We start from the raw sequence: 986,377 nt of genomic DNA on the forward strand, positions 1-986,377 counted from the left end.
TCAGTATTTTTAAGGCCGTTGGCGAATCCAGCGAATTGGCAACACTTTTTTTTCTCCGTTTAAATATATCGGAATGTATCGAGTCTTAGAGGGGCCAGGTACTCCGACAAGAATCGATTATTTTAAATAGTTTTAAAAGGAGCAAAGCTGGCGTTGCTAAATTGCTGGATCCACTTCTGAGGCCACGGATGAATTCAGCGCTTAAAATTAAAGGGGCTAGCCATTTTTAATGAGTTTGAGTCCAATACGCTGACAAAACTCAGAAAAAAGACGATTTCCCCGAAAAATTGGGGTGAAGCACAGCTTATCCGAGAGGCGCTTTTGGAAAAAAACTTCATCGATTATAAAAGTTGAAAAAAAAATTAAACTGATGGAACACGCGCTCCTGCACTCTGAGAGTTTAACTCTCGATTTCGATGGTTTAAGTACGAAACTCTTTATCTACATTGCGATTTTTCAAAATTTCCGCTCTTACTTGCTATTTTTCGAGGAGGACCAAGCCAACTTTTTATAGCTTAAAATTCATACAGAATCCTGCTAACCGGTAAAACCAAGGAAGCTTTCAAAAATTACGTTCTCTAGCTTCCCGAAAAAAATATTAAGTATGATGAGAAGACTGCAGCGTCACAAACGGAGGTACGTGGTTTCGCACTTTGGCCATCGATATCTCTGGATAGCGTATAATTCGTCCCTCTCTGACGTAAGGGTGTAACTTAATTTATACGTGAGCCCTGTTTTAAATATGAATCCATGACTTCTGGGGTTCATTCGGGAATCGAGATACGTCCTTATGTCAGAAGAGCGACGAATTGTGAGGGCTTATACTGTCATGCTAAGGAAGAACGTCGTAAGAACATTCGAGAGTTGCCACATTTCTTTCTATAAAGTGTTTATTTTTGAGGAAAGTGAGAAGGTATTTTTCTTTGAAATTTTCAGGAATTTTAGGTAAAATTGCGTACAAAATAATCTGAAAAATCGAAATATAAATATTTATAAATATACCAGGAAATTCGTGTTTTATCAAAGGAAATTTGGCAACGCCTGAAGGTTCATACGGCGTTTTTCCTTAGCACGGCAGTATACACCATTCACTCAAGAAGAAAACAGCCTGAAGCGAACTTTTCAGCACTGAAATTTCCAAGAAACCAAACCTCGGAGGCGCCGCTTTAAAAATAATGATCCTCGAAGAACTCATGTAAGAACTATTTATTTTAGAGAACGCAAGCAGGAGTCAATAAAACGTCGTGAAATAATTCAAAACAACGCTCGAATCCTCCCTTCCATCCAGTGCCGTTGCGAGCCACGTCCTAATTGGGTAGGCAACCGCATGTAATTTGGAAAACCGTCAATACGTCCATGATCCGAGAAAGTTTTCAGCCGGTGTGCTCGGGTTCAGTGGCGTGGTGTGCTTTGCGATTTATTGATTGATCTGCCATTTAAACCTTCAGTAAAGGATCGATTAACAGGGATTAACCTAACACCTTAATAATCGATTCTTTATCACAGCTTCGAATGGGGAAATATCGATAATCGATTCTTATACGCCTCATCACTGCTTGGGTTGTCTGCAAAATGTTAATGATCGGGAAATGCAAGGACTTCGCAGTTGAATTCAATCTTCATACATCGAAAAAAAAAAAATGTTTTTCCCCTTCTTTTATGAAGTGCATTTCCTCTCCTCTAACTTTGGGATGCCTTAACCCCCTCCCTTTACACCTTCCAAGAAAGGAGGAATAAATTAACTAGAAGCCCTGTATTCTTGTTAAAAAAAAAAAAATCATACTATTCCCCAAGTAAAACTCTCATTTTTTTTTTTTATTTGGTGGCGATTATTTAGCTCATTAAAACTTTCCACCAGCCTAGGTCATAATCAAACCCAATTTCATAATCTATCCACAGGTACGTCCAATACTTATTCATATGGCTAAAATATGAACATGCACATCCTATTTACAACATTAAAAAATCCCCCGACTATGTCCTTTATACGCATAAGACGAAAATGCAAAGCATTCCCTTGAAATTGTCTGTGAATATTTTTTATTAGGTATGAAAACTTCGCCGAAACTTCCAATATTTTGTCTAATTTTCCTGTCTAAACCCATAGAATCTAGGTTTTTGGGTGGGTGCGTCGTCATTTTTTGCTAATCTACAGGTTTCAAGCATCATTTTCCCTACATTTTGCATACAGCTCATCCTCATGAACATGCATATGGAAACTAACGGTGCATACGTCGTTTCTAAACTAAGTCAGATATTTTAATTCCACACGGGAGAAAAAAACACGAAGTTGTTAGACGATATGGATATTTCCAATAACTTGAGGTAGTCCCCTAATTAATGATGGTAGCACCCCAATTAATTATGGTAGTACCCCAATAAATTAGATAACTAACTCAAATGTTGCGGTACTACCCTAACTTGAGTTGCGGTACTAATACAATTAATTAGAAATGTTCATATCATCCAACAATTTGGGGTAGTATCACAATTTTAGGGGATAGCCCCTCACACTTTTTTTCCGTGGCAAGTTGAAAAATTAATTTCACGACTAGTGAAACCGACATCATTCTGCCGTGATACCTTGGGGCTTGAGCCCCCCAAGCCCCCTCCCGGCTATGTACCTGGTTTGGGTCATCTTGTTAGTGGATCCTTGGAGGAAAAAAAATAAATGAAAATTATAAGAAATAAAAAGTACTGACAAAACTTTTGTCCCTTCAGCAGAAAACGACCCTCAAAGTTGTGCGTTTCCCTCCACCCATTCAGACTCCCTTTCATGCACGATCGATCATTTTTCACGTTTCCTTATTACAGAACAAGACAAAATCCGAAAAAAAGAAATAATAAAAACCTTACTCGAACGAAACTTCTTACCTGCCCCCTCGACGCGAAAACTTAATAATAAATACAAACGAGGACCGTGTCTCTCGTCTCGACTTGAAAATAAACATGGTCGATTGCCGGAAAACTGGAACCGAATCTCACACCGAGAGAAAATGGCGGTGGATTGTCAAGTTTAAGGGTCATTAAAACAGCCTTACCTCGCCAAAAACCTCCTAACTCCCGCGAGTTCCCACGCAGTGTTACGCGGGTTTAACTAAGGGTGTAGGCGCCGCGACGCGGAGCGAGACGGGGGAGAGGGGGCGGGGGTGGCGCTTGCTGGTAGCTATGGTTACCTCTCTCACCCCCTAGCGATCACCCGAGAAATCATTAACCGCCACCCTCCTCGTGACGAGCTTCCGCATCTTGTATTTATCATCGAATACATATCGCGCTCCTTCGAATTATTTATTTTTAACGCTTCAGTTCCGTTTTCAGTTTATTTTCGAGCTCATCTCCGGCACACTTTTCCCATTTCGGCGCCCCGTGATGGGGTCCATCTGCCCGTTGAGAAAGCACGGGGATGAAAAATTTCTCCCGGTGTCCATAATTGCTTTAAATAATTCTTAATAGGGACTAATTATACGCCCGGTGGCACGGCGTCGATCTCTTCCGCTGACATGAGGATGACGGAATGGTTTCAGTGTCATTGTGAGGATGTAGTTGAACATCGGTGGCTGGAGTCGAAAAATGCGAATGTAGCGTTGTAATTATGTTACATTTTACGAACTAACCAATAGTTTTACTTGAAATGTTCGGTAAATTTTTTTCATTCATTCATTCGTTAAATAATATTTACAGGAAGTTTCAAATAATGAAATATCAAAAATATTAAAAGCACTCTATATAGTCGGAATTTTACGTTAAAAACTGACGCGTTTCGGTCGAAACAGGTCATCGTCTCGGACGTGACTCCGATGGATAGTTAAGGTTGAAACGCGTCGGGGTTTAACGATAAATTCAGACTACCCTGGTAAAATTGGCAGTAGAGTCTGTGTTCCAAAATACCATAGACCTACAGCCGGCTGTAAGATTTCCAATAGCTTCTATAGCCGGCTACACAATTTCTTATAGCCTTTTATAGCCGATGGCGATTAAGCAACAGCCAGGCGATAAAGTGAATGCTAAACGTTCCTAATTACGGATGCTAGGACTTGGTGAGTTTTTGGAATACTGCTCTCTTTTTGGGCCGTAGTATCTTGATTTATTCTGCGAGGAAACCTCCGTACTTTTGACGGATGCCTGCCATTACTAATATATTAGAGCGCCTTCAGTTTCGTAAGATACTGTGCAATACCTCTGGTGTGAAATAGTTGCTTCAAGCGCCCTGGCAGGCGGGCAGCCAGCGCGAAACACGCATCGGCGCCTACAAACCTAACAGGGATACTTCACGCGTTGCGCAATGCGTGAAGTATCCCTGTTAGGTTTGTAGGCGCCAGTGCGTCGCCGCTCCGCTTTGTGTTAAGCTCTAATATTTAATCTGGCGGAGTCAACGTTATTCAACTCATGATTTTGAAATGTTTGCACACTCTGTATGGACTATTCTCATTTTAATTGATGAAAAAAAGATATGTTTTAAAGGAAAATATAATGTGTGTTTTGTAAATATAAAGGTAGTTCCGTATCAAACTTAATGATTTCCAAAGCACACGAATTTCTACACAATTTCTTATAGCCTTTCATGGCCAATGGCGATAAAGTGTAAAGCCCAGCGATAGGAACTACAGCCCGACTGTATACTTTTTTATAGCTTCGTATAGCCCGGCTATATGATTTGCTCCGCTTTCTACAGCAAGCTATATGATTTTCAATAGCCCTCTTTAGTCGGCTATAAGAACATATGGTATTTTGAAACGCAGCTCCTATCGCCAATTTTTACCAGGGTGTTGACGGTGTTGACATCCTGTATGGATTATTCTCGTTTTATTCGATGAAAAATAATATGTATTAATGGAAAATATAACGTGTGTTTTGTAAATATTAAGGTGGTTCCGCATCAAACTTAATGATTTCCAAAGCACACAAATTTCTACACAATTTCTTATAGCCTTTTATAATCGATGGCGAAAAAGCAACAGCCAGGCGATAAAGTGTAAAGCCCGGCGATAGGAGCTATAGCACGGCTGCATAATTTTTTATCGCTTCGTATAGCCCGGCCGTATGATTTTCTCCGCATTCTACAGCCAGCTATATGATTTTCTGTACGTAGCCTTCTTTAGTCGGCTATAAGAATTCCTATGGTATTTTGAAACGCAGCTCTTATCGCCAATTTTTACCGGGGTACTGAACGTTTCTGATCTTTTTGATATTTTATTATTTGATCTGTTTTCTACTCTGGTACTTTTCAGCGTTTTTAAATTTAGAAAATTTCACTAAGTTGCGGGCTGGTTATTGAAATTGATAGACAAAGCTATAGACAAAGAAGACTTAGAAATTATGTAGCGATCCTTTCGGTTGAAATAGGTGGTTCCTATTGGCTGAGGGAGTAAATGATGGACTAACTAGAGGGTCTCTCGTAGGTTGCCGTCAGTTGAAGTCTATTACCTACCTCCTTCGTCCATTCCAATCACTTGCCAATCACCCACTTTCACCAATAGAATTCCACCATACTCGCGTTTTGTCTTCTTTTCTTCAATTTTTCGGGCTGATTATTGAAATTGATAGACAAAGCTGTAATTAAAGAAGACAAAACGGGTATGGTGGGATCCTATTGGCGTAAAAGGGTGATTGGAATGGACGAAGGAGGTAAGTAATATTTGTAGACTAACTAACGACAACCGACGAGAGACCCTATATAGTTATAGTCCATCATTTTCTCCCTCAGTCAGTAGGAACCACCTATTTCAACCAAAAGGATCGCTACATACTCTCTAAGTCTCCTTTGTCTATAGCTTTGTCTATCAATTTCGATAATCATCCCGATAAATTGAAGAAAAGAATTTCTCTATTTCCCCATCGTAGATATCGGAGAGAAACTACTACGAGTATCGTCGGAGATGCGAGCGATTTGTTCCTGTTGTTGGATCTGACAGGGCTCGGGATGTCCCGGTCGCAGAATGTTGCGCTCGCTCCCCTCGGCGGTGATTTTTATGGGTAAGTTAGACTGCGTTCAAGTTCTTTATCGACGAAGGCGCGAAAATATTGATCAGTTGCACTGCGGGATACGTGCAAATATGACAGAAACGCAAGCGGCACGCCATCAAATGCACCGGTCTCTACTCCGACGCATCGTCCATCATACGCAGAAACCTTTGTCCTCCGGCTCTTATAATTCATGCTCCGCGCGGTGATGCCAAATCCAAGGGAATAACGCGCGAAATCAAACGAGATCACGGAAGGTTGCTTTGAATAGTACCTGATATACTTTCGCGTTTCACCGAGAGAATATTACGAGTAAAATGACTGAAGGAGGGGTATCTATAAAGGGCCGTTCAAGTGTTAAAACGCACTTGGGGGGGGGGGGGGGGGGGTTGAGCCAGCGTTACGGTGCGTTACAAGGGGGGGGGGGGGGTCAAGCCAAGCGTTACGTGACACATTCGAGCCGGGGGAGGAAAAAACTTTGAAGAAACGTGAAAAAAATTGAAAATCCTGCCCCTCACGAATGAATCTTTTCGGAATTGGGAGGGGAGGGGTGGCAAGCTAGCGTTACGTAATTCATAAGAGGAGTGTACGCCTGCGTTACGGGTGCATTACACGATAGGGAGGGGGGTAAAAATTCGGAAAAAAGTGCGTTACGTAATACTTGAACCATTCGACCGTTTGAACCTAGTTCGTTCCAAAACAAAAGTATACGCATGCAGGGTTAATGTTCATGATTTTCATGATTATCTACAGTTCATACCCTTAGACCATGCTCAATTGGACCGCATTTTGCAATGATGAATTAGAATTTCTGGCCCATATTTAAAAGCACCTATCTACGTCGGGAAATTCATAGCATTAATGTTGTTTCTAAAATGAGCCAGAAATTGTAGTTCCAAATTGCAAAATATGGTCCAATTTAAATATTTAAAGTATAAGTAATCCAAAGAGGCAGCCTTGTTTGGAACGCCAATCGGGTTTTGGAGGTTGGACCGCATAGCGGCCAGGGGGGTCATCGCCAACACTGGAAAAAAAAAAAAAAAAACACATTGGATCTAGAGTCCAAACTCTTAAAAAATATCGACAAGAAAAAGTACTCTTGATTCAATCAGAATCTAGCTTAAATCAAGAACCAAGCCTCTTAATTTAAGCGGATTTCGTTTTGATTCAAGCAAAAATCCGATTGAGTATTTTTGCGTGTCAATGTTTTCAAGAGTCTGGATTCTGAATCCAGTGTGTTTTTTTTTTTTCCAGTGCAGTTTTTAAAAGCTTCCTTAGAAATGTACCATCCTAAACTGGGACGTCCAAAGGCTTTTGTCTCAGGCCGTCTCCTTGAAGTACTCGTGGAATGCGGTTGCAGTCGACGCCAGAGGTGGAAATGGAAACTGAGGGTGACTGAATGAAGCTCCCGGTACTTCATAGCGTCGCTCCTCCGCGTCTGACGTAAGGGCGTACCTCGATATCCACTTGAGCCATGTTCTCCGTATAACACCTTGCTTTCCACGGCTCATGTGAAAATAAAGACACGCTCTTCCGTCAGAGGGGCGACGAAATATCCCAACCACGAACCGGGAGCACTGGGACACCGGGACTCCTTGCAACTTACGACCCGACGAGGAAACGAAGAAGTGACTTGACCTGCCATAATTCACGTTGGTGTGAGAGCATGTGTTTTGTCATCTGCAGACCACATGAATCCGCTCCAAGGCTCCGAGACAAGACGCCTTTGCCGCTTACACACCGTTGCTCCCCTGATGTAAAGACGTAACTGCATTTTCAAACGAATGTTCGTTCGTATGTCTCTATGCTTTTTAGGGCTGATACCTTAACAGAGGTACGCTGTTCTGACGATATTATATACTCTCCTTCGGGCCCTTCCATCTTCCTCTTAAATCGCCCTCCACTTCCCTCACCTAGCACCCCCGCCCTGTCTAGCATGGCACCTTTTGTTTGGGAGATGAGTCTGATTCAAAAAGTAGACGAGAACGGGTTTGGTGCATACAAAATACAAATTTAGCTGAATAGAATTTGTACGAGTGAAAAATTGTACAAAAATTAAGGCTCTAACTGTTCGTGTCAAAATTTTAAAGGTTGGGTAGTGGAGCCTTACGGCTCCAAAGTGATTGCCTATAGTTCAGCGGGTTGATTTTAGAAATTGATAGACACAGGAGAAAAGGAAATTTGAAGTGATCCTATTGGTTGAAACGGGGTGATGTTAATAGACTAAGAGGAAAAATGATGGAGATACTATAGGGACTCTCGTTGGTTAACGTAAGTTAGTCTCAGTTTCTACCTGCTTCGTTCATCGCAACCACCCTCTCTCAGCGAGGATCGCTTCATTTTCCTTCCGCTATCTTCGTCTATCGCTTTGTCTATCCATTTCAATGATCAGCCCGCGATGAAGAATGTTTCATATGATATAAAAAAAAAATTTAAAAAAAGCGAAATTTTGTGTTGACATGGTAAGTAGAACACAAAGTAATCCAGACGCGTGAATATTTTTGGTTGAATTTCGTGTGGATTACATAGACTGTATCTTTCGGTGACATTGACCAAAAATTTGACTGAGAACTCACCTCGTTACACTCCTTACACAGCTTCGTTAAACTCAACGCCAGGATTGAACTATTCATGCTAAAAGGAACTGAGTACATAGGGTTTGCGTGGAACATAGTTCCTTTTGCCTTAAATACATCCGATTTAACCTGAATCGCATTTGTGATGACTCAATGTGCTATGAACACTCGCAGGGCGGACCCTGTAAGTAGCACTGAGAGAAACAAGAGTACACTGGGAATAAAAAAAAAAAAAACACATTGGATCTAGAGTCCAGACTCTTAAAAATATTGACAAGAAAAAGTACTCTTGATTCAATCAGAATCTAACTTAAATCAAGGACCAAGCCTCTTAATTTAAGCGGATTTCGTTTCGATTCAAGCAAAAATCCGATTTAATGAAGAGTATTTCTTCTTGTCAATGTTTTCAAGAGTCTGGACTCTAGATCCAACGTGGTTTTTATTTTTTCCAGTGTACACTAGTTCAGCAGGACATTTTTCTCATTCCCAAAATATGCCAGAGTAACCTACAGTTGCGGTCAATTCATCCAATTCGACCGATTAATCAAGTCCGATTGATTTACCCGACCGAAAAAAAAGTAGCTCCAAGTAACCCGAAATCCCTATTAACTCGGAAATTTTTAACCGTGCACTAGTCTCTACTCACTAGGGTGCTTTTGAAACACACCGCTGACGTCACCGCGCGGGGAGCGGTCCGTCGAAATAAGGTCAGGGTGATGACTGGTGGATGTCGCGGGACTAGGGACAAAATAATAAATGTAAATTATCATCGAACATGATGGAGAGCGGATGGGTCGGCGGTCGGAGACAACAGACAAGACGTCGCTCCTCAGACTTAGGGGCGTAACTCAATTCCACATGAGCCCTGGAAAGCATAGAGCTATACGGAGTACAGGGGTCATGTAGAGATCGAGTTACGCCCTTACGTCGGAGAGGAGACGGAGAGAGACAGAGGGACGAGACCACCGCGAGGATTTGATCGAGAGCTGAGTCGGAGTCGGTGGAGGAAGTACCGATGATCTGACTATGCGCGAAATAAGAACCGCGGTGTTGTGGGGGGTTTTCATTGGACGTGCGCGGTTTTTGCTGAACTCGGCGGTGAAGCGTGATCATCCGTTCCTCGCCGGCACCGCACCGGCAGTGCATGCACACGGCGCAAACATAACAGATATTATACTCTCACGGTAAAAGTTGTCGGATCTCTCTGGTCGGGGTGGCAAAATTTCATGAGAAATAAAATCTTGGAAATTCACTGAAATAATTCATGAAATTTCAGAAATTTATGAGAGGTATTGAAAAATACCGGTTCTTTTTTATGTTTCGGAAAATTTAAAAATTGTGTCTTTCTTCGATTTTTGTGTGTTTGAATGCGGTTTGCATACTCTAGCCCCTGAAAAATATGAAATATCTCACATTCTCGTAAAATTTCATGAAATATTCGATTGAAGTATCCAATCTTCCATTACTTTCTTACGTTCATGATTCATGCCACCCTGTCTCTGGTATGGACGATCGAACAGTGAAAAATTTCAATTTATGCAGTAACGTATGTAGGAGGAGAGGGGTGAAGGTCAGTAGGGGGTACTGCGGTGCGACGCAGAAACGCCGTAAACGCCATTTTAAAATTTTTGGAAACAATGTTTCATAGCATAAAAACTTGCGTTCATTGGGACAATGTTTTTAAAGAATTCTATCGTAAATCCTATCAAGAACTTAACCTGAAAATTTGAGGTGCATGGTAAACATCAATAAAATCCATCGAGTGAACGTGCAGCGGGGAGGAGTGTATAAGCCGCGTTTACTCGTGTTAGACACATTATTTGCAAGCCCTGTCAACATTACTAGCAAAAGTTCACGGAACTTTGCGCGAAAATAAGTTCCGTAAACCTATCGCTGTGTGGACAAGGCCTTCTATTTGTAAGAAATGAACGAAAAAAGTATGAAAGAACAAAGCGACCGCACAGTGTTTGGCGCAATGCGTGAATCATTCCTACAGTCTTGTAGGCGCTATGCGTTTCACACCGTCTACTGCTGAACGCCAGAACGCACTATGTTTGACGCAATGCGTGAAGTATTCATGCAGTCTTGACGCAATGCGTGAAGTTTTCATGCAGTCTTGTAGGTGCTAATATGTGTTACAACATGCCGACCGCCGCGTCGAGGGCTTCTCCTTTTCATTTCAAGTCCTCGTCGTCATTGCTCTCTGCGCCGCGACGTTCCAGGCCAGATTGCGTGTTTGGTTCCTCTCTTTACTCGACCAATTAAAGGTGCTGTCTCTCATATTGACAAAAACGACAAAATTAGAAATTACTTTACTCTCAGGAAGTGGAGATTTTGTTGCCTTTTCTCGTTTGTATTTTTTTTCTCTGAATCCGATATTTTTTTGTACCTACATTTAAAAACAAGCAGGAAGCTCCAACGCATTGGCGTCGGAGAGCGGCTCTGGGGGCAGTAGTTGTAGTCAAGAATGAGGGCCTAGACACATTTTGTCATTGATGTACAATCCGACAACTGTAGATTCATGTTTTGTAACTTAGCAGATTTACGTAGCCGGTGTATACTATAGGTTAATGAGCTATAGATTGTGCATAGAAATTGCCAGTCGAAAGTTTCAAGAATGAGAAAATAATCAGCCCATGAGTGGGTCCAGAATGAGGGAGAAGGAAAAGTTGAAATAATTTTACTGGAAGGAGGGATAAATGAGGTACTCACCGAATTTATTCGTACAGAACATTCAAAAATCCCGTGAAAAAACAGCTCACAAATAAAAGCAAATTGCCATAGAAACTTCTTCACGAAATCACACACACAACGAAGAACGAGGCGCTACAGACGAGTCCGTCCAGGACAAGTTAAAAAATTCCCATGAGCCGAGTGCCGTAGGTTAAGGGCCCGTTCGCCAAAACTAATCGGAACTGTATGAATGAATTGCTCCTTTTAAAAATCAAACCAATATCGAATTGCGATATATTACACAGTTAAGATAGGGCTATGTCCTGTCGTAAGCGGCGACATGCAGTCGATATCATTTCAATAATCGCCCCAATGGCCACGATAGTTGTTAGACGTTTACGGTTTCCCTGGTAACCTTTGTTTGCTATCAGCTGATATCAAGTAATATGACTAGGAAGCTCCAACCCAGTGGTTAAAGCTTCCTTAACCGCGAAAACTTTAAAATTCAAATTTTCAAATTTTGAACGTAAAGTACATTTTTTCCATCACGAGATAAAAGCACAAAAAAGTTTTGAATTGTTGACTGTATCACCATGATTCCAAAAATACAATACACAACATAGCATTGACTAACAATAAAACAGTATGCAATGAAATAAAGTCATGACAAGGAACATAGCCGAAAATGGCGCCGATTCCCATCAACCAACGCGCGGTCTCTACAATGTAACATGCTGCATTGATACTCCCCAGCTGGGACCGTCCGGAATAGCAGCTCTAGTGCAAGCACCAGAGCCGCTAAAATTGCAAAAGTTTCCGCCCCCTAAATTTGCCGCCATCGGCCGCGGCCCGTGTGGGCACCCCCTACATTCGGCCCTGCCATGAAATTTCAAAAAGTTATTTTTGAAGAAAACCCAGGGTATGCTTTCTGGCTCCTGAAAATGTTCTTTAAAAATATACATAATATGGAAATCATGCATGCAACTTAAATCTGTGTTCTGATTATATTAACGTAGCAAAAATTCCATATGTACGGCACAATTCTTCCTAAGCAACACACAAGTGAAGGAAAACCGGTCCGTATGAATGCATATGACTGTACAATAGCAAAGTACATATGCACGACGAAACATTTGAAGCAACTATTACCACTCATAGGTAGGTGATATTGCCTGATCGAAGTATTAAAGGTGAATCGACCTGTAATAGCGAGAAAGGTTGTGATTAGAGTAAGTTCTAATCAAAAGAACTTGGTCGAAATTTCCAAGCTATCTTTCACGTCAAAACTGCCACCATTGCATCCACAAACTCTAAAAATTTCGTGTGATTTTCGAAGATAAAATTTAGCGAAGAGAACCAAACAACTTTAAGCTGGGAATGAGAAAAAGCGGTGTGTCGATTCACTTATTTAAGATATCTAGAATAAAATGTAAATCTTTTCTCTCTCCTTCTCTTGAAAATTTATAAAGGCGAGAGAGTGAAACATTTTTTATGCGGAAACAGGAATCAACTTCAATATTAAACGCCAATTTTCACTAAGAAATAGGATTCTTCACACCTCTTTTCCTCTATACAACTTACAGTGGTTCGGTTTTTTTCTACCAAAAATAGCCCAACGAAGAACCACCAATACTTCTCAGGGTTTGATCAGGCGTCGAGTGGCCTCAAAGCATAACATATTGCTTATAAGAGTTCAACCACATTGATTTAGTTCGAACAAAATTGAGTTGATGAACATTATTCTCCTTACAATGTTTCACACGCTCTCGGACCATTCCGCCTTCAATAACTTGACTAGGCAATGTGAGCGGCTTGAGAGCAGTAATAGTTGCTTGCAGCGCCTTCGCAAAGATTATTTGAGCAACGTTACTTTGAGACACGTCGGCCGGCCAAAAAAAACAGCTGAGCGGGCTGATTATTGAATTGATAGACAAAGTAATAGAAAAAGAAGAAAAAGAGGAAATGGTGTCATCCTACATCTGGACGCGGGTCGCTGTAATAAACAAAGGAGGTAATTAACTCAGAAAGGCAAGAGTCTATTTGAATCAAATCAATTATGCTACCACAGTCTCAGCAAGCTTTTCAATATGCAGTGTTTCTTCCCCATCCTGTGTTGTTCAAAATGTAAATAATGTGCAATAGCTGAGCCAAATCGCTGATATTGAAGTTTTCATATCACTAAGACCGTCTCGGTAATGTTTAGTGGGCGATTTAACCCAAGTAGATTATGATTTTTCTATGAGCGGAAAGTTTGAATTTATGCATCGAAAAACTGTAACATGTTTGTAAGGAGTTACTTTTAGTAGTTTTCGTGCTACGAATCCTATTCTGCGAGAGATTTTGAAGAGAAAACGTCATATCCATCAATGATATAGTGTTACTTATTCGAAACAACGCATTTTTCAGTTTTTCGAAAATTTAACTTCTTTTCTATGGCATAATGCGTTGCAAAATTTTACGAATTCTTTGCGTAAAATTTACTATCAAAATTTTGAAATTTTGTGGAAAAAATTTGGAACCCTACGTTCCTTTGAAAGCTACAGCATGGATTTGTGTCCCCCACGATCCGACACCGGAACTTAAATTGTCAGCGGCGAAGCGTGAATGATCGATTATTATCGATACATCCCCATTTGATGCTGTGGTAAAAAATCGATTAAGGTATTGATTGCCAACACCCTGCTTATCGATCATTTTGCATAGGTTTGACAGATCAATCGATATATCGCAAAGCCTGCCACACCGCACTGGCCGAAAATCGATTCATGTCACAGAGAGATATCACGGTGCTTGAAGTCGCACTTTGTCTATTGGTCCATTAGCAAGTTGACAATAGTAACTGAATAGTTAATAACTGAATAGTTAAAAATTTATTTTTGGTCGTTTTTAGTATAATTATGATCAAAATCACAGATAAAAATTTTATAATTTTAACATCATTCATGACTTCAGATAGTCATTTCCATGAGTTCGAATTGGACGTATTTCTATCAAACGGAACTATGTGCATTAAAACATGAGCCCTGAGACCCATAAGAATACATGTATAACAGGGCTGACATCGTAATGCACATAGTTCCGTTTGATAGAAATACGTCCAATTATATTGGTAAAATGAATAATCCAAGAATTCTTTCTATAAATAGCAAAATTATAAAAAATGTAGCATTATGATACTCTAAGTGGAACACTGAAAAAAAACACATTGGATCTAGAGTCCAGACTCTTAAAAACATCGACAAGGAAAAATACTCTTGATTTAATCAGATTTAAGCTTAAATCAAGAACCAAGCCTCTTAATTTAAGCGGATTTCCTTTTGATTTAAGCTTAAATCTGATTGAATCAAGAGTCCTTTTTCTTGTCAATGTTTTCAAGAGTCTGGACTCTAGATTCAATGTGTTTTTTTTCCAGTGAAGGTGGAATGGTAAGTGGTGGAAGGTAAAGTTACGTTATTTTGCCTAGTAAATGGCAACTATTCCTACTTTATCCCTGTTCCCTTGCTATTTTTCCTGTATTCCCTCTACGAATCTGCAAAATTGGTGATAGCAAGGGCAACGAGGCCTGGCGGGCCCGTGTGAACTTCCCGGGGCCGTTGGACGCGGCGCCGTGGCCCCGGTCGAGGTTGCCAGATCGTCGAATTAAATATAGACATTTCACATGGGTTTAAATAGGGCAAAAGTGCACATTTTTCAGCACTTTCTGGCAACAATGGTCCCGTACGGCGTCGCGGCGCGGCGGGAGTGCGTGTTCTGCGCGGGTCGTCCAGCGGACACCCGCCAGGAGTCTTTGATCCGGGCTCGTCCACCGCCGTTTCGATTCTTCAATCGATATATATCGATATGATCGATGTATATCGTCGCTAAGATAGGGATATATCGATCAGTGTCGATTCCGAAGATCGGGGACTCTGACTCCCCCGATGCGATGATGGCCGCCTCCCGGGCTCTCGGCTCTTTTACACCTGGTTGCCTTTAATGTAAATGTCAATGCAACCGCATTGTTTAATGTTTATCCACATCCTCATCCCGCCCAGCGTCATCCCGTTCCGCGCGTCCATCACCCGGACGGTTATGATCGACCCAGTTCGACGTTTCTTAGACGAAAGTACGTAAATACATGCAGACGTTGCGAAATGGACCAATAGACAGGGTAAGTTACGATTAAGCACCTCGACGTAGATCGTCGGTGAAACTTCCAAACCACACTGGAAAAAAGTCTCTTGGATCCGGAGTACAGACGCTTAAAAACTTCGTCAAGAAAAAATACTCTTGATTCAAGCGGATGTTTCGTCGTTTCCTCGACGAAGGAACGTAGCTCTGTTCCAAGTTTGCGAAATTGACTTAAACGATTCTATTTGTTACTAGAATGTACCTGCACGATTTTCGTTGTTTGTCCGATTTTGCATGAGATCAGAAGAAAAATCAGTGAAATTTTCAATGAAGAATGCCGAAGATTTCCCTGGTAAAAATGCAATTTGTGAGGAGAAATTTGGCAACATTGAAATGTAGTTACGGTCATTCGTGAAGGAAACGTCGATTTGCTTGGAAAGAAGGTAAATCCGCCTAAATCAAGAGGCTGGGTTCTCGATTCAAGGGAAACTCCGATTGAATCAAGAGTATATTTTCTTGTCGAATTTTTATAGGGTCAGGACTTTGGATCTAAGAGACTTCCAGTGCACGCATCTCGTTTGAGAAGTTTTATAATATCAGCCTCTACTTCATTATTTTTAAAAAGAACAAATGAACACCAGTCCTTGAAGTTTTCACAGAATTTTCTTAACTCAGAGAAGAAAAATGTTGGCAGTTTTTTCCATTTGAAATATAAGTATGACAGGAAGTTTTGCTACGTCGCAAACTGAGATATATGGTTCGCGAATTTCACCGACGAAATGTTTTTTATCAAAATTTCACGCGAGGGTTGTGGCGCTCCGCGTGCAAATAAGCGTCGCTCTCCAGAGTGGAAATCTAAGTGGGGAATTTTCCTCCCTAAGAATGGACCTCCATAGACATTGTTGGAAATACAGAGTCGCAAAATGTGATTTCTCGTCAACAGGACGGCAAACGCATTAAAAATTTCCAAATCCAACATATAAATCAGGAATCAGAATTTGTCGGTGTCGATGCAAGTTTCACATGCGCCTGAGAAATCACAGGCTGCTGGAATCGAATTGGAGCCAAATTAAATCAGATCCAAAGGAGAGAATGAATGGTTTTTTCTTGTATTTACAATTATAGTGCTCACTTTTGGGGTGAAGAGAAAATTGATTTTTCTTTTGATTCCATCAAAACTTAAGGGCCAGCTCCCTGACAGCTTTGCGATCCAACCTCCCGATTCGCTTCGCGTTTCAAACTTTAAGCGTTATGCGTCACGCTAAGATTTTTATATCATAAAATAAGACAAGCTTTATGAGAAAAAGGTATAGAGAGAATATATGCAGGATTATTTTTTAAAGAAATGAAAGGGAAAAGGGCGTTCTGTGATACTGATACGATTACTTCATATGCCTCTCCTCTGATACATCAGGGATAAGAAACGCTACTCCTTGAGCATGGAACATTACAGTCTCGCAAAACGCGCAAGTGATGACGGGTCATTGAGCGATCTTTGCGCTGCGTTCCACGTCGAATTTCATCACTCTTCCGAGACCCGCTTTGAGGCTAGTAAAATTTACCCGGAACGCCGTAAATCTTCGAAGGGTATATTTTAAGGCAGATGTTCCTTCCTGACTCGTGTGAACCGAAATATGCACAGACTGCAACGGAGCTCGTCCCTAGATCACTTGAATTCGCCTTAAAGTTAAGCTAAGATCTTCGACCCATCTTGAAATTTTAAAATGTCGACGTATTTCTGCTGTAAAAAAACCAAATTTGAAGAAATGTGTGTCCGTCCGTCCGTCCCAGCGTCCCCCAAATCTGTGCACAGCCGTATTTCAAAATCTATTCGTTCAATTTCATTCAATTTCTTTTTCTCTCTCTCTTTTCCTTTGCAAGAGAGTTGAAAAAACGAATTGTCAACTACAAGAGGAGGCGTGTGCTCCAATGCCAGGCTCGGATTTATGGAACGGGGCGATAGCGCGTGATGTGTTGCTTCAGTGTGACCTATGGATGAGTAATGGGCTCACTTAATTTCAGATTACGGGTACAAGTGTTCGCGTGGGCCGGTAATGAGCTGGAAAAAGAAAACAAACCGAAAAGCGGGGGAAAAAGAAAAAAACTCGGAGTCTGGAGGAACAAGGAATGCCGAGCCGTGAAATAATTACCGGGCCGAAAATAGCGCGCGCGAAACCCTCGGCTGCCGCAGGGCCGAAAATCCCCGATTCCCGCCACGGGCCAGGGACTCCTTCGCGGGAAATCTGGCATTCCGGGCGGCGGGCATCAATTTTAATTAGTAGATTCAGGAATAATTAATGATATTCCGACTCAAAAGATTTGTCTTGGTAAAAAAAATACACGCTTTTGTTGTTGATGACGTTGGCCGCGCCGCGCATCTTCGTGTTCTCGCGCTTAACAACGGCGGGATGCAGGATGCAGGATTGGTCCGCCGTGCTAAGGAAGAACGCCGTATGAGCAATCGGGAGTTGCCAAATTTCCCTTGATAAAAAATGTATTTGTGACAACGTTCATGCATACTTTTCCTTGAAATTTTCAGAAATTTTAGATTAAACTGTGTACAAAATTGTGTGTGCCAAATTTCCCTTGATAAAACATGTATTTGTGATAACATTCATACATACTTTTCCTTGAAATTTTCAGAAATTTTAGATTAAACTGTGTACAAAATTGTGTGTGCCAAATTTCCCTTGATAAAACATGTATTTGTGACAACGTTCATGCATACTTTTCCTTGAAATTTTCAGATATTTTAGATTAAACTGCGTGCAAAATTCTCTGAAAATTTTGGAAAATAATATTCACAGTTTACTCAGTAATTTCACTTTTTTGGAGGAAACTTGGCAACGTCTGAAGGCTCATACGGCGTTCTTTGCCAGCACGGCAGTGGTGGAGTTCCGTTGTCGGAAAGGGATTTCTGCCGTGCCGAAGGATAACACCGTATGAGCCATCGAACGTTGCCAAATTTCCTTCGACGAATCACGGATTTGCAGGAAAATCAGTGAATGTGTCTCTTTCGATTTCTCGGAGGATTTCGTTCATAACTGCACTGGAAAAAAAACACATTGGATCTAGAATCTAGACTCTTGAAAACATTGACAAGAAAAAATACTCTTGATTCAATTGGATTTTAGCTCGAATCGAAAGGAAATCGGCTTAAATTAAGAGGCTTGGTTCTTGGTTTAAGCAAAAATCCGATTGAATCAAGAGTACTTTTTCTTGGCGATGTTTTCAAGAGTCCGGACTCTAGATCCAATGTGTTTTTTTTTCCAGTGTGGATCTAAAAATTGTGAAAATTTCAAGGAAGAATATTGACGACTTTCTTCAAAAATGAATATTTTTTTCGAGGAAATTTGGCAACATTCGAATGCTCATACGGTGTTTTTACTTAGCGCGGTAAATTTCGGGAACCGCGGCTGGAGGATCGGGACTTCGGGAGCTGTATCGGTGTAGTTTCAGCGATGATTGATAGCTTTCAGGAGCGCGGCAAACGACGTCGCCGCCTCCTGCCTCTCGTTATGTGTGGTCCCCACGACGTTGCCAGGGTGTTAGAACGCTTTAAAGTTAAGGCTATAAGTGTTGAGATTAGATCATAAGTACTAACGGTGGATGGTCCTTGCAAAAAAATTTAATCTAGTTTTAAAGTTGGGTCCTGGAACGGCATCACCTAGATTTTGGGAGGGGAATTTTTTTAGGATCGAGGAAAACCTTGAAAAACGTCGTCCATCTGACTCTCTTTTCTGCACAAAGTACATTTGTGGTGCTTTTTCTGATTATTGTTGCCGCACAAAATCATTATCGCACAAATCATTTTCTGAAGTATGTGGCAACGTCGAGAAAAATATGAGGCATATAAAAAAATGAAGGTGAAAAAAGAATGGTTTTGTGCGGCAACGAACGAAAAATTACCAAATATGTACTTTGTGCGGCAACATTAATCGGGAAAATTACCAAAAATGTACTTTGTGCGGCAACGGTAATCGGAAAAATTACCAATAATGTACTTTGTGCGGCAACGGTAATCGAGAAAATTACCAAGAATGTACTTTGTGCGGCAACATTAATCGGGAAAATTACCAAAAATGTACTTTGTGCGGCAACGGTAATCGGAAATATTACCAAAAATGTACTTTATGTGGCAACATTAATCGGGAAAATTACCAAAAATGTACTTTACGCGGCAACGGCAATCGGAAAAATTACCAAAAATGTACTTTGTGCGGCAACCGTAATCGGGAAAATTACCAAAAATGTGCTTTGTGCGGAAAAGATATTCTGCCAACCTCACTGTCAGTAAGCCCTCAATTTTCATTCTGGGCAACCCGCTCTCCCACGTGGCCGGGAAGTGGTTATACATTTGGATATCACGGTTGCTCAAGGAAGAACGCAGGATTCATTCACCGAGCGTGGTGTGTGGAGTGCCGAGTAGTGGTATCACACTCAGATGTCACGATTACTCGACTGCTGGAGTAAGAAAGCAGGACGTTTGGCGTAAGGCCATGACTTTACCCTTACATTTTATTTTTTATCCGAAATATGCTGCTTATCACCTTGAAATCGCTCTGTAGGAAGATTTATAGTCAAAAATGTCCATATTTCTAAACCGAGGTATTTGTATGATGAAGGAACAATGGACCACTAGACAAGGTATGAATTTCAGCATTCTAATACATGTTTCCTAACCAAAATTTCATTTAAAAACGAAGCGCACAACGGAAATTACTGAAATCAACTCCTTACGAAGATATTTATTGGTTCTTGATGCGTGAATTCAAACCAGCTGCTCATGAAAACTTAATGTTCTACGTGATTCACATCGCGCGCTAGACGTTATCATGACAATCTCTCCGATATGAAAATCTGGAAACCTCTATCTTGACGGTTTGGCTCAGCGATAGAAAGTTGCTTATTTTTAAACAACAAATGGTGGGAAATGAACATTGCTCGATCGAGAAGCTTGCTGAAACCGTGGTAGTGATGCTGCATGTTGCATGTTGTTGGTGATATGCCGTTCTTATTTGAGAGAAAATTAAAAGGCGGGTCAGAATCACGTTTCTCCTTTCCTCGATGGAATCGATCACGCATCATTTGAAGCTCCACAACTAATGAAACAAATGGGGAAAAAAGCACAAGACGGAAAATAGGCGAGGAAGCGCGTTTATTACGGCGCTGAGATACAACTATTTGAACTTAATGGATGTCCGTGTTGCATGCATGCAAAATTGAAGGCGCGATGGCGCGAGGCGTGAACGCGCAATGCTCCCGCTACATGTTGCTGGTGATATGTCGTTCTTATTTGAGAGAAAAATAAAGGTGGGTTAGAATCACGTTTCTCCTATCCTCGGCGGAATTGATCACGCATCATGTGGTGCTCCACAACAAATGAAACAAATGGGGAAAAAAACACAAGACGGAAAATGAACAAAGGCAAGGAATCGCGTTTATTACGGCGCAGAGATACAATTATTTGAACTTAATGGATGTCCGTGTTGCACGTAAATAAGTTACGAACTTCTCAGTTGTTTGTACATTCATACTTATTTTATATTTATCAACAAAGTGTATATTTCCATGTATAAAGAAGCTCACTAAAAACGAATAAATAAAAGAAGAAAAAAGTGGAAATTGAGATACGTCCTTTACGTCAGAGAGGAGCGATAAAAATTGCACTATACACTAGTAGTACATATGAATAAAAACTGTATAGCACTGATGCTTGGAGAGGTAGGCCAAATAATGACACACCTAGACTTTTAGTAAGTAGCATTCCTGATCGCATTGTAGTGTCTAGTTCTGTAACTTTACTACTTTTAACTTGTGACACCTACTTAAAATCTTCTAAAATTTTCCGCGTAGAGAGCAAGTTTTCCGTCGAAATCTCGAAATTCGATAATTCGACCAGAAATAAATTAATGAGAAAATTTTACAGGAGTTTAAATCACCACACAAGTTGTTGAGTATGTAAAATTTAAAATTTTTAAAAAATTTACGAAAATTTAAAACTTTTAAAACCAAACTTTAAAATCACTCACTTGCATAAACTTCTTCAATTTTTGGAGCGGACGCGTTTCGGAGGTGTGCCTGACCTCCATCCTCGGCGCGACTCCAAATAAATTGCCAAGTAACACTTTTGCCGCATATAGCAATGCAAGCAAGCCCGTCTTTCTTGAACCATTTTAGACTGAACTTTCCCAGTGAACCCTTCTTTCCCCTCATCAAAAGTTTGGTTCCGACTTGACAACACTGTATTCTTTCACTTGCGTGTGATTTATGCTCCGGATCTGCGAGCAAGTATCGCGACCGCAGCGCCGCTGCACCACCAACGCATCCGGAAGAAGGTTTTTTCTTTTTTTTTGCACGGCGGAGCAGACGGTGCACCGGTTTTCGGTGCACGACGACGCATCGTGGCGCTTTGCAACTTTGTGGAGCTGCGTCGCGAGGTCTCCGAAGGAGCCAGCTTTCAATCACCGCTTATTTACGAGCCCGGGGGCGTCGCAGCATCTTTTCATCCTGAAACCCTCACTTCCGTTTGTGTTTTGTGATGTTTGAGCTCGCACCGCTCTAAGCGCCACGGAAACCTGAACCGTCACGGGGGAGGGATGGGTGGCGCTGTTTCAGTCCTGATTTACTGCCGAAAGCTGCTACGTTTTAAAAACTGAAATAACTTGCTGAAAATGTTCTGAAGACCTCCGCGACTGAAAATCCGTGTTGTTCCATAGACTTATTGGAGGAACACATGGTAAAGATTGGACAACCTGAAAAGTAGTGGAGAGGGTATGAGGGATGGTTATCGAAATTTATAGACAAGACGATAGACCAAGGAGACCAAGGGAGAATGGAACGATCCTACACTGAAAAAACAGATTGGTAGAATTTACTTTTCCTTCACGCTGTATTTCACACAGCGTCAATTCGGAGTCAATTCTGTCAGAAGAAAGGTAAACGTTACTATATTCTGGTACAGATAACCATTCCTCTGGTAGAATCGACTTGAATATTGGTAGAATTTACCATTCCTTCAGGTTTTGTTAAATACAGCGTGAAGGAATGGTATAGTCTACCAATCTTTTTTTTTTCAGTGTACGGATTGAAACGGGTGGTTAAAGTGGTAAAGGGAGAAATTTAAGGACTAACTGCAGTCTCGTGGGTTACCTTTAGTCAGGGCCGTTTGTGAGATTTCTTGTCGACCTCTGGTTACCAAACCAGTCGTCAGACTCTGATCACTACAATCAATTTTGATAACATGTCAATCTGCTAATCAGCCTAACTACTGGTTTGTGAGAAAGAACAAAAGCCGACCGGGACTTGACCTGATGAAAATCGGGAGTCATACAAACCTACCACTGGTCAAGCTCAGATCAGCTTAAAGCACCACTTTGACAAAGCACCTGACAAGAGGTCTTCAATCTCTTACTTACCGCCTTTGTCTATTGAAACTACCCACTTCCATCAATGCGATCGATCCATTTTCCCTTTGACTTCTTTGTCTATGGCTTTGTGTATCAATTTCAAAATTCAGCCCGGATTTATTACAATGAGAAACGCCGGGTTTTGGAAATTCAGGAATATATAAATATCTTCTTAGAATTTCGTGAAAGTAACGATGTTATGTTTGCAGGTTTTCATTGAATTATATATTATACAATTTACGGATTCGGGTAAAGCTTACGTACAGATGAGATTCATTTAAGGAATATATTCAGATTTGAGACTGAGATTTAACCTTTTTGGAAAAATCATTCAGGGTCGGAATGAACTCGCATTAAAGCTTCTTTAAATGGCCGCTCAGTGCGAATAAAAGTCGTCCCTCTAAGAAACAAACAGATACCAACCAAAAACGATTTAGTCCTCAAAAAAGTGACATATTTATCACGCCCTCTGTCATTTTCAAATCAAAATTTGTGTTACCACCTTCGTCAGGAAACCATGGAAAGGACGAATGAGTGAGAACCGCAGCACCTGCGGTGGACAAAAAAATATAATAGAGCCCTCGCCATGAATAATGACAAAACTCGTAACTGCCGCAATCAAAGTCGAACATTGAATCAAACAGTCAAGTTTTCATGTCTATTGTCAGCTCGACTGCTCAACTTTGAAAGTTGGACACTCACAAAGGGTCTCTAATTGGGAGGGGTTATCTTAATCTTGTCCGTCGCCCCTCGGAGCCCGTCAGGAAAAATAAATCGTGGACATAAATCGAGTCGACGAAAAGCGACTGGATTAAATTTGTCAGGTTGAATTCGGATTATACTACCGTGCTGAAGGAAAAAAACGGCGTACGAAGATTCGGTGATTGCCAAATTTACGTCGACGAAATATATATTTTGGGGGATGGTTGTGAATATTTTCTCTTTTTTATTTTTAGGTATATATATTCTACTAAATTGAATAGTTTGTCTTGAAATAAAAACCACCCCTGAAAGAAAAACATTTTAAGAAACACGAGGAACTGAATTGAGTCAAACATTTTCAATGCATAGAAAATGTTTCTGGCGCACGTCATCCAGCTCCCAACTGGAGCTTTTCAACCTGAAGTATTAAACAATATGGTCCGTTTAATATTACGACCCGAACAGTAGACTTGGGCACTTTTCGAAAATGAAATTAATTCTTGCCTATCTTCTCAATGTGAAATGGAAAAAAAGAACAAAAATAAAAGCTACGTATGACGCTAAAAAAAGTTATCCTGAAATAAAATAGAATTTTCATTTTTCCAGAGTTGAGCGGTTTTCGAAGCATGACACGCAATTGGATCGCTATCAGAAATGCACCAACGAGTTACACCAAGTTTGAACCGAACGAAGAGGTTTGAAGTTTTATTTTATATCCTCCATACTGCTGTGCTAAGGCAAAACACCGTATGAACCCTCAGGCGTTGCCGAAATTTCCTCTGAAAAAACGCAAATTTTCTAGTAAACTTATGACTATTTTCCTCCCAATTTTTCAGATAATTTTGTTCGCAATTTCACCTAGAGATTCTAAAAATTAAAAGGAATACTATTCGTAACTTTCCTCAAAAATAAACATTTTACAGAGGGAATTTTGGCAACTATCCAATGATCATACGGCGTTCTTCCTTAGCACGGCAGCATAGGACCCAATATCGAGGACCAGGAATTACGACTGTATTCACGTTCATTATATTTTTTTTTAAATTTTAAATTTTTCATAGCAGAAAATTCAGTACCACTTGAATTCAAAACTGCACCCAACTCATTTCTTCCAAAATGCGACTTAGTGCGTTTCTGGTGAATTCGGTCCAATTTTGAATAAAATAATTGGGAAAAAATTTAAGGAAAATATTCATAAAATGGACCGATTTCCCAGAAAGGAACCAACCCACATCAAGTTAAAACTGATAAAAAGAGGTTTGAAGTTTAATTCCTGCATAAGGGTCAATGTAAAAAATAAACTTCAACCTCTCTTTTCACAATAGCTAATTTCTGTTTTTCGACTTCCAGTTTTCGGCAGGGGAAAATAAACAGCTAGTGGAACTCAAAAACATTCTTAACTCAATTTTTTCGAAAATGTGGGTTGGTTCCTCTCTGATAATTTCGGTCCAAATATCAAGACAATCCGGCAGAACTGTAGCAACGTCCGGATGTTCATACGGCGTTTTTTCTCGGAGGTAAAGTCGGAAGCGCCCAGATGGTGGCGAGAAGGGGGTGATCTCACGGAAGGGCGCCCTTCGAGTTCGTCAATAACGCCGATAAACCCCGGCGAAAAAAGCGGCGCTGCTTTGAGCGCACACGAAGAGTTAACGATGTCAACTTTGTATCTGTCATATCAGCGAGCATTACAAGCTCCAGTGATAACGCGCGAGAGGACGGGAGGGTGGCTACACCTGCTGCGCGCATGTTCTCGGATAACGAGTCCGTTTAGGGGTTGATTGGAACGTCACAGTTACCCTCGACCGATGCAGGTGCGCGAGGGATCCGGATTTGAGCAGGAGCCGGGATCCCTTCGCTTCATTACACTCTACACGACACAATTAGGTGACTATCATTTTACCATTAAAATACCTGCCGCGATCTGTGTCCCCTGCCCGGGCCATTTTCCGTATTTACTGACCCGAAAATATCAGCTCGTTTGTCCGCCGGTAGAGGGCGCTACTGCCGGGTCGCCGGGAAAAGCGGGTCGGCTCGAGGTGGCGCTTCCTGCTTCGCGCTGCGGGCGGGCAACAAAGTGCCCCGGACCCGCCGATTTTACGCTACGACGATTCGTCCGCCGCGACACTTCGTTTTTAATTTTCGCTTCTCCATAAAAGCTCCCAGATGAGCTTCACGAGTGAGCGGGTCCAGTCCGGGGGGTTCGAAATCTCGCCAATTTTGCGCGCCTGACGGCGTTTTTAGGCGGCTTTTCCTGATTTGCCGTCTCACCTGCTGTAACTCGCGGGTGACTCAACTTTCGGACGTTGTAGCGCTACGAATCTGCAAATTTTGCGGAATAGGGGTTTGTGTTTAGAGTTCTTCTCATCGAGATGTCAGCGCGGCGAAATGCACGGAGAATGAAACTGGAAACGGACGTGCTCCCCCCCCCCCCCCCCCCCCCCGACTGCCCCCCCCCCCGGGGCATTGAATTAAAACTCCACAAATACTAAAGTTCAAATAGTATCGAGTATCTCTGGGAAAAGGGTGTATGGCGAAAAAACGCGCTTTTCATGCCTGAGAGTAACCCTTATTTGAAATTATTGGCTGATAGTTTAAATGCTCATATTTGGAAGTAGGTATATTTCTTCCAAAAGAGCAATTTATAATTGATCCCGCGTTTTATTTTTCGAGGCACAGTATCATTAGTTGATATTTACTGTGCCCAGAAACTAAAAAATTGATTAAAAAAAGTTGTTACTTTAACCGCGGAACTTCGAAATATCGACGGTGTAAGTCCGCAACTACGTTTCTTGTTTGCGGTGCTTGAAAATGTCCGCTCCTATTTTATTTTTTGGAAGGAAAACACATCGAGATCACTCTTGATGTTTTCACAGAATTTTCTTCGCGCACAGAGGAGAGAGAAACAAGACGGCAGTTTTTAAGAATTACTGTTAAGTATTTATCTATTGGGACGTATTTCTGTCAAACAGAACTATGTGCATTAAGACATGAGCCTGAGACCCATAAGGAATATGCATAACAGGGCTCACGTCATAATGCACATAGTTCCGTTGACAGAGATACGTCCATTTAAAAGATAAAAAATGACTGGAGGTCTGCAACGCCACAAACCGAGATTCGTGGTTGCGGAATTACACCGTCGTCCTGAGTTCCGCAAAGAAGGGTACAAAAGGGGCCTTTTCTAGATCACGGACAGTAGTGTCTACGGAAAAAAAAGTCTACATTTTTGGTATACAGTCAAAGTGTCTACAGTGAAGAAGTCTCCATTTAGAATGGCCAGAAAGTACATGTGTACATATTACGCAGTCTATCCAAGGAAAAATGATTACACGATGATTCTTCTCATAGCTACATGAATGAGTAAACGAGCTGGGAACTCAAGCTAAACTTTCGCTGACTAATTCTCTCATCGTGAGTTTTCTTTTTACTACATTTGAAGAAAATCCCTGAGTTCCGCAAAAAATGGGTACGAAAAGGTCCTTTCTTGACAAAGTGTTTCACCCTCGGAACTTTTTTCTCATGATAGATCCGAAATGACAGAAGATGGATAGCCTCAAAAATCAGATGTCACTAATCCGCTCTCGATTTTGATTAAGCCTCTCGAGCAAAGTATCTGTTAATTAAAGTTGAAAAATGCAATAACCTCCATGACCTTTCCGCAAAAGCCCCGGCAACGTCCGTCGAAGCGGGGACAGGGGTGCGGGGCGGCGAAGGAAAGGGGCGTGCCGGAGGTGCATGTCTCAACCCCCGACTCCAGCCGCAGCGGCCTACCCTACATGTCACCAGAAAAAGCGGAAGTCATCCCCCAGGACACGTGTTGCCGTTGGTCAGATGACCCGCCGGAGGCGCTAACAACTTCTCAAATTTCACAATGTCTCATTATCCCAGTTCGCTACCACCGCTTGACGTTTATTATATTTTTTATTTATCGCCCGTGTTTTGACTTTCTTGCCTCGTTTCCTCCGCAGCCTTTCCCGCTCCTCAAAAGCCGAAAGCGCTCTCTTCCTTAACGACACCGTGTTTTCATTTTAATTGCCTTTCCCTCGACTTTAATTGATCGGGACTTCAATTTTTTAGCGCGTTCCTGTCATTTTTGTCATATTTTTTAAGGGCGGGAAGGATCGTCCGAGGCTGGCTCGGGCCACCTGCGATCGCTTTGAGGGCGGGATGCGGCGAGGGAGACAAGAATGTTTGACAAGAGATGGAAACCTTTGCGAGACGGAAAGCACTCTCGTAGTGATGTTGGGGGGGGGGGGGATTTCTGCGACAGTTTTGGCGGTGATCCTTTGGTTCCATTTTATTATCCACTTTTACATGTTTTAAGTTGATTTACTCTTGACAAGGAACACGATTTTAAACTTCTGTGCGGCGAAATGGACGTTGAGAGGGCAAGAAAGGAGCGGAGCAAAAAAAGGAGCCAAGCTGTCTCAGATTTTTCAAATGTGAGGATCCATTAATGCAAATAATTTATTCTTCCGCAGCTCTTTAAAAACAGTGGTAATTGGTGATTCATTTTGGAAGCAAAAGGCTTAATTTGCCCCGTTTCCGTTTGCATTTTAATGATCCCAATTTTAGTGAAGGACGCCTTCCTCAGAAGCATCACCCAGGCTGGGTCCCATCCCTTTTCGATGATTTCCGCCTGAAAAAATAATTTGCTGCAGCGATTTTCAAAATACGCTTACTTTTTGGCTACCTATAGATCTAGTAGAGAATATTTGCCTATTTGCCTAGGCATTTCACAAAATGCCAAGGCGAAAAATCAAATATTCTAGCTTAGATTGAAATTCTGATTCTTTTCCTAATTTTAGACGGAATAATTAATCGACCCTGTAAAAAATATTCTCAGTAAAAATTTGCATCACAAAATAGTATTTTAAACAGTTTTTAGCTCCTGAGTAAACGCTTACCTCGACATTTTCAGCAAGTCAGAGAATAAAGCATTTTTAGAATTTCAACATTTAAAAACATGAGAAGAAATTTAAGAGGAAGAGACAAAAAAAGTTTGTAAGTTTGATGAGATATTTTTCTACAAATATTGAAACCTTGTGAGCTCTCCGCCATGAATCCACAACATTTTGTAAACAATCAAAATTTAGCCATCTGCCTAGGCATTTGACAAAATGCCTGATTTCACTATTTGCCCGCGACGTGTAAAACAGGACTCACGTGGAAATTAAAGTATGCCCTTACTTCAAAGGAGCGACGTCATGTACGCCTTTGAAAGTTCGGACTCCGGGTTAAGGCGCGCGATACTTTTTTTCTAGGCTCGAATGTCCAATTTTTCCCGTCCCGAGGCGAGAGGGGTGCGCTTACTGCGCTAATCAGGCTAATTTTTCGGGTCGGGAGGGCGGATAGGTTCCCTCGCCGACGCCCGGGGGCGGTGATGGGCGGGGGGGGGGGGGCGTGCGCCTTTGCGAGTACATTCATGCATGCACACGCACGCCGGCTCGAGTATCCGCTTACAAGTGCATGATTGCAGACGCACAGAGCGAATCGCACCGAGGGCGAACGGGGGAGCCGCTCTTGAATTATGAAATCCGAATCTTAAGGGGGATCCCGGCGAGGGGCGAGACGGAGTGGTCTTGTTTCCGCGAGACATCCATTGCTGCGAGGTCGCTGGATCCTCGCTCAAATGGAGAATTTGCACAAAAAAGATGTTATTGCGTTATCTGAGAGTACTTATAGTGCATTAGTGCACGGAAAAATTTTGGTTCTTACGGGAGGTAAAACGCATTATAACCACGGTCTCTCCAATGTTCTCTGCGCTATGTGTATTCACTGCAAACTTTACCAAAATCAACACAACATTTTGGTTGGTTTGTGTTTTACTTCCAATATTAACCAAAAGTCACAAAATCCTGAGTTCAAATTCATAGATGAATGAGTGTTTTCTACATATCTGAAAATTTTATCACCGTTTGTCTTGTTTCTGCGAGACATCCATTCTGTTGCTCCGAGATCGCTGATTGTCACTCAAATGGAAAATTTGCACAAAAAAGATGTTATTGCATTATTTGAGAGGACTTGTTGCACAGAGAGAAAACTACACACACAATTTTCGTCAATAGGGGAAGTAAAATACAAAATAACTCCAGCAACTCTAATGTTCTCTGCGCTGTGTATATTCACTGCAAACTGTACCAAAATCAACACAAAATTTTGGTTGGTTTGTGTTTTACTTCCAATGTTAACCAAAAGTCAAAAAATTTCCAGTTCAAAATCATAGATGAATGAGTGTTTCAACGTTTCTGAAAATTTTATCACCGTTCGTCTTGTTCGGACGTTTCAATGCTGAAAGGAACTACCGTATGTGTATGAGGTTTGCGTGCAACATAGTTCCTTTCAGCATAAATACGTTCATTTTCTCTTAACAGAGGGAAAAAATAGATCCACTGCTCATTGCTAACTTTTGTCATCGAAAAGTTAGCATAGCAACTCTATCAAATTATCATTGGCACTTAACGGCTAAAATGCGAAACCACACGTACCTCTGTTTGCAGATTTGCGAACTTCCTGTCATATACTTTATTTTATCCTTTTAAAACTAGTCAACGTAATTTCTTGACTTTTCTTCTCTGTAAGCTGAATATTCTGTATGAATTTCAAACTATAAGGTTGACTCGAAAAATATAAAAAGAGCGGAAATTCTGAGACATCATTCTGAAGATACGTGGTTTTGCACTTTAGCCATTGACAAAATTCCGGGTAGAAAATTATAAACACGTTAAATATCACAATCTGGAGATCTATCCTAGACCTTCGGACGGAGATTCTCGTAAAAAAATTAAACCTACCCCTGAGAAGATAAAACATTTCACATAATTACGTATTTAATTTATATTTTGGCATCAATGCGCGTTCCCGCGTGTGCGCCGCGTGCTGTGCGCCAATCCACGCCGCTCGCGATACGTCAAAATTCGACAAACTCGATTCATCTTAAGGCATCGATGCAGAATCCAACCCACGGAATATCGATGAATGTTTTGATGCAACCTCGCAGCCTCCCCTACACTTCTCCCTAGGGAAAAGTCGAGTGGCCCTCCCGAAGACTCTAAGCAGGATCATAAAGTTATACGCTATCAAATTCACGTATTTAAATCAAAAGGAACCATCCCAATTGTAACATGGGCCTCGTCACGCATATATTCTTATAGGTATCAGGGTTCGAGTCACAATGAACGCAGTTCCTTCTTATTTATGTAATGACTGCGCAAACAATATGCTCCGGCTCACGGCTTTGACTCCTGTTTTCATTTTTCACCCCAGCCAATCTTTTGTAGCTTTATTAAATCTGTTTGAATTCATCTCGACCTTGTTTATTCTCCGAGGCTCTCTTAATAGTGATTATAATCGAGTGATAGACTTTTCACACCTCCAGCGAATCAAATCATTGCTTCGCTGAGACGAACTTGTCTGTGGTCGGGTGGAGATGCGGGAGGGGCCGTAGAGGATCACACATTTTGAGTGCATTTTTCAAGTGGAGCTATTGCTTCTGACTGAAACAACAGGATGGTTTGATAAAAAAAATATGTTTCTCAATTGAATTGGTTCGCTTTGTGAACCAGTTAGTCGATATTGTTCCGTTTTTGACGGAAATGATCACGCATCATTTGGACCTCCACAACAAATGAAACAAATGGAAAAAAAAACACAAGACGGAAAATGAACAAAGACAAAGATTCGCGTTTATTACGGCGCAGAGATACAACTATTTGAACTTAATGGATGTCCGTGTTGCATATATGCAAAATTAAAGGCGCGATGGCGAGTGGCGTGAACGCGCAATGCTCCCGGTACATGTAGCTGGTGATATGTCGTTCTTATTTGAGAGAAAATTAAAAAGGCGGGGCAGAATCACGTTTCTTCTATCCTCGACGGAATTGATCACGCGTCATTTGGAGCTCCACAACAAATGAAACAAATGGGGGGAAAAAACACGAGACGGAAAATGAACAAAGGCGAGTAAGCGCGTTTATTACGGCGCAGAGATACAACTATTTGAACTTAATGGATGTCCATGATGCATATATGCAAAATTGAAGGCGCGATGGCGCGAGGCGTGAACGCGCAATGCTCCCGCTACATGTTGCTGGTGATATGTCGTTCTTATTTGAGAGAAATTAAAAGGCGGGGCAGAATCACGTTTCTCCTATCCTCGACAGAATCGACCACGCATCATTTGGAGCTCCACAATAAATGAAACAAATGGGGAAAAAAAATACAAGACGGAAAATGAACGAAGGCGAGGAAGCGCGTTTCCTAAGGCGCTGAGATACAACTATTTGAACTTAATGGATGTCCGTATAGTATATATGCAAAATTGAAGGCGCGATGGCGCGATGATCCCGCTACATGTTGCTGGTGAAATGTCGTTCTTATTCGAGAGAAAATTAAAAGGCGGGGCAGAATCACGTTCCTCCTATCCTTGACGGAATTGATCACGCATCATTTTGAGCTCCACATCAATTGAAACAAATGGGGAAAAAACACAAGACGGAAATTGAACAAAGGCGAAGATTCCTAGGCGGAAGCGCGTTTCCTACGGCGCAGAGACACAACTATTTGAACTTAATGGATATCCGTGTCGCATATATGCAAAATTGAAGGCGCGATGGCGCTAGACGTGAACGCGCGATGATCCTGCTACATGTTGCTGGTGATATGTCGTTCTTATTCGAGAGAAAATTAAAAGGCGGGGCAGAATCACGTTCCTCCTATCCTTGACGGAATTGATCACGCATCATTTTGAGCTCCACATCAATTGAAACAAATGGGGAAAAAACACAAGACGGAAATTGAACAAAGGCGAAGATTCCTAGGCGGAAGCGCGTTTCCTACGGCGCAGAGATACAACTATTTGAACTTAATGGATGTCCGTGTCGCATATATGCAAAATTGAAGGCGCGATGGCGCGAGGCGTGCACGTGAAATGTCATTCTTATTTGAGAGACAATTAAAGGACGAGGCGGAATCACGTCTTTCATATATTTGGGTGAGGTTTTTACGTAGCTTTTAAAGCTCCGCTATAAGGAGGTAATGTTTCAAATCTGAAACTAATAGAATCGCAATCTGGGAAGCAATCCTTTTGCGTCATCTAAGAATTTATAAAGTTGAGTCAATAGTTCACATTTTAATAATATTATCGATCGAGGAAAAAACCGACTGTGAGGGATTTTAGAATAAAATTGTGATTCATTTGGACCTGATCTATTAAGCTGAATTGCCTCTCTTGTTGACGGATATTACCTGTACTGTCGTGCTGAGGAAAAACGCAGTATAAAAATTCGAGAGTTGCCAAATTTTCTTCGATAAAATGTTTATTTTTGAGGAAATTTATGAATATTTTTCCTTGAATTTTTCTGACAATTTAGATCAAATTACGAACAAAATTATCTGAAAAATTGACAGAAAAATATTTAGAAATTTTCCTATAAATTAGCGATTTGTCAACGGGAATTTGCCAACGCCTGAAGGTTCATTGGGCGTTTTTCCTAAGCACAGTGGTGTAGCAGACGGTAATTACACGAAAGTCTTCCCGTTTTAAAATATGCCTGTAAATAGATCCCTACTGTCTAAAAACGTTCATGAAATATAGTAGAATGTTTTCAAGATGATTCGTCCATTACTCTGGACGAACCTTATATCCTAGCACTCTTTAGACAAAAAACTGCAATAACCCAACTCTCTGGTGACAGGCACGGAAAACTACTGGTGAAGTTAAGGTGACTGAGTGAGAAGGTGCAAGAGGTTGCACGAGGTAAAATAAACAAATAATAAAAAAATAATACCTAATAAAAAAAACGAGTTTGGCGGTGCATCGGGAATCAAACATCGATTACCTCGTGAAATGAACCAGATTCACGCGACTTCACCACGGCCCCCCGAGACACTGGTCACCACCCACGGTGGAGATGGGAAGGGGGTTGCGGGGGGGTGCAGGGGGGATGCAGAGGGGATGCAGGGGGGATGCAGGGGGTGGGAGGCTCTCACCTCCCAACTGAGCGAGAAAATTAAAATTCCTCGGTGCAGCACGTTCAGTTCCTTACCGTTCCTTAATCATGTCCGGTCACTTGTTTTTATGGGTTCAAGATACAGGGACTGGCGCAGGTTTGCGGATGTCAAACTTGGCTCAATATTCATCGCTCGCAGAAAATTATCCTGGTAATAGATACCTGTTTTGTCATAAATAAGGAAGGTGCATAAGTTACAAACATACAAGAAAATAAAGTAATATAAGGAAATAAAAAAGTATAAGAAAATAAAGAATTAAATAAAAGAAGAGGGCGAAGAAGAAGTAGAGGGTCTGAGGGTTAGCGCGACTGACTACTGATCAAGAAGTCTCGCGTTCGAATCACGGCCAGGGTGACAAAATTTGATAGTCTCAGGTTTTGTCATTTTGGAGGGGCATGGATATTAGCTCTCTTTCTTCCATCTAGTCCTCTTCTTCTCTCGTCAATTTCGTCTGTTGGGCCACATTTGGTGAAAGAGGACACTTAAATGAACTGAAATAAAAAATCCGCTCACTCAAGTTCGACTTCATTTTGCAATTTGTCTAATAAAAACACTCAAGTGCAAAAGATACTGATGGTCCTTATGTCGTTTTTAAACTGAGCCAGATATTGTGGGGTCAAATTGCACAGTGCAGTTGATCCTTGCGTGAATCACATATCTCGATTAGCGACGCTTCAGATTTGCAGCTAAATCTTATCCTGTTTTAAAGAATGATCATTGATGAATTATCGTTATTGCACTAAAGTATGTATGATTTTTCCTCGCCGTAGCAGACATTATGAAACAACGCAATCGAGCTATTCATACTTTCATAGTTAGACTTATTTAAATCAAGAGGAAGTATATCCATTTCGACTTGAGCCCTATCATGTATGTTCTCTAATGGATCTCAGGGTTCATTCCAGAATGGATATGTTCCTTTTTGATTTAAATACGTCCAGTTGCACAGTCAACACGTGGCATCCACTGTCTCATTTTGAATTGGAAGATGAGCTCCTCGTGTTCTGCGCACTGGTTTGCTGCCCTTCGTTCGAGGAGGTGATCACGAGGTATGCGCCGCATCGGAACACCGGGCGCCATTGCAACACCACACGAAAAACTTCGGTTTTTCCGCGTCAAATTAAACGAAAATGCACTTTTTACGCCAGCGGTCGGCTGCGCATAGTTGCCATATTGTGAAAGAATGGACTGGGTTTTGCACTAAAAGGAACCAAATCACTCGGAGAACTGTTGAAATTTCAAAGCTTCTTATGCAGTTTAAGTCAATTGGACCGAGTTTTTCAGAAAGGAACCAACCCACATTTTCGAAAAAATTGAGTTAAGAATGTTTTTGAGCTCCACTAGTCTTTCATCTTCTCCTGTCAAGATCTGAAAGTCGAAAAAAAGGAATTAGTTTGGGAAAAGAGAGGTTAGATTTTATTTTCTAAACTGAGCCTTATGCAGGAGTAAAACTTCAAGCCTCTTTTTCTCAGTTTCAACTTAATGTGAGTTGGTTTCTCTCTGATGAACTCAGTCCAATTTTGTCATGAATAATTACCAACATGAGCATTCTTCCTTATTCTTTCTTCTATTCCTTTCTACTTTCTTTGCACTCCTTGTCTTTCTAATTTTTTTTCGGACGAAGAGGGAGGGGGAGCGTCTGCCCCCACGCACTTTCCCTTGGATCCACTTATGTTTTTTCAATGAGTAGATCATTTTTAACCGAGAAAACTTGATTTTTTGTGATAAACTCGATCCAAATGTGGATAAGCTGTTTAGCATCATCGGGTCAAATCCGTAGTGCATTTCACTCTGGATCTTTTGCTACTCGCAAAAATCACGACTAATACAGATGAAAAAATGCGTTCGCACTCAAATATAATTTGTTTTCTAGGGTTAAACTACACTGGAAAAAACAGTAGCTTGGATCTAGGGTCCAGACTCTTAAAAACATTGACAAGAAAAAATACTCTTGATTCAATCGGACTTTTTGCTTGAATCAAACGGAAATCCGCCTAAATCAAGAAGCCAGACTCTTCGATTCAAGGAAAAGTCAGATTGAATCATGAGTACTTTTTCTTTTCAATGTTATTAAGAGTCTGGACTCTACACGGAAAAAAAAGGTTGTCTCGTGCAGCCATGAAGATGGTCGAATCGACCATCTTCGAAAGCTGAAAACCGCGCCAACCAAATTGTTGGCTAGATCGACAACCAGCAGGTAGTGACGCTGCCTTCATGCCGCGCGGCTGGGTCAGCCCTGCGAAGATGGTTAGATCAACCCGAGCGCTCGGCCGCAGCGCTCAGCAATTATGTCAAAGTGACCCATTTTGAGGGCTACCATGCCCGCTTAGTTTTGCCAAAATGGACAGCGGTCATTGCTACAATTTTTCGGGGCTTTTAATGGAAAATAGGGGGCCAGGAGCCCCATAAAATGAATATATGAGAACGCTAAATTGTAAAAATGAAAAATATGAATTTTGTTATTTTATTCAACTTATTTTACTACGATAGAATTTTTTCAACCTATTACTTGGGATTGAACCTGGACCTACCTAATCCTAACCTAACACCCTAACGATTGAGCTATGACGACCGATGATGAAGGAGCACAAAAAATCTATATTTAACCGTCAACGTCGATCTGCTTGAGTGTGATAACTGGGAATTCGAATCTAGATTTGTATTTGTGATCATTTGTTTCATTTCTTTAAATCGCACAGCCTGTTTTTTTCTTTATTATACTGCTTTTTATTTCTACTTCACACGCTACAAAAAAACATATGATCGGATTTACCAGTGTTTGGTTATTATTAACCATGCTGTCTTCTTGCTTTTTTTCCAATAAATGCAGTTTAGTTAGTTACCAATATACCAGTATTGTAAATTACACGATACGGCTGACACCATGCTAGTGTGGCGTTTCCAACTGCCTAGTATGGTAATTTCAAGCTTCCCGAATTCCAGATGCTCCGACGAACTTTATGGATTCTAACATCCACTCAACATATATATTTTTAAATATTAACTCAAATTAGCAGAAACAAATTTAATATGAAAGTAGTAGATATTTTACTTACTTTTTGATTAAAGATTCCAGTACACATACAATTACCGGCAGTTAAAGCAAATTTGACGAGAAATAGCAGATAATTGCTTCACCGATTTCAAGTAAATGATACCAAAACGAAACTTGTTTTTACCGTCAAAGTATCATTTACAGACTAAATCAGTTTCACAAAAAGTTTAAGTTCATAATAAATAGATAGATAGTTCAAAATAACCTACAAAAATAAACTACACGCAGTACCAATTGCCACAGTTCACGGTGGGACAGAAACTGTCAAATTTTGATTAAAGCTTATATTCAACAAATATCCCAGGAAAATTTTACTCGGCATCAGAGTATTTTGATTCTCTAAAATTTTAACACAAATAGGTATACGAACGAAGTATTCAATAATCACTGGTCAGCCTGAGACGCTGAATGTCTTAAAATTATAATAACTAACTAACTATCATTTTCAAGGGACTTCCGTATCTTCCCGCTTTCGCAATGACTTTATACAGAACCGACACTCACTAAATAACAGAACAATTTTGCGAAACGCCCTTCAAGTTTTCAGAATTCACACATTTTGTTAGCCAGATTCATCGCAGCACTCTTATAACCTCCAAAAAGTGGTCGATACAAGTATAACTAGGAAATCTCGGAAAATATACGTGGAAAGTTAAAACAGATAGATTTAAAGACAAGACGGTCGCTGTAGAAACGATTCGAACACGAATTTGGGCAAATTACGCGTAAATTCACATGGATTAATATAGATAAATAAAGCCAGGCGCACAGACTCCGAACAACAACGTGATGAACTTGTAACTGAGTGACAAAGGAAAAATGGCGGACCGCAGCTCAGCCAGGCGGGAACTCTCACCGCGCTGACTGTACCTGATGGTTGGGTCGCCTTTGTGATGGCCAGTTCAGCTTTGTCAAGATGGTTAATCCGTCCATCTCAGCCACAGCGACATCCGCCGTAAGATTCTTGCTGGCTTGGCCTACTTGTGAGGGTATGATAACATACATTGCTGGTTGCACCACTAAAAGATGCAACAGTCGGATTTAATTTAGGCGTATAGGTAAATTGGATTCGTGCTTGGTCACATCGGTCAACGTGGCTGGTGAATCCAACTATTTTTGTTGGTTCTCACGGCTTTTTACTTTTCAACCATACCGCATTAGCTGTTAGAGACAACCTATTTTTTTCCGTGTAGATCCAAGGGACTGTTTTTCCAAGTGTATTTTACCCATAGAAAACAAATTATATATGAGTGCGAATCTGTATTACTCGTGCTTTTTGCGGGCAGCGAAAGGTCCGGATTGAAACGCACTACGAATTTGATTCAGGGATTCTATTTAAATTGAGTTTTTCTAGGGGAAGCATTAACTTTCCAACATGATCTGGCAACTTGTAGCCGCGAATCCCTAAGCACGAGCAAGAACGCGCTCATGGTAAAACGGGGGCCAGACCCAGGAAATTCCAGGCTGACCGCGGTGGTCCGATTGGTCCTAATGGGCAGATGGGGTGGTGCGATTAATCGAAACGAAAACACAATGATTTGCAGCATTGCAAAAAATCGAAAATCGATGCGATATATCGCACGGATTTAATGTGCGGGGGCCATTAGCGATGCACACTCGCCGACAGGTTGCAAGTCCCAGACGTGAGATGCGGAGCGTTCAGGCAGGAACCAGTGGTGATGACGGCAAAAAATAGGTTTTTCGGCGTTGAGAAATTCCTCGCTGCTAAGCACCGTGAAATTGGCCAGTTACGCGCTTTTGCGCCCCCGTTTCGCGAAAAAAAGTGACCGGCCTGAGCGGAAACTGTGGCCGCTGTGATCGCAATCGCTTTTGGAAGAGAACCGACTGAGTGGGACATGAGTATCTTCAGGAGCAAATGCTTAGAGAATCAGCATTTTCCCCCGTTTTTTTTTTGTTTTTTTTTTTATGTATTTGAGCATTCAGGTTTAACTCGTATCAGCCATATGCAAATGCGAATCATTTGCTCCAAAATGTGAGTGAGAATTTGGGTTTTATGAGTAAACACAGCATTGTAACTTGAGTATTTCCCAGAATGCACTATGAAACCTGCAATGACAACGGTATCTTTGTTGTAACGAATACGATTTTTCTCGGTGTGGAATAATGTCATTTCACTCCGATCGAGATGAAGGGAATCGAGAAAAGAAAAAAAACACGTAGTTCTGGAGAACATATTTTTCCCGCCGAGAACAAGATAAGTCCCATTAAGAAATAATTGTTGCAAGTGATAACATCGATAACTATGACTTGGCGGGTCGTTTTAATGATATGCAATTTGCGGGTGATAATTTAACTCAGGCACGGTACGTTGCATGCGCAATCACCACATAGTATTCACAGGCTACGAATGCCGAGCATTCGTCCGGCACATTAGCAGTCCTGAGTCTTCCTGTCTCGTAATTTTTCAGGGATATTTTAATGCAATCGTATCAAGCGGTACACTTCTTACTTTGTGAAACGGCCTACTAACGGTTACCGTGTTAATTGAATGGATGGACTCACAATCAGATGAATTTTCCGCAAACTGCTACTCTTGCTGGGAACTTTGCAGTGAAATGTCACTCTATTTTTCCATCTGTGCAGCGTAGATTTTTTTTTTTTTTTTTGTAATTCCCGCACTCCAACCTCGGTCCCGGCTGACCGAATATCTCAACTTAAGTTGTCGAGCTTTTCAGGGGGCCGGTGTTAACGAAAAAAATTCATGGAGAGCAATAACTACAAGAAATTATAAAATTGTCAATTATTAAATGGACGTATTTCTATCAAACGGACCTAAGCGCCATAGGGTGAGGAAGGTAGAGGGGGGCTTGGATTGGCGGCGGAATCGGGCGTCCGGCTTATTCCGTCCTATACTCGCAATGCTTTTCCATGGCGCTTTGGCAGAACGCGCTATCCGGGATTCTAAATTCCTCAAAGGGAACTCAAATTGGCGCTTAGTTCCGTTTGACAGAAATACGTCCAAATGATAATATTCGACCGTTAAACAGTACATTATGAACGTTTTAAACACCGGGCCCTAGAGTTTGACTTTAAAAAAACAAACATCCGTGCTTATGGTTTGAGAACAATAACTTTGCAAAAAAACGAAATTGGCATTTTTTTCTAAGAAAGGCCGGTTTTCAAAACAAGCTCGAATAAGGAACTCGGAGGACAAGGTGCATAAGATCATTTAAAAACATTCAGACATTAGTGATTTCAACTAAAACTAGTTTTATAGTATGATCTGTGAAAATGTCACCACTAATATCCAATTTTCAAGCGTCAAAAAGTAAGTTTGACTTTTCTTTTGTAGGCTCCATGTAATTTTGAAATTCTAAACAAGTATTTCTTGAAATCAGAAAAACTGCTCTTATGCACCTTGTCTTCCAACTTCCAAGCCCCTCAATTACATTGAATTCCATCAGCAGGTACTCTGATTTCTCGACAAGCAAGCAGTGATTCCTCAGTGCGTCCCTCCCATTTCCCGGAACTAATTCCGAATTCCGGAACTTTCGAGATATTCCTAAATTTTTCCTGGAACCTTAGAAATTCCCGGAATTTTTTGCATTTTCCGGAACTGTCTCGGAACTTTTGAAAAAATCTAAAAAGAATCCAGGATCTTTTGACGGTCATGGAGGGGGAGAAATCGGAACAGAAAATTTCCGAATTCGGAACTTTTCACGGACATGGAATGGAAGCACTACCTCGGCGTTTGTACAGAGAACGCCACCGGTCCAGCAGGGACACCCCCGGCGCGAAAGCGGGGGGCTGGGAACCGCGATTTCCACTCCGCCTTCCGTGGGAATGGATACCCGGGAGCCGGCGCAAATCAACACATTTTTGAGGGATTTTATTGGGTCATTACCGCGCGCCAGGAACATAACTGCGGCGGGTAAAAAACAGGACGGAAAAAATGACTCGGGTCACGAGGCTTTGTAAGTGGGAGTACCACCCGTGGCGCTTTTGTTCCCGCCCGGGGGCACGTGACCTCACAATCGTATCCCTATCCACTCCCGCTCTCAAACCCGCTGCTCCTTGTCAAATGCTCCCTTGTTTTTGTTTTTCCTTCGTCCGTCTGTTTTTTGCCCCCACCCTCCTCCTCCCGAGTCTGGGATATTCGTAATGACGATTCGCTTTTCATGCATAGCTCACGGTCGCAACCCCCCCCCCCCCCCCGCGGATTTTTCTCCTTTGCGGGTTCTTCGTGCACGCGCCTTTGCTCTCTGGCGCGAGAGTGTCCTGGAGTGGACGTCGAGGGTTTTATGCTGACATCGTTGCGATTTATCTCAGAAATGTCGAATTTTCTTCACTTGGGAGATTTAAATATACTTTGAATCCTGGAAAAAAACCACATTGGATCTAGAGTCCAGACTCTTAAAAACATCGACAAGAAAAAATACTCTTGATTCAATCAGATTTTTGCTTAAATCAAGAACCAAGCCTCTTAATTTGAGCGGATTTCCTTTTGATTTAAGCTTAAATCTGATTGAATCAAAAGTATTTTTTCTTGTTAGTGTTTTCAAGAGTCTGGACTCTAGACCCAATACGTTTTTTTTTTCAGTGAAAAATGTAGCAGCTCGATGTGAAGTTATATTCCAATCATCTGGTGCAATGAATGGCTTCTACATGCGTTTTTAAGGGCGGAACCTCTTTTTCCACCGAATTTCTTATCTCTGGAGGGTCCTGAACGAGAATTTCGATAAAAATACCGTGCGACAATTTCAATTACTCGAAAGTCAGGTATTTTAACTATTTGACGAATGATTGATCTTCATTAAAAATTTCCGAAGATTTGTTTTGGTCTTCTGATCAAATTTCGCTGAAAATTTCGCTAAAAGATGTTAAATGGCGCCCTGCCACAAATAGTAGACTCAGCGGGAACATTGTGAAACACCTCAACCGAAATACGTGTTTTTGTAGTACATCTGGGAAATCAAAAACGGAGATGGATTTGCAATGTCCCAAAAAAGAGGGGGGGGGGGGGGTATACACAGTCTATTTGAACCGCTTGCTTAAGATACAACTAGTGTGTTACAGGCGGCACAACGTAGTGTTACGAGCACCTCTCGGTGTGCTGAGTCGTTGTTGAAAAGGCCAAACGGAGCATAACCGCCTGAGGTGAGCTAAATTTTTTGGTGTGTCTCTGCGGCAACGTAAAAACTCTATTTTAAAACGAAAATGTCAAATAAATACACTGCATGTGTGCAGAGGAAATTCATTTTTAACAGTACTATATATATCGATGTGTAACCAACGTGTAAAACACACGTATCTCCATTTGCGATATTGCAAACTTCCTTTCATGCTCAATTTTTACTTCAAAAAGCTACTCAACGCAGTTTCTTGAACATTTTCTTGAGTTTTCTTCTCTGTAAGCAAAATTTTATGTATGTGAATTTCAAGCCATGATGTTGGTTTATTCCTCTTCGAATCAATAAAATATGAGCGGAAATTTTGAAATACCGCAATGGAGATTCGTGTTTTTACATACTCGGGCCATCAAATACGCCCTCCGCACGACTTTGCCACGAGCAAGAGAAAGAGACAGTAAACATAGGAACCGAAAAGACAACCCAAAAAGGCAGATAGTCAAGGTATTGAGCGTGTTGATGGTCCCTCATAAAAATGTAGCATGCGCAAAAGAACCGTGGAATAAGATGTTATTATTCAATGTTTATTTTACCGTCAAGAGAGGCCGCATTTGAATGGGCCTATTGTGCTTGCACCGGAGCAGAGCATTGAATAAGTCGAACACTATTCAAAGGCCCGATAACAGCCGTGCATTACGACTCAGTTTTGAAGGGGCGGGCTCCGGGTAGAAATTCGGGGGCAATTCTGTCGGTCCCCAACAGGTGGCATTCGATACGCGGCACCACGCTCGCTCTCCCGTGGTAGCGAAGAGAGCAGTAAGTCCATTTCTGTATGAGCCATGGTTAGCACATGCTTTTATGCGTCTGGAGGTTCATCCCAGTATGCAGTTACTACTCTCTTCACTAAAACGGTAGCACTCCTTTCAACGACTCTCGAAATATGTGTTTTGCCTCGCGAGCGCGCTTTTAAATACACTCCGCAACTGTCATAACAATTGGTTACAGAACGTTTGTCAAAATTCACCCCGACAATGACTCCATTTTCCGCGTTGTCCGATCAATTAAAGCTCATTGTTCGCCTCTCAGTTTCAGTCCATTGCGACCGGTCGGGAAGAATAAGAACACCGGCGCCGTGCTAGGTAAAAACACCGTATGACTATTCAAACGCTGCCGAATCTCCTTCGATAACATGTGTACTTTCCAGGAAAGGGATGAATATTTTTACTTCAAAATTTCAGATACTTCGTACTGAATTGCGAGCAAAGTTCTCTGAAAAATCAGGGTAAAATTATTCCCAAATTTGTTAGAGAATTCGTATTTTATCGATAGAAATGTGGCAATGTCTAAAAGTCCATATAGCGTTCTTACTTAGCTCGGCAGGGAAACTTGTTTAGAGCACTCGATCTTGAACTACACTTTCAGCGAATGAATCCTTTGATACGCTTAGATTATTGCGATAAAAAAATGTTGAGGGGTTGAGAGGCATCAAGAGCAAAAAATATCGAGAGTCGCATGGCACATTTGTACATCGCACAAAAGAAGGATGGTGGCTTGCAATAAATTTGAGGCAAAAAAAATGTGATAATAATGAGTTAGCTCATCGGAAAGATGGGGTACGATTATTATTTTATCCTAATTTTCATATAGGCAGGGCCGAAAGTAACTGAGAAGAGTCTAAAACATTTGGATAAGTATGAATCAATAGCTTCTATGTAAACTACTGTGCATTTTGGATAAGGGATCATTTTTAGGTTCTTCCAAGAGGAGAAACATGACATTTTCATATTACAACCTCTTTTCATGATTCATCGTTAGGAAAAGCTTACAACATAGCTATCTAGCAGCTAGATGGTTGTCCGTAAATTACGTAACGGGATTTTTCCGATTTCTAAACACCCTCCCACCTCTTGTAACGTAATCGTAAAGCTGGCCTAGACACTCCCTAAATAGTACGTAACATTTGCCCTAACATTCTCTTTTTCACGCAAAGAACTTGAAAGAAGCTTACGCCTCATTGACCTCCATAACTTGGCAAAGGCCAATGAATTAAATGCCAATATATGACTAGGAAAATGAAAATTTGAAGCAATAAGTTAAGGGATGATTTGCACTTGAGGAATAATTACTTCAAAATAAGTGTAAAAAAAACACAAAATGAATACCAATGACAATAACTGGTATTCCACAACTTGTTAAAGTAGGCAACATGGTCACATCACCGTATATGTCACGTCTATTTGGAACGCTAAACAATACTCTTTATGGAACATGGAAAGGTGATTCTAGTGCATTGGTAGTTCGCCTGCTATTTTTGGTGTAGGCAACACGAGCTCCCACGTGGTCGAATAGTGGTAGCATTGCGAAATGGCACGCTCATAAAATAATACAATAATATCATTTTACAAGGCAAGAAGAGGTGAAAATGTATCGGGACGTCAGTTCGCTTTCAATTTTTAGTATAGATAACATGGGCTCTCATGTGGCCCAATAATGGTATCATCATAAAAGTCACTCTAAGTTATTAGAACATACAAAAATCATCCTCTTACCAAATATAAAGAGGTGATTCTACCGCATTTGCAGTTCGCCTGCAAATTTTGGTGTAGGCAAAACGGTTACCGTCTTGGTCGAATAGTGGTATCGTAAGAGATTACGCTTACTTGGATCGCACCCAGACGCGAAGAGGCAATTTTAATTCTGGCGATAGGAGCTGATAGAACAGAAAGAGGAAGAAGAAGGAGAAGAAGAAGGAGAAGAAGAAGGAGAAGAAGAAGAAGAAGATATATGAAAGGAAGAGGAAGAAAGATGAGAAGAAGGAGAAAATTATATATAAGAAAAGAAAATATAAAGGAAGAATAGAATGGAAAGGGGAGAGGAGGAGGAGGAGGAAGAAGTAGTGGGAGTACAGAAGGGAGAATGAGAGGAAGAACGTTACCAAATATAAAGAGGTGAACCGGGTAATTTAATTTTTACGAGAGAACGTTTTTGCGGATTCCTTTGAAAATTTTAAGGAATTTTCTTTGTACTACGGAAAAAATTCACTAAAATTTGCACGAAAATCCGCACACCCATTTTCATGCATAAAATGAAATTGCCCGATTAAATTTGGCAACAGCTTATGTGACTTGGTTCCTTTCTGTTTAACGCGGTCCAATTGCAGAACGCAGTCCAAATTAGCGAAAACTTGGTACACGAGACTCAAATTTCCCAGCTTCCTTTTGAGTGAGGAAAGTGTGACGTCGTCAGGATCCGAGATCATTATTTGTTAATCCCTGATGTGCCGTTTACGCGGGGCACCCGTCCCTGTCCCTGTCCAAGCCGGAGCCGGGACGGGTTTATCACCCGGCGGAAAGGGGCGTTAATAGGGTTGATGTCAGACGTCGGAGGGGTGGGCGCCGACCGGCCGCTTACCGCAATGAATTGGTTTCCAAGTCACTTGCAGGGGTCGCGCAACGCAACGTCCCTTTCGTCGGATCCGCCCTCACCCCTCACCCCCATCCAAAACCACCTATCTCCAATACAAAACTCACGGAGCTTCGCGGTTTTTGGTTTACGGGTTCACCCCTCCACCGGAGCATATGCTGAGAGGCTCCGGAAACTCGCCTTACAAGAGTTTACCCCCCACGCCCACCCCCTCACGCGGAGGCCAACGGCGGGTGTAATCTCTGCGCTTTGACTTGGGTGTTTTTCTAATCGCTCGCCCCCACCCTTCCGTTTGATTCGACCGAGATCATTTCATTAGGGCTCGGACTTTATGGTATCTGATGTTTATTAACCGAGCTATCGAATTTGCACCCTCTGGGAGTTGATCGCCGCCCGCCCGCCCGCCCCATTCTCGAGCCGGAATAATATTTGTAATTATTTGTTGCGGGACAGGCGTTAATAGAATAATTTCTCCTGCACTTTTTTGCTCCTTAGCAGCGGAATATAACGAGCGTAAAGTTGGTTTTTTTTCCTGCAGTTGTGTACTGCATGGTCAGGGGCCTCACTCTATGGCAGCTACTATGCTTAGCGGACTGATTATTGAAATTGATAGACATAGCACGTGACAAAGAAAACAAAGGGTAGATGAAGCGATCATATTGATGGACGCGGGTGGTTGCAATATACAATTAATGACACAAGTAATGGACTAACTAACGGTAACCCACAAGAGACCTCACAGTCAGTCCATTATTCTCCTCCTTCTTATGGTCTATAACAACTACTTCTTTCAACCAATAGGATCTCTTCATTTTTCCGTCGTCTTCTTTGTCTATCGCTTCGTCTATCAATTTCAATGATCAGCTCACAGCTTTCAGCGGGCACTTTATGTGCCGCTCGCTGGCTTTTGGCACGATATAATTTTCGGACGTTTATAAATCTCATAATTATTCTTTCACTTTTAGAGAAGACATCACGAAGAAATATGAATGAATTTAAAATCTACGGTTGGACTGGAAAACACGCGTATTTCAATAATATGCGTCGTTACAAACTTCCCGAATAATATTTTGATTTATTAATCCATTTATTATCATCGTATCGATGAGAGGCTGAGGAGCATCATCCTTAATGTATCATCGTAATTATTATTTTTCGTCTGAAGAGAATATTGGCGAAGTTCAAAGAAATGATGATGGTATTCAATCGGTTAAAAGAATACGATTTGGGCTAAAACTTTGAGACAACTCAATGAAAATACGTTTTTTAGTAGTCACACCATTGAAATTTAGAAAGATCAATTGAATGGCTTGGAGGACAGGACGCATATGTGCAATTTTTGAAAAAATTGAGTTATTAATGATTTCAAATAAAACTAGTCTCAATACATATCTTGAGAAAAGTTCGCTACCAAATTCAAATTTTTAAACATCAAAAAGTTGGTTTGAACTTTCTTTCCGCCATAAGGATCCAGGTAATTTCGAAACTTGGAACACGTACCTCTCGAAATAGCACAAACTGCACTCACGCGCCTTGTCCTCCAAGCCCTTCAATTAGCAAAATAATAATTGTAGAAATTAATAAACGTAACAGTGATTTTTTTTTCCTCCGCACATAAATCCTCTTAGCATCGATACGTCCAAATATGAAAGGTAAGCCAGAGGTGAAAGGATGAAGGGTTGCGTCTCGCTACCCTTGCAACGCTGCAAAGAGGGGGAGTGTACGCTGTATGCACGGTATAAAGTTCTACTTGTTATTCCGTAGTATAATCCAAACAGGGATAACAAAACGAAGAGGGCTGCTATTTGACTACCCTTGAGCTCGGCCTCGGCTGTCAAAAACTCCGAGGGGCGTGAGGCGGAGCGGCGTTTTTCACCCCACGAGCCACGAGTCCCCGCGAGGATCCGTCCCGGGCATCCCTGCCACGGCGAGCTGGAAGCGGAAGGTGGTCATTAAATGCGACCTTCATTCATTCCTTCACACTTGGATATTGTTTCGTTTTGGCGCTGACAGATCCAAGCTTGTCGTTGGCCGGCCCAAGTGCAAACGCGCACACCCCTCCCAGCAGGTTACCCAGTTCGATTCATTGCCGTAATGATATGTTCCGAATCGCATGTACCAAAACAGAAAAAAAGTGAAAGGAGGAATGAGAATGATAATAGATGTGGCCGGGTCTGGGAAAAGAGAAGCCATATCATCCAAAAATTAAAATATTAAGCTTATCTTCACGGAGAAAAAAACCTTGCGTGTGTGGGACCCGAAGTTGAGGTCATATGGGACGTATTTCTACCAAACCAGACACTGTTATGGAGGTGAGAAATAATGGGGGTGTGCTTCGTTAAGCTCTCTGGCCCGTAAGAGTGAATGAAGAATAATAACAGCGCCAGTGGAACGTCAGCGGCGACGATGGAGACTCCGAGCCGCGATCCGTGATCTTTAACTCATGAGCCCTGTCCACAACGCTCTCTTGCCATGCCCGCGGCTCATGAGTTCCGCATTCAGTTGGCACATAGGTCTGTTTGATAGAATGTAATATCCCGCTTTTTCCAATTCTTCAAAAGGAATCACGCCCACTTTTACATTGCTTCTTATGCAGCTTCCAAGAGCACACCCCATATTTCTCACCGCCACATAGGTCTGTATGGTAGAAATACGTCCACAATAGTGGAAATACTCTGAAGACCGTTTTCGGATTCAGGTAGTCTAAAAACTAGAGATCCAGCGCGCCGGAAGTTCGGGGTCAGAACATCTGAAGTACTTTCGATGTATACGGGTTCTGGGTTCACACATCTGAGAGTACTCCAGTACATATCGAAGTGCCTCGATGTCCTGACCTGAACATCGGTAGCTGGACCTCAAAGTTATCGGCTGCGCGATCCAGAAAACTTCAGAGCTCCAATATGAACCTCCAACCTTCGGGGTCCCCTGCACGAAGTTTTTTCTCTCGGGTATGTAGGCAATACGAAAACACTAAGAAAACATGCCTCGAACTGTATATAACAAGTTGGTATATTAAAATAGTGTTGGGTCCTAAACTTTTTTGCAAGGAAATACAAAAGGCCATAAAATTCAGATCACATGATTTCGATTGCGGTATTGGATTTTGCGGGATGCTATGAGCTAGACATAACTGACGAGTGTGATCTAATTGGTTTCTAAGAAGGACCCAAAAACGTTATGTAGATCTCTCTGCGTGACCCCAGCTTAATATTCCAATACATCAACCTAAGTTGAACACCCACCCCCTTCCTCAGCCTTGTACTGGTACTTAGTAAATGTCAACAATTTTTGACTAATTGTTGAACTTTCTGGCCTTGTTTTCCCTGCAAAATAGTGTGGACCCAGCACTATTTTACCACCTTGTTATATGAGTAGATAGATGAAATGGGACATAGTGGCGTTCGCAAAGAAAAATCAGGATACCACCACCGACAGGACATCAGCAACATAAAATCACCATCAACAGGGCATCAGCACCGACTTAACATCACCACCAATAGGTTATCACCAGCGACAGGACGTCAAGATTGACAAGACATCATCGCTGACATATATCATCAGCGCCATACAAACCACCGTCTGTACTCTACTGCCACAGCATTGTGCCGTTTGTACCATTGTCACTGCCGGGTCGTTCCAAATAAGCTTTCATATTCCACGTTACTTCCAATTTTTTGCATCGAGTTGATTGATTTTTTTTCCCTTCTTCTTGTTTCCTATTCAAAATTTTACCCTCTATCTGATTCGGACCTCATTCTTCCCAAAAATCTTCCATTTTTAATATTTTTTGGGCCCCAAATGTCCAAAATGTCATTACCGTAACCTGTTACTTTTCTGATTTGGTATTTTTAGCCTATCATAAAACCGAGACAAGTTTGACTGATTTGACTTTCAGCTGGATTATTAGTTTCAGTATATCCTAGAGAATATTTGATCACAAGAAGAGGTTTTAAATCCAACTATTTCGGCATTTTTTGAATGATTTATGCTTGTTACTGAGTTTCGTGTCATTACCGTAACCGCCGAATTTAAGAGTTTTCTTAGCCGCTAAAGGGCAGCAGCAACAGTGTTTATCATTGAGTCAACAAGTGTTCGGAAGCTGAGTGCATGGAGAGTTATTATCACATTTTGTTTCAAATTTATGAGTAATTTTGTGTTATTTACATTGAATTTTGTGTTTAAGGGTAACTTACTACTGTCATTACCGTAACTATGGAAAAATGTGGCAAGAATTCATTTTTATTTTAAAATGTCAGCATGTTCTATTGTAACGTATCGTCCTAACCTCAAATATGCAGTTTCATTAACATTGATGAGTTTTCGTGTGTTTTATCGCCGAAAAACAACAAATTTCGTCATTACCGTAACCGTCATTACCGTAACCTGCGCCAATAAGGCGACCATATGCCACAAGGCCACAAGGCCAATTTTTCGACACCACTGCTTAAAGCTGATTCCTGAGGTCTTGAATGCCACAAAAAATATCACACCGAAGGTTTTCAACAAATTTTAATTTTTAGCATTTCGGAAAAATAGTGGTCTCAAATATGAACGCTTATTTGAAACGACCCTGCCCAACCTCTGCATCATGCAACCAACTTTCAATATATGCAATCGAACTTTTGGTCGTGCAAACCGAACTCTCATATAACGAGGCCCTTTCTACATTCCGGTTCAAAGGTACAAGGTTTGAAAGTTCGACTACATAAATTAACATTGTGCTTACATGAACTGAAATTGCGGTTGCATGGATCGAATATTAAAACGTATAGAACATTGTGCTCGTCTTCAAAACGGATTTTTTCCTCGAGTAGGGAACGCAATCACGGTCGTAACGCTTGAAGCCTATCAGGTGCTAAATTCCGTGCAAAACTGACAACAATAAAAGTAATCTCGTAAATTACCCCTCGATCAATGGCGCTTACAATTTTCGATAATTACACCTGAGCTGAATTTTTACCCGGCTGCATATAAATAAACTCGTTAGGCGGATTGAAATGTAAGTACATTAAAAGCTGATAATTGCGCTTTAATAATTTTGACTCAACTGGTTATTACCTCAGTCAACCGCGCGACGCGACGCCACGCAGCGTGCGTGTAACAAGCAACTGTTTTTCGAAAACGTTGAGAATAATTTTTCCTCCAGGATATGCTAATAATTGTTTGGAGCTAATTGTAGCCACTAAAAGCGATTAAAGCGCAATTATCATACACACTGCGAGCGGCTTTTCTTTCTCTGCTTACTGGGTGACGACGCGCCGGGTGAATATCCGAAAAAGGAAATTTCCTGCCTCTTCTTCATGAATATTATTGCATCATATTTAAGTGTGATTATGATTAAGTCATTCAAATTCCTGACAACGTAAAAGTGGGACACTGAAGAAAAATCTATGTGAAGAATTGATTGAACGTAATTTTTCTCGCAGCTTGCTCCGTCAAATTATTGGATTCAATATAATATTTTCCAAATTTAGATGGAAATTAATTTTAATTTTCTCTGAAAAATTTTGGTTAAATACGAGTATATTTCGTTCATTTAATTCTCTCTGGTGCAAGATTCCCATGGAAGTAAATGCCTCCTTATCACCAAGCGACCTCGATGGCAGCGCTTTAGCAGTCAAACACTGGAAAAAAAACACATTGGATCTAGAGTGACTTAAAAACATCGACAAGAAAAAATACTCTTGATTCAATCAGATTTAAGCTTAAATAAAAAACCAAGCCTCTTAATTTGAGCGGATTTCCTTTTGATTTAAGCTTAAATCTGATTGAATCAAGAGTCCTTTTTTCTTGTCAATGTTTTCAAGAGTCTGGACTTTAGATCCAATGTGTTTTTTTTTTTTTTCCCAGTGAATCAGAGTGCTTTAGCCAGAAACTCAAGCATTCAATTAAACCAGCCACGCGCCTGTAGAGACGCGACATCCGGATCTAAGGGTGGACCGACGTGGAAATGGAAGCTCCTTCCAGTCATCTTCACCAGGGCAGGAAATGACACTGACTATTTAGCGGCCGGACAAAAAATCTCGATCACTCGTGCACTTGTTTCACTTGATTCGTCTTTGGAAGCGATCGAGCGAGGGTAGGAACCACCCTTCGGCCCGGAACCTCGTAGCTACGGATATCAACTCGGATCAAGCCGCTAGAGTAAATCCACCCTGTCGCCTTACTCTATGCAGAAACGTCATATTTCCACGAGGAAGGATCCATACCAAGCGTGTCTCTTGCAGTGCAATATATCGATTGATCTGCTATTTAAACATGGAGAAGAATCGATAAACAGGGTGATCGCAACGAATCGATTTTTTACCATAGCTTCTTACGGGAAATATCGATAATCGATCATTCACGCCTCGCCACCCGTCCCTTGTCGTTAAAGGAAACAGCGTGCCGGCGGTATCGTACGCTTGAGTGGATGATCAAATGATGAGTTGCATTTGCTTGGTTTTGGGTGAATTCAATATTGATCTAAAAGGAGCGGGAGCTCTTTGAATATCGACTGCGTTTAACTTTTAATACGGGGAGTGACTTAATCGATTTACTTCATTTCAAACCCCGAGAGATTTCACGGACCTGAATTAATTAATCATCTTAAGTAGGTATACTATTACAGTATGTGCTTAGCAATACAGGGTATTTCCTATTACTTCTTCCCGTTTGATTTAACTTCACTAAACTTCACTTAAAGCTGTTATTGTTGTTTTTAATTGTACCAAATTTACTCACGAGAATTTTTTTCACATCATCGTAAAAATTTCCTCCCCGGAAGACGTGTCAATCCACGTGCATTAATAAGCCTTTCCTAATTTCATCCAAATTTTTCTTGTGCAGTTTTGTTGTTAGGCAAAATTTTTCTACGGATTTCGGTGTTTCCTTGGAAATTTTAAATTCACCTAGTGCGACACATGAAAAAAAAGAAAAAAAAAAGTGCAAGGGCAGTGTTCACTGAGGTGGGATCTGCCAGGAGCAAAGCAATTTTTGTCAAAGTTAAATGTGATTAATTTTTTTTTCTTTCTTACGAAGAAAAAAGTTAGTTTACCAACACTACTTTCCAAATAAGGTGGCTCTCTACTCTCCTCCTTTCCCTTCCAGTGAAAGTCATAGTTGCAATGTATAATATATCATTTGCGGTCCAATTACTTTTCAGTTCAATAATGCTCGTCTACTTTCCTGTATCATGCTATCTTGCTGATTTAAAAATTAAGCCTTTAAGAGACACGCATTGTGTAAAATTACTAAAATTGAGTTACACGGCTTATTCATCGATTTGAAAAAATATATTTATATCCTCCAGCTTGAAGGAGCAAATTCAATTATTTATTCAGTCCTTTGCACGTGAGCACAATGCGGATCTGGAGAGGAGGTGGGAAAAGCTGTAAAAACTCCTGAGTGAACTTTGACGGAACAAGGAAAGACTGAAAAAATCTGAAAACGGAGAGGCAGCGAAACAACAAGTATGAGAGGAGAGGATGATAGATTAAAAAGAGGGGCTGTCATAAAAAAAAGTTCTCCCTAAGTGACGGGTGATCTCGTCAACTTTTAAAATTCCTCTTAATCCCGATTTAAGTGGGCAAAAAATTAGGGAGAAAGAAAATCTCAAGATCCGCGACTCGTCAGACGAACTGTCATCTCCCTCTCCCTCCGTCCCCTCTCTTCGCCTACTCTTCTGCCGTGCTAAGGAAGAACGCCGTATGAGCCATCAGGCGTTGTCAAATTTCCTTCTATAAATCACGAATTTCCAGAAAAATTTGGAACTTTTTCCCCTTCAATTATTCAGAGGATTTCGTTCGTGGGTTGATCTTAAAGAGCTGAAAATTTCAGAAAAATGTATTCACAATTTCGAATCAGGGACAGTAGGTCTACGAAAAAAGGTCTACTCAAAAAAGTCTACATTTTTTGGTCTACAGTCAAAATATCTAAAATTAAGAGGTCTACTTTTAGAATGCCAAAGATGGTGAATGTCTGTATATAACGCGTCTATTAAAGGAAAATGAATACACGATGATTCTTCTCCATAGATACATCTAAAGAAGTAACTGATGTGAGTTCATTCTACATATCGACGGTGCAAGTCGGCAATCACATTTCTCGTTTGCGGTGTCTGAAAATCTCCGCCTCCATGTTATTTTTTTAAAGGAGAACAAATTGATGACATTCCTTGACGTTTTTGCAGAATTTTCTTCGCACAGAGAAGAAAAATCATGGCAATTTTAAAGAATTGCCGTTGAGTAGTTTTCCGTCTAAAAATTAAAGTATGACAGGAAGTCTGCGACGTCGCAAACCGAGATACGTGGTTTGGTAGTTTCACCGTCGATATTCCATTCAGAAGTGAATTTTCTGAGTATGGATTTGTTTTTAGAAGACATTATTATTTGTAGACATTTTCGTGGGTGACTTTTTAGTCCCAGACATTGTAAATGGAAACAAAAAATGAAGACTTCCTGCTTGTGGACATTTATGCTGTATCCCTTCTGTCTGCATACCACAATTTTCTTCAAAAATACATATTTTCTGAGCGGAAATTTGGCAACGCCTGACGGCTCATACGACGTTTTCACTTAGCGCGGAAGTCTTGCCATTCACCCTCTGCCGGACTCATTTTGCGCGTTCCTGTCCTCTCTCTCTCTCTCTCTCTCCCCCCCCCCTCTCTCTCTCTCTTTTACGAGTTGTGGTCAGATTGGCGTGCAGATGAAATATCACCGGTGGCGCCAAAAAACTTCAAGCGAATCCCGACACACAACCAGTGCGAATTTGAGTCGGAGCATGTGTGTGGGACTTGCCGCTCTTAATGCGTATTTTCCTCCGCCAGTTGGCTTTTTTTCTCGGGGGTAATTAATACCGCCTTGACACTTTGCTCAGCAGCGATTTGCAGTGTTATTGATGCACTGTCTCGGCCAGTTCGTTTTGCGAACGGTCGATCCGAGGAATGGTTATCACGAATTTTGAAGCTTGCGGGCTGATCATTAAAATCGATAGACAAAGCGATAGACATAGGCGACAAAGGAAAAATGGCAATGGTGCGGTGGCGTTTGCGGACGTGGCGTTTGCGGATTCTCATATTTTGACGGTGGCGATTGCGGACAGGCGGAACAGGGCCGGTGGACTTTGCGGACCAGAGAATTTCGGCGGTGGCGATTGCGGACGGAGGGGTAGGCACCTACATATGCTGCCCCCCACCCCTGCGCTGTATATTAAAGAGAAAAATTACCGGAGAGGCTCTGGATTCCTTTTTGTGGATGTCATTTTAGGATGAAGAACATGTTGTAAATTCTAATCCAAAATTACTGAAAGTTAAAAAATTACATACGAAAATGGAACACATTTAATTTTTGACTTTCAGTAATTTTGGATAGAATTTACAACATGTTCTTCATCCTAAAAATGGACTGAAACTGACGATTTTTCAGTTTCTTGCGATTTCTGATATGCTTTTTTTAAAAAATTACTGTATGTTCACTGCTCATATGTCTTTATACTAATATAATACTAATGTTTAATACTAATATTTTTTCATTCGACATCCACGAAAAGGAATCCAGAGCCTCTCCGGTAATTTTTCTCTTTAATATACAGCGCAGGGGTGGGGGGCAGCATATGTAGGTGCCTACCCCTCCGTCCGCAATCGCCACCGCCGAAATTCTCTGGTCCGCAAAGTCCACCGGCCCTGTTCCGCCTGTCCGCAATCGCCACCGTCAAAATATGAGAATCCGCAAACGCCACCCGATTCTTAGAATCCGCAAACGCCACGTCCGCAAACGCCACCGCACCAATGGCAATAAGTGGAAGCTGGCGGATGCAATGGGCAAAGGAGATAAGTAATGGACTAACTAATGACCGTTTAGTTATAGGCCATCATTTTCTTCCTGGTCCATAAGAACCACCCATTTTAACCTATAGAATCACTCTATTTTCCTTCTGCATTCTTTATCTACAGCTTTAACTATCAATTTCAATAATCAGCCCAATTTGGTGGTTAGATAGCCCACAGGGCAAGATATGAACCAATCTTTTGAAAGGCATGTTGCCTCATCAAAATTAAAGCGCTGGGTTCAGAGAGGGCATTTCTTGGTTGCGATGTCTCAGGGCCTCCGTTTATTTTTCATCCACTATAATTAAAGCAAAATCGTGGAATTTGTTAAAACTTTTACTAAATTTTCTTCATGATTTCACGATGCTGAAAACTAAAAATTTCAGACAGTTCACTCAATATAGTTTCCTCTCTGAAATATAAATGAGTAGCGGAGATTCTGAAACACCGCAACCAAGAAACACCCTTTCTGCACCCAACGCCTCGATTTCACCCAGAGCACGTTAGGTAATTCATTGGAAACTTTCAAAATTACGCAAAACGGCACTTCTTCGCATTTAATATATTAACTCATGAAAGTTAAGATTACCACTGATGAGAGAAAAATTCTCGATCACCAATGTAGACGGTATTTCAAAAGGAATTTCACTTTAGTAACTCAGGAAGTTTTTTCGAGGTGTAGTCAAGATCTTTTTCCAAACTCCAAAGATAGTCGTCCTCTCTCGTGTGATTACATCCAATGCCAGAACCTAAAATCGTTAATTAAGATGTTCCTGAATCTCGGTAGAAAAACCGTGGTCAGTTCTCGATAAGTGAGGTGGCGTGCTTTACGATACATCGATTGATCTGCCATTTAAACCTATGAAAAAGGATCGACGAATAGGGTGTTTGCAACGGACCCCTTAATTATCGATTCTTTACCATAGCTTCGAATGGGGGAATATCGATAATCGATCGTTCACGCCTCGCCTGTTCTCGAGTTGGCGCGCGAAGCCGAGGTAGCGCCGGCCGGGCCGGCACGATCGCATGCGCTAGTGGGAAGCCTGAGCTTGCGCCCTTATCCGATGTCTAATTGGAATCAATTATCTCCTCTAATAAGGGAGCAATTGAAAAAACATCATTCTGATCTGGGTGTGAAATTGAGCCTATTTCCTACGTTAATCGCAAGCCGCTCCTCTACATGCTTCGCCGTCGTCTCCGCGCATTTGCGTAAAGCCGCCGCAAGTGCCCTCAAATTGCTTCCCGTAATTAATTTGTCGGGTCGTGGGTTGCCTGTATTCCAGGAGCCGATAGTAAATTACGAAAAGACGTTTCTGATAGGTAATGTTGCCGATTTTAATCACATTCATGTGGAGTATCTCCCTCGAGTAGCAAACAAGTGCAACAAATATCACCACTATTAATTAGACAAACGGAAACAAACACACAAATAGAGCAAGGGAAAAGCGCGTTGATGACGGCGCAGAGATACAACTATTCGTACTTGATGGATGTCAGTGTTGCATCTGCAAAATTGAAGGCGCGATGGCGCGTGGCGTGGAGTGAGCTCGCAATGCTCCGATCTATGCTGCCAATGAGGTGTCGCTCAGATTTGGGAGAAAAGTTAAAAAACGAGGCCCGATTACATATTTCCTATCTTCAGTTGTGTTGCTCACTGACCTTTGAAGCATCACCACAAATATGGAAAACTGAACCAACGCAACATGGAAATAGAGCAAGTGAAAGGACGCGTGCTGATGACGGCGCAGAGATGCAACTATTCGTGCTTGACGGATGTCCGGGTTGCGTCTCCAAAATTGAAGGCGCGAAAGCGTGAGGTGTGAAGTCGCAGAGCTCCACTTTTATGCTGCCAATGAGTAATTGCGCAGATTCGGGAGAACTAATTAATGGAATTAATAAAGAATCACCTTTTTTCTTTTTTTATTAATTAGTCAACAATATATTTTATACGCATTCCTCTCTCTCTCTTTCAAATTGCTTAAACCAGTATGTAACTATTCTTTACGAAAAACAGCGAAATTCTGATTCAACAATTAAATTTTTAAAAAAAGTGACGGACATGGTTCAAATGAACATTTTACTATATTGGAAAGCTATTTCAACAACGGGCGTGGTTAAATTAGCAATTGTTTCTTGTAAAATCTACATTGAAACATGTCTGTCAGTTTTTTTAACAATTTAATCGATAAATCAGCAAGTTCATTTTTTCCGTGATTGCTTGGGTGTGGCGGTGTAGAAAAATCTGTCACTTTACAAACTGCCGGTACAAATAGAGAAATGTTTGCCCATCTGCCTCTTCGCCTATGAAATTTTGAGAGTTTCGACGCATTTTCAAAGATGTCTAGCCTAACATCGAAAAACTAATGTTTCCATCGATTATTTTCCTATTTGCCTAAATATTTTGCGAAACGCAAGTAGCCAGCGACATAGCTACCGTTCTTTAATAGAAAATCCCGCAGATGTCTTTTAATGAATTAAATGCAGTTTTACCGCGCCATCATTTATATTCACAAAATTGTGTGATGCTACGGCCTTATCGCCCGTGCAATCTGAAACGCAAACTCGCAAACAATACGTTTTCCGCGGTATAAATAATCCCTATGTTCCTTGTCTGCGTTTTGATTTATGATGGACGTCTCCCACTCTATTTACATTCATTTTGTCTTGTAAACGGTTTACCCGGGACCCACTTGCTCTTTAATCAATCTAATCGTATTCATTTTCATGAAACCCCGTGCGTGGTTTGGCCCCTGCATTACGTTCATTCCCTGGAGGTTAAATTTGACTTCCTCTGTTCCCTTGTTCTCTTCATTCTCATTTCCTCCACCCACTTGCCCCGCCCTCTCTGAAACGCCATCTCCTTCAGAAATAAGATTGTGGATCATCTGAAATGTTTCGTATGAGAACTTTCCGAGGAATATTGTGGATCAAGATTTTTACACATACTTTTGTCGATGGCCAACGTAAGTAAACACGTAATCTCATTGCGTTGTTTCAAAATTTTCAGTGGCGTGGCGTGAATGATCGATTATCGATATCTCGCCATTTGAAGCTATGGTTAAGAATCGATTACTAAGGTGTTAGCTGCGAACACCCTGATAATCGATCTTTTTTCATAGGTTTGAGTGGCGTATCAATCGAAATATTGCAAAGCACGCCACGCCACTGAAAATTTTCGCTCCAGTTTTATTTCTTCAAAGAAAGAAACCAACTTTAAAGCTTGAAATTCATGCAGAATACTCTGCTGACAAAGAAGAAAAATAAAGAACGTTTTAAACAAAAATTACGTTAACTTGTTTTCCAAAGAGAGAATAGAGCATGGAGGAAAGTCTGCAACGTCAATTTTCCAAACCTCAATTCTCATTTTAGGCTTCAGAAATAAAAAGAAAATAGAGGGTGGGGAAAAACGATAAACAGACTAAAGTGAAGAAAAAAAACTTAAACTCAAACAGCAACGAATTTAAACCATTGACAGTGCCAGTGGAGGTCGCTGACTATTATTTTAAGATTTACTTACATTCACTTTTAACTCATTCGCTTTGCATCACGAGCAGCATTCAAATGAAATCTCACGTGACTGCACGCCGTAATCTCGCAAATACCGGGACAGGTAAAAGAGCGTCAAAATATTCCCTCCCACCTCGCAAGGCCATACGCGAGGTGAAAAAGAACGTTATGCGATCCATCAAATCAGGTTTTCACCTACGGCCGATCGATATTCAGCGGCTGACACAAATGTGAAAAAAATAAAAATAAAAAGTTTATTGTGACAGCGAATAACCGGCCTCTCAACGACCGATCCATAAGCGCGAATTAATCATTCACGGGCCAATTCATTAGCGGGCAATAAACAAATGAGGGGGGCCTTAATCTAGTTTTATTATTATTGATTCTTGCTCTTATAAAACGGTTGGGAGCAATTTGTCACCGATAAAAACGGGTGGCGAAGACACGACTCCAGGGGGGGGCTCCCGGGGGGCCGCGGGGGCCATCGTGGGGGGGGGGGGGGGGGAGCAAGTTGCGGATCAAAGCTTGCCCGGCGCGGAGGAGCAAGCGTGCGTGCTGGCTTGCTTTTGCTCGCGTTTAATTGCGCCCGCCGCGTAAAACACTTTTTTTGTCATCGAATAATTAATTAAAGTTTCCTTCCCGACCTTCGGCATACTTCACGCCCGACACTGTTTCGCGCGGTTAATCGGCGAGCGATGTAGCCATATCAGAGAGGGAAAATGCAGCACTTGATCCTCCCTTCGCAACAACGATTGCTAAAAAAAAAATCTTGTGAAAAACTCGTAAATTTTAAAAAGCTATCTCTGACAAAAACTATGAAATTGATGTCGTAAGTAACCCATTTCGGTTATTTTTTTAAAAGTATAAATACGAGAGGTAAAATTTGAGTTAAGAAAGAGAAAATGCTAAAAACTCGTGAAACATCTAATGTAGTTTTTTATCATTCACCTAAACTGTTTGGAGGAAAAATGTTGAAATTCCTCAAAAATAATACTAATTGCTTCCAAGGACTTTTATAGGTAAAAAACAAAATAAAGCATAATTTTCGCCGTTTCCCAAGATTTTTTAAACGGAGCATTTTAAAGTGCTTTGCTGATAGAGTGACTTTCACGGAATTTTATTTTTACTCAAAATCAGTTATAATAACAAATGCCGATGTTTCAGATTATTATGAATCATATGAGATCCGATTAGTTAATTTTCCGATTTCTCATAAGACCTAACGTAAATGATCGCACGAGAATGTACTCGGCGTCGGAAAGGTTTACTGTTCTCATTAAATTAGTGACCACAAGTTTGGTGAAGCTCCATTTTAGTACGCTCTGGCTAAATAATTGAAAGTCCAAAGGGTTAAAAAAAATGTGGCTGAAAATAGGGCTGCAGCCGCCCCCCCCCCCCCGAAATACGCTCCTGATTATTTAATTGCATCAGTGCAAGTGAATACGGGGTTTTTATGAATAAAAAAGAAAAAAATGCATCATCAGACATGTTGACTTCCGAAAGTAACTTTTACACCATGAGGAAGATAGCAGTGAAGGGTCTCTAAAATTAGAATTTTAGAACAAGCACATCGTGGTGTTCCGGTGATTTTGGACCATTGTAGAGTCCATTCATTTATCCGCATCTCTCGCGCTCAACAGACCCATCCAGTTGGCAGGTCCCTCTACGGAAGAGCGAGAAAAAAAGGCCGATGAATGAAGACATAAAACAAAAGCGAGCGGCAAATTCATAAATTACAGGCTGAGAAAGTGACTGCGGTGGATCGGGCCTATAGTATTTTCAAGCGATTCTCAGGTTCCATTTATAGACTGTTGCGGCGTCCATACTGATGGCCTGCCGAGTCGCCGCCCCGACTGCCGCATCGCGCTTCGAAAGTTGGAAATTCCTAGAATATTCCGCAGGATATTCCACTGAGTCTGGCAACAGGGCTGCTACTGCAACTCCAAGTCGACGGACTCCGTGTTGTCGATACCTGTATAAAGTTTTGATAGACAATCGAAGGGAAGTTAAAACGACGGCCGGATCGTGGATTTCGATTGGGACTCCGGTTGTTTCTACACGCGAGGCTTCAATTGCGTTGCGCTTTCGCCTCGACGTCGTGAGGCTGAGCCTTTGGTTCGACTGGACAAGTTTGCTCTGTTGCGAGCCTCTGATAACTTCTAATGAGCGGAACTTGGGAGCACAGGCGCCACACAGTGGATTGAGTCGATGGGAGAGGTCGGACACAATTTGGAAACTTTAAAAGCTTATAACTCCGTTTATACACAAATTTTAGGTTATAAAAGTGGTCGAATTGGTTTCCTCGTAAAATTTTCTTCTGACAGCACCCCTTGAAATTTAAAATGTGACAAAATAAACATCAAAACATGCAGATTTACAGAGATAGCCTATTTATTGAGATACTTCAAACATTGCGTAATGCGTGAAGTATCCCGGTAGGTTTGTAGGCGCCAGTGCGCGTTTCGCGCTAGCAGCACGCCGCGCCGCACAGTGGATCGAGTCGATGGGAGAGGTCGGACACAATTTGGAAACTTTAAGAGCTTATAACTCCGTTTATACACTTTGAGGTTATAAAAGTGGCTCAATTGGTTTCCTCGTAAAATTTTCTTCTAACAGCACCCCTTGAAATTTAAAATGTGACAAAATAAACATCAAAATATGCAGTTTTAGTCAAAAATTTCATGTCAGACCACTCTAATTTACTCGATCCACTGTGCGACGTATGGCTATGGTTTTATCTACTCCTCCGGGCTCTTTGGACTAAGAGCCTTGGACTAAGAGAGCAACGACAGACTATACAGATTAACAGTTATACTGATAAAACAGTCATCGATGATGTCACCTGAGGTTTTCGTTCATGACGTTATTTGGGTATATCTTGGGTACTCCGTTTGTACAAACTCTTGAGGTTTTACAAGTGATTTCGATGGTTTCCTCGTGAAGGCTGAAGGTCTTTTTTTCTTCTGAAGGCTCCCCTCGAAATTTATAATTGACAAAATAAATATCAATATTTGCAGTTTTAGTCAAAAATTTCATGTCCGACCTCTCTGATTGACTCTGACTCGATCCACTTGGTGCCATATCGGTGTTCCCGAGACATCAGAACTGTTGAAAGTTCATCAGAAAGTTGCTCAAATCTTCTGCGACGATGTCCATTTGAGTCCATTTAGACGAAATCAAAACGATAATGCAATCAAATACTATCCTCCTTTACGCTTATTGTCGTGTCGATTCGTCCAGAATCGATCGATCTAGGGGCAGCGTACCTCGAAAACTGTTCACAAAGCTCCAGTTCAGATGCGACCAGTGGCGTGGCGTGAATTGCGATGTCTCGATTGTTCTGCCATTTAAACCTATGGTAAAGAATCAGTTACTAAGGTGTTCGCTACGAACACCTTGATTATCGATCCTTTTCTACAGGTTTAAATGGCATAACAATCGATATATCGCAAAGCTCGCCACGCCACTGGAATGCGACGAGATTAAGTCGGAGGTAAGTGAGACAGACATAACCTTGCACCCCCGCATAGTCGCGGACCCGGAAGGAGACAGGGTAGATAGTTAACTACGAAAGATAAGATGTAGAAATCATTTCACGTGGCTTGGAAATTAAGCGTGGATGAACCTTGACTTGGGTCTCGTCTCCCTGCCCCCCCCCCCCCCCACCAATCTATCCCGGCTGGGGAGTCTGCGGTAAACTAATGGAAGCGATACAGTCTACTGCAATCCCGTTCAAATGTGGCGCCACGGTGCACCACTTGTCACTCTGGTTTTAAACCCCCTCCCACCTTGCTTTCTCCCCCGATCTCGATCGGCATCCTCCGACCCCCCCCCCCCGCCTCCGCACCCCGCGCCCCAATGAGCAATCGAGCGTTCAGAAGCGCAACGTCTCCTTGACAGAACAAATTCATCCCACAACCCTTGGAATGTCTCTCCGAGTGTCCTAAGTATTCGCACCGAAGTTGGGTTATTCTGGTGTACATGCGTATGTTATACAGCCAGCGGGATAGTCACAGAATCGTGTTTTAATGCTTGATTGTTGTAGATTAACTAAAAATATTAAAATCTGTCCAAACAGCAACTTCCCACGTTAAATATTAACCGAGATGTCGCCCTGTGAAAAGTCAGGTGTAAAAGGGCATCCACCGCGGTAGTGACACCCTTAATCTCTTCCACTCTGCATTCGTCCGAGATTCACGTTGAGTAATCAGTGCAAATGTGCATGACACCGACTGAACTCGAAGTCTTGTAGGCGCTAATATGCGTTTCACGTCAACTGACCGACTGCACTGCTTTTAGCGCAATGCGAGAAGTATTCAGGCAGTATTGCAGGCGCTAATATGCGGTTCACGCAGACCGCACTGTTCGGCGCAATGCGTGAAGTATTCCGACAAGCTTGCAGGCGCTAATATCATTCATTCGAGTTTCCCGTTGAGTAACCAGCGCAAATGTGCGTTATACACCGACTAATGAAAGCAAGGTGGAAGAAACCAAGGATGTCACTACCGCGGTGGCTGACGTTAGAAACCCGAATTTTCAAAGGGCGATATCTCGTTTAATATTGAAGAAAGTTACTGTTTAGACGGATCTTAATACTTTCAGCGAATCTACAAGAATCAGGCGTCTAAACACAATTTTGCGGCCAGAGCAATTGACCCATTGATAAACAAAGTGATAGACGTATAGAAAACGACCGGATAATGGAGCGAGCTTATTCATTGAAAGCAGTGGTTGTTATGAGCTAAGGTAAAAAGTGATTGACTATAACTATAAAGTCTCTCGTGAGTTGTCGTTAATTAGTCTATTACTTACATTTGTATTCAAGCATTACACGAACTCAAGCATTCTGATACATGTTTCTTAACCAAAATTTCACGTAAAACACGATTCGCGCAATGAAAATTACTGAAACCAACTCCTAACGAAGATAATAACCTTTTTATTTCACATTGGTTACGCGGATTTTGAACTGCCCGCTCACAAGAAACTCAAAGCTCCACGTGAGTCAAATCGCGCACTACAACGGTTTCAGCAAGCCTCTCAATCGAGCAATGTTCATTTCCCACCATGTGTTGTTCAAACTATAAGCAATTTGCTGTAGCTGAGCCAAAGCGTCAAAACTGAGGTTGCCAGATTTTTATATCGCAGAGACTGTCATGGTAACGTTTAGCGCGCGATGTGAATCACGTGGAGAATTGAGTTTTAATGAGCGGGTGGTTTGAATTCACGCATCAGGAATCATGAAATATCTTCGTAAGGAGTTGATTTTGGTAATTTTTGTTGTGCGCATCGTGTTCTTCGTGAAATTCTGGTTAAGAAACATGTATCAGATTGCTTAAGTTCGTACCTTGTCTAGTGGTCCATTCCAACCCCGTTGGAATTTTTACACCTCTGAAAATATTTTCCGGGGAGCCAAGTTTTCACGACTTCGTTCGCTGCCAGGCTCTCGGAACCGATAACACACAAGTTGATAATACACGAGGGAGATATATAAACACTACTAGGAAAGTGAATTATGGCGGCTGGGGTGGCATGGCAGGGCGCAGACGACTTTGGACCTAAGGCCTCCGGGTGTGGCAAGCTTCCAAGACGAGGTGAAAAAACAAGGCTAATTGGGCAATGGCGCGATGTCACTCCCTATGTTCCCACATTTGAAAGCATAAGCTGCTAATATCAGTCGCGCATCTTAAAATGTTTCACATTTTCAGCGACCCCCCTCCCCCCACGCCCCCTCCTCCCTCTCCGCCACCACCGCTCCTCCAAAATTTAACCTAACGATCCGCTCTATCATCCGCCGCTGTGCTGATGATTAATTATTTTATTGCACCCGGACGCAATTACTCACCAATCTTTAACTGCTTTTATTTCGCGGAATCTTCAGCGTAATTTTCTCAAATGGTTCAGCAGTCTCTTCTTTCTATCTTGTTCCTCGCCTTCAATTAATTTCACGCCGGCTGAAATTTCTTTGCATCTCGTGAAATATTCTACACGTGGCCGTAGTCAAGGAAGTAGTCATTCATAGATATGACCGTTAACAATGGACATTTCCACATGCCACAGACACGAGCATAGACGTAGACATTAACGTTCTATATCGCTGTAAACGCAGTTACGCGGAGAGAAAAACTTTGTGAATTGAAGTCGAAGTTCTGGTCGTATGGATGTTGGAAGTTGCCGGATCGGAACTTCGAAAACTGAAGTTCCAGCTCCCACACGTCCGTTCCGCATCACATATCTAAAATTTTTACCTTGGCACTTCGGTTGAAACTTCGGAAAATCATTTCTAGGTTCCTAATGGGAAATCTTGTGAGGTTTAGATCAATTTTCCATACATTGAGGATAAAGTGAAGTTATAACTTTTAATCTATTAGACAGGATGCAATTTATTCGAAGAAAGACTTTTACACAAAATCAAGTTTTTTTAACCATGATATTCAAACAATTATAACTCTGGTTCAGTTTGACAGTTTTGGGCATGCCAAAATGTGACGTTCCCTAGACGACGGAGCGTAATTTCAAAGGAAATGCAAAATTGGCCGAAGAAATTCAATTTTTTACCAAGCCATACCTCAACATTTTTTGTCCAAAATTTTCTTGATTATTGCATAAGATCAGAGGAAAAAACAGCAAAATTTTCAGATAGAAATACATTGGATTCTCGTGATCAAAATTGAATTTGCAACGGAAAATTTGGCAACATTAAAATATAGTTACGCTTTTCGTGGGGAGACGATGAAGTATCTTAGTCTACTCCTCTGAGCAATGGCAAACTTAATTTTGATAAAAACTGATTGCAGTTCAACGAGTGAGTCATTAAGACAGGAGGATGGTCATTCTGCCAACGTGGGTTGGAGTTCAGTATGAAACTGGAAATCTCAATGCAGAAGGAAAAGGCTCATTTGAGCACAATTTTCCCACAAAGAGATATGTTCTTTGGTAGGGAAAACTATCTCCTTGAAAGATTGTGCTCAAATGGGTCTTTTCCTTCTGTATTGAGATTTTCAGTTTTATCTTCAGAACCCTGTAGGCAAAATTACTACCTTCCTATCTAAACTTGATTTTGAGTAGAAAAAACAAGAAGTGGCCCGAACTGTATGTAACAAGGTGGAGAAATGGTGCTGGGTCCACACCATTTCGCGGGGAAAACGAAGTCAAGAAGTTCCAAAAATTAGAATTTGAGTCAAAAATGTTTCTATTAACTCTAATAAGTACCAGTACAAAACTGAGTATTTTTTACTCTTTTTATAATTTTTGAAACTTCTAGGCTTTGTTTTTCCCGCTAAATAGTGTGGACACAGCACCATTTCTTACTACTATTCCTTACCCTATGGACAATCCCATATTACGCCATCTCTAGTTTCGGAACGTTCTCTTGGCTATGCTCTGAGATTCCCAGAACCTGAGTCACCGGCGGGTAAGTTAGTGAGATTCTCACGATGGTCTCCGGAGAAGTGAGCAGATCTCCAGATCGGTCGCCGCGCATGTAACAGAGTTGTCGCGGTTATTGGTCGACGACATCCTATGATGAATGAAGGTTATGTGACGAGGGCAGCCAATCGGGGCGCAAGTTTAATCATTTCGCAAACGTAGACCATAAAGTTGACAAGAAAAAATGGGGCCTGGTTAATCCATCACTTCGCAAATGACGCGGCGAGGCTCGTACCTTTAAGGATATGTCGCGCCGAGCAAACTGTCCTCTGATGTCCGCGATGTCGACGTCGTGGGAGCGGGTGGACACGGGGGTGGTTTAACATGTTCATTTGTAGGATGTTGATCGAGCATGTCGGAGAAATTGGTTCAACGACGTTTCAGATTGAGTCGTTCGGCATATGATAAATTAGGAACTATTAGTAGATCTCGTATTATTTCCATGACTCTTGCGCAATGAATAATACTCCGAGTTGCTCCGAGGCTGGATGCTGCCGTGCTAAGGAAGAACGCCGTATAAACATTCGAGAGTTGCCAAATTTCCTCCGATAAAACATGTATATTTGACGACATTCATGCATATTTTTCTTGGAAATTTTCAGATATTTTAGATTAAATTGCGTACAAAATTGTCTGAAAACTTTGAAAAAAAATATTCCCAATTTTCCTGGTAAATTTGGTTTTTATCGAAGGAAACTTGGCAACGTCTGAAGGCTCATACGGCGTTCTTCCTTAGCACGGCAGTATGGGGCATGCCGTAACAAGTGTGCGTGCGATGTCACTTGGACTGCGTTTTGCAATTAGAAACTACTATCTCTGGCTCATTTTAAATACGACATATGTTCAATTGGTTTCCTCGTGCAGATAGATGTTTTTAAGGACGAGCCAGAAATTGTAGTTCCTTGTTGCAAAATGCAGTCCATTTAATCATAGACGCTACTCTGCTTTGCTGAGGAAAACGCCAGAGCAAGAGCGTTCGTGAAACGGACTGCATTTTGCAATTTTGGAACTATAAATCCTGGCTCATCTGAAAAAAACACTTATGTGCATTGGGAAACTAATGGCAAATACGTTGTTTTTAAACCGGGCTAGAATTTATAGTTCCAAATTGCAAAATGTAGTCCAAATTAGACTCGCGTCCGTCACAGCCAGACTCATCAAGACCAGTGGCGACGCGTGAATGATCGATTATCGATATCTCGCCATTAGTAGCTATGATAAAGAATCGATTACTAAGGTGTTCGCTGCGAACCCCCTGATAATCGATCTTTTTTCGTAGGTTTGAGTGACGTATCAATCGATATATCGCAAAGCACGCCACGCTTCTGATGACCACCAAAAATCGCGTAAGTAACGCTCACGTAATTCGGCCGGCGTCGGTGTTACCCAGTGATGCCCTGAAGTGGGAGGAAGTGTTCGTCTTTAGCAGGTTGAAGTGTTGAATCGCGACAACATCAATTGCCAGGTAATAATCATTCTGTTCACTTGGAATTTCAAATCCGTCGCGTTCGTTCTTAATATTTTGATACGTTTTTTATTGACATCATGCATGCCATTATTGTTGAAGGGTATCAGTCAAGCTAAATGGACTGCACTTTGCAATTTGGAACTACACTCAAAAAAAGCTCCGGCCGTGGAGGCCAGAAGCACCGAACCTGGAGCACGGACTGTATGTGCTATACTAGGGGGCTACGCCCCCTGGCCGCTACGCGGCCCAACCCCCCGAAGGCGCTCCGCGCCATCAATGGGCCGCTTCGCGGCCCTATTTTTACCCTCCTATTAGTATTAGTTTTATTTTTCCCCTAAAAAAATTCGATATGAGGTATACTTAATAGAATGAAATAATTTTTGGTTTTGATGAATAAAGAAAAAAAAATTTTTGAAGTCAAAATGATACGTTTTGGAATGACTGCTTGATGAAATATTACAGTAAAACAACGAAACTGTCTAAACCAGTTATTTCTTAAACATCTCTGGAGTCGGGAATCGAACCCACACCTTGATCATTGTGGACACTTCCGACGTCGTAGACCACTCGGCCACCGCTCATCTTGAAGTAATCGGCGGAAATCTTGTGTAGATAAGTGTAGAGCTGATGCACAGGCTACACACCTACTGCGCAACCTCCTCGATCACTGCGCATCCTCCCGCGCATAGCGGTAGCAGTCCCGGAGCACTCTGTAAATTCACTCACTTTTATAACGTGATTTTAAAAAAACCTGGGTCCTTTTTCCAAAATCTGATTAGAGCGGGCTTATCTAGAGCCTATTACCTGTCGATTTACGCAAAAATCATGGAAATCGGCCCAGTAAAATGCTCAAACGAACTATGACAAAACACATAAATTTACATTGTTTATATGGGAGAATTCGCAACTTTACCACGTAATATAAAAAAACCTGGGCCATATTTTGAAAATCTGAAAAGAGTTGGCTTATCTAGAGACAATTGCCCGTCGATAGCCGCAAAAATCATGAAAATCGGCCCGGTAGAACGCTGAAACTAAGCGTCACCAGTTTCGCAAAATTAGGAGGTCTCGGAGCTTATAGTATAGATGGCACTACCGTTCGCCTACGCGCCTGACGGTCGGGTTGCTACGTGCAGGGACGGCGCGGAGTCCTACGGACATGAAAACCGTAAGTCGCGGCCTCGAGCGGCATAGGCAGCTTGCGCTCTCGGCGCTACTTACGCGCTGGACGGCCGGAGCTCTGCGCGCCGCCGCTGTCCGCGACGTGGTGGATTTTTTCGGAACTACAGCTGAAAATTCACCTTTAAAGTACATACAAAAGAAAAACTTTCCAGCAAAATTTTAAACATTGAGTGAATTATCTTGTGTCAATTTCTGAACAAGATTTTTTTTCTTTCCTTCTCTTTAAAATAGGTATATATTTCTTTCTTGATAGTTCATAACAATTTAGTTTCAGGAAAGTAATGGATAATTCACTGTCCGAGAAAGAAAAAGAGCATATGAACGTTAGCTTGTTGATCATGTTTCAGATATCAAGAGAGATTTGAACTCCTTGGCTGATAGTTCAGCAAGTCAATTTGAGAAAAGAGATGAATCTTAGAGAAGAGATGATGCTTATTGAGAAAGAAAATCAGCATATGAATGTTAGCTTATTCATCGTGTAGAGATATCAAGAGAAATTTTCAAAAACTTAACTTTAATGTTGCAAGCCTTCTAGGAAAATAAATAAAACACTGCGGAAGCACTGGAAGGAACAAATGTAGATAGATCAAAAATTCTTGCTACCTATTTTAAATGTAGAACAGACTGCCAAGGTATGATGAATTGCTAAAACTCATTGCAGCGAAAAATGTAAATTGAAAAATCATTTTTATCACTTGGCAGCCCGTTCTCAATAAATGTAATTACTTTCACTCAATGAGAATTCAGCATTTGTCAAAAACAAAACCTGGTTCATCCCTCAATAAAAAATACGAATGCAAAGTAGGAAATCACCTAAATGATTAACAAAGGAAAACCACAAGCGTAGGTCTAGGTACTTACAGATTTTTACTCCTTACGACTAGAAGAGCTTCAGGATCTTGAAAATGAGGTTGAGAATATTTCAAGGTGTAAATTCAGTAGTAAAAGTTGACAAAACTTCAAGATATAACTCTCCGCAATAACTACCGGATGCAATTTCCACAAAATATTAGCGAAGAAATATACCACCGAAAATTGTCACACTTGTTAAAATTATAGATCTTCCCTTCAGCAAACTGAAGCGCGATTCACACAAAATTTTACCACTATTACAGTAACACTGAGCTCCCTAGAATTGGGATATGGAATCAGAGAGATTATTCACAGCAACAACGTTCGAGCTTGCTCTCACTATCAGATAATCTGCGCAGGATGGGATCTGTAAAGTTTCCGCTATCAAACAGCTGTCCTTGTAACAGAGAGGGAAGATGTCAGAGACTGCAATACTACTCACAGTTGAAAACATCTATGAGTTAGAGATTAGATCGAAATGGAATAAAAACTGTATCCTCTTACACAGGCAGAACAAAGCAAAAGTGATGATAAAATACAGTCAGCAATAAATGGATATTCTCGTGCCTACATTATCAGTATTTTAGTGTGGCGGTAATTTACTCTGTGGGAAGATGCGTGGCAGGTAATTGATTGCTTTTCTTTAATTTAAGTTCTTTCCCTTAGTAGGGGGAAAATAAGTGAATTGCAAACGAACTTACAAGGGGAGAGGATATGAGCTCAGTGCGTAGGTACTACCAAAACTGACAATTTTCACTTAACTCTCGTCGCATTTCCGAAAGTATTTGACAAGCGTTATCACACAGAACTTTAGAATCAATCGTGCACCACACAGAATCAAGAAAATATATCGGAAACCTCCAAAATTAAACGAAAAACGAACACACGTAATGAGCAATGACCAAGCAATTTAGTGACTAGATTCTAACCTCAATAAACAACGCTGAGTGGTGGCTCGATCGCTCCCGAATATTTTCAAGGCTGGCGGCAACTTTAAATTCACGCACTGAATAACATTGACGTAAAATATTATAATTTTCTGCGAATATACACGGAGCCGTCTCAATTTTAATCTGATGGTGACGCCATTTTCCGAAAACTGAATCTCACCTCACTGCCAACGGCCGTGGAAGCGGTTGGTTCCGATCCTGAAACCCGTAACTTACGCTCGGCTCCTAGCCGGTCTTACGGCCACGAAGGCCGCTCGGGCTCCACGGGACATCGGCCGCGGCGTCCGGTACATACTAGCTGGCTGACGGCGCGTTAGCACCGGGATCACCAGTGTCCAGAGCAACCGGGTCACAGGGCCGTAGTTTTTTTTTTGAGTGTATAATTTCTGGCTCATCTGAAAAAACACTTATGTGCATTGGGACATTTATGGCACATACGTTGTTTTTAAACCGGGCTAGAATTTATAGTTCCAAATTGCAAAATGTAGTCCAAATATCTGTGGCTTATTTTGTTACGGTGCTAAGGATGACGGGGCGCCGCGTTTTTGTTTTGAAACTTGAATCCCTCACGCTCAAGTCCATCACAAACTTTTCCAATTTGGATGGGAAAACCCGTGAAAAAATGTTGAAAAAAATAAAATTAAAAAATTGGGACCATGTACGTTTTTAGATCCTAGAAACAATCCGGAAATGAGAGAACACATTTTCAGGGGAAATGTTTTTTTTTTTTTTTTTTTTTAAAGATTTTTATTTTTTAAACTTCCAAAGGAATTATATACAATATCTTTACAATGTAATAAATCAGTATACAAGAAACAACAGAGTAGTTTCTTAATTCTTGAAAGAAAAGGAAACAGAGGTGAGTATAAGTAGTGAAACTACCACTAAATAACCCTCCCCGCCCCTAACAAAAACTAACACACATATAAATGAGTATGAAGATCAGTGATACAAATGAAAACGAAAATTATTGTAAAGATGATGTAAGAAAAGAGGAGCATAGTATAATTAAAAATACAAATCAAATCGAGGAGTGGCCAGCTCCCATGGCTTGCGTCTTTTTAATCTTCTTATTTCTTTACTGTTACCTAGGGGAAGATGGACTTATTTTTTTTTTTTTACTTTTACCTTGAAACGTCCCCTTTTTGAAATTTTCGCCCGGGTGATGTTTGCTCTTTTGGTTTGAGCCATTGAAAATTAATGTATGCAGCATATCTTGCTTATGTCGAATCGATGTATCGAATATCGCAAGAATAACTTAGCCACTAAATCAGCCTATAAATTGATTATCTGTGACATGGCACAAATAGCTGCTTGTTTATCAAATAAAATCGTTGTACCCTAGTACACCGTATCTCGGATCTTGGATTTTTTTTTCTTTTTTTTGATGGCTAAGAAATTTGGTACAATTTCTTCAAACAAAAATGAGAGTCCAACTTAGCACCCTCATAAAGTTTATGTCCAAGACAGTGCGATTGGAATACAGCGTCAAATTAAGCATAGTCATAGAATCATACATTCAACTTTCAACATTACTACGCTGACAAAAAATGCTGTATGAACGGGTAAACATTGCCCATATTCTTCCGCTAAATTGTACACATTCTAGAAAACCTGTCAGTATTTTTCTTTGACATTTTTAGAGGATTCGCAATTTAATTAAAAGTTTATTTTTAAGTGTATTACCGAGAAATTTTCTGAAAAATTAATTTTTTACAGAGACAAATTTGGCAAACTTCGTGTCTCATGCGGTGGCTTTCCATAGCAGAGCAGAATAATTCGCAATATTTTTTTCGCACAGGTAGGCTTGCCAAACGTGAGTTGGAGGCACTCAGGAGTCAAAGAACTGAAAAGAGCCCGCATTTATATCTGCGCTTTGATTGATTAACGTAGCATGATTAGGCATGTAGCGATGATATCACTCCCCTCGTCTGATAACGGCAATTCCTTTTGTGAGCCGTGCTTTGGTTACGCGAATGAAGCCCCATGTGTAAAAAAGACGGATGATCCACGTGTATAGTATGAAATATCCGGCGTTTTTTATGGTTAAGGCTTGGAGTGCGTGTCAATAGCCCGGTTGAAGCGGCTCACTCAAGACTCTATTTACACCCCTGCTGGAAGCAATGGTGAGCTGATTTTGAATACAACAACCCTCATTGTTCCTCCATGCCTCCAGTGGCGTGGCGTGAATTGCGATGTATCGATTGTTAAGCCATTTAAACCTATGGAAAAGGATCGATAAACAGGGTGTTTGCAGCGAACACCCTAATAATCGATTCTTTACCATAGGTTTAAATGGCATAACGATCGATATATCGCAATTCACGCCACGCCACTGCCTCTCACCAAGTTTGCGAACGCTCCTGGCTACATTCCAGCGTCGCAGCGCCTCATATGCTAATACTGCCGTGCTAGGGAAGAACGCCGTATGAACATTCGAGAGTTGCCAAATTTCCTTCGATAAAATGTTTAGTTTTTAGGAAAGCTATGAAATTTTTCCCTGAAATTTTCAGGGACTTCGGGTGAAATTGCGAGCAAAATTATACGAAAAATGTAAAGGAAAATATTCATAAATTTACTAGGAAATTCGTGTTTTATCAATCGAAATTTGGCAACGCCTGAAGGTTCATACGGCGTTCTTCCTTAGCACGGCAGCATAACACTTGGTATCCATTCTCTTGACTCCATGCAACCTTAATTTTCCCTGCGACAACTTTGCGAATGGATCTACAGAGGTTCTGATAGCGAGAAATCTCGTCCCAAGGAGCATTTTTCGACGGATAAATATCGATATTTGAAAACTAAGTTGCGATTTTTGTACGACTTTTTGGCGATAAACCCGCTAGGATCATCAGTATTCGAGTGATCATCTTCAAGCTTGTCACAATTTTATCTCTATGACACCGCGTTTGATAAAATCGAATTTTTCTCTTAATTTATCACAATTTTTTCTGATAATGTTACAATAAATATCCGTTGATAAAACCGTAATTTTATTGCAAGTTGATGCGATTTCATCGCAATTTATCGCAATTTTTATCTGATAATATTGTAATAGATCGACGTCAATTAAAACAAAATACATTCTCCGATCAAATCGCAACTTATCGCGATCACTGCTACACGTACCTGGGGTCGTGCAAAAAACCGCCCATGCTCATTTTTCAGCTTTTAAATTTTTAGGTCATAAAATACTTTCTGAGATTGGATGTAATAATGTTGCTTTCTGGCTGCTCACATCACTCATTAAAGGTATTGAAGAAACTCTGGCCCATATAATAGAGGAACATTGCATTACACTGCAAAAATCTGAATGTGCTAACACTAGGATCAGATAGAATTATTGGTCAAACTGAAGCACGCAACTCTCACTGAACCCGAGAAGCTCATTTTGCATAGTCAAACTTTTGAAGGCAAGCTGATCAGAGAAAGTCCAAAACACTGTGCGTAAATCGATATTAGTGCACTGTATAGCCGCGCTATTGAATCAAATTAACTTAACTAATGTGCTTCAAGCGATTTATTGATTTTGAAAGTACCAAACCACGTATCCCCGTTTCCAACGTTGCAAATCTTCCGTTACATTCTATTATTCTGAGCAAAACGTCTGATCATCGTTTTCGCACAAAATTTTGATATTTACGTGTAAAATTGAATATTTGTTGGGTTTGCCAGAGTGTTCCCTTCTACTTAATAGGCATGTATTCCTTCGGGACAATAGTGTTACTAATTCGTCTTAATCATAGTTTTTATTTTCCATCATGCTTTATAAAGTCTCTTATACTTTTTTTACATTTTTTTTCTGAGAAAAACGTCTAATTACCGTTTTTGAACAAAATTTTGATATCTCGCGCTGAAAATCAAATTTTTCTCGGGTTTCCAAAAACTTATTTGGACTTAAACAGCTTTTCCCCTCAGGACAAGAGTTATGCATTCGTCTCAACCGTAATTTCTTTCAAATTGTGCCTTATAACGGTGTCAAGGAACCGAAGGTAGCGACGGACCGAAGGTTTTGACATATGAGAACTTATATGTAACAAAGGCGGATGTGATAAATTACCATTCCGAAACACATTAAAAAACTGTTTTGGCATCGAGAAAAGTTTGAGATAATACTTGAGATGTGATCTTCGAGATCTGTACATTATGCCAGAGCCAAACATATTAAATTTTTGTGTGAACAAAACAGTTTTTAAGCGTGTTTCGGAAAGGTAATTTTTCACATTCGCCATTGTTACATTTAAATCCTCATATGTGGAATTTCGTCCTAGCTGTACTTCGGCTCAGCAAGATTTCACTGCATATTTAAATGAAAGGAAACCAGCGTTGCCAATTTGAAAGGGGGCCACTAAACATCGCCCGGGGCGGATAAAGGAAGGGGAGGGGACGTAAGAAAACAGGTATGAAATATTAATTACCAAAGAGGGGCAGCTAAAACGGGAGGGGGCGGGGGTGTGGGTAAACGAGCCTCTCGAACCGAACAGGATATTTATTCTGCTGTTATATATTTACGCGCACCTAGAGAAGCGACGCGTCAGAAGCCCACTCCAGCCCTCGTATAAAAATTACAAAAAAGCCCCCCGGATAAAAGAGCTTAGACAAATATTGAATACGTAGCCGAAGCGCAGGCTTAGTTGAAACGATTTACTTGTTGCAGAGCTGATTAGTTTCCGAGGAAAAATCCCATTCCGGTCATTATTTTTGGATTATGTCTGGCCTTAGCTCCTCTGCGCGCTGACTGCGCCGTTGGTGGGTTGGTAGGTTTAACGAATCCCATCGCCGATATGTTTTTGCGAGGTTTGTTTCAAGCTGCAATACATCAGAAAATTCAATCGGTTCTCAATTTTTACATCGTCGATGGACCGGTCACTACAGATCGTATCCGACAGTGGTTCGATGTGTAGTTTGCAAAGACATAAAGACGGAGCACTAAAAGCAAAAAATGAAGCTTCTAGAGCTTCTTTTCAATCACCTCTACTATTGGCTAGAGGATTGGCGGCGAAATCGGGACAAGTTTGAATTCAAATGTAGGGCGGGAACTAATAAATAAAATTGCAGAAACAAAGTATTTTAGGTTGATTTTTGCCCAAATTCAGGTACACACTCATATTTTTTTAACTTTAGGTTAGTTTCAGTCCGTCGTCGACCGATTAATTTCATTTGGGAGTAACGTTGATCTAGAACTGTAACGGCCTGTTTGAACCTGCAGAACCACCATGAGCAGAAGAAAAACTAACTTTATCTGAGATTACTGCCTGTTACCGAGCAAAAGTAGGTGTATTATATTAGGACGCAGACCGAACTTTCTTAGTATATTCGTTTTAGGAATTTAAAATACGTTTCCAAGAAGAAATGTGCAAAAATCAAGAGGACAAGTTCAAATCAAATTTCCGTTTGCCGCCATGGATTCCCGCGCTCATTTACACACTCACACAAGCGCGCAGCGCCGAACCTAGCTTCACTTTTTCCCCGTGCTTTTAGATACGAGCGCTCCGTCTTTATGTCTTTGGTAGTTTGGTTCAAAAAATGGAATATAACCTCAATCAAAAAATTTAGGATTTAAGTTGAATAAGCTGAAATTAGAAAAATTCCTGACAATATCACTTTTCGGTGCTTTTTTGTACTCCTAAAAGTAAAAAATCCATCACAAATAACTTGCTCTCTCTGATTAATACATAACTGACTTTTGAGGCTATATTTACATGTTTAACTAATCGATATCGATACAATCTCACCTTTTTGATATATACTGAATACGATCTATACCACAAATCCCTAGACGAAAGAACGAAACTTCATTCCAAAGTTGCAAAATTGTCTAACAAGTACAATTTTCTTACAACATTATGTGTGTGTAATTACTGTCCAAAATGTTGCTGATTTTTGCGTGTAAAGGAAAAAGTGAAATTTTTAGGTAGGAATACCCAACAGTTCGCTCATAAAAATATAATTTACAAGTGTGGTTCGCCTGACTGGAAAACGAAGATAACTTAACAACTGTTTTCCTCAACATGATCTTATGCGGAACCGGAACATGCTCAGGGGATTTTTGACACGGCTACCACAGTCACGACTTGCTATAATTTTTTACTCGTTTCCAAAATAGCCTGTACACGTCTACTCTAGGGTTTTTTCATCGTAAATCGAAACCTAAATTTGCAAAAACTCACCCCGACATTCATCAGTCATCACTAGGCGAACTTCGTTTGATTTTTTGCTCGACAAGTTCCTCACCGATCATGACCAGGCGGTAAATAGCACTGAACTGTAAAGACTGTGTCACACGACGCAACAGAGCTTTGGAAAAATTTTCAGATCTTCAAAGCGCCTTGCTAGGTGGGCAATTTTTACTGCAAGGACTGAAAGAAAGCGCAGCGGATAGCTCACTTATACAGCGTTTTTGGGCATATGTGTAGAGAAAAAAACTTATCTTATGAGCCAGAAAATCGATCGTGAAAGTTAAGTACGTTAACTTCTGGACACCCTGTATATCGTATCCAATTCCGATCGAAGCTATACGTCCCCGTGTGGGAGTGGTCATTTCCTCAAAATTTTGAACTCAAATAGTCAGAACTTGCCATTTTGCGTATTGATACTCTCCTCAGCTCAACCCGACGAGGAGCGAAATGATTGATGGAGGAGCACCCGGGAGTTCAGCGGAGGTTACAGAGGTGACCAGCCAAACACACCGGCTGGCGAAACGAATAAATTGAATCGAGTGATGAAGCATCGATTAGATTAATAGAGTAATTATGCGGAGCAATGCGGAGGCAGACTTGCGCTCTGACGGTGGCGGGGGAGCGGGGAGGGCGGAGGGGGGGGGCAACAAATAAGTGTTCTTCATTACGGGCATCGGCAGCCGTGATAATGATGTCATTGAGAGTCATATGAAGCAACTAATTAGTCGCAACATCGCGCGCCACCGTAGGTGCTGCCACATCGAGTGTGCCAGCCTCCTCCTTCACCACCTGCGACGGTGGTGGATACCGCACATTACCGCACTGTTGTGCTACGGAAGAACGCCGTATCAGCCTTTTCACGTTGCCAGATTTACTTTGATAGTTTAAGAATAGACCACCAGCAGAGCCGGATTTAGAGCAAGCACAACATGTGCATTTGCTTTGGCCGGCAAATTATGGATTTGTCACTGATATTTGTCTGTCTCATGGTAGTATGCACCTATATCCGGATTTTGGCGAGGTCGAATTGGCGTGAGATATTTCGTATCAATTAAGTCAAAAATATCCGCGGATCTAAAATTAACAGCAAAAATCAAAGAAAGAAAAAGGTAGTTATCCCCTGCACATGACCTTAAGCAATCGTTCTTGACTAAAGAATCGCAAAATTGGGAGAAATAGAGGATGGATTTTTTGAGGGAGAGAAATCCTCTCTTTAGAAACAGTGATCAACTTCTGTGTTAAATGCGAGGTTTCCTCCAAAAAAAATCCTGCTTCCACTTCTCTGAATTTTGCAATTTTGTAGTTAAGCATCATGCTTAAGGCCCATGCGCAAGGGGCTATCGGCCCTCTTCTTTTTTTTGCGAAAATTCAAAATTCCTTGAGGGTTTTTATTTAATAGATGCTGTATATCGTATGCCAATTACCATCAATCCAAGATCTGACAGGGCATCCTCTACGTTCGCTGCCAATGAGGACTGAGCCCAATCTAGCGAGCTGATTATTGAAATCTGTAGACAATGCGATAGACAAAAAACGGGAAAATGGAGGGTACCTATTGGTTAAAAGAGGTGGTTGTTATAGATTAAGGAGGAAAATTATGGACTATAAATAACTATATGGTCTCTCGTTGGTTACCGCTAGTTAGTCTATAACTTACCTCGTGTACATTGCAACCACCCGCCTCCACCAATGCGATCGCTCCCTTTTCATTACGTCTTCTTCGTCTATCAATGTCAATAATCAGCCCGCAGAACCTTCTCAGGAAACCTATCATCTGACATCCTTAGCACATACCAACATCAGACGAAGTGTTTCGTGAAAACGTCATGCACTATGCTATTTTCGACACCCATACTTTCACGTACCTCCATACTGACGTGCTAAGGAAGAACGCCATATGAACATTCGAAATTTGCCAAATTTCTCCAGATAAAACATGCATTTTTGAGGAAAGTTATGCTTATTTTTCTTGAAATTTTCGGATGTCATATATTAAATTGCTTACAAGATTGAATGGATACAAAATTGTCTGTAATATTTGACGAAATATATTAACAATTTTCGCAGTAAATTTGTTCTTTATTGAAGGAAATAGGGCAACGTCTGAAGGCTCTTACGGCCTTTTTCCTTAGCACGGCAGCATAGCTTCCTGGAGCTCTCCTGTGATGGAGGAAACCAAATTTCCGCACTGAAAAAAAAATCTCGGTGCGTTTACTAAGAAAAGGGTAAAATTACCAAGAATTCAGGGTTTTGTTTGATCCTAGTTTTTTCTTGGTCAAACTACCATTTATGGAATTGGTAATTTTACCGAAAAATCTCGGTAAAATTATTGACTTTCTTGGCAATTTTACTGGACCCCGATAAAAAAGCCAATATTTTTTATCGACTGTGGTAGAATTACCGAGATAAAATGGCAAAGTTACCGGGAATTGATTACCAATAGAAGTGGTATTCTTACCTGAGAAAAACAGTAAAAATACCGGTTTTTAGTTAAGCTTACCAGTCTGTCTTGGTAAAATTACCAATAATTGGTAAAAAAAAGTGAGATGGTAAAGGTACCAACGGACCTTGGTAAAAACGCCGAGACTTTTTTTTTCAGTGCGGGGTGCCTGAGATGTGACAACATTTCGCGATCTGGAAGACCGTGTACCCCGGTCATCGATGCTCCGTCGCGGGTACAGAGAGCGTCATCAGTGGCATACTTTTCGTAATTGAGACGTTTCATGAGTGCCCCTCGTGGCTGGGCGCGCGGTGCCCCATCGCATCGCCGCACAGTGGATCGAGTCAATCAGAGAGGTCGGACAAAATTTGGAAACTTTACAAGCTTATAACTCCGAATATACAAAACTTAGAGATGTTAAAAGTGGTTCCATTGGTTTTTTCGTGAAATTTCCTTCCAGAAATACCCCTGGAAATTTAAAATGTGGCAAAATAATCATCAAAATTTGCAGTTTTAGTAAAATAATTTCATGTCCGATCTCTCTGATTGACTCGATCCACTGTGCGCCGGATCGCCGGATCACCGGATCAGTGGCCACGTGTTCGCGGACCATTTCGCTATGCTCATTGCCTACCGCCCGCGGCACCCACCACCATCCATCAGAGACCAACGTCTCCAGTCACTGTTGCCGCGCAAGAGGAAACCATCACCGCCGATGTCTGTCGTGATGCCTAGAGTCCCTTCATACTGAGAGTAAAGATAATACGCATCCATTTCTGATTGGTTCCTGTATTTTAGGCCTCCACACTCCGCAGTGTCACTCATGGGAATAAAAATTACGTTTTCACCAATTGCAAAGATTATAAACCGGAATGGACCAGTAAATTCGGGAAGGACCAAACGAAATGTTAGAAGAAACGGAGACAGGGATTTGGGAATGAGTTGATCAAACATTACGAAAAACGTTTAATTTGTGTAATTTTTATTCCCGTTTGTGACATACATGAGCAGTATTGTCTGAATGCTCCCTATGAAGGGACTCCGGTGATGCCTGAAAGTGTAGAGAGTGCAAAACTGCGTGATAGCGGAGAGTGCCTTAAGTGCAAAAGCGAAGCCCATGAGTTAATGCGTTAACGCCAAATGGCGTGCCCATACGGCGAAAATGGCATAGCAAGCGTCTAAGTGGAACATTTTATTGAAAAAAGCCTCTGATCTTTGTCAAGTTGCCATCAATCATCCGAAAGACTCCTAGGAATCGAATGAATGATTAAAAAGTGTGTAGAAAGGGTATTTTTCATATTCATGCTAGGAAAGACAGCCGCAAATTTTATCTTCTGCGTGATTTTGTGGTTGCATTTTGGACAAACAGTAAAACTTGAAATTGGCAGAAAAGGCGCCATCTTACTTAGAGGTACTGCTCTGCGGAGTAATCCATTCTTACGGCTGTCTTTTCTGAAACAACTTCAATTTTTGCGCACTTACAGCCTTCTCATACGAGTTGTTATCATACAAATAAGACGAATTGTGCATTTTCAGGTGTTTCAGCGATTTCATTTAAAATATATTGGACGAATTTTGAGAGATACTCGATTCCAAAAATTTGAGAGTTGCAGCTCTCTGTCATGGCAGAAAAATAAAGCTTTGAGAAAATGGACTCGGTACATAGCGTCTGCGAGGAGCTTTTTCGTTTCTCGCGAACTTTTACATAAGAATCAATAGTCAAATCGCAAATTTCTTACACGTGCAACATCTCCATTGGGATTATTGCCTACAAATCAGTAGCTGAATCTCAATCTGTTTTTAGGTACATTACATACCCGTGTTATGATTAGGCGACTGCCGCACACACGCGCGCCTGCACACACGTCAAAATGTGGAAAATTTAATTTTTAGGCAACGCTGTACTAGTGGTTATTGCTGGCTGTCCTGCGTTGATGATTTAGGCCCGATTTATGAGTTGTCTGCTACCCGAACTCGCCGCACGGGAAGGTCGCCCGCGGTCAAATCACGCTCATCTCGAAGGAGATTACTTCATTTGAGCGGCTCGTGAAAAAATCGAAGCTGTAACTAGTGTGACCAGAAATCAAGAAAATAAAGTCGCTGTAATTAGAAACAAGTTGGATTTTGCAATCGCTAGCGATAGCAATATTCGTCATGGGAGCGCGTTAGCTTCTGGGATATGAAAATGTTAAGGTACAGTTCGTTTGTAGTATCTTCTGAATTGAAGGGGCTATGTAATTTTGTGTTGACATCTCTTTTTTAACATTTTTAATTATTTTCTTTGCATACAAGAAAGCTGTTATGTACCAATTATTTATTTTCGTTGAATTATATATGGTTTTCGGAAGTTAACGCATTTAAGTTTCAGGTTCGCTTTTTCGGCGTAAAGTATACGTAAGGTGTCCCAAAAGCACCGGGACTTGTTCTGTAACTTCGAAAGTAAGATAGATACAGACATGATCTTGATTTCATTTTAAAGATCAACTCAATACCTATCGATTAAAACCAAGATCAGCTCAATCGGATAAAAATGGACCGAGTTATGGCAATTTGAAATCAGCGAGGAAAGTTTACGCCTACGGTTTTTAAGGAAGATTCTTCATCGCCGTAAATCGAAAAGTCGGCCGATAAAGTGATGCTTATTGTGTTTTTTTATTTTCGAGGTGTCATTTATCAACATTTTGTACCATCAAACACAACAGTTGACAGTGCGTATTATTGCAAAGTACTAAAGGAGTTGAGAATGCACATTTCCCGGAAACGGTCGGACTTGAAAGCTTCGTGGATACTCCATCAAGACAGTGCGCGGCCTCACACATCGAGCTTAACACGTGAATTTATGAGAAAAAATGGAGTTGAAACAATCCCTCATCCCCCTAATAGCGCTGACTTGGCTCCATGTGATTTTTGGATGTTTCCCACGCTTAAAAAGGAGCTTCGCGGACGAAGATTCGTATCGAAGACCGAAATCCAGAATGCAATTCAAAACTTCTTCAACTCCATCCCAGAGGAAGAATTCAGGAAAACAATGTTGGATAAGTGGCAAGAGCGCATGAAAAAGTGCATCCGGTTTGATGGACGGTACTTTGAAAAGCAAAAGGAAATTATGGAAGATTCGAAGGAAAGTGGATACGAATATTAACTTTTTGAATCCTGGTAAGCGAAAAATCTTCCTAAAAACCGCAGGGGTAAACTTTCCTCACTAATTTCAAATTGTCATAACTCGGTCAATTTTTATTCGATTGAGCTGATCTTGGTTTTAATCGATAGGTATTGAGTTGATCTTTAAAATGAAACCAAAATCATGTCTGCACCTATCTTACTTTTGAAGTTACAGAACCAGTCCCGGTACTTTTGGGACACCCTACGTATGATATTTTTACTCTACACATATGCCCGAATACGCATCATAAGGGACCTATGTGCTTCCTAAGTTGCCAAGTATTAATTATTGTTAGATTATTGGTCTAAAACATTCAATACAACCAGTAAAAATTAGCTGTCCCCTACGAGATTCGAACCCCCGCTCCCACAAAAAGTGACACTCTCCCAGGGTCAGAACGGTATTGTAGTTATCTGAGCTATCTCGCCGCTCGGATACGGGAGGAGAAAAAGAGAACAGTTAAGTGATCTCGGACGCTGAGCGGGGCTTCACAAAAGACGTCCTTGAGATTTCAACGGTTCGGCCACTGGCGTGGTAAGAGAAAACGGATCAAGCCCATTACTCTGTGAGACATTGTTTACCTATGCTGTCATGTGTCACAAGGTTCATGTCAGAATGCATTTGCGATCGCGGCAGTAAACTGGGGCAATATTTCTGTATTCATGGATTAAATCCATCAATCGAGTTCTGATTTTGGCTCATATATCCGTAACGGGTCCTCCAGAACAATTTTCCGCCTTGTACGATGGTTATTATTTCTTTATATCTATGTTTAAAATTTGAGGTGGGATAATGGCGGCTTCTCAAGAGCAACGAGGTAGGCGATCTTTTGCACCAACGAACAGAAAACTGATGGCGAAAAATAGCCAATGAAAACCTCCCAAAAAAAAGAATCTGCCTAAAAACGGAACTTCGTGGTTCTGCGCAGATTTACCAGTCAGACACGACATCTCAAAGTGGAAAAAAACTCGCTGAAAGCGAATTTTAGAAATCAACACAACTTGACGTAGAGACATGATTGGCTAAAAAATACAACGGTTTTTGATACATCGGAAAATCAACCAAAAATCGGAGACTGGGCGAAACGCTCAAGGTCGCAGGGGTATAGGGAATCCCATAGCGAAAGCAACGGAACGATTGTAATATCATGGGGAACTCCGTTCCCATGACAACTTGGGCATCTCTGATCCCTAGGGAGAAAGCTCCTTGATTTAAGGAGACCTCCGCTTGAGGTGAAACTGCCCATTCGTTGGCAGATCGATCGATAAATGCCTGAATATGGGATTGATCCAACACTGGAAAAAAAACACATTGGATCTAGAGTCGAGACTCTTGAAAATATCGACAAGAAAAATACTCTTGATTCAATCAGATTTAAGCTTAAATCAATAGCCAAGCCTCTTAATTTGAGCGGATTTCCTTTCGATTTAAGCTTTAATCTGATTGAATCAAGAGTCCTTTTTCTTGTCAATGTTTTCAAAAGTATGGACTCTAGATCCAATGTGTGTAATTAGTCGAGTTAAGAGAGAAACCAAACACGCAATTTGGCCTGGAACGGTGCGGCGCAGAGAGCAATGATGACGAGGACTTGAGATGAAAAGGAGAAGCCATCGGCGCGGCGATCGGCATGTAACACATATCAGCGCCTACAAGACTGCACGAATACTTCACGCATTGCATCAAATACAGTGCGGTCATTTCGGTCAGCGTGAAACGGACAGCGCCTACTAGAATGCATGAATACTTCATGCATTGCGCCAAACACAGTGCGGTCAGCGTGAAACGCATGGCGCCTACAAGACTGCGTGAATACTTCACGCATAGCGCCAAACACGGTGCGGTCTGCGCGGCGCGGCGGCGTAAGTTAGAATCATTAAACCACATTCATGTTTGTTCTTTCATGATTTTTTCGTTCATTTCTTATGAATGGAAGGCCTTGTCCACACAGAGATAGGTCTACAAAACTTAACTTTCGCTAGTAAGGTTGACAGAGCATCTCCAAAAAATGTGTTCAACACGGGTAAACGCGTCTCATGCACCCCTCCTCCGCTGGTACGTTCACTTGATGGTTTTCATTGATGTTTCAATACGAATGAGAAGGGGGCGGCAAAATACAGGTGGCCCATGGGCGGCAAGTGGGTAAATCCGGTCCTGTAAATGTGAGTCATTTTATCAAAGGGAACTCAACCAAATATCTCAGTGAAGTTGTCTGTGCACATTTTTGAATAAGCGAAAGAAAGTTCACAAACACTTCAAGAAAAACAGTTTATTGGTTTTCACTAAAAAATAAAAAAATAAAAAAAAAATCTCAGCAGCAATTTGCAACGTCGCAATCGAGAATACGCGTTTCAGTATTTGGCCATTGAATGAAGACCATACTTTCAGGAAAAATCGACTAAATGAGTACAGCTTAAAGCATTGCAACTGCAGTAATCTATAAACTCCAAGAAGAGAAAGAGGAGGGAAGAAGTTGTCAGTTTAGAGGTGCGACCGCGGGCACACGACCAACAAAGGTCTCTGTAATTACGGGGCGGCACGGCGAACCTAAGCAAACACACTCAGTAAATCAATAACCTATAATTATGGTCATATCATCTCGAGCATTACCTTCCGCGATCGCTCAATCATTCACGGCGAAACATACGAGTAACTTTTTATTAATTGTTTACCGCTTGTAATGGATGTTCGTGCAGCTTGGGTAAATATTTACCCTTTTAACGCGTGGGGTTATTCAGATTGACCGATGCAATGGCACTTCAAGTCAAAGAGGATTTATGTTGCAGGCGATTATTCAAATCAGGCATTTTATCTAATGCCTAGGCAGATAGCCAAAATTTTAAGAGTTTATGAATATTTGTAAATTAATGAAGCAAACCTCACGATTTCTCAAATACTTTGGAGAAAATGACTTATTAAATCTACGGTCTTTCCTTGTTTCTCCTTCTTCGAATGCTCTTCATAGATTTAAATTTTAAAATTCAAAAATTCTCGTCTTCTATGACATGCTTTACATTTCAACATGAATGTCCGTTCAGAAGCTAAAAACCGTGTAAAATATATATTCTATGCTACACATTTTTACAGAGATTTCTTTTTCACCTGAGCAGTGTATTATTTTGTCGAAAAGTAGCAAAATAATCAAAATTTCAATCTACGTATGAATATTTGACTATATTCGTAGGCATTTGCTAAAATGCCTGAGTTGACTATTAATTGGATTACATTTTGCAAAAAGGAACCACTATTTTTGGCTCTCCCATAAAAGCACGTATCTGCATAGGGGAACTAATGGCGTGTATGTTAATTCTAAAATGGGCCACAAATAAAGGTTCCTTATTGCAACATGCAGTCCAATTTGCCTATGACATGTACACTGTTAAAGCTCCTGGGAGTGATATCCAGAGTGAATATCATACCGAAGTCTATTTTACCCCCAGAAAATCCGAGTGATATGAGGGCGAGGCGGGATCAACTCTCTTTACGGAGTGAGCTCCACTCTAACGGAGCGAATTTCACTTCTTATTCATATTTCTCGGTCGTTTAACGAAAAAAATGGGTCTCAGAGTAAGATGCACTCCGGCTACCGGATTACAATCCTGGAATACCAGTAAAATTGGTTTCGGAGCGGAATGCAATTTCGAACTATTCTCACCAATGAATTCGTCGCTCGGCTGACACAAGGGTGTAACTACACACTGAGATGAGCCTGGAAAAGCATTGAATTGTATGGAAGACAGGGTTCATTGCGGAGTGTAGTTACGCCCTCATGTCAGGTAGGCGACGAATTGATCAAAGTAAATTTTCAAAGGTTTATTTGGGGTGCCTCCAGTCCTCCAGGGAGGAGACGGAGTGGACGCCCAATGAATGGGTGGTGACAGAGGGTATAGAGTGAAATAAGGGAGTGCCAACTCCCTGACGGGTCGTGGGAGGACCGAGTTTTGTGGCGGTTAGGCGCCGCTGGGCGCCAGAAACCGCTATTAAAGCGACTCTAATACGTATGTAAATTTTTTACAGGTGAAAAAAAAGGTCACAAACTTATTTAGCAAAGTCCCTCACAAATCTAGCGAGAGATCAAGTAGATTTCTGAGGGGAGCCAGGCCCCCGGCCCCATACAACCCCCCCCCCCCCCTTCATAGAGTCTAGAGGAGTATTGAAGAGGATCACGCTTCTCTTGGCTATTTTAAGAACGCATGGATCAGGAAAAAAGTCCATTTCAGTAGCATTTCCCCTTGAACTTTTCTATTAAATTTCCATCGGCAATTCTGACGTAACGGGCCCCTAACACATCTCGCCTCGCAAAAAGCAAAGACTGCGCAACACATACTCAGACCGACACTTACGACCTCACATTCCGAAAACCCCAAAAAAAGGAATTTCGAAAGGGAAAAAATCTGAGAGCAAATGGGCATCATGCGTCACTGCGAACAATGTACAGAGCCAAAAAAAGGATGTCGCGTCGTGTCTAGGAGCAATCAAGTATCAATATTGTTGGTAGCTGTTTTATCAATCTTCCGAGCTTTTGACGCAGCGGCCTATGTAAACCCGCCGGCTTTTTTAATGCGTTTTCCGCCTGAACTTTAACGCGTCGGGCTCTTAACACACTCAAACTTACAGCAAAAAACGGAGAGAAGAGTGGATTCCATTCTATGCTTTCAATTCTGAATTAGAGTTCGGATTTCTTCTCAAACAAGCTCAATATCTGCAGAGAATTGATTCGGATCACGTGACTGAGATCAACAATCGATGTTATTAAACTTACATTCAAATAAAAACGACGTACACTCACTTGCGACACCAAAGTTTAAAAAATACCAGACGCGTCTCGGCAATCGGCTCATTGGCAGGGCGACTCTTAAAATATTCAGTGCTGTAGTGAAAGTGTAGTTCGTGGTGGTGTTGTACTGATGATCAACGTGCCTGGATTGTTTTTTAAATTTTGATATTTTTAAATTTAGATAAAAATTAAAGATAGAATTAGTTTTATTTCGTTTTTATCGTAAAATGCGTTCACGGTTGTGACTAGTTTTATCATTGACATCCAACCCCAATTTTGATGTGAATCGAAGGTAAGCTCTGTCGCCATTTTAATTTTGACTCAACGAAGCCTTAGACTTTTTTCGAAACCTGAAATTTCATACTGACGCAATCCTTTAATACATTCCATGAAATCTTCGGTCATAAGAGCGAAATTCTCACAACCTTATTTCTTGTTTTACTTTACAAGTAAATTTTTATCAGCTGAAGACGCTGTAGGTTTAACGTTACATCAGATATCGAATACTTAATAGATTTACATCGATTCATTGTTCATGCATTATGCAATAGACTGCATTACATATACCCCCTTTTTTACAATCTACGAATTTCCGCTCTGTTTTTACAACTTAGTACCTAAAAAACGGCTGTGACTTTTGTAAGTCTTCTCAGTGACATGAGCAATTTTCAGTCACCAAAAAATTTCATAAATTTTCTTTTAAATGTTTCTTGTAATTTGCAATCTCTCGATTGGGAATAATAGCTTAAATTATACAAATATTAATTATGAAATTAGCTCATTGTCAATGCGATCATTAATCTGGAGAAATCATAAACAAACAAAAAACTTGAATTCAAATACTTACAAATAGTCTGAGCTACATCTTATTTTATGGGGGCATAAAACCCATATCATACAACAAATTCCAAACTAGCTCTCAAAATATATTTCACTAATTCCTCGAATATCTCCATAGAATAATTCCGTGGATTGCCACCGCATACAAAGTGGAAACGTGTGGGAATGGGAAATAAACCAACAAGCCTCTAATTAATTGTGCGTAAACGAAATTTTCACGGAGGATATCTCAAATTTTGACACGTTAATTAAGATTCTGTGTCAACAAATACAGCGGAGACCAGCTTCGAGGCGTATTATCCATGGGCGCTACGCAGCCGCGCTAAGGAGGAACGCCGTAAAAGCATTAAGACGTTGCCAAATTTCTTTTTATAACATCCAAGTTTCAAGGGTAACTTGTGGGTATTTTTCTCCGGATGTTGCGGATAAATTTAGTTGCAATTTAGCCTAAATTAAACGCAAATTTCAAGGAAAAATATTCACAACTTTTCTCAAAAATACATTTTTTCTCGGATGAAAATTTGGCAACATTCGAGTGTTCATACGTCGTTTTTTCAAAGCACGGTAGTGCGCGTCATACTGGTCTGTGTGAAACGCAAAAGTGACGGCTCGCATATTTCGACCCGGTCAAAATCACACCTTTAATTGGGAGCATTTTTTATACCCTCTTTTTTTTCCTCCGCCGGGTCTGAAGGGCAAGCGGAAAATATTTTCGGTAGTTTATTCAAAAGTCGCTCTCTGCGACATTTTTTGGATACCTCCGATTTCAAATTTTTATGTCAGCGCATGCAAAGTGAGAGGGAGCGAGGACAACCGAGCGTGTGCAACTGGAGCCGTGCTAAGGAAGAACGCCGTATGAACATTCGAGAATTGCCAAATTTCTCTGGATGAAACATGTATTTCTCAGGAAAGTTATGCATATTTTTCCCTGAAATTTTCAGATGTTTCAAATCGAATTGCGAACAAAATTATCTGAAAAATTTGACAAAAAATATTAATGTTTTCAGTAAATTTGGTTTTTATTAAAGGAGATCTGGCAACGTCTAACGGCTCATACGGCGTTTTTCCTCAGCACAGCAGAATTGGGGGAAATGTGGCTTGCCCCAAATTGTGCATTAATTGCTCCGTATAATTCTTTTATATGTGGAATTAATTACAGGGTGAGCAAGAGGTGAAGAGAGAGCAAGATAGATAGAATAGAGTTTATCGAGCGTCATGGACGTGCAGGATTCATGCTTCGGTTCAGGCAGCGGAAAATTTGTAGGTGTCTCAAAGTGGATGAATTTTATTTATGAACGGAAATTTTTGAGTGAGGTGCGCACGGGAATATCCTCGGTTTCTAAACTAAAATATTAATGGAGGAGTTATGATGGACTGATCAAATCTGCTGAAATACACACGTTCAATCGGAAAAACTGACGCAGTGGCGTCACAGAGCGATAGATTTTTTTGTCTTCAAAATAGCTTTTTTTCTGATTCGAGAAAAAACATCCGAGGTGCAGTTTATCAAACCCTGCGGTGATACAATTTCCTCGTGAAAATTTTCCCTCCAAAGTAGAAGCAACCAAGTTGAACTTTCTGACTATTTTCCAGTTTGTTAAATTATCTACATTCGGCAGGAGGCCAAATGTACAACATGTAATGAATGTATGGGGCCACAAATTATTGAATGGAATGCTTAATCTTAATTTGTTGAAGCTAGAATTCAACTCCAGTTGTGTCTATGCCGAAACTTATAGAGGCTGAATCCCAATGAATTGAGGTTCAGCCAGCCACAATGAATTAGGAATGACCATTTCACCGAACCATTGTATGCTGGATTCAGGAGAAAGGGTATGCTTAACGTATGATCTTGAGTCGTTTACAAAAAAATCGATTTGAGGTCAGAGTAATCGATTTTTAGCTTTTAATGCACAACTCTTTCTGGCACTCTCAAAAGCAGTAGGTTGGAATTCAAAGTCATATTTTTTACTATCAATTATGTTAAAACATTTGAAAGTGAAACGTTTCGAAGGCTGACAGTATCGCTGGCACACATTGAAAGCTTTTTCCTCGAATTTTCCGTTCTGTCTCTACATTTCGAATCACTGCTAGAGAGCCATTACTTGGAATTTTTCGATGATGTTCGTACCAAGTGCTGCAAAATTAATTCCTCTGCCTTGAGGTACATTTTTTTTCTCAGTTTTCCATCTTAAGGGCCCTTATGTCTCAATCCATCACAATTGCGTAGTTTGATTCAAAGACAGCCCAACTTTTTGGTAAAGTTTCAATTCCTCCACATTTTCTCTGCATGGTAAAAGGGAAACTCAACAAAGCTATTCATTCGATATTTTCCTATTTTATTACTTTTACAATAATGTGAAGCGCTTCCATTAAATATTTCGGCCGAAATTTTTTACAAAAAATAATTTGTAAAAAGAAAAACTACTCTGAGAAAAACTAAAAAGTTTTTAAACGTCATGAAATTTGTCGCCAATTATCATGAAATTCGGTGTCCTGCTGGCACAAGTCGGATTGAAAATGTTTTGAAAATGTGTCATTGATCTGAAAACATATCTTTGAAACATTTCAATGAAACATCTTGAAAACATATCATGTGTCCAAGCGGTTTTGAAAAGGTCTCTAAAACAACTCTATGTCACCCCTAAATTTTATTTCACAGAAACGTCCGATAGATGTTTCTCATACCATTCCAACACATTTCAGTGAAGTATCAGCCCCATATATTCGTTGCAGAAACATTCTGGAAACATTTCGGTGAGAGGCATGACCTTAGCATCGCCGTTGCCAAAACACAAGAAAAACGATTTATTTTTCAGAACTTTGAAGGAGGAGGCTGTGGTCCCTTTAAAAAGTACACTTAAAAAAAAAAACTTCATGGTCCCTTTGAAAAGTACACTTTAAAAAAACTTCATGGAAGAAAAACGCCTTATTTTAACCCATAGAACAATCTCCTGCAGTCTGGCGGTTCAGCATCGGATCACCGAGTATATTGTCTTTAGGAGCAAAAAAATGAAGGAAAATTCGAGGCGAGGAAATTTTGATGATGACCTTGAGATGAGCCTTGGCTTGTGAAATTGAGAGAAATTCCAGGAAAAAGGCAACGTTGTTGACTCCGGTGGTCAGCGGCGGAATCCGAGCCGCGTTCGGAGCTGCTGTTGGGTGAAACAGTTCCACAGCAGGTATTAAATGGCTCATAAGCATACGAGTGCGCCGTCCGCCGTTCAAAGAGTCATAAATAAAAAGGCATAAAAGTGAAATAGTAAATTTTTTCCGTCGCTCGCTCTATTATTCGGACTCGGCTCCCGACGCGACGCCAAGTGGCTTCGGCCCGGTTATCACGTTCGGTTTCGATGTAATAAACTTAGAAAATGTAACTGAACTCAAATTTTACTCACACCGGAAAAAAACCGCTTGGATCTAGAGTTCAGACTCTTGAAAACAATGGCAAGAAAAAATACTCTTAATTTAATCGGATTTTTACTTGATTCAAAAGGAAATCCGCTTAATTTAAGAGGCTGGGTTCTTGATTTAAGCAAAAATCCGACTAAATCAAGAGTATTTTTTCGGTTAGCAGATCGTTTCCCGCGACCGGAGGAAAAACGCCTTATCAACATTCCGACGTCGTCAAATTTCCCCCGATAATTTTGAATGAAAATTGTGAATATTTCCCCTAATTTAACGGATGATTTAGGTTGAATTTTGAACAAAATTCTCAGAAAAATTGGAAGAAAATTATCCGCAACCCTAACAGGATTGACTTTTATATTGGGACGTTAAAAAAAAGTAAATAAATTGTTGGAATGAACGAGTTGGGGAACGCGTTTTGTTCTTTTTGAGGATAATGTATGTGAAATTACGTTTGAAAAAAGTTATGAAAAAAATTGCATTGAAATTTTGTTCGTTCTAAAAATCACTTTTAAGTAAGTAAGTAATGATCGATACCAAACACAAAGCACAGTGTATAATGTGCGACAGAAAAACCAATCTTTTATGTAAAAATGTGAGATTGTTGATGAATTTGATAGAAATAAAGTGATGAATAAACTTGTAAAAGTAAGTAAACGTTAACATTTTTGCGTAAGAAGGAACAAACATGGTTTCCTAACTCATAGATATTTTAACGGTCCTGTAAAATAACAATTGAATCCGAGAAAAGGCTGCAAAAAAACGCATAAGAACCCGGGACGTTTCGAAATATAAAAATTTACCGCCCCGTAAATTAATGCAATTCGTCTAGTTTTAGATTTAAACCATGTAGATAGATAAAAGGAAATACTTGTAGTAGTTTTGTTACATTTAAATAAAATTCTTACAAAAAAGAAACGGGGAAAAAAACATTTACCGGAAAAAGCAAAAAGTGAGTCGTCGAATCGCTGTTATTGCGAGACCGAGACTGAGTTTTGTAACAGTTTTCTCCCGGAAATTTCCGATTTTTTTACATCCTCTCAGCAGCCAGTATTACCAGAGAGATACCCTTGCAAATTCGTTTTATATCGCATTAAATATGTCAACGTCGAAAAGCTCATACGACGTTCCTCCTCAGAACGGCGGCGCTCGCATTCCCTCCGTCACCATTCTTCTCGGTGGCCATAGGCAGGTGAACCGGGGACCACACACTTGCTCCCGAGACAATGGAGTCCAACGTGGATTTGGCTTATCTACGATTCGGACGTGTTCTTATGGAAAATATCCGGGAAACTAAAGGCCTAGATACACATGGCGGTTAATCGCCGCGAGTGAAAGACGGAAGCCAACGGGAAGCCTTAATTTTGATCCACTGACGTCGATATATCGAAATCAAGGCTCTCCATTGGCTTTCGTCTTTCACTCGCGGCGAGTAATCGCCGTGTCAGGCCTTAAACTGGTCACCAGGGATGTCAATGGACCACCAGGCTGATGCAATTTCTAGGGATGGCGAATTTTTTTATTTCATTCACCTATAAAAGCTCAGCCCCAACATTAGGAATTTTCGTTTGAATCACTATGAAGCGCCATGAAACATCAACAATGAACTTACCACCACAATCACCAGTAAATAACCGCTATACCGCTACGCAACAATCCGTGATTACACGCGAGTGCCACACGGTGGATCGAGTAAATGGGAGAAGTCGGACGTAAACTTTTTGACTTAAACTGCAAATTTTGATGTTGCTTTCGTCACATTTTAAATTTTAAGGGGTGCTTCTAAAAGAATATTTCACGAGGAAATCAATGCAACCACTTTTAGAACCTCAAAGTTTTGTATAAACGGAGTTGTAAGAGTTTAAAGTTTCCAAATTTTATCCGACCTCTCCTATTAACTCAATCCACTGCGTGCCAATGGAAATTCGCAAAAATATAATACCGACTCAAATAGCTGCGCCTGACCAAAAAACCGCAAAAATACGCGGCAAAAAACGCGAGTCACACGAAACAGAGATAAAAACAGAAAGATACGTACTTAAATGACACTGAAATATGCATGCACGAGGAAGGTGCAATGACTGTGAACTGCGGAATTTCACCGAAATGCGAGAGCAAGAGGAAAACCACGAATATCCGGGATCATCCCCTTTTAGGTGCGAAACCGCTAAAATCCGCTTAAACGTAATATAGTAGATTCGTATCAGGAGGAAAATTCTCTTCTTCATGGGGAAAACTGTGATAAATCACACGCAGTCAATTCCATCACACCCAAAAAAGTGCCCTCATGATGAGTAAACTTTTGCTGGCACAGCTAAAGTTTTACTTGTGACGTATTAAGTTGATCCATTGACACTAGGTAGTTTATTTTCCCCGTAGTTACTATAGGATTTTTATTAAACCACAAACTATGACAGGAAGTCTGCAATGTCGCAAATTGAGTTAAGCTTTTCTGCAGTTTCACCGTCGAAATAGATAGGATGGCCATCTTAAGAGCAAGCAAGGAACTAGAAAGATCCTCGCGGAGGGAAGTATCTCCTGCGGATAGTGCTTTCGAGGACTCATAAAGAATGATTTAGGTGCTGAAGCTGTACCCAGCATGTCACCGGCACAGATATCGGCGCATCTGCGCGAGGATTTGATATCAGGAATGACTTATGGCGAACTTTTGCACTTAGTCGATAAACCGGGCTCAGAGTAAATAACAAAAAGCACTCGTGATTTATTTGACACCCGGGTTATTTGCTGCTTATTGATATTGCCTCGCTAACTTTCGACGTTGGTTCCCCTCGAAGCTTTCCTCGAGATCGTCCAAAGCGCGCCCATGGGTCTGATCTTCATCTACGGAAGGCAGACTTGCTTCCAAGTTCAAGGGGTAAAAATTCAATCCGAAAGTGTTGATGTGTAAAAAAGTATGGCGCTTTCTTTTCGGATAGTGTTAAAAATAATGAAATTGTGTTTTCATACTCTGCCGTGCTAAGGAAACACTTTTTTTTTATTTTATTGTAATCGACTCCTTGTGCAGGATTTAGACTATTTACATTACAACTTAAGACTTAAGTTTGACTTAACTTGAGGCTACGATATTATGATAGAGTGTGCCCCCAGGACAGGGGGCTAAGAGGAGATATACCTATATAAAATGGATATATTCTACATACATTTTTACATATATTCTATTACTATAAGTTATATACTACTGTACATATTATTGAATAAAATAAGCTAAGACGTGGTTTCAGTTGTTTTATGCTCGAGAAAAAACGCCGCACCATACGCACATTAAAATGTTGTCAAATTTACTTGGATAAAACAAGTATTTTTGAGGAAAGTTAGGCATATTTGTCCTTGAAATTTTCGGATACCATAGATCAAATTATGAAAATCGTCTGAGACATAAGAGGAAAAATGTACGCAATTTCTACCAGTGAATTCATGTTATATTGAAGGAAACAGGTAATGTTTGAAGATTCATATCGACGGTGAAACTACCAAACCACGTATCTCGGTTTGCGACGTCGCAGACTTCCTGTCATACTTTATTTTTTAAATGGAAAACTACTTAACATCCAGTCTTGAAAATTTCTGTGATTTTTCCTCTTTGCGCGGAGAAAATTCCGTGAAAATTTCAAGGAATGATATTGATTTGGTCTACTTCAAAAAAATAAAATAGGAGCGTAGATTTTTAAGCACCGCAAACGAGATACGTGGTTTGGTAGTTTCACCGTCGATATGGCGTTTTCCTTAGCACTTCCGTCAATAGAATTCGATTACTGTGATTCATTAGTGTCAAATAAGTTGAGTCCCATTGGTAAATCAAACTATCACTCTAACAGACTGCAGATTTCCTTTCATACTTTATTTTTTCTCTGAAAAACTAGTCAGCATGATTTCTTATAAACTGTCCTGATTTTTATTCTCGGTCATCAAAATATTCCGTATGAATTTCAAGCGTTGTAAATTTTCCTTTCAAAAGGAAAATTTACAACGTCATCGTGAAGAGTATCGTAACTTACGGAGTGAGGTCTGGCAACTCAAGAAAAGAACTGAAGACATGCTTAGGCAACTGAGATGGACTTTTGGCGGAGGTCTGCTGGCATATCAAGACGAGAGCGGTATCTGTTTATTTAGCCACGCTCATTTAGCCCGTGGCGAACTGCACAAAATTGTTGCAAAAATTGCCACAAACTCTAGGTGCTGTGTGGTCTAAATGACAAGAAAAATTAGTGTGGCAAAATGCCAACAAAAATAGTTGCAGTTAGCCACAGTTTTGGGAATGGCCCATCAAAAATTTAGCGAAAAAAAAATTGTTATTTATCCTCCCAATTTTTTTTTTACTGCAGTGTGAGTGATTTTATAAGAGTATGGAATAGATTAAAAAGTTATAACATAACCAATTTTTATTTTTAATATTTTTACCATCTCCACTAGTGACCAATGCCAATACTGATTCTACTTTACGCTGAAAAACATGAAAATTTTCTTAATTGGAAAGTTTCGGGGAATTATTGAACACATGCGTGCAGCTAGCCTTCCATAGGTTATTCAGGTTAGTATAGGTTAGGTTAGGTTAGGTCAGGTTAGGTTAGGTTAGGTTAGGTTAGGTCATGTTAGGTTAGGTTAGGTCATGTTAGGTTAGGTTAGGTCATGTTAGGTCAGGTTAGGTTAGGTAAAGTTCGTTTCGATTAGGTTCGGTAACGCTGCAATGTAGATACGTGGTTTTTGTCCTTTGGCAATGGTGGCTAACTGCAACATATTGGTGTGCACTTTGCCACGTTTTATGCACACTAATTTTTCTTGTTTCGTTTAGCACAAGCACACTTGAATCGTGGCAAAGATGCAACTTTTTGTAGCATTTAGCCACGGGCTAAATGAGCTGTGGTCTAAATGAAAAGTAATCAGAGAGCGTATCCGCAATTGAAAAATTACGCGAGGATGAGATCATGGGTGTGGAGAAGGGAACTTTTCCCGTTTTTTTTTTTTTGCCCACGATTTCAGGTCCAAGCAGTTGGTTGGTATGGACATGTGCGAAGGATGGCAGGTCGACGGTTGCCCAGCAGGTCTTTCGATGGGTTCCTCCGGAAGGCGACGGTCGTGGACGTCCTGTGAAAGGTTGGCGACAAGAGCGGTGGAGGAGGAGTGCTCAGAAGGTGCTGATGATCTCTGGGAGGATAGGGGGCAATGGCGATTGGGCGTCGCAGAGCGCGAGGCGGCGCTATAAAAGCGACTTTATGTATGTGTGAATTTCAAGCTTGGAATTTTAGTTTGTTTCTCTCTTTGAAAAATGAGGTAAGAGCGAAAAATTTGAAACATTACATTGGAGATACGTGGTTTCGCACTTTGGCCAGCATTGGAAAAAAAACACATTGGATCTAGAGTCCAGACTCTTGAAAAAATGGACAAGAAAAAGGACTCTTGATTCGAGCAGATTTAAGCTTAAATCAAAAGGAAATCCGCTCAAATTAAGAGGCTTGGTTCTTGATTTAAGCTTAAATCTGATGGAATCAAGATTATTTTTTCTTGTCGATGTTTTTAAGAGTCTGGACTCTAGATCCAATGTGTTTTTTTCCAGTGAGCGATATGATGCGTGTTTGCTTCACTTCATCGCAATTACAGTGTGATCAAACTTTTATTTTTGCTTACTATGGATTTAGAAGGAACTCTATCATTTTTGACCAATCAGAGATCTCAAAAACTGAGCTCGTTTCTCACTGGCTGTGTGCATTTTTCTGATGCCGCGACCGCTTCAAAGCGTCAAATTAAATGTCTTCGGTTTCCACAAAAGAGGAAACAATTCGAACCAGGTGCTCAAAGAGCCGAGCAGCACCAACTTCCTTTCTCTCTCTTCTTCCCCTCTCAAGCGTAAATATTAAGCTAATAACAGTTTAAATATCATTTTCAAATTGTTTGCATTTCCCTGCAATTCGCCTCTCCACCTTGTGCGAGAGCTTCGGAAGGTTTGCAAAAAGAGACGAGACATGTCTGTTGAATTACGAGCGCAGATAAATTAGGAAGAAAGACGCGATGAGGACAACCTGATAATTGTCAACCATTATTAAATAGTGGTATTTGCACTAAATAATTACCGTTTTTATTGCATAGTTGAAATCTCTCCTTTATTGCTTACTCGTTTTTTGGTGCACCGCAAATTATACGCATGAGGTTTTTTCCCCCTAATCTTGCCGAAAGTTAGCACTCGCATTAGCAAGTTTGTTTATTAGGTGTTCAAATTGCATTCACATCTTTTATTGCGTCCCACTTTCGGATAAAGCACCATCCATCACCAGCTACGAGATTGTCGACCCATTTAGAAAAAGAAATTAAAATTTAAGTATCAAGAAAACTATGTTAAGGAAGGATAGAAACCGACTTTTCACTCAAACTTGAACCCGAACTTAAATGATCTCTTCATAGCATTGTCTAACGAAATCTCACTTTTGACTATTTCAAAAATTCTTGTGCAATATATGAAATCGTTGCGTGCGACGAGACTTTCCAATTGAATTATTACTTCCTCTGTGAAAATTTGGAAGAATACTTTAATAGTGCAATTTTTGTATTTAAAATAAACTCCCAAGCTCAAAAAAGCTCGCAAACTTGAGGTCATGACGAGACAAGGAAACTGGAAAAATGTCTCTTGGATCCGGAGTCCAGACTCCTAAGCAGTAAAAATACTCTTGATTCGATCAGATTTTTGTTTGAGTCGAGATCTAAGCCTCTTAATTCAAGCGGATTTCCTTTTGATTCAAGCAAAAATCCGATCGAAACTAGGGTATTTTTTCTTGTCAAATTTTTTAAGAGTTTGGACTCTAGATCCAAGAGCTTCTTCTTCTCTCATAGGACCTCACATCTAAAAGACAGTCTACTTTTTTTTCAATCGTAGCCCTTTGTACCAGCACGTAGAGTTCAATTGAATTTTAAAAGTCGCTAGAATATTGCCTCTATCGTGGCCTCAGCTCTAGAGGTATTTTTAGTTTGGGAGTTGATTTTAGAGAAAACAAATGATGTTTCTTAAATAAAATTTCAGGAAAAATATGGTGAAGGTGATTCGATGGACGCCATATTTTTGTCAATACGACACGCGATATATTGCATCGATTGGTTCCATTTTTTCAGCTACTTGTCATTTATACTCGAATTTTGAAATCGCAATGCTGTTGTTAGGGGACTAAAGAATTCACTTACCAATTTTGACGACAAATTCAACGTTATATAGGTGTGGTTTTCTTAGAGGGAAAATATCGCATTTGAGTGCAGTTTCGATATCAGTGTCGAATGCGATAATTTTCCTCTAAAAAAACCACGCCTATATTACGTTGAATTTGTTTGTCAAAATTGGTAAGTGAAATCTTTAGTCTCCTGACAACAGAATTGCGATTTCAAATTTCGAAAAAATGGAAAGTAGCTAAAAAATCGCACTATTCGATGCGATATATCGCATGTCGTGCTGACATAAAATACAGCGTCCATCGAATCACCTTAAATCAAAAATCACCTTCGCCCACAAAAACTTCGTTTTCCACGTGACAAACCTCGCAAAATTTAGACTTCCTTTTTTTGAAGTCCGTACGTTTCCAAAACAAGTAAAAAGAAAGAGAATCATAAAGGATGTTGACGGGCCGGACCCCTTGAAACGAAGCAAACACAGGTCGGATCTGCGAGTGCCGTCGTGGGCAGAGAGGGAGCAAAAATGATTGAAGTTGCATCAAAGCGGGAAAAAGGAGAGACAGCCGAGTTACGCAAACGGAAAGGACGTCTGGTGAAACTTTTGCAAGATGGCCATTTAAAGGCAGGTTCAAGTCCAAAGTGCAATGCAGATCGGGGGACGAAGAGGGTCAGAGCAATCGTTTATGGCGCTTCATGTCAAACAAAATCTCCGCGTTTGTCGGTCACTCGTCGACCGCTATGGATGGACTGTCCATGATGCTTGGAGCATACTCCCTTTCAAAGCTCCACACTCTTCCTTTAGGCCTCTTGAAATGAAAGAGAGAGAGAGAAAAAAAATAAAAAGCAAATGGATATTAATTATTTAAATGAACACTGGAAAAAAACACATTGGATCTAGAGTCCAGACTCTTGAAAACATCGACAAGAAAAAATACTCTTGATTCAATCAGATTTTTGCTTAAATCAAAAGGAAATCCGCTCAAATTAAGAGGCTTGGTTCTTGATTCATGCAAAAATCCGATTGAATCAAGAGTATTTTTTCTTGTCGATGTTTTTAAGAGTCTGGACCCTAGATCCAATGTGTTTTTTTTCCAGTGAATACAAAATTGGCAATAAAGTGTGGTCTGCATTAAACAGGAAGGAACCAAGTCATATTTTGAAAAAAATGAACCAAGAATATTCGGACGTAATATGGATTACATTTTGCAATAAGGAACCACCATTTCTGTCCCATTTTAGAAACAACATACATGTCATTGGTTCCCCTATGCAGACACGTGCTTTTATGGGAGAGCCAGAGATAGTGGTTCCTTATTGCAAAATGTTTTCCATATGTCGTTTTACTCACGAAAAAATGTAACCAAATGTCAATTTTGCCATATTTTTCCTCGCAAATTGCACGTTTACCAAGAGAATCTATTGTATTTCTACACGCAAATTTGACTGAATTTTTCTCTGATCTCAAACAAAAATCAGAAAAGTTTTGGACAAAAATTGCACGGGTATATGCTTATAAAAAATTGAATTATTTGAGTAAATTTTCCAACCTTGGAATAGAGCTACATTCCTTCGTCTGTAAAACGACGAAGTATGCTAAAAGGAAGTGACGGGTGGGAAATATGAGGTGTGCTCTGGAAATCTACACGAGAAATATAAGAGTAGACGTAATTCCTTTAGCAAAATGGAAAATTGAGAATTTACATTGAAAAAAAAAGGAACCAAGCGGCAAAATATGCGAAATCATGAGCCGTGAGCAATTGGCAAGAGCTTTGAGAACAGGGCTCATGAGTTAAAGATCCCTGACCGCGTCGTCCCCAGTCCCGGTTGTGCCGCTGACGTCACTGGCGCTTTATAATTCCCATTCATTCTCACGGCCCTCAACTAACGAGCATACTCCTTCTTTCTCACCCGTCTCTCGGTCCTTTCAGCATAAATACGTCCACTTTTTTCGGTAAACGAGTTGGATTTTTTCACCGGTCAAAAATACTGAATCGAGGAACAATATTTCGAGTGAGAACATGTGTAAGCTTTATATCTATAACATTGAGTCTTATGGGGGAATAAAAAATACCCTTTTTCTCAGCGCGTTCTTGTAGCGACTAAGTTTTTGCTTTTTGTTGAACTCGGTCCAAGTAATCCATGACCAGGTCATCGTTCTGTCAGTGGATGCATCCTCTTTTTCTCTTTTTTTTTTTCTTTTTTTTTTTCGGTGTTTTGGTTCCGTGGACGTTCAAACGAGCCATTCCGATTCCAATAGTGCTCCCGGGCAGTGCAACCTCATTTCCATTAAATTTTTTCACGACTAAAAGCCCTCTGCGAACGTCCGAATATTTACTTATCCTCTCTTTTTTGCGGAGTTTCAATTTGAACCGGGTTTTATGAGCCCCTTGCTCCAACTTTCCTCCGGAACACGAATCTCGAACATCTTCATTCGCCGCACGGTGCGGAACATGCAAATAGAAGAGGTCGGACATGAAATTTTTGTTAAAATTTCAAATGTTGATGTTTATTTCGTCACAAATGCAATTTCAAGGGGTGTTTCTGTAAGGAAATTTCACAAATAAATCAATGGAAACACACATTTAACCATTTTTGTTTCATATTTTCAAAAATATAAGCTTTTAAAGTTCCCAGATTCTGTCCGACTTCCCCTATTGACTCGATCCAGTGTGCGTCGGTGCATTCGGGAACCTGGATGTTTGTACGCATAAAAAATGGACCGAAGCAGTTAAATTTGAAGGAACACGGTTTCTTTCTCTGTACTTAACAGACAATAAAGAAGCAGAAGACGATAAACCGTTGCCGCGCCTTTCTGATGCATGTTGAGCGATAGTCGGTGTTTAGTCGGCGTAAAGTACTGCATAAGAAAACTCGAAAAACAAGTGTGGGGCTGATTCACTTTTTCTACCATCTTCATGCGCCATAAACATCCTCGGAGAAATCAGTGCATTGATGAATCGGATACCATTATCTTTGTTATATGGCCCAAGCTTCTGTTTCTATGAATTGCTTGAAAATTAAGGTTAACCGCTTTGCCATAGTAAGGAACAACTCCGTAAGAGCCTTCAAACGATGCCAAAAGAGATATGATAAAATATGAATTTTTAGGAAAATTCATGAATGTTTAAACTCCAACTTTTAAGGGAATTTCATTTGCAGTTGTACCTAAATTATCCGAAAATCTCAAGAGAAAATATTCATAAATCTCCTTGAAAATAAATATTTTATTGGAGGAAATTTGGCAACTCTCGAGGGCTCATACCGCATTTTGCCTTGGCACGGCAGTGCTAGAAGATTTCAATTTCCTGTACTGAGGTATGATTTCATCTACTGAAATTTGTAGGCGCCAAAATTGTCCCTCCCAACTTTATACTAATAGATTACTTTCTGTTACCTGTGAAAATTTTTTCGGAGAGACCAAACTTTGGTTCATACGAAAGTTTTCGGTCCAAATTATCGACTCAATTAATGGAGAACTTCGATTACCTGGACCTGTAAATGTATAGCAGTTGTTTAGAATAAGTGCTAAACATTATAAGAAGGGAATGGCATAAATCCGCGAATACTGTATGCTTCATACCGATGAACTAATGTTACAAAACTGCTGCAAGCAACTCTTACTGCTCTCAAGCCGCTGACGTTGCCTAACGAAATATTGAAGGCGAACTGGCCCTAGCAAGTGAAGAACAATGGTAGTGAAGTATTAAACCGCTACAGCTATGAATGAATTAAGTGAGCGCATGGCCAAAATGGCGCATGGCAAGCAGCTATTTCTACTCCCAAGCCGTGCACATTGCCTATGGATACATTGAAGGCGAACTGATCGGAACAGGTGATATGCAATGTGAGTAGATAACTAATCAACGAATAACGAATAGTAATAACTAATGACACGAGTAAAGCATGGCTCGGTGATTGGAAATGTAGGTCCCTGTGGACTCACGATTAAGGCACTAAGTGGTATTGATGGGCTTATAAAGGCCTCAAAAACAACGGAGGGGGCCCGGGCCCCAATACTTCAAATTATAGTATTCACAGATTTAAATGGGATTCGGGAAGGAATGTAGTTGAAGGGGCCCCAAGAATCAAAACTGTAATACTCGATTTTATCAACGGGTCCTCGAGGCCTAAAAGGTGGGGGAACCGAACCTTAAAAAATGTTCTTATGATGAAAAAATTCAAAGGTATACGCTCGACTTGCTCAACTACTGAATCTTTTAAAAAAAAGTTTGATCTGAGACCTGCAATCAGGAAGACGCAAGTTTGTGACACGCGAATAGAGAACTTTTGCATGCATTTAAAAAATAATTGAGAACACAATTAATCCCGATGAAAATCATCAAAGAGCCCCAAATATACAATCCTAAATCATCAAAATGAAATTGATTCAACGTAGCTTTCAATAAATGGATACGTCGATGTTCCGACCGTTTAATTTATTTAGAAACTGTAATAACGTAGTATTTCTTTCATGCCTGGAGATGGAGCAGTCGATGGTTGAGACCAAGGAGCAATCAGACCTGAATGAGTAAACAGAGAGGTGCGTGTTAACGTATTCTACCTTAAGGCCATCCGGCCTCACGCCCAACCTGCTTTAGAGCCTGTATCGATTTGAATAAAAAACTAATTTCGTCAGGGCACCCTCGCACGCTCATTCATCTTTTAGTGCGGCCAGAGTTACCGATATTTGAATCAACCTTGTTTGAAAAATAACAAGTCAATTTGCTCCTGAGCCCTTTCAGGCAATAATTCCTATAGGGTCCAGGACTCATTAAAGAGTGAACTTGCTAGGTTTGAACATCGACTGATTCATTTGTTTAGGACGGAATTTGTTGGTTTTCAGATGAGCCCTCAAAAGCCGATCTCCTTTTTACCTCAAGGCTCAGCTCGGAATGAGCATACTCCTCTAAAAAATAAAAAAAAAAGTGGGTTTGCTTGAATGGTCTTCCAATTCTCACCAGAACTCTGGATGAAAATTAAAATGAAAAACTACTTATTAACTTCAACTTCGTGGGTGTTGTATGTGCTGAGAATCTCATTTCGCTCTCAATCATATTTCCTTCCATTCAAGCACCGGGTATTATTTATTGATTTTGGAAACAAACAAAATCTCATTAGTACGGCGTCAGTGCAATATTCATTTATTTGTCTTACCCCGGAATATGCAGTCACGGGTTCTTTATGGGGAATTTTCGCATTTTATGAAGAGTTGATATTTATTCGCACACTGAAAAAGATGAGTTCGATTCAGTATGTGGAGCGAACGTCTGGGTGTTCGATATCGGCTGATCATGTGCCTCTTGTAACTGGACTTCCGGTTCATACATCCAAATATTCCGTTCGTCTGACCACACTTTCGGTTCGCGTAACTGTACTTTCGTTTCCTATGAATGAGCTTTCAACTGACACGCATGAATATTTTCAAAAAAATGTACACAATTTTCAAAATTATTTTACATGGAATAATGACAATATTTAAAAGATGTGTCCGAAGTATTTTGCTCTGCTCAGTAGAACTAAGAGGCTTGGAAGACAAGGCGCATAAGTGCCGTTTTTGAAAAAAAATTGAGATGTTAATAATTCTAATTAAAATAGTTTCAAGGCATATTTTGTGGAAAATTCGCTCCCAAATTCCAAGTTTTAAGCATCAAAAAGTCGGTTTGAACTTTCTTTCCACCATGAGAATCCGTGTAATTTTGAAACTTCAAACACCTATTTCTCGAAGTAGCAAAAACCGCACTTATGTGCTTTGTCCTCCGAGCCCCTAACTGTGAGAGTGGAGCATTTTTCTTAAGGCACTCGTAAAGAAAAATCCTACCGAAATCAGCATTGCCGTACTAAGAAAAAAGTCCTATGAACATTCGCTAGTTACCATTTCCTCTCTTAAAAGATTATTTTGTTGAGATATATATAAAATCATGAATATTTATCCGTTAAATCATCAGATGTGAAGAACAACCTCTAATACAAAAATTGGACGAAAGAAATTGAAGCGCTGGGTACAGAAAGGGCATTTCTTGGTTGCGGCGTCTTAGGATCTCCGTTAACGTTTCATCTACTATATTTAAAGCAAATTCATGGAATCCGTAAAAACTTTTACTGAATTTCCTTAATGATTTTACAATGCTGAATACTAAAAATTTCAGAAAATTTGCTTAATAACTTCCTCTCTAAAATATAAAGTAGCAGAGGAGATTCTAGAACACCAAAACGAGGAAATGCCCTTTCTGCACCATTCCACACGTTTTTCGGAAAATTCAAGTTTTATCCGAGAAAATTTGGCAACGTACTAAGGCTCATACGGCGTTCTTCCTTAGGACGCGAGAGGAGCACCCAGCGCCAGATTCCGAGGACCCGGGTGCGTGGTTTCCGCATCGCGCCAAAAAGACGGCATGCATTTTGCACTGCCAAAGTGGGCCCGACTCGCCAAACAGGGCGGGAGCGGATGACAAAGAGAGGAATAAATGATCCGTTACGAGCTGACGTGTGCTATTTTAGAACACGTTTTCCTTGTCGACACGACCCAACGTTTACACCGACTGCAGCGACTGGCGCTAGGAAGATCATGTGTTGGTCCAGCCGTCCAGCGCAGCGCCCTCCGGCCCGCCCTCAAAAGGCCCGCGCGCCGCCTTTGAATTTGCGTCATTTCGGCCGTCTCCCCGGACGCCGCGACCCCGGGGTCAATCATTCACTAAGTGATTCCGAACGGCGTTGCCAACAAACCCGCATTTTCGTCGAAGACCAATGGAGAATTTGCACGCAATTTTTTTATTGCTTCATCTGAAAGTGCTTAAAGAGCTGATTTCACAGTATTTTTTTATAATTTTTTCTGATGTGGGAAATAGTATTTAAATAGATTTTAAAGTGCGAAAATGCACCGCTTAGTGACGTCATCTGGCGGCATTTCCCATTTAAACACATGTATTCAAGCAGATTAGATCATTTTGTCATATCTTCTCCAATAATTTTTCAATTTATGAAGCAATTATGAAGCATTTATCCTCCGTGTTCAGTTCACTCAGTAGTTTCCACTTCAGCATAAAATTTTTCAAATTTCAGACACCTGCAAATTCTCGATTGTAAAGTAAGGTATCGCGTGAAATTCCTAAGGCAAGTAGAAAATTACTGAGGGGTCACGCCCCACAGTGGATCGAGTCAATAGGAGAGGTCGGACAAAATTTGGAAATTTTAAACGCTTTCATCTCCGTATATACAAAACTTTGAGGTTCCAAAAGCGGTTTCATTGGTTTCCTCGTAAAATTGTCTTCTTAAAACACCCTTTGAAATGTAAAATGTGACGAAATAAACATAAACATTTGCAGTTATAGTCAAAAATTTCATATTCGACCTCTCTAATTAACTCGATCCACTGAGCGCCCCCTGGCTGCTCCGCGGCCCGACCGCCGAGAGTCCAATGCGCCCTTTGAAGCCCAGATCACGTTTCGCGGGCTTTCGTGAATTCAATCAGAGCGGGCTCATCTAGGGACCATCTCCTGTCGATAATTCCAAAAATCCTGAAAATTGGCCCCGGTAGACCTTTATCACGAACTGCGAAAAAGTAAAATGAAATTTACATACAAAACATATTACAAAATTTAGAGTTCTACATTTTAAACACGGAAAGAATCGTACGCCTGCAAATTTGAATCAACTGCACTGAGAAAAAAATGTCGGTCGTATGAAACGTAAGTACGATGTCGTATGTCAGTCTGACGATTCGGTCCATACACTGGAAAAAAACACATTGGATCTAGAGTTCAGACTCTTGAAAACATCGACAAGAAAAAATACTCTTAATTCAATTAGATTTAAGCTTAAATCAAGAACCAAGCCTCTTAATTTGAACGGATTTCCTTTTGATTTAAGCTTAAATCTGCTTGAATCAAGAGTCCTTTTTCTTGTCAATGTTTTTAAGAGTCTGAACTCTAATGTCTCCAATGTGTTTTTTCCCTCAGTGTTTAGCCGTAATGTTCTAGGTGCCGTGTGACTGGCGTGCCCCAAAATTTTGAAGGGGGAAAAAATGCGAAAAATATCTGTTGAAGAGGCAACACCTACTTTCAGACTGACCGCTCAAAAAATGAGTTTGACTGCACGTGTGCCACTGAGAGGCCTCTGTTTTTGGTCCGTCTGGTAATTTATTTACTATATTACACCCTTTCTGGGTCGTGTCTGCTCTGTCCCTTCAGAGGGCGGTAATTCACACAACTCAGGCCGTCTGCGGAAACAAAATACTCCCTTAGTCTACGCCTGCAGATATTCGGCGAGGTTTCAGTTTCCGCCTTGCAAAAATTAGAATCATGTTTGGATTTTGAGGGTGAGTCGAATGAGGGATGATGTAGGGGGAAAAAACGCCTTTACGAAAATTTTAAGTTCATGCCTATCTTGCCCTGATATTAGTTTCTGAAATTACACTGTAAACATTGAGAACAGAACTGACTTATATCAGCATCAATGTGGGCCTTTGTTCACAGTAAAATCCAGATTTGACGAGAAAAGAAATAATTTCAAAAATACTTCGATGGCCAAATTGCGAAACAACTTACCTCTGCATACGATGTTGCAGACTTCCTGTCATACTTTATTGTTTCTCGTGAAAACTAGTGAACATAATTTCATGAAAAATACCTTCGTTATGTCTGCTCTATTGGCAGAGTATTCTTTATTTTCAAGCTATTAAGTTGGCTTGCCTCTCTTCGAAAAAATTGAATAGGAAGGGAAATGTTAGAACTTTGCATTGGAGATACGTGGTTTCGCATTTTGGCTATCAATCTGTAGGTTGTAAAGGTGGAGACAGACAAGCAGCCATGGCTTCTTATTGAGAATATGTACATCGAGATGTGCGGTGTTTTTATGAAAAAACTATAAAATAAATATTGGAAAGGAATTGGAATTGAATTAATTACATATTATAAACTCATTATTTTATTTTCCGCAAATTAATATATTTAGGAGAACATGAAGATCTTGAAATGGTTAAAACTCAATTTTGAACTTTGGAAAAAATATTCAAAGAAGTCAAAATTGAAAGTTAAAGAACTTACCTCGTGGTATGCTCGGACACTTGTTAAGTAAGTGCTGCATACTTACCACCTAAAAATTTTACGAGGCCTTGAGCAACTTCCTCCAGAATATTCACACACACGTGTCCCACACACCTATCTTAACATCTTTAAACTTCAGTTTTAATTATTGCATTTTCTCATGGCGTAATCCTCTTTTTATTTATCATTCATCGATTGATGAAATAAACAGCGATCCAAAGCTACTTGTACGCTTTATAGAGTGACGATATTTGTGTATGATTTGCCCATTTAGGTAAGTCTTTATTTGTAAGATTTGTTTAAGATTTTTTCATACAAATCAACTTGTGTACTTTTTGATGTTCGTATAGTAAAAATTAAGAGAATTAAAATCACCATACAGAGAGCAGTCAGAATACACCCGGTGTCTGTAGGAAACCATCAGCGTGATATTTCAAAAAAAATCCGTCCTCGCCTATCGGCGACGGGATAAAAGTTTTAAAATATTTGTGGTTTTACGATGAAAACCGATAAAACGTAGGTTCAACGGGCACCACTCTCTGAAACACTTATTTTTTTCCGAATCCATCATCAGATCAACCTAATCCGCTAGGTGACGAGACTCGATGCGAGTATCATACGGTCGAACGTCGATGACACGGGAACGTGATTATTTGAGAACAAGGTATCGATGCCTTAATCCTTCACCCGGAAAAACAGCGTATGTACGTGCGACGTTCATGTTAAGTTACGAGGTTTTGCGTGGCAGTGCTGAGTAAGGGGCTGAAAGTGAAGGACTCAAGGCGGCATTTCATCGCTCCTCTGACGTAAGGGCGTATCTCAATTCCCACTTGAGTCCTGTTTCACATACACGTCAATGCCTTCTAGGGCTCATGTGAAAATCGAGTTACGTCAGAGGAGGGACGATAACCTGGCATGTCGAGTGAGAGTGACAAAAAGCGTCGGCGAGACCGAGGCGTGGAGATGGGTCCTATCAGCGGGATTGTTTTTTCTTAAAACAAGCTACTTAAAAGAAGCCCTGCTTTGTCGGGCCGCGCTATCCGATTACCCCTTCGAGATGATACTGCGCAAGTCTCCGCCGTTTCGAGTTTTTTACTCCCGGCAGCATCCCTTGAGTAAACAGACCCGGAGCGCGTCGCCGCCCTTGTCTCGGGATTGATGTCTTAATCAGCCGAGAAACTGGAGGAGGATCGGGCCGACGTCATGAAGCAAATTTTTGGGGTTTCGTGAAATCGTTAGTGACGGAGTCAGTGAAAAGGATGAAAAAAAAGAGGTACAAGGGGAAAAAACTACAGTATACGGGGGAAAAGTGGTATGGGTTGTCCCCCAAAATTGTGGTACTATCCCAATTTATTGGCTGATACGGACAAATCCAGTTATTTGTGGAACTACTGCAACTCAAGTTGGGGTAGTAAAGCAACATTTCGGTTAGTAACATAGTTTATTGAGGTACTATACCACAATTCATTGGAGTACTATCACACATTGTCCATTGTCCATATCATCCAACAACCCATTGTTGAGTCTCGATTATCGACGATATAGCCGCGGTTTTTCGATGACTTTGAACCATTAACGCTACCAGGTCGGACTGGCTCGCATCTGAGGACGTAGACCCTTGGCTGGTTAAAGGGCGTAATGTGATATTTTCTGGTAGGGCGTCCCCAACGTGAAGAGGGGTTCAGAAAAGGTTGGCAAAGCAGCACACGTTTACGCTATTTTTAGGTTCAAAGTTTATTAATCGTACGGAGTGAAATTGCAAAAATTGAACGTATAGAAGTAACCGACAGACTTCTGAAATTAAAGAAAACATAAAAAATTAAAGCCGCTAGACTCATTCAAGCATTATTTATTAAGCACCATCATTTCCAAAAGAATCGAGCCTGTGCTACGGTTTACACGAGCTTAAGACGTGGGTCTGCAAATCTATCCTAAAAAAGTATCAGACAAGAACCTGAAAAAAGAAGAAAGAACAAGTATCAACACAGCGGAAGTTAGAGAGATGTTTTCGGGCCTCTTTTTTAACTTTTCTCCCCAATCTGAGTGACACCCCTTCAACAGCATACAGCAGAGCATTGAGAGCTCACGCTTCGCGTCATCGCGCCTTCAATTTTTCAGATGCAGCACGGACGTCCATCAAGTACGAATAGTTGTATCTCTGCGCCGTCGTAAATGTGCATCCTATCTCTCCATCTATTACCATATTGTGTTTGCTTGCGTTTGTCTTATACGTAATGTTGCTTCAAAGTAGTAACATAGAGCAGAGCATTGCGAGTTCTCAACTCACGCCATCGCGTCTTACATTTTTCATATGCAATGTGGACATCCATCTTGCGCGAATAGTTGTATCGCGTTTACACTTCAGAGCCTCTTATTTTTTTTAATTTCGAGATAAATGGAGATTAAGTGTGCCCGAGATATGCTATGGTATGTCCAAATCAATAGTCATTTTGAAAAGGAAGAAATTTGTTTAAAGGTCTCTCAAGAGGTCTATAAAAGGTGCGTATATCTAAAAATCGAACCGACCATCGCTTTGAAGGTTGTTACTTATAGCGAATGAAGGAGAAGGGGTGATAAAGCGCCTGTGTGTCAACAAAAAGGTGAAAATTTCACAGAAAAGTGTCTACGCTTTAGAGAGTACTTATTGGACCTCTGTTCACCACAATCATGCGTAAACGCACCTTTCTTTACTCCTAACTCTCTCTTCTTCCATTCGTGCAATTTTCCGCATATACTCTTGGTCGTGATTTTTTTTCTTCTTATTTTGCTGTCTGTCAGAGGGGCGAGTTTTCGGCGCGCCAAAAGGGCGTATCTACCAATGGAAGATCGGCCTAATGGTCGAGCCTGAACGCTACAATTTCATGACGCAAAATTCTACAAAAAATTCCTGCCAGAAACAGCGTTTGCCAAAATAATTACTTTCGGGTAAAAATTCTTCCATTTTTAAGCAATTGGTTTATTTTTTTCTACTATTTGAGAGATATTTTAAAAAATTCTTTTAAAATTCAACCTTTTCAATTCCTCCTCCGGGGCCAAGTAACTTAGTTTCGGGTTATCGACGAACTTTGTGTCTTTTCGGTAGCCAAAATCCAATCACTCGAGACTACATTGTACTACAATGACTTAGTAACTTCAGTATCTCTGAGGAAAATAATTGTCTAGATCTTCTACGCATGAGCCAGACTTTGCGTAGTCCCCAAGAGCAAAATGAAATCCAAATTACGAAAAACGCTTTTTGAACGGCCCCTAACGCCTACTATTCGCCACCTCGTTACCTACAAATTAGAATCACAAAGACAAAAGGATCCAAAATTGATAACTCACATCGAACCAATGATAATTGGATTGCATTTAGCAAAAAGGAACCAGGAGTATTGCAATGTTGCTAAGAGAGTGCAACTCCTTTTGTCTTGGAAGAAAAACCTGATTATCCATCAACAGTTTCTATTTTACTCGCTAAAAACTGTAAAAAGACAAAATTAGAATGTAAATTTCATATTTTTTCATGTTTTCAGTAATTTTATTGCAAAGGATGAAAATGCACGATCTTAGCATCATCGCAATTCTTCTGGTTCCTTTTCGCAAAATGCAATCCAATTGACAATCGCAATTCGTTTAGCCCAACGACTCAGGTGCTCGGGTAAAGCGAATTCATGCGCAGGGCGTAATTATCACTCACGCTGAGTCGATTCAACGGGCTTGATGTAGAACACTCGTAAACGTGTGTCCGTGTCATCATTAACACGATTATTACAGGTGTAAGCGGCATGAACCGAGGTGAAATTGAAAAGACAGCCCTGCGCCTTGGAGTCTGAGCGACAGCTAAATGAAATAGCGTAAAATTTTACGGAGTAAACAAACATGATCGCACGAATGCGATTACCGCGCGTCCGTTTGATTATGCAAATATTGCGGACTCATTACCGCGGAGTCTTACTCCTTTCAATGCTACTTTATTACACCGCGTCGCACAGTGGATCGAGTCAATCAGAGAGGTCGGACAAAAAATTTTTGAATAAAACTGCAAATTTTTATGTTTAATTCGTCGCATTTTAGATTTTAAAAGGTGCCTTGGAGAGAGAATGGAGATGTTGCATGTGTGAGGAATTTGCGATTTGACTATTGATTCTTAAGTAAAAGTTCGCGAGAAACACGACGGTGCCACTGGTTTTCTCTGAAATCAACTCCCAAGCTCAAAAAAAGCTCTCGAGTCGAGGCCAAAATGGAGGGGATATCCCACGCTATCCTGAAAGTCCACCTCTACATCAAGACAAACTCTCCATGCGAAGATAGGGAGAAAGTACATTAGCAGGGTTGCCGTGTTTTCAGTTGTGGAGTCTCCAAATAAAGTGGCAGCCCTGTCAATGTATTTGCTCCCTATCTTTGCATGGAGGGTTTATCTTGATGTAGACGTGGACTCTCGGGATAGTGTGGGATATCCCCTTCATTTTGGTCTCAACTTGAGAGCTTTTTTTGAGCTTGGGAGTTGATTTCAGAGAAAAACCAGTGGCACCATCGTGTTTCTCGCGAACTTTTACATAAGAATCAATAGTCAAATCGCAAATTCCTCATACATGCAACATCTCAATTTCACGAGGAAACCATGGAACCTTTTTTAAAATATCAAAATTTCGTATAAACAGAGTTACAAGTTTTTAAAGTTTCCAAATTTTTTTCCGACCTCTCCTACTGACTCCATCCACTGTGCGATGGCCGAGCTCTGATCCGCGCGGTTCGCGAAGGCTCGGTGAACGGCAGGTGATAAAAATTTCAGCGCGAAACACTGATTTTGCGACTCTTTTCAAGAGTCCCGAAGACTGAAAAATTTATGTCGGCGTGTAACACTTAGCGTGCGAAAGTAGGTCGGATTAAAAAGTATCCCGAATGTTTACGTCAAAGGCTAATAGGAAAAATCGGGCATTTCGTGTAATACCTAGGCTGGTGGCCAAGTTTTGCAGATTAACGAAGTTTCAAATGTTTCTGACTGAAATCTCGCCATTTTTCAAAATTTGGACTTGACCTTCTATGGCATAGCGTTACGAATTCTGAACGACGTTTATTAGGGGGTTTCAAAAATTAAATATTTACTCTGTGGCACGATTTTGCAAATTTTCATTGATTTATTCTTATTTTGAATTACTAATCCCCTAAAATTTAAAATTTTGAAAAAAAATTGGTTCTCTGTGTTTTTTCCGCAAACTAAATAGATTAGTGTCCTCCAGAATCTGATCACCAAAATTAATGCATGGCATGGAGGGTTAAACGTATAATATATTACGTATAATTTTTTCATATTCTTTTTATTTTGTTGAAATATATACCGATCAATGATCGAAATGGAAAAAGCCGATGTGTGACGAGCAACTATTACTGCTCTCAAGCCTCTCACATTGCCTATCGAGATACTGAGGGCGAACCGATTGGAATGAGTGACAAATAACGCCTTGTTCTTGAAGTTTGACTCGAAGGTTATTGGAGAACAAGTCGTATAAGTGTAGTTTTGCCAGGTCAAAAATTTGGCGTTTAAAATTTCAAAAATTATCCGAAGCCCTTGGTTCATGAATTGAACAATTATTAAAGAAAATATGACAAAATGATCTAATCTGCTAAAATACATGTGTTTAAATGGGAAATGCCGCCAGACGACGTCACTAGGCGGTGCATTTTCTCACTTTTAAATCTATTTTTATACTATTTCCCATATCAGAAAAAAATTATAAAAAACACTGTGAAATCAGCTCTTTAAAGCACTTTCAGATGAAGCAATAAAAAATTTGCCTGCAAATTCTCCATTCTATCCAATTATCCAAGGTAAACATAATAGCAGTCTCCAGCGCAGGGAATTACACTGCCAACGAAATTCGGGCCTAGACCTTTTCTGAGATACGTGGCAGCGCACCAGGACCCGATCATAGAGTGATATATTGAATATACAAGTATCCTCCTATTGAATATACAAGTATCCTCCTCTTAGAATGAGGATGCGTCGCCTAATTTGCATGCAATAATGAAACTTGGGTTTGAATGGGAGTGTGGGCGTGGTCGAATTGTAAACAGACCTGGCTCGTGGCCGTTGAGCACCGTTCATCGATGCAACTGTCAACAACCATCGAGGAGACGGACACGCGAACGGACCCAGGCGCCGGCCGAATAATTTAACACCTCGATAAATCACTTTTTTCATAAACGCTTTTTCACCTCGCGAGCTTACTCATGCCTCGACGCTAGTTCGTTCCGTCCATTCCAGTTGCATGGCGAAGACGCGAAGAGAAGACCCGGATCAAGGAAGCATGTATTCATTTAATGGTTCAAACTCGTTTTTTTAAACACGAAGTTTTTTTTTTTTTTTTTTTTTGATGGAAATCCTTCCTACACTTACAGGACGAGCAGATAAGTAACTTTTCAAGAAAATTTTAGAATGACCATGGTTCTAACTAGAGGAATCTTCATGAAACATTCTATACAAGAAATCGTACTTTTTTGGTCCAAAGAATACGCACCTGAAGGGACCAATCATCGGTCAATTCTTGGACGCCCTGCACATCGCACGCACACCAATGACCTAAAATTTGAGAATGAGGAAAACTATGAAAAGCAATCGAAATTTTCCTCAAAACACGCAACGGAATCTTGCAAAAGTTGCCTCAATGTGGGAACATTAATTGCTTTTTGCACAGAGGGATAAACAATATTTGAGGTCAAAAATGTTGTGGAATAAACCGAATTTCAGAGAAAATTCTCCAATAAAAAAGCAATGCAGGGAAGGAATTGAGGACCTTTAACAGTAATTTAGACAGCAGCACTTAATGGCGCTCACCGAGCTCTGATTTTTGACTTTTAAATTTACCCGTTTCTGAATGAAATGACTTTTTTCTCAGGAAAAAAGCGGAACCATTGAACATTGGTTTAATACTTTCGATTTTCTCCTGAAAAGCCCATTCTTACTCCTAACCCCGTAACCCCCTTTTGCCCTCTGACCCTACTCTGTCCACATGCCTAAATGATCAAATGGACTGCATTTTGGAATTTGGAACTATAAATTCTGGCCCAGTTTAAAAACAACGTATGTGCCATTAGTCTCCCCGTGCACATAAGCGTTTTTTCAGATGTGCCAGAATTTATAGTTCCAAATTGCAAAATGCAGTCCAAATAATTTTAAGAGTTGAAAATACGAACAGCAGAACACCAATAATTTTAAGGTGGAAATCAGGAACATGCAAGAGCTTCAATTCGATTTCAGCTCATAAACTGATAATGAGATTTAAATTTTGATAAAGAATGGAGTCAAATAGAAAAGGTATAGTTTTAAAAACTGCCAAATCACGACAAAATTTCACGGTCAATGCGATTTTACGTAACAGTCTTGACCCAGGGGTGCAAAAGAAACAAACTTACGGTAAATCTCGTTCCAAAAAAGGTAAATTAATGCAAAATGTTCCGAGAATTATTCCTTTCCGTTTGGAGACAAACCAAATCGTCAACTCCATCTCACCGGAGCACTTGTGAATGATGAGGAAACCGAATTCCTTGGACATGAAATAACTCCCCCCACCGGTGAAATGTAGGTATTGGTCTGACCACGCTTATCTTCCACAATCGGGCATTCCGAGTCCACACTTAAAGCAATAAACAGAGAATGTGAATGGACAAAGTAACGAGTCAAAGAGGAAACAAAATGAAAATCGATCAAAAACCTTCAAAATCTCCTTCATCGATGAATATTTATCGATCCACACCGACCGTGAGAAACGGTGCACCAAGGAGCGGAGATCGTTCACTGCGGACCATCCTTAGATGTTGTCAGATTTCGAATTCTTTTAAAACTTGTGTTATCTTGAAATAAAAAAAAATGCTTTCTCTCGATGCATACCGTGAAAAAACTGTATCTGTAGCGTACATAGAAAACTATTCAAATGATAGGAGATTCGGAAATCAACTCCTAAATCGCTACTGGCACTAATTAATTTTGACGCAGATTATAATAAAGGTTAGATTATACTAATGACATTATTTGGGAGGCTTGGAGGACAAGGCGCATAAGTGCAGTTTTTAAAAAAAAATTGAGATATTAATGATTTCAAGTAAAACTAGTCTTAGCGTATACTTTGTGAAATTCGCTTCCAAATTCCAATTTTTAAGCATCAAAAAGTCCGTTTAAACTTTCTTTCCGCCATTAGAATCCATGTAATTTCGAAACTTTAAATAAGTATTTCTTGGCATACCAAAAGCTGCACTTATGTGCCTTGTCCACTAGGCCTCTCATTTGCATTTTTGCCTTTCAACCAATATCAATTCAAACATCTTAGTTAGGAGTTGGTTTCAAAACTTACCATTGGTTAAGTCTTGAGTTAAAAAACTAAGCCCGATTACATCTTCCTATTCTTGGGCTGTGTTGCTCACATACCCTTCTGAGCCCGCCTCACAATTAAGGGAAAACGGAAAGAAACACCATATGAGAATAGAGCAAGTAAAAGAACGCGCGTTGATGACGGCGCAAGGATACAACTATTCGTGCATGATGGATGTCCGTGTTGCATTTGCAAAATTGAAGGCGCGGTAGCCCGGGGCGTGAACTTGCAATGTTCCGCTTTCTGCAACCACTGAGGTGTATATAAGCGTCTCAAATTTGGGAGGGAAGTTAAAGAACGAGGCCGAAATGCGTCTCTTCGATCTTCAGCTGGTTTGACACTCGATTTTTTCTTTCTTTTTATTTGATGGCTGATTCTGTTTCTAAGATGTATATGTGAACCTATATCTGAATATTGTATGTAGCGACCCTACACAGTCCGCGAGGCACGTGTTTTTAATAAGCCTCGAGTCAACTGCGTTCTGATTCTTGAAATTAATAGACAAAGCTATAGACAAAGAAGACATAGGGAGTATGGAACGATCCTGTTGATCAAAACGGGCGGTTCGTATAGACTACACGACCTATACGGGGAAAATGATGGACTAATTGAAGGGTCCCTTATCGGTTGGCGTTAGTTAGTCTATTACCCACCTGCTTCCACCAATATAATTCCTCCAAATTTCTTTTGTCTTCTTTGTCTAAAGCATCGTCTATAAATTTCAAAAATCGGCCCGTAGGACCCACAGAAAATGTACTAATGTGTTTGGTTCAAGGATAGAAGGGTTAGATTGGTCACTTAAAGTTTGAAATTTGGAATTTATCGATTGTACCCAGAAGGGATTGCGCAAAAGCTGAAGATCTGCTTTAAAACTACCCCTTTTTATAGGTTAAACACCTAACAGAATTAGTACCCCATCTCCAAGATCGCTGAACTTCTAATATACTAATTATCAGGATCCTGGCCACCACTTCCCGGATTTTTTTTCTTTTGCTCGAAGTAGAGGATTACACTGGAAAATGGAAGTGATTTATTCATTAAAAAGTGGCGAGCTGCTAATAAGCTCTGATTTATTTCGTGTTGGCGAGCCCAATCAGAGGAGTCACGATCTTCAACTACTCTCAAGTCCCAACGACAGCAGGGCCGCGAGCAGACAAGCCACCGAACAATATGCTCGCGCGATCAGAGAATTACACTCCCGGTTCAAGAAAAAACGACTGAAGAGCATTCGGACGTTGCCAAATTTAGTCCGATTATGTACAAATTTGCTGGAACAGCTATGGATTTTCAGAAACTCTCTTGCAATTTACTTTGGCGTATCTAAAAATTTCAAATAAAAATATCCCACACACGAATCCATTCCTAAGACCAATGCCTCTCAGTTTTCCTTTGTTTATTTGTGTCTAGCGCAAGTCCAAAATTTCAAATTATTATTTATTGGTGCTGACAATTCTCCATCGAAAAAGCTATTCCAGAACGTGCAAACAAATATTGACCCAACCTTTGGTCATTTTAGAAACGTTGTAGGTCCCGCATTCGAATCGGGCACAAGGCGTCAAATTTTTGCGAAACCGATGAGCGGATCTAAAGGAACAGATCCTACTCGGCCTGAATCCCTGAAAATTTGAGAAGCCCGGCGCATGGATGTCCCTATCGCCTTGATGTCTACGAACAATAAATCTACTCTAAAGAGGTCTGTAAGTGCCTAACGGAACAAAAACCAATAAGCCACCCCCCCCCCCAAAAAAAAACAAAAAAAAAAAAAAAAACTTTGTAGTCATCCTCCACGATGAGAAAATCAGTTTTTACCCCTTCAGTGAAATTTGATTTTCTGGATCTTCTAAAGACCGTTTTAAAACTTTTCCCGAGTGGAAGTTTCATTGCAAGAAATTTGGCAACGCTCGATGGCTCTTACGCCGTTTTTCCAGAAGACGGGAGTACAATGGATTAGCGCATACCGTGAGCATGAGTTGGACGTATTTCTGCGAAACGGAACTATGTGCATTATGACGTGAGCCCTGTTACGCATACATGCTCATGGGTCTCAGGGCTCATGCCCTAATGCACATAGTTCAGTTTGGCAGAAATACGTCCAGTTCCAAGTTGCCAACACTTTGATGCCCCCGATGATGGATGGTATGGCCCGGGAGCCACGCGTTTATGACTTTGGCGTCTCTTTCATAAATTACCATCCGAGCGCTTATCGAGCGCGAAAGCAAATAAATAAATACATCAAATAAAACTGCATAAAAACAATGTTACAAGCGTCCGACCAGGAGGCGAATACTTACACGGGTGGAGAGCGTTCGACCCTTTGCCGTAATTAGCGCAGGGGCTCTTTCGGATGTATTTATACCAAAAAGAACTATGCCGCACACAATCCCTATGCACATAGGTCCTTTTGGCATAAATATGCTCTTTTGACAGTCTCCAATCGAGGCGCAAATTATGTTCACGTGATCTGTGCTGAAAACATAACCTGTAGCTAATCCTTAACTTGTTTCTTTTAGTATATTTCTGTGCTACATTCTGATTGGTTCATCAGTTTCAGGCCTTTTATTGGACTACTAGGGCACAATTTTTTTCACGTACATAAGACGAGTTTCGTATTTTCGAGGTAGAAGTTGTCGAATTTAATCAGGAGCAAATTATCTACATAAGCGGGCTCAGGGCCGGATTAAAGGGGTGGCCACATGGGCCGCGGCCCATGGCGGCAAATCAAGGGGGCGGCAAATTTTGCAATTTTTTTTTTTAAAAAAATCGAATTTTGAAAAAAAAACTACAAACGAAAAAAGGCGACAAAATCTCTCATTTCCTGAGAGTATAGTAATTTCTAATTTTGTCATCTTTTAGTGATACAAGAGACAGTACCTTTCATTAATCGAGTTAAGAGAGAAACCAAACACGCAATTTGGCCTGGAACGGCGCGACTTAGAGAGAAATGATAACGAGGATTTGAGATGAAAAGGAGAAGCCCTCGGCACGGCGCAGTCATTACATGCGCGGTCGGCATGTAACACATATTAGCGCCTACAAGACTGCACGGATATTTCACGCATTGCATCCAACACAGAGCAGTCACTGCGGTCAGCGTGAAACGGATAGCGCCTACAAGAATGCATGAATACTTCACGCATTGCGTCAAAGACAGTGCGGTCAGCGTGAAACGCTTAGCGCCTACAAGACTGAGTGAATACTTCTCGCATTGCGTCAAACACAGTGCAGTCTGCGCTTCGCAGCGCTGCGCGGCGGAAGTTAAAATCATTAAACTACATTTATGTTTGTTCTTTCATAATTTGTTTTCGTTCATTTCTTATGAATGGAAGGCCTTGTCCAAACAGAGATAGGTTTACGGAACTTAATTTTTGCGCAAAGTTCCGTGAACTTTTGCTAGTAGTGTTAACAGAGCTTTCCCAAAAAATATGTCCAACACGAGTAAACGAGTCTTATGCACCCCTCCCCCGCTGGCACGTTTACTTGATGGTTTTTATTGGTATTTCAAAACGAATGAGAAGGGGGCGGCAAAATACAGGCGCCCATGGGCGGCAAGTAGGTAAATCCGGCCCTGGCGGGCTTACTATTGGAATTGTACAAAGCTATAGACAAAGAAATGCAGAGAAAATGGAACGTTATTCGTTGGAATGGGTGGTTACGTTGGACACAGGAGGTAAGAAGTAATGGACCAACAAACGGTAACCTAAGAGAGACCCTGTGGTAAAGTTAGTCCATCTTATTCCTCCTTGTAAAAACCACCCGTATCAACCAAAAGGGTCGCTCAATTGTTCTTTTGTTTGATTTGTCCATCGCTTTGTCTATCAATTTGAGTAATGAACCCGCCGAGGTCATCAGATTTTCTCTCTTTCCCGATTTTTCAACAGAAAACCAAGTAGCATACTAACATAAGAGCAACGCTTCTTTATTCTTTGTAGATGCACGTATAAAATGGCAATAATGATGATTTCAGATCTGGCACCCAATTTTTACGTTGTAAACAAATGTAGGTACGTGCGGCCAAAATCTAACGCGTGGCTTTTTTATAATTCCCACATGAGCACGTTTTTTTCAAAGAAAGTGTTACCCTTAAAGCAAATTAACTTGAAGAAAAGAAGGCTACCACAGTGCTGTGCTAAGGAAGAACGCCGCATGAACATTCGAGAGTTGCCAAATTTCCTATAATGAAATATGAATTTTTGACGAAATCTATATATATATTCCTTTCATATATTCATTAGATGCTTTACATTAAATTGAGTAAAAAAATCTAAAAAATTGGAAGAAATATATTTACGATTTCCCTAATAAATTCGTATCTCATCAGAGGAAATTTGGCAACGCCTGGGGGCTCATACGACGTTCTTTCTTACCACGGTAGCAGACGTGCTCCACGTTTAGGAAGAGCGGAGGATCCAAGCGTCAAGTTGAAACGTGGAGGAGCATCAGAGGCGCAGAATTCGCCCGATGGTAACTGCCCGCGATGTAAGTGATATAAATGTTGTCATAAATTCAAATGCAAATGAGCGACACGAAGATTCTGTAAAAGTAAGAAAAAATAAAAACAAACATAAACACAATTATAAATAACATTATTAAAACGCACAGAAGTGAGGCAGGCACGTAAAATCCGTGAATACGTAATGTCCACGAGGAAATAAAGCGATCTTGATAGCGCAGCGACACTGATTATGAGTGGACACCCATTACAGTGATCAGTAGGAGTCCGGTGCTTGGGCCTGAGCGGGACTTGAAATATTATATACGGCGCGATGTCGTTCGGACACCGAAAATAACCTCAGCGCCCAAGTGTCCAACAAACTGCCAGCCGTAAACGCCAGATCTTCAACGGGAGAAGTGGGTTTCCAACTTCCTCGAAGTAGGAACCCCGCACGTTTTAGCAACGTCAGCCTGGACTGTCACTATTTCAAACGAGGAGTCGGCTGAAATATGTGTGACATCGTAAGGTGCTCTAGGTAGCTACGTGTTTTCGCTCCCCGTTTGGTTTTTCTTCTTTCACGTCTTCCCGGAGAAACTGAGAAATTCTCACATTATTTAATCGCGATTTTGATTTTTTTCAAGTGCGCGCTTGCACTGCCTATGGCCGCGATGTCACTCGCTATTCTGTCATGTTACCAAAAGGAGCAGTAAATCCTAGAGTGAAGCTGTGTGAATATGGACTTGGAACTTTCCAGGCGGTGAATGTTATTAAATACCTCCGTTTCTCAAAACAATTTTAAATATCGACTGTACTGCCGTGCTACTGAAAAATGAGCTTTTAGACGTTGCCATATTTGCTTCAATAAAAACTGAATTTACTGAGAAAATGTTGACATTTTTTTTTCAAAATTGATTAGTAATTTTGTTCGCAATTCCATGTAAAATCTGAATATTTCAAGGAAAAATATGAATAACTTTCACTACAATACATATTTTATCCGGGGAAACTTGGCGACTCTCGAATGTTCATATGGCGTTTTTCCTTAGCACGGCAGTGTACAACTCCGAAACCACGCATCTCGTTTGCGGCGTTCAAAAATCTCCGCTCCTGCTTTTTTTTAAAAAATAGAAAAAATCAACATCATCTCTTAAAGTTTTCTCAGAATTTGCCTCGCACAGAGAAGACAAATCACGGAAGTTTTAAAGTATGGACGTTGAGTCACGCCTCTGATCAGGCTCGTTTTGTTCTGAAGCGTAAACACTTTCGTGTAAAATTTTCACCTTTTTGTTGACATACAGGCGCTTTATCATACCACTCCTTCATTCGCTATACGTAACTCCCTTGGAAGCATGGTCGGTTCGATTTTTAGACATACGCACCCTTTATAAATCTCTTGAGAGACCTTTAAACATATTTTTTCCTTTTCAAAATAACTATTGATTTGGACATACCACAGCAAATCTCGGGCAAACTTAACCTTAATTTATCTCGAAATTAAAAAATCAGAGACATCTACAGTGTAAACGCGATAAAACTGTTCGCGCAAGATAGATGTCCACATTGCATATGAAAAATGTAAGACGCGATGGCGTGAGTCGTGAACTCGCAATACTCTGCTCTATGCTACACTCTTGAAGCACCATTACGAATATGACGAACACGAAAAAAAAAAAAAAAAAAAAAAAATGGAAATAAAGCGAGGAAAAGGATGAGCGCTTACGACGGCGCAGAGATACAACTATTCGTACTTGATGGACGTCCGTGCTGCATCCGAAAAATTGAAGGCGCGATGACTCGAAGCGTGAGCTCTCATGCTCTGCTATATGCTGTCAATGAGGTTTCGCTTAAATTCGGGAGAAAAGTTAAAAATGAGGCCCGAATACGTCTTTCCTGGTCTTCGGCTGTGTTGATACTCGTTATTCTTTCTTCTTATTTCAGGTTCTTGTCTGATTCTTTTTTTAGGATGGATTTGCAGACCCATGTCTTAAGCTCGTGTAAACCGCAGCACTGGCTCGATTCTTTTGGAAATAATGGTACTTGGATGCGTCTAGTGGCTTTAATTTTTTATGTTTTACTCAATTTCAGAAGTTTGTCGGTTATTTCAATACGTTCAAATTTGCAATTTTTACTCTGTAAGATTAAACCTGAAAATAGCGTAAACTTTTAAACATTTAAATTGACAAAATCCAGTGTTGCCATTTTAAGATAATCGCCACTAAACGCCACTCGCCCTAGCCCTAAAACGTCTCAGCTTATCAAAAAAAACCATCCTATCGCTTGATTTGACGCCGAGTTGCGAATCGAAATCAGTGGAAAATTGAGCGCGCAATTCTTGAAGGTGACGCTTGTGTATATTGCAGAATACATATCCTCATATTTGAGGTTTCAGATTTCTGTCCAAATTTTATTTTTTGAAAAGAGAGCCCAACGAATATTTCCTGGAATTTTTACCGGTATTTGTTCACCCTGTTTAAAATATCCTGTGAAATGTTTTACCAATTCACTTTTTAAAAAAAAAGAGAGATTTTGAAAGATCGCAATCAAGATTCGTGTTTTGCTACTTTCTTTCATCATCAATCGGTTGCAAATTTCTATGGATCTCTCTTCTCAAAGGTGTTAATAACTATGTATTGTTAAGGCAACTTTAAATCAATGTATTATCAACCAACCTATAACACTACATTTTAACAATGGTTCGTTTTTGTGAGTACAAGTCCAAACGCAAGAAAGATGAACGATAAGCGAGAAATAAGTTTCGATTGCGTGGCATGTATCAAAGCCCCAGTTCCAGACTGAAGCACCTTGACTTGGGCATATTAATTTGTCCGTGTGTATATTTTCACCCGAGTAATTGGATTAATGGGTACAATGAAACCAGGGGGTGGGGGAGCGACGAAAATGCCACAGAAGCTATCAGTGAGTCAAGAAATGCAGTTTTTTTCTTTCTTTTTTTCCATCACAGAATGTTCCTTGGCAAGACAAGTCACGCAACTTGTTGACGTTACCGATGTAGTTCACCTCCCTTCATGTTTCTTCCTCCGTTTCCATTTGCTCATGAATAGGAGCCAAACGGAGAATAGAACACTATTATCTTCTTTTTCATAAATATTAATTTTTCATAGTATTTTCTTGGATTGCACACCTCCTTCTTCCGCAGTTTAAAATTGAACACCTTAAGGCTGTCATAATTCATTAGTATCATATGATATATATTTCCGCCCATATAGGAACTAAAAGTCGTTCCCCGTACGAAAGAAATACGGAACTACATTTCAATGTTGCCGAATTTCTCCTTGCAAATTGCAATTTTACTAGGCTAATCTTGGGCATTTCAAACTGGAAATTTCACTGATTATCCTTCTGAGCTCATGCAAAAGTCAGTGAAAGTGCGATAGAAATTTCACTGGTACATTCTTGTTAAAAATTGAATATTATATGAGTCATTTTTACAACCTTGGAATGGAGATACGTTTCCTCGTCGCATGAACCGAACAATACGGCCGATATTGAACACCATAGATTCTGTTCATATGACCGCAGTTTTCTTCTCATTGTAACTCAAGAGTTTTAGAAACACCGCTGATTCCATGGCCTCTAAAATATCCTGGTCACATACCAAGATACATACTGCCGTATTAAGATAGAACGCCGTATAATCCTCCGGACGTTGCCAAATCCCCTTCGTTAAAACACGAATTTTCTAGGAGACCTTCCAATATTTTTTTCCAACTTTCCATCAAATTGTATTCGCAATTTGCTCTAAATCATCTGCAAATCTCAAAGAATAATACTCATATCTTCCCTCAAAAATAAATATTTTATCGGAGAAAATTTGGCAACATCCAAATGCTCATACGTCGTTCCTCCTTAGCAGCATGGTTTCCTGCAGTTTCTCCATCGATATGCGCGTTGGTGAAATCTTCGAAGTCGGATGCAAATGCGGGGTCCGAGCCGGAGCGAAGCAGGTGCCACCGCGAGTCGTGCTTCGATGGATCGATTGCCCTCATTTAAACCTATTGAAAAGGATCGATCATTCGGTAGCGTTCGATAATCGATTACTTACCATGGTTTTAAATGGGAGGATATCGATATCGGATGATTCACGCCTCGTTGGCGGCCGGGCGCGCGGCTCCTGTTGAAAAGCGTTTGTGACAAGAAGTTTCAGAACATCCAGTCTTTATCCGCGAGGAGCCGGCCGGCTATAAATGGAGTTAACATGCGACAAGCGACTATTATAATGCGAGCCCGACCCGGAGCCCCGCGCATTCGATATTCAATATTCAATAATCAATAATCGGCGGGCAGACAAACCCTGTCCGCGATTGAATGTAGCGTCGCGAAGAGCCGCCCAGCGCGCGCCGGGTCGCGTCCCGGGCACCGCGCACCGTTCGCTTCGCGCTCGTTGCGAAATCGAGCCCAGCGCGAGCGTGCTCGCGGGTCGAGTGCCTGATCGGGTTTTTAAAATCGGCGGGACATCGGGATTTTATGTAGGGTAGGGTTCGTTTGCATTCAACGAGATAGGTAAATCGAGGGCTACAGAATAATACCGCTTAAGGTGATTCGATGGACGCCATATTTTGTGTCAGAACGACATGCGATACACTGGGAAAAAAAACACACTGGATCTAGAGTCCAGATTCTTAAAAACATCGACAAGAAGAAGTACTCTTGATTCAATCAGAATCTAGCTTAAATCAAGAACCAAGCCTCTTAATTTAAGCGGATTTCGTTTTGATTCAAGCAAAAATCCGATTGAATCAAGAGTATTTTTTCTTGTCAATGTTTTCAAGAGTCTGGACTCTAGATCCAATGTGTTTCTTTTTCCATGTGTAGATCGCATCGATTAGTTCCATTTTCTTATCTAGTCGTCATTTTTTCGAATTTTGAGATCGCAATTCAGTTGTCAGAGGACTAAAGAATTCACTTAGGTACCAATTTTGACAAATAAATTCAACTTATTAAAGGCGTGGTTTCCTTGGAGGAAAAACATCGCATTCGATACTGATATCGAAACTGCAGTCGAATGCGATAGTTACCCTATAAAAAAACCACGCCTATATTACGTTGAATTTGTTTATGAAAATTGGTAAGTGAATTCTTTAGTCTCCTGACAACAGAAATGCGATCTCAAAATTCGAGAAAAATGACGAGCACCTGAAATAATGGTACCAATCGATGCGATATATCGCATGGCGTTCTGATACAAAATATGGCGTCCATCGAATCACCTTAACTGATGATCGAGGGGCTTGGTGGACAAGGTGCATAAGTGCAGTTTTAGGAATTCGAGACTAAAGATTAGAGCCCAGCCGCCTCAGCTGCGTGCCAGAGCTCGTTATGCTTATATTCCAATAGGTGAGATACAAGAAAACGAGAAAACTAAAAGCATAGTAGATAAAAACTGGAAGGAAAGAAAAGGAAACAGGGAAAAAAAAAGGGGAAACAGAAATCCAGACTATTTCGTGTTTTCCCATGATGAAATAGGGAGGATGGAAATACAAATAAAATCGAGTGCTCAGAAGTAGGGCCGGATTTAGGAAGTGGCCACATGCGCCGCGGCCCATGGCGGCAAATTTAGGGGGCGGCAAATTTTGCAATTTTTATGAATGCGGTCAAGACTGCGTGAATACTTCACGCGTTGCGTCAAACACAGTGCGGTCAGCAGCGGCCGACGTGAAACGCAAGGCGCCTACAAGACTGCAAGAATACTTCACGCATTGCGTCAAACACAGTGCGGTCAGCAGCGGCCGACGTGAAACGCATAGCGCCTACAAGACTGCAAGAATACTTCACACATTGCGTCAAACACGGTGCGCGGTCAGCAGCGGTCGGCGTGAAACGCAAAGCGCCTACAAGACTGCAAGAATACTTCACGTTTTGCGCCAAACACAGTGCGGTCAGCGAGCCGCGACGCGGTGGCGGAAGTTAAAATCAATAAACCCTTTTTATGTTAGTTCTTACATAATTTTTTCGTTCAATGCTTAGAAATCGAAGGCCTTGTCCACACAGAGATAGGTTTACGGAACTTAAGTTTCGTGCAAGGTTTCGTGAACTTTTGCTAATAGTGACGACAGGGCTTTCGCAAAAAATGTGTCCAACATGCGTAAACACGTCTCATGCAGCCCACCCCCTCCGGCACGTTCACTTGATGGTTTTTATTGATGCTTTAAAACGGATGAGAAAGGAGGCGGCAAAATACAGGCGGCCCATGGGCGGCGAGTAGGTAAATCCGGCCCTGCTCAGAAGTATGGTATGCCTTTGATCAAAATTGAGTTGTGCGTGTTTTTTGGTAGTTGAAGGTAAGGTCTATCAGAATACCGAGCGATTTTGTCCTGGAAGTCATTTGACGCGGAGAAAACAGTGAATGGGATAAATGCATTTTTCGTTCAGAGGGGACACGGGATAAGTGTGACCTACCGTCACTTTAAGCCCAACTGCTAGCCTCAATTTGGCTCAACTGAGCTGAAAATTTTCAGAGACGTCCGTAGAGGTGTGAGACAAACATAGCTTGTAAATTTTGAATGTATTCGGAGCACTCTAGTCGAGTAAAATCTAGAACTTTAAACTCGTTTTTCTCGAAATAATAAGAACTGCACTTATGCGCCTTGTCCTCCAAGCCCCTCAATTAGAGAGACTGCTGCTATTTTGATGGTTATTTCACTGAAATTCCTCTCAAAGTGATCATTAGACTTTGCCCCCAAAGTTCCAATTATGCAATTTCATCTCTTACAATATGAAAGTAACATAGTGGGTGTAGATATTTTTGAGTTCTATCCAAAAATTCAAGCACAAGCAGAAATTTAGAAACATCAGGATAAATTTGCGCATCTTCTTACTTTGGTCATCTATGCACGATTGAACTGTGCTTTTGCAGCGCGGCAATCTGACTAGAATGCCTGGAAAGGAAGTGGACTTGTCTTCTTTGGTCGCTCTGAATCATGGGTCGCTAGCCCCTTGCAATGCTGCCGTGCTAAGGAAGAACGCTGTATGAGCCCTGAGACGTTGTCAAGTTTCCTCCAATAAAAACCGAATTTACTGGGAAAATTTTAAATATTATTTTCCAAAATTTCCAAACAATTTTGTACGCAATTTAATCTAAAATGTCTGAAAATTTCAAGGACAAATATTCATGAATGTTGTCAAAAATAATGTTTATCAAGGGATATTTGGCAACTCTCGAATGTTCATACGACGTTTCTTCCTTAGCACGGCAGAATGGTGAGGCAATGTAAAGTAATCTCGACAGTTGTTTGCGCTGGGGATCATCTTTTTCAACGGGATTCTCATTCATTACCACCGCGGCAACACTGTTTTTCCTGCATTCAAATCCATTGAAAATATCGATTCTAAGTGATGCAAGTTGCATCGCCAAAAATCGATTGTTTTACATACATTTAAATGGAGGAAAAACAGTGTTGCCAACTTTCAAGAATCGACATAGGGGCGTAACTAAACTTTTAGATATGAGCCCAGGAAAGCATTGAGTTATGTGGTTGACAAGGTTCGTCGCGAGGTGTTATGTTGCGACGTCCTAATGTCGGAAGGGTGATAACTAAGCAGGCCTTCCTTTTCTCGCAACCCGTAAACAACCCTACATTTCCCTCTCTACAAAATTGTAAAAGTGACTCATGAATATCTTCGAAATTTGATTTTTTTTTTTATGGTTATCATTGTTTAAAAGTCAGGCTTCGGTGCCTGAGACACAGAGTCCTGTTCCAAACGAAGCACCAAAAAATAAGTGCAACCTCCACTGCAGCCTCATTTCTTACGAAAGTATCCTACTTCATTGTCAAAAATCTTTCTACTTCCTAAAAATATTTCGTTTCGCACTAAAAAAGTAGACCTATAAGGCTTAATAATCCAAGAATCCAGGAAATACATTGTAAAATGGTTTTAATACAGCTTTGTCGATAAAAAAAAACCTCGGTAAATACATTTCGGTCTTAGATAAAAGCTGGTTTTAGCGACACGGTCGTGCAGAGTTTACATTTTTTGTACGCGCATAGACATTCTCATCGATGTAAAAAAACACAAGCTCCAACGATACTGTACAATCAAAATCAGTTTTGAAATCAAGAAGTTTATTTAGCTACATTTCGATGAAATTACCAGGTGCAAAAGAGGAAGTGAAAAATAATCCATTTTTTTATGCGGCTCTATACGGGTACAGTAATAACATTCAAACATTAAACACCATAAGTACAGAGGATCATTGAAAACTCTCAATGTTTCAAAACAATTTCAACCATCAAAGAGAATATTTTTTATCATCAATGTTTTCTCTTAATATAGGTCAGTCGGTGAGAGAGTACAAAAACTCACCGCATCATATTAAGAGGAAACTCAAGAACGAGAAAAAAGACCTGAAACATTCAGATCTCTGAAGCCGTGGTGAGGAAAAACGACGTATGAACATTCCAACGTTGCCGAATTCCCCGCGATAATACATTCATTTTCGAGGAAAAATATGAGGGGTTTTTCTTTAGATTGTCAGATACGCCAGAGAAAATTGCGTACAGAATTCTGTAAAATTTCAATGTAGGCAAAATCCATAATTCAACAGAAAATTCGTTTTTTATGAGGAATAATAAGACAACGTCCAGATATTCATACGACGTTTTCCCTTACGCACGGTGGTATGACGCAAGAGTGAAGCACCACGCCGAGTCTGAAGACGGTAGAAGAAATGGGGGGGGGGGACCTGCCGATAAGTTCGAATATCAAGTAGTTAAGTATGAGAGCCAGTTGAGGGACATTGAATGGACGTCCGAACCCGGTGGAGGTAATCAGACGTGAGTTTTACAAACCACATTGAAAGGATCTTGTTAATTTGAATTAGAAAAAAAGGAAAGATTTATACGACTGACTCGCCCCCCCCCCCCCATATGGTGTCCTGTTTGTGACGCAACGTTGCAAGCTGGTGCAAACGATGACGTGACAGCCATGCTTAATGTGACGTTTCAATGAGCAGCGCCCGGTGCACTCGCGTTTGTTCCAGCCATCGATGGCTCTTAGAAATGTCTAAAATCAGTCAAATACTTCCCTATTACCGCGCCGGCCTTATCTCCGATTGGAGATCGCCGTCAGGGACTCTTCGTTTGGTTTTGGAATTGACAATGCGTCCGAGGATTTTAAGAGTCCGGCAATGGCAGTGCTTTCAGGTTACTTGGAAAGCTTCAGCTGATCTGCCTATAAAAGTAATGATGTGGACTTTCGCTACAAAAAGTAATCTCACAGCGGTTTTCGGATTTTTAGACTTCAGGCTGCGTCATTTTCTTCATAAAATTGGACTGCATTTTGCAATTTGGAACTATAAATTCTGGCTCTTCTGGAGAAACACTTATGTGCATAAAGAAACTAATGGCACATACGTTGTTTTTAAACCGGGCTAGAATGTATAGTTCCAAATTGCAAAATGTAGTCCAATTCATCATCATCACATTAATCTCCCAGGACCAACGTCTCATTTAATAAAATTAAGAGAATCACAAAAAACCTTTTTTTTTTGGGGAGGGGGGGCAATAAGTATTTTATTTCCTACTCTTGGATTACGACTCAATAAAATTATGGTTACGATATCTGTACAAGGCAAAAAAGGAAAAATTAATTCGTGCCTTCTGCTGCTGGGTTTTAGCTGATTGTGAGTACTTTGGGGGTAGCAGTATTATTCCGCCTGAGTGCTGCGCTTGTTGATTAAAATGGACGCTCATTCGTACCAATTCTAATTTCTAAACTTTGGTTTTGTATCTAAAAAAAACAGCCACGAAAGAATGAGAAACATATCACTTAAATGTCCGTCCTGCCGAACCAAAGTGTGAATGAAAAGAAGTATGTAATGAAACAAATTGAAACATACACGATTTGGAAAGGAAGCGCGTAATGACGGCGCGGAGATACAACTATTTGAACTTAATGGATGTCCGTGTTGCATGTATGCAAAATTGAAGGCGCGATGGCGCGAGGCATGAACGCGCAATGCTCCCGCTACATGTTGCTGTGAATGTCGTTTTATCGAGAGAAATTAAAGCGCGGCAGAATCACGTTTCTCTATCTCGACGGAATGACACGCATCATGTCAATGAAACTAATGGAAAAAACACGACGGATGAAAAGGCAGCGCGTTATACGGCGCAGAGATACGACTATTTGAACTTAATGGATGTCCGTGTTGCATATATGCAAAATTGAAGGCGCGATGGCGCGAGGCGTGAACGCGCAATTCTCCCGCTACATGTTGCTGGTGATATGTCGTTCTTATTTGAGAGAAAATCAAAAGGCGGGCAGAATCACGTTTCTCCTATCCTCGACGGAATTGATCACGCATCATTTGGAGCTCCACAACAAATGAAACAAATGGAAAAAAAACACAAGACGGAAAATGAACAAAGGCAAGGAAGCGCGTTGATTACGGCGCAGAGATACAACTATTTGAACTTAATGGATGTCCGTGTTGCATGTATGCAAAATTGAAGGCGCGATGGCGCCAAGCGTGAACGCGCAATGATCCGCTCCATGTTGCTGGTGAAATGTCGTACTAATTTGAGAGAAAATTGAATCAGTGGGAACGAAAACACAGCAACTCGAAAAATTAAAATAATCAAGACGCACACATAACTGCATATTAGGTGAAGAAGTTAGTCTAAGAAAAAGATTTTGGTGCCGAAAAGCAAGTACTTAAGGAAACTTTAAATGTCCAAGTTGGCACAGACACGGTAACTTCAATGACCTTTATGAAAATTGTCTGTCCTTAGTGAAAAGAGAGCATTATCGAGGTACGAAGTTGGTGCGCTTTCGTTCTTCCTGATTCAATTGCAAAATGTAGTCCAATTTCTATAAAGGATAAATACCTACAATGATGCCACGTTTGATAGCGTCCAGTGGCGAGACGTGAACGATCGATTATCGATATTTCCTTATTCGCAACTATGGTAAATAATCGATTATTGAGGTGTTCGTTGCGGACACCCTACTTATCGATCCTTTCCCGTAAGTTTAAATGGCAGATCAATCTATACATCGCAAAGCACGCCAGGCCACTTATTATAGCGCCTATACTGCCGTGCTAAGGAAGAACGCCGTATGAACATCCGAGAGTTACCAAATTTACTTCGATAAAATGTTTAATTTTGCGAAAATTTATGAATATTTTTCCTTTAAATTTTCAGAATCTTTAGGTTTTGTGAACAAAATCATCTGACAAATAGGGAAGAAAATATTCATAAATTTACCAGAAAATTCGCGTTTTATGAAAAGAAATTTGGCAACACCTAAAGGTTCATACGGTGTTTTTCCTCAGCACGGCAGTATAGGGCGGAAGATGCTCAACCGAAATGAGAATCAAAGTGATACAGCCGCAGCCTCGCGCTGCGGAGACCGGCAAGAGACGGGCCCGGGGGCCGGACCACAACTCAGAGAGGCGACGCCGGCGTCTGCGCGGCGGCGGCACCTGCCGACGACCAACAACCAACAGCCGCGGGAGCTCTCGGCGGCGATCGAAGGGGGCGGAGCCGGCCGCCGCCCCTCCCCCACCCCCCGCCCCCCGCTCGCCCCGCCCGCGCCTCCCGGGAAAAAGCCGAGGAAAATAAAATCAAAACGCGCGGGGAGAGGAAAAGAAGAAAAAAGGGAGAAAACGTCTGCGCGGAAAAAAGTAAAAAGCGCGCGATGACAACGGGAGCGCACGCGCCAACCCTTGCCTCGCCCCTCGCGCGCTGTCCCGTGCGCCCCGGTTCCGCGGGCCAGTTTTTTCGGGATTTCCATTTTGGGCCGTAAATGCTCCGCCGCCACGCTCCGCGTTTTTATCCCGAGGGACTCCCGCGTCTCGCGCTCCCGATTATTGATCAGTCCGCGCGCGCCTCCTCGAACCGCGGCGTGCGCCAAGTTTTCGGGAAGGAGAAGAAGAAGAAGAGCGGTAATTAATCGAGTCGCCGTGCGTTTCCGGTTTGCTCGGCCGAACTCGACCGGTGTGAAATGCGCGTGACTTAACCTTCAATTTTTGAGATCAATCTTTCGGGCGCATCGTCGATCGAGTGGTCTGGGTTTCAGTGCTAAAAATTTCGATTTTTTTTCCTCTTTTTTTTCAGTGAATTACTACATTGAACTTGGCCAGTCTTCACTTCCGGTGTGAAATAAATGACTTAACCTCAAATGTCCGCGGAATAAATCTTCGAAGCGCATCGTCAGCCAATGATCTGAATATCAGTGCCGAAAATTTCGATTTTTTTTCCTTTTTTTCCCCTTACGGGATCAAACCGACGACATCGAACTTGGCCAGTTTTCGCTTCCGTTGTGAGATTAATGACTTAACCTCAAAGTTTGACGGAGTAAATCTTTGAATTGCAGTGATACGAAACAAGTGATCTAAATACCACTGATTAAAAATCCCGAAATTTTTTCTATAAGTCAAATTCACTATACCAAACTTGCCCGGTCGGTGTTGGGTGTAAAATACTTTAAACTTTACCTTCAGTGTTACAACTTTAAAGCACAAAATCTGAAGAATACTTAAAATTAAAGTGATCTGATCAAGTGTTTCCCTGCGCTCGCTTACGCTTTTACCGAGTTGTGAGAATTTTTATTTTTTTTTAATTTTTATTTTTTTACTTATTTGTCTATTCATTTGTTTTATTCTTTCACCGAAAAGTAACTCTTCCAACTTACGAAAGAAATTCCTCTCTTCGTGGTTTTATGACGGTCCTCGCGCGTACTTGTGGATAATTATTCCTAAAGAATGCGGTGCCCATCTTGAATCGCGGGCGTATTGCTAAACGGATCGAGTTTTTTTTTTCGAGTGTATGTTCGGTATTTTTGGCAGGCATGTCTTAACAATGGAATCCAACATGGACGCAAAAGTGCCCTGCTCTACCGCACGAGAGAATTCACTGTCACACCCCTGAAAAATTTAATGGTTTCTATTCCTCCGATGAAGGTAAATTTTTTGACGTGTCTTTTGCATGACCTCAACCCCTCTCGGAGAGCTGTTGAGCAAAATTGATTTTTATTACTTTTTCACCTCGAAAGTATGCTGAATCATGGTATGCATGCATAACCTTCAATGATCATCAGCTGTGTCATGGTGGTGAGGTAGAAAAATCCGGTGTACTTATGCATCATTGAAAATACAAGTATTCGAGTTATAGAATTATTGGTCATATTGAGCTGATTCCCTGTTGGCAAGGAGGGGGGGGGGGGGTGATAAAAGAAAGAAAATTGACGAAAACTCTCAGAAGAGAGTTACACATTTAAAATTAATAACTGGCTTAACTCTCTGATATTCTTAATTTAATATGTTCTTTCCAGAAAAGAACAAGCTTTATTTATGAATTAGCCATATTAAATGCATAGACGTATCTGCATACCATATGAAAGACGCACTTGTTCCCTATTGAAAACAACTGCATGATCCATTAACTTTGAACTTCTTCTTCCTTATCGTATGTAAAAGCTATCGTGGTAATTATAGTCAATTTATACATACGTACCTAGTTCAAACAATATATTTTAATGTGCGGAAAACATTTCGGCCGGATGATGAATTTTAACGTATTTACTAACAATGATTGATTGCATTATTCGCTCCTGCAATGGTAGGGGTAGCTAGTTACATATGACACTCCTTTTCCCATCCCTCTTATGGAGCAGGAGGTAGGGAGAGGAGAGCTTGTGAATGTCGCTCTGATTTTACACAGCTATGCGGTTTTTTAAATTTTACGATCTCGGTCCAAAGTAGGAGGTATAAATTTGAGATCACTGACCGTTATTATATTTTCTTTTTTCGATACCTTAAAGCATGTGAGAAATATCATAAATTTTTACCTCCGTCTCCTCTCAAAACAATTTTGTGGTAATTATCTGCAATTTAAAGATTTCTCACCTCAAATACAGGGGCGTGGATGCCCCAATAAAACAGCATTCCGCTTTACACTTTTTGCAAGTGGCGCTGAACTGAAGCTAACGAAAAAATACTCTAAATGTGTTATTACAAGAATTACTTTTTTTTATCATGTGCGAGTGTTCCTCTTCTTTGTATGTCTCCCACAAAATGTAGCGTACGATCCGGTGTGTATGACAAGGAAAACGCAATAATATTCGAAAAGAGGTAGAAGCAAATACTAAGTTAAATTCGTGTCGCTTCATAAAACCTTTTAGAAAATTTGAGGAAATAGAATGCATGTTATTCTATTGTTTTGGAAACCGTGGTCTCTACTGGAGTCGTTTCAGTATTGAAATAAATCTTCGTATACTGAAAGAAATCAGGGTTATGGTTACCACGAAGTACCTCTCGGGCGGCACCATTCATTTGTAGTAATATTAACAATTAATCAAGGTAATTATACGGGGAGCTTAAAACTATAATTGAAATTTTTTTTATATCCACGAGAAAGGCAATTTATTTGATGTTAACAATAATTCAAAGAAATTAATTTTCTTCAACCTGCATTGACAATGTTTTACGCAGGACATATGTACTAAAATCTTTTGACATCTTTTAAGGGCAAAAGAAGAAACATTTAAAGAAAAACTTTTAATTTTCATCTTCCTACACTTTTGGAAAATTTAAGAAACATCATTCGTTAATATTTCTACTCCGCTTTGAATTCGAACTCGGTTGAACTTGCAGAAGTAGTATCTTGCTGATACGCCATGGGCAAAACGGTGTTTCGCCTTCAATTCTTGAGATAGGCACATGCGGGGACTTAGGAGTCGCAATAGTGGTATCAAAATATCCGCAAGTACAGGAAGAACTATGCGAGCATGTGGGCATCGCAAAGAGGAACGCAAATGTCGATTTTTTTTCATTTAATTTTATTTATTTATTTTTTGTTTTGTGATTCAATGCTCTTTGGGCCAAATTTCAATGCACGAGAATGGCGTACAGAGAATAGTAAATGATTTGAAAAAAATTGATCATGGTTTTATAAAATAAGTAAAGTTGTATCACTTTACACCCTTTGCAGTTACTCGAATACACAATTTCTTTCTTCATCCTATTGAGAACAAAAGATTGATGCCATGATAAATTGAGGACTACAGATATTAAACCGAAAGCTATGACACATTTCTGTCATTCTTCATTCATTTAGAGGGTAAGTTGTATTCAATCATACTTTCCAGTTTATACGGGGGAAGAAAGAAAATAAATCAGACGTTGAATAATTTTGCGCGCTGCTCCACCGCAGTGTCATTAAGACTGACAGGTCATTTCATTCCAATACATGAATTTTAAACACAAAACGAGGTTTTGCTGCTCCGAAAGTAAATCAACTTTTGAATACATATCATGCACCATGAACGCCCCATGTCGTCTTTTTCCAAAACAAACTCTCCTCACATTCATTTGGGAAAGTTGTTGAAAGTAATTTACGTTGGCAAGAAAAAAAATTTTTAAAAAAACTTGCAGGCAATACTGGTATTAAATCGTGGCAAAGATAAGTGGACCGCGTTAAACAGAAAGGAACCAAGCCACATCAGCTGTTGCCAAATTTAACTGGGCAAATTAATATTTTACATGAAAACGGTTGTAGGGATTTTCTTGCAAATTTCAGTGAATTTTCTCCATAGTACGAGGCAAATTCCTTAAAATTTTCAAAGGAATCCGCACAAACGTTCTCTTGTAAAAAATTAAATTTCCCAATTAAATTTGGCAATATCTGATGTGGCTTGGTTCCTATCTGCTGAACGCGGTTCAAGTGTCGTGTGGTCTCTTCAAAATTTCACCACACCAGTTAAAATTACTTGCGTCTCTCCTCCTCAAATTTGACGAAACCGTACAATTAAATTTGGTGGTCTTTGCACTCTCCATCATTGTCGAATGATGAAGGCGAGAAGCGTAAGCTAGTATTGTGCGGATAATAACGACGTAAGAAAATAATGACCATCTAAATTCTGTCGAGTCACATTTATTAACTGACCGCAACTTTTGTGCACACAGGTAAAACCCAATACTCCTCAGCCATCTTTCTAGAGGGCATCCAAAATTGTAGAGGTCCACTAGAACCATCGAGTCAGTATGTTGCGCATGTAAAAAATAGACGAACTATACTATGAGTATGAGTAAATTATCAATATCTTGAATTTAAACATTGTAATTTTTTCTTCCTTCTTACAGAGATAAGGCGGTAAGCTCTGAACGATCCTTGAATTTGAAAAGAAACTGTATTCCACTCTTTCGACCCTTTAAAAGTTTGTCTGATTTTGGCATCTTGAATTATTGAATTGTTATTCTTTTCCGCGCCTGCTGAATATTCGACAATATATAGAATGGGAATTAACTGTGCATCAGTGAAAGTTTTAAAATTACAAACTGGAAGAAATAACAAAACAAGGAGAGTAAAAATTTTGCTTTTAGCATATTTCTAAGAATCTCTTCCAAAATTTTTCAAAATTTTTTCTTGAACAGTTTTGTTGTTTAGCAAAGCGTTTCTATGGATGTGGGTGTTTTCTTGGCAACAAGGTCAATTCGTGCAACACAAAAAAAAGAAGAGAAAAAAGGAAAATTATATACAAAATATAATGAAAAAGAAAAAAAACACTTCCTTGGTTGCGATGTTTCACAAGTTCTGCATGCCCACATTTTATCTTCTCTTCCGGAGGCATTATTTACCAGATATTCTGGCGAGAAATTTTACGAGTAAATTCTTGAAAAGGGTCATTCTTCGGAATTTTGATCGGAAGATAGCCGATCGTCTTTGAAAAGAGTGAATGCATAACAATAAATCTACAATATCACAGAATGTTCCATGAAACTGTCAGTATGCATTTTTTAACTCATCTTTCAAAATGTAAGCATTCACATAAGAACCCGTTCATTCCAAATTTAGTCGAAAAATTCGTTCACCTCTGCAGGATGACGACCTCTTCATTGGTAAGAAAAGTAAAAGTAAACAACCGAGGCAGAGATTGTAAAACTCCAAACAAACTGGATCCCCGCAACGAACGTGCGACTTCCGTTTTAGGCGGAAAAGCGGGCTCTCAGATGTCAAAAAGTTCCCACGAGGAACAGGTCATCAATTAAAGTTTAAAAGATTCTGTTCTGACCTCTTATGGAAACAAGTTTTGGTAAATTATTGTCTGAAGAGTGGCCGGGTCTGCAGCGAGGAAGAAGAGGAAACGAGAAAAAAATGAGACGAAACTTACTCAAAACCAGCCAAAGTATCTTCCGCCGAATCTGTCTGTCTCAGGCGAGAGAGCTAATCAATTCTTGATTGGCATGATAAATTAGGATCAATCAAACCGGTCATCCGTTTCATTCATCCTTTTCCCCGTCTCTGCATTCTCAGCAAATGCAGTCAAAGTGGCGTCAGAAAAGAGGCACCTTTTTTTATTCATTTTTATATCAAATTGTACTTCATATTTTACCCTACGATGAAGCAGCGGACAGAATGACGATACACTATGACACATCCAAGGCTAAAGTTCGAAACCACCGAAGTCCGTTCGTGGCGTTGCAGACTGCCGGTCATACTTTTTTTTCTTTTTTTTTAATAAATTAAAAAATAATATGGGACGAGGAATAAGCAGAGGTCATTTTCTCACTCACAATTAAACAAATCTTCAAAAACTTGACCACATACTTTTTAAGCAAAACTTATCTCAAATGAAACATAACATAAAAAGGGGTGCAGAGCAACCATATTAATTTCTCTTCATTGTTTTCCCTTCTGAAGTGTTCTGGCACGGTCAATTTTTAGTGGCGTGGTGTGCTTAGCGATATATCGATTGATCTGCCATTTAAACCTATGAAAAAGGATCGATTGACAGGATGTTTGCAACGAAAACCTTTATAATCGATTCTTTACCACAGCTTCAAATGAGGAATTATCGATAATCGATCATTCACGCCTCGCCACTGTCCCACTTATTATGGACAACGCTGAGCGAAGAAGTAACCATCCACCGCGGGCCCAGTCTCTATACGATGACATGCTGTTATCGTTTATCGTGAAATTAGTATTAAGTGCGAACTCGAGAACACGATATTTAATTAAATTATTGCAACGGCGAAACACGTGGATTGCGTGCGAGGATCAGCAGGCGGCGATCGGACCATTGCCATGATTCGCGTAGCCCAGCCACTTTCCTGTTGGTAACTATGGATTTTTTTGTGACTTTGGCAACGCTGCACGATCGTGCTCGAGCACCGAAGCTGCCGTCCGGAGTTTTTACACGAGCGGGGCGAGCAGAAAAAATACGGCGAGCAAACTGCAACTAACAACCTAACGAAGAAATAAACCAAACAGCAACCGGGAACAACGCGCCGGGTCGGCAGTTATTCGTGGCAAATGTCTTCATCCGCTTTTTTCCGATTATTACCTGCGATTGCCCGCGAAAATGCGTCGATTATTATGCTTTCATATACAGCGGCGTGACGTGTTTTGCGATATATCGATTGATCTGCCATTTGAACTAATGGAAAAATATCAATATGCAGGGCAGGGCCGGATTTACCTTCTTGCCGCCCATGGGCCGCCTGTATTTTGCCGCCCCATCATCTCATTCGTTTTGAAACATCCATAGAAACCATCAGGTGAACATGCCGGAGGAGGAGGGGTACATAAGACGCGTTTACTTGCGTTTGGCACATTTTTTGTGAAAGCCCTGTCAACACTAGCATAAGTTCACGGAACTTTGCTCGAAAATTAAGTTCCGTAAACCTATCTCTGTGTAGACGATGCCTTTCATTTATAAGAAAAGAACGAAAAAATTATGAATAAGAATAAACATGAATGTGGTCTAATGATCTTAATTTCCGCCACCGCGCCAACCGCACTGTGTTTGGCGCAATGCGTGAAGTATTCATAGAGTCTTGTAGGCGCTAATATGTGTTTCACGCTGACCGCTGCTGACCAAGTGGCCGCACTGTTTTTGACGCAATGCGTGAAGTATTCATAGAGTCTTGTAGGCGCTAATATGTGTTTCATGCTGACCGGTGCGCCGATAGGGCTTCTCCTTTCCATCTCAAGTTCTCGCCATCATTGTTCTCTGCGCCGCGCCGTTGCCGCTCCAGGCCAAATTGCGTGTTTGGTTTCTCTCTCAACTAGACTAATGAAAGGCGCTGTCTCTTGTATCACCGAAAGACGAACAAATTAGAAATTACTATAATTTAACTCTCAGGATATGACGGAATTTTTCGCCTTTCCTCATTTGTGATTTTTTTTTTTTTTTCTGAATCAGATTTTTTTCTTAGTACCTACATTTGAGAAAATTACAACATTTGCCGCCCCCTAAATTTGCCGCCATGGGCCGCGGCCCATGTGGCCACCCCCTTAATCCGGCCCTGCGAACACTTTCGTTGCGAACACCCTGCTTTGCTATAGCTTCAAATGAAGATTATAGATAATCGATCATTCATGCCTCGCCAATGATTCATATCGCTCAAATGAGGGAGAATGTCAGGTCAGGATATGACTCAGCCTTCAGTCGGAATTAGTTTTTAAAATTTTAGAACGGCTTGAAACTTATTTCCGGTGTAGGTGCTGCTGGAAAGCACTCATCAGATTTTCAGAAACCAAATTTTCCGATGCAAAATCTATTTTCCAGAATATTGTCGCGTGATCTAGGAAATCAAGGTCATTTCTGCGTTCAGCAGCCGAAAGTACTTTTCGAAACACGTGCTGCGAATAAAAAAACCATCTCAGCTAGTCGCATTAATACGATCATACGGTATAATGGATTTTCCGATCAAATGGTTTTTAATCTGTCCATCTACTCTCATGTAAAACTGATCCATTTTTCTTCCATCTGAGGGACGGAAAAATCATTTGACGAGGGTCAGACTGGTGGAAGAAGGCTCGGATCGCGTGATTCTCTAAAGGGCTCGGGTACTCCACCAGGAGGGGAGGAGGGGGGCTGGCGGTATAGAAAAACCCCCGGAGGACATAGTCCGGAGGCTCTCTAGATTAATATTCAAAAAATCTTCAACCGTTAGACGTAAACTTCGACGAGAAATATGAGTACGTCCCGAAACCTGAAAAAGCGAGAATAATTTTTTGGCGTCGGGAAAAACATTGAGAAACAACTTATAGTACATCTGACTTGAGCTTTGTAACACGAACACGAGCTACCTCGTGCCAGAATAACGTTTTCATTTCTCAGATATCACGATTGCTCGAGGATGAACTCAGGAAGTAAGGTGACTTTACCTCACTGTCGGTTCGCCTTCAGTTTTCAGTGTAGGCAACCTGAGCTCCCACGTGGTCGAATAGTGGTATCGCTCTCAGACGTCACGATTGCTCGTAGAAGAACCCAGAAATAATTACGTTACGTATTACGTTACCTAACGTATTACGTTAAAAGCACTAAGGATGAAATCGTGAAGAATAGAAAAGGCTTTTACTTGTAGTGCTGAAAATTTTAAATAATCACCTAATATGAAAATTCGGAATTTTAGGGGGCAATTTTTAGGGACCGCGTTGGCGCAGAGCCTTCATTTTTTAGGCGCCGTGGCCGATTTTTTAGACGCGTTTGGCGCGTTGGCGCCTGTAAGTTTCGAACACTGACCCATACGTATTGCTCACGGAAAAAATGTATCATTCATGTCAATCCGTTTCATTTTCACGTGGAAAAGGATGATCTACAGTGCGCTTCAGATTCGGCAATTCATTATGATTGTAGATCGCAAAAGTGAGGCAGCGAGCGCGTGGAATAAAATCATTACGAACAAATTACATCATTAAACAGGCGAGAGCTTAAATTTTTAGGAGAGGAGAGGTGTGAAAACACAGGGTAAATCCGTATCCAGCGGTGTTGGCCTGTTCGCGTACACCGAGTGGTCTGATGAAACGGAATAATTTGCCATTTGTTAACGCTTGATGAGCACAGTGATGAGAAGGTTCATGTTTGACCCAAACGCCTACTCGCGCCAAACTCGCTCGAGCGCCAACCAAAGCAAACTCTTAGCTTCACCTGTTGTCAAACTTCACCCTTAGAATTTGTATCGGAAAGAAATTTGAAATGAAAATTTGAAAGGATTGTACCTCGTGGCAACATTACACGGGTATCACATGCCGGCCATGTCGAGGTTTGCCATATTTCTTCCAGCTACGTTGATAAGGTAAAGAGTAGAGATGCAATATAAGTTTTCTGTGCACTGGAAAAAAAACACATTGGATCTAGAGTCAAGACTCTTAAAAACATTGACAAGAAAAAATACTCTTGATTTAATCGGATTTTTGCTTAAATCAAGAACCAAGCCTCTTAATTTGAGCGGATTTCCCTTTGATTTAAGCAAAAATCTGATTGAATCAAGAGTATTTTTTCTTGTCAATGTTTTCAAGAGTCTGGACTCTAGATCCAATGTGTTTTTTTCTTTCCAGTGTGGGAAAGCTTCATTTGTTTCATAGAATGTTGGTCTGAGTTTTGCAACCCGGAATAAAAAAGAAATACTTCGACAATGAGCACTAAAATTCTATTTATGTCAACTGTCTCTCTTTTCCCTCGAGAATTCAGAACAAACTTATAACTATTTTTAAACGGTCCACGGCCTCCTTAGTGATTCGCAAAAGTTTCACAAATTTTATCGTGACCATCAATAGGTACATCTGAGATTCTGGAAGGGCAAGGCGCATGAATGCAGATTTTGCGACTTCAAAAGATTCGTGTTTTAAGTATGAAAATTGCATGGAGTCTGACGAAAAGAAAATCGAGACGCACTTTTTGATGCTTACATTTTGATTTTAGAGGTGAGTTTTCCCCAGATTATGACTAAAAACTAGTTTCAGTTGAAATTATCATCATCTCGATTTATTTATTAACTGAAATTATGCACCTTGTCCTCCACACCTCTTATACAATGCATCGTAGGTGTATCCTGTGCGTGTAGCAATTGTAGCATAGGTACCTATGCGCAAAGCATAGGTACGTTAACGAGTGACTCGGTAACCTAGACGTGCAACGTGCAACATTGCCGAGCAGATGATCTGGAAAATGACAACCGAGGGAGGAGTGACGTCGTGCGCTTTTTTTTTGCATTTGGTCTCTACAAGTGCCCTTTCTCTTTAAATATTTGAAATATGACACAGGAAAACTGCCCTTTCCGGACACGAAAAGTCCGCTGGAGGTTTTGCCGCGTACAGCAACCATAGGGGCACACCCTGGTTCTTTCATAAGATTCAGCGCAACAAGCCTTATCCGATGGAAGTGAGATTTTCTCGGAAGCTATCGATGACCGAGAATTAATTTCACATTTCCTCCATAACAATTTGATAACACTGTTTTGTTCCGGTGTGCTGACGGTAAAAAATGGGAGCCGGGAGGAGGAGGAGGCTTATGCATTTTCATGTTGCATTAAAACTCGGCTGTTATCTTGTCCTAATGAATAAAAAATGCAATTCATAATGATCCGGTCCCCGCTCAATTAGCTGTATTATCATGTTCACGCTTTGAGAGCTTCTCTAATAAAGCCAATGCTGCGCTTCGGAAAGTGTTACATTGTGCTCGTCGCGAGACTTCGATGGCACGGATCTCAGTGGCGCGGCGTGCTTTGCAGTATATCGATTGATCTGCCATTCAAATCAATGGAAAAGGATCGATTACCAAGGTGTTCGCAACGAGCACCTTAATAATCGATTTTTTACTACGGTTTCAAACGGAGAAATATCAGTAATCGATCATTCTTGCCACGCCACTGACAGATCTACTGTGTGTCGACCGGTCAAAACAATCGCTCTCAATCGGACTGCATTTTGCAATTTGGAACTATAAATTCTAGCCCGGTTTAAAAACGATGTATGTGCCATTGGTTTCCCTATGCACGTAAGTGTTTTTCCAGAAGAGCCAGAATTTATAGTTCCAAATTGCAAAATGCTGTCCAATTCGTCGTCTCCCCTACCAAGGAACATAACTACATTTAAAGGTTGCCAAATTGACTCAATCAATACATTTATTTTGCAAAAATGCTAGTATGCAATTTTCATCCAAAATTTTTCAGATTTTTTCCTGAAATCTGAGGAAAAATCAGTGAAAGTTTCAGCGAGGAATTCCCGAGATCTCCCAGTTAATATACAATTTGCAAGGGGAATTTGGCAACATTGAAATATAGTTGCGTTCTTTCGTGAGGGAAACAGGGAATTGATCCACTATCAGAATGAACGGATTTTGAGCAACAAGACGACTACACCGGAAGTAAACGAATATCCACAAATGCAGTTAAAAATGTCCGTGTCTATGGTGCGTTCTTGTCTTGTTTGTGTCTGCATTCTTCCTCGAGCATTCGTGACATCTGAGAGCGATACCAGATACCACTATTCGGCCACGTTGGAGCTCGGGTTGCCTACACTGAAAACTGAAGGCGAACTGACAGTTTTGTAAAGTCACCTCTCAACACGCTACTAGAGAAAAGAGACCTTCCACTGACCTCTTGGAGACAGGTGGAAACTTTTACTCTCGGGGTCATAGCACTTCCTTTCGGCCAATTATGAGGGAGCACTAGTCAACACCTTCGACTGTTGACCCACCAACTAGGTGAATGATGAGCCTCGGGTGACGTCATGAGCCGAACAAATTTCTCGAACTCGAGTTTGTTTGCGAAACGAAATTCCCAACATTTTGTTAACCATCCACCTAGTAGGTAGGTCAATACTGCCTTGCTAAGGCGAAGAACGCCGTATAAACATTCGAAAGTTGCCAAATTTCCCTGGATAAAACCTGTATTTTTGAGGGTATTTACTCACATTTTTCCTTGATATTTTCATATATTTTAGATCATATTACTAACAAAATTCTTCAAAAAACTTAAAGAAAAATATTTACAAATTTTCCCCGAAATCCATGTGTTATTGAAGGACATCTGGCAACGCCTGGAGGCTCATACGGCGTTTTTCCTTAGCACGGTAGGATATTTGAATAATGGAGTCCTGGAAGTAAAAGCTTCCACCATTGCCAAGATACCAGTGGGGAGTCTTCTGTCTCTGCACGCCACACTCGATCCTTTTAACCGATTTTTTTCCATTCGGAGAAAACAATACCATAAAAAATCACGTACGAGCGTGATTGTTGATGTTTTTGGCGATGGATTTGATAGAAATATACGTCCAGTATATTGGCAAATCCTGCTTTACGCATTGATAAAACTGCACAGAAAAAATGGGTCAAGTAGTCTTTACACCTTATGTCATGACCCAAGTCGTAAGACGTAACCTTTCATACGTTATGTAAATCAAACCAATACATTGTCATCAGAGCTTTATCTACGCGATTTAAGTATCTACCAGGAACAGCCTTTGTTCACTATTCTGCCGTGCAAAGGAGGAACGTCGTACGAACATTCGAAAGTTGCCAAATTTCTCCGGATAAAACATACACTGTTAAAAATTATTCTGGCCTGAGTGGCCTGAGTGAAATATTGTGGAGCTATCCTGCCTGGAGCATCGAGTGACAAAATTTTGCGGTGAGTTAGATAGCTCGCTCTGGCATGGGAAGCTCCTTGTAGCATGCTACAAGGAGCTTCCCATGCCAGAGCGAGCTATCTAACTCACCGCAAAATTTTGTCACTCGATGCTCCAGGCAGGATAGCTCCAGGAAAGACAGCTATATGCTCGGGACAGATACTTTCCACTCAGATTTTTGATACTTAAGAAGAAACAGAGCTATAATTTTCTGCGCATCATCAACGCGCATTGGCCGTTACAATCTCATTCTGGAATTCACGACTGCGACGGCGTCAGTCTCCAGCCAGTGGCTTTTGCGTGAACAGTGATTAGTTGCGACTCGTGAAGGTGTACAGCAAATTAAATATTGTTTGAAGGCTTTCCAGGATAATACCCCATGGATCCCATACCAAAGTGTTCGCTGAGTTCCTAACACGACGGAAAATAAAAATTCGTCCTAGTAGAATAGCCTACCTCCAGGAATTTTGAAAACGCCGGTAAGGGCAGCAGTTTTATGAAACTAGGTTTAAGAGGAAAAATACATATTTCGTACCATTATACTGCAAAATTGTATCTCTTTCTCTTTTATCGCTTCATTCCTTATCGCTTGTTGATTTGCATGTGCATGGTAGTTTATTTAGATTATTCCCTATTTAAAACCATCATGTTGCTCCCATTAATGTATTATTTGCTTTTAGTTGTACTTCCTTGTCAAGTATCTGTAGTTTCCTTGGTGAAGGTTCGTTATGCGTCTGGAGATGGCACTGTATGCCGAAAAACCTCAGGTGTATTGAATAAAATTTTGCAGTATAATTCTACGAAATTGTCATTTATTCTTTTTAGCTCGTATGATACTTTTGGGCATCAAAGCCTGATTATACGGGTATGGCGTGGCGTCCAGTAAAGTTAGAATTCTGTTATCGTGTATATTTGTTTTTTAAGCTTACACTGAATTTATGTTCACAAAATACTTAATATCTACAAAACTTTTCTTTGTCTAAAAGCGTTTTCGAAATTACTGGAGACAGCTGTTCAGCTATGACAAATATTGATTTTCCGTAGCGTGTTTGCAACTCAAAAAACACTTTGGCTCCGAATTTGTGGGATATTGGCCCGAAAGTTCCTCAAACATGATTTGATTTGCAGTACAACTTCACATCTTTTCAAAAAAAAAAAGAACATACATTGCAGTTACAGGTGGAAGGGAAAGGCAGAAGAGGGAGGGAGGAGAGGGAGGGAGGAGAAGGAGGGGAGGAGAGGGAGGGGAGGAGAGGGAGGGAGGAGGGAGGGAGGAGAGGGAGGGGAGGAGAGGGAGGGGAGGAGAGGGGGGAACGGATCGGGGTATGAGACGGATGCCAGGGGTAAGGGGAGGGCAGTCGCCAGCGACGCAGCCCGTCCTTATGCCTGAGTTACTTTAGCTCAGCATTTCCGTACTTACGTCGGAGATTTTCAACTCCGTGGAAATTGGCCCTGAGCGATGAGTGACTTCCGAGCGACTTCCTTATATAGGTCGTGCTCTGAGCTAATTTTTTTTAACAGTGTATATTTCTTAGGAAAGATATGCATATTTTTCCGTGAAATTTTCAGATGTTTTAGATCAAATTGCGAACAAAAGTATCTGAAAAATTTGACAAAAATTATTAACAAATTTTCCAGTCCATTCGGCTTGTATTAAAGGAGCTCTGGCAACGTGTAAAGGCTCATAGGTATGTCGTTTTTCCTTAGCAGGGCTGTATTCAAAGGAGAATGTGATTTTATGGAGGTCGCCGGGACGTAAGTACTTTCATCAATGGGTAAAAACGAGAACGACTATAAAAATAAAACCGCTTTGCAACAAGAACAACACCTAGCGCCACTCGCATTCGACTTCGACCGAAAAATAAAATGAAATAAATTAAAAGCGTAAAAAAAATATCGTCTGGATAGGCAAGAATGTCCGGAGCGACACTTATAAAATATAAAACGGCGATGCTCGACATCAGCTTTGAGAGGACAAAAGCCGAACGTTTTCTCTAAAATACAAAACCACGTATGTACACGAGAATTGCGACTGGAGTTGTGTGGTTTTTACTCGAGTGCGAGCGACGGCCGGATAAACGGGCGACTACGGTTACGCATTTACTAATTGTTCGTCAAAATGGATCCCCGACGCGATGCGATTGGTGAAAAAAAAAATGAAATGAGAGGATAAAAAGAGATATGAAAAATATTTTATGGACAGCTGGAAGCGAGGAGTCGTAGGAGGAATGTAGTCGCGAGGCTGAGAGGATGTGGGAATCTGATTGGTGCGTCGTCGGAGAAGGAGAGGATTTTTCGGATAGATTCTCGAAATCCTCGAGATTTGTGCTGCTCCACCGACCCGGCGCCCGGGTCTGAGTTATGGTGAACTTGCAGTCGATCCGTCGCACGGTGGGCTAGGATGCAGTTCTCGTATGCAGCAAAATTAAAGAAAGTCAATATCGACGTAAAGTGTTGCGAGGAAGACAATGGAGCACTAGTTATATAAAAATTTGGTCCATTCTGCGCACATACGAGAATAAACAGAGAATTCCCAATTTCTAGAGCACAAGGCAGAGAATTCCAGAATTCGTGGTCCTCTAAATAATCGATGCCCGTATTTTCTGTTGATACTTACTGTCTCAATGACTCTTCTCGTTGAATTTACGTAGGAAGATGCAAGGAATAGAGTTCCCGTATAGTATTTACAATATTTCGAAATTAATGTTAGTTTTTAAAAAAAAAATGATAAAAAAGCATATTAAAAAAAATCCAAGTTTTTGATTTCCGTAAACGAAGTTTTTTTTTAACTATGGGACGTATCAACTAAACTAATCCGATCATTTAGGTTCTATTATTCATCCGAGGAGCTGAGGAAATTTTAAACACTACAAATCACATCTGTAATTTTTGCGTTTTTTGCCTATACGCTGGAGTAAGCACTCGTTCCCCACCACAAAAAAAAAAAAAAAAAAAAAAAAAAAAAAAAAAAATTGGAAGTAAGTCATAATTTTTATTTTACTAGCCATAACTACTTAACAGAATAGCAGTGCCAGTGTCAAAATCGACGGGTCGAAGTTTGATGTAATCAACCGTGAGACATTTGTACACGACATGCGCAAGATGTAAATCCGTAAATTGAAATCAGTGGCAATTTATTCAGGTTGGCAGTACTATTTTTCTCCCATTTCAGTGTATGTAAAACAATAGATTCGAAATACGGCAGAATCAATGTTTACAATGGATTTAAATGCAGCTAAAACAGTGTTGCCAACTTCCGAGAATCGTTGCCGATTGAAAAAAATATGCTGCTCGGAGTGTGTTCTATAGCCTACCTCAAAAATTGAAGGCGAAATAGTAATTTCCGCAGCTTTACACTCCCTTCATGTCGAGTCTGTCTCCTCAAAACAGAAAGCATCGCCTCGCCTCTTTGGATACCGTTAATATGAAGACACTGTGCGACGTTGTGACAGAGAATGAGGTTAGAGAGGCAGTTCCCACAGATCATGTTACTGCCGAGTTAATTAAGAGTGTGAACTTAGGAAAGCGCTCGTAACCTGTCGTCTGTCGCATCGGACCCGACCAGTCACCTTGGTGCGGAGCATCGCTCGATTCTCGATTTCGGTAGTCGCGTCCTGTCTGTCATTTGTCCTCGCGACAGCGTCGCTTCATGCGGGAGCCCCTACATTCCTGCAATATAGGCAACCTCCTTCACATCAAAATTCTCGAGACTTGGACGATATGGATCACTGTGATTACTGTGCCCCGATTATTGAAACTATGTCGACCTGATGAGACAAGACATAGCCCTATCTTATTAACCATGAAATAAATCGCAATAGAGAATTAGTAGGTGTCTTAAATTTTGTGATTTTCATCTTTGAACTGATATTACTAGGAAAATTGAGTGCGAGGACATCCTTGGTTTCTAAATTGAACAATTATTGGAGAAAATATGACAACAAAACCTAATCCGCTGAAATACGTGTGTTTAAATGAAAAATGCCGCCAGATGACGTCATAAGGCGGCGCATTTTCTCACTTTTAAACATATTTCTCTCCAATTTCTCATTTCAGAAAAAAATTATGAAAAATACTGCGAACTCAGCTTATTAAGCACTTGCAGATGAAGCGGTGCAATTTTTGTGTGCAAATCCTCCATTAGTAGGTTAATGCATGCCGGTCCCCCAATTTCAACCCTGCAATTTCTGTTCGAAATTATTCTGATTTTTCCTTGTGATCGAAAGAAAAAGCAGTAAAATTTTCAGTTGTTAAACAACGTGTTTAGTAGGAGTGCGTTCTGCAACTAATTTTTAAGTCTGCACGGAGAAAAAAACTTCGTGAGTGGGACCCGAAGTTGAGGTCGTATGGATCTGTGAAGTTTTCGGATCGCGCATCCTAAAACTTGAGGTCCAGCTGCCGAACTTCGGGTCAAACTTCTGAAGTACCTCAGTATATACCGAAGTACTTCACGCGTGTGAACCGAACCCTTCGGTAAGTACCGGAGTACCTCAGATGTTTGACCCGAAGTTCGGCAGCTGGGCCTCAAGTTTTCGGATGCGCGATCCGAAAACTTCAGAGATCCATACGACCTCAACTTCGGGTCCCACGCACGAAGTTTTTCTGCGTGCGGTAAACTTTCTTCGGCAGTTTTTGTACCTCCAAAATTACTTGCATGTCCATACTCTCCCTAAATATGTACGCGGAGAAAGAAACTTTGTGCATGCGACCCAAAGTTGAGGTCATCTGAATCTCTGAAGTTTTCTGATGACACATCCAAAAACTTGAGGTCGAGCTGCCGAAGTTCGGGTCAGACATCCAGGCACTTCGGTATGCACCGGAGTACTTCAGATATGTGACCCGAACTTCGGCAGCTGGACCTCAAGTTTTTAGATACGTGATACGAAAACTTCAGAGATCCATATGACCTCAACTTCGGGTCCCACGCACGATGCTTTTTTCTCCGTGTACTTTAGCATGCAAGAGTTCTATGGTATGTACCCGTGTATACCTGGAAATGATGGATGGGTTTGATGTTGCAGGAGGAGAGCGTGGGGCTGCGGAGCTGAGCCGGGGGCGGCGATAGGATGTGAAGTCGAGGAATGCTGAAAGATCAGCACGAAGGATCAGCGAGCCCGGGTCCATCACCGACGGTCGTGTGTGCAGGATGTGAGCAGCGGATCGTGGAGCGATTCTACTTGCTGGCCGCCGATCGGCAGTGGCACGTCGCTTGTCTCCAGTGCTCCCAGTGCAAACTCCCCCTCGACGCCCAACTCACCTGCTTCTCCAGACACGGGAATATCTACTGCAAGGATGACTACTACAGGTGCTTACCCCTTGAGTCCCTGCATAGAGTCCCTTTATACTGAGAGTCAAGACAATGTGAGTCAGTGTTCGAAACTCACAGGCGCCAACGCGCCAAATGCGCCTAAGAAATCGGTCATGGCGCCTAAAAAATGAAGGCTCTGCACCAACGTGGCCCCTAAAAATTGCCCCCTGAAAATCTGAATTTTCATATCAGGTGATTTTTCCAAATTTTCAGCACTACAAGTGAAAGTTCTTTCTATTCCTCACGATTTCATCCTCTGTGCTTTCGTCTCACCCTAGATACAGGTACTTACTAGTTCTGTTACGAAGACATCTTGCATCTAACTTTTCATTAAATGCGCCGTAATATATGGGCAAAAAGTCAATTTGGCCCCTAAAAAATCTTCAATGGCGCCTAAAAATCGGGTTTCATGCGCCACTTGGCTCCTATAACTCAAAGGTGAGTTTCGAACACTGATTACATCATAGCACTATGAGCTTTCGACCCCTTAAATTTTCATTTTTTGTCGCGGTTCGTTCCACTGTCTCACCGGGTCAAGCGGTCCAGCGTGTGATTGCGGCAATAGCGACTCTCCATAGCCGAGTTTACTAAGCCATGGAAAACAAACCAAGGGAACAATCTAGTCCACAGGTTCATTCCGCCGGCAGCAACCACACTTAAAGAGCAAATCTCTTCTTTCCCAAGCGAGTTGCGTTGTTTCCGCAAACGCCGCCCTATTCGGGGGCGGACGAGATTCAAATTAGACGAGCCGGCTTAGGCTGCGATGCGCCGAGGGGTGGGAACTTGACTCAGGTAATCGTGCATCACGGCCTGTCAGATTTGATAGCGACACCGCAGCCCGGCGCAGCGGCCGTGAAGCGGGGCCCCCGGGCGAAAACAATGCTCGGACAATGAGATTAAAGCTCGTTGTATGGAGAGTCATACTGAGAGGACGTGTGCGCCGTGCGCGGCCCCTGCCTGCGTGACGCTTGATTTTTTGAAAGGGAGCCCTCTCATCTCATCTCGCCAACGCTGGGCAGGGGCACTTCTCTTGAAAGGAGGAGTCACGCGCTACTCCTCTCTTTTGCTCCTTACTTCCTCCTCCCTCTTGTCTCGGCTGCTCCCGGGGAAAAATCCTCGGGAATTTTCCACCCCTTTTTCTCATGCCTGCGCTTAAAGAAAAAAGGGGTGTTCGCATTTCGGTCACCTTGGAATCCTTGGATTTTTTTGATGACGTAGACCGATACGGAGGATTTTTATCATATATTTTCTTAGAAATGGTGTAGTTTATACGAAAAAGTATTTATATATATACAGTATTTGAAATTATATCATAAGTTGATTTAAGCAAAAACATTGATTTAAGTAAGGCTCTTTTGCTCCTTACCTCCTCCTCCCTCTTGTCTCGGCTGCTCCCGGGAAAAATCCTCGGGAATTTTCCACCCCTTTTTCTCATGCCTGCGCTTAAAGAAAAAAGGGGTGTTCGCATTTCGGTCACCTTGGAATCCTTGGATTTTTTTGATGACGTAGACCGATACGGAGGATTTTTATCATATATTTTCTTAGAAATGGTGTAGTTTATACGAAAAAGTATTTATATATATACAGTATTTGAAATTATATCATAAGTTGATTTAAGCAAAAACATTGATTTAAGTAAGGCTCTTTTGCTCCTTACCTCCTCCTCCCTCTTGTCTCGGCTGCTCCCGGGAAAAATCCTCGGGAATTTTCCACCCCTTTTTCTCATGCCTGCACATAAAGAAAAAAACGAGGTGTTTGCATTTCGGGCATCTTGGACTTTTTTGATGACGTAGGTCGTTATGGACGATTTGGATCATCGATATTCTTAAAAATGGTGTAGTTTACGGAACAAAGTCATTCTGTATGGACAGCGTCAAGAGGAAGGAACCAAGCCACATCAGCTTTTGCCAAATTTAATTGGGCAATATAAATTTTTACATCAAAACCGTTGTGCGGGTTCTCGTGCAAATTTCAGTAGATTTTCTCCCCAGTACGAAGAAATTCCTTGAAATTTCAAAGGAATCTACCCAAACGCTCTCTTGTAAAAAATTAAATTGCCCAGTTAATTTTGGCAAAAACTGATGTGGCTGGGTTCCTTTCTGTTAAACGCGGTCCACATAAAGTGTTTGAAATTATATCATGAGTTGATTTAAGCAGAAATTCGGACTACGCAGTCTATTTTTCAAACTTCGAATTCCGGATTTTGCTGGAGTACTTGTACCGACTACGCCACGGGGTGCACAATCCTCAAGATACACGCCTCCTTTTTTTGCCTTCGTCATTTCTTGTGATTTCAAGAAAATTGGCCGCGGGCTCGGCTTATAAACGCCTACCTACCACGCAAACTAGGGACTTTAAAGAGGCTGAAAGGCCGATTAAGGATGACCTACAAATGGACGTATTTTTGCCAAACAGAACTATGTGCATTATAACGTGAGTCCTGTGATGCATATAATCTTAAGGGCCTCAGGGCTCATGTCCTAATACACATAGTTCCGTTTGATAGAAATACGTAGAAATACGACCCGCTACACAGTGGATCGAATCAGTAGGAAAGGTCGGACAAAATTTGGAAACTTAAAAACTTTACAAGTGGTTCCATTGGTTTTTTCCTGAAATTTTCTTCTAGAGGCACCCATTAAAATTTAAAATGTGATGAAATAAACGTCAAAATTAGTAGTTTTTGTCAAAAAATTCATGTTCGACCTTTCTATTTGACTCGATCCACTGAGCGCCGGGAGAGCCAAGCTTCGGGGGACGCCGGCAGCTTGGCGGGCTTTCCGTACCCCGTAATTTTCACACTTAGGTAAAGAGGTAGCAAAAAGAAACAAATATTAGCACGTAGGGTTGCATGAAATCGATATTAAATTATGGGTATTATCGTAACGGAAAAGTAAGAATAGAAGTTCGCCATCAACGGTAAAACTTCAGAGGTTCCACCGAGACTCGAACTCGGATCGCTGGATTCAAAGTCCAGAGTGCTCACCATTACACCATGGAACCCTGGTTGTGATCTATAATGCGATCCAAGCTGATTAATTGAACAACAAATAATCAGCGTGCAATTCTGATAAAGAGTCCATTGAAAGGAAAAGTGCACTCATCCCACAATTGCACTGGACGGCGAGTTTAAGATAAGATTAGATTAATTTGAAAAACACGCAAGCAAGGCGATGCTGATTCGAGCTTAAAGTTTAAACATGATAGCCAGCGTACTTTTTCAGTTCTTTATTGAAATATGCTACCTTTTTAAATAAATAAAAAAAAAGGTTCAATTTTTTCCCTTTCCTGCATTCTCTCACTCGTCATGAGTTTTCTCCTCTATTTCAAGAGAGTTGTAAACTGATCCTCATTTCCTAAGTATGAGACTAGATTTTTGCTACGTAATTATGTATTTTTTTTCCACAGAACGAAAATTTCATTAAATTTTTTGTTTGATATGGAGTTTAATTGAGCAATAATGATTACACCTCTTCAGAACTGCACACATTACACGTACCACAGTGCACCATTCACATATTCAAACTGAATTGCGATTTAATGTAATGGAAGTGCATTTTTTCTAATATTAGGATATTAGGAATAGATATTAGGATATCATTAATATTGATAATATCTCGATATTTTTATATCATTTTCTGCAGGTGATCACATACCGATTCAAAGAAATCGATACAGTGAGATACGTGTACTCGATAGATAGGCAATTTGTAACGCAAAAAAAATCGCAGTTCGTTAAAATTGTATTGCAATACGTTTCTATAAGGAGTGTCCTTCAACCTGTAGATAGGCAACATGCACACCACTGCAATGCTGTGACAATAATTTTACCATGTAATCGCAATTGATTGCAATCCGTGCAACTTGGGTTGTGTTCCATTAAAGAAAAAGAAAACTTGATTCCTCTCCGCATAGTTCTGCTTCTTTTTTATCTTATAGCGTTACATGAAAGCAACAAATCATTTTTTGGCTTGAACCACAGTCAGAAAATACTTAAAAATCGGGGCCCCACCTGTGCCTATAATCCTAAACTTGCTGTGCAGTGCAGATTTTCACTCTGAAATTGCTGATTGATCCATGCAATTGAATCGGTCAGTTACAAAAGGGCTCAACAGCGCCAGATTTTAATATAAGAAAAAAACAGTAGAAACTGTATGAACCAACCCGTTTGAAGTTGCAGATTAATTAATGATGTTATTAATTAATTCATGGCTTTAATATTTTCGAGCTCTGAGATTTATAAGGGGTCAATTAAAACGATTATTACCATTTTTTTCGAATTCTCATTTTTGGCGCTTGAACCCTTTAGTAACTGACCGATTCAGTGGACCACTAGTCAAGGCACGAATTTCAACATTCTGATACATTTGCAGTATCCAAAATTTCACGTAAAACACGATGCGCGCAACAAAAATTATCGAAATCGACTCCCTACGAAGATATTTAATGATTCTTGATGCGTGAATTCAAACCACCCGCTCATGAAATAACTCAATGCTTGACGTGACTCACATCGCGCGATAAACGTTGGGTTAGGTTAGGTTATGGTGGGGTCTCAGGTCTCAGGATGACGGTCTCTGCGATATGAAAATCTGACAACCTCAATCTTGACGCTTTAGTTCAGCTACAGCAAATTGCTTATAGTTTGAACAACACTTGGTGGGAAATGAACATTGCTCGATTGAGAAGCTTGCTGAAACCGTTGTAGTGCGCGATTTGACTCACGTAGAGCTTTGAATTTCTTGTGAGCGGGTAGTTCAAATTCCTCGTAACCAATGTGAAATAAAAACGTTAAAATATCTTCATTAGGAGTCGGCTTCAGTAATATTCATTGCGCTTTCGTGTTCTACGTGGAATTCTGATTAAGAAACGTGTATCAGATTGCTTAAATTCGTACCTTGTCTAGTGGTCAATTGTGCGTTAAATTTGATCAAACTGACAACCCTGGTTCAAATCTCACGAGCTGAAAACGGCAAGAACCAGCGAGCGATCCTCTCAAAATTGACTGTAGGCATAATTGAACGAGGACCATAGGTTTTTCACCTTTACACCAGGCAGCAGTCGTCGACAAACCCCTTGTAATCGGATTCTTGGCCACGCGACCGGCGCGTGCGGCCCTTGCGCAAATCCTCTCGGCCCTGATCAAACTCGTTCGGTGTGAACATATCGGCTTGTTCCGCCCTCTAATCACGGCCGCAACGATCGGTTAGCCTCCTGCAAAGGTGGATTGATTTAGAATAATAAGTAGTGATGAATTAATGAGGTTATGCTATAGTCCGCAGCTCATCCAGGGTACTTATGATTCGATGACCCTCTCGCTTCTCGCTCGGCGAGGTTTTCTCTGTGGTATAAAACAGATAAGACAAATGCGATTTGTGCATCAATAATGAGGCCAGTAAAAGCTTCACTTGTAAAAAAAAAAACCTCTTGGACTAATGCCGCGTTGCATTGACTTAAGAGTGCAGTTTCTTGTCACCGGATTTAAGAGTCTTGAACTCTTCTTTCAAGCGGATTTTGCATTGATTCAAGCGGATTTTGAATTGAATCAATGCAAAATCCGCTTGAAACAAGAGTCCAGACTCTTAAGTCCGGAAACAAGAAACTGCACTCTTGAACCAAGAGGTTTTTTTTACCAGTGTTGCATCTCGATTGCGCTATACTCTGGACAGCTTATTTAATAATTAATATTTTTTTATTTTGTACAAATTTATTTATCTAATTATATGTTTATTATTTATAAATGTTTAATTTATTTAAATTAATTTATAAATTATTTATTTTTTTACAAATTCGATTTGTGCATCAATAATGAAAACAGAGCTTGCCTCGATTGCGCTACACTCTGGACAGCTTATTTAATAATTAATAATTAATTTTTTTCGAAAGGCAATCAATTCTCAATTTCCAATAAATTCTTAGGGAAAATACTGATGACGCTAGGAGAAATTTTATGACATTTTGAAAAATAAATTGTTTTACGTAAAAGAGATGAAATGCGACGAGAAATTTGGGATATCGCTATCTCAGGAACACTTTATTTCCGGATTTAGCGCAACATTAAGGTGAGGCAGTTTTCGTGATTGGTCAAAAAATGTATCAAAGGTAGTTGTGATGAGCGGTGCGCTCCGTGAACATTTGCCTTCAAATTGATGTCAGGCCAAAAATCAAACATCGCTCAATAATCGTTCGGGATGTGTATACCGATTAGATAATATGTACTTCATATTCGAGACTAACATTATTAACACATCATATTCCAAAGCTCTGCTCACCCTTCAAATGCTTTGAACGTTGACAAAATAATTATAGAGCCCTCCCGTTCTCAATGTAATAATATTATACTTAAAAATAATTCCAGCAAAAATGGGGACAGTCAATTTCCCCATACATTTATAGATTTCAGCCATATAAATGTATGTAAAACAATCGATATCCATCGAAAAAAGCTGCCTTATATAGAATCGATTGTTGTAAATAAATTTGAATTAGGGAAAAACATAATACCCCAATCCCGAGAATCGCCCTCTGAATTTGTTCCTATCAAGAGACACGCAAACTTCCGTCCACCTCAAACATCCCCTCTGACATGTCCATTCCAGTTTTGAGAGGACACTTTAAAGGCTTTCTAACGCCACTCGAAGCCGCGGAAAAGGCAACCAACGTCACTCCAAGGCTTTCACCGGCCAATATGTACCTCCATATCTCCACAAAAGCCTCCCCTCACCCCCGCCCCCATCCCCCCTCCCATTGAACAGGACCGCGAGTTCATGAAAGGAGTAAACCGGCACAGGTGAACCATTAGTAAACACAGGCACACTCTTCGGCCAGGTTTAGAATAAACAAACAGCTATATTGGCCCGGCAGCAAGTTCGTATAGTACGCCACCGTAACTTCCTCGTTCCCGTTGAACCCCCCCCCCTCTCTCCCCATCCCTCCACTTACCCCCACCCCGCCCGTATCGATCTGGCGAGGAATCTTTTCATGCAAACTCAATACTTAATGCCGTGAGTCAATATTGACTCCGGCTAAATTCCACTGCCAAAATAAACACAAATACGATGTAAAATAAATGAGCCCCCCCCCCCCCCCCCCCGGCACGGGGCCCGCCTTTTAGCCCTCTCGGCTCCGCGCGACCCTCCCCTAGCTCGCGTTTCTTTCGGGTCTTAATTAATGCGCTCTCAACCCTTCCGTCCGTACACGGTGGCTCTGCGCTCGTAAAAATGACGGATGTCCCGTTGTAAATAAATAGCCGGTTCGATGTTTTGGCGCGCGTGGCTGTGTATATATTATTCAAAATGTTTGGCTATCGCGTTAAGAAACATGTGGTGTGATCGTTCACGGGCCTCCGAACAACGGACTTACGTTTGTTTGGGTTGTGCTAATGTTTTGCATGCAATACCCTCGTAGCTTGACGGGTCGAGGTGTGAAATAGACTCGCGTCAGTATTTAACCCCTGTCGTCTCGAATCGGGAGGAGAAGAAATTTAGAAGAATAAGAGAAAGGAGAAAATAAGAAAGTAGTAGAATTTGTTTATTTTTCAGAGGTGCCTTAGAAAATTGGGACATTCACACCTGTTCAGAAAACGTTTGAAAGAACACGTTTTGTTGCGAGAGAGAAAGAAAAAGAATATATAAAAATGGAGCAAGAGAGCCAGGAGGAAGAGAAAAATTAAGGGGTAAAGGAAAACTTGTATTTTCTACAGATTTTCTTCCTTATTCTTCTTCTTCTAATTTTAGTTGTAATTTCTTCTCTTATTCCTCCTTTTCTTTAAATTCCTTTTACTTACATTGCTCTTCCTCTCGCCCCTCCAACTCTTCCATTATTGTCCTCTTTTTCCTCCCGTAACTTTGAATGGGGGGGGGGTGACTTTCAAATTTCACGCCACAGCAATTTTGCTTCAATCTTGGAGCATTTGGCAACTTTCGCAAAGATGAGTAGTGGTGGTAGTAGTAGACAACGGTAAACGGTGAGGAAGTTGAGCATCATAAGCGACGGCAGGAGATAAAATCAATTATACATCTAGTAATTACTGTGCGTGTTTAAGTGATTTTTCAACGATGTTGGTGAGTTGCAACGCGGTCGCGATAATCGGCTTTCCACGCTTACCGCAGCGCGAACAGCATTTACCTCCCCTCGCCCCCCTTCTTTTTTTCAATAACACACCATGGCGTCTTCTCGTTGAGGCCAACCTGTTGCCAACCTTTCCGCAAAAAAATCGCACGTCCTTTAAAGCAACTGAAAACTTTTCAAAGTTTAAACTGCATCACTCTATTTTATATATAGAGTGAGCAGATAAGAACGTTCTGAGAATCGTTTGTGGAGATAAGAACGTTCTGAGAATCGTTTGTGGCCAAAGGTGATATTTTTAAGGTTAAAATTATTCATATTCGTCCAAATCCATCAGAACCATTCCATTAGAAGAAACCTCCAAGTGATCACACCATTACATCGCTGAGCAACGAGGGAGCCTACGTGTAAAAGTCGTTTCACTTGCATTCCTCTGTTTAAAATTATGTATAAAAATATGTAAATGAAGAGAAAAAAATAAGCTGGATTTTATCTAATGTTTTATCGTTTAAAATGAAAATACTTCCACCAAATTGTACAAAAACTTCAAAATAATAAGCTGAAAACTGCTGACGCCACAAGTTAGAATAATCGTGTCAAACACAGTACGGCACTGCGGCTGACGCGCATGGCGCAGCGCAAACGCATGGTAGCGCCTTACAAGACCGCAGGATACTTCATGCATTGCGCGTACAGCACGGTGCGCGCGGCGCACAGTAGCGCCTTACAAGTGTGCAGGATACTTCATGCATTGCGCGCACACCACGGTGCACGCTAAAGTCGTTGAGAGCCAAAGAAGCCTCCGTTCTCTGTCAAATCGCAACCAATCATTCGATAGACTCTTAGAAATCATTTGGGGGATTAAAACTCGACCGATTTTATTTTGAAGTTTATGAAAAAGGTGAAATTTAGTTTCACGTGAGGTTAGTATTTGGCAAAACAGCAGTACGTGCTATCTTCTGCGTGCTTTTGTGGTAGCGCGTTGGACTCACAACAAACACATTTTCAGGTTAGGAATCGGCATATGAGGGCGGCATTCCTCTTGAAAGCACTGTTCTCATTAGCTCTCATGCACCCACGGCTGTCTTAAAAAAAACTATGTCATTTTTTGTGCACTTACGGCTTTCTCATACGTCTCGTTTTTATTAAATTAGGATGAATTTTGCTTTTTTAACTGTCTCAGTAATTTCATCTAAAAGAGTTTAGACGAATTTTGAAGAAAACTCGATTTCGAAAATTTTGCACTTACGGCTCTCTTCACTATCACGGCAGTAGGTACGGTGAACGCTCTCCGACGTCTTGACGTTGGAACAGTCGTCTTGTTTTTCTTTTGTACTGAAAAAAAATTCTCGGCGTTTTTACCAAGGTTCGTTGGTACCTTTACCATCTCACTTTTTATACCAATTACACGTAATTTTACCAAGACAGACTGGTAAGCGTACCTGAAAACCGGTATTTGTACTGTTTTTTCCAGGTAAGAATGACACTTTTATTGGTAATCAATTCCCGGTAACTTTGCAATTTTATCTCGGTAATTCTACCACAGTCGATGAAAAATATTGGCATTTTTACCGAGGTCCAGTAAAATTACCGAGATTTCTCGGTAAAATTACCAATTCCATAAATGGTAATTTTACCAAGAAAAAACTGGGATCAAATAGAACCCTGAATTCTTGGTAATTTTACCCTTTTCTTAGTAAATACACCGAGATTTTTTTTCAGTGCACATGGAAGAACATGGAATTTTCCCACATCTCCAGATTTTCTTATTTTGTGCATTTTGAATTTTTGGAAGATAAGGTGCCTTTTTGGAGATCCTCTCACGCGTTTTCTCTTATGATCTGCAGGCTGTTCGCGGTGAAGCGTTGCGGGAAATGCCAGGCCGGGATCGCCTCGAACGAGCTGGTGATGCGGGCGCGGGACGAGGTGTACCACCTGCACTGCTTCGCGTGCGCCTCCTGCGGGGTGCTCCTGACCAAAGGCGACCACTTCGGGATGCGCGACGGCCTCGTCTACTGCCGGCCCCACTACGAGATCCTCCGGCACAGGGACTACTGCGGCCCGGTCGAGCTCGAGGCCCTGTCGCCCTCCCACTGGACCGGCGGCGGCGGCGGCACCACCGGCGGACTCCCCAACGTCCAGAAGGGACGACCCCGCAAGCGCAAGCTCAACTCCCCGTCCAGCGATGACGCGGACATCACGCTCAACATGCAGCTCAACAGCGGCGCTCTCGGTCAGTTCAAAACTCATTATACTATAGTTATAGTATAGTATAGTATAGTTGAGACTTTAAAGGGTATAATTGGATTGGATTTTGCAAAAAGGAACCAAGAGCATTTCAATGTTGCTAAGATTGAGTAATTTCTTTTCACCTGGAGGAAAACCTGATTATCTATAAAAATGTTCTATTTTACACGCTAAAACTGTAAATTTAAAATATATATATAATAAATCATATTTTTACATGATTACAGTAGTTTTATGGTAAGGGTGAAGTCGCACAATCTAAGCAACATGGCAACGCGCCTGGTTCCTTTTTGGAAAATGCAATCCAATTAATCCTCGACTCTGGCGAGAAGTTCATTCAGAGCCGAATGTAGAGAAAGCCCCTATCCACGAGGGAAGTTTTAAAGTAGCACCGGGGAGAGAAACTAACATCATGCGGCATGCGTTAGTGTTTTGAGCGACATGACAGTCAAATCGCCTTCAGTTTTCTGCTTATGCAACACGGACAACGTAGGAACATTTATAGTTGTATGAATCGGAGAGATTCGTTGAACGTCGCTAAAGCGCCCACTCGTTCTTAAATGGCGGAAGGAACCCTGAGTACCTGTAATTATTTGATTCGTTACCCGCAAGTGCAGTGCCGTTTCATAGGGAGATACTAGTCACTGAAGGCTAGAAGAAGAGATTCCCGATTTCTGAAACAGAGTTCCTGATTTTCCCGAAATTGTTCATGCCCTGATACATACCATATTTCCCAGAAGAGCTATTTTTTAAAAAAAAAAATTCGTATAAAAATTACCCATTTGCTAAATACAATCCTAACTCAAGCTTACTTTAACTACACTGTTAGGACTCCAAACATGACACAGAAAATCCGACAAGGCCAGCCTGGAGGCTACTTTAATGTTAATATTCCGTTGCGTTGGTGAGGTGCAATGATACAAGTATTCGTACTCTCCGGAATGCGGGAGGTATTACGCCACAATTGAAGGCGTTTGCAAATCTGCCAAGTTTCGATATCGGGACTGTCCTGCCGTGATAGCGAAGAGAGCAGTAAGTGCAAAAATGAAGTTTTGAGAAAACGGGCGCAGAAGCATTAGATCGGAAAATTTTATTGACAGAAACCTCCATTCTTTTTCAAACTGCCACTAATCGTCCGAAAGACTCCTAGAAATTGTTTGGATGAATAAAAATCGACTTTAATTTCAATTACATAAAAAGGGTATTTTTCATTTATATGCTAAGTTATTGTTAGGCAAGACAGCCGTAAGTGCTATAGTACATTTCTTCCATCACTTTCCCGTGATTCTAGCGCGTGTCAAAATAAGGTTTTCCTGGGAATTAAACTCTTAAATATTGAATAACGGGGCAGAATAGGCAACTATATGTGCATCGCCGTTGAGATTGCATACTCGGCTGGATGAAGGCGTCCTTTCCGCCGTGTCCAAGAAAAACTTGGTGTAATAGTAGGGTTATCCTGGGAATTACTGTTCCTGAAAATTGAATGGCGGGACAGAATAGGCAACTATATGCGCATCATGGATGAAGGCGTTCCTTCCTCCGCGCCGTGCGCAAGAAAAAATCAGCGTCAAAATATTGTTTCCCTGAGTGTCCCGGGATTCTCGAGCTAAATGGCTAATTTAGCTGGCGAGCTAAATGCTGCCGTACTGAGGAAGAACGCCATATAAACCTTCGGCGATGCCAAAGAAATATTCATAACTTTCCTCAAAAATGAACATTTTATCGAAGGAGATTCGGCGACTCTCAAATGTTCATACGTCGTTTTTCCTTAGCATGGCAGAATGGAGGACGTCAATTTTCAGAGAAACTCACGCATGGGTTTCCTTCGGTTCGCTCGCGGTAGACGAAACGACGTCACAATGAAACCACCCATGATGTGTGAAACAGTTTAAAACCATCGGAGTTCGGTGTGAATATTCCGTTGGCGGTCGGTTGAGGGTGGAGAGACGGCGTCAACTGGAAAACAGTGGAGTTGTCAACAAACAAGTTTTAATGAACTACCGCATGGAGCGAAATAACAACTGCGCGAATGCACGAGCGTTGCACTGCAGTGACGAGAGCAAAGATGTGGGGAGGCGTAGCGTGGAGGAACGGGAACCGGGAAGTATGAAAACAACTAACAGATTGCAAACAGAGCAAAGTTGAAGTGAAGGCTCAAGAGAAGTCAGCAAAGCCGGATTGTTGAGCACAAGCGCCCGACTTAGGCGCCACACAGTGAGTAATGCTTTATCGCGAAAATCATCCATCCGGGCCCACTGAACCGATGCCACGGGGAGAATCGCTGCGTATCATTTGCATAGAGCACTTATATACGGGAGAGTATTGCCATCTCTGTGTCGCTCTCTGATTGGTGCATCAGTTTTAGGCTGTCATGGAGCTCCAAAGTTTCCCTAATGTGAACAAACTCGACCTAGAGCACCTTTATAGCGCGAGTATGGACAGATGTGAAACTTCGAAAATCCATCAGGGCTTCATCGATGCTTCTGCGAATAAAGTTAGGGCCCAGAAATGCAGCCAACCTATGAATTTCAATTATCCAGAACGATTCACTAATACTATTGTTACGAACCGTCGGTTCTAAAGCACGCATTTGACTCAGTTTTTGCGTGAATTTACTAGTTTTTACGGAGGAACGCTCATTTTTGTACATTCTTGGCCATCTTGGTTGGAATTGAAATCTGTAGGCTGCCAGTGAAATTTTTTGTGTTAGAAGTTGGTTACAAGGATGGCTGCACTTTTGGGCCCTAAGACCTCCATGAAGCGATCTGTCCATACTCTCGCTATACAGGTACTGTAACTCGACTAAGAGAATCACGATCGGCACACACGGCAAAAATATTCATCAAAGATCGATCCGAACTCAATCCAGAAGTTGATTATAAAAAAAATTTCCGTCACATCCAAAATCACGTCTAGAACTTTGTAGAACTTTTGTCGCCATCTTGTTTATTTACATTGGGCGAAAGTAGGAGCGTAGGGGCTAGGGTCTGTTTACATTGAGCCAACTTTGAGGCTCCATGATGGCTGACCAATCAGAGAGCGGCACCTTTTTTCATCAGTAAAAGGATTGAGATGGCAATACTCTCCCATATACAGGTACTCTGCATTTACACGCGACCACGTAATAGAAGTTCATTGACATGGGAAGATTTAATGGGGGTCATGAGTTCCTATCACAATGTAAAAGTGATACTAGCAAAGGTACACTATTTACAGTTCTGGGTAGATTTTCGAAAAAAAAATGAATGTTTGTTTAATTCCTTAGACACTCTTGTTTGTTTCAGCAGAGAGGGTTTTTGAAAATTCGAAAAACTGAAAATTTCTCGAGAATTTTTTTTAAGAAAAAGCGTTTCAGCAGAGAGGATTTTTGAAAATTCGAAAAACTGAAAATTTCTCGAGAAATTTTTTTAAAAAAAAAAATTTTAAATATTTTCACCCTAAGGTAACTGATTTTTTTTCTTTAAGAGTAGTAATTAGGGAAAATTCTCGTGTTTACAATCAGAGAATAAAATTATGAAACAGACAAAAACACGTATATCGATGAAGACAAATTACTATATTTCGAAGATTGAGTTTAACTCTTCAGTCATACACTGAAAACAAAAAAATCTTAAATTTGCCACCAAGAGGTATTTTTTCTTAAATTAAGACTTTTGCTGCTTAATATAGACTACTTTTTTGCTCAATCCAAGCTTTACTTTAGTTATATCAAGAAAAATTCAGCTTAAATCAAGATGAAAAAAATTCTTGGCGGCAAATTCAAGAATCATCATGCTTGAGCCGAGCACTTTTCTTTTTCCGTGTGGTATTTTCTTTGTAAATGAAATTGATTTTAATTTTAAAGTGAAAAATTCTACCACAAGTAGACTTCTTCTTCTCAAAAAAAAGAAGAGGAAAAAAAACTCGGTGCTTCCCTGATGAACTCGATCTACTTGTACTGCTGTTGGAGTAATACTTTTTAGCCATTACGTCCGCGGTCGTTCCCTCTTTGCGCCATTTCGAGGGGTGGAACAATGATTACAAATGCGAATTGTTTTCAGCGGAAAGAGAACTCCATCGTAACGACTGTAGCAACTTCGAAAGCTCTCGGGGCGAGGGTCAAAAGGGGTGCAGTGATCCCCTCCCTCCTCCTTCCGTTCTCTCATCCCAATACTTTTCCCGCCCTCCACTTACTTTTGTTTACCCACCGGCATTTACTACGCACATCATTATTTCTTGCGCTCATTTTCTCCAGGAAAAAATCTTTACATCCCTCGCAAACATCCGCAGTCAAGATGGAAATATATTTTGAGGAAACTTTTTTGAAGTATTGCTCTCCTTTAATGCCAACTCTTCGGAAAATATTATTCAGAGATCAACGTGAAATTGAAAATCAAGCTGCTTGGAATATCGACGGCATAAGTCGGCAATCACATAACTCGGTTTGCGAAGTCGCAGACTCCCTGTCATACTTTATTTTTTAAACGGAAAACTACCCAACGGCAATTCTTTAAAACTCCCGTGATTTTTCTTCTCTGTGCGATGAAAATGCTGCAAAAACTTCAAGGAATGATGTCAATTTGTTCTCCTTTAAAAAAAATAACATAGAGGCGGAGGTTTTCAGACACCGCAAACGAGGTGTGTCATTGCCGACTTACACCATCGATATGCTTGTATTTCATTCGGAATGAGGTATCTTCAAGTATTAAAACTTAGCTGGCTTAGAAATCGTTGAAATCAATTTTTAACACATTAACCCCCACGCCGATTTTAAATATTGAAAATCATAATGTTTTATTGCGCATAAAATACCAAAAATGGACTCCATTTTGCATAAGGTACTAATGTATATGGCTTGTTCATAAAAGCTACCAGTTGCATAGAGAAACTAATGACATATATCGACGGTGTAAGTCGGCAATCACATAACTCGATTTGCGACGTCGCAGACTTTCTGTCATACTTCATTTTTTAAATGGAAAACTACTCAACGGCAATTCTTTAAAACTGTCATGATTTTTCTTCTCGACGCGAAGAAAATTCTGCAAAAACTTCAAGAAATAATGTCAATTTGTTCTCCTTTAAAAAAATGACGTAGAGGCGGAGATTTTCAGACACCGCAAACGAGTTATGTGATTGCCGACTTTCACCGTCGATATGCTGTTTTTCAAATGAGTCAAGAATTTTAGTTCGTAATTGAATCGATTTTCGTTAAACGGGCATGAGTCCAAAAACCCCTGAGCTCTGGCTTTCGTTGATGAAGCAGGGCGTTAGGGCTCATGAGTTTTTGGACTTACGCACGTCTAACAGAAACCGATTCAATTGCAAAATGCAGGCCAAATGATATCATCATAATATTTTGAAAATATAATTCTTGAGTATGTTTTTAAGAAAATGGCTGGGATTTTGAGTATACGTCCGAAATAAAGTATAAGAATAAAGCTCTTGAGCCCTTCCGTAACTAAACGGTGCCACCATGCCCTACTTTGTTGTAAGGTTAAACTATGCTCACGATTTAAGTATAATTTACCCAGGTTGACGGTATGAGTTTCCCAGAGTGAGAAATGCTCTCTGGTCGAACACAGACCTCTAGCGGCGCCAGGTCAAAAGATCAGGGCCAGAGAGATCCTGGCCAAGACCAAGACAATATCGGTCATAAGGCATTTTGAAAGTAGCGCGGCGGAGACAATGGCGTGTTATTATGCGGGCTTACAGGATGCCGCGAAGAGGGAGTTCTAATTCACATATAGGAATCGTTCGGAGAAATGCACCGAGGCACTCCGGCCTCCAGCTCCTGTGCGACTGAAACGCGGCGCTTAAATTTATTATTTCAGCCGATGAGGAAGGAACGAGATTTCGAAATAACTGCGAGAGTCCAACGGGGACACCAAGTGACTGGACATCTTCGACCCTGCGATTGAGAACCCATTTGCCGGTTGTTTCAACCGCTGTAGAAAACTAGAAGGATTTTCAGACTTTCAAGATTCCCTCCTCTATCTAATTTTTATTCAACCGCTGTATAAAACTAAAGGGATTTTCAGACTTTCGAGTTTCCCTCCTCTATCTAATTTTTATTTCATCATTTTATCAACATCACTCTGAGGAGTCTAATCTCAACCTTGACAAAGTGAAGTGTGAAGACGCTTTGAGAGAATCCAGTTACTCGTGACTTAATAGCCAGGAGTTTCATTTAATCGTGCTGCGCCGTAGCCGTATGCATACTTTCACATCGAGCAACTATTTTAACTCCTCGGAGATCAAATTGCATAGCCACGAAATTGAAGGAGTTTTGAATACACTCTCCGATTTGTGGCGTTGCGCGGTTAATGTGCGGTATTGCCTCCTAGAGGTGTGCTTTTTAGGTGCCGACGAGTTTATAAAATGACCAGTGGCGAGGCATGAATGATCGATTATCGATATTTCCACATTCGAAGCCAAGGTAAGAATCGATTATTGAGGTTTTCGTCGCGAATACCCTGTTTATTGATCCTTTTTCCATAGATTCAAATGACAGATCAATCGATGTATCACAAAACATGCCATACAACAGAAAATGACGTGAATTTTTCACAATTCAACATCGACTCGGTGCTAGTCTGATTGCTCTATAAATGGGATTATTGCTTAAAAACTTTTGATTTTTCTTCTGTGTTAGCAGACAATCTATCTCTATCCATACAGTAAGCTCCGAGACCTCGTAAATTTGCATATGAATCAGTGAGAACGAAAACACACCAACTCGGTAACTCGAAAATGCTCAATTTTCATTCAAGACAGTCAATTTCTAAAAAGGTCATTGAAGTTAGCGCATCCTGTTCCGACTTAGTCTTTAAAGAGTTCTTAAGTATTTGTCTTTTGGCACCAAAAACATTTTTCTTAGACCATCTTCTTCGCCTACTGTGTAATTTTGTGTGTCTTGATTATTTTCATTTAAATAACCAGATAGTTGCTGCTCGGACAGATTTTACTACTTTTAGCTAATCTACGAGAATTAATCATCAAAATACGGTTTCGTGACCCATTAATTGGAAATGTTTGTATCGTCCAATAACTTAGCGCTCTTTTTTTTCCGTTATGACTCGTATCTCCTCGCGAGCACTTCCGTTATCCGAACCTAAGTTCACCTTCTACGACCGAGAACTTTACTGTTCCCTGCAGTCCGAAGCTCCATGCTCGTACCCAAAGTTTGTCTCTCCGTGAAATTCATCCTTATCACTTTTCCGAAAGTTCGGCAACAATGAGCGAACCAAGTCCGAGGGCAGACCTTGGCGAGCACATATTTCGCCGGGCTGCACATGCTCGGCAGGGACGTGGAAAAATGGGGTTCGATGAGAAAATCTCGCCACCGTCGCGACTCGCGCGTCGGGGACCACGCGGGAAGGTGTTGCTCCGCTGGCATCTTATCCGCCGCGGAGATCTACTACCGAGAACATGGAGCCCGATACCACCGTTCCGCGCCAAAACCACCTATCCGACGCGATTTCCTATAGGGAGTTACGCGGGTCTGACCCATCAAGCGCAGTGGACCAGAAGCTCCTCCTATGGCTATGGCGCACAGTGGAACGAGCTAATAGAAATTTTTTTTTTAAATTTTCAACTTATTGTTTATTTTGATAATTACAGTGTGGAATTAAGTTGGACAGAACTTAACCCGAAGGCCTCTTTTACATTCTAAATATGAGCCTGTATTGATTCATTACTTACATTTATATATAGTGTGTTTCGAGCTAGTAGAAATCGTCGGACATTAAATTTTTGACTAAGATTTTAAATTTTGATGTTTCTCTCGTCGTAAATTCAATTTCAATGGGTTTTTCTGCGAGGGGTTTTTAAGAAAAAACCAATGGATGCATTTTTAAACTTTTTTGTTTTATATTTGCGAAAATATAAGCTTTCAAAGTTTCCATGTTTTTTCCGACTCCTCCGATTGAAATTGACCTGAAATTTTTGGCTAAAACTACACATTTTGATGTTTCTTCCGTCATAAATTCAATTTCAAGGGGTGTATGTGAAAGGAAATTTCTTGGAAAAATCAATGGATGCATTTTTAAACTTTTTTGTTACCAATATATTTGCGAAAATTTAAGCTTTCAAAGTTTCCAGATTTTGTCCGACTCCTTCAATTGACATTGACATGAAATTTTCGGCTAAAATCTCAAATTTTGATGTTTATTTCGTCATGAATTCAATTTCAACGGGTGTTTCTGAAAGTAAATTGGACGAAAAACCCGATAAAATCATTTTCAAACTTTTTTGTTTTATATTCTCGAAAATATAAGCTTTCAAGGTTTCCAGATTTCGTCCGATTCCTCGTACGACTCGGTCAACTGTGCGGCGACTGCCTTCATATTCGTGAAATCGTTACGGGCGATCGTGCCACGCTATCGGAGTCGCATCGCCACCACTTTGCATATCGGAGGACCTGAAAAATGCACGATTTTACGATCCGGGATTATCGGCTGATAACCGGCTCCCGGCGCGACCTTCTGGATTTCTGGAACTGAGCGTGGTTCGTTTGCGCCTGGCTCTTGGCTCGTGGGCTTCAACTGCTGTACCGAGAAATCGGGTTCATTGTCACGAGTAAATTACTGAGAGAAGGAGCATTCATCGCAACAAAGGAAATCGAGCAAAAAATAGGGGGCCCTCTGGCCGCTACGCGGCTCAACCCCGGAGGGCGCAAAGCACCTTCTGGGGCTTGCTTTGCAGGACCCTAAGAGTCAATCAATAAAGAGTGGGCCCATCTAGGAAATTTTATCTATCGATAGCCGCAAAAATCAAGAAAATCGGACCGATTTTGACAGAAAGAGTGACATAACTTTCTTCTCTAGTGAGGACACCAAACCCAAACCGCATTGAAGGGGAGGAGAGGAAGATCTATCACGTGTTTCGCCCCGTCTAGCTTTTCTAGCCGTGCGTTAAAGTCTCTGAGTTAGCGGAAAAGCAACCATGTTCTCCTTTCTTTTTGGGGATATGCAATTTCATCTACTTGGAGGTCAAAATAGTTGTATCACGTGTTTCCCCCGTCTAACTTAAGAGAAAGAGATAATGGAGGAATCCTGGTGGTTGAAAGGGGTGGTCGCTGTAGATTAAGGGGGAAAATGATACTAACTATAGGGTCTCTCGTGGTTGCCGTTACTTAGTCTATTACCTACCTTCTTTGTCCATTGCAACCACCCGCTTCCACCAATAGGATCCCTCTATATCTCTTTTGTCTTCTTTATCTATAGCTTTGTCTATCAATTTCAATAATCGGCCCGCAGCCAGGAGGCGCGTCAATCATGGTCGCTCGGAGTCGCGATCCGAAAAGAATAAGGACTCGGGGAAAGAGAGAAAGCTGGCCGCGGGCCGGGGAGCTTCTTCGGACTTTGAAAGCTCTCCTGTCGCCTGGAAGCCTCTTGGCAGAGGCCGGGCGAGGGCCCCCCCCCGGGGGGGGGGGGGGGGGGCAGCCGGGGCTCCATCCGTCAATGGGATTGACGCGGGGACAGATCCCCGGATTCGCTGAGGAATGCCTCGATTCAAGCACTCAGGTGAACGTGAGTCCAGCTCCGGGATGGAGATGGAGATGGAGACTTCCTCGTTGCCCGGCCTCGTCGTCGACGTCGTCGGCGTCGGCTCGAGGGGCGTCGCGACGTCGCGTCGTATAACTCGCGCGCCTCCCATCTCCAACAGCTGACTTCTCCCGTCGTCGACATCTTGACCACCGCGCAGGGCTGCAATATTTAGGCGCATTTCTAGACCTCGCACGGGGAAAAAAACCGCCTGGATCTAGAGTCCAGACTCTTTAAAACATCGACTAGAAAAAATACTCTTGATTCAATCGGATTTTTGCTTAAATCAAAACCAAGCCTCTTACTTTGATCGATTTCCTTTTGATTTAAGCAAAAATCTGATTGAATCAAGAGTATTTTTTCTAGTCGATGTTTTCAAGAGTCTGAACTCGAAATCCAATGTTTTTTTTTTTTTTTTTTTTTTTTGTTTTTTTTTTTTTTTTCTTTTCCCCAGTGCGATGAAAGATCGAAATATGTGACCATGAGTCTTATTTATGAGTCGTGCTCACAAATTTCAATGTCTAAAAACCATAGTTGATACATCAAGAGTTCCTTTAACAATTTTTTTTTTCTTAAACTTTACCCCTCGTAAATTTTACTAAAATGAGAGATGCCAGCTTCTGGACTATCTCTACCATGACAGATTCTAGTGGCGGGTAGGCGTCGTAGAGCGTCCTAACGCGCCATAAAAGTGACTTATACATACATACAAATTTTACTTTAAAAAAATACCCAATGAAGGTTACCTAAAGCTAGAATTTAAACAATTGTTTTCAAAACCGTTATGTAACTTTATGATTTACGAGTTTTTCAAAGGTTTTATATCCAACAGTTGTTGCAACTAGGGAAGTTCATTTATTCTCGAATTTAGGGTCACATCCGTGGTCATTCCTTAAACAGGGCCTTTCCTTAGGCAGACCCATATGGCTTCCATTGTGATTAAGGGAGATTTGAGGAAGCGCTTGAAATAGCATCATAAAAATGACAATTTTTGCCAACCTCGTAAAAATTCATCAGTATCACTTTGGAATTGGATCCAAATCCATTGTCAAAATCATATAATTTTTCCTTCCATACTTCGTACTTTTAACAGAGGCAAATCATTAAAATCCCTCATAAAGATCCATTTCCAAAATTGTACTGGTGTAATCAAAAATCATCCTTTTTATGATGATATTTTGAGCGAGTTATTAAACCTTTCTTAACCACAATGTGAACCATATGGGGCCTTCTAAGGAATGTTGCTGTTAGAAAATGACTATGAATACGACCCTAAGTCGAGAAGAGACTTCCTGGTAGCAACGGCTGTTAGAAAAACTTTTGAAAAACTTGTAAATTTTGAAGAAACAACTTTTAAAAAAAATTGCAAAAATGTTCGCTTTGGGTTTTTTAAAAGAATAATCTTAGTAAAATTTTCGATCTGTAAAATTTAAGTGAAAAATCATTGAATAAGGTACTCTTAAAGCATCAACTATAGTTTTTTAACATTTTTATCGAAAAAATGTTTAAAACAACCTCTTAAAAAGGTAATCAATTTCTTTTAAAGAATTTAAAGAAATTTCACGTTATATTGTCCATCACGTTATAATTACTATCTATCACGTTATCTCGTAACAAATAACGTCCAGCCAATACGGAAGTCCCGCGGTTTCGAAGGATCAGCTTCTCCTAGGAATCGTTTGGCATCGGTGCTTGCCCGATCCACGGCGACAAAAGTGTGTTGGAGGAATGTCACTGAAAGTTTACAGAAGTCGCGATTGTCAGCAGCGTATCCACCTCGGACCGATGTTAGTCTTGTCATCCGCTAGAGCAGCCCAGAAAAAAGGAGAAAAAATTAACTGGTATAAAATAAATAAATTAAATACAGTGGTACCGGTGAATAACATCCGGCGATTGTTGGCAAGACTGAATGGAACGTCACGTGGACGGAATTTCACATTACTCTCTTGACATCACTGCCCGGCCGTCAATCCCGCCTCCCTGACCGCGAGCGCTTTTTGCGATGCGCTCTACCTCGCGAGACAAATCATTGATTTTATTTTCATTTATTTAAACGCGCAACTGGGGCTCCTTCCCTCCCTTGCTCAGGAAAAACCTCGCATGAGCCTTCTACCTTTGCCAAATTTCCCGAAAAAAACCGCTAATTTTCTAAGATACTTTGAAATATTTTTCTTCTAATTTTTCAGAGAATTCCCCTCCAATTCAATCTAAAATATGGTAAAATTTCAATGAAAAATATATATACCTTTCCTCCAGAATAAATGTTTTAACTGGGAAATTTGGCAACATTTAAATGCTCATACGCCGTTTCTCCTCAGCAAGGCAGTGCTCCTCTCCTTCATTTCCATACGAGGCATTTCTTTGTATTGTTGCCCTATTCGTATTGCTCGCAATATTTCATTCATGGTTGCCCTCGATTTGCTGCCCCATTGTTTCTGCGCTCTTGAAATCTTCGAGTCGCCATTCCGTGGTGGCGTCTCCAGAAAATTCTTAAACTTCTCCATACTTTATCTCACAGGTAGTCTTGACTCTTGAGAACGGGGGCTTCCATAAATGGAGAATATGAAGGTGTCAGAAATTTGATGAATTTTGTTCATAAATGGATCTACTGAATCAGCCCAGTGCAAGAATTCCCTTAGACTCTTGTTTGAATCATTTTGGTGGAGGTTATCACACATTATCTGATCTGCTAAAATTATACACGTATTTTTACTTTAAAAGGACTATGGCATCATAGAGCGGCGCGATTTTTTCAAATAATCGTAGGCCGATCAGCATGAAACACATATTAGCGCCTACAAGACTCCATGAATACTTCTCGCATTGCGTCAAACGTAGTGCGGTCAGCAGCGGTTGGCGTGAAACTCATAGTGCCTACAAGACTGCATGAATACTTCACGCATTGCGTCAAAACAGTGCGGTCACTTGGTCAGCAGCGGTCAGCGTGAAACGCATAGCGCCTACAAGACTGTAGGGATACTTCACGCATTGCGCCAAACACAGTGCGGTTGGCGCGGTGGCGGAAATTAAGATCATTAGACCACATTCATGTTTATTCTTATTCATAATTTTTTCGTTCTTTTCTTATAAATGAAAGGCATCGTCCACACAGAGATAGGTCTACGGAACTTAATTTTCGAGCAAAGTTCCGTGAACTTTTGCTAGTGTTGACAGGGCTTTCACAAAAGCCAATGTGCCAAACGCGAGTAAAAGCGTCTTACGTGCCCTCCTCCTCCGGCACGTTCGCCTGATGGTTTCTATGGATGTTCCAAAACGAATGAGATGGGGCGGCAAAATACAGGCGGCCCATGGGCGGCAAGAAGGTAAATCCGGCCCTGTTGGTGTAAGTACCCAAAATCTAGGTCTAAGTAGGTGATGCCACTACACCTGATACCTCTTTACGGATCAGCACTAAGCCGTTTTTTTCGTGTTCATTAAAGAAATTGGTGCTACTCACAATTCAGTTTATGTGATACACGATGTTTGGTTGATCTGTAAAGCACTATTTTAGACAGCTACCTCAAAATCAGCAGTCACTTATCGTATTGCACACTACCAACTAAGGTGCTTTGCTGTCTTGTATCACGGCAGTTTTTCCTAATCAAGATGATTTTCCTGGGAGGATATGGATTCGATCGACATTCGAACCGAAAAGTAAAAACATCAATCGATCGACAAATTATCATAAAACTGGTGTCAATTCGATCGACGCATGAATCGATCGAACAATCGAAAACTAAAACTTGAACCGATCGACGTGATTCGATCGCGATCGACAAATCCTGGAACCGATTGAAGTGTGTCGATCAGAAGTTTGTAGATTTTTTTTTTTTTTTTTTTTTTTTTTTTTGTTTATTCATAAGAAAATACAATTATTATTTTGTACAGTTGTTTTAAAGTACTTTAGATCTACATAAGGCCTTTAAACTTGATAGTGAGTAATTTAATTAACTATAAAGGAAGTTAATGACATTATTGTAATAGTCAAGCATTATTGTATAGTCAAAGAAGTTTGTAGATTGCCTTACGAATTTATTTTTCGATCGATTCATGTCGGTTGAATCTATACCCCTCATTTTACTGCAATATGGTTGTGCGAAAGCTCACAGGAGTTACTTTTCTGTTGGCAGAGATGATTCACTCGGGCGATTTGTCTTCTTCGATGGAGTCGTTGAGCTACGATTCATCGGTGACGTCGCCGGGAGCGGTGCACGGGATACAGCAGCGAACGAAGCGAATGCGAACCTCCTTCAAGCACCATCAGCTCCGAACCATGAAGTCCTACTTCAATATCAATCAAAACCCCGATGCCAAAGATTTAAAGCAATTAGCCCAAAAAACAGGATTATCCAAACGAGTCCTCCAGGTAAGCTACGCCTTTCATTTCATTCGTCAGTTTTAACTACCAAAAGAAGGAGCGAAGCGGACCTCTCTGAATAGATAAAGAACACTGCCGTGCTAAGGAAAAAGTCATATGGACATTCGAGAGTTGCCAAATTTCTCCGGGAAAAACATGTATTTCTTGGGAAGGTTATGCCAATATTTCCGTGAAATTTTCAGCTGTTTTAGATCAAATTGCGAACAAAATTATAGGCAAAATTTTAAAAAAAAAACACTGGAAAAAAAAACACATTGGATCTAGAGTCCAGACTCTTGAAAACATTGTCAAGAAAAAGGACTCATGATTCAATCAGATTTAAGCTTAAATCAAAGATCCAAGTCTCTTAATTTGAGCGGATTTCTTGATTTAAGCTTAAATCTGATTGAATCAAGAGTATTTTTTCTTGTCGATGTTTTTAAGAGTCTGGACTCTAGATCCAATGCATTTTTTTTTAGTGAATACTAACAATTTTTTCCAGTAAATTCGGTTTTTATTGAAGGAAATCTGGCAACGTCTAAATGCTCATACGGCGTTTTCCCTTAGCATGGTAGTTAGTAGCATTCCTTAGCTGATAAAATCAGCAAATTCAAATTTAATGCCTACGGACTCTCAAATTCAACTTTAAGCAGATCAAACATTAAAAATAAACCAACACTTTCTCTGGAAAATATACAAGTAAAATAGATTCGTGAAAAGTTCGATGCCCTTTAAACCCTCTACTTTTTGTTAAATCCCTACCACGAGAACAACAACCGAGCCCTGCGTCAAAAAAACCAACGATGGTTGAACTACAAAAACACAAAAACGCGTATCTTGGTTGGTGACGCCCAGACTTCCTGTCATACATAACCCATTTTCTGAAAGGGCAAATAATCAACGTTATTCCTGCTTGAAAACTCCCTTTACATTTTACTCTGCATAAAGAATATTCTGTGAAAATCTCAAACGACAGCGTCAATATTTTGTCCTGTGCTAAAATGAATACGCAGCAGTGATTTTGACACACTGCAAACGCGAGTTGTGCGTTTTTGGAGTTTCACCGTCGCGCAGTAGATCGAGTCAATTAGAGAGGTCGGACATGAACTTTTTTACTAAAACTGCCAATTTTGATGCTTTTTTCGTCACGTCTTAAATTCGTAGGGGTGTTACCAGAGGAAAATTTTACGAGGAAACCAATAAGACCACTTTGAGAACCTTAAATTTTAGTGTAAACGAAGTGATGAGCTCCAAATTTTGTCCAACCTCTTTAATTGACTCGGTCCACTGTGCGTCGTTAGCCTTTGTCAACGAGTATATGACACTAAAAATTGGTAGCGAACAACCTTAATTCCACCGACCTTATTTCATAAGAAGAGAGACCTCGGGAAAAGAATGCCGTCTCTCTTTTAACGTAAAATATTGCCCGCGTTAATGAGCTGAATAAATAAGAAAGTGTCTTCTTAGCATACTACCGCGCTCATGAAATTATGACCTTTTCTTGCTTGCAGGAGCTTCCGAAGTTATTGAGACGTTAGCGGAATGCTCCCTGACACTGATAAGACAGCTCAATAGTTAAATACCTCTTAATTCGACGCAAAGCTCAAATCAGCCCCGTAAGTTTAAATCTTGGGGTCGCGCAAAGTTCAAGAGAATCGCGATTTACGCGGGAGGGCACGATTTACGAATCGTGGGCCAAAGACTTGAGGCGTTGCCACTTGGTGTTGAAAATCTTAGTTTTCGCTCTCGAGTTATTTCGGGAAGTACTGTGTGCCACTAAAATAATTAAACAGTTTTCTGGGAAACTAATTCTTAAGTCAGCGCTGTAATGATTAGCATAAAATGAACCAAATATAACAAAACGCACCAAGTCACACCAAGTTTGAGCCGAAAAAAAGAGGTTCGAAGTTTTATTCCTTCACAAGACGTAGTGTTGAGGACAAGGTTTGAAAAAATCTTTACCAATTTTCAATTTTTGAAAGCGAAAATATACGATTAGTTGAATCCAAATCACTCCCAACCAAATGTTTTCCAAAAATTCTACTCGGCATGCATACCAAGTCGCTTCTTCTGTTGAATTCGGTTCATATTTTCCCAGCGTCCACACAGTTTTAGCAACGCGCTGAATTTAGATTTCGGCAAAAGTTGTATTTTAATGATACTAACAATACACACCATGGTGATTTTCCCAATCAGTGACATCCAATTCAACCTACAAGGATTTTAGTTTTTCGTGCAAATGGGAAATACAGACACTACTTCCGCTCTAATGCTGGAGTTTCCCATCAGCGGCGTGGCTTACTTTGCGATGTATCGAATGATCTGCTATATGAACCTATGAAAAATGATCGAAAAACAGGATGTTCGCAACGAATACCTTAATAACCGATTCTGTGCCATAGCTACAAATGAGGAAATATTGATAATCGATCATTCACCCTTCGTTGCACTGTTTCCTGTACGCTCAAAACGCAATATGCTTGAAATTTCGTCGAGGAAACCCGACTTACGTTAATTCAATTCTTACCCTATTTGGTAGTCCATCGCACGCATATCGACGGTGTACGTCGGCAATCACATATCTCGTTTGCGGTCTCTGAAAATCTCCGCCTCTATAACATTTTTTTACGGGAGAACAAATTGACATCATTTCTTGAAGTTTTTGCAGAATTTTCTTCACATAGAGAAGAAAAATCACGACAGTTTTGAAGAATTGCCGTTGAGTTGTTTTCCGTTTAAAAAATAAAGTGTTATAGGAAGTCTGCGACGTCGCAAACCGAGTTATGTGATTGCCGACTTACACCGTCGATATATCTTAAGTGTGGAACAGGACCATTACAATCTTGCAACACTGCGCGAGGACCCAGGATGTGCGGGGGAGGGGGTGCGGTGGAGTTGGAGTAATGATGCAGGAGAAGCGCCGATGACGGAGCATACAAACACACACGCAACAGGGGCAATTTCTCACCGTGTGACATTGATGAATGATAAGTCGATAACACAATGTTGCCGTCCGCCTTGTGGACATTCGACGGTTTTGGACCGGATCTGTGACGTAGGTGGATCTAATCACTCCTGGTGGGGAGTCAAATCCTATTTTAGGGCCTAAAAACCGTTTTCACTCCCCTCCTCCTCCTCCTCCTCCTCCTCCTCCTCCTCCTCCTCCTCCTCCTCCTCCTCCTCTTCTTCCTCCTTTGTCTTCTTCTTCTTCATCCTTTTCCATCTCTCAATGTTCGGTGAAATGTAGAAGAAATCCCCCATACACAAAAAAACTTAAAAATTTCCATATTTTTGGTTACTGTGGGTTCCTTTGAGTTACTTGATTTCAGTCAGATCGTCCAAATGGACTTGGTTGATGGACCGAATTTTTTGTTAATCGTCCGAAATCCACCCAAAATTTTCGCGGGTCTATTTTTATTTAAAGTTATTAGAGGGTTTTAATCCACTTGAGGATTCTGCAACCTTGAATGAGCATCGGGCTAGGGGCTAGGGTTAGTACACATCCATGCTCCAGGCTTTCGAAATTTCAGGGATCAAAGCCGAGTAGAGTCTGTTTCTGCAGATTCACACGTCAGTTTCTTGAAAATTTGTCGCCACCCCCGGGATTCGAATGCGGGACCTATTGATCTGGAGTCAGACGCGCTGACCGCTAGGCCAACCTGGTCGGCTCAGGCCTATTATTGTCACCTATCTTCGAAAATTTTCACTGGAAGCCAAAATTAGAGATGGAAGATATGTTTCTGTATAACCCTAAGGCCCCCTCTCCTTGGTAGGGAAGTTCTTTGAACTCACCATCGGGACTAGGGAAGCCCTCCAGACCTCCATTGATGGGTTGCCCTCATAACCCCTTCCTGAGATGCTCTCCTACCTTCTCTCCTCACAAAAACTCCACGGTTTAATACACGGAGAAAAAAACTTCGTGCGTGGGACCCGAAGTTGAGGTCATATGGATCACTAAAGTTTTCGGATCACGTATCTAAAAACTTGAGGTCCAGCTGCCGAAGTTCGGGTCAGACATCTGAAGTACCTCGATATATACCGAAGGGTTCGGGTCACACATCTGAAGCACTCTGGCACATACCGAAGTGCCTCGATGTCTGACCCGAACTTCGGCAGCTCGACCTCAAGTTTTCGGATGCGTGATCAGAAAACTTCAGAGATCCATATGACCTCAACTGCGGGTCCCATGCACGAAGGTTTTTTCTCCGTGTACATATCAATCACAGAAAATCACAGAAAATCACAGAAAATCACAAAAAATCACAGAAAATCACAGAAAATCACAGTGAAATTCGTAAAATCGGCAATGCCGCAGACAAAGCCAGGAAGTGGGTGGATGCGGTTTGTCATCTGGTGGTTGTGTTGTCGCGCCGTGCGTGGCGCCCTCCGAAATACGGGGATCTTGAGCCCGATCCACGTGATTTTGGCAAGTCGGGGCGGGTCGTGGTTCTGACCCCGGGACCCCGAGTCTGGGTCTTCAGCACCGAAACTCCTTCGCTGGAGACTGCATCCCGGATGGCTCAATTAAATTGTCATCCTTAAGCTCCTCTTGAATTGCAGTTGAGAACTTGTGTTAAACGCTGGTTAATTGCTGCATACCAACGAGGTAATTATAGAGGGCACCCTGAGCCAAGTCAAATTGGGGGCCCTTCGTGCAGCATTTCACTTATTGTCCTACCTTCGGCAAAAGAATGGTTCTCTCGCATCTTTTTTGACCCTTAGCCGGGTCAGATTGACCCGAAACTTGCTATGAACAAGTGCTACGCGGGTTACATGGGGTTGTATTATACGAGCTTTGGACATAGGTCTAATACATCCTAATACGACGTGATTCTATAGCACAAGTGAGCTTATCCATTTCATTGGCAGATCCAGACACTTTGAACAAGGGGAGCGTGAGGGGGGTCCGGGAGCCTCCCCCGACACTTTTCGAGATTTTAAAGCATCAAATATGCAGTTTGAGTCATGAATGATTACCATCTGAAAGCGTTGTTCCTTATTCTTCCCTTCGTTCCTTCCTTCTTTCTTTCCTCCTCTTTTCGTCCTCCTTCACTGGAAAAAAAACACATTGGATCTAGAGTCCAGACTCTTGAAAACATTGAAAAGAAAAAATACTCTTGATTCAATCAGATTGAAGCTTAAATCAAAAGGAAATCCGCTCAAATAAGAGGCTGGGTTCTTGATTTAAGCTTAAATCTGATTGAATCAAGAGTATTTTTTCTTGTCAATGTTTTTAAGAGTCTGGACTCTAGATCCAATGTATTTTTTTTCCAGTGTTCATTTTCGGACGAACGGGGGGGGGGGGGGGGGGGATGGCGTGCACCCCATACATCCCCGTGGATCCGCCTATGGACCCATTTTATGCTCTGCTTTCGGGCTCTGGGTGGATGTTTCAGAGGCTTAAATCGAATTTTTGAATGATTTCAGGTGTGGTTCCAGAACGCGCGCGCCAAGTGGAGGCGGAACATCATGCGGCAAGAGAACGGTCAGTCGGGCGGTCTGTCGGCGCAAACGGGTAACGGGGGCGGCGGCGTGGGGCCCGGCGGGGGCGCCCTTCCCTCGGTCGCCCCCTCCGCCGTCCTCCTCAGGGATTCCGCCGCCCTCGACGATATCTACAGGCACCACGCTCAAACCACTCAAACCCTCAACTTCGCCGACATCGATTGAGCTCCTCGCTCTATGACCAGCTCATTGTTCACGGATGCGGATTTCTAGGGAAACGATCGATTCTGGACTAAAAATCGATTTAAGCCGGTTCGATTTTGGACTAAAAATAGATTTAAGCCGGTTCGATTTTGGACTAAAAATCGATTTAAGCCGGTTCGATTTTGGACTAAAAATCGATTTAAGCCGGCTCGATTTTGGTCTAAAAGGTATTCAAGCTGGATTCATTTAGGTGCATGGATTAATTTTTCTGAATTTTGATTTGTAAATATCGACTCTTAGGGGTCGATAATCGATTCAGGACTAAAAATCGAATTAAGCCGGTTCGATTTTGGTCTAAAAGCTATTCAAGCCGGATTCAATTAGGTGCATTGATCAATTTGTCTGAATCTCGATTTGTAAATTTCGACTTTTAGGGGTCGATAATCGATTCTGGACTAAAAGTCGATTTAAGTCGGTTCGATTTTGGTCTAAAAGGCTAATCAAGCCGGATTCATTTAGGTATATAAATCAAGCTGTCTGTATTTCGATTTGTAAAAATTGATTTGTCTGAATTTCGATTCTTACATATCGATTTTTCTGATTTTCGATTCCTAATTATCGATTTTTTACTGTTCCTACTCTCTCCCTAAACGTTGGCAGATCCAGAAAGATGACGGGATCATTTTTCTTCATTCAAACCTGTGGTAATGTAGCGATTCTTAGAGACGAGAGGTGCTCCTAAAAGAGTTGATTGGTCCAAACGGAAGAAATCCGGTGTGGCCAACTTGCTAGATTCGCCTCTGTCGTTACGTTAAGAGCTATAGTTTCATAATTTAAAATTATCTAAATTTTTTATGATCATGAAACTAGCCAAATATCGCAAAATTACATCGATTTAAAGAAAAAATCGGTAAATTGGAGTTTAAAAAATCGATTTGATTGAATCGCCTTTTCTGATCAAAAGAAGAAAAATCGATTTTTTTTGGTTGAATTGAATGAAATCCGCACCTGTATGGCGTTGTTCTATTACCTTTAAGTCGATCTGCGTTGATCTACCTGTAATTTATTAATGATACTCACTTTCGTGTATTTTTTAAACGCTTTGTTCTTTTTTTCTGCTCCCCTTTATCCTCCTTTTACATCAGTCAATGTGCACTGCCAAACCACTGATCTCGATTGCGGTGTCGCAGAATTTCCGCTCATCTTTTTTTTCCAAGAAAATATTGCTCAATATTTTTGCATAAAATGTTAAGAAAATATTGATTGAAGAACAAAGAAAATTTGAACGAAATTTCGTGCAAAAGTGATGATCAGGCTCTCCTAATAGAAGTAAAATGTCATAAGCGATTTGCACCGTCACAAATCGAGATGCGTAAGTTTGGTACTCTAACAATCGAATATTGATGGTGTCAGGTATAATTTGCCTTGAAATAGGAAATTTAAATCGCTCAGTACAACAAATTAAACCGATTCGGAGTCAAAGGTAGCGATACCCGGTTTCCAATGTCTGAAGTGTTTAAATCCTCTCAAGAAAATTAGGTCAAAATGTCAAGCCATAATTTTCATTATTGTAGTTAAAAGTTAGCTCTTCGCTTAAGATTTTCTGTACATAGATTTCACCCATTTAAATGAATTTGAATATTAGAGACACAAAACTATGAAAAATAATTGCTTATTGCCATAAAAATCACAAGACTGTTCATTTGACGAGTGGCAAACGGCGCACTGTTACGGAATATTCAGAATTCCTTCCATACTCGGAGACTTTAACTCAGACTAAAAAAAAACGGACTGATATGATTTATGAGTCGATATTAGCTCAAGGTATCACCTAGACAAAAAAAGAGATGGAGCCCCATCACCTAAAACTCTTGAAAAATTTGGATAGTTTGACACTGACGACAAGGATTCACTACCTTGAAGATATTGCCGCTCCTCTGACGTAAGGCCGTATCTCAATTTTCACGTGAGCACGTGGTGAGCCCTGTTTTACCTACAAATCCACGCTTTCGGGGGCTCAAGCGAAAATCAAGATACGCTCTTACACCAGGAGAGCGACGATATGAGCTAACCGCAACTCGTTTATCCATCGAAGAAAAGTTTATGAAGCAACTGATTAACCCACCAGAGCAATCGTCCATCGGTGCTGTGGCCATGGCGATGTATCGATTGATCTGCCATTTGAACCTGTGTCAAACGATCGATAAACAGGGTCTTCGCTACGAACACCTCAATAATCGATTCTTTACTACAGCTTCAAATGGGGCAACATCGATAATCACGCATCGCCACTGCATCGTTGAGCCTGCGGCTCATCACACATCATACTTCTGTTGAAACGCGCTAGCCCCATATTTGGGGCTATGTCTCAAGGAATGGAAGATAGTCGCAATTTGAGTGATGAGCAAAGCCAAAGGCGTATTCTAATCATTAGCTAAAGAAACACCACGAAACAAGAAATACACCTCGTCAAAGACGCTTAAACATTATGCAAGCCCTCTTGATAAAGTTAAAAATCAACTAAATATGGTTCGATTAATTTTTATTAATGTTAAATTCAGTTTGTCACTGTTTGATGAGAATCGCAGCAAAATTGGCACACTTCGATGAAAATGTTGAATGATTCAACAAGCATTTACTCAAACTCTATCAAATTTTCTAATTTTGATAGGAAAAAGTTTGGGGGAGGGGGGTTGATCCGGCCGGGCCGTCTTCTGATAATTTCAAGAGGATCAATTTAAATTTGGACTTTTCGACAAAATGGGAACAAAAGTTGTTTAGTCGGTCGAACTTTAATCGGACTGCATTTTCAATTTGGAGCTGCAATATCTGGCTCGGTGTAGAAACGACGCACTAATAGTATCCCCATGCACATGAGTGTTTTTCACGAAAAGCTAGAAATTGTAGCTCCTAATACTTGCAAAATAAAGGTAGTCCAGTATTAACTCACCCATATCATGGACACGACATGGACGATGTGTACTTTTGGGCAGGTGAGCACCCCATTTTTATTCCGAGTTATACATACCTCATCCTTGCAGGAACCCCAATGATCCATCGGCGCTCAAGACACCTCCATTGTACCTGCTGCCAAGCGCCATGCCGCACAGTGGATCGAGTCAATAAGAGAGGTCTGACATGAAATTTCTTACTAATACTGCAAATTTTGATGTTTACATCATCGCATTTTAAATTTTGAGGAATGCTTCTTGAAGAAAATTTCACGAGAAAACCAACGGAACCACTTTTTGAACCTCAAATTTTTGTATAAACGGAGTTATAAGCGTTTAAAGTTTCCAAATTTTGTCCGATCTCCCCTGTTGCCTCGATCCACTGTGTGCCGCTCCGCTATGCGCCACCATCCCACCTGGGGCAACTGTCGGATGCTGCCCAACAGTAGCCGTCCTCTCCAGGTTCACGCCTCACGAGTAACGAGGAGTCGCAGACGGCGTAATCACAGACACGGAGATTATTTATTAATATTTGGACGAGAGGCCGGGCGTCATCCCGTCAACGCCTGATTAAGATCACTAGCGTGGCCGGCTTTGCGATATATCGATTGGTCTGCCATTTAAACCCATCGAAAAGGATCGATGCACAGAATGATCGCAACGAACACCTTAAAAATCGATTCTTTAGCATGGCTTCAAATGGGGAAATATCGATAAATGATCTGATACTGATTAAGATCTCCAGGCGCTCGAACCCGACCCCGGTTATTATTCCCGACCGCTAACCAAAGGCGGGACCGGAGAAATTTCGTCGACTCAAAGACGCGCCGATGCCGATGTGTCCAGTCATCGGCTCAAATGAAAATAATTACACGCGCGCTTTGGGATTGCCGGGGATGTCATTGTGTTTGCTTTACAATGTTGGTCCAACAGGTGGATTGCGGATTATCCAACCGCAAGCCTCGAATTAAACCACTGCGATTGCATCATTTTTCCGAAGTGGAACTAACTTCCTCCGTGGATTTTACCTTGCGGAGGGAGAAAGCCGTATGAACCCTTAGACATTGCCAAATTTCCGTCGATAAAAAAGGGATTTTCAAGGAAACTTGTTGTGAGAATGTGTTTTCCAATTTTTCAGAGAATGTCATGCACAATGCTGCCTTGCTAAGGAAAAAAGTCTTATGAACATTCGAGAATTGCCAAATTTCCCCGGATAAAACATGTATTTTTGAGGAAAGTTGTGCATATTTTTCTTTGATATTTTCCGATATTTTAAATCAAATTGCGAACAAAATTTTCTGAAACATTTGAAGAAAAATACTCACAATTTTCCCGCGATAAATACGTTTTATATTGAAGGAAATGTGACAACGCCTGAAAGTTCATACGGCGTTCTTCCGTAGCACGGCAAAATGGGTTAAGACAAGGTCTATACTACCAAAGAACGTCAAGTTTCCTATCTAAAATGTTATGCAAAAAACTATTCACAAGACTCCTAAATATGATATTGACAAGCTTTTTTCACATAGATCAGATGGACTACATTTTGCAATTAGGGACTACAATGTCTGGCTCATCCGTATAACATTTATGCGCATAGGGAAACTAATGGTACGACCGTTGTTTCTCAACTGAGCCAGAAATTTTGGTTCCTAATCGCTTTAGTCCAAATGCAAGATAGATTTTACAAATTACTTCATTGGTATACGGAAAAAACGATATAGTGCTGAGCACTAACTGTTTAAATCAAAATGGAGTGGATCAGCTAATATGGCGGCAGTGCTGAGCGCTAAAACTTTAGGTTCCAGCCAGGGCCGGATTAAGGGGGTGGCCACATGAGCCGCGGCCCATGGCGGCAAATCTGAGGGGCGGCAAAAACTTGCAATTTTTTAAAGTGTAGGTAAAAAAAATCGGATTTATATAAACAAAATTACAAACGAGAAGAGGCGACAAAATCTCTCATTTTCTGAGAGTTTAGTAATTTCTAATTTTGTCGTCTTTCAAAGATACAAGTGACAGCACCTTTAATTAGTCGAGTTAAGAGAGAAACCAAACACGCAATTTGGCCTGGAACGGCATGACTTGGAGAGAAATGAAGACGAGGACTTGAGATGAAAAGCAGAAGCCTCGGCGCGGCGATCGATCGGCATGTAACACATATTAGCGCCTACAAGACTGCACGAATACTGCACGCATTGCATCAAACACAGTGCGGTCATTGCGGTCAGCGTGAAACGGATAGCGCCTACAAGCATGCATAAATACTTCACGCATTGCCAAACACAGTGCGGTCAGCGTGAAACGCATAGCGCCTACAAGACTGTCGGAATACTTCACGCATTGTGCCAAACACGGTGCGGTATGCGCGGCGCGGTGGCGGAAGTTAAAATCATTCTACCACATTTATGTTTGTTCTTTCATAACTTTTTCGTTCATAGCTTATGAATGGAAGGCCTCAGACGGATTTTGGCAACCGGGACTGCAAATGTCGGCTCCAGTTGCCAAAAATTTCGGGGTGCGGATTCGGCTACAAAAGCTTTTACCGTAAACATCAAGGTGGAAAAATTGTACACTCTTAAATATAATGTACTCACAAAGTTTCAAGCACGGAACACGCTACCCTTTGTGAGTGAAACATTTTCAAAATTAAAAACCTACAATTTTTTACACTTTGTAGCAGCAAAATTCACGGTCTCCGGGCGCTGAAAATGAATGAATCACTCTCAGTTCAGAAGTGCAAGAAAGGAAATAAATAAAAGTCACTACGCATGAAACCGCATGAGAACGAAAATAAAAGGCAAATGAGTTCGACGGAAAAAAAAACTAGTCCTCGCTATGTATTTTCCAACGGAAAAAGGAGGAAACTGCAGAGATGTCCGATTGGAAGATAACATTCTTTGCATACTAATGCGTTTGAAAGTGAAAAATGTGTACGGTGCTCCAATTCAAGTATAATATTATGCGATAAAATTTAAAGCGATCAATAAAAGGAAGCGGAGAAAGATGGGAGCTGAGGCGACAGCAATCCGCGGATACTTCGTCGCTCTGCCCATGCACTAAACATCGTAACTCTTCTTTAAGCACGCCCTCGAAAGCATGAAGTCAGGCGGAAAATAGGGCTCAACTCAAAAAGTAGTTACGGCTTTCTGTCGCTGGGGCGACGACTTATTCGTCTGCAAGATGAACTCGATTGCAGACGCCCCCACCTCACCCCCGCCGCACAGTGGATTGAGTTAATGGAAGAGGTCGGACAAGATGTGGAAACTTTAACCCATTGACTTATGATTTAATTTGACCCTGCCGGGCCAGGAATTACGATTTAATTTGGCGAAAATCAGCTACTTTGAACACTTCAAAATAATCCAGAAATTGATGAAAATTACCTTTCTCCCGATCACTTTTTATCCGGTGTTCTCAGACGATAGCTATTTCGATGATATAAATCATCACATCATATATCATCATAGAACGCGTTCGCGACGGGTGCACCCACGAGTTTTTAAAGTGTTTTATAGTAAATTTTTAAAGTGTTTTATAGTAAATTTTAGTAAATCTTATTAAATTTTAGTAAGTTTTAACAATTTAAGATGTGACCGTTAGTGTTTACCGAAGTCGAAGTCGAAGACCTGATGATGATGATTTATATCATCGAAATAGCTATCGTCTGAGAACACCGGATAAAAAGTGATCGGGAGAAAGGTAATTTTCATCAACATAATGCAGCCCGATAAAAATAAGTTCAACTTTAAATCCAGAAATTATTTCTCAAAGGGTGAAAATTGACAAAATAAGCATTCACAATACAACGTTTGAGAAAAATGGTGAAAACTTTGAACACAATGATTTTTTTATGTGGTTTATAGCTGTTAAAATCGCAAAAATCGCAAGATCAGCGAAAATCAGAAAATTTTGAGGTTATTTCATGTGCAAACGCACAGTACTATGAAAATACCGCAAAAAAACAAGAAATTACCGTACACAATAAGTCATAGGGTGGCCACACTACTCATATAAACATTGATGAGAACGCAATCTACCGGAGAATTGCCGAAATAACGCGAACAATCAGCGGACGGCTCTGAACCGTCATTGCAGAGCTGGCCCAGCGCTGCGATGACGGCTGGGAGCCGTCATTGTAAGTTAATGGGTTAAAAGCTCATAACTCTGTTCAGTGGAAAACAAAGAGAATGTAAAAGCAGCCCGAAACGGAAACGACAATTGAAAACACAGGAAAATGCGGAAACAAGGCAAAAATACAAAATACAAAGGCAGGACGTTTCGGTACCTTACGGCGCCTTTATCAACTGCTAAAATAGAATTAAAAATAAAAAAGAAATTAAAATAAAAACCAGCAAACGGCGTTACATGGTGAAAGTGGTATTAAAAATTGTTTTATTCTATCTTTTCTATTCTATCTAGTTTCTAGATTTTTCAATACCAATTTCACCATGTAATGCCGTTTGCTGGTTTTTATTTTAATTTTTTTTTATTTTTAATTCTATTTTAGCAGTTGATAATGGTGCCATGAGGCACCGAAACGTCCTGTCTTTGTACTTGGTATTTCAGCCTTGTTTCCGCATTTTCCTGTGTTTTTGATTGTCGTAACTCCGTTCATTCAGCAATTTGAGATTACAGAAGTGGCTCCATTGATTTCCTCGTAAAATTTTCTTCTAGGGACATCTGTTTAAATTTAAAATGTGACGAATTAAACATTGAAATTTGCAGTTTTTGCCATAAATTTCATGTCCGACCTCTCTAATTGACTCGCTCCACTGTGCGCCGCGCTCACCCTCAGTACTGCCCTGTTGTGCTCGGAAAAAACAGCGTATCTTCTAGGTGTTTCCACCAGCTATGCGCGGTTTTTGCTACACACGGCGAAGCGATTTCTGTGATTTAAGGGCCTCTCTCATTCTTATTTGTAAAGACGCTGCGTCCAGAAAAGCCCAGATGAATTTCTATCCTTTGAAAAGAGATTTGTTTGGAATTCAGTTTGGAGTGACTTTCTCTTGGGCGAAAGGAGAGCTCTTCATTTTAGGCTATCATCAGAATGGGTCAACTGCGCCAATCGCAAAGTCAAGTTTTGGTTGGATATGAGAGAAGTTTATCGGGACAAAAATCGCCTGAAAATGTCAAACCTAACAAAAATCCTGGTGATTTAAAGTTTAAAGTTGAAAATTACCTTTCAAAAAACACGGTGTACGACACCATCCACCATGCGCTGAAAAAAAAACACATTGGATCTAGAGTCCAGTCTCTTAAAAACATCGACAAGAAAAAATACTCTTGATTCAATCAGATTTAAGCTTAAATCAAGAACCAAGCCTCTTAATTTGAGCGGATTTCCTTTTGATTTAAGCTTAAATTTGCTTGAATCATGAGTCCTTTTTCTTGTCAATTTTTTCAAGAGTCTGGACTCTACATCCAATGAGTTTTTTTTTTTTTTTTTTCCAGTGTGGTATCGCATTCCATGGTTCCCTCCACATTGTTCTAGGTCCAGTAGCCAGTGCAAATGTGTAAAGCACTAATTGGACTGCATTCTACAATTAGGAACTACAATTTCAGGCTCATCCATAAAAACACCTATTTGCGTAGGAAAGCTTATGACACATTCGCTGTAGTTGCTATCTAATTGCAAAATCCCGTCCAATTAATCCATCTGAGGTGGAAGAAACCATGGTATGCACCATCGCCATAGATGACAGTTTGACACATGGTAATTTTTGAAGGGCGATATCTCCATTAACAATGAACACAAAAACTAGGCGCTAGGAAACTAGTTCTGAATTTGATAATATTCTTTATTCACAAACAGTCCCTTAAGATACCATGGAGACCGACTAGCCTCGTCCAAGCCGTTTTGCTCCTTGTGTGTTACGAAATTCACCGCTCGCTGGCGAGCCGGAGGACCATCCTATCTATCTATAGTTTCCAGATTGTTGTTGCTAATCTATAAGCTTACGAGACTACCGCAACTCACACCTGTGGGCTGATTGTTGAAATTGATAGACAAAGCAATAGACAAAGAAGACATAGGGGATATGGAGCGATCCCGTTGGTTAGCTCCTAATAGACTAGGGGAAAACGATGGACTTACTACAGGGTCTCTGGGGTTGCCGTTAGTTAGTCTATTACCTACCATTCTTTGCCTATCGCAACCACCCGCATCCACCAATAGGATCTCTCCTTATCCCTTTTTCTTCCTTGTCTATAGCTTTGTCTGTAGTTCTTGTAAGAAGACATAGAGAGTATGGAGCGATCCTGTTGGTTGAAATGGTTGGCTCCTATAGACTGGCGGAAAATGATGGACTTACTACAGGGTCTCTGAGGTTGCCGTTGGTGAGTCTATTATTCTTCGTCCATTGCAATCACCCGCATCCACCAATAGGATCCCACCATATTCCTTCTTTGTCTATAGCTTTGTCCATCAATTTCAACTATCAGCCCGCCGACTTTCGGTGGCGCCGGTTGCGAACTTTGTCATCTTCCAAAGGCAGCTCGGCGTGTCAGGCCCCGCCCAGTCTTATCAATGCGCGCGGATGACGCGAGGAAACGGCCTCCCGGGGGGTGGGGCGGGGGAGGGGAGTGAATAACTGCGAGAGGAAGAGCTAAGTGGGCATGATAAATGGCGGTGATGGGACACTCGGGCGAGGGACCGACTAGTTGTCTGGGCTGGGCCGGGCCGGCTCTTAGCTCTCGGCCCTTGGCTCTTGGCTCGGAAGCTCGAGCAGAAGCCGGAACAGGCTCGGATTTGGACGTATTTCCGCCAAACGGAACTATGTGCAATATGACGTGAGCCCTGTTATGCATTTATTCTTACGGGCATCAGGGCTCACATCTTAATGCACATAGCTCCGTTTGATAGAAATACGTCCATTTGTGCTTGTGGGCAACGATAGATTGCATACACGTATGTAAGCTGTGAAACGGTGACATTGGCCGGAGCCCCGCGGAGTGGGGGCACAGGGGGACCGCGCGGGGGGGAGGGGGAGGACTCGCAAAAGGTCACGAAGTTTAATATTAACATTACATGCTACCAGCAGCTGTTGCTCTATTGTTCTGAATTAAACAATGCGACAGGTACTAGAAATATGTGGTGGCTGAGCGTCCAAGTCAGTTGATCTGGTGACACCGCCTCGCCCCCCCCCCCCCCCCCTCGCTCCGCCCGGTTCACCCGGTTGCGGGACCCGGACCGCGGACCCCCCCGCCCGTCCCCTGCGCCATGGCTTCGCCGCGCCCGCAACAATCGCCCGGTCCCGGGTGCCTCGGGAACAGTTCCTTCCATTCTTTTATATGTAAATCCTCTCCTCCAATTTATTTGCTTATCATTATTTACATATTTCCAGTTATACTCTCCTCGCCTGACCGGTATCCTCCGCCATTTGACGATTCTGAATATCGTGGTCGCGAGGGGTCGGAGAGGGCGCGAGTTTGTATTCTTTTTTTATCTTTTTTCTTTTTTTATGGATCTGAGAGGGTGGGCAAGGGGCTCATGTCGCCTCGTTCCTTGGTTAGAATGGTGCCTGCACGAGAAAAGCGTGTTTAGGGTTATCCCCTAAAATTGTGGTACCACCCCCAATTTTTCGGGTGATATGGACATTTCCAATTAATTCTTGTAAGACAGCAGCATTTATTTTAGTAGCCTAATTTATTGGGGGTAGTACCACAATCAATTAGAAATGTCCGTATCATCCAACAACCGCTACCTCTGATTTTTTTCTTGTGCGAAATGCCAATAATTATCACAGAGACGAAGGAGGATTTAATTTAGTGCTAGGAGGAAAATTGCCGTTTATGGTAACCCAGTTTGTGCGGAACACTCATGAAATTGGTGTAATCACACAACTGAATATGTAAAGTTTTCGGCTGTGATAGGATTTTTGGTCAAGTAACCGAATTTTTTAGTATGAACAAGAATCAAAAATAAGTTGGTAATTGGTATGTCGGAGAAAAACTTTGGTTACTGGATCCGAAGTTCAGTTTCTGAACCAAAGCTCTCCGAATTTGGTAGGGTTGTATAAAAGTGCGGTTTTTATAAACAAAAAATGTTTCTGTGTGTATCATAGAATATTTAAAAACCTAAGTAGAGACATTGGTATGCCACATCCATGGAACTCTTTCGACTTTTCTCCTTTGTTTTTCTAGGCGGGCATGTATTTGTTAAAAAAGAATATGTTAACGGTGTAAGTGAACAAACACGCATCTCGGTTTGCGACGTCGAAGTCTTCCTATCATACTTAATTTTTAAACGGAAAGCTACTCAACGACAATTCTTTTAAACTGCCGTGATTTTTCTTCTATGTGCGAAGAAAATTCTGCAAAAACTTCATGGAATGATGCGTCAATTTATTCTCATTTAAAAAAATTAACATAAAGGCGGAGCTTTTCGAACACCGCAAACGCGATATGTGGTTGCGTATACTTACGCCGTCGATATTCAAATTTTCAAACCAAAGGCACTTTTTTCTGCGGCTTCTCTCCGTGTGTAAACCTGTGTGCCACCTGTGTCGAGAATCCTCCAATTTCCTCACACAAATTTGGGTACAGAGAATATTTTGAACGAAGTTAAGCACCATCGCCGATGATAGATACAGCCAATGTGGTCACTGTAAAGTGAATCCCATTAAAATCTTCTCAAGCCGTTCATTTTATTAAACCTGTCGATGGGTCCAGGCATTATTACACCATTCACCATGTCGCTAATGGTTTGCTTTTAATAAACTAGGTAATCGAGCGTGCAACGTCTCCATTCTCTCGCGCTGCTCTTTCGGGTCATCGCTCCTTGGCTAGATCGAATTTGAATCGAGAGGAGAAATTTTGAGACGCGTGCAAACGCTGCGAGGAGAAAGTGAAATGTCTTCAGCGAGACGGCTGCGAAAAAAAGAGTAAAATGTGATGACAGGCACAGGGTACAACTAAGAAAGACGACCAAAGAAAACGTTAGTATTCATTTAAGATTGAGTCATTTATTGGAGTCAAGACGCCTTCAATACCGTGCGTATGCAACCCGGACATCCGGAGTGCTCGAATAGTTGCAGCCAGGCTTTTTGATAGAATTCAATGATCATGTGTGTGCGATACGTAGGAAGGGCGCTTGGCTTTTTTCTCTCTTTACACCTATTCTTAATTCCAACGTGGCTCATGGTGCCGATGAAGTAAACTATTAAGTTCATACATAACGCAAGAGAAAATATATAAAATAAAAACCAGGCATCTTTGTCTGATTCAAGAAATTATGACATTTCAATTTCACTAATATTCGCACAATTGCGTGAAACCTTGTAGCTCTCTACTGAGATAATTTGGTGATATTCCTCCAGATATACCAATACCAGGGATTAATTTTTTCTGGTGAGTGTACGCAAAGAATTTTGAAAATTTCAATGTTGGCAGTGACTCAGTCTGCACCCACCTTTTCCCTCAATATCCATTGCATGTGTTTGTAGATGTTAAGTTTTGTGTGCATCAAAATCAACACAATGGATAGAGTGACTCTCATCGCGGGTCGTGAAGTCATCTAATATACAGAAACACGCCTTCTTTTTGGAATTTAGAATGTTATTACGGAAACAGCATGTTTTTGAAATCCAAGAATCCTACAAAAAAAAGTAGGAACACGCACTTTTCTCTGGGATCTTTCACTGGGAAAAATAAATCATATAGCTCTTACAATGATCATGTCTGATTTCAGGTCCAACTCGAATCTTCAAACAAATTACAATATTACTTTTGCATTAGAGATTATTTTTGTCTCAGTATCAATACTGGGCTTGATTACAATGCAACATTGTCACCTGGATCCAAAACATCACAACGAAAGTTACACTATAGTTTAAATCAGAATTTTAGGTTGGACCTAAAATCAGATGTCGACGGTGCAACTCCAAACCAAGTATCTTATTTGTGGTGTTTCAAAATCCCCGCCACCATTTTATTTTTTTGATGGAGAACAAATCAACAAATCAATCCTTGAAGCTTTTACAGAATTTTCTCCGAACAGAGAAAAAGTCACAGAATTTTTGAAGAATTAGAGTTAAGTATAGTTTTCCATTTGAAAAATAAAGTATGGCAGGAAGTGTTCACCATCAGAAACCGAGATAAGTGGTTTTGGAGTTTCATGCACTATCGATATATGACCATTCACCGAGTATTTCAGGCTGAAACACTCCTTTTTAGTCTTGACTCTAGGTACATTTTCTGTGGTAACAGCGTGGAAACGTAAGTCTGACCCAACATAGGAATCAACCAAAATAGGAACAAAAACAAGAACATAATAATTGTAAGAGCTCTTTTTCTTCGTGTAAGATTCCAGATGAATATGCACGTACCTATATCAGTTTTGCTCAATTGTTTGAGCATCGTGAAAGAAATTTGTTTCTCTCCAAGTTGTAAGAGCTACAATATCATCTACTCCTAATGACCCCCAAGGTCCAAACCCAGCAATGTTCATTGCCATCTAAACACTGTGCAATCATATTAATTTTCTGTGAGGAATAATCAAAATGTCAAGCCGTCTTTAAAATTTTCCAAATATTCTCGATCAATAACAGAAAATTTACGAGAAAACATGAACATATAGGTTTTTCCGTTCTTTCACCTTTGAAATTGTAATGATCGCACAATTTTTAGACAGGGCACTGGAGATTGTCGCTTTTAGAACTAGACGCCTCAAATGACCTTTTCCATCAGTGTTCAAAACTCACCTTTGAGTTTTAGGAGCCGTGTGGCGCATTAAGCTCGATTTTTAGGCGCCATTGAAGATTTTTTAGGGGCCAAATTGACTTTTTGCCTATATATTACGGCACATTTAGTGAAAAGTTAGACGCAAGATGTTTTTGTAACAGAACTAGTAAGTAACTGTAACTTGGGGCAGACAAAAGCACTAAGAATGGAAGAAAAAGCAAGCTTTCACTTGTAGTGCTGAAAATTCTGAGTTTTTTAAATTTAAATAGATTTGCTTTTTTTTTCTTCTTTATGTGACTTTTTGACTATTGACAAATTTTTAGGGGGCAATTTTTAGGGACCACGTTGGCCCAGAGCCTTCATTTTTTAGGCGCCCTGGCCGATTTTTTAGGCGAATTTGGCGCGTTTGCGCCCGTGAGTTTCGAACACTGGTTTCCATGCTTAAAATGCGTCAGCATTTTCCCCGCTTTTTTATCGGGCCAAGTTCCACGAAAAATTCTCCACGAGGAATTTTTGGATGACATGTACGGTACACGACCGAATGCTGACATCTTACATTCCTCTACGCGTAAAAGCTTGTTTTCTGTATCCCCGCTCGGGACCGACCGTGACCTCCCAACTGAGTACTTCGCGCAGTCCATAAATCTCACCACTCCTCCATGTTTTCGTCTCTTTTTCCCTCCAGTCCACCCCGCGCTGGAAGTTATTCGCCCTCCCTCATTTCGGATTTTCTACGCGTATTTATTCATGTATTCCCGAGGAGGGCCACTTATCTTTTTGAGCTCATCGCCGCCAGTGGCGAGGCGTGACGATCGACTATCGAGTCCCCCATTTGAATACATGGTAAAGAATCGATTACTAACGTTCCCGTTGCAATCACCCTTTTCATCGATCCTTTTCCACGGGTTTAAACGGCAGATCAATCGATATATCGCAAAGCACGACGCGCCACTGTCGCGGTGCCTGAAATCGCGGGGCGGGATCCGATCTTGTTGGGCTTGAGTAATTTGGTGGTAGCCCGAATTCGTGCCTCTTCCCGCAAAACGACGTAAGTACTAATGCAATCTGCATAGAGTTAGTTTCTTTGGCCGCGGCTGCCGGGCGACGAATTTTATGGCCCGCGTCAGCGGCTGACAGGAGTCGTAGCGTGTTCGTGGGCAGCGACATCCGAACCGAAATAAATGAATGGAGAAAACCGGGGGAAAGGGGGGCGGGGGGCGGAAAGGGGGGAAAATCGTTTGTTGGAACATTTGATTGTGTCTGGTATGAGTGTGGTGACAAACCGCCCACTTGACTCCTGTGGTTGGTGGATTCTTCATAGGTGGTCAGCCCAGGGCTGGATGTGTATCTTGTCCTTCTTCATCAGTCCGCTGCTAGATATTAATTATCCGTGCCCGGTGTCCGATCCAGATCCCCCCCCCCCCGGTACCCCCCTTGTCCCCCTGCCATTTCCCGCACCGGTGTGAATCCGTGTTCTCCACACGCCTTGAGCATCGTTGCCATGCGGAGAAGAATTTTCGGGTTGAACAGCCTGACGTTCTAAGTACACTGAGGAAAAACTATCGGTATAATTGAATCTGTGATAATCAAAACGCACGAACTCGGAAACTAGAAAATGCCCAAACTTCATTAAAGTTGCCCAAATTATCATAAAAACAATTGAAGATGGCGCATCTGTGTCAAGTTGGGATTTCAAAGTGCCCTGAATCAATTTTCCTTTGGTAGCATGGAGGTTTTTCTTCGATCAACTTCTTCACTTACTGCGCAGTTTTTTGTGTCTCTCGGACAACTGAGGCACTGGATGCAAAAAGGTCACTTCTCGGTTGCAGTGTTTCAGAGTCATTTCTAATGTTTCATTCATTGTAAAGAAAGTGAATGCATCCATTTCACTAAAAATTTTACTGAATATCCCATATGATTCTACAATTCTCTGTGGAAAGAATTCTGGAAGAATCGCCCATTAAATTCTCCTCCAAGGGACTAATTAGCAACGGAGATTCTGAAACACCGCAATCGAGAAGTGCTCTTTTCGCATCCAGTGCCTCAATTCCATTTTTCGGAGTTGGTATGTTTCCATTTTCACTGATTGAATTATTATAAGGACTATCTCCTGTCGAGGCCGCAAAAATCATGAAAATTGACCCGGTGAGACAGTGGGACGAACTGCGACAAAAAATGAAAATTTAAGGGGTCGCAGAGCTCATAGTGCTATGATTTAATCCAGTTCCTCTCTTGAAAAAACGGAGGATTTTCGGTGCACTTCGGCAACGACGCCGTCGTGACAATCATGGACTGGATGAGCGCTCAAATTTTACATATTAGCTCCTAATAACGCCAATCAATTTCGACTGTTTACGAGCGGGTGCTGGAGCGCAAGACTGGTTCCTGGAAAGCAGATATCAATAAAATGCATTAGCACAAGTGGCCGGGGTCCCTTGGTGACGCTCGCTGTTCCACCGGCGAAAATGAGCGCGCCGGGAAATTGCCGGTAATGGACCGATTCAGACGTGATTCATTCAGCTCAGATATATCGAACTGTAGCTTAACAAAGCACTTGCTTCCCTCATTTGAACTAGGGTCCCTTTATACTGAGAGTCGAGACAATGTGAATCCATTTCTGATTGGTTCCCGTATTTTAGGCCTCCAGATAGTGTCACAAACGGGAATAAAAATTGCATTTACACAAATTGCAAAGATTATAATGTAGAATAGACCGGGAAATTACGGGTTCGACAAGGAACAAATGGAATAAGAGAAGGAACGGAGAAAGGCATTTGAGAATGGGCCGATCAAATATTACGAAAAACTATCAATTTGTGTAATCTTTATTCCTCACTGTGACTCCTTGAGGAGGGGGAATTGTCTTGACTCTCAGCATAAAGGGACTCTACGAACTGCCCATTTCATCGGCGGATCCAGACACTTCCAACGGAAGGAGGAGGGCGTAAGGGTGGTCCAAGGTTTTCCCCGAAATTTTTTGAAATTTTGAAGCATCTCATTTACAGTTTGAGTCAATTTCGTCACCAAGTATGAGCATTTCTCTCACCTCTTTCCTCCGTTCCTTTCCGCAGTTCTTAGAGTCCATTTATGAAAGTCAAGACAATTCCCCCTCCTCAAGGAGTGAGGAATAAAGATTACACAAATTGATAGTTTTTATTCGTAATCTTTGATCGGCCCATTCTCAAATGCCTTCATTCTTTCTTCCCTCTTTTTCCTCCTTTTTTCAAGCAAACGGGACAGGGCGTACGCCCCTTACGCCCCCCCCCCCCCCCCCCAAGATGCGCCTACAGACCATTCAATCGGAGAAATTCAAAAAAGATCCCAATTTACCCTTTTTGGGTGCAATTTGGGAGCATCAATAAGTATCTGGCTTCACGGCACTCAAGGTACTGGAATTACACTAGAAAAATATTTTATTTCCGTCAAAAAGAGCTTCTATATTAATTACTTCACGAAAATAATTTCAGTCTCGATAGACTTCCAGCCAGGGTCGGACTGGCTCGCATCTGAGAGAAAGGGGTTCAGAAAATTTTGGCAAATCAGCACAAGTTTACGCTATTTTCAGGTTCAAAGTTTATTGATCGCAAGGAGTAAAAATTGCAAAATTGAACGTGAAGCACAGCATTGAGAGCTCATGCTTCGCGTCATCGCGCCTTCAATTTTTCAGATGCAGCACGGACGTCCATCAAGTACGAATAGTTGTATCTCTGCGCCGTCGTAAACACGCATCCTTTCCTCCCGTCTTCTTTCATATTGTGTTTGTTTCCGTTTGTCTTATTCGTAATGGTGCTTCAAGCACCACGTGAGTAATACACCCGAAGGTAGGAGAGATGTCTTCAGGCCTTTTTTCAACTTTTCTCCCGAATCAGAGCGACGCTTCATTGACAGCATAAAGCAGAGCATTGAGAGCTCACGATTCGCGTCATCGCGCCTTCAATTTTTCAGATGCAGTACGGACGTCCATCAAGTACGAATAGTTGTATCTCTGCGCCGTCATTAACAGGCATCCTTTCCCTTGCTTTATTTTTTCCATATTGTGTTTGTTTGCGTTTGTCTTATTTGTAATGTTGCTTCAAACTAGAGCAGAGCATTGCGAGCTCACGACTCACGGCATCGCGTCTTACATTTTTCATATGCAATGTGGACATCCATCTTGCGCGAATAGTTGTATCGCGTTTACATTTTAGATGTCTCTTATTTTTGAATTTCGAGATAAATTAAGGTTAAGTTTGCCTGAGCTATCCTGTGGTATATCCAAATCAATAGTCATTTGAAAAGGAGGGAATATGTTTGAAGGTCTCTTAAGAGGTCTATAAAGGATGCGTACGTCTAAAAATCGAACCGACCATCGCTTCTAAGGGAGTTACACATAGCGAATGAAGGAGGGGGATGATAAAGCACCTGTATGTCAAGAAGAAGGTGACAAATTCACAGAAAATTGTTTACGCTTCAAAAAGTAGTTCTCGGACCTCTGTTCACCACTATCGTGCGTTAAATCACCCTTCTTCACTCCTAACTCTCTCTTCTTCCGTGCATTTAAGAAGTTTTTCTCACATATTCTCGGTCGTAATTTTTTTTTCTTTTTTATTTTTCTATCTGTAGAAGAGGCGCGCAAAGGGGGCGTATCTGCCAATGGCAGATTGGCCTTATGGCCAGTCCGAGCCTGCTTCCAGCCAGCTTGCCTCGTCTAGAATCGGTATTTTTGATGTCTTTAAAGCACGGAAAAGCAGTGTTGCCAACTTTCGAGAATCGTCACTCACCTGTACTGCCGTGCTAAAGAAGAACGCCGTAAGAGCCTTCAGAAGTTGCCAAGTTTTCTCCGATAAAAACCGAATTTACTGGGAAAATTGCGAATATTATTTTCTAAAATTTTCAGACAATTTTGTACGCAATTCAATCTAAAAAAAAAAAAAATAATCTGAAAATAATAATCTGAATATCTGAAAATTTCGAGGAATAATATGCATGAATGTTGTCAGATAAGAACAAAGCACAAAAACATAGCCCGAATATACGAATAAAGAGGAGATTTAATTAAAATATGGGTAAATAAGGCTAAAAGATTATTAAAACACTAAAACACAGGACGTTTCGAGCTGTTACCAGCTCATTTTCAGCTGCGAAAACCTATTTTTACTTGTTTTTAGGTTTTCGCAGCTGAAAATGAGCTGGTAACAGCTCGAAACGTCCTGTGTTTTAGTGTTTTAATAATCTTTTAGCCTTATTTACCCATATTTTAATTAAATCTCCTCTTTATTTGTTGTCAGATATATATCGACGGTGAAACTACCAAACCACGTATCTCGGTTTGCGACGTCGCAGACTTCCTGTCATACTTTATTTTTTAAATGAAAAGCTACTTAACGTCCAGTCTTGAAAATTTCCGTGATTTTTCCTCTTCGTGCGGAGAAAATTCTGTGAAAATTTCAAGGAATGATATTGATTTGGTCTACTTCAAAAAAATAAAATGTGAGCGGAGATTTTTAAACACCGCAAACGATATACGTGGTTTGGTAGTTTCACCGTCGATATATGTTTTATCAAGGAAAATTTGGCGACTCTCAGGCCTCGTCCACACGAGCGTGGTTCGCGGAACTTAATTCGCGAAACTTGTTCCCGGAACAATTTTTAGCTGAGCTAAAACTTATTCCTCCAAACCCCAGAACTTTCCCCGTACTGCGAGCTCCTATGTTTCTTTCCTTGTGAATTCGTTTGTTTTTGTTTTTCACGTCCTTTATGTCCTGACATTTGTTTTGGTTACTATCGCGGCCGTAGTAATCTATTATTTTGCAATAATTGTATAGTTTTATGGAAGTTCCGGCTCCAGTTCAGGCGAAAGCATCCCTCGTTTTAAGGAATGAGTTTCCGAAAACTGAGCAGTTCGTCCAATAAGTTCCTTGAACTGCGCTCGTGTGGACAGGGCCTAAAATGTTCATACAGCGTTCTTCCTCAGCACGGCAGTATATGACTCCGTGCTTTCTGGGATCAGTATGGTGCGCCGTCTGTGTCAATATTACTTTTTCTCTCAAAAAAAGTTTTTCTTCAAATAAAAGTTTTTTTTCCCCCCATAAAAGTTTTTTTTCCCGCTTAAAAGTTATTTTACCCCAAGAAGTTTCTTTTCCCGCATAAAAGTTTTTTTCCCCCGCACAAAAGTTTTTTTTTATAAGTTACCTACAACACTGTTGCCATATCGTTTCTGAAAACCCGAATTAATTCCAACCATAGATCGAATCGGTATCGATAGGCGATAGGTCGACCGCAAGTTGTGTGAACATAACCTCAAAATCAAAATACATATTACATCTAGCATCTAACGGATAGCCACAAATATGGAACGTGATGTGTTCATTTACCTAAACATTTTTATATTTGAGAATAAATAAAACCCGTAGATAGAAAAAAAAATACGTTTGAGAGAAATTAATTAGTGCGATGTATAAATAAAGTGGCGCGAGAAAATAATTACGGAATTCGAAAAGTTCTCTGCTGTTACAAAATTTGAAGACCTACAGAATCTTCTGTCCTCTTCACTGCTTGCTACTATTGCTGGTATCGCAAATCGGAGAGCAAAGGATATTGCAGCAAAAGAAGAAATTTTGCAAGGTAGGTATTCTTGCCTTTAGAATAGGTACAAAGGTTCAGAAAGTGTATCAGGAACACTGGTTTTATCAACTTCTAAGATAAAACCAGTGTTCCTGATACACTTTCTGAACCTTTGTACCTATTCTAAAGGCAAGAATACCTACCTTGCAAAATTTCTTCTTTTGCTGCAATATCCTTTGCTCTCCGATTTGCGATACCAGCAATAGTAGCAAGCAGTGAAGAGGACAGAAGATTCTGTAGGTCTTCAACTTTTGTAACAGCAGAGAACTTTTCGAATTCCGTAATTATTTTCTCGCGCCACTTTATTTATACATCGCACTAATTAATTTCTCTCAAACGTATTTTTTTTTCTATCTACGGGTTTTATTTATTCTCAAATATAAAAATGTTTAGGTAAATGAACACATCACGTTCCATATTTGTGGCTATCCGTTAGATGCTAGATGTAATATGTATTTTGATTTTGAGGTTATGTTCACACAACTTGCGGTCGACCTATCGCCTATCGATACCGATTCGATCTATGGTTGGAATTAATTCGGGTTTTCAGAAACGATATGGCAACAGTGTTGTAGGTAACTTATAAAAAAAAACTTTTGTGCGGGGGAAAAAAACTTTTATGCGGGAAAAGAAACTTCTTGGGGTAAAATAACTTTTAAGCGGGAAAAAAAACTTTTATGGGGGGAAAAAAAACTTTTATTTGAAGAAAAACTTTTTTTGAGAGAAAAAGTAATATTGACACAGACGGCGCACCATAGATCAGCGTAGAAAAGCTGCATCCTTTCGTCACTAAAGCTACGCTGCCGTGCTTGGCAAAAAGGGCGTGTGCCTGCATTGGAAATGGACCACTAGACAAGGTACGAATTTAAGCAATCTGATACATGTTTCTAAACCAGAATTTCACGTAGAACCTGATTCACACTACGAAAATTACCGAAATCAACTTCTAACAAAGATATTAACGTTTTTATTTCGCACTGATTACGAAGAATTTTACTTGCCCACTCACAAGAAACTCAAAGCTCTACGTGAGTCAAATCGCGCACTGCAACGGTTTCAGCAAGCTTCTCAATCGAGCAATGTTCATTTTCCACCATGTGTTGTTCAAACTATTGGTAATTTGCTATAGCTGAGCCAAAGTGGCAAGATTGAAGTTGAAGATTTTTACATCGCAGAGACTGTCATGATAAACATTTAGCGCGCGATGTGAATCACGTAGAGCATTGAGTTTTCATGAGCGGGTGATTTGAATTCACGCATCAAGAATCATTAAATATCTTCGTCAGGAGTTGATTTTGGTAATTTTCGTTGTGCGTATCGTGTTCTACGTGAAATTTTGGTTGAGAAGCATGTATCAGAATGCTGAATTTCGTACCTTGTCTAGTGGTCCATTGGAATCCCTATGCACATGTACCATTCTTGCTACGCACGGTGTGAGATGTTAGGAGCGTGCGGGGTGGGATTGACGCTGCAGGGTTGCGGATTACGAGGGCATCGATGTGTGAGCAAATAAAGTGATGGATGATGCAGCCAAGTTTCACCACGTTCCTGTTGCGATTCTCCTCTCCAATTCATCATGCTCTCTTTGCACCCGTCCGCGGAACAGACTCGAAATCTTGTTGACAAATTCAACTGCAGGTATGAAAATTAATCGAGCGCTTTTAACAGCACCGCAGCACAGTGGGACGAGCTAATAGAAGAGGTCGGACACAAAATTTTTGGCTAAAATTTCAGAATTTTATGTTTATTTCGTCACAAATTCAATTTTAAGGGGTATTTTTGCTAGAAAATTTTACGATAAAACCAATGAAAACACTTTTAAACTTTTTTTGCTTCATAATTTTGAAAATATAAGCTTTCAAAATTTATAGATTTTGTCCGACTTCTCCTATTGACTGGGTCCAATGTGCGCAGTGCGTGTACTGTCGATGTTCTCTCTTCAGGAAAAACGCCGTATTATCATTCGAGAGTTGCCAAATTTCCCTTGATAAAACATGTATTTTGGACAACATCCATGTATATTTGTCTTTGAAATTTTCAGATATTTTAGATTGAATTGAGTACAAAATTGTCTGAAAGTTTTGAAAAATAATAATCACAATTTTCCCAAGAAATTCGGTTTTAATCGGAGGAAACTTGGCAACGTTTGAAGGCTCATATGGCGTTCCTCCTTTGCACGGCAGTGTAGCACTGAGAAAGGAAGCCACATGAACATTCAAATGTCATGGAATCTCCTTGGATAGTACATTTAATTTTGGCCGGATTTATGAAAACCATTCCCTGGTACCTTTCAGGTACTTCAAATTAAATTCAAGGTTAAATTGTATGAAAGTTTTGCAGAAAATCCATCCTTTATCGTTTTAACTCAAAAGATTATGTTTAGGATCGGAGCTAAAAGTTTATATTGATGGATAGAAAAATATTAATACTTCTGGTAGGGGTTACTTTAGGTAATGTCGATGTAAAAATCATGTTTTACGAGTTTGATGAGAAATCATAGCAACTGTGAAACTTCCAAACCACGTATCACGGCTTGCTGATAGGGGATTTTGATAGGGTAACGTGTTCAGAAAGCTTAAATTTGGAAATTTTTTAATGGCCCATACTTTAGTCTTTAAAACATATAGACGGTTGAAATCCGCAACAACGTATCTCAATTTGCGAGCTGCAGACTTCCTGTGATACCTTATGTTTTGTATGAAAAACTACACAACGGCATGTCTTAAAAACTGCCTTAAATTTTCTTGTCTGCGCGAGAAAATTATAAGAATACCTCACGGAATGATGTTGGTTTTTTCTCCCTCAAAAAGACAAAATAGATGCGGAGGTTTTAAAACTCCGCAAACGTGATACGTGGTTTGAGAGTCTCGTCGTCGATATATCATGCAGCAGTGGCGTGGCGTGCTTTGCGATTTATCGATTGATCTGCCATTTAAACCTATGGAAAAGAATCGATAAACAGGGCGTTCGTAACGAGCATCTTAATAATCGATCCTTTACTATAGCTTCAAATGGGGAAATGTCAATAATCGATTGTTCACGCCACGCCACTGTCATGAAGCTTAAATTCTCACCCTGCATTACGAAGAATAAATTATAAACTTGACAACAGCCACTCTCGTTAATTTAAAATTCGTTTTCCGACGAGTGCGATACTCGTAACTTCAAATGAGGGATTAATTCAAAGAATGAGCATTTTGTTTCTCATGTCTTACGCTAATAAGAAAGTTAACCGTATGCAAGGATCAGTCAATGCAAAAACTGCTTACCACACGAATATTTAGCAGAAAATTTTCAAACAAAGATAAATAAAACAACGCTGTCACAGTGGGAGACTCAAAATTATTTTTCGTTCGACCAGTTTGATTTACGTTGAAAGGCTCATTACTTCGTGACGAGGGCGTTGAATGGAATCAATATAAATCAATGAATTTGTTTATAGGCGGATTCTATGTACAAAGCTTTCCGGATGAGATGGACACAATGTGAAGAAGAGAGAATGAGGGGAATGTGAGAAAAAAAATCAGCGAGAATAGGAACTCAACCAATGTTCCTATTTACGATGATTTGCTGTTTTTCTTTCTCTCTCTTCCTCTCTCTTAAATTTTTCGATTAGTGAATTATTCTTTTAAGCATCATCGCCTGATCGACGCGAATGAACCGGTAGACAGGGAACGACATTAAATGTCACATCGCTCCTCCATTTCAATTTCACGTCAAATACGGTAAGAACATCTACATTTCCGAATTTAACTCATGAGTGAGAAAAAAGAGTCGCTCAAGTTCATCGATTCAAAATGATAATTGACATTATCTCATGATAAATGACAATTGAGTAGCTGTCAAAAATTCAAAAATGAAGTGATTCCGTTTTCAAGAATCGAACATGATTATTGATCGCAAGTTCGTATTTCGCACGTAGATTAAAAATTCTATTTAGTAGAGGTTGCATAGCAATAAATAGACACTCAATTGACGATAAAAAGCTTATTTATTACTAGGTATCAATCTAGAAATTTTGCCACATGGGAAGTCTTAACATTATTTTGAACAGCACAGCTTTGGGCAAGGTCCAACGGAAGATAGTATATTATCGAAATTTAGTAGTTTGAAATTTTCCCGGTTTGCAGTGTCCTTCTTCACCGCCTTAGATAAACCTGTACATCCAGGCTCTGACCACATTATCACGCATGTGTCATACGGTTCAATTGCGGATGCTTTTTTTCGATTCGCTGGTGCCAAATCCTTGCAGGTGTCTCCTTCCAAATATTCCAGCTTGGATTTAAAATTAAACTTCCCAAAGATCTTCGCCTTGAAAGGTTCGCCAACCATCCGCTCCCGGAAAGTCTGGCGAGAGTGAGTGATTAGAAAAGAAACTTTAGTTTCACGTTGATTACATCTTGCACAATGAAAGCATGAGCACTGCCATGTTGGGGACATTTTCAATACTTTTTTTCCACATTTAAATAAGGGAACTAAAAACCCAACGAGCAGTGAAAATTAGTCTCTTTTTTACGAGTAACCACGAGCTGCACTGCCTTGCAAAAAAAATGAGACATGATTGATGCTCCGCAACCCGTGGCAAGGTTTACAATAGTAAAAAAAAATACACAGGGTAATAAGACTAATTTTCACGTAAATATCACCAAAACGTTTCGGCTGAAATCTCAGCCTTCCTCTGTTGGATAAAACTGTAAAAAATTGTAAAAATCTAAAAACGTAGTACTTGACTGTAGTACCTTTCAAAGCTAGAACAGCGTTGTTATTTTAAGTCGTTTTTACGTTTTTACAATTTTTTACTGTTTTATCCAACTGACGCCTCGTCTCCACGCACGGGACGTTTCATGGGATTCGTCCCGGGGGGAAAATCTCACTTGCGAAGTTGGGAAAAATATTGAGTTAGTCAATACCAACCACAGTACCGACTAAAGCCGCTAACACATTTACACTCCGAATGTACACTCTGGCCTACTGCGCTTGCGCGGGCATCGAGAATGTGCATTCATCATTCTCTTGGAAAAGAATGTACAGTTTGACGAGAAGAAGAAAAAACCCGCGACGATCTTTTACTCATTCCTGTAACTTATAATTGTTCAAGAGAACAAAATGAGGAGCATTCTCGATGCCCGCGCATGCGCAGTAGGCCCGAATGTACATTCGGAGTGTACGTGTGTTAGCGGCTTATGAGTCCTTGTGGAGTCCCAGGAGCGACTTCAAAAGAAGAGGAAGAAATTTCGTTGTGATTTTAAACTGGGGAAAAAAGCCCAGAAGTTTCATTCCTGCGATTCGAACTTGGTAAAAATCCCGTAAAACGTCCCGTGGTGACAATAAGGCGTAAGAAAGGCTGAGTTTTCAGCCGAAACGTTTTGGTGATATTTACGTCAAAATTAGTCTTGTTCCCAGGTGTGTGATTTGTTTTATTATTGCATGCTAAAAAAATATGCTGAATGAACATCCGAATGTTGCCAAATTTATTCTTGGAAAAAACTTAATGCATTAATAGCTAATTCAATAAAATCCCATCTTTCTCAAAATCGATCACGCACAGGGATGAAGACACCACCCGATCGCGTGATCGCTCGCTTGAAAGAATGGGAGGGCTGTGAAAATTGTGAAGATCGGCTCGCAACAAAGATAAATTTAAGTTTTTCTCCAATAATCGCAAAAAAATTTGCGTGTTTTTCGGGAAATTCTTGCAATTTGTGAAAAATAAATGAAAATTGGTCACAGCTATTGGGAAACAAGGGGTTTTTAAAATGAGAGGATGAGTTTCAAATAATGGAGAGGCTGAAAACTTTCTGCGCCCCTGACTTCGCACGAATGTAAAATATGAAGTTGTATCGTACTGTTATTTAGGCTAATACCGCATACTTCATATACCTTTCGACGTAGATTTTGGTCTTTATACAGGGAAGAAAGTCGATGAAACAAATAGCTATTTTGATGATCAATATTTTTTGGGGACTCTCGGAAATTATACTCGTATAAGTAAAATCAGAGTTCCGTACATTTATCGGAGCCTAACGGGAATACTTGGTAATTGTCAGCGATGCTAGTAATTTTAGGGACTGTTTTAGTGTTGTACAACATTCTCTTCGCAACGCGAGGAGAAAGAAAACAGTTGAAAAGCCATATGAATCGATAGTAAGACTATTTATTAGGCAAGGATTGCATATGAATGAGGGGGGGGGGGGGGGAGAAGTATCGCCTCAAGCTGCGGCTCTTGTTGAAACAATAATAAAAAATTAATTTGGCAACAATGAATTTCAATAGTTAATGCTGATCAAAGCTATAATGAATTCCCTGGTAAAAATTGGCAGTAGAATGTGTGTTCCAAAATACTATTGACCGAAAGCCGGCTGTAAGATTTCCAGTAGCTTCTATAGCCGGCTGTACAATTTCTTATAGCCTTTTATAGCCGATGGCGATTATGCAACAGCCAGACGATAAAGTTTATGCTAAACGTTACTAAATACGGATACTAGGACTTAGTTAGTTTTTGGACTACCGCTCTCTTTTTGTGCCGTAGTATCTTGATTTCTTTTGCGAGGAAAGCTCCGTACTTTTGAAAGATGCCTGTCATTCGTAATATGTTGGAGCGCCTTCAATTTCTTATGATACTGTGCAATACCTCTGGTGTGAAATAGTTGCTTCAGACGCCGTGGCACGCTGCGGCGCGGCGGGCGGGCAGAGAACGCGAAACGCGCATTGGCGCCTACAAACCTAACAAGGATACTTCACGCATTGCGCAATGCGTGAAGTATCCCTGTTAGGTTTGTAGGCGCCAGTGCGTCGCCGCTCCGCTTTGTGTTAGGCTCTAATATTTAAATCTCGCGGAGTCAGCGTTTTTCAACTCATGATTTTGAAGTGTTTGCACACTCTGTATGGATTATTCTCATTTTAATTGATGAATAAAAATATGTTTTTAAGGAAAATATAATGTTTGTTTTGTAAATATTAAGGAAGTTCCGTATCAAACTTAATGATTACCAAAGCACACAAATTTCTACACAATATCTTATAGCCTTTTATAGCCAATGGCGGTGAAGTGTAAAGCCCAGCGATAGGAACTATAGCCCGACTTTATACTTTTTTATAGCTTCGTATAGCCCGGCTATATGCTTTGCTCCGCTTTCTACAGCCAGCTATATGATTTTCAATAGCCTTCTTTAGTCGGCTATAAGAACTCCTATGGTATTTTGAAACGCAGCTCCTATCGCCAATTTTGACCAGGGTTCATTTTGATAGCACTTACAGAATTTAACTTGAGACAATAATATGTCATAACGTTACTTACTTATTGTTAGAAGGATACTGATAGCATCCGCGAGGATGCAAGAGATGTGCATGGTGAGATCAGTATACTTTACGTGTGCACTTCTAAGTATCACAGGAACACGAACAAACGCGAAATAGAGGAATGTTAGTATAAATGTTTGCTGGAAACAACTGTTCGATGAATTTACTCCCAGCTGTATTAAATACAGCTGCATTTTGCGTCAGTAAAAGTTGAAGCACTATACAATGTACAATAAACCGTAAATCTGCGATCACAAATAATGATAAATTGAACCAGTAATTCATAGTCCGCTCTGACTCATGAAATTTCTTTTTTTGCGGGGGTACATTTACTTTTCCCTATGTTGCTCCGCGTACGACAACCTTCAAAGTAAATTCAAAGAATAAAAAGCATCGACGTGTAAAGCACATTTTGCCGAGGTAATATCAATGTTGGAGGAAAAATTGATCTCATCGTTGAACTATTTTTACTAAATTTTCTATAAAAAATACTATCTCTGGCTTATTTTTGGAAATACATGCAAATAAATGCTGCATGAGCCAGATATAGTGATTCTTCATTAAGAAATGTAATCTATTTGACACTTTTGTTCTACAATACGTAATTTTTGTCCATTAACGACAAGAGATGTGGATGGACAAAATTGAGCGTCACGCGTTGAACACTGAAAAAAAATTCTCGGCGTTTTTACCAAGGTCCCTTGGTACCTTTACCATCTCACTTTTTTTACTAATTATTGGTACTTTTACCGAGACAAACTGGTAAGCTCACCTAAAAACCGGTATTTTTACTGTTTTTTTCGGGTAAGCATACCACTTTTATTGGTAATCAATATCCGGTAACTTTGCCATTTTATCTCGGTAATTCTACCACAGTCGATAAAAAATATTGGCGTTTTTACCAAGGTCCAGTAAAATTACCAATTTCATATATGGTAATTTTACCTAGAAAAAACTGGGATCAAATAGAACCCTGAATTCTTGGTAATTTTACCCTTTTCTTAGTAAATACACCGAGATTTTTTTTTCAGTGAATGAACACAGCGTGATTATACAGTTCCGTATTCCGCTTTCGCTTTTGCCTGAAACTGGCCCCTTAAGTTAGCGTATCCAACATAAGTGCTGGGGAAATTCCATAAAAGGAAATTGCAAGTACGAACTTAAATTATCAAGGTTTTGGAAAGCTAAACGTTACATTTTAGAACTCTACCTCTCCTTACATAAACACAAGCTAGTCGTAGTTCATGAAATCTTGCGGTTAGTGTTCATGAAATACAACTGTTGTGTTCGCTGAGTGTATTGTCTGTCCGGCAAAACTTACCTTTGAATGAAAAGATCGAGCTTGAATTCCATCAAGTGCAACAAGAACAAAACCAAGAACTAAATTTTTTTTACAGTGTAGGGTTTTTTTCGTTCTAGAGTCTTTTTGATGTTTCATATGAAGATGTGTACACCCTGGATTATCTGCCAGAAATGACAACGTTCAGAATGTCATTCATCTCGCGTATCACCCGATTTGTGATGCATTGAAGATGAATGCGTCATATGCATTTTGAGAATTTTCCATGGAATGTTCGTAAAATAAGCACTTTTTTGACATACATGGCCCGCAGACACGTGCCTTTCGGCTTTATTTGACAAAGAAGCGGCATGCTAACATCTCTCACAACTATGGTAACTTATGACGCCAGTATATCTGGACCTAAAAATTTCTTCCGTTCATCCAAATTTAGACTTTAAAGTGTTCCGCCTTTTTGACTCGTTGTTGACATTATTTTGTATTTAAAGGATTGAGGTGGCAATTATTCCTCTTCCTTGGTACACCGTGATTAAGGTGCCACAACTAAGGAGTCCCGTGCATCTCTGAGGAAGTCATAAAAATGAAAGTGCCTTCAATTTTTTGATATGCAACACGCACATTCGTGCAACACGAATAGCTGCAGCAAGGCGCTTTAGTCAACTTAGTTTAGACTTCGTAAAGCAGGACCGCCTTCAACTTTTTTAATTTGCGACACGCACATCCGAGATACTAAAAGTATAAGCACATTTTTAAAAGAATAGGTCGCAAAATTCGTTTACGTAACCTGTAAATATTTTATGATACTTTAAACATTTAAAGCACTACACTAACTGTAGCGTTTAAACTGGATCGCATTTTGCAAAAAGGAACCAGCGCGATTACAATGTTTTAAAAATGTTGCATCTTCATAATTATCTAAATACCTCCCAGAATAGCAAATATTTTTTGTTTTTTCACTAAAAATTGTTAATTTTAAAGGAAAATAATTGTGTGAATTTTAACACTGCACATGTTTTAAGTATATTTAAAAGAAAAGAAGAAGTCGCACGAATTTTAAAACACTGTAATTGCTCTGGTTCTTTTTTTCTAAATGCAGTATATCTAATACATTCCTTTTTTGGGGGGGAGGGGGGGCAGGTTGGCCTATTAGACAGCGCGTCTGACTCTAGGTCAATGGGTCCCGGATTCGAAGCCCGATAGGGCCAGCGAATTTTCACAGAATTGACGAGTGTATCTGCAGAAACAGTTTTCACTCGACCCTGATCCCTGAGAATTAGAAAGCTCAGAGCACGGCTGTGTGGTTCCGGCAGCTCACCTGGGCTCTGCCCGGCCCACGGTGTGACCCCTTATTTACGGACGATTTTTACCATCGATTTTCTTGGAAATGGTGTAGTTTATGGAAAAAAGTCATTCTTTATAAAGTGTTTAGAATTATATCATAAGTTGGTTGAAGCAAAAATATACGACGTTATGGTCCGTTTTTCATACTTTGAATTCCAGATTTTACTAGAGTATCGACGCTATGTTGTACCAATCTACGTCACGACGGAAACCATCCGCAGAATGCAAACACCTCCTTTTTTTCTCATATAGAGTACATAGAGTCGTAATGTAAATAGTAACGCTGGTGCCACGTTCTGGTCGACGAATTCCGAGCCTAGTCTGCGTCGAGCATTTCGGTCACTTTTTCGATACATATTCGATCCAAAATGGCGTTGTAGAGTCGGATGGCCGGGCCCCCATTTATCGCAAATCGATTATGTATCGAAAAAGTGATCCGGCGTGACACAGGAGTCTCGGAATTAGGGATCTGGAAAAGGCTTAAAAAAGTGGCGCCAGCTCTCCCAATTTCATTACCAGGGTTGCAATTTTTCATGAAAAATAAAATCTTGAAATTTCACGTGAAATATTTCACGAAATTTCAGAAATTTATGAAAAATATTGAAAAACACCGGCTCCACTTCATGTTTCGCATAATGTTAAAATTGTGACTTTCCTCTATTTGTGTGTGTTTTAGTGCGGGTTGCATACTCAAGCCCCTGAAAAATTTGGACTATTTCGCAGCCTCGTGAAATTTCATGAAATATTTCACGGAAATTTCCAATCTTTCATATTTCTCATTTAACCCGTGCAACGGGTACACGGTACTACGTACGGGTACCCTGTGCATTACGACTCTATGTACTCTATGTCTTTTCTCTTTGCATAATTACGATTGCAGATTTTCGGCGCAAGGATGTTCCGTTTGGCCGCCAGAGCGCGTGCCGGCGGCTCTCGCATGGACTCTCGCCGAGCCTCGACAGGAACGTGCGCCCATTAACAAGGGCCGGCGGATATGCGAGCGGGAAAAGAGGAGGAGGAGAAAAAACGCCAAAGTAAACAGTTCCCATGAATGAGAGACCCCCTGTGGGGCGCCCCCCGCCAAGTGACAACACTTGAAGCCGTGGGGGCTTAGCGGGGCCGGCCCGATCGCGCATTACAAGATGTTTAGCTTTAAGCGAGCCGCGACACTGCCGTATTCAAGTGTTGTTATTGATTATTTATACAACCTCATAAATGAGTTTTCTGTTGATCGGACGCGTATGTTCCATCAATGTGGCGGGTTCCTTATCGCTCTAATTGTTGCGGTGAGCGTGCATGGCGTCCCGGCGCCCGGCGGCCGACGACGGCGGCTGGGCTTACGCCGCGCCGCACCGCGTCACTGGTTTCGCCCCCGCAAAGCGCGTCGCGGGTTGCGATGGTGAAAGTACAAAAAAAAAAAAAAAAAAAAAACCGTCGCGATTGGGTGACATTAAAAATTCCCATTAAAAAAAAATAAATAAGTAGTGATTGTAGTTAAGTAGGATTTATTTAGCTCCAAAGCAACCATTGGCTATGAGGCACCTGGCGTGAAGTGGAACATCTAAATTTGGAGAGTCGAGGAAAGATAAAGGGTACAAACAGAATATGTCAGGGAAAAGAATGGTACAGACATTGTGGAGGAGGGAGAATAATAAGAGGAATTTAAATTTTTACTCGTAGAGTATTGGAAAAATTAAGGATTTTTGACTGCTCATAATTCGGGTGGTATGTGGACCAAAAGATGGAATTTGAGTACGAAGCTGGTCTCTTTCATTTTTGACAGCTTCACACTCATATAATGTATGGGAAACGGTTGAAATGATGTTTAACAAAAATTACAAATCGATTGTTTTTCTATGATAAACAGATTTTTCTTTTCTTCGGTGGTGATTTGAGAGGTGGATGTGCCTAAATCGAGAAGTAAAAATCTATTGGCGCAAATAAATGAATGAATAAATACATATATACATAAACAAAAAAATAAATTAAAAAATCCTTGCGGAAGGAAATGATCGGGGCGTATCTACAATGAGAGTGTAGTAAAAAGACCTACGTACACAAATATTCGGAATAATGACACATAATACCCAAAGTCGAAGAATCCGTATCTTCATCGCAACAATCAAGCTCTCCGATATTGCTTATTTTCTTGAAATATATCTTTAAAACACTCGGAATGACAAAGGCCCTTCAATTCTATGTTTACACAACGGAGACATTTCTTAGGCATGAAGAGTTCCTCCACAAATCATGCTGAGCGCATCGCAATATAAAAACTACATGAAGCGCAAAAGATACTCGTATCCTATGTCATGCAAATATTCGTCCTTAAGAGATGTCTTTCCAGTTTAAAACGAAGAATTGAAGGCGTCCTGTCATCCTAGATCCTAGCGGTGAAGCCCGTTGCAGCGCCGCGCCGCGGGTGAAGCGTTAAGTGCCCGGAGGGTCAAAACGCCTTCGCTCTTGTGTGTATGCAACCCGGCCATCCGTAGAGCTCGAATAGTTGCATCCAGGCGTCGTAATGAAATTCGCTTAGTATTTGTCGCATGCGATACTAACTGAGAGCGCATGCTTGTTTCTCTTACACCTGAACTTAATTCAAGCGTTGGTTATTGTACCGATGGAGTAAACTAGTATTGATTTTTAACGCGGCATTGGCACATTTCCGAGAAATATATATTGATTTTTCAAATGTATATTAACGTTGCCCTCCTGAAATATGGGCGACGGATGTATTGCTATTCATATATATTAATATCATAATATATATTCTATATATTATTATCATAATATATATTCTATATATTATGTATTACGTTATGTATTAACTATCTTGTTGCTTCAGGATTATTAATCTGACCAAAGGTAGACTGGGTTCATTTAAAACGAATCAATGACGAATAGTATTTCAAAGAAACCAGCCTAAAGTTTCTCGCCTGAAGTCCTAGGTGAGGCGTTGACAAAAAACAAACAAATGTTTCATCTTAAGTTTTCTTACACTTAGATTCTTGCAACGCTTTTAAATAAGCTTCCCAACATATTCACTAAACTTTAAAGCTCGTTTGTCTTTTGGAAAGAGACAATAGAATGTCGTGCGGTTAAGAAGTATTGTTACATTGCAACCAGACCTCTAACATTGAAACATGTTAGGCTGAACAGCGTTATAAATTGAGGATATGAGGGTGACAGCCAATAAAACGCTATGATAATACATAATTTAAATTATGTATTATCATAGCGTATTGGCTCTCACTCTCATATTCTCATTCTAGACTTCTAACATAGATAAAGTTTTTACAAAGAACAACTACCTTGGCTGTGATCGTGCGATTGCCATTCTGTGCCCGTAAAAATTGTATTTTCTCCCTGATTCCTCCAGTTTCAGAGGCAATTATCATTTGCGGACTGCTTTGGCCTCTTCAAAAGCGTAAATCTTCATTAGCACCTTAAAACTTTACAATTTCGGTACCGTGAGTCCGTGAGATAGCTTTACTCCAAACAATTACCTTAAAAGTAAGGGTATACAAAATTGAGTATAGGTCCTACATCATGTAAGTGTGTTGTCAGTTGTCCGATCGATCTATCACTATGGATTTTAATAATTCATAAATATTGTTTACTCAATATGTTTCATTTTGATGAATTACAATGTAGTAGTGAGAGGCGATGACATATTCCTCACGATCTCTCAAACTTTTCATGGCTAGGAACTTATCAAAGCTCACCAGAGCGTAAAACACACGTTGGTAGGTAGTAAATGTGAGCCGAATATCAAATCGATCAAAAGCGAAGTATGTCTTACACGGGTGCAAAGGAGATTATAGTGACTCAAAATAAATGTATGCGACGTTGTCGAGTGGATAAGAAAACGCAACTTCTTGGACTTATGACTAAAAAATTAGAGTTGTTTCAAGCCTGTTGTAAAAAAGTTTAATTTACGCATAGCTTCAAATTGACGAACAATTTCCTCGGCCCTAGTCGTACTTAAAGGGTACATTGAAAAAAAAGTATGGTAACATTTGCTATGAGCCTACTTGATTTTTTACACAGTTATACAATTTAGTGAACATACCTAGAATTATAGTAGTATTTACCAGAACTCTAGTGAGCCTTACCATAACATGGTAAATGCTACCATAGAGTCTGGTATTCATTACCATAATCGCATCACTACGTTAGAGTATGGTAAAATCTACCACATTTTTTTTCAGTTCAGGTTCCGCAATACGTCGTAATTCCAATCAAGATTTTACTTTTTTCTTCCACACATACTTCAGTGGCGAGGCGTGAATAATTGATTATCAACATTTCTCCATTTGAATTTGAAGCTATGGTGAAGAATCGATTTGCGGTGTTCGTTGCGAACACCCTGTTTATCGATCCTTTTCTACGGGTTTAAATGGCAGATCGATCGATATATCGCAAAGCACACCACGCCACTGACATACTTTTCCATTACGAGAAAACTTGATTACCAGGATGCCTTTTTCTTTGTAATTTTGAATTCTTCATAATTTGCCACAGCTATTTTAGAATTAGTAGGAATAAATGGTCGTTGGTTATTCGCTACTAAAACATATTTTCAGTAAAAAGCTCAAAAAATTTAGAATGGAATGAGGTGTTTCTGCTGAGAACGGCAGTGTAGCCGACAGTGGCGTGGCGTGAATAATCGATTGTCGATATCTCGCCATTTGAAGCTATGGTAAAGAATCGATTACTGAGGTGTTCGCTGCGAACACCTTGATAATCGATCTTTTTTCATAGGTTTAAATGGCATAACAATCGATCTATCGCGATTCACGCCACGCCACTGGTAGCCGACAAATTCCGGTCCTAAACGTGGCCCGAGGGATGTGACGGGAGAATATCGATGGTGAAACTACCAGACGACGTATCTCGTTTGTAGTTTTAAAAATATCCATTCCCATTTTATTGTTTTGCTGGGGAACAAATCAACATCATTTCTCGAAGGTTTCACAGAGATTTCTTTGCATAGAGAGGGAAAAAACGGAAGTTTTTAAGAATTGACGTAGAAAAGTTTTTTTATTTAAAAAATGAAGTATGACTGGAAGTCTACAGCGTCGCAAACCGAGATACGTGGTGTGGTATTTTCAGCGTCGATATGCTGTTTCGGTAGCCGGTAGTTCGGTAAAAAGGAAGGTATTTCCGAACGACTTTGCAATATCGTGGGAGAGATAATGTCGTCGCTTCACCTTTACTCTAAACGACTAAAAGGTTTCGTCTGAGAGAAACAAAAAATGGAAGAAAGAAGAAATTATCCTCCCGCGACAAATCCGTTCAAAGTGATGATAGAGAGAGAATAGAAGGATTGATCCGCGTGTTAACACCGATACAGGTCTATCTACGATGATAAATGAGGTTGTCGTCTGAAATTAATCCTCACTATCGTGACCCTGTGTCAAGTGCCCACTCAGTTCCCTCTGAGTTGGATGATTCTTCTTCATCTATCAAATTGAACTATTGGTTACCCTCAGGTCATACGCTGTAAAGGTTTACGTAAAAATAACTCATCGGCTTGTTTACAGTATTAATATGAGTATGAAACTATGCCATACTACGGAAAACGTCGTATTAATCTCCAAATTTCCTCAGATGAAATACGAATTTATTGTGGGAATTGTAAATATTTTTCTTCGAATTTTGCAAACTATTTTGTTCGCAATTTAATCTGAAATATGTGAAAATTTTGAGGAAAAATATACATAACTTTCGTCAAAAATACATGTTTTATCCGGGGAAATTTGGCAACTCGCAAATGTTCATACGGCGTTCTTCCTTAGCAGAAAAGATGATATATCGACGGTGAAACTACCAGACCTCGTATCTCGGTTTGCGACACTGCAGACTTCCTATCATACTTTATTTTTCTAATGAAAAACTACTCAACGTTAATTCTGTAAAATGTCAATGATATTTCTTCCCCATGCGAAGAAAATTCTGTGAAAACCTCTAAAACTATATTTGAATTTTTTTCTTTTTTTTCTTTTTTTTTGGATGTATCATTTTGGATATCGTATTTCATTTTATATGCACTTCATACAGGGTGATCCAAATAGCTCGCACCTCTAGCATCAGGTACCACTCCTGTAACTTTTGAATGTAATAATGAAATTTAACGAGTATTTCTAGGCCAAATGTATCGACTTTTGGAATCACCAAAATTTTAGGTGGACCTGTCTGAAAAATGGGCAGAAAGAGGCGGGTGTAAAGGGGTATCCTTGAATTGCAAAAGGGTGGTGCGGGAGTTGTAAATCACCCTGTATTATCGGTAGATTGTAACGTCAAATTCTCGACTTGCAATAAAAAGACTCTGTTTTATTCCGTTCTTATTCCGATATAGGCTTTATTACTCCAAAGGAGTCTGCAGGTGTAAGGAATAAAAACAAAAACTAAAAAATACGCTTAAATCTTCAGGGCACTACAGTGACCTGCGTGAATCGAACTTCGAGCGAGCCCCCAAAAACCCAGAAGAAGAAAAAAAAACACGACCAGACTTATCAGACGATTGGCCCGGGCGATAAATTATTTAAAGGCAAGATTGAAAATACACGTATGAACAGGCTATTAATTCACCATTTAAAAGCGTAAACGTCTCAATTTATACGCGAGACGAGAGAACCGTGAGGTCCGTATTTATTTGGACGTATTTCTGTCAAACGGAACTATGTGCATTAACTCATGAGCCCTGGGACCCATAAGAATACATGCATACCAGGACTCACGTCATAATGCACATAGTTCCGTTTGATAGAAATACGTCCATTTTTCGACTGGTGGCGCGGGGGATGTAAACGACGGAATTGATATTTACGATCGGAACAAGTCGATTTTCGGTTCTGATACGCGGGAGTGCAGCATCCACCGATGTTCGCACCATCGACCGCTGATCCAAAACAACGTATCCGCGATGCGTTTGATACCGGGCGAACGCGGTTTCCGATGGGATGGGTCAGAGCGGCTGCATCGATGTCTCCACAATTCGTGGATTGAGATGTGAGGGTGTCCCGTCCTTGGGTCCAGCCGATGACGCCTGATAAATAGATCACCTCCGCCTTTTGTACTTTTGTCACTGAGCTGGGTCCGTTATCTAACTAACCCATCTGATGGAACTAGATCTCGCCTCTGCATTCTCGCTGTTTTTAGTAGTCTGGCCTTCTTTTTATATGTTTCGTTTTTATATTGTTGCATCTCGTCCGAGTCGACAGGGCTTTTGTTTTAGGACCGGACTGCAAGGCGTCGCCCCTTTGATATAAGGGCGTATCTCGATTCCAGCGTGAGCCCTGTTGTCCATATAACTCCATGAATTTCAGGGCTCACTTAAAAATGGACATGCGCCCTCACGTCAGAAGCACGACGTGGCAGTCGGGTATTCTGTCGTGTTTATCAAGAAAGACGTATGAGTCTTTAAGCATTGCTAAAATTCCTTTGATGAAATGAGAAGTTTCAAAAAAACTTATGAATCATTTTTCCCCAATATTTCCGAGAGTTTAATTCGCAATGGGTCAGTTGCGCTAGTCACAGAATCGTGTTTTGATGCTTGATTCTTGTAGACTAGCTAAAAGTAATAAGACTTATCCAAACAGCAACACTCTACGTTCAATATTAAGCGTCATACCGCCCTTTGAAAGTCGGGTTTTTGACGTCATCCACCGCGGTAGTGACACCCTTGGTCTCTTCCACTTTGCTTTTATCAGTCGGTGTGACGCACATGTGGTGGTGGCTGGTTAAGACCCAAGGGTCACTTCGTGCGTCACATTTGGAAATGTTATCGGAATGCGGCGTGTAAAACTATTGATTACAAGAAAAACGACAGTATCCGTTTTAGGATACCGACAGTATATCGAAAAATAGCTCAGAGAGCAGCACATACATCGCAACACTCTCCCTATATAGGTCCTCTATTTGTAACGTATACCCCCAGAGACTGAAACGCAGGTGTCGATCAGAAATGGATTCCGCGTGTCACGACGAGCTGTACAAGAACACTCGGCTGGTTTAATAGTAGCGTAAAAGTCATAGGTATCTCGGAATAATAGAAGGTATCGGATGCTTTCACCTTTGACTATGGGTCAGGTGAAATGAAAAAGAAAGCAAACGGCAAAAAACCGTGATAAAGGCTTTGAATCACAAAAGCTCACTTCAGTATCTCTCATGAGCCTCCCTTACTGCAGCGCTCCGCCCAAGATTGCCAGGTTAGGCAACATTGTGTGCACCGTTAAACCGGAGAAAGTGCTGGTTTTTAGCGCCGTCTGGCAACAGTGGTTCTACTTTCCTCTGAAAACAAGAGGGAGAAAGGTAAAGTAAGAAAGCAACAAAAAAAATGTCTGACTCGCTGACAGGGATAACAATGGGAAAGGAGTGCTACAAGAGTAACTTTTAAACTTTTTACGTGTTTCCCGTACATCCTCCGCTATCCTTATTCCACCGCGATTCCGTTCGGCTTGATCTCGCCCGGAAAAACCTCCTATCTACACCCAGGATTTTCATCGGGGTTAAGTGGTTTTTACCGAGAAGCCCTGAGAAGAACGATGGTGCACAAAGGAACTGGTGGAAAGCTACGGGGGGCGGCAAGATGAAGGAGCAATTCGTGGGGGGATTGCGAGGTAGGGGTGCGAAAGATTTGGCAGGCGGGGGTGGAAGAGGGAGAGAAATGTGGAAGAATAAGAGACGCTCATTATTTCATGGTACATACAAATCGGAGCGCAGGAGCTCGCTAACAAGACGGCTCTCCCCCTCGCACCCGCCATTTCTTATTTTCCCCGTGTTTGGATCACGTGGTTCGAACCACCCTATTGTGGCGGAGGAAAAACAGAGCATTAATGATGTCTCCCTTTTCTCCGGCCCACCCTCCGTCATATTTTCCCGTTGTCTTTCCCGCTGGAGGAGCCACGCGTCGGATTTTCCTCTTTTTCTTGTTTTGTCCCTTCACGGTTTTCTTTGGGGGATGAGGGGTGAAAAGCCAAGCTGACAGATTTGTGTTTGATTTGCTGGAGCTGAATGTTTATCCGCGTTGGGATGAATTTCTTAGTTGCGGTATCAATTCTTGTTCTTCTCCTCTGCATTTTCTTTTTTTTTACCTTTTTTTCTTTCTTCTTTTTTCGTTGCGGACATTACATTTGGACAATGTAAAATGTCTTGAAAGGTTAATTATTGGAGTAAAAAATGAAAAAAAAATTGAAAACGAATGATCGATAATCGATCATTCACACGCCACTGGATTCACGGCTAATATCTTTCTTAAGGGCTAAAATAAACGGTAGAAAAAATATAACTAGAAGCAGATAGAGGATTTTCCCGGAGTTCTTGTGTAGATAGACTTGTTTAGCAAGTGAAGTACCTAGGTACAGAAATAATTTTAACAGATTTATTTCAAAATTTAAAAAGAATACCGATTTCCTTTCCTCATACTCAAAGATGATTTTCCTTCATGAAGCGTAGCTGTCAGGGGACTCAAATAAAAAGAATGTAGTGGTTTGAGTTTGATTTATACATACAAATGTTTATTGAACAAGGAAGGTTTAATGCAGTCCCAATTAAAAAATGTTATTTTTCCTAAGGATGATTTTTCCCAGACAGGGAAGAATCAGATTTGAATCTGTTTAAAAATCAAACTACACTGACCTAGCCGTAACTAAAATAATTGGACAAATAATGTTCGTATATTTTGATCATTTTTCAAATCGCAATAAAATCTTTCCGTATCAAATAAATCCGAAAGTTGAAGTTGAACCTATGCATAAGTATTCGGTTCTGATGATTTTATCTTTACGAATCAGATGAGAAAAATGCGACTAATTATTTCAGCTCTGAGTCTCGGACGATAAAACTAGGATTTGTTGAATATTTTCAAAAAGTGTTTTATTGGATAAATGGAGTCTAAAAGCAAATCAAACAGATTTCATATCAAAATCGGATAATTGGAGACGAATTCCTCAGTCTTCCAGGCTCAAACCCCCTTCATTGCCGAGCTCAATCAGTCTCCGATAGTTTCAAAAATCTGGAATCAAAAAAAGCGATTTCACCTAATTGAATGTAAAAGAGACAACGAAAAATAATAAACTTTTTCTGGAGGGTCCAAAAATAATGAGCACTGATAGACTGCGGTTTAATACCCCACCCGTGGGTCTGCATCCAATGGGCACGTAAATATATTCATCTCATTCAGAAAAGGGTGAATTTAAAAATATATAAATTTAATTTCACAGACCCTCTTTTTATTGATATTAATTAATTTGACTAGAGGTAGATGTGCGATAAAAGAGGCGCCTTGATTTTCAGGAAGTGAGATGGTTCGAGGGGTGCGAGATAAGGCCAGTGTCTCCCATGACTCCGATGGCTTACTATTGCCCCACACGAAACTTTTTCTGAATGAAAGTCGGTTGTAAGGATCACAGCGGGTAGTCATAATTTATGGTGGTTCTTTCTCCATACCTGACCCGAGTGGCACCTACAACTCAATCCTTGTATCCTTCGACGAATCACTGAATGAAAAAAAGGTGGCTTAGATATTGTCGTGGTGCGATCATTTTTGTACCGCGTCTTTTCATCGTGATATTTGTAGTAAAAACTTGCGGAAATATAAAACTGCCAAAAATTCATTATAGTTTGAATTTTATTTCAAAGGAAGCTCTCATAAATTACGTAACAATCTAGGGGGGTTGCGCCTGCGTTACGCTGCGTTACAGGTGAAGGGGGTGTGTGCCATTGGCGTGGCATGCTTTGCGATCCATCGATATTTCCCCCTTTGAAGCTGTGGTAAATAATCGATTATTAAGGTGTTCGCTACGAACACCCTGTTTATCGATACTTTTCCATTGGTTTAAAAGGCCGATCAATCGATATATCGCAAAGCACGCCACGCCACTGGTGTGTGCCAGCGTTACGAATTTGGGACAGTGCTCACGTAGAAATTGAGACACGCCCCTACGTCAGAGGAGCGACGATATGGATCGTGTTCGATACATCAAACAGGTGAGATTTTATTAATATCGATTGGTTCGACATGTAAACATAGCCTCCAAAATCAGTTGAGTAATCTAAGGGAACGAGTTTCACGTGATAGCTTTTTGATTCTTACGAGTACAAAATGGGAATGAAAAGTGAAATGGTTAGGCATTTTCTTATTTTCAGCTTCTCCTACTTAAATCCTAAAATTTTGGTTTTAGGTTGTGTTCTATTGTTTTGAACCAAACGATATGCATCGAACCACTATCGAATACGATCTATAGACCATTACAATAAGAAGGCATGGAAATCGGCGCGATGCTTATGCCTAGAGCCTTGACTGAGACTCGACCTGAACTGAAGTTTGATCTGTATTGAGCACTGAAGTTCCTCAGTTCAGGTAACCGAAGTTTTCAGTCAAGGGAACCGAAGGTCGGTTTCTGTGACTGGAAATTCCAGTTTTCTAAACCAAAAAACTTCGGTGTTCACCATGAACCACTTCTTTTCTTTTTGTTTGAGGGTATAGGGCTAGTACCCACCAACAATTTAAGTGATGTCATTGTAATATCTAGCCCGAAATTCATTCATCCCGTGCTGTGCTTTGTGATGAGTCGATTAATTTGCCATTTACAATCGATTCTTTACCTTAGCCGCAAGTGGAAGATTATCGATTATTCACCCTTCACCACTTCTTCCGTCAGGAACATACTGAATAGATCTACGCAAAAACAATTTGTAAGTTTTATCGATATTAACTTTTCAAGTGTAAGAAAATAAAAAGATATTTGTGCAAAATGTAGGATAGTTTGTAAACCTTCAAACTTTGACTACATTCATCTCAAAATTTAACAAAGTTCCTGATTTATAGCCATTTTCCCGCTACATATACAAATGTATCAATCGCTTTAGAACGACTAACACTCTTAAATTACACAATTGTTATTACAGTATAATTCAAGAAGAGCCTATTCATTAGTGTGACCAAATGTGGTTCAAAAAAACGATAAACATCATAGCTCGGGCGGAGATAAAGCACAGAGCCAAAGAGGGTTGATCGGTACAAAAGGCTTGTTGTTAAAACTCAACTTAATCAACAAGTTATTTAAAAATCTTCGGAAAATATTCCCTCCCAGTTACAAAGTCTTATCTGGGCGGTCTTGGACGAGACTTGAAGCAATTTAATTTCCGAGGACGTAATAATCGTGCGACTCAATTTGAACCGAGCGCACTGGAGCACTGGAAAAGCACGAGAGATAAGGATCCAAGACAAATCGGATTTCTGGAATATTTTCGGGTGAATCTGATCGAGGACAAAGCACTGGATTATTACAAATTTTAATTAGGCTAAATACCCCAAAAATCGGTGCACCGGAGACGGACGAGCCGCGTTCGACGTCGACATAAAACCGGGGACACTCGCGCACGAACAGGGGTAGGGGCGGATAATAACCGGGATTGCTCGCATTCGACTTTGAAAAATACGGAGGAGCCAAGCGCAGAGCCGCCAGAACGCTCGCAAAAACATTCTTAATCCCATTGTTTTTTACAGACGAGAAAAAGGATTTACACCACGATTTGGCAACAGTGGCGGGGAGGGGATCATAACGTCGGAACGCTCTAATTGGGAACTTTCCTCGCCGATCGTATCGTAGAATCTGAGGCCAGCGCCGTCATCTATCGTTTAAACCAAACCCGCGATTCGATTATCGAATCGGTAATCGATACCCACACCCCTATCTCCGCAATGTTTTAATATCGATCGAGATCATCGGATCGAAAATTGAGGCGCTAATGCGTTTCCTATCGACAAGCATCGAAAGCTCCGGCGAGTTGGCAACCTCGCGGGAGTTCGATTCGACATCCGACTCGAAACCATTTTAATTGGTTCAAAACACAAATATAATATTCCTTTTTTCCCGGGCGCGCGGGCACGGTGCTAGGGGTAAAACTACCCCTTTAATCAATCAATTAAGCCATCGCTTCCCTCCCCCGTGCTCCAGCAATGCAGACTGATGCTGCGTCCTGATACTCTTATCCGATGCCTGGAACAGGTACATTTTACGCTCCGTTTTTATTTCTCGCTTTTTTTTATTAGTATCAGACTACTTAATGGACTTCAATGACTTTGTTTCACTTCTCGGGGGCATTCCTCGTCTGCATACTCCCGTGCTAAGGAAATACACCGTATGTACCTGCAGGCGTTGCCACAGTTCCTCTGATAAATACGAATTTATTGGGGAAATTGTAAATATTTGTCTGCCAATTTTTCAGTCTATTTTGTTCGCAATTTTATCTGAAATAGCTGAAAATTTCAAGGAAAAATATGCATAAATTTCGTCAAGAATACATGTTTTATCCGGGAAAATTCGGCAACTCTTAAATGTTTGTACGGCGTTTTTCCTTAGCATGGCAGCATATGCAGCTGTAGGGTCCGAGCGAACGTCTCTGGGTGTACGACATCAAATCTGTAGCAATTAATATGAAACTCGGGCCTGGGTATTTTTATTCCCTCTCTCAACGCGTCTTCATCAACCTCGAAGCCTATCAAAGGGGGCAGCAATAAAACTTCGATGTTGGACAGGTGAACAAGAAGTGGGTCTATTTGAGAGCTCGTATGCGGTAACCTAGATTTTCAGTGCAATAAGGTGCACTATTGAGTCATCGCTTCTTTTTCCTGCGAGCAAGTGAGGCCCTACGGTAGTAAACAGCCTCCGAAATAAGGAGCCTTTAAGAGTAATAGAGCAGCTGTATACTATTTCCGTTTTTATGTATTTTATTTGACTTTGCGTTGTAAATGACTAACAATAAGTGAGCTCGGCATTTTTTTTAACTGAAAAAACTTCTGAAATCAACCGATACACTCAAAAAAAAAAAAAAAAAAAAATAGATCCATACATAAAAAACAGCAGCAGCGATACCAAAACTGTAAAATGCCTTGTTTCTTATGTGCGATCCTGTGAACTTCAAGTAAATTGGGCACAAATTCTTCAGGGTAATTTTAGCGGCTCTGGTGCTTGCACTAGAGCTGCTATTCCGGACGGTCCCAGCTGGGGAGTATCATTGGACCATGTTACATTGGAGAGACCGCGGGTTGGTTAATGGGAATCGGCGCCATTTTCGGCTATGTTCCTTGTCATGACTTTATTTTATTGCATATTGTTTTATTGTTAGCCAATGCTATGTTGTGTAGTGTATTTTTGGAATCATGGTGATACAGTCAATAATTCAAAACTTGTCTGTGCTTTAATCTCGTGATGGAAAAAATGTACTTTACGTTCAAAATTTGAAAATTTGAATTTTAAAGTTTTCGCGGTTAAGGAAGCTCCAACCACTGGGTTGGAGCTTCCTAGTCATATTACTCGATATCAGCTGATAGCAAACAAAGGTTACCAAGGAAACCGTAAACGTCTAATGCCGTCTGCCCACGTAGCAAATGGGAGGCGAAAATGGAAGTCATCAGTGCATCGTTGAGTGTTGACGCCCGATCCCATTTTCAGACATGTTCACACGTTTTGCTTGCAAAGAAAAAAGGCGGCAAATCAATTTTTATTATTGGACCAATGAGTGTTCTCCAATTTGAGTTTGTAAACATCGTGGTTTCTAGGTTAGGTTTTTGGCTGTGTGATAAATGATATTATGCCGTCTTTGATTTTGTTAAAATGACTCGATATATGTTATTTGATAAACGATTGGAGTTTTGATAAAGTAAGTTGATTTGAATTAAAAATTGTGTCCTTAAAAAATGGATGATGAGGTGATTTGGTTAACATGGGCATTTGTGGTACTTGCGGCGTATTGGGAGTTTGTATGGAAACGACGTGGCAGTAGTCCACACTTTTTACAAGAAACTATTTTGTACAAAGTTCTGTACAAATTTTACACTATTTATACAGTAATATAATACAAAAAAAGTATGTACTTTATCACAACTCACATAGCTTCAAAACAAGATAGAAAATGATGGATGCTCAGCCGCGACACATCGATGATCGCGAAATTTGCGCGGCCCGCGCAATTTTCACGTTCAACACTCACCGATGCACTGATGACTTCCATTTTCGCCTCCCATTTGCTACGTGGGCAGACGGCACACAACTACCGTGGCCATCGGGGCGATTATTGAAATGACATCGACTCTATGTCGCCGCTTACGACAAGACATATAGCCCTATCTTAACCGTGTAATATATCGCAATTCGATATTCAAAACCATTACCTACAATTTCAGATATAAAAATGCAAATTTTTTGCAGCCTCACTAAACGACTTATCAACCATGCATTCCAAAGTTTCTTATCACAGGGCTGTGAAAATATACAATCTAATAAATACAAAATAACCAAATATCTAAAAAGACAAAATTTCAGTTACAGTCAGTTTCAGTCTTATTGTTGCACAAACTAGTTATTTGACAAAAAAAGAAGATGATCACTCAATTGAAAGAAATTGGCGCCCAATCACAACGACAAGTTAAAAAAAATACTGTGGGAGAAATTTTTTAGGATGCGGACCTCCAAAGAGCCTTCAAAATTAAAAGTATACAACAAGTGATAGTGCCATGCATTCTGCATATCAAGGGCCAATACACATTTATACACCGGCTACGTAAATCTGCTAAGTTACAAAACATGAATCGACAGTTGTCGGATTGTACATCAGTGACAAAATGTGTCTAGGCCCTCATTCTTGACTACAACTACTGTCGCCAGAGCCGCTCTCCGACGCGAATGCGTTGGAGCTTCCTGCTTGTTTCAAGCTCTGTTAAGGGGACCAAGTCATTAATATGTTAAGGTATTGTTTACAATTTAAAGAAAAAGTTGTTCAAAACTTGAAACACGGCACGGTTTGGAAAAAAGCTAGTGGTGTGAATTTAAAAAATAAAATTGAGTTAGAGCATTCGGTTATTGAATAGTCGCACCTAGAAATTAGTTCCACGTGCTCAAAATAATCAGTCATTTAATTTTTTCGAAAATACCGATCGATTTTCATGCACCAGGCGCGTCAATTACTAAATATTCAAAACAAGAAAATCATTAGGAAACTCTTTATTAGTATAATTAAAGTCAACTCAGCTATGCTAAATTTTGAGGAAGACTCCCGAATCATTCCAAGTATTTTTTGAAACTAGAACTGGAAAAGTAGAAGCTTATACAGGGTTGAAACAGAATTTTGGAGGAAAATTATATTTTGCGAATTTGGATATGAATCCCTCATTTCTTGAACCATGACCTTTTATAATAACATCAGATTGATGAGTTTCTATTAATGAAGAAAGTTTGCCAATTTTTATGATTTGTCTAATTCCTACACGCATATCAATAGCAAGTTGGCTCATTGAAAAGTAGTTGACCCATAGAAGATGCTTCCCTTACTGAGAATACAAACGGCAAAAAATCACTGCTATGCTAAAGTGTGTGCTACAAATGAAGGGGGGAGGGAATTTAAAGGAGATATTTGAACAAGACCACTCAATCGAAAATGGCAAGCCGATAATATATCGGCAGTAGTACTAAACGCCACTACCCAGAGATAAAAGGTGCTAAAATATTCCTAACCTGAAAGGATCCCTGACCTTTGACTGAGGTAGACCGCTCATGCCGAAACCTATACGCGTTTAATGGAGCAGAAATCCATGTTTCCATACAAAATCTAAGAATAACCGGGAAAATATGCAAAAAAGGACCGACGGCGCCACTTTCCAGACTCGCAGCACAAAGCAGATGAGATGAACAAAGCAAGGTGTGTTTTTAGTAAATTTATGCAGATCACATTCAAATCAGGGTCTGAATGGGAACCGTCACCTCTTCGGGAGCAAAAAGGGAAGAGTCAGTAAAGTCATCAGAAGATTATTTATTTTCATTTTCTTCCTCTCATTTTTTCTTTTTTTGCCGACTAATACGTACAAAATAAAATATAAATGCTTTAAAATTGGACCGAACAGTCACATACTGAACAACTTAAAATCAAAAAGTGCCTTGGGATTGAAATTTATTTTGCAAAGTACGGCTTTATTTATATTTAGGAATGGACCACAAGACAAGGTACTTTAAGCATATTATTCGTGTTGCAGAGACTGCCACGGAAACGTTTAGTGTGCGATTTGACTCACGTAGACCATTGCGTTTTCACGAGCGGGAGGTTTGAATTCATGCTTCAAGAAACATTAAATACCTTGGTTTAAGATAAATCCAGTAATTTTCATCGCGTGAATCGTATTCTAAGTGAAATTTTGGTTTAGAAACATGTATAGAATGTCTAACTTTGTACATTATCTAGTGGTCCATTACCTACTCCAAAAACGTGAATGAGAATAAGGTGCGGTAAGTGAAGTATACGCGAAAGCGATTTGTTTTTGTAACTACTGGTTATAGTAAAAAAAAATAACAACAAATTATTAATTCCTCCGTATTTTTATTCAAAAATTTAATTGCGGATATTACTTTCCTCTCAATGGGAGAGTGGTATTTATTTTTTGCTCCGGCTTGACCAACACCAAACTCAGTAGGTTGGAGTTTTTTAGCCAACGTGCGTTAAAAATTCAGCATAAAGCCGAAAATTTCAATACAGAAAATAACAAAATATTGAATAAAAAACTCCAACATACTATCTTACGATCCGTGCGTCCAACGCAACCAGTTTGTATAACACCGAATTCGTTAGATTCGTGTCATACTCATACCATACTCAAAGCCGATAAAGCCGGCCTAGTTCCATACCTTTGGCTCTATCATACCAAACTTATTCTCTAAATTACTCTCCTCCGCTTCAATATCATCCTGTTCTTGAAGAAACACTCGAAACGGCCAAAATCCCCGGCAACTTCAACGAAAATTTTCACGCTTTACACCCATTTACTTGGGCGACTTTTTGCGTTCATCATACTCTTTCCTTGCCTTGAGGGCCTTGAATGCAGTCTTCTCTACCGTTCTGGGCTTAACACGTACTGCCCGTATCCTCGAGGATGAGAGGAAAGGGTTGAAGGGGGTTGGGGAGGTTCGGTGGGGGCGGGAGGTCGAGTTGCCCTCAACTTCAAGCTGCACTCGCTCAAGCAAGTAAAAAAGCAAGAGCGAAAGTGTTGTGAGAACGTTCCCGAGCGAACCGAAGCAGTGGCGAAACGTGATAATCGAATATCGATATTATCCCATTTGCAACTATGGTAAAGAATCGATTATTATGGTGTTCGGTGCAAACGCCCTGATAATCGATCTTTTTTCATAGGATTGAATGGGACGTCAATCGACACATCGGAAAGCACGCCACTGAACCGAGGCGAACCCTTCGTAAAGTGGCGCAATGCAAGGGTTTTCGCTGACTCGGAGATACCGCAGCAAAACACGGACCCACAGAGAGAGGGAGGGCATCAAGTGGGTGGCAGTCGGAAGACGGTAAAAATCGCCTAACTCACGCGGGATATAAATGAGCAGATGGGAGGCTTTGAAACGGAGCGGTATCTAGGGGTAGATCGCCAAGGGATGAAAAGTGAAGCAGTGTTTCGAGCAAACCGTGAAATTTCCGCGGATCTTTTGACGAGGTGCGGAGACCCCTTGCCTACCCCTCGCATCGTTGTCGTTGCGAGAAATTTTAAAAGTTGATAATTGAGCTGCATTTTGCAATTCGGAACTACAATTTCTGGCGCATCTGTGAAAGCACTTATGTGCATCGGTAAACTAATTGTGTATACGTCGTTTCTAAACTGAGCCAGACATTTCAGTCCAAATTGCAAAATTCAATCCAATTGAGGTGAAACTGAGAATGGTAATGTGGAATGTGAAGTAGGTACAATAACCTGTCAGAAAGTGCGGGCACAATACGCATCATTTGGACTACATTTTGCAATTAGGAACTATAATTTCTGGCTCGTTTTAGAAACAATGTGTGTGCCATTAGTTTCCCTAGGTAGATAGAGGTTTTCATATATGAACCATAAATTGTAGTTTCCAATTGCAAAATAAAGTCCTAGAGTCATTCTGACTTACTTCCTTTGTTCACTGCGACCATCCGCTTCTACCAATAGGATCTCGCCGAAGCTTTATACTTAGTGCAGGGTGCGACACGAAACGCAAGAAAGAAATAACCGATTGGAAATTTCAGTGAAATATTTCATGAAATTTCGCGAGGCTGTGAAATATTTCAAATTTTCAGGGGCTAGAGTATGCAGTCCGCACTCAAACACACAAAAGTGGAGGAAAGTCGCAATTTTTACATTTTGTGAGACATGAAAAGGAATCTAAATTTTTCAATATTTTGCAGAAATTTCTAAAATTTCATTTAAATATTTCTCGTGAAATTTCAAGATTTTATTCTTCATGAAATTTTGCCACCCTGGGTTAGTGTATCCCGTATGGTAACTACTTCAGTAGCAGAATGAATAAAAAGCACTAACTACAGACCACTAAATTTACCGCGACAGTTTGTTTGACGATCGTTTTATCGCCCTGAAACTGCGGTACGTGACGTCACGGACTAAGGCTTGGCGGCGGCGAATTAGAGGGCTCGAGAGGCAGGCGTTGTCCGTGACCCAGGCCTGGGAAAAAGAGCACCTCGAGTTGCCACCTCGTGATCTCTTATCTGGGCTCATCTTCGATTGAGGTGATTTGTCAAGGGGCTTTTGGCTAATTCAACCTTTCCCCTGCCTCGGTGGGGCGCCCTCGCCTCTCTCTGGCCCTTGAGAACGCGCACGTACACCTCTGCCGAGCTTAGGAGAAACCACGTATTTACGCAGGGTCTCAATTGGAGTTAAGAGCTTCTTGTTTGACACGGCACAGGCCTTGTTGTCGTGTAATCCTTGTTCCGCACCTAGTTTTTGCATGCCAATGGTAGTAAGCCAATAGCCAATGCGCAGTATCCCTCATGAAATATTTAACAATGGGTCAGTTGCGCTGGTCACAGAATTGTGTTTCATGCTTGATTCTTGTACATTAGCTAGAAATATTAAGATCTGTCCGGGGGGGGTTCCGAGACGCGTCTACTTGTGTTGGGCACATTTTTTGTGTCCATCTTGTGTGCACTGTCAACACTGACAAAAGTTCAGTTCCGTAAACCCATCCCTGTTTGGACAAGGCCTTCCATTTATAAAAAACTAACGAACAAATTATGAAAGAACAAACATAAATGTGGTTAATGATTTTACCTTCCGCCGCCGCCGCGCCGACCGCACTGCGTTGGAGCAATGCGTGAAGTATTCATGCAGTCTTGTAGGCGCTATGCGTTTCACGTCGACCGCTGCTGACCACACTGTTTGGCACAATGCGTGAAGTATTCATGCAGTCTTGTAGGCGCTATGCGTTTCAAGCCGACCATAGTGTGTTTGGCGCAATGCGTGAAGTATTCATGCAGTCTTGTAGGCGCTATGCGTTTCATGCCGACCGCCGCGCCGCGCCGCTCCGTTCCAGGTCAAATTGTGTGTTTGGTTTCTCTCTTAACTCGACTAATTAAAGGTGTTGTCTCTTTGTTTCACCGAGAGACGACAAAATTAGAAATTACTATACTTTTACTCTCATGAAATGAGAGATTTTGTCGTATCTAAAAATTGTAAAATTTGTAAAAAATTAAGAAGACTTTTTGGCTTTTGGCTACTCATTATGAGAAAACAAAAGTTGAGCTATTAGCCGAGTTTACAAATATATGCAATGATTGCGTTAATATATTTACAATTTTACCTTAACATGGTGGACAAGCAAACGTTTCGACCAACACTCTGGTCTTCATCAGTGCAAGGGAAAGTACATTGGGGGTAAATTGTAAATATATTTACATCCTCTTGCTCTTGCACGCTCTTTTATTTTATTAAAGCATGAACTGCACCGAAAAACAAAGTGAGGTTCATTTAACATTTTGGATGTAAAAAAGGGTACAAAAACTCACAAAATGCTAAATTACCGGCTACGACAGTTAGTTTTACATCTTGGCATTGCTAAAATTACTGCTGTAGGAGTTAATTCAGCATTTTGTAAGTTCTCGCACACTTTTTTTACATCCAAAATGTTAAATCAAATTCACCTTTTTTTCAGTGTGAGTTGCAATCATTGCATTGTAAAATCGGAAAAAATTAAACTTGACAGGAAGTTTAGCCATCGATATTGTCTCTGCTCTTACCCTAAGGTTACTTTTGTATAGTTCCTCCGATATGTGAGGAGCCGACACTACATAAAGGGTAACATCTCGTTTAGTTCGTTCTTGAGAGTGGTGGCGTTTTATTAGGGAGCATCGTCGTTTCAGCGCTGTGCATCTTGGCGGCTTAATCAGCCTCAGCGTGCGTGTTTGCATACAGCGAGCGGTATCTTATTCATCTGCTTATCTGCCCCCTTCGACCCCTTCTGATCCCTTCCTTGCTGAACTTTACTCCGCAAAATACGTCTTTGTTCTACCACAGTCTCTTGTTGTGGCTCCTCCTCTTAAGGCTGCGTGCTGTATCTTGATGATGATGACGGACAATCGATCGATATTTAAACCCAACTTGTCCATTACCTGATGAACCTTTGGCTCCATACGAACATCCATATTCTAGGATTCATCAAATTGTAGATATGTCCGGATTTAACATCAAGTGAGTCAGTCGCTGCCACCTGACAAACAGTTTTTTGCATGCGTGAAAACTAAATATCAAATTAACCGCATAAATGTTAACTTCATCGACGTAAACGGAACTATGAGTCTTTCCGCCAAAGTATAGCTCCTTCGGAAGAGACCTCAACAAGCAGGGTCTGAAGGGTAAATAAAGACACTCCTAAACGGGGCTGCAAGGCCTCCCTGGAAAAATTCTGAAAATTGAGATGACTGAGGAAAAATTCGGAGGAGTAATAGGTCATCAGCATTGCCGAAAAATTCCGCCAATTGATGGCTGCAACTTAATTAACTTCGGTGTGGGGTTACGTTGCATCACCAAATTTGAAGGCGAACTAGCGGCGATTTCGTTTCCGAACAACACGCCTCTCCGTGCCACGCCGCTCCAACCGTTGCGCTGTGTGTATCGGCGTCTATCTTCATCCTTATTTCGCGATAGAGAAGTATTTGTGCTTCAGGGATGAAAATGATGCTTCCGTGTCAAGGGAAAACGTTCAAAGGGCGATATCTCGGTTAATATTAAACGAGAAAAGTTGCTGTTTGGACAGATCTTATTATTCTTAGCTGATCCACAAGAATCAAGCATTCTGTAACTAGCGCAACTGACCCATCATCACCTCTACGAAACCCCTCACTGTCAGAGCTTTAGATTTCAAAGAAAATTCGTGGCATCGTCGAGTTCCTCACATTTTACAGAAGGCTATTTCTTTAAGAGAAAAATAACAATAACATAAAATTTCACAGTCCAGTAGCCGCGAGAAAAGACATACATTCTCCCCGACACCGACAAACGCTCCGTCGAGAAATGGGAGACATGCGAGGGAAACGAGGGAAATAAATAATACTCGAATTTAATTGGGCGGCGTGGCGGACTGATAGCGGTCAGACGGACACGTCCGAGCAAGAACCACGCAACTCCACCCGAAATCCCCTTCGTATGCGCGGTTTTTGCTGGAGGTGGGAGATAAAACGTCGCTCCTCTGACGTGAGGGCGTATCTCAATTTCCACGTCTCCGGTTCTACATATGAATCCTTGCTTTCTAGGGCTCATGTGGTAATCAGAATACGCTCTTGAGTCGGAGGAGCGACGATAAGGGTTGATGAGTATGACAGACACGTGAGAGGGCCGCGGCGATTACGCGAAAAAAGCGGCCGTGATTGGGTGAAGAGGTGAAGGGGTGGAGGGGTGGGGGTGGGGCGGATAATGAGGACGAGGAGCAAGTTGAAAGGATTAGCGCCCGACGACGGAGATGGAGGCCCACTACGCACCCGCTGCGTACGTGCGTAACGCATCCTCCTGGGTTCTTTTGACGTCATCCCTATGCTGGAAAATCAACCTGAACTCCGTATTGCCGATTCTTGAGCATGAGACATGCAGTGGCGTGGCGTGCTTTGCGATATATCGACTGATCGGTCATTTAAACCTATGGATTAGGATCGATAAACAGGGTATTCGCAGCGAACACCTTAATGATCGATTCTTCACTATGAGTTTAAATGGCACAACAATCGATATATCGCAATTCACGCCACGCCACTGGAGAGATGAACTCATAATAAGAGGAATTTTAAATAAGACATAGGCGAATCCAAGGGAGCGTGGGGCGTAGGCGTAGAGGTCGTTGCCCCTTCTGTTCCCCCGAAAAAAAATGGAGAGGGAAACGGAAAACGGAAAAGGGTAAGGAAGAAAGAAAGAGGGTATGAACCATGGGCGGAAATAGGGGGCGGGGGGCTCGCTCCCCCTTAATTCTGCTCGGTCCCTTCCAAAAAATGTCCATGACCCAAGCTACTAATTATCTTTCAGGTAACAGGCATAGGTAATGTAATAAATACGAGCTTGATCCTAATATGATCGATCAAAGATGTCAGAGGATGAAAATCTCTCGCAAAGAGAGCGGCAAATTTTCGTCATCTGTAATATTTAATTCCGTTTAAATTGTCATTCAGAAAGGCCTAAAATTTCTCTCGATTTGTTCCAATTTTCAAAAATTGTCCCCTTTATATTTCCCATTCATTCTCACGGCCCGAGCACTAACGAGCACACCCCCGCATCTTTCCCACCTGCACATAGTTCTGTTTGACAGAAATACGCCCAAGTGATGTAAAAACTCCTCTGGGCTGCAGTATGGCTAAATCTTTTTCCCCTCCACTTATCTTCAGGACCAAATTGCCTCTCTTTATCACAAATACCTCTTCAAATTTTGCTGCGTGCAGAAATTGAGGAACTAAAACGTCTTAAAAATTCTCATACCTTCAAAGGCTCCATGCAAGTTGCGCATACTGCGCTGCAGTTAACGAAAATCTACCGTCGTTGTGCGTCGAGATCATTCGCCGCTGTTTCCTTTCCACCTTAAAAATCGCCTGCAATCTGTGGACACGCAAATAGTGTGCCACCGACTTAAAATGTATGATGCATTATTTTATTCTTGGTGGGTAACTTAGACTTTTCATTCGATGTATTGCGGTGTTTACTCTCAAACCCTCTCTTTCTGTTACTTTATCATATTTGTTCCTGTCGGCGGTAAAGAGTTAATATACATAGGTAGCGTTGGTTACTTGTAATGCTCAACCAAAGTTTTTCACGTAACATCAATTGTCATTAACCTGGGTTGGAATTATTAATCTTTCTAAAGTTCTACATATTCTAATGTAAATGTTGGCCTCCTTCGTTTTATTTAGTTTTCAAATGTGTGCTTATTTTTGAAACCGTTGCGAGACCAATTTTATTTTATTTAAAGTGACAGAAAATACAGCTTTATTTGCTTTAAAGTCCATAGGAACTTCCCTAAAAATAAGGTGTAATTGATTAGTTTAAAAACACGCTTACCAGATAGAAGAATTTCACTGCATTTCAACCCTGCAAATTGCTACTCGCTAATTTAAGAAAACTGTCAAGCATATAAAATAGATATTTTCACTAGTTTGTCCTCTGATCACCCTCAAAAATCAGCAAAATTTTGGATAGTCATATTCGGAAACAAATTATTTGGTTTGGGTCGATTTTCTACCCTTAGAATAAGGTTACATTCCTTCATTTAGGAGCTGACTAAATTTGTGTATTATACACAGGGTGACCCAGACCTGCCATGCGAGGCTTTTTTCTCGATTATTTAAGGTCGAATTAAGTCCTAAACCGCGGGGGCGAAAAGAAAATGGACCCCAAGAAATCCGAATGTTGTGGTTCTGAAGCCCTCCTGGCTCTTTTGGGAGGAAAATGGGGGCCCTTCCTTCATAAATCAGGGTTCACTTCAAATTCTGAAATCATTTGATAGGAACTAAAAAATACGGCAATTTTTTTTTTATTAATAACTTGGCACTCTCTTTAGTGTGGGTTAACTTTGTCTTAAGTCGCCAGACAAATAGCCACCGCATTTGGTTAGTAAACACCCATTCTCCTGCAGACTATGAAATTTTCAGGAATTGAAGCCGAGCGGAGTCTGTTTCTTCAAATCCTTTTGTCCATGCCTTGAAAATCTGTCGCCACCACCGGTATTTTAACCCGGGACCTATTGGTCAAGAATCAGACGCACTGGCCACCAGGCCAACCTGTGGCCCAATGATTGAAACTACATCAGTACGACAAAACAAGGCAAGACACAGCCCCATCTTAATCATGCAATATGTCTTATTTCGAATACTTGAAATATTTAAAAACCGGCCTGCCTTGTCTCAGACTGATGAGTTCAGAGTCCCTTGATGTCTCATTGTCTCAGAGTGGCCTACGATCTCGGTCGATTTAACCAAAATATTGGTGGGCTGGCCAAAACCTTTTGGTTAATTTGACCGAAAGAAAGTAACTGAAAGTACACTGAAAAAAAGGATTGCTAATTCACCGATTTAGGGTGGAGCAAATTTTGCTTCACTTCGTAAAGCTTTCTTATCCGTGCACAGTGTTGAATCAAGTGAACGACTAGCACGAATAGCTACACCGAGTTGCTACATCTGCGCACAGTTAATCTTGCATCGAGTGGCTTGGAAATGTAACTGAATTTTTTGGTATTGGTACTTTGCGAACAGTAAAAATAGCTCAATAGTTAGGCCGAAATAGCGGAATTTACGGAAAAACAGCATTAATTACGGAAGAATAACTAAAAAGGTAACAGACGTAGCTTTTCAGTGTAGCAAAATCACCTACACGCGTGTGTGTAAGTTAGCTGAAATTTGTGTAGCGATTTTACCTGCATGGTTTGCACGTTCATTTTTTAGCTACACCATCGTTTGAAATACCCGCGTGCACGGTAAATTCAGCAATATTTTTTTTTTTCGGTGTAACCCATAGTAATCATAAACAATGACTTTTTTCAACTGTGCAGTTGACACGGACGCCTTGTGGGGAGGCAGCGGGAACTAGAGTCCGTTTATACTGAGAGTCAAGACAATGCGAATCCATTTCTGATTAGTTAACCGGATTTTAGGCCTTCATAGTGTCACGAACGGGAATAAAGATTACATTTTCACCAATTGCAAAGATTATAATCTGGAATGGACCGAGGAATTTCGGGTTCGACAAGGAACAAACGGAATGAAAGAAGGAACGGAGAAAGGAATTGAAGAATGAGCCGATCAAAGATTACGAAAAACGTTCAATTTGTGTAATCTTTATTCCCGTTTGTGACTCCATGAGGGGTGTTGTCTTGACTCTCAGTATAAAGGGACTCTAGCGGGAACGCGGTAGCTTTGGCAAGGCCGCGGCGTGCGTTGTGCGGTGTCGGTGGCCGTCGGGCCGGGTGACTGAGCCGGGCACAGCGGGTGACTTGTTATTCGGAGCCCTCCGCGGCCCGGGGATGCCGGCCACGGGCGCCGGCCCCGCCTCCGCCTCTCGTCTCCGTTTCCCTGGGCGCGAGCACGTGTTAACCTCATTAAAAGCCCGCCGTTCCGGGGGAAAAAAGCGACGAAAAAGCTCGCCTTCGTCACGTAACACGTACGCGCTCCAGCCACCGCGACTCGCGTTTTTCTAAAGGCCGCCGCCTTGCCGCACCGCTCGACCGCCCCCGCCAAATCTCTCCGTTTTAAACTCCGGACTGATTATTGAACATCGACAGAAAAGAGGAGTTGAGGGGCTTGGAGGACAATGCTCTTCGTGGTTTGGCACTTTGGCCATCGCAAGGCCTTGTCCACACGAGCGCAGTTCGTGGAACTTATTCCTCGAACTTGCTCAGTTCCCGGAACTTATTCCTTGAAACGAGGCATGCTGTCCACACGGGTTCGTCCGAACTGGAACCGGAACTTCAATAAAACTATACAATTATTGCAAAAAAATAGATTATAATACGGCCGCCAAAGTAACAAAAATAAATGTCAAGACGCATATAAAGGACGTAAAAAACAAAAACAAACAAATTCACATCAAAAGAAACATAATATGTAGAAGCTCGGAGTACGGGGGAAGTTCCTGGTTTTGGAGGAATAAGTTTTTAGCTCAGCTAAAAACTATTGTTCCAGGAACAAGTTCCTCGAAATAAGTTCCGCGAACCGCGCTCGTGTGGACAAGGCCCAATGGGGAAGCCCTGGAGGAGGTGTCTGAGTAACGACTATGTCTGAATATGGCCCTTTTGACTCGAAAACGGACTTGAGTTGACTCCTCCGGAGACTGTAGCCTCTGCAGTCTCGTTTATCGAGAGGGATGGCAGCTTCGCCTAAGTCGCGACCTCTATCTAGGCCCCATCTCACTCTCGTTTTTTCACTCCAATTATCCGCTATTTCTCACTACCGAAACACGGAACGCGGGACACGGAACTTGGAACTTGGAACTTGGGACGCGCACGTTCGTGGCGTGCGTCGCACTGTCCTGCTCCGCCGTGCTGAGGAAAACGCCGTATGAACATTCGAGAGTTGCCAAATTTCCCCGGATAAAATATGTATTTTTGAGGAAAGTTATTCATATTTTCCCTTAAAATTTTCGGATATTTAAAATCAAATTGCGCGCGAAATTCTTTGAAAAATTTGAAAAAAAAATATTTAAAATTTTCCCGATAAATTCGTTTTTCATTGAAGGAAGTTCGGCGACATCTGAAGGCTTATACGGCGTTCTTCTTCAGTACGGTAGAGCTGCAGTATGGGGTGCCCTCGCCCTCGGCTACTAATTTGTCGCTAAGCTGACAAAAGAGCGTAATTCAACTTTGAGATGAGCCCGGGAGATCATTGAGTTATATGGACGAGAGGTCTCGAAGCGAGATGTAGTTAAGTCCTCACGTCAAGATGGCGGCTGATTGCCATAACCAAAATCTGGATCTGTACGCGCGTCAACGGCCACGCCCTCATGGGTAACTCCTGATTAAAGTGACAGAGCACGGTAATATCTGCTCTCAACGGTGTCTTACAAAGTAGTGGGCTGATTATTGAAATTTTTAGACAAAGCGGAAGGCAACGATAGACAACGATAGACAGAGAGGACAAAGAATAGGTGGATCGATCCTGTTGTTGTCGGTAGTGGGAAAGGATAATTATTGGCAATAATAATTATGTGATGAGGATAATTATGTGATAGACTAACTGGACCGCGTTGAACAGGAAGGAACCAAGCCACATCAGCTACTGCCAAATTTAACCCGGCAATTTCATTTTTTACGAGAGAACGTTTGTGTGGATTCCTTTGAAAATTTTAAGCAATTTGCTTCGTACTATCGAGACAATCCACTGTTTGCACGAAAATCCGCACAACCGTTTTCATGAAAAAGATTAAATTGCCTAACTAAATTTGGCAATAGTTGATGCGGCTTGTTCATTTCTCATTTCTGTTTAACGCGGTCCAACTATCAGCAACTCTCGAGAGACCCTACAGTAAGGCGAATTTTTGCGAGTAGATTTAGTCGGCTTTTTCTGCCAGATCGACAGTGTTGCAAACCGAAAGAGAAAAACGCTCTGCTTCATTAAGTCATAACTAAATTCAGTTGCTCGATGAATTGGACGTATTTATATATGCTGAAAAGAACCATCAGAAGAGGGTTTGCTGTGTAGTTCCTTTCGGCATAAATACGTTCAATTTTGGCCAACATTTGCATCCATCCACTATTCGACCTACCGCGAGAGGTGGGTCGAGAAATCTTGAATGTGGTCGTCGTTGCTGCCAGCATGGAAACCAAATGTTTCAGGCGCACAATCGTCCTCAGGAGAGACTTTCGTTTCGTTGTAACGGCGCGGCGGTTGGCAGTAAGATAAAAACTTCAAGTAAATCCACTGAAAATTCACTAAATCCACTGAAAATCCACTAAATCCACTTGCGAAAATTCGCCTTTCGTCCATTAGTTTTCCCCTTCGTCCATGAAGACCACCCGTTTCATTCATTAGGATCGCATAATTTTCCCTTTGCCTTATTTTTCTATCGCTTTCATCCAGGCCCGCCACATCCCATCTCGGGCCCAGGTACCAGTTTTAAGGTCCGGGCCCCAAACACGGAGAGGGGGTCCGAGAGGCATTCCCCGAGAAATTTTAAAATTTATTCGACTAATTGGACGCATTTTGAAGCTTCCATAAATAAATTTTCCACCAATTTCTGTGGAATAATTATATTTTTTTTCTACTTTCAGCACAAAATACTTACGAATTGTTGCATTCAGAACAACTGGAAAATTTTTATTTTTTTTTGGGGGGGGGGGGAGCATATGATACTATTTTCAGTTCTAAGAGGGCCAGGCCCCCGTGGACTCCCCCTTCGTCTGTCTATGGCAAGGGAGTTGAGCCGCCATGAGCCATTGAAGTCGAGGATGCCCAGACTGGAGACTCTTAGCATCTGACGAAGGAAGAAAATGAAATGTAGTTACTAAAAATATCCCTCTGTACTGAAAATCTTGAAAATAGATAGAAATTTTCCAAGAAGTATACTTCTTTGAAAATTAAAGAAGAATTGTACAGTGCCCCAGCGTGTTTCTGAAAATCTATTCACCTTTAGCGAAATATTTAGGGTAAATTTTTCACTTTTTCTTACGAAACAAGGGTTGCATGTGAATTCGTAGTGGTTTTCACGGGTAACACGGGCCCCGGTACCAGGGACCCAGTATCCCCCCTTGTGGCGGGCCTGCCTTCATGCACGCTGGGCTTGTCGATTTCCTTTGACATTTTTGCAGTGGTAAATGCATAGCTGAAGTGCACTCCAGCTAGAATTGTATATAACAAATGGGTTATTTTTATAGGAGGATTATATATAAACAAGTGGTTAGAAATGAAAACAAAATACTATGAACCATGAAAAACGATAATGAAGATATTGGAACTTGGCTGTTTTGAAAACGCCTTCAAATGCGGCCTGATACCTCACGCATTCCGGAGAGTTCAAATAGTTGTATCATTGCGCCGTAAGAATGTGACGGAAGATTTAAATGCAAATAGCCCCCATGCACGCTGTGCTTGTCGATTTCCTTTGACATTTTTGCAGTGGTGAATTTATAGCTGAAGTATGCTCCAGCTAGAATGGTACATAGCATATGGGTAATTTTTATAGGAGGATTATAAATAAACGAATGGCACGGAATATAACAAAAGAATATGAACTATGCAAAACGATAATTTGGGTATTCGAACTTGGCTGTTTTGAAAACGCCTTTAAATGCGGCCTGATACCTCACGCATTCCGGGGAGTTCGAATAGCTGTATCACTGCGCCGTAAGAATGTGACGGAAGATTTAAATGGAAATAGCCTCCATGCACGCTGGGCGAGTCGATTTCCTTTGACATTTTTGCAGTGGTGAATGCATAGCTGAAGTGCGCTCCAGCTAGAATTGTACATAGCAAATGGGTAGTTTTTCTACGAGCATTAAAAATAAACAAATGGCACAACAATAAATGGCAACAATAAACAGTTTAACAAATTTCCATTTCTAACCACTTGTTTAATTATAATCCTCCTATAAAAACCACCCATTTGCTAAATAAAATTCTAGCTGAAGCGCACTTAAGCGCATTCATGACTGCAAAAATGTTAACAGAAATCGAAAAGGCCAGCGTGCATGAAGGCAATTTCAATTGCAATCTTCCGTCGCATTTCGAAGGCGCAGTGATACAACTATTCGAACTCCCCGGAATGCGTGAGGTATCAGGCCGCATTTGAAGGCGTTTTCAAAACAGCCAAGTTCGAATACCCAAATTATCGTTTTGCATAGTTCATATTCTTTTGTTATATTCCGTGCCATTTGTTTATTTATAATCCTCCTATAAAAATTACCCATATGCTATATACCATTCTAGCTGGAGCATACTTCAGCTATAAATTCACAACTGCAAAAATGTCAAAGGAAATCGACAAGCACAGCGTGCATGGGGGCTATTTGCATTTAAATCTTCCGTCACATTCTTACGGCGCAATGATACAACTATTTGAACTCTCCGGAATGCGTGAGGTATCAGGCCGCATTTGAAGGCGTTTTCAAAACAGCCAAGTTCGAATACCCAAATTATCGTTTTGCATAGTTCATATTCTTTTGTTATATTCCGTGCCATTTGTTTATTTTTAATGCTCGTAGAGAAACCACCCATTTGCTATATACAATTCTAGCTGGAGCTTCTAGCTACAATTCTTCTTCATCTATAAATTCATCACTGCAAAAATGTCAAAGGAAATCGACAAGCACAGCGTGCATGGGGGCTATTTCCATTTAAATCTTCCGTCACATTCTTACGGCGCAATGATACAACTATTTGAACTCTCCGGAATGCGTGAGGTATCAGCTGCATTGAAGGCGTTTTCAAAACAGCCAAGTTCCAATATCTTAATTATCGTTTTTCATTGTCCATAGTATTTTGTATTTATTTCTAACCACTTGTTTATTTATTAAACTTGTTTAAAAAAGTCGCTTGGACCTAGAGTCCAGACTTTTAAGAACATTGACAAGAAAAAACACTCTTGATTCAATCGGATTGTTGCTTGAATCGGGAGCCAAGCCTCTTCATTTAGGCGGATTTCCTTTTGATTCAAGCAAAAATCCGATTGAATCAAGAGTATTTTTTCTTGTCGATGTTTTTAAGAGTCTGGACTCTCGATCCATGAGACTTTTTTTCCAGTGTTCCCCATTTTTCCTAGCCTATACTTTGATTGTTTTCACACGTAATTATTTAATTTCTTCAGTCAGTTTTAAATCCAATTGAAGTCAAAAGTCCCCTCTATGGTTCATTCACCTCCTAATCCTAGTAATTATCACCCAAATTATGATGACATGATCGACAAGATTAGAGACAGCGAAGTTTATAAACCGATAGGAATCAAATGATCAGCCGACGCAAGCTTCCCTATAAAGCGGCCGAGTAGCCGAAACTCTTGGTCTACTTTCCATCTTTAAGCCCCGTAGCCCTGTGTTTCAGTCTTCAGCACTTTCAGTTATAAGGTCCACTTTTCAATATCTTAGACCCACAAACTCGTGTTACACTCCTCTTGCATTTCTAAGCCTTTTCAGTTTAATTTTTTCTCTCATCTCTCAGATCCCTAGTGCATTCTAGTGTCATTTCCATCTGCTGCGCACTCTCCTTGTTGAAATCTGGGTACTTTTGTGACTCTTTGTGAATTTTTGAACTTTCGAAATCTTCAAAGAATAAATCAGTGATCGAAAATTTGAAAACCAGGGTCGGCAACATTATTTTGCTTACAAACTCAAAATTCTGTCAGTATTCAGAACATATTAATGACGCAGTGTTAAAAAAATTGTATTTCATTCATTTCAAAGTGAAGAAACTTTTGTATTCAATTCTTTACTACTGACATGGTGCCAAATCCTCACTCTAACTTTCAATATTGAAGTTCGGGGAAACCATATTTTGTGCATTTTGGTCCGCTCTCAAATTAACCTAATCTTCAGACGGGAAAATTTAAGAAAATCAACGAGGAGAAAAGTTGCAAAACTTACTGTGAATTTGTAATATTTTAAGAGTTAAACAAAAAATCAGACCGGATCCACGAGTCGTCGCTGTTCGGCTATCGTCTTCAGTCTTTAGTTTAATGTGAATTGTTTCCTGCGTTTACGTACATTTTTACGCCGCAGTTAATGAGGAAATATGTACATGAAAATTCCCAGAGAACTAACGAACAGTGGAATGTTTTAAAGGAGATTTTGGGAAAACCGAAAAACTGTGTAGTGATGATTGTTGAAATCTTTGAGTGCGGTTGTTACATCATTACTGGCGAAATCCATTTCAATTGAAAATTCAAGATACATTAATTTCTTGAAAAAAAAACTGGAGGAAGGGAACACGCGGTTGCTGCTAAGAGAACTAGCACAATAGTAAATTGAATTAAAGATGATAGTGAACACGACTCTGCTTAAGAGAGGTCATAAAATCAACAGGAAATTTTGATGATTAACTGAACAACACTGGTAAAAAAAACCTATTGGTTCAAGAGTGCAGTTTCTTGTCGCCGGATCTAAGAGTCTTGAACTCTTGTTTCAAGCGGATTTTGCATTGACTCAATTCAAGTTTGAATTGAATCAATGCAAAATCCGCTTGCAGCGAGAGTTCAAGACTCTTAAATCCGGCGACAAGAAACTGCACTCTTAAAGTCAATGCATCGTGGCATTGGTTCAAGAGGTTTTTTTTACCAGTGAAGACAACTGAGACATCAGTGAACGTAATCAAATTTCGGAGAATTATGTGTGAGTAGGTAACACACATGGTTGATTAGGACTCTTCATGTGCAAAATATGCATTCCTTATGTTTGCTTATGTTTCCGAGTGAAGTTGCCTAATATCATGGAACGTTAAAATGCTGTAGTTTCTTGACAAGCTAATAATCCTCTTTGCTTCACCTCGGCTTCGGCGTGGGCCAATGGGCAAATATGTAAGAAAATATAGATTAGCGATTGAAAATAAAAATGAAGACGTCGAAAGATGAGTTAACAATTTACATTGAAGAGAAATTAAGATATCTGGAGTTCATCACCAGGTGTAAATTAGAGATGAGCGTGAGTTAGCAAAGCCCAAAAGGATTGATCAATCAGAGTTGAGTTGATATTGAAGTTGTTTTATAATATCACTCCATTGCAAGCTATTGAAAGCATTTTTGATGTCGATTCTGATTAAGTATAACATTTTCCTGTTGTTGTATGGAGTTTTCCCATTTTGTTGATATATCTCGGAGAGTCTTTCCATTGATTGTGTAGATTTTCTTTTTAAGACCGTATTGAGAGGGTAATGGATTTGGAGAGTCTATTTTGAATAATATATTCCATGATTTTGGAAAACGCATTTAGCATGCAAATAGGCCTGTACTTTTTGGGGTCTTCTTTTTTTTGGTTTCGTCATAAGGATCAGGCGACCCTTATTCCATTCTTTCGGAGTTGTTGATTTACCTAGTCAGATTGATTGAGCATTTGTCTAACTTTCTCGATGTTTTAGTTCACAAAAGCACCTTCTTTAAGATTTGAGGATCACTAAAATCTGGACCTGGAGATTTGTTGGGTTTTAGCTTCTTAAGTGATTCAATAATTTCTTCTTTAGTTAATCAGAGTTGAGTTGAGGAAGACGAAAATTAGAAAAGATCTAAGATCGGCGAGGGGTGAGCTGGAGCTGATTGACAAGTGACAAAAGGTCTAATCGGACCGAGGCTTCCGATGAGATTGAGATCAGGTACAAATCAAAAAAAGAAGGGAGACCCGAGAGGCGAGCCTTATTAAATAAAAAAGAAGAAGAAGAAGAAATAATTAGTATTGATACGTTCGAACGACATGATTAGACTTTAGAGCGAAAAAGAAAAGAAGAAATAGATATGGAATTATTATAATTATTACACAACTATTTGCTGTTACAGGGTGTGAAAGACATAGGTATATGGGTGGTAATAGTGAAATAGATAGAACGGAGAGTATGTGGCTAAATGTATTGTTGAATTATGTGTGAAAGTCACAAAAGATAGGAGATTCGACTAATTTGTAAATTACCGTTGAAGTAATGTTTTTGGATGGATGTATAGAAACAATGACTGCATTATTACGTGAACCTGGGGTTGATAATAGATTTCGAATGGACTTAGTTTTATCCCATTTCTCAACAAAGGACACGGCAAGAAAACAAGCTGGAAAGCAGAGTTACAAAACGTTCTAGAAGAGGCTTCACGCTATCATGTTGATCAAGTAATTTATCTGATGTGATCACCACGGTGATATGACTTCATATATCAACAATAGACTGTGGAAAATTGCTGTTCTACTTTTAAATTTTGAGTTTATGAGTTCATTTCCGATTGAGTTCCTCCATCCCATAAATTGTTTTTGAAAAAGCTGTAGTTGGGGATGACTTTTTTATTGAGAAAATTCTGCTACAGTTGTACCGTCTGCTTTAGTCGCTGCAGCAGTTATTACGTATTTGGTCAAAGTACATACTGCCTTTAAAATGGAAATAAAGTGATTTGAAAAAGAGGGGGTGGCAAGCAAATCTATGAATGAATACGAAAAGGGGTGACACTCCAAGGGAGGTTTAACTGGTTCCTGCAGATAGCAGATAGCCTTTTTTGGTGCTTTCCTGTTGTAAGTGCAAGCCATGCAATGTTTTACATGATTCAAAAGATCTTTAGCAACACGTCACAAACACGTCGAGGATGAACAATCGTAGAATCAGAAACGGATCTAGAGGATTTGGTAGAGCGTCATAAATTGACTTTTCATGCGGGTCACTTTGCTGTCGTGAATTTTTGTGAATTTATAAACTTTCTAAATCTTCAAAGAATAAATCGGTGATCGATAATTTGAAACCCAGAGTCACCAACATTATTTTGCTCACAAACTCAAAACCCCGTTCTCCCGTCTTCGCTCTTTCGTCATTATTAAGATGTTAATTACGCAGTGTTGAAAAATAATATTTTAATTATGACAAAGTGACAAAAATTGTATATTCGATGAGTTACTACTGAGACTGTCAATACTGTCATGGAGCTCTCGCATGCCCAATTTGCGATTTAAGTGGGTATTATATGCAAAATTCCGCAAGAAACACGCTAATTTTATTATTTTTCTCTGGAAAGAATTTCCTAACTCAAAAGAAGCTCTCCGAGTTGAGGCCGTAATGGAGGGGATCGCCAAAGTTATGATGAGGGTCAGTTGCGAGCTGATAACGATCGGTTATCGATATTTCTCCAATTAGAACTGTGGTGATGAATCGATTTTTCATATGTCCGTCGCGAACACCCTGTTTATCGATCATTTTCCATGGGTTTAGATGTCAGGTCAATCGATACATCGTAAAGCACACCACACTACTGATGAGAGTCCACCTCTGTATCCTTGCAGTCCAACTTTACATGCAAAGATAGGGAGCAAATCTGTCCTGCTAAGATAAACGCCGCATGAGCCCTCAGACGTTGCCAAGTATCCTCTGATAAAAACCGAATTTACTGGGAAAATTGCGAATATCATTTTTCAAAATTGTCAGACAATTTTGGTCGCAATTCACTGTAAAATATCTGAAAATTTCAAGGAAAAATATGCATGAATTATGTCAAAAATACATGTTTTATCAAGGGAAATTTGGCAACTCTCGAATGTTCATACGGCGTTCTTCCTTGGCATCGGCAGAAATTCGGCATGGTTGCCGTGGTTCCAGCCGCAGAGTTTCCAGAAAATGTAGCAGAATTGTGAATGTATTTGCTCCCTTTCTGTGCATAATTTGAGTAGATATAGAAGAGGAAATTCATCATAACTATGCGATCCTCTCCATTAACCCTCAACTCGGAGAGCTTTTTTTGAGCTTGAAAGTTGGCTTCAGAGAAAACTAATTCACTGTCGTTTCTTGCGAAATTTTACAAAGGTTATAAAATGACTTGAAATGCTAATCCTTTTGACATATAAGAGGTCCACTCTCCTCCAAAATAATGAATAAGTGAACCTATAGAGATCCTCAGAGGAAAACTTACACTGGAATAGAACAATACCACCAGAAAGATCTTATTACCTATTTCTCTGCACAACTCGGCGATCATGGAATTAAACTATTTTGACTAATTTAGGAGCTTGGCGATCCTAGAGGAAAAGTAGCGCTAGAGTAAAAAGTGCTTAGTAAAGGAAAAAATAGTTCTCGGATCATTTCAATGACTGTAAAATTAATCCTTGCCAGGACAAAATTCTCAAAAGATCCGAGGTGTAGTAAATTTATATTCGAAAACACCGAACGAGAAGAGGATTAAAATGACAGTGACATTCGAAAGACTAATTGAGCAATTCTTCAAACACATCAAAACCACTCAACCAGAGCGTGCGCGGAAAAGAGACATTATGCATAAGATTAGAGGAAGAAAAGACCTGTTTCGAGCGAAAAAAAAAAGACAGAGTCGAAAATCAACACCTGCCACTAAATATACTAGTAATCACATTAATGCGACAATTTATCCGTCAGAATATCGATTTATTGGGCGATCTGAGATGTCGTCGGTCCCGATGTTTATACTTTAGCCTTTATTCAAATGAACAATAATGGGCAGGTGCCTCAGGCCTCTGGGCTTCGGGGGCCGACTCCTGGTTGACCATCAGCCTCTGCACGGAGACACCTGTCTTGAATCCAGTGGCGTGGCGTGCTTTGCGATATATCGATTGATACGCTACTCAAACCTATGAAAAAAGATCGATTATTAGGGTGTTCGCAGCGAACACCTTAGTAATCGATTCTTTACCATAGCTTCAAATGGCGAGATATCGATAATCGATCATTCAAGCCACGCTACTGCTTGAATCTCGTGGCAACAACCTGTCCCCTGGTTGTATAAGATTTTTATTTTTTCATCTCTCGTCTCTCTCATCGAGCACCATATCTTTCAACCTCGTCCTGTGTCGACGGCGCACATTGGATCGAGTCAAAAGGACAGGTCGGACAAAATTTGGAAACTTTAAAGCTTATAACTCCGTTTGCAAACAACTTTGAGATTCTAAAAGTGGTTTCATTGGTTTCCTAGATAAAGAGCCATGCACAAATTCGCCCGTTTTTGGGCCCTCGAAATTGGGGTCGGTGTGAGGTTTTTTTTCATCTATAGGGAGACCCTTTACACATACTAAAATTTCAGATTGAGTATACGCACCGTTTTTGAGATATGGGGGGGCAAAGTCCCCGATTTTTACTCATATTTGCAGGTATTTTATAGTCGAACTTCGGCTGCTACAAGGTACCGGATGTAGATATTGAAGCGCGGTTTGCGGTGATTTGTCAAGCTATTTCTGGAGTATTGTTCCACATCTTTTACAAACCCGCAAATGGTTTTTCGGGGGGGAGGGGGGAGCTTTATTCATATTATCGTGACCGTTCGTAAACGTCTTACTGGCATTGCTTCGTTCTCGACTCCTCTCCACGCCGAAATCATGATGGTATTTTCTGTTAGGAATCTTTCTTCTTCTTTATATTTGACCAATTCTAATGTTGTCTCCCCCTTTCTCCCTTTTTAAACCACCCCCCCCCCCCCAATTCTAAACACTCCCTCTCAAGTGTATATTCCTGTGCGGCAGATATGAAGGTGTTATTTGTGGGGAATTATTTTTCAGTCTTTATGGTTGATATTGACCCCACCTATTTCCTCCTTCCCCCCTTTACCCCTGTTTCACCTCCCCCCCCCCATTTTCACCGTACCTTACTCGAAGTTGTCTGCTCCTTCCGCAGCAGAAATGAGGATGTTTCCAGCGAAGAATTTTTTACTTTTTTAAACTCAATACAAGTTAAGGGAGACACCGCCCCACCCTTTTTTCTCTTTCCCATCTCCCCTCCCCATCTCCTCTCCCTTCCCTTTTTAAACTTTTCACCATCATGAAAATAAAAGGAAAAATAATTGATGAAAAGTATTAAAAAATTGAGAAAATGTCAATGCTTGGTTCCTCCATTCTTCAGAGTTGCTGGAAGGTGGCAATAAAGGAAAATAACTCCTCATGCATTCACTTCTTTTTAAGAGAAAAGAATCCAATTAAAACTAGAAAAATGAGAAAAATAAAAACACACAAAAAAAAAAAAATAAACATCAAAAATTGTTTAAAAAAAATTAAAAATTAAAAATTAAAAAAAAAACAAAAAAAAACCTCTTCATGGATTAGTACCGTGACGTGGTGAAGAGGCTCACACACCATTCATTTGCGACAGGTGTTATGAATGCTGTAACTAAATCTAATCTTTTTATTGTTTCTACTTAAAACATTTGGTGAGATGTAAATTGAGGCATTTCCAGTAAAAGGGCGTATGAGACTTCCAATGCTGCTAAAATTTTGCAACGTAGTTCTGTAGTTGTAAGTAACTTTTCCGACAGTTTTGCTACGAATTTTTTCCATACATGCCCGGAGTTTTAAGAGAGAATTAAGTAAGTCTACCATGAATGAATATCATCTGCTGCAAACGCTATAAAAACGTACACAATCTTGGCAGCATTGCAAGCCTTCTACGCCCTTTTACCGAGAAATAACTTCAATTGTCATTGAAAAAATAAGTTGTACAGTTTCAAAATTTTTACAAACCGAAAGATAATGTACCTACGAAAGAAAAAACTAGACGTAACGTGGAAGCGCAAAGGGTAAATTACGTGGCAAATATGAAGAAGACAATATTTTTTACCGGAAACATCCTCATTTCTGCTGCGGAAGGAGCAGACAACTTCGAGTAAGGTACGGTGAAAATGGGGGGGGGTGAAACAGGGGTAAAGGGGGGAAGGAGGAAATAGGTGGGGTCAAAGTTTATCAACCATAAAGACAGAAAAATAATTCCCCACAAATAACACCTTCATATCTGCCGCACAGGAATATACACTTGAGAGGGAGTGTTAGAATTGGGGGGGGGGGGGGTTTAAAAAGGGAGAAAGGGGGAGACAACATTAGAATTGGTCAAATATAAAGAAGAAGAAAGATTCCTAACAGAAAATACCATCATGATTTCGGCGTGGAGAGGAGTCGAGAACGAAGCAATGCCAGTAAGACGTATACGAACGGTCACGATAATATGAATAAAGCTCCCCCCTCCCCCCCGAAAAACCATTTGCGGGTTTGTAAAAGATGTGGAACAATACTCCAGAAATAGCTTGACAAATCACCGCAAACCGCGCTTCAATATCTACATCCGGTACCTTGTAGCAGCCGAAGTTCGACTATAAAATACCTGCAAATATGAGTAAAAATCGGGGACTTTGCCCCCCCATATCTCAAAAACGGTGCGTATACTCAATCTGAAATTTTAGTATGTGTAAAAGGTCACCCTATAGATGAAAAAAAACCTCACACCGACCCCAATTTCGAGGGCCCGAAAACGGGCGAATTTTAGCCCTTTTTGTGCAAGGCTCTTTTCCTCTGGACGCACCCCTTTAAATTTAAAATGTGACGAAATAAACATCAAAATAAGCAGTTTAAGTCAAAAATTTGATATCCAACCTATCCGATTGACTCAATCCACTGTGCGGCGTAAGTCCGCAACCACGTAACTCGTTTGCGGTGTTCAAATATCTCCGACACTATATTATCCTTCTAAAGAAGAACAAACGGACATCATTCCTTGAAGTTTTTGCAGCATTCTCTTCGCACAGAGAAGAAAAATCATGGCAGTTTTAAAGAAATGCCGTTGAGTAGTTTTCCGTTTAAAAAATAAAGTATGACAGGAAGTTTCTGACGTCGCAAACCGAGATACGTGGATGCGAACTTACACCGTTAGATATGGAATTCTGGGCCTTCTATTGCCGCGAACCTCTGAGCTCAGGGCCGGATTTAGGGGGTGGCTACATGGGCCGCGGCCCATGGCGGAAAATTTAGGGGGCAGCAAATTTTGCATTTTTTTTAATGTAGGTATCAAAAAAAGAGAGAAAAAAAATCGGATTCAGAAAATAAATCACAAACGAGATGAGGTGACAAAACCTCTCATTTCCTAAGAGCAAAAGTATAGTAATTTCTAATTTTGTCGTCTTTCGGTGATACAAGAGACAACACCTTTAATTAGTCGAGTTAAGAGAGAAACCAAACACGCAATTTAACCTGGAACGGTGCGGCGCGGCGCGCGGCGGTCGGCATGAAACGCATAGCGCCTACAAGACTGCATGAATACTTCACGCATTGCGTCAAACACAGTGCGGTCATCAGCGGTTGACGTGAAGCGCATAGCGCCTACAAGACTGCATGAATACTTCACGCATTGCATCAAACACAGTGCGGTCATCAGCGATTGACGTGAAGCGCACAGCGCCTACAAGACTGCATGAATACTTCACGCATTGCATCAAACACATTGCGTTCAGATTCTGAACTTCAGAAGCGTTCAGTGTAAAACGCACAGCGCCTATTTGACTGTAGAAATGCTTCACGCATTGCGTCAAACACAGTGCGGTCAGTTTGTTCTTTCATAATTGTTTCGTTCATTTCTTACAAATGGAAGGCCTTGTTCACATAGAGAGAGGTTCACGGAACTTAACTTTCGCGCAAAGTTCCGTGAACTTTTGCTGGTAATGTTGATAAGACTTCGCAAAAAATGTGTCCAACACGAGTAAACGCGTCTTAAACACCCCTCCCCGCTGTACGTTCACCTGATGGTTTTTATGGATGTTTCAAAACGAATGAGAAGGGGGCGGCAAAATATAGGCGGTCCATGGGCGGCAAGTAGGTGAATCCGGCCCTGTCTGAGGTCAAAAATTATATGTAAAGGCAACATTGTGATGGACATTCTTCATTTAAAGTGCACGTGAATAATTTTGGACTTATATCGGAAAGTTCTAAAATTTACCTATAGTTGATAGATTAACGTTTAAAGTTCACATCAAAATCAATCCATTCAAATCTCCACAAATTTTTTTCCACTCCCAGTCCCGTAATCGACTTAGATTGTATCAGACGCTGAGAATATTCTTACCCGTTCCGCAAATAATCGGTGTTTAACGAAACAAAAAAAAATGTCTTCCTTTATTTTATCTTTGTTGAGTTGTTTTAATAAATTTAGCACACATAATGTAATTAAAAATCCTATATTAAAACTTACAGATAAAAGTGTATTGTTCCTTCTGACGTGCGTGAATTTTGGTTTTTTTACGGCGGCAAATTTGAATTCACGCACACATACTCGTAAAACGTGATTTTCTTCCTCACGAGTTGAATTTGGACATTTTGAAGTAGCCATCCAATCTTACGTCGAATTTTGATCAAAATTGTGGATGAACAAAGTACAAAACAAATTATATTTGTTTGTAACGTTATAGACTTCCTAGACTTTATTTTTCCTTTTGAAAACTAGTCAACTTAAATTCTTGAAAACGTTCATGATTTTCCTCCCTTTTGGCAGAATGTTCTGTGTAACTTTCAAGTTATAAGCTTGGCTTGCTTTTTTTTCAAAAAAAAATAATATAAGTAAGAGTGAAAACAGTTAAAACTGCAATGAAGAAACATAGTTTCGCACTTTGGCCATCAATGCGTTCAGGCCCGCCACATCCCATCTCAGATCGAGATTGAGGCGTCATTTCAGTCGGACCAATTTCAGTAATAAGATGCTCTCTCAAACTCGTCCGCAAAAGCACATATCTGCATAGGGAAATAAATTGCACACATTCTCTCGAAAATGAGGCAGAAGTATTAGTTCGGCAAAATATGCCGTTCCCACTCTTAGAGGAAGAGGAGAAAGCGCCAGGAATGAATTTTTTCTGCATTGAAAACGAGCTCTAAGTCTGAAAACACAGACTTGGTAGACTGCATTTTGTAAGTGAGACATACTTTTTCTGGAGACAACGCATGCCATTAGCTGTTCTATACAGAGAAGAGCTTTTACAAATGATTAAGAAAGTGTGTGGTTCCTAATTGCAAAATGAAATTCATGCTCCGGGTTCTAATCTGAGCTACTGAATCGGACCACATTTTAAAATTAGGAACTACAATCTTCAGCTCATACAACATATGTGCCGTCTGTTTCCCTGTGTTAATACGTATTTTATGTATGAGTCAAAAATTGCATCTTCGAATTGCAAAAGCGGCCCAATTACGGATGCTAGTTTCAGGATGAGGGGAGGACTTAAACGTTCCCTCTCGGACGAATTGACTGCATTTCGCAAAAAGAAACAAATTTTTCAGGCTCATCCTTGAATTTAAAAAAAAAAAAAAAAAAAAAAAAAAAAAAAAAAAACTGCACAGAAAATATAATATGACACATGATTTAAGTCTCAAATCAGCCACAAATAGTAGTTTCATATTGCGAAACGTAGTTCGGATCTGTCACCAAACTCCATTTCAAATTTCATATTCATCGTCTACACAAATATGATCACAATCATGCTTTATTTTTTAATTTTAAATTATCAATGGTGCGTTAGAACTTTTTGATAAAACCGAGGATGAATATTTGAACCACCTACATTTTGAAATTAGGCACCCTTCATTCCCAGCCCATTCTAAAAACGACATATGTTCCATTAGTGTTCTCGTGCAGATTGGTGCTTTTATGGATGAGCGAGATATAGTAGTTCCCTGTTGCAAAATTTAGTCCGTTTTTGGGTTTACCTACGATAGAAAATGTTGTCAGGAACAAATCTATTATGGGTGTTTCTGCTCTGGATACTAGGAATATTAATCAACACATATTTACTTCTTCTCCGGCGCTCCTCTAAGTTTAAATGCTTGACAAAAAATCACATAAATATGTTTTTCACCGCTGATTTCTCAGCTAGCTTGACTTAAAACATGCCCAGAGTGTATCCTTCCACCACCCCCCCCCCTCTACGCCCTACCTCTACTGGATCCGAGGAGTGAAATTTTCTCGCGAGGAAATAACAAATTACAGGGGGCTCGAAAAAAAATCTGAATCGAAGATATAATCTAAATAACATATTATTTGTGGCGAATTTTTTATCGAACGAAGAAACAGATTGAACTCTGTAGGGAAACATTAGGATGAAAATGAGACATTTGGATTGGATTTGAATCGGTCACACTGCTGCCATCTATTGTGTGGAAAATATACTCGGCGGCGACGCGACGCTATGCTATGGTCCTTCAAGTCTGACAAATTATCTATCTCTTGATTTGAAGGCGCCTGAGCGGCAGTAACTTTGTATGGTCGGTCTCGATGCCCTCACGAAAGCCCGTAATTGAAGCGTTGAGTGCAGCGACGGCATTTCTTGGTTGCGGTGTCTCAAAATCTATACAGCTAAGAGGAAACCATTCGATGAATTTTCTGATTTTTTCTAATTTTCAGCATCGTAAAATCATAAAGAAAAATCAGTAAAAGTTTAAAAGAATTCCATATAATTTGCTTTAATTATAACGGAGGTTGTAAGACATTGCAACCAAGATTTGCCCTTTCTGCACCCAGCGCTTCAATTATATTTCGATTTTGCCAAATTTCTTTCCGCAAATTGCATTTTAACGTAGAGAATTTTAGGCGCTTCTGATCGAGAATTTCACCGATTTTTGTTCTAAGCTCATGTAAAAATCAGAAAATTTCGGACAAAAGTTGAACATGTACCAAGGAATTCCGCGCCGTATGAACATTCAGAATATGCACAATTTCTGCCAATAAAAAAAATAATAATATGAATGATAAATATAATAAAAATATAACAATAATATATATAAAAAGCTATTTTTTTTTTAGAATTGATTTATATTTTTCTTTGAATTTTCATTCAAGTTTTACTCAAAAATGACTGGGATTAAGCATACCAAGTTTTTGAAAACAATACCAAGACAGGCTTCCATCCCTGGATGTTATCCCGTAAGTGGCTGATAACCTCATACACCTACGAAGAAATTTCGAAAGGCATGCGTTGCTGCAAAAATTGTATCACCACTGATATAAATTATCGAACCTTCTCCTTCCACCGACTTTCACTTATTCCTGCTTAAAGGAAGGTTTATCGCTTAAGGAAAAAGAAACTATTATAATCGTCATTTCATATATTACAAACATTTATTTACGCGTATGATGCGCGTTGTGGCATTTTTATAGATACAGTATTTACAAAGATCTAATTACAATGTTGATGGATTGAAATTAAGATTATGAGGCTCAATGATATCTTTTAACATAAAAAATAGCCTATTTTTCCTTACATTTCAAATACTTACATGCAGGGCCCTTAAAACAGAAAATGAAAGGGCAAAAAACGATCAGCGCAATGAAAAATCTCGACGGCATAGACCCATCGCCCATCTCCCAATTTTTTTTTATATAGGATAATGGGAGAGGAAATCCTGAGAGTTCTTTTCCCAAAATGTTTCGTTTGGTTGAATAATCACTTAGCTGATTATTTCTAAAGTTTTATCGGGAAGAGAAAGAAAAAAAGTATCATTTGTTTCTGCCGTTTTAGCGGCTCTGGTGCTTGCACTAGAGCTGCTATTCCGGACGGTCCCAGCTGGGGAGTATCAATGCAGCATGTTACATTGTAGAGACCGCGCGTTGGTTGATGGGAATCGGCGCCATTTTCGGCTATGTTCCTTGTCATGACTTTATTTTATTGCATACTGTTTTATTGTTAGTCAATGCTATGTTGTGTATTGTATTTTTGGAATCATGGTGATACAGTCAACAATTCAAAACTTGTTTGTGCTTTTATCTCGTGATGGAAAAAATGTACTTTACGTTCAAAATTTGAAAATTTGAATTTTAAAGTTTTCGCGGTTAAGGAAGCTTTAACCACTGGGTTGGAGCTTCCTAGTCATTTACTCGATATCAGCTGATAGCAAACAAAGGTTACCAGGGAAACCGTAAACGTCTAACAACTATCGTGGCCATTGGGGCGATTATTGAAATGATATCGACTGTATGTCGCCGCTTACGACAGGACATAGCCCTATCTTAACTGTGTAATATATCGCAATTCGATATTGTTTTGATTTTTAAAAGGAGCAATTCATTCATACAGTTCCGATTAGTTTTGGCGAACGGGCCCTTAACCTACGGCACTCGGCTCATGGGAATTTTTTAACTCTAAATTTTTTAACCTAACTCTTCCATTCCGGGAACATATTTATTGAAAACGGCGACTTTTTCAACAGTCCTATTTTTATCTACAACATCTAAGTGGCCCTTCATAATCATTTAATTTTGGCCCCTGGCCAGAAAAAGGTTCGGAAATTGCAGTGATTTTGCCGAAAATGCTGAAGTAAGTAAATTTGGGCATTTTTTTTCCTTCTTCAAACTCTGTGGAGAAGCACTTCTCCTCCAGTACATCTATTTTTTTACTTATCTCTCGCAAGGTACATTTACAGAAGGTGTGTTCCAGTATTAACAGTTCAGATTCGTTGTTTTTTTATTATAACGCTTATTTCGGAAAGCAATTATTACATTGTTCAATTCTACTGACTTTCAACACTCGATTATACTCCCGGCAAATTCTGCAGCAGCGTTTCAAATGTTGACTCTAATGCTTCCAACAGCCATCCGATGTCTAAGGGTTTATTCCTAGATTTAGGGATTTTCCGGAATTTCCAGGGATTTAGGGATTTTTCAGGAAATCTAGGGATTTTTTTTGATGAGGTAAAGTTACCAAAAATCAACTTTTTAACCTCAATTATAGCTTCGACAATCGAAAACATTTTTTCATCTATTCATCTATATTTTGTAGGCCTTTTTGGCAACACTATTTTCCCCTCAAATAAGCCGGAAATTAAAACGATTGTGTCCTTCGATGTACTTGACATTCAACTGCATTCAACCTGTTAATAATAAGAAATCAACTAATATTCTTTCATTTTATTGGTCTGGATTAGCACTGCTTTCAGAGAGCGCCAAAATTCAAACGAGCCAATCAGATTTAAATATTGCAAATCGCTACATCGAATGACATCATGATTCTTCATAAAAAAATGGCGCTTTTTGCAAAATCTAGGGATTTTTTAAGTATATTTGAGCAAATCTGGGGATTTAGGGATTTTTAGCGAAATCTAGGCATTTTTTTTCTTCCCCGCTAGGGATTTAATATCGGAAGACTGGCTTCCAGTATCGCAGCGTTGATCGTCGCTGATGTCGAAATGGAACCTAATGCCGGACATACTGTAACACCTCCATTCCTCAATTCCGGTGAGGAATACGTCTCTACCCTTAACTCAATATAAATATACAAATTGATAAGTGAGTGCTTTAGTCTCCTGAAAACAGAATTGCGAAACTTAAAATTGGAGAAAAATGATGAGTAAATGAAAAAATGGAACCAATTGATGGAAAAGTCGCATGCCATTCTGACACAAAATATGGCGTCTATCGAATCACCTTAACTAAATAAAATAACCAAATTTTCAACTCTCAAACTATCAACTATCAACTATCAAAATTTCCAACAATGACAAAAATGATTGTAATATACCTATAATGTAATGAAATATACACGCTCTAATCATTTAATTTGTATTACCTTTATGTTATGTACCTACATGTTATACTATTTTTATAATAAATTTTGCCAACATGCTTTTCAATTCAGTCTACAACATTTCATTCCGACGTGGCAATAATGATTTATAATGCCCCTAAACATTAAAATGAATTACAATAGTAATGCCGCATTATAATGTCGTATTATACATCGCAACGATTCATGTCCTACTGATTATTGATTATTGTAAGATGAATTCTGTTTTCTCTGATTGTATGTTTCATACGTGCGAAGCAAGTACGGGTCACTAGAAACGTGGTTCGTACGGGTGGCTGATGAAATTGATCTTCGAATACCTTTTGATGAGCTAGGGAAATGGAACCATCTGCATCTCATGGACAATAAATAGTTGCCGTAATTAAGGTCATCCCGTGATTAAGGTGCCGTGATTTAAGTCATAAATTCTTCATCTAATTCTTGATTCATCTCCAAAATGTCTGCTAAAGCTTTCATGCGCTTCTCCTTGTATGCATGAATGAGCAAATTGGGTATCGAACAAGCGGACACTTTTTGAAAATTTAGATGATTCTGGACAATATCGTACAGAAGTCCACGAGCTGCAGATAGAACCATTACCTCTAGCTCATCAAAAGTTATTCGAAGATCATTCAACAACCTCTTTGACAAGTTGCAAAAACTTTTCGTTAACAATAGTGTCACACGGTACTAGGAATATTTACTATTTAACGAACCTTATATTTCCCTGACTCAGTCCTAAATTATAGAAGTATGCGTTACTTTTCCAGCAATCCAAAAAAACAATTATACAAAAAACCAATACCTACACTTTCAGATATAAAAATGCAAATTTTTTGCAGCCTCGCTAAACGACTTATCAACCAGAGATTTTTTAGGAAGCGGACCTCCAAAGAGCTTTCAAAATTAAAAGTATACAACAAGTGATAATGCCATGTATTCGCCATATCAAAGCCCAATACACATTTATACACCGGCTACGTAAATCTGCTAAGTTACAAAACATGAATCGACAGTTGTCGGATTGTACATCAATGACAAAATGTGTCTAGGCCCTCATTCTTGACTACAACTACTGCCCCCAGAGCCGCTCTCCGACGCCAATGCGTTGGAGCTTCCTGCTTGTTTTCTCTCTCGTTGGTAAATTTCGTACCGATTAACCACAAAGCAGGAGGTCAGCTCAAAGTGCACTCAGATACTCATGCATTTTGATCTTTGTGGTGTTAAAATAGATCCTTAATGTTAAAACATCGCGGGACAAGGCGCGGCGCTCTCGGGTAGTCCGCCAGAACGCGAATGGACGGCTTTCAGAGCTCCTTCAATTAGGTGCTTATGCAATTTGATCGCCGGGGAGTTAAAATAGTTGCTCCTAGCAAACTGCAGGAGTCGCCGTGTGGTACTCTCTATCATTGGCTTGCTGACGAGTGATGAATCAGTGTATTCACTAGAAGTGCCCACATTCGTTCGAGACTAAAAAACTATAAATCTTTTATAGACTTTATTACTGTAAGTACCTGCCATTTTTATTTAAAAAATCATTCCAAGGAACCAAGAAAAAAACAAAAAAACCAGACAATAAGAAAAAACGATGAGAAAAATGGGAAAATCACTCTTTTAAAATGAAGCTATTCTTTTGTATTCTGGACGGTTGAGGGGTCTTTAACGCGAAAAAACTGCGCACTCTTATTATCTAGATTGCTGCTTTTTCAGATGAATTTTTAATTTAACTGTTGATGCAATTCATGTGTCAATAGTTGATCGCGCATTGTCCTACAGTTTGTATCAATGCAATTTTGATTTTTGAGTGAATGGTCGGACGTAACGATTATAAAATGCCAGTGCTGCGACCGAACCGAGACAAGCACCAATCCAGTAGACTACAAAATGTTCAATCGTGGTATTTCCCTCGCAGCCGTATTTCAGCGCTGTTGCTAAAACTGGGTTGAAGTATCCCCCGGAGTAATTGAAGGCTGAAATTAAAATGAAAAAGAAATATGTAAGTGAAGATACTTAAAACAGGGTTGAAGTGCATATCAGCGGAGTATTTATGTAAAAAAAAATCACTATCTCGATTGTTAGAAATCGTGGAGGTCGGCCCCAAAGCACAAACTATGACCAAAATGGGAATATAGGAGGCAGAGAGCTTATGAAAACATCATATTTTTAATTTTGTTTTCATATTTTATAATTTTCAATCTAGAAATGTTGAAATTGCCTCATATTCAGAGTGCAGGAAGCCCGTCATTTATTATTGTTTCCAATTATAAGCCTTGCTATAAATTCCAATACACTAACCTGCGACAACAAGCGATGTTCCGAAAAAGGCATCGATATAATTTGAAAATTTCGGTTCCAAATCCCCCAATATTCTCGAGAACAGCCTGCATAAACAAGTTGCACCAGCCTCAACCAGGGCTCCTAGGATCATATGTACCTGTAAATAGCAGACACGTCTTGGTAAAAACATAAATTGGTCACCTTTCCGGTAATACTTACATCTGAAGCAGTAGCAATTCTTGTAAGCTAGCATCACTGTTGTTCATCCATGCATATGTGTGTGAAACATTATGTTCGATTTTTTTTAGCGCATTTATATGGAAAAAATTTAATGCTGCCAACTTTTTAAATCGTCACTGACGTGAAGCAAAGGCGCAGAGGCAATGATATTGATTATGAAACACCAAACCACGAATTACCATCGCGGATTTTCAAAAATTTCCGCTCATAATTTATTTCTGGAAGAAAATACAGTTCAACATTTCTACGCAAAATTTCTAGAGAATATTGTAGAAAAGAAAGATAAAAATCAACAGATTTTGTGCAAAAGAGATAATCAGCCCTCTGAAGACTAGACATTTCGAATGTAGATAACTGGAATACATGATTTGACACTGCCACCATCTATTATGTCATCTTGCAGCCAGAAGGAGAGATGGTAAGACTCAGTGTCACCAGTGTGTTTAAATTGGATCGCACTTTGCAAAAAGGAACCAAGAGCATTCCAATGTTGCCAGGATTGTGCAACTTACATTTTTTGCAATAATGCACTGAAAGCACGCAAAAAAATAATTTTACGAAGGTAATGGGCCTGTTGCAAACTTTTGCTAGAGCAGAATGAAGAGTTGTTTCCTATAGATAATGCCTCAAAAATCACGATGAGCGCATCGGCAAAGTCTGAAATGCACTAATAAATTCACAATCTGCGTAAGAAATTTGCGTTATTTTGAGCTTCCCGCTTCAAAAACGATACTACTGCACAGGTGAATATTTTGTTAGAGGAGTCGCTCCATCGTCGGCAATATTCATCATGGCCGACGCTTGCGCAGTTCCTCGCGTAATTCGAGGAGAGTTCAAGGTCAATTAAGGCGGGCGAGGAAAATATGAACGTAAACACGCCGATTGTTATATGGTTTAATCCTGTTCAGGTGTTATCTCGTCCCATCACACGTGTTTTGGCGGACTGGCGTTGGCCATGATGAGTATTGTCGCCAATGGAACGACTCCTCTAACAAAATGTTCTCCTGTACCGTAGTATCGTTTTCGAAGCGGGAAGCTCAAAAAACCGCAAATTTCTTACGCAGATTGTGAAGTTATGAGTGCGTTTCAGACTTTGCCGATGCGCTCATCGTGATTTTTGAGGCATTATCTACAGGAAACAACTCTTAGTTTTGCTCTAGCAAAAGTTTGCAACAGGCCCATTTTCGTCTTGAATTTATGATTTATGGAGAGTAAAGATAAATCTTGTTTAGATGATCAGTTTATATTTGCATGGTAAAAAAAGTTGCACAATCTTAGCAACATTGGAATGCTCTTGGTTCCTTTTTGCAGAATGCAATCCAATTCTGATAGTCACAGCACACTATTTCTTTGCCGGCCTGTTTCAGTCATCACATGCGATCCGGAGTTTCACAAAATATACAAAAACTTGGATAAGTATAATTCAACATCGAAACATTCTGGAAAGAGAAAGCTCTGAATCCAATCTCAGCATGGTATAAGTACAGTTGATTTTCTTAAACTTTCCTTGAAATTTATGGTAGAGTTTCATGTGATAATATTTGACAAGTTTAAGGAAGAGTATTTCCCATGAAATGCCTGCACGTTTGCTTTTTTTAAAGTACTACTGATGACAGTTCGAACTTAAATGTTGCATAGGAGTTTGAAACACCGTATCTCACCTGTAAATCTGCCGTGCAAGCTGCGTTAGCTCTTCCTTTATGAACTGATGCAATTTCCAAACTCCATAAGTAATTGATATACCTAAGATCAATATTCAAATTAGATGAAAGTATGATTTCAATATTTACTAACTTTTCTTTACACGGCTAAATATGAGATGAAAGGAAAGATTTTAAAAAGTTGAGTTTATTTCACGAGAGAAACAAAAGGAGACTCCCTACCTACTCATCAGTGGGTTGAGGTATTTCTTCTCTTCTTTGCTCCTCTCTTTTCTTTTCTTCTTTTCTCTATCTGGTCTTTTTCTCAGTGAGGAAACAGACAAAGAGTACTTCCCTCCAAATTAAGGTCCATAGCTCCTCTCCAAGGAAGTTCCAAGAATTGTGAAACATGAGAAGAGCGAGACCAAAATATTAAAAACACCAAAAAGTCGGGACGTATATCGGCCGGGGCCGGCGCAGGGCTGGCGCGCGCAGCGTAAAAGCATAGTGGCGCCTTACAAGACCGCATGATACTTCTTGCATTGCGCGTATACAGCACGGTGCGCGCAGGGCATACTAGCGCCTTACAATTCTGCAAGATACTGTATGCATTGCGCGTACACCACGGTGCGCGCTCAAGTCGTTGAGAAGTCGTATTTCCTTGGCGTTGAACCTATACTTACTTTGATCAGGAGCGTTGAAAAAATATCAATTCTCAATCTCAATTCAATCAAAGTTACAGGGTTGTCTTAAGACTCTTAGGTCATCCTGTACAAAAAAATTGCTTCTTACAAAACGGATAAACAATATCCTAACGGCATGTCAGCTCGCCTTCAATTTCAGTGAAGGCAACACGGGCTCCTACGTGATTGAATAAGTAGTTGTATCATCACGAAATGTCTCGTTCACTCCAGACATACACAAATAAGAGCTTTTTACCAAACGGAAAGAGGTTATTGTAACGTGATGTCAGTCCGCCTTCAATTTTTAGTGTAGGCAACACTAACTCCCGTGTGGCTGAGTAGTAATATCATCCTCCATAGTCCATATTATAGTCAAACAGCCTCTGTCGGAGAATTCGTTGTGAGCGTTTTTAGAGCCCAGACAAAATAAGTTTACACTCTTTTAGACTGAGAGAGTGGACTTGATTCTTGCATTTACTTTCAATGCCAAACTGACGTCAGATGAGGATCTGCCGCAGTCAGCTAAAAGTGAGCTAAACTTATTTGACGTAGACTCTAATCATATAGAGAAAACAAAGGATGTGGTCACGTCTTGAAGTTTGTTTACCTTGTGAATTAGGTCGGTATACAATATGGCGTCAATATTCTAGCTTAATCCGAAATCTAAGTATGAAAAACAGACCAAAGCGCCTTTTTTCCCCTTTTTTTTCTCAGGTCGTCTCAACATATAATTTAAAACACATCATGTGGAATGACTTTTTCTCCATAAACGACACCATTTTCAAGAAGATCGGTGATAAAAACTGTCCGTACCGACCTCCGTCATCGACAAAATCCAAGATGTCTAAAATGCGACCGCCTTCTTTTTTTCTGTATGTACTCTAACCACTGCACTGGGGAAAAAAACCTCCGTTCATGAAAGCCGTAGCTACGAACTATATAGACATACCGTCCGCGTTCCGGCCTCAGAGGCTGAAAGTTCCGGGCGTAGCACCTGGAGCAGGAGGAACTCCGGCTTCAGCATCCGGAACTTTCGGCCTCTGAGCCCGGAGCGCACGGTATGTCCATACAGCCGGTAACGGTTTTTTTTTTCATTGATTTACGCGCAGGATTTTCAGTATCCTATTCTATTTTAAGGAAGTTTTCACCTGAAAATGGCGAGTCCGCCGCCAATCTCAGCCCAGCAAATGAGCAGGGCCACCCGGAGATCGGTGCGCCCTTCGATGACGTCTTCGAGATGAGTGTAGGGGCATGCTGTGGCTGATCCCCAGGAATATCCCCACCATATCGTCAAGGAGAACAAGTAGACTGCGTACGCTAAGATGCCATAGTTGTCCGCAACTGTATGAATCAAAGTGTAAAAATAAAGTGAGAGTGCGAAACTGCGCGCCTCGCTTTGCGAAACTCCGGATTTCCTCTCACATATTACCAATACTTTTTTTATAATTTTTCGAAACTATCTGATATTTAAGAGAATTTTGTGAGGTTTAGAATGGATTTTAGACTGAACCAAAGGGACAATTGCATTACATTTTACAATTAGGAACTATAATCTGCAAGCAAATGAAATTAGAACGAGGGCCTGGCCAACCTTTAAATCTAACCTAGATAAATTAAAAAGAACATAACAAATGTAAACTATTTGATACAAATTTGTTTATTGTATTTAACATTGTGATTGTTTTAAAAATTTAAATTTAAATTAAATATTTGAAACTGACTCATCCACACGAGTTTAACTCACGGGTGAATAAAGTTGATTGTAACTATTTTTGTACATTTTAAACTGAAGAAAATAGATAAATAAATAAATAAATTGAAAATCTATGGCTAAGTTTAGAATCAACTTAGGTACCATTAGGTTCCTTATGCACATAAGTTTTTTTTTTTTTTTTTTTACAGATGAACCGGAAATTATAGTTCCGAATTGCAAAATGCAATCCTATTCAAGCGAAACTCAGGGATGCCGCAGAAATCAGTACGGCCTAAATTGTTTTAATCGAATTTCCTTCAAAATTCGGCTGATCTAATTTTAATAAACTGACTCGGCTTTTATTGGAAAATTCGTCTTATTTCAAAAGAAAAACGGAGAAAAGAGATTCCCGATTTCTGGAACAGAGTTCCTAATTTTCCCGGAATTGTTCATGCCCTGAAAAATTCTTTATTTCCCAGTCGAGCCATTTTTTTAAAAAAATCCTCGTATAAAACTTACCCATTTGCTTAATACAATCCTAACTTGAGCTCACTTTAACTACACATTTACGACTGTAAAAATGACAGAGAAACCCTGAATAGGCCAGCCTGGAAGCTACTTCAATGTTCATACTTCATATTCCGTCGCGTTAATAAGGCGCAATGATACAAGTATCCGTACTCTCCGGAATGCGGGAGGTATCACGCCACAATTGAAGGCGTTTGCAAATCTGTCAAGTTTCGCTTTCGGGACAGTCAGTCGTGCCGCATCTAGTTCGGAGCACAAGATCGATGGAATAACGGATCTTAAGAGTTAATGCAACATTCCTGCACACATATCCTTCTTTCAAATTTTTATTTATAGCTTTTGTTCCCGTTGAGAATGAGCGTGATATTTGTGCGAAACATCCTGAATGTGTTTTCGCTCTATTCAAATTTTTCACACAAATTTCCATCAGAACATTTTAATTTGATTTGGAAACTGTTAGGCAAATTTAACTGAAAATTTTGGTGATTATCCTTTCGATTACACGCAAAACTTAGCGAAATTTTAGCAAGGAATCATTACAATCATATTTTTATTAAAGATGGAACTCTTTGAGTCCATTTTGCAACCCTGACATGGAGTTACGTTCCTTTGCTCGGGAAACGACGAATAATCGAATTTTTAATCAGAAGCGGATCCAGCAATTTGGCAAAACCGGGTTTTCTACATTTAAACCTATTTTAAATGATCGATTTTTGTCGGATCATCTGGCCTCTCCAAGAATCGATACAATTCCATAGGTTTAAATGGAGAGAGAACAATGTTGCCAATTTGCTGGATCCGCCAATGTCTTCAATTGGGACGGAAAGAACTGCGGATTTTGTTAGGAATTATTAGATGTTCATCCCCAGAGACAATTCACCCCTTCGCAAATGTCTTCCAATTACTTACCAAAAATTACTTACTAAATTACTTACCAATTGCTAACTCAAAGCAAGAAGCGCATAATTCAGCGGCCGCCACAAACTCTAGCAACACCGATCTCAGCAGAGTGTCTCGATTTAGAATCCGGTGAATGAATTTACGGATCCAGAAAGCTATCAGCGACGTAAGAAAAATATAACTGGTGGACACTGCGAGGCCAAACACACTGGCGGTCCCCATTTATATATTTCCGGTCTCTTATGTGCCTGGAAAATAGGATTGAAAAGTCTCATCAGTTTATTGTGGTGATCCTGATCTGGAGCAGTTGAAAGTTGGCAACAATGCTTTTCCTCCATTTGGATGTATGTAAAACATTCGATTCTTGGTGAGACATTTTGCCTCACCTAACATCGATATTTTCAATCGATTCAAATGGAGGAATAACACAGTTGTCCTAACTTGCAAAATCGCCACTGATCTGGAAGTAACACGAGTATTGAGTACCATTATAGGGAGAGTATCGATTAGGGATGGAAACATTTTCCCCCCTTTTTTCTAAAAAACAAGTATTTCTTCTTCTAAAAATATGCAGGTTCCTGAAAACCTCTATGACCTTCTCCTTCTTTGCTGCCAAGAAAGGCACGATTTAATGTCAGTGACTTCCGTTTTGCGCGGATGGCAACAGTCATCCCGAAATAAGGAGAGTGTGTAGATACAACGTGTTCCTAAAAGTGATCCCAATCTTCCACCGATCCTTGTTGCTAAGGAGCCCAGTATCAACTTGGTGAGTTTTCAATTTTCACGGTTGGCAGCACTGTTCCCCAGCAATGTATGTTGTTGTGATCGGGGAAATCCCACTTTGCACGGTTGGCATCGGTCAGCACTGATCGAGAAGGAAGCGATGATACAGCGTGTTCCGAAAACTGATCTAGAAGATCCTTGGATGCTTGCTGCCAAGAGAGGCACGCTTTAGTTACAGTGACTTCTCGATTTGCGCGGTTGGCAGCAGTCATTCGGAATAAAGGAGAGTGTGTAGATACAGAGTGTTCCTAAAGGTGAACTAGATTTTCCAGGGATCCTTGTTGCCCAGGAGCCCACTATGAAGTCGGTGAAGTCTCAATTTTCATGATTGGCAGCAGTCATCCCGAAAAAAGGAGAGTGTGTAGATACAGCGTGTTCCTAAAAGTGATCCCAATCTTCCACGGATCCTTGTTGCTAAGGAGCCCAGCATCAACGTGGTGAATTTTCAATTTTCACGGTTGGCAGCAGTCGTCCCCGTCGGAGGCGGAAAGCGCGGATACAGGGTGTTCCAAATAACCGACCTGCACGGCTCAATGATGCTTTGTTCGAATGGGGGCGGTAAGTTGTGATCGGGGAAATCCCAGTTTGCACGGTTGGCATCGGTCAGCACTGATCGAGAAGGAAGCGATGATACAGCGTGTTCCGAAAACTGATCTAGAAGATCCTTGGATGCTTGCTGCCAAGAGAGGCACGCTTTAGTTACAGTGACTTCTCGATTTGCGCGGTTGGCAGCAGTCATTCGGAATAAAGGAGAGTGTGTAGATACGGAGTGTTCCTAAAGGTGAACTAGATTTTCCAGGGATCCTTGTTGCTAAGAAGCCCATTACCAACTTGGTGAATTATCAATTTTCACGAGTGGCAGCAGTCGTCCCCGTCGGAGGCGGAAAGCGCGGATACAGGGTGTTCCAAATAACCGACCTGCACGGCTCATCGATGCTTTTTTCGAATGGGGGCGGCAGTTTGTAATCGGGGGATTCCCAGTTTGCACGGTTGGCATCGGTCAGCACTGATCGAGAAAGGAAGCGATGATACAGCGTGTTCCGAAAACTGATCTAGAAGATCCTTGGATGCTTGCTGCCAAGAGAGGCACGCTTTAGTTACAGTGACTTCTCGATTTGCGCGGTTGGCAGCGGTCATTCGGAATAAAGGAGAGTGTGTAGATACAGAGTGTTCCTAAAGGTGATCTCGATTTTCCAGAGATCCTTGTTGCCCTGGAGGCCACTATGAACGCGGTGAAGTCTCAATTTTCATGGTTGGCAGCAGTCATCGCGAAAATAGGAGAGTTTGTAGATACAGCGTGTTCCTAAAAGTGATCCCAATCTTCCACGGATCCTTGTTGCTAAGGAGCCCAGCATCAACGTGGTGAATTTTCAATTTTCACGGTTGGCAGCAGTCGTCCCCGTCGGAGGCGGAAAGCGCGGATACAGGGTGTTCCAAATAACCGACCTGCACGGCTCAATGATGCTTTGTTCGAATGGGGGCGGTAAGTTGTGATCGGGGAAATCCCACTTTGCACGGTTGGCATCGGTCAGCACTGATCGAGAAGGAAGCGATGATACAGCGTGATCCGAAAACTGATCTAGAAGATCCTTGGATACTTGCTGCCAAGAGCGGCACGCTTTAGTTACAGTGACTTCTCGATTTGCGCGGTTGGCAGCAGTCATTCGGAATAAAGGAGAGTGTGTAGATACAGAGTGTTCCTAAAGGTGAACTAGATTTTCCAGGGATCCTTGTTGCCCAGGAGCCCACTATGAAGTCGGTGAAGTCTCAATTTTCATGATTGGCAGCAGTCATCCCGAAAAAAGGAGAGTGTGTAGATACAGCGTGTTCCTAAAAGTGATCCCAATCTTCCGCGGATCCTTGTTGCTAAGAAGCCCAGTATCAACTTGGTGAATTATCAATTTTCACGAGTGGCAGCAGTCGTCCCCGTCGGAGGCGGAAAGCGCGGATACAGGGTGTTCCAACTAACCGTCCTGCACGGCTCATCGATGCTTTGTTCGAATGGGGGCGGCAGTTTGTGATCTGGGAATTCCCAATTTGCACGGTTGGCATCGGTCAGCTCTGATCGAGAAGGAAGCGATGATACACCGTGTCCCGAAAACTGATCTAGAAGATTCTTGGATGCTTGCTGCCAAGACAGGCACGCTTGAGTGACAGTGACTTCTCGATTTGCGCGGTTGGCAGCAGTCATTCGGAATAAAGGAGAGTGTGTAGATACAGAGTGTTCCTAAGATGAAGTAGACTTTCCAGGGATCCTTGTTGCCCAGGAGCCCACTATGAACGCGGTGAAGTCTCAACATTCATGGTTGGCAGCAGTCTTCGTGAAAAAAGGAGAGTGCGTAAATACAGCGTGTTCCTAAATGTGATCCCAATCTTCCGCGGATCCTTGTTGCTAAGTGGCCCAGTATCAACTTGGTGAATTTTCAGTTTTCACGAGTGGCAGCAGTCGTCCCCGTCGGAGGCGGAAAGCGCGGATACAGGGTGTTCCAAATAACCGACCTGCACGGCTCATCGATGCTTTGTTCGAATGGGGGCGGTAAGTTGTGATCAGGGAATTCCCACATTGCACGGTTGGCATCGGTCAGCACTGATCGAGAAAGGAAGCAATGATACAGCGTGTTCCGAAAACTGATCAAGAAGATTCTTGGATGCTTGCTGCCAAGACAAGCACGCTGTAGTTACAGTGACTTCTCGATTTGCGCGGTTGGCAGCAGTCATTCGGAATAAAGGAGAGTGTGTAGATACAGAGTGTTCCTAAAGGTGAACTAGATTTTCCAGGGATCCTTGTTGCCCAGGAGCCCACTATGAAGTCGGTGAAGTCTCAATTTTCATGATTGGCAGCAGTCATCCCGAAAAAAGGAGAGTGTGTAGATACAGCGTGTTCCTAAAAGTGATCCCAATCTTCCACGGATCCTTGTTGCTAAGGAGCCCAGCATCAACGTGGTGAATTTTCAATTTTCACGGTTGGCAGCAGTCGTCCCCGTCGGAGGCGGAAAGCGCGGATACAGGGTGTTCCAAATAACCGACCTGCACGGCTCATCGATGCTTTTTTCGAATGGGGGCGGCAGTTTGTAATCGGGGGATTCCCAGTTTGCACGGTTGGTATCGGTCAGCACTGATCGAGAAAGGAAGCGATGATACAGCGTGTTCCGAAAACTGATCTAGAAGATCCTTGGATGCTTGCTGCCAAGAGCGGCACGCTTTAGTTACAGTGACTTCTCGATTTGCGCGGTTGGCAGCGGTCATTCGGAATAAAGGAGAGTGTGTAGATACAGAGTGTTCCTAAAGGTGAACTAGATTTTCCAGGGATCCTTGTTGCCCAGGAGCCCACTATGAAGTCGGTGAAGTCTCAATTTTCATGATTGGCAGCAGTCATCCCGAAAAAGGGAGAGTGTGTAGATACAGCGTGTTCCTAAAAGTGATCCCAATCTTCCACGGATCCTTGTTGCTAAGGAGCCCAGCATCAACGTGGTGAATTTTCAATTTTCACGGTTGGCAGCAGTCGTCCCCGTCGGAGGCGGAAAGCGCGGATACAAGGTGTTCCAAATAACCGACCTGCACGGCTCAATGATGCTTTGTTCGAATGGGGGCGGTAAGTTGTGATCGGGGAAATCCCAGTTTGCACGGTTGGCATCGGTCAGCACTGATCGAGAAGGAAGCGATGATACAGCGTGTTCCGAAAACTGATCAAGATGATCCTTGGATGCTTGCTGCCAAGAGAGGCACGCTTTAGTTACAGTGACTTCTCGATTTGCGCGGTTGGCAGCGGTCATTCGCAATAAAGGAGAGTGTGTAGATACAGAGTGTTCCTAAAGGTGAACTAGATTTTCCAGGGATCCTTGTTGCCCAGGAGCCCACTATGAAGTCGGTGAAGTCTCAATTTTCATGATTTGCAGCAGTCATCCCGAAAAAAGGAGAGTGTGTAGATACAGCGTGTTCCTAAAAGTGATCCCAATCTTCCACGGATCCATGTTGCTAAGGAGCCCAGCATCAACGTGGTGAATTTTCAATTTTCACGGTTGGCAGCAGTCGTCCCCGTCGGAGGCGGAAAGCGCGGATACAGGGTGTTCCAAATAACCGACCTGCACGGCTCATCGATGCTTTTTTCGAATGGGGGCGGCAGTTTGTAATCGGGGAAATCCCACTTTGCACGGTTGGCATCGGTCAGCACTGATCGAGAAGGAAGCGATGATATAGCGTGTTCCGAAAACTGATCTGGAAGATCCTTGGATGCTTGCTGCCAAGAGAGGCACGCTTTAGTTACAGTGACTTCTCGATTTGCGCGGTTGGCAGCAGTCATTCGGAATAAAGGAGAGTGTGTAGATACAGAGTGTTCCTAAAGGTGAACTAGATTTTCCAGGGATCCTTGTTGCCCAGGAGCCCACTATGAAGTCGGTGAAGTCTCAATTTTCATGATTGGCAGCAGTCATCCCGAAAAAGGGAGAGTGTGTAGATACAGCGTGTTCCTAAAAGTGATCCCAATCTTCCACGGATCCTTGTTGCTAAGGAGCCCAGCATCAACGTGGTGAATTTTCAATTTTCACGGTTGGCAGCAGTCGTCCCCGTCGGAGGCGGAAAGCGCGGATACAAGGTGTTCCAAATAACCGACCTGCACGGCTCAATGATGCTTTGTTCGAATGGGGGCGGTAAGTTGTGATCGGGGAAATCCCAGTTTGCACGGTTGGCATCGGTCAGCACTGATCGAGAAGGAAGCGATGATACAGCGTGTTCCGAAAACTGATCAAGATGATCCTTGGATGCTTGCTGCCAAGAGAGGCACGCTTTAGTTACAGTGACTTCTCGATTTGCGCGGTTGGCAGCAGTCATTCGCAATAAAGGAGAGTGTGTAGATACAGAGTGTTCCTAAAGGTGAACTAGATTTTCCAGGGATCCTTGTTGCCCAGGAGCCCACTATGAAGTCGGTGAAGTCTCAATTTTCATGATTTGCAGCAGTCATCCCGAAAAAAGGAGAGTGTGTAGATACAGCGTGTTCCTAAAAGTGATCCCAATCTTCCACGGATCCATGTTGCTAAGGAGCCCAGCATCAACGTGGTGAATTTTCAATTTTCACGGTTGGCAGCAGTCGTCCCCGTCGGAGGCGGAAAGCGCGGATACAGGGTGTTCCAAATAACCGACCTGCACGGCTCATCGATGCTTTTTTCGAATGGGGGCGGCAGTTTGTAATCGGGGGATTCCCAGTTTGCACGGTTGGTATCGGTCAGCACTGATCGAGAAAGGAAGCGATGATACAGCGTGTTCCGAAAACTGATCTAGAAGATCCTTGGATGCTTGCTGCCAAGAGCGGCACGCTTTAGTTACAGTGACTTCTCGATTTGCGCGGTTGGCAGCAGTCATTCGGAATAAAGGAGAGTGTGTAGATACAGAGTGTTCCTAAAGGTGAACTAGATTTTCCAGGGATCCTTGTTGCCCAGGAGCCCACTATGAAGTCGGTGAAGTCTCAATTTTCATGATTGGCAGCAGTCATCCCGAAAAAAGGAGAGTGTGTAGATACAGCGTGTTCCTTAAAGTGATCCCAATCTTCCACGGATCCTTGTTGCTAAGGAGCCCAGCATCAACGTGGTGAATTTTCAATTTTCACGGTTGGCAGCAGTCGTCCCCGTCGGAGGCGGAAAGCGCGGATACAAGGTGTTCCAAATAACCGACCTGCACGGCTCAATGATGCTTTGTTCAAATGGGGGCGGTAAGTTGTGATCGGGGAAATCCCACTTTGCACGGTTGGCATCGGTCAGCACTGATCGAGAAGGAAGCGATGATACAGCGTGTTCCGAAAACTGATCTAGAAGATCCTTGGATGCTTGCTGCCAAGAGAGGCACGCTTTAGTTACAGTGACTTCTCGATTTGCGCGGTTGGCAGCAGTCATTCGGAATAAAGGAGAGTGTGTAGATACAGAGTGTTCCTAAAGGTGAACTAGATTTTCCAGGGATCCTTGTTGCCCAGGAGCCCACTATGAAGTCGGTGAAGTCTCAATTTTCATGATTGGCAGCAGTCATCCCGAAAAAAGGAGAGTGTGTAGATACAGCGTGTTCCTAAAAGTGATCCCAATCTTCTACGGATCCTTGTTGCTAAGGAGCCCAGCATCAACGTGGTGAATTTTCAATTTTCACGATTGGCAGCAGTCGTCCACGCCGGAGGCGGAAAGCGCGGATACAGGGTGTTCCAAATAACCGACCTGCACGGCTCAATGATGCTTTGTTCGAATCGGGGCGGTAAGTTGTGATCGGGGAAATCCCACTTTGCACGGTTGGCATCGGTCAGCACTGATCGAGAAGGAAGCGATGATACAGCGTGTTCCGAAAACTGATCAAGATGATCCTTGGATGCTTGCTGCCAAGAGAGGCACGCTTTAGTTACAGTGACTTCTCGATTTGCGCGGTTGGCAGCAGTCATTCGGAATAAAGGAGAGTGTGTAGATACAGAGTGTTCCTAAAGGTGAACTAGATTTTCCAGGGATCCTTGTTGCCCAGGAGCCCACTATGAAGTCGGTGAAGTCTCAATTTTCATGATTTGCAGCAGTCATCCCGAAAAAAGGAGAGTGTGTAGATACAGCGTGTTCCTAAAAGTGATCCCAATCTTCCACGGATCCATGTTGCTAAGGAGCCCAGCATCAACGTGGTGAATTTTCAATTTTCACGGTTGGCAGCAGTCGTCCCCGTCGGAGGCGGAAAGCGCGGATACAAGGTGTTCCAAATAACCGACCTGCACGGCTCAATGATGCTTTGTTCGAATGGGGGCGGTAAGTTGTGATCGGGGAAATCCCACTTTGCACGGTTGGCATCGGTCAGCACTGATCGAGAAGGAAGCGATGATACAGCGTGTTCCGAAAACTGATCTAGAAGATCCTTGGATGCTTGCTGCCAAGAGATGCACGCTTTAGTTACAGTGACTTCTCGATTTGCGCGGTTGGCAGCAGTCATTCGGAATAAAGGAGAGTGTGTAGATACAGAGTGTTCCTAAAGGTGAACTAGATTTTCCAGGGATCCTTGTTGCCCAGGAGCCCACTATGAAGTCGGTGAAGTCTCAATTTTCATGGTTGGCAGCAGTCATCGCGAAAAAAGGAGAGTTTGTAGATACAGCGTGTTCCTAAAAGTGATCCCAATCTTCCACGGATCCTTGTTGCTAAGGAGCCCAGCATCAACGTGGTGAATTTTCAATTTTCACGGTTGGCAGCAGTCGTCCCCGTCGGAGGCGGAAAGCGCGGATACAGGGTGTTCCAAATAAGCGACCTATGGTGAACTAGATTTACACAGGGTGTCCCAAAAGTACCGGGACTGGTTCTGTAACTTCAAAACTAAGGTAGATACAGACATGATCTTGATCTCCTTTTAAAGATCAACTCAATACCTATCGATTAAGACCAAGATCAGCTCAATCGAATGAAAATTGACCGACTTATGACAGTTTGAAATCAGTGAGGAAAGTTTACCCCTACGGTTTTTAAGGAAGATTCTTCATCGCCGTGAATCGAAAAATCGGCATGTAAATAAGTGATGCTTATTGTGTTTTTTTATTTTTGAGGTGTCATGTATCAACATTTTGTACCGCCTTGTACCGCCAAACACAACAGGTGACAGTACGTATTATTGCAAAGTGCTGAAGGAGTTGAGAATGCACATCTCCCAGAAACGGCCGGACTTGAAAGCTTCGTCGATACTCCATCAAGACAGTGCGCGGCCTCACACATCAAACTTAACACGAGAATTTATGAGTAAAAATGTAGTTGAAACAATCCCTCATCCCCCTTATAGCCCTGACTTGGCTTCATGTGATTTTTGGATGTTTCCTACGCTTAAAAAAGGAGCTTCGCGGACGAAGATTCGAATCGAAGACCGAAATCCAGAATGCAGTTCAGAACTTTTTCAACGTCATCCCCATAGGCGGTTCTAGACATTCATGCTTGGGGGTGCCCAGAGGTGGAAAATGTCGGAGACCGGCCCCGAAGGGGACGGTCGCTCAGGGGAGGCCTAAGTTTCGGCCCTCAAGTTTTACCCCGTTCCTACCCTCCTTTCTCTTTCTCTCTCCTTCCTTTCTACTTAAATATCTATACATTTAATGTAAAAAATTTTTAGCAAAACTTTCCATCAAAACTACAGTCTTACCATAAAAAAACAGTAGATTCTTTGTAAAACACGGCTATCAACATTAATTCTGTTTAAAACATTTTCAATTAATTGCTGGGATTTTTTCTCAGTATGCGCGAATACAGAATCTTTAAACCCTGGTAAAAATTGGCGATAGGAGCTGCGTTTCAAAATACCATAGGGGTTCTTATAGACGGTTAAAGAGGGCTATTGAAAATCATATAGCTGGCTGTAGAAAGCTGAGCAACTCATATAGCCGAGCTATACGAAGCTATAACAAAGTATACAGTCGGGCTATAGTTCCTATCGCCGGGCTAAACACATTCTCGCCATTGGCTATAAAAGGCTATAAGAAATTGTGTAGAAATTCGTGTGCTTTGGAAATCATTAAGATTGATACGGAACTACCTTAATATTTACAAAACACACTATTTATATTTTCCTTTAAAACATATTTTTTTTTCATCAATTAAAATGAGATGGTCCATACAGAGTGTGCAAACATTTCAAAATCATGAGCTGAAAAACGCCGACTCCGCGAGATTAAATATTAGAGCCTAACACAAAGCGGAGCGGCGACGCATTGGTGCCTACAAACCTAACAGGGATACTTCACGCATTGCGCGGCGACGCACTGGCGCCTACAAACCTAACAGGGATACTTCACGCATCGCGCGGCGACGCACTGGCGCCTAATAACCTAACAGGGATACTTCACGCATTGCGCAATGCGTGAAGTATCCCTGTTAGGTTTGTAGGCGCCAATGCGCGTTTCGCGCTCTCTGCCCGCCCGCCGCGCCGCAGCGTGCCGAGGCGTCTGAAGCAACTATTTCACACCAGAGGTATTGCACAGTATCATACGAAACTGAAGGCGCTCTAATATATTAGGAATGGCAGGCATCCATCAAAAGTACGGAGCTTTCCTCGCAAAATAAATTAAGATACTACGGCGATAAAAGAGAGCGGTAGTTTAAAAACTAACTAAGTCTTAGTATCCGTATTTAGTAACGTTTAGCATAAACTTTATCGTCCGGCTGTTACTTAATCGCCATCGGCTATAAAAGGCTATAAGAAATTGTACAGCCGGCTACAGAAGCTATTGGAAATTTTACAGCCGGCCCTAGGTCAATGGTATTTTGGAACACAGATTTTACTGCCAATTTTTACCAGGGAAAGCAGTAATTTCACGGTTCCGATAACCGTACTTAATTTTTGCTTGGGGGTGCCCGGCACCCACTGGCACCCCCGTAGAACCGCCTATGGTCATCCCAGAGGAAGAATTCAGGAAAACAATGTTGGATAAGTGGCAAGAGCGCATGAAAAAGTGCATCTGGTTTGATGGACGGTACTTTGAAAAGCAAAAGGAAGTTATGGAAGATTCGGAGGAAAGCGGATTCGTATATTAACTTTTTGAATTCTGGTAAGGGAAAAACCGTAGGGGTAAACTTTCCTCACTGATTTCAAATTGCCATAACTCGGTCAATTTTTATCCGATTGAGCTGATCTTGGTTTTAATCGATAGGTATTGAGTTAATCTTTAAAATGAAACCAAGATCATGTCTGTATCTATTTTAGTTTCGAAGTTACAGAACCAGTCCCGGTACTTTTGGGACACCCTATGTATGTAGCTCTTAGGGCTCAAAAGGGCGACAACGTGAAAAACGAAAATCACTAGAAAAGTGCCGCTGCCAACCTATGCATTTGAAAGATTAATCAATAGGGCCGACAGCGCATTCATAGGTTGGCTGCCTTTTTGAGCCTTAAGAGCTACATGACCTGATCAAACCTTACATCCAAATTTTCGAGTTGTCCATACTCTCCCTATGGCGGGACTCTAGACACGAGGCTCAATATTATTTCAATGTATTGCGGAACGTAAATGTTAAAGCACGAGATTAGTCGTAATATAAAATTTGGGATAGAGACAGGTACAATGTGAATAAACGAAATTTAATTGATGCTCAGTTGATTCAGAAACGCGGATTCCTTAACCAGTTCCGGAACCAATCAGAAATTGATTCGCACTGTCTTCAATCATAGCCTAAAAGGACTCTAACTGAATGGACCACATTTTGCAATTAGGAACTACAATTCCTCGCTAAGTATAGAAACAACGCATGTACCATTTCATTCCCTATGCACATAAGTGATTTTGTGAATGAGCTAGTAACTGTAGTTCCTAATAAAATCCTGAAGCCCCTCGGTCCAAAGATATGTCAAAATCGGGAAAGCTTGTTCCGGATATGGTTCAAGTGGGGGAATTCGAAATGATCCGAGCAAAAAACAAAACCACAAGCAAGTAAAGGCGAGTCTTTTCTTTTATGAATTTCTGATCATGAATATCATGCAAAATGCGTTATTCTAATTAAATACGTATTTAATACGTTTTTTTCACTGTGCTACACTAGGGGTGGAAAAAGAGGGAAGGGGGATTCTTGGGCGGGGGTTGAAGGTGCAGAAAGGTTTAATGAAGTAGAAAAGTGTAGGTCAATTGCTGCTGTCAATCATTTATTTTGTGTCTGGTAAAGACTATCATCGAAATTTTTACGCATTTATCTACTTTTCTAACTCCGCGTTTAAGTCTCCAAAAATATGCACGCTCGTAAAAACGTGAATGCGTTGAATGATTGTACCGATTTCCGTGGTTAGGTACTCTAATTTGGCTGAATAGACGCAGATCGCTACAATCTCTAAAAATCCCTTCATTTTGTCGGGTATGCAATCCCGACAACAGGATGCTAAAATAATGTATCGAGATAGTAGCGGACTTCTAACCCGGGTCGAGGACAAGCCGTGAGGCACCCTTACTTCAGCTACTCGGCTGCCGAACATCGCAATTATTCTTGGCTCCTTCATCTTGTTGAATATGCAATTTGATTTGCGTGGAGTTAAAATATTTGCCCCAAGTCCAAGTGAACGTCCACGGCCACCGACCTTTTCGGGCAAGGAGGAGCAATCGGACGTATTTCTATGACACGGGACTATGTGCATTATGACGTGAGCCCTGCTATGCACATATTCTTATAGGTCTCAAGGCTCATGTCATGATGCACATAGTTCCGTTTGATAGAAATACGTCTAGGACTCTAAATTTTATTACCAAATGTTTACAATTCGATCAAACTCAGATGTTATCGATGACACTTGGAGCTTACTGGATTGGCCATTGGTGTGATTTCGGGTCATCGATGACTAATTCAGTTTGTCCGTTATTGACAGTGTACGAGGGCCTCACAAGTGTTCCCCCACAATGCATATTATTGCTGTAGTGGAGGCAGTCCGTTTCCATGTTCCTTCAACTATGCTGACCAACATAAGTCGTGGTCACTTATCAAGATTCTGGTTAAAATCTCAAGGTCACGCAGTTTAAAATCCAACAATGACGTCGCATTACACCATTTTCGTCAATTTTTGGTGGCCCACATAACAGTTTTTACATTGTGATATTGCATGCCCTGCTTGAGATAATCACTAAAATATTGATGGTGTGAATTCAGCTGCAGGAACTTACAATGGTCTCGAATGTTCCTTTGAGCATCATGACGTCAGATTTCACCCCCTTGCTAACCACCACACCTGGAGCTTATAAATACAAGTGCTGGCCATCGTGGTCAAGACCAATCCACACAGGTCAGTCATTGCGCAGCTTTTTTGAAATCCACTCCCCCGCCCGGCCCTAACTCGCAGCACTCATTGTGACGTACTATTGAGTGCACCCATAAGAAATACATTGTATGCACTCAATACTACGTCACTGCGCAGTAGAGTACCAAAATTCGTCCTCGGGAATGACTCACCTGTGTGGATTGGTCTTGATCGTGGTGGTCAGTTCCGTCTGGTGCGCTCTCGCGCGCGCTTCGTTTGCGGGGTTTTTTTTTTTTTTTTTTTTTTTTTTGTATGTCTTTTTTTCTATATTATTTTTTATTTCTATATTATTTTTCAATTGAATGTTTTGTGTACATGTATGTTATGTTTGCATTGTGTATGTTTACCAGTATGTTGTGTATGTTTACGTGTGGATGTTATATGTTGCTAATATGTGTTGTGGTTGTTGGTGAGGGTGGGGTGTGTTAGGGTGTGTTATTGTGTGTGGCCCGCTACTTTCTTTTTCTTCTTCTCTCTCTTTCGTTTCAATTCATTAGCGTGTCGCATGTTGCTTTGTATGTTTTTATTGATTGTTTTTTGCTTTATGTGTTTTGTGTTGTTTGTGTTTTATGGTGTTTGTGTTTTATGTTGTTTGTGTTTTATGTTGTTTGTGTTTTATGTTGTTTGTGTTTCATGTTGTTTTGTGTGGCGCGCTGCTCGTTTCGTCTGGTGTCTTCTCTTTCTTTTCGTGTCTTTTTCTCTGTAGTTTTAATTCATTTGCGTGTCGCATGTTGTTTTGATTGTTAATTCGGATTTTTTTTGTATTGTATTATTTCCTTTAGGTGAAGCATGTAATTAATTACTTTTCTTTTCGCAGGTTTATTTTATTTTGTAGTCTTTCTTTCCTTCTTGTCTTTTTGCCTCCTAACGCATTTTGGTGGTGGTTTTTTTGTTTATTTTCGCTTGCAAAACAACAAGGAGGAAAGAACGACGTAAGTTACAGTAAATTCGCGTTCTCAGTAAAGTCCCCATGCCCTCCCTTGCTTGAAAAGATCTCACTTCAGTAGTTTTTTTTTGCCCTCCCTTGCTTGAAGTGATCTCACTTCAGTAGTTTTGTTTTCAATTTTTTTTTTTTTCCCCCGATTAATTTTCTCTCTTTCTTTCGGCCCCCTCCCCTCCCAAACAGAGAGTGGGTCTAGGAATTTTAAATATTCTAACGCCCAGTTTTAGAACAGGGGGCGTACGATACCGTAGCTTTGGTTCGAAGGATGCAGTGGTGTTTCGGCACTTCGTTCAGTCGGCCGGCGGCCATCGCTTTCCGATGACGGCTGAATCCATAACCAGGACCCGGTATGGTGCAAGTTAGAGGGCGGTAAAAGAAACCCTCGGCCCTTCTGGCGAAAAAAAAAAAAAAAAGATGGTCCATTTGTATGGGTGGGAGGATACGTAAAACTCCTTCATTCCTCTCTGTTTCTTTTTCTTTTGTAGTTCGGCAGTGGATCAGTAGGCCTAAAGGGGAAGTTCAACCACTATAAAGAAAGGAACAACGCGCCACAGAACTTACCTCCTGAGAAATCATGTTTTTGCAATGGTCTTTCCCTGTTCAAAATTTTGAGTTAGCCATCACCAAAACAAAGATTCATTAAAGTCAACTGAGTCTCGGTGACGGTTAACTGATTATTTTGAAGAGGGTTTCTCTAAGGTGGTGTGGAAGGAGTTCTATCAAAGATAAACCAACAAATGGCATTCACTAAGTCGTGAAAACATTTTCTGAGATGCTATGTGACACGTATTTTCATTGAAGCGAACTAATAAGATGGAAAACCACTTTTTCTAGTTTCACATGCAGAATTTTCACGTGTAGAGCACGTAAGAGTAAAAAGCAATTTCAACTGGACGTTTAAATTAAAAGGAGCCATATCCATTCCGGCATGAGCCCTGAGATCCATAAGAATGCATCCATGGCAGGGTTCATGTCACAATGGATGTGGCTTCTGCGTCCAATTTCGGTTTAAGGAAGAGAAGTTTCATTCTACAGTGATACAGCGGGGAAAAAAACACATTGGACCTAGAGTCCAGACTCTTGAAAACATTGACAAGGAAAAATACTCTCGATTCAATCAGAATTAAGCTTACATCAAAAGGAAATCCGCTCAAATTAAGAGGCTTGGTTCTTGATTTAAGCAAAAATCCGATTGAATCAAGAGTATTTTTTTCTTGTCGATGTTTTCAAGAGTCTGGACTCTAGATCCAATGTGTTTTTTTTTTTTCCAGTGTATAGTTCGTTGCTCAGAGACGATCCATTGCGATATCACTGCCGTGCTAAGGGCGAAGGCCGTATGAACTTCGAGAGTTGCCAAATTTCCTTCGAAAAAATGTTTGTTTCTTAGGAAAGTTGTGAACATTTTTCCTTGAAATTTTCAGGAACTTTATGTTTATTACGAACAATATTATCTGATAAACTGGAAGAAAAATATTCATAAGTTTACCGGGGGATTCTTGTTTTATCAAAAGAATTTGGCAACGTCTGAAGGTTCAGATGGCGTTTTTCCTTATCACGGGAGAGCGGTGCACGACACCAAGTTTTCGACGTATCCGACAATATACTACGAGATGCCTCACAATGAGAGCCTCTGATAGAGCCTTTTCTGTCTAAGTCATTTTTGAATAGGTAGTATAAAAAACATCGACAAGAAAAAATACTCTTGATTCAATCGGATTTTTGCTTAAATCAAGAACCAAGCCTCTTAATTTGAGCGGATTTCCTTTTGATTTAAGCTTAAATCTGATTGAATCGAGAGTATTTTTTCTTGTCAATGTTTTCAAGAGTCTGGACTCTAGATCCAATGTGTTTTTTTTTTCAGTGTATCACTATAGAATGAAACTTTTCCTCCTTAAACCGAAATTGGACGCAGAAGCCACATCCATTGTGACATGAACCCTGTCATGCATGCATTCTTATGGATCTGAGGGCTCATCATGACAGACAAATTTTTTGGGCGAAAGCACAGAACCACGCATTTCACTTTGCGACGTCAAAAATCTCGTCACCATTTACTTTTTTAGAGAAGGCCTAATCATCGTTTTAGCTCCAAACATTTAAATTTTCCTCATTCTTTAAAAATACTCGTAATGCCTATACTTACCTATTGAATAAGTTCTATCAGTATTCTTCTGAGAAACTGAAATGTGAGCGGAAATTTTCCAACACAGCACTCGAAATCTGCGGTTTGGTAATTTCATCATTTATGTGTTCTTGATTTGTTTGTTGACATCTGAGGTTTGAGAGCTGTTAAATTGTCAAACACTGAATATCATTGCGATGCTCACTTAACCTTCGTGGGAAATAAAGTAAGCCACAAGTACATTTCCTTTAACTCACTTTTGCATTAGTTTTCCAAGAGACAATAATATCAAGTTGACTTACTTGAAAAATCAACGATGCTCGGAAGTGTTAATAAATTAATCACCAAGAACCACTACGTACAGACCGCGAGCGATCGTTTTATGTGACTGGGCGGCAAGTTGGAGGGACTTTCAAGTGTTTGGCATGATAAAAACACAATGTTCTATAAATAAAGTGTCTCACGAGATTCTCCGAGAAGCTACCTGACACAGCCAAAACTCCCATCATTACTTCTAGTTCTTTGCTACTCTTTGAAGTTTGTGATTTTTCTCTATCGATGTATACATGCGTGAAACTAAATTAATTTAAAAGCTACTAGATCACATCGCTATGATTTATTACTAAATTAAATATCTATTTTATTTGCAAGTAAGACAATTTTGAATTCCATTTTTTTCTAACAATAACTCATACAGTCTGTTGATGTACAGCTCAATTCTTACAAACATACCCTTTTTTTAACAACATTTCCCTAGACGGCCGAAACATAGCACTGACCTACAAATTAGGCTACCTCTTATTCCTTCGATTTTTTTCTTTTCCCTTGTCCAGTGCAGATCACTATGAAAATTTAAAAAAATAATTGAATTAATTTTTCTGCTGGAAAGAATTATAATAATAAAATAATGAAACATACAAAAAAAGAAATTTTTAAATATCACGAACACTGGTTTTTGCTTTAGTCATTTGTTTACTCGGTTAGCATAAAAATATGCTAAAGCACAACTTAATGCTTTGGGTTTACTACCATGGATGCAGGTAAATAAACCAATAAAAACACTTTTAAATCTTTCTTGAAACAGAAGCCACATATCATACTATCAGTAGGACTCTACACAGTAGTAAACACTACCACTCAAGTTACACACGTGAGTGCGCCTTCATTTCGGTCTGATGCTGTGCAATACTCCAGAGGCTGAATAGTTGCTCAGAGCGCCTTCGACAGTATCGCTTCGACTTGTTAACAGAAAGAAAAGAACGATTACCGCTAAAATTCCACTTTACCGTGCGTTTGCACGCACACAAAAAAACGAGAATATCGACGAACCGATTTTTTTAACTGCTTGAATTTTTGATCGCTTTCATAGCCACTCGTAGCCATTTTCTCCAAGTTCATGACATTTTTAATGCCGGGAGATCGGGAGTGGGTAAAAAACAGTATTCTGCCTTCCCCCTAAAATTTTAGGAGCCACCTTGGCCGGAAAGCCCAATTTTTGGGAGCCATCTACTATATTTTAGGAGCCAAATTACATTTTTGCACACGGGCCATGGTAAATGAAAAGCTCTCGGGCTGCGCTGCGAACGGCACGTATAGAGGGCGCTTCATCGCTACCGCTGCTTCCCGATTCTGTCAAACTTAGGCGCCACGACGGCCGAGCTCCACCCCCCCCCCCCCCACCCCTAACTTTCAGGTGCCAAGGCCCGATGGCGCCTCGAGGCGCATTTGGCGCGTGGCACCCAACGAAGGCAGAACACTGGTAAAGAATAGAAACAGCGCTCGGTAGAAGCAGTCAGCACAAGCGATGAGGTAAGCATAACAAACAAGTCTGTAGGATACAGATTTGAACGAAATAGTAAAATAACATTTTGCATCAATTCTCGAATAAATAACGGCAAATTTCAAAGCGTTCATATTGGTTCAATCACATATAATAGGCGGTGAAGAACTTACAACGTCGCAAATTCAGGTATGAATGTGTTCACCTCACCGTTGCTGGAGAGGAAACATGTAACTGCGCACGCTAGAGTGGAATTTCCTCGTCAGTCTTCCGCCATTTAGTCGAAGCGATACTGTCGAAGGCGCTCTGAGCAACTATTCAGCCTCTGGAGTATTGCACAGTATCAGACGGAAATGAAGGCGCACTCACGTGTGTACCTTGAGTGGTCTGATCTTACGATATGTGGCTCCTGTTCCAAGGAAGATTTAAAAGTGTTTTCATTGGTTTTTTACCTGCATCGCTGGCAGTAAACCCACAGCAGTAAACTGTGCTTTAGCATATTTTTATGCTAACCGAGTAAACAGATGACAAAAGTAAAAACTAGTGTCCGTGACATTTAAAAAAAACCTTTTTTTTTTTTTTTTTTTTCATTGTTTCATTATTATAATTCTTTTCAACAGAAAAATTAATGCAGTTATTTTTTGAAATTTTCAGAGCTCTCTGTACTTGATGAGGGAGTATTTGAGAACATTTTAAAAAATCTTTCTGAGGTTTTCGCGTCTTCCTACAATATTATTGCTTCGAAAACTCTTTCAATTAACAGTGTGAAAGTTTTCTGGGGAAGTATGTAGCCAGTCCGATATGCTGAATCTACAAACTTCCATGCATAATTTCATTTTTAAATTCAAAACTGTTTTTAAGTATAAATTAAAATGATAATGCCATACTGCTCCAGGGCCGGATTTACTTCCTTGCCGCCCATGGGCCGCCTGTATTTTGCCGCCCCCTTCTCATTCGTTTTGAAACATCAATAAAAACCATCAAGTGAACGTGCCGGAGGGGGAGAGGCGTATAAGACGCGTTTACTCGTGTTGGACACATTTTTTGCGAAAGCCCTGTCAACACTACTAGCAAAAGTTCACGGAACTTGGCGCGAAAGTTAAGTCCCGTAAACCTATCTCTGTATGGACAAGGCCCTCCATTTATAAGAAATGAACCAAAAGAACAATGAAAGAACAAACATAAATGTGGTTTAATAATTATAACTTCCGCCGCCGCGCCGCGCTGACCTCACTGTGTTTGGCGCAATGCGTGGAGTATTCCTACAGTCTTACGTGCGCAATGCGTGAAGTATTCATGCAGTCTTGTAGGCGTTATGCATTTCACGCTGCCCGCTGCTGACCGCAGCGACCGCACTGTCTTTGGCGCAATGCGTGAAGTATTCATGCAGTCTTGTAAGCGCTAATATGTGTTACATGCCGACCGCCGCGCCGCACCGAGAGTTTCTCCTTTTCATCGTTCTCGTCATCATTGCTCTCTGCGCCGCGCCGTTCCAGGCCAACTTCCGTGTTCGGTTTCTCTCTTAGTCTTAACTCGACTAATTAAAGGTGCTGTCTATTGTATCACGGAAGGACGACAAAATTAGAGTTATACTCTCAGGAAATGAGAAATTTTGTCACCTTTTCTCGTTCGTAATTTTTTTTCTAAATCCGAATTTTCTTTATAGCCACATTTAAAAAAATTGCAAAATTTGCCGCCATGGGCCGCGGCCCATGTGGCCACTCCCTTAATCCGGCCCTGTTCTGCTCAACAAACCGACCCACGCGCTATTATTAAGGAGCCCGCGAATCTAAAGAGGTGTGTGAAAAAACGGCCAAAAATGCCTCAAGGCATTTTCGAATTTTGATCACTTGGGGTGATACAGTAGCTTCCGAGACACCCAAAAGCGGTCGCCGTTTTGCTTAGAAGCGCCGGGTTGCGACGTTGCCATTTTTTAAAGTGGAAACCCTTAAAAATTCATATCTCCGCCGCATCTCAACCGATTTCAATGAACTTTTTGTAAAAATGTTCCTCTTAAATAGAGCTTTCTAGTGGTGTGTAGTTTCTTGGGGTTTACTTGGCTTTAAGTGGCACTTACGCGGTTTTAGCCGTTTTTGATAAACACAAAAATTTAGTTTTTATTTTACCACGATCGTGGAATCGACGAAATCTAAACAAAAACCAGTCTAAATGAAAGTTCAGATTCTCACCTTTCTAACGAGCACAAGATCATCCCGGGGAAACGTTTAGTTCCCGAGATATGACCGCTCAAAGTTGGTCACATACGCTTTTGCGCAATGTGAATGCGTGTTATCACTGAGTCATTCGCGAACTAGGGGTCCCTTACGTTCAATTTACGTTGAAATAATTACACAGAGCAGTAAGGTGTACAACACGAGCCGTATTTTCACCTTCGGCTGCCGATGTGCGACGTTGCCATTTTTTGAAGTGAAAACTCTTAAAGGTGCATAACTCCGCTGCATTTCAACCGATTTCAATGGACTTTTTTTTAAAATGTTCCTCTTAAATAGAGCTATCTGATGGCATTTAGGTTTCTGGATTTTATTTACCTTAGGGAGGCACTTATGTCGTTTATATGGTTCTTTGCAGACATTTTTCATACAAAAAATAGTGTTCCTATTTATAATTTTTTTTTCTCGGCGGATTGTGGGAGGGTTTAAAATGGCAAAATTTAAAAGAAAGAACTTTTAAAAAAAGGGATTCTTTTAATCACTATTCTTACGTGTACAAATATTGAAAGCGACGCTCTCATTGTACAGGAGAAGGTGGTGTTGCTAATTTACCAAGATTTTTATATTATACTTTAAGCGATGGTGATCTTCCGATCTAGTTTGAATGTTAAAAAAAAATCGGGGGAAATACAGACCCCCTCCTGAAAAAAAAGAAAAAAAAAATAGCAACACTATTTTTTGTATGAAAAATGTCTGCAAAGAACCATATAAACGACATAAGTGCCTCGCTAAGGTAAATAAAATCCAGAAACCTAAATGCCATCAGATAGCTCTATTTAAGAGGAACATTTTAAAAAAAAGTCCATTGAAATCGGTTGAAATGCAGCGGAGTTATGCATCTTTAAGAGTTTTCACTTCAAAAAATGGCAACGTCGCACATCGGCAGCCGAAGGTGAAAATACGGCTCGTGTTGTACACCTTACTGCTCTGTGTAATTATTTCAACGTAAATTGAACGTAAGGGACCCCTAGTTCGCGAATGACTCAGTGATAACACGCATTCACATTGCGCAAAAGCGTATGTGACCAACTTTGAGCGGTCATATCTCGGGAACTAAACGTTTCCCCGGGATGATCTTGTGCTCGTTAGAAAGGTGAGAATCTGAACTTTCATTTAGACTGGTTTTTGTTTAGATTTCGTCGATTCCACGATCGTGGTAAAATAAAAACTAAATTTTTGTGTTTATCAAAAACGGCTAAAACCGCGTAAGTGCCACTTAAAGCCAAGTAAACCCCAAGAAACTACACACCACTAGAAAGCTCTATTTAAGAGGAACATTTTTACAAAAAGTTCATTGAAATCGGTTGAGATGCGGCGGAGATATGAATTTTTAAGGGTTTCCACTTTAAAAAATGGCAACGTCGCAACCCGGCGCTTCTAAGCAAAACGGCGACCGCTTTTGGGTGTCTCGGAAGCTACTGTATCACCCCAAGTGATCAAAATTCGAAAATGCCTTGAGGCATTTTTGGCCGTTTTTTCACACACCTCTTTCCCGCTTCACCCACCGCGGTCGTTTCCCGCCAAGAATAATGCTATCGTCTGCGCATGCGCGTTTTTGCGCCTTTGAGTTTGTTTACATTCTCTTATCAAGATTTCCAGACAAACACAAAATGTGTTTTCATGGTTTTCACAATTTTCTCACGCGCTTCATGCTTTCCACCTTCTTTTCTCCACTTTTATGTACTCGTGTTACCAGTGTATAGGAACTCTAGTGTTACCTAATGCATCTGCGTTTCTTTCTAACATTCAAGAAAATCCGCTTTTTCTAGTCCATCTCTTAGATCTCGAGTAACATCAATATAGTTGTATTGTCAGCTAAGATTGGACAGACTCTTGCTGCTGATTACCAAGTTCACTGCCGAAACCGAAAAACGAAATATGAATGAACATCATTTAGAAACCTCCAAGTCAATTTGCCTCACAGGATATGGGGGCTTTGACAAAATTCAAGTGAGTAATCTCCTGGTTATTTCTTCCAAACGCACAGCTCAACTCTGCAGATAGCCAAGCATGTGCAACTACTTAAAACATTTTTTTGTTAGGAGAATTGAAATTGGCGTTTCTTTGTGCGCTTCTACCAACCAAAAAGGCCTTACAACAAATAAAATGTGTATTTATCTTGTAGATTCTCTTCTTCAACCTCCTAATTGATATTTATGTTTTTAGGTTCAAAATGTCATGTTGCCACCGGCATTGGGGACAAACGAAGTCAAAGTGCAGAACAAACTCTTCGGTGTCAACTTTGCAGATCTGTATACCTTGAAAGGACTGTTTGAGTTTCCTCTCCCGCACACTTTAGGTTTAGAGAGTGTGGGCCGAGTACTTGAAGTCGGAGCTGGTGTCAAAGACGTCAAGGTGAATTCAGCACCCTGATTACACTCTTACAAATTTCATGATTTCAAATTGCTTGGGCCAGTACAGAAAAATGTAATTCATCAGACAAAGAAAGATCTGTAAGGAAGCAGCGCAGAAGACAATTATGTAGAAATGGCAAGAGAGGTCTCAAAAATATATCAGGCATGACGGTACTTCTTTCAAAAAGCAGGCTGACATTATTTAAAAAAAAAAAAAGAGCCAGTGAGGAATTGAGGGCCCTGGAGGACAAGATGCTCCAAGTGCTGATTTTGTAATTTCAAATGGTATGTCAACAAGTTTAATGTTTCAAAGTTACATTGAGCCTTATGGCAGAAAGAAAGATCAAACTGACTTTTTGATGTATAGAAGTTGGAATGGGGGAGTGAATTTTTCATAGAATGTATTTTAAGACAAGTTTTAGTTGAAATCATCAATATCGTAAATTTTGTCAATTACTGCACTCATGCGCCTTGTCCTCCAAGCCCCTCTATCGATGATTTCATTTTTTGGTAAAAATGTATTCTCAGTTGAAACCAGTGCGTTACTCCCTCCTTTCATACCCTCACACCTTTGGCAGATTTTCATCAAATAAGATGCTTCTGGTTTCAATCAATCAGGACTGATTTGAGCTTTAAAATGAATCCTAAATCAGCCTAGTAATCATCCTGTTCTCAGAATTACAGCATTAGTCCTGGAACTTTCGGGACACTTTTTGTCAAGCGTGAGTCAATGGCTGACTTAGCTAATGCCAACTGTGGAAACTGCTTCAGTCAATTTTGTAGACCACCACAAAATTGCAAATGTATTAATGAAATATCTTACTATTTATTTTATCTCTGATCTTTTTGAAGTTCGTACTAAGTGCCTGTACTAAGTCATAAAGTTTTCAAAAAAAAATTAAATTCTCATAGAAACATGAAACTAATGCTCCTCAAAATGGGTCAGTGACTCCATTTTTTTTTTTTTTTAAATTCATTTTCTGGGAGTACCAAAGATAGTAAACTTCTCAGAATTCTTAAAAAAATTTTTAACCCTAAATTGCAAAGATAGATTGTTTTGAAAATGCCAAAAATGGGGCCTGTTTGAAATGATATTTTTGGCAGGCTTTGATGATTTAGCCAGCAGCCTGATTACTAAAATTCTATCTTGGTTTGTCAGCAAGATTCTAAGGAAAAACAAAGTTGTATCTTCGTGTAGCATATCAATTTCTGGTGTCTTGTCGTGCTGACATAAATTCCAACGATCAGACTGCAGGCGGGAGAAACGGCACTTACTGATCGGTTGTGCACAGCCTCAGGCATGGCTTGTTTTGACAATTCAACTGTTTGCTTTTGATTTTTCTATTAGTTTTTTCTTCCCTTTGAAATTTTTCTTTTTTACGCAGGAAATACTATACTGCAAACCTGCAAAAATTCTTTACTGCTGCCCTATTTCTCAGAATTATAGATTATGTGATAAATAACCTCTGATATTTTTTTCTGTATAATTTTAAAGGCTGGAGACCGTGTTGTTTGCTACAAATGGACCGGTGGACTTTACAGTGAATTCATTAATATTGATATGAAGAATTGCTTCGTCATTCCACCAAGTATTTCAGACGAAGATGCTGCTACTTTACCAGCAAATTATCTTACCGCTTATATTACGTTGTTCAAAATTGCAAAACTGCAAGCCGATCAGTCCGTTCTGATTCACTCATGTGCAGGTATGCCAACGTTATCCTAGCTTAAGTTAAAAAGAAAACTAACAGTCTCGCAGCTCATTTCGACAAGTGTTCTGGAAACCTGCATCAAAAGATCTTTTCGGTGCTAAAGGTATTTTTTATATAAATGCTGCTTTTAGGCAGATGATAACTGAAACTAAGATTTTGAGCAATCTCTTTGACGAGCAATTATTGCAGCTAGAAAAACTAAGTTTGACAAACTTCTATAGGAAATGGCTCTTTCTAGCATTCAAAAGTCATTATTAGGTGGAAAAAAAAACTAAAAAACTAATGGACCTGTCAGTGATTATCAGGTGAAACATATTGATGATCCCCACAATTAATCAGGATCCCTGAAACGTTCCGTCTCTGAAAGGGGTCCAGACAGTAAGAAAATACCTTCATATAACAAAAATATCACATAAAATTACCATGGTGTACTGTATCTGCTTTGGATGGAAATACTTGTATTGTGTGCTGATTTATTTAGATGGTTCGGCCAAAGTAACATTGATTATGTTGGTTCTAATTTGAAGCCTATTATGGCTCAGGCTCTTCCAAAATTCTTGATTGCATTCTTTAACTTATTTTTTTTAATTTCTTTGAAAAAAAAAGGTTTGATAATCACTCTCATGCCTACTTTTCTCAAGATTAATACTAGAGGAAATAACTTAATCTGTGACATTTCAGGTGGAGTTGGATGGGCAGCCACGCAATTAGCCAAATTATTTTCTAATGTAACTATCTTGGGCACAGCAAGTGAGTCAAAATTCAAAATGGTTGTTGAAAACGGTGTGAACCGACCCTTAACGTATGAAAACTATGCCACTATTATCAGTCAGTCTGAAGGTGAAGTTGATTGCATCATTGATAGCATCGGCGGATCAAATTTTTCCATTTCTCAAAAATTACTGAAACCCCTAGGACATGCTGTTTTAACTGGTACGTAATTTTTCCATATTTGAATGTTTTCATTGATGATTTCTAAGATGATGGTTTTTGTTCATGCCGAGACATTGTAGGTTTTTTTGTGAAAGTTATCATAATTTTTCAAAATTTTTTTGATTTAAATGAAGTTTTTCCGTCAAATATGTTCCAATTTTGTGGACGGTACCTATTAAAGTTAAAATCTATGGACAATTATTGAAGTATTAAAGTGATTTTTTCCGGAAAAATGAAAGCTTAGATCTTTTTTAATACAAATTATTTACAGTGTGTTTTGCTAAAAAAATTGACCATAAATGCCTAAAATTCAGCTCTATAAAATTAACTGAAACTTTCAGAGCCATTAGGCCAAATGCCAAATGTAATACTTTAATCTTCACTTTTTTTTCTTAATATTAAGGAAATGTTATTCAAGATCAAGAAAATATTACTCAAAATTAAGAAAGTACAGTTCTTTGGAGAGTTATTCAACAGTTGTTCAATCAATTGATCATTTCTGGATTTTAGGACAATTCTGCAGAATTTCCAAGCATTACTTATCACACTTTAGTACATCGTAGTACGTCAGGTGTTAGTGCACAAAATTTGACCAAGTAACATTAGGATATAACTCCAAAAGTAAGGTCCGAGTGAATATTGCTAGTTGAACGGCAGATCGATGGGTGATATGCACTGGAACTGTAATTTTGGCGATACTTCAAAGAGTGTCCTATTCAAATTTTGTATGCAGATTCCCAACGCACCACAATTGTGTGATGATTAGAAATTCTTCAGAGATATCTTAAAAGTCAGAAATTATCAATTGATTGATCAACTACTGAATCGTTCTCTAAAGTGCTGAACAACTACCTTGAAATTTTGTAAGTACTGCTATTATTTAAGAACTGTTAAAGATAAAAAAAAAATGTTACTTTTTCCAGGTTGCAGCAGTTTAATTACAGGCCCAGAAATATTCACCTCTTCCGAACGGGAAGCTTTGAGCAGCTCAACAGTTCCAGATATGCAGGGTCTAGTGATGGGGAGTAGATCGATCTCAGGATTCCATCTGGGACTCTTGATGGACCAAAATCCACAGTTAATTCGGAACTCCATGGAAAGCATTTTCAAACTCCTGGGTGATGGTAAAATTAAGCCTAGAATTGATTCAATCTGGTCCTTCCATGAGGTAAGACTTTTTATTTGGGCATGAAAATAACAAACAAACAGTTTTTCTTTTGTTGTGTATATATATATATATATATATCTCAAGCCGCTACCTCAGCGCACTAATGCACTCTGCGACTCCAAATCACCATCGGAATCGATCCTCCCACAAACCATCAGGTTTTTCTTTTGTTTCTTCTCATAAATTTTCTGTAAAAAAAGAGAACACCTCCCAAAAAAAATAAATTTCACTCAATCACCATTTCACAAAATCGTAAATATTGCAGTACAAAAGATTGTATGCTCTTCTAAGAATACATTGAGTGGATGAACCAAAAACTATCAATACCTGGCAAATCTATGATTTTTGGTCAAACATCATGTATTTTGTTTAGATGGAAAAATTGCAGGATACTGGATTAAAAATTCTATCTCGTAAAGCTAGGAAAATTGCTTCCTCAACTGTTCCTCTATTCTCGGGTTATAAGAATATGAAAATGTCTGTAGAATCTTCTGATGATTCTGAAAAAAAATTCTCCACCCATAAAATTTCTTATGAAACTAGAATCCATGCCTAATAAGTTTGACAGTTTCTAGACTGCCGCAGAATGTCACGTCATGTCAGTTTAGCATTGAAATTAAATGCAAGAATCAAGATGGTGGGTATTCCGTCGCAGTCTAAAAGTGCATAAACTTATTTGGTGTGAGCTCAAGCAGAATACCGGGGGCTTAAAAGATATTTTACATCGAAGGATTACAGAGAAGTAGTATTCCCCTAGAAACTCGGAATAAATATCCCTGTAGGACCCTGTCATGTCAGGAGCCAAAAAACGGGATGGTTATTTTTCATAATAATTACTCTGTGTCTTATTTATTTTCAGGTTGTTCAAGCTATTTCATTACTGGAAAAAAGAAAAAATATAGGGAAAGTGCTGTTGAAAATTTAAAGCGCCTGGTGCTCGGAGTAAGGAATTCTTATTTTAAATTTGTGCAGATAGTAATAAGCTTTGTGTTCTAATTTCTGCAAGTGATGAAAAATGTGCTCCATACTTTATCTTCTTTATATTGCATGAGTTATTAGCACATGCACTTTGATATATTTCGACATATTTACCGACAGCAGTAAACAATTTATTCCCTCCTGAAAGAGATGATTCTGCAAGGTAATTTATGGCAGTCATGTAAAATTTTTTTTCGTATTTATTGGTGGTAGCTCATGTAGTTTGTAACGTTTTTTGAATGAGTTTCTGAAGTATTTCTGTAAATGTCTTCTTCCGCATGAAGTTAATTGCTACAGAGTGACACTTTTTTTTTTTTTTTTTGTAACCGTCAACAGAATAACACTTGTCAGAACGGAATTAGAAAATTTCCTGTCCAATTGAGTCTTCACTTTTATAATTATAAGATAAGACAATTTAGGAGAAAAATTTAATTTTTAAATTGAAGTAAGTCAGATATTGTAATATTTCTTCGCTGCCGCCTCCCCTCATTTATTGAAAATGTTGCACTCAGACTATCGCTCTCTAATTATATTGAACTACTTCTTGAATTTCGACTTGTCAAAAGTCATTATCAACATTCATGAGATTTATTGCATGTCAATATGCAGAAATTACCCACCTACTTTAATGCATGTTTTATCCTTCAAATTTTTTTCATTGTCTTTTGTTTTTTGTTTGATCTTTGTTTTAGCTTTTCTGTTTTAGTTTGTAGTTTTCTCCTACCTTCTTTGATTGATGTTTGGCAGAAACTAAAATTTTAAAAGCAACTTACAGTTAGTGAAGAGTCCCCATCTCTTTCTTCAGTTATCTCTGTCAGTGTTTATTATCTCAAGCAAGTAATCATCATGTTTATTCCTCACCCATGTGCGTAATGCCTGTTTTTGATGATTCCAAATGTATCTATTTTTATTACATAATCAGTAACTCTTTCTTTCACACCATCAATATCTTATCTAGAATTTTCCTTATCTGCGGCCCAGCCTGCTTTCACTACAAATCAGAAATCAGCAAATCATTCCAGACAACACCTCAGTTTAGTTACGTTGGTTTTTTATCAGTGCTTTTATGTCTTGCTCAGTTTTTTTTCATTTTTAAATTAAGGTCTTAAGATTTATCCAAACGGTTGGATCAGAATACAGAAAAGTCTTTTTCACCTGTATTATTGTTTTTTCTGGTTTCTCTTCTGTGACATATTTTAATTTCATTCATTGGTGTTTTAATTTTACAGTATGTCTGTGATAAATTCAAAATTGAATCTGTTGCTGAATAATTGTAGTGCTTTGAAAGGTTTGTGTGATATGAGTTGATTAAAAGTAGGGTAGGATGGGGTCAGTCCGCCACTTTTTTGCCCCAAGATTTTTCCTGAGTTCCCTAATTGATGGATGAACTTGTTTGAATGCTAGGAGTGATCTTTGGACCTTTGACTATGCACAAAAAAAAATTGGATTCTTTAGGTGCATTTTCCCCCCCTTTTTTGAACTTTTTTTTTTTAAAAAAGAAAGTGGCGGAGTGACCCCACGAGTAGGGTCAGTCCGCCACATTCTTAGGGTCAGTCCGCCAGTAGCAAATGAAGACATGAGAAGTGCTGGAAAAAACAATTTAATTAAGAAAAATGAAGGAAAACAAACATATCTGAACTCAGAACTTCAGTCAGTACAAAAAAGTCTATAACTATAAGAACGAAAAGTTAATTTTAAGGGTCTAATAAATTTCAAAATTTGAATTTTTTTTTTTTTTAAAAAAAAAGTTAAAATATTAATAAAAAGTCGGTGGTTTTGAAATTGAACTACATACATATAAAGGACTAGCCAGTGTAGCAGCACCTAAACCTAAAAAGGGGTCACTTAGCCAGTAGCAGAATGACCCTCGGCGTCACTGGCGGAATGACCCCATCCCGGCTTCGCTGCACAAAATTGTTACCTGACATGACAAAAGTAAAGATATTTCAAAGATCAAAAACGGAATCAATAGCCTTGAGTGAGTAGTTTACGATGATGTACTTCCCAAATTTCGATCACCAAACCACCAAAGTCCAGACGAAAAGTTCCAAAAAAGAAAAAAGTTACGATCGGGAGCAATTTTAACACTTGCGCCTGTAGGTTAGTTGTAAACAAATGAATCATGCCTGGAACAACACATAGTAGACGAGCACTTCCAACTGCTTACTCCCATGCTTTGAATTTCCCAATTCGACCACCGCTAGGGGCGCTACGGTCGACTGGCGGACTGACCCACCCTGGCGGACTGACCCCATCCTACCCTATCTCACCCAACGTTTAGTTGTTTCACGTTCATTTTACATTCACTATTTGAAAGAATTTTAGTTCATTGCTGCTGGAATATCAGCACGTCAAGGACTAAAGTGCAAAACCACGTATTTTTGTTTGCGACATTGCAGATTTCCTGCCTTACTTCATTTTTCTTTTGAAAACTCCCTTGATTTTTCTTCTCTGTCAGAAGAATATGTTCAGTATCAATCTCTAGCTATGAAGTTGGCTTGTCTCTCTTCAAAAAAATAAATTAGTAGCAGAAATTTTGAAACTCCGCCGTGGAGATACATGATTTTACTTTTAGGCCACTGATATCTTGAAAGATCTTTTCAGAGGAAGAGACAAAGTTGTTGACATTACATCAAAGCCGTCAGCATTTGTCTCTGTGAAACAGAAATTCTCATTTCAGAGGGGGAAAAACTCATTTAGAGTTAATTTAGAGACTCATTTAGAGTTAAACCATCTTAGAGGTATACTGCCATGCCAAGGAAAAACGCCATATGCACATTCGAGAGTTGCCAAATGTTATCCAATAAAATGTCTATTCTTGAGGAAAGTTATAAATATTTTTCCTTGAAATTTTCAGGAAATTTCGATCAAATTACAAACAAAATTATGTGAGAAATTGACTGAAAAATATTAAAAAAATTTCCTGTAAATCAGCGACTTGTCAAAGGAAATTTGGCAACGTCTGAAGGCTCCTACAGCGTTTTTCCTTAGCACGGCAGCATACTGTTTGGAGCAACACTAGTTACGACCATCAGCATGGCAACTGCAGGTGCGTTTTGGACCTAAGTACACTCACCCTCAGCGCAGCGCAGCCTCCTGAAGCCTAAAATTAGGAGGCTGCATTATGCTGGAGGTGGATCAAATTCTCTGGAAAACACAACGCAGTTGCCTTTCTGATTTGCAACTGATGCTACTCCAAATAGAGCATCTTCAAGAAGGAGAATTCGTTCCTCCTGAGTTTTTATCTTCGGAGATGAGAATTTTTATTTCACAAAAATAAGCTCCAATAGCTATGACACTACATCCAACACCTTTATCTCTCATGTTAGAGGTTCTTTACACCAGCTTTTTTTCATTTTCAGAGAAAGGTTGAAACTCATAAACTCATTCTCTAAAAAATTTTTCGTAAAACACCTTCCCTTTTTTTGTAATCCTAGTTGTTGGTTAATAGATACTCTGCTCAGATGTATCATTTGGCTTTGTGCGATGGAGACAGGTACATGTCTTTTTAGTAGTACTTGGCAGTTTTCTTTCCTTGTGAATTATGTACTTTGTTTGAACATAAACGATGATTTAAAAAAAAAAAATGGTAACAAAATTTGTCATAATCCTTTCTTTGTTCGGTTCCTTTTTACAGGAGGACCAATGAAGTAAAAAAAATTTACTTTTCTTTGAGCTTTCAAGAGGTATTCTTGCATTACCTTTTTTATAAAGTAAATTATTTCTTTTATTTATTGACAAATTTTTTTGATCATCTTTCTTTCTGTCTTCTAGGAGTATGCAGCAGGCACATGGCGCTTGGAGTTTTACCAGAAGTTCATCAAATGCTGAAAAAAACATGCAGAGAATTTGCTGAAACTGAATTGAAGCCAATTGCTGCCAAACTTGACAAAAACCATGAATATCCAGCTGAGCAGGTGAGAAGTTAATTTTCATTGGTCGCGTTGTCAGAAATAATGGGACAAGTTCACATTTTCTGAGAGGAAGCATGAGTGTATTTTTTCTAAGCGCTAGTGTGAAGTGAAAACCGTCATAAACTTTCTCTGCTGAAAGATCTGTGTCTTTCTTTTATGCTAAGCAATTAGCTTTTGGCTGTAACCTCAAGCACAATGTCATTTTCTAGTTTTATTATGTCACATCCTCCTGCATTATAAAAAAAAATCAATTCATATTACTGTCAGGATAACAAAATTGATGTATGAGATAGAGAATATTTAGGTTGCAGGAGTAAGATCGAAGGTTTAAGCAAGTTATATACAATTTAGCAGATATGCTCTTTCTCCGCAATAGTGCCTAGTATCGCCATTTTCTGCATTAATTACAGACAAAAAGCTTGCATTTTTTAAGATATTATTCGATAATATGGTTTAATGCTCATTTATTTAATTAACATTTGGGAGTACCATGTGTTAAAAACAACGCAGAACTCTCTATTTCCATTCTTCACTATAGTAGAACTTAACAGACAAAATCTAATTGTACACCATGAGTATTTTAGCCAAACTTGGCACTTTGATCTGCCTATCCTCAAAGAATCCATCAAAAACTCAATTTAAAAATATTTAACTGTTTAGTCTTTTTGCAGCTTAACATTTCATTTTTTAGTCTAAGTTTTTAGGGGTTATTGGCATGTCATTTCCCGTATATTTTCTGTTTAAAAAAATTGTTGATAAAATGCACATAATCACATGTCATCAATAAAGTCTGGATAACAAAGTTATGACCCTTTTGCGTAACTGTTTACTTTTGATCATCCAGAATTTTTAGTGCGAGTATTACTTATTTAATTTTTGTTTGTTTTATTCAACAATAATAACCCTGTAAGTCTCTCACTCTCTCTGTTCTCAGATAAAGAAAATGGGAGAGCTTGGTCTAATGGGAGTCAATGTAAATGAAGAATATGGTGGTTCAGGTCTGGATTCTCTGGCCCTTTCTATCGCAGTCGAAGAAATTTCAAGGTATGAATTTTTTTTTTCATGACACCAAGTGTCATATTTCTAATTCCAGGTCAGAGGTTCCAGGTGTGTTTAAGAAAAGAGTGTCATACATTTCTCATAAACCTCCTCAGAAAAATTTGAACAATTGATTTCTGAAAGCTTTGACTTATGAATGTTTCTTTGTTTTCGAGATATTTTCGACAAAAAATGAACCCTGTGTTATTTTCCATAAGAGACCCAGCAGGCGGATTGGCTAATCAGAGACAACTTGTTAAAATAGAGGGTGCCACTTGGTCTGCAGTTTATATTGCGGCTCTCCTTTTCTCTTTGTCTCGAATCTTCAACTGATAGACGAATTTTCAGTAAAGGTGCCATTTTGCTCCTTTACTGTGTGTTTAACATCAACATAAAAAAATTTTTGACTTTAACCAAATTTTTTTGCCTACCTTTTTTCATGCCAACTATTTTCACAAAAATTTAATGGAAAAAATTGAAAAAATGTCTGTCATGCACGTATTTATTGAGTGTGTTTTTGTAATATTTATTAATTTTTTTATAGGTAACAATATAATCAGCCCAAAAAAGGTAAATGAGATGAGAGGAACACGGGGTACAGGCTGTAAATAAAAGTAATTTGGACGGGACGTTTCGGGTTTCACATTTGGGTTTATTTTTTTATGTTCAACTGTAACGATCACTGATGGGAACTACAGTGAAGTGCACTTCAAGGTGCGATTCTCCAGACCTGAATTCAACAGGGCTAAAAACCTGTAGGCGGATAGAGAAGAAACTAGCAGTAAAATTTTGGCATACATTTTTACGACTTTTGAGATTTTTTGTACCAGAGTGAACTGGATGAGCAACAAGGAGTGTGCAAAAACCAGTAAATTACATGTTTTTCAGCTATATTTTTAATATTGAAAATAAAACCATGGCAGAAATAGGCTAGAAAAGAAAAGAGGATCATCACTTAAAATAAACCCATAATTCAAGAGTGCACCTGCGTCCCTTTACTATCTTTCATTTTCAGAATATCCTTTCTTTCTTTCTCAGAGGCTGCGGAGGCACAGGCGTTATTATGAGTGTTCATAATACTTTGTATGCAAATTTCTTAGATAAATACGGATCAAAAGAGCAGAAAGAAAAATACTTGCCAAAGTATGTCGATGGAACCCATGTCGGCTGCTTTGCTATCAGCGAACCAGGTAATGAAGCGACTTTGTGCACGAATAAGTTGCACCTCATTTATGAGTCGCTTTTTATTCAGTGATGTTCCTATTGAATGAAGGAGGTAAGTGGCATTTTTATTGAAATCGAGGTATAGTAATTCGTTTCCTCGTAAACTTTTGAAGAAGAATTGACATCTCAAGATCAATTCTAAGCTTTGACGCAATTTCTTACCTTTAAACTCATTTTCCTCCTAATTACAAACAAGCTACAATTTCCCTTCATTCACTGGAGACACCACTTACTTGCTTTTCTTTCAATCTAATTTTTTTTTTTTTAGTAGTAGTACTTGTATATCTTAGCATGATTCTTAAACTAATTCTGATACATGATTGATCACACTTTACATTACCTACTTGTATAATATGTACTTGCAAAAGTATTGCTGGGTACTTACTTTTTACGAAGTTGAAACCAACCAACGTTACATGCCTCATGCAAAAACTTTACTGAAAGTTCCTTGAAATTGTATTTTGCTGAAATATTTACATCGTGAAGCAAGCTAAAAATGACATTGATATGTAAAATCTGTCTGTGAGCCGCTGCAGAAAATCTCTCCACGTTGTTCCCTGTAATGGCTAAAAATTTTGGCACTTTGTGACCGCTGAAAGCCGATGGCTCCTCACCTCACTACTGATAGTAGGAATTCCCAAACAACCTGTTATTCAGATGGTTACTCGTATTTCCTTACTGAATACCGCTCAAACCTAATTTTTTATTGCAGGTAGTGGAAGTGATGCAGCATCCATGCTAGCCTCTTATAAAAAAGAGAAAGATTGTTGGATATTGAATGGGACCAAGGCCTGGGTCACAAGTGGAATTGAAGGCAAAGCTGTTGTTGTGTTTGCAAATGGTGACCGATCAAAAGGTCATCTTGGAATTTCTGCCTTCATCATCCCTATTCCGACTGAGGGTAAGTGTTTTCCTTTGAATTAAGTTGAATTTCATTACATGTGACTATACCATTGCTTCAGTATAAATTTGCCCAAATAGTGCAATGATAAGAGTACTCATTATTCATTTTCTTCATATATGCATTTTTCGGTCTGAGTTTGGTTTTGACAAAAAGCAAAGTCTTTGGTAGAACATAAAGTGGTAAATGAAGTATCCAAGTTTTTTAAAAAGACTGACTCTGTTGTCAGCTTCCGTCCTCGTTGATTTCTTCAATTCTTAGTTTCATTTATCTTTTTAACTGCACTTTAATCTGCCAACTATGGATGAAACAAGCCCAAAGTGTAAATAGTCGTGAGTTTAAGGCTCTTCATTACTTTTTAAGTAAAAATCTTAAGTATGCATTTTCGTGAATTCAAGGTGTATGATATAAATAAGTTCATCTTTCTCATAATATCCACAAAAATTGATCAATTATAATAATTTTATCGATCTTATTTTCAATACCCTCCTTAGAATATTCCAAGTAAAGGATCAAAATTGCTAAACAATTGAAGAATGAGTGGCTGCTAATGCCTCAAGTTCTCAAAGATACGTGAGTCTCACTCTCTGGATCTGAAAGAAAATGCTACATTAACGGAGGCCTCATAAATTTTGCCGACATTGAAAAATATCTATAATGAAATCGGGAGACATGCTTCATTTCATTGCATGAGTAATAGTCAGAAATGCTCAGTTCATGAATTTTTTTGGTTCATGGGAAAATTTTTCATTTTAACGACTTCATTAAAGCACACAGTTAGGGTTGCGTATTAACGGTGTAAGTCCGCAATCACTTAACTTGGTTTGCGACGTTGCAGACTTCCTGTCATACTTTATTTTTCAAACGGGAAACTACTCAGCGACAATTCTCTAAAACTGCCGTGATTTTTCTACTTTGTGCAAAGAAAATTCTGCGAAAACTTCAAGGAATGATGTCAATTTGTTCTCTTATAAAAATATAACGTAGAGGCGGAGATTTTCAGACACCGTAAACGAGATTTGTAATTCCAGATTTATGCCGCTGATATGAATGTTTACAGATTTGGCAGGTAAGATATGTACCACGATAGGCACTTAGAGCTCTTATGCTGATGCATTTTAGCTGACCCTTTCTGCAGTCCTGATTCCTGGACTCAGTTAATCGTAAGAAAAATTTTTGGACTGAAATTACTAGAATTGCTCAATTTTTGTGGTTTTTATGAGAGACCTACTCATTGAACACTCCTTTTATATTCTTACGTTTTACAGCATTTAAGGATACAAGTATGAATGCCTGTATCAATGTATGAATAAATTATTCAAATTTTTGCCCTTGAAGGTCTATCGCATGGAAAGAAAGAAGATAAATTAGGAATCAGAGCATCATCTACTTGCAATATTATAATGGAAGATGTGCGCATTCCGCTAGAAAATTTGGTTGGTAAAGAAGGTGAAGGCTTCAAAATGGCTTTGGCGACATTAGGTATGAAATTTTGTATTTTTAGTCATTTTACTAGCAGCGGTCTCGTTACTAATAAAATAGCTTTCTATAAAGTTGCTGAAGTTTCCAGTTTCAATCAAATAATTTTTGTCCTCTGGTGATCATATGTTTTTTCATGTTTACCAAAGGTTTTAAAACTTTTGGCTCAATGAGCGATTGTTGTGATTGAAGTCAAAATCCTCTCAAGGTGAAAATTCAGCCTTTCACCTTAAAGTATTGTATTTTTTTTCTCCTTTGGAAAATGCACTAAACATTTTTGGCGCAGATCGCTCCACTCGAGAAAGGGTTCCATCTTGATTCTTCTATTTACTTTTAATTTATTCTTGTGTACCTTCTGTTGCACTGAGAAACTGCATAAAATTATTTGGTGACTATCTGCCTTATTTACTTTTACTTTCAGAAAAATCTCAGGTTAATTTTTCTCTATTTTTACGTTTATCTGCAAATAGTATGATACATGTGGTTTTATTTTGACAGACAGTGCAAGAATAGGAATTTCTTCCCAAGCGTTGGGAATTGCTCAAGCAGCTCTTGACTGCGCCATCGATTATGCAGATAAGAGGATCGCTTTCAACAAGCCGATCTTGAAGCTTCAGGCAGTACAGGTAATTTTTCATTCAACTTTCTAGATACTCAAGTGAACGAACACACATATAATTACCAAAAACTCTATAATACTGTAAGCATTCTGTTGCATATTCTTTGTTCAAAATTTTTACAGAAAAAATAATTTACACCATGGAAAGTTTAGAAATTGACTCGAAAAAAGATTTATATCTATTGTTTACTGCAGTTAAATGATAAAAATACAAACAAATAGCGTTATTTGTATCATTTGTGCTCTATTTGAACAGTATTAGGTATACATGTTAATATCTCAAGTAAGATCAGATATCCAAACTTATTGCATGAATCGCTCTTTTTGTGGAATTTTGAAGAGGAAGCATCGCACGTGGTGCATTAATATAAACCTTGGGCAGTGGCCCATTGGAAATTTCCCAATGAAATTTGTGTTTTATTGGGCTACATTTTGCATTAAATAATCACACCTCTGGCTCACCTGTAGAAACACTTATTTCCATAGGTAAACTAATTTCTCTTGTGTTGGATTTAAATGAGCAGTCTGATTATATTATTTGTATAATGAGAATCTCTCCTGATGGGCGGTCACAGTTGAAAAAATAAAACGCAGCAACCTCAATGTAAAGACTTGGGTTTTCCATCCAGAAAAATGTAATTTTCTAAATCTTAAGGTAATATTTGAATTTATCTTCCACTTGTAAAAAAATAATGTTTCTTCTCCCTTTTTTAGCTACGGTTAGCAGAAATGACCACTCGTTTGGAGGCCGCCAGACTCATGACGTGGAAGGCTGCAGCAATGAGAGATGCCGGACTCAGATTTACAAAGGTATTTTGCCTTCCTGTATTATGTTATTGTAGTTTTGTCTTGTCTTCAACTTGAAAGATCAAGGCTATAATTTTCAAGCTCTTTTTGTTCTGATTATAGTACGATTTTTTAACTTTGAAACCATCCTTGTCACTCTTTTACTTTAACAAAGTTTTTCTAGTGAAATCTCTACTTTATTTCTAGAGGAAATCAGAGGTAGTAGTGCCAAAAATTAGAATCGGACTTACAAACAGTGTTATAGCTTCCGAAATTACATTATCTCTTGTTACTCTAATGTTGAGATCAGAAAATTGGTAAACAATTTATTAAGAATTGTATCAAGTGTTAATCTTAATTTAAAGCTCATTAATTTATTACCCCAGAAACAATAGTATCTAACCAGCAATTTTTTGTGGGTACAAGTTATCAATGGTGATTCATTCTGTTCTGTGAAGCTGATAGTTGCATTCTCCTCTTCATACTTATTTTCAGTATTATGAAGTTGAAGTTTTCCATTATCTATCTAATAATGAAAATGTTTTTTCTTACAATATTATCAGAGCCTTGGAATGGAACTTTCTTGTCATTGCTTCCCGGGCAAAAAATTGTTTGTAATTTAAGTGAAATCATAAATTAATTAATGGGATCTAATTTCCTCTGTGCAGTATTCTTCCATGGCTAAATATACTTCTTCAGAAGCTGCCACTTTTGTTACCCACAATGCCATTCAGATCTTAGGTGGAATGGGTTACGTGACAGATATGCCAGCAGAAAGACACTACAGGTATGTGAAGAACCGCTTTAGTTTTAACAAGCTGGGTGTCTACCAGTCCGGAAAGTCCGGAAAAAGTACGCATTTTTGAAGGTCGGTCCATAAGTACCTTTAAAGTACGTAAATCTCGTGGAAGGTCTGTAATTTTTCGCATTTTGCGCTTCGCGTTCAGTTCAATTGCCTGATAGTTATGCAACCCTCTGTGCGTTGTCCGTCAGGCGTATTAGTGCAATGTCAGCCCGTAAGAGTGCAGTTGTTGTAGAGGAGAGGAATAAAGCATTTCCCTAGATTCGACGGAAACAGCCGAAAAGGCCACGGGAATAGCCGAAGTAAAGCGCGCAGCAGTGCCAAAATCGAAGAATTGCGATACGTATCGAAAAGGTACTTAAAAAGTACTTAATTTTTCCCCAAGGTGAGGTACTTAAATTTTTCCTTCAGTACCTAAAAAGTACTGAAAAAGTACTTATTTTATTTTTGTGGACCTCAGTAGACACCCTGAACAAGAGTGAAATTGGTTTGTGACATTGAATAATTTAATAATGAAAGTAATAGAATCTTCTCCAGGATTCTCTATTTCCAGAAAAATGGATTCAGTAGGTGTCCATGAATTGGAACTTTTTGTACCACATGGTGTAGGCACTGTGTTAGCAATATTAATTTGATCCCTAAGAGATGATGGGAGCGCAGAAAATATAAACAATACAAACTTGAATTATGGGAGAGTTAAAAGGAAATAGTAATCGGGTAGGTGGAAACTCATCCTTCCTTTGGAAAATTTCGACTGCCAGCCATTTTCAACTATTTTAGTATCATATTACACTCATACTACAAATTTACCATTGTTTTCGGGCATTCAACGCTTCGAACTAGCATGCTTAATGTATACTTTATGGCCCATTGCTACGCAGATTTCGGATAGCCACCAGTTAACTTTAGCTGGCAGAACAAAGCAAAGGCCTGAAAACTTTCCTGAGCTTTTTCTTAACCTGACACACTTGAGACACTGATAGACTTTTTGATGCAACCCTTCGTCTTCATGTGAAAATTCATGTCAGAAGCAATTAGTAGTTTTGAAATATACACTGCATGCAAATTCTCCATCAAAGTATTTCAGGGTGTCAGCTGTCTTGAAAAACCGGAAATACCAAGAAATTTGTAGTCATCAGGAAAATCTGTTTTGGATCAGGCAATATCAAGTGCATCAAGCATTTTTCAACCTCATGCACTTTAGCACATGCAGAAGTGAAATATTCAATTAAATTCATCGAATATGTTCATAGAATATGATAATGATGGGATAACTTACATTTAAATGATTTTTTACCATGTATTTTTCTCTCTTTTTCAGAGATGCCAGGATAACAGAAATATATGCTGGTGTAACAGATGTACAAAAACTAGTCATAGCCGGTCTTCTTGCAAAAGAGTATGGTTTGGAAGTGCGATAATGCTTGCTATTCACAGGGTTTTCTTTTTTCATGTGCCTGTTTGATGTGCTTACATTTCACTAATTTATTACACCCATTTTATGTTTTTACCATAAGTTATTTTGTATATAGTCTGATTAAAACTTAATTTTTAAAAAATACTTGTTTTATTTTAAAGTTGCAGAGTTTTTTCCTATTAGGAGATAAAATTGCTAGCTTCCGCATGGCATTGTCCATCTTGAGATGTGGTAATAAAAATTATAAATTTCTTCCTCTGAATTACAATTGTTACAAGTAGCACCCAACTTAATGTATCTCTGAAGTTGCAGTCTGAAAAAAGACTTTTTCGTCCATCAATAGATTCTCACCCCAGTTCGTTATTTCATAGAACTACATGCCAAAAGTCACTTTTTAAAATTTCAGCCTCCCAAAAATTTTCGAGGATAGAAGCAGTGACTTAAAGTTGAATAAATTCCAATACTTTTATTGCCAAAATTGTTAGGATTTTTAAATCTGGTTGTATTGTATGCAGAAATATTTCAACCCTGTAGTCGAAGCCCTTTGAAAACAACGTTAGGTGTAGTTAAGCTACTTTGGTTGAATCCGTCCATTTAACGTAGTAAAAAGATTGTATGTTTTATGTCTCCCAAAGAGTCGATGTGCAAGTCATTTCAGCCGCTATTTTCACCAACCAGATAATTTTCCATGATTTTCAAGTTTTGAAAGAAAATGTGTGACTAGTTCTGCTCAATTTCTTTCAAATTGTGGATTAATTTCTCTCTGATGTACTTACCAGGTCTAATCGTTAATTAGATTTTAATGATGTATTCATGAGAAATTTTTCATACCATATTCTAATTTTTTCCATAATTATGAAGCATGGCCTTTTTTGTATTTATTGTAAAAAAAAACTATATGTATGATCTGTGAGTTTTCTGCCAATTCATCCTCACGGAGCAAAACACAGGCCATGTTCAAGAAAATAGCATTCAATGGTCTTCTTTTTACATCAACAAATGCTCAGTACAAAAATAGGAACCATTCATACTCTTAGCTTGTTTGAGAACCCAAAGAATTTGCACTCTTGCGACTTTTAACAGCTCTCCACTGAACCTCCCCCAGTAAACGATGCCCCTTTGATAAATTCTTCAGTATTCATGCACAAACAAATGTTTATAAAACAGAAAAAGGAAAATGAAGGTACCTCAATGAGTAAATACCAAAACTGGAAGCATAGTATTGTTGCTGGGTCCTACCATACCAAAGGAAATCAACGCCAAGGAAGTAACAACATAAAATTATTTACTATAACTTCCGAGTGAAACTACTTTTCTTACTTCTCTGAGTTTTTTACTGACACATTTTTGAAAATTTCATCGCGAAATTCTAATTTAATTTTTCTACTTACTTACTGGCTTTAATTTCCTGGAGCCAACCAATATTATACCATCGGTTGTTTTACTTTTCTGATATTAGAAAAATTTTGATGATGAAGCCCAAAAGTTCTGTATCTTAACGTGCAGTGTCTATACCTACTCTTCTCTGTGATATTTTCCTTTAAACAGGATATTGAGTTGTTATGTACCTAATTTGTTGCATTAAATTTTACATGACATTAAATTTTTCATCTATCTGAAAACAAGGATAAAATATTCAGTGAAAAAATAATAATTTTCCTTCAGTAAAAGTAGTATAAACAGACATTTTGGAACTCACAATCAGTGGAAACAGGTATTGGTGGCAGAAGTAGCAAAACAAGTTCATTTCAAAATTTCCACTGTTGTTTTGTGTTTTTAAAAGACACCAAGAGATGTTTTTGTCTGAAATTCGTCCAGAATGAAAGAAAATTAGTATCCCAAAAACTGATAGTCGTTGCTTTTCTTTTGAAAAATCCAAGAGTCACCAGAAATCTACAACATTGCCAACTAGGAAAGATAGGTGTTTTGCAACTTTCACTATTGATACCAAAATATATGTTTTCCTACTAATATCATGGATATCTTTTCCCTTTTCAGGAAATAAATATTTTACTTCCAAAGAGGGTAGAAGGTCCAGAACAGGGACTTTTTTTTACCTCAACTGATCAAAGTTTTCATTTAATAAAATAGGATAAAGTTTTAATTTAACCAACTTCTTCGTCTTTTTCACATTTCCTTAAATGTGATGTTACACTCAAATCTCTATCCTCTTATCGTTCGATTGTAGTTTTCTTTGTTTGTCCGTATCGGACTATCAAGTAAAATTGATTTAATGACAAAGTTTTATAGTGTTAATTGGGCTTCGCTTTATGTGCGCAGTCTCTGATGATTTTATGAAACTTGAATTTTCGCGCGTACCCTGCAGCATTACGGTGTTGCCGCTTGTCCAATCGGTGCAACAGTGCAAAAAAGTAGTTCCTCTCCAAATTTGTGTATAGTATGGAAGTTAATGGCACAAATTTTTCATTTCTCGATCTATTTTGTAGAGAATCAATTGAAATTATTTTTATTACACTTCTGGTCATCAGTATCATCGGAAAGCAATTTGTGTACAAACGGAACCTTGATTGCGCATGAATATATTCCTATTTTCCTCCGCGGATAATCAGAAACAAATCTGCAATTGTGATCCCTGTATTTCCACAGCAATTCTGTGGAAGTGTGTGTGTGTGTCAAGTGTGTGTGTATGCGCTCCACTTGTTCAACGATACCAGTGCTGCCGTTTCCCGGAACTAATTCCGAATTTCGGAACTTTTGAAGTTTCTCGGAATTTTTCCCGGAATCTTTATAATTCCCGGAATATCACGGAATTTTTGCCTTTTTCGGATTTTTCCCGGAATTTTTGCCTTTTTTTCGAATTTTTCCCTGGAATTTTTGCCTTTTTTCGGATTTTTCCCGGAATTAAAGCCATTTTTAGGAATTTTTTATATCTTCATTAGAGGTATTGAGATTAAACTGGACATTTTCTCGCAATGATCATTCTGGAAATGGGGATTCTGTCTTCCAGAATTTCTCGAGTGTCGTATCCGTCTTCCCGCGGTTTTCTACCAAACCTAACCTCAAGAAAGAAAATCATGAAAATGAAAATAATGAAATGAACTGAACAACTGTTCACATCATGTTTTGGTGCTCGTTTCCAAGTAGTTTTTTTTTTTTGTAAAAAGTTAATTATCAGCGATTCCGTGTTTATTTTTGTCCAAGCCGTACTTATTTTTCTCCTTGTCCTTTCTCTATATTTGTTTGTTATTTTCATGTAAGAAAATAAATTATTAGAAAATTAAAGCCAATTTATGCATTAAAACCAAAAAATTCCTTTCCTAAACGGATGTGTCAGTCGAGCTTCTATACTACACACTACACATCCATTGCAGTGACTCTGAAGAAAACAAGTTCAAAGCTGAAAATTTCAAAAGTTGACGTTGCATTTAAATGAAAAAAAAAGTGCTCTGAAAATTTATTAAACAGCAAATATTTTGCTGCTGGGAAAACCTATGTTCCTAAAAAAGAAAAGCTTCAAGTAAATGGACTGATCCATTTAAATGTGCCATTTTTACACCTCTAACGTTAAATATTCAATTTATATATAATTAAGTAAAATAATTTGCAGAGTTTTCATTCCGGGGAGATGGTCAATTATGTCAATTATTAATTACAATTAATTCCCTTTCCTTAATGCGGGCTTTTCCAATGATTTAACTGTTTTATAGGACAGCCGCCCCTTAAAATCATTGTCAGGGCGTCATAATTACGTCCAAACCAGTTGAGAAACTGTTCATTTAATATTCATGACGCCCTGACAGTGATTTTAGGGGGCGGCCGTCTTATAAACCGGGTAAACCATTTGAAAACCCGCGTCAGGAATCGGAATTAATTCCGGGCCGATCTCGGAACTTTTTCCCGGAATTTTTGAAAATAATCGGAATAAAATAGTTCCGAATCACGGAATCTTGGGCTGAGCGAGAACGGCAGCACTGAACGATACTCGCATTTTCTTGCTCCCCTGCCCGCCTCCTCTCAGGCCATTAGTGAAGTTTTTATTGTGTCTGTGAATTGATCCAATAATCGTATATTTGTTTTTGTTAGTTTATCAGTTTTCCTTGTTAATGTTTTGTTTGGTCTCTTCAAATTAATGGTACGACTTCAAACGGGTAATTTATTTAAATTGTCAATCTCTCATTCTGTAATTACACTCGATGCACTTGGTGTATTTGTGCCCCACTTTCAGACCTCAAAAATGATTGGAAAAAGAATAGTCTAGGCATTGTTCCAAAAAAGAAAACTGCTAGTTTTGGTGAAAATCTTTCACCTCTTAAGTTTTGTCTTCGAAATTGTCTCTCTCCCTCATTTTGCCTTGCTTTTTTAGTTTAATGCAAATACCAGTAAAATATCTCTGAACTCCACAGTTTTTACCCCAATGGTAATGTGAATTTATGTTTTCCTATCCATCCCTCCTTTCATAGTTTTTGGAAGTAAGTCACGCATTGTTTACTTGGTGACTCAGTTTAATCAGTGCATCCTGAATTCAATAATCAACTTCTATTAGGTTCAAGACCTCAGATCTGCAAGCTGCTAAACATTCACCCGTTTTTACATTCCCCGAATCTGACGTTGGTTTGAAAATGGTGGTATCTATTAAGTACGGCAATATACTCTCTAAATCCAGCAGTTAAGGGGTGGTCCTCTTTTTTTTGGTTAAGGTATCACACCCTCTCACTGTAGAATGTATTAAATGAGGTATTTAAATGTCCGATACCAAATCGACTGCGAGTACAAGGGAGGTCTCATTGTCTCCCTCTCCATTGACCAAGATACCGCAAACCATCCTCAGTCAGTTTTAGTGCTGATTGTTATTGATGTTGATTAACCCTCCTATAGTGCTACCAGAACAGATCACTGCCCAGAGGGTTGTAATGGCAATTACTGGATTAATCTGACCAGTCTTAACAACATTATCTCGATCGATTAAGCAAAAAAAAAAAAAAAAAATTAAGTCTCTTTGAGAATGTTGAAGTTCACAATTATATTCTCATGATATTCATTGCTTTGACGCAGAGATAAGTAGGTAAAGAGACAAAGGGAATTGGGAAATTTCTACGCAGGGTTAGCAATATTGCTTAATCATTTACCTGTTGTTTCATGAAGATGCTCATATTCGCACACAGCAGAAACAATAATTTTAATACCTTGACCACTCACAGTCTAGATTCATTCACACTTTAGGTGCGCTCGTGGCGTTTGCAAAATATTATGGAACTCTGAAGCAAGAGCAACTGTCGATCGCATTCGCATAATTTATTAAAATAAATGAAATATAGTGTATTTCCATACACTAACAAAATTAAATTCTGTATCATTCAAGCTGTTTGAAAATCGAAGTCAATAATTTATCTAAACCCATTTGCAAAGGATAATTTAATTAAAATCACAGTATTGAAATTCTAAGGCTGAGAAGGAAAAAATTCATGATTTTTTGTCAGTATCCGTATCCTTGTTTAATTGGCAAAGAAAGTTACAGTTGCTCTGTTGCAGTCATAATAGAATTCATTTACTCTGAATACTTGGATCTTAATTTGTATTTTACCTAATTTTCTTCTTCCTTTTATTGTAGTTATGTTGGAAGTAGCTGATAACCCTTTATCACCTTATCTTGGTCTCACAACGAAATTCTTTTGATTGCAACAGAATGGCTTCAATCACAAACAAACGGAAGGTAAGTAAGATATTATTCAGTAATCCAATTTATGATCCATAGATTGTGGGAGATAAAGAGAAGCCCTTCAAAGCTTGTGAAAAGTCACAAATTTTTGCGGATCAAGAAAGGTATTCACTTTGTTCAAAAACTAATACCAAAACAAGAAAATTTCAGATGCGTATCCTGAGATTCTTTTAAAATTGTCAGGGACGACTGAGATCAGGATTAGTTAGTGACGGACAGAGAAAATAAGGAAACCCTAAAAAATATCATTTTAACAAGTAAATGTTTGAAACATGAGTTTTCAGTAATGCCTTGCTAAAACTTAGAGTTAGGGCTGCCCGATTGGCTTCAGTATTGAATTGAACACAGGGTGTCTAGCATCAGGATTTTCCCGATTCCATCAGGATTTGAAGTCAATCATATAGTCATATAGTCCCGATTTCATCAGGATTTGAGGAAAAATCGGTCGTAAAATCAGGATTTGAGAAAAGTCGGCTGTCTCTTATTTTTCGTTAACTATCCATTATCAGTCCGTTAATGTTTCTCTGCCAAAAATTAGGATTTGATCAGGATTCAGAAAAATTATGAAATCAGAATTTAGCAGTCAAAAATCAGGATTTCCCAAAATGAAAAAAAACTAGACACCCTGGAACAGTTCATTGTCAATCAGCAAAAACGGGTTAAAGTCTGAAGGAGCACCGAAAATCTCGGAAGATATTGATTTTTCAAAACAATGAAAACTTGTTGAAACTGAACTAAGTTTACAGGCATGTTGAACCTCCGTTTTTTCTTATTTTTTATTTTTATTTTTTTAACTTTCTCTTCCAGACGGGTTGTGGCAGTAACAGTGACGGCTCTAGTAATGCTTCTTCTCCATCTGTCACTGCCTCTCTAAACAATGCAGCCGGTGCACCATTTTACCCACATTTAACTGCTAATGCGCCCAAGAATGGTGTTGTGATTCCGAATCGCGTCTTTGTCGGTGGCATAGCATCGACAACCACTGAAGCTGAACTAACCGCGTTTTTCTCCAAGTATGGCCAAGTGAAGGATGTAAAAATTATCGTAGATAGAGGTGGCATATCCAAGGGTTACGGATTCGTAACGTTTGACTCCGAGGAGGAAGCCAATAAACTTCAACAAGCTGTAAGTTGATGCAGATATTAATGCATGTTAGGAACAAGAGTGTATTCATAATAATGCTAATATAGTCAGGGTGTCTACAAGTCTGAATATAGTACTGATTTTTTAAGGGCAGTCCGGAAGTACTGAGAAATTGGGGAATTTTGCGAGAAGGTCCGGAATTTTTGACATTTTTGTGGCAATTTGAGCGAGAAATTCAAATTTTTGAAAATTTTCAAATTTCGTCAATTAGAGGTACTGAAAAAGTACTGAATTTCTCGTTGAGGAGGTACTGAATTTCTCAGGAATAGACTGGAAAAGTACTGTAAAAGTACTTATTTCTGGCCAGCCTGTTTTAGTAGACACCCTGATAGTGACCATGAAGTGAATCAATGTTTCCAAGTGTGCTCATATGTCTTTTCTCACTTGGAATAACAGGATCTCATAATGACTTCAAAGGGTTTAAGTAGATCTACTTTAATTTTTTTGCAATATCAAGTCTTTGAATCCTGCTGTTTGCTGAAAAGTGCAAAAGTGATAGGAGAGTTCTGTAATCCTACATTCTTTTATGATTCGTTCAAAATCATTTTGTAAACCCCTCTTTTTATTCTTTTTTTGCACTGGATTTTCAAGTTAGGAAAATGCGGGGTTTCTGGTGGTCTGGTGACTTTGAAATGTCAGGGAATTCATAGGAAGAGTCGAGGTATTCAAAGAACCAGTGAAGTTTAGTCGCAGTCAGTGTACTTCGGAGGGAAAAATCAGAGTGGAAATTTTGTTTGAAGGTCAAGAAAAGTCGAGCATTTGAAAATTTTGAAGTCAGAGAAAAGCGGAAAAACACAGGAAATTCTGAATAATTTGGATCAGGAGGTTTTAAGTAATCAGTTCCAATTTCTGCTTTTTTTCAGGCTGACGATGTAAATTTCCAAGGGCGGAGATTAAATATTGCAGCAGCCATCAAAAAGCAGGTTAGATAATTTCTTGATCTGTGAGTTAAGACTCTAATATGAATTCGAAAATGTATCCAAAAGTTTTGTCAGAATAGATCAAATTCTTTCTAGGTCATACACCCTCTGGAGCTCCTAATAGCTAGTGTCACTCAACATCTGCATGATGAACAAAGTAATACAGTACAGAGTAAAGAGTTGATACTACGCTGTATAAGAATTACTCTGATGTTCTGAGGCTTGCTCTAAGCCCCAATCCAATTAATAAAAAAAACTTGTACCTATCATAAAATGCAAAGACATAGTGCTAACACTCACCATTTTGTCATCGCATGGCAGGAAAATTACAGGCCCTTCTCCTAACTGTTTTAATAGGTTTATAAGTGTTTAATTGGTGAATGCACTGCATCTCTCTTTTCTTTGCAACTGCATTACATTATTTTTTCAAAGAATACTGCTAAGCGCATCACTTTTTGCGGAGGGAACTTTGCAGTGTGCTCTTTTATGCGACAAAAATGTTGGAGCATGCAGTCTTATGTAGACAGCAGTGTGATATCTGTCTCCAACAATGTAAAAGGAAAGGAGTCATTATGAACGGCAATGTGAAGGCAGAGAACTTTCTGCACCTTGTCATCTCCAATTTAAAACAACTCTCCGCTTTTTTTTCAATTCTTATGTTATTCCCCCGATTTGAGCTCTCACCTTCCCACCCCTTCTCTGCTGAACATACTGCTGCTTGCAAGAAAAAACTGAATTGTCATAGAAATGCTAGAGAGAAAACCAGAAGTAGAATTGGAATGATTCATGTGCCTGGACTGCACAAAAATAGTGCGTTTTCATTCCCTAATATTTTTGCTACCTCACATTCAAGCATTTCAGGGTGACCCCATCTCATTGATTTAAAGTCCTGATTTCAGTGAAGCAGCCACCTGCCTCTATCTTATAATTTGTAAACATTGAATTTAGCAGTTCACTTGTGTCTAGTTACCATTTTTGGATGGACGTTTCCTTCATTTTAGAAAGTAAATGTTACTCTTGAATCCTATTCTCTTTGTTAAATTTCACAGGTGTGCATTTTACAACCGTACAATAGGTCCTTTGATGCCTCCTCAACATCACCAACTATGCCACCAAATGTTTACTACCACAATGGTATTCAGTACACATATCAAAACGGCATGGCATTCTTTTCACCGGGTAATCCTCCAACAAACGCCATAGCTCCAGTTCAAGCACATCCAGAGTCAGTCAGTATGTATCAAGGTGAGCTTACTTGTGGAAGAACACTTTCTTACGAGATAACTCACCATTTACAATATCTTCTAAGAACAACCATTTCCAATATTTTCCTAGAACAAAAAAAAGATGTATCAGCAATTGACTGCTTTAGTGGCTATGTCATTTGATATAATATCAAACTCTCGGTTCAAACCAACATAACCTCAATCTCTTCTTCTTCTTCTGATGGTTTATTGGCTTATATTCCAAGAGAGGAAACCTCAATCTCATTTTTCATGAGTTAATAATTGTGTTAATTTATTAAAATTTAGTCATTGGCCGGTCATAAATCAATCAAAGACTCATTAAAAACAAGAAATCTTGATAGTTAGATACACTTAGACGCATTTTACCACTATGACGCAAAGGGTGCAAATCAGTAACAAGGTTCTGTGTTTGTTTACATTTGAACCAAAGGTTTGATATTACATCAAATGATGTGGTCACTAAATCAGTCGATTGAATGTTTCAAAGTTAATTTTCATAAAATCTTATTATTGTGAAATAACTAACACTATGCATCCTTTAGCTATTTCAATGAAAGAAGAGATTCATTTTTAACCAGAGCAAGTACTAGGAACAAATGACAAAAATTTGAATGAAAGGAAAAGCAGTGCCCGAGTGCCCCTATGGCTAGCACAGCTCATCAGTTTTTCATCAGATTTCATATTTAGGATTTATCAGATTTTTTAGAGAGGCTGGTAATCTTGAAGTATTTGGGAGATTGGGTATAATTTATGCTATTTTTAAAATTGGTATCCAAGGTTTTACTCTTTGAGGCCATCATATATTTACCTTTGTCAGATCTTTTAGGCTAAAATTTCAAGATGCCCCTGAAATTTTTTTGACTTGAAAAGTCCTTGAAGGCTTTTCAACAACAATAGTGTCCTAATACTTCCGAAGTTCAAAGGGTATTTCAAGTTCAGGAGATTTCGATGATCTTTTCAAAATTTTATCCTTAGAAGAATCTACAACCTTTATTTTTGATTTAGGTTCCTTGATCGCACCTCAATGATATGTGCATTTCATACTTTTTGTACATAATCACAAATGCTCAGTATGCACAGATAGATATGGATAAGTAGTTTTAATACCTATTTCTTGTCCATATTCTTTTATGAGTCAATGAGGATATCCATTTGTTTGATTTAGAAATTTTCAGGCTCAGTCCTCACGCTGACGTCTACTATAGTTGCGTGCCACATGCACGTGAAATATTTGTCCTGCCATCAACATATCACCTTCCTTGTAGTTAAAATGTCTCCATTTGAAGCTATTTTTAGTACATTTGTACCACAGGGTACAAGGAATGCATATATATTTTGCATAGGGTATGATGGCATTTTCTTGGAAGTGCCTTTATCGATTTGAACGCCGCTTGTTGTCTTTTGCAAGAACACATCTGAGCCAACCCCCAAATATCAGTCATTATCACTGGAATAGCACTCAATGAAAGCAAGGTTGTTTTTTTTGAAACTTGTCGAGTAGAACCCTTTCAGTCAATGGTTGCTTTGAATTACAGTGTGTCCTCTTAATGTTTCGGTATGTTACATATGTTTTTTTTTGTGTTTGCTAGGAACTTTTGGGCCGCCACATGGTAGCACAGCGGCACCATCGTTCGGTCCAGCTATGATGTACCACCCGTGCCCTCCCAATCCCCCTCCTCCGGTTTATTTACCCACCCAACAGTATGCTTATCAACCATTGCCTGTAAGTACTCTTCTAGCCTTACCTTTTGTTTGATCACTGACTTTGTTCTCGTGTTTTCAAAACTTTGTGAGGGTTCTTTGTTTTTCTGTTTGTCCTTCGTATCTTTTCTTTATTTTCTATTTTTCGATGAATTCATTAATACACTTACAGATAAACAAGGCAGACAACATGAGAAAAAATACTTGAAAACGTATGGCATGCTTTTTTTATTCTTCTTCTCTTATTTTTTAGTGTTCCTCAGGTGATGGGGTTTTCTTTTTGAGGTTATTATTTTTGTGTCTTTTGTGGTTGATGATTCTTCCGGGTATTTTTCATCCAAATTTTGACACCTCCCCCCAATTTTTATGTCATTTGTGCAATACTTTCTCTTTGTTTTCTTGATTTGGGTTTTTCTTTTCTTGTTATATTTGAAAGTTGGGTGTATTCATGTTCCTCATTTGGCTACACCAGAATAGCTGTTACGATTTCTGAAAAATATACTTTTGGTGAAGTAATACCATTTTATTCCTGGGAAAACCAATCAGGGTTCGTCATCTCTCGCAAGAAGAAATGTATCCAGATTGCGTTGTTTCAGTATTTCTCTGTAGCATTATTTTCTTATAGGAGAGCCGTCACATGAATTTGCCTGAGATGGCAAGAATTTTTCTCATCTGGAGTTGGACACTAAAATGTTCTGAATTTTTTTTTATCATGGTTCTCCCTTAACAAAATAAAATGTTTGCAGAATTATCAAAATGGCGCTGACAAGATATTTCTCTTCGTGAGGGGAACGACAAAGGTATCAATTTCCTATTGTGCTCATTGATGGGAATGGGCAAATGTTGAAAGAATCTATTCCAAACAATGAGCCCACAAACGAGTATGAGTAGATAAACCTTGTGCGAATTTACTCTCATCTTGTGATATTTTATGTGGAGTGCCGAAAACATCAGATTCTTACTTTTAATGAGACATGCTTACAGCTGTAATTTTGGCCCAAACACTCTAATGTGCATTCAAATATTTTCAAAGGAACAGAATATTTGTGCCACAAGATTACAGGAAAAACCACGCTTATCGTGCACACGTGTCTTCACAAAAAGAAATCAAAAAGCACACTGGAATAGTGTGGACTGGCGTCCAATATGTTTTCATCGCTATTTCTGTGAAAGATTTCTTTAAATATTTTTTAAAAAAATTTTATTCATGACTTTTAGGTTATGTTTAGATTCACTTGTCTTTCTTTTTTCCAATTCAAGGGGAAATTGAAAGCAGCTGAACTTATCCAATGTAATTAAAATCAATCGGTAAAAACTAAGAGTGAAAGTTAAGAAAGCTTTAAAGTGAAAGAAAAAAAGGATAAAAAAAAAAAATTCTCACATCGAAATTCAATTAAGAGTGTCGGTTCAAGCAAATTTTGTGCTAAGCTCAAATGTTAATTCGGAGGACTTCCTTTTAACTTGTTAATTTTGCTATATCAATCTAAAAATTATGCAGTCCAAAAGAAAGAAGACGGAGCGCTATATAAAAATTGAAATTTATTAATGAATAAAGTTAAAATAGCCTGCAACCAAACATAGGCCTTTTTTTAGAGTTATTCAAATAAACTAGCAAACATTCATTGTTTTTTTAGAAGCTGAAAGATATATGTATTTTACAACACATTTAGAAGTCTTAAAATGTTGTATGATTTATCAAATTGATTTGATTAATAAAAAACACAGCCCGAATTTTATAAATTATAAATGCTTCATGTGCATTGCTTGCTGGGTCAAGGAAAGCAGGGGAAAAAACCTCCTGTGTGATGAACATGTTCTTCATGTTCTTCTTTGCAGCCCAATAAATATCAATCTTGAAGTTAATGTGCAACTTATGTCCAATTGAGCTACATTACATGTTCCGAAAATCTACTCTTCATCCTAATCCAGGATCATAGTGAAAAAATGTACAAGAAATTAAGTATGAAAATGAAAAGAAGAAAAGCGAACTCATTTATACGTCAATGATTATGATGTTTTGGAAGATATGTTGGGCTCAGGGCTTTTGGAATTCGGAAGCATGTCTGTTAAACATTTTGATCATCTATGTGTCAGTGAGTTTGCTTTTATTCTTTCGATTTTCATAACTTTTATTCTGACCCTGTAGTGCTGTAACTGTATCTCAGTTTTAAAACTGAAAGTATAATTTTGTAACGGCTGGATTGTTCTATTGCAGAACTCAGTGCCAGCTCCATCTCCGCTGGAACCCGTCTCGCACTTCCCACAACCTGCTTATCATTTACTTATCGATACAATTCCAGTTCTATTCTAGATTTCCTTTAAATTATTATTTTCACTCATCAAATCCTATTTTCTCATTCAGGTTTGGACAATTGACATTAATCTTGTTTGCTCGATTGCTTGTTCAGTTCAGAAGTATCTTTACTCAAATTATTCTTTTGCAAAATCCGCTCCCTTTCCTGCCAGGAATATTATAGGGTTAGGTCCCCATCATTGTTTAATTCTTAAAGATCGTGATGAAACTCATTTTTTACAAAATAATTTCTAATTTTTATCATAGTTTTACATTTTTATTTTTTCCTTTTTTCTTTAGAAAAGAAGGATAGTTGTAGGAGGGGTTCCTTATTGGTGTTAATATTTTTGTGTTTGGAGGGCTCTAAAGTAAAAGAAAAATCCTTTGCCAAACTAATCAGACAGAATAGGGAAATTTCAAAAATTTCCAAAAAAAATTGAAGTTTTCTGTGAAACAGTATTCTTCTAGACTATTTTCTAATATTGCATAAGAAAATTTTAGAACAGTGTAGAAAGAACTATCTCGAGTGCTTGCCTCTACATAATTGATCCTTCTTGTCATTCCCTTGACCGGTATTCTTGAAATTGAAGATGTTAAAAATATGGAAGGGATTATTAGTTTTACCTCTACTCCGCTGTTTTATTAAAAGCTGCCACCTATGAAATTCTTCATGTGAAATTTACACCATCTGTGTTTTGAGTCCTTTTCACTACATTTGTCAGCTAAAAGACAGCTTATTTTTTTTATTAAGCTGGAATTAATGTTAATAGAGCCTTGACATTTTCATCTTGATATCACCCTTGACGTTTTTAATCTGTGAGAAAAGTATCAAATTAGGTCTTGAAGCCACTTATTCGATGAGTACACGAGTCAATGAAATAATTTTTTCTAACCACTAGGGGCAACGAGTTTTCGCTAAGAGTCCTATCCTTTAGTCTTATCCCATCCCTCATGGTCTTAAATTACTTTGTGTTTTCTTCTCATATTTTTTTGCCTCAGATATTGAACTTAGCCAAAATAGTTTAATCCATCTTTCATCCGTTCGTTTTTGTATTATGGCTTTGATTTTCCTTCAGTATTTATGGAACAATTCCTCATTACTCATGCATACTGTTTTCCTATTTCCCTTTTTCACCCTCGTTCCCTCTTGCTTGTCGCTCGAATTAGCTTTACCCTTCCTTAATTCATGATTTGCAGAAATGGTGATCATTTTACAAAGGAGCCCCCTCCCCTATCTTCTTCCTTTCATGAGATGGAGAGCAGACTCTTGCTCAGAGGCGGATCCAGCAATTTGGCAACACTGGATTCCCGCCATTTAAACCTAAGCTAAATAATCGATTCACGTCAGGGCACCTGGCCCCTCCTAAAATCGATACATTTCCATAGATTTAAATGGAGAAAAAACAATGTTGCCAATTTGCTGGGCCCGCCAATATGCTCGCTGTCAGTAAACCATCTGTCTCAAAAGAACAAAGCACAATCCCACGGACTAACTTTTCGTCTCTATGACTTGTCAATCCAATGTGTAGAAACATTTAAAATTTGATCAATGCAGACATTATATCCTACATGTTTGTTAAAAATTTGGTACTTAATGTTGGTGATTCTACCAATGTTTATTTAATTTCAGTATAAAACTTATGCTGCTTTGGTGGTGAGACCCGAAACACGTCTGCCTGATTGTTGTAAAAAGTGTTTTGCACCAAAGAGCATAACTGTTATTAGAGAAAACTTTGGCTGTCTCTCTCTAAAATGAGAATATAAGTTTTATACTGAAAAAAACGCCAGCAGCATCACCAACACTCTTTCTAAATGACACGTGCGTCGAACTGCAATCAGTTCACACTAATAATTAAACCAAAATTTAATCAGTGGAAATTATATACTTAGTTTATAAACTTATAAAACCAATTTTTTACATTAAGTCCGAGAAAAATCTTTTTATCATAATGTCTAATGTGGCAAAGTTAGAAGCAATTGCAGCAAATGATAAATGTCGAAAGTTAGAAACAATCCTATTCTCATCTGAAGTCAAACCGTTTTTTAGGCTTCATGGACTTCTGTGGGGCCAAGTCTCCATACCACAATCTTCCACCTTTCTTAGCCTGCAGAAGCCCTCAAATAGTAGTTCCCAACTTTAATCAAACGTTTTTAAAAGAACCCTGTATCCTAAAGCCAATTTTGCAATGAAATTACGCTTTATCTAGTATCCTTTCGCACAAAACCTGAAGGAAACCTTTATTATGTATGCATGCTCCGGTGCAATCTTGTTTTATCTTTACCAGCTTCAACATTCGAAGAAGATACTTTGCATTAAATCCGTATGACACCACAACACTGTTTGCAGAAAATATCTTATTCTCTTATTATTCAGTGGCCTGTATGTTGTTTGGCCCTTTCAGTTGTTTGCATGTTGCTAGTTTACAAGTTACGTAGCTAGGCTCAAATTTATGGTTTAATTTTTTTTTGTTAATGAAAGTGATTTGTCCTGGATTCTGGCGTGGTTCAACTGGCTAGCAATGTATCGCATTGATTAAGTCAAAAATCTCCGGAGATTTTAAATTCTACGCCAAAAAAAAGACAGTAGCCCCTGTGCATGAGCCTCAAAAATCATTTTAAACCAATTAAGTGCCAAAATTCAGAGAAATGAAAGCAGAATTCTTTTTGGAAAAAACCTCACTTTCAATAGAGAAGTTGATATCCGAATTGAATGAAAGGTTTGGTTGAAACTTTCATTTGGCTCCAGTTGCCCTCTTGCTTTTTATCAGAAGAGCTTGTATTTTGAACTTGCTTTGTTTTGTTAAATGCATTTTTGTGCCAGAAATACTTGAAATCAGAGAATTTTGAAAACAGCAAGTAAATAACCATTTTATCTAAGAACCTTATGTGAGTTGCAAAAACCACTCATATAGCCCTTTGAATTAAAAAACTCATCCTTTGATAGAAGTCAAAAATATTTAAAAAAAAATCATCCTACTAATACGTACATCCTCCAAAAAGCTCAATTGTTAGAAAAATATACTCGATTACAATAGATGGTTTTGCCCGTTTCCTATCTCACTCTTAACTGTAGCAAAACGTCCGAGAAACAAAAGAATGGTTTTCTTGTAACTTTTTTCCCATCGTTATTTACTGCAGCTTAATACTATATTACCCAGAACAATGCTTATGCATGTACAATTTTCCATTTATCATGCTCTGTGGTCTTGGTTTTTGCAAGTGGTTTGATAATTATCAGCCAGAAAGTACCATTTATTTATCTTTCTGTACTGAAATGACTTTTATATCGATGACCAAAGTGCGAAACCACAGATCTCCATTGTGTAGTCTCAAAATTTCTGCTCCCAAAAAGAAAAAGAAGCCAACTTCATAGCTTGAAATTTATACAAAATATTCCGCCAACAGACAAGAAAAAAAAAACGAAGGAAGTTTTTGGAAATCGTGTCGACTGATTTTCCAAAGAAAAAATACGGTACAGCAGGAAGCCTTCAATTTCGCTAACGGAGTTCGCGGTTTTGCACTCAGGTTATAGATATAACTCAGACTTAAACTTCATACATCACCCTCTGATAGAATTTGTACAGCTTCTATTCATAGCTCGAGTTAGTCTAGAATCTTATATATTTTAGGAAAGCATGGAGTTTTGATGGTGACATTAAAGACTTCTTGACTAATACGTCCTGAATTAATATTCTTGCATGAAAGCTCTAGGAATACTTATCTGTTAAAATATCAAAATACAAGTGCTGGTAATTTCACCAACAACATCTGACTTATCATTGCTGATTATTTGAAATTTTCCTGTACAAGCACCAATAAATTGAGGTAGAAATTCCTTGGGGGTTAGCTGAAAGGCTGCTCATGTATCTTGATGAACTTTTCATTTGTATTATGATTTTGAGTATTATTAGTCTTTAGATGACCACAATTTCATGAAAAAGGCTCACAAATATATCTAAAGCCTAAGTCGTAAACCCCCGTATCTCCGTTGCGGTGTTTCAAAATTTCCGCTCCTATTTTATTTTTTCGAAGAGAAACAAGATAACTTTACAGCTTGAACTTTATACAGAATATATTCCACTAACGCAGAAGAAATATTTAGGAAATTTTCGAGAATTTACTCGGTCTAATTATTCAAAGAAAAATGTGTGGTTTTGTTTTTTGGCCATTGATATATGTCTCTTCAGGGAAACCACTTTACGGTAGAATCGCTGTCAACATGTTCATCGGCTCCAGTTAAAAGCCGGCTCAGCGATTGACCACTTTTACAATCATGTTCGAATTGCCTCCATGACTAAATTGCCGAGTCTGAATGGTGTATTTTCAGGATTGTCTCCCTCTTCAATAATTTTTTGTAGTCTGCCTACTCCCTCAGGCTTAAGGGATGAACTGTGCCTGAAAAGCATGCTTTGACACCCAAAAAATCAGGATTGCAGGCCCAATGTACCTCTCAATAAATTGGTTCAGTCCTAATTTTTGTCGAGTCTTTGCTTCTTGCAAAATTTTCTACTGAAAACCATGAGAGGTGTGTTAAAAGTATACATAGCATTAAAATTTTAGATCAACCTCAAAAATTATCTGAAATGACCTCAACAAGTGTGTGCTAGAATTGGATTACGGCATGCCTGAAAAAGTCCATTTTTATAGCCTCGTAGTGCATGCTCGAACAGAAAATACGATGGATTCTCCTCATAATTTTCAATCCAAAAGTCATGATGTGTTTAATTACTTACTAAGAAATTCAATTTCATGTAAACATGAAAGGATAACACCACAAGACAACGTAAGAATTAAAGCACCAAGACATATATCATTAAAATTTTATACAGACCATGTTTAATTTTCGAAAATCTTGCTGTTGCATGTATCAGAAGCTTTCAAGGGAAGAGAAGTATTTTAGTTCACATTAGAATCAGGAAAGTAATTTTCCTCCTCACAGAATAACCTATATAAACATAGGTTTCAACTTGAGTAAACTTTTAATTCTGTGGTAAACAGGAAGATCAAATTGATTAACACAGAAAGGCCTTTCTCACAAGTTGAAACATTTTTAATCTATTATGTTTCTGTGGATTTTTGATGAAGAATTATGTGTCGTGGTGCTTGATGTCTTCCTTTTACTAGTGATCCATTTTCATTCTACCGAGAGGTCCATTGGAATTAAAAATAAAAAAAAAGCATAGTTAAATTTTGACCTTAATTTTAAGTACGAGACTTGATTAATCCCAAATGTAGTTTGATTCTTATTATCAGGTAGCAAGTCAGAGCTCTGGCATAATGTATTCTGCTGGGGCTGGACCAACCAACATCAACAACACAACCTCCGCTCAAAACTCTTCGCTTGTAACTGTTGGAGATTCCGGTAGCTCACAAACTGTTCAACTAATTTCTGCGCCAACTGGTTCCATCTATGCTGCCCCTCACATTCTTCATGATGTCCACTACTCTGCTCAAAGTATATATCCTGTCAATGCTGTTGAGAGTCTCCCCCCGTATAATGAAATCCAAACAATTGAATCTCCGCCAAGCAATATATCCGCTGAGGTAAGTTCAAAAAGTTGCTTCAGAGTTGCTTCACTTGGTCTATTTTTGGAATACACGGTTCTTTGATTAGATTAGATTCAAAACCTGGGGGACAAAGCCCAAAGCATGGAAACTCTAAGGAATTCATGGTTTTTAATGCTCAAAAAAGCGCAGAGAATTTGAATCAGTACTTTCAAAAAGGGCTAAAGTCCATTTTTCAAAATTTTTTTTTTATTTTTTTTTTTTGCATTATTAAACTCTCCAGTTGTCCTTACCATATTACTTAAGAAAACAGTGGTAGTTCTTTTCATAGAATACCGGTGATAGATGCACAGGAAGGCGAATTAAAAAAGAGTGTGGTAAATGAAAAAATAAATAAATAAAAACAGCCCAAAATTGAAAAATTGAACTTTCGCCCTTTTTAATTAGTACTGATTCTTTACCAGGCAGATAAAACCAAAATAAACGAAATTATTCGCATCCATGATAATATTAAAGTAATTAATAGTTAATTCTTCATCTATTTATTTTAAAGATAAACTAGTCCCTAGGAAATTTAGATCTATTGATTTTCTCAACATTTGATATGCAACAATAATGAAAAATAATGATCATTCTATACATACTAATTAGTGTCCTGTCTGACTCATCGAAATAAGCCCTATGGTGAAAAAAAATCAAGAGAAGGTCTATACTTTTTCCCTAAATTTCTGGTGTCTTACGGTCAGTGCAGTTCATTTTGAGTAAAATTATTTCAAAGAGACATTATACTCATGTTTTACAGTTGTTTAAGCAAAAAATTTGGAAAATCAATCCGAACAGGATTGCCCAATATTGATGGTGAAACTGCATAAATGCCTAACTCGGTTGAGGCGTTTCAAAATCTTGGTCACTATATTATTTGGACCGCGTTAAACAGAAAGGAACCAAGCCACATCAGCTACTGCCAAATTTAATTGGGCAATTTAATGTTCTACACGAAAACGGTTGTGCGGATTTTCGTGCAAATTTCAGTGAAAATTCTCCATGGTACAAAGCAAATTCCTTAAAATTTTCAAAGAAATCCGAACAAACGTTCTCTCATAAAAAATTTAATTGCCCAGTCAAACTTGGCAATAGCTGATGTGACATGGTTCCTTTCTGTTAAACTCGGTCCATTTTTCGAAAGGAGACCAAACCAACATCACGGCTTGCAATTTTCACAGAATATTCCTCTCATGGAGGATCGCTAAAATTTTCAAGAAATTACGTGTAGTGATTTTGATGTCGAAAATGAAGTATGTTGGGATGTCTGTAATGCTGCGAACGAAGGTACGCAGTTCTGCTGTTTCACCACCGGTACATTGCCACCAAGAAGAAAACTAAGAATGTACCCGGTTCTATAACTGCTTGATGGAAAAACACAGAGACATTTAGTGTGTACTAGAATTCTGCCAACTATAAAATAAAGAGCTTGAGAGGGAGGCTGGAATTCAGCTGGACAGCTAAAAAGAAAAAACCTTTGAGGACCAGTGATTGCCTCCAAAAAGGCAAGACAGCAGAATGCGAAGACGTACTTGTAGAGATTGAAACAATACTTATCCCTTCAAAAACACGAAGGACAACATGATGGAAATACATACAAAGATCATAAAGGAAAGAGAAAAACTACAGAGGCAAGATGAAAGAAAAAGTAAGAAAATCGAGTGGAACCAAAAAATCAACCAAAATTGGCAACCAGTCAAGAGCCAAACAAAGCATTGACTAATTGGCAAAATGGTACCTATTAGCTGATCGGCGATCTTGGTCCGAAAGGGAAGATTATTTAAGTCTTAACTGCTCTCGCCAAGCAAGGTAGGATGAGGGGAAGAGGAGACTGTCTAAATCTGACTCCTACCTTCTAAAACATTTACTTTCTTGCCATCGTCAGTTCTTTTTGTATCTTTAATTTGTCTCAATTTTATCTTTTTCAGGGCTCCTTGTGCTCAAAAGCAGAGCATGAAAACACCACCAGCACCACTTCATCGGAGACCAAACCAAATGATTTGTTTCAAACTCCAACACCTGTAACGAGCACAGTAACACCAGTAGTATCCTGGCTACAATGTTCAGAAAGATACGAGTGTACGAAAACTGTCAATGACAAACAAATCAATATGAGTGAGAATAGTACCGAACAAGCAACCACTGCCACAGTCTATCCAGTCATGTTCAATCCTTTCTCAAGGCCACCAACAGCACGGCACCCTTTCTCCTCGACTATCAACGGCTACTCCGATAACTATCCCCGAATCAGGAATTTTGTACCTTACGTCTACAATGTTGAGGCCCGAAGGCCTTCAAATCCTAACGTTCCTAAGCAGCAGAACATCAACCATAACAACAACTACATTGCTAACAGTAGTTATACTGTGAAGACGGCAGATGTATCCAATCAAACCCGTAACAGTCCTCGTTTACCGCGGTATCCGAAAGTACGTCCTCTGGTCTCAACTCCTAATTTTAGGTTTCTGCCGCCGTATTGCCCTCGATTTGGTTACTACCCCCCACACTTTCTTCCTCTGCCACCTCCTCAAATTGCAGCCAGCCGCCGCTTTTCGGGGCCTTCCTGCCGGAGACAAAATGTCTACATTCCTGTGAGTATTTTTCAGTTCATCATTGTTCCGAGTTTTCACTTTGTCTACATAAATTGTATTTCATTGAATTGGTCAAATCTATTTTCTTGCCTTTAAAATAGATTCTAAATCTTATGTAACTCAATGGTTGATTTTTAAAATGATGAATAAGGAAGAATGAAGGTTAAACTGGGTTTGTGCTCTGAAAAGTCCTTGAATTCCCTTATTTTCATGTGTCCATTCATCCATGTGTGATACATCAATTCTCACGTAATTTGAGCTGAAAAACCCGAATATGGCCTCAGAAATTCGTTTTCACCCACAGTTCAAATTAGTTTTTTATTTTGGTGCATTGATCATGTAAAAAAAATTTGATGATTATCTGAGATGGTGGGTGTCAAAATCAATATTTGGGTGTTGAATTGGACCGCATCAAACAGAAAGGAATCAAGCCACATCAGCTATTGCCAAATTTAGTTGGGTAGTTTAATTTTTTACATGAAAACGATTGTGCGGATTTTTATGTAAATGTCAGTGAAGTTTCTGCATAGTGCGAAGCGAATTCTCTAAAATTTTCAAAGAAGTCCGCACCAACGTCCTCTTGTAAAACATCACGTTGCCTAGCTAAATGTGGCAATAGCTGATGTGGCTTGGTTCTTTTCTGCTAAACGCGGTCCAATTGATGTGGATTTACCCAGCCGCCTTTGCCGATATTGTGCCAACACTGGCACCAGTGACACCCAAACCGAGTTTTAAGTTCATATGAACTCTATTACTTACCCTAAATTTGTGCGAATAGGGCCAATTAAAATTTCCAACCAAACCAAATTTAAATTTATTTTACACATGTTTCTGTCTTCAGTGTAAACCATGATTACAATAAGACCTTCTTTATGAAAATCGGTCAAGTTGAAGCGAAATTATTGTGACCAACTGATCGCTAACATTTTTTTGAATGTGTATTCCATGTCCAACAAACTGCACAATGCTATCAAAGTAATACTTCACCTTGCCCACAGTTTCAGAATTTATTGAAAGGAACAGAGTGTTTCGGATTTTTTATTTTTTCCTTAGAGCAGTTCCTTCATGTGCCTTGTAGAATGTCCTTTTTCTCATCGACTGTCACATACGGTGGAAATGACTTCCTAACGAACCTGTGTCAATAATAAAAAATCTGCCAAGTCGTGTTAACAAGTCTTGTCTTCTTTTTCTCATTTTATATTTTAGGTTTCCTCAAGTAACAATAACAGTACTGGGAGTTACGATGATAGTAGTACCACTTGTACCAAGAATAGCAACACTGTCAACCACAATAACAACAACACTAATTTCACCAACAACAACAGTAACACAGGGAATAGCAGTAATGTTGGAAGCAATGGTGCAGTGAAAATCGCCAAGTCTGTTACCTCCAAAGCAGAACCTGAGAGCGGGGCCTTATGTGGTGCTGGAGATGCGCCTTCATCATCACACCCCACCAATATTACCGCAGCTGGTCCAACCCCATTAGAACTGAGCCACCAAATGCAAAAACTAAGTACTTAGGAATACTTAAGCCATAATGTAAGAAAGTTACTCCAAACATATAAATGTAAGTAATTTTCCTCTTTATCATCAGTTATTTATTTTTCGTAATTTTTACTCCATTTTTTTATCTTTTTTAGTTTATTTATTTATGTAACTTTTTTCCAAAGTAGAGAAAAATGAGGTTGTAAAAAGTGTTCCTAAAACTATCGTGTCACTTCGTGATGAGTGTGCCTGCCATTTTTATCTGTATAGCAGTGAAAACTGTTCTGAATTGATTGTGTTCTACAATCATTCTGTGCTTAGTCGGAAGGCCTTAGTACAATGTTTGAGCCATCAAATTATCAAAAATGAACAATTTTATTGTTCACCAAGTAACATAATTTTGCAATTCTGGTAAGTAGTGCTGATTTTAAGCTAGAATTGGTTACAATGGTCAGCTGTCAAAACTCAGATATATCATTACATGGATTTTTTGTCACTGCATGTAAGGAATACCCCTTGTTCTTTTTCTTTTCTCTCAAAAGTGATTTCCTTCGCTTCATCTTAATAAATCTCGATTTCAACTGTATAAATTAGTGAAAGGAAACTATGGAAGTATTAATTGTACATTATAATGATAGATCTTTAAGAGTTAAGGAAAGAAGAGAAGCGAGATAATTAAGGTAAGAGAAAATGTAAATATTGTAGATTGTACAGTTTTTTCCCTCGAAACATGCATAGAGAGCTAGGTAATTTAATTCCTTGATAAGTAAGGAAACATTTTGGAACATGTTTCTCTCATATTTAAGTAGTTTCCAAAAAATATTAGAATTTAATCTGAATGTCTCTCTCTACCCTCAGAAAGATATTGATACCTATTTTTGCTTTCCTATTGAAGTCAATTGTTACCATTGTTACAGCCACAATTTGTTTAGAGCATTTTATTTTTATTTATTTTGCATTTTTTCTCATTATTTTCTTTTTATGTTAGTTTTTGTTGTGTACCTAATGCTCCTATATCTCATTTCCGTAAATGCCTTTTAAGGATTGCCACTACATTTTTAAGAAGTGCTCAGCTCACAAAAATTTCACTTGTGGTAATTATAAATGCAATCTATTCATCATTTTAATGCAGCTAAGGTGAAAAGGGAATGATTGTTACCTGCTAACTTTTGGTGCAAAGGGTTTATTTTTAAAAAAAACCTACAATACAAATGACAACAGAAAAGAGTATGCCTGGTTGGCGCTGTCCATTTTGTATGTGCTTACAAAGTTTCATTTAAAAATTTCCTGGAAATGCTGATCCTTATTATTTTACTTGATTTCAATATTTTTACCAAAAGAAGTCAATTCTGGCTTCATTTAAATTGAAGCAGATGTGTTTTTCTAGTTAATTGAAAAAGGAAAGAAGAAAATAAAGAAAGAAAGAAAAAAACTTTCATATTCCCCTCATGAATTTTGGATTGAAGCATTATTTCTTGCAGCAGGTAACATTAATAGTTGGAATGAGAGGCTGATCGCTGTTTCCATGGAATTCTGAAAGTAAGCTATTTGTGTGTATTCTGCTGTAGTTCATCGAACAAATCTAAGGGATTATCTCTATGAGAATTTTTTCAGGACTATTATCGCAATATGTTGCCCATGAAAATTTTATTTCCGCATTCCGTTGAAGAAACAAAATGAAATTTAATTAATAAATATGCAAGATAAAATACTCCGACTTCTGTTAAGTCATTTAGTCTTGATAATTAATTTTGAAGAAGTCAGAATTGATTTCCCGCAGACTCCAATGGAGACTAGTCGGTGAGCACCTGGATCATTGTGGAGGTTCCTTTAAAAATTCATCATATTAGACCAATGAGAGAATTGCAATGTGAGATGACTCAATGACTGCAGTTGGAAATACATTTTGAGGATCCGTTCTAAAAAAACCCTAACCCTCTTCCTCGTGTTTTTACTCGTCACCCTTCATTTTCTTCTCTTATCTGCTCAGAATGTTGAAGCTATGCTCAGTCCTTTTCCTTCTTTTTATGGCGATTTTTCCTCTTTCACTTTTAAATTTTGCCACTCATTATTTCCGCAGTAAAGTTGCCCATGAAAAGATACAAACTTTAGCATTTTTGAATCTCCTTTAAGCTTTACTGAAATGTATATTTTTGTATATTCCTGTGCTCGTTAAATTTGCGTTAATATTTTAGTCCTTTGTCCTCCAAATGACCTATAGTTTCCAAATTGTTAAGTTTTCCCTATTTACCTAGTTTTTCTCTTTTGGTTGGATCACCCGTTTTCTCCCTCTTATCCTACAGTGTGTTTATCCTGAGTTTTTTCTTTGTCGCGGCGGAGTTGTTTCGAAATCCACTTCATTTAGACAGTTTTTTGCTGCCTTCTTCTGAATTCAGAAGTTGGAAAAATTGATCAATGGTCAAAATGAAAACATCAAGGGGAATTTTACCATTGTTCACTGATTTGAAAGCTTACAATGAAAGACAAGTTTTATTGCAGTGTATGGATGTAGTCTTCAGCATTCAATTAGCCATGAAGGTTTAATTTACGGTACAGAACAAATAATGTTCAAGTTATACGCTCAAATATAAAAGGGATATTGTAATGAACTAAGTAGTTTCTTGTTTTAGGAGATGACAGCATTTCAACTTCTGTTTACCTTTCTTTTCTTTTCTTTTTTTTTTTAAAGCGATCCAAAGGAAACAATTTTTTTTGTTTCTTTTGTTTGTGTAAATTCAGTTAACATTGTAATAGGTACGTTCATCTACGTTGCGTTACGGTACGTGTAAATATGTTGAACTGTGGTCTCTGTTAACCTTTTATATTTTGGTGCTATGTACGTTCTCGTTTAATTTCCCCGAGTTTTTGACAGCTGACCAGTTTGTTCAAATCAAAACAATGTGTGACAATATTGAATGATGTAGGTTCCCTATATACAAAATGTTTTAGCTTTTTGATCCTTATTGTTCATGTGTAGTTTTCCAAAGACGAAAAACTTTAATTCTTGTGTAGATGAATTTTGAAGTCAAAGAAAATTGTCAATATAATTAGAAGAATTACTTTAATTATACCAAATTACCCTGCAATATTCAACAAAATCAGTTTCATGAGTAAGAATGTCCTGGTTTTACAGTAATTGAGTTGGGCACAGATTATAAATTGTTGATTTTATCAAGATATCTAAACTTTAAAAATTACCAAAATGTTCGTTTGATCAAATTGGTTGAGTCAGCAGCTTTTTTTCATGGCTTCTTGATCATACTTTAAACTAAAAACCACCCTCTTTCGTTCATACTTGTTAGAAGTTTTGTTGACTCAAGTGATACCATTCAAAAATATCGTGCAGTTATTCTTGCATGTATGATGGGTAGGTATTGAAGCAAAAAAACTCTGTGCATCACCGATTCATCAAATAGATTTGCCCACTTAGTCAATCTTGCCGCAGTGTAGTTTCACTGTAATTTTGTTTCCTCTTTGAGAATGTAAATATACCTTATGCTAGTTGTAAATACCTCTATATAATGTTAAAGTATGATAATATTGCATCATTTTTTTTTTTCAAATTTACATTGAGCAATTATTTCCAGGACTCTAGTTTTAAGTATAAATTAATTCCCTCTTGCTCTGGAATGTGCACATTCTGTGTGATACTGTTAAACTCAAATGATTTATTTTTTTTTATTTTCATTAATCTCCGCAAATCAATTCTCGTAAGTGTTCTCTTTCAACCTCTTCTACTTTCAAATATCTTTTTTTCTGTTTGTCAGTCAAATTATGCACACAGTTCATCCTTGAAAGGAAGAACATTCTTCTCCCTTTATACCTTCATCTAAATAATCACATATTGTCGATCAATTCCATGAAGTGCATTTCTGGACAAAAGATAAATTAATTAAATACCCGTTCCCTCACTCGTAAGTAGCGTCTCTCTCCCCTTTTCTCAATGTCAAAAATCTGACTTCAAGTTATTTATCATAGTGCAACGTCCTCCTTTTTCTGTGACGCATTATTTACCTTAAGTATTTTTCTCAGAATGGAACTCATTTAAATGTCATTCATCTTTATAATATCTTCTATGGTGTATCAGGGGGGAGGGGGACAGAAAAAAATCGGCTCTTCTATTGACAAATGTACCTATGTATACCTGATAGTGCGCTAAAGCTTCAGGAATTTATGAGGCTCTAAATGAAAAATTGTGTTTAAAATCAAAAATAATTGCACAGAAGTAATTTACCCACTATTTGCTACCAGATGAATAGATTGTGACTTTCCCTTTTGTGAAAATGTCTTATTAGACCGTAGAGGAACAGTTCAAACAAGTTTATTACTTCAAAAAACTTTGCATCAAAAAAAGCTGCATCTTCAGATTTTTGCGGTCTCTAAAAGAATAATTTGCAGTGCAGTATCCAATTTTACCTAATAATGTTTTTATTGAAGTTATTTTTGGCTAGTGAGAGATTTTCTTTTACCCCAGTTTGTACTCGAGGGATTTCTCCCGCAAAAAACCCAATCCCTCCTTTCCCCTCGCTGAAATACTCCGAGAAAATCTCTGGTAAATCTCAAAAGAAAAAGCAATTCAGTCTGTCCATGGTTTTTCTTACTTTTTTTTTACTTTGACTTTTCAAAAAGATTTACACTTGCATCGAGAAAAATTGACAGAATATGGAGCAAAGTATGTTTATCTCAAGTAACTGTTTTGTCCTGAAAACACAGCTGCAGGAGGGAGAGTTGTTTAAAATCATTAACATGAGTTTTATCTTTCCTCTTAACCGGCACCACCTAAAAAGGTACAGCTATCAAAGATTAAGTAAACACCAAACTTGTTGTGAAAAATGTGGTAATTGTGCCAATATTGGAACTGTTAAGCTTTTCAGGATTCAATTTCAGTTTTTGTAGGAGGGAAAGGAAATTACATGTTTTAAACCATTAAGGACTTCAAAATGTAGTTTTTCAGTATGTCACATTATGATTTTTAATTTAGCTGTGTCATATACATGTATATCTCCTTTTTTTTCAATCTGTTCATTGTTTGAGTTGCATAGTTATTATTTTTGTTGTACTTCATTTCACTTTTTATTTGACATAGTTGTTGATTTTATATCAGATTATCTCAACTCTGCGTGCCAAGAGAATATTTTGTACACATTTTGACTTGTCACATGTTAAGGAATAATTCAATTTCTGATCGTTTATTGCAATGAGGAATTCAAGAAAAAGAACGTTCCTTCGCTTTAGTTTGTCTTTTTATGTTCCACTAAACTATCACTGCAGTCCTTGCCAAATCTGTTGGCTTTCAAGAGTGAAAAGGAAGATTTGATGTTTTCATATTTGCAGTGAAATTAAGACTAATCCTCAAGTCAACTAACTAATTCAGTGTTATCTCTTGTCAGTATCCTGTTTCCACCCCTGAAAATTCTAGAAGTTTGATTTTTTTAAAGAAAAATAAAGAGACTTAGGAAAGTCTTTACGTCCTGTTGAGCTCAACGGCTACCTACCTGTTCATGAGAGAAGACATGATTCGTGACCCAGGTAAAACAGTCTTGTGTTTGTTTCATTGCATTGCTCACTTTCTTTGCCCTGCTTTTATCAAGCTAGTTAATGACAACCTAAAGAGATCCTTCGTGCAATTGATAATCTAGTCAATTACCCGGCCCGATAAAGGCACAACAAAGAAAGTGGACGATTCAACCCTCTAGTCACCTACCTCCGTTTCACGTCAATCTTGCTCTGTTGCCGAATGGGAAGTCGCAGTGATCAACTTGCTCAGTTTTTTAAATAATTGGGTTACATTTTGCAATAAGGAACCACTATGTCTGGCTCTTCTATGAAAGCACCTAACTGCATAGGGAAACCAATGGCATATATAATGTTTCTAAAATGAGCTAGAAATAGTGGTTCTTTATTGCAAAATGTGGTCCAGTCAAGTTGTGCAATTTCTTCTGATCAGTGACGAACTTGTGAATTTTTTTTAAAATTACATATTTATCAGGAAACCTTGACATTTTTCCTCCTCACTGCAAAAGTTGAAGGTTTCGTTCGTAATTTCTTGGTTTCTCTTATCCTTAAATGAAATATATGTGTGACGTTAAAGGAAAGTATGTAGTTGTGAAAAATTACCTTTGAGTAAGTTATTAGTAATTTTTTTTCCTCTTGGCCTGTAGCTTTCTATGAAAAGATACATAAAGCAGCATGCGTCAAATAGCTTCTTAATTATAAATTTTTCCCCTCTCAGTCGTACTTGTTATGAAATTTAAGTGATTTTTTGTTATTTTTAGGTAAAATTTAGTTTTTTATTTCATGTTTTGAGTCAAAATTTGTGATTTCAATTTTGTGATCATCAGCTGTGATGGATTAGTTATCCAGATTGCCAATACTTTTTAATTTTTAAAAATTAAGGGTGTCCATACATGTTCTGTGCCTTCAAATTGAGTAGTAGAAAGCGGCATCATAGTAAGTTTCCTTATTGGCACTGCTGTTTGATAGCTTTTCATTTAGTAGATTTAGCAGTAGACAAAAAGAAAAAAACGAAGGACTGTGCGAACATTAAATCTAACAAAGTTAGAACATTTCTGAAGAACTTGTCAATCAGAAGTATGAAGTTTAGAAGTGTACATCCCATTTACATCTTGAGTCACAAAGTGAGGTAATTTCATCATCTGCATTAGATTTAAAAAGAAGAAAACTCTTTTAATCTAATTTCCACCTAGTTTTTGCTTCAGACTTGAATTTCCTCGATGAGGAGGAAGAGTCACCGGTGATTATGCTAATGAGGCAACATCATCAACATAGTAAACGAAAATTAGAATCAGCATCCATAGGAACCTATCCCATCATAAATATCGTAACTCCACTTTTCTGAATGTTTAAGATTTTTTGTCAAGTGTTTGTCTGACTGGGCAAAATAGTGTCACTTGATTGCTTCTCTCGCAGCCACAGTACATGTACTGAGTGTGAAAAATTTCTACTTTATTTACCATCAGTGTTACCAAGTATTCTTGCTCTTGTTTTATTTGAGAGAAAGAAATTCATTGAGCAGAACAGTAGCTGGAAATTCTGCCACGAAATAAATCAAGTGCTGTCAAAAATTTAAAAACTCGAGATTGTAATCATAATGACAGTTTCTCATGTTAGAGGCTTATTTGAATGTTCTATGGTGAATATTGTACTCTTTGTCCGCACTCCATCTCCTGGTGTTAAATGCCTTGAGACAATATGTTGGCGAATTGGGAAAAACTTACAAAAGTATCAAACCTACTGCATCCTCAGTGAGCAGATGGGACTTAACTGGGATGTAAAGAGTTTAGGATAAGTAAATAAGAAGTTCGTACAGTCCCTTCAGAAAGGTGAATTGCTTTTTGATGTTTAGCTGAACTTGATCTATATTATTTTTAAGCACTTCTCAACTTCCTTGCTCTCTTTAGGGAATGGCTTTTTTTAAGAAAGATGTATGTTGTGAGAAATCTTAATCCCTTATGCCTTTATCCAAACAAGCGATCCAATTGCAGAAAAACATTAATTTCTACTCGAATGTGTAATGTTTCTGTCACCCTTTATTGTGAATGTTCTTACTGGACATATCCTTGTTTAACAAATACATCCATAGTAACCAGAATTTTGAATTTACCACGGTACCTTTAAGAGCTCTTAGCAAATGAAGATAGAGGTCCTCTTAGTTAATTTCACTAGGAACAATTGAATGAACACTAAACACAGTTCAACGTGATAAGGGCTCTGTAAGAGAAATACAATTTTAATGGTACTCCTAACAATGTTTACGTCTGAGATTCATTCCCTGGTCATTTGAAAATGATTGACCTCAAGGCCCAACATCTCTGAAATCGAACTAATTTTGGATCGTCTTGTCTCAACGAAACGTTTATGTCAAATATTATTGCAATCAAAGAATAGATGTTTTAAGATCATTTTCGCTCCCAGGGGGATAGGGCTAAATGATAGGAGTGGATTGAAATGAAAAACATGTTCAGCTGTTAGTCTCTCAATTTTAAATGTAATTTCAATGTGTGCAACTCGAATCTTGTCTGCAATTGTTTTCCTCGAAAGCAGGAGAGCTAAGTGTACAGTCACTGTTGGAATAGACGTAAGGTGTAGGCCTATGCAACCCCTCAATTTTTCACAGCTTCAGGATACTTACTGGAACAGAACATTCATGAACAACCATGAACGCTACCCCAAGTGCTTATCATTAATTAGTGCCTCAAGAAAAAAAACCTCCAAACTAACACTTCATCACATATGATTTATAAGATACAGACTTGTGTTGATGATAGATCATGTAATAAATCCATCAGAATAGCGTTTTTGGATGAGAAAAGTGCTCCCAAAATTCCCATTATCTGCGGAAATGTAGAATTGGTCCAAAACTTCCGTTAATGTAAGTATGGCACCTTTAATTGCTGTATATTTACGGGTAGGTAGTTTTGGACATAATTTTGTGTTTTGCCTTACATTTTTCACAATCCTTACTTTCATAGACTGAACCTCCAAACATTACAATTAAATCAGAGATTGTTGTCAACCTTTTCAATTTGTCATAATTGATTTAAGCACTCCTGACTTGGATTGACCCTAGGAATCCAGCCAAAGTATTACCAGCTGTAGCTTTTTCTTCTATTGAGTTCAGCTTTAACTTGTGATGCATCATGATCTCGCTAATTTAGACTATACCTAACCTATTCTAAATGTATGACGAATACTTTTAGAGGAAATGGGCATCCATTTGCAAGTTCTCTCTTTTATTTGTGTACTCTCTCATTCATCAAAAACTTGGGAAGATCATATTGTTGACTGATGTTTGTATCCCTCCTCTGTAATCGCCTTTTTCTCAATCGTTCATAATTCTTAAGCCGTCACTTCCCTGAGGGAGCGTTCAAGTACTATACAAGTGCGAGGGGATTCTGAGCCTGCATCACAGTTTGTCACAGAAGCACTGAAGTTATTTATTTGGGAATGGTTTAAATGTGAAATCGGCAGTTTTTATTGTAGCTTTTATTTTGTGGCAGTCAGATTTTTTTAAAAATCGTAGAAAGCCGAAATAATGTAAAAAGCGTCTTGTATAGTTCTTAAACGTCTCCTGAGGTGTTTCGTTTTGTCCAGTTCGGATCCATGCAACTTTTGCCATTTGTCTCTCCAAATAATTCCTAAGTATTGAAAAATTAGTGCTTTGTCCAATCAGGCCTTGTGTGATACCAAATTATTCATTTGTGCCCCTAGCGGATTCTCTCACCTTAATCTAACCCAACATCATCATTCAGATAAGCATGTGGCGTTTATTTTGATGTCTCAAAATATCCCACTATAAGAGAAAAAAACTAATGTTCATTTCAATGAACCACCTCTCCAAGGTATGAAACTAAATCTCAAGCACTAGCATCTAATCATTAGTTCAATAAGGATGATATTAAAGAATTATCTTAATATTTCATCACGATTGCCTCACCAATGATGTTGATAATTTTTAATCCGAACATATGTTATGAGGAACCACTATTTATTTCTTCTTTTCTTTTTATTGGTGCTTATCTCTAATTTCCTTTTCTCCTTCTCTTGTTAAAAAAGTAAATCACAAATTTATTTGTTAGTTAATGATGATAGTTATTAATTTTCCCTTGTTTTTTGTTTGTATATATTTCTCCTTTAAAGGTTGTCTGAAAATTTACTGAGAGAGGAATTTAGGGATTACCCGTGGACACATACTTTGGTTCACTCTTTTTTGATCCATTGAACAATTCTAAGAGCCTTTTCCTGTTTCATGCCTTGAGAATTATTTTATCTACAGTTAACATCCTTTTTATCACTCTCATCTTTCTTCATGACTCACACCTTTTTTAAAGAAAACTGTTACCCTAATGTTTCCCTAGATTTAAATAGCTTTAATTTTGCCCGCTCATAATTTTAAAAAGCTCCTCTGAAAATTCGCACCGAATCACTAATTACTTTCAATTTTGGAGTAGATACTGTGTTTTATAAAATGAGCAACTATAACGAATTGATTTCTCAAAAAAGAGGTGCATAGTAAGAAGCTATCTTATGTCCTTTTTCTCAAGGGAAGTTTACATCAATAGTGAACATAAATGGTAGTTATTTGATTTGTTCATCTGATAATCAAAATTCTCAGTCTGAATTGCTTTTCCTCCTTATGCTAGAAATTAAGTCAAATAATTTTATGTCTGATAGATTAAATTTCTGAACATCGAATTTGATTTAAGTGTGTATTGACATGAACAAAATTTTTCCTCCCATCAAAGTAAAACTTAACCCCTCCATCTATTTGCAATAAGCTAATTTAAGAATTATTGCTCGATGAAATAATTTATTTCTCCTTTTTTTCTTTTATGAGTTCGATATAAAAAGGTCATAGGTTAAATGTGCTGCAATGATAGAAATTCAAAACTTTTTTCTGGACAGGCCTACGTAATGGAGGATTGTCTACGGTCTATATTCACTCACAAATATCTATGAAAAATATTAGTCTAATGTACATACAAAAAGCTTCTAGAAATAGCTGAAAGTGTAAAATATTAATCGGCTGTGAACAAACGTTAGTCAACTAGTAAGATTTCAAATTAGAAAGCATTCAAAGGCCTATTTGAAAAACAGTGCAGTCCTCTGTGTTTCAATGATTATTCATTTATTTTGTCCATTATTTTTTTTATTTTTTATTTTTCATATTCATCAACTTTTTTTGTTTTGTTGAAAGATTAGCTCCACAAAGAGCTATTCGTGTGTGATAAATCATTATTTATGTACCTATATACATATTGACATACAACGTAAGTAAATACATAATTTACACTATAAATATTTATGTACAACGACGGTCTAATATCATTTATTGATAACCACTTTGTTCTCGCACATGCATTGTAACAAAATTGTATATATTTATGATTGTGCTATTGATTGATTTTAAATTAATAAGATACAATATTCATCATAAGTGCATTTTAAAGTGTTACCCCTTGTTTTGTAATGTACCCAAAAAAAATAGACACCAGGCTCTTCGAAACATAAGTGAGACATAACGTGGAGCATGGAAAAATTCAAAGTTTTTAATATTCTGAAAATTCTTTGTTTCCAGTGACCTCTATTCTGCATATCTTATCACTTCCCTCAGTATTGTCAAACCTCTTTTTTCTTTCTACCTTAAAATCTCCCAAAATATTTTACTGGTTTTCTGTAATCCGCGCCTTCAATAACACTTGGAACTTCGGGTGTGTCGGACTATATGGGTCAGTTGTGCTGGTCACAAAATCGTGTTTTGATGGTTGATTCTTGTAGATTAGCTAAAGATAATCAGATCTGTCCAAACCGCAACTTTCTATGTTCAATATTAACAGAGATAGCGCCCTTTGAAAAGTCGGGTTTTTGAGGTCATCCACTGCGGTAGTGACACCCTTGGTTTCTTCTATCTTGCTTTCATCCAGGTTTCGCGTCGAATAACCAGTGCTAATGTGTGTCACACCGACTGACGAAAGCTAGGTGGAAGAAACCAAGGGTGTCACCACTGCGGTAGATAACGTCAAAAACCCGACTTTTCAAAGGGCAATATCTCTGTTAATATTGAACATAGAAAGTTACAGTTTGGACAGATCTGATTATTTTTAGCTAATCTACAAGGATCAAGCATCTAAACACGGTTCTGTGACCAGTGCAACTTACCCATTTTCTTGCCCCCTTTTTTTGGTTTGTATTTTTTTGGCATGCCCAAGCAGTTGAGACTTGATATTTATGCAAGTCAAATTTGATAATCTTCCGTCTGAGAAGTTGTGCTTCAATCCGAATCTGACAAAACTGACCTTTATTACTGTGAATGCAGTAGAACTGTCTTGATAAGGTGAAGTACCTATTCTCTATCTTACAAGTAATTTCTACCTTTAAATTAGTCGACAAGTCAAAAAGTTCATTGTTATTGATTAATTCCACTAATCTTTTTTTGTAAAGCATTCCCTTGGTGTTGCATGCTCTTGAGATGCTCCTTTTAAAATTCTCACCATCAGTAATGAACATTTGCCTTTGATTGAAAAAGAAGTCAAAGGTAGAAAACTTTTAAATTTTATTTCAGTTGATACTTCTGTTGAAAATCCATTCTGCTTTCCCACTATTTTCCCAAACTGAGCATTTGGAAGATTAATCAAAGTTTCTAGAAACCTGATCAACTTTCATTTACGGTTTAGTCACTGACGCAATGAAAGATAAGTATTAAGTTCCCATATAATCTAGTCATTCATTCTAATAGACTAGTCTTCCTTGAAAAAGATTGTTATGTTTTGCTTATTTTTTTTCGAATGTGTCTTTTTTTACATAACATAGTTGACTGCGGTGAACTATGTTAAATGTTAACATGTCAAGGGTGAAATTCATCCTCTCTTTATTTTTTTCTGTACTTCTACTTCATATTTATTCATTTAATTTATAATTTATTCAATTCCTCATTTTTTAAAAAGACTTTTAAAACTTAAGCCCTTTTGATTCCCGCCTTCCTTCTTTCCTTGCAATATGTGCTAGTAAGTAAGTAGATAGGACAATTAAATAATTTATTTAAGATTCAGACATGTAAGGTAAAATGTAAGCCACTTATTTTAAGTACGAAGTAAAATTATAGCTCCTAACAAATTGGTCTTCTTGTTTCTTACTCTTCTCCCACCCGATCAAACAGTAACTAAGGTGCTGTAAAACCTCAAGGAATGTGTCTAGCGACCGGGGAAATTGGGAAATAGCAGGAAATTTTTTTTGCAAGCGATTTTTGTGTCAGGAAAAAGTCAAGAAAATTGAAACACACAGATTTATTTTTTTGAAATATATTGATGATGAGTTAAGTTTCAGAAAAATGGAATCAATACCAGAATTTCTACCAGAATTTCTACTGATGTCCCTTAAATTTTAGAAATGAGGTAAAAATATCTCGCATAAGTTTAGGCACCATATATTTTGCTCTATTTCATACGTTATATTCGTACAACATGAAACAATTCTTACTTTCGTCTAGTCAGATCAACTATGTCGAAAATTAGGAGTATTTTTCCATTTTGTCGGGGAAATGTCATGAAATTATTTTATACCCGATTTTTGGCCGGTTTTGTCAGGGAAATGTCGGAGTTTTTTTTTAAAAATTGCTTGACACCCTGAAACCAGATTGGCCACTCACTAACTTTCAACAACATCTTCCGGTAGAAAGGGCTGCTACATCCCCTTTCCATATGGCTGGGGCCTCGGGGATACAGAGGCAATGTTGAGACAGAACATTATGCTTCGCAAAATGAACTTCTTAAGGGTGTTGAACAGATTCAACTTTTTTGAACTTGGCAATGAAGAACCCAATAGTATCAGTATCAGGAGTGCAGTCCGATGGAGGTCCAAATTTTTGAATCATTTTGCTCTCTTCTTCGCTTAAACCACTCTGAAAACATTAAAAATGCAATGAGAGACAGCAAAATCCAAACAAAGTGTTAGTTGGACTAAATTTTGCTTCTAAGAACTGCGACCTCTGACTCATTTCAGAAACAACACATGTGCTATTAGTTTCCATAGGGAGATTGGTGCTTTTGTGACTAACAATAAGCCAGAAGTGGTAATTGCAAACTGAAGTCTAACTGATGGTCTCAACGTTAGAATCATGATTTGTGATGGATGCAAATTTTTTAGAATTGCGATTTTTGTCCAACAGAACTATGGACCTAGTTCAATCAGTACTGTCAAACAGAAAAAGGAGGAAAATTGCTGAACAGTCTCATTATGCGGGGAAGATTGTCACAGCTTTGATCAAACGAGAGCTGCCTAGATTTTAGCATGATATCAAAATCGTTGAAAACTCTCCAACCATTACTGAGGCTCTCAGTGAAAGAATGACCATCAGTCGCATAGCATGATTCTGAGGCGGAAGAAAGAAATATGACTGACCTCTACTGTCCTTGACTTGCCAATTATTGGCTCTGCTGGGACAAGCCTGATCTGTGGAAATTTTTCTAAAGCCCACTTTACCAGCCCTTCATTCTCTGCATGAGTGATTGAGCACGTACTATACACCAAGAAACCACCAACGCGAACATGTTGCACAGCCTGAAATAATAATAAACAACACATTAAAACATAATTTTGTAGCTTTTTCCTGTACGAGTCCTTTCTCTAGAGGAAGAGTGTCTGGACTCTCCTCAAGTTTGGAGGGTTGTAGTGACACTACCCAAGTAGCATTGACTGAGATAAGTTGCGATTTGATCGGAGAACGTATTAGGATTTCATAACTGTCGATTTAATTGGATGAAAAATTGCAATAGATTGTGATTTCATTGCATAAATTTGCAATAAAATCGCGATTTTATTGACGTCGATTTATTGCAATATTGTCGAAGATAAAATCGTGATAAATTGAAAGCAAAAATTTGATTTTATCAAACACGATTGTATAGAGATAAAATTCCAATAAGATCAATGTTCAGATGTGGATGATCCCAAAAAATCGCAACTTAATTTCAATATATCGCGATTTTTCTGTTGAAAAATGGTCCTTGGTTACAAAGAGGTATGTCGGTAAGGAAGTAAGTGCATATCAGTAATAGTAAAATACTTACAACTGAAAAAAGGTGTTTCTGGACTAGAGGGAAAGATTCTATTTCTTTCTGTGTTAAGTCAAAGTCAAAAACAGGTCTTTGACCTAAACCACTACAGGGTGCATCCAGTAGTACTCGGTCGAAACATTCAGGAGTATAGGGAGGTCCATCGGATAGGTTAACTCCTTCTCTGAAACGATCTATTGATTTCCTCGAGTCAAACGCAAAAGTTCGAATATTTTGTATCCCTAATTGCGCACAAAGCTTGTTAATTTTATGAGTCTTCTTCTTTGTTTTGTCTAAAGCAATAATTAGACCCTGAAAAAAGACCAAGAAAAGGAAAATCTGAAAAATGAAATGATGAAAGAATCAAACGCCTATTTATGCCAGTGTGCTGATGCTGAAAACATATTTCTTGTGTATATGTATGATGAAATTCATAGCTACCGGGCTTAATTATAAATTCTTCAGTGCTTTGTCATTCCCTCATTATGGTTCTTCTAGGAATCGTTTCATCCAATTACATAAACTTTCAATAAAATACGGAAATCTAAATGCTGAATTTTTTTCATAAAATTTGATTTAGCATTAATCTATATTACCCAAGTAGCAGTGATCGCGATAAATTGCGATTTAATTGGAGAATGTATCGCGATTTTATCGACGTCGCGATTTATTGCAATATTATCGGGAGAAAAATCGCGATAAATTGCAACAAAATCGCGATATTATCGAACGCGATTTTATAGAGATAAAATTGCAATAAATTGCAATTTTTCATTAACGCATGAATGACGCATATGAAAGATGTTTCTATTCCGCCGCCGCCGTTTTTACCGAGATCCGTTGGTAACTTAACCATCTCATTTTTTTTTATCAATTATTAGTATAATGTTACAAATACAGACTGGTAAGCTTACCTGAAAACCGATATTTTTACTGATTTTTTCAGGTAAGAATACCACTTTTATTGGTAATCAATCCCCGGTAACTTTACCATTTTATCTCGGTAATTCTACCACAGTCGATAAAAACTATTGGCGTTTTTCCCAAGGTCCATCGGTAACTTTGCCATCTCACTATTATTGGTAATTTTACAGAGACAGAATGATGAGATTACCAATAGAACCTTATTTTACCAACCGTATTCAAGGTATGAAATAAAATACAGAGGAGGGAAAATTAAAAAAAAAAAAAAAAAAAAAAAAAAAAAAAAATCCAAATCCAATGAAAAATCGGTGTCAGTCAACGCAAAGACATAAGTTGTGAGGTTGCGAAGCGCCGATCCATGTATAAGAGGCTTCAATTCGCACACGTAAGTCATATAGCGGTCATAGCATAGTGACAATGTGCTGGCCTTCCACCGTAGCGATTGGGGTTCGAATCCCCGCGGAGGCTCCGGGGATTTTACGCTCGTCTTCGTCAAAGGACCTGACGGCTGAACCTAACGGCAATCGGCTGATAAATTTAACCCCTTTTTTTTGGCGATTTTATCAATCGCTAGGATCATCAACATCTGAGCGATCATCCTCGATCTTATCGCGATAAAATCGCAATTTTTTCGGGCCGATAAAATCGCAATAGAATCGCGAAAAGATCGAGGATAATCGCTCAAATGTTGATGATCCTAGCGATTTTATCGCCGATAAAATCGAGGATAATCGCGACTTTATCGGCGATAAAATCGCGATTTTTCCGTTGAAAAATGCTACTTGGGTATACATCCGCACTTTGATGACAGCAGTATTTTGCATTGGTTAGATAATGAGAAGGGGGGGGGGGGGGGTTAATTCAATTATCTTTACGATTTAAGATCACTATCAACAGAGTTCTGATTGATAATCAGCTTCATTGTAAGAAAAAAAAAATTAAGATCCTGCAAAAAATCTAAATATGAGGGTCGTTCCAAAAGTAAGTTCCACGGTCATATTTTTCCATAAGTGAGATGGACAAATAAATGCAATGACAACAAGCGTATCTGCCATACTCTGAGCTATTCATAAAAATTGAAAATTGTCCCTTGTATTTGATGGGAAAGTCCGTTTTGCGATCTCTTTCCCAAATGGATCCAAAAAGAAGATTTCTGAGTCGGTGTCGTTTTTGAGTGGTTATCCACTTTCTGCAGGAGCCATTCATAATTTTTTGCAAAGGAAATTCATGTGTGACACTTTTTCTCATCCTCCATAGTCGCCAGATTTAGTCCCTCGAGTTTTTCATTTTTTTCCAGGACTGACATCTGATTTTGGCAGTAATAAGTTCGCCACTGATAATGCAGTCAAAAAAGTTTATTTTCCTTGCTTCGAAGTCAAGACGATAAATTTTTTTTTCACCGAGCGTCAGAAAGGTGCGGTATGAATACCAGAAGTGTCTGGACAAAAGGAGAGACTACTTTGAAAAGCAAAATAGGTGCTTAACATTTAATCTTTTACAGGGCCATCAATTTGATTTTGTTGTTCCGATATTCTGCTCAGAGATCAAAATTACATTTTTGACCTGCATGAAGAGGTGGTCAGTCTAGCAAACAGACTTTCCGAGCACACTGGAAGGCCACTTTTTGACTCCTTCGGCTCTTTGGAAAGCGGTATGGCAAACACACCTTCTTTTAAATCATTCATTTACTTTTAATAGATAGCTCTGTCCAAATAAGACCATGGAACAACTTCCGTCATTTTTGAAAAATTGCTTTTGTTGACTTACTTTATTTTTCATGAGAGTTGCTAGGTGAGTTGCTTTATTCCCAGGAGCTGCACACATGTCTAAAACAGTCAAATTATCCTCAGCATTTACCCCCAAAACGTGGCCACAAACAATTGATGGTAGATTTTGAAGAATACCTAGGTTTTCAGGTAGCTCAACGCCGCACACTTTGCTTTCAGTATCAGTTATTTCCACAGCTATGCCACTAAAATAAGTTAAGATTATTAAAACCAACTTATGCTTAAGAAAATGCTGCAGTTACTTGTGTCAGAAATGTGTAATTTTAGCTTCTGTAATTCAATCATATGTGATATTATTAAAAGTAGCTAGTGTTTTCATCGGAGACATTTGAAACTTATTAAACTAAAAAAGCGTACAAAATTCCATAATAAAATTTAAAGACAAAAACATTGGCACAGCCAATATAGACACCAAAAACATAGCTTTTGTTGGGAAAACTGAGAGTGAGTATCTTACAAATTAGCATCTAAACTACACAAGCCTTTCTCACCACCTAGTAGTCACTCGCCTGAAGTCAAAATGGCTCCAAAGCTAAAGAATCAAGGAGATCATTGTATTAAAGAACCACCCCCAGTTGATGATCTGACTCTTTAGCCCTCATAACCTATGTAGCCATTAAGGCTTATGGTTGCTCATCATCTTTACAAAAAACTTTCTTCCAGTTTTTATGGATTTGAATTATCAGGGGCCTGTGATATGTAATCTTTGTTATGTAAGGCTCAACTTACTATGGCAATTCCTTTTCATTGAATAGACGGTAGCGATCCATTTTTACTACACCATTGCCAACAAAAGTTTTCGAGTTATCTACAAACTCCCGTAAAAACCCTCTTTTGCACCTATTTGAGGCATCAGCAAAAACAGAGACTTCTGTCCCTTCACGAACATCTGAAAAAAGAGTTCACATGATTATTGTACAAAAATACTACAGAGAATATTAAGTAAAAATGTTCATCTAAACCTGTCAAAAAAATTGTGGAAAAACATTTACATTCCACTCCTTTTATTTCAAGTGGCTATCTTATCCTCTAATTTTCGAAATTTTTTCTTCCGATTCATAGGCTTGCCCTGGAAAAAGAAGGTAAAATTGTGGAGGTAGGTGGGTAGTATCAAATCTAGATTTTGATTAGAGTGTGTCCAAAAGTCTTTGCATAAGAAATTATTGGACTACTATTTAGCCGCTTTCAAGAATGAGCCTAAGAAATTAAAAAAAAAATATTATCAATTTGTCTGAAACCTCATATGGCAACCAAATAAAATAATGATCCTTAAAAAAGATGAATGATATGATATCAAAGAACATCATTTAAAAGGAAGCGGCTCCACGCTCCAAAAATTAGGAATGTATTCTGTTTAACACCAATAGCATCATCACAACCAGAGTGTGAGATTCAAGATTTTATCTCTAATGGCTTTCCTCCACGTTGACAGAACCAATTAAAATCAATGCATAAGTTTTTACATGATGCCTGAATGTATGAGAGTGTAGAGCATTAATCCAACAAAACTTAGCATCAGTCTTAAAACAGTAGGGGGCTGATTGCTTTTGCTCGGCTATATACATAGGGTGTTCAAAAAGTTTTGCACACTTCCGGGTTTTGAGCGAACGAAAGTAGCTATCAATTTGCGGTTTGTGTGTGCTTAAAGTAGACACAATTACCAATAAAACAAGACCAAGAACAACTCTCTTGCCTAAAAAATGACAGAGATACAGGGTTTTGAAAATGACTTGTAGCGTGACCCCCTCCAGGATTTTTAGCACCAAATATGTTTGTCAAGAAAAAAAGTTAAATGAGAATTGAGTGTTTTTATGGAAAAAACTTACAAAATCTTACGGAAATTGACGAATTTCAAGCTTCTACATCGGATGACACGGCTGACTATACATTTGGCGGTTTTTCGAAGTATTTTCCACCACTTTGAACACAAAGCTTCAGCGGTTCTGCCCACTTCACAAAGATCGTCTTTTCGAAGTCTTCTTGACGGAGGGTTTTGAAGAATTTTTGAACAGTGGTTTTGATCTCGGCTATGGAATGGCTCTTTCCTGAATTGAAGACATTTCTGAGAGGCACACGGTTTGATTCTATAGCCTAGATCAAAACCGCTGTTCGAAAATGCTTCAAAACCCTCCGTCAAGAAGACTTCCAAAGACGATCCTTGTGAATTGGACAGAGCAGCTGAAGCTTTGTGTTCAAAGTGGTGGAAAATACTTTGAAAAACAGCCGAATGTTGAGTCATCCGTGTCATCCGATGAAGAAACTTGAAGTTCGTCAATTTCCGTAAGATTTTGTAAGTTTTTTCAATAAAAACACTCAATTCTCATTTAACTTTTTTTCCCTCGATAAACATATTTGTAGCTAAAAATCCAGGAGGGGGTCACGCTACATGTCATTTTCAAAACCCTGTATCTCTGTCATTTTTTGAGCTAGAGAGTTGTTCTTGGTCTTGTTATATTAGTAATTACGTCTACTTTAAGCACCCATAAAGCGCAAATCAACAGCTGCTTTTGTTCGCTCAAAATCCGGAAGTGTGCAAAACCTTTTGAACACCCTATGTAGATGGGATCATACTAAAGTAGACCCGCCTCTTTCTGAGGGCATCATTCACACAAAATAAGAGTCATCACTTTCTGATACCATAGATGTTGCTGGTAACGACTCTCACAGAAACACCTGTTGAATAAGGGTTTGGTTATTACATTATTTCTGTTCTTTGTGTTATGGGTTGTTTGTAAACAGCTGCATTAAAAAGACGTCATACTGTCATTGAACGTTATTTTACCTGATTGCATTCCTTTTACTCCTGGTGCAAAAACAGGAGATCCTCGTAACACAGCCAAGCCACAGAACTTATCCACTATTACTTCCTTGTTTCTACGTGTTAAATTAGCTTCCTTCCACGGTGAAATTATTACACAATCTGGTAACAAATGATGCACAAACACTTTTGGAGGCTCTTTATTGAAAAGTGTAGCAATCTGAAAAAGAACAGATGCATTTTTTCAAAATAAATTTCCCAACTAATTTTCTAAAAAAGAAGAGCAGTGTCCCATTCCTAACAGTTTTTATAAGTGAAAATTTTACAGCAATAAACTAGCTGTTTCATGTTGAAATATTAATCAGAAAAACTTTCAAAAATGAAAAATGTGAAAATAAAATTTAAGTTCAATATCCTTTTGATTATTAAAAATTGGGCTTTGATGCGATTCTTATTTTTTAGATAATTTTAGTGTTTGTAGAAGATTAATACTTGACAGGTCAGAAAAGTACAATTAATAGACGTTTCAGAGCACTAAATTGACTGTGTTCTAACAATAGATGGCTCTTTAATCAGTACAAATTCAGATTCCCTGCTACATGGGATAGCTGCAGAGCATTGCCAATTTTTAGGGACACATTCTCACCAAACGTTGAATTTCATTTTTGTCAGTGGTATTTCAAGCACTGGAGAGTAAGTTGTCAGAGTTCCAAGGAATTTTACGTGGAAAAGTTTTGATCAAAAATGTAAAAAGAGGTAGTTCGTTCTTATTACGTATTTTCCTTGTAAAAATTACTACATAGGCATTTTGTTTTTGGTCTATTGAACTAACACTTGAAAGAGTATTTTACAATTATATTTTTTGTAAATTTTACGTTACGTGCTACTAGGGTATATTGCTAAGCATGTCAATGGTGTAAGTCGGCAATCATATAACTTGGTTTGGGACGTCGCAGACTTCCTGTCATACCTACTTTACTTTTTAAATGGAAAACTACTCAACGGCTTTCTTTAAAACTGCCGTGATTTTTCTTTTCTATGCGAAGAAAATTCTACATGAACTTCAAGGAATGATGTCTATTTGTTCTCCTTTAAAAAAATAGCATAGAGGTGGAGATTTTCAGACACTGAAAACGAGATATGTGATTGCAGACTAAGCCATCGATGCATCTTTATGGTAATGTAAGAGACTCTTGACTTGTACAGTATCCTAATATGGGTCCTATGTGCTAAACCTTGTATAAGTTTAAATAAATAAATAGATACCACTGAGAATAGTGGAATGAGGTACCTTTTCTAGTTGCTCTGACAGTTGATCAACAACACTGTCTGGAGAAAATGCAATGGTATTGACGCGAACTGAGGAAAACTGAGGAGCTGACAAGTACCAAGAAATCCAATCCAATTCCTATTAGAATAGAGAAAGATAGAAAAAATTATTAAAGTATCTGTCAACTAAAAATATACTGTGTAGCAGTGTGTATGAGGTGATAAACATCCTCAAACAAAAATTCTACAAGAAATTTCTGTGCCCTAAGCCTTGTGGAAATTAGGATAAAATTGATAAAACTTTGAAAATATGACACTTGCTATACCTGAGCTGCCATCTAAACAAAACTTGATAGAAGATGTCTATAGCATTCTTTCAAAGTTCTACTGAAAAAAGATAGTATGCCTGTTTATTGGAAGAATCGATCGAGTGGATACAAACTGTTAGACACCTGACTATTTAAGTGAAGTCATAAAGTGTGACTACTAGATTTTGATCAGAGTAAGATCAAAAGTTTCTTCTTACAAAACTATAGGATCCCTGTTTTTTAATGGGTCTTTGATGTTCCAAAAACAATTTAGAAAACTGGCAAAGAGAGTCACTTACTGCTACGGCAAAATAAAGGTCCGCACATTTCAGCACTGCAATAGTGTATTGATTTAGAGCATTATTGCACTCAGGCCTGTAGGTCTGAGGTTCAACTTCCAGCATTTGTGCATAATTTTTTTTCATTCCAAGGATTTTGTTTATATTTCTTACTGTCTCCCAATTGCAGGCCCAACTGAATTTCTTCAGATGTAGTTGGATGAACATAAGAAATAAATATAGCTTTCAAAATCACAGAATTGAGTAGACATAGTGTGAGAACTCTAAAAATCAAATCCTGAATCTCTTGGCGAGAGTGTGACTCACTATCGCAGCATTGAAACAGGATAGGTGGTCAGCAAGGTCGCCTTTTTTTCCAAATTTTTGAAATTTATTTTTTGGAAATTTCCAGGGTTCATTTTCAAAAGCAGCAATTACAATAGGGATCCAATACTTCACCTATAAAGAAACTTTTGGTCATACTATGATCAAAATTTAGGTGGGACACCCATGACCTCCCTTTGTAAATACATCCATCTGTGATAGTCTGCAACTGACTCATACCTGAGTGGAAATAACGATTTTCAGCCTTTCTGGCTTTCACACTAACTTCCATTTAAGTTTAGAAACAGCATGAGCAAGACACATGAACATACAAACCTTTAAATTCAGCTCATCTGCAGGGATCAGTTCTGGTAAAACAGAATTGACATCATCCAGATTTTTAAATAAATCTTTGAGTGACATGGCTGAGAGTAATGTCTTCGCATCCAATCTTAAGACCTACAGGGGGACAAAAACAATAAATGATTAAATTACTTTGTTTATTGCAGAGTTCATCTCTCATGAGCTTTTACAAACCTCAAATAATTTTAACAACATTCCCTAGAGCTCCTGCCCTCAAGGATGCAAATTGTTCTAAACCTTTGCAATTTTCTACAACGCGCTGGGTTTTTGAAAAAAGGTCAACAAAATGCGCTGATTAAAATTTTGTTGAATTTTTTTTTAATTTGAGGAATGTTCGCCAAAGTTGCATTATTCTACAAGAATTGAAAACTTAGAAACTGAATAATGTAAAAAATACAATAAGACAAAAATTCCCAGCCTTCACAATTTTGGGGCAACTACGCAGTCGGGGGATCGAGACCGCGCAGTCTCACGGTCGAGAACAATTTGCACCCCTGCATGCCCATTTAAAGGGTGATCATCAAAGTGTTATCCTTGCGCAGCAAATTTTAGGGGATAGCAAATCTCAGGGATTAGATAGGGAGGCCAGTATTTAATTTAGCTTGCATAGAAATGCATTACTGATTCATTAGAAGTTTTCAAAGGAAGACCTCTCAGATCCCGTCGAATAAACTAACAAATTTACTCGTTATTCCATTTGTACAATATGCAAATCAAACTGCATCTATGTGAGGGTCAAGAGGCGACAAGTCATTCTGATCGAATCGGGATGTGCGAAAACCGCTAATGTCCATTTTTCCAGTCTTCAGTTTCTTTGATAACACTTTTAAAGCTCCTTTTTTAACTCAAGATTGATAAAAGCATGAGATTGGTAGTTCTCTGACCTCACTAGAGATTGGCCTAGAGTTCAGAGAAGAAGTGTCCGAATTTGAGTTATTAAGTAACTTGCGCACCTGTCCAGAGGGGGAGACGTATGTCTCGGCTTAAACATGAAAAGTATTCCAATATAATGAGCTCTTACCATTATCAGAGAAAATGATTGAATTTTTCTCTAGAGTAATCCCTACGAAAATTTAGAGATAATACAGTTTGAAACTTGGATCATCTTTGGAAAAGTAATTTGCAACTATTTTATGTGGAAGATGGTGGAACTTTCGCTCGGTAAGCTGATCAGAAAAATAAGACTTTTCTAAAAAATGCTTTGTTTAATAAGTTTAATGAATCAGTCACGAATCACCCCACTACATTTTTGTCTTGCATTTCAGAAGTTGCACAAAATTATATTCCTATTTACCATAACTTTAGTGTTTTTTAAAAAAAAAAAAAAAAAAATACACCACGCCGCCGCGCGAGACTAGAATGAGGTTATGTTTACATGCTTTACTCGGTGGCTGATGGAAGTTCGAGTGGTTTTTCTTCGGCATCGATTGTTTATCAACATTCGGCCATAATTTTCATTATCAAAAAATATAAATTTTTCAGGGCAGACTATGAAAAATCAGTATCTGAAACTTGGTGCGTTAAAGTCTCTAGAGTACTTCTTGCGTCCTTTGGCACCAAAAAAGTTTTTCTTAAACTAACTTCTTCGCCCGCTGCGAAGTTTTAGGTGTTTCCTGAAAATTTTTTTTTTCCGAGTTGGTGTATTTTCGAACTCACTGATTCAAATGTCATCTTAGGTACCTAATGCTATATTTATGCTCCCATATTTCACCCCTTGATGCCTGACTCGTAAAATTCACCACTTTTTGGATCGTTATGTACTTTTGCAGGTATAAGTTATCAAAAGCAGAAATGTGCAAAGATATTTTTTTAGCAAATTTTTCAAGAAATATGCTAAGTGCCTCGTTACCTTTAACAGGATGTTTCCCAGAAGTTGTACCATTGTGCCACAAAAAAAATTTATAAATTTGTGCGAATGCTGAGTTAAATTTTTAGCTTGATGGTTCATCTTCACATGGAAATATTTTTGGTAGAATTACAAATTCCACAATGAAAGTCTAGCAACACAGCTAACTTAGCAAAAGCCCTCATATTTCTTGAAGTCAGGAGAGGGTAATATTTCTCCCCCCTCCTCCTAACTAGTTCCCCCAATGCTCCTGAAAACATCTCTGCTGAGCGCAAAAATCCTCAAACTCATCCCTCATCATCTGGCATCCCCATGGCTCAGATATAAATGAAGCCCCTCCCCCCTTATTTTCCATCAAAATTCAAAATGTAAGTAGGTACGTTTAGAATTTGATTTCAATGCCTCAGAACGCTGCGGGGCCCCCACACAAGCTTGTGATTTCTCCAGATATGCTAAAGATTTTCCCTCCTTAGGTAATCCTTAAATTATATCAGAAAAATGTCTTGCCAAAGAATTTTGAGAATTGCCCTGGTTAGTACTTGGTTTGAACTCTTTTAGAAATTTAATCCCGATCAAAAAGGTCAATTCCCTGAGCTGAGCAGTTTAATTTTTCTCCGAGAGTGAAATTTGTGCTTGGCGCCATTATGTGATGTGCAAAGAGTAGAGGAGAGGAGAGAGCAACAGAGTATAATCATGGAGTCCGAGCGAGCTTCATGCACGCTCCACCAGCTACTCCCGCTCTGTGATCAAAACATTGCCATAGCAGATAACGTAAACAATCTGTAATCAACGTAATCAAACAGTTAGAACATGATTTTCTGTTGAATGGCGTTGTAAACTGATATGAATTTTGTCGACTCATTTTTTTCCCTAAACCTACGAAACACCAAGGAGGCCATTTCTTGGACTTTGGACATGAAACGACTTAATCTGTTTTTCCACAACCATACATCATTGCACCAATATTTTTATATAGGTATTGGAAGAACTTTCAGACATTATCTTCCATAAAATTATAATGTTTCAATATAGCGATGTGTAAGATTGTTTACGTTATCTGCTGTGGCAATGTTTTGGGCTACCCAAATTACAGTTCCGGAAGACTGTCAGCGATAAAATAAAATTAGTTCACGTACTTACGTATTCCCTCATTAGCAGCCATCTCCAAATCAATAGGCGTTTAATTTCACCAAATTACGTATTAAGATATTCAGTAATTCACGAAATTAAAGTCAGCATAAATTTGAAGCATAAAACCTAACCCCATATTCCTCGTGAACTATGTAAACAAACAACAGTAACTTCTTCTTCTTCCCAATTTATCAATCGAGGCCGGTAATTTCCATACTTACTTTACGTTAAATTAAGTTAAATTAATATATTTACTCGTGCGCGCTCTCGGAACGCTTAAGGATCGTCCACGGTTTGTGTCTAAAGTTTACGAAGTATCAAAATGGCCAGAGGTTCGCGCGGCGGCAGAGGTGGAATGATCCGTGGACGGGGAGGATTCATGCCCAAGCCGAAAGGGCCCATGGTTCCAAAATTACCCTTCAATCGGTTACCGTTCGATCTTTTGCTTTGCGACAGAGCGTTTCCAAGAGTCACTCCACTACCTGATGAAGAGCCTTTCACCCAAGCACTCACAAAACGAGCCAACGATCTCACACCACCAGCGGAAGAACTGGCAGCCGTCACCACTCTGGTGAGTAAGGTACAAGAGGTCCTGGAAAAGATTAAAACAACTCCCCCCGCAGCTCTGGAGACGGTCTGTCAGATTGAAGACCTGAAGCAGGTCGGTTCACTCAAAAAAGGCACGATACTGAAGGGGCATCGCACGGGTGATATAGTCGTCGTCCTCAAAACTCTTCCTTTGAGCACATGCATCGAGCTTCTCGGCAACAATGTTGTAGAAATGCTCCGTACGCAAGAACCTCAACTTCTAGTTTCTCTTACTGTCACTCCCAATAAAGGGTTCGAAATACACACTCGAGATGCAGTTGTTCGAGTTTTAATTGCCACTGTATCCCGAAATTTACTGAAGCTTGATCCAAAGTTACACCTCGAACGGAAAGTCCTGTTATGTCACATGGCAGCTATCGGTCATTGTCGATGGTTTGAAGAGAATGGGCAGCATGCTACAGTAAAGATGTTGATAAGGCTGTTGAGAGACTTGAAAAACAAATTCCAAGGCCTGGAGCCATTGCATCCTTGGGTTCTTGACTTGCTTGCCCACTATGCAATAATGAACAATCCGAATCGTCAAGCTTTACCCATAAATGTTGCGTTCAGGCGTGCTTTGCAATTGCTGTCTGCTGGCTTACTTCTTCAGGGGTCTCCGGGTATTGTTGATCCCTGCGAGACAAACGGTTTCAAAGCTATCAATGTCATGAATAGCTTGACGTTCGAGCATCAAGATTCCATTTGTCTCACTGCGCAGACCTTAGTTCGATTGTTTGACCATGCTGGGTTCGAAAATATTTTAGATGCTAAGTATGACCTCACTGCAGAAACAACAGTCTGGAACAATATTGTTGTGAACCCCTTGGAGAAGGCATACGAGAAACCTGCTCCCAAAGAAGAGAAAATGGAAGCCGAGCCATCAGCAGGCCAGGAAGCAATGGAAACAGCATAAATGTTTGTGTAGTTTGTCTATGTCTGAGGCAATAAAAGTATGTGTTTGCATTTAAAGCCATATAATATTGTGTATGTCTACCTGTTTCTGTCATGGTTTGACGAATATTGGCTTCAATGTAGTCCATTGAGAAATTTGCCTCGTTCTTCTCTTTTGTATTCTTTTTAAATCTGTTTTTTTTATGGAAGCATCTTTTTCTATTCTGGTTAACTTTTCTAAGTCCAAATCTTATGCATTTATAAGCACAATATGTCGTGACAATGAACTTGATACCAACATGAGTTGTAAATCTGGACTCAATTATTTTTCCCGATATGAAACTATTTTTACTACATAGTTTTCCTCTTTTCACCCACCAAATACCATCTGTTTCAATACCTCAAATTATTCTTATGCTAGAAAATCTTTACGTTTGAAATTTCAGTCTGACAGTCAGATTGATACACTTACTTAAGCACTCCTATTTCGTCTGCATTTAAATTTTGACCTAAGAAGAAAAAAATGGTTTTATAAGTAAATTTTATTAATTTTTTGAAATTTCTTGACACGGGCGAAAAGTATGTCCCAATCAAAGTATATTAGATATTGACCGTTGTTAGAAAGTTGATATTCTGAATAAAACTCATTCTCAAAATACTGATTTATTACTTTTGAAATGTATTTCTTCTGTTCTCCAGAAAAATGCATCAATAGGTCTACATATGTTATTGGTTATTGTCATCTTCATAATTTATGTCTTCACCTTCTTTTTTTTTTTTTTTTTTTTTTTTCTGTTTGTTTGTTTGCTTGTATTTTATTCAAGAATAATCATTAAAATCGAGTGTAATTTTTTTTTCAAGTTAATGTTTTATCCTTTCTCATCATCAAGCACCTATCTAATTATCAAGAAATATCAATGTTAAATCTAAAAATCCATGTACTTCCCTGGGTCTATGACACTGCTGACTTTCTTTCACATGCTTCTTCATCTAAAGATGACTCATCAGCACTAAGTATCGCCCAAAACTGTGTCAGTAATATTTCTTCAGCTATCAAAGAATTTTCCCTAAAAATTTCTCGCTAAAATTGCTTTGTAATTTTTCCTTTGAAAGCAATTTAAGTAAGTCTAAAGACTTATACCGATACAGCTATTGAAATACTCGTTTTCAGCTTTTAACAGTTTCATCATCAATATCCATTCAAGCAAATCGAATTTAATTGCAATACATTAGTCATCACCACTGCCAAAATTCATTCTCGTTTTACGAAAATCACGGTTTTCAAAAACAAAGGTAAAAACTTTTTACACTAGATATGCCAAGAACTGCAAACTTAGATTTTCCACAGTTTGCGATCACTAGACCTATATAGAAAATATATTCTAGGAGAGTAGCTAAACATAGTTGATCTTTCATCAGTTTTTAAACACATATTACTTGAATAATCATGTAAATTGTTTGAATATGTTTTCAATATGAGCATGCACATGCAGGGTCGGATTTACCTCCTTGCGCCCATGGGCCGCCTGTATTTTGCCGCCTCCTTCTCATTCATTTTGAAACATCAATAAAAACCATCTAGTGAACGTGCCGGAGGGGGAGGGGTGCATAAGACGCGTTTACCTACTCGTGTTGGATACATTTTTTGCGAAAGCCCTGTCAACACTACTCGCAAAATTTCACGGAACTTTGCGCGAAAGTCAAGTTCCGTAAACATATCTCTGTGTGAACAAGATCCTCCATTTATAATAAATAAACCAAAAAATTGAAAGAACAAACATGAATGAGGTTTAATAATTTTAACTTCCGCCGCTGCGCCGGACTTGTCGCACTGTGTTTGGAGCAATGCGTGAGGTATTCCTGCAGTCTTGTAGGCGCTACGCGTTTCACGCCAATCGCTCCTGACCGCACTGTGTTTGACGCAATGGGTGAAGTATTCATGCAGTCTTGTAGGCGCTAATATGTGTCACATGTCGACCGCCGTGCCGAGGGCTAGTCCTTTTCATCTCAAGTTACGACTCAAGACGCAATCTTGATTCGGATGCAATTTTGCTAAAAACTTATTTTTCTCATTTGAAAGACTGGGGCAAGTTTGCAGCAAGTCTTTTGAAGCAAGCAACAAAGTTGCAGCACGATTTCAACAAACAGAACACAATGTTGTGGCAACTTTACAGCAAGCTTGCAAACCGGCCCTGCCGGTCACTTTCATTGCGAACTTACTGCAAGATTGAGTACATAATAATGTAGAGAGTTGTGGCCTTGGAGCATAGTTTTGAAAAATCTTGCAGTCAGGTTGCTTCAGCTAATAGAATCTGGGCGTCTCTTAAAATGTTGAAGCTTGTGGCAACTTTAGAGAAAGGTGCAAACAAGTCACCTTTCCTGCAAGCTGAAGTAATGCAGCACTACAGACCACCATAATGATGACCGCACAATCTTGCAGCACAGCAGATCAGTGATCAGCGAATCAGTGTGCTACTGTTGCAAGTGTTGCAAAGTTGGGTTATCTCTTTATTCTATGGTTGGGTCATGTACAGCGTTGAACAACCCTCGCGCCGTGTTGTAGCCTCGCTTTTTGCTCACGGTTCCAACATGTCTGCTACGCTAAACCTTCCCTCTTCCTCTCTCTTTGAAAAATTAGAAGGTTTGTTTTGACATGACGTTGATAGCTGTTGTGTTGTGGGTTTATCAAATTTATATTCATGAAAAATTCCATGTTTTTAAATGAAAAATAAGTAATTGACTTTTGAACCCCAAAGGTGTACTAGAGTTCACATTTATCAGGAATACCTTCTCTCCATAATGGAGTTCCGACCATCTGGACTTCCGCAGTTCAATTCCAGTGCAGATCAAATGATGCGTAAGTGTTTAATATTCTGTTTTCTCTCTTGGAATAAGGACAAGCACAGCTTCACAAGCTGTTTAATCGGAGCTGATAAATAGATGTGTCCATATCAGATGATTTCATCACTCTCAATGTTTAGATACATGACGGCTTAATCGAACGGACAGACAGTTAAGCAGACATCAATTGAAAAAATTTCGATGAGGGGCTGGTGTTTTCAATTTTTTTATTCCTACAAACTGAATGCAACAAGAGGAGAATAAGATTACGAGCAGCTTGTGAACGTAACCTTTCGCAGCTGGTAGTCCTGTGACGAATTTTAGATGATGAAATTCCACCTCATGTTGATTTTTCATCTTACATTTTAAAAAAATTGACCGTGAGCGCTGAGTATCCATTTTGGCAATAGGTAGTGCAGCCCTGAATGCCTCTTTCCCCCCTGTTACGCAGGCTCAGATCCCCCTTCCCCCATGTTGATCTGTATTTCGTAACTGGCCCTGTCAATAGCTGCAAAAATCATGAAAACCGGCTTAGTAGATTTCTTGAGTAAACTGCGTGTAAGGATGGAAGTTTAGGGAGTCAGAAAACTTATATGGATGCAGTCTAACAGAAATGCAACAGGTTACACTTCAAAAAAGAATGAGTTAGTAAAGCCCATCTCAGATTACTTTTCCTCTCTTGCTGTATACGCAGGATAGCGATTCTCTTTCCTGTGCGTACAGCAAAAGAGGAAAAGCAGTCTGAAACGGACTGTCGTAATTTAGAATTAACTCAGTAATTGAGAAACATACTTCATTTCAGTGTATGGTAATTACATGAAGAATGAAGGAGGTGATGGTGTCAATTATGATCTGTCTTCTGGGAACGAGTTCATTCCTGTACAGCACTACGACCAGATGGGAGGAGTGGAATTTGAACTCTGCACAGAATACACAGAATCTCACACTATATTGACGGATAATTGCTCTCAGCATGGTGTCACAGCTGTTGCATTCGATTTGCATGAAGAACTGTTGTGGATTGGCAAGGAAAGGGTGAGTCTTTTTGTAAACTTTGTTTAACATTTTTCACTAATGTAAGTAGTAAAGGTCAAAAAATGATAAATTTTATAAAATTTTTGCCTCAGTCAAGCATCTTGTCTTTTAAAATCTATGAAGCACATAAAATAAAGTCGCAACATCTTGCAGCTCTACTCTTTTTCCTGATCATTCCGTTGCTTATACACTCAAGGTACACTTTTGAGTGCCTGTTCTGATTCTTGGTTACCCTTCCTAAAATGTTTAACACATTTTTTCAGGGATATGTTGCCTCTTATTACGGACCAGACATGCAGAAACACTCTGCCTTTAGAGTTCACAATTCAGAAGAAGTCCGTTGCATCAGCAGTGTAGATTGTGGAATACTTGCTTTAACCGCTAGTTCATTGAGATGTCAGCTTCGCCGAGGACTTCCAATTTTCACCCATTCGTTAGTATACTTTTTATATTTCTTTAACAAATAATTCATAGTCTAAGCAGTAATTTGAGTTAATCTGAAGTTGTTACACCAGCCAAATTACTGGTGAACAGATTTTACAAAATTTTAAAGACATGCTCATTTTATGTCATATTGAAGTCTTTCGGCGTAATATCGGATACTGGTCTGTTTGTGTCTATCCAATGGAAAAAACCAGTAAAAAGTTGCATGAAAAAAACAATTGATGAAGTCAGTTACTTCTCTTCTTTTCCAGTACACTTGCGTCAGAAACATTCTTCAAAGGAAGAACTTTCGAGAGTCTAGCGTCATTGTTAACTTTTACAACTAGCCCTTTGGGGGCTTAATACATTATCTTAAGTTCTGCCGCCATAAACTTAAAAAATTTGCCTTTCATAAAAAGTGCAGCGTTGCTGTAATATCCGAAGCAAAGATTTCATCAAATATCATTTTTAATTGCCCACAGACTCAAGATACTTTCTTTCCACTACACTTCCACTCCAACTTTGAATATTGGAGATTTTCTCTTTCATTCTCACAGTACAAGCCCTAATATTGTAAAATGCACTGTGAATTTTATGTAATCGAACCTCACTCCGGCTCCTGACCTTCGAATATAAGTAATACTTGTTGAATATCAAAACCACTGAATCAACAACCAGTACTATCTCCAAACGTTGCAGACATTTCTCTCAATTTTATTTTGTTTTGCAGCTCAGACAATTTAAATGAAATGCAATGTTTTCTACCTTTGAGTCACCAAGCCAGAGACTCCATCCTCATGGGTGGTCATCAACATAAACTGGTCGAGTTTAATTTAGCTCGAGGAGAGGAGGTTAATTTGGTATGTTCTTTTGTGTTTAATTGCTTGAGCTAACATATTACGTATTACTCATTCAAAAAGTATTCTTGCTCACATACCGACGGTGAAACTACCAAACGACGTATCTCGTTTGCGGTGTTTAAAAATCTACGCTCACATTTTATTTTTTTGAAGTAGACCAAATCAATATCATTCCTTGAAATTTTCACAGAATTTTCTCCGCACAAAGAGAAAAAATCACAGAAGTTTTCAAGACTGGATGTTAAGTAGTTTTTCATTTAAAAAATAAAGTATGACAGGAAGTCTGCGACGTCGCAAACCGAGATACGTGGTTTGGTAGTTTCACCGTCGATACATCATGTCAATTTGGTTAAAAATACATATTCATATGCTCTTCAATCTTCAGCCAAAGAATTCACCAAATTTTACTAATATAAAATTATAAAAAGTGGAATCATTTTATTTGTCTCATTATTTTTCTGTAGAAATTCGTTCATAACCCAGAGATTTTCAGAACACGCCTTCAATTAATAGAATGATATTTACATAGGTATTTGTCTTATTTATTTAGCTGTGAAAGTGGGAACCATTGTCCCATTCAAGTTGCCCTTGGATTGGAGTATCAAAAGTTTTTTCTTATCTTTCTTAGAAAAGCCCTTCGAACAAATCATCTTAATGCCCACAGAACTTTGCTTTGATTCTGAGGAACTTTTCCTCAGAATCCAAGGACGTCAAAGGAGGATCATAATTGAACATTTTTGAGCTGTACTGCGGTACACTGATTATTTGTCTTCTTCAATAATAATGTGCAGAATAATTTTCTGATTGTCAGTCACCAAGGAGATGCCTTTAGTTTGTCTATTATTCAGCCGAAAAAAAATATTAATAGAGAGTAAAATGCATACAAACAAGGAAATTGACCAATCTAAGAACTCCATTTCACCTTGGTCTTGTCTTATCTCATAGAATATTCTAAAATTTAAATAATGAGCTTGTGAAGATATTTCACCATCAATGGGGAAATGTTTTGTGTTAGCATATTTATTTTTTCCAGCAAAATGGTAGTGCTAAAAAATATTTCGCTCCAGAAGTTAAGTACAAATTTTGTAGTGCTTCAGTTTCAGTTACTTTACCAAACAAGCCATTTTTTTCCTAGATTGATCTCAAGGAGTCGAGTTGTGCAATTTTGCGCCAGCATGGTAATCGTTACGTTTGTTGCGGGGACCCCTCAGGAATCATCCAGTTGCGAGATCCTTTAAGTTTGAAAGTTGAACACTCCTTGGAAGCTCACACCGGTAGCCTGTCTGATTTCGATATTCATGGTAACCTCCTCGTTACATGTGGATTTTCAAGCAGGTAATTTGTTTTGTAATTAAGAATCTTTTACATTGGTACAATGTTTCAAATTTAGAAGAACTTAAAATAGCTGATATAAAAACAGCAAATCCCAAGTTACTAGGTAGTAATTAAACATTGATAAAAAGGTCAAAACCGATGTATAGAAACACTGTTTCATTTCTTGCGAAATCCGAAGCCTCAAAATTTTTATGTATCTTACCACTTAAATAAAACAGGGTGGCAGTAAAAAATGTGGTAATGAAGAGGGAATTTTCTTAATGGGAGCAGAGACTCCCCCTTCCTTAGGAGGCCAGGGGACAATTTGAGAATTTCAGATAGAAAATAATTTAATATCTTGTTCAAAAAAAGCATTAAAGAAAAAATATTTCTGTAAAAACTGCAGGTTCAATTGTCAATTGCCATTTCAAAATTGTGGAAAATTAGTATTCCAGTTCTTTATGAAGAAACCTAAATGGAACTTGGTTTTGAAAATATTTTGGAATTAGAAGAACAAAACTGGCATAAGAATTGAAAAATTTTGAAATATTTTCATAATGGTGGCATGGAAAATTTTGGAAATTAGTTTCCAGTCGTTTGCGGAAAAACAATGCTAAAAACATCATAGGAACAAGGAAACGGTCTCTCAAAATGTATGTCCTAATTCCTTGTTGACTAACGGCCGGAGCTTGCATAGTTGTCAAAATTCTCTTGAAAATGAACACCATTGACATCGAATTTGAGGAGCTGTCTCAATAATCAACAATTGTGGCAAAACTGAATAGGTATCATGTTATTGATTCATGAGTGAAATTTTGAAAAGAAAAATTAATCATTCTGTTTTTTTTTCTGATACTTTGTTATTTTCAGACAAGGAGGCTTAGTTGTTGATCGTCTTCTCATGGTGTTTGACATCCGAATGATGCGATCGGTCTCTCCAATCCCAGTTCTTCTTGACCCATTGCTACTGCGGTTCATGCCATCGTTTTCGTCTCGATTGGCAGTCGTCTCAAGCCTGGGTCAACTTCAACTAGTCGATACTGTGCCGCTCTCTGAGCCAGAAGTGAGCCTATTCCAGGTAATGAATCAAGCTCCGTCAGTAAATGGATCATTTTATTGGGTACGACGCAACCAGGGTTTCGAATGTTTTGCAATTGTGTTTCATGATTAACTTTTAAAATTATCTAATTAAATTGAAAATTAGATAGGAGCCGTGCGTAGTTTTCCCCTCTCCCCAATTTTTAGCAGTGCACCACTGTTTGTCTTTCTTAATTTTATCCAATTGAGTCATAAATAAAAAAAATTGGCCTCCTTTAAAGAATCATGGTTTTATTGAGTTTGGTACTTGAGTAGGCTTTGGTATCATTATGTAACCCTACATTTTTTGAAAGCAGTTTCACTAATGCTTGTGAGGGCGTGCAATATTCCACCTATAAAAATAGTCTATCTGGACCCTCTCTGTGTACCCTAAAAAGTAGAAATCTCACTATCCAGTTGATTAGAATGCACATCTATGTGACGCATGAAAATTTCACAAATAGATCAAATTAAATGTGTTTTTTTAGTTAGGATTGCCACAGTCAGGAAACACAGGGAAAACAGAGAAATCTCAGGGAATTTTAAAGTCAGGGAAAACCTGGAAATGTTAAGGAAAATGACAAAAATATCAGGGAAAAATTAATTCTTGAGTCTCCTTTATTTGCTTTCTAGAATGTGTTTGCAGTTTTTAAGAACGAATTTTGCCTGAAAACTGTTTCAATTTATGTCTTCTTAACCATCTGGCATACCTTCAATTGAATTGGGACGTGCGAAAACCGCTATCGTCCATTTTTCCAGTCTTCAGTTTTTAGTCGTGCGGCGAAGCCGTATAGACTCTAGGTTTCGCCGGAGGCTAAAAAGTGTCCACACTTTTAGGCTAAGTCCAAGAGGAGAATTTTCGAGGAACCAAGTAACATATGAGGTATTGATATCGGTGCATTTTGGCCCAATGGAGATGTTACATGTGCAAGGAATTTGCAATTTAACTGTTGATTCTTGTATAAAAGTTCGCGAGGAACACAATGGTGCAACTGGTTTTCTCTGAAATCATCTCCCAAGCTCAAAAAAAGCTCTCAAGTTGAGGTCAAAATGGAGGGGATATCCCACCTTACCCTGAGAGTCCACGTCTACATGAAGACAAACTCTCCATGCAAAGAAAGGGAGCAAATACATTAGCAGGGTTGCCGTGTTTTCAGTTTTGGAGTCCCCAGATAAAATGGTAGCCCTGTCAATGTATTAGCTCCCTATCTTTGCATGGAGAGTTGGTCTTGATCTAGACTTGGACTCTCAGGGTAGGGTGGGATATTCCCTTCATTTTGGCCTCAACTTGAGTGCTTTTTTTTGAGCTTGGGAGATGATTTCAGAGAAAACCAGTGGCACCATCGTGTTTCTCGTGACCTTTTACCCAAGATTCAACAGTCAAATCGCAAATTCCTCACACATGCAACATCTCCATTATGCCAAATGGAATTTCTGATCATTTAGCCATGTTTTGGTAGCGTTTAGCAATCAACTGTGACCATAATGTAAAGAACCCACACAGGTGCCTTTCGGCGGAATGTCGCCCTATGGCATTCTTTATCATCAAGTCACTGTTGAACATTTACTGTTAAGTAGCGTTTAGCAACCAAGTATAGCCAAAATTTCCAGAACTCATACCTCAGATGTTCAAAGAGTGTTAACATGTGTCGCCAAATGGAATTTCTGATCATTTAGCCATGGTTTGGTAGCGTTTAGCAATCAACTGTGACCATAATGTAAAGAACCCACACAGGTGCCTTTCGGCGGAATGTCGCCCTATGGCATTCTTTATCATCAAGTCACTGTTGAACATTTACTGTTAAGTAGCGTTTAGCAACCAAGTATAGCCAAAATTTCCAGAACTCATACCTCAGATGTTCAAAGAGTGTTAACATGTGTCGCCAAATGGAATTTCTGATCATTTAGCCATGGTTTGGTAGCGTTTAGCAATCAACTGTGACCATAATGTAAAGAACCCACACAGGTGCCTTTCGGCGGAATGTCGCCCTATGGCATTCTTTATCATCAAGTCACTGTTGAACATTTACTGTTAAGTAGTGTTTAGCAACCAAGTATAGCCAAAATTTCCAGAACTCATACCTCAGATGTTCAAAGAGTGTTAACATGTGTCGCCAAATGGAATTTCTGATCATTTAGCCATGGTTTGGTAGCGTTTAGCAATCAACTGTGACCATAATGTAAAGAACCCACACAGGTGCCTTTCGGCGGAATGTCGCCCTATGGCATTCTTTATCATCGAGTCACAGTTTAATAGCGTAAATAAGCAACCAACGGTGGCCAAAATGTCAAGACTCCAAACTGGTGCTTTTTGGCTGAATTTCGCCCAATAGGATCTTTGATGATTTATCAGTAATGGTTGATGTTTATGTTGATTAATTATTACTGTCTGAAAGTGAATCCTGTGGGAGAATATTATAGGGTTGGTTCAAACAAGTTTTAGAATTTTTTTCCTTAGCGCTAATGGACCCTAAGGGACAACTTCAATTCATCGAACTAAAAGTTTTCAATGTTCATAACCATTTTTTAACTGTCAGAACTCACTAGACCACATTTTATTCATGATGAATTTAAAGAATATCGCTGTCAAAAGTTGAGTTCTCCTTCAATTTAGCATTTTTTGTCATTACCTTAAAGACCATACGGAAAGTGCTAAATCTACGGAAAACTCAACTTTTCACAGCGATATTCTTCAAATTTATCATGAATATAATGTGGTCTAGTGAGTTCTGACATTTAAAAATGGGTATGAACATTTAAGGCTTTATTTTCCTTGAATTTAAGTGGTTTTTCAGGGTCTCCGGTAAGAAAAAAAAGTCTAAAACACGTTAAAAGTTACTTGAACCTACCCTATAATGTTGAGCTATGACTTCAACTTTCATGAACCCTTACTTGTGCCTTTCAGCTTGATTTTGCTAAATGGAATTATTTATGATTGAAGTCGTGGTTGAGTTTACTATGCTGATAAAATATCATTGGAAACTTTAGGTTTCACTATCATAGTCTTCTAAAAATAACCATCAGCATTACTGCACCAACCAAAATCTAGCCCAAAAAAAAAAATAATTCGGCTGAAAAAGTGGGAGAAGTTGGGATGTGCAGTCTCAAAATAAAAATACCTAGCTGTGATTGGACATAGCTTTGCTTTCATTGAGACTTTCAAATTTTATGAATAAAAAACAGTAAGCGTTTAGCAAAAACAGTTAGTTTTGTCCTTACCCGTAGACCATACAAAAAGAGCTAAATTGAAGGAGAACTTAGCTTTTGACAGCGATGCTCTTCAAATTTTTCATATACCTATACAATGTGTTCTAGTGAGTTTGGATGGTAAAAAATGGTCAGGAACATTTAAAGCTTTATTTTCCATGAATGTAAGTTGTCGTTCAGGATAGATTCTGACGACTAGATCCTTACTAGAGTAAGGAAAGAAAGTCTAAAATTGTTAAAAGTCACAGAAAAACGCGAAAAAAGAAAAAATTCGGAAAAGGAAGTCAAATTTACATAATAATTAAATTAACATAAAAATTTCGTAAAAAGTATTGGAAATTACGAACAAATGTATTGACGTAAAAACTGTATTAAAAAGAAAGTTAATTTTAATTAAGAAAAATAATCTTGGTAAATCAATTTCTCACGTAAATTTGACTCAAAATTCATTTAAAAAACAGGGCTGGATTTACCTACTTGCCGCCCATGGGCCGGATTTACCTACTTGCTGCCTATGGGCCACCTGTATTTTGCCGCCCCCTTCTCATTCGTTTCGAAACATCAATAAAAAACAACTTAATCGGCCCGAAACAGTAACAGAGAAACAACTTAAAACGGGACTAAGGCCGCAAATAATAAAAAAGAAACACATAAAATATAATAAGAAACCCGGGACGTTTCGCAGGGATCACACCCGCATTTTCAACCGGCAAAACAAGAAAAATTAAAAGAAAGGACACTATGCCCCTCACTACTAGCAAAAGTTCGCACGGAACTTTGCGCGAAAGTTAAGTTCCGTAAACCTATCTATGTGTGAACAAGGCCTTCCATTTGTAAGAAATGAAGGTAAAAATTATGCAAGAACAAACATAAGTGTGGTTTAATAATTTTAACTTCCGCCGGCGCGCCGCGCTGACCGCACTGTGTTTGGCACAATGCGTGAAGTATTCGTACAGTCTTGTAGGCGTTATGCGTTTCACGCCGACCGCCGCACAGTGGATTGAGTCAATTAGAGGGGTTGGACATGAAATTTTTGACAAAATCTGCAAATGTTGATGTTTATTTCGTCACATTTTAAAGTTCAAGGGGTGATACTGGAAGAAAATATCACGAGAAAACCAGTGGAACAGCTTGTAGAACATTAGGTTCTTGTATAAACGGAGTTATGAGCGTTTTAAGTTCCCAAATTTTTTCCGACCTCTCTCATTGACTCGATTCACCGTGCGCCGCGCTGAGGGCTTCTCCTTTTTATCTCAAGTCCTCATCATCACTGCTGCACCACTCCATGCCAAATTGCGTGTTTAGTTTCTCTCTTAACTCGACTAATTAAAGGTGCTGTCTCCTGTGTCACCGAAAGACGCTTTCTCGTTTGTAATTTTTTTTTCTGAATCCGATTTTTTTTAAACCTACATTTTAAAAAAATGCAAAATTTGCCGCCCCCTGCGTTAAGAAATGAGAGATGCCTTACTCCATTACCCAATGCATCTGACGAGTTTTTCAATTCAAAAAGGAACGTATGACACTCCACAAAGAAATCACGTTTGAAGCGCAAACCGGATAAAACACGATTTGTCAAAAGTATTCATTAAGTGTTGCACTTTCCACAGAAGCATACTGCACAAAAATGTCACTGTAACGACTTCCGGATATGGTTGCGACCAACTTAAGGCTCAAAATTTTGATTTGTTCGCTCCCTAAAAAAAATGGTCCATCTCAGTAACTCTGCTCACCAAAACTGACGGGGGACTGACTGTGATCCCGGGGTCACATGCAGGCTGTCGGTGGTCTCATTGTTCAGGGTTGAAATCCTTCCTCTTATTTAATTGTTTTTTAAATAAACCTATGCTAGGACACTATCCCTGAATAACAAACAGACCAATTTGGCTGCAATGCTCCGAGCCCTGCACGTGTGAACTTGAGTCATTCGTTTTTACGACTTTTCCGAGGGTCGGTGGCCGCTAGCCTAGCCTAGCCTTCCAGAAATATCGAATCGATTTTTCTTTCTTTCTTCTGCTGAGTTGTGTATTTTATACCTCGGAAAATCGGAAATTATGGTCAATTTTTCATAGTTCGAATTTCGGATTTCGCTGGCCAGGTTGTACAGACCTACGTCACAGGGTAAACAAACCTCAAGATGCAAATACCTCCTTTTTTTTCTCTATGTAGGTATAGGACTTTTCGCGTGGCTGCTCGACGGTTTGTTAATCTGTGGAGGTCAAGCTACATTCACGCGTCGCAAGCAACCTGGCGGTCCTGGTGCGTCTGCTTCTTGCTACTGCGAGCGCGCCTTCATTTCCTCCCGCACGCAACAAGGACAACCGCGATGATAAAGAATTCCATTCGGCGAAATCGAGCCGAGAGCAGGCACCACGAGTATACAGGGTGTTCGAAAAGTCCCCTCCCCCCCCTCTAACTTTTGACCTAATTGAGGTAGAGATTTGAAACTTGGAGGGTGTTCCTAGATCAAAGGGAGCTACTTTTTGACCCCCCCAAAATTTTGGGGGGCCCCATTTTGGGGGGTTACGGACCCTAACTTTTAATTTTCAAATGGGAAGACCCCCTTTGTGATACCTCGTTCGAAAGAGCATAAAAAAAGAAAATTTTTCGCGCAAACTGGAAGTCATTATCTCAAACCGTTTCAAAATGGCGGCCGGTCAAAGTTCCGAATGGCCGAAAATTGGCACCTCTGCTATTTGCACATGGATTTGCTTGAAACTCGGTATCTGGGAGTATTTTGGCACGAGAAAAACGAATTTAACGTTAGATTTCCAAAAAAACCCTAATTTTTCAAAATGGCGACCGGTTTAGGCTCAAAAAGGCCGACAATTTGACAAACTTGATTTTTTTGCCAATGGATTCACCTGAAATTCGGTATCTGGGGGTATTTTGACCCGAGAATAACGAATTCAACGTTAGATTTTTAAAAAAACCCTAATTTTCCAAAATGGCCGCCGATTAAAGTTCAAAATGGTCAAAAATTGGCAACCTCAACTTTTTGCCAATAGATTTGCCTGAAACTCGGTGCATGCAACAAGGACAACCGCGATGATAAAGAATTCCATTCGGCGAAATCGAGCCGAGAGCAGGCACCACGAGTATACAGGGTGTTCGAAAAGTCCCCTCCCCCCCTCTAACTTTTGACCTAATTGAGGTAGAGATTTGACCCCCCCCAAATTTGGGGGGGTCAAAAAGTAGCTCCCTTTGATCTAGGAACACCCTCCAAGTTTCAAATCTCTACCTCAATTAGGTCAAAAGTTAGAGGGGGGGGAGGGGACTTTTCGAACACCCTGTATACATATGGGTTATTTTAGTGATGGGTGGGATTTTATTTAAAATTCCTATGAATCCTAGGTTTAGTATTTACTGTAGTAAACAATTATCAATTATTTCATCACTTCTTCGGATTATTTATTTTTAATCCATCTATATTCATGTGAAGTGTAGCTCATCTGCATTTTTCTTTCCCTGGAACCTAAATGTATATTATGAATTTGAATCCATCAGAAACTAAGTCAGTCAAAATCAAATTTAACTACATACGAAGTGAAAACGATTTGTATTTCACAAATCAAAGTGATTGTTAAAGCAACCAAACTGTGTCAGAAATGTTCCCAAATTACTGGGTAAGGCTTTTATCAGCTCATCATCTGATCCAATAATTTTAATTGTGGCATTTCATTCGGCATGTCGCCGCACGACTTCTATGATACTCAAAGTCTCACATATATAATTTGAAAGGGGGGGTCTGGGGGGGCGGCGCCCCCTCAGCAGGTAGCTTTTGCTACTTGTTTGAGTTGATAATTCTTTTCGGAGTTAGATGCAACCATAAAAGTGGCTTTAATACTCGTCTCCGGTTTACCTTAATCCCAAAATAAGTCCTTTCATTACTTTTAGGGTTTTATTAACTCTTTAAAAATATTATCAGCTCAAAAAGACTGAAGACTGGAAAAATGGACATTAGCGGTTTTTGCACGCCCTGATTCAATTTTTGTCAAGGAAATATACCAAAATCAGTCAGGGCAATTCATAATCTAAATTCTGCGGCGACCCTGTAAAATGGAATGAAAAATACACCTCATTCACGATTCTACGTAAACTACTGTTTAAAGGCTTTTGAAATTTGTTAATGTGTTTATAACTTATATTTGCTCTTTACTCTGTTTCAAAAGCCTTGTTTAACTTTACAGGTGAATGCGACAGATTCTCTTTGTCTCTCTTTTGATGTTTCAACATCATGTCAAGTAATAGCCATCGGTGATTCAGCAGCGTCGCTCCATGTTTTTACATCAAAACAAACCCCAATTATCAACACTTTATCGAGACCAACAGAATTCGCTGATCCTGTTGAGACGTATCCTCCTATCAACGTAACAGATGAACTAGCTGTGCTTGCAGCCATTCCGTTAGTGTATCCTGTGCCTGCTCCCTTAGTCTCTGATTGGCCTTCACAATTTGTCAAGAAAACTCACAGGTAAATAACATTCTCATCGTTTTTTAAAAATCAGCTTAAAGCACCTACCTAGCTCCTAATAAAAAATCACACAAAGTTGCAGGAAGCATTTTGATCAGTTTTCTTTGAGGAATGTAAAACGTAATCAGAGATTTTTAAATGTTGCAATTGAAGCACGCATTTTTCGTATTTACCTATTGATTCAGTGAAATATGCATGGGAGAGGTGTGAATGTACTTTCTAACACTCCTAATGAACTCCTTACATATGTCCTTAAAAGTTAAGCATCCGCTGTCCACAAATACGTTTCAAGAAATGTGTCATTGTGACACACTCATGTGTCACAATGACACTGGGTCATTTTGTCAACTGGTAAGAGTAAGGTAATGCTGTACCCCTAGCAAATGCTCATCAAGATACAGATAGAGAAATTGCTAGAATATTGTTCCATTTTTTAGTGCTCAGCAAAAACAGACTGATCATGTCAAAATGCACATTCGAACTGTCATTTTCTGAAAGATTCTTTCAGAAACCCGATTTTCAAGCAATATTTGTTTAACATCTTGAAATTTTTGTTAAACCCACTTGAGATTCATTTCTTAAGTTGTCAAAATCTAATGCCAGTGTGTTTATATGTTGCAGACATCATCCACCGATTGATCCCGAAATAATACGCACAATGAAAATGCAGGGCACAATTGGTTATGCCCCAAACCCTCATAGCAAGCGACGAAATCAGGTCTGCAAACATTATGGATTTTCGTGTTGAAGGCTCTATTATCTTTACTATTATAGTTTACCATCAGTATGCCTTTCCTGAAATTAAAGAGGCCACTGAAAATAAGTTGACACTGTATCTACCAGGGCAAATTCATATTTAACGGAAATGTTCCCTCATGATGTCAGCAATGGGTGGCTCAATGACTAACATCAAATATGCCCTGATGATGTCATCAATGAGTGTTTCCATGACATCGTTAACAAGTACCACAATGAAATCGTTAACGGGTGCCCTTATAACATTGTCAACAGGTATCCTGATGATGCCATCGGCCAGAAGTAGTAGAAAAAGGTCGAATTAGCCAACTGTAATAGCAGGAATCAACCAAAAATACCTGAATGAAAACTCGGAGCAACAGGTGGCTGATACCGCCAGGAAAGAAGAAGGGATGAAAATAGTGGGTAGAATCGGAAATTAAGATTTTCTAACCGAACGGTTACCTCCTCCTTCTTTTTCTCTTTTTTTACTTTCTCGCTCCCCTTGCAGGTAGACAAAGTTTTGTTTTTTGCTGTAACACCTTTACCCTAAAAAGTAAATTATGATGGAATGTCTGCAAAGCTGCCAACCAAAATACGCATTTCTTCCGTTCCAATGTTGATATAGTTTAAAGTGAAGAACCAAAAAAAAAATCATTACTTGCAATAAATTAGGAAAACGGAAGGTGTTCAATTTACGAAAGCTAGGAATTCTCTGCTTCTTTGATATTAAGTGTACATGTTTTTAATGAAGATTATTATATTCATCATGTTTATGAACGTTTTTCTCTGACCTCTGTTTCAGGTGCCTTACACACAAGATTTCAAAAGTGCCCATAGGAATGGTAACCCAATGGATCAAAATCCATCATTGAAGGAAGGTGATGCAAATAGTGCTCCTGTATTTGTGGCCATTCCGAAACGATACCGTAAATTAGATATGAAGTATTGGAAATCAGGCCCTGAAGATTTCGACTTTGAGCAGTTCAACAAAACTCATTTCAGTGGCTTAGAAGCAACCCTCCCTAATTCCTATTGCAATGCGATGATTCAGGTTAGTTGCCGACACGGTAAAACGTTTGCTAAACAGCCTTATATGGAAATGAGTAAGTTCAGCTGAGTGAAGTGTGACTTTTAAACTGTGTGGAACTGAGGCTTTGGAAACAGTAATTAATCGTTAAAAAATCATACCCTCTTTCGACATTTTTCTCTTCCGGTGATAAACCTAGACCTTGTAGCTCAGCTTACGGAATAGTTTCCATTCGCAAATGGAATTTTTCAACTTTCAGACTACTTTTAATGCCAATTTCATTTCATTGGAAAATGACTTCTACTAAGTTTTGTACTATATTTGTTTCTTTTTTTTTTTTTTTTTATAGGTCCTTTACTTTTCAGAGCAACTTCGGCAGATTGTTTTATCTCACGTTTGCCAAGCAGAATTTTGTCTTTGTTGTGAATTAGGATTTCTCTTCCACATGCTCACACTTTCAACAGGATATCCTTGTCATTCTGGCAACTTCCTGCGTGCATTAAGAAATGCTCATGAAGCCTCTGCCTTGAATTTAATTCTCCCTGATCAGAATAACCTGGAATTAAAGAAAAAAACAAATTTAGTCACTCTAATTCAAGTAAGTTTGACCAAGTTACACTGGTGATCTTTCACACTTAAATGAAAAGCGAATTTTAGTAATAAGACCAGTTTTCTTCTCTGTAGGAATGTAGAATCGTATAAGGTAGTAGCATCAGTCAGACAATTGAATTCTCCAGAAAATGACAAAAATAGATCCATAGGCGTTACTTTTTATGGGAGCTTCAGTAGTTTTGTAACAGAATCTGTCAAACCTGGGTCTATTTTGTTTGAAATGAGAAAAGAAGTAACCGTAAAGCCCCTAATAGACCATAATGGGTCAGTTGACCTTGAGAGAAATCGACCTGCTAATACCTTGTTCATTTCCACAATTTTTGGCATGTGAAGAATAATGTGCACAAAAAATATTTACTTAAGTGGTTTCTTACTTTAGCTTAAAATTTTAAATTATTTTCTCAATTTCATAGCCTCAATTACGTCTTCAGATTTCTGACCAGATCATCCCTATCTCTGATCGTAACACCTCATTGATTTGAAATTCTATGAAACTAACTTTCTTTTCTTCTTCTTTTTTTATCAGAATTGGAATAGATTTATTCTTCATCAGTTGCATTTTGAACTTTTGGAGTGGAAAAAGCGGAAAGCTAAAGAAAGTGAGAAACGAGCTGAGTTTGTCTACCGTGATACTGATTTTCCTAGTATAGATTTACAAAGTCGAATTGCCAACAAGCGAGTTAAGAACAAAGTGGATCAACAAGGTTAGTGCTTCTTTCAATTTACTTCAGTTTCTTCATACCGTTTAGATGATGAATTCATATGGATTTGAGCCAGATTGCTAAATGGATCATATTTAGCAAAAAGGAACTAGCGCAAATACAGTTTTGTGAAAGTGCTACTTTGTCATAATTATCTAAAAAATCTCCCAGAACAGCAAATAGTTTGGCTTTCCATTAAAAAATTTTTAATTTTAAAGGAAAATGATTGTGTAATTTTACCACTGTATACATATATTAAAAACTTTTAAAAGAGAAGGAGAAGTTAGACGATTTTGAAAACACTGTAATTGTAAGTCCTGACACAGTGGACTCTCGATAATTCGAACCTCGATAATTCGAAAACCTCTTTAATTCGTAGGAAAGTCTATTTCCCTTGAAAATCTCTTGATAATTCGAAGAAAATCAATGTATTTTTCTCCCCTCATTAATTCGAAATTTTTAAGCTGGAGCGGCCCTCCATAATTCGAAATTGCGACAAAAATTCTCTCTGTAATTCGAAGTGTTGGAAGTAAATATGGCCCTCCCTCAATAATTCGAAAAAAGACGGTACATTCCCTCCACAATTCGAAGTCAACTGTTTTTGTACCTGGGTGTCTGAAAAAGCTTGACCTTTGACCAGAAGACCTTTTGGCGTAAATCCGTCTATTTGCCCCTGTATAATTCGAACCTCTAATTCGAAATTTTTCCACATGGAATCTCTTTAATTCGAACTCTCTTTATTTCGAAACCTCGCTAATTCGAAGAAAAAGCCCTTCAATTTCGAATTATCCAGAGTCCACTGTACAACATCCCCAACTATCACATTTTGTCAGATAATTAAGAGTCTATTGCACCTGAAAATATGTAATATTACAGTTTAATAATTATGTAGAAAAAATTTCTTCATCCTCTATTTTACCAGCATACTTAATGGTTTTTGTTTTTTTAATTGCCAAAAGGAGACTCTTTAGAGGCTGTTTCAGTCAAGGATGAAGAAACGGAAGTGAGTCGGCTGTTTGGAAGCAAGCAACTTCATGTCCATCGCTGCTTGAAGTGCCAGCACTCTATCAGCCGGGAATCAAACCTGTTGGTTTGCAACCTTATTTATCCAGAAAATGTAGCAGGTGAAATAAATTTCTATTTTCTGATAGAATTATTCTCTATAATTTTTAATATTAGTGGGGGGGGGGGGGGCAGCTCCATCTGTTCACTTGCTTGAAGACAAGCCACTTTTCAGGCAAAGATCACTGTCATCAATGAAGGGGGAAAAGTATAACTCAGGCAGCCAGTATCAAAACCGGCAATCTCCACTGTATTATCTAAAAAATCTGCAGATGATTTAGTTTTCTAATAGAAGTAATCAATGAGAATTTTTTCGTAAAATATTGTTTTAATTTTCTGCTAAAATGTAAATTATTCTAGGAAAAAGAAGCAAATACACACTCACCTGCTATCTTCATAACTAATGAAAATGATTGCCAAATTTTTAGACACTGCAATGGAGATTGCAGGTTTCGATACTAGGCACCTCATATCAATCATTTTGTTTCAGATAGTTTTTGCCAGCATGTTTAGAAAACTCTCATCCCATTTTTATTGAGTAGGTACAATTTTGAAACTCAGAACAGCACAGTTGATCCTCTCTATGTTTCAGCTCAGCTCCACAAAGTCAAAGCTTAACTCATACTTAAAAGTACTCCTCATACTTTTTGGACCCTTGTAATTTCGCAAGACTACTTTTTTTCCTCTCTCATTTCCCTTTCATTAATTTTTGTTTTGATGAATCATTATATCTTTTGTTCCGTAGAAAACACCGAGTACACTTTTTGCGAAGTTCTAAAGCAAAGTTTATGCCCCGAGCAGACCACTCCGGCATGGTGTGATCAATGTGAGCGTTTTCAGCCAACCCTTCAGTCTCGACAGTTAAAAGCTTTACCAACTCTGCTCACAATTAACTGCAATATAGAAAGCTCTGCAGTAAGTCAAGTTTCGTTGTTGTTGTTGTTCTTCCTCTTTTCTTAAGTGCGATTTTTACACCTCTTAACCTGGATTATTTCAAAGAGAAAGAACCTCCTGGACTTGCAATTATTTTCAATGACCTAAAAATTAGAATAGTTTGTATGAATATTGCAGACTATCCTGAATTAAAAATTCCACAGAAAAATTCTCATTCCTCCCCCCCCCCCCCCTCTCAATCCTCTTTTATGGCTCCTTTTTCAGCAAACTGCAAAATATTGGCTCCCTCAGTAAGTAAATCGTTGGCTAAGGAACAATACCACTTAACTGAAAATTTTGGCAAAAACGAGTCAGCAATATCGCCGCATTCCACAGTGTAAAACTTGCAAGCTGATGTTTTTAGTTTTTTCCAATTCCGCATGGGAGTGCTGGAATGTAAAAACAAAATCGTGAATACAACCTCAAAATTATAGAAGTTTTTTCTTTGTCCCATAAAATCGTCAGTTGTCAATATTGTACCTTAGCCATCAAAATGCATAATGATATCATGTTAGTAAGCACTTCTGTCGGTGCAAAAGTCTCTTAGCAAATGCCGAAAAACTTGAAAATTAAATATGATATTCATAATTAGTATGCTTATGCGACATTTTTTTGTACTAAAAGAGCATTTTATGTGTGATGCACTCTACTCACTATCTGTTCTTTTTTTAAAGGATAAAGCATTCTGGCAAAGTCAGATGGACGTTTTGGTGAAAAAAGCCTTGGACTCTAATCCTGTCAGTGACATTGGTCCAAATTCACTTAATCCACCTATTGTTAGCTCCACAAAACCATGTCGATATGGACAAAATTGCACGAGACCTGGCTGCAGATTTAAGCACCCGGGTAGAGCAACTGGTAAGTGGGTCATTTTTTTTCTCACTTTAAATCAGTTCACCTTTACCTTTATCAGCGCTAAAGCTAAAATCTGTTCCATTTTGCCAGAAAAAAAGGAGTTACTGCTAGTGAAATTCCAAGGACATATTTTTTGGATTCTGGCAGTTTTTCCAATGAATTCTGTTTTCTCTGTCTCTTTCTTTTTTTTATCAGGAAAAATAAGTAACACTTTTCCTCGATATTCATTCTAATTCTTCCTTGTCCCACCGAAAACATTTTTAGTCCATAATGTTGTCTGTTTTTCTTTGACAAAATTAGGAAAACCACAAGAGAGATAATTTTTCAAATTTTCACGGAAGGTATACCCTTCAAAATGCAGTTAAACTGTTTACATTGAAACAACAGAGGTGATAATAGGGTCTCACAAAAGTTTAACTGTGCATTTCCAAAACAAAACTCTTCCCCCTTAGCCAATCATGTTATTTCAGTGTACATTCAAAATTAATTTCATCACATCTTGGACTTATCTCCTGTCCTTGTCTCATAAATTTTTATTTGATAGAAGAATCTGCAAAATATCACCTTGTTAATTTAAAAATAAAAATACCCTCGGATTATATGTATCCAAGCACTCAGCAGATTTTTTTAATTTTACATTTTTGTAAATTAGTGCCATAATAATGTCTTCACCAACTTTCTAAAAGTTTGAAATGTAAATTCATCCTTTCTTAAGTGATTAGTCCAAAATTTTATCTCTGTCACATTTTATGGATTTTTAAATATAGACAATGATTCCCTCTAACATTTTCCTAATGTTGCTGCTCATGGTCTTTCTAATTTTTATCAAATGTTGCATTCTGTTTTAACTTTTAACTAATCTTTTTCAACAGAGTTTTCATCTCTTTCAATATATTTTTCAAATTTGTTAATATTTTTCAGAGACAACCACCACTCAGAATTCAAGCAATCCTTACTCGACAAATTCTTGGCTTCCATTACATGTTCATCTTCAGCTCCTGTCAACTGGAGAAGTTCTCATCTCAAAACTAGAACGTAGTGAAGTTAACTCTGTAGCCTCTGCTCCGAAGGTATTTCTGTTTTCTAGTCTAACCAATCATTGATCAATTTTGGTCCATTCCTCCAATTGTTTGCTATTTTTAGTCATGTGACTTTTTTTATTTCCTTTTTCTCGTCCTAAAAACCAGACCAGGGATGAATGGACCACTAGACAATTATTTTGAATTCTAATCCCAATTCTGTAGAACATGTTTTTTGTAACAAAAATTAATGAAAGTAACTCCTAGCCAAAATATTTACTATTTCGATGCCTGTATTCAAATTTCTGCTCATAAAAAAACCACAATCTACTTTGGTTAAATCGCACACTAAGCATTACCCTTACAGTCTCTGAGGTATGACGCGTAACAAATACAATCTTGATGCTTTGGCTCAGCTGTTGCATGCTGTTCACACTCCGAACAACCCAGAATGGAGAAGAAATTCTGCTATAACGCTTAATTGCCGTACTACTGTTTCAATCCTTTAGTTCTTGAAATAGTGTACAAATGTTTATTCATGGCTTGTTTATTTTTGTTGCCAAAATTGTGAAGTGGTTTGATCTTTTTTACAGAAGGATGATGTATCATTATCAGTAGTCTATAATTTATCAGCCGTTGTATGTCATGTTAATGATGAAAAAAAGAATCTAGTTGCAATTATCAATACAGACTATGAAAATGAAAATTGGCATGTGTTTAATGATGTCAGGTAAATAATTTTTTACATTCTCTATCATTTCTGTAATACTCTTCCTTGCATTAGATAAAAGCCTTGGCAACTCTTAACAATATTCTTTCATTGTCGGTGGCCATCTGGGAAGGGGAGGGAAGGGTGTAATGCATTACTTTTTACAAGGGGCCATTCATAAAAATGCTTCCTATGAAAGTGCTTTATAAGCTGAGTTAACCGTATATTTTGTTAATTTTGTATTCCAATGAGGGAAATTTGAGAATAATAGATTCAAAAATGGGAAAATCTACGGCTTTGTGATGTCACACAGCGGCATTTCCCATTTAAACACATGCTTTAGCAGATTAGATTATTTTGTTGTAACTTCTTCAAAAACTGCTCAACTCACAAAATGAGGGTATCATTGTGCTCACTTCGCCAGGTAGTTTCTATGTATAAATGATTATCATCAAATTTCAAGCACCTGCAAATTCTACATTTCATAATTTAAGACTCCTCATAAAAATCCTCTGAAGTCAAATTATCCTGTAGCATATCAGGCATCAAAACAAAAGATTTGATTGTAAAACAGTTATGACTGTAGCTGAAACTGTGGCTCAAATTACAAAATGTGTTGGCATCTTTACCAGGACAAAAGTCTGAGAGTTCTTACAAACTAGGCACATATCTAATTCTGCTACATTCTGCTGTAAGATCTACCTTTCAAGGCTCGTTGATTTTTCCTTTTTCTTTTTTTAAAAAGAATTTTATTTAAATACAACGTAACTACTACAAGTATTTCCTTGTATCTATCTACATGGTTTAAAACTAAAACTGAACGAACTGAATTAAATTTACAGGGTAACGTTAGATAATACAATGATTTTTGATGATTTATTTGAAAATCCAGAAATCTGTAGTGCATTAAAATTGTGGGGAAACCTTGAACAGTTCAGGCTAAACAGAATGCTGCAGGATCACTTCGACCGATTGACATTATTCTGTATAATTTGTCCTTTTTTCCAGTATTACCCCTGTCACCGCTCAGGAAGCTGTCTGGTTCAGTTTAGATTGGAAAATACCGTGTGTTTTATACTGGAGCAAACACAAGGTCAAATCCGAGGAGCCTCCACCTGCGCCTCCTGCAATAACGTCTCAAGTTTTTTGTGAAGATGTCTGTTTGGCCCAGAATAATCGAAGTGGTATTACATTTGTTCCTCTCACTGCTGAAGAAACTCCAAAATCAGGTTAGCGCTCATCATAATGTCTATATGGCATTTCGATCTCTTTGTAAATTTTTTGTTCTCCCTAAGTGTGTTTTAGAATATTATCCTAGCAAACTTCTCAGTATCCTGAATAATGGGTCAGTTTAGCTAATTGTTTTCAAAGCACCGAAAATAAATATTAGGTATGATGAGTTGATAGTTATTTTTTTCAGTTCTATTTGATGACTAATCTCAAGGAAATTTAATTGAAAATAGGGATTTCTGAAAACATAAGCTGAATTGAGTGAGTTATGTACATGTGGTACAAGACTAATCCACACAGGGCAGTCATTCCCATGGATGATTTTCGGAGACTCTACTGCGCAGCAATGACGGGAAGTTAAAATATTAATGCATTTCTTATGAGATCATTTTGAGATGAGCCAATTCTACATCTTAAGTTCTTAACGGCAGGCAGGCAGGGAGTGGATCTCAAAAAGATATGTAGTGACTGATCTAGTAGTTTGGTCTCAGTATCTTTGCAAATTTACAGCATCAAAAAAGCGTGGTGCCAATCTGATCTGCAATGGAATTTAAAAATCAGAACAATACATCTGCAGAAGTGAGTATAGAAGCACTACAACCATCTTTAGGAATTTGAATGACAGATTATCAGTCGGTTCCTTTTCATTCAATTGTCATGGTATCCAAAAATGCCACTGTCATTCCTCCTTAGGGACTAATTTTTTAAAAAGTTGAACTGATCATCGTTTTACTCCTCTTTTCAATACTTCAAAATTTTTTGCAAGATTTCTTAAGTTTTCTATTAATTTCTCTAATTCGTGTGCATTTGCCCATCAGGTGAGATAGTTGCGATGGATGCTGAGTTTGTTACATTGAATCAAGAGGAAGCAGAAATTCGAAGTGACGGAAAATTGTCAACAGTGAAGCCCTCTCATATGTCCGTTGCAAGGGTGTCTGTCATTAGAGGGTATGTTTCTCATAATCCAATCAACTGTCAACTTTTTTGTGTACAAATTTTAAATCAAATGTTAAATTTCAGCAAGTTCAGAGTGCAAACAAATTAAATATTTACTCTTCTTCCTATTTAAATTTCAACAGTTAAAATATTATGAACGCGAGTGGAGGAGGAACATATATTTTCCTGGTCATTGCTTGAGCTTTTTTTTTTTTCAGTTCCTGCGAAACATCGTCTAAACGCAGTTATTTTTTCTGCTATCTTGTCATCTTTCGAAATGTCTAGAAAGGTCTTGTGTTGTTATTTTCTTAGGATAAACCTTCATCCTAACAATGTATCAAGTATTTACATCACTTAATTTCATTTTGCATTGTGCTCTTTCTGCATGGAATGCCGCTTGTGAAATTCACATGAAAATGAAGCCTCAGGTCTCTAAAAATAGAGGTGTAACCCGAACATGACATCTAAAAAATTGGTACACTCTTGATTTTTACGTGCTCCTGATCTGCACCAAATTTCCCCTCGCCCTGTCAAAAGTCTTAAAAAAAAAAAAAATAATCTGAATAGCTTTCAGAAATTAGGCTTGCCAGTCAAGTGACTCCTTCAACTTAATAGTACAGTTAGAACACTTATTTTGGTAACATCTATCAGCACATCTCATTTTTACACTGAATTAATATAATCCTTATAATCACTACTTTGAATTTTTTGATCAACAGCCAAGGTGTATTGGCCGGAACTCCATTCATCGATGACTACATCTCAACTCAAGAACAAGTCGTTGATTATCTAACAAAGTTCTCTGGGATTCAACCCGGTGATTTAAATGCAGCTAGTTCCTCGAAACATTTAACAACTTTAAAATCAACTTATCTCAAATTGCGTTATCTTGTTGACAATGGTGTTAAATTCGTAGGTCATGGATTGAACAATGATTTTAGGTTAGTTCTTCTTGCCTTTATGTCTCTGTCCCCTGTTGACTGATTCAGACGATTGTTAAAGACAGGGATGAATAAAAGAATATTCATTTTTTATCAGTAACGTTGAAAAATGTCATATTATTGTTAGATCAAATACATTAGGTTTGATTTATTTTGTCTCGGTGGTTTTGTACCGGATCCAAACAATGCTTCTATATCCTGTTGTCTCGAATAGAATAACCTAGAATCAGGGTCTTTGTGATATTACTTTCGAATCAGTCAATATCTTTTTGTAATTTTGTCATGAGCAATGAAAAGGCCTGTTAACTTCCGTGCTTAAAATTCTTTGGAGACACAAAATGTAGATTTGTGAATGAAGGATTGAATTTCAGCTTTCAATGAGGAATCATCTTGGATCCTTAAATCTTTATCACAAAGTTAGGGGCAGGATTTTGTGCGCCTTACTGTAGAAATTAGGATTTTTCTTTATTATCTCCGTTTTTAAAGCCAGAGATGAGTGTATCAAATTCTTCTGCGTAAAAAAAGTTTTTGATTGCTTTGAAAGCGAAAAGTCAGTGATGTGATTTTACTTATTTAGGTTCTAAGCAAAACAGAGCTAGCTCAGAGAGATTCGCATTTTCCTGGTGAAAACCAGAGTCTGCCTGTTTGAATTAATGATATTCGAAGCCTCATCTCCTTACCCTCTGTTTTTTCGTTTATAGGGTAATAAATTTGGTCGTTCCTCCGGAGCAAGTCATAGATACTGTAAATCTATTCCATTTACCTCACCAAAGAATGGTCTCTCTCAGGTTTTTAGCATGGCATTTTCTAGGTAAGTCTGCATTTGTCTTCATTTATTGAACTCTTCACTCTCAAACTTTTTACCTCTCTCTCAGATTTCTCTGTTCGCAATTCACATCAGACTTTGGTTATTAGGTATGATATATAACTATAAGGGTAGTTATCCAGTGAAATAATGAAAACACTTGTTTTAATTCCTTCTAGGAGGCAGCTAATGGCCAGCAATGAGATGTTTAAAGGTCATTTTCTAGCCTTTAAGTTGAATTTTATGTGTCTCTTTAGTTAAGTATGTCAGTCAAGAGTCAAAAATATTTAAATTGCTACCTTTGAAACGGTCAAATAATCTTGCACATTAACTCTATAAGCATTCCAATTCTGGAGACCCAAGAGTCTAGCAAAGAACTTTTTAAAGGTATTTCAGAATAATATCCAATGATTTCCAAGGCGTAAACCAAGTATCTGCCAGGCATAAAGAAGTTTATCATAATTCTATCATGAGAGGGAATGAAAATTAAAAATGTACTGCCCTACTGAGCTTTTTTTTCCTTTTTTTTTTTGGTTGTGGAAATACATATGTAGCATTTTGACCCTTTAAAGTGCTGCAAAGGGCTCATTATTTGGAATAAAAACTTCCAAAAAAATCCTGTAGCCCTTTTGGGAAGGGTCCCCTCTTTTCCTGCATAGTTTCATTAAAAGTATTGAACCTTTAAAAGAGCTGCACTAGAAAATAGAGCGTCATGGACATTACAAATATAGAACCTATTGCTCGTGAATCTCTATTTTTCAGTATTACCCTCTCTGACGTTAAATTATTTTAAGGAGAATTTGAGGAATAGGAGGAGACTCCTCTTGCGAGGGTATGAGAATTTTTGTAAAAAAAATTTACCCCAAATTATTAGCCCTTAATAACACTTCAAAGTGACAAAATGTTATGTCCATGACAAAATAAAATGCCCTTCTCTATTTTTTTTCTATGGAGTCACCCATGATGGTTGATAGAGTTATGATTCTGTAGCAAAAGCCTCTTAAATTTTAGTTTTTTTTTATGACAAGTTCATCCTGGTCATCATTAATTCTTGCAGGTTTGAAGATTCAAGCTGAAACTCACGATTCAATAGAAGATGCAAAAGCTGCTTTACAACTTTACCAACTGTATCTAAAGTTTTCGGAGGAAGGAGTGGTGCAAACACACCTTGAAGAAATGTATAAGGAAGGAAAATCCTGCCAGTGGAAAGTTCCTAATGTTGATGGTATGATTTTAAATTCTCTATTTTCATCATCCACGCTTAAAAAAAAAATAAACAGATAAAAGTTCCCTAACTTTTTCGATAAAAAATCTATCAAAATGGATAGCAATACCAAGGAGAATGAAAAGATATGCATAAAAAAGGAGTAACGCCTGATTACCTACTGCAAATCTTACGAAAGGTTTACAAACTCTCTTTATTTCATGCCTAGGTTATAATTTTCTAAAATATTAAATGTGATTGTTGTGAAACCCTGGAGGATTTGATTAAAAGAGAATATAGCAAATGGAAAACTTAATATTTTGACCATGTTTCAGGGTAAAATTTATCTTCCTGGCGTTCTTAACCCTTTAAAGACTCTGCTGCATTGAATGTCAGATTATTAAACCAAAGAATCATCTAATTTTTGCTCCAATTGCATGATATTTATCCTCAAAACCAAAATTCCAGGGGTATGAAAAGTTCCAAGACATCAGCTACTCACTGCAACTTGGCACTTTTCCCTCAAAGCTAAATTTTCTCAAACCCCTCGTTGAAAATTCTAGACTTTCTCAACATTTTTGCCAAACCTTTAACAATTTTCTCAAAATTCGAATGAGAAAAGGTTACTGCTGAAAGTTCCTTTGGATCACTCACATTTTACCATTGCCACAATCCACAAATTGCAAAATCAGGTGTTTTCTACTTCCTTGCAACCTTTTTGATCTATTCTTCTTTTATTCTTTTTCAGAATGATGTATCCAAAGTGTGAAAAGTCTTAATTTCATCACATTTGTGAGTCTCCGGATGTTTCTCATCATGATTTTCTCGTCATGCATTGATAAGTTGTGAAAATTTACCCAGTGTCTTCTCATTTTCTTGTACATTCCGACCATTATTTTAAAAAGTAAAACTATATTTTTTAAATTTTTTTGTTTTTTTTTACGTGCTGTATTCATATTGTATTTATGGATGTATTTCTATCAAACAGAACTATGTGCATTAAGACATGAGCCCTGAGACCCATAAGAATATGTGCATAACAGGGCTCACGTCATAATGCACATAGTTCCACTTGATAAAAACACGTTCATATAATATCCTCAGGTTCTTGAAAATGGACAAATTTGCTTCGTTTTCCTCTCTGACTAACAGACTAATATTCATAATTTCATGGCACAAAAATGGATCCATTTTCCTGACACTGAAAAAATCGGCCGGCATCAAAATTTTAAAAATTAAATAGAGGCTATATGGTCCTTGATTCGGTGAAAAATGAGGGTTTATGGGGGTCCATGGAAGTATCCATGACTCACTGACTAAAGAATTGTCTACAAAATAAATTATGTCCACAGGCTTAAAAACTAAAACAAATAAAATTCAACAGACAGTTTTTATATTAACTTTGTGTCAAAGTTAGAGCATCTTCTCTGTGACCTTAGAAAATAAGAAAAATAAAAAATCCAATAAGTAAGAATAAAACTCTGTTTTTTTATTTTGATAAAAAATGTGACAGGAAGCAAAAGTTGCTCGTCAAGATAAACTTTACTAGGTATCTTGTTTTAGAGACCGGATTCTTTGATTTTCATGATGCTTCTGCAGTTCTTTTCTACGTTGCTTAAGTGATTTTGGCATTTTAATTTATTGGTCGAACAAAATAGAGTTTTTCTCATTTCCCAAAACTGAAACAGGCCAGTTGTACGCAAGAGACACAGTACTAAAAACAGTGATTTATGTGCCCAATGTGATTTTTGTGTGATTTCACCTGCAGCAAGTCTGTTCGCTTAGCAGTATTCCTTGCGTGCAACGGGCCCATTTTGTTGCCAACATTCTCTTCAGGATCGACTGTTGAATTGATGAGCTAGTTAAAATGAGAAAGGGTGAAAAGGAAACTTGTAAGCATAGTTCCCTCGATTTGAGAGGTAGTTGCATGTATCCTCTACTGATAAAGGGCAGCAAAATAGCATGTAACTTCACCTTGAAAAGCTATGATCGCTTCCTCTAAACTTTTTCTAAAAATGTACTGCAAAATCGGTGGAGTCAGTTGGGCAACTGATTATGAGACAGGTTTTCAGAAACCAAATGATAGGTTTGCATTCAACTGTAGAGGAGATCACTGAACTTGTTTATTCAAAATTAGTTCATAGGGACTTAGCTGTGGCAGCATCAGTGTTTGTTTGTTAGTCCATACGAACTAAGCTATACCATCAGTATTTGTAAATGGAAGGAGTTTCCTTGAAATTTTCTTTTCTTGTGTTCATTTCAGGGAAGTTGTTTCAATTCAAGTCATTAACATGAACTCACTTATTATACATAAGAACTTAGAGAGCTTTTCGGTGGGCTTCTCTAAAGTTGATTATTACAGTATCTCAACAATGAGAGCTCAAATTTCTTTAGTCTAGCCGGTGAATTTGAATAATCGCAAAGTGTTATCTGCTCCACCAGAAAGTATCAGTTCTGGATCGGACCAATCACAGCTAAGAACTTTATCAGTGTGCCCTGTCATGTCATAAAGCGAGGTTTTCGGACTGAAAAAGAAAACAAGAAATGAATTTAATTAAGATATAGAAGAATCAGAATTACAGAACAGCTGAAAACAATGTGTGGGTGCCTGAAGCTCATCTTTCATGCGGAGTTGGTAACTGAAGCGATCTGCAATTAAAGGACTTCTCGTCCAAATGAAATATCCAGTTTATGACCTATGACATCAAAAAGAGGAGATTTTGATGATAAATATGAGCCTAAATTTTGGAATTAGGACTCAAAATTACCCGAGTCATGAAATATCTTGACGGAGGTTTTCAAACAAGTAGGATATCTAGAAAATTGGGTAGGAAGTTTCTTCCTGGAGAATAACTTGAAATTTCTGGTTCAATGATTTAGGATGATTTCCAGCTGAGATGTTGGATTCAACCCTGTTTGAACAGTTCTCAAGAGTGTGTAAATTAGTAATCGGTGACAAGTATTTTGAAAATGTTGGCAAAAAAATCACTATTATGGCTTTCTTGAGAGAATTAAAAGGATTATGTCAAGTTCCTTTTTGCAGACCGCATCGGAAAATTCTTAAAATTTAGAATCTAGAGTTAATTTTTGACCGTTTAAAAGTATTTTGGGAGGCCTCCATGAGTTACTTGCAATTTTTACCTGAGTTTCTAGACTAAAGAAAAAGTACACAAATGCATTGAATACACTTTCAGCAAAGCTTAAGTAACTATTCGTTTTATTAAGGAGAATTATTTACCTCCTTGTGTCCCAAAGTTTCACTTGCTGATCATAGGACCCGGAGACAAAAAGATATTCATTTGTTGTCGACCACCTGACGCAAGGCACCCATTGTGTGTGGTGAGTAAAGGTACTTTTCACTAAGAGTCCCTCTGTAAAAATATTACAAGATATTAGAAAAAAGTAATCCTGATTTTCGTTCCTACAATTTATAAGTATTTCACTCATAGACACACGTTCAAGAACTTTCATTGAAAACCTTCAGACTGCAAGAAAAGAAGGTATATGCGATTCTCATACTTTATGATGACAAATCGACGGTGTAAGTCAGCAATCACATAACTCGTTTGCGGTGCCTGAAAATTTTCGCCTCTATGTTATTTATTTAAAGGAGAACAAATTGACATCATTCCTTGAAGTTTTTGCAAATTTTCTTCGCACGGAGAAGAAAAATCACGGCAGTTTTAAAGAATTGCCGTTGTGCAGTCTTCCGTTTTAAAAATAAAGTATGATAGGAAGTCTGCGTCCTCGCAAATCGAGTTATGTGATTATCAACTTGCACCGTCGATATGTAGTTTCAGACGTGATGATGCCGAGAGGAATGAAAAGTAACCCTACATGAAGGTAGTCCTTGCGTTTTGATTAGACAGATAAAATCGGAATCAGCCTAGCAGTATTTTGTGTTGCCTAATTTCCTCTCAAGTTTGATTTTTTTTAACCAAGAGGCAAACAACATAACGAAATGTCAAGTTAGAATGATGATTACTCTTCGATTGAAAAATAAAACATGAGGGGAAATTAGGCAACATCTGATGTAGTTGAACTTATTCTGATTGAATCCATCAAAATAGTGTTGCCACAGAACTTAGGAAATGAAATTCCATGACATTTTCATGACACATTTTGGTAAAATTTCGTGACAATTGAGGATATGCAAGATGGTTAAAAATACTTAATTTGAAATAGTTTTTCGGCAAAATTTGTGTTCAAGACGTCAAATCCATTCAAGACTGCAAATAGAGGTGACTTAACAATCTTTCTCAGACACTTTCGTTATTTTTCAGACATTTTTTGTTTGACATTTCCAGGTTTTCCCTGACTAATTAAAATTCCCTAAAAATTGCCTTCCTCGGCATTTCCTGGCTGTGGCAACCCTGTACATGTAGAAAGAAAGAAGACTATCAAAGAAGAGAATAGATGAGGCAGACTGAAATCTGAGGTTGGTGGCCTTTTCATTCAATGGCCATTTAAGTATGTAGAAAAGTACGACACATAGAATAGAGAAAATCCTAATGAGGATGGGGCTGTTACTTTTAACAAGGTGCAAATAAAAAACAACCTCAACCACTAATTTTTCTTGTGCGTAGAGAAGGATCTTACCAGTAGATCGAGGGTCATACAATCTAATGTGTCGGTCAGCCGAAGCAGTGATTATAAGTTTGTTGAGATGTGAGTAATCTAGATCAAAAAAGGCCTTGTTTCCAGCCAACTCGGATTTTACACCACCCAGTGTGACGTCCCAAAATTTCAAGGTATGATCCCACGATGAGGTGACGATTTCATCTTCCGCAATCCACCGAATAGCTGACACTGCTTCTTTATGGCCTTTTAGAGTCATTACCGGTGTCTAAAAAAGTAAAACGGAATTGTCGTTAATGGAAATTCAGGGATTTATTCATAGTTGTTCTTATCATCAGCTCCTCCCCTCCGGGAAGCACCATATTCATGATCATAGAAGGAAACCGCGCAACTCTATTGTAGCATTTCAACATTTCTGCTTCAATTTTATTTGTTCCGAAAGAAACAAGCCAACTTTTTATTTTGAAGTTTACGCAGAATGTTCAGCTACCATTGACGAAAAATCAAAGAGGTTTTTGAGAAAATAGCTCCGAGAAAACTAGTTTTCCAAAGAAAAAATGAAGTATGACAGGAAAACTGCACCATTGCAAACAGAGATGCGTGGTCTTGCACTTTGGCCAAGAATATGATTAATATTGTGATTGAATGAGGCTTAGAAAGGCCTACAAAATGGCATCATAAAAAAGGACAGTATGATTGCACTGATTTGCCGTTGCAAAAAATACAAAATAAAATACACATCAGATTTTGAAAGTTTTAGGATACATCCTCAGCTTCCTCAAAGTTTCCCTAAACCATAGTCTTTCCTTCCTTATTTTTTATTTTTTGCGCTGGCAAATCATTGTAATCCTTTGCAAGAATCTGTTTCAAATGTTGAACTGTTGGATATTACTCAAATAATTGTCCTTTTTTAGGTAGCTGTGTTGGGGCACTTCTAAAACCTCTGATAATTTCAATGTAAACCACAAGGGCCCCCCCTCCCCCTGACGAAGAAGCTCGAAGTTTTTCATGAAACTACTATGAATACGGCCCATAAAGAGAATCAGGACCTTTCAACTACAGAAATAATGTTCTTACTATGCGACTAAGTACATCTCTGGAATAATAGGATTGATTTGGTTACAGTAATTTATGTTCAGCAATATGCCACAACTTCAATACACTGACTATTCATAAATTTTGAGACACTTTTCAAACAAATTCTGCTGATGGCTGAACTCCTTTCAGCTAAACATCGAAACAAAAAACAGTGCTTCAACTTTTACTTGAAACTTGATATTCGCTTACTCTATTGAATACTATTTGGTTTACAGTGTAGTCTTTATGAGAAAGCATTGTTGTGTCACATGATGCACATGTTTGGCTTTTTGGCGACCTCTTTACAGCGTATGTGAATGTGAATCTCGACCACCCCTAACGGATTACGAAACTCTGAGCAGAGTCCTTACACCTCATTTTCCTGAATTTTTTAATAGCAGATGGCCTTGACTTATTTCCATCTCAAAAAGTTGAGCTATTTTTCAGAAGTGCATCAATACACAAAAGCTGGGTTTTAGCCCCCCCCCCCCCAAATTCGTTACATAATACATACTACTTAAATGCTCCTGAGAAACAACTCTCTTTATTGACAAATACTCTTCAACCCACTCAAAAAAAACATATCCATTCGGTTCTGGAATGAAAAGATTTTATTATTTCACCATTTCACTTACTCGGATATGATTCTTGTCGGAGCTTTTGAACTTTTTTTTCTCGGGTTCTCCTTCTACTGAAGACTGCATTTCTGAAAAAAAAATTTCACAAAAGTGCCTTTCAAAAATATTCACATACTACAGAAACATGACATCAAAGGGAGGAAAAAACATGAGAATGAACTATTTTTCAGTAATTTTTCTCCAAAAAAATACCTGAAGGTGCATTTCGTTTATTGTGATGTAGAAAATGAATTAAGAAAATTAAGCAATCTGACAATCAAGTTTTCTTCTATCAGAGCATTGTGCTTGAAAGAAAAAGCCAATTTAAAATTAGGGTGGCAGGATTCTTGCTCAGGGCGACAAAGTTGTGATACCTGACGAATCCAAAAAAGTACCTGCATTCCAAATTTTGATTAAATTATCCCATCCAGATGATACAATTTTTGTTGCATCTAAATTTATAGCGAGACATTCAATAGAACGTTCATGACCACGGCAAACGTGGACGCATTCAACTGAGTTCTTCCTTATATTCCACTCCCACAGCATAACAGTTTGGTCAGCTCCTCCACTGCAACCAAAACAAACAGGAAATTGTTGAGCATCCAAATGCATCAATGGATTCGTGAAACATGCATAATAGCTCCAGAATATGCTGAGTTCTGTAATTATGGCTATGTAAAGATTTTTAAAATGACAATGTCTAGTCATGAAAAAAGCCAGAAGGAGTCTGGTGTCAAAAATGTTGAAGGCAACGCAATTTGAATATGGCAAAGGGCCTCTGGACAGGATATGAATTGAAGTATGATTCAATATGTTTCCACACAAGGAAAACGAGTGGCTCAACAGGAAGTCTAAAATTCAACTCCTAAACAAGATATGAGTTTTCACAAAAATGTTCAAATGACAAAAATACAAATGACTTCATTTGTGTGATCTAAATTCTATTTGATCTTTGTTAAAAATACTTGGGAATATCTTGTTCACAAGTTGGTTCCCGAACTTTCCGCTGTGTGAATTGTTTTCAGAATAAGATTTTGAAGAGAGAAAACATTTTGCATTTCTTTTCTGGTTCGAACCTTGAGAGAACTCTTTTTACAAGAGGTTTTATTAAGACGTTGTCAGTCACAGTGTTTTGGGTACATACTGGTCCGGACGCTACAATGTTTTTCCCCCTCCCACAAAGCAAACAAAAGTTCAGAGGTTCTTTCACCCGATGGGACCATACCAGTCGTTACATATGGCAGTCGTACGGCTTCAATGACTGCTGGCTTCCTGAGAACCTGGCAGTACAAGCGAACACATCCCCAAGGAACCAACCGGCATGCATGGGGCTTCCAGAACCCTTAAATGCCAATTGACATGACTTGCATGGCAGGCAACATGTTAACATTTGAAAGAAAATTCATGGCACATAGCATTTCATAGACTTTTGTTATCCTCAGTAGACTAACCTGGCGAACAAGGCAGAATCATTGTTGACTGTGATCCACGAGACGGCTTTCACTGCACCCGAATGCCCAGGTATGGTGAGTTTGTGCTCTCCTTTTTTATTCCAGATATGCAGGGTATTGTCATAGCAACCAGTTAAGATCCTAAAGAAAACAGGAAAGCGTTGATTCAATAATAAAAGAGCAGATTCTTTTCCATGCAGGGACAGCAAATGTCAGATATTAGAAATTGGTATCATAGCGATGGCAAAACTGCCAGATCAGGGATAACCCAAATTTTTCTCCCCGCTTTCAAAGCAAAAAAAACCCAAATTTGTGGGAGAGTAAAACACCTGTCAACGTTCCTCGTTTCTGACGACATGAAAAGTGATCGTCCTTGAATAATGCATGCTTGGTGAATCCTCAACACAGAAGTCTGACGGAGGAAAGAAAGCAGTTTTTGAAACATGTTTTGTTTAGAAAATTTGGTGATCGAATCCGAGTTACAACATGATCTGTGATACTTATTCTTACTGCTCACAAACCTTGTGAGAGAAAAATATATAATAATACGCATTTAAATTTTTTAAAAGCCACAAATTCATTCGATAATGATGACCTTTGACAATAATGGCAAACAAGATCTCCAATCAAATGGGTAGGAATAAATGATGTCAAAATTGAAGATGCAGTGAAATATGATAGACGTACCAATTCTTCTGATGATGAATAGCTGCAACCCAATCATCATGAAGGAGACAATCTTGCGGTTCGGGAGCTGGCCGAGCCTCCAGATATTCAACCGTATGAATTGCTTCGGTGGGTAACTCATGGTTTTTGAAATGAGTATTCAATCTGGCACGTAAGAGTTCCCCATTGATAAGGAAATCAAACTTGACTTGTTCATGGTCTGCCTTTGTTGCTGCAATGAATAGCAAATTGAAAGCATGGTGTATCAGACAAATATAGATAGGCACATATAAAGATGATTAACACGGAGACTAAATTAACTCAATCCAGAATGTGTAGTGAATCAGGCGACTCAATAGAACTTTGAGAAAAAGTTTTCAAGTGGATAGGGGATTTCATAGAGGATATTGAATCTAATTGTTATAAAAGAGCAATGCAGTGGTCACCATAATCTTATTGAGCTGATCCAATAAATGGGTTCACATTATTTATTTTCTGTACCGGAGCTTCTTTAGAAACTTAAAAGGATGAGAGGAGTTACTAGTTTGCAACGTCGTTTCCATGTTAAATCATTAGGAACGGGCCCTACTTGGGTCTTTGCATTTCAAAAAGCTTGATACAGAAAAGACATTCTTCGCCCCCTTCCCTCCACATTTTCTGAGGATTTCCTCTATTGATCGCTTATACTTGAATCTATCTTTGCCCAAATTTTAAAAATGTAGGTAAAACACCAGTTTTGATTTCCATAAAAAAATTGAGATCTTTAGGTTTTCTTCGTTTTGAAAAATTGTCTTCATTTCAAGTACTAAAAAATACTCAAAACGCATCCTCAGAATCAAAACTTCGGACTTTTTTGAAAGAAAATCTTGAAGAAGGCAATTATACTTGATTTTTAGAGAAAACCAAATTTCAATGTCTTCTTTCGTTTTGGAGCTACTGAGGCATGAAGATTCAAACTTTGCCAGTCCTATATATTTTTTGAGAGTCAAAAAAGTTGGTAAAAGAAGGGCTTGGTATCATTGCTCAATAGACTGAGTCCAAGAGAAATCTGGAAGGGAGTGCAAAGTGTCTTTTCTTCATCAAGCATCTTATCATAAGTGACTGGACTCTAAAACCATGCCTATCAAAATTTTTTTAGAAAAGACACTTGCACGTCAAATTAATTTAGTTGCGGTCTCTTTGAGTCGCGCTGATGATGCTCCATGGGCGGAAGCGAAACGCGTCCGCAACTAAATTTATTTGACTTGCAAGTGAGTCTATATTAAAAAATTTTAAACATTTTCTTGTGCGGCCTCTAAGGTAAAAGTTTTTCGATTTTCGTTTTATTTTTGTTGACCATGCCTATCACATGTTATGCTGGGAAAAATAATAAATAAATGTGATGGAAGAAACCACATACATATGTAAGTATGGTCGGCTATCTTAAAACATTTTAAATTATGACACATAGGACCAATCTAGAAACGGTATCACAATGACTAGCTTTGTAGATCATGACCCAAAAAGCATACGCATAAACGTATTGATTAGCGGACAGTAAAGTCATTGGTAACTGCGAAAAATCGTCGTAACAAACAGGCTTACGAATTTCCAATTTAATGCTATGTTTGTCAGTTATAAAATCAAATTGATCACAATTAATAGTATCGGTAAGATTAAACATGAGCAATTTCTAGCCATGGATACGAGTTCTTTCGAAAAAATTAAAAGCAGCATATTGAAACAGAGAAGGTGGTGTATAACCCTTATCTTGATGATCTAATTACACATCTCCATTTCAAAATAGCACTCTCAAGGCTAGGGAAGAACGGTCATTTCATCTGAATACTTTTAGACGTACAAGTCACAAGAATACCTATTCAACACAACTTACATTTCAAAACATCATTTATCAAATTATTTAAGCCCCAGGAATGGAGAGTAGCAGGAACAGCATACACAGTGTCTGGAACTGCAAATCTGTGAACAAAAGAAAGTGAGAGCTGTTGAGTCCATTGGAGGGGGAGGGAAAGAGAAAGATAGTAAAAAGAAACTTTCATAAAAAAGCAAATGAAAAGAAAGCAAGCAGGCAGGCAGAGACAGATCTGCAGGCCGATTATTAAATCGTTATCGACTGATCCTAGTCTATACATCCCTATCTCGGCAGTGTTATTTATCAATCAAGGTCGTTGCAGTTGAACACGTGCACAGGGAAATTCATTTTCAAATGGTCTCGAACAGTTGACTTTAACAGCACACTCCACAATATCTCGGAGAATGGTTATGGACAGGAAGGTACAGCTTCAGAACCCAATTTAACGAAGTGAAGCGTAGAAATTAACCGGTCATGATGTTCCCTGCAGTACAACTGTTAGTAAATATAGGGTGACTGTTCCTTACGTTCCAAAATTCTAACAGCGGTAAATTAGTATAAGCCATTCCCTGTTGGGTTTTCATTTTTTGCTGCAAAGTGGTAAACTAAAGTCAACATCCATCATGACATTATCTGAGCATGAGTCTGTAATAATTACTCGGCACTTACTGCTCTTGCTTGGTAACGAATTTCAACTGTAACTGCGTTGTATCGTCTGCGTTCCCTTCGTTTGGCTCCATGAGGTCGCGATGTAGACCCTATTTAATACAGTAACCACGTGCTGTGGCACGCCGAGGTGTCTCGAAGACACGAAGACACAACGGTAAAGATAATGAACTCTTGAGTGTGAAATGAATGTGGCCGAAAATTCTGAACGTCAACACTTGCTGTGAGTGAAATGTAACACGATATCACAAATTGGCGAATTCTCCAAGAGAGATTTCTTTCTACTTCAACCTGATGATTTCAACTTGCGGCAACTGAACATAAATAAGACCTAACCTCACTACCAAGCGCAATGTTATGATTTCATCACGGGGAATGTAGAGAAAGAGAGGAGACGACGTCTGGTAGACTTAGTAGACTTTGGTGGAGTAGCCGTCTGGACCAGGTGGGGCGTACCTATGAAAATAAAGATTCGGCACGGCGCAAGAGCAACTTTACGCCGTACATGACCAAATGTTGGAACAGTTTGTGTTTACATCTCTCCTGAACGAAGATTTTAATCGATCTTGTTTATCTTGTTATCACCCACGCGTCAATCTGCGTCAACAACTTTTGATCAACATTTTTATCATGATTTTTTTGCCCTATATCAATTGAATCATTTCCTTTCGATCGCGTTCTACATTGTGAACGAAAATAGCGAATGATTTATTCTTTGACATGTTAAATCCACTTACACCAGGAAAGAAGGATCCCATTTATAAGCTTTCTTATTAGTGTCCTTTTCTGCTATTTGCTGTCATCATGGATAAAAGCATGGTAAAAGCAATCATACTCATCGGTGGTCCACAAAAAGGTATGAATCCTCTCAGCAATTTTTTAGAACCTTCTGAAGTACCTCCGACGGTATTTAAAATTATTTTGTTTATGGTTGGCAGTATAGAAACTCCGTGACTCTCAGCCGACGGAACTGATCAGTGATCCTGTCACTTGAAGTATGTAATGACAGCCTTATGATGCAAACTATGTTGATACCTTTTGACCTAATCAACCTTAAATGTTGCTCTTACTAGTCTTGTTATTTGGTTGTCATGTTTTTTGTCTGAAGACTGTAGCAAGGGAGATGAGTACCTGCCCTCGAGGAAGAGCGAAACCATGAGGCTACTTACTGTGAGTGAAGTGGGCAGTTAATTACCTTCTGTCTGCAGGGTCCAGCTCTACTGCTGCTGCACGCTGCTAGCCTCCACTGGCGCTGATCTGCATCTATGAAGATGAAAAGATTTATTGTTCCTTAGAGCCTGTCATAGACAAGGGTTGCTAATATCAGCGGAGTCATCTTATGTTAAGGCATAAGTTAAGCACTATTTATATCGCCACTCATCAGTTGTGCCATCTGACTACGCATATTATCCTGTTGAGTGGTGAACATTCAGAGCTAATCAGAGACAGAGATTCACATTTGTCTCAATACACAATGACTCTGCTCTTGATAATGCGATCCTGGGATCGCAGTTTTTTTTTAAAAATTCTTGAATTTTTGTTTCTTCATCGGGTAGTGCTGAAAATGTGACTGTGGCATCAACTATGAAAAGTTCTCCGCAGTTTTACTGTCACTGTTTATACACTTTTTGAAAACTGTGGGAACCACCAAAATTATGATTGCCACTTCAAATTTAAAAATCTTGGTTTGGAAGCCTTCCACACTACTCAAGAAAAGAAGAAGAAAGGAAAGGTCGTCACTTTTCAAGGAAAGAGTATAAATCGTGGCTGCGGATTGCTAACATTATAGATAGAACAGAAGATTATCGACTCCTGATTGTAAAAATAGTTTGTGGTCAAAAAAGGAAGAAAAATCAGGAGGATATATGTTTTCTGTTTATAAATTTGTTTACCCAGAAGGCAGGAGGCATTTTTAGGAGGCTTACCCCTCAAAGTAATTAAATTTATTGTATGTTTTTTCTGAATTTTTATATCTTATATTTTATTTAACCCTGAAATGAAGCTTAAAATTCACTCAAAAATTCTCTAAATTTTTTGTGAAAATATCACTCACTTTTACCGGTTGTCTGCTCTCTTATTCCATGTATTTAATTGGCTTCATCAAAAAATCAGTATAACTTCCAATAGCTCTTTAACGCAAGTTTTATTTTCAGGCACTCGTTTTCGGCCTTTGTCTTTGGATACTCCAAAGCCTCTGTTTCCTGTTGCCGGACTACCAATGATTCAGCATCATATTGAGGCATGCACACGGATCAATAATCTGAAAGAAATCATCATACTAGGATACTATCCCACTAATGATCTCGCGCAGTTTGTTAGTGAAATGAATCAAAAATATAAGATTTTAATTAGGTGAGTAAGTATTTATGATCCAATTCAAAAGTTAATCGGAGAAAAACTGACAATAATGTTGAACTTAACAATGGACAAACTAGATTTACTCAGTAAAATTTTTTTTTAAGAATAGGTAGGTGATACAGTTCTGCAAATATTTTTTTTTTTTTTCCAAAACACTGGGAATATAATGATTGATTCTCCTACAACTGAGAGCACTGAGTTTCAAAATTACCTCAGTTTTTTTCTCATACCTATAAATTCTCTAGAAAATCAAGATTTTCTTCTTAACTAAGCTTTTTCACCCAAAAATTTCCAGGAAAATGATGTATAATAGAGACAAATTAAAGATATTCTGAGATGTAGGAGCCCAAAATACGTTGGAAAGCAGATATAGCATGCCAAACAAATTGTACCCGCTGCGTCTAATAGGGAGGTAATAAAATATATGGAAAAGTTCTTTGCCATGTCATTTGCAACCTGATCATGACTTTAAAATTGACACAGCAACATCATCAGAAGTTTTGATGATTGCAAACAAAATCGTCAATATTAACTCTCACATTATCATTTTCTCATAGGCAATTACTTTTAAGTATTATGAACTTCAAGGGTCATCTGGATCCAAGAACCTTAAGTTTTACCACAGGCCGACTCTTATTTTGAGGCTAAATTTTTTGTTTAGGTACTTACAGGAATTCACCCCTCTTGGAACAGCGGGTGGAATGTATCATTTCAGGGATCAAGTTAGAAGTGGAAATCCTAGTGGCTTCTTTGTTATACATGGCGATGTATGTTCCGACTTCCCTTTGAGTCAAATGCTCGAATTCCATGAAAAACGACCTGGCGCTCTAATCACAGTTCTAGGAACAGAGGCAACAAAGCAACAATCTGTATATTATGGTATGAACTTTACCAACCAAATTATAACATACTCTCCCCTTTGTTTGCTCCCAGAATGTCAATCTGTCTGAACTTGTCCATGTACTTAGTAAAAGTATGAATTACCTATCATTAGTATATTTTGATTGGACATTTAAAGAGGACATGAACATATTTCAACTTCAGAAAATTATGATGTTGCTTGTCAAGGGCCAGTGAACATACAAGGTTTAAAAATTATGACTTTTTAAATGTTTGATGATACAGCAATTTATTCCCATGAATGTTAGAAAGCACCCTCTGACAAAAACTCAATTTTTTTCTAATTTTGATTCAACCATCTTTGAATTTCTTTTTTGGGAATTTTCTGGTACTATTTTAAAGCCATTTTTCCCAATGCAGTCCTATTTAAAAGTATGAGCATTCAATAGTTAGCTGTCAATTTTTTTTGCAGGTTGCCTCGTTTGTGCCAAAGAAACTTCAGAAATAACACACTATGTTGAGAAACCATCAACCTTTGTTTCAACTCTAATAAACTGTGGTGTGTACTTTTGTTCAATTGATATTTTCCAAATTATGGCAGACGTTTTCAAGAAAAAAGAAGAAGCTTTTTATAAGTATGATTTTTCACTTTAATTTTTTTATTTTTATCTTGTTTCAAATTTGTTTTAAGAAAGATAAATCTTTTTAGTCAAGAATTTCAGTTTTCCATCTTCTGATTTGATATGTAGCATTCATAATTCATAATTGGTCCAAAAAAAATCGCTCCATTGAAAAAAACTCTCTATTCAAAGCATTCCTACCAAAATTCTGTTGATCCTCAAGTTAACTCAAGTAGACTCTAGTTTTAATACCTACAACAATAAAGTTTAATTAGAGAAACTAGAAAATGCCTTTACTATGCACCTTCTGTCTTCTAGGTAAAATTTTAATGAAGACTGTAATGCTTGGTTTGCAATCTTTACTCTGTCTAGTAGTCCATAGAGTGTGTGGTTTTTTTTTTGTTTTTGTTTTTTTTTTTTTTTTTTTTTATTGCAGTTGAAAAGAATCGAAATATTGGTAAAATCGCACCAAAACAACAATGAAAATATTTCAAAATATGATAACATTGTATTTTTATACAACCCCCAATAGATGTGATGTATTTTTTAGAGTTCAAATGTGAGAAGCCTTAAAACCTAAAAATACAGCAAGAACTAGTTTAGTCAAAGACAATTTTTAGGGGCCGCTTATTGCAAATTGCTGTCAAAACTAGTTTGGACAGGGTGTCATCGGTAAAATACCAAAAACTTAATTTCCACCAGGTTTTCATGGCAAATTTGAGCCGGAACCAGTTTTGATAATGTGACATTGGCAAAATCCCAAGAATTTAATTTGTATCAAAATTTTACTGGAATGCTAGTCAAAACTAGTTTCAGCAGTAAGTGGGGAACAGATAAAATGTCGAAGTGTAAAGCTTGCCTGTCTCTCACTGGTGAGTGAAATTAATCTAACTGATGTTTATTATAATTAATTGTTTTGCACAGTGGAGAAAATGGATACGGATCTGAAAATGGTTGCAGTGGTAGCATGCAGTTAGAAAAAGAAGTATTGCAGCCACTCTCTGGTACTGGGAAGTCATTTGTCTACCAAATCACTGATTGGTGGTCTCAGTTAAAGTCAGCTGGTTCAGCAATTTATGCTAATCGCCACTATCTTCAAGTTTATCGGAACAAACATCCTGAGCGACTTGCAAAATCAAAGGAGAATCAAGTGAACATTATCGGTGATGTGTATATTCATCCAAGTGCAACTGTTCATCCTTCAGCCATTGTAAGTGGTATTCCATCAAGCTTTGAATAATTAAGAATCTTCTAGAACAATATGAATGAATTTGAATTGAAATCTGGGAAGAATTTAAACGAAGAAACTTAAAAAGAATGTAAAAAAGGACGGACGTAATGTACAATGTCGAAAAAAGCCATCACGTTTTTTCTTTTTGATAACAAGAAATATTAAACAAATTATTTTCTATACTTTTGACTGTCCTCGGAGGAAAGGACCTCAGTACTGCCGAGCTAAGGGAAAACGCTGTATGAAAATTCAAATGTTGCCAAATTTCTCCTATAATATTGTTATTTTTTACGAAAATTACATGTATTTTTCCCTGAAATTTTCAGATATTTTCGATCAAATAGTGATTGAAATGCTTTGAAAAATCCGAAGAAATCTATTCCCACGTTTTTTTTGAAAATTCGTCCTTCTTCAAAAGAGATTTGGCAACATCTGAAGGCGCATACGTTGATCTTTCTTGGCATGGCAGTGAACCAAAAAACTCAAAATTAAGCTTTTAGAATGACTCAAAATTGTGCTTTGCAAACATTCTGTTGAAAAAGAAAGAAACCCAAGTATCAAGGTAAAAACTGTGCTTTTGAAAACTTGCTTTCTTGCAATTAAGTCCCTTTATCTGAAAAAGGTTGCATTTGTCTCTATCTCCAGCTGAAGCATCAGCACATATTTTTTTTTTTTTTTTTGTGCTGTACACTAATGGTCTTTAAACTTCCTGCATCTTGTTATACCACAATAATCAAGCTTGGTAATAATGAGGCTTGGATGTCTAATTCCCACTCTACTAGCACTAGCCGCATTTTTCCAGTTTTTTTTTTTTTTTTTTCACTTAAAGTACCTCCGAAAGGATAATCCTACGTTTACAGCAGTGGTGAGGCGTTAATGATCGATTCTCGATATTTCCCCATTTGAAGCTATGGTTAAGAATTGATTATTAAGGTGTTCGTTAGAACACCATGTTTCTTGATCCTTTTCCTTTTTTTTAGATTTTAATGGCAGATCAATCGATAAATCGTAAAGCACGCCACGCCACTGGTGTACAGTTGAAGCTCCATCCTCCTCAGTCCTTAATCAACAACCAGCCCTAGACAATCGTTGTTAATATCATCAAACTTGGGCCACCTAGCCGGGAATCAAACCCAGGACCCCCTTATCATAGAGCTAGGGCTACGTCCACTCCACTACAGGAGGCAGACTGTAACAGCTAAGAAGAATGGCTAACAATTTTAGGTCTACTAGCTGTTGAAAGGAAAAATTTGGTTTGAGCAAAAAATTCTCAGGAATCGTGTTTTCCACAAAGTTGACTAATTTTTTTTTTTTTTTTTTTGCGAAAAATTCTCAGCAATAGTGTTTTTCACAAAGTTGAAGAATGTCCCAATAATTGGGATGTTTGAAATTACGGTGATTCTGGCTCTTTTTCAATAAGCCTCAGTAACGTTGAAAACAAAGCGATTTCAGCTTAATTTTTTCAGTCCAGGAACTTCTCTGGCACTCTTGCCTTAATTTTAAACGTAATGTTTTCCATTTTCAGCTTGGACCAAATGTATCAATTAGTGCCTTTGCTACTGTTGGGCCTGGGGTGCGCATAAGGGAATCAATAGTCCTTCAAGAAGCGGTCATTGCTGACCACAGTTTAGTATGTGTTACAATTTTTGTATTTTTCAATCCTTTTCAAGTTTTCATTGCTCATTAAGTTACATTTATTTATTTATTTTTTTTACAGTTGGTACATATATTCCCTCTAAGCGATCGTACAAGTCAGATTATAAGATGCTAGTATTACAAGTTAACAATTGTTTCTAACAATCAATAAAAATTTAACAAAAATGATTTTTTAAAATGATTTAAAATTAGGCAATGTAAGAGCAAAATAAGAAAATAATAGGTTACACAAAAGATATAGAAAAAATAAGTTAGATACAATCCCTCATGAGGAAACTACAAATATTCATCGTGTACTTATTTTCCCCCCTTTTTCTCCAGATTTTATATAGCATCGTGGGTCGAGGAACTAAAGTTGGCGAGTGGACTCGTGTTGAAGGAACTCCTTGTGATCCTAATCCAAACAAGCCGTTTGCCAAAATGGATAATCTGCCTTTGTTCAATTCAAGCGGGAAATTGAATCCTTCAATAACAGTTCTTGGTAAGAAAGTCTCTCAGCTAAATCATTGCCAATCATGATAAATTGCTCCATAAAACGTTAGTTTTAATGAGTTATTGGCCAACTACTTTTATAGTGTCATAATGTGTTTCATCCCTTTGAGTTGTGTAACTGCTTTTTAAGAATTTTTGAATCTTTCAGTTTGGAAACAACTTAATTCTGACGAATAATATTGATCGGCATCAATGAATTCATCACGCCAGTCACCAGTGGCGAGGCGTGAATGATTGATTATCAATTCCCCATTTGAAGCTATAGTAAAGAATCGATTAGCAAGATGTTCGTTGCGAACATCCTGTTAATCGATCCTCTTCCATAGGCTTAGATGGCAGATCAATTGGTATATCTCAAAGCACGCCATGCTACGCTATGGTCGCTACGCCACTGTTAGTCACAGAATCAAGTTTTATTGCTTCAAGCAAGTTTTAATGCTTGCAAAAAAGTTTTAGTAGGAGCTGTCTGAATGTGATATTTCTACATTTTTACTGCAGTAATGAGAAACATAGTATGTTTCATTGCTGTGGATAATGTCATACTCTGTGGTTCTTGATCATAGAGAAAAAAAAGGAGGTGTTTGCATTTCGGGCATCTTGGAATTTTTTTGATGACACGTAGGTCGGTACAGCGACGTTTATAATCGATTTTCTTGGAAATGGTGTAATTTATGGAAAAAAGCCATTCTGTAAAAAGTGCTTGATATTAAATCATGAGTTGATTTAAGTAAAAACATTGGACATTATGGTCCGTTTTTCATATTTCGAATTCCGGATTTTGCTGGCCAGGTTGCACCGACCTACGTCACAGGGTAAACAAACCTCAAGATGCAAACACCTCTTTTCTTTCTCTACGGTTCTTGATGGGCAATATCTCCATTAATATTGGGTGTTAAAATTTTGCATCCGGATTGATCTTTATAATTGTTGCTAATCCACAAGCTCTAAGCTATCTAAACACGATTCTGCTACTAGCAAGAATAACCTGTAGAGTTCAAGGATTTGAAATTATTTTTAGTGTATGTTGTTAAAATATAATTGACTAGTAGGCAGTGGTATCAAAGTATTTTCTTTTTTGTTTTTGGAACTTTAAGTGATCATGAGCTCTGAAGTTCGAATGTTTCTTGTATTGTTCAAAATTTACCCGCGTTAACCTTCCAGGAAGCTCTACAAGAAACTTTTTAATGAATAAAAAAAAAAGAATAAAGGGGTGAATCCCGCACTACCAACTATTCTTTTCATTTCAAATAATTTTAAAAATCATCCGAGTTTGTCTGTCTCTGAACTGAGCGATTCTAATCTTCAATATTTTTTATGCTCTGAGGTTCAAGTGTTAAGTCAATGTTTCTGGTGCGCTGAACTTTGCAGTGGCATTTAGTTAAGACTTCTTTTAGCCTCATCTTTTAAACTGTAAATTTTTTATTTTTAAAAAAAAAAAGAAGAAATGGCACCCTGAAACTAATTGAGTGTGACCGTAAAAAAGATCGTTTTTATGTGACGAGGTCTTCCAACAACTCATTAGCCGTCGGTCCATCAGTCAAGTGTTTGAAATTTCTTTAACTTACGTTGTTCAAATAAAATATGGAAGGGGAACTTACTGTGTAGAGCTGTGTCTAATGTTCTCACTTAAACAGTATGTTTCACTCGTGTTCTATTTGATCATTTACAGGTTGCAGTGTCACAGTGCCCTCGGAGGTGATCTTGCTAAATTCAATTGTTCTTCCCTATAAAGACTTGACGAGAAGTTTCAAAAATGAGATCATTCTTTGACCCGTTTGATTTGAATATTAATCGAAATAAATGGTTTTATATTTTTATTATTGTGAATAAATTATATGTAACTGTTCTTCGTGGCAAGATTTTTTTTTCTCTCACACCACCTATTTTCAGAGATATTTACTCAACCATAAATGTTTTAAATGATTTTGTTTATGTGCATACTTGAGCTAGAGTGATAGTGAGAAATGAAAACAATAAGCACTAGCTGAATTCTCTCCCTACCACTTCAACCCTGTTTGCTCTTTAAACTTGAATACGCTGGATTCACCCAGTTGAAACTTGGGGGGACCTTCAAGAGGCAAGTGCAGCGGTTGATTGTTTATATTGTCTGCTGGCATTGGTCGCTGTTAGGCGTATGAGGTCTTTCACTTTGCGAAAGACCATGAATTTGTGACAACACTGCCTCCTAAATTCGGGATGAAAACTGTACCAACTTGCTTGAGGCAAAAAAAAGAGAAAAAAATCAAGGATATTTTATGTACAAAAATATTTTTTTATTTTATTTTTTCTCATTTCTTTTTAACAACAAAATAATGAAACGTCATGCATTTATAAAAACAAAAATTATTGGGCAGTAAAAACATAAGATAAAATTTATACATTACACAATGACACAACAAGTCAAAAAATAGGTCATGGGGTCATTACAGAGTTGCCACAGAATTTAGAAAGTGAAATTCCCTGACATTCTGTGATTTTCTTGATACATAATGGCAAAATCCACCGACATTAAAAGTTATGCCGGATGATTTAAAAGACAGGATGGAATTTGATTTCATACAAAAGATGCCAGGAATGTCAAACCTTTCTAGAAGGCAAATGAAGGCAACTAAAATAATTTTCCCGGAAACTTTCATCATTTTCCTTGACATTCCCGTCTTTTTGAAATCCCTGACTTTTCCCAAAATTCTCAAACTGTGGCAACCCTGTCATTACATAGACAATTGTTATAGAGCGATAGAGAAAGAAGGAAAAAATAAATCATACACGATAGAGAAACAAATGAACAAATCTATGCCATAGGGCCACATCCACATAATTCGACTCGGAGGAAATGAACTGATTTCTTGGCAGCTTTGTAACAATGTTGCAATTTTGTTTCTTGACCTCCAAAATCTTCATAAAGCATACCTTGGTCGCCAGACTTTTTTATAATCATAAATTACATATTAATTTCTATTTTGCAATGAATTTGTAGATGTGTTCTTATTGCAGTGTACAAAAAATTGGTTGAGTTGTGCTCAAGGAGAGCATGTAGGATCATTCATTTTCAACAACATGTTGCAGATATTAGCCAAACAAGAACAGAATATGAAACAGTGCGTTTAAAGTGGCCATTGAAAACTTCTATTACTTGGACAGATTTGATCAGAATTAGCCTGACTGAATCGGATATTGCCTGATTACCTCTCACATTTTACGTTTCAAATAGTAAAATATTCTTCTTTCTATAATTATGTGATCTAAAAATATACTTTACACAATATCTAATATGTAATACAGAAAATGATAAAATATTTACTGATAAAAATTATACAATATACTTATCATATTCTAGATTTTATATTGTTTAGCTCCTTGATTAAAAAAATGAACATGGGAGAAAGTCAGGCAAAAAGCAATTCAATTCAGCTGGTTCTGGTCAAAAGAAATTAATATTTTCATCTTTGTGTGGGAGTGGCAGCTGATATTCACATCTTGTTTCACAAATAAAGCAACACCAGAACAGAAAAGGAAGGACAATTAATATATAAAAATACAACAAATATTAATTTCTGAAACTATTAACAATAATGGTAAAATAAATTATTTCATCCGGGATTGAATGCAGAATTTTTCACATCTATTGTTGGGGTTGAAATTACATTCTTTTTCAAAAGAGTTCCTGTAAGTTTCTCCAACTTTGTGGATGAGATAACAATTGAATTAATGACTAGCCTAGTACCCAAAGACATTATGGGTGCCGAGACCTCACCTCTAGGGTCAGCAAAGAGAAAGTTGGACACCAAAAAAAAAAGCTTAAAATAATTCTCCACCCATTAAGTCTCGGGATTTTATGTGCTTGCTCGCCTCCATGTTCAGACTGGCTAAATTATATCTGAGCATGTTTATTGATTAATTGTTCTTTCATGTAATTAATGTACGTAAAGCTAAAAATGGACAAACATGATATAACCATAAACAAAAGGATACCCTATAAATTAAATGATAATGGTAAGACATCATCTCAATCCTGGGTAGATACCCAATGTATAAAATAAATTAAATTATTCCCTATCAAAGTATTGTCATTGTTTGAATCTAAAGAAAAGTTTCTATACCAATATAGGGAATTAAAGAGTCTATTAAATGTTAAGGATATGCCCAAAGCGTAAGTTTGAATCAAGCAGTGACATATCACAAGTAAAATTAAACTTGAGCACTGAGTAAAAAACTGCATAGTTTTACTTACACTATTCAGAGTACATTATGCAATAAAGAGCTGCATACTATTTTGGGTTCATCCATAAAAACACTATCTGCGTACAGAAACCAATGGTAAATATGATGTTTCTAAAATGAACCAAAAATACAAGTTCATTGTTGCAAAATGCGGATCCTTCTGGGAAGAATCCATCTCTTAGGTCCACATCAACTGAACACAAAACATTAAAAAAGTTATAAAATACCTATAAGTAAGCTTCTCTACAGCATGTTTCGAGCCAATTCAATAGAATAATAATAACCAATTTTAGCATTAAATCGAATTGACTCAAAACAATAAGTGCAAGAGGGGTACTATACATTAATTTTAAAGGCACACTTTTTACAGTATAAATTTACGAAATTGATTCTGCGCAGACATGAGACAAGGGAAATTACAAAAAATTGAATTAGACGTGATGATTAATATGACGTTAAAAAATATACGTGGACTCAAATTTAATGATGAAAATTGGTCAAATAAAAATGTCGCTTTCACATACATTGCAGTGGCTCTGCTGAAAGTCCACATCCTGAAACAAAAGAACAACAGTAAGTTAATAGGGGCTTTCGGAGGAAATTTAACATTTACATTTAATTCACAACATTTTCAATTTTTGTTTCTTTTTTTTTCTCAAATTTTACATTTAATTCAAGAAAAAAGGAAACTAAATACATGCAATAAAAAGAAAAACGAATAAGAGACAGTTTGTGCACCAACTATCAGAGGTGGAAAAACTAAAAAAAAGCTTATTTGTTGACCCAGTGTACCATTTTCGTACATCCGGGAATAGGGCCTGGAACCAACCATGCCAAATAATCATCATTATTGCTCAGCAGCGATTGGTGGATCCATTGTGTCGACACAGAGTTTACAGAAACTTTAGTGCGCAAAATAGCAAAATCGTAGCACTGGGGGAGATGTTAAACATTGGAGGATGTGCTAGTGTATAACAGTCTACATGTTAAAGCTTGGATACAAAGGGATTCAAATTGACAAGAGCATTGATGAGAGAAAATTTGGTATATTAAATAGTTCAGATTTGACTTGCTATGAAATAAGTTCTGTCATAGTTTTAAACTTTCCCGCCATAGTCTGACAGGGGTGCACATTTTACTATTCTTCCACAATTTCGCGCGATAAGCTTTTCCTCTTCCACAAAATTTTTTTAAAAAATGTCCACAATTTCGTGACTCCTTCCACAAAAAGTGATGACCTTTTTTTTTTTTTTTTTTTTGTTTTGTTTTGTTCTTTCCAGTGGGGAATTAGGAGGGGGGTTGTTGACTTGAACTGAACCCAAGTATTAGTGGTAACGCAATAAGAATGTCAATGTATTTAGAATTTTAGATACAAGAAGATACAAGAATAGATTAAAAAATGTGGAAACTGTTCCCGAAGATTTTGGTGAAGATTGTGAAAACCCTTCCACAATGTTTCGGTAAAAAATATGAGATTCAAAGTGAAGAGCGAGAAAAGAAACGAAAAGAAAGAAAGAAAATTTTCCACAAAATTTGGGACGCCTCCACATTTTCACGCGATAATTTATCGCGTGATCGCGCTTCCGAAAATCGGGAAGGCCTTCCACAATTTCACGCGATAATTTATCGCGTGACCTAGTATATTGTGCACCCCTGTAGTCTGAGACATTTCTCTGGCTCTCATCTTTAGAATTAGGAGCTCCTTGAGTTTGGGAGATTAAAGTGTAGGATTAAACAAATGCTTACCCTGCAGGTGCTGGAGCAATAAAATACTTTGTTGCATCCAGCACATGGGTTAATAGGACCAACCAGCGCTTTCCCACATGCAATGTTGCTGCACACTTTCATCTGAAAAACAAAGGGACATCGTGAAAATAGATACAACTATTCAATAAGCAAAAAATATTCCAAATAAATTATGATTAGACTTTCTCAAAAGGTTACAGTGTTTCGTGCGCTGTCCTTTACTGCGAGGCATTAATTTGAAAGAGAGAAAAAAAAGAGGAACTTAACAGTACAATATCAGTGATGACACTGGCAAGTGAGGAAACCATTGCATGATGAAGAAGGTATATATGATTAGATCTTGAGCTATTACAACAATCTTCTAGCAACTATACTGCCTGACAGCCGAATTGACAGGTCTGATTGGGAATAAAATTCCCAAATTGACACAATGTGCGCCTTTGCACTAACTGTCAGGCATGTCTGCTGTCCGCTCATGTGTCATTTTATTCCGAATTCGACTGTCAGGGAGTATAGTATAAGGTTAAAGGTTGTCGAGTTTTCTATATCCTCAATCAATTTGACCTAGGCTACAATTCTTTCTTCGAATTAACAGTGCTAAAGTATTCTAAACTACTTGAGGACAAGCCCACAGCTTTGAATGAATTCATAAAGTCTTAAGTGATCAAGGAGCATAATTAAACGTACCTGATTTTTAGAGCAAGAGATGTCTGCCTCATGATTTGCCTTGAACGGCTCTTGATTTCGAAGCCATTCGTAAATGTGGTCAATGGGCTGGTTTTTCCAATTTGCTAGTATTTTACTGAGCAAAGTTTTTCGGTCAAGGCATCGATCACCCTCACAATTTTTCAAATACATAGAGATGACATCATTTTCGATTTCTTCATAGGATCTCTGTAAAAATGTATCTACATCAATGGTCCTTTCCTTTCTAAGACTAGTATCTGAATATCTTCGACTGAATTTTCCATGTAACGGTTTGCTGGTACTATTGCCCAAATGATCCTTGCTATTGGAGGTAGAAGTGGATGAGTCCTCAATAATGGTGTCTGAGGCTCTTCGTGGTTTGCCAGTATTACCATGGTTATCGAATTTCTTCAGCTCAAAACGCACCTTCAGTGCATTGTCAACATCATTGACAACCTGGTACACAGGAGTTCTATTGACAGACACTGAATCGTTTTTCTTTTGTTTTCCTATTCTTTTCCCAAAAACAGAGGCTGGTCTTGCAATTGATGCTGGTAGTTTATGTTTAGCAACACTTGTCGCTGAAGCCAGTGTGTCTTTTGCTTTGTTCAATTCATTTGCACCATTTTCAACAGAGTCACCTTCCATTAAAGTACAGGATGTGATTGTGCCAGTTGCCGATGATGGGAATGGTTCACAAGAATCTTTTCTTTGATTTCCATTCTCTTCACCTTTGTCATTCATTAGAGACCTCTCCGTTTGAGTTTCTGAGGAGACCGAATTCCCTTTCAAAGTTTTTCCTGCAGTCCCGTTTTGCTCAAGTCTGTAGGTAAGTCCATTACTTTTAATGATTTTTTCTGAGTTATTTGGAGTCTCTAAAACACCATCTTCACAAAAATTATCAGATGATATTTCTTGGAGGGTATTTGACACTCTATCACTATCAGCCACCACAGATTTGGTTGTTGCCGTAGATTCTCTATCGCTCGAGCTAATGGGTGAGGACTCCTCAATGATCAACAGATTATCAAGGTCAGCCGTTGAATCCCAGGTTGAGTTTGACCTTCCCTCACTCAATGCAGGAGAATGAGCCTGAACGAAATCTGGGCGTGGAGTAGGTTCAGTTTTGCGCCTCTTCATGAATTTTCCTAGCGAAGGATTCCTCCTCACTTGATCTGGCGGTCGACGTTCGGTGTACTTTACACGTGGACGAGGATCTTTGCATGAGTTGGTCTTTGCATCACATACTGAGGGTGCCTGGGACTTGACAGAGTCAGGTGTCGGGATAAGTTTAGTTTTCCCCTTCCTCATGAATTTCCCCAGGGATTTATTTTTCCATTTGATGATCTCCATCTGATCTGGAAGTCCACGTTTAGTGTATTTAACACGCTGTCTTTTGCCTGTATTGACACCAGAAATTTCAGAGACAGTCGTCAAATTCTCAGCTGACTTCACATGAATAACAAATGGTATTCCATCTTGACCTGTCAAGGTTATTGTCTGATCAACAAGAGCACTTTTTTCATGAACTCCACTATCAGGTAGCTTTGTAGCTGTTGATTTTGAAGTATCAGGTAAACTGCTTTGTGCTTGAGGTGGTGTTATTCTGCTATTCGCATTGATGGTATTATTGATCGAAAAGCCTGCACTATCAGGTTGCCTTGTAGCTAATGATTTTGAAATATCACGTAAACTGCTTGGTGCTTGAGGTAGTGTTATTCTGCTATTCTCATGGATGGGATTATTGATCGGCAAGGCTGCCAGACTTTGGCCCCCTGTGGAGAAGACCGACAATGATTTCCCTTTATCAACCCTCACAGGTGGAATTCTTTCAACTTTTCCAGATTGACTTGAGGAAAAATTCGTATTCACTGGTTTTGAAAGCAAATTTAACACAATACTGGGTGAACTGCTTTGTGTTTGAGTAAAATTTGTTCCATTACTCTGCAATAAATTAATTTGATGAGATTGGACATAGTAATTAGAGGTGGATTTATTGGGGGCTGTTGCTGTAGTGGAATTGTAAGATGAACTAGGAGGAAAATGTTGAGGGTTCCCGATAATTTGAGCACTTGTGGGAGCTATCTGCTGCTGATAAGTCCACACCACCTGGCTATTTGGAGTGTATTGCGGAGGATAGACAGTATGGTTCACAGGTGGAAGCTGCACCTGTTGCTGCATTTGACCCCAATTATAATTTGATGCAGGATTGATTTGGATCACAGTTGTTTGATTTATATAGTTATTGTTCTGTACAATAGGAGCCATGGGCAGGTTATTTATGGTGGTTGGTCCCAAAGTACCAAAGGTAGACACTGGGCCAGTAGAACTACCCCTGCTAATAGACCCATCTTGAAGGTTTGGACTCGATGATTTGTGCAAGGAAAGCGGTTGCAAAGGTGATTGGGCTAAGAATACATTAGGTGCTGCTGAGTTAGAAGATGGATTTGCGAACTCCGTACGTTCAGGATTCTGTTTGCCTGACAAGGTTGCGTCAACAAAATATTGGCATGCATTTGAATTTTCTGATGACTTGGTATTGAGGGATCGCAGATGCTGAGTGGTGCACACATGATGGTTGGGAAAATTTTCTTTCTGAGATTCTCCAGTAGGCGATGACGATGACGGTGCAAAACTTTGCAAGTTTGTTTTTGGGCGGATATTTTTTGGTACAGGAGTTGATTCGATAAAGTTTCCACATTCCTGCATTGATGAGGGATATATTAAAATTCCTTTATTTGCCCGTTTCCTTCGCAAATCCTCATGATTTACAAGGGTCTGCTTTGATGCTTGCAGGTTAGATTGACCTCTACTACCATTTTGTTTGCGGTTGCGTTCTGTCTTAGTGGCAGCTTCTGAAATTGGCACTCCTCCGAGGGGTTTGCTACAGGAGTTGCTATTCAGAATGCTGGAAATTTTTGGAGCGGTGGAACTCACTGTTGTCGACCTGTTAGAATCTAATGATAGGTTGGTATTCACAACGATACTATCCAGTTGCGATTCGCTACTGCGTGGTGGGGATGCAGAGGAGGTAACAACTTCATTATTTCTCTGAGGCGCCTCTGATGAGATGTCATTCGTATTTTCGCATGTGAAGTCAGTGTAGCAGTTGACAGAGTTCAATTTTTGACTTAGATCCATGACAAACCAGATATGGTGGCAAGAGTCTATAAATGAGTCATTCTTCAGCATTTTGAAGAGTATCTTAGCCGTAAGATCGCCAATACTTAATTTACCCAGACCAACCTTTAGGGTTGACCTTAGGAGATTCAGATCATCTATATCTAGACGACCTGTTTTAAAATCAACCATGAATATAGTTAGATAGGTGCGTAAGGTGAAGATCAGCACAAATAATGGAAAACTATCATGACTCAAGACTGGAGTAAAAATTCGGGGCAGAAGTTTACAGATGTTTACAATTTCATTCGATTTCTGGTTTGTCATTTGCAATTTTTCATTCTTAGATAGCATGTTGTTATTCTTAATATTTTTCAAAACATAGATTGGATGCTTCATATTGAGAATGAAATCACTTTGAGCCTTGCTGTTTTTCTCATCTATAGCCCATGACTTATATTCTTCATGAAACTTCACTATAAAATCATTGTCAAACTTTTCCAGCAAGGGCTTATCAATTATTTTTTGAATTTTATGGAGTAAAGTTTTCAAATCACCACCCTTCTCTCGTGCTGTTGACATATCGGTAACTATCTCCTGCAACTCTTTGTTGTCAGTAAGTTTGGCTTGACAAGATACCTTCTGAATTATGGCATCAGTTATATGAGAGGAGAGTTCCTTGTAACTTAGATTGGGCAAAATTTGAGTCGGCTCAGTGTGAATGACAAGCTCATTTGAACTCTGGTCAGTTGATGCTTCACTGCTTTCATTTTGTTGACTTAATGATGCTGAACAGACTGGGAAAGACTCATTCATCTCCATTGTTTGATTCTGAGATGATTCTGTTCTATGAGCAGAAGGGGACCCAGTACAAACGGAGAGAGCGGTTTTTTGGGTTGATGCTTCACTGGTGTCATTTTGTTGACTTAAAGGGGCTTGATCAAAAGGAGGGGACAATATATTGATACAAGAAACCTCCTTGATACTTTGATTAATTATTTTTCCTTGTGCTTCATTGTTGACGACTGCTTCTTTCAGTGAGGGGGCGTGATGCTTCGCAGCGACTGCTTCATTTATGAATTTTTCACTATTAATAGCAACACTATCAACATTTTGGCAAGATTCTTGGCTTTTTCTGTTGGGATCTTTGACTTCTTTAAAGATTGATGAGCCTTTAATAAGACTTGTAAACGGCACATGACTAGGCTGTTCACTAGATTTAGAGGAGATCTTGTGGCTTTTTATGCTGGATACTTCCTTTTCTGTTTTTGGATTAACTTGTGGAGACTCATCTGAATGCCTTGATTTACTCTGATAGGATTTAGGTTTGTGAGCTGAAGTTGAACCAGCACTGACAGAATTAAAACTCTTTTTCGTTGATGCTTCACTGGTTCGCTTGATGGTCGATTGATGCTGCCTGCAAGATGTGGAAGAGGACTTTTGATGAATACTTTTGATGTCGCGACTTTTGATACCTGAAACTTTCTTCTTGGTTCTGGACCATTCTTCATACACACTGTCTGTTTCACTATCAGGACCGAAACAGCTCAAAAAGAGATCCAATGTTTCTTTTCTCTTGACTTTTTTTAAAGGATTGCCATAAATTTCTAGCAAATTCTTTTCTTCATCCTGTCTCTTTCTTTTCTGTGCATGAGGCTTTTCCTTGGGTAATATTGAATCCGTAGCAACAGTGACATTTCCCCTGAAAGAGGAAGACAAATTGAGAAAGACAATAAAATACAAAGTTTATCAGAAAATAGTAAAAAAGAAAATAAATTCAGCAAAAAATTAAAATTTAGAAAAAAAAATTACATTGTTTCGGCAACACATTGTTAGGGATTCATGGGCAAAAAATGAAAAGCATCTGTCCATCAGCTAAAATCCTGCTATTAACTGTTGCCAACAGCATCAAGTCGTCACCTTCCAGGCAAAGTATCACAAGCGCCATGCGACCTTTAAAAATTTCCGCCGCCATTTTATTTCTTTACTGAGAAATTGTTGGTTGAATCTGTTAGGAAATTTCACTAAATTTTATCGGCAGCACAAAGAAAATTTAGTGAAATTTTCGGACAGCTTCGTTGAACAATTTCTCTGTAAACAAATATAATGGCGGCGGAAATTTTTAAACGTCGCATGGCGCTTGTGATACTTTGCCTGGGAGGTGACGAAGTATTGAGCTGGCCACTTTGGAGACTCACCTATTCACTAATTTAATTGAAAATTTTTAAAAACAGAAATATTTATTGGTGTGATTAAAAAAAAAAAAAAAAAAAAAAATGTTTTCGAAAATACGTAGATATTTAAAAGCAGTAAGGCAATAGGATTGCAAAACCTGGTCCGCTAGGTTTGCAAGGTTCTCCCGGATTTTCTCGAAAGAAGGTAATTTGGGTATCTTCTATCTATCGAAGGTAAATCTTAGGTAATTTGTGCCTCTCCCTCTTCACTGGAGACTCTTTGAAGTCCTGAGCATATCCCTGCGCCACAAAATACAAAAATTTAAAATGCTATGGTGTGTCTCCCAGGGAAGGTTAAAATGAAACATGCGAGCAAATCATAATCTACAAAGAGGCATACTGTGCGTTTGAGGAGTTGCTAAAGTAGATTGCTGTGCGTTTAATTACCTTCTATAGTACTCCTCCCACTTTTTCAACGAAAGCCCTGTTCTGCTGCGAATTTTGCTATCCCATAAAACATCATGATGTCTAAGCTTTACAACCGGCTGGAAAGGTAGAGGGGTCTTTCTGGGGAGAATTCTGGCACTGGGCATTTCCTGAAACTGCAAAACGTCACAATTACAATGTGTAGAACAATGTTAAAAGGAGATATTTATTTTATTTTGTCTTATTTAGAACGAGCGTTTACTTCAGGGAGACAAAATTTGCGAAAGATAGAATAAGCTGCTAGCTAACATTACAAATAGAGGGATGAGCTACGCGCCATTCTGGTGCGACATTTGTGAGCCTTTAAAGAGAATTTTCAACTACTTCTTAAAAACAGATCTCCTGAATTATGATCCTATTAAAAAAAGCTCAGTTTGTCATTAATTTTGACTATTATTATTTTTTTTTTTTTTTTTTTTTTTTTTTTTTTTTTTTTTTTTTTTTTTTTTTTTTTTTTGTGAGATGAGTAAAAATTCAAATGAAAGTGCTAGGAGGAGGGGGATGTCAAAAGTGCTCTTCAATTTCCTTGCAGTCAGTTCTTCGAAGGCTACTCTGGCAGCAGGGATAAACATCTACCTTTGAGAACCGTTCTGGAAAAAAAGTATCCCTCTGGGTATATCTACCTCCTTTAAAAAAAAAAAAAAAAAAAAATCTTTTTCAAACTATTGATATATTTCAATTAATTTTTAGGTGTCTATGTTGGAAAGATTACGTTTGGTTTGACCAATAGCTTCACTCACTTTGTGGAACACCATTCCAAACTTTCAAATGCTACTTTCCTGGAAATTCTATACCTTCCACAAACGCCCTTCTTTCGGCATAAACCTCTATTTTAGTAATGTTGAAGCCAGGAGTATAGTTATGAAAAAGAACATTTGAATAACACTTGTGCACAATACAGAAAGGTTTCACCACACTGGTGGAGCTAGGGCAAAATGGAAATTGGGTCTATTTTTGTGACGGGTGGGACAAAAAAAAAATATTGAAATTTCGGCATAATTTAAGGCATATCTTTGATTACGTAGCATGGTGTCAACGATCATGGTGTCAACAAACAGTTTTTCTAAGTTTTTGTTGACACCATGATCATCGAAAAATAAAAAATTCTGACCCTCATGAAAAATGATCACGGTGTCAACGATCACGACGTCAACGAAACTTAAAACTTGCCTCAATAACACCTTTTAAATCTCAAGTCTTGTTTTTCTTGTGTTATTCACTCTAACCTAAGCTAAGCTAACCTAACCTAACCTAACCTAACCTAACCTAACCCAACCCAACCCAACCTAACCTAACCTAACCTAACCTAACCTAACTTAACCTAACCTAACCTAACCTTACCTGACCTAAACTAACCTAGTCCAACTATACGTGACCCAGACCTCTCCTGTACACTTAATTTTTTAATTTTACTCACAAGGAAGATATTTTTCTGTTTGTTGACACCGTGATCGTTGACACCATGCTCAGGGCCCATTTTTGCGTTTTACTGCCTGATCACGACGTCAACAATCGTTGACTCCATGATCAGATTTTTGGTTTGTTGACACCATGATCGTTGCCACCATGCAACGTTACCATATCTTTGAAATTCGACTGGATTTGCTGTAGAAATTTCGTGTTCATTACTTCCAGGGCAGTGTAATGTTGGATGATTATTCAAAACTTCTATCAGTATACAAGTTTTGAAAACCACTTTTAACTGAGGTTCACTTTTTTCCGGACTGACCCTTACATAAATTAAATAAAACAGGACCGATGCAATTCTGAGCAGACTGTTGGGGACATATGAACAGATCGACCGCGAGAAAGCAAGAAAAAGGAGGCTGGTAGGACTGGCGGATCTTCTCAATCTGTGGGCTGCTAGGCAAGGTCTGAAGTAGAAGAAAACGTCACACGTTTTCTCTTCAAAATCTTACAAGGAAAAGAATTCACCCGACTAGAAGTTTTGAAATCAACTCCTGAATAAAATACTGTCAAGTCTTCTGACACAGATCAAATGGAAGTTCGATTACACAAATGATGTCATTTGTATTTTTGCCATTAAACCAATGCTCACAAAAAACACTTGTATTTTGTTCAGGAGTTGATTATCAGACTTCCCATTGTGTGATTCGTTTTCTTGTGAAATTTTGAAGAGAAAAACACATGGCATTGTGCTTTTAATTCATATCTTGTCTAAGAGCCTATTAGAAGTCTACAGCATACATCTACAGGCCAACTTTTGAAATTTCATGTTGTTAAATGACAAGAGGAGATTTGGGTGAAATGGAGTTATAAGACCGATTAGCTTTTTCAATTGTCCTCTGAACAGGTGAAATCGACAATAAGTTAAAGGCGCCCCTTCAGTTGCCTATGGCTAATCGTCAATCTGACCTGACATAGGCACGATGAAGAGGAACAAAGCCACCGATCATACAATGCCATTTCATCTTCACCTTCTCTTGTCCACTTGCATACAAAATTTCGAACACAAATATATAGTAATATTAGAGTACCTGTATAGGGAGAGTAGCGACAGATCGGTTCATGGAGGGCTTAGGGCCCAAAAGTGCAGCCACCCTTCTGAGCAACTTCTAACACACAAAATTTCACTGCCAGCCTACAGATTTCAATTCTAACCAAGATGGCTAAGAATGTACATAAATGAGCGTTCTTTCGCAAAAATAAGTAAATTTATGCAAAAAGTAAGCCAAATACATGCTTTCTAAACGACGGTTCGTAACAATTGTATTTGTAAATCGCTCTGGACATTCGAAATTCATAGGTTGGCTGCCCTTTTGGGCCCTAACTTTATTCGCGGAGGCATCGGTGAAGGCCTGATGGACTTTCGGAGTTTCAGATCTGTCGCTACTCTCCCTATACAGGTACTCTAAGTAATATATATTCAATTAGCTGACTATTTTTACATTTTGATAAGTATGTTCTTTTTAAAAAAAAATGATAGGATTGATAGAGGATTGGACAGTCCTTTTTTCTTGCTTTTCTTTAATTCCTAAGAATGGCGCTAACTTCATAAAAAATAACCCATTCCATTAGGTTCTATACATTATAAAAATTACTTCAGAAGTACTCTAATTAGTCTATATTCATGCATTCTTCCTTCTTTTCAATGGTCAACAAAATGACAATGACCACCAGCACCGCTATATCAGAGGATTTCTCTCACTCACTGGCAAGTGAAAGAAGGAAGAACAATATTGGCATAAGGTAAATAGAGAATAAGAATCATTACTGAGAGAAGAAATATGTGTTACGTTTAAAGGCAGACACATTTTTCACGCTGATGTCAACCAAGGAAAAGAAGAAAGTGATTGCAAGTTAACTTAAGCCGCCATTTCCCACTCTCCATGGCAAAGGATTGCTCCGTAAAGCTTTGATTCTAAATATATCAGATACAGCACATTAAACACACAAAGAATACTAGAAATTGAATTCACTACTGAAGAAGCTAAAAAGATTACAAGGCACAAAACCTTACTTAATTTTTACTGATAATGTCAGAAGCACAGATGTTTGACTAGCCATTACTCTCTCCTCTTCCTCTATGGTTAGGAATTGTTAAAAATGTGTCTTTGGACCAAACAGTATACGACTAAGAAGCTGGAGTTATTCGATTGCTCAGTTACTTTGTTCATTTTGTTATGTCTTGATCGGACCGAATAATTTACGGGCTATAAACACGACTCCATGATGGTCAACACCCATTCAAATTTTCAGATATTTAAAGGAACAACGAATAGTTATTCAGAAGACTGACAAAATAATTTGACTCCATTTTACTTCAGTTTTATCATGTGCCACAGTTAATTGACACAATTTCAACAATCCCCATGATGGCACAAGATAATGGACTCCTTACAAAGTATTTAATGACATGCTGAGGTGCAATACTACGGCTAATTGAAGAAAAAAATCACTTCAACTTTGACAACTCGCAGCAGGTACCAAAAGATAGTGAAGTTTGATTTACTACTGAAAATTACAGCGAGTATTGACTTACATAATGTTGCCGAGGAGGTGACTTCATGATGAAGTTTTTCAAATCCCACTTCCTTTTTTTTTTGACCGTTGACAGTTTTTTTGGTACTTGCGGAGCTTCGGTGCTGTTGTTGATTTGTGGTGTGTTCAACTGCTGGACAGAGGGTTTTGGAAACTCTGCCTTTGGCTGTACTTCCCTCTTTTTTCCAACAATTCCCTTATTTTTAGCACTGTTTTTGGGCTCAGAGATCCCCAAATCCGAACAGTTCGATTTAGGTTTCAAAATAAAGTTTTTAATGTTCCATTTTCTGGAGGCTTTCCGAGTATTTTGCCTCTTAGTACGTTTTTGCGGTGTTGTTTTTTTGGCAGAGGATTTGCGAACAAAATTTTTAATTTTCCATTTTTTTATGGCTCGCTTTTTAGAAGAAATTCTCTGACTCATGATTTGGAAAGCTCGCCTTTTGGCTGCTTCACGGCAAAACTTTTTTGTGTCACACATTTTATTAGACTGAAATTTTCAACGATGCAAATGTTCTTGCCTGGCGGCACGGATGACTTTGTTTTCGCAATTACAACTTTTCAATGGAGATTTTCCTTGAGGATGCAAGAATTTCCACTTTGCTGCGATGGATTCTGATAGATAAAATTTTATATAAAATATATGAGAGGCTCCGTCTTTAACACCTTAAAGCACGTTTATAACACTAAGTGTCATTACCCAAAATTGTTCTTTTAAAACGGGTATTTCACTTGAACTAAAGAATTCGCAGCTGTAACCAGCATTAAAGTTTTCATAACATATCAGGAATGAAAAAATTCGTACGCGACATCTGGGCACTCTGTTTCCCAAGAAGCATCAGTCCTTTGAGGTATCCTTCTGAACTGCTAGGAGGCGGTGAAGAGAAGTTTGACTTGTACTCCTCGAATCTGAAAAGAGAAAAAAGAGAAGGATATGTTAATAAGAATACTTAACGAGGCAAATCGCATTAATTTACTGATAGGGAGTGGTCACTAGGTGTCCCCCACCTAGAATTTGAATGGAGCGTGGCCGAATGTTCTTTCATCTAAAATTATTGGACTTTCTGACTTGTGTCTAAGGGAATGGGCCCTGGGAATTCAAAAAAAAAAAAAAAAAAAAAACTTTTTCTAATACAGCCGAAAAGGGCTGCTGGCTGAAGCTGTAAACCGACACCCGTAAGACTTTAGCCTCTGACTGATTGTCTAGTCTTAGTCAAGAGCGTTGCACACTGGCCATTGGCCAATGGGTGCCAGGTTTGGTCCCTGGCGTATCATCATCATCATTCTTAATCCTCCCTGTGACTGCCTTGTTTAGATTCTTTCTAGGCTTCTTTCAGCTATGCACACAACTATCTTTACCCCGATAAACACTCAAGCTATCAGGAAAATAGGTAACAGGTTTACTGATTGTACTCTCAAAACTATCTTTGACTTACGTTGTACTTAAATCGACTAATTGGTACCAACTTTGTGGAGTAAAGTAAAAAGAAAATAATTCAAACCAAGTCTGGAACCGAGGAAAGAAAAGATTGCATAAAGATTCCATCAACCTGAGGTGCATCAATCTACAGTTGGCTCATTGGTTAGCACATGAAGGTCTGTTGGATAATGCTGTTTTCTTATATGACTTTTGGCTGATCTTTTTTTCCTCGGTTCTGACACCCGGCCCTTAAACATCTAATAATTTTGTTTCCAGACGGTACCAAACAGTCTACTTAAAAAAGGCTCCTTACCTAGGAGCACCCCCCTTTCCTTGAAAGAGAAAGTTCCATTTTTGGTATTCATCATGCGTTCATAGTTCCCTGCTCATCTACTCCATTTAGAGCTCGCGCATCGAATGTTGAGACAAACGTCAATCTCCGTAGCTCTGAATTCGCACCACTCAACAGGTTAATACATGTAGTCAAGTGGCACCACTGGTGAATGGTGACATAAACAAAACTTTAACATTTGTCTCAACATACAATGCGTGAGCTCTAAATTTAGCATACACAAACTAAAATTATGTCGCTATGTACTTCAGGACTTTTCCACCCCTATCCAAAATAACCCACTGAAGTATAAATCTCAGTACATCGTCAACAATACTCTGAGGCAGATGATCAGGTCACACTGAGAAAGCTGCTACGACAAGAGATTTTTGTTCCTGATACAAATGTCGATAAAAAAATTGAATTAGTGTGAATCATCCAAATTGTCACACAACTAACTGTAATGCTAGCAAAGCCCCTAACCCTCTCCCTTTGGTATTAAAGAAGCTAGAGATGACATACAAGAGAAAGCGAAAGAACTAAACTGATTGGTGTGCAGCCCGTTATGACTATTATAGAGGCAGGTCATTACTTATTTGGACTAAACCGATTTCGATCAAAAGCAACTTTGGCAACAGTGGCTGAAGTTAAATACTGAAAACAAGCAATAATCGCACTTTGTCTAAAGTTGTTTTGAACTGTGGGGGCAGGGCCCATGCAGTAACACTTACTGTTCAGCAACTGTGACATGCCCCAGTGGATGTTTTAGGATTTAAAAAATAACACTACAAAACACCAATGGCTTTGGCAGTCTTGAAGGTTACTCCCTCATTGACTGTTTAATTTTGACTAATAAAACATAAAAACCAACAGCATCCTTCCATTGCCTCAAACAAAATGAGTCAATGGATCGCAAGCAACACTTACAACAATTACTGAAAATGGGCGACAATCGAAAGTAGTTTTAAAGTTTTTTAATTTTGTAGGGTCAAGGCTTACTTTCACACGCAAAATAAGGTTGTTGTTGGTTTGAGTGTAGCTGCGTTGTCGAAGTAAACTGTTGGGGACCGTTGGGCAACGGAATTACCAGATTCCAAACGCTCGGCGTTGTTCGACTCCGTTGATTGCCCGACGTCCTGGACTACTTACCAAAAGGAAGTCAACAAGACATCGGTCTCAGGAGGTAGTTGAGAGCGTTGAGCTAACCTCAGAATGTAATTGTGTATGCGGTGTCACACACAAAACAAAGCAGTTTTTAGTCAACGGAGACCACCGACAACGCGTTTCCCGACGAGTAAGTCAACGGTCACGTGATATCCGTTAGCGCTGAGCAGCCCAACGCAAACAGAGAGATTCCTTCGACAAGGCACTTATGGTGCAATCTGGCTTTAGGCCAAACAGCGACCGTTGTAGCGTTTGAATAGCGTGGGGGCGATCTGGAGTGTACTACCAATCACAGAGGCTCATGGTGCTAGGCGAGGCCTCACGGACGACCTTCTTAGTCGGTGAGGTGGTAACGCAAAATATGGAAACTTCGGAAGTAACATAGTTGTGCAAAAACTACAACATACTCAGAGGCAGGTTGTTTAAGTGTTGTTTTCCCATAGAATCTTTACACAATCTAGACCGTGCGCTAGGCCTGACTAAGGCAGAGCAGGTAAGAAAGCTAGGGGGGTAAACCAAGGTAATAACTCGCCTTCAGCTTATTTGATACAGCATGGTATGGAAATAGTACTAATGTAGGAGAGTGGCTGCGCGTCTGTTTTGCCCGAGGGTGGTTTGCGTTCTCAGAAATTTGATGGCATTCAAGGTTACTAGCAGTGTACCTAGACCAAGGAACAAGCAACTGTTGAATGGTACCAGTTGCAATCCGGGTTGCCTATCATATCGCCATAATATCTTGATGAGCGGTCAAGACCATACCTACCATGCGATTATGCATTCTCCAGAGCAACACTAGAGGGCTTTTTATTATGCCGATCGCAGTGGAACGCGGTGGATCGCGATGAACATCGGTATTTTTTTATTCCGTTCCTCAGCGTGATCCAAGCGTTCCAGGGGGATCAGGGTGGAACGCTGGATCGCTCTTCCGAGGTGGGGCGAGCTCGCGATCCACTGCGATCCTAACCTAATGCGAGGAAGTTGCCGTCCCCAAAAAATCAAAACAATAACAAATCGAACCAAATTCCAAGTTTGGATTTCTTTATCACTTGGAACACTTGGATCGGTCCGGATCGCTCAGGATTCCGATCCAGTGCGTTCCACTGCGATCCACCCTGATCCGCGATAAAAAAAAGCCCTGAGGGAACACTGCTTTCAGCTGCGACCTTGAACATTGCTCTCTCGATAACTGCTCAAGATTGAGCAGAGAAAACAAGAAAAAATTGGAGAAATGTACTTGTCCTAAACATAATTCGTCTCACTCGTGATGGATTGAGATTATAAATATTAATTATGCAGCTCTGAGCCAAATGTGGACAGGTTCATGGGGAAGGCTCCTGCCATGACAGACGATGTGGCCATCAGCATATAATTTCCATTTGAAATGTCTTAGACCAGGAATTATAGTCTTTACGATTTAGGAGGGAAAGATCTGACTTAATCTGTGCCAACCTGAGGTCTTAAGAAATTCAGGTTAAAGGAGTGAAAGCTTAGTGCAATTGCGAAAGCCTATCTAGGCCACACTAACGCTGACCCAGAATAAATTCAAGAAATTAGGTTCCCACTCAAAAGTTCTCACTGTAGAATGATGTCATGGATAACCATACTCTAAAATTAGCTTACTAGACTAAAGAGGAAAAGTTGTAAATTACCTTTCGGTTCCGAAAAGGATCAGTGAGGAGGAAACAACACAGCCTGGGGTGACGAGATTTGAATCCCGTCTTTGTTGCTTCTTAATGAGGCAAACGATGAAAACTGCACAGATTAATCGCCACTGAAAAATGAGAAACTTTGTGATGAACTTTTTCCGTTTGGAATTGAAAAATTTTTACCAAATATATACTTAATTAAAATAAAACAGCGCGGGACACTTCCTATTTCCTACGCGAGTTACGCAAGCTTCCTGCACTACAAAATGGCGGTTTTGTCATGGCCGTCGTGTATAGGGCTTTTTTTTTATGCGGATCGCAGTGGATCGCGGTGAACATCGGTATTTTTTTATTCCGTTCCTCAGCGTGATCCAAGCGTTCCAGGTGGATCAGGGTGGAACGCTGGATCGCTCTTCCGAGGTGGGGCGAGCTCTGATCCACTGTGATCCTAACCTAATGCGAGGAAGTTGCCGTCCCCAAAGAATCAAAACAATAACAAATCGAACCAAATTCCAAGTTCGGATTTTTTTATCACTTGGAACACTTGGATCGGTCCGGATCGCTCAGGATTCCGATCCAGAGCGTTCCACTCCGATCCACCCTGATCCGCGATAAAAAAAAAGCCCTTTTATGGTTTACTTTGTAAAATGGCGACATCACCGTTGCCACATGTGAGATAAAATTTGCGCCTTTCTTTGGTTTATCATCCTAACAAAACAAAGAATTCTCCGCAAATACGGCAATGCCGATCATATTTCATAGATTTACTCGAGACAAACTAAAACAAAGAGATGGTAGCAAAGAGAAAAAAATGTATGCTCCAAGGTCATAGAAGCCAAACACAGACCAAGCATAAAAAATTGTTTCTAAATTGGGTCGTGTGTGGCGTAAAGTATTATCAGTGCCTTGCAGTATCCTCATTCTTATTGGCTGATGCCGAGTGGTTATACGGTTGTTTTCTAACTCCTTTGAATATGAGTCCGTCCCTACATTTTACTATGTTTAATCTATGTAATTTGTAATAGGATAGGATTTCTCCACGCGGTGTGTCATGCCGCAATCAGGAATCGTTCCATCCAAATTGCATTCAAACCAATTTATCCAACTACACACTTTGAATTATTTAATTTTTGCCTTTAAAATATAATTATCTGAATGGTTGTGAAGTGAAAGTTCTGAAGATATTAGTGGTATCCTCTCTGTCTATCGCTCTTTATCTGTTTCTTCCTTTGCCATACTTATCGATGCCTTCCATAATGGATGTTAAGGTAGGTTTTGGTTTTACCATATTTTCCCGTTTTATGAAATTGATGTAATTTGTTCATTCCTCAGACAGAAATGGCTCTGGTACTGCATTAGTAAAAGCTCAACTCAGAATGTCTAATCTTTCATCCACCTTTTTCTCCGCCTTTGTTGGATGAAGAACTTGGATGATATGTGTACAATTGGATGAAAAATTGAATGGGGTAGACCCTGCTGCACACTTCTTATGGGGAAGTGCACCACAATCCATTTTTAATTTTTTTATTTCAATTAATTCCTCTCAAGATGCTGATGAAAAGTCATGATTACATCAGCTCAGTATGATGCACTGTTTTCGCTTAAAGTTTCAATTATTCGGAGATAAAGAGTCAAAAAGATTCCTCATTTCAGCTCTTGAGTTAATGGTCCGCTGTGTGTCAACAAGGAAATCAGGGGAACTCCAGCACCCAGCGGCAGTCTTATCTTGGATTCTGCACGCCTTTTTTCTTGACCATCCAAATCAGTTTCATAATAGGAAAGTTGGAGAAAAACAGTGAGTGTCAAATGATGAGAGGGAGATGGCCCCAGAGTCGGCAGAAACAGATGAGAAGACAGACATGCACTACTATTTTCCTCATTTCCATCAGGCCTGTTCTCGAATGCCTTGTTCTTTTTGACTCTTTACTGCTGTATAATTGAAACTTGGTTCAAAAGCGTGTATTGTAGAAACTTGGCGCAATGATGACTTTTGATCAGCATCTCGAGAGGAGTTGAATGCAATAGAAAAATTAAAAATTGATCCCGGTGCACTTTCCCATAAGGAGTGTGCAGGGCTTTCTGAATCTATAGTCACCTTCAACTTTTCTATTAAACTTTCCATAAGTTGGAGCGCTTACATGTGTCAGGAATTAGCGATATCAGCACTGATTCTCATGTAAAATTTTGCAAGGAACACGTTGGTGCCCCTGGTTTTCTCTGAATCAAACTTCTAAACTCATTAAAAGCTCTTGAAGCTGAGGTTGTGATGGAGGGTATATCCCACGCTATCCTGAAAGTCCACTTCTATATCAAGTCAAACTTTCCATGCCAAGATAGGGAGCAAATACATCAACAGGGTTGCCACTTTATACGGTGACTCTAGTACCGAAAACACAGCAACCTTGCCAATGTATTTACTCTCTATCTTTGCATGGAGAGTTTGACCTGACCAAGAGGTGGACTCTCATAGATAGCAAGGAATATCCTCTCCATTACGGCCTCAACTTTGAGAGCTTTTCTCCAGCTTTGGAATATGTTTCAGAGAAAGCAAGTGGCACCACCGTGTTTCTTGCAAAATTCAATGAAAGAAAAAGTACTTTAATCGCAAATCCCCCACATATGCAAGAGCTCCATATGTGGTGCTGAAGGCAGATAAACCTAAGCCTAATGCAGGTGCTTAAACTTTTCACCCGACCATTGCGGATGAAAATTGAATGGAAAGTTAAACTCAAATTATTTTATTCAATTCATCATCACTGCCTTTTGATGCCTTCATCACACCAGACATTGGCTTTTTAGCTGAGCAACCGGTCGTCTCACGGCTTTTATGGCTCTTTTTCTTTTTGCAAACTATGGAGCTGAGGCAAGAAAAGCGGTTTAAACGCAATCACTGTGCAAGAGCACAAGTATTTTTGTCTGTTCAGAGCTCTTTTTATTCGAACCACAGAAAATGGCAATGGACCAACTTGCGTCCAGCTGATATGCCTCCATTATATGCCAACATGAACATAAACAAATGCATTATCACCCTCTTTTTTAAATTTTTTCTTCTGGGGAACCATTCCAAATCGAAGGGGATCCCGTTTCATTTGTTCCTTGGATTTTAACAAAGCCCTTTTACGGAAAGAATCGTGCCCGCAATACTCACTGTGTTGTCCCTTAAATCTAAGGCCAGCTGAAAGGAATGCCCTCTGTTTTTTTCAAGGTTTGAATAACTGGCAGGGGCGTAGCTAGGAAATTTCTCGAAGGGGGGCCCGGAGGGCATGGGACCACCTCTCGTGGTGAAGAGAGTGGGGGGGGGGGGTGAGAAATGGAGGATCCTGTTTTTCTGGGGGGGGGGGGGCAGGCCCCCTCAGGACCCCCCTAGCTACACCCATGATAACTTTTGCGCGATATTGATCACCATCTTCACTGTTTTCAGTCCAAAGATGAAGCAGCAGATGAAAGTAATGATATTCAAGATACTTTAGAAGCTTTTGATGAAATCGCAGCAGCTAGTGAAAAACTCAGTGCCTCAGTCAACAATTTACTCTCCAAAGATAAAGATTGTCTCGTGGCGGATGAAGTGAGTCTTGCATGCTTTCAGTTGATGTTTTAAATGTAATGAAATATTTAATGATCAGGGGATATCAAGAAGAATCTAGCTGTCTTGACAAATTTTCAACAACGAAACAATTTGCCATAATTTTTTTTCTCCTTCTTCTCTACATTTTATTTTTATCATTACGTTTTCAAACTTTTCCAAAATGCTTAAGTTTGCCTTCATAATCTTCTTATCTCTAGACTTTCATAGTAGGTATTTTCTGCACGACTGCAGACCTTGAACAATCAAGGTAGGTAGCTCTGATTACCATGATTTTTGCCAAAAGGCTGCAGAATTATTTTATTTCATTTGTTCCTTGATTTGTTTCATAAAAGAACACTTTAAAAGAGATAAAGCAGATGCTGCTGTTTCACAAAATAATTAATTCCTTTTTCATTCCAGGGCCTGAGCATCCTTACCGTCAAAAATCATCTGCTATTGCAGTACCTCACAAACCTGGTTTTCACCATTTTGAGCAAATGCAGTGGCAAATCAATTCAGAATAGTCCCTCAGTGGGTGAGTATGATCATTTAACAATTCATGAGGCCATAGATTAAGTGAAACTTAACACAGGCTGTTGACACTGGACATTTTCTCTTCCCATAGACTTAGGATTGTAAGATTTGCCTCCCTAACTTTCCCACACCTTCAAGAAATGTTATCAAAAGGCAAAATGCAAGCTTCAACTGAAAATTGATCAATGTCTAAGTATACACAGATTTTGCAAAAAAGTAATGAGTTTACATTTTCACAGCCAGTGCTAGAGGGAAATAAAGGGCAAATTACCAGTTTAACTTTCCAGGCTAAACTGCGTTTGGATTTTGAGGGAGAAGTCCAAATTTTTCTTAATCAATACTAAATAGAAATGTTAATATCTTGAGCAGGAGTGAGCTGCGATAATTTTTGATGAGCTAATCATGTTTCATGTGAAATTTTATAGAGGAAACATATGTTTAAATGGTCGAGCTTATACCTTCTCTAGTGGCCCATTACCTGCTTAAGTTACGAGGAGATACAAATATGAAATCATTGGAATCTCAGTTTGAGAGCATCATATTATGAAGTTTCGTTTAATTATGAAGACTGCAATGGATCCTCAAGATTGCTCAGTTGTAGCTGATGTTAAATTTTTATCAAGGGAATGACTTTCGATTACTTCTGAATAGCTCCTTTGCTATCTTATTTCATTGTAATTTTGTGTTTCAGTTTTTAGTAAAATTTTTTACTCTCAAGTTCTTTTTTTTCTGCTTATATTTGGTTTTCGCCAGCCCGTTGTTTAATAACCATACAAATTCATCGCTACCCTAAATCAGCATTGAGCAGACAGCCACATTTTAGGGAAATAAACGGCCACTGTGTAAAATCAGCCATTTGTATGAACCTTTTTTTCTTCCTTCTAGAACGACTAGTTGAAATAAGAACTGTTATTGAAAGGATACGACCTCTCGAACAAAAGTTGAAGTATCAAATTGACAAGTTAGTGAAAATCGCTCTGACTGGTGCTCCTAGTGCGGATGATGGTACACAGTTCCGAGCCAATCCCACAAGCCTGATGAATGATGTAAGTATGAAATTCTAGATGATTTTTTGCACAAACTGGAAATCTATATCTTTTTTTCGCACAGGAGAAATCAAGCTTCAAAGGTTACAATTTTGCCCTCCCCCCCCCCCTCTCCCCCAGTGTTGCTACCAATTTTGGGAATTCTGAAATTTTGTGAAAAAATGTTTTACCTATAGAAATCTGAGAGGGGAGAAAGGGAGAGGAGAAAAATGGAGCATTTTGAATCAAGCTTATCGGTAAAATTTCAACTCCTTTTTTCCAAAAACCCATGATTTTTGACGCATTTATGGACTCAAAAGCAATAATTTTTATATGTATGTCTATCAAAAACCCCAAATGGTCGTAACTCAATTTTCAATGGTAGGGACTTGAGACTTACATTCACATAGCACCCTGCTAGGAAAACCAAATGAAGTGCTAGCTAAATTTTTGTATTTTTTGATATTATGTTCTTAATGACCCTGTCATGGGCGCTGAAATGCCTCTTCACCTTAACTTTCCTTTTACATTTTCGTATTAGAACAAGAATTAGTGATTCCTGGATTTATTCACTTCTCATCTTTCCAGTTCGGCTCTCAACCCATCTTTCAGCAATTGGCTACTCTTGTAACGACTACACTTGCTTCTGATAGCTCTGATGATCATGTGTCTCTTTGTTGCCTCATTGGTCACCTTTTTGCCTTTTGGTTGCCTCTTTTTATTAACCAATCGGGTGACTCCATTTTACCAAAGCCAATGGTGACGACACAACCTCTGTAAGTAGCAAAGCAACCTTCTGCTTGAGGTCCATCCACATGATCCATGGCTGTGGCATTTTGCACTCTGTCCCTTCTAGCAAAGTCTGTTTTAAGTGTTACCCCATGGAAACATGTACCTCAAAATTGCAAGCATAAGTTTTTTGGTCCAGCAATTTTCTCCCATCATTTCGCTCTCCTATGTTTGTAGTTATTTCACTCTCCCTTTGCAATACCATCAAAGGGTTGTTTCAGCCATTGATGTTACATAATGCCATGAATCCTGTTCGAACTCTGTGATTTGGTTCAAGCAGTGTTTCTCTCACTTTTCTGTGTTCTCTGCGGCTCACTGACACTGAGATCCACCCTACTGCCAGTGTTGATTAAAGCGCAGTTGAATAGCAAATTGTGCAGAATTTTTACTCAGGCCTCTTTATGGAGTCGTAACTCTGGCTTTATTTCGGATATTCGGAGCTTTTTTATTTTTAAGCAATTCTCACCAAAAATGCAAGGCTTCTGTATTAACTTCTTGCCTGGCGTGCAGCTAGGAAAGAAGAATTTTCCTTAATCATCAACATTCCAATTATATTATGTGTGTCAAACTACTGAAAAATTATCCTTCGTGGGGGGCTTGTGCTCCGGGGATAGCCGTCTTGGGTCTCCATGCTGAAGAAATACACTCAGTCTGATTGCAGTACTGCTATGCGTAGCGCAGACTAAGGAATTTCTGGTAGGAATGAACAAAAGGGCTGTCTGAATGATGATGAAGGCAGCGAGAGGTGAAAGTGATCAACAAGGATTTTTTTTTTGGATGAAAACGACCAAAACACTCTTGTGAGGGAATCAATTACGAGGCAAATTTGCAGACTAAGCCACAGCTCACTTCGGCACAGAATCTCTTAATGCTCTGTCTGATCTCTCTCGACCTTGTGACACGGCGTCTGCCAATTGTGTATCCTCTCTAATATGCGTATGCGCCGTCTGTGTATCAGAGAAAAGGACAGAGAGTAGCGTTGTCAAATATACTCCAAAATTGGAAAGATTTTATGCCAGATAGTCAGAAACAAATTTTTCTCCAACACTTTTAGCCCTTTTTATCTCAACATATACGCACAGAATCTTCAAGTTTTAAAGCTAATTTTGCTCATGAGGTTGGAAAGAACACATTAAATCGGAACAATGCTTAGCTAGTGTCAAATTCCATTGCCTTCAGTGCAGGGTTCCATCTGATTTATCCATTACGTATGGATAAAGCCAGTACGATTTATTTGGGCAACAGTTTTTTTCATTAATTGGAAACTCGAATTTTTCTCTTTCTCTATTTTCAGAAGTGTCCTCTGGTACAGTTTATCTTTATACCTTCTACAATGTAATTTTACCATTCAGTTGCATTACAATTTCCAAAAACTGCTACATCTTTATCCAAGGAACTTGAAAGTCTTAAATTTACTAAGATATTATCAACTATCTCCCGTAGTTTGTTACTGTCCATATTTTCTTAATAGTTGTCTACTATGGCAGTAGCTCGTAAAAATGTTTTCAAATTTTCTTAATTAACTCTTGGGATTTGTTTGCAGTCAGAAGAAAGTGATGAAGATGAAGATGCCAGACCAAAGGGAATGGATCCTACTGATGATAGCTCTAGAAACGTCGGTGGAAAATATGTTCCTCCTCGCCTCGCAGCAGTGAAATATGGTTAGTACAATTAAAGCAGACAATTTTGTATTTTTACTGTTTCTCTTGAATTACTCTCCTTTCCTGGTGAATTTTGTAGTTTACAGACATTGCAAAATGTATAGACAGTATTATAGTCAGCGAAATCAGTACTTTTCCTGATCCAACAAGAATTAACTTCTAAAATTTAGTGGATTATGAAGTTTTTATCCAACTCAGAAAATAATGTAAGTTTTTTTTAAAAAATAATTCACAAGGCTCTCAATGGGACGTATTTCTGCTTAACAGACTAACTAAACTATGCGCATTATGGCGTGAGCCCCATTATGCATTTATTCTTATAGATCTCAGGGTTCATTCTTAATGCACATAGTTTCGTTTGGCAGGAATACGTCCCTTGCCAATGTGTATCACGATACATTTTTGTTCTTGCCAGGTCAAGGAAACATGCCGAAAATTCATAACTTCTTGTGTTTACGTTTTATCCAACAACCTTGCCTTGCCTACCAACCCATCCTCCTTTTTTGCATGATCGTAGATATTTTCAAAACTATGAAGATTCTCCACGGCTACTTTATTCCACCATTTCAATTTTAATATTTTGTATTGAATTTCCCTCTTTTTGTAGATGGAGAAGAAACATTGGCATCAAAACAAAAAGATTTGCTGGAAAAGGCCAAGAAACGCGCCTTGAGCAGCTCCATTGTTCAGAAAATGCAAGAAGAATATTTAGACGCTCCTGTTGAAATTGCCCATTCATCTGGTCTGAAGAATGCGATATCTAAGGAGGAACGGGAAAGAACAGAGTACGTATCACAGATACTCGGCCTAATGAAATTTTTTCTGATCCTATCCTGCAACCACTTTTATGATGATCTTAATGAATTAATCATCAACGTCTATAGAGCCATAAACTCTTTGGAGTATGACAATTTTCTGGTTTCTGAGCCTCTGTTTGCGCTTTAGAGGGCAGGGGTGGAGGGGTCAGGGTGGCCTATGACTCCTGAAGGCACTCCAAAGAGAAGAGATCCTGGATGTGCCCAGTGGAGTGTGACTCAACAGAATAATGACTGTGGATGGTCATGCTGTCCATAGAAGGGTTCCATCTAAGGACAGAAAAGATGAAGGGGGAGGTCCCAATGAGATACTCAGAAGGGCCTCTATCCGAGGTACTCAGCCGCGCATGGGAAGGACCAGAAAAAGGAGAAAGACCAGAGAAATCATCTCAGCCAGATTTGAGGACAAGAGAGTCTTCTACCGACTGAGATGTTCAGCCAGTAAAAGGGATGAGAGCAAGAGAAAGAAATGGAAAGGGAGGGTAAGAGAGGTTCCCACCAGCCAAGGAACTCAGCCAGAAGGGGGAGAGAGAGAGAGAAGGCAAGAGAGAGGTTCCCACCAGCCGAGAAACCCAGCTAGAGGTGGGGAAGGGAGAGAGAGGGTATGAGGGAGAGGTTCCCACCAGCTGTGAAACTCAGCGGTGAGGGAACAATTGTAGAGAACTTACCTTAAAGCGTTGAGAGGCGAGTGGTCTTCGACCGAGAGCGCTGATCGAATGACAATCTTCTGGCCGGTGGCCGCTCTTTTATAGACGGTTCGCGTCCACAAGTCGCGCGCCGCTACGAGCCGCGTCGCGGATCGGGCGGGCTCGGTTATGATCGGTCGTGGTCGGTCACTGGCGGCATGGATGCCACGTCGCGCGCATAGTTGCCGCTGATTTCGTTAACGTCGAATATCAGTCGTGGAGTTAACCGCCATCTTCCTTTCTTAGTTGCTTTACATCATTCCTTACGGGGCCCTGAGATATAACGAAATAAGGAGAAAGAGAACAAATTGACGAAGCTCATATCTGTTGTAGCAGCATGCCTTTCAAACAGGGGTTTTAAAGACACGAAGAATGTACAGATTATTTAATTCTGTGAAAGGAAGTGAAAATTTATGAGCGCAGTACAGTTGAAGAAATGTTATTGATAATGACAGGAAAGCAGTGGCATTGAGCACATGGACAAATTCAAGAATTTATTTACAGGGTGCATGAGAACATCTCATTCAGGAGAGTCTCAGAAATATAGGACTTTCTAATCTTTCTAATCTGAGACTTAAAGGAAATCAATCAAAAGACAGTGGTTGTTAGCGCATTCGTACCATTCAACATACAGTCACGGCCCCTCTTGCCCTTCTGTAGACTCTTCGTCTCTCCACTCCTCCATTACCCCCCCCTTCCTGCCACCTTCTCATTACATGTACCTTTCTGTGTCGTCAAGACAGCTGCCAAAACTAACCGATCAACACCCCTCAGTTTCTCATATATCTGGGGAACATCGAGAGACCCAGCTCTGAAGGGGGACCAGTACTGCCCTGATAGCGAAGAGAGCAACAAGTGCATGCTGGGATGAACCGCGAGACATATAAAAGTATGCACTAACCATGGCTTATACAGAAATGCACTTACTGCTCTCTTCACTGTCACGGTAGAGTAAAGGGGTCTCCCTGGAAAAACTTGGAACATGGATATATCTCGGAAGCAAATTTAAGCTGCTCTCACCGAACAATAGTTTGAAATATAATTTTGATGATGATAGGAGTAGACTTTTTTTTCCTTTTTTTCTCTGCGTTGTGCTGATAACTGGGATAAATCACTGCTCATTAGGTAACCAGTAAAATGTTTATCAACATGAAATGAGCTCTGTTCCACACATAATTCATGGACGGTGAAACTATCAGACTAAGTATCTTGTTTGCAGTGTTTAAAAATCTCCACTTCCATTTTATTTTTTCAGAGGAGTACATATCAATATCATTCTTTGAAGTTTTCACTGAATTTACTTCGCACAGAGAGGATAAAATGCAGCTTTTTCAAGAATTGATGTTGAGTAGTTTTTCATTAAAAAAATAATGCATGACTGGAAGTCTGCAACGTAGCACACCAAGATACGTCGTTTGATAGTTTCACCGTCTACATGCATTCTTATGAACATAAAATATGATAGTTTTACTCTCTCTGAACCTTATGCAAATCGGTTGAGGAAATAAGACGCATTTGGGGGTCTTCACATTCTTCTCCTTTGTGGTGTGGTCATTATCTAAAATAACCCGTCTATTTAACCAATTTTCAAGAGGTGATAAAATTTAATGGAGAAATATATTAGTCAAAGTTTTTTCAAAAGCATCAAATGAGATTTTGACGCTTGCTTTATTTTCTGCTTTGTAAATGTGTGGAGACTTCTTGCTGGGCATTTGGTTTCTATTTTATTTTTTTTTCCAGGTATGAAGAAACCAACTACACACGATTACCTCGCACGAAGAGAGACAAAATATTGGCAAAGCAAAGAGCAGCTTTAACCTCAAGCAGTTTCGGTGATGAGCTAACAAAATTTGATGACTTTCAAACTCTGGATCAAGAGCTGAACAGATTTAATAAAAAAAGGAAAAAATCTTTTAAATCCTCTGGTAAAAAGAAGAAGAAAATGTCCTTCAAGAAGAAAAAACGTTTCCATAAGTAATCTATGGAGCACCGTTTTTATCTCTTTATTCAGGCATGCAACGTATGCTACCCCTAGCACATACATTGTGATCAAGACGGTATTAAGTATGATTTCATTTTTTCAAATGTTAATAAAAAGACACAAAACACGACTCTCCTCAAAAAGAGTTCTTTCTCTTATATTTTTCTTGTGAATTATTCATAATGGAATAATGAATCTTTCATGGCGCAATAGTAGGTACCCTACAAAGATGAGGGCAGGAAAATTCACCTTTCTGAAGATTGGTAGTGCTACTCATCAGGATATGGCTACTTCTAAAGAGATAAAGTTATGTGGCTACTTCTGATGTATTTATGTAGTTGCCACATTTAAAACGCTTCTAAGCGCTCTGCAACACCCATCTACTTCTTTTAGCGACCTTGCCAGAGTTCCAGTAGCAATTTTATCCCTTCATTTCTTGTTTGACACCACCCATCTAAGATTCGGCAAGGCGCTCTCTTCATTTTCTGCTATGGGAGACCCAACGGTAGTTCAATTGTTGGTTTCCGAAGTCATATGGGTGTATACTTTTTTTTTCTATCTACCTAAAATATTGTGGTGAGCTAGTAAATTGGGAGCTAAATAAACTCGAAAAGTTCTCTTTCACTATCGCCTAAATTGGAGTGAAGTTATTCAGCCTGATACTTGCTTAGTTTTCTCAATAAGAATTTCCCAAGAATAATTCCAGTTAATCCACCTATTGTAAATAAAAATAAAAATCCTGTATATCAAAGAACAAGAGGACTGAATTTATTGGACTTTATCCCACCCAAAGTAGCAAGCCAACTAAAAATTTTGATTCCTGTAGGAACAGCAATAATTATATTTGGTTGTCTTAGGACAACCTTTAGATGTTTTGAACCTTTGATTAAATCTTTTAAATCAAAGAAACAAAAAAAGTTAAGAAAGTAGAAACATTTATTTTTTCAAAATCTCCATATCTGGTATAAGAGTCAAATAAAGCTTAAAGAATAATTTTTTGTACGTTTGTTGTTCACAAAGTTTGGAACTTAGATTTTACAAAACTACTTCTTCTATTTTCAAATTTTTTTAAAAACTACCTACCTGAGAAATAACTTCACTTACCATAAGCCTCGCATAAGCTCAAGTAGTCCCACATTACAAAATCAATTATAAAAAAAAGGAAGAGAAACTAGTCGCCACAGCGAATCAAGTACTCAAATGGAAATCACCATTTGCTTTCTTTTATTGTGTAAATACCAAGTGAGAAAAAAATTCTCATGAAGAAATTCCAATACAGAAACCTGAAGAATTGATTATGTTTTTCAAAATGGAAGCATTCTCTGAAATTCCATAGCCATTGAGAAGAATAAGAAAGCTTTTTATTTAATGTTTCGATATTAGCTTCCTAAAATATCCTTACTATTTTAAGTATTTTTCAAAATAAATTGTTATAATGAATCTACATTTGTTCTATTTTTTACTTTTATCAGTTTCTATTACAAAAATGTGTTAAGTTCTTTTCTGTGTTCTTTCTTTTTCCCAGTTAAATGTGGAACATACTTGTACTCATGGGTTATGCGAACACCTACAGTATATGATCCATCAGTGTGGTTCAATCTTATGAACATATGTTGAGCAGTAAAACTTTGTGAGATAACATAATGTTTGAAAGAAGAGATTTGAGAACAGTTCAAACTGTACAGAAAGAAATACAACCCCCCCTCCCCCCCTCATTATTATAAGAAGAAGATGGTAGTATCAAAACATAAAACCTAACAACTTAACATTAAAAACTGAAGTTAACAGACTTGCTACAAATGGAATAGAAATGAACGAGCACCAGCAGAGGTAAATTGTGTCAAAAAGAAAAGAAATTGCAAATCTACTTAACTTACTTCTACAGTATGATCTTACTGAAGTTTAAGAATGGTATCGCAGATAAAACTCAAAAGACACATATCTTAGGAACGGTCAAACAAAATGCCCGCCCTTCTTGTATTTTCTTTTCTTTTCTTCATTTTCTTCAGAGAGAGGAACGTGCTCAAGGGCAAGGAAACTTTTATAGAAAAATAAGCCAACGTCATGTAAAATTTTCACTGAAAATCCTTCAGGACTGGCAGAAAAATCGTGAATATTTCCACAGAAAAATGTTTCTCAAATTTCCAGTTTTCCAATTAAAAATAAAGCATAACAGATTCGCTAACCAGGTTACGTGGTTCCTGTGTTGGACTCTTGATATTTTTAGAACGGAGACATAATTTATTTGAAATTTTTTTTGAAAACTGAAAAACTTGAAACAAATTTTTGATGACAAAGAGCAGATTTAGTCAAAGGAGCTCCATTTTGGAACATTTCTTCATCTTAGCGCCTGTATGGATGTAAGCGGAGATACAGATACGAGTGCTGTGGTATAAATACTTTTAGCGATTTTCGGGAAACAATCAAAAAGATCAATGTTTGCAGATTCAGAAAGTATAAAACGAATTGTTATAAGCACTTAACTTTGGTTGTCCTTACTAACTAAACTAAGGGGAAACTTATCCAAAAGATTCCAAATTTACCAAGTGAGGATTGTAAACTAAACATACCATTGATGTGTTGCAAATCACCGATCGGATGAAAGTAACATGCATATTTACATCACACAGTAGATTACAAATCCAGAGGTAACAAGACAAAAAAATATAAAGAGCAACTAATGGTCCTAAAAAGGCAATGCAATCTATGCGAACTAATTACAGCATAGAAGAAATTAAAGAACTTAAACTTTAAATTCTATTCACAACCTTATGGCTATCAGAACGACACATATAACAGAAACATCTGCACTAACCAAGCCTACTTTGGGCTAAAACCAATTGGTTCTTGATTTTTCTGTTAATCGTGTTTCATTGTTTTTCGTTTTTCCAGTAATTTTATTCAGGAATAGAAGATTGGACATAGTGCTGCAAGAGCAAGGAGTGTAATCATAGTCAACTTCTCGATGGCACTGAATACATAAATTCTGTTTACTTTTTCTTCTTTGTATGTACCTCCATGGAGTCACGAATGTTGAGGCAACCACTGATGTCTTCATTCACCTTGGTTAAAAATTAAACTCTTGAGAACCCGTGCATGAAATAATCAATCACATTCTTGAACTCCCATAAGGAAAGAATCAGTGTAAATGCTGTTAGAATTTAAGCCTTCATCATACCCGGTTACGATAGAAATTTTAAAACTTTAAGGGACTCACAGCTACCAAGGCCTACTTGTCCCTTGGCGGAGAGATTGGGTCCATCGTCTGTCAATTAAAACAGTTCTTGGCAGGGAAAAAAAAAGAATTCTATATCCTTATTGTTAGTCAGTCTTTGAAGAATGATTAAGGGTGTATTTGAGTAGAGCTTTGCAGTTTTAAATAATACCAAATAAAAAACTTCTGTAACTTATTCTTTGCTTGCCAAAATTTTCCAAGACAAGGGATAAGTTCGAAAATCATACTCCAGTTCTGTATGGTTGTGAATGCTGGTAGTTATAAGTTTAACTTTCAGCATCCTGTGCAATATTGCCCCTGGGAAATGATAAGAAATCAGGATAGTCGCAGCCGGTATAACCGCCAATCTCGGCTGCATACTCAATGATATTCCTCCAGTAGCAGTCGTGTCCCAGAAGGTGAGGATTTCCGATTACGATCATGAGCGCCCTTGCTCTAGAAGTGGCAACATTCACTCTGAATGGGTTCTTCAAAAATCCAAGCGCGTGTTGAATGTCGATGTCCCTTAGATCCTCCCGGCTTCTGACCACAGATACAATTATGATAGGCCTTTCTTGTCCTTGAAATTCTTCTACTGAACCTATTTTGGGTACGGGAAGTCTCATTTCATTGATCATGCCTCGGATCTTGGACGCCTAGAACACAAGAGGAAAGTTGATTGAAAAATTATGAAAAAAATTTCTGAGTGGCTGAAATTGGAGAAGGTGGCAAGTGAATGAAATTTGAGAAAAATTTTTTTATGCAGCAGAAGTCTCCAGAAACAACAGCATCACGGATAAATGCAACAAATTCTTCTGTTTTTTTTTTTTTTTTTTTTTTTTTTTTTTTTTTGAAAGGAAATTAACAGATGATTCTTGGTGAAATTTTCATTACTTGTTCAAAAATATTTATAGAATATCTCAAATAAATGTTTTGTTTAGTTTCCTTGTGGAAAAATGAGAAATATTAAAAATTAAAATGCTACGATGGCGAAACGCATTTTTAGACTTTCAGCTGCTCTGATGCAGGATTTTTGGATGAACCTTTGTTCCCAATTCAACGCAACATCGCAGACTGTCATCATTTCGAAGAATTTTGGCTCTTTTCAATTCTCGGTTAAGCGGTTGCATGATTGGAGAACTGCCTTAAAAGAATCAGCCTTTTGGAAAGTGTGAGTATCATTACTAAAAAGTTATTTTTTAATCCTGATTTCTTTGAAGTTGGTATGTGAAAAGCTCTAATTTAATATAAACTGATTAAGCTCAGAAGGTTACAAAGAACATGATATCAAAGCAGGACAAAATTATGTCAGGAGTTTTACATACTTAGTGTTATATATTTTGTTTGGCTGAAAAAATTCGAACGGCGCACTGTTTTCAGAGAAGATCCATTCCCTTAAAGAAACCAGTGTCCTGTGAAACAGGAGGCCAGTAATCCCAAACCACAGAAACAAGCTCTACCCAAGAGGAGAAGCTCATAGGCGTAGGGGTAGATAGCTACGCCTATGAGCGCTGTGAGGTTGCTGGGGAAGGCCTAGCCCCCCCTATCACAAGAGGGTCTGGGGGCCTCTCCCGGAAAATTATTGAAATTTCAACTCAAAACGTATTTTGAGGATTTTTGTGACGCAAACGTTCCATCAATTCCTGCACATCATTTCAGCTCAAAATATTTTTGAATTGTTACAGAGAGTTATCGTTCACAAAGATTTTTTCCGAAGTAAAGAATTTCTGAAGAGGGCCAGATAATACTACTTTCGATTCTGGGGGGAGGGGGGGGGGCACCCCTGCTCTCCCTAACTGCGCCCATGGAAAAGCCTCAAATCTAAGGATATGAGAGAATGGAGCGAAAGCGACAACACAGAACTCCACTTCACTCAAAAACAAATTATTGAAAAGACTAAGATTGTGCCAGCCAACATATTTACCGACTTATTTAAAACTTAAAATACATGATAATCCCTATCAAAAGACATACTCAATGCTAAGTCCAAACTCTTATGAATAAGTATCACTGGTTGGATCAGAGTTTTCATCAAACAAGAAAAATTCAAGGTTTGATGACAGTAAATCCTGTTCCAGATTTTCCCTAACTCTTCAGTGACCCTGTTTTGGGTACAGTCATATTCTGGGTAGTTCATATTTTTATGACTTCTTTATGGGAATTTAATTTTGAAAACTCAAAATTTACCTGTTTTTGATAGGGAGTGATGATCCCAACAGAATCTTCATCATAGCCTACTGCATAGATGTTTTTAAGATGGATCACCACCTGCATGAGCTCCTGCGGATTATACCATGAGGGGGAGTCTCTTTCCTGAAGGTTTTCACCGCGAATTCCTTGAAAAATAAATGGACAAGCCAACTCTGGATCTCGGATTGAGATGGGTAAACAGCTGGCCATCCTCCTCAATACTTCTTCCTCCCTGGAGTTTTTAGTGGATACCTGGAGATGAAAGAGCAATCTTCACATTCGTATGACTGAATATTCTTGGTTAAAATTTTATTTTAATTTGAGGCCCGCTACGTACGTATTTTCAATTCCATGCACATAATTTTATGCATGCCCTCATAAAGCTTTGTGGTGACGTTTGCTATGACCAAGACGAATCCACACAGGTCAGTCATTGCGCATCTTTTTGAAAGCCACTTCCCCGCCCGGCCCCAACTCGGCGGCACTCAATGCTACGTCACAATGGGTGCTCCCATAAGAAATACATTGCAGGCACTCAATACTACCTCACTGCCCAGTAGAGTACCAAAACCTGTCCTCGGGAATGACTGACCTATGTAGATTGGTCTCGGCTGGGACCAGAAATTAAGGATGGAAGTTACAGTAAAGATGATCGCAAAAAACTGAAAGGGTTCAAAAATGGAAATGTAAGTTCATTTTTGTTCCGAGTCACAGCTTTCCAGAGTGTATTTAGACAGAGTTTAACAGAAACACACAAAGTTGTATCATGTTTGAACGAAGAAAAGAAGGTTAGAAGTTTTACCCCTCCATAAGGCTCAATATCGAGGAAAGAACAAAAATGGAAGATTGCACAAAGTAAAAAACTGACGCTAACAATGTTTGGACCATGACCATCACGTTCTTGTAGTGGAAAATTAGAATTTAAAATGGTGGGGGGAAAACACAAATAACTTTTGAGTTGAAGTTATTAATGGAAACTTTCATTCTTGTTTATAAACAATAGGTTCCATGAAATTGCGTTAAAATGGCGCAAGCGCCAAGTCACTTCCAGTTCAAGTTTGCACAAAAGGGGTCTTAAATTCTTTTACGTTTCCATGAGTCTGTGAGTTAAAATTAGAAAATACTAATATACTGTAAATAGCACCTTTACAGTGCAAGGGTCATCATTCTGAATGGGCTAGCTGCGAATATTTAAACTTACATGAGCAATAAGTTCGCCATCGTAAAACCTTCCACTTGTGAATTCCAGTAACTCTGGGACAGCCCTGTAGTTATCAAGAAGTTTAGTGACCAATCGAGGATCATGACCACCTGTTGTTGGAAACCTTTCGATATCTCTGAGGTACGGGAACCGTGAGATGAGACGATATAGCAGTGACTTATCTAATTGTGGTTTGGCTAACTCAGACACAATGACAGGACCTAATTGCATTGGATCACCAGCCAGGATTGCTTGACCATTGTCTTTGTGTAGGAAAGCTGAAAAACAATTGGTGCTTGTTACTAGGACATAAGTCAGCAGATCTATTTCATGCAATTTTTTAAGTTTAAAAGCTACATTGAGATTGCGCAATGAGAAAATGTGAGAGCGGTAGTTGACTGGTAGAGATCCTTCATACTCGAAATTTATGAGAATGGGACAAATATTTCAATTCTCTCCAATACACAACTTAGAATGTGTTCAAATTTACGTTAAGTCAAATGAAACACGATAAAAAAGGTTGAATATCAAGATAATTGCATAAGATTAAACTTTTCCAGGGTTGCCACAGAATTTAGAAGATGAAATTCCCTGACAATTGTAGATATGCCAGATGGTTATGGTTAGAAAGAGTTTTCAGGCAAAATGTGCTGATCGAAACCTTGAATCCATTCTGGACAGCAAATAAAGGTAACCCAATAATTTCTCCCTAACATTGCCAGGTTTCCCCGGTACTCCCTGCGCAACTTTGCTTTTCGCAAAAGATGGAAATAGATCAAGTAAATTAAGGAATTAGGGGAAAATTTGCCACTTGGAAGGTTGTGAATCCCCGTAGTGTTTAGTTTTTAGTGAACTGACAGTAGCAGTTTTGAGATTTGATAGAAATTCACGAAACCTCACTAGAGATATGTAGGCCTGCATTTAAAACATCATATTCATGTTGGGAGGCGACATATGGACTCCACATGATGAAAAGGACAAGACATACTTAAAACTGAAAGATAAATTATAAGGTGTATGTTCCGTTGGAACTAAACTGGGGCTTTAACTGCAAACCTCTCGAACGTCTTGAAAAACAGCGGTCTATCTTTAAAACTTCCAGACAGAATAATGATCAACGAATTTCAGTTATGATGTGATTGAATGGAATTGGCTGATTTTGGAGACCCTGGTGATTTCTTAAAACCAGAGAATCGATTATTTATTTCAGCTATCCTAAGTTGAAGATATGGAGAGATTTAAAAACTTACCCAAGGGAATTAAGATTTCAGGTTCTGTGGTCTGCCCTGCTTCGTCGACAAAAACATGGGTGAAGTGTCCAACGGGGAAACCTAAGGTGTACATAATACCGATGGACGTGCATGTGCTAATTGTAATTTTATGTCGTCCGAGGACTTCTCGGCTGCAAACTTTAATACTGTTTGGACCAGGAGTTTCACTTTTATCTGGATCTTCTTTTATATCAGCGATAGCGGCGTATGGTCTGAGGAAGGGAGGAACACGGCCATCATTCCAGTATGTATATGAAACAAGGCGAACCAATTGCCCTGGATATAAATTCAACCGCTCCAATATCCGCTCAGTAATGAGATCAGCCGCAGAGTTGGATGGAGTTGCCACCAACAGCCTGCATGAAAAAAATTAACAATTTAAACTCAGAGAAAGATAATGATGAAGACACAGTCATGATGAAAAGGCATCAATACTTTATCAATTCACTCCTAGGGCAGATCTGACCCTTTGAATTATTTTTTATTCTTGTATAGAATGTTGGTTTAGTTCCTGGTCGTCCAAGCATGCTCCCTCTAACCTATTTAAGTATAAGTCTAATGGAGAATTTGCATGCAAATTTTTTATTGCTTAATCTGAAAGTGCTTAAAGAGCTGATTTCACAGTATTTTTTATAATTTTTTTCTGATATGGAAAATAGTATAAAAATAGATTTAAAAGTGAGAAAATGCACCGCCTGGTGACGTCATCTGGCAGCATTTCCCATTTAAGCACTTGTATTTTAGCAGATTAGATCGTTTTGTCATATCTTCTTCAATAATTGTTCAATTCATGAATCAAGGGTATCCTCATGTTCAGTTCACTCAGTGTTTTCCACTTAAACACGAAATTCATCAAATTTCGGACACCAGCAAATTCTCTTTTGACTTATTATTTCATCTCTCACCCTCATTCTTTTTGTGAATAAATTGTATATAGTTCCTTCGGAAATTTTACATTGAATAAATGTTTAAAAAAAAAAAAAAAAAAAAAAAAAAAAAAAAAAAAAAAAAATTTGATTGATTGATTGATATCTCCTGATTTTAAAATTTCTTTTAAGAATTCTTGTAGATTGGATGTTAATGTGCAATTTTTGACCTGAAGATAGCTTTAAATAACTTCACAACTTCAGCCGAAGACAAGAAAAAAACATATTTTTAGGACCTTAAGGCTCATATTTTATTTAGTCTTCAAGAAGTACTGATCATCATAGGTTTCCGTGAAATATGGAGGAAGGCCAATTGGATATGATGGAAGGCTCAGGTCTTTCAGGACCCCTGTATTTTGCATTTTTTGGTGGGAGTGGATTGTGAATGCACCACATGAATGAACTACATAAATTGATATTTTGCAATTTTGGGTAACTGGAGATATAGATGTCCCTATGCGATGTGTCTAAATCTAAACTATACCATACAGCTGAGAATAGCAGGCAATAACATCATCCCAAATTAAGACGTTAGAGCAGCAAATGCCATTTTACTTGCAAGACTCATTTCTTGGAGTAGCTATCTAATAACTTGCTATCATGCAGAAGAAACCGTCAAAAAGAGGTAAATGATATCACACTTACCTACTGTCTGGGAGCAAGCTTAAAATCTGAAGAATAGTCTCAACCATTGTTACGGTTTTGCCAGTACCGGGAGGACCGTGAATGATGTAAGGCAAAGGCCGAGCCTCACCTTTCAGAATATTCTTTACAGCTTCTTTTTGACGCATGTTCAAAGATTTATTGTACCATTTAATTCTGTCTTTCTTCGCAACTTGACAAGGTCTAATAACAAGAGGCTTTGTTCTTTTTTGACCATAGCCTCGCCCTGAGGAGGCCCACTTGATTTTTTCCGCCTCTCTTCCCAACTTCGATGAATGATCGAGGTGTTGGTACGCAGCGTCCAGGGAAGATTGCTTGGTTAAAATGGTATTTTTGGATTCGGAAGAGTTTTCAGCAGGAGCTTCAGATTCTTCTATTCCTGAAGTGACACCATTAGTACAACTGACAGGTGATGAACTACTTGCACTACTTGGTGGACTGCGCCTTGCATTTACCTCCAAGATCTGATCTTCATCTAATAAACTGCTTAATTTATCAATTCGGCTGGCACTTGTTTCACAACTGGAAGGACCTTGTGTCTCATAATTGTTTTCTTCATCTTGGAGCTGGACGTCTTCTTCAAGAAAGATAACTTGAGGGGGTTTTGCTTCTCCAATGGAATTCGGAAACAGCCAGTCAACTCCAAGATGATCTTTACTGCAAAAACAGTCTATGGCTTGATGACATTTCTTGTAAACACTTCTGCTCTGTACGAAGCTGACTCGGAAAGTGTTGCTTCTGGCGACTTCATCAAACGCGGGATTAAATTTAAGCAATACTTCATTCACAAGGGTTTTGTGAATGTATCCTTGAAACTGTCTACCTGAAAAAAAGTGATAAAATGAAAACGATAAAACTATGATTTCTAAAGACTTTTATTCATCTAGTAAAATATTAATAGTGAGTCTTTAAATTAAAGTATACAGGGCTGGCGGCTGTCAACATAGATTACTTGAGTGAGTCTAGATTAACTGCGTAGTTAGCACAAAAACCATATAGAAACTCTTCGTTCCTTCAATCTCAAGCAAATTGCTTTTATTGGATACAATGAGGCAAGTAAAATAAAAACTTAAAGATCAATACAATCAAGGGACTGAGGAGTATTTGGTTTTGCCAATCTCCCTATTGAGAATCCTTACTTAACTATGGACTATATTTTGCGATGTGGAGCTACAATTTCTGGCTCATCCATAAAACACTTGTGCACACAGGGAAACTAATAGTACATACATTACTACTAAACTGAGCCAGAGATTTTAGTTTCTAGTCAATTTAAATATTTCCTTGTCTATTAACTTCTCTTATTATGATAGGTTACTTACTATCACCAGCCAGATTGGCACGCACTTCATCTCCAATGATGAGAGATGGCCTTGATTCAGTAAGGTTTGGAACTTCGAGAGCATAATACTCGCCTTGAGGTCGAAAGATCGCTCTCTCTTGATAAAACCTTCGCATTTTCAGTATAACCTGAAGTGTCAAGAGAGAAAGAGAGAAATTAGTCCAGGTTACAAAAGCAAAATTGAAGGAGAAAGAGGATGGAGACGGTGTATAAACACTGAAAAGATAAATTGACCTAAACTTGGACAAAAATGAGAAAAAGTTAGTTTTGAGCTCATAAAAAGCCGCACATTTTCTTCAGTACTAAGAAAAATCATTTTGATTGTGAAAATAAGTGATGAACTTGAGCAACTCCAACGTGTCTTGCAGAAGAATAAACCTTCTTTTCCGTTTCTTTTTCCCGGGTCAATCCTAATGAGGCTTGGCTCTTTTCTATTGAACTTGTTTCTTTTATATTTTTCAAAAATAGAAGGTTTTAAATGTGACCTTTCTTATGGAACCTTCATCAAACTTATTTGAAAACAAAAAATAGAGAGACGACAGGAGAAGCGTCGGAGCATTCCTGAACTGGTATAACATTTCTTGCCAGCAAATATTACAACATTTTAGTTATTAGGATTCTTCACAAGTTTGCTAATATCTTGCCCAGATCGGTTTTTAAGTATGCGTTTAGATAGCCGTTTGAACAGAATGCATTTAGTAAAATAGAGGTCACTAATACAAGTTACACAACTACTGTTTGAGGTTACAATTAGTTTTAAAACTGCTACCTTCCCTCATTTTGAATCTTGTTGCTACAGTATTTTAATATTCAAGCAAGCATTATTTGATCATTACATAAGTTGCCTCATTCAAAACACAGAACTAAAATGAGAGTTAAAGTCTTGCAATAGTAATTAGTAAGGAGAAGAATATAGCTAATAATCTGCGCTTGATTATGATTTTAAGATTTTTCCATACAATTATTTACCTGAAGCTTTTAGGAAAACTATGCAGTCCTCATGAAAGGTAACTGGTTTGTTGAAAGCTTCCAGTACATAATTTTGAATAAAAAAAATCCCATAATCATGGGCAGTCAATTAACTGTAATCTTCTCCTTACTAATTACAAATTAAACTCTGATTCTGAACAAGTTCCAATATCAAACAATAGAAAGGAATGGAAAAATTAAAAGAAAAACTGTAGAGAGGTGATTATTCTTACACTGAGTTCCTCTAAATGTAGAAGCGCATGAAATTTGGCTTCATAGTTACTCGGTTCCAATGGGTTTACCACAGCTGGGGCGATTTTAGCCAGTTCCTCATATGCCTCCATTGTTTTCCTGTTGAAAAGATAAGAGTTTTACGACTTTTGCATTTGAGAAAAATCTAGAGTGGGAGCAAATAAACATTGAGAAATTGAATGCAGTTTGCTAAAATACTGGTTTCATCTTAAATTTTTGGCACAAAACTGATCGATTACACCTAAAGGCACATTTCAACTGTTTCTCCCTAAGAATATATTTTGTAAACCCTAAAATAGAGCTGGAAGTATGCAAACACAAATGACTGCATACTGTTAGTTGAATTGAAAGGAGAATGTCCACGTTTGCATTCTATTATCTTTATTTTAGAGTTTACAAAACAGATTCTTTGGTAAGAAATAGCTGAAATGTGCCTCTGGGCATGATCAATTTGGTTTTTGCCAGAATTTAAAATAAAAATAGTAATTTAGCAGAAATTGTTCGATATTTCAATTTTTGTTTGCTTAGAGTGCAGATTCACCTTGAATGTTAATGAAAGATTAACCCATTCCCTTAAAATGACGAGTGAGACTCGTCATGGCCACACTGGGCCACGCAGGAAATGACGAGTTCCACTCGTCATGCAACTTGGCTACGCGTATTGCCATGTTTTGATGTTTTCACAAGAGATAGCGCCACGTAAATCGACAGATGTTGTCACTAGAAGTAGTGTGACCAACCTGTACTGGTTTTGTACAGTAATTTCCCCGAATGTAGGGAATTTTGTTAGTTTTAAAATGCGAAAGCGTGGAATAACCTCGAAACTAAACCTAATTTTGCGCGCAATTTTCTCGACTTTATTTTATTTTTATTCCATATTGGAGCGGTTTGGTTGTAATACAACTATTATTTCTTACTTACAAGTTACATTGGTATTTTTTGGGTTTTCTGACTTCTTGCAAGTATTTTTTTTTTCAATAAATAAGATTTTTCTCCTAAATTTTACTTTTTTTCCTCAGGAAATTCACCTGACATAAGCCGACTTACTGCAGAAAAAGTGCAACATCCAGGCAAATTTATTTATATAAACATCATACTAATTATAACTAATAAGAATTAGGCCAAAAACTTGCTCCTAATTATCAGGAAAAGCAGAAAACTAAGATGAAACCAAATACAGCTTTTTACAGTGAAATTAAATAGTAAATCTGTGCGCAGGCATGCAAAATTAATCAATAAGGGAATGGGTTAAACGTAACCTAACTTCATCATAGCAATCAACAGAAACATCCGAATTATGTTGCATCAAACTTTCTAAGTCAAAAGTGGATGTGTTGCAGAAGTGAACCGGACAAGGACTAGCGATGACTTAGTCATCGATTTTCTCAACATTGATTTTTGATTGGCTTTTTCAATCCATACGCACATTTTTCGCAAATGATCTGTAACATTACATAACAGGTTTTAGGATGGACTTTTTTCACACATCTGAGTGCTGCAAAAATCATGCACACTAATTTCCCAAAATAGCTTAGTATGTATCTTTAATTGGGTATCCTTTGTTGCTGTTATCTTGTAAGGTCCAAAAGTGACTAAAAATCATATTTCGGTTGCTCAAGAGAATCAAATGCAGCTTCATAAAATTGATGGGGTATATCGAATTCGTGCATAAATTGAATTCATTTCATGAGAATAAATGCGAATGCTTTTGGGGGCTTTACCTCTGAATAAAATAAGACCATCCCTCGCTGGTAAAACACGTAAATTGAAAAAACCGACAAAATAAACGCTGTACATAAATTAATTAAATAAGGTACAGTGGCAGAAAATTATACCTCTGTCTGTCATGAGGGTCAAGTACAGCTTTGTAAAATTCCTCTGGAATGTTAAAATGGGACGTTGCCTGAACAGGAATGAATGCAGGTGCTTTTATGGGCCTTATTCCTGGACAAATGAGACCGTTTCTTGTTGGCACGACACTCAAGCTGAGAAAACAGAAAAATCAAGAGCGCTTTTTTAGTCTTAAGTACACGAGGCACACCTCTAGTCTTTGGAGAAAATTCCTAACAAACCATAACATGTTATGTGTGCTGAGTTAAACTCAGGGTGTCTACAGACTTGGCACAAACAAATTCCTTCTTTTTTTCAGGTTTCCACTAACCAAACTTAACACCTAACTTTGTGAAAGGTCCCACAATTTTTGCCTGGACAAAAACAATTTGCTTTAAATATTTCAAATAACCTCCATCAAACCAGTCAAAAAATATCCAACTTTGATGTTCGTGACAGTACCAACGAAGACTAATAAAAACAAGCTTCTTCAAAAGTACTTACACAGACACTAATATTGCTTGCTTTGCTCGGTGAAGCGTTCAGACAATTTCCAACAAATTCTTCACCATTCAAGCTATTGTAAGAGTTAAAGTACTTGTCATTAAATTAAAACTGAATTTCGTAGCTGATACGTTTTTCCATTGGCGCTCCTTTGAGGATTTACATCTTTCCGCTGAAAAATGTCTAACAAACTAACTTAACTATCAAAAACAATTAATGCAATTGTTGCAAGAGCTCCAACTGCCAAGTGATACAACAATGACCATACAACAGGGTGTCTACTAAAACAGGCTGACCAAAAATCAGTACTTTTTCAGTTTATTCCCCAGAAATTCAGTACCTCCTCAACAGAAAAATTCAATACTTTTTCAGGACCTTCATATCATGGAATTTGCAAAATTTCAAAAATTTGAATTTCTTGCACTTTTTTAGTAATTCCGGACCGCTTTTAAAAAATCAGTGCTATTTCCTGACTTATAGACACCCTGTACAACCAACCACTACCTTTGACATTATTTTCCGTACAATCAGTTGGAAAATTTTCGAAGCTTCTCTAGAGCCTAGGAGGCACTGATGGGCTCTTATGAAGCCACTATCATTCTTTTTGTAAAACCTCTATTGAGAAACAATTGGACGTACTAATGCTTAAAGGAACTAAGTGCATAGGATTTGCAAGTAACATCATTTCTTCTAGCACAAATATGTTCAGTTATCATTGTGAGAATCCCCGCTGCATTTAAATTATCTATGGAGGAGTGAAATTAAAGTACCTATTAAATCTGTCATATTTGTTTTCAACTCTTTCATGCGTCCTGGTGTCTGCACTGGTTGTGAGCTGTGTAATTTGGTCACTTCCGACCATCAGTTCAATATCGCATCCTACGTAAAACTCAGGTGAAGAGTTGAAGGTGAGAACAAGAGTTTCTTTGGTTTTTCCAATGTTACTGAAATTGAATTTAAAAAAAAATAAACGATTAGGAAGAAATCTTAAAAACATTATTTATGAGCTTAAACCACCAAAACAAGATTTTATGACAGCCGCAACTGACCAATTCAACTATGCAGAACTTGCATCTGCCTAAAAAACATGGCTGAAACGTTTTAAACATAGGGAAGAATGCAAGAAAATACATAAAAGCCGGTTTTGCAGTACTCTCTGATGTTTTGGGACACTTTATTCTCCCTGAAGTCCTGAACCCATTAAAGAGTTAAGTAAAGTCCCTCCTATGCGGATTGGTAGTTTGAAGGATGAGCTAGAAATTGTAGTTCTCAACTGAAAAATGTTGGTCAGCGCAGCGCCCCTCTGACTGCAACAACACCCCTGAGATAATCAGCATGATTTTAAAATATTGGAGAGCAAAACCAGGGAATAAAGGAGTGGAAAAATCTTACATCAAACTGAAGAGCATCAATCATCATTCCGTCCAATAATAAGCTAGTAAATTCCTCTTGAATGTCGTCATATTTGGATGTGACATTTGTCCATTCTTTTCTTCCTCCAGTTTTAAGCATAAAGGTGACAAAGGGGTGATAAAACTAGGAAACCTTGCCCTTTGGTTTCGAACAGGGCATATTTTATACCGTCTTAAAAAATGACCAATTTTTTTCCCTCACACAAAATTCGGTGAAATTTTCTTCACTTTTAAGAATGCCGTCTAAGAATTTTGAATAATACTCCGTGTAAACAGGATGTGCCCAGCAAGAATTTCTTTCCCTTCTTCATGACTTTCAGTTTCAAGGAACTCCTAACCCTTGGATTTGCTATCTCCCTGACTTTCCTGGATCCTCCCTGACTTTTTTTGCCAAATCCAAGGAAATGAAAACATAGACGTCATTCAGCAAAAAGTGCCGGTTTAGATTTGTAGAGGCCTGAATTTCTGCATAAATTCACTAAAGACTGAAAGAAATGCTTCAGCACTCGGGATCAAAGCGCCTTGAGGTTATGCAAAAAAATTACTATCTTGCGCAGGAGTTAGCGACAGTCCCAGTTACAAGTTTTCCCTCCCTGAATTTCCCGTTTTTCTGGGTGGCTGGATACCCTGGAAACGAATAAAGTAAGAGCTGAAATTTCGAAACACTACAATTCAGGCCTTGGTTCCCGTAATTTTACAGTTGAGTGACTTACCAAGCCTTCGCAGCCAGTTTGAAGATGAACTTCTCTTCCGGATTTAGATTAAAAGGTAACCTGGAACTGTTCCTGATTGAAATTTGACTTTTGCCTGCCTGAGTCCTCATTTTGCAGCTTTTGAGTTCGTGAGGTTCAGAGCCAGAATTTCGAACTTCCACCTGCAGCAAATAAATCTGTTAATCTACGAACACACTGCGCTACATCATCATACATATTTTGCCATTTGTTCTTATAATTTGCTAGTCTTCTCCGCACCAGGCTTCAAGACCCCAACTTGTGAGGAATGAGCAACTTCCTGACATCTTTGATGCAATGATAGGAGCCATTGATTCGTGGATTATCTTGATAATAAAAGGGTTACATAATACACACAAAATGACTGCTCATCAAAGCTTACAATTACCAAAGGCCAAAGAAAACTCCTATAACGACAATCATTAAATGCAAATAGATACAGTAAAGCTACCAGAACACTTATTTAGGATTAAAAAGTAAGTTTCTCTTTTCCACCGTTTCATCAGTTTTGGATTAGATGAGACGAACAGTTCTAAACCTTTTTTTGCCAATGATCACTTTTCCACAAGAGAATTATTATCACTTTTTTCTTTCTATTAATTTTTTTTTTGAATTGTACTATTTGTGTATTTTGAAGAAGTTTACCTCTTGTTATTCTCTAATGAGAACAATCTAATTAGATTTTACTAATTTTCAAGTGACTCAATATTAGAATTCATTATGATTACAGGCTGCCTCTAATTTCATAGCCACCATGAAAATACTTTCTCTTGGCAAGCCCTTTTTTGGATGGAAATTCGAAAAATATTTTGACAATTTTTCTGGGACCTCCATTTATTAGCCTAGGGCCCACTGGTTCAGAACCGCTCGATTGAACTGGTTTTTTATTGCTACAGAAATGGAGAGAGCTAAGTTCCGCGTTGTTTAGTTTACTGTTCTCTTGTTTTCTGGGCAAGTTTTGACTGGATACAAAAAAAATAAGAATATTCTCAAGGAAACTTAGTTTGTTTCCAGAATCTAAGTATTTTCAAGGACAGAAAACGGTTGGAAAAAAATTTGATATACTCAAGCATTTGTCAGTGTTTGCAGAAGACCATGTAAAGGGAAAACAGGTAAATCACACAGAGCACAGATCAAATCACTTAAAGAAGTAAGAAATTAATATCGGGCCGATCGATTACCTCTAAGTCAAGAGTGGCACCCAGGTTAACAGAAAGATTTTTGGTGAGAAGTGAAACAGACACCCCGTTTTTTGGAGCATACAATGGACCCTTATTGTTATGAGTAAATCTAGGCTCTTGTCTTCTATCATCGTTGAAGGACTCTGGATGAACATGGATTGCTCTCCATATCAGAGCTCCTTGTTTACTCTCGATACATTGAATATTAACCTGGAAAAAAAATTGAAACGGATTCATTGCATGGTGCACGGATCCACAGGTTTAGAAAAGATGAGCAAAATGAAACTTGTTAAGAGAGTGTTAGTTTTTTTTATTTTTTATTATGCTTCTAAAAGCTATTTGACTGGATTCAGAGGATTGCCAATTCCACAACAAAGACAGAGCCTCCTAACAGGATTGGGATTCCCACCATACGACATGGACTACATTTTGCAATTCGGAACTGCAATTTCGGGCTCATCAGTAAAAACACTAATGTGCATAGAGAAAGTAATGGTACATACGCTACTTATAAACTCAGCCAGAAATTGTACGTAGTTCCTAATTGTAAAATGAAGTCCACATGATCCTTCATCACATTTGTATGCTGAACATGGCAGATGTCTGGGGAATTTCCAAGATCAGTTGGACTACATTTTGCAATTTGGAACTGTGATTTTCAGCTCACTATAGGAACAGCGTAATTGCCATAAGTTTCCATACACACAAAAGTGCTTTTACCAATTTTTGAGAAGAAATATTAATTCTAAATTGCAAAGTGTCATCCAACTGGACTAAATTTTGCCATTAGGAACTACAATTTCTGACTCACAAGAGGAACTTTCCAAGTTGTCGCCTCCGGTCGGACTGGAAGAATTTGAACCAACTCTTTGAATGAATCCATTAGACCCGTGTTTTTTTGTATTTTCCAGTGCGCCCTGGAAACACCCCAAAAAAATTCCAAAGAATCTTGTTTTGAGCGCGCGTCGGACTCCTGGTGATGCCACGCCAGAAGGGTTAGGCAAGGTGAAGGAGTGTTCAAGTCTATATACGCCGTTCAGCCGCTCCCTTCCCACACCAGGCGGTAGCTCTGCAGTAGAGCGCTGGCCCCGTTACCGAGCAGGCCCTGGTTCGAATATCGATCTACTTGACTTCTGTTTTACGATCAAATTTTATTTTCTCACTTATTTTCCACAACAGCACTTCACATCAAATCATATTTAATACATTGGAACCTAACATCAATTGATTAACAGCCATTATCAAACACAAATTAGTCAATGATCAACAACTTCTTCAATTAGAACTATAGATGCTTGTTTGTTTGTTTTTTTTTTATCATGATGGTTGTAAATGAATTGATGTTAGGTTTCATTGTATTGAATGTGATGCGATGTGAAGTGCTGTTGCGGAAAATAAGAGAGAAAATAAAATTCGATTGTAAAACAGAAGTAACCTGGATTGAGATTTGAACCCAGGCCCGCTCGGTTACAGGGCAGGACCTCTATTGCAGAGCTACCACCCGCTGTGGGAAGGGCCCAGCTAAACTGCGTATATAGATTTGAACATTCCTTTGCTTTGATTAACCTTCCCGGTGCTGCGGCACTGGGTGTCCGACGCGCACTCAAAACAAGATTTTTTTAGAATTTCTTAGGGGTGTTTCAAGGGTGCATTTGAAAAAACAAAAAAAACACCGGTCCAATGGATTCATCCGAAGAGTTCCTAAAAAAATTTTCAGCCCGATCGGAGACGGCACCTTGGGAAGTTCCCTTTGTCAGTTTAGGAACATAGCAAGTTCCATTAGTTCCCCTATACACGTATGCCTTTATATGGATGAGCCAAAAATCATAGTTCATAATTGCAAAATGCAGTCCAGATGAACTTCTTTAACCGGAATCAATTAACTACATCAGACGTTGCCTAATTTTCTTGGATGTTTTATTCTTTAAACAGAAAACTAGGCAGCACTGAAACTTGAAATTTCATGAATGCATTTTTCATAATCCAAAGAAAATTCACAGAGAGCTTTACGGCATTACGTAGTTTAATTCTCTGATAAAAAAAATTATCCATGGGAGAAAATTAGGCAATGTGAAATTCAGTAACACTAATTTCCGTAATTCCGATTAAATCCGTCCCAGTTATGAACAAGAAATCAGAGAACAAAACTAAAAAATTAGAAAACCAAACATACGAAAAAAAATGAAATACTTAACTCCCAACCACGGCACTAAAAAAAGAGGGTAGAACTAGACCTCATGATATGAAATCATTGTGTGGGCTTTAGTTAGTTGTTTTTTTACCTTTTAGCAAGAAATCGGTATTTTGAGTTCAAACTAAAATTAGTCAGCTAAAATCTTTCCCTGGTGGAGAGTTCTTAAATTTAAGTCGTTCGAACAGGTGACTGATAATGAACTTGAATGTTCAGCTAGTTGTGTCAGTCATGTTTTACATAATGATCTTCCCCTCTCTGAGATACGGTATGATCCAGCAAAAAAAGATCAGTATAGGCGAAAAACCCTTCCACTCTAAGACACACCAACATTAGTTCAGAGCACAACTCACTTTGAGAAAACTTCAGTTTCTTTCTTTTTCCATTTGGAAAGTTTGCAAAGATATCAGGAACTATCAGAAATGGGGGCAGCTTGGCTTTGTGAGAATGCCAGATAAATTAGTAGAGTAAAAATAACATACAACACTAGAATAAAACGAGAAAATCCCACATAATTTGGGAATGCCTAGCCATGTATGTACTTCGCAAAATAATCAGTTTGGTCACCTTGTCTTTGACATGCGGTTTATATCCAGCAGAGCATGATTCTGCAGAAAAAGAGATTTCATTGTTGATTATGCCTATTGCTAATTCATCTCTCCAGAGAGTGACCTCTCCAAGAACTAATTTGGAACGCAAAGGTTTGATGTTCTTGAAACAAACTGTATCACCAAACAAGTTCGGACTTCTTTCGTCTAGTTCTGATATTATTTCACAGAGCAGCAAGTCACCTGCAATAAAAAAAAAGAGATAATATTTAAACATTGGGCTGGAATTAGATAATACTGCCACTCTATAAAAGGGCATGAAAAGGCTTATTTTACAGTGGACAGTTCAATGAAAACAGGAGAAAGTAAAGAAACAGAAAACAAACAGGTAGAGTTAAAAACAGAACATTTTTTCTTTTACATTATTGTAAGAACGAGAAAAGCCGCTTCCACATTTTCCTATCCAAAAAATTCAAGACAGTCAAAAAAATATTGGAAATAATTCAAGATTACAAAACTTCAGCGAACATGCTCAAAAACAGAAGAAATAGAATTAATAACCGGCTAAGTGCCAAAGATCAAAATTGAGTAGGACACTGCATTTTGTTCTTTACGTCAAGGACAACATACCGCATAAGAAGCTATAAGATACCAATGATAGAGTAGTGCATATTACGTCCAAAAAGATGGCGTTAATCGTACGTGCTGTGGCAGTTTTCAGAACTTAAAAGTGTGTATATGAAATCAACTTTTTGGCAATTAGACCATTATTCATAAAAAGTCTTGAAGTAAAGATATAATGTTTGAAATTTGTCAAAAAGAGTTTCACCTATACAAACTTTCTTTTGTCTCAGAATCTGTGCTGACATGGATCTTGAAGCTGGAGTGAAAGAAAAACTAAAGCAAGCATTGAAAAATTGTTACTTTTCACTTCCTCTCATACAGTCATACTTATTCCTTCTAATAATCGATTTTCATAGCCATCCTTATTTTTCTGCTTTGACTTAACTTACATACTAAAAAATAGTTAATACACTTGCTGCCAAGGAGATCATCCATCGTTTCTACCACAATGTTGCCAGCATGGTAGAAATGTTGCTTTAACTTGTGCATTGTGAGACTAATGCTGCGATTTACGAATGCATTTTAATTTTTAACCGTGTCCAGACATCTCAGTCTCAACATCTTGACACCACATTCTTCAATTCAATTGGACAAGTTGCAGGCTAAATTTTCACCATCAGATTTAAAAAGAAAAGAGCTGCTTATGAGCATAAGTCTACATTGAGTACCACCATCAACCTGATATTCCTATTCATTGATCCTGGCTGTACAAATACATACCTTTAGTTGGAATGAACTTGATAGATACTTCATCCATATTTACTTTACAGCGTTCATAATTTTCAGTAACTAAATCCAATATTCCTCCATTTTTTTTCTCTACCTCACAGATTATTTCGCGTTTGATTCCTTTAGTTTCTCTGAAATAAATTGAGACTTCAATTAAACTTTAAATTGAGATGAATCAATGATGAGTAAAATGAAAATGTATGAGCCAAAGGGGACTAAAATTGAAACTGAGCAACCCCCATGCTTGATATGAATTGGGAGTAACTTACTCTATCTAACCACGCCATTTGCATAACTTCTTGAGAAAGACTTATACAGGCAAAAACCCATCAAATTTTGAGAGCACAAGGCTGGGATAGAAGAAACTCATTGCTTTTGTCCAAAACAATGCCTCATTATTAATTCTAAAAATGACAATCATTGTGTACCCACTAATTACGATACTAGCTCTGAGATGAAAAAATTGACAAGCCACATGATTGTAGTACCTACTTCTGAATTTTTAACCTAAGGGTGACTTCAAACACCTCTGTATTTTTTAGGAACTAGCTAAAACATTTAAACAATTGATCTAACATTTTTCCTACAGAGAACAAAAAGTTTAACAGGTGTAGAGACTGCTAAGATACTTTCAAATTTACTTACACAGCTGGAGTTTCAACTTCGATTTCATCCTCTGCCGTTGACCAACCATCTCCTTCATAAAGACGAATGTTACATATCCTTTCTACACCATCTTCTGTCACTACTTTGTATGATACCCTCGAATCCAGCTTGAGTTCAATGTCTAGTCCCGACCTCACAACAGTATGCCTGCAAAATAAAAAGCGTGATACTTTTGAGTCTTCAGCCTTTTTACTCCTCTCATAATTAATGGATATATTATTTACACCCATGCCTCCTTCGCAAAGTCTTTATTTGATAGCAAGGCAACTGTTCATTAGCAAGTTTGTACAGAATATGAGCAGAATGTAAATAAAAATCTGCACAACTCTATTTGTCTCAAACTTCCTTGTCAAAAGTTTCATGTACCTAGTTGAACTTTCCATGTGCCAATATTGAGAAGAGCTGGGCAAAAGAGCGAATTTTTTTATCATACCTATATTTATTCTTTCCTTCTTCTTATTCTCCTTTCATCAGAATAGGATAAATCGATTGCATGCGCAAATCATTCCATAAAGCTACCTTCTTGACTTGGGGAAGGGCCTGTATACTTCCCCATTAAACAATTCTGAAAACGTTACCCCCTTTCTTTCAGCCCCTGAGTTCATTTACAATTAAAGTTAAAAGAAATGGCAACAGAGTGAAAAAATTGAAAGTTTCTTTTCGAAAACAGCTCAAGGAGGGAGAAATTTAACCAAATTTCTTTTAATTTCAGGAGAGCAAACATTTTCCACTGGTCCACCGATGGAATGCAAATCTGAAACTTTTATTTTTGATTTTCTGATGTTTGAATAACCTAGAGTAATTTCAGTTGGGATTCACTCACTTTCCATCGATTATCAACACACCATCATGGACGCCTGTGACAACTCCAATACACTCTTTACATATTATTTCATCCACACTTGATGATGGCTTAAAATCATTCATCTGTCCATCTTCTTCTTCTTCTGACTCTGCTTGCATTTCATCCAGATATCCACTGGTTTCTTCCTGACACACATCATCTTCGGTTTCCTCCTTTTTTGAAAACCCAAAGAGGGTCTTCGGGTTGAGAAAGCTTAAATCAAACATTTTCACACTCGATTTGCTCTTTCTTAGACACTTAATACCTGCTAAACCTGAGAGAGGAACAAATAGAAAAAGAACGGATATTATGGTAAAGTAAGAAGAGAAGAAATAACAAAAATACTTATAATGAGACTTATTTAAAGAAAGGCAGTAAAGAGCAACGCACAAAATAAAAAAAAAATTAGTGTTGGCTAAATTTCGAGATTTTTTAATATATTGTTCCTTATGATCTCCTGAGTAAATGAACTTTCAAGATCGAACTTTCTATGTGGCAATCTCGAGAAAAATAGGTGTGCCAAGTGTGTTTTTCAACAGTTTTACACTCTTGAGCTAATGCGAAAAAGTAGGTAACCAGGGAGTCCTGGTCCTTCTTTCTCGTCTGGTGCAAGATGAGACGGACCATGGGCGCACAGTGTTCCGCGTGCCTACTCAGTTTAAAACAACTCTACTCTTTAACAGTGCCACTTCTCTGCATGATAACACATGTTAAATTTTCGAAGACTGCATTTTTCAGACCCAACTTTTTTGAGATTGGTACATAGAATGTTTGATTATAAAAGCTTGTCCTCCTCCTCAGAATAATGTAAGTGACTTCATTAAAAAAAATCTCGAAATTTAGCTGGCGTCCAATTTTATAGTATTGCGGTTATTTATGTCATAAATAATCGATGCAATAGTTAAAATCGAACTTTGGCGATCATGGTTCTCAACCACAACCTTTAAAAATGTCTGCCATGTCATTTGGTGGGCAAACACATCAAGATGAAATATTGAAATGTTCATCCTACAAAAATGCAAAAATGTATTTTAAAAGTGTTTCAATTGTTTTCTTTCTAAAAAGTAAAGTAAGTAAATGCAGTCATTGGATTATATTATGCAATTGGAAATCACAATTGTTCGCTTAAATTAAAAACGAAGTACATGCCATTTGTTTGCCTATGCAAATAGGTGATTTTATGCATGAATAGAGAAAATAGTTCCATACTGCAAACTGTAGTCCACTTTTAAGACATGCAATCAACAAATGTGGTTTTGGAGTTCAACCATCAGCTTAACGGAATTAAGTCCCTTTTAGGGGATGGACTGGACATATTGGGAGGAATTTTGAATCCTATTTAAAGTAAAAAAGTGCTTCCTTCCTCCCAGTGAGAGCTTGTAGTGTAGATTTTTTTCCTACACAAAATTTTACAACAAATGAAACAAATTAAGAAGAATTATTTAAAATACTATGGGACTTCATTCCAGATCGTAGGGAGTAACAATATGTAAGATATTGAGCAAAGAGCTGCTGAAAAGAATTCCCTAAAAACTCTGTTGCTGTATTTGTTCTTCTCCTGATAAAATATGCATACAAAAATATTTGTTGAACAATTCAAAAGCATTGATTTGCAAGAGAAAGAGTGAACCTCCAAAAATGCGGTGAATTTTGGCACCTCACATAGTTAAAATTTCTCATACATAAACATTCTTAAAAGATATTACCCCCTTTTTCCTTATTTTTCCTTTCTTCTTTTGTTTAGGATTACCTATTCACGATTTTGAGGATGGCAAGCGGCTTATCAATAACACAAGCTGGCTTTCAAGAATTTTGCCCTTGTTTTTGTTACTTCAGGTCTGAAACCGTGTGAACATTCACAAATGTGTTCCCTTGTAAGATAAAACTTGGAGTGCTGAGGTTGATGAACTGGGAGACTGTCCTGCGGCTTGAAATACAATTAAACTCTAAGTAGCACTGAACTGGTCTCATTACGTAAATGTAATAAAATAAAAGTCAAAAGATTGAGGATGTCAGATAACTTAACTATTGATTTTACCAACTGATAAGGGAATCAGAAGATAGAAGGCTTGGAACAGAGAGGAATTTAGAGGGGACATGAAATTTTAGAGGACTGAATATTTTGTGACAAAGAGAGTATGAGAAAATACAAGCTGAAAGGCTTTGTATCTAATCAAGTGGTGATGACTTGGAACATTTTTGTACCGTTGAAGAAACGAAAGTTAAGCAAAAAAAAGTGGAAAAATAAGGGAACTTGCCTTTGGAAAATCAAATTGATGGCTGATTTGATGATTGTCTTTGCAATAATCCTTAGTGGCCAATGAAATTATCTACAGATGGATACTTCCAAGATGTGTTTTGGATGTAATCCAATTCCTTACGTAGTTTGTTCAATCGTTTTTGATGCTCATCTTGTTCCAGCAAAGAAATGCTGCGCTCAATGTGCTGCACAACATAAACATTAATGATATGAATTCTTCAGATTAACAATTACCATTAAATACACAAGAAGACTGTTCAAGGCTCAACTATTTCCAACTATCAGATGAGTTTAATTTAAAATCTATCTACTTAAGTAGCCTAACTAACACAGGAGTGATTAGTTCACAATTTCTGAGCGTATATATGCACCTTGAGACAAGACAAAATTTGTCTTTCCACCAAAATTCTTCAATAATTTCATCAAACTCAAGAAGTACAGTAAAGTTCAACTGAAATTGGCATACACAGTCTAAAATTGACGCAGCCGAACTTGGAACAAATCTTTCATACTAACCACAAGCAAAAGTGCAGAAAAAGTACACATGCTAACTGAAAATTAAGAAATTTCACGATGCTATAAACTTTGTAATAAATTAACGAGTTTGCGATGACTCAGATACTTTCGAAACTTTGCTCAGGCATGTGGACAAAAGGGGAAGTGGGGAGGAATAGGGACTCAAGCCTCCTCCCTCCTCCCCCCCCCCCCCCCCAGGATGAAGAAAGGATCTTTTGCAAACATTTCCGCGGGATAAACCCCAGATCCTCCCTCTACTGAAAGGAACGGGCCCCTCTTTACCCATCCAAGCCTCCCCCCTCCCCGAAACAAAATCCTGTCAAAAGCCGTGTCTAACTTTGCCTGTCTTTCTTAACATCACCCTGATCCTATGATTAAAAATTCTGTGTTTACATGAACACAAGTAAAAGAAAAAGTTAAATGAATTTCTCAGACCCTTAGATATAGGAAAAAAAGTCACTTGATGAATTCACCTCCTCGAATTTAATGCGATTTACAGCAGTAGAATAAGCAGCGTGAAGATGTGTAGAGGCTGGAGACAGTAAAACTGCTTTCGGTAGACTTGAGGCACTCATTTCTGGAAAGGGAAACAAGAAGAAAAGATAGGGTTGAATATGTACTTGCCATAGGAATTTAAAGACTTGGACTTTGAAAAAGTAACCACATATTCCTACAGACATAAAGCTTCATGAAATGTCTAACTAATCTTAATTTCCAAGAGTCTGAAAGTTACGGAGGAAAAGAGGCCTTCTTTCAGTAAATTAAGGACGCTGATCTTCATGACTCATTGTTTAGCCTCAATTAAATGGTAAGCAAAAAACCACCTTGAAGCCTAAATTCTACATACACTCGTCTTGATATATGTTGAATTCTAGATCGCAAAAGGTGTGCCCTGCTTTTCCTTCCATAATTTCCAGCAGTAGAGATTAGTATGAGCAATGCTTGCTGAGTGTTGAATGGCATCTTGTCATTGTTTCCTTCAAGAATTAAGTAGTCCATCTGCACAGTCCCGGATGAGGAGCGTGGGCAGATCATTCCTTTCTCGATAATTTGGGTCTGCTGAGATGACAAAGGTGAATCGTTTCACTATCCACAATCGATAGTGGACCCTCTCCATTTTCTTGCTTTTGTTTTCTTTCTATAATATCTTCAAGGTCCTATACGATACAAATGTCCTGTATATTATACTGAAAGTGTCCCCGGTGTCCCCCTCAGGACTTATTTTACCACGCTAATGACGATGGACAAGTAACAGCGATACTTGCTGTTCAACATAGATAATCATAGGTGCAATATAATACATCTCGGACTCGACAGCATTGAGAACACTTCCGATATTTTCATCACTGGTGTTTGAGTAGGAATAACGCTGATGCCAGCATGTGATTCCATCATGAGACAAGATCTTCTCCACTAATTCCCCGCTTAAGTAAAGCCGAGGTTACAAGAAAGTTAAAGGAGGCATTCATACGAGTGCACTATGAACTTCAGAGTATACTTACAGATAGACGAAGAAAATCGAGACTGAGCTTGGACTGAGCTGAGCTCAGTTGGCTCAGATAAGGTGATGGGACAGAGGACAGAGACACAGGATCAAGAGAGAAGTACTTAGTTACAGAAGTAATTTTCACGATCAGACCGAGACTTGAAATTGACACTGCACAGATACCTGAAACCGTGAAACAGGACTCCGCTAGAAAAATTACTTAGTGAACTCGCGTTCGCTTTTCCTTTACGTTTTTCCGCGGCATGCAATTTTCTGCATCTGCTTGCATCTCTTGCTGCTGCCTCCTCGCCCCTCGCCAAACAATAACCTACCTAGAGAGATGGATGGATATCGAATTCCAATGCGATTAATTGAGGGATCGAATCTTGCTATTTCGAATACCTCGAATTTCGATTAATGCTCTCGGGAGGATTTCCGTCGGAGTTGCATCCATCCCTGATAAAAGCTCTAAAACGCTTCCCGAGGAAAGTTCACAAGACGAGAGGATCCCAGCTAACTAACATCTTTTCAGTAAAAAAATTCTGGAAAAAACAAGACCAGGTTCCACATAATTTTACGCAGTGATTACAGCTACTTACTAGTGAAGAGGTAGGCAATCAACAATGCGTTAGAAGAGTTGCATAGCTGCGCATTTGAAGGCGTTTTTTCGCGCTACAGATTGAACAAGTGGCGGGCGTTTCGTCCTGCTGCGGTTAGTGTGAATGTTTAGTTCTTTCTGTTTTATGAAAATATCTATTCTTGGGAATTTTAGGGACAAAACAAGCGGCCGGATGCCAGTCGATGTAGAACTGAGTTTTTTCCTTAGGGAAGCCCAAATGGTTTGAGATAAGATTAAAGGAGGATTAATCAGAATTAGATGTGGGACGTTTCAAACAGTATCGACTAAAATTAAAATTAAACGAAATACTACTAGAGCCAAAGAGACCATTCATTCCCGAAGAAATTTTCCGGGAACCCTTGTTTCCGTTCCCGATGTGTCATAGAAAAAACAAAGGTGTTTGCATGTTTGCGTCCATTTCATCTTAAGAATTGTGGTGTGCCCTGTGACGTAGGTCGGTACAGTCTGGTCAGCAAAATCCGGAATTCGAGATGAAAAACGGACCATAACTTCCGATTTTTTTTGCTTAAATTAACTCATGATATAATTTCAAACACTATAAGTAGTATGCATTTTTTCCATAAACTACACCATTTCCTAGAAAATCGATGATAAAAGTCGCGGTACCGACCTACACTACATCATCAAAAAAATTCCAAGATGCCCGAAATGCAAACTCCTCCTTCTTCTTCTCTATGCCGATATGTGTAACTTTCTCGGGAATCATGGATCCCGCATCGGGTAAAAATACAGAAAAAATACTATCGATGGATGTAAGATGCTTTGGATTGGATACCAATGCCATAAAAACGGAGTCACTGCCGAGGCGTGATTGCGTGAATGATCGAATATCGATATATCCCCGTTAGAAGCTATGGTAAAGAATCGATTATTAAGGCGTTCGTTGCGATCACTCTATCTATCGATCTTTTTCCATAGGTTCCAATATAAATCGATATATCGCAAAGCACGCCACGCCACTGCACGGAATTCTCTCAAACTTTCCGTGGGTAGAAACATAAAAATACAAGTAGATAAATTTTACTCGTTTTTGTGGGCATTTTGTGTTGAAACGCAGCGTTCTGGCGGAATTTTGATCGTAGAATTCATTTTTGACCTTATTACTTATGTTGATTTGTTGACACAAACACATGATCTCGGGGGTAAAAAAGAATAGGTATACCCACCGAGATTGTACTTACTCGTCCTCGTAGACATTTCATGTTGAAACTTCGCAAACTAATGGTATTTTGAATGAACGCAGAAGAAAAACGGGGTAAAAAACACTAATGTGTGATCAATTTTCAAGGACAATTCTGTAATTTCTCCTACGATTTTAAATATATTAAAACGCGTAATATCCAAAATCTAAGCTCAGATCTCAGATTCGGATTCCTCGTGAAAAATTGATGAGATTTCATGTATCATATGTTATCATAGCCTTGAGGAAAGAGGTTAAACAACGCGTATGAATTCTGTCATACTACCCCTCTGAACTACGCCGCCGCGCCGCCCCGGTCGTCCGAGATGCAACCGAACCAAGATCCATCCATATAGGTCAGTCATTGCGCAGATTTATGGAATGATTTCCGTAACCCTTGCGCGGGGGAGCGCTGCAGTCGCGGGCGGGTGACTGATTCGCGGGGGGGAGACATTCTGGCGGGGGAGCGTATGTGAATCGCGCGCGGGCACCACTGTTGTGCGCGAGGGTGACTGATCCGGGGGAGGGGGCCATTGTTTCGATTCATCGAAGAATCGATACACTACAGTGTTGCCAAGCCTATACACCAAATTTTCATGTCTATGGTTTTGAAATGGACATTACAAGTTCGAGTTTGTTCTGAAGATGGAAGAAGAAGAAGTTACTGTTGTTTGTTTACATAGTTCACGAGGAATATGGGGTTAGGTTTTATGCTTCAAATTTATGCTGACTTTAATTTCGTGAATTACTGAATATCTTAATACGTAATTTGGTGAAATTAAACGCCTATTGATTTGGAGATGGCTGCTAATGAGGGAATAGGTAAGTACGTAGAACTAATTTTATTTTATCGCTGACAGTCTTCCGGAACTGTAATTTGGGCAGCCCAAAACATTGCCACAGCAGATAACGTAAACAATCTTACAAATCGCTATATTGAAACATTATAATTTTATGGAAGATGTCTGAAAGTTCTTCCAATACCTATATAAAAATATTGGTGCAATGATGTATGGTTGTGGAAAAACAGATTAAGTCGTTTCATGTCCAAAGTCCAAGAAATGGCCTCCTTGGTGTTTCGTAGGTTTAGGGAAAAAAATGAGTCGACAAAATTCATATCAGTTTACAACGCCATTCAACAGAAAATCATGTTCTAACTGTTTGATTACGTTGATTACAGATTGTTTACGTTATCTGCTGTGGCAATGTTTTGGGCTGCCCAAATTACAGTTCCGGAAGACTGTCAGCGATAAAATAAAATTAGTTCTACGTACTTACCTATTCCCTCATTAGCAGCCATCTCCAAATCAATAGGCGTTTAATTTCACCAAATTACGTATTAAGATATTCAGTAATTCACGAAATTAAAGTCAGCATAAATTTGAAGCATAAAACCTAACCCCATATTCCTCGTGAACTATGTAAACAAACAACAGTAACTTCTTCTTCTTCCATCTTCAGAACAAACTCGAACTTGTAATGTCCATTTCAAAACCATAGACATGAAAATTTGGTGTATAGGCTTGGCAACACTGTAGTGTATCGATTCTTCGATGAATCGAAACAATGGCCCCCTCCCCCGGATCAGTCACCCTCGCGCACAACAGTGGTGCCCGCGCACGATTCACATACGCCCCCCCGCCAGAATGTCTCCCCCCCGCGAATCAGTCACCCGCCCGCGACTGCAGCGCTCCCCCGCGCAAGGGTTACGGAAATCATTCCATACAGATTTCCCCGCTCGGGGTAAGCCCCTTTCCATTGGCTCGTGACGTCAGCATTACTGCCGCGAAAACCAGAAAAGTCGGAAACAATGCTTTTCTTATGGGAGAGAGCAAATTTTTCTTAATGAATCATTTAAATTTCTTACTTTTAAATCCTTTGAAACTTTCTGTGTGTCGAAAAGAACGTTTAGACATTAGCATTCAGGGTTTCGATTTTGCCGAATTTGTGTTCTTTCATTTTTACAGTTCACTCTGCATCAGCCATTTTTACACGCGAATCTATACCACTAGATGGCTTGTTACATCGCTGACTTCAAAAATCATTTAAAAATATAAAAACGCAAATTCAGCTGAATTGAAACCCTTGACGCTAATTTCTAAACGTTCCTTTCGACACTCAGAAAGCTTCAAAGAATTTAAAAGTAAGAAATTTAAATGATTCATTAAGAAAAATTTGTTCTCTCCCATAAGAAAAGCATTGTTTCCGACATTTCTGGTTTTCGCGGCAGTAATGCTGACGTCATGCGCAGAAGATTCTCATTTGGGTTTCGGGAATGACTGACCTATATGGATGGATCTTGAACCGAACGGGGAGGCGCTGGAGGCGCCGGCCGGCGGCGCTTAGGCCGGTTCGGTTTGTCGCATGTTTCATGTTTGTCGTCCGGCGGCCCGAATCGGTGAGCAGGTAGAAAATAGTGACCCGGGCCGCGGAGCATTAGCGCGAATGGTAAGCGCAGAGACAAGAGACCCTCCACTGGCCTCCTAGCGACAGGTGGAAGCTTTTACTTTCGGGGTTTCAACAATTCCTTATGGACAATTATGAGCGAGCAACAGTCATCACCCTATTTTCGGCTGTTGACTTACCTACATGGTCGATGATGAGCTTTGGATGACGTCATAAGCCAAACAACTTTCCCAAACGTCGGCCATTTTCGGCTTGTTTGCGAAACGAAACTGCCAACACGTTGTTGAACATCAACCATGTAGGTAAGTCAACAGTAGAATGCTGAAGTCCCGAAAGTAAAAGCTTCCACCATAGCCAAGTTACTAGTGGAGGGTCTCTTGTCTCTGGGTAAGCGTTCGGTTTCGTCCCGAGGAATTCCTTACGATAAATTCTTATTCTTCCTCCTCCGCTGACCCACTGAGCACTACCCATGTTGCCACGTTGCATTCATATGCTCGAACTATGCTCGGGTATGATACATGAAATTGCATCGATTTTTAACGAGGAATCCGAATCTGACCTTCGATTTTGTGTATCACGCCCTTTAAGTCAAATTTTTTAAATTCAAAAATCAGAAATGACGGACGTAGCCTAAAATGCCATTGCGGGTCCTGTTCGATGGATTTTTTTGAAATTCGGTGTCAGGGTATGATAAATGAAATCGCATCGATTTTTTACGAGAAATCCGAATCTGACCTTCGATTTTGGGTATCGCGCGTTTTAAATCAAAATTCGAAAATCCGAATAATGACTAAAGTGGCTTAAAATGCTATCTCGGCTCCTGTTCGATGGATTTTTCTGAAATTCGGTGTCAGAAGGTACTTTTCGACAGGAAACTCGAATTTTAAGTCAATTTTTTAAAATTCTCAAATCCAAGATGGCGGACGTGGGCTAAAATGCTATCTCGGTTTCTGTTTGTTCGAGTCTTGTGAAACGCGGCACTATGTGATATTTTTCAACGGGAAACTCGAATTGTTAGTCAATTTTCTAAAATTCTCAACTCCAAGATGTTGGATGTGGCCTAAAATTCTATCTCGGTTTCTGTTCGTTATAGAGATTTGTGAACCGCGGGAGCAGGGGTACTTTTCGATTTCGACAGGAAACTCGAATTTCTAGTCAAGTTTTAAAAATTCTCAAATCCAAGATGGCGGACGTAGTCTAAAATGCTATGTCGGCTCCTGTTCGATGGATTTTTCTGAAACTCGGTGTCTGAGGTTATTTTTCGACGGGAAACTCGAATTTTTAGTCAATTTTTGAAAATTTTCAATTCCAAGATGGCGGACGTGGCCTAATATGCTATCTCAGTTTCTGTTCGTACGAGTTCGGTGAAACTCGGTATCGCGGGGTATTTTTCGACGGAAAACTCAAATTTCTAGTCAAATTTCCAAAATTCGTAAACCCAAGATGGCGGCCGTGGCCTAAAATGCTATCTCGGCTCCTGTCGGTTTTTGTGAAACTTAGAAAAAGGGGAAATCATTCCAGTCAAATCTTCAAAATTTAAAAATGATGATGGCTAGAAACCAGAGTATTGTGTGGCGGGTTATGAAAAACTATTTTTCGCAGGAACAAAGTAACCCGCTTCTTCAAAAATAGCAACTTCACACTCATGAGTATAGTGAAGCAATTTTAAGCCAGGACATTTCTTAACTGTAGGTTTTCCATGTGAACTTTTGATGCGGCGCTGGCAAATTATATTCTATTTGTGCCGCAGGCCCGCCACAAGAGGGGAGGGGATACTAGGTCCTTGGTACCGGGGCCCGGGTCCTGGATGGGCCCGTGACGCAGGTGACAAAACCACTGCACTTTCTTATGAAAATTGTGCCGCATTAAACTGCCATTGTATTTTAGTTCTTTTTTACTGATCGGTTTGCTGAAATTTATTTTTCATATAAATTGCGTAGTTTCGCAACACGCACCTGCGGGAAGAAAAGGAAGACTTGGGGAACTGCTGGGAGATGAGGCCCGCGCGCTGCCCGCAGGCGCAGGGGGGAGGGGAGGACGAAACTGGCTCTCGTTCTCTCTCCCTCCCCTTCTGTTTTTAATGAAATTTACTTACTGAACACCTTTCATTTAATTATATTTGCTAAAATGTAAAACATATAATAGGTGTAATTTTCTTCTTTCTTTTGAAATATCTGGGCAAGCTGTGCTCTTGCCTTGCTTATCCGGACCGCACGCCACTGAAATATATCGCATCGATTAGCTCCATTTTTTCCTCTCGGCTCCTCCGCCGCGTAAAAATGGTTCTATTCCTAGAAACGTTTCTCCACCCCGCTCAATCGATCTATCGAAAGCAGTTTTATGTGGCGCGGCAACTGCGGCAAGATCCTTCTCCGCACCAGCCCGCAGCAGTCCGCACTGATTGTGAGCAGTCGCGATATCGAACGTTTGACGGAGGGAAGGATTTTTCACCTTTTTCATTTCTCTTCCAGATATTCGATATTTTCACGATCAGGGACGGGAAAATTTTTATCTGCGGATTGGAGCAGTGGAGCACAACATTTTCACGCCGCGCTGAAAATCCTTCTTTACCCCTAAAAAAAGTTTCCCTACGCGTAAAAAAGTTTCTTCTCCCCTAAAAATGTTTCTTCGCCCCTGAGAACGTGTCGTGTTCCTGTTCCTACCTATGCCTTAGCCTTTTCTTCTATCTCTATTCACCAGCCTAGCGCCTGGCTCATCTTTTCATCATTAATTTCTTCTTTTCCTTTTAGCACCTTTCCACCTTTCCACCCCCCCCCCCCCCCCCGCCGGGCGCCACCGTTGTCCGAGACTCCGCGCGACCTTCACATTTCTTTCCCTACCTTTGTCTACCAGGTAGACCGGATTTTGGGGCTCCACCAGAGTTAAGAAATTTTGTGAAAGATTATAAGAAGAAATTTCATGAGGAAATTTCAAGAAATTTCTTGTGAAATTTCACGAAATTTCTTGTGAAATTTCACGAAATTTCATTCGATGAAATTTCTTTTAGCAACTGGGCTCCACTACGCTGCCGCTGCCTTATTATCCGCGGGGAACGCGTGTGTTTCTTGTTAATTTATCGCTTATAACTCCAAAAGTTTTCGACTCAAACGAGAATAAAACAGACTCATTTTATAGAGCGCGATATTTCCTATCCATCAGTATCAAAAAATTCGTTAAAAAAATAAAATTCCTGTGACCGAAAAATGGGTTTTCAAAAAAGCCGCAGTAAAAATTCTTACAATCGGAATCGGTGACCTTTTTTTCTCATTTTCCCTTAATTTTAGAGGAAAATCTTTAAGAACGTTTACGAAAGACCATAAAATTTGGTATCAGATCATCGCTCAAAATTTTCGAAAAAGTAATACCTACCTATCTGAGTCCGAAAATAAGGATTTCAAAAACGGCTAGGCAAAACTTCTTGATCAGTGACCTTTTTCCTCATTTTTCTCTTAAACCGCCGACTTTTATGAAAAATGTCAAAGGACCTTTTAAAAAAGAGAACGTAAAATTTACTATTAGTTCATTACAAAAAAGTTACAAAACCAAAAATCCTTGTGACCAAAAATATGGGCTTTAAAGAAAAGCCGCGGCAAGAATTCTTATGATGAGAGACCTTTTTTCTCATTTTTCTTGTAAACCGTCGAATTTTGAAGGAAATGTCAAGCAACTTCTATGAAAGGCCACAAAATTTACTATCAATTCGTTACACAAAATTATCGAAAAAGTAATTAATTTCTGAGGCCGAAAATATGGGTTTTTAAAACGGCCGTGGCAAAAATTCTTACTATCACTGACCTTTTTTCTCATTTTTTTTAAAACCGTTGACTTTAGAGGAAAATGTCGAGGGACCTTTTAGAAAGGGCGTAAAAAGAAGTAATAGCTTAATACTAAAAAATTCTAAAATCTTTAAATCTTCTTGCTAAAACTTTACTAGAACACGATGGGCCTGCAATTTCGGGGGGCAGGGCGGGAGTTCCAGCGCGTCACAGCGAATCGAAGGCGCGTAGCAGCAGCAGCCGGAGCCGACGGATTTCTGGCTCAAGTGACGTGGTCGAACTCATGCGATATATCGCAGTTAATCGCACTAATCGATGCGATATATCGTATGCCAGTTCGACCACGTCACATCACGTTTGTTTGGTTCGGCAGCCCTGAGTGACGGTTACTGGACTTTGGACAGATTCAAATTTTAAATTTTCCTGGAATGGAGTGCTCTCTTATTTACGGCTTTCAGTGATTTTGCCTTATTTGAATGATATCATTTTTCTTCATTCTATGCGTTAATGTATCTGTAGTTGCCGAATGACAAGCAGCCACCAGTCAGGAATCACGAATTAGTTGGAAGCTTTCGTTTTGTAAGTAATGTTAGTATGGATGAATCAACCAAGTTTTTTGTAATTCCCTTTCTCCTTTGCATTATCACATTCTAAGTATAGGATTGGCGAGGTGTAGGATGCACCATCGAGGCACAGAACTAACTAATCCTTACATTCCAACCTTTGAGAGACAAATGGGAAAGCAAACCGCAGCACACTAAGCTTTCAATCCAGTGCATGGGTTCAGCGGGTTGTCACAGAGTATGCTAGTGATAATGGATTTTCTCTGCGCTTCTTTATCTTCATCTGGATTTATTCGTTCCTTTCCTGTCTCTTTTCTATACATCTTCCTCCTTCCTGATTCTAGCCTTCCGTTTCCTTTCCTCCTCCTCCTGTAAGACCTATCTGTTGACTCGCTTCCTAGTTATGTGATCCCTGAGGGTAATGGTTAGGCAGCATTGTATCATTCAAGGGCTTTTTTCTTATTGCGGAACAGGGTGGATTGTAGTGGAGCGCACTGGATCGGAATCCTGAGCGATTCAGACCCATCGAAAGTGTTCCTAGTGATAAAAAAGTCCAAACTTGGAATATGGTTTGATTCCTAATTATTGTTTTGATTTGTTGGGGACGGCAAGTTCCTTGCATTAGGTTAGGATCACATTGGATCGCGAGCTCGCCCCACCCCGGAAGAGGGATCCAGCGTTCCACCCTGATCCACTTGGAACGCTTGGATCACGGCTGGCTGAGGAATGGAATAAAAAAATACCGATGTTCATCGCGATCCACCGCGTTCCACTGCGATGCGCATTAAAAAGAAGCCTGTAAAAGACCAAATGATCCTTTGACAATGGTTGTATACCTTGTTGGTGACTGTAACTACTTCATGTTGAATACCAAGGTCTGTGGGGCAATCCTTGACCAGAAATGTTAACTTTAAACAATGCACCCCTCTTTCCTTTCTCGTAGTAGAGTGGAATCAAAAAAGGGTCTAGCAATAGGGGATGAAGAAGTCTTGTGAGGTCTCCAAGAACTAAAACTGCTTCATGCACAAGCCAAGAGATTCCAATAATTTCTGGCTAAAGGTTGGAAGCATCCATTCCTAAAGGAGAATTTTAACTCGCGTGAAAAGGTTTTTGAAATCGCATTCCCCCAAATGCAAATTTTAGTCCTTACCCAGTGGACCTACTCAGCACAGCACAGTGATCGTCTGCTTTGTTTTTTTTTTCAGATCAAGATGGCAAAAGCATCATTCAATGAGCCAAATCCAACTTTTAACATCGCTGGTTGGCACGATGTTCCTAATTTAAGCAACATAGAGCGTAAGAATTTAGAAAATGTTCTAGAAGAAGACGATCAAAATTCCATACAAATATATTTACGTCTTAGGCCAAGCTCTAAAGAAGAATCAAATGTAAGTATCTATCTTTAGTTACACATTGTTCTGTACTACAAATGGACGGAGTTAAACAGAAAGGAACCAAGCCACATCGGGATCGAACCGAGAAAAAGAGGTTTAAAGTTTGGCTCCTGCATAAGACTCGATGTAAAAGATTAAGTTCAAGTTCAATTTCTGCAAAATTTGCTCCAACAAAAACTTTGAATTTTTGGCGATAGATAGTAGAGCAGTGGTTGAGTTCAATACCATTCATAACTCAATTTTTTCCAAAATGTGGGATGGTTCCTTTCTGTTTAATTCAGTCCAAATGAACAATATATCTTCTCTCATTCATTCTCCATTCTCTCATTGCATCAACTTCCCCCTTCAAAGTTTCATCTTTGTTTAGTTTCTCTAGTCCTTCTATATCAGTTATACAGTCTCATTTATGATGATGAGTGCAACCCCAATAAGATTAAATAAGTAAATAGAGCTAAGTACATTATTCCCATCAACACTTTCACTCATCAGTCCTGCCGTCCAAATGCAGGGTACAACTTGTAGGATGGTGTCTATAGGGGATAATAATTAAGGATTTACTTCTGTTTATATATGGAATGAATGAGTTATCTTGTTTTTTTTTAAAAAATTTCTTTTATTTTTTTATTTTTATCATTATTTTTATTTTATTTTTTACCATGCTGTTGGTCAGGATTTTTCAATATTTCAGCAAGTTCATCTTCACTCGGAATTGCAATCTTTCTTCAGGATATATACAGATCTGGAGAACTGGGAATTTTATCAGTTCAGGGAAATTAGTAAAAAGTCGGGGAATTTTATGAAAACGACTTGAATTCTGAAAAATCGTGAAACTTTTAAACTGAAACAATGTATGCGCAGTCCTCACATTCAAACTGTACCTCAGTCTGGTTAGGGGTTCAATATGCTGAGTTGGAATCTCGAAAGTGAACAGAAGAGTAAGTCAGTTTCAATGAAGAATTGCAGTTATATTTCATCAAATGATTTATACCTGAAGGAAAAAAGATCACGTTTTTGGCATTAGCAGTAAAATTACCTAAGTAATCCAAAAAATTGTTCATTCTCAGTTCTACACTTGCATATTGTTTGTATGAAAAGTCAGGGAATTTTGACCATTTGGTTCAGAAAATACCTGGAAAAGTCAAAATTTCTGTGTGCTCAGCCTGTAGCCACCCTATTCTTTTAATTTATCAATATCAAATTTTTAAATGTAGTTATGTTACTTAGCTTCGGTCTCATTATTAGCTTTATAAACAAACGTTCACTGTAATCATTACATACCCTGAAAATCTCCCTCTCTCAAATTGAAAGTTGGAAGATACATTAATTTATTCAGCGCAGACTCTACTCCTTATGAAAACATATAAATATGAAAGACCCTCTTCAATGCACATTCTGTCATACATTGGAGCAGAATGGCAAGAACTTGTGACAAAATTTTTAACAGTTACTCACTTTGTACCCACAGTTAGCCTTGCCTCAAAGCTTCTCATGTATATCTATTTTCTCTTTTGAAAATTGAGTAAAATGTTATGTTGGCCTTTTTGGACCGTATTTATCTGTATTTTTTTTTTCTAATTCTACAGGAAGAAAATTTTAGACTGATAGACTCCAAAACTATTGAGGTAAAACCGCCGCCAGACTCCTGCATTTCAAAGTCAAACCGCACAGGCAGCTCAGATGAAATAAGGTAAGGAAATTTGCTTTGCGCACTCCCCTAAAGTTTCAAGTAAAAAATCTCAAGGGGATCTTATGTAGCTGAATGCTGAGAATATAGAAATTTGATAACAATGTACGGTTCGTTTCAGAGGGAGGTAAATGAAATTGTGTTGCCCACTCAAAATTCCTTCGGGTTCTTGAAGTAGGATGCTTACACAGTCATTTAAGCCTAAAATGAAAATATTCTGTCGAGCTCTTCGAAAATAAAATCGATTTTTGTGTTTTTGGCGCTAAAATGGCCTTCAAAGACGATCGATGATTCAATTCCAATGGGTTGTGCATATGTAAAATGGTACATGTGTGATGGATTCTACATATTTTTGGACCAGGAATCGATTGAGCAGGGTCCTGAATCGGTCCGAAGCTTCATTGACCGAAAAATGGGCCTTTTTTGGATTTTAGGGGTGTTTTGGGCCCGTTTTCCTCCAATTTTGGCGTGAAAAAACCTGTGCCATCATGGGTAATGATTAACGGGTCATTTCGGGCGGACCATAGTATGTACTTGGTCCCGAGACACTCCGGGGCTTCCGGAGTGATACAGGGTTTTCGGAGATACAGGGGATCAAAGTCCCCGATTTTCACTCAATTCTGCAGGTATTTTAATGTTCAATTCCGACTATAAATTGTTTTCTGATTTAGATATCGAAGCGCATTTTGCGGTGGTTGATTCAGCTCGTGTGGTGGATTTTTCTACATATTTCACAAACCCTCACTTAGCTTTTTTTTTTGGGGGGGGGGGGTGTCTTTTTCTGTACAGGGTGTGCACAAGGTGTGGGTACTTGTTAATACCTCGAGAACGGTGGCAGATGTTTACTTACGGTTTGGAGGAAACTTCCTTGAATTAAAGTAGGTACATTTTTGGTGAAGGGTTATGACCCCCCTCGCCCCCTCAAGGGCTGAGAATACAGGGCAATTTTTGATTCTAGAATGGGAACCCCCATCGTGTGATACCTCGTTAGAAAGAACTTAAAAAAAGACAATTACTCGCGTTAATTGCAGGTTGCCATCTATCACCGTCATAAAATGGCGGCTGCATCAAGTTCAAAATAGCGGAAAATAGATATCTTGATCGTTAAGCGGTGGATTTTGATGAAACTCAGTAACCAGGGGTATTTTTTTCAGGAAAAGTACGAATCTGACATCAGAATGCAAAAAATATTACGATGTTTTAAAATTGGCAGGCTTTCAAATGACGGTCATATCGATATTTTCGAGAAGTTGAACCCACCACCCACCTCCCGGGGGGCGAGGGAGTCATAACCCTTCACCAAAAATGTACCTACTTTAATTCAAGGAAGTTTCCTCCAAACCGTAAGTCAATATCTGCCACCGTTCTCGAGGTATTAACAAGTACCCACACCTTGTGCACACCCTGTACAGAAAAAGACACCCCCCCCCCCCCAAAAAAAAAGCTAAGTAGGGTTTGTGAAATATGTAGAAAAATCCACCACACGAGCTGAATCAACCACCGCAAAATGCGCTTCGATATCTAAATCAGAAAACAATTTATAGTCGGAATTGAACATTAAAATACCTGCAGAATTGAGTGAAAATCGGGGACTTTGATCCCCTGTATCTCCGAAAACCCTGTATCACTCCGGAAGCCCCGGAGTGTCTCGGGACCAAGTACATACTATGGTCCGCCCGAAATGACCCGTTAATCATTACCCATGATGGCACAGGTTTTTTCACGCCAAAATTGGAGGAAAACGGGCCCAAAACACCCCTAAAATCCAAAAAAAGGCCCATTTTTCGGTCAATGAAGCTTCGGACCGATTCAGGACCCTGCTCAATCGATTCCTGGTCCAAAAATATGTAGAATCCATCACACATGTACCATTTTACATATGCACAACCCATCGGAATTGAATCATCGATCGTCTTTGAAGGCCATTTTAGCGCCAAAAACACAAAAATCGATTTTATTTTCGAAGAGCTCGACAGAATATTTTCATTTTAGGCTTAAATGACTGTGTAAGCATCCTACTTCAAGAACCCGAAGGAATTTTGAGTGGGCAACACAATTTCATTTACCTCCCTCTGAAATGAACCGTGAATGGATTGCCCTAAAATTCAGCCGTTTAATATCTAAAAAATTTAGTGTGAAAATAGGTAAAAATTGTTATCAAAAATAGCAATTTTGTATCAATCATAGCAATTGAATAACACTGAAATATTTAAAAATTGGACAGTGGAATCAATTTCAACTGAAATGGGTCAATATTATACTATTTGTATTTCAGGGGTAAGAGAAAATTACAATTAATGTAGGTAAGTTACACAGTGATGAATTTATCATTACTGTGAAATCAATGAATACTTCATTTATCACCAAAAATCCTGATTTTTTACTTCATGAGATGACATATTAACAATAGTCCTCAAATGGCACAGTAACAGTAATTCGTTGAGTAATGCCAAAATCTACAGAAGCAGACTACGTTTGTAGGCAGGACCCACACCAGTAGCCAAAGAATCCTTAAGGAAGAATGCTGAAAGCTGAAAATTTAAATATTCGATTTTTAAATTAATTTTCCTTAGTCCACATCATTCGGCTCCTCAAAAATTTCTCAGCAACAAACAAAGTAGTCTTGCCTGTCTTTCCAAGCAATCATGAAATGAAAGAAGATTTAATGATGAAAATGACAAATACTGAGTCCAACCTAAACAAAAACACAATTTTTATCATACCTACCTAAATTACATATTTTTTTTTTTTTTTTTTGAAAGCACCGGAAGAGATTTGATAAATACTTTTATAAATACTTTAAGAAAAAAAAAATTACTCATGTGCGCTCATATATGCTAGCATATACACCAGCACCAGAGCTACCACCAGAGCTTGTGTGAGTGCTTTTCCCACCTTTTTTCAGAAAAACAAATCTGTATATGGAACAAGAATTACATTTTCTTTCAATCATTGTTTGTTTTACTTTTAGGTACATTTTTTCTCAAGTATTCAAACCATGCACAAGCCAGAAAATTCTATTCAACTCTTGTGTCTTAAATCCAGTTCATAAATTTATTGATGGCAAGAGTTGTCTGCTCTTCTCCTATGGAACAACAAATGCTGGAAAAACCCACACCATACACGGTAAGGAACCCATGAATTCTGTACTTCTCACTTGTCCTAAATTCAATGAACTGTCTTTTATGTTAACTAGATTGCACTCTCCATTCTTCAATGGGATTTTTTCAATTGGCCCTTCATCAATATCTTAAAATTGAATCCCACAATATGACTTTTCCATATGATTTTGGGCTCTGCAATCCCCCCCCCCCCCCCCCTCCAATGGCTCTGGAGAAAATAACACGATAATTGCTCGCTGAACCCCCTTTGTAATGAACTGTATGATTTAATTCAATAAAAACAAATAAGTCAGAATTTTAAAACTGTGAGTTGTTATCTCTTAATTTTACCAAATTCTGAAGTTCATCCTTTTATCCAAACTGTTTGATCAACTGCCATCTTACTTATCTTACCTTAATACACAAAGTGTAAAGCTTATATCTGAAAAAAAAATATTGTTGATGTTTAAGTGTGATCTCGGATATTTACTTGTATGCTTTCCTCAGATTTTCAGTACAGATTTGTATATCAACTCTCTCCTTTGTCTCAGTATTGAATATCCAATTGACTTCTGCTTTTAACAGGCTCAAAAAAAGATCCAGGCATCATCCCACGTGTTCTGAGCATATTATTTAAGAGCATCAAACGAAAACAGTGCAATGAAATTCAGGGGATTCAGTTCAGGCCAGAGTATGGTAATTCAATTAGAGAATTAAAAGAAGACGAAATCAGAGAGCAAATCGCCCTAAAAGAAAAACTTCTCAATTTGCCCAATGATTCAAGTGGGGTAAGTTTATGAATGGATAATTTTCTGTTTCATCAATAAAACTGCAGTTGCAACAACAGGCTGATTATTAAAATTTTGTGCTCGTCAACTAAACTAGACAAGACTGAAGTAAGACGGTGCTTTGTGATTGTTCGAGTCCCTTTTCTGCGCTTGTCGAGCTCTCTTTTTTGTTTCTCACAAGGCTGGACACATAACTGGTTTTCACTCACCAAGGAGATGCATTTAGTGTGTCGATTAACTGGACCAAGACAGGCATAAAAAAGAGTGCAGACAAGGGACTCCACCAATCACACAATGCTTTCACCATTATTCCAGCAACTCCTTCCTGTCTTGTCTCCTCCAGTCAATATGTACTTTATTCTAAAATCTGCTCGCTGGCTCTGGAGTGATTTTTTAAAAGAAAATTGTCTAAAATTTTCAGGTCATGCTTGAAATTGAAAGCTTTGTAATACCGTTATTTTTCCTCCAAATGTAAATTACAGCCCTCTAGTTCTGTTGCTCAGTTTGTTCAGTATTGTGGTAAAACTGTTGAATGATAAAAACTTTTCCTCTGGAAGACTAACAAATTGATGGTTTGTGCGCTCTAGAATGGAGATGTTGCATGTGTGAGGGATTTGTGATTTGACTATTGAGTCTTATTAGGTAAAAGTTTGCAAGAAAGACGATGGTGCCACTGGTTTTCTCTGAAATCAACTCCCAAGCTCAAAAAAAGCTCTCAAGTTGAAGCCAAAATGGAGGGGATATCCCTTGCTATCCTGAGAGTCCACCTCTACATCAAGACAAACTCCCCATGCAAAGATAGGGAGCAAATACATTAGCAGTGATGCCGTGTTTTCAGTTTTAGAGTCCCCAATTAAAGTGGCAGTCCTGTCAAGGTATTTGCTCCCTATCTTTGCATGGAGAGTTTGTCTTGATGTAGAGGTGGACTCTCAGGATAGCGTGGGGATATCCCCTTCATTTTAGCCTCAACTTGAGAGCTTTTTTTGAGCTTGGGAGTTGATTTCAGAGAAAACCAGTGGCACCATCGTGTTTCTCGCCAACTTTTACAAAAGAATCAACAGTCAAATTGCAAATTCCTCACACATGCAACATCTCCATTGTACTCCAACTGTTAAGGTCTCATTTGAATTGATCAGTGGTCCAAGAACTACTAGATTGTAAGATTGCAATCCAGCGGCTATCCTGCCCTTTTTTGAGAAAGCAGGCAAGGATGAGAAATTTCTTGTGAGAGCAGTCATGCCCCCCCCCCCCCTCATTTTCTACCCTAATTTTCCTTTTCAGTTCTCAGAAATAGGAAGTGGTGGTGATTCTTTCAAAAGAAATTGAGTAGCGCATTGGTGCATCAATATTAGAGAAGAAATTAGCTAAGTGTGCTGCTTTTTTTGGGAGTAAAACCTTTAGCAATATTTTGTTAAAGTGGAATCTGTCCTACGTACCGAGCTCTTTCACCAAGAAGATATTTTTGTAAAAGCAAACTTGATTTAAGGACCGAGTCAAACTGTTTTCTGGACTAGTGGAATGTATTCATTAAATTAACTTCATTCATTCTAATTTTTCAGACGGACCTTTTTCAGTCTGCCATGACTCACCAAACCGAAAATTCCTCATTTGCGCACATCTCTCAAGGTATTCATCTTAATTTAACTTCTATTTAATGTTAAAATGTTCTTGTAACTAAGAACATAAGCAGCTAAATGTTTCAGACCTGGCAAGTTTGGTGTAAAAATTAACTGATACAATTTAAAATCTATTGAAAACCCCAATGCCAAACTGACAAGATGCAAATACGAAGACTATACTTAGCATTTTTGAACAAGGTTTCCAAACTTCACAACTGCTGGTTGTGCCTTTTCGAAGTGTCAATACTAGGTTGATCAAGTAAAGTCTGGTTTGAGAGCGTATTTCAAATGCTCATTATATTTTCAATGGTTAGTTGGAAGCGGATGATTCATGTTTAAGAGCATATTTCATTTGTCCTGTTTAGTAAAAGTATTTTGAAAACCTTTAATTATAGCCTAAATTATCCTTAAGCAGACTCACTAATTACTTTGATCAATGAAATAAATTTTTTGCTTTTATCCTTGCTTTCATTTAAGGGCCAAGTGTAGAAAGAAAATATTATTAATAGATACTTGTTACAGCTATCAGCAGAAGTCAATATGTTAGCGTTGAATATTTAAAGAGGAACAAGTAGCAACAAATTTGTTCGAAATTAGGATGTCTATCAATCAACATTGGCCTTCAAGATCTTGTCTCACAAATGTAACTTAATATTTTAAGAATCAACAATTTTAAGCTATTCAACACTTTCTTTTTTTTTTCAACTTCTTAACTTCCTCTCAATCCAAGGATTTTAGTGACCTAGCAAACACAAAGACTTAAATTTGACGGAATTGGACCCTGTTAACACTGGTCAGTGTCCAACTGAGGTATCACTTAAGTTCCAGTCTTTTTTCACAATATTTAACAAATTTAACCCAAATCTCAATGTTGTCAACTACATCTGTTTAATCCTTCTATCTCGGTAAGAAGTATTTGTCGTGAGAAAGAATATCGACGGTGAAACTCCCGAACGGCATATCTCGTTTGCGGTATTTTGAAATCTCCGCTCGTATTTTATTTTCATGATGGAGAAAATAATGAACTTAATTTCTTGAAGTTTTCACAGAATTCTCTTTGCTCAAAGAAGAAAAATCACATTAGTTTTTAGAAATTCGCTGTCTGGTAGTTCTCCATCTAAAAAATGAAATATGATAGGAAGTCTGCAACATCGCAAATGCGGTATGGGGGTTTCTTTGTTGATATGAGACAAGAAGGTATACGGCAACCTCCTTTGTGTGCTTTTTATCTATGCTAACCTCGACATCTAATCTAGTATTCCATCTCTGAGTATGTTTTCATTTCTCAACTTATCTCTTCCTTATGTTGCACAGCCCCTAGCGAATTCAGTCAGATGGAAGAGCTCATCGATGAAGAAACTGTGTCTGTGGAAAATCAAGGAAATGTTCTCTATTCTGTTTGGGTATCATTCCTGGAAGTCTACAACGAACAAGTGTATGATCTACTAGTACCACAGTCATCATCAGATAAGCGAGTCCCTCTGAAAGTTGCGACAGATAATAGCCGTAATGTATTTGTCAAAGGTATATTACAGTTTTTTTATAGTCTGCCATAGGCTAACATTAAGTAATTTTTGATGGAGGATTGAGTCCTTGGGTGCCTCAAGTCCTCGCCCTGCCTGCTTGTCAGTTTCCTGCGAATTTTTAACCACCATCAGGTGTGTAAAAATAAACACCACCTTTGAAATCTGCTGTCTCTCCCTCCCTTCCCCTTCCATTTTTTGTTAGGGCTTCGGCCTCTAAAGTTCCTTCCTAAATTTGTCCCTATTTAAGTATCCTTCCATTATGATGGAAACAGCATCTGGGTTCAGCGATACTGTATCCTTTTCGCAGCATTTCTACGATTACTCAACAATCTCCACTCTGAAGAGGTGCCCCGAACATGAACTATCCAAATCAGAATAGTATAATGCTCACAATACATTTGAGACCACCTCTGAGGTGTACTGTATAGGACATATCGACTAAAGTACCTGCGAACGGCCCCTTCAACTTTGTTTGTTTAGAAGGGTCACTTGTTTTACTTTTCAATGGTCTCTTTCTACTGCCAACGTAAGTGGGCCGAGGATACTGTAACTGCTATTTACTTTATTCATTATTACATTTTTAGAGTGCGTCATTTGTATATTAATTTTTTGGCAGAGGAACTGATTGTCATCATGACCATGTGCAGAAAAAAAGTAAAATTTTCGAAAAACTGTAACTAACCGGTCCGCTTAACCCAACCTCCCGAGTTGGGGTTTAAATTAAGTCTTTAATGTAATTTTAAGTCGCCAATGAAAGCCTATAAATCAGTGGAGGTAGAACGTAAACAATTTGGAAGGCTTGAAAACCTATAAAAATCCAGGAGTATAATCCAAGTATTAAAAAATTGATCATGAATAAAATTTGACCCGACAGTCTTCAAAATAAAAGGCAAGCTTGTTGACCACTCACCCATGAAGAGCTATTCTCATTCATGAATATAACGGTAACGGTTCATTTATTTTTTCCACTCTGTTAGCAGAATATTCTGTTTAAACCGAAGCTATAAAGTTTTCTTTCTTCTGTCCAAATAGCAGAAATTTTGAAACACCGCATTGGAAATACGCGGTTTTGGATTTTGGCCATCGATATGTCAGTAGTACATTTGACAACAGAGTGTTCTTGGACAGGGCCACTATAATCCTGTTTGCACCTTCAATTGATTTTTTTCTTACCCTGTTCTCGGATCTTTGTTTTGCAGGTTTGAACCATGTCCATGTCACATCTGGCATTGAAGCGTATAAAGTTTTACTTGTCGGAAAGAATAACTTGCAAGTAGCTAGCACTAATCTAAACAGATCATCGAGCAGGAGTCACTGTGTTTTCTCAATTAAATTAATTAAACGCGATAATGAACCTGCACCATCTGAAGCAATACTTAGCAGGTAATCCATTACTTCCTTTTAAGTGAATGGCAATTTTTAAGTTGTATTTAAATAAACTGATTTGAGCAGAATTTGCAGAACTGAATCTAATTTTGTCTAATTTTCTTTGTGTTTTATTTTTTTGATAGTAAATTAAATAACATATTGCCCAGAAGTTTTCTGTGAATTTCTGCAAAAGAGTAAAGATAATACTGGCGTTGATGAAAAAGCAAACATTCAAATGACATGTAAAGGCGTAGTGGTTGGGGAGATAGCCTAACTCGCGATGAGACTAGAAAGCACTAAGGTGGCGATCACCGGCAAGTACGCATGTATGCAACACTGACCCCTCGCTGGCCGCTAGGCCGCCGCTATATAGTAATGCCCAAAAGATGTAACCCTGGCGCGGCACGCGCCAACCAAAGCACCTATCTGCGATCACCTCGGAAATACGCGATCTCTCACGTATGTCCGAGGTGCTCCTAACAGAGGCGTACTCTCAAGGTAGAGTACGTCTCTGCTACACGCCCCCTCCCTAAGAAAAAAAAGAAAAAAAAAAAAACTAAACGGTAGGCGGTGCACTGAACCCCAAAATTTTGAAGATACGTCACCCCATGCATACTTCTCGGTGGTCAGAACCCTTGCATTACTGTATTCAGATACTTAAAAGTAGGTTACAAAATTTCAATAGTCCCCCCCATAATATTGATATTTACATTTTCCCCAAACTAATAACTAATTTACAAAAAAAAACTGATGCATCCGCTCCCCCTGAGTGAACTGCCGAACGCGAGCAGCCGCCAACTGTCGGTTGTCCGAGCGCCTTGCCGTTACTCCAGAATCGCCATCCGTCCAGTCCCTTGTGCGTGGTTTGCCGATGACCCTCGTCCGTTACGCCGCAGGAAAGGTTCCCAAGAAAAGTAGGTTGCCGAGATTGAGCGAAGAACGCCCAAAAGTCGCCCCCACCACACCAACCATGAAGAGGCTTCTGACGCTGACATCTCCCAGGTTGACAGAAAATGTCCGCTGCCATGATTGAGGGAAGAACGTCCAAAAGCTGCGCCCTCCGTCCATGTAGACCTGCAGAGTCTTCCTGCTTGACAGCCCGAGAAGAGAATGAAAGTTGTTCTCGCAGTAGCTCCAGATTAGAGAATCCTGCACTGCCATAGGCCCTCTGGATGACACCATCCTAGGGACGTAGACCAGCAGCCAGTCTGAGAGACGATGTTGATGCTCCAGGAATAGCTCCAGACCGGAAAACTAGCCTAGTCCTGAGGCTCCACGATCAGTCAGACCACGAGATGGGACCCAACGGCCGGGACGGGTAAACAGACAGCTCCACAACACTGCGCAACTGAGTGGGTGAACGGTCCGGTTCTCGCACCCGGAACTAGACATCTGAACGATTCCTTCTGCGCCAGCGCCCCCAACCGACTGCTGCATCATCCTGGATCCCCATTGCCACTCAAGGGAATTGAAGCACCTCAAAATATAAGTTTCTGAAATGAACAAATATATACATTACAAAATACATTTTTACTATTCAAAAAAAAAAAAAAGAAAAACTGAGAAGAGGTCCTAATTTAAAAAGTCTCAGGAAAGTAGGATTCCAAAAAAAAAAACAGAATAAAAGATACATAATAAATGGAATCTAAGAATAAATAATCTGCATACTTGCACTCTAAAGGAGTGTGGTACATTGTGTTTTTGATGTTTGATGTTTTCTAGCCTCTTTTTCTTTAAACTCAACCCATCCGAATATTCTCCTATTTATACAATTTTTAGTCCTAATTAATTGTTTTTTTTATATACAGCTAAATCCCCCCATTCCCTGGTCTCTTGGGAAGGAGGGGAGGGGGTCGAAACTCGACGCCATCCACCACCGCCATTTTGTATCAGACAAAACAGACGGAAAAACTGTCCATCCTTTTATGACAGTAAAAAGATGAATAAAAACTGGTAAAAAAAAAGTAGGCAAGAATAAAATAATCGAAACTATCGTCCTGCAGACGGACTCCCAATAGTCGCGGATGTAGCCCTTCTTAATTTAAATGCTAAAATAATCACTGCTACTACAGCTATACCCATGACTATTGCGAGGCCGCTCAGGTGAACTTGAACGGGAATACGAGGTTCCGATTTTCGCATATCGGACAAGCGATCCAGAAAGGCGTTTAGTTGCAAATCTCCTTTAACTTGTCTCGCATAGTCCTGAATGCTCGAGGCCAACGTTCCTCTCTCCTCCTCTTCTCTCAGCGCTTCCTCTTCATTGCGGGAGAGCAATTCAGTACCGTCGACCGAAGGGATCAAAGGGTCGTTCCAAATCCCACCCATTTCACGGGTGAACTTCGCTCCTCCGAGCAACATGAGTTCATCTGAACTCACGGTGCACTCCTTCACACCACGCAGGACTCCTGCTCCTGACAACTCTCGAAACTCGTGGCCCGTGCCGCACTTAATCCCCACTTTCGTCGGTTTGTCTACTGAGAAAACCCACTCGCTATTAATCTTTTCAAAGAAACTCGACTGCCCGATCAGTACCTTTTTTTTGCAACAGCTAGAGTTCCTAGAACTAAATAAAGAAAATTCACATGTATTAACAGAACTCGAAATTAAAGGAAACTCAGCAGGACATACAGTAATATTTACAGATTTTTTACAAGAGTTAACCGCCTGATAACCAAGAACAGTATAAACTTTAAAATCCGAGGCTACCAGGAGGAAATTATTTACATCTAGTTTGACGAAAGATCTCAAAATTTTATTATAAATAGGGACCGGGGTTATCTCCCATAGTTGAAAATCTAAACCTACCGTTTTAAGCGGGAGCCCCAGGGTTACCCACAATTCGTTTTGCTTAGTCTGCACAGATACTTCAGCCAGATCATAAAAAATTTGCAATGTTTTCAACGAAACTTTTGACACAAATTTGTACTCTTCCGTAATAGATTTCTCTCCGCGCAGTAAAACTTTTAACAGAAACTTCGGAGACAATAGTTCCGGAGACAAATAACTTTTTAGGGCAGCCTCCAGTCCTGCGCGAAGTTGGGCCCTGTCAAATCTTAATCTACTTACTTCAGTACTCAACTTACGCAAGTGGGTTTCTGTTTTGACCCAGCGTTGGGTGGTGTCAATCTCGTTTTTATTGTTGACGACATCCCGCGCCAGTGAACTTAAAATCTCTGCGTTGCTTACCGCGTTTTTAAGCATGTTCTGGATGACCAATTTTTTGGGGGTTACCTCCATCTCAAGTTCCTCAACTCGCCTTCCCAGCACGGAAAATCCGTTTTCCATCCCTTCTCTATCTTGGTCATCCATCACGCCTGTTATACTTGATAATAATCGTCCAAAGCCGTCGCACAGTGATCGGGTCCGCCGACCTCCAGGAACCAATTCCAAGAGAGCGTTTGTTTCCCCCTCATACTCGGTTAGTTCAGAATGTAACAACTCCAATTCCGTCAGAAAAGTGGTACTATTCTTCTCAGACTTAACTCCCATTAAATACGAGTGTAATTGCTGGAAATCCATTTCTAAATTTTCATCCTGTTTCTGCAGCAGAGTCAAGTTGTATTTTAGTACCACCGAGTAAGAAGTGGATGTATATGCAACCGGCCCCCATTTTTGAAAAAACACCCCAGACGACAGCTGGTCCACTCTCACCCCTTGGGAAGGGTTCCCTTCAGCGACTATGCTGAGAACTGCAAAAACAAGGAGGGCTGGGAAACTCATGTCCTCGAGTTGTTGGGGTTGAGGAACGAATAAAAAACTTCACTTGAATATACTTATACACCGAAATACACTTAAACTAACTTCTACCGGGCTTACGAAAAACTTTTTATTCACTTAAACTAACTCCTGCCGGGCTTATGAAAAACTGAAAAACTTAAATTAACTTCTGCCGGGCTTATGGAAAACATACACTTAAACTAACTCCTGCCGGGCTTATGAAAAACTGAAAAACTTAAATTAACTTCTGCCGGGCTTATGGAAAACATACACTTAAACTAACTTCTGCCGGGTTTACGAAAAACTGAAGATAAAAAAAAATGACTCAAAGGAGTAGGGCTCGCGGTACCGGATCGTTTAATTTAAAAGACTTGCTTTTTACCCGGCGCATCTGCCATGTAAAGGCGTAGTGGATGGGGAAATAGCCTAACTCGCGATGAGACTAGAAAGCACTAAGGTGGCGATCACCGGCAAGTACGCATGTATGCAACACTGACCCCTCGCTGGCCGCTAGGCCGCCGCTATATAGTAATGCCCAAAAGATGTAACCCTGGCGCGGCACGCGCCAACCAAAGCACCTATCTGCGATCACCTCGGAAATACGCGATCTCTCACGTATGTCCGAGGTGCTCCTAACAGAGGCGTACTCTCAAGGTAGAGTACGTCTCTGCTACAATTTGTATTTTTGCCTTTTAATTAATGTTAATCGTATGTACTCATTCAATATGTCTTGTCTGGTAGTTGGTTTCAAGAATTTTAGTTTTGTGATTATTTTCCTGTGTGAAATTTTGAGAATAATATGTTGCAAAGTGTTAAAATTCATACCTTATCTAGGGGCCTATTGGTAATAATTTTTGATCTTCTTTTTAAGTTTTTCAATTTGCGACCTGGCGGGTGCTGAACGTCTTGAAAAAACTGGCAACACGGGTAACAGAATGAAAGAGACTCAAAATATCAACACATCTCTCCATGTTCTAGTCCGCTGTTTCAAGACCATGTTGTAAGTAATTATTCTACATTGTAAATTTGTGTATGGTACACGTGTCTTCCAGAAGAAACATTTTGAGACCTAAGGAATCAAAGATTCAACAAGTTTTTCCTGCCTAATAATAAACTCATCCTCACTCATAAATAAATCGATAAATATCCTCTCTTATTTAGAAAATCCGGATTACCATAGTTGGGGAAAACTGGGCAATGTCAGAATCTTGAAAATCCGAATCTAGCTGCTCAAAACCCCCCTAACATTAGGTTAGCAAATGAGATTATATATTAGTCGTCTTCCTGACAAAAGGATGTAATTACACTTTGAGATGAATCTGTTGTCCATATAACTCAATGCTTTCTCGGGCTCATCTCCAAGTGTAGTTATGCTTTTTTGTCTGCCAAGTAACGTATTGTCAGAGTGGGTTTGCAGGTAGGGAAAGTGGGAGAACAGGGAGTGACACTGCTGTATAAGCAGGCCTTTCGCGATTTTGGTGAAATTTTTTATCTGAAGTTGGCAGTTGTCAGTGCAAGGTAAGAGTGGTGGCCTGTACAGTAGAACTATACTTCCTGTTTAGTAGAACATGCCAAATGTGAGTGGAGGAGATGCATTCCATGTCCATTCAAAAACTTGTATGCAACTGTTTCCCCATAGCTGCTGTTGCTAGCTGTGTATTCCAGGTTGTGAGAAACCACTCCACATGGGAACATTTTGCCCATGTTTGCTGTTTTACAGGAAACTCTTTCTTGCAGGAACATCAATCCCGCTCGTGCCAACTCAGAAAATGGTAGGAATCAAATTTTTTAAAGTATTAAAAGTATTGTCTCTAATTATTGTTATTTTGACTTATACCATCAATAAAATTTACTTATCACCATTAAGGAAACACCAAGAGGTTTGAAATGAAAGAATCATGAAATAGCAGTTGAACTTCTATAGACTTTGTGGTACAAAAAATTGCTTTGCACCCCAATTCTCTTGCTTTGTATGTGTACATATTTCTAATCAGGGTTTTTTTTCTTCCTAGGGAGAATCAGTCACGCCCTCATAAACCAGAAATTGTTCCTTATCGTGAGTCAAAACTGACACAACTATTTCATCGTCAGCTCTGCGGGAAATTCCATGAAGATGTTATAATGATTGTAAATGTGAATCCATCACCCAAACTGTTTGAAGAAACAGCGTTCGTACTAAAAGCCTCTGCCATTGCCAAGCAGATCACCAGGAAGCCAGTAAGGCCAAAAATTAACAAACGCAAATCGGTGTTTTCAACTTTAGTTTTTGAAAACAAAAATCAAAATACTATCCAATGGGAAGCAGTCGAAGAAGAAAGAGAGGAGGTTGTCACCATTGATTTGGATCGGATCTACGCTGACTTTGAAGCAGAAAAGCAAAAGATCCGTGCTGACTGTGAAGCAGAAAGACTCCGGTCCGTCCAAGCTTTAGACAACATGATTGATGAAATGATGATTGAGCACCAAGAACATATGGATGAAATGCGTGACCGCATGATGCAGGAACGAATCCGGCGGGAACATTTATTCAGAGATCTGATTGCAAACTTAAAGGCAGAATTGGCAGAATTAAGGGGTGATCAAAGCGGAGCGTCAGTTCCATCCACTGGCAGCTCTGATCTAAGAGAGAAGCTACAGGATTCCGAAAAGTTAGAGAGTCTCTTAGAAAAAGCTAATCAGGAGAAAGTTGAACTGAGATCAGAAATCGCCTCCTTGCAAAAGGAGAAAGCAGAGCTCTTAGTAAAATTTGAAAAATCAGAAAGAGAGGCCGAAAAAGCTCTCTCAATAGAAAAAGAACTTAAAAAGAGTGAGCAGAGTATCATTGCGTTGAAAAAACTGTTAGAAGAAGCTCGGCAGGACCTGATAGCGATGGACACAGAAAAGTCTGAACTTGAAGAAGCTTTAGTTAACAAAGACGTATTAGTCAATGAATATGAGACGGAAGTTGAGGACCTGAATAATCTACTCTCGAGTAAATGCGAGATGCTAGAAGCTGCAGAGGCTGAGATTGAACAGAAAGACGCGATGATTCACAAGTTGGAGCAAGAAGTGAAAGGCAAAGATGTCACAATTGAGACTCTGGAGGATACAATAGATGAATTAAAAGAAATGAACCAAATGAATGTATGCAAGCATGATCGGCAGCTCACTGCCATCGAAAAGGAGCGAGATATGGAGAAAGAAAAGCGCGTTGAAATAGAGAGCAAACTTGAGGAGCTACAAAAGGTATTTACACAACTGTGTATTTGTTTAAATTAAGTATGTCTTCAGAGTGTCAGCAGGGTAGGTAAAATAGATGAAGATCATAGAACTTCATGATGAAGACTGAGTAGATTTTCTCCTAATGTTCAAGTTTTCCCAGATTTTTCAAATATTACGAAAGCTTCTAAGCCAATTCCCAAAATTCATGGCAGGCTATGTTCTTGAGCTTTTGACAAGGTTAAAAATACTTTCCAGAATCCTTGATAAGGAGGTGCAGTCGGAATGGGGGAATTTCCATTTTTATTAGGGCTGTGCGAATATGATTTTGTTTATGCTCAATGGATTCGAATATTTTGAAAAAGTTTCCAATCGAATATTTTTACCTATTTTTGACCAAAACCAGCTTCTTTGTTTGTCCAAGTAAAAATCGGATGAATAATTTTTTTTCTTAATATTTACTTATATTTTTTGCCACGAATCAATAGAATGTCACTTCCTTTTTCCGGCATTTACCTTAAGTTTAAGGTGCAAACTTTTCAATATAATCCATTTCATCCAGTTTTACTTTACTTCAATGCTGCTCTCTCACTGACAGTCTAGCAACATTGTAAAGACCGGGGCGCCGCACCGTGGCACCATATTCCTATTCCTGTGTTGCAGCAATGGAATGAAGGAATATTCTTAGCTCCTTTAATTTGAATCTCTGTGTGTCTCCTGCCCTTGCGATTAGCTCATCTTCGATTTGATCACTCTGGAGTAGCGATTAACCGCAAGATTGCATTAAAGTGAATTTTATGCAGAATACCCAGTCTTTTTCCTGAAATATCTGAAATTTTGCCAATATGGTCAAATAGTTAGATTTTTCGAGATTTCTAGTTTTGGGTTCGAACTGAATATCCGCAAAAAATTCAAGTTTAAATATTCAAGATTTTCGAATATTTGCTCAGCCCTAATTTATTATAACAATTTTAAACCATAAATTTGGCAGATCGAAATTTTAAAAATACATTCTTTCAAAAGTATGATTATCGACCCACAAAATTAAACCATCAAAACCTCAGATTCATTTGATGTTTTTGAAGGTTTTTGTGTCTAAATGTTCGCGAGATGCTCCTTGCAGCAGTGGCACCAAATTCTGTATTTTTAGTTTTTTTTGGCACCAACGTCTTCCTTCTCATCGACATTCACAAATTATTCTTCTTCTATATCTTTTGAGTGAAACAGAAATCCATCATAGCCCTCAAAATCAGTTCATGAATTGAAAGTTAGTCATGCAACAAAGTATTAAATTAGAAACGAATCTAATTTTTCATACCTTGTTTCATAGATTGTACAAAGTTTGACTTACAGACCATTTTCCATTTTTTATGTGTATTGATAACGAGCTTCAATTTGCAGGAACATTTGCAGGAATTTAAACGCTTGGAATGTCAAATAGCGGAATTGAAGGGACAGCTGGAGCAGTCGGAAAGTAAGAATAAAAGTAAGCGAACCAACAAGAAAGCAACATCTCAATGGCTTGGTGATGAGTTTAAAGAAAACAATCCAGTTTATGAGGCAAAGACTGAGCCCAGAAGAAAATTAAGGACACGGAATCAAACTAAAATTGAAGATGTAAAATCTCCGAGTCACCGCCGCAGCAGGAGCTCTGGTTCCAGGTTAGTTATATTTATTAGTTAGTTATATTTATTAGTATTAGTTATATTTTATCAAAATTTCTCACGGTCCCTGGACAGTCCGACTCAGTAAGATTTCACTGTACCTAATTTGTTACGGCTAAAAACCCTAAAATGTTATTATCATTAATGATGCTTTCGTTCATTCTAGGGTGCTGCTGAGTCAGACAAACTTGGATAATGGGTCCCCGCTGAAGACTCCTCCTACTCGCAGTATCAGCTGCAACGATCTCGCCAAGAATCTGTCAAAATCTTGTCGAAAAAAACTGTACAATGCCAATGAATTCTTTGACCAGGAAAATGTAATCGCTCCAATCAAAGTAAGAATTTATTTTTGTGCCAATATTATCACTTGTTGAAGCCTTGCTCTTAAATAACTTTGTCCACCCAGTGAAATCCAAAATGCTAAACATCCGGACTAAAGAACTGTTTTCCTACCTCTTTGGTGCCAAGTTAGCTCTCTTTTGCTATATGTTCGCACAGAGACATGCAGTGAAAAATTATTCAAGAGATCGTTAGGTTCTGTGTTAATTTTTCTCATAACTCTGTTTGTAAATTCATTTTTTCTAATTCATCAATTACCTGAAGTTAATTGGAGGTTAAAAGGAAGAATTCCGCTTTTACTGGTCTCCTGAAATTTTTTTTAGTTTATGAAAGCTGAATCTTTCGCAAAATTCTGCCGTTCCAACCATGAGCTGTACAACGAACATACATCATCTTTGAACAAAGAGTAGGCTAAAAACCTTAAGAAGCAATAGGCCTCTAGACAGGGGCAGAGCATTGCGTAACATGTTTTCTCTTTCGAATTTTCATGTGGAAAACAAATCACAAGAGGAAATCTGAATATCAAATCCCAAACAAGATAGAAGTGTTCACAATTATTAACAGGCGAAATTACAAATGATGTCATTCGTATGATCTAAAATAATTTCTGTTTGACCTGCTTAAAGAATACTTGTTATCTCGCTCAGGAGTTTATTCCTGAACTCCCTATTGAGTGAATCGTTTTAACCATAAAAGTTTGAAGAGTAAAAATGGGACGTTCTCTTTTAGTTTAAAATCCTTATTCAGTCTTGGAGTCTCAGTCTTGCAATAACAGCGTAGCGACGGCTCGTTTTTATTTTTAATTTTTCTTTTCTGGTTGAAAATGAAATTGTAACTATTTTGAAACGTTCCGGGTTTTGTTTATCCTTTGTTGTTTTTTTGCAGCCGTTTTCTCAAATTAAGTTGTTCTTCTACTATGTGTATTTTGGCTGATTAAGTTGTTTTTTATTCTTATTTAGTGACCTGGTGTCATAGGTAATCAGCCATCTCATTTCTAGTTTAAAAGGAAGTTCTATTTGTTCGGGGCGCAGATTTTTAGTTTAGAATTAGCTCTGTGTATTGCCATCGCATCAGTTTATTGTTAATTTTACCCTTCAGAAGGATGATGTTGAAATAAAGGACCCCGCACACCTCTTATGGTAAGCTGCACCATGAAGAAAACCTAATTTTTTTTATGGCATTCGATTCTCCTCAAGATGCTGATCAAAAGTTAGCATTACTCCAACTTTCTACAATGCACTGTTTTCGCATAAAACGGCCGAGAAGTTTCAATTATTCGGCGACAATGAAGAAAAAGGAACAAAGCATTTGGGAACAGGCCCGATGTGAATAAGGAAAAAACGTAGCGCGTGTCCGTCTTCTTATCTGTACCTGCCGACTCTGGGGCTATCTCCCTCCCGCTCTCGTATGGTTGACGTTCACTGTTTTCCTCTGACTTTCCTGTTCTTATGCTCCTCAAGAATCTGATTTAGATGGTCGAGCGAAACGGCGTGCGGAATCCGAGATAAGACTGCCGGTCGGTGCGGGAGTTCCCTTGATTTTCTTGTTGACACACAGCACTTGAGTGCTGAAATGAGGAATCTTTTTGGCTTTTTATCGCCGAATAATTGAATCTTCTCGGCCGTTTTTTGCGAAAACGGTGCATCGTAGAAAGTTGGCGCAATGATGACTTTTGATCAGCATCTTGAGGAGAATCGAATGCCACAAAAAAAATGAAGGTTTCTTCATGGTGCAGCTTCCCATAAGAGGCGTGCGGGGTCCTTTATGTAAAGTTGTTCAAACTTATCACTAGTCCTGCAGCCTGGTAGTTGAAATTTTTTGTCGGTCGGGACGGCATAGATGACATAGGTTAAAAGGTGTAGTGTGATTGGTCGGCTATGTCTTATTGCTGCTTTGTCGTGCCTATGTCCGGTTGAACTCACGACAAGCTAACGGCACATCTTAAGTTTCCGACAGTATGTCGTCCATTCCACCCGACAAAGCAGCGATAGGACATAGCCGACCAATCTCGCTCTGCCTTCTAACCTATGTCATCTATGTCGTCCCGACAAACAAACAATTTCAACTATCAGGCTACTGTACCTCTAGAAAATTATTCTGTGAAACCTTAAAGTAAACTCATTAGTTTTGTTTCAATTGAAATTGCTAGTAAATTTTCAACCTTATTTTGATTGACAACTTTGAGAAATGACTTATCTGGGGTGTGACTTCTTGGTTTTTTAAAAATATTCCTTCCAAGTGCAAAAATTTACTATTTATTGAGGCAATATCAGCACACAGCTAAATTTAAGGATTCTTCTTTATTCTATCATTTTCTTGCTCTTTTGAAGTAAAGAAACTATTGTTGTTTTACCTCCTTCTCCTTGAATTACCCAGGAAAATACTGCCACAACTTATTTGGTTCTTGTGTTTTTTTTCAGTTCCACTCACCATTGATAAGCTCACCGAAATCAGAACTGAAGAATGTCAAACGTCGTCTTAGAAACCAGCTGAAGTAAGACCATAACCAGGATTAGTCAAGTTTTATTTAAATGAATTTTATAATAGATGCAAGCTCATAATTACTGTCTTTCTATTTCCTCTTTTTTTTAGTATTTATTGAAGTGAGACCATAACCAGGATTCGTCAAATTTTATTTCAAAGAATTTTATAATATGTGCAAGCTCATAATTATTGTCTTATTTTCAGTATTTATTGTTGTAATCAAATTCAAATTATTTACTATGCTTGCAATCAATTTTTTGGTCGTGAACAACAATATAATTTGTTTGTTATTTCATGTGTAGTATTAGGAATAATTTGTTAAGAATAACTTGTAATCATACTGTTTTTAATCTGCGACTTCTTCCTCTCTCAAATTGTTTTTACCTATATTCTATAATTCTATTTTTTTTTTTTTTAACCTATATTTCGAAAGCGGTTGTTGATTATCATGTTCCTCATTTGTGATCTAATTGTAGATTTGTACCTACTGTTTTAAAAAGAGGAAATAAAATAATAATCAACTATTCTAAGTACCTATGTAGTTTTATTCTAATCTAATACTCAAGAAGCAGGTAAATCCACATTTTTTAAATTTTCAGATTATCTCTCGACATCAAGCAGGAATGTATTCATTTTCAATTGAGTTCCAGTCTCCACAATTATTGTGTTGTGCTGCTCACATGTAAAAAGAACATTGGAGTCAGGGAGGTATTGGTGCGCAACTAGGATGTTCAAGTCGAAAAATATGAGCATCCATTGCAATATTCCAAAATCTTTTTTAACGTATTCTTTTCTCTGTTGCATTGAGGTCTTTCACTTTCATTTTGGCTTAAACAGCTTCTTGACAAGGCATTGTTACAGAGCTATAATATAGAGACAAAACTTTCTCCTTCAAAAACATCAAATTTATTCTTAAAAAAGGTGAACTTCATCAGTCACAAAAAGCATTTTAAAATCAGGTAGATGATTTCTTATCGATTACTGGGATTTTCCCTAACATTACAAGAATTAAAAAAATAAAGAACAGCATAAAAAAATATTTCTCTCCTGCTGTGCAATAACTACAAATGATCACAAAATATATAATTAAAAAAATGAATTTGATAATCGTAAAAATTTGCCATTAATAAATAATGACTGAAGTGGAGGAAGGAATTTCATAAGTTTTCCACGTCTTGCAAAAACAACTAAAATCCTTCAGATCATACTTACAAAATACATGATTAATGGATATTACAGAGTGTCTTCGTGAATTCCGTTCTTAAAGGAAAACCTTCAGATGTACTACTAATTGTAAGACATTTCCTCAATTGGTTAACATTTAAAAAATTACTGAACAAAAAATACTGAGCCACTGACATTAGTGTTGCTATAGATTGACTCGGTGCAATTTGGCATTTTGCGATGGTTCAAACTAAAATAATTGAACACGACCTCATGTCTAAATTTAGTTATTGACTGATCATAAATGAATTAATGACTCATAAAGCACGATAAACTTTGATTGCTGGAGACACTTAGACGCATTTTACCACTACAGTGCGAATCCAAAACAGGGTTATGTGTTTGTTTTCAATTGAAGCATGAGGTGTAGCAACTAACAGTCTGTTTAGCACGTTCCTTGGGAATGGAATGGGTATTTCTGTTATGGTATGCTTTCTCATCTACTTTCATGATGGAATTCTCATTTATTATCTCTGAAATTGTTGAAAAATAACAGTAAAAGAGTGACCTGGAAATATTGCTGCATCTCCTTGTTGTCTCTTCTAATCAAGAACTCGCATTCGTATATCAGGCTTTAAATTTCCTTAAAAATGATTCAATAGGACATTCATATCATTTTAGTGAAACAAAGAGAAAAAAGTACCCATTCTTTTCACTCCTAATTTAAGTAACAAAGGAAAATAATTAATTTTATAAGCTTTAAACAAAGGTCTTCTTAAAAGTACATCCTCTCCGTTGATACCGAGAGAAGTGAACACGGTGGAATTTCATGAAAATTCTACCGAAAGGTAAAACCCATCTGAATATTATTCACTTCACATACTTGGTTACAGATGGGACGGTAAGGAATCAATTGAGTAAAAATTTTAACACTTAAACAGATGCAAAATAGTGCCCAAGCGAAAAACGCTATGTGGCTTCCAGAACACTGAAAATAGAATTTCACGATGTTTTCAATTTTTTCTTCGTTTTGATGCTTTCTTTTCTTTGTACTCCCTGCAAGTTACGAGTTGAAAACTATTTTCATTCATTCTTCATCATGGTGCTTCTTCTTCTTTTTCTTCTTCTTCTTCTCACCATCCTGCAAAATTATACAAAGCTAATTAGACGAGCTAATAAAAGGGATAAAAAATTCATTTTCATCTCACTTGGTCAAAGTCGTCTATTTTTGGTTCAGTCAGAATTGCGTTTTTTTTTTTTTTTTTTTTTTTTTTTTTTTTTTTTTTTTTTTTTAATAATAGCTGCTTCTCTAGATCGCGGTGATTTTGGATTCCCTGCTGAGTTGTCAAAGTAGGTCGACTGATGAGAATTAAAAGATATTTTTGCCGTACCATACATTTTGAAGCAAGCTGCTCAAAAACGCACAAACTTTAAAGTTAAATAATTCAGAAACATGCTTTTAACAATAAACTCTACCAGAGAGTGACAAGTTTCTAACAATAGTCTATCGTCAGTGCAATGCTGAATAATTTGAAGGTGTATCTTCAAAATCATGTTTGACCAACTAGGAGTTGATGGTCTAACCTTGCGTGAACCGATAAAAATCATAATTTCTTTGCAAATGAATTCAAATATTACGTTACTTTATTGAAAACTAGTAAATTCTAAGCTCTTTATCATATCTTAAAATGTCAACCTATTTTACAAAGAAAAACTTACGTCTGGTGTGCCATTGCCTTCAACAGGCTCTGAAGTAGAGGGTTCTTCATCTTGAACCTTCTTCTTTTTCTTTTTCTTCTTCACAACTATGTCTCCTTCAGTTTTGATATCACTAGTGTCAATATCCATTGGAGTTTCTGTGACGCTTGACATTCGCTGCAACATTAATTTTTTTTTAAATTAGTCAAAATGATCAAATTTTAATATTACTGAATTAAATATGTGGAACCAATCTTTTGGCCTCGTGTCAACTAAGCGCTCAGGAAATCAAAAGAGTGATCGTATTATGAAAGCCAAGAATTTCGGCGCATGCACTTTCAGACTAGCAAATCTGATTTATGATCCAGTACTGCTGTGAAGTCTACACACAAGGTCAAAATATCTAACATTCTTTAATCAAACAGTATGCTCTGGAGAACTTACACTTTTTTCTATGGAGTTTTTCAACCTCTTAAATGAATAGCCTCACTTTTGGGTTCATCTTGCCTTAAAGTTTTGGATTTTTCAGTTGTAGGAAAACTTACAGTACAAAACTATTTTTGGATGGTATACTTACTTTTCGCTTGCTTTTTGTTCCTTCTTCTCTTTCATCATCATCTGGTTTCTCAACTTTCACCGTTACACTAAAAATAGAAAAACAGGATGAAATAAAGAACAAGGACTCATAATAAATAATAGTTGCATAATATAAGTGTTGCATGAGCATGCAATAATAATAATGAGCATAGAAAGAGGGAAGAGCAAATCATGTTGTATCAATGACCGTAGGCAGATGAGAGAGTCCGCATTCTCTGATTGGCTGAAACCCAGCCCAAGATATGGTCTAGTTACATCATCACAAATGTTGGCCTCTGGTTGGTCATACTTTTCTCAATTATGTAGCTTTTTTCCAAAAGAGGGCTTTTTAAAACTTTTTGATGCAATTTTCTGGTGTTTTTGTGATATTTTACATTGAAAACTACTGTCAGATACCCAACAGAAATTATACATACACCACTGACCCACTAACATTTAGATTTTGAACTTTTTAAACAGTAGTCAGGCTTGAACTCAAAATAATCTTTTCCATTTCACTTTTCGGTTCTCTTAAAGATCACCCACCCTTCCTGCAGAGTATGATAATTAAGTTGAAAGCGATGGAGTGGCTATAAAGCTAATCAAATTAAAATTTTATAATTTACGATACAAATTTTCTATCTTCTTTTTTAAAAATAATTTTGATGACTGAAGTGCGTTTCATGGCTGATGGCAATAATTTTGTGATGCCGTTTAAATAGAGATCTCTTTTAGCAGCAATTTTAAGAAACTCATAATAGAAATTACCAGTTGACAACTGCAGTCAAATTAAAACTACTCCTGAACTTTTAATGCAAGAAAAAAGTTTCTTCTTTACCTATCATAACTTTTGTAGCCGGTCCAGTCGCTTGGAGTGTTTTCATTTGGCTTGCCATACTTGTCCAGCTTTCCATCCTTGATCATACGTTTCACCATACTAGCCTGTGAAGAGAACCAAATAATCGTCTCATAATGACTTCATAGCATCTTTCAACAATTAGAACATTCAAATGAAGATTTTCTGGAGGTGGTAGATACGACGGATTGAAAGTTGATCAGTAGTTCTACTTGAAATGAGACCATATATTAATTTGGATAAATCTATATATATGAATATTAAAAATCATCTACATACAATCTCAGCCTGATTGGATCATTTCTAGCATTCAAATGACAGTTTTGAAGTTTTTGCTGATAGATTGGATTAAACGGAGTAAAAATCGTCATGTAGTAAGAATACATTGTAGGCACATTAAATGGACCCAGTCTAGCAGAAACAAACCATCTTTTTCTGCTAATTTCAATGCCAACCAGTCTATCATTGCTCCTATTACTCAAATAGGTGTTTCTATTAATTTGTCACTGAAAGTACTTGGTTCTTTCCTGATAAACTCTGTCCTCATAAGACTGAGCTGGAAAGTTTGGCAATATCCGTTGCCTAAGTGCAAAACCTTGCATGTATCCCCATTGTGGTGTTTCAAAATTTCCTCTCATATTGGATACTTACAAGAAGTACAAGCCAAGTTTAGAGCTTAAAATTTGTACAGAATATTCTGCTATATGAGAGGAAAAATCAAAGAAGTTAATACTAGAGTTGGGCCGGGTATCCGGCGATTATCCGGATTGCCGGATTATCCGGCCGGATACCGGATATCCGGCTCCGGCCGGATACGATTTTCGCGAGTATCCGGATCCGGCCGGATAATCGCGCTATCCGGTTTTTGGACCCGCCGAATAGTGCTTTTTTGGCCCTGAAAATTTCGATAAATTTTTGGTGATATTCTTTCTTTTTTCTTCCCTATCAATACAATTTTCTGTATTTTTTCCTGAAACTTTTGACTTTTTTTCAGTCATGGTAATTGTTCGACCTTTACTACCGGAATAACGCACATGTTCTGCTAATTGACGCGATCGCAACGTAAATTCCTTTAGTCCGCGACCCGCGTGTTTCACTATGGAACGCCGTTAGTGTCAAAACCCTTTTCTTGCGCGCGCGGAATTTTTTCTGGCGCGCGGAAAGAAAAAACCCGTTTTCGATGAAAATCTCTGAATTTCCGGATTCCGCGCCGGTTTTCGATATATTTGCGCCGTTTGTGTCAAAACTATTTTTGTCGGCGCGCCGCTTCAAATCTGTTCCGCGCGCGGAATTTTCGATGTATCGATTCCTGCTCGTAGTTTGTGTCAAAACTATTTTTTTCGGCGCGACGCTCCAAATCTGTTCCGCGCGCAGAATTTTCGATATATCGATTCCTGCTCGCCGATCGTGTCAAAACTGTTTTTTCCGGCGCTGCACCAGAAAATAATTCCGCGCGCCACATTTTCGATATATCGATTTTTCTGCGCGCGGAGAATACAGGGTGATCCAAAAGTCCCTTCCACCCCCTCTAACTTTTTACCTAATTGAGGTAAAGATTTGAAACTTGGGGGATATTCCTAGGTCAAGGGGAGCTACTTTTTGGCCCCCCTAAAATTTTCAGGGGGCCCCCCTTAGTGGGGCAACGGCCCCAAACTTTTAATTTTCAAATGAGAAGACCCCCTTTGTGATAGCTCGTTTGAAAGAACATAAGAAAAGAAAACTTTTCACGCAAACCCGAAGTCAATATCTCAAACCGTTTCAAAATGGCGGCCGGTTAAAGTTCAAAATGGCCGAAAATTCACATCGGTTATTTGTCGATGGATTTGCGCGAAAATCGGTATGTAAGGGTATTTTGACACGAGAAAAACGAATTGGATGTTGGATTTTCAAAAAAACCAAAATTTCCAAAATGGCCGCTGTTTAAAGTTTAAAATGGCCGAAAATTGTCACCTCGGTTTTTCCTGATCGATTTGCCTAAAACTTGGAATTTGAGAGTATTTTGGCATAAGATAAACAAATTTGAACTTAGATTTCTAAAAAAATCAATTTTTGGTCATTTTGAACTTTAACCGGCGGCCATTTTGGAAATTTTGGTTTTTTTTTTTTTAAATCTAACGTCAAATTCGTTTTTCTCGTGTCAAAATACCCATTCATACCGATTTTCGCGCAAATCCATCGACAAATAACCGATGTTAATTTTCGGCCATTTTGAACTTTAACCGGCCGCCATTTTGAAACGGTTTGAGATATTGACTTCGGGTTTGCTCGAAAAGTTTTCTTTTTTTATGTTCTTTCAAACGAGCTATCACAAAGGGGGTCTTCCCATTGGAAAATTAAAAGTTGGGGGCCCCCCTGAAAATTTTAGGGGGGCCAAAAAGTAGCTCCCCTTGACCTAGGAATATCCCCCAAGTTTCAAATCTTTACCTCAATTAGGTAAAAAGTTAGAGGGGGTGGAAGGGACTTTTGGATCATCCTGTATTCTCCGCGCGCAGAAAAATCGATATATCGAAAAAGTGGCGCGCGGAATTATTTTCTGGTGCAGCGCCGGAAAAAACAGTTTTGACACGATCGGCGAGCAGGAATCGATATATCGAAAATTCTGCGCGCGGAACAGATTTGGAGCGCCGCGCCGGAAAAAATAGTTTTGACACAAACGGCGAGCAGGAATCGATACATCGAAAATTCCGCGCGCGGAACAGATTTGAAGCGGCGCGCCGACAAAAATAGTTTTGACACAAACGGCGCAAATATGTCGAAAACCGGCGCGGAATCCGGAAATTCAGAGATTTTCATCGAAAACGGGTTTTTTCTTTCCGCGCGCCGAAAAAAAATTCCGTGCGCACAAGAAAAGGGTTTTGACACTAACGGCGTTCCATAGTTTCACTTTCATAGATGCAGGTGGAAATTCAAGGCCCGAATTTTGTTAGCTACGACCGATCGTGAGTCGAGTAAACTTAACCTCAAAAATCGCGACATTTTTCTAGCGAAAAAGCACTATCCGGATCCGGTACTATCCGGATCCGGCCGGATACTTTTTTGAATTATCCGGTATCCGGATCCGGCCGGATACAAAAAACCGATATCCGGATCCGGTTCCGGTGACGCGAAAATTCCATTTCGGCCCAACTCTAGTTAATACTTAAAATTATGTTGACCATATAGTTTTCTAAAATGACAATGAAGTTAATTTTGATTTATGAGGCATAGGCTGCATAGAACAAACTGAAACAGAATTATTGACAAAATTGAACAGAGGCAAATTCAAAATTGTACCTTCGGACCCAAGCCCCACTTCCGAGGATAGGTGTCACGGTCCATAATGACTCGTTTGATTTTAGCAACAGTACCATGATCACAACTTGCAATGGTAGAAGTGGTCATCAAGGCGATTGCTGCAACACACATAGTTAAAGTTATGTTAACACATGTTTCGTAATATGTGTGGAACAAGTCATAATCCGTATTTCAAACACTGTCCTTAAAGTTAAGACTCCACTGGGTACGGTTTGCTGCCAAAAATATTTCCTGCTGTTAGGCTAAGAAAAACTTGCTAAGAAACTACAATACTTGGGGTTACACTGCCAATACAGCCATCAATTCGTCGTTTGGCGGACAAATGGGTGTAACTACAAACTGCGTTGTACACAAAGAGATGAGCCCAGGAGAGCATTAAGTTAAATGGACAACAGGGCTCATTGCAATGTGTAGTTACATCCTTATGTCAGGTGGGTGATGAATTCAACGCGCTGATGCAGCTGTAATATCTATCTATTGTAGTAAATTGCAGATTTGAGTGGAATTAATCAAAAACATAGATAAAAATTGCCTTTGTCATGTGGCACAGTTATTCAAATAAAAACAAACAGCAAAATACTACTCCTTATCGAACTTAATTTGATAAGGAAGAAAGAGAACAAGTCCAATATATCACACTTGCTATACTGTTATTTTCTAAAATTCCAGTGGACTATGTGCTGTTTTCACTTTGCAAAAATGCAAAATTTTAAAATTACTGAAAAATTTCATTCTTTTAAAACAACCAAAAAACCCCTTTTTAGATTCTTACTAGTGATTGAGACAAATTTGACGTGAAAAAAAAAGGCTAGGTGCCGCATCAACTAATTGAAGCCTCTTTGCGATACTTGGTTAATGGATCACACCCAAGTGTGGATACAGTATCCTTGTGAATCATAAGAGAGTTTGGAGCTATTAAATTGCAATAAGCTTCACATACCTAAGCAGACAGCTTCTCCTTTTGTTGTAACAATGACTATCTCTTGATTCAATTCGATTCCATCATCATAACGCAACAATCCAGGTAACATTATTTGAGCACCATAGCAAATGGCATTAACCTGTAAAAAAAATGCAAATATAATGAAATTTAAATATATCGATGGCCAACAAGCTATTTTCACACAAAGAAATAACCCCATTTTTTCACACAAAAAAAAAGTTAAAATCACTAAGTTTCATTTGCTGGATGTTTCAAAAGGTCAGAGGCACCGTTTTCTTGAAAGTATTGAGTGAGCTAAGCTTGTGAGAATTTCTTCAGATTTTTTCAACCCTTAATGAATAAGAAATCCGATTTTGAAAATACCAAGAATGGGACCTGTTTGACACAATCCTTTCGGTGGAATTTGATGACATAGCCAGACGGGTGAAATGGGGTGTGCTGATTGGACGGACTCAGCGTAAAAAATGGCAGTGCACCGCCAACTCGATGATTGGCTTTTCTTTGATCAGACAGATTTTGATTAGCTTTTCCTCCCCTCAGAAATGCTGTTTAGAATTTTTAATTAACTGTTTGAGGTTTCCACCAACCCTGCAAAAATTCCTTCCCACCATCCCATTAGGTATGCGCAAGTTTGGTGGTAAAGGTAATAACATTTCACTATTGGTTTACTTACTGCGCTATCCTTTACGATGATTTTTTTATGGGCAGTGAGTAAATACTCGAGAGGATGGATGACTCTCCTCAGGTAAGACTCGTCTTTGTGATTATCATACAGCCACTGAGCATCTAAAATATCGTGCATTGTGGCCGTAGTATCGTTTTCATCATGGATTCCTGAAAATTAATATTAAAAAATGTCCAGTTAGAAAATGATTTCCTTTTCAAATGACACCGCACACATAACCAAGAAATTCAGTGCCAAACACATTTCGAGATTTTGTTATATGATGTTCCTTACAATCTCCGGAGTAAGATATAAGCTTAAAAAAATTGAACTTCCAACATGCCAATCTTAAGAATATTACGTTTGAAAAGGACAGTTTTACTTGCATTATCAAGTGGACTGCATTTTGCAATTTGAAACTATAATTTCTGGCTCATCTGAAAAAACACTAATGTGCATAGGGAAACTAATGACACATACGTTGTTTTTAAACCGGGCCAGAATTAATAGTTACAAATTGCAAAATGCAGTACGAATGGAAAAACGTTGATGATGGAGGAGTGAGCTCCTCTTTCCTCATGTCTTGCTGGCTAGAGGGATACGACAGCACGTCAACTTAGTTCAGAACAAAAGGCTAGACATCTTTAACTCAGCAACAGTACCATCTCTGTGTATATAATACATTCTAAATTGCTGAAAAATTATTATTTCAGACCCAATTTTCTCTGAATTGGAATATAGGAAGTTTGATGTTCGTCTCAAGGTTGCAGGATTTTTTCATAGATCAAGAACCTAAATTACAAGGGAAAACAACAACATGGCTTGATTCGTCCCTCCTCTGACGTAAGGGTGTATCTCACTGAGTTATACGGAGAAAAAGACTTGCGGACATTGAGATACGCCCTTACGTCAGAGGAGCGGCTAATTGCACCACAGTGTATCTCCGGTGAAACTTGGCAACGTACTGAAGATAGTCCCACGCTGAAACATATCTAAGCAATAAATATCAGTAAGTTCGCGGCCTATTTTAATTTTCAAAAGATTGTTTCGACTTCCAACAGATTTTCTACTGGTTCATCTTATAATATGCACTTGACTTGAGAAAAAGAAAAACCTGACAATATCACGACTAAAATTAGGTTAATCAGAGTACCGCAATCCTGAAAATCATACATCGCATAACTAGTTAGACTTTAAATAGCAGATTCATTATCTTAGAAAGTTACCTGATCTTGGTCGCCGCAGCTCAACCATTTGACCTCCAACTCCCAGAACTAATCCAAGATGGACACACCATGTTCTTACATAAGTCCCTGCTTCACACTTAAGCCAGACAATACCTGGAAGACATAAATGAATAAAAATGATTACAGAAAGATCATATCATCATTCATATTATGTACAACATGTTGATTTTACGTAAATGATCAACTGAAAATGGCAATACATAGAGATGAAATACGAACCTTCAGTCATTCATTAAGTCTAAGTTCCACTTCAAGAGCTTGCTGCAAGTGATGTAATGTGTAATGATGTAAATGATGAAATTTCTAAGGTTTCATTATGATAAAATTTTGAGAAAGAAACGAGGATTTTACTTTTCTTTTAGATAGGACAACACAGTGTTTTGTTTTGGCTTACTTCTACCCTCTTTGTAGCAAATATTTTGACTCTGTCGTGGAGTCGCGAATCTTTACATAATGTGAGGTGCTTTTCATCATTGTTCCAGTTTCTTGCTCCAAGGCAAAAGATGTGTTGTTTAAAACCCTTAGTAAATGCCCAAGGGAGGGCTTACATGCTCGGCGGAAGTTGGGCTTATTCAAAATTTAAATTTTTGGGGTTGCAATTTGAAAAAATACATACCTAATTGTTTTTCTTGATCAAACTCAATGAGTTTGTTGTCATATATGGTCCTCACACGGAGTTGTCTTTTGACTGCGGAGATCAAGGGTGGTCTTTGAAACAAAGACCCACGTAAAGTTTCAACAGCCTGTTTGATCTGAATAAGAATGGGAAGAAAAGATTATTGATACACCCAACTGAAAATTAACAACACTTAATTTATAAAAGTAAAACAAGATGGGTATAAAAATAAAAATTGAAGTTGAGGGAAAAATCTTGATAGGGGTCATTTAACAATGACAGGAATTGTACTCAATGTGGCCAGCTTTTTCAAATATGTCCAAAAAAATGAATTAAAAAAAAAAAAAAAAAAAAAAAAAAACATAAATAATTATTCAAAATTGAGAACCTACATGGATTCATGCCAAAAAGAATTAGCATTATCATCACTGAGACTGTAAGATTACAAAATATCACGTCAATTACACCATGTAAGCATGATGCAGCATACATCCATGTAAAATTCTCAGTAATTTTCATATTTTCTCGTATAAAACAACACTGAGTCACAAATGTGAATAATCTTCAAGGTAGTTACATTCTATTACAGTTAATAGGTTCATAGTTTGTGAAAACACTAAAAACTAAATTGGCGATGCTGCAACTTCTGTTATCGAAAGATGTATCAGGAAGTGAAAGTATCCAATTTGAAAAATGGAAAATACCCATGGTGACATCACCACTACTAGCATCTATACAAGCTTGGTATTAATGATTTATTAATTTATTAAGTTATTTGTTCTTTACCTTAACCAAATCAGTCACTGGCGAGTGTAACTTGAAAATCCCAATATAGTCTTTACCAGCAGACTGCTGTGATTTGACTAATCGGGTGGCTCGGTTCAAACAAACGTTCAAGCAACCTAAAAATGAGAGAAGACTCAAATAAACAGGGCACAGCTAGTATTAGAACTTGAAACAAAAAAAACTGTTAAATGAGGACTGCCAGGGGTGTGAAGAGAATGATTTGAATGCTTCAGCTTGATGTTTTTAGTGTTATCTGTGCGCACACTAAGGAAATGAAAAAAGTGCGTTTACAGTATGATCAAACTGTGTCACCGATGCAACTGTTGAGTGTTACCTATCAAAATTCAGATGAGCCGCTACATTTAAATCAACATAAATTGCTAAACAGAGTGTAGAATAAATGTCTTTTAATGCTCTGTTTGCGATTAATGTTCATCAAATAGTAGAGGTGCCTCTTAATTTTGATCGGCAATTTTTAACAGTCGAACCAATGACCAATTTTGATCGTGGAAACCGAGCTAATAGTTCAAAACGCAACTTAAAACTCACAAAATCTGTCCCTCTCTCTTAAAAACTAAAAGCCATTGCCGCACTCCTTTCTAACACAACAGGCTGCTTTCATGTTCGGTGAAAACCTTGGGACATGCATGGCTGACAAGGCAAAGCCAGTTCATGTCACACAAGATTCGGCACAGAATTTAATAATTTGGACATTTACCTGTAGTTTTTGGATCTAAAGTTCCAGAATGTCCAGTTTTTTCCACTCTCAATATTCTTTTGATTTGAGCGACGATTTCGTGGGAGCTAGGATTGGCTGGTTTGTCCAAAATGATACATCCTGCTTTAAGGTACTCATCAAGAGGTCTCTGCAAGGGCGAGCAGCCACTAGGTAAGGGTGTATAGTGATTGGTTCTGACGTTAAGACGATCAAAGTTCTGGAAATGGTACATTGAAAGTTAGATAAATAAGAAGAAAAAAATAAGCTGACAAAAACAATCCAAAGACACTGAAATACACTGGTCCTTATCTGGCATTTTTCTTTGTTTTCTTCTTCTTTTTCTTGTCACAGACATTACAACTTGACATCTTATAAAGCCACAGAGGGTTAATTAGATTGCATTTGGTAAAAAGGAACCAAGATAATTCCAATGATGCTAAGATTATGAAACTTTTTTTACCTTGCAAATATAAACTGATCGTCTGAAAAGTTTTATCTTAACTCCCAACAAACTAAAATTTCAAGATGAAAATTACCCTTGTAAAATTAATATTTTGCATAATTTTAGCAATTTCATGGCAAAAAATGTAAGTTGCACATTCTTAGCAACATTGGATTGCTTTTGGTTCTTTTTTGCCAAATGCAATCCAATTGTTTGAAGGGAAATTATTTTGTAAAAACTCTTAAGCCGATACATAAGGGGCCCCACGTGCCCTCCTTTTCTTCAAAGTTTCATTAAAAATATCAATGGCTAAAGTGAGAGACCACATATCTCTATTTGCAACATTGTCGACTCCCAGTCATGCTTTATTTTTTCCTCAGAAAATTAGTAAACTTAATTTCTAGAAAACTTCTTTGATTTTTTTATTCTCTGTTCATAGAATATTCTGTATAAATTTCAAGCTATAGAGCTGACTTGTCCCTCTTCGAAAAAATAAACTAGGAATGGAGATTTTTAAACACTGCAATGGAGATACGGGGTGTTGCACTTCAGCCATCCATATACAATCAGGAAGAACTTTACTTGCTAAAAAATAAAGGATGCGAATAAAAGAGTAGCCCTTTGAGAAACTACTTTAAATTGAACTTTCTCTTCAAATGATGATCCTATAAAATTTGAAATGCATCCATGGGTTTCTCATGGTAAAGTATAGCTAAAGTTGATGACAAATAATGTATTTTCATTGTAATTTTAAAATCATTTCTTTTTATTGCCATCAATTCATTGCATTACATTTTCCATTTGGTTCTGTAAACATCAGATATTTTGGCACTTCCTCCATGGAAGTGATTCTATCATTTCAAAATAATAATTTTCAAGATTCTTTTTGGTTGGTTTTCCTAGTTTCTTACCAAAGCGCACTTGTTGAATTTTGCGCATTCACATTTGGCCACAATTTGGTAAGGAGATATTTACTGCCTTCGGCCATGTTAGTGATAAACTTCTATCTGCCTTGCATGTAATTTTCACTAGAGAATGGGGCATTTCAGCAGCCTGGCTATGTGATATTTAGTAACCAAATCTAATATTCTGGCGAGATGGAAACTTTGAAAACCAACATTTTCCCCCTTACATAACTCTCTCTTACGATAGTAACTTCTTTAAACTCCTATTAATTGAAGAAGGATACTAAGAGTTAGTGGATGATTTTCCCAAAAAATTGAAGTAAAATGATTGATAAGCAAATGCAGTGCTCTCAATTCTACTCAAAACAAAGTTTACCTTGAGAAGTAATGGCCATTTAGATGTTTCTAACTTTGTTGTGGATTCTGATGGTTCGAGTTGAAAAGACTTTTCTCTGTGAATGTCACCCAAATTCTTATCTTTGTCCTTTTTCTTCTTTTTGCCACTTTGCGGGGAGGCTGGAAATAAACAAGAAATTTAATTATGATTATGGAAATCAGCAGGAGGAAAACAAGACATATCAGTAGGTTTCAAATGTAAATGAGAGTTAATCACTAAGATGATAAATAATAAATTAACATACGACATACTGTAATGATCAATGGAAAAATTAGGAAAAATCAGAAGAGATCAGATCTCTCATGAGAAAGAAGGACACAAATATTTTTAGAGATGGGTTTGGCACAAAGCTTACTTTTCATTCATATAAATTGTGAACCAAATTTTTCGATTGACCCATTCACCTCACATAACAAGGTTTACTTGTCAACGCACGCCTAGGACACATCTCAGCTGGCGAATTAACTCGCCCCTTCTATCGGGGTTGCGACGCGAGAGATGCCATCTGTTGGAAAAGCAGAAAAAACACAACCAAAACAATCGCGTAGCAATGCCAACAGATAGCACAAATTAACTCAGCAGCTGAGATATGTTCCAGAAGCGCGCCGACATGTATACTCGTTAAATGAGGCGAATCAGTTAAAAAGCAAAACCTCAGAGGATTCGAATTCGATTCTCACCATCTAGGAAGATGGAATGATAATTGATGCTGGCGATGGAGCAGCACACCAGAATTAATTCAATCTTAATGGTCTTATAGACAAGAGGAGTTCACCTTAAGGAAGATAAATCCGAGAGCTGCCATCTCTGATTAGCGCAGCACATGCGATTAGGGGCAATGTTGTGCCGTTACAATCGTTCAGTTACCCATGCTGTTCCTTTCATACATAGATGACATCGCCCTCCCATGTTGAGTAGGCAGAGACATCAAAATTACGACTAGATTGGTTACAGCATAACAATTCAGAGAAAAAATAAGTTCTTAACCAAAATCAGGGCAAAATACATCCGATGGGCGAGCTCCCCGAGCTCACGGGTAAACTTGATCATGGAGAGGACAATGTTGAGTTGTTGATGTTACAACTGAAGTGATTGATATTTTCCTACCAAGCATGAGAAGACAGTCGATAATACGATGCAAACTGAACTTTAGGATGCGGAATTTACGTGAAAACATGCGGCGAAAGCTCACTTAACCGTTGAGGCCGGCTGCCCCGGTGATTACAAGATTGCTTGCACAGTTATTAGAGATAACGTAAACATTTGGCTCGTTAACTTACCAAAATCCGTCATGATGGAGGAATCTGAAAAAATGCACCAATTTAAAAACACAAGAGGATTGGAAAATTAAATTTGTCACAGAAACACGTGGATTTCAACCACAAGCATCGCCATGGGGCACAAAATTGAACATGCACGGAGTACGGGTAAGCACGCTCGTGGTGTTTAGAAACAAGTGTGGCAGTTTTCGACAGCCATCTTACAATGACGTAATGGAATGGGAACCAATGAAATTCGGTTTTGTTCGCGCCATCCCTTTCATTGGCGTAAACTTTTCAATGTTTCACAATGCAAAGAGCGGCAAATTTAAAACAAGCCAATCAGGACTTTGATCTGATATAAGTAGCTGTGACGTATCCCTCTCCTTGCTTCCTTGCGGTCTTGCGCCGTGCGCTGTACGCCATATTGCCGCGAGAGTAAAATCATTGCCATTGTCCCCGGTTTTCCAAAGTTCTGAAGAGCACGTTATTTTTACTGTCACATCATGTCTGATAATCAGGTAAATACTTTTTGTACTCTGCATTTATTCGCTTCTACTATAATTGTACATTACCCATGAAAAGTTGTACTAACGAAATTTCGCTTCATTTCGTAGGTGGACAAGCCCGACTCGGCCGCCGGGGACAAAAACTCCGATTTCATCAAATTGAAAGTGGTCGGAAACGTAAGTAATTTAACTTTACTCTCTTTGTGAGTTATTTTTACATCTTACTCACTCTCCTAGTCCTCATCAACCGCATGGTGGCAGGTTTTTCAATCAATTCTCAGACTTGCCCACTTTGTTTGCGTAAGTTTTCAAGCATGTTTTTGATGCCTCAAGTGCATCAGTCAGTCACTTTCCTAACCACAAACGATCGAAATTTATGATATGCATCTCGAGCTTGAATTTATTTCCGTTAAATCTTATCTTGCTTTTACAGCAATTTTCCACTAGTTTTTCTAATCTGACCTGACCTAACGGTAATCTTCAGGTATGTACCTAACGGCTGCCATTTTAGAACACATTCCCTCCAACCAAAGCAACTATGAGTCCCAGAAAATATCACTCTAGCTCCAGTGGAAAATATTGAATATTGGTCTCTTAACTTTTAACTATCCGCATCGAAACAAGGTCCAGTGAATATGGCACGTTGCAGCTTTTAAACGGAGTCGGGGCTTTAACCTCAGTGGTACAATCTTTGAACTGATAGATGAGATTTCGTTGACAGGATGATACCAAGGAGACCTGCGTTTCCCTTCTTTGCTAAGTAGTTCTTAAGCTTTCCTCACATCTTTCATCGTAGAGCTCCTGTAGTAACTGCCCGCACAGGTCGGCCCTTGTCCATTACCGAAAATCGTCTCATAGATCTGGCTGTCAACTTGAACACAAATATCTAATTTATTTTGATGCAAGTTGCATCAGATTATTTAAATTACTGTCCATAGCTCCTGTTACAGCTCTGACTTAGCTCCAGAGCATCATACAGCTTCACACCTTAATATCTCGCACTTTAAGACCATAGCATCCATTTTCTAGCCACCCGTTGTTGATTAAACGTTAAACACTTGCTTACCACTTTGTTGCACAGGATTCTTCTGGAAAAATTGTATTAGTGCAAAAATAATGCATGACAGGAAAAAACTAATGTCAACACTTCTTAAGTTTTTCCCTAAAATTCATTTTCATTTCATCAAGTCTATTTTAAAGATTCAAATCTTCTCTTCTTCAATATCATCCAGAGTCCATCTACATTAATTTTAATTACTAGACTTGCAACTGATAGCTACATAGATTATAGCCAGCCAATTATGTATAAGCTTGTTGTCTCGCCACCTGTGACGTCAGCAAGTCTTTGTAAGCGTGTGCTGCGCCCAAATTGAGGTCTTCTTACATCCCTTAGACCCAAGTGACACATTCAATCCCTCTCATCCAGTGTCTCAAGGTGAAAGTGCATTATTGTGTGGAATCTCGACTAAGTAATTTTTCATTTGCTTTTCTTTTCAATATTTGGTGCAACATCTACCTGTTATTTCGGTGTAAAACAGTGATAAACTTTATCTCAAACTTTGCCTCTTTCGTTTTCATCCTGTCATTTGTAGCTTGTTGGTTCTACATTAATAAAAACCAGCTGGTGCCGAAACGGGTATTATTTTGAACTTTATTTTTCTTGCAATTCGGTGTAAATTAGTCATTATGACTTACAGTGCCAAAAATCTCAACAAAATAAAGGCTAATTTATTACAACTAAGGTCATTTTTGCTGGTAGTGGCCTGAAATAAGTAGTAATACTCTTTATTATGTCCAATCATTTTTCCTATTTTTCTGGTGAGAAAGTTGGTTTGATCAGATCCTCAAATTGGCTGATTTTACAAAATGTTCATCAAATCTGTTTGTCATTCGTTTTGAAGGGAAGTAGAAACATCTTTTTGTTAGTCCAATGTAGCCAATCTCATGTACTTTTTAGTGTATTTTCCGAAGGAAATACACTATTTTTTACACTACTGTAGCTATTTGAAGCCAAATCTGAAAATGACCATGATCCTAGATTTTTTACATCTCCTGCCAACCATTTTAAAAATTGCATTTGTTCAAAAAGGAGGCCAAAATTTTTTCAGGGGTGAAAAGAATTGTCGGACTCAGCAGTAATAAGTAAATGCGATAAGCAACATCAAATGAATTGTTAGAATCCTGTGAAAGTAATTTGGACTCTATTTTAGGCCCCCCCCCCCCCCCCCCCCCGTGTGTATCTTGGCAGATAATTGCATTAAAATTTACTGTGATTTCAGGATTCCAATGAAATACACTTCAGGGTACGGATGACCACTCACATGGGCAAGCTGAAGAAATCATATAGTGAAAGAGTTGTAAGTATGAGTGATTCTTATTCGTCCCTAAATGTAAAATTTCAGGTTGATGTTCCTCCTAGGAAAGAAATGTTTGCCTTGAAGATGCCCTTGTTGATGGTCAAAGCTCACTATTTACCCCTCTGTAAGGTGTATCCTCCTCCTCATTATTTTGTTGGGTGGAGCTCGCACATTGTATGTTGAGACAAATGTCAAAGTATTGTTTTTGTCACCACTTATCAGTGGTGCCATCCGACTGAATGTATTAACCTTTCGAGTGGTGCTGATTCAGAACTCATCAGATATTGACGTTTGTCTCAACATACCATGCGTGAGCTCTACAAATGTTGTAGATGCTAAATTTTAGCCCGGCAACAAATTCAATTTGGTCCAAATTTGTTCAACCAGTCATTTAATCATGAAGGTTTTTCCCTCTAAAATTCCGAAGTAGTGATTATTTTACTTCATGGGTGTTAATATCGAAGTAAAAGATAAAAACATGACTGGGTAGGTAGGGTCATACAAATGGAAATTGTTCAATAATTAATTATACAAAGTGTAATGTTTCAAAGCATGTAAGATTAGAGGTTTTACAGATAGAACCTTAATATTGCTGTAGGATCTTAATCTTCAAGTCATCAATTTGGGGGGGGGCACAAACTCAGAAAATGTCCAGTGAATCAATCTTCAAATCGATAATGAAATGAGGAGGTAGGTTCTAACAACACTCTTCCTTTCAGTCTTGAGTGAATTACTGCTAATAACCGAAAAAAGCAAGGTCCCACTGCTGTAACTGACAAGCTTTGAGTTAAGACTCGTGTGAGAGGCACTACCTGTCAAGTCCATGGAACCTGATTTTTTGATGGGATTCTGTTGTGTGATGTGATTAAGTCATGTGCGATACTGAGATAGCTGATTATATTTCTCTGGATGAAGGGAACTTTTCTTGCTTAATAATTTCAAGTATAATTCATTTGTAGAGTTTTTTATGTTGTTTGTACACAAAGATATTCTAAGCGTGTGTCCAGTTAGAATTGAATAATAAGAAGAATATAGAGAATATGAAAATATTTATCATCTTTCATAGGAATGCAGAATTGTCCTTTCTGTGAAAATTAACTAAAACCTGGATTTGTGTCGAAGACTCGCATTCTCGTAGATTTCAGTCCATCCAGAACCCTCTTGTGGGACGGACCAGTACAGCAATCCCAAACTCTCTGCACCTATGATTTTTCACTGGGTTGGTTTAGGATCGGTTGAATTTTTAGTGTATCCTCATGTGCAAGAAGATTCTGGAATTCAGCTTCTCTGCCATGCTAGGGAAGATTAGAGTCCCTCTATACTGAGAGTTAAGACAATACAAATCCATTTCTGATTGGTGCCTGTATTTTAGGCCTCCACGGTGTCACAAACAGGAATAAAGATTACATTTTCACTGTTTGCAAAGATTAAAAACTGAAATGGACCGGGAAATTGGGAGCACGGCAAGGAACAAACGAAATGGAAGAAGAAATAGAGACAAGAATTTGGGAATGAGTTGATCAAAGATTACGAAAAATGTTCAATTGAGTGTAATCTTTATATCCGTTAGCGACATCCATGAGCCACTTTGTCTCAACTCTCTTGATAAAGGGACTCTAGGAAAGAACGCCGAAAAATGATCTAACTTTGCCAAAAGTTCCTTTGACAAATCACAAATTTTGGGGAAACTTTGTAACTATTTCTCTTCCGATTTTTCGAGAATTTTGTCTATTTTGATGTAAGATTTGATGTAAAGTTTCTGAAATATTAAAGGAGAAATATTCATAACTTTCTTTAAAAATAAATATTTTCTGAAAAGATCTTTGGAAACATCAGAATCGTCTTACAGCGTTTTTCCTTAGCATAGTAGTCCTGAGATACCTTTTTAGTTATTACTGAGTGCTTTATCCCAAGAATGTTCAAGATTCTTGACTGTTGGGTCTTAAAATTGGTATCACTTCTATTAAAGCAAGGTTTATTGTTTCTCTATTTTTCAGGGTGTCCCAGTAACCTCTCTCAGATTTCTGTACGAAGGAAGAAGAATTCACGATGATGAAACTCCTAAACAGGTACATTTCATTTTTCAACTCTTGAAATCATAAAATAGAAAAGGCTATTATGGTGGATTACACAGTTGTCTCATTCGATTTCCTACATTAGTCCTGATTAAGGGGATAAATGGGAGTAAACATTATGTCCCTCTTTTTTTTTGGAGGGCTTGTCAGAAGACTTTTTTCCATCATTTTTCAAATTTTTTTGTCTCTTAAGTCTCCAATTATTGGTGATTCTTTTCTCCCTGATTAACAAAGCTAGAATGTTGCGCAGTAGCTGTTAGGGATCTTGAAGCTTCTTTTATTAAGATCCATGAATCATCAAGATCATTTCCAAACACTTTCTTTGTACTTTTTCAAACAAAAATTTCCTCAGCAACTAGACGATCTTTAAATTGCATGATTGGATAAGATTTGCACCAGTGCCCACCTCGTTTCCTCTATGTAGACCGGGAACCAGATCACTGTGGCTTTTGATTCTCATGAAAAAGAAATTTGTATATTTTGCTCCGCGAAGAGAGTGAAGATATTCACCCACCGAAAACAGAATCTTCCTCTTTCTGTTTGCCATGGTATGAAAAAGAGGGTTTGTTTTGAATCTAACGAAAGTAAACTTATTACTTAATCTGTAACTTTTTATAGCTCTTTTAGGAAGATCTGAAAGGGCAACTACTTAAAATTTTCATGGCATTTTAGAAAGCCTAAGTCTGTTCAGTTGCCCATTTGTACATTTGTACAGGATTTTTCATTTCATAGTGAATAAATTCTTTGTGTTGCAGCTTGAAATGGAGAATGATGACATCATTGAGGTCTATCAGGAACAAACCGGTGGCAAATGTCTACACTAAAAATTATTGTCTATCACCTACCACAATTTTTTTTTTTTTTTATTTTTTTTTACACTCATTCCTCTTATTTATATTTTATGTGTAAGCCTATCTGTTGTCTGCAGTATCCGTAAGGAATCATGTTTATTGAAATTAGTTATTGCTGAAGAATTCTCCTGGTTTCTTCGGTCCAATTTATTTGATCTAATTGATTTTGGCTACAAGTGCGAGTCCTTATTTCAACAAATTTAAGTAGTCCTTTTTTTTTCTTTTTGTATGCAAAGTATCTCTCATTCTCATCCTTGTATATTACTGTCTAGTTCCTGATACCTTGGAAAAACAATGAACCTTACACTCCACTTTTTTCAATCTTACTTTTTTTGTATTTTGTATTTTATCTCTTTAACTTTAGAAATATAATCAGTCTGTAAATACATTAAAGAGTTCCTTCATTTCAAAACTTCGTCTTCATCGCAAACATCGATTGGATAAAACAGAACGTAATACTGGAAAGAAGAAATATTTGATTAAAAACCAAATTTCATCATTGAATTGTCATAGTTTTGTTGGTGTTCATTGAAGATCAAGAAACTTGCCAATTTGGAGTCTCGAGAAAGCCAAGAAAGTCAGAGAATTTGAAGATTAAGAAATTAAGAAAACTTTGGGCCTTTTGTTACATTACCTTAACACCAAACTACATGTTGATTCTGTGACTAAAATATGATTAAAATCTGTACAGGTTATCAACTAACATGTCTTTTGTATGGTCACAACCTTTTATTTTTGACTAAAAAATTAATCCAGTAGATAACTAGAAAAATTAAAATCTTTGTCGAGATGTTCCAAAATTTTTGTTTCCAGTTTTTTTATTGATAGCAGGGAGAGAGAGGGAGAAAGAAAACCATTATTTTGGCACAAAAATGATGAGTTTAAATTGTGGGGAAAAGTAACCCAAAATCTACAAATTAAGAATTGCTGTTTCCGTTCATTAAATAATAAAAGGTAAGAGGGAGTGTGTGAGCATTGAGATTTTTGCCATTGCGGCTTTGCAAATTGTAGGAATATCATACATGAATAACTTCAACAGGAGCAATATGCCCGAAAAATTAGAGACAGGTGCCTGAAAAATTGTACAGCATTGACTGTTCCAAACTTGCTCTTGTAAAAATGCCTGTTAGATAATATAAAATCTCTGAGGCTGTTGAACAAGTGTAGATGCCTCTCATAAATTGGGCCTCTTGTCCAAATACTCCTAAAATTTTGAGTGAAGTTAGGACTTTAATGGAGCTAAAAATTTGGCAGCAATGACAAATGTAAGCTCTGCCATCCAAAGCAAGAACGCTGCGTCTCAATTGAGGGGCTTGGAGGACAAGGCATACAAGTGCAGTTTTTGAAAAAATTGAGTTGCCTATTTATGATTTCAAACTAGTCTTGATGCATATTCTGCGGAGAATTTGCTTCCTATTTTCATTAAGCCCGGAAAATCAGTGCCTACGTTTATTTATCTTACTCAGTTTTCTACTGCTTGCATCAACATTTTCCAATTTAGAGTAAGACTTTATAATTTTTCAGTGCGAAAATTATATGAAAAATGTACTGTGATTTGTTGCTCTTTTCATAGAAAACTCATTGTCAGCACAAGTGCTGAACCCTGAAGTAAGTACGAGACGAAGAGGAGTAGGTTCTCTCAAGGTACACTCTACTACAGATGGACAAACGGGGTGCCGAAGTGGCAGCGCTGAGAAAATCGGCGATCGAGTGACGTATGAAGTCGTACCGTCCATTTGCCGCGTATGTCTTCGCAGTCGTACTCTCGATGCTGTCAAATCTACGCGTTTTGACGACTTTCTAAAATTCCATTTGTCCATACCTGTAGTAGAGTGTACCTTGAGGTTCTCTAATAAGTTGGTACAGCCGAACAGCCAATTTTTAATGCGCCTTCAATATGATGTACAGCAATTGTTGTTGCAGGTAAACGAGTTGCCGGAATAATGCTCTCGAACGCTCTCTAGTAAAAGTTGAATGAAGCATATAGTTTTGAAAAATCGCGCACAGAGGTCAGTAGTGAAGTAATCATTTATTTATATCAACAAACAACAACATCATCAATGATTGACACCGAATATTGGCGGGGTGATTTTTGTGTTTTGTATTGTTTTTATCAAATTTACTCATTTGAAATATTCAACTTTCGAGCGTAAATTTTCACGTACATAACAAGTCTCTGATTCGGAAGAGTCTTTTTTGTAATTACCATTTGACTTCTCTCCTTATATGTTCATTCAGATTCGTGACTCCTAATGTTTGTTCGCTCTCTGGACCATGCTTGTTTCTAAACTGCTCAAGCGAACTGAAGGATTCAGTAAGTTTCATTTTCTCAATCGTTTCACTATCTTTCCGTAATCGGTTTCTCTGGGAATGTTTTCGTGAGTAGAAGCTACAAATCTATGCCTCCATAACTAGCAAGCTGCTAGCTCACAGTCAGTACTCAGCCCTTTTTCAAACTTGTCATGCCTGTAATGTCAGTTGTACTGCTTCATGTTTTGGTTTCATTTATTCTTTATACTTCCCACATGGCTCTGTACACATCCTCTAGCACAGAGCTAACTACCAGGTAGAGTGGCCGGGACTGGGAAGACCAGGATTTATCAGGGAATCTGTTGGAAAACTAGAAATCACTTCTACCGCTTGGAGACCATTCTCAGTTTTATCTTGTTGCACCTGAGCCGCCATCATTGACCTATTGAATCTTTGAACTGTCAGAGTAATGAAGGGTTTTCATTGCATAGTTAGTATGAACATTTAAAAATCAGGTTTGGATTTAAAAATGGTCAACAATTTTAGACACCATGCTGGAGAGAGATGATGGAGTGAGGATCCCTCTCTCGCAAGAAATGTTGTTTTGAAGGAGAGCTGAAATTCTAATATGTCTCGTTCAGGTCTAGAATTTGCTCAATTATAAACTGCTTACTGCAGATTTTGACATTTGCTTTCTCCATGGGAAAGTTGATAGCTCCAGTCGCAGCTTATTCTTTAGGAATGTGGAGAGAATCTCCAAATCTGTTTTTTTAACCCTATATAAATCACTCTACTATAAGTTTTGTTTTTGTAGAACCCGTTCTTTCCTACCTGACTCTCATTTGTCCAATCTTCCTCTGGCCAGGAGCGATTGGACCAATAAGTAAGAATCGATTAAAAAAACTGGCATTTATTTAAAACTTCAGGCCAAGACTGAAACGGAACGGAGCGTTTCGTCACTTTTGGATAGTCTGTAGGAAAGGAGCATACCTTCGATTCACTTACCTTACCGTACAAACAGACCAAGATTCACAATTTCTTGCTTAGTTCAATTTTCCACAAAATTTAAAATTCCCGTCAATGAAAAATGGCAGGAAGTTCAAATTTTGCCCCCCTTTCTAAGCTCCCAGGTGTACTCTAATACAAGAAAATCTAAGTCATATTTCCAAAATGTGATTAGAGCGGGCTCATCTAGGGACTATCACCTGTCGACAACCGCAAAAATCATGGAAATTGGCCCAGTATGACAAAAAATAAAAATTCACATTGTTTAATGAGAGAATTTGCAACTTTACCACTTAATATAAAAAAACCTGGGTCATATTTTCAAAATCTAAATAAATTGGGCTCATATAGAGACAATTGCCTGTCGATAGCCGCAAAAATCTTTAAAATCGGCCTGGTGGAATGCTAAAACTAAGCGTTACCAGATATGCAACTTTAGGAGGTCTCGGAGCTCATAGTATAGGTACGGAGGAAAAAAATCCATGATTTTGACAAATTGTAATGTAGGTGCTAATATATCTTACAATCAACAAAACTTGCAATTAAGCAAGTAAAGTTGCCGAGCAAACATGGTGAAGGCGCTCCGAAGCATGCACACGCGTTTCTTCCTTGCACTAAGACTAATGGGGCGAACCAGTTCGGTCTTATGCCGTGCTAAGTAAATATGCCATTTAAGTATTTGAATGTTGCCTATTTTCTTCTTTATAAATATTTATTTTTGAAAAAAATTTCGAATGATTCTCCTTGCAATTTCCAGACTTTTTAGATCCAATTGCAAACTATGTCCTGTGAAAAATCGAAAGAGAAATATTATCAAATTTTCCTGAAATTTCATGATTTATTGAAGGTAATTTTGTAACTTCTGATGTCACATACGGCGTTTTTACTTAGCACGGCAGTATAGTGATGTATCTTGTAATTATACTTCATGCTAGTAGACTTCAGAAATGGAAATTCTTTGAAGGAGAATTATCATGTCTCATTGTCTCTCTTTCTCCTTTAATTCAAAATAATTAAATCATATTGAAATGATGTAATTAATAATTAATGTATTGATTATTAATAATCTAATAATGTATAATTATCGCTAAAATTTTGCCATCTGCTTCCAGGAGACTCATGGAATTATGATTTGGCTATCAAACGACTAGGACTGATACAGTGCAGATCTGAACCACCTTTGCAAACGGCTCCAATATTTTGTTGCAAGTTTTGCCCCACACCTGGACTCACAGATATTCTTGCCTATGCAGATGAAGAGGGAAAAGTATTCATCCTCAATACGAAAAGTGAAGAAAATTTCAACAGCCGGAGAAACAGGAATTGTGATGAAGTGATTGCTAGTGAGTATAAGAGATAGAATAATCCATAGGACAGTCAATGTTTGATTCGTTTGAAGCGTTTTCATTTAAAATGATTTTTCACCAACATCAAAAAGATATCAAGTTTTAACCAATTTTGATAAAATACTGGTCTTGTTTTTAACTGAGGGAGCAGTGTCCAAATTACTTTGCAGTTATCTATTTCTGAACGATTTGAAATGGAAAAAAAGTCACTGAACGTGAACATTCACCATTCAATTTAACCAGTCAAGTGTATGTATTTGACAAGTTGAAATGTGTATTCACACCATTTCTTTCCTATTCTCCCTGAAAAGATGGAAGATTAATCAATACGTGTTTTATGAAAAGGCTCAACAGAAGAGCGTAAGGGTGAATGATATTATTTTTGGATATGGTGTTCTTCACTACCCTCTAAGCACATTCAGCCTGAAAAATAAAACTTTTTTTTTGTCAATTTCAAGAAAAGTGATAAAGAATTTGTATTCACAACCAGGTAAAAATTTTGGTGATTTGGAGAACTTCTTTCTATTTTTCTATCAATTTTCAAGTAGCTTATAGAAAGTTGGGAAAAAGGAAAGAGGTTCTCCAAATCACCAAAATTTTTACCAGATTGTGAATGAAAATTCACTCCTCAGTGTAGCTTTTCACCCCAAATGCCCCAGCCCTAGCTCTAGGTGACTATTGCCTGAGATCATCAAACTCAGGTATTCTGCCAGGAAAGACCAAGAATCCAAAGAAACCAGAATTAAAAAGGCCAGGAATCAAACCCAGGACCTCCTGGGCTTAGGGCTAACACTGCAACCACTTAACCACAGGAGGCCCAAGATTCCTCTCCGCTGCGCACTGCAAGTAAAATAAGACAGCACGTCAGTTCTTTGTGCCAACTGCTTCAGAACAAATGGTTTCACATTTCTGACCCAGCAACAGTGCTCTATCTCTACGAGAAAACAACTAGAATAATGCTGAATAATTCAATTTTCAGTTCTGCTCCTCTTGAAATTGGTCGATAGAAAGTTTGATTGAACTAAAACTAACTGTATCATTGGGTGCTTCTGTCAAAGCGAGCAAGCTTTTTGAATCTCTTGGTATAATTAATTAGAAGTATTTTTATAAAAATCTTCTTAGGACTTGTCTAAAATTTTGCCCTGTGCATAGGACTAATGGCATCACTTTTTTAAAGGGTTTGAATGGACAAGTGCATTCAAAAGCAACGTCCTTACTATTTAATACAGTTGGGAAAGGGAAAGTCAGGCATTAAGTTAAGGAGGGAAGCTTAGGTTTGTATTATGCATGCAAATACATAATTCTTCTTATTTGTTTGACTTGGTTTTTAACTGTCTCCAGGTTTTGTCGCCCACTACAATGCTATCTTCGATCTTGCCTGGTCAGCCACTAGTTATAGACTTTTAAGTGCATCTGGTGATCATGCTGTTCACTTATGGGATGTGAGAACGCAGGAGTGTATATCTGTTTTTAACAACTGTAAAAAATCAATCAAAACCGTCTTGTTCGAACCTGAAAGCGATAGTAAGTGACATTGCAACAATTTTTTTTAAATTTTAAATTCTTAGTTGAACCTACTTACTTTTCATTTCCCTCAAAGGAGCATGGGCACAGTATCTTGTCGCCATCCTGCCCATTAGAGTTTGGGCCCTGATTTTAGTGGTCTTTTTTTGGAACAAATTTCTTTTACTCACTGGCCCATTCCACCGCGGGCCTTTTAAAAAAGTTCTCCTATTTTCCCTTCTTGATATTTTCTTTATTTAAGGAGACCTAACTGTAAATTTTGGTTCAGCAGTAAGATTACTCAGTACATCTGAGAAACCAAATTACGCAACAAAATACACAACAAATAAAGAATTTGTTCTACAGTCAATGAACAAAGGTGACAATTTACGTAACTGTGCAGGAGGTGTGAAAATAATGTGTTCCTGTTCACATTGTTTTTTTTTTGTCCATTGTTCAAAAATCAAGTTAAAAAATAATCCGCCTTGCGGCAATATCTCATAAGACACTCTTTTCTCACTGATCATCTCTCAGTTATTGTTGTAAGAAGCAAAATTTATTTAAAATGTTGGAATTGCAGAATGAAATATAAACCGTTCCTTTTCAAGAGTTTTATAATCTTAAATCCTTAATAAACATTTATCTGTAAAAAGGTGCCTGATTCTTATAGTAAAGCCAGTCTAAACAATGTCTGATCTTGGATTTCATTTTACTTGCACTATCTGGGAGAACAGCACGCAAAGATGTATAGACATTATCACAGAAATGCAAAGAAAAATCCATCCTTCCTGTATTGGGTTTTCACAATTTTGTGAAATAAATTTCGAACTTGATTTCCACGAGTAAAAGTAGGTACCTGCATTTTGGCCAGGAAAATTCCATTTCAATTTTGATTCTTTCACAAAGTTTCTGATTATAGATGTGTTTGCTGTTGGAGGCCGCGATGGCAACATATATGTTTGTGACATACGAGAAAATCCAGCACATACTGATGGCCTTTTGATCGAGTGTTCAGGTGAAATCCCTCAGGCTCATGGGTCCATAGGTGAGAATTTTTTTTTCACCTTAAAATTTTTTGGTGATCGCAACCTAGAGCAAAATGAGTGAACTGAATGTTTTTGAAAAAGATGTAATTTTTCAAGAAACAAACTGTCTACTCACTAGTTAGTGATGGTCAGAATGGATAAAAACCAGTTTGAAATTACCAAAATCACCAAATAATGAGCAGATCCCCTGTTTTCTAAAAAGCTTCTTTCATTCTATTAAATGCAGTCCAAATAAAGATATTCATGTGGAGTTGGAAAACACCAGGTCCAGTATTTTGTATGTTTTATTGCATTGGATGCTGTTAATGTGACGGTCAGGCAAATGTAAATTGTGTGCAGGCTCGTACACATCAGCAAGGTAAGCGGAACAAAGGCACGCTCTTCTGTTGCAGACCACCCAAAATACCGCTTCTCTCCTATGTTTGGTGGGTAGGAGTTCAGTTTTCTAGAATAGTAATCCGAATTTTTATGTTTTCCATGAAATGCTTGGATTGCATGAATGCTTATTAAGCATTTTGGTTTCTGTTTGCTTGCAGGACCTATGAAACGGAAAAGACAGAACAATGTATTGCCTCCTCGTGCTGAAAGTATAACTAATGTTTGTTATCAGGATGAGCATCATCTTATTTCTTGTGCAGACGGAGATGGGTGAGCATTATTTTATGTAAACTTTGTTTCCTTGGTTAGACGGTTAGAGGATTTAGTGAAAGAAAAAAAACCAAACCTGTTTAAAGTTGTAATATGCCGTTTTAGGCCAGCATTGAGGTTCTGAGTTTGATCCCAGATGATGACAGGTTTATAAGGTCTCTTAAAATTCTATCATAGTGGCTGTGATTGACACTACCATTTGAATACCTTGTTTGTCCCCTTGAGGCGACATCGTCGGGTAGGGACATGGTCCTGGCTATCCGGTAGTAGTCAGTCTGCTTCGTTCAACTGTGTCATGATTAAATTGAGGATCACTCATATTGTGTGTGACTGCCAGTGTCACCTATCAGTAAGAGACTGAAACAGCATAGTCAAACTCGGTGGTTGCACAGCCATGCTCCAAAATTCTGCGCATTAAAGCAATTGCCACAGTTGTTGATAAGCCTACCATTAGCTTATTACTCAGCTTTGAGCCTCACAGTATGAAATAGAACTGACAGGGGTATATCAGAGGAGAAAAGATAACAAGCATAGTCTAACTGTCTCCTCCAATCTTTTCCTTTAGTAGAGAGGCTCAGCTTGCAAATGGACTTTTTACAAAATATTTGTTTTGACCTTGCATTTTTGACAGGAGAAAATTTACGACCAGTTGAATAAGTACTAATCTCAACTAATTTTTTCGAAAATTCGACTAAGTGCATTGCTATTACACTCAGTCCGTTTTAACATTGCACGTTGCATTATTGTCATCAGCAGTAAGTGACCTTCCTCATGAATATGAACTTAAGTCTTAGTGCATGCAGGCAAATTTTTCAGGAGCACAATTGAACTGCATCAAGCAGACAGGAACCAAGGTACATCAGTCAGTGCCAAATTGCATAAATTAATCAGTTGATCGTCGATTAATTTTTTTATGGGAAAACGATAGTAATGTAGATTCTTTTGGAAATTTTAGGGGATTTCCTCTGCGGCAGGAAGCAAATTCTCTGAAATTTTCGAAAGAATCTCTACGACCATTCCCCTGTAAAGAAATAAATTCCCCAATGGAATTTTGGAATGGTTTATGTGGCTTGGTCCCTTTCTGCTTGATGGTCCACTGTGTAACACATGGTTGAAAAATTTGAATATAAGCAATCAATGGAAAACTCTCATCAGCATGCTGAGCATCATTGTCAGATACTGCTGAAAAACCAACACATTCTCCATTTTAAACCGGTGTAAAATATTCAGATTTTATTGCACAACATGCCAACCTTGATAGTGTTCGATAAGTCTGAGTGTATTAGTTTGTTTTTTTTACCCACAAAAAGCAAGAAGCTACAAGGAGTATCATTCACTTGTTTCAGTGATTACGACTCAACAGAATTTTACGATATTTACAGTGGCTTGTTCGTTTCTTTAGTTCTAGTTTAGGGAAGCATATGTTTCAACCAGATTTTCTATTTCATTTTCCACAGGCTCATCAAAATCTGGGACTTGAGGAACATTCGCAGGAGGGGTCCAGGTTTGAAGCCACCGCAACCATATGAAACCTTGAAGCATCCTGGAAACAATAGTCTCAAAGGTTTTACAAGTCTAGCAGTAAGCCCAACAGGAATATGCTTGTATGCCAGTTGCTATGACAGTCATATCTATTGTTACAACATATCCACTTATGACCAAGAGCCAAGTAAGTTCACAGTTCTTATCACTGAAAACTTCCCTGATTTTCCCTCTGTGTGAAGAATATTCTGTGAAAATTTCAAATAATATAGTTGGTTCATTCGCCTTTGATAACAAAGAATGGAAACAGAACTTTTGAAACACCGCACTCAAGGTTTGCATTTTTGCAGTTTCTCTCTAGATATGTATTTAAAATAATCAGGCAACAGCAACTGAGATAGATTTATGACTAGCAATTTTATATAATATCAATAATATTATAATATATTATATTAATACTATTATAATATATTTTATTTTAATTTTAAAATTAGAAAATATGTTATATGTATGTAAACCTGTGTATAATTCCTCACTGCAGAATGTAGTCCGGATGTGTAAAGTGTAGGCGCTCTCCAATTCAAACGTCCGATTATTCTTTTGCAACTGCTGAACTGCGTAATTTTTCAGTTTACAGAGATCAAAACTCATCTATTTACAGGTTGGACCGTACAATGTATCAAATTCCAGACCGTACGCACTTACATTTCCAGATATATTCGATTTGTTTGTTATTTCTATTGTCTTTATACTTTCAGTGTATTCTTATACGGGACATGAAGGCAGCTCTTACTATGTCAAGATTACCTTGAGCCCTGATGGGCATTATTTACTCTCAGGTTCAAAGGATTCCTCCGCCTATATTTGGAGGGTCGACACCTCTCCGTGGCCTATTGTTACTTTACCAGATCATGTTGGAGAAGTAACGGCAGTTGCTTGGTCTCAGGATATCAACTCATATTTTAAAGTAAGTCTGTTTTTTCAGTAACGGATCATTATTAATTTTGTTTTCTTTCTTTCTTCTTTTTCTGGGAACTGAGTCTGCAAATGCAGCATCAAAGCTGAAGGGAACATATTATTTTTACTTTTTCTTTCCTAGTTGCCCCCAAAAATATTACAACTAGTACTGAAGTTTCCCAATTAAAACGCATGGGAAGCTTTGTAGCACCTCATTCCCAGGAGTCAATGCCGAATTTTGGAACTTTCCCCAGAATTTTTGAGGTTCCCAAAATGTTTTGGAATTTTTGTGTTGTATTTGTTTTGTATTTGCGTTCCCTCTCTGACTCACCTACTTTCTTTTACTCCTCAAATCAATGGATCAACTTTTCACAAAATATTTGCAAAAGGGAATATTATAGTCATGACACTCTAATTTTAGGTGTTATTTATTTTGTTCCTTCAAATTTTAGCAGATTTCCATCTAATTTTGAAAGTGTAATTTGTTCTTTTATATCTCAAAGAGTAAGTAGCTCAAATTTAGCTTGAAAGTACAAGAAATTTCAAAAAAATCTGGTAGCCCAGGTTTAATTAGATTGATAAAAATAAGATCGAATAACAAAGAAATGAGTCCAATAAAGATGTAATGTATAGGGCTGAAGAGTTGTAAGTATGTTCAATAGTCAAAAGTCCGCAAAAGTATGTTTGTGTTTTTATTTTTCAAATAATCTTAACTTTTTCTCAGTTTGCTCCTGAAAAACATAATTATTAAATTCTTAATGAGCCTCAGTACGACTTTTTTAAGGATCTTTAGCGGTCAGAAAGCTCATCCTAGTATACAAAAATAGAGAATCTCAAGGGGAAAAAACCTGAGCATGTGTGTTGTTTAATTGTTTGCTACAACCTACAGACAGACAATCTACATAGTAACAATATCATTGTAAAAAACTTGACTCTTTAAAATGAAAAAAAGAAAAAAGTATTACTTAAATTAATCTCAATCAAAGAACTAGTTCAAAATTAATTCAATGCCCCAGTCTTTTGGTGACAGCATTTGGAATTTTTTAGCACAAACCATATGTCTACATTTATCTATTTTAAGCCCTGAAAAATAGCATCAAAGATAGCTCTGAGAACCAGAGGGGTCATAACCCTCAAGACGAAACTTTTCAAAATGTTACCATAGTATGGGCAAAGTTTCAAAATCACCCAACTCATATGGTAAAACTTACCACTCAAGTGTTTCAAACCTCCTGCGGCTTGATTGTTGAATCGATATCGAATGACCTTGATTGATAAAAAGTATTGCCAAGATAGGGATTTATCGATTAGGAACATTCGATAACGATTCAACAATCGACCAGCTGAAGACCTTGACTCTTAACCTCTAAGACCTTGTTTCAGATCGTTGCCTGCTCAGATGAGCCCAGTCCTGCTATATGGCGAGTGGAAACAAATATCACTGATAAATCATCTGATCTCACCGTTATTCGATCAGCACAGACCTACGAAGTTCCTGAGTCGGCCAAGATACAACCGTTGCCAAATTTACCTTTGCAGTACGAAAAAATTTTGAAAGTGCTCCCTGTCTCCGAAGGTACCTGTCATATCTATATTATCTTTGCTCAATGCAATCTTAGCAAGTAGTTGATTTCTACATTTAATTTTACATTTTCTTATTCTCTCAAAGTCAGTCTCCCAAGGTGTTTTCACTGCGTCTTGCCCAGCGGGTCCTTCAGTTTGTATAAATCAGAATGTTATATCCTGCAAAATCTTGTCTCCAACTTTAAATATCTGGTTTTGTTGATGGAATGAGCTACCTTTAGAAACCAAAGTTGAACCTCTATATTGAGTAACTCGAGTTACAAAATACATCTTTTTTTTTATTTCACAGGATAAAAGCAAGTACATACAATTATTTTCTAAATCAATACCTAAACACAAAATGAATGGATACACTAGAATCATGGATAATTTTAGAAAAGAAAAGACAAAATTTAACATAAAATTTGGCTCATCTTAGTCAGTTTTTACAAAACTTTCCTTTTTAATCCCAGTCCTGTCTCACAGCAGTAAAGAAATGCTGTTCTTTTGTTTGTTAATTTTTTTCAAAAAGGATTATTTTTTCTGTTACAGATCCCGAGAGCAAAATATCTTTTACAGAATGTCTTCCAAATTTACTGTATGATAAAAGTCATTTCTTCTGTAGAGAAGTAAAACCTAGAACTGCAGCGCCCAAACAAAACTGGCTTACAGAAATTACTTTGAACAAGCTCAATAGGCCGTACTTAACAAGTCAAAATGACAAAAAACCAAAAAAATTGAAGATATCTAATGGCAAGAATGGTCCAAAAACTCCCAAGAGCATCGTCAAAAAGTCTGCAAGTAAATTGTCAGGCAAAGAGAGAAAAACAAGCGAATGTCATTTGTCAGATTCTGAAAACAGCTCTAAGAATACAATGGAGTCTCCGAAAATAATAGCTAATGCTTCCAGTTCTTCATCTTTAACACCTGCCGTGAATACTTTAAATCTAAACCTAGTCACCCCAGAACGCCCTAGTACAGCTCGTAAGGAACAACATTTTAACTCGCAACCATCACTATCAAAAGTATCTTCAAATCAGAAAACAACCCCAAAAAGTATTCAAAGTCTTAAAGGACGAAGAAGGAAAAATTCAAATGATTCGCGGCAAATCAATCTCCTCAAATATTTCCAGGCTTGTTCAAGTCCTTAAAAATAGTATTTTGGCTGTTCCAAAACAGTTGTGGATGTTAATAGTCAGATCAGATGATCATATTAAACCTATTTTTTTTTAACTCGGTGAAACAGAATTTCATTATTTTGACCGACACTTTTTACACAGATAAATTCCGATGAAAACTTAATGACGGTACTGCAAAAAAAGGAGGGAGATAGTGTGTGTCTAGTTCTGATGAAAGAAAGATCCTTGCTTTTCTTGAAATCCGAAACGTCGTTTTCAGAGAGTTATTGCCGTTTCTGAACCAAAAAGAGGTCAGAAGTGGAAAAATGAGGAATATTGGGGGAAAATATCAATCATTTGAATATTTAATGAGAGGTGTCTCTAAAGAATGAAATTCTCTCATCAAATCTCTCATCCTTCAAATGTAAATTAAGGAATTAGAGATTGGAAGTTTTAAACTGAATTCCAGATTTTTGATTCTTAGTTGAACGGAAAGTTGAAACTCTCTCAGGTGCAAACACAAGGAGTTTAGCTTAGGGGTGTTAAAACTAAATCCTTGTCAGTAAACGGTCGGCACCGTTTGTTTCTAAATGCTGATACCTCATAATGAGGCGCTATTGCTAGCAATATAGGAACTGCATGAGCTCTGAGTTTAAGCTTGCGTGCCTCACAAGTCTTTGTATTGGGTTGCTTGGCCTCTAAAACACATAAATACGGCAAGAACGCATTTTCGCTATCTTCAAAAACTCTGATAGCTATTGGTGAAGGTCGTCCTATCATCTTTACTTTTTGTCAAAACTAATTCAATTGCTCAACAAAAATCAATAGGACACCCCTTATTCAGTCAATGTGGTTTTTTTTTCTTCTTTTTCTTTAGGAACTTTGAGAAGAGAGCAAAACTAGGAAAAATGTTCATCCCTCATTCAAAGTCATATACGAAATGCTGATCTTATAATAAAGCCACCATATACTAGTGCTGATAAAGTTGCTCAGTCTTCCATCCTCCAGTTAAGAAAAATTAACTTACTATCATTCTTTTATCAATCATGTACAAATTATGAAAATTATCGCTTTTCCCATTTTTGAAGATCAGGTTAAAACAGATGGTGGGCCTATTAAGTTCCTAGAAGATCGGCCGTTTTTATATTTGCATTTTAGAACTATTTATAAGAGATGAGATAGCAGCTTTTTTCTCTCACTCGAATGGTTGGTAAACTTATTTGACCGTATCTTGAAAGTTTATCCAATTGCATGAAATAGTTGTATAAGTCATTTCTGAATTTGAACATTTGAATGTACTGTGATCACAAAATATGTTTTTCTTGTAGTCTAGAATATTCTGAAGGGATAGTTTTCTATTTAAGCAATGTAGTTTATGTAGTGTATATTTTTATCGACTGAACTTAGTGGTTTTTACTATTTTGTTGATTTCATGATACTGTGTTAATGAATGAGGTTACGAACTGAATTTAAAAATATAATCTCTACAAAAATGGTATCATAATGATTTGTTGTCAGCTTAATATATTCCATTCCTTTCAATTGTACAGCAATGTTCGTTCTGTAATATGACCTGTACCATTCTCTTGAAAGAACAATTCCCTTGCTTTTTTCCTTTTGTGCATTAATATCTGAAAACTTTTCTCTGACTCAAGTGACTTGTCAGTCGAACAAGATTCCTGGAAATTTTTATCAGTATTTTTTAAATTAATTTTTCTGGGAACTTTAAGAGACTAAAAAAATTTTGAGTAAAGAAAATGTTGTCTACACCATAGTTAGCTGTAATAAAATTTTATTGTACTATCATCAAATCAAATTTAAAAAAAAATTAGACTTAAAACAGATTTAATATAAAAACTTTCTGTAATAGAATAACATGAGTATTAAAATCACGATTACATAAGTATTAAGATAACGTGAGTATAATATGACAACTTAAAGATAATATTTATATGAATTCTAAAGCTTCTGTTTCAGCTCTTATGGATCACAGATGATTCGTATTGCTAATAATTATAGTATCCTAATTATTTTTCAAATATTTGAGCATTTATTAGTGGATAATTGTGACATTCAGAAATAAAATAGGAGATGAAAAAAACACAAAGAGTTTCTAGGAACAATGTGACACTAAATTAATTAATTTTCGTTCTAAAGGAGAAGATATTCATTAAAAATGGATTCTTTGAAAAGATAATGCTATAAGCAAAATCATTATTAGGCTTTAGAATACCAACTCTATAATCACTATGTACTAGGACATCAAAGAGAGAAAAGAGTCAATTAAAAGTTCCTGAGTATAAGTTACCTGTTACAAATAGCTACATTTTGAAATAATTACGCATAAAATTGATGGCCTGCATACTTTCTATAAAATGCTTAAATGGACCACTTATTTTACTCTAAAGGCACTTTACATTCTTCTTCTTTTAATCGTTCCAAAAAAAATATGAGAAAAAAAGGCATTAAAAAAAAAAGCAAGAGTAACTCATTTAATTAAATCTTTTCTTTTTGAAAAAGGCTGATTTTATGAGGAAGGAACTGACCCCTTCTGTTCTCGACTACTCATTAATATTCTCTCGATAGAAGTTAAAGGTTGAAAAAATATTCAATTTTGATAAATAAGAGTTCGAAGTTCCTTTTTACATTGCGGCTTATGGAGGGATGAATTTGAAACCTTTTTTCCTCAGTTTCAGTTTAAAAAGGGCCCATCTCATCTTGCTCAATTCAATCATATAATTAAGTGAGGCCAAGTGATGATATCGCTTTATAGAAATCCATCATTTAGCTTGTTTGCTTTTCATTAATGTTGATGTCTTCCAAGCCGAGAAGTTTCAAAGATACTTCCCACAATTTCTTAGCATCTTCATCATTGCGTGCTTGAGGTGCCGCTTCTTTCTTTGCACAGTCACTGAAACAAAATTACAGCATTGATCATGCATTCTTGGAGTTTAAGAGCACAATTTTTAAACAACCACTAACTTAGGTCAAAAATTTTTTTAGGTAAAAACGTCTACTTTTTGATACATAGGTAAGACGTTTGAGTTTGATTTAATGGAAGCAGATGAAAAAAGTGATTGGAGTTCTCATCAGCCATGTACAGAGTACAAATTTTCCGGACTATACCAAGAATTTTTTTCCTTTAATAGTATGAAAATGAATTAATTTGCTTGCTTGCATTTGAGAACTTCAGAGCGATTTTTCCGTTAAAAAACCCAAATCCAATTTTGTAATTCAACTTGACAAAAATATTGGTGGGTACAATGGTTGCCTGGGACTGGTTGTTAGGGACGGAGGCGGGACAGGACTGAAGCGCAGGATCAGCCCTTGTGGGCTAGGTACTTGAAGTAGGAAAAAAAAAAGAAAAAAAATCAATCTATTGAAAATTTTGCCACATTAAACTACAGCCCTTACCCTGTGATATACCACATTCACCTAAAAAAATGTGGCTCCTCCTTTACTTGCCACCATCTTTTTAAGATTAGATGAGTTACCGACAGTTCATGTCGAGTTTTGCCGTTTCAGTGCATGTTCAGGGAATGATTTTTCTAAATCCTTTGGTGCACTTCTCATTTGCACAGCAATAAAACAACTTCTCAAAGGTAACTATTTTATTTAAAATATTCAATCAAAAAGTAAGAAAGCTTCCTCAATGGAATTTTGTTCCTTCACAGAAAGTTACAAAAGCAAGTTTCGAGATATGCCAAAAACGGCGTTTTTGTATTATGTTCATTAATTAAGAGCACTTCTGCATGGATTGACTTCAACAAAAAAATATTGTCGTGGATTGCAAACTGCAAATAATAAGCAATTTCTTTGTATTGGAGGAATGCCTGCAGGTCGGAACGATTTTCAATCTCATAGAATAAAAATGTGCAATGGAAATACAAAATTAACCTGAAAATGTCACATCTTTCCCTCACTTCTCTTTTATTTCCTTCCTTTAAATGTTGCTTGAACGTTGGTTGAATATATGCTCGGTTTTTTTATCGAAAAACTTGGTTCAAAAGTAAACGGCAAAACGATACCTTGGAAATGTCATACTTTAGAACTTGAAAATTGAGGGCCTACCTGTAATAACAGCCGGACTCATTGGCAATAGACTCATCAAGAGCGCAATATAGAGTGGTCGCAGCTCCTGCTTCAATAGATTTTGTGAAGGGGCTGAGCATAGGTCGAAGGATTCTCCTGAATCCTTTGAAGTATATTTCATCTACATGACGACCAAGCTCAGTTAGGATGATTCCTGGATGTAGGGAGTAAACATTGACACCAGTGCCTGCATTATTTTAAAAAGAAAAAATAAATTTATTATTTAATTTACAAGGACATACTCAATGAAAGAAGTGTAGGTACTAACGCCAACAAGTGCCAACAGTTAGACAAGTGATTGCTGAGGCAATGATGAGTTATGAAAGCGAGTTGCAAAGACGTACATAGGTTGTCCCAAAAGTACTGCACGTTTTTTTCTTATCGACGAACGGTAGTAGATATCAAAATGCGGTTTGTGTAGTCTTAAAGACCGGCCAATTACCGATAAAACAAGACAAATCCGAGCTCTCTAAGTCAAAAAATGACCAAGTTACAGCGTTTTGAAAATGACTTGTAGAGGGGACCCCTACGGGATTTTCAGCTTCTTTTCTGGAAAAAAAACAAAGAATTAAGGATTCAAGTGGTTTTATTAAATCAATTTTGCAGAATCTTACCAAGATTACTAGCATTTACTCTCCTTCACTGGATGACTGGACACTAGTTTCCTTCTCAAAATACCCTCCATCACTTGCCACACAGCGCCGCAACCGTTCTTCCCAATTCTTCAAAGATGGTTTTTTCGAATTCTTCTTGTCTAATGTTCTTTAAGAAAGTTTCAACAGCTCTTTTCATCTCGTTGATGGAGTTAAACTTCCTGCCTCTTAAGCCCTTTTTCAACGTAGGAAAAAACCAAAAATCGCAGGGAGCAAGGTCCGGGCTGATATCATGTTACCAACTTCATTCGATCGCGACGATTTCTCGGTAGAATTTTTGATCAATCAAATCTTTGTTTTTTCCAGAAAAGAAGCTAAAAATCCTGGAGGGGTCACCTTTACAAGTCATTTTCAAAACACTGTAACTTGGTCATTCTTTGACTTAGAGAGCTCAAATTTGTCTTGTTTTATTGGTAATTGCTCGGTCTTTAAGACTACACAAACCGCATTTTGATATCTGCTACCGTTTGTCCAAAAAAAAAAAAAAAAAAAAAACAATCAACTCTTTCTTTTTTTCCAAAAAAGAAGCTGAAAATCCCGTAGGGGTCCCCTCTACAAGTCATTTTCAAAACGCTGTACCTTGGTCATTTTTTGACTTAGAGAGCTCGGATTTGTCTTGTTTTATCGGTAATTGGCCGGTCTTTAAGACTACACAAACCGCATTTTGATATCTACTACCGTTCATCAATAAGAAAAAAACGTGCAGTACTTTTGGGACAACCTTTGTATAAATGAAGAAGCAATAACTATTTCAAACAGTGTAATACAAGAAAATAGATTAAATAGGGAAGAGACATTTGATCTCCCATCTAAGATCTCTTAAGATAAGAAAAAGTGCGTCTACTCCAATCCGAATTTAGCTTTTGAAACAAGGAGTTGTGATGCATGAGGTTAATATATGCACTGCGAAAGGAGGGAAGAATGTTGTTTTTAAATCAAGACACTATATGAAATTCAAATTACTGACTGAGGATTCACAATTCTTGATGAATCTGGATATATTATTATCCACCATTATTTTGCTAGCTTAAAACATAAATTTATATAGAACAGGTAGACTCAAATCCTATCATATCTGTAGCAGTTAGGAGTTTGGTAACTAGTGTAGGGATCTAAACTTTCTGTCACTTGGAATCGACTTCTTTCAGAGAAAAACCTACTTCTTCATATCACTTTTTCATGCTCAGTAGGATTTTCACAATACACATGAACATAGATTTGGACGGTTTCCTAGTCTCAAACTTCATTGTTAAAAATGGTTCTAAAGAGGTAATGGAATCATTCGTGTCTATACGGTATTCATACCAAGATGATCTGAAAAACTTTGACATGAGAAAAGAATTGGATACGTACCTTCCAAACGTGAAGCCAATTCTCGAGAAAATAAAACATTAGCCAATTTGCTCTGTGAGTATGCTGTCCGTGCATGATAGCTTTTCTCGGAATTTAAATCATCCCAGTTCATATGCCCTCCTGGAAAAATATCAAAAATTAACATTTGTAAATTACTTTGAAAAAAAGGGGGAAAAAGACAAAATTTCATTTGCTACATGTTAATTTTCACACACTAATATGTAAGGTTGAAAAAGGTTTTAAAAACTTACTTAAAAGCCTAAATTTGTAGCAGCTACGTCAATCTTCAGATATCCGACACAGAGATGCCGAAGTTTCCTTGCCTTCCCATTTTAAAAACCTTTTTATCCAACAATTTCAGAGTGACGGCCATTTCACAGCTCTGTACATACAAATTGCTGTAATTGTACAGTGAACACGTGATTTTTACGACGGTTTTGCAAAAATACAAGCGATTCTGCCAGCATTACCATTTTTGCACTTGACCAATTGTGATCTAGGTAAAGAAATTTTTGCAACCCTGATAAGATGTTCCTTTTTAGCGATTTACAATTAATTTTTTGATTAAGCTTAAACTAAATATAGGTATGGGGGAAAAAGTCCAGTCAGCCATTCTATAATAATATTAACTTCAACAGGCTAGAAACAATATTGAAGGAAGAGCCAAAGACAAATTATGCCTGTGATTGCATACAACAATGCAGACTGAGCGTAGAATTTAAAAAATTTATCTACTCCACAGTCTTATCATAATTTTTTAATAAAATTCTGCTCGCTGTAGAATTCAGTCCATCAACGATCAGCTACCGACCGACAGATATTGAAGATTGAGGCCTGCAAGGCTTTTAGAAGCTAAGGCTGAATACATTCTATATAGGGGCTCTCTCTACGTTCATAAACTAAAATTATATCCACTGTGAGCTTTAACTTTCATTGAGTAATTCATGTTTATGGTTACGAGTAAAATTTAGGAAAAATGAATAAGATGTGTGAAAAATATGGGAAGAGTTCGGTTTTTTTTTGTTAACTTCTTTTTCTAACATTCAGGTAAAAATTATTGACAAGTGAGTACGCCACAACTTCAGTATGAGTGAAAACTCAGAGAGATTCATTTACAATAAGTTTTAACTGTGCACACATCGTGCTGCATTTCCTAGGTATGTGATACAATTTGCGTTGAGTCAAAACTTTGAAAATTGAGTATTGGTCATATACGCTGTTTTAAATTTTCTGTAACCTGCTCATGGAATGTTTTCGTACTGGAATTTAAAGAAATTCCAAAGAGCTTACTTTCATGAGCAACTGAGGAAACATTGACTATTCTCGCTGGAGTGGAAGCAAGGATGGTTGGTAGCAGCAGGTATGTTAGGTAAAAATGTCCCAGATGATTGGTTCCGAACTGCAATTCAAAACCATCTGTCGTCTTCTGGTACGGTGGTATCATCACACCTGGGAAAAAAAAGTCATAATATTTTTACTCTTTGTAAAAACAAAACAAAAGATAATTAGATTGAATACATTTCAGTTAAAGGTGGCGAATTTCACTTCAATAGATTAATGTAATACATACCAGCATTATTGATTAAGATGTTGATTTGTTTTTCTGATTGTTTTATATCATCTGCACAGCTGCGGATGGATTCTTTTGACCCAAGATCAAGTTTTTTTATTATGAGCTCTCCGACTTTATTTTCAGGGTCAGCCTCGCTGACAACCTTACGGATATCTTCAGCAGCCTGCTCTGCCTTTGCAACATCCCTGCATGCCATGATTATTCGACCTCCTGCGCAAAAAAAAGGAAGAGTTAATACTTATAAAGGCAGCGAAGAACAATTTTAAGATTTATACTAAAACCTAAAAATTGAAATTGCAAGAAATTCAGAGAATTATTTTAATTTTCTTACAATACGAAGACAGTATGATTAGAGCTTGAAAATTGTATGTCAAAAACTTCTGCTCAGCTGATGAGGATAACTTAGGAGCAAGTATTTTCACTTATTGGGGAAAATGCAAAACTATTTACAAATATTTTTTTTGGCAAATTTTTGGGTACAGTTTATACTTTTAGAAGGATGACTGACCATCATGGGTGCACAAAACAAGGCAGAATTTTTCGCTGCTCTTTCCAGGATAATCCTTAAAAATATTGCATGATACTTTCTGATAAATCTATTATTAAGAGACTAAGTAAGAATGGAAATTTTAAAACTAGACAGTAAAAAGTTCTGTTTTTAGGATTTGGCTGCTGATTTATTCGCCTTGATTAGCTCTGGGATTTGTGATGACTCCTGTCTCCTAGAAAACTTACCGTGGATGATATTTGTCCCTCTATTGCAAAAATATGGAAAAAACCTCTTTAAGAGGTGGTTAAGCAGCTTTCAAGTTAACTGAGTGGATTGAAAATTCAATTTGAATAATAGGAGGCCATGGCGATTAGATGATCCATGTGCATCTATAGCCGGCTCAGTAAGATCAGACCTAGGACTCCCGACCAACTAATTATTTTATTCGTTAATCTAACCTTAATAAAATAAAATAATCAAGTTGAGGAGGTTCTCAGTCCTGCCAATTAAGTAGAGGTGTCATCAGCTAAGTTGACGGTTGTTTACTTTCGGTTGGTTAGCAAGCGTTTTCGCGTCACTACTATCCACATGAAAACATCCGATTCTTGCAGAAGCAAGAACACACGCTTTGATAAGTTTTTTAATACTTTCAAACCTTGTAACACTTTAACTTTTAGCCACACAGAAATCACAACCACATAAAAATCGCGAATCATAACTACTGATAGGTAGATTTTTGCGATATGATCGTGAGACAGATGCTTCCAAGGTGGAGAGTAGCTAACGCTGCTTTGTGCAGAGGCCCAAATTCTTTGTTGGCGCTTGCAAACCAAAATTAAACAACTGTCAACTTAGCTGACAACACCTCTAGTTAAAGATCTTCCTGTCCTCAAAATTATTCCTTTGTAAGTATGATAGTTGAAGTTGCGGCAGGTCTTGTGTTCAGCTACTCAAAGGAAGCTTTTTTGAATCAGTGAGAATGGAAACAGGAGACAAAAAACTGCAGTAAGTGAATAAGTTCAGTAAGAAAAAGCTTTTTGGTGCTAAACGATAAGAACTTATCTTTAAGCACTTGTCTCTGGCTCCGAAAAGCTTTTTCTTCTAACTTCTTCATCTACTTAGTATGCAGTTTTTTGTTTCTCCTGTACATTTTCATTTTTCCAAATCGGTGTGTTATCATTCTCATTGAAACATTGATGTTTCCTCACTTTAAGAACTTGTCTTTCTTCATTGAAAATGTCTGTCGGTCTAACTACATTTTGAAACAGATTAATAGGCTTTTTAAATTGAGAAATCAAATGAAATGTTACAAACCTATTCTGTACAGTTCTTGCGCAGTGTATTTACCAATACCAGTGTTACAGCCTGTTATGAGGACAGTCTTTCCGTCAATCCTAGAATTTATTGTATATGGTCGACTCGAGCCGATACCCATCTTCAGACGGTTAGATTTTAGGTCTTTCAAATGATGTTGAGCAATTCACTTTTTGCAGTTGACCTGTTTGCAAAATATTTTTTTTTAATTCAATAAGTAACTACATGGGACAAAATACTTAAGAGGAAAGAAATAATGCTGTAAAACAAGTGAGAGACTGACATAAAGCTGAAATTTTTTGAAGCAGATAACTATGGTGTAAGGAAAAAATAGTGTGAAGCCCTTCAGATGATCTTCTATTTCGTATAAAAGCCTGATGTTTACCCTATGCTGTGGATGAATCCTTTAAGTCTCAGCGGTGCACATAAATTTTAATCCTCCTTTTCCTTGACATTAGAGTCTATGCCAAAGAAGTTTGTACACTTTCAGAGTGTGGCAGAACATCTCGTGGCATTACTTTAACATTGAAAGAAAATACAAGAATCAAGATGATGGATCCTCTGTTGCAGTCTAAAAGTGCCTGAACTTATTTGGCGTGGACTCAATGATGAATAGGTACATAGTAGGTAAGTTGATAAAAGTAGCAGACCTCGGGAGTTAATATACAAGGCTGATAAAGAATGGTGGTCGCATTTTGTACCCTCTGAACGTCACACGGCATCGGGTACATGGGCCAGCCGAGGCTGGGGAGCCGACTCAACCTCAAATTACACAGCAAAACCCTCTTAAAGTCACAACGCTTCAAGATGGCAGCCAAAATTGAAATGCAACCACCATTCTTTAACCGCCTTCGTGAATATACATCTGACTAACATTTGGACTGCATTTTGCAATTTGGACCTATAAATTCTGGCTCATCTGATTAAACACTTATGTGCATAGGGAAACTAATGGCGAATACGTTGTTTTTAAACCGGGCCGGACTTTGTAGGTCCAAATTGCAAAATGCAGTCCATTTGTCCGAAATAGCAAAATTTCTGATCAAATACCCGTTAACTTCTAAGTGCATTGCTTTTATAGACATAAATTTCAATTCTTTCATGGGGACAGAAAATCAACACTCTTTGTCATGGACGGACAACTTTTTTGCTCAGTAATTGCAGTTATTAATAAATTGCAATTGGTGCCCTGTAAGGATGGACGAATATCGAATTTGAATATTCGAAACTTTTCGAATGCGATTATTGCGAATATTTGAGAATTCGAATCTTGCAATTGCGAATAGTTCGGATGCAAATATTCGAATATTTTCGATTATTGCTTCGTTTTGGATTTTTTATGAACCGTGAGAGATAAAATGACACTTTTGAATGCGATTATTCGAGTATTCAAATTATTCGAATATGCGATCTCAAATACTTCGGAAGCGAATATTCGAATGTGATGCTATTATCTCAGTGCCGATGATTCGAATATCGAATATTCGAATATCTAAATATTCGACCATCCCTAGTGCCCTGTTGGCACCGATATACTGGTGCTGCAACTAAGTGTCATTGGGGAAAAAGCACAGCTTGTTGAAGAATCAATGCTGTAAATTGTGATAGAGCAGGACTTGGGTGCTCAACCAAATGCGGACAGCTTGTATAGGCAAAGCTATTATTAAAACAAACTAGTAATAAGGGCCAATGTAAAGCAGGTAATTTTAAAGCATTGAAGATGCATGATACCTTTCTAGGTTCTCCAAGTTGAAGGTGGCAGCGAACAAGAATATTATCATTAAAGTTACACGAACAACACATCAAGTACTTCAGTTGATAAGTTAAAAGTTCATTTTGATAAGTGTTCAAATATAGGACTCAAAAGAAAGGGAAGAATGCAAGATAAAAGAAGGGAGAGGAATGCAGTACTTATCGGCATCGGCAAACAAGAATGTAAACAAACTAGGATCAAAACATTTGTTGCTTTTCAAAAAAAAAGACTTACGTTTCTGTCATAATGAGCCATATAATGCATTGTTTTTTATCAAGCAGAGAGCTCACGTTAAAATACGGTTATGCTTTTTTGCAAGCGGAGGAGGAGTTTGTTGCAGTTTGTGTTGCAGTAGTTCAAATTTCGCTGCTTGGGGCGCTGTTGCCTCCACGCGGGTTTTTTTGAATTTTCTGAGGCACATAAGCAACGTTTCAAAACCTGATGATCTGTTTTAGGTGGTTCAATTTTTGGTAAAAATTGGAGTTAAAAAAAGGGGACATGAATTTTACACCCTTTTACGACCAGTCCTATGGACTACACTATTGATGGTGTATTCTTATCTTTCTTGGATCAAAAGGGAAAAAATTTCTAGAGGAACCAAAATATACGTGGGAAAAAAATTCAAAATTCTGAGCTCTAGATAGTCAGCAAGGGGGCATGGTTTTTAAGTCATTTATCGACTGGGTGCATGGACTCCATTATTTAGCACGATTTAACTTCCTTAGATTGAAAAGAAAAGAAATTTCTAGACACCAAAATATAACTGAAAAAAACTCATGATTCCGGGCTCCAGATGGTCACCTAGGGAAAATATCAAGGGGGCATGGCTTAACAATCTTTTTCGACCAGGCGCATAGGCTCCATTATCAATGGTGTGTTTTTATCTCTTTTAGGTAGACAACAAAATCCAAGTCGAAATCAAGCCTTTCCCACATAAAATTACTCATTAAGTCTGACTATCCGTATCCAATCAATGTTCAAAAGTTCCAGGATTCGCTAATTGTTACTTTCAGCAAATCAGCAAAAATAGTCACAGGCTTCATGTTTTTGAGGAGAAGAAGTATAAGGAATAGATAGAAATAAAAACACAAAAGCAGTTTCTGGTGATTACCCTTTATTTAGGTATTTACATGGATCAATTGAAAAGAAAAATAATTCTTTCAAAAATTTGACTTAAGTACTTACATGATATTCAGGTAAAATTTTGATTGAAAAATTTCTGGTAGAACTTAGCTTCAAAACAGTTTGAACACTTGGCAAGAAACTTTTCTGGAAGTAGAAAAAGTTCAAATTGTGATTGAATTACGAACAAGAAAAAAATTCTTAGAAGCTTGGACTTAATTCCTGCAATTAGCAAAAGAAAAAACAGGAGAGAACGAACTTTGCAGGCAAGTTATAAATTTTTACGTAAGATATGCTCAATTGATATGAGAAAGTATAGACAATCAGTAAATAATCATACACTAGGAACTTCACAATTTCCAGTTCTTTATTTCATCTTTGAAGATAAACAACGTTCACGATTTGACTGCAGTTAAGATACTATATGAAGTTGCACAAATAAATTAAAGAAGATTAAATGCTAGAATAAGCGCAAGATTGTTCAATTTGAGTTCAAAAAGTCTCTGAATTAGTGGCGATATTGAAATGCAAATATTTTCGGCTTTCAGAGATAGAAATGAAAAACATAAAAATTAACTTAATAAAAGTACAGAAGATAGAAAAAAGAAATATTAATACATATCAAGACTGAAAAAAGAATTTAAAAATGGCAGAAAATATAGGAGTCAGGCTCAGGGGAGAGGAACAGTAACAATGAAATTATAATTAAGTATACCATTTATCACGTGTCTGACAATATTCAATGTTGCATTTTTCTCTCTTTCTCTTTTTCTTTTTTCAAGAATAGAGAGATTGGATTCAAAAGGTTGTTTACATTAATCCATTATCCTCTAAACAGCACATCTCTTTGAGGGAAAATTTTGTTAACAAAGAGCTTTTTCCCTTCATCATGAGAATTTTTGGTTTTCTTAACAAGTTAAAGATATGATGTTCATCACACAATGCGAGTTGAAAAAATTTTCATGGAACTTTACGGATGCAAGGAAAAAGAAATAGAACTTGTTATGTTAAACGCACTAAAAATTATTTAAAATCAACATTGTAGGGCATTCTATAAATTTTAAACTTTATAACTGAAAATTGCCAGGCAGTCAGGAACCCTGTACGAACAATTTTGTAATAATAGGACTAGAAAAATCATACATATAAGAATCTGAAACATTGTCATTAAAGTTATGCATACCTATTTAAAAAAAAAAAATATTGGAAAAAAAAGAAAGAAAGGGGATTCGAGGAGAAAGCACGGTCAAGATTACGACCGAAGTTCATGATAAAGATTGTAGGACTAAACCGAAGATAATTCTTCATTTGGTAAAAAAAATCGTGCAGAAACATGTTACCATTATCTGACTAGTTATGACCTTCCTTGTAACATTTGTTATAATAACAATTAATCACAAAAGAGAACTTAGCAGATAATCATGCCCTTACTTTTCGATTTTGATGGGGTAAAAATGATCAAAATTGGGAATGTTCGAAACATACTTAAAAACGTTCATTTCAACTTTTACCTCTCATACTTTCAGGTGATGTAAGATTTGTGAGCCATTTCCTTGCAACTGTTTCGAGATGATTTTAAATTTTACAGGGATCTTGGTAAAGCAATCAATATGAAAGATAAAATCAAACCTATGAAAACAAATGTGAATTATGATAATTTAAAGAGAGTCGGAGCAAATCTAATGAGCATCACTATAAGTAATTATTATCGATCATTAAGTCAAGTGGGTACCTATAAGGACTGTCATTCCTGTTCTAATGAGAACGGACAGCATCTACAATGATTATGGCATTCAAATAAGTACTGAGTAAAGGCAACTGAAAAAGCTGCAAATGTACACAGGACAAACACATTATTATAAAATTAACGATAGAAAAAACAGACTCAAAATTTACTCATTTACAAAATATATAGGTCAACAACTGTTACAAATAAACAGGAAATAGAAAATGAAAAAAAAAGAAAAGCTGTGATCAGAGGAATTTTGCGCTATGAAGCACATAACTGTGATATGAAAATCTTTGAGAGTTAATCTAAAATTCATTTCCCCTAAATGTCTTTCTCTAAATGATATTCAGCAAAAGTGAGTTTTAGAATGCCTCCTTGCGACTTTATTGTAAATTTTTGCTGCTTGAGAATCTTGCAATTGTGTGTTGCTAATTCATTTCTTATAACTGCTGTAAAAGTTAGAAAAATTCTGTAGACTAGGCTTGTGATAAAAAAAAGGCCTTCTTCTTTATTTACAAAATATTTCTTTTAACTGATTCAATTAAAATTGTTAAAACTCTTTTCTTCTTTAACAACTTCCATTGACGCAATGAGTTGACAGTTGTACAGAAGAGTAATCTTGGTTTTGTCCAAATTACTACTTCATTAACAAACTAAACTACACACAAATATGCGAACATCACAGTTTTCAAACCCTTAAAGAAACACAGTAGGTACTCGAATTTACAAGGTGGATAAAAAAAAAACTGGTCGTCTTTTATTGTCTCAGAGGGATCTCCTAGGTTTTGTCTGCATTTTTGGATAAGATACTGCTAACCAAGTTTACAGCTTGAAATTGACAGAGAAAGATTTCACGCCATGAGAAATATGTGTGTTACTTTTAATTTTTCATCCTATAGGCCTTATGGGGCCTGGAAGAGACTGGTAAAAATACAGTCTAGGTCACAGCAATGTTTGACTAGCTCTTTCACCGGCTGCTTCATTTAACATTGGTTCTGTCACAAACTTAGGCTGGATTAAAAAATACAGCTGATTCTTATGAAAAATTAGAATTAGAGTTAGGAGACCTAGCACTCTAGCTGCTGGCAGAGCTCTCTTATTTATTAGGAAAATTTTTCTATTATTGAAACTAATTCAGAGAGAACCGCTATGAACTATAATTCATGCATGAAAGAGATTCTTTTGTCTAACCGTCAGTAAGTAAAAGATGCCCTCTGAGTTGGAAGTTTACAGATTGTGTCTATTACCTGACTGTGTTTTGATATGTTATTCTCACCTTTCATTTTTGTAAAAGAAAATGAATTTCCAGTTAAAAGAAAACTGTATAAAAAAAGGGGGAATAAAAAAAAAGGAATCTTAATCTATAACAGTTTGCCTCTACAACACGGGTACAAAAATATCTATTCATTACAATAATTTACAAAATTACTTAAACAAATTCATACTCAGGTCAACTGGAACAAATATTTGACAGGTTTTAAAGTTTAATTAAAACTTCAAAGAGTATGAAACATAGATGTCTATCATGATTCTTTTTTCAGTTAGTGAGGAGTTTCCTTTCTTACATCAATGGTAATTTTCTGTATGGACATAGATGATAGGGAGTTTTATCTATTTATGTGGCAAGGGTACGAAATTGGTTCTGAATTCCAGGCAAAAAAAAGCAGCTAAATGATTTTCACTACACTTTTTGCGGGGAAAAATAAATATTAGGGGTTTCCACAAATTTAAGAGATTTTTTCCTCTTTTTTACAGTTGGGAGCTGCACATTTTCGAAGATGAGATTAGCACCGCAAGCGATATATTTTTAAAAAATTGCTGAGATAAGCGCTTCTATTTGTTCTTTAATTCAATATTAAAAATGTGTTGAGTAATCAAAACTCCTGCATATGTAATCATACTACATACATACAAAAAAACTTCTCTGGCAATCGGATGTTTTTAAAAACATAAAACTAGTTTAACAAACGTCCACAGTACAAAAACTAAAACACTCTTGCTCTACAATTGAAAATTTTCTAGAATAAAACGTACCTACATATGTACATTTTACACTTATACAATTTTAGTATTATGCATTGATTCATTAAAACTATGAATATATACAACATTAACAGTAAGCGCAGCTAATAACAGAAAATCGACTTCATAAGGGCGTTCAGTCTACTTATCTTTTCTTATAATTATGATTAGCCTTGATATTCGGTTTAAACTAAACTAACACTGGCAATAAACATATGATATGCATGAAACTCATGAACAAATGCATATTCACACGTCTTTAAGAGATCAATTATTGTAATGAACAGTCTATTATTCGATGAGATCAATGTGCGTTTAGACAGCAAATTCATTTGCGATGCCTGACAACGCACAAAGTTCTTCTCAATTCGTGTAATGGTCAAATGAGCCGAGGTATTCCAGAGCAGCATGGTAGCAGAATTGATATTGCTCCTGGAAAACAGAAAAACAAATTAATTAGTTTACAAAAAAAATATTAATCTTCTTCCAAGTTGTTGTGATAGTCAAAACTATGTGTATTGATTTAAGCTTCCTACAGCTCTAGACTGACATCTACGGAAAATTTGAGGTGAAAATACGAAACCATAATTTTTACATTAAGTTTGAATGCTAGGGAATTTCATTGCCAGATGTGTTTTAGTGGTGCAGAGAGAGAGCATAATTCTGAACTTGCTTCGGTTCCTTGTAAATTGATTGCTGAACCTCATCAACATCTCCAATCACACGCTGAAGATTGATAAAGACCAATATTTTTGGCCACTTGAGCTGCATTTACACTGCATGGACACAATTTGATTCTGTCAGACTAGACTTGGATTTGATATGATGGAGACACGTCAAATTTAAAGCGAATAAAACCTTCTCTAGATGGTGTGTTTATATTTCACACATTAACTCACGCAGATTATGAAGCTATCCATTTCTCTTTAGATACCGTAACAAACTTGAGATCAGGAATAACACCTCACAAATACCTAAAAATATTTGCTCAGCAACACTGGTACACCACTGAATCAAGATCACTATATGATCAGACTAGATCATCAAAATCACAATGCATTCGATTTAAGACAGTATAAATGTGCCAATTCAACTCCATGTATTTTGTCGCCAACGTCAAATCGAATTCACCTCTAGTTTGGTCCAATCTAATCAGGTTGAGTCAGTATATAAATACTGCCTTATAGAGCTAGTAAAGGCAAAATGTACTAAAAATAAAAAATAGATTTCATCTCGTGGGTCATGAAATCAATGCCAAAAAATAACATTTGAGAGTAAGCAAAAATCGTTAAAAACGGCACTAATGAAACATGAGTTTTATAACACATAAAAATATATTTAAGGCTGATACAAAGAAAAATGGTTGAAACAAAGGTCTGAACATGATAAACAACAATTTGGTGCTTACCTCAGTTTGTACCATGGCTGGGCGTTGAGTGCGAAGGATGCGTACAGTTTGGAATAGATCAATTATACCCTCATATTGCATACGTTCCAAAACAATGCTTAGCGTTATGAACACTCCAGTACGTCCAACCCCAGCACTGGAAATAATACATGGTATGAACGAATTAGCTGATAGGCTAAAAATTTAGTTGATATGTTTACATCCAAAATAATGCAATCATTAAAAGAAATTAAATAGGGATGTGCAATCAGCAAATTTTGTGAAGGAGGCGTGTAGCAAGGAGAGTATTCAATTACTTGGGAATACAGCCACACATATGAAAATGAGAATAAATAACTAAAACTGAGCAAATATTCATGAATAGCATGGAAATTTATGAATAATATGCTTTGATGTCAATAACTCAATTCTGTGTCTTCAAATACCAAGGAGCCTTTCCTCATGGACATTCAAATTTTTCTACTTTTTTTATGCATTTTTGTGAATGTAAAATTAAATTTACATGACGGTCTTTTCAAAGACATTGAAGAGTTTTGTTCCGCAAAACTAGCCGTTATATGGAGAGCACATTTTTCACAGAGCAGAATTTGCTTGCGACTTTGGGTGACTTCTTGACGCATTCTTTGGCACTGTTAAAAAGCACCCCAAATATACAAAAATAATTTGAGTGAGATTGCATGCCAAGTTTGATGTTACAGATGTAGATCACAATCCGTTTTTCATAAGGAAAAAAACTAACTTTAAGCTGCAATTTTGAGCATATTTCACATCACTGCCTTCTCCAAGACGTTTGGGAACTTGGCATGGCAAAAAATAGGGGATAGTAGAAAATATGCTGCAACAAAAACTTGGCTTGAAATTTTGAATAAGAAAACATTATAAATTTAAAAGATTTTTTCTCCCAATTTGGAGTGTAGCTCTTGCAAAACGAGCGATGGACAATGTTTATTCAGTCGAGTTGATGGATTGGTTGGATGATTAGTTTAATATGTGGCTTAAAGCGTAAACCTTCGCACCCTGAGTGCCAAGCCAATTTGATTTCTGACTTCTGCAGCACACAATGGGCATTGTATGAGGGTCATCCCCGAGTAAGTTTCCCTACCATGTATCTTCCGAACGAAAAGAGATATATCAAGTCTGTAAACAGGCACATATGAGGTATACTCTAAGCTTTAAAACAAGCTCAAGTTTTTGAATATTGGTTAAGGGGTTCGCGAGTAAACTTAATTTTATTGAGACAACCTCCTGTCGCCGCGTGCCCACCTCCGGGGTCAGGATACGCGGAGAGTCGATTATAGAAAACTCAGGTTATCGCCTTTATACATCACATCAACAAGAAATTTTAAAGGTTTCATTGAGTAACCTCTTAGTAGTAGTTAGTAGTAGTTACCTTACTGTTTGACGTAGTCTCCACATCTTCTTTGACATTTTTGGTATCATTACAGCAGCTTGTTGACGCCCTCCGCGTAGAAGATCTCGTCTTGGCTCAGACACTAGTCATTGACAGCGATCTGCACTCCCAAATCAGTTGCTTTGCGTAGGGAAATTTTCCCCCAATCCCTCAAACTTTCGTACTTTAGCTTCATGTGACTTTCATTTGTTCCCGAGCGGAAAAACTTCCACGATGGAAGCGATTTTCAACCGATTCAGAGGTACAGATCGCTGTCAAGGACTGGTTTCAGAGTAAAGGCGAGAGCTTCTACGCGGAAGGCATCAAGAAGCTGCTATGATGATACTAGAAATATCAAAAAAGATGTGGAGACTATGTCAAAAAGTAATGTAAGGCCTACTCAATGAGAACATTAAAATTCTTTGTTGATGTGATGTATAGAGGCGATAACCCGAGTCTTCTATGATCGACTCTCCGCGCATCCTGACCCCGGAGGTGGGCACGCGGCGACAGGAGGTTGTCTCAGTAAAATTAAGTTTACTCGCGAACCCTTTAACCAATTTTCAAAAACTTGAGCTTGTTTTAAAGCTTAGAGTATACCTCATATGTGCCTGTTTACAGATTTCATTTATCTCTTTTCGTTTGGAAGATACAAGGTAGGGAAACTAACTTTTTGGACGACCCTCGTAAATGCAGTATTTTATATTCAGTTAAGATGAAATTGCAAGGGAAATAATGCAATAGGTGACTAGACAGAGACAGCAATAAAATAATCTGAAGAAACAAAGGGACTAACCTGCAATGAACTGTGATAGGGCCATCTTGACCAAACTGCTCTTTGGTTTTGTGCACTTGTCCGATAAAATCGATGAACCCATCTCCTGACTTCGGGACACCCTGCTCCGGCCAATCTGTGAACTGGAATTGTCGTAATGTGCGAGAACTGCCGTCTCGTGCATCAGTGACTTTGAATTCTCTCAATATGTACAAAGGCATATTGTACTCGGCAATAGGCTCCACCACAAAATTGTCGTAACGGACTGATCTTTCGCTTGGCCAATATTGGTGACATTTTTCCTGTGTAAAAAAAAAACGAAAACATTATTACATTGATTAGAATACTTGAGAAATAATTTAAATTTTAAATTTTTATATGATTTTCCAGACAGTAATTCAACCAACATATCATGAATAGAAGGTTGAAATGAAAAAAAAAATGAAACAGCACACAATGTGCCGAAATGATGAATAAAGAATGAGAAGTTAATGAGTGATGAGTTGATGTGTTATGTTGATTATAATAAGTGCAGAGAAGAGAATTTATTTTATCTCTTTGACAGAACAATTGCATTGGCCCTTTTACTTTCTTAAAAGTTTACACGCTTCTTCCTAAAACTTTGTGCAGTAAAAGGTCCAGGAAAGCTTTGTTTTTGAAAGATTAGAAATAAAAATATTCAGAGGTCAAAAAGACCAAAGACAGTCTTATCTATTACAGTTAAATTTTGCCACTTGATTTAGCCTATTTTTTAATTATTTTTTGAACTTTCTTCAACTGAAAACGAAGGTCATAAACTTACTCCCTGATTTCTGCTCAAAAAAATTTCAAAAACCCGAAACATATATAAAGATCATAGTTTTATCCAAACAAACTCAGCAACTTGGGGAGTCAAATCTCTTTAAGAGAGACAGGACATAAATTGGATGCTTCCAGCTTGGAACTTCACAAACACTCTATTTCTGCTAATTCAATACAGCCAGATCAATTTTAAGAATGAAAAAATAAATCTTTACACTCACTCTGCCCATTTCTTTCAGTTTGGTTAACATGACCACAATAGGAGAGTTATGTTCCCAGAGCATTCTCCAGAAATCTTCCGTTGTGTCAAGGAGGGGTCCTTGGGTAGCGATATAAGCACCACGTTGTCGGTAACCATCAATGAAGCTGGCGTTGATGTAATCTGATCCTTCGATGCCTCGGATAGGAGATAGGCAAACTCGCGTTCCCTCCACTGGTAAGATATGTACTAACCGGTTCTTGTGCTTGTTGCAGGCTAGACTTGCAGACACGAATCGACTGGAGTCACACTTGATGTTCGAAAGTTTCTGTGCCAAAATAGATAAGATTGGAATGAGAAATTTGCCGAAAGAAATACAAATAAAAGATCAACCTTTCAAGCTTTTGATAATAGCTTGATAGGAAGAGGAATATATTGGTTTTGACTGCAACATTGGTAGAGTCAAAACAGGAGGAGCATTGAGGAAGCCACAAAAAACTCAAAAATCATGAAAATATGACGAGGACAAGTTGAAATTACGTAGAGTAAATGATACCACAACATGAGTTCAAAATCGTCCCATTGCATCAAGATTTCTTTAAAAAAATGAACCGTTACCGGTCAGCTGTGCTCCGTACGAGTTGATATAATGCTCCTAGTTTATTGCATCATTACTGGTAACTTCGTTTTTTGGTAAATTTTAAGTGATGTCTTTTTTTGCCTTTACAGTTTCAAGAAACAACCACCTCTAAATTGAGATTCTTCTATTACTTTACATTGTCCTCTCGGGCATATTTTTCACCTTAAACTTTAGTCTAAACGAATCTGAATTAATTAATTGCTGAATGTCCTCACTTACCTTGAACTCAAGCTCCATACCAGTGATAGAATCACCAGCTTCAACGTGCATTAGCTTTTGGATGTGGAAGTGAAGGTTCCTGGCTGGTACTTCTGTGGTGCCGCAGATGACTGCCTCAAGAAGAGCATCATGAATGAAAATGTATTGATCTTCAGTCTAGAATGTTTTAAAAAAAAGTATGTATAAGTTAATTAGTAGACACACAAATGGAGAATGAAAATATTTAAATTTCTCACAGCACTATCAGGTTAAACTTCTGGGAGAGGCTCTGCTTTAAAAACAAATAAATTGTTTAAGTCATGAGCGACTTGAGGCTTTCATATTTTTTAACATAAATTTTTTGACCACATTCAAATGCAGAAATCTAATAACTGCCAAAGCCTGCTACACGATAGATAAAATTTAAACAGTTAACGTTTACACAAATAGTTGTATACCCTTGGCTTGTACCGTAACAATGATTATTGTTTACTTGTACTAATTTATACTAAATAAATGAAGTTAACTGTTTTCAAAGCATATTGATCAAATGATACTGCATGAGCCGCAAAAGCAGGAACCATAAACTAGTGCCAAACTAACGAAAAAATTGTTGCCAGGTCTTGTTCATCATTTCCCATTTATCCCACCAACAGCGTAACAAGTGTACTCATCATTTGATGCCGATGGATTATGGATACAGGCATCATGAAAATGTTAGAAAGACTAATATGCATACCTGCACCATATAATTCCTTTGCGCTCGGAGACAAGTGACATGGCCATAGATGTCTACTGTCTTTTCATGCCGTATTCGTTCGATCATTGCATCGATGACAATGAAACATCCAGTTCTTCCGACACCAGCTGAACAGTGAACAACCAAAGGTCCGGCATCGGATGGATTGACACCACGTACTCTTCGCAAGAACTGAAGGAAAGGAGCCGGATGATCTGGCACACCATGATCGGGCCATGCGGTGAATTGTAACTGCTTGATTTCTCTTCTCTCTCCATCAACACCCTAAGGCGATAAAAATGAATAGCTAAGTAAAATTTATGTTAAATGGTGAATGTGAAAAGAATCCTTGTGGTCAAACACAAATTGACTATGGACTAAAGGATCACAATTGCGGTGTTTCCAAATTCTGGCTCATATGTCACTTTGTTCAAAAGAAACCACTTTACTATTTTATACAAACTTTTTGGAGAATACTCTAAAGACAAAAAAATCAGATGAAATTCTGTGCGAAAAAGATGATCAGGTTCTCTTTAAAAATAAATTTCATACGAAATCTCTCACAATGCAATTCGAGAGACTTGGAATTTTTTGGGAAATAAGAAAATTGTATAATTTCGCCATCAAAATAAGTCTCCTGTGTGATATATTCACCATTACGACAATGTGTTTTTCAAAAAAGAACTGTACACTGGGGATACTACAGGCTACCTCCGCATAAAATCTCAAGTTTGTAGATTAATAACTAACTATCCAATTGTTGCACAAGCTCCACATTATCTCGTTTTACTTTCCTATATCAGGCACAAATTGTTTGATGGGAAAAACGCAAGGTCTTTCCTACTCATGAACAGAATAAAATTTTCTGATACATACCTTGTTCACATGGAATGTTCTTATTGAATACGTGGCAAGCTCCAGAGTATCAGACAATGTAACAGTGATGGGTCCGTAAGTTTCTGTACCACGCGACGGCCAGTACTGATCGCACTTGATTCTAGCTCGCTCCTCAAGCCTTGTCATCATCACAATTGTCGCAGCTCCGAGTTCCCAAATCATCCGCCAAAAGTCACTGAATGTTTCTTGTAAAGGACCCTATAAGTCAATGGAGTCACACGGAGGTAAATGATTTGATAAAAATAAGAAAAGACAAAAAACAGTTTGGTATTTGATTGTTCTTTCCACGATAGGACATAATCTTCTTCAACTACATGATCTGTTCTCAAAATTTTCATCACGCGATAAATACAAAGGCAGCGATCTAAAATGAGCATCGATACTTGCAGCGCCAAAACTGGAACTGAGGCGTAAATTGCAAAGTTTGAATTAGTTAGTGCTTCGATAAACAGTAGAGGTAATTTATATGCTCAGAATTATATTTCAAGATGCAACCATAGCCTAATATTGGTGGCTTAGTTGAGGCATAATCTTGAGGGCTACAAATAATGCTTTTCCAAACTAGAATCTGCCAGAATTGATAAATTAAAAAACCCACTGTTATTTTGCTGGCAACAAATTAAAGTAAAATATTGAATTATAGTTGAAGAAACGAAGTTCTACTGGTGAGGAATGGAATCAGTGATGAGCACAGTCTATTATAGAAGGGTTGATTGGGTCTGGCAAGCTCAGGCTATTTGAATAGGCAAATGTGTCAACGTTTCAACCCTTTGACGATAGAGCAAGCTGATCATTGACTCAACTTCTCACCCGTCATTGTGGCACTGAAAGGTAAGCAACTAATGATTGGACATTGATCCCAGAATATGTAAGCATACTTTTTTCTGCTAAGCTTTAGATCTCCAAAATACCTCTCTCCCTTACTGAATCGGAGCTTAGATTAACTGAATCAACAGAGTGCTTCGCGCTATATTATTGTGTCAGAACATAGAAAATTAATTGATATTATTAATGCAGGAAAATTGATATAGGCTCAATATTTATCAAGATCTAATAAAAGCATCCAAAATTACCTGTGTTGCAACATAAGCATTGTTTTTGCGATAGCCATCACAGAAATTGGCATTGATATAATCACTGCCGGGCACACCCTCTATTGGTGTAAGAATAACGCGTGAATGATCATAGGCGATAACATTGGCATAACGGTTCTTTGGTTTATTAACGTCCGAATTTGAGTGGTCCCATGTGAATTGCTGACCTGGTTCAATACTCTGCAAGCGAAAGGATAGTGCAAAAGATGTAGAAACTTTCTTGTATTTTTTTTTAAAATAGCTGCTTTATGTATAAAAGTGGACAATGTAGGTAACTTCAGTAAGTGCACTGAGAAAATATTGCATTGTAAAGACCACTAAAAGTGTTTAGTAGCCACTTTGGTAAAAGTAGATTTTGATTAATTAGCAAACAGAAAGTTTGAATTGACAAGCACAGGAAATGATGATTTCTAGCTTCTTCAAGGATCACCGTTAGACAGAATTACCTAAAACAGCAAAAAAAGCCTTGAGCTTTTGTCTCAGGAAACACACTTTTGCAAAAGTAGTGTAGTGGACACTAGAGAGACTCATATACAATTAGGGATGATCTAACCATTCAACTGGGCTGATGTATTTAGTTCCTTCAAATTTGGATTTTTATGACTGAAAATTTCAAACATCAAGATTCTGCAGAGTTAGCCATTCTCAGGGTTTTTTTTTTTTTGTTGCAATGTATGTAAAGAGTACTTTTATGTAGTACCACTATCTCGGTTTCTAATTTTCAGCACTGAGGATCCTGTTCTTGCAGGTAGTATTTGATAAAAAAAAAAAGGGGGGGAAGCGAAGTAAACCACCTTTGAAAACAGTTGGAGGAAATCCGTGATTGAAACATGATGCTCACCTCGTACTCTTGTGAGAATTTGAGATTATCGTTTGCTTTAAGAGCATCAATGTGTTGAGCAAGTCGTGTAATAGGGATGGGAGGGTGAGAAACCATGGCAGGCGTTTGGAACCTTAGACGCCGTAACTCGACAGGATCTGATGGAGCAGCAATTTTTGGCATGATTCCACCTGAATCAGCCATTAAGGGACGGGTCACAGCAGCATGATCTGGGTATTTACAAGGTTGGCGGCGTCTAAAATTAACAAAAAAATAGAAGTTCGTTGTTAAAAATGATATTCTCAAATTCAAGTACTAGATGTGAAAGAAAATACATCTAATAGCTTGAGAAACTGAAACCGACTTTAGATACATCAGTTAGTTAAAACTGAATAATAATTTTCTTACGTTGAGCGAGGAATATGAAATATATCTTGGGTATGCTCCTGTCCATGCTATCATGATTGGGTGATCAAAGAGTTGAGTCAGTTTGAATTTTGAGTTATTTTATATGAAACTTGGCAGGAGATCTTCTTTAAAAGACGTTCTTTAAACTTCCTTAATTTGAAATTTTCAGCTAACTTGCTGGTGTTGAAACTTCCTCCACGTTAATCTTGATCTCTTTTTCAGAGGGTCTTCTGATTTTAATTTAAAACCATTAAGGTTGCGCCAAAAGAGCTGGAGAGGAGATATCAAGGTGACTACAAGTCAAAAGAGTTTCCAGATCCGTCTGATAATTGGATCACAGATCAAATTGAAAACCATTCTTTATCCTTGCAGTATTATTTCTTGACAAGAATGTTAGTTTCAATTTAGTCCGCAAAGTGGCAAATCAAAGATAATAAAAGCTTATATTGAGGTGAATAGTTTGATTGCATTTAACAGAAGAAAACCAACTTGATTGCAGTCATAAAAATCATGCATCTTTATCTTCATCTAAAAGAAAATGCCTGGGATAGCAAACAGTCTTTCTTTTCCCACCAAAAATCTTTTCTGTTGAGGGAAAATGATTGTGAAATATTACTGTGCAATGCTAAAAACTCTGTTATCGAGTTGATTATTTTTTGTTAAATGCAGGCCAGGTGAATAACACCAAACTGCTCATACAAAGCTTTAGTTGATCTTTTAAATTTACAAATGTTCAAATAAGAAAATTACCGTCTGATGATAAATATGAGAACAAGACATATGGAAAGAAGCAGGGCTAGGATAATTGGCCCTATGACCCAAACCATTGCAGGCTGTTCATTGGCCAGATTTACACTAATCTGAGTGTGGTCACCGGGGGCACTTGGGTCAGGCCGACGAGGCGGATCTCCAGGGGGAACTCCTTTCATATCCAAAGCCATGTACTCGGAGCAAGGACTTGAAGTGAATAATTTATCCTGTAACACAATGTATAGAAAATGGTTAAAAAAGAATTGGAGGCTACTGAGTACCTCTTTCAAAACACTATGGGATTCTATTTCAACAATTACACTGAAATACCTCATCGATTCGAAAGAAAAACCTGCTATTTGTGAAAAGTGATTGAATGAGGGTTCATAGATAGTGAAGTCTAGGAATGGGGCAGTGGCAATGATTTTTTACAGGGTTAGAGTGCAGTCTATCTTCGGTAAAATTTTGTAGGAAAACCAAACAATTTTTTAAAAAAAACACTTCTAGGGGGGGGGGAAAAAGTTAATCAAAATTCGACCAATCAAAAGCCAACAGTCGAGTTGACAACCAAAGCCCAAAGCTAAGTTCAGCCAATCAGCAAACGCTGTTTCCCGTGCCTGGGTACGTCATCAGAGCCGTCCAAAAATAACGTTTCAAACAGGTCCCATCTTTGGTATTTTCAAAACGGGATTTCCTGACCCTTTAGGATCTACAAAAATCCGGAAAAATTCCCAGAGGCTCAGTTCACTCCATACTTTCAAAAAATAAATTTAAAAAAATGGGTGCCACTGACCTATTCTGAAATATATTTAGTAATTAAAACTTGAGTGAAGTGAGTTTATTAGCTATCCATACTACAGATTTTCACTGGAGACAATAAGTTTACCTTGTATCGTAAAACTTTTTTTCACTATACTAGATTGGCATAAAACCTTTGGAGTATGACAAATATTAGAAAATTGCAAATTTAACAAACAGACAGGCGACTTCAGAAAAGATTCAAGTTAAAATTTCAAAATCATAAGACTTACTTATGCTTAATCTGAATAACTTACTTTTTGTGGAGCGTCAACCACAGCACGGACAAACACCTTGTACCTAACTCCACGTTCTAGTTTCCGATTAACGAAACCTTCAAATGTTTCTCCACTGCCCAGATCGAATGTGAAAGGAATAGTTCGCTGAGGCCACTTAGCAGCAATATATGGTGGACGTTCATACTCACTCCTTAGGCCTTTACCGCTTATAAGCTGAGGAACATCAAGAAAAACAAGTCGTGAGTAAACAAAGGGGAAAAATTGGAATCATGCCTTAGACACAGTAAATTCAATACAAATCATCTTTTCATGCTTTTGTAATGTTTAAAAAAGACGTTTTGATAAGTTTAAGTTCTAAGACAGTGAAAAATGTTATTCGATCTTTAACTAGATTTTCAGCGGCATTAAATTTTTCATTTGTATTTTTTACGCAATATTTTTTAAGCCACCTGATCCTCTATGTTTAGCTGATTAAAGAAAACATGATGCAATCCTAATTTTTCTGACCTGTCAAACTGTTGTGACCTGTACAAGCTAAACGATTCAAATGTTTTGCTTCCATCCACTTTCAAACTAACACCAATTACTGAATAATCACATATGTTGATGGAAAAAGTGGAAAATAAAATGAAACATTTTCAGCAGCCGTAGGAAAACTTACGAATCTAAGTCCAACAAGAATGAACATCCTGAAAGAGATAAAAAATGAGGAAAAGGACAGTACTTTACCTCTTCTGTCAAAAACTGGTCCGGATTTTTATTAACACTATTAGGATCCTCAGGAACGACAATGAGATAATAATGACTTATGGGTCCATACTCTTCAGATGCTTGGGGTAAAACAACCTGAAATTTAAAAAGAAAAATCATTCTTTGACTTGCAACACGATAAAATTGGAGTAGTTTTTGTTTTGACTGTTTGTTGATTTATATTCTATTCAAGAGGACAGGGAGAGGACATACCGATAACCTGAACTCCTGGAGGTTAAAAACAATTGGGGAGTTAATGCAAATAATCTCATTAGATTTTAATGAATAAGATTCGAACAATATAGAAGGTAGAAATTAGATATAGTATTATAGAATTAATAGATTTTGACTCATCCTTGCACATTGATGTACTTGAATGAAGGCTACATTTTGAGCATAATTAATTAGTTCCAAAATTATAAAACATTCTCTATTTGTTGAATTGATCAGAGTAAAAGAGAAAGAAAGAAAAAAGCCTGTAGTATAAATAGTATACATTTACATGAGACAAAGCTTATTGAGAGATAAAAGTAAACTATTAATAGAAAGTCAATAGGTCTGGTCGAATCTTACCCGGATCATATCACCATTTACAACGCCATTGAAATCAGGCTGAACCATAGGTTGGGGCGCAGCCATTTGCGTTGTAACGGTGATTCTCGCAGGAGGTCGGTATTCTTTGTCACTGGCAACAGCTGAGACATTGACACTATAAGTGGTGAAAGGCGATAATTCGTTAATCATGTATGATGTATCCTCAGGTTTCAAAATGATTTCTCTTCTCTGCACAATTTGCGTTTGCGTCATACCTTGAGAGTCCACAAATTCTTTCACCGCATCAAATGAGATCTGCAATATTCAAAAGTTGTGAATGAACGACACTACATGCAAAGAACATTACATTACATTATATTAATACGCAAATATTCTAAATGCTATTCTAATGTCAAAAGAATATATATTTGATAATAGATTTATAATGTAATATTTTTTAAACTTAGTATATTAATCAGATTTTCACGACACAAGTTTCAGCATTGCTTAGTTTCCTGTTTCAAAAATATAACATCAAAGAAAATTAGGAAACGTCTGATGTAGTTAGGCTAATTCTGATTGAATCTGTCCGATTACTTTGATGAAAAATTTTCACAAGAAATAGAGTTTGGAAAGACTTGTTTTGATAACAGAAAAATAAGAGACCCAGACTTACAGTGTAATTTAAAGGATTCAGTCTTATAGGTGGAGACCATGATAAGGTCATACTGTGAGTGGACACATCGAACGCTCTGAGGTTCAAAGGAACATCTTCCGGTTTGACTTTGACGGTAACCTTCTCCGAAAGTCTTCCAAGGCCCTTTAATGAAAGAAAAATAATTAATAGGGAACAAATCGATTACAGATCAAGCAAATTGAGTGATCATCTATTAGTTTCTATTCTGCCGGCATCACAGTTTGACTGAGTTTAACAATTACACACTGAACTGCATCAAGGTTAAATCAAGAAAAGGAGGTTCGAAGCATTATTCCTTCATAGGACTCAATGTTAAGAATGTAGTTTAATGATTATTTTTACGTGTAAAATATTTTTTCTTGACCTTGAATTTTTGACAGGAAAAGTTCTCTAACTTGCTGTGATAAAAAACTACTCAAAACTCAAAACTTTTTTTCAAAATGCAACTTGGTCCATTCTATTAAACTTGGTTCGACTGGTACCTCAATGTAGTACATAACACAAGTTTCTGTCTTGAGTTCCGAGCATTTAAAGGGAGAAGCTTTGATTACAGACGCGATGGAGATAAGAGTGATAGAATGGGGAAAATTCATCAATTTTTTTACCAAATTTGACTGACAACGGTGGTAAAAATAGTAAACAATGCAGTACTGTCAAGAGTTAATTTTAAAACATTTGCTTGTAAAAACCATTTTCAATAAAAACATAGAAAAGTGACATAAAAAATATTTAGATTTGTACTTCATCTGATGACTTAATAAGGGTAGAAATTAATTTGCAATGAGTCACTAGTTGTCTGACAGAAATTAAAAAAGAGAAGGCTTTGAACGGTACCGTGGAACAGAGAAAAATAGATAACTTACATTGCTTGTGTTGACTGCAATGGCGATGGCATACTCAGCATATTTTTCTAAGCTGACTAGTTCAGCGGAATGGGTTAGTCCTACTGATTTTTGCTGCCACTGATCCAAATCTTCAACTGCTGTCATTGTGTAGAAAATCTGTGGAAATTCACGAAATTAGGAAAAATTAGGGATCTGGATGGTTATAATTGAAAATAGACCTTGAGATGGTTAAAATTCACTCAAAGGCTTCTGCATTTTAGAAGCATGAAAAACATGTCTAAAAAATATGATGGCAAAGTAACTATAAGAAAGTTGGGAAATACTTCAGGAAATTGCCAAGGCAAATTCTTATTTTCGACGACCAGTAATCAAGACAACTCATTGGAATTTGGCTGTATAGGTGATTCACCTGATATGAAGTGACATACCACCTCACTTACGCAGCCACTACCAATAATGAGACCAAGAATAGACTCTTAATGAGAAAACAGCCGACTGAGTAAAGTGCTATAGCGCTTTACTTCAATAATTACTTTAACTAACAACTTTTTCAACTGCTCCAGCAAATATCGACTATTTTTGTCCATGTTTCTGGGTTATAGAGTTCTTGCTTTGCTATCGATTATTTCATCCTCAACCAGTAACACTTTCTTTTCTCAAGACAGGAAAAAAACATGGGACACAGGAAAAAAAATAAGTTTCCGTCCACGAATAATACTATTTTTAAAATGAAGTTTTTTGACTAGGCTGAAAATTGATAAACTGATGGCTACGAACACTTATTCTATGATGTAAAAATGATTTCACAATAATGTGTACCTGATAGCCTGTAACTTTTGTGCGAGCAACTGAGGGCTCCCACCATACTTCAACGGACTGTTCGGAAGTAGCTGCCGCTTTCAAGCCCATTGGTGCTCGAAGCATGTCTTTTGCTGTTTGAATGGACAGATGCTCACTCCAAGGCCCATGTCCTTGGCGGGTGGCTGCACGAACTAATACTATGTACAAAGCACCTTCTTCAAGCTCAGAAAACACAGCCTGTAAGAGAAAAAATTCCAGTAACTGTATGAGAATAAAGTGAGTGGAAGGCAAAAACGATTGTCGATACTAGATGAGTTGCAAAGGCCACATGCTTGTAAGCCAATAGCTAGAGCTTCTATCAGTCTACCTTTAAAGATAAAATGGACTGAATTCAATTTATTTAAGGGAAAGGAAAAATATTATCATTATTAGGGAGGTTTCTAAGAGAGGAATCTATAGGAAGACGAGGTTACTGGGGTAAATAATAGTGGCAGTCATCACTGTGCACTAATCGAATCACTATTTAAAGGAAATGTACTATGATTTTTTAGACATTTTTTTGTAGTAAAAGAGTCTCCAAAAAGTGCTTACTCCATGATTAAAAAGAGTGCAATGAACTGGAGTCCAAATTTCTGACTTGAATATTCTCTAATATTTAATTCAAAATATTACTCAGCGTTTTCCTGAAAAAGCAAGTATGACCATTTTGCACCACCACCATTAAGCTACAGAAGTTCTTTGTTCCACCATTCTGAAGTGCAGTTCTTTTTGGACAATAATTTTGAGAAGAAAACTGAAGTGTCTTGTACGCAAGTATTTTCGGCGATGCTTCCCCTGGTAAATTCTCAATATCTCCTGAACTCGGATCACTTTCTATATTTTCACGTGCGATTGAAACAAAGATAAGATGCTGAAACTAACCTTGTTTAGAGTGGTGTTCCGGTTAATAACTGCTGACTGATCAATTTTCTTCTTAAACTGAACATCATACCGAGTAATTTGTCCATTTCTTTCGGCCCGGCCAGGGGCATCCCACATGATACAAACAACATCTGGGGTCTGGAATCTGTATGTTAAATTTGTTGGTGGTCCAGTTGGTGGTCCTTCAGGGGTTTGGAAGTACTTGACGACCTCTTGGCCGAACCCTCTTTCATTCTGACCTGACACTCTAAATTCATACTCCACACCTCGCTCTGAAAAATAGAATATTAATGAACAAAAGGAATATACTTTCTTTATTTTTTTAAATACTTAATTTTCAAGCTTTTATGTAGTTTTTACAGACATACATTTAAAATGCACATTATGTTCTCCTTATTAATAAATTTTTTCCTGACTGATTATGGAATGTTCATCAAAACCGACCACTTATGTTTGAAAAAAAATCTAGATACAAAGATAAGTAATGATGCAAATTGACAGTGTAAGCCCGCAACTCCATATCTCACTGGCGGTGGTTGAAAATCTCCGCTCCTATTTTAATTCTTTAAAGGAGAACAAATCGACATCATTCTTTGAAGTTTTTCCAAAATTTCCTTCGCACAGAGAGGAAAAATTACTGGAGTTTTTAACAATTGCCGTTGAGGAGTTTCCATTTATAAAATAGATTATTACAGAAAGTCTGAAACTTCGAAAACCAAAATACGTGGTTGTGAAGTTACTCTATCAAAGTATTGATTCCTATGCTAGAGAAAAAATATTCTCTCAGTCTAGGTACCAAATAAGTAGAATGCGCAGTAAATCACACAACTTTCAAACTGAAATTATAACTAATATAAAAAAAAATTAAGTGACAAAAATTTTCAATTTTTAAATTTCGTATTGTGTCTTCACTGTCAAACATTTTAGACTTGATACTCCAAACTTGGCTTCGGACTTGTGAGCCTGAGAGGGCACAATAAAAGAGAAAATAACTTTAAAGATTACTCACCCAATTGATTGATAACATGACGGGTTTCTGTCAATATTATTTCAGTCAGCTGTGAGTCACGAATACCGTAACGGAGTCTGTAACCTATCAGCTGTCCATAAGTCTGATTGGGTTTTCCCCATGAAAGCTCCAAGGTGACATCCGGGCTTTTGTGTTCGATGCGTCTAAAAATAAGCAAAAACAATAGCATTGAAAGGAATGATTGTTTGACTTTTGCTCTACTTTGGACAAAATTTCCACTTCTAGACATTCAAACTAAGGAAAAGGACTCTCAGAAATGGTTCAAAAATTACCGTTGGTAGGTAAGACTTGACAAGCTACTCTATAAGTTTCCTTAATTGTACTGGTGACAGCAAATTCCCTGACTTTCCTTGACTGTTCCATTTTTCCAGACGCCCGGAGATCCTAATAGAGGTACATATCCACTTTACACAAAATTTTCATTTAAAAAAATTATATGGTAAAAATATTTTCATAATGACAAATACTCTTGCAAGCTAAAGCATGATCTCAAAAACCTAACATTTCCTGCATGAGCCTTCACAGCTTAAATGCCAGTTAAAGTGTCTCAGTATTTCCTCTACCTTTGTCTAGTCAACAATACACATGGAGCAAGCAACACATATTTTATTTATTGCGGATTGATGAGATGAAGGCTGGAAAAATACTAACAGAAATAGTTCGAAAATTGGAAAAAAATTTGATAGGCATGCACAATGTTGGAGATGACACCATCCACCTTGGTACCCTTGCTGTCATTTAATCCTTGGCGATATAAGGGACAATTTTGAAAACTGAAACTTGGCGTTTGATAAATCTTACATTTTGAAGGCTAAATCTGAAAAATGTGTCAAATTACACCAATATAGATCTCCACTCATTTTTTAATTTTTTTAAAAGAAAACTAGCCAATAGTTACCACTGAAATTCCTGTTAATTTTTCTCACAAAGTCCAACTAGGTTTCATTCTTTTACAAATTGCAGGGAAGATTAATTTGCAGAAATTGATCAAGTTACTTACTTCAAGTTCAAAGATGGCCGACTGGGCACACCACCAGGAGTGCTAACGGTGGAAGGCTGACTTCTATTTCCATCACCTTTACGAGTTAAGGCAGCTACTTGAACGGTGTATGAAGTGTTAGGTTGAAGACCTGAAACGTTGTACTCAAGCATGGTGCCGTTCATCACATGGAAGAGCATTGATTCATTGCGCGTATTGACACCCTATACACACAAAGAACAGTTGCAATTATATAATTATATAATAATAAAATTTATTTTCTATTTTCACACATCAAAGTTAACAGGACACAATAGGAAGATAAGTGGAGATACATTTGAACTTTTCCGGAAAAAATCATCAATTTAAAGCTTCCAAACATCCATCTGTACTGAAAATTTCACTAAGAGATAAAAGATACTGTGATGTTATAATACTGGATTTTGCTCGATGTTTCAAATTATGATGCTAAATGTAAATTAGTAAAACTTCAGCTATCTTCAGGTACTCCAATTTTGGAAGTAAAACTCCAACAGCACTTTTCTTGCTTATACTTACAACACTTTTTCCATCATTTATAACACTCTCCACTCATTTTCAATCACAAATTTATGCCACTTGTGTCACAAATCTGTAAATAGTTATACATATTAGAATATTCTAAGTTACACTACTTCACATGTTGTACCTAGAGAATGAATGTACTTTAACATGTTGCCTGTGGTTGTATAGATCGATATTGAAGTTCCGTTAGTCCCAGACCGGTCATTTCAGCCAGGATGCGGTCACTCACGTGACACTCCCATGAGGACAGCGGCCATCAAAGTTGTGTATGTGCTTTCCTTATGGCTCATAATTTGTATGGATCTAGCAGGAGAATGCACCACTGAACTTTTTTTTGTTTCTAAGGGGGGGGGGGGGGTGTAACGGGGACATTTTCCCCCCGTTTTAAGTTTAAGCTCATGTGAATTAAAAAAATTGAAACAATAAAGTCGCGAACACGCATGCTTGGCACCGCCGCGTCTGCGCCGACGAGCCAAGGAAGAAATCAGCTGACGCTCGGCGTCCGTCCGAGCACCGCGACGCGCCAATAGGGAGCGCTGCGGCAATTCTGTCAATTTTGAAATATTTTTCATTAATTTAAAATTTTAAAAACAAATTGTATTTTAATTTTAACTGTATAGTTCGATAAAAGAAGTCGAGGCAAAGCTAACGATGTAAATTTTATATTTTTTTTTATATATTGTATGCTCACAAAATTGAACGGAACTCGAGCACTTGCTTTTTTTTGAAATTTGTAAATTGGTGGCCTCCCGACCGGACCCATCAATCGGGGGGGATGTTCTGATCCAGCAGACTGTTAAAGCGAGTTATCTAGTACGTCGATTGAGGTGCGGCGAGGTGAGCCTGCATTTCTCCTCTTACTTGTAGATCCTGGCTTGTTATGTCTGCGGTTGGAGCAAATAGGCGGTACGGTGGATAAGGCTTTACCGAAGATTTACTCCAGCTTTGGACTTCTTAGGTTTCGGTTGTGTGGGACGTGGTGCCCGAGCTGAGGTGCATTACCCCTGCAAACGTGATCCTACAGTAGCGGCCTTTCCTCGGTGGAAAGCGCGGAGCGAGGTGCGCGAGTTGAGCTGCATCTCTCTGCGAGTTTTACTGAGAAAAGTAGTAGATCTTAGATTTGGTTGGTAAAATCTTAGAGACGCATTTTACTTTACCTTCCGAACCATTTCCCCTCGAGTTTCGATCAGAATATCCGTAGCATTTTAAGAATGAATTATATGTATACGTGGAAATTATTGATAAATCTCAATTTAAATAAATACTTGTAAGTTGGAAAACACGCTTTCAACCTTTGAAGCAAGTAGTGAAGTAGTGGTGCGCGAGCTGAGCAGCATCAGACGGAACTCTGCTAAATTCCCTTTCCAGTTAAAATTTTCTCTCTCTCAATTTCGATTTAACTCATTATTATTTTTTCTATGGCGCCCGAATCCAGGCATCCCACTGAAGTTATCCGGCACCTCAAGTAACGTTGGCATATCTTATACCAGAGGACGTATGTGCCTCTGATGTCCTGGACCTGCTTCGCAGAGAAGGGGGATTTGCCTCGTTACAGGGGGGACCGTTAAGGTGGTTGGAAAATTATATACCCCGAAACCCATGACAGGGTGCACGATAAGAAAATCCAGAAATTACCTCTTGGGACTCATGCGCTTCTTGAACATGCACTTGGTACCCACGAATGACTCCATTTAAATCTTTGTCTGCGGGTGGTTTCCATCTTATGTGTATTGTTGTTGAATTGATAGCATTCACGACGACTTCTTGAGGGGCACCAGGCACTGTAAATGAAATTCAAAGATTATCAAGAGGCTCTTAGCGACTCAATCCTGATGATTAATATAGACTGCTGCCTAATCTAATGAATTATAACTTGTGAAGTAGAGAGAGCATAATAAATTACTGCTTTATAGAGTTAATTTAATATTTTTGGCTTTCGTTTCTGAATGTTTGAAAAAATTGAACTTTCCATTTTATTCATCAAAATGTGGCTCTAAGAGAAAAAAGAGCTTCCCAGGTAGCTGCGGTGATGGGAAACAAAACTTCCCTTTTCAGACAAGATCCTCAATAATTATGACTTTATTTTTAGATTCTCCAGGCAAAAATAATTTACTGTTGAGATTAAAAATAGTTTGATGCTAGACATTGAACAAGCCAAAAAATAAATACAGTAAGCTGGACTGGTTTTTTTTTTACTGTATTAGGTTGATTCAAAACTAATTAGGTGTGGTTGATTCAAAACTAAGTAGGTGTTAAAAAACAGGTAAACCAACAATACCCTTTAGATACTATTTCAATAGCTTTTGAAACACGACAAATTTTGTCAAATAGTCTCCAAAATATATTTGAGTTTTCTATGATACAGCTGATTGTGAGTATTGAAAAGAGAATTGAGTGGTGAAGTAGAAACATTAAATATAAAATACAACCTGCCAACGATAGGGATGAACATGAGATATTAAATCCATACTGCTCTCTTTTTTACAGATTCTAGATACATACACCGGGTCAGGAGAGGCCAAATTCAAAATTAGGGCTTTTGAACTTTTAAAGGTTAATTATTAACAGGGTCATTTGTTGAAAAAAATTATTTGATATGGAGAAATTATCTGTATGTCTTCAATTGAAAGACGTATTTTAACTAAACAAAGAAGACATGTTTTAAAATTCAAATTAAAATATGATCCTCATATCAGCTTGCTCGATTCTGAATAAGTGCCTGTCTTGGGAGAAAATGCCCTTAGTTTCCAAAAAATCCAAACTGATTGTGAGTTAATGGTGTCCTTGCCAAAATGGAATATTTTCGGTCTATCTAACCTGGGGCACGATCAAGAAGGAAGAAAGATACATTTCTAGAGCATGTGGAATTGAGGAAACAAAAACATGCAATTTGAGGAGAGCACAGTTAAAGTTTTGATGGGACCACGAGACAGGGTACGAATATTTTTTCATCAAAACTAGAAGTGAAATATTTCCAAATCTAGTTCTTCCTTCCCTCAAAATTTAGAACGTATAACTTATGGGCCTTTTTTCCCATTGTCAATCACAGGGACACATGTGCATACACCCCACTCAAAATTAAATAAATTTTAAATTGCTTAAAAACATGAGCTTTGGGGCAGTGATTGGAATCTGTAGTAAAAAGAGATGTTACAGGATGACAACAAGCGTAATGAAAAGGTACAGACTCTCATCGGCATCATTTGATCAATAAAAAAAAAGGAAATGTACGCATAATGTTAAGAGAAAAGGAAATTATTTCTCAAGATCGTCCAGTAAAGAATTTAGGGTGAAAAATGGGTTGAGTAAATTTGAAAAAACTTCAGAGATAGAGGGAAAAAAAGTCGACTAAAAAAATCTGCTGAGAAATTAGAGAAAAAAATCAAGAAAAAGGATGAGGAAGTATATCAAAAATTCAATAAAATTATCTAGGCTAGCCCTAGATATTCTACGACATTCAAAACTTTTCAAAAAGACAATACTCACTCGTGATACCAACTGAAGCCACAAGTTTGTCAAAAAAGCGAGATAGAGCGATAGAAAAAAAAGACACAAAAACCTTAATATTCTCATACGAGAAAATTAATGCATCAAAAATTTCAAAAAACAAATTGTCTTAATTAGAAAAAAATATGTGTTGGTTCAGTAAGTGAAAAAAATTCAGTTATCAACGACCATTATTATCAAAATGCTCTGAAAAACTTGAAAAAGTACCAGCAAAAAGTGACTGGTGGCTTTCCAATGCAAAAAACAAATTTCAAGTCATTCAAAATTTTTGAAAAAGATTTTCTGACCAAAAAGAAAAGGAAAAAATGAAGGAGAGAAAACAAGAAAAATAATGTCAAAAAGGAAAAACTTTGACAAAATTAGGTACATGAAGCCATGAGCAGCATAAGGCAAAGTTTTCATGAAATTCCGTTGAGGAATGACACTAATTAGTCAAGGGATTCAAACCAAAAAAAGGAAAAGAAAGAAGGAGGCGAAGAAAAAAGAAAAATCAAGTCTTTTTCCCTTTAAATTGAATTGAAGCGCGGTGGAGAACGCAGACGGAACTGAGGGAGAAAAATGTTTGAAAATTGTCGGCACAGTTAAAGAAGGGAAGAGAAAAAGAAACATAATAATACCGAAAACGCCCAACCTAGAGAAAATGATGGTGAACAAAATCTCCAGAATCTTGAGATATGTAACGACAAGCAGTTTGAGAAAAAACCTTGGTTGAAAACAACTGACTCGTAGTGCCGTAGAGATAAAAGGTGCTTGACGTAAAAAACATGATTGTGCACGGCATAAGTTGAAAAATGTGAACAATGTGCGACAAAACAGAGCTTTTGCATGCAAGGTGCTGGCTGACGTGATAAATCATACTTTCTTAATTTAAAAAAAGGACACTGATCACACAAGGTCAGACTGATAGACAGCTTATCTAGTCTAAAATGTCTTGTTATGGTTCATTATTTGCCTTGTATTGCAGTTTCGGTATAGTCAGGCTATTTTGGTCACAATCTTTCAACTCAGCAAATATTCGTAAACGTAGATCCTTTGTTCTACTGTCCACTGAAAAAGTCATAGGTAAAGTCATTATAAGTAGATTTTACTTTTGAGGACTCTCTTATTGCAAATGATGATCTGATCCTTTTTGAGCTATTTATTTTACCTATAAGGTTGCGGCAATGAGATCGACTTTTCCAAAACTATGGAGAACAACGTAACATTGAATTTTCTATGACAGAATATTGCACCTGAAAAATACCTGAAGTCTAAGATAAGGTTGTTATATTTCTGCTGTGAACAGAGAAAGACCTTGTGTGATGTAAAAGTGGTTTTAGGAATGAAAATTAAATGACAGGAATAACTCTGTGAGTCAAAAGAAACGGTCAAATTATGAAAAAACTTGACTTGGACTTGGAAATTTCTACATAAACAAGGAGGAAAATTAATTTAAAAAAAAAAAAAAAAAAATATGAGAAAAACAAGGAGAGTTTCAGATGTCCTTTGAAGATACATTAAAATCAGAGACCAACTTGGTAACGTGTTCGGCGATGACACAAGAGTATGGATGGTCATACATAATAAGTGTTGGAATAAAATTAAAATAATAGGAGAAAACTTTATTAAAAATGAAACATCATGAACTTGAATTAGTTTCTGTTTGCTTCATCCTTAAATCTGAGAGAACCATCATGCTTTGATAGACGGATCAAAAAGTTTCCTGAGGTCCTTAATACCTCTGCCAAACTTAAGAGAAAGAGCAGGCAGTTGAGTATTAGCAGTGACACAGAAATTTTAAAACTGTACTCTTATCAAACAATTTTGATTCAAAGGTCGTTCAAAGATAATGGTCAGTTGATTAGTTTTGATACAACTTGGCTAGGTATTGAGGCACAGTTTCTTGAAGGTTGTAGTTTGTACTCTTATGTATTTAATAAGCCATAGAAAAGCTTATATGATTGAAGGCTCACCCGGTTACAACAGTTTTTTGGAGATTTATAAAAAAGAAACCCTTCATCCAATCATAGTTCACGAAAAGGAGAGTTACGCCAAAATTCTGGAGGGGACAATTTTTAAACATCTCCAAAAATTGTTGATAATCAGTGAGTACATAATCATATGAGTTCTTCATGGGCTTGTTGACTTCATAGCAATAAGTTTTGGGTACAATTCACTTATTTGATTGAATACAATCAATATCTTGATAGCTAAAATGGTTTTCTTCCAATCAATCGACTGACATCTGTTTGAGATGACCTTTATAGAAAACAAGTTTGAATGATAGTTTCTGTGATGTATGCACTTTGGCAATTAGCGAATAGTAAAAGAAATTCTTGCTTGTACTTATGGCAGATTTTTAGATCCAAAATACAGACAAGACCCCATTATGAGAAATGGAATCGGCTGTGTCCATTCTCTTTGAGTATTGCTAGGAATCACATTTAATGGAGTTTCTAAGATTCTTCTGATTAGAGATGCCCTCCTAATTATCTCCAATAGAGATCACTTCAATATCCTTCAAGACTAGAGTGTGGGCAAAAATTTTCATTACTAAGCTTAAAGCTTCTCTTAGTGATCTCATCTCTGGCCTATCTACTGGGATGTTTGCATACTGATGAGATTTTCGTGAGCAATAACTTTAACTTAAAAAGGGATGTAACACAGTTGAGTAAAATCACTTTGGTTTACTGCTCATTTGAAATTCTACCTTGTCCCTCTTCTTCGGACCCTCATCCGAGAAATGATAGCAAAACAGACCTTAGGTAGTAGGCCTTTTACTTTACTTTCCTTTCTTAATAAGGGCAAATTAAGAGAGAGAAATAAAAAATGTAGACATAAAAGGAAGTAGGAATGAACCCAATTGATAGTTCATCATTCCTACTTTTTGTTTTTTTGTATTAGGCCTTGAATTAAGAACATGGCCATTGAGTCTAGAAAATAACAGAACAAGTTTAGCCTCATTGTGAGTATTCCATGATTTGCAGACTGCGAATCAAAGTTTGCGTCAGATAACCATGGTCTTGCTGCCATAGTGCTGTAAATTTCCACAACAACAATAGTCCTTAAGATCCAAATTGGAGGTAAAAAACAAGTCGAGAATACTGTGAATGGTACATGAAGGGGTAATGGGACACAATTGCGATGAGGAACCACGCCACAATTTCTCATTGAATGTATGGGTCCATAACGGTAACATTAGTGGCATTCCAGACTTTTCTCATTCCCCAATTTTGATTGCACAAACTAAAGTACCAAACAACATATTTTTCGCAACCTACATGCTGCAGGTAAAACCGAATTTTGGACGTTGTCAAAGATGCCTGGTCATCGTCAACAAGTCCCACTTGCTACAGGGCAACATTTGTTTTAAAAACGAGTAATATGTTTTTCGTGACTGCTTCCATCAGTGTCTCAATTAAAACAACGAATTTTAGGAATTCAGTGTTTTGTGAGCTTTCACTTTTAAATTTGTGTTCTCGTTTCCGTCTTTGGTAGACGATGCTCAGTCGCAATCGGGAACTGCTAACACTGCTCAAAAACTTTAGGGATCATTGACAATGTTTGAATTTTGCTCATTACTCGTAACATATACATGTATTAGGTTGAGAAAAATTTTTGGTCATTGACAATGCAAAGCACATTCAATGTTTTGCTGAGAGCAGTATGACTTCAAAAGTGTTGAAATTCTGTGATGATGTCTTGGAAATAGTATTTATGAGAAGTTCTCTTCAAAATTATAAACTCCCTTCATTTTTAATTAATTTGTATTAATTTGACATAAAGTGCTTTACCAATTGCTTGATTAGATTTTATAGAGTGGATGAATACGTTGTAATGAACCTATCTGCTGATCAGCTAGAAAGAAAGCTCCAGTAGGAGAGATTACATTGATCGCAAATCAACTTTTCAGGCAGCACTGATAAAGTTCTTCTTCTTTTTTGCTAATTAAGTTCTTAAGATTGATCTCATACAGAAGCTCTAAATGTTTTTAATGAGGACAGCTTCCCTCGGATTTTTTGAAAGCTCAGAATGACGAAAAGTGCAGTTAATCCATCTCTGGGACTAAAATTTCTTATGCTACAACTGATTGATTCCAAGAAATCTGAGTAAAATGTATTCTGTTATTTCTCTTGAAACAGAGGAAAAATGAAAGAAAGACGTAGAAGAAAGATGTTGATGGCCAGAACCAGATAGAAATAGCTGGGAAGAGTCAAAGGAGAAATCCTTTGAGAAAAGAAATATTTTTTTTTTTTTTGCGATTGCTGTCATGAAATTGCAAAGCTTTTAACATGCATCAAACGATGAGCTTCCCTCAAACACCCTGATTCCTCACTCAACAGATTAGTTGAAGCAAAATTAGTTAAATTCTTTTGATAGGTTGTTCGCACAAAAACCAACAGAATCGTTTCATTTGTTCTTGGTAGCAAAAGTTAAATGAAAGTAAAAATCTAACATACCATCTTCATGAGTTCGGACAGTGATGGGACTGGATGCAGGCCCATCGCCTACAGAGGTACCAGCATGCACCCAGATCCGATAATCAGTCCAGCGTTTTAATTCGTCCAAAATAAATGATGTTCCATTTAATGTGACAGTGTCAGCTTCGGAATCGGGTCTACTGGAATCTACGTATTGTAGCTTGTAGTACACAATGCGCCCAGTACGGTCGACAGGCGGTGGCTCCCAACTCACTCGGATAGAGGTTGGGCCCGTGGCTTCCCCTGATACATTCTGCGGTGGAGCTCCGGGGACTGCAAGTACCCATTCTTACATTTTAACAACTAACTAAATTGTTTCACATGAGGTAAACATAAAAAGGAGGACAAAACAAGAAAAAATTTGGAAAGGGAGTATGATCAGGACTGTAAACCGGTGGCAAGGCGTGAATGATCGATTATCGATATTTCCCCACTTGAAGCTATGGTAAAGAATCAATTACTAAGGTGTTTAGTGAAAACATCCTGTTTATTGATCCTTTTCTTTAGGTTTAAATGGCAGATCAATTGATACATCGCAAAACACGCCACGCCACTGCTGTAAATTGAAAATAAAACTTGGGCGATTTAGAAAAAAAATAAATAACCTAATTCCATTATTTTTCCTGTAAATAATACACTAAAATGGGAGAAGATATTCAAAAAAGAAAAACAATTACTTGGCAAATTCAAGTGGGGGAAAAAGTAAATAAATAAATGATGAAATGATAAACATAAAAAAAAACAAAATCAAAGAATGAGTCATATCTCGTGATGTTTATCGTATTGAGCAGTTAAAGGGTCATCGATTGTCTCCTTGGCAATAATATGAATCGAACAATTTTATTCGATCATGCGAATACTCATTCATGAGTAAATTTTAACTAAACCACAAAAAACTGCATCTATGAACAACATACATTTTGTATTGCTGCCATATAATGTCCAAAAAAGAGATAAAGGGATATAGAAAAAAAAAAAGAAAAAAAAAGAAAAAAAAAAAACAGAATTTTTACCATTTTAATAAGGAAGGCAGTAGTAAAAAAAGATAAAAATCTACTATGGAGAATAAAAAGGGGAGGGGAAGGACAAAAAGGGGGTTTATAATTGAGAGGACAGGAATTGTGCAGATTAACATGTTATGACACAAAAGAACACATGAAAATTTGGTGTTTGAATTAGTGCAGACTAGTTTAACAGAGGGTGCATGGTGCTTTAAAGTGCAATTGGAAATTAAAGGTGCACAGACTTCTACTTCAAAAACTGTGCTTACACTCACGAATTGCCATTTGTGTGAATACAATACCTTATATCTTGATTGCACGCAGACCTTCAAATGATAAAGGTTTTCAAATTGTCGCCCAGCTGACAAAGAGTGTAACTCAATTCCTTATAAATGACTCTGAACCTTGTGGGTATATACTCATAACAAGGCTCCGCTAGAAATGAAGCTACGCTCTTTCATCAGATCAAAGACAACAATTAATGAAAGTTGAATATGAACGATGGACCATGACAAACTTTCAGAGCCCACAATCTTTTACTATTGCATTAGCAATAGTTTTTCAAAATCTTTAAATTCATAGTCTAAAGCTCTTGCTGAAATTATGAAGTTTTGGAAAGTATAAAATTGAACAATTTTCTAACAATTGTTTTTTTTTTTTACAAGAAGGTTAACTGAAAACATTTGGACAACGATATCCAAAATACCCAAAAAGGAAGAGTCACACATGTACTCCGGCATGTCCAAATAGAAAAAATCTGTCTACAAAGAAAGTTTTGATTAAAAAAAAAAACAAAAGTGTGCAAAAGTACATAATATTGACTATGCGTTTTTCATTTAAAAACTCTCTTTGAAGACGGACACCTTATGATTGATGACATCAACTTTAACTATATTGGGTGAATCTTCTTACTCCCCTTCATGGGCAGTTCTGTTCTCCAATTCCCATGAACTTACTGAAAGTATGAATAACTGGCGAAAAATTTGGTTCCATCTTATTTTATATCTTTAAAGAGGTGAATCATAATTGATTATTGTTATAATGAAGAGAACATAAGTCAACTTACGACTTGTTCAATAATACCAATTTGTTGAGGATCAAATTCAACTCACATCTTTGAAACTTTCCTCCTTTTAGTTCAGACGTACAAAAATGTGAAAAAATGGTGCTCATAGTCAGAAGTGTTTAGAGCATGCTTGAATCAACACTATGTCAGACAGTTTAAAACGGTGCATTTTTGAGAGTAAGTTTCAAAATCCTACCTTTTAACCCAGCTCATTGAATTTTTACAATTTTTCGAAAGTTTGGACTTACCATACTCCTTTGTGCGGACGGCTATAGGAGGTGTTGTAGCACCTTCTCCTCTCTGTGATCTTGCCGCCAGCCAGATGTAGTATAAAGTATTCGGATATAAATTTGTGAGTGTGTAAGTTAAGGCAGAGGCGTTTAAGATTCTCCTATGATGCTTTTCCTGCAGAAAAAAGAAATTTTCATTGAAACAACTAAAATGAAGTATATGATTCTGTACATGACAAATAAAATAGAGTCCTTTTTGATTTTGTATGTATTTATAAGTCGCTTTTACGGCGCGTTAGGGCGATCTGAGATGCCTACCAGCCACAGGAATCTGTCATGGTAAAGATCCTCCGGAAGCTGGCATCTCTCCATCTCTTGACGGATGCCCTCTACCCACCGTTTGGCTGGACACCCTCTCTGACGTCTACCTGGAGGGACCCACTCCAACACCTTCTTCAGCAACCGGGTATTAGTCATCCTCTGCACATGCCCATACCATACCAACTGCTTGGTCATGATATCAAGCGCAATTGTCCCCTTAACACCCATTATCTCCCAGAGACGTTCATTCCTGATACGTTCTCTCTTTGAGATTCCAGCCGATCTTCGCCAGAAATCCAACTCTGTCTTTAGTTTTGATATCTTTCAATTTATGCTGGTACAGGTAACATCGATTCCACAAATAAATATCCTTATACATCATTATGGAGAGGAGGTACACTTGATAGTTTGATTAGCCTATGCTCAAATGGACTGCATTTTGCAATTTGGAACTATAAATTCTGGCTCTTCTGGAAAAACACTTGCGAGCATAAGGAAACTAATGGCACATACGTTGTTTTTAAACCAGGCTAGAATTTGTAGTTCTAAATCGCAAAATGTAGTCCAAGTGTTCTAGGGCCACCTTCCGCAATCTACACTTAATATTTATGAATTTAGAAATCGTTGCCAATGCTTAGTTACATGTCATCACTTTCCAGCCTAAGAGTCACAAGTGCCATTTATGCTTGAACACTATGTTTTCCGACATCTTGATATGTTTTGATGTTTTCTCTAAAACTTTAGCACACTTTCATAAAAATTTCAGAGATTAATTGAATTGGGACGTGCGAAAACCATTAATGTCCATTTTTCCAGTTTTCAGTTTTTTGAGTTCATACTATTTAAGAGTGATACAACCATAAAAGTGATGAAAGGACTCGTTTTGGGATTAAGGAAACCTGGAGATGAATATTAATGCCACTTTTGTGGTTGCATCTAACTCCGAAAAGTATTATTAACTCCAAAAAACTGAAGACTGGAAAAATGGACATTAGCGGTTTTTGCACATCCCGATTCAATTTTCATGACTAAGGAAAAATTAGGTAAAATTGCCAAGTTACCCTGTTTACTAGTTTTCTGTAAAAAATTGGGCAAGTTAGAAAAGTTTAGCAACAAAAAACTCTTGAGATACCTTGGCCGGAAGGTGACGATAAAACGAAATGAAATGAATGACGATTTTGTTCTCGCAGCGCGACAAAAGCACAGCAAACTAATGAAAAAACTCAGTAACCAGGTCAATAATGTTGATAGCAAAAAAGGTGCAAGTGGTCACTGTCAGTCTGCTGTTATTAGTTTAATGATTGTCAGCTTGTCATTAGTTATCATGAGTATCTGACACAATTTTTTCAGGGTCCGGCCTATGAGTCCTTTGAGGCACCTTCTGATACTTCTGTGTCAGACCGTAAGCCTAATGAGGCATGCGTGTTAAATATATACTTACATTTGAATAGGTATCATTCCAATACAGTTCGTAGCTGATGATATTTCCTTCCGAGTGAGACGGTTTTGTCCAGGACAACGTTACACTTGTTTCTCCAGTATCTGTGTAATTTAGATCTTGAGGTTGACTTGGCACTGAAATAAAGCATTGATATGAATCAATTACTGCTTCCATAATAAAATAACACACATATTCTAGTATGTAGTAATAAGTGCTCACAATTGGGTTGAATCAACACATCAAATATAAAAATTCATAGAACTCTCCTCACACACATGCTGAGATCAGCTCTTCACAAGACGTATCACCGACCTTTTATACTGATTCCTTTTGAGTTAAACAAAAAACTCTGTCTGATTTCAGCTTTTTCACCCCTTGGAAATGTTTTTTTGAAATTTTTGATTTTTTCACTAAATTTTGTGTCACCAAAACTGTATCATGACCCTGCAAAAATTCCTGACCAATATTTTGGGTTTCTATGTCCAAAACTTGATAAAAAAGTAATAAATAAATATAATTTATAAATGAATATAAAAAAAAGAACTTCAATAACAGAAGAAACAGGTGACATTCTCCATTGTTCAACACTGTCAGGAGTGCATAGATGTTGTTGTTGTTGCAGAGATTGATAGTCAGAAATAGAGACAAGAATACGAAATGTAAAACTAGAAATGAATATGATACCTCCTTGCTGTGTTTTAACTTGAACAGGATCTGATAACGGACCAGGGCCAACACTGGTAAACGCCTGGACACGGATGGTGTAAATTGCGTGAGGGGTGAGTTCGCTGATTGTCGTTAGCTCATTACTATCCACCATTTGTGAATCCCAAGAGGACATTGGCATTTCAGGCTTCAGTGTATAGTATACCTTGTAACCCTGGAAACCATAATTAAAAATAAAGTTTACGTATGCATGTAGTGACTAGCAAATATTTGCAAGAACTAGCACTCAGGCCACAACCACACAGCTACTATCTAACTACGATACTAATCACGATACTAATCATCCTATCATGCTTACTTTATTCTTTTGAATTTTCGAACTTTTTTGTATCCTCATCATGATCCACTAACTTCCAAAAAATTCGTTTCGAAAAGTTATATTCCTTCATTCGAAAACATGGTATTTAAAACTGTGAATTACACACTATACCTCCAAATCTGGCGTCCACATTAACCATTCTAATAGAGGCAACCTAGTCTTTAAATTTCTACAAGTTAGGGAAATTCACCTTAATTTTGAAACCAAGTATACCTTGAGAATTTGTACCTGGGCTCTGAATTTAGAGTAGGTAGAGTTACGGTACATCATCGGTCGGCAGGTTCACTACCGAGGATAATGGGGAGCTTTCTTTTAAAAAAAATACTAATATTGCAATAAATTTGAGAAAGAGTGTATATGCAGCAGGTACGTACCGTGATTTGTCCATTCTGTGTTTCAGGAGCATCCCATTGAATGACCATGGTACTGGAGCTGAGAGGCCTCACTTGCACATTCTTCGGAGCGGTTCCAGGTTCTGCGCAATAGACAATCAACACATGTATTTTTAGAATAAACTGAAGTCATATAAAACCGTTTGACAGGTCGTAAAACAAATATTGACGGTGAAACTACCAGACCACCTACCTCGTTTGCAGTAGTCAAAAATCTCCGATCTCATTTTATTTCTTTTAAAGAGAACAGATGAAAATCATTTCTTGAAGTTTTCACAGAATTTTCTTCGTGCAGAGAGAAAAAGGGTCGGGAAATAATTGGGAAATGTAAAAGGCTCGAATCTGATCGAATTTGACAAATCCTCAGATGGACCGCTACTTTCTAGAAAAAATTTTGTGAGAAGTGATGCAGGAGATCTCTAGATCTTACTGACGCAATAAATTGCATCTTTTTATAAATATATGGATAGAAGATAAGGCTTATACCAAAAAAAGAACCCTGCAAAGTCTAGAATAGAAAAGAATTTTGAAGAAAAACCAAGGCACCGTACAGAAAGAGACAATGAGGTTCTGCAGAAGCAATTAAAATACATTCCGTGAGAGCAAGGAGCCAATTTTTCAACGATAGGGTCCAGAGTAGCATCGATTGATAAATGACGGCTTCATGGATTAAGGTCAATCAATGAAGAAGTGATGAAGTTTCGATAGATAACTTGTGCAAATAAATTTAAAGAGAAGCAAGAATACCCACTAGGTGAGACATTCCCTTTACCTAAGCTGCGAACTATTATTAGTCTCAACTAAGAATGAGTTATAGTTAATACAGGTAATATTTCATCAGAGAAGAAAGAACTACAAGAAATGCATGTGCAGGCATGGTCAAAAATGTAAAATGGCTTCTCCTTAATCCTCTAGAAATTGCAACTATTCAAACATGCAATATCCCAATTTTCAGTCTGAATTTCTCAAAATTGTGTAAGGCTTACAATATTTCATTTGTTTTGTGGACATATTGTGACTCTAAATTTCAAACATTCAGAATTTCATCTACACTTATAGACAGACATTTTAAAAATGATTTTAAATTATGGATATGTTTCTTCCTGGAGCTTTGATTCTCGTGCTGTGATTTCGAAAGGGCGTTGCATCATAATACATTTTATCTATAGTCATCCTTCTTAGAGATAAGCAAAAGTATCCTGATGTAGCCAAACAGTTTCGTCAGACATGTAACCATGGATAAAGTATGAATCAAATCATTAAAATACTCGCTTTCTTTGTGAAAGCATAAAATTTACGCTTATTCACTTTGATAAAAACCTATGAATCGCATAATCTGTCCTCTAATAAATCAATATTAGGAGCACACTCATATTTGGACGTATTTATTATGCTGAAAGGAAATATGTTAAACGCAAACCCTATACATAAATACGTCCATTTATCAGTCTTATGTAGATGTTTTGAGTTTTTAAAGTGTTTACATATTGCATTCTAATGAAATGTTACAAAGGTTACAGATAGTGTAATGCTACTTTAAGATATGAATATATCTTGTCCATATACCCAATTATCTAGGAATAATCTTACAAAAGAACTGTCCTAAATTACTTAACTATTTAAAATTAGATAAAGCAGTATTGAAATTTACTTACTTGCACCTCCAAAAGAAGAGTCAGCTATGCAAAAGGACAGATCAAGAGAGTCATTAGTTAGGTAGATAAGACAAATGTGCATAGAAAATTCATTACAAATTATTCAGGAATCGAGTGCAAGAAGGGTACTTCTCAGTTTCATCATTTCAAAATCTCCTATGAAACAGTTCCACCTTCAGGGAAAAGTAAATACTGGAAGGTGAATTTACAAATTTATAGACTATTCCTCATTATTTTATGATATCCTGTGCAAAATTTTCAGGTAAAATCAACAAAAAGTTACCTTACAAAAGGTAGAGAGAAAGGAGAAAAAATTGGCGTTGCCTCTTCAACTTTGTAACAGAGAAGTGCCCTTGTCATACCCAAAAGCTTACTTTATTTGTTTATTGAAAAAAGAAAAAGAAAGTAGAAAGTAACTGAGGTTTTTCTGGTGTCTTATAACACCCTCTTTTCTGATACAGTTACCGAATCCCTTCACCAAAAAGTTAAACAAACCATACAAATATGTACAAGTTGAATTTTTGTTTTTGTAACTTAATTAAAACTAAAAAACTAAAACTTCTGGGATTATTTTATCTTAGTAATATGCTGAGATGAAAAAGTATCTTTCAAAACATACAAATATTTGATTTTTTTTTTAAAGAAAGGTCGAACCTTGAAGTCTCCTAAATATAGAGTAAGAATAAAACAGAAAAACTTATGAATCTATTCAATTTATAATATCGAAAGAAAACATAGAACACGGAGTACGGAAGGAATCAAATCTAAAAGATAAAAAAAAAATATTAAAAAAAATATCCATAACCTTGAAGGTAAGTTTCTTCGAGACAAGAGAGACTCATCTCATGAAAATATTAGGAAAAGTTCACAAAGATCCATTGAAAGAGAGAAAGAAAGAAAAAACATGCATGAGGAAGAAAAGACAGCGGATTATATTGCGGAAATTTGAGAGTTGAAAAGTGGAATAGTATAAATTTTCTCTTCAAAAGCAAACATTAATACTCAACAGGTGAAAGCAACGGCCAAAGAGGGGCCGATATAAGATACGAAAAAAATTTGAAAGCCATCTGTGAAAATTCAGATCAACTTCAACCTTTCCACAGAAGAGGAGAGACAATCGTAAATACTTTTTTCATACAAATAAGAAATTGGTGAAATAATTTCCTGTAAAACATACAGATTTGAAGATAATTCAATAGAGTGGGATGGAAGAGGAGATATAAGGTAGGATATCGAATGACTGCTATAGTTACCATGAAATTCCGCACACAGCATAAATGTATCTGAAAGCGAATCTGATACACTGGACAACTCAACACATTTCCAAAAATACGCAAATTATGTGAGGACAGAGGAGAGAATGAAAGGATTGGAAAAATTTAAGTTGAATCAATGTTGTTTGTACAAAACACGAAAAAATGGGAAAAATCAAAAATCGATCAAAACACAAAAATGTGCTCAAACAAAAACCAAAGAGTGCGACAGTCTTCAAAAATACATAAACTGTTACTTCAAAATACAAAAACTTTACTTACATTAATGATCAACAAAATAAAAGATGACTCCAAAAATGGATAAGGCATGAAAAATTATTACAAAAACCGTGAAATAAACTGACAAATCTGAAGAGACATTATAAAATTCAAAATTTCTTCAAAAACTTGAGTTCACGAGTCAAAATAGGATGATTGTAGGAAAATACCTTTCAAAAATTTTCAGAGGGAAATCAACGACTCTCAGCAAGGCTGAGGCGCATTAGGAAAAAATGCTTCTTCTTTATTACTTTCTGATTTGAAGAAAAAAAAACAAATCAAAGAAATTGAAAGAAAATTTTCAGGAATATTCACCCTTAAAAATCCTACTACTTTGTACTTGGCAAGAAACATAGAGTTAAATTCTGATATTATTTTAGTCATTACCATTTATTTTTAAAACATAGCCTTGGTTGTGGAGACGCATTGAGAGACGAACAACGCTATGCACATGAAAACTTTCATGGGAAGAACAATGGAACCAATGAGAGGAGCAACATTTTTTCAAAAGCTTAAAGAAGCCTCTAAAGTATCCATCTTACTTGATATGTGATACCATACGACAAAACAGCATGTTTAGGGTGTCTAGTGGTATCTCATCATCAATCCTTGCTTTTTCTTATTTTCCAATACATCTCAAAAAATTATTCTCTTCTAGGAGCTCCCTTGCTATTTAATTGCCTTCCATTAACTTGTACCTAACTACCCCTGAAATTACTCACTCCCTCGGATTTCCTGAAATTCTTGCTTTCATATTATCTTTTTCTCGCTTGCTCTTCATTTTGCACTCACATCAAACTCCGAGGAGAACAGAATTTCGTTACCTGACACATAAATAGATAAATTGTCAGTCATTGACCATTAATAGTTTTCTTAGTATGCTTTTTAACAATCTTTGATATTCAAAAACGAGCACAATAAACATACAATGCTGGAGGAATGAACGAAACATTTGAGAAAAATTGAGATTTTCTAAGAGCAAAATATCATGAAAGTATGTAGAGAAATTGCACACCTTCATGGCTATTTTTATAATTTATCGCAAAAATCATGCGCATTTGCACCTTCTTACATACATCCCATACATCTCCCATACTTGGTGCTCAATTTTAATATCCATGCTTTTTAGTTTATCTGTACTTTTCCTGTGCGATAGAAGCATTGTTATTAATGTCCATGAAAATGCGATGCCTGGTGACATTTTTGGCAAACACAACTCAGCAGTAGCAATGACAACTTAGACTTTGGATTTAAGACTAAAACATAGCTGCCTATTCAAGACCTCATGAATCATTAATCAGAAGAGGATAAACTCAACTTACCAGTTTCACCAGTGGTGACAAAAACAGGAGCTGAGGGTGGACCCCTGCCAAGGGAATTCACAGCCACAATGAAAAACTCATAACCGGTGTATGGAGACAGACCACGAACCGTATAATGAAGGGAAATAACACCAGAGATCTCACTGTATGCTTGATTGGTTGATTTCTGCTTGTACTGGATCACATAGTACTGAAGATCATCAGGGCCTGGAGCTTTCCATGTTAATACAACGCTTGTAGCCGTAACTTCCGATACTCGTACATCAGCCGGAGGCCCGGGTAATGCTGAGGAAGAGAAAAAACAGAAATGTATGAGAATGAAGAAAATGAAATTTTCAGCTATTTGTCATGAAAACAATGTTATGAATGCTCTCTTAGTTGAATTGAACTACCATAGATGTGCTTCGATCCTTGATCATCCAATCTTGTACATAAATAATCTGTGGATATCTCCGAGGACTTTGGACAAAATATGAAAACCGAAATAATAATTGGTGGAGCTGTCCACCTTTGGTGGGATCAGAGCCATTGACATTGCAAAGGAGGTAAAACCTGATAAATTTCTGTTTTAGTGAATTTTTATTGAAACAAAGAAAGATTTAATAAAAAAGTTTAAACTTACAGGCAACTTTATCATACGTTGCAAAATTCCTTGTTCATGGTCATAACCATATTGTCATAAATGTGACCATGTGAAAAATTGCCAAAGTACATATACACATACATAGAAGTCGCTCCTACGACGCACTCGGCGATCTGCGACTCCCAAACGCCACATGTGCCTACCTTCCTAAAGGTTATCGGGCAACTGACAACGTAACATTTCTTTGTCTACGCCCTACCCTGCTGCTGCCATCCCTTCATAGGACGACCCCATCGCCTGTTCCTAGGTGGTACCCAATCAAAAACTTGCCAAAAAGCCGGGGTACAAAAGGTGAAACATTTCTATACTTGGAGTAAAGGCAAAAATTTCTGAGTCTACCTATATATACCCAAATAAGGTCATGAACTAAAACCTCAGGTGACATCATCGATGACTGTTTTATCAGTAACTGATATATCTGTTGTTGCTCTCTTAGTCCAAGGCTCTTAATCCAAAGAACCCGGAGGAGTAGATAAAACCATAGCCATACGTCGCACAGTGGATCGAGTAAATTAGAGTGGTCTGACATGAAATTTTTGACTAAAACTGCATATTTTCATGTTTATTTTGTCACATTTTAAATTTCAAGGGGTGCTGTTAGAAGCAAATTTTACGAGGAAACCAATTAAACCACTTTTAGAATCTCAAATTTGTGTATAAACGGAGTTATAAGCGTCTAAAGTTTCTAAATTTTGTCCGACCTCTACTATAGACTTGATCCACTGTGCGGCGCGGCGTGCTGCTAGCGCGCCTGGCGCCTACAAACCTACCGGGATACTTCACGCATTACGCAATGTTTGAAGTACCTCGATAAATAGGCTATCTCTCTAAATCTGCATGTTTTGATGTTTATTTTGTCACATTTTAGATTTCAAGGAATGCTGTAAGAAGAAAAGTTTACGAGGAAACCATTGGAGCTACTTTTAGAACTTCAAAGTTTATATGAACGGCGTTATAAGCGTCTGAAGTTTCTAAATTTTATCCGAGCTCTCCTATTGACTCGATCCACTGTGCGGCGCGGCGTGCTGCTGGCGCGAAACGCGCACTGGCGCCTACAAACCTACCGGGATACTTCACGCATTACGCAATGTTTGAAGTATCTCAATAAATAGGCTATCTCTCTAAATCTGCATGTTTTGATGCTTATTTTGTCACATTTTAGATTTCAAGGAGTGCGAGTGCTGTAAGAAGAAAATTTTACGAGGAAACCATTGGAGCCAATTTTAGAACCTCAAAGTTTATATAAACGGCGTTATAAGCGTCTAAAGTTTCTAAATTTTATTCGACCTCTCCTATAGACTGGATCAGTGTTCGAAACTCACAGGCGACAGCGCGCCTAAAAAATCGGCCATGGCGCCTAAAAAATGAAGGCTCTGCGCCAACGTGGCCCTTAAAAATTGCCCCCTAAAGATCTGAATTTTCATATCAGGTGATCATTCGAAATAATCAGCACTACAAGTGAAAGCTTTTTCTATTCTTCACGATTTCATCCTTTGCGCTTTTGTCTTTCCCAAGTTACAGCTACTTACTAGTTCTTTTACGGAGACATCTTGCATCTACCTTTTCACTAAATGCGCCGTAATATATGGGCAAAAAGTATATTTGGCCCCTAAAAAATCTTCAATGGCGCCTAAAATCGGGCTTGATGCGCCACTTGGCTCCTAAAACTCAAATGTGAGTTTCGAACGCTGGACTCGATCCAGGGTGCGTGGTGCGGAACTTACATTGAACTTTGACGATGGTGGTGGTTTCGATGCTGCCGATGGCGCTGGCGGCGATGCAGGTGTAGTTGTCGGACTCCTTGAGGTTCTCCAGCTCGAGGACGCTTTTGCCGACGGGGAGGTTGTCGTCGGACGAGAGGTCTTCGGCGGGGCCGCGGCGCCACTTGACCAGCGGGAGCGGCGACCCGGCCGCCACGCACGTTAGGTTGATGCTGTCCCCCAGAGTCACCTGCACCACCGGCGGCGGAGGGATCGTGAAGTGAGGCGGCACCTTCCGATCTGCAACACAAAGAAAATAATTGATTAGAAACATCCTCCTGAAAATGTGAATTACGGGTGACGAGAAGATGCGAAAAGGGCAAAAAAATGAACGTGTGCGAACAACTCGAAACAGACGGATTCAAAACCAAAGCCATCCTCGATGGAGACGTTGCATGTGTGAGGGATTTGCGATTTGACTGTTGGTTCTGGTGTAAAAGTTCGCGAGAAACACGATGGTGCCACTGGTTTTCTCTGAAATCGACTCCCAAGCTCAAAAAAAGCTCTCAAGTTGATAGCAGGCCGATATGCTGCGCTCCTGGTATGCCACGGTAGATAAAATCAGGTACTAATGGGCGGAGACTCAGTCCAAAATGGAATGAGAATTAGGCGATTAGGTTAGTTTTATACATTTTGACCACTGTATAGGGCAATTTTCAACATCAGCGCTGCTCGACGAAACATCGTAAATGTAATATGTGTAATACTGCCGTGCTAGGGAAGAACGCCGTGTGAACATTCGAGAGTTGCCAAATTTCCCCGGGTAAAACATGTATTTTTGACGAAATCTATGTATATTTTTCCTTGAAATTTTTAGATGTTTTAGATTGAATTGCGTACAAAAAAGTCTCAAAAATTCGAAGAAAAATATTTACAATTCCCCAATAAATTCGTATTTTATCAGAGGAAATTTGGCGATGCCTGAAGGTTCATACGGCGTTTTTCCTTGGCACGGCAGGATACGGGTAAAATGTGCACCGTCGTGATGACGAAATAACTCTTTTTAGCTAATAAACTACAGAGAACGAGGGGAGAGAGGGAACGGAGAGCGTGGCACGTGAAACGAGGGGGAAAAGGTAAAAAATTTGAGTTATTTTAAACGAATCAGCGCGTCAAGAGGTTGACGGGAGGTTTTCACTTTCGATTTCTTGGCCTCGTTAACGTCCGCCCCAGAATGACATCCGCAGTTCTAGACTCTCGTTGAAACACCTCTGCGACATTTCTTCAGCGACTCCTTTCAGTCGAGGTTAGCAGTGCTTCGAGGTCGAGGAAAACAGGCTTCAGCCTCTTTAAGAGTTGGAGCCACGCTTTCGAAGGGTTGGGTTTGCAAATTAAAAAGGAAACACTGAAAAATATAATTTACAGGACGCATCCCTCTCATTCTATCACGCTCAGGAAGAACGCCGCGCCGTACGGACCCTGGGACGTTGCCAAATTTCTTTCGATAAAATACGACATTTCTGGAAAACTTGTGACATTTATCTTAAAATTATTCTTTAAAAGACTATTCAAGGAAAAATATTCATTACTTTTTTATAAAAAATTGTTTTATTGTAAGAAATTTGGCAACCTGCGAATACTCATACGGTTTTCTTCCTTCGCACACAGGATTATCCTGTAGCTTAAAACCGATGTTTTGTGACTATCTGCTGGCAGCACCGCGATGAACTTCGCTTTTTTGACGGATTTATCTTCTAGGGAACGCAAAAATCTCTAGTACTGCAAGGCACTGAATATACAGGGTGATTCAGACCACTGACCTTTCCTAAACATCGGACACCCTTTAAATCTCGTGGGTAGACCACAAGTCAGAATTACAATTAAACTTCCACAACAAATGGAAGCTTCAGCTTTTTAAAAATGGCAGCTTTAATCTCGGCGCTTAGGCTCGGCTGTTGTACCTTGTTCACACTTTGAACAACATAGAGCGGGGAAGGAGCGCTGCTAAATTCAGAGGCTTACTAAAAGTATTGTAAAATGCGCGATTTGATTCGCGAAGACTGAAGTTTCTCTCGTGAGCAGGAAATTCTTTTTCGGAACTAAAACGTTAATATTTTGGCTAAGAGTTAATTTCGATAATTTTTGTTGCCGAAACGTGCTCTACGTAAGATTTCAAAAAGGGGACATCCACGTTTCAGAGTGCTTAAATTCGTGCCTTGTCTAGTGGTCCATTGGACCAAAATCGCTCCTAACAATGGGTCCTTTTTCTGTCGACAGTCATGCGATTTCAGAAATCCTAAATCTAACAAACCGACGTTCGAATTATTCTTGGCAGCATGACATTTCCACTTAAACGGATCTCATAATCAAGAAAGAACTAAATTGTAATCTTGAGAACGACAAAAGTAATGAAAGCCAGCGCGCCTTCAATTTTGTAAGTAGGCAACGCGGACATCCTAAGAGTTCGAATAGTTGCATCCCGACGTTGGCATTAACATTGCGGCGCGTGAAACTCCTAACTGCAGCGGGCAGAATCTCCTAGGTTTCAAACTATCACTTAATCAAATTTCCTTCATCAGAAAACCCCTGTTGTCTTACTTGTGTGTTAAATTTGGACATTTTTAGAGAGCCGCCTCGAATTTTACGTACTATTTTGATAAGAAAACCAGGGTTGCCATAATTTCTTCATCTTCAAATTCCGTGACTTTCCCTTACTATTCCCTGACTATTTTTGCTTTACCCCGACTCCAGGAGTTTCGGATTCCCTGTCAATCGAATAAAAATTCTACTTAGATTTTCCCTCCTTAGATTTCCATTTCTGCTAAATGCTATAACATCAAATTCCCTGACTTTTTGTGTCAATCTCCTGACTTTTCTCGGTCGCCGCAAAGCCCCTGTCTTTCCCGGTTTCTCAGACCGCCGGCAACCCTGGAAAACTTTCTTCCGAGTCAGGGTGTGTGACACGGTTTGTATGTGTGTATGTATGTGGTTTTATTCATATATTAAATGTATATTTTTGTGTATTTTTATGTGTTTTTCAGCATTTTTTTCGGTCTATAAACAATAATAACTAGCTGACTATATTGAACATATTTTTCCATGCATTTATATATTTTCGTTTTATACATTGGAAGCTTTCTCGTCCGATCAGATTCTCCATGTCTCCCCGCTTGTTACAATCTCGGCGATCTAAATCGCCCGGTGCACGTTTCGCTATATACCAAGAGACGACCCAGGGACATGCCGGATGTCTCCTAGGGGGAAAAAAATACGGAAGAAGACGATGAAGTATCCCATTGCATCTTATCCTGCGCCACGGGACGAAGACGTAATCCGCCTCATTAAAACTGATCGAGTTTTCTGAGCCTCGTGGTGGGACGGGACAAGGGACAGATGGAGGGGGACAAGGGGGGGGGGGGGTTGCAGGAGCCTCTCAAGGAAACTTGGGCGCAGTGCACATTTTGGTTACGCCGGGAGAAAATTGCGACTCCGACGCGGAGAGAAGGGGGGGGGAGAGAGTAAAAACTCCTACTTTAAATGCATTAATTAGTGAGTGAATAGGTACAGAGCTGGAATAATTTAATTCACCCCGGCTTTTAATTTATTCTGTGGGAAAGTATGCAGATTTTTAATTAAAATAGACAAAGTGCGTGCGCTTCGGCGTGGCCGTGCCCCGCGATCCCCGTTTCGTTTTTTTTTTTTGTTGTCTATCTAGTTTTCATCTTTATTTGTTTTGCTGCGTTTCCCGGTTCTGCGAGCCGGAAAAAGAGTCAAACGTCCGGAGTGGGGGAAGGGGGTTTGGGGTGGTGGTTGGAGAGTGTCACACAAATATTGGGCAGAAACCGACGAGGACTGTACTGCCGTGAAACGCAAAAACGCCGTAAACGCCATTTTACATTTTTTGGCGTATCATAGCAGAAAAACTCGTGTGCCTTGGTACAATGTTTTTACAGAATTCTTTTGCAAATACTATCACGAACTTAACTTGAAAATTTGAGGTGCATGGGTAAAACAGTTTTTATGATATAAAGTGTTGGGTTCTAAAAAACGAGGGAAAATCTCGACGGATTTACGGCGTTCTTGCTTAGCATGGCAGTGTAGACAAATAAAGCGACCTGTGAAGTTTGCTGTAGTATCAAAGCGTGGACCATCGATATTTTGGTTTCAATAAGTATTGATCTCTCCCTATTAGAATCCACGGTGCAGAATCGATTTGAAGGTGTTCGTTGCGAAAATCCTGATAATCGATCCTTTATCGGAGCTTTAAATGGTAGATCGATAGATTAAGCGTGAAACACTACACGCCAATGGTTCTCAGCACTATGATATATTATTATGGTTGATATTAACATATGTATCATTGGATGAGCCCTAAAATATGGGCACTCTGAGGGCGGTTAGAACTCATCGAGTAATTTAAATGAATTGACAGATACGGCTGAAACAACAAAATTTGTCTTACTTGAAAGAAAAACGCGAAAGAAGAGAGACTTATAGTAAGTGCGCCAAATTGGCGTTATTTCAGACGAAACAACAGCAGGTCCACATTATTCCGCGATAGAGCTGTGCTCATTTGATCTTTTCCGCTCGAATGCTAAAAAGTACATTTCCTCAAAACTTCGCACTTACACGTCTCTTTACGGTAACATAGCAGTTCAAGTGTGGAGCCTTATTCCAACTACTTGTTCTCTGGACACGCTTATACGAGCAGTAAACCCGGAGATATTTCTCTTAGCGTGGAATAAAAATGCTGGCGAACTCGCCATCTACAGAGAACCAGCATGAGCGCAGATTTACACGCGTATTAAAACGACAACAGATTCGAATTTAGCTGCGTCCCAATGCTGCATCACAATCATGATTCGCTCCGAGTACAGTTACGCCAGCTGGATAACGATGGTTATTACGGCCACTCTTGCTACTTCGAAAATCGAGCATCGTAAAACGTTGTCAAACTGCACCGGTCAAGGCGATAAGGAATCGTAGAAGACGCACTATTTCTGATCTTGAGTTCTTTGCTCACATTCGAGAGAGAGACAATACAGGGTGACCCACGGTAGAACGGCCAGACTGTAGGAGCCGAAACACCCCCAAATCCCTTCTTTAAATTGAGATTTCGATTTTTTTAAAAATCATTTATGAATTCAGGACATGAAAATACAGGGGAGTACAAATTTTCATGAGATTTGGTTCATAACTGTTGCAAAAATTCAGGAAAAACGATTTTTCCTGCACGAAAAATCGTCGCGGAAAAGTGCGATTTTCAGCCCCGACTGGGGGCACTTTTGGAAAAAATTGTATACGACAAAAAAGTATTATTTTGATCCATAAAACACGCTCCTGCAGCCTGGCCGTTCAACACTGGATCACCCTGTATATTTTGAAGACCCACCTTCACAATCTATAAGCGACGTGATCGAGTGAGGCAACAAATGTGTTCGAAGTTCAACGATGTTTTCCACCAAATGGTGATTGGTGAGCAACTTACTGAGCAAAAAAAGAAATTAACATTTTCCTGTAGATGATCAACAATTTAAAAATCCTCGATCGGTCAACCGACTATCGAATCGTTCTCATCAGCACGGCAGATCCATTCAAACATATCATTGAAATGAGATCTTGAAAACGGCGAGCACTACGAAAGCCAGAGCGCCTTCGATTTTGAAAGTAGGCAACACGGACATCCTAAGAGTTCGAATAGTTGAATCCAGACGTTCGCATTAACATTGCGGCACGCGGCGTGTTCCAGCAGTGCACCGTATCTCCTTCGTTATTTCAAACTAGTCGATGATAAAATTTTTTTATACATTGAGGCAGAAACAATAAACTTTTCAATTCAAGTACAAAACTGAGGTTTTCGGTAATACGGATCGGAATTGGGACATTTTTTCCAAAACAACTAGGATTTGAATTTGAGCTTTGATATTTTTTTTTTTTTTTTGGTTGAAATGCGCTGTTTCCAATTTTTTTTCCAAACCAGAACCAGAACCAATCAACTTTATACTTGGAATTCTGCATTTGGAAACTTTTTGAGCTGGGAATACTACAGATATTGGTGCGATTTTCGGCCCAGTTGGCGGTAATTTTTCTCCCATTCCCCCTTACGCCTATCTCAACTGCTGTAATTCGGGTCCTGCGGGCCGATTATTGAAATTGGTAGACAAAGCTATAGACAAGACCCACTCCAGAAAGCAAATGAAGTGCTTTGCAGGGTTGCTGCATAATTTAGAAAATGAAATTCCCTAACACATTTTGGTGAAATTCCCTGACACTTGAAGATATGCTAGATGGTACAAAGGCATACTTAGAAATAGTTTTTAGGCAAAATTTGTTGTTCGAAACGTCAAACCCATTCGAGAAATCAAATGAAGGAGCTTATCAATTATTCCCTGACATTTCCGTGATTTTTCCTAACATTACCGCAGGTTTTCCCTGACTTTTTGAAATTTCCTGACATTTTCCGGTACTCCCTGACTGTGGAAACTCTGGCTTCGACGATTTCTAGACATTTTCTAGACATTTTTCTAAACATTTTCTGACATTTCTAGATTTTCCCTGACATTTTCTGGTTTTCCCGGTATTCCCTGACCGTGGAAATCCTGATTCTAGCATACTAAATTTACGGTTTTACAGGGTTAGTTTTCTCTCTTTTATTTCAACACTAGTTAATTAAACATATATTTCACTTTTGTTTTTATTCCCTCTTAGAGTCGACGAGAGTACACCAAACCGGAAACGACACCCCTGGGGGCGACAAGTCGTACGAAGGCATTCGAAAAAAGCGGAGGGAGAGAATATTTTCGGAGCCTGTGCTCGGTTTCCCGTTCTCCTTGCGAACCGGGAGCCGGGACCAGCTCCACTCTGGGCCCTCATACGAGTCTGGCCAAGAAAAACATTCGGCTCCTGTGCTGCGCATATAATTCAAAGTTTGAAACTAAAATCCAGAATGAGCTCTCTGTACGCTCGTATCTTCTCATTAGAGCAATTTCGGAGTACATTAACTGCTCACTTGACGGCCCCCGGCAGGACCTGAAAAGGGCCAAGGAAATACCCTCCCCTCCCGCCGGCTCCCCTGCTCCGTTCTCATCGGTCAAGGCAGCTTTGCCGCACCGTCCTCAAAAAACTTCAAAAAAAATTTTGACAAATATTAAGCGTTCACCATGTTAGTAGCGGACGCTCTTTCCCGTCGTTTTGCATCGGGTATGTTACTATTGTATCCACTGGTAAAGGCCCGCACTGCTCCATGGGAATCGGCGCCATTTTTCGTGGCGAGAAGCAATACCTAGTTTCTTATTTTTACTTTCTCACTCCCCTAGGGTAGAGAGGAAGTATTGTCATCCTCCAAGAAAAAAATAAAAAGTTGAAATTTCATCGTTTCTAAACGTTTTAAGGTCCCAGGAGTCAAAATAACCATACTTGAAAAAATGTGTGTCCGTCCGTGCGGCGTCCCCCAAATCTGTCTACAGCGATGTCTCAGAATCTATCTGTTCGATTTCATTCAAAATTTGCACAGAACACCATATCTATGGTCTCCTTATGCACGTCAAACGATTTCGGGGTACGCTAAAATTTGGGGGGGGGGGGGGCCGGGGGGGGCGCTAGGCTAAATTGTCCATTTTTAGCAAACTTATACGGAAAGCTCATTTTGAAGGACTGTAAATTTTGAAAAATGCCTTTAATTCTTTAACAACCCTCTTTCCCTTAAAATCCCAAAAAATTATTTGAAAAAAGCACGTCGAAGAAATGAGAATGATACATTTTGGATTTTGTGTGATTTTAACAGTAGAGAGTAGTCAATTTAACCAGTAACTCTGGCACTGATCCCCTCCCCTCTTGTAACGCAGCATAACGCAGGTCCATACCCCTCTCTCCTAGAGCGTTACTCCATTGAAAAACGCTCCTCTGTCACAAATTTTTTGATGAGCCGAATTGGGACTATAGTATGCAGTAGGGATGAGAGTTGAGAACGGATGAATTTTGCGTTGAGAGTGGCAACCGTGGTGATGTGTAGGGTAGGTCTAAGCAACGGTAAGCGTATTATGTAGCCCCGCGCGGGCTAAAATATGTTCTTACTTTACCCGCGGAGAGACAAAGGAAGGAAAAAATGAGGAAAGAAAAAAACGAAATTAATGCTTCCGCCCTGCATTGGACCTCTTTTGTGATTTCAGCGAAACAAAAGACTCGACTCATTTGCGCTTTTCGGAAGCGCGCTCTCCGTTTTCACGGGTAAAAGAGAATTAAATACGTTGTAAAAAGCCGCATTAAGAGCGAAAATTGAATATGCTATAGCATCCGGGACTTCTTCTTTGCAGCGTCGACTGCAAGATCGTCTGGAACCGGGGGTAATTTCAGTCTAACGGATTCTTCGCCCGCCTCATATTCACGGCATAAAATGGTTTTAACAGTCCTCGTGGTGGGATATTCATGAAAATTTCTTCCTTAAAACAGGTGCGCTATTAGTATTTGCACGGAAAAAAATAAATTGCTGATTCAACAATTCAATTGCTAAAAACAGTGAGTGCAATGTTTCAACGTAGATTTTACGATAAAAAAATGCTACTCTAACCACATTGTAAACTAATTTAACCACGGGGGTGGTTAAAGTAGCATTTTTTTGTTGTAAAATCTACATTGAAACATTGCACTCACTGTTTTTAGCAATTGAATTGTTGAATCAGCAATTTAATTTTTTTCCGTGTGAGACATTCTTTGCAGGAAAAACGTATGATCTGTGCAGTGCTGCTCAGAGTGTGCATCTTTGTGAGTGGAAAACCAGACAAGGCCCAAACATTTGAAGCATACTCTGTCCAGTAGCTCATTTAAATGAGTCAATGAATGACTCAATGAGTCAATGAAGTCAATGAATGACTCAATGAAGTCGATGAATTCAAATGAGTCGTTTGAATGAGTCAGGGAATTCCGCCGGACTTCAAGAAAATGTTTTTCTCTGCGGGCTGACTACTTAAACTGATACACGAAAGCGATAGACAAATATGAGAAAGGGAAAATACAAGGATCTTAATGGTCCTTTAGATGTCCAAGACCCGAGGCTTGCTAAAAACAAGGCTGCGGGTAATATGGGGTCGGTACGTACAAGCTTTAGATACAGGTCTACAAATACATCTGGGGAAAAAAAGAAAAAAATCGAGTATCAGGGAATTTTTTTGACAACTATCCATGATTTTTACCCGGAGATTTGGTCCTTTTTGGGGAGTTGTAGGGTCGGCGCATACGAGCTTTAGATATAGATCTACAAATAACTTGAAAAAAGAATCAGATATCAAATTGAAAAATCTAGTGTCAACACAGCTGAAGCTGGGAGAGACGTATTTGAGCGTCGTTTTTCAACTTTTCTCCCGATTTAGAGCGACACCTCACTGGCAGCATAGACATTGCGTTGCGAGTTCACGCCTCGCGCCACGGCGCCTTCAATTTTGCGGACGCAACACGGACATCCATCAAGCACGAATAGTTGTATCTCTGCGCCGTCATCAACGCGCGTCCTTTCCTATGCTCTATATCCGAGTTGTGAAGGTTCAGTTCGTCTTATTTCTTGTGGCGCTTCAAGGGCAAGGGCTACAGCCGAAGAAAGAAAAGACAAATTCCGGCCTCGTTTTTAAACTTTTCCTCCAAATTCCCTTTGCCCACTGCAATCACTCGCTTCAACCGATGGGGTCGCTCGTGGCATTTTCGTCTTCTATGTCTCGTGCTTTGTATGAATTTTTGCATGAAATCTGAGGAAAGTTTAGTAAAATTTTCAATGAAAAATGCCCAAGATTCTCGTGGTTAATAAAATTTGGTAACATTGTAATGGAGTTAAGTTATTTCGTCAGGGAAACAACGAATTTTGAGTTCAATTAGAGTACATACATAGGGCGAGTATGAATATGTCGAAATATGGTGCTCTTAGTGCCCAAACGAACAGCAAACCTTTGAAAGAGAAACAAGCAGGAAGCTCCAACGCATTCGCGTCGGAAAGCGGCTCTGGCGACGGTAGGTAGTTGTTACGCGTTTACGGTTTCCTTGGTAACCTTTGTTTGCTATCAGCTGATGTCGAGTAGTATGACTAGGAAGCTCCAACCACGGCATTCTTCGAAAAAAGCGCGAAAACTTATAGATTTGAATTTTCAAATTTTAAACGTAAAGTACATTTTTTCCAGTGCGAGATTAAAGCACAGACCCGTTTTGAATTATTGACAGTATCACCATGATTCCAAAAATACACTACACAACATAGCATTCGCTCACAGGAAAAAGATATCAATTAAAATAAAACCAGTCCCCCCTAAACAGCAGAAAATGGCGCCGATTCCCATCAACCAACACGCGGTCTCTCCAATGTAACATGGTCCGTTGATACTCCCCAGCTGGGACCGTCCGGAATAGCAGCTCTAGTGCAAGCACCAGAGCCGCTAAAATGTCACTGCCAATCTTCAGGTTCCAATATCAAACCAAGATAGCCAAAAATGTTCATAAATGAGCGTTTCTCTGCAAAAGTGAGTGGATTTATGCCAAAACTAAGTCAAATACGTGCTTTACCGTCGACGGATCGTAACAATTGCAATAATGAATCACTCCGGATAATCTAAATTCATAGGTTGGCTGCCCTTTTGGGCCCTAAGAGCTCTATCATCTAACCTCAAAATTACCGACCTGTCCATACTCTCCCTATATGGGTTCTCTTTCAGTATCCCCACGTTCATTAAACTGCGGCAAATACAAGTATTGATCGGATCGATAAAAACGCGCGAAATTTCCGGCGAAAGTGGCGAACGAGCGGGGGATGCAAGGAAATCGGGCCGGCGGGCGAGGAACGGAGGGAAATAATTTTCGAGGGAGCATTATGAATATTTTACGGGGGATTAGGGCGAAAAACAAGGGATGAAACCGGGTATCGTCAACGAGACCGAGCCGGGGCGGGGCTCGCCCGCGGGGCTGGTTTTTTGGCGCTCCGCCAACATGATTTATTCTCATAAAAACGTCTACAAGTTTATAAAATTGGAAACATTTGTCAATCAAAATGAGGCGAGACTAGCGCGGAGGCGGGACCAGAAATATTGATTCCCGACCAGCCACCGACTTTATGATGCTGCGATCGTTTCGCGTCCCATCCGACGCTGCGGGTTGATCGTTGAATCGTTATCGAATAACTGAATCGATACCTTCCTATCTTGATAATGCTTTAGATCGATCAAGGTTGTTCGATAACGTCGAGACAACGAATCGAGCCTCCGGCTGGCTCCTCGCACGCCCGACTCCGCATACAGATAAACAACCTCATAACTCCCCGCGTCTTGACTAGTCTTGAGTCAATTGCAACGAGATTAAACAATCCGAGCGGAATATTGGATTCTGCACGGCCGACCTCGATCAAATACACAGCTGGAATGTTGGCTGGCAGTGGGAACCAAGTGCGGATGAAACTGAGGTTTTTTAGGATTCTATGGGGGGAAAAAACGCTTGGCTCTGGAGTCCAGATTCTTAAAAACATTGACAAGAAAAACTCTTGATTCAATCGGATTTTTGCTTCAATCAAGAACCAAGCCTCTTAATTTGAGCGGATTTCCTTTTGATTTTAGCAAAAATCCGATTGAATCAAGAGTATTTTTTCTTATCGTTGTTTTCAAGAGTCTGGACTCTAGATTCAATGTGTTTTTTTTTTCCAGTGTACGAATTTAATGGAACGTTCTTTTGTTAGGGAAACGACTGTTTATCCAAATTTTGTCTAAAAAAAGATTCTTGGAATAAGCGAAGAAGTTGCTTAAATTAAGCATGATCATTATTGTTTCAAAAGCAGTAGCGTGGTGCGCTTTACGATTTATCGATTGACCTACCATTAACCTATGGGAAAGGATCGACAAACACACACTGGAAAAAAAGTCGCTTGGATCTAGAGTCAAGAATCTTGAAAACAATGACAAGAAAAAATACTCTCGATCAATCGGATTTTTGCTCGAATCAAAAGGAAATCCGCTTAAATTAAGAGGCTTGGTTCTCAATCGAAGCAAAAATCCGATCGACTCGAGAGTATTTTTTCTTGTCATTGTTTTCAAGAGTATGGACTCTAGAGCCAAGCTATTTTTTTTTTCAGTGTGTGTTTGTCGATCCTTTCCCATAGGTTAAATTACAGATCAATCGATATATCGTAAAGCACACCACGCTACTGCTCTTGAAACAATAATGAGCATGCTTAATTTAAGCAACTTCTTTGCTTATTCCAAGCATTTCTTTTTAAAACAAAATTTGGATAAACTGTCGTTTCTCTGACAAAAGAACGTAATTACATTTCAATGTTACCAAAACCTTCGCAAATTAATTTTTAACCGGAGAATCTTAGGCATGACTAACTGAGAGTGTCGTTAATTTTTCCTTTGAACTCATTTAAAAATTGGACACATTTCGGGAAAGAATTGCAAGGGTACATATTCTTGTAAAAAATTGAATTACTTGGGTCAATTTTGCAACCTAGGAACGGGGTTACGTTCCTTCGTCCGGAGAAACGACGAAACGTGAATGATCGATTTTCGATATTTCCCCACTTGAATCTATAATAAAGAATCGATTATTAAGGTGCTCGTTGCAAACACCTTGTTCATCGATCTTTTTCCATAGGTTTAAATGAGAGACAAATCGATAAATCGCAAGGCACGCCACGCTACTGGTGGTGTCCGGTTAATTCGCTCACTATGCGATCAAACGGGCAATCTCCTTTCATATTAGTTTGCTAGTTGTGATCCGCAGTGTGCTTTTTCACTTCCAAAACTTGGATAGTTCTGCCCCGTAAGCGCGGCGAGATATCGCAGACAATTCGGGAAATGACTCGTTCGACAGACCTCGAGGATTGAGTGTCGAAAAACTTGGTTCAAGTTCCGGCAGGAACTGTTAATTAACTCGCGAATTGATTTTCCAACTTCCGACTCGCAGAGCGGATGAGAAGCTCATCTTCCCAACTTAACGGAAACGCTCTCCGTACACGACTACAGCAGATACGATAAAGCAAGCTTCCAGTGGGTAATTAAAGCTAACGAGTTCTCAACGATACACGTGTGTCGTCTGTTTTAGTATAAGAATATACAGACTAAGTCGTACACAAATCGTCGCCCCTCTGACGTAAGGGCCTATCTCAATGGTCACATGAGCCCTGTTTTACATACGAAGGCATGCTTTCTGTGCGGCTCATGATGATATCAAGGTAGGCTCTCATGCCAGAGGAGGTGCGAAATGAGTGATCGGTAGACAGTTCTTCCGTGATATCAAATAGAGCAATAAAGCCCAAATTTTGATACAGAATTTTCTTCAAAATTCGAATGATTTAGTTTAAACGAACTCATTGATTCAGCTGGAACAGTGAAATTCGTCTCAATCATAAAAGAGAGAGACAGCAATAAGAGTGCGAAAGTTGACATGGTTTCAAACAAAACAGCAGTAAGTCCACATTATCCCGGGATAGAGCTGTGATTACTATTGGCTGGAATGAAATGGTAACCTTCTCTACTTATTTTGAACATAATAATTTATTTTTTGTACACCGAAAACGTGACTACACGAGTCTGTAGAACATCGCACGCACTGCTGTCTTTTTAACATAAAATGAAAAATGCCCTTTTAAAACACTCGACACTGGAATTAGTCGACTTTTAATAATCCGAGCAGTTTTTTACAGTGTTTTGGATGATTTTTAACACCTAACGAAGAACGGAGAATGTGTCAAATGAAAATTTGAATCCGGAATGGAGTGTTTCGGCCGAACTGGAGAATAGAAGGGTCCGCTAATTCTACCGGAACCGCTTCAGTAATCCAGCAGGGCAGCGTGTTAAGAGCTACATTAAAAAATAAATCTTAGTATCTGAAATCGGCGATGAAGCTTAGCGCTGCTATCGTAAGTATCATCAATCTTGTTTCGGCTGCCAGGCTCGCCGCGGAGCAGGGACAGGACAAAGAGGTCAATAAAGCACAATAATACTTTGATTCATTCTCGGCAAATCTCAGAAGACCTGCTCGGAAAAAAATAAGAGAGCTCCGAGTCGGAGGACTTGCCAAAACGGTGTATATTTTCCGATTTTCATTCCGCGAGCTCCTCCCGCGGATCCTTCCGATTCGGAGACATGACACGGCGTCCGAGGGGAGGGGTGGCGCGAAATGGGTAGCGGGGGTAGTTCGTGCGAGAGGACCCGTTGTTTGCTCAATGAGGAGGGAGGAAGCGGGGGCGAAGCAAAATGAGGAGTCCAGGGGGTTTGGATTTTTCTAATTTTAGGGCAGAGCGAATCGAGTGTACAAAAGGGCGGATGAGAAAAGAAATCAAAAAATTCCTTTAAAGGTAAAACGCTTGGATACAAGTGGAGAAGCGGGGAGCTACGTCGTTGGTGCGCGTCGCTCGACGGTTGTCACGTTTGGTGGGAAAGAGCCCGGAAATTCGCGAAAGCTCCCGCCCCCCGTTTCTCCAGAACGCAAAAATGTCCACACTGAGAAAAAACTATGGCTTATAAACCTATTAGAGGTAAATATGGAACACCACTAATAGTAGTACCTCTACATATAATAATAGCACATATACCTTAGTTATGGTACGGGGTACCTTAATTAGGTACAGAGACCTTAGTATGGTTCACAGACCGAGAATCATTAGTTTATTTACGACTATTATAGGTGTTCCATATTTACCTCTAATAGGTTTATAAACCATAGTTTTTTCTCAGTGCAGTATTTTTGCATGCTCACATGAAAATGAATAATTAAACTTTAATTATTATGTGCACCGTGCACATTTGGATTGCATTTTGCAAGAAGGAACCAGAAGCAATGCAATGATGCTAAGATTGTGCGACTTCATTCTTTGCAATAAAACTACTGAAATCATGAAAAAATAGAAAATTTACAAAATAATTTTTGTCGAAAATTTACAATTTTTAGCGAGTAAAGTAGACACCGTTGATGGATAGTCAGGTTTTTCTTACAAGGCAAAAAAGGTTGCACAATCTTATCAACATTTCAATGCTCCTGGTTCCTTTTTGCGAAATGCAATCCATTTCATTGCTGTAAGCTCTCTGAGCACCTAATTATTCATTTTAGTCCCAGTTCGTCCTACCGTTTAACTGAGCCGATTTCTATGATTTTTGCGGGTATCGATAGGTGATAGTTCCTAAATGAACGAATTTATACCAAAAGGAACTAGGTCTCACACAAACCCTTTGCACATAGTTCCTTTTACCATAAAAACGTCAAAATGAGCTAGCTCTGAACAGTTTTCAATTCGATGCACATTTATCCTAGACTCCATTCTTTATTTTATTTTATTTTATTTTTTTTTTATTTGATTTTTTTAGCTCCTCCATATGCCCCCATTTATGCAGGATTTACTTGCGCTACATCATAAAAAACAAAAGGAGGAAAAAATCATTGCAAAAAAAAACTGACTCTTTAAATGAAGGCGCCTTGAATGATCTAATCTAAGGAACCTAGATCCAGTAACTTCAAGTTAAGTACACATCGTATTTGGTTCGTATCTTGTTGGGAGATTGAAATACTCCGAGCGATAACTATTCGAACTTATGAGCAAGTTAAATTGCATAACTCTACAAATGAAGGCGTTTTCAATGATGCGATAGAACCCGAATCCACGGATTAGAGAAAAGTATCAAATTTGATTCTCATCTTGTGAGATTGAAATATTCAGAGCGATAACTATTCGTGCTTTCAAGCAAGCTAAAAAATTGCATAAGTCCCTGAACGAGGCCGTTTTGAATGATTCGATCGAACCTGAATCCAGGAATTTAAGAAGAGTGTCTAAATCGATTCGCATCATGTGAGGTTGTTACAGTTCGAGCGATAACTGTTCGTGCTTTCAAGCAGGCTTAATTGCATAGGTCTCTAAAATGAAGGCGTTTTAAATGGACGAATTTCTATCAAACGGAACTATGTGCATCATGACGTGAGCCGTGCTATGCGTGTATTCTTATGGGTCTCAGGGCTCATGTCTTAATGCACATAGTTCCGTTTGATAGATATACATCCAAATGATTAGATTGAGCCTCGAAAAGGAGTTTCGAGGTCGGTTTGAAAAAAAAGCCGCGGTCGATGGCTCAAACTTGACAACGCGAAAATTGCGAGAGGTGGCTCTTTGCGACCGCGCCGCGCCGCGCTCCCCTCCCGCCCGGGCGCTGTTAACACACAAGAAAATAGCGGTCCATTCTTTATTCCGGACAAAATTATTTATAGCCCTGACTACTCTTGTTTGGTGAGAAAATATATCTGCTATCCCTGAATTTATTTTAGCCTGATTGGTATTTTTTGATACAGCGCGGCGCGGCGGCTGGGAAAGGCGATTCCCGCTTGTATTTGAGTTGTTGGCGTCTCGGAAAAAAAGCGAGAGGGAGCGCTCGTAACAGGATCAACAAACTAAACGGCCTAGGAGTTGGCCCCTCGAGCGGAACCTGAGAGCTTCGCAGAGCGGTTCTTAGAAAACGGGTGCTTCACGGCCCGATTTTTGTTTGATCAATGGGGAACGTGAAGAAGGACTATCGAGAGCAGGTGCAGGGGCAAAAGGCGGGGCCGGGGGGGGGGGGGTTTAGGATTTCTCTAATTTCATGTCCAAGCCAGGACAGCGTGAAAAACCAACGGGGGAAAGGATAAGTTATTTCAGAAAATTTCAGTTCTAAAGGCCGTGCTGTATTGATAGTCGTTACTTAAACAGCTCCTTCCTCCAGGATGTCCCGTGCGGTTTACGTGGTGATTGAGGGAAAATTAATTAAGGAGATCCTTGACATGGCATCATACAAGGGACAATGGAGATGTTGCATGTGTGAGGAATTTGCGATTTGACTGTTGATTCCTATGTGAAAGTTCGCGAGAAACACGATGGTGCTACTGGTTTTCTCTGAAATCAACTCCTAAGCTCATGAAAAGCTCTCAAAGTTGAGGCAAAATGGAGGGGATATCCCACGCTATCCTGAGAGTCCACCTCTACATCAAGACAAACTCTCCACGCAAAGATAGGGAGCAGATACATTGACAGGGCTGCCACTTTATTTGGGGAATCTAAAACTAAAAAATGGCAACCCTGCTAATATATTTGCTCTGTATCTTTGCATGGAGAGTTTGTCTAGATGTAGACGTGGACTCTCAGGATAGCGTGGGTTATCTCCTCCATTTTGCCTCAACTTTGAAAGCTTTTTATGAGCTTAGGAGTTGATTTCAGGGAAAACCAGTGGCACTATCGTGTTTCTCGCGAATTTTTACATAATAATCGATGGACAAATCGCGAATTCCTCACACATGCAACAACTCCATTGGACGTAGTTCTGCCGAACGGAACCAGAGGTAGGTGGAAAATAAGGGGTGTGCTCGTTAGTTGAGGACCGTAAAAATGAATGGGAACTATAAAGCGCCAGTGACGTCAGTGGCAACGAAGCCGTCTCTGTTGTCAGTCTTGCTTCGCTTTAACTCATGACCCCTGTCCACAACGCTCTTTTGCCATTCCCACAGCTCGTGAGCGCTGCATTCAGTTGGCACTTAGTTCCCTTAGACAGCATAAGAATTGCCGCTTTTCCACTTCTCCAAAAGGAAGAGCACGGTCCGTTCTTTCCCACTCGTTTATAGTTCCGTTTGGCGGTAATACGTCCAATTTAACTAAATTTTGCAATTGGGAGCAACAATTCCTAGCCCATCCGTAAAAATACTCATGTGCAATGGGAAACTAATGGTGCATGCGTCGTTTCTAAACTGAGCTAAGTATTGTATTTCCAAATTGCAAAATGCAGTCCAATTTTAACGCATCTCAGGTAAAATTAAGCAACGTAATTTTCGAGATTGACCCATGCAAACGACCACGATGTTTTGTCACTACAAAAAATTACGATACAAAATTAAAAACACTGCGAATTTTCAAACTTTTATTAGAGTAATAGTTTTCTTTTTATGAAAAACGTATTACATTTAACGTTTGACTTACCCGATTAATTACACATTCTGCTAGTACATGGTCTTTAAAATACCATGGTCACCATGGTTGAGATTTTCAGCTTTATGCTGAATATTTTAACGCACGTTGGCAAAAAAACTCCAACATTCTTTAAAATACATCATCTCTGCCATTGATATATTCGGAACTGAAATCCCACAAGAGCCAGTTCTAACTTGAAACCGATACAAAACCATTATACGACTTTTTTGAGCTTATTTCTTATGATGAAATGGCAAGTTGGACGGGGACTTTGGGGAGGGACTGAGATCCAGACCTCCCCGTCGACTAGACCTAGCTTTATGCTCCCATTCCGCGCCGTAAAGTTAATAACTGGAGAAGGACGGGGGATTACAAGAAGATAAACAGACGAACTCGAGGGGCCGCGAAGAAGAAGTGCGAACATAACGTGTCCCATCCCTTAATGAGTGTCGAAATTGGGCCGCAGGCTCGTTAAAGAGGGGAGCCTTCGGATATCTCACAGGTCGCGGATTCAGACATTTCGAACGCCGCGTTCTGCAAAAACGCCGTATGAACCTTCGGGCGTTGCCAAATTTCCTCAAATAAAACACGAATTTCCAGGATGAACATCGAAGTTGCTACTTGGTATTATAAAAGAATTTCGTGAACTAGTTTTTTTGGCGTGTCTAAAAAAATTGAGGGAGGAATATCCTCGACTTTTCTTGAAAATAAAGATTTTCGCCGGGGGGATTTGGCAAACCTCGGAAGCGCTTACGATGTTCTTCCTCGGCGCAGCTACTGCGAGGAAGCGAGTGGACGACTTGTAAAGGTTTCCCATCAAAACAGAACACTCATTACTTAATTAAATTTTAGATTAGATACGCTGCATCTGTTGCCGTTTACAGTCGGCAAATAAATTAACTAAATTAAAACATCCCTCCCCCCCACCCGCGGCCCCCGCGGCACTTACCGCCACGCTCGGCCGTAATTATAGATGCAACTTGCGATACAATAAAGTCAGGAAAAAACCGACTTGATAGACATGCCGGCGCGTTGCGCTCCCGCCCTCGGCTAAAACCGCGTACGTGCTCGGAATTGCAACGGGCGGTTGCGCGTTTTTTACTCGGGGGCGCTAAATCAGTTGTGAATACGAGTCAAGGTAATTACCGGGGCTGCCGGGAGTGCAGCAGTCGAGAAGAAGGGTTCCGAGAATCCCGAGACACGAAGCGAAAGGGGGGGGGGGGCATAGTTGAAATGAGGGGCGCGAGTTAGCCGTGAGAGACGTGACCGGGGGAAAAGAAGAAAAGGAAACTTACATTTGACGTAGAGCTGCGTCGGCTGAGAGATCTCGGTCCCGATGTCGTTCTCGGCTACGCATTCGTATTTCGCCTGGTCCGACTCGAGGCTTTTCGTTATTTTCAGGGTGCCTGGAACAAAGAAACAAACAAAAACTTAAATAAAATATCAATCTTTATGAAATATGCTTCACCCATTATCAGAAGTGGACTTCATCTCGCAATTAAGACTAAAATATCTAAATTATTTTTAAAAGTACTCGTCTGCACATGAGAACTAATGGCACATGCGTTGTTTCTAAAGTGAGCTGGAAATTGTAGCTCCGAATAGCAAAATGTTGCTCTAATTCAGATGAACATTATTTGGACTGCATTTTGCAATTAGGAATAACAGTTTCTGGCTCAGTAAGGAACAACGTATGTACCATAGGTTTGCAGGATTTAACCGCGTTCTACATTTTACGTTTCATCAAACAGACGTCTTTATATAATGGAGCTTTTTTCGGAAATTCCGACAAACAAAATATATGAAATTGACTACATCTAAATTCAGTTGCTACTCGCGTAAGTTAATTTTTTGCCTTGCCGCGTAAAAAGGATAGGCAAAGCTGAGGTTTTCGAGGCAAAAGTATTCACAATATCGTTGAACATTTGCGTACAAAACCCGCAGACTAAATGAACCATTTCCGATTAATCGCAAATGTTGTGGCATCTGAATGAACACGGGGAAAAAACCGAACGCACAGCGAGAGAACATCGGTATGCGACGAGTTCGGCGAATAATAAACTCGATGATGCACGAAATATCTGTTCCATCGGATCATTGGTTTTGATTCGGAGGTGATGAATTATACGGGAACCGCGAATCAAAACACAATGAGTCTGCTCGCGGGATTGGAAACGAGCGGTGCTCATTTCGCGTGGATGTTTATTTCGTTGACTAATTAGCCTTGGTAATGAGGAAATATTATACGAGGTTGAGAGGCAAGGTGACAGAAGAGACAAAAAATAAAATGGAGGGAAGAAACAGAGACAGTAAATTTTAGATACCTCGCTTTGCTGTTTTCCCTATAGTGTAATATTTACTTTCTGAAGTCAACACTCAGATTCGCCAGATGATGACTGCTGACCTAAGAGTTTTACTCAGTTAACTAAAAGTTTTAGCAATCAAAAACTCGCCTAGCAAAGTGCTCTTCTCGACATCGGTAACTATTGGGCGAATTTTATTTACTTTTTTGGGCAACAAGTGTCTCGCGTCGTTACGCGAAAAGTGTCGTTGACCTCCGAACCTAACGTATGTCTAACCCGATAACATTGCATAGATTGTAAGAGCGGTGTCTCTAAAATATACTATCTCTGTTTCCAATGGCTGAGAAAAAATTTGTTTTGGACTAGTTCGAATGGAAAAAATCTAGAAGGTACGGCGTGGCGTGCTGCTGGAACAAAGTTCGCCGTGCACTGCAATGTTACAGCAAACGTTTGGATACAACTATTCGAACTCTTAGGATGTCCGTGTTGCCTACTTCAAAATTGAAGGCACGCTGCCTTTCGTAATGCTCACCGTTTACCAGCTCACATTTCATTTCAATGTTAGGTTTCGTTTCAGGTTTTATTGACAGGTTGGTCCTGTCCATTATATTCAAACATGGGAATTCTTGTTCAATTCTCTCCTCGACACTTCGAATAAAAAAATCCCTTGAACACTGTCAAAGTTTCATAACTTTCCCGGTTATCTCCAACTCTCGCAACCCCAATTGCACGGCTTCTCTCCATCTCTCGCAACCCCAATTGCAAGGCTTAGAGTGTTAGTCCTGAGTTTCTGGAATATAATGTCTTTGAGAAGCAAAATATTATTCTCATGACTCATGAGGCCATTACAAAAAACTACCGAAAAACACAAGGGAAAAGGGTGGTAATGCCTGTGGCTACGTATTGGTTCCTAGGAGTACAACTGGCTTGCCCAAATTTTTTTTTTGAGCACGGTATCTCATCGCAATATCATCTTAGCGAGGAAAGAGGAGAAATTTCAGAGTCAACAACAATCACCCAACAAATTCCTTGATTGTTCCGATATCTATTGTTTCCCGATGATTTCCGCTATGGCTCGGGTTTTCTCGGTGTTATACCGGTCCAGTTTTGTTCAATTTCGCGCCTAATTTTTCATCAAATGACTCAATGTGGGAAGTTTTCGATGTATAAATCATTTTGCTTACTTTTATTTTAATTTAGATTGATGAATGGACGTTTGGAACAAAACTATAAATGGAAGAAGTTGGGTGAAACCTTCATTTCACACCGACAGGAACGCCGCAAAAAGGTCAAGCTGCAAATTGCAGGTCGCATTCTGAAAAACAGGGTATCATGCTTCGATGATTACGCTATCAATTGAAACAAAATCTGAGTTACAACACTCTTGCGTTGACCTTTTCTAAAGGTTTCAACTGAAAACCGTCGGAAGCCTCCACAGCTTAGGGAGTGGCGACGGAGGCGTGGAGAGAAAGGGTTTTCTTCTCGCAAAAAATATTTAAGACTGGAAGACGGTGTGTTTATCATCGTGCGTTATAATTGGTAAAAAAAACTGAAAATATCATGCTGAGAGAGGCCTTATTCGAAAATAGTTTTCACTTCACACTGCCGTGTTATGTGAGAACAACGTATGAGCCGTCAGACGATGCCAAATTTCCTTTCATGAAATACAAATGTTCAGAGAAACTTGGAAGCATTTCTCTACCGCTTTTTCAGAGGATTTTGTTCGCAGTTCGATAAATATTATCAGAAAATTTAGAGGTAAATTACTCACAACTTTGGTTAAAAATAAATAAATTATCGGGAGAAAATTGGCAACATCCGACTTTTCATACGGCGGTTTTCCTTAGTGTAATACATTATTGCCAAATACTACTGAAAAATCAGTACTTTTCCTATTTAAACCCTTGTAAAATATCCATATTTTATCTAGCAATATGCCAACTTCGGTATATTAGAACACATAATCTCTCCGTCCGTGATGTTTAAGACTCTGAACAATGGACCTCTGGTTTTTCTCCACGCCGAGGTAAATGATTAATGTTCGGTTAGATTGTGGATCGGATTTTCGCTAGGAAAAGCTCATTGAGGTATTGGCTGAAATTCATTATCTACACTCTCGCGTAAAGATGAATCATGAGATGTGCAAAAACATCCCTGATAGCACAGTCTGGATGTAACGAGAGGATATTGCCTTTTAAAACTATATATGAAACAGGTCTGTGATAGAGAAAATGAATTCGCCGATAAATAATAATTTCACAGCTCTTGGATGACATGAAAGAAAAAAAACCAAATGATATAAACAACGGATAAAAGTAAAGTAAAGTTAAGGAGCTCTTCGAAACGATGTTATGTAATAAACAACGATTTATGAGGTTTTAATTATCAAAAAGTATTTTTAAACGTCCTTAAGGCATACAGTATTATATCAAAAGTCCTTTCTCTACAAGGGTTGGTGTTGAGTGAACGGTATTCTTAGGTGAAGACCACGACCGCTCGGCAAAAGTATTACAAAATAAAAATTTGGCAAAAAAAGTGGTGGTTTAAAATAATAGTGATTTGAACCTATTTCTTCAGCTGCCTTTTCTACAAAATGGCTGAAATACAGTAATGTTTACCCTAAAAATGAATATGTCTGAGTTTGACGATGGCGACTTCTACATACACGCTGCGAAGGCACTCTGTTCTCCCACGGTGTATTATTTATGCATTTTCATCGTATCACATAACTCGTTACTAATGGAGATTTGAATGAAAACACAAAACCACTGTGAATGCTGTCAGCTAGGCGTTGGTCTTGGGCAAGATAGAGTACCTGTATAGCGAGAGTATGGACAGATCGCTTCATGGAGGGCTTAGGGCCCAAAAGTGCAGCCACTCTTCTAACCAACTTCTGACGCACACAATTTCACTGCCAGTCTGTAGATTCCAATTCTAACGAAGATGGCTAAGAAAGTACATAAATGAGCGTTCTTCCACAAAAATGAGTAAATTTATGCAAGAACTAAGTCAAATACGTGTTTTATAAACGACGGTTCTTAACAATAGTATTAGTAAATCGTTCTGAATAGTTGAAATTCATAGGTTGGCTGCACTTTTGGGCCCTAACTTTATTCGCGGAGGCATCGGTGAAGGCCTGATGGATTTTCGGAGTTTCACATCTGTCTATACTCGACATTGCCTTGAATGTATGGACCACATTTTTCAATAAGGAACCACTATTTCTGGCTCATTTTAGAAACAACATTTATGCCATTGGTTTCTCTATGCGGAAAGGTGATTTTACAGAAGAGCCAGAGATAGTGGTTCCTCACTGGAGAAACAAACACATTGGATCTAGAGTCCAGACTCTTGAAAACATTGACAAGAAAAAGTACTCTTGATTCAATCAGATTTTTGCTTAAATCAAAAGGAAATCCGCTCAAATTAAGAGGCTTCGTTCTTGCTTTAAGCTTAGATCCGATTGAATCAAGAATATTTTTTCTTGTCGATGTGTTTAAGAGTTTGGACTCTAGATCCAATGTGTTTTTTTCTCCCAGTGCTTATTGCAAAATGTAATCCGTAATGTCTCTTGCCACACGGAGGATATTTCCTGGCCTACGTCGAAAGTTGAAGGCGCGATTGAAATGTACACCTGCTTTGTGTCAATATTGTTTCCGCTAAATTTTTCGATGAGGAAACGGTACTGACCGCAATGAGGGTGAAGAAGTCTCCCCCCGAAAAGCAATGTCTAGGTCTCAGAATCAGCGGAGGGGGGCTTGAAAGTAAAAGGCTCCCTGTAGCAAGAGAGGCCCTCGATTCACGTCGGTCGGTCAATCAAAAGGCAAGACCTATATTTCCGAGGTTAACAAGACACGCAGAGAGCAGCCTGATTCGACCCTCATCCCTTAAAACCCTTCCCGTCGACCGAGTTGCCTCGTCGCACAGTGGATCGAATCAATTAGAGAGGTCGGACATGAAATTTTTGACTGAAACTGCAAATTTTGATGTTTATTTCGTCACATCTCAAATTTCAAGGGGTGTTATTGGAAGAAAACTTTACGAGGAAACCAATGAAACCACTTTTAGAACCTCAATTTTTCATAAAAATGGAGTTATACCGCCCTGCTAAGGAAGAACACCGTACGAACATTTGAGAGTTGCCAGATTTCTCGTAATAATACATGTATTTTTGACATCGTTCGTGCGTATTTTTCCTTGAAATTTTCAGATATTTTAGATAAAATTGCGTGTACAATTGTCTGAAAATTTTGGAAAGTAAGATTTACAATTTTTCCAGTAAATTCGGTTTTTATCGGAGGAAACTTGGCAACGTATGAAGGCCCATACGGCGTTCTTCCTTAGCACGGCAGTATAAGCGTTTAAAGTTTCCAAATTTTGTCTGACCTCTCCTACTGACTCGAACCACTGTGCACTGAAAAAAAATTCTCGGCGTTTTTACCAAAGTCCGTTGGTACCTTTACCATCTCACTTGTTTTACCAATTATTGGTAATTTTACCAAGACAGACTGGTAAGCTTACCTGAAAACCGATATTTTTACTGTTTTTCTCAGGTAAGAATACCACTTTTATTGGTAATCAATTCCCGGTAACTCTGCCATTTTATCTCGGTAATTCTACCACAGTCGATAAAAAATATTGGCGTTTTTACCAGGGTCTAGTAATATTACCGAGAAAGTTCAATAATTTTACCGAGATTTCTCGGTAAAAGTACCAATTCCATAAGTGGTAATTTTACCAAGAAAAAACTGGGATCAAATAGAACCCTGAATTCTTGGTAATTTTGCCCTTTTCTTAGTAAATTCACCGAGATTTTTTTTCCAGTGTGCGTCGAAGGGAACTCACCGATTATCATCCCTCGTCTGAAAGGGAGCAGGGACGATCGGACTTCAAATCGGCAACTCCCCGCGTCAAAAATCGACTTCAAAAATGTTTGCCGCTCCTTTGAACGTCACTTAAAGGAAACATCAGCTCCAGCCTCTCCCTAGCAAACGGGCCTCAACGGCCCATTCCTGAGCGTCGAGGTAATTAAATGAAAACGCCTCGTGCTCCCCTTGTTATTTTATGAGTCCCTCCCCCCCCCCCTGCGGTTTTTCCACTCGTCCGAGGAGTAAGCGAAAAAACGCCTTTTTGATTTCGGGACTCGAGGAGTTGGATGAGTGACAGGTTTTCTTGGACTTCAAAATAACCTGACTTGTCAGGGTTCTATAACATAAGATTCCCTGACTTTACAATGAATTATTAATGTGCTTCTTTCTAATGAAAATGCTTTTAACTGAAATTTTCGCACAAAGTTGCTTGAAACTGAAAAAAAAAAACCCGATGTTCGAGAACTTAGATGCAGATGTTCTATTATCGTTGATAGAGTATGTACGCGCGGCAGAAAATAATGACATTTCTTGGCCATAAGAAAGAATTTCAAGGTTCTGCCACGAAATTCCCTGATTTTTCCAGGTTTTAATGACTTTTCAAGATTTGTCACACTGGTTAGTACGTCTCGAAGTGATGTGCTATAATTTTTTAGAAATATTCCTTATACATTTAAGTTTTTCTTCGATATTTTTGCTTCGAACGTTTCTTTTTGGAATGATACGATAAGATAGTGAGCTTACACGATGCCAGGGTGAAAGAAAGAGAAAGAGAATAGAAAAAAACCTGTATTTAGCAAAAAGGTAGGGCAAATTTTCACATATTATAAACAAACGACACCGACTTGGTTACGGCAATAGCCTGAGATCGCCCTTGAAAATTCATGTTAAATATCACTTGATATTCCGATAAAATTCTAAAAGTTTCTGAAACATGAAAATCAGCCTGAAATCTCAAAAATTTCACTCGAAACTTCACCGGTAAAATTCAAATTCTTGATTGTAATGAAATTTTCCATCCCGGGAATAGCTATCACCAAACCTTTAGGTTGGATGAAATGTGTAACTAAAATTCGCTCAAGAGTACTCAACATGAAATAAAAGTAGATACAATTTCCCGGTTTTATTTTTTCGAGGAAAAAAGAAGGAAATATTCGCAATCCGTCTCTCCCTTGAGTTCCGGTTTATTTGCCGGTACCGACAAACCGGTAAAGATTTTCATACTTTACTCTCATTCCTCCTCATGAAAGAGAGGAGAGATCCGAAGACGCGAAACATTAGAAAAATGAGGTAAAAGGTGGGTTTGGAGCGGTAAGGGAGCACAGTTGAATGGTGAATGGATGGAGCCGAAGATCCGCTCAGACCATGCTTTCCGCGTAATGACTTGGACGGACTCGTTTTAGAAAACTGAGGCTCTACCAAATACATTTCAACTTTTTAACGAGGTCCTGGAACTATCAACAAAGAGGAGAACGAAAGGCGAGTAAAGTCGGAAATCACGGAGAAAAACTGAATGGAGCCAACGGCTTCGGAAGAATTCAGACCTCGCGAAAAAGATGAACTATGATTTTTTTTCTCACCCTTCCTTTTATAGGACTGCAGTATGCATGCAGTCCGTAACGCGAGCTTCCAAATATTTGCGCAATTTACGCTCATTCGGCCGGAGTAGTAGGTCAGTGATGTGCTGACTCCTGCGAGAGCCTCGTAATTAGAATAACCTCGTTACTGGCTTGATGCGTGTAAAAGTTTCCTGGAAGGGATACTCGGATACGAATGCTCGGCTCTATTTAAATGGAACTCTCACACATTTTCAAATGAATACTTTAAAAAGATAAAACAATAATAACTGCTGATGTTTGGATTCGCTGGAAATACTGTGTTCATTTCTCAGAGACTCTTCCTTTCCCTTTATTTTGTCATTATCTAGACGGGAGAACGTATAATAATACTTCGACGATGCAAAATTTCGGAAAGTGTATTTTTACTGAAAAATTTTCAACTGAAAATTTCACTGAATTTCCTTCTAATTGAAGCAAAAATCTTCAAAATTTTAGAGATATTTCGTACTCCAGTAAAAAAACTGGGTCGGAGTCGAGTCATTGACTCCATTTTCAAGACTAGATTTCAATTAATTTTACTCCTCTTAACCCTATGTGCAATTCTAAATAGCACTAGTTGACGCTCAAATGGCTGCGTTGACTTTGAATTCCTTTCGTTGCTTCTAAGTTGGATTTCCATTTTTAACTCACAATCAATCCACAGCCAAGACTCGATTTGTCTTCAAAACGGAATAACAGAAAATAAACCAGTGGCATTCTTGAATTTTGGCAACACTATTTTTCCTCCACTTAAATGTACACAAAATAATAGATTTTTGGTGGTTCTTGCCTCATCTAACATTGATATTTTTAATGGATTTAAATTGGGGAAAAACAGTTTTGCCAATTAGCAGAATTGCCACTGAAATTAACACGCTCCTTTAGTCTGGCGGATTAATCTAGGATCACCAAGTATCTAGACTTTCTGATCTCCTCCAATATAAAAACACCTGGGTCCTATTTTCAAATTTTGATTACAGTGGGCTCATCTAAGGACTATCACCTGTCGATAACCGCAAAAAGAATGGAAATCGGCCCAGTAGAACGCTCAAGCGAACTATGAAAAATAAAAAATAAAAAATTACATTGTTTAAATGGGATAATTTTCAACTTTACCACGTAATATAACAAAACTTGGGTTATATTTTCAAAATCAAAATAAAGCGGGCTCATCTAGAGACAATTGCCTGTCAATAGCCGCAAAAATCATGAAAATCGGCCCGGTAGAACGCTGGAACTAAGCGTTACCAGATAAGCAAATTTAGGAGATCTCGGAGCTTATATGTGCATATATTATGGTGAGAGCGAATAGCGAGATGAAACTTACCAGGATAATCGGAGACTTGCTTGTAGTGCTGCCGATCGGAGATATCGATGGGGATTTGGTTGCGGAGCCACGTTATTCTGAGAGGTTGGGCTCCGGTTGCTGGGCATTTCAGGATGACGTCATTGCCGACTTCCACCACCCTCGCGGCCGGCTCTGCTTGCTTGATTTCTGGATATCCTTCGGGTACTTTCGATTCTGCAAACACAAATAATACACATTCATTGAATACAAGGTCTCAAAATAAAACCAAAAACAAAAATATGGCACTTTTATACGACACTATATGTATCTTGATTTATATTTCGGGGAAAGTTCCGTACTCTTAAAGGATGCCTGTCATTCTTAATATGTTGGACCGCCTTCAATTTTGTATGATACTGTGCAACACCTCTGTTGTGAAATAGTTGCTTGAGGCGCCGTGGCACGGCGAGCGGTCACCCAGCGCATTGGCGCCTACAAACCTAAAGGGATACTTCAAGCATTGCGCAATGCGTGAAGTATCCCTGTTAGGTTTGTAGGCGCCAGTGCGCGTTCCGCGCTGGCAGCACGCTGCGAGATTGAGAGAAATGTTTATTTTCTCCTTCTTTTTAAAAAAGAATGGTCACTTTTTGTGATAAAGTATGACGGCAAGGTTAATAGAATGACTTTTAGTTCCCATTAGAAGAAGCTATCTGTCATTTCAGTAGTGTCATAGCAAAAGGAAGATAGATAAATCTATGGAGACAGCGTAAACGACGTATGATATAGAATTAAACGAAAATCAAGATCATTCGAGAGGCTACGAGGACAAGGCGCATAAGTGCAGTTTTTGAAAAATTGATATATTCATGAAGTCAACTAAAACTAGTTTGACAGTATGTTTTGTCAATAATTCACAACTAAAATCCGACTTTAAAACATCATAAAGTGAGTTTTAACTTCCTTCTGTTATAAGGCTTAATGTAATTTTGAAACTTCAGACACGCATTTCTTGAAATAGCAAAATGAACTGCACTCGTGCGCCTTGTCCTCCAATCCCCTCATTTAACCAATTTCCTAATTTCAAGAGATGATCAAAAGCTGGAAATTCGAGAAAAAACTGAAATAGAGACAAGGACTTTTCAAGGCATCACGAACATTGTATCCCTATTCAAAGGGATACAAGGGAAACGTCTCCTCCAGCTTTGAAAGCTACGGAAATTGGCAATTTTTGGCCGATTTTTGATAAAATAAGGTAGATTTTTGAAAGTTTCTCCTCCGCCGCACAGTAGATCGAGTCGATTGGAGAGGTCGGACATAAAATTTTGAAATAGAACCGCAACTTTTGATGTTTATTTCGTTAAATTTTAAAATTCGAGGGGTGCTATTGAAAGAAAAATTTTACGAGAAAACCAATGAAACCACTTTTAAAACCTCAAAATTTTGTATAAACGGAGTTATAAGCGTTCAAAGTTTCCACATTTGGTCCGACCTCTCCGATTGACTCGATCCATTGTGCACCGAGGCATGAGCCTGACCTCTTAGCCAAAAAATCACCGTGAAAAGGCGAGAAGATAGGTAGGCGAAGGGTTGGCCGGGCGAAAGGTCGCCCCCCGGGCCCAAGCGAGGCAGAGAGATTTTCGAGCCTGAGGGTGAGCCGGGCACGGTCACTCACTCCCATTGGATTTTTACTCAAGTTCGGAGGGGTTAAATAATTCCCGCGGGCAGGCTTGACAGTTTAACGAGATAGAGAGGCTCTCTGGTTGCGGGAGGGTTGCGACTCTTGGGTAATTAACAGGAGTTGCGGCGCCGCGCTCGGACCGACGCGGCGGGGGGTATCTTTAGCGGTCATAATTGAGTTGTGGACGGTGGACGGTGGACGGTGCGCGGTGGATGGTGGACGGTGCGCGGTGGATGGTGGACGGTGCGCGGTGGATGGTGGATGGTGAGCGGTGGATGGTGGGCGTGCGAGCGTGCCTCCATTTAAATCCCCGACGAGCGCCGGCCGAGCTCACTAAATAATGATTACTCCAAACAGTGCAAAAACATTGGGCCCATTTTGATTGTCCCCCACCGCGCGCCCCTCTCGCGCTTCTGCACCCTCGCTTTCGTCCTGACACCGGGATCATTACATGATCAAGCGCTGATTTCCATCCGGGACGGAAGGGTTCTCGCCAGAAATGGAAAGTTAAATGACTCTGTTGAGCGCGAGAGATGAATACCACTATACCGTTTTAAGAAGAAACGCCGTATGAGTGTTCGAATGTTGCCGAGTTTTCTCTTGGGAAATATTTATTTTTGTTTAATTATTATTAATTATTTTTCAGGCATTACTAACTGGAAGTGTCATTGATTTTGCCTTTGAACTCATTTGAAAGTCAGACAAATTTTGGGAAAGAATGGAGATGTGGGAGGCATTTGCGATTTGACTATTGATCCTTGTGTAAAAGTTGACGGGAAACACGATGGTGCCACTGGTTTTCTCTGAAATCAACTCCCAAGCTCAAAAAAAGCTCTCAGGTTGAGGCCAAAATGGAGGGGACATCCCACGCTATCCTGAGAGTCCATATCTACATCAAGACAAACTCTCCATGCAACGATAGGGAGCAAATATTTTAACAGGGCTGCCACTTTATTTGGGGACTCTAATACTGAAAACACGGCATCACTGCTAATGTATATTTGCTCCCTATCTTGTCATAGTTTGTCTGATGTAGAAGAGGACTCTCAGGGTAGGGTGGGATATCCCCTCCATTTTGGCCTCAACTTGAGAGCTTTTTATGAGCTTGGAAGATGATTTCAGAGAACACCAGTGGCACCATCGTGTTTCTCGCGAACTTGTACTTCAGAATCAACAGTCAAATCGCAAATCCCTCACACCTGCAACATCTCCATTCGTGAACGCTCCTCCCTGAGTTTCCCGGAAAAATACGGTTTGGTGAAAGAAAATTCGGCAACGTCTGAAGGTTCATAGGACGTTCCTCCTCGGGAAGGGAGCAAACGAGGTCCCCGCCGTGGGAATTGGTCGGCGGATTTTGGCGAAACAAGACTCGGCGGCGGACGGCGCCGCTGCGGAGGGATTAGACGCGGAGGAACTTGGCGGGACCAAATAAGGAAGGAGACAGGAAAATGAAAAATCAGTTTCATATTGAAAGATATAAAAGGTGAAATCGGGGGTGAATCCTTTGAGACCGTAATCATATCAGGCACCTCACGATTCGCGGCCCGACAGCGTTGCCGGATTTGACCTGGGGGCGGCTCCGCGCTCAGGTGGGATCCCCGGAGCCCCCGGGCGGTCTGGCAACCCCGCCGGCCGCCGAGTCCCCGTTCTCCTTCGCTCCAGACTCACGGTGTCACCGGAATTGATTGAAACAATTTTATGGGGCACAAATACAAGAAATTGTAGAATCTAGTCCGTTGATCCTGTTTTGAAAAATAACCGCACTGCTCCCCGCCTGCCCTCCGAGCCCGTCTCGCCCCTTCAATCTAGGATGACGCATTCCGCAGTGCCGTATTTTTTTCGTCTAGCCGCGTTGCCGTCTTTACTGCCGTAGAACTGAACAGCAGCCTGATTGTTGACATTTTGAGTTTGTCGGGGGGGGGGGGGGGGGCATGGATGGCATAGGTTAAATGGCGAAGCGTGATTGGTCGGCTACGTCTTATCGTTGCTTCGTCGGGTAGAATGAACGAAGTACTTTCGGATACTCATACGCTGTTCCTTAACTGAGCCAGAAATTGTAGTCCCTGATTGAAAACTTTAGTCCGATTGATAAGCTTAGTATGATCGTGTAACTTGGACTTCTCAGTGTGTTCAAGTCCGACGAACTCATCCCTTGATAAGTTCAAGCGACTAAAATATACCTCAGGATTAGCTCTTGATAGGTTCAAGCTGACTAAAATATACCTCAGATTTATACAACATAACCACCTTTATCAGGGTGTCTACTAAAACAGGCTGGTCAAAAATAAGAACTTTTTCAGTACATTCTCGAGAAATTCAGTACCTCCTCCTACAGATAAATTCCAAACCTTTTTAGTACCTCCATTTGACGAAATTAGAAAAATTTCAAAAATTTGAAATTGCGACAAAAATGACAAAAAATTTAAAAAATTCCGGACCTTTTGGCGGAATTTTCGCACTTTTTCAGTACTTCCGGACCGCCCTTAAAAAATCAGTACTATTTCCGGACTTTCTGGAAATTCCGGACTTGTAGACACCCTGCTTAATACAACGCTTCCTCGTACTAATATCGAAGGTGGAGGGGGGGGGGGGGGTTTAAAATAGGTTGTTTTGTACCAAGCTACAAGATAAGCCCCCTGGATGCTCCTTCTTTATCCATTAGCCAACGACCCCTTCGACAGGGAACCAATCCGAGAACATTAGCATGAAAGCGAAAAGCGACAAAGAGATACAAGCTTTAGCGCGCTGCGAGAGGAGGGGACTATTAGAGCGAGGAGAAGGAGGAGGAATTCCTCCTTGATGAAGAGAGGCTGCACTCCGTATTTTATTATTCCTTTCGCACGGGATGGATTGTTATGATTACGATTATTGTTGCAGTTTTCTTCACGAGGGAGCTTTTTTCCCGGCGAGGAGCGTCAAAGCACTTTTTGCGCCTTCGCAGGGATGAAACTATAAAAGCATTATATGATGCGACGGAGCAGCCCCCTTTCCCCTACGACGCGCTATTGTTCAAAACATTACTTCGCTGGGGGATGTGGGGTGTAGGGGTGCGGGGGGTGGGAGCGACGGCACATTGCGGCGTCGGGACGTCGCCCGCGCGAAAAGTTGAAAGGTGAGACATAAAAATATATTAACGGTAAAAACTCCGAACAGGATGCATATTCATGATAAATGATTACTGTTTGGACGTATTCGTGCTAAAAGGAGCTATGTGCCATAGGGTTTGCGTGTAACATAGGTCCTTTTAGCATGAATGCGTCCGTTTGTCGTGTTGAGTAATCAACCCGCGCCTCTCGCTGGAGCGCGGATTTTCGTCAAAAGTCACCCCCCGGCCTTTCATCCCTTTTGTCACCGGTGCGACCGTCTGAGAAATCCGGGAAAAAATTAATTTCAAATTTATTCAATTTGCGGATAGCATTTGTTGGACGAACATATTTTACCGGTGTCTCGCGGTTCGTTTCGACCGTTCGTGGGACGCGTTGAAATAGTGAGGCGGAACTGCGGGAAATGGAATTCAAATGTTGGGTTTTTTGTCCTTTCAGAGTTGCATTTCACCCTGACCGATTCAGAGTTGCATTTTACCCTGGCCGTTTGACTTGATGTGAGTTACCTATCGAAATTCTTCAGGATCACGGCGTTTCTCGTCTCGACACGATTGAATTTTCTACTGAATACACCTAGGTTAAATTGTAAACTTGTAAGGTAAATACACCCTGATTTTTCTCTCCGCGCCAAGAATTTTCCGCGAAAATTTCAAGGTATGATGTCGATCTGCTCTCCTTTAAAAAATTCAAATAGAAGCGGTGATTGTCAAACACCGCAAACGAGCTACAAGGTTGCGGACTTTCGCCGCAGTCGAGATGTGTTTTGAGCTTCTGCAATAATCGAAATATATCTTCAATAACGTGAATGGAATAGACCTGAATTAGAAATTAGCCGAAAAGTATGGTTTTCCGCGACCAAAAACGAGCATGACAATCTTCCGGTCGCTGCATCCGGAAAATCCGGTAGCATCGTCCCGCGTCTGGAATATCCGGTCGTTGCATCCGGAAAATCCAGTAGCATCGTCCGGAATATCGGAAAATGCGGTCGCTGCATCCGGAAAATCCGGTAGCATCGTCCGGAAAATGCGGTCGCTGCATCCGGAAAATCCGGTAGCATCGCCCGGAAAATCCGGTCGCTGCACCTGGGAGAACCGGTCGCCGGCCCCGGCGCGCGCGTCAGGAGCGAGTTGAACGCGCGAACACGCACACGGTCGCCGGTGAGCGCGCGCGAGCGGGAGGAATCATTATTTCCATACAAATTTATTCGTCCATTTACCCGCCGCATTTTCTGTTTCGCGAGTTTCACCTGACTTACAGTTAACACCACCCGGGTTTATTTCCCCCGCTACGACTTTTATTTCAACTCTAAAAGCTTTCGAGAAGGGTCCGTACATAATACCCTCCCGCCCGCCGACAAGTTCCCGTTCTCGATTTTATACCCTTTATTTCGCCACCCCCCCTCCTCCCCCCCGCGGCCGTCGCGCTCTCGCTCCCCGTCACCTCTCCTCCTCGGCTCCTTCGAGTTCACTTTAATATTCATAATCTGGAAAATATTGTTTGCTTTCTTTTCTCGATGGCACATGTCTCTCCGGTTCTTCCGTCTGCCTTCCTCCTCGAGAGCTTTTCGTTGGCGCGTCGATGTGAGCCGCGGTCGGGCACTCCGGGTCCGCCGAGCGTTGCCACGACGAATGCGTCACACCCCTAATTTCCCCCCGATTCTCTTCACGATAAGAAAACACGACCAACATTTTAAATTAAGTAGGGGGTACGCTCCTGGTGCGCTCTGCGGTCCAGCCCCCCGGAGCGCTTCGCACCTCTCAAGGTTAAGTTACACGCTCAAATTGAGCCATCAAACTGAAGCTCTAATTGGTGGAAAAAGACCTGACGTAAGGATGCGACCAATGAGGGGCCCAATTTGATGGCTCAATTTGATCGTGTAACTGGACCTTTCCGAAGAGTACATGTATAGCGAGAGTATGGACGGATGTGAAACTCCGAAAATCCATCAGGCCTTCACCGATGCTTCTGCGAATACAGTTAGGGCCCAGAAATGCAGCCGACCTATGAAATTCAATTATCCAGAACGATTTACTAATACTAATGTTACGAACCGAGGTTTAAAAAGCACGTATTTGACTCAGTTTTTATATAAAACTCATTTTTGCGGAAGAACGCTCATTTCTGTACATTCTTGGACATCTTGGTTGCATTTGGAATTTGCAGACTCTGCAGACTGGCAGTGAAATTGTGTGAGTTGGAAGTTGGTCAGAAGGATGGCTGCACTTTTGGGCCCTAAGACCTCCATGAAGCGATCTGTCCATACTCTCGCTATACACGTACTCTACTCTAACGAAAAGATTTTCAATAGGCGCTATGCGTTACACAGAAAAAAAAAAATAATCTTAAATGTGCCGCCAAGAAGTTTTTGTTCTTACATCAAGAATTTTGCTGCTTTATAGAAACTAATTTTTTGCTTAACCCAAGTCCATGTTTCTTCTATCAGGAAAAATTCAGCTTAAATCAAGGTAAAACAAATTCTTGGCGACAAATTCAAGAATCATTATGCTTGAGCCAAGCGCATTTGTTTCCCTGTGTACGTGTTACTCTTGTGATTTTATGATATAGAGTAGGATATGGGAGGCAGAACTTGAAGTAACCTAAACGCGCGTTTAATGTTATTTGGTTGGTTTTCTTTGCACTGCAGGTCCTGACTTATTTTAGAAAATTTGACAAGAAAAGATACCCCTGATTTAATTGGATTTTGGCTTGCATCGAAAGGAAAGCCGCTAAAGACTCTTAAAAAATTTGGCAAGAAAAAATCCATTTGGTTCAATCGGAATTTTGATTGCATCGAAAGGGAAGCCGCTTAAATTAAGATGCTTGCATCTCGATCCAAGAAAAAATCCGATTGAATAAAGAGTATTTTTTCTTTCCAAATTTTTCAAGAGCCTGGACTCTGGATCCAAGAGACATTTTTTCCAAAGTGGGTTATACATGGACCAAATTTGTGGGTTACACTGACCAACTCTTTGGATTGAAACTTTGGAGCCTGGTTGAATTCAGGAGCGAGCCGTCAGGATCGAATAGCGTCTAAACAGCAGGTAAAATAGTTCCTGGGCTTGATCATTTGAATTTCCTGAGTTTTCCATATACTGATACGTCCATGTTACTTCCGATGCCCTAATTCCGCCGGGTTTCCACGTTTTTCACTTGCGAACAAATTCTGCCTTAACGGGAATCTAAATGGCTCATTCATGGCGATTTACTTTTCCTAAATTAAGGTTAACATTTAAACGAGATGTTAACAGAAGGAGTCTGTAGAGCGAAGACATAATTATTGATTCTATGGTGAGGAAAACCCCAGACCATTTCAGCGACACTTGATGGTGCTTTGAATATGTTGAATGTCCACTCTTCATTTCATACGAGAAGCGATTCACGTGCGGCGTAAGTTCAGAAATCAATTTCTGAGCAAGAAACAAGCACTCACGAGAAATTAACATAATTAAATGGCAATACACGGACGGCTTTTCCCGGTTGATCAATTTGAATTACACACGTGAATAAACCGTTCAGGGGTTGAACTCTGAAATTGCTGATGCAAGAGAGGGCTATCGAAGACAGAGAACCGTTTTAAGCTGCAATTTTTTATCAAGTAAATTTACTAATAAGGGAAGTACTAATACTTGAAGGGACCGCCATATGCAGATATGAAGGCGTTTAAGAGTACTAAGAAAATAAGAAGACAAATTTAAACAAAATTCCTCTTGAATCAACAAGGCAAGTATTCATTTCTACTTATTGTTATGACATGACGTTGAGCATTCTTGATTTTAATCATTTCCTGATATTTTCAGGAATTTTCTTTATTTCCATGGAAAAGCTTCTCGATGAAACCGAGACATCTCTTCACTCTTCTCTGAAATTCTCTTGGAATTACAAGATTCCCCCTAGCTTCGGGGAAATAATTAACCCTTTCATTTTTTGTGTGATTTTTTGAATCCGAGTATACCATAAGTCAAAATAGTCATAGTCAAAACTTTTTTTTTGACTGTAATTACATTTTTTTTTGGAACCGCTTGGCTTTGTTTTCCCCGCGAAATGGTGTAGATCCAGCACCATTTCTCCACCTCGTTCATAAAGATCTTCGTCTCAATGTTGCGACTCTTTTTGCTTATTTTACGGACAAATTCATACTATTTCAAGCCGATCCGGCAACGCTGAAGCGGGGCGTCGGGACGGCGCGGTAGCGAGCGTGCGCGCGCGGCCGCCGTGCCACTCGTGTGCATCTCGGAGCGCTCTCGTTAATGTTCATTTAGTGATTTGCATGATTAATTAAAAAAATGCGCCCGTGTACATTTCTCATTTCATCCTCTCGATCCTTCATCTTTATGTAAATGTGAATAAACGGGCTGAAATAATGGTACTTTTGATACGTTCCTCCAGTGTGCTCTGCTCTCGCTTAATACCCGAGCTCCTTGGTTCGCGGGCTCCCGGGTCGCGAAATCTCGCTCATTGTTGCCGGATACGGCATACTCCCCGTTTGAACACATTTAAAATATCTGCATATCCTCACACAATATGGCAACCTTGATCTCACAGAATTCCCGCTTCAGAATTCGAGTTCTGCTCCACATTTAAATCGGTCAAAACAGTGACCTAGCGCTCTGGAGATGTCAAATTTCTCGGTATTTATTCCTGTGGCAGGATGATGGATTTCATTCAATTTTGGAATCGTGATAAAGTCAGGCAAAATATGGCTGAGGATTGGGAGAGGGGGTATGAGATGGCTGATTGTTGAAATTAATAGACTTAAGTGATAGACAAAGAAGACATAAGGAGGATGGAGCGATCCTATTGGCTGAAATGAGTGGTTCTTATAGACTAAGGGAGAAAATTATGGACTAACTATAGGGTGTCTCGTGGGTTGCCGTTAGTTTGTCTATTACTTACCTTCTTTGTCCATTTCAGCCACCCGCTTTTACCTATCGGATCCCTCCATATCCCTTGTATCTTCTTTGTCTATAGTTTTGTCTATCAATTTCAACAGTCAGCTCGCAGATCAAATGTATATTAGAGTCCCCGTACTAACGATATAAGCGATGTAATCAAGTGAGGCGAGAGTAAAATTTGATGGCCAACGTTATTTTCACTTTATGAAATGACGGCTGATGAGCAACTTACTTAGCAAAAAAGAAGATGAAAAAAATAAGTGGGGCATTTTTCTTAGGATGGTTAAACATTTAGAAATTATCGGTCGGTCAAGCGACGTTCGAATCGTTCTCATTAGCACGGAGGATCCAATCGAACGGAGCTGATAGCTTACAATGAACTGAAATGTGATCTTGAAAACGGCGAGCACTCCGAAATCCAGCGCGCCTTCAATTTTGAAGTAGGCAATCCGGACATCCTAAGAGTTCGAATAGTTGCATCCAGGTGTTGGCATTGACGATGCGGCGCGCACCGCGGCGCGGCGTGTTATAGCAGCGGAGCGCATCTCCTCGGTTATTTCAAACCAGTTTTTAAGAATATTGTGATTATCCACTGGGAGCAGAGACTATATTTTAGGGACCCCGCACTAAAAATGTAAGCGATTTAAATGAGGGAGGAAAGTACAGTAAAGTACACAAAGTAAAGTAAAGAGGTCAACGCTATTTTTCGGCTAATAATGGCCGATGAACCACTTGTTGAGCAGAAAATCATAAAATCCGCCTAATGATGACTAACGGATGTCGAGTTGAACACTTCTCTAGGCGAGTTTTTGCAAATTAAGTTAGAATTGCTAAATCATCGCTCAACTCTTCGGTCATCAATCATCGCTAAGCGAATCAAAGCGTTGGCTCCCGTAAGTAATTTTTACGCTAAAGGGAAAATTGATGACTAACGAATGTCGTGTTGAACAATTTTCTAGGCGAGTTTTCGCAAATTAAGTTAGAATTGCTAAATCATCGCTTAACTCTCCGGTCATCAATCATCGCTCGGCGAATCAGAGCGTTGGCTCCCGTAAGTAATTTTTACACGAAAGGAAAGTAACGATGGGAGATCTCTAGAATATATTGGGTGTTTGGCGCGGGGAAGCTCACAATTTCCGAAAATCGACCTCATGGCAATATTTAAAGTTGGAGGACGGGGAATTAGGAATTCAATAAAAATATCATCAAATTGCTGAAACAGCCTTCAAGAAAGAACAAGCGTTGCACTTTTTTGAAAGCTTTATCCTTCTCTAACGGTGAAGCCAAGTTCATTGTCATTCAGATCTTTTGATAAAGACTACGATCATAGATGGGATATCTGGTGAAAATGTGTGTGTACATACTACCAAAATACTGCTTGTAATTCCGTTCTTCTAATAGAAATTCAAGGAGTACTGAATTGATTCCGGCTCAGTAAATGAATATATTTCAATAAATGCTCGCGTAGAAATGACCCGAGCCGCGACTATGTCAGATCCCATCCTTTAACTGATGGACTGTGAAAAGAATAACTATCCAAATATTACGCTGATGGAGCTGAGAGTTTATTTCGAAGACAAAGTTTCAACGTTATTATTCATGAAACCGCCTTTTTCTCGAATGAATGTATGTAATGTATAATTTATGATGTACTTTCTTTCCGCCCATTTTTAATCGAGAAGGAGGGAAAAAAGTCGAATGTTTTCATTGAATCAAAGTAAGAAAAGGAAGAACAGAGGGAATATTAAAAAACTTGAGTCGCTACTCCTCATAATTTCGTTTTCAAAAGAATAATAATCTCGGAGACTCGTGCTCAGCCTTAGCCGTCACTATTTTCGTATCATTACATTTCGGCTCCCAGCCTTCTGTTTTACTCGAGTTTGAGGAATAAATCTGTACTAGTGGATGCGGAGAACACTGGAAAAAAAATCTCGGTGTATTTACTAAGAAAAGGGTAAAATTACCAAAAACTCAGGGTTCTATTTGATCCCAGTTTTTTCTTGGTAAAATTACCATTTATGGAATTGGTAATTTTACCGAGAAATCTCGGTAAAATTATTGAACTTTCTCGGTAATTTTGCTGGATCTTGGTAAAAACGCCAATATTTTTTATCGACTGTGGTGGAATTACCGAGATAAAATGGCAAAGTTACCGGGAATTGATTACCAATAAAAGTGGTATTCTTACCTGAAAAAAAACAGTAAAAATACCGGTTTTTAGGTAAGCTTACCAGTCTGTCTTGGTAAAATTACCAATAATTGGTAAAAAAAAGTGAGACGGTAAAGGTACCAGCGGACCTTGGTAAAAACGCCGAGAATTTTTTTTTCAGTGAAGAAGTCGCCTTTCGAGAGCTGTGCAGATCGAGATTTTTCGTCTCAGTTTGCAAAATTCGATTTGAGTTCACTAAATGGACTACGTTTTTCAAAAACTATTTGTGGCTCATTTTAGAAACAACATATGCACCGAGGAAGACAAAGCGAGAATAGAGCGATCCTACTGGTGAAATCTGGTGGTTGCAATGGACAAAGGAGATAAGTAATGGACTGAATAACAGCAACCCGTGAGGGACCCTACAGTTAGTCCATCATCTCCACTTTAGTCTATAAAACCCACTTGTTTCAACCCATAGGATAGCTCTTCTCTTACTCTCTCTACTTCTCTTTTCTCCTCTCTGTCAATCACTTGGTTGATAAATTTCAATAATCAACCCGCAGGTCTTAGTAATCCACGGTGTCTGCTAAAACAGGCTGGCCAAAAATCAGTACTTTTTCAGTACTTTCCCACGAAATTCAGTACCTTATCAACAGAAGAATTCAGTACTTTTTTAGTGCTTCCATTTGACGAAATTCGAAAAATTTCAAAAATTTGAATTTCTCGCTTAATCGCGTTAAAAATGATAAAAAAAAATAATGAAAATTCCGGACCTTCTTGCGGAATTTCCGCACTTTTTCAGTCTTCCGGACCGCCCTTAAAAAATCAGTATCATTTCCGAACTTTCCGGAAATTTCAGACTTATAGACACCCTGAAGTCACAGTTACCTCTACTTTTATTTAAATGTTGAAAATAACATATTCCAGAGTGGTACGTGTAGTAACCCAAATAAAAAATGTCACGGAACCATCGAACATTAACGACCTCGGTATGAAAGATGGATGATTTTACAGTGGCGGATTCCCTAATACACAGAGCGAGGATATCAAGATGCATGAGGAGAAGTCATAGACGTTACGTCGAGGTTACGAGGTTATGACAGGAATCGGATGAAAATGCTAAATGAAAACGAGTGATGTCGAACATTGTGACGGATCCGGAGCTGCTGGTTGCCTACCTCTAAGGCGACTTTCGAGAGTGCGATTTCGAGCGGATATTCGCTGGTATCCCGTTGGTTCTTTTGAAAAATTTCGACGAAAAGACAACGCCGATCCTGAACCTCATCCGTAGCACATTAAGACGTGATGCGACAAGACACAGGGCGACGCGTGAAGAAATCATTACTGTCACGGCGGATGGTACATCCTGGAGGTTGCCGTTCGTGTCAATTTCAGCATTTTAAAATAGGAGCACTGGGAAAAAAAACACATTGGATCTAGAGTCCAGACTCTTAAAAACATCGACAAGAAAAAATACTCTTGATTCAATCAGATTTAAGCTTAAATCAAGAACCAAGCCTCTTAATTTGAGAGGATTTCCTTTTGATTTAAGCTTAAATCTGATTGAATCAAGAGTCCTTTTTCTTATCAATGTTTTCAAGCGTCTGGACTCTATATCCAATGAGTTTTTTTTCAGTGAGGTAAGAATCATTTTATTTTAGGTCAAAGCGGGGTGACGGGGTTACACGGTCCTTTAGAATGTGTCGGAGACCATCATAATGGCCGCAAATAAAGAGTGCGCCAAAAATTACACACGATACACCAGCTTGTAAAGGACGACAAGGGTCAAAAACAGTAGGAAAAGAAACCTTAAATCGGAAAAGAGGCCGCTGAACGAGACTGCTGGATCGATTTTCACTTCGTATGAATCCGAGTACAACTATGCTTTTTTGATACGCTGGGAAAAAAACACATGGTGGAAAAAAAACACACTTTTCACGGTGAGGTCTTGGCTGAGAGTTCAGCAGTGGCGTGGCGTGCTTTGCGATATATCGATTGATTTGCCATTTAAACCTATGGGAAAGGATCGATAGACAAGCACTGGAAAAAAAAAACACATTGGATCTGGAGTCCAGACTCTTGAAAACATTGACAAGAAAAAATACTCTTGAGCCAATCGGATTTTTGCTTGAATCAAAACGAAATCCGCTTAAATTAAGAGACTTGGTTCTTGATTTAAGCTAGATTTGGATTGAATCAAGAGTATTTTTTCTTGTCGATGTTTTTAAGAGTCTGGACTCTAGATCCAACGTTTTTTTTTTTTTTTTTTTTTTTTTTCCAGTGTATGATAGGTTGTGCAGATGAATAAGGGGTGTTACGTAATTCAACGTAAAACTTGTACCCCACTTCCTTAAACTTTCAGCGAGGCGGTTCGTCAAATTTTTGCTGTTTTTTAGTTTTTCCGGAAGATTTACCTTGATTACACGCAACGTCGGAGTAAGTTGTAAGGAACATAATTTATTCGTTTTCCTACGTTTTTTTAAAAGAATTTACAAAATGTTTAAGTTCCGTGTAGTTTCACGTGTGTAGAATAGAAAAACAATTCCTAGAAATCGGCTAAAAATGACCTTAAAGTTCACTGATGGCCTTTCAAAAGGCCACAAATGCAAAATATGCCAAAGTATACATAATAATAACTTCTTAAAAGAGTGACAACTGTTGAAAAAGTCGGGGAAAATGATTCTTTTCCAATTCCAGAATTTGCGAGTGAGGAGCTCCTGCGCTTTTGTGCGAGCTCCGATCGGTAAATTATTTGGATCGAGTGTACCAGGATGTCTGCTAAAAAAAGGCTGGCCAAAAATCAGTACTTTTACAATACTTTTTCAGTACATTCCCGAGAAATTCAGTACGTCCTTAACAGAAAAATTCAGTACTTTTTCAGTACTTGCAATTGACGAAATTCGAAAAATTTCAAAAATTTGAATTTCCCGCTCAAATAGCGACAAAAATGACACAAATTCCGGACCTTCTTGTGGAATTCCCGCATTTTTTCAGTACTTCCGGATCGCCCTTAAAAAATCAATACTCTTACCGAACTTTCCGGAAATTCCGGACTTGTAGACATCCTGGTTTCCCCAGGGCGACTCGTACTTTGAAAATACACTCAAAAAACAAGTATGGGAAGAGTGACTTACCGGCCGAGTTATGGATCACGGAGCCATAAAATATAGTTCGTGGAGCCATGCTTATAGGTTCACGACCGATAAAGTATGGCTCAGAAAGCCATACTGTAGACGGTAAGTCACTTTGGTTGGAAATTATGGATCTCCGAGCCATTTTTATGGGTCTCAGAGTCATACCTTTTTTTGAGTGTATGAAACAATTAGCAAAATCCAGTTGGGGCCGAAAAAGGCCCACAACGCCACTCCTCATCCCCTTCAACTGTGTGGTGAAAAATTTCACGGTGCCGCGTGAAAAATGGAGATTTCCTCGGGAGATCCGACAGCGGGGACGCCGCGGCGGCGATACGTATCCCTGCGGAAGGAGATGAAGATACATCAGACTCCGGCGGGTTGTCAACATGTGTGACGTGTACGTTCATCCGCGGCGCGGGAGCCGTTGAAATTACCGGGCGGACCGTCGCGACCCCGTCTTGTCTTTTAACCCCCCGTCCGACCCCGCCGAGATCCCCGATACGGCCCCCGTAATTTTCTCCGCCGAGATACACCCACTTTTCCCCCGTTTCCCGATCACTTCCGGCCGCGGGATTTCCCTCCGGCTCACAGTGGATCGAGTCAAAGTCAGGTCGGACAAAATTTGGAAACTTTAAACGCTCATAACTCCGTTCATAGAGCAATTTGAGATTATCCAAGTGGTTCCATTGGTTTCCTCGACAAGTTTCCTTCGAGAGACACCCCTTATGGTTTGAAATGTGAGGAATTATAGCTCAAAATTTGCAGTTTTAGTCAAACAATTCATGTCCGACCTGTCTGATTGACTCGATCCACTGTGCGACTCTCGTTTAAGAACATCTTGATGTTTGCCCTCTTATCGAAGTCTGCAACGTTGGAAACGGAGATACCAGTGGCGAGGCGTGAATGATCGATTATCGATATTTCCCCATTTAAGCTGTGGTAAAGAATCGATTATTAGGGTGTTCGCTAATAATCGATCCTATTCCATAGGTTTTAATGGTAGATCAATCGATGTATCGGAAAGGGCACGCCACGCCACTGGGAGATACGTGGTTTCGCACTTTGGCCATAGATGTATCGTGTATCCGTCCTCACAGTTAAATATTTCCATGTTACTGGTTACTCTATTCTATGCTACTTATTGATCGGTCAGATGAACCAAAATGACTTGGTAGACCGACCAAATTTTTCGTGAAATCGTAGGTTGTCTCCTATCTGGGGATGAAAAAAATGTCCTTCACCCCTGGACTTCAAGAACGCCTTCGCATTTACGTATTACGTCCTGATACGTCCTGAATACGACGACGGAGGACTAGGATGACACTGAATTAGGTTTGGTTAGGTTAAGCATCTAAACTAACTTCGCGGTGATGCGGGGGGTATCGCGTAATGTTGAAGGCGCCCTAGATTTGGGTCTGTGATTAATCACTACTCTCGCACCGCGATCGACCAACACTGTGGGTTGTTTCCTTTCCGATAAACTCAGTTTCATTGTTCAAGTATCGGGATTACCACAAAAATTTAGAGTATGAGATTTCCTGACATTTCCCTGATTTCCCCAGAAGATGTGAAGATATGCCAGACGGTTAAAAAGACATAATTTATAATATTTTTCTGGCAAAATTTGTTGTTTGAAACGCCAAACTCATTCTAGAAAGCAAATAAAGGTGAATTAAAAGTTTTCCCTGATACTCATGACATTTTCCCTGACTTTCTAGAATTCCCTGACATTTCCCGGTTTTCCCTGACTGTGGCAAACCTGAGGTATTGATGAGGCACCGATTCTCACCTTTGACGGCACATAAATTAAAAGACTCATTCAACTTATTCATTTCATGTTATGCGATAAATCCATAGGTTCAAAACTCAGGCTTAGGATTTTCTACAAATTCATTTTTCCCCAACATTTCGGAGGTTGGATGCCGTTATCATTTTATCCGCTCACGTCGCGGGAGGTTGAGAAAGTCAGACGAATTCCGTCCCTTTACCGCGTGAATAATTGAAGAGGAGCACCTGCTCCCTAAATCGGGGCCACGCCTAAGGCATCGCTTGTAAACTTTTTGTGTCGTAACGGAGTTTGACATGTGCTCATCCGCCCGTTCCCCTCGGCCCGGCTCTTGTATCGTCGCTCCTTTGACAAAACGACATAACTACTTCTTGAGTCGAGCCCTGTCGTCCATTCAACCCAACGCTTTTTCCGGCCCACGCGAAAAACGAGTTACGCTTTTATGTCGGAACAGCGACGATATTACAAACGGCGTTGCTCAACTTTCTTGATTCTCCGCTCTTGTTTTTTACGCGAGATCGACGAGATAAAACTACGGAAGAGAACAGTAACTCGGACGGGGTGTAAGCCTCGAAGCACGTATAAGCGCGCGCTAACCGTAGCTTGGAGATACTGTTCCCTTACGCGGCACAGCGGCGAATTGAGTCCATACGCTCCACACAGACTTGGAAATGCTTCCCACGCGAAGTAAGACTTTCTCATAACCTAATTGCCTGCGCTCATTGATTCCGAGATGCAAGGGTGTAATTTGTATCCATGACAAAAGTTTCCTGCGATTCGTCTCCCCGCGCCAGAGCTGCCTAACTTTTTGCCGCGTTTTCTCTCGGTTCGAGTCGACCGAACGTCGGTTCGACGCTCGTCTGTCGAAATCAGATTTCATAATGGAGCAGGGTGTCTACTAAAACAGGCTAACCAAAAAACCATATTTTTACAGTACTTTTTCAGTGCATTCCCAAAAATTCAGTACTTTTTCAGTACTTCCAATTATTGACGAAATTTAAAAAAATTGAATTCCGCTCAAATTGAGACAAAAATGACAAAAAAATTGAAAAAATTCCGGACCTCCTTGCGGAATTTCCACACTTTTTCAGCACTTCCAGACCGCCCTTAAAAAATCAGTACTATTTCCAGACTTTCCGGAAATTCCGGACTTGTAGACACCTTGTCCTTGTTCCGGAGGTATTCAAGGGAATAAAGGGTTATATTATCGTCAAGAGCTTTTAATTTTTTTTTTTTTTTTTAGAAGCGTATGAGGTCTAGACAGAGACGATATATTCGGATATAATTCGATATATTGGAGGTACTTTTTCATAACCTCCAATTGACGAAATTGGAAATATTTAAAAAATCTGAATTTCTCGCTCAAATTGCGACAAAAATGGCGAAAAATGAAAAAATTCCGGACCTTCCTCCAGATTTTCCGCACTTTTTTAATACTTCCGGATCGCCCTTAAACTATCCGGACTGCTATATCCGGACTTTCCGGAAATCCCGGACCTGTAGACACCCTGGATCAGTCTTGAAAGAACGAACCAGGATAAACACAAAATAAACCAAGAAAAAACGCGGAGCTTAGCGTTGCGAGGTGCAATAAAACAGCGCAAAAAGACGCTCTCCGGTTCGGCGTGAGGCCCCGACCTTCGGCACGCTCTCAAGTGTTGAATGGTGTCGCTCCGTCAACACTTCACCGGTGCGATCAACACTCAACAATCCGCCGTCGACTGTCAATCCACCGCGGAGCAACACGCCAGGAGAGAGGACAGCGGAACAATCGAGCTAGGAAAATGGGAAATAGATCCCACGAGCGAATCGGGCTCGCTTTAACCGTTCGCTCGGCCGACGGATGCACTTAACCCGTTTCCGAGGAATAAAACGCGCCTCGCGATCCATCAAAAATCCGACGCTCGATCGCTACCCTTGACTCCGCGCAAATAATCGAATAAAGATCGATCCATCGAGTGGTCGATGAGCGGAGGTGTACAATTACGCCTCGCTGTATGACGTTAAAACCTGCGAGGATTCAGATTTCGCGGCAGTCTCCGTCCTTATCCTCCACCTCCGAGCGGGGTTGCCAGATGGCGCTTCGATCGGGCGCGAAAACCGATGGAGATACGATGAGGGTGCCAGATCTGACGACAAGGAACGTCGTAGACCGCAGTAACGTCATGGGAGCGAAATTCATGCGACATGTGATACGATATACATTGATAGATCTATCAAAGCGTTATAATACCCTGACACGCAATGCTGCCGCCGTCAACCTGAAATTCAGGTTTAAGGTTGAGGCCCGAGCTAAAAAGAGAGCTGCTTGTAAATTGAATCGCTCAAAAATCATAAAGGCCCAGTTACACGATCAAATTGAGCCATCAAATTGGGCATCTCATTGGTCGCATCCTCACCTCAGGTCTTTTTCCACCAATCAGAGCTTCAGTTAGATGGCTCAATTTGATCGTGTAACTGAACCTTAACGTAACGTGCTTAGGCACATGCATCACGCAAGGTTAAAAATGATGCCACTATTCGTGCCTCTATGTGACTGCCGGTGGTGTCGTCTCTAATTGAAGGCGAAATACGAGTCACTTCAGAATGATCCGAATAGGAACAGTTCTTTGCTCATACCACTATTCGTGCCTACGTGTGACTGCAGGTAGTATTGTCTCTAATTGAAGGCGAAATACGAGTCACTTAGGAATGATCCGCATAGAAACAGTTCTTCGCTGATACCACTATTCGTGCCTCGATGTGACTGCAGGTAATATTGTCTCTAACTGAAGGCGAAATGCGATCGTCACTTCGGAATGATCCGAATAGAAACAGTTCTTTGCTCATTGGGCCCGGCGCATCGTTAAAAAGAAAATGAAATAAAATTGAAAAAAGAAAGGCGACAAAGCTAAAAAAAATTCCGCAAATTCGAAATTCATCATTCAAATCGTGGTAAAAATAACTTACAATTAGCCAAGAAAACCGCAGCTCATTGGTGCCCTGAAGAACAACTGGCGACACAATCGTGGTCTAGTGGGTAAACATTGCACAAAAAACAAATACCTGAGGAATTGCATGTCTTATAATCACGCGTGCCATGAGGCAAAAATTTCCGGATTCCTGTACTTTTCCAGCGCTTCTGGACAGCCCCCTCCCCAACAGTACTATTTCCGGACATTCCGGGTTTTCTGACCAAGTAGACACACTTGAATCATGTTCTACGTGAAATTTTGTTGCGAAAACGTATAAAGCCTAACCTTGTCTAGTGGTTAGTTCTGCATTCAGCGATATCGTGGCTGGATCATTTGAAGATACCAAATTTCCTAATAATTTGCACTGCGTGACAACGCCGCGCATCGCGTTCCCACGACTTGACGGGAGTTCGGCTCGACGAGAAAACTCAAGAGATCTCCCGCAACCGGCGCTTACCCCCTCCCCCTCCGGGATTGGGGTGGTTTCATACTTCATCTGTTCTTTCCCTGCGTTTGCCGCGGGATTTGCTATCAAAACAGCTTTGTTCCCGTAGAAATCCTAGAGTTGCGATCAAATACACTGCAAACATGTGTTGTAAATCCGTCCGTCCCTTTTGTGCCGTTTGAGGGACTGGATTCCGCGCATCCTGGATGCCGGTTTCTGACGACTGCGGCGAGAGAGTTTCAGCGGATCATCCCTTTGGAGACGTTACCGGTGCGTTAGGATGTGGTATTTACCGGTCGTCGAGAAACGACGGGAATATCGGAGCATTTTCAAAGGATTTGTGGACGATAGGGATTAGAGACATTTTTTGCGATATAACCTACGATATGTGCTGGCTCAAATATTCTGCCGAGCTAAGGAAGAACGCCATATGAGGTTTCCGGCGTTGTCAAATTTCCTTTGACCAATCACGAATTTTCGGGAAAAATTGTGAACAATTTTCTTCCGATTTTTCAGAGAATTTCGTTAGTAATTTGATCTATAAATTCTGCAAATTTTAAGGAAAAATATTCATAACTCTCTTCACAAATAAATATTTTCTGAGAAAAAATTTGGCTCGAAGGCTCATACGGCGTTCTTCCTAAGCAGGGCAGTGTTACTGGTCGGACCAAGTATGAATAACCGCATGCACTATTAAGATAAATTATTTAGGTGATAAATTATTAGATAGGAAAAGTGATACCTAATCCTTGTGCCGACTGTTAACCTACTTAATAGATGGCTGACGGATGACGCAATATGACAAACTGGTACGCCAAACTTCGGCTTGTTTGCCAAATGAAACGCACAATACGTTGTTAAACATCCACCTGGTGCGTAAGTCGACAATGGAGATGTTGCATGTGTGAGGAATTTGCGATTTGACTGTTGATTCTTACGTAAAAGTTGGCGAGAAACACGATGGTGCTACTGGTTTTCTCTGAAATCATCTCCCAAGCTCAAAAAAAGCTCTCAAGTTGAGGCCAAAATGGAGGGGATATCCCACGCTATCCTGAGTCCACCTCTACATCAAGACGAACTCTCCATGCAAAGATAGGGAGCAAATACATTGACAGGGCTGCCACTTTATTTGGGGACTCTAAAATTGAAAACATGGAATCACTGCTAATGTGCTTGCTCCCTATCTTTGCATGGAGAGTTCGTCTTGTTGTAGACGTGGACTCTCAGGATAGCGTGAGATATCCCCTCCATTTTGCCTTCAACTTGAGAGCTTTTTTTGAGCTTGGGAGTTGATTTCAGAGCTAACCGGTGGCACCATCGTGTTTCTCGCCAACTTTTACATTAAAAACAATAGTCAAATCGCAAATTCCTCACGCATGCAACATCTCCATTATAAGTTGAAATGCCGAAAGTAAAAGCATCGACCATTGCCAATATCGATGGCCGAAGTGCGAAACCACACCTTTCAAAATTTCCGTCATTATTTAATTTTTTTGAGGAGAAACAAGCCGACTAAATAGATTGAAGTTTATACAGACTATTTTCCTGACACAGAAGAATAATCAGGGGAGTTTTCAAGAAATCACGTTGGGTAGTTTTCCGAGGAAAAAATAAAGTATGACAGGAAGTCTGCAACGTCGAAAACGGAGATAGGTGGTTTCACACTTTGACCATCGATATATGTACGACTAGAGAGTACCTCCTTGTCTCACGATCAGATCAAGACTCTCAACTGCAAAAAAAAAAAAAAATGCCCCAGGGCAAACAAAACAAAAGCTTCCCGCGAAAACAAACATCAGACAGTTAAAAGCCATGTATGCGACGGAAAGTGCACGTCTCGCATTTAGGCTTGTTGTTGCGAGATTCCGCCCGGTTTTTTTGCGTTTGTTTTTCTCCGGCGGGGGGGGGGGGGGCGGCGGCGTGTAGGGCTGCGAGTCGTAGAGGTGGAAGAAAAGTAATTAAAACGCTGGCAGGACACGGGTCCAATAAACGGAGGAGCGAGGGAGCACGAATAAAAACGAAGGAGCAGTAAAGTTGGCGGATTGAATTACAAAAGATTAAAGACGATTTTTTGTTGTTGCTCCCCCCGGCGCCCTATATCGTCTGGCGCCCCTCGCTTTCCAGCGTTGCCGGGTGGCGGGGGAAAACCGGGATTTTACGGCTGTATCTGTTGCTTCGCGGGCACGATTTGTGGGGGAGCCGCTTCGAGTTTCTCCTCTGAGACTCGTCTCTGTTGCTCCGGTCCCTCAAAACAAAACAAATGGTCATCTTTCCTCAGATTTCAGCACGCTCGCAAAGACGAGTCCCATCAATCGTGATCGGCTCCTTTTTACAGTGGGCACTTTGACGTTTTAGTCCCTATTAAATAACCGTCCAAGTGTGCACCTTCCAACAGTAAAGTTCGAGCGAGGTAGAGACAAAATGTTTTACTATAACGATCTAAGAAATCCAATCAGATCGTCGTTCCCTGCGCGCTCTGAGTCAAGACAATTTGAATCCATTTCTGATTGGTTCCCGTATTTTCGGCCTCCACAGTGTCACAAACGGGAATAAAGATTACATTTTCACCAATTGCAAAGATTATAATCTGGAATGGACCAGGGAATTACGGGTTCGGCAAGGAACAAACGGAATGAGAGGAGGAACGGAGAAAGGCATTTGAGAATGGGCCGATCAAAGATTACGAAAAACGTTCAATTTCTGTAATCTTTATTCCCGTTTGTGACATCCATGAGCCGAATTGTCTTGACTCTCAGTATAAAGGGACTCTAGAAAGAGCGTAACCACATTGCAATGTTGCCAAATTTCCTCTCGTACATTGCAGTTTTACCAAAATAATATTGGGTGTTTCCAATGAAAAATTTCCCTGAATCTTCGTCTGATCTCGTGCGAAAATTAGACAAATTTCGGACAAAAATTGCGCAGTTACATTCTTGTAAAAGTGAATTGTTTTGGTTAATTTTGCAACCTTGGAATGGAGTGACGTTCCTTCGTCCGAAAGACGACGAGATGAGGCGAAGATCTGGAAAACGATGAGCATTAAAAAAGCTAGACTGCCTTCAATTTTGTAAGTAGGCAACACGGACATCCTGAGAGTTCGAATTGTTGCATCCAGGCGTTGACATTGAAACTGCGGTGCGAGGCGTAACGTGTTCTAGCCAGCGGGCCGCTCCTTTGAGGTTATCTCAAACTTGTCCATAAAAAAAATTTGTTCATCCTTTGGAGGTAGATTTAATATAATTTAGAGACCTCGCTCTTAAAATCTGCGCAATATAATCAGGCGGGACAAAAGTTAAGTTCGGAGGTCAACCCTGATTTTTGCCGAATGATGATTGATGATCAACTTGTTGAGCAAACGCGTCAAATTAAGGTCGCTTAATGATGACTGCTGAATGTCGGAGTGAGTTACTTCGCTCGACTTCGTAGAAATAGGGTTGGGATTTCATTAGGAATCCTTTTTACAAGGGAATTGGTAAAAATAAGAAATATTGAAGGCCCTTCTTATTTACATTCAACTGAGAAATTTTAACGTTATTTACGGATTTTCTAAGAACCTGCGTCTATTTATATCGTGAGCGTTAAAAAAAATCCGCACTAAATGCCCGAGAAAAAACTAATGTCACCCGTCATCGAACTTGAGGTATATGCGGAAACAGCTGGACGAATTGAATCATAGAATAAAAGCATTATTAAAATCATCAGAGGGTATTTATTCTGACTACAGAGGGAGACTTCATTTAATTATGACTGCAAATAGATTGAAGAGGATGAAAATAAGAGATACAGAGAGAGGGAGCGCTCAAGAGGAGAGGACTGAGAGGAGGTTAAACGCGACAAGGATAGCCAAGGGTCGATGGAAGGAGGGGGGTTGGGGGAGTCAGGGAGTTTATAAAAATTGCCTTTAATCTCCAGATTAAGCTTGGTGAGTTTTTAAGCTCTTTAAATTCCTTCCCGTCATTTTCAGCGACGTGAAATGCTCGGTTTCCAGCCGTTTAGTCGGAAATTCCTGGAAATGTTTTAATTAAACAACAAATAAATCACCCCTGTCCTTCAAAAAGAGCACGGAAAGTTGTTTTAGACTAAGCTGACCGCAACTTATTTTTACATCTTGGAATCAAACTGCGCTTTTTTAATCGCGCGGGAGAGTTTTGAAGGGACTGTTTCAAAACGAGTTTCCCGAGTTCAAACGAGAAAAATATAAAATGCTTCGTCCCTGAGGATTATTCACATTTCTTCTTCAATGGCAAAAAGATATTGTACACTCAAATCACTGAATAGCTGATTTCTAATGGAAAAACAGAATTTCGAGGGAAAAATGCGGAAATATTGTGTCGAAACTTGCTATACTATCATCATCGATAATGTTCAGCAGACATGCTTCATGATTCTGAAGTTCAGCCTCATGATTTACACCTGGAAACCCTATCAGGCATTCCAGGGTACAGGTTGTTATTTTGAAGATGTATCGCTTCAAAATAAGCACACTCATTGATTAAATAATCGAGTTGAATTTACTAGAAAATTTTTGATCAATCGATTGATCGACCAACCAAAAAACTCCAGGCTAAAAGGACCCAACGTAAAAGTGAACCCTTCTGCGGATTTCAGAGGTCTGCGGTCACCCGCACACTGTCTAGTTTCCGTCCGAAGACCGACCACAGACAGTGAGTCGCTACTTCGGCATAAAACGGCATATCTCGATTTCCGTACGGGCCCCGGAAAGCATGGAATCATATGTAAAACAGGGCTCACGTGAAAATCGAAATACACCCTTGCGGAGCAAGAAGTGGAGCGCCCATCACACGCTGGTCACTGCGAGAAAGATTACTGAACCGATAACAAGACAAAATTGAATTAGGGACTCCGCGGGAAAGGGCCGGGGGATGGGGGGGGGGGGGGGCAACGAGGGTTAATCAAAATAAATAGTCGGCGTCGCGTCGCGTCGGAATGAGCGAACGAAAAAAGGGATTAGAGTGACGAGGGACACGGGACGACGACGGCAGCGACCTCTGGCGACCTTGGTAATGAGCGCGGGACACCACCCGGGCGGGGGGCGGAGGGGGGGGGAACTTGTTGAAAGAATCAAATTACAAACCGGCGTGAATGATGAAAATTCCCGAGCAAGAAAATGAGCTCGTCGGCGGGGATTATGAGCGAAATAAAAGAGTGAAAGGAGAAGACAAAATGTTGACAGATGTGTTAGATAAAAAGATGATGTATGAGCGCCAAGATAAATGAAGGGCAGTTTCGCGGGGGCTCTGCGGGGGGTTGGGCGGGGGGGGGCGCGATGGATGACTCGAAACGGGCGGGGGGCGGGCGCGCAGCGGGGGTACCCTAAAATCCCGAGGAAGGGATCTCTGATCTTGCGAGTTGGCTCCCCAGGTGACGCTATCAAGCTTTCATGAGCTCGGAGCGCAACACTCAGACAACAACTATTAAAAGAGATACCCTGGGCTCCGACCGAGAAAAGAAAACCCCTCCCGCGAGGACTTATCTTCTGTGTTCCCGCCGAGTCCCGCGGGGCGAATTTCCCGAAACTAGCTGCTAGTGGGTACGAACGATTTGCATCCGAGTTAATTTCGACGGGAACAGCCAATTCGCATGCGGATTCTGGCTGTTACGACCAGACTTTCCTTTAATTGATAAGTTTTCTTTATGTTATGGCTTTAAAAGTGTCGAGGGTATCTGGCATCGTGATCTTATGCGCGAGTTTCTGTGGGGCTCTGAACCAGGGTGGCCGACAGTTTAGATAGAATTTTAAAATTCCCGGACTTTTCCCTGACCACTGAGGCCTTGTCTCCACGGGACGTTTTCATGGAATTTTTCCCAAGTTCGAATAGCAGAAATGAAATTTCTGGGATTTTTCCCAGTTACCGTCTTCACGGGACGAGGCTCATACGGTCTTGCGACTAGTTTGCGCGGGAAGATAACTTAGTTAAAGTCGAGTATTTAGCCGGGATTAAAATAATAATTGCACTCAATTGACAATTAGACACATTATTTTAACTAAAAAAACATGAAAAATGGAGTAATCAACAAAATATCGCACTATTCGTTTACACTTCTTCTTCTTCTCTCAGTGAGTCCTAAGGGTAAAAGGACCATACTTGGTACTGGAGGGTACATAAGGAAAAATTGCAACTCTGTTCCTGTGGAATCCCAGAATTTTCCGATTTTCCCAGGTCCTAAATACAATGCTCTTCTTCCACCAAGAGTCTCCGCAATTTTCCTAAATCCCAGGGTTTCCACCTCTGTGAAAGCCATCACCCATACTCTCTCTAAAAAGGTGCTGCATTCGAATCTAGTTCCGGCGAGCAAGAGGTATAGCGTTTACGACATTGCATTTTGATACGGGCCCTGCCGATCGACTTTTGAATCGATATCGAATAATAAATCGATATATTTGAATGAGTTTGATCGATAAATCCCTATCTCCACATTGCTATACATCGATCGAGGTCATTCGATAACGTTTTAACAATCGACCCGTTGGCGCGGATAAGAAGACTCGCGAAAACTCGCAGCGAGGACGATGAGGGGGTGGGGGTGCGGATGGGGGCGGGATATGGGGGGGGGGGTGCGTGGCTGTTCATCTGATTTGAAATCCGGGAGCGGGAAAATCAATCATCCGAAACGGGCGGAACCGAACATGTTGCACCGTTTTCATTTCAAGATAAATAGCTAAAATGATAACATTCATGCCGCCACCGAGGCAGATCCAACGCCAGCTCAGGGAATCACATCACAAGAAGAATCATTCCCGCCCCGCCGAGGAGCGACTGACGGGGCTCCGACGTACTTGTTGCCGTCCTCGATCTCGACTCCTCCGAAATTCTTCTCCGCCAACCGGAACCGCGTGTTGCCATCTAGGCTACACGGAGAAAAATGTTCTCTTGGATCAATAGAAATTCCAAGTAATGATTCCCGGACAAGAATTGAGGGACTTGGGGGAAAATGTGCACAGTGACGGCTGGGGTACAAATGGGGGTACAATACCGCCTTGGCAACTGACAATGGACTACTAGACAAGGTACGAATTAAAGGATTCTGATACATGTTTCTTAATCAAAATTTCACGCAGAACACGATTCGCGCAACGAAAATGACCGAAACCAACTCCTAACGAAGATATTAACGTTTTTATGTCACATTGGTTATAAGGAATTGGAACTGCCCGCTGACAAGAAACTCAAAGCTCTACGTGAGTCAAATCGCTCACTACAACGGTTTCAGCAAGCTTCTCAATCAAGCAATGTTCATTTCCCACCATGCGTTGTTCAAACTATACGCAATTTGCTATAGCTGAGCCAAAGCGTCAAGATTGAGGTTGCCAGATTTTTATATCGCAGAGACTGTCATGATAATGTTTAGCGCGCGATGTGAATCACGTAGAGAATTGAGTTTTAATGGGCGGGTGGTTTGAATTCACACATCAGGAATCATCAAATATCTTTGTGAGGAGTTGATTTCGGTAATTTTTGTTGTGCGCATCGTGTTTTACGTAAAGTTTTAGTTAGGAAACATGTACCAGAATGCTGAAATTCGCACCTTGTCTAGTGGTCCATTTTGCAGGACGAAGAGAAAACTTCGCTTTTTCTGTAATTTTAAGGTTACAATTGCAATTTTTTCATACATTATAGCGCTTATCTACGGAATTGGAAAAAAAAACTAAAATAATCAACCTACGTGTTTTATACTGCAGAATGCGGCAAAGTCGCTAACTCGTTTTTGTCAAAATTGTCAGTTAGATGGTATTGTTCCTGAGCCTTCCGTAGGTGCAGTATTTTCGGCTTCAAGAAATACGTATTTAAAATTTCGAATGCACATGGAGCTACATGACAAATAGAAAGTTCCACAACTCATTTTTTGATGCTTGAAAATTGGAATTTAGAAGTGAATTCTCCACAAATAATTATTTACGACTAGTTCAAGTTGAGGTCATTCATTTCTCAATTTTTCAAAAACCGCACTTATGCGCCTTGGTTTCAAAGCTCCTCAATACTTGTGGAGTCAATAGGAAATCTTCTTGCTTTGAACGGTACTTCTGTCTCTGTCACTTTGCACTGGTAAAAAAAAACCTCTTGGTTCAAGAGTGCAGTTTCTTGTCGCCGGATTCAAGAGTCTTGAAACAAGAGTCCAAGACTCTTGAATCCGGCGACAAGAAACTGCACTCTTAAGTCAATGCAACACGGCATTGGTGTTAGAGGTTTTTTTTACCAGTGTAAATTATTTTAAATATACTGCCTTACAGGTCAATTATCCATACTTGTAGGATACGCCCGACAACTCCGACTACAAGGGTTGTGATTTTTCTACCCCTGGCGGCAACACCGCTCGCACACTCCACATCTTAACAGACACCCGCATCAATCAAGAGAATCATCTTCATCATCATCAACATCTTCATCAGCGCTCATCATTACTCCCGTTTATTTATGCAAATTTACGCGTCTATCCGTTTCCGGCTCATCCCTCACCTGCACCCTTTCCGCGGGAGCGGTCTTTCCAAGCGCGAGAATTCATTGTGGGCTTGAACATCCCCTCACGATTACGACCCCACACCCTTATCGAAACGCTGTCTGCGGGCGGGGTTAAACGCGAGTGTTTCTGCGGCCCCTCGCGTATCCTAATTTGTTGAATTTTTTTCGTGAACATATGTTACGCGACACGACACGGACAAGAGTACCTGTATAAAAGAGAGTGTTGCCATCTCAATTCAAAAAGTGTGCCGCTCTCTGATTGGTCGACTATCATGGAGCCCCAAAGTTGGCCCGATATAAACAATAACTCCAACCCCTCCGCTCCTAGTTTGGCCCAATGTAAACAAAAAAGATGGCGAAAAAGTTCTACAAAGTTTTAGACGTGATTTTGGATGTGATAGAAATTTTATCATGTTCAACTTCTGAGATGAGTTCGGGCCGAACTTTGATGGATATTTTGCCGAAAATTAATCTTTGAGTATGATTATGATCCATTTCTTAGCCGATAATATACGTGTTCCTCTGGGTCGGGTTTGTTTTCATTGGGCCAACATTGGAGCTCCATGATAGCCTAAAACTGATGAACCAATCAGAGAGTGGCACAGAGATGGCAATACTTTCTCGCATATACGTACTCTTAACACGGACTGTAGAATCAGACAGAGTTTCACAGAGAGGAACCACATCACACCAAGATCAAACCAAGAGAGGCCTAGAGAGATAAAGTTCAACGCCAATTTTCACGATCGAAATATTTTCTCTCGACTTACAATTTTCGCCGGGAGTAAAAATACGGCTAATGATTTTAAAACCACTCCTAACTAATTTTTCCCCCGAAATGTGACTTGGACCTTTTCTATTTATTTCAGTCGAATTAGACTCCCGCGAGATGTATTCTCTTATCAAGATTTCATGCAGAACCCGTGAACACATCGTAAACTTCCGACAGTAACTTGCACGTACAGTGGGCCAGCACAAGGTTTGCAGTAAAGCACTACGTAACACGAATCCTCTTTGAAATTTCACGAAGAAACGAATCACGCGACAGGAAGTCTGGAAATCTACTCCTAAGTAGGTATAGATGTTTACATTAAAATTATGACAATGGTTAAATGGCAAAAATACAGATGACTTCATTTGTAGGATCTTACTTCTATTTGATCTTAGTTCAAATTACTTGTTAATATCTCATTCAGGAGTTGATTTCTGAGTTTTCCGTTGTAGAAATCGTTTCCAACGTGAGATTTTGAGGAGAACGCATGCGACGTTTTCTTCCAATTCAGTCCTTATGTAGTCGCTCATTATGAAAATAAAATTGGAGAAGGATTACTTACGACTTTACAGCTGCAAGAACTTGATTAAATCAATAGAACTTACCTGTAACAGAAAAATAAGAAAGAAAATTAAGAAAAGCAAGTAAAAAAAAGTACAAGGAAACGTATTTTTGGTTTTAGGAACCGAATCTTCGGTTCAGTCAACTGCGCTTATTGCTTGGTTTGGTTTGAAAGCTCGGTTGAGTGAACAGAGAATACGGTTTCTATAACCGATAGTACTGTTACATGAAAAGAGCAGTACGGTTAGTATGGAAAACTGTACACAGTACTTAAGGCTTAAGTCGATTGCCAAAGTGCGAAATTACGTACCTCCATTGCTGTGTTTCACAATTCTCGTTCCTATTTTATATTTCCTAAGAGAAAAAACAAACCACCTTCATGCGACTTGAAAAGTATACGAAACATTTTGCGGATAGAGAAGAAAATTCAAGAAGGTTTTCAAGAAAATACATCGGCTAATTTTCTAAAGAATAAATAAAGTGTGACGGAGAGAAAACAGCGTCAAACATGGAGATACGAGGTTTCGCATTTTGGCCATCGATATGACCAAACTTCTTTTTTCAGTGCCGTGCATATTTTTCTTGAAGTCCGCAAGAACGAATCTGCTATCATGAAACAAAAAAAAAAAATATTGCCATCCAATTCAATCAGTGTATAAATGCTCAACGCGCGAAATTTACTTCGAAAAACTTAAAAACTGCGCTCAAGACCTGAGCGTAAATCATCCGAAAATGAAAATATAACGTCTCGATAGCGCTATAGAACAACGGGAAAAGGGGCACGTTGATTATTGAGGCTAGATAAACATGAATCATTTTTTCCGGCGAAGCATTGAAAAAACGGCGGGCATCTGAGAAAACTTTGTCTGTTTTCATGCACGAGCGAAACCTTGCTGCGGCGTTTCACTCGCAAGATAAACTTTCCTTATCTGGGAATCAGTGGACCGCGAGGAGGTGAATCTTACAGGGATGCAGAAAATAGGGGAAAAGATGCGGTCCGAATAGGGCTCTGTTATCTTGGAGCTCCGATCGTTTCGACTTTGAGCACCTCAGTTGCCACAGTACAGGAATTTTCCTGATTTTTTTCCCATTTGACGCTTCCTTTTCAAGTACAGAAACGGGAGAAAATTCTCAAGTGCATCAAAAATCTTTTCCGGCTTCAAAGAGCTTTCTTTCAGTGCGAGGAAAAGAAGGTGGAGAAAAATGGAGAAAATTTTAATTCACAAGAAGTACCTGGTGGATAATGCAAAAATACGGACAGTGAACATAAAAAAGAAATGTCATACGAGTATGTATACTGAAAAACAAAGTAAAACCCAAGTTACAAGCTGGTAAGACATTTCTTTTTTTACTTTCACTATTCGTATTTCTGTATTGTCCATTGGAGACTTTTGTAAAATAAAATTTTCCTCATTTTTCTCCACGCCTTTTTCTCCGCGCTGCACTGAAAGTGACTTTTGGTAGTGAGCACTCATATTCGCCTTCTGATGACTGATGACTGATGACCAAAGAGTTGAGCAACTGGTTTGGCAATCCTAATCTAATTTGCAAAAGCTCAACCATCAGGGTGCTTACCTCGACATTCATCAGTCATCCTTTGGCAAATTTTATGCTCAACAAGTTGTTCATTAACAATCGTTGGGTGAAAAGTAGCATTGATCTCTAAATTTAAATTTTACCTCACCCGAGTATTATATATTATGCAGATTGTTAGCGCAGGGTCTGAAATAAACTACATTGTGTCTATTCTAAAGGACGGACGAACTTTCACCATGGACTAATTTGAAATGACCTAGACAATACGGCCTGCTGCTGGAACACGATGCGCCTGCACCGCGCGCTACTATGCTGATGCTAACGCGTGGATACAACTATTCGAACTCTTAGGATGTCCGTGTTGTTTACACGCAAAATTGAAGGCGCGCTGGGGTCCGTAATGCTCATCGTTCTCTTTATCACATTTCAATGCAATGTTAGTTATCATCTTCGACGGATCTTTCGAACGTCGATCGACCGATTGCGGATTTCTATACATGTGACTGTCTACAGGAAATTCTTTATTTTATTTGATTCATTGTTCAATACGCTGCGCATTATCCATCTAAGGGCGAAAAGTAGCTTTAATTTCTAAAGGAGGAGTATCTCATGTGGACGTTTTAGGGTCCATCCTGGATTTCTTCAACTCAACGATTTCGTGCTGTTTGAAAGTCTAATATTTTACGAAATGCATCACATTTTCGTCATTTTCAATCACTTTCAGATCGAGTACTAACCTTAACATAGGTTCGAACGACGTATTTGGCGGAAAATGTAGATTTTTATGCATTTGACCAAAACCCCGCATTCTTCCTCCTAATCGCCCTTCAGACCCATTTTTAAGCCAGTAATAGACCCGGCAAGAGGCTGGAATTGACCAAATTACTATGCATTCCGTAAAATATAGACCTTCAATGCGCAAAATCGTTGAGTTGAGGAAATTCAGGGTGGGCCCAAAAACGACCCTTAGCGATACCTCTCCTTGAAAGTTTACCTTCTCGCTTCCATTGCTTAGGTTATTAGTGCGAGGTTACTAAACAATATTGTCTCTCATTTTTTTGGTCTAGGATTTGACGATAATGGGACTGTAGCTCAATAGGCAAATAAAATTGAAACATGAGCGATCTGGCAACCGAGCGGACAGAAATTTCACGCGTCGCGGCGGCGGGCGCGGGGTTAAACGACGCCCGATGATTCGGTTATTGGTGCAGGACTGGAAACTATGAGCGGAACTTGATTTACGGCCGGGCCGGGGTAATATTTATTGTACATTATGAGGCGAACAGGTGAGACTCGCGACTCAAAAACGCCACGACCACTCTTGCGCCATGACGCGACGCGGCTAGATCGAGCGGATTCGATTCCCCGCTCCTGGCAAATTTTCAACCCCGCACCCCCATTATTCAAAAAAAAATTCAAACGTACTGTGTTTATTTGACACTTTCGTCCTTGGATACACCCATGGGTGTTTTTAGCGGTGGTATAGGACTATATCGGGCGCTACGCGTCTAAATCGCCTAAAAAGGAGTGGTGGAAAGGCGAATTTCCGCGAGTAGATCTGGTCGACTTTTTCGGCCAAATCCGCAGGGTCCTGCCCAAAGGAGAAAAATTCTTAGCTGACGTCAAGATCTAAACTCAGTTACTTGATGAATTTTGGAAAACTTTGCTCCTGTTCTTTGCTTTGTCATCCTTTTTTCGGCCTCGGCATTTTGGATGTGGTCGTCATTCCTGCCAGCATGCATGAAAATCAAATGGACTGCATTTTGCAATTTGGAACTATAAATTCTGGCCCGGTTTAAAAACAACGTAAGTGCCATAGGTTCCCCTATGCACATAAGTGTTTTTCCAGAAGAGCCAGAATTTATAGTTCCAAATTGCAAAATGCAGTCCAAATGTTGTAGGTGCATCGTCGTCCGGTGGGAATTTGGTTTTGTTGTAACGAAGGTTAGTGGTGAGTTAAAAACTCGACCGAGTCCACCCGCATACAGAAAACAGTTTTTACAGGCAAAAAAAAAATAAATAAATAAAAAAAAAATAAAAAAAAAATATGACGAGGAAAAAGTGAAATAAAACAGGAAATAGAAAAAGCAAGAAAAAAATACAGAGAGGAGAAGAAATAGAGAACAAAAAATAAAAACAAGGATGGTAGAAAATGAAGAAAGAGGAAGGAAGGAGAAACAAAGAAAAAAGAGAAAAAGAACCTTTCCCTAGAAAAAGAGGCCGAAAATGCGGGTTTTAAAGTAACCTGAATCAAAGAAAGAAAGGAAAAGAAGAAGACGACAAAAAACTACAAAAAGAATAGCAAATGAGGAAAGAGAGAGAGAAGAAGAAAATAGCAAAACCGCTGCAAAGGACGCAGCATTCCTGAAGGTGGGTGCGCCCAAAAGGAAAGAACTTGTTTCTGGAAAAAAGACCGAAAAAACACATTTTTATAAAAACTAAACCGAACCGAAAAATTCGCAAACCGACAACAGCGAGTGACTTGAAGACATCGGCAATGAAGGGTGGAATCCACTTGGAAAGTTGAGAAAAGGGCGCGAGGGTGCGAGGGTGCCGGGTCCGAGGTGAGCCCGGTGGGTTAGAATGATATACCGAGCTCCGACCGGAGACCTCCCGGCAAAGAATACAGGAAGAAGAGGCGATGAACGGCTATAAATCAAATGATCCGCCGAGTATATTAATATAACGGGAAGGACAATCTGGAACTTAATTTCATTTTAACAGTCAGTGATTTAATATACTGCCGCGCGGCGCGCTGCCATGCCGAGTAGCTACGCGTCGCGTCGCGGGCGGCCTCCTGGTCTGCTAGGTAAGAACGCCATATCAGCACACCGAAGTTGCCTAATTTTCCCTGAACGAATTTTTTTTATGAAAAGAAAAGAATACACTGCAGAGGAAGGGTTGGATGATTTCTACCCGGCTACCCAAAATTGGTAATGTGCACTAGCCTGGTAGTGCTGTACAACAAACTTATTAGAGTTGTACTCCAACTAACTGAAATTTCACCTGCATGGGCACTGTACTCCAGCGGATTGGAATTGTACTCCGAATAGCTTTATGTATTGAAATTAATAAATCAGAGATGAACCGTTCCGGAACTGAACGGAATTCGTCAATGTTCACCTTATGAGGGGCCTATAGCCCCCCCCCCCCCCCCTCCACATGAAAATAAAGAAAAATTGTGCCTGATCCTATAAACCGTTTCCGGAGATTAAACCGTTCATTGAAATTTTCTAGGTTTGATTGGTTTTGAGCTAAAAGATTCGACCGAGATTAAATACTCTGAAAAATTAAGAATGAGGAAATAGCTTCTAAAAAAAGGCACTGGACCAAAAAATAGGAATGAAGAAAAAATTCTGAAACTTCTATGAGGGGGAAAAACATTTTTTTAAATAAAAAAAAATAAGTATTGCGTCTGATCCTACAAACCCTTTCCCTGATATTATAACCACTTTGTGACATTTTCAGAGTTGGATCGGTTTCAAGCTGAAAGATTCGACCAAAATTAAATTTCCTAAAAGGTTGTAAAAGAGAAATTCGTAAGTTTTCAAAAGATTACGAATTTTATGAGAAGAAATATAGCAACGTGCGAATTCTCTTACAGCGTTCTTCGTTGATAGATATAGGACGCCGACCGGTAGAATGATTCATATTTTTCATCAATTCCGTAAACAGACGATCATGAACGCGGTGATGGTTGCATCGGATCGCGGCGCTTTTAATTAAATCACGGGGCGGCGCGACAAACCGCCGCGCAAGGACGTAACAGCGGGTTGCATGCCCTCTCGAATTACGGCGCGGTGCGACAAACCGCCGGGCGGCGATGCGCGGCGGGTTACATACCCTCTCGGCGCGGCCACGCTGCGTCTCATTTTCGCACAACGGGCCATAACTTAGATTCATACGCGGCATTAACAATTTTATTAAAACACGATATGATGGAGAGCTCTCCACTTGGTGTCTATTAAAGGGCCTCAACTTTCCACCATCGGCGCTTCCTTTTGTGCTCCTTGCCTTCGATTACCCTCTCTCCCGGTGGCGAGACGTGAATGATCGATTATCGATATTTCTTCATTAGAAGCTATGGTGAATAATCGATTATTAAGGTGTTCGTTACGAACACCCTGTTTATCGATCTTTTTCCATAGGTTTGAATGGCAGATCAATCGATATATCGCAATCACGCCACGCCACTGCTTCTCTCCAGTCGATGTTTCTCTTTTATCGGATTTTTTTGCAACGAGGTCGGAGTAACCGGAACAGTGCGCGATCTTTTTAATGGGGTTTTTTTCTCCATAAAAAAGAGAGACGAGAAGGGGCACGGCTGCGGGGTGAAATTGAGCTTGAGAATCGCCGCGATTCACAGAATGAGCAAGATTTTTATTGTGACGAGGTATTTTAAGTCATCCAGTACATCTGTTATCTCAGTTGAGCGTTACATTAATGAAAATAAAAAGATACATCCGCCGCGTGGAAACTTTTTCTGCGCAATTAGGATGGTTCACAAATTGTGTGGGCTAATGAGGCAAATAGCAGGCCTATTGATATGAGTAGAAGTACAGTTTTTTGAGTACTCATAGAACGCAAATTCAGCGTTTTTTTAAAAAAAACATCCCTGACCTGACGTCTTCCAATCCGTATTTTTCAAAGGGTGATATCTGCAATAATTTACTTATGGCAAGAATACATATGAGTGTCAACCATCAAAATACGACTTTAGGACTAGTGTGACTGACCCAGGCATGCATACCTCCTGCACGGTTAACACTTTTGGTTAATTATGCGTTACTTTGAGGGACATTTCCTCGGTCAGATCAACCGAAGGGATTTGATTGATCGGCCAATTATTTTTTTTTTTTCATCGACCGAAACCGTAGGTTATTCTGGACACTTGGAGATGAAATAAGTGTCCTGCTGAACGAATGTACCTACTCTTGTTTCTCTCTGTGGCACTCGAAGGTTGCGACTTGCGAATGGCTGGCGAAACGGACCATCACTGATTCGATCCAAGCTCGATCCTGGCAATTGACGCCTGATTTTCAACGAGGTTTCAAATCAACCCGAATATTTGGTCGAAGTAATTCAAAGAAAAACTAACCAAGAAATATTAACCGCACGCATAGGTTACTTTGTGTTCTACTTCTCGTAGTAACACAAAACGTCGGTTTTAATTACATTTTTTCACTGTGCGATCTAATACATTAATGCGCCTGAGATAAGTCGTCGCACCTTTGGCGTAGGGACGTACACTGGAAAAAAACACGTTGGATCTAGAGTCCAGACACTTAAAAACATCGAAAAGAAAAAATACTCTTGATGCAATCGGATTTTTGCTTAAATCAAGAACCAAGCCTCTTAATTTGAGCGGATTTCCTTTTGATTGAAGCAAAAATCTGATTGAATCAAGAGTATTTTTTCTTGTCAATGTTTTCAAGAGTCTGGACTCTAGATCCAATGTGTTTTTTTCCAGGGTAGGGACGTATCTCGATTTTCACATGAGCCCCAGACTGCATGGATTCATAAATAAAACAGGGCTCACGTTGAAATCGGGATACACCCTCACATCAGAGAAGCGACGATATAGGACCCCGAAAGCTCGGGGGATGATCGAAGGAAAAAACCAGCGGATCGCGAAGGAAGAAGACGGGAATTAATATCGCGCGACGGACGGACGGGCGGACGGACAAAAAACGATGAGGTCCTGCACTAATTGTTTGACGCGGAATGAGCGGAGGCGTCAGCGGGGCCAAGATTCCGGCTCCGTCATTAATTCCTGCTTAGAGAGGCTGAGTAGATATTGATACCAATTTATACGATTTCGTATCGATCCGAAGCTCGTTAAAGCGATTAGCGTCTGGTCGACTTTATGCGGGTCCCGCGCCAGATGGACACCCGACAACCATTATTTCCTCTCGTTAGAAACCGACCCCGCCCGCCAAAAACCGCCTAACTTCCACGTGAATGATATGCAGATCCGCGCTTTTTTCTCAGTCTCCGGGCCCGCTTTTTGCGCTGACGGAACGTCCACTGGAACGTCACTAATCTCGGATCGGAATATCGCAAAGATGACCGCGATGCGGAATTTCGCACGTCATAGGCGGGGCGTGAATCTTCGACTCTCGATATTTTCCCATTTAAACCCATGGTAAAGAATCGATTATTAAAATACCCCCTGATAATCGATCCTTTTCCATACGGTTAAGCGACAAATCAATCGATTCATCGAAAAGTGCGACACGCCACTGACGTCGAGTCCGTCGTAAGGTCTTAAAAACAATTATTCAAGATGAGTCCTATCGTTCGTATGACTCGATGCTTTTTAGGGCTCACGTGAAAATTGAATTGCCCCCTTGCGTCAGGCAAGAAGCCCCCCTCACTGAGTTTTCCACAAGGTTGGAAACGGAATACTTGAGGAAAACGAGAGAGATTTCCGGGTAATTCCATCGTTTTTCTGAGGAGGATACTTTCGGGTTCCTAAAGGGGAGGAAAAAATAATTCCTCAAAACCGATTGGGTAGAGAACTTTTGCATTTTTGATTTCTTCCACACGTAAAATCTTTTCGAAACTGATTCCGAATTTCCAAAGGATGATTTTGGAGATTTGGAGATTCCAAAAGTAAATCGAGCCTCAAAACCTAATGAAAGAGTTTCCCTGCAAATCTTGAGAATTTAAGCTAGCAGAGCGCGCTCCCAACGCGATATGATACTTCTGTATGTTATTGTTCAAGTCTTGATTGAAGATGTACTTCAAATTCCAAGAGAGTACGATTAAAGAAAACGAAACATTTACCACCTGGGTGTCTGTGAATGCATCAGTGCGAGATAAAACTAAATTCATCACATGCCGGACAAACAAAAGAATTCACGACGCAAAGTATATTTGAAATCGACAACATGGTGTAATGATACGGGTGTATAATTTTTTAGAGGACTGAATGGGCCTCAGATCGAGTAGCAGAATCTCATGGATTACAGCCTATCACTTCGTATCGTCCCGATATAGAGGAAACGATTAATTAAAGTGAAAATTGGTGCCCGCACCTATCCTCTTGCCGCAGCTTCTTCCCTTCCGCCCACAAGATAAAGGGTATATTGACTTTCCACCTATACGAGGGTCTCGTCTGTTTTCGGGCAGGCACCTCAGTCGAAGATTCGAGCCACGAACACGGCGAATTTTCAATTCATCTTTCAAGTTCTCACTTTTCCTAATTGAAGACATAACGTACCAAAAGTGTATCATCGGAGGTTGAAAATACCTATTTATATCGCATGAAAAAGACCAGGCAGGTCTGTTTTTGGTGTTTTTCGTAACACTCGAGATTCATTGTCACAGCAAAAATTTACATAAATTTGTATTCCTGTCAGACGCACTGGAAAAAAAAAAATATTGGACCTAGAGTCCAGACTCTTGAAAACATTGACAAGAAAAACTACTCTTGATTCTATCGGATTTTTGCTTGAATCAAAACGGAATCCGCTTAAATTAAGAGGCTTGGTTCTTGATTTAAGCTAGATTCTGATTGAATCAAGGGTACTTTTTCTTGTCGATGTTTTTAAGAGTCTGAATTCTAGATCCAATGTGTTTTTTTTCCAGTGCGGGGATGATACAATGATGGCTGGATAGACATGGCTTACATACGCCTTCATCATAGAAAGAAGGAGAAGCTCGTGGTAGGTTTTTAAATGAATTAAACAAGTTTCATTTTATTGATTGATGAAGATGCACGATTCCGCGAGTGGATACAACCACGTTTTTATCACTTTAACCATTATCTGTATACAGAGTCCGCCATTCCTGTGCCATAGACTGCCTCAGCATAATATAAGCTACACGGAAAAAAGTTAGGGTTATCCTATAAAATTGTGGTACTACCCGAATTTATTGGATAATATGGAAGTTTCGAATTAATTGTGGTAGGATCGCAACTCAAGTTAGGGGAAAGCCGCAACATAAGTAGCCAAATGTATTGGGTTATACCATAGTTATAATTGGAAATGCCCAAGTTGGGCCTTGGCCCTTACCATTTTTTAAGATGACTGAGCCAATCTGAAATGAATCCGTTTCCATATACTCTCATTTTCCAAACTCTTCCTATAAATAGTACTTTAATGCGTGGTAGAATGTTGTGGAATAAAAAGCTTTGGGAGACATAACGAAACCACCGAGCAATAGTTAATCACGGATTAACCATAAAATCATCCCCCACGTGTCCATGGGCGCATATGGTGTCTCGCTCGACGGAAACGAATACATCGACCGAACCGGAATGGTTGCAGTATTTCAAATTATAAACTCGACAGGACAGCTTCGGGGCGAGGAACAGTGGAGAGGAGCGGGCTCGCAAATGCATTCGGGCGCATACGTGCGAAAAATGAAAATAAAATCGATTGGACAACAATATTCGGGGGTCGGATGCAAAAGGGCAGAATAAATGTTCCTCTATGTTTTCATTAAAGACGTTATAAATTAATAATAAACTCGATTTGAAATTAGTTTCCGGGCTAACCGCTGTAATCCCAAAAATCGCGAGGAGGAATGCCCTGTCCATGAGGTTGCCATGTGTACGTCTACCCGAGGGAAGCGAGAAAGTAAATTGGGAAAACGGCGGTTTGCGAGTATTACTCACAGTAGGTTTTAAAATAATGAGCCACTAGATAAGGTGCGAATTTGAGAATTATGATGAAAATAATGACGATATTATAACCTCTTTCGATGAGAATATATCAATAAATAGATGGCTAAAGTGCGAAACCACTAAAGTCCCTTAATACTGAGAGTTAAGACAATGCGAATCCATTTCTGATTGGTTCCCGTATTTTGTGCCTCCACAGTGTCATGGACTGACCAACGGGAATAAAGTTTACATTTTCACCAATTGCAAAGATTATGATCTGGGATGGACCGGGGTATTACGGGTTCGGCAAGGAGCAAACGGAATGAGACAAGGAACAGAGAAAAGAATTTGAGAATGGACCGATCAAAGATTACGAGAAACTTTCAATTTGTGTAATCTTTATTCCCGTTTGTGACTCCATGAGGAGGAGTTGTCTTAACCGTCAGTATAAAGGGACTATAGAAACCACGTGTTTCCGTTTGCGGCGTTGCAGATTCCCGTTATAATTTACTTTTAAATTGTAAAGCTAGTAAACTTAATTTTTTTGAATATTCCTTGATTTTTCTTCCCTAATAGGAGAACATTCCGTAAAAATTTCAAGCTGTATGTAGTTTACTTATTTTTCTTCGAAAAATGAAAAAGGAATAGAGATTTTGAAACGCCACGATAAAGATGCGTGGTTTCGTACTTTAGCAATCGATATATCGTTTGTCTATGACTGATATCGTCTAAAATCCGTCGTATTCAAGGCAAAAAATCACTAGATTATGATGCAGTTTATAAGCTCTTTCGGCGCCAAAATGGTCGAAACCGCTCGCAAAATATTCTTCCAGCAAGTGTAGAATGTTTTTAAAAAAGCCACTGTGCTAAACATTTTTCTTCCACGATCCACTGCCATTTGTCCCGTATATACACAAAAATACACACACAATTTAACGAAAGAACTAAGCATCGAAGGATTTATGCTGTTTTCCGCCTTCTTTTTCAGAGTTTGATTAACCTACGAACATGACAGCCACGTTATAACCACTTCCTCGAGGCGTGCAGATGCAGAGAACAAGGAAGGGGGCGAGGGCTACTAACATAGTTGCACTTCTAGCCTAAAAATCAGTACATTTTCCCTTGTAAATTATCGTCACATATACAGATTTTACAGCGTAGTTAGGCAACACTGGTGACGAGAGCTGTTAAATTCCATAAATGCATCCGCGGGAGTTCGGAGGTACACGTCACGGTCATCACGCCAGATTGAGCGGTGGGTCGTCCAATCCTCGGGATCCGGTTAAAAATAGGGGCGCAATCTGGCAACCGAGCTTTCGATGTTTAATTAATCAAATTGGACGTCTGATTAATTAAAGTATAACATTGTAAGCGCTAATACCCACATATTAAAGAGAGACCTTTGCATGCACGCTGTCGCATAATTGAACGTGATGACGGGAGTTATGAGTATTCAAATTTAGCGCGGAATTATGGGTCACCAAATTTGAGGGGGGTGCGGTCGCGGAAGGGTGAGCCGGTAAATAGCGGGGGCAGCGTGACCACGCGTCGGAGTTTACGTTCGATGGGTCGTTGCATTATAATTTACATTCGTCGCGCTGAGCTTCGGTGGAAGATTTTGCGGTATTTTATGTAGATTGGGGAAAATTAAAAAAACAAAAAATAAAGCGTTGGATGTGTAGTTTTGGGGAGTGGCGACGCGCACTCCGGTGGATCACTGCGGAAAACAAATCGTCATTTTCCAGACGGATGAACGTAACTGCATTTCAACGTTGCGAAATTTCCACTGGCAAATTGTAATTTTACCCGAGGACTGTTGGGAATTTCTGACTTGGAGCATCACCTTTTTTTTCCCTACAACTGGACCGCGTTTAGCAGAAAGGGACCGAGCCACATCAGCTGTTGCCAAATCTAACTGGGCAATTTAATTTTTATACAAGAGATTTTTTGTGTGGATTTCTTGGAAATTTTGAGGAATTTGCTCCGTACCATGCAGAAAATTCACTGAAATTTGCACAAAATTTCGCAAAACCGTTTTCATCTAAGAAATTAAAATGCCCAGTTAAAGTTGGCAATAGCTGAAGTAGTTGGGTTCCTTTTTGCTACACGCGGTTCAATTACAGGCAAAAGTCAGCAACATTTTGGACAGAAATTGCACAATCACATTTCAGTAAAAAATGAATTGCTCGGCTTAATCAGAAGCGGATCTAGCAATTTGGCAACACCCGATTTTCTCCATTTAAACCTATGTTAAATAATCGATTTAAGTTGGAGCACCTGGCCCCACCAAGAATCGATACATTTCCATAGGTTTAAATGGAGAAAGACAATTTGCCGCATTTTCCTGGATCTGCCGATGGTCTCAATTTACACAACATCGGAATAGAGATACGTTCTTTCGTCTCGGAAACGATGAACTTTGAACAGTTACTTTCAGCATGGAAACCAGGCATCGGTTCGTCTATGAGAGAAAAAAGCGACCGCTACTACTGGTAAAAAAATGACCTGATATGGGTTCCAGACGAGAGAGAAATGTGATGAAAAAGGCAGTTTTGGGGGAGGGGGCAAAAAAAGAGGATTCGCCCCTCTCGATCGAGGCCGGACTGTGGAACTGCGAGCTTTAACGTCGCTCATTTTTTAGCACATTAATTACGGTAATTGAAATGAGTACTCTAATTAATGACGCAGTAGTTTAAATCAGATCAAAGACACAATCTGAGAGTAAGCCTTCTACTGTGCATCTTGCCGCGGTGTGTCCGCTGAACGAGATGTTGAAAAGTATTTTTAACTCACAATCAGATCAAATGGAAGTTAGAACATACAAATGACGTCATCTCTATTTTTCCCATTTGACCAATGTTAGTTGTTATCGAAGTGGTAAAATAGCGCTCGGTCCACACTACTTTGCAGGGAAAACAATTCTAAAAGGTTAAACAATTTCATTTCTAGTCAAAATTATAGAGTGGAATTTTGTGACTTTTTACCCCCAAAATAGACCTGGTAAAAATTGACAGTGGAATCTGTGTTCCAAAATACCATAGACCTACAGCCGGCTGTAAGATTTCCGGTAGCTTCTATAGCCGGCGGAAACACAATTTCTTATAGCCGATGGCGACTAAGCAACAGCCTGGCGATAAAGTGTATGCTAAACGTTACTAATTACGGATGCTAGGACTTCGTGAGTTTTTGACTACCGCTCTCTTTTTGGGCCGTAGTACCTTGATTTATTTTGCGAGGAAAGCTCCGTACTTTTGAAGGATGCCTGCCATTCCTAATATGTTGGAGCGCCTTCAATTTCGTATGATACTGTGCAATACCTCTGGTGTGAAATAGTTGCTTCAAGCGCCGTGGTACGCTGCGGCGCGGCGGGCAGGCAGCCAGCGCGAAACGCGCCTACAAACCTAACAGGGATACTTCACGCATTGCGCAATGCGTGAGGTATCCCTGTGCGTGAGGTTTGTAGGCGCCAGTGCGCCGCCGCTCCGCTTTGTGATAGGCTCTAATATTTAATCTCGCGGAGTCAGCATTTTTCAACTCATGACTTTGAAATGTTTGCACACTCTGGAAAGATTATTCTCAATGTAATTGATGAAAAAAATATGAAGTAAAGGAAGATATAATGTGCGTTTTGTAAATATTGATACAAACGTAGTGGTGATTCAATACAAACTTAAGGATTTCCAAAGCACACGAATTTCTACACAATTTCTTATAACCTTTCATAGCCGATGGCGAAAAAGCAACAGCCAGGCGATAAAGTGTAAAGCCCGACGATAGGAACTATAGCCCGGCTGTATAATTTTTTATCGCTTCGTGTAGTCCGGCCGTATGATTTTTTCCACTTCCTACAGCCAGCTATATGATTTTCTATCGCCTTCTTCAGTCGGCTATAAGAACTTCTATGGTATTTTGAAACGCAGCTCCTATCGCCAATTTTTACCAGGGATGGACTCAGCACTATTTTACCACCTTGTTACATACAGTTCCGGCCACAATTCTCATTATTCTCTCCCTCTCTCTCTCTCTCCCCTCCTCTCCCCCTCTTCCTATCCCTCTTCCTCGTCCTCCCACCCTCTCTCTCGTTAAATATTGACACTAATTATTGGACCACGTTTTGCAATAAGGAGCAACTATTTCCAGCTCATTTCAGAAACAGCATAAATGCCATAGGAATCACTCTGCAGGAAGGTGTGCTTATGGAAAAGCCAGAAATAGTGGTTCCTTATAGCAAAATGTAATCCAATTCAGAGTTGATTTCTACACATTGTGTGATTCGTTTTTCTCGTGCAATTTTAAAGGGAATACGTGTTGACACAGTGATTTAATTCATACCTTGTCTATGAAGGCTCTTTCATTAACAAACAAATGAAACGCCTAACATGACGTCAAGCGCTTAAAGATAAAGGGATAAACGTAATCCGAGCTGGACTTAATGAAATCGATGCCACTGCTCGCAACAACGCCGCTTGTTTTACATTGTTTCGACGGCGAAGTTGACGCGAAACCGCCCCTACTCGGCAGCCAGGCTCGGTAATAAGATGCGGGGGTTGACGCCGTTGATGTGACATAATTTTCTGGTCCATTGCCCAGATAAAGGAGGGTTGACGGAGGAGCTGGTTGGGACCCTTTTCCCGGCAGACTTTTCGACGTTATTTCATAGATAGGAAATGGGCGAGAGTTCAAAAAATGTAAATCTCAGTGGCGAAGCGTATGCGATCTCGACCTTTCACCATTTGAAGCTACGGAAAAGAGTCGATTATTCGGGTATACCCTGTTTATCGATCCTTTTCCATAGGTATTAATGGAAGATCGATCGATGTATCGCAAAGGAAGCCACGCCACTGGTAAATCTTAGTTGGCATCTGCTCGGGATGGGGCTATTATTCATATAACAAGCGTGCATTACACCCCGGGACCCCGCCGGAATGTCTCGATATCGCTTGCTCGGCGTTTTTGCATCAGGTGAACTCTCCGGCGAGGAGGGGTGAAATTGCCGCTGGATCAGTTTTCTCCGAGTCCAATACTCGATTCAGCGTTGGCTTGGAAATGATGACATTTTCTGGATTTGTTTAAACGAAAAGGCTCCTTCCAAGAATTAACAAATTTGTCAAATTCTTGTCGTCAGGGTGTTGTGAAATTGAGGTGTTGGACGCAGAAAGGGCATTTCTCAGTTGCGGTGTTTCAGAAACTCCATTTCTAATTCATTTTTTAAAGAGGAAACTACTGGGTGAATTTTCCGAAATTTTCTGTTCAGAGCGTTGTATAATCATAAAGAATATTTGGTAAAAATTCCGATGAATTACACACGTTTGCTTTAATCATAATAGATGAAACGTTAGCGGAGATTTTGAAACACCGCGACCAAGGAATGCCTTTTCTGCACCCGGCGCTTCAATTGTTGCTGGATCGGTTTCGCAGTAGCGCGGTCGAACACTAATTTTTCTGAATTTTCACCGTTGAGGAAAATTTCCGAGGAAAAATTATGAGCCGCCCTGTTTGAAATGTTCAGATATACTACAGATAATTGCGAAACAAATTTCCAGAACACTAACGGTAAAAAGTCCAACAAATTTCTGGAAATTTCGTAATTTATCGGAGGGAGGTTGGACATGGCCGAATAGTTTACATACGTATGGTTGCACGAGTAAAATAGCAAAATGGAGGATTGTAAATTTCCGTGAAATAGTCAAATGAAATTTCACAAAGCTGTGAAAAATATGAACATATTTTCTTGAGGCTGAGCACGCTCCACGCAGCAAAAAACACCAAAAAGCAAAAAGAACTCCACTAGAAAACAAGCAGGAAGCTCAAACGCATTCGCGTCGGAGAGCGGCTCTGGCGACAGTAGTTGTAGTCAAGAATGAGGGCCTAGACACATTTTGTCACTGATGTACAATCCGACAACTGTCGATTCATGTTTTGTAACTTAGCAGATTTACGTAGCCGGTGTATAAATGTGTATTGGCCCTTGATATGCAGAATGCATGGCACTATCACTTGTTGTATACTTTTAATTTTGAAGGCTCTTTGGAGGTCCGCATCCTAAAAAATTTCTCCCACAGTATTTTTTTTAACTTGTCGTTGTGATTGGGCGCCAATTTCTTTCAATTGAGTGATCATCTTCTTTTTTTGTCAAATAACTAGTTTGTGCAACAATAAGACTGAAACTGACTGTAACTGAAATTTTGTCTTTTTAGATATTTGGTTATTTTGTATTTATTAGATTGTATATTTTCACAGCCCTGTGATAAGAAACTTTGGAATGCATGGTTGATAAGTCTTTAGCGAGGCTGCAAAAAATTTGCATTTTTATATCTGAAATTGTAGGTAATGGTTTTGAATATCGAATTGCGATATATTACACGGTTAAGATAGGGCTATATGTCTTGTCGTAAGCGGCGACATAGAGTCGATGTCATTTCAATAATCGCCCCGATGGCCACGGTAGTTGTGTGCCGTCTGCCCACGTAGCAAATGGGAGGCGAAAATGGAAGTCATCAGTGCATCGGTGAGTGTTGAACGTGAAAATTGCGCGGGCCGCGCAAATTTCGCGATCATCGATGTGTCGGGGCTGAGCATCCATCATTTTCTATCTTGTTTTGAAGCTATGTGAGTTGTGATAAAGTACATAATTTTTTTGTATTATATTACTGTATAAATAGTGTAAAATTTGTACAGAACTTTGTACAAAATAGTTTCTTGTAAAAAGTGTGGACTACTGCCACGTCGTTTCCATACAAACTCCCAATACGCCGCAAGTACCACAAATGCCCATGTTAACCAAATCACCTCATCATCCATTTTTTAAGGACACAATTTTTAATTCAAATCAACTTACTTTATCAAAACTCCAATCGTTTATCAAATAACATATATCGAGTCATTTTAACAAAATCAAAGACGGCATAATATCATTTATCACACAGCCAAAAACCTAACCTAGAAACCACGATGTTTACAAACTCAAATTGGAGAACACTCATTGGTCCAATAATAAAAATTGATTTGCCGCCTTTTTTCTTTGCAAGCAAAACGTGTGAACATGTCTGAAAATGGGATCGGGCGTCAACACTCAACGATGCACTGATGACTTCCATTTTCGCCTCCCATTTGCTACGTGGGCAGACGGCATTAGACGTTTACGGTTTCCTTGGTAACCTTTGTTTGCTATCAGCTGATATCGAGTAATATGACTAGGAAGCTCCAACCCAGTGGTTGGAGCTTCCTTAACCGCGAAAACTTTAAAATTCAAATTTTCAAATTTTGAACGTAAAGTACATTTTTTCCATCACGAGATTAAAGCACAGACAAGTTTTGAATTATTGACTGTATCACCATGATTCCAAAAATACACTACACAACATAGCATTGGCTAACAATAAAACAATATGCAATAAAATAAAGTCATGACAAGGAACATAGCCGAAAATGGCGCCGATTCCCATTAACCAACGCGCGGTCTCTCCAATGTAACATGGTCCAATGATACTCCCCAGCTGGGACCGTCCGGAATAGCAGCTCTAGTGCAAGCACCAGAGCCGCTAAAATTCTCTTGGATCCTGAGTCCCGACTCTTTGAAAATTTAGAAAAATTGAAATACTCTTATTTCAATCGAAGTTTTTCTTGAATCGAGAGCCAAGCGCCAAGCCTTTTAAAGCGAGCGGATTTCCTTCAAATTCAAGCGAATTTCCTTTCAATGCAAGCAAAAATCAGCTTCGATCAAGAATTTTTTCTTGTCAGATAAACTTTTTAGGAGTCTGGACCCTGGATCCAAGAGGCTATTTTCCAGCGTTGCCTTTCATTTAATTCCGCTTTTAACTCCGATAAGTATTTATCAAATCCTTCATATTTGTCGGAAATCCCATAGAATATCTCACATAAAATTTCACGATTTTCTTTGGCATGAAAAATTGCGAGGCTGTTCCCACGGCGTTTTTCGAGCGCACGACTGACTGCGAGTTGCAGCCATTTTTCCGGCGAGCGAGCAAACAGCTCGGCCGAGGGCGGGCGGGCGTGTGTGCGTGACGGGACCGCGCTCCCGTCTTGAGGAAGACAGCAGTAAGTAGATTCCTGTGGTGAGCCACGGTTAGCACATGTTCTTAAGCGTCTCGGGGCTCATCCCGGAACGCACATACGACTCTCTTCCGTAACACGGCGGAGCGCCCAGCCGTGCCCGGCGCGACTCATTAATATATGTCTATGTTAAACTGAGGAATTCATAATATATGAAACTTCGTAATTTTTTCGTCTGCGGCAGAAGACAGCGCCTCCCCCCCCCCCCCCCCTCTCAGCCAAACGCGACGCCTTGTAGCGTGCTAACCGCGCGCCGTTTTTGTCGGCAGGGACCCGAGGGTCCCCGATTAGAGCGATATCGTCGCTTCCGAGCGGGCTGATTCTTCAAATTGATAGATAAAGCGATCGACGAAAAGAACATGTAGCGGTCTTGTTGGTGGAAGCGGACGATTGCAATGGCCAACGGAAGTGAGTAATAGACTAACGGCTACCGACGTGAGACCCCAAAGTAAGACTATCATTTCTCCTTTGTCTATTACAACCACCTGTTTCAACCCGATTATATGGCAAAGTTTTCCCGTTTTCTTCCTTGTCTCTATATCTTTGTCTATCAGTTTCAAGAATTAGCCCGCAGATGAAGGTACGTAACTTCATTCTACGGTTCCGAAAATTACTCGAAAAATTAAATTTGTAACAGAAATATGAATGTGAGATTTTCGTCAAAAATGACTTGATTACTGCGGGGCGGGTAATCAGAGGAAAAATCAAGGAATTCGCAGTGGGAGATTCACGACAGTTTCCTTGTAACGTTGTGGCAATGTTGAGGTGTAGTTATGCTCTTCGCTCTGAGAAAATACAATAAGAGCACTGTGTAAAACGCTTAACATTTCATTCCTCGCTGAGGTTAAAGGATAGAACCTGTTTAATTGAAGAACAAGGGGAAGAGCAAGTTTTTCCCAAATTCACTAAACAAACCTAAGACATAATCCGTGCAAAGGGACATCATCTTCCAAAAATTCTAAAACAAGTCATAAGTGCTGCTGCATACATGAAGGAAGAGAATTTGGAAATTTTGACGGGAAAACTCTGAGAGCTCGACAATTAATTGAGGGAGATATGACTTTCTGAAGTTCCAAGACGAAAATTATTGAGTATTAAGTTAATTCAGATTAAGAAATCTGACACGCACACAGAGAAAGAGCGGCCAGAACCCTCCTTCTTGTTAAAATTGAACTAAAACCGCGTGTAGCTGGTTCCCAGGACTTCTACAGCGTTCCCTGTAGACAACTCAAAATCGCCAATTTTGACCTTTTCCCACAAAGTCTCCTTTCCTGGAAAATTTGCTCCCAGAGGATAGCTGCCGTGCTGAGGAAAAACGCCGTACGAACATACGAGAGTTGCCAAATTTCCTCCGATAAATTGTTAATTTTTGAGGATAGCTATGAATATTTTTCCTTGACATTTTCATGAACCTAAGTTCAAATTGCGAACAAAATTATCTGAAAAATTGGAGGAAATATATTTACAAATCCTTAAAATTGGTGATTTACCAAAGGAAGTTTTTTTTTTTTTTGAGGGAATTTTATTTAAATATAACGTAACTACTACAAGTATTTCCTTGTATCTATCTACGTGGCTTAAAACTAAAACTAAACAAATTGCATTAATTTTACATGGTAACGTTCGATGATACGATGAGAAAGGAAATTTGGCAACGCCTGAAAGTTCATACTGCGTTTTTCCTCAGCGCGGCAGATAGGGTCTCTGTTCACAGTTCCTGACACAAGCGAAGAGACTTTTTTTCGAGCATAGGAGGTTTGACTCTGTGTAGTTACGCCCTTTTTCAGCAAAACACTTCGATTACGCACTCGTCCAACTACCCCGCGTCCCTCCACCCCTCAACCCGTAGCCGACTAATTAACGTTAACTCAATCGAGAATCTAAGACTCGGACGGTGGCGGCGTCGGCTCCAATTTGTCTCTTCGGGCCGGGTCTCGGGACGCGAAAGGATATTAACGCAGAGTGATCGGTCTGAGGCGGGGGGGAGGAGGAGGAGGAGGGAGGTGTGGGGGATTGTAGGATCAAGTGGAAGTCGCTTTGTGGAGGCAGGGCAGGGTCGGGCGGGGCTCCTCGGATTCTCATCGGAACGCGGGTCTCTCTCCAACTAATAAGTGTATCCGCCCTGGATACCGGGCTGGCGAAGTTTGGTGGCTCGCGGGATGGAATAGAGCGAGTGCACTTTGTGTCGGTTTGTTGTGATTGTGACGGCCGGGCCCGGATTGATGCGCCGCCGCACAAGGATCGAGTCAATCGGAGAAATCGGACATGAGGTGGAAATTTTGAGGGACGTACTGCCGAGCTAGAGTCCCTTTACACACAGAGTTAAGACATCTCGATTATCAGCTGGCCTGGGCTGGCCATGGTGTCACAAAAGTGTGCACCCAAACGAACGATAATGAAGGACAAGGATAAGGAATCCTGCGATGTCTGTCATCAAAAAACAACATCAATCCCCTGACAATGGACCACTAGACAAGGTACGAATTTAAGCGATCTGATGCATAATTCTTAACCAAAATTTTACGTAGAACACGATTCAAGCAACGAAAGTTACTGAAACCAACTCCTAACGCAGATATTAACGTTTTTATTTCACATTGGTTACAGGGACTTTGAACTGCCCGCTCACGAGAAACTCAAAGCTCTACGTGAGTCAAATCGCGCACTACAACGGTTTCAGCAAGCCTCTCAACCGAACAATGTTAATTTCCCACCATATGTTGTTCAAATTATAAGCAATTTGCTGTAGCTGAGCCAAAGCATCAAGATTGAGGTTGCCAGATTTTTATATCGCATAGAGACTGTCATGATAACGTTTAGCGCGCGATGTGAATCACGCAGAGCATTGAGTTTTCATGAGCGAGTGGTTTGAATTCACGCATCAAGAATCATTAAATATCTTAGTAAGGAGTTGATTTCGGTAATTTTTGTTGTCCGCATCGTGTTCTACGTGAAATGTTAGTCAAGAAACATGTATCAGAATGCAGAAATTCGTACCTTGTCTGGTGGTCCATTCCCTATTGCATTATGGTAGATTCCTTGACAATTATGGATGATTGCCATATGATTTCGCCAGATGATTGAAAGTACGTAATTTGAAAGTTTGCACCCAAAATGTGTTTTTTGGAACCTCGAACCCATTCTATACAGCAAGTAGAGGTCACTTCACATTTTTTCCGCCACACTTCTTCATTTTCCCTGATATCTCCAGGTTTTTCCCGACTCTGGCGATCCACTAAAAAAAAATTCTCGGCGTTTTTACCAAGGTCCGTTGGTACCTTTACCATCTCACTTTTTTTACCAATTATTGGTAATTTTACCAAGATAGACTGGTAAGCTTACCTAAAACCCGGTATTTTTACTGTTTTTTTCAGGTAAGAATACCACTTTCATTGGTAATCAATTCCCGGTAACTTTGCCATTTCATCTCGGTAATTCTACCACAGTCGATGAAAAATATTGGCGCTTTTACCAAAGTCCAGTAAAATTACCGAGAAAGTTCAATAATTTTACCGAGATTTCTCGGTAAAATTACCAATTCCATAAATGGTAATTTTACCGAGAAAAAATTGGGATTAAATAGAACCCTGAATTCTTGGTAATTTTACCCTTGTCTTAGTAAATACACCGAGATTTTTTTTTCAGTGCATGTCCAACCTCTCAAATACCTCGTTTCAGTGTGCGCCGATTATCCGTCGCTTTCCGCGCAGCCTCGCGTCATTAGAAATTTATACGAAGGGACTCCGGCGTTACCGTCTTGCCCGAGAGAGCAGTCACGACCGAACAGTCGAAATCGCATTTTCTTCAAAATTTCACCGCACGTTTTCACCGAGGTCTACGCAAAATAAGTTAACGCGTTTTTAGACTGCGGCAGGAGATAGTCTGACGTGAACTCAACATTAAAAGCGTAGAGTCCGGAAAAGTCGTCAAGCACAGGAACGAAAAGAATGAAATGAAATGTGATCTTGAGAACGGCGAGCGTTACAAAAGCCGGCGCGCCTTCAATTTTGTAGATAGGCAACACGGACATCCTAGGAGTTCGAAAAGTTGTATTCAGGCTTTGGCATTAACATTGTGGCGCTTGGCGCCGCGCCGCATAGTGGATCGAGTCGATAGAGGAGGTCGGACAAAATTTGGAAACTTTAAACGCTTAAAACTCCGTTTCTACAAAACTTTGAGGTTCTTAGAACCTCAAAGATGAGAGAACTTAGAGTGGTTTAATTGGTTTTCTCGTAAAATGTTCTTCTAACAGCACCCCTTGAAATTTAAAATGTGACGAATAAATCATCAAAATTTGCAGTTTTAGTCAAAAATTTCACGTCCGACCTTGCTAATTGACTCGATCCACTGTGCGCCGCCAAAAGTCATAGAGTGCATTACTGTCGCTATAAACTGGAAAACCGCTGAAGTTAAAACTGGAACGGTGCATTCCAAGCTTCCATTTCTGATAAATATTGACCAATTTTCTACCAATTGACTAAAACGGTAATACATGTTCATATTTACGTCATTTCAATTACTGGCAAGGAGTGTTTCATGCCGTTTGGCTTGACAGAATCTCCTTCAGCTTCTGCATCCGACACTGTTTCAGAAACAAATCTACGTCACTTAACTTGCTCTCGATTACCAGAGGAGCTTTCGAAACGGTTAAAAAGGAACCTACTTCACAAGTCTTTCCATTGATTCCCGAACGGCTTCAATAGAGTCGAGGGATTCTGGGAATTCTTGAGAGAGGAACCGACTCCGTTTCTTTTCCAGAGAGTAAGTATAGCTTCCGTTTCAGCCAGTAATTTTGTTCGCGAGCTTTTTAAATGAAAAAAGGAGCCAAAGAAGTGGTTCTTTGTTTAGGTTTCTAGTAATCTTATGTCTCTTTGGAGAGAGAGCAGCCAAGGATAAATGAGGAGGTTATTTTCTCAAAGAATTAACACTTCACTGTGTTTTTGTTCTTTAATTAAATCTATTTGTCTGTGGATCTTCATGCATCTGCATCTGTGTAGATGAGGATCAAGTTATCAAGACGCGATACTTGTAAAGTGTCACTAACATTGGATCAGATTTTTGAAATCCAAAAATCCACATAATTTTACCCAAAGATATCAACTGAAAGGGGCATATACTTCAATCAAAAAGAAAATAATTTTGGGAACATTTTTTTATCGCCTTTCACGTATTAGTGTCTACCTATCACTGTCATTCAACGTTTAAGAGGAAACGCAAAAAACAGTGTATGCAAATTTGCCCACCCCCCCCCCCCCCAAAAAAAAAAAAACTTTGAGAACAATCACACTTTTTTTCTTCTTATAGGTTAAGCTATGGTAGGACAAACAATGGATTAAAAATTGAGGAATCCAAAATGACAGGAAACTACGATATGCACTTAAGGAGTCTTAAGTAACGGTATCACCATTATTTTCAAAGAGTGATATCTAAAAGTCGGAGCGCAACAAAACTTAGAGAACAGTTATAAAAACGTCAATTCAGTCGATCAACATCAAATTTCATTAATCTGAAGGTTTTCTTGATGAGAACGGTTGAAGAACGATGAAAAGTAACCAAAAAGAGCATACAAGGGCGTTCAAAATCTCTAAGTAAAAGCACATTCGTCTCCAAGAGAAAATCCAAAACGAGGGGGAAAAAGTAAACAAATTGCTACTAAAATACTGAACCGCGTTTAGCAGGAAAAAACTGAGCCACATCAGCCATTGCTAAATTTAACTGAGCAACTTAATTTTTACAAGAGAACCTTTGTGCGGACTCCTTTGAAACTGTTAAGGAATTTGCTTTGTACAATGCAGAAAATTGACTGAAATCTTTACAGAAATCCGCACAACCATTCCTATGTAAAAACTTAAATTGCCCAATTAAATTTTGCATTAGCTTATGTGGCTTATTTCCTTCCTGCTTACCGCAGTCCGAACACTGTTCACCGCGCATAACAATGTTAATGCCAACGCATGGATACAACTATTCGAACTCTTAGGATGTCCGCGTTGCCTACTTACATAATTGAAGGCGCGCTGGCTTCCGTAATGCTCTCTGTTTTCCAGCTCAATTACGGTTCATTGTCAAGTTTCGTTTCGGTTTTTGTCGACAGCGGGTTGATTGTTGAAATTGATAGACAAAGCGATAAACAAAGAAGATATATAGTATAGATAGACAGGGAGTATGTAGCGATCCTATTGGATGAAGTGGTTGGTTCCTATAGACTTTGGAAGAAAATTCTGGACTAACAGTAGGGCCTCGAGTGGGTTGCCGTTAGTTAGTCTATTATTTACTCTCTTTGTCCTTTTCAACCATCAGCTTCCACCGATGGGATACCTCCATAGTCCTTTAGTCTTCTTTGCCTATAGCTTTGTCTATCAAATTCAACAATCAGCCCTCAGGTTGGCATTGTCCATTACGCGGAAATTCGTATGACACTTGGAATAAAAAATCCCTTGACCACGGTCGAATTTCCCTGACTATTTCTCCGACCCTCGGAACCTCGTCCTGTTACAAAGCCCTGCTCCGAATACCCCTCAACGAGGGTTCCGTTGAATCCGAATCAATCCTCGGAGGCTATCCTAAACCGCTTCGTATCCAATAGACTACGAAAGCGTCGAAGAAAAACAGAAACGCCACGGGGACCCCGCAACACTTACGCCGTTGTTGGGACGGCGAAAAGAGCAGCGCGGACAAGCGTGCTGCCATGTAAAGGAAGAACGGCGTATGAACCTTCAAGAGTTGCCAAATTTCCTTCGATAAAATGTTTATTTTAGAGGAAAATTATGAATATTTTTCCTTGAAATTTTCAGACGTTTAAGATCAAATTACAAACAAAATTATCTGAGAAATCGGTAGACGAACGTTCAAAAATTTTCCTGAAAATTAGTGATTTGCCAGGGGAAATTTGGCAACGCCTAGAGGTTCGTACGGCGTTTTTCCTTAGCGCGGCAGCGTGAGGCACGCGAACCCGAAACGCGAAAGTAGAAAACGAGGCGCGGACCGCGAGACCGACCGCAGCCGGAAACGAAACTAATTTGGTTTCGACAAATTCTCCGCTCCGCAATTCGACCGGAGTCACATTCAAATGATTCAATTCCTCTCGGGCTCAAAGTCTTGCGACTCGTGATTTTATTTCGCCGGCCCGTTTTCCGTTGCCCGTTGCCGTTCCCCGAAACCAAGCGCCATGAATGGACTCGCATCCCTGCCGCCCTGCCCACGTTCGTCCTTTCTTTTCCCTTCTCGGCTTAACTGCCCGCTGAACCTCCAACGAGTTTACCCCTCACAAAGTGCGTTCGTTCCGTGCACCCCGTTGATCAGGACTCCAATTCCGTGACCGTCAGAAGTTCCGGAATCCGGAACTTCTCGGTTCCGATTTTTCAAAAAGTACCGAAAAAATTCATGAGATCCGGAACATCCCGGGAATTCCAAAAGTACCGGAAGAAAATACGGAAAACCTCAAAAGTTTTGGAATGCGGAACTGTTCCGGGAAACGAGAGCACTGGCAGTTTTTCATGGCCGTAAAAAGTTCCGGAATTTGGAACTTCTTTCTTCCGATATTTCCAAAAGTCCCGAAAAATGCATGAGGTTCGGGGCAATTCGAAAGTTCCAAAATTTCCAGAAAAGAATACGGAAAAACTCAAAAGTTTTGGAATGCGAAACTGGTCCGGGAAACGAGAGCACTGAAAGTTTTTCATGGCCGTGAAAAGTTCCGGGATTTGGGACTTCTTTCTTCCAATATTTCCAAAAGTTCCGAAAAATGCATGAGGTTCGGGGCAATTCTGGAGTTCCAAAAGTTCCGGGAAAAATTTCAGAAAATCTCAGAAGTTCCAATATTCGAAACTATGGTTAAGTACCACCAAAGAAATTTACCATACCAAAATATGAGCGATTCGACTAAATTTCGCAGTTGTCGCTGAAGTTCAATGATCCAATAATAAGCCATTTTTTTATTATTTACTTCATAATTGAAGCTCTCACTTTGAAAACGACCCATCTCGAAAATTAAACTTTTAAGGAGACGATAAAAACTGCGTAACGGTCAGAAAAGGAGTGTTTCTCCGCAAGAAAAATGAACATCGTAAAAATCTTGAATTGAGTGGTTTCCGCACGAGAAGATTCAATTATACCCCGTGCGCGTTACAGATAGGTAGCGATTAATCGATATGTGTCGATTTAGTATCATTACTGTCATATAAAATTGTATTCTGATCGAATTAATGTAATCGATGCCTGTTTCAATGGAGAAACCATACGATAACATCATGTTCGAGACAAGTGTGCAGAGCACCAGAAGTTCAACTTTCGATGGCGAGGCTAAGGCACGCAAAAAGCGGCGATACTACGTAACTTTCCGAACGCTCCGCGACAACTTTCCACAAAGGCGGGAGCGAAGACAAACTTGCGCTGATCAAGTGAGCACATGCCAGCCGCAAACCTTACCTAACACTTGTTTCTCAAAACACGGTAACACCATCAGATAAGCCCTGATAAGGAACACACTCAAACGGGTAAGTTGTGACAAATTATCGGGAGAAAGGGTTTGCGTGAAGCATTGCAAACGAGTATGCACATAAATAAAGGCCGCGCGGTAACTACACCCAAGGCCGTGTGACTTGCGACACGCGAGTGTAGTGCAAACAGTAGGTTTCAAAGAATTAGAAAAAAAAGAGGAGAAAACCGACGGTCCTGAATAACTTTCCTTCGATCGAAATGTTACCGTTTCTGTACAGAAGAAAAATCGGAATAAAATTAAAAATGCCATGAAAGATGAAAATTTATCTGATGGATTTTTGCATCGGTTCAAAGAAAAGGAAAATGAGGAGGCAAGGATAAAATGGTAAACACATGGATTGCATTTTGCAAGAAGGAACCACTAACATTGCAATGTTGCTAAGATTATGCATTCAACTTCTTTTGTCTTGGAGGAAAAACCCGATTATCCATTCATAGTTTCTATTTTACTCGCTAAAAACTGTAAATTTAAGGCAAAAATTACCATCTAAATTTCATAGTTTTTCACGATTTCCGCAATTTTATAGCAAAAGATGAAGTTGCACAATCTTAGCATCATTCCAATGCTAGTGGTTCCTTTTTGCAAAATGCAATCCACATAGACATGAGGTCTGCTAAAATTTTATTTTGGATTTTCCGGATGTTTTACTGATATTTTAAATGAATTTACTTGACTTTTTGCACGAATAAAGTGACATATTCGTTTGATTTTACGGACCACCAAATTTGATGAACTGAATCAAATGTTTCAATTGTGCATGTGCTAAACCGAATGTACCTGAAACATGCTTAGCGCAATCGAAATTGCCTGAGCTGACCTATGACTGATTTTCCTGATGTTTCCTTATGACTTCGAATATTCTAAAATTTTCCAGTTTTTCCGGTTTTTACTGACGGTAGACACCCTGTAAGGGATTCTCCGCTTCTGCTGAGAACACAAATTGGTAAAATTTGCTTTCATAGGGGTTGTTAGCTAGCAAAAATTCCCTAAAAATGTATCGTGTGCGGTAAAAATGCAAGTCAGTAGAGAAACTGAACTCTTTTGGCAATACTGGAAAGATAGTGGAATTATCATAGATTCTCAGTTATTTTCCTCCAGGTGACTTTCTCACTTGATTCCGTTGTTTTCTCCTCATTTCTGGTAAAAATGGAAGGTGCCATGCACTTGCCTTTGGGAGAGATCTAACACTGAGGTCAGCACCAAACAAGACCTAAGTCAGTGCCGAAAAAGACTGGAATCAGTGCAAAAAACTCTGATGCGGGTCTTGCTGACCGGTGCTGACCTCAGTGTCAGATCTCTCTTCCAAAGGCAAGGACCACTTGCCTTTTGTTAGGCGCGCTTCATTAGGCTGTAGACCGAATAAAGCAGAAAATAACCGCGTGACATCTTGGGATGGAATTAATTAGGAGGGAGTTTAAAGCTTTACAATCTGCACACTGAATGCCGACATGAATTTCACCTTTAGCGTCGGGTCTCATGGAGGAATAAACCTTCAATATTCTTTCACTCCTGGTTCCAACTCGTCGAGACTTGGTTTATTTCTGCTGAGCTCGTTCCAAACATTATCCACCTCTTTCGAGTATTATCCACCGCACACCTCTGCGTCGGACGAGTTTGGAAAGAATATCTAATAAGGTGCGCGACGTGCTTGGCAATCTATCGATATTTCCTCATTCGAAGCAGTGGTAAATAATCGATTATTAAGGTATTCGCTGCGAACACCCTGTTTATCGATACTTTTCTATAGGTTTAAATGACCGATCAATCGATATATCGCAAAGCACGCCGCGCCACTGGTGCGCGAGGGCCGGCCGAGGAGCGTACGAAAACATCTCGAATAATTCAGACGAACTCGCTTAACGAGAATTGAAAGTTATCTTTGAAAAATTAATTTTTTCCCCCGTCGCGACCGAACGCCGAAGGGCGCACGCGACAACGAGGAAATTGTAATGGTTTCGAAGGCAGCCTAGCCTCTCTAATTGCAAAATAAAACCATTTTGCTCCGCTTGCTCATCCCTCGCGCGCGCTTTTGAAACGAGCCCTTGCACCGAGTCGAGCGTCGAGCGCGAGGGAAAATGAGGGGAAGAAAAAGAAAAAGAAGGGTGGAGAAGAAGAAAGCGAAAAAAAGGAAAAGAAGCTGTGTTTTGAGTCGCAAAAATACTATTCATGAATGAGTAATGACTCCGGGAGTTGATGTTTGTTCCGGTTATTGTGTTGACACTTGGCAGATGTGACATCCTGGGTACTCGAGTACTGCGGGGCTACGTAAACTTTGCGGAGCTTCCATTCATCCAAGACCGTGGACCCTCGTGCCCTCTCCTTCAACCCTCCTTCCACCGTGCTGAAGAAAAACGCCGTATAAACCTTCAGACGTTGCCGAATTTTCTCCGACTCATTATTAATTATCAAGAAAATTTGTGAATATTTTTTTCCGAATTCTTCGTGGAATTTGGTTCGCGTTCAGATCTAAATTATCAGAAAATTTCGAGAGGAAATATTTATATCACTCCTCAAAAACCAACATTTTACTGAGGGAAATTTGGCAACTCTCGAATGTTCATACGGCGTTTTTCCCTCGCACGGGAGCATTGGCGCGAAGGCTCCGTGGGTTGGCTTTCTCCGTCTTCCTGCCATTGGCCTGAATCTTCGAGGCCCCGTGTAAATGAGGATCCCATTTTCCGGACCCTATCAAACTGCACAGCACTTGCCTAAGTATCGTTCGTTTTGTATGAGGAAAATCTTAGAGCCTTGAAAATCGATCGAGTAAAGAATGTATTTTTGGTCGTTTCTTAAACACCTTTCCTTAGAAGGCGTCTAATGGTTCAAATTGTGATTTTAAGAGCTTGAAGGAGATATTTGACAAGGGTTCATAAACATGAGAATTTTAAAGATTTTTATGTAAAATTCAACAGGATAACTTTGGAGAATAGTTCTTGCAAAGGTGTACGCTGCACGATGCTTTGCTGCATGCAAGGAATAAAACATTAAAAGGTAAAAAAAAATGTGTCTGCTAGTCTTGAAAATACGGTGGATAATACTTCCTAAAAGCTTGCGAAAATCAATGAAGTTTGTCTTCCTTATTTTTTAGATTTTGCAGTAGCAAATCGATATGATCCTTTGCAAGATTCTATTCGCAAAGATATACGGTTGAGTTTAGCTCGAGATTCGTTTAAATTGTCTTTCTTATGAAGCTATGTCAAGGGCCTCCTCTCTAGAATTCACACATTTTCAATGCGTTAATTCTGTTTTGCGTGAATCAATCCGATCAATATCATGCTAAAAATATTTCAAAATCGACAGCTCTTGGTCAAAAACATGTGAAATCTTGAAATTTGACCGGCTGCTAAAGTATGTCTGACGAATCGGAAGATTTGACTAACGGCCTTATACATCATTTTTGGAAGTTGCGACATTTTTGGAAGTTGATCTACGGCTCCTTTGCCGTGCTTCTTCGTCTTTATCCGTAGATAAAGAAGAAGAAGCAGAAAAAGAAAAAGAAGAAGAGGAAGCAGCAGAAGAAGGGGAACTGCTGAATAAACGAAGCAGGCCACCATAGATGGTGTGCCATTTTGATTCGCTGGGAACCGAGGTGACTTAAATGGGGCCTGACTTCGAATATGACTTTCAAGTAGATCAGTTAAGTTGTATCTTTTTTCATTTACGTAACGGAGAATAAAAAAAACCGGAACCATCAATTAAAACGCGTGAAAATTGAGTTAACCAAGCGTTTCAGTGTCCCTAATAAAGTCAGCTCCGAACACCGGCGCGTTCGAGGAACCGAAGTCGGGCACTATCAAAAACTGCGTAATTGAAAAACGGCAGTTAAAGCCCACGGGAGGAATTTAATAAAAACAACGGCGCGGCGCAAGACAGGAGAGCTGATTACCAAGAATTTGTTGTTGTAGCGCTGAAACGCTGAAAAAGTGGATTACCCGGAGACAGGGACATAGTTCGAGGGTGATTATAAATTTATTATTTTTCAGCCCGTTTCGTTGGTTGTTGTTGATTCGACTGAACATTCCACAGAGACTTGCCATCCTGCGAATGAATCGATCCCAGTTAAAACAACGCATGTCCACCACCGGACGAACCCTCGAATATACGCATTCTCACGCTCCGCAGGGCTCATCCGTAAATCGACTTGCGCGATTTTTAACGATGGACGATTCAAATTAGCTCGCGGTGACAGAGTGAGCGGATGAAAATTCAGTGTTCAAATTCTGATGATGAACCGGTGTTGCCGCTCTCCTCGGAAAAGTCTCCGATTTCAAGCGGGAAATTCAACGTCTCGCGGTGTTTTGTATGTAAACACATCAACTGCGTCGCGCGACGGAGGGTGGGTTTCCCTCTGATATTAACGTCGAAAATTAATCAATTTATTAGATGATCCTTTTACGCATCGCGGGGGGAGAGACCAGAAAAAAGTCCCGTGCAGTTCCCGGAAAAAGTGAGCGTACGACAACAAAAAAGGGACGCGTCCGCCGCGGAAAACACAACAAAATGCAAATCGACAAGTCGTTATTGGTAACACCTCCGCGCGGAAACACGTAATCATGTTAGAATGAAAAAAAAGCGATACTAATTGCCGTGCGGAGTGCTGCGCGATAATTTAGCCAAGTGTCAAATGGACCGCTCTCCGATAAATAAACAAAACGGAGAGGAAACACAAAAAATTAGTCATATGATGTTCCGTCGCGTTCGGGAGGAGAGAGAGGAAAATAAAACAGGGACGGCGACGATTTTTCCCGGGAGCAACTTCACCTGATGAAGTTGACACCTACTTCAAAAACGAATAATTGATTTCATCTTCCGAGAGGCGAAGGCGCAAAAGCGCGGAACAATTATTTTGATTGAAATCCGCAAGGCTCTCGTCGCACAGTGGATCGAGTCAATCAGAGAAGTCGGACTTAAAATTTTTGATTAAAACTTGCAAAGTTAGACGTTTCTTTCGTCACATTTTAAATTTTAAGGGGTGCTATAAGCGGCAAAATTTCACGAGGAACCCAATGGAACCACTTTTAAAACCTCAAAATTTGGTATAAACGAAGTTATAAGCTCTTAAAGTCCATAAAGTTTGTCCGACCGCTCCAATGGACTCACTATCACTGTGCGTCGCGTCTGCGAACGCTAAAAGCCCGGCGCAAAATCGTGGGTTGAGTTTAACCTTTTCCGCCCCACTCTTCCTTTTAAGGCGTGATTTAAAGGCGTCGGCTTTTCGGATGAAAATATTATCACATCGAGACGGATGAGTTGAGTTGGCCCATCTCGTAAATATATTACAACGGAGCTATTTAAGGAGCAAGGCGGCGAGGATAGCACGTGAGAGCCGATAAACTCACAAAAAATTAATTTAACAGCCCCCGTGTGTTCCGGCAAAAATACTTTTATGATAAAATTTATCGGGTGTAAATTTAGGGACCGGAGAAACTTAATTAATAAACAAGTTTCTAGAAATAAGAGAGCGGGGTTGTCGGATGATATCATCGACTTCTCCTTATACATATTTACAGAGGTATTATGATGTGCTTCAGACTATTACATCAAGTAAAAACGGAAACAAGGCGCTGATATAAATAACCTTGCAAAACTTTAAGTAATCATCCGACTTTCGTCACAAACGGTTTTCACGTTTTGAGTAACGAAATTTTAAAAATTTTGAATCTCGTACACGAACATGGTATTTAACAATTCTCTAGGGGGGAACACGTATTCTTCAATATATTTGATGCTCAAAAGACACGATCAGATCTGTGAAAAAAAAATTGGAGAATTTTCGTCTCCATCATTTCGCAATTCTTTGCCCGAATTTTGGTGAATTTCATATATGTTTTTAGTATTTTCCTTTCCTGATTCCCTTTGTGTCTGAGCGAAAGTTTTAAGCCTTAAAATGGCGGAAAAAGTGAATGAAGAGACGTACCAAGCATTGACAATATATTTTAGAGACCCTCTCACTCCGTTCCTACCTGTAGTTTAACAGTTTCTTTCGGAAGTCAATGGTTAGATTCACCTAGTGATGCAATTGATGAGAAAGAGTTAAGCGACGGGATTAGCAATACTAACGTGATTTGCAAAAACTTTCGCCGCAATCTTCTCATACCAACATTTATCAGTCATCATTAGGCGAATTTTGATTGATTTTTTGCTCGACATGTTGCTCATCAATCATCACTAAGCTAAACATAGTGTTGACCTCCAAACTTAACTTTTGTCTCGCCCGATTACATTGCTTCGATTAATTGTTAGTGCAAGGTCTCTAAAATATGTTGTTTCTGCTTCCAATGAATGGACACAATTTTATCATGGGCTCGTTTGAAATAAACTAGGTGATACGACCCGCATGCTGGAACGGGAACGCGCCGTGCCGCGCTCCGCAATGTTTATGTTAAGGCCTGGATACAACTATTCGAACTCTTAGGATGTCCGTGTTGCCTACTTACATGATTGAAGGCGCGCTGGCTTTCGTACTGGAAATCACATTTCAGTTAATTGTTAGCTATCAGCTCCGTCTGAGTGGATCGGTCGTGGTGTTGAGAACAATTCGAACGCCAGTCGACCGACTGAGGATTTCTACATATCGACGGTGAAAGTCGGCAATCACATAACTCGGTTTGCGACGTCGCAGACTTCCTGTCATACTTTATTTTTTAAATGGAAAACTACTCTACGGCAATTCTTTAAAACTGTCATGATTTTTCTTCTTAATGCGAAGAAAATTCTGCAAAAACTTCAAGAAATAATATCAATTTGTTCTCCTTTAAAAAAATGACGTAGAGGCGGAGATTTTCAGACACCGCAAACGACTTATGTGATTGTCGACTTTCACCGTCGATATGAGACCGTCTACAGGGAAATTTTTATCATTAAATGAAAAGCAGCGTTGACCTCCGGACTTAACTTTGCCTCCATCCCATTGAAGCCACATCAGCAATTCGCAAACTTAACTGGGCAATTTAATTTTTTACAAGAGAACGTTTGTGCGGATTCCTTTGAAAGTTTTAGGGAATTTGCTCCGCACAATGCAAACAATTCACTGTTTGCACACAAATCCGCAAGAACGTTTTCAAGTAAAAAATCCAATTGCCTGATTAAATTTGGCTTGAGTACCTATATAGCGAGAGTATGGAAAGAACGCTTCATGGAGGGCTCAGGGGCCAAAAGTGCAGCCATTCTTCTAACCAACTTCTAACGCACAAAATTTCACTGCTAGTTTGGAGAGTCTGCAGATTTCAATTCTAACCAAGATGGCCAATAATGTACATAAATGAGCGTTCTTCCGCAAAAATGAGTGAAATGCAAAAACTAAGTCAAATAAGTGCTTTATAAACGGCAGTTCCTAATAATTGTATTAGTAAATCGCTCTGGATAATTGAAATTCATATGCTGGCTGCATTTCTGGGCCCATACTTAATTCGCGGAGGCATCGATGAAGGCCTGGTGGATTTTCAGAGTTTCACATCTGTCTATACTCTCGCTATATTACTCTAAATTTGGCGATAGCTGATGTGGCTTCGTTCCTTTCTGCTTAACGCGGTCCAATTGTTTAAAAGTAAGTTTTGAATCCCTGAAAGTAGAATTGTCCACCTGCCGTACAGTGGATCGAGTCAATCAGAGAGGTCGGACATGAAATTTTTTTACTAAAACAGCACATTTTTATGTTTATTTTGCCAAATTTTAAACTTAAAGGGGTGCTCCTTGAAGAAAATATCGTGGAAACCGATAAAACCACTTTCAGAACTTCAAAGTTTTGTATAAATGAAGTTATAAGCGTTTAAAGCATGGTGTGTAGAATGTTTGACCGGGCTTATTCCCTGATTTTCCCTGATTTACAGGAACTCATTCCCTGATATGACACCGTACTTTCCTCCTAGTTCCCCGAGATTTTCTGTGGGAAAAGAATAGAACTCTCCAGAGTTCCATTTATGGATATCGCTTTTAATTCCGATAGCGTTCTGGATGTTTATAATATCGGGTGAAAGAAAGCTTCTCCATTTTTTTAACGATTTGAAGTTTCAAATGTGTCATTCAAGAAGTCAAAAATAGCGCTCGATCAGATTAGACCGCCAAATTTGAAAACGAAATGATCCTTAAACGTTAGAAGTAGAGATTCCCGGTTTCTGGAACAGATTCCCTGATTTTCCCCTGATTTTCCCTGTAAATTTTCATTCCCTGATGAATCCCGATTTTCCCCGGTTTTGCCCATTCTAGACACCATGGTTTAATCAACTAAGGCTAAAATCAAACTAAAAAACTCAAATTCGCTTACTTCAATTGCCAGACTAGTTTCGGGAGCTTCAATCGTCTCCCATCTTCAGTATGGTTGTTGAGTCAACAACCACTGAAGATGGGAGACGATTGAAGCTCCCGAAACTAGTCTGGCAATTAGACGTAAGCGAATTTGAGTTTTTTAGTTTGATTTTAGCCTTAGTTGATTTAATCGGTTCGCTGTTTTTTAGTTTCGTTCATTGTTTTAACCATGGTTTAAAATTTCCAAATTTTGTCCGACCTCTCCCATTGACTCGATCCACTGTGTGCCGCCAAGAGGCTGGTGGAGGTTCTCTAGGGGTTAGACAAAAAAAGTTGTTAGGGTACTCACTTGGATAGATGGTGAGGTTGGCGGTGACGCTGACCGGGTCGCCGACGCCGTTCTCGGCGATGCACTCGTAGGAGGTGTTGTCGCGGCCGACGCGGACCGGGTAGATGCGGAGGACGGACATCCCCGGGGAGTCCTGGATCTGGTAGCGGGACTGGGTCTGGGCCATCCGCTTCCCGTTCTTCCGCCACTGGATCACCGGCTGCGGGCCCCCGGTCGCCGCGCAGTAGAACGCCGCCACGCTCTCCTCCTTCACCTGCTGGTTCCGCGGGCTCACCGTCACCTCCGGCGGATCTGGAAAATACCCAAGAAAAACACCAATTAGATATCAATTGCTGTAAGATGCACAGACATTGTCTTCACGGGACATGTTCATGAGATTTGATGCAGGCTGAGATGGAGAATTTCATGAAAAATAAGAAGTTGAAATCCCACGTGGATTTCGATGTGTTTCTCGTGAAATTTCGAGAAATTGCAATTCCAGGCTATTTTTCATGATGGAAACTTCAGATGGAAAATTTCATGAAAAATAAGAATTTGAAATTTCACGTGGAATGTCAACAAATTTTCCCGTGAAATTTCGATATATCGCAATGTCAGGGTATTTTTCATGAAATTTTATAAATGTCTAGCAATTATATTGAAATTTTACAAGAAATTCAAGAGCGATCTCATGTTGCAGGGAAATGTCTAACTTCCGAAGTTAGGATAACTTGGGAAATGTCTAACTTCCGAAGTTAGGATAACTTGGGAAATGTCTAACTTCCGAAGTTAGGATAACTTGGGAAATGTCTAACTTCCGAAGTTAGGATAACTTTTGACTAACGCACTCGCAGCGCCAAGTAGGGTCCTTGTCAACCCTGGGACAAATCTCGCGAAAACGTCCCGTTCAGAGAAGGCCATAGATCGAACAGCTCACACCTGCTGCGGACTCATTCACACGTGACATTACTCAAGGGATTTTCTAGGAAGGGCTCATTTGATTTCTATATTTCCCAATTATTTGCGTTCCTCCTTGGTTTTTCCTGGATTCCCATGGGAAATGAAAACATATAATTTAGTTTTTAAATTCAGGTGCTTAAAGCTTTACATTTTCAACAGCCAGCATTCTCCGTTTTAATCGGTATGTTTCTTAAATTACATCTTCAAAGTCTCTTGCGGGTTTTTCCTGCTAGATGGAATTATCTGTGTTATCTAGGTTCTACCTGTTTCCTCAGCCACTACAAACCCTGCCATACATTTACATCGCGTTTGAGGAAGAATCCATAACAAAAAAAGGAAACAATATTTCAGCGATGGCTTATCATAGATGCTTCAGTGGGGTTGAATTCTTCAGAACCCCCCCCCCCCATTTCATTTTTGTCAAACATTACATTTACTGTATCACGCAAAACAAACGCGATCACTGACTGGTTCGATTTTATGTGACATAAAAGAAAATTTAAGAGATTCGATACATAGATTCAACACACACAAACAATCATAAGTAGGAGTAGAAATAATGTGCCGTATGAGAGCTGCTTCCTGTTTTTCCATTCCATACATTATAAGATTCGGTAAAGAGAATTAAAGATGAACACACAGCAGACCAAGAACCAAGAGCGGAACATATTAAACACAAGATGCAGAATTTGAATGAAATCAAAGTGAAATAAGGGAGCAAATATTGCTTCCCGGTGGCTACGTGTATGGATCTTTCTAAGTTCAGCGTTCCCAAAAGGCAGGTTTCAACAACGGGTTTGCGCTTGAATCTGAAGTGTCATTCCAAGTTTCATGAACATGCGTTTCGTTCATCAAAATCCGGAACTCATCCCGACCTAGTTTTAAAATGCGGACTGTAAACATCGGATAATCATAGTTCATAAAGAACACCAATTTCTCATGAAATTTCACAGAGACGTAGTCTACCTTGAAAATTCTTGTACTTTGAGTTTTCCCTTAAAATAGCTGATGGTTCAAGGCCTCCCATAAATAAAACTACATAATCCGAACAGTTCCGCTTTTTGACACTTTCCCTGGTCCCCGGTGCTTCCACCCTGTGAAAAACCGAACAACTCCAAAGAATAATTTTCAAAGGGCGCGTCACTCTCAAAGATAAACCCGAACAAAGCTGCGCCAGAATTTACAGAGAGGAAGAAGAAGGAAGCAGGGCTCACATGGCCACTCGGAGTTTCTGACGCATACTTACGCGTTAGGTAAATGAACGGAAAGTCGGAAAAGTTGCCACCTGGAACATGAAAGACAAACAAATTCCCCGGGCATGAAACATGAGGCTTTACTCTCCGAAGTGGCTCAATGAGTAGGACAGGAAGAGGGGGCAGGGGGGGGCGCTCCAAGACGCGCAGGGAGGGCCGGAGGGTACAGCCTTTATAGTTAGCAGTTATCAATCGATCGCTCTTGTAAATTTACATCACTAAACGCAAAGTTCAGGAGCGGCTCCTCTGCACCATCGCCAACCTGGACTTCCGGTATTGACTGCATGGCGGGTTGCCGGTTCGCGCCCCCCGCGGCGGGTTATGCGGCGGGTCGCGCGGGTTGCGTCTCGCGCCTCCATCCGGCGCCGCCGGATTTTTGACTGCAGTCGCGACAGTTCAACCGTGCGGTGGAGAAACGCAAACAGGGTCCGCGGCGAGGGGGGGCGAGGGGGGTCTCCGGGGGCCGCTCCAGGGCGACGCAATTAGGCGTGACTCCTGTTTGTTCGCCGGCGATCGAGCGTGTGTTGATGACGGATCTTCGGGGCAGGTTTGATATCATAACTTGAAAGAAAAAAGTGTTCGGGTGTCTACTAAAATTTGATTTTGGATTTTTTTGATAATCAGGGCGAGATTTCATGATTTTTCGCGCGAATAAATTTATACTTATTTGATTTTTAAAAAAATCAACATTTTTGATGAGTTGAGTCTAATGTTTGAGAAAGGATCGAAGTGCTCAAAATTTCCTGACTTATGATTTGATATCATAACTTGAAAGAAAAAAGTGTTCGGGTATCTAGTAAAATTTGATTTTGGATTTTTTGATAATTAGGGCGAGATTTCATGATTTTTCGCGCGGATAAATTTATACTTATTTGGTTTTAAAAAAGTCAAAATTTTTGATGAGTTGAATCTAATGTTTAAGAAAGGATCGAAGTGCTCAAAATTTCCTGACTTATGATTTGATATCATAACTTGAAAGAAAAAAGTGTTCGGGTGTCTACTAAAATTTGATTTTGGATTTTTTTGATAATCAGGGCGAGATTTCATGATTTTTCGCGCGAATGAATTTATACTTGTTTGATTTTTAAAAAAAATCAACATTTTGGATGAGTTGAATCTAATGTTTGAGAAAGGATCGAAGTGCTCAGAATTTCCTGATTTATGACCGATTTTCCTGATATTTTTCTGATGACATCGAATTTCCTAATATTTCCCGGTTCTTACTGAGGTAAGCACCCTGCAAAAGTACACTAAGATGAGAAACAAAGCTAAAACGCGGGAAACAAAACTACAAAAGGGTAAAAAAAACATCCAAAACGATTCGGTCTGTTATTCGTCCATTATATCAATCGCAAATAAAAAAAAAATTAAATAAGTATAAAAATCAAACGGAAGCAGTGAAAAGCCTTGTGAAATGCTCTTTCTTCTCCCAAACCCATTCATTTTTGCGATGAAATCGAAAATTTGAACAACACATCCGTCGTGTTTTTGCAGCCGATGAATAAATAAGACAGTTGCATCGTTGAATCTGTTCCAAGTCATTGAATTCGAACACATTCGATTGAAACAAAATCAGACAAATCTTTAACTTTTGTGAAAAGCCTTTCTGTAGCGTTCTCCCATCCCTGAACCCTCGAGAAATTTCCGTTTACGACGGGTAACAAATCCCCCCGAACTGTCATTGGCCGGCTTCCGATCCAATCGACTGCCGCTGATTGCGGTCGGAAAATTTTCGCAGGCCCTTGTAACACATGTTGCATAAATGTAGGCGCGCCTCGCGGTCAGGCAAGCCGGTCCGGCTACAATAAGGATACATGGAGCTTGTACGTTGCTCAGCAAAAACAACTTATATCCCATACAGTTTCCCATTCGGTTAGTCGGTTTTGGCGTAGCGGGGTCGTGTATGAGCGGAACTAAATTACCGCCCGAACGTCCGCAGGAACGGGAAGAGAAAATCGGACGGATGGAACTCGCGGAGGTGACCGCATCCGCGCGGCGGTGCCGGAAAAGCCCGGAAAAGCGCGGACTGCTCGGAAAAGCCCGGGAGCGCCGGGAGCGCTTCGGTTTTTGCGCGAGCCGGCGGCCGGGCCGGGGCAAACAGCAACGAACTTAATTAAAACATTCGTCTGGTTACGAGTGGTTTCACTTTGGCCGAGTAATTGACGCCGACACATTTCATTTTGATAGAGAGTAACATCCCGCAGTGCCGCGCCGTAGCGATGGGAAATCGCCCGATTTCCCGTTGCACGATGCTCTTTTCTCCCAGCGTATCCGATGGGGGAATTCTAGGGTTTGGAAATAGATCGGAATAAGCTGAAAGAAGCCATTTTTGTTTGTTTGGGAACACCGGGATCTCGATGGCTCACCAAAGTGAGTTAACGACTTCGCCGTATTATACGGTTTAAAATACGCAAGCTGATGATTTTAGTTTTTTTCGGATTCAGTTTGGGAGCGTTTCAATGACGCTGTGCTGTAGGAAGATAGAGCAAATCTAACCTTTAAAATTAATACACCTGTTTAGTTCTGACTAGGATTTGCTGCAAAAATCATCGTTTTTTTTTAAAAATTTCTTCTAACAACTTTGTGCTTACGGAGCTCTTCCAAGCTACTAGAGAGCACGTCCCTGGGTAGCTGAAAAACTTAAATTCGTTCTGCTAAACTGCTATAACCAACGATGATGGAACGATGCTGATATGCAGTAATGGTAACGAATCTTCAGAATGGATTTTACTAAGAGATTTAGCAACACTTCCTATACGACAACCTATACGTCCTCATCGCTTTCGTAGGCTAATTGGTATAGGATTGAGTGAATATTTTATATTTTTTGCGCCTGACTGCTTCGATTTCCTCCGCGTATGAAACGACAATAAATTATGAACCGCCTAGCAAAATTACATTTTCGAAACAGAAATTAAAAATCGTATCGATACCTTTACCTACGTTGAAAATACTGATCCGTGATGTGAAAAAAATAATCGAGTGCCTTCTTCTTTTTACTCTTTTCAAGTTGTGGATCGTCGAAAGGCTAATAAATCACTTCACAAATATGGCTGTTGAATTATGTTGCTCACTTGTAAGTCACATCACGCTATTTTTTCCGGAGAACTCTTCGGTTGCGCTTTTTCAATTAGAAGACTGAGAGCCATGCGGAAAAAGGTTATTAGTCACGGGTACTAGACTGGATAGATACGCTCTCCAGGAAATCTAGTAACTATGATGCCAGTGCTAGAAGTCTAGTAGGGATACTCTCGTTCCTAGGATACGTATGTAGCTAAACTGACTAGTGCTTACTACCAGGTTTTTGAACTCGCACGCTTCGATCATAACCAGAGTTCTCATAATTTTTTCATCTTTGAATTCCCCGACTTTACACCTGGCATTAGAACAAAATGTCCACTTTCTTTTCTTTTTCAAATACGCTGACTTTATTGCTAAAATTTGAACAGAGTTTCCTTGTTTGGAGATCAAATTATGGAAAAAGGCATTCAATAGCAGGTTAAAAGATGATAAGCCTTAAAAATGACCAAAAAGGGTAAAAACTTGGAAGATCAGTAATATGCTTCAGGGATTAGTTGAGTAGATGTATTAGAAATTCGCTGATTTTCCCCGGCCGTCGCAAATTCCCCGACTTTCCCTGATACTGCCGGGTTTTCAGACCGCCTGGAACCTTGATAACCTTTCCTTTCTTTTTCAAATATGCAGACTTTATCGCTAAAATTTGGACAAAATTTCCTTGTCTGGAGATCAAATTATGGAAAAAGGCATTCAGTAGCTGGTTAAAAGATGACAAGCCTTAAAAATTACCAAAAAGGGTCAAACGTTGGAAGATCAGTAATAATATGTTTCCGGGATTAGTTAAGTAGATGTATTAGAAATTCGCTGATTTTCCCCGGCCGTCGCAAATTCCCTGACTTTCGCTGATACTGCCGGGCTTTTAGACCGCCGGGAACCCTGATAACCTTCCCTTTCTTCGAAACAGAGAATATTTCATAGCACCGTCTCACAGGGGCATATCAGCACCGAACGCTGTGTTTTCGGAAGGGGCTCAGGGAGAGGAGAAAAAAGGCACCAATAACAATATCAAATTTGCAGAGGTTCGCCACTGAAAGGGAAGGGCGCCGTATTCAAAGCGCGGGGGTTCAAAAGGTTATCCGTTACGGCCGATAGGGAGAGCCCCTCGATAAATGGCGATCCGCGGTAATCCATCACGCGCTGTTTGCCAACTATGGACGTAATCTTGTTAAAAGAGCTAATGGTGTTTGTCAAAGAGAATTACCTCATCCTTGTATTCGGAAAAGGTGCGTCACATTCCCGGAAGGAATTCGATCGGATTACGCCACACAATTTTAGCACGGGACGTTGCCTTCTTGACCGGTTCGAAGATTCCACGACCGGTGGTTGGAGGAATTCGGTAAAATACATGCTGAAAAATTGAACCACATTTGGACTGTATTTTGCAATTTGGAACTATATATTCTGGCTCATCGGAAAAAAACACTTATGTACATAGGGAAACCAATGGCACATATCGACGGTGAAACTACCAAACCACGTATCTCGGTTTGCGACGTCGCAGACTTCCTGTCATACTTTATTTTTTAAATGAAGAACTACTTAACATCCAGTCTTGAAAATTTCTGTGATTTTCCCTCTTTGTGCGGAGAAAATTCCGTGAAAATTTCAAGGAATGATATTGATTTGGTCTTCTTCAAAAAAATAAAATGTGAGCGTAGATTTTTAAACACCGCAAACGAGATACGTGGTTTGGTAGTTTCACCGTCGATATGTTGTTTTTAAACCGGGCCAGAATTTATAGTTCCAAATTGCAAAATGCAGTCCATGTAGCAATTAGAGACGACAACTTTTGGCTCATTATAGAAACAAAATAGATGCCATTCCTTTTCCTGCGTCGATAAGTGTTTTTATCCCTGAGCCAGACAGTATTTTGCCTCCCCCTTCTCATTCGTTTTGGAACATCAATAAAAAATCATCAAGTGAACGTGCCCGAGAAGGAGAGGTGCATAAGACGCGTTTACTCGTGTCGGACACATTATTTGCGAAAGCCCTGTCAACACTACTAGCAAAAGTTCAAGGAACTTTGCGCGAAAGTTAAGTTCCGTAAACCTATCTCTGTGTGAACAAGGCCTTCCATTTGTAAGAAATGAGCGTAAAAATTATGCAAGAACAAACGTAAATGAGGTTTCATAATTTTAACTTCCGCCGCCACGCCGCCAGGCCGCGCTGACCGCACTGCGTTTGGCGCAATACGTGAAGTATTCCTACAGTCTTGTAGGCGCTATGCGTTTCAGGCCGACCGCTGCTGACCGCACTGTGTTTGACGCAATGCGTGAAGTATTCATGCAGCTTTGTCGGCGCTATGCGTTTCACGCTGACCGCACTGTATTTGACGCAATGCGTGAAGTATTCATGCAGGCTTGTAGGCGCTAATATGTGTTACATGCCAAGCCGACCGCCGCAACGAGGGCTACTCCTTTTCATCTCAAGTAGTCAAGTCCTCGTCATCATTGCTCTCTGCGCCGCGCCGCTCTAGGCCAAATAGCGTGTTTGGTTTCTCTCTTAATTCGACTAATTAAAGGTGCTGTCATTTGTATCACCGAAAGACGAGAAAATTAGAAATTTCTATACTCCAAGTAAATGACATACTTTGCGGCCTTTTCTCGTTCGTAATTTTTTTTCTGAATCCGATATTTTTCTGTACCTATATTTAAAATAATTGCAAAATTTGCAAAGCCAGAAATTGTAGTTCCTAATTGCAAAATGAACTCCAATTAATAAAGTGTGCCCACTGGAAAAAAAATCGCTTGGATCTAGAGTTCAGACTCTTAAAAACAATAACAAGAAAAAATACTCTTGATTTAATCGGATTTTTGCTTAAATCAAAAAGAAATTCGCTTAAATTAAGAGGCTTGGTTCTCAATTTAAGCGAAAATCCTATTGAATCAAGAGTATCCTTTCTTGTTAATGTTTTTAAGAGTCTGGACTCTAGATCCAAGCGACTTTTTTTCCAGTGCCCGGTTCCTTAGGATCAAATTCCTGGAAAAATTATCAAGTTGTCCGGACAAATCAGCCTCTCCTATACGCCGCACGCTTTTACGTACTTCTCAATTTTCCAGGCTCTGAACGCTAGGTCCAAAACTCAACTTCCCAACTTTTTCCTCTGTCTTCTTCACACAATGCGAATGCAATTACGCTTGAAAACTCGGGCTTTGAAGCGGTAGCTTGCCGTGTTTTCTTTGAAATTATCGCGCGGGTTATTCACGCCGAGACACGGAGCCTCTCTCATGTAAATATCCGAAGCGGGGTTGGCCACCGCTTGACCCCGATTCGACCCGCCACTCCGCGCTCTAAAATTTCACAACGCCCGGGTCCGGCGTTTATTTAAGTATCCGGGTCCCTGTGAAAACTTGCGGCCCCGAAATGAAAGCAGTTCCGCACCGAACCATATTTCGGGCCGCATTTGCATCTGAATGCCGTAAAATGATACATATATTTAGTCTGTTGCGTCGGGAGCGCCGCCGCGATCAGGCCCTGCCCCTGCTCGCTCTCTATTTTTGCTCTAACTTTTAATTTATATACAGCCGAGTATCACCGAGAGGTAATACCGACTAGGAATTCTACCTCTCGGCTCTCGACTTGCAAAGCGGAGACCGAAAGTTGTCAGACTGAACTTTAAATGAGATCCCTACGCGGAGGATCCGCCTCAACCTGTGGAACCGGGAAAATCTCTGGACGTTGAAGCTTTTTCAAAAAAATTGCGGGGTTGCCGTTTGGCTGAACTCGGCGAAATAGGTGTGCGATGAACCACTAGCCAGGGTCTGAACTTGAAATTAATGTCACGTGAATTGTCTATAAAATCATACGCAGAAAACGGATCATATGCAACAGTAATTCCAGAAATCAAATCCTGAACTAAATTTGGACCGCGTTTAACAGAAAGGAACCAAGCCGCGTCAGCTATTGTCAATTTTAACTGGGCAATTTAATTTTTTACGAGAAAACGTTTGTGCGGATCCCTTTGAAAATGTTAAGGAATTTGCTTCGTACTAAGGAGAAAATTCACTGAAATTTGCACGAAAATCTGCGCAACTGTTTTCATGTAAAAAATTTAATTAGCCGATTAAATTTGGCAATGGCTGATGTGGCTTGGTTCCTTTCTGTTTAACGCGGTCCATTTCAGCAAAGATTTTGAGCACGGATCAAAAAGAAAGTGGATCGTACAAATCAAGACATCTGAACTCTTGCCATTTAACTAATGTAAATTTTAAAATCTTATACCTCGTTAAAGAGTTGATTTTCCGACTTCTCGTACTTGGTGTTACTCGTTTTCGTTTTACAATTTTGAGGGGAAAACATTTTGCGTAATTCTTTAATTTATACCTTGTGTACAGGCCTCTTTCATTAAAAATTATCAAACGATGAAGAATTTCCATAAACAAATTGCATTACGTACTAATAATAGCGCTTCATAAGCTGACTTCACATTATTTTTTTTATAATTTTTTTCTGATTTGGGAAATTGCAGTAAAATAGACTTAAAAGTGAAAATGTACCGCAATGTAACGTCACTGGGTGGCATTTTCCATTTCAGCACATGCGTTTCTGCAGATTTTGTTATACTTTCAAATCTTCTCCGATAGTTAATTGCTCTACTTAGAGCCACAGATTATCATCCTTGTGCTCAGTTTACGCAGTGATTTCTATTCAGTCACCAAAATCATCACATTTTAGATACGCGCAAATTCTAGATTGTTGCAAATATTTATTACAATTTTCAAATAGTTGACAGCGTCGTAATTTTCCTAAAAAAAAAATTAAAAAATATTTACATATCTCTAAATTTCGAAGTTAGGCATTACACTTTCCATATTTCCGATGGAAATCGCCAAAATACGAAGTGACGCGATGGTCATTATTCATGATAAGTTTTAACAATATATTTCAGACGGGACTAAAATCGTGATCCTCCAGAATGTACCGTTCTTCGGTGACTTCGGTGCGACGAAGGATAATTTTCAAGCAGAAAAACAGCTGGAACTTGCCTTGTTCAGAGTTTGGCAAGAACCAAGAAATGAGCAAAATTGATGGATGCGGCCCGGGAGACAAGCAAAGTTTTGGGCCCAGCGCGACGTGGGCCAAAATACTATCTTCGAACGTCGTTCCACCCTTCCAAAGCACGTAAAAGCATTCTTCGATGAAGAAACCTTAAGACAAAGACAAGAGGTCTGCGAGGTCAAAATATCTATCCACTGATGTGGAAAATGTTAATTTTCGCAATCACTGACTGACAGCTATCGAAATCAAATCTAACCGATGATTAATTGATTAAAACTATTCGTTGATATAATTTGACTTTTCTTGCACGCCTAATAGAAACCCGCGTCTAGCATGATGCATGCATTGGAACACAAGTTTTTCAGCAAGTTTTGCAATATTAGGTGAAAAATTACCGAGAGTCACCGGCTAAGATCTAAACTAGAAGAAAACGTCATCGTCAGACGTCTGGGTCTTCGTCGACCCAGAACTGAACTATACTTTGTAATTAGGAAATACAAACTCTGGCTCAGTTTACGAAAAGCGAATGCACTAATTGGATTGCAATTTGCAAAAAAGAACCAGGAGTATTCCGATGTTGCTAGTATTGTGCAACTTCTTTTGTCTTAGAGGTAAATCCTGATTATCTGTAAACAATTTCCATTTTACTCGCTGAAAACTGTAAATTCAAGACAAAAATTACCATGTAAATTTCATATTTCTTCTGGATTTCGATAGTTATATTGCGTTAGATGAAATTGCACAGTCTCAGCAACATTGCAATGCTCTTGGTTCCTTCATGCAAAATGCAATCGAAGTTAGTTTTCCCATGAACAGAAGCGTTTTTAGTAGACGAGCCAGACAGAATGAACCACTACTATTCCACCACTCCGTCAATTCTATGACCCTGGTTCAGAATCGTTCACAGGGTCCGCACAGTCTAGAGTACCTGGATAGGGAGAGTATGGACAACTCGAAAAATGTAGCTCTCAGGACCCAAAAGGGTAGGTAACCTTTGAAAACGAAAAATGTTACTGTCAATCTCTAGATTCAAATATCAAGCGAAAATGGACAAGAAAATTCATAAGTAAGTATTCTTCCGCAAAAATGAGTAAGTTTATGCAAAAACCAAGTCAAATACGGGCTTTACCAACGACAGTTCCCAAAAATTGTGATTAAAAATCACTCTGGATAATTTCAATTCATAGATTGCGTACCCTAAGAGTTCCATCACCTAACCTCAAAATTTTCGACAAGTCCATACTCTCCCTATATATGTACTCTAGCACAGTCCATTCGTTCGAGCGAAGGGGTAGCTTTTCCGATGGAGGCCCGGGATTCCGACCGACAGCGACCCCTAAAGCTCCCATCGGGGAGCCATCAACAGACCAGCGCAACGACGGAGCCGGCCGTTAATAGATTAAAGCGTCGATCCGACAGCGGGCGTAAACAAAAAACACGCATGTGCACGAAACGTCAGCATAATTTGAGGAGGGATTTGTAAGGGCGGGCGAGCGGGCGTTGTGGGAATCAAAGTGTCGGGCGGGGGCGGCCGGGGCGAGGGTTGAATGGGGGCGAGCGCGTATGAATGTGTCACTGACGCGGCTTGAGTAAGCTCGTATATTAAGATGGGTAAGCAAGCAGCCCGACAAAACACCGCCACTGGATGCCGCCGAGGAAAAACGCCGTAAGAACATTCCAGAGTTGCCGAATTTCCCCGGATAAAACGCGTATTTATTAGAAAAGTTACGCTTATTTTTCCTCGAAATTTTCAGATATTTAAGATTGAATTTCGGACGAAATTGTTGTGAAAAATTTGAAGCGGGATGTTGAAAATTTTTCGGGTAAAATAGTTTTTTATTGTAGGAGATAAGGCAACGTCTAAGGGATGATACGGCGTTCTTTCCTTGCGCGGCGGAGCGGGGTTAAGTTATTTACCGAGTGCAGAAGAAGAGGTTTTCCTTTGGGATGATAATAGTAATTGATATATCGGACCTGAGAGCTTCATTCATATCCTTACCGGCTGACACTCTAATCCGGCGTGCTATCCCCGGGCAGTAATCATGATCTATATAATTCTGATTAATCACGCTTCTTCCCCGCGCGAAATCGTCCTTCCCGACTGTCAGCTTTTACTTTTATATATTGTCTGACCTTAATTAATTTCATTTATTCCCGCTCCTCAGCACCGGTCCGGCGCCCCCCCCCCCCCCCCCCGCCCCCGCGACTAATTCCGAAATCTCCAGCAGACTATTTACCCGCTTCGGGTTGAAACATTCTCGACCCTCTTTTTTTCCCGCGGTCGTCGTCGTCGTCGCACAGTGGATCGAGTCGATAGGAGAGGTGGGACAAAAGTTTATAAACTTTAAGAGCTAATAACGCCGTTTATACAAAATGCTGAGGTTCTAAAAGTGGTTCCATTGGTTTCCCCGTGGAATTTTCCTCTGAGAGCACCCCTTGAAATTTAAAATGTGATGAAAAAAACGTCAAAATTCGCAGTTTTAGTAAAAAAATGTCATGTCCGACCTTTCTGATTGACTCGATCCTCTGTGCGGCTCTCGTTGCAGAATTTCTCGATGTTCGACGTGTTATCGAAAGGGAGTGGTACGTCCAAAATGAAGATTTGAAAAAAATAATTATTTAAGCAGATTTTATTTGAAAATAACGCAATAGGAGAGTTTGGACAGAATTTGGAAACTTTATACGCTCATAACTCCATCTAAACGAAACATTGAGGCTCCAATAGTGGTTCCATTGGCTTCCTCGTGGAATTTTTCTTCTGAAAACACCCCTTGAAATTTAAAATGTGACGAAATAAACATCGAAATTTGAAGTTTTAGTAGAAAATACCATGTTCGACCGTTTCAATAGAGAATTTGCAGGTGTCTGGATTTTTTTTTTTAAATTTCATCTTCAAAATGATACGGCTAGGAAAACTGAGTACGAGGATATCTTTGGTTTCTAAATTGGACAACTATTGGAGGAATTATGACAAAAAAACCTAATGTGCTAAAATATATGTATTCAAATGGAAATTCCCGCCAGATGACGTCAAGAGGCGGCACATTTTCTCACTTTTAAATCTATTTCTCTCCGATTTCCCATGTAAGAAGAAAATTATGAAAAATACTGCGAATTCAGCTCATTAAGCGCGCTCTCAGATGAAGCACTAACATTTTTGCGAGCAAATTCTCCACTGACTCGATCCACCGAGCGTCGGTTTTTCGAGTCACACTTTCTTCCTCGCCGCGGACTCTCGAGACGGCTCCCAGAGTCTTCGGCGGGCGGAAGGAGGAAACCTTTCAACCTAATAAAAAGGAGGAAAAATCTCGCGGGAGATTAAAGGGGCTTTGAATTTGTTTAATAATTAAAACGAGGTGAAAACTGAAATACAAATACACAAAGTGACTCCTCTTCTAATTATTTTCTCTGCTTTTTCGAAAGCGGGACTTATCCGATTACCGCGGCGGCGTATCAAAATTAAAAATTTCCAGCTTCCCTGACGCGCAGAATCTCGTGAGTAATTACTGTGCTCCGCTTGATTCGGATGAAACGCTCTCGCGGCGGTTACCGGATTCGCGGCACCACTTGATCTCCGGAAAAATCCGGCTGCCCGGTGTTGGTTCCCAGGTTGCAATAACCGGATGTTGAGTTACTCTTCGCGATTATCAGATTCGAGATCGGGATAAAATACTACCGGGAATGTAACTAACCCTACATCTTGCATAAATTCTTTGCATAATTCTTTGCATAATAGTGTCTTTCTTATAATTTTCTTGTTTTTGCCGGTTGAAAATGCGGATGTGATCCTTGCGAAACGTCCCGGGTTTTTTATTTTATTTTATGTTTATTATTTGCGGCCTTAGTCCCGTTTTAAGTTGTTTCTCCTTGCATAAATGAAACGACGACCAATAAATGGGCTTTATTTTGCAAATAGGAACTACAATATCCGGCTCAATTCAGAGACGACATATATGCTATTAGTTTCCCTATGCTCATTAGTGTTTTGACGAATGAGCCAGAAATAGTAGTTTCTAATTGCAAATGAAGTCCGAAAGGCAACGTTTTGCGATACGATACTACTATACCTGGCTTAATTTAGAAACAACGCATGTGCCATTAGTGTCCCTATGCAGGTAGATGATTTTATGTTTGGCAATGTGCCAGAAATTGTAGCTCTATAATGTAGAAAGTAGTCTAAATGTCAATAAATCAAAAAGGAGCTATCTCTATTCCGGTCTCTCTAAAGTGACTCGGGTTTCGCCTTCAATTAGAAACGATACCACCACCCGTCACATGGAGGCGCGAATAGTGATATCATTTTCAACGAGGCGCGAGGCCGAATGAACGAAGATTTCTATCCGCATCATTCTGAAGTTACTAGCATTTTCCCTTCAATGAGAGATCATACCACCAGCGGTCATTTGCAGGCACGAATGGTGGTATCATTTTTGTTCGCCGAGGCAAGTACACTACTGAAAATGTTGCGGAAAATTTTTGAAAATTCCTTGAAAATAATTGATAGAAGGGCACCATTTGAACGTTGATGCTGCGTTTTTTCCTCAACACGGCAGAGTACCGCTGCTCAAAGAGACGGCTACACTTGATGAGGCAAAAGGACTCAGAAGGCAGGATAATGAGGTGCGAAAACTTTTAACTGCGAACAAACAGGGAGCGGCGCGCCAATCGGAAACCCGTTCGCCGCCGACATAACACGAGTTCCGCGGCAAAAATCAGCAGGAGTCAACGGCGACTATAAACAACCTTAATGGGAAATAAGTGACAGGGTAGACTCGGGGAATAAAATACTGGCGGAGCGAAACTTGAACTTTTCTCATCCTTTTTTACGAACCCGGGGCGAACTTCGGCCATGTTGGAGGGCGGGGGAGGGGGGCTCAAGTCATGGGAGTCGAACCGAGACCGCTGGCTCAAATACTACCCTGCTCAGGAGAAGCGCCGTATGAAAATTTGGATGTTGCCGAATTTTCTCCGACAAAAATTCGAATTTTTTGGAAAGTTTTGACTGTATTTGTTTTAATGTTTTACAGAAAGGGTCATTTGCGCTGGTAACAGACTCGTTTTTTTATAGTTTCTTACTATATCATAAGTAGATCAGAAAAATATGATTAGAATTATCCAAAACCTAAGTTTCCGCGTCGAATATAAACGCAGATATCGCCTTGCAAAAAACACAGCTTGTTTTAACATTCACCCCGGTAATGCGTAACATGGTTTTTTCCATCTTGCTTTCATCCGAGAAAGTGGAGCAACCAGAGCAAATGATTTTGTCGCTAATTGATGACTCTGAGATGAAAGAAACAACTGACCCATTGAAAAAGGAATATCTGGACCGCCTTTGGCAGAGAGGGACCAAGCCACATCACGTACTGCCAAAAATTGGGCGATTTAAGTTTTTACGAGAGAACGGTGGTGCGGATTTCTTTTAAAATTTTGAGAAATGTGCTTCACGATATGCAGAAAACTCTCTGAAATTTGCACAAGAATTTGCACAACCATTTTCATGTAAAAATATTAAATTGCCCAATTTAATTTGGCAATAACTGATGTTGCTTGGTTCCTTCCTGCTAATTGCAGTCCAAATATTCCTCTTTGAATGGGTCAATTGCGCTGGTCACAGAATCGTGCTTCTGATGATTTCAGATTACTGATCAGCAAAAATTATTAAGGTCCGTCCAAACACCAAGTTTCCACGTCCACACACACAAAAAAAAGCTTTAAGCTTCAGCTTGGTTTCTTTCGGCTTATCGCGGTCAATTTGAAAGTCTCCTGAAAATTTCGTCATGGAAAAAAAAATTGCTGATTCAACAATTCAATTGCTAAAAACAGTGAGTGCAATGTTTCAACGCAGATTTTACAACAAAAAAATGCTACTTTAACCACATTGTAAACTAATTTAACCACGGGGGTGGTTAAAGTAGCATTTTTTTGTTGTAAAATCTGCGTTGAAACATTGCACCCACTGTTTATAGCAATTGAATTGTTGAATCAGCAATTTTATTTTCCGTGTAGTTTTTTGGAGGACAATTGGCAATGAGAGAATGCTCACGGGGCGTCCTCCCTTAGCTTGGGAGGAAAAAAAGGCGATATATTCAACAGTTAGCTAGGCTCCGAGTCGGAATCGGCGATCTTCGGATATCGCCCGGGGTCAACAACTGTCCGATGTCCCTCTTCACACGGCGGCGAGTATTTATGTCCCGACACTCGGGAAGATTAATAACGGCCCCTTCCGCCTCCGCCGCTCGCAACCCGCACGACTCCTCGACTTTCCCGGTCGCCAACTTCCGCGCGCGCATTCATACGACCCGCCGACTAATACCCCTCCGGCCGGGGGCAGAGCTTTCGCGGGCTTGCAACTTTGCTCAATATACACTGATTAAGTGACTACGTCATTCGCTTTAATCTCGAACCAAAACAAACTAACATAACCCATGGTGTCTAGTTTTCTTAGCAAAGCTCATTCCCTGATTTTTCCCTGATTTTCAGGAGCTCATTCCCTGATGAGAAACTGAAGTTTTCTCCCACTTTCCCGGGATTTTCTCGGAGAAAGGAATATAATTTCCCAACGTTTCAGATATGAATATCCATTTTAATTAATCTTACAGCCATTTTTTTGGCGCACGTCAGATTAGACCGCCAAATTTGAAAACGAAATGATCCCTGGGTGGTTGGAGAAGAGATTCCCGGTTTCTGGAACACATTCTCTGATTTTCCCGGTAAATTTTTATTTCCTGATAAGTCCCGGTTTTTCCCGGTTTATAAAAAACTAGACACCATGACATAACCGCATACACACATTTTTCATGAGCTAATTGTGTTAATTTAATAAAATTTAGTCATTGACCATGAGCTAATTGTGTTAATTTAATAAAATTTAGTCATTGACCGGTCGTAAATCAATTGAAGACTCATTAAAAACGAGAAATTTCGATTGTAAGAAACACTTGGACGCATTGTATCACCATGACGCAAGGGATGCGAATCAGAAAGAATGTTTTGCGTTTTTTTTACATTTGAACCAAGGGTTCGATATTATATCGAATGACGTAGCCACTAAATCAGTACATTGGGGGGTCTCTGACGTTACGGGAGACTGGATCACTAGACGAGGTAAAAATCAAGCATCTTGATTTGTGTTCCCTCTTCAAGATTTCACGAGGAATACGATTCGTGCAACCAGAGATGCAAAAACTTCTCGACCAAGCGACTGGGCGGGTCGCAATCGGTCGCGTGTAAAAATGGGAGGGCCCCGAGGAAGGGGTACAAAAATGGAAGGGCGGAAAAATCGCAGTTTTTTATTGGCAAAAACGTGCTCAAAATCGCGTGTTTTTCGCAAAATATTGGCAATTTTTACATACAGAGCCATTAATAAGTCATTTTTCTGAAATTTTTGAGGGACAAATGGTTTTTAAAATGGAAAGGCAAATTCTTAAAAGAACTTTCGGCATCCCTGCGTGCAACGAAAATGACATATTTTAACTCCAAACCAAGATCAGAACGTTTTCATATACCATCAATTATTACAAAAAAATTTAATTTCCTTCTCACGAGAAAATATGAGTCTATTTGAACCAAATCGATCACTCCAATGGTTTTGGCAGCCTCCTCAGTCGAGTGGTGTCCCTTTCACATTCTGTGTTGTTCAAAGAGTGATTCACGTCGGAGCACCTGACCCTCCGAGAGTCCATTGATTTTCATAGGTTTAAATGGAGAGAAAGTAACTTGCCAACTTCCTGGATGTGCAAATGTAAAGTTGAAAGTTTCATTAAGATCGTAGTAATAATCAATGCTACATTAACCTTAAAAATAATATAAAAAATCCAACTTTTCCGGTTATCTGTAACTCTCCCTGATTATACTGGGCCCTACCAACTCTGTCCTGGAGTTCTAAGCCTCGCTTTTAAATTAGAAATTTCTAGCGACATGGCAACGAGGTTTCGCAATTCCACGATCACACACGGCTTAACTGGCTTCTTCCAGAGCTCCGAGGATGACAACTGAACGGCCTTTAAAGACCTCCCCCTCCCTATCGGGGGAGACTTCCCTACCCCGGAAAGCCATGTCTTGATTCCAGCTCCTACGAGTTTCGGATCACCTGACCTGACTCGGACCGAAATCATTGGCACAGTAGCTAGATTTGCGATTCAAACGCTAAGCTTACTTCGGTAAGTTTACTTTGCGCAGACGGCAGAGAACAGAGCCGTTCGTAAACTCCGTTAGGGTATTATCAAGCGCGCGGAATATTTTCAACTCGAGGCAGCCCTCCAAAAAATAAAAAAGCTCTTTTTTACATTTCACCGCTTGTTTTGTATCTAAAAATGAAATAAAATTATTTCATTCTGGGGCGCGATCAATTCTTTTTTAATAATATGTGCCTACACTGACACATATTAAACAATGATATTTTAAAGACTAAAATTCTTTACATTAAAAAAAAGGAGAAAAAATGGAAAATAAAGAACAGAGGGTGCTTGTGATTTCATGGACCTATGAAATTTATATGATGATGGTTTGTCAAATGAGATCCGATAATAATTGAAACGAAAGCCCAGGGAAAAATCTTCGATTGAGAGAACCGGACCTGAGATTTCGTTTCAAGAGACTATGGTGCAATTAATACACATTTCGGTTGACTTTGAACCAAAGTTCGGCTTCTAGAGCTGAAAGCTCCAATTACCTGGATTTGTACGAGTATCTTAGAAAGTGCCGAAGTTTTTTGCACACTATTAGGAGTGAATTTGGCCTCTTTATTTGGTGAATGAATTTCTGGAAAATTCCCGAATAATTAGCTGCCAAAAACCAAAAAATGCGAAGTATAACATTCTACAATATTTCCTAACGTCACCATAGCTGTTCAGAGAAAAACCCAAGCTGATCTCAAGCTCAGTTGAACATCGCAAGAAAGCGAAACGTTTAAATTGGTTCAAACCTAATCTCCTCGAAAAATAGAAAATAAAAGACAGATGATTGTGTGAATATAGAGTGCTTGTCTCGGGAAATAAAATGGTTATCCATCGTTTTAACAATCGCATGAAAAAAAAGTGCAGGCAAAACTAAAGTGAATTAAATTACACGTAGAATGATCGGGAAAGTGAGAACGAGAGCAAAGAAGGTAAAAAAGGACGGGTAAAGTGGAGGGAGGGGGCTGATGAAGGGATGAAATGGAAGAGGGTGTAACGGTACGATTTTCATTATGAATAATGGAAACTGACGATTTGATTCTATTTCAACGCGGACCTACTGACAGCAGCAGGGTCGTTGTTGTTCGCCTCGCCTTCGGGTTGCGAATACAACTATTGCAACATCGTGCACGAATGATCAATCAGCAAAAAAGGTGCTGCTCTAACTCGACTCGAACTTAAACGCACAAAAAATGGGAAATAAAACAGCGGAGTGAGGAATAAATTGTCGAATGAGCAAAAAAAATAATGAGCAGCGGGATGATTATTGAAATTGATAGACATAGCTATAGACAAAGAAGACACAGGGAGATATGAAACGATCCTACGGGTTGAGTTTGGCAAGGGGAAACGGCTCGCTGCTGAAAAACACCGTGCGCGCCGTAATGTGAATGCCAACGTCTGGATACAACTATTCGAACTCTTAGGATGTCCGTGTTGCCTGCTTGCAAAGTTGAAGGCGCGCTGGCTTAGGAGCGAATAATAGCATTGGCCTCCCATTTTAACCTCAGCTTTACTTAACTATTCGTGCGTCCGTGCCGTGCGTGTTTCTACGTTATGTTCTTCCAACTGCTCTCCTGCACGGGGAACATATTTTAGAGAACCCGTGTTGAAAATATCATTATGAGAAAAAAAAGAAGAAAATTGCCTAGGTTTTTATTGCGGGGTCTCTACAATACCGGTGTCCGGATCAGAACCTATAAAACTACGAACCAACTAAAAACTATCAAAATACCCATGTTTTCCGGATTTCCCCCTAAATTCCCTGTGTTTTTCATAGATTTTCTGCTAGATTGATCGATTTCTCGGTTGCAACATAGTTAAAAATTTCCGTATTTATGGTTAAAATGGGTTATATTGATTTACTTTTTTGGGTTATGGTTGATCAACCATATTTTAAGTTAAATCGACCATAACCGTCGCTTATTCGGAGACATCCCAGATGAAGAAAGTGCACAACTAATCTACTCGTGTTTCTCTCGAAGCCATTCAGAGGTTGCGACTTGCGAGTGACTAGCGAATTGAGCTATTATCACTACTGCGATCCAGGTTCGATCCTGGTGGCTCGCGCTTGATTTTCAACCCAAAGATTTGGTAGGTGTGACCGAAAAGAAAACTAACCAAAAACCAACAGCACATTTAAGTTACTTTGTGTTCTTCTTCCCATATTGACAGGAAGCATCGGATACTTTTTCTTACTGTACGCGAAACGTGCTGAAAATCCTTTCGTGACCTCACGATCACATCTGAATTTTTTCCCTGGAAATCTGGCAACAGACTTAGGTCCCGCCTCGGCGGAACCTATATTCGCGAATCGTAAGCAAGCACCGTGCACGCGGAACTGCGGAACAAGCTCACCGGTCTCGACGGAGGAAGAGGGGGAGGGGTAGCAAGGGGGGGGGGGGGCGCAACAGCTGGTGGTAGGAAGGAGCAAGCAGGCGCCGAGTATGCACTTTACAAGACAAAATATAAGCAACAAGCGATGATCCACTGCCTCTTTCGCTGAGGTCTACCCGTACACGAAAGTAGACGCCGTGAGCCAGTGACACGCCGAACGGGCCCGAACCCCGAAATCGTATGCAAATTCGGAAGGTGGAAGGCGCCGGGTTAAATTAAAACGCCTGTCGTTCGCACCGCTTCGGGCGCCGCCGTTACGTTGTGAGACGCTCCGAGATTCGGGTCGAGATGTAAGTATCGAGGGGCAAATTCTAACCGGGCATTTACCCAAATGCCGAGGCCAGGATAGGGATAGAGGGATAGAAATGCAGAATAAGTCAGTTCCATCAGTTACAGGATCGCGTATTGATGGTTGAATGGCCTGTGGAGCTATTTTCAATAGCTAAACTAATCAGTAAATAAACAATCTCAAATACCAGAGGAAACCAAACTGGATCGCAGTGACTTTTTATATATTAACAGCATATCGACGGTGAAACTACCAGACCACGTATCTCGTTTGCGGTGTTTAAAAATCTCCACTCACATTTTATTTTTTTGAAGGAGATCAAATCAATGTCATTCCTTACAATTTTCACAGATTTTTCTCCGCACAAAGAGGAAAAATCACGGAAGTTTTCACGAATTGACGTTGAGTAGTTTTCTATTTAAAAAATAAAGTATGACAGGAAGTCTGCGACGTCGCAAACCGAGATACGTGGTTCGGTAGTTTCACCGTCGATATACAGAACAGCAGGGAGAATCACTGGGCAACTAAAAACTATACAGCGTTGTAAAGTTTTTACAGCCTGGTTACACGATCAAATTCCCGTCAAATTCCGATCAAATGGTGACTGGTGCGCACCATCTACCATCCAATTTCCGCAGCCTGCAAAAATTTAATGGTAGATGATGGAGCTGTGGGGCTCATCCTTCATCTGATTTCCACACAACCGTGCTTATTTCGTGCTTATTTCAATCAACACGCTGTTTTAATTAATTTCACTCATCAATCTGGATAACTCTCGACCGCAATCTTGGTCATCATTTTGATTGGAATTCGACGGGAACCTGATCGTGTAACCAGGCCATAATCGTGCGGATTATCGCAAATAGTAAGATCAGTACAAACGTCCAGTTTCTACCTCCCATATCACACCCGACATTGCTCTTCGAAAAACACAGCTTGTGATTTCCTCCACAGCAAGTATATCGACGTTGCAAGTTGGCAACCACATAACTCGGTTTGCGACGTCACAGACTTCCTGTCATACTTCATCTTTTACACTGAAAATTACTCGACGGCAATTCTTTAAAACTGCCGTGATTGTTCTTCTCTGTGCGAAGAAAAGTCTGCATTCACTGCAAGGAATGATGTCAATTTGTTCTTCTTTAAACAAATAACATAGAGGCGGAGATTTTCAGAAACCGTAAACGAGTTATGTGATTTCCGACTTACACCGTAGATATAGTGCAAGTGCACGCACCACCAACATCAGGCATCACGCCCTAAACTTTGAACAAATTGAGATAGAGACTTGAAATTTTGTGAGTGTTTCTAGGTCGAAGAAATCGACTTTTGGGGACACACAAAATTTTGAAGGGACCACCTTGAAAGGGGGCAAGGACCCTAGGGGTTATTAATGGGGGGAAGGGTGGTTGGTGCGGGACTTTTGGATTGCTCTGTATGCTTTAATAAACGCTGCAGTATATCATTAACCAAAATAGGACAGGGTGCGTTGCCATCGGTACGGTGGAGTAAACGAACACCCAACGCATTCGCACACACACGTCGATGAGCGAACCCGTGATTGGAGCACGCATGTCGAGCTGTCGCTATCAGCCCGTCATGTCTCCTGAAATGATCCTCTGTCCACGACCGTTCGTCCGAACAGAACAACCCGGACCCAACATCGCACGATGGACCGAGTCAATAGGAGAATTCGGACAAAATCTTGAAATTTTGAAATTTTATATTTTCAAAAATATAAAACCAAAACGTTTGAATGTAGTTTCATTTAGAGTACCTATATAGGAAGAGTATGGACGACTCGATTTATGTAGCTCTTGGGGACCAAAAGGGCGACGACGTGAAAGACGAAAATCACTAGAAAAGTGCCGCTGCCAACCTATGCATTTGGAGGATCACTTATTATGGCCGACAGCGCATTACGAACAAGCGTCTTTAAGGATTAAGACTATGAAATTGAGAAAATGTCAGCAAAATTAAAGTTTCATACGTGCTTTTATCATTTTTGATCAGTGTAAATAGTTGAAATGTGAAAATTAGCACCACTGGATAATTCGAGTTCATAGGTTTTGGCCCCGAGAGCTACACGACCTGATCGAACCTAATTTCGAAATTTTCGAGTTATCCGTACTCTCCCTGTAAAGGTACTCTGGTTCCATTGGTTTTTTCGTGAAATTTCCTTCTGGAAACACCTCTTAAAATTTTTTTAGCGACTAGAGTCCGTTTATACTGAGAGCCAAGACAACACCCCCGCATGGAGTCACAAACGGGAATGAGGATGACAGAAATTGAACGTTTTTTGTAATCTTTGATCGGCCCATTCTCAAATTCCTTTCTCCGTTCCTTCTCTCATTCCGTTTGTTTCTTGCCGAACTCGTAATTCCCTATGGTCCATTCCAGATTATAATCTTTGCAATCGGTGAAAATGTAATCTTTATTCCCGTTTGTGACACCGTGAAGGCCTAAACTACGGGAACCAGTCAGAAATGAATTCACATTGTCTTGACTCTCAGTATAAAGGGACTCTATTAGCGACGAAATACGCACTAAAATTTGAAATTTTAGCCAAAAATTTCGTGGCCGACCTCATCTATTTCGCTCGTTCTACTGTGCGCCGCTGAATTTCACATCCACGAGCGGACAAATCCACCCCCGAGCGGTGACGTTGTGCCATGCCGCGCGCGGCGTAACGCAATATACCCAGGCAATGGCTCCAGGTAACGTCACGTAAGGTCGCATCTCTATTTTCACATGAGCCCTCTTGTTCATACGTCTCTACGGTTTCCGGGGCTCAAGTGGAAATACAGATATGCCCTTGCAGAGGCGGAGCGACGACATGTTCCGAACGGAATCGGCGACGGCAGTTTATTTTCAACCCGCGCCGGATTCCATTCGCCGAACGAAATTTAAGCGCTCAGATTTCGAAACAATGCTCGCGTCTGCCTTATCCCGTCTGGCAAATTAGTTTTTACCGGCTCGCGCTTGTTCAAAGTTAATAAATTCATTGACTCAGGACGTCTACATCAATCAATTTTATTTTTTCCCAGTTGACTCGGTCCATGCGAAAACCTTGCGAATTAATCTTTTTAACGAGCCCTGCTTTCCACGAGAATGCCCGGGTGCTAGGGCTCATCAGATAACTAACATGATGGGTTTTCAAATCAATCGATTCAGTTTTCCCCCGTCGGAACGTCCTCCTGTCGATCGGAGGGGCGTTGCAACACGATGCCGTTGCCAAATTTCGTGTCAAATTCACAGAAATTAGTTCGGTAATGTGAGATAGAATGCACTAAACAACAACACTGCAACATGAATGTTTATCGTTTGCAGAGTATACAGATTGCGCGAATGCAGGTGCTACAGCAGTTGGTATCTTTAACTGATTGTGAGTCTCGCATTATTTTTTCAGGCGCACAGGATGTTCTTTTGTTTTTAATCTTCGTTTTTCATTAATTGAGAGAAAATGCTGAGTACAAAAAAAATAAACCATTCAAAAACCTCATTTTGAAATATGCCTATGTGATGCCGAGAAAAGTATGACTTATCGATAAAGAGTTATTTTCTTGTTACTTTAATGGCGGAAAATTCTGTCCAATTCGACGAAGGAACTTATCTCTATCCTGAGGTTTTAAAATTGTCTCAAATAAATATTTTTGTTTATAAGAATGTACCTGTGCATTATGCGTCCAAAAAGTTTCTTATTTTTGCCTGTGATTAGAGAAAACAGTCGAGAAATTTTCAGGGTACCAATAGTTTCCCGGTGAAAATATAAACTCGGAGTAGAAATTTAGCGAAGTTGAAACGTAGTTACATACTTCATTTGGGGAACAACGGATCAGGTCGCGTAGCGACAATGGAGGGAAAAGTACCCCCTAGTATTCTATTATAAAATAAAGCAAAATAAGAAAAAAAGATATTCTTTCACTCTGCGCTGAGTTAGTGGGGATATTCCAGGGCGATATACCGGGGAATAAATTTGACGCTAATTTGAAGAGGTAAAGTTTTCGACGAAAACATCCCTGCTTTCGCGGAGGAGTCCCGCATTCGGAGCGAAGAAAAACAAAGGCACGGAAAAATATCTAAATTATGAAAAAAAAAGAAGCGCCAAGGAAGCAGAACATCGCGAAACGTCTCCGAGACCCGTTTCATTTCATAAGCAAGATTGTTCTCCGAGGATTTAAAATTCAAATCAAGTCCGGACGTCTACCACCCCCCCCCCCCTTCCGTCGCGGACACCCACCGCCGGAGCATCAGTCACAAAACGGCTTGAACGCCGTCAAAAAGGAACCGGCTTTTTCGGCTTATTTTGAAAAACGACGTATCGCCCAATGTTCAGGCCGTGCGGATAGGCGCGTTTAAAAATGCGTCGGGGCACTTAGCTCCTTCTTGATAAGTGACGTCCATTTGAAGTCTCCGGACCCGAAAAGCACAACACGGTCAGTATTAAGGGCTTATGACCCCGCTACGCTGCCGGCCCGAGGAAAAACGCCATAAGAACATTCGAATGTTGCCAAATTTGTCGCCGTAAAATATTTATTCGTAGGAAAATTTATGGATATTTTTCTTCGATATTCTCAAGTACGCTAAGTAAAATTTCATACAAAATTCGGAGGGAATTTCAAGGGGAACAATGCACAAGTTTTCAAGGAAATGTATATTTTATCAGGAAACATTTGGCAACGTCTGACACACCATACGACGTTTATATACTCAGCGGTGCAGTGCGGCCGAGCAGCGCTACCGGTCGAAAGGAGAATAAAACGAAATGAACGCGAATAAATAAGAGAGCAAGGGGTCGAGCACGATCCAGGGAGGGTGCGGGGAGGGGGTGAGGGTGGGAGATGTAGTCTGCTCGTACGATGAGCAGTTTACTGACTAACAACGTAAGAACTTAGCTTGCAGGGGGTCGTTCCGACTTTTTATTGTTCCACACGAGCGTTCTTTACAACGGTCAGTGTGTGCTTGATAAAGGCACGCCGTCTGTATCAAGTTTCCCCCGGGTTGAGTGGGAGGGCGCCACTATCGTTTACCGGGGCCCAATTTGTCTGCATGGAAATAGAATTATCTGAGTATAGGTTTTCCTGACTTAAATTGTATTCTGCCGCTCGCTTTCCTGAGGAAAAAGCACGCTACCGGCGGGGAGATTAGGTTACAAATACCCATTTCAAAAATTTAAATACTGATTTCGATTTTTTAACTCGAAATTGAGGCGATGGGTGCAGAAAGGGCATTTCTTGTTTGCCGTGTCTCAAAATCTCCGCTGGCGTTTCATTCATTATGATTAACGCAAATGTATATAATTCGTTGAAACCTTTACTCCACATTCTTTATGATTTTACAATGCTGAAAACGGAAAATTACAGAAAATTCACCCAATAGTTACCTCTCTAAAACATAAATTAGAACTGAGGATTCTGAGACACCGCAACCGGGATATTCCCTTCCTGCACCTAACGCCTTAAGTTTAAAACAACACCCTGAATTTTTCAGGGTTGATTGTACTTTTTGTGTCCAACATTTCTTGCATTGTGTTTCCTAAAGATTTTGTCGATATTACTTCTATGTTTTCACGAGGGTAGAAAATCTGAATTCATCATTAAAACCATGAAGGCAATCAAAACTTTAATGACCTTTTACGGGGCCGCATGAGTTTTAAAGATTACAGCAACGGCTATAAACGCCATAAAAGAATCAGCGTAGACCGCTGTGTAAAAAGAATAAAAATAATAAAAAGTTAAATTAGTCTCGGGTCGTAAAGAGGAGAAATTTTTGGTTTATGTAAAATGTAACTCTGATTCACCAAAATACCAAGGAAGTTTTACGTTGCGTTGAAGGAAAGTACCTTTGTTTTTGACAAAGAGTTTTCAGATCCTTCAGAAGTTACTCTCATCAGTGAATGGCAGAAACGAAGGGAAACCCTCCATTGGTACCTTGGCAATGGTGGATGCTTTTACTTTCGGGTAGAGTACCTATATAGCGAGAGTATGGACAGATGTGAAACTCCGGAAATCCATCAGGCCTTCACCGATGCCTCCGCGAATTAAGTTAGGGCCCAGAAAAGCAGCTAGCCTATGAATTTCAATTATCCAGAGCGATTTACTAATACAATTATTAGGAACTGCCGTTTATAAAGCACGTATTTGACTCAGTTTTTGCATTTTACTCATTTTTGCGGAAGAATTCTCATTTCTGTACACTCTTGGCCATCTTGGTTAGAATTGGAATTTGCAGACTCTGCAGACTGGCAATGAAATTTTGTGTGTTAGAAGTTGGTTAGAGGAGTGGTTGCAATTTTGGGCCCTAAGACCTCCATGAAGTGATCCGTCCATACTCTCGCTATATGTGCTGGTTACACGCTCATTTCCATCATTTTCCAATCAAATGGTGACTGTTGCAAACCATCTACCATCAGTGGTAGTATTGGCAGTGCGCGATTTTGACTCCCGAACCACCTGTCGGCTCCCCAGGTCGGCGAACTCGAAGGGGTGATTAAAAGGGGTGGATCCGCTCCACCACGTCGGGGTCGAGCGAGGCGAACGAGAAAAACGGAGCCAAAGGCGCGAGTGATGTCGGGACGCTCATTTGATTAGGCTAAAATCACAAAGTGCACACGCGTACCTCCCGCTCCGCGGCGCCGTGCTCAAAACTCATTTCGCTAATCCTATCTGCTCCGCGGCCAGAAGAAAAGTGGACCCGCCGTCCGCCGAGGTTATCGTAAAAATAAATCTCGACACGACCCCCAAAACCACTTAACTCCACCCTTAACCCCACGAGAGATACGCGGTTTCGCCGGCCGCGACCGCGGCTTCCTCTCGACTTCCGGCAGCCGGGCCGTGTTGCGGTCAAACTCTTTCAATAGAGTCCCGCCCGGCTTTTCATTTCGGAGGAGCTTTCCCGGTCAAACATTTGATTATCTCATATTCTCGTATAAAGACTTGGGGAAAATAATTCTCTCTTGTTTCCCACGGAGCCGGGCGCACAAAACCGGAATATAATTAACGGCGGACGTGAGGGGAGTCTGAAAACGCACCCCCCCCCCCCCTACGCCCCCGTGACCGCGGGTCCGTTTCCAGTTTTCAGGATTAGCGAGCAGGAAATGGGGAGGAAGAAGGGGGGAGCGCCGAGAAGAAAGCCGGGATATTTGGACGGCCGGCGTTACGACGCGGAAAGGAACTAACTTTCCCGCCTCGTTGCAGAAACCGCGTACGTACTGTTTATCTTACACGTGCGGATAAGCGGTTTGATGAACGGGCTTGAAAAGCTACTTCCTTTTTTGCGGTCGACGAAAGCGGGTTTCCAGGACTGCAGAAAATGTGCAACATGTGCTTACGAAAACTCCGCGGTAGCGGACAGGGGGGTGGGGGGGTCGAGTGTGTGTAGAGGGCGAACTTTGTTTCAATCCAATTGTCCTCCTCGTTTAAATGCCTGAATTTTTCAGACGGGCATTAGAGGGCGCACAAAACGTCGCTCCTCCGACGTAACGGCGTATCTCGACTCCAACGTGAGCCCCGTGCTCCGTATACCACTACGCTTAACAGGGCTCATAGGGAGATAGAGTAGGTCCTTCCGCTAGAGGGCGCACAAAAGGGGCGCGTTTATCCGGCGGGAGTCGAGCGTGGCGTGGCGTCTCGAATTCAAAAGAAGGCGCCCGCGCTAATCGCGAGATTCGGTTGTTACATTAATAAGCGCGTCTCTTTGGGCCGCGAACGCTTATTACGGTCGCGGGCGCCCGGGAGTAAAGCAAAATAGTGACACCGGCGTAATTAATTCCGCGACGCTTCTGTGAAATTAGGCACCTTTCGGAGCGTTAAGCGAGTGTTTCATCTCTGCTTGATAATTTAGGTTATGACTCGGGGAGAAGCGAAAGCGCGGATCCGACTGTGAGGTGGCATGGTTTTATCTTGGAGCTGTGCGGGAGGTAAAAAAAAGGGGGGAGAATAAAAAAGGGGGGTGGATAAAAAAGGGAGGGGTAAAAACGGAGGGAAGGGCGTTGGGGATGACAACGTCAATGCGGCTGATTCACGGTGGAGTTGTTTCTTTCAGGTCGTCAATGCTGCTTTGCTGCACGGAAAAAATTCAATTGCTGATTTAACAATTCCATTGCTAAAAAAAGTGACTGCAACGTCTCAACGTAGATTTTACAACAAAAAAATGCTACTTTAACCACTATGGTAAGCTAATTTATTCACGGGGGTGGTCAAAGTAGCATTTTTTTGTTGTGAAATCTATATTGAAACATTGCAGTCACTTTTTTTTAGCAATTGAAATGTTAAATCAGCAATTTAATTTTTTCCGTGTAGGTAGAAACGTCGTATAGGTATAAAAAGGTCGTTCTTTGGAGTGGGAAATTTGGCAACGTACGAATATTAATGCGGTTTTTACTCCTAACTCCGTAGAGTGTTAATCGTAACGCTGCGTTAGAGGAATAGAAAAAACCCGGCGTTTGGAATTACTAAACAATGCGCCTGGTTAAGGCGCCACGCTTTAGTTGCTTGTTTACAGGCCGTCAATGCTACCGTGCGAGAAAAGAAGATGTATGTAAATTTAAATGAGGACGAAAAAGTTCCTTTGAATTTAGCTTTTCAGAGGGGATAAAATAACAAAAACGAGACGAAAATCAATCCTTCGAATTTTGCTTTTCAGAGGGGATAAAATAACAAAAACGAGACGAAAATCAAAAGAAAAATTACTCTTTTTAACATGAAACTGGCGCCAATGCGAGTGTAATAGGTAGCCAAACTGTTGGAGGGTAAGTGGTTATGATAAGAAAATTATCGCACGTTCGTTCATACCGATCAAAGTTTTCAAAAATAATGTTATTTGGTAACGCTGTGGCAAGTGGACATGCAAAAGAAATAACGCCGCTTAGAGCGTCAAGAATTGAAGGCGCTGCGGCTTTTTCAATGCTGATGCCTGGATACAACTATTCGAACTCTAGAGTTGTCCGTGTTGCATGCACAAATTATTGCAGGCGTTTTGACTTTCCGAATTCGAACAGCAACATTTCATGCGGTAAACTGCGCTCACTATTACGAATCTCCGAATGCAGATGACAATGAAACGTCGCGTCGCGGCGACGTTGCCGAAAACATCGACTTATCAAGAAATACCATCGCTGCAGCGTTGCAAGTGCTACTTGTGTGAATATTTTTGCGATGATTTCAAGGATTAAGAATCACAATGAATGTGTGCACATGCCATCAGTACAACCTTTTTTGAGGAAGTTATGCAGCCTTAATGAGCAGATCAGTCGCTATAAACATTCAAAATAAGGGAGAAAATTGCGTTAATTTTCCTATCTGTTCGTAGCTTTCCTGATACTCGACATTTTTCTGTTGATACCTCATTTTCTGATGTTCCCCGTTTTTAATCATATTGGGAATCCCGAGGGACCACGATACTTCAGAATGACGCTGGAAGGTTTCCAGTGTTTAAATTTTGAGTTTGACAACTGTACGCCCAAAAACTTCCAAGAATGAGAATTTTTCAGACAGTTACAATACAAAGGCAGTATATTTTAGAGACCAAGCACTCTCAAAAGTCTCTGCAGAGGTTGACTCCTTTCCGCCTAAAGATGATTGATGAGCAACTTGTTGAGCATAAAAATCAGGGTTGCCACAGAATTTAGAAAATAAAATTCCCTGCATGACATTTCCCTGACACATTTTGGCGAAATTCCCTGATAATTGAAGATGTGACGGATGGTTAAAAAGGCATAATTGAAAATAGTTTTCAGGCAAAATTTGTTTTTCGAAACCTCAAGCCCAATTTTTGAGAGCAAATGAAGGTGATTTAACACATTTTCGTCATTTTCCCTGACATTTCCTGGTTTTCCCTGACTTTTGAAAATTTCCTGGCATTTCCCGGTTTTCCCTGACTGTGGCAACCCTGAAATATAAAATTTGGCTAATGATGACTGATGAATTTCGAAGTGCGAAACTAGACTTCGCGAGGCGAATTTTTAAAAATCATGTTAGGATTGACGTCTTTAGGCAACTCTTTAGTCATCAGTCATCATTAGACGAGTCTTAGCGTCGAATTTCAAAAAGAACTCTTGCGTAGAAGGGAGGAGCAAGAACGCCGTAAGTCCATCAAGATTTTCCCGCGTTTTTTTGGAACTTAACACTTCATAAAATAAAAACTGTTTTATCCATGCACCTCAAATTTGTAGGCTAAGTTCTTGATAGTATTTGAAAAAAAATTCTGTAAAAACATCGTCCCAAGGTACACACGTTTTTCTGCTGTGACACATCGTTTCCAAAAAATTTAGTACGGCGTTTACGGCGTTTTTGCATTGCACGGCAGAGCAGTGCCCTCCTTCCCAGTTGGCACAAAATATTTTAAAAATATTTTGAAAATATTGTCACCTTTATCAAAATATTTTCATGACAATATTGTAATTAAAAAAATTTCAAAATATTTTTAAAATGTTTTTAAAACTTTCTTAGGAAATATTTTGAAAATGTTTACAAAAAAATATTTTTAAAACAATTCAAAAATATTGCCTGTAAACATTTTTAAGATTTTCCTTAAAAAAGTTTATATATTTGCTGCGTTCCAATCGGATTCATCGGGTAGAGGAGACAGCATGCATTAGGACCGAGAGATGATCGGCGGTTGGCCACGAGCGAATCTGAATAGTAACGTATTATGCGAGACGTAAGTCCTCTGGCGCTCTCTCTATTCAAATTTCAGAGATTAAAATCAAATTTAAATCAGGCACTTCAAAGCACTCCGTGAAAAAGGCGCAGCAAACTCTCTCTTAATTGGCGTTCTCGGTTCGGCATCACTTATGAGAACCGAGTTCAGAACTTAAGTCCCGACTTTAAATCTATCTGACGGCGAAATTCATAACGAGGCTCGGATTATTTCACTTTCCGCCCCCTCCTGACCTTCTCTGCCCATCGAGGGGCGCAAATGGTATCCATTTCACAGTCGAACGAAATCCCAGCGAGACAAATAAATGATAATAATATTGAGTCATTTTCATTTTCATTGAGTGTCCATTCATTTTCACGGAGGCAGCTGTTAGGAATACATTTCCTCATGAGAAGCATAATGAATTATGTTAAGTGTAATTCATTTCGGCACAAAGTGTACGCGAGAGAACACATTTTCTTTGAGATAGTGTGGCTGAGCTCACGCTTAAATAACGAATGTATTCTTTAAACTGGAATCCAACTGAATCTGAAAATCCAACGCCTTGGCTGAATCCAAAAATCTATTACTCACAGTTTTATTCATATAGATTATTAAGGTGATTCGATGGACGCCATATTTTGTGTCATATCGGCATGCGATATGTCGCATCCATTGGTTCCATTTTTTCAGCTACTCGTCGTTTTTCTCAAATTTTGAGATCGCAATTCTGTTGTCAGGAGACTAAAGCACTCACTTACCAATTTTAACAAAGAAATTCAACGTAATAAAGGCGTGGTTTTTTAGAGGGAAAATATCGCATTCGAGTGCAGTTTCGATATCACTATCGAATGCGATATTTCCTCTCTAAAATAACCACGCCTTTATTACGTTGAATTTCTTTGTTAAAATTGGTAAGTGAGTGTTTTAGTCTCCTTACAACAGAATTGCGATCTCAAACCTGGAGAAAAATGACGAATAGCTGAAAAAATGGAACCAATTGATGCGATGTATCGCATGCCGTTCTGACACAAAATATGGCGTCCATCGAATCACCTTAATGAAAATTTTACATGTAATGGAAGATTTTTAAACGTAACAATGAGCTACGCATTAGCATTTAGCCATACACGTGCACGCTTGAAAAATAATAAAATCAAGATTTTCGAAGAATTCACGTCGAACCGAACGCCGGTATGAAATCCAGTCGATCCGATCGTCCTTAATTTTTATGTAGCGCCATTAGTTTTTGTTTGTGAGGTAAAACGGCTCTCCCGGTCCCCCAGCGCCTCTCGAATGATCCCCGTTCGGTGAAAGGTTGGTGATTTGGAACTCTATTTCGTTTCCTGCTCGCGCGTATATCTCCGCGAATTTATCCCTTCATTCATTCGAATGCATTCCGCTCTTGTTTTCCCGTCGGTCCCTCTTCCCCAATGCATTTTGTTTCCGACTTGAATGTTTATTTCAAAGGTGATATCTTTTTTTTCTCTCTCCGACCTTAAACTGCTCAGGACGCTCCGCCCACGTTGTCCTTTTCATTGTTCCGTCCTATGACCGTAAAATTGTTCTGTTGCGGTGTTCCGTTCAAACGGTGTTTTGATGTGCGCGTATTTTTTGCGTCATTAAACAAGCGCGCAGCCAAGCAGGTTTAATTTTCATGCATTTTACTTCGCTTTTTTTTTTATTTTTTTGTCTGTCAGTTTACGAGCCTCGGGTATTAGCGGCGCCCAGCGCTCCGTGTTATTTTTGCCGTTTGTTTTCCCCCCCGAGGTCCGTTCCCGTATTTTTTCGCCATATTTTGTTTTCGCCGGGCCGCGGATTTTTGTGACACCGAATCAACCGCTTTCGGTGTGTTTATTTTGTGCTTTCAGGACGAATTCTGACGCCGCCCGTTTGAAAAAAATCGTGTTTCGAGTGAGACTTGAAAAAAGAATTGCTGTTGAGCACGAAAACGACGGGCGTTAGTGGTTCCAGGTGCGAAAACGAATTCCTCCGGAAACTGATTTCGGATTTCGGTGGACTCATCCAAAACATGAGAACTCGTGTGACTTAGCTTTATTCTCCGCTTCATGTATCTGGACTGAATAACTTTCGAAACCTTCAGTTTATAAAACGCCTCTATCCTCGCATCGAAAAACACTGTGGATGACGTCACTTAACGTTTCAGTTCGTGCGAAACATTTTCTGTTCCATCCCCTGTTGGTCTTCCATAAAACGAGTGATGGATACAATACCCACTAATTTTCTAAGAGCTTTAAGAATGAGACTTAAGCGGTGGATTACGTTATCTACTGTTCCTCAACAGACAGTTTTTCTGTTTTTTCGTCAACCTCGCCTAATCATGACTGATAAAAGTCGGGGTGAGCACTTTCACCAGAGTTGTTGAGCGGATTTTTGCAAACTAGATTAGCTCTGCTGGATCAATTGTCATCAGTCATCATCAAGCGAATCTGGGTGTGAACTTCCAAACTCTCACACTATTAGAAAGAAAGCAGTGTCAGGTATTTAAACTATACACATTGTCTCTAAACCAATCAAAACACGACTTGCAAAATTTATTGGGACTTTTTGCTAAGCATTTTGTGAACATATTCCTCCGGTGCGGACGGCAACGCACAATACTGCTGTGCTAAGGAAAAACACCGTATGAACCTTCAGGCGTTGCCAAATTCCGATTGATAAAACACGAATTTCCTGGTAACCTTACGGATATTTATCCTCCAATTTTTCAAATAATGTTGTTTGCAATTTTACCTAAAGTTCCTGAAAATTTAATTGAAAAAATGTTCATAACTTTTCTCGAAAAAAGGAGGAGAGAATTAAAGCATGGGTTTACAAGGCTCAAACATTAGAAACACTAAAAGGCAGGACGTTTCGAGCTGTTACCAGCTCATTTTCAGCTGCAAAAAAACACAAAAAGCAAGTAAAAAATTGAGTGGTGACCTGACCCCAGCCGTTATCACGTAACCACTCAATTTTTTACTTGTTTTTTGTGTTTTTTTGCAGCTTAAAATGAAATGGTAACGTCCTGCCTTTTGGTGTTTTCAGTGTTTTAGCCTTGTTTACCCATATTTTAATTCTCTCCTTTTTTATTCCTCGAAAATAAATATTTTATGGAGGGCAATTGGGCAACTCTTGAATGTTCATTCGGCGTTTTTCCTTAGCACGGGAAAACGCACAATAGATCCGAACCCTGTGCGAGCTCGCGTCGGAAGCAAGAAGCCACGACTGAAGGCAGCTTCAAAGATAGCTCGCAACTTGGCCGTGGCCGTAACAGTGTCGGTCGAAACGCTCGTAACTTATTTCTCGCGTGTTTTTCCTCGGAGCCGGAGGGCTAACCCGGGCTCCTGCCCCCAACAACCCCCGCCCACCCCCCTCGTTACCCGGTAACCGAGCCTCCTCCCCTCGGTTTGTCTTGTTTGCCCTTTTCTCCTGTCCGACGTCTAACAAGTGTTTTCTCTCATAAACTTAGCGAGTAAACGCTGCTTAGAACTTTTGCCGCCCGAGCCGCCACCGTCTCCGCTGCCCGGCTCTCGTAACGAAATCTAATCCGATAAAGGTCGTGCCGTTATTTTTATTTGTTTTATCCGGGATTTATTTCATCTGTAAATCTTGCGTGTCTTTGCGGGAGCAGCACCTCTGACCGCGGGTCTCGCCGTAAATAATAGATCCTAATCCACTTAAAGCGCCCGTCCGCCGGGCCACCGAGCTGCGACGCTTCTCGATCCCGGTCCTCGTCGATGTCGTGTCGATGATACTCACCGCTGATTTAGCTCCTCGGTCCGACCGGGAGCGGAATTAACAGCGGTTTCGATGTCACAAAGGGACTGGAAATCGGAAAATGTCGGAGGCGAATGTTGCACTCAAATATACTGCACTGGAAAAAAAAAACACATTGGATCTAGAGTCCAGACTCTTGAAAACATTGACAAGAAAAAATACTCTTGATTCAATCGGATTTTAGCTTGGATCAAAACAAAATCCGCTTAAATTGAGAGGCTTGGTTCTTGATTTAAGCTAGATTCTGATTGAATCAAGAGTACGTTTTCTTGTCGATATTTTTAAGAGTCTCGCCTCTAGATCCAATGTGTTTTTTTTTCCAGTCTGAGAAAAACTTGGGAATTTTGCGAGAGAGACAATCTTTTCATCTTACTAAGATGTTCGTCATACCTTAAGGTTTAAAGGTCGCTAGAAAGAAGATTTTGAGAGTTATATCCTTGATAAGAAGAACTGGAAACTTTGAGGAGGAAAAAAAAATTCATTTTGGAGTGGGGATCTATTGGCGGTTCAACGCTGCTAAGGTTGTACACCTTTTTATGTATTGCAGGGAAGAAAGAAAACATTTATTTTTTCGTCAAAAACATTTATAGTTACTCTATAAGTTGTGTTTCTTGACCTGTTATAATTTATTAGAAAGATAGAAATTGCACGTTTCTAGCGACATTGTGAAGTCTTCGGTTGCGTCCAAATCGGCCCGCTGTTCAAACACGCCTTGCCACGCATCTCAATGTTAATGCCAACCCATGGATACAACTATTCGAACTCTTAGGATGTCCGTGTTGCCTATTTGCGAATTTGAAGGCGCGCGCTAACTTAGTAGCAATAAGTAGCGTTGATCTCTTGATTTAACTTCTGTCTCACTTGGCTAATCGTACGTCCGAGCCGTGTGTGGTCGAACGTTCTATTCCTTCTACTGCTCTCCTCCACGGAAAAAACATCTTAAAGAAATCGTACTAAAAATATTAGTATAACACTGGAGAAAAAAAAAAGAAAAAAAAAAAAAAAAAAAAAAAAAAAAAACACATTGGATCTAGAGTCCAGACTCTTGAAAACAATGACAAGAAAAAGGACTCTTGACTCAATCAGATTTAAGGTTAAATCAAAAGGAAATCCGCTCAAATTAAGAGGCTTGGTTCTTGATTTAAGCTTAAATCTGATTGAATCAAGAGTATTTTTTCTTGTCGACGTTTTTAAGAGCCTGGACTCTAGATCCAATGTGTTTTTTTTTTCCAGTGAAAGAGAAAAAATGAAAATTGCTTAGGGTGTCAATGAGGGGTCTAATGGGGGGAATTGTACTCTTACTGGGAAGTTTTTGGACATTTTCAAGAGAAATTTCAAGACAAACATTTGGAAACAAAGAAAAGGAAAGATGTCCTCATAAAAATTTGAATTATTATAGCCAATTTAGCAACCTTGGGATAGAGTTACGTTCCTTCACCCGCGAAACGACGAATTTTCGCTTCCTCCTCCAATAACAAGATGGACATCGCTTCTCCTCCTCACTTGATTCCACCGGAACCTAGACGGGGGCCGATGTCAATATCGAAATGAAAAGATAGAGGGGAAGTTTCAAGGAACGACGGCGGCGGGGAGTTAGTAAGTTAGATGGACACCGATAGGGGGCGCTGGGAGCGGGGGTGGCGACCGGACTCGCGAGCGTCGTACGTTGTAATTACGGTATTATCAACCGGGCTCACCGGGCTGTCGGACCGGGGCCGGGGCCGGGCACCGAAGTGCGAAGATGGGAAGCCGACGCACGTAGAGTAGAGGGACCGGGGTGTTTTTCCGTTCTGGTAATCCGGCAGAATTTATCCGCGGTTGATTCTCATCTTAGCAGTGGCTCCCCAGCCCAGGCCCCCGCGGCGGTGTCGAATCGGGCTCCTGAAAGCTCTCAAGATTTGCGAGCCCAGCCGACACAGATGCGGAATTTCACCAAATTTCAGGAATTTTGAGAATGAAATTACAAAACGGACTACATTGTGTAATAAGTACATTGTGATGTACTTATTACACACGGATTTTCATTGTGTAATAAGTACATTGTGATGTACTTATTACACACGGATGTACATTGTGTAATTGTGTATAACTACTATTTCTGAGTCCTATTTGGACGTATTTCTATCAAACGGAATTAAGCGCCAATTTGAGTTCCTTTTGAGGAATGTAGAATCCCGGATAGCGCGTTCTGTCAAACGGACCTAAGCGCCATGGAAAAGCATTGCGAGTATAGGACGGAATAAGCCGGACGCCCGATTCCGCCGCCAATCCAAGCCCCCCTCTACCTTCCTCACCCTATGGCGCTTAGGTCCGTTTGATAGAAATACGTCCATTTAGAAGCACCTATCTACATAGGGAACCTATCAGCACACGCGTTGTTTCTATAATAAGCCGGAAATTGTGGTTCCCAATTGCAAAATCTAGTCCAAATGAAAATTCGATAAATATCATGAGAGGAAGTGCGTCAATAAGGGGCGTTTTTGGGTCCACCCTTTACCTTGATTCTATGATTTTTTGCCCATTCAGAGGTCTACTTCATGCATCATGATTTGGTCATTTGCGGGTCTAATATTAGCCTTACACTAGCCTAAAGGTCGATTAGGGGGGAGGGGGGTGCGAATCGCGGTCAAATTCCGAAAAATTCGAATTTTTCGCCATATTCGGCCTGCAGACTAATATTCAGGCCAGAATTAGACCTGAAAATATCAAATAATGACGAATTCCGTAAAATATAGACTAAAAATTTCTGTAAAAGTGTCACTTACGAAGTTGGGACACACATTGACTATCTCAATATGAATCACAGTATACCAAATAGGGTCTTTGTAAAGATCCAAGACCAACTGAAAGCGAAAGAAGAACCCTAAAAATTCTTTGTAAGACTATGAAAAGTTCTTAGCAAAATAAACCAATTATAAAACTCCAAACTAGGTAATTTGAAAAATAAACGAATTTTAATATTGCGTTTCCAATTCAAGAAGGTCTGCAAATTTAGAACCTACCAAATTCCGAACCTTGCACGACTGTTTCAAACCACCCATTCTCTTTCTTCCTGCGTCCCTTGCGAGGAAATCGAACAATTTTTTCGACAATCGACAACGCTGCTCTCGAGGCCCTCGATCTCCACCCCCGTAAAACCCCTCACGGTGATAAAAGACAAGGATTCTGAACCCTGCACCGTATTAACCCTCGGGTTCCCTCCAGGTTCCTTCAGGTTCGCCGCCACCGGCGGGGCGGCGGGGGTAGTTGGGTAACGACCCATTACGGGATTAGCCCCTCCCGTCGTTTTTCGCGACAAGAGACGCGCATTCTTCCACGTCTCCCGAGGTTGTAATTTCCTCGCGGAGGACGGACAGATTCCTGTCGCTTGCGTGCTCGTCTAAGCCCTGCGGCCGTGCCGAAGTCGAATCCGTCGATTCCGAAACCGCGACGCGGTCGCTTTTTCATGAGCCCCGTCGCACGTGGGTTCTTACGGCTCCGGAGGCTCGTCCGGCGGATCGACATGCTGGGTTCCGGGTGGCGGATCACCTGCCAGAGTGTCCGGCGCCGCGGAGAAATTGAATTTGCCGCGACAAGTCGCACGCAAGATTCCCGGAAGTGGCCGTATCAATCTTTGTTAACGCGGGGTAAGGCCCGGTATAAGTCATTGCGGTTGACACGACCCGCGGTTGCTCAGCTAAGGCGAGACTGACGGATGAAGCCTGAGCCGGAATTTGTCCTTCGGGAAATGAAACCACACACCACACCGATGAACTCGCTTTATAAAGCTTCCTCCGTTGACACAAAACCATTTTCACCGACCAAAAGTCAGGAAGATTGTTTGAATATATGTAACTGGAAACAACGCATTGGCGCCTACAAACCTACAGGGATACTTCAAGCATTGCGCAATGCGTGAAGTATCCATGTAGGTTTGTAGGCGCCGCGCCAGTGCGCGTTTCGCGCTCGCAGCACGCTGCGAGTTTAAGATTGTTTGAATATATTTAGCTGGAAACAACCTACACAGTTAAACATTTCCGTGTTTACGGTTAAGATATGGTGTGCAAAGATCATGATTTTAAAATTGCACCAATTTTGAAGGATTTAGTTGTTTAACTACAGCTATCTTTTTGTGTCGTGGTATCTGGATTTATATTTTGAGGAAAGTTCCGTACTCTTAAAGGATGCCTGTCATTCTTAATATGTTGGAGCGCCTTCAATTTTGTATGATACTGTTTAACACCTCTATGGTGAAATAGTTGCTTGAGGCGCCGTGGCACGCTGCGGCGCGGCGGGCGGTTGGCCAGCGCCTACAAACCTAAATGGATACTTCACGCATTACGCAATGCGTGAAGTATCCCTGTTGGGTTTGTAGGCGCCGCGCCAGTGCGCGTTTCGCGCTGGCAGCACGCTGTGAGATTAAGAGAAATGTTTTTCTTTCTACGTCTTTAAAAAATAAATAAATAAATAAATTTAAAATTCATATGTCTCCAAATCATACATTTTAGGAAAATTGACACCTAAAGAGGGTGGTTGTTCTCAGCTATGAAAGAGGAGTTAGGGATCATCATCTCCCTAGAAAACTATAATTAGCTATCATTAAAATCATAATTTTCAACATTGGATACGTTCGGAACGTATAAAAAACCAAAAAACAACGAAATTGAGGTTGCCACAAAATTAGAGATAACTGCAAGAAAGTGCGAGGAATTTTAGTGGTCAATCCTTTAAATTCAAATACACCTTGGTAGGCTCCCTTATTAGTAAGTGACGATCTCCTCAGAGTGGTTAATTATTCGATTAGATAAATTGCATTAAACAAAGGGCATTCGATTAAATAGGGCATTTTAAAGTGCCCTCCTAGTTGCTGTTCATGCATAATTTGAACTGCATTTGGTAATTAGATACTACAATTTCTAGCTCAGTTAAGGAACAGCGTATGGTACCATTAGTATCCCTATGCCATACGCGTTTTCACCGATGAGCCAGATAGTATGATTCCTAATCGCAAAATGCAGTCCACTTTAGCTCTCTCCGGAGTGGGAATATCGCTCTTTCTCGTCGACGACACGGAGAGAGAAGAGAAGGAACAAAGGAAATCGAAAATAATTCCCCGTCTTGCAAAGCTCAAGTTCAGCTCTCTATTTCCCGGGCAATAATAAAATCGAGTCCACCTAAATGCGGACCCAGTGCACTCAAGATTTCGAGGTCAAAGAGGTATGGCGAACTTGTTACTCCCGGGGCGGGCGTACGTACGGCGAGAAAATTATTTACCACTTGAAGGAGCGAGACAGCAAACATCCGGGACAAAAAAGCTTCTCGATACTCGGAACAGCTTTTCCAGGGGAAGAGCGTGCAGTGGCGCAAAAGTCACCCACGACGACGCACAGTGATACGGGCCTTTGGAAAAGGCCGGACATTAAATGGATTACATTTACCAATACTGCCGTGCTAAGGAAAAACGCCGTATGAGCCTTCAGGCGTTGCCAAATTTCCTTTGTTAAATCACCAATTTTATGGAAAATTTGTAAATATTCTTCCTCCAATTTTTCAGGTAATTTTGTTCGCAATTTCACCTGAAGTTCCTGAAAATTTCAAGGAAAAATATTCATAACTTTCTTCAAAAATAACTCTGTTCTGAGAGGAAATTTGGCAACTCTCGAATGTTCATACGGCGTTCTTCCTTAGCACGGCAGAATGCGGAACCACTATCTCTGGCTTTTCTGTAAAAGCACCTTTCTGCATAGGGGAAACAACAGCATGAATGTTGTTTCTAAAATGAGTCAGAAATAGTGATTCCTTATTGCAAAATGCAGTCCAAATCTACTAATCCGGCATAAAAGAGGTATTCTGCCGTGTAAAGGAAGAACGCCGTACAAACACTTGAATGTTGCCAAGTTTCCTCTAGAAAAAGATTTAATTTTGGAGAAAATTATGAATATTTGGATTACATTTTGCAATAAGGAACCACTATCTCTGGCTCTCCCATAAAAGCACATAATCTGCCTAGGGAAACCAATGGCATGTAAGTTGTTTCTAAAACGGGCCAGAAATAGTGATTCCTTATTGCAAAATGTAATCCATTTGTCCTTGCAGTTTTTAGATTTTTTAAACAAATTACGAACAAAATCTTCTGTAAAATTGGAAGAGAAATACATATTCACAAATTTCCCCGAATATTCATGATTTGTCGAAAGAGATTTGGCAACGCCTGAGGGCTCATGCGGCGTTCTTCCTCAGCAAGGCAGTATCGATGAGGATCATTTTTGTGCTCACCCTGAATTTTCTCAACTCTACGATATTTGCTCATTAAAGGTCTATATTGAACGGATGGGCGTCATCATTAACATATATTTGAAAAACTTCATGTAGGTACAAACGTACTTTAAAGCTTTCAAAAATTTCAATCGGAGTCAAAAATTTGAGATCTAATGAGTGTCAGTCAGTATCCACCTGAGCTGCGAACATTCTCTCCCGTCGGTCTACGATAATCATTAGAGCTCAAAAATTTGACTTCGAAAGAAATTGCTGAACTTCTTGGCCTTGCTTTCCCCGCAAAATAGCGTAGACCCAGGACTTTTTTACCACCTAATTACGTAAAGTTCGGGCCACATATTTAGTGTTTCTTTTCTTGCTAAAAACTTTCGAAACCTGCAAAATTTGCTCTTTTCGATTTTCAATTGTTTATAAGAGCGAATTATTCTAATCTGCATGATGTAAGGGTCTACTTTTAAAGTTGTGCTGTCGAATTGGACTCTAGATTTGTTAAAATTGTCCATTGTAAGACGCCAGGTTACATCATGTCCAACTTTCCCCGTTGTTTCGTTTCACTGTGCGGAGACTCGGCCAAGCGGACGTTTCCTTTCGAGGAGAGTCACACACGCTCGTAAGTCACAAACGGTGACGATTCTTTATCGCCCGTGTCGTGGTGGTTTTGCCGTTGATAGGGAATTATGAATTTCCAGAATCGAGACAATAATTTTAGACAACTTTGCCGGCGGCCAAGCGTAATTGTTTCGGGAAATACACGGTGACCGCCATGTTGCCGACGAGGACTTACAATTTTAGAGGCCAAGGATAAGTTCAAGTAACGTATCACTTCTGCATCCAAAATGTTTAATTTTTTTCAATCGCAGACGTGGTTGAAAAGTGGCAAAAGAGCTTTGCATGGATATTTTTATTTTACAGTTTTTCGAAAGCCACTAGCGAAAGAACGTAACTATATCACAAAATAACAAAAAAGTAGCTCGCAAATTTTACTTATACTAGAAACTGTTGGGCATTTGTGACTGAAAATTTCACCATTTTTTGCTGATAACACGCAAAACTCGGCAGAATTTTGGATGTCTGTTGCTGTCATTGTTTTAAAAAATAAGATTTTTAATTCAATTTTGCTGTCTCGGAATGGAGAAATATCCCTTCACGCTTTAATATTTATATAACTTGTTGGTGCAAGGTATACTGAACCGAAAAAAGAAAACCGCAAGATCGGATGGTCACTCGCTTCCCTTGAAATGGCCGAAAATTGGTATCTCCAATGAAATACCTCGATTTTTCCTTTTTCCTGTCGCTGTTTTGAGCACTTCCGATTGCAATTTCGAAATTTCCTTTTGCATGCAGATGCTTCTATCCATAAGTGTTACTAAACCGTAAAAAAGTGAAAATCGAACAAAACTCGAGTTGGTGTGTTTTCGAACTCACCGATTCATTCATGTGTTCAACATATTTTCTCTCAAATTTCAATTTTCTTCGGAAAAGAATTTACAGCTAGCTGAATTCAGAATTAATCCTTTAACTTTTTTAACGTGCGAGTTGCTGCGTTTCTGCTCAATTCGATTCATTCAAAATCCGGCCCCGAGTGGAGTGATTTCCCGACCCGGTCTGGCGACACTGCTCATCGCCCTGCGTAGCCGACCGCTAACGAGGCTATGTAAAATGATACAATATGTGCTTATCGCGGATAATGAGAATATTGCATGATCAAGAACAAGTTTTTGAGAGGCCACTTAGCTCGCGGCGAGAGGGGTTGACGAAAAGGAAATATTTATTAATCACAGTCGGCCCTCCGCCTCCATCCAGATCGGTTTGAGCATTTGATCATGGCGAGTGTTCTCGAGTTCTCTCTTTTTAATTTGAGGATCCCCTCGCCACGACGGCGACGCCGAGTCACGAAAAACTAATTGTGCATCCTGCGTTTTCCGTTCCTCGGGCGCCGGGGAAACAGTGCCGGCCGGAAAGGAAGTGAAGTGACCGAAATTTACGGGGGAAAAGGCTGTGAGCGATACGAAATAGGTTGAATTTAATGATGGCGTAGATTACTGTTAGCGATACCGGCAGCTACAAAGCGTTTGACAACTGACTAGTGACACCGTTCTGTAGAGGTGATTTTGCAACACTCGAGGAACGAGGGGTGAAATCACTTATCGATGCACTGAGAAAAAAAGTTCGATCATATGAACTGAATGCACGGTGTTCAATATCGGACGTATTGTTCGGTTCATGCGAGCGCTATCTCAGTTGGACTGCATTTTGCAATTTGGAACTCTAAGTCCTGGCTCTTCTGGAAAAACAATTATGTGCATAGGGAAACTAATGGCACATACGTTGTTTTTAAACCGGGCTAGAATTTATAGTTCCAAATTGCAAAATGTAGTCCAGTTGTGGGAACCGTATCCTCGGTTCATGCAACCGAGTTCTTTTGTCAGTTATGTTCGATTTGAACACGGAAAAAATTAAATTGCTGAATAGACAATTCAATTGCTAAAAAAAAGTGACTGCATCTTACTTTTTCAGGTCTACCCTGAATTTCACCTATACGGTTTGGAAATTGCCCGTTCAACATTTCCGCAAATTCCGAAGCGTGAAAATACCGGAATTCCGCGATTCGACCGACCCTCGAAAGGACGATTTTTTCCTTTTTAAAAAAGAGCTCTTTTTCGCTCGGAGCTCGTCTCCGTTCGCGGTAAGCTGATTAATCGAGCGCGGTAACAAGGCTCTTAAGTGTTAACGCCGTCTTTGAGTTATAAATTTGTCGGGTTGAAACCGTTAGCACGAAAAATGCAGTACAGAGATCGGCGGGGGGAATTTGCATTAAACTCGGTTACGGTTAAAACGCGGAATATTTCATGAATATTTTGACAACAAATTTGAACTTATTTTTGCAGAAAGTGTTAAGTTTTTCGATGAATATTCATAAAGCAGGAGCTCGAAGCTATTACTTTTTTCCTCTCATGCCGGGAGGAGGGGCACTCTGCGCTTATCAAGAACGCAGTACACACTTAGCATTAAGCCAGCTGAGCATTGAATCCTGCCGCAGGCCGCAACTCTGTTGTCATTTACAGGTAAAAACGTCCTTTAAAAACAAACAATCTTGTCCTATCTCAAGTTCCTCGCGCCGCGCCGAGAGCACCTTAACACACCCCCGCTTTCCCGCCGCACAGTGGACCGAGTCAATAGGAGAGGTCGGACTAGAGTCCCTTCATACTGAGAGTCAAGACAATGTGCATCCATTTCTGATTGGTTCCCGTACTTTAAGCCTTCAGTGTCACAAACGGGAATAAAGATTACATTTTCACCGATTGCAAAGATTATAATCTGGAATGGATCAGTGAATCGCGGGTTCGGCAAGGAACGAACGGAATGAGAAGGCACGGAGAAAGGAATTTGAGAATGGGCCGATCAAAGATTACGATAAACGTTCAATTTCTGTAATCTTTATTCCCGTTTGTGACTCTATGAGGGGGTGTTGTCTTGACTCCCAGTATAAAGGGACTCTTCGTCGGACAAAATCTGGAAACTTTAAACGCTTTTAACTCCGTTTATACGAAACTTTGAGGTTCTAAAAGTGGTGTCATTGGCTTCATCGTGAAATTTTCTTCTCGAACCGCCCCTTAAACTTTAAAACGTGACGAAAATAACATCAAAATTTGCAACTTTTAGTCAAAAGTTTCATGTCCGACCTCTCTAATTGACTCGATCCACTGTGCGCCGAAAGCACCTTAACACACCCCCGCCGCCCTCCCCTGCTCCGCCCCGCGAAATGATCTTGCCGCATTATGGAGAGCGTTAATTTCGAGAGCTTTCAGCTTTTCTTCTCGTGTCTCGTTTTTAATAATTTTATACCCTTTTAAGCATTTATATGTTTTGTTTCCCTCCGCTTCCCCCTCGGGCCCTCGGCTTTCGGCGGAAAGCTCCACTTGAGGTCCCGGCTGTCCTTGTTTCTCATAACAATGGACCACTAGACAAGGTACGAATTTCAGCATTCTGAAACATGTTTCTTCACCAAAATTTCACGTAAAACACGATACGCACAACGAAAATCACCGAAATCAACTCCTTCCGAAGATATTTCATGATTCTTGGTGCTTGAATTGAAACCACTCGCTCATGAAAACTCAATGCTCTACGTGATTCACATCGCGCGCTAAACGTTATCATGAACGTCTCTGCGATAAAAAAATCTGGCAACCTCAATCTTGACGCTTTGGCTCAGCTATAGCAAATTACTTATAGTTTGATAAACAAATAGTGTGAAATGAACATTGCTCGATTGAGAAGCTTGCTGAAACCGTTGTAGTGCGCGATTTGACTCACGTAGAGCTTTGAGTTTCTTGTGAGCGGGCAGTTCAAATTCCTTGTAACCAATGTGAAATAAAAAAGTTAATATCTCCGTTAGGAGTTGGTTCCAGTAATTTCTGTTGCGCGAATCGTGTTTTACGTAAAATTCTGGTTAAGAAACATGTATCAGAATGCTTAAATTCGTACCTTGTCTAGTGGTCCATTCGGCGTTCCCTGGACGAAGGAACGTAATTCCATTCAAATGTTGCAAAATTGACTCAAATAATTCAATTTTTCACAAAAAAGCACCTGAGCAATTTTCGTCCACAATTTTTCTGATTTTCGCAAGAGGTCAGAAGAAAATCAGTGAAATTTTCAGTTAGAAATGTCCAAGATTCTCCTGGTAAAAGTGCAATCAAGGCGGGAGGATTTGGTAACATCGGAGTGTAGTTACTAGTTACGTTCTTTCGCGAGGGACACAACGAACTGATCTTGCGATTCACGGGGGAAAAATTGGGATTTTTGCTTCGTTGTGGATGAAGATGGTGCAATTGGATTGAACATGCAACACATTAGAACAAGCTATCCGTTTGTAATCTGTTCTCCAAATTTGAAAAAACATGGCTTTGACACTTCCTTGAAACTTTCAAGATAGATTCGTATACTTCAGGAGCTGATCGAGAAGGCGATTTTCATCTGAAAGTAATGAAAACTCACGAGTGCCACATTTATTTACTATTCGATGTTAACTGAAGTGGAGATCGCAAGTTTTGAGACTAGCTATAGGCGCCTTGATAATTGGACTGCATTTTGCAATTTGGAGCTATGAATTCTGTCTCATCTGAAAAAACACGTATGTGCATAGGGAAACTAATGGCACATACGTTGTTTTTAAACCGGGCCAGAATGTACAGCTCCAAATTGCAAAATGCAGTCAATTTCGGGGCGGATTCCGCGGATATTTTTCGATTCTCAATGAATCTTGGTTATTTCTGGTTTTTTCGCGGTCATCGGTCCCTTAATTGGACTACATTTTTTGCGACAAGGAACTACTACCTCTGGCTCATTTTAAGAATATCACATACACCATTGGTTTCATTACGCAAATAGGTGCTTTTGTATACGAGTCGGATACAGTCGTTCCAAACTGCAATATGCAGTTCAATTCAAGTTTCAATGCTTTTCGAGGAGGGTTGACAAAATCTTAAAAATCAAAACTCACTAACGAATCGAATCGGTGGCGAAACGCGAAGTTGAGATCCGCAGATCCTCCTCCAGGGATAATACTCATAATTAAACGAGGACGACGCGAGATCACGGGGAGAAGGACTTGGCATAAAAGCGAAGGGTCGGAGCGAAGGGATGGGGGGAGGGCGAGAAAAAGGTGATAGCGAACGACGGTGAGGGCTATTCCGATTTTTATATTGAAATAACGCCGGCAAAAACCGGGTAAACTCGGACACTCGATCCAGGGCCCCACGTCCCTCTGAATGAAGGGATGCAGGCGAGGGGATGGGGGGGGGTCCGGAACGTGCGAGGGACGAGCATCCCGTCGACTTTACGACTTATGCCAGGGATCGCTCTCAGTTTTCCGCTCGTAAAGTGTTCATTGTAGGCGATGATGATCGCTTATTTGAATGGAGACTCGCTCACCTTCCTCCCTGGCGAGTCGCCCGACAGTCCTCCACGTTAGGGGAGAACGTCGTATGAGCTTTCGGGTGTTGCCGAATTTGTCCGATAAAATATTTGATTTCAGGGAAAGTTATAAATATGTATCTTCGAACCTGATTTCATTCATGTCATCTAGGATTATTGGTTTATTTTGGAGAATCGCTAGAAATTTAAAAAAAAAACTCTGAACTTTCCTGAAAAATTAATCGTTTTTAACCAAATGTCGTTTTATTCGATTATAATTAATGTGAAGGAAATTTTAAGTGTTTCAAATTTTGGCGATACCAATTTTATTAATTTTTTTCTTGATTTTGCCCAATTTCAAGGAGTAAATTTTCAGATAAAAACTCCGCGGGTCCTTTAATTTTCCTCGAGGTATTCTTTGGAAGACCTGAAGTTTTCTAAAGAGCGAGTAAAAACAGTCAGTGCTGAGATTTTTGGTTTTTTTAAAAGGTGCTTAATTATTTTTATCCTTCAGCCCTGATACATTTCGTAGATTTAACAATAAGTTCGAAGCGAAACAAAATAAGGAAAAACTTGAAAAGGAGTAAACTACAGACAACAAATTGGGAAAGACCACAAAGGTAAAAGATTCTCACTACCAACTATCAACAATTCAAAAATGCAAAAATCGCGCTATCAAAAGAAAAAAAATTAAATTTTGTGACATTTGGTCTGATCTTTTGAAGCCGGTTCATCGCAAACCACCGATTATAAAATCAGTGATCTTTCAGACCAGAAAAATGAGGTTTCCAATGTTGAGGCCGATTTTCTGACTCCCGGTAATTTTCGATCTGTTCAGATTCTAGCCAGCAAAATACCTTGAAAATCTGCAGAAACACTCGTACGATCCCTGGAAAATTTGCATTATATCGGAGAAAAGTCAACTACGTTCAAACGTCCATACGATGTTATTCCTCATCACGTTATTACGCCGTCAAAATCACGTAACTCCTACCTCACTTGAGCCCCGCGAAACAAGGAGTTACAATTATGTAGCGTGGAAGTCCACTTACGTGGTTTTGTCGGGCCGATCGTCCACGACGATGACGTGAGATGCGACCAACCCCCTCCCGCTAGCAACGAAGGGTCCTCGATTATCCGTCAAAACTCGGCCGCTTTTATTCCCCAGCCGATGTGGCGCACAGTAGAGCAAGCTTTGAATGAGTCGGACACAACGTTTCTGGACTGAAATTGCGAGTTTTTAAGTTTATTTCATCAAACTTTAAACTTGAAGGGGTGCGTCCTACTGGAAATTCGACGATAAAACCAATAAGATCACTTTCGAATTACGGAGGGCGCTAGCTGCTCCTTTTCTAGGTGCAAATCAGAATTCCTAGCCTAAACTTAACCAAAAACTTTGGCCTAAAAATTTAACCTAGAAACTAACAATTTTTGTCTCGGAGCTTTAAAGCGTCACATTTCCCTCAATTTGGAAGCTTTTAGGATCAAACTTGCGTCAAAATCTCCAGATTCCCTTCCTCTATGTATTGGTACCAATAACTCGATTTTCAATTTTTGGAAGGTGAGGTCCCTTTCGACAGACGTCACATACGGACTAAATTTTGCAGTCAGATAATACAATTTCTGCCTTAATTTCGAAACGACATATCGATGGTGAAACTGTAGAGATGCCTATCTCGGTTTTCGGCGTGTAACGTCCTATCCCAGAAGAAAAAAAACTCTAATTCGCAGCGTGCTACAGGCGAAACGCGCATGGGCCTACAAACTAACAGGGATACTTCACGCATTGCGGAATGCTTCAAGTATCCCGTTAGGTTTGTAGGCGCCGATGCGCTGGCTGGCCGCTCGCCGCGCCGCAGCGTGCCACGGCGCCTCAAGCAACTATTTCACAACAGAGGTGTTGCACAGTATCATACAATATTGAAGGCGGTCCAACATATTAGAATGACAGGCATCCTTCAAGAGTACGGAACTTTGCTCGACAATATAAATCAAGATACCACGACACAAAACAAGAGCGGTAGTCTAAAACTAAATTCTTCAAAATTTGTGCAATTTTAAAATTATGACCTTTGCACACCATATCTCAACCATAAACACGGAAATGTTTAACTGTGTAAGTTGTCTCCGGCTACATATATTCAAACACTCCTCCTGACTTTCTCTGGAAAAAAAAAAACACACATTGGATCTAGAGTCCAGACTCTTGAAAACATTGACAAAAAAAGGACTCTTGATTCAATCAGATTTTGCTTAATCAAAAGGAAATCCGCTCAAATTAAGAGGCTTGGTTCTTGATTTAAGCAGAAATCCGATTAAATCAAGAGATTTTTTCTTGTCGATGTTTTTAAGAGTCTGGACTCTAGACCTGATGTGTTTTTTTCCAGTGTGCGGTACCACAATTAATTTAAATCGTCAATAGCATCCGACAAATTGGGTAGTGCCACAATGTTAGGGCATAACCCGTAGAAAAATTTTCCGTGGCCCATTCAAGCTTTCAAAGCTTTCGAAATCCTGTCCGATTTCTGCCGATATCCTATTCCACCGTGCGGTGTCCAATTAAACGAGGAGTCGGACGCGTAGGTGCTGGTGCTCTCGAGGCTCGGGCGGGATATAAAACGCGGAACTATAATTAATTTTCCTTTTTGAGGAAGCGCCGAGCTAACGTGGCGACGAGACGCCATTAGCGCAACAAGCGCGCTTCGTTACCCGGCGTGAAACCCGATAAGACGTGAGCTCAACGGCGGCGGACGCCGACGACTCGTCGCGTTTAATTTTTAACCTCCCGCTCGGGCCGCCCCGGCCGCCGCGCCGGTGTAACCGAGAGGGAACGTGGGCTCCCGCGGACACAATCGCTACGGAAGAACGCCGTAACATCCTTCAGACGTTGCCTATTTCCTTCAAGAAAACCCGTTAACGTCGTCATGCACCGGAACAATGAGCTGAAATGTGATCTTGAGAACGGGGAGCATTGGAAGAACCGGCGGGCCTTCAATTTTGTGGGTAGGCGACGCGGACATCCTAATAGTTCGAATAGTTGTATCCAGGCTTTGGCATTAACATTGTGGCGCTTGGCGTTGCCACAAGTCATTGAGGGCATTAGTGTCGCTATGAACTGGAAAGCCGCTGAAGTTAAAACTGGAACGGTACATTCAAAGCTTCCATTTCAGACAAATATTGATCAATATTCTACAAATTAACTAAAACAGTGAAACATGTTCATATTTACATTTTAGTCACTGGCCTTCAGACGTTGCCTATTCCTTCAAGAAAAACCGTTAAAGTCGTCATGCATTGGAACGAAAACAATGAACTGAAATGTGATCTTGAGAACGGGGAGCATTGCAAAACACCAGTGCGCCTTCAATTTTGTGGGTAGGCGACACGGACATCCTTAGAGTTCGAATAGTTGTATCCAGGCCTTAGAATTAACATTGTGGCGCCGATGCGGCCACAAGCCATACTGCCGTTCTACGGAAGAACGCCGTATGAGCCTTCAGACGTGGACATATCTCCTTCAAGATAAACCGCATTTACTGAGAATATTTAATAGTGAATATTTTTATATATATTTTTATATATTTATATTTTATATTAATAGTGAATATTTTCCTCAAATTTTTCAGTCAATTTAGTTTGCGATTTAATGTAAAATAACTGAAAATTTCAAGGAAAAACATGCGGACACCACACAACTCACACGAACACACATTGTGTACGAAATCAATATCATCCTTTAATGAGGGGTAAAAAATGAGGGATTTAAGATTTAACATATTTTTCAACAGCCCCCTCGGCAAAATATCGTGATTACGTGTAGTTTCTTTTTCGCGACATTGAATTAGTCGAATGACAAATTCTCGATGAACATGAACATGAGATTGCGTGACGACGTACTAGAAACTTAGCATTCCTCGTAACGGTATCAAAGTGCCTTCCTTCTATGCGATAGGGTGGCGCACTAACGATTTTACAAGCAGATGATTTTGTTTGAAAAAGACGTACCGTAATTTCGAGGAATTGGCGACTTGTTCGCCGCATTAGAATGAGTGTATCGTAATGAGTTACGGAGTCGATTTAACATAAAACCGTCGTTTCCCGAACGAAGGATGGTCACTCTATTCCAAGGTTGTGTCAGTGACTCAAACGGTTCATATGCTTACAAGAACTATAGGAAGCTACGCCCTCTGACCGCTTTACGATCCATGCCCCCAAAACGCTTCACGCTTTCTTCAGCGTGACTCTCATGATTTTAAATTATCGAATAACATTTGACCGCGGCATATTTCTGTCTAAAATTTTGCCCATTTTTGCACGAAAGAAGAAAAGGCAGTTAAAACAGAATTTCCCCTTTAAATTACATGCAATCATGGGCAAAATTTCGGTCGGGATTTTCACTGTCATATTTTTGTAAAAAAATGAATTATTTGGGTCAGTTTTGTAACCTCGGAATGAAGTTACGTTCTTTTGTTTTAGAAACGACGGTCGACAGTGTATGCTAAATGGCAATATGCACAAATAAATTTGTTTGGTTCATATGAGGGGCTCGGAGGAAAAGGCGCACAAGTGCAGTTTTTGAAAAAATTGAGAAATTTATTATTTCAGTAAAACTAGTCTTCATGCATATTGTGACAAAAATTCGCCCCCAAATTCCAAATTTCAAGCATCAAAACGTCAGTTAGAACTTTCTATGCGCCATAAGGATCCTTGTGATTCCGAAGCTTCAACCACGTATTTCTCGAAATAGCGAAAACTGCACTTACGCGCCTTGTCCTCCAAGCCCCTCATACGTCATTTCGATCTAATTCATTCGGATATAGTTCCATCCCCAAAAACATGCCCTATAGATATTAACAACGCCTCCATTGTTCAAAACCAGACACGCGTTTCCAGACTTACGAGTCGATGCGTTCGAAATTCTCGTAAAACTTTGCTGTAATTCGACTTTTCGGGGAGCTTTCGAGCGTGTGCATTCGGGCCGAGTGCGAAGACTGGAAAAAGTTTCGGGGGGTAAAATGCATTACTCATGAAGTAGCGGATAAAATCATTAGCTCCATTACAATTGCGCATATTTAAGAAGTTGGGGCCGACGCGGGCGGGGCGGCGCGGTTGGAGGAGACGCGGCCCGAGGCGCGAGTACGTATCGGGACTCGAGGATTAATAATTATTTACATGACTCGCGGCGCGGGGCGGCACCGACACGGGGCACGCAGCCTAACACTTCCAAGGAAACGAGCCTGCTAACCCTCCGAAATGAGCACGAAAAATCCGCCCGGATCATAACGCACCGCTCAGTGGGGGAGCTCGGTTTTTCCGGACCACATTAAATTTAGGGATGCGGTTCCGTGCTCAACTCCAGTGTTCCGGCAGTCAGACCTAGCAAACCACGTTCTGGCCACAGCAATTTCATTACTAAAGGTCGAATTACAGGGTGTCTACTAAAACAAGCAGGCCAAAAATCAGTACTTTTACAGTATGTTTTCAGTACATTCCCAAAAAATTCAGTACCTCCTCAATAGAAAAATTCAGTATTTTTTCAGTACCTCCATTTGACGAAATTCGAAAAATTTCAAAAATTTGAATTTCTCGCTCAAATTAAGACAAAAATAACCAAAAAATGAAACAAATTTTGGAACTTTTGCGGAATTTCCGCACTTTTCCAGTACTTCCGGACCCTCCTTCAAAAATCGGTACTATTTCTGGACTTCCCGGAAATTCCGGACTTGTGGACACCCTGTCTTAGAAGTCGCTCCTTAAATTGCTCCTTATCCTAGGGAGGCCAGTGGCGTGGCGTGCTTTGCGATGTATCGATTGATCTGCCATTCAAACCTATGGAAAAGGATCGATAGAATGGGTGTTCGCAGCGAACACCTTAAAAATCGATTCTTTATTTCCTTTTAGCATCTATTCGTCCAACAGCTCAGTTCCTTGGTCATGGGTCATCATTGAGCGGGTCCGAGTGAAGACCATGAAAAGTAACTTGACTACTGAAAGTAACACTGTAGGGAAGATATGAGTGCAAGGTTTCTGAAATACATTACGATGGCCAAAGTTTGAAACCAAGTATCTCCATTTGCGACGTTGCAGACTTTCTGACTTACTTCATTTTTCCAGGGAAAACTCGTCAACGGAATTTCATGAGGACTGCATTGGTTTCCCTTTCCTGCACTATTAGCAGACTATTATCTACAAATTTCAAGCTTCAAATTTCTCATGTTCGTCTTCGAAAAAATAAAATATTAGTACACCGCAATGGAGATACACTGGGGAAAAAGTCGCTTGGATCTAGAGTCCAGACTCTTGAAAACATTGACAAGAAAAGAAAAAAAAACTTGATTCAATCGGATTTTTGCTTAAGCGACTTTTTTTTCTAGTGTACGTGGTTTCGCACATTGGTCATTGATCATCCCTGGAGGAAACCGAGGTATAAGCCCACTGTGACCCGAGCCGCGAAGGGGCTGGAAAATGCGTGGAGCTTAGCTTAACAAAGCTGAACATATGTGCGCGGTAAAATTATAATTGCGTTGGTAAGTTAATAGCACGAAACTTTCCAGTCGATAGTTGGGGGGGTTTGATCGAGGGGCGACGTTGCCACTTCCAACGATCCTCCCCGGGGAATCCGGATCGGCACCGGGACTCGAGGACGCGAAGCGGCAACACGGCCGAAGAGCTGAAACTTTCTTCGCCGGAACTAAGTAATATTGCGCTAGGTAAATATATTAACTTCACGAATTATCGCGATTACGTTGGCTGTCCGCGAATCAGTACGCCATTCATCGAACTACCTTTTGCCCGGCAATTTATCACTTTTCGGGAACGCCGCCACCGTCGACGACGCGGCCCGCTGCGGAAGGGTTGACGTCAAGTTCATACGTGCAGTGCAAACACTTCAGTTTCACGTGATTCGCCTCTTCTCCGGTTACAGGAATTCGCACCCCCACCTCTCCCGGGGACTTGGCCGATTCTCGATATTCGCGCGAAAAGCGAGTTGGCGATGGAAGTTGCAGAACAGACTGAGAAAATTTATGGAGTGAATCGAAGGAGACCTTCCATTTAACCGCAGAGGAATGGCTCGTATTCGATGGTGATTCGATGTATCGTTTGGTTCATGACGATTAGATATAACCTCAAACAAAAATTTTAGGCTTTAAGTTGGAAAAGCTGAAAATGAGACAATTGCTAACAATTTTGCTTTCCATTGCTATTTATTACTTATAAAAATCAAAAATACATCACAAAAAAAACCGTTTCCTCAGATGACTTTTGAGGCTATGTTTACATGTTGAACCAATCTGTAACCAACTAATACGATCCGGTGCAGGAGGCGAAAAATGGAGAATCTCGTGACTCGTGAATCGCGGCGAACGTGAAAAAATCGGGGGATATAAAGTATTAGTTTTTCGCTTCAAAGCAAGAAGAAAATTAGCGCGACAACTTGTCTAGTCGCTTCCCAGAAGAGGAAAAGACGCTAGATTTCAAACTTGCCAAATTTCATTTCACAATTTCTATTTCTGCTCCGGAACTATTGGTCACTTTTTATTGCCAATATCATGGATATTTCCATGGATCGCCACCAAAAATCAGCGAAATTTGGGCAAAAATTGGGCTGTCACTTTCGTGTGAAAAAAATAATCACGTGAGTAGATTTTACAACCTTGAATTTCACAACGTTGTATCTCCATGCAACATTTTTCCGATTGTTTTCTGACAAAATGCCGTACTTAGGCATTGAGTCACGAAGTATTTTGTACTGCAAACCAAGTTCACAAACCGTGCGTTCGTTAAACATTTCCGACAAAAAACTCACTAGTCAGTAGCCTAGCGCGAGAGGGAAACTCCATCCGAAGCAAATATATTACCTGATACCGGTTAAATATTGGCGGAAATATCATGCTAAATATTCCAAACGAAGCATGGAGCGATGAATTCGCGGAACTGCGCGAAAAGGGCAAATAAAGGAGGATGATGAGCGACGTGCGAAACAACCGCAAACGCAACACAACATTTATCGATTCGCGTTTCACAATAAGCATCTATCTCGTTACTGCCTCTTTGTGGTTGCTTGCATTCATTGACACGTGACATGGTGTACATGACCGGAACTGGGTCACCATCACTACGCTGCGTGGTAGGGAAAAACGCCGTAAGAGCATTAGAGAGCTGCCAAATTCCCCCCGAAAAAAGATTTATTTTGAAGGCAATGGAGAATTTGCAAGGGTCTGAAATTTGATGAATTTCCTGTTTAAGTGGAATCCTTTGAGTGAACTGAACACGAAGATACCCTTGATTCATAAATTGAGCAATTATTAGAGGAGATATGACAAAATAACCGATTCTGCTAGAATACATGTGTTTAAATGGGAAATGCCGCCAGATGACGTCACAAGGCGGCACATTTTCTCACTTATAAATCAATTTTTCTCCAATTTCCCATGTCAGAAAAAAATTATGAAAAATATTGCGAACTCAGCTCATTAGGCACTTTCAGATGAAGCAATAAAAAAATTGCGTGCAAATTCTCCATTTATGAATATTTTCCTCCGAGATTTTCTGATATTCAACATAAAATTGCGAATGAAATACTCCAAAAACTGGAAGATGATTATTCACAAAACCCCCGGTTAATTCGTATTTTAACAGAGGAAATTTGACAACATCTGAGGGTTCATACTATGTTTTTCCTGAGCATCAGAGATCGTTATCGCATCGGAAGGAGGAAAATTGAAATATTGGACTCGAAGAGAGGGGTGGGTTCTCCGAAATGCATCTAATTTTTTACAGAAATTATAGGATTTCCGCCGAGGTAATTTCACGAAAAATGTATACAGTTAATCGAAATGAATTTAATCAAAACGTTGGAAAAGTAAGCGCGGATTGCAACGACACCGTAACCTAAATACAGCCGTGTTAAGGAAGAACGCCGCATGAGCCTTCAGACATTGCCGAATTTACTGGGAAAATCGTGAATATTTTTCCCCAAAATTTTCCGGCAATTGTGTACGCAATTTAATCTAAAATATCTGCAAATTTCGAGGAAAAATAGGCAATAGAAACGTCAAAAATACATGTTTTATCGAGGGAAATTTGGCAACTCTCGAATGTTCATACGGCGTTTTTCCTCAGTGCGGCAGAATAAATCACCGTGACGCTTCTTGGAAAAACCGCCCTTTCTTCGCTGGAGGCTAGAGGCAGTTCCACTTATTGCCGATCAACAGTTGAGGCTTTAATAATTAAACTCCTCGGCTGTTGACGGGTTCTATACAATACGGGCTCCTTTGCCTTGCAATATTGTTAGCATTTTACGGCTTTTTAAACTGAGAGAAATTACATTCATTGCGACAAGGAAAGCGTTTCCGCGGCAGTTTTTCGTTGTGCCATGGAAAATATTACGTATTTTCTAATAAGCCAGGTGCTCGTTCGGAGTGAATATTTTCCCGGAAAAACGACGACTTTAAGAATATTAGAGCGAAAAGAGTTACCACAAAATGCACGCTGACAAACGGTTTAAAAACGTTTCCCTACTTTTTTCCCCCCAAAAATTGTAAGAGATTTAAAACTTTTATGACGGAAACATTTTTTTTTATCCGACGAAAAAAAGTTTGATGCAAGATTTGTTTAAAATTTAACTCAGTTTTTCCCCCGAAAATGTATTCTTGGCATCGATGAAAATAATTTGATTTACATTTGGTTAAAAGAAGAGAAAAAAACAAAATTTGATTTAAAAAATTCTAAGTCAAAGAAAAGTTGTTTCACTCATGAAATTAAATTTCCTATGAATCAATGGCAAATTTTATTCTTTAAAGCTAAGAAAAATTCGACCATTTTCCCTTGCGTGAAAAGTGATTTTGTCTGATCGCGGTATCATTGCATGGTAGAAAGACCCAATGACCCATGCCCTATTGCCTTAATGCCCATGCTGCATACGACCCCAAATTTTCCGCATTCCTGGCAATGTTTATTTCAACTGATTTCCTAGCATCTTAGCGAAACAGTCACAAAAACAGTTACGGCAAGCGATAAGTCCGTCCAGTTAGCAACATGGCCAAAAAACTGCCACACTTTCAATCAAGACAATTTTGAGGGGGCCGTTTCAAAACCATGAAAAATTCTCGACTTCAAAGTAACTTCTAATCCACCTGTGGGACTTCCTCAGAAACGAAGGGAAAAGGTAAAATACAACGACCTTCAATTTAGAGGCAAGCTTTTAACAAATCAAGCTTATAGGGGTGTGAGTCGATCAAGAATACGTAAAACAAAAGTTGTGTGTGGTTGAGCCTGAGAAGTTTTCAAACGGATAAACTGAAAAGTTTTTTTCTTTATTTAAGTTTCAAAGTTTCCCATACTTCTGTGTAAGTGTGGATTTTTAGGGCAAACCTTGGTCTCAGTTTCAGATATATTCTGAATAATATAAAACAGGACCTCCGTCGTTTTGCTGGTTGAAGCCTGATTTAAACTACTGAGATCAACAGTCAAATATCGATAGCAGCCGACCAGTGCTATGGCAGTTACAGTTCCCTTAAAGTGCGAACATGAAGACTTTCATAATTCTACTGCATTGAACTGGTAGGTGAATGAAGAGAATGTTTTAAATGCATGGTAACCTCTTTTGCCCTCAGGGCATTTGTTTCTTGTAGTGAATTTAGGTGTACTTCATGCATGTATTGAACTCCTTCGTAATTATGTGTTCTTTTATTTCACTTGGATTATTCTCACATGGTCAAATGGACTGCATTTTGCAATTTGGAACTATAAATTCTGGCCCGGTTTAAAAACAACGTATGTACCATTAGTTTCCCTATACACTTACGTGTAGATGAGCCAGAATTTATAGTTCCAAATTGCAAAATGCAGTCCAAATGATTTTTAAGAGTTTGTTTGAAGTCATCGTCGAAAAATTAAATCTGTGGAACATATGTGCATGCTTGAAGGGTATCATCAAATTTTGGGGTAAAAATATGAATAGAAGACTAGGTGGTAAAATAGTGCTGAGTGTACACTATTTTGCGGGGAAAACCAATGCCAAAAAGTATAAAATTTTCAATTAGAGTAAAAAATCTCGAGTTCTACTTTTCTTCCCCTTCTGTTTCCTCCTTGTTTATCCATGGAAGGGGAGATTCAATAGAAATAGCTCCATCTGTAAAAAGATGGTATCGATCAATTTACATAACATATGCCATCTTTTTGACGAAATTTATGACATATTTACTCAATAGTGAAAGACAAATTCAGGAGATAAGTATCTACTTCCTGTGAACACAACTTTGGAAAATGGTCCGAGTAACACTTGAAAAGATTTCGTATACGTCGAAACGAGTCCGATGTATATCTACAGATGCTCGGAATTACTTCCGAAGAAAAAAAAGAGCAAAAGGCTTCTAAGCTTTTCCACGAGATAAGGGTAGCCGAGCAAATTCTCCTTTTGAAAACTTTCCCTGGAGCTGAAAGTGTCGACCTTGTTGACAATACAATTAAAATCACTTGATTACTTTCCTACTCCTCGGGCCATACTACACTGCACAAGTTGGCAATCGCGCAGGTGTGACGATCCGACGGAGAAAACAGCACTATCTCTGAGAGGACGGACTTATCGCTTCCTCGAAGATCGAGTTGAAGAGCGCGAGTTTTAGCGAACAAGAAATTCCGAAGTAAAGTTACCGCACGATTTCGAGTGCTGATGGCTGATAGATCACAAAAGAACGTGCCCCGATGGGTCAAGAAATCGTCAAACTTCATGCACAACACGGAAAATACAACTTTGTACCCGATCCGTCGTGCTTTCATGGATAACATGCTCGCCGCGCAAAACGGTGTGTTAAAATTTGGAAGTCGTCATAAGTTGTAGGAAGATTAGATTCAAAATTCACTCAAGTCACGGGAAAATGCTTATGGGCGGTGACAAAACCAGTAGCATGGTGTACTTTGCGATACATCGGTTGATCTGCCATTTAAATATATGGAAAAGAATAGATTAATGGGGTGTTCGTAACGAACATCTTAATAATCGATTCTTTACCATAGCTTCAAATGAGGAAACATCGATAATCAATCATTCACGCCTCGCCGCTGGAAAATATTACAAGGCGATGACATTATAAAGTCACTGTCCCGGCGAAGGAACATAATATAATTATACTCTAGAAAGCAAATTTTCTACTAAAAAATTGTAGCTATACTATAAAACTGATGGGAATTCTTGACTAAAAATTTTATCGATTTCTTTAGTGATTGCGCACAAAAATCAATACAGATTTGGACAGGAATTGCAGTCATATTTTTGTTTAAAATAGAATTGCTTGAGTCAATGTTGCGACCTAGGTAAGTTTTTTCGTCTAAAAGTGACGATAAGACGGACGCTTACAGACTTTAGCGATAAAAAGCCTCCAATTCTTCAACAGTGACAAAAATTACCTGACTTCTTCAATCAACGATCTAATTTCAAGTACAAGTGGTAAAAAGGGGGTTTTTGAATCGTTGATTTCCAAACAAATCTTGAGAATATCAAAATTCTGCACAGAAGCTTCCTCGATTTTTAGGCCCGAGTGTTGCCACTATTTCGATCAATTTCATTTTTAACCTTAAATCGAGATGCAAGAATTTTGAATTTTTTTATGGAAACTTTTTAGTCAACCACTTACGTTTAAGAGCATTCCAACCTTGAGAATAAACGAGAAATAACGGAATCAGAAAACTTAGGACAATCTTAAATCGAGATACAAGAATTTTGGAATTTTTAAATGGTAACTTTTTAGTCAACCACTTACGTTCAACATCGTTCCGACCTTGAGAATAAGCGGAGAGAGGAATAGCGGAATCAGAAAACTTAGGAGAAGGCAAATGGAGAAAAGTCAAGAGAGTAACGACGTATCGGGAAGCGGAAAATTGGATCGGAGATTGATATTGTTAGAGACGGAGCCATGTTAAGGAGGATGATGAGAAAAGACGTGGCGACGAGAATGGCGGAGCGGTAGCCGTGTGTTTTTTTCCGCGGGACTGCGGGACGGAGAGGTACAAGTCGAGAGGAGAGTGGAAAGATAAGTACGTAAAGAGTCCCGAAACCGGCGGAAATAGACGAAAAGAAATGAATTGAGTCTGAAAGTGTCCCTGGAGGGTGCCCAGAGATGAAACGCTCCGCGGAGGAAATGGGCTTGAAAATATCTGTCCTCTTTGATAGAGCATATTCACGCACTTGGTTGCGCATCAACTGGAAAAAGGCGCAAACATCCACGATAGGAAACCGTAGGAGCATCGGCTACTGTGTGTCATAAAAGGGAGCCGGGCACGGAGAGGGAAAATTTCATCTCCAGAACAAACACCGTAAAAAGATCACTTAAGGTAACGGGAGGTTTATATTACATCGTGTACAAATTCCGCGCCGAACCGAGGCAACCAACGCCACGGCCATCGTAACGGAAGTAGCCATTCGCCCCGCCGTGTGCTCTGTCCCTCTTGTGTCCTCTCCGATCCCGAAAACTTTTAAATTGCTCCAATTTTGGTAGTTTTATTGCGACACGACCTTTTAAGATGGAACTACCCTTTCGACGGCTTCCGATAGGTTCTAGGCTGGAATCGAGGTTAATTGTGATGATCTACTAATTGTAAGAATTGAAACGTCAAGTGAGGAACGGGTGTGTTGCATGCAAGTGATGCATTCAATGAGTAAACTCGCGAGAAAATCACGTTAAGCTCATCAGAAAAGTCGAAAATCTACTTCTAAATGTACACTTTTGTGTTATTCGTATCGCGCCTTGCCGGAGTGGATTTACGCGTTTCTGATGCGCTTGACGTGATTTTTGTGCGACTATAAAAGGATATTCAGTTGGCTGTATCTAGTGTATCTCTTGTGTGCACAGACCGTTGGGCACTCTGCTACGACTTCTTATGGAAAAAAGGCAGGAAATTGGTTTATGATCGGCAGCACAGAGCGGAGTGTCGAGTTCACAGCGCGCGCCAAAGCGCCTTCAATTTTTCAGACGCAACATGGACATCCATCAAGCACGAATAGTTGTATCTCTACGCCGTCATCAACGCGCGTTATTTTCCTTGCTTTCTTTCCATTTGTTGTTGGTTTTGTTGGTGGTGGAGCTTCAAGGGTTGCGTGAGAAACCCAGCCGAAGATACGAAATGCATAATCCGGTCTCTTTTTTAAAATTTTCTCCCGAATCTATGCGACACTTTATTGACAACATAGAGCGGAGCATTTCAAATTCAGGCCTTACGCCATTGCGCAACAGGAGTTTCTTATTGCTGAACGCATTGTTAGCCAAATCCATAGAAACATTTTGGAGAGATGTAAGATCTTGCACTTTTCTGCGTGGAAAGACAAAGAGGAAAAGTGCATGGCTATTAGAAGAAAACCGTGACATTTAAATGAGTAAATAGGTCACTTCGAAAGTCAGCTTGGATTTGCATCGAGGAGGTCTTGCGGAGACCTATTTCATGAAACCTAATATGGAAGAAGACAGCGAAAGGAAGGAAGTAATCTTTTCGAGTGGTGAGCGAAACCAGCGAATGCAGATTAAGCTTGCGGGATTTCTCCAAGTTTCAGAAGTCATAACTGGTATTACTCGACGATCTACCGAGCCGACAACAGCAGCTTTTCTGCAAAAACCGCTCTATCAAAGTTGCCACTTTACAATTATCTTTAAACTTTTTCCCCTCAAGCTGCTAGGATTGGAATTTTGAGCGAAAGATCAAACGTGCTTGGGTCGAAGTCTTGAGGACTTAAGGAGCAGGGAGTGAATTTGATGTAACCTTAATGGTACTTTAATGGACTTTAATGGTAAAAAGGAAGGTTAAAAAAAGGAAAAATCACTACATCAGGGGTCAAGGCCATGGTTCGATGGCAGAATGTATCGACTTTTTGAAAATGTATCGAGGGTATTGCATAAGATTTTTCTACGTTCCTCTGATTTTTAAAGCAGGTTTCTCCCTGTTCTTCCTCGATTGTTTACAATTTATACAGTGGCGTGACGTGAATTGCGATGTATCGATTGTTATCCCATTTAAACATATGGTAAAGAATCGATTATTAAGGTGTTCGCTGCGAACACCCTGTTTATCAATCCTTCTCTATAGGTTTAAACGGCATAACAATCGATAAATCGCAATTCACGCCACGCCACGCCACTGAATTTATTCTTTCAAGATCCAACGCCTTGCAGGAAAGGGGCATCGACGCAAAAAAGACAAACTCCTGACATTTCTAGGAGCGCATTGACTCGAGCGAAACCATTTAAAAGCGACCGGTAGACTAATTACGCAAGGGACGTTGCCACTGCATGACACGTAAAATAACACTAACCAATCACTCTATTTCCATCATAAGAATACCTAATTTAATTCCACAAATCGGCAACTGTCCATCCCGGAGAAGCGAAAATCAATTCCAACAGGAACGATGAATGGGAGATGAGAACCAGCGGGCTACGCTCTTACGACATCAAGAGAGATTCTACCGTGCTACGAAAAAAAGCCGTATGAGCCTTCAGATGTTGCAAATTTTCCTCAGATAAAACTTTCGTTTTTGAAGAGACATGAATATTTTCTCTCGATATTTTCCGATAATTGAGACCTGATCGCGAATAAAATTCATTGAAAAATTCATTGAAAAAAATCCTCAGATTTTCCTGAAAATTCACATTTCCTCAAAGGAAATTTGGCAACGTCTGAATGCTCATACGGCGTTCTTCCTCCGCACGGTAGTATGGACGGGGGCGTCTGACTTAATCACCCGGACCTCTGTCCCCCCCCCCCCCATTTTTCACTCATACGTAGAAATGAGTTTACGAACATGATTGTGTGGGTTTAATCTACCTAATGAGGCAGTTTGAGCCGTTTATTTCTCCGAGGGAGTGATTAGCGTGAAGGTAATGTTACCACGAAATAGTAACGGATTCAGATGCGCGGTCGATTCAGGGAGTTACTGCTTTATGTGAACATAAAGTGGGAATTATAGATATGCCACTTGGGTTACCTGCCCTTCCAAGAAAGAAAATCTTCGCTACCGGAATATGTGCGGGTCGCTGAACTTATTACACAGCTAACATTTTTCGTGCTCACGGTTACTTTATATTGTTTTTTTGGTCCGATCAACCGAAAGGACTTGGTCGGTTGACCGTTTTGTGGTTAAATCGACCGATACCGCTGGTTACTCTGATAGTGAGACACGTAGGGATGAAGAAAATGTCCAGCTGAACTGATGTACGCTTGTTCTGCCATGCTAAGAAAGAACGCCGTATAAAGCTCCAGGCGTTGCCAAATTCCCTCTGACAGGATACACTATGGGAAAAAAGTCGCTGGGATCTAGACTGCCGTGCTATGGAAGAACGCCGTATGAACCTTCAGGCGCTGCCAAATTTCCTTTGATAAAACACGAATTTCCTGGTAAACTTTCGAATATTTTCCTCCGAATTTTCAGATAATTTTATTCGCAATTACACCTAGAGTTCCTGAAAATTTCAGGGGAATATATACATATCTCTACCCAAAAATAAACATTTTATGGAAGGAAATTTGGCTACTCTCGAATGTTCATACGGCGTTCTTCCTTAGCACGGCACTGCTCTGCTCTAGCCGATTTGGGTTTCGGATCGGTAGAAACGCAGCTCGTTTGCGACGGTCGCTACCTCCACGGAAAGTTCATGGAAGTATTTCTAGACTAATCCCGCGGCTCAGCCGAAATCTATTCCGCTCCGCGTGCAGCCGGACAGAGGCATCGGACGTTGAGGGGGCCCGGAGGCTAGTCGGCAGGAATTCACGGGCCAGAAACCCGAACCCTTCGGGGGCAAAATATTCGTTGCAAAGTAATAAACGGTGCAGGGCTCTCGAGGGCGGCAGTGGCCAAGTCAGGCGTCCCTAGACGCGGCTCTCGGCGCACGGTGGAACAAACAGACGTGAGGAATGGAATAGGAAATTTTTCACGAAAACTGGAGATTTTAGGCTCTCAAGAAAATGCTTTACACAGACAATCTTCAACGTTAAAATCCTTGAAAATATTAAAAAATTAAAATCCCAGAACTTCGAGGCAAACGTCTTAATTTTCATTGATCGAGGATGTAATCAAATCCTTCGGATAGAGGAAGAAATTTCAAGGTTCACGGAAAAAACGGTTTAGAGCTCATTCTTAGAAAGGTAGGTAAAATGGCGTTAACTTGACTCTGCTTAGGTATTAGCCCTATGCACAGTAGCGTCCGGTTTTGCGAGGGTAGGACCAGTGCAGGTGCATCTACTCAAAGTCTGGGCATAACGCCATTTGATTTACTTCTCCAGGTATGATTACTAAACCGTTTTTGCGGCGTTTCTCAACTGAATTCCCTGACTTTTCAGGGTTGGTCAAAGATCCCTGAATTTTCAGGATTGATCGAAAGTCCCTGACTTTCCGGGGTTATTCAAAAGTCCCTGATTATCCAGGGTTGGTCAAAAGTCCCTGATTTTCCGGGGGTAATCAATAGTCCCTGACTTTCAAGAGCTGGTCGAAAGTCCATGACTTTCCGGGGTTAATCAATAGGCCCTGACTTTCCGGGGTTGGTTGAAAGTACCTGACTCTCCAGGATTGGTCGAAAGTCCCTGACTCCCCAGGGTTGGTCAAAAGTCCCTGACTTTCCAGGGTCGGTCAAAAGCCCCTGACTTTCCAGAATTGCTCAAAAGTCCCAGACTTTTCCAGATTTCCGATGCCTCTACAAGAACCTGTCGCCCCGTGGCTCCCCACTGTGCGGCGGGCGGGAGGGGTGGCCCGGCCCGCGTTTAATTCAATTAACGGCGGCGCTCGACAGGGGAGCGACGAGTCGACGAGATAAGACATGACATTGATGCAAACGATGTTTAGTTGCCGACCGAGTGCCGAGTGGCCGGAGCCGGAGCATTCCGAAACGTCACGACTCTCGTCGAGAGGGTTAATAACTCGGGGGTCGCCCCCCCCCCATTCCCCGACCCCTCCGCTTTGTTTGTTTTAATTTCCATCCCGCGAGCAACCAACTTCGGCCACGACCTCCCCCCCTCCCCTTTTTTGCGCCCTTCGGAACAATTTCGTCGGCCGAAACTGTAATAGGCTCCGGTTCCGACCTAATAACCCTGTTGACCGAGTTAAACACTCGAAACGTCTTCACTTAGGCCTCTCGGAGCCTTGATGTAATTTTGTCTGCCTCCACGGAAGACGACGAGACTAAGGGCATAGTCGTTCCTTAAACAGCGCCTTTTCTTAGGTAGATGCCCCAAATCGTCGCCCCTTTGGTGTTAGGGCGTATATCGATTTACGTATGGCCCCCATAAAGCATGGATTTATATGCAAAACAGGGCTTACGTGGGAATCCAGATACACCCTTGTGCCAAAAAGGCGAAGATATGGTTGACAATATGATCAAGGGAGGTTTGTGGGGACTTTTGACATAGCATCTTGAGAAGGACAATTTTAACGGTACTCGAATAAAATTCATCAGCTGGAATTTTGAAAAAGATCCTTACAACGGATGTAAATAGTTTGTAACTGTGCAAAATAAATAATACGGAACGAACAATTCTTTAATTTTGGCGAGATTCCCAAGTCAGAGACCCAGGCTGAAAATTCGGTTAACTTTCCTTTTGATTCGTACCCTAATATCAGCATGATTTTGGACAGTCCTATTCGTGTTGAAAATTTAATTTCCTTAGACCATTTATCCAGCTTTGGAATGGAGTTATGTTCCTTCGTCTACGAAACGACAAATTGCGAGAATCAACGAGATAAGACACTACAAAGATTTTAAACTGGGTTTCCTTGCGTCTCTCGGGCATGAAAGATAAAATTTCCAGAGCCAAACGGATGTGATTTTCCCCGAAGCGGCATCTCAACCCCAGGAGAGCGGCTGGAAATACTACCCTCGGCTCCCTTGCGGCAACCGTGCGAGGCTTGTCAGGTCCAATAAAGGATCCGATGCCCCGATAGAATTTGGCAATATGGCCGTCCGAAAGTAGGTCCTATTAGATAGACCTAGAGCAGGAGTCCGACCCAGGGGAACGTCCAAGAGCGAGTCCGTGACGTTGCTTATTTACGGCCCCTCGGTCGCCGCCGTCATCCGATCTTTCTTTCTCCCCGGACGACGATACACCCCCTCCCCCACCCCCAGGACCGCAAACACTCCCTCCCTTCACTTCTTCGGTTGCGACGCCATCGGAAACACTTATGATAATTGAAAATATGTCGTATCGTCGGACATGGAATAAACCCGGCGAGAAATTCGTCTTCGACTGATGTCCTCTCGGTTGAAGCCGATGTCAATAATTGTGATGGCTGACCGGTGACCCCCGAATCCTGAGGCAAAACGGTACATGATATGGAGAGGATCGAGGCATCTCAAAATGGAGTCCACAGTTCGATGTGTCGGATCTTCTCCCACACGAAAGAACGTATTTGAGTTACACGGTTGCAAAATCTACGTTTTCGCACGAAAAGGACAAATGTCCAAAATTTCCCTGATTTTTTTTACTGTAATCCTCCTCCGGATTACAGTAAAAAAAAATCAAATCTGTGAAATTTTGTGAGTGTAAACAATTTTTCTAAATAGATTCTTCAAACTGACAAAACTTGACCTATAGGTGGGATTACAATTGTAATCCAAGAGAGAGGGCAATCATCCCCTCAAACGGGCAAAACTTGCCCTCTTAAAAGTCAAAATTGTCATATCAGAGAGAGGGCGATTATCCCTACAAATTGGCAAAACTTGCCCCCTCCCCACCTAAAAAAAAACGAATAAAAAATTGTCATAGAGAGGAGGGCAATCATCCCTTCAAATTGGCAAAACTTGTCCTCGAAAAAATCAAAATTGTAATATAGGAGAGGGAATAATCGACCCCTCAAATTGACAAAACTTGCTTAAAAAAAGGTCAAAATTGGAATATGAGAGAGGGGGCAATCACCAATCAAACGGGCTAAACTTGCCTCCAAAAAATTCAAAATTTTAATATCAGATAGAGCGTAATCGACCCCTCAAATTGACAAAACTTGTCTTAAAAAAGGTCGAAATTGGAATATGAGAGAGGGGGCGATCACCCCTCAAACGGGTTAAACTTGCCTCCAAAAAATTCAAAATTTTAATATAAGATAGAGCGTAATCGACCCCTTAGATTTACGAAACTCGTCTTAAAAAAGGTCAAAATTCCTATGCAGCATTGGGGGGCAATTGACCCTCCCCTGAAAAGGGCGCCCGGGGCAGAACGAAACGGAACGGTGAGCGCGGGAACGGAGCGCGACGGGCTCAACCGCTGATTAATAATTACGTAGCTAAACGGGTTATCTGCGGACTGATGCGGAGCTTGAGGATGCAAATTGGAGGGAGGAATAAGATGAAGTAGAGAGATAAGACCCAGCGCCGCGGATGGCGGGCCCGCGAGGGGGGCGCCGGGGGTCGAGCGCCGGCGCGGGGAGGGCGCCCGCCGAGACGGGAGGGGCGCGCTCTCGAGACGCACCGAGATTAACATCGCAGGGACGACAATTATTATTATAATGTCTACGGAACACTCAGGATTGCACTGCGGATATCAGCGCTGCTCCCGCTACTTCTGTACACACATTACACCGAGTCGTACGACTCTGTCCGTTCGACTCCCCCGCCGCGACGTTGCCACGCTTTGGATAAATCTCATCTGGGGAAAAAAAGGAGAAAAAACAGAGAAAGAAACTGACAGTGAATCAGGCTCTTGCAAAGAGCTCGTCGAGTTCCAAGTAAAAGAAGGTGCGCCTCGATGTTGCTGGAGGACTTGTATGGGGAGAGAATGGACATGAAAATGTCGCTTGGATTTAGAGTCCAGACTCTTGAAAACAATGACAAGAAACACGGAGAAAAAAACCTCGTGCGTGGACATCGAAGTTTGGGTCATATGGATCTCTGAAGTTTTCGGATTGAGCATCTGAACACTTTAGGTCTAGCCGTCGAGGTTCGGATCACACATCTGAAACTCCAGTTCTTACATCTGATGTACTTCAGACGTGAGAACCGAAGTTTTTCGGATGTGAGAACCGAAGTTGTTCGGATGTGAAAACCGAAGTACTTAAGATGTAAGAACTGAAGTTTCAGATGTGTGATCCAAACCTTGACAGCTAGATCTAAAGTGTTCAGATGCTCAATCCGAAAACTTCATGGATCCATATGACCTAAACTTCGCGTCCCTCGCACGAAGTTTTTTCTCTGTGAAGAATACTCTTGATTCGATTGGATTTTTGCTTGTATCAAAAGGAAATCCGCTTAAATTAAGAGGCTTGGCTCTCGATTCAAGCAAAAGTCCGATTGAATCAAAAGTACTTTTTCTTGTCAAATGTTTTAAAAGTCTAAATTCTGGACTTTTTTCTGGTGTACTTGACTTAGCTGCGGCAAAAATTTACTCATTCTTGCAAAAGGATGCTCACTTATAAACATTCTTGGCCATCTTGGATTGATATTGGAAACTGAAGATTGGCAGCGCTAATTTTCTAGTATTAACGTGTGAGAAGGTTGGCTATCCTTTTGAGCACAAATAACTCACTACTTCGACATGTCCGTACTCTTCCAAACTAGCTACTCCAAATGTTGTCAAAGTTTTACTTGTGAATTCGTTTGACTGTGCATCGGGAATCAAAATTATTTTTATTCTTAGGGAGAAGACACTTCCGTCGTTCGAAATCAAGCTCAGTCCGCCAGTCACGATCCGATAGGACGATTCCACGCCTTGATGACAAGGAAATCAAGGCTGCACGCGGCGAGAATCCCCTTCCCCATCGAAGGCGAGAAACTCCATAAATAATCACACAGAACCCGAGCTCCCATTCGGTCTCCGAGAGCTTCCATGACGAGCTGTATTATGATATTCCGTCTGAAATAATTGAAGTTAGCGGTTTCTTTTAACAGAGTCATTAAGTCGGCGATCTGTCGGTCGTAATTTCTAATTGGATTAGTAACCATAAATAACGGAAAGTTTGTGATCCCATTTTCCGGCGTGAAAGACTCGGGCGAGTGGGGAGGGGGGGCGGGGGGTCGTCTCCGCCGTGCACCGGGAGACAGCAGTAACTGCACTTTTACGGGGGTCCGCGATTAGCACGTCCCCCCGCGCGATCCGAAGCTCAGAGCCGAAAGCTACTTACTGCCGTTCTCCGTAGCACGCCCCGGATCGGCGATCATTACCGACAGCGCGCGGAGCGAAAACCGCGTATGATAATGGGGATTGATATGGCGGATACGCGGTTCTGGACTCAGGGCAGATTACAGGTGGATCCGTCCGAGCCGGGGTTGCTGTATTTTTATGGTGAGCAACGGGAAAGTTTTTATATCTCTTGTCGGCGAGTTGATGGTTGATGTCTGCGAGTAAAAGTTGGAATAGCCGCCAATCTCGTGCCTCCCCGGGATCGTGACAAAAGACCGAATAAGCTCCGTTTATATTCCGCTGCTCGGCTCGGCAATCGTTTCGCGCGCGCCCTCGCTTCCTACCCTTTGATTTCGCGCTCGACAGGGTGCGAGTTTGCGTGCGCTCCCGGTCTCCCGTCATAGGGAAGAGAGCAGTAAGTGCACGTCTGCATGAGCGACGGTTAGCACATGCTTATATGTGTCTCTGGGTTCACCCCAGCATAGAGCATAAGAGAGCATAGAGAGAGTTCGTGATAGCGGAGAGAGCAGTAAGTCCATTTCTGCATGAGCCACGGTTGGCACATGCTTATATGCGTCTCTAGGTTCACCCCAGCATGGAGCATGAGAGAGCATGGAGAGAGTTCGTGATAGCGAAGAGAGCAGTAAGTGCACGTCTGCATGAGCCACGGTTAGCACATGCTTACATGTGTCTCTAGGTTCACCCCAGCATAGAGGATAAGACAGCATGGAGACAGTTCGTGATAGCGAAGAGAGCAGTAAGTCCATTTTTGTATGAGCCACGGTTAGCATATGCTTTCATGTGTCTCGAGGCTCATCCCAGCGTGCACTTACTGCTCTCTTCGCTGTGACGGCAGCGGTGCTCCGCCCGCCCGGCCCGAATTGCGCCGGTCCCCACTGTCCGATCCCTTCCTTGTCGGCCGTAATTACGGTTCTACTCGTGTAGAAGGGTTCCATCACCTTGTTTCGGGTGACAAGGTGATCGCAGGAGCCCCGTCCCCATCCTTGCCCAGTTGGTTTTAACCTTTTATTCCGGTGGGGCTTACATGGCTGTAATCACAAAGTCGTTTCTTAAACAGCTCAAACTTAAACGCTCTCAAACAGTTCACTGGGAAAAAAAAACACATTGGAACTAGAGTCCAGACTCTTGAAAACATTGATAAGAAAAAATACTCTTGATTCAATCGGATTTTTGCTTGAATCAAAGCGAAATCCGCTTAAATTAAGAGGCTTGGTTCTTGATTTAAGCTAGATTCTGATTGAATCAAGAGTACTTTTTTTGTCGATGTTTTTATGAGTCTGGACTCTAGATCCAATGTGTTTTTTTTTATTGCAGAGTGTGATACTTTGGCCGAAAGGTGACGAAATCATCATCAGTCCTTGAAGTTTTTTCAGAATGCGTTTGCTCTGCAGTGACGCGCTAAAAACCGGCAACACAAAAATTGTAAATTCCTATTTTTCAATTAACGATCGACCATATTCTTGTGTCATGTAGTCTTCGTTTTCAAAACGGTCCGTTGACACCGGACCTTTGCTTACGGAAACCCAATTAAACCCAAATAGAGCGAACAAGGGTTCGGAAACCCTGGCACCGCGATTGACCCCCCGAAAGGTTTCCACGGCCGGAGGAGGGATGATTGATTTTCCAAAAATAAATTGCACTTCCCGTCCGTCAAGCTGGAAATTAGCCGATCCGTCGCTTACGTATTCATTGCGTCTTGGCTCGAGACATTCATTCCGGTGTCCCCGTTACTCCAATCAAGCGGCGGGTATTTATTGTCCGATTTACTGCACTCCCGCAAAGCACGAGCGTCGAGACTCGAGACGTTAACATTTCGTGGCGCCACCGCATAAAAAAACCCAATTCCTCCTCGAGATGAGCCTCAACCCCCATTAAACTCCTTGAAATCCGTGGCTCACGTGAGAGAGGTGTTACGTCCTTACTTCGTAGAAGCGACGATTTTACGTGACCGTTCGAGCGGAGCTTAGAGCCGCGATATAATCAATAACGTTTTTCCCTCCGTTTAAAGTTTAAAACGTTGAGGAAGCACGCAACAGCGTAACATTTTGCGCTTTTTCTCTAATTTGATTCGCCCCTAAACGAGGAAGAAGCTACTGCCCCTTAAAGTTTAATCTCTATTTTACGTAACGGAACGGTTCCCCGGTCGATAAATCGCCCCACCTTCCGCCCGCCGGCTAACTGTTATATTTTCAGATAACTCGTTCGGTTTATAAAGCGCCCGGGAAACCCAGACTCGTCGGAAAAGTTCACGGATTCCCTCGGGAACTCTGTCATTCGTTGGGAAAATTTTTGAGAATCGAGAAGATTATCGGCTGACTCGCAAAAATTGATTTAAAGGAAGAAAGAAGTGAGTGATTGATAATGAGCCTCTACACAAGGTATGAATTGGACTACATTTAGCAATGAGGAGCTAAAATTTATAGCCTATCCGTAAAAACACTCGTGTGCGTAGAGAAACTAATGGCACATACGTCGTTTCAAAACTGAGTCTGATATTGTAGTTCCACATTGCAAATTGTAGTCCAATTAAAATCCTACGCAGTTTGTTGTAGCTTCCAAATTGGACTACATTTTACAATTAGGAACTATAATATCTCGCTTCGTTTAAAAACAACGCGTGTACCATTAGTTTCTCTAAGGACACATGTGTCTTGAGGGATGAGCCAGGAGCTGTAGTTCCTAATCGCAAAACATAGTCCAATTTCTTCGCAGGAAAACGAATCACAGGACAGGAAGTCTAGATATGAACTCCTAGTGGTCACTGTTCCGTCAGAGAAAAATGCTAAAATATTCATTAATGTGCTTACTTACTACTAACTTCATATTTCTTACAAAAATTATGTCCGCAACAATGAAAGTTCATGCATATATTTTCACTCCAACTGCCCTATGTATTCTTGCAGTGAGTATTTCTCATTTTTCTTCCTCTACATCAGGAATAAAGTTGGATAGCACTCCAAACGTGGAGCTGCAATCACTCAACTTTTTCCCCTCGACCGAAAATTTTTAAATTGGCCCCGACGAAAGAGCAGGTCGTATTGGTGATTAATATTTGGACCGAGTTTAACAGAAAGGAACCAAGCCACATCAGCTATTGCCAAGTTTAGCTGGGGAATTTGATTTTTTACGAGAGAACGTTTGTGCGGATTCCTTTGAAATTTTTAAGGAATTTGCTTTGTATTATGGAGAAAATTCATAGAAATTTGCACAAAAATTCGCACAACAGTTTTCATGTAAAAAATTAAATTGCCCAATTAAATTTGGCAATAGCTGATGTGGCTTGGTTCCTTTCTGTTTAACGCGGTCCATTTTTCAGTTGACCGGATGACGTCAGTCGAAAGGAGCCCACTTCAAGTGTATACATGAAGTTATTCTACGGACCGAAGTCAGGAACCGATAAATTTCAGAATCGAGTTTAGCTCGTAAGTAGCAGCTCACTGCTCATTCAAGTTGCACTGATTCTGTTTTCGCGTATATACTTCTCAGAAATCCTAACTTAACGGACACATGGACGACAGACGGCGCAGCGCGCAAACTAAGCTTGTTATCTGCTTTGCAGAAATCTTGACCTGTTGACATATATCGCCACTGTTTCGAAATGGGTCTCGTAAATAGTGTTTTTGGACCTCCTTCAATTCTGAAGACGTTCTGATACTTCAAGACTCAAAATAATGCCTCAAGGATGTTACTCTCAGACTCTCGTTATAGAGGAAAGAAACTAACGACATCATGTAAAGTCTCCGATGATTGAAATATTTGTGAGGAGAAAATATTTGCTTTATTTGTAATAGTACTTCAAGGGCTACGTGAGCTACTCTGGGCGATGCGACTCATGATTGCCAGCATGGAACAGAGCACGGGGCATTGCGAGTTCACGCCTCGCGCTATCGCGCCTTCAATTTTGCAGACGCAACACGGACATCCATCAAACACGAATAGTTGTATGCCTGCGCCGTCATCAGCTCGCGTTATCACTACTTGTTCTTGCCGTTTGTCTCATTTGTAGCGGTGCTTCGAGGGCTACGTGAGCAACGCAGCTGACGTTGGGAAATACGAGACAGTGACAGTGCAATATGCGATAAGAAGGTTGACAATGGACTTTGCTGTATTCTTGTACTATTCATGGTTTCTTAATAATTTAATGTAAGTTTATTGTCATGGGAACGGAGTTCCCCATGATATTACAATCGTTCCGTTGCTTTCGCTATGGGATTCCCTATACCTCTGCGACCTTGAGCGTTTCGCCCAGTCTCCGATTTTTGGTTGATTTTCCGATGTATCAAAAACCGTTGTATTTTTTAGCCAATCATGTCTCTACGTCAAGTTGTGTGATTGCTAAAATTCGCTTTCAGCGAGTTTTTTTCCATCTTGAGATGTCGTGAAAAATAGAAGTAAAGAAATAATAACCATCGTACAAGGTGGAAAATTGTTCTGGAGGACTCGTTACGGATAAAGAAGTCAAAATCAGAGCTCGATTGATTGATTTAATTCATGGATACGCAAATATTGCCTTAGCTCAACTGCCGCGATCGGAATGCGTGCTGGCATGAACCTCGAGACGCATTAAAACAGTGCGAACCATGGCTCCTACAGCAAAACAGCAATCCGCTTCATATCATCCCAAAAGCAGTCAAGGTCTCTTGTGATAAGTCCCGCCCATTGCCCGAGTCTTTTGTATGCTATTTTTACTCTCGCCCACGTGGATCCATTATAGTCTAGTTGACTAAACCGCCTCGTACTTTTGATACGGTGCAGGCACCCGGCGATCGGGAGTTCGATACCCGACGATGGGAACTACTTTTTAATGGTTGTATTGAATGTTTTAGACTAATCATCAAAAAATAATTAATAGTAGATGATAAATGTACGAACATTTTCTCGTGAGTTAATATGTTAAACAAAAATACTGGAATATACCTTCTTCATATAATCAGCCACATGTTCCCCCAAATTAATGACGTTATTTTCTTTTTTCAATAAAGTTAATTTGCATTCAACGTTCGTAAGTTAAGCAAAAAGTACCTATTGATACAAATAGAAAGACATGAAAATAGTATGTCTAACATTTCAGTTGTTTTTTTTTTATTTATTTTTTGTTTTTTTGTTTTTTTGTTTTTTCAATAAAACAAATTGACTAGGACTAGAATCATTCTGTCTCTGAAGACAAAAGCTAAGTTTTTTGATACAGAAATACTAATATATTCATCCTTCATATAATCAGGGAAATGTTGACCCAAATATTGATGTATATTTTCTCTGTTCGCCCAAATTAATGATGGTATTTTCTTTTTTCAATAAAACTAATTTACATTCCACGTTCTTAAAGCAATATTTTCTCCAAAACTCAGCAAAAAATAACAATTTATACCTACGCAAAAAGTAAATAAATAAATAAATAAAGCAATGACATGAAAGTAGTATAGGTAGTACACATCTAACATTTCGGTTACATCTATTTGAATGAAAAAAATGGCAACTTAGGAAGCACATAGGTCACTTATCGACGGTGAAACTACCAAACCACGTATCTCGGTTTGCGACGTCGCAGACTTCCTGTCATACTTTATTTTTTAAATGAAAAGCTACTTAACGTCCAGTCTTGAAAATTTCCGTGATTTTTCCTCTTCGTGCGGAGAAAATTCTGTGAAAATTTCAAGGAATGATATTGATTTGGTCTACTTCAAAAAAATAAAATGTGAGCGGAGATTTTTAAACACCGCAAACGAGATACGTGGTTTGGTAGTTTCACCGTCGTTATGGTGCGTATTCGGGCATATGCGTAGAGTAAAAATATCATACTTTACGCCGAAAAAACGAAACTGAAAGTTAAATGCGTTAACTTCCAAAAACCATACATAATCCAACGAAAATAAATAATTGGTAAATAACAGCTTTCTTGTATGCAAAGAAAAAAAATTAAAAATGTTAAAAAGATATGTTGACACAAAATTACATAGCCCCTTCAATTCTGAAGATACTACAAACGAACTGTACCTTAAAATTTTCATATCCCAGAAGCAAAAGTTCCCATGACGAATAATGCTATCGCTAGCGATTGCAAAAACCAACTTGTTTCTGCTTCTTTTTGCTTTGTTTTGTGCGCTATTTTATTACTGATGGTGGGCTTTGCCCGAAAGGTGCCTCTGGTGCTAAATTTTTGGATAAATGTCAGGGTTGCCACAAAATTTAGAAAATGAAATTCCCTTTTCCCAGATTTCCCTGACACTTTTGAGTAAAATTTCCTGACAATTAAGGATATGCCACAGGGTCAAAGAACATAATTTAACAAAATTTCCGGGCAAAATGTGTTGTTCTAAACGTAAAATCCACTTTAGAAAGCTGATGAGGGTAAATTGAAAAAAAATTCCCTGACACATTCGTCATTTTTCTTGACTTTTAAAAATTCCAAAAATTCTTACCATGCAAGGTAAGGCTAAGCGGATTTTCTTGATTTTCAAAGTCAGGGTGTCGACTAAAACAGGCTGGCCAAGAATTGGTACTCTTTCAGTACCTCCAATTGATGAAATTCAAAAGATTTCATAAATTTGGATTTCTCGCTCGAATTGCGACAAAAATGAAAAAATCCCGGACCTCCTTATCCATTTCCCGCACTTTATCAGTCCTTCCGGACCGCTTTTGAAAAATCCGTACTATTTCCGGTTTTTCTGGAAATTCTGGACTTGTAGACACCCTGATGATTCTGAATTTGATTTTTAGAAGGTTTTAAATAGTGCATATTAGTTTTCAACATTTTCTCTTGATGTCCGACTTCTCCCTGAGACTCACTCCGCTGTGCGACGCGGCGTGTTGGAGCTAACGGGAAGGCGCGAAGACTCCTCCATCCATTACCGCTGGCTCGGGATAGCATGTTCGTGCTCTCCCCCCGACACGGGTTCTGCCCGGGCGAATTCCAGCCAAATCCGCTTTACCTGGGGACTAATTACGACGGCACAGAACTGTCCGTGGATGTTCCCGAACCAATTTCGCGATTCACTCGGAAACCTCATTATGGCCCATAACCGGCCCCAACAAATCAATTTCCAACCCCTCCAAGTCCGCCTGTTACGACTCGCCCGGCGATGCAAACAGGGCCGAACTCCAAATGGATCAGTCGCAGAACCAGTGGCGTTACTTGGACCGCGTTAGGCAGAAAGGAACCAAGCCACATCAGCTTTTGCCAAATTTATTTGGGCAATTTAATTGTTTACACAAAAACGGTTGTCCGGATTTCTGTACAAAGTTCAATGAATTTTTTTCACGGTACGAAACAAATGCCTCAAAATTGTCGAAGGAATACGCACAAACGTTCTCTTGTTAAAAATGAAATTGCCTTGTTAAATTTGACGAGAGGTGATGTGGCTTCGTTCCTTTCTCCTAAAAGCTTCTGATACTTGGACCGCGTCAAGTTGAAAGAAACTAAGCCACATTAGCTATTGCCAAATTTAATTGGGCAATTTAATTTTTTCCAAAAAAACGGTTGTGCGGAGTCTTGTGCAATTTTCAGTGAATTCAATAAACTACTTTACGCAAATTTCGTGTCTTTCATTAGTTTCTTTGGTTACATGCCGCCCTTTTAAGGACCAGGAATAACTTATTTGTCATTATGACATACCAATAGTCGGAGAGACTTCTTTTCAGCACGAGAAAAACTGAAAAGATTGCCTAGTCTTAAATCAGCAAAAGAGTTAGAATTTCAATTAAAGTAAAAGTGTTTAACTTTTTGCTTAGGGAATTGAAAAAATGCCTGATTCGACTATTCATCTGCGATATAATTATGTATTTTCTGGGTTGTCCCTGACTTTTCCGGAACATGCAACGTTGCTCTCGTGGACACCTGAAAAGTATACGCGTCATTTCATGACTTGTCTGCTTTTGTTAGTACCGAATACCTGAAATCATCCCTTCAGCGGCGGCCGCCTCGGAGCACACCCTAATCCCTAATCGAGAAACATCCCTCAGGGGTCGCGAGGAAGTTGTCAAGAACGCACCGCTGCAGCTCTGCAGTATTAAGAAAAAACGCCGTATGAGCCCTTAGACGTTGCCATATTTCCTTCAATAAAAAAATATTTTACTGGAAATTTTTTTCGACATTTTCATCAAATTTTTCAGACAATTTCGTGCGAAATTAAATCTTAAATATCTGAAAATGTCAAGGAAAAATCAGCTAACCTTCCTGAAAAATACATGTTTTATGCGGAGAAATTTGGCGACTCTCGTATGTTCTTACGGCGTTTTTCTCCAGCACGGGAGAGCTCGGGAGGGCAGGCCCTCGACTCGGAGCGGCTCGAAACGAATGTCTCCGTTCTCGGCGGGTCGTTTGTCTGCAGTAAACTACCCCAACGATGGTGGCGGGGGGAGGGGCGTGTAGGGGGGTGGGGGGCTGAAAATGAGACCGGGGATGGCAGGGTCGGCTGCTCGGTGTCGCGTGTCGAACGGCCATCGACTACGTCGAATTAAACGACCTGGATTGCTACCTGGTTACTAGTTGCTAGCTCTCATTATGCCGGGTCCCGGTCCCGGAGTTGCCGGAGCGGGCACCCGGACGGAACGGCCACTCCGCTTCAGGGTGAAATGGACTACTACACACAAAAGTTGAGTTAATACGGGGACTAAAACACAAAATAACCCAAGCCCTCGGTTGATTCTGGGATTTCCCAGTCGCTCCATTGTGTTCTGCGCTAAATTCACCGCAAACTGTATCAAATTCAACACAACATTTTGGTTGGTTTGTGCTTCACTTCCTGTATTAACCAAAAGTAACACGAGAACACAAATAAATCAGTGAGAACGAAAACACACCCACTCGGAAAAAATAAAAATAGACAAGACACTCACAAAACTGCACAGTGGGCGAAGAGGTTAATTTAAGAAAAAAGATTTTCGCTGCCGAGAGACAAGTACATATACTTATGGACACTTTAAAGATCCAAGTTGGAAAAGACGCGCTAACTTCAATGACATTTAGGTAAATTAACTGTCTTTGATGGAAATTGAGCATTTTCGAGTTACCGAGTTGGTGTGTTTTCGTTCTCACTGATTCAAATATTTTAATCAGTGTACGGGTCGTATTCATATTTCTTCCTAAAGAGGCTCTAATCTTTGGAACAGTCCAATCCATCTTATAATATTAACGATTGTACACCAAATATAAACGGAAGAGTAAGTATTAAATCTACGCCTTCCCCACGTCGGTATCCCGAATCCTAAAGCACCGAATTTTACTCGAGGTTTGCAAGAAAATGTCTAATTTATAAGGCTATGTTCAAGGTTTCGTTGAGCAATTCAACATCCCTTAATCGTAGGGTCTCGTATGGCTGAGATTAGGATTTAATTCGACCAATACCTAAATTTTGGAACGTCCGAGTGAATTGGATAACCTCCTCTGCCACCTCGTGAAAATAAAATCGGTGAATTTTAAAAAGACGGAAAAATACGCACCTGATGATCACCTCGTCTTCTCTGTACCCTTTTCGTCGATTTTAAGACATGAAAAGATCATTTTTTTTTATTTGAAATCGAAGAGGAACGTTCAATTCACTCCCACGATCCGACTATTATGAAAAGGCCAACATTAATATCGATTACAGTCATTTGCTGATCGAAAAGGCCAACGAAAGGATAAGTCCACCTTGAGAGATGATTTGGGCTGTAAAACTCTCTCCTGACGATAACTCGGCTGGAAAATGAAACTTTCGCGCAATATGAGTAATCTTGCGCCTTTATATCACAAGTCTGCGCTGAAACCTGCTGCTTAAATTTTGACGAGGCTCATAAAAACTTCAGCCAAGGACGAAATTCATCTTAAAAATGTTTAAAGGTTACGATAAAAAATTCATTTTGCTCCATCACAGGTCAACATGTAATTTCCAGTTAATCAACCATGCGTATGAAACCCACGTCGACAAAAACCTGGGCCGTGTTTGCGTTGAATAAATCTATTCTCAAGGCCAACTCGATGCTTTTGATATGAAGGTAATGCCTCTACATCATGTTCAGTGTCTATTGATTTTTGCGTATTTTTCAAATGTTTGACCTTCATTTGGAGAATGACTTGGCGCAAATACTTAGATTCAGTGACTATTTTAACCCGTGGAAGCTATTTTTGCCTAATCGTTTGTATGAAGGAAAATCTTCCTGGTATGCCTGAAGTAAATTGCCGAGTTGTGGCATTTTTAATGAAATTACGTTTGAATGTTGGGAACAAAAAGCATTTTACGCACTTGCAATTCACGCTCTTTCTTACAAGTATTTTTGCCTAAAGCAGAAATTGGTCAGTTGCGCTGGTCATAAAATCATGCAATTTTTTTAAAACATTACGTCGTCTTTACAGCGCTCCCATGTGGACTTGGGAAATATTAGAAACGATCGGCATGCCTATTTTATGCTGTTGAATGCGGTAGCGTCATTAACTCATTTCCTCTAAAATAGTCAGTTAAAAGGTATTGTTCCTTTTCCACCCTACAGAGTTTTTCCCTGTGTTTATTTCTTGGTGTTCCAGGCTTACGGCAGAGTGTCTACTAAAACAGGCAGGTCAAAAATAAGTACTTTTACAGTGCTTTTTCAGTACATTCTCAAGAAATTCAGTACCTCCTCTGACTGACAAATTCCGTGCTTTTTCAGTGTCTCCATTTGACGAAATTCGAAAAATTTCAAAAATTTGAAATTACGCCAAAAATGACAAAAAAAAAAAAAAATATTCGGACCTTTTTGCGGAATTTACGCACTTTTTCAGTACTTTTGGACCACCCTTAAGAAATCAGTACTATTTCCGGACTTTCCGGAAATTCCGGACTTATAGACACCCTGCATACGGACACTCTAAGAGCGAAAAAGCATCTACTCCTGGACCTTCCCCTGTAGAGGTAAACTTTACGGCACTTCCTATGAAGTTTTCTTTTCCGATTTGACATTATTTTCGGAGAGACCCGACAACGAGGGGGCGGCTTGATCCGAGCAGTCACCCCACCCTCCGCTTCGCCGCCGCTTCGACCTACGCCCGACAAAGGTAAACAATAATTTTTTACAAGTAGCCAATTCAGACCGGAATCAATCTCCATTTGTCGGCTCTCGTTCGATCGTGTCTTCGAGCGAGGCTTGCGGGGCTTTTTAATTGAATTAACCGCTTCGAGTTCCCCGAAAGCCGTACCCACTAAATGCCCGTCGGTCATACCCGCTTCCCTTTAATAGAACAATTAAACGGACAACTTCGTGAACGCTTTTTACTCGCCGTCCGACTCCACTGAAACTTTCCGCGAAATAATGCTTTTCCTGGCCGCGACGTTCGTTTTTAGGTATTGCGGCTCGATTCACCAACCGCTGAAACATTTTCTCTCTTGGAGTCCGCGCCGAGTAAGTTGACGCACTTACAGAACGCAACAAAAGATCGGCTGTCTTCAGTTCATCATTAAAAATGAACGAAAAAAGAAAAAGTCTTAGAAAAGTAGGGTAGGCAATTTGCTCGACCGTAAAGTCGATATAATGGTATCAAAAACCTGATCTAACTGCGGACTCTTGTAAAACGCCTTAAAGGAGGTAGGTAGGCATTCCGCTCGATTGTGACGTCGATATAGTGGTATATTCTACAATATTCGATCACTGATTGTCGCACGGGCTAAAAAACCAAATTCAAAAAGACGCGACGCGACTGAGTTCAATGGAACCAAATATGACGGACAAAACGCCTTAAAAGAGTCGGGTCGGCAATTTTCTTGATTGTAGCGTCGATATAATGGTATGCAAAATTTTTATCATGGAATACCCGTGAGGACTGCAAAACACAGTTCAAATTGACGGCATTACGATGCATGAAACGAGACCAAATATAACTCTTACACTGGAAAAAAAACAACATTAAATCTAGAGTCCAGACTCTTGACAACATTGACTAGAAAAAGGACTCTTGATTCAATCAGATTTAAGCCTAAATCAAAAGGAAATCCGCTCGCATTAAAAGGCTTGGTTCTTGATTGAATCAAGAGTATTTTTTCTTGTCGATGTTTTTAAGAGTCTGGACTCTAGATCCAATGTGTTTTTTTCCAGTGTATAAAACGCCTTGAAAGAGCCGAGTAGGCAATTTGCTCAGTCGTAACGTCGATATAGTGATATGCAAACGTTTCATCACGGAATGCTCGTAAGGACTGAAAAACGAAGTTCAAATGCTATAGCAACGAATGGAACTGAATACGACTTTTACAAAACTCCTTAAAATAGTCGGGTAGGCAAACTGCCTGACGGTACCGTCGATACAGAAATATATAAAAATGTAGACACGGAATACATATAACGATAACGACGAAAAACCCGAGCCCAAAATAACGCTACACCGCGATGACTAGAACCAGATATGATTCAGTTGCATCTGCAGCAACGCAAAAATAGTGACGTAATAATTCAAATCAATTTCGCGCAGTTCGTCCGCCATCAAACGATACGCGGATTCCGATCGGGAAACGTTGCATCTCCGAGGGAAAATTCGCGCGGCGGGGGTGGTGGCAATGAAAACGAGTCGAAACATCAATTCGTCTCTCTCCTGACGTAACAGCGTACCTCCAATCCTACATGAGCCCCGAAGGGAATTGCGCTATACGGACGATACGGCTCAGTTAAAAATGCAGTTACTTCCTTGCGTCAGCGGAGCGACGAATCGCGAGCCCCATTCCACGCGGCAGAGGGAGCTAATAAAACGTGAAAACTACAGATAAAGAGAGTGAACACTCAAAAGTGGAATAAATAATTTCGTGATTGCCATCGAAAACGTGGGCTGAAGTCAAACGATGTCTTATTTTCGGTTTGCGTAAATAGCCCGGAGTAATAGCCTGGAGCCCGTAGGGCTCACCCTACGCTGCCACGATGGGCGACAACAACGTAACTGAAATGGTATATCAGACACGGATATGCTATTTCTGTTGACGGCGAGCGAACATGCAGGAATGAACCTCGCACGACTATTAGATAGAAAATTATAACGCCAATTCACATAAATAAAGATTTATTATTGAGCCTATTACACTGGCTCATGCACATTACGTGTAGCGTCGCGACCCGTTATTCATGCTTTTCGTAGCCGCATAACTGCACGTAGCCTCGCTTTTTTTGTCGTTTCGAATCGGCGAGAAAAATTCCTGAAATCGATACCGCGGGTTTTATGACCCACCGACCGACCGCCACCGGCTTGCCCTAATTATAGAGGGACTTGTATGCGGTTTTTCTGCGGGTTTTCGCTGAGGAATTTACAATTCGTGAATCGAAGGATTCTAAGTATGATGAAAGCGACTGATTTCCTTCGAAAAATTGAGGAATAAGCTTGTTACAGGGTACTTGCTAAGATATCATATTTTATTTTGCTACACTTTTCCCGGTGGTGAGGCGTAATTGATTGATTATCGACATTTCCCCATTGATGAAAAATCGATTAATAAGGTGTTCGTTGCGAACACCCTGTTTATCGATCCTTTTCCATACACTGGAAAAAAAAACACATTGGATCTAAGTCCAGACTCCTTAAAACATCGACAAGAAAAATTACTCTTGATTCAATCAGAATCTAGCTTAAATCAAGAACCAAGCCTCTTAATTTAAGCGGATTTCGTTTTGATTCAAGCAAAAATCCGATTGAATCAAGAGTATTTTTTCTTGTCAATGTTTTCAAGAGTCTGGACTCTAGATCCAATGTGTTTTTTTTCCAGTGAAGGTTTAAACGGCAGATGGATTGATGTATCGCAAAGCACGCCACGCCACTGATTTTTTCAGAATTTTAATGAAATATCCTTATTGGTCCTGAATTTCAAATTGAATATCATGCTTTTACGCACGAATAAACTGACACTCGTCTGACTCGTTCGCAAACCAGCATAGTTGGTGAATTGAACCGGACATTTAATTTTTGCAAGAGGTAAATTGCATGTTGTTAAAAAATACTTGACGCAATCGGAATTTCCTGATCCATTACCGCTTATTCTGATATTTTCCTATTAGTAACCGTTTCGGCCGGTTCAAAATGAAATTCTCATATACCTACCTCGAAAAATTCCGGGTTTTTTTTTAATCTTTAGTTTTGTGGTGCATAAATTCCCCAGATTAAGTTGTTATTTTATTATGTGGTTTGGCTGACTTTCACCTAACAGTTACTCCTCGTTCTACCTATGGTTGTCCATTTATTGATCCAGATTCGAATCGTAATTAGTCATGAAATGGCTACACGATGATAGCGATTTCGAGTCTTACTGTGTGTCCGAAAGGCCTGACTGATCGAGATGCGGGAATGATAGGAGGAAGAGCAGCGCCTCGATCTTCGAATCAATATTTAATCACTCTGATCGATATATAGCATTGTTAAGATGGGGAATAATCGATCAAGGCCGATAACGATTTGACAATCGACCCGCAGGGTAGTAGGAGGGGGAGATGTGCAGGATAATCCGGGGGGGGGGAGTAATAGGAGGGGTGGGTTACGGACGAGGGGGAGTGGGAGTGGGAAGAGAGTTTCATGAAGCGGTGGATTGGCAAACCTATTAAGATGCAATCGGCTGTCCATCCACGTCCACGTGGTCCATTCAAGAACCGAAGTCGTAACGTGGCCATCACGGCCGGGATATGGCCAACATGAGCGAAATGATGGAGTGAGATCAATCAGCTATCGGTCGGGCCCGCTCATTGGTGCCCGGCGCACGCTGGGTCGAGTCGATCAGGGAGGTCGGACATGAAATTTTCGACTACAACTGCAAATTTTGATGTTTATTTCGTCACATTTTACTTTACAAGAGGTGATTCTGTAAGAAAATTTCACGGGAAAACCAATGGAACCATTTTTAGAACCTCAAAGTTTTGCATAATCGGAGTTAATGGAGATGTTGCATGTGTGAGGAATTTGCGATTTGACTGTTGATTTATGAATAAAAGTTTGTGAGAAACACGATGGTGCCACTGGTTTTCTCTGAAATCAACTCCCAAGCTCAAAATTAGCTCTCAAGTTGCGGCCAAAATGGAGGGGATATCCCACGCTATCCTGTGAGTCCACCTCTACACCAAGACAAACTCTCCATGCAGAGATAGGGAGCAAATACATTGACAGGGCTGCCACTTTATTTGGGGACTCCAAAACTGAAAACACGGCATCCCTGCTAATGTATTTGCTCCTTATATTTGCATGGAGAGTTCGTCTTGATGTAGAGGTGAACTCTCAGGATAGAGTGGGATATCCCCTACATTTTGGCCTCAATTCGAGAGCTTTTTTGAACTTGGGAGTTGATTTCAGAGAAAACCAGTGACACCATCGTGTTTCTCGCAAACTTTTACAAAAGAATCAATGGTCAAATCGCAAATTCCTCACACATACAACATCTCCATAGCGTTTAAAGTTTCCAAATTTTGCCGGACCTCTCCTATTGATCCGATCCACAGTGCGGCGGATGATAATAGAGCATCCACTGGATGCAGCTCCGATTTATCATGCGAAACTTTTTCGACTGTTCCTCCTGCTGCTGCCGCTGAGGTAGATGGATGACGGAAATCGCGGTTTCGCTTACATGTATGGACCGATTCCGACGTGCGTGAATGGGAGGTATCCGTCGCTTGGCCGACAAAAACGCGTAACCGCACTTAGAGATGAGCGCGGGCGAGCATTGCGTTATATTGACGTCAGGGTGCATCGCAAAACGGTAGTTACGTTCTTATGTTCGAAGGCCGACGTATTGAGCAATCTGCAGGCACCGATGGAAAAGGTTTTGTTGTCTGGATTGAATTCAATCGATGGAGATTTATGCAAGTCGGTAACAATGCTCCCAACTTGCAATAATCGATTCTGGGTTCGATATTTATCGAACTGTATCGACAAACGCGACGGGACCGCGTTCTCTCTCTTTTCCTCCGCGGGAGACAGGAGTACTGAGACGGTTAGGTGTCACAGAGCGCCAGAGAGCGCTGTGAAGGCGGCTCTCACGTACACGGAAAAAAAAAAAAGAATTGCTGATTCAGCAATTCAATTGCTAAAAGCAGTGAGTGCAATGTTTCAATGTAGATTTTACAACACAAAAATGCTACTTTAACCACCCCCGTGGTTAAATTAGTTTACAATGTGGTTAAAGTAGCATTTTTGTGTTGTAAAATCTACATTGAAACATTGCACTCACTACTTTTAGCAATTGAATTGCTGAATCAGCAATTCTTTTTTTTTTCCGTGTACAAAGAGAGACCTTCCACTGATACGACAGGAGGAAACTTTTACTTTCGGGGAATCAACATTTTCTAGTGGACTATTATAAGGCAAGCGACATTTATATCTACTAGGTGGATGATGAGCTTCGGGTGACGTCATGAGCCCGACAATTTGATCAAACTTCGGCTTTTCTGCAAAACGAAATGCTCAACACGTTGTTTACCATCCATGCAGTAGGCAGGTCAACAGCTGAACGTTGGAAACCCGAAAGTAAAATCTTCCACGATTCTGCCGTGCTAAGGAAGAACGCCGTGCGAACATTCGAACGTTGTCAAATTTCCTTCGATAAAATGTTTATTTTTGCGGTAGGCTATGAATAATTTTTCCCTTGAAATTTTCAGGGACTTCAGGTAAAATTGCGAACAAAATTATCTGAAAAATTGTGAGGGAAATATTCATAAGTTTACCAGGAAATTCGCGTTTTATCAAAGGAAATTTTGGAATGCCTGAAGGTTCATACGGTGTTTTTCCTTAGCATGGCAGCATTGCCAAGAAACCAAATCTCTCAAGTCCCCTTCTCTCTGGGTGTCGCAGAGCGCCAAAGAGCGCCGTGAGAGGGGTTTTAATGTATGTATGAAAGCTCATTTGTGCAGAGAGGGTTGCGACTTGGGGTAGTTGCACACTGCACACTGCAAAGCGCACTTGACGGAGGGTCCGTCGACGGACAACGTGCATCTCACGGCGCGCAAGGGATGACGGCGGATGAGTGCAAGTTTCCATCCCTTGGAAGGGGGAAGGGGGGCGGTTTACATTTGGTCGAGCGTGTAACACCTTTGGAGTTTCACCCCTCATCGGGAATATTATATTTGAGCTGCTCGGCTTCTGTGCATTGACGGGCCGTCCTATCTCTGCCGTCCCAGCGTCGGCGGGCTTTGCGCCGCGAGAGGGATGATTTTCATACTCGCCGTGCGCTAAATTAGCTGGGATTTCGCCCTCGCGATGCTTCAACTGAAAATGAGGTATTTTTGTACGCTTTTCACCGGAAAATCTGGATAACGAGCGGACATGCTTCATTTGACACCTCGGCATCCTCTGTTCCTTTTCATCAGCAACTGAACTAAGACCGAATTAATTAAACACGGGGCAAAAAACTTCGTGCGTGGGACCCGAAGTTGAGATCATATGGATCTCTGAAGTTTTCGGATCTCACATCCGAAAACTTGAGGTCCAGCTGCCGAAGTTCGGATCAGACAACTGAAGTACTTAGGTACATACCGGAGGGTACATACCCTGAAGTTCGGCAGATATTTTTACGCCGCCTAAATTTGACCGAGAAACACTTTAAAATAACTCCGAAATATTGTCTCTGTTTAAATTTTCTGCGAACTCACTTCACTCATTCAAGAATCATCTACAAAAATTAATTTCGGGGAGACATTTTAATCAGTTTTTTTTTTTTTTTGTAAAAAAAAGAAGAAAATTATGGGATACTTGTAAGAGTTGCGGCGAATGTATAAATCTTATGGCTTTGACCATAAATATAACTGAACTAGTGACAAAACAAAAACCAAAGTTTGACGAACATCTCATGATAAAAAAAAAACGCGGTCATATGCCCTTCCAGGAACCGATTAATTCAGAGTCCATCGCTCCAAACTTGAGCGGCACTCCCCTTTTCGTCGCCAGATAAACAACTTAATGACAATTTCGTTGTCAAAGAGGCTCCCATCCCTATTTGTAAGGACCGGAAAAACAGACTTTAACACTCTCTGTCAATGAGCAACCACTCCTAACAACGCAAAAATAACTTGTACAACTGAACGGCCGAATTCTGAAGTTCTCACTTCAGCGAAATTTACAAACGAAGGTACAGCGCCGGAAGTTTCTTTCCAGAAGTTCAACATCAATTAGAATGAGCTCCAAGTTTCGTAAATTTGGCCGAGCTTGAGTTGGCGGACGGATAATAAAAGAGCTCTCTCACCCGCCGCGTTGTCATATTTCGCGCGGAATGAGGACTTTTGAGCCTCGATTCCCGGGTTTTACGGACGGTTTGGCGAACGCGCTTTGGTCGGAACGAGGCAATCTTGAGGAGTCGCCTTTAATTCAAATAGGTCTGCATACTTGAAAATAAACGTGCCTCGGGCGGACCCTGTCTACCATTCAGCGAATAGATTTGACAGGAATTTAAAATGCATTATGTTGACGCCGAGTTCCGAGATGTCCCTGCGAAATCACTCGCGACTCGGATACGTGCAGAAAAAAGCACACGTGAATCATGCGAAATAAAATAGTAAGACGTAAGTCTTACAATTGTAAAATTTCCTTTGAAAGGATTAAGGATTTAAGGATTTTTAAGGATTTCGAAGGATTCCTTTGGATTAGGAATTGCAAAATTCCTGTTTTTTCCAATTCACGTTTTATTACTTTTTCATTTAAACTTACGAGGAGGAAGCACTTTTAGTGTAGACAGTACAACTGGACTACATTTTGCGATTAGGAACTACAATTTTCAGCCCGTCCGTAAAAAAACTCAAAAGCATAGGAAAACGAATGGTACATATGTCGTCTCTTAAGTGAGCCTGATATTGTAGTTCCAAATTGTAAAATACAATCCAACTGATGGGCCAATGCCACAAAAGTCAGCAATACTTGCAGGCACTTATTGACCCAGTACAAATTTGACGTCTGTTAGAACACGAAAAACCCGGGAAAAGAGAAATCGATGAAAATCTATTTGCATGATAAAGAATTTGGTCGATCACCCATGCCCCTCCGAAGTGACAAAATCTGGACGATCAGTCATTCAGTCAAAAAACTCCCAAAAATTTCAATTAAAGTCAGTAATCGTTTCGGATTTTTTGCCCTAGCTTTCCCGTAGCATAATACGGACCCAGCACTATTTTACCATCTAGGTCATTCTCATGCACAACAATCAGGTAATGCGTGGAAGAGTTTTAAAACACTGGAAAAAGAAACACATTGGACCCAGAGTCCAGACTTTTGAAAGCATTGACAAGAAAAAATACTCTTGATTCAATCGGATTTCTGCTTGAATCAAAACGAAATCCGCTTAAATTAAGAGGCTTAGTTCTTGATTTGAGCTAGATTCTGATTGAATCAAGAGTACTTTTTCTTGTCGATGTTCTTCAGAGTCTGGACTCTAGATCCAATGTGTTTTTTTTCCAGTGAATGCTAGTCATTTTAGAGAGAAAGAATTACGCAATGAAATGAAACAATGTTTTTTCTTAGTGCAGCCGTATGCAACACCGTGCGACGCTTCAAACGATTGAGACTTTTTGCTCGTTGTCAGTATACACTTACGATTGATTCAGCAGCAACAAGCGACATCGAGCGGCGGGTTAATACATCAGACATTCAACAGTCAACAGTCAAATGATCACGACACACGAAGTTGAAGTTGAAGTTCCGCCGTGCATCGAGCATCGACGTCGCCGGCAAAACGATCCTCGAGCGAGCCGAGCGTATTACCATAAAACACTATTTCCGAATTCCCGATCCGCCCCAACTTAGCCATTAGGATATTCAACCCATGGATGCGAGTGGAAGGCGCCTTGGTGGTTAGGCAACCCGCATCGCCGTGCTGCGAGAAGGAATACAGATACCGCTTTTAAGCAAAATTTGATTCGAGAAAAAGGTGCGCTCCGAGCACTTTCGAAATATTCTGAGACCCAATTTCTCCGCGACTGTCTTAAAACGTCACGGCGAATTGAGGTCGACGATATATTCATGACATGCATTATCCGGGACTTGAAGTAAGTTTTGCTCTTGAATGACCGTCGGAAGCGGGGCGTGGTATAATTTCATTGTGACACTTCTGAGTTCCTATGGAAATTTTATCGTCTCGCGGGAAAGTTGCTGCACATTTTGCTGTGGAATTTTACGGGGGAAAAACATGGAGTCGCATTTCCGTTAAAATGTAAAGGTGAACGATGCGTATAGTGATGCAAATTCGAGGCAAACGATTGACAGCGGCGTTTCGAGTAGAGTGGTTGAAACTTTTGGATTCTGATAAATTTAGGAAAAAGCCCAACGCCCGACCCTCTTCCTATCCACTACAATAAACCGAGATATATCTTAGAAAATAGAACATACAGACTTGTGCGACCGTGAGAGAAGTGGGAATAATTTTTCTGACCACACTGGTTTTATCTAAAATCCTGGATGATGAATGTTCATGCTACCATGATAGCGAAGAGAGCAGTGAATGTATGCTGGGATGAACCTCGAGACACATAAAAGTATTTGCTAATCATGGCTCACACAGAAATGCACTTGCTTCACTAAAAAAAAAATATCGGTGTATTTACTAAGAAAAGGGTAAAATTACCAAGAATCCAGGGTTCTATTTAATCCCAATTTTTTCTTGGAAAAATTACCATTTATGGAATTGGTAATTTTACCGAGAAATCTCGGTTAAATCATTGAACTTGCTCGGTAATTTTACTGGACCTTGGTAAAAACGCCAATATTTTTTATCGACTGTGGTAGAATCACCGAGATAAAATGGCTAAGTGACCGGGAATTGATTACCAATAAAAGTGGTATTCTTACCTGAAAAAAACAGTAAAAATACCGGTTTTTAGGTAAGCTCACCAGTCTGTCTTGGTAAAATTACCAATAATTGGTAAAAAAAAAGTAAGATGGTAAAGGTACCAACGGACCTTGGTAAAAACGCCGAGAATTTTTTTTCAGTGTGCTCTCTTCGCTATCACGGTAGCATGATTGATCGGCAGTCACATGTAGATATTTTCCTTTAATTTGTTTTATAGTAAGAAGTACCTTCAACAGAAGAGGTGGAAAATGTGCGTGAATCAACGCTCCGGTTTTTTATCAGTCGAATGGGCGTTGATGTCTGGTTTAAATTCACTGTTTAATACAATAAGAACTGCAATTATCAACTTCTCACGCATGTGTTATTTCAAGAGCTATCGATATGCTCAACTTGTTTCATGTGTTTCGATAGAAAGAAACATTCCTTTTTGAGTTCAAATTAGACTACACTTAGAAATAAGGAACTAGTATTTCAGACTCATCTTCGAAACAATATATCTGCCAAATGGTTCCCTTTGCAGATGGGTTCCTCTTGGGATAAACCAGAAATAGTAGTTCCCTACTGCAAAATGAAGTTAAAATGCGGATTTCATTGTGCAACACGACACTACTATTTCTGAATAATCTGTAAAAGAACCTATCTACACAGGAAAGACAGTAACACATGAGTCGTTTCGAAAATGAGTCAGGAATAGTAGTTCCCTACTGCAAAATTAAGTCCATATTCTCGCATTTTAATATCTTCGATCGGCTGACCATCTTTTCCGCACAAAGTACATTTGTGATAATTTTTCTGATCATCGTTGCCGCACAAAATTTTCCATTTTCATCTGCGGGCTTATACTTCAGCACCCTCTTAATTCTTCCTATTCCTTCCATAATTTGTAAGCGAGTGATGTATTTGTAAGTACAAAACTTATAAGTGGCAGTCAATATTTCCTGTTCTAAATTAGTCTGCTCCGATTTCTTCTTTCAGGGTGTCTACTAAAATAAGCTGGCCACAAATCAGTACTTTTTCAGTACTTTTTCAGTACATTCCCGAGAATTTCAGTACCTCCTCAACGGAAAAATTCAGTACTTTCATTGGACGAAATTCAAAAAATTTCAAAAATTTGAATTTCTCAAATTGCGACAAAAAGAAAAAAAATTCCGGACTTTCTAACGGAATTTCCGCACTTTTCCAATACTTCCGGACCGCCCTTAAAAAATCAGTACTATTTCCGAACTTTCCGGAAATCCCGGACTTATAGACACTCTGTCTTCTGAACTTCATTCTGCTGGACCGACTTAATTGCCAGATGTTTGAGATCTAATTTGTGCGAGAATGAATTAGTGCGGCAACGATGATCAGAAAAATTACCATAAAATATGTATTTTGTGCGGAAAATATAATCTGCCCTTCGATCGGCGAGCAGGCTTAACGAAAATTCTTAATCCACGTTCTTCTCTATTTGCCGTGCGTTCCACTCTCCTTCGTGCTTGGAAGTTGCTTGCACTCCACGACGCCCGACGGCACGCCGCGGCATCACGGAAAAGTGAAATGAATAATGTTACTTTTCTCGACGGGTGTTTGTACGGCAAATATTTGATAATATCTACACATAACTGCTAACATACATCAAACAGTTGGTAACCTATTATGCCGGCGAGGAGCGAAAAAGTGGCGTTCGCATTTTGAGAGCTTAGACAAATTTCTCAGGGGAAATATATCTCTTATCTTAATGCTAATCCTGCTCTGCCCCGCAAGGAAACACACATAAAAATGACGCGCATAAAACTATGAGGAAACCCCAGATAGTAAAAAACAAATAAAAGCTCCGTCTTTTCTTTCCGATAGGGAGCTCCAGATATTATGTAAGTCTTAAAAACGAAAGGGTTTAAACGCGAATGGCTCTTTCCTGCACCACTTTCGCACAACCGAAGGTAATTTTTAGGTTGTTCCAGCCAATAATCTATGAGTTCCTTCAAACGACATAATGCTTTACTCGGAATGCATAATTTTCTTTTCCTTTACGGGGGAGTAAAGTATCTAAGTCTTGCGATTATTTGTTCGATCATCAAGCAAATAATGAATTTTTATTATGGTATTCTTTCTTACCGACCCTCTTTACTCCCTACAGAATGCCTCTCATTTTAAACTATTCCACGAATATTTTACAAGATGTTCCTTTAATTTTCTCTATTGCTCAAAGAGAAAAAGAAAGGCCGAACAAATACCTGAGACAGTCAAACTGAATTCATTAAATTGAGACTACATAAGTTAAAACTCCAAACGAGGGAAGTAGACGATTCAGAAACTTTAATTGACAATCATTTTACGGTTATGCTGATACCAAATTGGCGAAAAAAACGTGTTTTAATTGCGGATCATAATTGAACTAGAATCAGCGTTAGACATTGCCTAATAGACTCTCATGTATCACTGTTTCAAATACTGAGCACAGTTTGACTTCGAGATTGTATGAATTTATGTTCTAAGATTTAAGAGAGATTTATAGAAAGTTTCAGGGCATAACGCTACTTAATTCTTGGTTTTAAAAAAACCCAAGTGAGCTAACGAGGCAATGTAAAACGTGTATTTAAGTAAATAGCGTCCCATTTACGTTAGATGAAATGTGTCGTAAGAAGTTTTTTTTTAAAAAAAAAAAAAAAAAACGAACAGAGGAGAAATGATATACTAAAATCGCAAAGACGTCAGAATAATTAATATAAAACAATACCTAACACCTGCTTCTCACTTGAATTAACGAAAAGTACTCCAAACTTAAAAAATTGGCAAATTGGGTCAATTATTTTCTAAACCTCGGAGTTCGTGTAAAATAGTAGTCAGACATATTGGGTTAAATTGCGCACTTCAAAGGAAGGTTACCCGAGTATATTGAAACAAAACACAAATTGGTGTTCTTGATCATCAATCTGTGTTTTTTTTTCATCATTATACTAGTGGCTCTTTTTTTTATGCGCAAATTTACTCAACTATTTGACTACGACTTTACACGAACTCAGAGGTTTGGAAAACATATACAACCAAATTTGCCATTTTTTCTCAATTTTGAGAATTTTTTATTTTATTTCAACAGTAAAGGTAGGTGCTAAGTATTGATTTATATTACCGACTCCGAGGTTCCGAAAAAATTTCACCCAGTTCCTACATTTACATTTCTTTCTGAGCATCAGGGAATCATCTACCTCGATCGTTAGTGTTCTCTTACGACTACTAAAATTTAAGAAGCAAACTCACCTTCTGCAGCATGTGTGAACGGCGCCGCAGCAGTCAAAATGATAACAAGAATGGTCGTGGCAAGCTGGCGGGAACGTTTGACCATATTGCCACCCTGAGCAGTTACCTAAACAGGCGGGAAGGGGTTCATGGTAATGGTCGGTCGGGAGTGGCAAAGGACGAGTGAGGAGTCGCGGAAGAGAGGATGGATGGAACAGAGGAGGAAAACAAGAAATAACAGGATTAGTAAAAACGTTATACTATACCTTCACACAGAATCGATTTGGAAAAATAAAAATAACAAAACAAAAACAATTGAACTATCAGCGGATCAAGATTGCTTCCAACGCAATTGCGAGTTGTGATCTTGTTATTCCGAGTCAGACGGATCGGGTACCGTCAAGGTCTGGTGGGACGCCGCGGAGCACTTTTTTTTCACATCGTCCGAAAGTCGCACTCATCGATCGCTATAAGACCTTCAGTCTCGTTTTGCAGCTATGACGAACTTTCTTACGCGGTTTCATTTTTCATAATAATCGACCACAATCACGGTTGTCGAAAAACATTTTATTCGCAGCAGCATTTTCTCGATGCGATCGGTTCCGCTGAGAGAGTATGGCACCAAGACGATTTTGAGTGCGGTCTTCTGTACGCGTCTCCTTGATGCATTTTTAGAGGATGGCTCTCGAATCACAACACTGATAACGAATCGTTACGAAGGCCGGAGGAAGACCAGAGGTCATTATGATGTATGCTTTGCACACGTATCACACATGAGTCGATCACTTTTCGAATTTATCATACTTCAAACGATAAGAATCGTAGCCACTGCGGGGGAAAAACAAAAATACAAGATAGAATACAGAATCTTTTAGGGAAAAAAGCAGTCGGTCTCTAATTGTGTCTCAAAATGTTTGGAATGACTGAATAATTTAAAATACATGCCCTATAATAGAAAGGAAGGTTCTCTTTTTTAATGATGTTTTGTTGATTGATCCCACAGAAAGAGAGTAATGGAATATTGCGATCGCAATATATTATTCGTTGTATTAACGTAAATGGACGTATTTCTATGAAACAGACCTATGTGCAAGTGAGAAATATGTGGTGTGCTCGTTAGTTCTCTTGCGTAAGAGTGAATGAGAATAATAAAGCGCCAGTGACGTCAGCGGTGACGACGAGAGCGATCTCGAGGAGCTACGCGGTCTTTAACTCATGAGCCCTGTCCACAACGCTTTCTTGCCCTGCCCGCGGCTCATGACTCCCGCATTCAGTTGGCACATAGGTCTGTTTGATAGAATGCTATTGCATTCTATCAAATAGACGGGATATTTCCCGCTTTTCCAATTCTACAAAAGGAACCACGCCCACTTTTACATTGCTTCTTATGCAGATTTCTAGAGCACACCCCATATTTCTCACCGCCACATAGGTCTCTTTGGTAGAAATACGTCCAAATAAACTTAAACCTTGTCCGAGACCTAAGAGCCTTACACATATGAGATAACAGACAGGCACAAATGCTTTCGGCTGATAATACTAAAACACAGCATAATGGATAATCGGATTTCATTTTTTTTTTTAGCAAGAGTTGAAATTTATTAGATATTCAATCAATTTTAGGTTTTTAATTTTTAATTATTATAACTGAAATACTGAATGACTTCCATACTTAAAAAAAAATATAAGCCAGAAAAAAACAAGAGTTTTATGGTTTTATGGTTTAAGGAGATCGTTCAATTTAATAAGAGGTCCCCTCTGTCAATAGATGTATCATTTGAAACTGAAGCATGAGAAATCAATCTGAAAAACTGCGCGGGAAACCGATTTTCCAATAGATTTCTTATTTCAAAATAGAACGTATACATAGTGAAGTAGGGCATGTTTTTACATGTTCCGTAGACTGGTGATTAAATATACGGCATGCTAAAATAGTATTTCAAAAATAAAGAACGAAACGCCCGAGTTAAACCCAAGTCTCTATCGAAGACGGTAGACTTGATGTTTTCTTTCCCCACGCCACATTCCACCAATGCCTCATTGAAACGTCGAGCCAGAGAACAAAACAACAATTTCGACTCCAATGTAGCTAAAAGTGCATACCCTCAAAAATCCAGGCGCTCTCGGTTTCTCGCTCATTGGACTTGAGAGCGAAAATCATACGTCGCGCGGCATGCTTTCAGTATTGGATCAGTCTCATTTCGACGACGGCGCGATGCAACTATGTCGACTCCAATGTATCTCATATTGCATGCCCTCAAAAATCAAGGCGCTCTCGGTTCCTCACTCACTAGACTCGACTCCAATGTAGCTAAAATCGCATACCCTCAAACATCCAGGCGCCCTCGGTTCCTCACTCACTAGACTCGACTCCAATGCATGCCGCTCAAATCGCATACCCTCAAAAATCAAGGCGCTCTCGGTTCCTCACTCACTAGACTCAACTCCGATGTAGCTCAAATTGCATACCCTCAAAAATCAAGGCGCTCTCGGTTTCTCGCTCATTAGACTCGAGGGCGATTTACATACGTCGCGGGTCATGCTTCAACTGTTAGATTAGCCTAATTTCAACGACTCAAAGGATGAGGGGGGGGGGGGGTGTCGCCCTCATTACAGCGGCGGACTGCACCGGAAACGCCGGGTCTCCGAACGGGGGGCTGAGCAAACACTCGTGACGATCTGGCAGGGACGACTCAACCACTGAGAGTCAGGTCCAAGATCCGGATTAACGGCCAGACGACGAGGAGGCGTCGTGCTGGGAGCGGCGCGAAGAACCGCGTAAGTCACATCGTCTGGAATAGGGTGGAAAGAGATTTCTAGCGCGGATCCCGCAACGCTGGGGATCACGGCGAGGCCGCGCACACCCGGGCACGGCCCGGACTGTCATGTGCGATTTCACACGTTCCCTGGCCCCAAATCTCATCGGCGTATTGTTTTAGCGGGCTGCCAGCTTTCCGATTAATTAACGATGTGACGTGACGTCACTGTGGGAGTTCTATAATCTGACATTCAACGATAATATAAACCAAGAGCTTCTAAAACTGGCTGTACTTTCCCAAAAAATTCAAGACCTCGAAAATTTTCAATTTTTTCAAGTGACAAAATTCGCAAAATTTCGAAATTCACCAGATTCGTGACAAAAAATCTCATTGGAGTATTGATTCAGCGGGCCGCCAGCTTTCCGATTAATTAACGATGTGACGTGACGTCTCTTTGGAAGTTCTATAATCTGACATTCAACGATAATATAAACCGAGAGCTTCTAAACCTGGCTTTCAAAAGTTCAGTACTTCTTCGGAGCTTCCCCAAAAAATTCAAGACCTCGTTGACAATAAAATTCGGTAAAATTTGCAATTTTTTCATGTGACAAAATTCGCAAAAATTCGAAATTCACCAGCGAATCGGGACACAAAATCTCGTTGGCGTATTGTTTCAGCGGGCTGCATGCTTTCCGATTAACTAACGATGTGACGTGACGTCTCTTTGGAAGTTCTATAATCTGACATTCAACGATAATATAAACCGAGAGCTTCTAAACCTGGCTTTCAAAAGTTCAGTACTTCTTCGGAGCTTTCTCAAAAAATTCAAGACCTCGTTAACAATAAAATTCGGTAAAATTTTCAATTTTTTCATGTGACAAAATTCGCAAAATTTCGAAATTCACCAGCGAATTGCGACAAAAAATCTCATTGGCGTATTGTTTCAGCGGACTGCCGGCTTTCCGATTAATTAACCATGTGACGTCACTGTGAAGTTCTATGATCTAACATTCAACGATAGTATGAACCGGGAGATTGTCTTCTAAAAGAGCCTGTCAAAAGATCAGTACTTTTTTGGTACTCTCCCAAAAAATTCAAGACCTTGATGACAGAAAAATTCAGTATTTTTTTAAATATTTCATGTGAAAAAATACGCAAAAATTCGAAACTCATCCGCATATCGCAACAAAACCAAGTCCGTTTTTGGTTGATCTGACCGACAAAACGTAGGTAACTCAAAGTAACTGTAAGCACAGTCATTTTCAACTGTGTAGCGACTGGGTAAACGATAAATTAGACAGGGAATTCATGAAAACACAGGGAAATTGAAAAGAGAACCCCGGAAACATTGCTGTTTGGATAGTTTTTAGTTGGTTAAAAGCTTAAGGTTTTTATTGGATGTTCTTTTTGATCCTCATTACTAATACATATTTTTAGCACGGGTTCTCTAAAATATTTTCTTCGTGGCGGAGAGCAATAAAAAGGACAGAACGAATGAAAACGCACGGCCAACGCGCCCGGAAACACGATTAGTCAAGTGAGGCACAAGTTAAATTGGGAAGGCAACGCTACTTTCTGCCACTAAGCCAGCGCGCCTTCAATTTTGCAAGTAGGCAACACGGACATCCTAAGAGTTCGAATAGTTGTAACTAGACGTTGGCATTAACACTGCGGTGCAGGCGGCGCCTTCCAACAGCGGGCCGTATCTTCTAAGTCATTTCAAACTAGGCGATGATAAAAAATGTTTTCATCCATTGTAAATAGACACAATATATGTATTTTTAAGACCCCACAAAAACGAGCGAAATAATTTAATCGGGTGAGGCAAAAGTTATTATCTCTATCCAAATGATTATATTCCATTCTGATTGATGGTTAGCGAAAGTGACGTTCAAGAAAGCTGCATTACGCTTTTTATAAGCATCATGCTCTTATAATAGGGAAAACAGGCTCACGGATTTAAATCCATGAGAAAGATTTAATGTGCTACTTGGAGCAATACGAAAACGACCAATTAAGGAGGCGACTGTGAGCGCGTTTCGGGTCTAATTGGATCCATCCTCAGCGCAGCCCATTAGGAGAGGACACGCCGTAATGCAGATTCTTGACATCGCCTCGACTAACCACCGATGCACGGTGACTGACTGGTGCATCTAATCGACCCTGCTCATTGCGTTCAGTGCTACAATAGACTGATTTAGCGACTACGTCATTCGATACAATATCGAACTCAGCGGTTCGAACCAAAACAAATAAGATAACCTAATGTATATTATTAAATGGACCGCGTTAAACAGAAAGGAACCAAGCCACATCGGCTAATGCCAAATTTAATTTTTTACATGAAAACAGTTGTGCGGATTTTCGTGCAAATTTCAGTGAATTTTCTCCATAGTACGAAGACAATTCCTTAACATTTTCAAAGGGATCCGCACAAACGTTTTCTCGTAAAAAATTAAATTGCCCAGTTAAAATTGGCAATAGCTCATGTGGCTTGGTTCCTTTCTGTTAAACCGTTCTGTCCATTGTGGCTTGGTTCCTTTCTGTTAAACTGTTCTGTCCATATAATGTATATAATTTTGCAACATTGGAAAGGAGTTATATTCCTTTATTACTCATAGAAAATGTCCATAAAATTACGATGAGCGCATCGGCAAAGTCTGAAATGCACTACTTACTTCACAATTTTCATAAGAACTTTGCGTTTTTTCGAGCTTCCCGCCTCAAAAACGCTACCACGGCACAGGTGAACATTTCGTTAGAGGAGTCATTCCATCCAACCCCTGCTCACAAGAATACCACGCAATATTCAACATAGCCGACGCCAATCCGCCAAAACACATGTGGTGGGACGATTATTCTAACCACCCGATAACAATAGGCGTGTTTACATTCACATTTTTCTCGCGTTGATAGATATCCGCCTTGATTCACCTCGTGCTCTCCTCAACCTGCGCGCGGAAACGTCGGCCATGTTGAGCAGGGATTGAATGGAACGACTCCTCTAACGAAATGTTCACCTGTGCTGTTGCTGTAGTATCCTGTTTGAAGCGGGAATCTTAAAAAAAAAACGCATATTTCTTGCGCAGATTGTGAAGTTAGGAGTGCATTTCAGAATTCTGACTTTGCAGATCCGCTCACCGTGATTTTTGAGACGTTATCTATAAGGAGCAATTCTTATTGCTCCAGCAAAAGTTGGCAACAGGCCCATTGCCCATACTTTCACCGAGAGTCCAGATTTAGCCACTCATTTTGTATGCACATTAGATGCACTGCATAACCACTCTGAATGGAATGAAATGGGGTAGTTAAACAAAAGAAAAGAGGAAATAATGTAAAAAAGACTCGTAACAATTTCTGCCCATTGAAACAGTTTTGAGGGCGGACGAGGGTCTTTTCAGCATCATCCGAGCGCCCGGCGAGACACACCGACGAACGAGGCTCATTAACATCGAGAGCACAACGAGACAGAACAACATAATAAAATAATTAGCCGATCGAAAAGAGGGTGACCGCAAGAGGGCGGGAGCGGCGCGGGGCGAGCGGGGCGCCCTCTGCACCCGCGCCACGGCAACACACATAAACAATCAGCTTATTAACCGCGAGGCGCTTCATTTAATTTTCATGCATGAAACTAATTCAAAGAGCGTCTTTTCACCCGATGACTACTCCCGATATTCCGGCACATTTCACACAAATATCGGGAGCCCGACCCCGCTCGACTCCGGATTCAACCCCCCCTCCCCCCCCCAACAACCCTGCTGCGCCTTTTTGTATGCTTGCCAGATTGGGCGCTTGTAGATTTGGTGCCTACATAGGGAGAGAACGGACAAGTCGTTAATTTGGAGGTTAGGTTAGGAGATTTTAAGGCCTAAAAGAGCAGTCAATTTATGAATTCAAATTTTCCAATGTGATTTACTATTACACATATAACACCCCGTCAGTCATTTGTATGACAAGGGTTTCCTTAGTTCTGGCATAAATTAATTCATTTTTGCGGAAGAACACTCATTCGTGAACACTTTTCGCTATCTTGGTTTAAAATTGGAATCTAAAAATTGGCAGCGACATTTTTTGTGTTGGAAAGTTGGCTGCCCTTTTGGACCCTAAGAGCTTCGTAAATGCCCGTACTCTCCTTATACCGATACTTTATGCACTTAATGGATTAATAGTGGGTTAAGAATGCGTAAGTCAATTGCATACGAGTAGTGTGACCGGATCTATGAAGAAGGACCTTACTTCCCGGGTAAAAATTTTCCCGAATTTTTTGCAAATGTACGGAGAAAGAAAATCTGGAATTTCGGCGCAGGATTAACCTTGCAATCTCAAAAATGATCCACTAGACGAAGTGTCTTAACTATAGAAGAGCGTAGCGTGTTTCCACATTAAAATCTGGCGCAGAAAGCTATTCGCAAGACGATAATTTTGGAAATCAACTCCTAAACGAGATATGCACAAGTATTATCAACGCAGATCAAATGGACTGCATTTTGCAATTAGGCACCACAATCTCTGACTCAGTTTAGGAATAATGTATGTATCATTAGTTACTCTATGCACATAAGTATTTTTACGGATGAGTCAGATATTATAGTCTCCAATTGCATAATGTAGCCGAAATAGAAGTTAAATGTAGATTATATAAATGGTTTCATATGTATTTTTGACATTTAACTATTGGACTACTTTTTGCTACTCGGAACTGCTAATTCTAGTGCATTGAGTTAGGTTCCAACCTAAGAATACAACTATTTTAACTCTGGTGTGTTGCACAGTATCACACGCAATTGAAGGCGTTTTACATTGGTCCGACCGCGACCTACGGACCGGTGTGCGACTGCAGATGTGCTAAGGGAAACCCGTTGTTTTCAAAGAGCATATTTGACTTAGTCTTTGCATAAATTTACTCATTTTTGCGGAAGAACGCTCGTTTGAAAACATTTTTGGCCGATTGTTCGGATACTGGAATCTGAAGATTGACTGTCCTTTTGGACCTTAAAGAACCCATCTACCCATATAGGTACTCTACTTCTCAACAGAAGATCACAAGGTGATAAAATCTGAGAATTCACAAGCAACTTGACAACGTCGAATAATTCGAAACCCCGACAACTCCAACTACACCATCGCGGTTCTGGAAAAACATCCAATAGTTATCACCATTTCGCCTCCAACTTTGCCTCTCACCCGTAATTTCATCCCTGATAGGTTTTTGTTCCAATTCCCTCTCGTGTGCCTCTATACTCTTTCACCCCATACTCATCAGCTTCTTTGCATTCAGCGAATGAAAACAAATAATGAAGGGTGGTGAAAGCCGCGATGACTGGGAAAATAATCTTAAAATTGAGCAGAATATTATTTTTGATGTACAAAGATAAGAACGAAGGGGTGGAAGATTGATAAATTTAACACATTTGCCCGTTTGAAGATTAAAAGGGTTTGGGACATTACCATTAAATGCTAATTTTACCAATTTCATTGAATATATCTTACCGGAGACACATCAATGTAAAAAATTAGACTGAACATAAGTACAGCTGATGATAGATCTTGCAACATGGTGATACTGATTTTACTCCTTGTTTTTAATTATCAGTTTATTATTGGCAACACTTTGTACGTTTCTGTATTTGAAGTCCAGAATTCTAGATTTTTGCCTGCCTGATTTCACCTGACTTCTATGGACAATTGGACAAACTTCCCATTGAGAACGCAATGTTTCCTATAATTTTTTCCAAATTCTCTCGGGAAAAACTAGCTTATTCTCCTTAATGGCGAGGCAAATATAAATTTTATCTTCTTTGATTTAAGTCTTAAACGTAAAAGCGAAGCCAACCACCAAATTTAAACGACAATATGATCGCAAAGAGAAAAGAGAAGAAATTCCCGGATTTTTAGGCACATTTTATAGTGAAATTATTACCTATGGTTGAGTTTACCTGACTCTATTTTGGTATTTGCGCTAGCATGAAGTTTGAATTTATGATTTTGAGTGTGAACAACAAACGGTAGTGTCTTAATTGTAAGTTGATTTCAAAAATGTTCGATAAGTTCAGCGTATTCTGCGTGGAATTTTGATGATATTTTACGTTTGAAGGAAATTTAATTTTACGCTTCTCTATTGGTACATTGTGGTCAGGTAAAAATCGAAAATATTGGTAACTCCTTCGGAAAATACACTAAAAATCAGTTGATGTTTGCATTGTAGAGAAACATCCGTCGACAAAGCTAAGATAAGGTCATCATGAAATGATTGTTTTTCAAACTTGAACCTTGACAAAGGTTTGACCATGCAATCGAAAAGATGTCCGCACCTTTTCTCCTGAATTTTTTACTCGCAAGAGAAGCAATGCTTATCGGGAGGCTTTTAACTTTGGCCTTAAATGTTATAGAACTGATTCGGCGTGGGTCGATCACACTTATCCGCTTTATCCCTCGTTTCGGCGTTAGTTTCCAACTCGGAAAAGAATTTATCCGAATCTGTAAACTCGCAATTCATGATTCCTGTACCGCGAGCTCCCCTCGCTTTTGGCCTCCCCATTTTTTCGGTGATCCAGAACATTAGTTGAACACAAACGACAGAAAAGAAAATCTCTCCGGTCACAATTTACTTTTTTCAGGCGGGAACAAGGGGTGAAAATGAAAATAAACCGCGGGCTTTATTTTCGTTTAGCTCCGGATGAAGCTGAGATACGGTTGATGGGCTTCCCAGGATTAAGAGAGAGAATCGGCACTGAGGTGAACTTCCCTCCGTGAAATGTCCCTTACTATTTTTTCGCGCGTTTTCGTGCCTTGTATTCTTTCCTTCCCTCGTAAGACACTGGTGCACTACTACTACTGGTGCTCAATTCGTGTTTCTCACCAGTGTTACATTATCAAAATTGAGATGAATTCAGTTTAACGATCAATTTACACGTTTAAGTATCTGCAGATCTGTGAACTCTGTCTGCCGGTTTTTTCAAATTTCTAGACTTTCATTTTCCGTTTTCCTGACTTTCCCATATTCTTTATGGCCCTCCCAACCCTACTTCATCTTCCTCTCAGAAATCTGAGTAACTCAAGGAAATGTTCTATATTAATTATATCAGTAAGAACGAAAACACACCAACTCGGTAACTCGAAAATGCTCAATTTTCATTACACACAGTAAACTAATTTGTGATGTATTGTGACATATGATGTATTATGACAGTAAATTAAAACAAATTTTGTGATACTTTAGCCGGGAGCAGGGTGGCAAAATTTCATGGAAATAAAAAAAAAAAAATGAAGCCCCATTGATATGAGCATACCGAATAAGTCAACCACTATAAACAGCTCGCATGATATGAATTACTCTATCAAAAGCAACTCTCACATTAGCTGCATAGTAAATTTCACGAGGAATATTTCATGAAATTTTAGAAATTCATGAAATATATTGAAAAATACAGATTCTTCTTCGTGTTTCGCAAAATGTAAAAATTGTCACTGTCTTCTTATTGTGTGTTTGAGTGCGGATTGCATAAACTAGCCCCTGAAAAATATGAAATATTTCACAGAAATTTCCTATCTTTCATTTCTATCTAACGTTTCATGCCACCCTGGTCGGAAGGTGAAGATAGTAATTCCTCATCGCTAAATGCAGTCCGAATTTCCCTGACTTTTCAGATTTCACGTGACCTTTGCAGCCCTGCACTTCCTTCCCTCCCCTGATGAAAAAATAGCTCGCGCCATCAATCATCGTTACGTAACAGAAGTGCAACTTCGTCTTCAGCGAACCAGCGGCTTCGAAGTAGGTAAGCGTAACGCCTTAGCGGGGGCGCGCGCCGAGTGAAATTTGACCCGCACCGAGGGAACTCGAGAAAGACGGGCAAAATATGAGACCGCAGCTTCTCCCGGCGGCAAAGCGCTGCGCTCCTCAGTTCTGGGGCAATTTTTCGGAAATTTGAGGATAATGCAGCGTCGTTAAGAGCCATGAGAAGCTGCAAATTTCGTCTGTCGGAAGATAAACGGGGAAGTTGGGAGCTTCGGGGAACTCCGCGGCGCTGTATCTCGGCTACCGAGCGCTTGACAAAGAAACTATTTTAAACTTCTCCGGAGGACGTTAAGCAGCGACTTCCAGTTTTTGACGGGAATTTGACTCCTGACTCGAACTCGCTCTCCTTTCCTTCCCGTTGCCGTGCGTGAGGTTCCTTCTGCTTCGGAATTAGTGGCAAGCTCATTTTTCTCCCTCTCTTTACTACGGCTTCAAATAAGTTGCGTTTGAGGCTCACTGAATAAATGCTTCCCCAGTTTTAAACGCACGTACGAAGAGAGTAAAAAAGGCCACTAGGAAAAAATTCGCATATTTTCGCGTCAAAATCTTACGTGGTAAACGATTCAATCAACGGGGTTGCCATAGAATTTGAAAAATGAAATTCCCTGACACTTCCCCGATTTCCCTGACACATTCTGGTAAAATTCCCTGAAAATTGAATATATGACAGATGGTTAATGAGGCATAATTGAAAATAGTTTTCGGGCGAAATTTGTTGTTTGAAACCTCAAACCCATTTTAAAAAGTCAATAAAGGTGATTTTACAAATTTTCCCTGACATTTCCCGGTTTTCCCGATATTTCCCGACTTTGGCAACCCTGAATCAATGGAGATTTCGGAAGTCAACTCCTGAACGAGTTACTAACAAGGATTTTCAACACAGATCAAATGGACGTATTTATGCTCAAAGGAACTATGTTGCAGGTTAAAATAAGTGCTTTAAATGCTGTATGCGTGATTATAGGAAAGTAAGCTTTCTGGTAGAAATCGAGATAAATATATAATTCCAATCTGTCTAAATGTAGAAAGAGCTACGGAACACGGACGCTGTGACAGAAACACACAGTTTCTTTTGGCATAAAGACGTCCAGATGAAAGTTGGATTGTTCAATGGAGAATTTGACACACAAATTTTATTGCCATATCTGAGAGTGCTAACGACCTGCAGTCGCAGTATTGTTCATAAATTGTACCTTATATATTTTTCATAAATTTTATCTTATATATAGTTCATGCATTTTATCTTATATGGGAAAAGTTAAAAAATAGAAAATTTTCCACCTTTGAGAAGTTTTCGGATGGGATTCTACATTTAACATATGTATTTCACAAGATTAAGTCACTCGGTCATATCTCTTCTAATGAATGTTCATTTCGGGAACCAAGCATATTCTTATGCTCGGTTTACTCAGGTTTTCACTTAAAATTGAATTTCCTCAAATCTCCAACACCTGCGAATTTTCTATTGACGTCTTGCATATTTCTGCCTCTTTAATAATCCTAATTAGGAGTTGAATAACTGACTTCCGTTGTGCGATTCATTTTTCTCACGTTATGAGAGGGAAATTTGTTGCATAGTACTTTAATTCATACGTTATCTAGAGACCCATTGTAAATGTTGAAGAACGTTAGAGACTACACGAATAGAAGGTTATGCGACTTCACTTAAAAACTATTTGATAGTAGATAAAAATTCTAAAATTAGAGAGAATCCAAAAAATTAGAGAGCAAAATGTTTCAATCGAACGAAAATTTTTGGTCTTGTTTTCCCCGCAGAATAGTAAAGATACTATTCTACATCCATTAGTCTACAATTCTTGATACACGGATATTAAATGTTTTAATTTCCTTCATTACGCGTTAAAATGGTTTCACTTATCCTTAAAGAGTTTGTCTCTTTGCCGTAAAGTAGAAAAGACCTAAACTACATCGAATTATTTTTATTGGCTAAACGTTTGTTTCTTTGTTTAATTTTTATTTTTGTTTTTCGTTACTTTGCTTTCCCATCGACACAACATTAAAGGTTTGCGCTTAAATTTCCCTCAAGATGTTTAACTGCCTAATAACACAAATGACGAATAATAATTTCATCAGTTGAAGTCAAAATTATGATTAAAAATGTGACGCGAACTACTGTGGAAAAGGTGCTTAAATTTTAAAACGAATAATGGAAGGGATACCTAAATCTGATTAATTTTCTGCACCAATTATAAAAAAACGTAAATATGTGCACGCAAGACAATTCAAAATGCAGCAAAATAGTAATACGTGTAAAAAAAAGCAAAGTCGCAGAGCGTAAACATATTGCCAATTTACCCCCAAAAAATTCAACGAGCATTCACTTTTTTGGGTAGTAGTTTACATTTTCCTCGGAAACTTTGGTAAAAATTATCATTAATGAAGAGAACCTTCAAAAAATTAATTATTTTAAATACAAAAATGACCGCGCTGAAGGTGTGCGCATATTCACAATTCATAAAATGGACGAATTACTACCAAACGGAACTATGTGCATTGTGACGTGAGCCCGGTAATGCATGTATTCTTATGATTCTCAGGGGTCATGTCTTAATGCACATATTTCCGTTTGGCAGAAATACGTTCAAATGAAACAGGAATGCCGGAAATTTTTTTCGATTTGTCTACTTCGCTGACTTACAAACCTAAAAATTGCTCTATTTCTAAAGTAAAAAGGGTGAGTAGTAAGAGGTAGAGAACAACAAAATAATGGAACGAGGACCAAACCATTTTCAGGACACATTTTGAGACACGATTAGAGACGGCTGTAAGTTGCACTTCGAAGTATAGCTGCGAAAAATTTTAGAAAAGTTGAGAATCGCGATGAGAACCGAGTTTTCACTTTTTGCGGCACTGATTTTAAATTTATTTGGAACCGGGAAAAATTCGAAGACGATCACTCAAATTGATAACTACAGAAAGTAGTGCGCGTCCTGAATAACTTTAGATATTGCAGCACTTTAAATCAACTGGCGAACATCTGAGGAACTCGATATTTCCTTTAAAATAAAAAAAAATTATATTCCTTGTGCGATGAATCAAAGACTTCTGCGGAAATCTGCTTTAGCACTCGAGATGATCTAAATTAAAGCACAGAATCCGCGACTTTTTAAAACATGATATGAAAATTCTTACGAGAGACAAACGGCGGCCGTGTTTAACGTCGAAATCAAACTTGAAATCGGTAAATTTACCAAATTCTATCGAATTCTTAAATTGAAACAACGTTAAGGTACTTGTAATACGGTCTCCAATTTTGTAACGAAATTTTAAAAACCACTGGTGGTGATAACTCAAACGCGCGGACAAGAATATTCAACAAAAGTACTTTCTGTAAATAATCAAAATTGACTATGAGGACGATTCTCGCACAAATTTCGATGCGTGAAAGTTCGTAGACAAGAATTTATTTTAATTATACGGCAAGAATTTTGGACATTAAACGCAGTTGCCTTCGACGCACAAAAAAGGATACTACCGCTTGAGTGGTTACCGAAAAAATTCCAAAAAGAGTTGAAACTAACATTATGTTGACAACCTTAAATTCGGTTCACGATCGGGTTGATAATTTTGAATCATACTCGGATATAACTTCAACGGAAGGCTGACGCACTAATAAAATTTAAGGCGAAGGAAACATTTCATTTAGGAGAAATTTGATTCCGTCACAAAGATTTTCGGCAAGTGTAAATTCGGAAAAAATTCTACGAGAAATCTTAAAACGAGTTGCTCACGAACACTTCGACGGCAGTGACACGTTGGTGATATGGTGGTTTGATTTAATCCAAAGGCGATTCCGACATGGGCTTTTCCCGTTGATAAGAATTAGAACTTTGTCAAAAAACTAACGAAAGGCCCACAGCTTTTCGGCAAAATTTTTCTTTCGAGAGAAAACTTCACGCACTTTTTGCCGACAAACACTTAAACGGCAGTGATGATTCGCTGATGCGATGGTTTAATCCAATCCAAACCACGAATTTTATGAGCTACATCCGTTGATGTAACATTCAACTAGCGTGGTCGAAAATGGTTCGCGCACTGACGAAACGCACTTGCCAAAAATGCATGACTCAAGGAAAATGAAAAGTTATCAGTACGCGAGATCATCGCACACTCTCGAAAGAGTCGTACTCGAACATTGAAGGGAGTAAAAATCACTCCAGAAAAAGGTGAATTCGACGCACATTCCACGCGTTTGATGACGTCATTGTTGAACAACCGAAAATTTCAAAACGAACTTGATGACGTCACTGAGGGACAACGGATTTCGGTCGAATTTGGCGCGTTCCGGCGCCGACGATCGGGAAGGCGACGCAGTTTCAGCGGAGGTTTCAGCGAGGGTGGTTTCAGCGGCGGGTTTCGGCGTGACTGAAGCTGGCGCGGTTCAGCGAGGGTCGTCGTCGTCGTCCGCGCCGTCCACTTGCGCACGGTACCAACCCCCGATCAGGTGGCGCCGCGACGCCTGTTGCCGCACCGACGCCACTCCCCGATCCATTCCGACGCCGTCGAGGGATGAACAAGGAGCTACGTGAAAAAATTGCTTCGGGACTTCGTAGTCGTACGTGTTAATGATGAGAGGGCACCGATAAATGAGTTACGAATTAAACATCATGACATAATAGAGAATTTGAAGGTGTCTGAAATGTTCTGAATTTCATGTTTAAGAAGAAACTACTGAACGAATAAATTGAGCATGATGATGTTCTTGGTTCCTGAAATGCGCAATTATTAGAGAAGACAAGACCAAATGACCTAATCTGCATAACACACTGGAAAAAAAAGCCACATTGGATCTAGAGTCCAGACTCTTGAAAACATTGACAAGAAAAAATACTCTTGATTCAATCGGATTTTTGCTTGAATCAAAACGAAAGCCGCTTAATTTAAGAGCCTTGGTTCTTGATTTAAGCTATAGATTCTGATTGAATCAAGAGTACTTTTTCTTGTCGACGTTTTTAAGAGTCGGGACTCTAGATCCAATGTGGTTTTTTTTTCCAGTGCATGCATGTGTAACCTAATACATGTGTGCAAAATTCCGGAAAGGAAATACCGTCTGATGACGCCACAAAGCGGCAAATTTATCAATATTTCTAGAATGTCGCGTGACAGAAAAGAATCATGAAAAAAAACTCCGAACGATTAAATTTCTTTCGTGGAGATTATCGTTGTAGAAAACACGGTTGTAAATTTCCGTGTTTATGGTTACTTTTTTTCGGTCAGATAATTGGCCCAAACAATTTAAAAGTTGGTTCATTCCACATAGTTTTGTTGGTGCACGTTGGTCATAATTTTCGTTAAAGCAAAAATTAGAAATCAACGTCTCGAATTTATCGAATTCTGCGTGAGATGACTGCAAATCGTTAAAGCCTGATCCGAGCGACAAGGGACGAGATGCAACTATTTCGACCTCTATGTAGCTAAAATTGCATACACTATAAAACAAAGGCGCTCTCACTTTCAGTTTTTCGCTCTAATTCACACTTAACAGCCATCCACACGCATCGCGCGTCGTCTATTTGGTTAGTCTGAGCTCAGTGGTGAAACTGCTCGTATTCGAGTGGAACATTTTCTTTTGCCGCACTCCATGACGTCATCAAACGAGGCCAAAAAAGCCCGCCAAATCTTGACGGATCACTACCGCCCGTCTTTCATCTATGGCTTCGTCTCGTCCACTTGGACTAGATTTTACAATAAGAAACCACTATTCCAGTCTCATTCATGCAAGCACCAATATACACAAGAAAACTAACGACGCATACGTTGTTTCTGAAAGAGCCAAACATAGCAGCTCCTTATCGCAAAATACGGCCCACTTGACAACGCGGCGTGAACTTCGCCCCGCCGTGGATTGACTCGGATGGACGTGGCGCCGGCAACGCGATACCCACCGTAAGCCAAAACCCCGCATCTCCATTAAAAACTCTATACGCACTTACGCGGTTTCTGCTTAGCGCAGTTGAGCGTTACACGGGACCAATGAGGGGGCGGGGGACAGGGACACGGACACGGCGAGGAGTGCTATCGTGCTCGGCGAGAAACCGCGTATCGGGATACGGTTTCCGCTGGAGGATACGCGGTTCCTGCTCGGGACGGCGGGCGCGGAACAAGCACGATCCGGGCCGGCGCACAGTGGATCGAGTCGATCAGGGAGATCGGACATGTAATTTCTGACTAAAACTGCGAATTTTTGTGTTTATTCCGTCACATTTTACATTTCAAGGGGTGCTTTGAGTAGACAATTGTACGAGGAAACCATTGGAACCACTTTTAGAACCTTGAAGTTTTGTATAAACGGAGTTATAAGCGTTTGAAATTTCCAAATTTCGTCCGACCTCTCCTATCGACTCGATCCACTGTGCGGCGCGGCGACGGCGGGAATGAGGACAGGGACAGGGACGGAGACAGGGACAGGGGCGTCGACATTAATTTATAAACTGCGTCTGGACTCGTGGGTTCGCTCGTTCAATTATCGATGATAATATTGGGTAATGGCCACCATGCGAAACATTTGACGGTCGGACTTACTACGCGTCCGACGGAGTCGCGACACCGTCGCGAACCGTTCCGGTTTCTAATTGGACGTATTTATTTGCTAGAAGGAACTGTTACACGCAAACCCTATGCAAATAGTTCCTTTTAGTATAAATACATCCAATGGGGCTGTTGCATGCGTGAGGGATTCGCGATATAAGTACTTTTTCTGACGTGAAATAAGACGATGGTGCCACTGGTTTTCTCTGAAATCAACCCCAAAGCCGAACGCACATACGTTGTTTTTAAACCGGCCTAGAATTTAGAGTTCCAAATTGCAAAATGCAGTCCCTTTGATTCTAGGTTCCCCTATTTTCGACATGTCCGCACTCTCCGCATACAGGAATTCGGAAGCGCCAGATGCACTTGCGAGCTAGAAGCGCGTCTTGAGCGGCGAGTAGGCCTTCGGCGATCTTCGTAGCCAATCAGATTGCAACTCGCCGCCAACTGGCTCGTAGTAGGATCGGCTCCGAGTTTTCGCGGCTAGACGCGCGTCTAGCCAGCAGGTGTATCTGGCCCTTATTCAGGGTGCCTAGTATTTTTTAATTTTAAAAAATCCTGATATTTTCCTGATTTTTCCTGATTTTTTCATTTTGAAAATTCCTGATATTTTCCTGCTTTTTCTCGACTCCTGGCACGGTAGGCAAAATGCATTAAGACTTTCTCCGCTGAGGAGATTTGCGTAAGAAAAATTCCTGGTAAAACGTCCGATTTCACCGATTTTCCTGGTATTTTTCCTGATTGGCCAATATTCCTGAATTTTCCGGTTTTTCCTGATGCTAGACACCCTGTTAATGTAGATACGCCCGGTTTGCTCGACGGGATCCACACGTCGTCCGACGTGTGACACGTTGACATCTCCGTCGGGCTCTCGGCGTTGGGGCTTGGGTGCCGGGGCGGAATAACGGCGTAAGATAAGCGGGTCGCGCATGACTTACCGACAGACGGTGTTTATGTTTGCCGAGTAAATTAAAATGCTCCACGCTCTCGGCGAAGAGTACACGCGGGGTGTCGCCCTGTCTCCCTGTTCGGGCTCATCCCGCGAGCCGCGACATGAGACGCTCGGCTGCCGCACACCGGAGAGCCGTCGCCTCTTACTCGTCTCCCGGGAATTAATCCATTGTCTTTCATAATATACGAGAATGGGGTTCGTATCAAATGAGGATGTCTAGTCAAGAGGAGGCTACAACAGGCGTATCATGGAGAATGGACCACTAGACAAGGTACGAATTTCAGCATTCTGATACATGTTTCTGAACCAAAATTTTACGTATAACACGATGCGCACAACGAAAATTACCGAAATCAACTCCTTATAAAGATATTTTTAATGATTCCTGATGAGTGAATTCAAACCACCGGCTCATGAAAACTAAATGCTCTACGCGATTCACATCGCGCGCTAAACGTTACCATGACAGTCTCTACGATATAAAAATATGGCAACCTCAATCTTGACGCTTTGGCTCAGCTATAGCACATTGCTCATACTTTGAACAACACATGGTGGTCAATTAACATAGCTCGATCGAGAAGCTTGCTGAAACCGTTGTAGTGCGCGATTGGACTCGCGTGGATCTTTGAGTTTTTTGTGAGCGGGCAGTTCAAATACCCCATAACCAATGTGAAATAAAAACGTTAATATCTTCGTTAAGAGTTGGTTTCAGTAATTTTCGTTGCGCATTTGTGTTCTACGTGCAATTCTGGTTGAGAAACTTGTATCAGAATGCTTAAATTCGTATCTTGTCTAGTGGTCCATTCGCACGAAAAAGTATTAGAGCTTACTGAGCGTAGTTCGTGGTATGATGTAATTAAAGATATTTAAAAGGGCATACCACAAAGTACCGCGGAAAAGCGGTTCCCCATTTAAAGAGTTACTTTTCTTGCAGCTTTTCAAAAAAGAGAGAGGCTGGGCATGAAGACTGTATGCTTACCTGAAACAGAACACAAATCATATTTTATTAAAAATTAAATTGATAATGTAAACGCAATGTATACAACAAGTATAAGAATGGGTAAATTTGGCAACATTTAAACGTAGTTACGTTCAGAGGCATGGCGTGCTTTGCGATATATCGATTGCTATGCCATTTAAGCCTATGGAAAAGGATTGATAAACAGATCCTTCACAGCGAACCTCTTAATAATCGATTCTTCACCATAGGTTTAAATGGCATAACAATCGATACATAGCAATTTACGCCACGCCGCTGGTTACGTTCTTTCGTCAGGGGAACGGCAATACGCCTTAACCCTATTTATCGAGGACTCATTTCGTCACCTTCCAGGCAAAGTATCACAAGCGCCATGCGACGTTTAAAAATTTCCGCCGCCATTTTATTTTTTTACAGAGAAATTGTTCAACGAAGCTGTCCGAAAATTTCACTGAATTTTCTTTGTGCTGCCGATAAAATTTAGTGAAATTTCCAAACAGATTCAACCAACAATTTCTCAGTAAAGAAATAAAATGGCGGCGGAAATTTTTAAACGTCGCATGGCGCTTGTGATACTTTGCCTGGAAGGTGACGATTTGCCAACCAGCAAACGAGCAAACCCTCATTTTCTTCCCAAAAATGTCGGTTGACACCCTCCCCTAAATTCACCCCTGACGCGGTAAGAAAGCCTCGGAGGCGTTAAACCGTTTAAAAGCAACTCTTGCGAGCACTTAGACTGAGCCGATTTCATGAGTGGTTCGACGGGTCTAGGAGGGCGGATTCACGCCGCAGTGGCGTGGCGTGCTTTGCAATATATCGATAGATCTGCCGTTTAAACCGACGGAAAAGGATCGATAAACAGGGTGTTCGCAACGAACTCCTAAATAATCGATTCTTTACCGTAGCTTCAAATGAGATAATTTCGATAGCCGATTATCACTGGTAGATTCAGGCCGCCGCCGAGGGAAATTCGACAGACTTATGTGCGGCACAGCGCGGGCTTCCGAGCTTCGTTTGTCAAGTTCAAATCTACATCTTGACAAATGAGGAGTCGACACAACATCCGAGGGGGAGAACATCCAGTTCTGTGGCGTTCTCTGCGATGAATCGATCGATCTCCCACTTAAACCTATGAAAAATGATCGATTATCGAGGAATCGATTCTTTAGCATAGATTTAAATGGGGAAATAACGATAGCGGCTTCGTCGCTGAGAACGTCACGACTCACAGGGGAAGAAACCGCGAATCCATCGAGATTGTCGTGTGCAGTTGGGTGGTTATGACTCGTTAGGGGCGTCTCAATGCGGGGGGGGGGGGATTGGGGTTGGAGGGTGGGGGTGGGGGGAAATCATGTTAATCCTTCACTTCGCACTCGATTCACGATTTCTCGGCTGCCTCCCCTGTATTTCTTCTATTATCTTAAATTTCGTTCGGAATTACATTTATGACTCCACCTAGGCCAGGATTCCGGAGGGGGCGAGTTTTCGATTCGCGACGCACACGCTAATACCGCCGTGCTGAGGAAGAACGCTGTATGAACCTTCGAGAGTTGCCAAATTTCTCCGAACAAAACGCCTATCTTCGAAGAAAGCCTGGCATATTTTTTTTTGAAATTTTCAGACATTTTAGATTAAATTGCAAACAATACTCTCCGAAAAATTGAAGGGAAAATATTCCGAATTTGTCCAGTAAATGCGGTTTTTATCGAAGGAAATATGGCAACGTCTGATGGCTCATACGGCGTTCTTCCTTAGCACGGCAGAGTAACGCCATGCGGAAAAGCGCCGTATCAGCATCCGAACCTTGCTAAATTTTACCCCATGAAACATTTATTTCTGTAAAGAAGCCAATTGTATAACACGCATATTATAACTATCATAGTTTATTCAGAGTGTATATACTCATTCATGGCAACTACCCATCTTCAACAATAAAAGTTGAAGACTTATAAAACACAAAATCATAATTTTTAACAGATTAACACAATGCGTTATGAGCTTAAGACGCCCAAGCCGGGTTGCATTGACCTGAGGCTTGTGAAAAATGTGCTCCGCGGGTTATATCGGATTCTCGGGTCGGTACATACGAGCTTCAGATGAAGGTCTTCAAATACATATTTAAAAAACGAACCAGACGTGAAAATTGAACAAAAAGGGGGGGAAAATCGAGTGTCAAGAAAGTAGGAGAGACGGAATCGGGCGTCTTTCTTAAAATGTTCTCTTTAATATGAGTGACAGCTCATTGGCAGCGTAGAGCGGAGCATTGCGATGCGAGTTCACGCCTCGCCCTATCGCGCCTTCAATTATGCAGACGCAACACGGACATCCATCGAGTACGAATAGTTGTATCTCTGCGCCGTTATCAACGCACGTCCTTTTCCTTGCTCTACTTCCATAATATGTTAGTTTCCCTCGGTCTTGTTCGTGATGGTGCTTCAAGGACCATGTGAGCAACCCAATCAAAGACAGGAGAGGCGTAATCGGGTCCTTTTTTTAGCTTTTCTCTCGAATTTGAACGACGCTGCATCGGCAGCATATTTAAGCGAATTTAAGCAGAATAAGCCGAACTGCAAATATTTATGCTGAATTTCTTTTCATGCTTCATTTCTTTATTTTTTAGAGACAGTTTATTTTTTAAAGGCGATCGATGCCTCAAAATTTCTGGTGAATTTTTTTGGCTTAAACTATCGAGAATAGTTCAATTTAAATAGCTTGAATTTCAGATTGAAATTCGCATACACTGGAAAAAAAAACACATTGGATCTAGAGTCCAGACTCTTGAAAACATTGACAGGAAAATCTACTCTTGATTCAATCGGATTTTTGCTTGAATCAAAATGAAATCCGCTTAAATTAAGAGGCTTAGTTCTTGATTTAAGCTAGATTCTGATTGAATCAAGAGTACTTTTTCTTGTCGATGTTTTTAAGAGTCTGGACTCTAGATCCAATGTGTTTTTTTTCCGGTGTAGTTTTTGAAAAATAAGATAACAAATTAGGCACCGTTTGACAAGGTTGGATATACTCGTACTGGCCAAATCCGTCCAACTGCGAGCTAAAATTTCAACAATCGGCCCGCAGAATTGTAAGGACACTTTTTTCCCACGATTCTTTTCAGGTCCTGTCCATAAAATATAAAAATCCCATCTTTAATTTTTGCACGAGCGTTCCATTATCTTTCCGGCTTGAATCATATCTTCCTCATCTCGTCGGTCGACTCTACTTCCGGATTATTTTAAAACTCTAATGATGGCGATTTATTCGGATTCCGATCGAGTTAACGCTTAGTGACTCTGGAGCCGCGGGTGGGGCTGAGAGAAAGGAGGTTCGTTGCGAGCGAATGATTGAATGAACGGGATACGTGAATGGGTTCGTCGAGCCGAAAAAAAATCCGCGCACACGTTGCTACGGCTACCGTGCGAAGGAAAAACAACGTACGAGCCCTCAAACGTTGCCAAATCTCACCGAACAAAACACAAACTTCCGGGAAAATCTGTGGATATTTTTCACCAGATTTTTTACAGAATATTAACCGTGAATCGCTTTAAAGTGTCAGAAAATTTCGATGAAAAATATTCATAATGTTCTTAAAAAATTAATCATTTCTGAGAGGAAATTGGGCAGCATTGGAATGCTTGTGCGTCGTTTTTCCTTAGCGCAGCAGCCAGGGAACTTCGAATCCCGCGAGGTAACATAACGATCCCCAGGAACGAGTGGTCTTCGAAAAGTCCCTCGTTTGAGCCCCAGGGAGTGAAAGCGCTCGCGCTCCACGAAGCCCATCTGAAAGCGGGCATATTCGCTTTCAGAAACGCTCGGATTTTCGCGATATCCCATCCGACTTGCCGATTCGTAATTGAGCCCGCCGAGTTGAAAATCGGAAAGGCGAGAGGCGGAGAGCTATATTGGCACACCGGGGAAGAACGACGTACAAACCTTCAAGCGTTGCCAAATTCCCTTTAATAAAATACGATTTTCCGGAGAAAATTTCGAATATTTTCCTTTCGATTTTTCAGAGAATAGTATCCATAACTTAATGTAAAATATCTGAAAATGTCAAGGGAAAATATTTATAAATTTTATCGATAATAAATATTGAATTGGGGGTAAATTTGGCAACGTTCGGATGTTCATACGGCGTTCTCCCGGTGTAGCGCGCCTTGTCGCTCGGCAACCCGCAATGCAAAGACACAGCCAGCCAGAACGGGGAGCGGCGATAGTAACTAGAGCCGGGAACCCCCTCAACCTGTTAATTAAATAGAGCCTTGCTTCCAATTGTGAATCTATTCATTATTTACCTTTGTTTGACTCCTGCCGTATGACACTCAGTCGATCATTTTAGCATTACTCTGTTTACCCCTTTATCCCTTCCTCTTTCCCGCGGCCCGCCCCCGCCGCCCCTCCCCCCTAACGCCCCCACTCCACGGCGCGCTCAGATTCAATTCGCCGCCGCCGGTGGAATCTACTTATATCTCGCTCTTTATTCGACCCCGTCTGGTGTTGGTTAAGTACCAGAGTTAATTCCGAGCGTAACAGCTTTTCCGAGTACAATTGGAATCTCCGTTCATTATCTCTCCGAGGTTCAAATAGTTGAGTACGGTTTTGGAAGCAATGGAATACAATTTTTGGAAAGATAAGATTTTTCTCCCCTTCGTGATGGACTAATTATGCAGAATTTTAAAATAAATTCTGGAATATTTTTGAGATGAAATAGATTATAGGGAATGCGACGACAAATGCGCACTTTTCCCTGGTTGTAAAATGTGAAAAAGTCCAATGTAAAGAGCGCATAGTACGTGGCTTTAAGGTTAGTAGAATGTCAAATTTCCTTGATTTTCTTTGACGAAATCCCTGCCTGTTGAAAAAAACCCGCCAAAATGCAGGAACATTTCCCGGGCATTTTTCAAAATTCCGCGATTTTACTTTGATTTTTCCTACCTTTACCGGGAAATATTTCTAACTACGTGCGCGAAAATTCCTCTAATCTACTTGTTAATTTATTCAGTACAATGAATGAGCACATGAGCCCGAGAAAAACACTAATGTATTAGGATGACATGTTCTCCAGTTTTTCATAATTGCCTGCACTACCAGATTTTCCGGTTACCCTGAAACTTGCAACCTTGTATTTTTTTAATTTTTTAAGCGTGCCAGTAGGGCTCGCTTTTTGAAATCACTCGGATGTACCATAGTACAGCACACAGATCAACCAATGCTATTCAACGGGTCGTCCAAATACTTTTTTCCTCGCACCCGTTTCTTTGTCTTTGAACCATTACACTGTCAAGCCCTGATGGTCTTTTACCAAAAAATCTAATGAACTGCTAATTGGAAACCCTTGAGAACATTTTTCTGTCAAAACCGTATTATTCAATTTGACAGAAACCTCATAGGAGCTTTCTTACGCTCGGAGGACTCAACTCTAGAACCTTCTTTCCCGCCAAAACTCTATAGCCAATGAGCGTCTTGCACTGTAAGTGCAATCTGTGATGAGCCTCGTGACTCATTATACTATGTACTAACCATGGCCCCTGCCGAAATCCACTTAAACCACTACAGTTATCTCGCGATATAGCTTTGGGTGTCCGGTTTCGAGCAAGGCAATAAAAGACGGCGAGGCGATTAACCGATTAACCATTCACCGTGATGCCAGGATCCACCAAATTTTCTCAAAAATTGTTTTCCGTCTATTTAGCGAGTTTTTCTTTACTTTCCGTTGAAGTACAAATAAAAAGAGACCTCATTTGTACAAATCGGCCGAATAGGAGAGAAGTTACAGTTCGAAATCCAAAGAGATTAACTGAACGCGATTTCGATGCACGGCAGTTCGCCCAAATCACGGTCGTGCGCAAATGCCGCATATCAGCTTAAAATCAAGATAATTGGACGGAATCTTTAAAATTAATTTACATTCAACGTTCATGAATCAATATTTTCTCTCAAATTTAGCAAAAAGTACCAATTGATGCAAAAAGCAAAGACGTGAAAATAAGAGGTATTTGTCCAGCATTTCAGTTATTCGGCACGCTTTTCCAACATACTCATGTTGGATTTTTTCTTCTTGTTTTTTTTTTAAAGTGACTTTGAGGTCTTTGTTAATTAAAAGCGACCTTTCCTAGCCCTGCTAGCACACACTAATGCTCATACCCATCGTTTCCTGGATGAAGGAACGTAAATCCATTCCATGGTTGCAAAATATACTGGAAAAATTCCAATATCACAGGAATTTGACCATGCAATTTATGCTTGAACTTCATTTGATTTTAGCGTTCAATCAATGGGAAAATCAGTGGAATTTAATGTTATAAATGCGCGAAAGTATCCTGGTAAAAATACGATTAGTGAGTATTTGCAACGGTGGAATTCGGTTACAATCGCTCGTCGAGCAAGGGGCGATGTATTCACCATGAACCATCCGCGTTTAAAAGCTGCACAGCGCAAACAAAGTATTCCGATCGTATCAGGCGAGAAGCGGTATTTTATGGTTCGAAATTTTCGACAAGGTCGGTTCCCGAATTTAAATTCAAAGAATGAAACTAGTACGTTGTAGGGGCTCGCTCATAATTTTTTCTCACGTCCCGTTTTCAATGAGCGGCACCTGGGACGCAGCGCGTGGCTCAGGGTGTGTGTGTGTGTGTGTGGGGGGGGGGGGGGTGGTCGGAAGCCGGGTCGGGCTACGTCCGCCCGCAGAGGTATCGCAAAGAGCGCTGCGTTGCGAGGAAAATAAAAATATTGGAGACCCCCTAAAAAGGAAAGGCGCATGGAAAGGCCTCGCAAAGGCGACGTTGTCGGCCTCGGGAAAAAAGGGGCACGGCAGAATGTGACGAAATCTGAGATACGGCAGTTCATGAGATTTGAAATAATGAAAAATATGAAGTTCGAGAAAATCAAAGCGCGTGGCATTTAAAACATGAAATTCATGATATTTAGAAACATGAAAATTCATGCAATTTAGGAGTAATTAATATTGGGGGGGGGGGGGAATTAGAAATTTTGAGAGGGAACAAATTATCGTTTTTTGAACTTGGTATTCCGCGTCAAAATCGAGCTTATTCGGTGCAATTGCATACTTAACCTCCGAAAATTCTACGGAATTCCATGAAACTTTCCCAGCGAAAAGAAGGATGGGTCATTAAAATTTCTCAGCGAAAATAAGGACGATTCATCAAAAATTCTCCGCAGAAAGAAGGATCATACAATTTGTTTCATTATTCTTCTCTAGAAGCAATTTCTGACTCTTAAAATATCAACCACTTTTCTGGAGAAGAGCGATCTGCAATCTCTATCATTCATGGCTTTTTTTCACTTTTGGGATTGACAATATGCAGGTGTGGACAAATGGAAAAATCTGCGACTGACTTCTATGCTGCAGATCATCATTTTCCAATCAACGTGTCGCCATTACATCGATGAATTACCCACCCTACTTAAAATGTCTTGTCCAATGCCCAATGGTAGAGGGTCCACTTTAAAAACAGATCCCCACGCGGAAAAAACCTCAGCTAAAAAAAGACAGCGTGTCGGGCAATTTCAGCTGCACTCATGCACTGTGAGCTTCCAACTGAAAGAAATTCGTCCATGGGATGGAAAAATTAGGTCACACGCTTACGAATTTTCCAACTTCATTTGCACTGTTGTTATTCCTCACTATCCTCAAGGGAAAATAAACGCCACTTGCCTGTGAGTGCTGGTACACGTTAAAGTTTTATTTTGAAACTGTAGTGTTTTCATTTTGCTGAATATATTTCGGCTTTTTTTTTCACCTCAGGGTAGTGTCGACCTGACACTTTCCTAACATCCTGTTACTGAGCAAAATTAATTAATTTTCTGCATTTCTTTCTGCTGTTTCCTAACTTCCTAATTGTTGAGCCATTTTCATGAGCGTCGCCTCTCTGATATGAGAGCTTATCTCAATTTCTACGAGAGCCCTTTTTTAAATATAAACCCATGATCACAGATCTTGTTTTCCTCTAGTTACAGTTTGCAACAAACCTTAAAGCCGTACTTCAGATTTCCAGGTCTATTTTGAAAGGAGATTTTCCTGACCCTTCCAGGTTTTTTCGACCAGACTGAGATTTTTATCTGATTTTTTCCCACGTAAAAATCATAACTAATTTACCCCGAATTTCCAGACCAGAATTTCACGTAGAACACGATTCGCGCAACAAAAAATACTGAAACCAACTCCTAACGAATATATTAACGTTTTTATTTCACATTGGTTACGAGAAATTTGAATTGCCCGCTCACAAGAAACTCAAAGCTCTACGTGAGTCAAATCGCGCACTACAACGGTTTCAGCAAGCTTCTCAATCGAGCAATGTTCATTTCCCACCATGAGTTGTTCAAACTATAAGCAATTTGCTATAGCTGAGCCAAAGCGTCAAGATTGAGGTTGCCAGATTTTTATATCGCTGAGACTGTCATGATGAACGTTTAGCGCACGATGTGAATCACGTAGAGCATTGAGTTTTCATGAGCAGGCGGTTTGAATTCACGCATCAAGAATCATTAAATATCTTCGTAAGGAGTTGATTTCGGTAATTTTCGTTGTACGCATCGTGTTTTACGTGAAATTTCAGTGTATCAGAATGCTGAAATTTGTACTTTGTCTAGTGGTCCATTTCTCATGCATTATTCTCACTGGAAAAAAAAAGTAGCTTGAATCTAGAGTCCAGACTCTTGAAAACGATGACAAGGAAAAATACTCTTGATTCAATCGGATTTTTGCTTAAATCAAGAACCGAGCCTCTTAATTTAAGCGGATTTCCGCGGATTTAAGCGGATGATTGATTCAAGAGTATTTTTTCTTGTCATTGTTTTTAAGAGTCTGGACTCAAGATCCAAGCGACTTTTCTTTCCAGTGCTCATAAAAAATCCTCAAAATTAATCGTAGCGCGGCAACATTCCGACTCGGAGGTTTCCCTCCGCGGGGAGCGTGTCCGTGAAAACGCGCCTAATCGCCAGACATGAAAATGTAAAATGCGGCGTCGGGCCGGGGTTTTGTGAGTCTATGTATTTCGTACACGTTCCTCCGTGCATTTCATTTCCCTTTCATCAAAATGATGATAATGTGATGATGCCGGCGAACGCGAGTCAGACTCCGGCTTGGCATTGGGGGAGATCCGAGGAGGGGGAGGGGCCAATGTAGGTGAAGCAGGTGGGCATCCGGGAAAATTACAATAAAAAACTGACACGGAAAGAACACATAAGATTCCCGCCACACCGCGCGAGGAGGGATAAGCTCTGCGGAATTTTCCCGGGGTTTCCTCCTCCGGGGGATGATTACTTCCAGTGGCGTGGCGTGCTTTGCGATATATCGATTGATCTGCCATTTAAAGCTATGGGAAAGGATCGATAAACAGAGTGTTCGCAACGGACATCTTAATAATAGATTCTTTATCATAGCTTCAAATGGGGAAATCGATAATCGATGGTTTACGCCTCGCTACTGAACTTTCGCCGCGGTTTCGATTCTGGAATGCGCAATGGCATGATCGAACGTTGAGTCGTAAGGAATCACGGTATAATTTTTTTTTTTTAAAAAGAAGAAGAAAATAAACCGTGTTTCAATGTGAAGACTCGTTTTGATTCAGGAGAAACGACTTGGCTCCGAAAATTTTTTCTTTACAAATCAATTTTAATAAAAAAATTTCAATGGAACGTTCAGAGGTAATTCAAGTATATGTTTTTAAAATGGTAAAAAAGCTAACCATTAAAACGGTGTCTCACTTGCACATAAAATAAAAACCAAAATCGGACCGGTTTTAGTTTTTTCATTCTATAAGCAAATGAGGTCTGTCTGTACCATTTCCAATTATTAACTTTTTGATCATTGAGATAATCTTGTGCAGTGCGTTTCAAGCTGTATCGAATATTTTCCTTAATATCAAAACATCATCGGGCTTAATGATTAAGGTTAAAATAAAAAAAAAAAAAAAAAAAAAAAAAAAAAAAAAAAAAAAAAAAAAACCCCGCCTACCCTGTATTAAAAAATTAAATCGATCTTTCACGTTACATAGGAGTGAAAATTTGAAAATATTTTTCACTTTGTAGCAATCAACCCGTACTTGTGAACCAAAAGAAGAGAACATTTGATCAAAGATGTTTTCAAACGGAACATATGGATGCGGCTTTATTATAACATGTTGCGTAAAGCTGTGCTGGCAACTTCAGCCGAACAAATTCAATATCAAGTCCTCTTGTAGGACGCTTTTTTGGGTTTTAAACTTAAAATGCTAATTTTCTCTTCTAGACGTAGGTTTAAATGTATTGATTTTCTCGTAGAATTGTAACAAGTTTTTGCATATTTTTACGTAGAGTTTGCATAGTCGAATGTTTTGAGTTCCGACACAGTGAATATTCCAAGGATAAGGAGAAAATCTGAAAAACTACTCCTACTAAGTTACAGCCCTCCACAACAAAATAAAATACACACTGGAAGTTGTATAATCAAACTTTTTTGAGTTCCGACAAAATGAATATTCCAAGGATAAGGAGAAAATCTGAAAAACTACCCCTACTATGTTAGAACCCTCCACAACAAAATAAAATCCACACTATTCAGAGAATAGCTATAAAATCAGCAGGGATCGTGTCTAGAGCTGTTTAACGAGAAAGCCAGGATATTACTGCGCTCTATTTGGATAGATTTTATGGGTTGCGTTCAGCGTGGTCATATTTCATGGTTAAAATAATCTTAAAGTCACCTGGTCTAGCTCCTGTAAATTATGCTCCTGCATGGGGCTCGGATATTATGAGCTAAATTTAATTAGCTCCTCTTTTTTTCACTCGCCGCTTCGCCTTCCAACGATTTGGGTCGGGTTTAAAACTCAGGTGAAAAACACGCGAAGAAAATTCAAAGCGACACGAAATAGGTTACCTCGCTTGAGAGGAAGGTCAGGCGGTGACCTCCTGGTGTTTGCATTATCGGATTGTCAGACTAAAATTCCCAAAGCAAAAAATGTAACAAAAGGACGATTACTCGTTTAATTCCATAAAAATATCAGTTTAAATAATGTTAAGATGTAAAGCATTTAATGTAGTAACTATTATAATAATAAAATAATCGTCTAATTCAAACTACACTAGTAAAAAAAAGTAGCTTGGATCAAGAGTCCAGACTCAAAAAAACATTGACAAGGAAAAATCCCCAGGGTGGAACCGGTGTTTCCAAATCAGTACCATAATTTAAAAATAATATTAACTTTTGTTGTCGAGTATATGTTTATTATCATGGTTGTTAGAGACTTAGAATTCCGTATGTAAACATTGTTATAAACCTGGAGAAGCAGGAAAGGTCAAGTCGTGTCCTACAGACTCCAATTCTGTCAGACTAGGATTAAAGCAAGATACCCACGATGAGCTTCATTTTTTTAGTAAAAAGAAAATAAATAATCACTCGTTAATGAAAAATAAAAAAAGGACCTCCCGTTCAACGCTTCTATCCCGTACGGTAACCTGCGCCAAGGGGTCAAAACGGGAACACACGTAACACAAAAGCAAGCACAACCGAAATCAGGATACAGATGGAAAGTGTGCAACTCCAGAGCCGCCAAACCTTCCCGAAATCGGACATCGATTCTCAGCCGATACAACGACAGTAGCTTCCAGTGCCATGGCGCGCTTTGCGATTCATCGATTGATCTACCATTTAAACCTATGGAAAAGGATCGATAAGCAGGGTGTTTGCGACGAGCACCTTAGTAATCGATCCTTCACCACGGATTCAAATAGGGAAAAATCGACAATCGATCGTCGACGCCTCTCTACCATGAGCTGCGTAGAAATTCGACGTCCCGGTCGCCGGCGCTAAAAACCATTCACCAGATAAATTAAACCCTTGATTGGTGCTCACACGAGCGGATGATTCCGGGCCGAAGCGAGGAGCTTAGCCAAACATACCTTTATTACAAGCCTGATTAAATAGTATCAACCCCGAAAATAAGGCGGGGGCTCAATCCGCGGTGCGAAAACTGAATCCACCCCCTGGGGGGCGGAAGGGGGATGCTCTCCCTCCCGGCCGTTGAAATGGATCCGCGAGGCCGGATGGAGGGCGATTGTTAATGAGTGCCCTCAGGCCGGCTGAAAAGGCTCCGTCGGCCAAAACCTCGAGTGGTAGGGTTTCTCGATCTTGGAGGCTGCGAAAGGCTAATGGTTGCCGAGTTAAGACGTCGGAGAGTGATTCGAAACAAAGGTAGCGTCTGGAGTCTAAGAAATGGACCACTAGACTGCCGTGCTAAGGAAAAACGCCGTATGAACCTTCAGGCGTTGCCAAATTTCCTTTGATAAAACGCGAATTTCCTGGTAAACTTATGAATATTTTCCTCCCAATTTTTCAGATAATTTTGTTCGAAATTTCACCTAAGGTCCCTGAAAATTTCAAGGAAAAATGTTCATAAATTACCTAAAAAATAAAAATTTTATCGAAGGAAATTTGGCAACTCTCGAATCTTCATAAGGCGTTCTTCCTCAGCACGGCAGTAGATAAGGGATGAATTGAACCGCGTCGAGCAGAAATGAACTCAACCCAAAGCTTTTGCCAAATTCAATTGGGGAATTTAATGTCATACATTAAAATAGTTGCGCGGATTTTTTTTGATTTTTTTGCGAATTTCAGTTGAAGTCCTGCATAGTACGAAGCAAATTCCTCAATAATTTAAAAAAAATCCGCGTAATCGTTCTCTTGTAAAAATTCTAATCGCTGGGTTCACTTCGCCGATAGCTGATGTGGCTTGGTTCCTTTCTGCTAAACGCGGTCTAATTCGTCTTCTCTCGGTTGAAAGAACGGGACTAAGATGCAGTAGTTTAAATTTATTATTCGTATATTGAATTTTTACCGAATTTACCCTCTTTCTTTCTCTTCTCCTTCTTCTTCCTCTCTTCTTGGTTTGCTGTATACAGACAAATGAGCGAGAGAGCGTGAGAGAGTGAGAGCTCAACAGTCAGTTTCCGCATGCATGTATCACGCTATACGGGTGCCGAAACAGATAAGGCGCAAGTCGATAACTATTCGTGCTTCGCGGTAAGCATTTTGCGGGTACTATGAATTGAAGGCGCTTCTCTTTCTTTGATGTGCTTGCTTGCACTGATGCTCGGCGCGTGCTGATGATTTAAGGCAATGTGGCTGTTGGAAAAGCTGGTGCTAAGGGTAAAGAGTGCATCCAGCCTTTGGGATATTAGAAGGCGGGGGTTCACCTGGGACGCACAGTAGCCCAACCCCTGATAAGCGTTTTGTGCCCTCGGGGAAGAGGAGAGAGAGAGAGAGGAGAAACTTTCCTACCTCTGCTGAGATCTTACCTAAGTCAGGGTGTCTAGAACTTTTCAAACGGAAAAATGCTGTAGTCATAGCATGATTGTCTAGACCAAAATACGTAAGGAAATCCTTAATTATTGGCAATTTTCAGAAAAAAAACGCACAATATTCGCGTGATTTTGAAAAAAAAAAATCTCCGACTATCGGTCGTATCCGAGTAAAGAATAACCTTTGAAAATTCCATGAATCCTGAGGCATGAATCCTCTGCAAAAACGCGTTTTGAAACGCTGCGGACTTGTGTTTTCGGAATCCGGTGTTAGACGGAAATCCATCCCAACGAAAACGTTTGCGCACGAACCGACTGTTTCAGATTTTCCGGCGAATTCTCGCTTTTTCCGAGAACCAAACTGCGAGCATGATGGTTCCACAAAAAATGTCAATTTATTCTCAAATTTGCCACTAGTTCTACAGCAAATTTCATGAAGTTTTCCGTGTTTCCCTCATATGCCAAAAAAAACTTCCCAGACGATTCCGCAAATCCCCGGTTTACCAGAGGTAGCTGGACACCCAGAGGAATGTGAATATTTTCGCAAAATTGGTTTAAATTTCATAGCGAATTCCATGACGTTTTCAAGATTTTCTTCATATGAAAAAAAACCTCCCCAGTCGATCCCGACATCCCCGGTTTTCTAGGGGTTGCTGAACATCCTGTGGAGTTGGAATATTTCCGCAAAATTTGTCATTAATTTTACAGCAAACATGACCATGGTGTCTGCTAAACCCAGCCGGCTAAAAATCGGTACTTTTACAGTATTTTCGGTACATTCCTAAAAAATTTGGTACCTCCATTTGATGAAATTTGAAAAATTCCGAAAGTTCGGATTTTTTCCAAGTTGGACAAAAAATTAAAAAAATCCGGACCTTCTAGCGGAATTTCCGCACCTTTTCAGTAATTCCGGACCGCCCTTAAAAAATCAGTACTATATCCGGACTTGTAGACACCACGATGACAATTCCCCGGTTTTCCTTCATACGCCAAAAAAGCTCCCCGTTCAATCCCGGTTTTCCAGGTTGCTGAACATCCCTCGGGCTCGGAACGGCCAGGTTTCGGCAAGAGCTCGCGGGTGACGGGCGGGGTCCCTTCGGCGGAGTTGCTTTTAATAGAGCTCTGGAGAGGAAAATACTAATTGAACTCGGGAGGAGCGATACACGCCGAGGATAAAAGTAAACACTCACGAGTCGAGTCCCTCCTTGGCGGCCGCGGCACCCCCGACGCCCCCGCAGTGCGGCGCGGAACGTGTGTTTATTCATTTCACACGGACTCGGATGTAACCTACCGCGGGGAGTGATCATCAATTTAATCTAAAAGGTTTTCTGTCCGATTCGGGGATCGGGGCGGGTCCGGTCAAGAGAGAGCTGTCAACTCTCCACCCGAGTGAAGATCCCACCGCCACCGCCGCCGCGCCACGCCGGACCTGCTCGGATTCGACGCTTGTATTCGTGTATAGGGTGGTTCCAAACTCATGTTCCACGTTCATTCTCTGGGACAAAAAATATGGATCGTGCAGGACTGAAAAACCCAAATTCAATAATAATCCAGTGTTTTGACAAGTTGCCGCAACAAACGGTAAGTACAAAAATGGACCGGGGGACAAGGTGAAAATTGGAGCATTCTGATACATGTTTTCTAACCAAAAGCTCACTCAGAACACGATTTGCGCAACGAAAATTACTGAATCAACTCCTGACCAAGATACTAACGTTTTTAGTTTACATTGGTCACGAAAATTTGTACAGCTCTCTAATTAAATGAAGTGAACTCGCTGCTGTTTTGTCGGGACTGGCGTCAAACATTTTTACGTAATTTCTTCTCTGTCAGCCCGTGTATTTTACAAAAAAAGTCGAATTTCGCTGTTATAGCGGAATAATTCAGTCAGATATAAACTAAATTGCTGACATTTTGAGGACAACTCGATATCGAAAATTCGGTCGATTTTTCGATGACAAGGCAGAGTAAAGAGTACCCCAATAGGAAAAGTATGGCTATTGAGTCTCCAGAAAATCCTCTAGATCCAAAATATGGCGGCAACTCTTGATGAAAGTTGGTGGGAGCAGAAGAGAAAGGATTTTTGCCGGCCTTTGACGCTTATCATTTGCTTCGCCTCGGACCCAACCTAACCAACCATGTCATTTTACAGGTTCAAGTTGAACATTTTTTGTTTTAACATAATGAACAATATTGTTTTTAAAACTTTGTAAATACGTCTAAATAATGATTTGAGTAAAGTTCACAGTAATACAAGCAAATAAAACACACTAAAAAAAAAGCACATTGGATCTAGAGTCCAGACTCTTAAAAACATCAACAAGAGCGGATTTCCTTTTGATTTAAGCAAACATCTGATTGAATCAAGAGTATTTTTTCTTGTAAATGTTTTCAAGAGTCTGGACTCTAGATCTAATGTGTTTTTTTATCCAGTGCATCATTATCTGAGATTTTGAATCACCTGCAACGTCCGCAATTTTTTTGGGTTCTAAGAGCTTTGTAAAGCCTTAAATTGGCTGAGCCAGTCATGACTAGATGCTGCAGTGGCCATACTCAGTCTATGAAGGTATACTGTAGAGAGGAGGTCTCGATTTGTTTCTGCAATCGAAACCCTTCCGTGGAAAATCCTCACGGTGACGTCACGCTGAAACGGTCCGGACGGACGGGCGCGCTTCTGCTTATGACGCTGGGTTGCGTTCGTTCCCCTATTTCCCGGCCGCCACGCTCCATTTAGTTCCTTGATAAGTTCGCAACAGTCCGAAATAGTTTCATCAAACAGACGATTGGCGTTTCGGTCTCGAATCCCCATCCTCTGCCACCAACACTGCCGTGCTGAGGGAAAACGCCGTATGGCCATCCGGAGGTTGCCAAATTTTCCCGGACAAAATATTTATTTCCGAGGAAAATTAGTAGTAATCTTCCTTGCAATTTTCAGATACTTCAGATTCAATTATCGGGATTGCCACAAAATTTGGAAGATGAAATTCCCTTACATCTCCCTGATTTCCTTGACAAATTCGAGTAAAATTCCCTTAAAATTGAGGATATGCCAGATGGTTAAAAAGACACAATTAGAGATAGTTTTTAGGCAAACTTCGTTGTTCAAAACGTCAAACCCATTCTAAAAAGCAAATAAAGATGAATGAACAATTTTTCCCTGATACTTTCATCATTTTCTCTGATATTTCCAGATTTTCCCTGACTTTTGAAAATCCTCTGACATATATCGACATTCCCTGACCGTGGCAACTCTAAATTATGAATGAAAGTCTATAGAAAAAATCAGAAGAAAAATAGTCGGAAATTTTCGGGTAAGTTTGTACATTATCAAACGAAATTTGACAACGACCGCAGGCTCATACGACGTTTTTCCTAAGAACGGCAGAAGATTCGAAGCGCCCTTTCGGTTCTGCTCTGTTGCCTCCGGGCATGATGCGATCCCTGTTCTGGACGAGATGCCCTGCAATTTCGGAAGGGCTGACGTCTCTCATCAAAGCTTAAATGAACGTATTTAAATCAAAAGGAACTATATCCATTCCGTCATGAGCCCCGAGATCCGTAAGAGTACGTGTCTGACAGGGCTCATGTCACAATGGACATAGTTCCTTTTGATTTAAACGCGCCCAAGTGTGAGAATTCTGAGCCGTCCTGAGAAAATTTGTTGTGCCCTCATGAATTTTCTTCTCTTCTGCCCTCTCTTGTTCTTCACGTAAAGACAGGGGTCAAGCTATAGACAGAAGAAAAGTGATAGTATTCCCCATAACTTGGGAAACTGTTGTGTAACTGTATTATAATTACAGTGCCAAGTTTGTGTGATGGATTAAGTCAGCCAACTTTATCTTTTTAGCGATTTGAATTTGTGGTCTACGATTATCCCCAAAATGATGTGGTTTGGGGATACAAAGTCATGCTTCAATAAGTGTTGAAATAACACTTCATAATAAATCAGGGCATAATTATAGACGTTCCGGTCCGTTTTTCCATGTTTTAAATTTTTGAATGTTCAATCGTTTAAGCCACATTGTTGAAAAAAGCCCACTTTCGTCTGAGTCAGAACAAGATGCAAAAAGCCACAGTCCTATTCCTCTCTCCATGGAAAACTTTGAGTAACTTTCTTCTTTCGAGTGGTGAAAGTCCGACCTAGAATCACAATAACGTCTACGAGCAGTAAATCGGTGACGGTTCTTTAATCTTCAACGTTACGAAACGGTAGTTATGGGGTTTCCCACGGCAAATCGTATTGTAATGAGCGCTTAAAAAAGCGCGAAAAGCCAGATTGTATTCTCACGGATCGTTGGAAAAATAATATACGTTCAGGAAAAAATCATTAAAATCATCGGTCGAGATCTCTGATGAATTCGAGGCGATCACTTGTGAAGCACGACCATAAAGACGTTGAAAAGGACCCTTTTCGATTCATACCTCCGTGCACTGACAAAAAAAATGAAGGAAAGAGAAAAGGAGAAGAAATCCCAGCGAAAAACTCGGAGAACGCAAATAAAACAAGGAGGAGTTTGAATCATAAACAAAAACGATGAGAGGCGAATGAGAAAACAAAGGAGGCTTTTAAAAGCCCCTTCCGTTAACTCTCACCCTTTAAAAAGCTCCCCTTCGACTTCGGTGAAAAATTGAGATTGACGCACCTTCTACGATTGCCACGTGGTTGTAAAATTTCGATTTATACCAGGTGAACAACGTGTGTAATTTTTGCAGGTGCATGAGTTTCGTGACACCTCGGGGGCCGAAAGTGCATTTCACTCAGCAGCCCCTAATCCCGGACAACTGGAGAGATACAAATTCGGACTATTTTTGCGGAGGAAACTAAGTTTTTATTAAGCAAAAAATGATTTTTGTGGAGTTAACTACGCACTTACGAAGCGGATTCACTTCACAAATTGACCGATTTTAGAAGGGATGCACACTGGAAAAAGAACACTTTGGATCTAGAGTCCAGACTCGTAAAAACATCGACAAAAAAAAAATACCCTTGATTCAATCAGATTTAAGCTTAAATCAAGAGCCAAGCCTCTTAATTTGAGCGGATTTCCTTTTGATTTAAGCTTAAATCTGCTTGAATCAAGAGTCCTTTTTCTTGTCAATGTTTTCAAGAGTCTGGACTCTAGATACAATGTGTTTTTTTTTCCAGTGCAGTGCGTCGCATTTTGGAAAAGTACGCGTTGGGAGAATTTTTGAATTCAACTACTCGTAAATTTTCTCCTGTCGAAAATTCAAAGTCGAGAAAAGATATTTTTATCACGAAAAAAGTCGTAAACTCTGTCCTTAACCAGTGGCGAGGCTAGAATGATTGATTATCGATATTTCCCCCATTAAAGCCCCATTTTCTACGATAAAGAATCGATTATTAAGGTGTTCGTTGCGAACATCCTGTTTATCGATCCTGTTCTCTAGGTTTAAATCGCAGATCAATGGATACATCGCAAAGCATGCCACGCCACTCTTAGCATTGGGTCTCAAGGGGGAAGAATACTTAAAAACTGATTCTCTCGATTCAAACTTGATACGACTTGGTCACTTTGTGCGTTTCTATTTAATTAAGATTCAAAATCACATATTGAAAGTATTTTGGCACTCGTAAAGTCTCCAAACCAAAAGCACTCTAAATCATCCACTCCAAAATGTCTATTGATGCATTTTAACTCGAGAGAGACAAGAGTGCATTAGTTCAGGAGGATACGTTCTTCATTCCCAAATGTTTCGGAGTGACCTACGGTTTCCCTCGATTTAGCCAAAAATTTGGTCAATACACCAAGTCGTTTCGGTTGATCCGGCCAAAAAGAAATACTTCGGGTACCCAGAGTAACCATGAACATGGATATTTTAATCTGTATGGCGTTGTGCGAATGCGTCCCACCGGGCTGGTACTTACTTCGATAGGAAAAGACAGATACGATTCTGGATACGTACGTACGATAGTTTACAGTTGATATAGATTATTTGTACAAAAATTATCGGCGATGGCTCACCTGAAACAGAAGAAAGAACAAAAATATGATAAACGAGAATGCATTTTATAAACAAAAATACGAACGGATAAATTCTTGACAGTTCCTGTGCCTTTTTCAAGTTTCTGTTAAAACGGCGACACCTACAATATACTATTTAAACTTCCGATACAACATCTTGTCAATTTATCAGAAATACCCTGCACATTCCACGTCCTAAAAACCTCAGTCCGTTTCCGTAATTTTTGTCGTAGAATCCGTTTTTTTGACGTTCACAGAGGCTGCTTCCGTTAGGCTTTTTAACACTAAGTTTTTTCCGGGTATCGGGGAGTTAGCCCGATGCCTCAACCCCCAACCTGGAGCACCAGGGTTTGATTTCGGAGTACCGTCTCCTAGACAGGCTGCTTTTGCCACAACTATGAGCCCTCTCTACCCATCTCATGGGTGGTTCATACCCTTTGAAGCAATGGAGCTTTGCGATTTAATTTGAATACTATTACATACGTACAGTTTCGCGAAAAACACGAGGGTGCCACTGGTTTTCTCTGAAATCAACTTGAAAGCTCAAAAAAGCTCACAAAGTTCAGGCCTTGATGGAGGGGATATCCCTATATCTCGTTCAACTCTCCATGCAAAGATAGAGAGCATATATATTAGTAGGGTTGCCGTGTTGCTAGTTTTAGAGTCCATAGATAAAATTGCAGCCCTGTATTTGCTCTTTATTTTTGCATGTAGGGAGTTCGTCTTGTACAGAGGTGGACTCTCAGGGAAGCGTGAGATATCCCCTCCACATGGTTCCTGAAACTTAAAAGTGAGTTTCGAACACTGATCAACATTCACCCGGGCGCAGTCTGAGAACGGAGCGCAGCGAATAAACTGCCCGATCTGGCAACGTTCCGACTTTTCTTTTCCATGTGCCGAGTAGTAGCAATATTTTTTTCTCCACACTTGCAGTCGTGTGCTGCTCTCGGCACTCATTATTCCATTTACGAACTTCATTCCGGCGGCGGGCGACGTGCCTCGTGCCGCACACTCTTCGCCTCCTCGTAATAATCGGAGAGCCCCGGCGACGCTTCGCCAGGAAACAGTGACGTCACTCACCGACGGAAACTGAAACACACTTAGGGAGCTTTATTTAAATTTTACTCATTCTCGACTCCTCACGTTTCCCGCTGACAGCCCCCCGCTTCCCCCGGGACCTCGTCTTCGGTGCCATACTACCACCATACGGAGGAACGTCCTAAGAACATCCAATTGTTGCCAAATTTTCCGGATGAAACACAATTTTTTTTAACAATCTGAAAACAGTTTTCGTTGAAATTTTCATATAAGATTGACTGCTTTTCACAGTTTTTTAAATTCCCTACCTTGTCAATGAATTTTCAAATTTTTTGAATCGTTAAGTCTCGGACCTTTCAATGTTTTTCTTTTTTTTTGGGGGGGGGGGAGGGCTTGTTTTCCCATCAAATTGCTTGACGCAATAAAAGGAGCATACTGCTGAAGTAAAGAAAATCGCCTTAAAAAATCCAAACGTTGCCAATTTTTCCGGATGTAATACGAATTTTTGTAATAGTTTTAGAATTTTTTTCATGAATATTTTCAGAGATTTTGAAGCGGAATTTCACATCAGCAGTATGCCTCCCACACAAAAAAAATTAAGAGTAAAGCTTCTTGAGATTGTTAAAAAGTTTAAAATTTGAGAACTTAAAAGAGCAAAAGCGACACTTGGTGATGATAAGTTTGATCTATAGATATAGAGACACAAATGCAGACAAATAATTTCCTAGCTTTTTCCATTCACCCCATTTTTTTATTTATTTATTTTATATTTTAAAGATGTTAAATTTTACTTAAGTATTAATTAACACAAATTTAGATTTGGATACTAGGACAAAGAATTTCAAGCTTCACAGCAAAAATCTCCGACTTATCAGAGTTGGGCAAAGAGAAAAGTCAGCGAGTTGGTTTTTCCATGGCTTTTCAAGAACTTTTCACCCTATATCATTCTTAATTCAATCATCTTGAATCCCTAAAAATTTGAAAAAAAAAAAAAAAAAAAAAAAAAAAAAAAAAAAAAAAAAAAACATTTTGGTGGAAATTAACATTTTCTCGAAAAAAATCTGGCAACTTGCGGATGTTCATACGTGGTTTTCCCTTAGCGCGGGAGCATATGTCTTGATGGTAAAAACTGAAGCCGTTGTGTTACGGTGTTAAAAGGTTGTGCCGGGGCTCCTTCGGACGGGGGGAGCGTCCTCGCAACACTTCCAACCTAAATTGACGTCGTTTGCCATCTTGGCGTATGAACCCCCGACGCAGGGAAAAAGGCTCGGATGATTAATGAACCTTTAGGCGAAATATTTAAGACGACCCGGGGAAAAAAGGGGGATAATGTACCGCCCAAGCGAGGTGAAGAATGCATCCTCCACGCGGAAGACCCATTAGAGTCCTTTCACCTAAAAGAATGCGCGGAGATGGGAGCCTCCTCGCTTATGCAATATTCAAGGTGCCCTAATTAAACTGAAATGAGTTAGCCGAAAGTCAATCCATCTGTTGAATTAGGTCAGTGTTTCTACATTGTAGCGAATTTACACATAAAAAAATACTTTCTCTGCCCTAGGGTAGCGAGAAAGTAAAAATAAATAAATAGAGAGAGAACTAGATTTGTAATCAACCAAATCTTCCTCTTGAAACGACCGCTTCATACTTGAGCACCGACGCGCGCCAAGTACGAGTGCAAGCGAGCGGATCATCGGATAAGAAAGCGCCTTTAATTCACGATGCACACAAAATGCCTACCGGAGAGCACGAATAGTTACGGACTTGCGCCTGAACTATCCCGGCACTCGACCATAGCAGAGTGAGCCTGATGTGAGAAAAGCGAGACTCATCAAAACTTACCCACAAGATGATTTATCTTTTAATATTTTATTATATTTTATTGAATTCTTTTAAAATTCATCTTGTACTTTTAATTTTAAATTCTTTGATATTGTATTACATTCGTTCACAAATTATTAAGTTCTTTCATATTTTATAGCATTCTTTTATTTTCATAATACGTATATTGCTTCTTTAATTGATTTTTTCATATTATAGGGCATTCTTTGATATTGTATTACATTCGTTTACAAAATATTAAGTTCTTTCATATTTTATAGCATTCCTTTATTTTCATAATACGTATATTGCTTCTTTAATTGATATTTTTAAATTATAGGACATTCTTTGATATTTTATTCTTTATTTCTTTTTTTCTATTAAATTTTACTGCATTTTTAAAACTGTTTTTATACTTTTAAAGAAGAACAATGGAGAACAAAAGCACAATTAATTGACAGACAAATTTTCAAAATCACAGAGGACCCCGTCAATTTCATCCGAATTAAGTGAAAACGAACACCGTGGAACATTTTTTCATTTGGTCAACGTTCAGAAGTCTTTTTTACACGATTTCTACTCAGATCGTCGCCGTACGTTCTATTTATTCAACATAGGCTAGAAAAAGACCTTTTCGAAGATCGTATCTCACGTTTTATTCGAACAACGCGATACAACCGTGAAAACGGCGGGTTCGAGCCGCGATTGGCGGTAAAAAAATTACCGAGCTCGGTTGGCGGAAGTACTTTGGCACGGAAACAAAGCATAAAACTCGCGGATTCATTCCGCCCGAAAACATTCCAGCATAGACGGCGTTATTAAAACGGGAAAGATGAACCTTTGGCGTTGGGCTGGAGAGGGATCGAGTGCCCTCTGTCGTACCCCCCGCGCATCCCCTCGCGGAAGTCAGTCGACAAAAAGGTGGCACATTGAAACGCGGTTTTTTGATAAATGAAAACATTATTCGGTCGGGAATCTGAATTAAAATTCATGGCGTTTTAAATGATCAGCTTGTTAAATAATGGGGCGCGAAAACGTGTGCTATTACGGGCGCTTTTGTTCCCCGCCGGTATAAGAGGATGCGGTCCAAGGGGCTTTGTCCCCGCGGTTGGCCTTTACTATTAATTGCCGGCAATCATTGTGTCCTTTCACGCGTCTATCCGACTCCCGTGTCTTTTTCATTGTTTTTTTCGACCCCCCTTTCGACCCCCCCCCCCCTTCTCGGTGGCCGTCATTGTTCCCCGCAATTCATTAAACGAAAGCGCAATCCACTTCTCTTCGTATCTTTCACACCTCTCTCGGAATCCGAAACCACTCATTACTCTGCCGTGCTAAGGAAGAACGACGTATGAACCTTCAGGCGTTGCCAAATTTCCATTGATAAAATACGAATTTTCCGAAAAAACTTGTGGCTATTTTTTTTCCAATTTGTCGGATAATTATGTACGCAATTTCACCTATAGTCCTTGAAAATTCCAAGGGAAAATATTCATAACTTTCCACAAAAATGAACATTTTATCGAAGGAAATTTGGCAACTCTCGAATGTTCATACGGCGTCCTTCCTTAGCACGGCAGTACTGCCATGCTGAGGAAGAACGCCGTAAGAGCATCTAAGCGTTGAAATATTTGTTTCAATAAAAAACGCATTGACTGGGAAAATTGTGAATATTTTCCTCCGAAATTTTCGTGCAATTTTGTTGGCGATTCAATCTATAATATCTGAAAATTTCAAGGAAAAATATGCAGAACTTTCATTAAAAAATTATTTGTTTTATTCACGGAAATTTGGCAACTCTCGAATGTTCATACGGCGTTCTTTCTTAGCATGGCAGATTGGCTCGCCACACAAAAAGAGAGGAAAAGGGTTTAGTCAAGTGAACCGAACGTTCGATGTTCCGTATCTGTAATTTTAATCAAAAAACGTATGTCTCGATTATGGCGTTTCAAAATATGCGGAGCTGTTTCATTTTTTTAAAAGGAGAACGAGTAGAAGTTGATGTTAACACAATCCCACAGAAATATCTGAGGAGGGTGCGTGAAAATCTAAAAAAATTCAAAGAAATTGTAGTCGTTAGTTTTTTTCGACTTTTCGACGTTAGTTCGGCTGAATGAAGAGAGAGTTCGGTTGGACGAAAAGAAAGTCCAGTCCAGTTTGACAGCTAAAAAGTTCGATTTAATGGACAGAAAGTTTGGGCGACCGAACGAATTTTTTCCGCGCGCCCCTCCGGTCGTCCAGTGCGACTGCGAATTCATTTTACGACTGTCCTCTCCTGCGAACTCATTCGCTCCAAACATTTGAAGCGCGATTTTAACGACTTCAAAATCATTATTCAACGCCGACACGGCGGCTTTCAAGTACGGCAATAATATTTTAAAAAAAAAAGTTCAACCGTCCGACCCGTGTATGCGAAACAATCCCGAACGTAAAAACAAAACTTTCGAGGAGGGAAAATCGGACCGCACCGGGGGGGGGGGGGGCGGCAGAGAGGGGTCGGTTTCCTGCCGCTTCCCGGATAGGAAGTCGGAACACACAAACTAGGCGGCTTGCCCGAGGGGTTTAATGATCGTAAAATTGATTCTGCCCGAAAATTCGCCCAGGTTCGTGAGGGATCCGTACATCAGACAAGTTAAATTCCCGAACGCGGTTGTCGGTTCGACGCGAGAACCAGTCGATCGTCGAATCGATATCGAACCATCTCGATCGATATATCCCTATCTTAGCAATGATATATATCGAACGAGGTCGGTGTCGACGATCGATCCGCTGAAGGTGAGAGGGCGCCGTTTCGGCAACGCGATTCCGTTTGAGGACGGGATCGCATGCGAACGGGCGGCGATGCGGGGGCGGGGAGGAGAGGGGGAGGGGGAGGGGCGAAAAATATACAAGGCGTTAATTGAGCGCAGTATGTTGAAAAAGACCATACGGGGGTGTATTGTGCGTGACCTTGTTGCCGCACGCGATTCATTATTCAATAATTGAGGAGCTCGGAGGAAAACAAACTATCGTGTGTGCTCGCGATCGGATCTGGAGGTTTCGTTTCGAGGGTTACTTTGGTTACTCTCCGTTTGAGTTTAATCGACAGCGGAAGTCAGCAATCTTGCATAAACGAAGAACTTGTACTGATTGTGAGATACAGGTTTCGATGGGCCTATTGGGAACTTCAAGGCGCATCGGAAAAGTCTGAAAGACACGCTTAACTTCACAATCTGCGTAAGAAATATGTGCTAAAATGTTTCCCAACGTGAATCATACAGTTTTCTTTGATTCGCCTTCAATTGCGTCTGCAGAAATAGTTGTTATGAACGTGTTGTGCGTGCTGATTTCATGTGTGCGTGCGTGAAGTGAGCAATCTTGCATAAACGAAGATCTTGTGAAGATACAGGTGAGATACAGAATGGGAATTGTGAGATACAGGTTTCAATGGGCGTACTGGGAACTTCAAGGCGCATCGGAAAAGTCCGAAATACACTCTTATCTTCACAATCTGGCGTAAGAAATATGTGGTATAATGTTTCTCAACGTGAATCATATAGTTGTCTTTTATACGCCTTCAATTGCGTCTGCAGAAATAGTTGTTACAAACGTGTTGTGCGTGCTGATTTTAACTCATTACATACTTGAGTCTTTGAAGGCGTTTTACGAACCCAAGTGGCGCACTCTGTTGGAGAAGGCACGAAGTAGGGATTCATTCGATCTCTACTTCTGATATTCTCTAACAGGGTGCGCTACTTGCGCACATAAAACGCCTTCAAAGAGTCATGTATGCAATGAGTTGAAATGAGCACGCACAACACATTCGTAACAACAATTGCTGCACGCGCAACTGCAGGCGAATTACTTGCGCATATAGAGCGCCTTAAAAGAGTCGTGTATGTAATGAGTTGAAATAAGCACGTACAACATATTCGTAACAACAATTGCTACACACGCAGCTGCAGGCGAATTACTTGCGCACATAAGACGCCTTCAGAAGGTTAATTATCCTTCAGCCAGAGCAAAAAGAAGATAATTCTTGAATAAAATGCCTCAAAAATCACGATAAGCGCATCGAGAAATACGACACAGGTGAACATTTCGCAAAAGGGAACATTCCATCTAACCTTAGAAGTTAGAACACCAGAATGCTACGCAATATTCAACATGGCCGATACCAGCCCGCCAAAACACGAGTGACGAGAAGCGAGGTTAGCAGTGACATTTTTTGTGTTTGAAGGGTGGCTGCCTTTTTGGACCCTAAGCCTTGCATGAAACGATCGGTCCATACTTTCCCTGTATATGTACTCTACTAAGAACTGGAGTCCTCATATGGGTAGAGTGCGGACATTTCGGAAAATGGAGCTTATAGGGCCCATAAGAACAGCCAATATTTGAGAACAAAAAATGTCACTTCCAATCCTCAGATTCCAATATCAAACCAAAATGGCCAAGAATGTTCATACATCACGGAGAAAAATCTAGATATTGCTTAATAAACCAATTAGTGGTTGATATGGAACACCACTACTAGTCATTAATGAAGTAATGATTCTCGGTCTGTGAACCATACTAGGGTATCTTGTACCATAATCACGTATACGCACCATCCCTAGGGGATATAAGCTATTATTATATGTTGCATTTACTACTATTAGTGGCGTTAACTAATTGGTTTATGAGCCATAGTTTTTCTCAGTGAAATGAGCGTTTTTCCTTAAAAATGAGCAAATTTACGCCAAAACTAAGTCAAATACGTGCTTTACCAAAGACGGATCGTAACAGCTGTAATAATAAATCCCCCTGAATGATTTGAATTAATAGATTAGCTGCCCTTTTGGGCCGTAAGAGCTCCATCACCTAACCTCAAAATTACCGACAAGCCCGTACTCTCCCTATGCAGCCACTCTGTATTTTTCAGGCCCCGCACGATGTGTTAAACTCGTAACACCCCCCAGACACGGCAACGAGGCCGCGTATGAATAATAGAGGTTACAGGGGTGAGGGGGGGCGGGTGGAGGAAGAATCAGTTTGAGACGGAGGAGATCCGCTCTGCATTTACATATTAAGAGGCTCAAATGAGATTTACGGGGACCGCCAAGAATAATTGCAGACGAGTAGGTGCCCGGAGTCGCGCGGCGCGGCGCGGCGGCGAGTACGGCACGCCAATTGCCGCGCGCGGAAGTACCTTATCCTGGTAATTGAATAATACACGCTGCTAACCGGAAATACGTGATGAGAGCATGTTCTCGGGTCGCTACGTCTCTCCTCGCAACAGTCGTCTTTATGCAAGTTTTACCTGACGGCAGAAAGCGCGAACCCCCGCCCCCTTCCTCCCTCGCACCCCCTCCCCCTCCCCGCAACGCCGCCGTGCCGGCAGACACTCTCGCTTTCGCTCGGCTGAAACCGCGTATTTGCAATAGGGGTCCCGCCGTGCGTGCGCGGTTTCGCGAGGATGATTGACTCCTCTCGGAGCGCGTGACCCCGGATCACGCAGTCACTGCCCAGGTGCACCCCCTCCCCCTCGCAAAAGAGAGCAGTAACTCCATTCGAACGTGAGCCGCGGTTTGCACGCACTTATATCCGCTTCGAGGCTCACTCCGGAATGGAATTACCGCTATCTTCCGTTGTACAGCACGACGAGGCTCGCCATATTACGGGAAAAAACCTGGAGTGAACTTCGAACTTCATGCGAGCAAGTGGAAATCCCGGCTCACAATCGGGTGGAGTTACTGCTCTTTTCCGTACGACGCGGTATAGTCTTATCCCGGTTTGTTAAGGTAGAGGGAGGTGGCTCTATACGGCCCTGAGCCGTGACTTGCACGTGTTTTTATGCGCTTTGAGGCTCACTGCGGAATGGAGTAACTGCCGACTTGCGTAGCATGTCCCCCCCCCCAGGGCTCCCCGAGGAACGTACTTCGCCGACGACGGTACGTGGTTCCGCTCCTCTACCGATTTCAATAGCCGCGATCCTATCTCTCATGGTCCTGACGCGAGTTTCGAGAAAAGACGTACGATTCGTATGCACACATGACTTCCTACAGAACCTCTTAGGGAATCATCCTCGAAGAATGTTTGGAGATGCTGCAAAATGAAATTTTTCGGATATTTCCTTCTAGGAATGAGAGGCTTGGAGGACAAGGCGCATAAGTGCAGTTTTTGAAAGATACAGAAGAGGTATTAACGATTTCAACTAAAACTAGTCTTGAAAAATGATTTGTGAACGTTCCTCAACTAAAATTCAATTTTTAAGCACCAAAAAGTGAGTCTCATCTTTCTTTCTACCAAGGGGATCCGAGCAATTTTAAAACTTAAAATACGTGCTTCTTGAAACAGCAAAAACTGCTTTCGCGCGCTGTTTCCTTCAAGCCTCTCAAATGTTCTTCCGGAAGCTGAGTATGTAAACCGCAACACATAGCCTAAAATACAACAGAAAACTATGTCGTTCCCTTCATGATTTTTCCCCCGGAATTCATTCTTGAGTTTCACCATATTTTAGCGTTGTAGCCTAGAATTCAATAGAGAACTATGTTTTTCTCCTCGTGACCATTTCTCCCGGAATTCATACTTTAGTTTTAACTTTATCTCGGCGTTTCATAGCCTTCTGAGGCATTTAGATAATTCAAAAAAAATCCATGCGAGTTCGTTCCTATTAATATCATGAAATTTTGCATCTCTGGACGTCATTATAGCTAGGGAATATAGTGCATGGACTGCTTTTTCGAAAACATTTTCACACGCAGACTTGTTTGGTTCAACATTTTAAACGAAAATACTATTTGGAAAAGAGATCAATCAACAGCAGAGTTAAAACCTATTAATGGCTGCAGAATAAAATTTACTGGGCCAATGATTAGTTTCAGCCTCGCAGTTAATTGTTCTCTAATTTTCACTCTTTTATTTTTGTTGTTGTCCAGGTCTATTATCAAGTGATATAAATTGAAAAAAATGCTGGTCTGTTCTGTTTTTCAGAATTGCCGATAGAGATAGATCTCGACTGATCAGCGATGCCGAGAAGTTTGTTGCGATGAATTTCACACGGCCAATTTTAGTTGTTTCGTTCATTTACTTTAGTTACTTCTTAAATTGCTTCCACGTTTGTTTCATGAAAAGACTACTATTTCTGTGTATAGTATTTACATGATTTCGGACCAAGTAGACGCACGGATTTTGTCTCCTAAATCCGAAGTCTTTGGATCGTATAAAATTCAAACAAAACTGAGGCTTGAATTTTACATTGTGATTTAAAAGCGTTCCAATTGAATAAAGTGTTCTAACTATAGCAGACAAGATTTAAAAAAAAGAAAGAAAAAAAAATTAAAATGAAGATAACTCAGCACTACAATAATCTTCATGACGAAATTGACTCAAACTACACATAAGATGCTTCATATTTCGAAAATTTTCGGAAAAGCTCCACGGACCCCCCTTTCGAAGTGTCTGGAATCGCCTATGTTGAATCCGAGCGTTGACTTTCAAGAGAAACCCTGACACAATAGGGCGGACAGCATTGGTGGCTCCCTACAATATACAGTCTCCGACTGTGTAGCTAGAGTCCCTTTATACCCAGAGTAACGACAACTCGATTATCAGCTGACTGGCAGCCGACCTTGGCTGGCCATGGAGGCCGAAACTAGTGCACTCAAACGAACGATATTGGGGGATAAGGATCAGGAATCCTGCGATGTCTGTCACACAGAAACAACAACATCAACAAATTGATCAATTAAAAAGAAAATGAGATTGGTTTGTGAATAATTTCTTAATCTATTTTCATTTTGGACCGATGGCAATAACAATTTACTCTTGATAAAGCACAATTAGGTAATATTTTCATTATTCTTGTTCACATACGAGGTACCGCCATCTTGGTGCACTAGTTTCGGCCTCCATGAGCGAGAACCAATCAGAATTGGATTTTTTTTTAGGCCACTTTCAGCCCAATCCTGGCCCAACCAAAAGTGAGTTGTCGTAACTCTGGGTATAAGGGACTCTATGTGTAGCAAGGAATGATGGGTTCTTACGATCTGGTGGGGGGGGGGGGGGACGGAATTTCGCATTGTCGCGTTTAAGCACCGCGTCGCGGAGGGCCGGTTTTTGTAGTCGAAGGTTGACCGAAACTCATTCGCTTTTATGGAGCATATAAACGATGTTAATTCCCTCCCGGGCCCCCCTTTGTCTGCCGAGGGGTCTTTGTTCGACCGACTCCCGCCGACGGACGTGACGGAACGGACATTTCGTCGTTTCCCGCACGAAAGAACGTAACTACATTTCAATGTTGCCAAATTTCCTTTCGTAAATTGCATTTTAACCAAAAAAGTATTGGGCATTTCTGACTGGAAATTTCACTGATTTTTCTTCCGATTTCATGCAAAAATCAGACAAATTCGGATATAAATTGCGCACTTACATCTTTATAAAATAAATTAATTGTTGGAGTCGATTTGGCAACCTTGGATTGGAGTTACGTTCCTTCGTGACGGAGCGGACATTTTTCCGGACACCTCATAAAAGTTCCGCGACAGTGACGGTGCGTGAGCCGTGATGGATACCCGCACTAAAGCGCGCGCATTAATGGCTCAACTTTGATACAACCGCTGAAACTTCAAATATCGAGCGGGCTCATATTTCCAACCCCCCCCCCCCCCCCTCCGCCCCCCGTCCACGTCGCACAGTGGATCGAGTCAATCTCTCCGATCGGACATTAAATTTTTGACTAAAACTCCCAATGGACCACTAGACAAGGTACGAGTTTAAGCATTCTAATATATGTTACCTAACCAAAATTTCACGTGGAACACGATTTGCACAACGAAAATTACTAAAATCAACTCCTAAGGAAGATTTTAACGTTTTTATTTCACATTGGTTACGAGGAATTTAAAAAGGCCCGCTCACAAGAAACTCAAAGCTGTACGTGAGTCAAATCGCGCACCACAACGGTTTCAGCGAGCCTCTCAATCGAGCAAACGTTCATTTCCCACCTTGTGTTGTTCAAACTATAAGCAATTAGGTATAACTGAGCCACAGCGTCAAGATTGAGGTTGCCAGATTTTTATATCGCAGAGACTGTCATGATAATGTTTAGCGCGCGATGTGAATCACGTATAGCATTGAGTTTTAATGAGCGGGTGGTTTGAATTCACGCATCAGGAATCATGAAATATCTTCGTAAGGAGTTGATTTCGGTAATTTTTGTTGCGCGCATCGTATTCTACGTGAAATTTCGGTTAAGAAACCTGTATCAGAATGCTGAAATTCGTACCTTGTCTAGTGGTCCATTTGGATGTTTATTTCGTCAAATTTTAAACTCTTACGGGTGTACCGAGAAAGAAATTTTACGAGGAAACCAATGGAAGCACTTTAGAACCTTAAAGTTTTGTTTAAACGAAGTTATAAGCGATTAAAGTTTCCGAATTTTGTCCGATCCCTCCTATTGACTCGATCCACACTGAAAAAAAATTTTCGGCGTTTTTACCAAGGTCCGTTGGTACCTTTACCATCTCGCTTTTTTTTACCAATTATTGGTAATTTTACCAAGACAGACTAGTAAACTTACTTAAAAACCGGTATTTTTACTGTTTTTTTTTTTTCAGGTAAGAATACCACTTTTATTGGTAATCGATTCCCGGTAACTTTGCCGTTTTATCTCGGTAATTCTACCATAGTCGATAAAAAATATTGGCGTTTTTACCAAGGTCCAATAAAATTACCGAGAAAGTTCAAAAATTTTATCGAGATTTCTCGCTAACATTACAAATTCCATAAATGGTAATTTTACCAAGAAAAAACTGGGATCAAATAGAACCCTGAATTCTTGGTAATTTTACCCTTTTCTTAGTAAATACACCGAGATTTTTTTTTCAGTGCATTGTGCGTCGGGAGAAAAAAGCTGCGGGCCGTAAGGGAGGAAACCGGGGAGGGAGGGGGGGTGGGAAGAAGAGAACTATGCACGCTTCATTAAAATTCGATCGAACCCGGACCCGTATGAAGGAAGTATGAACGGGCAACCGAAAAGTTTCCTCCCGTTTATTTTATTCAATAACAGCGTTTAAAAGTTTTCTGCGTCTCGGGGAGGAGACCGGGGGGTGTGGGGGTTAGCTTATTTTTTTCTTTTTCATCGCCCCGCGGCTAGAATGTTTCGGATAGATAAGTTTGGCGAGGTCCCTCCGAAAAGGTCGTCTACGGATGCGGCCCCGGTCGAACGGGTGATCTGCGGGGCTGCGGCGCGGCGGCGAGTTAACGAAATTTCACCGGGAGATTTACGCTTTTCGCCGAGTTATTCCTATTTTTCTCCGCTGTAAAGAGAATTTTCCGTGTAACGGACTGTTGGCCCGGGAAGGGGGAGGGGGAGGGCGGGATTTATTTCGTCCGTCGGTTTTAAAGTTGATTCTGGAAAGTTCTGATCGGCGAGCGGAACGTTTCTCAGAAAGCGCGTAAGAACCGTTCGATGTTGCCGGTTTGGCCGACTCGACGGTTACTTTAAGCGGATGTCAGGGTGTCTAAGAAAACAGGCTAACCAAAAATCAGTACTTTTACAGTGCTTTTTCAGTACATTTCCAAGAAATTCAGTAACTCCTCGATAGAAAAATTCAGTACTTTTTCAGTATTTCCAATTATCGACGAAATTTAAAACATTTAAATTTCGCTCATATTGAGACAAACATTACAAAAAAAGTAGAGAAATTTCGGACATTCTTGCGGAATTTCCGCACTTTTTCAGTACTTCTGGACCGCCCTTAAAAAATCAGTATTATTTCCGGACTTGTAGACACCCTGGGATATGCTTCATATTTTGTAACAGCTTGGTGTATCAGAACAGGCCTCTGGCCCAAGTTGAACACAGTGGAAGAGGCAGAGGATGAAGTAAAAAAGAGGCTGGGACAGTGTTTTCGGCTCATGATAGAAAAACGAAAGTGCCTTTAGTTATCGTAAAAGAGATGCCTTCATGAACGAGCCAAAAATGGACTACATTTTGCAATAAGAAACCACTATTTCGAAATCATTTTAGAAACAGCAAATGTGCAGTTATGATCCCATCGCAAATACGTGATTTTACAGTTGAGTCAGGATAAGTAGTTCCTCATTGCAAAGTGAAGTCTAAAAATTGATTCGCCCTTAATGCAACATGAGGTTCAATTGGTTGATGTACGACACCGATTGGCTTAGCTACGTCGACAACACCATGGCAATTTTCTAGAGCGGTGCACTGATAGAATCTATTTCTTGCAAAGATACTTTAACAGCGCTAATAAAATCCGACAGAATTAACGGCAACACTGCGAGAGTTCAGCTTTTCCGCTACTAAGCGCTCGCTTTGCGGATGGGTCATCTTAATTTCCATGCGCTGGAAATCTGCTCTTGACCAGCTTCCTCGCATCGTAAGTCCAAGTCCGATTCGTGCTCGGAGCGCGGAAGTGCCCTCAGCGCGATTTAAATACAGCATTAGATTTCTTTCTCTGAATAGTTTTGCTCGTGAGATTCGAAAGTGCGACTCGTAGATTCTTTCTGAAAATTGCTGGCTGCCGGATAACTTTTCCACATATTTGAGTCATAAGTTGACGGTGATCGGTAACTTGTTCACTGACAAATTACCAAAATCCGAAAAAAGAGAGATTTTTAAGATTGGACTGATGGTGGGCCCAGAGGTGATTTTGCAAGTTGGCAACACTTTTTTTCCTCCATTTAACTCCATTGAAAATGTCGATTTCCGGTGAGGCACCAGGAATCGATCGTTTTTCATTAGTACCTTTAAATGGTGAGAAACCAGTGTTGCAGACGTTCAAGGATCACCACCAGGTGGGCCTGGACGGAGTCACTTGGTTTTTTCTAACGGTTATTCGATTACGCATAGCAGCAAGATTTTTTGTTACATGGTAACATGCAATTTCAGGGAGAAAAAAGCGTATGATTATAGTTTTTACTACCCGCTAGCACTGCAGTAATTCAGACATCGCCGTCAAAACGTCGCAAAAACATCGGTTCACGGAAAGAATAAAAGTTTTGGGTTCAAAGAATGGACATTACCGGCCGGAGGAATGGGACGTTTGCTCAAATAAGAAAAGTAATTATAAGCCATACTAGGACTCGCATGATGAACTATCATGATTATGGCTATCAGAACTGAATTTCAGTTCCTACGACCGAAAACTCGGTAGACTGCGTGTCGTAGTATTAGAATGAAAAGAGAAAACTTGAGAGTTTTATGCGGATATAAAGAGAATGGTCGATATTGGGATATTTCTTACAAATTGATTGCTCGACCGACTTGACCGGAGAACCCTTACATTTTACGCGGTAGAAAGCCTTAGCTAGAGTATGAAAGCCGCAAAAAAGAGCTTAATGAAATATGATGATAAAATTGAAAAGGTAAACATAGATGCCAGATGTTGTAGAAAGTGATGTTTGTTTTGCTGAAATGCAAGAAAAGATAAGACCGACTTGCGCAGGGTGACAATTTTTTTTAGGATTTCAAAATTCCCTGACTTTCTAGGGATCATTAACCTACTTTTTTATTTTTTCCCGGCTTTCCAATGATTTTTTTCCCATTTATTTATTTATTTATTTGCTTTTACATTCCTTTCCGTTTTATTTCCTTATTTAATTATTCGGAGGAATATAATTAAAGTGCATAATCCTTACATCACTGACGCAAAAGCGAGCTGATGATGACACTAATGTTCAACTCTTCAGGACCGTTTACTTGAAGGGCAATGAAATTTCAGATCCATCTTTGTTCGTTTGAAGGTTCCTAATCATACCCTTTTCTTCTTTTTAAGGAAAGCCTACAAATATAGACTTGAATGAAACATTAACATAGCATTTATCATCATATTTCGGAAAAATCATGGCACATTTTAAAGTGTCCATTCGTTCACCCGCACGAAATAGGCGGTGAAAAACTTGCAACGTCGCAAATCGAGGTATGAATGTTTTTTACGTCACCGTTAAAGACGAGACAATGTGTAACTGCGCAAGCGCTAGAGTGAAATATCAGCAGCAATCGTGCTCTTCTGCCATCAGGTCGAAACGCTGGTTTTGAAGGCGCTCTGAGCAACTATACCACCACAGAAGTATTGCACAGTATCAGACGAGATTGAAGGCGCACTGGCGTTTGTAAACTGATCCTACTTATCTCTTACCACTGAATGGAATCCTAACTGATCGTATGATGTGCGACTATTGTTCGATCGATTTATGTGAAAATAGGTACCGGAAGGCATTTTTTGACGGGAAACCTGAATTTTGACTCAAAATTTTAAAATTCTAAAATCCAAGGTGGCGGAAGTGGCCTGAAATGCTACCTTGTCGCTTTAGAAATTATCATACTTGGCAATAGAGATACATATCTTTCCTCCTTCTGTTCAGTTTAAAAATCGATGCACTCTCAAGTACTTTAGACCTCAATATCGGCGCGTTCTTCAATTTTTTTGAGTAAAAACTGCTTGTTTAATCTTTTATGTATTTCTTTATTTATTCTTGCGTGATTTTTAACTAAAATTCTTTGCAATGATTTGGTTTGAAGAACAACTTTTAATGCAATGAAGCAAAACTTCCTGATATTTTAAAATCCTGTCACCCTGTTTAAAAAACAGGAGAAATTAAACCAAAATCATCACAACTGCTTTTCTCGTTGTCTAATTTCATCCATGCCTCACTTTTTAAAAGAAAAATTGAACAATTTGTCGCTTTAAGGGTTTCAGCAAGTTTCTAGTAAATTAAAAAGAATATACTGAAAAAAGGCTCATATCACAATGTTTCTCAGTTTCTTGTTAGACAAATAAAACAAACAAAAAAACTCCGGCAACGTCTGCTATAATTACACTGACTCTGATCAAAACCGCCAAATAATCGTCGAAGAAAGCAAACCACGTTCATTTTCCGGCTACGAAACAAAACAATTTTTCTGTGAATGATACTTTCCTTTTATTTATCCATTAATTTCCTTTTCCTTTTTTACGGACGAAGCTGATATGGCAACTGGTCGATGATAAAAAGTGGCGATTGAACGCTTAACGCCCGCGCGGGGGATCGCCCGACCGCCGACTCCGAGGTGAGAGGAAACAATCAGGGTTCCTCAGGCTCTTTTTGTAATCGCCTTCGACCACGATACTATTCCGAGGGATTTAAAAAGCGTTGAGATACGCCTGAAAAACGACTTCCAGAGCCCCGTACACCGTATAATTGCGGCATTATTCTAAATTACGAGTTGCCTTTTGTCCATCTTTTACGTCATAAAAAGAGCCATCACGCGCCCCGCAGATCCGGGCTGCCTTTTCGCGGGGGTGCACCTCCAAGATCAACCCCATACGCCCCTGAGAGGTTGGGAACGTGGCAACGATGGAGAGGAATTCGTTTGTCTTTTTTCACTGTTGCAAAGGGTTCTCTAGGCCCTTTTTTACCGTGCAAGGCAAAAGTTAGGGTCAAAAACTTCTGCGTGGTACATTATGACCAGTAAAATATATTTTAGCGACCCCGCGCTAACAATCCAAGCAATGTAAATTTCAATTCGGAAGTTTTCACTAAATGATGATTGATGAGCGATTTGTTGAAGAAAAAAATCGCCTAATGGTGATTGATGAATGTCGAGCTGAGCACTTCAAAAGACGAGTTTTCGCAAAATAGGTTCGGATTGCAAAATCAACTGGTCAACTTTTTAAACAATTTTTAAACCAAAGGGAGGGTCGTAGTTTGGGATTCCTAATATATTATCACTGCTTTGCTATCAATATTGTTAAGATACGGAAGAATATTGTATGGACATCAAATTTTGCTTTTCTTCCTATAAAATATGGAACTATTTTGCAATAAGGAACCACTATCTCTGGCGCTGTCATAAAAGCACATAGCTGCATAAGGAAACCAATGGATATATGTTGTTTCTAAAATGGGCCAGAAATAGTGGTTCCTTATTGCAAAATGTAATCCATATGTATTTTGGAAGAAATCTATGAATAATTTTTTTTCTACATTCTCAGACAAAGTAGATACAACTGCGAATAAAATTCGAGAAAAAATATGAAGAAAAAAATTCACAAATTGGTCAGAAAGCTGTCAAATGATCATTTCATAAACTTATCATCCACATCTCACACTGGTAACAGGCGAAAAAAGCTCGTGCTTTTTTCGTTGTTACAGACATTTCATTTACATGATGAGCTTTGAATTGCCGGCGCATGTTAAAATTCCAATTTGATTTGTTGGACAGTTCTTTTAAAACGATACACGGGGAGCAGGAGAGGACAAATAAGGAGACTTTAAGGCACAAAGCAAATGATTGGCCAGGAACACGAGTCAGCGTTTTACAGTAGCTGCGACTACGTTCGGAGATGAAATTAATTCATTTGAAAAGTTAAGCTACAGCGAAGAGTCGAGAGAGGGTTAACGTCAAGTTGTAATTTGGGGTTTAATTAAAATGACATTGTCAAAACCAGAGATGACGCAAGGGCAGTTGCGCAAATTCTCTATCTGCTCTGACGGGCGATTGGCGCCGAGTCTCAACCTACTGGGTAATTTTTTCCCTTTTCTGACCCTCTCCCCTCGCATTTTTCCTCGTCGGAGTATCACAAACTTCGTTATGAAATAATCAAACAATGGAAAATTAGTGCAAAACATCCTACTGAGCTTTGATGAGCGCACAATAACATATTTAATTAGAGGCCCCGCGCCGAACAGACAAGTTAGCTTTTCAAAAAACTTTTTCTTCTCCCCTTTCTTTTTCGAAAAGCATATCGCATTACTCGCTCGACTACAACTGCGCATGTGCAGCCGTTTAATTTCTCCAAACTGACAAGGGGAAGAGGTCACATGGAGAACGAGAAAAGGGATGATTTTCCGTCTGATTATCTAACTTCATCCTTTTTAGATGACAATCAGTCCATTGAGAAAATGGTTGAGGAAGGAACACAACACGCATTGCCTTTCATTGAAGGATACACAGCAGACTGTGCATGGTAAGAAGTCATGCTCAGATATGGTTGAACACACCGCCAGTGCTTTGATTTTGAATTTTTCAGCACTAAAATCTTTTCCCAAAATCTTAGCACTTTCCACGGCTGAAAAACTGGCTAACCCCAATTTTCCCTGACTTTTTAAGAATTTTTGACCCTGTTATAAGAAGTCCGTCCGCCTAAGTGAGGAACCAAGAGCAGGGGCTCTTTCCACATATTGGTAACACTTATTCCGTCCATTTGAATGTACGTAAAACAATCAATACTTATCGACCCCGAGTACCTAAAAGAGAATCGATTATTTATAACATATTTAAATGGAGGGAAAACAGGGTTACCAACACCGGGGCGCGCGTCGCAGACGGCGGTCAAACGGACGAGCGCATTCCGGGCGTCATGCAGTGGATGCGAGAATGTGATAAAGTTGGAGCACCGGCCGAGCGGGTGGCGGGTGCTCTTGCCGAAGGTCGCCGGGAAAGATGGATCGCGGAACAAATTAAGCAAATTCCAACGTGTGGAAAACGAGAAGATGTCGCGATGGGAACGGCCCAGATGCCGACCCCCCCCCCCCCCCCCCCCCCGACCCCGGGGTCCCGGGGGGCATAAATCCAAATCCAGTCAAACCCGAGTCGAACATTCGCACAGCCGAGCTGAGGAAAAACGCCGCATGGACATCCGAGCGTTGCCAAAATTCCCTTTTTAAAAAGATTAACTCCGAGATAAAATGTGAATGTTTTGCCTTGAAATTTTCAGGTAAACTAGATTATATAGCTGGTAAGATTCCCTGAAAATTTCAAGATGATTGGTTCGAAAATTTCCGAGAAAATTCAGATTTAATGGGAGGAAATTTGGCAGCGTCCGAAAGTACATACGCGGTTTTTCCTTCGCACGGGTGCGATCATAGCCGGGAGCGCCTTCGGTCCCTCGATGTGTCGCGTCGTATGAAAATGATGAGGGATTATATTTCCTCCCGGGCATCCCGTCCCGGCTCCCTGAAAAAAGAGCGGGAACGAGCGAGAAAAAAAGAAAAAAACAAAGGGACAAAACTTTCATGGAATCAAATGTAATTGGTACAGTTTATTAAAACAAGCATGGGGTAGTCTCCCCGGGAATTACTCCCGGTTAATAGGAAAATATAATCCGTTCCATTTATTATACACACTTTTTCCTTCGCTCCATGCAGATATTTCTCATCAGGGCCTTTCTCGCCTTTTCAATTCTCGGCGTTCGTCCTACTGCGCTCGAATTGTTTTTTTCTTCCCTTGCCCCCCCCCCCCCCCCCCCGGGGGGTGGATGCGCTTTACTCATTCCGTGCTCGGCTGCAGAACATTACGGAATGCTCGGGACTTCTTTAATTCCTGTTCTGTTTACCCCTTTCCTTTATTGCCGCCCGAGTCCCGTTGCATGCGCCCCCCCCCTCTCCCCTCTTCAGTTTTTTCCCTTTGTTTTTTACTCTTTATTCAAGTGTATTAACTCGTAAATTTTTATTTTTGCGCCGGATGGCCCACAAGCCACTCGTCCTTCTTCTTATCTCTGATGCTCACTTTCTGCATTAAGTGCACGGCTGTCTTCCGCTGTTTCAAGAGAGATTACCCCTCCAGGATTTAGTTTCTTCGAAAATGCGGGGGGTTCCACTCGCGGTTCAACACCTGAGGATCCTTCGTGTCGGCTCAGATTGTGGCGCGGAAAGGATTATCTCTTTAATTTTATTCGGATTCCAGGGAATTTTTTCCAGAATTTTGAGTGTTCTTCTGACGACTACCGTAATTCAGATTCAAAGAAAGTATTTTATTAAAATGAAAAAAAACTATTACATGATGAGAGAGAAAAAGAAGTAAGAAGCATCTTGAAATATTCCTGAAACAGAGCACATTTAGTGACTCGAATGAATCCTGTATTCTGAGTATGTCTCCACTGATCAGAAAACATTATATTCCCCTAACTTACTAAATCCTAGATGAAAATCCTTCTAAAGACAACGGAAGGTAGCTCAAGGTAGTCGCAAGTCGCAACCGCTGAGGCACATCAAAAAAACAAAAATAAATAACAGAGAATTGAGAAACAAGCGTGCATTAGCTAAACTGCGTGAAGCAGAAAGGAACCAAGCCAGATCAGCTATTGCCAAATTTAATCAGGCAATTTAATTTTGTATACGAAAACGGTTGTGCGGATTTTCGTGCAAATTTTCGTTAATTTGCTACATAGTACGAAGCAAATTCCCTAAAATTTTCAAATGAATCCACACAGGCGTTTTCTTGTAAATATTAAATTGCCAAGTTAAATTTGGCAAAATCTGATGTAGCTTGGTTCCTTCCTGCGAAACGCGGTGCAGTTCTAGAAGATACTTTCGTAACCAAAGATGTTTCAGAAAGACCTACGGTTTCAGTGGATTTAACAAAAAAACGGTCGATCAACCAAGGCCTTTCAGTAATTTTCACCGAAAAAAAGTAACGCAAAATAATCATAGACACGGACATTTTTAACTGTGTAATAGTCCCTTAGTGCAAAATGCAGTCCGGTTGGTCTCGAACCAATTCTGCCGTGCTAAGGAAGAACGTCCTATGAACTTTCGAGAGTTGCCACATTTCCTCGAATAAAACATGTATCTATAAGATAATCTTTGCAAAGTTTTCTTGAAATTTTCAGATATTTTAGATTAAATCGAGAACGAAATTGCCTGAGAAATAGGGAAAACAGTTTCAAGATTTTCCCGGTTTTGACTTTTATTGAAGGAAATATGAAATATGGCAACATTTGTAGACTCATACAACGTTTTTCCTTAGCACAGCAGTATCAGAGTCAGATCCGAAGCGATTAAAAAGGTCCATGGACGACGCGGGCTCCGATCATAAACGATAAAGATAAAGAGAAAATCCGGGCGAGCGATCGAGAGGAGGACCGACTGCTCGATAATTAACTGGACGTACTTCTGTCAAACGGAACAATGTGCATTAAGACACGAGCCCTGAGACCCACAAGAATATATGCGTAACAGGGCTCACGTCATAATGCACATAGTTCCGTTCGATAGAAATACGTCCAACTGGGCTTAGAGCTCACTGTCAGAGCCGTGATTTGACAGCCCCGCGTTCGAGTATGAAGCATTGAAGCGTCATCTGCCGGGGTTCTTTCAGGGATCGCCGCTGTCACTCCCGGGCCACACTAACAATTGGACGTATTTCTGCCGAACGGAACTATGTGCATTAAGACATGAGCCCTGTGACCCATAAGAATATATGCATAACAGGGCTCATATCATAATGCACATAGTTCCGTTCGGCAGAAATGTGTCCAATTCGGCTTCCTGTCACCATCAGTGGCGTGGCGTAAATTGCGATATATCGATTGATATGTCATTTAAACCTATGGAAAGGATCGATAAACAGGGTGTTCGCAACGAACACCTTAAGAATCGATTCTTCAACGCAGCTTCGAATGGGGAGATATCGATAATCGAACTTTCACGCCTTGCCACTGGTCACCATGTTCAATCTCGTCGAAGAGCTTCTGCGACCCTATTAAGGAAGAACGCCGTATGCACCATCAGATGTTGCCAAATTTCCTTGGACAAATCACGAATTTGCGGGGAAATTTGAGATGATTTCTCCTCCGATTTTCAAAGGATTACATTCGTTGGTTTATCTAAAAAGTCTGAAAATTTCATGGACAAATATTCATAACTTTTTTCAAAAATAAATACTTTTTGAGAGGAAATCTGACAACATTTGAATGCTTTCGCGTTGTTTTACTTAAGGCGGCAGCCTGGGTCTCCAACCTCGTTCCCGAGGGACCTTCCATCTTTCCCCAATAGGGGCTCTTATAAGGTCTTAGTCGTTCCCACGACAATACCATGGTTTCTTCCACCTTGGTTTCATCAATCAGTGAGACACAAATTAGTACTAATTGTTTAACGAAAAACACGGATATAAACAAAGTGGAAGAAACCATGTATGCACAACCGCGGAGGATGACATCATACCCCCAGTTTTTCGATGATTGATATCTCCGTTAAAATTGGACGGGAAAACTGAGCGTTTGAACATATCTTATTCTTTTTTGCCAATTTATAAGCTTAAACCATCAATACACGATTCTGTACCTGGTGCAACCGGCTCAATTCAGCGGTAATCGTAATTTGCCATGAAGTCGAAGCGATACTGTGAAAGGCGCTCTGAGCAACTATTCCGCCTCTGAAGTATTGCACAGTATCAGACGAGATTGAAGGCGCACTAACGTTCGTAAGTTGACGGGCATTAGTTACCACTGCACTGTGAAGAGTCCTACTGATCCACTGATCGTGCAATATGCGGTTCCTGATCGATCGATTTTTGTGAAACTTGGTACCAGGTGGCATTTTTTGACGGGAAAATTGTGAAATACTCCGTGCGGCAAGAAATGTCGGCGACTGGTTGCACTTCATTTTGGACGCCCCAATCTATTTTGATCAAAGAATATTGTTGCATGGTGACCAAAAGTCATCAAATGGTCTTCTTATAAGGGAACTTAATTCGTTGGGTCGAGGCCTACACAATAAACTGAGAGCAAATACTCACCGGCCTTAAGGATAAAAAGCGAGTTACGTGTTGCATATTGATTGAAAGGAGATTTCTTACCTGGAACAAACAGGAAAAATCACGGTAAACGAGGTAATCAAGATTCAAAAAGCAGTAATCAAGCTTAGAGGTTTTAAAGTAAAATATGTTTCCTTTCCTCTTCAAGTACTTAACTATACTATTTTGAGCGTGATACGATTCAGTGGTCCACTAGACAAGGTATAAATTTAACTATTCTGATATATGCTTTAGCTGCAAAATTCCACATACAGCACGATTTGCGCGACGAAAATTACTGAAATTCACTCCAAAACAAGATATTAACAATTTTATTTTCCACTGGTTACTGAAATTTAAATTCGCCGTTCTCACGAAAAACCTGACTCTACTTAAATCAAATCGCACATCACAAGCGTTGTGGCAGACTTTTCAATCACGCAACAGTGTTTCTTTCCACCCTGTGTTATTGAAAGAAAAAACAACGTACAATAACTAAACTGAAGCGCCGATATTGGGATTGTCAAATTTTCATACTGTGAAGACTGTCAGGGTAATGTTTGCTGTACGATTCAACTCAATTAGATTATTGTATTTTTTTTAGCGAGAAGTTTGAATTTATGCATTAATATGCACATGGTACAACACGTTAATACTCTTATTTAGGAGTTACTTTCGGTACTTTTCGTTGAACTGATTCTGTTTTACATTGACTTTGGGGAGAAAACTTACCGTAATCACAGAAAAAAAGAGGTACGGGTTACGTCCAAACATGGACATTTTCAATTACTTTTGGTAATACTCCAGGTAATTGTGGTAGTACCCCAATAAATTAGATTACAAACTCAAATGTTGCTGACGTTTAGTTTGAAATGTCTACATCATCCAACAAAGTGGGTATACTCGTAGTACCAACATTTTAGGGGATAACCTCTACACTTTTTCCCCGTAATGCTTGAATTCTCACCCTGCTTAGGGCTCCTATATGATCAAATGGCTCTTAAATCAAAAGCAAAAAAGTAAAATTCAAGCATTATCAAATCTCGTGAATAAAAAATCCAATATCGAGCTCTCTTAAAGGCCAACGAATATCATTACGATTGTGCCGTTCGCACGATCACGTTCCCCTGCACAAAGGCGGAGTTTTACAGATTTGCAACTCTTCAATGCTGATCGCTGGGGAGTTGGGCTCTGCAAGATTTACGATCGGCGAAAGTCGAACAAAAGCTCATCCGTAATGAGGCGGGGTGTTGAATATCAACCGGCGAAGGATCCGGGCGAGCGCACAAAGGCTCCGAGTGGCCTCTTGTTTCCGTTTATGTATAAACCCCTCTCGAGTTGAAAAGGCTCAACTCAGCTTATTTGCGCAAAGAGCGCGAAAAAAGTTGTTGAACGCCCGAGTTAAAGGGCATGGAACGGGGCACATTTGGGTAATAAAAACATTCGAGGAAATATTTCCGCGCGCGAGTAGGGTAATTTGTAGACTGTGCAACGCGACGCATGCTCGGCCCAGCATTGTCAAATGGCGGAGGACCGCGCTTCAATTCGAGAAAGAACGCCGTATGAACCTTCAGGCGTTGTCAAATTCCCTCCGATAAAATATGAATTTATTAGGGAAATTGTAAATATTTGTTTTCAAAATTTTGTGACTATTTTGTACGCAATTTTATCTATGATACCTGAAAATTGCGAGGAGATACATGCATGTATTTCGTCAAAAATGCATGTTTTATTCGAGAAAATTGGGCAACTCTCGTGTGTTCATATGGTGTTTTCCCTTAGCACGGAGCATTCTTCCGGATATCGGAAAAATTCCGGGGAAATCCGGCAACCTCTCCGACACCCACGCTAACAGTGTCGCTTCATTCCGGGTATACCCGCGAGGACTGATAAGAGAATAACGGGGTTTTCTGCGGAATCCGGCGGCTCTGCCGGCCGACGTGTTGAAAAATTAGGCGGCGGAAAGAGCGAAAGAATATTACTACAATATTGAATTACTGCTACCGAACCAGGCAACGCACACTAGGTCCAATTTCGCATGCAAAAGCTTTCTGCGAGATCACACTAATGAACACATCGATCTAGCGCACCGCAACCGCTGTGCACAGAGGAGCCCCATCCGCCACGCTGTTGCCGCTTGCTGAAAAAAACATTAATTTTATAAAGGAGTTTAAGAAGGTTTTACTGTTCCAGCCACGGCGTCATTCGACGGATTTCCAATTCGGTCAGGTGTGAATGCTACTAGGGTATTACGTGGCGGAAATAAATCAAATTAATCTCACTTATGGAATTGAGGGAGGTTCTACCATTTCTAGGGTTTGGGTCTAGTTTTGAATACCTACTTCGGAAGAGTACGGACAGGTTGGTAATTTTGGAGGTTAGATCATACGGCTTTTAGAGCCCAAAAGGGCAGCCAACCTATGAGATCGAGTTATCCAGAATGATTTATTATCACAATTGTTACGGCCTGTCGTTTGTAAAGAACGTATTTAAGTTCATTTTTGTATATATTTACTCTAATTCGAAGAGAGACACTCATTTTTATGAGCATTTGGACCGCGTTTAGCAGAAAAGAACCAAGCCACATCCGCTATTGCCAAATTTTCTTCAACAACTAATTTTTCACATGAAAACGACTGTGCCAATTTTTGTGCATATTTCAGTGAATTTTCTGCTTAGTACGAGGCAAATTCCTTAAAATTTTCAAAGAAATCCGCATAAAGGTTCTCCTGTAAAAAAAACCTAAATTTCCCGGTTAAACATGGCAATAGCTGATGTAGTTTGGTTCCTTTCTGCCTGCTAAACGCGGTCCATTTTGAAAGATTGACAGCGGCATTTTTCTAGTATTTTCCGTGCTAGAGGGCGACTGCCTATTTGGGCCCTAAGAGCTCAATATTTCGACACGTTTATACTCGCGTTACTCTTCCCTGCTTTTCTCGGTGTTTCCGTAAGTTCCCGAGTTTTCCCTGTATCCTTCGATACATACAACCCAGAAACCGTACTTTCCGAGAAGAACAAGGGTAGCCGCTACCCCGAAATCCGGGGGATTCCGCGAAGCCACGCGGCAAGCATGGCAAGGGACCGGGTTCGAGCTCGCTTGGCAGACACTTTTTCATCCATCACTCAAAACGTGGGCCGGGGGGGGGGGGGGGGGGGGGGTCGCGGATTCCGGGACGGATCCCTCCGCCGCACGGTGGACTCAGTCAATAGGAGAGGACGGACATAAAAGTTTTGACTAAAACTGCAAATTTTGATGTTTATTTCGTCACAGTTTAAATTTCAAGGGGGGAATCGGGAATAAAATTTCACGAGGAAACCATTGGCAACACTTTTAGAACCCCAAAGCTGTGTGTAAACGGATTTACAAGCGTTTAAAGTTTCCAAATTTTGTCCGACTGCTCCTATTGACTTCAGTGTGGAATGAAACGTAGGAAAGAAATGAGAGACTGAAAATTTCAGTGAAATATTTCATGAAATTTCACTAAGCTGTGAAATATTTGGACGTATTTCTGTCAAACGGAACTAAGCGCCATCGGAGGAGGAAGGTAGAGGGGGGCTTTAATTGGCGGCGGAATTGGGCGTCGGGCTCATTCCGTCCTATACTCGCTCGCAATGCTTTTTCATGGCGCTTAGTTCCGTTTGACAGAACACGCTATCCGGCATTCTAAATTCCTCAAAAGGAACCCAAATTGACGCTTAGTTCTGTTTGACAGAAATACGTCCATTTCATATTTTTCAGGGGCTGGAGTATACAACCCGCGCTCAAACACACAAAAACAGAAGGAAGTATCAATTTTACATTTTGCGAACCATGGAAAGGAACCGGTATTTTCAATATCTTTCATAAATCTGAAATTTCATGAAATATTTCACGCGAAATTTCCAGCTCCTATTTTTCATGAAATTTTGCCGCCCTGATTGACTCGATCCATTGTGCGCCGCCTTCTAGGAAGCCAATACCCACCGCCACCGTGCGAGGGACGAGCGCCTGGTGTGTGGAGCGCATGCATTAGCCCATTACCCGCTCCCGCTGCGTTGCGGGGACGGACGAGCGGGCCGCAAATTCGCCCAGACAAAGGCTAAAACAAACTGCCAGACGTTGAGCGGGCGAGACGAAAGTTTATTAAAAGCGATCGGAAAGCGAGATGTTAGTCACCGCGAGCGGGAGGGGGGGAGAAGGGGGATACCGCCGTTGTGGAGCGTCGCGACGCTCCACGACGCGTCGTCAGTTCTGAGTTCACCTGCGCGAGCGGACACCGATCGCTGGACAGGGTAAGAATTTTGCGGTGCCGAGGAAAAACGACGTAAGTACATTCAGAGCACGGACAATATGGACTGCAATTTGCAATTAGGAACTAAAATTCCACGCTCATTTTATAAATAACATAATTGAGATGTTGCATGTGTGAGGAATTTGAGATTTGACTATGGATTCTTATGTAAAAGTTCGCGAGAAACACGATGGTGCCACTGGTTATCTCTGAAATCAACACCCAAGCTCAAAAAAGCTCTCAAGTTGAGCCAAAAATGGAGGGGATATCCCACGCTATCCTGAGAGTCCACCTCTACATCAAGACAAACTCTCCATGCAAAGATAGAGAGCAAATACATTAGCAGGGTTGCCGTGTTTTCAGTTTTAGAGTCCCCAAATAATGTGGCAGCCTTGTTAATGTATTTGCTCCCTATCTTTGCATTAAGAGTTTGTTTTGATGTAGAGGTGTGATCAACAGTCAAATCGCAAATTCCTCACACATGCAACATCTCCATTCTAGGCTGATCTTTTAAAGAACATAATTGCCATTAGGTTCCCATGCATGTATCACAGGAATCACAGGAAGCACATAACCATATCGGTCCAGGTACTATATAAAACTTAAGAGAGATAAACAGGGGGTTAGCAGATGGACGATCTGTCCTGTCGCTGCGTCATCAGAAAGTGATATCGCAGAAACAACACAAATCGGCTAACTGGAGTTCCTAAATTTGGAAAAGTTAAATATTCAACAAAAAAGTCCGCAAAATTAGTAAAAGGTTCACTATCCGAGTTTTTTTTACCGATGAGTCGGAAATTACAATTCCTAATTGCAAAATGTAATCCATATGTGTTTAGCAGAAAGGAATCAAGCCGTCATATCAGCTATTGTCAAATTTAAGTGGGCAATTTAGTTTTTAACAAGAGAACGCTTGCGCAGATTCCTTTGAAAATTTTAAGGAATTTGCTTTATACTATGCAGACAATTTACTGAAATTTACTAAAAAATCCCCACGACCGTTTCCACGTAAAAAATTAAAATGCCCCGTTGAATTTTACACTATCTGATGTGGCTTGGTTCCTTTCTGCTAAACAAATTCCACGTGTTTTGAAGGCCCCACGCTCTTTCCTTCTCTGTAGTTTAAAATAAAGTTAAATCTCGCAATCTTTTTTCAATGTTATGCACGTGTAATTTCGGTATTTTCCAGACGTTTGTTCCAGTCTTGGACGCAATGATGAAAATCATAAGGCAATCAAGTCGAAAGAATACGAGAAATTTAGACGGAGTAGGAGCAACTCTAAAACGCCCGATGCTTCTCTGCTTCAACACAGCCATAGTCTTCGTTAGCAGATCCTAAGTTAGATTCGAACCCAACGAGCAACTATTCGCGCACGGGGGATATTTTGTTGCATAACCGCTCTATTTGAAGGCGCGACAAGGCAGTGAGAGTTCATTCAGGTTTACTCGAGGCATCTATCAAGGGCTGTAAATGGGCGGATCTAACCACACGAAGTCTCCCAATGTTTCACGTAGCCTAACTGCGTGCTTCTAGACGATGAAACGTATTTTCATTCCGATGTTGCAAAATAACTCGAAAAATTTTAGTTATACAAGAGTAAGATTGCAATTTGTCAATTTCTGTTTAAAATTTTGCTGATTCAGGCGGGTGATCAGAGGAAAAATTAATGAACCCACGGGTAAATGTTTTTTCGGAGAAGTACAGTATGCGAGGGGAAATATAGCAACGTTTCAATGTATTTAAGTTATTATAAGAGAGGGAACTGATGATTTCCTGTTGAGTTTTCAAATGAAAACCAAGCGACATGATGCCTTCCTCCCGGTGAACTTTCCGTGCATTGTAAAGAATGCATTCGAAAAATTTCAAAGCCGATACCACTTGATTTGTTCGTAAAAATACCGGAAACACGACAAGATGCTAAGTGATAAGTTTGGCTGGTTATAAAAAAAAATCAATAGAAAAGAAAAAGAAAATCAACAGTGAAACTGCAAAAAATGCGGATCTCAGTTACGGTGTTTCGGAATCTTCGCTACTGTTTAATTTGTTAAAAGGAGATCTAACCAACATCATGGCTTGAAATTTTCACAGAATATTCTTTAAAAAGGGAGGAAAATTCGCTAAAATTTTCGAAAAATGACGTTCAGTAGTTTTCCATGAAGAAAATAAAGCGCGGGAGGAAGTCTACAACGCCGCAAACCCCGAGACACGCATTTCTGCAGTTCCACCATCAAAATGCGTTCCAGCGTATGAAATAAGATGTCAGAGCTAAGATGATTTTTCAAAAGAGAGAAAAAAACCCTCGAAATAATCAAAGAATCCGAAGGGAGGAGCACAGAGCGATAGTTGAATAAGAACAGCAATGCCGTAAAAGGCGCTTAAAAAATTAAAATCATCATCGCATCCGGGATAGAGAGAGTAGAGAGGGGAGTTTGACGCTTAATGATTAATTCGAGTTTTTCGTGGAGGCAAAGAGCGAATGTAACTTTAATAGTATGACCTTAAAAACGTTACTTTTTGATTGAGTAAAAATCCCTCCCGGGGGGACGTCTTAAAAGCTGTCAATGAAAGGGCGGCAGGAGCCGGGAGGGGGTGGATGAAGGGGAGGGGGTGGCTTAATGGTCCCATGCAACAGACTCCGATCAAGTTTTCATGAATGGAGCTGAGGAAAACTTTTTCTTTGATGTACATTTACTGCTCCCAAGTCCACGAAATAGCGAGAGATCCCAGAACCGAGAAAACGCGTCGTCTTTCTGAGAGGTTTGCCGCCCGAAAATTTACGAAAATACCCGAGTTACTCTGGTCCTCTTTCCCTCCTCACCTGACGCAGTAATTATGAGGAGTGTGAAGGGATCAACGAAGAGTTGATAAGCTATTAAACTCGTTTCGGTTTTAATTTTGAAGATGGGGGTAAAAAATGTTGAATATTGATGATAATTACTAGGAGGGGTGCTCAAGTGTTTGATGGCGCCTTAGGCCGGGGAGAAATTTTTAGAAATTGAAAATTATCTTCTCGATTAAATTACTGGTTGGGATTAGGCGCATTTATATTCACCTCTAAATACCTTCTTGCTTTATCTACCTGGATCTAATGAGGATGAAGGCAAAAGAAAGGAGGAACATTTCGAAAAGCGAAGACGAAAAAGGAGGAAGGTAATGTTAAATATCTTTGGTTCAACAACACTATTCTGATATTTATTTTTTTACTTTAACCAAGGTATTGATTGTGAATGATGACTAAAAAATCAGATTTGTGATCAGATCACCCAACGCGAGGAAGGTAAAGTTGAAGACTGGGACAAAGAGAGAAAATGTTTAAGTAAAAAAGGAAGGAGCGCCCATCAAGTTTCTAACACAGATTGTGAGAATAGGAGTGTATTTCAGACTTTCTCGATGATTTTTCATCGTGATTTTAGAGCTTTTTTCTAAAAGAAATAACTTTTCTTTTTGCTTTAGCTGAAGTTTGCAACAGGCACATTCTTCCCAACTATAGGCATGTTTCAAATGTATTGAAGAATCGTGCCGGCAATGGAGATCTTGCATATGTGAGGAATTTGCAATTTGTCTGCTAATTCTTACGAAAAGGTTCGCGAGAAACACGATGGTGTCACTGGTTTTCTCTGAAATTAACTCCCAAGCTCAAAAAAAGCTCTCAAATTGAGGCCAAAATGGAGGGGATATCTCACGCTATCCTGAGAGTCCACTTCTACATCAAGACAAACTCTCCATGCAAAGATGGGGAGCAAATACATTGGCAGGGTTGCCGTGTTTTCAGTTTTGGAGTCCCCAATTAAAGTGGCAGCCCTGTCAATGTATTTGCTCCCTATCTTTGCATGGAGAGTTTGTCTTGATGTAGAGGTAGACTCTCAGGATAGAGTGGGATATCCCCTCCATATTGGCCTCAACTTGAGAGCTTTTTCTGAGCTTGGGAGTTGATTTCAGAGAAAACCAGTGGCACCATCGTGTTTCTCGCGAACTTTCCTATACGAATCTAAAGTCAAATCGCAAATTCCTCACACATGCAACATCTCCATTTATGTACTCCAAGTCACCTAGAATCACTCAGAGCCAAATTCTTTAGAGCAGAGCACAAGATCACCTCTTGTTCGAAAAAAAAAAACCGAAAACCAAAAAAAACTTGGTTATTCGTTGTTAAAACTGGATCCAACAAAATGTACCACCTGTCGCCGAGAGGGTAACGGATCAAGCTCCATCCGTCCCTGTGCGCATTGCAAGGGACCCATCACATCCGTTTCATTAGCCAAGGAGCGTAGGGATGCCCGTTCGGGACTGTCGGGGGAAATGGGATGATTGGTATGATTTGGATCGAGATTTTATGTGCAAAGCCCCCGGGCAGATTAAACCCGGCGTGAATCCGTTTTAATTGTTTGTTTAGTGCGCGGCGGCGGCGGCGGAGCGATGGCCCCGCCCACCGCGGGGATCGCGGGATCCGGACACGAGGATCTCAAACGGGTTAAACCCTCGGATATGACCCGGCCGCCAGTTAAATCACGTCCCCCGTTAAATATACAGTCGCATCCGCCGGCCGCCGCCGCAGTCGTCCGGACCCGTGGCGCACGCCAAATCTCCCCCATTAATACCCACTCGGGCCACATTAAGCGCTCCAGGAATCGACCGTGTGTCCTTCGAGTTCGATCCCGATACTGCCGTGTTAAGGAAAAACGCCGTAAGAACATCCAAATGTTGCCAACCATCCTCCGATAAAATTTTAATTTTAGAGGAAAGTTACTCATATTTATCCTGGAAATTTTCAGGAAAAATTCGGAAAAAAATTTTTCAGGGCGAAATTGTGGACAGAATTTACCATAAAATTGGAAAAAGAATATCCATAAACGTACCAAGAAATCCGTCCTTTAAAAGGGAAATTTGGCAACGTTTGAAGGCTCATACGGCGTTCTCCCATAGCAAGGCAGAATAAGGACATGGCGTGGGAGGCGCCTCTGTTTCGAAAATTTCTGTTCAAATTGATAAACAGGGAAAGTCAGGGAATTCGAGAGAAAATTTGAATGGACGTCAAAGAATCGGCTGAAAGACGAAAAAATCTACGATCATATCTGAGCTCCGGAGTATTATATTGTTTTCCAAAACAAAAAAGGAAATCTAGGAGAAAGTCCCGGGGAAGTGAGAGAAAATTTTGAGGATAAAGCAAAGCAAGTCAAAGAAAAGTTAGGAACTCGAAAAATTAGGAAATAATGGAAAATTTTAGAGAACTAAGACAGATGGACTCCACTAACGCGACAAGCTGCGCGTAAAAATTCACCTTTTTCGTCGATGCAATTAAGCGCTCAGCCGATAGGCGGCGCTTTTTGATTTCGATTTGCCACTAGAGCTCTAGTATAGTAGGGCGCTCAAGCGGTCAAATGGCGCACCAACTCATCGATGCACGGAACGTCATTTAGGAAAATTTATTTTTTGATTACCTCATAATAGCTCTGTGAATACGATTAAATGCAAATTAGCGTGAGAAATAAATAACAGTCCTAAAACTCTCTTCGCTATGCGGTTTATAGTTATTCTATAATTACTTTCGAAAGTTCAGGATGCGCGTTCTGATTTCCGAAAACTTTTCCACCGGTGATAACTTTATTCGGAGACCTTAGTAGAATTCGCTTACATCTAGGTTATGTGTCTTTGACTTATTTGTCTTTGGCTCTGGCGACGGTAGGTAGTTGTTACGCGTTTACGGTTTCCTTGGTAACCTTTGTTTGCTATCAGCTGATGTCGAGTAGTATGACTATAGGAAGCTCCAACCACGGCATTCTTCGAAAAAAGCGCGAAAACTTATAGATTTGAATTTTCAAATTTTAAGAAAAAAAAAAATTCTATTTAAGAAAGCTTTAATTTAGTTTCTGTAATTTAGTTTTTAATAAAAATTCTGAAATAAAGTAAATATATATTGGTTTAAAAGTTGAATATTTCTTCACTTCAGGCAGACCCTCAATGCTGAGCGCTTCTCTAATACCAACGTATTAGAGCTTTCCCGCTTGTTTTTCCTTGTTATCCAAGTTTTCCTAAGCTAAAGTCAACATGTCCTTATTCTTTAAAAAAAAAGTTGAAAAAAATAGTTTTGAGACGACTACCCATTAGAACCATAGTGAGGTTAAATATATAAGTAAGGGTAGCGACAAACTCTGGCCGTTCGCGTTCAAGAGCTTAAGTGGAGATTCCTTGCAATGGGCCTGTTGCAAACTTTTGCTGGAGCAAAACTAAGAGTTGTTTCCTACAGATAATGCCTCAAAAATCACGATGAGCGCATCGGCAAAGTCTGAAATGCACTCATAACTTCACAATCTGCGTAAGAAATTTGCGGTTTTTTGAGCTTCCCGCTTCGAAAACGATACTACGGTACAGGTGAACATTTTGTTAGAGGAGTCGTTCCATTGGCGACAATACTCATCATGGCCGACGCCAGTCCGCCAAAACACGTGTGATGGGACGAGATAACACTTGAACAGGATTAACCCATATAACAATCGGCGTGTTTACGTTCATATTTTCCTCGCCCGCCTTAATTGACCTTGAACTCTCCTCGAATTACGCGAGGAACTGGGCAAGCGTCGGCCATGATGAATATTGCCGACGATGGAGCGACTCCTCTAACAAAATGTTCACCTGTCCAGTAGTATCGTTTTTAAAGCGGGAAGCTCAAAATAACGCAAATTTCTTACGCAGATTGTGAAGTTATGAGTGCATTTCAGACTTTGCCGATGCGCTCATCGTGATTTTTGAGGCATTATCTATAGGAAACAACTCTTCATTCTGCTCTAGCAAAAGTTTGCAACAGGCCCATTACAGCTCAACTGCAATATTGATTAAAGTCAGATCCCTCTATTGAACTGACTCGACCCCTCCGGCTCCTTTTACTTAAATAGAATTTTGATTTGACTTGAGTTTAGAGCATTTAGAGAGAGGCAATAACTTCCACCTTCTTGCAAATTGATAATTTGCATGACTGTACTCATTACGCAAAAAACATCCACGTTGATATAACTTTTGATCAGCATCTTAAGGAGAATCGAATGACATAAATCAATTAGCATTCGGTCATGGTGCAGCTTCCCATAAGAGGTGTGCGGGGTCCTTTGACAAAAATTTCAATTATACGGCGGTAACAATTTAAACTAGCATATCTGCGAATAACGCATGAAAAATACATGAAAACACCGTCAAATTGCCTTTCGCCTTCATCACGGTAGGATGTGAGATGTGCATAACCTCAAACTTGCTTGCTGATAACAGCCATCTTCTTGTTTGTTTATTTACGACCGTAAGAACATCGTGTCAGCCTATTTTCTCGCAGCCGATGAAAAACCGGCACAGAAATGGCCATATTCTGTCTATAAAGGTACTCTACTTTAAAGTACTGAAGTGATGAGGATTTCATGTTGAACTCAGACTTTTGGAGAAGTTTTGATGTTTTAAATACTGTTCCGTCCAGCAAATATGGGGCTTAATCTCGGACGAATCAACACGGCATCAAACAATGCAGCAGTTCTGACTTGATCTTATCTGTATGTCTTACGTGAGACTCTTGAGAGGTGCCTTTCTTACGATTTTGTCCGAGAATCAAAACGCCGCTGACGTCTGACCGGATAACCATCGTCAGCTCGAGGAGGGAAACCCAACACAAGACTACTTAGACGACTTAATAACACCGCGATAAATATGTTAATTCTATTCATTAAAGAGGAGCTTAATGATGACTTTGATTGAAGTAATTTTCTTAATATTAGATTTGCATGTTGCTGGCGAGACACCGCCCAGTCGGGTGAAATGCAGTCGGGGATCGGTAACAAGGAGTGAGCGCGTGCTGGCATGTTCGTATCGTTTGATTTGACTCTTTCAACGGAGGGAACACTTAAAACTCAGCGTGCGTTTCATCGGACGGTTTAATTGGAGGCTTTTTAAAGCAGAAAAAGTGCTCGGAGAAATTAGCCTTGACGTGATCCGAAAAGAGCATTTAAAAATCTTTCTATTTACTGAGACGTACAAAAACAGCCATTGGCGGATCCAACCAAATGGCAACATTGTTTTTCTCCATTTAAACCCATGGAAATGTATCGATTCTTGGAAGAGTCAGGTGCTCCGACAAGAATCGATTATTTAACACAGGTGTAAATGGAGGGAATCCGGTGTTGCCAAGTTGCTGGATCCGTCTCTGAAAACAGCACGTGCTTTGTACGTTATAGGGTGATCTGCATAACGTGGAACCACCTTTACCGAACGGCTGATAATATCGGCTGATAAACGGCTGAAATCGAGATTAAAGCCTGAATTTGAATTTATTTTCAATTCACGGGAAGAGTTCATGAAATTTCACACAATTTTCACAAATTTCATAAAATTTGACGTCTCGTGTGCCTTCTACTCACATACTGACTCCGAGCGATTCTCACATTGACATTTCTTCAGATGGAGGACCTCAACCAAGACCGAACAAAAAAAAAAAAAAAAAAAAAAAAAAAAAAAAAAAAATAACAAGTCCCTACGTGTAAAACAAAAAAATGAAATAAATGAAGAAAACAAAATATATGAGAGAGCAGGTTTATAATCCAGAAACATTTACAGATTTACACACGTTCATCATCACCGATAATCCGCCAAGTTACGGAAGGCGTCAGAGCGGATAAACCGTTGAAATCTCTCCACAAGAGGAACACTAGTTAACGCGCAGGGCGAAAAGGGGGAGGGGGGCTACGTTACGGCTAGCAGGGGCGGCGGACGACGCACAGTGGACCGAGTCAATAGGAGAGGTCGGACAAAATTTGGAAACTTTAAACGCTTATAACTCCGTTTCTGCGAAACTTAGAGGTTCTAAAAGTGGCTCTATGGGTTTCCTCGTGAAATTTGGTTTAAAAAACACCCCTTACATTTTGAAATGTGACAAAATAAGCATCAAATTTTGCAGTTTTCGTAATAAATATCATGTCCAACCTCTCTGATTGACTCGATCCACTGTGCGACGGGAGGGGCGCGGGGTAATAGACGGAGCCCCGGTTAATGGAAGCGGGAGCATTGACTAAACCCGGCACGGGACTACGGGGATACTTTATCCGTAACATCTCATCCGTAATCTATCTCCTTTGAATAATCATATTTGGAAGCCAAGCTATAAAGAACGCTATTGTCCCCGAGTCACCGAACCCCCCGTCCCCCCGCCCCGCTGGGGGCGGGGGTGGGGGTGCACCGCTTGTCGAGGAACGCGACGTTCGTTCGCGGGGTCTAATCATTGTCGTTCACGCCAATTTTCGCTGCGAGTAATCTGCGGAGTCTTGGCATCGGTATTCACGGCGGATCCGCATCTTTGACAACGGATCCGCGATAACAAAGGCCCGTTCCGAATGTACGCGTTCTCCGTTTCCGCTGTTCCGCGGGTCGGCTTTTTTTCCCCCGCGCGCTTTTCTCCCGACGAGAATGAGGTAATTAAAATTGATGCCAAACCGAGTTCTTGTCTCCCCGACGGGGGGGGGGGGGGGGGGAGGAGCTCAAATGAGGCGGTTTCAATTGTTCCAATTCGCGTGCATGTGGTATTTTGCTGTTGTGAGCATATGAACGAGCGATTTGGAAACACTCGTATGGGCGTACTTATGATACAAGGAAATATGCAAGAATGGATTGAAACAAGAGAAACTTTAAGGCATGTATATTCTATGCATGTGGTTCCTTCCAGTATACGATTCGTCTATTTTTATACGATGATTTGAACCGGAGTTATGATTTCTTGAAAATAGATCAAATTTCACATTTGAACTATCATAACTGATATCATTTCTGGTGCCTCAGGAAACTGATGCAGCAATGCATCAGGGATGACGAGGTACCGAGGGAGTGGAAGGAGTCCTGGATCAAAGCCGTCTACAAAACGAACGGAAGGAAGGACGATTGTAACAACTACCGGGGGCTCTCAGTGATTTTTTTTTTATTTTCCATTAACCCATTAATTATTTCACATGAAGGCGCTTGTGCGGATTTTTGTCCAAATAGAGAATTTTCTGCATGGTACGAGGCAAATTCTTCAAAAATTTTAAAGGAACCCACAGAAACGTTCTCCTTTAAAAAATTAAATTGCCCAGTTAAACTTGGCAATAGCTGATGTGGATTGGTTCCTTTCTGCTAAACGTGGTCCAATTCTTAGCCCGTCTAAGAGTTCATTTATTTAACATCTGTTCCGAAAGAAGCTTTAATTTCATCGGATGCAATACCCCCCTTAAACCCATCCTAATGTCCACAGTGAAGGATTGTATCAGTATAACAGTTAGTCTATTCTCAAAGTCTGATGGGAATTAATTTGCAGGTGCTCGGTCACAGCCGAACGAGCCATAAACTTCTGATGGATTTGTCTGTTTCTGAATTCCTTCAACCCACCGACGACTCTTTCTCGAGGCGGACGCTCTGCGCTTGACTCATTATCGAAATGTAGCGATGGGGGATGCGCGGAAACGCGGGTTTTCAAATTTTGCAACGTTGTCGTGTTGCAACGCGATGAGGATAAATGCTCGTTAAGGTGGGAAGCCAAGTGTTGAGGTATATTCGAAGTTTAACAACAAAAAAATCGGCCTGTTGCAACTTCCAGCTGGAACAAAAAGAAGAGTTCCTTCTTGTAGAAAGCGGCTCATGAACCACGTTGAGCCCATCAAGAGAGTCTATAGACTCCTAATTTCACAATCTGCGTTAGTCTATTATTGAGTTTTACGACGCTTCTAAATCGCGATAACACAGTGAGGTCAGCGCGAGGCACGTAATAGCGCCTACAAGACTCCGAGAATACTTCGCGCATTGCGCGCTTACCGCATATGAGCGCCTACAAGACTTCAAGAATACTACACACATCGCACGTTCATTACGGTGTGCGCTTTAATCGTTGAAAATTCGTATTGGGCCTTTTGCAAACTTTTAACAGAGCAAAAATAAGAGTTGCTTCTTGTAGAAAACGTGTCATGAACCACGATGAACGCATCTGTTGTACTCTCCTGATTTCATAATTTGCGTGAGAAAAATGCGTTTTTTAAAGATTTCCGCTTCAAAAACGATGCTACGATACGGATGAACTACTCGTAAGAAGTCGTTCCATCCAACCCCTACGCACTAGGATGCTTCACGATATAGATCGTTTTCGATAGTGGTCCGATGTATCGTTTGGTTCAAAACAATTACAAAAATGAATGAAAAGCGTGAAGGAAATTTAGAAAATTCAGAAAAATTTAGAAGAATATACTTAAATTTAATTAATTAAATTTTAAAAAAGTGTGATCTATTATTTAAAAAAATGGTAAAATTAACATTTGAAAAATACAGTAAGACAGGAAGTCTACAGCGTCGCAAACCGAGATACGTGGTTCACTGTCGATATTGTCTCCCCCCGGACCCGGTCTCTGACGAATCCCGCTTTTCTCCGACTCGACAACCCCGCCGTACCTCAGCTTAAAGCGAAAGTCCAGTTTACGGGTGGCACGGTGCGGCAACCCGGCGGGAGGTTTTCTAAAAGGAAGCCAAGCACGGGAACAGCAGGTGACACGCTTGCGAATATCGCAAGTGCTTGTAAATAATATATTATTTTAGTAATGTCGAAGAGCAATATTCACCCTCCTTCGCCGCCGCGACGCTCCGCGTCCGTCGCCGGATAAAATTCTTCAAAGACGGCGACGACGCTGAGATGCGGCGCAACCCGGCGCTAACGGGGACCCGCGCTCCCGCGCTAAGGAAAAACGCCGTATGAGCTTTGAGACATTGCCAAATTTCCTTCGGAAAATCACGGATTTTTGGGAAAATTTGTAATATGTTTCCTCCAACTTTTCTGATAATTTTGTTTGTAATTTCACCTAGAATTTCTGAAAATTCCGAGGAAAAAAATCCATAACTTCCTCCAGAAATAAACACTTTATCGAAGGCAATTTGGCAACTCTTGAAAGTTCATACGGCGTTTTTCCTTAGCACGGCAGCGCGCGGAGGGGGACGGGGGCTCCTCGGTCCTTACCAGCGCAACCGAGTCCCGCAGCCGCCGAAACTGTAAACCTCTCCGCACCGTATGGCGAAATGTTCGAACGAATTTTTAATTTATCTGATGGGATCTTCTTCCTGGCTTCTTTTGTGCTCCATTATCTTCGACGCCCCGGATAAAACGCGTTCCTGCCCCGGATAAAACGGGCTCCTGCCCCGGCTTTGAAGCTCCCAAATTAGATCCGCGACTCATTTCCCTCCCCCGTGAGCCGTGAGCCCGGCGCCGTCATTTTTACGTCCTAGTTATTTTCGCCTCCTAGCGCCCGGGCGGCGATTTGCGGGTCAAAGACTGGAAAAAGGTAAAGTTGCTGGCTAAAATTCGAATACAAAATTGGGAAATCCTCACCTCATTTATTTCGCCTGCATAGCCAATTTTACCTTCCTCCTCTTAATCATTTGCTCTTTACTTCCTCTTCTCTTTTCACCTCTTTCTTTATTCTGTTTTCCTCTTTCACTGGAAAAAAAACACATTGGATCTAGAGTCCAGACTCTTAAAAACATCGACAAGGTAAACTACTCTTGATTCAATCAGATTTAAGCTTAAATCAAGAACTCAGCCTCTTAGTTTGAGCGGATTTCCTCTTGAATTAAGCTTGAATTTGATTGAATCAAGAGTATTTTTTCTTGTCAATGTTTTCAAGAGTCTGGACTCTAGATCCAGTGTGTTTTTTTTCCCCAGTGCTCCCTTTTCTTATTGCCAACTCTATGTGATTTTTTGTCTCATTTTTCTTGTCTCATGTGAGGCCGAAAAGAACAGACGATTTTTACATTTAAGTTTGAAAAAGGGACTCATTAAGTACATTTTGGACAGGACAGACTCATGTGCAATCTCTAGCATGATTGCTGGGTTACTTTTGAAATAAATAACTCACGAATTTTAAAGTTAGACATCTGCAGAAAAGGGTACCATTTTACCCAAAGCTGCAGTTAGTGCACAGCGCTTTCGTACACACAAGGTGGGTAAGGAACACTGCACGATTGAGAGGCCTGCCAAAGCCGTTTTGGTTTTCGATTTGATTCAAGTAGACTCGTATTCTTAATGTAAGCGGAAAATTCAAATTTTCCGTAACCACTGCTTAATAAAAATGTAATTGTATTAGTTTGAAGCCAATATCAGTCATTTTTAGTTCAAGATTGTGTTCTACATGAAATTTTGAAAAAGAAACGTGGATGAAAATGCTAAAATTCGTATCTTGTAGAGTGGTCCATTCTGAGGAGAAATTTATTTCGAAAATGAATTTACAAATCTCTTCTGTAACGCGGCAGTGTCGACCTTGAAGCCCTACACACACAAACTGCACCCTACAAGATGCCGTCATTTTGGCGTCTGACGTGTTTCCACGCGCTAAAAATTGGATTGCTTTACGGCAACATTTGGGTCAGTATCCTAATTTATTGAGTTTCTATCACAACTAAATGGGGGTGCTACCACATTTAATGGGAAATTTCCAAATCATCCAACAACCCCTACCTCTATTTCTCAGTGTAGACCCTATTCTGAATAGAGATCTTTTTCGAAAATGAATTTAATACTCTCTTCCGTAACCTGGTAGTATAGTCCTCGAAGTCCTACACTCACAGACTGCACACTAAAAGATACCGTCATTTTGGCGTCTTATCTGTTTCCACGCGCTGGAAATTGGATAGGTATACAGCGGCAACGTTCGCCGGGGTGTATCCAATATTTCTCGACGTAAACGTCGATGGAGTTAAACAACTTACATAAAAATACTCTCTCCGCAGGAGCAAAAAACTTGCGACCGGGAAAAGTTACTTTTCCTCACTCCGAACTAATTTTTTTGGAGTCGGGGCGAGAGCTGTAAAAAAGGAAGTTCAAAGGAAGAGACTGCGCCATGGCTCCCGATGTAGCGAGAGTTGATTTTGGAGGGAACCGATGAACTGAACACTTTTTCAACAAACTTTCAACAACCTGGCTTTCGCGTGGACAGCGGTGTCTGAGAAAATATTGGTGCGCTTCCGACTGTTTACCGGAGGCGCAATGAGGAAAGTCGAAACTTCGCGGGGAGGAAAATCGTTCGGGGGAAAAATTACATTCATTTAATCACTGAGCAACACTACGAGTGGCTCAGAAATTATTATTGACCGGTAAGTTAGCGGTGTAAAAAATAACTAACAAAATCTCTCGATTTGCTCTCAATCTACTTTATGTATAATTTCAATTCAATTTGATGTGATAGTCAATTTTCAATATTTTCCGCCTAATTTAAATACAATAGCGAGTTTAATCAAACACGGTGAAAAAAATTTCAGTTCATACGGCCCACTGAAGTTTTCAATAAAGGGAACCAAACTTCAGCTCAGATGACCGAAGTTTCTTCGGTTAGGCGTACAAAGACTCATATTCTTCATGAAAAGCTTCGGTCCTTTGACTTAAGTTCAATTCCCATAACTGAAAGCTTTCGTTACCTGGACTAGAAACTTTAGAGGCCAGTCAGTTATAGATCAGTTAAGGGACTTGAAGGACAAGGTGCATAAGTGCAATTTTTTTCAAAAATTGAGAGATGAATGATTTCAAGTGTAACTAGTCTTAATGCATATTCTGAGAAAAATTCGCTCCCGAATTCCAATTTTTAAGCATCAAAAAGTGCGGTTTGAACCTTCTTTGCGCCATAAGAATCGATGTAATTTCGGAATTTCAAACACGTATTTTCCGAAACAGCAAAAACTGCACTTATGCGCTTTGTCCTCCAAGCCCCTCAGTCCTAATGACCGAAGTTTTTTCTTCGTGAATATTCTGAATCGATTGAAACTATCCGTCTGAGGAGAAGACGCCCGGCCATAAAAAGTCACCTGAGTTGGCTGCATCTCCGGAGCGCAACAGACCCATTCCGGCGGAAAAATGAAGCACGTAGGTCGGTACACACGAAAGCGGCCCGAGGGAGCAGAAGAAAACTCGGAAATAAAGAACTAAAATGTTAAGTAAACCAAGGCGAGCAATTACAGGACGGAGGGCGGGGAGGGGAGGGGCGAGCAATAAAAAAAGAGCGGTCCCGCCCCGACGCTAAGTTGCTTGATAAGTCGCTGCAACAATGAATCTCTCCGAGGCGGTGCGGTGGCCGCTGGAAACGATAAGCCGGAGAGCTTTTAGGATCGAACCGCGGGCGGGAAAAAGAGCAAGAGCGAGAGCGCGGGTGTTTGCGCGACCGAAATGAGGGAAAACGCCGGGAGCGGACGAAACTATCGGGATCGCAAACAGAGACGCAGACGCCCGGACCGGGACGAGCGGTCAAGAACGCTCTCGCCGTGCAACAACACACATCTTCACGGCGATGTATCAATGTCTTCCTCCGCGGTTGCCTTGCTCCGCTCGGAGATGGGGAATTTCATGGGCAGTGTTCGAAACTCACCTTTGAGTTTTAGGAGTCATGCCGCAATCAGACGCTGAATTTAGCAGCTGAATGTGGAAGTCAACAGTCATCGCCCAACGGCTGAAATTTAGCAAATTCTAGTTATTTTCATCCAGATGTGTATCACATCTACTCGAATAGTTCAGTCAAATTCAAAATTGGTCCGATGGTTGCTGAGAATCGTTGCTGAATTTTGCACGTCACGCGCAAAATTCAGGCATCGGGCCGATGACTTCCACATTCAAGCCACATTCAGCGTGTGATTGGGATGTCAGGTGGCGCATCAAACCCGATTTTTAGGCGCCATTGAAGATTTTTTTAGGGGCCAAATTGACTTTTTGCCTGTATCTTACGGCTTATCTTAGTGAAAAGTTCGATGCAAGATGTTTTCGTAACAGAACAAGTACGTAGCTGTGACTTGGGGAAGACAAAAGTACAAAGAATGAAATCGTAACGAATAGAAAAAGCTTTCACTTGTAGTGCTGAAAATTTCGAATAATAACCTGATATGAAAATTCAGATTTTTAGGGGGCAATTTTTACGGGCCACGTTGGAGCAGAGCCATCATTGTGTAGGCGCCATGGTCCATTTTTAGGCGCATTTGGCGCGTTGGCGCCTGTGAGTTACGAACACTAAGCAAGAGTTGCCATTGGACTGCTGGTGATACCATGTAAATATAGAAAAGAAGAGCAAAAAGAGAAGTAAAAAACAGAAAAAAGCCAGTAAAAACCGTTGTTAGATTTGACTCACATTTGACTCTCATATTGAGATAGTTATGATTTTCTTACCTAAAACAGAAGGAAGACAAAAAATAATTAGTAAAATCGAAGCGCCAAATAACACGCAGAATGTCACAAAAAGAGAGAAGTGACATGTCACTCTCTAAAAAATTATACATTGGTCATTTCAAGTCAAACTAGTCATACATGTCAGCCTTTGGTTCAAAACTGAGGAAATAAAGTTTGGTTGTACAAGAACGACGTTTGCACTATTCGGTTTGTCAAACCGCACATTCGATTCCTTAGATAATACTCTTCGATTGAACCCAACTGATAAGAAAGGTTCGGTGACACAAATCGAACATTTGATTCTACGAACTGAAATCTCTTTTTGACAAACCACTACTTCGATCCTCACGCTAATAAATGCTAATCAAACACCACAGTCGAACTTTTTTTTCAGCGTATAGTGTACATTTAAGTGGATTTTTAGTGTTAGTTATTTATGTAAACGACAAATAAACTAAGTATTCGCGAATGAAGCGGCGCTTCACATCTTCAGTTAACGACGAACGCGAAAACTCGGAATGAGGTTGTTGACACCAACTCCTGAATACAACTATTCGTACTCGATGGATGTCCGTATTGCATACTCACAAAGGCGAAGGCGCTTTGACTTTCCTTCGAGTTCCGTTCGTGGAATCAGCAAAATTTAGCAATAAAATGCAGGATTGCCATACTTTTATCATCTTTACATTCCCTGACTTTCCGAAACTTTTCCCTGACAATTTGTGCTTTTCCTTGACTCCGAATTTTCGTAATCCCTGATTTTCCCGGTAGCCGCCAATTTTTTGACTTTTCTTAACCTTCCCGGTTTTCTGCGACACGTTGAACATCGTTATTTCTGTCGCAGGAAAATAGTAAAATCAAGCATTTTGTCAAATGCCTAGGCAAATAGTTAAATATTCTAGCTAAGATTGAAATTCTGATTCTTTCTTAATTTTAGACAAAATAATTAATTGACCCCGTAAGAAGACATTTTTAGTAAAAATCTGCAACACAAAATATTATTTTAAACAATTTTTAGCTCCTGAGTAGACACTTATCTTGAAATGTTCAGCATGTAAGAGGATACAGCATTTTGAGAATTTCAACATTTAAAAAGATGAGAAGCAATTTAGGAGGAAGAGATAGAAAGAGTTCGTAGGTTTGCTGGGATATTTTTCCCACAGATATTGAAAACTCGCGAGCTCTCCGCCATAAATTCACAAAATTGTGTAGACAATCAAAATTAAGCTATCTGCCTATTTGACAAAATGCCTAATTTCACTATTTGCCTGCGACATTTCCATAAGGACTAATTTTCCCCGATCCCACGCTTCAACGTGGGCTTTTTCCTGTTTTTCCCTAACTTTCCCCCGTTACTGACCGTCCTGCATACCCCTATGAAACAATCCAACAAAAACCAACACCGGTGCGCGCGCATTTCGACCGAACTTTTTTCCCCGTCGTCAGCGGCATGATTACGCCGGGATAAAGACTAAAATAATAGCTCCCGCCAGCTCTTAAATCTAAATTGATGGGCCGCGGCACCTTGACGTCACGTCAACGCGAGGCAAAGTAACAGGGATGCGGGTTAAATCTTCAGGCCTCGCATCGGGTTGCAACCAACTATCTCGGGCGCGCCGTCAAAGGACGCGGTTCCACGCTTATCCCTTTCCCCAGCGGACAAAACCACTTAAGTCCATCGGCACATGAGCCCCCACCGCACGGATTTGCATCCAGAACCCGGCTCGACTGGAAAAGCAGTTACGTCCCTTGGTCGGGTTCTCCGCGGATCGCGAAGCGAGGGGGATATAAGCTCGGAGTCGCCAAACATTCACCGGCTCATCGTTGTCAAATAGTGCTGATTTCCCATGTGAATTAAGCACGGTTTATCGCAAAATCTGACAACCTGGCGGGAGCTGAAACTACTAATCTACTTTCTGAAGAAAATGGGCCGAAGACACTTTGAATACCCCGGCTCGGTTGCCCGCTCCGTCAAAGCGGAATAGTTCACCTTGTGGCCAAGTTCGTTCGCATTCGGAACTTTCCCCCCCGAAACATGTTCGGCCGGGAAAGTATAGCCGCGTGTGTTTCCGAATGTTTGCACGCTCAACGGCTTTTCGAAGGGATTATTGCAGCCTTTCGAGGGATCCCTCTTTGAGGGGTGATAGTGTTAGTGACCTCATTATCGGTATAATTAGTTGGCATGCGTCATCAGGGTGTCTACTAAAACCGGCTGGTCAAAAATCAGTACTTTTATAGTAATTTTTCCGTATATTCCCAAAAAATTCAGTACCTCCTCAACAAAAAAATTCAGTACCTACCTCCATTTGATGAAATTCGAAAAATTTCAAAAATTTGAATTTCTCGCTCAAATTGAGACAAAAAATGACAAAAATATAAAAAAAAATCCGGATCTTTTGCGGAATTTCCGCAATTTTTCAGTACTTCCGGACCCCCCTTAAAGAATCGGTACTATTTCCGGACTTTCCGGACTTGTAGACACCCTGGTCATACGTGCGGGGTTAGAAACGGTCTCAATGCGTCAGTTTCCTTAGGACGTAACTGAACGTAATTTTGATCGTCAAAATATTTTTGAAATTATTTAAGTCACATAGTCTTTTCGAAAACCTACAGTATTGGTGAGAAGATAGCGAGAGCTAGGGAACAACACCGCCAAACTGACAATTTTAGCGAAAACGAGTCAGTAACTTTGCCGTATTCTACAGTCACAATACGCAAGCTGGTGTTTTTAGTTTTTTCTGATTCAGCATGAAAGCTCGCTCTTATGACATCAGTGTAAAAATGTCTTTATTCTTGCGAGATGTCCTTATTCTTGCATAATTTCCTCACCCCGCAAAAATATCAAAAGTACAAGTTTAGCAAGGGATTTAAATAGCACTAGAAAAAAACACATTGGATATAGATTCCAGACTCTTGAAAACATTAACAAGAAAAAATACACTTGATTCAATCAGATTTTTGCTTAAATCAAAAGGAAATCCGCTCAAATTAAGAAGCTTGGTTCTTGATGTAAGCAAAAATCCCATCGAATCAAGAGTATTTCTTCTTGTCGATGTTTTTAAGAGTCTGGACTCTAGATCCAATGTGGTTTTTTTTTTTTTTTTTTTTTTACAGTGAGGAATTAGGCATTTCTTAGTTTTCAACTGTTAATAAAACAACCGTTACAACTTCTTTCAAAACAAAAACGAAGCCAGATTTTCTCTTGAACCGAGACTAAAACACTTGAATCAAGCAAGTTTCTGCTTGATGTAACAGCGTATATACGGTAATACAGCAGAAGGGGCCTGCTCGTTGAAAGCGATAGGCGAAGTGCTGGCACACCCCTCCTCCCCGCAAGAAAAACTTACCCCGTTCTCAGGCGATGTATCCCTCTCCCGCCTTTTAACCGGAAGCATCCGTGATCTTGTCGAGGGGGGTATCTTGCGAACGATTCCTCATCCGATTATCGGGTTTAATTTGCTCGCAAAGCGTGAGGGAGGGGGGCATCTCCTTCACGGGAGGCTGGCCAAATGGCACGAGAGCCCCCACCGCGCCGACACCGCAATCGAAATCGCTCGTCAGAACAGAGCGGCGGCGGTTAATGAATTAACCCGATCCATTCAGCTGATGAGAGGCAGGCGCGCGATTATAATCTGATATTCTGATGCAGCCGGGCCCCGGGTGCGGGAGCGGAAATCTCCGGCAAGTTGGACCGGACCCAGGAGCCGGAGAAGCGGAAAGCGTGCAAGATTAAGGGGAGTTCGGGGAGGCGCCCCCTCCCCCGGCCATATATTCGGCAATAAAATTTTAATGGCCTTTTAATGGTGTTTTGCCGTGGTAATTATGCTCCAGGTACTCAGGCTCATCATCGTCGCCCCTGTTTTGGTAATGCGCCTCCAGTTGTGGTCATTGCCCCCCCCCCCCCCCCCGCTCCGCCCACGCGGCCAACGTGAAGCCTTGCAGAAGTAATTTCGGTGCGTGGGCGATGGGCACCTGCGGGCTGATTATTGAAATTGATAGACGAAGCTATAGACAAAGAGGACATAGGGAGTATGGAGCAATCCTATTGGTTGAGATGGGTGGTTCTTATAGGCTAAGGGAGAAAATGATGGACTAACTAAAGGGTCCCTCATGGGTTGCCGATAGGTAGTCTATTACCTACGTCCTTTGTCCATTGCAATCACCCAATTCCACCAATAGGATCCTTCCATATCCCTTTTGTCTTCTTTGTCTATAGCTTTGTCTACCAATTTCAATAATCAGCCCGCTGTCCGATCCGCGCCCCCGCTCGTGGGCCTACATTGACGGTGTTGATGGGCGCCGGTAAACTTAGGTGCCATTACTGCCGTGCTAGGGAAAAACGCTGTATGAACATTTGAGAGTTGCCAAGTTTCCTCCGATAAAAACTGATTTTACTGGAATTTACTGGAATATTATTTTCCAATAATTTCAGACAATTTTGTACGCAATTTAATCCAAAGTATCTGAAAATTTCGAAGAAAAATATGCATGAACGTTGTCAAAAATACATGTTTCATCAAGGGAACTTTGGAAACTCTCGGATGTTCATACGGCGTTCTTCCTTGGATCGGCAGATTACGGGATCTGTTTATGATCGACTTAGCCAGAGGCAAAGACTTCCTCGAGCGCAGTAGCCACGACCCGTGCGTGAGAGAGTTTTTCGATAGAAACATTTCGTTTTATCCTATCATGTTTTTAATTATATTTTTTAGTTGACAATTAGAGGCATACAGAAAAAATCTGATTTTTTAATTTTTCTTTACTTAAATAGATCAGTTATTGATAAAACGAAAAACAAAGAGTTTTGAGAGAACCGCCAAAGCGCAAAAATTAATGGTATTTCCAAAAAAACTACAGCAAGTCTACATTTTTAACGAGAAACCAGTATATCTTGGTACTTTTTTCGGGTGGTCGATTCTTGGCCACAGGGTGTCTATTAAAACAGGCTGATCGAAAATCAGTACTTTTACAGTGCTTTTTCAGTACATTCCCAAGAAATTCAGTACCTCCTCAATAGAAAAATTCAGTACTTTTTCAGTACCTCCACTTGACGATATTGGGCAAATTTCGAACATTTGAATTTCCCGCTGAAACTGCGACAAAAATGACAAAAAAAAGGAAAAATTCCGGACCTTCTTGCGGAATTCCGTTCTTTTTCAGTACTTCCGGACCGCTCTGAAAAAATCAGTACTTTGTCCGGACTCTCCGGAAATTCCGGACTTGTAGACACCCTGGACCACCCGAAAAATTCCAAGGGTTCTTTTTTTATGTTCATTGAAAAATCTTGAAAGTGGAGCTTGGAGGGCAAGGTGTAAGCGTGCGGAAATACGTGTTTGAAGTTTCAAAATTACAAGGAGCCTTGTGGTGGGAAGAAAGTTCAAACTCATTATGAAACTAAAAAATAAGAACTTAGTGATGATTTTTCCTTAGAATATATTTTCAGACTAAATTCAGTTGAGATCACTAATGTCCTAATTTTTTCAAAAATTACACTTATGCGCCTCCGAGCCCCTCGATTAAAACAATCGAATCCAACACAACATGGAAATGGAGCCCGGGAAAGGACGCACGTTGATGACGGCGCGCGGCGTGATGCAGGCGCGAAATGCGCCTTTACAAACCTAAATGGATACTGCACGTATTGCGCAATGCTTGAAGTATCCCTTCAGGTTTGTAGGCGCCATCGCGCGTTTTGCTCTGACCGGCCGCCCGCCATGCCGGCGCAGAGATACAACTATTCGTGCTTGATGGACGTCCATGAAGCATCTGCAAAATTGAAGGCGCGATGGCGCGAGGCGTGAGCTCGCACTTGCAATACTGCCAATGAGATGTCCCTCGGATTCGGAAGGAAGGTCAAAACTCGATGTCTGATTTCATCTCTGTTTCAAAAGAAAATTAGGTTAGGATGCTGAACTTGCAGCTACTCAACTCTTTGGTAATCAGTCATCATTGAGCTAAACTGGAAGTTGACTTCCGAATGTGAGCTACAAACTTCAGAAAGGTAGCGGTGCGAGGTCTTTAAAACATACTGACTCTGGTCATGTTGCACTGAATGTTCCTCACATCTTTCATTCAACGGAGGTTTCAATTATTGTTGATGTAAAATGACACGCCGATGGACTCATCTTCCCCGAATCCCGACTTCAGCTCGCTTTCAGGTGAAAGCAAATTTTCTCCTGCTTCACCGGAGCAGTGACCTCAAATGGAGCTCGTGAAAGCTCTACTTTGATCATGTAATTAGCGTTTTGAAGGTAAACAGAAAATCGGATTCCTTCGGAGCTTGAACGGTTCTTGTGGACAGAGACATAGGCGAAACATCCCTCGCATGCGAGGCCAGCGCGGCGCGTTTCATCAACGCACAAAGGGTGCTCCGAAAGTAAATCGACTCGCGTTCCCATATTTCAAAACCGAGCAGGTTACATAATTCCAACGTACATGGACCGGTTCAGCCTCGCTCCATTGTACGTTGCCTAACTTTCTCACATGCTTCACTGGAAAAAAAAAACACATTGGATGTAGAGTCCATACTCTTGAAAACATTGGCAAGAAAAAGGACTCTTGATTCGATCAGATTTAAGCTTAAATCAAAAGGAAATCCGCTCAAATTAAGAGGCTTGGTTCTTGATTTAAGCTTAAATCTGCTTGAATCAAAAGTATTTTTTCTTGTCGTTGTTTTTAAGAGCCTGGACTCTAGATCCAATGTGTTTTTTTTCCAGTGTTATATTCGCCGTTTCCCTCACAGGGGTATGTACCAACATTTCAATGTTTCCAAATTTCATCTCGAAAATTGCATTTTTACCAGGTGAATCTTTGGCATTTCTAACTGATAATTTCACTAATATAATTTTTCCGCTGATCTCATGCAAAAATCAGAAATATTTTCGACAGAAATTACGGAAGTACATTCAAGTGAAAAATTGAATTGTTTTAGTCAATATTGCAACCTTGGAATGGAATTACATTTCTTCGTTCGGGAAGCGATGTATTGTTTGAAATGTACCTAAAGCATAGAGAGGAACGGACACTTAAAACTTGATAAGAGCCATCAGATGTTCCTTAAATTGTGCAACAGTTCCTTTCCTTTAAAGGGAATGTAGTGGCCGAAGTATTATGGCTTCGTCATGTTATTGCATACAAATAGACATGAACGAAACATTCAAGTAATATTTCTCATCTTATCTCAGTTGTCAAAAACACAGTTGTCAATTATAAGTGTTCATACATCGGTTAAACCGCATAAAATAGGTAGTGAATAACTTGCAACGTCGCAAATTGAGGTAAGAATGTTTTTACGGCACCGTTGGTGATGAGAAAATGCGTAACTGCGCACGCCCTGGAGTGTAATATCAGTGGCAGTCGAGATCTTCGGCCGCCACGCGGAGGCTACTCTGTTAAAGGCGCTTTGAGCAACTATTCCGCCACTGAAGTATTGCACAGTATCAGACGAAATTGAAGGCGCACTAAGGTTGTAAATTGACTGATCCCGTTTATCACTGTGTCGAGCGTTACTGATCCTACGATATGCAGTTCCTATTAGATCGATTTTTGTAAAACTTAGTGGCATTTTTGACAGGACGCTTAGATTTTCCTTTTTTTTTCAAAATTCTAAAATCGAAGATGGTATATGTGGCTTTAAACACAATCCTATTCGAAAATATCGGGCTCTTATAAAATATATGTTCAAATATATAAACTTTTCATTTCAAAAAGCGAATATTCCAGAGTCAATTACAAATCAGGGTTGTCACAGAATTTAGAAAATGAAATTCATCGACATTTACACAGAAAAAAAAAATAGTTCTGCTCACAGGGCTCCTGCACTTCCTTTATAACAGTCACAGAAGCTTCCGTTAAGAGGACAGAGTACTCTGTTCCCACGACCGAAGTTCTGTTCTCACAACAGAAAAATTCTGTAAGTGTGACTAACAAAGAAACTGCAGGAGCCCTGTGAACAGAAGCTTCCGTCGTCAGCACCATCTATTTTTTTCTGTGTACCTGATTTCTCCGTCGCACTTTGGTAAAATTCCCTGACAGTTGACGATATGTCAAATGCTTAAAATGACATGATTTGAAATAGTTTTCAGCCAAAATGTGTTGTTCCAAACGTCAAATTCACTATAGAAAGGGAATAAAGGTGATATGACAATTTTTCCCTGACATTTCCACAATTTTCCTGACTTTCTGAAATTTCCCAGTTTTCCCTGACTTCGACGACCCCGTCGAATTCCCTCTCTTTTCCCACAAAATTTAAATCCTTACTATTACCCGGTAGTAGAAACTAATAATAAAAACCCTGCTTGCTGCTCTCTTGGTTATACTGCCAACTTAGTATTCACTTCAGTTTCGGGGCTTCCTGTGCACAAGGATTCTCCCGAAACTCTCGAGCCTAAAGTTGGTGCAGCGGAATCAGCGGTCGAAAATTCATTCGCAAATGAGACCCGAAGCAACTCGTGGGATATTAGTCGTCAGGTGGACCCGGAGCTGGACCAATCCGATGCGGTGTGGTGCGCGGTTCAAAGGCCGCGGCGCGTCGGCCAAAGACCCGCTCGACGAGACAGGAGACAGCGCGGCGTGGCGTCGAGGCAGCCGGGCTCGCGAATTAAAAGGCACAAGAAAAGTTGAAAGGACACTCGGGCGGACGCGGGCGGCGGGGTGGCGGCGGATATGCGATATACGATATTAATTAAAGTTTCGGGGGGATGCAAAGCATAGGTCCGTAATTAATTTCGTACGACGTGACGTTGATACGTTGCCCCGGTCTTGCCGGATTGGCCCGCGGCTCTTCCAAAACATCGCAGCTAGGACACTGATGTAAGTACTACCAGGGTGTCTACTAAAGCAGGCTGACCAAAAATCAGCACTTTTACAGTACTTTTTCAGTACATTCCCAAGAAAGTAAGTACCTTCTCAACAGGAAAATTCAGTACTTTTTAGATTCAAAAATTCAAAAAAATTCAGTACCTACTTTACAGACAAGAGAAAAAATCTAATATCGTATCTTTAAAATCGTAGGTAGAAAACTATTCTTAGAATAATTCGAAAATCAACTCCTGGATGAGACTTTATCAAGTACTTTTGACACAGATCAAATGGACTAAATTTTGCAAAATAGGAACTGCAATTTCTGGCTAATGTTAGAAACACAGTATATGCCATTACTTTTCCCTACGCATATAGGTGTCTTTATGTATGAGCCAGAAATTGTGGTTCCCTATTGCAAAATGCAGTCAAAATGGAAGTTAAATAATAGAAATGACGTCATTTATATGTTTGCGGTTTAATCAATGTTAATCGTGAACACTTGCACCTTGTTTAAAAATGGATTTCCAAACTTCCCGTTGTCTAATTCAATTTCCTCACGAAATTTTGAAGGAGGGGTCATGTTTTGTGGTACTTTCATTCAAACCTGCTTAGCAGTGGCCCATTTTCTGACTTTTTCCTGAAACTTATGTTTTTCCCGGACTACAGGTAGAATTTCCAAAGACCTAGTATTTTCTTGATATTGAACATCTCCGTACACTACATTTAATCACACTGTACTTAAACCACATGTGTGGCCTCCAAATGAGGAAAGGAAACTCTCTTGTAACTGTAAAATTTGGCAACGCTGCACAGGTTTGTTGGAAAGCACGGGTCACAGGTTGGCGACGCAACCTACTTTTTGTAACTGTTTGATTCACATCCAGCCGGGACCTTCGTGCATTGTGCCAGCTGGGTCGAAATAAAGTCAACAATTCTCGATGTAAAATTTCGCAAATCGGAGGAACAGTGAAGATAAAGTTCTTGCAGATATAACAGCATCCAAATTGCCTACTTTAGAGAGCGATGTAAATTAGAATCCTCTTGCGTGCAAAGCGCGCTAACTTCTTAATTTCAATGGGAATTGATAATTTTCAATTTTCAAAATTCAATGTTTCGAATTTCGACTTCTCTGGGCCATGGCGCAAGGGTCTAGGGGTGCTTTTGGAATCCGAAATTTTTCGGAGCTTATTTCTAGCCCATTTGGCAACTAAAAATCATGGTGAGAGCTATTGTACGTTGTTTACATTTTGTACACCACAGGAAGGGGAATGACATTACTTATTGAGAGGCCGTTTCAGTAATTTCCGTTGAGCAAATCGTGTTCCACGTGAAATTCTGATCGAAAAACATGTGAATGGCCAATTCCGAATTTCCAGTACTGATGTATTTCTCGGTTGATTACACACGTTTACCTGAATAATTTTCCCCAATGAAATTTTCTAAATCAGTGAGGAAACATTCTTGGATATTCTGAGCAATGCAAGCGTTTTTACAGGAGTAGAGGCGCGGCAAAATTGCAAAATCTCGGCAACGCCGGATGGACATGTGAGCTTTTTCGAACTGGTTATTCATAAAGTATACCCATGTAGGGAGAGTACGGACTTGTCGGTAATTCTGAGGTTAGGTGATGGAGCTGTTAGGGCCCGAGAGGGCAGCCAACCTATAAATCAAATTATCCAGAATGATTTATTGTTGCGATTATTATGGTCCGTCGTTGGTATAAATCACGTATTTGACTTAGTTTTTGCATAAAACCCATTTTTGCGGGAGAACGCCCATTTATGGACATTTTTGGCCATTTTGGTTTGACATTGGAGTGACAGTGACACTTTTCATTTTCAAAGGTTGCCTGTTCTTTTGGGCCCTAAGAACTCCATATTTCGGCATGTTCGTTCTTTCCCCAAAAGATACTCCAGTTATTCATGTATCAGAATGCTTCACCTTGCCTGCTGGTCAATTTCAGAGATGAAGCCTTAAAGTTATCACTAAAAGTCTTTGTTAATAATCCGCACATAACATCTAGGTAACCGCGTACTATGATTATAATTATTCAGTTCTTAATATCCCCCTTTTTGCGGCAGCTCTGCGGAGGGAGATCGGCGTCCACGTCTCCGGGGTTATGGCCTGTCTCGCACAGTTATCGTAAGCATCTCGCAAAGTTTTCCGCCAACTTTATCTCAGGAGCTTCCTTTCCCGATGTGTCCGGACTAATTTTTCCGCGGGATTTTGCCCCGACCCCGACTACTATCCCTCCGTTTTGCGGAGCACGTACCGCCCAGGAAAGTTGCCCTTTTCCAGCATCGTGGAGGAATTAAAGGGAGACCCGCGATGTTAAGAGATTCGAACAGCTCGGTTGTCTCTTTCAACAGAACTTAAAAGTTACCGCGAAAAGTCAATGTTACTTCTTCATCAAGGCTTTTATTTTGTCGTCCCTCTGACGTAAGGACTTATATCAATGTCCGCGTGAGCCCGGTTGTCCATATACCTCTACTCTTTCCGGGGCTCATACGGAAATCGAGATACGCCCTTTCGTTATATGAGGGACGACGGTTCCCTCGAATGCTGCACACCCCTTCCCGTGAAAATATACGTTTTAAATATCGAGTGCAGTAAGGAAGTGCCAAAATCAAAACAAATCACTGATTTGTTTTGATTGCAATCAAAAACAAAAAAAAAAAAAACACGGTTATTTGACGGTTACCACGGTAATAATGTCACACGGAATTCCACGGTAGTAGAACCGTGGATTTTGGTAATGTTACTGATGAGCACAGTAGCATAACCATGCTCATAATAGTATGTTTGTGCCCACAGTAATATTACGGTGAACAAGGTCATATCACCGTGCTCATCGTTACAAGAATCAAAATCCACGGTTCTGCTACCGTGGAATCCCGCGTGACATTACTACCGTTGTAACGGTAGAATAACTGTGTTTTTTTTCTCGGTTTCGGTTCGGATCGGTTTCTCGGTTTTATAACTCCGATTTTTACGCTTTGACATTGTTGCAAATTTCGATACAATAAAATATATCTCTGCATCCATCCATATTAAGCAGAAACCTGTTTGATGTCAGCGCTTTTATAATTGATTCCAGGGAAAGTCTTCTTGAGGGAAAATTCAAGAATATTTTTGGACCTCCTCTTAACAATCAGTACTAATTCCAGACCTTCCGGATTCTCTGCACCTGTCGACACCCTGTCTATAGCTTTGCCTATAAATGCCAACAATCAGCCCGCAGGAGACGTAGCCACGGTGCCTTATGACGATCTTCCCTGAGATCCATATCCTTTTACCTCAGATTTTTACCACCGGTATCGTTGTTCAGGACTCGCGGAACACCCCGGCAAAGTTACGGAATCTCCGTCGTTGCTCCCCCGTTTTTAAAACTTAACGAGCGGCGAAAAGTCACGGAGAGGCGCGCCCCGGCACGTCCCTCATCAGCGTCCACCTGCCAGCGCGGAATCCGGGCCTGCCGCTGACAGGAGTCGGCCGCGACGGAGGTCGGAAGTCCTGAGTGGAAGCGGAAGTCTCGAAGTCGACGTTGGCCGCCGAGGTGGCGCTGGTGGCGCGGCGCAGCGGCGGGGGCGGTAAACGCCACCCCCTCCCCTCGTAGCCGCAACATCGTGGCCGTACCGTCGCTCCTCTGAAGTAGCAACGTATTTAGATTCCCGTATGAGCGATTTTGGTTACACTCGTCCACTTTAATTTCAATTTCGAACGACCTCTCTGGATTAAAGAGTAGATATTGAGCTAGATATTTGGATCTATAATTATTTTCTTCTCTCTTTCAGGGCGCCCAGTTCCTGGAACTGGTTCCGAATTTCGGAACTTCTGAGATTTCCCTGAATTTTTCCCCGGAACTTTTGAAATTCCAGAAATGTTCCGGATCTTTTGCATTTTCCGGAACTTTCTCAGAACTTTAAAACTCTTTATCTTTCTCTCGAATTAAAGAGAGATATTGAATTAAATATTCAGTTCTGTAATTTTTTTCTTCTCTCTTTCAGTGCTCTCAGTTCCTGGAACTAGTTCCGCATTTCGAATCTTTTGAGATTTCCCTGAGTTTTCCCCGGAACTTTTGAAATTCTCGATATGTTCCGGATCTTATGCATTTTCCAGAACTTTTGAAAAATATCTAAAAAGAGTGGAAGCAGAAGTCTCGACGTTGGCGTCGGCCGCGGAGGTGGCGCTGGTGGCGCGGCGCAGCGGCGGGGGCGGTAAACGCCACCCCCTCCCCTCGTAGCCGCAACATCGTGGCCATACCGTCGCTCCTCCGAAGTAGCAACGTATTTAGATTCCCGTATGAGCCCTAGAAAGCATGGATTAATATAAAGAACAGGGCTCGCGTGGAGATGGGGATGCGGTTTTCGGTTGGAGGGGCGACGATATTCGGGGGCCAGGTGAACGGGGTGGGGGCGGGGGCGCGGCCAGGCGAGGGAGTAAAGAAGCAATAATGGTGATTGTAATGCAAGCCGCGTTGTTCACGTGTTTACATTCAATCATGTGCGTCCCTGAGGGCGCATCCCGGCGGTTATGTTACTTACCCGTATCAACCCCTTCATCCCCGCCCGGTCACCGGGACCCGACCGGCTCCAGTTTTGAGACACCGATTTATCTCCCGACTTTAGTTTTAACCCCCCGGTCCCCCCCCCCGGTCCCCCGCCGCCGACCACCCCGATATCTGCGTGGGTTTATCATACGTTGCGGTTGCGGCGGGGTCCGTGCGTAGCGCTTCGTAATTATTCAGATCTTGGTGAATTTACTTCTTTTTTTCCGTGTGTGGATGCAAACGACTATGTGATCTTTCCCTTTTATTAAAGGGTCAAGAAGCATATCGTCGTTTCTCGGACGAAAGAACTTAACTACATTACAACGTTGCCAAATTCAATTTCACGATTTGCTATTTTTACTCTGAAACTATTGGAGGTTTTTCATGGAAATTTTTACAGATAAGTCAATGAATCGGGCGTGTTTCTATCAAACAGAACTATGTGCAAGTGAGAAATATGGGATGTGCTCTAGAGAGCTGGATAAGAAACAATGTAAAAGTGGGCGTGGTAAAAGCGGGATTTTAAAGTAGGCAAAGAGAACTATGTGCCAACTGAATGCGGGATATATGAGCCGCGGGCATGGCACGAGAGCGTTGTGGACAGGGCTTACGAGTTAATGACCACTACGAAAAGCTTCACAACGGCATTCATCTCCGTTGACGTCACTGGCGCTTTATTATTCTCATTCACTTTTACGGCCACAGAACTGACGAGCACACCCCATATTTCTCACTTGCACATGAATCTGTTTGATAGAAATACGTCCAATTATTATAAAAAATCAGCAAAATTTCGGACAGACATCGCGTTCTCATTTTCGTGTGAAACAAAGAGTTCTGCACGTAGATTTAGCAACCATAGACTGGAGATACGTTTTTCTTCTGGAAGACGATGATACTGCTACAAAAAGGGCGTCTTTTACGCTCTCGCTCCTTTTGCATAGAAATTAATACACGTAATGAGGTCACTTTAGAGGAACAAAAGAGCACAGAAACCGTAAAAAAGAACTCACCTTGCAAAACGTAAAGGGATTTCGAGAGTCAGGGGAGAAGATACTATCCCACCATCTGACAACCCGGCTCATGAGTTCGGCTACATCTCCTCATTGAGTACGTGACCAATTACTGGACTGGACTCTTCAATGATTTTGGTTACACTCGTCCACTTTCATTTCAATTTCCAACGACCTCTCTGAATTAAAGAGTAGATATGGAGGTAAATATTTAGATCTGTGATTTTTTTCTTCTCTCTTTCAGAGCTCCCAGTTCCTAGAACTAGTTCCGCACTGCGAATCTTTTGAGATTTCCCTGAATTTTTCCTGGATTAAATAGTAGATATTAAACTAAATATTTAGTTCTGTAATTTTTTTCTTCTCTCTTTCAGTGCTCCCAGTTCCTGGAACTAGTTCCGCATTTCGAAACTTCTGAGATTTCTTTGAATTTTCCCCGGAACTTTTGAAATCCCAGAAATGTTCCGGATCTTTTGCATTTTCCGGTACTTTCTCGGAACTTTAAAACTCTTTAACTTTCTCTCAGATTAAAGAGAGACATTGAACTAAATATTCAATTCTCTAATTTTTTTCATCTCTCTTTCAGTGCTCTCAGTTCCTGGAACTAGTTCCGTACTTCGAAACTTTTGAGAGTTCCCGGAATTTTTCAAATTCCCGACATGTTCCATATCTTTTGCATTTTCCGAAACTTTTGAAGAAAATCTAAAAAGAATTCCGGAATTTTTGAAAGAAATCTAAAAAGAATCCCGGAACTTTCGACGAGCATGAAATGGGAGCAGTGCTCTCTTCACGATGCCGAATTTTCAAAAACCGGCCACTTTGCTCGATAGCCCCCTCCGAGAAAATAGGCCAGACCAGCGTAGCCTGCGGACTCCCCCCTCATTTCAGTTAACCTTTATGAGACGGAGAGGCAGGAGGGGGGAGGGGGTGGGGGATAAAGCGGCTACTTGGTACCGATCCTCGCGAATGAATCACCGATCGCGAAGTTGGTCACAATGGGGGAGCTCCCCCGATCCGAATAATAAGAACGGCGATGATCGTCGAACGCACTCAGGGGCTCCTGAGGGAGGCGCGGGGGGGGGGGGGGGGATGCGAAAGTTGCGGCGTCCCCGATGGAGCGAGTCCGCGACCGCGATAACAAATCATACGGCAACTAATTGGATTCATACTTAATGGAAGGCGTCAGCGGCAACTCAACTCCTTTTAGGAGTCGGACCTCCCCCGTGCTCTCTTTTCACCGCGGCTTGCTTCGCGATACGTCGAGGGATCTGCCATTCGAACCTATGGAATAGGATCGATAAGCGGGGTGTTCGCAACGAAAACCTTGATAATCGATCCTTTATTATAGCTTCTAATGGGGAGATATCGATGATCGATCGTTCACGCATCGCCACTGCGTTTCCCGCCTCGCAGATAGCGGAGCCCGCTCTCCCCATCATTGCCGCCCCGAACGATGGTTGTAGGAGAAGGCGCGGCGAAAATTTGTACGGGGCTACGTCGAATTTGCGTCGCGTGGAATTGAAGGCGCTGCTGAGGTGTGAGTCCCTCGATTTCATGATCGGCGAATCGCTTGGGCTGTTAAGCATGAGTGAAAAATTTAATGTACTGCTTCGCGAATTTCCGGCGGAAGTTCCAGAAATTCTGAGATTTAAACGGGAGTTTCGAAGGATATTTTCAAAGAATTAGGGGGTTTGAACCGACATCTTTCGGGGAATTGGAGAGATATCTCCTTAAAATGATTTTCAACGACAAAAAATACAAGTTAATAAAGGAAACTTCAAAGATTTTAATAAAATTAAAGGTTGATAAGGGAATCGAAACCTCGACTAGAAAGCAAATAAAGGTGACTCGAAGATTTTTTTGAAATTTTCGTCATTTTCTCTGACAATTCCAGATTTTCCCTGCCGGTTAAAAATTTCCTGAAATTTCCCCGACACATTTTGGTGGAACTCTCCGACAATTGAAGACGGTGAAGAGACATTATTAGAAATAGTTTTTGGGCTAATTTGTCGTCCGAAACGTCAAACCTTTTCTAGAAAGCATATAGAGGTGACGCAAGGATTTTTCCCTGACACTTTCGTCATTTTCCTTCACATTCTCGTTGTTTTCCTTGACATTTCCAGGTTTTCCCTGACTTTTAAAAAGATGGTGATAGAGACATAATTAGAAATAGTTTTTGGACAAATTAGTCGTCCGAAACGTCAAACCTTTTCTAGTAAGCATAAAAAGGTGACGCAAGGATTTTTCCCTAACATTTTCGTCATTTTCCGGCTTTCCCGGTATTCCCTGACTGTGGCAACCCTGCGAAACGTGGCAATGCAGACGCTATGATTCGAGATCGGAGACTTTGGGCGGGGGTGGAGCATTGTTTCGCGCGGAGCAGTCCGCGGGCCGCGCTGTTCTTGCATTCAATTTCATTACCATTAAACCATTCTATCATCGGTCTGTCGGTGATTGTGCGCGCCCTGAAAGGTGTGCAATCGAGAGCACCGCGCCGAGGCACCACTCAATCGGACGTTTTCATGCTAAAAGGAACTATGTTCATAAGGTTTGCGTGCGACATAGTTCCTTTTAGCATGAAAACGCCCGATTGAGCCTCCAACTTGGAGCTTCTCGCAACTTCCACGATCGGAGTCCGCGCGATAGGATCCTTCAGTTCAAAAACGACCCAACTCGCAGTTTTGTAGAACGTAACTGCATTCCAACATTACATTTCCACTAGCAAATTGAACAGAATTTTGCAGAGAAGAACTACCGTTTTTGGTTCATTTTAGAAATAAAGTATGTGCGACTAGTGTCCCTATGCAGATAGGTGGTTTTATGGATTAGTCACAAAGGGGATATCCTCATTGCAAAGTAGGTAAAAAAAAGTTAGATTATAAAGTTGGATACTACTGAGCGTTTCTAAGTGCTACATGGGGCGTTTCACTGAATTTCCTTCACCCCCTGTCACCAACCCTTCACAGGACGTCCACGACGTTGCCTTCCGGGAGGAACCCAATCGAAAACCTGCTTAGACAACTCGATCGTCTGCCATTCCTCGCACATGACCATATCAAACCAACTGCTTGGACCTGACATCGTGCACGATGTCGTTCGCGATGATGTTCGAGCCGACACGCCACATGCAAAATTTTAAGACTTTTCCAAGTCACCGAAAATTCCCTGACTTTCCAGGTTTCCCAGACCGCCGAAAGCCCTGCCAGACACCGCGCCTCGAAAGAACCAAAAACAGTACGTACTACTCAAAGGATTCTGATACGCAGAGGCGTTCCGGTAAAGATCCCATCACGGCGTAGCGCGCGGATTCAGGAGCGAGTTGAATCACGGTTACTCTTCCGCAGTTTAACATATTTATGGCAAGATGTCAGTTGAAATAATAGTTAATATGCACGAGCATATTTTGCTTGAGTCGCGCGCTCCGAGTTAATCCCGCGCCGGGCGGAGTGGCGTCTGGAAGTTGGGCGAATTTTAGTGTGTTATTCGGGAGGCGACCCGAGTTATTGTAAGTCGAATGGAACTTGGATGCGAAGCTTTTGTCGAGGGCGTATTAAGTTCGGTCGGCTCTGTCAAGGCAAAACAAGAGACGCGGCGGCGCACAGTGGAAAGAGTCAATTTGAAAGGTGGGAAATGAAAGCGTAAACTAAAACTTAAAATTTTGATGTTTAAATCGCCACTTCTTAAATTTTAAGGGGTGTTTCAAGTAGAAAATGTCATGAGAAAACCAATGGAGCAATTTTTAGAACCTCAAAATTTGTATGAACGGAGTTATAAGCATTTAAAGTTTCCAAATTTTGTCCGAGCTCTTGTATTGACTCGCTCCACCGTGCGGCGGCACTTAAATTGGACCGGAAAACAAAGCCGGGCTTATCTCGACTCGGAATTCCCCTATTTTATAATTCAGGCCATTTGCATATCAATAGTGGCACTATAATTAAATAGAATCGATTTTATGCTCCGGGATCCACGAGTGTGGTAAAAGATTAGGAATTAGTACAGTTTTGGTTTCGACTTGATTCGCTCTCCGGGTTTGACTCGACCGCCGCCGCGGGAACCACCTCCCGGTATTTTTAATCCCTTCCGCGCCCGTCGGGACGTCGCACACTGGAACGGGTCGATTGGAGAAATTGAAAAAAAATTTGGAACTTTTAAATTTTTTTAACTCCGGTAAAACAAAAGCTTGAGGTTTAAAGAGGGGTTATATTGGTTTTAACGTAAAATTCCCTTACTGAAACACCCCTCAGAAGTTAAAATTTGACAAAATAAACATCAAAATTTGCAGTTTTGGTGAAACAAATTTATGTCCAACCTCTCCCACTGACTTGTTTCACTGTGCGTGGCACCATGGTCCACGACCTGGTTACACCTTGACAACAGGCGTAGGATAATTGGAGAGGATATTGCGAAAAAGACATACACTGGAAAAAAGAGTCTCTTGGATCCAGAGCACAGACTTTCGGAAAATTCGACGAGGAGAATACTCTTCACTCAACCGGACCTTTGCTTGAATCAAGAGGAAATCCGCAGGATGATTGGCTCTCGATTTAAGCAAAAATTCGATCGAATCAAGAGTACTTTTTCTTGTCAAATTTTTCAAGGCTACCATTTTCAGACTTTGGTTCTAGATCCATTATACTTTTTCTTTTCCAATGTAAGTTCAAGAGCTCATGATAACTGGCACACAGCAAGAAACAGAGGCCAACATTATATGTTAAGGTGATTCATCCCGAATCTTGGCATGGTTCAACTAGCGTGAGATGTGTGGCATCGATTTAAAAAGAATTTCGGCAGATTTTGACTTTTTAGCCGAAAAAGGACGATGGCACCAACGCATGAGCTTGAATATTGAAGTACGAATGTTTTCACCTCACCGTCGGTGATGAGAAAGTGCGTATGTGCGCACGCCCTGGAGTGTAAATCAGCGGCCGTCGAGCTCTTCTGCTATCAAGTCAACAAGGCGATATTTTGAAAGGCGCTCTGAGCAACTACTCTGCCTCTGAAGTATTGCACAGTATCAGACGAAATTGAAGGCGCGCCAACGTTTGTAAATTGATTGGTCCCGTTTAGCTCTGTGCATGATGCACGGTTCTACTGATCGTACGATATGTCGCTTCTGGGTGATCGATTTCTGTGAAACTACGTACCGGGTGGCATTTTTTGACGGGAGACTTAAATTTCAACTCAAATTTTCTAAATTTGAAAATCCAAGATGGTCAATGTGGCCTAAAATGCTATCTCGGCTCCTGTTCGATAGATTTTTGTGACACTTGGCGCAGATGAGGGATATTTTTTACAGTAAAAGTCGAATATTCATTCAAATTCTGAAAATCCAGAAATCCATAATGGCGGCAGGGGCCTAAAATGCTAACTTGGCGCCTTCATAATGATCAAACTTTGCGATCAAGATACCTATTCTTTTTGTGTTCAGTCCCAAAATCGATATATTTTCAGCTTACCGAAAAATATGAGAATTGAAAAAGATCTTTTGAAATTTAAAAAAAAAAAAAAAAACGACAATTAATTTCAATGATTAGCCCGCTGCGGGCTGTTTATTGAAATTGATAGGCAAAAGTATGGACAGAAAAGACATAATGCAAATGAAGCGATCCTATTGGTGGAAGGGGGTGATCGCCATGGACAAAGGCGGTAAGTAATAGACTTATCAACAGTAACCGACAAGAGACCCTACAGTTAGTCGATCGTCTTTCCCTTAGTCTATAAAAACCACCCGTTCCACCGAATAGGATCGCTCCAGACTTCCTATGTCTTCTTTGCCCATTGATTTGTCTATAAATTTCAATAATCAGACCGATCAGCTGATGTGCTTCAAGGCGAAATTTCAGTCGCACGAACCCTCAAAAATCCACTTAATTCAACTTAGAATAGGGCCCGGACTGTAGTGCGTCGCGGCACGGCGACTCTAAAAGCCCTGTTTTCGCAGCTGCGCCGCCGTCGGATTCCAGTCCGCTTAACTTTTCTCCTTTTTGCTCAAGTCCGTTCGGCCCCGGCCGAGGCCATCCCTGCCGTTTTAACTCGCTGGTCTATTTTTAATCAACTCCTCGCACTGTGTCCTTCCTCCGACTCCCCGAGTTCCCTCCGACTCAAACTTTCAACTTTCAACTTGCCCGGCCCGGAGCGGAGAGGACAAATGTTTTCATTGGTTTTACACGGCAGTTTGACGGGTCTTTCCAAAAACAAAGCGGATGCATCGCCTTAAAACCGTAAGCTTTTTGTTTCCACTCATCATGAAATCAAGAGAATCAGCGTACTGATTATTGAAATAGATAGACAAAGCTATGGATAAAGAGGACAAACTGAAAATAAAGCGATCCTGTTGGTGGAAGCGGGTGGTTGCAATAGACAAAGGAGGTCAAGGATGGATTGACTGACGGCAATGCACGAGAGACTCTGTAGTTAGTCCATCATTTCGTCTATAACAACTGCCCGTACCGCCCATTTCAACCAATTGGATCGCTCCATGCACTGAAAAAAAATTCTCGGCGTTGTTACCAGGGTCCGTTGGTACCTCTACCATCTCACTTTTTTTACCAATTATTGGTAATTTTACCAAGACAGACTGGTAAGCTTACCTAAAAACTGGTATTTTTACTGGTTTTTTCAGGTAAGAATACCACTTTTATTGGTAATCAATTCCCGGTAACTTTGCCATTTTATCTCGGTAATTCTACCACAGTCGATAAAAAATATTGGCGTTTTTACCAAGGTCCAGTAAAATTACCGAGATTCTCGGTAAAATTACCAATTCCATAAATGGTAATTTTACCAAGAAAAAACTGGGATCAAATAGAACCCTGAATTCTTGGTAATTTTACCCTTTTCTTGGTAAATACACCAAGATTTTTTTTCAGTGTGTTCCCTAAGTCTTCGTTGTCTATCGCCCTGTCTGTCCATTTCAATAATCAATCCGCTGGGCTCAATTAAAGGAATCAGCAGTTGGAAGCGTCAAGGAAGCCGGGAAAAGTATAGGAAATTACAGAAAAACCAGGAATAGGGGAGAGTTTTGCCTCCAGTGACTCCTCGAAGGTACTTGGCCTGCTCCGCCGTTCTAAGGAAGGACGCCGTATGAGCCTTCAGACGTTGCCATATTTTCTTCAAGAAAAACCGAATTTACTGAGGAAATTGTGAATATTTTCCCTCAAATTTTTCAAACAATTTTGTTCACGCTTTAATTTAAAATATCTGCAATTTCGAAGAAAAATATGCTCAACTTTCCTCGAAAATACACGTTTTATTCGAGGAAATTTGGCGACTCTCGAATGTTCATGCGGCATTTTTCACTTTTTCCTGAGCACGGCAGTGCTGCTGCGTGCCTTCTACGTAGAAGTAGGGACTCGTCGTTTTACGAGCGAAAGAACGTAGCTACATTTCAACGTTGCCGAATTTTCCTTCGCAAATTTCATTTTTAGCACAAGAATCTTTCTGACTGAATTTCTTACTGAAATTTTCAATGATTTTTCCTCTGATTCCAAGCGAAAATCAGAAATATTTTGGACAAAAACTGAACAGGTCGTAAGTACGTCCTTCCAAAGTCAATTTTGCAACCTTGGAGACGAGTTACGTTCCTTCGTCTGGGAAAAGATGAATTGGACTGCATTTTGCAATTTGGAACTATAAATTCTGGCACATCTGAAAAAACACTTATGTGCATAGGGAAACTAATGGCTCATACCTTGTTTTTAACCCGGGCTAGAATTTATAGTTCCTAATTGCAAAATTCAGTCCAATTGCACCGTGTTACGGTCGGATATTCTGCCGTGCTAAGGAAAAACGCCGTATGAACATTCCAGAGTTGCCAAAATTCCTCTGATAAATTGTTCATTTTGGAGGGAATTTTTGAATATCATCCCTTGAAATTTTCAGGACTTTTCGAAGGAATTGCGAGCAAATTATCCGAAAAATTGGAAGAAATATATTGATAAATTTACTAGGAAATTTGTGTTTTATTGGAATAAAATGCATATATAAATAAAATTGTTAATTTGGAAGCACCTGAAAGTTCATACGGCGTTCTTCCTTAGCATGGCAGTTTTGGTGGGACATTATGGATTTTCTCTCTTGAAGCATTGGGGAGATTTCAGGAATTCTTGTTTATGCGGCCGGGGATTTTATCGGTGGAAGCAAGAAAAAAATAGGAGGGAAATTGCTCTCGTTAAGTGTTTTGTTATGAGCACCAACGTTGATTTCAAACGCGATTTATGAATATAAAAACAATAAATCCTAACTCCCCGAAGAAGCTGGGTGTTCAGACGCCCCCTTGTAGCTCATACATAAGAGTTTTCTCGAAACAATAAAAAACTAAAATGTAAGCCGACAGGACAGGACAGTGCGAACCCAAAGCCCTTATGATACCGCAGACGCGAGCGATTCTGCAACAATTTTATTTTGAAGTGAGCGTATTAATACGGCGCTGCAGTATCTATTCCGGTTTTTACGAGTCCCTCAGGTTCGCGTAAAATAACGCACCGACATAAGCACCTATCCTCACAAATACCGCGTTTTTCGCTTCCGGGCACCTCGCTCCGTGGGAAAATCTTCAAGACCGGTCGAAAATAAAACACCGGAACGACATTGTTGCAGCGATGCGGCTTGTTGCAGTTTTATTGCGGTCAAGAGGAACGTTAATGTTGCATTCTCTCTTCGTTAATTGTTTGCAGGTAAAAGGACGCTTAAACTGCACTGATATTGCTAATGGCCACCTCCAAACTTCCCAACATTCGTTTAAGCAAGATAGAGAGAACTCTTCTCGATGCACCCTGGTAAAATCAAACAACTTTTCATTTCTATGTCTCCAGGCTTTCTTTTCCGTAGACCTTATTAAGAAGGTTGTATCTCTATCGAAAGTAGATTGAAATGGCTTCTCGGCTTGACATCATTCGGACTTCATTTCAGACACGAGGGTTCCTGCTTTTTCCACACCCTAGACACCGTGCACAAAACAACCCGGAGGGTACGGATTTGATCGACATGAATCGATCGACGAAACCCGTGAATCGATCGACTAAACCCATGAATCGATCGACGGAACCGTGAATTTTCAACAAATGCGTGGAGAGATAGACAAAATCCGTGAATTGATCGACAAAACCCTTGAATCGATGGAAATATCCGTGAATCGATCGACAAGCACTGAGCACGTGAGGCTGTCAACAAAACCCGTGATTCGAACGAATACACCGTGAATCGAACGACAACTCCGTGAGTCAATCGACAAAACCCGTGAATCGATCGCATCATGTGGATCGAATCACGTTTCATATTTAGATCGATTCATGCTGATGGAATTCAAGCCCTTCAAACAAGCCTTCGAAAGCGCGAAGCGCCCTCCGAAGGTAGGGCCGCGCAGCGACCTTAGAACCCCCCCCCCATCCAACACCCCGTAATCTTACGACTGGACGCATCTCCTTAGCGCGCAACTGACCCCGCGGTAGGGAACTCGGGTCGGGAAAGCGGAAAAGCCGGGAGGAAAGCGCGAGAGGGAAATTTAAGAAGTTCATTAGGATTCCGCGGGTGGATAGGCGCCTCCGAGAGCAAGAGCCAAAACCACTTAACTCCCACTCGAATGCGGCGCGGGTCCGCGGTTTTGGCCTCGGCGCCCGGCACACGGTGGATCGAGTCAATACGAGAGGTCGAACAAAATTCGGAAACTTTAAAAGCTTACGACTCCGTTTATACAAAACGTTGAGGTTCTAAAAGTGGTTCCATTGCTTTCCTCGTGAAATTTTCTTTTCGAAGCACCCGTAAAATTTAAAAAAATGACGAATTAAACATAAAAATCTGCGGTTTGGATAAAAAATTCATGCCCGACCTTTCTAGTTGACTCGATCCACTGTGCGGCGGTGGAAACGGGAACCACGTCGGGGATAACTTGTCTGCTTGGCTATGCACACCATCACCTTGGCTATTATACTTGAGACTGTTTATTGAAATAAGTACCGGCCTCGCTCCCTTAGCCTCGGTTCGTTGGATGCGTTCTGATCTCAATATCCCGACCCCTGGTCCCCCTTCTCCTGTGGGGACAACTTTCATGTTCGGCTTGCTACTAATTCGTAGAGTCTTGCAATGGACCACCAGACAAGGTACGAAGTTAAGCGTTCAGATAATTATTTTCTGACCAAAATTTCGCGTAGAACACGATTTGCACTGGAAAACACACACACACACACACCCTCTTTGGATCTAGAGTCTACACTCTTGGAAACATTAACAAGAGAGAGGACTCTTGATTCAATCGGATTTAAGCTTAAATCAAAAGAAATCCGCTCAAATTAAGAGGCTTGGTTCTTGATTTAAGCTTAAATCTGATTGAATCAAGAGTATTTTTTCTTGTCGATTTTTTGAGAGTCTGGACTCTAGATCCCATGGGTTTTTTTCCAGTGTGCGCAACAAAATTACTGAAATCGACTCCAAACATTGATATTTAATGTTTCTTGAAGCGTGAATTTAAACCTCCCGGTCGTGAAAACACAATAATCTGCATGAGTCAAATCGCACGCTAAACTTTACTATGACAATCTCTGATGAAAATCTGCCAATCTTAATCTTGAGGCTTCGGCTCAGCTGTAGGCAGAGACCGCAATAGCTCATATCCGAGTTGCCTCGGCCTCAGGTATCAAGAGGCAACTGTACCGGGAATTCCCTCGGTATTGAAATCTGGACGGGGATCGGAACGCGTACCGCGCTGTCAACCCCTTCGGAGGCGCGATGGGATGTGAAACGCATGCGGTTAAAATCAGGACCTCGGATCGGTCTCTTTTCCGATGAAAGTGAAATCTTGAGTTAACTATCCACGGCCGGATAGTTCGCTCAGAATCAGTGATTTCGAGTTGATTCAACGGTCGGCGACAATTCGCTCAACCTCCTCGATTTCAAAGTCTTGTCCAGGCTTTGAATGGTGGCTCTAATTCGGCCGCGTCTTCTTGTGTTTCATTTTCGTCCGTCCGACTGAAATGATGCATGAGAGCAATAAAATCTACTTTTTCTATACTTCGGTATTCCCTCTCAAACCTTAACTGTTTATGCTCGCTCATTTCTTTCATATATTTTACACAATGGGCTCCTTACAATTATTATGTGTCATAAAAATTCACGATCGTGAAACGGGTTTACCGCAGGGAACGGATATTGAATATCTTTAGGCTTATTCAATTTTAAAAAAAAATTGCTTAAATATTATTAGACAACATTACATTGTTTTATTTTAAACAAATGTTTTGATTCTTAATTAGTCAATCTACAAAAAATTGCTTTCAGTTGATTCGACCATAATATCAATGATCAATGATCATGACGTATTTTTTTATGTTATTTACCCGTCGCTTTTACAGTGCTCCTGGCGGACGCTTTGCTACACCTAATCGCCATCCTTGTCTATCGGAACAGAGGTCATCGGTAAATATATAGATCCTCGTAATTTCATTTTGAATGTCACCAATCCAAGATTTTGCTGGGCGTCTCCTATACGTTTCCTTCCAAGAGGAAACCATTTCAGTACCTCCTCAGTCAGTCTTTCATCCGCCATTCGTTAAATATGACCATACCAGATAACCTGATTTTTTTACACGTAGAAGAACTAAAAATTTAAATTTTCCCTAATTTAGTTAAAAGAGGAGGGTGTAAATTTGAATAAATGCAACTTCCCCCATTCGCAACTTTATCGCGAAAGCCTGGGCAGATCTTAGATTTCGCCCGCAAAATCAAGCGTATGCAACCCGGCACTCCGCAGAGTTAAAGTAGTTGCATGTTTGGTTTGAACCCAACTTCGTACATAAGTATATTCATCGATTATGATATGCTCCCCGCAATATTCAAATAACGAGGGTATATTTCGGAAAGGGATCTCAGTTAGTTTATCTACCGTCATTTTATTTGTGATGAGTCTTCTTTATTAACTGAAAAGCCCTCGGGAAGTTAGGACACGGGATATTCTCGGATATTTCCAATCCAAAGAGAGTAAAGGAAATGAATTTGAAAAAAAAACCAAGGAGTGAACTCCAACACAATGTGTTGATAAGGCGCGTCATTAACTCGCACATATCAACCCCTTTAGTTTTCATTTACAGAGATTTCAAAATCGAATCAGTTCGCTTGCTTCTGCTTATATATGCATATTTTAAATCAGCGCGGCGCATTCATAGGCTTTTTTTAAAAAAACCAAGTAACGTAGACTCTTAGTATTCACTGCACATAAACTAGAAAGCCCCAGAATGAGAAACAACTTTAAATCATAATTAATGACGGATGAATAAACTTTTTACACGCTTTGGAAAATCTCAGAAGTTCGCGGTAGTCACTTTTCGGTAAGGAACTAAGGGACTCGGTTATTGTATCGAGTGGGGGGTCGAAACAATCGCAAAGGCGGTATACTACATATACGCGCCAAAAAACTGAAAATCGAGTTACTTTAATTAATTTTTTGATGGGGAGAGGGATTGGAATTATACTTATACCACTTCACTTGGATATGACGAGAGCCTAAAATGTTAGTTCCAAAAGAGAAAAAAGAAAGAAGAAAAAATCGGAAAATATAGTCCAGTTGTTCAATCTTCTTCGCATAACTGCATACCATTGTGCTTTCGATTTGTTTGTTGCATTACGTTTCTTCTAGATTTGTCGATACTTCACATTAGACACTAATCCCCGTACGTTTGACCGCAGAGCAGGCGAAAGGCGGACCCTCTGGTATTCTACCGTACCTAATAGCAAAGAGAGCAGTGACTGCAAACATAAAATTTTGATAGAACGGGCTGAGAAGCGTCTGACCAGAAAACTGTACTGAAAGAGGCCTCCGTTCTTTCTCAAATATCACTAATCGTCCGAAAGACTCCCAGAAATCGTTTGGATGATTAAAAATTGACCGATTTTATTTCAAATTCATGATAAGGGTATTATTTATCTTCATATTCGGCTAGTTTTAGGCAAGAAAGCCGTAAGTGCTATGCGGAACTAATAACCGTGTTTTTCCCACGCACGGGAGCGTTGAACATCTACTGGGTTCCTCCCTACATTATGGATGTTGATAACCGCGGAACACTGAGGTAAAAACATTAAATAGCTCAACAATTTCCTGGTACACGTGCACCCCTAAAACCGTAGTATAATCACGAAATACACTCGACCAGCTGTCAAAGTTGCATTTACCTAAAACTGAGAAAAATTGAAAAACTGCGACATGACAAACCCTTTGGTAAACCATTTCTATTCACCGTGGTTCATTTTTTCTATACATAGACATAATAGACTTGCTGATCATCATTGCGAATTTTACGAAAATGGTGAGCTCATTAAATGAAATGTTCCGTTTGAACAGCACTAGGCCCATTTCCTTGATAAAATTCAACATTTGGACTAACTGCTCTCTCCGGTAATCCAAAATAGCTCCTTGCTGGTACCTTTCCCAACCCAACAATACACTCACTTCCTCAAGCCATATCGTCTCCCAGACTTGGATCCACCTTAGGCGTTGTGGTGGCAGGACAAAAAAATGGCAGCTTTAGTTCTGATAATTAATTGATTTTCTCTCCTCATAAATATTCAGAATACCAAACATTTTTCTCCTGGGTGAATAATTGACTTTTTGGATTTTTTTTTCTATCACTTTGATTGAAATTTTATGCAGAATCCGAATACATTGAGAAAAGTTAATCCCAGAAAATGAGAAACAAAAAATTTTCCTTGAGCTTATACTTTAGTTACCCCGGTGCAAGGAGCAGTTCCGGGAACGGGAAGCGAGGCAGGCTGAATGGAGCCTTGCCGCGGTGCGCACTGCGAAGGGTATCGGCGAGGAGCCTGCCGTGTTGCCATTCACATTGTTCACACATTACTTTCATCCCCTAATGACTGATGAGGGGATGTCGATTGGAAACTCCATCTTCATCCAATTCCAAATCTCTGGCTAGACCGTTGCCGTTGCTGTTTTTTGATATTGGGCTAGTGACAAGTGATAGGTCCTTTAGAGGCATGACCTCCATTTACAATGTCTCACCACTGTTGTATTGACCAACTTTTGGGTTGCTTATAGCGTCGCTTCTTTGACGTTAGGGTGTACCTCGGTTTCTATATGAGCCCCAGAAAGCATGAACTTATATGTGAACCGCAGCTCACGAGGAAATTGAGTTACGCCCTTCCGCCCGAGGAGCGGCAATATCTTCCACTCACTCAAATTTTCTAATTTTCCCCTTGAATTGATGTCTTTTTCGGAGGACCTCACAGAAAAAGAATGGTTTTAACATCATTTTTGAGAGCCTCAGGGTTTTTTTTTTGGGGGGGGGGGGGAGATGTTGGTTCATTGCGATTCCGCAAATTATGTTTTCTTTACGATTTGCTATCGTCTGTTATGTGCCGACGACGCTGATTAGACGGACACAATTGCGTGTTCGGGCAAAACTTTTTTTGATTAATCTTACGGTAAGGCGACCAAAAAATTCTCAAATTGTTGACAAAGCCTCGACCAATGAAGTAGGCTGAAAATTCTATGCGTTCAACCTGATTCGCAAAATTAAGCAATATTTCGCTTTTGGTGCTCACTCTGAGTGATGATTCAAAATTCCCACGAAAACAGAGAATTGTGTTCCGGTGCACTTCTTTACGAACTTTTACGTGACGGCAACGAAACATTTCTCAGATTTTTAACGAGCCTAGTGTATAATCTCTCAATTGGGCTCACAAAAAAATAGGTAAGCCCAACAAGCTAGGTAGCATTCATGATTTTCCGCCATTCGGTGCCTACTTTCAGTAATGATAAACATCACCTAAAGAGAGGAAATTTTTCAGCATTTTCTCACGTACATTGACGCACACGGAAGCTACAAAATATCTTCATGATTTTTGAAAATCCCTTTTTTTCGAGAACCAAGAGCAACTTTGACTTTTGTAGTGGGGGAACTTTTCTCCATAATCTTTAACAGGTTGCATTGAAAATACCCACCATCTTCACTTGAAATTCACTATAAATCTTCACTGACCTTAACACCTCGTTCTGCAACGTCATTGGGTTTTTTCAAATGGAAAAGAAAGCACTTAAAAAAGTGCCCCGATCTGTTAGTATCGGGAATCTAGAATAGTGCATTGTAGATTAGCACTGGGCCCATACTATTCTGCATGGATATATATCAAAGTCAAATGGAGTACATTTTGGAATTTGGAACTATAAATTCTAGCCCGGTTTAAAAATAACGTATGTGCCAGTGGTTTCCCTAAGCACATAAGTGTTTTTCCAGAAGAGGCAGAATTTATAGTTCCAAATTGCAAAATGCAGTCCACATATTCCACAACATTTTCATTAAAGAGAACCTTTAATATGAGTATCAGTGTACGACTGAGAGGGTGAATATTCAGCTCTGGCTGATACATTGACTGAGAGGGTGAATATTCAGCTCTGGCTGATACATTGGAATACAAAGCAAACGTCACGCCGAGGGATCCATATTCCATATCGATTTGAGTTTTGTTATACTTCATCAGTTGGCCAGCTTAAGAGCCATAAATTGGGCTTCTCAATAATCTGTGATTTTGCCTTCTCTTATCGCGCTAGGGCCCACAAAACCTGTACCGAAACTTACATATCCCTGTCCTTTGGCATTAATGATCATCACGTACAGCAAGCATCAAAGTGTAAAACTGCTTTCTTCGCGAATCAAGTTGGGCGCATAGGGGTTTTGGCTTGGGCCCATTTTGCCTGCCGCCGGATGCCGGGCTTTTCAAAATTATGCTTCCACGTGATGTAATTTAATAAAATGAGTCACGCACGCCCCCTCCACTCCCTGAGAAGTTGACAAAATTATTAAAATGAAATAAACTGTCTTTATAATAACCAAGATCTGTCGCAAATGATTATCAGTAAAATATTTCTTTGAACTTAGATAACTGAATTTCTGATCTCTCGATCATGCGATGCAAAATCCGTCGCTCTGTCGCAGGCCCCTTGACTTGACCAACCAAGTCGCCAAATTGAGCCCAAAGATTGAACATTCTATAAAATCGAGGATGGTCCACGAGCGCGTCGTCAATTAGAGGAGAGGCAGGACTTCATACTGCTTCGCGGCCGTCATGTCATCAAGATCGACGGAAACACGGAAAGGAAAAGTTAAAAGTGAAAGAGGAATGTATGCGGGATCGGTGCCACGGGCCACGGAGAAAGGGTCGCGACAAAGATCATTTGACTCAATTGTCCACCGCGCGTACGGGTTTTCCAGGGTGGCGTCTGACCAGATTTCGGCCGTGTCTAGCTCTCGTTCAGCAATCGAGGGCTGGTGGCTGTTCGCTTGGAATTAAAAGGCCAAACTGGCCGGTTGAATGCGGAATTAAATGCACAAACTGACACATGAGCAGCCGGCCACTGTCTTTTGTTGAAGGGATGCATATCGTCACCTACCTGACATATGGGCGTAATTACACTCTACAATGAACCCTGTCTTCCATACATTTCAAAGCTTTTTCGGGCTCATTTCATTGTGCAGATACGCCCCTATGTTCGCCAAGCGATGCATCGTCTATGCATAGCCAAATCGTGCATTTTAATCCAAATTTGAACTGCCATTTTAGCTGTCGGGGAATATACCTAAAAATCTTTCTGCCGCAGAAAATATGCTGCCTCCTCAAGCTCTTGAGCTATAATATAGAGTAAAATAACAAGGAAAAATCTTTGAATAATTGTGCGATCCAGTACCGGCAAAAAGTTTAAATTAAGCATAAGAAGAAAATATGTACAGAAAAAGCTCTCGAAAAAAAAAGTTGCCTCAAATTTTTGTTTAAAAAAAGTGTCGAAAAAGAAGAAAATCCACGAACTTGTGTCATGTGCTGACGTGTATTCTAATTTCTAATAGGCAGCTCACGTTGAACTCGATGGTTTAAGAAAAATCAACCAAGGACTGGCTGTGCGATCAACCACAAATTTTGCACGTGCAAGAGGGAAGTGCACATTTCCTCTTGCACATTTTTTGGGCCATGAAATAGTCTCAGTGGTACTATTAACGCCAAAATTGTGTGTATTTGATCACTGTGCGATTAGGGATTGTTCAGAAAATACGTAACGCTGAACTCGGAGTTTCCGAACCTCCCCCTCCCCGCTTATCTAGCTATAGTGACGTGGGCTCCAATCCTTTAAGATGTAAAAACAAAATTGTCTAACGCTCTCCTCACTGCTGTCATAGCGTGGAGAGCAGTAAGGATCAAATTTTCGAAATCAAGGCTCCTTCAAAATTCGTCTAATCCATTTTAGATGAAATCACAGAAATAGCTAAAACAGCAAAATTCATCTTATTTTCATGGAAACGAGACATATGAGAAAGCCGCAAGTGCGCAAAAAGTTTCAGGCAAGGTAGCAGTTTTGCCGTGATACCGAAGAGAGCCGTAAGTGCAAAATTTTCGAAATCGAGTTTTCTTCAAAATTCGTCTAAACTCCTTTAGATGAAATTACTCAGACAGCTAAAACAGCAAAATTCATCCTAATTTAATGAAAACGAGACGTATGTAAAAGCCGTAAGTGCACAAAAAATAACACAGTTTTTTTTCAAGACAGCCGTAGATGCATGAGAGCCAATGAGAACAGTGCTTTTCAGTAAAGTGCCGCCCTCTTCTGCCGATTTCTAACCTGAAAATGTGTTTGTTATGCGTCCAAAACGCAACCACGAAAGCATGCAGAAGATAGCACTTACGGCTGTCTTGCCTAACAATAACCTAGCATGAAAATGAAAAATACCCTTTTTATGTAATGGAAATTAAATCAGTGGATTTTTAATCATCCATACGATTTCTAGGAGTCTTCCGGACGATTAGTGGCAATTTGACAAAGAACGGAGGCTTCTTTCAATAAAATGTTCTTGTCAGAAGCTTCTGAGCCCGTTTTCTCAAAACTTCATTTTTGCACTTACGGCTCTCTTCGCTATCACGGCAGAGGAAGTGACAACATTCCTCTAGAGAGCCAATGAAAAAAGTGCGTTCAAGGAAAGTGCCGCCCTCTTTTGCCAATTTCGAACCTGAAAATGTGTTTGTTTTGCGTGACAAAATTGCAACCACGAAAGCATGCAGCAGATGGCACTTACGGCTGTCTTGCCTAACAATATATAACCTGGCATGAAAATGAAAAATACCCTCTTTATGTAATTGAAATAAAATCAGTCGATTTTTAATCATCCAAACGATCTCTAGGAATCTTTCGGACGATTCGTGATAATTTGAGAAAGAACGGAGGCTTCTGTAATAAAATTTTCCGGTCACATGCCTCTGAGCCTGTTTTACCAAAACTTCATTTTGGCACTTACTGCCCTCTTTGCTGTCAACGGCCCATCACGTTGACACACATTAATCACCGCATCTGTGGGTACTGAAAAGCAATATCGTGATCTATTAACTCAAAGGCTCCAATGAATCATCATTTTCGGAAGTGGCTGAAATCTCGGGGATGGTACTTAATATATTAAAGGGAGTAAGTAGTACTATTATTGTGGGTATAATTAGGCCGGGGAAATAACCCGAAAATGACGCGAGGTAACAGTGACAAGGAGCGTATTGAGAATTGGCAAGAGGGAAGCCAAAAACACGAAAGGTGATTAAGTGATGGAGGTGTAAGGTTTTATTCCTCCGCGCACTTCATTGTAAAAGAAAACTTTCAATTTCTGTGTTCGCAATGAAAGTTTTGTTTCACATGTATGTGAATCTACATGTCGGGAGAAAGAAGAAACGCAGACCTTCCGGTATCTTTTCTAAAACGAGAAATTTTTTTTCCTAGGCTCTGTCAAATTTTTCGCAGGAAATATCGATGAGACTTTTCTTCCCAATAAATTAAAACCAATAATTCCGAAATGCGGTCAGGGTAGAGAGGAGGGTTCTACACTTCTACCATCAGAAGTATAAACAACACTATGAAGATGATTTGACCTAGTAAAAGCGAATACGTGAAGCACTTTTCACAAACTCTTAAAAAATTCGTCAAGAAGTATTAATTAGAATAACACTTTTGGTCTATTTTTAAAGGAAAAATGCTTCAGGACTTTTACATAATAGATCTCTGAAAAAGAAGCCTCGTGTTTGAAGCATTATTATGATTTTTTTCTTTCAATTCTTTCAGTTCTGGTTATAACCAGATTAAGTAAAAAGTTACAGTACAGTCAAATGTTTCAATTTCTTTACTATTGTAATTTCAATTATTGATATAATGTATCAAAATTGCACACTAAAAAGGGCTTTATTAGAACTATACTTTTAAACAATTTTTCTTGAAATTGTCTGTTTAAAATTTACGAGTTTCTCGATGCGAAGATCATTTGAGAAGAAGAGGAGAAGGAGGAGGAAGAAGAAGAAGAAGAAGAAGAAGAAGAAGAAGAAGAAGAAGGAGAAAAATAGTAGGATTGTAATAATAGTTAGAATAGATAACGCAGTAGGAATGGAAGCGTCGCGCAGCGAGGTAGCGGTAGTCTGATTTACGCGGCAAATTCAAATATCGGATATGTTGAGCGAACTTGCCGGGGCCGGCTAGTTAACTCCAAAGACTGGATTTTGTATATCATTGCCGGGCAATGGTATTTAACTCAGGATCTAATGATCACGCCCGGATCGATCCCTCAAATGTCAAGATTTCAACCGCATTGCTGGCCCATCGCCTCCGTCTACCTGAGTTCTGATCGCAGAACAAAGAAAGGGGAATCCCATTCAGATTTGAAGCCAGTGCCCGCGATGAATCGATCCGGCCTCTCGACACTTGACGTGATACGTGCCTTTATGAGCTATCGAAGCATATCATATGCAGTCTCTGGCTGTAGGAAATCGTTCACACTTTGGCGATAAAGGGTGGGAGAAGAACAATGTTCGGTTGAGAAGCCTGCCTAAACTGTCGTGAGGAGTGACTTGACTCACGTAGAGAATTAAGGTTCTTTTGACCGGACAATTCAAAATTCCCGTGATCAATGTGAAATAAAAACGTTATTATCTTAGCTAGGAGTTGATTTCGGTAATTTTTGATGCAAGAATCGTATTCTAAGTGAAATTATAATGAAGAAACATGTATCAGAATGCTTAAATCCATACCTTGTCTAGCGGTCCATTGCTCATCGAACATTCATGAAATATTGTGTCGCAATCAATCGGAAAACTGTTGGTGTAGTTTGCAAATGTGTCATGTGTCATATCTTGGCAGATCTTGCTTTAAGTAGAATGTCGGGAGAAGTTTTCCTCGCTAAGGAATGTAACTATATTTCAATGTTGCCAAATTTTTGTTCGGAAATTCCATTTTTATCATGACAATTTTGGATATTTCTGAGTAAAAATTTCTCTGATCTCATGAAAACATCGGAAAATTTTTGAACAAAAACTGTGCCGTAGACTTTGGTAAAAAATTGAATCATTTCAGTCAATATTGCAACCTTGGAATGGAGCTACGTGCGGGAAACGACGATTTGATCCGTTCACGCAAAACGCGTTGTTCTGTAACGAGCAACGACAAACGACAAACTGTTGTCACAAGTCGAGAACGCCTTCAGTTTCATGTGATACTTCACCACCCACACCGGAGTTAAAATATTTGTATCAAAAATCACGGTGCATCTTGATACTGAGACATAAGATCCTCCAATCACTTACACAGTTTGCTTCTCAAAAAGCTATGAACTTAGCTGGTTTATGCCTTCTACCTTCACATTTCCCCCCTTCCAGACGCCTTCACATTTTTTACCCCTTTACGGGAGCTTGCTCATTTGCTCTCACGAAAAAGTTGGGAACAGTTGCGGATAGCGTTACACGGATATGGACCAACCCTTACTGCTTTCATTTCGAGGAAGAGAAGCTTGAATTTTTCAGTATTCAATTTCTGCAGCTCTATTCAAAGCAAGTATCTCCTTCATTTTTTTTAAAAAATAAAATTTAAAATGTGGGTTACAGCTTATGCGTAATTTGATACGTTGGACGTCCCTACACAGTGCACAGCCCTAGCACCGTACGCTTCCTCATCCCTGGGGAACGTTAATCCGATATCTAAATCATAAAAATACCGTTTTCAAACAATTTAAGTTGGCAATGAATAGAATGAGGATAAAGAAGAAAATTAAGGTAATTCGATGGACGCCATATTTTGTATCAGAACTGCATGCTATACATCGCATCAAGTGGTTCCATTTTTTCAGTCACTCGTCATTTTTCTCCAATTTTGAGATCGCAATTCTGTTGTCAGGAGACTAAAGCACTCACTTACCAATTTTAACAAAGAAATTCAACGTAATAAAAGCGTGTTTTTTAAGAGAGAAAATATTGCATTCGAGGGCAGTTTCGATATCAGTATCGAATGCGATATTTTCTCTCTAAAAAAACCACGCCTTTATTACATTGAATTTCTTTATTAAAATTGGTAAGTGAGTGCTTTAGTCTCCTGACTACAGAATTGCGATCTCAAAATTGGAGAAAAATGACGAGTGGCCGAAAAAATGGAACCAATTGATGCGATATATAGCATGCCGTTCTGACACAAAATATGGCGTCCATCGAATCATCTTGATATTAGGAAAAATAATTTCTCATGGCAGATGCGCTCGAAAGAGCATAGCTTAATTGTAGCGGCGCGGCGTGGCGTGTTTTGCGATACATCGATCGATCCGCCATTAAAACCTATCGAATGCGATCTAAGAAATTTTTCATGCGTAAAAATTCGCGAGAAACACGAGGTCGCCACTGGTTGTCCCTAATGCAAACCCCACAAATCCAAAGGAGTTCTCAAAGTTATTGCTGTATACAGCAACAACTTCACACTCCTGAGAGTCCATCGCTACATCCAGTCAAACTCTACATGCACAGATAGGGAGCAAATACATTCATAGGGTTGCCACTTTTTTTGCAGGCTCAAAAAAAAAAAAAAAAAAAAAAAAAAAAAAAAAAAAAAACCATAGCAACCCTGTTAAGTAATGTACTTCTACATCTTGTCAAACTCTCCATGCACAGATGCACAGATAAGGAGCAAATACATTGACAGCATTGCCGTGTTTTCAGGTTCGGAGTTCCCAAACCAAGTGGCAACACTGTGTATGTATTTGCTCCCTATCTTCGCATGGAGAGATTGCCTCTCAGGATAGCGTGAGATATGCCCTCCATTACAACCTCAACTTTGAGAGCTTCTTTTGAGCTTTGGAGCTAATTTCAGAGAAAACCAGTTGCACCATCGTGTTTGTCCCAAAATTTCACAGACAATTAGAACTCATCAGGGCTGCCACAGAATTTTGAAAACGAAATTCCCTGACATTTCCCATGCACATTTTGGTGTAATTCCCTGACGACTTAATATATGCCAAATGGTTGGTTAGATATTATTAGGAATAGTTTTCAGACAAAATAAGTTGTTTGAAACGTCAAATCCGTTCCAGACAGCAAATAAAGGTGACCCAAAAATTTTTCCTGACATTTTCGTTATTTTCCCGGATATTTCCCGATTTTCCCTGACTTTGTAAAATTCCCTGAAATTTCCCGGTTATTCCGGCATTCCCTGACTGTCAAACCTGACAAATCGCAAATTCCTGACACAAGCAAGAGCTCTATTCGAAAGAAAACGCAACTCAGGGGTGGGTCAAGCCCCTGGTGGTAGGGAAAAATTCAAAAGTGCGAAAGCGAGAGGGGTGCGGTCCATTAAACGACGGGAAGAGATTACAGAAGCGCGATGAATATGAGGGAGGGGGTGGGTGGGGCGGGCGACCCCCACCTGGGATGGAAAATATCCGGAAACGCTTCTGCTTCCGACGCGACATCTGCGGGGCAGGAGATGCAACTGCGTGAATCGAGCTTTCCCGGCTTTCCACTCTCAGATGAAAAGCAACCCTAGCGCGCGTACTACGTTTGTACTACGCTACTCGACGCTGCTGCAGTCACGAAAGTTTTAGTTCGTTTCAATCCCACGAGGTGGCAGCTTTAGTCAGCGTGAAGTTCGATCCGTTTCGAGTCCTCGGACTCGTCGCCAGAGTGCAGCAGTGTCCGGAGTCCGATTTGACATTTAACGTTCTAGGTAGGTGCAAGGTTTATTCACCTTTTCTACAGAGCTAAGGGCAAACGCACAGATTAGTGGGCAAACGCCGTATGAACCTTCAGACGTTGCGAAATTTCCTACGACTAATCACAAATTTTCCCGAAAACTTCACGGAAGTTGCTACAGAATCCTGTACGGTTTTTCACAGAATCTTGTTCATAATTTGATTTGAGGTTCTAAAAATTTAAAGAAAAATTTTAGGGACTTTCTTAAAAAAAAAAAAATCTTTCTGAGAGGAGATTTGGCACCATTCGAATGCTCATGCGGTGCTTTTCCTTAGCACGGTAAGACAGTAATCCCATTCAGAGGAACACGGCGAAGTGCAAAAAAAGTATAAAAGCACACCATCTCTTCTGGGATGCAAAAAATCATTACTTTCATACTAACGAAATTTCAAAGTAAAATTTTTGGGAACTTAATCTTAAAGTTTCGTGAGACTGATATCATGAAACATCTAGAAAAAAAGAATGCTCAATTTTGATTGAAAAATTGAGCGTGAGTTTAACTTTAAACTGTTTAATTGAAGTTTTAATTTTCTGGATCTAGGATCCAGGATTCTAGGTTCATTTACAGGAGAGAGAGAGAGTGAGGAACATTGCAAGGAGAGATTTTTTTACTTAGGTATGGAAAAAAACAACAGACTACTTCAGTAGTTGCGAAGAATATTAACTCAAAACTGAAACAGAGCTAGGTATTTCGTTGGCATCGGACTCAATGAGATTCAGGGATTAAGAACTTGCTTTAAAGGGAAAATCATTCATTGCAGTTAGGAGTTGAGAAATTGAATTGACACTCCACGGAGGCTTTTTAACTTTAGGTTGAAGAGGTCTTCGAAAATTTCATTCCGCTCATCACCTGCTTATGAAGAAAAATAAATCTCTCCGTCCAGTGAAAGAAAATTGAACAATACTTCCGGCTGCTTCTTGTTATGCATGTTAGCAGAATCCTTATAGATATTACTTCCATTGCCTGCTAAATAGCAATTTGCAGCCTGGAATTTTGACAGATCTCAGACTATGATTGGAGGGCTCAGCTGTAATTTTTGGAGTATCCAATACCTGATCAACAGATGTTTCAATGTAAACCAGGATCCTCATTTTGCAGGTTGGAAGTTATTTAATTCGTATGCCAATAGCCATGTTTCGTCAGGAACTTTACCTACACTTGTCCATTTGTTTTTGAGAAGCATTTCTGTATAGCCATTTAGCCGACCCTCAGCATATACAGTTCAGTGACGCATGGCAGGAAAAGAGGTGTCAAAAACTTCAGATGCGTTGTCAAAGTAAACTTGTTCGATTCCGTTTGGTTCTTCTGTTTGCAAATGCAACCTAACGGTCCCATCAACCGTCTGAGATCGTTGAGCGTTTTGTAGAAATATTCGGCTTCCAAGTGTAAACACAAGTCATCAGGTAATTCTAACGAAGTCCAACAATGCCGACCGTTTGGAATCAGGCAATTCCATTTCCAAACAGTTCTAAACAGTTTACTTCGACAACACATCTTTTGAAATTACTTTGTCTAAAAGCTAACTAATGAAATGAGAAAGAGGCTCACCATTTTGCTGCTCTCCTTGTCAGAAGGTAGAACTTTTCCGACTTCCGCAAAATTTACTTCCGATTCAACATAACCGCACAAAAGTCATGATTTGACCTGAAAAAAAAAAGCAATAACTTGATCACAATCTTAGATAAACATAATCCATTATTCTTTACAGAAACGTACGGACAGAGCAACAATATTAATCTTTGATAAATACTCATACGGTCCAATCATAAATTCACATCAACTTTGTGCACTTCGATAGTAGCTGCAGACTGGTGAAATCTTTACAAAGATTTTAATCTTCGTTCATTCAAAGATTTTCAAGTGACTGTATAGGAACTACTCCTGTGACTAGAGTTGACAATCTTCCACATCCAGGAGCCAAACAATCTACTTGACCATTTCTGTGATTTAAATGCGTTTTATAAAAAGATCAACCATGAGTCGCTGGAATTGTGGCTTGCCTGAAGTTCTATAGCCCTCTACGAGAGAAAAGTGAAAAGGAAATCACTTCAAGATTTCAGATTACTCAATCATCAACCTTCACCCCTTTGTACCTCTGGAGCGCACAGATCATCAATCCATGATAAAACTTGGAGGACACTAAACAGGGTCAGAGTTTCAGAGAAAAACTAAAAGCAATGAGAAAAAAACCTGTCAAGTTAGGTATGAAAGTTACGCAGCGCCCTATCGCTAATGAATGAACATCAATACTTAGTAGTTGTTTGACACTGTTAATCAGCAAGTAAAAGCCGCCGTTTTGTGCTCAAATAAATATGATTGATGATGAGGCGAAGAAACAAGTTTAATTTAAAACACGGTGGCAATTGGTAAAATGGATATTATGGTCCAGACAAATATATGTGATAACGAACCTATAACTGGCTAATAGTGCTTGGTGAGATAAAGGTCAGCCATAATGAATACCTCAAGTGTCTTTGAATTACATTTAAGAAACGTAAATTGAAGGTGCGGAAAGGGAGCTCAAGAGTACTTCGTTCCAGAGAGACATCATAAGGGGCATTTTGATAAGAAGAGTTATTACCCCAAAGGGAACTACAGAAAATATGAAAGAGTCAATGCAAAAACCATCAAAAGTTAGTGCACAAGACTAAATGAATGAAAATAGATGGACGAGAAAGAATTGAGGTATCAAAATTTGAGGGAGTAAAATAAAATAACACAAGAATAGGTTGGTATTGATTTTTAGGGAGAGTTTGGTTAGGGCACACAGCATGCAAGATGATATCAATTGATACCCAGTAATGAAATTTAAATATACATCCGAATTGAGGCATTTGTCTATAGATTCAAACGAGCATTGATTCGGTTTTGATCTGGAGGCTCTCCGAAATTAAGATAGCAAATTCAGAGATAATGAAGATAATGGGTTGTAAACAAAAAGGGAGTGCTAGTACCGATTGACAGGTATTTAAAGTGAGGAAAGGGAGATATTGATGGATAGGCAATTCGAAATTGTAGATGATGAAGTAGCCCTGCGATTGTTAATATTCGAAATGAATGAAAAGATTCGTTAGAGAAACCGCGCGAGTAAAAACAAGCTACTCTTCGCCGACAAAACCCCCCGCAGATATGATAACCTACGCTGATTGATACGGAAATATTCACTTTGATTACGGGTTTATCACTTAATAAGAACACTTACATGTTAAACAGTCTATACAAAAGCCACGAGGATAAAAATTATTAACACACAAATCGTATAAATCGCACTAAACTTAGAATTTCATATTGGAAGATATGAATATAAACAAATCGGAACAAAAAACACTCCCTCTTTTCACTTTCCAAACCACGCCGCCATTATACTATGCAGATAGTTGTAAACAGTAACGCCATCTCTCGGCGGCAAAGTTTAACTTGGACCTCGCAGCTGCACTCTCTGCAGACACTCTAAACGCTCTCTACCGGGGTACCAGTTAACTTTAGTGTTCCAAATGTATGTGTATATTTTTTAGGGGAGTTGTGGGTATGGATTCGATCGACATGAATCGATCGAAAAATGAAAACGTGAAGCAATCGACAAATTATTAAAAGACCGGTGTCGATTCGATCGACATGAATCGATCGAAAAATTAAAACGTGATTCGATCGACATGAATCGATCGACAAAAGCCGTGAGTCGATCGACAAACCCAAGACTCGATCGACAAACCCGTGAATGGATCGACAAAAGCCCTGAATAGATCGACAAACCCGTGAATCGATCGACAAACCCGTGAATGAATCGACAAACCCGTGAATGGATCGACAAACCCGTGAATGGATCGACAAACCCGTGAATGGATCGACAAACCCGTGAGTGGATCGACAAACCCGTGAATCGATCGACAAATCCGTGAGTCGATCGACAAATCCGTGAGTCGATCGAATTTTGTCGAGCGAATCGGTGTCGATCGATTCACGTTGATCGATTCAAGTTTTCATTTTTCGATCCATTCATGTCGATCGAATCGGTACGGGTGTTTTAAAATTAACTGTCGATCGGATCGGTGTCGATCGATTCATGTTGATCGAATCACGTTTTAATTTTTCGATCGATTCATGTCGATCGAATCGACACCGGTCTTTTAATAATTTGTCGATCGAATCGGTGTCGATCGATTCATGTCGATCGATTCACGTTTTCGTTTTTCGGTCGATCGAATCGACACCGGTTTTTTTTAACAATTTGTCGATCGAATCGGTGTCGATCGATTCACGTTTTCATTTTTCGATCGATTCATGTCGATCGAATCCATACCCTCCGACCTTACAGCCTTCCCGACATTTTTCAATTAAAACACAATTCGACGTAATTTTGTATTTCGCGAAACGCTCACCGCTGCGTCGCGTCGCAGCGCGAGCAGTAATTGCCACACCAGTTATGTTTTTCAGAAGACGAAGATTTAAATCAGTAGATTTCATTTAAAATTCGAGCGAGACGCAATTTTGACCAGATATAAATCAAACTATGACATCATGATTCCATGTTCTTCTGCTGATACACCTCACTTGACGCTATAACGATAAGAGAACTACACTGCCGTGCTAAGGAAGAACGCCGTATGAACATTCGAGAGTTGCCAAATTTCCCCTGATAAAACACGTATTTTTGAGGACATTCATGCATATTTTTCTTTGAAATTTTCAGATATTTTAGATTAAACTGCGTACAAAATTGTCTTAACATTTTGGAAAAAAATATGCAAAATTATACCAGTAAATTCGGTTTTTAGTGAAGGAAATGTGGCAGCGTCTAAAGGCTCATACGGCGTTTTTCCTTAGCTCGGCAGTACATTGTGCGACCAGGAACTACAATTTCTGCCTATTTAAAAACGACTTGAGTCATTTTCCCCTTTAAAGATAGGTTCTCCTATGTATGATCCAGACACTTTAGTTCCTCATTGCAAAATGCAGTTCAATGAAGAGTTCGTTCAGCTGCTATAGTGAATTCATTCGGAGGCAAGATTAAGATTAGGTCAAATTTAAGAGGGGAGAAAAGAAAAAAGTAAAATTTTTAGATACGTACCAGTAGTAGGTTATCCAATTGCCCGACGCCACGCTGAAAGCACTCACAACACTATAATTGAGACTGAACTGAAAAACTTGGCCAAAAAAGATGTAAAATACTAATTAATATTGGTTGAAGACACAGATTCGTTTGTCTACGCTGATTTAAATTCTGCCCATGTTAAATAATGTTCAAAATGTACACGATAATGAATAACAATAAAATAAAATAAAAATGGATGAGTGAGAGATTGATAGTTTTAAGGAGTCGACTGGATTCACATCAGAAACATATAAATGGTAACTCAGTGGTTATTTTTAGTTCCGCGTTCATTTCAAAGCAAACAAAAATAGAGCTTAAGCATGTTCATTATCATAAAGTCTGATTGTAATTCAAGAAAATATTTGTCATAGGTTCAATGGTCTGACCACACATGCTATGCTGCCCGAACAATATTATTTCTATTGAACCTGGACGTTTGGCGTCCGGAGGAGGTTATAGAGCATCAACATCCTATATATTAAAATGCAAAGTTCCGAATCTTGGGGCGTTAACTTTGAGAGAACCACCGGACCGATTTTCCTGATCTTTTTTTTAAATGAAAGCCCCTGAGCTGTAGATTTGCAGGCTGTAATTTGTTTTCCGATTTTTTCAATCTCCTATAATTTTCTCAAATTTTCTCCGATGTATTAAAAACGGAGGTCCGAATCTTTGGACGTTAACTTCGAGAGAACCACCGGACCGATTTGCATGATTTTTGTTTTAAATGAAAGTCTCTGATAGCATGGTGTCAACGATCATGGTGTCAACAAACAGTTTTTCTAAGTTTTTGTTGACACCATGATCATCCAAAAATAAAAAATTCTGACCCTTCTGAAAAATGATCACGGTGTCAACGATCACGACGTCAACGAAACTTAAAACTTGCCTCAATAACACCTTTTAAATTTCAAGTCTTGTTTTTCTTGTGTTATTTACTCTAACCTAACTTAACCTAACCTAACCTAACCTAACCTAACCTAACCTAACCTAACCTAACCTAACCTAACCTAACCTAACCTAACCTAACCTTACCTAACCTAACCTTACCCAACTTCACCTTAAAAGACCTATCCCACTTTCACAGAGCTTAACTTTCCCCGACCTTACCCTACATAACTTTAACCTTACCTACTTAATCTAACCGTACATGACCTGACCTAAACTAACCTAATCCAACTATACGTGACCCAGACCTCTCCTGTACACTTAATTTTTTAATTTTACTCACAAGGAAGATATTTTTCTGTTGTTGACACCGTGATCGTTGACACCATGCTCAGGGCCCATTTTTGCGTTTTACTGCCTGATCACGACGTCAACAATCGTTGACTCCATGATCAGATTTTTGGTTTGTTGACACCATGATCGTTGCCACCATGCAACGTTACCCTGTAGATTTGCAGGCTGTGATCGGTTTTTCGATTTTACAACTTCTATGCCATGTATCAATACTTTACATTAGTAAAATAAAATAATGACTCAGTAAATATATACATCGGAGATTTCTACCAAATGGACATATATTCCTCTCCAATTTTCCTGATTTATCATAAACATAAAAACCAAACCATTACGTTCAACTCAGCTCAAAAATCTGAATGCGGATGTGTTTTGATAGAGAATATTGCAAACGATTCAGTCACTGACATTTACAGTTTTGGTCTTTGAATCTATGAACCCCCCCCCCCCCCCCCCCGACTTCTCGAGGGAGGTAAAAAATAATGTAAAAATTAATTCGGTCTCAGCTCATAGATCTAAATGCGGCAAGGACAATAAAATTTCAGGCCATTCTGTCACAATATTTCTGTTCAAGGGATCATCATTGTTCTCAAAATTCTCTCATTACGAAGTATACCTTAACTAAAGCTTTCGACTCAACTCATAAATCTGCACAACTTGACTTAAGCTTTCAACTCGACTCATAAATCTGCACAAGTTAACTAAAGCTTTCAACTCGACTCATAGATCTGCAAGGAGGTTTCAATTCGACTCATAAATTTGAATAGAGCTTTTGGCTCGATGCATTAAAATCTGCAAGCTGAAATAAATGTGATCTCAGAAAAGCGTAAAACTCTATCCTGAATATACAGTTTCTTAAATTTCTCTCATAACAAAAACAAAATTTCGTAAAAATCACTTTCAACTCGACCGATACATTTGCATGCTAATAATAATTTACAGAGTGTATCGTAGTTCATATTCATGCTGAGACGGCGGATACTCCTTGTATTTCAATCATAGGCAAAGAAAGCTGCTTTTAAAAAGACATTCAACTCATCTCATGTATTTGCGAAGAACTCTACACTCATCGCATAACTTTGCGATGAACTTATCACTAATCTCATAAATTTGCGAAAAATTTTTATCTCTGCTCATGAACCTACCTACAAACGAATGCGTGTGAAAGCAATTTTGTAATAGTAAAAATTCAATGTCAGGGGAGATCCCGTGATAAGACGGCTGAGTTTTTCTCCCGGATATCTTCAGTCTTCTCTCATTTTCTCATTAGAAAAAAAATTCGGAATTTATTTCAACTTAAACTCATAGGTACATTGGCACACTGATGAACACGTGTTTGGATGGAGAAAAAAAGCCCAATTCGGTCTCCTGATTTCAGTACACAGTTTTAATCTTAAAATATTTAAATTTCTCTCCAAATCGTCATTTGGTAAATTATAAAAATCAATTTGGACTCAACGCAACTCATAACCTGCAACCTAACAGACACAGTTCAGTTTTAATTACAGTCACAATAAAAATTACTCTTCATCTTGGTGGCTTCTTTCACCTACTCAAATGAGGATCAACAAATTAGACACCTATTATCTTCAATAAAAAGTAAGGACTAAGAACAATTATGGAAGACAACGACGCAACTTTGAAATGAAATGAAAACTCAATAGAAGGATGTTTCGTCTTATTCTTGACTCCGTTCGAAAATTCTGAGGCAAGATACACTGCTTGCCGCTGAATTCAAACGAGAAAAAGTGCGAGGGAGAAAAACGAGGGAAGGAGACAAAACAGTGATGGAGAAAATGGGATAAGATAGAAAAGGGAATAATAAGGAAATTAAAAAAAAGATAAAAAGAAAAAAAGAAAAGAAAAAAGACGAAAAAGAAAAGAGAAGAAAGAGGAAGAAAAATAAAAGAAAAGAAAAAAGAAGAAAGGAAAAGAAAAGAAAAAAGAAAAAGAAGAAGAAAAGAAAAAAGAAAAATAAGAAAAAAGAAGAAAAGAAGAGAAAAAGAGGAAAAAAGAAAAGAAGAGGAAAATAAGAAAAAAAGAAGAAAAGAAAAAAAGAAAAGAAAAGAAAAAAGAAAAAGAAGAAAAAAGAAGGAAAAGAAGGAAAAGAAAAGAGTGTTTTTAGTGTAGTCAGTGTATAGTAGAAGCAAACTTTTGCTTCTTCTCATTTTGCTTCTACTACACTGACTACACTAAAAACACTGTCTACACTAACTACTCTAACTACACTAACTACACAAAACTAAGAAGAACATAAAAGAAATAAGAAAAAATACTTATCTGAAATACTTACCTACCTGAAACTTACCTGAAAATAGAAAAAAAGAAAAAATACTTACCTGAGATACTTACCTGTAATACTTACCTTCCTGAAAAAACAAAAATAAATAAATAAATAAATAAAAATGAACCCCACCTAACTGCCACGGAAAAAAGGCGTTTGCGTTTGAGACACAAGGTGTGGGTAAAACGACGTTTCTTAACCTTCCCTGTGTCTCGTAACTGCCATGTCAGGGCCAGAAACAGCCCTGATCGGCAGTCACGAGACCCAGGAATGGTGAAGCAACGCCTTTTCACCGTTCCTCTCATGTCGCAGACTCAAACTTCTTTTTTCCGTGGCTGGTGACCATGCTCAGATAAAAACCATAATGGAGCAGCAATCAGCCTAAGGGTTGATGGGGCCACCATCCGGTGGAAGTCCGGCCAGTGGTCGGGTCTGGTCTGCGGATGGCTCCTACTCGTGCGTCCAACGGTCCGACGTCCAACAGTCGAGCTGACAGCTCGCCGCACGGTCCTTCAGACATTCCGTCGGACGGCATTCTACCAACCCAACTTCACTTTCATCCTATAGTAGGATTTTCAACTATGAAGCGCCATCCGTGTCACAGCCGTTAATGGTTTTTCATTAAGAATCGTAGATTCCTAGGGGCTTGAAGATGGGCCCTGTGAGAATTAGGGGCGGACTGGCTGTGAGACGATCACCTCCTATAGTCCGTTCGCCAATGTGCCTTACAGGGGGGCCCCTCATGGGAAAATTTGGGGGCCCCATTGAACACTTTTAACCCTTGGGGCTCTCTTATCAAGAGGGTGGGTGGAGCGGACTGACTTAGGGGGCTGAGGGGTGATCATCTCGTAAACTTTGGTTTCATGTGCCTTACAGTGGCCTCTTCTGGCAAAATCTGGGGGTCCCAACAGAAAATCTCACCCCTGGGGGCCCTTTGATGAAGAGGCTGTACGAGCCCGAAATTTTCGGGCCCGGAAATGAAATTTTTTTGGCGGACTGGCTGGGAGACGATCACCTCTCATAGTTCGTTCGCTAATGTGCCTTACAGGGGGCCCCCTTATGGGTAAATTTGGGGGCCTCATTGAACACTTTTAACCCTTAGGGCTCTCTTATCAAGAGGGGAGGTGGAGCGGACTGACTTAGGGGGCTGAAGGGTGATCATCTCGTAGACTATTGTTTCATGTGCCTTACAGTGGCCCCTTCTGGCAAAATCTGGGGGGCCCAACAGAAAATCTCACCCCTGGGGGCCCTTCAATGAAGTTTCGGGCCCGGAAATGAAATTTTTTTGGCGGGGCCAAAAAAGGCCAAAAAAGGCCTCTGAAAATTTTTGGCCAGTCCGACCCTAATGAGATTAGCAAAATAACGAGGGGGGGGGGGATTTTGGCGATGCGGAAAAATAATTAGTTCGCAGGGCCCTCAAGGGCATCTGCTGAACATGGTCTTCCCTCCTTTCTTGACATGATAGGCCCCCAATTCTCTTTCGATGCACACCACCCCCCCCCCCCCCCAAAAGAAATAGAAAAAAATTGAGCCAGTCCGCCCGTGCGGTAAATCATGCATCGCAGGATTCTTCTTCGGCGGCGTTGTGTAGATGATATCTTTCACGCAGCGCCGCCTTGTGATATATCGAAAGATTTCATGGTAACCCTTGTTTAAGCCCCTAGGACAACATGTTTTGACACAGATGGCTCTCTGTAGTTGAAAAACTCAGGCTGAAAGTAAAGTTAGATCGATGGAATGCCTTTTGAAGACGGAATGCCCGATGGACCGTCCGGCGGGCCGTCCGCCCGACCGTCGGACGGACCGTGTGGAAGCACTTTTACCGGAACTCACGGCGTCGATCGTCATTGTACGCCGCGACCGAGGGATGCAAGTCGCTCCTGCAGCGGAACCTACGAGGCCCCCCTGAAAGAATTCACCTCGAGGGCCGTGTTTATTGGTCGTTCCTTCAGTGACTCCTTTCCTTGAGGAGTCCACTACGTAAACCATATCGGTCCTCTCAAGGAAAGAACTTTTTTCAGGAACGACTACGGCCCTCAGGCTCTTCGCCACGTTTCCTCTAGAGCGCAGCACTGAACCGCGCTCTGTAAAACGTGGCTTCACTTTAAATTTTCACCTCTCCAGGCCTGATTAACCACCCAGGCACCCACCTTTGATATTTTCACTTTAAATTTTCACCTCTTCAGGCCTGATTAACCACCCAGGCACCCACCTATGATATTCTAGTGGAATCTAAGATACACTTTGAAAAAAAAATTATAGATTCATTACTTAAATACAATGGACGAATGAGGGAAAAAATGATGAAAAATATGTGGTTGAAGCGAGTAAATTAGATGTAAAAAATACGTATAATTACAGTCAAGAGTAATCGTTTTGATCATTTTTTTTAGTTAACAATCGGTTAGATTTATTTTAATTTTATTTATTGCTTCATTATTCAATCGTAAATCGGAAAAGAAGCGGTGCAAAAATAGCAGTATTTCAGGAGGAGCCTAAATAGACGACGCGAGTCATGGATAGAATAAGTAAGTCGGGATTATAGAACTGAATGATCATTGCTACGTTTCTCTTTTTCTCCCTCGGGAAGAAAAGACATGACTAAAACCGGGTTCATAAATTTTAAGAGCTTTTCAAATCTGCAAGTGTCGCTGACAGTCAGAAATCGCCGGCAATTGGCAAGCGACATGCCTGTTGACTCGTTAAACAATTATTTTCATTGACTCAGTAAAAGTTTCATTGGCAAAGGACTTCGGGGAGACCCGGCTTGGGGCGCCTTCAAATCGTGGCGATACTCTCTGCTTTTCCAGGCAGTTGGTTTAGTTGCCTATCCGAACCAAACTTAACTAAGGTCACTGTTCTCACTATGCGAACACGCAAGTAAGTGTGCTAGTTAGTAGTACATTCAAGAAGAAATATATTATTGCTTGAATTGCACGTAAAATCAAGGGTACTTTTTATTTCATTTCTTTACTCAGAATTCCTATTTATTTGTTTATTTATTTATTTGGGCCGGCGATTGCTGATTCCTGCGATATCTGTATTGATTACTGCTTTCTCTGCTTTACCGTCTCATAGGTAATTCTCATCTTGAGCCTACGTAAAGCTGATTCTAGAGCTTGATACAGGGGTGTTCAGAGAATAATGCATACAAAAATCGGTTTTTCTCGATTTTTCTTGAGCTCTTGATAGGATTATTAATGAATGAAAACTTCGACTGAAAACCAAGTCTTCATTCATCATTTTTTTCCAACGATACATCACACCCAAGGGAAATCATACGAGAACTGTAAAATAATAAAGTTTTCTGGCCCCCATTTTGAATAACTAAGGGGGAGCAGGAGATGGAGCTGCGTAACCAATGACGTACAGTATTTTCTTCATAAGAGTTAAACATAGAGAGGAGCTATAAAAAAAGCTTAAATATTATGGAATCGATCTAAAGGAAATTTGACATTATTTGGTTTTTTAAATCTTGGTCTCTAGAACTGCTCTTAAAACGGGTATCTCAAATCAAAGTTGAAAATTCAAAGATGCAAAACAGTTTGAGGATGGAAATAAATGTTATTATTTCACAATTATATTCATATGATCTAGAGTTTAAGTTCGACATTTACACTTAAACACAATAAAACGGAAGCATTCGGATCTGCTAGAAAAATGAGGATGTCCAGCAAACGATAGTCATTTCTCACGCCATGTTTATTCAAACTAAAATAGCCGACTCGACTAAATCACGGGAAACTCTAAGTGTTTTTCGTACGGCACCATATTTTATTTTTTTATAAAAAAAAAATGGAGATATTTAAAAAAAAACACATCTTTCTCTCAACACATTTTGTACCGTGGACAAAACTTCAAACTTTCTAAACTCAGATTGGGAAACTTCCAAACGTGTAGGAGGGTCCAAATATTCAAGCTTATAAAATAGGTGAATTTACCGAACACCGCGGTCGGCGCCGGCGCCATTAAAAAATGTGAACAATTTTATTTATACGTCTCAAAATATTGCAGACATTCAGCGTTTGACAGTTTGGAGATTGACATCATCCAATGTGTGCTTTGATTTTACGATTCTTCTGATTTCAGTCGCGTCAGAGATTGGCAAGTACAAAGCTTGACGGGAGATCCTGCAAAGTTAACATTTCTTCACGAAACGACGCATTTTTAATTAGCGGAGGAGGAAAAAATTGGGGAGGGTAGAGAGCTACCATAATGAAGTCACTCTTCTTGTTTCCCGCTCATAAAATTACACTGTATGTGATTTGTTACTGAACTATTGTGCTCGCAATGCTCGTCAGGATCCAAAATTGTCTGAAAGCTCGAAATGAAATACTAACTCGACGAAGATTCTTTGAAAATCTCGACGTATAAACGAAAAAAAAAGTTCCTATTCTTGATTCGATTCTTAAAGATGCAGAGATAAATAAAACATAAAAAATGCAATTGTAGGGGCACGTAAATGAATCGAATGAAAAAGCTAATGATATAACTCAGTACTTTTTAAATAAAGGGGTATATGCCCCCCGTCCTCTACGCGGCCAAACCCCTAGGGGGCGCTTTGCGGGCTCCTGCAGGTGAGGTAACGTCAATAGAGCGGGCTCATCTAGGGCGGACTAATCTCATATTGATGGTCGCAAAAATCATGAAAACCAGCTCGGCAGATCTTTGAAGCGAGCTGTGACAAAAAATTAATACTTAAATTTTTAAAATGGGAGAATTCGCAACTTATCGCGTCATGAAAAATTAACACCACGGGTGTCACAGAACTTACAGTAATCATGATACTGTTTACTAACGGCTACTAGGGTGTTCATAGGGTCACAAGTAACCGACTGATGAAAAATCTGGGGTGTAGTTGTAAGGAACAAAAACACAACGCACGCTGTGCTTTACATTAGAACATGAGTATAGTTAAAGCATCACACGAAATGAAAGGAAATCTTAGTTGTTAAAATTTTAGGTCCATTTTCAGAACCTGAAATTCTGGTCTTACTCACAATTGCACGGCTACAGGGTAACCATCAATTTGATCATAAACAAGGGCGGACTGCGACTGAAAAAATGACCGCCCATCAATGCTTGAGCCGGCCTAATTTTGTTGTTTTTTCTCCGGATGAAGGAGCCAAACGCGATCCAAATTGACGTTAAATATCGACTGGTTCACAGAGATTTTTCTCAATATTCCCACCTGCCTGCCCCACCCTAGTCATAAAATAGCATGACTATCGAAGCTGCAATCATAACTGTTACCAAAAAAGCACCAATGTTCTAGCGTTGTTCGATCTAAGAGCTGTTTTTACCGTGCGTTTCCGTGGAAAGTTTGCGTTCACAAAATGCAGCGAAAGACCTCTGAAAGGCCTCGTAGCGGGATGTTTGATTGGGATACATTATTTCATTACTCAGAGCCAAACGGTCGTAACTAATATCATTCGGAGTGTTAAAATAAAGGCATTTGTGCGGAATGATAAATCAAGCTTGCTAGTTACTAAAAAGTTTAAAAAATTTGGTTAACTTAAATGAGGACTATTAATTTAAAAATGGAAATTAAAAAAACGAGAAATGAGGAGTAGAGAGTATAACCATATTTTTCAAGAAGCCTTAAAATGAAAGATTTGTAGATACAATCCTTTGGCTCTGAGCTACAGACTATCATTTACAAACTAAAAAAAATACATTAGAACACATACCTAATCGTTTTTTATTTTTTGTTTTTTTTCATTTCTTTCTTTCATCGTTTTTCTATTTCTTTCATTTTTTAATTTTTTTAAATTTGTTTTAATTTTTTTTTAATTTTTTTAAAATTTTTTTAAATTTTTCTTTCTTCTAATTTTTTTTTTTTTTTTTTAAATTTTTTTAGATTTTTTTCACGAGATTCCACCGTTACTTTTCTTGAAAAAAACAAATTTGCCATCAAACCCCAAAATCTACGCCGCACCGTTACGACCTTTTGTCCACAAGTTGCCACGATGTTTCCTATCCACACATTGTTCACGTTGCGCGATCCTTCATATTGCTAGTCTTCATCTTCTATCTTCATCCAAGGAAAAATTTCGTGAATAATCTTGTCTAATGGTTGTTTTCTTGTCTTGTCTACTCGAAGTGACCGTTTCAGTTCCAATGTATCAGTCGATGATTTCGGGCAATGTCTCTGCTCAGCAATGCGCCATATCCATGACGAGCTCTTTCCTGTGCAGCGAATACGTTCATTTTTCAGGGATAAATCATTGAGGGCTGAGCCTTCACGGTGCACCAACAAGGATACATGATATTTTTACCATAAAAATTTTTACGTCCGATTCTTCTGATTCTGTTAAGTGATTATCTTAAGTAAACGGTGCAAATGTTCCGATCCGTTGAATTATACAGAGTTCTGCTACATGATCTGGTACGATAAATCTATAAGATGGCGCCAGCCGCTTTTTCGTTGGCAAAAAAAAATCGTTCCTTCATCCTAGTGCCGCAATAAGCCATATTTTCTGGTCAGTGGGTAATAAAGCCAATTTCGATCTGCTCCTGTGCGTTGCAAGTAAATTGTTCCGCGCAGATGACTTATTCACTATTGTCAAAAGCATCACGCCTCCTGTCAGATGACTGCTGGCATAGTTGTTTTCGGACTCTAAGTAGACCGACGAAGAATTTATACTCGGCAAGTTGATGGTATCTGAGGGCATTTTCTTGATAAGTCCCGCGGTTTCGTGCAATGGTAACATGTGTTTATCACTGAGATTTATTATTGTCCGTGCACATCAGATGGATTTGGGCACATCCATGCTAAAGGCTTTTTAAATTTTCAGAGACTAAGGCCGAGTAGAATCTGTTTCTGCAGATCCACTCGTCAGTTCTCTGAAAATTAGACGCCATTATTGAGAGAAATATTGAAAGCGCTGATGCCGCAGATTTATGGCGCATCTATGCTCCTGGCTTTTCAAATTTTCCGGGATTAAGGCCGAGTAGAATCTGTTTCTGCAAATCTACTCGTCAGTTCCGGGAAAATTTGATGCCACCATTGAGACAATTTGAAAACAGATTTTTGGCGCATCCATGCTTCTGGCTTTTCAAATTTTCCGGGATTAAGGCCGAGTAGAATCTGTTTCTGCAGATCCACTCGTCAGTTCTCTGAAAATTAGACGCCATTATTGAGAAAAATTGAAAGCACCGATGCCGCAGATTTTTGGCGCATCCATGCTTCTGGCTTTTCAAATTTTCCGGGATTAAGGCCGAATAGAATCTGTTTCTGCAAATTTACTCGTCAATTCCGGGAAAATTTGATGCCACTATTGAGACAATTTGAAAACGCTGATTCCGCAGATTGAGTAATAGCCACAGTTACCATCACAACGAAGCCGGGATGCATTTCTTGAAGCGCCTGCAATGTTGCAGATATACTTTAAGTCTAACTTCGAGTATAACTTCTTCGAATCGGACTTCTCAGAGTCTGACTTCTTCGAGACTTACTTCTTCGAGTGTAATACTTCGTACTTCGTTGCGTACTTCGAGACTGAGTACGCATTCTCCGAATGCAAGTATAATAAATTCACTTGCGAGAACAGAATACAAAATTTCTCGTCGATGTTGCAATATCATGATGAATTAATCGATGACTCCAAAATGTTGATAATCAAAAATTGACTTTCGATAGGCTTAACAATGTTCCGGTGTTTGACACATACGTCATTCAGGAAATCTGCACCTCCTCGTACGGTTTTCATATCTTGAATTAATTTTCATCTTGTTGAAGTTACAACCCTGTCGGCGTTTGGCGATTATCCGGCTTAACCTCCGTGCAACGGGCGACGATCGGCTCGGCACACTTTCCGTCTTGTTATCACGTTGTGGAAGAGATCAATCCGTGAGCATTCTTACAATTATTGAAAGATGTAATAAGAAGCATCCCATTTGAGGTTTTGCTTGATTTTTCGGGATTTAAGGCGAACGATCATCAACTTCGAGTAATTCCAGAGTCTTCCCTCCTATCGAAACTTTATTTCATGGGCTGCAAGTGTGCGAAATTTACTCGATCTCCTGATCAATGAATCGCGGGGGACAATTGTATACAGTTGCGCGCACGCCGCGCCGGCAGGCTCAGTGTAGGCAATTAGCACGTCGGAACGTAGGTGTAGCGTTTGAAGTATATCTACGATGTTGAAGGCGCTTTACACGGAGCCAGTTCATTGCCCGCTATGATTCGAGTTCGCGGCGTCGGCGAATTAAGATTTACTGGAAACGCATCCTCTTTCCTGAAAATTCCGAAAATACTTTGATTTTGATAAAAATGTAAGCATTGATGCTCGCATACTAATTTTTGAGTAAATTATTGCAGCTGCGATAATGTGTGGATGATTTTATCCATTTTATTGTCAAAGTTACTTCCACGGTAGAAATTTTTCTGCTGAAATTACTCCAACTGTGCAGTGTAATAGTGCTTCGAGAAAACTCGTGTTTTGCTGGTGAAAGCGCACACTGAAGAACTTTCAGCACTTTTGATTGACTGCAACACAAAAATTGGTCAGACAAATCTGTGATGTGGTTCTCACTGGACGTTCAGCCAAAAATTTAAAATCCGTAAAAATGAAAAGGATCGCTGCGATATATCAATTGTGCTTGGTTCATAAGTAAAATTCATCAAAAAATTCCTGTGCAGTGAGAACAGTTTTGCTCGACTAATCAAATTCATATCCAGCACTCATTCAGAATGTTTGCCATGAAAAAAAAAAGTTCCTCCAAGAAACTGATGATGTGGTCCGTTTTGAGCACAAAGTACAGCTTTATATTTTAAATGATTCCAAAATGGCGTTGACATGAAACAGAGAGGTTACTACTATTGCTGAAATCCTGAAAAACGAGTTGGCACACTGGTCAAATGAAGTCTTCAGAACAGGGATGTTTTTGCAGGTAAACGGCGCGTGACGAAAGACAACATTGCACTCTTGTAAGTCTTACAACCCCATCTAGTATTTATTAGAGTCAAATTCGATCGCTTGGAAAGCTGAAACTGCGACCCGACCGGTCAAAAATATATTCAGATGACATTAGAGTTTCATCCAAAGTTCACGTTGGAGAGGTCCGTGTGGATCAACCTCGGCAAGTTGAGAAAAATTCGTAGGTCGTAGCAGGCGAGAAAATGGAATTCACGATGGGATCACTTGGACTACATTTTGCAATTTGGATCTATAAATTCTAACCCGGTTTAAAAACAACATATGTGCCATTGGTTTCCCAATGCACATAAGTGTTTTTCCAGAAGAGCCAGAATTTATAGTTCCAAATTGCAAAATTCAGTCCACTTGGAAAAAGCAGCAGACAGCCCCTGCTGGCTATAGGCAATTTAGTACAGGGTGCCTTAAAAGGCAAAAAAGATCGAACATTTTTAAAATTTCACGAAAATATTTCATTAAATTGCACGACGCCGTGAAATATTTCATATTTCTTTAAGGCAAGAGTGTGGAAGCCGCACAAGCTAAGCTAACTTTTTAATTAGCCCCGGTTCAAGTTCACAAGTTCGCTCTCGCATCAATTAATGAAGTTACTAACACAAAGTGGGAAGACTCGAGAGCAAAAGTGGACACTTCTTTAAGTTGGTGAGTGTAAGGCCTTGTCCACACGAGCGCAGTTCGCGGAACTTATTCCTCGAACTTGCTCAGTTCCCGGAACTTATTCCTTGAAACGAGGCATGCTGTCCACACGGGTTCGTCCGAACTGGAACCGGAACTTCAATAATACTATACAATTATTGCAAAATAATAGATTATAATACGGCCGCCAAAGTAACAAAAATAAATGTCAAGACGCATATAAAGGACGTAAAAAACAAAAACAAACAAATTCACATCAAAAGAAACATATGTAGAAGCTCGGAGTACGGGGGAAGTTCCGGGTTTTGGAGGAATAAGTTTTTAGCTCAGCTAAAAACTATTGTTCCAGGAACAAGTTCCTCGAAATAAGTTCCGCGAACCGCGCTCGTGTGGACAAGGCCTAAAAAAAAACCTGCCATTGAAAAATATCCAGCAACATGTTGTAGTCTTAGAAGGAAGGGGTCAAGCTCAACAACCTACGGAAACTTTGCATTTCAAAAAGAGGGAACTTGTTTCTGTTTTAAACGAGATTGTTTCAACAAATATTCAGCTTATATATAATATAATATAATATTTGGCTTCATTCAATATCTTTTGAATAATTTGAAGAGGGGGGTGGATGTCTCCGGGAGGCCAAAAATGAGGCCAAAATGCCTTATACGTAATACTTGTACGGCCCAACTCCTGATAATATGAGAAATGTTTCTTCAATACCTGCATGAGGTACCTTTTGACACGATAATTATAAAGTCTATTGATAGAAGTAAAAGCTTTCATTTAGTCCCTGCCGCCTCTGCTCTCTCAATTTTAATTTAGTTTTTTTTTCTCGAAGAATACAGCCTTTATAACTTACTAGTGGAAATGTTGACTTGGATCGAAAGCATATTTTGAAGCAATATTTAAATATTGCACAGTGTTCTTCCAACATTTTATGAAAATTGATTGTGAAGATAAAACGAAACACTGACGATCTTAAGAGGACACTTGGGCAGGTTCAATTTTAACCGAGAGTATAGTTGCAAAAATTTAGGGTTCGAAAAAGTCCATGTTTAATGAAAATCCCGGGTAGACATCACATGATTCTATGACATAACGAGGCCGTGCGAGGCCAAAAATGATGCATAAAATAGCCCCCAAAATTATCGAAAGAATGCAAGGGACGGGACCGAGTCCTACTACGAAGTTCCGCGCCGACAGCCCCTGACGGGTAGGCAATCCATACATTAATAGTAATTGTTTGATGTGTAGGAAAACAAGAGAGAACAACGTTCAATGATAGGAGAATTGATTTTTTACGACCTGTTCAGCAGTGCTCACAATAAAAAAAACCCAGCTTTGGGGGGGGGGGGGGGGGGGGTTAACCTTGTTATATCAAATACACTGATACCAAAATCCAAGGTGTCTGAAAGCGTCTGAAAGTGAGATATAGTCTTGATAGAAAAATCCTTTTGTAATTTGATTTATTAAAATACTTTTATCCTATCTACCTATTTTTTGTACTCACCGCCTGTTTCGACTCTGCCCGCACGCAGTGCGGCGATTTCGGCCAAGCTGTGAGTGCAATCCCTAAGTTCTTACACACGAATAAAAATGTCTATGGAGTGGTGAGTATTAGACTGTCTGGTTACAGGTGCGCGTGTTATATTCTCATCAGGAAATCTACTGACCAGCACCAGATTCCTGAGCATTGTAACCAACTAGTAGATCTAGACGCACGATTAACACTCCTAGGAGTCTGGTCCTGGCTATTAGATTTCCTGGGAGAAAAAAATAGCCTGACAGCCGAAAACCCATTATCAGCTTATTTTTCGTGCATGTAGAATGGATTGAACGGGTTATTTGAAGAGGGACGAAATCGTCAGGAGTCAAGTTTCGAGAAAACATGAAAGAACTTATCTATTCGACAATTATTCATATTTCTGCAGGAAAAAATTAACCAATGCTCTATATTCCATTTGTAATAGAACCACGAGCAGGGTCGGAAAGATGGAGCAAGAACCTGTTAAAATGTTTGAAATTTTGGCAGATACACCCCACTCCCACATAACCGCTCACTGCTGTTATTTTCAGCAGTACTATGAAAAAATCAAATAGGTAGCATGAGTAGTCCATGAAAAAGTTAAAAATCGTAGTTTGTGCCCTTACTCGTGGTTTATATAATTGAAAAGTACCAGTTCTGCGCTGGGGCCTTTTACCACAAAAGCAGATATTAAAATGTTAATAAAAAAAAAGAAACTTAAGGAGCAATTTAGGTAGAATCGCTCTGTAGTACGGATTGTTTTGTCCACACTGGTAAAAAAAACCTCTTGGTTCAAGAGTGCAGTTTCTTGTCGCCGGATTTAAGAGCCTGGACTCTAGTTTCAAGCGGATTTTGAATTGAAGCAATGCAAAATCCGCTTGAAACAAGAGTTCAAGACTCTTAAATCCGGCAAAAAGAAACTGCACTCTTAAGTCAATGCACCGCGGCATTGGTCCAAAAGGTTTTTTTTACCAGTGCACCCTCAACGAAGAATATTCCGTCGAAACCCAATTTTTGAAAAACCGGTGGTTATACACCTTCTTCAAATAAACCGTTCAATTGTTGCCGTCACCGCCCGTTTCGTCTCTACCCGCACGCAGTGCGGTGATTTCGGCCAGGCAGTGAGAGCAATTCCTAAGTTCTTATACACGGAGGTTACGAGGAGGGCAAATTAACAGTTAATTTTTCCTTCTGTTACTAGCTGCGATAGCTTTTTTAGAGCCTTTTATCATTTATTAATCCACTTATGAAAATATTAATTTCGATCGAAAATTATTACTGGGGGAATAAAAAGGCAGGTGGAAACACCGCGAAAAATTTCGGTGGACCAGTTGATACATAAGATAATTTTAAGCCGGTTCAGCTCCTTTACCGTGGAAAAACACCTAAAATGGTCCGGTTCAAGCACTGATAGACCTGGGTATATTGCCGGTTCAATTTTTGGCCCACAAGTTCGCCCCTGACTGACGAATAACATACGTCTCGATACTACCTATCAATGAGTGTACGATAGACTCCAGAGTCAAAAAAATTTTGACCGCGAAAAACCGCGAAGGCGTTACGTCTACCACAGCCCACTCTCCGTATCTCAACAGCCGTCGTTGCCTGTAACCGCGAATTCTCCCGATAAAGTTCGGAAATTTGACTCAAAAAAACTGAACGACAAAACTAACAAACTAGGTAACTAAAAAACTAAACATATCGATGAAGAATTTCGATCGAAGATTCCGCTCATGTTTTACTTTTTTTCTTTCTTCTTTCAGAGTAAATTTAGACACATTATTTCATTTAAAGTTTCTGTGAACTTCTTCGCTAGCTGCCTATACTGTAAGCTCTCAAGACTCCTAAATTTTCATTTCTAGTAACGCTTGGTTCTGGCGTTCTACCGGGCCAGTTTTCAAGATTTTTGCGGCTACCGACCGGTAACTCAAGGTAATCTTTAAATGATCCCGCTTTATTGAAAATTTGGAAACATGGGGCAGGTTTTCGTATCGTACGTGGTAAAGTTTGCGAATTCTCCCATTTAAACGATTTAACTTCTCAAATTTTGTCACAGTCTGTTGAGCGTTTTACAGGACCGATTTCAATGAATTTTGCGCCTATCGACAGGTTATAGTCCCTTAATGAGGCAGCTCTAATCAGATTTTGGAAGTAGGGCCCAGGTTTTTTTACAATCATGTTACAAAAGTTAGCTAATTCGCAGAATACTCCCCAAATGATGCCGCTAAGCGCAGAAGGTTGCGCAGTGGCTAAATGACCTGCGACATAAAAAAGAACCACGAGACGGCCCTTCGATGGCGCGGAGTGCCTTCCGGGGATTGGGCCGCGTAGCAGCCAGGGGGCGTACCCCCTGGTTTCATAGTTCCACAAATATTCACATATTATTTCAAGAATACTCGAGGTAGTTTCATTTAAAAAACTTCAAAACATCGGAAATTTTGAAAATAACGTGAAGAAGTGATTGATTGCGTCAGTGAAGCTTCTACTTGAGAGAGGATCCTAACGAACATTTGAGCTTCGTGTGACACAAGAAATGGGAGCTGAATGACTGAAGAAAAATAGCGAAAAACGCAAGCACTTGTCCCCCCCCCCCCAAAAAAAAAAAAAAAATATTTAAAAAACACTCTTGGAATGTTATGGCTCAGAACAGACTTGCAAAATCTGAATGATTTCCGAAAAAAAGGAGCGAGGAAATAAATGAGTACCCACTTAAAAGTATGCCTAGGATGTCAATCTCATTGAGATTCGTTAGAGATAAGTTTATCATTCGGAAAAATGTTTTTAAATTCGATCGAATTTCGAGGAAAAGATCGAGACGGTCATATCCTTACGGAGGGAAATGTTCATCCGCTATCTGAATCGAGAATAAAAGCGTGAACGGAGGGTTGATTGTTTTTTACACGTGGCTGCAAATGACATAATCCGAATGCTTCCATTATGTTTGTTCAAGTATATACAGGACCAACACTTTTACTAACTTCATATATTTTCTACTGAAGTATAATTGGACTCAAATTCGTATCATCTGAGTTTCAAGTTAAAATTAAACGGATATGTGACCATCCGAGGGAAAATAATCGCACGGGAGCATTTTCAAGGAAGCGATTTTTGTCGAGTTGGGGGTCGAGAGAAGTCGGATTTTTATTTTTTGGAGGAAAGCTCTCAAAGATGTCCTGAAAATATAATAAGTTAAGAGAGGTTTTCTTACTTTTTGCGTCACGGAAGGCTAAAAATTCAATCGTGACTCAGCAATTTTATATTCCTTGAACATAGCAAGATTAGGACTTTGAATTCATTTTTCTTTCACACCGAGAAATTACGAACTGTCCACGATTAAAGCGTGCAGGCAGGCGCGCACCGTACGGTACGCGCGATGCGTGGAGTATTCCTACAGTCTTGTAGGCGCTCATATGCGTTTGATGCCGCACAGTGGATCGAGTCAATGGGAGAGATCGAACAAGATTTGGCAACCTTAAAATCTTAAAACTCCGTTCATACAAAACTTTAAAGTTTGAAAGGTGGTTCCGATGGTTTCGTCGTGGAATTTTCTCTAAGAGGCATCCCTTAAAATTTAAAATCTGACGGATTAATCATCAGAATTTGTAATTTTATTTAAAAATTCTGTGTCCGACCTCTCTGATTGACTTGATTCAGTGTGCACCGACCGACCGACCGTACTGTTAGGCGCAATACGTGAAGTATTCCTACAGTCTTGTAGGCGCTAATACGCGTTATGATTCGAGCGATTAAACTCGCGGAGTTGAGCATTTCTCAATTTACTACATTGATTGTTTGCGCTGATGCACTAGGGCCAAAGCCCCATCGTAGGGCAAAAAAATGAAAAATAAAGAAAAAACTTGTTAGTAAGATGAAGTTTTTGCAGACTCTGTATGAATTATTGTCAATTAAAATCAGCTGCATCAAATCTAACTAATTTTCCTCTCTTTGTTTGCAATTTATACACTTGTATATCAACAGTTTTAAAGGAGAGCATTAAAAGTTCATTATTTCGGAGATATGAGCGCACTTAATTACTTTCGATGAAACTTACTGTGATCGCGTTGAAGAAAATTACTAAGAGTACTTTGATTTAATTTATTTCATGCTTTCTTTTGGAGGGGATACTGAAACCGTAATAGTGCGTACTCTGAAGAAGGAAATGCAACCCTATAATTTCCCGGGACAGTCACATATATTCGTATACAAATAAGAATAGATACATACTACTACGGATCCTAAAACTTGAGATACTTTATCTCTAGATAACCATTCTTGCATTTATGAAAACTTCAAAACATACTCACTACAGATCTTTCTTATGGAAGTAATCGTGAGACCAACTCGACAAAAAATGCTGCCTAGAAATTTCGGGAATCGCTTTACGAGCATCTGGGATTGGGTAGCCAAACAATTATAGTTTTTAGCGCAGCTGAAAATAAGCCTTTTCCGGCGCAAAACCTACTATCCTAGTCATTTTTAATGATTTCAGTTTGCATTCTGTAATGTTTATATTTTTGGGGCTATGTAGTTTGTGCAATTGTGCATTTCTCTTAGGGTGATGTATAGGAGATTTCAAGCCGAATTCAAGTGTTTTCAGGGGGCATCTGGATTTTTTAATACTTCAGATTTAAATTCGGCATAAATGACAGCAACAATAGATGTAGGTTCATTGAGAACGGTAAGCAGGATAGCAGGATTCAACTGCAGATTTTAAAAGCTCTAAAAGTGCGTTACAAGTGTGGATATGAATACTTTAAAATTGGCAAGGATGAGGATACGCGGCAACGACATCCAAAACTTCAACGGATTATTTTTATTGAAAACATGATTTCTATCTTCCTTTGGGAAACTTTACAGGCAAATAAATTTAGAGTTCATGGCTGGAAAATAAAGCTCAAGAAAAAAAGGATTTTTATCCCTAAAAGTACCCGGGACTTAAAGTAAAGGGTCCGCGTCCGTAACTTCGGACTTTCCGCGGTAACAATTACCACGCCCCCCCCCCCCCAAAAAAAAAAATCGCAAATGACCATGGTATGTGAAAGCTTCGTTGTCATAGAGCTTTCCATTCGTCAGGGTGTCTTAATGAGTAAGTTTCATTTTAAGCGATTCAATGCGTAAGCATGCTCGCTTCTTTAGTTGTCATAGTGGGTGCCTGGGTATGGGTGGATTTCAGCTAATGGGAGAAAATTGTTTTCATGGGCGTAGCTAGGGGGGTCCTGGGGCGGCAGCCCCCCCCCCCAGAAATCTCGTGCCCCCCCCCCCCCAGAAAAACGGGATCCTCCATTTCTCCCCCCCCCCCCCCCGCTCTCTTCACCACGAGAGGTGGTCCCTTGGCCCCCCCTAGAGAAATTTCCTAGCTACGCCCCTGTTCTGAAAAAAAGTTAAAAGGTGATTTGGCCATATCAAGCTATAAACTACTTTTCTGTAATCTTGGAGCTCCATACTATAGGATTTAATTACTTGCATCGCAATATCTTTACGATTATTTTTCTTCACCGAGCCTGACATGTCAGTTTGGTTTGGACGTGTCAGGTTTGGTGACGTCACCAAACTGACATTTGGCTGTTATTAATTTTATCTGCCAATTTACAGTAACAAAATCAAACGAATCATTGAGGTTAGGTTGAGAGGCCACATGTAGATGTAAGAAAAATATATTTGCTCACATAGTCCTTGCTTATTCCACCAAAAGTTTTGATGGAAAACAGCGTCACCAAACTGACATTGAATAAGTGAGACACTCCAAAACCCATGGAAAAAACTGAAATTGTGCTGAAATTGAAAGATATATGTGGACTTATCAAGTGCATGTCTATTCTTTCTCCTTTTACGCACTCAGTCAATCAGTCATGCCTTAATCCGCACACAAGCGCAATCTCTTGAGTGGCCACAAACTAAAACGCATAGCGTCACCAAACTGACATAATATTGAGTTACACGCTTCAAGTCTCAAATTAAATTGAATAATATAGTTTTCTGGTGTCTCAATGCACATTATATCAAACAATATACATTCAAGACTTAAAAAAAAATTAGACAAAGCTCGCAACAGGTCCTGGTTTATTTATATAACGATTTGATACAGTGGTTACCCCCAAGTCACCCGTCACAAAACTGACATTTTCACTGTTTAGCACGTTGAAAAAAAGGATTAGAGTTATTCAAATCTCCTGAGGAATTTTTTCGTGGTTGGTGTGACCTGCTTCTACGCAAAAAACCAAACACCGAGAGAAAATATTATAATTGAAAGTTTTGAGCAACCAGTTACACGTCTTTCTCATATTTTCTCCCATTGACTGAAATCCACCCGTATAAGGCCTTGAGGTGTATTGTATAATGCCTGGAGGTGAATTCTTATAAGGCCTCAAAATTGTTCCGCTGAACCCGGGTTCCCGGGAACCCGAGTTGTGTTCATCGCGACTTGCGTCTCGCGGTCGAGACGTCCAACGGCGATCGCCGCTCGTGCAGCTCCGGCGAGGATCCCATCCGCAGGCCCGCCCAGACCTCCTGGCGCTGACTTCCGATGGACGGTGCCCATCAAAACCCCCGGCTTCTGCTGCACCACCACCACCACACGCATGGCCACCTGAGGCCCCCGTTACACGGACAAAATCGCCAACGGATCCCCGTCCGAGTGGAGCTCATCAATGCTCACCGATAAACATCGATGAACGTTGGTGACTTCCACTTGGATGGGGATCTGCTCGCTGTTCGTCCGTGCAACGAGGGCCCTGGAGTCGAAGGTGCGTCTGAACAGTTCGTCCGACTGCCGGATGGAGGGTACGTCAAACAGCCCCCCGGGCGCTCTGTCAGGTGACGGAACGCCCGGCGGATTGCTTGGCAGACCTTCCGCCCGACAGTCGGATGAACCGTGGAGACACACCTTCGTCTCGGTCCCCCCCCCCCCCCCCCTTCATGCACCACTAGACTACCATGCACTACTATACTACCATGCACTACTATACTACCATGCACTACTGGACTACCATGCACTACTAGACTACCGTATACTACCACTACAATATACAGGGTGTCCGGAAGTTACGGTACTTAACTCTAAGGATCGATTTTTCGGCTCAAAATATGACTATTTTTCCCCGTACACATATACCCGAAAACGCTTCATAAGTGAGCTGTGCGCTTCCAAAGTTGGCAATTTCCACTTTCAAATTGATGCGACTCCACATTATTTTGTCGTAAGTGGCTGAAACTGTAAGTCTGAAGGTATTTTTTAGCGTACTGTTAATTTTTTGTGTTTTCAAGGACTTACGTCTTCGAAAAATGACGTTACTAACGTTTTTAACGTTTTTAACGAATTTTAAAATTGCGATAACTATTTTGGTAGATGATATTTGGAAAGTCGGATTAAGGTTCGTGAAAGAGCGCAAAAAATCAAGACTATACCGAGTATGGCACCAAATTTTCCAGAAACGCGTCATTTCGACGCAACAGAGCTTTGAAAAAGTTGCATATTTTCAAATCTCCCTGCTGGGTAGGCAATTATTACTGCAGGGACTGTCAAAAAATTGCCTACCGAAAAGGGGGCTTTGAAAATCCCGAAGCTATCGCAACGCGACGGCTCGTCGGACTTCCGAAGCCCCCTTTTCGGTAGGCAATTTTTTGACAGTCCCTGCAGTAATAATTGCCTACCCAGCAGGGAGATTTGAAAATATGCAACTTTTTCAAAGCTCTGTTGCGTCGAAATGACGCGTTTCTGGAAAATTTGGTGCCATACTCGGTATAGTCTTGATTTTTTGCGCTCTTTCACGAACCTTAATCCGACTTTCCAAATATCATCTACCAAAATAGTTATCGCAATTTTAAAATTCGTTAAAAACGTTAAAAACGTTAGTAACGTCATTTTTCGAAGACGTAAGTCCTTGAAAACACAAAAAATGAACGGTACGCTGAAAAATACCATCAGACTTACAAGTTCAGCCACTTACGATAAAATAACGTGGAGTTACATCAATTTGAAAGAAGAAAAATGCCAACTTTGGAAGCGCACAGTTCACTTATAAACATTATCGGGCATACGTGTATAGGAAAATATAGTCATATTTTGAGCCAAAAAACCGACCCTGAAAGTTAAGTACGTTAACTTCCGGACAACCTGTATTGAGTAAGGAGAGAAAACGGCAGAAAAAAGAGAAAAAAGAGAGAAAAAGAGAGAGAAAAGGAAGAAAGCAGAGAAAGAGAGAGAAAAGGAAGAAAGCAGAAAATGAGAGAGAAAAGGAAGAAAGCAGAAAAAGAGGAAATACAGAGAATAAATGGAAGAGAACTAAGAAAAAAAGAAGTAAACAGTGAAAAAATAGAAGAAAACAGAGAAAAGAGCTGAACATTGAAGGAAATTGAGATAAAAGAAATATAAAACAGGGAGATAAAGAAGGAGAGAAAAAAATAAGGAAGAAAACGGAGGGGGAAAGGAAGAAAATTTAGGTAAAAGGAATAAAACAGAAAAAATAGGTAGGATAAAAAATAAGGAGTAGAAGAATTGAGGAATATGATTGGAGGGAGATTACACCTGCTAGGTTGTTACAGAGACGACCCAAATATTAGGAGCTGTTGCGATGAGGCAGCAGAACTCCAAGGACTGAAGAAAAAAATCTAAATGGAGGTAGGTGGTAAGCCGTGACAGAGGAGCACGATAAGAAGGAAAGGGTGCACGAAAAAGCGGCCTAGAATCCTGAATTACTGTGGATACCTAACCTCATCTTCATCACACTTGAACCATCTGAAAGTGGTCATTGTTCCACTTTGTGATGTTCAGTGGAGATATCGCAATTTTGTGAAATAAAATAACCTGTGAAAAGTCATAACTCCGGACGCGAAGAAGATTTTATGACACCTCCACTGGAGGCGACCTACGACATTGCATGCCACCAATTCTTCCATTTTCATTGTTACTTAGTTATGAAATTCGTGATCTTCTTTTGACCGAAAGTTTTTAACCCATTTCCCTTCCCTGCCTTACTGGATGGTAGATAGACGGCTTTCGAATTCAACTATAAGTAGAGGCACTCCTTCGCCTTGCCTAGGAAAAACGCAGTTTCTGAAAATTTGGATTTTTTGCAAACCACAGAGATATATTCTTCCAATTTTTCGGAGAATTTCGTTCGAAATTCTTATGGAATTAAGGGGCTGAGAATCTCGAGAAAAATATCTTTGAACTTCACTCACAATTAGCTATTTTAAAGACTTCGAAGTGCTTTTTGTCTTATGTATCCACGGGTTTTGGTGAACTCATGCTTCAAAAAGAAGAGTCTTACTTGGTGGAAAATTGCCACACTTTCTTTCAATGTTGTGGGAGGGAAGGGGGGAAGAGAAAACACGATTCGAAATTTAAATTGCGGGCCAATTGGCACTCCTTATTTTCACGAGTCGTCTCTGATTGGCTGATCCGTCTGGTGCCCACTTTTTGGGGCCCTTATAGAAAAAACATTGGGTTCATTTTTCATTGAAATTACCTCGAAAATTAGGGAGACTTTATCCGTCGGAGATTTCAGAAATAAACTCTCCAGATTTTTCTTAAGTGATTGATGGGTAATACATGACACTTTTTTTCTCAAACATGCCGAACGGTTCGACCTGGTATTTTCTACATGTATTAAATTGCCAATTAGGTACATATAAATTGCGAAAAAAATTCTCTGAAAAATTGGAAGACTTTATCCCAAGGTTTCTCAGAAAATCCAAATGTCATTAAAGGGAGTTTCTCCTGCGCAAGACAAATCAATGCTTTTACTCATAGTAGAATCCGAAAGCCGCTTATCGACATCTACCGTCCAGTAAGGCAGGGAGGGAGGGGTAAAGAACTTGCACCGGTCAGGGGAGGATCATGAATTTGACGACTAACAGCGAGGCAGGAGGAAGCGGTGGCGGCCGACGAAAGAAGGTGAGTTGAGAATTGAGTAGACACCTTTCTGAAAAACGTTTGCGGTAGAAGAGGGGAGGAAGTATGAGTTCGACTGAAAAAGACACGATGCACTATGGTCCACAGACTGGATTTAACGGAACTTTAGGCGGAAATGCAATGTATCGTTTTAAAAGCCGATGTTTCTAATGTTTTTTGGGTCGCTGATTTCATTTTACATCTTAGTTTGACAAAATATTAACATCCTGACCGAGAAACTTGACTTTAAATGTAACTTCGGGCGCTATTAAAACCTAAGACTTTTTTCCCCTATTCTGACGATCATGAGCATGCAATAGCCCATTGATGACAACTAACTTATCCCATAAATGATAAAAAAAATCTACTGAGATTGATTCTTAACGAAAGAGGATGAGGGTGTGTGAGACTGTGTAAGTGTGTGGTGGTGGGTGGGGGGGGGGGGAGTAAATTTGACAAACGTTGAATTCATCAATCTCATGGTAATTTAAAAAGGTAGAAATTCGTTATTTTAACTCGCTACGAACTACATGTCACTCTCATATATGTGGACTCCCTTCCCCACCATCCCCATCACAAACACAAATGTTGCATATTTTAAGAAAACATTTTGTATAAGGTAACAGAAAGCACACTTTACTGAAAAAATAAATCACATACTGAGATCGAAAAAATGACTGAGATCATAATTTGCTTTAGGAAAAAATGTATAAAACAAAACTTAACGGATAAAGTTAAAAAAAAATTAATCACATTTCAATGAGAAAACAAACAAAAACAATTAAAAATACACGATCCTAGCTTTGATTCAATCTTCCATATCCATATTCTCGTCACTCTCCTCGTCCATTTCTTCATCTATCCATTCGTCTATTTCTTCGTCTATGTCTTCATCCATTTCTTCGTCTTCATCGTCATCGCTCTTCCCTTCTTCCTCGACTTTCTCTTCTTCATCTTCTTCTTTATCTTCCTCCAATTTCAAATGATCAAAACAAGGATTTGGCTCTAAAAGATCCAAAGCGGCACGTGGCAATTTTGTAGCTTTCTTTATTACGTGGGACTTCAGGATTACAGGATCTGACGAGCACATCATCCGACACAAAATATCTATATTTGTTGCCTCTCTTGATCTTTTCCTCGAAAAACATTTTCTAAAAAGTCTATATACCTTATTTTGAGCTTCCAAAGCCTCCTCAGTGTATTGCCCAATTGGCAGCTCCATTGATTTGACGATTTCAGCTCCGTGAATCAGAACTTTATGCGCTGTAGGAGACATTGGATACCATGGATAAATTTCTACGTAGAATTCTGCTGTTTCTTTGGAATACTCTTTGAAAACGTCATATTTAATCGCGTAGCCACTTGCTAGAACTGCGAGAATTAGGTGGAATCGGTGTATTAATCCAGGAACGATCTGTGTGATTTTTGATGACACGGGAGGATTTTTGAAAAACCTTCTAGCAGTGTTTCCACAGTTGGAATTGCCTCCGCCTTGTTTCGGTTGGTCCACGATTAATCCAATTTCCTTAAACTCGCGTTGAATTCTTTTCTTCTCCTCATTTTTGATAACTTTTTCGGCTGGAATAATAATTCGCCATTTTTTCAGTTTTAGGCGATACGCAATATGGAGCAGTAGCTCAAAAATTTTGATCCACGCATGTAAGGTCGATAGACCAAGGCAATACAAGTCGGTTCGAGGGGTTTTAGAGAATGCTAATTTTAGATCGTTTGCCTTAGAGGGTAGAATACCGCACAGATAACATGTGCTTGCGCTTTTGGTGCCTGATAAACAATTACACATCTTAGTGTCCAGCATTGTAAGCTTTAAGGTATAGGAAACTTCAATATTCACCCCGTCTTTGATCACCTTTGTTGGCACTAAGTTTGCAATCTCACTTTCTAAACTAGCAAGCTGGTCTAACACAAAGTCATCCTCCTCTTTTTTGAAAATAAACTTGATCGGTCGACAGTATTGGGGTGATGCGGGTTTAGGATTTTGCCAAAAAATTCCACCTGGTTGCCCATTTGCAGCTCTTAAAATTAATGGCACTGCGCATATGACAAATAAGTTTTTATCGGACGAATCTTTGAATTCCTCGGAAAATTTTTGGTTATACTCACTTTGATTGCTTGATCCGTCAAAGCCGTATTTCCAGAGGAAATGTAAAGTATGGGGATTATCTGTACGGTGGTTAATCAGCGAAGATTCATATTTCGTCCATTCGGCCTCTAAAAGACGGTTTGTGGTGATGTCAAGTAACGCTTGCAATGAAATTTCGCCGGAGATCTCTGTAATTTTTATTGCATCATTTCCGGGCATGCATTTTTTCTTTTCTTCTAAAACATAATTATAAGGAGGAAAGATGTCAGCCTTCCTGAGTTTGGACTCTTTTCTTGTGTTGACATATTGGGATTTTGTAAAGTTATTTTTGATCATGAATGCAAGAGCTTCGCTGGGTAAAAGAGGCACGGGCTCTTCGTTCTTTCGCCCTAACACTACGTTTTTCAGATCTACAACTTTTTCAGGTGTTGCTGAAATAGCCTTAACAACCTGCGATTTGGACCTTTCCCCTTCCTTCCAAAGTGCAGTTGTATACGCTACTCCGAGCTGTGAAGAGGAATGACTGGTCACCAAATCATGGACTTTTCGCTGCTGCACTTTTATGCTGCAGCTCTCAAAGTCTTTAGAGGCTCGACTCGTGCTTGGATGAGTATTGAGAGAGGGATCTTCAGAGAGAGGAAATACTACCTTGCAAAGCCAATCTCCATGCAGTTTCCTCAGCCTCTCTTCGCACCTATGACATTCCTTCCACTTCTGTCTGAACATCATAATCAGCGCATATAATTTTTTCTCTCCATCTTCAGAAATGATTGCAGCGGGTATATTGCGTAACACAAAAGCCTTCAGAAGATCCATTAACCTGCTGATTGAGGTGCTGGTCAACCCAACTTTCTTTGCCTCTTGAAATAATTCCTCTCTTGTCACAGAAACGACTGCATGATCTGAAAATTAAGTAAAACTACTATAAAACCGGTAAAAATAATTACAAACTTCAGACCTAATGAAAAAATTAAATAATATTTCTTGACTTCGATACATCTGACATTACAGGGATAATCAGCCTTTCCTAGAGGCCCTTGTGGAGGAAAGATCAATTTTTAACGAAATTTGGCAACACAGTTGACAATTTAAATTTGTCATACTTAGTCGAAAATGTCATAATAATCTACGACTCCGCATAAATTTGTCATTTCAGCGATAATCGGCCTTCCCTGGCGGGTCTTATGAAAACGTTATATTTTCGGCCAAATTTGGCAGCAATGGATTCTGATGCAATTTGACATTATTTAAAATTGCAACAATATAGGCTAAACTTGGCAACACCGCAAAATATTTGGCCGTGCTCTCTAGCTGGAAGAGACAAGCGACCTTATCTATCGTGTTATTGAATCAAAACACTGAGTCACATTTCAAATCGCAGAGATGCGCTCCGAAAAAAATTGATTTCCACCGTTAGTTGCAAAAAGGCGCAATTAAACTTAGCATCATTTTAAACTTAAGGATATGTGGAACAAGGTTTTTCAATTCCCAAAGCATTAACTAGAATTAAAAAAAAGTTAGAGCTTCCTAAAGATTATAAATTTCACTGATTTCTAGCCTTTTTCGGTGTATGTTTGCAGCGTTAAAAAGCATACAAATTTCGGCTTAAAATTAATGATACTGGGAAAAACGGACGTCACTTACCATCAGGTGGATCCATATTGCCCAAAATTTCACATTGATGAGGCGTAACTCGGAAAAACAAACACTTTGTAACGCACTACTGAATGCGGCGCACAATCAGCTAATGAAGACCTGTTGCGCGCTCTGTTGTTAAGGCCTGTCCCTGTCTTATCAATCATTATTAATCGATGAAAACTCAGGTGATGATCTCTGAGAGTATGTTTGATAAAACTGTGGTGCCAAACTTTCATTTTTTGCACCTTCAAAATTTGCTTAAAGTTCCGTTAAATCCGGTCTGTGGACCATAGTGCGATGCGGGCCGATGCGGCAGACTGTCAAAAGGCAAAAGTGAGTTGACGGGAGAACGGAGTGAGAGATAAGAAGCGTTTGGATGAAATTGGCTGAAATATTCAGGAGGGCCTAAAATTCGGAGAAAAGAGGTGCCTGCCTGTCGGCCAGACCAGGGACGCATACATCCGGTGGGTCGCTGGCTAGTTACGTGAGGTGAGCAAAGATAAGCCGCCTGCCGCCCTGTCGTCGCCAATTCATTTCCCTGCCGATCGGCCGATCCTGAACAAACCTGTGGAACACTTCAATGTTGCCTCATCAGCCTTTCATTCAATTCTGGCGGGAAACTCTCTTCGTGTACCTATGCTGAAACGAGTCCCAATGGATTTGGGTGGGAAACTTACTTTGAGTACTTGTGCTGAAACTAAGTCTCTCCTTTTTCATCAGCTCTCTCTATTTTACTCTGATCTAATAATAAATTGATCTAGACCAAGGAGTCAGGAATTTTCTGTCTCAATTGGACTGCATTTTGCAATTTGGAGCTGTAAATTCTGGCTGGGAGGAGGCGTAGGGGACGCCCAGTGAGAGGTTGGCGACAGGGGGTGTTAAGTGAGATGAGGGAGTGTCAACTCCCTGATAACCTGTGGGAAGACCGAGCTTTGTGGCGATTAGGTGTCGCAAAGCGCCAAAGAGCGCTATAACAGCGACTCGTATGTATGTAAATTCTGGCTCATCTGAAAAAAACACTTATGTGCATAGGGAAACTAATGGTGCATACGTTGTTTTTAAACCGGGTCGGAATTCATTGGTCCAAATTGCAAAAGGCAGTCGAATTGCTTTAGTCGAAAAATGCATAAATCTCTGATTAAGGCTAATTAACTAATCTCGTTAGCGGTGTTTCAAAATCTCCGCTACTAATGAATTTTTTTTTTTACAGAGAACAAATTGACAATGTTCCTTGAAATTTTGTTTTAAGAATTTTCCTCGCACAAAGAAGAGAATCTATGGGAGTTTTTAAGCATTTTCGTTGAGTCGTTTTCCATTTAAGAAATAAAATATAACAGGAGGTGTGCAACGTCGCAAACCGAAATACGTGGTTAGGGGGCCTTATCTATGAAAAAGCTGACAATAAGTAATACAAATAGCCTTTGTTATCGTGAGCAGAATTGCCACAGAATTTGAGAAACGTGGGTACAACCAGTTTCTTGTACAAATGGTGAAGTTTCCTGCTGTTGAGGATAAGCGGGATGGATAAGAAGACATGCTTAACTTGAAATAATTTTCGTGGAATGTTGGTTTCAGCGTCAAACGACAAGGCCGATCAAGGTGAGAACTGACCAATTTTACCGACACTTTTTGCTAGTTTTCTCTGCCTGGAGCAGAATGAATTTTGAAAAGAGGACATGTGAATATTCTCAAAAATTCTCTAAGAAACCGGAGAGTGCATTTCCTTGAAATTTACTTTCAGACTTCGAGGAAACTTCTGCCTTCGAAAGAAACTCTCCTGCGAAAAAAGGGTCAATGGAAGCTTTGAAACTAGGCACTGGATCAATCAAATATTTTTCATGCGATTTTTCTCGCTCCAAAAATGATAGTACGATGTTCTGCACATAAAATACCTAAAGGGAAATAAGAAATTTCCTACTCGGCATCGCTAAAGTACGAATAAAAAATTTAAACGTCGACCACTGCAGCTACTTCGCCAATTCAACTACGTTCGATAAATGTACCAGAATTTTCAAAATGTTTGTCAAAAACACGCTAAGAAGACAAAAAGGAGGGGGGAAAGAACAGATGAATAAAGAAAGGAAATAAATTAAGATTCAATTCAATACGTCTAACACGTTGAGAATTAACAATGATAAATTATTCAATAAATGGGCAGAATTTAAATCAGAAGTATGTACGAAATGTATCTCAAACCTTGATCCAGAACCAGCCAAACCAAGTTGAAACAGAGATAATTGCATGGGCCAAATTTTCAATCCATCAGAAACACGAGATAATGTCCAAAGTACCGAAACACACGACCGAATCGCGACATTTACGAATCGTTCACACATTTTCGAAATTTCACGCAGAGATTAAAGGAGAGATCAAAAGTGTACATATCAAGTTCAGTTTACACATGCATCGTTCGTACACGTGCTGAAAATTAATGTCACGGCGAGATTACAAGCGAAACTTTTCACGGGTAAGTAACACATCAAATTCCGACCACACACTTACACGAAACCGCCGCGGAGAAAGGAAACCGATTCTGCCGGTTCATTACGATCGCTTCCTCTTCACGAAACGCGACACAGTTCCTTCGAAATCTCATCGAAAATTCGTAGGAAAGACTAGTACGATGTTTGAAAAGAGAAATACTCAAGAACAGATGTGAAGTTGAGAGATTTTAGCAGCAAAATGTGTGCGAACGGTTGAGCGACACGCGACGGCCACGCGCTACGCTAACGTTCTCTCGGCAACTGTGAAGTGTGAAGAACTGATTTCCTCGACCTCGAAGGAGCAGGGAGCGAAGATGGAGGGGCGCTGGCCTCAGTGACGGGGGGAGGGGAAGATTTTCAGCGGGCTCGACAGACCTTCCCCACTACAGGATGAGCCCAGTTCGCATTATCTTTCTACTGCACAGAATTCAGAAATCGTTTCTGCCGGGCCGATTTATTGATACATCCGGTGGTGGAAATGTCGAATCCTGACGAATTTGATGAGCTGAAACTGAATTCGAACTCAGATTTTCTCTGGGGGGTCATCTCCTGAAGTTATCTCTGATGTAAAACATGGACAGCGAGAATGCATATCGATGGCTGTTAATGGTTACAAAACGCATAGCTTAGTTTCCACTCTTCGAAACCTCCGCTAAGATTTCATAACTTATAAAGAATATAATGGACAAAAAGTATTCTGATTTCTTTGTGGACATTTAGATCGGAGGGAAAAAATCCATAAAAATTTTCAGAGAAACTGATACTGAGTTGGTTTTCTTCTAGATATCTAGACGTGAGCGGGTCACTGCAACGTCTCAATCGAAAATATTTTTTATTTTTATACTTGCTATTTTATTATTTCTTTGTTATTTGCCGTTGCAGCCTTCCTGTCATACTTCATTTTTTCTCTCTAAAACTAGCCAACGAAATTTCTTGAAAATATCCTTTATTTTTCTTCTCTGTCGACAAAAAATTCTGTATGGATTTCAAGCTAATGGTACGTTAGCTTGCTCCTCTTCCATGGGCGGAACTAGGAATTTTTTTGTGGGGGGGGGGGGGGGGCACAGAAGCTGATACATGACTTGGACTAAAGGGAGTCTGCGGGGACTCCCCCGGAAAATTTTTGAAAATTAGAACGTCTTGGGAGCAATTTAAAGCCAGTCTCAACGACAAATTAAATGGAATTAAATATTATAGATGACAGACATTTTGCTGACTTTTTTTTAAAAATATCATATCTTATTGTGGGTTTTAATTGAATTTATCTTAATTTAACTCTCATGAAAACAAGTATTGCACGAAGTGCGCTAAAAACCACAACCGGATACAGTCAAACTGCATTCCATGTTCCTTACTCGGAGGAAGCTGCTCTCTTAGCAAGTAATTTTCATTTTTCTGACATCTTTGATCGATTGCATTATAGGATTAAGCACACAATTATTACATTCCATATCGACGGTGAAATTACCAAACCACGTATCTCGGTTTGCGACGTCGCAGACTTCCTGTCATACTTTATTTTTTAAATGAAAAACTACTTACCTAACATCCAGTCTTGAAAATTTCTGTGATTTTTCCTCTTTGTGCGGAGAAAATTCCGTGAAAATTTCAAGGAATGATATTGATTTGGTCTACTTCAAAAAAATAAAATGTGAGCGTAGATTTTTAAACACCGCAAACGAGATACGTGGTTTGGTAGTTTCATCGTCGATCGACCCTGAAAGTATTTCGTAGATCAGGGGGAGATTGGAAATTACCTCTTTTGAATACGACCGTTTTATCACCCATTCTCCTTCATTTTACTGAAAGACTCCTGCATGAAATGTTCCTTCAATTCTGCGAGAAGTTAAGTTGATTCGATGGACACCATATTTTGTGTCAGGACGGCATGCGATATATCGCATCAATTGGTTCCATTTTTTCAGCTATTCGTCATTTTTCTCCAATTTTGAGATCGCAATTCTGTTATCAGGAGACTAAAGCACTCACTTACCAATATTAACAAAAAAATTCAACGTAATAAAGGCGTGTTTTTTTATAAGAGAGAAAATATTGCATTCGAGGGCAGTTTCGATATCAGTATCGAATGCGATGTTTTCTCTCTAAAAAAACCACGCCTTTAGTACGTTGAATTTCTTTGTTAAAATTGGTAAGTGAGTGCTTTAGTCTCCTGGCAACAGAATTGCGATCTTAAAATTGGAGAAAAATGACGAATAGCTGAAAAAATGGAACCAATTGATGCGATATATCGCATGCCTCTCTGACACAAAATATGGCGTCCATCGAATCGCCTTAATTTCGTAGTATAATTTTAATATAATTTAATTTCACCTTTGCCCCGCATTAAAAATATATCCAGAAAAATTGATGACAGTTAGAAATTCCTAGTGATTGTCAGTAAGAGGGAGTAACATTCAGCAAATTGGAGTAGAAATATAGTGTCATTTAGTCCAGTAGGTCAACTTTTCACCCATCTCTCCTCACAAAATGGCGCTGTTGGGTGAATGTTTCCATTTAACCCATAGTTTTTCTCATTTGTTAGCAATGCGGAGTAGCAAACTTGGAATCGATGTCTGTCGGTGGCGAGATTTCAAAATGTTCAGCCTTACTTAATTTTTTCCCTCGGATGGAGAAAAGTATCTTGGATCCAAAATCCAGACTCAAAATTCAACAAGAAAAATACTTTCGATTCAATCGGATTTTTCCTTGAGTCGAGCCCAGCCTTGTAATTCAAGCGGATTTCCTTATTGTTCAAGCAAAAATCCGATTGATTCGAGAGTATTTTTTAAGAGTCTGGACTCCGGATCCAAGGGACTTTTTTTCCAATGCAGGTAAACGAGTTAACATCATCGTTTGCGGTTTTCATAGATACTTCCTCAAATACAAAATTACGTCGAATTGTGTTTTAATTGAAAAATGTTGGGAAGGCTATAAAGTCGGAGGGTATGGATTCGATCGACATGAATCGATCGAAAAATGAAAACGTGAATCGATCGACATGAATTGATCGACACCGATTCGATCGACAAATTGTTAAAAAAAAACCGGTGTCGATTCGATCGAAAAATGAAAACGTGAATCGATCGACATGAATCGATCGACACCGATTCGATCGACAAATTATTAAAAGACCAGTGTCGATTCGATCGACATGAATCGATCGAAAAATTAATCGACAAACCCGTGAGTCGATCGAATCGGTGTCGATCGATTCATGTCGATCGATTCACGTTTTCATGTTTCGATAGATTCATGTCGATCGAATCCATACCCTCCGTAAAGTCGCTAAGTAAGTAACGAATCCTTTTCCTCAATCCAAATAATAAACCTCCTACGCCCTCTTATTACCGTCTTGCGTTACGTTCTGCCGCGCTAAGGAAAGACTCCGTATGAACATTCGAAGTTTGCCAAATATTTGAATATTTTTCCTTAACATTTTCAGACTATTTATATCAAATCGTCGCTTGGCTGACATGACATAAGGGCGTAATTACACATTGAGATGATCCCGGAAAAGCATAGATATGTATGGAAGACAGGGTTCATTGCAGAGTGTAGTTTCACCCTTATGTCAGGAAGGCGACGAAATTACGAGGAAAATTCTTTGAAAAATTGGAGGAAACATATCTACGAATTTCATCGAAAACTTCTGATTTATCCAAGGAAATTTGGCAACGGCTGAGGGTCTATACGACGTTTCGCCTTAGCACGGCAGCGTTGTCTTTCGTGACAACTGAGATTCGTGGTTCGGTGAGCTGTGACTATGCCCCGCCCCTCCTTTTCCAAGTTTTTCCCCCAACGCGACGGGTATTTTGTCATCACCTCTTCGTCAACACCCAGACTCTTATCTCTCTTTTACTGCCGATTTCCTTTTCATCCGAGACTCTTTAAGAGAATTTTCTCCGATGCCGCCGGCCGGTCGCCAAACGGCCAGACAGGGATTCTGTCGAGCGGATGTTCGTCATATCTGGCCACCCCTGCCCCCCCCCCCCCTCCCACCGCCACCACCACCTCCTCACCAGGGACTGATCGGAGACGTTACGTGAAACGCCTAAGGCTGTCTGGTGTGTGAAATCGGAGGTGACGGTTCAGACCTCTTCAGTGGCTTGTGATTTTAAGGAACTAATTTTTCTGTCAAGTTCGGTAGATCCTCGCTGTTATAATTCTGAAACGCTACTTATTTTGTCCAATTTTGTAATTGTGTCCACAGTTTGTTGAGTTTCTTTAGCGTTGAAAGGAAATGTCACTCGTATTCGTCGTCATTGAATGCGCTTTCGGTTGCTCGTTTTCCATGATACTAAAATGATATTCGGTTCGAGGATGGCATTTTGGAAGTCAGTTTGTTCGTACGTGAATCGCTCCGTGTTGTTGGTAAGTCGGTTGCTCATATCATCAAAAATTGACCCGCGTTGGGTGCAGAAAGGGTATTTCCTGGTTGCGATACTTTAGAATCTGCATTGTTAGTTTATCTTTAAGAGAGGAAACTATTGAGAGAATTTTCTAAAATTTTTAGTTTTCAGCATTGTAAAGGTAATCTAGTAAAAATTTTATTAAATTTCTTACGTTTCCTTTAATTATAGTGGCTGAAGTGGTAGGTAACACAGGTCCTGAGACACCGCAACCAAGAAATGCCCTTTTTTCACCCAGTGCCTCAATTTTCCTTGTCAGTAAAGAAATGTTTTTACGCACAGAATCGCCTGACTGAAGAAGGGGCGATTTTTTCTTTTGATTTCCTCGAGATTTTTTCTTTAATCCCGAGAGTTTCGCAATCGGCGGAGTCGCTGCTTTGTCACTTGTGTCGATTGTCACTGTATGAGTATGAGTTATCGACAAACTTTTTTCGTGATACTTTTATGATATTTGGTTTGGGCATATCGTTTTGATAGTATTTTATCCCCCTTCTCCCCTCCGCTTTGGTCATGTAGGTACTTTTCCTTTAACACGTGAAAACAAATGGCTTAACGCTCTCCTCAACTCCCCCCCCCCCCCAATACTGCCGTGCCAAGGAAGAACGTCGTATGAACATTCGAGAGTTGTCACATTTGCTTCAGCAAAAACTTCATATTTAAAGAGAGTTATGAGTATTTTCTCGTCAAATTGTCGGATTAGTTAGCTTTTCGCGATTAATATTCTCTGAAAAATTCGAAGAATAATGTTCACGGATTGCCCTGAAGATTTGTATCTCATCAAAGAAAATTTGGCAACGTCTGAGGGCTCATACGGCACGGCGTCCTTCCGTAGCATGACATTGTAGCGTTACGTGTTTAATGGACGGCCCCTCACCGCTGATTGTCGCAGTTGTCATTTTTCATGTAAAATCAGCCTAACTGTATTTTACGTTGTCTTGTTCCCTCTGAAAAACTGTTTTACCGAAAACCAAGGAGTACATATAGCCTTGAAGCTTTCTAAGGGATAATTTTTAGATTCTGCGGAATAAATGTACACTCACTGAATTCAACGGCAGGATTCAGCTTTATTTTTTGTCAAATATAATGAATCCTGCGACAAATATCTAGGCTACATTTTTCAGTTTGGCCGATTCAGCTTGGAAGGGTTCTACGTATTTAAATAAAAAGGAATTATCTTATCTCTAGCCTGGGTCCGGATACCCTTACAAATAGAAGCACGCCAGCTCCCCGAGTTAATTTAGTTAAGATGGCTTCTTTTGATTTAAATACGTCAACTTCTGAACAATTTTGATGAAAATAATTAAAATCTTTACTCTCAGGGAGTCAGGGTAAATCATTCCTCAAAAAAGTAGGAAATGACAATTATACCAATGGCGTGGTGTGCTTTGCGATATATCGATTGATCTGCCATTTAAATGTATGGAAAAGGATCGATTATCAAGGTGTTCGCAGCGAACACCTTGATAATCGATTCTTTACTACAGCTTCAAATGGAGCAATATCGATAATCGATCATTCACGCCACGCTACTGAATTATACCATTCGCATGTCTACTAACATTTGGAAGTAATCAACGATGATGTCACCGCGTTTCATTTCTAATGTGATCATTCGTAAAAAATTCGTAAGGCTTCAGAGGGCGTAGGATCTTCGCCAACTTTATGCAGAGTGAACGAGAAGGGAGGGGTGGGGGGGGGGCAACCTTAGTTCGGTGCAAAAAATTTTTCACTGAGAAAATGTCAACGAAATCAATGGTCGATTTTCATTTTACCGGATGTGATTTCTGAAGGGCCGTTCAAGTATTACGTAACCGTAACGTATTTTTTCCAATTTTGGCCCTCCTCTCCCCCTCGTAACGCAGCCCCTTTTGAATTATGTAATGCTGGCCTCACCTCCCCTCCAATTTTCAAAATATCAGGAAACTCTAAGAAAAACAGCTTTAAAAAAAATTCGGGATTTTTGGAGATATTTCGCCGAAATACAACGGCAAGAGATCAACAGAGGTGTGAAAAAAGGGTCACGTACCGAAAATATTCATTCGGGAAGGGCGGGATTTCCAATTATCTGCACGATGTTTTTCAAAGCCCCCCCCCCCCCGGCTCGAATTTGTTATGTGACGCCACGTTACGCTGGCTTAACCCCACCCCCCCCCCCCCATTCAGTTTGTTACGTACATGACCCTAAAGTATTCCATGGTAGTTTCCCGCTAAAAGATTTTGGGGTTGCGGGTTTTTACAGATTTTGTTAAGGCCACCCGTGCTGTGAAAGAGGTTGTCTCTAGGTTCTTTTCAGCCTCCCCCTCCCCCTCCATGTCGCAACGCTGGCCAGGTGGAAAGACCAGGTCCTTTTTTCCGTCTGATCGCGTCGGCGTCGTCAAAAAGAGAGCCAGACAGCTTGTTTTGCGTAGGAAATCTAGACAGACGACAGACGACAGAGTCTAGACAGGGTAACAATGGAACCGGCCTGAAAAGGCAGGTAGAGCAGCCAAAATTGGTTTCTGGAAACTTCGAAACGGTTACAGAAGAGAGAGCGACAAAGAGACTTATCGGTGTCCCGTCGGAAGAAGTGTCTCTGAAACGGCAAGGGTGGGAAGAGGGCCGGGCCCCCACACACACGCACACGTTTTTCGTGGTTTCAGACCGTTCGAGTACACGTACGGACACCCCCCCTCCCCCTTCCAACGACGCCCCTATGGCATTTTCCCTTGGTAGTTGTCTGTCTAGTTTAGAGATTGCCTCCCACTTGCGCGCAGTGTCCGTCCGGTGGCAAGTAGCCTCGCTTAAAATCTTAAATCTGTTCATCTGTTTCATTTAAGTGTCAAAACGGTTTTCCTTCGGTTGTGCCGCCCCTCTTGTAGTGCTCGTCAATTGTTTTCGAGGGAATTTCAAGATATCGTGTGTAAATCCTCGCTAAATGTAATCGTGATGAGAGAGGCATTTTCTTTGTAACAAATTTTCGATCCGATCAGTTCGCCCATGTTTTAAAATCCCGATGGCACCGCGTGCGCCGGCCGTCCGTGATTTAGCATTTCCGAAGACTCCGTTTGCGTTCGTGAAATTCATGAAGTGACTACATGTGCTTGCCCTCTTCCGATAGTGAAAAATTAGCAGCTTCAGCTATACCTATTGCCGAGTGAGTTGGTCTAAATTCATTTTTCTATGAGCACTCGGGTTGTCGGACGGTTGACTTGCGTTTTTTATTTTGTCCGCTTAATATGGGTCTTTAATATTCCATTTACTACTTTATTTTTTTCTCCAAGTTTTCAATGTATGCATTATTTCGCAATTGCTGAAATATTCGTAGGGTGTGATCATTTCAATGCTCGAATTGGGCAATACCTAAGGTGTATGAGGGGTATAAGGTATAGGTGTAAGGGATATTTCGACTAGAAACATGTTTCCAAGTATTTATCAGACAATTGAACCGTTCTGGGGGCATTAAGTCAAATTTTGCTGATTTCCTATTCGAGGACAATTGATTGCGGGTGGAAATCATTTTTTTTTTCTTTCTAATATTTCGCATTCTGGAGAGGTGATGTACACACAGAAAAAAACCTCGTGCGTGGGACCCGAAGTTTGGGTCATATGGATCTCTAAAGTTTCCGGATTGAGCATCTGAACACTTTAGGTCCAGCTGCTGAGGTTTGGATCACACATCTGAAACTTCAGTTCTTACATCTGAAGTACTTCAGATATGAGAACCGAAGTTTTTCGGATGTGAAACTTGAAGTACTTCAGATGTAAGAACTGAAGTTTCAGATGTGTGATCCAAACCACAGCAGCTAAAGTGTTCAGATGCTCAATCCGAACACTTCAGAGATCCATATAACCTAAACTTCGGGTACCACGCACGAAGTTTTTTCTCCGTGTAGGTATGAGAGGAGTATTTTATGAGTAAAATTAAAATGAATTTATTCACTTGTTTCTGCATCATGAACTTGGCCTTAAAAATCACAAATCATGATTTACGAGTACCTGGTTTTTTATTGTGGTTTAAAGACGATTTTTAGGATTGAGTCACTGTGATTACTTCTACCGACAAAATTTCCACCATTAATCTCCCTCTGCGCAATCTTCATCGTTTCATACTCGTTTTTTTTGAGTTATAAACTTCAAAAACTCCTAACCCTATATGTAACCCACAGATTTATTTTCTCCCATCTCGAAATTGTGACTCCCTATTTTCACTTTAAATCATAGCGCTCATCCCTTTGATACATTTCGATTATTTTCTTTTTGTTTAATTTTTCAGATTTTCCAGCTTCACAACTGGTCTGTTATGAACTTCCGAGTCGCATAAGGTATGTAGTCTTATTTTTTGACATTACCGTGTGTTTGGATGATTCAGCTTCTTTCCGTCATTTTAATATTCCATTGATACGTAGACTTAACTTTTTTCTTCCACATCACTTTTCGTCGGCAAGGATACCATGATAAACCTCATTCAAATTCATTCCTTTTATATCCCATTTTATTCACCTATTTCCTTCACCCATTTACTTTGATTTTCACGGTGTTTCCTGCCATTTTCCCATTTTCTTATTTTTTTTTCCAATTTCCCCTGACAAATTATTTTTTCTCCCTGCTTCATTTTTCATGTGGCATTTTCGACGAATCTAAGTCCTTGTACTTACTGTCCGTTGACTCTCCTCTTCTCCGTCAATTTGTCGCCCCCCCCCCCCCCCCCCCCACGAAAGGACGTAACTCCATTTCAACGTTGCAAAATCTCCTCGCAAATCGCATATGAAGGTGATTCGATGGACACCATATTGTGTCAGAACGGCATGCGATATGTCGCATCAATTGGTTCCATTTTTTCAGCTACTCGTCATTTTTCTACAATTTTGAGATCGCAATTTTGTTGTCAGGAGACTAAAGCACTCACTTACCAATTTTAACAAAGAAATTCAACGTAATGAAGGCGTGGTTATTTTAGAGAGAAAATATCGCATTCGAGTGCAGTTTCGATATTAGTATCGAATGCTATGTTTTCTCTCCAGAAAAACCGCGCCTTTATTACGTTGAATTTCTTAGTTAAAATTGGTAAGTGAGTGCTTTAGTCTCCTGACAACAGAATTGCGATCTCAAAATTGTAGAAAAATGACGAGTAGCTGAAAAACGGAACCAATTGATGCGATATATCGCATGCCTCTCTGACACAAAATATGGCGTCCATCAAATCACCTTAACAAGGACAATTTTGGGTAGTTCTGACCGACTCTTTCTCGGATTTAATGCGAAATTAAGACATATTTTGACTAAAAATTGCTCAGGTACATTCTGGTAAAATAAATTAATTGTTCGAAACAATTTGGCAACCGTGGAATGGAGTTACTTTCATTAGTCCGAACGACGACGAATTGGACCTGCCTTTCATGAAGGAGAAAAATCAGCATATGTTTTTAATCATTTATTTTAAGTAGCATTCCAGCCAAAAAATTAAGTATGACAGAAAATCTGCAACGTTGCCAGCCAAGCCACGCGGTTTGGGTGTTGGCGCCGTCGTCATGCATAGAGAAAAAAAGGTGTTTGCATTTCGGGCATCTTGAATGACGTAGGTCGGTACGAGTTAATCATCGATTTTCTTGGAAATTGTGTAATTTATGGAAAAAAGTCATTCTACATAAAGTGCTTGAAATTATATCATGAGTTGATTTGAGCAAAAAAATCGGACATTATGGTCCGTTTTTCGAACTTCGAATTCCGGATTACGCTGGCCAGGTAGTACCGAACTACGTCGCAGGGTAAACAAACCTCAAGTTGCAAACACCTCCTTTTTTTTTCTATGGTCGACATGAAGTCAATACCCCATCAATTGAAATGTTTGCCCCTTACCCCTTGCCCCTTCATCGGCCTCCATAAAACCCGTGCGGAATGAAGCATGCGACTTGTTGAGCTTCTGTGTGTGCTGTGGTATCACTCAAAATTGAAGGCACTTTTTCATTCATGGAGACTATCGTCGTCGCGTTGCGCTGAATGTCTCTGTCAGTCGTCAAACCGGACTTTAACTTTTTATAAGATTTTTTCGCGCAAATTTTAAGCGGTCCGGGCCGGATTAAGGGGGTGGCCACATGGGCCGCGGCCCTTGGCGGCAAATCTAGGAGGCGGCAAATTTTGCAATTTTTTTAAATGTAGATATAAAAAATCGGATTTTGAAAAAAAATTACAAACAAAATCTCACATTTCCTGAGAGTATAGTGATTTCTAATTTTGTCGTCTTTCGGTGATACAAGAGACAGCACCTTATATTAATCGAGTTAAAAGAGAGACCAAACACGCAATTTGGCCAGGAACGGCGCGACTGAGAGAGAAATGATGACGAGGACTTGAGTTGAAAAGGAGAAGCCCTCGGCGCGGCGGTCGGCATGTAACACATACAGGGTGCCTCACGAAAAACGAGCCACCTTGAATATCTGCCGAACGCGTCGGAATTTCGAAAAACGGTAAAAGACGTGTTCGTTTATATCGAGGGGGACACCTTTTGGTGTATTCGACATTTTCCCAAACCGCGGGAGGGGCGCGGGGCGGGGGGGTGCCCCACCCGTAAGTCGAACTTTTCAAATGGCACCCCTACTTTTTATTTCAGAAATCAATTCTACGCAAAAAAACAAGCCACCCTGTCCAAACCGAATGTAAATCGGACAATTTTTCAGCGATTGACAGAGTTTGAAACATTTTTTTCATGCTCTTTTCAAAAATTTCCCACGCCCAATGGAATTGCTGTATCAAACCAAACTCTCCGCCAAAAAAATTCTTAAACATTGCACTTTCGATAAAAAAATAAAAAAAATCTGCTGCACTCGAAATCTGGAGCACGCGGAGCCCTTCTTTGCGACATTAAAATTCGTTACACCGAACATTTCCGAGGGGCGCTCATCGGGAGGGAGTAGTAAGTTTTAGACAAGAATTATTAATCTTTTTTCTGAAGCATAAGAAACCGTGTCCATGAAGAAGCAGTTAAGTAGAAAATCAACGCACCGCGGAAAAATAGCGTCCTCAGAAGTATCAAGGTCCGGCTCAAGTCATTGACTCCCCCCCCCCCCCCAAAAAAAAAGCTAATCAATTTGTTTTTCTACTTATCTGCTTCTTCATGGACACGGTTTCTTTTGCTTCAGAAAAAAGATTAATAATTCTTGTCTAAAACTTACTACTCCCTCCCGATGAGCGCCCCTCGGAAATGTTCGGTGTAACGAATTTTAATGTCGCAAAGAAGGGCTCCGCGTGCTCCAGATTTCGAGAGCAGCGGATTTTTTTTTTTATTTTTTTATCGAAAGTGCAATGTTTAAGAATTTTTTTGGCGGAGAGTTTGGTTTGATACAGCAATTCCATTGGGCGTGGGAAATTTTTGAAAAGAGCATGAAAAAAATGATTCAAACTCTGTCAATCACTGAAAAATTGTCCGATTTACATTCGGTTTGGACAGGGTGGCTTGTTTTTTTGCGTAGAATTGATTTCTGGAATAAAAAAGTAGGGGTGCCATTTGAAAAGTTCGACTTACGGGTGGGGCACCCCCCGCCCCGCGCCCCTCCCGCGGTTTGGGAAAATGTCGAATACGCCAAAAGGTGTCCCCCTCGATATAAACGAACACGTTTTTTACCGTTTTTCGAAATTCCGACGCGTTCGGCAGATATTCAAGGTGGCTCGTTTTTCGTGAGACACCCTGTATTAGCGCCTACAAGACTGCACGAATACTTCACGCATTGCGCCAAACACAGTGCGGTCAGCGTGAAACGCATAGCGCCTACAAGACTGCGTGAATACTTCACGCATTGCGTCAAACACAGTGCGTTCAGTAACGGTCGTCGACGTGAAACTCATAGTGCCTACAAAACTGTCGGAATACTTCACGCATTACTCCAAACACGGTGCGGTCTGCGCGGCGCGGCGGCTGAAGTTAAATTCATTAAACCACATTTATGTTTGTTCTTTCATAATTTTTTCGTTCATTTCTTATGAATGGAAGGCCTTGTCCACGCAGAGATAGGTTTACGGAACTTAACGTTCGCGCAAAGTTCGGTGAATTTTTGCTAGTAGTGTTGACAGGACTTTCCCAAAAAATGTTTCCAACACGTGTAAACGCGTCTTATGCACCCCATCCCCGCTGGCACGTTCACTTGATGGTTTTTATTGATGTTTCAAAACGAATGAGAAGGGGGCGGCAAAATACAGGCGGCCCATGGGCGGCAAGTAGTTAAATCCGGCCCTGAAGCGGTCAGTGGAGGAAAAAGTTCAGCTTAAGGGAGTTTTGCGCCCGTTTCCTACAAGGGAAGAGAAGTAAATACGCCTGCCAAAATGCCTTCCGTAGTATTCGAACGGCCCCTCTTGTTTTCTGTATTGAATTTTCCGATTTGTTTTAAATTTCTTTCATAGTCGATGCCACTATAAGGATCGGCAACTGTTTATCTCATTCAGCGAAAAACTAATTGCCTTTGGACATGTCAATAGACTGATTTAGTGGCTACGTCATAGTTCAATTGTAAACATACACGCAGCCTTCACTGGAAAAAAGCCTCTTGGATTTAGTGTCCTGGACTCCAAAAAAAATTTGACAAGAAAATATACTGTTGATTCAATCGGATTTTTGCATGAATCAAACGGAAATACGCTTAATTCAAGAGGCTGGCCCTTGATTCAAGCAAAAATCTGATTGAATCAAGAGTAGTTCTTCTTGTCGTAAATTTTAAGAGTCTAGACTCAAGATCCAAGAGACTTTTTTTCCAGTGTTGCCTTTGATTCGCGTCGTTCGCGTCATGGAGGTCAAATGCACTCATGTGTTGCTTACGATCTAAATTTTACCCTAAATGAGTCCTTAATTGACTTAGGGCCTAACAATGCCTAAATTGTAATGAATTAACGCAATTAACTCAGGAAAAATTTGCACGTGGGGCTACATTAGGTCACATTATTTCTGCTTTAAACCAAGAGTCCGATATTATGTATATCAAATGACGTAATCACAAAATCAGTCATTCTGGCCATTCAAAGAAGACTTATTTTGAAGAGAATTTTCCCCATAAATTTCATACAGGGAAGGGCCGGGAGGAATTCGGTTTATTTTATGGTGTCAAATGTCACGCTCATAATCAGTTAGAACTCATGGCGCTGTAATATTTCGAAATTCTGTTCTATGGGTTATGCAATGCAATCCTCTGGTGATGATTGAAACAATTCACCTTGAAATCCCTCCACGGGTGCAGAATGTGCAGCAACTAACGACCGATCGGTCGTTTGCGAACTGCGTAGGCAGTGTGAAAATTGCGTAGGCTACAACCTTGGATAATGAATTATACAAAATGCATTACTCTTTGATGAAAATGCGCTCCATTTATGTGTGCACCTTCCAAAGTTGTGTACGCGCGATGCCCTACGCATTTCAGAACTTATACAATGGGCCAGTTGCGTTGGTAACAGAATCATCTTTTGATGCTTGATTCTTGTAGGTCAGCTAAAAATAAGATTTGTCCAAACAGCAACTTTCTACGTTGAATATTACCGAGATATCGTCCCTTTTGAAAAGTCGGGGTTTTGACGTCATTCATCGCGGTAGTGCATAACATGGTATGTATACTACCGCGGTGGATGACGTCATACACCGAGTTTTTCTAGGCGCGATATCTAGTTAATATTCAACGTAGAAAGTTTCTGTTTGGACAGATCTTATTATTTTTAGTTGATCTGCAAGAAATAGCATAAAACACGATTCTGTGACCAGCGCAACTAACCCATTCTGCCGTGCTAAAGAAGAACGTCGTATGAACCTTCAGGCGTTGCCACGTTGTCTTTGATAGACACGAATTCCCTGGTAATCTTACGTATAATTTTCTTCCAATTTTTCAGAGAATTTTGTCCGTATTTTGATCTAAAGTACCTGAAAATTTCAAGGAAATATTTCAACGGTCAAATTTTAATCACCTTAAATTTCGTTTTTTTAACTTTTCCCGAAATTTGGGGACTTGCCAACGTAATGTTGAACTGATTTTGACCTTACTGAGATAATGTGGAGGCAAATCCAGAGGAAATTGGCTTATTTCGCGGGAAAATTGAATGACCTTTGAATTGACGTATTTGGGGGTCCGAGCCCCCCCTTAAAATTAAATCGAAGTGATTTCTGAAATTTTTACGTAAAAGCGAACACAATTTGGTAAATTTTCCCGTTTTATTTTTTTCTTTACGATAATTTGAGCCGGACTTATGATTTTTTGAAAATAGGTCAAATTTGACCTTTGACCTATCATAACTCGGTCAAAAATTGAGATATTGATCTGCGGTTTGCGCCAAAATTCTTAGTTTTTTATGCTCTTTCGAATGAGGTATCACAAGATAGGGGTTGCTCTTTGAAAAAAAAAAGTTGGGGGGCCCCTGTCCCCCCCTGAGGGGGGGACCAAAATTTTGACCCCCTCAAAAGATGGTCCCCTTTGAGATAGGAACATTCCCAAAGTTTCATTTCCTTAGCTCAATTCGTTCAAAAGTTAGAGGGGGGGTCGGGGACTTTTCGCTCACCCTGTATTTCGAATTGCCTAACGGCCTCACTCATAAAACTATTAGATCGTTTATGATGCGACTTTATGAACCAAAAAATTTAAAAATAACACAATTTAAATGATAAAAAATTGTAATTTTTTCCATTGACTTGTACCCGTTGCTCCATGCTCTATGGGAACAATAATATCATATTTATGACATTTTTATGTTTGATTTATTTATTAAAACATTCATCTAATAAAGTATTTCTTTCTTTCTTTTGCAGTCAATATTTTGTAGTCTTTCCAACATTTGTCAAGGCGGTGCACAAAGACAGAAAATGTTTACTCTGCATCAGACGAGCTGTTCCTGAATTTACAGATCATCACTTCATCACGGTAAAATCTCCCCAACTCCTTCCTGCTCTCAGAATTAACTGTCTCAATTTTTCAAAGTGAGCTGTTGCAGTATTCCTCCTCACCTCTCACAGCGCTCCTAAATGGGATTTAAATCGAAGTCGGTCGTGAACGAAAAATTTGAGCTGGAATGTCAAGCGGAGCACTCTTAGTTACTAAAAGTACAATTTGAAATAGTTCGTGGAAGCTCCTGGAGAAAAAATCGCGATTTAATGGGATTTTTAGGCTTTGTTTTTGTTTTTGTTTGTTTTTTGGAAAAAAGGCTCATATAGGACACCTAAGCTCCCCCCCCCGCGCCTTATGATTGTTGAATGTTACATTTGATGACCGTCTAAATGCCGCGAACTTTTGGCTCCTGCATGGATTGCCCATTTCTTTACAACGCCGAGTGCTAGTCATGCATTTGCTAACATTTACCAGCTGCTTGAAAACCAATTTCAGAAGTTAATTACTATGGCTTCTGGATTTCCCAGTGATCTTAATACTACATTATGCAATAAGGAACTACTATTTCTGGCTCATTCGTGAAAGCACATATATGTATAGGGCAAGTCAAAGTGACCTTCCACTTGAAGAGGAGAAGAAGAGGAAAAAGAATAATAAGAGAAGGAGGAAAAAGAATACTAAGAGAGGTAAGGAAAAGAGATAAAAGAAGAGAGAAAAGAGAGAAGAGATAGAAGAATAGGAAGAAAGAAAAGAGGAAGAAAACAAGGAGGAAAGAGAAGAGGAAGAGGAACAGAGAGAAGCGAGACAAGAGAGAAGAAAGAAGATAGTAAGGAGACGGAAGAGAGTGAAGTAAAAGACAATGAAGAAAGGGAGGGGGGTCGAGAAAGGAGAGAAAGGGATAGAAAAAAGGAGCTAGAAGAGAAGAAAGAGAAGAAATAAAAGTGGAAAGATAAAAAGAAGAGGAGGAAGAAGAAGAAGAGAATAAAGAAGAGAGGAAAGAGGTTGAGAAATGAGAGATGAGAAAAGAGAGATGAGGAAAGAGAGATGAGGAAAGAGAGGTGAGGAAAGAGAGGTGAGGAAAGAGAGGTGAGGAAAGTGAGATTGAAGAATAATTCGAGGAAGAGGGAGGAAAAGAAGAAAAAGGTCCAAGAGAGGAAGAATGGAAAGTAAAATCAGGAAAAGAAGAAGGGAGAGAATGGAAAGTGAAAGAAGGAGATGAACAAGAGAAAGAAAAAAAGAGGTGCAAAATGTACAGATTTAAGAGAATTGAACGGAAGCAGAGAGAAACGAGGAAGAACAAAAAAAACAAGAAGAGGATGGAGAAAAAAGGACGATAAAGAGAAAGAAGAGCACGCCTTTCTACGTAGGAACGGAACACTAGGTAGTGACACACGTGCGCTGGTTTAAAAATGAGCCTTAAATATTAATTCCTCATTGCAAAATATAATTTTACATAATTAGGAATAAAGTAATGTTATCAAAAATATTTCAGTGTTTTAATTCCTGAGCGGCAGGGATATATCTAACAAACGACAACGGCGAACCTACTAGACCGCGTATCTCGTTTCGATTGTACGAAGTCACCTAAATGGAGGGGAGTTATTGGTGAAAGAGGGATTATTAAAGCTTTCGTGAGTGTTCTACGTTTGGAACAAAAAGAAAATTTAAAATGAAATTTGTCATATTATTATCTTCATTCTACATTCTATCGACTATCTTCACTTCGTTCCGCTTATTTTAAATTAGTAATGATAGTTTCATCCTTGTTAAATAATTTCCATAGCAGTATATTATTTTCATTTAAGCAATTTTCGTTCTTGGGCTGCAGTGCTCCTTTCTCGAACTTTTTAGAAATTTTGCAGCGCTTGGACGTCTTAAGATTTGCCATTGATTGTGCGTAGCTTCTTGCATCAAAAATCTTTATCAATTAAGTGAGATTTATTCTGCTAGAGAAAAGGAGGAAGGAAAAGAGGTGGAAAAAAAGAGAAGAAAACAGAAGAAAAAGAGGTAGAAAAAAAGAGAAGAAAAAGAGGTAAAAGAAGATGAGAGATAGGGGGAGAGATGAAAAGAGAGATGATAAGAGATGATAAAAGAGATGAAAAGAGAGATGAAAAGAGAGATGAAAAGAGAGATGAAAAGAGAGATGAAAAGAGAGATGAAATGAGAGATGAAATGAGAGATGAAATGAGAGATGAAATGAGAGATGAAAAGAGAGATGAAATGAGAGATGAAAAGAGAGATGAACAGAGAGCTGAAAAGAGAGAAGAAAAGAGAGAAGAAGAGCAGGAAGAAAAGAGAAAGAAGAGCAGGAAGTAACGAGAGAAAAAGAGGAAAGAAAGAAGAACAGGATGGAGAGAAAGAAGAAAAGAACAAAAATTCAATTAACTTTCGTACTTTACTTTTCAGTCCCTCCCCCTCCCAAATAAAGTGGTCTTAGAGATTTTAAATATTCTAGCGCCCAGTATTATTAGAACGGGGGGCGTACGCTACCGCAGCTTTTGGTTTGGGGTCGCAGTAGTGCTTGTACTTCCGTTGGACGGTCGGCAGCCATGGCATCCGTTGAAGGCCGAAACCAATGACCCAGGACCCGGGTGCACGGCAAGGCCTGAGGGCGGTAGAGAAAACCCCTTCGGTAGATAAAACATGTCTGAGCTGGCAGGGGTCCATGATGGCGGGACGAATAATTAAAATCTCTTCCTCATCTTTTTTTTTTCTTTTAGTTTTTGTTAGGGAGTGGATGGGTATAGGGCTAATGGGTAGGTATGGGACAACTATCTTCTTAACTTTTCTTGATATTTCAAACGCACAAAATTCTATTTCCTCCTCTTTCACCAATAACTCCCATCCATTCATTTGACTTCATATGATTATCTTCACATCGTTTCTCTTCTTTTTAATTGGTAATGATAGTTGCACAATCGGTAGTTATTTTTCCTAGCAATAAATTAGAGCTCCTTACCCCTATCTTTTTCATCAATACGATTTTTGTTTTAGGGTTAAAATGCCCTTTTCTCTGGCATAAATTAATTACATATTAAAAAGAATAGAGGATGAATAAGGAAACAAGTGACTTGGGGGGGGGGGGAATTCCGTTGTAGAGAGTGGAATTGAGAAACTAAAAGTGCAGTAGAAATTTAATAAATATAATATAATTTAATGTAATAATACAATTTAATAAAAATAGAGCTTGATGCCATTGAAAAATATGGCAAACTGCCTACATTAATTATTGAATTCGCCCGGAGATTTTATAGAAACAATTTTTTGAATCAAAGGAAAATATACAGCAAGTTCAGCTGTATACAATTTAGAGTTGCAATGCACGTCCAGTGCTCTTATTTACCTATGTCCTAGCCTGACTGCTCATCGGAGCAAGGTACGCTTTTTAGCATCTCAAAAGCAATATCAACTCAATTATGAATACTTGTGGGTAAGACATGATAGGGGATACACGGATGAGAAAGGACGGACTCCATTATCTAAAGTTATTTTCATTCGAAATTCATTTGATTTGCAATCATTACAACATGCAGCCCCTGATAATGTCACGTCGAATCCTACAGCAGATGGCGGTACCGTTTTTGCCAAAGTTAATGAGTCATCTTTAAATTAAAGCATTTGATTTTTAATCGGTGACTGTGCTTTATTTGAACTAGTATCTGAACTTTATAAACATATCCATACCTCCCCCTTACTCCCATGTACGCATACTTTTTTACTTTACCGTATACAATTTTATTAAATTTCCAAATGCCAACATTTTTCTTTGCCAATTTAAATGGATGAGGTAATAAAAAAGGGACTTTCCAAATTTAATAAATATGCAGATTTATAATTAATTGAAAAATTATTTAATGTAGCTCATATAAATATTGAATCATTTGCATCTTGTTGCTATGAATTTGAACTAAAGTGGAAGTGATTACTTGGATGTAAATGCCCTCACTAAGACACGAATAAAGAGATGAAAAGGAGACGGAAAGGAGACGAACAGAAGATGAGATGAAAAAGAGATGAAAAGGAGATAAAAGGGAATGCAATGAAAATGAGATGAAAAGGCGATGATAATGAGATGAAAAGGTATAGAGATAGGGGAGAAAGGTAGAAATAGGTATAGAGATAGGTAAAGGGATAGATGATATAGAGATGAATAAGAGATGAAAAGGAGATGAGATGGAAAAGAGATGAAAAGGAGATGAGATGGAAAAGAGATGAAAAGGAGATAAAAAGGGGATGAAATGAAAATGAGATGATAATGAGATGGAAAGGTGATGATAATGAGATGAAAAGGTGATGAGATGAAAAAGAGATAAAAAGGAGAGGAGATGAAAAGGGGATGAAAAAGGGAAGAAAAGGGGATGAGATGAAAATGAGATGAAAATGAGATGAAAATGAGATGAAAATGAGATGAAAATGAGATGAAAATGAGATGAAAATGAGATGAAAATGAGATGAAAATGAGATGAAAATGAGATGAAAATGATATGAAAATGATATGAAAATGATATGAAAATGAAATGAAAATGAGATGAAAAGGGGATGATAATGAGATGAAATGATAATGAGATGAAATGAAAATGAGATGAAATGAAAATGAGACGAAATGAAAATGAGACGAGATGAAATGAAAATGAGATGAAAATAAGAGAGCTGAGGGTCTGGTGCCGGAGCCTCCTCGTGGTGGACCTGGGGCGGGTCTCCGACCCGTGCCAAACGCCGGCAAACCTGTTGTGATTCTGCACCCTCCCTCGCCTCAGGTTGTTAGCCCATATCTCTTCACACTCGTATAGAGCGATTTAGGATCAAGCGCATCCTTGGTACGTTATTACCTTGGTTGTTAGCCCATATCCCTAATACGCTCGGGCATGGATCAACCGCTTCCTCGGTGCCTTGCTTCAGCAAGGCTGTTCACACCTTGGATGTTAGGCCATATCCATTGCAGCCTTGGATCAAGCTGAACCTTGGTACGTTATTACCTTGGTTTAGCCCATATCCCTGGCTTACGGAAGAGATCAAGCGGAACCTGAGGAACATGAGGGGAACGATGATCTTCAGAGGACCACTGATAGTAGTTAGGCCATATCCTTGAACCGCGAGGTGCAAGGATCAACCGGTACACAGTGGTCTGAAAATCCCGATCTGTGACCGACTTTGCGCGATTCGTCAGCGACCAAATGCAGGGGTGACCGATCGAAGCCTGGCAATCCTGTTCTGGTCAACCTCCGGTATCTGCCGATGCTTGCGCATTAAGTCTAAAGCCGTCATCCCCCCGGGACACTTTAGACCAGGCAAAGTCGGAACCGGAGGGTCGGACGCCTCTCAAACGGGCTGGTGGTTGGGGCGATGTTGCAGATTGAAGTAGGTTTTGATGCAGGAGAGCCGAATACTTCACGAGAGTTCCGGGGCCTCGTGGCGCAGGGTATTCTGTTCTCCTGGGCCGAACAAGCCGGACAAAGTTTCAGCAATCTCTATCTCTGTAGAGAGTATCCAGCTACGAGTTTGTTGTCTCACTGCTGGATCGCACGGTGGTAGAGGAGTTCCCTGCATTCGGTCATTGGCGAGTTGTTCACTGTTGTGAGTGAGGGTGCGCCCAGATCGCCGACCCAACTCTTTATGGCATGAGATCTTGAAGAGGTCACTGGTTATCCTTACTAAATCTCACTCGACCAAACCTCTGATCTCGTAGGAACTGAGTAGATCCGTTGTGCTTCGTTCGCGCGGGAGTCCGTGTGAAAAAAGCAGAACGGAGAAGAGATCTTAAGGAGGAAACTGGTCGGTCCGGACCGGCTATAGGGCATCCGATCTCGAGTGAAACAAAGGCATGAGCCCCATGCCTTTGTCTTTTAAAATTTCTTCTCAATTTCTTCAAAATTTCTTCAAAATTTTGAATTTCAAATTAACGTAATGCCATGGGAGTTGTAAGTTGGACGGTGGAAGCGTTGCCGTCTGATGTCGGTTCCTCCTCGTGGTGGACGGTGGAAACGAGGGTTTTACCCTCGGCTAATCGCCGACAAAATAGGTGCTGGTTTTGTTAGTAATACCCAGGGGTCGATAGTATAGTTAAATTACAATGTCTCATGCCCCCCTTCCCAGCACCTTTCATGAATGAATAAAACACTAACTGATAGTTGTTGACCATTCTTTTGCATGAAAATGAAAAGTTTCACATACGATCTTCTCACTGCGGCTCCTCTCTTTTTTGTTTATCTCTCGCCGGCAAGTAATCGTGACGGACAAAAATTAGCTCATTTGTGCGAGTACTGAAGCGTGAAACTAGAAACAAGTCCATTGGACATTACTTAAAATTTCAACTTGATTCCTTCTTTTTTTTTCGTTGAATCCATGTTTTAAAGTTCTGCAATTTTAGAGAAACACCAAGTTTCTCGGCAAACTTTCTCGAATATCCGATTTAAAATACAAGAATTTGTATATTTTCCGTATCTCATTAGCTTGAGTTTCTATAATTTACTTTTTTATTCCAGAATAAATATATGCAAATGCCACGAATATATACCAATCGATTACACATGAAAAATTTAGATTTGTTCGGAGTTAATCCAAAATGACTAAGCGTTTGATTAAAAAGCATTTCTATAGAAATAAGAAAAACAGAGAAGAGTTACCTACTTTTCATCTGATCGTATCAATGATCTGTGACGAGAAACTCAATATTCATGTTTGCGTATTGGAGAAAATTATCCAATGCAAAAGTTATAGGTGCTTCAACTATTCTTGACATGGCGAGGGCGATTTGTACTTGGAAAAGCCGACGAGATACTTTATCAACGCTTCTGACGCTGCACTTTTATGTACAGGTGATTATTGTTGTGTGCTTTATGTTTTCTTGTTATTAGATTATAAACATAGGCCTTTGGCTAATTGTAAGAATCTGAATTTTTTTAGTTCCAATTTGTATTTACTTTTATAATCTCGCCAAAAAAAGAGTTGTACTTGGAAGTACAATTAAGTATCATATTTACGATAAATGGTTGTTCACATACCTCTAAAATACATTTAAGGCGCGCAAATCTACGATGCATGTAGAGGATCAACAGCAACATCGTAATGTTCCGTCAGAAAAAATTCTAAAATTCTATTAATCTTTCAGCACATCTTTAAGCCAACTTTGGTCGTCAACTTGCGCGGTAGATTTGCACGCTTTAAGTACCTCATGTTTGAATTTATCAGAGGGAACACTCCTGAAACTTGAATTTTTGAACTTCGTTGTAAAGAGAATACATACAAAGCGCCTTCAAAATTTCGTTTATGCCACACAGACATCGGTTCAGTATTGGTAACCGAGTGAGCATTGTTCCTGTGAATCTATCATAATTCAGTGCATATATACTTGATGATGCCGTATTCTTACGTAGTTTATCGACGGTTTAAGTCGGCAACCACATAACTCGGTTTGCGGCGTCGCGGACTTCCTATCATACTTTTTTTTTCAACGGAAAACTACTCAACGGCAATTCTTTAAAACTGCCGTGGTTTTTCTTCTCTACGCGTAGAAAATTCTGCAAAAACTTTAAGGAATGATGTGTGGATTTGTTCTCTTTTAAAAAAATAACTTAGAGGCGGAGATTTTCAAACACTGAAAACGAGTTATGTGATTGCCGACTGATGCCGTCGTTATGTGACTTTAAGCTATTTAATTTTAAGACATCGACTTTAAGTTTAATACCTTGTAATACATGTATAAAGGTACGAAACACTGTTAGCAACTTTATATTGCTATCTATTTGAATAAAATTGTGTTTTTTTTTCGAAAAGAAAGAAAAAAAGAAGATTAAAATTGTATGTAAAAGTGTTTGTTGGTGATAGATAGAACTGTGAAAACAGAAATTCAAATAGAATTATGAAAACAGAATTTCAAAAAATTTATGGGAAAAAAACGATTCTACGAAATAAAAGGAATTCAAAGTCAAAATTTTGTTACTTTATTAAATTTGTTTAATATAGTGCCCTCTCTAAATCCGTTTGTCGAGATACTTTTCAATATCCTCTTACATATTACACGAACCTCCGAGGAAACAATATTTGCCAAAGATTATTTGTCTGAGGAATTCATATATGTATGAAACCATATACTGTGGAATTCATATATGTATGAAACCATATACTATGGAATTCATATATGTATGAAACCATATACTATGTGTAAGCAGCGGATGTCAAGTTTTGAAGCTTTGAGAAAATCGCGTTGAAAGTTTTTTAAGCTGTGCATTTTGATGTTTGTGCAGCAAATAGGGTATGGTCAAGGAATGTATTATAGAGCAAATCCTCATCTAAACAATTAACTTAGAACTTTAAATTTGAAGAAAACTTTACATTGATTTCAAAAAAGAACACCATACGCAGTTTTTCAAAAGAGTAAATGATTTTTCGCACTCCTCATGGGGCAACTGGCCCTCGCTCAAGACATCAATTCCATTTTATTTTCTTTTCTGTAAGGTAACATCAATTTACAGAGTTATATATTTGTTTGAAATTGGAAAGACACCTTACAGTCGGATCGAATTTAGGGAAACGGAACCAGAGTGATCACAGTGTTGTGAAAATATTGCTTCTTCATAATAATCTAAAAAATCTTCCAGGATAGCAAATAGTTTTTTCTTCCCACCAAAAAATTGTTAATTTTGAAGAAAAATCGTCGTGTTTTGAATACTGTACATATGAAAAGTGTTTTTAAAAGGAAAGCAATTTCACGATTTTTAAAGCACTGTAATCCCGCTGATTCCTTTTCGCTAAATGCGAATCAATTAGAACTTCAACGAGAAAACGTAGCCATCTACGACGTGATTAAATTACTGAACAGCGGACTTTTTAAACATGGGCGAGACTGTAGGTATCAATGGTAGCCATTAATGCGGATTTAGAAACAAGTTGCGATTCTGTATGGATATCATTTTCGGGGATATTGGTACATCAGCGAGAGGAACAAACCAAAGAGGGGTATTTTGAGGAGTATCAAGGGAAGAGGAGAAATAACTAAAAAGCCATTCATGAGAGCCAACATTTTTGAGTATGAAGAAAACAATTGTACAACTCATTGTCAGTTCAAATATTTCAAGTAAGGAGAACAATTAAAAATTTTCATAGAACAACCTCTGCCTCCAACGGCTTGTGGTTTCCATCTCCACTCAAAAAGTGTTTAGGAAAAACGTCGGATGAACTTTCAGGCGCTGCCAGAATCCCTGTTATAAAATACAAGTTCAGTGAAAAAGTTTTAAGTAGTTTTCTGTTTTCCTCCCATTTCTCAGAAAATTCTGATGGCAATTCAATCCTAAATATCTGAAAATTTCAAGTGAAAATCTACAAACCTTTTTCCACAATAAATATTTTATTAGACAAAATTTGGCAACATTTAAATTTTTATACGGCGGTTTTTCTCAGCACGACAGTATATCCTTCTTTACTTTTCTGAATCAGAATCGTTATTTGGATTACATTTTGCACTAAGGTACCACAATCTCTGGCTTTTCCATAAAAACACCTTTCTGCGCAGGGAAACCGATGATACATATGTTGTTTTCAAAATGAGCCAGAAATAATGGTTCCTTATTGCAAAATGTGGTCCATTTCATGGTCGACGAGAAGAGGTTAAATGTTAATTAAAGTGGGTCGCTTCCTCACTTGGGCGTTTTAGACAGATTGCCTGTTTTCACGATGACACTTGCTACTGGACACGGGAAACAGAATGCTGGCGAGCGCAGATTAAAAGAGTCTCTAAACGGTATTAACCTCAATTTTTAACCTAAAACACTTAGAGATGCGCACAAGAATCCCTTCACGCTCCCAACATCTCACCATAAATTGAATCGATGTATGCGAGAACCAGTGGCGTGGCGTGAATTGCGATGTATCGATTGTTATTCCATTTAAACCTATGGTAAAGAATCGATTATTAAGGTGTTCGCTGCGAACACCCTATCTATCGATATTTTTCCATAGGTTCAAATGGCATAACAATCGATACATCAAAATTCACGCCACACCACTGGCGAGAACGTCCGTTGTCCAATACAGGGTCTCGGGTCTCATAATTGCGGTGCGGGTTTCTTTTGCCCCACGACATTGATTAATAGGATTGATCTCTTTTGTAAACGTTTAATTGCACTTAGGGGGTTATTTATAAAAAAATTTCTACATTCCCAACGTCTTAAACCATCTTGTGTCGTTAAGTTACGACGAAATTGTCCACTCGAATTCTGAAACACTGTTTTGGACGTTTTCGCATAAATCGATTCAATTGTGCTGAACACATACCAAGTGGATTGCCAATCACTCCAATGAAAGAGAAAAAAAAAGAAAGAAAAAATGAAGTCAATGATAACTTGGAAAAAAGGCAGAGCTCATAAAAACAGGAGAAATTTATGGATATTACGTTAAAAACTTATTTTAAAAACATGCAGCTTCCAGTATTTTAGCAAATTGAGGTAGGATTTCAAGCAAAACTATTGCACCTATTGCATATTCTGTGATAAATTCGCTCCCAATAATTCCAATATTTAAGCATCAAAATGTCAGTTTGATTTGAACTTTCTTTTCGCAATAAGGATCCAAATGATTTCGAAACTTCAAACACGTATTTCTCGAAATAGCAAGACCCTGGTAAAAATTGGCGATAGGAGCTGCGTTTCAAAATACCATAGGAATTCTTATAACTGGCTGAAGAAGGCTACAGAAAATCATATCGCTGGCTGTAGAATGCGGAGAAAATCATACGGCCAGCGCTACACGAAGCGATAAAAAATTATGCAGCCGGGCTATAGTTCCTATCGCCAGGCTTTACACTCTATCGCCTGGCTGTTGCTTTTTCGCCATCGATTATAAAAGGCTACAAGAAATTGTGTAGAAATTCGTGTGCTTTGGAAATCATTAAGTTTGATATGGAACCACCTTAATATTTACAAAACACACATTATATTTTCCTTTAATACATATTTTTTTTCATCAATTAAAATGAGAATAATCCATATAGGATGTGCAAACATTTCAAAATCATGAGTTGAATAACGCTGACTCCGCGAGATTAAATATTAGAGCCTAACACAAAGCGGAGCGGCGACGCACTGGCGCCTACAAACTTAACAGGGATACTTCACGCATTGCGCAACGCGTGAAGTATCCCTGTTAGGTTTGTAGGCGCCAATGCGTGTTTCGCGCTGGATGCCAGCCTGCCACGGCGCTTGAAGCAAGTATTTCACACCAGAGGTATTGAACAGTATCATACGAAATTGAAGGCGCTCTAATATATTAGTAATGGCAGGCATCGATCAAAAGTACGGAGCTTTCCTCGCAAAATAAATTAAAATACTACGGCCCAAAAAGAGAGCAGTATTCCAAAAACTCACTAAGTCCTAGCATCCGTAATTAGTAACGTTTAGCATACACGTTATCGCCAGGCTGTTGCTTAATCGCCATCGGCTGTAAAAGGCTATAAGAAATTGTGTTGCCGGCTATAGAAGCTATTGGAAATCTGACAGCCGGCTGTAGGTCTATGGTATTTTGGAACACAGATTCTACTGCCAATTTTTACCAGGAGAACTGTACATATGCGCCTTTTCCTCCAAGCCCCTCAATTAATAATGGTCTTTTAAATGATTATTGAAATCTTAACAAAAAATGAAGCGCTTATTCGAAGAAAATTTCCGCTCTAACAGCACTGGATCCATCTCCTCAAAACCTCGTTTTTGACTTAATGGTCTCGTCAGTAAAACAAGAGAGCAGTTAATGGTGCAACGTATCATTCTCCAACGAAGTCAGGTTTCTTCTCTTCCCTGAGACGGTCGGAATAGCGCCAAAGATTTATGTTATTGCGAGGATAAAGTGAGTTCAGAACTATCCTCTGACCGATAGAAAAGTTCCGAACAGGTAATGAAATTACGTCAAGATAAATGTTTGCAGCCATTATGAACAGTTGCGTTCTTTCTTGGCTTGATATCAGAGGATGGATGCTCCGGTAGAGATGACCTCCTTCTCGAGCAATATCCGAACAGCACTCATCCGGTTTATCGATTTCATTTAAGGAATGAGACTCTCGCAGCATAAAACAACATCTATTCCTTTCATCTCCTTCACTCCCAACAGTTTATTACAATAAGCACTCTCTCGAGATCATTTTGTTACGGTGGGGAGGTTCTCTATTTTCCGTCGATGGTTTCACAGAGCAGTGACAAAAAAATATGAAATTTAATGAAATTTCTTAGAGCAGGGAACTTTTCATCGAACTTTCAAAGGCTGTGAGTGGGACCCGCACCAGTGGCGTGGCGTGCTTTTCGATATATCGATTGAATTACCATTTAAACCTTCGGAAAATGTTTAATCAGGGTGTTTGTAGCGAACACCGTAATAATCGATTCTTAACCATAGCTTTTTATCGGGAAATATCTATAATCGATCATTCACGCCCCGCCACAGACCCGCACCAAGTAATTAGGGAGCCGTCGAGAACTCTGCAGCTCTGCCGTGCTAAGGAAGAAGGCCGTATGAACCTTTGGGACTTGCCAAATTTCCTCAGGTAAATCACGAATTTTCAGGAAAATTTGTAAATATTCTTCCAATTTTTCAGATCATTCTGTTCGCAATTTTACCAAGTTCCTTAAAAATTTCTCGGAAAAATATTCGTAACATTCCTAAAAAGTAAACATTTCATCGGAGGAAATTTGGCAACTCCCGAATGTTCGTACGGCGTTTTTCCTTAGCACGGCTGGGTTCGTCTTATAATAAGAGCGCATTTTGCCTACATTGTCAAATGAAGGCGAATTGAGGGGCTTGAAGGACAAGACGAACTCACAATCAGCCGAAGTGCAGTGTTTGCTGCTTCGAGCGATACGTGTTTGAAGCTTCGAATTTCGAAATGACATTGATCTTTATGGCGGAAAGAAAGTTCGAACTGACTTGTTGGTATTCAAATATTGGAATTTGCGAGCGATTTTTAACGGAATATGGATTAAGACTAGTTTTACTTGAAATCATTAATAACTCAATTTTTTCCAAATCTGCACTTAAGCGCCTTGCCCTCCAAGCCCCTTAATTGAGAATTTATCTGAATACGGCAAGAGTATTTTGTTACGATGTATCAACCAGGGTTGTGGTATTCATATGCCATAGGCCACAGTTCCGACTCGATAGTGGCCGCTTTTGCTAATGCTTTTGAATCGAGGTGAATCTTTTCGTTCTGTGGATGGTAGCTGTTATCGATACCTGCAAAATATTTTACCCCCCACTTCTTGAATTTTGTATTTAACATTCATCGTGGCGGATGATCTAGTTCCAAAGTAATGCTGGAATTTATAGTTTCTAGCTTTTACTTCGGCATTATCTTGAAACGGAAAAAAATCTTCTCAAGGCAGCAAGGTCTACTCTAAGACGGGGTGGAGGCCTAACTTAAAAACCGCTTGCGAGGGATATCATAAGTGCAAGACCCATTTCGCTCATCATGAGAGCTGCCCTAAAAAAGGTGCAATGGAGGGGTATCGTTAGGGGCCAGTCTTAGTCCCATCCTGGCTGAATCTCTTCAGCTCTACAATTTTCCCATCGAAGGTCTATATTTACGGAGTTCATCATGCTTTGGTCATTGCTGGTCTCTTTTTGGGTCTAATAGTGGCCTAGACATTGGTCTGAAGGCCAGCTTTGGCGAAAAATGCGGATTTTTCGGCATTCGACCGCAAACCCTCAAAATCCGCATTTTCCGCCAAAATTGGCCTTCAGACCCATGTTTAGGCCAGTATTAGATCCAAAATGAGACCGGAAATGACCAAATCATGCTGCACTCCGTAAAATATAGATCTCCAATGGGCAAAAAACTGTAGAGTTAAGGAAATGCAGGGTGGGCCCTAGCCCTTGGCGATACCCCGTTTTTGAGGGCAACAGCAGAAATTCTTAGACTGAAGCACTACTCGATAGAAGGACGCTCTAGTCAATCAGAGCTCTTTGTCAATCAGATTGTCCAAACCTGCTGGAGTCCTGTCAAACCATCTAACAATTACATCTCAGGAAACAACTTAGATCAATCCCAGTCTGAATTCAATGCCCAAAGTGGCATTTTTCAATGGAAAATCGCGATATTTTGAAATTAAGTTGCGATTTTTTCACGATTTTTTGGGCGTATATGATCACTAGGATCATCAACATCTGGGCGATTATCATCGATCTTGTCTCTATAAAATCGCATTCAATAAAATCGAAATTTATCAAGATTTCTTGTTCGATAATATCGTGATAAATCGTCGTCGACAGAATTGCGATTTTATTACAAATTTATTCGACGAAATCTCAATCTTTTACACGACAATATTGCAAAAAATCGACTTCGATAAAATTGCAATACCTAAATTTTCCGATCAAATTGCAACTTATCACGATCACTACTACTTGGGTGTGGGCCCAAAAACGACTCCATCGATTCGATACCCCACCTTTTCAAGGTTCCTTCCGTGCCCTCTGTCTAAAATCGTACCGCTGCAGACAGAGGCAGATCCAGCAATTTGGCAACATTGGAATTCCTCTATTTGAACCTATGTCGAATAATCGATTTTTGTCGGAGCGCCTGGCCCCTCCAAGAATCGATACATTTCAATATATTTAAATGGGGAAAAACAATGTTGCCAATTTGCTGGATCCGCCAATGGCTGCGAAACAGTTTCATATAGCATTGCGGCGGGTCGTGGAAATGCACGCATTCGGCGGATCGAAAGAAACTCCTGTCAAAAAAATCAGAGCGTGAAGGAATGGTAACGGGAAAGGCGGAAAGAAAAGAGGAAAAATGAGGGCAAAAGTTTATTGTTTCGATTAGCGCAGTGGCAGTAAAAATGTCAAATTGCAAGGCGCGCCGCGGCGGGTCTCGACTTTTATTTGGACGTATCTCTGTTAAACGGAACTACTTGCATTGTGACGTGAGCCCTGTCATGCATATATTCTTGCGGGTCTCAGGGCTCATGTCTCAATGCACATAGCTCCGTTTGACAGAGATACGTCCATTTTGAACCGACGCGAGTCGGTGATCGCTTTCAAGGAGGAAAAAAAGAGCAGCTAGGAACAAAAACCGCGTATGTGCCTTGGATTTCCACGGGAGTTACGCGGGTTCGGCTCATCGTCGCGGAAGCCGGGGCAATGAAAGTTCGATTGAGTAAGCTGTGAGCGTGAGAGGCGGAGACCTGAAAGAGAGCGAACAGAAAGCCCGGAAAGAAAAATGGTGCGAAAAAAAGATTAATGAAATGAGGAAAGTCAGCGACTCCTGACAGCAAATATAGATAAGAAAGAGGAGAATAAATGGAGCGCCATCAATGTAAATTCCCTCTTGCATCCTTCCTTTACAAGTTACCGCTGAAAGAATCCGCATTTTTTTTCTGTAAGCGCAGCGGTCGCAACTAAGTTACTATGGGAGCGCTAATGAAAGTCTGGCCCTTTGCATCTCCCGAGTAGCGTTTCCCAGCGGAAAAATCTCGGTATTTTGAGGTTAGGTTGCGATTTTCACGATTTAAGCACTTTCAGATGAAGCAATAAACAAGCAGGAAGCTCCAACGCATTGGCGTCGGAGAGCGGCTCTGGGGGCAGTAGTTGTAGTCAAGAATGAGGGCCTAGACACATTTTGTCATTGATGTACAATCCGACAACTGTCGATTCATGTTTTGTAACTTAGCAGATTTACGTAGCCGGTGTATAAATGTGTATTGGGCTTTGATATGGCGAATACATGGCATTATCACTTGTTGTATACTTTTAATTTTGAAAGCTCTTTGGAGGTCCGCTTCCTAAAAAATCTCTGGTTGATAAGTCGTTTAGCGAGGCTGCAAAAAATTTGCATTTTTATATCTGAAAGTGTAGGAATTGGTTTTTTGTATAATTGTTTTTTTGGATTGCTGGAAAAGTAACGCATACTTCTATAATTTAGGACTAAGTCAGGGAAATATAAGGTTCGTTAAATAGTAAATATTCCTAGTACCGTGTGACACTATTGTTAACGAAAAGTTTTTGCAACTTGTCAAAGAGGTTGTTGAATGATCTTCGAATAACTTTTGATGAGCTAGAGGTAATGGTTCTGTGGTATCCGTCAAGTTGGTAGTATGTATTGCTAGGGAGATTTGCCCTAGTAGGTCGTGAAGCCTGGTTGGGCACTTGTTAGCTTATCAAATAAATGTGATCTTCTTCTTAGACCAGTGTCTCCCTTTTTCACCTTTCCCTTCAAAGGCATCTTCTGCGATATTATAATGGCGACGAGTACGGGATCCGAAGCACGAAGAACTTTCACGAAACCATGAAACGCTGCGCCATTTGTATCACGTTCCAGGTGACCAATTTTTTTCACCGCTCCCGTCACGGCGCTGCGCTGCTGATAAGGTTAGGCCACTCACTTGTTGCACGTTGAAACGGATTTTCGAATTTCGATCGAATCTACACGTCTCTTGGTAATCTCAATTTCATTACTATTTCTTCACTGAAATGCCTGACGATACTAATGGTTCCACAGGGTCAGAATCGCCCAACCTCATTTGTGGCCTTGCAATATTCACAGGCGATTTTGGGAAAAGCATAAAGAAAGAGAAATGAGTTCATTCTAAGTAACTTATAGCTTACGGCTTAAAACGGAATAAAACGGCCACTGCGCTGAGCAGTTACTAGTGGACAACCTTAACATGAGGCACATTAGGATGTTATTGACGACGACCACAATAAGCGAGCGATAAATCACCAACTGGGATAATGTGCATGCACGTGCACAGTAAGATACTTGGTGTTTTTCATTTCTGAATCTTAGATACACTCAACCGAAAAATTGCCGTAACTAACACACAAATGACCAATTCACATCATCTAATACGTTGGTTTTGTAACCGACTAACCGACTCAAAAACACAAACACAACATCGACAACCGAGGTAGGAGGTACGACCGTACAGACAGGTACCTTCGAACGCTATTAAAGATGGCCGTCCATAATGACGTGTTTACTGTCCCGCGCGAAAAGTCAAAATAATTTTTACATAAACAATATAATGAAACAATAATAATGATAATAATAAAAAAAATTGATGTACTGCAACTTTCCGAAAAAGTTAAATATTTTGAAGTTTCAGTCTCAAATTACTAATTGTAAGTAACAGGCAATTCATCCATGAGCAGCCAATTAATCATCAATCTTGAAAAATTGTATTTTTTACATAAAAGTATTAGGTATAAGTTCATAACTTATCGCCGTAAAAAATGACATTAAAATAGCAATATACCTTCAACATTAAAATTAGCACAAATAAAATTGCAATTGAATGACAATTTTATTCCAAAAATATGTCCATTATTTGTCAATATTATCGGTTTCCAATAAATGGGTGATAAATCGGCAATTTATCACCCATCAAGATCTCAGTCCTGCTACATGGGCCTCCATCCATGATCAAATTTCTCTGTTAACAAATCTCGTTACACAGCTCACGAAACTCCAGTTATCTCAACAGGCTGGATCCTCAAATCGGCCTCCCCGATTCACCTTTGAATCCTATAATCTGAATTCACCTGAATTACTAGATGACTATTTGGATCGGTTTAAACTTCAGTTAGGTCAGTGTAAAGTACCTCAGGAAGAATGGGCAGCCAATCTGCGTATTCACATGGGGGCAGAGCTCAACTCCACTCTCAGAGACCTTGCTTACCCCTCTAAGGTAGATTCACTCTCCTTTGATGTAATTTGTTCCATGCTCATCGATCATTTTGTTAAGAAAAAGAACAAATATACTGAAGCCATCAATTTTCGCAAAGTTTTCCAGAAAGATGGAGAGAAGGTCCATGAATTTGCGGCTCGCCTCAAAGCGGCAGCAAGATTCTGTAAATTCGATGATTTTTTAAATTATTCTCTAATTGTTCAGTTCATCCATGGAGTGCTCGATGATGACATCCGTGACGAGATTATCACTAAACAGCCAGATCAGTTCGAAGAAGCTCTCAAGATCGCTCAAGCCCTTGAAGCATCACAGGAGGCTTCCTCTCATCTGAAACCAAACCAGCCAGCAACCGTTCACAAGTTCTACGATAGCAAACCAAAGGTCAAGAAGAAGCAATCATCAAATTTCCGTTCTAAATCTCAACACCGCTCAAATCAAGGTAACAAGCCAAACTTCTCTAGTGATAAGCAGTCTTCGACTCAGCCAAATCAAAGGAAGTTCATCAATGTCTCTTGTCGCTCTTGCAATGTTGAGCATGAAAGAAGGAATTGTAGGTACAGACGCTCTAGGTGTAATTACTGTAAACATGTTGGTCATTTGCTTGAAGTATGTGGTAAAAAACCCACCAATAACATTAATTTTCAGGAGACGGAGTATCCTGATACAGGTATTTCGTACTTTGGAGCGTCCATACATAAGGTTTCTTCCACAGATGAATCCATCCTTAACGCTCCACCACCCCCAACTTTTTTGGAAGTCAAAATTAATGACCAACTCATCAAAATGGAGCTAGACACCGGTGGTGCTTGTTCCGTCATCAACGTCCACACCTTCAAAAAGCTGCTGCCAAACACTATTTTACATCCTACTACCAGGCCATTTTTTAGTTTCACCAAGGAACCTTTTAAGTGTCTGGGGTACGCTAAAGTGAAAGTGCAATTTAAAAACAAAACCAAGTTTTTGAATTTATTTGTTGTAGATTTTCCATGCGACAGTATTTTTGGTCGTGAATGGATCGTTCACTTTGCAGAATTCTTGTCCTTTGATAAACTTTACAGCGTAAAGCAAGTTCAAACAAGTAACCCCCACTTAACACCCAATGTTCAACATCGATTGCAAATACTCTTACAGAAACATCATCAAATTTTTGATGAAACTGCTGGGACATTAGAAGGTCCTCCTGAAAAATGGCACTTAGACAAAGATGCAAAACCAGTCTTCGCACGGGCTCGCCCACTTCCCTACACTATGCGTGAGGCTTACGCTCAAAATATTGAGAAAAAGTTACTATCTGGCCACTATAAAAAAGTCACACATTCCAGATGGGCTTCTCCAACTCATGTAGTAGTGAAAAATGGGAAACTAAGAATTACCGGCGACTATAAATCAACCGTCAATCCACAGCTGATAGCAGATGAGTATCCGATTCCCAAAGTAGAAGAAGTTTTTCATGGAATGAAGGATGCCAAAGTTTTTTGTAAATTAGATGTAACTGATGCCTTTATGCATCTCGTTTGTGATGATGAATCGTGTGAATTGATGACCCTGAATACTCCTACTCACGGTCTGATTAGGCCCACCAGGGCACAATATGGGTTAACACCCGTCCCTGCTGTATGGCAGCGTAGGCTCCATTCGCATCTTCAAGACATTGAAGGCGCAACAAATTTTTTTGATGATATTTTGCTCTATGCCAGTTCTGTAGAAGAAATGTTTCTCATTTTAGCCAAGGTTCTGGATCGCCTAGAAAAGATTGGTATCAAACTCAACCGACCCAAATGCCAGTTCTTCCTAGATTCTGTTGAATTTCTGGGCCATAGGATCGATCAGCATGGACTCCACAAACTGGACAAACATGTTAATGCTATAGTAAACGCCGAAAAACCTCAAAACGCTGATGAACTCCGAACATTTCTGGGTAAAGTAACCTACTACCATTCTTTCATACCAGACCTCTCCACAATCACTCATCCTCTCAGAGAAATACTGAAACATAAAATTTTCAGTTGGACTCAAGAAGGCCTTGCTGCTTTCAACAAACTGAAGGAAATTTTGATCTCTGACCAAGTATTGACTCCATATGATCCAAAACTGCCGATTACATTAGCAGTCGATGCCAGTCCCTTCGCTTTAGGCGCAGTTTTATCACACTCCCTACCGGATGAAACGGAGAGACCCATTTCATATGCGAGTAAAGCTCTAAATAACGTGGAGAAACGGTACCCGCAGGTTGATAGAGAAGCTCTTGCTATTGTGTGGGGAGTAAAAAGGTTTTTTGAATACTTGTATGGTCGAAAATTCACCTTGTATACTGACAATAAACCTGTGTCTCATATCTTCGCACCAAATGCTCTCCTTCCAAAATTTACTTTATCTCGTTGTGCAAACTATGCATCCTACCTGTCCAACTTTAATTACGACATCAAATTCAGGCGTTCAACTCAAAATTGCAATGCTGATTATTTGTCTCGTATCCACAGCTTCAGCGTACCTTCCTCATCTTTCGACGATTTTGATATTTTTATTCTAAACCAAATTGAGCTACTTCCTGTTACGTCACAACTAATTGCAGCAGAAACAAGGAAAGATCCACAACTTTCACCAATTTTGCTAGCAATCCAACAAGGGAAGGACTTAACCTCACTTGGCTACACCGGACGGCAAGCAGAATATACGCAGGCTTGTGATTGCCTTTTATGGGGTCACCGTTTAGTGATTCCAGCTAAATTGCAAAAAAGAATATTAGAAGAACTGCATCTTGCGCACTCTGGCATTACAAAAATGAAAAGCCTTGCCAGATCAATCGTGTACTGGCCAAACATTGATCAAGATATTGAACAACTCGCTAAAACCTGTGAGGCGTGTCTCAGTCACAGCAAAGCTCCTCCAAAATTCTCGCATCCATGGGAATACCCAACAGCTCCTTGGGAGAGAATTCACATAGACTACGCAGGTCCAATTTGTGGCAAATACTTGCTCATTGTAGTGGACGCTTACTCCAAATGGTTACAGGTTTTCCCTTCTCAGTCCATGACTAGTGAAGCAACCTGTAAGCTACTCTCAAACACATTCTCCCTGTTCGGTGCTCCGGTCACAGTCGTCTCGGACAACGGCCCTGCTTTTGTCTCCAACCATTTTCAACAATTCCTTAAATCACAAGGAATCCTATTTCACAAAAAAATAGCGCCATACCATCCGGCAACCAACGGACAAGCAGAGCGAGCGGTACAAACCGTCAAGAATTCTTTAAAATACATGGCGGCAACAATCCACACCCTCCAAGACTCCTTAAACACCATTGTCCAACGATATAATAGAACACCTCATCAAGCAACGGGACAACCGCCCTCCTTACTCTTCATCGGCAGAACAACCCGAACTCGGCTTGATGCTATGCATCCGAATCTCAAAATCATGGTTAATCAACGACAAGACAACAGCTTTCCAAAGAAGCTCCGTTCCTTCAGAATAAATCAAGAGGTTATGTTTCGGTCATACAATAGTCCGAAACCCTGGCTGCGAGGTGTGATTTCTGCAAAACTCGGTGCCTTGCACTACCTGGTCAAATACAAAAACCAAGAACACAAGCGTCACATTGACCAATTACTGTCTTGCGGAATCACTCTTGACCACCCTTCACCGTCTAATTGCAACACTGATGTTCCGAATGCTGCTGATGCAACGACCAGAAAACGGGTAAAATTCTTTCCTGTATCCAACGCAACCTCTAGCCCTCAACCGGAGTCTACTTTTATTCAAACCTCACCACTTGTTCTATCTGATAGGTCAAACTCAACTCCTTGTACAACTTCACATGATGAAATTTCAAACTCAGCTATTCAATCTTCTCCGAAGAACTCAGCTATTCAATCTCCTCCGAAGAACTCATCTATTGAATCTTCCCCGAAGAACTCAGCTATTCAATCTTCTCCGAAGAACTCATCCATTCAATCTTCCCCGAAGAACTCATCTATTCAATCTTCTTCGAGGAACTTATCAATTCAATCTTCTCCGGGAAATTTATCTACTCAACCACAGTCTACTTCTAACCAACCTTCGCAAAAAGGCTCACCGACCCAGTCAACTTCAGATTCTAGCTCTTCACCCGATGTTTCACCACAACATCTCAAGTCACCGATTAGTCAACATGCAGAATCCTCTAGTCAATCTATCAACGTTACTCCTAAAAATGTACCTATATCAAAACCCAACAAAGGTCGAGGCAGAGGTGTTTCTAAAGCCACCAAAAAACAATTTTCAGTTAAACCTGGTGTTTCGACTTTTGGTCGCATTGTTAAACCTAAGGAACCATACTCTCCAGAGTAACAAATTGAATTATTGCTCTTTCTCTGTAACACTGTTAAATAATTTTCAGATTTTTATTTTTCTGTTCCATTAGAAAAAAATTTATTAACATAAATTTTTTTTCTTCGCACTCTTGCGGAGATTGTGGTATCCGTCAAGTTGGTAGTATGTATTGCTAGGGAGATTTGCCCTAGTAGGTCGTGAAGCCTGGTTGGGCACTTGTTAGCTTATCAAATAAATGTGATCTTCTTCTTAGACCAGTGTCTCCCTTTTTCACCTTTCCCTTCAAAGGCATCTTCTGCGATATTATAGGTTCTATCTGCAGCTCGTGGACTTCTGTACGATATTGTCCAGAATCATCTAAATTTTCAAAAAGTGTCCGCTTGTTCGATACCCAATTTGCTCATTCATGCATACAAGGAGAAGCGCATGAAAGCTTTAGCAGACATTTTGGAGATGAATCAAGAATTAGATGAAGAATTTATGACTTAAATCACGGCACCTTAATCACGGGATGACCTTAATTACGGCAACTATTTATTGTCCATGAGATGCAGATGGTTCCATTTCCCTAGCTCATCAAAAGGTATTCGAAGATCAATTTCATCAGCCACCCGTACGAACCACGTTTCTAGTGACCCGTACTTGCTTCGCACGTATGAAACATACAATCAGAGAAAACAGAATTCATCTTACAATAATCAATAATCAGTAGGACATGAATCGTTGCGATGTATAATACGACATTATAATGCGGCATTACTATTGTAATTCATTTTAATGGATTAGGGGCATTATAAATCATTATTGCCACGTCGGAATGAAATGTTGTAGACTGAATTGAAAAGCATGTTGGCAAAATTTATTAGAAAAATAGTATAACATGTAGGTACATAACATAAAGGTAATACAAATTAAATGATTAGAGCGTGTATATTTCATTACATTATAGGTATATTACAATCATTTTTGTCATTGTTGGAAATTTTGATAGTTTGAAATTTGATAGTTGATAGTTGATAGTTTGAGAGTTGAAAATTTGGTTATTTTATTTAGTTAAGGTGATTCGATAGACGCCATATTTTGTGTCAGAATGGCATGCGACATATCCCATCAATTGGTTCCATTTTTTCATTTACTCATCATTTTTCTCCAATTTTAAGTTTCGCAATTCTGTTTTCAGGAGACTAAAGCACTCACTTATCAATTTGTATATTTATATTGAGTTAAGGGTAGAGACGTATTCCTCACCGGAATTGAGGAATGGAGGTGTTACAGTAAGTCCGGCATTAGGTTCCATTTCGACATCAGCGACGATCAACGCTACGATACTGGAAGCCAGTCTTCCGATATTAAATCCCTAGCGGGGAAGAAAAAAAATGCCTAGATTTCGCTAAAAATCCCTAAATCCCCAGATTTGCTCAAATATACTTAAAAAATCCCTAGATTTTGCAAAAAGCGCCATTTTTAACGAAGAATCATGATGTCATTCGATGTAGCGATTTGCAATATTTAAATCTGATTGGCTCGTTTGAATTTTGGCGCTCTCTGAAAGCAGTGCTAATCCAGACCAATAAAATGAAAGAATATTAGTTGATTTCTTATTATTAACAGGTTGAATGCAGTTGAATGTCAAGTACATCGAAGGACGCAATCGTTTTAATTTCCGGCTTATTTGCGGGGAAAATAGTGTTGCCAAAAAGGCCTACAAAATATAGATGAAAAAATGTTTTCGATTGTCGAAGCTAGAATTGAGGTTAAAAAGTTGATTTTTGGTAACTTTACCTCATCAAAAAAAAATCCCTAGATTTCCTGAAAAATCCCTAAATCCCTGGAAATTCCGGAAAATCCCTAAATCTAGGGATAAACCCTTAGACATCGGATGGCTGTTGGAAGCATTAGAGTCAACATTTGAAACGCTGCTGCAGAATTTGCCGGGAGTATAATCGAGTGTTGAAAGTCAGTAGAATTGAACAATGTAATAATTGCTTTCCGAAATAAGCGTTATAATAAAAAAACCACGAATCTGAACTGTTAATACTGGAACACACCTTCTGTAAATGTACCTTGCGAGAGATAAGTAAAAAAATAGATGTACTGGAGGAGAAGTGCTTCTCCACAGAGTTTGAAGAAGGAAAAAAAATGCCCAAATTTACTTACTTCAGCATTTTCGGCAAAATCACTGCAATTTCCGAACCTTTTTCTGGCCAGGGGCCAAAATTAAATGATTATGAAGGGCCACTTAGATGTTGTAGATAAAAATAGGACTGTTGAAAAAGTCGCCGTTTTCAATAAATATGTTCCCGGAATGGAAGAGTTAGGTTAAAAAATTTAGAGTTAAAAAATTCCCATGAGCCGAGTGCCGTAGGTTAAGGGCCCGTTCGCCAAAACTAATCGGAACTGTATGAATGAATTGCTCCTTTTAAAAATCAAAACAATATCGAATTGCGATATATTACACAGTTAAGATAGGGCTATGTCCTGTCGTAAGCGGCGACATACAGTCGATATCATTTCAATAATCGCCCCAATGGCCACGATAGTTGTTAGACGTTTACGGTTTCCCTGGTAACCTTTGTTTGCTATCAGCTGATATCGAGTAAATGACTAGGAAGCTCCAACCCAGTGGTTAAAGCTTCCTTAACCGCGAAAACTTTAAAATTCAAATTTTCAAATTTTGAACGTAAAGTACATTTTTTCCATCACGAGATAAAAGCACAAACAAGTTTTGAATTGTTGACTGTATCACCATGATTCCAAAAATACAATACACAACATAGCATTGACTAACAATAAAACAGTATGCAATAAAATAAAGTCATGACAAGGAACATAGCCGAAAATGGCGCCGATTCCCATCAACCAACGCGCGGTCTCTACAATGTAACATGCTGCATTGATACTCCCCAGCTGGGACCGTCCGGAATAGCAGCTCTAGTGCAAGCACCAGAGCCGCTAAAAATTTTCGTGCGAATTCTCCATTACGCTAAAATTTTGATTTTATCAAATACGATTTTGTTGAGATAAAATCGCGACGAGATTGAGGATGATCGCTCAGTCGCTGATGATCCTAGCGATTAAATTGCCAAAAACTCATAATTTTTTTTTTTTTTTTTTTTTTTTTTTTTTTTTTTAAATAATGATTTTATTTATCAGATAACAACTTTGAAACATGACCGACAGCAGTCTTGCTCGAAATCGGGAAGAAGTGCAATTGACATAGTAATTGTGCAAAATAGATTAAATTACTTACATATAGCTACATATCAGCTATAAATTTAGTTATATTGTGCATTTCATGTCTCTGCCTATTTACTTATTTTCATTTAATTCTAACAACCAAAAACTCGTATTAAACCAGAAATCTAATTTCAAAATATCGCAATTCTTCTGTTGAAAAATGCTACTTGGGCCGTTCAGTTTTTTTAATCACCAAGGAATCCAACGGTGACACTCACCGGAACCTGCCACCTAATCTGTTCAACTTGCATCGTTTCCTGATAACGCTCTTTCTCTCTTCTCTCTCCTCTCTTCCTCCGTGATCGTGTTATCCCCTTCCCAGAGCCAGAATCGCGAGCTAATCAGCTCGGCGGCACAATGTTGGGAAACCGAATTCGCGAGCTGATGAAATTTGCGACTCCTCGCAATCAGTGGCGAGGCGCGAATAATCGATTATCGATATTTCCCCATTTGAAGCTATGGTAAAGAATCGATTATTAACGTGTCCGCCGCGAACACCCTGTATATCGATCCTTTTCCGTAGATTCAATTGGCAGCGATCGATATATCGCCTAGCACGCGTCGCCGTTCGCAACGTTCGGAGCTTTACGAAACCAGTAAAGTATGGAAAGCTGCACGGCCACAAATTGAGCGACGTTTTTTCAGCCTCGGTAAATTTGATACTGGCGAAAAAATTAAATTCCTATCTCGGTTTGTCGCGTTTGCATCGGTGCAGGAACAAAATCTCGCCGTGCGCGGTTCTTATTCTGCTCTTCTATGAGCCTGTCAGCGCCTCGGAGTCGTACGTTTCCAACGGGATTTTTCTTTGCTCTCTTTTCTCTTCCTCCGCGAGGCTGAGACGCTATGCACATTCGCCGGGGTCCGATAAGGTAAGGAATTTAATGTTTGCTCCTGTCATGTCCATATTTCCGCCTCTTCCTCCCCGGCTTCTCATCCTGAGCACTATTAACTTTTATCTCGTAATTTCAAAAGTGCTCAGGAAAAAGTTCCTAAAAGTTCTCGGACTAATACGCTGCTACGGCGGGGATCTAACTGCCAACTTGCTACTTCGGCGAACGTCCTCAACAAGTCTCTTGGTAAATTATTTATGATGGAGACAGAAGAAATATGCCTCAAGCTGGAAACTCGAGTCGCCTAGTACCCAACGCAAAAACACCGATTTGGGGTCAAAAATATTGATTTGAATTTTATCTCAAACGCAGCCATAAATGGATACGTATATGTAATTAGTGGAAAAAGATATAAATTGGTTTGGATTAAATCTCACAAATATCAGTTGAATCGGTCGATATTCTTATCCAACATGTCCAAAAACCGGAGGATGAATTTGTTGTGGAAAACTTTCTTTTATAAGAAAACTTCCATCATTGACGGGAAGGTGATGAAAACACTCCAAAAATCGAAAGTTTTTAAAGACAAAAATCACCTTTGTTTGTAGGCCATTCCATGTGAAAATCTAACTCATCTATTATTAAATTTGCTCCTAACTTTTATGTAAATGAGCAGGATTATTATAATCGCCCTTGGATTCTCCATACTCTTAAAAACATCAAAATGGCCCTATCCTTGTTCACCGGATACTCAAATTATGTTCATTACGCAAATTATTTTCTCCCCCATAAAATTTGTATTTTTGGATGTATGCAAAGCTAATTTCAGTGTCCTCTTTTGCCGACAAGAGCCCAGAGAATGAACATTTATGCCCCTCAAAAATGACAAGATCTGAGACCATCAAATTTCGTCATCCAAGCCAGAATTCGAACCCGGGACCTCTGGGTCAGAAGTCAGTTCCGAAGTAGTATTTTTCAACGGGAAAAGTGTAATATTTTGCTATTGGACGTATTTCTATCAAACAGACCTATGTGCAAGTAAGAAATATGGTGTGTGCTCGTTAGTTCTCTGGCCATAAGAGTGAATAAGAATAATGAAGCGCCAGTGACGTCAGCGGCGAAGAAACCGTCGCCGTTGTCGCTCATGGGCTGCTTTAACTCATGAGCCCTGTCCACAACGCTCTCTTGCCATGCCCGTGGCTCATGAATCCCGCATTCAGTTGGCACATAGGTCTGTTTGATAGAATGTAATATCCCGCTTTTCCAATTCTTCAAAAGGAATCACGCACACTTTTACATTGCTTCTTATGCAGCTTCGACGAGCACACGCCATATTTCTCACCTCCACATAGGTCTATTTGGTAGAAATAGTCCTATTATCAGATTGCTATTTTCTTACGATTTTTTGGCCATATAATCGCTAGAATCATCAACATCTGAGCGAGTATCCTCAATATTGTCGCAATGTGATCTCTATAAAATCTCGTTTGATAAAATGTAAATCTCATCACAATTGTGATTCACAATCATGATTTTTGCTCAATAATATTGTGATAAATCGCCGGCGAAAAAATTGCGACTTTATGCGACAAAATTGCAACTTATCGCAATTTTTCATCCAATAATATTACAATAAATTAACGTCAACAAAATCGTACATTCTCCGATCAAATCGGAACTTATCGCGATCACTGATTGATGAAGGGTTGCGCTATTGAACTTCTCATGCTTATAAATATTTTATAAATATTTTTGTGTTGTTCCATATTGTTTTCAGATAGTCTCCGTGAGGATTAGCTGTACTATCAATTCGATCAGAGCTGATTTTGGTGGCAAATGGATGAACAATGCTGTCCTGGGATAAAGTGCTCGTCTCTATAACTGTACTCGTCGTTTGCCTCCAGTTCCTATGTGCAAACGCCATTTGCTGTTATGGACAAAGAGAGGGCCTCTCCGTGTATTGCCGAGATGGAAAAATAGCCCGAGACGGTGAATGCTGTGGCCGAGGCCCGTGCAGATCTGACTGCTGTTTCTGTGAGCGGGGATGCAGAGGTATGTGATAACAAGTACATGTTCCGCGTAGAAAAAAATTTTGAGCCGTTTAAATGTACATCAAAAAAATGGATTCGATCGACAATTGGACGTATTTCTGTCAAACGGAACTAAGCGCCATAGGGGGAGGAAGGTAGAGGGGGGCTTGGATTGGCGGCGGAAACGGGCGGGTGCGGGCGACCTGCTCGTTCCGTCCTATACTCGCAATGCTTTTCCATGGCGCTTAGTTCCGTTTGACAGAACGCGCTATCCGGGATTCTAAATTCCTCAAAAGGAACTCAAATTGGCGCTTAGTTCCGTTTGACAGAAAAACGTCCAATTCTCGTTACGAATTTGTTGTGCGTATTGATTTCAGCATATTGATTTTACCTACTTGAGTCTCTGAAGTAGGTGGGGTTGAGTAGTAGGGTTGAGTCTCTTGTTTTATGTGCACAAGCAATTCGCCGTCAGATACGCCCTAAATATGCGTTGACTGTTTCTCATCGTGAATCATGTAGTTGTTTTTAATTTGCCTTAAATTGCGTCTGCAGCCAATGTTGTTACGAATATGTTGTGCGTGCTGATTTTAGTCCATTACATACTCGATTCTCTGAAGGCGCTTTATGTGCGCAAGTAGTGAAATCTCTTGGAGAACGAACGAAGTAGGAATTGAGAGATTTATTCAATCTCACTTCTTTTGCTCGCCAACAGGGTGCTCTATGTTCCGAACATAAAACGCCTTCAGAGAATCGAGTATGTAATGCGCTGAAATCAGCACGCACAACATATTCGTAACAACAACTGTATGCAGACGCAGAGAAGGCGAACTTTTCAGTTCAAGTAAGAAGAATGATAGGAAGTCTGCGTAAAACGAGAGGGTATGTATTCGATCGACATGATTCGATCAAGAAATAGAAGTGTGAATTGGTCGACGTGAACCGATCGTCACCGATTCAATGGACGTATAAAAAACAAAAACCGAATCAAAATCAGTAAAAAAAACTTGCATTTACTGTGAAAATTTCAAATTGCGACATCTCGAAAATAGGATCAGCCAAGATATTGATTTTTCGCGATTTTAAGTCTATACTTGCCATAGATTTATCCCTGCAAACCGGTTCCGGTTAAATTTTTGTCGCATCTTTGTTTTGCTTCAAGACCACTGTGTTCTCCATCTCTTCTTCTTTGCCCTCTTTTTCTTCTTCCGGGGTCCAAGACATTTTTCCAGGGGGCTACTAAATAGACCACGTTAAGCAGGGACCAAGCGAAATCAGCTGTTGCCAGATTGGATTGGGCAATTTAATTTTTACATGAAAACGTCTGTGCGGTTTTTTACATAAATATCAGTGAATTCTCTGCATGGTACGAAGCAAATTCATTGCACTTTTCAAAGGAATCCGCACAAACGTTCTTTTGAAAAAAATGACATTGCTCAGTTTTTGGAAGTAGCTGATGTGGCTTGGTTTCTTTCTGCTAAACGCGGTCCAAATATTATCTTGTTAAGTGAATTCGGGTTTGGAAGACACGAGTCCATTAGAATAGGGCTGCTGGAGGAATGCGACGGTTATGCGCCTACCAGTGGCGAGGCATGAATGATCGATTATCGATATTTCCCCATTTGAAGCTATAGTAAATGATCGATTATTAAGGTATTCGTCGTAAACACCCTGATTATCGATTCTTTTCCATAGGAATAATGGCAGATCAATCGATAAATCGCAAAGCACGCCACGCCACTAGCGCCTACTCATTTAAAACCAGCCGAATAAGACGTCCACATGTATCCTCCGGATCGTGTCCTTTAGGTTTGATCCTGTGACTCTTTGAGAACTTTTGTATTTTTTAAGAACTAACATAACTCTCTTTTTGCCGGCCTTTAAACGGCCTTTTTCCTCTTTTACAGGCCCAGCCGGATCCCCTAATGATCTCCGCTTGGCCGAGAGTCGACAACAAGAGCAATGGACATTCATGGACAACAATTCCTCCGCATACAAGATGGCTTAAACTATTTTCTCCGGATTAAAAAGCACGCTTAACCATTTTCTTCGCAAAAAAGAGCGCGTTTACAGTTTCCTTTGCAAAAAGCTATGCGCTTAGCTGGTTTATGCAACCTGCCTTCATATTTTCCTCCTTCTCAGGTGCTTTTACATTTGTTAGCCTTTTCAGGTGCCTTCATATTTGCTTCGCGATCGGTCTGCAATCGGCCGATCGAGCACTTTCTGCGCCCCTGAATCTGTGTGCGATTCCTTTTCGCTTAATTCCGTTCCTCTATATGGATTATTCTCGGCAAACTAACGATTCTCAAGAACATCAAAAAAAGCCAAATCTTCAATTATGGAGACCCATCATAACTGAAAAAAATGTGCATTTCCTCTTTTTATAGTCTAAATCCTATTGTACAACCAAATCAGAACGCATAATTCAGAATGAAATAATTTCTGCTCAAGAAATCTTCTTCGTGCAGATTTTAGCGTGATAGCAATTAAAAGAAGTATACATTTTGGGCAGGCCCGGACTTAGGGCGTGTGCAGGGCGTGCGGCGCACACGGACGCCAGCCTTTGGGGGGGCGCCACGAAAGAAGAAGAGAGGGAAAATAAGGGGGGAAAGGAAAAGGAAAAAAAGGGAAGAAAGGACAAGGGGAAAAAAGGAAAAGGAAACAAGGTTGGGCAGTGAAAGCAAGGAAGAAGGGGGGAAATGGAAGGAAAAAGGAGGCAAGATAAGTGAAAAGAGAGTCCGCGAGAAAGGGGGGGGGCATAAAAACTATAGACAAAATATAAAGAGAATTGTCGTCTAAAGGTAAATTTTCAGGACAAAAACTCCACCTGGTCCATAGACGGTCAGGCGCCCCTTGACCCTAAATTTGCGGCTGTACAGAAATACAAGAGTAGGCATGTAGTAAGGGGGCGCCATAAATCCATCGAACAGGAGCCGACATAGCATTTTAGGCCACGTCCGCCATCTTGGATTTGAGAATTTTCAAAAATCGACTAAAAATTCGAGTTTCCCGTCGAAAAGTACCCCTGATCCCGCGGTTCCCAAAGCTCTAACAAACAGAAACGGAGGCCAGAACCGCGGCTCATTTTAGGCCACACCCAACATTTTGGAGTTGAGAATTTTAAAAAGTTGACTAAAAATTCGAGTTTTCCGTTGAAAAATACCGTGTGATACCGCGTTTCACAAAACTCGAACAGACAGAAACCGAGATGGCATTTTAGCCCACGTCCGCCATCTTGAATTTGAGAATTTTAAAAAATGGACTAAAAATTCGAGTTTCCTGTCAAAAAATACCTCCTGACACTGAATTTCAGAAAAATCCATCGAACAGGGGCCGAGATAGCATTTTAAGCCATTTCGGATTTTCGAATTTTGAATTTTTTGAATTTTGACAGATTTTGATTTAAAACGCGTGATCCCCAAAATCGAAGCTCAGATTCGGATTCCTCATAAAAAATCGATGCGATTTCATGTATCTTACCCTGACACCGAATTTTAGGAGAATCCATCAAACAGGAGCCAAGATGGCATTTTAAGCCACTTCAGTCATTTCAGAGTTTCGAATTTGGAAAATTTGACTTAAAACGCGTGATACCAAAAATCGAAGTTCAGATTCGGATTCCTCGTTAAAAATTGATACAATTTCATGTATCATACCCGAGCATAGCGTGAAGGAAAGAGACGTAACGTAGACATACTGATTCGAGCATATGAATCCAACGTGGCAACATGGGTAGTGCTCAGTGGGTCAGCGGGGGAGGAAGAATAAGAATTTATCGTGAGGAATTCCTCGGGACGAAACCGAACGCTTATAGCGCCGGCCGGCGCTTCCCCGTTTGGTTTCACTCGGGCGACCCGCGCGGCGGCGTAGTTCAAAGAGAATCTATACGCGTCGTTAATAAACCTTTTTCCGTTCACGCTATTCTAACATATGATACATGAAATCTCATCAATTTTTCACGAGGAATCCGAATTTGAGCTTAGATTTTCGATATTACGCGTTTTAATCTATTTAAAATCGTAGGAGAAATTACAGAATTGTCCTTGAAAATTGATCACACATTAGTGTTTTTTTACGTCATTAAACCTCTTTCCTTCACGCTATTCTAACATATGATGCATAAAATCTCATCAATTTTTCACGGGGAATCCGAATCTAAGCTTAGATTTTCGATATTACGCGTTTTAATCTATTTAAAATCGTAGGAGAAATTACAGAATTGTCCTTGAAAATTGATCACACATTAGTGTTTTTTTACCCCGTTGTTCTTCTACGTTCACGTAATGAAATTAGCTCAACAGTTGACTCATCGACTAGTCAGTGGCGTAGGAAGGGGGGGGGGCCAGGGGGGGCCTGGCCCCCCCCAAAATTGGAAATAGTATCATCTGGCCCCCCCCAGAAATTCTGGATGGTGCAAAAACACCATCTTTAACGGTAAGTCTCTGTCGCCGTGGCCCGTGTGAGTGGTTAAAAGTGAGAAAATAAATGGAATAACCTGTTGAATGCAACAATTTCAAAGTATTTTAACCTTAAAATGCATAAAACTGGGTGAATTTTATGCAGAAATTGAAGGAAGATTAACGCCACAAGTGCCTCGAGATGCGCTCAAATAGAGTTAAAATTTCAAAAATTTTCCGGGGGAGGCCCCCCGGACCCCCCGCTGACCTGGGGGGTATTCCATACCCCCCAGACCCCCCGGTGGTGGGGGGCCAGGCCCCCCCCAGCAAAATGGCCTAGCTACGCCTATGCGACTAGTCTAGCCTAACCCCCCAGAATCGGTCTAAAGGGCGAACGATTTTATCAGATAAGATGTGCAGTCCTAGTTTCCTGGCAATTGCGGTTTGATGGAAGCTGCGATGAGGAGAAACGGAAGATATGCGAAACTCGGGCGGATATTAAGTAAGTGAGAAACCAGGTAGGGGAAAGGCTTTCTTCCCGAAAAGTTAGTGCTCGGGCCAACTTACATGGTCACTGGAGCATTGCATAGCAGGTTGTGGGAAACTATTTTTTTGCAGCAACAACCAATTGGATTGCATTTTGCAAAAAGGAACTAAGAGAATTTCAATGTTGCTAGGATTGTGCAACTTAGGTACATTCTTTGCAAAAAGTAAACTTTGCGACGGTAATTTTCGTCTTGAAATTATAGTTTATTTGGGAGTAGAGGTGAAACTAGTTTAGATGATCGTTTATGTTTGCAAGGTTAGCGACATTGGAATGCTGTTTTGGGTGCATTTTTAGATAATTGAATTGAAATCCAAATTCACAGATTTGCCTGAATGTATACCTAGTGACCATAGAAAGCAGGGCCGGATTTATCTACTTGCCGCCCATGGGCCGCCTGTATTTTGCCGCCCCCTTCTCATTCGTTTTGAAACATCAATAAAAACCATCAAGTGAACGTGCCGGAGGGGGAGGGGTGCATAAGATGCGTTTGCTCGTGTCGGACACATTTTTTTCGAAAAACCTGTCAACATTACTAACAAAAGTTCACGGAACTTAGCGCGAAAGTTAAGTTCCGTAAAACTATCTCTGCGTGGACAAGATCCTCCATTTAAAGGAAATGAACCAAAAAAATATGAAAGAACAAACATAAATATGGTTTAATAATTTTAACTTCCGCCGCTGCGCTGCGCCGCGCCGCGCTGATCGCACTGTGTTTGGCGCAATGCGTGAAGTATTCCTGCAGTCTTGTAGGCGCTATGCGTTTCACGCCAAACGCTCCTGACCGCGTGACCGCACTGTGTTTGGCACAATGGGTGAAGTATTCATGCAGTCTTGTAGGCGCTAATATGTGTTACATGCTGACCGCCGCGCCGAGGGCTGGTCCTTTTCATCTCAAGTCCTCGTCATCATTCCTCGCTGCGCTGAGCTCCAGGCAAAATTGCGTGTTTAGTTCCTCTCTTAACTCGACTAATGGCAAATGATTAGCGGCTGCACTATCAAGCGCCATCACAACGAGGACAAAAAAAATGAGGATAAAGAGGAGAGGAAGAATGTAAAAAAGAGTGCCGATAAGTATCAATTGGACGTATTTCTGCCAAACGGAGCTATGTGCATTATGGCGTGAGCCTTGTTATGCATATATTCTTTTGGGTCTCAGGGCTCATAACTTAATGCACTCCGTTGGGCGGATATGCGTCCAAATCAACCGAAGAGCATGCATGAATAACAAGCTGTCGATCCGAAAATATAGTAATCCCACACCCGTTGCATATTTTGACGGAACTAATGAACGGTGCGTGTGATTCTGCACTTATCACTAACTTGAGTATCGCCTTCAATGGAGATGTTGCATGAGTGAGGAATTTGCGATTTGACTATTGATTCTGATGGAAAAGTTCGCGAAAAACACGATGGTGCCATTGGTTTTCTCTGAAATTAACTCCCAAGCTCAAAAATAGCTCTCAAGTTGAGGCTAAAATGGAGGGGATATCCCACGCTATCCTGATAGTCCACCTTTACATCAAGACAAACTCTTCATGCAAAGATATAGGGAGCAAATACATTAGCAGGGTTGCCCTGTTTTCAGGTTTAGAATCCCCAAATAAAGTGCGGCAGTCCTGTCAATGTATTTGCTCCCTATCTTTGCATGGAGAGTTTGTCTTGATGTAGACGTGGACTCTAAGGATAGCGCGGGATATCCCCTCCATTTTGGCCTCAACTTGAGAGCTTTTTTTGGGCTTGGGAGTTGATTTCAGAGAAAACCAGTGACACCATCGTGTTTCTCGCGAACTTTTACATAAGAATCAACAGTCAAATCGCAAGTTCCTCACACATGCAACATCTCCATTTCAGCGCATAGGCAACGATGCTACGTGAGTTTACGAATAGTTCTCTATTTAAAAACCAACAGTCATCTCTCTCAGCAGACTTTAATAGAATCACAAGACAATACGTGAATCTATTGCTAGATATTGTTCACCTCATTCACCTTCAATTTTGCCGCATTGGCAACAGTGGCGTAGCGTGCATTGCGACCTATGGATTGATCTGCCACTTAAAACTTTTATAGACAGGGTGTTCGCAACGAACACTCTGATAATAGATTCTTTACCATAGCTTCAAATGGAGAAATATCGATAATCAACCATTCATGCCCCGCCACGTAGGCAATAAAAATATTGGGGAGCACGAAGCATCGAATAGTTACCTATTCGATAATTATACGAAATTAAACAATTTCATAAAGCCAGAACTGTTCATGTTGATGGTGTGTGTGGAAAGGTGATGTTTCCGCGGGGCTAGAGATGTTCGCTGCGCAATGAGATTTCACGAGATGTTCTTCAAGAGAAAATGCCAACTGCTAAAAATGAGTACGCTCCCAGTTCCTTTGCGATTAAATCATGTTTAAACTTCTAAAACCATCGAAGCAGCAGAAATTAATCCCGGCAACAGGACTTGGCGGGTAAAATTGAAATTCCTCGACGTAGAAAACGAGAGAATCCAATTTAAGCGTTGCTAAAAACGCTGGTTATGAAAATAAAAGGGGGAAAGCTGATATACGTTTGAAACAGTTTAATATGCCACAGGGAAAGCGGAGCAGCATCACATGGAGTATTGAATGAGGAGGGTTTTCCGTAATTATTTCCTCTTTGAAAGGCGAGGAAATGCAGTTTCATGAGAAGCAAACATGTGAAAAGGATTTTTCTAACGGACGACGTGGATTCATGATCAAGGAGCTTTGTCTGCCAGAAGTTGTAAATATGGTGTATCTTTTTTCAGAGTACCATCTATGAGCCTCCTTGAAAGTCGTTCATGAATTCCGTACCGTATAAAACTGGGAGAAATTCGCGGGTTTCAAGGCCCTTTTTTGCAAATTTTTCTTCCAATACGAAGAAATAGAACACTGCTAGCCTAAGATCATAGTTAAATTCGTTAACTTATTAAATCGTACGAATGCTGGTTTTAAAATAATTCTGTACTTCAAAAATTGCCATAAAAAGCATCTCAGGAGTTTAATCAGCGGCATTGGCGACTCTTGAAAATTGACAACACAGTTTTACCTCCATTTAAATGTGTGTAAAACAATCGATTCTTGGTGAGGCAGTTTGCCTCGAATGTTCATACGGCGTTTTTCCTTAGCACGGCAGTATGGTTGGAGTGTGACCTCCAATGAGAAACTATTTCTGGTTTATTTTAGAAGCGACTTATGCGCCGTTTTTCCTGAGGAGATATGCGGTCATATGGATGAGCTTCAAACATTACACGCACTTCCTAATTGCAAAATGTCGTCCAGTCATCTCAAATTCTCTTTTCATCTTGAGGCCCATTTTGTCCGACTCCATGACAATTTATTGTTTCCCTCACGAAAGAGCGTAACTAAATTCCAGTGTTGCCAGATTTCCCTTGCAATTTTAACTGTCAATTCTTGGGCATTTCCAACTGAAAATTTCACTGATTTTCCATCTGGTCTCTTGCAAAAAGCAGGACAATACAAAAATTGTAAAAAATTCTTGCAAAAAATTGACTTTTTTGAGTCAATTTGACAGCCTTGGAATAAAGTTACGTTCTTTCGTCCGTGAAACGACGAATTGGACAGTGGTGTGGCGTGCTTTGCGATATATTGATTGATCGGCCATTTAAACCTATGGAAAAGTATCGATAAACAGGGTGTTCGCAGCGAACACCTTAATAATCGATTCTTTACCACAGCTTCAAATGGGAAGATGTCGGTAGATCGCAAAGCGTGCCACTGGAATTAGAGTGTCGAGTTTCCACTCCCAATGTGGCAATATTCAATGCAACCGTGACGACGAAAAAAAAAGCCAACGAAGTAAAAGGACAGCTCGCTTAAACAAAGTAGATTTGAAACAATGCTACGCGAATGGGATTGATAAGCAACATAACAGGAGTAACGAGACCAGAAACAAAGTAGCAACTTGAGCGCCCTTTGTCTGCGCGACTCGAAAGGGGGATTTTAGTTCATTTCGCGAAGGTGGTTTGCTGTTGAATGAGAGCGCCCGCTTTAAAAGGCGAATTCTGGCCGAGACTCAAAATGAGGGACGAAGGTTTTGACGTGTTCTCATGATACATCTAGATTTAGAGCTCCAGAGCTTTGTTTTGAATTCAGAGGGTGCAGGCGTGAGTGACCCTCTGGATTTTTCCTCTTTAAACATTATTCCGATGGGAAATTTTGGAGGAAAAAAATATATTATGAGTCAAATTTCGACATTTTTTATCGAATTCTTTAATAAATGTTGCCGGTTGCATAGGCAGCCCCTGAAAAATCGTTGAAATGAAGGGTGGCAATTTGGACCGTTCCCGGCCCTACCTATCCTGGGGTTTTTATTTTTGCTGTGATTTGTTACGTATGCGTGTCAGGAGAAATCATACCAAGTTTTAGGCCGATCGGCCGCCTTATTCGGGGGCATTTTATGAGCAAAATCTGTTTTAATTTTGTAGCGTTGTGACTTGAACTGACCGGAAATGCGAAAAAATCCCCCAAACCCCCCCTTAATTTTTACCCGTTTACTTAACGATTATGAACACGAACCTCGAAGCGGGCTCTCGGGCTTATTTATGCTAAAAGGAACTATGTGCAAGTGGAAAGGTGGGGTGTGCTCGTGGAAGCTGCATATAAAACAACGTAAAAGTGGTATGGATATAGTTCCTTTTGAGAAAATGGAAAAGCGGGATTTTCAAATAAATCGAAAGGGACTGAGCGCTAACTCGTGAGCCGTGGGCATGTGACAAGAACGTTGTGGACAGGGCTCATGAGTTAAAGACCGCGTTGCCAATCGTCGTCGCTCCCGTCGTTGCCGCTGACGTCACTGGCGCTTTCACTGTAAAAAATTCTCGGCGTTTTTACCAAGGTCCGTTAGTACCTTTACCATCTCACTTTTTTTTACTAATTATTGGTAATTTTACCGAGACGGACTGGTAAGCTTACCTAAAAACCGGTATTTTTACTGTTTTTTTCAGGTAAGAATACCACTTTTATTGGTAATCAATTCTCGGTAACTTTGCCACTTTATCTCGGTAATTCTACCACAGTCGATAAAAAATATTGGCGTTTTTACCAAGGTCCAGTAAAATCACCGAGATTTCTCGGTAAAATTACCAATTCCATAAACGGTAATTTTACCAAGAAAAAACTGGGATCAAATAGAACCCTGAATTCTTGGTAATTTTACCCTTTTCTTAGTAAATACACCGAGATTTTTTTTCAGTGATTTCCCATTGATTCTTATGGCCCGAGCACTAACGAGCACACCCCATCTTTCCTTTCGCACATAGTTCCATTCAGCATAAATACGTTCAGTTGATCAAGGTGGACCCCGCTTCCGAATGCGGCCATGATTTCAGAAACTTTGGCGGGATTTCAGCGAGAGGCGAGGTGGCTGCCTCGAGGGGTGGGTGCAAACTTTAAACTCAAAACGGGGATCAAAGACGTCGAGCCACAAGCGCTCCGCCGGGGCTGTCAGATTTTGTCACACACGCCGCATCTCCAAGCTCGGCGGGCCCGCGCCGCGAAAAATCCGACACCCAAGGCGACGGGTAAAAATAGGGCACGAAACAGCGGAGCGGTTGGCGAAAATGTGTATAACTTATTGCTCACGTACTCATTGAAGCACACTTTCTCGAGAGAGACAATGTGGGGGGATTTCTCTCTCTCGTCACCCGGTTCGGACTTTTTCTCCCCCTTCGCTTCCCCGAGCTATCTTCATCTCGGTCTTGGTCTCGAACTCTCGCTGAAATCCTTTCAGCTTCCCATGAGTCATGACGCAGTTGAGGAATTCAGAAAAAGCTCCTTCTTTTAAGCTCGCCTCCATTCTTCCGATCTTCCATCGATCTATCCCCGGAACAGAGGTGCATAAATGCATAGGGTATACCTTTTGTTGTTCGCCCAACCCCCCCGCCCCCCTTTCGACTTTAGGTCTCCTCCGGAGAGCACTCACTTTCTACAGATTTCCCCCACGGTGGCGTTTCCTGGCCAGAAACTTACAGGAAGCGGGATTGAATCGTTCGGTTCGGAAATTACCCAACTGTATCGCTGGCGAGGCGTGAATGATCGATTATCGATATTTTTCCCATTTGAAGCTATGCTGAAGAATCGATTATTTAGGTGTACCCTATTTACCTATCGATCCTTTCCTATAGATTTAAATGGCAGATCAATCGATGTATCGCAAAGCACGCGACGTCACTGACCTGTAGGGAAGGGAAAAAAGGAACATATGTATAAAAAAATAATTGGAGCCAGTACTGAATTGCTAAATGAGAACAGCGTACGAACCTGTAGACGTTGCCAAATTTCCTTTGATAAATTATACATTTTCAGGGAAATTGTTGAATATTTTTATTCGAATTTTACAATGAATCTTATGATACGATGAATCTTATACGTATGCGACCAGATCTAGATTATCTGAAAATGCCGAGAGGAAATATTCATAATTTCCTGGAAAAAAATTTTTACCGAAGGAAATTTGACAACTGTCCAATGTTTATACGGCGTTTTTCCTCAGTACGGCAGAATGTTTCTCACGTATTTAGAAAAGTCAATAATGCGTGTTTCTATTCTCTCATGCAGAGAGTGGTGCGAAAGTTTCTACTCTTTTTGTCTTAGAAATATAAGCAACCGAGTATCCCGGACCGTTTTGTGACAGATCAGAATCCACAACCGAATAGGAGGTCAAAAAGGTATTTTTTGAACAGAAAAAAATCTATGAAAGGTGCGTCTGACCCTGATTTGCGTCTGTCCTTTGCATCTGAGTTCCTGCAATTAAATGATTTTTGTATAGAGTCTCAATTAAAAACTGGGTAATTCTCGAACTTGACGATTCGACAACTATACGAAGCGGGAATAAAATTAACGCACAGCACTGTCACGCCTTCAATTTTCAAGGTAGGCCAGAAAACCACTGAGGCGGATCCAGCAATTTGGCAACACCGGATTTCCTCAATTTAAACTTGTGTTAAATAATCGATTCTTGTCGGAGCGTCTGGCCCCTCCAAGAATCGATACATTTCCATAGGTTTAAATGGAGGAAAGACAATATTGCCAATTTGCTGGATCCGCCAATGTTTTACCATCGATGAAGAGTTGGCGCAACAGCGCACGTGGCTTCTTAGAAATCGTAAGAGCGTCATCATTTGGCGACGTATTAAGGCTTATTTTCTTTCCTAGAAAACTCATCGTGGATATCTAGGACGGTTTTAAGAAAGTGCACCACAATAATTATAGGTCAGCTTCATCAAAGAGAAATGCTTTGTTCTTCGCCAAGTAAGTTCTGCCATGCTGAGAAAAAACACCGCACGTATATTGGGATATCGCAGAATTTTCTCAATAAATTAATAATTGCTCTAAAAATACCGAAGTATTTTCACGATAACTATTTAAATAATATTTTTCGCAATTCAGGGTTTCTAGCACCATTGGACCATGCTAAATTCTTCGATGATTCCACGATTGTCGTGACCAACAGGGAATAAATTCCTTGATTATGGGCAATTATCAGGGGAAAAATCGATATATATCCATGATTTTTGAAATAAATACAGCATTTCGAGAGTATCAGATGTTGCTGAGCAGAGAGAACACTTCGTAAGATTTCACGATTTTATACTGCAGAAAATGAACTTTCTCGATCATATGTTTTACGAGAGCATTGCTTCAACTTTCAAATACTTAGACCTACTCCTGAAAAGACGAGCGCTTCCGGAGAGAAAAACTGCTAAAATATTCTCGTTTGAATCGAGGAAAAAGTCATTCCTGAAAATATAAATCGGTCTAGAATTACTTGACACATTTTTTTTCTGATTTTCCGCAAAATTAATGATTTTTCCGAACACGAAAGTGAATATTTGATCGTTCCGCAAAAAGTTCCATGATCTAATTTTTTTTTGAAAATTCTACGACGTTTTTTCACCCTTTCCCTGGTGCAGGAAAACGCATTCTCTGATTATATTCTCTGTTTTCTTAATTTTTCAGGTTGTTGGACTAAGGATCAGAGTCTCTTGGGAACAGTGGCTTGGCGTGCTTTGCAATGTATCGATTGATTTGCCATTTAAACCTACGGAAAAGGATCGATAGACAAGGTATTCGCGACAAACACCTTAATAATCGATCTTTTACCGTAGCTTCAAAGGGGAAAATATCGATAATCGATCATTAATGCCTCGCCACTGCCCAGGAAAGTCAAGGACAGGGAACAGAAATGGGCAGTTTCCCGGTTTTTTGTCAATTGGCGAGTGATTATCGTATTGAAGTGTACGTGTGTGTTTTTCTATGGAAGTTTCTCAGAAAAGTATACGATTTTAGTTGGGAATTCTTGAAAACTCACCCGGGAAAGTTCCTGCACGGAAAAAATCAAATTGCTGATTTAACAATTCAATTGCTAATAAAAGTGACTGCAATGTTTCAATGTAGATTTCACAACAAAAAAATGCTTCTTTGACCACCCCCGTGGTTAAATTAGCTTACAATAGTGCTTAAGGTAGCATGTTTTTGCTGTGAAATCTACGTTGAAATATTGCTGTCACTTTTTTTTTAGCCATTGAATTGTTAAATCAGAATTTAATTTTTTCCGTGTGTTCCCGTTGGGACGGGAGAGTACCCTCTTACAGATCTCTATACTAGACACTTTGCAATTAGATCGAGTGTACATAGAAATACAAAGGACAAAATTTCTGTACCTTTTTTTTAGAATAATGAATGTAATGAGGGAATTTGACAACGTTGAAATGTTCATTCGGCGTTCTTCCTTAGCACGACAGAGCTGAGAGGTACCACGGAGCGAGCGATTATGAGAAATATTTTCTCGAAATGACAAATCCATCCCTCTCAAGCAGCCCCTCTTAGCGCTATGTGTCATGACCTTCCGCATCCCCGCCCGTCACCTCAGATTGCTACAGAAGGAAAAGACAAAGTTACGAGAACGAGAAGTAAGCCGCGAAGCTTTTCTTTATTTTCTTTAAATCCTAATCTCTCTCTTCCCGAGTTCACTGCCTTAATCGTCGGAAAAATTTCTTTGCTCTCATTCTCACAATCAGCTCATCCACACAACCGTGTTACCGAAGAGACACGAAGGAAAATCATGGTAAAAATGGCCACATTACGTCGTTTCCCGTACGGAAAAACGTAACTCAATTCCAAGGTTGCAAAATCGATTCAAATAATTCAATTTTTTGCAAGAGTTTGACTGTGCGATTTTTGTCCAAAATTATTCTGATTTTTGCATGAGATCCGAGGAAAAATCGGTAAAAAATTCGGTTAGAAATCCCCAAAATTCTCCTGGTAAAAATGCAATTTCCGAGGGGAGATTTGGCAAAATTGGAATATAGTTACAATCTTTCGTGAGGGGAAGGACAATTAGTGATCGACGGTGTAGGTAAGTATGCAACCACGTATCTTGGTGTGCGACGTCGCAGACTTCCTGTCATATTTTTTTTTTTTTTTTTTTAAATGGAAAACTACTCAACGGCGATATTTTAAAACTGCCGTGATTTTTCTTCTCTGTGCGAAGAAATTTCTGCAAAAACTTCAAGAAATAATGTCAATTTGTTCTCGTTTAAAAAAATAATATAGAGGCGGAGATTTTCAAACACCGCAAACGAGATACGTGATTGCGGACTTTCGCCGTCGATATGAACCAAATTACAACCTACTCGCATTTCACGTTGACTAATCTCCTCTAAATGGAGTCATCCTATAGGTTGAGACAGGAGGTTGTTAGAGACGAAGGGGAGGGGATGATGCATGAGCCATGAGGTCTCTCCCAGCCGAAGATAGGAGAGACATAATTGGGCATTGTTGTTTCACTCTCTCGTGATCCTAGAGACACCTCATTGGCTGCGTGGAGTCGCGCACTGAGAGTTGACGCCTCGCGCCTGAGCGCCTTCAATTTTGCCCATGCAACACGGACATCCATCAAGCACGAATAGTTGTATCTCTGCGCCGTCATCAAAGCGCAATAAGGTGTCTCTTATTATTGTAAGAGAACAGTTACGGTCAGGGACGGACTGGCCGGGGTGGCGATGGGGCGATCGCCCCACTTTCATCGGCCAAAAGGGGCCCCAGAGGGGCCCCTTTTGGCCGATTTGAAGGGCCGTATTTCGCCGTTTCGAAGAAGCGCCCGAGGGCTTTTTCGGTTCGTCCTCGAGAAAGGGCCCCGAGACTCCTGAGAGGACAGGACACTTTATTGCTGATTCGGAGAGCGCCCTGAAGGAGCTTTTTTATGCCGTATCTAAGGGCGTTGCATTTTGAGAGCCCTTTTTTCTGATTCGAATAAGTCCAAAGGGGTCCTTTTTTGTCATTTCGGAAGAGCCCTGAAGGACTCATTTATTGCCGATTAGAAGAAGATTCGATGGAGCCTTTTTTTGCCGCTTCTAAGGACCTTAAAAGAGCCCCTTTATCTGATTCGAAGGAGTCCTTTTTTGCCGTTTCCAAGGGACCATTTATTGCCGATTTGAAGAGGCCTTGATGCGGTTTTATACCCGCCTCTAAGGACCTTCAAGGCACCGGGCTCTTTATCGCCGATTCGACAAAAGGGTCCTTTTTGCCGGGGGCCCTTTGGTACTGATTCAGAGAGGCCTCGAGGGCGCATTTCTATGCAATTTTGAACTTTGGAGGCCCCTAGTAGGGAACCTTTCCTACCTTCCTCAAGGGATTTCGTAGGGGCCTTCGGCGATTTTTCCCCCCTTTAGCGAAATCCATAATGGGGGCTGTCCATAATATACGTAAAGCAGTTTTTCCGATTTTTTTACCCCCATCCCCCCTCCGTAACGCATGATCAATTTATTCATTCATTACGCGTCATTTAACTAGTAAACGGCACTGATTTTTCTATGAGCAGAGCGAAGAAAGGATCCAATAAAAAGTTAAAAAAAAAATTAAGACAGTTGTCAATTTTGGCGGCTAAAAAGTACATTTAAAAAAAACAAACGAACAAAAAAATCCGAACTGTGTTTTTCAGAATGTGTTCTTTTTAGACTGTCACTATTCCTATTCTACTTGATTCTATGTATCTTCTGTATACTAATTTAGCTTTGGCACAATTTTTCGTTGGAAGAGGAAAATAAAAGTTGAATTCCAAGTATACAACGGATTCTCATTTTTTCATCCAGTTTAAGAAAATATACTAAGTTTTGCATTTCTGGTCTCTTTTTGGATAATGTTTCAAAAATAATATTAAAGACTAGGGTCTAAAATAGCGTAAAATTCATTCTAAAAGGGCCTAATTTTCAAAATTTTCCGGGGGAGGGCCCCCGGACCCCCCTTCTACTGGATGGGCCCCCCAGACCCCCCTAGGGGCCCGCCCCATACTTAATTTAGGGCCAGTCCGCCCCTGGTTACGGTAAAGATTGCGGACTTACGCCGACGATGAGAGTACAAATTTAGGAAATTTTCGACAATGACGTCACTTATTAATTCATTTAAACAAATCATTCTTATCTACTATCCATCCATTTTTCCCATTTTACAACAAAAAAGTCTGTAGCGACACGGGGCTTGGAAGACATGGTGCGTAAGTGCAATTTTTAAGATAATTTGAGATATGGATCATTTCAAGTAAAATTAGTTCTAATGCGTATTCTGTGAAAAATTCGCTATCCAATTCCGATTTTCAAGCATCAAAAAGTGAGTTTGAACTTTCTTTCCGCCACAAAAATCCATGTAATTTCGAAACTTCAAACACGTATTTCTCGAAGTAGCAGAAACTGCACTTATGCGCCCTTGTCCTCCAAGCCCCTCAACTAAGATACGTGTTTTTTGCAGTTTCACTGCCGACATGTCTTTCCTCAAAACCTCTAGCATATACTTCCTTTGTTTCAAGGCGTTCATTGCAAGTGAGGAGAGAGGCAAATGGTGAGAATAATCGGATGCTTTTAAGCACTCGACCCGTAAGATTTTGCAAAAATCCATGTCAAGAACCGTCGCGTAGACAGGGGAACAAAGGTATTCCGAACGAATTATTCGCGTCTGTTCTGAGGAAATAGGAGCACGAACCCATTCTTAAGCTGAGGCTCTCGTGCTTTCGCTGCATTCTGCGCGTCACCGCCGCTGGAATCTACTTTCCCCGACAGATAATTAAAATACCGCTTTCGATGTAGAGTGATGTTCGCGGGGTAATACTTTAATGTTTTCTCACAAACCCTCGTTCATTTTTTGACAAAATTTAACACCGGAATGACAAGGGCAGCGAAATTCTATTTGACACCTCGAACTGCGCGGCGTGCACCGCTGTTTTATTTCCGTAGGTACACGATATAGTGGAAATTCTCACAAAAAAACAACTTTGGATTTTGTTCTTTTCAAGGATCGTGGAAAATCGACGTAATAAACAATTTAAAATATTGAAATCGACGGTGTAAGATGGCGATCACTTAACTCGGTTTGCGACGTCGCAGACTTCCTGTCATACTTTATTTCTTAAACGGAAAACTACTCAACGGCAATTCTTTAAAACTGCCAAGATTTTTCTTATCTGTGCGAAGGAAATTCTGCAAAAACTTCAAGGAATGATGCGAATTTGTTATCCTTAAAAAAATAACGTAGAGGCGGAGATTTTTAACCACCGCAAATGAGTTATGTGATTGCGGACTTAAGCCTTCAAAATGCAGTTCTGAGATGCTAAGTACGAATGTCATATAAGCCACTAGGCGTTGCCAAATTTCCTTCAACAAATTTAAATTTGAGAATATTTTTTTCTCGATTTTTCAGAGGATTTCGATTGTGCTTTGATCTAAAAAGTCTGAAAATCAAGGACAAATGGACCGCGTTAAACAAAAAGGAACCAAGCCACATCAGCTATTGCCAAATTTAACAGGGACATTTGATTTTTTACGAGAGAAATTTTGTACGGATTCCTTTGAAAATTTTAAGGAATTTGCTTTGTATTATGGAGAAAATTTACTGAAATATGCACGAAAATCTGCGCAACCGTTTTTATGTAAAACATTAAATTGCCCGATTAAATTTGGCAATAGCTGATGTGGCTTGGTTCCTTTCTGTTTAACGCGGTTCAAATATTCATAACTTTTCAAAATTTAATATTTTCTTAGAAGAAATTTGGCAACATTCGAATGCTCATACGGCGTTTTCACTTAGCACGGCAGAATAACGATCTTTCATGAGGGGGACGACGTATTATTCCCAAATTTAAAATGCATTTCGAGCGATGCAGAAGGAATCAGTTTATGCGGATATCGAACCGCGCCAATAATTTGCACATATATTAGCGATGGAAAGTCATCCGCGGGGGGGCGGAGCGGGGGGCGGGAGCATAAGTCAAAATCCATCGGGAAATGCCTCGTTGCGTCACTCGATCGGGGACTCGAGGAATGGATGTGGAGCACAGGGTGCATCGAAGCGAAAACCGCATAACTCTCCGTGAAAATCCAATGTAGATAAGCTGTTTTCGCTCGGCACGACATGGAATGTGGGCTCCGCCATGCGTTCTCGGTATGCGCTAAAGCCCGGACATTCGCAATATTGCCTTTACAGGTCGAATATCGAATCGCTATCGAACGATCTCGATCGATAAAGTCCTACCTTAATAATGCTATATATCGATCATTCGATACATCGAACAACATTGATCGACACAGCCATATAATAACAATGCGATTCCTCGATCGAGAGCATCGATATATCGAACGACATTGATTGACACAGCCCTATATTATTAATGCTATACCTCGATCGAGAGCATCGATACATCGAAGGACCTTGATCAATGGAGTCTTATCTTGGAAATGCTATTTATCGATAACGATTCAATCCGAGCTTAGGCTTGAAGTCGAAACCCCGGTCAGTCGGAGCCTATATGAATGAAACGCTTTCTGTCGGAACGACTGATAAATTGAGGCATGTAGGATCGAAACTGAGCAAATTCAATTTTGGGCGAAATTGAGAGCACGATGTTTTTGAACGATTTTCAAGTCGCATTCAAATGTAGTTTAAAAAGACGAGAAAGTTAAACAATTGATGGGAAATACATTTTGGGGGTTTGAGGGGTTTGCACCAAAAGATGTTCAAAATTGTCAAAAATTGTGCTGAATTTGGGAAAAATCAGTTGCATTCAAATGAAATTTTAGAAGACTAGAAAGTTACAATTGATGGAATGTAAATGTTGAGGGTCTGAAGGGTCTGAACTATAAGATGTTCAAAATTTTCAAAAAATGTGTGGAAACAGGGCATAACGTCTCCGCACAAAATTCCTACAAATACAGACACGAATTTCGCAAAATTTCGTTAATTTAACTTTTTGACAACGCTGTAGCAGGCTGAAGATATTACTCGTAAATATTTAGTTCAGCATAGTTTTTAAATAATTGCGAATTGAATAAATGAGAAAATGCAAGTGTCGGTGAGAATAGAAATTTCGATATAATAAATGATCTCCGTTTTTCATCATCAAAATAAACTGAGGGAAGAATTTTTGGTTGGCGATTCGATTCTCGTTTGATGTTGTTAGCTCGTGAATGATTCACGTATACTTGTCATTAAATTGTATTTTCATGGGTGAATAATTTCAAGTGGTGAAAAAAAACAAAATCCGTGGAGATCTACCGTCTCATATCAGTACGACCCTCCTCCTTCGCAAAACATGAAAAAGGGGACGATAGGCAACTATTTGAACATCTTGGAGAGCGGGTTGCAGGTCAGTTAAAATGAAGGCACTTCAATCAGCTTATCCGCGAATAATTGGACATACTTATGCTAAAAGGGACTAAGTGCATGGGGTTTCCGATCAACATAGTTCCTCTTAGCATAAATACGGCAAATCAAATAGCTTGGATGAGCGTGCGGTGCGAAATCGCGCGAGAGAAGTTCGACAGTGAAAGTTTCAAAACACGACCTCAATTTTCGACTTTGCAGTTGGCTGATTATTGAAATTGTTAGACAAAACCATAGACTAAGAAGACAAAGGTAAATTGGAGAGATCCTATTGGTTGAAACGAGTGGTTCTCATAGACTAAGGGGAGGACGATGGGCTAACTAAAGGGTCTCTTGCAGGATGCCTTTAGTTAGTCCAATACTTACCCCCTTTGCCCATTGCATCCACTCGTTTCCATCAATAGAACTGCCCCATTTGCCTTTGTCCTCTTTGTCTACCGCCTTGTCCGACAATTTCTATAATCAGTCAGCAGTTTTCTTTAAACATTCCATTTCTCTTTCAAAAGAAAACGACCACCCAGCATACTTTCTTGTGATGTTTCGTGATTTTTCTTGGTCCTGTATGGGATACTCGAGGGAAATTCCGAACTATGATGTCGATCCGTTTTCGTCAAAAATCAATAAAACAGCGGAAATTTTGAATCGTCGCGATCAAAGTACGTGTTCTTCGATCCTCGGCATCATCGAGACGTTTTTTACCCCGTATAGAGTTCTTTCATATGAATTGCACTATACACAACACAAAAAACTTAATCAATCGAGCCAATCTTAGTGGTTTTGTGCAACGAACAGGGACAGAGATTTGCAAGGGTGATCAGAGGGGCATCATCGCACTACGACGTTGTGAAGTGTCTCCTGATAACTAAGTCCCTTGTTTCTTAAAGGGTGATGCATGTTTTACAGTGACAATTTCAAGCAGATTCACAACGAATTTCGGAGAAAAATTCGCAGATCTTTTCGAGTAAATAAATAAATTTAGATTCCATTCGCAAAACCTCAAAACGATGCAATGCAATCAAGCTCACAGGTTACCAACCCTTATCTTATCCACTTTAAAGTATCAAATCATGAGAGTAACGCGTAACACATTACGTCTGAGACACGAAGCGTCTCGAAGGGTCGGACCGCGAAGCGGTCAAAAGGCGCACCCCCGAGTTAATTCATATCGATGGTAAAGCTCATAAACCACGTATCTTGTTCTGCGACGTTATAGACTTACTGTTGCACTTTATTTTATAAATTGAAAACTAATCAACGTCAGCTCTTCAAAACTTCCGTGATTTCCTCGGGTCAAGGAAATTTTGTGAAAACTTCAAGGAATAATGCTCATTTTGACCGCGTGTTAAGCAGAAAGGAACCAAGCCACATTAGCTATCGCCACATTTGATTGGGAAATTTAATTTTTTACAAATAAACTGTTGTGCGGATTTTCGTGTAATTTTCGGTGGGTTTCCTCCATAGTACGAAGCAAATGCCCTAAAATTTTCAAAAGAATCCGCACAAACATTCTCTCGTAAAAAATTTAATTGTCCAATTATTAACTTTGGCAACATCTGATGTGCCTTGGTTCCTTTCTGTTAAACGCGGTCCATTTGTTCGCCGTAAAAAAAGGAGCGGGGTTTTGTCAACACCGCAAACAAGATACGTGGTTTGGGAGTTTCACCGTAAATATGGACCGAGTTTAACAGAAAGGAATCAAGCCACATCAGCTGTTGCCAAGTTTATCTGGCCAATTAAATTTTTTACGAGAGAACGTTTGTTCTGATTTCTTCGAAAATTTTAAGGAATTTGCTTCGTATCGTGGAGAATTTTCTCCGAAATTTGCACGAGAATCCGCACAACCGTTTTCATGTAAAAAAATTAAATTGCCCGATTAAATTTGGCAATAGCTGATGTGGCTTGGTTCCTTTCTGTTTAACGCTGTCCGTATGTACCCGATTGTCAATCATGCTCACTTACCTGACTCAGAGAGTGCGAGGGGCTGAAGATTTAATTCCGTGT

At 39.8% G+C, this 986,377-nt stretch overlaps 20 protein-coding genes, 2 long non-coding RNA genes and 1 other non-coding gene across 42 annotated transcripts; 13 read left to right on the plus strand and 10 right to left on the minus strand.

The window, feature by feature from the left end:
- The first annotated feature begins 86,865 nt into the window (after positions 1-86,865).
- LOC109034942 (LIM/homeobox protein Lhx9) lies at positions 86,866-180,624 on the plus strand. Of its 2 annotated transcripts, none has more exons than XM_072300247.1 (5): positions 86,866-87,050; positions 149,396-149,679; positions 159,597-159,982; positions 173,654-173,889; positions 179,308-180,624. In XM_072300247.1, exons 2-5 carry the CDS (start codon positions 149,456-149,458, stop codon positions 179,545-179,547), a joined length of 1,086 nt encoding a protein of 361 aa, XP_072156348.1. In that variant the 5' UTR covers positions 86,866-87,050; positions 149,396-149,455; the 3' UTR covers positions 179,548-180,624. The 2 variants fall into 2 exon arrangements, with proteins under 2 accessions (XP_072156348.1, XP_018903918.2); XM_019048373.2 differs by lacking the exon at positions 86,866-87,050 and adding an exon at positions 131,692-132,919.
- TRNAQ-UUG (transfer RNA glutamine (anticodon UUG)) lies at positions 152,614-152,685 on the minus strand. The gene has a single exon. It is a non-coding gene; the product is annotated as a tRNA-Gln (tRNA).
- Positions 180,625-203,732: 23,108 nt separating the features above from the next.
- On the minus strand, positions 203,733-207,387 carry LOC109034850 (uncharacterized). The gene is made up of 2 exons (XR_011899945.1): positions 207,058-207,387; positions 203,733-204,107 (listed from the first exon to the last, which is right to left on the minus strand). It is a non-coding gene; the product is annotated as an uncharacterized lncRNA (long non-coding RNA).
- Positions 207,388-254,003: 46,616 nt separating this feature from the next.
- On the minus strand, positions 254,004-280,467 carry AQP (aquaporin). Of its 3 annotated transcripts, XM_019048356.2 has the most exons (7): positions 280,319-280,333; positions 280,038-280,180; positions 264,459-264,671; positions 262,451-262,643; positions 260,641-260,722; positions 258,758-258,896; positions 254,004-258,432 (listed from the first exon to the last, which is right to left on the minus strand). In XM_019048356.2, the coding sequence occupies exons 3-7, from the start codon at positions 264,643-264,645 to the stop codon at positions 258,245-258,247; spliced, it is 789 nt and encodes a 262-aa protein (XP_018903901.2). In that variant the 5' UTR covers positions 264,646-264,671; positions 280,038-280,180; positions 280,319-280,333; the 3' UTR covers positions 254,004-258,244. The 3 variants fall into 3 exon arrangements, with proteins under 3 accessions (XP_018903901.2, XP_018903899.2, XP_018903900.2); XM_019048354.2 differs by lacking the exon at positions 280,038-280,180 and having other exon boundaries at positions 280,319-280,467; XM_019048355.2 differs by lacking the exon at positions 280,319-280,333 and having other exon boundaries at positions 280,038-280,305.
- A 5,187-nt stretch (positions 280,468-285,654) lies between these two features.
- LOC109034920 (short-chain specific acyl-CoA dehydrogenase, mitochondrial) lies at positions 285,655-303,397 on the plus strand. 4 transcript variants are annotated; one of them, XM_019048344.2, is made up of 10 exons: positions 291,054-291,136; positions 294,947-295,089; positions 296,021-296,130; positions 297,163-297,314; positions 298,061-298,249; positions 299,588-299,731; positions 300,227-300,354; positions 301,062-301,157; positions 301,802-301,920; positions 303,257-303,397. In XM_019048344.2, the coding sequence occupies exons 2-10, from the start codon at positions 294,964-294,966 to the stop codon at positions 303,354-303,356; spliced, it is 1,164 nt and encodes a 387-aa protein (XP_018903889.1). In that variant the 5' UTR covers positions 291,054-291,136; positions 294,947-294,963; the 3' UTR covers positions 303,357-303,397. The 4 variants fall into 4 exon arrangements, with proteins under 4 accessions (XP_018903890.2, XP_018903889.1, XP_018903887.1 ...); XM_019048342.2 differs by lacking the exon at positions 291,054-291,136 and adding an exon at positions 292,050-292,460; XM_019048343.2 differs by lacking the exon at positions 291,054-291,136 and adding an exon at positions 294,644-294,668.
- A 3,890-nt stretch (positions 303,398-307,287) lies between these two features.
- On the plus strand, positions 307,288-338,592 carry LOC109034894 (uncharacterized). Of its 4 annotated transcripts, none has more exons than XM_019048292.2 (9): positions 307,288-307,461; positions 308,922-309,023; positions 309,837-310,154; positions 311,036-311,095; positions 312,142-312,337; positions 313,929-314,062; positions 321,569-321,877; positions 323,809-324,471; positions 325,678-338,592. In XM_019048292.2, exons 2-9 carry the CDS (start codon positions 308,997-308,999, stop codon positions 325,993-325,995), a joined length of 2,025 nt encoding a protein of 674 aa, XP_018903837.2. In that variant the 5' UTR covers positions 307,288-307,461; positions 308,922-308,996; the 3' UTR covers positions 325,996-338,592. The 4 variants fall into 4 exon arrangements, with proteins under 4 accessions (XP_018903837.2, XP_018903836.2, XP_018903839.2 ...); XM_019048291.2 differs by having other exon boundaries at positions 307,288-307,445; XM_019048294.2 differs by having other exon boundaries at positions 307,288-307,445; positions 321,587-321,877.
- Positions 338,593-338,746: 154 nt separating this feature from the next.
- LOC109034895 (tRNA (cytosine(72)-C(5))-methyltransferase NSUN6) lies at positions 338,747-349,903 on the minus strand. 2 transcript variants are annotated; one of them, XM_072300249.1, is made up of 9 exons: positions 349,562-349,903; positions 348,514-348,628; positions 347,290-347,406; positions 346,023-346,218; positions 343,970-344,129; positions 343,221-343,425; positions 340,545-340,841; positions 339,877-340,035; positions 338,747-339,376 (listed from the first exon to the last, which is right to left on the minus strand). In XM_072300249.1, the coding sequence occupies exons 2-9, from the start codon at positions 348,598-348,600 to the stop codon at positions 339,245-339,247; spliced, it is 1,353 nt and encodes a 450-aa protein (XP_072156350.1). In that variant the 5' UTR covers positions 348,601-348,628; positions 349,562-349,903; the 3' UTR covers positions 338,747-339,244. The 2 variants fall into 2 exon arrangements, with proteins under 2 accessions (XP_072156350.1, XP_018903840.2); XM_019048295.2 differs by having other exon boundaries at positions 348,514-348,636.
- Positions 349,904-351,711: 1,808 nt separating this feature from the next.
- LOC109034926 (interleukin enhancer-binding factor 2 homolog) lies at positions 351,712-353,856 on the plus strand. Its single transcript, XM_019048352.2, has one exon. The coding sequence runs from the start codon at positions 351,840-351,842 to the stop codon at positions 353,016-353,018; it is 1,179 nt and encodes a 392-aa protein (XP_018903897.1). The 5' UTR covers positions 351,712-351,839; the 3' UTR covers positions 353,019-353,856.
- Positions 353,857-355,592: 1,736 nt separating this feature from the next.
- PAN2 (PAN2-PAN3 deadenylation complex catalytic subunit PAN2) lies at positions 355,593-381,920 on the plus strand. The gene is made up of 22 exons (XM_019059730.2): positions 355,593-355,853; positions 356,640-356,872; positions 357,136-357,305; positions 358,026-358,155; positions 359,291-359,490; positions 360,340-360,547; positions 367,941-368,224; positions 368,846-368,942; positions 369,765-370,013; positions 370,339-370,587; positions 371,128-371,305; positions 372,262-372,426; positions 373,110-373,279; positions 373,972-374,155; positions 375,074-375,222; positions 375,765-375,901; positions 376,889-377,109; positions 377,929-378,058; positions 378,766-378,987; positions 379,689-379,798; positions 380,850-381,017; positions 381,745-381,920. The coding sequence occupies exons 1-22, from the start codon at positions 355,796-355,798 to the stop codon at positions 381,747-381,749; spliced, it is 3,717 nt and encodes a 1,238-aa protein (XP_018915275.1). The 5' UTR covers positions 355,593-355,795; the 3' UTR covers positions 381,750-381,920.
- A 544-nt stretch (positions 381,921-382,464) lies between these two features.
- On the minus strand, positions 382,465-392,261 carry LOC109042806 (ribosome biogenesis protein WDR12 homolog). Its single transcript, XM_019059731.2, has 9 exons — positions 391,910-392,261; positions 391,262-391,347; positions 389,410-389,620; positions 388,723-388,863; positions 387,664-387,839; positions 387,287-387,357; positions 385,596-385,842; positions 384,235-384,367; positions 382,465-383,521 (listed from the first exon to the last, which is right to left on the minus strand). Exons 1-9 carry the CDS (start codon positions 391,978-391,980, stop codon positions 383,392-383,394), a joined length of 1,266 nt encoding a protein of 421 aa, XP_018915276.2. The 5' UTR covers positions 391,981-392,261; the 3' UTR covers positions 382,465-383,391.
- A 217-nt stretch (positions 392,262-392,478) lies between these two features.
- Positions 392,479-400,949, plus strand: Gmppa (GDP-mannose pyrophosphorylase A). The gene is made up of 8 exons (XM_019059725.2): positions 392,479-392,762; positions 394,060-394,258; positions 394,926-395,143; positions 395,577-395,739; positions 396,649-396,934; positions 398,481-398,585; positions 398,933-399,092; positions 400,773-400,949. The coding sequence occupies exons 1-8, from the start codon at positions 392,711-392,713 to the stop codon at positions 400,871-400,873; spliced, it is 1,284 nt and encodes a 427-aa protein (XP_018915270.1). The 5' UTR covers positions 392,479-392,710; the 3' UTR covers positions 400,874-400,949.
- On the plus strand, positions 399,111-511,903 carry LOC109042807 (small ubiquitin-related modifier). 2 transcript variants are annotated; one of them, XM_072300254.1, is made up of 6 exons: positions 399,111-399,122; positions 506,166-506,239; positions 506,336-506,404; positions 508,507-508,584; positions 510,582-510,653; positions 511,415-511,903. In XM_072300254.1, exons 2-6 carry the CDS (start codon positions 506,225-506,227, stop codon positions 511,481-511,483), a joined length of 303 nt encoding a protein of 100 aa, XP_072156355.1. In that variant the 5' UTR covers positions 399,111-399,122; positions 506,166-506,224; the 3' UTR covers positions 511,484-511,903. The 2 variants fall into 2 exon arrangements, with proteins under 2 accessions (XP_072156355.1, XP_018915277.2); XM_019059732.2 differs by lacking the exon at positions 399,111-399,122 and having other exon boundaries at positions 506,092-506,239.
- Positions 401,355-420,372, minus strand: LOC109042798 (uncharacterized). Of its 2 annotated transcripts, none has more exons than XM_019059724.2 (6): positions 420,101-420,372; positions 416,342-416,445; positions 411,499-411,653; positions 405,758-410,579; positions 405,071-405,172; positions 401,355-403,878 (listed from the first exon to the last, which is right to left on the minus strand). In XM_019059724.2, the coding sequence occupies exons 3-6, from the start codon at positions 411,642-411,644 to the stop codon at positions 403,822-403,824; spliced, it is 5,127 nt and encodes a 1,708-aa protein (XP_018915269.2). In that variant the 5' UTR covers positions 411,645-411,653; positions 416,342-416,445; positions 420,101-420,372; the 3' UTR covers positions 401,355-403,821. The 2 variants fall into 2 exon arrangements, with proteins under 2 accessions (XP_018915269.2, XP_018915266.2); XM_019059721.2 differs by having other exon boundaries at positions 415,541-416,445.
- On the plus strand, positions 421,108-432,652 carry LOC109042801 (neuroguidin). Its single transcript, XM_019059727.2, has 7 exons — positions 421,108-421,365; positions 423,519-423,662; positions 424,083-424,197; positions 425,082-425,242; positions 427,554-427,671; positions 428,279-428,456; positions 430,913-432,652. Exons 1-7 carry the CDS (start codon positions 421,342-421,344, stop codon positions 431,148-431,150), a joined length of 978 nt encoding a protein of 325 aa, XP_018915272.2. The 5' UTR covers positions 421,108-421,341; the 3' UTR covers positions 431,151-432,652.
- LOC109042800 (probable RNA helicase armi) lies at positions 432,072-459,026 on the minus strand. The gene is made up of 18 exons (XM_072300251.1): positions 458,720-459,026; positions 457,691-457,794; positions 456,700-456,886; positions 454,421-454,715; positions 453,577-453,744; positions 452,923-453,062; positions 451,598-451,821; positions 448,840-449,049; positions 447,641-447,801; positions 446,286-446,459; positions 445,017-445,166; positions 443,163-443,280; positions 441,941-442,088; positions 440,601-441,441; positions 439,009-439,385; positions 437,759-438,036; positions 436,555-436,809; positions 432,072-435,023 (listed from the first exon to the last, which is right to left on the minus strand). Exons 4-18 carry the CDS (start codon positions 454,666-454,668, stop codon positions 434,655-434,657), a joined length of 3,861 nt encoding a protein of 1,286 aa, XP_072156352.1. The 5' UTR covers positions 454,669-454,715; positions 456,700-456,886; positions 457,691-457,794; positions 458,720-459,026; the 3' UTR covers positions 432,072-434,654.
- On the plus strand, positions 467,089-490,686 carry LOC109042802 (uncharacterized). 2 transcript variants are annotated; one of them, XM_072300253.1, is made up of 13 exons: positions 467,089-467,293; positions 468,474-468,656; positions 470,246-470,349; positions 473,318-473,472; positions 474,033-474,235; positions 475,795-475,861; positions 477,169-477,378; positions 478,580-478,763; positions 483,340-483,468; positions 484,481-485,693; positions 487,068-487,327; positions 487,497-487,665; positions 490,090-490,686. In XM_072300253.1, the coding sequence occupies exons 2-13, from the start codon at positions 468,480-468,482 to the stop codon at positions 490,165-490,167; spliced, it is 2,949 nt and encodes a 982-aa protein (XP_072156354.1). In that variant the 5' UTR covers positions 467,089-467,293; positions 468,474-468,479; the 3' UTR covers positions 490,168-490,686. The 2 variants fall into 2 exon arrangements, with proteins under 2 accessions (XP_072156354.1, XP_072156353.1); XM_072300252.1 differs by having other exon boundaries at positions 467,090-467,284.
- On the minus strand, positions 491,037-505,938 carry Nop60B (dyskerin pseudouridine synthase 1 Nop60B). Its single transcript, XM_019059729.2, has 13 exons — positions 505,740-505,938; positions 504,439-504,578; positions 502,716-502,932; positions 501,998-502,113; positions 501,212-501,347; positions 500,575-500,688; positions 499,358-499,518; positions 498,682-498,802; positions 497,721-497,839; positions 494,430-494,533; positions 493,593-493,659; positions 493,037-493,192; positions 491,037-492,458 (listed from the first exon to the last, which is right to left on the minus strand). Exons 1-13 carry the CDS (start codon positions 505,750-505,752, stop codon positions 492,405-492,407), a joined length of 1,518 nt encoding a protein of 505 aa, XP_018915274.2. The 5' UTR covers positions 505,753-505,938; the 3' UTR covers positions 491,037-492,404.
- Positions 511,904-513,565: 1,662 nt separating the features above from the next.
- Positions 513,566-525,932, plus strand: l(2)dtl (WD40 domain-containing protein denticleless). Its single transcript, XM_072300256.1, has 9 exons — positions 513,566-513,824; positions 515,878-516,108; positions 517,453-517,635; positions 518,534-518,659; positions 519,197-519,308; positions 520,766-520,977; positions 521,549-521,757; positions 523,131-523,323; positions 523,863-525,932. Exons 1-9 carry the CDS (start codon positions 513,785-513,787, stop codon positions 524,459-524,461), a joined length of 1,905 nt encoding a protein of 634 aa, XP_072156357.1. The 5' UTR covers positions 513,566-513,784; the 3' UTR covers positions 524,462-525,932.
- Positions 525,933-526,203: 271 nt separating this feature from the next.
- Positions 526,204-535,814, minus strand: LOC109034542 (retinol dehydrogenase 12). Its single transcript, XM_019047758.2, has 7 exons — positions 535,635-535,814; positions 533,904-534,087; positions 532,097-532,309; positions 531,817-531,975; positions 530,527-530,646; positions 528,500-528,707; positions 526,204-527,339 (listed from the first exon to the last, which is right to left on the minus strand). The coding sequence occupies exons 2-7, from the start codon at positions 534,022-534,024 to the stop codon at positions 527,213-527,215; spliced, it is 948 nt and encodes a 315-aa protein (XP_018903303.2). The 5' UTR covers positions 534,025-534,087; positions 535,635-535,814; the 3' UTR covers positions 526,204-527,212.
- A 939-nt stretch (positions 535,815-536,753) lies between these two features.
- On the minus strand, positions 536,754-921,713 carry Lar (tyrosine-protein phosphatase Lar). 7 transcript variants are annotated; one of them, XM_072300255.1, is made up of 37 exons: positions 921,169-921,713; positions 890,701-890,733; positions 887,181-887,276; positions 766,181-766,286; positions 674,573-674,611; positions 672,388-672,678; positions 607,156-607,350; positions 598,355-598,465; positions 579,146-579,421; positions 576,779-577,063; positions 573,925-573,948; positions 572,252-572,352; positions 571,517-571,712; positions 570,833-570,966; positions 569,089-569,245; positions 566,753-567,046; positions 562,293-562,304; positions 560,442-560,587; positions 558,264-558,466; positions 557,243-557,406; positions 556,234-556,505; positions 555,331-555,549; positions 554,530-554,667; positions 553,646-553,789; positions 553,009-553,284; positions 552,415-552,531; positions 551,704-551,898; positions 550,649-550,875; positions 549,512-549,746; positions 548,650-548,850; positions 547,556-547,774; positions 546,680-546,964; positions 545,962-546,117; positions 545,125-545,430; positions 544,124-544,404; positions 541,938-542,073; positions 536,754-540,961 (listed from the first exon to the last, which is right to left on the minus strand). In XM_072300255.1, exons 3-37 carry the CDS (start codon positions 887,181-887,183, stop codon positions 540,893-540,895), a joined length of 6,213 nt encoding a protein of 2,070 aa, XP_072156356.1. In that variant the 5' UTR covers positions 887,184-887,276; positions 890,701-890,733; positions 921,169-921,713; the 3' UTR covers positions 536,754-540,892. The 7 variants fall into 7 exon arrangements, with proteins under 7 accessions (XP_072156356.1, XP_018903283.1, XP_018903287.1 ...); XM_019047738.2 differs by lacking the exons at positions 890,701-890,733; positions 921,169-921,713 and adding an exon at positions 888,835-889,011; XM_019047742.2 differs by lacking the exons at positions 573,925-573,948; positions 890,701-890,733; positions 921,169-921,713 and adding an exon at positions 888,835-889,011.
- Positions 921,714-925,531: 3,818 nt separating this feature from the next.
- On the plus strand, positions 925,532-939,757 carry LOC140224572 (uncharacterized). Its single transcript, XR_011899851.1, has 3 exons — positions 925,532-925,826; positions 930,117-930,165; positions 936,612-939,757. It is a non-coding gene; the product is annotated as an uncharacterized lncRNA (long non-coding RNA).
- Positions 939,758-954,076: 14,319 nt separating this feature from the next.
- Positions 954,077-958,910, plus strand: LOC109041688 (uncharacterized). The gene is made up of 2 exons (XM_072300257.1): positions 954,077-954,789; positions 956,077-958,910. Exons 1-2 carry the CDS (start codon positions 954,300-954,302, stop codon positions 958,674-958,676), a joined length of 3,090 nt encoding a protein of 1,029 aa, XP_072156358.1. The 5' UTR covers positions 954,077-954,299; the 3' UTR covers positions 958,677-958,910.
- A 3,573-nt stretch (positions 958,911-962,483) lies between these two features.
- Positions 962,484-967,130, plus strand: LOC109034510 (uncharacterized). The gene is made up of 3 exons (XM_019047710.2): positions 962,484-962,764; positions 964,503-964,777; positions 966,660-967,130. Exons 2-3 carry the CDS (start codon positions 964,573-964,575, stop codon positions 966,758-966,760), a joined length of 306 nt encoding a protein of 101 aa, XP_018903255.2. The 5' UTR covers positions 962,484-962,764; positions 964,503-964,572; the 3' UTR covers positions 966,761-967,130.
- The last annotated feature ends 19,247 nt before the right edge of the window (positions 967,131-986,377 follow it).

The sequence above is a fragment of the Bemisia tabaci genome, chromosome 5 (genome assembly GCF_918797505.1).
Source record: "Bemisia tabaci chromosome 5, PGI_BMITA_v3".
In the NCBI taxonomy this organism is placed as follows: Eukaryota; Metazoa; Arthropoda; class Insecta; order Hemiptera; family Aleyrodidae; genus Bemisia; species Bemisia tabaci.

What these genes read in the sequence shown, in the direction of transcription:
- LOC109034942 (XM_072300247.1), top strand. Translation starts at nt 149,456, where the DNA reads ATGCTGAAAGATCAGCACGAAGGATCAGCGAGCCCGGGTCCATCACCG. An exon ending in GCTCAACAGCGGCGCTCTCG is followed by an intron (nt 159,983 to 173,653) that starts GTCAGTTCAAAA and finishes TTCTGTTGGCAG; the next exon opens with AGATGATTCACTCGGGCGAT. An exon ending in TATCCAAACGAGTCCTCCAG is followed by an intron (nt 173,890 to 179,307) that starts GTAAGCTACGCC and finishes GAATGATTTCAG; the next exon opens with GTGTGGTTCCAGAACGCGCG.
- AQP (XM_019048354.2), bottom strand. Translation starts at nt 264,645, where the DNA reads ATGGGGACCGCCAGTGTGTTTGGCCTCGCAGTGTCCACCAGTTATATT. An exon ending in GGCGGACTCGCCATTTTCAG is followed by an intron (nt 260,723 to 262,450) that starts GTGAAAACTTCC and finishes TATTGATCTTAG; the next exon opens with GTATATCAATTACTTATGGA. An exon ending in AACATCGCTTGTTGTCGCAG is followed by an intron (nt 258,433 to 258,757) that starts GTTAGTGTATTG and finishes TTTTAATTTCAG; the next exon opens with CCTTCAATTACTCCGGGGGA.
- LOC109034920 (XM_019048342.2), top strand. Translation starts at nt 292,403, where the DNA reads ATGTCTGTGATAAATTCAAAATTGAATCTGTTGCTGAATAATTGTAGT. An exon ending in GCAGTCGAAGAAATTTCAAG is followed by an intron (nt 296,131 to 297,162) that starts GTATGAATTTTT and finishes TTTCTTTCTCAG; the next exon opens with AGGCTGCGGAGGCACAGGCG. An exon ending in CTTTGCTATCAGCGAACCAG is followed by an intron (nt 297,315 to 298,060) that starts GTAATGAAGCGA and finishes TTTTTATTGCAG; the next exon opens with GTAGTGGAAGTGATGCAGCA.
- LOC109034894 (XM_019048292.2), top strand. Translation starts at nt 308,997, where the DNA reads ATGGCTTCAATCACAAACAAACGGAAG. An exon ending in GTCAGTCAGTATGTATCAAG is followed by an intron (nt 312,338 to 313,928) that starts GTGAGCTTACTT and finishes TGTGTTTGCTAG; the next exon opens with GAACTTTTGGGCCGCCACAT. An exon ending in ATGCTTATCAACCATTGCCT is followed by an intron (nt 314,063 to 321,568) that starts GTAAGTACTCTT and finishes TCCCAAATGTAG; the next exon opens with TTTGATTCTTATTATCAGGT.
- LOC109034895 (XM_019048295.2), bottom strand. An exon ending in CAGATGAGCTGAATTTAAAG is followed by an intron (nt 347,407 to 348,513) that starts GTTTGTATGTTC and finishes CTATTCTAATAG; the next exon opens with GAATTGGATTGGATTTCTTG. An exon ending in AGAAACACCTTTTTTCAGTT is followed by an intron (nt 340,036 to 340,544) that starts GTAAGTATTTTA and finishes TTATTATTTCAG; the next exon opens with GCTGTGCAACATGTTCGCGT.
- LOC109034926 (XM_019048352.2), top strand. Translation starts at nt 351,840, where the DNA reads ATGGCCAGAGGTTCGCGCGGCGGCAGAGGTGGAATGATCCGTGGACGG.
- PAN2 (XM_019059730.2), top strand. Translation starts at nt 355,796, where the DNA reads ATGGAGTTCCGACCATCTGGACTTCCGCAGTTCAATTCCAGTGCAGAT. An exon ending in TTTGTCAAGAAAACTCACAG is followed by an intron (nt 368,225 to 368,845) that starts GTAAATAACATT and finishes TATATGTTGCAG; the next exon opens with ACATCATCCACCGATTGATC. An exon ending in GCAATATAGAAAGCTCTGCA is followed by an intron (nt 373,280 to 373,971) that starts GTAAGTCAAGTT and finishes CTTTTTTTAAAG; the next exon opens with GATAAAGCATTCTGGCAAAG.
- LOC109042806 (XM_019059731.2), bottom strand. Translation starts at nt 391,980, where the DNA reads ATGGAGCCAAACGAAGGGAACGCAGACGATACAACGCAGTTACAGTTG. An exon ending in GATAAATGATGTTTTGAAAT is followed by an intron (nt 389,621 to 391,261) that starts GTAAGTTGTGTT and finishes TATTCATTGCAG; the next exon opens with CAACAAAGGCAGACCATGAA. An exon ending in GATTCTGCCTTGTTCGCCAG is followed by an intron (nt 387,840 to 388,722) that starts GTTAGTCTACTG and finishes TTTTGGTTGCAG; the next exon opens with TGGAGGAGCTGACCAAACTG.
- Gmppa (XM_019059725.2), top strand. Translation starts at nt 392,711, where the DNA reads ATGGATAAAAGCATGGTAAAAGCAATCATACTCATCGGTGGTCCACAA. An exon ending in AAATATAAGATTTTAATTAG is followed by an intron (nt 394,259 to 394,925) that starts GTGAGTAAGTAT and finishes TTTTTTGTTTAG; the next exon opens with GTACTTACAGGAATTCACCC. An exon ending in GCAACAATCTGTATATTATG is followed by an intron (nt 395,144 to 395,576) that starts GTATGAACTTTA and finishes TTTTTTTTGCAG; the next exon opens with GTTGCCTCGTTTGTGCCAAA.
- LOC109042798 (XM_019059721.2), bottom strand. Translation starts at nt 416,017, where the DNA reads ATGTGTGACACAAAAAAGTTTTGCCGTGAAGCAGCCAAAAGGCGAGCT. An exon ending in CACCTCCTCGGCAACATTAT is followed by an intron (nt 411,654 to 415,540) that starts GTAAGTCAATAC and finishes GACGTTTTGCAG; the next exon opens with TTTCAGGAAATGCCCAGTGC. An exon ending in TGGGAGGAGTACTATAGAAG is followed by an intron (nt 410,580 to 411,498) that starts GTAATTAAACGC and finishes TTCCTCTTTCAG; the next exon opens with GGGAAATGTCACTGTTGCTA.
- LOC109042801 (XM_019059727.2), top strand. Translation starts at nt 421,342, where the DNA reads ATGCCTTCCATAATGGATGTTAAG. An exon ending in ATTGTCTCGTGGCGGATGAA is followed by an intron (nt 423,663 to 424,082) that starts GTGAGTCTTGCA and finishes TTTTCATTCCAG; the next exon opens with GGCCTGAGCATCCTTACCGT. An exon ending in GAGGAACGGGAAAGAACAGA is followed by an intron (nt 428,457 to 430,912) that starts GTACGTATCACA and finishes TTTTTTTTCCAG; the next exon opens with GTATGAAGAAACCAACTACA.
- LOC109042800 (XM_072300251.1), bottom strand. Translation starts at nt 454,668, where the DNA reads ATGTTTGATTTAAGCTTTCTCAACCCGAAGACCCTCTTTGGGTTTTCA. An exon ending in GTGCCACTCTTGACTTAGAG is followed by an intron (nt 447,802 to 448,839) that starts GTAATCGATCGG and finishes TATTTGCTGCAG; the next exon opens with GTGGAAGTTCGAAATTCTGG. An exon ending in AAACTGGCTGCGAAGGCTTG is followed by an intron (nt 446,460 to 447,640) that starts GTAAGTCACTCA and finishes ATTCAATTTCAG; the next exon opens with TAACATTGGAAAAACCAAAG.
- LOC109042802 (XM_072300253.1), top strand. Translation starts at nt 468,480, where the DNA reads ATGGCAAAAGCATCATTCAATGAGCCAAATCCAACTTTTAACATCGCT. An exon ending in GGCAGCTCAGATGAAATAAG is followed by an intron (nt 470,350 to 473,317) that starts GTAAGGAAATTT and finishes TTTTACTTTTAG; the next exon opens with GTACATTTTTTCTCAAGTAT. An exon ending in TGCCCAATGATTCAAGTGGG is followed by an intron (nt 474,236 to 475,794) that starts GTAAGTTTATGA and finishes CTAATTTTTCAG; the next exon opens with ACGGACCTTTTTCAGTCTGC.
- Nop60B (XM_019059729.2), bottom strand. An exon ending in CAGTGACTGATTTGGTTAAG is followed by an intron (nt 501,348 to 501,997) that starts GTAAAGAACAAA and finishes ATTCTTATTCAG; the next exon opens with ATCAAACAGGCTGTTGAAAC. An exon ending in TCATCGTAAAGGATAGCGCA is followed by an intron (nt 498,803 to 499,357) that starts GTAAGTAAACCA and finishes TTTTTTTTACAG; the next exon opens with GTTAATGCCATTTGCTATGG.
- LOC109042807 (XM_072300254.1), top strand. An exon ending in AATCATATAGTGAAAGAGTT is followed by an intron (nt 508,585 to 510,581) that starts GTAAGTATGAGT and finishes TCTATTTTTCAG; the next exon opens with GGTGTCCCAGTAACCTCTCT. An exon ending in ATGATGAAACTCCTAAACAG is followed by an intron (nt 510,654 to 511,414) that starts GTACATTTCATT and finishes TTTGTGTTGCAG; the next exon opens with CTTGAAATGGAGAATGATGA.
- LOC109034542 (XM_019047758.2), bottom strand. Translation starts at nt 534,024, where the DNA reads ATGGGTATCGGCTCGAGTCGACCATATACAATAAATTCTAGGATTGAC. An exon ending in GCAAGAACTGTACAGAATAG is followed by an intron (nt 532,310 to 533,903) that starts GTTTGTAACATT and finishes TTTTTTGCGCAG; the next exon opens with GAGGTCGAATAATCATGGCA. An exon ending in GAGTCCGGCTGTTATTACAG is followed by an intron (nt 527,340 to 528,499) that starts GTAGGCCCTCAA and finishes ATTTTGTTTCAG; the next exon opens with TGACTGTGCAAAGAAAGAAG.
- Lar (XM_072300255.1), bottom strand. An exon ending in AAGCGCATGAGTCCCAAGAG is followed by an intron (nt 558,467 to 560,441) that starts GTAATTTCTGGA and finishes TTGTGTGTATAG; the next exon opens with GGTGTCAATACGCGCAATGA. An exon ending in AATTCTCACAAGAGTACGAG is followed by an intron (nt 548,851 to 549,511) that starts GTGAGCATCATG and finishes TTTCGCTTGCAG; the next exon opens with AGTATTGAACCAGGTCAGCA.
- LOC109041688 (XM_072300257.1), top strand. Translation starts at nt 954,300, where the DNA reads ATGGGGGCAGAGCTCAACTCCACTCTCAGAGACCTTGCTTACCCCTCT. An exon ending in TCAACACCGCTCAAATCAAG is followed by an intron (nt 954,790 to 956,076) that starts GTAACAAGCCAA and finishes TTCTCATTTTAG; the next exon opens with CCAAGGTTCTGGATCGCCTA.
- LOC109034510 (XM_019047710.2), top strand. Translation starts at nt 964,573, where the DNA reads ATGCTGTCCTGGGATAAAGTGCTCGTCTCTATAACTGTACTCGTCGTT. An exon ending in CTGTGAGCGGGGATGCAGAG is followed by an intron (nt 964,778 to 966,659) that starts GTATGTGATAAC and finishes CCTCTTTTACAG; the next exon opens with GCCCAGCCGGATCCCCTAAT.